The 1,124,456-nt window shown below is 37.7% G+C and overlaps 1 protein-coding gene, 3 long non-coding RNA genes and 1 other non-coding gene across 43 annotated transcripts in view; 3 read left to right on the top strand and 2 right to left on the bottom strand.

Annotated features, from left to right (window-relative positions):
• The first annotated feature begins 112,821 nt into the window (after positions 1–112,821).
• On the top strand, positions 112,822–112,928 carry LOC131766042 (U6 spliceosomal RNA). Its single transcript, XR_009338345.1, has one exon. It is a non-coding gene; the product is annotated as a U6 spliceosomal RNA (small nuclear RNA).
• An 85,207-nt stretch (positions 112,929–198,135) lies between these two features.
• On the top strand, positions 198,136–387,879 carry LOC136792088 (uncharacterized). The gene is made up of 4 exons (XR_010835250.1): positions 198,136–198,213; positions 232,131–232,192; positions 375,624–375,758; positions 387,723–387,879. It is a non-coding gene; the product is annotated as an uncharacterized lncRNA (long non-coding RNA).
• Positions 383,606–698,456, bottom strand: LOC136792090 (uncharacterized). Its single transcript, XR_010835252.1, has 5 exons — positions 698,369–698,456; positions 674,083–674,140; positions 592,347–592,411; positions 582,912–583,049; positions 383,606–383,923 (listed from the first exon to the last, which is right to left on the bottom strand). It is a non-coding gene; the product is annotated as an uncharacterized lncRNA (long non-coding RNA).
• On the top strand, positions 412,331–417,532 carry LOC136792089 (uncharacterized). Its single transcript, XR_010835251.1, has 4 exons — positions 412,331–412,597; positions 413,246–413,282; positions 416,018–416,285; positions 417,370–417,532. It is a non-coding gene; the product is annotated as an uncharacterized lncRNA (long non-coding RNA).
• A 19,868-nt stretch (positions 698,457–718,324) lies between the features above and the next one.
• NRXN1 (neurexin 1) overlaps positions 718,325–1,124,456 on the bottom strand; it is a 1,120,317-nt gene continuing 714,185 nt past the window's right edge. For 15 of the 39 annotated variants that reach the window (XM_059078706.2, XM_067007612.1, XM_067007613.1 and 12 more), the window contains 6 exons: positions 1,036,115–1,036,296; positions 894,380–894,551; positions 858,593–858,682; positions 856,887–857,206; positions 741,735–741,822; positions 718,325–719,491 (listed from right to left, as the gene is read on the bottom strand). In XM_059078706.2, the coding sequence (XP_058934689.1) occupies positions 719,184–719,491; positions 741,735–741,822; positions 856,887–857,206; positions 858,593–858,682; positions 894,380–894,551; positions 1,036,115–1,036,296 (1,160 nt within the window). In that variant the 3' untranslated portion in view covers positions 718,325–719,183. Of the gene's footprint in view, positions 719,492–741,734; positions 741,823–770,413; positions 770,610–856,886; positions 857,207–858,592; positions 858,683–894,379; positions 894,552–1,036,114; positions 1,036,297–1,124,456 lie in introns of those variants that run through there. The other 24 variants (XM_067007623.1, XM_067007627.1, XM_067007630.1 and 21 more) reach the window with 5 other exon arrangements.

The raw sequence follows: 1,124,456 nt of genomic DNA, 5'->3' as shown, positions 1-1,124,456 counted from the left end.
AAGAATGTGTTCTTAGGAATCTATCTCTTAGGAAATCAGGGTCCCTTTTAGCTTCCTGATTTCATAAGTTAAAGTTTGTCAGATCAGAAAGATCTTGAATCTCAGAGATGAGGTAGCCTGTCTGCACCATTGCAATGGAGGACTAAATGCAGTTTCTTCTGGCGGCTTTTATTCTGTGGACTCTGATGGTCTCACACAACTATGTGCAGTTCTTCACCCAGGAAAGTTTGTCATAGGTTGGAAATTTGAAGTGGCTTATAAATCTGAAAAATTAATTTCCAAACCAATTTTCTTTTCATTTCACGGTAGTCATGTAAAGATAGGGTCTCTGGGGTCACTGGGAGAACATCAGTGTGTCAGCTGATTGGGCAGAAAGATGTCCTGTTGCTGGAGATAACTTCTGTTGCAATCTATTGGTCATGCCAAGTCACAAGGCTAGATCAGATTCAAGGGCTGAGAAACAGACTCCACCTTGGTGAGAGGAACACAGAGGCACATGGCAAAGTGGCGTGCACACACGGGGGAAATAATTGCAGCCACTTCTGCCAATATTTACTGCAGGTATCTAAGCATTTAGAGAGGACATCATTGTTTATGCTAGGTAATTTTTGCTTCTTCTTTTCTTAATGTTTTCCAAAGTACCAGTTAGGCCAACTAATAGAGATAGTGACAATGATAATGTTGAAGATTCATTTTCAGCCTTTAGTAGTTTGTTCAATTATCAACTAAGCATATTGCTACCCCAAGAAAGACAATAATGTAAGCTGGTCGTTTTAACACTATGATGTTTTAAAATGACCAAAGATATTTATTTTCCATTCAGAAATTTGTATTTGGTAGGTTTGTATTTATTTAAAAACACTAAATTCCTTTTCTCCTTTTATACATTGTTATACTGTAATTTCAGTTGTTCATGTGAATCTAATGTAGACTTGCTATAATATTAGTGGCCTTAGTGAAATATACTATGAGACGGCAGGAATAAAAATTCCTTGTGATGTGACAAGAGCATAAAGGTATCATTTGTGAATATGCAGTAAAACATGATAATCTTTGGACACTAAGTCTTTCAAGTAGCAGCCTTGAATCCACTTTATTATCAATATTATAATCTTAATTACAGTTCCTATTATACTTTTTTTATACATTAAGCTTTATTTATTGACATTTTATTGTTCTATCATATAATTTCTAATAACAATTAGATGGGATTATGTAAACCTGGTAGGGCATTACATAGGAGCCTAGCACACCAGCCCCACCAGTCATACCTGGCACACATTTTCATATTGATACAGACAGTCATTTAAGCCGTAATGTTAATGAACCCTCTTGGGTTGAGCAGTGCACGACCTGTACAGCTGCACCTGACAGTCCTACACCAGGGAATCAGGATGGGTGCCAGTGATTAGTGCTTGACCCGGTTACGATAAGTTTATTGGACAGTAGCAGTGGAGGCTGAGGAGAAGCACTTTGACAAAATACTCAGAGTGCTGGGGTGGTGGTCCAGAGGAGCATCCTTTAGGACATCACACAACTGATCATCTGCATTACCTATTCCTAAGGTCAAGAAAGGAAGAAGCAGTGCACTGGAGTTGGGAGACCTGGACTCTGTCCATAACTCTGTCACTCCTGTGGCATCCCTGGAGATTTTTAATCATCTGCAAGTCAGTTTCTTCTCCAACATGTGAGTGTAAACACTTAACCTACAGGGCTGTTGTGAAGACAGCCTGGGATTCACATGTGAAAGCACTGTGACAGAGCCTGGTGTCAGTGTGTGCTATTCTTCTCCTTGTGGCTGTTGTGATGAAAAGGAAAGGTAAACAGCTCATCACTGGAGGAGATCATCTTTTTCATGACGATTTTCCATTTGCTTTATGTGGTGAGGTGGTAGGCGAACAACTTTGGCCGCATGATTGTTTAACCCTGTGTGCCCCTGACCTTGTCCGAGCCAGTCATCACCATTACTCCAGGGGCAACGCCGACCTTCACGGACCCTTGTATCCCCTTCTTGGACCCTTTCTCCCACTCAGGACTTGGGGAGTTCAAGGCCAACCTGTTGTGGGCAGAGAGATGATGTAGCCTCCCAAGTTGTCCTTGACTGATTGGGTAACAAACGAAGTATACGGTCAAAACAAAAATGTTACAATGAAGAATAATGATAGGTGAAGGGAAGCCTGTTTGTAAGCCTGATGGCCAATTGGTGCTGCTTTTGAACAAACAAAGCAGAGTTTGACATTCTTGCATTAGTTTAATTTCTCATAGATGTGGAATGTCTCAGGCTCTTTTAAAAACACAATGGGGAGAATGCAAACCACATCTTAGTCATTGCAAATGATCTTTGGTCCAGTGTTTTGACCTCCAACATTTCTAGGCTTCAGAGTAAGTTGAAATTGAAAGGGAGCACACTTGGGAATTGGAGTGCACTGATATAAGGGTCAGATGCATCGTATGTTCCGACACCAGGCAGGGGATGGTGGGAAGCAGGGTAGTGACTGCATCTAGCCACTGGTTTGATTCTGGGAAGTTTCATGAAAAATTCAAGGGCAATGAATGTTTTCAGGAATGCTTGTAGTGAAGCCATTATTAATATAAATCTACACCTGGTATCTTCCAAAACTTTAGCACTAGGAATTGGTACGTACCGAAGTCTAGGATCCTGCCCCTTGCCTCGAGGAACTTAAACGTTTGGTTATGACAACGTGACTATACAACATATGATGTTCTTTACTTCACAGGAATACAACCAAGAATTAAAGTATTGCCTTATACCTAATTACAAACTATGTAGGCTGCAGTGCTCCAGGAAACACTGATTTTGAACTGAGTCTCCATAGCTGTGAATTTTGGCAGTTTTCTGACTTAGCTTTTTCCTGCACCCACTTAGACCTCTCCACCAAACCTCCAGTTAAACAAAATATTTTAAATATGAATATATACATATATATATATATATATATATATATATATATATATATGCAGTATATAGACATATTCAAAAGAACTGCATGGCAGAGCAGGGCCACTGTTTATGAAAGCATGAGTGTCAGTTTGCCAGCAACACAGCACTGCAGGCTAAAAACCCAGGGTCTATTTTCTGTTTCTATTCTTTGGAATGAAGAAAAGTAATACTGACATTCCATTATTTATGGACATGGTTAAAGAAAAGAGAAGCAGTGAAATGTCACTGCTTTCAGAGGATAGTTTATTTTGATTCCACGTAGGGCCCTGGGCATTTGCCTCACAATGATGTCCCCTTCCCTATCGATACCTCAGGCAACCCTGGTGCTGTGATGTCTCAGTGCCCTCTAGGGTAAGGGAAAGAGCTGGCAGAACCTAGCCATCAGTATTCACTGGGCTTGGGAGGCAACTGGTTAATTGATCAGGAACGTATGCAAGGCCTACTTTGTGTCTTGCAGTCTGGAACCTTGGATGCTGTGAGTGAAGCTGAGGTAGAAAATGGAGACTGTTCTCAAGGGCCTGCTGATGCACAGGATTGACGAAGCTGGGCCTATACAAATAGGGTCCCATGTATATAAGATGTGCAGAATGCAGAACACAGCTTCTGTTTATTTTGTGCTAACTGTACACTAGACCCCAGGCTAAATACTTGCATAATCTCTGATCCTTCTACCAACGCTACAAGGCAGCTCTGATTATTCTCATTTTGTGGATGGAAAAGCTGAGGCTTAGAAAGGTTAAGTGTATCTGCCCTGGGTCACACAGCTGGTAACTGATAAGCCTAGAACTGGAATATGAATGGTATCCCTCTGAAGTCAGAGCACCTCTGCTTAGGTGCAGCACAGCCTTGGAAAGCAAGGCAGGCTGGGAGGGGGGCCGGAAGCAGCAGGCTGGGGATGGTTGGCAGGCGGGCTGACTGACGCAGTGACTTCTGCTGAGCTATGCTCAGCCACCTTCCAGGGAAGAGGAACCCCTCCCTCTACTGTTCCTTGGTGACCCTGGAAGGCAGTGGACCCTCATTTGTTTCTGCGGGATAGTCCTGCTGAATCATTCCAACCACGTTGTGGCCACCTACCTACTACCTTAATGTTCTATTTTTATTTTTGTGGCTCTCAGCTGGAAATAGCTCAGCTTTAATGGCAGCTTTCAGAGTGAGGTTTTTAAAGAAACCATTTAATTTATCATGTAAACTAGGACAGTTTCAAGAGTGAAAGGGAAATCTGTTAGTAATTATGCCAGGGCTATCCTGGGCACCCAAGGCTATGATCACCCTACCAGTATTGGATCAAAGGATGTAGCTACCATGGAAATAAGATCTACATTATTCAGACAAGAACATCTTTAGAATAGGGAGCAGCCAAATGGAAGTAAGCTTCTACTACCTCAATGTTATCTTCTGTCTGATGTTAGGGCATGAATTAGGACAACTTAAGTCCCTCAACCTTCACCCACCTTGGACAAGGCCAAGGCAGCTCTGATTTACCATGTCAGAGTGACATTGTTATGTGGAGACCTCTTGCTTACGGCCAAACTTAATGAATCTGGACTGTTCTAATGTACAGGAGTTCAAGAACTTCTTCTTCTTAAAGATCTTTGAACATTTTTGCTTAAAATTTATAAATTGGACTATAACAAGGCATGCTGGGGTTTCCCTTAATAGGTCAGCCAACCAAAGGCATGGCAAGAATCTGGAAAATATCACATATTGCTGGTTTGGGACTCCAAAAGAGGGGAGATGTGGAGTGGAGAGGAGGAGAGGGAGGGAAGAAAGGAGGAAGGAAGAGAGGGAGGACGGACTAGATGACTTTAAACAAACAAAAAAAAATCCAGGAACATGTGACAGTGGACTTCTAGCTCAGGATCCTGCTCTTTTCAATCCCTGACCCTCTTGTCGTTTGTTCTCTTTGAGCTGACAAATGGGTGTTGATTCGTGACAGCATCATTGATCAAATGACATGTTGTCTTGTATCCTGTCTGATAATAAAGAAACGTAAAAATGCTTCTAGGCTTAACTTGACAGTATCCATTTAGATGTAGCTTCTAGTCCTAAATCTTTCCGAGAATGACAGAAAATTCCCTTTGTCTAAAACATGAGTGTTTTTCATCACTAATACCCCAAATAATGCTTGGTCTGAGACCAGGCTCCTCAATAATTTCCATCATACGACTCCTAATGGAGGGAGGGGTGTGTTTCCAAAGAGATCCTCAATAAAGTCAACATTGCTTGGAGCTTCTTATTTTATATTATAAATGTATGTAAATATTACATTCTATTTTACAATATATCCATGTTTGCTATAGAATTTGTCAAAATGTCTTTAGTAAGAGTTATATGCAAAGAAGATGTGCCATTTTTATTCTGCAGTTTCACATTATCCCTGACATAAGACCACATCCTCCATTTTAAGAATGAGGGAATAAAACCTTCACACAGCACTGACAGTAGAGAGGAGATGATTATTTTTGGAGTCAGAGATCTAGAGTTTTGCTTCTGAAAGTCAAATAAAAACCTGGACATATTAATTTTATTTCAAAACTTTTTCTCCTCCAAATTCTTCAGAAGATCAGAAATATAATACCAGATAAACAAGTGATTCTGACCATGTTATTGCACACAATATTGACCTGCAAGGAGCCAGGGAGAGGAAACAAGGAGAGAAATATAACACGATTTTGGTACCAACCAAATAAAACCCTTAGTGACTCTTTCCTCCCACATGGCTCCATCTCCCTAAACAGTTCATTGGTTTTTATCAGAAGGATAATTTATAATTTGGAATTTCAGGGTACAGTAGGATTAAAGTCAAGTCACAAAATTCAGACTCAACTCTGAATCCCCCCCCCTCTTTTTTTTTTTTGATGGAGATGTGTTTGTCCTTCCCTGAGGGAAGGACAGATGAGTATGAACTTTGGTATCCTTGGAGTAGACTTAAAAAATAGATGTACTTTCAAATTCTTTTGATGTGCTGATAAGAACATAATTAACCTCACGATAAATCTGTCGGCATAATATAGTCCTTCCCTATACATTACTGTCAGTATCCTAAATACTAAAAACAGAAAACAAAAAATGAATGACCTCCCTAAAACCAAAACAAAGCAATAAAACTGAAGATGTTGATAACATTAGAGGAAAAAAGCCGATTTGATTTTAGAAAACATTTCCCCATTTTCTCTACATTTTTAAGTACATATGTTGATGTAGATAGTCAAATTGATCTTCCACAGTAGAGTCCTTCTATATTTATTTAGTCACTGGAATTCAGTCTCATCACATGAGAGATTTGATCCCGGGAATGCCTAATACCATTCCCATCATCTACTCTGAGAACGGTTGAACACAAATGCCTTCTCAGCTACATTAGTGCCCTTCATTCATTGTCCAGACCTCTGCTGAGTTTCTCTTGGGCCCCGTGCTTGATGCTGAACAGTTGAAAATGGATTGAAACATACTCTCTGTCTTCTGATATCATAGTCCAGAGTAGAGACAGACAGGTAAGGTGTGCTGGACCATGTGAGATCCACTCGGCCAAATCTGGGAGCTATGCTTCCCAGGAAAACCTTGCCTGACTCCTTTTCCAAAAGAAAAAAATCCTTACATGTGGTTCGGCCGTCAGAAATGAAGCCGAATCCATTGCTCTCAGGTCTTTGTGGTCAACTATGGCCATGGACAGAGGCACAGGTACCTGCTGGGCTCCAGCCGTTCTCTCTGCCATTCCTCATCCAACTTGTCTTCATGCAGTGGCTCCAGGCCCACCACCAGCTTCTTGGCTGGTGACCCATCGAGCCTACAGCTGTGCAGAGGCAACTTCTTCCCCAGAGGGGGGCAGTTTCCAATGACTTCCCTATGAGCTCACTTTTTGTGGTCCCACTTTGGTGGCTTCTTGGATTTGTCTTTGAGCTGCCACCCCTTTGCTCCATGGAGCCTGGCTAATGACTTTTTCTGACCCTCTGACTTCCCCTTCCAGATCATCTCTTCCCCAGCTCCTGGCGTATTTGTGTACAGTCTAACTCCTATAATAAAGCCTTTATTTCCATACTACTTATTGTGGCCCTGTTTTCCTGTCTGAATATTATTCAAACCACTATGAGAGGATGCTATAATAAAGGCAAGTGGTGGGCACAGAGGGAGATCAGAAAGGAGTGGTGTCTCATACAGATTGACAGTGCCGCAGGCATGGTCAGGGGAGGTTACCTGGAGGTGGGGCTGGATGGGCAAAGAAGGGAAGGGCACTCCATAGAGATGGCATGAACATTTTGGAGCTGCAAATAATTCTGGATCGTGTGATACACGTTGAGAGGTGTAGTGGGAGATAAATTTGGAGAGGTTAGGCAGGAGCCAGCTTATAAAATCATTTTGTGCCTGGCCAAGGAGTCTGTGTTTGTGGATCATGGGGAACCTTGGAGTGTTTTTAAACAAGGAAAACTTTGGGGAGATTTACTTTGGAAAATTTCTCTGACAGTTATCTAGAAGCTGAATTGGGGAGAAGCAAGACTAAAGGCAAGAGGACCAAGGAGACAATTGCATCAGATCAAAGTAAAACAAAAATGTAATAAAACAACCTGGGCTCACTGATGCAGAGGAAGAGGGAACATCATATAATGGGCCGAAGGAAGACATTTGTGAAAGAAGCTGATGAGGAAGGGTCAGAGAGGTTGTAGGATAATAAGAATGGGAGCAAACGGAGGGGAGGACATTAAGAGAGGAAAGTGGTCAGCATTGCAAAGAAATTGGAAGGACGGGAAATTGTCCATTCTTTTCTTTTTTAACCAAGTATATGTTACTGGTAACCATAAGGTGGAGTAGTTCCAGTTATATTTGTATTATTATTCTTTCACTAGCTTTCTGGACACAGAATCTCTGGAGAAAATTGCGTTATGTGTATAGTGAACTTCGGTAATGAAGAGAACGAAGCAGTCTTAGCCCCAGTGATCAGCTCATTTCCCTGGTTCACAGAGTACAGCTCATCCACAAATAAGAGAAAATGTGCTGATCAAGGTCTTAGGAAACACCTCCCCCCACTATCCCTCAGGAGAAGTCAATTCTGATTCTTATAAGTAGTAGGCCATTTCAAACCTGTCAATAACTTGTCAATAACTTGAATGATGATGAGAGAGGTGGGAAGTGAGATAGCTTTTACTAAATCTGACGCTTGCTTTGTTTTTGCCTCTTCAGTCAGAAAACACAGTTTTAGATTTCTCTGAGTCATCATCTTTCTTTGCCAAGACAAACTGCATGGGGTGATTCTCCATCAGTCTCTGCTGTAGCCCAGATGACCCAAGGAGGAAGTTAAAGCCACTTCGCCATGTTGATAGGAAAAGCCCACAGAGGCTGAAACCCAGAGTACAATCTTCCTCTTCCTTATTAGCAGGGGAAGTTAATTATATGTTACTGTCTTTGCTTCTTTTGGCATTCAGTTCACAGAGATTGATTTTTTCCTCCGCTTTCTCCTGATGTTTTTTTTTAAAAAATGCTGTTTCTTTCTTTTGGTAAATCTATTCATTTACTTTTTAAGGAGTAGGGTGAACCACAGTCCCCATGGAGCAATTCCTACCTTCCAGGGGCTGTGACTGAGGAACCACTGCTCTGGGTTAGCAAGGGCTTGTTACAGAGAGGGAACATTTTGAGGCATCATATCCTTTCCTTTTATACAAATAGATTACAAACCTGGAAATGACATTTCATACTTTGAGCTCCTGTTGTTAAAAGGCAACCCTCCCAAACTGCCTATCACCCCCTCACCCTCCCAACATATACACACAGATGACCACCCACTAATTTTAAGAACCTTGAAGGCTGAGGCCATGCTTTGTTTACCTTTGTAATATATATCAACAATATATCTTCTCAAGTCTGAGATATTCTCATTTAAATAATACCACTTAAGGAATATTAATGATTAATCTTAGTTTAGAACAGTTATCTAAATCTTTAGGGGCCCAGTCTGCCTTACAACGAAGGCAATCAAAAATATGCAAACTTCGGGCTTCCCTGGTGGCGCAGTGGTTGAGAGCCTGCCTGCCGATGCAGGGGACACGGGTTCGTGCCCCGGTCCGGGAAGATCCCACATGCCGTGGAGCGGCTGGGCCCGTGAGCCATGGCCACTGAGCCTGCGCGTCCAGAGCCTGTGCTCCGCAACGGGAGAGGCCACAGCAGTGAGAGGCCCGCGTAACGCCCCCCGCCCCCAAAAAAGCAAACTTCAGCCTACGCCATCTGCATTCACATTTGTGGGGAAACCACGGTTTTCTCCGAGAACAATTGTTGGCATCAACGTCTGCATTTTCTATGTGTAACCGAAGGGTCTATCCTGTTGATTTCTCCCAAACCAAGAAAGTCTGTTTCAAAAGATTCTAACAATACCCAAATAGAAGTTTTCCCATTAAAATAAAAGGAGAACATTTAAAGTTTGTCTTTATGGGTACCCTATTACATGAGTATTTGTGGAATTAATAAATGAATTTTAGGGAATTCCCTGGCAGTCCGGTGGTTAGGACTCTGTTTTCACTGCCGTGAGGTTGGGTTCGATCGCTGGTCAGGGAACTAAGATCTTGCAAGCAACATGGCATGGCCAAAAAATTTTTTTAAAGGGGGGGAATTTTAAAGTCCTACGATATTTTTTAAAAATTACCTTTAATAAGTGCCTCTCAAACCAATGGCAAAGAGAGTAAGTGGCAATGGCCAGAGAAGTTAACCTAAAATTCTGCATCATAAGGAGTACTGTTCTTGTTGTTGCTATTTGTAAAATAAGAGGTTTCAGTATTATATCTTAATACAAATGCATACTGGCCTCTTTTTTTTTTTTTTTTTTTTTCGGTACGCGGGCCTCTCACTGATGTGGCTTCACCTGTTGTGGAGCACAGGCTCCGGACGCGCAGGCTCAGCAGCTGTGGCTCATGGGCCTAGCCGCTCCGCGGCATGTGGGATCCTTCCGGACCGGGGCACGAACCCGTGTCCCCTGCAACGGCAGGCGGACTCCCAACCACTGCACCACCAGGGAAGCCCCTGGCTCCTTTAAAAAAAAAATTATTTTATTGAAGTATAGCTGATTTACAGTGTTGTGTTAATTTCTACTGTACAGCAAACGGATTCATTTATACATATATAAATTCTATTTCATATTCTTTTCCATTATGGTGTATCACAGGATATTGAATATAGTTCCCTGTGCTCTACAGTAGGATCTTGTTGTTTATCCATTCTGTATATAATAGTTTGCATCTGCTAACCCCAAACTCCCTATCCGTGCCTCCGCTCCACCCCCATAATGGCTCTTGATTCTTCCTTTGTTCTTGTGTACCCTCCTCCCTCTCTAGTCATATTAATAATGTGGGGGTCCCCTGCTGCTGCAAAGTGGGTAGGTCCATTAGTCAGATGAGCTCGTGTGTTTTAATGAGAACAGTATGAACCCAGAGCCCAGGAATCATGGGTTCATATTCTGGATCTGTAACTTCTTCCTTCAATGATGTCAGACCAGTCAATTCTTTCTGCTACAATTTCTTCATCAATCTAAAGAGGGTGATGAGGCTTGTCTCCCTACAAGGAAAAGCATAACAAGTCCATGCAGGGATCAGGGCCATTGCTTTCCTTACTGATGTACCTCTCCTGGGGAAACCTGGGCGCTGGCAAACAGGAGTTTCTTTGTCTGAGGGTGGGGCATATAGAAACAGGAATGTGGGGCTGGGTTTAGGGTCCAGTAGAAAGGTGACTCTAGGACCAGGTTTTTTTTTTTTTTTTTTTTTTTTGGCTGGACTGGGGCTTTGTTGCTGCTCGCAGGCTTTCTCTATAGTTGCGGCAAGCAGAGGGCTACTGTTCGTTGCGGTGCGCGGGCTTCTCATTGTGGTGGCTTCTCTTGTGGCAGAGCACAGGCTCTAGGTACACGGGCTTCAGTAGCTGCAGCACACGGGCTCAGTAGTTGTGGTGCACGGGCTTAGTTGCTCCACGGCATGTGGGATCTTCCTGAACCAGGGATTGAAACTGTGTCCCCTGCGTTGGCAGGCGGATTCTTAACCACTGTGCCACCAGGGAAGTCCCAGGACCAAGGTTTTTTAATAGCAGAGAATTCTTCCAGGAGCTGAGCCCCTCTCTGTGCGCTGAATGCTGGGAAATCAGCAGCCTTGGTCCATGTTTCTCAAACTGGAACGCATGGGCAAATGTCTCAGAAAAGAAGTTTTAAAAGTCAGTGTGGCATTTCAAAGATAATCTAATAAATTAACAGGCATATTCTGAATTATTTTAACATCATTCATTCCAAGAACTGCCACATAATATCCATGTGGACATTTGCATTTGTTTTTAGGAATTTCATTTTGACTAAGTGAAGATCAAATGACTTCAGAGATTGACGCACTAATAAAAGTGTCACAGGAAGAAATATAATGGGAGAACTGAGCCATCAGAGAGTGCAAGGGCCTATATGCACATCACACTCAAAACACGATACTCCTGGGCAGGCCTCCCCCTGATTACACAGATAGCCATCACAGAACCCATCATTGAACAAGCCATACCATCCATACTCATTCGCTTTAAGCATGGCCAGACACAGGAAATGAGACCTGCTTCTGGCAATCAGGGTTTATTCAACGAAAATGTCAGTAATGCTGCGATCATAACCCTCTTTTCAAGTAAACAAGACACCATTACAGAGTTATCAAATGACACTTAATTAAAATTGACACTTGAAGATTGTTCCTTGGCAGCCTTTTGGAAACATGTGAGGTCTATTTATTGTGAATCAGCAAGCAAAGCCTTGAAATAATTAATAACATACTTATGCTAACAGGCATTATCTGATTTACTGAAGCCAAAATACATGCAAAAAATGTATTAAATGAAGAACCTGACCTGAGGCTCATCTTTCTCCTATTAAAACCCACACTGACAATCTAGATTCAGCAGAAGAACATCCTTCATCACACTGAATTAATGTTTTTAATTGCAATGTTATGGGTCTTATAGTTTAGTTATTAAATATTTCTAATATATATGTTTGGTTTTGGTTTCATTATTTTAGAATGAGTTTAGAGCTAATTTTATATTCACATTTTAGTAACATTGTAATAAAAGTAATTTAATTCAATACTGGAAGTGCACCAGATTTTTATTTTTCTTTAAAGGGGTCTGTGCATCCTTCAAATTTAGGAGACGTTGTTATAGGGGTTAAAAGCATAGCATTCGTAATCAGGGAGACCTGGGTTCAAATCTATGCTTTGTTGCTTAAAAACAGTAAACTTGAGCATGTTATTGAACTGAATTGTGCTTCATTTTCCTGATTTAATGAAAAGGTATAATAATAATACTTCATCATGGGGTTATTGTGAGGAATAAACAAAATGATAGCTTCCCAGTATATGATCTTGGGCACAGAGTAAGTGCTTAGAAAAAGTTAGCCGTTATCATCATCGTTATTATTTTTTAAACTTTGGCCTGAGGGACCCAAGGGATGGCAGAGCCAGTCAAGTAGATAAGAATTGCTGTAGCAGTAGCTGCTAGGAGCCATTGCTGTCAACAAGAGCAATGTCTTTTAAGGAGTGCTGGGCTGGAGCAGCCTCAGTGACTCCCAGAAGGAGTAGTTTTCACCCAAGTAGCAGTCTGGTACAACCACTATCTTTGGGAGCAGCCGAAGCTGTCAGTCTGGTGAGACCTTATTACCTGGAGGTCCCACCCTCTCTGATAGCCCTAAAGTGTGGGTCACCTCTGAGGAAGAAAACCACGGTTCAGTCCCTGTTGTTGCTTTGACTGTTGCTTCCAGAACTTTCTTGATGTGCTCAGCGTGGCTGCCTGCCCTGTGCTCTCACAGTCACCCCTAGCGTGTGACCCATTATATAGTTGTTCTGGTCTTGGTTCTTGATTTTGTTCAGATTATGTCTCTTGTGGCCATTCACGGGACATCCAGCCTCACCTCTTGTGTTGTCTGGGACCTCTGTGGCTGTCATCCTCTGTGGGTTCCATCAAATCCAGGGAAACCAGAGACTTTCTGTGGGCGTGAGGTGGCTGGTGGGAGCATTTCATAGTGTCAGTTATCTTCTACCATTGTTCTCTTTCCGTGCCTGGAGGTTTGTTGAAATATACCTATGAGTCCAAGACCTAACAGCAATCCTGATTAGATCATGCAGTGGGGTCCTCCAACTCTAACTCCCCCTGCAGTTTTTGGATCACTGAGTTTTTCAGATTTGGTCCAGAAACCTCAGAGCTACTGTCCTGCAAATCAGGAAGGCGGGGTAGACACCAATGGCTTAAGCCGACCTGGAGAGAAAGGAGGCAGAAACCTGTAAGGATTATGGAGGAGAAGAAAAAAATTGGGCTGTTCCAGCCTTGCAGAGCATGCAGAATGTTCACCGTATGATGATTTTAAAAAAATCATTTGCAAAGCTGGTTGAACTCCCACAGAAAGACAGCCTGATTCCTTATCACATGATCTGCAGCAAGATTTGCTGATCCGGACACCTGGCTAGAGTTGCATTAGCATGTAGCACACATACCCCTCTCCTCCCAAACCCACAAACCCCTCCGGACAGCTTTTTTCCTCCTCCTTCTTTTTCCTAGAGCATCTCAAAGCCTTCTGTGATCCCAGAGAGCATGAATTATTCACTATATGTAGTATCAGGCTTCAAAGCATACTTTTTAAAAAGTAAATCTGCCTAAACCATCCAAGGCTTTGCCTCTGCCTTCACTGTCATTAACTGGATGGTCATCTTTAGAATCATTACCATCTTCCTTCCTGCCATCTTGTTGGCTTGGTTCCCCTTCCTACCTCCCTCCACCTTTATAAGTAACACAGGAGCTCATCCTATCTTGCCTCAGGCCTGTCCTGCTCAAGGGTGTGGTTTACACATATAGCCATGATTCATGTAAATGTCATCATTTTCATTTTAACGGGCTTCATGATCACAAGTGGAAATATATAATATCTCTCTCACACGGTGTCAGCCCAGCTGCAAATTCTACTCACTGAGGTAATGACCACCTACCTGCATGTCTTTAGCATTTATTAAGATTTAGGAAGCATCCACAGCTTAGGTTTGCTTTCTGGCACTGCCATTAATTAAATGTATGAGCTTCCTTCGGTCAATCATGTAACTTTCTGAGTCCCAGTTTCTTCATCTGCAAAAGAGGATCTAGCGACAAGTGAAAGTTAAAGACTGCATGTTTACCCAGCATCTAGCATAAAGAAAATTCTTAAATAGTGGTGTCAGTAATTTATTTAATCAGTGGTGATTTGTTATGCATAATCTAAGTTCATAACATCTTAGCCCCTGGCTCCAGCAGTTATAGCCGGTCCAGACATCACATGTTAGGAGCTCAGGCTCTGATATTTATCAGATTTGAGTTCAGATCCTGTCTTGGTTACTTGACCATGTAACTTTGGGCAATTTATTTCATCTGTGAGTCGTTTCATCTCTTTAAGCTTTACTTCCTCATGTGTGAAATGGGGACCATAAAAGTGCTAACCCAGTTGTTTTTGTGATAATCAAATAAGATATTGGATATAAAGTTTTTAGTCCAGTGCCTGACACTTGACAGATATTTGTTTTTAAACTGCAACTTAAATGCATTAACTCTGACCATTCTATCCTTTCTCCACAGCTATAGAGAAATGTTGAAAAATGTGTGAAGGGGAAAAGGGAAATGGCCATAGGCAAAGTGATCTGGTGTTTTCCAGACCAATCTCTTTATTTTTTTCCCCTCATTTTATTATGAAGAATTTAATACATACAAAATAATAAATATACCATATGTGAGATGTGAATCAGATACAAATAGGGCCACTTATGAAGACACCATGAGGAATGAAAATTTACCTAAACCTTTGAAACTACTGTGAATTCTCCTGATTCCATTTCCCTGCCTTCCCTCAGAGGTAACTACTATCTTTGACTGTTTGTTTTTATTCCCTTATTTTCCTTTATAATGTTACCACATATGTATGTATCTCGAAACAACATATTGTCTAGTTTTGCTTTCTTTGGGACTTTATGAAAATGATATTATACTGTATACATTCCCATGAAACTTGCTTTTCTCATTCAGCATTTGTTTCTAAGATTCGTTCATACTGTGTGGCTGCTGTTTGTTCATTTTTATTGCCGCATAGTATTCCATTATCTGAGCAGTCTAACTAAATTAACTATTCTCTTGTCAATGAGTATTTGGACCGTTTTCATGTTTTTTTCTGTTGAGAACAAGGCTGCCATGGACACAAACGTTGCTGCACATGTTTGCCGTGACTCCCTAAGTTATGCTGTCCAATATGGCAGGCGCTATCGACTTGGCTATTGAGCACATGAAATGCGGCTAGTCTGAGTTGATATATGCCCTAAGACTTAGTAGAAAAATGTAAAATATCTAGTTAGCATCTTTTATATTAGTTTCATGTTGAACTGATATCTTGTGTTAAATAAAATATATTAAATCTATTGTTAAGAGTAAGTTTACCTTTTTTGAAAACTATTTTTAACGTGGCTATTGGAAAAAATTATATATGTGGCTTGCATTAAATTTCTGTTGGGCAGTGCTGCTATAGGCTATAATTAGGCTATTCTTAGGATGGAACTTCTGGGTCAGAGGGTTATGTTCATCAGCTTTACAAGATGATGTCAATTGTACTTCCAAGTGGTTGCGCTAATTTGAATTTCCATCCTATGTGTACGATCCTTCATTGCTCCACATTTTTGTCGTAATTGGTATTGTCAGGTTTTAAAATGTTTGTCAGATTGGTGATTGTAAATCACATTTCATTGTCTTATTTTGATTACTCTGATTACTATTTTGTGTGATTATTTACCCCACCTATTTATTAGTCATTTGTTTTTCTTCTTATGGGAAATGCCTGTCAATATCTTTTGAAGATTCTTATGTGGGGTTGTTTGCTTTTTGCCTGTTGATTTTTTGAAGGCATTTAAAAATATAATCTTTGTTCTCTTCTTTCTCACAGACTATGGCTTGTACTTTTAGTTTCCTCCTGGAATCTTTTGATAAATAAAAGTTCTTAATGCAGTCATCAAAATTTTTTATTTAAAAATTTTTTATTAAAATAGTTTCATTTTATGGTCAGCTCTTTTTTCTCTACCCAGAAATCATAGAATTGTATTTAAAAATGGTGTCTTTTACATCTAAGTCTTCAATCCAGTAGGCATTGATTTGTGTATGTAATGTGACCTTGGAGATAGAATTTTAATTTTTCCTTATGGATAACCAATTTTCCTAGCATCATTTATTAAACAGTTTCTCATTTCCCCACATCCAGCAATATAAGCAAATTACATACACGTAACACTACTTCTGGATTCTCTTTTCTGTTCTTTTGTATTTGTCTATCATTGAGCTGATTCTCACTATTTTATTGCAGCTTTATGATGAATCTTTTTCTCTGGTTGAGTAAGGCCTCCCTTACTTATGCGTGTTGGCTCCTCTTGGCTTTTGGTCTATTATATAGATTTTAGAATCAGCAGATTCAACAATCAGAAATTGTTGAATTTCTTTTAAAAACTTCTTGGGCTTTTGATGAAATTGCGTTCAAACTATAGGTCAGCTTAGGGATAATGTATATGTGTTCATGATATTTAGTCTTCCAATCAGAGATCGTTGTATATCATTGATCTCAAAGATCAATTATTTAGTTCTTTTATGACTTTAACTCAAGTTCTATAATTTCCTTCTACAAATGATTTTCACATCATTTGTTAATTGTATTTTTAGGTAAAATGCGTATGTTATATTACTGTTGTTAATATACAGAGCATTTTCTCGTTGTTTCTATTGTATAGAAATACAATTAATTATATATCAATCTTTAATTATATTTCAAAACTCTTATAAGTACTAACATTTTGTTGTAGACTGCTTTTGCTTTTCACTGTAGACAATTATATAATAATTCTTGAATAATAAGATTTTGTGTCTTCTATGCCAATCCTTATACATTGGACATTTTATTCTTACTTGCTAAGATCATTAAGGCCTTCAATACAATGCTTAATAGAATATATTGACTAGTGAGCACCCTTACCTTACTTTTTATTTTTAAAAGACAGTTCCAGTATTTGAATATCCAGTGGATCATGGCTGTAGATTTTTTAGTGGGCACCTTTAATCAAGTTAAGAGATATTCAGTCTTCTACTAGTTTGCTAGAAGCACATTATAAATTGCATTTTATTAAGTACTTGTCTGCACCCTTAATGTGATCACTTGATTTTTCTCTTTTAATGCTAATATGGTAAATACCCTAATAAATTTTTTAAGGCAATATTAGTCTTGCATCCCTGTGATAAATCCAACTTGATCATTATATGGTTTCATTTTTAAAACACTGCTGAATGTAATTTGCTGTTACTCTTTTTTTTTCTTTTTCGTTTTTTTTTTATTATTTTCTGGTACGCGGGCCTCTCACTGTTGTGGCCTCTCCCATTGCGGAACACAGGCTCCGGACACAAAGGCTCAGTGGCCATGGCTCACGGGCCCAGCTGCTCCACGGCATGTGGGATCTTCCCGGGCCGGGGCGCGAACCCGTGTCCCCTGCATCGGCAGGTGGATTCTCAACCACTGCACCACCAGGGAAGCCCTGCTGTTACTCTTTAAGACTTTTGTACCTATATCCAATCCTTATCCTGCTTAACCTATCAACTGCATTTGATGCCCTTGGTCACTCTGGGTTTCTTCCTTTATGTCTGATCACTCCTCAGTCAGCATTGTTAGCTCCTCCTTAGCTTCCTAACTCACAATGTGGGTTGACCCCCAAACTCAATCCTTGGACCTCTTCCCTTTTCTGTCTACACTCACCCTCTTGGTGATCTCATCTAGTCTCATGACTTTAAAAACCATCCATCTACTGATGACTGTCAAGTGTTTAGCTCTAGCCTGTACCACTCCTTTGAACTCCAGACTCGTGTCTAACTGCCTATACGATATCTCTCCTGGATGTCTACTCGACGTGTAAAGGTTGATGTGTCTAAATTTGAGTCTAACCCTCCCACTGCTCTCCCCTTTAGGATATGGCAATTCCATCCTTCCAGGTGTTCAGACCAAACACCTTGGCATCTTGCTTGACTCTAATACTCTGCATCCAATCTGTCAGCACATCCCCTAGGCTTTCCCTCAAAATGAATCCAGAAACTGGCCATTTCTCACCATTTTTATAACTACCACCAAGATCCAAGCCACTGTGATTTCTCACTTAGTTATTATAGTAACCTCCTAAGTTGTTTTGTCCCTTCAGCCTATTCACAACATAATAGGGTGTTATTAAAATACAGATCAGATCAAATCCTCTCCAATATTGTCCTGTCTCACTCATAGTAAAATCGAACATTTCTTACAATAGCTATGAAGCCCTACCCTTTCTGGCATCCCTTATCTCTCTGGCCTGATCTCCTGCTATTCTCCCTCAGGTTTATTCTGCTCTAGGCTCCAGCCACACTGGTCCATCTTATTGGAACAATGTAGGTAGACGTCATCTTCAGGGCTTTTTCACTTCCTGTCCCATCTGCCTGGAATGTTTTCCCTTCAGAGACCACATTGTTCCCTCCATCACCTCCTGGTCTTTACTCAAATGTTTCTTTCTCAGTGAGGTTTGCCATGGCCCACCTTCCTAAGATTGATACTCTAATCCGCCTCTACTCTCTTCCCTCATTTGCAGTTTTATTTTTTTCTCATTATTTATCATTCTCTAATATACTATATACTTTACTTATTTAACGTCTGTCTTCTTTCAGGAGAATATAAGCTCCATGAGGTGGTGGTCTCTGTTAACATTTGTGAATATTCCACGTGTGTCTGAAAATCAAGTGTTAGGCACAACATTTTTCACATATTCATTATTGAAGCTTGGGAATAGTAATATGCAAATCTTTATGCTTGCTGATTTTTGTTTTGCTTGATCTGTGAACCACTAAGAAAGTATTTAATACCTCCCACAGAGTGGTAGGTTTGCCATTTTCCCTCATAGTTGTTTCAGATTTGTTCTACATATTTCAAGATATCTTGGGGCAATACAAATTTAGAATTATTACATCACCCAGGAAAACCAAACCTTTTCTCACTGTGGTAGGAACTTCTTTAACTCTGGTCTTATATATGTATAAAGCCTATTTTACTGGAATTATACAGATGTACTAAATATCAGATATCTTTGGTTAATGTTTGCTGAGTATGTTTATTTCATCTCTTTATCCTCAATATTTTTCTGTCTTTCTGTGTGAGGCTTGCTTCATCTAAAGGGCATATATTGCTTGATTTCTTTGCAATCAAGTCTGACAGCTCACGCCATTTCCCCAGAGAGCTCAGTCCATCCTCATTTACTGTAATTTCTGAAATATTTTGATTTATTTTTATCAGCTTATTTTTAAGCTTTCCATCTGTCCCACTCTTCCTGTCTCGGATTTTCCTCCTCTCTTGGTTTCTTCTGAATTAATTGAGCCCCACTGCCCCAATTCCATTATCTACCCTCTTTAAAACTATTTGGAAGACATATATTCTACTTCTGTTTTTCATTTTTTAAAAATTTAACATCCACACTTCATATACTTAAGTCTAAATTTGATGGAGTTTTACTCTCTTTCAAAACTATAAAGCCCTAGAATAATTTTCTATTTATCATAAGATGTATGAATAGGAAGGTTCCATGGACTGTGTGATAGATACAAAGGGATGAGAAGTCCCCCTCAGCTCTCTGGCTCGCTTGCTTACTCTCCTATATTTTTCTGTAGAGAATTTATATCTGTTTGTTTATTACCTGCTTTTCTATACTAACATGCAAATTTCATGGAGACAAGAATTTTTGACTGTTTTATTCACTCTTACCTACCTAGTGGGTCAGATAGTTCCTGCTTATAGTAAGTGCTCACCAAATATTGTTGAATGAACAAATGCTACAATTGCAGACACACACTCCAAACTTACATGATATGATTGCTTAGCTTTTTAATGTTGTTGTTTTTAACCTCACTAACTATTTTTATTATTTTAAAAATAATATTTATTTCATTATTTTTAATTATTTTTCTTATTTTGTAAAAGAATTGTTTGTTTAGTTTAATCTACATGCCTAGCATTTTATTTACCCACTGTTTGTCCTTAGGGTCATCTTTCTTTTGTCTTCAGTAGCATCCTTTATAAGCTTTAGTGTAGGTCTGTAGGTTGCAAACTCTTTCATTTACTATTTACAGGAGTATTTTGATTTCATTCTTGTTATTAAAAGATAATTTTTAATGGGATACAAATGTAGGTTTGAGATGGGACACAAATGACAGTTCTCTCACAATATGCAAATATTGGAAGATACTCTTCCTCAACTTTCTGGCTTTTATTTTCCCCATCAGAAAGTTAGGTGTCAATCTAAATATTGCTCTTGGTATGTAGTCTGTCTGTTCTCTGTAGTCTGTAGTTACACTTAAGAACTTTTCTTTACCTTTAGTGTAATTTGATTGCACTCTACCTAAAAATGGATTTTTTAGTATTACTTTTCTTGGGGTTGAATGACTTCCTGGATTTGACGGTTCATGTCTTTCCCAGAGTTTGGGAAATTCTGGACCCTATCTCTCTTTTTCTTTTTTCTTAAAAAGATTTATTTATTTATTATTATTATTTTTTAAATTTTTGAACATTTATTATGTGCTAGGTGTATGGTTCATAGTATTTTGAACACATTAACTCTTTTTTTAAACATCTTTATTGGAGTATTATTGCTTTACAGTGGTGTGTTAGTTTCTGCTTTATAACAAAGTGAATCAGCTATACATATACACATATTCCCATATCTCCTCCCTCTTGCGTCTCCCTCCCACCCTCCCTGTCCCACCCCTCTAGGTGATCACAAGACAGGAATAAAGATGCAGATGTAGAGAATGGACTTGAGGTCACGGGGAGGGGGAAGGGTAAGCTGGGACGAAGTGAGAGAGTGGCATGGACATATATACACTACCAAATGTAAAATAGATAGCTAGTGGGAAGCAGCCACATAGCACAGGGAGATTAGCTCAATTTACTTATTATTAATTTATTAATTTTATTTATTTTTGGCTGTGTCAGTTCTTAGTTGGAGCATGTGGGATCTTCGTTGAGGTATGCAGGATCTTTTGTTGTGGTTCTTGGGCTTCTCTCTAGTTGTGGTGTGGGGGGGTTTCTCTTCTTTAGTTGTGGCTTGCAGACTGGGAGGGGTGGGCTCTGTAGTTTGTGGCATGCAGCCTCTGTAGTTGAGGCACGTGAGCTCAGTAGTTGTGGCACGCAGGCTTAGTTGCTCCACAGCAAGTGGGATCTTATTTCCCTGACCAGGGATTGAACCCTCGTCCTCCACATTGCAAGGCAGATTCTTTACCACTGGACCACCAGGGAAGTGCCTGGACACTATCTCTTCAAATATTATCCATTCCCCATTTTCTCTTTTATTTCCTTCCACCACTGTACTTAGATATGTGTTGCTCCTTTCCCCATGTTCTTAACCTCTCTTTCCTATTTTCAGTCTTTTTATCTCTTTGTGCTTCATCCTGTTCGGTTTCATCATATCTACCTTCCAGTTACTTAGCCTCTCTTTAAACATGTCTCTTTCAATGTTTAACCATTCCGTTGCATTTTTTATTTCTATGATCATATTCTTCAATTCTAAAAGTTCTTTCTGAACCTTTATCAAACTAGTTTGTTCATTTTTGATAGTATCCTGCTATTTATTCTTATTTTCATTTTGTATGTCTGATTCTTTTATTTGTATTTCCACTCACTTTCACTGTCTGTTAGAGCATAAGAGGCCTATGCTGAGGTGTGTTCCTCCTAAGAGGTGTATTTTGATTCTTCAGGCATCTAAGTGCATTACTACAGAACCAGGTCTACTTTAAATTAAAATGGTAAGGTTGTGGTTTGTTTCAATTGAGAAAAAAAGTGTAAATTCAGACCCAAACTCATGTGAACCTCAAGGGGTCAAGAGCAAAGGGCATCCTTGTTTTTTGACTCTACTGGGTAGCTTTTCTTCTGATTCACCACATATACCCCTTCCTGAGCCCTTACTTGGTGTGGGATGATCAATGATCCAGTGCTCTGTGATGCACATATATAGGCTTAGTTAACCTTCCCCCTCATCGGCTGATGCTTTGGCCCAGATGGATTCCTGGATGTGTCTTGGGTATGCAACAGCTATAGTGCTGGTTTATCTCCCCAGACTCACATTCTCATATTTTTCTGAAGTTAGAGGAATTTATTTATTTTATTCTTGTTTCATTTGTTAATTTATAAAGGTCCTTTAAAAATATTTTGGCTAACATTTTTAGATTTTCTGTAACAGTGTGTTGAAGGATTTCTGTTACATTGTTGGAAACAAAACTGTGGAACAATCTTTCTTGATAGTATTTCCCAGAAACTAATTACCATCCACCGAGGCAGGGGAAGAGCAAGATAAATAGCCTTGTCCATGTGCTCTGTGATCATGAGATCAGGGAGACCAGACTATATTGTTGGCATCTTCCCTCAGTTCTGTGACTTTGTCTCTGCTGTACCTTGAATCACTTCTCTGTTCTCTTCTACAGATCCCAACAGATCTCAGCTCCTGTACAATGCAGCCCTCTGTGGCTCAGCGTGGGGTATGATGTAGTATCTGGAGTCAAACAATGACCCTTACAATTCTTGTTGATTTAAAAGCTTACTATATTATAATGTTACAGCAGCCAATACTATGGGAGACTAACAGAGATGGTTGTTTTCTCTCCCCAGTTCAGGAGCTGTATTATTTATTTTGTGGCAACTCACCTGTGTGTGGCTGAGTTCTTACTTTATTCGTGCAAATATAGCCTGGCAGGGAGTGTACCACAAGCCTGTAAAGGATGTTGCAAAATCCACAATTTATTGCTCCATAATGGCTATTCTGAAGTTTATGCTTTTTATCCTCTTCCTCTGTCTTACCATTAGAAGAAGATTCTGTGAAGTTGTAGGTTGTTTTTTTTTTTTTTTTTTTTTTGTGGTACGCGGGCCTCTCACTGTTGTGGCCTCTCCCATTGTGGAACACAGGCTCCGGATGTGCAGGCTCAGTGGCCATGGCTCACAGGCCCAGCCGCTCCGCGGCATGTGGGATCTTCCCAGACCGGGGCACGAACCCGTGTCCCCTGCATCGGCAGGCGGATTCTCAACCACTGCGCCACCAGGGAAGCCCCAAGTTGTAGGGTTTTAGCAAAGTTTTGGATAAGCACTTCCACTGGGAACTCTGGTCATCATACCCTTTCTGTCTAGGGTCCAGCTTGTTGAAGTGATTAGAATGAGGTTAATACTCACCAGAGGCCATCGTGGTTGATCTGGCCATTTATCACAGTCACAAAAGTAGCCAATATATCAGAAAAAGTGGCCAGAGAGGCCACTCAGTGGTTCACTGAGTCACAGAGCATCTCAGCATTGAGATGGATATTTTGTCAGTGGATCTCCTGGCTCCTGGGGACAGAAGAATAGAAGAGAGAGTATTCTCCTATCCTGGCTTCCTTGCCTTGCTTTCATGTGTACTTGTGCATCTTCTGCCCCAGTCATCTGGTGCCAGAATGTTCCAGTGGGAAGAGATCCCAGAAACCATCATGAGTTTCATGTTTCCCTTTTATTTAAGAAAATTCTGCTACACAGAAAATAAAAGAAACAAATATATAAGGTAGAGATAAGACTAATTATAGATAGTAGGTAAGCAAGTAGCTTGTGAGTCACAGTGAAAACTCATAAAGAGTAAGTTAGTAACCTGTGAGGCACAGTAGAACTAGCTAGAATGAATGGAACATTGGTACCAGATGAACTCCTGCAATGTGAGGTTGGTCCCTATCTTCTACACAAATTTTGACACTCACCTTCAAAAGCTACTCTAATGTATCTTATTGTGCCTACAGAGGACTTAGTTCCTTTATAGGTTCCTCTCCTATTTTTCCTGAAGATAAGCTTCCTCACATTCACCAGGGTTGTCTACTCACTGCTTGTGCTTCCTTTGCCTCTACTTCCTCATCCCCCCATGCTGGGGTACAGCACGTGTGTTTGGAGCCTTCTAAAGCTGTGGGGTCTCATTTCTCTGGTTCCACTGTAGAGCCAACCAAATGCATCCACCACACCTTATGACCCAATACAGCCTCCAAATGGCCTTTTGACATGTGGCCTCAGAGGTTAGAGAAATGGGTGATGGCAGCTTTTTAACTAGGGTTAACTCTCTTGCTTGCTTTACTGATATACCGCGGGGGCCATCTGAGCCAGGAAGATTACCCAGAAGTGCCACTCTATAGTTCTTATCTTCCGATTCAAAAGACAGATTATATACTTGCCTTTGTTTGCTCATATTTTAGTCTTCCAAATAGAATACTGGCAGGAGGTCACTCTTAACAAGAAAAGGTCATTACTTCTCTTCTTCATTTGCTAGCTCCCAGATGGTTAGTTTGAAATGCACTGTCATTGCTCTTCCTTCTCTGTCTCAGCAGTAGGGAATTTGGGATATGAGTCTTTAAGTTCAGATAAATAGGAAACCGGGAGTTCCATAAAGCTGAACATGTCAGATGTTAAGGTTGTGGACATTGGGTATACATGTCTGCTTGTGCCTGCTCTGTCCAGCTCAGCAAAGAATTGTGGGCCTTTGGTGAGGGGTTGGGCTACACTCATGCTCTCTTTTCTGGGGAAAGTGCTCCCACTATATTCTGTGATCCTGGTGGGGCTTCCTGTCAGAGCACCTAGCCTCGCCAGCCATTGGGATGAACATGTGATCAAGACCAGCGATTTCCCTATTGTAGTATTCATAGCACCTGGTTGAACTGGAGAGAGAAGGGAGCCCTGCCTCTGAGTTCATGAACTAGGAAAAGTATGAGCTGAGATTTGATGCTCCTGCCTTAGGGGGAATCATTGTCTGTAGCAGGAGAGAATAAAATCTGAGACAGTTAGAACTGAGAGAAGATCATATCGGTGTCAACTCCTTGTTTTAGTTCTCAGTGGTACCAGAGCTGCCCTTGTCTTCTTAGCTGTACTCGTTTCTATGAGCCCATTCAGTTAAAGGGGACAATAAGCCCCTTTTGGTGTAATCTAGTTTGTGTTCAGTTTCTTTTACGTATGTAGAGATTTCTGAGAAAATAGACATTAGTCATTGGAAGTGGAGCATTACAAATATCAGGCACCAGAATTCAGAACTGGTTGATTTCAGGTAGAGTGTGATTAGAAAGATTGCTTTCAACTGGGCTGGGGAAATGGAATTATTGCTATGTAATCTCATGGAAGATGGAATTATTGTTATGTAATTCTTTCTTGTCACCTCTTGAGTCATAGATCAATTGTACATACCGAGAGAGCTTTTAAGAACTTGGAACTGAGGTAGGGATGGTAGAAGATATTGGCTTCCTCTTACAGTCATCAAGGGATTCTGATAAGGGAAAAGTCTTATTACCAGCTGACATGACTAAAACTACAAAAGAAACAGAATTCAGTGCTGGTACAATAAGTCCTTTCCATTTGCCAACAGCATCCTTCTTGGTCCTGTTCAAGTTCCACCTCCTGCACAGGTCTTCCCCAACTACTCCAGCCCACTCATTTTCAGTTCTTCATGCATTTCTTCTGTGAATATTTATTTAGTGCCTTCTGAGTGCCATAAGTTGGGCAAGGTGCCAGACATTTCTACTGTTTCCAGGACATGATTTGTTAACAGTGCAGTTTATTTATTGATTTAAAGTTGTCATTTAACACCATAACTCAGAACCCTAAATCTATGGCAGTTCAACAAGGGGGTTCCAGTCATGTGATTTTCCCCAGGGAGGCACCACAAAAAACAAGAGCATATTCAGCGACATTAATTGAGGGCCCATATGCAAATTTTGCATGACTTCTCCCTTTGGGGAGTTCATAGATTCCTGGGAACAGTGTTAAGTCAACACGTTGGGATCATTCTCGATTATCAAGAAAACCAGCTGCTGGGTTTCCCTTTACAGGGATTATGTTTTAATTCTTTCCTAAAATCAAATCAGGCCAAAAGAAACTATGGTATATTCTGAACACTTGGACAAAATGCCAGCGCTACAAAATCACCTTGTGAAGAAGATGAAACTTTTTACTGTTGAATAAAGTTCCTTCAGGGAGGTTGGTATTCATATCTCCCTGCTACACATTTCCTGTTTCTCTGTGCTCTCAGAATAAGATAATGGGCCATCAACTGTCATCAAAACGAATTTGTAAGTTTACTATTTCATTTATTCATTCATTTGTTCATTTGTTTGTTCATCAAGTATTTTAAACTCATGCTATGTAGCAAGTTGTGTACCAGGTGAAACCAGAGGCAGCGTCAAGCTGAGAGCAAGGAAATTTGAATTACAGACCCTGCTTTGCAACTGAGTGACTGTGTGATCCTTGGCGAGTCATGAAAATGCTCTGTATCTCAAATTCTTTATTTGTGGAATGGGGATTAAAATCTGTACCTCACAATTATAAGATGATCTAGGAGCATAAATGAAATAAATATCCGTGAGTCCATACTGATATAAATTAATGGCTAAATAAATAAGTAAGGGGAAAGGTGCAATTTAGAAAATACATGTGGAAGGAATTAGGAAAATAGATAATTGCTGCAGGCAAAATCCCTAGTAAATGCTAAAAATGGTGGATAAAACTTTAAGGAGAAACAGCCTCCAAGTATCACCCCAAAATATTTATCAAATACTGTGGTGGTTTTAACATGTCTACAAATTATTTGATATTCCTCTTTACAGGAAATAGGACTAATTTCCCTGTGCTTGAATGTTGGCTGGACTCAGATTCACTTCTAACAGCATACTTTAAAAGGAACAAATATCACTTTGCCCTGGCAGAACCCACCTTAGCCGCATGACCAAGGTTAACATCAACAGTAACAACTATGTTGATATCGGGTACCTCATACGATGCAATGGAAAAGGGCGCATTGCTTCTTTGGTATTTTCCCCCCAAACTCATAACCACAGCCTAATCATGAGAAAACACTGGACAAAAACAAACTGAGGGATATTCTGCCAACACCTGGCCAGTGTTCTTCAAATGTGTCACCATCATTAAAAAAAATAAAGAAAAACCTCCAAACTGTCACAGATTGGAAATGTTTAAAGAGACTAAATGCAACGTGGGCTCTTGGAAAGGAAATCAGAAAAAGGATTAATGGATATTAGTGGAAATTTTTGTGAACTCTGAATGAAGTTTGTAGTTTAGTTAAGAATATTGCACCAAAAGTAATTCCTTAAACTTTAGACAAATGTACCTTGGTTATGTAAGCTGTTAACACTGGGAGAAGTGAGGTGAAGGAGCTGCATGCATTCCCTGAACTATCTTTGTGACTTTTCTGAAAATCTATAATTATGTCAAAATTAAGAGTTAAAAAAATGCTGTACCTCATGATGTTGTTTAAGGGACTCCTGCCAAAATATTTGAAAATCCCTAGAAAAGTGTAAAGTATCATACATAAAATATGACTTTTCTTTTTACTATGGGGGAATAGAAATAGTAGAGAGTGGGAAGGGGGCTGCTGGCTAAGCTGAGAGATGACGGGAAATAGTTAAAGTGGCATTTTTAAAAGGTCCAAAACCAGTGTCTAACTCCTGCTTATCAGAACACCAGCTTCAAGAAGGGAGAGGTTTTGTTTTGTTCAGGGCTGTATTCCAAGCCCTAGAACAGTGCCTGGCACATAGCAAGTGCTCCATAAACACTGTTGAATGAATGAGTGAATGAATGAATGCTGTTCTATATTGGTCATGAAGTGAGGCAGAGTTGGAATGTTCTGACAGCAATAAGAAGAGATGATAAACCCCCAAATAGTGCTTAGGATGTGGGAGAATAATCTGAATCCTTGTCTGTTTGGTGAGGGGTCGGGGGTGAGGGGTGTGGTCAAGGTCAGAGCAAAATGAGGGTTATCAGAAGTAGAGGGAGCGTTCGAGGGAGATAGCTTGGGAGGACCAGGATTAAAAGCGCCCAGGAGAGCAAGAACAGCCAAGGTGCAGAACCTGAGGTGAGTGACGAGTGTTTTGAGCAGCTCTCCTAGTCCTTAACCTTTTTCACAAATCTAGGACTGCTCCTGATCAAGATCTCTGTTCCTCTGAATCAGTCAGCCCACTGACCGGGGGCAGGTCTTGTTACAACTAGACAGCGGTATGTATGCCCAGGTATATGACACCCTTAATCCCAGAACAATGAGGACTCTGGATTTCTGCCCCTACATTTGGGTTCCAGCTTCTGAATAGAAGCATCTTCCAAACCCATTTGGGGAGAGGTAGAGAGAACACATTTCCCCTGCCTTGGTGGAGTTATCTAGATTGTACAGCCCCCCACGCCCTTCAGAGTTGGGATGTGCAGTCTAGCATAGCTAAAGACACTGCAGACCTAGGCTGGCAATGTTTTTAATTCTAGGGAACTTTTTCCTTTTTTTAACATCTTTATTGGAGTATAATTGCTTTACAATGGTGTGTTAGTTTCTGCTATATAACAAAGTGTAATTCTGGGGAACTTTTAAACTGTGTTTTCTAGTTAATGACTGTTTCCTAGGGCTGGGGGTTCATTCCACAGGCTGGCCATTTTTCAGGCCTCCACCAGTACCCGTGTTTCCTGAAGGAAGCCCTGTCCCCCACAGAGCCCATAATGAGCCCTAAGGAGTGCTGGTCCAGTTAGCTGAGGCCACACCGAGTGCAGAGCTGCCAGCATCTCTTTCTCCACTTATGTAACACAGAAAAATTAGTTCTTTCCTCCCGTTCTTCAGATTGATTTAATTTTTTCCTAAATTTCCAGGGCTGAGCCCCATAATGTGGGCTAAGGCCGGCTTCCAGGCTTATGACCATCATTACTGTCGACTTGCAGTTTCCAGCAGAAAGTTAGTTTTTCCCAGAGTTGGTAGCTCAGCTGTTTCATATCATAATGGGGAGGAAAAGTGGCAGGCGGGCTGTCAAACCTGATGCAAATGATATTTTATAAAAAGTGGTTTAAATTGGCTGAAGCTGTTTTTAGACTGATCAGTTAAAAAAGTATGTAGGGCATCTTTCTGACTTGCAGAAACACAGCTCCCAAGAATTAGATGTTTCATCATACGCTTTGGGAGAGGTTTGCAGGTGGGCACAAGCTCATAAAAAGTAGATGAGGATTTGTTAATGTGGAAAAATGTAAATTGGGTTCAGGCTGCCCTCAATTAATTGGAAGGGACTTGTGAGCTAAGTGGGGAAAAAGGGAAAGAGTTATTGGAAGAATATGCTTGCATGCCCTGGAGAGTTAATCTTTGCTCTTGGTTTCCGCTGGGGCTATTTGAAGAGTTGCAGGAATTCTGCCTGAAGACACCAGAGGCAGGGCTCCTTGGCTCCTAGGGATAACAATTACAGGTTTCCCTTGCTACCTGAAAGTAGAACATTCCTATGCAACCTTTCTAAACTGAAATGGCATAAAGCAAAGAAATAATTACCTCAGGACACATCTTGCTAACAGATGCACAAAATAGATTGAGATAGAGCACGGATGCTCACAAGACATAGTTCAAAGCCATGGCGGCTTGATATTGAGTGTAGTTCCCGAGAAAGGAGCTCAGTGGTGCTATTCTTGCTGCTCAGGTTCAGCTCTCAGCAAAACAGTGGATGCTATTTATTTTCACTTTTTGCCTTTTCTTCATGAAAGTGAAATCCTCTTTGGATTTTAGCAAGAACAGGTACTAATGTAGGTCTTCTGTACAAGTGAAATGATGTAAATCAAACTTTTGAAAAGCCGGGGCTTGTCTCTCATGTTCAGCAGGAACAGAAGAGGCAAGTAGTGTTTGATAAAGGGATTTCAGGGTAGCAGCTAACAACTGGGGGAAGTTAACTTTCTGAGCTCTGGGAAGATTACAGTCACCCCTTGGTATCTGCCAGGGATTGGCTCCAGGACCCACCATGGATACTAACATTTGTGGATGTTCAAGTTCCACGGTGGGTTTTCCTTATCTGCAGGTTCCTCGTCCACACATTCAACCAACTGCAGATCATGTACTAGGTTTGTCATCTGTGGTTGGTTGAATTTGCTGATAGGGAACCAAAGGATGTGGAATGGTGGAACATGAGGATACAGAGGGCCGACTGTAAATTTTTTGAAAAAGATCCATGTAAAGTGGACCTGAACAGTTCAAACCCATGTTGTTCAAGGGTCACCTGTGGTTTCCACTGAGGAACTTTGGAGTCTGTGGTTTATATTGGTATCTGGGTCACCAAATGCCCTTCTTTTCTTTCTTTCTACTCAAATCCTATTCAGTCATTTTTTGAATTCAGGGCCAGCCTGGACACAGCAAGTATGCTCAGCTCTCTAGAGCCAACGCAGGAAGTGTGTCTCTTGTCCCTTGTTAAGTCTATGGAATTAGGCTCTTTGAAGCTCATCTCCGGTACAGTCTAGATGAGACACACAATATTGAACATACCTGATCACATTTGGCTCAGTACAGAGGTGCTGGAAATTTGTGGGAAAATGATGAATATGAGAACGGCTATAAAATCTCCCCCCTCCTGCTGGCTATCAAAAATTCTAAGTAAGTTTATTCAGTATCTCTCTGCTTCCTCCCTGGATTCATCCTAGGACTTAGGGGATAATGAGTTGGGGGTGGGGTGGGGAGGACCAGAGGGAGATAACAAGGAGGTTTTGGGGGGTGGCTTTAGGTGGTTTGAAGGAGAGACCCAAGAGCAGGTGAAATTCACACACTGAAGAAGGAAAGAGACTTTAACAAGCATTGCTCTTCATTAAAGTCCTTTTCATGGTGTTAGGTGTTAGAGAAAAAATAAGGTTTGGAGCTGAATTATGTTCATATTATTTCGATTGCATGGACCATGTTTTTTGACTATGATACCATTCTGGTGCCAAACCACGTGGATCACAGCATCATAAGCATTATATTCGGTTCATGCAGTTGGCCAGTCCACGTATACAGCTGGGTCTTTACTCTCTGCCTTCTATGAGATAAGCATAAGTTGTGGTGTGAGCCCTGGAGGAATCTACTTGGGGAGACAAAAGATTGGAAACATATAGAGATGTTGGTCATTCACTATGGTGATAACTATGAGGAGAGAGGCTAAATCACACAAGGACTTCAATAGCTCCTGTTTCCTGCTGGAGCTGATCTCATCTTTGTCTGGCTTTGCAGTGTATCTAAATGCTGACCTTGGTCTTTCTACTCTTTCTTCATGTTATAGTTCAGTGCTCTTGTTTGCTTCATTCAGGTTTTTCTTCTCTTTACCTTGTGTATCTCCCTCAATTCTGACTCCCTGCCTTTGTTCCAGTTGTCACCCTTACTTGGGGACATCCTTTCTTCTTTTTCTCATCTGTTCGCATCCTAACCATGCTTCAGGAGGTGATGCGAGGTTTTAATGATCTGTGAAACTTTTGGTTCCCAAGGTCACCAGGATCCTTCTGTGTTCATTGTACTCCATTTTTAAGTATTAATTATTTTATGCACCTTAGTCATAAGATTGAGAAAATTAGAATCAAAATCTCAGAGAGTTGGAAGGATGCTTACAGACCATAGGTGACCACCTCCATTCATTTTTTTCAGATGATGCAGCTGAGGTTCAGTGACCTATTGTTACTGACTTTAGAACATCCACTGGGAATATATGTTAATGTTTACAAGCTGAAAATTGCTATAGAAATAGTTGTTATTCTTGTAGTGGCAGAGTCATGTCTAGGAGCCAAGTTCTCTGACCCCTTCCTCTATCCATTATATGAAGCTGCCTCCACCAAATTGCTATCATCCTCTATAAGCCTTGTCTGCCCAGTTTGAGGTGAGAGATCAAAGTTTGGAGGGAAGCATCATATGGCAGCTGTCATGTACCAACTTCAATTTTACAAATACCTTGAGAGATAATGTATCATACTTATTCTTACAAATGAGGACACTAAGCCTTGGAGAGGTTAAAATATTTGCCCAAGATCACACAGAAAGCAATAAAGGCAGTATTCAAATGTAGATCTGCCGAACTCAAAAGCTTGTGTGTCTCCTTTCTCCTTCCTCTATATCACGCTCCTTGATGCAGAAATAGATTCCTTTTTCTTTTATTTCCCTCAGCGTTTATCCCATCTTTGGCCACAGTATACAATCAGTCACAATGTTCTGCTTCATTGATGGCTAAGTCCTCCACAGGAAGCCTCTATGAACCTTGTCTTTTTCAATGAACAATTTCCAACAATGATCCGTCTCACAAACCTTATTTTCTAATGGTTCACAATCATTAAAAAAATCCTAGGTTAAAAAGAATTTCATATGCTTTGGCTCTCTAGAGAAAGATGTGAGAAATTTAGCTGGTGCTTTGAACTCTTCAGTTAAAAGTCACTCTTGGAATATAAAGGACAGTTCATCTTATTTTTCAGTGGGTGAATTCTGCATGATAATTGACAAGAACAAAAATGGGGCCAGGGTCTGTCATAGCCCAACCTGATGTGGAGAGTTGCCCTCCGCTCCAACATAAGATTGTACATGCTGAAAAAACTCTTCTGGACCATGCACAGATGCAATGACTTGAATACCTACAGTGGGCTCTGGTCAACTCTAGAGGTTCTCTTTTTTCCAGTGTCAGTAGTTTTCTCTTTGTCTCTCTCAGAAGTTTCTCTTACTGAGCCTGGCCATTTTTTCCTTAGGCCTGGTCAGTTGTCTTCTTTAGATGAGATGCTCCACATGACACATTATGCTGAGGTATCCCTAAAAAAATATGAATGCCACTGTTCTAGGGTAAATTTATTCTTTAAGAGTGCTGTTAGAGGCATAATATCTTTAATTCCAAAGAGTGAGTATAATTTAGGGTTCTTGGAGGTATAGAAGGCTGGTGAGAAGGTTGTTTTGGCTGAGTATCTATAGATATTAGGTGGGGAAAGGGAAGGAATATATTTTTATACCTTTCAGACTACCTGTCTATCCATTAAGTACCATGCATCAAAAATGCACCCTAATTTGTAATGAGACCGTAGTGGCTATGAGATGAAAAGGTAAAGGGAAAAGGTCTAAATTAGGGGACGTTCACCATGAGACCAAATTTATTTTGTGTTATGACCTTCTCTCTTCTGTCCTAGTTGCAGACCATACTCTTTGTGGCTATGGCTACATATGTCACTGCCATTTGCCTCATTAGGCATCACCGCCATTGATGTAGCAGCAGCCAAGCATCCATTTGGCCTTCACTCAGCATCCCTTTATTTTCTTTTATTCTTTTCCTGGCAGCTACTGATGAGTGATTTGATCTCAAATGGTAATCTACACACTCAGAAATGACCCTCAGGCATATACTATACAGAACAAGGTAGCCTTCATCCAATTTTGCCTGTCACTACCTATCTCTTTCATCTAATGATGTGAGAGTCTATTTGCCAAACATCTGCAGTTTGGACTGTGGTTTTGAATAATGTCACTGGCAGATGGGTTTATTCAGCCTCTGGGGATGGCATCTTCTGATGGCCCGCCTAATGCCCCAGTGTTTATTCTTTTCACTGCGGAAGTGCTCTCTCATTCATCTGAACTGTCAATTTTCCCAGTACCTGTCTTTTAAATAGTAACCATTCTCTCTGTGTCCCTTGAGGATAGAAAGGCTAAACAGCAAGTTTTCTGCTTCTATAGCATGCAGCTGCTGAGAGAGGAGTTCTCGACTAGACCACATCTCCATCTAAAGTGGTCTTATACAACCTTGGCTAATTAAAGACAAAGGGATGATCTGACGGCCAATACATTCTCCTCCTGAAGGTTGGAAGGTTCATCTGCTTGACATCTGTCACAAACTACTCATTCATGACTACTGTATTCTCTGTAACGTCTTGGGTGCTGAGGGGCTCTGGAGCAGTTTACGAGATATTCTTGCCCTTAAGGAATTACAGTCTAATCCACCCATTCAAGAATCTGTGTGGATTATCCATTATGTACAACACATTGTGCCAGGGTATGAAATGAAAGTGTGGGCTGTGTCCTTGAGTGATCACAATACAGTAAGATTAGTTATATTCAAAACACAATGCAATGTCTTATGAGATAAATGGCATAAGGGGATGCTATAACTGTTCAGAGGCAGGAATATCTAGCTATTTTGCAGGCATGCCACGTTTTTAATGCACAATGCCAAACTCATTTGCTTTTCTGTTTCTTTTCCTACCCTCAATTTTGCTCCTCTTTTTGTCTTCAAATAGTGTCATTCTAGCCAACAGAACTAAAATATCAATCTTTTCCTCCCCTCTCTTCTACCTCCCCTTTCTCAACCAGATGTTGTCAATTCTATATGGTAAATGTTTCACAACACATACCTTCTCTTCATTGTCCCTGCCCTCTTCTCCAAGTGCATTCTCTTTTCATTTGTAATTTGGGTTCTTGCAATAATTTCTAAGTGATTGATCTGTGTACAGCTGCTGCTTCATCTAATTCATCCTCTACACTGCTGTCAGAGTTACAATTCTGATCTTATTTGATTATTTTATTTAAGTTTTCATAAGAGAAATGTTCAACTATGAAAACAGGGCTTATGAGGAACTGCATCAGGGGTTAGCAAACGTTTTTCCTGTATAAAGTCAGTAAATATTTTAGGCTTTGTGGACAATATAGTCTTTGTCACAACTATTCAACTTTGCACCGTAGTGCAAAAGCAGCCTTAGATAATACGTAAACAAATGGACATTGCTGTGTACCAATAAAACCTTATTTATGGACACTGATATTTGAATTTCATATAATTTACATGTAACAGTAGCCTTCATGAGAAGGATACACGAAGTGTGTCCTTCATAAGAAGGATACATTAAGTGGTATCCTTCTTTTGATTTTTTTCAACAAGCTAAAAATGCAAAAGCCATTCTTAGTGCCTGGGTCACAGACACACAAAAAAAATGGCAGGCCAGATTTGGTCCATTGGCAAAACCCTGGCCTACAGAGTGTGATCCTTCCTTACCTCATTGCCTCCGTTCCTTCACCTTCTCTCCAATCCTTTGTTTCTGCCACAACAGACTACTCACCTATTTCTGTGCATGCCATATACTTTCATACTTCTTTACCTGTGATTCTTAACCCTGACTACCACTTGGGCAAGAAGACTCAATACTGGATCCTAGGGAATCTTCTCATATCCTTGAAACCAGCCCAAGGACTTTTGTACTTAGTCTTCCAGAAAGCCATTCTCCTGTGACTATCCAGTATCATCTCCCAAATTATCAGAAATAGTAAAGAACTGAGCTTTTCCCTGGTTTGCGAGGTGACAAATCAGTCGGCCACAATGTCATGGATGCCGGCTTGTTACCTCATCTTGAAGTAGAAGATGTCTTTGGATTTTTGGTTTTCTAATGATCTGTCTGGTTTTGGGGGGTATTTGAGGAGCTTCAACAACTATGAACGATGCTGTTGTCGCTGACTTCCAGAGTCTTGCCATTTCTTTCTCACTGTTTTAGTCTTACCTAATATGATCATCCATTATTTTTCATTGTCTGCAATTCACACTCAGCCTCAAGACCTTGTTTGGAACATAGCTTTTTTGTTGTTGTTCCCTCTTCTGGTTTCTAACCCAGATACCTTTCCCAGAATATGGACATTTTATATAGTGCTATAACATAATTGACAAGGTCTTAATTCACAAAACTCAACACCTTGTGTTAATATTCATTTTGTACTTAAACTTTCTCTTTTAAAGAACAAAATAATGCCATTTGCAGCAACATGGATGTAACTAGAGATTATCGTACTAAGTGAAGTAAGTCACAAAGAGAAAGACAAATACCATGTGATATCACTTTTATGTAGAATATGTATTATATGTAGAATCTAAAATATGGAACAAATGAACGTATCTACAAGACAGAAACACACTCAGAGACATAGAGAACAAGCTTGGTTGCCAAGGGGGAGGTGGGGAGAGAAAGGGCTGGACTGGGAGTTTGGGGTTGGTGGATACAAACTATTACATTTAGAATGGATAAGCAGCAAGGTCCTACTGTATCGCACGGGGAGCTGTATCCAATCTCCTCTCCAATTCTTTTCCATAATGGAAAAGAATATTTAAAAAGAATGTGTATGTGTGTAAAGCTGAGTCCCTTTGCTGCACAGCAGAGATCGCCACAACATTGGATGTCAACTATACTTCAATACAAAAACAACATAAACTTTCTTTTTTTAGATATGAATTAAGTAATCTTCTATAATGTGTTTTACTGCCTTTCAATGCAGGCTAAAAAATAGTCTAATAGCAATGACAGAAAAAAAATGCCAAGTTATAATTAATGGTGTATATTAGTGTCTTTAGCTCTTTGTAAAGTTAATGAATGACCAAATCACCTTTGGAAGACAGTTGATACTGAGAAATATCGTGGGTTTCTGGCTTCTCATCCATCTATTGGAACCCATCTTATACACAGAGGCATGTAGATTCTGTCAAGCCTCACTGATGTCTTGATGAAAGTACTTAATATTTATATCATAAAGGTCCCCTTTTCAAACACAAACTGCTACAATATACTGTTTTTAATGTTGTAAAATTTCTGAAAATATGCTGGATCCAGTGGATCAGCTTACCCATTCTGAGTCAGATGAGACTTCACTAGAAGCATGACCTGTTTGAATACCACATTAGTTCTCTTTGCTGCCATAGAATTTGCCACAGACCTAGTAGTTGGTAAATTACATGGTCAGAAGTCTGGATGGGTATGACTGGGTCCTCTGCTGAGCTTCAACAAGACCAAACTCAAGGCAGGAGGCTGCCTGCATCCTTCTTCATGTTTTCCAAGTGGCCCTACACATGGCAGGTTGAGTCCCTCTCCTGATTCTAATGTCTCTGACTTCCCCTCAGACCACTTTTCTCTTGCATCCAGCCAGAGGCAGCTCTCTGCTTCTAAGGGCTCATACGATTAAACTTGGCCACCTCGACAATCCAGAAAAATCTCCCTACTTTAAGATTAGTCATCTTTTTTTTTTTTTTTTTTTTTTTACTTTCTTTTTAGATAAATTTATTTATTTTTTGGCTGTCTTGGGTCTCCGTTGCTGCGCGCTGGCTTTCTCTAGTTGCGGCGAGCGGGGACTACTCTTCGTTGCGGTGCGCGGGCTTCTCATTGTGGTGGCTTCTCTTGTTGCGGAGCACGGGCTCTAGGCGTGCGGGCTTCAGTAGTTGTGGCACATGAGCTCAATAGTTGCGGCTCGTGGGCTCTAGAGCGCAGGCTCAGTAGCTGTGGCACACAGGCTTAGTTGCTCCGCGGCGTGTGGGATCTTCCCGGACCAGGGCTCGAACCCGTATCCCCTGCATTGGCAGGCAGATTCATAAGCACTGCTCCACCAGGGAAGTCCTAGTAATCTTTTTTTATCTTTTTATTTTATATTGGAGTATAGTTGATTAAGACTGTTGTGTTAATTTTAGGTGTACAGCAAAGTGATTCAGTTATACATAGACATGTAGCTATTCTTGTTCAAATTCTTTTCCCATTTAGGTTGTTACATAATATTGAGCAGAGTTCCCTGTGCTATACAGCAGGTCCTTGTTGGTTATCCATTTTAAATATAGCAGTGTGTACATGTCAATCCCAACCTCCCTAACTATCCCTCTGCCTCCCCTTCCCTGTTGGTAACCATGAATTCATTCTCTAAGTCTGTGAGTCTGTTTCTTAATTACATTTGCAAAGTTTCCCTTTCCATGTAATACACATATTCACAGATTCCAGGGATTAGGACATGGACATCTTTGGAGTACCCTTCTGCTAACTACAAATATTATTATTTTTATTCCTTGGTGGCTGGAAAACATACTAGGTTAACAAGGGTAATCAAAGAATAACATGAAAATTTATTTATTTATCTTGGAGCAAGGATTTCCATGTTACCTCCTTCATTATCTCTCCATTTCATACTTCTGTCCTGATATAGAAAAGATAGTTAATAGTTGTAACATTAGGTACCAAGGATAAGTTTATAGAAACCTTTAGTGGGCTAACATTAATCTCAAAGGTCAGAGACACTCCTAGAAATATAGTTTTCTTTCAAAACCTCTTCCATCTCTGTTATTATGAGGATGGTATAAGAGAATACTCAGGCAATTGACAAATTCACTTCTAGCCAACTTAAGGAATAATAATAATAGCTGACATTTATTCTACCATTAATATTCATTAGGCTATTTGATTAACTCTTCACATACCCTATCATAGCTGACATTCACAACAATTCTGTGAGGTAGAAATGATTTCTCTGGTATACAGACAAAGAGGCATTAAAGTTCAGTGATATGCCCAAGGCTTAAAAGTGGTAGAGCCAACATTTTAAAAGCCAGATGCAAAGCCTGTGCTGTTTAGAAAAAATAAGTGCTGTTTTTATTAAAGTTATACATGAAAATATTTTAAAGAGTTATTATACAAGGTTTGTTACCAAAAATAGCCACCTTCTCCCCACATCATTCCCTTTTTCATCTCCCAAAGACAACTGTTTCCAATGGTTTTATCTGTTTGGTTACCTCCATGGCTCTATATAACATGCTTACACTAGTATTTCTTGAGTTTTCAGTTTTAGTACTTCTCTTTTGACTCTTTCCCTTGGAAAATGAGAATTTAAGTCTCTCATTTGCCTTGCCTAACTTCTTCTTTAAAAACCTCCCATTTTCCCTGTTGTCATTTTGCACACCTCCTGAATTTTTTAATGCATGCTATCCTAGTTTTAATTTCCAGGAGATTTTTTAAAATCCAAATGTTGTTTTTGCACAGCATATTGTTCTTATTTCTATGAGGTTATTAATGATCTATTTGTATTTTATTATTTTGTTCTTTTTCTCCCAAGTTTCTTTTTCTGTTTGTTTTGGTTTCTGCTCTTCAAGTAGTGTTTTCTTAGTTTTCTGCTGATTCTAGGCTCCCTGCTCGTATTTAAGGTAATGGAAGGTCTGTTTGCATAGACTAGTTAATTGTGGACTTCATTACATGGTGTTATAGTGGGGAATCATCAGTGTTGTATAGACACTTTCTCTAGGCCTGGTTAGATTTCCAAGAGTGACAGCACTCTGAGGTGTTGGTGAGGAAAGAGAGCTGCTGGAGGTAGGGATGGGGAGTGGGTATCTCAAGATTCTATATGCAGGCTTTCACATTTTCTTCCCTTTCTCGGTATCACATTCCTATTCTTACCAGCGCTTTCTGTCCTCTAGATTGAAGACCCCTTGTTCTCTTCTCAAGAGAATACATCTCTAATCTTCTGATGGAATAGAAATGTTCAGTTAATCAGACAGATGATCTTAGGGTCCAACTGCTCTGTAAACAGACTTTGAACTGATTCTCCCATTTGGAGTCCCATTTTTACCCCCACTTCCAGAGGTGATAGGTGATGCCCGTTTCTGAGCCTTTCTTGTGGTTCATGAATCTAGTTGCTTCTCAGCATTCCTTATTTCATTCAAGATGCAGCTTTTGGGGTTTGCCCTGTGCATCTGCTTCCCAACTTTCTCAATGTTGTTGATGTTGCCTCTTCTCTTTTCTTTATGAGCTAAACTTCTAAAAGATTGCTTTTCTATCCTCTCAATAGGTCTCGAAAGGGAGCAGGGGTAAACACTTGTGCTCTCTCTGCCATCTGCCGTCTTTCGCTGGCACCCAATCCAACTGCATTATTGATCCAGGCGTGTTGTCCTTTCAGGCTCTACTCCATCGATACTGGCATTCACTTCGGTTGTACATTCAGATGAACAACTAAGGTTGAAGGGTACAGGCGATACAAAAGGCCCTTTCCTACTTCATAGCCTCATAGAGTACACTGGTGTGGAGTATGGATTTTCAGATGCAAATATCAACACCCACTTCATTCCCAACAACGGCCTTCAGAAGCAGCTGCAATGCTACCACTTAGTTTAGCTTAGCAAAGGATCCTACAAGGAGTGTAGAAATTGTGGTTGAGTATCCTCCAGGCTCTTTCAGAAAGAGAGCCAGAGACGAATCTTTCTAATTGTGTTCCCTCAAGAAGGAAAAAATCCAATTACCTATATAAATCTGAGCGTTAAAGCAAGACGTCTATGTTTTTCTCCTCAGCAGTAATCACGCTATTGACAAGTTACCAGGGATCCTGAAGGCAGATAGGAAATAACTGTTACAATAATAGGTGGCAGGCTGTGGTTTAATTGGAAAACCCTGAGTTCCCTTGAATCTGTACTTTTTTTGAGCTGCTCAGTTGTTTGATAGCTATGCAGTAAGTACTAGCTTCAGGCCAGGCAGAGTGTGAGGCTTACGGTGTTGAAACTAAAGAGATGTGGAGTGACACCTGCCACAGCGCTTGGAATATCTTGGTTCTTGGAAAATAGTTGTTAAAGTGAAAATATGGACCTTGCTCTCAAATAGTATGTTCTCTAGAGAGCAAGGCAAAGGTATTTTGTAAGAGTGCATAGAAGAAACAAAACTTTAGGTAGGTCTGAAAGCTAGAGTAACAATCAGGTGAAAATTAATTACTAACCAGTCTCCCTTCCCCTGCGTACCTGAGAAACTTGATCAAGTTAAGGTGAAAGTAAGTAATTGCTTGATAAAATGTTGTGCAAAATATTCAAGGCATTAAATATTGTCTGGTGTGGCTGAAGACGTCAGGGCTGCATATTTGGAATCCCAAACAATTTTGTGAATGAACAAGGGCAAGGAAAATATTTGGATCTTAGAGCACTTATGTCTAACTTCTACCCTTTTTTCTTCTGTTTCTCAATGAAATGAGGCTATACCTGGGCATCATAGGCTCATAAGTATTGTATATAAGGCATTTCTGAATAAACTGTTTTGACTAGATTAACCAAGTTGTTCAGTCAAAACCCCATTCCTATTATAGGTTTGAGTGGCATTTTAAAATCGAGAATCCCTTAGTTTCAAAGATGATGAAATTCACATATTCATCCAGTTATCTTGTCATCATATGACTAGAATGGTAGTCTGGGGCTTAATTTGTAAAACTAATGGAAAACACTCGTGAAATTTTGTACCATGTATTCTTTTGTGATAGTTTTAGTCTTGAAAAATATATGCCATCACTCAAAGGGAAATATTTAAACTGTTTTAATATGTGTGGCAGATATTGTTTACTGGCACATAGCCATATACCCGCCTTTCTACTGGTGGTACATTTCCCAGACCCATTTGGGCTCAAGGGAGGTTCTGTCAGTGGGAGACCTTCATGGAGGATTAGAGGCAGGAGGGCTGTAGAAGCCATTCTGCTTCTGCTGAAACTTAGGCAGAAGAACCAGCAGTGGTAGCAGTAGGGTCATGGTTCTTGTTCAGGATTCAGTGGTACCAGCAGCAAGTGTAGTCCCTTCAGATCTTGCAAGGGCACTGGCTGCTTCGTGATCTCTGGTCAATATCACCCTCCCTCTTTTGCTGCCCCAGAACTTTCAACACTTTTCTAATTTCTTGCATTAAATCTCTCTCTAGGCTATGAAGAGTGGTTTCTCTTTACCTCCCTGGGTACTGGCTGATAAAGAACAGAATTCCTTAAAACTATAATCGGGATTTTCCTGTGTCTTTTAGGAAAAAGCATTCTATAGTTTCTGGATATTCACCTGATACTCTGGTTTCTCTATTCTTGCCCTTCTGAGGACATTAGTTTAGTCTTATTTGGAGGTCATAAATGTAACTACATAGATATTAATCCCATGTAATCAAATAGTCTTTAACCTTATCTTATTTTACATGGCATAAATGTACCACACTTTACTCTTCAATTGTATGTTATCTATTTACATGTTTTGGGAAAATGTTCTTGAATTAATTATCTATTGTAGCATAACAAATTCCCTCAAAACTTAGTGGCTTAAAACAATGCTTGTTATCCCGTGGTTTCTGTAGGTCAGGAATCTGGTATGGCTTAGCAGAGTCATCTGTCTCAGAATCTCTCTCAAGACTACAAGGTATTGACGGGTGTTTTCGCCTCATTTGAAGGCCCAACTAGTGGACGATCTGCTTCCAGCACATGATTGTTGTTTGGATCCAGTTCCTCATGGGCTGTTGGACTGAAGGCCTAAATTCCTCATGGGCTGTTCAACCTGGAAGCTGCTCTCAGTTCCTTGCCACATGGGTTTCTCAACAGGGGAGCTCACAACTTGATATGATGGCCATCTTGGAGACATAGTCTTTTATAACCTAATCCGGGAAGGGACAGTCCATCACTTTTTCCATTTTCTATTTGATAGAAGCAAGGCATTTCATCCAGCCCACACACAGGGGAGAGGGGTCACACAAGCATGTGAATACTGGGAGGTGGGAGTCATTTGGAGTCATTCCAGAAGGTGCCAGACACATTACTTTCCTAAACAAACAGTGCATTTCTTGATTTCTGTTTCAGTGTTTAGTAAAATATTGATGAAAGTTGGGCTTTTACGTGGTGTAGTCAGCCTAATTATGTGGTTTCAGTGACTGTGTACATAAACTTATAAACAGTAGAAACAGGCAGCCAAACAAATTAACCCACCTCCCTTTCACCCTGGGTTATACATTTATTTCTTGAGATTGCAATTAATACATTATTAGTTTTCACTTATATATTGTGTAAAATCACCACATAAATGAATCACCTTAGCTACTACCAGTTTATGTGAGAGATTTTCTTTAGTTAAGGAGAACTTCAGGATCTTCAAGTCAACCTCCACTCTGGAATCATCTTTTAATGGCCACAGAAATGGAAAACATGCCACCTGCAGACTTTCAGATAAAAAGATCCCCATTTCCAGTGGAAATGGAAATGTCTACTTTCAATGGGATCTTTCAAAATTGCATCATGCTTACACTTCAGTCTCTTACCTAAATCCTGATAAATAACAAAGTGCTCTCTTTGGATAGAGGAAGGTTTCTGCTATTAAAGACGTTCACATGGCAACTCTGTGCTCTCTCTTAGGAGTCCTGCCAGTGCTTTTATCATTTCAAATCTAAAAGGGGCTTAAAGTTGCTTCATTAAAACCCTCTCTAGGAAAAGTCAAAATCCTTCCATAAGTCAGAATGAGATACATCTATATAAAGACTCAGCATTTACATTACTTTCCAGGTAGAAAATGTATTGGCTATGCTCCACCATATTACATTGGAAGAAGAAATTTTTTATATAAATCTCAGATATCAGAGATATGAGCACACAAGTTTTAAACATACACTGAAATATTTGGTACAAGGCTTTGCCTTGCATGAAGGCAGAGACAGCATTACCCAGGTGGTGAGATTTTAAGAGCAAGGGACAAACCAACACCTTAAACAAACTCTTCTTCCAGTTTAACTATGATGTCAGCTATTCTCTTATTTAAGAGTTACTGCTATGGATGAATTAATTGTCCCCTTTCCAAATGCAAATGCCTGCAGAAGGAAAAAAATGTAAGTAATTTTCAGAACCCAGTACCTTTGGATAAATTAGTCATATTCTTTCCATAGGAGCGTTCTTGATAGATGGCAGAAGGTGGTGGGAAGAAAGCTGAGAACCTTCCCCAGGCAAGTGGATGGAGAGTGAGGGTCATAGGGCAGTTACGCCATTGGAAGAGCAGGTGACAAACTAGATAAGATGAGAAAATCCATGAATAAGGCATTTATTTGTGTGTCAAATGTTTTGTATCATATATACATCACACAATCCATCCTCACATCTCCCTTCATGGCTAGAAGTGGCAGAGCTGGGTTTCAGGTTCAGCTCTGTCTGACACTAAAGACAGTGCTCTTTCATCACACTTGCTCAGAATTATTCTGGAATTTAAGGTGGGAAGCCCCAAAGATAGAATTGGCAACTTTCTTTCCTAAGTGTGTTTATGGTGAAAGAGAAAATGTGAGAGCCATCCTATGCTAGAATTGAAATGTTTGTTACTGCCTTTAGAGAGATCACATTTGGATCAGTTTCTCTTTCCCATGGAAATTATTTGTTTGGTTATCTTAAAATTTCTGTCTTGAATGCTCCGGGCCACTTGGCATAGATAGTTTAAAGGAACTGTGAGGGACCACATTTGCTCATGTGCCTCCTTTCCTTCCTGCAAATGTTGGACCAAACTACATCCTCAGAGACAGAAGCAAATGATAATTGATGGTCATATTAATAACCCTGAAATATCAAGAAAATATCAAATTGTGTTCAGTGGCCTATATATAATAAGACAAAAATATACATCCTATATTTCAGAAAGTTTTCTTTTTTTTGGCTGTATTGAGTCTTCGTTGCTACGCGTGGGCTTTCTCTAGTTGTGGAGAGTGGAGGCTACTCTTCATTGTGGTGCTCGGGCTTCTCATTGCAGTGGCTTCTCTTGTTGCGGAGCACGGCCTCTAGGTGCGTGGGCTTCAGTAGTTGCAGCACATGGGCTCAGTAGTTGTGGCTCGCGGGCTCTAGAGTGCAGGCTCAGTAGTTGTGGTGCACGGACTTAGTTGCTCCACGGCATGTGGGATCTTCCCGGGCCAGGGCTTAAACCTGTGTTCCCTGCATTGGCAGGTGGATTCTTAACCACTGTGGCACCAGGGAAGTCCCCAGAAAGATTTCTAATATGTTTATTTTTCTAAATATTGGTACCTGAATCCATTGATGTCAACTCATTCATTGACCTGTTGCTTAATTTCTAAAAATGCCTAAGAGGTGTTTGGCATGATTCTTGTCCTCAATAATTTCTACTCTTGTTCGTCCAACAAATATTCATTAAGTACCTACTGGATACTGAGCAGAGGTCTAGAGGCTAGAGATAGAGCAGTGAATGAACTCATATAGAGCAAGAAGACAAAAAGACCTTAAAAACTTGAGTGGGTGGCTACATATAGTGTACAGACTCCTAAAATTTGACGATTCCCCAGAGAAGGGAAGAGTACAGTATTTGGGGAGATTTGCACTTGGCCAAATAGAGGCTGATTTTAATTTCCTGAAGGGTCTAAACTTTAATTTAAAAAGATCTAGCTCCTCTTAAATTTGCTGTCTGGCATCCTTCTCCACAGGGAAACTAGCCTGCTGCCGTCCACCCATCTATGCACTCATTCATTCATTTGTTCAGCGATTACCTGAGTGCCTCCTACATGCAGGACAGTGGGTTGGCTCTCGTCAATGTGTATGAACTAAAGGGCAAGCCCTGCCCCTCATGGGAAGATGCATACGTTGCAAAGTGTGAGTGAGGAAAATAGCAAAGAGTTATTTGACAGAATACATATTGAAAGGCCTCCCTTAGGAGATGACATGCATGCTTGAAATCTGATGCATGAGAAAGAGGCAGACCAGTGAAGAAGTGAAAGAAGAGAATTGTGGGCTCAGCATTCAGCTTTCACAGAGACCAACAGCGAGAGTGAGATTAGTACGTTTAAAAACGAAAACAAGACCACTTTGGCAGGTGCATTGGGAGTGAAGGTGGCAGGTTTATAGGGTTGGAGAGGTGGGCAAGAATCAGACTATCAGTGCCTTGTAAGTCATGGTAAAGAACTTGGGTTTTATTTTAAATGAAAAAGAAGTCACTGATTGGTTTTAAGAAGAGGGTGGTCCAAATTATGTTTATAAATATCATTTTGGCTACTTTGTGGAGAATGGACTGAAGAAGGAAGAGACTGATGGAAGATGATTAGGAGGCTTTAGTTACAGACCAGGCGAAGACATCACAAGCTTTTCACTTTGCAAAACTGGCAGGTCATAAAAATAGAGTCAGTAATTTTGCCTTCCATTTGTCTGAAGCACTTGCTCTTCTTTGAGATATTGAATCAACTCAATAGTGACAATTGGCTCTTCTCTGGGGAATCACTGACTCAATAAATTTTCAAAGCCAGTGTCCAGTTTAACCCACAGTGGGGTCTTTTTTCCTAGATGTTCAATAGCCTCTTCTCCTATTCTCCTCCCCCTCCTCTCCCTCCCTCTTCCTCCTCTCCCTCCTTCTTCTCCTCCCCCTCCTCTTCCCATCCCCCTTCCCTCTCCCCCTCCTCCCTCCTCTTCCCCCTCCTCCACTTTTTTCCCTCTTCCTCCTCCACCTCCTCCTCCTCCTTCTCCTCCTCCTTCTTCTTCTCCTTCTCCTTCTCCTCCTCCTCCTCCTCCTCCTCCTCCTCCTCCTCCTCCTCCTCCTCCTCCTCCTCCTCCTCCTCTTCCTTCTCCTCTCCCGTTCTCAGTCATCCTAGTCAAGTCAGAAGATAGATAATGACCACAGTCCATATTCTGAACAGAGCAGGAGAAGAAATGGTTCTTGTGTGATTAAGGAGTTTGTATCATGTTCACTATTAACAATACGAATGTGAAAACAACTTAGTGATGGAAAGTAGGATTGCCAAGGGAGGGTGGAGTCAGTGAAAGAAGGAGGCATTTGCTACAGGCTGGAGGAGAGTTGACCTTCACCTGGCTTACAATAATCAGGGCTCAATTCCAGAGGCTGTGAGTGGAGCAAATCCTGCCCTACCTCCTAAGTATCTACCCAGGGAGGGAGAGAGGAATGGATGGCAAGGATAAAAACTCCCTAGACTGTTATTAGTTGGCTTGGATTGCTATAACAAAATACCACAGACTGGGTGAATTAAACAACAGACATTTACTTTTTCACAGTCTTGGATGCTGTAAGTCCAAGACCAGGGTGCCTGCATGATTGGTTTCTGGTGAGGCCTCTCTCCTTAGCTTGCAGATAGCCATACATAGTAGAGAAAGAGAGCAATCTCTCTGGTATCTTCTCTTTTTTTTTTTTTTTTTTTTTTGCGGTATGCGGGCCTCTCACTGTTGTGGCCTCTCCCGTTGCGGAGCACAGGCTCCGGACGCACAGGCTCAGCGGCCATGGCTCACGGGCTTAGTTGCTCCTCGGCATGTGGGATCTTCCCAGACCGGGGCACGAACCCGTGTCCCCTGCATCGGCAGGCGGATTCTCAACCACTGCGCCACCAGGGAAGCCCCTGGTATCTTCTCTTATAAGGACACTAATCCCGTCAGTAGGGTTCCCACTCATGACCTCATCTAATCACCTCCCATGGGCCTCACCTCCAAATACCATCACATTAGGTATTAGGTCTTCAACATATAAATTTTGGGGGACACAATTCAGTCCATAACAGACTGTTTCAGGCCCATTTCAGACTTTTTTTTTTTTTTTTTTGCGGTACGCGGGCCTCTCACTGTTGTGGCCTCTCCCGTTGCAGAGCACAGGCTCCGGACTCACAGGCTTAGCAGCCATGGCTCACGGACCTAGCAGCTCCACAGCATGTGGGATCCTCCTGGACCAGGGCACGAACCCGTGTCCCCTGCATTGGCAGGTGAACTCTCAACCACTGCGCCACCAGAGAAGCCCCCATTTCAGACTTTTATACTTGCTTTTGTAACATGTATAAATATGCACATTTATTATGGGATTATATATCATATGAAATATTATGTATATGTATAATTATTTAATTCATCTCTATCTCTTCCATGAGATTAGACTCTTTAAACATAGTGATTCAGTCCTTTGCTCATTACTTTTTCTCTAGCTGTTTAAATGATAGGTGCTTAGTACATATCTGCTTAATGAATGTTTACATTTGAAGTATAATATAAATTCATAGTTAAAAACCATTCTGTGATTTACATATTGGGATTCTACATTATTATCTCACTTTTTACGATGGAATACATTGTAATAAATGCTGACAAAATACATGTCATTCATGCTAAGAAACTTTGAAAACGCTAAATGCCTCTCTATAAGCTCCTCTGTCATTTGCGTTATGGGCAAACTGACAGAAATTTATAGTGTTACATGTACCCTCTGTGGCTTATGTTTGCTAGATTCTCTTATAAAAAATCATTCTCGGTCCTTTGGTCCAGGAAATCTTAGTCAGGAACGCAGGACTCCTTACAATCTGGTTTCAGTCTACCACCTGGGTTTGTCAGCTCTTCTCCTTCAGTCCACTGTCTCCACTAGAGGCTGGTAGATAAACTCTACCAGTTTATCTGTTTCAAAAACATGCCCTGGGGCTTCTCTGTTGGTGCAGTGGTTGAGAGTCTGCCTGCCAGTACAGGAGACACAGGTTCGAGCCCTGGTCTGGGAAGATCCCACATGCCGCAGAGCAACTAGGCCCGTGAGCCACAACTACTGAGCCTGCGAGTCTGGAGCCTGTGCTCTGCAACAAGAGAGGCTTCAACAGTGAGAGGCCCGCGCACCGTGATGAAGAGTGGCCCCCACTTGCCGCAACTAGAGAAAGCCCTTGCACAGAAACGAAGACCCAACACAGCCAAAAATAATAAATAAATAAAAATTAAAACAAAAAACAAAAAAACATGCCCTGCAAATTTTCCCCTGTCGTCCTCCTAACCCCACTGATGGCAGTCCAAGCTGAGCTTTTCCTAAGGCTTTGCATACATAATCCTATTTAATTCTTACAATGACCCTATGAGGTGGGTATTGTTCAAATTTTAGCTGAAGAAGTTTGGGGTCAGAGAAGTGAAGTAACTTGCCTAAAATGACATGGCTAATAAGTGGCAAATCCAAGTCTCTACCCCAAAGTTTGTAATCCCTAACGTGATACCTTCACTTCTGAAAGGATCTATCCACGTCTACCTACATCCTCAAAGCCCAACTTGGGTGGTACTTCCTCTATCAAGTCTTTGCTAAACACTCTAAGTTCAGTGAATTGTCCCTTCTTGTAACAAACATAGCCATCATTTGTTGAGTGCCTACCATGTACCAGGACTTCTGTTAAGTTGTTTTATATAAATTGTCTTATTTAACACTCTCATTGACCTTATGAAATTAGTATAACGTTATCACAGAAGAGAAGCTAGCTTCAGAGTGATACCGTACTTGTTCAAGGTCACAGGGCTATAATATTTTACAGAAGGGATTCAAACCCAGGTTGTTCTGGCCCCTGAGCCAGGGCTTTTACCTTGTCATAATCTCCCATGTTAGAAGTACCAGCCACCTGACCAGGCATGGCTGGTTATGGGATAATGTGCGACTGTGAATAGTATTAATGAAGTCATCCTAGTTAGAAATAATGGCATGGAGTGACCAACACAACACAGATCCGTATAAAAGAGTATAAATTGGATGGTTATATTAGTTTCCTCTTGCTGCTGTAACTAATTACCACAAATTTAGTGGCTTAACACAACACAAATTTAGAATCTTATGGTTCTGGACATCACAAGCCCTAAAATCAAGGTTTTGGCAGGGCTGTGTTTTTTTCTAGAGTCTCTAGCAAAGAATATGTTTCCTTGTCTAGTTTTTACAGGCTGCCTGCATTGCTTGGCTTATGATTCTGTCCTACAACTTCAAAGTCAGCAGTGTTGTATTTTTCAAACTTTTTCCTTTGACCCTTATACCTCTCTCTTAAAAGGACCCGTTTGAGTACATTGGGTCCCTCTGGTTAATCCAAAGTAATCTTTCCATTTCAAGATCTTACACTTAATCACACCTGGAAAGCCCCTGTAGACAGATAAGGTAACATATTTGTGTTCTTGGGATTAGGGCACGAACGTTTTTGGTGCGAGGGGCGGCATTATTCAGCTTGCCACAGTGATGGTGGTGTACAGGACATTCAGGTCTCCAGGGCTGGGGAGAAAGAGTTAAGGACTGGTTGTTCTGATCCATATTGTCGGTGTTTTTATTTTAAGGAAAAGCAGAGAGAAATGGTTAATCCAAAGGAAAAAAGCACTAATGGTGAGATTTCAGGCATTGCTACCTGCAGCATTTTTCAAAATTCAAAAGGTAAAGAGTTTCCCATTGTACCAACATAGAACACCAACCTAGGAAAAATTCCCACAGAGACTTCTCAGTAGGTCCTCACCGAGGATAAACATATGATGATCAAACATCATCTTTGTGAAACTCTTCGATCTGTTGGAGTGCTACGAGTGGAGACATAGGTAGCAGGGCAGTGTCTGCCTAGAGGCCCTGCGATAGAGATGACCACACCTGTTTTCTAGGTGATGGAGAGATGGCATCTGAGTACCTGACCTACTTGTCTAAGTTTTCATTGCAAATGAGTTGAAGGGTCGGAACTAAATCTGTGGTTGCTTGAATCTCAGTCTGGTTCCCCTTTTCATTCTGAAATTGAGGGTTGTTTTTAAAGGCAGTGGAGAGAAAAGGGATGTCAGCTGGGAAAGAACAGAATAGACCGCTGATGGCCAGCAGCTGAGAGCGGCATGTCAGTGGAGCACTGGATCTCTTTCCATGCTGCACTTCTAAATAGGGCCCTACTTTCCATTTTTCTCCTCTTGGTTCCTTTGCCCTGTTTAAGACAACATCAGGGTCTATGGTGGTGGCTCATGGTGTGGGGGCTTGATACAGGAAAGGCTGGAGGTGATGGAGGAGTATAGGCAGTGCTTTTTCTTTCACCTCCAATCCTGTTCCCTTTGCTCTAGTGACTTAGAAGTTAAATGGTTAAAGAGGGCAACTGTTGTTGCAGTTGCAGACAATGTTTCAGGTTGTTATACTATATGTATCCTGGTATCTATATTTCCACATGAATAATACCTTTGAAAACTGGACTCTAAACTTGACGTTACTCTTCCCCTCCTGATTCTGCAGCAGAGGCAAAATTCTTTAGCACGAGCAAAATGCAGAATGCTGAGATTTTTAAAAAACACTTTATTGAGGTATGATTGAGATATAAAAAGCTGTACATATTTCATGTATACAACTTGATGAATTTTGGAATAAGATACACCAGTGGTCCCCAACCTTTTTGGCACCGGGGACGGGTTTCGTGGGAGACAGTTTTTCCGCAGGGGTGGGTGGGGCGGGGACAGTTCAGGCGTTCATGTGAGCGATGGGGAGCGGCAAATGAAGCTTTGATTGCTCGCCGCTCACCTCCTGCTGTGCAGCCCGGTTCCTAACAGGCTGCAGACCAGTAGCGGTCCGTGGCCTGGGGTTGGGGACCCCTGAGATACACCCATGAAACCATCACCATCACCACCATCAAGGCCATGAACATATTTCTCACCTCCCCAAATTTCCTCCCATCTCTATTATTGTTATTATTATTATAACAGTTAACATAAGATCTACCTTCTTAGCAAATTTTAAGTATACAGTACAGTATTGTTAGCTATAGGTGTTATGCTATATAACAGATATCCAGAACTTATTTATCTTATATAACTAAATGCTAAAATTTTGGAGGCTATTAGATCAAGCCCTCAGAACAAAGATATAGATGTAACTCTAGCCTTTTGCTAATAGATATACCAATAGTAAGAGAAATAGATAGCAGGCATTTGCAGTTTCCTGAAGGAAATAAATATCTTTACTGAGAGAATTTTAACATCGTTAATTTCAATTAAGGATGTATTCTTTGAGTTGGGTATCTGTTTATTGCATTTAAGATCTTGGTGTACATAATTCGGTGAACTCAGTTAAGACAACACTTTTTGAGTAATGTTGGCTTCACAGGATGTATTGGAGTCTCAAGATGCTACATATTAATGCTTTCCACTCTGGAGAAATAAATGTGAAGCTACAGCATAAGGTTTGCCTCAGCTGGTACAATTTCTTCTTTGTCTGTTTACCTCATCCAAGCTGACACCTGTTCTCCTGCTCATTCACATGGACGTGTTAGAGCAGACATGCGCCCCATTTTAAGGAAATTTGCTTTTAAAAGAGTCTGAAGTGAATGATACATTCTACTGTAACTAATACAGAATTGCAGGTAAAAGTAGAGAAGATATTTGGGAAAAAGGGGATTTTCTTCCTACAAATAACCACTGCATTTTATACACTGTTTATATCTATTTTAAATCTCCTTTACCACCAAAAGGAATTTATAAAATACTCATTTCTCTCTCACTATGATATCTAAGTATTTTTTCCCCTAATGCTTCCATCTCTGGAATGCATACAAATCTGTTAACGGTTGACTTGGGAATGGACATCCAAAGGCTGATCAGCTATCATTTCCCAGTGCCGGGGCCAGGGCTGAATCAGCAGCATGACAACCTACAAGCAGCTGGAACATCTGGAACAACATCAGAGGTGTAAAGGGAACGATTTCTCATGGCCAGATCTCAGACTAATTCAAACAAAACAAATTCAAACTGATGATAAATTCACTTTGGCTCTTGCTCTTGTGTTGGAAGCATCCAGTCCCTACCAGGACAACCAGTATGGCTGAAAGGAGAAAGTTAAAACAGCAATTAGATGGTGCTAATGTGGCTCCAATACAATCCCTCCCCTGGTTTCAGGACTTTGCCTGCCAGGGCTCTTGGCCGCCATCCCAGGGCTTAATTGCATTTTGCAAGTAGCCATAGTACAATTGCCACTGTTATCTCCCTAGCTAATTTGAGACACAGTCCTCATGGCCAATTCACTAAAAATGGAACTGAAATACCTCTGACAGAAAAAGTATTTTCTAGTTTAAAGACTGACTCAATTAAGGGAATAGTTGGTTCTGAGAGAGAAAGAATAGGGGGCAAAATAGATGAACAAATCATACCCTTGAACTCTAGAATTCTCTTTCAGTAAAACACGATAGAGTAATGGTTAATAAGATTTGAGACATTGCTACTGTTTAAATTTTATATTCATTTTCAAGTGGAGTGGATGTTAAGTGGAATTTGGCCTTATGGTGATTGAGGGGCAGTGGAGCTTAGTAGAATGGGTACTGGTCTGATTCTGGAGACCACTGGCTCTAGCTCAAGTGAACTTCATTTTAGTCTCGCCTAGGCTAGTTGCTAAATATATAAACTTGGAGAAGCCACTTGGAAATTTAATATCTCCGTTTTCTCATCAACATATTGAGGATTAAAAAGTGTTTCCCTTATCTAATTTTCAGGATTGATTGTTAAAATACTTGGAAATTTACAAAATGATGAGTTTAAAGTCTTATATTAAAATCTAACTAGTAAATATTTCTAGTAAAAATAAATAGATGTTTGTCAACTACAGCCATCTATAAAATTGTAAGGAAGGCTGGAGGAAAATTTTTTTTTAAGTATGAGTTTTAAGGCAGATGAACATAAAGCAGCCGCAAAATGAGCACATGAGAAATATTACCTCCTAGAGCTAATTCTAATGAGAAGAGACAAACTCCATTTTTCCATTAGGCTACAGTGCAGTGGGAATGGAGCTGCTGGACCACCAGTTGACACCTATGAGCACTTACAGGGCACTTAACACTATGCTGGCCATTGTGGGAATTAGAACATTCCAGTCTCTTTTCTTAAGGGGCTCATAATCTAGCTGAAGAAACAAGACCCAGATATTATGCCACTGGACAAGAAAATATGTACTTATAAATTGTTCAGTACAAATTTAAAGGTCAGAAAAAGTTGAGGTCCTAGAAAAGAAAAAAAATAAATAAAAGAACAGAACAGTTTAAAGAGGCTTCATGGAGGAGATAGGATTTGAGTAGGGACTGAAAGATTGTTAGGATTTGAAAATAGAAAATAGGAAAAAAGTTTAGCTATTTCAGGAGAGGGAAACGTACTGAATAGAAGTGTAAAGGAGGGAATAAAGATGATGAAAAGAGAGGCGGCTTTGTTAATTAAAGTATGATTTATAAACCTTGTTTATAGCTCCTACATACGTAAGCAGGTATGGCAAAGCTTCTCACCAAAAAGGCATCATACATTTAATACCCATACCAAACAGTAAGTCATGTAATTTATAAGCATCTGAATCTTCCTGAAAGATGACAGAGACCCTAGACAAACAAGGCTCACCTGAAAAGGGTGAGAATACTTCAAGTACAAAAGAACAGATGAAAATAAAAAGACCAAATTTAATAAGGGCCAGAATCAGATGTCAAAGTCGAGTTAGAGAATCGAGTTCAAAATCAGAGAGATGAGGTCAAACAAGAGCAGAATCTCTAGAGAGGGCTCAGAAAAGAGGGCCCTGAACCTTTGCCTCCAAGACCAGCTGGTCATCAAGGCTTCCTTTTATGAGCTAACAGAAGACATTCAAGAGTCTGATTCAGAGTCCTGGGGGGTTGAGGAATGGACGGGAGGCCATTTAGATCAATGCAATGACAGCTTTCAATTATCAAATTCTACTTTGCAGTCCTGTTCCCTTAAGATCCTAGTCATAGGAAAAAAGCTGATGCTTACTAAGCCACAGAACGTGAAAGAGGCTTTAAATAGGTCTTCTTGATTTATTTTAGTTGAATTGTTAATACCAATAAGTATGGAGGAATCTTTGGGAAGATTTGACTTTATAGGCTGGAAGAAAAACTAATTAAGATCAATTATATGTTGAAACATCAAATTTTGATTTCCAATAATTATAGGGCAATGTTCATCCTATACTACTTGAGATAACAAGAGAGACTTAGGGAGGTAAAATTGAATTTTCGAAGTACTCTGCTTTGAATATGTCTACAGGGTAGTCTCATGTAGATTTACTAATTCTCTCTGCAGCTTTCTCCAGAGAGACCAGCATTCCTACATGGAGTATCAATGCCCACTTTTGCAGAGGTAATGCTTATAGTGCCTGTGGTATTCTTACAGCAACCTCAGCCCAAAGAGCAGGCTTGGCAGAAGGAAAAAAGGGAACACAATCAGAATAGTTGTTACAAAGCCCATTCACTTTATTGAACTTCATTAATAAGTTTAGTGAAGTCAGCTCAGAGTCTATTAATTAGATTCTTGCATAATATTGATTTAATTATCTGGATTTAGTTAATCTGGTTAACCTTTTCTTCCTGGTACTTTTGGTTCTGTTTTAGCTCATCAGTAAAAGAAAACTCAAAAAACAAAGAATAGAAGTTATGAGCCATCAACACAATCAATTGAATTAACATGTGAAAAAATCTAGATGCTTACTGCATAGCTTAAACCAAAATAAATGCCAGATGGACTGAAATTTTAAACATAAATAACAGAAGCCTGAGAGAACTAGAAGAAATAAGTGAATAATTATACTTGGTAAAGGAGAATTGCCTAGGCATAGTCCCCAAAACAAAGCTCATAAGGGAAAATATTGATAGATTTGATAACATAAAATTTTTAAATTTGGTAAAGTGAATAAATCAATAACCCCAAATTAAAAGGCAAATCACAATCTGGAAAAGCATTTATAAAACATTTGACAGATAAAGGATTAATTTCCTTAAGGAAATCTTATAGGTCAGTAAGAGAAGACAATCCCAATGGAAAAAAATGAAATAATAACCATAAGAATGTGTGTTATCACTAGTGATGAAATAAATCTGATGTAACTAACAATAAAAAAAAAACACTGAGATCGTAAAAGAAAAACACTCAGTGTTGATAAGGATCTGGGGGAAAGATAATCCCATACACTGAAATAACAATGGTTAAATTTTATTTAATACTTGTTATGTGTATCAGATCCCATTTTATATTTTTATGTAAATTTTCACATTTAATCTTCAGAACAACTGTATGAAATAGATAGCATTATTTTACCTATTTTTAGATGTGGAAATTAAGACCTAGAGGGGTTCAGTAAGTTGCCAATTACCAGAGGTTATTAAGGTAAGATTTGAACCTGGAGCCTACCTCAGAGGCCCATAGTCTTACTCATCACTGTGAGGTTATCTCTGTTTAAGAGGGCTATAAACTGATAATGACTTTCTGGAAGACAATTTGGCAAAAACCAATTCAATTGCAAAAGTTGTTAACCTGTTCATATCCTTTTACCCAAGAATTCTTCTTTTAAAAATACAGTAAAAATAGTGAGAAGAGTGCAAAATTATACGTGCAATGGTATTTATTAGAGTATGGTGCACAATAAGAAAATAATCCAAATAGCAAAGATATAGGAAATGGCAGTGCAACTTTAAGGGACATCTATAGTGGAATGTTATGCATATATTACAAAAGATGATGTAAAAATATAATGAGGGTCAGGGAAATATGCTTCATTTGAGTTCAAAAAGCCTACTACAACAGCTCTTGTATTCAATGTGTTACCAAGTCCAATTACAAGCTCTTCTCTGGTAATAATATACTTTTTATTATAAACATTTAGGGAGAGCCCTCTATGTACTGAGTAGTTATGATCAAATATCTTTATTGTCATGGAGCTTACATTCTAGTGGGGGAGACAGACTATAAACAAGAATAAAACAGGAAAATAGCATATCAGAGGGCAAAGAGAAAAAAATAAAGCATATGCAATGTTGGCAGGAGGGTGACAATTGAAATTTAGGTGGCACAACCAGGAAAGACCTCACAGAGAGTATGGCTTTTTATCAAACAACACTTATCCCATGAGGAAATTGAAATAGAGAGTAAAGAAGTCATTTCGCTGAGGTCTAGCACCTAGTTAGTACAAGAGGCAAATGCGAGCACCCTGATTCCACTCTGCTATAGATAAAAACAGAGTTGTATTTATAATTATTAATAGTAATTATTTATGCATGGTGAGATGTGTTGATATTTTTGTGAAAACCACCGTGTTTGCTGGTGTATAAGACACATGGTGTCTTTTTATTTTTAACATCTTTATTGGAGTATAATTGCTTTACAATGGTGTGTTAGTTTCTGCTTTATAACAAAGTGTATCAGCTATACGTATACATATGTCCCCACATCTCCTCCCTCTTGTCTCTTCCTCCCACCCTCCCTATCCCACCCCTCTAGGTGGTCACAAAGCACCGAGCTGATCTCCCTGTGCTATGTGGCTGCTTCCCACTAGCTATCTGTTTTACATTTGGTAGTGTATATATGTCCATACCACTCACTCACTTCATCCCAGCTTACCCTTCTCACTCCTTTTGTCCTCAAGTCCATTCTCTATGTCTGCGTCTTTATTCCTGTCCTGCCCCTAGGTTCTTCAGAACCTTTTTTTTTTTTTTTCATTCCATATATATGTGTTACCACATGGTATCTGTTTTTCTCTTTCTGACTTCACTCTGTATGACAGACTATAGGTCGATCTACCTCACTACAAATAACTGAATTTTGTTTCCTTTTATGGCTGACTAATATTCCACTGTATGTATGTGCCACATCATCTTTATCCATTCATCTGTCAATGGATACTTAGGTTGCTTCCATGTCCTGGCTATTGTAAATAGAGCTGCAATGAACATTGTGGTACATGACTCCTTTTGCATTATGGTTTTCTCAGGGTATATGCCCAGTAGTGACATTGCTGGGTAATATGGTAGTTCTATTTTTAGTTTTTAAGGAACCTCCATATTGTTCTCCATAGTGGCTGTATCAATTTACATACCGACCAACAGTGCAAGAGGGTTCCCTTTTCTCCACACCCTCTCCAGCATTCATTGTTTGTAGATTTTTTGATGATGGCCATGCTGACTGGTGTGAGGTGATACCTCATTGTAGTTTTGATTTGCATTTCTCTAATGATTAGTGATGCTGAGCATCCTTTCATGTGTCTGTTGGCAATCTGTATGTCTTCTTTGGAGAAATGTCTATTTAGGTCTTCTGCCCATTTTTGGATTGGGTTGTTTGTTTTTTGATATTGAGCTGCATGAGCTGCTTGTAAATTTTGGAGATTAATCCTTTGTCAGTTGCTTCATTTGCAAATATTTTCTCCTATTCTGAGGGTTGTCTTTTCATCTTGTTTATGGTTTCCTTTGCTGCTCATAAGCTTTTAAGTTTCATTAGGTCCCATTTGCTTATTTTTATTTTTATTTCCATTTATCTAGGAGGTGGGTCAAAAAGGATCTTGCTGTAATTTATGTCATAGAGTGTTCTGCCTGTGTTTTCCTCAAAGAGTTTTATAGTGTTTAGCCTTACATTTAGGTCTTTAATCCATTTTGAGTTTATTTTTGTGTATGGTGTTAGGGAGTGTTCTAATTTATTCTTTTACATGTAGCTGTCCAGTTTTATCAGCACCAGTTATTGAAGAATCCTTGCATTCCTGGGATGAACCCCACTTGATCATAGTATATGATCCTTTTAATGTGCTGTTGGATTCTGTTTGCTAGAATTTTGTTGAGGATTTTTGCATCTATGTTCATCAGTGATATTCCCTTTCTTTGTGACATCTATGTCTGGTTTTGGTGTCAGGGTGATAGTGGCCTCGTAAAATGAGTTTGCGAGTGTTCCTCCCTCTGCTGTATTTTTGAAGAGTTTGAGAAGGATTGGTGTTAGCTTTTCTCTAAATATTTCATAGAATTTGCCTGTGAAGCCACCTGGTCCTGGGCTTTTGTTTGTTGGAAGATTTTTAATCACAGTCTCAATTTCAGTGCCTGTGATTGCTCTGTTTATATTTTCTATTTCTTCCTGGTTCAGTCTCAGAAGGTTGTACTTTTCTAAGAATTTCTCCATTTCTTCTAGGTTGTCCATTTTATTGGCATTTAGTTGCTTGCAGTAATCTCTCATGATCCTTTATGTTTCTGCAGTGTCAGTTGTTACTTTCCTTTCTCATTTCTAATTATATTGATTTGAGTCTTCTCCCTCTTTTTCTTCATGAGTCTGGCTAATGGTTTATCAATTTTCTTTATCTTCTCTAAGAACCAGCTTTTAGTTTTATTGTTTCCTTCATTTCTTTTTCATTTATTTCTGATCTGATCTTTATGATTTCTTTCCTTCTGCTAATTTTGGGATGTTTTTGTTCTTCTTTCTCTAATTGCTTTAGGTGTAAGGTTGGGTTGTTTATTTGAGGTGTTTCTTGTTTCTTGAGGTAGGATTGTATTGCTATAAACTTCCCTCTTAGAACTGCTTTTGCTTCATCCCATAGGTTTTGGGTCGTCGTGTTTTCTTTGTTGTTTGTTTCTACGTATTTTTTGATTTCCTGTTTGATTTCTTCAGTGTTCTCTTGGTTATTTAGTAGTGTATTGTTTAGCCTCCATGTGTTTGTATTTTTTACAGATTATTTCCTGTAATCGATATCTAATCTCATAGCATTGTGGTCGGGAAAGACACTCGATACAATTTTAATTTTCTTAAATTTAGCAAGGCTTGATTTGTGACCCATGATATGATCTATCCTGGAGCATGTTCCATGAGCACTTGAGAAGAAAGTGTATTCTATTGTTTTTGGATGGAATGTCCTATAAATATCAATTAAGTCCATCTTGTTTAATGTATCATTTAAAGCTTCTGTTTCCTTATTTATTTTCATCTTGGACGACCTGTCTGTTGGTGAAAGTGAGGTGTTAAAGTCCCCTACTATGGTTGTGTTACTGTCGATTTCCCCTTTTATGGATGTTAGCATTTGCCTTTTGTATTGAGGTACTCCTATGTTGGGTGCATAAATATTTACAATTGTTATATCTTCTTCTTGGATTGATCCCTTGATCATTATGTATTGTCCTCCTTTTTCTCTTGTAATAGTCTTTATTTGAAGGCCTATTTTGTCTGATATGAAAATCGCTACTCCAGCCTTCTTTTGATTTCCATTTGCATGGACTGTCTTTTTCCATCCCCTGACTTTCAGTCTGTATGTGTCCCTTGTTCTGCAGTGGGTCTCTTGTAGACACCCTATATATGGGTCTTGTTTTTGTATCCATTCAGCCAGTCCATGTCTTTTGGTTGGAACATTTAATCCATTTACACTTATGGTAGTTATCATTATGTATGTTCCTATTACCATTTTCTCAATTGTTTTGGTTTTGTTATTGTAGGTCTTTTCCTTCTCTTGTGTTTCCTGCCTAGAGAAGTTCCTTTAGAATTTGTTGTAAAGCTGGTTTTTTGGTGCTGAATTCTCCTAACTTTTGCTTGCGTGTAAAGATTTTAATTTCTCTGTCAAATCTGAATGAGATCCTTGCTGGGTAGAGTAATCTTGGTTGTAGGTTTTTCCCTTTCCTCACTTTAAATATGTCCTGCCACTCCCTTCTGGCTTGCAGAGTTTCTGCTGAAAGATCAGCTGTTTACCTTATGGGGATTCCCTTGTATATTATTTGTTGTTGTTCCCTTGCTGCTTTTAGTATTTTTTCTTTGTATTTAATTTTTGATAGTTTGATTAATATGTGTCTTGGCGTGTTTCTCCTTGGATTTATCCTGTATGGGACTCTCTGTGCTTCCTGGACTTGATTAACTATTTCCTTTCCCATATTAGGGAAGTTTTCAACTATAATCTCATCAAATATTTTCTCAGTCCCTTTCTTTTTCTCTTCTTCTTCTGGGACCTCTATAATTTGAATGTTGGTGTGTTTAATGTTGTCCCAGAGGTCTCTGAGCCTGTCCTCAGTTCTTTTCATTCTTTTTTCTTTATTCTGCTCTGCAGTAGTTATTTCCACTATTTTATCTTCCAGATCACTTATCTGTTCTTCTGCCTCAGTTATTCTGCTATTGATTCCTTCTAGAGGATTTTTAGTTTCATTTATTGTGTTGTTCATCACTGTTTGTTTGCTCTTTAGTTCTTCTAGTTCTCTATTAAACATTTCTTGTATTTTCTCCATTCTACTTCCAGGATTTTGGATCATCTTCACTATCATTACTCTGAATTCTTTTTCAGGTAGACTGCCTAATTCCTCTTCATTTGTTTGGTCTGGTGGGTTTTTACCCTGCTTCTTCATCTGCTGTGTGTTTCTCTGCCTTCTTATTTTGCTTAACTTACTATGTTTGGGGTCTCCTTTTCACAGGCTGCAGGTTCGTAGTTCCCGTTGTTTTTGGTGTCTGCCCCCAGTGGGTAAGGTTGGTTCAGTGGGTTGTGTAGGCTTCCTGGTGGAGGGGACTGATGCCTGTGTTCTGGTGGATGAGGCTGGATCTTCTCTTTCTGGTTGGCAAGACTGCATCTGGTGGTGTGTTTTGGGGTGTCTTTGGCCTTATTATGATTTTAGGCAGCCTCTGTGCTAATGGATGGGGTTGTGTTCCTGTCTTGCTAGTTTTTTGGCATAGGGTGTCCAGCACTTCACTGAGTAGAGCTGGGTCTTTGCGTTCAGATGGAGATCTGTGGGAGAGCTTTCACTGTTCAATATTACATGGAGCCGGGAGGTCTCTGATGGACCAACAATCCTGAACTCAGCTCTCCTACCTCAGAGGCACAGGCCAGACACCTGGCCAGAGCACCAAGACCCTGGCAGCCACACAGCTCAGAAGAAAAGGGAGAGAAAAAGAAGGAAAGAGTGAAAGAAAAATATATAAAATAAAAATAAAATAAAGTTATTGAAATAAAAAATTTTTTTAATTGTTAAAAATTTTTAAAAGTAATAAAAAGAAAAATGGACAGATAGAACCCTCGGACAAATGGTAAAAGCAAAGCTATACAGAAAAAATCACACAAAGAAGCATACACATACACACTCACAAAAAGAGAAAAAGGAAAAAATATATCTGTATTTAAAAAAGGATGAGAGCGACCAAATCAATAAACAAATCTACCAATGATAATAAACTCTAATTACTAAACTAAGTAAACATAAAATCTGAAACAAATTAGATGCAGAAAGCAAACCCCAAGTCTACAGTTGCTCCCAAAGTCCACCACCTCAATTTGGGATGCTTCGTTGTCTATTCAGGTATTCCACAGATGCAGGGTACATCAAGTTGATTGTGGAGATTTAATCCGCTGCTCCTGAGACTGCTGGGAGAGATTTCCCTTTCTCTTCTTTGTTCGCACAGCTCCGGGGGTTTAGCTTTGGATTTGGCCCCGCCTCTGCGTGTAAGTCACCTGAGGGTATCTGTTCTTCGCTCAGACAGGACAGGTTTAAAGGAGCAGCTGATTCGGGGGCTCTGGCTCACTCAAGCCGGGGGGTGGGAGGGGTACGGATGAGGGGTGAGCCTGCGGCAGCAGAGGCCGGTGTGACGTTGCACCAGCCGGAAGCACCGTGAGTTCTCCCGGGGAAGTTGTCCCTGGATCCTGGGACCCTGGCAGTGGCGGGCTGCACAGGCTCCTGGGAGGGGAAGTGTGGAGAGTGACCTGTGCTCACACATAGGCTTCTTGGTAGCGGCAGCAGCGGCCTTATTGTCTTATGCCCATCTCTGGGGTCCGCGCCGATAGCTGCAGCTCGCGCCCGTCTCTGGAGCTCCTTTACGCGGTGCGCTTAATCCCCTCTCCTTACGCCCCAGGAAGCAAAGAGGGAAGAAAAGGTCTCTTGCCTCTTCAGCTCCAGACTTTTCCCGGACTCCCTCCCGGCTAGCCGTGGTGCACTAACCCCTTCAGGCTGTGTTCACGCCGCCAACCCCAGTCCTCTCCCTGAGATCCGACCTCCGAAGCCCGAGCCTCAGCTCCCAGCCCCCACCCCGCCCCGGCGGGTGAGCAGACAAGCCTATCAGGCTAGTGAGTGCTGGTTGGCACCGATCCTCTGTGCGGGAATCTCTCCGCTTTTCTCTCCACACCCCTGTTGTTGTGCTCTCCTCCGCGGCTCTGAAGCTTCTGCTCTCAGCCACCCGCAGTCTCCGCTCACGAAGGGGCTTCCAGTGTGTGGAAACCTTTCCTCCTTCACAGCTCCCTCCCACTGGTGCAGGTCCCGTCCCTATTCTTTTGTCTCTGTTTTTCCTTTGCCCTCCCCCGGTGTGTGGGGTGTTTCTTGCCTTTTGGGAAGTCTGAGGTCTTCTGCCAGCATTCAGTACGTGTTCTGTAGGAGTTATTCCACATGTAGATGAATTTCTGCTGTATTTGTTGGGAGGAAGGTGATCTCTACGTCTTACTCCTCTGCCATCTTGAAGGTCTCTCCACATAGTGTCTTTTAGTGCTGATTTGTCTGGCTGTAATAGTGGTGAAGACATAGAAGAGTACCATATTAGAAATCTTGAGACAATTTTTGAATGGATTTCAGGGCCCACTAGACCAACTCACTTCTCTGGCTTCTACCATAGTTGCTGTACTTCAATTAAACACTCCGATTCTCATCAGGATAACCTTTATCTCCCCGATATAGGGTCTCCAAAGTGGCTTCTCCTCTGGCCCATCTGTATGAAGGCACCACCATTATCCAAGCCACTGGCTCTCTCCTTCTTTTACTTCCTACTCCTCTGACCCCACATTCAGTTAACGGCCAAATCTAATAGATTTTTACATCATAATTTTCTTACATATGCCCTCTTCTTTCCATTGTCATGGCCATGGCCCCAATTTAGGGTTTAATACTCTCCCTCTCCAGGAGACCACTCCAGGATAATAGCTGGCTTTAACCAAACCCCATCAGGTCACTCCCCTGATCATACACTTTCAGTGGTCACCACAGTTCCTATTAATGTACGTGCAAATTCCTTAACCTGCTATTCATGGCTAAAAGGGAAGGACATTTCCCATCTTATGTTTTAATCCCAACTGTACATATTTCTAGTCCAGCCATGAGAGGGATAGTAATGCCCACCAAATAACCTACTTTCCCCTACATTTTTCAGCTCTTTGCAGTTAGGCAAGACATATGGCTAGTTCTGGTTAATTGGCTGTGAGCAGAAAAGACATGTGTTACTTCTGTGCCAGAATGTAGAAGAAGAGATGGGAGTTCTATCTGTGTGTTTATTCTCTGGAAGCCACAGAGGACGCTGCATATTTCAGATCATACAGCTATAAAATGGTAACATCTGAATCCCCACAGACCTCTGACGGATATACAGTGTGAGCAAGAAATAAACCTTTGATGTGTTGGTGTGTTGTTATGTTGAGCTCCTAATTTGTTACTACAGCATAATCTAGCCCATCTCAATTAATACATCAACCATAGTGGGTGAACTCACCAATGCCTGCCTCACTTTGTGCTTTCCCATATCCTTACATTTGCCTTGGCTTGTCTCTCCATTGAGAACTTTCTTTAATCAATTCATCCCATCATCACATCGCTCATTTAAATGTTACTCATCCTTCCAGAATCATCACAAATGCCAACCTGCCTTGGTCCTTCTTATTTGCCCAATCAGATGTAATTTATCTTTCTTCTAATCATAAAGAAACTTGGTAGTTACTTTTTTGATTGCTTTTCACAAATTCTGTCTTGTATTGTAGTTATTGGTATACTTATTTTTCCTCTCAGTTAGAATAGCAGGCCCTTCTGAGGGTCTGAATCATATGTATATGTCTAATCTTCACAGTTTCTTATATCTAATAGTTTTCAAAAAAAACTATTTGTGAAACTGAGTTGAAGACTCATAAGTGTACACTATAATTTTCAAAATCTCTACCATAATGGCTAAAAGAAAATGTGATTTGGGTGTTTGGGGAACTAACTTTCATATAATGATTTTTTTAAGCTAATTCTGTTAGTTTCCTGTTTCTCTTCTATTTCCATCATTAAATGGTGAACTTCTTTGCACTTTTGTCCTCTCAAGACCAATGTCTCAAGGACATTGCTTGCTACAAAATTAAGTGCTAGATAACATGTCAGTGAAGAAGGAAAGATTCAGTACATAAAATATTACTGTATTAAAAATTGAGTTAGCTAATATTTAATTGCATACAAGACCTCTAGACTTGGAAAGAGCCACTGACATATAAGATGAGAGAGTTTTAAAGCTAATAGGGATAAGGGAAATGAAAACTAAATTTTGAAGGTGTTACATTTTGAAAAAGATTCTCATATATAGTATATCATCACTTGATTGTTATAATCACTCTCTGAAGTAGGCAGGTATCATCCCCACTTTAGATATGAAGAAACTAAATTCCAGAAAGTTTAAGTGACTTGTGCAAGGTCAAACAGTTGGTTTAAAAGTAGAGTTTTCAGACATCCTAATTCCTGGTCCACTGCTCTTTATTCTGTATATTATTGCCTTTCCTTATCTAAGTTCAGGACAAGGAACACCTTAGTATCATCTTTATGCTTGTGTAATGTGTTATTTTGGCAGCATCAAGTAGATAAGTAGCTGAAGAAGGCACATGCTCACACATGCACATACACACACATACATAATTATGTCCTCCAGTCTAGGCTAAAATAGAATTAATCCTGTGTTCATTGTTGGTGAATGCTGAATCCTTCCATATCAGTGTTTGTGTTTAAGAATAAGGCAGTATACACACTCTGTAAATGAATGTCAGGAAATATGAAAATATATTGTATTATTGCTACTGTTCATTGATTTATTGAAGTGATTTATTGTCGATGGACATGCAGTACAACAAATCACTTTGCTGACACTATCAGCTGCCTTAACTAGGTTGTCAGTTCACGACATTAAAGGTAATGGATGGTGATTATTTTACAGTAATGGGTTTAATCAGTGCTTTGAATGACTTAGCAGTCATGTCAGGGTAGAGCCAAACTCATTCATCAAGGCAGCGTTTTGTTTACCAACATCATCTATAATTCATCTGATTGTTGACAATCATCAGCAAATACTTCTCAGGCACAGTTTTATCAGCGATGGAAATCTGCACAGCTGCAGCATGCTAAGTCACTCCTTGGGGCTGTCTGAGCAGACACAGGTGGGGAGGGATGCCCTTGCCGTAAGCCCCTAGAATGGAGGCTCCCACCAACTGGGCTTCCAGTCTTCTCTCCATTCCCATGGATTGGATTCTTTCATTTCCATCTCTTCAACCCCCTGATTTCACAGGGCCTTTAGTCACCCAGAAAGATTTCAGAAAGACCTTCAGTCTAGAAGGTAGGAAGATGAGAAGCACGTGATCTTATTGGTTGAATCAGCTCAACACAGCTAAACTAACTAGTCACGGTGGGAGTCACAGTGGCAGTAAATCTACTACTGAGGTTCAGATGTGTCTGGGCAGGCTTGGTGACCCAATGGGATAGATGTAGCAAGTACCTAATTTTGTAAGAGATAGTAGGGCTTCCTATAGTAAAGCTCAACATAAAGCTAGGACCTTTTTTGACCCTTTGAGAATTTCATATTTCTTGCCAGAAAAAATTACATAATGCAAAATTTATATATATAATTTTAGTGAGTGAAGCCTAGCCATAAAGTAGAGTGGTTAGGATCTTGGATTCTGGAGGCAGCCACGCTTGGCTAGAATGTCTGCTCTGCCCGTTAGCAGTTATAAGCCTTTGCACAAGTGACTAAACATCTTGTGGTTTCATCTATAAATGGGAGTTAATAATATTACCTTTGTCATGGGGTGGTTGTGAATATGAAATGCATTCATGTGGGTAAAGTGGTTATCACCATGCCCTACACAGAGTAAATTTTCAAAGAGTGTTGGTTCTTATTTTTGTTATTGTGTTTTACTTATGAATTCAGTTTCAGAGGCCACGTCCTAGTGGATAGGAGAATCAGAAAGCCAAATTAAAGTAGAAACAAAAGTTGTCTGAATTCATTACTGTGTTTTTGCCCTGATCCTCTACTCAATTTTAGATGCAACCCCAGCGAGAGACACAAGGGAGGAAAACAGGAACCATAAGTAAGAAATTGAAAGAAAGAGTTGTTCTGAAATTTGGGAGCAGGATGCTATACAAGTTGCATTACCTTGGTTTTCTGTGTAACAGGATATACTACAAAACACATACCTTTGGCACCTTGTAGGTCCCAGGGCATCAGTGGGAGTACAGTGCCCAGGGGGATGCAGTGGTGCTGGATGGGAGATGGCACATCATTAGGAGTGCCAGCAAGAATGCTCAATGGAAGAAGCTGTGGGAACTGGAAGATGCCATAGTAGCTGGAGGCACCGTGGACCCAGAAGTACTTGGAACATGACTTAGTAATTCAAAGAGTGGCCAACAGAGTGCAAAGAAGAACAGAGAAACCATGCAGTGGCTGAAAGGACAGTTTGATTTAGAGCATATGTGGGATGTTCCCTAAGGGCTGCCAGAAATTATTCACAAGAAGTTAGAGACCCTAAAACTGGCAGGGCGGGGACAAGAGCCAGAGAAGCACTGGTCCACAATACTTAGCAACGAGTCTTTCTTTGGCTGAGCCATTTCTCCTCTCCTGGCCTCATTTTTCTCCTCCATAGGCTGAGAATCTTAGTCAGGATATGTAGACTCCAGTGGACAAGGAATAGGTAGAGATATATCAGCTCATCTAAGAGACTGGAGCCTAACATATAGTTGGGGCTTTCAAGGAATCTTATCAGAATTTATGTTTGAGAAATAGGATGAAGGTGGGAGGTTAGGATGGATAGGGTGTGTGTGTGTGTGTGTGTGTGTGTGTGTGTGTGTGTGTGTGTGTGTGTGTTAGGGTTGACAGAAGGCATATTTAAACTCCACTTGTTATTATGTTTGATATTTTTAGGTCAGGCCTTCTCTGATTTCCTTTCACGTCCATGATACTATAAAATTCTGTTGTATTAATTAACTTCTTATAATCATCTTTAGTTTCCTTTTATAAATCTATTCTTATTTCTTAGACTGGTCTAAGCATCCCTGGTCATGGAGGAAGTAAGCTCTTCTAAGTCAGATACTGTAGGAGAGACATTTGATAAGGATGGTACTCTCAGGTAGTCTAAGGAATGAATACAAATATAATAATAATAATAACATTCATTGAGTGCTTGCAATGTGGTAAACACTGTTCAAAGTGCTTTTCATGCATTATCTCATTTAATCTCACAACAAACTTATGAGGTAGGTTTGGTCGTAGATTAAAAGAAATTCAAGCACATAGAAGTAAAAGAACTTGCCCAGAATCACTCAGCTAAAAAGTGGTAGAAACAGGCTTTGAACCCAAGCATCTGATTCCAGCGCTGTTGACTCCAGTTCTACGGGTTCTATGACTCCAGTTCTATGGGTATGATTAATGCATAGAGTGAATTAATGCACAGTTAGTGGGGAAAATGACTCTGAGTCATTTTCTCAGACTCTCAAATTAGACACTCCTCTCAGATCACAATTAGCATGTAGGTGGGTAAGAAGCCTCTCCCGTGTTTTCACTGAATGGATGACAAACTTGCTTTTCTCCTAATGTCTGAAATAACTTAAGACATGACACAACTTCTTAGCATGTTGTATTTGCACTAATAATACCCTCTTTGGTGCTGAAAGGAAGCAGAATGTGGGGCAGGCTGGCTAGGGAATCACAAAGGGACCATAGCAGACATCTGAGCCTGGAGCCCAGAAGACAACTTTGTCTGCCTTGAAACCCAATTGCGGACAGGCTACACTCTTTTTTTTTTTCTTTTTTTTTTTTTTTGCGGTACGCGGGCCTCTCACTGTTGTGGCCTCTCCCGTTGCGGAGCACAGGCTCCGGACGCGCAGGCTCAGCGGCCATGGCTCACGGGCCCAGCCGCCCCGCGGCATGTGGGATCTTCCCGGACCAGGGCACGAACCCGTGTCCCCCGAATCGGCAGGCGGACTCTCAACCACTGCGCCACCAGGGAAGCCCAGGCTACACTCTTGAAACCTGGAAAACTCCTTTTTGGCTTGGATAAGCAGTCTTCTCTCTATACAAATCTCATGGAAAGAGGATCATGTCAAGGAAGGAGAGACCCTGGGCATCACCACCAGGATGATGAGATCCCCACCATGTTCTTGTGGCAGCATCAGGGGACAGATGTGGACAAGGAACCCTGAAGGAGTGGCAGAGAAAAGGAAGGGAGGGAGGAATAAAAGAAAAGGAAAAAGGAAAGAAAAGCTCCTAAAATCCTGCTTTGGATGCCAGTGGAAGAAAGTGATGATGCACCTCTTCCCAAAACAAATTTGCTTGACTTAATAGCATAGACTTTATTAGAGAAACATTTTTTTCCAACCCATTTATCACTGCCGAAAGCTAGGAAATATTCAGATTTAAACAACTGGTATAAAAAAGAGGAGACTATAAAGGAAACTTTTATTGCTTTTGAAATAACCCCATTTCCTTTTATCTCCGTGATGCAACAAGAGCTATCTGCCTCCACTCAGGTTCCAGGAAATATAAACATGTAAGTCTTCTCTCTGCCCAGATCATCTTCTCTCATCTCCGGATGACAGAAAAGACACTCAGGAAGTGGGTAGTGGGGAAGGCAAGAGGGTCTTCAAAATGAGTTTGTTCAATTTGTCATGAGTAAAAGCTACAGAGATATTTCTTCATTTACTAAAATGCCTTCTCGCTAAATGCCCTCCACAGATCTCCAAAACGCGGGCACACCTGCTCAAACACCAGAACTTTCCACTTGTAAGGAGCTTCCCTTACCAAAAAGTGGTGTCACAGCACAGGAGAAATGACAAGTGCTCATAAGCAGGAAATCTATACCCCTTTTTCTCCCGCTGCAAGGCGAAGGAAGGAAGGTGGAATCGCTCTTTCCCTTTGAAAACCCAAAGGCTCAGCTAATTGAAATTTGAAGGCATGTAAATAATCAAAGGTTCACGTAGACTTCAAACATTAATTTAGGGCCTGTACAAACATAGATAAGCTATTAAATGGTAATGCAAAACAGAACATAACTAGATGATCAAATAAACTGTGCAAGAGGAGGTATCAGTAGTGTGGGCTGAGCTAGTTAGGTAAGTTAGGTGAGGCTTCAGAACACAGTGGGCCTTGAGGAAATGATAGACCACAAAGGGGTGAGGAGAATCAGAAGACAGAAAGCACATTAGCAGGGCTTTAGAGATGGGAGCATTATCAAAAAATGGGGTGGCCCTCGTGAGTATAACTCGATTTGGCTACAGGTATGTGTGTATTTAAATCACTGTCTGCAAGCATGCTAATATTACTGTAATTTTGATGAATAACACATGACTCATATGTAATTTTCAGCACTTCCAAACTAAATGGATGGGTGGCATCTGGCATAGTTGTGAAAAAATAGCAATGGCAGTGTGGCAGATTTCCTTCCAGAAGAATGAAGGAGAGAAGGAAGATAGTGTCTCGAAATGGTGCTTTTGCTTTGCAATGTGTATCATTCAGCTATGTTAACGGTTCAACCAATTCTATATTGTTGAGAAATAGCCACAGATAATTTTATTTACAGTAATTTTGAATCTTTAATAGAAATAATGCATCCTATATATGCTCATTGTAGGAAAATTTTTTAAATGTAGATTAAAAAATAAAGAAAAAATTCTTATAACCTCACTGTTGCTTATAAAGATCAGTTAATATTTTGGGATGTCCCCTGTATATGAGATATGTGTGTTAGAATGTGATTATAATGCACATACAATTTTGGTAGGTTATATATACTATGACTCCCAATGAATCATTCCTCCATGTACACATATGCCTTCATATAGTCCCCTCCCACATTGACTTTGGGGTTAGCCCTGTGACTTTCACTGGGCAAGGGACATCAGAAAGCATAATGCAAGTAGGAGCTAAGCCTCATTAAGGATAAAAGACCACATTTATAGATAGGTAGGTCCAGTCATCCTAGATGTCCCAGATAAGCCAGGCCCCTGGTGAGCCTGTAGCTGCACTGCCTAGCACTCCCGCATCAGTGATCCCAGAAGAATCCAGCAGAAAGACTCCTTAGCCAACCAAAAGATTATAAGATGTGCTATATTGTTATTTTAAGCCATGAAGTATTGAGGTATAACAGATGCAGTATTTTAAAACTGATTTTTCCTTTAATATATTGTGAGCAATTTCTTATATTCTTAATAGAACTCAAGAACTCTGTTTTTAAACCATTTCATCACATTCCATTACAGCATGCACCATAACCTGTTTAGCTAATGCCTTATAGTTTGACATGCTTACATGCAGTTTTTAATGTTCAGTTGGTGACTCGGTAATGCCACTTCCACTGTATGTGGTTCAGGGAATGTAAACTTATTTTAAAACAAGTTTATGTATCACTACATTCTAAACTGTTTGAGAACAGTAGCCATGAATCAATCAGCCTTTTTTCCCCTAAGCCTTTGCACTGTGCGTGGCAAATAGCGCTCCAAATATTTCCTGAATAAAAAAGAATAAATAAATGGTTGAAAAATAGCAGTTAATAGCCTATCAATTTCAATAGTGTGTCATATCCAGGCAAAAGGTAATGGGGAACTCTTGGTATTGGTGGTCTCTCTTCTTCTACCTTGCACTTTTATGCTGTCCAGAAGTACTGAGAAATGAATGTTGCCACTGAATTCAGTGTTGCCACATCAAAATTTATTATTCCCGTGTCCTATTCTCTCCTTGTCCTGCTTAGAGTGGAGGTGACAACTAGCTAAGCTGATAAAATAATTTGTACAAAACTGATATTTTACCGTGTTTAGCAAACCCAAAAATATGTATGTTCATAAAGAAATAGTTTGTATTTCCTCAAATCATACAACATTACACGTATTCTGATCTTTATGACAAGAAAATACTTCGAGGCAATCTGCTGTTTTAGGGATTTTGTTTCTTAGGTTCCCTCTGTAAATAAGGATAATTCAGAGATGGCCATGACGTATTTTTCAAGAAATTACCACCCTTCATGCAGGCTAATCCAATATTCAATTTAGGTTTGAATTGAAATATTTTTGATAACAAGTTCTTTTTCACATTAACCTCTAGGGCAACTTGTGTATTTTGATTCCTTTGGATAAAGGGAAGTACATTGCAATCTTTTTTTTTTTTTTTTTTTTTTTTTTTTGTGGTACACGGGCCTCTCACTGTTGTGGCCTCTCCCGTTGCGGAGCACAGGCTCCAGATGCGCAGGCTCAGTGGCCATGGCTCACGGGCCCAGCCGCTCCGCGGCATGTGGGATCTTCCCGGACCGGGGCACGAACCTGTGTCCCCTGCATCGGCAGGCGGATTCTCAACCACTGCGCCACCAGGAAAGTCCATGTAATCTTCATTTTTAATTAGGTTTTAAAGTATATTTAATCCCCAGGTTAAAGCATATTATTCATGTTTAACAGAGAAAATGAACAACCTTAAGAATGTCAGTTTCATATTGAAGCTATTTGGATAACACTGTCTAGGAGGCACCAAAACTTTAAAAGACATTCTTGTAGTTTCAAGCTTTGACCCAGAAAACTCTTTTCCTTTACCACTTTCCAGGGTTAACCATTTTGAATATCCACTCATTTTACTTCATTTTCCCCATCATAGCATTCTCTGTCTTTGGCAGGCAAGGGAAAGAGAATCAACATTCCTTGAGCACAGCCTGTGGTCCCATGAAATACACACTATTATTCACATTTTATAGCTAACAAAACTGACACTCAGTTGACTACAGAGGAAACTGGTTTATAGAGCTGACACTCAGATATCTCTAGATCCAAAGCATGCTGTTTCTGAAGCTGAATGATCAGAAGGCCTAGATTCTAGTCATAGTTCTTGCAATACTTCTGAGGTCTTGAGCAAATACATGAGCCTTGATTTCCTTATTAGCAAAAAACTTCTACTTTTCTATTCAGAGGGATAGCATTGCCTTTCCTACCTATCTCATAGGATTGATGTGATAATAGTTGGGAATATGTTTTAAAAACCAAAATATCTCATAGAAATATATTGCCTTGAGCCCCACAGTATGAATGAGTTTAAGTGATATGATGGGGCCCTCATATGGTACATGAGCATCTTGGCCATCCCCATGAGTTAGAAACAGTAGGGCTCTTTTTTTTTTTTTTGTGGTAGGCGGGCCTCTCACTGTTGTGGTCTCTCCCTTTGCGGAGCACAGGCTCCGGACGCGCAGGCTCAGCAGCCATGGCTCACGGGCCCAGCCGCTCCGCGGCACGTGGGATCTTCCCGGACCGGGGCACGAACCCGTGTCCCCTGCATCGGCAGGCGGATTCTCAACCACTGCGCCACCACGGAAGCCCTAGGGCTCTTTAAAGTGTCCCTTTGAACTGAGCCTCCCGGTCCTCCTTTTCATGATGACTCATTGATTGTCTTTTCTTCCTGCCTCAAAGCAATCTTTGGGATTTTTTTTTTTTAAACTATGTAACAGGGCTGAGATCTACTCAGCAAGAACAGCTTTTGAAGGGAGAAAAAGTGACAGCCATAGAGAAGCAGTGTCTTAGGAACACATGTTTTGAATCTGGTGAGAGAAGAACTGAGATGAATTGGATGCCTTCTAAAGGAAGTGAGAACTTGCTTTTAGTCCATGATTGCCATGACTGACTTCTGCGTTCGTGTGTAGTGTATCAACACCCCCTCTATTGTCCTCTGAACTCTTAGGTACCTTCCCTTTTTCTTTCATAACTTTTGTTTCTCTGCAACAGTTTTCCTCCTGTTTTCTCATTCTCTAAAATATTTTGTGTGTGTGTGCCAAGAATTGGACACTAAATGATGAGGGACATGGTGGCGATCATTTTACATTATGGTTGGCCAGTTTATTTTTAGTGGACCTTTAACCTTCCCACCTGCAAAATGGGCATATGATATTTTCTCAGGTCTCTTCGTCTGAGTATTGAAAAGATGTTTGGAAAAGTTTGGGGTTCCTCAGAAGCACACTGATTGCCTGCAGTATCTTTTTGTGATGACAAATGTTAGTTCAATAATTCAGCACTTTTTTTTCCCTCTGAAGGCAATATGCACTTAGTAAAATAATGTAATGTTTCTATTAGGTTGAACTGTATGAGATGGCTGTATCTGTAGGGAAAAATGGTCAATTACCAGCAATTTCATATAGTTTAGCCTAGTATCTCAAATGATTGTGTTTCTACATACATGTTTACCTTTTAATATATGGACCAAACCATATCCATCCTGCTTCCCTAGAAAGAAATGATATCCTTATGGGTTCTTATTAACAGATATTTTGAAGTAATAAAGTTTTCCTCTTCTGCATTCTAGTGTGATTATTCATCCAGTGATACAGCTCAGGAGTTTGATACAGATGATACAGTCGTGAGGAAATACTGTATCGCTGTTTTGCAGGTGGACATGTTTGTGCCATTTCGGTGCTCTGGAAAACAGAAAATTGTGCAGACCATCCTTACGAATGAAGAGGAAGAGATAGGGAAAGCGGGGATCAGGTAGTGGCCTGGAGAGGGGGTACTGGGAGGATCCCAAAGCCTTTTCTCTAGGAAATCGCTTTGTTTTGGGAATGAGCTTCTGATTGTTAGAAGATATGCCCAGAGAGTAGGGAAGCCCAAAGTCTGGGAATTACAGAGTCTTTTTTTTTTTTTTTTGCGGTATGCGGGCCTCTCACTGTTGTGGCCTCTCCCGTTGCGGAGCACAGGCTCCGGACGCACAGGCTCAGCGGCCATGGCTCACGGGCTTAGTTGCTCTGTGGCATGTGGGATCTTCCCGGACCAGGGCACGAACCCGTGTCTCCTGCATCGGCAGGCGGATTCTCAATCACTGCGCCACCAGGGAAGCCCTGAGTCTTTGCCTCCAAATTCTACTTTACCACTTACTCCAAGTAGTATCTATATTCTCATGATGAAAACAGAATTTGGTAATCTCTTTAACTGTGATTTGTAATCTCCATATTTAAAGTTTATGAAGTATATGGTTTTTTTCATTAATTATATTTCTTTCTATAAATCTGTTCTCAGAATTCATGTTAGAGGACAGTATTACAATGCCTAGTGAGGTAGATATTTCTAGATATGTCAGTGAACCATGCCAAGAATAGTGGACTCCTGAAGTCGTGGGCTAGTTCCAGAGTGGCAGCTATAACCTCAGTCAGGGCAGCAGCAATTGACCCCAGTCAGTCATTCCATTCCATTAATGTAGTGTAGGAATTCACTACATTTTTACAAAGCAAGGAACTTGGGCGGCAATTAGATACGGAAGATGTGAACACTACATTTTAAATTTTTTTCTCAGTTGACGTTGCTTTGAATACCATTGCACAGTTTTCAATCATAGACACTGCCTGTATGGCATTAACGGTTATACAAATGACATCAAACATTTGTTGAGCACTTTTAATTTATTTATTTTATTATTATTATTATTATTATTATTATTATTATTTTGTGTGTGTGTGTGTGGTACGTGGGCCTCTCACTGTTGTGGCCTCTCCCGTTGCGGAGCACAGGCTCCGGATGCACAGGCTCAGCGGCCATGGCTCACGGGCCCAGCTGCTCCGCGGCATGTGGGATCCTCCCGGACTGGGGCACGAACCCGTGTCCCCTGCATTGGCAGGCGGATTCTCAACCACTGCGCCACCAGGGAAGCCCCTGTTGAGCACTTTTTACATGGCAGATTCTCTACTAAAAGATTAATATGCTGATCTCACTTAATCCTTACAAAATTCTTGCATGCCAGGTACTGTTAGCACTCTCATTTGCAGATGGAGAAATCTAAAATTAAGAGGTTAATTAACAAGCCCCAGATCACACAATTAGGAAGGGCAGAAATGAGAGAAGTACGATTTGTTCAACAGCAAAGGCAGGTTTATTTATGACCTGTAGGTTATATCACTCTGATGAGCTTATAAAAAGACAGAAGGAAGAAGCCAGCCAGCCACTTAAATGACTTCTCATAGAGGGATGAGATAAGTGCAGATAAGGGCACTAGGCGAGTGAAGTAGCCAAGTAGTCTTAGCATCTATACTCAGGAATAAAGCGCTGCATTCTCATAACCGTATTATCAGGTAGTCTTCATTTATTCCAAATTGACTGCCCATTAATCTCCTAGTGACCCTTTGTTCTTCCATTTAGAAACCTGAAGTATTTCTAAGTGAAATAAAACGGAGATCTACACAAACCTTCACGCTCTTTTTCTTAAAGTTCGAAACACTGACGTTAAAACTTAAATATTCCACTGGCCTTCACTGGCCTAATATTTCTTCTCTTACAATGGTTTTGCTCATCTTGGAGATGAAATTTGAAAATAGATTAAATAATTTCAGAACCTATGTTACTATGGTGACCCGGGATGGACCTCGTGAGATTTCTTCCCTTTATATCTTGATACTGAGTAGTTTGTTTATTTGTCCCTGTCTTTTACAGAAGCTCACCATATGATAAGAGTGATAACATGTGGAGAAGTGTTATTCCAGACACGTTGGGAGAAATGCACTTTGGAACTGGCCTCTGTCTGCTTCTGAAGCGTCAGGTGTGAATAATTCTGTGGCTCATATTCAAAGGCTAATGACGTCTGGGATGGTTTGAAGCTTGGTAACCACACTGTGCTATTTATTTATGAATGCGGCCCCAAAGCATATTCTCAGGTCTTGTCTCTTTTGTATCCATTCCTCATCCCTAGGTGATCTCAAGCAGCTTCAGTTTTTAAGTACCATCTATGTAATGATGATTCCTGAATTTGCATCCCCATCAAGAACTCTTTCCTGAACTCCACACTTGAAACTCAAATGCCTTCTTAAACTAGCACTGCCAGATAACATACAGGATGGTCAGTTAAATTTGCATTTCAGATATACAACGAATAATCTTTTAGCTTAGGTAAATACAATATTTGGGACATGGTTATATTTAAAATTATTCATTGTGTATCTGAAATTCAGATTTAACAGGACATCTGCATTTTATTTGCTAAATTTGATAACTCTACGCCTCCACCCAACACATCTATTTAGATAGCTAAGAAATGCTCCAAGCGTATCATTTCCCAAGAGAGACTCCCAAGTTTACTCACCTAAACTCTCTTAGTCTTTGCCAAATCAGTAAATGACCACTCCATTCTTCTGATTACTCAGGCCAAACCCTTTGACTCTTCTCTTTTCTGCATCCCTACATTGAATCCAGTTGTAAATGATGCTGATTCTACCTCTATTATCTGCCCAAAATATGACTACCATTACCTTGTTCATTGCTACTACCTTGGACCAAGTCACAATCATCATCTCTCGGACTTTTGAAATAGCCACTTTGTTTTCGCCCCTATAGTCCCTTTTCTCCACTTGCTTGGTTGATTCTTTTAAAGCACAAGTCAGAGCATGTCAGAAAACTCTAATTTTGAGTAAAAGCCAGAGTCCTTGAAGTTGTCCATAAAGCCCTGTGTGCCCAGCTGCCCTCCCACTCTGCCATAACGTCTTCTTCCTCCTCCCCAAACACACCTCCTCTCACTTGCTTTGTGCCATGCTGGCCTCTTCATTGTTCCACAAACACACCAAGCAAACTTGACCTCAGAGCCTTTGTACTTGTAATCCCTTTGGCCTGGAAGTTTCCTTGCCCCATGTGTGCATGGCTTGCTCCCTCACTGCGTCCTTCAGGCTTTCAAATGTTGTCTTGTATAACATGCTTTCACCACCCCTCTTCCACCCTCCAGCACTCAACATTCCATTTGCATTGTTTAATTTTTCTCTATTGAATTGTTTACCACCTGACATGTGCTTATTTGTTTATTTGGTCGTTGTCTGTTGATCCACATAGGATGTAAGCTCAGTGAGAGCAGGGACCTCTAACCCCAGGACTTAGGACAATACCTGGCTCTGTGAAAATCTGGTGAACAAGGGAATGAAATCACCAATCATTTTGCAGTAATCAGGTGAAGAAAAAACTCAAAGGAGAAAAAAGGGTCTGTGAATTGGGATATGCATGTTTGTTTATAAGGAGACATGTGAGCACGTAGGAGTTATCTTTGTGTATATGTGAGGCTCTCATAATCTTAGTATGCTTAAGTGACAAGGATGCCAAAAGACATACCTTTCCTTCTCTGTTCTCATCTCTGTTGTTACCAGTAACCTATTTATGTCTTTGTCGAATGCTTCGTGAGTGTATAATCAGGGTTTATTTCTTTGCTTACATTATTTAAAGAGACTAGGGACTTTATTTCCTTAATATTTGGGGTAATGCTTCCCTGCGTCATATATTAGCAGTGATAACTGTTTATCCAGGCCATCCCTCTTTCTCCTGGCATCTGCATGATTTCTTTAAATCACATTCCCATTATCCTCTAATTATGTAAAATTCTGTTATATTACGTATAATTTCTGCTGGTAGCCACAGGGTGGCATTCACGTTCTTTGCTATCACTTTAATGACTGATAGATTACAAGGTCACTTTGAGTAGATAAATAGCCTATAGATCCTTTCCAGTGAGGTTCACATTCTGATTTTTCATATTAACACTTGTAAATTGCAGAACTTATTATGCTTTCCCACCTGCATCTCATTTTGCTTCCAGCACCTCTAGTCCCCTCCTGCAGGAATGCAGGATAACTCTATCCAGTGGCCTTGTTTCAATATTCAACTCAGTCAGAGTACCTAATGAAAGCCAGCCGCTGACACCGCCTTGGTATTCACTTCAACTCAGGCATCATGGGAAGATTTGCCAGCGGCCTTTAGCACAGGGCTCTGACTGGATGTTGGCTGGTAAACACTAATCTGAATAACAAGTAGGATCATTCACCCCAACAGGTTTATGCTCATCTAGGTGGATTCTCCAGACTAGTCCTTGAGGCAGTAAAACCACCTCTTTAATATTTAAACATGACTTTGATTATTAAAGGAAAACACACGCACAGAAATGGTTACATGAGGAATTTCAGCTCTAATGTAACATCTGAACTGGGTTTCAAGATGCAGAGCTTAGCCCTTCTTCCCTCCTAATCTGACACTAGAGCCAGGCATTCATTCATTCATTCATTCTTTTAGATAACTCAATTCCATTTAACTTGTGGTGAGTTTATCTATCATTGTATATTTTATCACATTCATATCTCAGGTATTATTTTTCTCATTTTATAAGTGAGGAAAGTGAGGATCGGCAAAATTAACAGTTAGTTGAAGACAACACTGAAAATAAATCACAGAGGTGATACAGATATAGAGAATTTTGATTAATAGATTAATAGTAATAGTACTTGTATCACCCACATAGGTGTTCTGGGGCTGACACAAGTGCTGCTTATTACCTCCAGGTCCCTCGAGCCTGAAAGGCCTCCATTCTCTCACTATCTCACATAGGATTATCATAATAGTGGCTTTTGTTTAGCATTTCTGACTTTGACCTCTTCTCCATATAACTTATATTACTTTTCCCTTCCGGAGTCATCTTCCTGAAACTATGATGTCATTTATTTCTTACTCAGAAAAGTGGGATCTCATCAAAAACTCAACTTATTTTTACCTTCCATCAACCCTTTAAAATTACTTCACTGAACATTTCTTTCTCCCCCTCTGATCAAACACCTTAGAGACCTCCATGAATTTTCCAGTGACTTCTAGGTAATAGAAAGCCTATGGTTTCCTTAAGCCACAAATATGAACTCAGTACAGAAAGCAGGATGTCCAATCTGATATATTAAGCAAGACTTTAATCTTCATTTAATGGAAAGATTTCTCCCCTTCACCTGCAGCTGAGGCTTCCTGCCTTCAAGGAGCAGAATGCAATCAGATCCATTCTTTTTGCTTACTCATCTGTTCTCCTACCTGCTAGTTGCTGTTCCTTTTTGGGATTATAGTGCATGTAAAGAAGAAAAGTAGCAGAACAAACAGTTCTTATTTGACTAGTATAATTAGAGGACAGCTTTGCCTTCCTGATGCCTGTAAGATGTATGAAGTGTCTCTCTTATGACATTTGTGGATTCTTCAGAGGCTCCCTGGCTAGGTCCTCAGACTGCAGCTCCTTTCTTTTGGGAATTACCTCTTTGACTTGCTGTTCCTTATGCTCCCCAACTTCCGGTTTTCTGGCAGTCCACTTCACATGTACCCTCTGTTGGAAGTTCATGGTCCCCGGAAGCAACCCTTTGGATTCAGGATCACTTTAAAAATGATCTTGAGCATGTATGCTTACCAGAGTTTCCATATCTAGTCCCCTGCATTCTTGCATATTTGGCCATCACTGAGAGTAATTACTTCCCTGCCAAAGCATTTACTCTGCTACTGTGTGATGCTTTAGCTGGCCTCTCATCTTTGGATTCTTTCAGATTAAGTCAGCACTGTTCTTCTGTGTTCTAGAACTGTTTCTCAAACTCTCAGACTAATCTTATAAATCCTTTCTCTGAGCTTGAGAAAATCCACACTTCCTTTGCATTTCTCTCAGTACCTTTTTGTCTTCCTTCTAGACCAGCTGTCTCACTGGCTTTCTGAAACCTATTTTGAAAAGTCTGCATCTTCATCACCTCACTTTTGTATTTAATATCTATTATTTGGGGCTTCAAAGTTAAGTCTTATTATATAAATTTCAAAAATATTATTTAGACTCCAGTCTTTGGAACTAGTAGACTAAGTAGTTCAGACTAATCCCACTGGGGATAAAACATAGACCAATTTTTTTCTTTTTAATCTGCTGGAAGGCCTTGAGGAACTAATAAGTTTGTAAGAAATTATTATAACAGCATCTTGAAGGCCCCAGTATTTGGGGTCCACTTTTGCGCAAGAGGCATTTGCTGATCAAAGACACATCTAGGAAGTGAAATAGCCCTTTTGACAGCTTAGAAGGGCCAGCAGAACAGATCTAAATTTTAGGAGGTTCCCTGAAAAACTTCTGAAGAGCTGCACCCTGGGTGAAAGGATTAACTTGTAAATCAGCTGTTGCATTGACTGCAGGGTTTTGAATCCTCTCAGTAATTTGGGAATTCTCAGGCCTTATAGTTGTATTAAGGGGATTACTGATTGTAGTTCTCACAGGTACTTGGATGAAACAAAGCAAAGTTCCCTGACAAGGAAATTAACATCATTCTAGGACCCAATGAATTCCATAAATACTTTTAAAAAATGCAATATCTGGCGCAGAATCAAAGAACTAGGTGCATGCAGATAAGAAAATGTAAATGAGAAATAGTAGAAACATCAAAGAGAGAAAATAGGCCCACAAGGGCTTCAGATACTAGAATTTAAAACAATTTAACCTATCATCTTCAAAAAGACAAAAGACAAGATACAAAATATTGGCAGAAAATGTGACCCTCTAAAAGTGACACAACAGATTTAAAAAGGAACTAATATAAATTCTGAGATTGAAAATGCAATAAACAAAATTATAAACTCAATGAAATTGTTAAACAGCATATTAGACATAGATGAAGAGAAAAGTAGTGGCCTGAAATGTAGGTCGGAAGGAAATATCTGTAACAAAGCACAGAGACTAAAGAATTGAAAATATAGGAAAATGGGCAAGACAAGGATGACACAGTAAAATCCAAGATATACTTATGATGGAGAGAAGAGAATGGGCAATCACATATTTGAAGTGTCAATGACCAAGAATCTTCCAAAAGTGATGAAAGACTGCAATCCATAGATTGAAGAAGTCCAACAAAACTATAGCGAAGTAAATAAAAACAAATCAATACCTAGACAAATCACAGTGAAATCACAGAAAACAAAAAGAAAGATCATTTTAGAAATAAATGGAAGATGGGAAAAGAGATAATCTTTAAAGGCACATTATGGATACTGAAAACTGATTTCTCAAAAACATTATAACTTTTGAAATATTAGAAGGCAATGAAATAATATCTTTAGTGTGCTGAAAAAACCAATTGGCAACCTAAAATTTTAGCCCATTGGAATATCCTTCAATAATAAAAGTGACCATGACAAGTAAGTGACACATTTGATCCTGGATTGATTCTGCATCACAAAAGATAATGCTCTGAAGGATATTACTGACACCATCAGAAATCTTCGAGTATATACATTACATAATTGCCAATCAATGTATGATCCATGGATCAGTCGCATTAATCTCACCTGGGAGCTTATTGAACATGGATAATCATTGACATTGCAGACCTGCTGATTTAGATTCACATTTTAGCAAAATTCCCAGATGATTTGAATGCACACTGAAGTTTGAGGAGCACTGTATTAGTTAATTGTATTTTATTCATGTTAAATTTTCTGAATTTGATAATATGTCAGATAATGTGATGTATCAGAATGTGTCTTTGTTCTCCTGCAATGTATACTGAAGTAGTTAGGGCTGAGGGGTCATGATGTTTGCAATTTAATCTGAAGATCTGAAGTGCTTCTTTAAAATGATGAATGCCAATAAGAAGTAACCATACATAGTGACAATAATAAATAAATAAATAAAACTACTGTGAGGGAGAGAGCAAAGTATGTGGTAAAACATTTATAATTAGTGAATCTAGGTGAAGAGACAAGTGTTTATTGTACTGTTCTTGCAATTTGGAATAATCCGTTTGGAAAACTTTTCTGTTAGGGTTGAAAATACATATAATCTATATTCCAACAATTCTACTACTAGATATGTATCCAAGAAAAATGTGTGGGCATGTCTACTAAGAGATACATAGAAGAATATTCAGAGTAGTATTGTTTGCAGTGATCCACAAGTAGAAACACTAAAATTTCTACCAAGAATAGAATGAATAAACTATGACATAAACACACAATAGAATACTATATAGCAATAGAAATAAATCAACTACTGCTATAGACAACAATATTTATGATACTCACAAATATAATATTGAATTAAAAAACAGAACTAAAAGAATGCATGCTTTATAATTCTATTTTAGTTGACAGATGGATGATTAAGTGATAAAAGAATAAATAAAAGTAACTTATGTACAGGTCAATATAGTGGTTATCTGTAGGATGGAGGGAGATGGTTGGGGTTTGGAAGGAGATTGCTTAAGATTTATGTGCTGGTACGAGTCTATCTAGACTTTGAACTTGGGGTGGTTCCATGGATATTTGATTTATTGTAATTCACTGAGCTGAATATTTATGTTTTGTATTCTTTTTGTATATGTGTTTTATTTCAGGACAAAAAAAAAGAGGTCGGAAAAAATGATTACTCTTGTTGCTATTTGGAAAATGGATTTGAAGAGGTAAGAACGGAAACAAGGTGGTAGGGGGGACTTGCCATAATCTATGTGATAGATGGTGATGGTATAGAAATAGATCTAAGCGGATAGATTCCAGACATGGTTAGGAGACAGACTTAATAATACTCATTAATGGAATCTATGTGTAGACTAAGTCGTATTCCCTCCAAAAAGAAGGTATGAAGAATAGCATCTCAGTTATGGACTAACTATACAACTGATGGGGCCACTGACTGAGATGGAGAAGAACAAGGAAGGAACAACCTAGAAGGAAGAAATCATGAGTTTATTTTTGGAGTATACAGAGAGAAGACAGTGGAGATCAGAACTGAATCTCAGGGCACTCTGGAGAATGTGGTATCATGGAAGGAAAGGAAAAGTGTTTTAAGAAGCAGGGATTAGTCAAGCAAGATTAAGACAGAGAAGTGACTTTTGAATTTGACAAGATGAAGATTATTAGTCATTGTTGCAAGAGCAGTTTGGGTGGAGAGGTAGATAGAGGGAAGTGAGCCTGTTTGAAGTTAGTCAAAGCGACAGTGGGAGTGGGGATGTCTGGAAACAAAAATTAACAACTCTTAAGATATTTTGTTGTGAAACTGAACAAGATAAATCGCATAGTGGCTAGACAGAGACATGAGGGTCAAAAATGATTATTTAATAAGGAAGAAAGAAGGGTCCATTTCTAGGTTGATGACAGTAAATTTGATGAAAGGAAAATGATGAAGCAGAAGAAAGATGGAATACTTCCAGGCATGAAGTCCTTGAGTAGAAAAGAGGTTATGGGTATTATTGAGCATCCATTACATGGCAGGCATTGTGCAAGGAACATGTGTATTCAGGGTAAAAATTCATTTTCTGCCTTCAAGGATAGCACGGAGCAGGGGTGGGGTGGGGGGAGGGCAGAGGGCTTAATAAACTAGCAATCGCAGCATACTGTGCCATTAATATAAAGAAATGCATGGAATTCACCAGGAGGTGAGAGCTCCTAGGTAAACCTTGGAAACAGTGAAGACGTTCTCAAAGAAATTACACTTAAGCTGACCCTTAAAGGATTCATTTAAATCTTACCAGATGTGGGAGGGATAACATAGTAAAAGTTCTTTTATGAGTTCACCCCTGCTAAACTTCCCAGCATTATCACTTGTCACGGTATCCCTGCCTCTAAACATGCACATCTGAAGATGCACTCACATCAACATACTCATCATTTGCCTACCATGTGATGCTATTTTGTGATGCACACGCTTGTTGGCGTTCTTTGAAATGCTCTTTGCTTCCTAGTGAACTTCTGCAAGACTCACTTTAAAAGCCACTTAATCTCCAATACCCTCCAATACCCTTTCCAGAGAAGATGGAAAGAGGGGACACCCAGGGCAAAAGGTCCAGTTCTTACTATTGCCTCTGTGCTCCTGTGGCACTTTATAAGTTCCTCTATAAGGTGATTGTGATTTTTTTTTTAAGGGAGGGAGTAACCACAGTGGTTAAAAGTATGGACTCGGTGCCAGGCTCCCTGAGTCAAATCGCAGTTCTGCCATTTACCAGCTGTGTCACCTGGAGCAAGTTCCTTAATCTCTAGGTGTCCCAGTTTCCTCTTCTCTAAAATGGGAGCAGTGAAACTAACCTGCTGGACTTGGAAGTGAAAGACAGCTCAAAAAAAGGGAAAGGTGCAGAGGATGTAGAAGCAAGGGATGCCCAAGTGAAAATTCCAGACCTGTGGGCTTACCTGCAGGTCTGCCCTGCTTCCCCTTGACCTGCCTTGTTCACCTCTCCTGGAGAAGAGGTAAATATACATATTAGAGGGGAAATTGCTCCTGGTTTTATGACTGTCTTGGCTATGAATTTTGTGTGATTCTAGAAAGGAACCTGGTTTTATTTTTTACAACATTTTTTTTCCTCTGCATTCTCTCTCTTTATTTTTTTTTGAGTGTATTGTCCATTTTGTCAATTTGTTCCCATAGAAACCACTGAAAATTTACAGTTTGTTTAAGTGGGTCTGAGAAGAGGCACAGGTTGTTGTGGATATGAAATGAGTTTATACTGCAAAACACTTAGAGCAGCATCCAGCAAGTGAAAAATGCTCGATAATTTTAGCTATTATTACTATGATTGTATATGTTTTTCAACTGTGATGATAAGAATAGCTCTTATTTATATATATTTTTTGTATCCTGCCACTCTTCCAATGCCCACCAACTTGCCCTGCATGACATGAAGAAACTCAATAAAGACATATTGGAAGGCATACATGAATGGATTTCCCTCCCCTCTCCCCAACCGGTTTTATAGCAGGTCTCTTTTTTTGGTGTCTACTTTGGGCTTAGCATACATTTGGACATAAGGCACTCATGGGATAGTGCTGTTGGAATGATTTTTTAAAGTCTTGGCCTCTAAAGACTTTTTAAATTGCAGGAATATCAGGAGAGACGGTGCATTAAATCCTTAACACGTTAATACACTTGCTAAAAAAGTCAAAGGTTGCCAGAATGAAAATTTGAGCTCAAAGAGTTGAGTTTCCTTCTTTGTTAAGGGCATCCCTTCTCACATCTTTCACCCATGGTTAGTCATTTAAGCTTTACTTAAAAGTAGGTAATCAGGAAACTTCTCTCTGGGGAGAATGTGAGCACTGGATGCCAGAGTGGGAATAAGAGAGAACCAAAAAGAGGGGGAAAGGACAGAGAAGATAGAAAGAGGGGGCACCCAGGACAAAACATCCAGATCCTGTGAATTTGCCTGCAGGTTCTGCCCTACTTCCTCTTGTCGAGCCTTGCCCAGTTTCCTTGAAGAAAGAGTCATGTACATGCTGGAGGGAAAATTGGTTCTGACTTTTATCTTTTGAAATCATAAGTGTAATGAGAGTGACATGTGTGTGATTTTTAAAAGGAAATTGGTTTTATTTTTTGACAGGGTCCTTTTTGTTCTTTGTGGTTCTGTCTCTCTCTCTCTTTTTTTTCAAGTGCCTTGTCCATTTTGCCAATTTGTTTCCATGGACACCATTGACAATTTACAGGTTATTTAAGTGGATTTGAGAAGACGCAGTAGTAATAAATAAAGCCCTGACATGGGCTATAAATAGCAAGAGTGCTCTGGACTGCCCATCTTCCACCTGTCTACTTACTACTTAACAAATCAAGTTTACAATAATAACTTAGAAAACACTAGACTCTTTAATTTTTTTTTTTTCTTCCTGGAAGTGAGTGGTAGGAGGGAGGAGAAGGCTTATCAATCCCCATCTCTTTGGATATTATAACGGAAGTTGTGGCCAATCTAAGGTGAATGGGGCATCCTCAAAGGCACAGATGAATCATCAGGTGGCGTCTGGCCCACACGCAGCTCTTAGCATTTACTTTTGTCAGGGCAGATAGGGCAAATGCGGCTCCTAAAATGATTGCAAACGGCAGGGAGGAAGGAGCTTGGCATTTTTGTCCTTTTCACTGATAGCATGCCTGAAGGGGGTGGACTGAGCAGGGAAGAGGTCATTGCTGAGGGCTACAACAGACAGATGCCGAGAGCAGGAGGCAATTTTTGCATTGCAGGGGACCAGCTCCACAGTATCCAAGACAAGGAGGCAAATCAGGGAAAGCAGGAGGGCTGAGCCCCAAAGGACTGGCCGGCTCTAAAAGAGGGTTTCCTCCATTCAGATAAGTGCACCTCCAGATCCACTTCCAACCTCTGCCCTCAATAACCATGATGCTTAGATACCATTCCCTGTTGCTCAGGTCTAAATTAGAAGGGAGAATGTAAAAAAGGCTGAGTCACATAAGAAATAAAAGAGGGAAAGGAATAAGGGTGAGGGAAAAGATAGGAATGGAGAGATCTGGAGATATATAGAGAGAATTCAAGACTATGCTGAAGGAGAAAAATAAATCAATAAGTTGTAATGGTCTTTATGAAAAATTAGTGATTGTACATCTGCCATTTTCCAGCATTCTGCTACGGCACAATCAATTAAAAAATGAAGGCTAAAATCTCTTCCCTAGAAAATTTGTGACAGATGAAGGAAAGCTTGAATGTCAAAACAAAGCATATTTCCCCAATCCCATGGGTCTTCTCTGTGGGGGAAAAAAATTTTTTAAGCTGAAAAAGTGGTAGATGGAAAGTCATACTTTGGACAAGGCCAAACAGCCCTAGAGAATGCAGCCACTCTTGTTGCTGTGGATTAGTGCTAGATCAGAATCAATCTAGATGCCAAAATATCCCCTGGTCAAATGCTTTGGAAAATAAAGAAGTTGAAGAAATTAGTTTACATTTACAATGTGCTAATGAGCTAACCAGGTTAACTTTTGCAATCACCCCTGCTCCCCAGTCCTGAGCCAAATTCTTGCTCTAAGGCTTAGTTGAGATATTACTTCTCATCACCAAGAGGTGGCAAAATTGGGGAGCTAATAAGAGGCCGATTACCATGCTACATCTCTTAGAGTTCTTACCAGCTAGATGTTCTAATTGGTTCAGCGTGGAAGAGAGTGGAATCTAGGAAATTCTTGGTCTGACTCTTCTCTAAATACACACAGATTAGAATCTCTAGGAAGTATGGAGATGGCACTCTTACAGTTTAGAGTGCTGAAACACATACAATTGGATGGAGTGTTTTAAATGACACTAAAATATCCATTCTACTTATTGATTCCAGTAGCCTGAAGTTGCATTGTGATTGTATGAGGTAACAGAACAATAAAAACAAGAACTTGGGACCTTGGTGTACATCAATGACTAGACTAATTAAATAGAAATAAAGGTCTAATGGGGGCCTAAACCTCACTAAGGAGCAAGAGAATCCTCTCAAGAAGGGCTAGTAAAGGTGGGCCATCCCTTCAAGAAACCCAAGGGATAAGCCAAGTGGACCAAATGGATAAAATGTCCAATGAATAACATATTCTTGTACAAGATGCTAAGAACTTTGTTGACAGTTTCACCAGCTAGACAGAAGATACACAAACAGATGAATAACCAGGTAAATATTGCATATAGTAATTATACACCAGCTATAAGTAAGGTGAGTTGATGTTTTCTGCCCTCAGGGAAGTACAGTTAAAATTGGGACAGCAATTTTGATGAGAAGGGAAGCAGAACTCAGGGAACTTGAGTTCAGAATTTTAAACAGCCCTGGAGACTGGGTCATCATAATAAAGCATTATACACCACCAAGGAGAATTTCATTTTTCTGGGTCACTCTCATGAGGTTTGCATGCGAAGAGGTTATAGTCCTTTCCTGCCTGTTTGTTTCTAGCGGCAGGATTCCTTGGGCTATGATGTCCATTTGTGTTACAGACTTTAGCCACAGGCAACCTGACTTGGTTGCTTTTTTTCTTTTCTTGAATGCTCCACTCGAGTAATAATAAGATTAGCTCCAAAGAAACCAAACATCTCGACCCCTGTCTTTGCTGAAACTTGTTCTTGAACATTAGAGAAGTGTAAATTCCAAAGCTAAATCCTGTAGTATAGGAAGAAAAAAACCCTAAGTGCACCTCAGAAAGCTATATCTCTGCTAGTGATTTATGTTTTCTGCTTTGTAAGCTGTGATAGAAATATGGTCTTAGATATGAGGATAAAGCTCCATATCCTAGTGTTGGAAATATATATCCCCAGTGCAAACTTTCCCCATGCTGAGTTGCTGTAATTTTGGTTAACTGTTTTTCTTTCTTTTATTCTTGAAAAATCTTTGTTTCCTCTTATTATATGACACTCATAGGGCAACAGTGATTCTAGGAAATGGCTGCCCTCCCTCCATTTTAGTAAAGGAAACAAGTAGAAGAAGTGATTCCCGTTCGTGTGTACTTTTATCTATTGTGGGTTAGTCCGGACCTTGTGGGTAAGTGCAGCTGGGACCCTGGGGTTCATGCTTATGTTGTACATTCTTGTGATTTCCTCTGCTGGAGTTCTTTAACATGAAAGTGCTCAGGACACATCTCTACTCAAAGATATTTCCTTGGTTCCTTATCACTCGCTGGTTTGAGTATTTTTAAGTAGGGCACCCAAAGTCCTTCACAATATGGCCCCAACCATGCTCAGCCTTACTGTTCCTCTCTGCTCACAGATCACTCATTCCTAGAACCACATCCAACCTAGCACACTTTCATTTGTTTTCTTGCCTTTGAGTATTCTGCCTTCTCTGCTTGGAATGCCATTGTTTTGATCTCTCTATCATATCCCTTCTCCAAGTCTACTCATTCTCAAAGATCCAGCTTAAAAGTTACCTCTGTGAAGTCCTCCTGAATAACTCTCCTGATGCTGATATAGTAAAATGATCCCTTGACTTGTCTTTTTCCTAACAAACTGGCTCTCTCAAGGTCAGGGATGTTTTCCCATTAACCCCTGTATTCCCCTGTGCCCAGTAACACATACTAAAAGCCTCTCAGGGGATAAAAATGAGGAAATAAAGAATAGATACTAGTGAGATATTGGTAAAAAGGAACAACTGCATTAAAAAAGATCACATACTATCTTTCTGAATGTGTGATTCGTATTTTAATTTACACAATTATACTATGCATATTGATTTTGTTACTGCAAAATCAACAAAAATGTAAATTCAAAAGAAAATCACGAAGTCCAATCTTTTTTGTTAGTCCATGGAAGAACTTCAGATTTACATGATATGGATAATTATTTTGATTACCTATTTTGGTATCATAAGCTACCTTAAAACCTAGAAGCTTTAAACAATTATTTTTAAAATTCTGTGGGTCAGGAATTCAAGAAAGATTTGACTGGTTGGTTGGTCCCTAGAGTTGGACGAGCTCCTCCATGGTAGTTGCTTTATACATTAGCACTTCTTTGCTTCTTGGTTTCCCTCTCTGTCTCTCCACGTGACATCTTATCCGCCAGGGCCTCTTACTTGGCCTGGACTTCTCACATGGTGGTCTCTGGGTAGTTACACTTCTTACCTGGTGGCTGCCCTCAGAGGCAGGAAGGGGATGCTTCCAGGCCAGTTAAGAACTATCCCTCGGGCATGAGTCACTTTCTGCATACTCTGTTGATCAAAGCAGAGTCCAACCAGATTCAAGAGGGTGAAGAAACAGATACCACCTCTTAATGGGATGTGACAAGATTACATTGCAGAAAAGCAAGTGAGATGGAGCATGACTTTGCCGCCATCTTTGGGAAATATAATCTGTGATGTAATTAATACCTTTTTGACAAATCAGTGCCCACGGGACCTTGTCATAAAAATCAATTAACAAACTCTCTAGAAGTGTTCAATGCCCCACACTGTGATAAGGTTTAATCCAGTGTAAGCTGCTTTTTTCATCTCTCTGTCATAGAGATGAAATCTCTGAGGAAGAGAAGGGAAATCAAGCCTACTGGTCTTCATTTAGATCTTTTGATCACATTTATTTTATCTAACATTCTACAGAATTACAAGCGAGAGAAAGTTCTTATATTGTGCGTGCTTACACTTTTTGGGGAAAAGGTGGCTTTAGGTAAATTTATGGCTAATAGATCCTCCCTGGATATAAGAAATAGAAGTGTTAGAGCTATATCCCTACCCTTTGAGGCTAACAGCATAAAGAGCAAAGTTTTTCAAGCTGTAAATTGTGATCCTATTAGTGGATCATGAAATCAGTTTAGTAGGTCAGGGCTAGTGGTTAAAAATGAAAAAGGAATTGAATGGAATACAAAGTATCAGTTGCATGTCACATGAAGTATATATAATATACATAAGTATGTATAGGTGAGGGTTTTTTGCATGTGTGTGAGTGTGAATACTGGATTACAATGTAAACTCTATTTCTAACCGGGATCCACAGTCAAAAATGTTTTTGAAGCCATTAAAATAGAGTATCTGTGCCCTCTCTTGGTGCCACTATCAAAGGCAAAACACGGGACTAGACAGACCATCGGTTTGATTCAGCATGGCATTTCTGATGTTCTTATGAAAAATATTTTGTTTGGGGCCCAGAATGACAAATAGCTCAGAGTCCAATTGAAACATCATTTTCTAAGGGAAGAAATTGCTTTACAGACAGTGTACAGCAAAATAAAATATCTCACCTCCACAGTTTATGCCCTCTGTCACCTATAAAGACTTTTTACAGAAGACTTTTTTTTCTTTCTTTTCAAACTTACGTTTGGTTGAATAGATTTCCCAAGAGCTTAATTCTTCACCTACGCAATGTTTCTGACCCTTGACAGGCTACAAGATATGGTCCAGATTAGATCCTGAAGTGCTGAGAAATGCCTAGTTGTACAGTGAGGGCTGCATCTGATTGGACTGGGAAACAGCACAGTTGTGGAGGGTGTGACACAGAGATGTTTTTCAGACTCTGATCTTTCACATGCCACTCAGTCTCCTTTCCCTCTGACAGAATCTTTCCCCACTCCTGTCTCATCCACACCTGTAAAAGCACAATGGTATATTCTAGTGTCAATTTTTGACTTTCCAAATCAAGTGCCTTTAAAATTATAATTCATTATGAGCAGTAAATATAGTTTACAAAAATACTTTTCAAATATACTCTTTCATTTAATATTCAGAACACACTTATGTGCTGGTCATCAAAAACATTTTCATTTTAAAGTTGGAGAAGTCACGTCTCAGAGAGGTTGAATTGCTTCTTCAAGGTCATACACATATGTGAAGCAGCAGGCCCAAGATTTGACTTTGACTCAAAATCCTACATTATGCTGCCCTCAGCCAGAGAAAACTGGGTCTGAGCTAGGTCTCTGGACTTGTGCAATGTTCTTGATTTTATTTATTTTTATTTTTTTTTCTGCTATGATTTATTAATGAACTAGTTATTAGAAGATTCAACCTTGGAAAGATCTTGATTTTATTTTCAGTTTCTTTCCTAAAGATGACTTCAGGGCATTTATTCATTTACTGATCCAGCTCTCAAAATCAGGGGATAGTACAAGTTTTGCCCCACTTAAGTCCATGTCACTGTAAAAAAATAAAAGTGATATAAGGGAAAATAGCCAATCATGGCCAAGGAGAAGTGTTTAATGGAGGCACCTTGTCTGTCTTGCGCTTGTCAGATTTCTGTACCTGTGTTTGGCTCTTGATTTGGGCATGTGGCTATTGAGCCCCCTGACTATTGGTATATGATTTTAAAAAGGAGACATCATATGACACCTCTGTGTTTTTCTTGAAGATGTACGTTCTTTAAGGATATATAATATGTGTAGAACAGGTAGAGACGTTGGTTAGACATTTTTTATATCAGTTTTCTAGACACCTTGGGAACTTGTCAGTTTAGTATAACCATCGTAAGCTAACAAACAAGCGTTCTTGTACTGACTCTGTTCTATAAATTAAAGAATATAATTAAAATGATATCTCATTAGGTAAATAACTTAAGCATAATTATAATGTAACAAGCTACACGATTATACATTGCATTTCAGCACTAACTTCCCTTTCTTAATGGAACATTGGTGAAACTCTCATTCCTATGTGACCCAGGGAAATGCCTCTGTTTTCACCTTTTATATACTTCTCGCATGCTTTTTTTTTTTTTTTTTGGTATCTTATATCAATGCATACCACATTCTTATCTGGGTAAATATGAAAATATCATTATATTAGGGCTGAGAGCTTAATTATAGATATAATTTATGTGTCACAAGCCCAAATGGTGTGGATCTATAAAATAATGACACAATTACATTGATATCCAAATGATTGTAGAGAGTTCTCATCCTTTTTTTTTGTTTTTGCGGTACACGGGCCTCTCACTATTGTGGCCTCTCCTGTTGCGGAGCACAGGCTCCGGACGCGCAGGCTCAGCGGCCATGGCTCACCGGCCCAGCCGCTCCGTGGCACGTGGGATCCTCCCTGACCGGGGCACGAACCCACGTGCCCTGCATCGGCAGGCGGACTCTCAACCACTGCACCACCAGGGAAGCCCTCTCATCCTTTTTAAGTTCAGGAAATCTAGTCTTTTTGCCACATGGTTCCTCGTCAGAGCCTGTGCATACTTCCTCCACGAATCTGCCTGGTGTTCTCTTCTTATCTCAGCCAGCCTCTGGCTCCTGACTGCCTCTCTGACCTGCCTGTCACTGATTGCCTTCTTGAGCCTGACTTCCATTAGGCTCGCCTGCTCCTTCTGCACCCCAGTCTCCAAGCTAGTGGGCACTGCCAATACCTCTGTCCTGGCCTTCAGAAGGGACATGACTTTCTCCTGAGTTACTTCTTCTGAAATGTGGCCAGATACCCCAACTATTGCACAAAGAGACAATTCCTAAAGAGACTGTATACCTGAATCAGATTTCAGAGTGCCTTGGTGGATACGTTCCCTGCTTAGGTCCCTGACGTTCACCACATGACAGAAACAATCTTACAGAGCCTCCATTTTCCACCAATTACTAAAAAATCTCCAGGGTTCTCTACACTTTAGAGCCTAGATCCAGCAGAAATGTCCTTACCCTGCTACCCTTAAGAAAAATGGTTAGTGCTTGCTTTACATCTGTGTGACCAAATGGACTTTGCAAAACATTGCCCCCAAGGACAAAAGAGCCTCCTCACCTTAAAGGCAAGCCCAAGAAGCACAGATGACTTATCTTTTAAAATAGAGGTTTTCATTGCTCTGAAAAAATAAATAGTTCAGGCTTGGTCTTTGCTGGATACCCCATTATTCAGAGAATTCTACATCTTGCCATTGGCAATTGCCCAGAAGTTCAAAATCTTCACAACTTTTTAGGCTGTTTTTCATGTTTTTGACCCATAAGTTGAGTGTTAAGACAAATGCTAATTTGTCTAAAATTGGGGAAGTGAAGAAAGAGTATATGTGTCTATAAACCTATTAGTGTTGATCTTCAGCTATTTACATTTTTGAAACCTTCTCATCAGTCTCCATTTGACTTTATTTTTTATTCACCTCCTACCCCATGCACACAGCCTCCCCATCCTACACCCTTGATTAAGTTGTATAAAATGTTGGCCTCTTACAGCCAAAGGTACATCATTCCTGTTCTATTGTCTCATCCCCCAAAATTCTAGAGCCTGAAGATGAACTGGGGAAATGGTTTTCCAGGACCCCTGCCTGTCCCAAGTTCTTCTCTAAGCCTGGGAGTCCATCAGCAAGCCAGTGATCTTGTTCCACTTTGTCTATTGATCAGGTTACCCAAATAACAAAGGAATTGCCAATTCATTTCTGTCAACCTTATTCCTTGCTCAGGGCAAACCAATTGGAAGGGGTTCAGATTGTCTTCTCCAACATTTATGGGGAAGAACAGCTGTCTGTGTAACTTCCAAGCTCCTCTCTCACCAGCTGAGTTGGAATCTTGGGACAAATTCCCATATGCAGTTATACTAGCTAGTGTCAATTTGCTGACAGTTGACATTTCCCACGGCCAATCATTCACAGAAGCATTGCCTATTCCGTTAAAAGATAGTAGGTTTTGGGAGCGGAGGATGAATAGAAATGGATGAGTGAGGAAAACAATTTGGTTCTAAAACTGTAACTAAAAACACTAATTATCCGCAACGGGAGAGGCCACAACAGTGAGAGGCCCGCGTACTGCAAATAATAATAATAATAAAATAAAAAAACAAACAAAAAACACTAATTAGAAATGACCAAACACCTGAGGCAGAGCCAGGATTGCGGGATGGTATTTTCAATATATCTTCTTTCTTCATGTGCATCTCTCTCTCTCTCTCTCTCTCTCTCTCTCTCTCTCTCTCTCTCACACATACACACACACACACACACACACGGACCTAAACATAAATGATAAAAAGTTGTGTCATCACATAAGGCCACTAAACCCCCATTTCTACTTTACAAAGCAGATTCAATATGGTCATAACCTTCTTCCTTACTGACCTTTAATCCATCATGATTTGCATTAGATGTGTAGCCTTTTTGTGAGAGTTACTGATATGAATGAGGATTTGATTGGGTAGATGAGAATTTGCAAGTGTTTTGTCAGTTCTACCCTCCCTCCTTCTCTCTGTCCTTCCTTTCGTCTTTTTTTAAAAAAAAATCATTGAATGCCTACTACACATTCAGAACTATCTAAGTTTTGTGAAGGAATCCAAAAAGTGTAGATGAAGATGTCTTTGCCCTCAAAGATATTGTAGCCTGGGAAAATAAAACAAATGCATAGAATATCCAACTGTCATATAATCATCACCAGCACCAGCACCACCAACACCACCACCACCATCATCATCATCATCATCATCATCATCCTGCAATTTATGTCACAAGTTAGAGTGGGAACCATTAAATACCAAGAGGGCAAAACAGAGTAGATGTGTTCAGAGGAGAGAAAGAGTGTGAGCTCAGGGGATGTTTCCCAGAAGTGGTGGAATTGTAGTAGAGCTTTATGAAAATGTGGGTTTGGAATAAATAGAAATAAGGTAAGGAATAGATTGCAGGTAGAAAACAGAGTATCTGCAAAGCTTCTTCCCATTCAGGGAGATCTGCTTGTGAGCTCCTCGGAGCAGAGATTATGCCTTTTATACTGAAGGTCCAGCAGAGGGCCTGGAACCGAGGAGCACATGGAGTGGGCTGAATGAATGCTGAATGAATGCAAGGGTGAGACTCCAAACAAAGCCACAAGGGCACCCACACTTAGCCTCTATACCTAAGGTTGTGAATTTTGATAAGGAAGGTTTAGGGGACAAAGTGTCTTATTTGTTTGGCTTCGCTTTGCTTTTGAAGTCCATGACAGCCACTGTAGTCAGAGGTTATGTGCCACTGTCTGGGAAGAGAGTTATTTTAGGGAAGATGGGTGATGAAGACAGGGAAGTAGATTACTCATAACTTACGTGATTCCAGCTCCCATACAAGAAACCACCCATGACCCCCTGTTCTCTAGCTCTCCTTTCAAATAAAGTAGTTCTTGGCAGTCTGGATACTCATAAGCTTTTCAATGGATAACATCCTTACTTTCCCTTTAAAAGTGCTTCTCATGAATTTGGAATTAATATTTCTTTTATTACAATCAAGGGACCGTAAATCAGGACAAGGTGATTGCTTCAACTCTAGCCCAATACCACAGCCAATGAGTCTAGGAGGAGAAATGGCCCCAAACCCACATCTGTCCAAGTTTCCAACTTCTGAGTGAAAATTAAGAAGCGACCTTTTAAAATATTCTCCTTTACATAAGATTATGGTTGCTCCATAGGAAATAAAACAATGATATTCTTTACCCCGAGATTTGTTCCTTGTGGTGAACTTGCTTTAATTTAGATGCAGGAATCGTCTTTCATCCTTCCTGCTTATAAATAGGAATGTGTAATCTGATTGGGTCAGCTGTCAATAGTTTGACATTTCTTCCCCAGCAGCAGAGTTGCACATATGCCCCAAAGTTTGAGTTTTATTGCTAATTTACCAGATTTATTGGGTTATTTTTTATTACACTCTTCAGGGACAAAAGTAGAAAAAAAAGAATCTAATTTCTGATGCATCTTTAATCTAGTCAACACTGTTGGGAACTAATAAGAAATGCAGCCTTAAACAAAAGTGCTAGTTGGGGACCAGGGGTGGGAGGGAAATGTATTTGTGTTGCTTTGACTTATAAAGTGACATCCATGATCTCAATGATAAGGGATACAACGTAACAGGCAGCTACAGAGATGCACAAATGTCAGGGAATTTTAGAACTAATTCTATTCATTTTCTTGGGTCTAAACAGTTATTAGGTGACCTTGATCTTAACGTTTTGAATGATGAAGCTTCAGGGCCCAGAGTGGCCAGGGAGTGTGGCTACCTCTAATGAGACTTGGGGACTCTGGGAGGGCTCATGCCAAGGAGTACTTCCCAGAACTTCTGCTGTCAGTGTCCTTGTCCCCTTGGTGGGCAACCCTCCAACACTAGCAGCTGTGTGGCTGACAGGGTCTTGGGCCTCCGGCTGGGTGTCAGACCTCAGCCTCTGAGGTGGGAGAGCCGAGTTCAGGACAATGGTCCACCAGAGACCTCCCGGCCCCTCGTAATATCAATCAGCGAGAGGTCTCCCAGAGATCTCCATCTCAACGCTAAGAGCCAGCTCCACTCAACGACCAGCAAGCTCCAGGGCTGGACACAGTGCTGGACACCCTAAGCCAAACAACTAGCAAGACAGGAACACAGGACCACCCCTTAGCAGAGAGGTTGCCTAAAATCATAATAAGGTCACAGATATCCCAAAACACACCACCAGACGCAGTCCTGCCCACCAGAAAGACAAGATCCAGCCTCATCCATCAGAACACAGGCACCAGTCCCCTCCACAAGGAAGCCTACACAACCCACTAACCAACCTTACCCACTGGGGGCAGACATCAAAAACAACGGGAATTACGAACCTGCAGCCTGTGGAATGGGGACCCCAAACACAGTAAGTTAAGCAAAATGAGAAGAGAGAGAAACACACAGCAGATGAAGGAGCAAGGTAAAAACCCACCAGACCAAACAAAAAAGATGTTTAAAAAAAAAAAAAAAGACTTGGATCAAGTGGCTGTTAATGTCTTCCCAGCCTACAGTCCTGGACAGCTCTCCCCGGTGACGGTGATGGTGATGGTGACTGCGATGGTGCATGTGAATTGAAAAGATGAGTCATCTGCTCAGAGGGCTTACGATATGTCTTACTTGTTTCTGTATCTAGTGTCTAGAACTGTGCCTGGGACAAAGGAGTTTGTCAAACACAGCATGTGTTTGTTGAACTATGTCTTTTATTGCCTGGTATGGGCTGCCACTGTGACTTTACCTCCAGGAATTTATCAAATATTCATAGACCAAATCACCAGATAGAATAAAAGTACCATTTCACTTGCCTTCTTCTCTAACGTGGCTGGAAGAAATAGAAAGAAGAGAGGAGTCTTTGTTTTCTGTGTCACACTCTATGTGGGTCCTAATGAATTGCAGAACCCTCAAAAACTCCACTGACTTTTTCCCCCAGTTTTATTGAGAAATAATTGATGTACATCACTGTATAAGTTTAAGGCAAACAGCATGGTGGTTTGATATATATATGATTACCACAAGATGTTCAGCTAACATCCATCTTCTTATATAAATACAATAAAAGGAAAAGAGAGAAAAAGAATAAAGTAAAAGAAAATTTTTTTTCTCTTTGTGATGAGAACTCTTAGGCTCTACTCTCTTTATAACTTTCCTATGTATCATACAGCAGTGTTAGCTATAGTCATCAGGCTGTACATTACATCCCTAGTGCTTATTTATCTTATAACTGGAAGTTTGTACCTTTAGACCACCTTCTTCCAATTTCCCCTCCCATCACTCCCTGCCATTGGTAACCACAAGTCTGATCTCTTTTTCTACAAGTTTTGTTCTGTTTTGTTTTAGATTCCACATGTAAGTGAGATTATACAGTATTTATCTTTCTCTGACTTATTTCACTTAGCATAATGCCTTCAGGGTCCATCCATGTTGTCACAAATGGTAGAATTTCCTCATTTTGTATGGCTGAATTATATTCCATTGTGTATGTGTGTGTGTGTGTATATATATACACCACAACTTCTTTATCCATTTATCCATTGAGGGACACATGGGTTGTTTCTCTGTCTTGGCTGTTGTATATAATGCTGCTATGAACATGGGGGTGCAGGTATCTTTCTGAGTTATTGTTTTTGTTATCTTTGACTGTATTCCCAGAAGTGGAATTGCTTCCATTGCCTTTCTAAAGTGTTTCCTCAGTGGCCTTTTCTAGCCCTGATCCTTAATTTCACTCACTGAAATTATGCCTCTGGCCGTCTTTAAACATTCTGAATTGATACCAGTGACATTGGGTTTACAGTGTTCATGTCCAGAATACCCAGATGTAAGTGGGATTGGGAAAATATGCCATATTGAGGCAGTTCTCACAATGCTCCATGCTCTCTCACTCCTGTGCCTTAGTACAGGCTATGCTTGGAAACCCAGAGTCTGCTGGTTACTGCCTACTAGCTTCACAACACTCAGCACAGGGCTCATGTCATGTGGGAAGCTTTTACTGCATCCCGTGCTGGGATAGGGTTCTTCCCTTGCATGCCCATAAATCCCTATGTGTACTTCACTAACTGTAGTACTTGCTTCTCTATCTTAGGCTGCTGACTTCAGAACTCCAGCCTCCCAACACACTAAATTATGAACTTTTTAAAGACAGGGAATTCATAAGTTTGATTCATCTCTGTTGTCTTTTTGCCCAGCACAATGACTGGCAGATATTAGGGATGCAATGCATGTTTTTGAATAAGTGAGTGAGGTTGTTCCAAGAAATTATCTAGTACAATTTGGCAAGTGAAAACATGGTGGAAGAAGATGAAGGGTGGAGAGGCTGTTTCGGGTACTTCTTGAATTGATCTAGTTTGTAAAAATCAGCTCAAGTTCTGGGTCAAGGATGGTAGGCCTGGGTTCTCCAGTCACTGGGGTCATGAGCGTGATGCCTTCTGCCTTTTACACAGACTGTTCCCCTGAGCATAGAGACAAACATCTGAGCATCCTCACTCTATCACAGACTATTCTGTGCACAAGATACTCAAAAACCAGATACTCAAGACCAGACTCACCACCCTCTCCAAGAGCTTGAGCCTCCCTAGATGGCTGCACTAGGTCTGCTTAGATGGGATGATTGTCACTTGTGGGAGAAGAAGGTACAGTGAACTTTATAGGCCCCAAGTCTTTTACAACACTAAGGGGAAAGTGCTTCCACAAGCCGTATTAACACTTACTGAGACCTTCTTATCCAAAGCTGTATCATATGCTAGTCTATTGTTGGTGTGAAGTTGTGTGAATGAGCAACACTAAAAGGATGTGTGGCCCAGTTCACTCCCTCCTGGGGCCCAGAGCTTTCAATATATCCGAAGACAGAGGATACTACAGGGCCATATCTATTGACATACTTATTGAAAAGTAAATAAAATTGAAGTCATAAACATATATTCAGCAACTTACTGCAAGTGGTCCAGAGGAGAAAGGTCAGTAGTGACTAAAGTTATTAAAATTGAAAGGTGAGATTGTTTCAGTCTTCAGATCCAAGGCCCCTTTTTGTTCCTACTATCAGGCTGTCTCATCCATCCTCCAGTGTTACCTTCAAATTCATCAAATGACCTGGAACCTGGCTCACAGCTGCCCTCTTACCCCCTTGTCTGCCATGTTTTTGAGTGGTTTCAACGTCCATGTGGGCCACTGTCCCCAAACCTTGGATTCTTGGTTTCTTAATCTACTTCATCTTAGTAACATCTACTCCGATCTATTTGGAACCTGACATCGCTAGAACTGTTCCTACTCTAAAATCCTAAATCCAAGCTCTGTCACCCAGGGAGGGAGAGGACAGATGGAGAAGAGGGGAGAGTTAGAGCTCTGGAATGCTCTAGCATCCAGATATCAGGTAGAAGAGAAAAAGTTAGCAAAGGGCAGGGAGATTGGAAGAAAACCAGAAGAGCACAGTGTCACAGGAAAACAGAACACATTTTTTGGAGATGAAGGGAGTCAGCTGTGTCAAATTCTCTTGAGAGGTTAAGATAATGAGAGAAAAATGGCTGCTGAAGTTAGCAATATTAATATTATCGGTACCATTGATAAGTGTGTGTTAGAGCCTGGTCATGGATCCTAAACAATGCCAGGCTCTGAGTAAGTACTTCCAGGAAGGTGAAGGTGACGGAGGCAGAGGGGACCCAGAAAATGAATTGGCTTGTGCACCATTGAGAGTGTGATTTATGACAAATGGGAATGATTAATCAACTAGGAGTAGATTCTGGAGATTATAGAAGTCTTTAGCTAATACTCTAAAAATATTGGGAGAAAATATGTAACCTAGAGAGAGCCAGAGAACTAACACAATGGTTCGTTGGGTAGAGACATCCAGACAGAACCAAATAGGAGTCCAAGCAGGGACTACATAGAATTGGCACGAAATATTTCCTGAACATAATGCTGGGCATTGCCTATTAAATACAGAGGAGGTGAAAGCTGGATCAGAAAAGGAATTTCAGGGAGAGAAAGGAATGTAATACTGAAGAATAATCTGGGGCTTCTGAGGAACCCATTGGGTCAAAACTAGACCTTGAACCTAAGTGGGTTTAGTCACAAGGCAGAACAAATAGATGGAATGCAGATAATCTCTTTAGCTGACCACAGCTCTACCTGTGTTCAGACTTGGCAGCATAATGTAGAGAGATAAGAGGGATTAGTTAAAGCATTCTGACTAAGTAGAGCAGGACAGTCACACTCTGCTGAATTACAGTGTACCCTCAAGTGCAAAGTTGCTCTGGACCAACTAATGAGTTCTCTGAGTCTGATGTACTCAACGTAAATTGGGGGGTAATTTACCCAGTGAGTCATAGGAAACCATTTACTTTCCCATCTTTCCAGTGACCTGCCTAAAGGATGATGATTATCAAACTGACCCAACTGAGAACAAAGTTTGTTTCCGATGGGGCATACATACATTGCAATGGAGCTGCGCACCCAGCAGAAGGAAGCTTGAAATAGCAATATCCAGAAAAGATGTGCTGCTGAGACTCCATGTTTAGCCTCATGCATTATGCCTTTGTTTTAAAAGATGCAGAAATCTAAGCAAGGAGCTGGAACAATTTGCTCTGGGCTGGTGACAAATCCTGTGGGCTGGTACGTGGCAAAAGGAGTTATCTCATAGTCAGCTCTCTCCTCTGTCTTTTCTGATGTATCAAGACAATTCAGGGACTGTCTTTTAACCCATGTGGTCCTTTATTCAGTCATGAATTGAGGACCACCTATGTGCTCGGTGTAGAACAATAAATCTGGGTGATATGGTCTCTGCCCTTAAGAAACGTATGGTCTGATGAAGGGGACAGATACATATCAGAGAGTTAAAATAGTTTTAGGTGCCATAACACAAGAATAATGTATATGGTGGGTGTCTCTCCAACCTCCATTCCACCTGCCCCATATTGGGCGGTGCAGAGGGTTGACCTGGCCTTGGGAATGGGTTTCATCAATGCTGACCCACATTTATGTCTTCACTGGACTCCTTTTATTTTAATATTTTGAGTGTGCCATCTGTAACTCTGAAAGGACCGATAGACTGATGTAGGTAGCAAACATTTTAAAGTACCTGCCTTAAGCCATGGGTAATCCATCAGGCACGTTATTGGCATCGTTTCTTAAATGGGTAAACTGAGGCTCTGATAGGTCAAATAAAGTGTCTGATTCAGTGTGTTTCAGAATCACCTAGCGACTTGTTAAGCACAGACTGCTTAACCGCTGTTCTTTATCCCAGAGTTTCTGATTCAGCAGGTGTGGTGCAAGACCACAGAATTCACATTTCTTATAAGTTTCCAGATGATAGTAACTCTGCTAGTCTGAGGGCCACACTTTGAGAACCACTGCTCTAGTATTTGTTAGTATCTGGTAGAGCTGAGTTATGAGCCCAAGTCTGTCTGCCTGTAATAACTGTGCCCTTTCCCCTACACCACCCTTTCTCCTGTTACACAAGTATTCTTCTTAACAGCTCCTTTATGGAAGCTTAGCTTAACAGCAGCAATAAAAAATTACATGGAATGAGTTTGGCAAAAATAGACATTGTATTGCCTTTGCAAGTAGGGTGACCATACATCCCAGGATGCCTGAGGTAATTCTGTTTCCTGTCTATTAATCTGACATATGGTTACTAGTTCTCCTCTCTTCCTCTAACAAGGGTCCGAAGTTGGCTAATACGTTATACGGCCATCCTGCTTTTAGAGATTCACAACTCAACAACTTACATTCACATTTTAAAGACTCCATGAAGAACTTGAAAAGGTTATTAATCTTTATTTACCCCAGTGTTCTTAAACTCACTTAAGCATGGGCACTTTTTATTCTACTCAGGTAATTCCTTTTAACATTTTGGTGAATGCTGACCTGTGTGCATTTTCTCGTGTGGTTATGTTTTGATGCATGTGTCCAACTAGGACACGGACTCCTAATATCTTTATGTCTTATACTCTATAACCCTCCAAAGCACCTTGCTGGGCATCTATCACTCTCTCAGCCAATTATTGTTCTTTAAGCAAAGAAAACATATTCTCCGAGTAGAGACTTTATAGGGCAGGGCTATGTATACATATATCCCCATAAAATGCCTTTCTTTCCATCCTCAGCCATAATCCTTGGGCCGCTACTTTCAGCAGTCCCTGTCTGTCCCACACTTCCAAAAAGCCTCTAACTGGGCCAGGGAAATAGGCTTTCTGAAAGCATTGAAAACCTGTATGAATCAGAAGAAGCCACTGCCAAGGGCCTCTTCAGAGGGTGTCAAGAGGTTATGAGCTATTTTTTTTTTTTCTATTCTTTATCCAGTTGTCAATATTCCTGCTGGGTCTAAGCAGTGCCGTCTTCCTTTTCTCCCTTGGGTGAGCTCTTTCATCTCCTTTCCACTCTGTTTTTTTTTTTCTTTTCCTCTGTTGTATACCTTAATCTATTTATTTCCTCCATTCCCATTCAGTGTCTGTTTTCCTTTGGGCATTGTCCTGAATTATTTAATAGTTGTTCTGTTTTTTATCCTGTTCACTCTTTCGCCTTTCTTCTCTTTGATGGTTTGTCCAGGTTCCCTTTTGCTCTTGTATACACCTCATCCAGTAATCCTCTTCTTTCTAAACCATAAATCACGGTGAGGCAGATTGTGTGTGTGGACACTAGGCTGGAGAGATGGGGCCCGAGGTGGGTGAGCAGAGGTGCATGCATCAGTGACTTGCTTTTGGGAGGTAACAGATTTGATCATTTTTCAGGGAACACAGCAGGCAGCCTATAATTGGCAATGAAGGTACATCTTTCCATCATTTTTGCTAAACTCTACAGAACTTGCGTACACTATATCTGCAGTTTTCAGATTTTCTCTTGGCAGTTCTGGGTCAAGGTAAATGGAAAATAATTTTGTTATTAATTTTTATTATAATTTTTCAATGTGTTTATGGTTACCTGTGGCTGGAAAAATAGCTTTCAAGAGGAGAAAACACTTTTTACATGGAGGTCCACACAAATCTACATAACCCACATATCACGTACACATTTGGGAAACTTGTGACATTAAAAAAGGTAGTCCTTTGGTGACCTTTTTCTGAATGCTTTTTTTTTTTTTTTTCCACGAACCTTTCCATGGAAGGCACTTATTTTCTCCTAAGGTCCTCTCTTTCCAACCTGTAAAAAGAGGACCATAGGATAAAATTGTTAGGTATACATGAGAGCCTACTACCAGGGAGATTTCATTTAAGAGGCACAGGGAGAGGCCTAAACCTAAACAAAGAACTTCTATAAACATTTCAGTCTTCTGGCAAGCCAGTGCAGGGGATAATTATGGGTAATGGCAGGCCATATTGATATTTCCTAAATCTTCACTGTTATTTTCCCCTACTAGTGCAGCGAACTGAGGAGGACTCAGCCACATGCCTTGATATGTCCTCTGTCAACTGCTGCTTAGACTGTTCTTCAGCCTAACTTTGTTGTAAGGATGCTACCCAGTTGGATACTTGCAAATGAGTGCTTCCAAAAGCAAGCTTTGTGGAAGGTCATCCAGAGTTTGTACTCTGTCTGTGGCCACTGACATCGTCTTTACTCAAGTACAAAAATAGTTATTCATTCAACCAATATTTTCTCAATTCCCATTCACAAAGCAATGGGTAAATTACATTGAGTGATTCAAAGATAAAATCTGGTCTTGTGTCCCTGCATCCATGGTCAAGGAGGGATAATACCTTCCAGTATTCCCTAAATTGTGGTCCCTTGGAACACTGGAGCCATGTTATGTTAATGGGTATTTGGGGAAAATAAGTTCCAGGGTAAAGCGAATGGTGGTAACATTGGGAAAAATAAAGAATGTTTGATGCTAATAGATATTGCCATGGTAGGACCAAATGAGTACAGTAGAGTTCTCCCAGATTCTATCTTGGGAAAGCCTGCCTAATTCAATGTGGAAAGTGGTTAAGTGCTATAAGAGAGTTACAGAGAGTGGGTTGAATGAGTAGAGGATTTTTTTTTTCAAGCCAGGAAAATCAAGGAATCCACAGAGCAGACTGCATTTAAGTTGAACCCTAAAGGATGAGTAGAATTTAGAATTGAGATTTGTGAAGAAGAGTTATTTAGAAGAAGGGTACTGGAAGAAAGGCAAACAGATAGAAAACAAAACATATATGTGAAAGTTTAGGTGAAATGGACAGAAAAATAGCCTGTTGAAGAGTTAATTGTGGTGGAAAGGGGCTGGAAAGGGAGATTAAAATTCTGGACAATTTGACTCAAATGAAGGAGATTTTTTTTTCCAGTGGAAGTGATCAGCACTTCTTTCCTGGGGCAACTACCAACACAGAGTTTGAGAGATTAGGTAGTGGAGAGACACTTAGTATCTTGTGTCCTTGAACAAGTTGCCTCATGTCATACTGATGGTCTATTTTCCATCTGAAAAAGTGGGGAAGAATATATTAACTTCTTGGGTTATTGTGGTCACAATGAATGCCCCGTGAAATGTGTTTAGGATAGCATCTGACATATAGTGATTACCTAATAAGTATTAGTTATTTAGTTACTACTTTCCATGAAGAGAGAAAAGTATAAGCAAAAATTACAGGTGTTCTCAAAAATATAGACCACTGGTCAATTCGACCTACATTGACCGGCCTCTGTTAATTCTTTCATTTTTAGATTTTCTGTGACCCAGATCTCTATCTGGTCTTCTACGTTTTCAATATGGAAATTTGGTCATTTCAGGCTTTGTTTTCTTTTTTTGCGGGGATTTACCTTTAGTTCTATCGGCCCTATCCTCAGCCAGTTTGTGTTAAGTGTCTAACAACTGGCTCTGCACACTCACACACACACATGCACACATGCTTACTATGAATTTATTGATATAGGGAATAGGTAGCACACAATTTACAAGTAATAGCAACATAAATAATGCTCTTTACTGTAAATTCCATAAAGCCAATTGATTCTCATAGAATATTTTTGTTGATTTTTTAAAAAAAATTTTATCTGTGGACAATTTATGGTTACCATTGATGAACAGAGGCAATTCCAACATGAATATTGGTTGAAATTTTCTTTGCATTAAAGAGAAAGATGAAAGTAAAACAATGGAGATATATGTCAGGAATTTATTCTTTCATCGAGGATATGAGAAGCTTCATTGTTGAATCAGATAAAAATTTTTAATAGTTTTAAAAAGATATTTTCTCATTTTTTGCATTATTAGCAATGTGACAACTACACAATGACACACATACATTTAACGTGCATTATTACTATTTTGTCTATTACTTTAAAAAGTCTAGACAGTTAACAAGACAAACCCTATCTTTAGTACAGAGTGGTGGTAGTGTATGTATATGAGGTAAAGTACCTGCCTTCTCAAACTGGAGATCATAATTTTTGTATCAATCACCCAACATGGGGGGCTAGTTATGTACCATGTATTCATGTGCTGGATCTTCTGGAGGATTGAGAAAAAAATTACATAATGGTCAGTGCTTTGAAATTTGCTCTTGACATATTCTATTCTCTGGGCAAATGGATTTACTAAACTGTAACCCCAAAATACCAGACTTGAATAAAGGGACTAGAGTCCTGTTCTCAGGGCTCTTTCTTATTCACAGGCTGATCTAGCAACTTGATGATGTCAAGGTAGGTTGGCAATGAATTAGCTGAAGGTGACATTTATGTTTTCTGAAGATCTTGGTACTAAAAAATCATTCTCGTTGGCAAGAGACTGGCACATCCCTTTCTCCTGCTTTCCACCTGCAGATTCTTGCATTGAAAAGGGAGAATGTTCTGCTTTAATTTTTCCAACACACTAGTGCCTCCACTGGTGCCATTTTAATTTGGTTCCAGAATACCCCTCACTCCAGCCTCCTTTAAACACATCACAGCACATTCCAATAACATTTCTTGGCTCATGTTTTTCTATTTGGCATCAACAACTCTAAAATGAATGCTGTATTTTGTAGGGAGTCATGTGATTAAGCACTAGGTAAAACATCACAACTCTGGTCACAGTTTCAGGGAGGTACTCTGACAGGCATTAAGTTTCTGAAACAAATTTCATGCATAGAGATTAATTAATTTACTGGGATTACAATTTTGCATAATGATTAACTTGTAGTCCTAATTTATGTCATCAAATATACCCTCTCTAGAAAATGTCAATGATAACCTGCCATGATCCAGTCTTAGGAACTTTCCTAAAATCCTATATCTAAATAAGAAACATCTGAGTCTGAGGGCATTTTCCCTCCAATTTAATATTTTTTATAAAGGTGTGAATATCACTCTTTCTGTAAGTTCTGAGTAACTGAGGCCGAAGTGCAGGAATTTTTCAAAGCCATGCTACAGGCATGGAAAATAAAATTGCTATATACCAACCACATCTTGCTGAGGTTAGAGTTAATTTTAATTACTAAAAATGGAGCTGTGAACAGCAGTTTCCAATTGCACAGGTGTGGCTGTCCGCAGCACATTTAAATTATATAAAGATTAGTCCCCAGGTTCAAATATCTCTATATTTCCTCCCAGACTGCTCTTTGAAATGATGCAGCTGGATATTGGGACCCATGTTCCCAAGTTGGCTGTCCTGCTGGGACATGTTTAAAGCCATATTCGCCAACCCACACTATTGCCATTACTTCCACTGAAATCTACTGAGCTGATCTGTGTCTTTATTCCTTAGAACATACTTGTGGTTTTCAATTTGAGCTGTTTTTTTGGTTTGTTTGTTTGTTTTCCCAGTTCACTACTACAAAGGCTTTACTGCAGTGTCATTCTAGACCAAGACACAGTCACTATTTATGTCATTGACAGCTTGCTGGGGTCCCTCATGTCTTTGGGGTCTTTTCTTTCTCCTCCCCCCACTTTAGGCAAAGGCCAATGTCATCCTTCATCTTAAAGGTTAATGTGGATGCAAAAATCCCATGATCTCAAAGGCAGTGCAGTGATTTTCATGAGCATTAACACCTGTATCGTTTATAGAGGATAGACGGGACAGGTTTGCTTACCACCACATGCAGGCGGAGAAAATTAGGACAAGTGTTTGCTTAATCATTTCCCAGAGAAATATTGATAGATATGCTACCTTTTTCAAATATGCCTTTGAGAAGGACATGCTGACTGTTATAAACACAGGTCTCCAATTACCAAATGAAAACTGAGCTACATACTGTGTTCACTGTATCCTTTCCCCTAGAAACTTCCATTCATGGGGACCTTGCTGTCTTTCAATGTCCTTTCCTTCCTTCTTTCTTGCCTCTTTTCTCTTCCTTCCCTCCCTCCCTCCCTCCCTCCCTTCCTTCCTTCCTTCCTTCCTGCCTTCCTGCCTTCCTTCCTTCTTTCCTTCCACGCAAGTAAGTAAATTCCTTATTGGTAATTCAAGTAAGCTTTTGGTAGAATTGAACCATTTGTTATAAATGAATATGCCCAAGGTTGCCTTCACGGTCCATAGCTACAGGGGGTGAATATAATGAGACAATATTCAAATGTTGGAGTCAAGTATTCACTCATCTCCCTGAATGATTTTTCTCTGACCTATCATATTTGATCCTCTTAGGCATTAAAGCATCGGCCACTATAAAAGTACAAGATATTGAATGCTTATTTTAAATCTGCCGGTTTCTCTCAATCTCAGTAACCAGATGATTACATGATTACATGATATTTCACCTGTATTACTGCAGTAGCCTCCTGACTGGCCTCTGTGATTCCATTTTTACCGGTTCTATACGGATGGTCCCTGACTTACTGTAGTTCGACTTTACGCTGGTGCAAAAGTAGTACATATTCGGTAGAAACCATAGTTCAGATTTTGAAATTTGATCTTTTCGCAGGCTAGCGATACATGGTAGGATACTCCTTCCTGATGCTTAGCAGTGGCAGCAAACCACAGCTCTCAGTCAGCCATGGGATGGCAAAGGTGAACAGCCAACAAGCTTACAACCATTCTGTACCAGACAACCATTCTGTTTTTCACTTTCAATGAAAGTATTCAATGAGCTGCTCAACTTTACTATAAAATAGGCTTTGTGTTAGATGATTTTGCCCAACCATAGGCTATTGTCAGTGTTCTGATCACATTTAAGGTAGGCTAGGCTAAGCTATGATGTTCAGTAGGCTAAGTGTATTAAATATATTTCCTACTTACAATATTTTCAAATTAAGATGGGTTTATAGAGACATAAACCCATTGAGGAAGATCCATAATTCATTCTACAGCTTACAGATTGAGCATTTATGAATATAAACCAGATCATAACATGACATGCCTACTTAGAATTAAAATCCAAATGCTTATCCTGGTTTACAAAGCTCTACATGGTCTGGTTCACATTTACCTCTCCCATCTCATCTCCTCATTTTAAACTTCAGCTACCATGCTCCAGCTACTCTGGCCTCCTTTCCATATTTATCACAAATTAAGTGAGCTCCCATATTACACATGGCCTTCCCCATACCCAATTCAATTTATTCTCCCTGAAATTTACAGGACTGGGTCATTCATGCCATTCAGATTTCACCTTAAATATCACCTCATCACTGAAGCTTTCCTTCACTACCCTAAATGTATTAGTTGTCCAATTAATTACATCATCCAATTTTAATTCTCTGCATAGCTGTGAGCATTATTTGGTTTGTTCTTGTTTTTTTAATTTGTTTTTATTTATTTGTTGTCTATGATCTCTGTTTTTCCCTTAGCAGAATGTAGCTTAACGACATGAGGAAACTCTTCTATCTTGTTCGATATCATAGCCTCAGTGCTTAAAATGGTGGGTGGCACATATAGAGGCACTCAATAAATGTTTGGAAAATGAATAAATAAGTACATGCAAGAAATGCAAATATGCCACATGCCAAGAGAAATCTGTCACAGTCCCATGCCCTCACTTCCCTCCTTACCCATCTTAGATTCCATCACCGTGAAAATCTCTGCCTGCATGTTCTGCAGCTCCCTTGCCCCCTTTCCTTTCAGCCATTTTCCCCTGGTAAAACTCCAGTACTGGGTAAATCCAATTATCCACTTCCTCTTAGCCAGCTAAATGTGGGTGGAGAGAAACACAAAATCATGCTGGTCAGTTCCACTTTGAATCCATGATCATAAACTTTAGATGGGATCTTAGTGAGGCCTGGAAATTATGCTACCATATTTAACCTATTCTAAGATTCATAGTTTTTCACATGTTAACATTTCTGAAATCAGGATGTAATTTACAGTCAGTGTCAATCCCTGTCATCAAGATGTCCATTGTGATGTCAGAACTTGGTTGCATTCCTGGGGGTATGGCCACCTGAATGGCAACCCCTCTACTTTTTAGTCAAGAAGCTCTTTAAGGATCATTTGAAGAAAAATCATGAATCCTGCTTCTGGTTTGAAAACCTTCCATTAACATTTTCTGGTAGCAGAAAATTCATGAGCATCAAACTTGCAGAAAGGGTATCTGTGTTCATATACCCAGTCCTCTCCTCTCATTCTCTAATTGTCTTCATGGAAGTCTTAACAACATATTTTGAACAAGTCATATATTTAAATGGTTTAAAAATCAAAACAATTTATAAGTTTGCAGTGAGATGTCTTGCTTCCACCTCTGTCCATCCTCCTTATTCCTGCTACCCCTCCAACAGTTAACCTGTTTTTATTAAATTTCTTATGTATCTTTCCAATGACACTTTATGCAGATATGAGCCAAAGTAAACATATATTCTATTTTATTCCTTTATTACCCCAAAGGTGTTATACAATGCAAACTGTTTTCATCTTTCTTTTTTCCACCTAACAGTGGATACCACAGGTCAGTACATGTTATTGCACAGAGTTTCCTCAATCATGTCTTCAGTTACACATATTCCATTGTGCAGATATATCATGGTTTGTTGAACTGACTCTTATTGGCAGTCACCTGGGTTATTTTCAATCATTTGTTGTGACAAAGAGCGGTGCAATGAATAACTTTATACACATGTAATTTTATAGTGATATATAAGATAAATGACCCCCTATAGGTTGCTAGGTCAAAGAGAAAATGTATGTCTTGGATCAAATTGTGTCACCTAGAAAGATATGTTCAAGTCCTAACTCTTGAAACCTGTGACTGTGACCTTATCTGGAAGTACAGTCTCTGCAAATGTAACCAAGTTAAAATGAGGTCATTTCAAGTTAAATTGAGGTTAAGTTAAAATGGGGGCCCAAACTAATCCAACGACTGTTGTCCTTATAAGAAGAGGGAGTTTAGACAGAGACATACAGGGAAGAAAGCCATGTAAAAATGGAAGCAGAGATTGAAGTGTTGCATCTGTAAACCAAGGAATGCCAATGATTGCCAGCAGCTACTAGAAATTCAAGAGGTAAAGAAGGATTCTTCCCCAGAGTCTTCCCCGTGGCCTTGTCAACACCCTGATTTCATACTTCTCGTCTCCAGAACTATGAAAAAGAAAGTCTGTTTTAAGCTACTCTGTGTGCGTCTCTTTGTTACTGAAGTCCTAGGAAACTAATACAGCGCATCTGTAATTTTGATCAATATTCCTGGGTTACCCTCCCTGGATATTTACCATGTGCCCTGTTACCAGCTAAGCATGGCCATGATTGTTATCCTTTAGCCTCAGCAACAGAGAATATTGTTAAATTTCTCAGTTGCTGCCCTGCTGATCGGTGATAAATGATACTTCAGTATAGTTTTAATTTATATTTTCCTTTTCCTGAGAGGGAATCTTGTCATATGTTGAAAGGCTATTAATATCTCTTTTTCTGTGAATTCTGTTTATATCTTTTGCTGTTTTTTGTTTGTTATTGTCATTTTTCTTCCAATTCATAATTATATTAAGGGATTAGTACTTTGTGATATGTACTACAAATATCTTTTTCAGTTTATTATTTGTCTGGTGAAACAGTGATTTGCTAAATTTTTGTTTAGAGTAATTTATTAATCTTTTGTATGGCTTCTGGGATTTGAGTCATAGTTGGGAAAGTTTTCTCCACTCCCAGTTTGTAAAGGATTTCACTTACGATTTCTTTCAGAACTTTTTTTTCCTTCATAGGCAGTTCATTGGAAATCTTGAAAGGATAAAGTTGGATCTAACTTTATCTTTTTCCAGATGGTATATAGTTTACTTCAACACCATTTATTCTTGTGATGTTACCTTTATCATATACTGAATTCTCATATATATTTGGATCTATTTCTGGAAATTCTGTTCTGTTACATTGGCCAGTGTTTCTATTCATGTGCCATTAACACCTGTCTTAATTTTTGAAGTTTTGTAATATATTTTAATATGTAGGCAAGCTAGTCAATTTTCCACCCGCTTGCTCTAATGAACCCACTCCAGTTAAGCCTCCATCCCCACTAACTTACCCAAATTGCTCTAATCAAGATTTGCAGTGAACTCCATGTTGCTAAGACAAGTGGCTGGTTGTCAATTCTCATCTAAATAGATCAGTCCGTAACATTTGACATAGTTGAATAGTCCTTCCTTCTTAAAATACCTTCTCTGGGGAGAGCTTTCTCTTCCTACTTCACTGCTTGTCCCTTCTTACTCTCCCTTGTACACTCTTTCTCATTTCTCTGACCTGCACATGTCCCATGGCTTAGTTTTCTGACATCGTTTCCACCCTCCCCATACTCATTTTCTGGATAATTTCATCTGGGGACAAGGTTTTAAATACTATCTGTATCCTAATGATGACCACATTTTATAACTCCAACCAGCTCCTCTCTCATTAACTCCAAACTCATATACCCAGCTGTTCATTCAACATTTCTACTTGTACTCAAAATTTACTCTCCCCAAAACTGAATTAACTCTTTTCCTCTACCAAATTTGTTCTTCTTTCAGTGGAACAAATCAACAATTTTAGAGTAATCCTTAACTCTTCTTCTTTTGTCTCTCATACCTCACGTCCATTTCATCAGCTTCATCTGAGCTCTGACTTCCAAATATTTCTGGAATCCAAACATTTCTCAGTATCTCCACTACTGTTCTCTGGCCCCAGCTACAGTCAACTCTTGCCAGAATTATTGTAATGTCCTTCTACCTGTTCTCTGCCTCTTCTACAGTCTATTCTTTCCCCAGTGGTCAGAAGGATACTCTCCACAGAAGTATCCCATCTTACTCAGAGTAAAGGTCAAAGCCTTTATCATGACTCAAAGGCCCTAAATACTGTCATCAGCATGATGACCTCATCTCCTGCCACCCTTGCCCACCCTCTTCCAGCTGCAGCACCCTGTTCTGTTCCTCAGACCTGCCAGCACATTCCCATTGCAAAGCTTTGCCACTTGACATTCTCTAATATTTCATTTCATTAAATCCTCACAACCATGTGCTGTGATGATTATTATTCTCATCTGGCAGATGAGAGAGCAAAGAGTGGAGAGTATGTAAAGTTCTTCGCAAGTCTGTACAGTTACTACTTGGCAAAATGGCACTCAAATCCAGATCTCTTTGGTGGCTAATTCTGTACTCTTTTTATCATAGAAACTTTCTGGTTTCTCATCCCACCTCTGCTGCTGTGTCGTTTGGGTCACTAATCTGGGTAACATATCTTGGCCTTAGTCTAGTTACCTGAGAAATGGGACTTCAGTGTAGATATTCTCAAAGTTTTGACCGATTCAGTTGCTCTGTGACTCCATGACTCTGAAAGGGTCCCCAGCAGTGCTCAAAGTGAGAATAGCAGTGATTTTGGTGAAGAGAGTGATTCGGGTGCAGCAAAACATGGGCAGGTGTCGTTAGAGAGGGAACCTTACCATTGCAGACGTGGGGTGGCACTAAAGACTTACTTAGTACTACTTAGGAATATTCTTCTAGGTCTGTCCCACTTGACTGTATATTATTTCAATTCAGTGCCTACGTGTAAATAAACCACCTTGTCTTTACAGGGTACTCTTTTCACCATCTCCATTGTCAAATCAGATAGTCATGGAGACAGATAAAAACTTGCTCTTCCCTAGATTTGTGAGCTCTAAGGACTTTCTGTGTCCATTCTTTAAACTTAGGAGGCTGGCGCTCGCTTCGGCAGCACAGATACTAAAATCGGAATGATACAGAGAAGATTAGCATGGCCCCTGCGCAAGGGTGACACGCAAATTCGTGAAGCGTTCCATATTTTTTCTGTGTATTTTTATGTCTAGGGTAATTTTTTTATTTTGAGTTATATTTCTTTTTCTCTCAAATTCTAAAAGTTTAGCCAGTAGCCAAATATTTTTACTTTGTAGTTTGTTGTACCATTTCTTGCTTAGTCTTAATCCCTAATACAGTGCCCTGTACTTATTTTACACAGTTAATTTCAAAAGCATTTTTAGATATGTTTATCCTTATGATAATATGTGAAGTTAAATTTAAAAGATGATATTTTTATCATCATTTAACCAATAAAACATTTGAAATACTGTACTAAGAAAAACTAAAAACTCAGGAGGCTGGTCTAGCCACTCATCTCCCTAATTCCACTTACAGTCAGGACAAAAGTTGTCACCCCAAAAGATATAAATCCACTGTGCCCCAAGCAGACCTATCACAGGGCCAGGGAGATGATACATTTGTATCATATTAGGCCCCATATCTCTGTTTTCTGCCAAGTGCCAAGTGACACTGTAACCTAGGACCAGAGAGCTCTCTGTGCTTCACCCGTCATAACCCAGTTAGTCCTCACACCACGTGGTCGATAGGGGCTACTCTTTCTCTCACTTCCCAGAGATGCAGAGATGAGTAACTGGTGAAAGGTTACCTAGAAAGGAAGTGGCAAAGCCAGAATTTGAGCCCGGCTGCTACGGTTCCAGAGTCCATGCTCTGAACAAGTGATGCTCTTTGTTAATCTCATGTAAGCCCAAGAAGTCGGTGAGCTATGGCTCCTACTTCACAATAATGGAACGAAGGCAGGAGTGGGTTGTGTCCCTTGCTCATGATTACTCAGCTATGAGAGTGAGAGTGGAACCCAGGCCCCAGCCCAGACCTTGCCAGTCCCATTGCTCTCATTCTTTGTTTCTCTTTCATCCCTGCCTTCTTCTTGGTTCCTCTTTTTTAAAAAAGCAGATTCCCCCGAGAGGGTAATGGAACGCCCTGACTGTGTTTCTCAGCTTGCTCTTGTGTGCAGGGTATGTGTGGAAACGTGGGCAGTGGAGAGGCCCAAAGGGATGCAGCGACTAAGGTCGCCTATGCCCATGTAACTATGCCATGGCCCTCTTTCTTAACATTCACAGTCAGATATGGACCAACGTGAGGTAGGCAAATACCTGAAGAGAGGGAAAGCCATCCATTGTTGAGCACACTGAGAGAGAATATTCTGTCTCAAGCCCAGGCTAAAAATAAACTGTTGACAGTATACACATCGTCCCTCACCCTGCAGTGTCTCAGGAACAGAGGCAGAATTTAATCATTTCATCCTCTGAAGTGAAGGCCTCTATGGTTTAATATGCACACATCACAGGTTTCAAATTTTGCTGCTGAAATTTAGTCATCAACAAAAGCCTAGCTGTCTCTTTGACTTGAAATGTGTTCTAAAATGTATAATAAAGGTCTATTGAAACCAATAATGCATCTCCAGAAAATGCTGGTTTATCCCACACAGCCAATTCTCTTTTTCATAAATTCGGTTTGTACCATTTGGTTGAAGAGACTGTTCTCTGAGCCCTGACATAAGTGGGTGCCGAGGTTGACACTCATGCATGGAAAAAATCTTCGGGAAAAATCATGTAATTGATCTCACTTGTCAGGTTTGTCAGGCCCAGCCTGGCTCCAAGTCTCTGCACGTCTTTTTTGCCCACAGTTAAAAGTGCTGGACCAATAAGGTTGGCTCTTCCCTAATCACTGCATGTAAGTAACTCCAGCCTCACTCTGATGGATGGACTGGTGTGGCAGGTGCTTGGGCCTCTGGGCCTTAGTTCTCCTGAATAGATTCATGCTATTTCTTTCTGAGACCTAATCCTTTTTAAAAATTTTTATTGGAGTATAGTTGCTTTACAATGTTATGTTAGTTTCTACTGTACAGCAAAGTGAATCAGCTATACGTATGCATATATCTCCTATTTTTTGGATTTCCTTCCCATTTAGGTCACCACAGAGCGTTGAGTAGAGTTCCCTGTGCTATACAGTGGGTTCTCATTAGTTATCTATTTTATACATAGTATCAACGTGTATATATGTCAATCCCAATCTCCCAGTTCATCCCACCCACCCCCCTTTCCTCCTTGGTATCCGTGTTCTCTATGTTTGTGTCTCTTATTTCTGCTTTGTAAATAAGCTCATCTATACCAATTTTTTGATTCCACATATATGTGTTAATATATGATATTTCTTTTTCTCTTTCTGACTTACTTCACTCTGTATAACAGTCTCTAGGTCCATCCACGTCTCTACAAATGACTCAATTTCATTCATCTTTATGGCTGAGAAATATTCCGTTGTATATATGTACCACATATTCTTTATCTGTTCCTCTGTTGATGGACACTTAGGTTGTTTCCATGTCCTGGCTATTGTAAATAGTGCTGCAGTGAACATCGGAGTGCATGTGTCTGTTTGAATTATGGTTTTCTCTGGGTATATGCCCAGTAGTGAGACTGCTGGGTCACAACCCAATCAAAAAATGGGTGGAAGACCTAAATAGATATTTCTCCAGAGAAGACACACGCATGGCCAACAAACACATGAAAGAATGCTCAACATCACTAATCATTAGAGAAATGCAAATCAAAACTACAATGAGTTATCACCTCACATGGGTCAGAATGGCCATCATCTACAAAATTTACAAACAACAAATGCTGGAGAGGGTGTGGAGAAAAGGGGACCCTCTTGCACTGTTGGTGGGAATGTAAATTGATGTAGCCACTGTGGAGAACAGTATGGAGGTTCCTTAAGAAACTAAAAATAGAACTACCGAGACCTAATCCTTGTACCTTGCTTCTAGTGCTGAATTTCTAGCTCCTATGTCAACATTCCTGTTCACCTCTCTGCTAAGTGCCCTGATTCTTCAGAGAATGGAGAACCTCACTTGCTTATGCTAACACTCCTTGTCCTCAAATCTAGGGTTTCTCAGCCTTGATCTAAGTGTCTTAATGTTTTGGCTCTAAATCTCTTTGCTTTGGGAAGCCATTCTGTGCCTTGCAGGATGTTTAGCAGTAGCCTTGGGTCTTCCCACTAAATGCCAGCAGCACCCCGAACCCAGTCACGGCAATAAAAATGTCTCCAGACGTTCAAATGTTCCTTGGAGGAGGTGGAGCAAACTGCCACTGGTTGAGAACTAGTGTTTTATTTCCATCCTGTTGAAATAAAAGGACTGATGCTCTGTCCTTGCACCCCCAGTACAGTTGCTGCCCCATAGAAATATAATGTGAGCCTCCAGTGTGAGTCACATGTGTAATGTTCAATTCTCTAGTTGATTGGCAAATTAACAAGAAACAGGTGAAATTAATTTGGATAATATATGCTACTTTATCAAATATATCCAAATAATTATTTTTATGCTAAATATTTGACATCTGATGTGTATTTTACACTTATAGCACTTATCAATTTGGACTAGCCACATTTCAAGTGCTCAAAAGCTACATGTAGCCAGTGGCTTTTGTTTTTTTGTTTTGCTTTGTTTTTAATGTCTTTATTGGAGTATAATTGCTTTAAAATGGTGTGTTAGGTTCTGCTTTATAACAAAGTGAATCAGCTATACATATACATATATCACCACCTCTCCTCCCTCTTGCGTCTCCCTCCCACCCTCCCTATCCCACCCCTCTAGGTGGTCACAAAGCACCGAGCTGATCTCCCTGTGCTATGCAGCTGCTTCCCACTAGCTATCTGTTTTTCATTTGGTAGTATATATTAGTCCATGCCATTCTCTCACTTCATCCCAGCTTACGCTTCCCCCTCCCTGTGTCCTCAAGTGCATTCTCTACATCTGTTTCATTATTCCTCTCCCCTAGGTTCTTCAGATCCTTTTTTTTTTTTTTTGACTCCATATATATGTGTTAGCATAAGGTATTTGTTTTTCTCTTTCTGACTTACTTCACTCTGTATGACAGTCTCTATGTCCATCCATCTCACTACAAATGACTCAATTTCGTTTGTTTGATGGCTGAGTAATATTCTGTTGTATAGATGTACCACAACTTCTTTATCCATTCATCTATCAATGGACACTTATGTTGCCTCCATGTCCTGGCTATTGTAAATAGAGCTGCAATGAACATTGTGGTACATGACTCTTTTTGAATTATGGTTTTCTCAGGGTATATGCCCAGTAGTGGATTGCTGGGTCATATGGCAGTTCTATTTTTTGTTTTTTAGGGAAACTCCATACTGTTTTGCATAGTGTCTGTATCAATTTACATTCCCACCAACAGTGCAAGAGTGTTCCCTTTTCTCCACATCCTCTCCAGCACTTATTGTTTGGAGATTTTTTGATGATAGCCATTCTGAGTGGTGTGAGGGGATACCTCACTGTAGTTTTCATTTTCATTTCTCTAATGATTACTGATGTTGAGCATTCTTTCATATGTTTGTTGGCTGTCTGTATATCTTCTTTGGAGAAATGTCTATTTAAGTCTTCTGCCCATTTTTGGATTTGGTTGTTTGTCTTTTTTTATATTGAGCTGCATGAGCTGCTTGAATATTTTGGAGATTAATCCTTTGTCAGTTGCTTCATTTGCAAATATTTTCTCCCATTCTGACGGTTGTCTTTTTGTCTTGTTTATAGTTTCCTTTGCTGTGCAAAAGCTTTGAAGTTTCATTAGGTCCCATTTGCTTATTTTTGTCTTTATTTCCATTTCTCTAGGAGGTGGATCAAAAAGGATCCTGCTGTGATTTATGTCATAGAGTGTTCTGCCTATGTTTTCCTCTAAGAGTTTTATAGTGTTTGGTGTTACATTTAGGTCTTTAATCAATTTTGAGTTTATTTTTGTGTATGGTGTTAGGGTGTGTTCTAACTTCATTCTTTTACATGTAGCTGTCCAGTTTTCACAGCACCATGTATTGAAGAGGCTGTCTTCAAGAGTATACAATGGAGAAATTTCTCCATTGTATACTCTTGCCTCCTTTATCAAAGATAAGGTGACCATATGTGCATGGGTTTATCTCTGGGGTTTCTATCCTGTTCCACTGATCTACATTTCTGTTTTTGTGCCAGTACCATACTGTCTTGATTACTGTAGGTTTGTAGTATAGTCTGAAGTCAGGGAGCCTGATTCCTCCAGCTCTGTTTTTCTTTCTCAAGATTGCTTTGGCTATTTGGGGTCTTTTGTGTTTCCATACAAATTGTGAAATTTTTTGTTCTAGTTCTGTGAAAAATGCCATTGGTAATTTGATAGGGATTGCACTGAATGTGTAGATTGCTTTGGGTAGTATAGTCATTTTCACAATGTTGATTCTTCCAATCCAAGAACATGGTATATCTCTCCATCTGTTCGTATCATCTTTGATTTCTTTCATCAGTGTCTTATAGTTTTCTGCTTACAGGTTTTTGTCTTCTTAGGTAGGTTTATTCCTAGATATTTTATTCTTTTTGTTACAGTGGGAAATGGGAGTGTTTTCATAATTTCTCTTTCAGATTTTTCATCATTGGTGTATAGGAATGTAAGATATTTCTGTGCATTAATTTTGTATCCTGCTACTTTACCAAATTCATTGATTAGCTATAGTAGTTTTCTGGTAGCATCTTTAGGATTCTCTATGTATAGTATCATGTCATCTGCAAAGAGTGACAGCTTTACTTCTTCTTTTCCAATTTGGATTCCTTTTATTTCTTTTTCTTCCCTGATTGCTGTGGCTAAAACTTCCAAAACAATGTTGAATAAGAGTGGTGAGAGTGGGCAACCTTGTCTTATTCCTGATCTTAGTGGAAATGGTTTCAGTTTTTCACCATTGAGAATGATATTGGCTGTGGGTTCGTCATATATGGCCTTTATTATGTTGAGGTAAGTTCCCTCTATGCCTACTTTCTGTAGAGGTTTTATCATAAATGGCTGTAGAATTTTGTTGAAAGTTTTTTCTGTGTCTATTGAGATGATCATATGGTTTTTATCCTTCAATTTGTTAATATGGCATAGCACATTGATTGATTTGCATATATTGAAGAATCCTTGCATTCCTGGGATAAACCCCACTTGATCATGGTGTATGGTCCTTTAATGTGCTGTTGGATTCTGTTTGCTAGCATTTTGCTGAGGATTTTTGCATCTATGTTCATCAGTGATATTGGCCTATAGTTTTCTTGTTTGTGACATCTTTGTCTGGTTTTGGTAGCAGGGTGATGGTGGCCTCGAAGAATGAGTTTGGGAGTGTTCCTTCCTCTGCTATGTTTTGGAAGAGTTTAAGAAGGATAGGTGTTAGCTCTTCTCTAAATGTTTGATAGAATTTGCCTGTGAAGCCATCTGGTCCTGGGCTTTTGTTTCTTGGAAGATTTTTAATCCCAGTCTCAATTTCAGTGCTTGTGATTGGTCTGTTTATATTTTCTATTTCTTCCTGGTTCAGTCTTGGAAGGTTGTGCTTTTCTAAGAATTTGTCCATTTCTTCCAGGTTGTCCATTTTATTGGCATAGAGTTGCTTGTAGTAATCTCTCATGATCCTTTGTATTTCTGTAGTGTCATTTGTTACTTTTCCTTTTTCATTTCTAATTCTATTGATTGAGTCTTCACCCTTTTTTTCTTGGTGAGTTTGGCTAATGGTTTATCAATTTTGTTTATCTTCTGAAAGAAGCAGCTTTTAGTTTTATTGATCTTTGCTATCGTTTCCTTCGTTTCTTTATCATTTTTTTCTAATCTGATCTTTATGATTTCGTTCCTTCTGCTCTCTTTGGGAGTTTTTTGTTCTCCTTTCTCTAATTGCTTTAGGTGTAACGCTAGGTTGTTTATTTCAGATGTTTCTTGTTTCTTGAAGTAAGATTTGATATAAACTTCCCTCTTAGAACTGCTTTTGCTGCATCCCATAGGTTTTGGGTCGTTGTGTTTTCATTGTCATTTGTTTCTAGGTATTTTTTGATTTCCTCTTTGATTTCTTCAGTGATCTCTTGATTATTAAGTAGTCTGTTGTTTAACCTCCATGTGTTTGTATTTCTTACAGATTTTTTCCTGTAATTGATATCTAGTCTCATAGCATTGAGGTTGTTAAAGATACTTGATATGATTTCAGTTTTCTTAAATTTACCAAGGCTTGGTTTGTGACCCAAGATATGATCTATCCTGTTCCATGAGCACTTGAGTAGAAAGTGTATTCTGTTGTTTTTGGATGCAATGTCCTATAAATATCAATTAAATCCATCTTGTTTAATGTGTCATTTAAAGCTTGTGTTTCCTTATTTACTTTCATTTTGGATGATCTGTCCATTGGTGAAAGTGGGGTGTTAAAGTCCCCTACTATGATCATGTTAATGTCGATTTCCCCTTTTGTGGCTGTTAGCATCTGCCTTATGTATTGAGGTGCTCCTATGTTGGGTGCATAAATATTTACAATTGTTATATCTTCTTGGATTGATCCGTTGATCATTATGTAGTGTCCTTCTTTGTCTCTTCTAATAGTCTTTGTTTTAAAGTCTATTTTGTCTGATATGAGAATTGCTACTCCAGCTTTCTTTTGATTTCCATTTGCATGGACTATCTTTTTCCATCCCTCACTTTCAGTCTGTATGTGTCCCTAGGTCTGAAGTGGGTCTCTTGTAGACAGCTTATATATGGGTCTTGTTTTTGTATCCATTCATCCAGTCTGTGTCTTTTGGTTGGAGCATTTAATCCATTTATATTTAATGTAGTTATCCTTAAATATGTTCCTATTACAATTTTCTTAATTGTTTTGGGTTTGTTATTGTAGGTCTTTTCCTTTTCTTGTGTTTCCTGCCTAGAGAAGTTTCTTTAGCATTTGTTGTAAAGCTGGTTTGGTGGTGCTGAATTTTCTTAGCTTTTGCTTGTCTGTAAAGGTTTTAATTTCTCCATCAAATCTGAATGAGATCCTTGCTAGGTAGAGTAATCTTGGTTGTAGGTTCTTCCCTTTCATGACTTTAAATATGTCCTGCCACTCCCTTCTGGTTTGCAGAGTTTCTGATGATAGATCAGCTGTTAACCTTATGGGGATTCCCTTGTATGTTATTTGCTGTTTTTCCCTTGCTGCTTTTAATATGTTTTCTTCGTATTTAATTTTTGATAGTTTGATTAATATGTGTCTTGGCGTGTTTCTTCTTGGATTTTTCTTGTACGGGACTCTCTGCTCTTCCTGGACTTGATTAACTATTTCCTTTCCCATATTTTGGAATTTTTCAACTATAATCTCTTCAAATATTTTCTCAGTCCCTTTCTTTTTCTCTTCTTCTTCTGGGACCCCTATAATTCAGCTGTTGGTGTGTTTAACATTGTCCCAGAGGTCTCTGAGACTGTCCTCAGTTCTTTTCATTCTTTTTTCTTTATTCTGCTGTGCAGTAGTTATTTCCACTATTTTATCTTCCAGGTCACTTATCCAGTATTCTGCCTCAGTTATTCTGCTATTGATTCCTTCTAGAGAATTTTTAATTTCATTTGTGTTGTTCATCATTGTTTGTTTGTTCTTTAGTTGTTCTAGGTCCTTGTTAAACATTTCTTGCATTTTCTCCATTCTGTTTCCAAGATTTTGGATCATCTCTGCTCTCATTACTCTGAATTCTTTTTCAGGTAGACTACCTATTTCCTCTTCATTTTTTAGGTCTGGTGGGTTTTTACCTTGGTCCTTCATCTACTGTTTGTTTTTCTGTCTTCTCATTTTGCTTAACTTACTGTGTTTGGGGTCTCCTTTTTGCAGGCTGTAGATTTGTAGTTCCTGTTGTTTTTGGTGTCTGCCCCCAGTGGGTAAGGTTGGTTCAGTGGGTTGTGTAGGCTTCCTGGTGGAGGGGACTGGTGCCTGTGTTCTGATGGATGAGGCTGGATCTTGTCTTTCTGGTGGGCAGGACCACATCCAGTGGTGTGCTTTGGGGTATCTGTGACCTTATTATGATTTTAGTCAGCCTCTCTGCTAATGGCAGGGTTGTGTTCCTGTCTTCCTAGTTTTTTGTCATAGGGTATCCAGCACTGGAGCTTGCTGTTGCTGGTTGTGGAGGGGAGCTGGGTGTTGCCATTGAGATGGAGGTCTATGGGAGAGCTTTCACCACTTTATATATATATATATATATATATATATATATATATATATATATATATATTTTTTTTTTTTTTTTTTTTTTTTTTTTGTGGTATGCAGGCCTCTCACTGTTATGGCCTCTCCCTTTGCAGAGCACAAGCTCTGGATGCACAGGCTCAGCAGCCATGGCTCACAGGCCCAGCCACTCCACGGCATGTGGGATCTTCCTGGACCGGAGCACAAACCCGTGTCCCCTGCATCGGCAGGCAGACTCTCAACCACTGTGTCACCAGGGAAGCCCCACCACTTAATATTACGTGGAGCTGGGAGGTCTCTTGTGAACCAGTGTCCTGAAGTTGGCTCTCCCATCTCAGACAGACAGGTCTGACACCTGGCCGGAGCACCAAGTCCCTGTCAGCCAAATGGCTCAGAATAAAAGGGAGAAAGGAAGAAAGAAAGAAAAAGAAAGAGAGAGAGAGAGAGAGAAAGAAGGAAAGAAAGAAAGAGAGAAAAGAAGGAGGAAGGAAGGGAGGAAGGGAGGTGTGGAGGAGGGGAGGAGGGGAGGAATGTAGGAAGGAAGGAGAGAAAAGTTATTAAAATAAAAAATAATTAATAAAAATAAAAGAGAGCAACAAAAACAAATCCACCAATGATAACAAGCACTAAAAACTATACTTAAATAAATAAATAAATAAAAGGACACACAGAACCCTAGGACAAATGGTAAAAGCCAAGCTATACAGACAAAATCACATACACACTCACAAAAAGAGAAAAAAATAAATATATCATTGCTCCCAAAGTCCACCTCCTCAATTTGGGATGATTCGTTGTCTATTCAGGTATTCCACAGATGCAGGGTACATCAAGTTGATTGTGGAGATTTAATCTGTTGCTCCTGAGGCTGCTGGGAGAGATTTCTCTTTCTTTTATTTGTCCGCACAGATCCTGGGGTTCAGCTTTGGATTTGGCCCTGCCTCTGCGTGTAGGTCGCCTGAGGACATCTGTTCTTCGCTCAGACAGGACGGGGTTAAAGGAGCAGCTGCTTCGGGGCCTCTGGCTCTCTCAGGCCGCAGGGAGGGAGGGGTACGGATGCGGGCTGAGCCTGCGGCGCCAGAGGCTGGCATGACGTTGCACCAGCCTGAGGCGCGCTGTGCGTTCTCCCGGGAAAGTTGTCCCTGGTTCCCGGGACCCTGGCAGTGGCGGGCTGCACAGGCTTCTGGGAGGGGAGGTGTGGAGAGTGACCTGTGCTTGCACACAGGCTTCTTGGTGGCTGCAGCAGCAGCCTTAGCGTCCCATGCCCGTCTCTGGGGTCCGCGCTGATAGCCACGGCTTGCACATTTCTCTGGAGCTTATTTAGGTGGTGCTCTTAATCCCCTCTCCTCACGCACCCCAAAACAATGGTCTCTTGCCTCTTAGGCAGGTTTAGACATTTTCCCGGATTCCCTCCCAGCTAGCTGTGGTGCATTAACCCCTTCAGGCTGTGTTCACACAGCCAGCTCCAGTCCTCTCCCTGCGATCCGACAGAAGCCCGAGCCTCAGCTCCCAGCGCCCCCCCAGCGCCCCACCCTGCCAGGGTGGGTGAGCAGACAAGCCTCTCGGGCTGATGAGTGCTGGTCGGCACCGATCCTCTGCAGGAATCTCTCCGCTTTGCCCTCCACACCCCTGTTGCTGTGCTCTCCTCCATGGCTCCGAGGCTTCCCCCTCGCCCCCGCCGCCTGTCTCTGCCAGTGAAGGGGCTTCCCAGTGTGTGGAAAGTTTTCCTCCTTCACAGCTCCCTCCCAGAGGTGTAGGTCCCGTCCCTATTGTTTTGTCTCTGTTTTTCCTTTTATCTTTTGCCCTGTCCAGGTACCTGGGGAGTTTCTTGCCTTTTGGGAGGTCTGAGGTCTTCTGCCAGGGTTCAGTAGGTGTTCTGTATGAGTTGTTCCACATGTAGATGTATTTCTGATGTATTTGTGGGGAGGAAAGCGATCTCCGAGTCTCACTCCTCTGCCATCTTGAAGGCCTCCCTCTAAAAAAGCAGTGGCTTTTGTATGGGCAGCACTGATCTAAATTTCTAAAATACCCCTTTATTTTTCAATTCACTCCAAGCCTCAGTGTCAGATGTACCTGGTTTAAATATTTCTGAATCTGTTTCCAACAGTATGGCCTTGAAATAATTATTTAATCTCTCTGAACCTCATTTTAATATTTGCATTGGAGAAATAATAATATTGCTCTTCAAAAAGTTTTTATGAGCCTTACCTTAAATAATGTATATAGTGCCTAGAGCAGGTGCTTAATAAGTAGGACAGGTCCATTTTCTGTACTTCTACTATCATCAGCGAACATTCGTATTAAGTTCCTCTAGTGCTAGCCTCTTGCTTGAAACAACACCAATGTTCCATCCTTTGGACACCATGCTCTGGGCCTAATTGAACACTCAGTGGGCATGTAAAACACTCATCCCAGGGAATCCAAGTTCATCCCACTTGGTCCTGTCCAGCTGCTGTTAATTAAGCCTTGTTTAGTGGTGTCTACAGAAAATGACAGGGCTTCCCTGGTGGTGCAGTGGTTTAGAGTCCGCCTGCCGATGCAGGGGACGCGGGTTTGTGCCATGGTCTGGGAAGATCCCACATGCCGCGGAGCGTCTGGGCCCGTGAGCCATGGCCGCTGAGCCTGCACGTCCGGAGCCTGTGCTCCGCAACGGAAGAGGCCACAACAGTGAGAGGCCCGCGTACCGCAAAAAAATAAAAAATAAAAAATAAATAAATAAATAAATAAATAAATATATATATATATATATATATATATATATATATATATAAAATGACGATTTTACAAAATGACCCAGCCCTCTCAGTTTCTTTTGATTTCAGCTGACATTGTTCCACCTTCACTGCAAGTCAATAACATGGGGTAGAAAAGAAAGCATTCTGGGCTGCATCTTTCCCGTCAAGGGGGTCAGCTATACAGCATAGTCCTTTAAGCCACAATCCCACAATGCTGGCAGGTTTCATCTGCAGAGACACTCCATCAACATTTTGGCCAACGTTAAAAAGGGAGCAAATGCCTAGACCAGTTTGTCTAGACAAGTGGCCAGTTAATCCATCCTAATGGATGGGATGCATAAAAGATAGAAATTCATTATCATGGCAGAGACAGCCCATATTATCTGTTGCATGGCCATGAATATTCATTTAGTTCAGAACTCATATCCAGAGGTATTGAGGTCAACTGTTTTGATGGGAAGCTGACAGTCTTTCTGTATAGAACTGATTTCTTCATAGTTTTCCTACCTTTGTGGGGGAGTTCCTCCTCCTGTCAACCCCCTTTCACCTGTGTGCAAACACGCATTGGCCCGCACAATATGCTAATTAATGCTTTCTCATCTGGCCCTGGATTGTCTTTGTCAAAGCCTTAAAGGAGGTCATGTTTTCCCCTAATCACCAGGAAGTTATTCTGAGAAGTCTATCAGCATTAGTTGAGAGATATATTCGAAGTATCTAAGTATGTGTCAGGCACTGGGGACTCCTGATGATTAAAGGAGCTTTCACTCTTCTGGACTTCACAGCCCAGGAGGGAACAGCATGTAAATAAATGATCACAATAAGATACACAACTCATACGGTATAGAACTTCGGGAGCACAGAGAAAGGAGAAATTTTTCATTTATTCATACATTTATTGAGCACTGTATCTCTGTGTTATATCCTGTAAGTATTTTTTAGATTGTACCTTTTCTAACCACCATGATTCTGAATTTATGAGCATACTCAATTATATCAGACAAGTCCCCAGAAAGACTCAACAACTTCAACATTTGTGACTATTACACACACTCATTTCTCTGGCCAAATTAATGACGGGAGGGCTCTGGTTAATAGAGAATTGCTGTATATATGCATAATATAATTTTAAGATTAGTTTTCGCTTAAAGACTATAACACAATGAACTCTAAATTTGTTTTAAAATTAGTTTATTCTCCTGTTGCTAATTTAACTGTTCTTTAGTATCTTTCAGGGTCTTAGAATCTTCACCATATATATCAATAATAATTTCACAAAGAAATGTGAACTTATGGTGAATTGTGTATATATACATATATACACACACATATGTACATATATATTTAAATAACATCTTAGCTAAAATCTTAGCTTTGCACATCAAGCTTTTCTTCTTCAAGTTTGTTTTGAATTCAGTGTCACAGTAGTACTATAAGGTGGAAGTATTATTACAGTATTATTTTTCTCTTCTTACCAATAAGGTCAACTGAACACAAAAGATTAAGCAACTTGCCTGACCTTATGTAGAATAACTTTAACTGTAATGCCAAGACTATATTCCAAGTTTCCTGAAAATGGCATTTTCAATAAATGGTGCTGAGCTACACGGATATTCATATTAGAAATAAATGTAATGTGATGCTTCCCTCACACCATACAAAAAAGTAATTTAAGGTGAACCACAGACCTAAGTGTGAAAGGCAAAGAAATAAAGCATCTAGAAGATGACATAGGAGAATATCTTCATGTCCTTGGAGTAGGCAAATATTTTCAAAATATAACTCAAAAACATTAACCATAAAAAAATTTCTAAAATGGTCTGTATCATTACGTAGTTATAAAAAGCAGCACATAAACATACCCTAGTGTAAACCACAGAGAACAGATGAGTTAAAATGGATAATTCATTTAATTCAATACAGGAAATAGTACCTTGGCATTCAATTTATATATTCCAAATATTCACTCACCCCCACTCACAAAAATGTCAAGCCTAATAAAATACAGCTTACAAAAATAAAAACAATCAATCAATCGATCAGTCAATAAAATGGTCTCTATTAAAATTAAGAACTCTGGGCTTCCCTGGTGGTGCAGTGGTTGAGCGTCCATCTACCAATGCAGGGGATGTGGGTTCGTGCCCCGGTCCGGGAAGATCCCACATGCCGCGGAGCGGCTGGGCCCGTGAGCCGTGGCCGCTGAGCCTGCGCATCCGGAGCCTGCGCTCCGCAACGGGAGAGGCCACAGCAGTGAGAGGCCCGCATACCGCAAAAAAAAAAAAAAAAAAATTAAGAACTTTTATCACCAAAAGTTGTCATTAAGAGTGAAACAGTAGTCACAGTTGAGAAATATATTGAAATACATATATTTGACAACGACCTCTTTTCACAATATATAAAGGACATCTACAAGTTATTTTTTTTTAAAGGCAAATGACTGAACTAAAAGTAAAATGGGAAAAAGACTTGAAGGCAATATACAAATAGTCAGCATGAGAAAAGGTGCTCAGTAAATGCAAATGCAAATATAAAACTGCAGTGAGATACCACTATAACCCTACCTGAAGCCCCCAAATCAAGAGGTCCGATAATATGATTTGTCAGTGAGGGTACAGAGCCACTGAAACTTCTACTGCTGGTAGGAGTATAAATTGTTACAACTGCTTTGAAAATTCTTCAGTGGTATCTGCTAAAGCTGAACATATGTATGCATAAGAATCAACAGACATGCAAAAGAAAGTTCATCATATCTTTATTCACAATAGCCCCAAACTGTAAACAAAATAAATGCCTAACAGTAGGAGAATGGGTAAATATTGTATATGCACACAGTGGAATAATACACAGGAATACAAAAGATAAATTATTGTTATAGTTGTATGAACACAAATTAATCTCACAAAGTATTGAGAAAAAGAAGCCCAACACAAAAGTAGTACATATTGCTTGATTCCATTTATATGAAGTTTAAAAACAGGCAAAACTAATCAGTGGTGATATAGGTCAAAGAGTGATTGTTTCTGGATGAGCATATGGAGGTTCCAGAAGAACAAGAAGTTCCAGAAAACAAGAGAGTTGAAAGTGTGCTATATTTTTTCCTAGTTGTGGTTCTAAGGGTATAGATACATCAAAATTCATCAAATGGTATACTTAAGATTTGTTCAATTTACTGTATGTTTTGTATTATGTAGTAAAGAGAATAATAGCCCCCTGAATATGTCCACAACTTAATCCCTGGGATTTGTGAATATATTCCTTATTTGACAAAAGGGAGTTTTGCTGAAGTAATTAAAGACACTGGGGTGGGGAGATTATCCAGGACTATTTGAGTGGACCCAATCTATACACATCAGCTCTTAAAATTTGAAGAGGATAAGAAGAATGGGTTAGAACTCTGAAGCATAAGAAGGACTCAGTCTACCACTGCTAGCTTTGAAAATGGAGAAAAGGGTCCATGAGCCAAAGAATGTGGGCAGCTTAGAATCTGGAGAAGGCAAGGAAAAAGATTCTCCCCTAGAACTTCCAGAAAGGAACATAGCCCTGATAATGGCTTTATTTTAGCCCAGTGAGACCCGTGCCAGCTTCCTGACTTACAGAACTATACCATGATACATTAGTGTTGTTTGAAGCCACTGAGTTTGCGGTAGTGAGTTATGGCAGCCATGGAAAACTAATATATACCTCAACAAAAAAAGTGAAAGGATATTACAAACAAAGCATTCCTGTATCTCTTTTTTTGAAGAGTCTTAAAAGTGACACTGCTAACCAGTTGCTAAAGCTGGTTCCTCCATCCCTGGAGTGCTCACAGAATTCCATTTTACTGCTATTCGCCTGTCTTATCTTTCCTCCCCGCTGGATTGTGAGCTCTCTGAGAGCATCTTCATATCGTCCACAATGCCAGGCACTGTACATATATACATTCTATAGAGCAGATGCTCCATACATGCTTGGTAAATTAAATTACATTACACCATTTATCTGTATGAGAGGCAGAGACCAAGACAGACAGAATCATGCTAATGTGTTCTTTGAGTCGACTTAGCAAGTTCTCCACTGCAAAGACACATTAATGTTAGTGGTTCTAAATAATGAGGCTGAAGTTGTTTTAAACAGCAGGCTGGCATCAGATGAAACATTTCCATATCATTCTAGATTAAATAAAACATTTAGCATTTCATGCTTTCTCTCCTGGTAATTTTTGCCTTGTCCTTCACGTTAGTGATTTGTTCCACATGGCCACTCGTTTAGGATAACAGCAAGCCAGTAGGCGTGACAAAAAAGAGATGGGTCCATACCTGATCACTAATATTCCATTACACTTCCTTGAGCTGCGGGCCTGGTAAAACTGTCAGTGTCTTTAAACAAAGGAACTGTGCTCAAGTCTACGTATTAGGAATCCAATGACGGCAGTAGCAGTAATCAAATTATATAGTAAGTGGAGCAACATGGCTATAAAGGGAGCCCACCATCACAAGGAACTGTTTCCCGTGTCCAGTCAAACAAGAAATATTTTTTAGCCCATATTTTACGTACAGCCCTGTGATAAGTACTGTGGGGGGATATGAAAGATAGATTCCTTGTACTTCAAAAATGTATAATACAATTGGGGAAATAAAACATTCAAGAAAAGTAACACAGGAGTGGGACGAATACATAGTATAAAATTTCAGAAGAGGGAGGGAGCCTTTGGAAAGGATTCAGGGAGCTGGTAGGAGTCGAGGCAGGAGTTATACTTTGGAATTAAAGGCGGAAAACTGAGGTGGCATGGTAGGGAGTTGTGCACAGAATATTCCAGGAACAATTTGCAGCCCCGTTTATCTAGAGCAGGGTTTCCCAATCTCAGCACTATTGATGTTTGAGACCGTAATTTTTTTATGGGGGGTTGTCTTGGGTATTATAGGACATTTAGCAGTATCCCTAATCTCTACCAAATAAATGCCAATAACTTCCCTCCCCCCAAAGCTATGACAACCAGATGTGCCCTCTGGGGGTAAAATTGGCCCCTCGCTGAGAACCAATGTGCTGGAGTAAACATTCCCAGAGGGAACTCATGGGAGTTACATGGCATGGCAAGGAATTTGGATTTTACTCTACGTATATAACAGGGAACCACTGAAAACATTTGTGCTGAAGACTGGCAAGCTGAAAACTGTAGTTTGAAGGGAATTTATCTGATTGAGATCCCCTCCCAAAATTGGAGCAAGGCATTGTGGGAAAAAGGAAGAACAACCCAAATCCTATCACAATAGTCCAAGCACGAAATGATGAAGATTGGTAGCCACAGGATTAAAGAGCACTCAGTGCCTGCAGGTGTTCTTAATGCCCTACAACTTTAAAGCACTTTTATATCTAGATCAGCATTTCAGCATCGCATGGCATGTTTCATCTGAATACCAAGTTCTCAGAGACACTTCTCCTTTTAGGATAATAAAGCAGCAGAACTCCCTGCACCCACTCATGGGCCTCCCTGGAGAGAGGAACAGCCACCAGCAGCGTCTAAAGCAATCTGTAGCTTGGGAAGCTTGGCTGGGAACGCTCCACAGCCTGATGGCTGGGAAAAGCAGTGTAGGCAGCACAGGACCCAACATGTGGGGCAAATCCTCTGGGACCATCCTTGAGGCCCCTGGAGAGAAGACAGCAACAACTTAGAAACCTCTAGGGCTTCCCTGGTGGCACAGTGGTTGAGAATCCGCCTGCCGATGCAGGGGACATGGGTTTGTGCCCCGGTCCAGGAAGATCCCACATGCCGCGGAGCGGCTGGGCCCGTGAGCCATGGCCGCTGAGCCTGTGCTCCGCAACGGGAGAGGCCACAACAGTGAGAGGCCTGCGTACCACAAACAAACAAACAAACAAAAAGTAGCCTTTAGATGCCGCCAAGGCAGTAACTTTCTTGTGCTCCACTCTCTATATGCATTTCAAGGTTATATCTACTTATGGTAAAAAAATATTTTTTAACAAGTATTTTTTAAAATTTCTTTTTTCTTCCTTGTGAAATAGCAGTGAGAGGAAAAGGGGAAATAAGTCTATCTTGGGCTCTGCATTCTGGTGGGAGATTCCTAAGCTCACTGAACCAGGCTGAAATATTGGGAAACCTATAAGCATGGCTAAGCTGCATGGCGGGCCACTTTCTTCATGATCTAAAAATAACACTGATGCATATGTAATGAAGATGTTTATAAGAAAAAAAACAGGCTTAGACAGAAAGATTACTAAAAATTGAGGAAATTTGTGAAATATAGCATAATATTAAATGAGTAATTTCAAAAACATAGCAAATACTTTAATAAATATTTCAGTTCTCAAACTTCAAAAAATTTCTCAGTAATATTTTAATGAGCAATTTAATGAAAGAAAACTTCAACTGTTATTGATAGGTTTAAAAATAAACTCGAATGGGACTTCCCTGGTGGTGCAGTGGTTAAGAATCTGCCTGCCAATGCAGGGGACATGGGTTCAATCCCTGGTCCAGGAAGATCCCGAATGCTGCAGAGCAACTAAGCCCGTGAACCACAACTACTGAGTCTGTGCTCTATGTCCCACATGCTGCGACTACTGAGCCCACGTGCTGCAACTAATGAAGCCCATGCGCCTAGAGCCAGTGCCCTGCAACAAGAGAAGCCACCACAATGAGAAGCCCGTGCACCACAACGAAGACCCAATGCAGCTAAAAAACCCAAAAAACCTCGAATGAATAGACACAAGAGCATATACCTTAGTGGAATGGTTAAATGAATATAGAAGGTGTGATTTCTTCCTCATTCAACTCACTGAATTCTGAATATTTGGGGGAATACAGCAACATGATTTTCAAGTTAATTGAGAATTCCTGTACAATTGAGATTACCCTCCCTCCAAAGCTCTAAAAAGGTGTGAAATAGAACAGGAATATCATAGACCTCCCAAATGTTAAAACTTGAAAGAAAAAAACAAAAAAGCTATAGAAGTTATGACTGCAAAAACAGCTTTCTGGCACAGGATAGCTTAAAATATATATAAACCATTGCAAAGTGGTATTTCAAATAAAACATTTTCTGAATAGTGAAAAAAAGCAACACTGAAATTCACTAGATAGGTGTTCATATTTAGGATACACTGATAGAATTCAAGAAATCTCTTCAAATATGTTAAAATTTCCACAAGGACAGTAACAACATATATTCTGTTATTCTACACATCCTTACCCAGTAAAGTGATGGGCAAATGACAACTCTTAATCAACGACTGTCTGAAATTAAATTCACCAAAACCCATCAGTAAAATGATTTGTCAAAGGAGCGAAGTTCATGGTATCATATCACAGGTTGAGGATATGTTCTCCCCAACAGAGAAATAGTGTATTGCCTTGGACCATGAACTCAGGACTCAGACAACTGGGGTTCAAATCCTGCCTTCACATCTTCTAGGTATATGACCTTAGGAGGTTCATTTATTTTCTGTGCTCCAGTTCCCTCAATTATAAAATGGGGCTAAAATAGAATCCATCTTACAGGGGAATTGTGCAGAATTAATGCATCATATATAAATATATATAAATACTTCATATACATATACTTGGTAAATAAAGAAATATTATTGGAATGGTGAATGCAAATTAAAGTAAATCACTTCATATGTTTAGTACTAATTTTTTAAATATTAGAATTTTCTACGTGCTGACTATTTAAAGGGACCTCCTAGGAAATCCTTTGGCACTATGAAGGCACCTTCTAATTTGTTTAGTAGCCAGGGATTTTAATATATTGATTTACTGAAAGCATGAACTTTCCCTCAATCATGGGTCACTTAGGAATCAGCAATGGGAAGGAAAAGCACAGTCTGGGATCAGATCTCACCTGTGACACTGATTCTGTCCATGATCTTGCTTCCCTGAGCCTCATGCCCTCACCTATAACAAAGAGATGATGTCCACCTCCCTTGTTAAGAAAAGTAACATGTTTGTCCTCTACTGCAGGGTCTGGGCCACAAAAAAGTTTAATGTCCCATTTACCTGTCTCAAGAATAGAGACTTTGGTCTGTGTTACCATGTGGGGTCCTCCCTCATCGTAGAAAATATCAAAAATCTGCGAACTTCTGATAGAGAAATTTTCATTCTCCATATAAATGCAAAAATATTGCCATATCAATGACAGCCAGTCTCAAATGCATGTCTCTCAGTCACCTTTACTTTTCCCATCATGTAAATCAAGTAAATGGGCTTGATTAAAGTGGGCTGCCAAGCTAGCTGGGGAAGGAGCAGCCCAAACATTACAGAACAAGGTCCTGCATGATGATTTTCAAGGATGAGGCACAAGTGCTTTGTAGCAATCATTTCCTTGGCCCATAAAACTCTTTTTTTATTGACTACAGAATATAGACAGACTGTCAAAGGATTTAAATCAATTTTATACAATATCTTTCTTGAACTACCATTACTCCAACAGGATTCATATCTGCAACTGATCTGGAGACAACTGTGACTAAAATATCAGAGCTGCAGCTCTTATTGAAAAATTCCTCTCTGTAGATTGTTATTTTTTTGGCGCTTAAAAGCCTAATACCACAGAGAAACGAAATCCCATTTTGCATCTGCCTTTTTCAATGTAGGCTTTTAACTATCATAATTCCTAAGCCAAGGTTCACACATATCACCTTATTCCAAACAGAACTTGGGGATTAATGGCCTGGTATTAAAAGCGGAAACAAAAATGCAATTGCTTTGGGAAGTGCTTAAGTACAGTGATACTTGGCTGAAGAAAAGGACTTAATACACAGCTGAAAAGCTAGCTTTGCATTAGTTATCAGTGCAATAATGTTGGAAAGTAATAGATCATTCTTCCATTTACTGGCATTCTGAAACTATGGATGTAATTCATGTGTTTAAACCTTGATAAATTGGGTTCATTTACTGCACCATTGAGAATCAATAAAAAAGACCAATCCAGGTGTCTCCCCTCCTTCACCTCTGCTAAACGCTAAGCTTCCTGATGGCTGGGGTTCCAGGTTATTAGCCTTCATAAAAGCCATAATATTCAACCCATATCAGGTCATCAGTAGGTCTGTCCAATACTGTCCAGGCACTGGGGACACAAAAAAGAAGAAATGACTCTTGCCCTCAAATACTAGAAGGAAAGGGAGATGTAATCAATTAATTGCAAATAAAGATGTCTTATAGTACAAGTAATAGAAAGTTGACATCTAGTTTTAGACCAGTTGGAGAACGAGTAGAGACTTCCTTCCTTCCCTAGAATCTTAGAATTTCCATAAAAGGGAAACAAAGGTTAATGTGCTTCAAAACAAGTGTACCAAATAAGATAAAAACATTGTGAAACACTTTCAGAATAAGATGATCTGGCCTCTGGACATGTGTTTGTGGAAAGAGGGCTGCTGAAGACCAAGAGAAGGATTAGGGAATAAAAAGTAGACTACAACACAAGAGGACTAAGGGGACATTGGGGGGTTGTTAGAAATAGTTTTCTAGTCATTCCCTTTTCTCTCTAACAGATCATCTGCACAATAGCTATCATGGGAGAGAGAAATAGCAAATCTAGTCCAATACCAGCCATAGGCAATAAGCTCAAATCAGCATGGAAATTGAATGGGGATGGATAGATGCTCACATCAGTAACCGCAGACACACTGATCTGTCCCAGAGCATTCTTCTCCCTGCTTCCTAGTCCTTCCATCTACTATCAGGGGACCAATTTAATATAAAAGAGAGTGGAAGACCCCAGAAAAGAGTACTACCTGAGACTGAGGTATTAGGAGACTCCTGGAGTCAAGAGATACAAGGTGGGGGAGATGTAAAAAGGAAAAGCTAAGCTATAATCTGAGCTAATGTACTGGAAGATTCGATTGAGAAACTATATCAGAAGATATCAAGACAAGATAGATCAGGAATTCCTCTACTAGAATGGGGGCTCTAGGATCTCTGAGAATATGTTCCCCAGAGAAATAGGCATAACTGGTGAGTATTTCATATATATCTGAAAGATATATGTGAAGTCTGTATAAGAAATATAATATATTCAAGAAGCCACTTAAGAGCTCTAGAAATTGTTCTAACTGCATACAGCAAATGAGGAAGCATTCATTCAAGAAAACCTACTAAATCTCAGTAAGAACAGCCAGAGTGTGGCACTTGAGTCACAACCCACTCCTTTTCTAACTGCACCCCAGCCTCCTCAGCTCAGTATGATGGAACCTCTATTCTGTCCAGATGTGGCCAGGAAGACAGGGTTCCTTATCCTCTCAGCTCATAGTCAAGGTGTCTCCCTGAGAGTGGAAGGCCCTGAGTATGTCTCATCACCCCTTGCTCCAAGTTGCAGAAACTAAATTCCTGGCAAGTGTTGCTTTCCCCATCCAGCTTTTACTTGTAAGGTGGAGGCTATATGCCTGGGGTGGCAGATCAAGAATACCAGGCCCCACTTGCCCTTACCCCTACTTGCTTGTAGGGCAGAGGTTCCCACATTGGGAGAGGGAAGGTTAAGAGATCAGAGGCTAGTGCCCACACCCAGATCCCTGCTAGCAAAGCAGGGTGCCACTCAAGAGAAGCAAGCCACCGTCCCCCCACTTAACTACAGAGCTGTGACTCAGAGACTTTTTTCCCAAGCAAGATGACATAAAATGAACTCCATGTAAGAAAAAAACAAAGCGATCCATACCTAGACATAGTATAGTAAAAATGCTAAAAGTCAAAGACAAAAAGAAAAATTTGAAAGCAGTGAGAGAAAAAGGGCTCCTTACAAACAAGGAAACCCCAGTAAGTTTAACAACTGACTTCTCATCAGAAATAATAAATAATAAATAAATAACAACTGACTTCTCATCAGAATGCAGTGGGTGACATATTCAAGTATTTAAAGAAAAGAACTGTCAATCAAGGATCTTATATCCAGCAAAAAATAATCTTTTAAAAGTGAAAGGGAGGGCTTTCCTGGTGGCACAGTGGTTAAGAATCTGCCTGCCAATGCAGGGGACAGGGGTTCAAGCCTGGTCCAAGAAGATCCCACATGCCATGGAGCAGCTAAGCCCGTGCGCCGCAACTACTGAGCCTGCGCTCTAGAGCCCACGAGCCACAACTACTGAGCCCATGCACCGCAACTACCGAAGCCCACGTGCCTAGGGCCTGTGTTCTGCAACAAGAGAAGCCACAGCAATGAGAAGCCTGCGCACCACAGCGAAGAGTAGCCCCTGCTCACCGCAACTAGAGAAAGCCTGTGCGCAGCAACGAAGACCCAATGCAGCTGAAAATAAATAAATAAAAGTAAATAAATTTTTTAAGTGAAAAGGAATAAAGATATTCTCAGATGCACAACTAAAATAATTTATTACTAGCAGAGCCATTTTAGAAGCAATACTAAAAGGAAGTTCTTCAGGCTGAAAACAAATCCAGATGGAAATTCAAATCTAGAGGAAAACAAGGAGCACCAGTAAAGGTAGTTACATAATTATTAAAAAAAAAAAAACCAAACAGTATATATACATATTTATTTTTTGTTCTCTTAAGTGATTTAAAAAGAACCTTTGTAAAGCAATATATATATATATATGACTAGCTTCTCTGGTCTATAACATGTAATATGTGTGGTCTGTAACATGTAACATGTAATACAGTTGGCAAGAGTAGCACAAAGAGGGTGGTGGAAGTTCTACTGGAGGAAGGAAATGACACAGGGACAAACGAGGAGAGCCAGACATGGTGCATAAGGTTAATGTAACAAACTCCATAAATATATCCTTGCTCTCCTTTCTTTTCTCAGGTGCTACAGTAGACATGAAAATCTATAAAGTAATTATATGTATTTTTAGGTTTCTTATCTCTAGATGCATTGCATTTAACAATAATAGCACAAAGAGAAGGAGAAAGGGGAAGCAGAACAGAGGTGTATGGAGCAATGTTTCTATATCTTACTGGAAATAAAGATCCTCTTGTCAGTTGAAGTCTAGTTTTGCCATCACGCAGAGGTAGGGTCATTCAGTGCTGCTGCTGAAAGCTCTCAGTTCTCAGAGGTTTTTGAATTTTTGAATCGTAAATAAGGAACTACAGACTGTATGATTTTAATAAATGCAGAAGATTCTGCAACATGCTGAACATAAGAGATATACTTAGAAAGTGGGAAAGTATAAGAATGGAAAAGATATACCAGGCATATCAGAAATGAAATAATTCTGACAAAATTAGATGAAGGGAGATTATCTGTTATATAGATAGAGAAAGGCATATATCTACTATTATATACTCAGAAATGGAAAACTGGAATAATAAATCAAAATAAAACATATGTAAGCTCCCCCACAGACTCAAATATAAAGTGATAATTGACAAAATTATGCGGAGATAGATAAACTAGTGATTGCAATTACAGATTTTAATATGGCCTTCTTGGTAACTGTTAGATCAAGCAAAAAAAATAATAAGGTAGGATAAATAACACTGGAATAACACAATTAATAAATTCAATTTAAAAGCTAAATATAAAAATTTAAATCAGTAAACACAGAAACTTCATCGTTTGAAATTATAATAGTCACAGTAGTTGATGACATATTAGACCACATAGTGAGGAGTAGAAAAAGAAAATATCAGGAGATGCAAGTTATTGATAATTTTCTAGTTCTTGCACTGGATGGAAGGCTCCAAATTGTCCACTACATTGTATATAAATAAGAGAATATATAGATAGATCAAAAAAAGGTAAACCAAATAAAAGAGTGTCCTGCATAGAAAAAGTTATAATGTGTTATGAACCAAGCATTGTAATTAATCAAAACCTTTGCACCTGAGGTACAAAAAAAGTAGAAAAATTAATTGTATTTTTTAACTGTAAGTCTTACACATCAGGCAACATGGTGGAATAAGAAGTGGCAGGAATCTGTCTCCCCTTCCTAATAATACTCCTCTACCTAACCAGACTGGCAGAATGTGTCTGATGTAATTATTTTGAAACGCTGACTGAAGCAGCTTCCAGAGAATTTAAAGGGCCAGCACTGTGTTTTTCCCCGCCTTCATTTCCCCCTTTTCCTTCTTTTGGAAGCCAGACATATAAAGATCAGGACGTTCAAAACCAACTGCATGCGTAGGGGAAGTTAGGACGCCACTTATCCCAGGGAAAGGCAGAGGCTCAGAAAAGACCTGAAAAGCCTGTGAGTTTACACCTCAGTCTGACTCTTGGCACAGATCCATGCCACAACAACTGAACAAACAGAACAAACAAAAAGCAAACCCTGGGAAAGAAAGATAACTTTTCCTTTAAAATAAGAACAATTTAAGGATGCCCTCTTTTACCACTTCTACTCAACATAGTATTAAAAGTTCTTACCAGAGCAGTTATGCAAGAAAAAGAAATAAAAGGCATCCAAATTGGAACAGCAAAAGTAAAATTCTCTCTGTTCACTGATCACATCATCTTATATACAGAAAACCCTAATATTCCCCCCACAATTGTTATAATTAACAGACAAATTCAGTAAAGTAGTAGGACACAAAATCAGTGTGCAAAAATCAGTTACATTTTTATACACTAACAATGAATAATCTGAAAAGGAATTTAAGAAGAACAATTCCATTTACAATAGCATTGAAATGAATAAAGTGCTTTGGAATGAACTTAAACGAGAAGGTGAAAGACTTGTACACTGCAAACTACAAAACACTGCAGAAAGAATTTAAAGAAGATGTAAATAAAGACATCTCTGCTCACAGATTGAAAGACTTAACATTGTTAAGATGTTGATAATACCCAGAGCAATCTACAGATTTAGTGGAATCTTTATCAAAATCCCAACAATATTTTTTTTGCAGAAATAGAAAAATCCATTCCAAAATTCTTATTCCAAGGGACCCTGAATAGCCAAAATAATCTTGAAAAAGAACAAAGGGTTGAATTCCACTTCTAGATTTAAATTTTTACTGCAAAACTAGAGTAATCAAAACAGAGTAGTACTGGCATAAAGACAAACATACAGACCAATGGAATAGGATAGAGAACCCAGAAATTAACTCTCGCATATATGAGAAATCAAATGATTTCTGAGAAGGAAGCTAAGACTACTCAATGAGGAAGGAGGGATTATGTGAAGAACATGTTCCCCAACCAGAGGCTATAAAATTTAAAATTGATAGCAAAAGCATAGCTGACAAAAAATCCCATTTTTCTTTAATTCAAATACCCTTTTTACTAAGGAAAGTTCAGTTTAAAAAAAAATAACTAAAATTTTAAACCCTATAGCCTAATGATAACTATAGCACAAGTCAACTTTTAAAACGCAGCTAAAGCTACTATCAGTTATTGGCTTGAATTCATACATTAGAAAACTAGCAAACAACAATAACAATAAAACAGTGAAAGCAAATGATCTAAGCTCGCTATACCAAAAACGAGAAAAAGCAAAAGGTAAGAAGGAAATATTAAAGTTAAGCATATAAACCAAGAAATAAAACAAAAGGAACTGCTGAAGATGATGCACAAATTAAGCTGATTCTTTAGAAAGAGTATGAGATAGAAAAACTTTGGCAAGACAGAGAAAAAAAATGATACAGATATTTAGTGTATTTAAAGGGAGAAATATCTACATATATAAAGCAAGAAAAACAATATAACATTTCATTTGCAAACCTAATTAATATAGATAAACTTTTGGAAGAAATATAAAAATAATACTTATAATATTTAGTAGAAAATCTGCATAGCCTAATGAACATTTGTGGAATTTAAATGGAAATCAAAACATTGGTTTTCAAAAAGACTAAACCCTGATAACTTTATAGTTGAGTTCTATAAAATTTTCAAGGAACAGATCATCTTTTTTTAAATGAAGGTTTTATCAGAATAAACGAAGAGAGGGCAATCTGACCAAGTGAACAAAGTCCAAAAAAGAAAGGTAAAGCCAATTTTATATATGTATATAAGTGAAAAATATCCTTACTGAAATACTAAGTACCTGAGGATAAATGCTCACATATATATCATGATCAGGAAGGATTTATCCCAAGAATACAATAACAGTTCAAGTCAGAAAATGTATTGATACTATTTTCCTTGTTATAAGATAAAAGAGAAAAACACATGATTCTATTAATAGGCACAAATAAAGCAGCTGAAAGTTCAACACCTATTATTATTAAAAAATAAAATAGAAAACCTTAGAAAACTAGAAATAAAAGGTAAAACATTTTTAATCTTGATAAAGCTTATCCAACAAAGGCCTACAGCAAATATCATACTTAATGAAGAAACTTTGGACATATTCCCTATAAGGTCAGGAATATGACAAGGATGCATGCTACCATTTTTACTGATAAACAGAGCACTGCAGTGTTGGTTAATAAGCTCCTTCTTTCTCTCTCGCAATCTCTCTATGTGTATATATGATATATGTATATGACTTAAAAGGTGTGGTCAAGGTAGAGATGGGCTGGTCAGGTTCCCTTTTATAAAAGGGCTTGCACCCAGCTGCATGGAATGCAGTTGGCTGATGGCCCTCAGCACTCTGCTCCTTCAGTGTGCCACTCGTTGACCGAGAACTTTCTCCCCTGAGGTCATACCCTTCCAAGAGCACCTGTTATCTGGTGATTGAACAAAGCAGTGTATAAAGGCCTGTTTTGACCCAACATGACCCAACATGGGGACAAGTCTGATTGATACTCATTCCAGAACTCCTGCTGAGACGGCTAAGGCTCTATCTAGTCTGCATAGCAGTTCAACTTCTCCCTCTTCCCTCTGCTGATTCCTCTCCTTTCCTTTCACAGGTATTGATTCCCCAGTAAACATCTTGAACACTTAGCCCTTTCTCCTGCAAGAGAACCTAGTCAGGGACAGAAGGGAACAAATATGACCATTGATGCAAAAACATAATGGAACGAATAAGAGAGTTCAGAAAAGTTGCTGATTAAAGGATCTGTATTTTTTTAAGTCAGTTTTTTGGGTAAGCTGGACTAGCAAACTACAGGTCAAATTTCTCACCAATAACAACTAAGAAGTCTAGTTCTTCTAGACTAGTTCTTCTTCTAGTTCTTCAAACAATGGGAAACATTGCTTGAAAGAATTAGAGAGCTAAAAAGACAGTCAGGACTTGAGGGACCAGAAAAGCCAACTTTTCCTTTGATATGTTTGCTAATTTTTATTAGCACAGCAATGAGGCTAAGAAGCAAAGCATAAGTTAGCCATTAAGAGTTAGAAAATCTCAACAGAAATTTTAGCTTTCCCACTGTTTGGAAGGTAAAAAAGAGCAGCTTTAAAGAAAGCAGATGTAAAAATCTGTTACAAAGTCATAGTTAAAGAAACTGTGTTGCTAACCCTAGAATCGATCAATAGGCAATGGAATAAAATAGAAAACCTAGGATCAGACCCATATATATTCGAATAGGAGGCATCACACATTAGCAGGCAAAGAATGGATTTTTGAAGAAATGGTATTGGAAAAACAGGTTCACTGTATTGAAAACCATAAAAACAAAATTTTACCTCCATCTCACTCCTAAACTCCAAATGAATTAGAGGCCCAAATGATTAATTATAAAGCCAATAAGAAAAACATATAAAATATTTGTCATCTTGGGATGATGAAGGAATTCGTAAGCAATACAAAATGAAAAATACTTGCAAGGAGAAAAATTGATGAATTTGCCCGCATTCAAATTACACAATTTTTGTCACTGAGCTACTCCATAGACAAAGTTACCAGCTTTGTGACAAGATTTGAAGGTGATATTTGCACCATTTAAACAAAGGATTGGTATCTATAATATAAAAGAACACTTGGAATAAGTAAACAACAGGAAACCTAATAAAATTTTTGGGAAAATGCACAGTTAACAGAAATAGATTAAATGGCGAATATGTAATAATGATGAAAATATTTATTATATTAGTAATAGCTAATTCTATATTCCCAAGATTTATGTTTTATATATATTACTTTTGTGTGTGTGTGTGTGTGTGGTACGCGGGCCTCTCACTGTTGTGGCCTCTCCCGTTGCGGAGCACAGGCTCCGGACGCGCAGGCTCAGCGGCCATGGCTCACGGACCCAGCCGCTCTGTAGCATGTGGGATCTTCCTGGACCGGGGCACGAACCCGTGTCCCCTGTATCGGCAGGCGGATTCTCAACCACTGCGCCACCAGGGAAGCCTGGGAAGCCCTATATATATTACTTTTTAAAGCATTAATGACAATTCCCTGAAGTAGATATTATTTTAAACATGTAAACGAGTATTCACCTTCATTAATGTCCCCAGAAATACAAATTAAACCAATTAGATACCATGTTACAAGTATCATGTTAGAAAAAAATAAGAAAGTTAAAAAATAGCGAGTGTTAATGAGGATATAAGTAAATAGAAATGCTTATGAACTGGTGTGCAAGTTTTGTTGGAGGGATCTAACCTGGAGAAAAAAAATGGGTCAGTACTCAGTAAAGGTAAGGATGTGAATACCCTATGAGCTAGTGTCACAACCTTTCTATTTATATCACAGGTCCACAGTGAGACATAAAAAATAATGCCCATTTCAGAGTTAAGGTAAAAATTAGGGTAAGGAGAAAGTAGGTGGTCTTCACTATAAAATGGGATAAGAATATATAATATGCTCATGTGGTAGAATATAATATACACATATACATACACATACATACATTTATATACACACATACATACATGCATATATATGTATATATACATGTACACACATACATACTCATATACATACATGCATGCATATGTATATATATATATATATATATATATATATATATATATATATATACATACATACATACACCATTATGGAAGAAAGTTGAAATGGAATAAAATCAGCACACATAACACTTTTAAGTTCACCTGTATATCTAAGCAAATCTGTAAAGATGAATATGGTGATTATATATACAAAACACTGGAGTGAGTGCCTACATAGGAGGAGAATGAGAAAAGTGATAGTAAAGGAAGAGGTGCTCCATTTAAAGGAGAGATTGAGAGAGAGAATATTGCCCTTATTTTGAGAGTGTAATCAGTTCAATTTTATAGGCTTAAGGTCCTAAGTGGAAGGAGGAAGGGAGGGAGGAAAAAAGGAAGGAATGGAGGGAGGAAAGGAAGGGGAGAAATCCCATCATAAACTAACTTAAGCAGTTAGGAAATTTATTCTCTCACATACCTTGAAGACTTAATCTAGTGATGGTCTGCTTTTCTCCAGGAGTCTCTCGGGAAATTCTGCTGTTCTACCCTACGTATTATTTTATTTTATTGGGTTATAGTTGATTTACAATGTTCTGTTAGTTTCAGGTGTACAGCAAAGTAATTCAGTTATACATATAAATAAATTCATTCTTTTTCAGATTCTTTTCTCATATAGGTTATCACAGAATATTGAGTAGAGTTCCCTGTGCTATACAGTAGGTCCTTGTTGGTTATCTATCTTATATATAGTAGTGTGTGTATGTTAATCCCAAGCTCCTGATTTTATCCCTCCCCCTATGTTTCCCCTTCGGTAACCATAAGTTTATTTTTGATATCTGTAAGTCTGTTTCTGTTTTGTAAATAAGTTCATTTGTATCATTTTTAAAAATTAGATTCCACATATGAGTGATATATGATATTTGTCTTTCTCTATCTGATTCACTTCACTTAGTATGATAATCTCTAGGTCCATCCATGTTGCTGCAAATGGCATTATTTCATTCTTTTATATGGCTGAGTAATATCCCATTGTATATATGTACCACATCTTCTTCATTCATTCCTCTGTTGATAGACATTTAGGTTGCTTCCATATCTTGGTTATTGTAAATAGTGCTGCAATGAACATTGGAGTGTGTGTTTTTTTCAGATTGTGGTTGTCTCCAGATATATGCCCAGGATTGGGATTGCTAGATCACATGGTAGTTCTATTTTTAGTTTAGTTTTTTTCTTTTACATCACATTTTTTTTAATTCAAACAGAAAGTAACAAAAATTATAATCATCCTCATCAGTTCACTCAGTCCCAGGTAATTAATTTTTTTTTAATCTTGATCTTTTGTTAGCACTTTTATGAATTCATCAGTTTTCCATTAGAGTTCGGAAAATGCTTATTCATTCAGTTCAGCAGTATAGTCATTTACTAGAAACCTGTACTTATCAAAGTCTTTTCCATGAATTCCTTGAAGATGAAACCCTTTTATAGGAACATTTTTGCAAAAGCATCAGAGTACACCCAGAACTGTCTGTAAATGACAAAAGACTTAAAAATGACCATGGTTAAAGATTTGATGAAAGTTCATAATAATGCAATTGACAAGGAAATTTACTTATTTCTGAGATATACATTTTAAAGTAATAATTATGACTTATAACATTATACCAGAAAATATAAGATTTTTAGGAATTTCATGTAATGTCTGAAACATTTATATTAACATATTTCCATACAAATAACCCAAAGACAGTTTAGTGTTAGTTTGGGGGGTTTTTTAATTTTTAAATTTTATTTAATTTATTATTTATACAGCAGGTTCTTATTAGTCATCAATTTTATACACATCAGTGTATACATGTCAATCCCAATCACCCAATTCAGCACACCACCATCCCCATCCTCTTGTGGCTTTCCCCCCTTGGGTCCATATATTTTTTTCTCTACATCTGTGTCTCAACTTCTGCCCTTCAAACCGGTTCATCTGTACCATTTTTACAGGTTCCACATATGTGCATTAATATACGATATTTGTTTTTCTCTTTCTGACTTACTTCACTCTGTATAACAGTCTCTAGATCCATCCATGTCTCAACAAATGACTCAATTTCATTTATTTTTATGGCTGAGAAATAGTCCATTGTATATATGTACCACTTCTTCTTTATCCATTCGTCTGTTGATGGGCATTTAGGTTGCTTCCATGACCTGGCTATTGTAAACAGTGCTGCAATGAATATTGGGGTGCATGTGTCTTTTTGAATCATGGTTTTCTCTGGGTATATGCTCAGTAGTGGGATTGCTGGATCATATGGTAATTCTATTTTTAGTTTTTTAAGGAACCTCCATACTGTTCTCCATAGTGGCTATATCAATTTATCTTCCCACCAACCATGCAAGAGGGTTCCCTTTTCTCCACACCCTCTCCAGCATTTGTTGTTTGTAGATTTTCTGATGATGCCCATTCTAACTGCTGTGAGGTGATACCTCATTGTAGTTTTGATTTGCATTTCTCTAATAATTAGTGATGTTGAGCAGCTTTTCATGTACTTCTTGGCCATCTGCATGTCTTCTTTGGAGAAATGTCTATTTAGGTCTTCTGCCCATTTTTGGATTAGGTTGTTTGTTTCTTTAATATTGAGCTGCAAGAGCTGTTTATATATTTTGGAGATTAATCCTTTCTCCATTGATTCATTTGCAAATATTTTCTCCCATTCTGAGGGTTGTCTTTTCATCTTGTTAATGTTTCCTTTGCTGTGCAAAAGCTTTGAAGTTTCATTAGGTCCCATTTGTTTATTTTTATTTCCATTACTCTAGGAGGTGGATCAAAAAAGATCTTGCTGTGATTTATGTCAAAGAATGTTCTTCCTATGTTTTCCTCTAAGAGTTTTATAGTGTCTGGTCTTACATTTAGGTCTCTAATCCATTTTGAGTTTATTTTTGTGTATGGTGTTAGGGAATGTTCTAATTTCATTCTTTTACATGTAGCTGTCCACTTTTCCCCACAACTTATTGAAGAGGCTGTCTTTTCTCCATTGTATATCCTTGCCTCCTTTGTCATAGATTAGTTGACCATAGGTGCATGGTTTTATCTCTGGGCTTTCTATCTTCTTCCATTGATCTACATTTCTGTTTTTCTGCCAGTACCATATTGTCTTGATTACTGTAGCTTTGTAGAATAGTCTGAAGTCAGGGAGCCGGATTCCTCCAGCTCAGTTTTTTTCCCTCAAGACTGCTTTGGCTATTCAGGGTCTTTTGTGTCTCCATACAAATATTAAGATTTTTTGTTCTAGTTCTGTGAAAAATGCCATTGGTAATTTGATAGGGATTGCATTGAATCTGTGGATTGCTTTGGGTAGTATAGTCATTTTCACACTATTGATTCTTCCAATCCAAGAACATGGTATATCTCTCCATCTGTTAGTATCATCTTTAATTTCTTTCATCAGAGTCTTATAGTTTTCTTCATACAGGTCTTTTGTCTCCCTAGGTAGGTTTATTCCTAGGTATTTTATTCTTTTTGTTGCAGTGGTAAATGGAGTGATTCCTTAATTTCTCTTTCAGGTTTCTCATCACTAGTGTATTAGGAATGCAAGAGATTTCTGTGCATTAATTTTGTATCCTGCAACTTTACCAAATTCATTGATTAGGTCTAGTAGTTTTCTGGTGGTATTTTTAGGATTCTCTATGTATAGTATCATGTCATCTGCAAACAGTGATAGTTTTACTTCTTATTTTCCAATTTGTATTCCTTTTATTTCTTTTTCTTCTCTGATTGCCGTGGCTAGGATTTCCAAAACTATGTTGAATAGTAGTGGTGAGAATGGACATCCCTCTCTTGTTCCTGATGTTAGAGGAAATGCTTTCAGTTTTTCACCATTGAGAATGATGTTTTCTGTGCGTTTGTCATATATGGCCTTTATTATGTTGAGGTAGGTTCCCGCTATGCCCACTTTCTGGAGAGTTTTTATCATAAATGGGTGTTGAATTTTGTCAAAACCTTTTTCTGCATCTTTTAAGATGATCATATGATTTTTCTTCTTCAGTTTGTTAATACCGTTTATCACATTGATTGATTTGCATATATTGAAGAATCCTTGCATCCCTAGGATAAATCCCACTTGATCATGGTGTATGATATTTTAATGTGTTGTATTCTGTTTGCTAGTATATTGTTGAGGATTTTTGCATCTATATTCATCAGTGATATTGGTATATAATTTTCTGTTTTTATAGTATCCTCCTTGTCTGGTTTTGGTATCAGGGTGATGGTGGCTTCATAGAATAGGTTTGAGAGTGTTCCTTCCTCTGCAATTTTTTGGAAGAGTTTGAGAAGGATGGGTGTTAGCTCTTCTCTAAATGTTTGATAGAATTCACCTGTGAAGCCATCTGGTCCTGGACTTTTGTTTGTTGGAAGATTTTTAATCACAGTTTCAATTTCATTACTTGTGATTGGTCTGTTCATATATTCTATTTCTGCCTGGGTCAGTCTTGGAAGGTTATACCTTTCTAAGAATTTGTCCATTTCTTCCAGGTTGTCCATTTTATTGGCATACAGTTGATTGTAGTAGTCTCCTAAGACGCTTTGTATTTCTGCAGTGTCTGTTGTAATTTCTCCTTTTTCATTTCTAATTTTATTGATTTGAGTCCTCTCCCTCTTTTTCTTGATGAGTCTGGCTAATGGTTTATCAATTTTGTTTATCTTCTCCAACAACCAGCTTTTTGTTTTATTGATCTTTGCTATTGTTTTCTTTGTTTCTATTTCATTTATTTCTGCTCTGCTCTTTATGATTTCTTTCCTTCTGCTAACTTTGGGCTTTGTTTGTTCTTCTTTCTCTAGTTCCTTTAGGTGTAAGGTTAGATTGTTTATTTGAGATTTTTCTTGTTTCTTGAGGTAGGCTTGTGTGGCTATACACTTCCCTCTTAGAACTGCTTTTGCTGCATCCCATAGGTTTTGGATTGTCGTGTTTTCTTGTCATTTGTCTCTAGGTATTTTTTGATTCACTCTTCGATTTCTTCAGTGATCTCTTGGTTATTTAGTAACATATTGTTTAGCCTCCATGTGTTTGTGGTTTTTTTTTTTTCATTTCTAAAATATTCTTTATTCAAGTTTTTTGTGTTTTTTACGTTTTTTTTTTCCCTGTAATTCATTTCTAATCTCATAGCATTGTGTTCAGAAAAGATGCTTGATATGATTTCTGTTTTCTTAAATTTACTGAGACTGATTTGTGACCCAGGATGTGATCTATCCTGGGGAATGTGTCATGTGCACTTGAGAAGATATTGTAATATGCTGTTTCTGAATGGAATGTCCTATAAATATCAATTAAATCTATCTGGTCTTTTGTGTTATTTAAAGCTTCTGTTTCCTTATTTATTTTCATTTTGGATGATCTGTCCATTGGTGTAAGTGAGGTGTTAAAGTCCCCCACTATTATAGTGTTACTGTTGATTTCCTCTTATATAGCTGTTAGCAGTTGCCTTATGTATTGAGGTTCTCCTGTGTTGGGTGCATATATATTTATAATTGTTATATCTTCCTCTTGGACTGATCCCTTGATCATTATGTAGTGTCCTTCCTTGTCTCTTGTAACATTCTTTATTTTAAAGTCTCTTTTATCTGATATGAGTATTGCTACTCCCGTTTTCTTTTGGTTTCCATTTGCATGGAATATCTTTTTCCATCCCCTCACTTTCAGTCTGTATGCATCCCTACATCTGAAATGGGTCTCTTGTAGACAGCATATATATGGGTCTTGTTTTTGTATCCATTCAGCAAACCTGTGTCTTTTGTTTGGAGCATTTAATCCATTCACGTTTAAGGTAGTTATCGATATGTATGTTCCTAAGACCATTTTCTTAATTGTTTGGGGTTTGTTTTTGTAGGTCCTTTTCTTCTCTTGTGTCTCCCACTTAGAGAAGTTCCCTTAGTATTTGTTGTAGAGCTGGTTTGGTGGTGCTGAATTCTCTTAGCTTTTGCTTTTCTGTAAAGCTTTTGATTTCTCCATCGAATCTGAATTAGATCCTTGATGGGTAGAGTAATCTTGGTTGTAGTTTCTTCCCTTTCATCACTTTAATTGTATCATGCCACTGCCCTCTGGCTTGTAGAGTTTCTGCTGATAAATCAGCTGTTAACCTTATGGGAGTTCCCTTGTATGTTATTTGTCATTTTTCCCTTGCTGCTTTCAATAATTTTTCTTTGTCTTTGATTTTTGCCAATTTGATTACTATATGTCTCGGCATGTTTCTCCTTGGGTTTTTCCTGTATGGGATTCACTGTACTTCCTGGACTTGGGTGGCTATTTCCTTTCCCATGTTAGGGAAACTTTTGACTATAATCTCTTCAAATATAGTCTCGGGTACTTTCTCTCTCTCTTCTCCTTCTGGGACCCCTATAATGCGAATGTTGTTGCATTTAATGTTGTCCCAGAGGTCTCTTAGGCTGTCTTCATTTCTTTTCATTCTTTTTTCTTTATTCTGTTCAGCAGCCGTGAATTCCACCATTCTGTCTTCCAGGTTCCTTATCCATTTTTCTGCCTCAGTTATTCTGCTATTGATTCCTTCTAGTGTAGTTTTCATTTCAGTTATTGTATTGTTCATCTCTGTTTGTTTGTTCTTTAATTCTTCTAGGTCTTTGCTAAACATTTCTTTCAGCTTCTCAATATTTGCCTCCATTCTTTTTCTGAGGTCCTGGATCATCTTCATATCATTATTCTGAATTCTTTTTCAGGAATGTTGCCTAGCTCCACTTCATTTAGTTGTTTTTCTGGGTTTTTATCTTGTTCCTTCATCTGGTACATAGCCCTCTGCCTTTTCATCTTGTCTATCTTTCTGTGAATGTGGTTTTTGTTCCACTGCCTGCAGGATTGTAATTCCTTTTGCTTCTGCTGTCTGCCCTGTGGTGGATTAGGCTATCTAAGAGGCTTCTATAAGTTTCCTGACGGGAGGGACTGGTGGTGGGTAGAGCTGACTGTTGCTCTGGTGGGCAGAGCTCAGTAAAACTTTAATCTGCTTGACTATTGATGGGTGGGACTGGGTTCCCTCCCTGTTGGTTGTTTGGCCTGAGGCAACCCAACACTGGAGCCTACCTGGGCTCTTTGTTGGGGCTAGTGACAGACTCTGGGAGAGCATACGCCAAGGAGTACTTCCCAGAACTCTGCTGCCAGTGTCCTTGTCCCCATGGTGAGCCACAAACATCCCCCCACCTCTGCAGGAGACCCTCCAACACTAGCAAGTAGGTCTGGTTCCGTCTCCCCTGGGGTCACTGCTCCTTCCCCTGGGTCCCAATCCACACACTACTTTGTGTGTGCCCTCTAAGAGTGGAGTCTCTGTTTCCCCCAGTCCTGTCGAAGTCCTGCCATCAAATCCCACTAGGCTTCAGAGTCTGATTCTCTAGGAATTCCTCCTCCCGTTGCCAGACTCCCAGTTTGGGAAGCCTACGTGGGGCTCAGAACCTTCAGTCCAGTGGGTGGACTTCTGTGGTATAAGTGTTCTCCAGTCTAGGAGTCACCCACCCAGCAGTTATGGGATTTGATTTTACTGTGATTGCACCCCTCCTACCATCTCATTGTGGCTTCTCCTTTGTCTTTGGATGTGGGGTATCATTTTTAGTGAGTTCCAGTGTCTTCCTGTTGATGATTATCCAGCAGCTAGTTGTGACTCTGGTGTTCTCACAAGAGGGAGTGAGAGCACGTCCTTCTACTCCGCCATCTTGGTTCCTCCCCTCCACTCTATTTTTAGTTTTTTGAGGAACCTCCATACTGTTCTCCATAGTGCTTGTACCAATTTACATTCCCACTAACAGTGTAGGAGGGTTCCCTTTTCTCCACACCCTTTCCAGCATTTATTGTTTGTAGACTAACTGATGATGGCCATTCTTGACTGTTGTGAAGTGATACCTCATTGTACTTTTGATTTGCATTTCTCTGATAATTAGTGATGTTGAACATCTTTTCATGTGCCTCTTGCCCATCTGTATGTCTTCTTTGGAGAAATGTCCATTTAGATTTTCTGCTCATTCTTTTGATTGGGTTGTTTGTTTTTTTGACATAGAGCTGCATGAGTTGTTTGTACATTTTGGAGATTAATCCTTTGTCAGCTGCTTCATTTGCAAATATTTTCACCCATTCTCTGGGTTGTATTTTTGTTTTGTTTATGGTTTCCTTTGCTGTGCAGAAGCTTCTAAGTTTAATTAGGTCCCGTTTGTTTATTTTTGTTTTTATTTTCATTACTCTAGAAGGTAGCTCAAAAAAGATATTGCTGCGATTTATGTCAAAGAGTGTCCTGCCTATGTCTTCTTCTAAAGGTTTTATAGTTTCCAGGCTTACATTTAGGTCTTTGATCCATTTTGAGTTAATTTTTTTGTATGGTGTTACAGAATGTTCTAATTTCCTTCTTTTACGTGTGGCTGTCCAGTTTTCCCAGCACCACTTATTGACGAGGCTGTCTTTTCTCCACTGTATATTCTTGCCTTCTTTGTCATAGATTAATTGACCATAGGTGCATGGTTTACTTCTGGGCTTTCTATCTTGTTCCATTGATCTATTTCTGTTTTTGTGCTAGTACCATACTGTCTTGATTACTGTAGCTTTGTAGTATAGTCTGAAGTCAGGGAGTCTGATTCCTCCAGCTCCATTTTTCTTTCTCAGGATTGCTTTGACTATATGGGGTCTTTTGTGTTTCCATGCAAATTTAAAAATTTTTTATTCTAGTTCTGTGAAAAATGCCATTGGTAATTTGATAAGGATTGCATTAAACCTGTAGATTGCCTTGGGTATTACAGTCATTTTGACAATATTGATTCTTCCAATCCAAGAATATAGTATATCTCTCCATCTGTTTGTGTCATCTTTTGTTTCTTTCATCAGCGTCTTATAGTTTTCACAGTACAGGGCTTTTGTCTCCTTAGGTAGGCTTATTCTTAAGTATTTTATCCTTTTTGATGTGATAGCAAGCCACACTCCCAAGTTCATTCTATGAGGCCACCATCACCCTGATACTAATGCCAGACAAGATACCACAAAAAAGAAAATTACAGGGCAATATCACTGATAAACATAGATGCAAAAATACTCAACAGAATCCTGGCAAGCCAAATCCAATACGTTAAAAGGATCATACACCATGATCAAGTGGAATTTATCCCACGGATGCAGGGATTCTTCAATATATGCAAATCCATAAACGTGATACACCATATTAACAAATTGAAGAATAGAAACCATCTGATCATCTCAATAGATGCAGAAAAAAAGCTTTTGACAAAATTCAATACCCTTTTATGATAAAAACTCTCCATAAACTGGGAATAGAGGGAACTTACCTCAACATAATAAATACCATATATGACAGGCCCACAGCTAACATTATTCTCAATGGTGAAAAGCTGAAAACATTCCCTCTAAGATCAGGAACAAGACAAAAATGTCCATTGTTGCCACTTTTATTCAACACAGTTTGGAAGTCCTAGCCATGGCAATCAGAGAAGAAAAAGAAGTAAAAGGAATTCAAATTAGAAAAGAAGAAGTAAAACTGTCACTGTTTGCAGATGACATGATACTATACCTAGAAAATTCTTAAGATGCTACCAGAAAACTACTAGAGTGCATCAATGAATTCAGTAAAGTTGTAGCATACAAAATTAATACACAGAACTCTCTTGCATTCCTGTACACTAACATGAAAGAGAAATTAAGGAAACAATCCCCTTTACCATTGCATCAAAAAGAATAAAATACCCTATGTATTATGTTTATCCTCAGGCTGGTGGCAAGATGGCTGCAGCAGCTCCAGAGCCACCTTTACCTAATAAGCTCAGAAGGAGAGAGTTATGATAGTCTTCAAAGCCTATTTTTTTTTTAAAACAAAGAACTTTCTCAGAAAAACCAGAGTAGACCCCAACTCCAGTCTCATTGGCCCAAATTTGGTCATATGTTCTTTCCTGAAAAAATTACTGGCAAGATAATGGGATTATTCTTAGAACATTATGGAGCTAGAAGGAAGATTGCTTCCTCTAATGCAGTGGTTCTCAACCAGGGCAGTTTTGTCCCCTGGGGAAACATTGCTAAGTTCTGGAGACTTTTTTTTTTTTTTTTAATTCTAGTAACAAGAGGTCAGTTGCTACATCTAGTGAGTAGAGAACAGAGAGGCTGTAAAACATGTTACAGTGCTCAGGACAGGCCCCCACAATAAGTTTCCCAGTTCAAAATGTCAATATTCCTGCTCTATGGCATATGGGTTCTCTGTGGAAGGGATGAATTGCTGAAGAATATAGATAGGACCTGTAGATAGTAAGAAGAAAGAGGGAGACACATCAATAATTGTTTCCAAATAGAATGTTATGGAATGCCAAATAGAAAGGGAAAGAATTTGTGGGACAGTAAGATATTACTCTATCTGGTGGCATATTTGAATAGATGAGTATTTTCAAGAATGGCTTGGGAAGGCTATTTGGGGGAATAGACATTGGTTTGTATCCTAACCTTGCAATTTACTAGCTATGTAAACTTGGTGAATTATTTAATCCCTCTGTGAATTTGTTAAATACAGTGTCAATGTATAGAAATTAATTGCATTTCTCTATATAACAACAAATATCTCAAGTATTAAATTTAATAAAAATATAATTTATAATAGCATCCATAAAATACATGTAATCAAAACTATAAAAGTATTTTAAGGTTTCTATCTAGAAAGGAAATAAAAATATTGAGAGTAAATTTAGAAAATGTACATAGTGGAAGAATATAATTTCATAGTTTGGAAGACTCAGTAGAGAACAGACCAAATGCAATACCAATCAAAATACCACCCCATCCTCTCTTAGGTCTACAATTTTAATTCTTGATTTCCTTTGGGATCTGTCATCTGAAAGTGAGAATAACAATATCTATCTCATGGTGGTGATGTTAAGTTTAAATTAGATAATCATGTAAATAGATTAATTTTCAACACATGCTAGACATTATCATTACCAGCTGCATGAGGCACTGGTGCTTAAAATGATTCTTGAAGGTGGGAGAAATTTTCTAAGAATAAAATGCAGAGTTATGCAGCATAAGAGCATTCCAGATTGTAGGCAATCCTGGGCAAAAGCTTAAGCCATGAAGCAGTACTCATTAAGGGAACTCAGTATTTTGTTGGGTTGGGGCCAAGGTTACACACAACATAAAGGTGTCAGAAGGGACTGAAGGGGTTGTCCTAAGCCAGATCGATCATCTTTTCACACTCTTACCATAGATTCCTATTTGCTTTATTCTAGTTGTAAATCAGTGGCCTCCTTTTCCTTTCAAAACTTAATTCTAAGTCATCACCAGTATCCTTGGATTTTTAAAACTGAGAGAAGATAACGTCTGGTTTAACTTGAGGCTGACATAGTGGTTGTAAGGAAAACCACACATTTCCTTAAAAAATCATGCCTCATCCTGCAAATTCAGTGATGGAAAAAGATGTCCCTTGTTGTATCAGAAGTCCTTATCAAGAGATCCCACAGGGAAGTCAGATCTTGGGATGATCTATGGCTTCCAAACCCACTGCCTCTTTCCCACATGGAGATTCTCCAAGGCATGCAGAGGTGCTGTCTGGAGCACAGCTGGAAAGAAGGATGAGAAATAATCCTATGAGACTGAATTAAGCTCAGTGACCTGTTCAGCTTTAAAAGGCCTGAGAAGGATGCAGATTTTTGAAAGAAATACAAGGTCACTTATAATAATATGCCTTTTAAAGGATTTAAAGAGGGGAGAAACAAATTACTAGATAAAGATTAATGTGTTTCATTTTTCTTCAAAATTCTACCTTGCAAGGATAAATAAAATGAAGAAAAAGACAACAAAATGGACATTAGCCTGTATTTTCTTCTCAGATGGTAGAGAATACAAATTTCAGAGCTGAAGGTGAAGACGTTCGCCCCACCAGCTCTGTGGGGAAGGACAAAGAAAAAAGCAATATGCTCTATACTTCATTCCTCTTCTAACCAGCAAATCTCCAACAGCTTCCCCTTAAAATGAAAATAAATTGCATTCAAATGCACAAGGAGAGATAAGAAGGATGTGATTTGTTTTTGTTTTTATTCCTTTATAGTTCAAATATGTCTGTGGCTTTTTTTTTTTTTTTTTTTCAGAATGACAAGTGCTCCTCTTCTAAGATGCAGTCAGTCTGTGTTCCCCGGGGCAGGGGGTGCTCAGCAATCAGCAAGTTGCTATGCTGTATTCTGAGGGCAAGATGAGATCAGGCAGGGGCCAGGGGCCTGTCAGTGTTCTTGTACAAACTACGGAGGGGATGAAACACACAAATTGATTGGCATTACGCTCTACACTGTCACTCACTGGCATGGTGAAATGACATGTCATCCTCTGGGGCTCTCCTAGAAGCAGCCCCCAGGGTTTGCATGGTTCTACTCTATTCTCACCATTTTCTAAAAACATCCATTGCCACCTAACAGAGGAGACTGAGAAGAGTTGAAAATTTTGTCTCCTTTTAATAATTTCTTCTCTTTCCATGTAACCTTCCCAGCACCAAGCTGGCACTCAGGGGCTATCTCAGAGCTTCCATATGGAGGAAGTGCACACACATTGTGTTCACCCGGGATCCTGGGCTGCTACTGCTAGCAGAGATTAGTACCCAAAGGACATGCCTCCTGTGTTCTCCCAGGGATAGAATGTGTGTATTCACAAGGAAACGTGCTTCCAAAGTGCTAAGAATGGCTTTACCATCTTTATCATTATTTTGCAAAATCTATGCGCCACCCAAACTGTTTCCGTAAATCAGTCAATCTTTCTCTTTCCTTCTTTCTTTTTCTTTTATTCTCTTTCTCTCTCTTTCTCCCCTTCCTTCTTTCTTTCTTTCCTTCTCCTTTGGAATAAATAAGAATTTTTTCCATAAATTCTTATTGAGCATGTGCTCTGTGCTGAGCACTGTTCTAGTTGTTGGTGAAAAAGCGGTAAACAAAACAGACAAAACCCCTCCCAATATTCTATGACTTAAGATTGAAAGTACACAAGTAAGCTATGAGTAAAATACCTAGTAAGTTAGAGGGAGATCCCCGTAATAGAAAATACTAAAGCAAGACTGTAGGATAGGTGGCGCTGGGGTAGGATCTGGCTGCAATTGGCAAAGAGAGCCTCAGGCAGCAGAAACAGTGCAGACAAAGAGCATGTCCGCTCCGCTGGAGGACTGAGGAGTGGACCCTGGCAGAAGCAGAGTGGGTGAGAAAGGGCGTGGGACAGATGGGAACGGAGAGGTAACTGGAGGGTTGGGAGGCTCCCATTTGGCCTTGCGGGCCACTTTGGCTTTTACTCGGCTGAGTATAATAACAAGCAGATTAAGTTTGCCTCGATTGCACACTACCTCCTTGTAGCAATCTTCTCCCCTCATTGGTGGCATTCTACTCCTGTTCCCTCTCAGATGGCCTGCAGTTTTTACTCTTAATTTCCTATGGGGTCCTGTTCTCAGGAATAGATCTGAAAAACATATTCACAATGAGTTAGGGGACTGCTATCTCTGGAAAGTTGGCGGGGGACATTCCTTTAATAAAATTTCTCTCCCAATTGGGTTTATGTCAGAATTCATTAGGTCAGTGCCCTGCTTTTGTATCCTGTTGCAGAGTCAGGGAGAACCAAACCCTTTTGCAATTTCTATTTTCCATATTCACACTTGGGTGCATGGATTAGTTATCCAACCAGAAGGACAAGGGAAAAGCTGTACGGAAAAACTGCAGAAAGGGCACATTAAAATAGGTCAAAATTTATGCAGATATATAAACTATGTGAAACAATGTATGATGAGTCAGAATACAGCCATCAACTTTGTGATTTCTGGGTTGGGAGGAATAAGATTATTGTAGATACTAATTTTCCATGGATTTGTGGAATGAAGGAGCTGCCTGCATGTTATGGTTGCTTGAGGAGAGCTGAAAGTCTCCCAGGTGCCAAATGCTTCCCATATTTTATCATAGTGCAGGGAATTCAGATAAAAGGAATTGATTATTGAATGTAGGTTATCTGGGAGTAGTGACTTAATACTTCATAATCAGTAATTGATGCCATAGCTGGGATTAATCCATTTGATTGGCTTATTTTTCTAGTGGGAAATAAGAGCCACCATGTATTAGTTCAGATATAGAAGAAAGGGGAGAATTCAGGAAAGATCCAGAAAATGGAACTCTATCTATGTGGGACTTCTTACTGAGAAGACATGGATGAAGCTTGTGTGTGTGTGTGTGTGTGTGTGTGTGTGTGTGTGTATAACTACCATAACACTGTAGGGTTTGGTTTATCTCCCCAACTCCTAAAATAGTACCTGGAACATAATAGGTACTCAAAATATATTTTTTTATTTACTGAGTAAATGGATGGTGAAAAGATGAGAGTAAGGAAAAGCTACGTTGTAAATACCTCTCAGGGAGGGAGTATTTTTGACTAAGGAGAAAAATGCCTGCTTGAAGTGACTTTCCTGAGGGCAGTGCTGACATAGTGAAAGGAAAAAAAGCATGGTGGGTGGTAGGGAAGGGACAGTGAAAGGAGTGGGGTAAAGAGGTCACTACCAAGCAAGCCATGTCACCTTTATAATCTGTCTCAGATTTAAAATAAAACAAAACAAAAGCAAAAAAACAAACTAAAAACAGTTGGTCTACAAGTACCCTACAGACATGGCACTGATACCAAAAGCCTGAGGGCCAGGCCATCCTCTGCATCTCCATTGCCTCAGAGTAAGTAAGGGGCTCGGATCTCATTTGAAGAGAGAGTGTTCTTGTCACCCAAGGTACAGATGTGTTTTGGAAGTTGTTCATGTTGGGAGGGAGGGAGGGAGGGAGGGAGAGAGAGAGAGAGAGAGAATTTCCAATATTTTATTTCTTTTTATTTTATTTTTTGGCCACACAGTGCTGCTTGTGGGATCTTAGTTCCCTAACAAGGGATCGAACCCCGGCCCCGGCAATGAAAGCGCCAAGTCCTAGCCACGGGACCACCAGGGAATTACTTCAAGTATTTTAAAATAGGCTAGTAAGTTGAGGAAACAACACTGGCCTGGAATTGTACCATTATAGAGGAGGCTGACTTCTCTATCAGGCAAATCTGAATTTGTCTGATGTTTGTATACCTGCGAATATATCAGAATCACATGGGGAACCTTTTAAAAATGTAGGTCTCTAGGCCCACAGTGATTCAGGTCTACTGAATTACAACTTGTTCTCTTTGGTTTTTTGTTTCAAATAAATTTTTCCAAGTTGGAATCTTGGGAATAGGAAGCTACCTGGGTAGGGGTCAGAGCCACCTTTGACAAGTCTCTTAGACGTATCAATTTCATCTTCCTCCTTTGAAAAATGGAAGCACTAATAGTAACTTCCCTTATTGCATGTAACATTACAATATCCAATACACATTGTACAGTTAATGTACAGGTTTGCCTTATCATACACCAGCTATGTAACCTTGGTTCTGTGCTCTTCTTAGTTATTAACACTTTTATGTAAATCATCCCCTTATCTCAAGGGACAAGATTTGGAAGTCAAAAACTCGGGTTTTAGAGTCAGTTATTCAGAATTCTGCACTGCCATCTATTTGCTGGGCAATTTGCAAAAGGTCTCTGAAGCTAGTTTGCACGTGTGTGTATGCATATTTGTGGTTTCTTTTCATCTGAAAAAGGAAGATAACATCCATAATATATCACAGGGATGGTAGAAGGACAAAGATAGTATGATGCCTTTAAAGCACTCAGCATCATGCCTGGCAGAGTGAGAGCTCAAACATTGCTTTCAGGTTAATTGCACTGCATTCCAAACCAGAGTTCACTGTGTGAAATGAAATTCTGTTTTTGGTTTTTTGTTTTTTTTTTAAATTCTGTTTTAATTGTGAAAGGAACATGCAACGAGAGGCATCAGTAGGGAAAGTATGATTTAAGACCATATTAAGAGTAGGGATAGCAAACTAAGTTTCTACAAATAATTTAGGAGTGGAAGCAGGAAAGAGGGACTTTGGCTGTGTATCTGGAAATAAGTAGCATAAAGTCAAGTCCATCTAGAGAAGAAATTCTCAAAGGCTGCTCAGAACATCGGAATTTTAAACCTTAAGGGAACCCAAAAACCAAGGCCAAGCATGGTTAAATAACTTGCCTGAGATCACAGAATGGCAGACTTAAGACGCTGAATTCTAGTATGTTGTACAGATGTTTAATATAGTCCAAATGAGTGAAAAATAGCTATAGAAAAAGTAGTTACTGAAAATATCCACATTTATGTTCCATAGTCCCAATTTTTAAGCCTCTGACCTTACCACCATGTAGCAATCTAGTCTCTGTTTGGTTTATAGTATTAGTGCAGTGATTGAAATATGGGTGAGTTTCTTCATTTGTGAATGAGGGTTAAAAATGGTATCTTCCAAGGAAGATCACTGTGAGGCTTACATTCAAAGAACTCAGCATGGTTCCCAAAGCACAGCAATTGTTAAAGTTTGGTAACTGGTAATATTATTGCTGTTAGTTGCTTCCTTAGGAAATGTATCAATGGTTTCCTCTTCCAAATGTGTGCATTTAGGCCAAAATCATCACCATTAATACAAAGCTCAGACACTCTAGAAGGAACTTCAGGAATCAGCTGGACAAGGACGTAATTTGGGTGATCAGGTACTTCTTGGAACCCCTGATATGGACTTTGATGATTCTAGAAATCCCCAAGAATGGAAAGGAAGTGATGTTGAGAATATGCTTACTATGTTCCTGATGTTCTTCCAGGCAATTTATGCACATTTTCTCATATTTTCCTTACAACACTCCCTTTAGTAATCAATAATGATACAGATGAAGAAACTGAGTTTCTGAGACATTAAATAACTTAGCACAAATCATAATTAGTGGTAAAGCATGAATTCAAACTCTGCTTTGTCATCTTCTTCTCCTCTTCTCCCTCTCCTCTTCCTCCCCCTTCTTCTTCCTCTTTTTTTTTAAACATCTTTATTAGAGTAAAACTGCTTTACAGTGGTGTGTTAGTTTCTGCTTTATAACAAAGTGAATCAGTTATACATATACATATGTCCCCATATCTCTTCCCTCTTGTATCTCTCTCCCTCGCACCCTCCCTATCCCACCCCTCTAGGTGGTCACAAAGCACCGACCTGATCTCCCTGTGTTATGCGGCTGCATCCCACTAGCTATCTATTTTATGTTTGGTAAATAGTGTATATATGTCCATGCCACTCTCTCACATTGTCCCAACTTACCCCCCCCCCCGTATCCTTAAGTCCATTCTCTAGTGGTCTGCATCTTTAGTCCCGTCTTCCCCTAGGTTCTTCAGACCATTTTTTTCTTTTTATGTTTGGTAAATAGTGTATATATGTCCATGCCACTCTCTCACATTGTCCCAACTTACCCTTCCCCTCCCCATATCCTCAAGTCCATTCTCTAGTAGGTCTGCATCTTTAGTCCCGTCTTCCCCTAGGTTCTTCAGACCATTTTTTTTCTTTTTTTTTAGATTGCATATATAGTGTTAGCATATGGTATTTCTTTGTTGTTTCTGACTTACTTCACTGTCTAAAACAGTCTCTAGGTCCATCCACCTCACTACAAATAACTCAGTTTCATTCCTTTTTATGGCTGAGTAATATTCCATTGTATATATGTGCCACATCTACTTTATCCATTCATCTGTCGATGGACACTTAGGTTGCCACCATGTCCTGGCCATTGTAAATAAAGCTGCAGTGAACATTTTGGTACATGACTCTTTTTGAATTATGGTTTTCTCAGGGTATATGCCCAGTAGTGGGATTGCTGGGTTGTATGGTAGTTCTATTTGTAGTTTTTTAAGGAACCTCCATACTGTTCTCCATAGTGGCTGTATCAATTTACATTCCCACCAATAGTGCAACAGGATTCCCTTTTCTCCACACCCACTCCAGCATTTATTGTTGGTAGATTTCTTGATGATGGCCATTCTGACCAGTGTGAGATGATATCTCATTGTAGTTTTGATTTGCATTTCTCTAATGATTAATGATGTTGAGCATTCTTTCATGTGTTTGTTGGTAATCTGTATATATTCTTTGAAGAAATGTCTGCATAGGTCTTCTGCCTATTTTTGGATTGCGTTATTTGTTTTTTTGATGTTGACCCACATGAGCTGCTGGTAAATCCTGGAGATTAATCCTTTGTCAGTTGCTTCATTTGCAAATATTTTCTCCCATTCTGAGGGTTGTCTTTTTGTCTTGTTTATGGTTTTCTTTGCTGTGGAAAAGCTTTTAAGTTTCATTAGGTCCCATTTGTTTATTTTTGTTTTTATTTCCATTTCTCTAGGAGATGGGTCAAAAAGGATCTTGCTGTGATTTATATCATAGAGTGTTCTGCCTATGCTTTCCTCTAAGAGTTTGATAGTGTCTGGCCTTACATTTAGGTCTTTAACCCATTTTGAGTTTATTTTTGTGTATGGCGTTATGGAGTGTTCTAATTTCATTCTTTAACATGTAGCTGTCCAGTTTTCTCAGCACCACTTATTGAAGAGGCTGTCTTTTCTCCACTCTATATTCTTGCCTCCTTTATCAAAGATAAGGTGACCATATGTGCATGGGTTTATCTCTGGGCTTTCTATCCTGTTCCATTGATCTACATTTCTGTTTTTGTGCCAGTACCATACTGTCTTGATTACTGTAACTTTGTAGTATAGTCTGAAGTCAGGGAGCCGGATTCCTCCAGCTCCATTTTTCTTTCTCAAGATTGCTTTGGCTATTTGGAGACTTTTGTGTTTCCATACAAATTGTGAAATTTTTTGTTCTAGTTCTGTGAAAAATGCAAATGGTAGTTTGATAGGGATTGCTTTGAATCTGTAGATTGCTTTGGGTAGTAGAGTCATTTTCACAATGTTGATTCTTCCAAATCCAATAACATGGTATGTCTCTCCATCTATTTGTGTCATCTTTAATTTCTTTTATCAGAGTCTTACAATTTTCTGCATACAGTTCTTTTGTCTCCTTAGGTAGGAGAAATATTCCAGAGATTTTATTCCTAGATATTTTATTATTTTTGTTGCAATGGTAAATAGGAGTGTTTTCTTAATTTCTCTTTCAGATTGTTCATCATTAGTGTTTAGGAATGCAAGAGATTTCTGTGCATTAATTTTGTATCCTGCTACTTTACCAAATTCATTGTTTAGCGCTAGTAGTTTTCTGGTATCATCTTTAGGATTCTCTATGTATAGTATCATGTCATCTAGAAACAGTGACAGCTTTACTTCTTCTTTTCCAATTTGGATTCCTTTTATTTCTTTTTCTTCTTTGATTGCTGTGGCTAAAACTTGCAAAACTATGTTGAGTAATAGTGGTGAGAGTGGGCGACCTTGGCTTGTCCCTGATCTTAGTGGAAATGGTTTCAGTTTTTCACCATTGAGGATGATGTTGGCTGTGGGTTTGTCATATATGGCCTTTATTATGTTGAGGAAAGTTCCCTCTATGCCTACTTTCTGCAGGGTTTTTATCATAAATGGGTGCTGAATTTTGTTGAAAGCTTTCTCTGCATCTATTGAGATGATCATATGGTTTTTCTCCTTCAATTTGTTAATATGCTGTATCACGTTGATTGATTTGTGTATACTTAAGAATCCTTGCATTCCTGGGATAACCTCACTTGATCATAGTGTATGATCCTTTTAATGTGCTGTTGGGTTCTATTTGCTAGCATTTTGTTGAAGATTTTTGCATCTATGTTCATCAGTGTTATTGGCCTGTAGTTTTCTTTCTTTGTGACACATTTGTCTTGTTTTGGTATCAGAGTGATGGTGGCCTTGTAGAATGAGTTTGGGAGTGTTCCTCACTCTATATATTTTGGAAGAGTTTGAGAAGGATAGGTGTTAGCTCTTCTCTAAATATTTCATAGAATTTGCCTGTGAAGCCATCTGGTCCTGGGCTTTTGTTTGTTGGAAGATTTTTAATCACAGTTTCAATTTCAGTGCTTGTGATTGGTCTGTTCATATTTTCTATTTCCTCCTGGTTCAGTCTCGGGAGGTTGTTCATTTCAAAGAATATGTCCATTTCTTCCAGGTTGTCCATTTTATTGGCATATAGTTGCTTGTCGTAATCTCTCATGATCCTTTGTATTTCTCCAGTATCAGTTGTTACTTCTCCTTTTCCATTTCTAATTCTATTGATTTGAGTCTTCTCCCTTTCTTTCTTGATAAGTCTGGCTAATGGTTTATCAATTTTGTTAATCTTCTCAAAGAACCTGCTTTTAGTTTTATTGATCTTTGCTATCTTTTTCTTCACTTCCTTTTCATTTATTTCTGATCTGATCTTTATGATTTCTTTCCTTCTGCTCACTTTGGGATGTTTTTGTTCTTCTTTCTCTAATTGCTTTAGGTGTAAGGTTGGATTGTTTATTTGAGATGTTTCTTATTTTTTAAGGTAGGCTTGTATACCTATAAACTTCCCTCTTAGAACTGCTTTTGCTACATCCCATAGGTTTTGGGTCATAATGTTTTCATTGTCATTTGTTTCTAGGTATTTTTTGATTTCCTCTTTGATTTCTTCAGTTATCTCTTGGTTATTAGGTAGTGTGTTGTTTAGCCTCCATGTGTTTGTATTTCTTACAGATTTTTTTCCAGTAATTGATATCTAGTCTCATAGCGTTGTGGTCAGAAAAGATACTTGATACGATTTCAATTTTCTTAAATTTACCAAGACTTGATTTGTGACCCAAGATATGATCTATCTTGGAGACTGTTCCATGAGCACTTGAGAAGAAACTGCATTCTGTTGTCTTTGGATGCAATGTCCTATAAATATCAATTAAGTCCATCTTGTTTAATGTATCATTTAAGGCTTGTGTTTCCTTATTTATTTTCATCTGTTTGTTTGCTCTTTAGTTCTTGTAGGTCCTTGTTAAACATTTCTTGTATTTTCTCCATTCTATTTCCAGGATCTTGGATCATCTTTACCATCATTATTCTGAATTCTTTTTCAGGTAGACTGCCTGTTTCCTCTGCATTTGTTAGGTCTGGTGGGTTTTTGCCTTGCTCCTTCATCTGCTGTGTGTTTCTATGTCTTCTCATTTTGCTTAACTTTCTGTGTTTGAGGTCTCCTTTTTGCAGGCTGCAGGTTCATATTTTCTGTTGTTCTTGGTGTCTCTCCCAGTGGCTAAGGTTGTTTCAGTGGGTTGTGTAGGCTTCCTGGTGGAGGAGACTAGTGCCTGAGTTCTGGTAGATGAGGCTGGATCTTGTCTTTTTCGTGGGCAAGTCCACGTCTGGTGGTGTGCTTTGGGGTGTCTTTGGCCTTATTATGATTTTAGGCAGCCTCTGTGCTAATGGATGGGGTTGTGTTCCTATCTTGCTAGTTGTTTGTCATAGGGTGTCCTGCACTGTAGCTTGCTGGTGGTTGAGTGGAGCTGGGTCTTCGCATTGAGATGGAGATCTCTGGGAGACTTTTGCCATTTGGTATTACGTGGAGCTGGGAGGTCTCTTGTGGATCAGTGTCCTGAAGTTGGCTCTCCCACCTCAGTGGCACAGCCCTGACACCTGGCTGGAGCACCAAGAGCCTGTCCTCCACATGGCTCAGAATAAAAGGGAGCAAAAAAGAAAGAAAGAAAGAGAAAGAGAGAGAGAGAGAGAGAGAGAGAGAGAGAGAGAGAGAGCAGAAGGAAGGAAGGAAGGAAGGAAGAAAAAGAAAGAAAGAAAGAAAGAAAGAAAGAAAAGAAAGAAAGGAGATAAAATAAAGTAAAATAAAGTTATTAAAATAAAAAATAATTATATAAAAGTTTTTTTAAGTAAAAAAGAAAGAAAAAAATGGATAGACAGAAACTTAGGACAAATGGTAAAAGCAAAGCTATACAGAGAAAATCACACACAGAAGCATACACATACACACTCACAGAAAGAGAAAAAGGGGGAAATATATATATATCGTTGCGCTCAAAGTCCACCTCCTCAATTTGTGATGATTTGTTGTCTATTCAGGTTTTCCACAGATGCAGGGTACATCAAGTTGATTGTGGAGATTTAATCCGCTGCTCCTGAGGCTGCTGGGAGAAATCTCCCTTTCTCTCCTTTGTTCGCACAGCTCCCGGGGTTCAGCTTTGGATTTGGACACACCTCTGCGTGTAGGTCGCCGGAGGGCGTCTATTCTTTGGTCAGAAAGGACGAGGTTAAAGGAGCAGCTGCTTCGGGGGCTCTGGCTCACTCAGGCCGTGGGGAGGGAGGGATATGGATGCAGGGCGAGCATGCGCCGCAGAGGCCACCATGACGTTGCACCAGCCTGAGGCACGCCGTGCGTTCTCCCGGGGAAGTTGTCCCTGGATCCCGGGACTCTGGCAGTGGCGGGCTGCACAGGCTCCCGGGAGGGGAGGTGTGGAGAGTGACCTGTGCTCGCACACAGGCTTCTTGGTGGCTGCAGCAGCAGCCTTAGCGTCTCATGCCCGTCTCTGGGGTCTGCGCTGATAGCTGCGGCTCTGCATCCGTCTCTGGAACTCCTTTAAGCGGCGCTGTTAATCTCCTCTCCTCGTGCACCAGGAAACAAAGAGGCAAGATAAGTCTCTTGCCTCTTTGGCAGCTCTAGACTTCTCCCAGACTCCCTCCCGGCTAGCCGTGGCGCACTAGCCCCTTCACGCTGTGTTCATGGCGCCAGCCCTCTTCCGGCGATCCGACCGAAGCCCGAGCCTCAGCTCCCAGCCCTCACCCTTCCCGGCGGGTAAGCAGACAAGCCTCTCGGGCTGGTGAGTGCTGGTCGGCACCGATCCTCTGTGCGGGAATCTCTCCGCTTTGCCCTCCGCACCCTGTTGCTGCGCTCTCCTTCGTAGCTCCGAAGCTTCCGCCTCTGCCACCCGCAGTCTCCGCCCGCGAAGGGCCTTCGTAGTGTGTGGAAACCTTTCCTCCTTCACGGCTCCCTCCCACTGGTGCAGGTCCCATCCCTATTGTTTTGTCTCTGTTTATTCTTTTTTCTTTTGCCCTACCCAGGTACGTGGGGTGTTTCTTGCCTTTTGGGAGGTCTGAGGTCTTCTGCCAGCGTTCAGTGGGTGTTCTATAGGAGCAGTTCCACGTGTAGATGTATTTCTGATGTATCTGTGGGGAGGAAGGTGATCTTCACGTCTCACGCTTCCGCCATCTTGAAGCTCCTTCCTCTTTTTCTTCTTCTTCTTTCTTAAGCAGTTGGAAGTTTTCAAATTAAATTCTTTCATTCTTTCAACCAGGCAAGAATTCCTTGTTAGTCACTTACTCTGTGGTAGGATGGTGTTAACCTATAGTGAGAATGATGATAAAAGTTTTTAATCATGAAGAGTGAGAGATAAAGGTACTGACCTAAGTAACTTGGGAAATAAATGGAGTCTGTAAAACTAAAGGCAAAAGGAAGTGTACATAAGCACTGTACTCCAGTATGGGTTAAAAAGTCTGATAATTCTATACGTGTATACTGGAATTGAACAATTGAGTACTAAGTGGATGTTAGCTAGTGGGAGCCAGGGTTTTTACTCTTGCAGTGAGATTTTACAGATAAGCATGAGGGGAATACCATAATGATCCATGTGATCATGGATGAGAGTTGGAGACATGCGTATGAACTCATGTTTATAACTTACTATCGATATAGATGGTTACATACGTAAACATTTACAGATATATGCATATGCACTAGTTAGGATACACACATATATGCCCTTGCTCTGTCAGAGGAAAAGATCCACAGGTAACGACAATTCAGTCACAATGAGCACATCTAGCTCTCAGATCTTTGTTTCTGGTTTTTTTAAAAAAAATAAATTTATTTATTTTATTATTTATTTTTGGCTGCATTGGGTCTTCATTGCTGCACACGGGTTTTCTCTAGTTGTGGCGCGTGGGGGCTACTCTTTGTTGTGGTGCACGAGCTTCTCATTGCAGTGGCTTCTCTTGTTGCAGAGCATGGGCTCTAGGCGTGTGGGCTGCGGTAGTTGTGGCACGCAGGCTCAGCAATTGTGGCTCACGGGCTTAGTTGCTCCGCAGCATATGGGATCTTCCTGGACTAGGGCTCGAACCCATCTCCCTTGCATTGGCAGGCAGATTCTTAACCACTGCACTACCAGGGAAGCCCCATCAGATCTTTGTTTCTAATACCATTCTACGATTCAAGAAATCAGGGCTTCTTGGAAAAACAGCTGATTCTAGGACTGTGGCAGAAAATATGCAAGATAAGCTAGGTCTTAGAGTGTCAAGAAGTATAAAAGTGCTTAAAGAGAAAAGAAACAAAATATAGTGGTGGGAATATATCAAAGGGAGACAGAAACCAACTTGAAAGAGCTCCCAATGACCAAAAATGGAAACACTGAACAACAATAAAGTAGTACTGGATTAAAGCCTAAAGTGTAAAATAAGTGTCCATGAGTCTGTACTAATATAAATAAATGAATAAATAAATAAATTGAGAAGAGAGACATCTCCTGAATAGAATTCCAAGTAGTTTATGTAGCTACCCCACCCTCAGAGATGGAACATAACTCTCCACTCCTTAGGTGTGGACTATACATTGTGACTTCCAAAGAGTACAGCATGGAAAAGGGCAAACAAGAATCACTGTACATTTCAGAAAAGTGATACAAATGCCTCAGTCAAGGTGATCAAGGTCAACATCAACTCTAGTAAATAATACGGATAGTATATACCCTTGATTTGATGGGATGCAAATGTCTCTACCATTGTGGTTTTCCTCCCTACCTCCCGAAAAAACCTATAACTCCAGTGTAATCATGTTAGAAACATCAAACAAATCTCAGTAGAAGGATATTTTACAAAATACCTGACAAGTAATCCTCAAAACTGTTAAGGTCACTAAAATAAGGGAAGTCTGAAAAATAGTCACAGCCAAAAAAAAAGTTGTCACAGTTTAAGGGGACATGATGACTAAATCTAATGTGATATCCTGGAACGCATACTGGAATGGGAAAACGATGTTAGTAAAAACAAGAACTATGAACAAACTACGGGCTTTAGTTAATGATAATGTATCAATATTGGTTCATTAGTTGTGACAAATGTACCATTCTAATGTAAGTTGTTAATAATAGTGGAAATTGGGTGAGAGTTTATGGGAAATCTCTGTCTTGTCTTTGCAACTTTTTCTGTCAATTTCAACTGTTTTAAAATATAAAGTTTATCTAGTGAAACAATGTAAGCATGGGTGCCTGGCCTCACAGTGATTGCAGTCTACTGAGGAAGGTATACTGGATTGGTTAGAGAGAGTAGAAGTGGTTGACCCAGTTAATAGGCTATTAAATAATAGTACAGGAGATTACGGAAGTTTAGACTATGGTGGCAGTATTATAGATGTTGAAGAGGACAGGTTTTAGATTTCTTTAGGAGGTAAGTGAGCAGAATAGGAGAATATTTAGAAATAGCATTGGTTCAGACTTGTACAGACTGATGAATGGTGGTGGCACTGAGAAGATAAGAAAGAGATATGATTGTCAAGGGATGACCATGGTTTGGGGGCATATTTGGTTTGTGGTATCAGAATTAAAGAAGACCATTTTATTCCCTGCATATCTCAAAATCATGGTAAATATCTAGTTTGGAGATATCATCATTTAACACATCTGCCTATGAGGGAGAATTAAATCCACAGGATGAGACCAAAGAGAGGACAAGTGCAGAGAAGGAACAGAGCCTAGGACAAAGCCTTGAGGACCTCTAAAATGAATTGTCAGAGTAGAGCTAGGTGAGCTTGCAAAATGGATGGCAAGAGCAGTAAAAAGATCAAGAGACAACAGTGTCACAGAAGCCAAAGGAAAAGACTGTTTCAAGAAGGGAGTTGTCAGTGAGAACATCTCTGAGGAAAAAAAAAAGTGAAATGAAGACTGGATTATCTGGGGATTTAGCAGGAGGAAGCTGTAATGGATCCACTGCTGCTGTGCCCAGACCCTTTGGGTCCCTTTTGTCATCCGTGCACTCTTCCTTGCTAGAGGGCTCTTATTCGAACAACTCACACCTATGGCTGTCTTTGAAGGACTTGTATCAGGCTGGAGCCACTTTGCCTGCACTTGCAGACCACTTTATTAAAATTTGTGTTGCTGTATTGTTGATTTAACAATGTTAAAATGTGAAACTAACAAATGTTAGTTTCAGATGTACAGCAAAGTGAATCGGTCATATAAGAAAAAATATGTATATATATATTATTTTTCAGATATTTTTCCCATATAGGTTATTACAGAACATTGAGTAGAGTTCCCTGTGCTATACAGTAGGTCCTTGTTAGTTATCTATTTTAGGTATAGTAGTATGTATATGTTAATCGCAAACTTCTAATTTATCACTTCCCTGAACATTTCCCCTTTGGTAACCATAAGTTTGATTTTGAGATCTGTGAGTTTCTTTCTGTTTTATAAATAAGTTCATTTGTATCATTTTTTATTAGATTCCACATATAAGTGATATCATATGATATTTGTCTTTCTCTGTCTGACTTACCTCTAATCTCTAGGGCCATCCATGTTGCTGCAAATGGCATTATTTCATTCTTTTTTATGGCTAAGTAATATTCCATTGTGTATATGTACCCCATCGTCTTTATCCATGCCTCTGTCGATGGACATTTAGGTTGCCCCTTGCTTACTTTATATGAAATCACCATTTCAGAGTCTAGCTCTGGGAAACCATACAAATGCCTATTTTTAAAAGTTTAAAAAAAATTTTTTTAAAGTTACTCCCATTTGAAATGGGAGTAATTGAGAAAGTGAGTCCTTTCTGCTAAAGATTCCCCCCTTTTAAGGGATAGTGCTATAGATTGAAAGGTCTAAGATCACAATTTGCAAATCACTACACCACAATAAGCCACAACTCCAGGAGGCCACTGAGACCTCCTGAGTCCTCATTATCAAGGACAGCCATGGTAGTATTCAGTGCCTTCTCTTTAGGGGAGAGGTGTGTGTGTGTGTGGAGGCAAGTGTGGTACAGAGTACACTTTTGTGTTTCTATGAAGGGCCGAAATATGGAGGGAATAATGGCAGATACCAAACTCAAGGGCTACCAAAGACAGAAAAGAAGAAAAAAAGAATCAGGGACAACTGTGTAGAAGCAAATGCAACTCGCAACTACTTCTGGTACATGGTAGGGAGAAAGCTATGGAGATTTACAGTGGCCATGTGGCACTTGTATAAGCACACATACTTGCCCACACACCACGTGATATGTTGGAATACCTCTCACATGTTATATATGGAATGCCACTTTTAAAGGGGGAAATTTTAAAGAGTCAGAATAATATAATTTCAGAGAGAAATGAGTCAGTTGTGAACATTTGAAAAGATAAACTGTTCATTTATCGATCTAGCAGAATCAGACATTTTGATCTAATTTCTCAAAATATTATCATTTATCAAGATAAAGATCCAATCATTAGCATTTTAGATTTTTGGTATTCATTAGATTATAAGAGAGGGTTTACTTACCAGAGCAACATGAATCAAAGACAGCTTTTAGGCAAAGACTATAAAAGTATATTGGTTGAAAACAACAATGGTACCCTATGGCAACAGAGAAGTCAATAAAAGTTTTTTTTAGGATTAATTCTTATATATTATGTTTAATTAGCTCATACATTAAAAATGTCTGTGTTATGGATATGGCAAACGTGCTTTAAGTGCATAGATGATTTAAGGGGCTCCAGGGTGAGGAAAAAGCAGAATACAGCAAAGGCAAAGTGTGTGAGGTCATCCATTAACCTACTTACATAAACAGGCTGCCTGGAAGCGCTCATAGAGACGGTTAGCTGTGCCCATGTGTGATGACAGGGGACACAGGGGGATCAGATGCCCTGTCTTCCTCTAGCTGTTTACCATGTCTCTAATAAAGGTTTCGTGAACACAGGCATGGCAGTCATTGCTCTCTGTGTCAAATATGTGTTTTTGTCTGAAACAATTCCACCCACACCCCCTGCTCAAGGAAAGAAATTTTGCTAAGAAGCTGCCACTGATTGGACCAAGAGTGGTTACTTCCCCAAAGGTGGCCCACCCGTAAGCTAATCAGTAAGTCAATTGGTGTCCTGGTGCAAAAGTCATTATAAGAATGAGAGTTTGGATTATTAGCTAGCTAATTAGGTCAGGGGTCTATAGACTTCTGATGGGAACCTTGTAGAAGATTTTCTAGTTTGGAGGAGACACACATGAAGAAAACATTCAATGAGGGAAATCATGGGTTCTGTGAGAGATGCAGAGAGAATAAGTACCCAAAACTATTTTCGATCCTAGTATTCTACTTCCTTAATTAAAGCCCCATCTTTTAAAGATTTCTTGAGTCTCTACTCTTTGCAAATGAAAGCCCCAATAGTCTAGGGAGACATTTGGATCCAGAAGGAAGGAGTATGTACTTGCAGTTAGAATATATGGATTTGCACCTTAGTTCTTTAATTTCATAAGTAAGAGAATTTGGACAAGTAATTTAGTCTCACTGGGATGTAGTTTCCTATATGATATTATTTTTTAGAGATGCTGTGAAGATTAAATGAGGTAATGTGTATGGCAGTGCTTGGTAAATAGTAGATGAATGGTAACATTTTTTCCCCATATTCTGGTTTTAAAAGATCTATTTATGTAAGTAAGCATACCCTTGGAGAAGGTAACACTGGGTATTTAGTAATGATATGAAGAGAGGCCGGTCTCAGTTACCATGTCCCAGAGAGGCTGGGCAAGGTTAAAGATCAGAATGGATCATGACTCTGGGTACCTGGTAGACAAATTTAATTGATATACTTATTTTCCATGGACTTGAAGCCTGTTTATTTTAAATTTTCTGAAATACTGAGTTCACTAAAGTTCCAAGGCTAATATATGAGGGAAGAGAGGGTCTGAGTTTCTCAGAAGACAAAGCAATGTCAATCTAAGCCTAAGTTATTGTTTATAGCAGTGAGGTCTGTACACACTCACAACTGGGTAGAATTTCAAGTCAACTATGTGAATACATTCTTCTTGTTAACCTTGGTATCATCTTTTGGGGAAGCCAAGAAATGTGAATAAGTTTGCCTGATTCTTTAAACAGTTATGGAAAAGTTCAAAACCATTTTTTTTTTAGTTTGTTTTGCCAGAGGAACTGTTATAAAGTTTTCTTTCTGATTGGCTGATACCTACCTAACAGTTTTCTTTTAATTGCACCTCTGAAACATAGAACTTTTGATTTGGAGGTTGAGGCTGGAGCTGAAGACTAGAAGACAGAGAGTCAGATCTAGTTCTAAATCTGGAACTTCAAATCAAAGAGCCAAGTTAGAAAAACACAAATTAGTGGTCATCCTTCTGCACTCTGCACTTCAAACAAACTGCTTTGACTCATCTAGGCTGAACAGTGTGTTGGCTATGGACTTAATATAGGCTTCTTAAACTGGGATGTTTATTTTGCTTTTTTCCTTCTCAGTCTCATCCAAGGCAGTTTGAATTCTAGATGTACTGTATAAGGTTTCTACTGTTGGTTTGTTTGCATTTTCCTAAATTGAGATTATAATGATTGCTGGAAGAGATAGAAGTGATGTTCTTCTAGGGGGAGAAAAAAAGGAAAAATAATATGAGGATTCATTATAACCCAGTAACACAGTGATGCTGAATATGAAATTTAGCCCTCAGGCAAACTTTTGCAAAGGTTCATCTTCTTGGCATAAAATTTTTCTCCATTATGTGTGTCTTTCCTATACTCTTTACATATATTGAACCTCCAAATAATAGAATTTTAGAGTTAAAAGAGTTTCTAAATCCTTGGATAATTTCCATCTTTGTTCAGATGAGACAACTAAGGCACAAAGAAAATATTATGACATCACCTAGACATTTGGAGGCGTAAGCAGAATTACGTTCCAGGGTTCTTAGCTCTCTCCCAGGTGGATAGCCTTTCATAAATCACCCTATCTATAAGAATGGCTCACCCAGTTCTATAGGAGACCATGCTTCTTGTGCATTCCACCCATCTCTTTTGTACACACAGAAATCACTCCTGCCTTAGCTCAAACTCCTCACCCAAACAAGGGACAGTGATGTAGAAGTCACCCCAGGTTCTCCCAACTTAACCAAATATGAGGTTCTTAATCTGGGTCACCTGTTTAGCTTTGAGGGTTATGAACTTTCTTAAATTTAATGCAGAAGTTTGGGCCCAAATACCTTCTGATAAGGGCCCATGGATTTCATCAAAGAGATTAAGAACCATGGCTTTCAAATACGAATTATAAGCCAAATTCTTGGCCTTCTTGAATTTGGTGAATGGCATTCCTCCAGTGGTTCATCAGTTGCCATTGAAATGTCTAGCCCTAAGTATTTTTTGCAAACATGTCCTACTTCTTGAATCTCGTGGTAGTTAGCACCTTGTTTCCTGTGATGATAGATGGCTGGCCTAGAAGGTAATAGAGAGAGAAACACCAGATACTCAGGCACCGACAAACTTTGAGTCAGAAGTGTCAAATGAGCCCCGCTTCCATAAAGTCTTTCCTGATGACACTAAGAAACCAGCATATCTAATCCATTTCCTCTAATCAAAAAAACTTTGATGTTATTTACTTCTTCATGGCACACAGCACAGCTAAGTTTTATTCCTGAGCAAGAATTCTTCTGCACAATCAATTGGTTAGCCATGTAAAATAGTAGAATTTAAGAGATACAAGGAAAATCTCCAGTTTTCTCACTTGGCAAATGAGATGAGTGGGGCCCAGGTCACTTTCCACCTTGTACAGGCATACCTCATCCTCCTTTGGAAAAACCAGAGGGTCAAATAAGACTACTTTTCAGTTCAGATTTGAGTTCAGTACAAATCCTCATTTTGTTTTCTTTCATCACATCATAAGGCTAAATTCAGGAAATGGGCAGCTTGCTTGGAAGTATTCAGAATGGATTTGTGCAGGTTGAGGTCTGTCTGCAAAATCCCCGGGCTCCAACACCCCTTGTGGCTTTGCTTTCAATGTAGAAACAGTGTCTATATTAAGTTTAAGAGGACAAGCATTACAATCATTTATTTGTTCATCATTAATTTATTCAATAAATATTGGACACATATGAAGAGCCAAGCGTCCTGCAAAGTGTTAAGGAGCATACATATAAAAGGAAACAAAAACCAATCAAAAACCAAGGTCCCTGCATTAAGCAGCTCATAATCTATCAATGGTGTTTACTCCTGATATATTTACTGAACACTTAATGTGTGCTGGAGACTTCCCTAAGCATTTCAGTTTTTAAATTTCATTTAATTTTCTTAATTTTATGAAATATTTTTAAAGTAAAACTTTTTAGGCAAATTGACCTTGGGCACATGTTAAAGTTTTATTAAATGTGATAACATAGGAACTACAAAGAAATATATTAAGATAGCTGAAATTGAGTTAAGGGTGGCGGGGAGAACTTACATACTCTACAGCAATGCTGCTCAACGTGTCCTAGAAATCAGGGTCAGTCTGCAAACTGTTTGCTACCTGAGACCAGGTATGTACAAAAATTGAGAGAAAGCGTTTAGACAGTTCTATAGAAATTTGGTATTGCTGCAACAGTCAATGATTCATTGTTGCTCTCATCCCACTGAACAGGGTATAGACCATTTTATGGGTTTTTAGACTTATGTGGTGAATTGTTTGTAGTGGTGTAAGGTAGACGGGTTCTCTAGAAAAAAACAAGCTAACAACAACAACAACAAAAAACCCCTCACTTTGATTTGTAGTGTTTTCTGATTTCTGGTGTAAATACTCCTATCATGGCTGATTTCAAGCCACCAATGTAATGTCAAATACTGAAAATTTAACAGTCAGCTTTCCTGGGCCAGCACAAGCCAGCTGCAGCACATCGGTGGGTGATGTGATCTGCATACTAGTCATGTAAGGTAGGACCACATGTTAATCCACGACAGATTAGGGGAAAAAAACTAGTCCTGAAGTTACAAGGTATAGATTACTGGCTAGTTGCACATTATTGTAAATTGTTCCTGTTTTTATTAGTTGATCTAGGTTAACCCTAAGACATGGTGGTCCAGAGCCATCTTCCCCAAGATGCCAGTTGTGAAGAGAACTTGACACGCTTACCAAGACCAATACTTCCACCTGCACCCTCTCCATTTTCCCAGTAGTTAATTCTGTTTAAGTTAACTTTCATTGTTTACCTTATTGTCACTCAGCAGGTAGTTTTCACTGCTGAACCAAGAAATAGACTAATTGGCATTCATTGGCTTTTCTTCAATCGGGAAGACTTGACCTTCAAGTCTGCTAATTTTTCTTTTCTTATTTACTTGGTGATTTTTCTCTCCTCCTTTTTCTCTATACGGTTCTTCTGGAACACCTTAGATTTCTTTTTTCTTCTATTTTTAAAAAATCATTTTAATGAGGTATAATTGATGTACAAAAGCTGTAGGTATTTGATGCATATAATCTCATGTGTTTGGAGAAAAGTATACATGTGTGAATTATCACCACAATCAATGCTATAAACTTATCCATCACCTCCGAAAGTTTCCTCCCACCCACTTTTTAAAATTTTTATTTTCCTTTTGCGGTAAGAGCATTTAACAGAAGATCTGCCCTCTTAACAAAATTTAAAATATACAATATTTTAAATTTTGCTAAATATTATTAATGATATTAGTATTATTAGTCATAAACCCTGTTTTGTAGAGTAGATCTCCAGATCTTCTTTATCTTAAATAACAGAAACTTGGTATTCTTTGATCACTACCTCCCACCTCCCAGCCCATAGCAACCACAATTCTAATCTCTGTTTCTAATGAGTTTGACTATTTTAGATTCCAAATATGTGAGATCATGTAGTATTTGTCTTTCTGTAACTGGCTTATTTCATTTAGCATGTCTTCTAGATTCATCCATGTTGTCACAAATGGCAGGATTTACTTCTTTTTTTTTTTTTTTTTTTGTGGTAGACGGGCCTCTCACTGTTGTGGCCTCTCCCATTGCGGAGCACAGGCTCTGGACACACAGGCTCAGTGGCCATGGCTCACAGGCCCAGCTGCTCTGCAGTATGTGGGATCTTCCCGGACTGGGGCACGAACCCGTGTCCCCTGCATCGGCAGGTGGACTCTCAACCACTGCGCCACCAGGGAAGCCCCTCCTTCTTTTATAAGGTGAATAATATTCCACTGTATGTATATACCACATTTTCTTTAAACATTCATCCGTTGATGGGCATTTAGGTGGTTTCCATATCTTGGCTAATGTGAATAATGCTGCAGTGAGCATGGGAGTGCAGATATCTCTTCAAGATCCAGGTGACTTCAGGGAGTTTGTGTTTCCCAAGGTTAAGCTGCTATGACCTACTTAATACTCTGTGCAGAATACCAGCTATGTAGTCCGTATTGTGGTTGGCCAGGCCCAGCTGAACCTCTCTGTATTTTTACTCTAGAGAGGCAAAGAAAGGATCAGCCTTTGACTCTCCTCTTTCTGTAGTTTCTTCTTCACCTCTGATCAAGACAAATAAGCAAATAAAAAATGGGCAAGGGCTTCCCTGGTGGCGCAGTGGTTGAGAATCCGCCTGCCGATGCAGGAGACACGGGTTCGTGCCCTGGTCCGGGAAGATCCCACATGCCGCGGAGCAACTGAGCCCGTGAGCCATGGCCGCTGAGCTTGTGCGTCCGGAGCCTGTGCTCCGCAGCGGGTGAGGCCACAACAGTGAGAGGCCCGCATACCGCAAAAAAAAAAAAAAAAAAAAAAAATGGGCAAAAGCACACTTTACCAAAGAAGAGATAGGATGGCAAACAAATACAAAAACTTTGGTCATTAAAGAAGTGCATATAATAACCACAATGAGTACCACTGCATACTGGACAGAAATGGCTGAGATGAAAACAACAGCTGTAACACCAACTGATAATATCAAGTGCTGGCCAGGCTGTGGGACACTGGATCCCTAATACGTTACTAATAGGAATGCAAAATGGTACAGCCACTTTGGAACATGATTTAACTTACAAGGTTAAATCTATACTTACCATATAACACAACAGCAATCCTATTCCTAGGTATTTACCTGAGAGAATTGAAGCTATCCATACAAAAATCTGAACATGGATGTCTAAGCAGCTTTAGTCATAATTGCCCAAAACATCCCAAGTGTCCATCAACTTGTAAATAAATAAAATTCCCTACAATGGGATACTACTCAGTAATAAAAAAAATGAAAGAAGCCCAAGGCAAAGATTGTATAATACTGTATGATTTCATTTATATTTACATATAAATATTTATATGTAGTTTAAGGCAAAACTATAGAGATAGGACAGAGAATGTGTCAGTGGTTGTCAGTGTCTGGGAGTGGGAGAAGGAATTGACTTTAAAAAGGCATGAGACAATTTGGTGGCGGTGATGGAAATATACTGTGTTTTGATTGTGGTGGTGGTTACATGGTTTTTTATATATATATACACACACATATATATATATGAGAGTGGCTACTTCAGACCCAATCAAATAGCCTTGAGATGACTGTAACCCTAGCCATCCCTTGACTGTGAGAGACCTTGAGCTAGAACCTCCAGCTAAGCTGCCCCCGGATTTTTGACCAACAGAAAACTGTAAGATAATAAGTGTTTGTTGTTTTAAGCTGATGTTTTGGGGTAATTTATTATGCAACCATATATATATACATATATCCTATTATGTGTTCTATCTATCTATCATCTATCTGTCTTTATTCCAACATAATCTGCGTAGGTTTAGATCCACTGAAAGATATACTCACTTTATACAGAATACTTACAATGTAAATCTGAAACATTATCATTTGTATTATTTGCTTACTTCTTCCTCATGGTTGCCTTTTATCTGCCTCACCTAAAGGGCTTGTCAAAATGATTCCCTATATAATTAAGAGAAGGACTTTCTTCAAAATCACGTGTAACATTTATCATAAAAAGCCGTACTTTTAAACTGTTTATAATTTTTTAAATGGCAGTGCATTCATTCAATACAGTAATCACTTTTTGAGTCCTACCTCCGTACAAGACACCATGCCAGGCACAGATGTCACATTGGTGTAAGAGATCCATGTAGTCTCCACTTTCATGGGTCCTACTGTCTAGAAGGGAAGAGAGACATTAAGTGAATAATCCAGCAACTGAATACAATTGTGATAAAATACCATGAAGGAGACAGGTAGGATTCAAATTTTTCAGTTTGGAAGGTACCTTATAGTATCCATCAGCACCTCCGTATGTAGGAAAATATTAATTACCTCCAGACTATAAAACATATTCATGTTTATAATTGTAGACATTTAGAAAAGCAAAGCGCTCATTGTAGAAAAACAAATGAAAGACTCAAAAATATTTAGGAAAAAAAGTAAAAGTTGTGTGAAATTGTCTTGTGCCCTTTAGAATGCCTTTGTCCATGGAGGTGGTCCTCCCTTTTCTGTTGTGAGAGGAACTCGAGCTGTGGCTGATCATGCATATGAGTTTCCTCCTAAGCACCAGCTGCTGCATTGCGACCTACATCCTGCCCACACCTTGGGTCGGCTGAATTAGATGTGTTTGATCCTTCTGTTTGCAGCCACAAGGGTCTACTAACAGCAGCCAGCAGCCATTCCAAGGGGCCCCGAATGGCCTTGAAGTTGTTTATGGGGTTGGTGTGAGCTGGTGCTGGACGGTGAGAAATCATAGGGGCGGTTGCCCTGAGACTGAGCTGCTGTTGTCTAGGCAACTTTGTTAAGAACCATCTGTTCCTCAGAAAATGAAACCTAAATTAACTCTTGAGTTCTTAGAATTATGGCTTTTCATTCTTAACCGGTCCTTGGCATTTGGAAGCTTCCAGGTCTCTTCAGTTGAGTCGTTTTCACCTTGTTTAGGGTCCTAAAATCCTCATCAAATAGAATTGCTCATAAAGGTCTCTTCTTTCTTAAATTACAGTTAAAACAAATTCTTTCACCATCCAGATGGCAGTCAATATATTTCTAGAATGACATCCCCAGATCCAATGCTGAGATTCTGATTTCACCTCCAAGTCTAAGACCCTCCAAAGATAAACAAAAACCCAGAGGGTGACATTTTTAAAAAGCATGTTTCTTCACCTGAGTGTAATGTGAAAAAAAATCACATGCCTTTCCTGAGTTTTAGCTGTGGCAGCCTCACACCCATGATACACAGCATGAAATGAATTATGTGCTGCATTGGGGATCAGTGTAGCTTCTTTTTTTTTTTTTTTTTTTTTTTTTTTTTGTGGTACGCGGGCCTTTCACTGTTCTGGTCTCTCCCGTTGCGGAGCGCAGGCTCCGGACGTGCAGGCTCAGCGGCCATGGCTCACGGGCCCAGCCGCTCCGCGGCACGTGGGATCTTCCCGGACCCGGGCACGAACCCGTGTTCCCTGCATCGGCAGGTGGATTCTCAACCACTGCACCACCAGGGAAGCCCAGTGTAGCTTCTTTCAATATTTCCAACATGAAGAGTTTCTTCTTCAGTGTTAGAACAGACAGTTATTTGTTCAGTTGAGCAGGAGACAATAATAGTTGATCCTTTTATAAATACGTAGTGTACCAGACTATTTTAGGCACCATTTTAAAGATACTAACTCATGTAATTCTCACAACAATCTTATGGGACAAATGTGCTAGTGTGCTTATTTTATAGATACAGAAACTGAGGCACAGAGAGGTTAAATAACTTGCCCAAGGTCACAAATCAGTAAAATTCAGAGCCAGGATTTGAACTTGGGTAATCAGGCTACAGAGTCTATGCTCTTAATTACTGTTACAGCACTTTTGAAAGAAATCAGCTTGTGCTCTGGAGTTACAGTACAGGAAATATTAGCATTTTAAACACTGGAATTACACTCAGCACAACCAAAGGCTCACACTAAGAGAGGTATGCAAGAACTAAGACCACACTACAGAATTGCAGGTTACAGATTCACACATCCCAGATAGTTAATTTAGGCTCATAGTATTAAATTTCATTCTATCTCTCTCTTATTCTTTCCATCTCGAACTTTTTCTCTCTCTCCTTGAAAAAGTATAGGCTTTCAATTCCAGTTTGAATTTTGGCTTCATTGTGCCTATAGTATGTCCTTTTATGCTATTGTCCTTTTATGCTATTCCCTAAGTCTTTTGTTTTCCTCATTGTATGATCAGGCCACCCAAGATGGCTATTCTTTTGCTCTCTGTCCATCCCCTGCTGGACCAGTGCCTTCTTCGCCTACACCCTACTCACCTGACTGACCTTCCTACACACTTGCTCCTAGGCCCAGCTGGTGATTATTCTAACCTTTAGATCAGAACACTTTGAGAACTTATCAAAGGGGCAGTGAGGAGCATGCCCCTTTGCTAGTTTCCCTGATAACCATAACCGGTGAGCCAATCTGATGTTGGTAACCTCCCCCTCCCCCCAGGAGCCAGGAGAGGAGACTGTTGCCATGTCCTGACCGCCTTCTGCCACATGGTGAGGTGTCACTCCAGGACCCTGTTTCAGACAGGTAAGATCCCCCATCCATTAAACCATCGATGTCTCTGTTGCTGACTCTGGGCTCTTTCTTCAGTCTCGAGGATGGGCAAGTACAGGGCTCGCAGGCCTGCAGGGTGCAGCCCAATACTCGTCTATAAAATTGGTCTATGATTTCCATTACAAAGTTCAAAGGAGGTAGAGTATATGAATACTGTGTAAAATATTATGCAGACGGAATTTCAGGGATTGATTTTTATTATCTGTATGTGAAATAGGTGACCACTTACCTGGTGTAATTTGAAATCTTCCAAGGAGTTCTTGCTTTCTCCAAATATCTCTCATTGTGTTTTTTATCAGTGCTTGAAATCCCACCATTAAAAAGCAAATCCTTTAAGTTTTGAAAATTTTTATCTTAAAGAAATGACTGTTTAGATGTATATACTAGTGGGAGACACAACTCTTAAACCTTTCCTGCTAATGCATTGAGGATGATCTAACAGATATTTGACTGTCTGTGCCTGTGGGAATGAGACAGTCAGCACTAGACTGGGAAAAGGGCGATAGGAAATAAACACTTTGCAGGTGGTATATTGTTGCTAAATCTCAGCCTTGAGCTATTTGAAAGCCAGATATCTGTGCCCTTCTATTAATGATGATGTTACCAACTCTGATAATCTTTATAATTTTCTTATAGCAAGTTTGAGTGCAATACTTTCCTTATTAGAACTGTATTTTTGTACTTTTATTTATGCTATGTATACTGAGTACCCACTCTATGCTATACATTGTTTCAGGTGGATTCCATACAATGGTGAGGAAGACAGTGTCTAGTGAGGAATAGGGAATTCAGACAACAAGCAGGTGATTATTGCACAATGTGATGAGGGCTGAGAGAGATGGCTAGGGCGGTGTGCCCTTGACATTCTGTTGGAAGAAACCCTACCAATGCTTTTGGAGGGCAGGGAGGGTTTCCCCAGAGAAATCTAAGAAAACAAATGAAAGGAAGAACAAGCCAGGCAAAGCTGTGATGGGGAGGGGGTGGGGGATTTGTGTTTCAGATTAAGGGAGAGGTACATTCAGAGATCCTGAGTTGAGATAAAGCAATGTAGCTTCAAAGAATTGAAGGGTGTTCCAAATGGCTTGATCATAGAATGTAAAATAAGTATTGGAATTTAAAAGGTAAATGAAGATAAAGTCAAGGAAGGCCTTGGAACTCACATTAAGGAGTTTGAATTCTATTTGTGTTTATGTACTGCTGAGCGGGGGAGCTGAATCAGAGTTTGCATTTTTGTGGTTCCAGACCCTCTCTGACTTCTATAGCCTTCCCCCTCACCCACTGTGTGCCACCCAGACACACTCCCACCTTGTCTCCATGCACATTCTACTTAAACCAGTCTTGCCCCCAAATTCCATTCTCCTCACTTCTTATAAGCCTTTATGGAAAGGCCAGTTTCTCAGTCAGATCTTTGTTCACCCTATATTTATAAGATCAGTCCTCCTTCCTAACATTCTCTACCCCCTGCCCCCAGCTTCCCAGCTCCCTCCCTCTCTCACAGTATTTGCCAATATTTGATATACTATGTAATCTATCTATCTGTCTATCATCTATCTACCTCATCTGTCATCCATTTACCTGTTCCCCACCTACTGTCACTAAAATGTAACTTCCCTGAGGGCCTGGATTTGAGTTGAGAGTAGCTCCTGGCACATAGTAGGAGGTAAAACGTATGTACTTACTAAGTGAAAAAATAAAAGATTTTGAGTGGTCACTCTAGCTTCAATGTGGAAATAGGATTGGTGGCAGGCCTGGAGCCAGGAATGCCAACTGGAAGCTGTGGTGCAAATTCAAACAAGGGCAGGATAGTGTCCTGCACCACTGATTCTAGAAATTTTTAGAGAATGAATGAATAGGGCTTAGTAATTGATTGGGAATGATAGTGGTAGAGGTGGTGGTAGGGTATCAATAAGGGGAAGGAATAATGTAAAATGATGCCTGGGTCTCATAGATTGAATTATTTGGAGAGAAAATATTACTTCCATCCTCGCTGATGTTGGATTTGGTCATAAACTCGCTTTGGCTGATGGACTATTAGCCAAGCAATGTGAGCAAGAACTTTAAATGTCCTTGCGTGGTTGGTTGGCTCTTTCCCTCTAATAATGCAGCATCTGAAGAAAATGTTCAGGGTAGCCATTTGCCTTTTTAGCCTGGGGCCCAGAGTCTACACATACGGACCAGACCTGGACCCACATCCTATGAACTCGAGCTAAGCTACTTGATCTGCAGAAGAAGCAGAGTTGCCCAGCCAAGCTCACACAATCAAATAAAATGATAGTTAGCTTTTAGACCTACATTCAGGAGAATGAATGTATTAACTGAATTTTGAGGTAGTTTGTTACACAGTGTTATTATAGCAATAGCTGACTTAGATACCAAGGTTCTGGCTTGGACTACTTGGAAGACAGTTGGTACCTTCTATGAACACAGGGAATCTAGAAAAAGAGCATATTTGAAGAGAGCAAGATGTTGAGTTCAGACTTGGACATGTCAGGTTTGAGCTGCCTATGTGACATCCAAGCACTTTGATCCAGTTGGTAGAGAGATACCTGTGTCTGTAGCCCACGAGGGACAGCCAATCAATAACTATGATTGGAGAACCACTACCACATACAAAATGACAGAAACGGTGAAGGAGTGAATAGAATGAGAAAAGACCCTAGGACAGAGACCTGAGAGGCGTTTCATTTTAAAGGACAGCGACTAAAGAACCCTCAAAGAAGCTGGACTTCATAAGCAAGTTGAAGGCAGCACGGCATAGGTGAGAGCAACGTGCATTCCTTGTTTGGGGACTGGTTCATATGTGTCTCCCAGACCCAGAGAGTGTAGCTCTGACTAACAGCTTCTCTGAGTTTGCTTCCATTCTCTTGTTCACATCCTCCACAGCTCTCAACAGAAACAATAATAGCTCCAGAGGACTCAGAAGACCATTTTCTATTGCCCCTTCCCAGGCTGTGTGCAACGGCCATTTCTGACCCCCTCATTATGGAAACATGTAACAAGTCATAAGTTCCCTCTGATTATCAGGAAGGGCAAGGAAGGGCAGAAGTGTTCTTCTCTGCTCAACGATCCATGCAGCTCGAGCAATATCCATCGCAGGCAAATTCAAAGCAGAAATAAGTTGAGATGTACTGCCCAGCAGTTCTCATAAATGAATTTAGTCCAAGTTGAATTAAGGTGATCTGTGAAAATGTGTTCCAAAATGATTTTCTTCAATATTGAGGACACCAAATCATTCTGAAAAATGGTCTAGCACTTTCGGTAAATGTTTCTATTACAGCCTTATAATTCTATAGAAGTTAGACTAGGGACCTCTAATGGTGAACACTGCATGCTATTTAATATTTGCTGTCACTTTTTTGAAGGCAAAAAGACCTCTTCATTCTGTTTTTGCTGACTGCTCTCAGCTGATGTGTGAATGGGTAAAAAGACCATGTTTGCCAGGTGTGGAAAAAACCATCTGTTGAAGCTGGAAATTACACATTATTGTTCTTGGTGAAGAAGGGTGATGGCATTTGAAAGAGACACGACTCTTTCTGCTGGAGAATTCTCCCAGCAGCATTTTCAGATTTTAGGGGATGAGTCAGCTTTCTGACTTCTCTCATTGCTTCCCGATCAATCGTGCCCAGACTTGACTTAGAACTTTCTGAATCTCACTTCATAAATTGCTTCAGGGGTGGGGAAGGTCAAAGGAGCCAGGGAAGTTTTCCCAGAGGAGCCACATCTGGAGGAGACCCAAAGGAGTATAATTTAACTGGCTACTGGAGGAGGGATTAGGTCTCTATATTCAGTACAATGGGGAGCCATTAAGTATTTCAAGCATTAGGGGAGCATGATAAGATTTATTTTGAGAAAAGATCACTTGGGTAGCTGATTGAAAAGAAGCAAGAGTTGGTAAAGATGAATCAGTTAGGAAGCTACTGCAATGGAGTTGTCCAGGTAAGAGATACTGCTAGGTTGCATTAGGGTGAAGGTGGTGAGAAGATGTATTTGAGAAATAATTAGAAGGTAGCCTAGGCAGAACTTGGAAATGCATTCAAAATGGCGAAGATGAACAGTATAAGAATCAACTTATAGGACTGACCAAATTTTGGAAGAGAACCAGTTTCTACTCTTGATTTAGTTACTTGGAGTGCAGAGTGAGGGGAGGTGGTGCAGGAAGGTAAGTAATTTGGTTTAGGACATTTTAAGAATGAAGCATTTTTGAAAAAATTTAATTTATTTTTTTTGAATTTTTGAATTTTATTTTATTTTTTTATACAGCACGTTCTTATTAGTCATCAATTTTAAACACATCAGTGTATACATGTCAATCCCAATCGCCCAATTCATCACACCATCACCACCCTCCCACCACCACTTTCACCCTTTGGTGTCCATATGTTTGTTCTCTACATCTGTATCTCAGTTTCTGCCCTGCAAACCGGTTCATCTGTACGATTTTTCTAGGTTCCACATATATGCATTAATATACGATATTTGTTTTTCTCTTTCTGACTTACGTCACTCTTATGGCAGTCTCTAGATCCATCCACGTCTCAACAAATGACCCAATTTTATTCCTTTATCCATTCATCTGTTGATGGGCATTTAGGTTGCTTCCATGACCTGGCTATTGTAAATAGTGCTGCAATGAACATTGGGGTGCATGTGTCTTTTTTTTTTTTTTTTTTTTTGCGGTACGTGGGCCTCTTACTGTTGCGGCCTCTCCCGCTGCGGAGCACAGGCTCCGGACGCGCAGGCTCAGCGGCCATGGCTCACGGGCCCAGCCGCTCCGCGGCATGTGGGATCTTCCCGGACCGGGGCACGAACCCGTGTCCCCTGCATTGGCAGGTGGACTCCCAACCACTGTGCCACCAGGGAAGCCCCCATGTGTCTTTTTGAATTATGGTTTTCTCTGGGTATATGCCCAGTAGTGGGATTGCTGGGTCATATGGTAATTCTATTTTTAGTTTTTTAAGGAACCTTCATTCTATTCTCCATAGTGGCTGTATCAATTTACATACCCACCAACAGTGCAAGAGGGTTCCCTTTTCTCCACACCCTCCACAGCATTTATTGTTTGTAGATTTTTTGATGATGGCCATTCTGACTGGTGTGAGGTGATACCTCATTGTAGTTTTGATTTGCATTTCTCTAATAATTAGTGATGTTGAGCAGCTTTTCATATGCTTCTTGGCCATCTGTATACCTTCTTTGGAGAAATATCTATTTAGGTCTTTCCATTTTTTGATTGGGTTGCTTGTTTTTTTTAATATTGAGCTGCATGGGCTATTTATATATTTTGGAGACTGATCCATTGTCCGTTGATTTGTTTGCAAATATTTCCTCCCATTCTGAGGGTTGTCTTTTCGTCTTGTTTATGTTTTCCTTTGCTGTGCAAAAGCTTTGAAGTTTCATTAGGTCCCATTTCTTTTTTTTTTTTCGGACGCGCAGGCTCAGAGGCCATGGCTCACGGGCCTAGCCGCTCCGTGGCATGTAGGATCTTCCCGAACCAGGGCATGAACCCGTGTCCCCTGCATTGGCAGACGGATTCTCAACCACTGCACCACCAGGGAAGCCCTAGGTCCCATTTCTTTATTTTTGTTTTTATTTCCATTACTCTAGGAGATGGATCATAAAAACATCTTGCTGTGATTTATGTCAAAGAGTGTTCTTCCTATGTTTTCCTTTAAGAGTTTCCTTAAGAGTTTGGTCTGAATTCAGTGAGGTTGATTCCTCCAGCTCCATTTTTTTCCCTCAAGACTGCTTTGGCTATTCAGGGTCTTTTGTGTCTCCATACAAATTTTAAGATTTTTTTGTTCTACTCTGTAAAAAATGCCATGGGTAATTTGATAGGGATTGCATTGAATCTGTAGATTGCTTTGAGTAGTACAGACATTTTCACAATATTGATTCTTCCAATCCAAGAACATGGTATATCTCTCCATCTGTTGGTATCATCTTTAATTTCTTGACTCAGTGTCTTATAGTTTTCTGCATACAGATCTTTTGTCTCCTTAGCTAGGTTTATTCCTAGGTATTTTATTCTTTTTGTTGCAATGGTAAATGGGAGTGTTTCCTTCATTTCACTTTCAGATTTTTGATCATTAGTATATAGGAATGCAAGAGATTTCTGTGCATTAATTTAGTATCCTGCAACTTTACCAAATTGAGTAGCTCTAGTAGTTTTCTGGTGGCATCTTTAGGATTCTCAATGTATAGTATCATGTCATCTGCAAACAGTGACAGTTTTACTTGTTCTTTTCCAATTTGTATTTTATGTCTTTCTCTTCTCTGATTGCCGTGGCTAGAACTTCCAAAACTATGTTGAATAATAGTGGTGAGAGTGGACATCCTTGTCTTGTTCCTGATCTTAGAGGAAATGCTTTCAGTTATTCACCATTGAGAACAATGTTGGCTGTGGGTTTGTTGTATATGGCCTTTATTATGTTGAGGTAGGTTCCCTCTATGCCCACTTACTGGAGAGTTTTTATCATAAATGGGTGGTGAATTTTGTCAAAAGCTTTTTCTGCATCTATTGAGACCATATGGTTTTTATTCTCTATTGAGATGATCATATGGTTTTTCTTCTTCAATTTGTTAATATGGTGTCTCACATTGATTGATTTGCATATATTGAAGAATCCTTGCATTCCTGGGATAAGTCCCACTTGATCATGGTGTATGATCCTTTCAGTGTGTTGTTGGATTCTGTTTGCTAGTATCTTGTTGAGGATTTTTGCATCTATATTCATCAGTGATATTGGTATGTAATTTTCTTGTAGTATCTTTGTCTGGTTTTGGTATCAGGGTGATGGTGGCCTCTTGGAATGAGCTTGGGAGTGTTCCTTCCTCTGCAATTTTTTTGAAGATTTTGAGAAGGATGGGTGTTAGCTCTTCCCTAAATGTTTGATAGAATTCACCTGTGAAGCCATCTGGTCCTCGATTTTGTTTGTTGGAAGATTTTTAATCACAGTTTCAATTTCATTACTTGTGATTGGTCTGTTCATATTTTCTGTTTCTTCCTGGTTCAGTCTTGGAAGGTTATACCTTTCTAAGAATTTGTCCATTTCTTACAGGTTCTCCATTTTATTGGCATAGAATTGATTGTAGTAGTCTCTTAGGATGCTTTGTATTTCTGCAGTATCTGTTGTAATTTCTCCTTTTTCATTTCTAATTTTAGTGATTTGAGTCCTCTCCCTCTTCTTATTGATGAGTTTGGTCAATGGTTTATCAATTTTTTTTTATCTTCTCAAAGAAGAAGCTTTTAGTTTTATTGATCTTTGCTATTGTTTTCTTTGTTTCTATTTCATTTATTTCTGCTCTGATCTTCATGTTTCCTTCCCTTCTGCTAACTTTGGGTTTTGTTTGTTCTTCTTTCTCTAGTTCCTTTAGGTGTAAGGTTAGATTGTTTATTTGAGATTTTTCTTGAGGTTGGCTTGTATTGCTATAACCTTCCCTCTTAGAACTGCTTTTGCTGCATCCCATAGGTTTTGGTTTGTCGTGTTTTCATTGTCATTTGTCTCTAGGTATTTTTTGATTCACTCTTTGATTTCTTCAGTGATCTCTTGGTTATTTAGTAACGTATTGTTTAGCCTCCATGTGTTTGTGTTTTTTACGTTTATTTTTTTCCTGTAATTCATTTCTAATCTCATAGTGTCGTGGTCAGAAAAGATGCTTGATATGATTTCTGTTTTCTTAAATTTACTGAGGCTGATTTGTGACCCAAGATGTGATCTATCTTAGAGAATGTTCCATGCGCACTTGAGAAGAAACTGTAATCTGCTATTTTTGGATGGAATGTCCTATAAATATCAATTAAATCTATCTGGTCTTTTGTGCCATTTAAACCTTCTGTTTCCTTATTTATTTTCATTTTGGATGATCTGTCCATTGGTGTAAGTGAGGTGTTAAAGTTCCCCACTATTATTGTGTTACTGTCGATTTCCTCTTTTATAGCTGTTAGCAGTTGCCTTATGTATTGAGGTTCTCCTGTGTTGGGTGCATATATATTTATAATTGTTATATCTTCCTCTTGGACTGATCCCTTGATCATTATGTAGTGTCCTTCCTTGTCTCTTGTAACATTCTTTATTTTAAAGTCTCTTTTATCTGATATGAGTATTGCTCCTCCAACTTTCTTTTGGTTTCCATTTGCATGGAATATCTTTTTCCATCCCCTCACTTTCAGTCTGTATGTGTCCCTAGACCTGAAGTGAATCTGTTGTAGACAGCATATATATGGGTCTTGTTTTTGTATCCATTCAGCAAACCTGTGTCTTTTGTTTGGAGCATTTAATCCATTCACGTTTAAGGTAATTATCGATATGTATGTTCCTAGGACCATTTTCTTAATTGTTTTGGGTTTGTTTTTGTAGGTCCTTTTCTTCTCGTGTGTCTCCCACTTAGAGAAGTTCCTTTAGCATTTGTTGTAGAGCTGGTTTGGTGGTGCTGAATTCTCTTAGCTTTTGCTTGTCTCTGAAGCTTTTGATTTCTCCATCGAATCTGAATTAGATCCTTGCCGAGTAGAGTAATCTTGGTTGTACGTTCTTCCCTTTCATCACTTTAAGTATATTATGCCACTCTCTTCTGGCTTGTAGAGTTTCTGCTGAGAAATCAGCTGTTAACCTTATGGGAGTTCCCTTGTATGTTATTTGTCATTTTTCCCTTGCTGCTTTCAATAATTTTTCTTTGTCTTTAATTTTTGCCAATTTGATTACTATGTGTCTTGGCATGTTTCTGCTTGGGTTTATCCTGTATGGCACTCTCTGCATTTCCTGGACTTGGGTGGCTATTTCCTTTCCCATGGTAGGGAATTTTCGACTATAGTCTCTTCAAACATTTTCTCTGGTCTTTTCTCTCTCTCTTCTCCTTCTGGGACCCCTATAATGCAAAAGTTGTTGCATTTAATGTTGCCCCAGAGGTCTCTTAGGCTGTCTTCATTTCTTTTCATTCTTTTTTCTTTATTCTTTTCAGCAGCCGTGAATTCCACCATTCTGTCTTCCAGGTTCCTTATCCATTTTTCTGCCTCAGTTATTCTGCTATTGATTCCTTCTAGTGTAGTTTTCATTTCAGTTATTGTATTGTTCGTCTCTGTTTGCTTGTTCTTTAATTCTTCTAGGTCTTTGTTAAACAATTCTTGCATCTTCTCGATCTTTGTCTGCATTCTTTTTCCAAGGTCCTGGATCATCTTCACTATCATTATTCTGTATTCTTTTTCTGGAAGGTTGCCTAGCTTCACTTCATTTAGTTGTTTTTCTGGGGTTTTATCTTGTTCCTGCATCTGGTACATAGCCCTCTGCCTTTTCATCTTGTCTTTCTTTCTGTGAATGTGGTTTCTGTTCCACAGGCTGCAGGATTGTAGTTCTTCTTGCTTCTGCTGTCTGCCCTCTGGTGGATGAGGCTATCTCAAGAAAGAAGTATTATTGAGACATCAATGTGGAGGTGTCAAGCAAACAGGTGGATATATTGATCTAGACTGCAGAAGGAAGCCTGGAGATAAAGATTGATTTGTAAATTACATTGGTGGTAATTAGAGCTGAAGGCATGGATTAATTCTTGTAGGGAGAGGATATTGAGTGCGTAAAGTGGAGGGTCTTGAACAGCACTGGGTAACTACAGAATTCAATGCTGGCAGGGCAAAAGGAGAAAAGATGTCAGAGAAGACAAGGCAAGGAGCAGTGAGGAGGAGGAAAAGCAGAACAATGAGATGGAACAGAGGAACAGAATGTCATAAGAACAGGGAAGTGGTCAGCAGCATCAGGTAGGATGAGATTGACAAACATCCACTGAATTCAGTGTCAGGGAGGCATTTGGTAAGTAATGTGGAGAAGAAGCCACGTTACAGTGGAGTGTGGCTATTGAGTGTATGTAACTCCATGTAAAGTTTGACTTTGGAAGGGAATAGAGAGACAGGGTGTTAGATGAATCAGGAGGGAAATGGCAGGTCAAAAAAGTTTTTTTCTCAGTTGTTCTTTTTATGGAAGATCGTTGATCATGTTGAAAAGTAAATAGGATGATAAAGATCAAAGTAGTGTGTTGGGAGAGAGAAATTTTTTTGAAAATAATATCATTAAAGGGTACAGCAAGGACTAAGTTATACCAGGGAGTGTGCCTGGAAGATGGAGAAGCAGTGTAGGTCACTGGATGAGGAGGGGGGCAAGGAAAGGAACAGCCTGGGTGTTGGAAAGGGAATCCATGTGGAAGAACAAGTGCCTGGATTTATAACGGAGCTTGGAATGGAGAAAATGTTATAGGCTAAGTGCCAAAATCTGTAGTTAATAAGAGGGCCTAATCAAGGGCGTCACAGTTGACAGCAAGAAGGGAGGGGATGGTGGGATTGCTGTAAAGCCTAGACATCAAAGCAGCAGAAATTTTTGTCAGAGGCTGGGAAGTAGTGGTAGAGAGTAAGGAGAACATCATCTCCACCTGTGGTCCCTAAAATCACAATCTGAGAGGATTGGAAGTAGGTCCTTTAGGGTAGAGCATGCTCATGTTAAAATCAGGCATTCTGGGGAATGCTTGGGGTGAAATTGGGGGTTGAGAGGATTTTTACTGGATATGGAGTAGCAGATTCAGTGTCAACAGTGGAAGGTTAAGCATCACCAAAAATAATTGATTTTTTTAAAAAATTTCATCACTAAATCTTTAAAATTTAAATACTAAAAACAAGACAAAGTAAATTTAAAAACATGAAATATCTCAAGGCTTGTCTAAATCTACTTTTGGTCGGGACTTTCCTGGCGGTCCAGTGTTTGAGACTCCGAGCTTCCACTGCAGGGGCCGCGGGTTTTTGGGGTTTTTTTAGTTATCCATTTTATACATATTAGTGTATATATGTCAATCCCGATCTCCCAGTTCATCCCACCACCACCACCACCACCCACCCCTGCCAGGGGGCGGGGTTTTGATCCCTGGTCGGGAACTAAGATGCCACATGCTGCCCAGAGTGGCCAAAAAAGTAAAAATAAATAAATAAATCTACTTTTTGGTGAATTCAAATTGAGACTTTTAAATAATAAATTTTATTCCTTTTTAGACTATAATTAGGAAGCAAATAGTTTCCAGCTGGGATATTAGTGATTTCACTATTTTTTTTTAATATCAAAAATAACCATAATTACATTTCCCCTGAACATATATGTTGACTATTCCATTGCATAGTCAGGGAACTTCACCAAAGAGCCACTCTAACAAAGAAAACGAACCGTTTATTTGAATGGGGCTTTTCAGTGCACACAACTGCAATGGGCACATAGGCTATGCTATAAAAATGTATCTCTTGCACGGTTGTGCTTCACGCTGAGTGCAGTGGGACTTCTACATGGATAAAATTAAGTAAGTGGCCAACAGCTCCCAACAGCCACATACAGTAATCAGAGCCTCAAGAGCTCTTACCAACTCAACTAGGCAGGAAGATTTAAGGTTAAGTGTTTTGAAAGGAAAATCAAAATGGATACGGTATTGCTAAGAGAGCCCTCTAAAATGGAACTGGGAGGCCATCGAGAAACTGTGACTCATGCATGTCTCAGCCTGGTTGGAATCTAATCTTTTGGCCAGTTATTGTCAATGCAGGCATCCAGCACAATGTTCCAGAAAGTCAAGATACTTATTGAACCCTTACCCTAAGATAACTCATGACAACCTATCTACTTATTGGACCCTTACCCTAAATAATTTGTGACAGTCTATTCCTTAAGGACAAATATTTCCTTTCCTGCATCAGAGTCAGTCATAATTCCTGCCAAAACAGCCTTGTGGCATTTGCCTTTTTAAGGTCCTGACTCTTTCTATTCCCCAGAACACTCTTTCAGTTTTACCGGAATCTGTGTCTCCAAAACTGCAATTCTGAAGACCCCAAATAAACTCTTTGCAGTTTTCTGCATTTCTTGGTCAATGGTGTTAACACTCAGACAGGCAGACATTTTGTTACTATTACTTATCTATCTGTATTCATTTCTATTCCTTGGAATGTACTCAGCTCTATTTTGGGTAGTTTAGAGAATCTTATTCTCTGTTCAGGAAGTTGAGGAAGGAATAAGAGTTAATTGAGTAGTGAGCAATTTTAGTTAGAGACATTTTAATAGCATGGCAACAGAAAACAGAGTTTATAAAGTGAGTTATTAGTTGAACCAGGAATGGAACCTGGGATTTCTGATCCTCAGTTTGCCATTTAGCTTTGGGCCTTAGCATATCGTGTAGTGTCATTTTATTTCCATTTTAAATGCCCAGAAGAATTTTATTCATAGACACCTCTGTTGCCAACTATCTTTTTAGAACCTGGCTCCAAATTTTTTCCCCTTTCTCCAATACATAACAAGCATGAATGCTATAAATTGCCAATAAAGAAATGGGCACCCATCCTTACAAGATTAGCTCTAAAAAGACACAATCATCACAGCCAGTGATAAAAACCTCTATTCCTAATTGTCTATGGTAGGGAGTAGGGATATGGTTCTTGAGACCTGAAAGTCACACAGACACTGGAAAAGTGAAGAGAATGGTAGTTTTCCAATGTCCCTGATTAAAGCCATCTGTGCTTCCCTAGCGCTATTCCTCTAATGTATTCTAATGCAAAATAGCCTCTTCTCTTGTTTATTTTGGAACACAGCTGTTGTCTTAATTGAGCCTAACAGATAAAGGAAGTGTTGTTGCTCCCCCACCCGCCTTCTCCAAACAAGCAGTTTTGGGGATTTGAGGAAGATGGAAGGAGATCATTTTTGCTACTGGGAATCTGTATGTCTGTTCTAGTTCTCCAAATGTACTTATTTATTTATGTTGTTACAACTGGGAAGTAGAAAATATATATGTGTATATGTGTGTGCACACGGGTGTGTGTCCTATTTCTCTTTTGAACTTGAATTTGTTTTTCCTTGTGTCTTTTGATAGATTTTCCCCAAAAAATTGTTATCACATGATACATCCAGTGATTCAAGTTGAGCTTTAAAAGAAATTTTTTTTTGTTGTGCTTACGTTCTCCAAACTGAAGGAGTACAAATAATAGAAGTAAAATATATGCAATAGTAGCAAAAAAGGCTGGGAGTGAATGGAATTATAGTATCATAAGGTTCTTACATTTGTCAAATGTGAAGATGAATTGAAAACAGTGAAATATGAACTGACTCAATATTGATTCTATATAGACTATGATACAGCTACTAAAAAATAATAAAAATGTTATACAGTAGATAAAAAGACAATACAGGGAATACAATGGAATGTAAAAGATATTTAATTAACCTAAAGATAAAAGGATAAGAGAGGGAAAATCATAAAAATCTTAAAACATATGGGATGAATAAAAAACAATAGCAACTTGGTACATAAATATAATAAACTAAACACTCCAATTAAAGTTAGATATTGGGCTTCCCTGGTGGCGCAGTGGTTGAGAATCCGCCTGCCGATGCAGGAGACACGGGTTCGTGCCCTGGTCCGGGAAGATTCCACATGCCGCGGAGCAACTAAGCCCGTGAGCCATGGCCGCTAGGCCTGCGCGTCTGGAGCCTGTGCTCTGCAACGGGAGAGGCCACAACAGTGAGAGGCTCGCATACCGCATAAATAAATAAATAAATAAATAAAGTTAGATATTGTCAGACTAGATAAAATAGCAAGGACCAAACATAAAAGAGAAACACTTTAAATGCTAAGACACAGATATTTTGAAAGAAAAAGTTTAGGAAATGATATACCATGTTAACAGCCTAAGAAAGAAAAAGTATGTTTCACATAAATTTAGTCATTTCATAATAATAAAGGAATTACTTCAATGGAATGACATCATAATTCTAAACTTGTATATAACTAAAAGCAGAGCTTCAAAATTTATAAAGCAAAAATTGACAGAACTAAAGAAAGAAATAGGTAAATCTATAATCATGGTTGGAGATTTTAATATTTTATTCTCAATAATTGTCAGACAAAGTTGATAAAAGAATACACAGGGATATAGAGGTTCTGAATAACACAATCAACCCAGTAGGCCTAATTAACATTTACAGAATACTAAACCCAACAATTAAGGAGCACATTTTTTAAAAATATTTTAATATATTTGAAGATACTTAAGTCTTATAGACTAATATGTCATGATCTATTAAGCAAACAAGAATTTCAACCTTTGTAAATCATTCAAAGTAATGAACTACACTAAAAGAATAAAGGAGAAAAAATCTGATAATTGTCTAATAGAAGCAGAAAAACATCTGAGTAAATTCACTCATGATAAAAATTCCCAGCAAATTAAGAATAAAAAATAACTTTGACCATTTAATAAAGGGCATCTATGAATATATTGAATGCTTTCTCCTAAGAATGGGAAAAAGGCAATGATGGCCACTCTTGTCATTTTATTCAGTATTATATTCAAGGTTCTCACCAGTGTAATAGGCCAGAAAAGTTGTAAAGACTGGAGAGAAAAAGCATGATTTTTTTTCATGTAGAAAATACTAAAGAATCTGCAAAATTACTAAAATTAATAAGTGAATTTGATAATGTTGCAGGATAAATGGGTCAATGTACATAAATGATAAAACAATTAGAAAATAAAGTTAAAAATCAAATCCTACTTATGATAGCATCAAAAAATCAAATATCTAACAAATACTTAACAAAATATGTGTAAAACCTTTACACTGAAAACTATAAAATATTGCTGAGAGGATTTAAAGATAACCTAAAAAGTAGCAAGATAAGCCATAATCATGGATTAGAAACATAAGATATCAATTATTCTCAAATTTATCTATTCAGTACAATTCCAGTCAATACCCAAAGAAGCTTTTTAAAAAATGGGAGCTGATTAAAAAATGAGTTAATTTGCATAAATAAGGTAATATAATAGAATTATTCTGTTCTTTAAGAAAAAAAAGCCATAAAAGTCCAGTAAAAAAAAAAATGACAATTGACAATGGGTCTTGTTCTCTGGGAGACATTGGAGAGTGATGGAGTCTGTGTCACACTGGAGAGTGTTCTTATCTCAGGAGGGCAGCACCTACTGACCTAGAGGGAACTGTTACTATGTGGGAAAGGTGATGGCCAGTACTGCCAGGGCTTCTGAATTTCAAAAGAAGCTAGCTATCAGGATATTTATGTGAAAGCTTCTAACTGTTAATCTTTGAAATAATTCAATCCATTTTTTCTAACTGCGAGAATGGGAAAAATAAAATATCTGAGAATCTGAGGGTCTTATTACATCCCTACGTGCTCTGGTAAATACTCTTAACACATGGCAATTCTGTAAAGAAAATACTCAATGGGGGATAAGATTGAGTTTGCCTTTGACGTCTTAGACCTATAATTTTTTTTTTTTCCCGGTACGCGGGCCTCTCACTGCTGTGGCCTCTCTCGTTGCGGAGCACAGGCTCCGGACGCGCAGGCTCAGCGGCCATGGCTCACGGGCCCAGCCGCTCCGCGGCATGTGGGATCTTCCCAGACCGGGGCAAGAACCCGTGTCCCCTGCATCGGCAGGCGGACTCTCAACCACTGCGCCACCAGGGAAGCCCTATACCTATAATTTTTAATAGTTGTTGAGTACCCTGTAATGTGTCAGGCAATAACTTCAGGAACTACTTACATCCTACATAAGGAAATTTTGAGCCTTTGAAAACTTAAGTAGTATATACATGGAGGAGCTGGCATTCAAGCTCAGGTCTGTATGATTCCAGAACTCAGCCACAAAACTGTATTTCTCCCCAGTATGGAGCAGATGAGGAATGAGGGAATGAGAGAAGTCCATTCTGAGGAAGCAGCACAAGTAAGAGGTGAAAGTCACAACCCCACACTAAGTTTGCCTCTTCTAATTCATGTCATCTCCTCTCACTTTCCTCCCAGAGGAACAGAAAATGCTTGCTTGTTTTAGTTTTTGTTATTTTATTTTACTTTTTTTAACCATGTCTGGACCAGACAATCAGTACATATACTCTTTACATAAAGAACACCTCTTGGAATGTCATTGTTTAGGACTTACCTCTTTCTCTGCAAGCAAAGATTATATTCTTGGCTGACCTCAGTGAGCATAGTCATTTCAAGACATGGAACTAATAATCTACTTGAGCATCAGTGAGTCCAGCAAATGAGCTGCATTATCCCTTCTCAAGTGTGATTAAAATCAGAATGAGAAGGCAGGCTCAGGAAGGATGATTAAGCACAGAGATACATGGAAAAGAAACAAAAAAACAAAGGGACACACAGAGGAATAGTGGGTAATCTTCCCAGCCTGCCTGCACAATAGGGCCACTGAAGCACATTCTCCCCTGAGCTACCAGCGAGAGCGGCTTCCCCTACCATTACTTCCTGTGAAGCCTGGCCACTTCAGCACAGACCTTCTGTGGATCAGGGGGTGAAGACCCAAGGACACAAGGTTGTCCCAAATAAGGACGGGTCTTTTCCCCCAGAGAGCCAAAGGGGCAGTCATGCTTCCAGAGGGCTCTAAGCAGGTAAACTGAGTTGAGTTGGTTCTTTTTAGGACAACATATAGGGAGGCAATCCATACACATGTAGGTGCTAAGCCACCTCCAGTTGGTGTAGGCTCTTGGGCTCCCAAGCTACAATATTTGTACCTTTCCTTCTCTCGCATCACTTGCCCTGCTCACCTACTCATTCATTTCCCTCAATAAGTCTCACATGGGAAATACCAGGAACAAAGGCAAAACAAAAGTAGCCATGAAGGGTTTGAAAAATGTCACTAAGGGGAAGACCATTGAGTGTGTTTGTTAAAGGCAGAGTTACTGGGTTTTTAAAAATAATTTTAATCCAATGGACATGCCCTCAGAACACTCACAGCTAGTGGATAAGACCTACCCTTACTGTACCATAATCAGTACCACACAGAGATATATGCCCAGTGCTATGAGATCTCAGAGGAGGGTGTGAAGGATTTTGCCTGAAGCCAGTTGGGAGTGGAAGTAAGGAAAGGCTCAGGCATTTCAGTGGGTGGTTAGGGCCACACAGCTTGAACCCTGCACAAGAGTACGCAGCCCCTCCCCGCCACGAAGTCATGCAGGGCAACCCTCTATAATTTCCCGCCCAAGTTGGAACCTTTTCGGTGGCAGGCCTTCTCTGTTTCCTGCAGTTTTTAGCACTCTTTGACCTCCATTCCTGTGAGATGCTTTCACTTGGTCCACCTCACCCTCGATAACTAGCATGAGCCTTCACAGGAGAGTTGCCAAACATCCTGGATTCAGCAAAGGACTGATGCGTGACTTGCATGGGTCCCACCCTGATGAAGGGTCTGACCCTTTGTTGCTCCATGGCTCGCCTGAATCCTAGCCCCTGTTTTTCCCTGCTTCCCTTATGGTCTTTCCTGCACATTCTTGCTCTACTTTCCCCTGCAGACCTCCTGGCCCCACAATTACTTTCTTTACTTTCAAACCAGATACTGGACTCACCTCTTTTTAGTATTTTCCCCCTGGATTTGCCTTAGGACTTGACCTGACTTTTCCGCTTTCATATACTTTGGTATGAAATGATTGACATTATGCTGATCTACATAATAGGTGTTTACGTGTGTTTATTCCTCAGGCCTATGCTCCGGCGTTTCTCATGTTTTATAGAATAGGAGCTAGGCTTCAGAGTCAGACAGGATTGGGTTTGAATCATATTTAATCACTGTATGTCTTTGGGCAAATTACTTAAACTCTGAGTCTTAGTTCCCTTACTTATGAACTTGGTATGATAATAATACCTTCCTTGCTTAAGTCATAGAGCAGTTGCAAGTAGTTAATGAAACAATGCTCATAAGCTATTTAGGACAGTGACTAAGACATAGTAGATTTTCAATAAATGTTACTTATGGTGCCAATCGGTACCCAGTCTCATCTAAATAGATGTTCAGTAAACATTGTGCAAAATCAATAGGGAAGACAGCCAAAAGATCCAAAATAAGAACACACGCAAAAATATCCTTCAGAGCTGAAGTAATATTTATAAATCAGACTCATGACATATTTTATGTTCAAAGCCACATTTTCTGGGTTCGGGAGGCTGTACAGTGTACCGAGCAGGGGCCTAAGGAACCAACTCGCATGGCTCTGATTCCTGCTCCGTTAAACGATGGAAACCTCAGGCTTAGTCATGCTGTCTGGCTGTGCAGGAATGAGATCCTGAATTTGTGAGCTCTGCCACCTTTGGATGCACAAATCCAAAACACAACTCCATAATGCAGTGTGGAAATTAAGTATGACATGCTATATCAGTTCTAGGCACGTTAGCAGAGATTGAAAATATTTTCCCACTTAGACATTTTCAATGGATGATAAATAGGGTTAATGGATTGTGACTGAAGTACTCCTGCCCTCTTAAATCTTCCAGGAAGCTTTTAAAACTGGTAAATACATATTCTTCATGAAGGTTTGCAAAAATCTGCTCTAATTCAATTTTGAGCTGCTTAGGATTGCAAAAATGCAAAAACCTGCCTGAGGAAACATCCAAGCCCTGGCCCTTTAAGAAAAAAAAAAAGACATTGAAAATGACACTTTAAATCATCAGCTTCCCAGAGTCTTTTGAAGTCCTGCACATTTGAGTTGGCCTGGTGTTAATCTTCTTTTAAGAATAAAATCCAAGGTCAGTATTTTATTTTGCATGTTTTCTCAGGAAGCTTTGGAATGCTCAGGGTGGTTCTTGAATCAATTTGTGTATGTGTTCACATATATGAAAAGCAGAAAAGGGAATGGGGGCCATGGGTCTTGTCATCTAGTTGGATGCAATGTCCTCCACTTTGCCTTGCATAGCCTTGAGGGAACTAAGCTCACCTGAGCCAAAGGAAGAAAATGACAAAACAGCTAGGCTTGTGATGCTGGGTGGAGTTAGCAGCCTTGCTTCCCTAATAACTCCAAAGGCTTGACAGATGCATTCCATGAAGAGCCTTGGCACCCAATGGTCTTCACTTAAATGCTCAGTGGGACTCTGCTATTCTGCCCTCTAGAGTTAATGGTACAGTAGAGGTGGCAGGAGCCCCCTGGCTGTGCCATCTCCGGGGGCAGCTCAGACACCAGGAACAAGGAAGAAATCTGAGGCAGCAGCAGTTTTCTGTAGGAAAACTGGGAGAACCCAGGGCACAGGGGCTGTTAGGAAAGGACAGGGAAACACGGGTGAATATGAAGGACAGTTCAAGCTGGGACTAGATAAGTGGGTCTTACATTCTAGTTTCTAAAGTGTATCACCTTTGAGAGGAAAAGGGAAATGAATCATCCTCTTTTAACCCACATCCGGGGCATAGGAGAAATTTTCCACTGGTCGATCGACATAGCCGTGCTATAGAGAAGAGCACTTGAACTTGGGTAGAAAATCTAAGTTTAAGCCACTTACTAGCTAGATGGTTTCAGGTTTTTAAAGTTTTTTTCTGTTTTGAGATTTTAATTACTTCCTTTGAACGGTGGGGTAGTCAAATCCACCTCAAAAGATTATTTTCTATATTAAATGAGATAGCAATATTTTATAAACTTTAGAGTCACACGTAAATGTTAATTATCTTCATTAGCACTACCATTAATTTCTCAGGAAGTAATCTAGCAAGATGGAGTTTCTTTTCCCTTATGAGGATCTCAAGTCCAGAGACCTTAAAATAACATGACTACTGATTTTTAGTGAATGGACTGGGGAAGCAAGTACACCTAGTTCACATTTATATCTTACTTAGATATAGCTTCCATAGCACCTACACAGTAAGTTAAATAAAATTTTTCTTAAATGATATAGTAACAGTGATGGTGAATCAAATGTTGGTTTGTCTTAGATTTTACTCCTAAAGGATTTAGAAGAATGAACTCCTGGGAGAAGGAAGGAACCAGAGCCAGGACCAAGTGTTATATAGTTCTGTAGATCAGTAGTTCTCACTTTATTTGTTTATTTATTTTTTGAGACCTTTAACATCTCCATCAACCTGGGTAACTGATAAAAGAGTTGTCAAGTGCTTTGCTTGACCAAGTAAGAACACTAATAAAAAATAAAACAGAAAACCACAACCTATTCTCATTCTCATTTCATAAAGGAAAGACCATTTTAATGCCCTTCCTTCCAAAGTCAGAAAGACAAAATCACAGTTTTTTTTAAATAACATTAAGAAAAACATACTTAAAAATTCTTCTCATGTTGTAATAAAGCCAAAACATTGTCAAGACCAGTGAGATGTGCACGCTTACATTGGAAATCATTTATATGGATGTCTCTGGATACATCAATCTTCTGAGACCTCTCCTAAACCCAATTTCTCCCTGCCTTCTTCTCTCCTATGTCTGAGTAGCTATCCCATGTTCAGAAGAAACAGGGACAGATGAGACTATAAAATTCATAGTCTCAGAAGCTAGTAACCCTTGTTATAGCATTTCCTGGAATAATTGCTTTCTCATTGCAATGGGCATTTTACAGACACACATTTTCCCTTGTATGTCTTTCATCACAGACATAGAAGGCAAACCACTCAGGATAATGGAATAAAGTACCACATTAGGATTTGTAAGCATATGTCATTTATTCATAACAATGCTGAAAAGGATCTAAGACATTTAAATCAATTGCACATGTATTCACCATATAATTTAATTAGCCCTGGTGGAAGACACCATAAGAGCTCCTATTACACTGTTTCCATTACAAATAATTTTTTAAAAAAATACTTGCAGTATTACGGACGGTGTTCTCTTTGTAATTACAGAAGGGCAATTTGTTTAAGAACTTCACTGACGTCATGTATGCAAGAGCTATTTGTCATTTCAGCAAAATGCAACAGATAGATCTTTGCCAAAGGAAATAGTGTTTGTCATTGTAGCACTTTACATTATTTAAATATACATAATGAAGCCAGTAGACTTAGGTAGTCACTATCTATTTAATTGGCTGATTTTAAAATCAAATAGAAATTTCAGGAAAAAGGAAGGGGAATAGTAACCTCAATGTTTATACTGACAGCAATAATAACTACCACCATGTACTGAATCATACTGGTTTCTGGGTAGGAAACTAGAGTTAATACATACAATGTCTCCAGTTCTCGCAAATAACTAATTCTTACAAATAATCTCCATTTTACTCATGAGGAAATTGAAGCTCAGAGAGTTCCTTATGTAAATTGTACAGGATCAAATCAGAGGCATCAGGAAATAAAGTTGTTTCAATGCCCATCTTATTCCAAGTACAGAACACTATTTTTTCTAAGGTATAATACTTTAGTGTAAACAATAGGTAAAAATCCACTGTGAACTGTCTTAGCACTTCCTTTTAAGAAGAACCAAAGGAGTTTAAACTATATGCTGCTATGTGAAGATGATTCTATAAACAGTGACATGAATTCAGACCCACTCAATTATTTCCAACTTCCACTGTAAATATTTTTGACTACTTTAGTGAAAGAAAACAAAAATGGATTTTTTTGGGTTATTTTGTCCTAAATATTTTTCATAAGAAGAGCAAAAGACTTTTTTCTTCTTCCACAGAGACAAAGGCATAACCGAAAGATCTTCTGAGCACTTAAAATATAACATCACAGGGAACCTCATTTGTGCAGAGAAATGCTGAACTTGCGGTAGTCAGGATAGGACATAGGTTACATCCTCTTTCCCCTTTTGAATAATTTTGATGACTTCCCCAAAACATAGCAGGACTCACCTCTCAAGCCATTTCTTCAGAGACAGTACCAATCCATTGGGTAAACGTGACTGGTGAGCCCTTTAAAAGTAGACAACTTTTAAAAACTCAACTGAAATTGCTAATTAGTAGAAAATTACAGCTTGAAAGCCATCATAAGAGTGATAGCTACATCAAGAACTTGCTTTTCTCTATAACTCTGAAACCATTCTTTGTGTTGTTGGAAAGCAGTGCATTCCTGATATATTTAATTGTGAATATGTTTTCCCAGGAATAGGAGTTCACTTGGGACTCTATCATTGAAAAAAAACAAAAACAAAACACTATCACAATAGATCACTGTTTGTTTCAACTAGTATAAACTGAATAAAAGCATCTTGGAAATCTTTTTTGTTTCTGTCTAGGGAATCACATTGCATATTAGCCTTATAAAGGCTGAAGTTCTGCAATAAAGGAATCTGTTTAAATTTCTTTAGTGAGCAATTATGATTTGAGAGTGCAGCACTGTTTTCCATCAGTCCTGTAGCATCCTGCAGAGCAATTGTAGTGGGCTCTGAGATATGCTGTCCAGATACTTCTTTAAGGAATGACTTCTTGCCCCAGCTGTCAGCTCCTTTAAGCTTTGCCTCAGTCACAGAGAGCCTTACCCAGTGGTTTTCCCTTCCCAGTGGTCAGGAGGGAGGTTGGCCCACATTCACTTGCATATTGATGTGGGAGTGTAAAGACCTAGCCATTTTGCCCGAATGTAAGATAGCTTTGACTAACTATACATACTCCAGAGCTCTCCATGGGGTTGAATGAGGTGTTGTTTGGCCTACATAGCAGTTTCACTTTTCTGTTTAACCTTGCTTCTAGTCTTTCCTTTCTCACAGGGTTAATCCCAATAAATAGCTTGTGAATTTTTTACCAGGGGTGGTCTGAGAAACCAGGCAATAAGATGGGATTTGGGAGCTAGATAACTTACTGCCCAGCAGGCAACAGAGACCCCATTACAGGTAGTAAAGAAATCACAGAGGGCTCCTGGCACCAGATGGCAGTAGAATTGTTCAAATTCTCACCGGTGGTGAATTGGGATGCTGTACAGAGAGAAAGGAATGCAATGGCTGGTGTGATGCATCAGATGTTTGAGAATTCCAGAGGAAATAGTATCTATGTGGTTGATGGGAAGGGGTAACTATTGCTAAGCACCACTGGTACTGCAAAAATGAAAACAGAAAGCTGTGATTTGTCACCAGGAAATTGAAAGCCAGTTTTGAAAGTCATAGGGTCTCCTTGGTAGCTTATGAAGATGCTCTCATCTTCTGAAGTGGGAGAGAAGGGAAAGTTGAGGACCAGTTCTAGGATTTAATAGTCACAGTGGCTGAGTCCCAGAGAAGGTAAAATGTTCAACCAACGCAAGTCTGTTACTCCACGGTCAGAACATAGGTTGGGAAATGGATGAGTGGTGGATATCACTCGACTGTGGTAATTGAGCCAGATGACCAAGAAGTAGCTAGCACACTGGAGGCTTTGGTAAGACACATGAGCTCTGGAAGATAGGAGATAAACCCTATGAAAATTCAGAGGCCTGCTACATCAGTAACATGTTTATTAGTTGTCTAGTGTTAAGGTGTGTTTGGAACATCTGCTATGAATAAAAGACAAGTTATGAGACACTAAACAACCATGCATCTGGGGCTTCCCACCATGAGCTGGGTTCTGCCAGATCTATCAAGTCTCATGGTGCAGCAGGCCCAGATTTCCATTATGAGATGGAGTGGTATTTGGTAAATCTGGGATGATACACTTTTGTCACTTTGCTTTGTGGGGCACAAGCAAACTGGTAATCCAGTCTCCCATGTCACTCCCAATGGTGCTCCAAAACTCCTTCCTTAGCTCACACCTGTGGTCATATAAGAGCTTCCTTAAGATCAGGAACAAAAAACCTAAGTTTGGTTTTTAGGTGTGTCAACTTGGTATATGACTGCAAGCCAAAAAAGAATGGCAGCTGCACAGCAGCCTCATTTAGGATTGGCCTTAAAAAAGGGGAAATACTCTCAAAGGGTAGAGTGGGACACCAGGGTCTCAAACTATATAGAAAGAAAAGTGGCTTAAGGTTAGAATATATAAGAACTCATGGGCAGTCAAAAAGTCTGGCCAAGAGCTTGAAAGAAGACATATTGGAATTTGGGAATGAGACCTGAGCTAGAGGTATGTGGAAGAACATATGGGACAGAACACAAAGTGGCATCTTTGTGTGATGTGTTAACACCAACAAGAGACTGTCCTACAGGGGAGAAGCATTAAACAACCAAGTAGACAGAATGACTTGATCACTATTATCAGTCAGCCTCAGCCACTGGCCACCCCAAGTTTGGCACAATAAGTATATGAATGGAGTGGTCATTGTTGGAGAGATGGAGGTTAACCATGGGCCTAACAGCGTGGTCTTCTATTAACAAAGCCTGATTTGGCCACAGCTGCTTTTGATTGTCTACCTGCCAGAAACAGAGGTAAACGCTGGGCCCCTGATGTGGCAAATTTCTCAAGAAGACCAACCAGCCACTCAATGGCAAGTAGGCTATATTAAAACACTTTCCTCTTATAAGGTCCAGATGTTTGTTCCAACAGTAATAGACACATATGCCAGATACAGTTTCACTTTTCTGACTGTAGCATAAGTCAGCACCACTTTGCCAGTGGCTTATGGGGTGTTTGATGGACCCACATGGAATCCCACATAACATTGTGTCAGATCACAGGACTCCTTACAACACAGTAAATGTGGGAATGGACCTATGAACGTGAGATTCACTGGTAGAACCACATGCTATACAATCCAGAAGCTGCTTTCCTGATAGAGAATTGGAATGATCTCTGAAGCTTAGCAGACATGGTGGCTGAAGGTGAGGAGGTTTACAACGGATAGTAGAGGAAGGAAAAATGAGCATCCCTTGTAGTCTTGAGAATGATGTATACAGTGGTCTTGAGAGCGTATACGGTGGTGGGGGCTGCAGTATGCCCCACGAACTTTCCTCTTCAAAGTTTCGCCCAGAATGAGTACTTACCACTTGAGTACCGGAGGAGCTTCTTCCTGAGCAAATGTGGAGTGGATCTGAGCCGCATCAAGGGGTAGACCATGAGAGACATAGGGATGTGCTGCCCAGATGTCCTTTCAAGAAAGAACTTCTTGCCCAAGCTATCAACTCCTTCAGGGTTTGCCTCAGCCGCAAAATGCTACTTATTCCAAAGATAGATCCTTAAAGTGCAGCCCCTATGCAGTGAGGGAAAGAAGCAGAGATATAAAGGCCTGGCTGATTCAGGCAAATGCAGGACAACTCTGATGTGCTGTGTTAACTGCAGACCTCCTCCAGCGTAAATTGAGGCTTTGTTGGATGTGACTCGCGATGCACCTTCTTCCTCTGCCCATTCTGATGCTTCCACTTCGATTCACAGATATTGGTTCTTAATAAATACCCTGAATGCTAAACTCCATTCTAAGCATTTGCTTCAGGAAACCCTGCCCATGAAGTGTTCCACAAAATACCGATTTGCAAAACGTTTTACTAGGAGATTGTAAGAATGAATTATAGTTTTCTTCTCACTTACTAATCCTTTAAAGATAACAAGTGTCTTAAAAATTATTGTCACCTCTATTTCCTCTTAAATCTTTTCACCTAATTTTCTTTTAATTGGGTATATGAGCATTAATTAGGTGCCTGTGGATTAAAGCAAGCAAAAAGAAAGAAAAGGAAGAAAGAAAACACCTTCATGCCAGGCATTACTATATCTGGAAAATATATAAGGGAATTGTGTGGCAGTATCGGATGCCATGTTGTCTATAAGTGGCTTAGAACCCTATTGAAAGGTAAGAAACATATGAAAAAAATAATCAGAATAAGAGATTAAAAAGCAGTTCACGGTACAGTACCACAGTCATAAGACAGGACATGATTAACTTCTCAATAAGACAGTACAGGTAAACTGTGCTCTAGGAACTAGAGTCACGCAAGGGCAGATATAATCGAAATACTAACAAAATAATTAGAATAAGAAAAGAAAAGAATCTCAGACAGGAGTTTTGGGAATCTTCAGAGAAAAAAGTGGGCATTTGAATTGAATTGGCCTCTTCCTTCCAGATATATCTGATTCTGTATAAAATCAAAATGTTCAAAACTTACTTGAAAAATCCCCATATTTGTGAGGCACAGCACTTTGTTCCATAGAAAGAACTTGCCATGCACTGAATTGTTTTCCCCCGAAATTCATATATTCAAGCCCTAATCTTCAATGCGAATGTATTTGGAGACAGGGCTTTTAGAAGGTAGTTAAGGTTAAATGAGGTCCTAAGGGTGGGGTCCTAATCCCATAGGATTGCTGGGCTAAGAAGAGGCCAGCATGCATGAGTATGCACCAAGGAAGTCCATGTTAATACACAGTAGGAAAGCAGCCATCTACAAGCCAAGAAGAGAACTTTCACCAGAAACCTTATCTGCCCTCACCTTGATCTTGGACTTCCTAGCCTCCAGAACTGGGAGAAAACAAATTTCTGTTGTTAAAGCCACCCAGTCTATGGTACTTTGATATGGCAGCCCATACTGATTCAGACAGAAATTATCCTAAAAGGAGAGGTGGCCTGTTCCCTGTCAGATTTTTATATTCTGCCAGGAGCAGAAAACACTGGCAAGACCCATGTCAAGAAGGGAAATGTTCCAAATGCATATGTTGTGTATGAGTAGGAGAGGAGAAAGATAAAATACATACATATATCTCACTTTATTTTAGTTTGAGATACCAAGTTTATTTGATTATAAGATATTTATAATTTTATAATCCAGTAAGTACAAAATAAGCACATTGGGTGAGAGACATAAGGGAAGGAAAACATTCTTTGAGCAGGAGCAAAGACCCTAAGGAGAATGTACGGCAGTTTGGAGGGTGAGGGTGGTATAGGGTGAAAATTGATGATATAATCCTTTGGTTTAAATAAGACAGAGCAAGCAAAATGAACAGAAGCCATTGCACCTAAATGCAGAGCTTCATTTACATAGAAACAGGAACAATTTCATGTTCAAGAAATGTCAGTTTTCTATAAATACGGAGGTTCAGTCATTACCACTAGAATTATTCATTATACTATGATTCAAAACAAGATGAACATACTGAGCCAACATTAGAACTCAAATCCCCAAAGTGGCCTTTCATGTATTTTTCAAAACTGGCTTTGTCCATCCAAAAATAAAAGTTTGCTGAGTATGTGATAAGGTCAGAAAATAAAAAAAGATATGAACTCATTTCTTTCCCATTTCAAGTGAGCAAGGACTAGTCATTAAGAACACTTGGGATATTTAACTGACTTGCATAGATTACCATTTCCTTAAATATTTTAAATTTAAAATTTGGTAATGGAAGAATATCAGCATCTGAGTTCTCATTCTAATTGTCTCTGCCCCTCTTCACCCCCATCTTCAGCCACTTCTCTCTTCTTTCTATTCTTTACCTACCTACATCACATCCATTCTTTAAGCCCTGAGTAAGACCTTTGTCTTTTCTGATGACTTTCTTTTAGGATTTTCTTGGGGACTCTGTGTGTGTCTTTGTGTGTGTGTATTAAAATATACATGTACACTCTTATTTAATCTTGCTCAAGGTCTAGTGGACCTTTTAAAATTGAAATCTCATCCCTAACTTCAATTTCAGGATATTTTGGTCTATTGTTCCTTTCATAATTTCTTTATCATCATTGCCTCTGTTCTCTCAATCTGGAACTTCTATAAGAAACATTACTTACATCTTGAATACACACTCCTAGTTTCTGCATTTTTCTCTCATATGTTTTGACTCTTCTCTGTTCGACTCATGGTTGCTTCTGGATCACACATTTTGTCTTCAACAGTGATCATTCTAATGAGTTAGTTCAGTTATAAATACATGTTTATATTTAATTGCTAAATACTTTTTCTTGTTTTCTGTTATTTTGTCATAGCATGTTGAATTTATATTATTTATATATTACCTTCTCTAATTTCACTGAGGATCCACAGAATTGTTTCTAAAGTCTTCCATTGACATCTCAATTATCTCTGTTTCTTCCAGGATCAGTCTTTCTATGTGTTCACTGTGTTCTTATTATTTCATGGTGTTGGTTTTTCTCAAATGAGTGGTGGTCCTTGTTGGTTTGTTCATGTTAATGCATGAACTGGATTAACGGAGTCAGGTGGCATGGGGTTTCCCTGAAGTTCTTCCATTCTTTCCTTCCACTGACTCCTACCTGAATGAAAGGGCTCAATTAGGTTCTGGGTGTGTAGACATTTTGTTTCAACTAACAGGCTGCTTTTTAGCTGCACAGTCATGGAGTTTCTTCAGTTTTAGATCTCCCCATTGCCAAATAAGAAGAGATTTATTCTAGTAGCAAAGAAATTTAGTATGTTTTTCTCCTCAGTAGAGCTGCCTTTCGCTACCTCTTTTTCTTCTCTCTTCTCAGTATTTTTTCACTCTCATAGGAACTTTAAGTAAGCCCTCAGATTAACACGAGCCCTCTCCAGACAGCATAGTTTCTTCACTTTTCGGATTTTAGCCTGGGATAAGATTCTTCTTCAGGCATTGGTGTGTGTGTGTGTGTGTGTGTGTGTGTGTGTGTGTGTGTGTGTGTGTGTGTGTAGAGAGAGAGAGACCAACTAGCACAGATATTTTAATATAGTTCTTTAATAAATAGCTCTGATTCATTGTTCCAGGAATACATTTTCTTTTGTTTTGTTCTGTTTTGTTTTATTTCATGTGTTCATTTTGTATTTGATATTCCCCTGTGTCTGTGATTATCTTCATGATGATTTTCATCTGCTCATGCTTTATGCTATGGTTTACCCAGTTTCATCAGGCCCAGTCCATCTGCTTTTTATGTCTCAGGACTCTTACAATAGCTTAGATTTTCTTATTTTCCATCTGTTGTGAAGCAAGCTTTTTTGTTGTTCTTTAAGTTGAATTGGATTTGCTGAATATAATTCTAATTGTTCAGCATATTTATAAATTCAAATTCAAATTTGAAAAATGTTCTTCAACCACATAAAATGAGATATTTTTAAAAACAAGTGGTTGTTTTGAACATTAGCCTTTCATAATGAACTATTATTAAATTGAACTAATATACCAGTAACTTTCTTTTATATATATATATAACTTATTTTTTGTCAATAAAATCTCAAGAAAGTCATAAAGATTCCATATCAAAGGATAACTCAAATTCATACTTTTAAAATCAGATTTGACAATGTAGAGAACTTTTTTTGACCCAGGCTTCACCTTGATTTAATCTTTTTTTTAACATCTTTATTGGAGTATAATTGCTTTAGAATGTTGTGTTAGTTTCTACTGTATAACAAAGTGAATCAGCTACATGCATACATATATCCCCATATCCCCTTCCTCTTGCGTCTCCCTCCCACCCTCCCTATCCCACCCCTTTAGGTGGTCACAAAGCACATAGCTGATTTCCCTGTGCTATGCGGCTGCTTCCCACTAGCTATCTATTTTACATTTGGTACTGTATATATGTCACTGCTACTCTCTCACTTCATCCCAGCTTACCCTTCCCCCTCCCTGTGTCCTCAAGTCCATTCTATACCTCTGCATCTTTATTCCTGTCCTGCCCCTAGGTTCATCAGAACCTTTTTTTTTAGATTCCATATATATGTGCTAACGTATGGTATTTGTTTTTCTCTTTCTGACTTACTTCACTTTGTATGACAGACGCTAGGTCCATCCACCTCACTACAAATAACTCAGTTTCGTTTCATTTTATGGATGAGTAATATTCCATTGTATAGATTTACCACATCTTCTTTATCCATTCATCTGTCAATGGACACTTAGGTTGATTCCATGTCCTGGCTATTGTAAATAGTGCTGCAGTGAACATTGTGGTACATGGCTCCTTTTGAATTATGCTTACTCAGGGTATATGCCCAGTAGTGGATGGCTGGGTTATATGACAATTCTATTTTTAGTTTTTTAAGGAACCTCCATACTGTTCTCCATAGTGGCTGTATCAATTTACATTCCCACCAAAAGTGTAAGAGGGTTCCCTTTTCTCCACACCCTTTCCACCATTTATTGTTTGTGGATTTTTGATGATGACCATTCTTGACTGGTGTGAGGAGATACCTCATTGTAGTTTTGATTTGCATTTCTCTAGTGATTAATGAAGTTGAGCATCCTTTCATGTACCTCTTGACCATCTGTAGGTCTTCTTTGGAGAAGTGTCGATTTAGGTCTTCTGCCCATATTTGGATTGGGTTGTTTGTTTCTTTGATAGTTAGCTGCATGAACTGCTTGTATATTTTGGATATTAATCCTTTGTCAGTGGCTTCATTTGCAAATAATTTCTCCCATTCTGAGGGCTGTCTTTTCATCTTGTTTACAGTTTCCTTTGCTGTGCAAAAGATTTTAAGTTTCATTAAGTCCCATTTGTTTATTTTTGCCTTTATTTCCATTTCTCTAGGACGTGGGTCAGAAAGGACCTTCTGTGATTTATGTCATAGAGTGTTCTGCCTATGTTTTCTTCTAAGAGTTTTACAGTGGCTGGCCTTACATTTAGGTCTTTAATCCATTTTGAGTTTTTTGTGTATGGTGTTAGAGAGTGTTCTAATTTCATTCTTTTATATGTAGCTGTCCAGTTTTCCCAGCACTACTTACTGAAGAGGCTATCTTTCTCCATTGTATACTCTTGCCTCCTTTATCAAAGATAAGGTGAACATAGGTGCGTGGGTTTATCTCTGGGCTGTCTATACTGTTCCATTGATCTATACTTCTCTTTTTGTACTGGGTCATATGGTAGTTCCAATTTTAGTTTTTTAAGGAACCTCCATACTGTTCTCCATAGTGGCTGTATCAATTTACATTCCCATCAACAGTGCAAGAGTGTTCCCTTTTCTCCACACACTCTCCAGCACTTATTGTTTCTAGATTTTTTGATGATGGCCATTCTGACCAGTGTGAGTTGATACCTTGTTGTAGTTTTGAATTGCATTTCTCTAATGATTAATGATGTTGAGCATTCTTTCATGTGTTTGTTGGCCATCTGTATATCTTCTTTGGAGAAATGTCTATTTAGGTCTTCTCCCCATTTTTGGATTGGGTTGTTTGTTTTTTTGATATTGAGCTGCATGACCTGCTTGTAAATTTGGGAGATTAATCCTTTGTCCATTGATTTGTTTGCAAATATTTTCTACCATTCTGCAGGTTGTCTTTTCATCTTGTTTATGGTTTCCTTTGCTGTGCAAAAGCTTTTAAATTTCATTATGTCCCATTTCTTTATTTTTGTTTTTATTTCCATTTTTCTAGGAGGTGAGTCAAAAAGGACCTTGCTGTGATTTATGTCATAGACTGTTCTGCTTGTGTTTTCCTCTAAGAGTTTGATGGTGTCTCGCCTTACATTTAGGTCTTTAATCCATTTTGAGTTTATTTTTGTATATGGTGTTAGGGAGTGTTCTAATTTCATTCTTTTACATGTAGCTGTCCAGTTTTCCCAGCACCACTTATTGAAGAGGCTGTCTTTTCTCCACTGTATATTCTTGCCTCCTTTATCAAAGATAAGGTGACCATATGTGCATGGGTTTATCTCTGGGCTTTCTATCCTGTTGCATTGATCTATATTTCTGTTTTTGTGCCAGTACCATACTGTCTTGATTACTGTAACTTTGTAGTATAGTCTGAAGTCAGGGAGCCTGATTCCTCCAGCTCCGTTTTTCTTTCTCAAGATTGCTTTGGCTATTCGGGATCTTTTGTGTTTCCATACAAATTGTGAAAATTTTTGTTCTCATTCTGTAAAAATGCCAGTGGTAGTTTGACAGGGATTGCATTGAATCTGTAGATTGCTTTGCGTAGTATAGTCATTTTCACAATATTGATTCTTCCAATCCAAGAACATGGTATATCTCTCCATCTGTTGGTATCATCTTTAATTTCTTGAATCAGTGTCTTATAGTTTTCTGCATACAGGTCTTTTGTCTTCTTAGGTAGGTTTATTCCTAGGAATTTTATTCTTTTTTGTTGCATGATAAATGGGAGTGTTTTCTTAATTTCACTTTCAGATATTTCATCATTAGTGTATAGGAATGCAAGAGATTTCTGTGCATTAATTTTATATCCTTCAACTTTACCAAATTCATTGATTAGCTCTACTAGTTTTCTGGTAGCATCTTTAGGATTCTCTATGTATAGTATCATGTCATCTGCAAACAGTGACAGTTTTACTTCTTCTTTTCCAATTTGTGTTATTCCTTTTATTTCTTTTTCTTCTCTGATTGCCACGGCTAGGACTTCCAAAACTATGTTGAATAATAGTGGTGAGAATGGACTTCCTTGTCTTGTTCCTGATCTTAGAGGAAATGCTTTCAATTTTTCACCATTGAGAATGATGTTTGTTGTGGGTTTGTCATATATGGCTTTTATTATGTTGAGGTAGGTTCCTTCTCTGCCCACTTTCTGGAAAGTTTTTATCACAAATGGGTATTGAATTTTGTCAAAAGCTTTTTCTTCCTCTATTGAGATGATCATATGGTTTTTATTCTTCAATTTGTTAATATGGTGTATCACACTGATTGATTTGTGTATATTGAAGAATCCTTGCATCCCTGGGATAAATCCCACTTGATCATGGTGTATGATCCTTTTAATGTGTTGTTGGATGTGTTGTTGTTTGCTAGTATTTTGTTGAGGATTTTTGCATCTATTTTCATCAGTGATATTGGTCTGTAATTTTCTTTTTTTGTAGTATCTTTATCTGGTTTTGGTATCAGGGTGATGCTGGCCTCATAGAATGAGTTTGGGAGTGTTCCTCCCTCTGCAATTTTTTGGAAGAGTTTGAGAAGGATGGGTGTTGGCTCTTCTCTAAATGTTTGATAGAATTCACCTGTGAAGCCATCTGGTCCTCGACTTTTGTTTGTTGGAAGATTTTTGTTGTTGTTGTTGTTGTTGGAAGATTTTTAATCACAGTTTCAATTTCATTACTTGTGATTGGTCTGTTCATATTTTCTATTTCTTCCTGGTTCAGTCTTGGAAGGTTATACCTTTCTAAGAATTTGTCCATTTCTTCCAGGTTGTCCATTTTATTGGCATAGAGTTGCTTGTAGTAGTCTCTTAGGATGCTTTGTATTTCTGTGGTCTCTGTTGTAACTTTTCTTTTTCATTTCTAATTTTATTGATTTGAGTCCTCTCCCTCTTTTTCTTGATGAGTTTCGCTAGTTTATCAATTTTGTTTATCTACTCAAATAAGAAGCTTTTAGTTTTATTGATCTTTGCTATTGTTTTCTTTGTTTCTATTTCATTTATTTCTGCTCTGATCTTTATGTTTCCTTCCCTTCTGCAAACTTTGGGTTTTGTTTGTTCTTCTTTCTCTAGTTCCTTTAGGTGTAAGGTTAGATTGTTTATTTGAGATGTTTCTTGTTTCTGGAGGTAGGCTTGTATTGCTATAAACTTCCCTCTTAGAACTGCTTTTGATGCATCCCATAGGTTGTGGAGCATTGTGTTTTCATTGTCATTTGTCTCTAGGTATTTTTTGATTTCCTCTTTGATTGCTTCAGTGATCTCTTGGTTATTTAGTAACGTATTTTTTAGCCTCCATGTGTTTGTGTTTTTACATTTTTTTCCCTGTGATTGATTTCTAATCTCATAGCGTTGTGGTCAGAAAAGATGCTTGATACAATTTCAACTTTCTTAAATTTACTGAGGTTTGATTCGTGACCCAAGATGTGATCTATCCTGGAGAATGTTCCATGTGCACTTGAGAAGAAAGTGTAATCTGCTGTTTTTGATGGAAAGTCCTATTAAATATCAATTAAATCTATCTGGTCTATTGTGTCATTTAAAGCTTGTGTTTCCTTATTAATTTTCTGTTTGGATGATCTATCCATTAGTGTAAGTGAGGTGTTAAAGTCCCCCACTATTATTATAAAAGTTTTCCTCTTTTATAGCTGTTAGCATTTGCCTTATGTATTGAGGTGCTCCTATGTTGGGTGCATATATATTTATAATTGTTATATCTTCTTCTTGAATTGATCCCTTGATCATTATGTAGTGTCCTTCTTTGTCTCTTGTAACATTCTTTATTTTAAAGTCTATTTTATCTGATAAGAGTATTGCTATTCCAGCTTTCTTTTGATTTCCATTTGCATGGAATATCTTTTTATATCCCCTAACTTCAGTCTGTATGTGTCCCTAGGTCTGAAGTGGGTCTCTTGTAGACAGCATATATATGGGTCTTGTTTTTGTATCCATTCAGCAAGCCTGTGTCTTTTGTTTGGAGCATTTAATCCATTCACGTTTAAGGTAATTATCGATATGTATGTTCCTAGGACCATTTTCTTAATTGCTTTGGGTTTGTTTGTGTAGGTCCTTTTCTTTTCTCGTGTTTCCCACTTAGAGAAGTTCCTTTAGCATTTTTTGTAAAGCTGTTCTGGTGGTGCTTCTCTTAGCTTTTGCTTGTCTCTGAAGCTTTTGATTTCTCCATCGAATCTGAATGAGATCCTTGCTGGGTAGAATAATCTTGTTTGTACGTTCTTCCCTTTCATCACTTTGAATATGTCATGCCACTCCCTTCTGGCTTGTAGAGTTTCTGATGAGAAATCAGCTGTTAACCTTATGGGAGTTCCCTTGTATGTTATTTGTTGGTTTTCCCTTGCTGCTTTCAATTTTTCTTTGTCTTTAATTTTTGCCAGTTTGATTCCTATGTGTCTCATGTTTCTCCTTGGGTTTATCCTGTATGGGACTCTCTGCACGTCCTGTACTTGGGTGGCTATTTCCTTTCCCATGTTAGTGCAGTTTTCAACTATAATCTCTTCAAATATTTTCACAAACCCTTTCTTTTTCTCTTCTTCTTCTGCGACCCCTGTAATTTGAATGTTGGTGTGTTTAATATTGTCCCAGAAGTCTCTGAGACTGTCCAGAATTCTTTTCATTCTTTTTTCTTTATTCTGCTCCCTGGCATTTATTTCCACTATTTTATCTTCCTGGTCAGTTTTCCGTTCTTCTGCCTCAGTTATTCTGCTATTGATTCCCTCTAGAGTATTTTTAATTTCAATTATTGTATTGTTCATCCCTGTTTTTTTGCTTTTTAGTTCTAGATCCTTGTGAAATGTTTCTTGTGTTTTTCCCATTCTGTTTCTGAGATTTTGGATCATCTTTACTATCATTACTCTGAATTCTTTTTCAGGTAGGTTGCCTATTTTGTGTTCATTTATCTCATTTTGTAGGTTTTTACCTTGCCCCTTCATCTGTAACATAATTTTGTTTGTTTGTTTGTTTTTTGATGGGTGGGGCTGTATTCCTGTCTTACTGGTGGTTTAGCCTGAGGCATCCAGCACTGGAGTTTGCAGGCAGTTGGATATACCCAGGTCTTGGTGCTGAGATGAGACCCTCTGGGAGACCTCAGTCCAATTAATAATCCCTGGAGTCTGAGGTTCTCTGTTTGTCCAGTGGTTTGGACTTGGAGCTCCCACCACAGGAGCTTAGGCCCAACCTCTAGCCTGGGAACCAAGATCCCACAAGCTTGTTTGCATGAGGCAGCAGCTGGGCCCGCAACTTGCTCTAATTTCCCCTGGATCTTCCCTCAGCTTCTCCAACTCCTTGGACAGGTGTGTATGTTTAGCTCTTAACTTTTTGAGGTGTGATAATGGCTGGGTGATTAGTTGTGTTTGTTTTTTTTTTTTTTCCAAGTGCTTATCAAAGGAAGATTAAGTGGGAAATGACGTGCTCTGAAGTGTGGCACCAGCTGGGTGGCTTGCTCCACACCACAGCCACCTCACACACCATGAGTGTTCCACTCACTCTCTGGGTCCTCAAGGGTGCCACACATAGGGCTGTTTGCCATGCTTGCCGCTCCCTGCATGCTCTTTGATCTAATCTTAAAATGTGTATCCTAACAATTTATTTTACTTACTTTCTTGACTAGAAAAAATGTAAATGGGAAAATTATACTTCTTTCTATACACTAAAATGTTAATATCTGAGTATATTTGAAAAACAGTAACAGGGAGGCAACTTTTAAATCATTTTTATGCAGAATTAGATCTTGGCCATAGCTTAAAGCTACATGAAGCCTCAGGTTGTTCATTACTGGTTAAGATGTTTCCTCTCCCAGGGGCACTTGCATTTTAATAGAGAACTCTTGTAGCACAAAAGCCTTCCAGACTAAAAGAAATTAATCTCTAAAAGTGAAATTTGAGATATTATGGGAACTCTTGGGGCAAAGAGGGGGTAATTTTTAAATGGCAGTCCTTCCTACAACCTTCAAATTATGTCATACCTACCATAAAACAAGCTTTAGTAGGGAAAAGCAGGAAATCATATAACCCTATTTTTCTCATAGGAAGTAAAATTTATTTTAAATGGTCAAAAGCACTAAAGGACTATCATAATGTAAGAAATCATTTACATATTTTGAAAAACATATACCATGGCTCTTTTGATATACTAAATCATTGTATAAAATGTTACTGTGAATTAATTACCTAGTCCAAATAATCTCCTTCTTCTTAATCCCTACCAAACAAAGAGTTGAATCAGATGATTTGTGTGAAGTATAAAATATTGAATGATATCCATGCATGGATATATTGATACAGTGCCTGGTACAGCATCAGATATTTTTGGAGTAAATAATATTGATAATCCCTGAGTTGAGTGAACTGCCAAAATTCTAGATGCCCATGAAAGAGGCTGAGGCCATAATATACATCCAAAATGTATATTATAATTGACCTCTCTAACTGAAACACTGGCTCAGATAAATGACATAGTTAGGTAATTATAGACCCTAGGTTATCCAGTAATTTTCCTTTTCTCTTTTACCCCACCATGTATAAAAGTAATGGATCTTGGTTTTCTTTTCCTCTTTAGTTTCTTGTACAATCTACTTCTGAACCTATAGTTATGTGTAGAAGTTAGCAAGGAAATAGAAATGGTGGATAGTACCTTCAAATTCTAGAACTGATGGAGACTATAGAAAATGAGCTCTCTCATTTCTCTCCCCCACATTTTGTTTAAAAAAAGAAAAGAAAAGAAAAAGTGAATCAAGGAAAAGAAATAAATAAGATTCCTATTTCCAGTCAGAAGAAACCAAAATGAACTTTCATCCCCACACAACTGGAACAATTACTTAGTGACAATGTGGAGATGCTGTTTTGCAAGCCAGGTTATGTTTTCCTTTTATTTAAACAATATAGTTGTCTTTAAAATGAAGTTAAAAACTGGAGAAAGAGGTTTTTAGTTCTCAACATATAGCAAATATCAACTGGAGTATTTTAATATTCTATCCATTAAATAAGAAAAAACAACATATGAAAGGTCATGTACATTCAACTATTTATATAGACAAAAATTCTGGTCATCTTAGGCAATCTCCTCTCTGAACTCTCTGAGTCCTGATCATACCACTTTTATATTTACATTGGTGGAAACAATAACTGATTTCATTTGACCTAGTAGCCATTTTCTTAGAATAGTATCCCCTCCATGAATGAATGAAATATCTTTGAACAAAGCAACTAAATAAAGATTTTAGGATTATCTCTTTTTTTTCTTAGCTTAGAAAAATTATTGTCTCTCTGACTTTTTTTTTTAATCTGTAAGAAACATTACCCCAGACTCCTCTGGAAATAACACATGTCACACACAAAAAGACACTCTTTAAGTCGTGTCACAGAAAGAGCAGGTGTGCCCTCAAGGGAAAAAAATCTTGTTTTCATGCAATTATCATTTTTAATGAAAATAACTGAAGGAGAAAAACTCACAAGACCGTATCGACATCAATGTCTTCTCTCTTTCCCCCTCCCAAACAGTTTCCCCTGAGAATAATGTAGCTCTTTAACTTCTCAATTCTTGAAACGTCTACTAAGTAAGCACTCATCAAGATAAGTATGAAATCTGAAAAGAATCTTACTGACTGGTTTCAAAAGCAGTCATTCAACCTCACAAGAGTAACTTTCTTAAATTAAGAACTGAACAGTAGGTAGATTACAAGAAGATGGTAAAACTGATAAAGGAAGCTTTATAAATGCAAAGAGAATCTTAGATAATAAATGTGAGAAGGTATTCTGAATACGATGGCCCCAAATGTATTTTATGCTATAATTCAAGAGATCAAATGAGGAGAAAATTAGAACATTATAGTCCAGAATAAGAAATTAAGATACTTGTATCAGAGAAGAGACTGACGTATTTCATAATTGCACTCTCGTTCCATTTATAAAAAGAAGAACAATGGGAAAATTGCAGGGGTTTGTCGAGAAGTGTAAAAACAGCAGAAGCCTTGAACACCAGGTGGCTGACATTATGAGAAATTCAAGTGTCAAAACCCCAATGAACCTAACTTGTCCAGGAATAAATAGTGAAGTGCTGGGGATTATACTCTTCATTTTTTTCTGTACACTTTAAATTTTTTTTTTTTTTTTTTTTTTTTTTTTTTTTTTTTTTTTTTTTTTTTTGCGGTACGTCGGCCTCTCACTGTTGTGGCCTCTCTCGTTGCGGAGCGCAGGCTCCGGACGTGCAGGCTCAGCGGCCATGGCTCACGGGCCTAGCCGCTCCGCTGCATGTGGGATCTTCCCGGACCGGGGCACAAACCCGTGTCTCCTGCATCGGCAGGCGGACTCTCAACCACTGCACTACCAGGAAAGACCTGTACACTTTAAATAATCTCAACGTGGCTCATTTATTCTCCCATTAGGAACGTTTTCCCCCTCTCTGCAATACTTATTTATATTCCACCATTCTTTATTTCCTATCTGTTCTCAGAATATTCCTCCAGTTTTCCATGCTTGGGAAATACCTTTTCTACACTCCAATAATCAGAGGCAGTGAAGAATTACAGAAAGTAAAATCTAAAGTTTAAGATTCCAATGTCATTAAAATACAATTTTTACAATAACCTACATGTATGGAGTGCTTCCTATGTATCAGACATTGTGGCACACTTATTATGTCAGTTAATTCTCTCAACAATCCTTTGGGTAGATATTGCTGCTTCATTTTAACTGAGGCTTAAAGAGGTAGCAAGTGGCAAAATCAACATTTTTAAACACAAGAAATCTTAAATGAGATCTGATGCTCTCAATATCCTTGCATATGGCCTTCCTCATGTAAGAAGCTCTACTGCAAAGATTCACAGAAAGAAAAGCTAGAAAAGGGATCTGGAAAAATTCTAAATATCCAGATATCATAGGTCAGGTCATGGATGAGGCATGATATTAAATACTATAAAATGTATTTTTATAAATCATAAATGCTATAAAATGATTTCTTATCACAAGACTCTACAATTAGGGTTTCCTACAAGATGGTTACAATTAGGGATTCCTTTCCTTGGATCTTGACAAATTTTGGATTACCAAGTTCTCATAATAAGAAGGGAGGGATAAAACTTCCCACAGTTGAATCTTACTGAATCAGAATCTCTGAGGTTGGAAATCTGCATTTTTTTTAAAAAAGCTCTCCAGGTGATTCCACTGAATAGACAAGTTTGGAAACCATTGCCTCAAATTAAACCCTTGTTAAAAAGTAGTTGGAAGCCTGTTCAATGCCAGACTGATACTTGGTATTAGGACAGTGGGGGGAAAAAATAAGGGAAAATGAAAGTATTAAGTAGAAACAACACTTTCTACCATTTTTCCCAGGTGCAGCCCCGTGGAGAATTGTTTTTAACACTGCCTTACCTTGTTTAGGGCTCTGAGGGACTTTGCAGCAAATTGACCCGTTGTAGTAAGTAGAAGCATGAGAGCACATTCTGCAGATCTGACTTTGTCACTTGGAGGAATGAGTGTCCTGGGGATAAACAACCTGAGTGAATACAATATCATCCTTTGGACAGACAGCTAGAAGCCAACTTGAAGTATCATCACATGTTGAACAGCACAAAAAATGTCACATTAAAGTGAATAGACATGACTTCATGAGCAAGTTCTTCATATCAAAATCACAAGTATTAGTGATATTTTTTCCTAATGATGAATTGATATTCTGCCTGACATTTTGGTGTGTCACTGTGACTATTGCACTTTTAAAGCAGAGAAATGGAACTGCATAGCAGGAATCCTTAGAATATGAACTGATACTGGGAAAATCTCAGAAAGCAAGGAGTTCTCAAGTCAAGGATCAACTTCATGTTCTTCTATAAGCCCATTTGTGGCTTTGTGCACAGCTTGATTTCATATCATCCTGTGGTCATTGGTCATATATATCTATTGAACTATACTGATGCTATGAGGATCATAATACCTTATGTTGTCAATATCCACTTTCTTCAAGTATTGGTTTCAAGTTAATTTAATCTAAAAGAGTTTAGGAGGAGCCACAAGACTATTTTAAGAGAGTCAGCATAATAATTATTACATGATTTATTTCTTTATCTTTAGATCTGGATGCAATGCAAGACATCTTGAGTCATTTATACCATTAGATAATGGTGATGCTGATAATAACATTTCGCATTTGATGAAAGTAAATCTTAAATGGAAGTATGAGAGGAACAGTCCAGAATATCTACGGTTTCCACTGAGTTTGAGTATTTACACAAAAATTCCTCTGTTACCTAACTCATAATTATAAAAATAGAAATGAGAGGAGGCTGATGCCAGCTGTTTGTTTAGGTTGGCATATATTCATTGGAAGATTGTGAGGGTTGTTTATTGAGAACAAGTCTATCTAGTATCTGTTTAATTTTTTTTTAATGGTAAGAGTCAAAATATTCTACTTGTCTTAGAAGATTTCAAAATCGTATTATTTGCAATGTACAGGCAAAGGAGAAAGAAGAAGATTTAACTGTCAACAGTTACTAAGATAACATTAGTGTTTACACATATGGGGGAAGTGAATGAGGGTGGTTCTATTCAATAAATGTGTGCACTGTCATGTTACATGGTACTAAATGTACAAAACATGAGATTCATTACCATTAGTGTGGGTTAAATTCAGATGTTGCTACTTGGTTCCAATAAAAGTTTGGATGCCTATCTGAAATTCATGGGCAGTCTGTGCTTCCTAATCAGCAAAATGGTGAGGGGGAAAAACTCTAATCAATTTATCTTAAAATTGCTGAATTATTTGCTTCATCACCAATGAGAAGGTAGAGGTGGGTATACCCACCAAGTGAGGAGAGAGAAGGAAGAAAATAATGGATAAACATTTGTAAACTTGGCAACTTTGTTTGGGGTTTGATGCAAGTGAAAGACAGAGTTTAAGGTCATTTCTCATTTCATCCAAATAAATCTCTTTAGTGTGGGTTATACATTTAGGGGGATATCATCTACAAAATCGTCCAAATCACTTAAGTTTCCTTCACCCAGATGAATTTAGTGAGACTGGAAGGCTCTGCCCAGGAAATGAAGGTTTCTAAATTGTGGCTGGTTTTATCAGAGGGTGAATCTTCCCTCAAAGAGAGGATTGGAGATGTGAGGCAAGGTCCTAGCCAGCAGCAATGGCAGACTCTGTGTTACAACACTGGCAATGGAAGAAGAATTGAAATCTAAAAATGAAATGTGCTTTTTGAAGGATGCATCTCCTTTGTCTTTTCCCCCAGATGTGATTTGTTCTCATTGGCTTAACATACTCACTTGGCTTGGGTGTACATAGTGAGGACAAGAGCTAGAAAGGAAAACTAAGACTTTGAGCCAGTTCATTAAATCTTTAATTATTAGTGATGGATAACTCTTTGGTTCTTATTGCTTTACTTAGGATCAAGGAAGATTTGGGAGATGATGGGTCTCTATTCCTTGCATCTGACCTCTGCCTAAGCAAGCATTCCTCCCAGAACCAATTTGGTAGAGAAATGGAGTCGAGGGTGACTACTAGCATGAAGGTGATTTATTCTAGTAAAACTTGGGCCATGCATCGCTGTCACACTGTCACCTGTCAAAATGCCACTGGCCCTTTTATTTACTTTTTTCAGTGCCTATTCCTGAAAGTCATTAATCTTTGGGATTGGCACTTTAATTAAAACCTAAAGAGAAGTGTTTGGCATGAATTTGTGCACGTGTATAGGCATACATGTGTGAATGTGTACACTTATATGTTGTTTGGAGTTTGTGTATGTTAACGTACTTAAAATATATACATACTTCCAAGTGGCATTTTATATTATGCACTTAGGGTTTGTTTAAGTCATATTTGTGGTTTTGGAAAATCTTGTAATCACATGGAGATGCATCTGAAATTGTAATAGATGAGTGTATATTTTAGAGGAGACCTACTGTAAATCTTGCAAAGACAAATACTTATTTCACAAAGTGAATAATATACCTTTTTGTAACTTTTATGCAAGCTCAGATGTTTATAGATTACATTTATTTTAAACAAGAAAACTGTAAATAATAGAACTGATTCTGGTCAGGCGGCAGAACAATTAGATCTGAGGATGTTCTTAAATAGACAAAACCCTAGAAAACCAATGTCTGTCTCTACCCACGTGAGACCCTCAGTTAGATTTTTCCACACAGAGCCCTCCTTCAGCAGGATGATAATATTGCTGATTTCCTTCCCATCTTCCTTATTAGTGGCATTTTCCAACTTAGGCCTGATTTCCTCCCTTCTGCTGTTCCCTGAATAACCAGTCAGATCTCTCCCATCTGCCACCCCATTGGGTATGCCTTCTTCTAAAAGAAACTTCTCTGTGTAAACTCCAAACTCCATCAGAAGTCTTGTCTTTAGTTAACTTTCATGTTGGATAATGTTAATTAATATAAAAGGTAAGATAAGGTATTCCAAGGGGAACTGCCTTTTAACCAGGGCAAAACCATCAACAATACTAATGAACGTCTAATAGAATGTCAAGTTCCAGTAACATAGTCAAGGAGACATACAAAGGAAAAAAATTAATCTCTGTCTCCAAGAAGCTTGTTCTCTTTGGGGATTATCACCCAACCGTGCAAAGAAGCATGTGATATTCTTGCAAAAGTACAAAAACATATGTGGCTGGGAAGATTGTGTTCTGATTTCTATAAGCTGAAAGGCCAAGTTGACTATTTGTTTCCACTGTGCAGACTACATACCATGAACATTTATCCAGCAACCTCCCTTGTGCCTGCTATCAGAGGCCCTTGTTGAACAAGCCATAGTCACCTTCACATGTTAGCAGAAGAATGAGTGAATCTGGAGAGGAAAGTCCAGGTCAGTTTTCCTGAGTCAGGAATAAGTTAAAAGGTATAGGAGTCAAGATGACAGTGTGGGAAGACATGGAGTTCGCATCTCCCCACAACTAGGGCGCCTGCAGGACACTGATGGGGGACCTCAATGCCCAAGGTGAGAGGAGGAACCACCAGGCGAACTGGTAGGACAGGGGGGGACTGAAGGGGGAGGAGAAGTGGAGGCCAGACAGAACCGGCACCCCTGAGGGGTGGCTGGGGGGGAGGGGTTCCCATGCTTGGAGGGACCCTTGGGGGCTCGGATCGAGGGGAACACACCTAGCGTATCCCTGGCCTACTCGAGCCCGGGAAGCCTGCTGAGCTCCCAGGTTGGGTCTCCCACCCTCCAAAGCCCCCTCTGGGCCACGTGGGTCCTGGGGGCATAGGAGGGAGGCTAGGGGTGAGCAGGAGAGGCAGGCAGGAGGGGCCCGCCAGGACCAGAGGAGTGAGGGAGGAGCAGGGGGCATTTGCCCCACACACTTGAGTCCAGGAAGCATGCTGGGCTCCCAGGTGGGGTCCCCTGCCCTCTGAGACCAGAGGCAGGAGGCACACCTGGGCCCCTTCTGTTCCACTGAGCCTAAGCCCCACCCTCACACCCCCCAGGGCCTTTTCCAGCCCTGTGGGTCCTAAGCATAGGCCTCGCCCACTGCTCAAACCCCACCCTTGCTTAGGCCCTGCCCTCCATAGCCAAGGTCTTTTCCACATTTTTTTCCCCTTGTTTTTACTATCGTGGTTCTGTTTTACCTTCTGGTTGTTGTTTCATCTATATTCTTTCTAACATACCTATTAGTTTCCTAGTCTAATTTTATTTTTTGCTTTGTTATTGTTCTTCCCTTTTTTCTTTTTTTCTCTCTTTTTTTTTTTTTTTGCCACCCCATGTGGCTTACAGGATCTTGATTCATGAGCCGGGGCTCAGGGCAAAGCTCCTGCAGTGGGAGCTCTGAGACCAAACCACTGAACTAAAAGAGAAACTCAGACCCCAGGAAATATTCCTCAGAGTGAGGTCTCCTGGAGTTCCTCATCTCAGCACCAAGACCCAGCTCTACCCAACAGCCTACAAACTTCAGTGTTGGAAGCCTCAGGCCAAACAACCAGTAAGACAGGAACACAAGCCCACTCATGAAAAAAAAAAAAAAAAAAAAAAAAAAAAATATATATATATATATATATATATATATATATGAGATGGCAAAAAAATATGTCACAGATGAAGGAGCAAGGTAAAAGCCTACAAGATCAAATAAATGAAGGGCAAATAAGCAATCTATCTCAAAAAGAATTCAGAGTAATGATAGTAAAGATGATCCAGAATCTCGGAAATAGAATGGAAGCATAGATTGAGAAAATACAAGAAATGTTTAACAAAGATCTAGAAGAACTAAAGAACCAACAAACAGAGATGAACAACACAATAACTGAAATGAAAAAATACACTAGAAGGAATCAATAACAATAACTGAGGCAGAAGAACGGATAAGTGACCTGGAAGATAAAATAGTGGAAATAACTGTCAAGGAGCTGAATAAAGAAAAAAAGAATGAAAAGAAGTGAAGACAATCTCAGAGACATCTGGGACAACACTAAACATAACAACATTCGAATTATAGGGGTCCCAGAAGAAGAAGAGAAAAAGAAAGGGTCTGAGAAAATATTTGAAGAGATTATAATCAAAAACTTCCCTAACATGGAAAAGGAAATAGTCAGTCAAGTCCAGGAAGTGCAAAGAGTCCCATACAGGATAAACCCAAAGAGAAACACGCCAAGACACATATTAATCAAACTATCAAAGATTAAGTACAAACAAAAAATATTAAAAGCAGCAAGGGAAAAACAAAAAAATAACATACAAAGGAAACCCCATAAGGTTATCAGCTGAGTTTTCAGCAGAAATTCTGCAGTTCAGAAGGGAGTGGCAGGATATACTTAAAGTGATGAAAGGGAAAAACCTACAACCAAGATTACTCTACCCAGCAAGGACCTCATTCAGATTCAATGGGAAAATAAACAGCTTTTCAAACAAACAAAAGCTAAGAGAATTCAGCACCACCAAACCAGCTTTACAACAAATGCTAAAGGAACTTCTCTAGGTGGGAAACACAGAGAAGGAAAAGACCCACAAAAGCAAACCCAGAACAATTAAGAAAATGGTAATAGGAGCAAACATATCAGTAATAACCTTAAACGTAAATGGATTAAATGCCCCAACCAAAAGACACAGAGTGGTTGAATGGATACAAAAACAAGACCCATATATATTCTGTCTACTTCAGACCTAGGTATACAGATGGATTGAAAGCGAAGGTATGGTAAAAGATATTCCATGCAAATGGAAATCAAAAGAAAGCGGAATAGCAATGCTTGTATCAGATAGAATAGACTTTAAAATAAAGACTGTTACAAGAGATAAGGAAGGACACTACATAATTATCAACGGATCAATCCAGGAAGATGATATAACAATTATAAATGTTTATACACCCAACATAGGAGCACCTCAATACATGATGCTTACAAGGCAGATGCTAACAATAATGAAAGGGGAAATTGACAGTAACACAATAATAGTAGGGGACTTTCCCACTTACACCAATGGACAGATCATCCAAACAGAAAACAAATAAGGAAACACAAGCTTTAATTGACACAGTAGACCAGATAGATTTAATTGATATTTATAGAACATTCCACCTGAAAGTGGCAGAATACACTTTCTACTCAAGTGCTCATGGGATATTCTCCAGGATAGATCACATCTTGGGTCACAAATCAAGCATTGGTAAATTTAAGAAAATTGAAATCGTATCAAGTATCTTTTCTGACCACAACGCTATGAGATTGGAAATCAATTACAGGAAAAAAAAACTGTAAAAACACAAATATATGGAGGCTAAACAGTGCACTACTAAATAACCAAGAGATCACTGAAGAAATCAAAGAAGAAATTTAAAAAATACATAGAAACAAATGATGAAAACACGATGACCCAAAACCTATGGGAAGCAGCAAAAGGAATTCTAAGAGGGAAGTTTATAGCAATTCATCTCTCTGAAGTTTATAGCAATTCATCTCACCTCAAGAAACAAGAAAAATCTCAAACAATCTAACCCTACACCTAAAGCAACCAGAGAAAGAAGAACAAAGAAAACCCAAAGGCAGTAGAAGGAAAGAAATTATAAAGATCAGAGCAGAAATAAATGAAATAGAAATGAAGAAAACAGAAGCAAAGATCAATAAAACTAAAAGCTGGCTCTTTGAGAAGATAAACAAAATTGATAAACCTTTAGCCAGACTCATCAAGAAAAAAAGGGAGAGGATGCAAATCAATAAAATTAGAAATGAAAAAAGAGAAATCACAACTGACACCGCAGAAATACAAAGGACTATAAGAGACTACTACAAACAACTCTAAGCCAATAAAATGGACAAGCATGAAGAACTGGACACATTCTTGGAAAAGGTACATTTTCCAAGACTGAACCAGGAGGAATTAGAAAATATAAACAAACCTATCACAAGTAACGAAATGAACTGTAATTAAAAATCTTCCAACAAGCAAAAGTCCAGGATCAGATGGCTTCACAGGTGAATTCTATCAAACATTTGGAGAAGAGCTAACACTGATCCTTCTCAAAACCTTCCAAAAAATTGCAGAGGGAAGAACACTCCCAAATTCATTCTATGAAGTCACCATCACCCTGATACCAAAACCAGAAAAAGATATCACAAAAAAGAAAATTACAGAACAATATCACTGATGAACATATATGCAAAAATCCTCAACAAAATACTAGCAAACAGAATCCAACAACATATTAAAAGGATCATACACCATGATCAGAGAAGAAAAAGAATTAAAAGGAATACAAATTGGAAAAGAAGAAGTAAAATTGTCACTGTTTGCATATGACATGATACTATACATAGAAAATCCTAAAGATGCTGCCAGAAAACCACTAGAACTAATCAATGAATTTGGTAAGGTTGCAGGATACAAAATTAATGCACAGATATCTCTGGCATTCCTATACATTAACAACGAAAAATCAGAAGAGAAATTAAGGAAACAATGCCATTTAACATTGCAACAAAAAGAATAAAATATCTAGGAATAAACCTACCTAAGGAGGTGAAAGACTTGTACTCAGAAAACTAGAAAACACTGATGAAAGAAATCAAAGATCACATAAACAGATGGAGAAATATACCATGTTCTTTGATTGGAAGAATCAATATTGTGAAAATGACTATATTACCCAAAGCAATCTACAGATTCATTGCAATCCCTATCAAATTACCAATGGCATTCTTCACAGAATCAGAACCAAAAATTTTACAGTTCGTATGGAAACACAAAAGACCCCAAATAGCCAAAGCAATCTTGAGAAAGAAAAACTGAGCTGGAGGAATCAGGCTTCCTGACTTCAAACTATACTACAAAGATACAGGAATCAAAACAGTACGGTACTGTCACACACAAAAGTTATAGATCAATGATACAGAATAGAAAGCCCAGAGATAAACCCAAGCACATACGGCCACCTAGTTTACAACAAAGGAGGCAAGACTATACAATGGAGAAAAGACAGCCTCTTCAAAAAGTGGTGCTGGGAAAACTGGACGGCTACATGCAAAAGAATGAAATTAGAACACTACCTAACACCATACACAAAAATAAATCCAAATGGATTAAAGACCTAAATGTAAGACCAGATACTATAAAACTCTTAGAGGAAAACATTGGAAAAACACTCCTTGAACTAAACCACAGCAAGATCTTTTGACCCACCTCCTAGAGTAATGAAAATAAAAACAAAAATAAACAAATGGGGCCTAATTAAACTTAAAAGCTTTTGCACAGCAAAGGAAACCATGAACAAGACAAAAAGACAACCCTCAGGATGGGAGAAAATATTTGCAAATGAAACAACGGACAGAGGATTAATCTTCAAAATATACAAACAACTCATAGAGCTCAATATCAAAAAAACAAACAATTCAATTTAAAAATGGGTGGCATCATCAAAAATTCTACAAACAATAAATGCTGGAGAGGGTGTGGAGAAAAGGGAACCCTCTTGCACTGTTGGTGGGAATATAAACTGATACAGCCATTGTGGAGAACAGTATGGAGGTTCCTTAAAAAACTAAAAATAGAACTACCATATGCCCCAGCAATGCATTACTGGGCATATACCCTGAGAAAACCATAATTCAAAAAGAGTCATGTACCACAATATTCATTGCAGCACTATTTACAATAGCCAAGACATGGAAGCAACCTACTTGTCAATTGAGAGATGAATGGATAAAGAAGATGTGGCACATATATACAATGGAATATTACTCAGCCATAAAAGGAAACGAAATTGAGTTATCTGTAGTGAGGTAGATGGACCTAGAGTCTGTCGTACAGAGTGAAGTAAATCAGAAAGAAAAACAAATACCGTATGCTAACACATATATATGGAATCTAAAAAAAAAAAAGAAATACTGATAAACCCAGTGGCAGGGCAGGAATAAAGACGTAGACATATAGAATGGACTTGAGGACACAGAAGGGAGGGGGAAGCTGGGGCGAAGTGAGAGTAGCATTGACATATATACACTACCAAATGTAAAATAGTTAGCTAGTGGGAAGCAGGTGATCAGCATAGCAGAGGGAGATCAGCTCCGTGCTTTGAGATGACCTAGAGGGGTGGGATAGGGAAGGTGGGAGGGAGGCTCAAAAGGGAGGGTATATGGGCATATATGTATGCATATGGCTGATTCACTTTGTTGTGGGACAGAGGCTAGTGCAGTATTGTGAAGCAGTTATATGCTAATAAAAATATGTTTAAAAAAAATTTTTAAAGGACTGGGAAATGTAGTCTTTTAGCTGAGTGGCAATATGCCCAGCTAAATACTGGAATTCTGTTACTAAGGCAGAAAGGTAGAATGGATATTGGCAGCCCCCAACAGAATCAGCCATAGTAAGTTTTTCTGAAACAAGACGCAGAAGCACAAATGTTAAAGGAAAATATTGGCAACTGTGACTAAATTAAAATGTAAAACTTCTAATAAATAAAATATTTAAATTATTTTAATCAATAAATATTGACAAAAACTAATTAAATAGAAGGTAGAGTTATGATTGCTAAGAAAGGGGTCATCAACAATTGGGTCTTCTGGAAAAGAAAGTATTACAAAGTTAAAGATATGTGATATTTTAGGAGCATCAACAGAAAAAGTAACTCAGAAGTAGCAATGAAACAGTTGATGGATCTTGTTTTGCTGTGTATTTCTGGATTAAATGTGCAAGAATCAATAGCTGCTTGTTACATTCCCTCAGTCTCCATTCTCTGTCTCCCAGAGATAAATCATATTGGGTAACTGTGGCATCTTGACAATCATGACCTTGCAAAAATGTGCAGGTAGGCCTGCTTTGGTGAACAGTTTGGAGAGGGGAATGTATCATAGGCTGTGAGAATGTCTTCCATGAGTGTGAGAGAAGACAGGTGACCGTGGGACTTTTCAGTTATAGGTGAGTGAGAGAAAAACTTTGTATAAGGCCAAGGAGGAGGCTATTGTAGGCGCCCCGCTGTATTTATTTGCTAGGCTGCCATAACAAAATACCGCAGATCAGATGGCATAAACAACAGAAATGTGTTTTCTCGCAGTTCTGGATCAAGATGTTGGCCTGTTTGGTTTCTTTTGAGGTTTCTCTCCTTGGTTTGCAGACAGTCACCCTCTTGCTGCCTCTTCCTGTGGTAGTCCCCCAGTGTACGCATGCCCCTGGTGTCCTTTTGTGTGTCCAGATTTTCTTCTCTTACAAGTCACCAGTCAGATTGGATTAGGGCCCATTCTAACAGCCTCATTTAACTTAATCACCTCTTTAAAGGCCCTGTCTCCAAACACAGTCACATTCTGAGATACTGGGGCATAGGGTTTCAGCATATGAATTTTGAGAGAAAACAATTCAGGCCATAACACCCACTTCACTATGTACTTACCTAATCTAGGGCTTAGCTTGGTCTTGGTTACCCACAGACTATCAAAGCTCCAAGGTTAGTTTTTAAAATTTTTTTCTTTGTTAGTTTTTTAGCAATACAGGCTGTAAAATGATATGTCTGGAATATAATTCCATGCATTTGCCATTTCCTCCATTATATTACCTTCATTTCCAGTTATATTAAGCTATTACTGTTAACCACCTGTAGAGTGTAGCTCTTCAGTCCAATGTTCATGTCCCTTGGATATTTGGTTTCGATCAGGAATCACAAATTAAATGCCTATGGGGAATGAGTAGGCAACACGATGAAGCTGGCCCAGCACAGGCTAAGAGGAGTGTGAGAACTATGGTGAACTGGAGATCAGAAAGCACATGACTGGGCTTCCCTGGTGGCGCAGTGGTTGAGAGTCCGCCTGCCGATGCAGGGGACATGGGTTCGTGTCCCGGTCCGCGAGGATCCCACATGCCGTGGGGCGGCTGGGCCCATGAGCCATGGCCGCTGAGCCTGCGAAGCCGGAGCCTGTGCTCCGCAGTGGGAGAGGCCACGACAGTGAGGGGCCCGCGTACCGCAAAAAAAAAAGAAAGCACATGACTCTTCAAAGGGGGCAGGGCTGTGGACCTCCAGCTGGTCGAAATGACGTGGAAATTTTGGTGGTGCTAGCTTTTCTAATTTTTCAAGAGAAACTGGGAATACAGATTTTAATCAAATGCTTGCAATTTTTAAATTTTGTAAACTATTTCAAGTAAAGAAAATACTATGTAGTTCCCCAGTCTATATTGTCTCTTCATTTTCATCTATTGGAGATGCTATTTCAGAACCGATGGGCAATATAGAAATCTCAGGGATACTAGGAAAGACTAGAATAGACTATTCATTCATGGAAGGAGATGGAGACATTTTTATTTTCCAGAACCCATCTTAGGTGAAGCACTATGTGTGTTTCATTGGAAAATGCACTTAGAGTGAAAAGAAACCTACAAAGTCATTCTCCAGCAATAAAAAACTATATTGCTAAACCATGAATCACAAGAGACAGGAAGGCTAATGGATGAGGCAGTCAGGAGATGGGAAGCAGAGACAGGTGAGCTGGTGCCATGCGTAAGGCTGTGTCTTAAAAGGGGGGAAATGTTCTAAACAATCAGAAGCAATCAGAAAGTCCTAATGGAAATGGGGGCACTTGAGCTTGGTTTAATAAATGAATAGAAAAGCAACTTTTAATTTTAGGATATGGTAAAGGCAGAAAAAATGTATTGTTACATTTGGGAGATAATAGGGACTTTAATTCTCTGAGAATGGAGACCATCCTTCTGTAAAGTTAAATGAAACCAACTGGCATCTTTAGTTTGGTATTATTTCTGGCTGAGTTTCCTAACCTTGTGATCTTTGCCTAACTAAGAAGAGCAGGCAAATGCAGAAAGGAATGGAACTTCTAAAAAGACTTTGTCTAGACCAGAGGTCCACAAACTTTTTCTGAGGGCCCTACAATCCCTGATATAAGCATGCAACTCGGTCATAGCACAGAAGCAGCCATAGACAAAGCATAAGCAAATGGGCATGGCTGTGTGCCAGTACCACTTCATTTATAATAAGGGGTGGTGGGCCAGATTTGGTCCACAGGGCCTAGTTTGTCAACTCCTCATCTGGAGAGAGAAGACCCACTAATATAGGCTAGGGGTAGGAGAGGAAGAAAGAAGCTTCCATAGAGTGACTCTAAATACTGCCAGGCACAATACTAGACACCCTCACTAATATGTCTTGTTGAAACTCTATGGAAGTAAAAGGGAGAAAGGAAACAGTGTGGTAGGCAGGTGATGGATAAGTGATTTTTAAAAATTCAGAAAGAAATGTGTATAAATATATGGGGAAAAATAAGATCCAAATGAAATGAGAGACCAAGCCTATTTAAGAAGGCTAAATGGAAGAAGAAAAGCCAGAGCATGGAGGTCAACTCATTCAGAGAAATATCAAATATCAGAGCAGAAAGGGTACAGTAGTATAGAAACAATAGGTGATGATAAGGACTCATTGCAATAAAAGGACTAGTAAAAATGACTTGAGTTATTAATTCTACTGGGGCTACTTCTTTGAACCAGGAGCCCATCAGCCTTATTAAGCAAGGCCTGCTTTTTCTTTCAGCAGCTGCCCCAAATTTCTTCTATCTCTAATCAGTTATTCCAATGCTGAGAGGCAGATGGGAAAATGAGAAATGATGACTGGAGATGGGCCTCTGTTGCTGTTTCTGTGCCCCTCCTCAGCACCAGGCCCAGTTGACATCTCTCCTGATTTCTGAAAGCTCTGTCTATTCTGGAGAGGTGTGGACAATCCCATAGGTACAGCATGGTTTCTAATCTACAGAGAATTAAGCCTTGCAGGTGTCATTATAGCAGTGTCCCCAGCTGATATAACGAATGCAGCCAGCAGTAGACTCAGAGAATTGAGTTTATCAAGGGGACTATAGTAGTCTTATTATCTAGTTTAACAATCTGGGGATCACCAAGTCACACATCATCATCACTCCCTTTCTGCCATTGTCTTCCCCTTCTCTTTCAAGGCCTGCCACTAAATCATTTCACAGTACGCTTTAATGACAGTGTATATGGGATTCACTGTGGTTTCATAATAAAGCTGCAGCTGACAGGCTTGTCTAAAGAATTACAAGGTCCTCTTTCCAAGCACAGTGAAATGAATATCACATCAAAAGTAACACCTAGGATTTAAAAATAAAGGCTGCTTGGATACAACTTGCAAAAACCATATTCTCTTTTAGTTTTTCTTCCAGAGTGATTCCTGAGTCCTGAGAAGATGCCCTTTGAGTGAAGTGAATGTGAGGTGAGTATTTGCTTGGGGTAGAACTAATTGTACCTGTGGCCTCCACCTTCAACCAGCCAAGGTGACATCTTACATCCATGTGCAGCCAGTGCCTGGCTCAGTGCCTCAAATTAAGAGATGCTCAGTAAATGGGCAGTAGGTTGGATGGATGAATAATTATAAATTGTCTTTGTGCTTCTCAGGTCTTGGGAGGAAGCTGGTTAATGTCCTCTTCTCTTGTTATTTCGTCTGCACTTTGCAAATCACCAGCAGGATTGGGATGCGTTCCAAAGAGGGATTTTTATTTAGCAATATGAAAACTAGGCAACCTACTTTCTTATTTTCAGTCAAATTTGAACCATTGCTAAGGAAATATTTTGAATTGGTATGCAACTGGATCCTATTTCAGTACAACAGCCTACAACCTATGGCCCTGAAACTTGAGTTATTTTTTAGAGAGACTTGTTAATGTCCATGCTGTGGTCAGTCCTAATCACAACTTTAATTACTTTATAATTACACAAGTACCATCGTGTGAGTAGATGTTTTCTCTCACTGAGGAGGACGGACAGCCTCCTCTTGATCATACTCTCCTCAGGCTCCTCCTTTGTCATCTCTCTGCTTCCTTTCCAGGTAATTAAAATCTATGAAATTCAGGACCAAATCCAATAGTTAAATAATTTATTGTATGGTTAACAGACAAGCTATACTCTTCACTTATTGAAGGGACAATTAAAAAAAAACATAAAACTTTAATTCATATGATGTTTAATTGATAGGTTTGAAGCCAATTATGGTACAAATGTACTCTTCTCCCAGTTTTAACTCCTACATTATTTTTCATTAAAAATGTTAAATGAAAAGAAATTGTCATTAAGTATCAGGAAAAGCTGTCACTGAACCTAGCAGGTAGTATCTGTTAGCACAGCTAAATTCACTGAGGGAAATGGAATCATTTCTTGATAACCACTGTCAGGCAACACAGACACAGACAAACACACACACACACACACACACACACACACACACACACACACACACACACGGCAATATTCTATACTAATAGCTTAAGCATGTATCCAAGCCAGAACATTGGAAAGTATCAAAATTTTTTTTAAATCCATAATGAAATAAACATGAGTTAACACTTATTAAGACCATAAAATTGACACTCTTAAAAAAGATAAATATGCCCCAATACCCCTAAGACACAGGATTACTCAGCTTAAAATCTTAAATGCTACCAGTTAATATCTGCTCCCCATTTTTGGTCTTGCTCCCTTCCCAAGAGACCTTTCACATCTAAGAAAAAACTAAAAAAACATCAAAGCCGCTGGTAAGATTGAACCCCTGATCTGAACCATGAAAGTTATCTTTGCCCCTTTCTGTTTCAATATTTCCCAGGAGAGGGCTATAGTCACCATTTACAGTCTTAATCAAATGAACTTAAAAAAATTATATTCCCCTCTCCTTTTTGTTTTATTCTTTTTTTCCAATTTCTATACTTTCTAAACTTATTTAATTAAAGGCCCTGAGTGAAAAAAATAGTTTGTACTGGAGTGAGGACTGTGCAGAGTTGATATAAGATGGGGGTAGGAATCATGCTGCCCCAAGGAAAAATGAAAACAATATCACAATTCTATGGACATCTATGTTTTCACCTGGGGACAGTGTTTTCTAGTATTTATGTGCTAGTGGATCTGTGAGTTCTATCAGAACTTTATTGCATGTTACTTGATTCACCTTTCAGGGCTTCCCATATTGTCTGTCTTTCCTAAGGGTTCCGTGTTGGAAGGAACCCCTTCTTTTTGAAAATTTCCAGGGGAAGAAAGCTTGTTGTTATCAGCCATCCCAACCCACTTGTGAAAGACTTCAATTTTAAGGAAGAGCTTCCCTGTGCTTTCTAGCCCTTCTCCTGGATCTGGGGTCTGGTTACGGACATAAGGACAGCGTTTTATTATCCTGGCACAGTTTTTCAACTTCTGCAGTCCTGATACTTTGCAGGGGGTTGGGGAGATGATTCTTTGTTGGGAGGGGCTGTCCCTTGTACTGTGGGCTCCCTGCCGTTTTCCCACTAAGTAGCAGTAGTACCCCTCCATCTTCCCTTACCCACTTCCTCCCGCCCCACCAGCTGTAACCATAAAAAAATCCCCTAGGTATGTTGGGCGGTGAGAATTACCCCTGGTTGAGGAACACTCTCTAGAGAATGAGAACATAGCTAGTTTGTGGCAAAGCTTGGGCTCAAACCCAGGCTTCTATCCTCTTACTATTTCTATATTCACTTAACATAGACTCTCATTTAAAAGAAATGGTTTTAGACGTGTAAAGAGGACAGAGATTAGGATCCCCTGTTCTAAATGAGTGTGTGTGATGTCACCTGGTGTCACTCAGTGGGCCTGCTTCTACACTTTTACGACACCAAGTGCTCGCCAGACTGGGGCATTGGATTATAATCTATGAGAGTCTTTTTTTCACCAAAATTCTGTGACCTTATGTATTACATAATAAAAAGATTTAAAGATACATCATCACATCATCTCTGCCATGGCTTGGCCTGGCCTACTACTTTTTGAATAGCCACTCTGGATATAGCTTTTAGTTGGACATTTTGCTAATTTCACACCCTGCTGTTCTATTTCCCCACACTAACTTTTAAAATATGTGTGGGTGTTATTAGAATTTTACTGAGGTGTTTTTTTGGTGCTTCGATGAACGAATCTGCCTAATTTTTGAGCTGTCTTCCCCAACCATATTTTTCTTTGTGAGCCCTATTATTTTTAGTGATCAATTTTGTGGAATGTAAGGTCTCTCAGGAACATGTATATTGTGTTATTACTGTTATGACTTGTAGTTTAAAAAAGTAAAATACTGCCAAAAGGCTTATAAAAATAGCCCTAGATTTCTGTCCCAAAACTTTAGAACCTTTTCTTTATCCCCAGTATTCTAAGATTTCATGATGTGCCTTTGTGTGGGTTGTTTTTCATTCATTTCACTGGACACTCAGTGGGTATTTTTAATCTGGAGTTATATGCCTTTCACTGTGGAAATTTTTCTCATATCATTTCTTTGATAATTCTCCTTTCACCATTTTTTTCTAGAACTTCTATTAATACAATGAAAGTGGAAGAAGATTTAAGTGAAACTTCCTCAGTTATATAATCCAAACTATAAAAATAGAAGTGAAAGGAGGCTGATGCCAGGTGTTAGCCTAAGAGTTGGCATATATTTGTTGGAGGTTTATTGCAAGCCAGTCTTGCTGTTATTTGTTTAAATTTTTCAAAAGCTAAAGTCAAAATTGCCTATTTAACTTAGATCATTTCAAAAAACTCATTATTTGCATAGTGTGTTTGAAGGAAGTTAGACTATTAAGAGTTACTAGGAAAGGATAAAATTAGACTATCTATATGGGGAAAATGAATGAGAAAGTTGCATTCGGGTAGTATGCTCTTTACCAGCCCACGCTGCCATCTCCTAGTTGCTGGGAATGTGGACTGATAACTCATAGCATCCCCTTCTCTAGAGAACTGTCCTGGCTAACCAGGAGCTGCCTCTTCTGAGTGGCTATGCAGGGCTCAGAACTCAGACAGTAACTGACAGTCATGAGAGTAAACAGGCTCGATGCTTGTTCAAATGGGATTGACTGGGTAGGGTAGTGTGTCGTCTACATTTTTCACTGTCAACTAGACTGAAGGAAGTTTCCAGTTGAGACCAGATTCTTGTGTAGGTTTCTTGCCCTGACCTATCCTGGTTCTCTCCTCTCTCCCAAAAACTCTCCCTCAGTCTATCACTGGAACAAGAATCCCCATCTCAGGCTCTACTTCTGTTACCAAACCAAACTTAGGTCCGATGGCCTGCCTGCAGTAAAGCCAATCTACTGACACTGGGTTGTGGTGAAGGAAAGCACAGCATTTATTGCAGGGCACCAAGCAAGGAGTCCAGGACAGCTAGTGCTCAAAAGGCTCAATCTCTCCCGATGGCTTTCAGGGAAAGGTTCCTAAAGATAGTGTGATGGAGGTGTGTTGTGAGGTACGTGATCATCTCGTGAACGTTCTTTTGATTGGTTGGTGGTGAAGGAATCAGGTAATCGAGAGTCAAAAATCATCAACCTTCTGATTCCAACTGATCTGGGGTCTATGTGCTTGTGGGCAGCATACAGTTAACTTCTTCCATCTGGTGGGGGTTCAGTATCTGCAAAACAACTAAAAGGCCATGACTCAGAATATTATCTATAGCCCTTGAGGAGGAACTAAACATTCTTGACTTTATTTGATGGCTAAACTATTATTATTTTGTCTTGCTTGACTGTTTTCCTTCCTTTTTGCATTTTCTCACCTCTCTGATTAAATTTATTCTTTGGAATTCGGGGAAGGCCAGGAAGGCTAAAGTTTTCTACAGACAAGAGGCAGGCGGAGGACATGGTGGGGATCTGACCCAGGAAAGCCGTATAAGGTCCCATTCGGTCACACTTCCAGGGTAGCTGACCTAAGACAAAAATAAAGCTTTTAAATTCAAAGACCTCTGCCCACCCCCAGCCCCGATTATTCCTGTTTATAGTATCCTGTTCTTGTTATGTGAATGTGATATTTTAAAAGGTTTGTTCTGTTTCCTGAATCATCTCTACTTTCTTTTTATCTGTTTGTTTTGGTCTCTCCTTCACAGTGAAGACTTTGCTCAAATGCCCGGTGATATTTGTCTAGCCATTCCTATTTAAGGTAGGAATACCAAAACATAGTTTGGAAGCTCTGTGTGGATGGTGGACTTGTTCTTGGTGGACATCACTTGTAAGAAAGTTTTATGGTCACTGGTTTATCACTAGATGTGCCCAAATATTTTATCCTTTGTGTGGTTCAATTTCTCTGGAGAAGGATTCCCTTCTCTCTTACCTACATTGTGTAAGCTTGGTTTCCTGGCAGCTTTTTTAGAGCAGTGGGGGAAGGGTCTATACAGTCATTATACAGTGAGCTTTCACTTCATCCCCTTGTTTCAATCCAACTGATCATCCTTGCCCATTTTAAGCCTAACATATTTGCCGCCAGAGCCCCTCTGGTTCCATTTTTCTAGAAAATAAACCCAACCATCTCCTGGCAAGGGTCAGGGAGGAGAAAAGATAACCAAATATCTGATTCTTATCATAGGGACTTTCAAATAAGTCTCCCGCTTTTTTCAGTCTTATCACCTTAGTCATTTTCCCTGGATAGCCTTGCTTTTTATCAGCCCCATCACCACATATTTTAGCTGGAATAGATTTTTCTACAGTATTTTATTTACTTAACAAAAACTTATATAGTGTTTACTATATGCTAGTACAGGTCTAAGTACTCTGCAAATACAACTTATTTCAATAACACAATGATCCTATGCGGTAATATTATTACCCCATTTTACAAATGAGGAAACTGAGCACAGTGTAACTTTCCCAAGTCACATAGCTACACAATGGCAGTGCCACACTTTTTCTTTTTTTAATTAATTAATCCTTTTATTTATTTTTGGCTGCATTGCGTCTTCATTGCTGCACGCGGGCTTTCTCTAGTTGTGGTGAGCGCAGGCTACTCTTCATTGCAGTGCAAGGGCTTCTTATTGCAGTGACTTCTCTTGTTGCTGAGCGTGGGATCTAGGGCACACGGGTTTCAGTAGTTGTGGTGCACGGGCTTCAGTAGTTGTGGCACACGGGCTTAGTTGCTCCGTGGCATGTGGGATCTTCCCAGACCAGGGATCAAACCCATGTCCCCTGCATTGGGCAGGCAGATTCTTAACCACTGCACCACTAGGGAAGCCCCTGAAGTCAAATTTAAAAGCTTATTTTATTGCTTATACTTTGGTATTATGTGTAAGAATTTTTGTCTAACCCAAGTTCATGAGAATCTCACATATATATATTTTTTTCTAGAAGCTTTAGGTTGTACATCAAGGACTATGATACATTTTTAACTTTTTATATAAGTATGGATCAAAGTTGATTCTTTTGCATATGAATATCATATTGTTTCAACTGTCATTTTTTCTAAAGGCTCTACTGAATTCAATTGTCAGAAATCAATTGAACATATATTTATGAGTGTATATGTCCATTATATTCTGTTTTCTTAATCTATTTGTCTATGTTGCTACCAGTACCTTGCTCTTTTGATTTATTATAGCCCTATAATAAGTCTTGAATTCAGAATGTGTAAGACTTCTAACTTCATTCTTTTTCAAAGACGTTTTGATTGTAATAGATTCTTTGCATTTTCATATAAATTTTAGAATCAGTTTGTCAATTTCTGCTAAAAAAATTCTTCTGGAATTTCGACTGAGATGGTGTTGAATCTATAGATCAATTAGGGAGAATTGACCTAGGAACAACAGTGAGTCTTTTAATCCATGGTCTTTCCATTTATTTAAGTCTTCTTTAATTTTTCTCAGCAATATTTTGTAGTTTTCAGTGTAAAGATTTGATAGATCTTTGGTCAGAATTATTCTATGCATTTCATATTTTCAGTGTCATTGTAAATGACGTTTTTCATTTTTAACTTCCAATTATTTATTGCTAACATACAGTGAATAAAATTGATTTGTGTATATTGATCTTATATTTTGTAACATTGCTAAATTTGCTTATATTCTAGTAGCTTTTGAAATATATATTCCATAGGATTTCAACATAGACAAGTAGTTTGTGAATAAAGATAGTTCTGCTTCTTCTGCTACTGTCACTTAACCTTAACTGTTGTTCAGTCCTAGTCCATGAATTAATATATGTGGAAACTGAGGTCCAAAGAGAATGAATTCACCAAGTTAATGTTACCTGTGAAAGATAGATTTAGAATTGAATCGAAGTCTCCTGACATCAAATCTGGCATATTCCCACAAATTATTACTGCCTTGCAGGAATAAGATTCTCACTCAAGCTGTCCTAAATAAAAAGGTACTTACTTTCCTCTCATATCAAGAGATATCAGAAAGGATAGCCCCTAGCTCTCATCTTCAAGTATATTTCTGCTAGTCAATTGCTCACCTTAAGGTAAATTTCTGAAACAAATTTTGGGGAAACCTCATAAAGGACTTTTTTCTATCTAGTCTCAAGCCCCATCTTAGGCCCAAATTAATTCCACTTCACCACCCCCCCCCCTTTTTTTTCTTAAATTTCTTTATTTCTTTATTTCTTTTTGGCTGTGTTGGGTCTTTGTTTCTGTGCGAGGGCTTTCTCTAGTTGCGGCAAGCGGGGGCCACTCTTCATCGCGGTGTGCGGGCCTCTCACTATCGCGGCCTCTCTTGTTGCAGAGCACAGGCTCCAGACGCGCAGGCTCAGTAGTTGTGGCTCACGGGCCTAGCAGCTCCGCGGCATGTGGGATCTTCCCAGACCAGGGCTCGAACCCGTGTCCCCTGCATTGGCAGGCAGATTCTCAACCACTGCGCCACCAGGGAAGTGCCCCCCCCCCTTTTATAGGTTTCAAGGAAGTGGGTTTTATCCCACCTTCATCTCCTTTAAAAATTGCTTACGCTCCCTACCTTTCTGGACCTTTCTCTTGCAAGCCTGCCTGCAGAGTATGAAGCTATATTTCTGCTTTCTTCTTTCTTAATGTCCTGGAGATAAGCACACAGACCCTTTTTATTTTAAGGAGTTTAGTGCTAATCACTATGGGGAAACAGATGGTAATAGCAAAAATAGCATTACCAGGAAAGTTACAAAGGTTCTAGAAATTTTACAAAATTCTTACAGTTGTATTCTCTGGTCCATGGTTCTTGGGTCCCCCTAAAGGGATAATGATCAGTCTTTTGTGTACTGTTTTCATTGTATGTAGGGCTCCTCAGCCACTTCTAGCAACGGAATTTTGTTTGACATATGCCACTCTTTCTAATCAAAGGATGCAATAAATCTAAAGATTTAATAAAGGGAAGAACTATTTTCTCTCAGGTGGGAAATTTGTATTTCTGTAGCTTTTCAAAATTGGTGATAGCCATAGTCCTGTCCAGGAAGTGATTGCCTAGGATATTTCTACACTAAAGACTCTCGGTTTACACGGTTGAAATCACACCAGGAAGTCCTGATAAGTAAAATTCAGATTCAAAGTCCCATTAGGTGAGTTTCCAGATGCTACGAAAACAGAGAGGCCAACTCTTAACAGTTCTCAGAAATTAGCGAATAGGTTTTAGGGTTTTCCTGTTTCCTGGAGTCAGGGGACAGGTAAGGATAGGGAGCCAGTCCAGAGTTATAACAACCAGAAACAAAATATCCTACAGAGTAGACAGTGGGGAGTTAAACACAGATGGCTGGAATTGGAAATGAAGTGTTGACTTGGGTCAGATAAGAGAAGGTAGTTATGTGGCAGCAATACTGAAAGCTGAGTCAGAGTGGTGACTCTAAGCTGAACAGGAGCGAAGGCAGAATCGGTGTCACTGATTATAAAGGGTAGTGTCAGAGAGTCAGGCCAGCAGCATGGCAAAGTGTCCTTGAAGGCTTTTGACATTTAGCTACATCTGGTCCTGACTTTTCGTTCATCTGGCTTCACGATGATATCCTTTGCCAACTGTCCACATGTTCTCTGCTCACTTGTGTGAGCTCATAGATGGTGAGAAGTGACATAAGCACTGAGTGATCCTCTAGTGCAGCCCCCTCACTTAACACATAATGAAAAAGATGTAAGTTTATGAAAAACATATGAGACAACTGTGATACTGTCATGGTCTGTGAGGTATGGGGGAGAGCGCTCAAACAGATGTCAACAGGCCTTGAGGAGATTCCTGCTCAAGTCCTCTCTACATTGTGGTTTCATGTTCTACAATACCTGCCTTCCTTGTGGAATGTCATAGGTTGAAGATCAAATGAGATGATGCTTGTGGATGCTCTTTGCAAATTGTGAAGACAGCAGAAAAATAAAGCCCAAGGCTCAGACAACAATGCGTACTCAGTTGATATCACAGACTGGATAGTCCCAGGAACCAGCATTTGGAGAATTTGTGGAAGATTATATGTAGGCACGTATAAGGAGAAAAGAAATGACCAGCAAACATCTGTAAGGTAGAGAAAAAGGACACAATTAAGTAATTTGATTATAAACCCATGTGCTTAACTAACCACGCTGCCCTGACTCTCTAATAAAATAAAAGCACTTGGAAAATGTTTAGGCACAGCGTATTGTAAAGTGATGGTCTCTTGTTCAGCCTGCTGCTTCTGAACGGGCAGTAGGCCTGACTTCATAACTTACCAAGAGAATTCTGAGAGGTGAGTAGGTACTTACCAAGGTGATGCCCTGAGAGAAAGTGAGTGTTTCGAAGAACAATGTAGGCTCTCCAGGGGAGATCTCAGTCAGTGTTTGGGTCAGTGTTTGGGAGAGAAACCTAAGGCAAGACATTAAATGCAAATATCATTCAGCTTTAGCTGGTAGTAGAACCCATGAACACAGACGTGATTAATTACAGAATGTGAAGAGTAAGAAGAAAAACAGGATTAAATCCTAAATAACTTCAGGATTTAAGAGACAAGCAGGAGGAAATTTAGCCAGAGAGATCAACAAGGGTAACTCAGAAATGGCAAGGAAACCACTCCAGCCAACTACTGCTGCTGCCACAAAGCAGTCAACTTTTCAGTGGTCCCAGCTGTTTCGCCAGGAACTCGATCTGGCTGTAAGTACTCCTGCTTCCAGAAACTGACTCCTACAAGGTTCCTGATTCTTGGCATCATTAGCTCCTGGGTCAAAGTCTGGTGTTGGTGTATCTGATTGATGAAATGTAGATCACTGATCATGTCTGAGCTCCAAGGGAAGATGGAAGAGAGAATATCTGACATTTTCCTCTTCTATAATGGGAGGTGAGACCTGCTTCTCACCACGTTCCCGTAAGACAGATTCCCCAAACACAGGAAGGAATTCAGTTAGACAAAAAGAATAACAAATGCCCATTACACTGAGGTACTGCAGTTGGTGACTCTGAGAGGGGATAGAGATGAATTACCATGGAAATTACTGAGAAGGGAAAACAGTTTTCTTTGTATATTGTTCTAAAACAGTAGCGAGTTTATACTGAGGAGTTCAACTAGAAAAGTGAGATAGAGAAACCTGTATTTTAGGCTTGTGTTCTTTTCACTCCACTGAAATTATTAGTCCACAAGTTATTCTTAACACTTCATTTATCAAGTAGTTCTAGCCTATGTCTTAGCAACTACTCTGCAGTATTTGATACTTTTGACGCTTCCTATTGTTTATAATTCTTCATTTTGATTTCTGAGTTATCCTTGTTAATCTCTTTGGCTGGATTTTCTTCTTCTGCTTGTCTCTTAAATCCTGAAATTATCTAGGGTTTAATCCTTGTTCTTCATTCTACTCTGCACATTCCGTAGTTGATCTTATCTATGTCCATCGGTTCTACTACCAGCTAAGACTGGATGATATTTGCATTTAAATGTCATGCTGCAGGTCTCTTCCCCAAACACTGACCCATATAGCCAACTACCTACTTATCATCTATACTTGGCTATCCGAAGGCATCTCAATGTTAACCTGTCTGGAATGGATATTGTTCTTTATCTTTCTCCTCTACCTATTTTTACCCATATTTTCTATCCTTTTTAGTGTTGCCAATATTTGCCAAAACACCCAAGTAAGAAGTGCAACAGTCTAGATTTCCCCTTCCTCACTGCCCATATCAGTCAACAACTATGTCCTTTTAATATGTCTCTGTCATATGTTACATCTGCTCCTTCCTCTCCAACCAAAGGTATTCGCTTACATGTCTTGTCACGCACGATAGACTGTAAGTTCCTTGAGATCAGGAATATGTCTTCTTCAACTTTATGACCACAAAACTAAGAAGTGAGACCACCTGTGTCAATAAGACTTAATTGTAAAGATAAGACTGTAAACAAGTACAAAGTTTGCTGTTTGTTTCAGGCAATTCTGGCAAACTAATTTATTCAGGCAACCAGTTTGTTCATCTGGGCAAACAGTTCTCTTATTGGCCAACATTCTTCTTACTGGAGCAAATAACTCTCTTATCAGGCAATTGTTTTCTCATCAAGAAACTTAAATTTATCTGTTCATCAATTTTAAACTATTGTTATGCATTTTGCCCAATTCTAACAATCTTCCCACCTTAAATCATTGGAAACCAATCTCCAAAACCCTATAAATATCTTTCCCTAACTTCTCCTTTGAGACACTAAAAGACTATAAATGTGGTTTTCTCCCTTGTTGCAGGAACATCCAATAAATTTAGCTTTGCCTGATCAACAGGTTTCTCTGGTGGATTCTGTGAAGGAGTCAGCAGTAAACAAACATAGTTCCTGACACATAGTAGGTTTTTTTCATTAAGTAACTAGGCAGAAATTTGGGTAGGGTGTTGTATGAGAGAAATTCAGAAGAGAAGGGTATATGTTTCTGCTCACTTATACTGAAGGGATCCTACATGACCTGGCAGAAGTATTTCGTAGTTCTCATGTAATAAGAAAATGTTGATCTCATTTTAGCAACAATAAACCCAGGTGCTAAAGGTATATGGAATTTCCCATTGCTCAATCTGAAATAATTATAGACATGAATACTCAGTATTTCTTATTTTCACTTTACCCTGGGCCAGACTGTGACAAGTAAAATGAATCCTGTTCTCCGAATCTATTTGCTACTTTATCCATCGGTCTCCTCCTAACCTCTGCTTCTGAGAATCTAACCTCTTAACTGGCAGTGAGGATTAGAAATTTTTATGATGCGTTAATCTTCATTAAGGTATTACCTTTAACAGGAGATGTTTGATCATGAAAATACCTTAATGTTTGGAATAAATAAATGAATCAATATGCTTTACTGAATGAGCCATAAAGGAGTTTTAACAGAGGGTTGGGGAAGGGAGGCAGATAAATTATACATAGTTGATCCTTGATATTCTGAAACGAATTGTCATGAGACCCTAAATCTCTGAATTCACAAATACTAACATGCCTTGCTATTTCCCTTATGAGTTGTTTATCAGGTAAGAAATAGTGGACAAAGCAAATCCCCACTGAATTGCAGGTGCTGACTTGATGAGCAGTCCGCTTGGCTAACTTCCTAGCTAAAATAGTCCCCTTCCAACCCTACTCTCCATAGAGATCCCAGAGTCTTGTGCATCATAATTCAAAGCCATGCCTCTGCAAAATTACAAATTACTCTATGTTATAAACTTTGAACACATAGTAACTGTTGAAACCTGAATATTAAATCTAGGAATGACAAGGTTCTACTGTGCTCTTATTTACTCAATTAGTTGATGGAAATCTTTCTGAAATTAAAATCCTGAACCTGAAATGTTTTTATTTTCACGTTGACAGCCCACATGATGCTGAACAGAGTAGGCATTCAATTCAAGTGTTACTGAAGACATAAATTAATTTCCCTTGGTGAAGTGAAATATACAAATGACAATAACTTTCCTCAGGTCACACAGGGAGCCAATAGTGGTGTCTGCTGTGGTGACCACACATGGGTTCTCCCAGGAAAGTCCCTACCTATACCTGTTTTCCCATTCAGTCCTACTTAGCATTTTTTAGAACAAAAGTATCCAAATTTGGATGGTAAATTGTAAAATCACCCTCTGTCTAACGCTGATCTTCTCTCTCCCTAAATCTGAAACTTATTAATTGGTTGTTTTCATTTTTTGTTTGGAAAATATTTTTCCTGGAATTGAAAAAGCAGTCTTTCTCTGGGAATGACAAAGTACAGTAAGTGAAATCATATTGTGAGAAGTTCTCTCAACTTAATTCAGTGGGCACTGTGCCACACAATTTAGAGACTCTGTTTCATACCTGTGAACTGCTAGAGTATTTAAACGAAATAATTTTAATTAAGAGACTTTTTCTATACTTGTTAATCTTCCCTACAGATACTTCAGTGAATGATCTTTCCTCGTTCTCAATCAGGTTAAGGGAACAGAACTGGTCCTCAGTTGTTGTTTTTTTTAAAATTAATTTATTTTTATTTATTTTATTTTGGACCGTGTTGGGTCTTTGTTGCTGCGTGCGAGCTTTCTCTAGTTGCAGCGAGTAGAAGCTACTCTTAGTTGCTGTGCGTGGGCTTCTCATTGTGGTGGCTTCTCTTGTTGCAGAGCACGGGCTCTAGCACGCAGGCTTCAGTAGTTGTGGCGTGCAGGCTCAGTAGTTTTGGCTCACGGGCTCTAGAGCACAGGCTCAGTAGTTGTGGCGCACGGGCTTAGTTTTTCTGCAGCATGTGGGATCTTCCCAGACCAGGGCTTTAACCCGTGTCCCCTGCATTGGCAGGCGATTTCTTAACCACTGCACCACCAGGGAAGCCTTGGTCCTCAGTTTTAAGAATCTTAGAGCTCAATGAGACTGACAGTTCATGAAATTGACCAATCAGTATGCGGACATAAATGTTAGTTTCTGCAGGTCCTCACAGAGAAGGAACAGTGAAATTACCTAATAGATCTTGCAAGAAACCATGTGAATCTGCCAACACTTTCTGTTCCTAGAAGAAAAGCTTCTGCACTTCCAGTTTATGCTGAGGCTCTAGATTTGCCTGCATGAGCCAATAGAAGATAAACATTTTTTCATTCATATATTCAGTGATATTTATTTAGTATTTGCTACATTAACAAGCACAATTCCAATTTCTAGCCAGACACTGAGATAGATAAAACAGAGTATCCTTTTTCAAGCATCTTTTGATATATGGATGGGGCTGAAAAGCTAAGATTCTATTTTCTCAAAGAGAAGCAAATGAAAGGAAATAACATTTTAGGGCTACACAATTTTAAAAGGTCTCATGTTCATAAGTTCTCAGGTAATCTCCTGTTGATCCTCAAAGGTACCTACAAGAAGCAAAATCATTTCTCCTGGGAGGGTTCTTTTATACAGTCTCATATTAATTTAGGAAAATATTGTGGCTTAGAAATTATGGTCAATTGCATTTTTGTTGCAGAGGGTGAAAAACCAAACCTTTCTGTTTGTTTAAAGGAGTGGAACATCAAACAATTCTTGAAATGGAAAAATGACTCTTTAGGTACCAATTTAGTGTCATTATGGCCTTCACCAAAGACAATGTCCATCAAGCCAAATTATTATTAACACTCTCCAGTGTGGTCGGTCTAAAATGCCACTTGATCACTTACTCCAACATATAACAGCTTTTAATGGTAGTAAGTATTTCTTAAATCTCCTCCTCATGTGAATGCTAGGCCTAATTTTCTTATTTTTGGCTCAGTCGAGATGGAGACAACCTGGTTGCTCTCCTAGGAAGAAGAGCGTTAAGTCTTCCATTAATTAAACCATTGGCACATTTGTCGAGGTTCATAAGACACTGAATCATACCGTAGGAAATAAGACATGCTTGCAATAAACAGAAAAGCAACAATTCCAGGCTCTAGAAAGGCCACAAGTATGGTCCAGGCAGAAAAGTACAGTGGGGAGAGGGAGCCAGGAAAAGGATCTCGGAGAGAATGAGATTTGTGGTAGGCTTCGAGGCAGAGTAGCTGAACAGAAGCTGCACAAATAGGAGAGGTCATGGAGGGGAAGAAAGCAGCATGGACAAAGTTCCAAAATGCAATTTTATTTATTCCTAACATCAGAGATCATGTGCTACCTAAGGATATTTATTAAATAATTATGATAAGAACAATACATTCTTATTAAAGAAAACATCAATTTATTGAAGATAGAAAGAACAACAAAAATTACCTCTAATCCTGCCATCCTTTCCCGGCCATTATTGATGTTCTAGTGTAGTTGATTCCAGACTTCTGTGGGCATCTTTAAAACATGGTTTCAATATCTGTGTCATGTGGGTTTTTTAATTTAATGCAGTAATAAGCATTTTCCACATTACTTATGCATTTATTTTATTCCATGCACACCTACCATAGTTTTATTTTATAATTCATATATACTTATCCCTTATATAATCACATTCATTATTATTGTAAATCATTTACTGTTAACATCTTTGTACATAACAGTATTTTTCCATCATGCAGTCTCTTAGGCAGGGAGTAGAGGGGAGTGGACAAAACACAGACTTTGAATTTAGATCTGATTTTGATTTTGGTTTCTGCCATTTATAGCTTATGATCTTAGGCAATGCATCAAACTTCTCTTGAGCCTTGGTTTCCAAAATTATAAATTGAGCATCCCTATGGTTACTTTGTAGTACTATTTTGAGAATGAGAATTAATAATTGAAAAGTGTGAAGTGCTTAGAACAGTCGCTGGCACACAGTGGATACTCAATAAATGATGGGTATTATTTTTAACATTGTTATTAGTATTAATTTTGATATTGGCTCCCCTTGAGGATAATGGGGATTATTGAATAAAACCATTTCTTGGAAGGTTGGTGGGGGTCCTGTAAGGAAAACATGAGAAATAAATTCAGAGACGTTCATAGCCGGATTTAGTAGGATTTGAGTGTCTGCTTAAATCCTGCTTCTTAACCCTGGGAGCTCCTCTTAGGTCCTCTTCTAGGAGCTGTTTATGATTCCAAATAAGAGAGTGTTTTAATGAAAGCAATATTTTGAAGAAATCAATAATTAGTCTTGTTTTTTCTCCAGGTTAAACAATCCCAATATTATTAACATTTCCCTATTAGACTTCATGCTTTCCAGATGAATCCCTTTGAATTCTCCCCATAGCTTTCCACTTACGTAGATGTGACTTATATTTAACTCTGTGATGTGACTTCTCCCCCACCCAGTCCCTACCCTAATACAAATAACTCCTACTTTGGGACAGAAAATAAAAGACTTGAAATTGCCTAACATCAAAAAAACAAAAACAAGAATAAAAACAAAAACTCTATAATTGAATCCCGATTCCATATCTTGGTCTAGCAAAATTAATTAAATGCCCAAGATTTAAAAGGAGACTGCATAAAATACTTTGGTAGTATTTTATTACTGAACTCTTAATATATATATTTTTGCATTCATGTAAGTCCTTCAAAGATTTATTCTCTCAATTACCAATCAAAAGAACTCATGAAGCTAGAGTCAGTGGACCAGGCAGGATTAGAGGTGCCTGGGAAGACGGATGCACTCTCCACAGCATCTGAGCTTTAAAGAACCTCACCTGCTGCTCATTTCCTGGACCAAGTGACAGCTGACAGAGTGGCTCATGATGACTCATTTGGACTTATAAAAAGCCACCTTTTTAAAAAGAACTAAAGAGGTTCCCCCTTCTTAGGATCAATTAAGATAGAGACTAAATGGGTTGATTCTTAAGTCTTATTTGTAAGAAGTCAGAAACTAATTCTTTTATGGGGGAAAAAAAAAACTAGTAAAAAACCTAAGCAAATGCTATGTTTAAAAAGTCATCAAAACCATTCTTTGTTTCTTTTCAGGAAAAAAGAAAAAGTTAAATAAAGGACATGACCTTACTTGAATTTGGGCACTTTTATTGAAATCTATAAACATTGATACTGTCTGCTTGGAAGTGGATTTATTTCACTTCCTTCTTAGGCATGAATGGTAGTTATGAAGGGTGTTTGTTTGTGGGGTTTTGTAATACCCTTAATGAAGGCTTTCAGTGCCCTTGCCCTATCTGTATGGATTGGCTTTTCCACAGATATATCAAAACTTTCACTGAAGTAATTAAAATAATATTTACAATATTGTTTTACTGTGTACAATAAAACACTATGAGCTCAGGAAATTAACTTATAGAAATCATATAAAATACCTTCTCATAAAAACAGTCTTTCTTCATTTTCCTATATTGAAATAGAACTACTTCATTTTCTTCTTAAACTCATCTTCCATTGAAGGTGTGTCCTAAAACTTCAGATAGGTTTTCCTGTCCTCCAGTGTATCCTACCATCTATTATCAATTATTAATAAACAAACATTTAAATACACTAAGGGAACTTCTATTTAAAGTCATCCAATGTTGAATTACTTTATAATGTTCATCTTTAATAAAGTAAAACAAGTGCGGAAGAAGGGACCAGAACAGGGCACAGGCTATGTAAGGGGGTAAAAGGGAGGGGGCAGGTGTTTGGGGGTTGGAATGTGATGTTTGATTCTTTAAAAAGAGCCATGGCTACAGGATATGTCAATTCTATATGTCAATGTTTATCATCCTTTTTTTTTTTAAATTATCACCTCCTGAAGCTTTTTCTTTTGCCTTTTTAGGCATTTTTTCCCTATCACTGCCACCTCCCTATAAAATTTTAATGCCATAGATATACTGTATATCTGTTTTTGTATGATATGTACTTCTGTGTTTTATACATAAAAAGAGTAAATTTCTTTTCTTTTTTTTTTAACCTCCCACTCAGGTTTACTCCCTTGGGATGATATTGAGAATCCATGTTCTATGTGAGCATGCTGTGAGAATCCATGTTCTATGTGCTTAAGAGATAATTTGTGCACTTAATGTGACCCAGGAGAAGTTGTGTATATCATAAAGAACTGGCAAAAGTCAGGACTGATGCACTATTTAAATGGAAAAGATGAGAGTCACAGTCCTTTGTTTAGGGGTTAAATGGAGGAGAAAACTCCAAGGTTCTTTCAGCAGAAACTACCAGGTGCTACACTGGCAGCGTGAGGTCAGGTTTGAGTTCATCTCCTGTCCATGGAGATGGACCTTCCCATTACCCATGAGATTCACTCATTCATTCCACTAATACTTATTCATCAGCTTCTGTGTTGGAGGTTAAGGTGGTATTTATCACCTGACTGTGGAAATGTTGACATTTTCCATAAAGTCAGAAGAAGTCTGTCATGTACTAGTATCACTAATACAGTTTTACAAATAATTCTACTCATTAGACTTTGCTGGTGTCTTTTCATACAATTAAGGTCAATTACTGTGAGTATATTTTTAGTAGTCTTACATAGCAATTTAAAAAGTTAGACTTTCCAATTTGAAGGTTCCTTAATGAGCAAGAGGTATGCTTCAGACTTGGTGTCTATTATGGGCTGAATTGTACCCCCCCCACAAAAAAAAGATATGTTAGAAGCCTAACCCTCATTACCTGAGAAAGTGACATTATTTGGAGACAGGATCTTTACAGTTCAAATGAGGTCATTAAAGTGAACCCTACCTAATCCAATATAACCAGTTTCCTTATAAAAATTTGGACACTCTACTAGTCTGCTTGGACTGCTGAAATAAAATACCAGAGACTGAATGGCTTAAACAACAGAAATTTCTTTCCTCACAATTCTGTAGTCTAGAAGTTTAAGACCAAGGTGACATCAGGGTAGGTGTCCGGTGAGACCTCTCTTGCTTGCTTGTAGACGGCCATCTTCTCACTGTGTTCTCACGTGGTTTTTCTTCTGTGTTCATGCAGAGAAAAACAGATATTTCTCTGTTCCTCTTCTTCTAAGTCCTATCAGATTAATATCTCACCCGTATGACCTCATTTAACCTTAATTACCTTCTTATAGGGCCTTTCTCCAAATACAGTCACACTGAAGACACACACAGAAAGAAAATGTTGTGAACTGACACAAGGAGAAGACTGGCATCTACAAGCCAAGGAGAAAGGCCTGGAATATGGCACATAAGCTTTAGATTTCTGTCCTCCAGAACTGTGAGGGAATAAATTTCTGTTGTTTAAACTATCTAGCTTGCGGCATTTTTGTTATGGCAGCCCTAACAGACTAATACAGCATGGTCTCACGAAGTAGAAGTGATCTAAGTTAGCATCATGGTCATTATACTGAGACACTTGAGGCCAAGCTCAAAGGAGCAAAAAAAAAAAAAAAAAAAAGTAAATTAAGCCCAAGTCTTATGAAACAAATTGTGAAAGCTTTTACCAAACTGATATCTGGTTCATCATTCTGTTTTAGGCAAATATCAATACATTCAGATTTTTCTGTTCCCTTGAGTCCACCCTTCTGGCATTTTGGAGCAATTGTTATGAGGACAAAGGAAACTGTGGAAGCTTAAACGGAAAAGCCAGATGAGGGTCAACAAAGTCAGGGTGGCGAAGAAAGTGTGGCCGGAAGGATGAGGCTGTGTGAACAGAGTGGGAATTGGAGATAAGGTTGATTTAAGGATGCTAGTGAAGATAAAGAACCTTTGGAATGGAGAAATGAATAAGGGTCTTGAAAAGTAATGAATTACCTAAAAGAGTGGTAGTGAGAGGAAAATATATTTGTAGATAGTTTCCAGAGAGCATAGGGATCTGATGGTGAAGACTGATCGAGAATGGGAAAATGAGAGATTAGCATATTGCTAATTGCATATGCATTTTGCAATTACATATTGCATATTCCTAGTAAAGATTGTTTACTGTATCTTTCAAGAGCAAATGTTCCTAGCTGCCCATGAGGCCAAATTACTGAGATTCTTCGTCTCCCTTTAGTAAAGTGTGTTCTTTTATGCTTTAGCACACTGTTTGGTTAAGAGACAACCTCTTTTACACTAAAACATGGAGCCAGAATTGACTGATGTGATAGTGTAGGATTTGAAGAGGAAACAAAATGACTTTTAGCCATCTTAATACAACTCATTCTTTTTGTAGTAATCTTTAGAGGTCTTTTAGAGGACTCCTAATTCCATTTTTCTTGCGCTTTTCTATGTCTGGTAGAAAATATTTTTCCCATATTATTGCCACTTAAAAAAAAACATTTTGCCAAAGATACAGATCTCTCCATCTGATTGTGCTGTGGGACAGCAGGTTTTTGGCCCTCTATTTCAACATGTATGTTCACCACTCGAAGTAGCTTTTTGTTGTTGTTATGGTTGTTGCATTAGGATATAATGGAAGTTGTTTGCTTTTGCTAAAGTAAGAGAAAAAAAATGGAGTGAAATCAACTGTGATTTTTTTTTAATACTAGTTTTTCCTGCAGAGGTTGTTACTGATGATATGGCAGAAAACATATTGCTGTATTAACAAGGTCACTCAGTCACAAAATCCTATTAATGTGGAAAATGACAGAACCAAACTGTGTGGTGACAAATAAGGCAAATTTTCACCTTGTATCCTTAAGATTCCTTGTTCAAATTCATATGGATGGCAGGAAAGCTATGAATAAATTCAGGAGATGTGCATGACTCTGTAAGAAATATAATTTATATATCAGTATTGACTGTTTTCTAATTTTGTTTTTTACTTTTTGCAAAAATAATTGTAGCAAGCTAAATCAAGAAATATATTTTCTAATTTATGTTCATATTAAAGACATCTACAGAAGTATAAAGGAACCTGCTGAGTAGAAAATTTCAAACTAAACATATACATTCAAAATATCCCTGACATGTTTACTTATGTTAGAAGTAAAAGCACCAAATAGTCATTAGCATTTTGAACAATAGCAAATGCATTTCAGACTTAGTTTTCAATTTGATGAAGCCTCAAATATTGATTTTTAGCAAAACAGTAAAGTAGGATATAAAATGAAAAGGATCATTAAAATGGTACCACAGAGAGAATAACTATGGTCACTTCAGTCAATGATAAACTCATTTTAGTGGTATAGACTAGACAAATAAAAATAAAGATTATCTTGATTTAGCTTAAGCTGGAAAAGAAATCTTGCAGGTTTATGGCTTCATAAATTGTTCTGAATGTTTAACATCCCATGAAGAAGAAGCAAACAATGAAGATACTTCATTCAAGAATACAAAATCTGTATACTCAGGCAAAAGCCTTGTAATTCAGATTTAGCATCTTGTTTTCCATGTTTGCATTGCTGAAGGGCTTTCCTTGATTATTCTCAAAGCATTTCCATGCAGACAGTACCTACCAGGTAACTTTGTGTTTTAAATACCTACAAGTCTGTCTGACTTAATGGCATTGTAGTTAAATGACACCTTTGTATATTAGGTTCTTTTCTTTAATGCTTATGACTTCTTGTTGATTACAGATAAGTTACACACATTTTGAAAATAAACTATTCTTACATAGAGTGGTAACAACTAACTGTATCCACCAAATACTTTCATTTCTCATTGGAAAACATTAGGAAAGTTAAAATTAGATGTTTTAGAAAAAAGAAAAAAATAGATGTTTTATTAACTGTAAGGTTGACATAAAGCAGAATCACAAAAAAATTAAGAGTTTTACAATTATTTCCCCTTCAGTAATAAGGATGCCATGGCAAGTTTCTCTTGAAGTTCAGGAATGAATGCATCAATCCTGTCTTTCAGTTGAGGTGGGAACTTCTCAATGAATGCAGCATCACAACAGGCCCCACATAGGTTAAACCTATATCAACCCTCTATTGTATTCAAGTAGAATTCCTGGAATAGATAAATAAAGTAGAAGATTAATATATGCTTGTCAGTGGTTCATTTTAAAAATTCTTTGTTGACTACTGCGCTAAATTGTTTTGGAAGTTGGTTCCTACTTCCAGTAAACTCAGTTTACCAGGAGAGAAGAAGCTAGATACATACAAAAAAGTCCAGATTAAGAAATAATATTATATGATTAAGGGCAAATGATTGTCCTAAATGGATTCAGCCTAAGAAGGGAAGGATGGCTTCCCTGTGACATGTAAAATGGGCCATAAAGGACTGTGGAATTTGACGAGTTGAATTTTGGGGAAGACAATTTATGAGATGGAATTAGCATAAATCAAAGAAAAGAGTCAGAAAATAACATATTGGAGGTTCAACAAATTAGAACCATCCCCGAAGAGCTGAGAGTAAATAGAATTGGTTGAAATAGATATTAGTTTTTAAAATAAAAATTTATTCAAATAAACCATGAATTAGTATATAGAAAAGCTGTAAAACTGATGAATAAATTTAAGAACTGGTTCTTTAGGTAGAACAATATTGTAGATAAACCTCTTACAAAGATAATTGAAAAAAAGGAGATGAATTTTAAAAAAACACTAGAATGAGGAAATGGATACAAATCATAGATACAAAGGGGCTTATTTCAATGAAAATAAGATACCATCTGCTCAACCTGAAATAAATCAGATTATAAAGTTGCAATAATTAAACAGAAAAATTTGCACAAGAATAAACTTATAGACTAATAAAATTGAGGAAAATATTCATAAAGAAGTCTAGATACCCATATAAATTTAATACTTCATAAAGATGTCAATTCAAATCAATTATAAATAGAAAAATTATTCAGTAACTAGTGTCAAGCTGGCTGATCAGTTAGAAAAAAACTAGTTATTTTTTCTCACACCATACACCATGTAGGGAAATGAGTAAAATCTTAAAAAATAAAAATTTTAAATTGTTAAAAAAATTATAGGCACGTATTTATACATTCTTGGTATGTCAAACTGAAAATGACTCAATTTCTACAATGAACCACTAACAATTTTATTAAAACATGTAAGCAAACAAAAAGCAATGAAGTCTGTTTAGAAAAGAGCAGAGCAAGAACTGCTTTGTATAAATGGTTAAAGAAGTAAAAACCATTTATAGCCTCCACTTTTTTTTTTTTTTTTTTTTTTTTTTTTGCGGTACGCGGGCCTCTCACCGTTATGGCCTCTCCCTCTGCGAAGCACAGGCTCCGGACTCGGAGGCTCAGCGGCCGTGGCTCACGGACCCAGCTGCTCCGTGGCATGTGGGATCCTCCCAGACTGGGGAACGAACCCGTGTCCCCTGCATCGGCAGGCCGACTCTCAACCACTGCGCCACCAGGGAAGCCCGAAGCCCTATAGCCTCCACTTTTTAGTAGATAAAAATCTAAACTGTGTGGCATTGACACAGTATATTCACACACATACACACACGTTTGTTTTTGGATGTGTGGGTATATATGTTGTGTACAGATACAAGTGTGCACACATATACATACAAATACATCCCTAAGAGTTTTTATTTACAGACAAAAAAAAAAAAAATAGATTTGAGGAACGGTTGAAAGGATACTGGCTGGGTCACAGATTCCCTAGGAAGCTTGAGCAATAAAAGGTCTGGATTCAAGCACTAAGTGGTACAAATCATAGCCAAAAATCATGTGCAGGAGCCTTCTTCACTGCCACGGTTACCGACCATCTCGGATCACAGGGACCCCAATTGGGCCGTTTTCTTGCCAGGTGCCACTCAAGACAATTAAATGCAGACCAGGTTCGGCAAAGCAGAGCAGAAACTTTATTGTTGATCACGGAATAGGGAATGAAGGGCTCATGCTCTAAGACTCCTTCTCCCTAAGGGGAGGGAAGCCAGAAACTTTGAAGAGGTAAGAGGTAGGTGCGCTATCAGAACTCGGGGAACGGGGCAGTAACATCTGGGAAAAGCTGGAGCATGCGCAGTGCTTTGGGCCCCCTCTGCCACTGAACTAACTGGGTGGAGTTCTTAGCGTGGTAATGAGGCAAAGGCAACTTTCAGACGCTTTGGGCCTCATCTGCGCAGGCGCTAGCCTCGTGGTCAGGCTGGAACCAGTTCAGGGCGGTTGACTGTTGCTACTCTAGCCTGTTCTGGGTTTGCCTGGTTCTGCAATTTTCCTTGTGTGGCGTCTGCCTTAGTTTCTGTTAAGCAAGCACAGCAGTGGGCATAGACTGATGGACTGTGGTGCGGAAAATGAAAGTAGGTTAGTCTGCACAAGTGTGGGTCTCTTCCCGGTGACCCCACCACTACCGCTGGAAACATTCTCACTGCCAGTGATGGAAAGGATTCTCCTCTGTCCTTGCTTCTTTGCATCACTTCTGATTAGGCAGGCCTGCGTGTTGGATCCTTGCCTTGGCTACCCGGTAAGTGAAACAGCTACTTGATTGTGACTTGTATAGTGAGAGGCAACCAGGACTCAGAGTGACTCCTCCCTCAGAAACAGGGAGAACAGTGGATTTGCGGATTTGCAGATTTGCATGTGACCGTTCTGTGTGTTTGTTTCTGTGTGCTTAGATAGCATTTGATATAATTTTGTTAAGTGTAAATCATGCTGTCAATGACATTGCGTCTAAAATATCTTACACTATGATTTGCTAAGTATTTTAGTGTATACACCAAGTACATAATTGAGATGTGTGCGAAGGATTTTTCCCCCACTCAGGAAGGTGTAGTCTGGGAGCTAAAACTAGCCTATATGAATATATCTAGGGAATACGGTGAGACAGCCTATATTAAGTTTTGCAATTATTGACACAATTGATAAATGCTGGGGGAACTTAGAAAGGAGAGTGATTTAAGCGGTTGGAAGAGCTAAGTAGCATTCATAGAAAAAGTACTAATTGAAATGGACTTTAAAAGATGGATAATATTTATTACATATTGTCTATAAGTCAGTATATGGACAAGTGTGCTTACATTAGTAATTATGAATATATCATCATCCATCACAAGAAGCACTTGGCTAGTGAGTGAGTTGGTTAGTAAACTGTATATAGCTCATTTCACAGGTGGATTCAATTTTTCTCAAATAATCTGTTGATTTTTATGATACGATTCTGAGCTAAAATAACTCCAATTATTTTAGAAATAAACTTTTTAATGAAGTAGGTATACATAGGAAATAGTGTACAAGTTATGTGTATACATCTTGATAAAAATTCACAAAGTGAACAGACGAGCACACAGATTAGGAAACAATATTTTCAGTACCCTAAAAGCCCGAGTTGTGCCCCTTCTAATCACTGCCTTCACAATGGTAACTGATATCTTGACATCTTTTGCCATAGAGTCTATATAAATAGAATCATGCAGAATGCGTTCTTTTGTTCTAGCTTCTTCCACTCAGAATTATATTCATGAGATTTATCCATGCTCCATGAAAGTGTTTATTTTCCCTCATTACTATAGTACTCTGTTGTCACAATTTATTTATCCATTCTAGTGAGCTCATTTTCATTGTTTCCAAATTTTGGCTTTAACAGTATTCCTCAGTATCCTTTTTTGTGAACATATACATGCTTATTTTTTAAGTAAACATTTAGGTGTGAAATTCCTAGGTCATAGGGTATGAATGCTTTAAGTTTTAGTGGATATTAACAAATGGTTTTCAAAAATGGTTGCTCGAATTTACGCGTTCTCCAGCTGTGTGTGAGGATTCTGTCCTCCAAATCCTTACCAATGCTTGATATTAGCAGCTTATTTGTATTTGTGTCTGTTTGTTTAAATATTTATCATTCTAGTGCTTGTGTAGTGGTTTCTTACTATAGCATTAACCTGGATTTACTAAGGTGAGTAATGTGTTAAAATGTTAACGAATCACACTTGGGTCCGTCCGCTTGCCTGTGCATAGTAAAGCCAATCTACTGACACCTGGTTGTGGTGAAGGAAAGTGCCGTGTTTATTGCAGGGAGCCAAGCAGGGAGTTCAGGGCAGCTAGTGCTCAAAACACCCGAACTCCCCTGTGGCTTTCAGCCAAGCAATTTTAAAAGCAAGGTGACGGAGCGGAGTTGTATGGTGTGATCGCTGGGTGGCTGTACAGTTCTCTGATTGGTTGATGGTAAAGTAACAGGGCGGCGACACAGGGGTTAACATTATCAGTCCTCAGCCTCCAGTAGGTTGTGCTCATGGTCATCAAGTAGTTTCCTTCTTGCATTTGGTGGGGTTTTAGCATCTGTAAAACACCTCAGGAAATGTGCTTCAGATACTGTTATCCAGGTACTTCAGAAAGGAGCCAAAGCAGAGGACATGAGGGGGAGGGGTCTGTCCCAGGAAGTCCCCATAGGCTCCTGCTCATTTACAAAAAGACCTTTCCATGTGCTTTTTGAACAACTTGTATATCCTTCACTTTTTGGAGGAAATTGTATGTCCATACCTTTTGTACATTTTTTTATATGGTTGTCTGTTGTCATTGCTTTATTGTTCTTTCTATATTCTGAATGAGTTCACCTTCTATTATTTGTGTTAGAAATATTTTCTACTTTTTTACTTACCTTTATACTCGCTTACGTTTCTTGATTAACAATGGTTTCAGGTTTTTGGTTTTGGTTTTTGGGTTTTTTTTGCAGTACGCGAGCCTCTCACTGTTGCGGCCTCTCGGGTTGTGGAGCACAGGCTCCGGACGTGCAGGCCCAGCAGCCATGGCTCACGGGCCCAGCCGCTCGGCGGCATGTGGGATCTTCCCGGACCGGGGCACGAACCTGTGTCCCCTGCATCGGCAGACGGATTCTCAACCACTGCGCCACCAGGGAAGGCCGGTTTCAGTTTTAATGAGGTCCAGTTTATCAATTTTTCCTTTATGTATGGTTGGTGCTTTTGTGTGTGTGTTGGTTTGTGTGTGTGTGTGTGTGTGTGTGTGTCTTGCTTGAAACATATGGATACCGAATTGACCAAGCATCAATTTTTGATAAAAACAATCTCACCAATGTACTGTAGTGGAGTTTTTTCGCAAAACAAGTGACTGAATTTTTGTGGGTCTCATTTTAGTCATTCTCTTCTGTTCCATGATCAGTTTTGTGGATGAAAAATTAATCAGTTGGTCTAAGAAAGAAATGGAAATTTTTATTTGAGTCAAATTTGAGGATTATAACCCAGGAAGAGCATCTCAGAGAGCTCCGAGAACTGTTCCACACGTTAGAAGTCAAGGCACAGTTATATAAGTTTTTTGAGACAGCTGTACATTAAATGATGTACTCTTGACAGTTTACACAATCCAGATCTGTGTCATCGTAGCCCCTTACAAGATCAAGAAGGAACATTTTAAGGAGTTGTGTTGATGCTAGGAGAACATGCTAGGATGTTGTGTTGCTCTTTATGGTTGAGCATATTTTTGCTGATGGGGAGGTTTGGTCGACGCATAATGCAGATACAGAAAGCACAGTACAGGGGAGAGAGGAGGCCAAACGACAGAGAAAAATTTTTTTATGTTTAAATTTTTCTTGTCTTGCCATAAAATATGAATTTCATTTCACAGTTTTTATATGCTTGCTGGTATCGGAAACTGCTGGTCTCTTTAGATGGCAAACTATGATAAAGAATCCACTTCCATGCAAAAATCAAGTCTAGGGTATTCCCAGGGAACGTGCTCTAAAGATAACTCCAAAAGTGTGGTTGTAAAATCATTCTCTCACATTTCTCCTCTAATCAGTTGTTAAATACCTGTTAAGTCCATTCTATTTTCTGCAATCGTATTACTGTCACTGATTTGCCCAGGTTAGTTCCTGACTAGGTTATTTCAGTCACCTAGCACTGTTTTTCCTGCCTCCCCCACTGTTAAAGAATAATCATTCCCCTCTTTCAGTCCTTCCAATTACTTCCTTTCTTAGAAAGTGTGGCCCAGCTTCTGAATATGAGAAACAGGGCTATTGCCTACACCACTATTTTATTTTATCTCTTTCATTTCTTGCATTTATCTTACAGCAGAGTCAATAGTAGTTGCCCAAACCTTAAGGTTTAGTTCCACAAATCTGTGTCTTACCCTTGTGCTGCCTTTGTGAGAAATCTTTCACTCACCTCCTGACAAGCTCTTACTCATTCTTAAAGCCCCAGCTCAAATTATAAATTCTGTATGAAGCTGTTTCTCATTCCTTCCTGACAGAAGTTAATCATTCACTTCTATTTACTGGGTGCAAACTGATATCATTTCTACTGTATCATATCCATCTTCATATCCCAAATACCTAGCAAAGATTAGATGCTTGATAAGTATTGGTTGAATTGAATCAAATTGATGAATTTTGATTTTCATCTAATGTTACTCATGCCCTTTCACACACACAAACACACCAAACCCAAATGGATTTAGATTTAAATGTTAAATAGTAAAGCTTAGATATGGTACAGGATAAAATTGAATATTAAACTTCAATATTTAGAAAGCACAGAAAAAAATCACAAAAAAGAACGTCTATTTTTAAAATATTTGTTATAAAACAATTCTAGTAAACCTTTTTAAAGGGAGCACACTGAAACTTCACATACCTATCAAGATCATGTAATATTTGCTTCATCTATCTCTATTTTACATTTTTTTCCTCTGCTGAGCAGTATTAAAGTAAATCAGTGATGGCAGGTCATTTCACTTTTACCTCTATCAGTACATATTGTTTTAAATATAAACATTTTCTTACAAAACCAAACTGTCACTATCACACCTGACAAAATAAATAATTCTTTTTAAGTGTCACTTAATATTCATTGTATAATCAAATTTCCCTGATGATCTCCATGATTATTATACTTGGTCCACGCATTGCATCTGTTCTTTATATCTCTTGTTTTTTGTTTGTTTGTTTTGGTTTTTGCCTTACGCGGGCCGCCCACTGTTGTGGCCTCTCCTGTTGCGGAGCACAGGCTCTGGACGCGCAGGCTCAGCGGCCATGGCTCACGGGCCCAGCCGCTCCGCGGCATGTGGGATCTTCCCGAACTGGGGCACGAACTCGTGTCCCCTGCATCAGCAGGCGGACTCTCACACTGCGCCACCAGGGAAGCCCTATCTCTTGAGTCTTTTATTTAAAAATAAATTTATTTATTTTTGACTGCACTGGGGCTTCGTTGCTGCACACGGGCTTTCTCTAGTTGCAGTGAGCAAGGGCTACTCTTCATTGCGGTGTGTGGGCTTCAGTAGTTGTGGCATGCAGGCTCAGTAGTTGTGGCTCACGGGCTTAGTTGCTTCATGGCATGTGGGATCTTCCCAGACCAGGGCTCAACGCGTGTCCCCTGCATTGGCAGGCGGATGGATTCTTAACCACTGTGCCACTAGGGAAGCCCTCCCTCGTGTCTTTTTTATTTCTCTGCAGCCCACCTACTTCTCCCTTTTCTCCTCTCATGTTATTGAAGTTTTGCAAAAGCAGGTTAGTGGTCCTAAAGAATATTCCACGTTCTGAATTTGTTTATTCACTTTTTCTTTTCAGTGTCATTTAACTAACCTCTGATTTATCTCCTATAAATGAAGTTAGCTGTGAATCTTGATTAGATTTAGGTTCCACATTTTTATTTTGTTCCTTTGTTTTGCAAAAGCACTTTATAGGTAATGCTGTGTGTCATGTTGCATCACATTTCAGGACCACAATGATTGCTTGTTCCATCTTTAGTGATGCTAAGACTCATCAGTGGATGCAAGTCCTGGCAGTCCAACCCTATCATTATGAAACATCTCATAACTTTTACTCTACTGTTTTCATTACTTTATGATCATTGCCTGAATCCATTATTTATTTCATTAGGAGCTGCAAAACAAGATTTCCTGTTTTGTCAGTCCTTCTACATTTCTAGCTGGTATTCTTCAGCAAAGAAGAATTTTTTTCATCAACTAGAGATATTTGATTATCTTGAAATATATTGAACACAGGAAAGGCAGAATAATGTCCTTCATCTTAAATGGCCAGTTTTCAGAGTTATTGCCTTAGTTACTTCCAATGATGTCCAGTGAGGCATTTTTTTTGACTCATAGAATTTTATATATTCGGTATGTTTTAATCAGTTGTATTCATCAGATTGTTAGTGTTCAGATTGCTTTTCCTTTGAGCAAAGGGGGCTTCTGAGTTTGTCTCTCTTTTTTTTTTTGCATTAACCTATTATTCTTGGAAACTTCCTTGCTTTCTGGTACAAGATATCTCAGCCTAATCCTATATATTTACAGCTCTAGACTTGGAATCAGCTAGTCTTCCAAGGAGCCCTGGGTGCCAAGTTACTCATTGCTAATGGGTTGTCATTGATTCCAGGCTTCTTTCAGTGGACAGAGCTAGAAAATAAAAGACAAAATAATCAAGAGTCCATACTGATAGTTCCAATTCATATGTAACATTACAGTATTTTTATTTAAGTTCTTTGATTTTATCCTTATATCTGTTTTCTTTTACACTAAATTTTTGGGTGCTAAAATCAGTACTGTGATTTCTAACTTGGATTTTTCTATACCTAAAATAGATTTAAAAATTCACTATAGTGAATAGTAGTTCACTATATAATAAAGTAGTATATAGTATTGAATATAGTAGTTATAGTGATTCACAATATCACTATAACTACTAATAATTGGACTGCATAATAAAATTTAGTATTTAAGTATTACTAATAATGTAAACATATAAATTATCCCACAAGAATAGCACAAATTCTGTGTTGTAAAGTCACTTGAAATAATTCTTATCTGTGTATTTATATTGCAACTTGATATATAGTCAAACAATCAAGTAGGAAGGAAGAGTAAAGGCATTTTTGACATAAAATGACTCAGGAAATTTACTTTCCATATACTCTATATTAAGAAATTTCTTGAAGATTTCCCTCAGTAAAAAAATAAAATAAGAAAGATTTAGGAACCATGAAACAGTGCATTAACTTTAAGAGCACAGAGTGGAGACTTCCCAAAGTGGCAGACAGCTGCAGTCCTAGAGAGCAACCAGTACAGACTGGAAAAGAATCCTCAAAGTTTTAGACAGGGAGATAGCTGTAACAACAATATATATTCCATGCACAGTTCAATAGAATGCTTGAGATATTGGAATAATTTAAAGATGTAATACAGGTACTAGGTGGAAGAAATTGAGAGGGCAGTTTAAAAAACTAAAAGCCTATGAGAAGGGAAATGTGATTACAGTAGTTTCATTGGTTCTGCAGTGAACCTCCCAAACTGATACTAATTTGATGTTGCTTAGTGATTTTTAACTTTTAGCATCAATGTATGGAAAAAGCACAGAAGATTTAATTATGGTTATGGAGAAGAATATAAATATTAATATCATTGACTATGTAATAAAACAGCAGAATTTAGAAGGTAAAGGGATGGGGGAGATGGGCAAAGAAAGAGCAAATACATTAATAGCTTCCTCTTACAAAGAATGAAATCAAGAGATTCTAACTATGAAGCAGAGATTTTAGTGTATTATTTGAATACACAGAGGAAACATATAATCGTAAAAAGAACTGAAGCAGAAACTATTAAAATGTGTGCTCTGTGGGAGCAGCATTAAGACTGAGGAGTGTAGGGCTGGGATAGGTAACTGTTACATTTTTTGTAAACCATTGTGTAGTAATGGATTTATTTTATTTTATTTATTTATTTATTAAATAAATTTATTTATTTTTGGCTGCGTTGGGTCTTCCTTGCTGTGCGCGGGCTTTCTTTAGTTGCGGTGAGCAGGGGCTACTCTTCGTTATGGTGCCCGGGCTTCTCATTGTGGTGGATTCTCTTGTTGCGGAGCATGGGCTCTGGGCACGTGAGCTTCAGTAGTTGTGGCTCGTGGGCTCAGTAGCTGTGGCACACAGGCTCTAGAGTACAGGGTCAGTAGTTGTGGCGCACGGGTTTAGTTGCTCTGCAGCATGTGGGATCTTCCTGGACCAGGGATCAAACCTGTGTCTCCTGCGTTGGCAGGCGGATTCTTAACCACTGCGCCACCAGGGAAGCCCAGTAATGGATTTATTTTAAAAAGTAATGGAATGATTTGATTCAAGTGTATAATATTAATATTTACAATAGTAGTGTTAGATGGAAGAATTACCACTTCAGGAAGTGTATTTCACAGTACGAAGCTGGGGATAGTCTCCCAGGATGCCAGTTAAAGTTTGAATTATTGAAAGTAGTGAAAGAATGGTGGTCAGTATGGAGGCCAGAAAATAGAAGTGCCAGCAGTGAGTAATTAGTGTGCCTAGATAAATAGAGATAAAATGATATAAATGAAATACGAGCTATATTCAAAGAATGAAGAAAAATGTCTGTACCTGGTAGAACTCTGAATCAAAGGAAAGAAATGACTTGCTCTTTATGAGAAACAAATTTTATAAAAAGCAATACTCAGACATATCTATGGATTGGAAAAAAGTTATGAAGTTAAAAAAAAGAGAGAGAGATTACCACAGACATCCAGTCAGGCTTCCTTTTTAAGTTGACTTAGACAAAGACATTGTGCTGTCCTAGGACTTCCGTTTCCTAACGTTTCATTAATATATGATCACCTATATAGGGTTGGATAAACAAAAGTAGTGACCCAGAATTTGATATAGAAACAAGTTATTGTTTCATATGAAAAGAACAAAAGAAACTCTCAGATACTTAAGGATTCATAGAGTCCCCCATCAATGAAAACCACATTCTGAAGCAAACCCTCAAAGGGAAGGCAGTGTGGTGCTGACATTAAAAGCAAGGGTTTGAAACCATATCTCCTGGTTCAAATGTTAATTCATTTCAGTTCTTCGTTGCATGAGGCTGATCTTGCATTTCTAGAACTTCTAGATGTCATCCAGAAGCAAATAGCATTCCTCTCTGCAAAACAATAACATTATACTAACCCACAGCATACCTCTAAAACTTTCATATGAAATATTAAACACATGATTAGAAATAGCCAGAATAAAGTGTGAAAACACATACATAACACAGATTAAAAATACAGAGAAAAGCATAAGAGATGTGTAGGTTGTGGTGAAAAGGTCTAACATACATGTAAGTAGAATTCCCCAGAAAGAGGACAGAAAGAATGGGAAGACCAATATTTGAGTAAATAACAGCTGTTTATTTTCTTGTAAAAGACATCAAGTCATGGAGTCAAGAAGCATTACAAACCCCAAACAAGTAAATATAAAGAAAAGAATATTTAAGCAGAGCATAGTAAAACTGCCAAAAGCCAAAGTAGAAGGAAAAATCGTAAGGAGGCCAGAAAAAGAGGACATAATATGTAGAAAGAAAGAAAAAAAAAAAGCCTATCAGCTGATATCTCTAAAGTAACATTAGAAGGCAGTTGATAAGATTGTATCGCAAAGTAGCTGATAGAAAATAGCTGCCAGGCTAGAGGTCTATGCCCAGCAAACGTACCCTATAAATATGATGGTGAAAAAAGACATATTTTCAGACACTTTAAAATTTTGAGAATTAAACACAAGCAGATTTGTAACAAAGACACTTTACTCCAGGCAGAAGAAAAATTATCCCAGTGGAAACTTGGAGGTGCAAGAATGAATGCAAAGCAATAAGGGTAAATTTGGATAATTCTAAAAGAACATTAAATATATAAAATCATCATCATCTTTTGTGGAATTTAAAATGTAGTGAGAATTAAAATTCCACAGGCCATTACTATTATTGAAATAAAGCTGATCCCCGGTTCCCAAAAGAGCCAGCCTATTTCTTTATTTTTATGCCTGATGTATAGCCTGTCAGCACCTTCTCTTCTTGGTGACAACTGCACTTTAATTTTTGTCCCCTTAGAGCCTCACATCTGTTGAAACAATCTTCTTCTCAGCATCTCAGCCACATCTTCTAGGATCAGTAGGTGCTCCAGGGGTATAAGAGGTCTCAAATGCTGCAAATCTTCACTGCCTTGCTAGTGATCCCAGTTCTTCATTTTATGTTTTAAACTTTGGTCCAGCTTTTCTAGGTGTTTTCTATAGACAGTTTGGGCTAAATTACATGGTCTGCCATGACCAGAAATGGTATGTACATTTTAAAACTTAATAATTACCCTCTTCATTATTAGAATTTATCCTTCCAAATGACTAGAGTATGAAATAGATATAGAATACAAACTCCTAGAGATCTAAAAGTACTGAAACAGCAAAGCCAAAATAAGAATAAAAAACATAAAGCAAAATAATTGAGGTAGTAAAAAAAAAAAAAAAAAGGCATATCTGATAGAATAATCAGTATGAGTTGAAAAACTCACCAATAAGAAGAGAAAAAATGAGCAAATAGGATTAAAAAAAATCCATCTAAATATTATTTACAGGAAGTACACACAAAGAAGCATAATTCAGGAAGTTTAAAAAATGAAGAAATATAAAGTATACACATGCAATTAAAAGAACGGAGGCTTTGATTTTTCTTTCTCAAAGTAAAATGTATGATTAAAAATAAAGTATTAGATCAATTAAAAGCCTACACGGGGACTTCCCTGGCAGTCCAGTGGTTAAGATCCTTCCAGTGCAGGGGGTGCAGGTTCGACCCCTGGTTGGGGAGCTAAGATCCCACATCCTTGGGTCCAAAAAACCAAAACATAAAACAGAAGCAATATTGCAACAAATTCAATAAAGACTTTAAAATTGGTCCACATTTTTTAAAGAAAGTCTACATGAATGATTTCTGTGCAATAAACATATAACTATTAAATCATATAACTGTGTAAAATATTGAAGGAAAAATACATGACAGACAAGAAAAAAATGTAAAAAAATTAGTGGGAGATTTTAACATACTTTCCTCTGTTTTTAGAAAAAAAGAAAAGATAACCTAACACAAAAAAGGATGTGGAGCAGTGATTGTACCTTACTATACCAGCATCACTCAGGGAGCTCTAAATGTGCAGCTACCTGGCGCCACCTACACAGATTTGGTTCCAATTGGTTTAAGGTGTGATCCAGGCATTGCTGGTTTATAAAAGCTTCCCAGGAGATTGCAGTGTGTAGCCAGAGTTGAAAACTGATAACACAGAGGTAGAGAATCTGAATCTTATTCTAATAGTTAATATCACATATAAAATTCTATATCTTACAGAGAATACCTCGTTAAAAGAACACCCAGAAATTACTTATAAAACTTGCTCACGTACAAAGTTACAAAGAATCCTCAGTAAAATCTGTAATGTAAAAATGTATAGTCTATATTCTCTAATAGCAATATGATCAAGTTACATTGGAAATAAAATTAAAAGTACATTTTAACAACTCTTGACTCGAAGGAAAAATCCAAACTATTATTTAACAGAATATTTAGAAACTAGAATAGTGATAAATTGTAATTATTAATTATAGTAATATAATTTTAATTATTAAATATTATAATATGAGCATATGTAGTATTTATGGCTAATGTATTCCTTAGATAAAAAGTAATACTGCTGAATTATTTCATTGCTAAATGAGATAGAGCATGGAGAGGAAAGAACTAAAGCATCTGGCTTGTGATTCATTCACTCGTTCTAGTGCAGGGACATTCCCAGAGGGAGGAAAAAAGCAGATGATCTGGTGAATCTCTTGTCACCTAGACTTCTGGGTAAATGGACTAATAATATTCGCTAGGAGGAAAAACCTTATCTACAGAATTCCCTTAGAAGAGTATCACTAGCTAAAAGGTTGGAGTAAACAAAGTCAAAATCTATAGAAATGTGAGACATGGCTCACTGGAAGATGGCATATAAGCTACACAACTCTTTGGGTGTAAAACAGAGATTTTTTTCCTAACATAAATATTCCTCCTGCTATGTGACAAAACTTGTGAAGTCTATTTAGGAACCTCATCTATTATTCTGGACCAGAAACTACATGTTTGACATGGGAAGAAAGTGTCTGAGAAAACACCCTTAAAATCCCAGACTCTATCTACTTTGAGCCCTTTGGAGTCCTTGTGTTACCAAACTCAGGTTCTGCTGCTCGCAGCTCGCAAGCCAGTACTTGAGAGGCAAGTGTTGATTGGAAAAGGAAAGGTTGCAACCTGGGGAGAAGATGGATTCGTGCCTCAGGACCAACTCCCAAGACTCTGCTTGGCCACGAAATTTTTTAAAGGGCAAAAGGGGAAATAATCTCAGTCATTAAGGTAGGGGGTCAGATGCCTCATCACTTTCCATTGAATACAAACTTTCTGACTCCTTGTGATCTTTCTCTAGATGCTATCTTGTTCACATAGTTTACTTGCAGGATTACTGAAGGGAAGGCTGGGGAGAAGATCTAGTCTTCTGTTAACTACTTAGTCTTAATCCCTGCTTCTTTAAGACAAGGATCAACAGGTTAGATGAGGCATTGTGTGATCAAAAGATTTGAGAGGTGTGCTTGGGCTGAAATTTAGTGAATCTTGGGGGCACCTGGTGTGAAGGTTAAATTAAAATATAGCTTGGTGAAGTCTATTTTCTGCTAGCTTTCAGGGGCTGCTTACAAATCCCCACTGGCAGACATCATTCCATTCCTGTGGGATCAGGGGCCAAGGTATGTCTTCTGCAGCCGCTTTAGGCTGAGAAAGGGCGTCGAGATCTTTGAGTAGAAGATGCCATCATGGGTCTGTAGCATCTCTTTGCTGAGAACTTCAGTGGCCCGCTTTCATATACAGGGAGAACAAGGCACAATTATTTTGATGTCCACAAAAGATACAGATTACTATGAGTACTAGTGTTAATCCCATTCACTTGAGGCCATTTCTTAGAATTGTGCGTGCCATAGATTCAGTACTGCTCAAGATGGAGCAGTTTATGTCATAACTGCAGGCTGGTCATCACACAGTTAGCTTTTCTCCTCTTGTGGCAATTGTAGTATCTATAAAACAACTCAATACTGAGCAGATACTGTTATTTATGTCCTTTAGGGAGGAACTAAAAATTCTGTGACTCTGTTGTCCCAATCATTAACTGCTTGAATCTCTTCTTTTGTGACTCAGGGGAGGCCTGGGAGGCTTCAGCTTTTCTCAAAACAGGCAGGGGACTTGGAGAAAGGGCTTTTATACCTGGGAGGGCCTTGAAGGGTCCTCCTGTTTCACTTGTAGCATTGAAATTATTAGTAAAGTTTGATCCTGAGCAAGAACTTTGATCTGTGGACATCAGATCTGACAATCCAAATTATTCGTATTATTTCTGAAAATAAATGAAATAATGTTGTCTCCTAGATACTGAAAATAGAATAATATAATAAATTTAAGGAGGGTAGAGAAAGTAATTGATAAAAACAAAATAAAAAGATTAATAAGAAAATAGAAATTGGTTGTACTGATAAATCCAAGAGCTATTCATTGAGGAAAATAATCAAATTAATGAATGACCAGCTGGTCTATTTATTTACTCTAGAGGATTGCTCTGGAGCTCTTTTTTTGTATAGCTCCTTTATCTCTGCCCCTCAGATGTTGGCTGCCTCAGCTTGCCCAAGCTTTGACCTCTCTCTCCTGAACTCAGCCAGTCTCTCATGCTCTGCTCGGGTTCTCTATCTCTGGTGTGATCTAGAAAGTCTCTCCAGTACAGTAAACTGGGGCTATCATAAGGCTCACCTCACTTGCTTCCTTTTCCTCCCAGCATTTAGTCCTGCTGTCCAGTGTCTGAAAACAGATGATTGATTTGTTTTGTCCAGTTTATGATGGGAGGACAGGTCAGTTACCATCTGCTTATTCATTGCATGGAAAAGTTTATAAAAGCAAGAAAAATAGGAAGGAAGGGAGCATGAGAAAAAGATAGTCTGCAAAAGGGAAAAAGCAGAAGAAAAAACCCTCAGATCCAAATTTATGAGTGAAATGATAAATTCTCATATTCCAGTGCAAGTAGAGGAGTAATAAATGTCATCAAAAACAGAAAAAAGAATAAGGTTGCTTTAAAAATTCAACTCAAAACACATTGAGAAAACTAATAAAAATAGATAATCCACTACCTAGTTCCAGACACACACACACACACACAAACACACACAAACACACACCAAAAAAATTTAATTTAGAAAGAGAGAGGGGCTATTATAGCTTATCTTTTAAATATATGAGAAATATTTTTACAATTCTATAATTTTACATTTAAAATATGAATAAAATAAGTTAATTTCTATTAAAATACAAATTGCCAAAATTAACTCAAGAAGGGGTAGAAAAACAAAAATAATCATAACCTAGGAATATATTGCAAATATTCTAAGAATAAAAAAACAGAAAAGCCTATGTTCTTATCTTTTTCATTTCCTCAACATGATGGTCCCAGATAATTTTGCAGACTAGTTCATTAAACCTACCAAACAACTCCAAATCTTAATCACCTTAATAGTTTAAGTGAATAGAGAAAGAATGAAAACTCCAGAACTTATTTTTGCAAAGCTAATATTTATCTGATGCCAAATGTATAATAATGGTTGATCAGTAAAGGAAAATGGCTATCTAAAATTCATGAAACAGAATAAATGTAAAAGTTACTTGGGAAATCTTACCCCAAACAAAACAAAAAACAGGGTACAGACAAAAACTCTTAAAAGTATAATTCTTTGATCATAAATAATGCATATAATGTCAGAATACACAAATGCATTAATGAATCAACATTGTCGATCTTGAAAGAGATCTAAAAATACTTGTAGGAAATAAATTAAATGATAAAAATGACATTATTTAACAGAAAAGAATGAATTATTCAGAAATTGTTTAAGAATAGCTAGATAACTACAAAAAATATGTAAAAATCTCATTCTACCTCATACTTTACAACAAGATTTTTAGTGGTTTAAAATTTAAAAATGGACTTATGGAAGCCTAGCAAAAATCGTGGAGAATATTTTTGTAATTTTATAGAAAGGGCTGATTTCTATCTATGACATCAAAGGAGAAACCATAATATTTATTTTGATTGATAAATTTGACTATCTAGGGAAATATTTGTAGCTATAATACAACATTAACAGGAAACTGGCAACTTTTGCTGCTGGCCATAATGGAGTAACAGGGATTACCCTACCATCTTAAGCAAATTTGAAAAAAAATAGATAACATTTATGAAACAGTGCTTTTCAGACATTGAATATAGGCTGCACAGGAGAGTGATCTTTGAAAGAAGGGGAAAAATTGAGATGAGCCCTGCAATCGCCCAGTTTTTATTGCCTGCAGAGAGTTGCCAGGTTGCAAAGCAGGAAGGGGGAATCCAAACAGTGCATGGCGGTCTCCCTGGGTTAAGAAAATGGTTGAGTATTCAGGGAGGACAAAGAGCTAGAATTCACAGGGCAGAGGACTGGAGAAGAGAAAGCAGCACAGTGAAGATCTCTGGAGGTAGGCAGAGATCCCCTAGGGTGTGCCCCGGCATTCTGACAGAACACGTCTGTGAGGAATTACCCAAAGCTGGGGAAAGAACTCCTATAGAGGAGTGATGAAACAATTCCTAGTTTTCACAGTGCTGGGAATAGTTCATCTTCACAACCACAGTGGAGAAACCTGTTAATATTCAGGGTATCAGGTTGAGTCCTCGGCAGTGGGGACAAATTAGCTCTAGACTCAAGGCTCCTCTGTTCTGCTGATCAGTGATTAGAAGCAAACCTAAAAAGTGTTAAACTTTTCCAAGTAACTTCACTGTGTACCAGAATAAAGCTCAATATTTAGAAGGGTTTTTTTTTAAGTTAAATAGTAAAAAATACTTAGTTGCATATTAACTAACTTTTATATACTGCTTTCCAGTTCACGAAGTGATTCTCATAAACATTCTCTCACCTTAGACGTGGGTTCCTTGTATTACAAATGCAAATATATGAGTGAAATAGGATCAAGGTGATCTAAACATTTGACAGTCCTCACACATATGAGACATATCTTGGTACTTTTGTTTGTAAAACTCAGTTTAGAGATGGCTTTCTTGGAGGTGGACTGACAAATATTTACAGAAACTATGTTGCAAAAGGACCTGCTTTGTGACTGAATAAAGCACAGGATGCATTTATGACTTGTCTCAAGTCCCATCCCAAAGATCAAGTTTTCTTCAGTCAGGGTACTGATTATTCAAGGAAGTAGTGAAAACTGTTAGGTAGTTTAATTGGTGACAGGTCTCTTTGTGTTGCAAGATGCTTTAACACACTAACAGCTGATTGTTTTCTTATTTGCCAGCTGTGCTAGTGCCAAGGTCAACTGACTAATATAGTTGGAAGTTGGGGAAGAGGAGAACATCCAAAACCTTAGGAAGTTGCTTTGGGGGAAGATAGTTTTGATACGTGTGCAATTGTTCACTGATCAGAAAGAAAAATGGCAGATGTTGCATAACTGCTGAAGGCTTCTGGTGTTTATTTAAGGCACATTTAATGGTCTCATCAATTTAAGCAGTGAAATAAAATACATTCATTATTAATAAAAACATTTACAAAAGCATTAATGTGTGCAAGGAGCACCTAAACAGATTCTACATGCAAGGTGTAAAATAGCCAAGCTGGAATAAAAAAGGGCACACTCCTATAAATTACCAATGAATCTTTTCAAAAGTTAACTTCTTCCTAGTATTTAAGTAGTTTTCATGTTATCAGATTGCCTTTTCATACATAATATTGTGTGTTGTTAAATGTTCTGTTTGATATTAATCATTGGCGGTTAGGTTTTTTCCTTGATAGATAGTCAATATTATTACTTCATTTAATGAAACATAAACACTGCCGTGTTGCTTAACAGAGGCTTACATCAATGAGTCTTTCAGCCACTCTTCAAAAAGGCACATGATCAATTTTTTAGAAAGAAATATTATATAAAACACAACTACAAGTGGCTAAGAAATAAATGTGCTCTAGTCTTCTTGAATACCATGTTTATTTAATTAGTGAAGAAAGATATACATTATTATTCTTCATGCCTTAATTATCAGTTTCTTCTTTCTAGGACTAATCCTTAATATCAAACTTATGACAAAGATAATTTTGAAAGGCATGGTAAACTTATTGATTTTTGTCTTTGAATAGAGATGGAGTCAAAACTCATCCTGTATTCCTGGCAGTTTTGCTTATCACCGTCTCCCTGTGTATTCCTCTCTGTTCAGGTTTACTGCCTGTCACTGATGAAGTTGTGACCATAAAAAGGACTTAAGGCTTTTGTCTTATTATCTGAAAATAAACGGTGATTTTCATCTTGCTCCTCAAGAAACATGCTTGCCACAAGATAAGGGTTTTATATAGAGAGAAGGACAGTCGTTAATTGCTTCTCATTTCTCCTTTGTAATGGGTACAACAGAAAGAGATATTAGAAAACAAAGTAAAAATAAAGCCCTCTGATGCAGAATGAGATCAGGTTTAATTGACTAGGGTATCTTCCTCTTGGTTTCTGTCAAAGTATTTTCCCTTCCAAAGCTTCTCAGGAAATGCATCCCCAAAATGATCTATCTCTGCTTGTAATATGTCAGACTCAGAATATGTTTTTTTGCAGTGAGAGATACTGGGGAAATTGAAAGTTAGAATTAAAAGGAAGCTAGGAGGGAAATTAATATTTTTGCTTAGAGTCATTCATAAAATCTTTGCTTCTTAGCAGAGTGATGAAAAACTAGTTTTATTTCAGGGAATAGGAATTCAGTATCAACCTTTGTTTAATGCCTTAGAAACAATAGAGAGGGCAAAACGATCCATCATATACGATCCACAATAAAACCTTTGGAAGTAATAGGAAGAGCTTTTGCTTGCCAGTCATCTGAAGGGAAGCTGGAAAATAGAGACTTGAATTGACCACTAAATAAATAAGACGAATTGTTGGACATCAACTTTTTAAACAGCCAAATGCCATTCAAACCAAGTCTCTGGAAAATTACTTCAGAATTAAAATCTGCCTATTGGACCAAAAAGGAAACCAGTTAGCAGAAAACCCAGACCACATGAAAATGTCACAATTTTAATACTACTACAACAAAAGTAACAAAAAGTTCCACAGAAGGAAGCTTGATTAAGTCCCTACGTGTCATTCAGTTCACTGCTTATCATGCAGTGTGCATTACACTGTCAAAACATTGTTCTTTGAATATAAAACCTCATCTTCTATTGAGGGGAGTTTGGCAATATTTATAATTTATGTCTTTACTTTTTGACATAGCCATCCCATGTCTAAGTATCTATACCAGTTTACAGTGGGAAACGTATGAAAAGACTTGTGTTAAAGTGTTTTATTTTGGCACTATACCTAATAGTGGAATATTGGAAATGACTCAAATGTGCAAGAAATAGACAATGACTGAACAAATTCTTGCACCTCATCACATTGGAATACTATGCAACATCATATAAGAATGAAGATTTCTATGTATAGGTATGGAGTGGTCTCCATTACATATTGTTAATTAAGAAAAGCAAGGCAGGGACTTCCCTGGTGGCACAGTGGTTTAGAACCCGCCTGCCAATGAAGGCGACACGGGTTCGAGCCCTGGTCCGGGAAGATCCCACATGCTACAGAGCAACTGAGCCCGGGTGCCACAACTACTGAGCCTGCGCTCTAGAGCCCATGAGCCACAACTGCTGAGCCTGCGTGCCACAGCTACTGAAGCCCACATGCCTAGAGCCTGTGCTCTGCAGCAAGAGAAGTCACTGCAATGAGAAGCCTGTGCACTGCAACAAAGAGCAGCCCCACTAGCCACAACTAGATAAAGCCTGCACGCAGCAATGAAGACCCAACGCAGCCAAAAATATAAATAAATAAATTTATTTAAAAAAAAAAAAAGAAAAGCAAGGCATAGAATAGTATATGAAATATGCTCCCTTTGGTGAAAGAAGGAAGTTATATACAGATATATATATATATAAGCATAGTTTTGTAAAAAGAAACACTAAAAGCATAAACCAAAAATTAATAAAAATGGTTACTTATAGAGAGTAGGAAGAAATAGGGTAGAGGGACATATAAAGAAGCAAGGTTTTTTTTAAAAAAACTTGTTATATGGTTTTGCATTCCTAAGTGTTTTAAACACCTAAAATAAAAAACAGAAAACAATACCTAAAAATTAAAAATAAACCAAAAGTAAAAAGAACTTAATTGTAGTAAAGCACACAGAGATATGACTTTATAAAAGCAAATTATAGAATATATTATTTTCTCTATATGGAGTTAGTGGAAAATACTCTAAGGACAAATAGAACTACAAAGAAATCTTGGATTTTAACAGTAGTCTAATTGAGAGTGATCATATTAATATTATTATTTTGAAACTACTTTATGTTATAGATTAATGAAAATAAGTAATTTTGCTGTTAAGTAACAAATTCAGCTTGAGAAAAAAGACACAGTTGTAAAATCAAAATGTTGAATGAAAGTACTGCAATATTAAATTTGAGTTGGAAATCTAAGTATGAACTCTTGAGTTTTTTTCTCATCAAAAAAGTAATGACTGCTCAACAGCAGTGAGCACATCTAGTGCCCAGATTGTGGTCTTTAAATACCATAAGAAATCAGAGCTCTTTGGGGTAATGAATGATTCCATATCTGGGGTGAAAAATATACAAGATGACCTTGGAATATCTAGTTGTAACAGAAAGCAAGAAAACTATCAAAGATAAGTGTATTATGTCAAAGGAATACAAAAATGAACCTAGAGGAAATCTCTTGGCCAAATTTGAGACAATTTGCACATGAAAAAGAATGATGAATACAATTGATTGTAAAAGATTGAGTATATAAAAATCCATGCATTCATAATGTTACAAAAGGGGATGGAGAAGACCAAATAGAAAACATAACGACCAAGGATACAGTTGGAAGCAACTGGAAGATCAACCCCTTAATTAGAAAGTTGACAAGGAAAGGTTTAAATATTTTAAATATTTATGCTGTCTTTCCTTTATAAATTGTATTTCTCAGTAACCAAATAGCCTTAGCTAAAGAGGGACTTCATATATATGCGTATACAAAGAATAATAAGGCTTTGTGTGGAAAGAATAATAGAACTAGAAAATACCATTCTTCAGCCTCTCATGAAAAAATTAGATTCAGGCAGTCATTATCATTGGATAAAAAGATATGATGAAAAATTGTTAGTGAAGTTAATAATGGTGGCCTCAGTCTAGCACCATCTAAATCTTCTAATCAATCTTAACATTACTGAAAGTGGAACAAACATACTGCTCTTCTCTTTATATGAGACAACGTGAAGTACATAGCACCGTTTTTGAAGATTTCTTGGATCCCTGCCCCCAGAAGTAAACTTGAACCTAATCAAGACTATCATTTACTTCTATTTGTAGGAAATACAAAGAATAGGGAAACAAACCACACCAAAAGGAAGTTAACTGACAAATCTAAATCACAGACACTCAGTAGGAGAACTGATTCCACTTCTGTTAAAAGTTAATAACATGAAGGGGAAAAAAAGGAAGGAGGCATCAACTTTTGATTAAAAAGTCTTGAGAGGCATGACACTCCAAAGTAAATTGTGAACATTGTTTTCATCCCAATTGGAACAAACCAATTATAAAAGATACTGCTTTAAAAAATATATATTGTAGAAGTATGGGCGTGAATTGCATATTGATATCAGGAAATTACTTTTTTTTAATGTTTGACAACAGCATTGTGGTTATGTAAGAAAATAGCCTCATAGATGCCTATTGAAGAATGTATGGGTAAAATGTATGAAGTCTGAAATGTACTTTAAAATACTTTAGCAGAGAACAAAAGAAGAAAAAGACAAATAAAGCACATATGGAAAAATCTTGGTAACTGTTGAATCTGAGTTACAGTGTATATAGGGGTTAGTTGTACTCTTCTATTGTGTATGTTTAAAAACTTTCATAGGGCTTCTCTGGTGGCGTAGTGGTTGAGAATCCGCCTGACTATGCAGGGGACGCGGGTTCGTGCCCCAGTCCAGGAGGATCCCACATGCGGCAGAGCGGCTGGGCGCGTGAACCATGGCCGCTGAGCCTGCGCGTCCGGAGCCTGTGCTCCGCAATGGGAGAGGCCACAGCAGTGAGAGGCCCACGTACCGCAAAAAAAATAAAAATTAAAAAAAACCAACAAATTTTCATAGTAATTTTTTTAAGTTGCATAACTTTAGTACTTCCTGACCACCCATATAATTAATAATTAAGCTCCCTGACTTGAAAAGCAAACATGTGGTTATAGATATGTTTATAAGTGAATGGGTAGATATTGTACTTCATTTTTTTGTCATTAGTTTTGAAATTTTTGCATGTTGAGTCATCCTTTACGCACATGTAAGAAACCATCATATTTTAATGAAAATCCATCGTACTATAAATACCTAACCTTTTTTACACATTTTACATAAGTTTATCTTTGCTTAAAATAGGTTTTCTTAAGTTTGTTCCACCTCCACTAATAATTAATAGGATATTTGCTCAATTTTGTAACTGTGAGCAACTCAAGACAAGAACTGTACATTCCTATACTCACATAAAAGGTTTAGGACATAAAAGAAGAGTTGTCATAGCACTGAAAATAATTGTTAAATATCAGAAGGCTATGTTCCAGAAGTTAGTTTTCTAACCAGTTAAAATCGATATCCAAAAATACTAATTGATGTGGTTAACACTATCAATTTCTTTAAGATATCAGTGTGAGATTTTAACAAGGAGACATTTAGTAAAGAAGTAGAAAGTCATGAAGCAAGAGATTAAGTGTTTTTTCCCTATGGAGAAACATTTTTAAGCAAGGACCTCATAAGATTTTTTTTTTTTTTTTCATTTCAATTGTAATTCTGTGTCCATTTTTTATTGTTGATTGTAACATTTGAAACACTGAGCATATATTTCTTAAATTCTAGGTCAATTCAAAGAAGGCAATTCAAGCAATGGATTTCCTGGCCTATGTCTCTAACTATAAAATCAGAGTGATGACTAATGTTTTCTACTTAAGTCACATATTCTCAGCATTCAATCCATGAAGGGAGTGTAGTACTTGAATATGCATGCCTTTGAATTAAAGAATTTAGCAGGTCCATTTAGCAGCATTGCTATAGAGAAAAGCATAACTATAAATGGTAAAAAGCTCATTGGTTGACATCAACTACTGAAAACATCAACAAAAAGTAAAAGCTAAAGTTGATGACTTACAGGAATTCAGTTGGGGAAGAGGATGGAGAAGCAAACATAATAAAGTTAAGACATTGAGGATCAAATAACTTTTGTGTTTTTTAAATTTTATCTTTGGTTTGGTGTATACGTGTGCTTTTAAAGTTTTATACAGTGTTTTCAGGAATGGTTTTAGTGCTTTAATATGGAAAGCCTGTGGCCTAAGATGAGACATATATTAATGATAAAATAGTGGGTTAATTTCAAATGAACCTCATCTTAGTGTGAGATAATATGTTTTGCTGCATGCAGAGGCAATCACAGTTTTAATAGATTTGGTGTTGGACATCAGTCTTGCTAAATCAGCCATTGTAAATTATCTTGCAAACATACCTGCAATTCAATGGCACAGCCTCAAGTGAAAAACTAGCAAAGTTCACCCAACAAAAGTGACACACAGACTTACTTTATTGTTGCCTATGAAGGATTCTCAAAGAATATTCAAAGTTCAGATATGATGATCAGTACTCATTACACTAAGTCTCCTGCACCTCACACAGCACATAATGGAATCAATAAAGACTTGCTAGTGTACAGTTTTTTAAAAAACCTGTTGGTCTTGGTCCCACTTATTGTATTATGGTGTCTTCATTTTAACATTCATAGTTCTCTTCAATTTAAGTTTTTGCAATATTATTTCATCCTCATAGGCAGAGTAATTTTTATACCCATATGAAAATGACAACGTGTGTTATATTTCTGTTAGATTTCCATCCTAAGGGATCTTTTATCTTTTAAATTTTTATTTTTATATAGCTTTTAAAGGTTACTTTCCATTTACAGTTATTACAAAATATTGACTCTATTCTCCTTGTTGTAAAGTACATCCTTGAGCCTATCTTTCACCCAATATTTTGTACCTCCCCCTCCCCCAAGCCTCTATTGCCCCTCTGCACCCTCACAACTGGTAACCACTAGTTTGTTCTCTATATCTGTGAGTCTGATTCTTCTATGTTATATTCACTAGTTTGTTGAATTTTTTAGATTCTGCATATAAGTGATATCATACAGTACTTATCTTTTTATGACTTATTTCACTTAGCATAATGCCATGTCCATCCATATTGCTGCAAATGGCAAAAAGTCATTCTTTTTTGTGGCTGAGTAGTATTCCATTGTATATATATACCACAGCTTCTTCATCCATTCACGTGTTGATGGACACTTAGGTTGTTCACATGTCTTGGCTATTGTAAACAATGCTGCGGTGAACATTGGGGTGCATGTATCTTTTCAAATTAGTGTTTTTGTTTTTCGGATAGATATCCAGGAGTGGAGTTGCTGGGTCATATGGTAGTTTTATTTTTAGTTTTTTGAGGAACCTCCATACTGTTTTCCATAGTGGCTGCACCAACTTATATTCTCACCAACAGTGTACAGGGTTCACTTTTCTCCCCATTGTTGCTAACATTTGTTACTTGTAGACTTTTTGATGATAGCCATTCTGACTGGTGTGAGGTGATATCTCATTGTGGTTTTGACTTGAATTTCCCTGATAATTAATGATGTTGAGCATCTTTTCATGTGCCTGTTGGCCATCTGCATTTCCTCCTTGGAAAAAATGTCTATTCAGGTCTTTTTCCCCTTTATAATTGGGTTGTTTGTTTTTTTGATGTTAAGTTTTATGAACTGTTTATATATGTTGGATATTAATCCTTTATCAATCGTATCATTTGCAAATATTTTCTCCCATTCAGCAGGTTGTCTTTTTGTTTTGTCAGTAGTTTCCTTTGCTGTGCAAAAGCTTTTACGTTTGATTAGGTTCCATTTGTTTATTTTTGCTTTTATTTTCTTCAGGAGATGGATCCAAAAAAATATTCCTTTGATTTATGTCAAAGAGTGTTCTGCCTGTGTTTCTCTTTAGGAGTTTTATAGTATCCAGTCATACATTTAGGTGTTTAATCCATTTTGAGTATATTTATGTATATGGTGTTAGAGAATGTTCTAATTTCATTCTTTTACATGTAGCTGTCCAGTTTTTCCAGCAACACTTACTGAATAGACTATCTTTTCTCCATTGTATATCTTTGCCTCCTTTATCATAGATTAATTGAGTATAAGTGCATGGGTTTATTTCTGGCATTTCTAGCCTGTTTCATTGATTTATGTGTCTGTTTTTGTGCCAGTACCATACTGTTTTGACGACTGTAGCTTTGTAGAATAGTCTTAAGTCAGGAAGCCTGATTCCTTCAGCTCTGTTATTCTTTCTCAAGAATTTCTTTTTTCTCTATTCAGGGTCTTTTGTGTTTTTATGCAAATTATAAAATTATTTGTTCTAGTTCTGTGAAAAATGCCATTGGTATTTTGATAGGGATTTCATTGAATCTTTAGATTGCCTTGGGTAGTATAATCATTTTAACAATATTGATTCTTCCAACCCAACTACATGGTATATCTTTCCATCTGTTTGTGTTGTCTTCAGTTTCTTTTATCAGTGTCTTATATTTTTCCAGTAAGGAATATTTCAATGGTGGATAAAGAATTCAAGGATATCCATGGTACCCTGAAATGATATATGTACAGCTCTTTGATTTCTCAAGAATTCAACCTATAAGCTTACTCAAAAGGAGGAAAGCAGCTTCTTCTGAAAATGGAAAGATCCCTTTCTGTCTCTCCACTCCAGGATTTTTTTTGCTAAATTCTGAAGCGTCTCAATGGCATCATTATTATTTTGCAACAAGATTCCTAAAACAAGTCATTTCTATTGTACATAATCTTGTTACATAAATAGAAATTTCTAACTAAAGTTTTCCAGTTAACAAGGTGAGAGGAATCCTTTCACAATTTATAGGTATATCAAATCATCACAATGTACACTTTAAATATCTTACAATTTTATTCATAAATTATACCTCAATAAAGCTGAAGGAAAAAATGATACTTGATTTTCAAAAATACATAAAAATAAAGTTTTCCATCTTCTTCCTATATATAGATAAATATATATCAAATATACATATTTCTCTTGATGGATAGATAGATAGATAGTGATCCTATTTAGTCTAGCAAATGTTGGCTTTCAATTCCTCATCTTTAGTACTTTTAATTAAACAAAATTGGGCTTATTTCAACAGAAGACATATTTCAGATATTAGAATGAGTAATATTTGAATCCTACTACTACTACTGCTGTGAGTTGTTTCACTTACTTTTGGCTTGAAAGAGAAGACCTGGTAAAAGAATGTACATTCACAGGTAGAATGAGTCTAGATATGTACATATATTGTTAGACTTGAAATTTCTGTTTTCCTAATGTGTAAATCTCATAAAGGAAATAGTAAATATGACCCTCCCTTGATATGCTTAATAATTTAAATGCTGCAAAATAATTATAATAATACTGTAATGAAAGACACCTTCATTGATCAACATGCTGACATACTCTGGCTAAATATTAGGCACCGTTCATGTGGTTTCCATTTGGAGCTGGTGCCTCTATAAGTCATTAACAGTGTTCTCTGGCCAAGATCACGCTCCTCTGACATTTCAAATGGTCATCTAAAATGGCTACGTTATGGGATGGCCCGATGACTTGAGGTATGAAAACCTCTTTCAGCCTGTTACAAGCTAATCTTAGCTAATGGGCTTTCATGTCACTCTCCTCCTCTGAGCTACACCCACCTCCAGCCCCGAATTCAAGTCACCAAACGCAAATATTTTTTTTTTTTTTTTTTTTTTTTTTTTGCGGTATGCGGGCCTCTCACTGCCGTGGCCACTCCCGCCGCGGAGCACAGGCTCCGGACGCACAGGCTCAGCGGCCATGGCTCACGGGCCTAGCCGCTCCGCGGCATGTGGGATCCTCCCGGACCGGGGCACGAACCCGCGTCTCCCGCATCGGCAGGCGGACTCTCAACCACTGCGCCACCAGGGAAGCCCCAAACGCAAATATTTAAAAGCATATGAGCTGACTTGAAACTAACTGCATTTTAATTTTGTATAAAACTCATCTGGACATCCTAACCACCCAACTTGGCTCCAGACAGTATTGTAATAATGCACAACATAGCTAAAAAGGAATTCCATTTTTTTCTAACTGGTCTTCATAGGAAAATGAAGTAAGGCTTTCAGCCTAGTAAATTATTCAATGGTAGTATGCATTCTCTAAATTTATTACTCTTGGCTGATCTATTGTTTTAAACATAAAATAAATGTTAGAATCTGAACTAAAAATGCAATTAATAGAACTGTCTTTATCAACTGTGGCTATAAAGAAAATTCCATTTTCATAATTCACTGACAGTGACTATATATCATCAAATTTATTTTGATAAAAAGTTTAACAAATAAAGTACGAGAAACAGATCTAACTAAAATAGCGTTCAGTACTCTAACTTCAGGACCATGTGAGGCCAAGTAATCACAAATTTTTGGTTAATTGCTTCACACATATTCCTGTTCTTAACACTTCTGCAGTAAATTAGACAAGACTACTAAATGTGTTATGTAACTTATGTCAAAGATCACATATTACTCCACTTGGTTTTTACACTGTTATAGCTTATAGAAAAAAGATAAGCAAAAGTAATACATGTAAAATCAGATGCAAAAAAAAAAGCAATTTTTTAATTTGGCCATTGTTCTCACCCATTTTTGAAATTATTGTTTCAGCAATTAAATTGTTTTCTGTTGTATAATCCATCAGTTTCTTAGTCTTCTCCATACTTTCTATCACTGCATACTCTGACACAGTTGTCTTCTTCCCTCGTGAGGCTTTTAGTAGGCTTACTTAATAGTAGTGATGACTATGCAACTTTCAAGACTATTTATTGAGCATTTAGTATGTATGAGGTATTGTGCTAATAGCTTTACCTGAATCACCTTTTGTAAAATCTTCACAACATTCCTATATAATTATGATAATTAACCCCTTTCTGCACATGGAGAAACAGACCCAGAGCAATTAAGTAACTTGACCAATGTCCTAGGGCTAGGAATTCATACATAGGCACCTGGCTCCAGTAGCACACATCTAGCATTTTAAAACATAAATCAGGTGTTATTCCCCTGCTCAGAACCATTTATCAGTTTCCCATCACACTTAGAAGAAAATCCAGGTCCTTGCCACATCTTACAAGTTGTTTCATGATCTCAGCCACTGTTTCTTTCTGTTTGTACCTCCTCCAATCGCGCACTCATTTACTCTTCTTCAGCTACAATGACTTCCTTGACTCCTCCACCATGTGAAACACTGACCTCAGGGCCTTTGCACTACTGTTACTTCTGCGTGAGCCAATTTGCCCTCATGTATTTGCTTGACTTATTTCCTTACCTCATTCAAGTCTCTGCTCAAATGACATACAAAGAGAAATTCCCTCAATATCCCCTCTAAAATGGTACTTCAGTCCTACTTTTTAGCTTTATTTTTCTTTTTTGGACTATCTGCCATTATGTTACATATTTGTGTGTGTATTTTTTCCTTCCTCACAACAGTGGAAGCTGCAAGAAGGCAGATACTCTGTTCTGTTCTGTTCACTGCTGTATCTCTAATGCCTGTGTTGTATATGTCACATGGTGGATTGTCAGCTAACAGTTGTGGAAGGAAGGAAGAAAAAGAGGAAGGGAGGGAGGAAGAGGAGAAGGAAGGGAGGGAAGGAAAGAAATTAGAAATCACAAGCAGGATACAAGTTCTAAAGCCTGACCCTCTGTTCCCAACTCAAAGCATTGAATCAAATTTCTAACAAAAGAAAACACAGATACATACACATCAAAAAAACCAAAAAAGCATGACTTGTTTAAGTTAAGGGGAAAAAAAAATTATTCAGGGAAAAAAATTTCTCAAAGCACATGATGATTAGATATTGTTATGAATGCATATATAATACCACATTTGGGTTAAAGTGAAAAATGTGAAATTTATAGTTATTTAATTTCATAACCCTAATCATTCCTGGGAATTGTTCATTTTATTCTATTTTGATTGAAATTCTACTCCAAGGTTGTGTATATACTATGCTAGACATTTACTTGGAAGCCATGATATTTAATAACTATCCAGATGTTTTCAAAGAAACACCCCAGATGGTAGACATTGTGTCTGAAATATCCAGTTTGGGAAATTTTCAGAATTTTTATTAAGCTTAAACTTCTGTCCAGTGCATAAAGCCACATGAGAATGAATAATACTCTGTTTTTGTTTTTCTACCTGCTCTTGCTGCTTTTCTTCTTTCTGTTGCCACCATCCTAAATCAGCTTTCTCAAGTTTCATTGGTAAGATTGTAAAGTATTCTCTCACAGCTGCTTACACTATCACTCCTAATCAAGTCTGGCTCCAAATGGAAGATACACTGTCTTTGTTTATAAACCCTCCTGCTCTCCATTGCTTACAAGATAAATTCAAAATTATTTAAACTATCTTTAAGGCCTCTCAATAATCTAGGAATACCATACTATTGAATGTTATCTTTCAGAATTCCCCCCTTAAAAGAAGCAACTATATTCATTGCTCCATATAATCTGAATGGGAAATAAACCCTTAGCTTAGATCGAAGTATGTTGTTGTAACAAATCCCCCCACTCCTCCAAATCCCAAAAAGGTTTATTTTTCATTCAGGTCATATGTCCATCATGGGTCAGCATGGCTGTACTCTGCCATACTGTCACCTTGGGACCCAGGCTTCTAGAACTGTCTTAAACATTTCAGAGTGGGAATGTGCAGGTCACAGGGTCAAGCCTGCCATCAATGGGAAGGATCCACCACCCCAGGGAGAGGCAGGGAATTTGACCAGTAATACAGTCTAGCACAAGAAAAATTCATTCTTTTTAAAAGGAATATATCAAATTACTAAAACAGTTACTCAAGAAAATAACAAATTCTCAGGCGTCTTGTTCCTGAGGTCCAGCCCTTTTAAGGCAAGGAACAAATTCTCACCTTTCTTGCTGAGTTCCTTAGTTCTCTGACTTTTCTTCCTACCCCTGCCCTGTAGCACCTAGCACCATGTTTCCACATAACACACAATCCAAACACATTTCCAAACTGTAATGATTTTATATACCAGGTCATGGTAAGAACTGTGTTTGAAAAGTGCATTCTTGGTAATTTTTTCCTTTCTCTTTTCCTTCCTTATTAATTTTCTCCCAAAGGAAAATAACTTCTAGAAATCAATAAGAAAAGGCTACACTTTATAAATGAAAACAAATATGACCAATGAGTTCACTTAAAATAAATTTTAAACGGCCAGTAAACTTATAAAAATGTGCTCAACTGTGATTGTTATTAAACACATTCAAAACAAGTTGGGATAGTTTTCTACCTTTAAAATCATCAAAAATTAAAAAAATTTATAAACCCATTGTTGGTGTTAGGCAGAATATTGGTGTGACTAATCCTTATTCCATTTTCTTTTATCATTTTCTCAATTTCATTAATGTCCCTTTGTTCCTGAAGTAAGTCAAAGAGTAATTATTTAGAACAATGCAGATTTTATTTTAAGCCCTACAATATGCTGACAGTGAATACACAGAGCTTATTGCTTTGCCAAATAAAAACAGTGGTTAAAAGAAACATACTGCATTACGATTGGTGGGAGTACAGCCAAGCCCACCCCTTGGGTAAATGTGACCACCACCTGAAATCCAGAGTTTTCTGATGAATAAAGATAATTATGAATAATACTGCACACCTTGCCTGGTTTGGAGCATATGGCAGTGGTTCTGCATTGCCAGGAAAATAACGTTTCTGTCTGCAATGTTTCACTCAGAAGCTTTACCTACATGCAACTCACAAAAACATAAGAAGAGCTTTGCTGCATCATGCTGACTGAATTCACTGCAAAGGCTGATATTCTAAACAAAATCATCAGGAGTTGCATAGAATTAAATTTTAACCTGATGTTGGAACTGCAAAAGCAGTTCAGATATTGTACATACAGTATTTCTAAAGACCATGCTTTTGTGCACTTATAAATATGAAATGCTAACAGCCAGCATGATTCAATTGGTTGAGTTTCTTCCATGAAATTATTTGAGATTTTTTCAAAAGTGTATTTTTTCTGACTGATTATTATTAGTCATAAATTTTATTTCTAAGTATAGGTTTCTCCCTGCCATTAGGAAAGTATTCACTTTGGGGAGGCAAATTAACTCTTTCATTTATCCTATTCAAAACAATGAAGTAAAATAAACAGTCACTCCGTCCCCTTGTCTGCTTCCACTCAATCTCACTCTCAATATAACTCCTCCCTCTTAGAATCTAGTATCTTCAAATGTCTCAATCCTCTACCATCCCCAGTTAGCAAAATTTCACTGTGGCAATGCTCCCCTAACCTTCCAAATCACTTCTGCCTTATCGAAACATTATTCTCTCTCTCAGCTTCTCCAGATTCCCCTCATTAAAGAGATGAACAGCTCATTTTATCCAGTAATGACAAAATTGTGAGTGAAAGATTTAACCTATTATTCTTCTCCACTAGCCTGTTGCTGTTGTGATAGTGCTGTGTAACAAACTACTCTCTGAAACCCATTGTCTTATAACAATAAGCATTTATTTTTCTAACAGTTTTGATTAACAGCTAAGGTGCTCTGCTTCAGGGTAAGCTGGGCTTGGCTCTAGGCTCTGATAGGGTTTAGATCTGCTTCATTGAACTCTTTCTGGGGCTCAGGCTAAAGGGACAGTGGTTTTATGGAACATGCATTTCTCATGACAGTCAGAGGAACACATGAGATCAAGCCAAATTGTACAAATACATTAAAGCTTTCTGCTCACATAGTGTCCACAAGTATTTCTTTAGCAAAAGCAAGTTGCATGACCAAGTTTACTATGGATGAGGTAGTGAAATATACTCCCTCCACTGAAGGGCACTGCAAAATCACATGGCAAAAAACAGTGAAGAATTGAGAATCAGCATAGCTTCCAAGGAAATATATTTGCTCTTTAGTGGGAATTTCCTAGAGATAATACAGTAGCTTAGGTAAAAGTAGAATTTGTATTGGTACAAAATGTTGGAATTACTGTAATTTAAAAGGCAGTTGAAGGAATGTAATATCCTATGAATCACATCCAATAGATATTCTTCTATTCTATTGAACATATAGAGGAAAAATTCTAATAGTTATTACGTGCTGGGCACTGTTTTAAGTGCTTTACCTATGTTAACTCATTTAATTATCACAATCATCCTATAAATTAATGACTATTCTACTTCCATTTGATAAGTTGGAAGACTGAGGCATACAGAGATTTAGCAACTTGCCCAAGGCCACACATATAGTAAGGTGTGTATTCCAGCTCCAGTCCCTATGCTTCTAACTGAAAGACTGAATATGCGAATGGACAGTGACCAGACTGTATGTAAAAGCAGAACTCTGACCCACAACTTGCAGCAACCTGTACAGTAAACCAACCTATTATCTACAATAACCAGTCTAAGAAGACAGCTTGCTATAAATCACATTTGTAGGAAGTCAGATTACTATCTCTATCAGCAATCCAGGAAGCCAAACTATAGCCCCTGTAACAATCAGCCCCAAGTGGCTATGACGTGACAGCTTCCCAAATATTTGTCCCCACTTTAGACTTAGGACCAGCCAGAGAAAGCCAGATAATGCACCCTAACCAATCATGTGGGATGCCCTAGTTCACGTTAGTGCACCTACAGCTTCCCCGTTCCAGCAACCTCCCATCAGGGCATGCCTGAAGCCTTCCCACTTTATCATTATAAAGCTTTCCCATTCCTCTGTCTGCCTTTGAGTCTCTGCCAAAACACAAGTGATGGTGGCCGACTTCTTCGCTATAGCAAACTCTGAATAAATAGCTGTTGCTTTTCTCATTTGGTTAATCTTCATTTATCTCCACATAACCAGAACAATATCCATCATAACTAGTGCAATTGAATTTGTTCACATCTGACATAAATAACTAAGACTGTAGTTGAAACTGCTTAAAGGCCAATAATCAGCTCTTTTCAGTACTTAATTTTGATAATATGGCCCCACCAATACTTGGTATTTAGAGAAGTTTATAGGTATATCTACAGAAAGTCCAAGTTACTGATACTCGCAATAATAGTAATAACAGTACACGTCAATGTTAAGAACAACACCAATAATAATAATAAAAACAACAGCTATTTTATTAAGTACTTATAACCACCACACACATTACTAAAAACATTACTTTAGATTTGTTTGTTGCATACTAAAATTAACCAAATGAGCTGATTACTGGGATCGCTCCATTTTACAGACTGGCTTATAGAAATTAAGCAACTTGCTGATAACTTACATTGTTTGGATGTGTGTATATGTGTGTGTATGTATATATACACACACACACTGGATTTTCTATTTAGATAAAAACATCTTTAGAGCATATATTCATTTTTGCTTTTTCCTCAAGGGTTTAATTTACCTGTGTGCATGATGTAAACAGTCAATGCTGGGGAGAAGCAGACCCAGGATTCTGTGCTACCCACTTGCCTCTGTGCCTGGTGAATCTACCAGTGACTGTTGGTAGCAGTGGCTCTGACCTCTCACTTCACCAAATCCAAAGGTCCACAGTCTGTCTATTAAGCAACCATCAATCGTGGCTGACTACTATGTATGCAAAAAGTTATGGCTATGAGGTGACTTCCTGAAAATCAAGTCTCATAAATACACTCTTAGCAGTGAAATGTTAGAAATAACCTGTTTTTCAGTTCTTCAGCAGGACAGTTAAGGACATTGTAATCCCCATGTGCACACAAGTTAGAACGCACAGCCCATTTACCTTAAGGAGCTTGAGATCCATTGTAAGGAGACAATGAAATGATAAGTTAAACTTCACTGATGAACAGCAGTGATATGAGGAATGAATTCAAGCAAAATTTATTTAAAGATAAAAAGATTGCAAGGAGAAAGTATGATTTGCAATTATGAAAAATTAAAGGCAAGAGAGAAGGGAACATTCCTGTTGTGGGGAATACTACGGCCAAAGGCACAGCAGTAGGATAAAAAAGGTGTAGAGGTACAGGAGTTACTGTCAATGCAGTGGGAAAAAGCAGGTTTATGCAAGGAAATAGTGTCCCTCTTTTCTGTTATGCCTTCAATGTACATGAAGAATGTCTGACCTTTAGTAGAAGATCAGAGTGTAATGGAAAGTAACACAAGTGCATATTTTGGAACCAGAACTTCCAAATGGCAGTTCTACAATTTACATTTTTAGGGGATGAGTTATCATGACTAAATGCCGTTTTTCTTCATATGTGGTGATGCCTGTTCGTGTGAAAACACAACATTTTATAAATAACACTTTGTACCATCCTTCACTCTTTCAAAGGAAATATGCCTGCTGTCCACTCCATTTCTTTCTTGATATCTCACTGCTTTACCTCTTAATAAGTTATGTTCTATTCCAAGGAATTATACTGACAGCTTTTTTTCTTTTCCCCCAAAATATCTTGTAAACCATTGAACTCCAGTCCTCTTTTCTGAAGATTCAAGGATAAGCTCACAGCCCATATTATCATAACACTGGGAGGATTTTTTTCTCCTCTCTGCCATTTACTAACACACTGAGCTTATCCCTGTATTAGTCTTTTTTTCCTATGTGAGCTATGACATTTCTCACATCAAGCATCTTCCTATCGTTATCTCCAATTTTGTTACCTGGATTTATTTTCAGTCCATGGCACTTGTGCATCTCAGATATGTGAAAATCTTTGAGATATTTCCACAGACCTGGCAGTTGACTGTGAAAGGGCTTCTCTCAGGGAACGGACACGGTACAGACCCTGGAGGACTAAAAGCTTGATGTGGCCTCCTCCATTCATACAGCCTGTGTGGCAGAATGGAGTCTGAGAGAGAATTTGGGGTCAGTTTATCACGTTCTATAAAGAGTTTCACTCAACAGTTGTTACTAACTGCCTTTTTTCACAAGGCCCTGTTCTAGGTACTATGAGGGTACCAGGATGGCAAAGATTCTGTTCTTGCCATCAAAAACTTATAGCCTAACATATAAGATCAGATCCCAATTATATCAGAGAGTAATGGGCGTTGTAAGAAAAGTAAGAGATAAAGAGTTGAAAGAAGAAGAAGATCCTTTCTTACTGGCCAAGGGCCAGTCATGCTTCCTGAAAAAAAAAGATGCAGTATTTTACCTTTGTCCTAATGGTAAGGCAGAAAGCACATTACAATAAAACTATAGAGCTATGCGCTTTGAGCTATAGAGAATTGGTCAGTATCTGTCACAATCAAACTCTCCTTTCTCCTTCCTAGAAATGGTTCTATTTAAGTCTTTTGTGCCTGATCCCAAGGAGCTGAAGCAAATAAACATCAACAGTATAAAATGGCCTGCTTGATTAAGTTAATTTCAAGGTTTTACTTTTGCTCTCATTGCCTGTAACTGTTCCATTCATTTGGATAATGGTAGATAAATAACCTAAAAAATAATTAAGTAATGGTGCCAAAGGTTCCTTTCCATCATGGCATTGTAGTCTTCTCATTTCATCATAGATCTTAAATTTGCCTTAAGACTCTAACCGCACTTTAGTGAGCATGAATGTGATTATAATTATGAAAGTAACTGAAAAAGAAAACATTAGCTTACTAGGTATGTTATTCTAAAATATAAATACTTAGGGATGAGGGAATCTCTCACTTGGAAATGCAAAGATTCTTTGAGGATGTAAAATTCATCATCGAGCTGCTGACTCTTCTTTCTTCTTTTGTTACTTCTATTTTGCATTATGTTATAGGTTTATATTATGAAGTAGCCTGCGTTTTTCCAATTCGAATTTTCTAATACATGAGAAGTAATTAACTTTAAAATAGACCCAATTCTAGATGCCCAAATGGTCCTTTTTCTTATTATTAGTTATTTTAATTTGTCTAACATGTATTGGGATCCTGACAATAAGCAGTCCAGATTTTAATTTTAATAGACTATAATCTGTTTGGAAGAGAGAACTGTCTCAATCTGTAATAAAATACTGTAATTTTTTAATGTATGTGTATTGCTGAGTGATATATTACTGTGGTTCACCCATCCATGATCATTTTAAATAAAAAGTTACTGCTTTTTAAAAATTTTCTGTTAAAAAATTTTAAAGAGTTACTATCATTATTCTCTACATTATAAAAATATCACCCAATGCACAAAATTTCTTTTTTCTTTTTTCCAGCTTTATTGAGATATAATTGACATGTAATATTGTGTAAGTTTAAGGTTTACAACACACTTATATATTACAAAATGATTACCACCATAGCATTAACTATCACCTGTGTCACTTTGCATAATTACCATTTCTTTTTTGTGATGAGAACATTTAAGACCTACTCTTCTAGCAGCTTTCAAGTATATAATACTGTATTGATAACTAGTCGCCATGCTGAATATTAGATCCCCAGAACTTATTCATCTTATAGCTGGAAGTTTGAACTCTTTAGCTAATATCTCCCCTTTTCCCCTAGTCCCCAGCCCCTTGTAACTACCATTCTAATCTCTGTTCCTCTCAGTTGGGTCTTTTAGGATTCTACATATAAGTGATATCATGGACTATTTGTCTTTCTTTATCTGACTTATTTCACTTAGCATAATGCCCTTAAGGTCCATTCATGTTGTCACAAACAGCAGGAAGAAATTTTTTCTCGTGGCTGAGTACTATTCCATTTTATATATATATATATATATATATATATATATATATATATATATATATATATATATATAAAACATCTTCTTTTTCCATTCTTGCATTGATAGACACCTAGGCTGTTTCCATATCTTGACTATTATGAAAAATGCTGCAATAAACACAGGAGCGCAGATATCTCTTTGGGATCTTGTTTGTATTTTCTTTGGATATGTACCTGAAAGTGGGATTGCTGAATCATATGGTAGTTCTTTTTTTTTAATTTTTGAGGAAACTCCATACTGTTTTCCGTAATGGCTATACCAACGTACATTCTTAACCAACAGCACACAGTAGTTCCCTTTCCTCTTCATCCTCACCAACACTTGTTATCTCTTATCTCTTTGTTATAGGCATTCTAAAAAGTGTGAGATGATATTTCATTGTTGTTTTTGTGTGTGTGTGTGGCACACGGGCCTCTCACCGTTGTGGCCTCTCCCGCCGCGGAGCACAGGCTCCAGACTCACAGGCCCAGCGGCCATGGCTCACAGGCCCAGCTGCTCCGTGGCATGTGGGATCTTCCCGGACCGGGGCACGAACCCGCGTCCCCTGCATTGGCAGGCGGACTCTCAACCACTGTGCCACCAGGGAGGCCCTCATTGTAGTCTTGATTTGCATTTCCTGGTGAATAGTAGTGTGGATCACCTTTTCATGTACCTGTTGGACATTTGTATGTCTTTGGAAAAATGCCTGTCCAGATCCTCTACCCATTTTTTAATTAGATTGTTTGGTTTTATTGTTGTTATTGAGTTGTATGAGGTCTCTCTATATTTTGGATGTTAACCCCTTATCAGATATATAATGGGAAATATTTTCTCCCAGTCCATAGGTTGCCTTTTCATTTTGTCGATGGTTTTTTTGCTGTGCAGAAGCTTTGAGTTTGATGTAGTTCAACTTGTTTATTTTTGCTGTTATTACCTTTGCTTTTGGTGTCAAATCAAAAAAATTATTGCCAAGACTGAGGTTGAGGAGCTTACCCTCCATGTTTTCTTCTAGAAGTTTTATATTTTCAGGGTGCACATTCAAGTCTTGAATTCATTTTGAGCCAGGTTTTGTGTATGTCATAGGGTAGGAATCCAGTTCCATTCTTTCGCTTATGGCTATCTAGTCTTCACAGCACCACTTATTGAAGAGATTATTCTTTCCCCTTTTATATTCTTGGCTCCTTTGTCATAAATTAATTAACCATATATGCGTGAGTTTATTTCTGGGTTCTAAATTTAACTTTGATTGATTATTATCTAAGTACAATGTGCTGTAGCAAAGAGTTTTGTTCATACATCAGTGCCTCTAATTCATTCAGCATTTGCTGTGAAGGTGGGAGTAACATTTGGGATTTTCTTTTTATTCACATGAAATGACTATACTAGTGAGATAGAAACATGGAAATACATTTATTTCAACAGGGACAAATTAATCTATTTCTTGGTATTCATTGCATTAAAAACCTGTTTCCTATGAAAAAATGACCCACAGGGAGCTGAAAGGTATATTGAAAGTTAATTTTTCAAGTGCTAACATAAAATACTCTCACATATAAAAAAAAATCTCTGATTACAAGGAGAAAAAATGTTTCTGATACTTTGAATAAAATTGAGAAGTAACAAAGATCTTAAGCTATGTGTGCTGTTTGATTAAGAGCTACTACATGGGCTTCAACATTATGGTAGCTTTCAGTCCTGAGGTTTTGTTTCTTAAATGTATATTTTAAACAACAGCTAGGCACATTTTTATAAACTGCATCACTAAGAAAGCATCTGTACGTTTTTATATAAGCCACTTAGATTTTCTGGAATTTGTCAGCTGCTGAGCTATGGTTTCTCAAATCATTGCAAGGTAGCTCTCGAGACCTAAAGCTACTGTGGTTGTAGGTGAGAATATACCTAGTGCCTGTTGTGCCTTAATATGCATTGAGCGCAGATAAAAGTGTAGTGCACTTCAGGGGCTGTGTCTACGTATAGCTGAAATATCCCACAAATGTGGAGGATTTAGGTAGTCAATTAGCCAAATATTAGAAACCACCAGATTCTGGAGGGTTAATGTTACTCTTCACATTGATTTACAAATGGTGTTTGGTAAAGGTCGTGCTCCCCCAGTCCCACCATATGCTTGAGTGTTCTTGGCTGGTTTCTTACCAGGACCACCTGATAGGGGTGACCATGTTGTATAAATTAGCCCAGGACACAAGGATTAAACTTACTTTGGCTTGTATTTACGTGTAACTGAACAAAGCAGCTGCAATCAGCTGTTCTGGCCTCAGCTTGCCTTTGAAGTGTTTCTCTTCTGCCAGGGATACAGGCCAACAAAGTGTTTCTTTAAGCCTAAACTCTCTGTGCTGGGTTTCTGACCTGGGACTCAGCCCCATGTGAATTTCTGTTTTCTTTTGCGTGTGGCAAGGAAGCTCAGTCCTGCTGCAGATGTCTAGCAAATCATTTCTAAACTTTTAGTTTAGACAGTGTACCTGGAGTAGTGAAAATTCACTCTGAGTTTGTTGTTGTTTTTTTTTTTTTCTTCTGCCACCTCGGTCCCCTGAGTTTTTTTCTGAAGCTACTACTTTATCTTTTCCTACTTTATTGTATGTCGTTATTTCTTATCATTAATATTGTCCTTTGGGACTAAATTGTTTCATCTAATTATGACCGGTAAACAGCAACAACAACACTAATAAGAAGTAACCTATATAGAACTTACGTAGTATATATATTACTTTTTGTCTGAATTATTTGAGATTATGGTCAGCTCCGAAATACTCCAGTGTGTGATTGTTAAGAACAAGGATAGGTTCTGGTATAACTACAGAAAAATCAAAATCAGGGAATGAACATGAATACAGTACTGTTCTCTAATTTGCAAGCCTTAAATTTCACCACTTTTTCCCACAATGGCTTTTGTAGTCAGTGCTCTCCCAGGGCTCCTTCTGATGAGTGTCTGAGTATGGCACAGGTACTATAGTTGGGCCATTTATGCCCAATACTGGATTCCTGTAAATAGACAATGCTTTCTAGGGCTCTCATCAGCCTGGACAAGACTTCCTCAGAGCTGCACCGTGTGGACTTTTTTCCATTTTGCGTACCGTGTCATGCTCATTCCTATGAGTAACAACTGTCGTTGACTGTCTTTCATGTGCTTTTGTTTATATATTTTTGGATATAACTATGTAGTCCCTAAATATATTTTATATGCTTTGAGCTTTTTTTCCCCCAAAAGCACCATGTGGTATTTAATTTTCTTCTTTACATGAAGAAATGTTTGTGAGATACAATTCATTATTTTTACTATTGTATAGTATTCCAACCATACAAAATTTATCCACGGCTTCTGCTAGTGGATATTTATTTAGGTTGTTTCAATTTTTTTTGCAGTTACAAACAGTGCTGTGATAAAAATTCTTGTACTTTCTCCCTGTGCTCATGTGCAACAGATTCCTAGGGTCTTCAGGGAAGATGTGCTGGGTTGTAAAGTACATACATCTTTAACTTCATGCAGATTTGTGGAGCTTTTCAAAATGGGTCTACCAGTTACACTCTTTTTTTTTTTTTTTCAGTTACACTCTTATCAGAACTGTGTGAGCGTTCCTGTGGCTCCACATTCTCACTGATAATTGCTATTGTGAGACATTAAAACTTTTTCCACCGAAATTTGTAAAATAATGTCTCATTTTTGGTTTTAATTTCCATGTATATGAGTTAAATTGTCATCTTTTTGTATAATTACTGACCACAAGTTTTTCCTCCTCTGTCAGTTGCTAGTACTCATCTTTTTTTTCCCTATCTTTAATTTGTTTTTTAAATCTTTTTCTCATTGATTTGGAGGAGCACTTTGTATATTCTGAATTCTAGTCGTTTGATAATTAAGTTTTCCAAATATCTCCCTCTAATTGCTGATCTTTTTTTCAGTCGCTAAATGGTATGTTTTGGTTGACAGAATAATGAACATAATCATACTTACCACTTTTATTTATGTTTTGTGTTTTATGTGTCTTGGTTAAGAAATTCTTCCCAATTCTCATATCACAAAGATATTCCCTTACATTGTATTCATTTTTTTGTTTTAGAAGATGTTGGGGGTAAGAGTTTTATTAATTAATTAATTTATTTTTGCTGTGTTGGGTCTTCGTTTCTGTGTGAGGGCTTTCTCCAGTTGTGGCAAGCTGGGGCTACTCTTCATCACGGTGCGCGAGCCTCTCACTATCGTGGCCTCTCTTGTTGCAGAGCACAGGCTCCAGATGCACAGGCTCAGTAGTTGCGGGTCACGGGCCCAGTTGCTCCGCGGCATGTGGGATCTTCCCAGACCAAGGCTCGAACCCGTGTCCCCTACATTAGCAGGCAGATTCTCAACAACTGCGCCACCAGGGAAGCCCCCTTACATCGTATTCTAAGATTCACATTTAAGTTATGCAATCACTTTAAACTGATTCTGGGTATTGTATGAAATAAGGATCATATTTTATTTTACCTCTATATATCCTAGAACAATTTCCAGAATCCTTTCCCCATTGCCTTGTAATACCACTTATTTCATATATCCAGTTTCCACATGTGTGTGAGTGTGGTTTTGGGCTTTCTACTTGTTTATTAATCTACTTTTATACCAGTATTCCCAATCTTCATTAAAATAGGTTTAAAATAAGATTTATTATAAAATGAATCCTCTTATTCTCCTAACTTTTTGTTTTTCCATATTAATATTATAATCAGCTTGTCCAATTTCATTAAAATCCCTGTCAGGATTTCTTTGGGATTTTATTGAACATATAGATTATTTTAATGAGAATTGCTGTGTCTGTGATATTGAAGCTATTAATGAACCCAATGTATGTAGGTCATTTTTAATGTGTTTCAATAAAGTCTTACAATTTTCTCCATAAAAATCATGAGCATCTTTATTTATACTTTTATAATTTTTTTATATTTGATGCAGCTATCAATGATAGATATATATTTTTTAAATTACATTTACTGTTGTTGCTGGTATATAGAAATGCAGTTTATTTTTTTATATAGACCTTATATACCTGGTTGACTTCTCATTAATTCTAATCATTTGCCTGTAGATTCTCTTGGGGTTAACTACGTAGGCAATCATAACATCATCTTCAAATAATGGAATCTTTGTTTCTACTTTTTTTAGACCACATAACTCTTAATTGTGTCATTCTTTTCTGTTCTTTTTTTTTTTTACTGTGATAGTAAGAACATCAAATAGTAACTGCAAGTGTCTTTGTCTTATGCTTGCTAATAAGAGGAATGCTGATGCTTCCAATGTTTACATTACTATTTGGATTTTGCTATAAGATTTGTAAATACCCTTTATTATGAAAAGTTTTCTCAGTAGTTTCCTAACTTCAGTTTTTCTTTTTGTTTGTGAATTGGTGTTGAATTCCACTAAATGCCTTCGTTGGCAACTGTTGAGATAATCATGTGTATCTTCTCCTTTAATCTGTTTATATAGCAAATTACATTAATAGATATTTAAATCTAAATTCAACTCTTCATTCCCAGGATAAAGCCAACATAGTTTAAAATGTATTCCTAGATACAATAGTTACTATTTTGTTTAGGAGTTTTGCATCAATATTCATGAGTGATATTGGCCTGTAATTTTCCTTTTTAGTTAGTACTGCTCTTCTCTGTTTTAGTTTCAAAGTCATATTGGCCTCAGAAGTAATTAAGGAAGCCTCCCTCTTTCTATTTGCAGCGACCAAGGCAGCCTTAGTTTGACTATAGTTTAGAAAGATTTATTATTGATTATTGGCCCCTGACCTCCCTTTTCTTAGAGCAGTTATTTAGAAAGTTGCAACTATAAATTCTTTGCCCCTTTGAGATCCTCTGCAACCTAGGGATGTCTTTTTCAAGAACCTGAGAACCATCTCTGAAATAAAATAAATAATAAGCTTATATTGATACTTCTTCAGTTATGAATTTTTAACTTTTATAGTTAATCTGTACAAACTTCCCAGTGCCATTTACTCATATCACCTCTCCCATCCTCTCAAAAAAGTTATGTCCATTTTGGAGAGGTAAAATTTATTTAAATGTTATTTATTTATTTAAAATTTATTTAACTTTTTTTTCTTTTGGATCATGTCTTCGAGAGTCTTCCATCCTCCTGTTCCTCTCTTGTTTGATTGCTTTCTTGGTCAAGTGCACAACTGGCAGCCTGGGTCTTCTTTCTTTCCCCATTTGTTCTGCAATAGGGATCCTGGTTCCTGGGTACTGTATTCTGCTCTTCTTGTTTTATTCTTTTTATTTTTTCACTTTAGTTTCTTGAATATCACTTCTAGGATGCGAGGGAGATAAAATATTAATACCTCGCAAGTAAGAAAATATCTTTATTTTATCTTATATTTGGTTGATAGATTAATTAAGCATAGAATTCTGAGTTGGAAATAACTTTCAGTCAAATTTTTGAAGGCTTTATTCTATTACTTCTGGTTTCACATGTGACCACTGAGAATTCTGAAGCCACGGTAAATCTTAATTCTTTTCCTATATAACGTGTTCCCCACCCCCTAGAATATTTTAGAGTCTTTTCTTTATTAGAATTCTGAAATAGCAAGATGTTTCTCAGTGGGGATTATATTTGTGTTATTTACTTATTTATGTTCAGGAGATTACCCAGCAAAGGGGTTGCTGCTGGAAGCACATAGAAACCAATACCATGGCTTTTGAGAAAAGAAAAGGCTTTATTGCAAGGTCGACCAGCAAGGAGACAGGGGAAATGAAATGGCTCAAATCTGTCTCCCTGATCAGGGGTTGGATCAGACTTTTATGAGCTAGGGGAGGAGGGTTGGTGTTGGAAGCACTGGCAGGCAGGTTTCAGTTGGACCTTGGCCATTTTTGATAAGGTATGGTAAAGAGGGCTTCAGCAACAGATCTTCCTGGACAATGGACTCTTCACTTCTGAAAGGGTTTTGGCATTCAGGTTCAGGTCCTTTGGTTCTGTAGGGGAGAGAAACTTTGGTTTTAGGTGTTGTTTTAGGTCAGAATTTTCTCCTCTGCACTTGCTTTGGCTGCATGACTTGTGGTTTTCTGTTGTGTCTGAAAGACAACTCAATATCTTGTTAGAAAGAGGATAAGGCCAGTTTCGAGCTGGTTCTGTGGTTACAGTGATGCTAGACCCTTGGAGAACCCTTTCAATCTAGAAACTCAAACTCCTCAATTCTAAGACATATTTTGACTTATTAATTTTATAATTTTCTCCACTTCTCCTCTTTCAGAAAATATTATTTTTCAGTTGGATTTTGAATCTCCAGGAATAATCCTCTAATTTTGAGACTTCTCTCCCTCCCTCTCTTTTTGCTATTGTTCATCTCTTCATATATTTGTTGTAATTTCTTGAAAATGTGCTCAACCATATCATTTAAGCAATCTATTAAATTGTTTCCATCACATATGTTAATTCCCACAAGCTATTTCTTTTTCTCTAATTGTCCATCGTCCTGCTTTTGTTTCACATATAAAATATCTTCTCTTATCTCTGGTGATATAAATTGTACTTCTTAAAATTTTTCTATACCATTGCTTGCATTTTTTTCACTTTGCTTGTTTTTCCTCTTTTTTTTTTTTTTTTTTTTTTCGGTACGCGGGCCTCTCACTGTTGTGGCCTCTCCCGTTGCGGAGCACAGACTCCGGAAGCGCAGGCTCAGCGGCCGTGGCTCACGGGCCCAGCCGCTCTATGGCACATGGGATCTTCCCGGACCGGGGCACGAACCCGCGTCCCCTGCATCGGCAGGCGGGCTCTCAACCACTGCGCCACCAGGGAAGCCCTCCTGTGTCTTTTACTTTGCTAATGATCCTCTTATATGTCCTGTGATTCCTGCCTGTCCTTCGTATCTAAGAATGAAACCAAAGCACTGAAACTTTTATTGGAAACTGTGGTCATAACAAGGATTTTGACCAGAGAAAGTGAAGAGTGATCCTACGGGGATTCTGGGATTTCATTGAGGGTTCAAAAATGTCTGAATCTATAAGCACTATCCCTGAAGTAATTATATATTTTAGGATAATAAACCTCCAGTCTCTTGCTTGGATAGGGGACTGATTATAGGCCTACTTGTGGATGAAAGAGAGCTGGAGGTTATCTCACCATTCGTAATAAATGGTAGAATTATTTTGAAAGAGCAGACATCAATAGGGTATAGTCATAAAGCAATTACATGGGGCATGTTTTGGGTTTCTCAGTTAGTCCTCTCACATGGAACCTGCCCTTATATATACTGTAATGCTGCAGTGCATCTTCTTCTAGCAGTGACTTTTACTTCCTCTAACAAACCCTGCATTTCTGGAAATCCAAAACCTCCTTGTGGGGCTCATCATCAAGCAGGTCTGGAGTAGGATTTTAAAAGGACCCCAGGCCTGTTCCCACTGTGGGGTCCTCATCTGGTCCTGATAACATGCCCCTTGGACTCATCATCTAAGGACATGCATCTATTTACTTTCCAATGCAATTGTCTGTTCTGCTATTCAGAAACATACATGGTTCTGGCACCAGTGTCTACTTCCTGAAAAGTCCAGCAAAGGTAGTCTAGATTCTCTAGGGAGTTTACCTGGAGCTCCTTTCACTAATCTTAAGGCGATTATGAAGCAGGCCCCTTCCTTTTCCCACAGGAGAAATACTATGAAGAAATTTTCTTTGAAAATACAACTCCTTCTTGGCATTTCATATCTCTTACATATCCTCAGGGTGAGAGTTGAGCTAAGGAATACAAACTAGTTTTCTATCCACTTCCTTTCCAAGTCTTGCTTAGATGATCCAGCACCTGGCTGTTAGATGTAGGACTTGCTCTAAGCATCCAAACTCTCAGACAAAACTGAGCTAGGAGGATCTTACTTTAGGATCACATTACCTTCTCCTTTACCTCTTAAGTAAATTATTCATAAAGGAAATAAAGGAATGAAGGAAGAAAACATTGCCTATAGCTTAGATTCTGGCCAGAGTCCTGTGTTTCACATTATCCAGAGGTTTATTATTTTGTTTCTGTTTTTGTTGTGTTTTAATTTGATTTGACTCTTGGTACTTGTGGATCTCACCCGTGTTGCTTCTTTTCTGTCAAGTTTAGGGTAGAAAGAATCCCACTTTAATATTGTGTCATATGGAGACTTTCACATCATCCCCATGAATTCAACATGACAGCTTTGTTTGGCTCATTTTTCTCTGATGCTCCATGATCTGAACCTCTCCAAATTAGGGTCTGCAGAGAGCAAACACTTTTTCTGATACAGTAGAAGGATTTCCATCTTGCTGTGATGGTTAGGGAAGAAGTGCAAAACATTAATTTCTCCTTAAACTGACCCTTAACCAATTTTTTACCCCTCACTCTTCCTTCAGATGCATCTGGTGCTATCAAACTGGTGTCTCCACACAAGACATGGCCAATGAGCTTCCACCTTACAATCTCTGCCCTAAACTAACCATCCCTGACACTAAGTTAACTCATTTACAAGCAAACTGGTTATGTAATATCATGATAGAGATTTTTATTCCTTTTTAAAATTCATCAAAATAATTTTGTCCAAGGTGGAGTTGAGTAGCCATCCACACTTTTCAAATAAAATTAATATACACTAGCTTTTCTAGTTTTGAGAAAAATGTATTCCTTCGGATCATGATCTCATTTCCTCAAGGGACTGATGAGTCAGGCCTTCATACGCAGTTCATGCTACTGACATATTCTCAGTTGTCTAGAATTGTTTGACTGCATTTTGAACCTGATGTGTTTTAAGTATCTACAGGCACAATAGTTTGTTGTGAACCAAATAGCAGGACTTGCGATGGCTCTGCCAAAGCTTTATCCATAGCAACTTCAACTAGGAAATTGTTTTTAATCTTCCATAATTTCTTTAGGAAAGGTTTCCTGAAACCAAGAAGAAGCTAATTTTTATATTCACTACTGACCTACGAAATAAGCTTAGGGGGAATTTCATTTGCACATCTCAGGGGCTGCCATCCTGTATTAGCTCATTGGCCCTCCGTTGTTTCCCTCTACCCTGGAGATGTGTATTCCAGACTGGGTTTAAATTGATCATTTCCTCCTTTAAGTCACCTCAGTTCTAACAGTAATTATAGCTAGGACCAAGGGATTGTAAAATTAGAACGATAAAAGTGAAGGAAGCAAATATTTACTGAATATTGTGCTAGGCACTCTCTTAGGTACTTATATCCATTGTAAATGAAGTAATTTTCAAACAATCCTAAGAAGTAGGTATTATTCTTCTAAATTTTATAATGAGAAACTGTAGGCCGAAAGAGCAGGGGCTTATAGCTAGTAAGTTGTGGTTCAAATATTAAAATATGTTTCTCTTACGTTAAAGCTCATGCTTTGTCCTCTTGATAGCCCTGCATCAAGGTCAACATGGAGTGGAACACTCTTTAATTTCACTGGTAACCTCTTGAGGTCTGACTAATTTTTACAATCTGCTCATGACTTCTTTTGGGAGAGCTCTGTTCTCTATGAATAAAATGAACCTTAATTTCTTTGCCTGAACAGATAAAGAAGTTATAAAATTTGTAAAGATTGCCAGAGAACTAAAGAAAAATCTGACATACACACACACACACACACACACACACACACACAATATCACATTATTCTACAAAACAGTTCTATTATAATGGATTTGAATAGGGTCTGCTCTCAGTTGTAATGGCCAAGAATAAAGGCACATGGTAGATTTTGTCAGTGACTGGTGGAATAGATCTTGTGTCATTACTTTCTGTTTAAGAATAAGTGTGTAATTTAGTCTTGTCTCTCTGCTTGGGTTTAAATCATGACAAATCTTGATAAAGTAACCAACCTTCATGTTGTTACATAAATTTCAGTAAGCTGGTGGCGACAAAAATGTCTTAAAAGGAGTGAGTGCTATTTATAAATATTATCAAATTATTATTACATACTAAAGCTGATTTTTTTCAAGGCCTTGATTGGATATTATGAAAATCAGTTCTCTGATAGATGAACACCTGAAGATGTATATATACATATTATTTATTAATAAATGATTATTTTAATAGTCTAAATACTTTTATTATTAAACTTACTTCTCAGTCCCTGGAAATGCCAGGGAACACATTATTATTAAATAAGCATTCTCTTTTTGTTCAGATCTCTGCCTTAATGCCCTGTATTTCTTTGGCCATCAAAACTGGTAGTTTTTGAAGCCTGGACAGGGTCCAATAAAAGACAGTTTACTAGGCCCACTTCTACTAAAGAATAATTCTGCAGAGATGAGTAAATCAAGAATGAGAAACTAAGTTTATTATCCACACTGTTTTATTTTTTTGGTGGAGGAAGAAGAAATACCTAAATGGCTTTCTGTTCTGCTCCACTTTAATTAGGTGACAGATTCAAACCATCTACGTGATAACAATGTGTCATCTAAAAAATGCACAGTGAGTTCACCTTGTTTAACTATGAAGGAAAGGCAAACGTATAGACACCCACACACACAAACACACCAAGTCACAGACCCAAACATGCTCAACACTTAAGTGAAAACTTCTAATTGTAAAGTCAGAAATAAGGAGAATAAATTTTAACAGAATTTCTCATCGGAGACAGGTTATAGCTACAAGAACTACAGATGTTTAATTGGTCAGTTTTATAAGAACAGTTATTCTGTAGCAGTCTTCCTTTTACTACTCTTAAAATTTTATAATTTTTTTAAACATTTTACTGTTACTGTCCCTGCATTTAATAATCTGATCTCAATTTTTCAAAGAACAGAATATCATTTCGGTCAAGAGTGAAATTAACTTTGGAAATAAATAGCAATATATATACTTCACATTCAATTTAATCTTTATAAAAAGATATCAATTTGTAAGATATCTCTATGACTTGGGCCACTAAGATGTGTTACATTTATGTCCTGCTTTAAATCTTCAATCAGTCTCTCCCATCTGTCAAAATTTTATAGCTACTGAAAGATAAAGGCTCTGTTGCTATGGTAATTATTCCATTACCTAGGTGACAGTGTTCGAATGATGTCATTGTTAAAGTGATCTAACTCATGAAACATTTTTAATTTTAGTATGGTTAGACAGAGAGTAAAACTTACTGGTGTTACAAAATCAAGAGGGCTAGAAGAATGCTGCTCTTCTTAATAAATAGGGTGCCCACAAATGAGCAATAGAAGGTGAATGTTCAAATGAATTCCTCCAATTATTTCTGCTTTTAGTTGGGTCAATACGCTCATCAGTATTTTACAAAGCTGAATGAAGAAGCTGTATGTGTGGAGAAACATAAAAAGAAAGCAAGGTGTTCTAGTGGGAGAATGGTGGAAATGGCATCCCATTTAAAAAATAATTTTCCTTAATTATCTTTTCAGTTGAACTTTATGCTTAATAGTTACCAAGAAAAAAAATGCTGTGCCCTTTCACTTTGGTACCATATTCTACTTCCTAACCAGAGAGCTGTATACAAAGAGGTATGGAAAAGAACATAGAGGAAAGAAAAACAGAAATTAGGTGAAGAAAACAGCAGAAAAGATCAGAAGCTTGGTTGTAGTTCACTATTCAAATTATGATGAAAGCAGGATTAGAGAGAAAAAAAGAGGTAGCAAGAAGCGTGGATACGAGTTTCGAAAGTTTATCAGACTTCAGTAGGACTTGTCAGGAGGTGACTGCCTTGTGCCTATGCTGTTTCTATCTCATCTAAAGGACTTTTAGATGTTGGCAGAGACAATTGGCACACCACCCCCCAGACTTATCATACAAGTGACAGGGCAAATGTCTTTTGAACTCAGAGGATTTTATAGCCAACCATGTTCTAATGACCCCAGGTGAATTACTACTCAGCAAATAAAAATCATGTGAGCATCTCCTTTATGACAGTGATAAAGCATTTCTTCAGAGATCTCTTTCTCTTTTCTCCTCTCCTGGTGTCCTCTCCCACATATTAGCCTACTCTATCCTCTTGTGCAATAAGGGTTGAATTATGAAGCTTGAAGAGAAGGAAGAAATCCTGGTAGTCTATTTTGTAGGGAAGGCAGAAGGTCCAGAGAGATTCCCTGCCTTGTGCAACAATGAAAACTCAGAGCTGGAAGAAAAATGTACACATTTAATGGTCTAATACCAATCCAAGTCCTGAACGCATGCCTGCCAACACCCTATAGCCTCTCGCTCTGACACTTCACTGTAGAAGAGCTCACCACAGCTTGGAGGCCGCCCATTTCACTTTGGCCAAGTTGACATAATTCATTCAGGGCCAAAAAATTACATAAACCGGTGACAACTTCATGTATTAATCTCCCATAATATTTGAACTTTCCAACAAGTGCATGGAGAGAGCAGAATTCTTTCCAAAGCTCACAGGGCAGACTTCCAGACACCATGGTACTTGGGCTGATGTTTGGAGGATGGGCTGGGGGAAGAGGAAACTTTCCTGGAGACCCCACAGATCACACTACGGTGGACCACTGCTTTCTTTATTTATATGTAAAGCTAGATTGGGTTGTTTTTTTTTTCCTTGTGATGTGCTTACACGCTGTGTACGTATGCCTTTTCTGGCCACAGTGTGAATCAGGAAGAATAGGAACTGATGAGCCACAAGCTACACCAAGTAAGCAGCAGATGTTGGGGCATCACCTCACTTTGTGAAAACAGGTAATAAATCCATTAATTGTGGAGTTTTAGGCAACTCCCAGAGCTCACATGGAAGGCATTTCTTGATTAATAATTAGTCGCTATTATTCAGTTAACAGCTTCCTGAACCTTCTTCTTGATAGCCATTGCATGACTTGACATTGCACCTAGGAGGTAGTTTTTATAAGAAAATGTGGTCTGTGAACAGTATGACTTTACAATGCCTGTTGCTTTCGAATTCTAGCAGGTTTCTTTCTATTCCCAAGGGGTGAGGGAGGACGTACCAAAGACTGGAATGCGAATGTCTAAAACCCAAAATAACTTGTCATACTGAACCACCAGCATCGTTGTAAATCAAGCTCATTAACAGCATCTGATAACGCTTATCTGCCTCATATCACCAGGGAGGCACTTGCCAGCAGGGCCTTTGCAGATAGAATTTTCAGCAGATACCATCTTTAGGACTCAGTGAAATAGCCATCCGCAGGAACAGCTTGCAGCAGTAGGCTCTGTATCATAATTACAGAAATGATTACAGTAGCAAATATTAAAAAGAGTGCAGTTATGCATAATTCCTACAACACGCAATCTAATTTACCAGCAGTAAAACAGTAATAAAAGCATTGCCCAGTGATGGTACAAAGCAATTTTCAGTCTAGATGCCTAAAAATAACATAAGTTTTCTTACAGCTGGATTCATTGTTAACATGATTTGCTTAGCATCCTGCATGAGGGAGCTTAATCAAGACCTCGGCGATAACCATGTTAGCCAAAGCATGATACTAATGGGCTTGCCACACAAAATAATGACTTCTGGCTTCCTTGAAAAGCTGTAGCTTTGGAAAGGGCCATCCATGGAGGATAATAAAGTCTCAGAAGGAAGGCACTGTTTCCTTATTCCTTTGAACCCCCATTTTCCTTCCTGGCACTTTATGCTCCTCTTGGAACTCACCTACTTGTTATTCTACTTATTTGTATCCATACTAATGCCCCCCCCCCCATCATAGTTTAAGCTCTTGGAGGCAAGAGACTATAATTGATTCATGTTCTTAATCTCTCCCTCCATGGAGAGTCTATCACTGTGCCAACACAAAAGTAAATGCTAGACATGTCTGTCAAATTGATGAACCTGGGATGTTATTCAGTTCAAATAAAATATTACTCAGAAATGTCACAATAAAGAAAAACATAATCTGTAGTACCGGGGCCCTAACAGACTTGAGTTTTTTCATTTAAAGTAGTAATACTCAACACTGGCTGGTCATTATATCATTTGTAAGACTTTAAGAAAAACCTAGTTGCGAAGTATCACTCGGGACCATTTAAATCAGAATTTCTAAGACTGGGTTCTGGACATAGGGATTTTTAAAGCTCCCTCAGCAAAAACCAGGGTCGAGACTCACTGATTTAAAAGGTGTGAGTAAAGACACACGGAGGATGTAAGCATGGAAAGGATCTGATGTACTGGGGTGAAGACATAACTTCCTTTGCTGTGCTTCTTTGGGCATGTACTTCATTCTCTAGGCCCCATTTGGTTCCACTATAAAATGAAGGGAGTTAATTACATATACAGTAGCCCCTAAACTATTCTTCATAACAAAATGATGAATACAAAACAACACCAGCACAACCAGGCCAGTACCCACACCACAGGCTTACTGAGTCACAGTTCCCAACATTGAGACCAGGAGTTTGTATTTTTAAAAAACTCTCCAAGTCACAACTGCTCTTTGGACAAGAATGACAGGACAGAATGACCTTTGTGATTTGCTCTTAGAATACAAGATAAGCAATGGAAAGACAAAGTGTTCTCAAAAAGCATTGTAGTTCAGCTCTTGATTGCCTAATATCATTCTCTAACACAAGGACCCAGGACTCCTTGGAGAAACGGCTAATTCTAAGGCAGGGGAAGATGTACAAGATGAGCTTGGAGCGTCTTGTAGGGCCAGAAAGTAATGAAGTGTTCAAAAAGCAAAATGATAATGGGCATGCCAAAGGGAACAGGGGACTGTCTGAGAGAGTCCCCACTGGACAAAGGTGAAACAGTTTGAGCAAAAAAATAGCATAGTTTATAACGTAACGTATAAAATAAATATCCATGAGTGCATACTGATATAAATGTCTACATAAATAAATAAGTGGGGGAGAAGGGACACCCCTCCCTTTAAGAAGAATTCCAAATAATTATGTAGGTGTTTCCTCCTCCACGACGTGAAGCACAACTTCTCATATCTTGGGTATGGGCTGCACTTGGTGACTCTTCCAAAGAACAGAGTATAGGAAGGAAAAGGAGTTACTTGACCATGGAGAATCCTGGCAGACTGTACCTTAAGCCATTGTGTTTAACATTCTCAGTGGTGAGTCATGTGGTTGTCACATATCCCCTGAGAGGTGACAGAGAAGGGCATTTCATCCCTACGCTGTTCCTTCCCAAACCCACAGTCCCAGTCTGATCTTGAGAGAAACATCAGAGTACTCTTAAAACAGTCAAAGTCATGAAAAATGACCTCAGGAAAGACTGAGAAACTGCCACAGAGTAATGGAGACATAATGATTAAATCCAGTGTGGTATCTTGAATTGTATCCAGGAACAGAAAAAGGACATTTGTGGAGAAACTGGTGAAATCTGAATAAATCTGTAGTTTAGTTAGGAGTAAGACACCAATGTTAATTTCTTAATTTTCACAAATATATCATGGCTAGTATAAGATATTAACATCAGGGAAATTGGATCATGGATACATGGGAACTCTCTGTACTATGTATATATGTATCTTTATGTAAATCCTAAAAATTCTAAAGTAAACGTTTATTAAAAATTATACACAAAGAAATCAAGTGTAGGTATGGAAAGAAAATATTATAAAACTTTCTAATTTTGTGATTAGAGATACTTAAAATGTCATGAGACATAAAAACTTTGCTACTATTTCCCTGTTAGCTTGGTCAATAATTAAATATATATTCAACAAGCATATATTAATATATTCATATTTAATATATATTCAACTTTTAAAAATAATTTGCACTTCTCATTAAATCAGTGTGGACGTAAATTGCCAGACTGAATTAGCAGAGTGTACATTGTACTTGATGTGGCACCAGAGTGCCTTCCCGTACTACTTCCTGGGAGCTAGTGGGAGGCACCTCTCCTCATTTAAAAAAATAAAAGCCATGTCAGGTGAATCTAATTAAGGGCCCAGAGGAGTGTCAGTTCTGCGTGAACTCACCATATGGATGCAATGTGCTGTGAACACTGCATGGTGATTTACATGGTGCATTTTTCTTGAGGCCTAAGTCCTATCCCAGAGCAGAATGATCCGCATGCTTACTAATGAAGGTTTAGTATCCTTTTATTTTATTTCACTAAGTTAAAAGTTCTCCAGACACAAAAGAAATCTCGTAGCTAAAGATGTGATGTTGAAATAAATTCAAATGAGAAATTCTAGGGGCGGATTTTTTGCTGGTTTACTTCCTAAATATTTTTGGAAAGCAGCCTTTCCACTCTTTTTATTTGTATCCAGCCTCAAGCCTTTTAGGAGGTCTCTCTTCCCCTGTTTTGTTCTGCTTCCTCCTCGTAGTTTGAGCACATCCATCTCTTTCTACCCAGAGTGGTTCATTCTGAGTTGCGTATATGACTTTCCGATTTCCCCTGGTACAATTCTCTCAAAGCCACCTGCTAATTATATGTTAAGTTCAAATTTCTCAGCATGGCACACCAATTTTCCATGGTATAACCCCTCCTAAGCCTCTAGAGACTGAAAAGGAAACAGCAGCCATATCCATCATAATAAGTTATACTCTAATATTACTAAAGAATTTATTTCCTGTATACATCGTACAGCTATGTGCTTTAGAGTCTTTCCTCTTGCTGTTCCTTTTGCTTTTTCCCTTCCTTAACTGGTAAATCCCTAATTATATTTCAGTAGTCGTTGGAGGTGTCCTCTCTTCTAGGAGGTTTTCTCAGTAATACTTTTCCAACTACTCTCTTTCCTCTCTAAACAAACATTGCCTTATTTTTCTTCTCTATGTCATGCTTGGATATACCATTCTGCTGGTACCCGTCATACCACCTTTTCCTGTGCAGTGTACAAGTGTCTTTCTTTCCACTAGACAGTAAGCATCTTTTAAAAATATACTTGATTTACAGTATTGTGTTAGTTTCAGGTGTACAGCTTCAGATTCTGTCCCATTATAGGTTATTACAAGATATTGAATATAGTGCCATGTGCCATATAGTAAATACTTGTTTATTTTATATACAGTGATATATATCTGTTAAACCCATATTTCTAATTTATCCCTCCCTCTCTCCTTTCCCTTTGGTAACAATACATTTGTTTTCTATGTCTGTGAGTCTGTTTTGAAAATAAGTTCATTTGTATCTTTTTTTTTTTAAGATTCCACATGTAAGTGATATCATGTAATATTTGTCTTTCTCTGCCTGATTTACTTCACTTAGTAGGTCTATCTATGTTGCTGCAAGTGGCAATATTTCATTCTTTTTAATGGCTGAGTAGTATTCCATTGTGTATATATACTACGTCTTCTTTATCCATTCATCTGTTGAGGGACATTTAGGTTGTTTCCGTGTCTTGGCTATTGTAAATAATGCTGCTATGAACATTGGGGTGCGTGTATCTTTTCAAATTAGAGATTTCATCTTTTCTGAATATATGCCCAGGAATGGGATGGCTGGATCATATGGTAATTCTCTTGTTAGTTTTTTAAGGAACGTCCAGACTGTTTTTCACAATGGCTGCACCACTTTACATTCCCACCAACAGTGTAGGAGACTTCCCTTTTCTTCACACACTCTCTAGCATTTCTTATTTGTAGACTTTTGATGATGGTCATTCCAACCAGTATGAGTTGATACCTCATTGTGGTTTTGATTTGCACTTCTCTAATAATTAATGATGTTGAGCATCTTTTCATGTACCTCTTAGCTATCTGTATGTCTTCTTTGGAGAAATGACTTTTTAAGCGTTCTGCCATTTTTTGATTGGATTGTTTGTTTTTTTGATATTGAGTTGTATAAGCTGTTTGTATATTTTGGAAATTAAGCCCTTTTTGGTCTCATCACTTGCAAATATTTTCTCCCAGTCAATAGGTTGTCTTTTCATCTTGATTATGGTTTCCTTTGCTATGCAAAAGTTTGTAAGTTTGATTGGGTCCCATTTGTTTATTTTTGTTTTTATTTCTTTTGCCTTGGGAGACTGATCTAAGAAGATATTACTATGATTTGTATCTAAGAATGTTTTGCCTGTGTTCTCTTCTAGGGGTTTTATGGTGTCGTGCCTTATATAAGTCTTTAAGCCATTTTGAGTTTATTTTTGGGTATGGTGTGAGGGAGTGTTCTGAATTTATTGATTTACATGCGGCTGCCCAGCTTTTCCAACACCACTTGCTGAGGAGATTGTCTTTTCTCCATTGTATATTGTTGCCCCATTTGTCGAAGATTAATTGTCCATAGATGTGTGTATGGGTTTATTTCTGGGTTCTCTATTCTGTTCCATATTGATCTATTGGTCTGTTTTTGTGCCAATACTATGCTGTTTTGATTACTGTAGCCTTCTGGTATTGTCTGAAGTCTGGGAGGGTTATTCCTCCTGCTTTGTTCTTTTTCTTCAGAATTGCTTTGGCAAGCCTGGGTCTTTCATGGTTCTATATAAATTTTATGGTTATTGGTTCTAGTTTTGTGAAAAATGTCATGAGTAATTCAATTGAGATCTCATTAAATCTGTAGATTGCTTTTGGTAGTATGGCCATTTTAACTATATTAATTCTTCTAATCCATGAGTATGGAGTATATTTCCATTTCTTTGTATCATCTTCAATTTTCTTTATCAACGTTTTATATTTCTCAGTGTATAAGTCTTTCACATTCTTGGTCAGGTATATTCCTAGGTAATTTTTTTTTTGACGCAATTAAAAATTGTTTTGTTTTGTTTTACTTTCTCTTTCTGACATTTCATTGTTGGTATAAAGATGTGCAACCAATTTCTGTATGTTAGTCTTGTATCCTGCTACCTCGGTGAATTCACTTTTTAATTCTGATAGTTTTTGTGTGGAGTCATTAGGGTTTTCTGTATAGAGTATCATGTCTGCATACAATGACAATTTTACTTCTTCCCTTCTGATTTGGATACCTTTTTTTTTTTTTTTTTTTTCCTTGTCTGACTGCTGTGACTAGGACTTCCAGTACTATTTTGAATAGAAGTAGTGAGAGTGGGCATCCTTGTCTTGTTTGAGAATTTAGCAGGAAGGCTTTCAACTTTTCACCGATTAATAATATGTTGGCTGTGGCTTTGCCATAAATAGCTTTTATTATGCTGAGATATGCTCCTTTTATATCCATTTTGGTGAGAGGTTTTTTCTTTTTTTTCTGTCATGAATGGATGTTGAATTTTATCAAATGCTTTTTCTGCATCCATTGGGATGATCATGTGGTTTTTGTCTTTTTGTTGTTGTTGATGTGTTATTACATTGATTAATTTGGGTACATTGAACCAGCCTTGAGACACTAGGAAGAATCCAACTTGATCATGGTGTATGATTGTTTTTATGTGTTGTTGGATTCTGTTTGATAATATTTTATTGAGGATTTTTACATTTATATTCATCAAAGATATCGGCCTGTAATTTTTTTTTTTTGGTTGTGTGTTTGTCTCATTTTGGTATCAGAGTGATGGTGGCTTCATAGAATGACTTTAGGACTCCTCTTCAATCTTTTGGAAGAATCTGAGAAGGATAGGTATGAGTTTTTCTTTGTCTGTTTGATAGAATTCCCCAGAGAAGTCATCTGGTCCTGGACTTTTGTTTGCAGGGAGGTTTTTTTTGTTTGTTTTTTAATTTCAAATTCTATTTCACTTCTAGTGGTTGGTCTGTTCAAATTATCTGTTTCTTCTTGAATCAGTTTTGGTGGGCCATACGTTTCTAGAAACTTATCCATTTCTTCTACGTTGTCTATTTTGTCTAACTGTTTGCGTCTAACTGTTCATATTAATTTCTTATGATTTTTAAAAAATTTCTGCAGTATCGGTTGTTATTTCTCCTCCTTCGTGTCTTATTTTGTTACTTGGGTCCTCTGCCTTTTCTTCTTCATGAGGCTGGCCAGAGGTTTGTGAATTTTATCCTTTCAAAAAACCAGCTCTTGGTTTTATTTATTTTTTTTTTCTATTTTTTAATCTCTATTTTATTTATTTCCTCTCTGATTTTCATTACTTCCTTCCTTCTACTGCCTTTAGGTTTTGTTATTTCTTCTCTTTCTAATTTTTTAGGTGGTAGGTTAGGTTGTTTATTTGAAATTTTTCTTGTTTTTTTGAGCAAGACCTGTATAACTGTGAACTTCCCTCTTAGGACTCCTTTTGCTTCATCCCAAAGATTTTGTATGGTTGTGTTTTCACTGTCATTTATCTTGAGGTATTTTAAAATTTCCTCAGATTTCATCAATGACCCATTGTGGGGTTTTTTGTTTTGTTTTTTGTTTGTTTGTTTTTAGTAGCATGTTGTTTAGTTTCCATGTAATCATTTTTTTTCTCATTTTTTTTCCTGTGGCTAATATCTAGTTTCTTGCTATTGTGGTCAAAGAAGATGCTTGAAATAATTTTTAATGATTATAATTAAAATTATTATAATTTTTGAGGCTTATTTTGTGCCCTAGTATGTTATCTATCCTAGAGGATGTTCCACGCAAGCTTGAAAATAACGTGTATTCTGGTTTTTTGGATGTAGTGTCCTGTAGATATCAATTAAGTCTAACTGTTCTATTGTGTCATTTAGAGTCTCTGTTGCCTTATTGATTTTTGGTCTGAAAGATCTATTGATGTCAGTGGGGTGTTAAATTCTCCTACTATTATTGTCTTCCTGTCAATTTCTCCCTTTATGTCTATTAGTATTTGTTTTATGTATTTAGTTCCTTCTATATTGGGTGTATATATGTTGAGAAGTGTAATATCCTCTTCTTGTATTGATCCTTTTATCATGATATAGTGTCCTTCTTTGTCTCTTTTACGGCCCTTGTTTTAAAGTCTGTTTTGTCTGATATAAGTATTCCTACTCCTGCTCTCTTGTCATTTCCTTTTGCATGAAATATCTTTTTCCATCCTCTCACTTGCAATCTATGTGTGTCTTTCTATGCGAACTTTAGAACCCTAAAGTTCGTCTCTTGTAGGCAGCATATTGTAGGTTCTTGTTTTATTTTCCAGCCTGTCACTCTGCGTCTTTCAATTGGAGCATTTAGTCCATTGACATTTAAGGTAATTATTGATAAGTATGTGTTTATTGCCATTTTAAACCTTGTATTCCAGTTGATTTTGTATTTCTTCTTTGTTCCTTTCTTCTTCCTTTTATTTTTCCTTTTATGGTTTGATGGTTTACTTTTGTATTATGCTTGAGTTCTTTTCTTATTGGTTTTTTTGTGAGTCTGTTGTATGTTTTTAATATGTGGTTACCCTTGTTTTCAAGTATATTAACCCATAACTACATCTCCTTGTCTTAGACTGACAGTCATGTAAGCTCAGACACATTCTAAAAGATCTACCTTTTCTACTCCCCTTCCCCACATTTGTGATTTTGATGTCCTATTTTACATCTTTATTTCTATCCTTTTGCTGTTCATCATAGTTATAATGACTTTCACAAAATTTTTTGATTGTATTTTAATCTATATACTGGCTTATTTCAGTGATATTCAATCCTTATATGTATATTTGCCTTTCATATTGTTATATTCCTTTACCTATATATTCTTCTTTTCTATTTAGAGAAGACATTTCAATATTTCTTTTGGGATAGGTTTAATATTGCTGTATTCTTTTAGTTTTTGCTGTTCTGAGAAATTCTTTATCTCTCCTTCTATTCTAAATGATAATCTTGCCAGGTAGAATATCCTCGATTGAGGTATTTCCCTTTCAGGACTTTGAATATATTTTGCCACTCTATTCTGGCCTGCAGCATTTCTGTAGAGGAATCAATTGATAGCCTTATGGGGTTCCCTTGTAACTGACTCTTTGTTTTTCTCTTGCTGCCTTTTCTATCAATAGTCTTTGTTAATTCCTTCATCATTTTTATTACCATCTTTCTGAACTCAGGGTCTGGTAGACTGGCATGGTCTGTTTCATTGCTTGTTCTCTCATGGGATATCTCTTGCTCTTTTAATTAGGAGTAGTTCCTCTGCTTTTTAATTTTACTTGTATTTCTCTGACTATAAATTTAGGAGAAACAGTTATCTACTGTGGTCTTGAAAGGCTGTTTTTATGTGGGAGCATCCCTGTGTAGACCGAGTCCAATATTTCTGGTGCAAAGGGCTGTATTTGGTGTGGACACCTGCCACGTTTTTCCTCAGAGTGTGCTGGCCAGTGTCCCCTTGATAGGAGATGTGTTTGGTAGTGTGGCGACCAGCGCCTGCACTCGATGTTGGACGGGGCTTTCTCATTGCTCTGTGGCTGTCATAGCCCTGTTGGGGGCAGTGTCTTCTCCCTACTCGTTGGAGTAGAAGCCCCCAGATCTGGTTCTAAGCTGTAATATGGGGAGCACAGGACTGAAGTGCTCCCTCTGGGAAAGGAGTTTCTGTGTGTTCCTCCCCAGGAGCTCTCCACCAGGAAGTGCAACTCTGTGATGCCACCTGCCACCCAGTGTGCACACCCACAAGATCAGATTCATCTCTGCTGCAAGAGTGCCAATAATCAGATAATGTGTCAGCCCCACCTATCTTCGATGTGTGTACGCTCACAAAACATAAGCCCCCAAAGCCCACAGAAGCTGTGCCATGCTGTGAGCACACTGACACTGAGGCTTCTGTGGCAGACGCACCCACACTCCACCCTTTACTTTGATAATAGTGCTCCTGTGGTGGATCCACGCTCTGTCCCATGCATACCCCAGTTGCGGCCTGAACTATACACCAGGCCCTTCAGACTGTCTCTGAGCAGCCAAATCAAGTCTTCTCACTTGTGTCTATTTGCTGAAGCCCAGGTTTCAGCACCCAACCCCTGTGCACACCAGCAAGTGCCCATCTAGGGCTGGGAAGGCGATGACAAGAAGCCCTCAGCACCGGTCCCTCTGTATCCTGCTTTGCAGCAAGCCAGCCTGTGCAAACTCCTCTCCAGCAGATTCCAGGCCCCTGCACCTCCCCTTCTGTCCCGGCAGACCTGCCAGCCAGTGAAGGAGGTTCCGAGGTGAAGGAACCTTTCCTCTTTCACTTTTCCCTCCTAGGGGAACAGATCATGTCCCAATTTCCTTTTTTTTTTTCTTTTCTTTAGCCCTACCCAGTTACGTGGGAATCTTCCTTGGAGCTTTAGTTGTATGAGATTTTTCTGCCTGCTTTCAGTTGATATTCTCTGAGAATTGTTGTAGGTGTAGATGTATTTTTGATGTATTTGTTGGAGGAGGTGAACTCCATGTCCTTCTACTCCAACATCTTGATCTCCCTAGACAGTAAGCACCTTATTCATCTTTGTATCTCCAGGGAAGAGCACAGGGTCTGATATACAGGAGAGACTAAAAATCTTATTGAGCTGCTCTAAACAGAAATTTCTACTCATTTAAATTAAAATAAATATTTTATCCCTCAAAGGACTCTCTAGTTATCTAGAGTCACAGTGTATCTGCGGGGCTAGGTATAAGCATTTGCCCTTTTCATACACATTGTCTCTGTAATCAACAGTGGTTCAAATCTATCACTTTGCCAACTTTTTCCACTTTAGTGTCAATCTCACATTTTATTTCCGCTTGAATGTCCGAGAGGGATCTAAAATAAATCCATTTTTAGAATTCTTTTTCTTCTGTCATACTTGCTTAGATATCTTCAGTCGTCTGTATTCTAGGCTCTGTACTATGAGCTGAGCATACACAACTAAGTAAGACCAATTCCTGACCTCAGGGAGTTTATAGTCTGATAATGGACAATAGGGAAGAAACCATACATGCTGTGGTGGAGATAAGCACCAGATGCTGCTGGGGAGCAGGAGCAAAGCTCCAAAATCATGGAATGTTTCCCAGAGAACATGGCACTTGAGCCAGGATTTGAAGGATCAATGGAAGTTACGTGACTGAGGAAGGAAGTGAAGGGCATCACAGGTGGAGAGAGAAACATCAGAGAAGGGACAGCAAATGCAAGTGGTGGTGGCAGGAGGTAGCTTGATATGTGTAGAGATCTTAAAGCAGGTGATGGGTATGGGATTAGGGATGCACATGACATTGTGCCGGGAGAGTAGGTCAGAGATAAACATTGAAGGCCCATGCAACTAAGTTTACATATTTGAATTTTAGATTGACAGCATCCAGGGGGTACTGAAGAATTTTAATCACATTCATGTGTTAGAAAGGTTTCTGCAGATGCTTAGAGGGGTATGGAGTGGAGAGGAATAAGGCAGAGAGAAGAAAGACAAGTTACGTGGCAGCAACAATTATCCAGACAAGAAGAGATTAGGGCATGAGTAAAAAAAGTGGCAGTAGGTGTAGAAAGTAAGGAAAAGGTAGAATTTTGAGCACTTGGTGACTAGGGGGTCAGTAGATGGGAGGCGTCTAGGATGACTCCCAGGTTTCTGACTCGGACAGTGGGGCCAGTGGTGATGCTGTTTCAAAAGACAGGGGATACAGGAGAAGGAGCAGGTTTGAGGAAGAAAATAATGTTGGGTTTTAAGCATCTTCGATTTAAGGCCCCTCTGGGCATTCAAGTAGAAATAGCAGTTGGATACTTTCTAGCATTGGCAAAGTGGTCCAATGAAAAATAACTCTTAGAGAAGCTATTCATTTAGGTAAAATCCCTCCAAAATAAAAAAAAAAGGGGGGGGGGGTTGAAAGCTAAGGATGGAGACCAGATGAACACCAAGATTTAAGGAAAGGAAAGAGAAAAGAGAACCCTAAATGATGAGTGAGAAGGCACAAACAGAAGGTAAGAAAAAACCAGGAGAGAGTAGTAGAGTGGAATCTAAAATATCAACATAAATAACAATTTTGAAAATCAAAGTCATGTGTAATGAACAGTGTCAGAGACCACAGAGAAGTTAAAATAAGTTAGGGTTGAAACTATCCCCCACTGATACGGTATTTTAAACTATTTGCTTAGTTTATATAAAAAACGTAATAGGCACTATTCGAATTTTGAGATGGGCTTTAATTTGGTATGTGTAATGGTCTTTATGACTAAAGAAGGAATTAATGTTATTACTTTTCTCAACTCACTATAATTAGAAGACTTAGTCATCACAAATGCTTGGTATTCCCAGTGTTGGTATGTGAGAAATCACGTAATTCTAAGTCCTGATTTTTACATGTTATGTGTTAAAAAGATCTCCACAGAGGCTGAGAGGGGAACGTATTCATTTCAAAACACTCTAACACTAGGATGTGCCCCCTTCTTTTTTGTAACCCCATTTCAGTCAGGAAATCTGCGTTCTAGACCTAAAGATGTTACTAACTAGTGTGTACACTAGGGAAATCAGTTACTCTCTTTGGACATTTTCATTAATGGGTAAATTTACAGGATTAGGCTCTTCTGCTATGGATAAATTGAGATAAATCATGGTCTGGAAGTTCTAAACCATGCTTCTTTATTGATCATCTCTACTGAATTTTTATCAGGTACACATATCCTTTCTTAGCGTTTACTTCCCAGTCTTGGTGGGAATGGGCCATTTTGTCAATACTTTTTACACTGTCTACCTCCTAAATGCCTGTTTCATCTTTGCTTTACTTTTCTTCCTATTCTATCTGTTAGGCAGAGACATGTCCTCTGTACTTTCAAAATATATTTTACAAATACTTATTATAGCATTTATTATATTTTACCCTAATTACAAGAAGATGTGGTCCTTGAGGCATAGACTTTAATTATGCTTGTGTGAGTATTGCAAACATAGCACATGTCTGACACAAACTGATGTTCAGGCAAAGGAGTCAGGTTTATCATGGTGTCTTCTTAGCAGCAAGGAGAGAGATTTCTAGCTCACTGCCCAAAACTCTGAATGAAACTGAAAGTCTCTGGATCTGCAGCTGTGTACAGAGTGGCAAGAGCTCATGTGGCTTGGGACTCTATAAATGGTTTCCAGAGAAGCTTTGGGGGGAAGTTCTATTTAATTAAATGGTGAGGCAGGATCACTGACAGTGAGATCCTGGAGGGAAGCCAGTCTATCCACTTTGAAGCAAAGCATATTGAAGCATAACTCTTCTGGGTGGGATATATGGGGAGATGGATGATAGCAGAATACCTAAACAACTGCTGGCTGATAGGCTGAAAGGCAGCAGGAGGGATGCTTTATTAAGTGCCTGCCACAGCACAGTTACAAACAGGGCAGAACCACACTGCATACAGAGAGCAGTGGTAGCAAGCTGGCTTACCTAGGGAAGGTCTGAAAGGCACCATAGAAAAGCACAAATCTCAAAATGAGATCTGCCACCCTAAGCAAAGACAGACTTAGCAGGCACATGGTATTTTGAGATCATTCATTTCCTGGTCAAATCTGTGGGACCTTAGCTGGTGCATGGACACGTTTTTGTGTATAATATTGTATATCACTGTGCCAGTATCAAGCTGTTAATAAGTGTTTATGGAAGACGATATATTGATCTGTTTTATAGCCCATCATATAAATGGATAGTAAACTTAAAGTGTTATTTTCAGATAAACAATAGATACTGACTAGATATGCCATGTAAGATGTAAACTGTAAAACGGATTTTTTAAAAAAGGTATTACTCATTTCTAATTCTTGGTCCTTTCATGAATTAGGATTTAATTTACCAATAAACGAAAATAATCTGACCTCATTTCCTCTCATAAATATTCTCATGTATCTCAGGTATACTTTGGTTTTAATTGGAAATCTAGTTACAAGTATTATCTAGTTCTTTAAATATTTGTAGCTAGATATGGTAGGCTTAGCTCCCACTTATAAGAGGAATTCTGCTTAATCCAAATACTGTTAATCTTCCTTTAAGAGAAAATTTATAATGATAATGGAGTTTTCTATAAAAATCTTTAAAGCATGAATCATCATTATAAAAATAAGGTCAAAACAGAAATAAACAATCAAATCATTTAATATATCTTGAGCATCTACCATATGCAAAAGACTGTGTAAGTGCAGGAAAAATATATAAGAATATTGAGAGAATACATGACCTCAGAATTTAGTAGGGAAGAAAAACCTGGGGACATAAATAACTGTGGTAAAAGATAGAATGGGATCTATGTGATAAAAGCTATAACATTTTTCTAAATGAATAAAGTGTAGTTAAGTTACAGTGATTATTTGAAGTAGTGTAATTAGAACTTAGGTAACCATTACTAGTTGAGCAAGCTTTTCCAAAGCAGTGCACAAGATTCTGCGGTGAAATAAATACAGACAAAATATATGAGACTTATCCTTCAGAGATGAGTTTATCTTAAAAGGCCCATTTTAATTGAGTAGACTCCCCGGAGAGTAGTCTTGATGCTCCAGAATTCCAGAAAATTGTGAACAGATGCTCTGGTGGAATCTAAACAAAATTTATTGAATGTTACTTAAGCCAGAAATTATACTAATTTCTTGAATATTAGCTCTGAAACTTGTTTCATATATAGGTAGTTTAAGGCAAAAAATTAAAGAAAATATCATCTAACATAGGAAGTAACAAATATGTGAAACTTGGTGCTCTGACTGGGTATGAATTGAAAATATTAATAAATACAGAAAGGGACTTAATTTTCTAGAGCAGCATACTTTACAGGCATATGGCAGTAGAATGACATTTCATTCAGGGATCACTGCTTATCATTATCTCCCATTTTTCTGTTTCTCAAACTACACTTTGTGAAGGAAAGTACCACCCAGCACTAATACACTTGCCCTTTGGCTCTAAGGATCCATGAAAAGTTCAGCACTAAAAATCAAACGGAACATTTTCTTTTTGTTATTTTCAAAAAATGGTGACAGTTCTACCTCTTCCTAAGAGCTACTCAGTAGCAGATAAAGACTATTTCAGACCGAGGATATAATAATTACCACTTCTAATCTTTTGACAACCCTGCCTACAGCTAAAATGCCTGGCATAACTCACTTCCTGGCTGCAAGGTAGGAGGTTCTCATACCTGTCTATACTCAAGCTGTGCTACCTGACAACCCAAGATCTTGAAGCAACCTGGAAAATATATTCAATAAAGCAGATGTTTCTGTATGTGATAGGAAACACCCAGAAGCATCAAAATACCATCAAATTAATATAGTTTTTCCAAGTGTAGACCTCTGCCCTCCTGTCTCAAACATTTTGGGGACTTGCTAAAAATACTTGTTTCTAGGTACCATCTCATTTTTACTAAATCCCAAGGTATTCCCAAGGCAGACATCAGGAAACAAATTAATCTCCAAATGTTTAAGTTTGAGAATCCCTTATCAAAGTTGGGGGATGTTCCCATGAAAAGATCAAAAACACACAGAAAATAATTGGGAAATCCAAATAGTGTTGACAACAAAGGATATCATATATAAATGATATGCCAATAGCAAGCAGTGAACATTTCTTGAGTATAGTTCATTTAGAGCAATGCTACATTGTTCATTGTTCATATAGAAACAGCTCCCTAGTTACATTGCAGAGAAACCAAATTGAGAAAGGCTTCCCAGGAGGCTCATGCTTATGAAATAGAAGTACTCAGACTGAAGGAATGTATTAGATGGTTTCCTCCTATAAACATGGTTCATTACTACTACATCAGAGCCTTGGGTCCTTTGCAGATGAAAGGAAGATCTAGCAATAACCCAGCACTTTACAGAAGCTGCCTTTTGAGACAGCCAGAGCTCACCTACCAGACCCCATCTCTGTCTTCTCAGTATCCTACTTTTTATATCCATTCTGGAGCCATCAGCTTCTAGAGGTCACATATGACTGTTGCCTGCTGCGACTTTGTGATTGAGTCACAAAAAGTATATGGAGCATTGAATTGTGAAACGTATAGTGTTTATGAATTACTTTTGAAAAATAAGAATTTCAAACTATTTCCAACTAACCAGGAATAAATTTCCCTCAGGACACTCTGAGAAACAGGAAATGGGAACAGGTGAACATCTCATCACATTCCAGCAAAGCCACACTAGGTAAAGGCTGTCCGGACAATGCCGACTTGACAACAGCCTGTGCACACCAACTTGTCCTTGAATTTAAGATCTAAAACTGTGGTTACTGATGCACTCAGGTGACTGGTTATAAGAACCAGAGAAAATACATTCACCCTGAAGTTTCAACTAGTACCTGCATACATATAGGTATTTTTATTCTCTAAGGAGTAAAGAGAAAAGAAAAACAGCAGCAACATGGAGCATGTGGAAGATTTTATAATAAAAAAATAAGAGTAGTTGTAAAGGATAAGCATGCTGGAGAAAAGGATCCTACTACAAGAAACAGAAGACAATTATAGACTGCATATGCTGTGTGTCCTCAATGAAATCAGTCTAATAAGTAAGACACAAAAAGTTAGATTAAGATGGAGTTGTCATAGATAAGAAAATAAGGTAGGGAAAACCAAAAGCACAAAAGGAGAATGATCTGCATTGACTATATTAAGAGGAGATTTCTGTATTAGAGAAAATAAATCAATAAAGAAAAATTCAGTTAATCTTTCAAAAAACAGGAAAAAAGAACTTTAGAAATGCATTTGTTGTGGAATATAAGCACTCGTCTAAGTCTTTGAGAGGTCAATTATACCAAACATAAATAAGGAAAAGGATGGGTGCAATTTATAGTGAGAAGCCTTCTGCTCTGCAGTGTTTTCTTGACATGCCAGACACAATCCAGATTGCCACCTGTTTTTGTAAATAAAGATTTATTAGAACACAGTCTCACTCATTTATTTACCTTTTTGTCTATGGTTAACTGTATATTACAGCAGCAAAGTTGAGTAGTTGTGACACAGCCCTTATGAACCAGGAAGCCTAAAATATTTACTATCTGGTTCTCTATAGAATATGTTTGCTGAACTCTACCCTAGACCACTGGATACATATAAATGTTACTAAAGCATCAGATCCCTGAGTTTTTATGTCCTTTATGTGTCATTCGGTTATACACTTCTTACAAAGGCATCTAAGGTGTCTGTTACCTCTTTCTCACCAGATTCAATCAGCATTTCACCAATGTAGTAGATAAGCATGATGTCCTTTTGAATCGTAACAAGGATTCTTTTGTCCAGCCATTGTTTTCTATGCTGGACAAATGGACATATTTGATGAAGATGTTTGAGGAACCATCACTATCTGCAAAGTTTTTGATGAAAATATTTCCAGGGATGTAAATAGTTTGGGTTAAATTATTGTGATGGGTTACTTCCAGGGGATGTCTTCAGCAAAATGGTGGAATAGGAAGCCCCATACCCTTCTGCTGCCTACAGAAACTCTGACTCAACAATACATAAACCAGTTCCCTTGTGAGAAATCAGAAAACATGTCAAGAGGCTCTTCCACCTCAGGTGAGCATGAAACCAGCCACATCAAAGCATGGTGATCTGAAGGAAAATTCCAGCTCCTGGCTTCTTCCTTGGGAGGGAAGAAGAAAACTGAAACACACATCTAACATTTTGACCTGTGGGGTGGCAGAAAGACTGCCCAAGGGATTGGCTTCTGTTTTGCCTGAATCTAAGCACTGACAGGAAAGGGTGCCAGGTTGGGGGCTACTAAGAATAAAGTTAATGGTTTGGACTAGCATTCACTCAGTAGCCATAGTTCCCCCTTTCCCCCCTACTACTCAGCATAGAATAAGAAAACCCTTGTTTCTCCCTGGAGAGGGAAAGAGTTGGCAGGTAAGTCCAACATTCCATCTTTTCAGGGCGCTTCCAAGGGACTAGTTTCTGTCATTCCTCTCTCAGAGCACTAATGGTATCCTGCATACTCGAGGTGCCTGGGGGCCACTGAGAACAGCAGAGTGGGGTGGTTTGGTGCCATTCCAGGTTTGCTCATTCAGAAAACTTGAAGACGCTATCAAGGAATATTCTGAAAAGGTAATTAACAAAACAGTCCCATTTACAATCGCATCAAAATGAATAAATGAAGGAGACAAAAGAGTTGTACACTGAAAACTACAAAACATTGCTGAAAGAAATTAAGGAAGACATAGACACATGGAAATACATCCTGTGTTCATGGATTGAGAGATTTTAATACTGTTAAAAATGTCCATACTACTCAAACTGATCTACAGATTCAACTCAAACTATCAAAATCCCAGTGGCATTTTTTTCAGAAATAGAAAAATTGATCCTAAAATTTATAGAGAAACATAAAGGACCTTGAATATCCAAAATAATCTTGAAAAAGAAGAACAAAGCTGGAGGCCTCATACTTTTTGACTGCAAAACAGATTACAAAGTTACAGTAATCAAAATGTCACTCATACCTGCCCCTGAGAGCTTAAGGATCCTTGCCTTGATTTATTTCTGTGTTTGTTTCAAAAGCACTCAGTATTTGACAGCGATGTTTTGCAGCTGTGCTTTAAAAAATATGCAGTGGTCAGTCACCCTGAACTGGCTCTGACTTGACCACAAGAATGTACCTGTGCAGATGAGACCTGGAGGTGTCCAAAAGTTACCTTTGCTTGATTAGCATGCTAAGATCTCCACCCAAGGTGGGGGGATTTGTAATCCGATACGCACAATTCATTCATGGCTTATGCAAAGAAATGTCGAAGACTGCCCATGCCCCAGCTGCCCCCAGCTGCACCTAGAAGTCTCCGCCTCTTTCCTAGAGCCCTGATGACATGTTTGCCTCCTACCCCTCAAAATTCTCTTGCTCCCCTCCCTTTGGAGAGAAGGTATTTTTAGAGCAAAGCTCTCCCTTCTTCATTCCTTGATCCATGAATAAAGTTTCTGCTCTGCTGTACCGAACCTGGTTTCATTTGATTGGCGTTTGCAACTCCAAGCAAAAGACCCACTGAGGGGTCACAGACCCACTGGGGATCAGTAACAAAAACATATAGAACTGGCATAAAATAGACACATAAACCAATGGAAAATAATAGAGAACCCAGAAACAACCACCAGTCAAATGCTCTTTGATAAGACTACACAATAGGGAAAGGACAGTCTCCAACAAATAGAGTTTGGAAAATTCGATATCTGTGTGCAAAAGAATGAACTTGGACCCTTATCTTACACCATCACAAAAATCAACTTAACATGGATTGCTTAAACATAAGACCTGAAACTACAAAACTCTTACAAGAAAACATAGAGAAAAGCTCTCTAATGTTGGTATTGGCAAGATTTCTTGTATATGACATCTAAAGCACAAGCCACAAAAGCAAAAATAGACAAGTGAGACTACATCAAACTAAAAGTCTTCCGTGTGGCAAAGGAAATAACAGAATGAGAGGGAGCCTATGGAATGGGAGAAAATTTTTGTAACCAGTATATCCCATAATAGGTTAATATCTAAAATAGATTAATATATTTTAATATATTTATAAATATACACATATTTATAAATATATTAAAATATATTAATCTATTAATATATAATGAGGAACTCCTAGAACAATAGCAGTTGTTCAATAGTAAAAAATAATAATAATAATAACTTGATTTAAAAATGGACAAAAGACTTGAATAGGCATTTCTCCAAAGAAAACAAACAAAAGGCCAACAGGTATTTACAAAGATGCTGAGTACTACTAATCATCAGGGAAATGGAAATCAGAACTACAAGGTATTATCTCATACCTGTTAGAGTGGTCATTATCAAGAACACAGAAAATAACAAGTATTGACAAGGATAAGTGGAAATCAGAACCCTTGTGTACTGTTGATAGGAATGTAAAATGGTATAGCCACTATGGAAAATAGCCCAGAGATTCCTCAAAAAATTAAAAACAGAACTACCATAGCATCTAGTAATCTCACTTGTTGGTATTTATCCAAAAGAATTGAAATCAAACTCTCGAAGAGCTAATTGTACTCCTGTGTTAACTGCAGCATTATTCACAATAGCCAAGAGGTGGAAACAACCTAAATGTCTATCAAAGAATGAATGAAGAAATATGGCACATATGTATAATGGAATATTATTCAGCCTTGTAAAAGAAGGAAATACTGTCATAAGCTACAATATGAATAAATCTTGAAGACATTATGCTAAATGAAATAAGTCAGTTACAGGAGGACAAATAATCCATGATTCCACTTAGGTATCTAAAGTAATCAAACTCATAGGAGCAGAAAGTAGAATGGTTGCCAGAGGCTGAGGGGAGGGGGAGAGGAAGGGTTGCCGTTCAATGAGTATAAGAACATTTTAGTTGTGCAAAATGAAAATGTTCTAGAGATCTGCTTTACAACAGTTTGCATATAGTTAACATTAGCGCTTTACTGTGAGTGTAAAAATTTGTTGAGGATAAATTCCATGTTGTGTGTTTTTTACCACATTAAAAAAATAAGTGGATCCCGTTAAAAAAAAAAAAAAGTGATTCCCAGTTCTGCTGAATACTCTTAATGGTTAGCTTTGGCGAGGTAAGTGGGAGATCAAGGACTGCAGTAAAGGATATTTTCATTTTCTACTCTCTATATAATGATATTTTCTCAATTTTTAAAGGAAAAAAACAAGCTTTTATTTTTATTACTTGTGTAATATGGAGATAAAACAATATGGTCCCAGTTAAAAAAAAAAAAGATGGGTTACTTCCAAAGTATTTTATTGGCCCTTTCTTAGTAGCCTTTACCCCTTGGGTCAATGAGACAATGTGAGTATTCTCCTCATTGAGTATGTTTTGGATGCATCCAGGAATTGAGGAAATGACTATTAAGTGCTTTTACAGGCTCACAGGGTCCACTGTGTAATAAATGTAGACCAAAATTTTGCTTATCTCCCAACTTCCATAAGTGTCCTCTCTGATGGCTAGGTCACAGAAGTGTTTTCATTTTCCAAGGTTTATCTCAGTTCAGAAAATCAACATCTCACCCTAGAAAAGTGTATTTTCCTCTTTCTTGGATATAGTCAACTTGGTAGGTAATTGCAGGCCCCTTAGTAGAAGGATAGAAAGAAATACTGGATATACTCAAGGCAACAGTATCTGGCCTCTCCTTTATGCACTACATTCCAGGTCTATGGATTGGCTCAGGTCTTAGAATTGGAAGAGAGGCTATGATTCTCTATCGTGAAGCAAAAATGTTCTCTTTCCACCAGACCTTTAACTTTTTTGCTTATATAGATTCTGAATTTGTTAATTTCCTAATGTTAAATCATTTGTCACTCCTGGGATAAACTCAACTTGGTCGTAAATTATTATATGATTATCATATTATATGATTGTCTCATATCTTGCTAGTATCTTTAGAGTTACTTTCATCTATGTTCACAAGTGAAATCGGAATGTTTTTATTGACAAAATGATCTTGTCAGGTTTGGTAGCAAGGTAATGCCCGCTTCATTATATGACTTGAGTAGTTAGTGTTCTCTCTTTACTTACTCACTAGAAGAGATTGTAGAGATTTTGATTTTGTCTTAAATATTTGACAGAACTCTGCAGAATCTACCTATGCCTTAACTTTTCTTTGTGCAAATATATTTGGCTAATTCAGTTTCTTTAATGGTTTAGGTCTATGAAATTTTCTATTTTTTGAATTAATATCGATGTTAATTTTTCTGAGAATATAATCATTGTATCTGAGTTTAAAACTTACTGGAATGACATTTGTCATAACATGTTCTTATTACCTCTTAATATGTGCAAACATCTACTATGTCTAAATAGTAAATTCTGCTATTTAGTCAATCTCCCTTCTGTATTTTACTTAATTTTACCACAGTTTTGTCAATATTATTAGTCATTTATAAGAAACAACATTTTTTTTTTTTACTAATTGTGTGTGTGTGGGGGGGGAGGGTACGCGGGCCTCTCACCGTTGTGGCCTCTCCCGCTGCGGAGCACAGGCTCCGGACGCACAGGCCCAGCGGACATGGCCCACAGGCCCAGCCGCTCCGCGGCACGTGGGACCCTCCTGGACCAGGGCACGAACCCATATCCCCTGCATCGGCAGGCGGACTCTCAACCACTGCGCCACCAGGGAAGCCCCTAAGAAACAACTTTTGACTTAGTTGACATCCTCTATTATTTTAGGTTATTTTCTGTTTAATGTCTCTTCTTATTTTTACTTCCTTTCTTCTGCTTTCTCTATATTCACTTCAGATGTCTGGACAGTTATTGAGAAAGATTTAAATATCTCTATTCTTTAATTCCCCTTGTTGCTAACTAATGTTTACGAATTTGTATAATACAAATGGTACCTAGAAGAGCAATGCTAATGTTTAAAAAAAAAAAGCAATCCAAAGTATGTGGCTCTCCTTTTTGTGATTGCTGGAAGTCAGCAAGGAAAGGCAAGCTGCAGAGTGGTAGACCTTTGTTATGCAGACACATGTTTCATTACAGGGTTGTTTGAGATACCTTGGAAAGCATTCCTGCAACTAGAGCTTATAACTATAGTAGATTTGGTTGGAAAGCCTTAGAATATCACTCTGTGTTAGCTTCTTTTCGTTGATTTTTTTTAAGTTCTATCAGTGATATTGCAATGTAGGCTAGTTAGAACAGGTGTCTCTGAAGAGGCACCCTTCATAGTAGATGAGACTAAAACCTCAAGTCTCTCCCAAGCATTTCCTATTAAGAGTTTTCAGCCAGGCAATGAAAGTGAGCTCAGGGGCAAAAATCAGATTAAGATGTGGGGCTCTTAGTCCATTAAAGGTAGAGTAAAAGAGGCCAGTAAGTTAAAGACCAGGGTATTTAAGAATAAGAAATCTTTTGATGAGATTTTTGTTTATGATTACGTGCAGACAGAATTGACTAGAAGCCCACTCAATTTTTGTAAGAAATTGTATTTCCAAAGAAATACGAGCTACCTACAAAAGCTTGTCATTTTTCTAACCTTACAGCAAGACTCTGGCCTCAAATCTGTACCATCAGATTGTGGACTGCACAAAATATCCAGCTTCTAAAAAGAATATCCTCTCCATTGTTTTGATTATGAAGGATAAGGACAAGGAAAATCTCCCAAAGGACAAAACCAAGGACTACAGTGACAGTATCCAGGGTCATTATAATGAGTTACCATATGCATTAACCAAGGAACTTAATTCAGTGACAGAACAGATTTTGCACCACTCTTGCCCAGTGGGATTTGATGGTTGCTGAAGTTCAGTGAGTAGTATGAATTTCCAGTGCTTCTTCCCAAAAGAGAGTTTTAAATGCATTTGTGCTATTTATTCCTATTCCACCATTTTATATTGATGTAGGGGTGGAAAAAAGTATTTTCCTTTTATATTTTAATATCGTGAACACGGTAAGCCATGTCAGGAGGAATTGTTACAAAGAAGACAATTCCAAAGTTACATCCATTTCAAAGTCCATCTCCGAGTGATGTGCAGTCCTCTCCATCAAGTCTTGGTGTGGCTCCTTATGTTGTGGTTTGATGTGCGGGAAAAGGGATTTGAACTTTCGGGGGGGAGATAAGCAGTGGACTGCGGCAAAGACTGGTAGTTGCCCCTTAGATAGCCATTCTCCCCTTCTATAGGAACAGACTTTCAGTGAGGCGTATGGCTGCACAGCTGTAAAGACAATTCCCAGCCCCTCTTGCATCCAGTGCGCCTGTGCCCTGGCCAGTGGGTTCTAAGTCAAAGTATTCATAACTTCTGGGTTGTACCTTTAAAAGAAGCATCATGCCTGCTCCTTCCCTTTTTCATTACCTTTTTCCTCTGGTTGACTGCATGTGAATGGCTTAGCAGGAGCTTAAGAGAAGTTATCTAAGATTGGCAGGTATAAAGTGAGGATAATTTAGCAACAATGAATAAAGGGCCTTGGTCTTTGATACAATAAAACCAGTATACAAGCCCTAGACCATTTATTTTGGACTGCTATGTGAGGGATATACAAACTTCTATTTTCACCTTCATTACAAGAAAAGAACCTGTATCGTAACTAGTATAATGCCAATGTAAGTAATGATGATGTCATTGAGTATGTAGCTGAAAAGTTCTTTATTCTTCTTTCCACACATTTAGAATTCTAGTATTTGAACTTTGAGCAGCATTGGAAGCTATTGATGAAGGTCAGCTCTGCTCCCTTTTGATGTGCAGTAGATACAATGTAAAAATCCCCAAGATTATTCCTTATAGTACTGATGATATATCCACGGCATTTCTTTCCCTGGCATTCAGAGATCCCTGATAATATTTGAGTATATGTTTTAGTGGTTATTGTAGTTATTGCTTTCTGCCTTACCTCCCTGAAGTTAGTAAAATCTTTATAGTCCTCATGGTACTCAATATGATAAATCACATCATAGTCAAGCTATCTGGGAACGAAACCACTGGCATTTAAGATAATAAATTCCACAGCAAAGCCCCTTCCTCATCTCCCACTCATCTTTTTTGCCTTCCTCAGTTTATGACTAGTTGGAAATAATATTGCTTTGGTGTTGAGATTGCAGAGGATACAGAAATTCAAACTGTATGGTAGTTGATAAAAATAAATGTTATCAAAAAATGAGAAAATGTCTTCAGATAATGAACTTTAGATAGCTATAGAAAGATAATCTGGGTACTTATCTGGGAGATGAATACTTAGATTACTGTACTAGACCAGCAGAAGAAAACTTATTTTTTTCTTTTTGCATTTTGTATTACATGTAGAATTTCAAAACTCTTGACCTGCAAAGGCCTCCCAAATGCATTTTAATACCTGATGATTTTATGTGGTTTATTCCCTGCTTCCACGAACGTTTGTACCTCTTAGGTAGATGAACAAACTGAGTTGCATGGCACGTACAAGGTCATATTTTGAGTCACTAGTAAAACCTGGACTAAATTTTTGAACCGTTGTTCAAACCAGTTTAGTTCAATTTTCACTACATTGTGTATGCCGGAAATTTTTTAATGCTTTATATGGAAGGTTATTTTGCATGACTCCCTGATTTTCACATTTTTCTTAACCTGTTTTTTAGTTGGCTGTGTTTTTCTTTTCTTTTCTTTTTTTTACTCAGTCTAACCTTTTCACATCACTTCTTTTGCCCCTAAGGTGTATGTGTGCATTGTCTAGCTTATCACTTTTGAGGTACGTGCGCATGGTAAATTCAAACCACTGAAATTTACTGAGCAATGTGAAGTGCTGTAAAAGAGGAAAGACTTAAAGAGATTATTCCTTACACTAGTAAGCCTAGATGTGTTCTTTGCAGATGTTATGTAATAAATTTAAGGGGCTATTTGTGTGTGATAAATTAAATGCAGTAAATCAAAATGAGGCATTCACTTCCATTTAAATAAAGTGAAAACTTATTTTATAGTCAGTCAGCTTGCTATAGAATCGATAATATTAGGGCATCAATCCTCTTTTTCATGAGCATACAGCAACATATCTTGCATTTTCTTTGCTATCATACTTTTTCAGGATTTGGCCATTCTGAAAAAGTAGCCTGATAATAGGCTTCTCTTTATTCTTTCCCCAAATTAAGCTTTTTTTCTCCATACTTTCAAAGAAAACACAGTTCAATTATTTTCCATCTCTTTTCCATCATTGCTTGAAGAAAGATATATGGTCTCAGAAGTGCCAGTCAAGCCAGAAAAAGAAGAGTTTGCCAGTAGCTCAATGGATCAATCAATAAATACTGTACACCTTTTCAAATTTATGGTATTTTGAAGTAATTATAAATAATAATGTTATTATTAGTAGTACTATTATTATAGAACTGTCCAAACAAATCAACATGATGAGCCTTTCTGACACCAAATATTTGCTTTATTCTTTATCTGTTCCTGCCTTTCCAATAACCATTCAACCACTATTTAGAAGATCTACTTCTATGCTTCTCAGCTTTATTTGTAAATAATAATAATAAATTATAAAACATTTCACCACTGATTAGCCAAGTGAAATTCATCACTTTTTCCTGGATCTGAGTCTGCTACCTTTTAAATTGCTATCTCATAGTCCTTACTTAGGCTAGAAAACTTTTGAATGTACTATATTCTTTTGGCATATATATATGTATAAATATATATTTATGTTTGTGTGTGTGTGTGTATCCCCTCCCTGACCCCCAGGCTTTATCCTGGTAGTGTGTGCTGATTTCCCAGAATTCTTTTCCCTCATTATTTGGTGAGGTTCTTCGATGTCTCCTTTTTTTTTTTTTTTTTTTTGCTTTTTATGCTGAGACTTTATTAATTATATAAAACTCAGCCAAATGTATGTAAGCATCGTGTATGATAGAAATATACAAGATCATAGAAGGATTCGACCCCTTTCTTTTTCTCATCTTGCAAAGGTAACTAAAAGTAGGTCCTGTAGCTTCTTATATCCCTTCCCCATTAGAACTTCTATACCTCTAGTTCTGGCTGTTCCAGCTCCTGTTCTGACTTCCAAATTATTCCTCCCATCTCTCATTTCTTCCCACTCTTATCTATTATCCTAGACACCGAAGTGATTTCAAAATGCAGATTTGACCGTGCTCAAACGCACATTGCTTTCAGTTTCCTTAGCATGGTACTCAGGTCCTTTACCATATGACCACGGCCTATGTCATCAGCCTCATCCTTGTCACTCCTATCTGTAATACTAGGTTTGCATCACACAGCGTCTTCTTGCAGTGTACTTTTCTTTGAGGATATCTGTTTCGGAACCTTTGTGGTAAAGAGAAACCAATAAGACCAGTGTTGTGATTCTTTAATTAATAAAGTACCCTTCTCCTTCTCCCATGAATGCCCATTCAACAATTAAACTAAAATAAGCAGTGTGCCAAATTTTAGAACATCTTCAATACCATGAACTTGATTGTGGCAGAATCATCTAGATCAACTGTTTAAGATACCATAAGTATACAAAAAAATAATTGTTTCCATCTTGAAATTTGGGCTCAGTATGTTTTGGTTTTATAATTCCATTTTAAAATTCAAAGAAAATAACCTGCGTTAGATGCTCTTATTCAAGAAACACACATGCACACACACATACACCTTGTCAATGCTTTGTTCCCGTAATTACTTCCAAAGTTATTCAACTGTGACTATATTAGTTTAGATAATTAACTTGAGAATGCCTTATTTGGCATAAATGCTTTAAGTATAATATTACACAGAGCTATTTCTCTAGAGTTTGGCTTTAACCATGGCTTTAAAAACACTATTATAAATTTAGATAAATTTAGAACTAAAAAGCCGTCCACAAAATTGCACTGGACACCTCCGTTTCTCCAGTGTCCACAGTGTCACATGGAAAAAGGTGCTCAATTGACAATTCTGGAAACCAAGTGAATAATGCAGACAGAGGTAAACCAACACATCGACTTTCAATCAACTGATCATTTACTGTGTGTAAGCCATAAGGGTAGAAAAAACAATGCTGCCAGCCAAACACCAAGGTCCATGGTATCTAGAGAAGGATAAACTTATACATGTAAAGAGAATGAATGGCAAGTGCCCATGCGAATGACACAGATAGCCACCCATGAACGATATGATAGTAAAAAGAATGATGATTAATATTTATTGAGTGTTTCCTACATGCCAGGATCTGTGATAAACTCTTCTAGGCACTGTATCATTAAATCTTCATAGAAGCTCTGTAAGGCATGAACTACCATTATCCCCATTTTGCAGATTGAGAAGGATTCAAGAAGTTATATGTACACTTGGCTTTATTCATCTAGTAAGGGGTAGAGCTGGAACTGTGTTCTTCTGAGCTTATAACTGCATAATGCTCTAAAGGTAGTGTTTACTTCTGTCAGTGGCATCACTAATATGGTGAAATTAAATGATGAATAGAATCAAATATATTCACTATGAAATAAAATTTAAAAAAATTGTTTTAGTATATCAGAGCACAATTAAGACATAGATTCTCTGTGTTATCAGCTCATAGGAAGAGGAAGTTTCTTCCAGGATTAAAGTTCACCTTTGGTTAGAATTGGTACTCAGCCACCCTTATTTCCACAATGTTTTGAAGTCTTGATGTATTAAGATATAAATAGCATAAACATTGATAAATCGAGTGTGTCGTATGCTTGAGATTTCAAGTTTTAAAAAGACTTCCTATATAATTTAAAAGGATTAAAAAAAATAAAGCATTGCTCCTTAAGACTACAGAAGTTACCATGGTACATTTCAAGTCATAATTCCAAAACTGCATCAGCACACATGATCATGTTACTAATTGAGTCCGTAGCAAATATGGAACAGGGTGCACACATAAAGATCTACTTTGATAACTGAAGTCTATCTTGAATAAACAGCAAACAATGTATCTTAAGTTGTCATTACTGTGGTATTCAAATGAAAGGATATTCATGAATGATTATGCAAATTTCAAGAAACACATTCAAAATGCAGTTTAAAAGCAGTGTGGAAAACATGAAGAGATTTCTATTTCTTGTTTTCTTAGCTAAGTCAATCTACTTGTATTTCAGAAATCTAATATTTAAGGAGGAAGAAACTGGCAATTTACTTGTCATTGGCACAGATTTAATGACGGGAAATTCCTATAAATATTTTTAGTCAATTAGGGTTGGCCAGGAAGTTTGAAAATTCGCTATACAAATAGAACAGTTCATAGGGAAAAAGACAAAGAAAATGGATTTTGAAACCGTGAGACAGTATATAAATTAAAGGGATAAAATAAAGGAATATGAGATTCATTCATTCATTATTCATTCATCCAGTAGGTTTTTATCAAGCATTTTACTGTGTAAGATCCAACAATGGACAATAGCCTCCTCCCTCATGGGCACTTTCTAGTGAGAGGTACAGAACTTTTAAGACTGATGGTCCAATTCATTATTTAGTTACAGTTATGATAAAATGTTTTAAGGAGACATAAGAGTGAACTATGAGTACAATAAGAGAGCTTGATTGAGTGGGTGCAAGAGAATGGGGACATGGCAGGCACATCAAAGATAGATTCATTATTTGGGGCTTCCCTGGAGCTGCAGTGGTTGAGAGTCCGCCTGCCGATGCAGGGGACACGGGTTCGTGCCCTGGTCCAGGAAGATCCCACATGCCGTGGAGCGGCTGGGCCCGTGAGCCATGGCCGCTGAGCCTGCACGTCCGGAGCCTGTGCTCCGCAACGGGAGAGGCCCCAACAGTGAGAGGCCCGCGTACCGCAAAAAAAAAAAAAAAAAAAAAAAGATAGATTCATTAACAAAGTGACGTTTTGGTCGAGGTCTGAATAATTAGGCCAATCAACTAGTGAATGGGGCAGAAAGGCAGGTAATTTTGTGGTGGAAGTACATGCATACAGAACTGTGGTGGACATGACGTGGGATGGAGTAATGATAACAAAACGTCTAACACTGGTATAGTGTTATCTGTGTGCCAGACATCATGCTAAGAGCCGAATCTGTATTTCCTCATTTACTTCTCATAGCAACACCCTGAGGTCAGTTTTATGATTATCGAATTTTAAGGATAAAGAACAGGCAGAATAACTTTCTCAGGATCATGATACTGATCTGTGGTAGATCTGGTTTGAACCGAGGTCATATGATTTCAGAGACTGCATTCTTGGTAACTGTCTACCCAGATTATACGTTCATCTGTAATTGTGCAGCATCTATGTGAGTTTCTATACCAAGCTTTTTCATAGTGTCGTAAGGTAGTTGTTGCAGAATGGAGTATGACTATGGTCAGGTGACGTCCAAGAAAAATGCTGTATTTAGAAGCAGTAATACATGGTGGCTAAGTTTACTTTGGAATCAGCCAGGATTTGACTCCCTTTCTTTCTCTCTGTGTGGAGGTTGGGCAAGTTTCTTCAGCCTTCCAAATACCAATAAATAGCTGCAAAATTGGAATAATAATGATGCTGTTATTACAAGCGTGCTATGAGGTTTACATGAGAAAATAAATGTTCAGTATATCCCTGGCACAGTAATTACTCAATATATGTTAGCTATTATTATTATTAGCAGAAAAAAAGATTGATAATGAATGTCAAAGAGGACTTTGAATGCCTTGCATAAGAGTGTGAATGTTATAAGCAGCAGGAAGCCACTGACATTTTCTGAAAAAGAATAACTTCAGCATACATGGTAAATTATGAGTGATAGTCTATAGTTTACAAAGTGTTTTTGAATAGATTACTTAATTCAATCCCCCTTAATCTCAGAGCGATGATATTTTGATTGTCATTCTACAGATCAGCTAAAACTTAGAGATGTTAAATGAGGTATCCAAGCGCTCACAGGACTTAGTAGAGTAAGTGTGATTTAGATTCAGTACTTCAAATAAAAGGTCACTGTGCTTTTCATCATACCACAGCTTGCAGATGATTTTAAGAGACATTGTAAAGAGGTTCCATAGAAAAATTAAGGGGCAGAGCTGTTTTGATTATTCTGAATTCTAAGTGGAGAAATTATTATTTTTTAAATTTTAGAATGTTGATGGAAGGAACATAGGTACCTGGTGAAGGTTTGAGAAGCTGGGAACTGTGGTGTTGGTTCCATCTCTGCCACTTCTTGGCTTTGTGACAAGTCATAGATGAGTCACTTAACCTTAAGTGGTTGTAGGTTTCTTCAACTGAGAAAAGGAAAATATAATCCCATTTCTTGGGATTTTCCAGTGGATCAAATGACACACCTTCCTCCCCCAAAAGGCCACAAACAACAAAGCAGAAAACTTAGGAAAAACACACATGTGTTATTGTCACCTTCATATAAAGTGTTTCCATTCCCAACCATGCATTTAAAATTTTATAAGAAAAATACAGTCAGAGCCACTGGAGTTAAAAGAGAATCTATCAAATTTTTTATTATTAAAATGAAATTAAATATCCAGAAAACTAGGTTTTCAATGACATTTAATACATGTTAACCCATTGATATGGCAACTCCACGTTTTTCTGTTTACTGACCCGGCTCGCCAGAAACCTTTTGGGTGCTCTCTCTCTTCCAGTTCGAACTGCGAACCTACAGACCTGTCTTGGTTCATTGCACGTGTCATATGTATTGGGGGACATTTTTCCAAGTCTACTCCTTTATCCAGATGTTAATGAATTTTTTGCTTTTATGGCTTTGCTTTCTGTGTCCCATCATGTTTCCAGACATATCATCAGCTTCTTTAGGGAAGCAGGAGGAAAATTCTAAGATTCTGATGTATTCTTCTCAGCTTCCTTTATTATTTGCAAGACCCCTTGAGATAGATTTTTTTTTTTGCAGTGAAGGGGTGGGGAGGGTGTGAGAGTGGGAACTTTCTACTTATTCCCTTCTTTTCCTATTCCAATCTTACGATTTCCTCCCCTACTAATTATCCCCAACTGATTTTATACCTGATTCTATCTGATGGAAAAATTGGAGATGTCTGAAGATGTCCTCAGATATAATGCCACACATTACTAGAAATTTCCATAGCATAACTTATATTTCTGGAGTTTAGTATAGTAACCACCAACATATTGTAAGCCTTTATAAAATTACTGCTTGAAAAGAAAAAAAGGGGACTCTGACCTGTAGAACTTTTGTAAGAGCTAGAATGTCCAAAATAATTTACCTGCCTGAAAGAATAACTGTATTAAGAATTTATGTCCTCTCCCCATCCCTTTGGCTTAAAGTAGATAATCTGATATTTTCCTATACAAGATCATAAGCAGCCAATGTGGAAAAGCTTCATGTGAAAAAATACGCAAAAAGTGCTGAGATAGCATTGAAATACATTAGAGATTGGTTTTGTTGGAGTGTTAGAGGCAGCACTGCTGTATAGTCTTATGAGCCACGTGATAAGGTAATCTATATGATAGAAAAGCAGTCAGCATATGAAAGAATTTTACTATTCTGCAAAGGTAGTTTTGATGTGTAACTTTTTTTTTTTTTTTTTTGCCGCACCGGCAATAACAACACTTAGAAACTTAGAAAACTAGAATGAGAATAAGCATTTGAAATCACTTAGTCCAATATGCTTATTTTATACAGGAGAATGCTGGTCCCAGAGGAGAGGTGAAGTGGTTAACTAAGGTCATACTAGTAGTTAGAAGCTCCAACTAGCACCCTGACATACTAATCCTGGTGCAGTACTCCTATGTTAATCCTTATTTTTTCCTCAGTGTGCTCCATGTTTTGCACACCTCAAAACAGAAAGACTTTATCTGGGACTGGGCTTTTATGCGCAGGCAAGAACAAAGCAAGAATCTAGCCTAGCCCCCAACACATGAGTCAATTTCAAGCAAATTGATATGTGCCAACAAACAGTACTATTAAGAAAGGGATGTTTTGTGGACCAAAGAAATGACCTTCACACATGTGGAAATAGAAGCAGTGTTGAATGCACTGCAAGATGGAAGAGCAAATGAATTATATATAAAGATAGTTCAGATTGATGATGGCAGCAAGAGACTAGTCAAGGACATTCACGGGCAACCTTACTAAAACATTTCTCTATCGTTCCTCAAGAAAATATTCCAAGTCCGGAAGAATTTCTTCCTTCCAAACCCGGAAGAAAACGGCATCTGGATAGAGAACTCCTAAGCCATCACATTTTGTCAATCCCATTGCTACTAAAACCCACCAAAATGTAAAAACCAGGTAAATGTGCTAAATAGGGTTCATGTGACATTACTGTGAAATAGAGGCAGCTCAGATGATGAACGCAGGGCCAGATTACGGTTTGAAAATCTGCATAATGAATGCTTTTTCATCTTCACCGCCAAAGCAAAGGGGAGAGAAAGCAGGGCCAAACTGAGGAAGGCTTTCCCAGCAGAATGTGTGAGAGAAATATGCTGGGTGTAACTGCCAAGTTTTATGGCAGGGGCTGAGGGCACTGGGCAGTCATTGTGAATAAAGAGTGACATGCTATTTTAGAATTTGCTCTCATGGGAGAACACCAGCTGGAAGGGGGAGGGCTGTCTTCACAAACATAAAGAACATTGAATGGCTGTTATATTGAAAACCTTGAAATCAACTCCAAAGGATACCCGGAATGGTTGTCCTTAATGCTTACGTTTTCCTCCAACATAGATACCTTCTCCTCATCGTAAAGCAAATGCTAAATCAGCCACCAAAGGCCTAGGGAGTAATGTGGCATGATCAAAAGTCACCCCACTGCCTCACTGACCTCCTGTAAATTAACTCACTGAAGTGGAATTTCTTACAGGAAAGTTTTTCATCACCCTCATCCTATAGTTATCCATGACCACTGAAGCCTGTCTTGTGTTTATATCATCAGTAAAATCACTCAGTAAATAATGGAGGAAGAGGAAACAGGTGAAGAGTAAGGACCACCTGTGATGACAGATGAGCAAAGAAATCACCAAGACAACTGAAGGGAGACACATTTGGAAGTCCTAAAAGAAGCCAAGAATGAAAGGGCTTTACTTTTCCCCCTGGAAGTGCACAAACAGTTTCTGTCTACCACCAAATGTTCAGGGGAGTCTTCCGTATTTGGGAAATGACAGTAACTCCATTCTGGTAAAACCGCCTTCCTGATCATCGTGTCTCCATAATCAAACAAGAGAGAAAGAGCTGCATTTAAAAAGACATGTGAGAAGCTAGCCATGTAGAAGTCACTCATGTAGATACAGGGAGAGTGAGGTACAGGAGACTGAGATGAACATACTAGCTGGAACTATAATCTAGCCCTGCATTTTAGGGAAGGGCTCTTTCATACAAGAAAAGGAAGCTATGCTTTAAGGACTATTTAAGGCACTCCATGGCCATGAGTGGAGGATAACATTATTTAAGTTAGGCTATCCAGTCTATAAAAATTTATACAAAAGGGTGACTCTAACCTTAAGAAGTGTTTTTTTCATGACTGGAACATGCATATCAGACTCAGCAATGACTGTTTTATTTGGCTAAGAGGGTCCACATCTGGAGGGGACGATGAACAATAACTGTCCTCTCTATTTATAAGCTGCTCAGCATTTTCATACTCTGTACATTGTTTTATAATCATCATTAATAATAATGGTCTAACCCTTTTGCACAACATAAAATGAATCAATTACTTGCTTCAATCAAACATGTTCATATATTCAGAATATTTTAAAGAATTTTGACAGATTCTGTTGATTTTTTTTTTTTTCTTGTAGCAATGCAAACTTAATACTGGGCAGCTGACCGGAGGGTTCAGGTAGACTTGGGCGTGTGTAGAGAGAATCGAGGAGTAAAACTTTGTGTTCCATTTGCAAATGACTAAGTATCGCTTGAGGGAGAGGGACTCCAGATGACAAAGTTTATCTCAAGGCAATACTCCAGGTTCAGTCAAGAGGCAGGGCACAGAGTCCATCATTCTCTTGTGACGGTGGATTTAGAGTGAAAAAATAGTCAACAGAAACCGAAGAAAGTGACTTCACTCTGAGCTCTGTGGGATAATTGTTCAGGTTTTAGAGGGAAGGGTGAGTGAATTACAATCTTTTTCCCTCTCCAGAATTCAAAGCCAGTTGAAAGACAGACACAAGAAGCAAAGATTTAAAAAAACAAACAAATAAACAAAACCCTTTATTATGAACCAAACATGGAATGGAAGGCAAGATTTCTAGGTGTAGCCAGAGGGTCTTACTAAGGTTGTAACTGATCAGTTAGGCAGACTTACCCAGGCAGCCCCTGGCTGTACGGGTCCACTGCACGACCCCCTTGCAGGGCAGTCCACTTGCTGCATTTCAGAGAACAGACCAGAAAGCAGCCTCAGAGACGATTTGGCAGCGGCTGAGCCATACAGCCCTGCTTCCCTCTGCCAAACTCATTCATCAGACAGTATACTTCTCTTCCCCAAAGGAGAGAAAGTGTGTTAGGAGCATGGGGAGTGAAGTTGTATGGTCCTACCAACAATACGCAGAATGCAGGGTATCAGCAGCTGAGGGGCTAGAAACAAGAGGAGACAGTGCTCTTAGGAGATTTCATCCTTGTGACATTTGGTATAAATAACTGTCATACTGGCCCCCGCCAACAGCGTCAGCGTTTCATTTTATCCCCAGATACGGCCCGGAAGATATGATGCTCACCCAGCGTCCACAGTACCTGCTTAATATTAATAAAATATAAAGTTATATTACACATACTTTAAACCTTATAGGTAAATAATTATATGCAATTGGACAAACACTGTAATCAGTTTTATGGTATGCAGGTTACTAAGTTAGTTAGAATATCAGTTATTCTGAATGTTTCCCCATCCCATTTCAACCATTTTGAATCAATGAGAGTTATTTGATTGAATAAACATTCCTCTTTAGAGATCCATTATTTTCCAGGCACTGTCTTGATAACAGACATAGAGAAATGAATTAGATAATTCCTTGCCCTGAAAAGTCCATATCACAGAGAATTTACAGACATGTAGCTAATTAGGTACAACACAACAAAAGTGCATTGATAGAGGCAGTGCAGAAGTAGCAAAAAATAGAGAGTGTTCAGATCTGCCAGGGCCTCAGGCAAGGCTGGGTTTGAGTCAAGGGTGAAAGTATTCTTTAACAGCCTCCTGAAAAATAAGTGAGATGTCACCAGGTGGGCTTGGAATGAGAGAGGACATTCTAGGTAGCAACTGGAGCAATTCTCTCAATAATAGGATGCTTTGTTTGTGAAATTACAGATAACGCTATTATTGAAGAGTAGAATTCAACTGTAGCATTGACAAGGGTTAAAGGTCAAGATGTAGGTTGAGGCAAGCTCTTACAAGTTATTAAGTGCTGTGCTTCTGTTGTTGTCATTACGTTTTTACTGCTTTTGTTTGTTTTTTGTTCTCTTCTTTGGCAATGGATACTGCCCTCTCATGTTAAAGAATAGGTGGGGACTAGATACCACCTTGGAATCACTGATATCTGCCATACTTAGAAAGGGAAATGAATGAGGAAAACGGTCTTAATCTTTCTGGGAGAAAAGAGTAGTTCCACTCTGAGAGAGGCTTATCACTGGGCTTGGCGATTACATTTCTGTGATGTGGTAGACATTGGACTCAGTCTTCCCAGCATTCACGGGGCTGATTTGCATCTAAGAATTAATGTGCATGAGAAATAAATGCATTTATAGATTTATAGTACTTTCTTGAGGGCCTGTGATTGATCCTGTTGTTGAGAAGTAATTGTTCCCCCCATTACTGTTACAAAAGGGCTTGGCACCAGCACTGGTGATAGCTGCAAGAGATAGAGAACCTGCCTTCATTACTGACTTTTGGACCAAAATGATAAGGTCAACCTTACCTATTTGGGGAGTGCCCCATCATGTAGTCCAAATCTCCTGCAGAAGAAACTTAACTCCCTCCCTCTTCTGCCAGAAAAATTTACCATTCCTGAGCCACTTTGGTGCAGCAACACTTGTCTGCAGTAACTGATTATCCTTGCCATGTCATCCCCATGAGGCAAAGGAGATCTAAAGAGTTTAATTCAAATGTCTCCAGGCGGCTCGGCTGGCGCCTGTCCATTAAGCAAATCACTGGGGAGTAAGTATCCCTCCCCATAATATTCGTTATTACAGATGATCACACTGCTTCGTAACAGGTAACTGCTATGGAAGATGGGATTCAGTCCATTTCTTTGCTTGGGACACAAATTGTCAAGTGAGTGAAAGGTAGCAGAATAATGCCACCCCAAAACATGTTCCTTGGGCATATTGGTTATTTTGAACTTAGGGACTTAAAAAACAGCTAATGCGGGGAGGAACTTTCTCTGAACTCCTCCTATCTGCCTAAAGACAGATCCTGCAAAAGGAACTCAATTATCATAAATCCCCTCCCAGAGAGTTTCATCAACCAGGGAAGATTGACTCTCACCACAGAAGAGGAGACTAGAAGCCGGCACCACACCCAGACGAACTTTGTCACAAGCTATCATATCTCCTGTCTATTATTCTAAGGGCCAAGTTATCTTTTCTAGAAGTTATTTACACTCCCCTAAGAGGCCTACATTCCCCTGTCTTTTCCCTATTAGGATGGTATTTAAGCCTGAATTTGAAGCCACCTTGGTACCCGTTAAATGATTTTCCCTGCATATCTCCCATGTATATTTACATACGTGAGGTATACATGTTAATAGCCCTCTGTTTGTTTTTCTCTTGTTAATCTGTCTTTTATTATAGGGGTCTCAGCTTAGAACTCAGAAGGGTAGAGGGAAGATTGTTTTCCCCGAAAACCACTGCTCCTCTGTCATCCATTCACTGCATTCAGTGTAATGACATTGGACTGATCCGGTGGTGCTTTCCTACAACACTCAAGGTACATATAAGGACCCCTGTCAAGGGGAGGAAAGGCAAATATCCTTGGAAGAAGGAAAACTGGACTTTTGGATATCTTGCTATTACCTGTATGGGGAAAGTAGTCAGGGATTTTGCACTTTGGGGACAGACCTGGGACAGGTTTTTGAACTCCTGTGATCTGTAGGGCCTCACCCTGGTTTTATGAACATGCTCGAGAAAGAGAGAATCCGTGTTTTTAATCAATGGAGATAGACACGATCAAATATGCTTTGTAGCAGTTAATGCTGGCAACTGTAAGATGGAGGACAAAAAGGGATCCTGGGACTAGGTGAACATCAAGGAAGCTACTGCAGATATTCAAACCTGGACTGAGAGTAGCAGTAGTGATGGAGAGGAGGAAAATATTAAGGCTTCCTCACTGGGTATATCCATATACTATTAATATATTTTTCATTTTAGGGCATTATTTCTCAGGAAACATTTATTGCAGTCCCAGTGTCACAGGTTGGTTCGTGGTTCAGGAAGGAAATGGATTAGGCTATGTCCAGCCGTTAATGACTTGGTTTGGGGCCTTGCTCCCTGGGGAATGTCAGCTACCAGCTTCCTCCTGACTTTATGACTTCTGTGTAAAACTGAACCCTCCTCCTGTGTAAAGGTGTCCTACCCCTACCATCCTCCTCCTGGGTGAAGAGTGGTTTTCATCTTAAAAGAAATACCAGGTGCTGGCTCTGTGTGAAGTAAGTTGCTGCCAAGAGAAAGAAGTTGCCTAGGAGCAATAATTGAAGGGACAGACAAAACTGATGTTCTTATAATATGCTGAGGAGTAACTGGTAGTTAGGAAAAGTTAAGGTTGAAGGCAAAAACCAAAGGTGTAGTCTTGAATTTCATCCATTGATCATGTCTAGAAGAACTGATTCTATGTATTTACCTGATTCTTAGGTAGCTAATATATTTTGTGGCAAAATATTTTTCTGAGGCAAGGGATATACTTGTAAGACAAAGAAATGTAATCATTTGTTTAAAAGTATAATCCTTTACTTTAAAGATAAAGTATTTTGCACCATTCATTGGAGTGAGAAAAGAGTGAACAAATGGGTAAGGAGTTACAGTTTGAAGTTACCCAAGAACCACATCATAGTGTTTTCATTGTTTCTGAAATTATCTTACATCTCTTAGGAAGGAACGCCACTCTAATCCACTGCTGTCAGAGATACAAAACAAGCAACAGCGACAGCAACAAATAAGCCCAACAAAAACTATAAAATGCATCTCATTCTCAAAGGGATGAATAAGGCCCAACAACCCCACAAGAGCTTCTAAATAACGTTTCAGTGTAGATATTAGGCTATTACCTTAGCAGAGACTTCAATTAGAAATATTCTGTAGGCAAAGGGTAGGAAAAGATGAACAGACAAAATTTATTTTGTTTGTTTGTTTCCAAAAATATTTTATTAATTGCATCTCTCCATTTAAAAAAATTTTAACATCTTTATTGGAGTATAATTGCTTTACAGTGGTGTGTTAGTTTCTGCTGTATAACAAAGTGAATCAGTTATACATATACACATGTTCCCACATCTCTTCCCTCTTGCGTCTCCCTCCCTCCCACCCTCCCTGTCCCATCCCTCTAGGTGGTCACAGAGCACCTAGCTGATCTCCCTGTGCTATGCGGCTGCTTCCCACTAGCTATCTATTCTACGTTTGGTGAGAACAGACGAAATTTAACTTACTTCTGCAATACATGCTGTGAGAGCTACATTCTCACCTCCACAAACCAGTGAATCAAAGGTACTAAGGATTCAAGCATTTTCTTCCAGCAGTGGGTGGCCCAAGTGCCTCAATTCAGCTGTCTTTTCATATTAGAAGGAAAGCTGAAATCATTGTCACCCGTATTATATCTGATTTGTTCTGCTGCTCTCACTAAATTCTCTGAATTTTATCTGAGGTCTCTCTCCCACTAAGAAGATGAATCTGTACTGCAATTTTTCTGCTTAAATTGTGGTATACCTCCTTCTTTCAGAAAAAGAAAGCATAGAAACATTCATTTTTTACAAAGAAGCCTGGCTTTGGGAGACTATCTTTTCATTACAGAAATAAACTGCAGGTGATTAGATTGTTACATTTCATAAATTTGCTCTGTAAATCTTTTTTTTTTTTTTTTTTCTTTTTTTCGTTACACGGGCCTCTCACTGTTGTGGCCTCCCCCGCTGCGGAGCACAGGCTCCGGACGCGCAGGCCCAGCGGCCATGGCTCACGGGCCCAGCCGCTCCGCGGCACGTGGGATCCTCCCGGACCGGGGCACGAACCCATGTCCCCTGCATCGGCAGGTGGATTCTCAACCACTGCGCCACCAGGGAAGCCCTGCTCTGTAAATCTTAAAACAGTTTCTCTTGTTTTTGTAAAAAAAATGACTTATCAGCCGTCACCTTTCAAGGATGACTAAATCATATGACTACAAGGGACATTCCCCAGAATGGCCAACCATTCAGCAATAAATTCCAGTGACACATTCCCTATGAGGGCAGGCACTCTTTCTATACATGCAATCTGCCTTCTGTGTATTGGTTTTTGCAGTTCCTTAATTCCCCACCTGGGGGAAAAATGACAGTGGAGGAAGTGGAGCTGGAGGGAAAAGTGGAAATCACCTCACTTGGAATTATGGAAAATTATTCTGAAAAGTATTTTTTAAATCAGTAATAAACATAGGTTGACTTCCTGTGAATCCCAGGACTGTGCTGGGTGGGGCTGGAGAGAGGTACAAAGAGAAATTTAAGAAGATATTTTTCTCTGATGAGACTCTGTTTGAAGAAAAGGATTTAGTTGAAGAAATCAGCAGTATAGAATAAAATAATTAGTGGAGGAGGGGGAGGAGTAAAAGACAATCCACAAAGTCTTCCAACTTTACCCTCCTCTCCCCTTCATCTTGGTATTTTACAATTCATGCCCTCATAGGATCTCAATACACTATGAGTATTGAGTGTTTCAGTTAGGGAACTCCCTGGCAGTCCAGTGGTTCGGACTCCATGCTTTCACTGCACAGAGCACAGGTTCGATCCCTGGTTGGGGAACTAAGATCCCGCAAGTTGCGGCCAAAAAAATCAGTTAGAAGAAAGACTCGTTTGTTTCTGTCTCTCCTTTATTTTTGCAGAGAATCCTGACCACCCACACATTCCAAGATTCTATATTTGGTGCCAGTGAAGCTCACAAATGAATGACCTGCTCTTGTTCAATCCCAGTTCTCAGTTTCTGGGAGAGAGAATTTGATTGTCTCAGCTAGGGTAATCAGCTCTGGCCAGGGGTTCAGGATCACATAGTTTAAATTTGACCATGGTCGGTGGAGAACCAAACTGTGTCTCAGAGTTCAATCACTGGAGAAAAGCAGATGGTTTTTGAACTCAAAAGTTATCCCCAAAGAGTGTTCACTACACTAAGTTGAATAATTTATGAGAAGAAAATTTCTATAAGGCCATCTTTTATCAGGAGCCATACATACTTCTTATTTCTCTTTGACATTTCCAGGAGAAATAAGTATATCATTCTGCAACTGAAAAGATACACTGTTTTTATTTTTCAGTTAGTGTGCATGTGTGTTTAAGACAAAATTCTTTCTTGACTTCCTTCTGTAGTAGAAAACGGAAAGGCAGTCAGCCCCAAGTCAGCTAGCTTCTTGTCCCTGACTCTACCACTGTGTCGACAAAATTCTCTCGCCATATGCTCTCTGCAATGTTTAGGCAGATCTATATTATGGGGGAACCATATGTTGACTTTGCAATAGCATATTTTCTACTTTGCAGATTTGAGCCCACCATATTGTGGACACAGGCAGTGTCCTCAATATCTTTCATTTGAATGCCAAGAGGGCACTAAATGTATCTGCAAATGGTACAGCTACATATATGATTGCTTGATTTGAATAAGTGAATGTCGGTCCCTGACAGGTGGTTCCCTACCATGTTTAGGATCCCGCAGAAACATTTTAGAATTCCAAACTGAAGGAGAGGTCTTGCTTCGTTTTGGGTTCTTCACTAGATCTGGGTCTTTGTTTAAAGTTTCTTGCTTTTTCCCCATGGTTTACATTTTGAAGATGTTTGGAATTGACTTTCAAAATGGCAATTTCCTGGTGAAGAAAAGTAAAAGACAGCTTACTCTAAAACTTTTTACATAGGAACATATTTATTATATATATACATATATATATGTGTGTGTGTGTGTGTGTGTGTGTGCGCTAATAATTGTTATCTTTGTGTTCATGTGTCTAATGTATATTTTCCATGTATTTGCATACTTTTAACTACAGCAAGAGAAGTTTCTTTTTACAGAAATAAGATATTCTGTTTTGGTTAGGTGCCTAAAACAAAATCACTCTTCTGTACCCTAAGGGGTGTATCTCATGAACTAGGGCGGATCATTGAGCATTCTATTTGCGTTTTAAAGCAAAAAAGAAGGTAATTCACAGAGATTTTTTTAAAAGGTCTTTTTTAAGGTTTTTAGAGAACTTGTAAAAAAAACACCCACAACCAAGGCACATTCCTTCTCCTGTGTCTTCTCCCCACGAAATGCTCAGACTGCCAGTTTAAAGGAGAAACACAATCAAGCCAGATAAAAAGCATCCAAATGAAGAGAAGGTTAATCGTGGATGGCAAGGGAGGTGGTCCAGACAATCTGTAGATTCCTTTGGAATGACTGCCTTTAACCTTTTCTTCCCCAGGCCGCTGAGACAAGACGGCTGACATTCACTAGTCCCGAGACTCTAGGTAATAACTGTGTTCATCCACAATTGGGAATCTTCCTCATTCCTCACTGTCAACCTTCTTCTGACCTAAGAGTCCTGGAGGGGAGCCTGGGAAGGAGGTCTTAGGGACCCATAGATAAGAAAATAAGCAGAAAAATGAACAGAAATATGAAAACCTGGATGCCCTGGTTTAGCAATATTAAGTAGTAAGCTAGGTCTTCTGTCTGTTCATCGAATCCAGATAAATCTGGGAAGAGAAGTAATTTTTATGTGATACTAAATGCAGTTTTTCAGCTGCATTTTTAGCTCATGGCATGACAGCCTAGTGAGTTGTCATGACAAACAAAAATGAGAATAAAATATAAATTTCAAGCTGTATAATTGTTTTTAAGTCCTCCCTCTTCCATGTGTGATAACAAAAACTCAGCCTGCATTGTGAGTTATGCTTTGATCTTGGTGGTATTCATAATTATCATAGCAGACAAACTGCCAGTGTCCTTATCTGTAAAGTAGAAATGATAATGCTACCTACTTCACAGGATTATTGCAAAGATTGAATGAGATAATGGATATGTAATACTTAGCACAGGCTCAGGCCTATAGTAAGAGAGCAAAGAATGTTAGCTATTCTCATGCTTATAACTTTTGTTAGAAATAGGAATTATATACCTGTAATGTAAGTTTATAAATATAATTATACTCTATCAGGCAGAAGACTTGGGTTCTAGTATTGGCTCTGTCACTAAGAAACTAAGAGTCCTTAAATCAGCCACTTAACTCCTCTGGCCTCAGCTTATAAAATGAAAAGTTTGGATTGGGTGATTATTAAGGTCACTTCTGGCCCTAATATTCTTCTGTTCTTCTGTTTGACTTTTCCATAGGAAATGTTTTCTACAGTAAGACTAGCTGGGCTAGAGATCTGCTCTCCACAACATAGTTCTCTTTTTAGAAATGCATAGATCAGGAGTGAGCTTTTCTTTGAGGAGTCCGTTTCATGATCAGAACTGAGTATCACCTTCTTGGAAATTTCTGAGCCCAAAGGAGAAAAACTAAATTTCCTTACCATTGAATATTTTTAGAAAATAAATCTGGTATAACAGAAGTACTGAATAAGCAGTGGGGTCTGATGGAGGTATGTATCATATCCCAGGACTTACCGAGCAGTACAATGGTGGAAGGAGAGGGAGGGTTGAATTGGAGCAGATCTGGGTGGTAAACCAATAATAACATTCCTTCCATGATGTCCAGGCACCAAATCCAAGTTGACATGTGGTTTTGGCAGTGAACGGAAGGGCCCAGGATCCCCAAAGGATATTGACAAAGGATAGTGATGGGAATGGGTTGGAGGAACATTTTGGCCAGAAACCACATGGGCAGTGGCTTTTTTTCAGGAGAGTTGTCCACAGGGAGCTAACAGGCAGACATGAATATGCTTCAGGGTCAAGGTAATAACACTAAGCAATAGCCCAGTCCTGCAAACTGGAGCAACATGGGCATGAGAGGGAGAAAAATTATAGGGGCGAATTCCTCAACTCCACTGATGACCATTGTGGCAACTGAATCTGAAACTGCAAAAAGAGAAATCAATCTGGAGGCACCCCTTATATGAAGAGGCCACTCCAATGGGAGTCCTCAGGAAAAGCTCCATATACCAGAGAGTTGTCCAGGGCCATCTAAATATGGGGCTTGGGGCAAACAGATGGACAGGAAGATAGTATGCAAACTGGCTCTGGGTTGGCCAAAGGAAGAACACCATAAAGCATTGATCTGTATCTGACCTGTGCCACAAAGCTGCCCTTTTGCCCTGAAGCCAGCAGAAAGTAGACTGAATAACATCTTTAACAGGCTTTTTGTATTCTGAATCAAGATTTCAAATAGCTCTGGAATTAAAACACTCGTGGTGGCCCTGTCACCATTACCCGCATGTGGAGATCTCAGCAGGATGCTTGACGTCCAGGTTAAAACCAGGTAAATTCTGGGGAAAGCTAAAAACCCTAGTGTGGATGGTGACGATGAGAGAAAAGCAAAGCAGAGTTGGAGGCAACTGCAGGCAGAAATGTCGTGGGATGAAGGAGAAAAAGGGAAGGTAGAGGGATCAAATGGGAAATGCACTAATCCTCCATTTCCAAAATAAACTTTTCACTCTCTTACTATGGGGGACAGTATGCCTCTCTCTACACCTCCACTGGTCATCCCAAAGGGAAACCTGCACCTCAGTAGATCCTGTTACATGGAGCCCATAGTAAGTCCTTCTGTTTAGGGGAAAAGAGTATGGGAGAAATGGACTCACTAAATGGAGAGAAAACCAGAACGATTTATATATTGATATATCAATCAATATCATTCTTATCCATAAATATTAATATGCAACCAGTGAACACCTGACATTTGATAAAAATAAAACCAAAAAAACAAATAAGACAAAGGACCAAGACGAACAAGTGGAACAACTAAAAATAGAAGTGAAAACATTTAATTCATGGAAAAGAAAAGGACATTTTAAGAATTCTAATCAGTATCCACCAATTTAAATTAAGTTAATATAGATTAACTTTTAAGCAAATTAGATCCAAATAAACAGGAACAGGCTGTCATCTTGTATCTTATCAGATAACAAGAAAAGTTTCTTGAAAATGGAAAGTATACTTGCTTCAAGACAAAACAAGCAAAAGCACTGTTCTAGTAATCATGATTAAGAAAATATACCAAGATAAAGAACAAAACACACAGCCTGAAAAAAATAATGAAAGGTATGGAAAATCAATCTTGAAAGAACAGTATCTACTTAATAGGAGGTCCAGGAAGGGAAAGCTATGTTAATAGATGGGAAGAAATTATCAGAGAAAAGAAATGAGCTAAGGGAAGGCCCAGAATGCATTCAGATTGAAAGGGTCTGCTGAGTGCTGAGGAAAATGAAATAATAGTTAATGTTTTCTGAGTTCTTTAAATGTGTTTTAATTTTTCCAACAATTCTATGATATGTTTATTATTAACCTAAGAGTTAAACGCTCATCATGTTAAAACTGAATAAAGTGAAATATGATTCAGTTTTTAACTTACAGGAGGTCCCACAATTTAGTGGCACACCCAGCTCTAGAACATAGTCTTGCCTGAGAGACTTTCCTCTTAGTCACAAATTGTGTATGTAGAGAGAAAGAAGACTCACACCTGGATAGATTGTTATAAATATCAAAGATATAGAGATGGCAGTAAAAGGCTTGCACTGAGCACATATGTTGCCAGTGAAAAGATAAGAATCTGAGTTAAATCAGTCTTTTTATTAACATAATTATGCTACTAGGAATTCTGAGTGAAAATGATTTGGAACCCAGAAATTACTTTGTGCCCCCAACCAAACTATCAATAAATTTAAGATAAAAACATATTTTAAAATCTGCAAAATCTAAAAAAGTTCATCTCCCATGTACCTATTTTTAAGAACAAAAAGAAAAATTAAATTATTGAAGCAAACTTGAAGAAAAATCCAATAAAGACACGGGATTTAACAAACAGAAGTAACCTAGGGGTTCAGTGGACCCCCAGAATTATAGTTTTTCAGAAAAACCAGAAAACATTGATTTACATGAGAATGAAGAATGTCTTCAAGAATATAGTAAATTCTGGGCTTCCCTGGTGGCGCAGTGGTTGAGAATCCGCCTGCCGATTCAGGGGACACGGGTTCATGCCCCGCTCTGGGAAGATCCCACATGCCGCGGAGCGGCTGGGCCCGTGAGCCATGGCTGCTGAGCCTGCGTGTCCGGAGCCTGTGCTCCGCAACGGGAGAGGCCACCACAGTGGGAGGTCTGCGTACTGAAAAAAAAAAAAAGAAAAGAAAAAAAAAAGAATATAGTAAATTCTAATTACTGGAAACGTGGAAGATCTTAATATCTTTTCTATCAAAAATAAGAAAGAAAGGCAATTAAAAACTTTGTAAAAAGTGCAATGTGGTAAAATCATGGTTTTTCAAAAAACAAACTACAATTTTCAACTATTTTGAGCAATTTTTTTTGGAGCATTGAGCAAGATAAACCGTTGGACCTTGATGCTTGGAACATTCTTCAAGTGGCACAGATTGAGTGACAATAAGATTATATTACTTTTCCTACAGATACAATCATACAACTTGGTTGTACAATTGATCATTCCTACACAGTCATATCATACATTGTAGTCAGTGGTATTCAAGGTTTAGAATAAAACTAGACACACAGAAGACTTTGATATATTTACAGAGGAGAATATATATTATAAAACTTGGCAATATTAAATGATGACCTGGATAACAGGAGGTAAGGAAGGGAAGGTATAGAGATGTGGGTAGGCTAATGTTTCTCATCTTACAATATGGGAATACAGTTGATAGAGAATAAAGATAGTGGATCCAGAAATAAAGGATTAAGAATATTATTGAATATTACATTGATAGGTGTTAACATGAGAAGAATTTAAAGTAAGGTTGAGTTGGAGAAAGAAGTGGACAGAGGGTGGTAGGGTAAGTGTGCATAACTCATCACATTTTATAGATGAGAATCTATAGAGTATCTAGAGGTGATAAATCAAGCACTAATAACAAAAGAATTAAGAGCAAACATGGTTAAAAGTGGAGAAAGAGGAAGGAATGGGAGTCAAAAAAGGGAGAATTTGACTTGTGAGTCTCTTCTGTGAATATATGTTTTATTCCTTTTCTGTGAGTGCCTATATTACATTTCCAACTAAATTTTTTTAAAGGGCATGTAAGTACAGGTGCAAGATGTCATAACTATATAGAGGCTAGCTTGATGACTCTACTTATTCCTCATGGCATAGAGGTACTGTTAATCACTCCTTTTGTTTGACGTTTAACTCTTGAGATTTGCTATTTTCATTAAGTTTCCCATACTTTAAATAACTATTTCACTTAATACTCATGCCCTGGAGAAAATATAGAAAATTGTAATTTTAGAAAATTAGAAAATTATTTCAGAAAATAAATTGTAAATTTAAGAAGAAAAAAATGCTGGACTATCCTAAATCAGTGATAAGGTTCTACATCAATACCAGACTGTTCCCTCTTGCATTTCCACTGCATCCTTCTCAATCTTGATTGAATTTGCTCTGCTGGCTTTCAGTCAAAACCACTTTAGAAGATTGATAAGGTTCTGACTCATGACCATTATTAAGGTTTTGGTCAATCTACATAGAATTTAATCATGTACCACAGATAATTTTTTAAGATATATGCAGAGATATTTTTGTTGTTGTTCATATGTATTTTTTTTCTGTTTTGTTTTCAAACTAATACTATATCTAAGATATATTATTTGCATCAGGTCTGTACAGTTGAAGACTAATAGTACATTTTGTATTTGAAAAAATTCTAAGGGTAAAGGTTTATTTGTGGCAGTCTTAAAAAGAAGAAATAAATGCTAGACTGTATGCAGTGGCAACTATGGATGAATGTTTACTGAATATAGGCTTATTTATATTTTAAAGAAACATATAAACATTCAGTAAACATTTTATATGATGATCTTATGCCCATTAATTGTTCTAACAAACGTAAAAAATTAGGTAGTCACAGGTTTTAATTCTTTGTTCTTCAATAAATTATTTTCCAGGGACAATAAGCTATAATGCTTAACTGTGAAATCTTTCTGTAGTGTGCAGAAGAAAATAGCATGTTTTCAATGATTGCTGTAGAGTGATGCACAGAAAACATCTCAATATAGTAGTAAAAGATGGACAGTAGTATGTATTGCCAACCTTACCAAAAATGTTTCTGATTCTTTAGCTTACTGAATGAATGACTATTTCATTATACTTGGAGTGGGGCTAGACAGCCACTGAAAAAAATACCTGCAAATTTTGCTGGGGTGGTGACCAAAACAGAACCAGAGAATCTTGTTGAAATAAAGGATTTCCAACAGACTGCATCCCTTGGTGGAAATGTTCTGCCAAATCCACTGGGAAGATATGGCCCTTCTCTAAAGACTGTAAAGCATGGAAATAAGTATTCCAATATCTCTAGCATTTGCATCCCACCAAGTCACCTTAAATGCCATACCCTTTTGTCTGATGTTTCTGACATGTGGACTACTTATTCTGATAATTTCTCACCTCCTTTTTCTTAACTAGTGGGATAAATGGAGAAGTAATAGGGGTAGAAAAAAAGGAAATAGAATTAGTCAACCAGTTTCCAATGCAGTTCAAGCAAAGAGCTGTCAATGTCACAGGAAACATATATTTAAAAATATATATTAAAACTATTACCAGCAGCAATGGATTTTCAGGTATGTAGTAAAGAGATGGCACCAGGTTCTAGAGATGGAATTTTCATAGCCTCCAAAATTAACAGGGCTCAGAAGAAAGATATTGGGTTTTTTTAATTTTTAAAAAAATTTTTATTGGAGTATAGTTGATTTACAATATTGTGATAGTTTGTGGTGTACAGCAAAGTGAATCAGTTATACATACACATATATACAATCATTTTTAGATTCTTTTCCCATATAGGTCATTACAGAGTATTGAGTAGAGTTCTCTGTGCTATACAGTAGGTCCTTCTTAGTTATCTGATTTTATATATAGTAGTGTGTATATGTCAATCCCAACCTCCCAATTTATCCCTCCCTCCCTTTCCCCACTGGTAACCATAAGTTTGTTTTTTACATCTGTGACTCTATTTCTGTTTTGTAAATAAGTTCATTTGTGCCATTTTTTAGATTCCACATATAAGTTGTATCATACGATATTTGTCTTTCTCTGTCTGACTTACTTCACTTAGTATGATAATCTCCAGGTTCGTCCATGTTGTTGCAAATGGCATTATTTCATTCTTATTATGGCTGAGTAATATTCCATTGTATGTATGTACCACATCCTCTTATCCATTCCTCTGTCGATGGACACTTAGGTTGCTTCCATGTCCTGGCTATTGTGAATAGTGCTGCAGTGAACATTGGAGTGCATGTATCTTTTTGATTTATGGTTTTCTCAGGATATATGCCCAGGAGTGGGATTGCTGGATCACATGGTAGCTCTGTTTTTGGTTCTTTAAGGAACCTCCATACTGTTCTGCATAATGGTTGTACCAATTTACATTCCCACCAACAGTGTAGGAAGGTTCCCGTTTCTTCACACCCTGTCCAGCATTTATAGTTTGTAGATTCTTTGATGCTGGACATTCTGACCAGTGTGAGGTGATACCTCATTATGGTTTTGATTTGCATTTCTCTAATGATTAGTGGTGTTAAGCATCTTGGCATGTGCCTCTTGGCCATCTGTATGTCTCCTTTGGAGAAATGTCTGTTTAGATCTTCCAACCATTTTTTGATTGGGTTTTTTTTTTTTTTTTTTTTTTTTTTATATTGAGCTGCATGAACTGTTTATATATATTGGAGATTAATCCCTTGTTGATCACTTTGTTTGCAAATATTTTCTCACATTCGGTGGGTTGTCTTTTCATTTTGTTTGTGGTTTCCTTTGCTGTGCAAAAGCTTTTAAGTTTACTTAGGTCCCATTTGTCTATTTTTGTTTTTATTTTCATTACTCTAGGAGGTGGGTCAAAAAAGATATTGCTACAATTTATGTCAGAGAGGTTTCTGCCTGTGTTTTCCTCTAAGAGTTTTATAGTCTCAGGCCTTGCATGTAGATCTTTAATCCATTTGGAGTTAATTTTTGTGTGTGGTGTTAGAGAATGTTCTAATTTCATTCTTTTATAGCTGTCCAGTCACTATAGCTGTCCAGTTTTCCCAGCACCACTTATTGAAGAGACTGTCTTTTCTCCACTGTATATTCTTGCCTCTCCTTTGTCATAGATTAGGTGACCATAGGTGCATGGGTTTATCTCTGGACTTTCTGTCCTGTTCCATTGATCTATATTTCTGTGTTTGTGCCAGTACCATACTGTTTTGGTGACTGTAGCTTTGTAGTATAGTCTGAAGTTAGGGAACCTGATTCCTCCAGGTCCATTTGTTGTTGTTTTTTTTTTTGCAAGATTGTTTCGGTTATTCTGTCTTTCCATACATACTGTAAAATTTTTCATTCTAATTATGTGAAAAATGCTACTAATTTGATAGGGGTTGCATTGAATCTGTAGATTGCTTTGGGTAGTATAGTCATTTTGACAATATTGATTCTTCCAATCCAAGAACATGGAATACCTCTCCATCTGTTTGTGTCATCTTTGATTTCTTTCATCAGTATCTTATAGTTTTTTGAGTACAGATCTTTTGCCTCCTTAGGTAGGTTTATTCCTAGGTATTTTATTCTTTTTGATGTGATGGTAAATGGGATTGTTTCCTTAATTTCTCTTTCTGATCTTTTGTTGTTAGTGTATAGGAATTGTGTATTAATTTTGTATCCTTCAGCTTTACCAAATTCATTGATGAGTGCTAGTAGTTTTCTGGTAGCATTTTCTATGTGTAGTATCATGTCATCTGCAAACAGTGACAGTTTTTTTTGTTTTTTCTTTTTTTTTTTTTTTAACACTGACAGTTTTAATTCTTCTTTTCCAATTTGGATTCCTTTTATTTCTTTTTTTTCTCTGATTGCTGTGGCTAGGACTCCCAAAACTATGTTGAATAAAAGTGGCAACAGTGGACATCCTTGTCTTGAGCCTGATCTTAGAGGAAATGCTTTCAGCTTTTCACTGTTGAGAATGATGTTTGCTGTGCATTTCTCATATATAAATATATATATATATATATATATATATATATATATGGCCTTTATTATGTTGAGGTATGCCCTCTTTCTGGAGAGTTTTTGTCATACATGAGTTTGAATTTTGTCAAAAGCTTTTTTTGCATCTATTGAAATGATAATATGGTTTTTATTCTTCAGTTTGTTAATGTGGTGTGTCACACTAATTGATTTGCAGATATTGAAGAATCCTTGCATCCCTGCGATAAATCCCACCTCATCATGGTGCATGATCCTTTTAATGTGTTGTTGGGTTCTGCTTGTTAGTATTTTGTTGAGGATTTTTGCATCTATGTTCATCAGTGATACTGGCCTGTTTTTTTTTTGTGTGTGTGTGTGTGGTATCTTTGTCTGGTTTTGGTATCAAGGTGATGATGGCCTCATAGAATGAGTGTTCCTTACTCTGCAATTTTTGGGAAGAGTTTCAAAAGGATAGGTGTTAACTCTTCTCAAATGCTTGATAGAATTCACCTGTGAAGCCATCTGGTCCTGGACTTTTATTTCTTGGGACTTTTAAAATCACAGTTTCAATTTCAGTACTTGTGATTGGTCCTTTCGTATTTTCTATTTCTCCCTGGTTCAGTCTTGGAAGGTTGTACCTTTCCAAGAATTTGTCCATGTCTTCAAGGTTGTCCATTTTATTAGCATATAGTTGCTTGTAGTAGTCCCTTATGATTCTTTGTATTTCTGTGGTGTTCGTTGTAACTTCTTTTTCATTTCTAATTTTATTGATATGAGTTATCTCCATTTTTTTCTTGATGAATCTGGTTAGGGTTTATCAATTTTGTTTATCTTTTCAAAGAACCAGCTTTTAGTTTCATTGATCTTTTCTATTGTTTTCTTCATCTGTTTCATTTATTTCTGCTCTGTTCTTTATTATTTCTTTTCTTCTAAGTTTGGATTTAGTTTGTTCTTCTTTCTCTAGTTGCTTTAGGTGTAAGGTTAGGTTGTTTCTTTGAGATTTTTCTTGTTTCCTGAAGTAAGATTTTATTGCTGTAAACTTCCCACTTAGAATTGCTTTTGCCATGTCCCATAGGTTTTGTATCATCATGTTTTCGTTGTCATTTGTCTCTAGGTATTTTTTGATCTCCTCTTTGATTTCTTCAGTGATCCTTTGGTTGTTTAGTAATATATTGTTTAGCCTCCATATGTTTTTTACAGTTTTTTTTCCTGTAATTGATTTCTAATCTCATAGCATTGTGGTCTGAAAAGATGACTGATATGATTTCAATTTTGTTAAAGTTACCAATGCTTGATTTGTGGCCCAAGATATGATCTATCCTGGAGACTGTTCCATGTGCACTTGAAAAGAAAGTGTGTTCTGCTGCTTTCAGATGGAATGTCATATAAATATCAAGTCTATCTGGTCTACTGTGTCATTTAAGTCTTGTGTTTCCTTGTTAATTTTCTGTCTGGATGATCTGTTCATTGGCGTATGTGGGGTGTTAAAGTCCCCCACTATTATCATGTTACTGCCGATTTCCCCATTTATGGCTGTTAGCTTTTGCCTTATATATTGAGATGCTCCTATGTTGGATATGTTTATATTTACATTTGTCATATCTTCTTCTTGGATTGATCCCTTAATCATTACGTAGTGTCCTTCCTTGTCTCTTGTAACTGTCTTTATTTTAAAGTCTATTTTGTCTAATATGAGTATTGCTACTCCAGCTTTCTTTTGATTTCTGTTTTCATGGAATACGTTTTCCATCCTCTCACTTTCAGTCCATATGTGTCCCTAGGTCTGAAGTTGGTCTCTTTTAGACAGCATATATATATGGGTCTTGTTTTTGAATCCATTCAGCCAGTCTGTGTCTTTTGGTTGGAACACTTAATCCATTTACCTTAAAGGTGATTATCAATATGTATGTTACTATTGCCATTTTCTTAATTGTTTCGGGTTTGTTTTTTACGTCTTTTTTCATCCTTTCCTCTTTCTTTCTTTTCTCTTGTGGTTTGATGACAATCTTTAGTGTTTTGTTTGGGTTGTTTTTTCTTTCATGTGTATCTTTAGCAGTTTTTTGGTGTGCCTTTCCCATGATGTTTTCATACAGCAGTATCTCTCTCTCCCTCCCTCCCTCCCCCCCCCCCTCTATATATATATATATACATACACACACATATATATATATTTGTTTTAAGTTTCTGGTCTCTTAATTTCACATGCAATTCCCATTTCCTGCATTTGTACTCTCCTCTTCTCATGGTTGCTGATTTTGATATAGTTGTGTGTGGGTGATTTCCTTCTACAACTTTATGTTTGCTTTTACCAGTGAGCTTTCCCATTTGTGATTTTCTTGTTTCTAGTTGTAACCTCTTTTTTTCCCCCTTCCTAGAGATGTTCCTTTAGCATTTGTTGCAAGGCTGGTTTGGTGGTGCCAAATTCTCTTACCTTTTGCTTTTCTGTAAAGTTTTTGATTTCTCTGTCAAATTTGAATGAGAGCCTTGCTGGGTAGACTATTCTTGGTTGTAAGTTTTCCCCTTTCATCAGTTTAAATATATCATGACACTCTCTTTTGGTCTGCAGACTTTCTGCTGAAAAACCAGCTGATAACCTTATGGAGAGTCCTTTGTATGTTATTTGTTGCTTTCAGTATTTTTCTTTGTATTTAATTTCTGTCAATTTGATTAATATGTGTCTCAGCATGTTTCTCATTGTGTTTATCTCATATGGGACTCTCTGTGCTTCCTGGACTTGGGTGACTGGTTCCTTTCCCATGTTAGGAAGTTTGGGGCTATAATCTCTTCACATATTTTCTCAAGCCCTTTCCCTCTCTCTTCTTCTCCTGGGACCCCTATATGCGAATGTTGGTGTATTTCATGTTGTCCCAGAGGTCTCTGAGACTGTCCTCATTTCTTTTCATTCTTTTTTCTTTATTCTGTTCCATGGCAGTGGTCTCCTTCTCTCTGTCTTCTCACTCACTCTGCTATTGATTCCTACTAGTGTATTTTTCATTTCAGTTATTGCCTTGTTCATCTCTGTTCTTTAAATCTTCTATCTCTTTGTTAAACATTTCTTGTGTCTTCTCAGTCTGTGCCTCCATTCTTTTTCCGAGATTTTGAATCATCTTTACTATCATTACTTTGAATTCTTTTTCAGGTAGATTGCCTATCTCCTCTTTATTTAGTTGTTCTTGTGGGGTTTTTTCTTGTTCTTTCATCTGCCACATATTTCTCTGTCATCTCATTTTGTCTAATTTTCTGTGTTTGTGGTCTCCTTTCCACAGGCTGCAGGATCATAGTTCCTTTTGCTCTGGTGTCCGCTCCCTGGTGGGTGAGATTGATCCTGGTGCTTCTGTAGGCTTCCTGGTGGGAGGGACTGGTGCCTGTCCTCTGGTGTGTGGAGCTGGGTCTTGTCCCTCTGTTGGGCAGGGCCATGTCAAGGGGAGTGTTTTAAGGTGGCTGTGAGCTCAGTATGACTTTAGGCAGCCTGTCTTCTGATGAGTGGGACTGTGTTTCCTGTCTTGTTGGTTGTTTGGCCTGAGGCTTTCCAGCACTGGAGCCTGTACATTGTTGGGTGGGGCTGGGTCTTGGTGCCGAAATGTGGACCTCTGGAAGAGCTCACTCCAATCAGTATTCTCTGGGGCATCCACTACCAGTGTCCTTGACCCCACAGTGAGCTAGAGTCGACCTTCACCTCCCCAGGAGACCCTCCAAGACCCCTAGGTAGATCTAATCTTGGTTCCTATGGAGGTCCTGCTTTGTGCTGGGTCCCGTGCATGTTGAGACCTTGTGTGTGCCCTCCAAGAGTGGAGTCTCTGTTTCCCCCAGTCCTGTGGAGCTCCTGCACTGAAGTCCCACTGGCCTTGAAGACTAAATGCTCTGGGGGTTTTTCCTTCCGGTGCCAGACCCTCAGACTGTCTTGGAGGGCTGTTTTTACATGCAAACATCCTTGTGTAGCCTACCTGGGTTTAATATTGTTAGTGTGAGGGCTGTTTTTTATAGTATAGATGTCTGCCACCTCTTTCCTCGGTGTATCATGGCCATTATCCTCTTGATAGGAGGTGTGACTGATGTTGTGATGACCAGAACCTGCACTGAATATTGAGAAGAGCTTCCTCTTTGCACTGTGGTTGTCACTGCACTGTCAAGGGTGGGATCTGCTTCCTAGTTGCTGGAGTAGAGGCCCCCACATCTGTTTAGTAGCTGTGTTCTGATCTGAAGTGTTAGGTAGGTGGGATTGAAGCACTCCCACTGGGAGAGAAGCCACTGAGTATTCCTTCTCTGGAGCTGTTCACCTGTGGGTGTGCTCTGTTGTGTCACCTTTCACCCACTGTGCAAGCTCTCCGATTACACTGTTGTTGGCACTGCTCTTGGCCCCACCTTAGCCATGAGTATGCTGGCAGTTGGCCCTGGTGTCTCTCGGACGTTTTCACCAGGCCACCAACATAGATCCACTGAATTCAGGTGCCAGGATTGCAGTAATCATGGATCTGGACCCACTGTGGGTGCTATGGGGGCAGCTCAGACTCTAGCCTGACCCAACCCCCTCAGGTACATGCCCACAAAGTCTACAACCGCTAAAGCTAGACCCATCTTGGCTGCAGGAGTACTCATTGTCTGTTCAGATGTTCTTCAGGTGCTGAGTTTACAACACTGGTCTCGGGGGTGTCAGTCTGTGGTTTGTGCAGCTGTGGGGAGAGATTTCAGCTTTTTTTCTTTAGTTGCACAGTCCCTGGGGCTCAGCAGTGGTCTCAGCCCCAGTTCTGTCTGTGAGCCACCCACAGAGGTCTAATCCTGGAGCACATGAGTCCACCCCAGCAAGGAGGGGGCACGGAGAAGGTGGTAGCTGGGGGCACAAGAGAGCCCACCCCAGCAGGGATGGGGCACAGAGGAAGAGGCAGCTGCCACCAGGGTTGCAAGAGCACCCACCCTGGTGGGAGTCCTTCCTAGTGCCCGGGGAGGCAGGGGCCGATGCATCAGAAGAGAGGCTGCAATGGTGGCCTTGCCCTTTGCACATCACTCAACCATGGTGCTTTGCTTCTGTAGCTGTCTGGGTTTCCTCCACAAGCATTCCTGGTTGCAGATTTCCTCAATCCCGTCCTTTCAGGCTGTCTGCTGGAAGCCAATAGCAATCCTTTCCCTGGGTCTGCTCTCCAAACTCCACATTCCAGCACCCAGCCCCTCCCTGTCCACAAAGGTGTACACACCTCTCAGGCTGGGAGGTGCAGGCCTGTGGCACGGACCATCTGTGTAGGTCGCACCCTGTCCTGCCTGCCACAGACCAGTTGCTGCACTCTCCTCCAACAGCCCCCGAAGCTCCCCTTCTGTCCCAACTGATCTCCCCACTGGGGAGGGGGCTTCCCTGGATGCGGGAATCTCTCCTCTCCTTCAGCTCCCCCCAGGGGCATGGGTCTCTTCCCTCTTCCTCTCACCTTCCTTTTCCCTTCTTCTTTCTTTCATCCTACCTGGTTATGCAGGGATCTTTCTTGTCCTTTCAGGTGTACAAGGTCCTCTGCTAGTGTTCAGCAGGTGCTCTGTGAGAATTGTTCCACTTGTAGACGTATTATTTTTTATTTATTTATTTATTTATTTATTTTGTGGTACACGGGCCTCTCACTGCTGTGGCCTCTCCCGTTGCGGAGCACAGGCTCTGGACGCGCAGGCTCAGCGGCCATGGCTCACGGGCCCAGCTGCTCCATGGCATGTGGGATCTTCCTGGACCGGGGCACGAACCCATGTCCCCTGCATCGGCAGGCGGTCTCTCAGCCACTGCGCCACCAGGGAAGCCCTGTAGATGTATTCTTGATGCATTTGTGGGGAAGAGATGAAATCCACATCCTCCTACTCCCCCATCACCCTGACTGCTCCCCTCAGTATTGGGTGTTTTTTAAAGGTACTGGTACAGAGAAAATTTTAATCTTTAAAACTAATTTATAGAGAATAATGCATTTAGCATGCAGTCAGTTAATGTAACAGAAAATCTAGTGTCGTTTGGGTCAATAGCTCAGGCACTCTTGTTTTAAAATGACATTATTAGAGTATTAGAGTCTGAGTCCTTTGGTGATGATGAATGCAATGATGAATCCTGAGTTTGCTTATCATTAGTCAAGGGAAAATATGTTAAAACTGCTTTTATCCTTAATTTATGATCACGTATATCTTTATTTCCAAAAAATACTAGATGGTGGCATAAAAGAAAGAGCTGGGAATCTCCAAAAATTCTCTCCTCTTCCTGCACAATTCAAAAAGAGATTATTGAGTAGCCTTTGGATTATAGAAAATAAATACAATTGTATTTTGCATCATATAGTCTATGAATATAGCTGTTGGCTGAGGTAGCCCTATGTTGGAAAAGATCAAACTGCCAACTGTTGGAAAGAGTGGCTGCACTTAGTGTGTGGAGTTAGGTATGGAGAAAAGAGGAAACTCAGTCATTTGTAAGGGGAGGGTGCTGGCCCCAGAGGGCACTGAAGGCTTGGAGTAAAAGATCCAAAATATAGGACTAGGAGAAAAAGGGACTGCAAAGAAAAGCAGGTAAATAGTTGTCTGACATATTCCCCTGAAACTTATATGAAGTAAGTATAACAAATATACTTTAGTATGTATACTAAATATACTTCAGAGCCAATATACAGGAGCACTGATTGTGAATTCTTGCAGTACAAGTCTATGTCTCAGAAAATGCCTTCTTTGTTAAATGAATGTGTATCAGTTCTGAGGTCCCTATGGTCTTTGTTAATGTCCTCATTTTTGTTCTGAAGATGAAAGTTAAAATCTGAATGTATTATTAATATTCTCAGTGTTTTGACCCATTGACAAACCTTCACTTTGTTTCTCCCGTCAACTGCTACTGTAACACCAAGCCCCAAATCAAAGCTATCCATTACAGTCTAGAGTGGAACCTAATCAATGCCAGTAAATTTTAAAAGGCAGTGGCTATGGTACAAAATTATTAATTGTTAAACAGAAAAATAATACAGTACAAAACTGCAGCTCCTAGGGCCATGGTTAACAATGTTGACATCATGGTGCTTTGTTTAAGAAAAAATCATTACATTCCGTTAAACATGAATTTGTTTTCATTACAAATAAAATACTACTACCTATATTTTCCATCAATCAACAAATATTTGTAGAATACCAGCTGTGTGTAAGATGAAGAGCTAGGCATATAGTGGGTACCAGAAGGTATAAAAGAGCACAAAAGCACACAATTTTTTTGCAAATAGAAAACCTGGGGATAAAAAATATTAACTTTATAAAAGAGATGATACAATTATTAAATGGCATGTATAGACAGTGAACACTATAGTATCTACAAGAGGGAAAGATCGATAACAGGCCAGGATGGTCAGGAAGTATTCAGTTGACCGACAGCCTGATCTTGGTCTTGGACGATGGTCAGATTTGGATCAGCAGAAACGTTAAGGATGGCATCGAAAGCAAAGTCGGTGGCATGAGCAAAAATATAAAGGCAGGGCTATATAAGGAATGATTAGCAGGCAGTGAGGAAACCAGTCTGATTGGAGTGAAAGGATCATGAATAGGAAAACATGGACATAACTTGATAGTTTTGGAAGGAATGGTGAAAAAGTCTCCAACTTCAGAATATCTAGCAGGAGATCCTGTCTGGATTTGTGTTCAATCTCATGAGGAATCATGGTCATGAATATTTTAACCTTTGTATGTCATCTGGCTTTACCATCTGTCCCTCCTTTTTAGTCAGTCGGTATAACAGCTGCCTCCACCATACACATATAAAAAAAATTAAGTAAATAAATTAGTAGTTCTGGATAAACCATCAACCATATGGTCCAAGTACCTTGGTTTTGGGAATATGTATTTGATTAAGTGTTTAAGAATGACATGTGGACAAGCAGCAAAAACTCACAGCAGAGTGGCAGGGGATACTGGCCATGGTGAGGGTTGAGTCTAACTGTTTTAAGCATTTAAATAGTAGGTTATTAAGTGTGATCTGCCATCAACTTACTTTGTTCCAATTTTCTCTCTCTGATTGTTCCAAGTTCAGGTTGCTATGGTTAGTCCCCAAAGAGTCCACCCTTTTTTGCTTGTATAAAACCCAAGGAATATTCAGGATTTAATCTAAAATATCTTCTCTATTCATCTTAATTATAGCATAACTTTAACTAGATAATGGAATTTTTTTCAATCTCAAATACCTAGACTTCTTTTAAATCATATTTTTTTTAAAAAAATTAATTTATTTATTTATTTTGGGCTGTGTTGGGTCTTCGTTCTGTGCGAGGGCTTTCTCTAGTTGTGGCAAGCAGGGGCCGCTCTTCATCGCTTTGCATGGGCTTCTCACTATCGCGGCCTCTCTTTGTTGCGGAGCACAGGCTCCAGACGTGCAGGCTCAGTAGTTGTGGCTCACGGGCCTAGTTGCTCCGCGGCATGTGGGATCTTCCCAGACCAGGGCTCGAACCTGTGTCCCCTGCATTAGCAGGCAGATTCTCAACCACTGTGCCACCAAGGAAGCCCTTAAATCATACTTTTAAGAAAAAAGGTAAATCATGTGAAAATAAACATGCTATTTAGGGTTTTTTTGTTAAATTTTATTCAATTTTTAAAGGATACTTTCTATTTACAGTTATTATAAAATATTGACTATGTACCCTGTGTTGTACATTATATCCTTGAGCCTATCTTACACTGTACTTTGTACCTCCCACTCTCCCATCCCTATTTGCCCCTCCCCACTCCACTAGTAACCACTAGTTCTATATATCTGTGAGTCATCTTTTTTTAAAAAATTTATATTCACTAGTTTGTTGTATTTAGATTGCATATGTGTGATATCATACAGTACTTGTCTGTCTCTGTCTGGCTTATTTCACTTAGCATAATGCCCTCCAAGTCCATTCATGTTGCTGCAGATGCAAAAATTTCATTCTTTTTTATGGGTGAGTAGTATTACATTCCATTGTGTGTGTGTGTGTGTGTGTGTGTGTGTGTGTGTGTGTGTGTGTGTGTGTGTGTGTGTGTATCACATCTTCTTCATCCTTTCATCTGTTGATGGGCACTTAAGTTGCTTCCATATCTTGGCAATTGTAAAAATGCTGCTGTGAACATTGGGGTGCATGTATCTTTTCAAATTAGTGCTTTTGTTTTTTTTCAGGTATATATGGAGAAGTGGAATTGCTGGTCATATGGCAGTTCTATTTTTAGTTTTTTGAGAAACCTCCATACTGACTTCCACAGTGGGTTCATCAACTTACATTCCTATCAGCAATGTAGGAGGGTTCCCTTTTCTCCGTATCCTTGCCAATATTTGTTATTTGTGTTCTTTTTGATGGTAGCCATTCTGACAGGCGTGAGGTGATACCTCATTTTGGTTTTGATTTGCACTTCTCTGATGATTAGCAATGGTGAGCATCTTTTCATGTGCCTGTTGGCCATCTTCATTTCCTCTTTGGAAAAATGTCTATTCAGTTCTTCTGCCCATTTTTTGATTGTGTTTTTTTTTGATGTTGAGTTGTACAACCTGTTTATATATGTTAGATCCCTTATCGGTAATATCATTTGCAAATTTTTTTTCTCACTCAGTAGTTTGTCTTTTCATTTTGGTGATGGTTTGCTTTGCTGTGAAAAAGCTTTTAAGTTTAATTAGGTCCCATTTGTTTTTACTTTTGTGTCCTTTGCCTTAGGAGACAGCGCCAAAAAAATACTGCTGCGATTTATGTCAAAGAGTGTTCTGCTTGGTTTTTCCTCTAGGAGTTTTATAGTATCTAGTCTTGCATTTAGGTCTTTAATCCATTTGAGTTTGTTTTTGTATATACTGTTAGAGAATGTTCTAATTTTATTCTTTTACATGCAGCTTTCCAGTCTTCCCAGCATGACTTATTGAAAAAACTGTCCTTTCTCTATTGCATATTCTTGCCTCCTTTGTTGTAGATTAATTGACCTTAAGTGCATGGGTTTATTTCTGGGCTCTCTATCGTGTTCTATTGATCTATGTGTCTTTTGTGCCAGTACCATACTGTTTTGATGACTGTAGCTTTGTAGTATAGTCTGAAGGCAGGGAGCATGATTCTTCCAGCTCTGTTCTTCTTTTTCAAGATTTTTTTGGTTCTTAGGTCTCTTGTGCTTCCATACAAATTTAAAAATTACTTGTTCTAGTTATATGAAAACTGTCATTGGTATTTTGATAGGGATTTCATTGAATCTGTATATTGCCTTGGGTAGTATGGTCATTTTAACACTGTTGATTCTTGCAATTCAAGAACACAATATCTTTTCATTTTTTTGTGTCACCTTCAGTTTCTTTCATAAGTGTCATAGTTTTCAGAGTACAGGTCTTTTGCTTCTTTAGGTAGGTTTATTCCTAGATATTTTACTCTTTTAGTTGCAGTGGTAAATGGGATTGTTTCCTTAATTTCTCTTTCTGATCTTCCGTTGTTAGTGTATAGAAATGCAGCAGACTTCTGTATATTAATTTTGTATCCTGAAACTACCACAGTCATTTCTGAGCTCTGGTACTTTTCTAGTAGCATGTTTAGGATTTTCTGTGTATAGTATCATGCCATCTGCTAAAAGTGACAGTTTTACTTCCTTTTCAATTTGGATTCCTTTTATTTCTTTTTCTTTTTTGATTGCTTTGGCTAGGACTTCCAAAACAATATTGACTAAAAGTAGCAAAGGGCTTCCCTGGTGGCACAGTGGTTGAGAGTCTGCCTGCCGATGCAGGGGACATGGGTTCGTGCCCCGGTCCAGGAAGATCCCACATGCTGCGGAGCGGCTGGGCCCATGAGCCATGGCTGCTGAGCCTGCGCATCCGGAGCCTGTGCTCTGCAACGGGAGAGTCCACAACAGTGCGAGGCCTGCGTACTGGAAAAAAAAAAAAAAAAAAAAAAAAAAAAAAAAAAAAAAAAAAAGTAGCAAAAGTGGACATCCTTCTCTTGTTCCTGATCTGAGAGGAAATGCTTTCAGCTTTTCACCATTGAGTATGATGTTAGCTATGGGTTTGTCATGTATGGACTTTATAATGTTCCCTCTATGTCTGCTTTCTGGAGAGTTTAAATCATGATTGGGTTTTGAATTTTATCAAAACCTTTTCCTACATTTGTTGAGGTTATATGGTTTTACTCTTCAGTTTGTTAATGTGGTGTATCACATTGATTGATTTGTGGATATTGAAAAATTCTTGCATCCCTGCAATAAATCCCATTTGATCATGGTGTACAGTCCTTTTAATGTAACTGTTGGACTGGGTTTGCTAGTATTTTATTGAGGATTTCTGCATCTATATTCATCAGTAATATTGGCTGTAATTTTCCTTTTTTTGTGATATCTTTGTCTGGTTTTGGTATCAGAGTGATGCTGGTCTCATAGAATGAGTTCAGAAGTGTTCCTTCCTCTGCAGTTTTTGGGAATAGTTTCAGAAGGATAGGTATTAATACTCTTCTCTAAATTTTTGGTAGAATTCACCTGTGAAGCCATTTGGTCCTGAACCTTTGTTTGTTCGAGTTTAATTACTGATTCAATTTCTGGACTGGTAATTAGTCTTTTCACATTTTCTGTTTCTTCCTGGTTCAGTCTTGGGAGCATGTACCTTTGTAAGAATTGTCCATTTCTTCTACGTTGTCCATTTTATTGGCATATAGTTGTTTGTAGTTGTCTCTTATAATCCTTTGTATTCTGTCATGTCAGTTGTAATGTCTCCTTTTCATTTCTGATTTTATTGATTTGGGCCCTTTCCCTTTTTACTTGGTGAGTCTGGCTAAGATTTTATCAGTTTTGGTTATTTTTGAAAAACCTAGCTTTTTGTTTTACTGCTCTTTTCTATTTTTTTAGTCTCTACTTTGTTTATTTTTTAAATGATCTTTATGATTTCTTTCCTTCTACTAACTTTGGGTTTCGTTCTTTCTCTATTTTCTTTACGTGTAAGGTTAGGTACTTTGAAATTTTTCTTGTTTTCTGAGGTAAGCTTGTATTGCTATTAACTTCCCTCTTAGAACTGCTTTTGCTGTGTCCCACAGGTTTTGGAACTTCGTGTTTTCATTTTCATTTGTCTGTTTATATTTTTTGGTATCCTCTTTAATTTCTTCAGTGATCCTTTAGTTGTTTAGTAACATATTGTTTAGCCTCCATGTGTTTGGGTTTTTTTACAGTTTTTTTCTTGTTGATTTTTTAGCCTCGCAGTATTATGGTTAGAAAAGGTGCTTGATAAGATTTCAGTTTTCTTAAATTTACTGAGGCTTGTTTTGTGTTCTAGCCTGGAAAATGTTCCATGTGCACTTGAAAAGAATTGTGTATTCTGTTGCCTTCAGATGGAATGCTTTATAAATGTTAATAAAGTTCATTTGGTCTGATGTGTTATTTAAGCCCACTTTTCCCCTATTGATATTCTGTCTGGATGATCTGTCCACTGATGTAAGTGGAGTATTAAATTCCCCTACTATTACAGTGTTACTATAGATTTCCCCTTTTATGGCTGTTAACATTTGCCTTATATATTGATGTGCCCCTATGCTGGGGGCATGTATAGTTACAATTGTTATATCTTCTTCTTGGATTGATCCCTTGATCATTATGTAGCATCCATCTTGTTTGTTATAACAGTCTTTATTTTAAAGTCTATTTTGTCTAAGTATTGCTATTCTGGTTTTCTTTTGGTTTCCATTTGCATGGAATACCTTTTTCCATCCCCTCACTTTCAACCTGTATGTGTCTCTAGATCTCAAGTGAGTCTCTTGTAGGCAGCATATATATAGGTTATTATTATTATTTTTTTTTATCCATTCAGCCACTCTGTGTATTTTTTTTTTTTTTTTTTTTTTTTTTTTTGTGGTACGCGGGCCTCTCACTGTTGTGGCCTCTCCCATTGCGGAGCACAGGCTCCAGACGCGCAGGCTCAGCGGCCATTGCTCACAGGCCCAGCCGCTCCGTGGCATGTGGGATCTTCCCAGACCGGGGCATGAACCCGCATCCCCTGCATTGGCAGGCGGATTCTCAACCAGTGCACCACCAGGGAAGCCCCACTCTGTGTATTTTGATTGAAGCATTTAGTCAAGTTACATTTAAGGTAATTATCAATATGTTTTTATTGCCATTTTGTTTATTGTTTTAAATTTGTAGGTTTTTTTCCCTTTCTTCTTTTGTTCTTTTCTTTTGCAATTTGATGACTATCTTTAGTGTTACGTTTGGATGCCTTTTTCTGTTTGTGTGTATATCTATGGTTACCATGTGATTTTTATATAGCAGATCATATATATACATGATTGTTTTATGTTTCTGATCTCTTAATTTCAAATGCATTTTAAAAAGCCTTCATTTATTCTCTCCTTCCCTCACGATTACTGTTTTTGACATCATGTTTTACATCTAATTTTTTTGTGTCATGTCCCTTAATGGCTTGTTGTGGATATGGATGACTTTACTGCTTTTGTCTTTTAACCTCCCTACTAGCTTTGTGTGTGGATGATTTCCTATCTTTACCATACATTTGCCTTTACCAGTGAGCTTTTTCATTTCATATTTTTTTTGTTTCTAGTTGTGGCCTTTTCTTTTTCACCTAGAAAAGTGTCTTTAACAATTGTTGTAAAGCTGGTTTGGTGGTGCTGAACTATTTCTGCTTTTTTCTTGTCTGTAAAGCTTTGGATTTCTCCATCAAATCTGAATAAGAGCCTTGCTGGGTAGATTATTCTTAGGTGTAGATTTTTCCCTTTCATCATTTTAAATATATCATACCACTCCCTTCTGACCTGAAGAGTTTCTGCTGAAAAATCAGCTGATCGCCTTGTAGGAGTTCTTTTTGTATGTTATTTGTTGCTTTTCCCTTGTTGCTTTTAATATTCTCTCTTTATATTATTTTGTCATTTTAATTATAATATGTCTTGGTGTGTTCCTGTTTGGATTAATCCTGTATAGGACTTTCTGGGCTTCCGAGACCTGGGGGACTATTTCCTTTCCCAGGTTAGGAAGGTTTTCAGCTATGTTCTCAGGCCATTTCTCTCTCTATTCTCCTTCTGCAACCCCTGTAATGTGACTTTTAGTGCATTCGATATTGTCCCAGACTTCTCTTAATCTGTCATCATTTCTTTTCATTCTTTTGTTGTTGTTGTTGTTCAGTGGCAGTGATTTCCACTACTGTGTCTTTCAGCTCACTGATCTGTTCCTCTGTATCATTTAGTCTACTATTGATTCCTTTTTTCACTTCAATTATTGTATTCTTCATATCTGTTTGGGTGTTCTTCATATTTTCCAGCTCTTTGTTAAAAACTTCTCACTTTTTGCTCTGTGCATCTGTTCTTCTTCTGAGTTCTTTGATTATCTTTATGATTATTACTCTGAACTCTTTCTCAGGTAGATTACCTATCTACTATTTCTTCTTCTCAGGTTTTATTTTGGTCCTTCATCTGGAACATAATCCTCTGCCAACTAATTTTATTGAAGTTGCTATTTGTATTTTTATGTATGTGGTAGGTTAGTTATGATTTTCAACCTTGGGGAAATGGCCTTCTGTAGGCAATGTCCTGTTTGTCCCATTAGCACACTCCCCTCTTGTCACCCAATCTCTGTGTTCTAGGGGTTCCTCCTAAGAGGGCTGTGTTTGTTTGCCTGTTTTGGTGGGCTATGTAGGCAGTCTGGTAGGCTTGGTTGGTTCCTAGCCCAATTGGTTGCCAGGCCCTGCCTTGTGTGGATACTGCTGGCTGCCGTTTAATGGGACCTGGTCACTGGGTGACTGGCTGTGGAACCCTATGGGGTCCTGGGGCTAGTGCTGGCTCACTAGTGGGCAGAGTCAGGGTCCTGAAGACTCCAGGGCTGTTGCTTGCCCACTGTCAGGTAAAGCCAGGTCCTGAGGTTAGTGCCTGATTACTGGCAGGCAGAGCTGGTTCCTGGAGTCCAGGGATTCTGGAGTTTCTTTCACGTTTTTTTTTTTTTTCTTTGCGGGGCGGGCGGGGGGGTGGCGTGGTGGGGGTGTATGGTTCCCACCACAGTTGGGTATGGGGGCCAGTGTGTCCCAAAGCTTGCGTTGGCCTGCTAGTGGATAAGGCCAGTGCCCAGCTGGCCCCAGGGTAGGGTCTAGCCTGCTGTGGTGGGCTAGGTCCACAGGCTGCAGATTGTAGTTTCTTGCATCCAGTGTTTGCCCGCTGGTGGGTGAGGCTGGTCTAGAGACTTGTGAAGGCTACCTGGAGGGAAGGGCCGGTATGCACCCACTGGTTGGTGTAGCTGGGCCGGGCCATCTTAGAGGCTGTCTAGATGTGGCTATGGGTTGAAGAAGTCTTTAGGTAGCTTGTCTGCTGATGTGTGGGGCTCTGTCCCTGACCAGTTAATTGTTTGGCCTGAAACATCCCAGCACTAGTGCCTATAGGCTGTTGGGTGTGGCCAGGTCTTGGAGCTAATGAGTCAAGATGGCAGCCACCAACAGCAGTGTTCATGGAGTAAAATGTTTCCGAATATTGCTGCCACCAGTGTCTACGTCCCCATGGTGAGCCGCAGCCACCCCTCACCTTTCCAGGAGACCCTCCAAGACCAGCAGGTAGGTCTGGCCCAGGCTCCTATCCAATTACTGCTTTTGCCCTGGGTCCCAGTGCATGTGAGATTTTTTGTGTGCCCTTTAAGAGTGAAGTCTCTTCACTCTTATACTGCAAGACCACCACCCCTCTTTTCTTCTTTATGTCTTTAGTTGTAGGTCTTTTCCTGTAGGTTCCATCTTTTTCATTGGTGGTTGTTCTGCAGGTAGCTGTGATTTTGCTGTGCTTCTGAGAGGAGGTGAGCTCAGGGTCTTTCTACTCTCCCATCTTGGCTGCTCTCCCCTTGTTTAGTATTTGGTGAACAACAGTAACCTACTATATCCTGGGCTCAGTACATACTAAACTCTTTCTCCTGTACTTATTTTACATAGAGCATTGATGATTGGAATTGATGTTCAAAATGATGACTCCAAGAACCTTTAGGACTATTTATCATCAAATAACTATTCAATCCCTCATGGAATGAATGAAGGTTCAGAAAGTTGGAATGGCTCTCAACAACCTGTAATTCTTTCAGATACCTTACCTTTCATAGTTTCACTACTTTCTCCTATGCAAATAATTTCTTTTTTTTTTCATTTCCAAATACCTTTTTTTTGTTGTTATATTCTTTTTTTAAAACATCTTTATTTGAGTATAACTGTTTTACAATAGTGTGTTAGTTTCTCCTTTACAACAAAGTGAATCAGTTATACATATACATATGTTCCCATATTTCTTCCCTCTTGCATCACCCTCCCTCCCACCCTCCCTATCCCACCCCTCTAGGTGGTCACAAAGCACAGAGGTGAACTCCCTGTGCTATGAGGCAGCTTCCCACTAGCTATCTAATTTACATTTGGTAGTGTTTATATGTCCCTGCCACTCTCTCACATCGTCACCGCTTACCCTTCCCCCTCCCCATATCCTCAAGTCCATGCTCTAGTGGGTCTGTGTTTTATTCCCATCCTACCACTAATCTCTTCATGACATTTTTTTTTCTTAGATTCCATATATATGTGTTAGCATACGGTATTTGTTTTTCTCCTTCTGACTTACTTCACTCTGTGTGACAGACTCCAGGTCTATCCACCTCATTACAAATAACTCAGTTTCATTTCTTTTTATAGCTGAGTAATATTCCATTGTATATATGTGTCACATCTTCTTTATTCATTCATCTATTGACGGACACTTAGGTTGCTTCCATGTCCTCGCTATCGTAAATAGAGCTGCAATAAACATTTTGTTACATGACTCTTTTTGAATTATGGTTTTCTCAAGGTGTATGCCTAGTAGTGGGGTTGTGGGGTCATATGGTAGTTCTATTTGTAGTTTTTTAAGGAACCTCCATACTGTTCTCCATAGTGGCTGTATCAATTTACATTCCCACCAGCAGTGCAAGAGTGTTCCCTTTTCTCCACACCCTCTCCAGCATTTATTGTTTCTAGAGTTTTTGATGATGGCCAATCTGACCGGTGTGAGATGATATCTCATTGTAGTTTTGATTTGCATTTCTCTAATGATTAATGATGTTGAGCATTCTTTCATGTGTTTGTTGGCAATCTGTATATCTTCTTTGGAGAAATGTCTATTTAGTTCTTCTGCCCATTTTTGGATTGGGTTGTTTGTTTTTTTGTTATTGAGCTGCCTGAGTTGCTTATAAATTTTGGATATTAATCCTTTGTCAGTTGCTTCATTTGCAAATATTTTCTCCCATTCTGAGGGTTGTCTTTTGGTCTTGTTTATGGTATCCTTTGCTGTGCAAAAGCTTTTAAGTTTCATTAGATCCCATTTATTTATTTTTGTTTTTATTTCCATTTCTCTAGGAGATGGGTCAAAAAGGATCTTGCTGTGATTTATGTCATAGAGTGTTCTGCCTATGTTTTCCTCTAAGAGTTTGATAGTGTCTGGCCTTACATTTAGGTCTTTAACACATTTTGAGTTTATTTTTGTGTGTGGTGTTAGGGATTGTTCTAATTTCATACTTTTACATGTAGCTGTCCAGTTTTCCCAGCACCACTTATTGAAGAGGCTGTCTTTTCTCCACTGTATATCCTTCCCTCCTTTATCAAAGATAAGGTGACCATATGTGTGTGGGTTTATCTCTGGACTTTCTATCCTGTTCCATTGATCTATATTTCTGTTTTTGTGCCAGTACCATACTGTCATGATTACTGTGGCCTTGTAGTATAGTCTGAAGTCAGGGAGCCTGATTCCTCCAGCTCCATTTTTCGTTCTCAATATTGCTTTGCTTTTCAGGGTCTTTTGTGTTTCCATACAAATTGTGAAATTTTTTGTTCTAGTTCTGTAAAAAATGCCAGTGGTAATTTGATAGGGATTGCATTGAATCTGTAGATTGCTTTGGGTAATAAGAGTCATTTTCACAATGTTGATTCTTCCAATCCAAGAACATGGTATATCTCTCCATCTATTTGTATCATCTTTAATTTCTTTCATCAGTGTCTTATAATTTTCTGCATACAAGTCTTTTGTCTCCTTAGGTAGGTTTATTCCTAGATATTTTATTCTTTTTGTTGCATTGGTAAATGGGAGTGTTTTCTTAATTTCACTCTCAGACTTTTCATCATTAGTGTATAAGAATGCTAGAGATTTCTAGCATTAATTTTGTATCCTGCGACTTTACCAAATTCATTGATTAGTTCTAGTAGTTTTCTGGTAGCATCCTTAGGATTCTCTATGTATAGTATCATGTCATCTGCAAACAGTGACAGCTTTACTTCTTCTTTTCCTATTTGGATTCCTTTTAGCAAATGACTTCTTTACTTACATCCTAGTCCTGGCTTCATTCCCAACTCTCAGTTCCACATTTCCACCTGTCTACTGTCCACCATCTCCAAGCTTCCCTCTCATCACAGTAAATTAAGCAGGCCTGTTGTCTGCTGTCATAGAGTTCATCTGCTGATTGAGAAATAGGACAAATAGGAGTATGTTATAATATCACATGGTGATTAATGCTGTGGGTGGTGCTAATTTTAGGTAAGGTTGTCAGAGAAGGCCTCGTAGATCAAGTGCCAAGGTGTGAACATAATAAGGAAGAAAGGCATAGAAATAACTAGGAGAAAATTTTTCCAAGCTGAAGAAACATGTCAAGAGGCCCTGAAGTGGGGTATATTTTGTGAGTTTGACTAACAGCAAAGAGGCCAGTCGAAAGGAAAACCAGTAGTTGGGTAGTACTGCCTCTATTAAATCTATTTTTTAAATTTTGAGGTATAGTTGACTAACTTATAATATTATATGTTTCATGTGTACAACATAGTGACTCAATTTTTAAATGTTATACTCCATTTACAGTACTGTAAAATATTGGCTATATTCCTATGCTGTACAATATATCCTTATAGCTTACTTATTTTACACATAATGGGTTTTACCTCTTAATCCCCTGTCCCTATTAAATCTTATGGGAACTTGGTTTGATCCTTTCTTCTTCTTTCAAAACATCAGTTATAACACTTTTACACCGACCTTTCAGAGTCTTCTTGTTTTCCTTAACCTGCTCTGTCCCTGCACTCTGCATTAGATCCCAACTCCTAACATCTTCTTAGTTACTCCCACCCGTATTGAATGATTCTTTTCCTGAATTTCTGCAGAAATATTGGCCTTCAGCACACACACTTTAATACAATGAACAGTTTTCATTTCATATACTCCCATTTTCTCTACTCACATTTTGAATTCCTTAATGCAGATACATATCTATTTTACTCTGTTAATTTAGAGAAAGAAAAGAGGATTCATACAACTTATTGATAATACTTACATACTACTGGGTACTATATAAGATTATTATAATAATACAGAGGAATTACCTGTTAACCTTTAATTAAATAGAAACATGATTCATCACAACTCTATTTATTGAAAACCTCAAATTGGTAGAAATTTAAGAATGTTAAAATCCCTTTGAGTAAAAGAAATTGGAAATTTCCATATTTGTATTATATATATGCTGTACATATTTATGTATAACCATCTGTGACATATACAAACACATTTATACAAACTTGATATTCATTTTAATACTTTTCCAAATAAGGATTTTCAACATTTATTAAGCATTTGATAGCTTTCAAAGCATATTCACATGTTATATGAGTCTGAAAGCAGCCTGTGAATTACTAAGCAGGGCATTGTTTCTTTATTATCAGAAGTTAAATGATTTGTCAGAGATCATGCACCTGGCGAGTGACAGGCTATACAGTCCCTAAGCCATCGTTTTTTTCCACTATAAGCCAGAAATGATCTAAAGGTCTGCGTTCCTTCTGATTATTCCATCATTCTGTCGTTTATATTGAGAGAGAGAAGGAGAGAAGCAGCAGGGGATGTGGAGTTAGTTGAATTTTGAGCAGGTTTATTTTAGATAATATTTACAAACAGTGACTGTAGTGGATCAGGTATGCAGTTCTTATAAATTGAACTGAATATGGAAAACCCAGTTGCTGGCACATATAGGCAGTTCATACCTGTTGATGAATCAGAGTGTTGCCAAATATTTCTAACCTGTGTGCTTTTGTTTGTTTGTTTTTAGAGAATTCACTTATCTTTTCCCACCTTTGATGGGCTAAAAATAATCACATACAAAAAACCCTATATCCACTGAGGTTTTATGAGGGAGCACAGAAAATATGCTTTTGATTACTGCCTAACTGCATCATGTCAAACATTGTGGTTACATTCTAGAAATTAGCAATGTCAATGTGGAATTATCCATGCCCTCCTTGGCATCAAGATGTAGCTAATGTCAGATTAAAGTAGCTAAGCATGATGGATGATAATAAAGAGGAGACTTGGGGGAAGCTGTTTATGGGTTGTTCTCAGAACTGCCTAAATAAAAAAGAAATAATACATTCACATTGTCATATACTATACATCAAATGCACAGTCACCAATATTTGATAATTATATGAATATATCAACCAATTTAGAGTTGTAAAAACTTCTCCCATGCTTGGGGATGCTGCACCCTATTATCATTTAAGTAGCTTTCCAGTGGAACCATTTAATATCGATTGTTGGTAAATAAGTTGAGGCCCAAGACCGGTGATTATTAACTTTCCTCTTTGTCCGGTATATGTAGTTTCATTATTGGGACCCATTATATATATTGACATAATGTTGATATTATTTTTTATAGGATCCGGGAAGTTGATTACAGAGAACCTCTTATCTCCTGCATACTCAACCTGTTTTCAGCAATATTGTCAGTCCTGAACACCACAGCCATTATTTCCTGTGGCTTCTGCCCTTTCACTCTGCAGCACAAAAATAGGTAATCGCTTTTTTACTTTACTTTTCATATGTTTACAAATTCTAAAAACAATAATGACTTTCAGGTTAGGCACCACTGGCAGTTTAAGTAACCCCTTTTAAAAGGTCTGTGGTTGTACCTCAGGGCCTTTGCCAATTTGATAGGTCATTAAATTCCTGAAAACACTATTTTCATTTGATATCATGGCCTCTATGGAGAATGTGAGCTGTTGGTACATTCTCCATCAAATACTTGAGAGTAACTTCTGAGCTTGTATCTTGATCAATAAGTTGGGATAGATTCACATTTGATATCATGACATTCAGAAATTTCCCAAGTCACTAAAGCTCTCATCTGAGCCCTTAATGAAATGTGATCATCATTGATTGATCCATTGATATATAGATCAATCAATCTACCCATCTATCATCTCTGTGATTTCTTTTTCACCTGAAAGCAAACTGGATTGCTGTTTGTACAAGTTTTGGAGATAGATGTTTTTAAAGTCCTTGTCTTTGTCTGCCCAGGCTGTCATAAGCAAATACCACAGACTAGTGGCTTAAACAACAGAAATTTATTTGTGCATAGTTCTGGAGGCTGGAAGTCTGAGATGAGGGTACCAGCGTAGTTGGCTTCTGGTGAGAACTCTCTTACAGGCTTATAGATGGCAGACCTCACATGGTGGAGAGAGAGAGTGCTCTTGTTGGCTCTTTTCATAAGGACAATAATCCTATTGGATCAGGATCCCACCCTTATTATCTTATTTAACCTTAATTACTTGTAGGCCTTAGATCCAAATATAGTCACATTAGGGCTTCAACATATGAATTGGGGGAGGGGGAAATACAATTCAGAACAAAGTTAAATTTTCTTCTCACAAACTGAGATGAAATTCAAATCTGTTGGTCAGAGGACAAGCTCAGATACATTTTTGTTTGTTACACTGCAAAAATATAATCATTTTTCCACAGTCACAGAATTGTTCCATCGGTAAATTTGCTTCAAAATATTACTTATGGCTTGCTTCTATCAAACTCACCATATGGGAAATTTAAATGCACAAGTGAATTTCAGGGAGACTTTGAAGATGCATGTTACATATAAAATCACATTAAATATACACAGGGAGAGAGAAGTATATCATTTTAATTGGATGTGTAAAACTATCTACCTACCTATATCCAGAGGACATTTGTACAGATAAAGTATGTCAAAATGTGCCCTGAAACTCATAAATTACACCACCCAGTATGGTGAAGAGTTTAGTATAAATATATCAAGGTTTAAGAAAAATGATTTTTATAAATCCCAGGATTTAAAGTTATAAAATTAATAATTGTGATATGTTAAAAACATGGTAGAATTTTTCAAACTGTGTACTCTACAGGCACTTGAGTTAGAAAAAAATAGAGCTAATGGCTTTATAAATAACAGTTAAGAGACATATTTGTAACTGACAGTTATGAATGCCTTGTACTTTCTCTCCTGGCATTTATTAGATGTTATCTAATAAATAGTGACAGTGTCATGGAGACAAAAGATTCAGATAGACCTGAATATGAATTCTGGGTCTACCAGTTGATTTGCCATATGACTGTGGACTCCTCACTTAACTTTTTTGTAGAGCTTCTGGGTAGATTAATCTTTTTTAAAATCTATTTAAAGTACCTAATACTGTGCCTTGCACATAGTAGGTACTGGATATATATGTTAGTTCCCTTTCTTCCCTCTTTCTGTTACTATCACACTGAATGTAATACAAAGCCATGGTGTAGATTAAAGCATTTAGGTCATCGACAGAGTGAGCCTGTGGCTATAAAAATAGATACAATTACCTGGAAGGTATGGGTCCTGTCAACAAAAATTTAATCAGTTGATGTAAGATAGAAATGGAAAATTTTATTTGAGGCAAATTTGAAGATTATAACCCAGTAAGAGCATCTCAGAAAGCTCTGATAACTGTTCTGCCCATCAGAAGTCAAGGTACAGTAATACAAGCTTTTTGAGACAGAAGGCTATACATTAAGTGATGTATTATTAACAGTTTACATACTTCAGATGAAGCGGCCCCATACAAAGTCAAGAAGGAATGCTATCTTTTAAGGAGCTGTCTGTCTTGTTGATGCTAGGAGAATGTTGCTCTTTATGGTTGAGCAGGTATGTTTGCTGATGGGGGAGGTTTGGTCAATGCACAATGCAGATATACAATGCATAGTAGCAGGGAGAGAGGAGGCCAAAGGGCAGAGAAAATTTTAAGTATTTCTTGTCTTGCCATAAAATATGGATTTCATTTCACAGTGTCCCCCTGTTAATCATTAATCTTTCAATAGAAAGCACTAGGTGATCAAATATTTGGCCCCTTGAAGTCAAAGCAGCTGCTTGCCTGCTCTAGGGTCCATCATGTCTCTCGATGCTGGGGCCCAATAGCCTGCTTCTCTCTCTTTGTCAGGGTTATAATAGCAGAATGTTCAGCAAGGATTGACAGCCAAGTCTAGGTTATCCAATAAGGGACTTAAGCCAGTTTTCCTTGCATGTGCATTATGTATGCCCATTATTTTAGAACAAACTGTAGATGTGATCTTTAATTTCAAGTCATTTAGACATCATCATCTTAGTGTGAGCAGGTGAAATACAGTGTGAAAGTCAAAAGCCTATCACCTTATAAGTTCTACAAACTGTAATTTAAATTGGTAGTAGGAGCAACAACATCATTTTCCTATTATTTCCCCTAAACTTGGAAGAGGATTGTTCAGAGAAGAAATCTGACGCTTCAAATAGTGTGGCCAACTGGTCTTACCACTGGAAAGCTGATAGGTGCCAGAGTGTTCACGTTACAGATTACCATCACAGACTGACAGGGGCTGTTTCCAGGGCTACCCCTTGGTGACCTTGAGCCCAAGGGAAATCGATTATGTATCTATATCTTTGTAAGGAACCTAGGGAGAACTAGGGTCATAAACTTGTTCCATAAATCCATTAGGTTAGGAGCTATGCAGTATTCAATATCTAATGGAAAGGCGTATTTATGGCCAGGTTCAAAACAGGCATCATTAATTGGCCAGGGTCTCATTTAGTGATATTGGTGGTTCAGTGATATTGGTGGTAACATTAGCTTGCATGATGTGAAAGTTTCTTTCTTTTAGAAAGTTTCTTTCTTTTAAAATATAATACAATTTCTGAGGACCATCACTTAGAGTCTTGGAGAGGAGAAATCCATCAAGGCAACCTGGGAATACTAGACATAGGTGACTGGCCACAGACTCAGCAATTAGACTGATTTTTGAAACTTTCATAATATGATTGAGCCCAAGAAATACATTTAGCTCATAAGCAAAAATGTGAGCACTTGTCGAAGTAGAATCTTGGGTCAGCTGTCTACTTCAGATGTTGTCTTCTTGTCCTGGTCTGGTGGTAGTACTGGTCTTAGTTGAAGTCAGATGTCAGAAATAGGAGTTGTAGTTCATTCAGGAGAGGCCTGATCAGGTCCCTTCCAATGTGGCCATAATCTGATATCTGTTCCAGTATGAATAATCTCCTGGTTACAGGTCTTGGCACATCTGATTTTCATCCAAAATTAGATTACTGTGATAAGTTTCAGAAGCAAACTTTTAAACTTTACAGAAAGTTATCTGGGAATTGCATCCTAGCCAGTAAATACAGACCTCAATTAACTAGGACTTAATATTCACTGAAACATTACCTGCATTTCTACCAAATATAGCCAAATTAAGATGAATTTGTTTGCAAAATAAGTCTGGTTAATTGAGACTCGTTAGCTGTGCTGGAACTTTCCGTAAAGAATCTCAGATTAAACTTTAAAACCTCAAGGCCAGGAAAAATGTACCAAGTGTGTCATAGATTGTGCCTCTGGTATCTGTAGATTTGGGTGATGGATTTGGGTGAATACTTCTCTTCTCAAGGTCCCCAAAATACCTTGAGATTCCTGCATCTGTTAGGAGGTGGCCTTCCTTATAGACCTGAGAAAGCTGCTGGGAACCTAAGAGTTTCCAAATTCTGGAGGGATCAGGTAGAAAAGATAAATGTTTCAGTTTAACTTACAGAAGTATAATTTAAAGGTTTCCTTATATCTAGAAAACACAGATTAAAAACCAATAACATTTCAGACAAAAACCAAAAATTATAACCATATTCATACGTCTGCTTAGTCCTATGTGACTAATCCTTGATCTTAATCTTCTGTTAACAGTTTTATGAAGCCATCAGGTTTTCCATTAGATTTCTGTAATTTCTTACCCAGTTCAGTGGTATGATCTGAAAGTTATCAGAAACCTGTACTTGTCAAAAAGTCCCTGCTATGAATCTTCTTGAAGATGAAGCATTTTGCAAAGAGGATCAGAGTACAATGATAACTGTCTGTAAATGAAGAAAGACTTAAAAAGTCAAGGTTAAAGACCGATTACAAAGCAGTTGAAAAGAAACTTGGTTGCTGCTGTGACATAGAACATTTGAGGTAATTACTAAAAGTATGACTGATACCATTTACCATGACATACCAGAGTCTAGCAGTTCATATAATTTCTTGAATGTGTACATTAATAATGTATACCCATAGGATAGAATCTACGAAGTTTTATCACCACTTATTTGATAGTGCTTCCCATGTAATTTAACATACCAAATAAGCCTAATTAGTTTAATATTCTTCTCTCTGAGATGTAGAGAAAACAAATATTTCGAGGTTTCAAGGACCCTTTGTAAAACCTCAGAGTTAGCTAGAGGTCGAGTGAACTTCATTTAGAATTCGATCTTTGGGAAGTTTATCAAAAATATCAAGAAGTTTTAGAACACTTGATCAAATAGAATCACAAGTCACTGTGAAACAATACCCATTCACTTAACCAAATGACAATAAAATACAGATCACTTCAAGGCAAAGACCCTCACACAGTCTCACACAAAAGAAGTTCAGTATTTTAAGAAAACTTTGTCTCCTTAGAGAGAAAACTAAATTCAGGTTTTGTATGACTTTACCCATAAAATTAATTTTCTAAATTAAATTCAATCTTAGCCAGTTCTGACCATGTACAAAACTTTCTGTGTTCTTCCTCCACACATCTTCCATAACCTTCTGTATCCTTATTAATCTGTCCCTCACTTCCCTTTCCATTCAGAAACAACCAGCTCTAAGAGAAAATCACTTTTTTAACGAAATGCATTTCCATTACTCATACTTTTTTTTTTTTTACGGAAAATACACACCCTACTTTCCTTGCATACTGAAGTGTTTATAAGTCTTAACCTTAAAACCTTAAACTGTCATACCAGCATTTCTTGACTGGCACTTATGAATGTATTTCATAACTTCTAGAGATGTACACCTTCTCATAGAATTTCTTTCCTCAGTGTGGTACAAGATATGTCTAATGAACCCAAATATCTTTAGTTTCTCATAAGACAAAAGTAGGTAAACTTAGACCTGCCCAGAAATTAATGCTCCTGTATTTTATCCTAGTTGAAATGACCTGGACAGTGAATGAATTCTTATAATTTAACTTAGTTTAGTTTCAAGTTACCAGAATCTAGATAGATACTATCCTTAAAGCAGATTTTCCCAAAACACACATATTCCAAAGAGTTTACCTAAAAGCTCTTAGATCATTTACCTCTATTTTATTTACTTAAAAGTTTTGTCATATTGGGTTTTTTTTTGCTGACAGACTTTATAACAAGGAATAATAAGGTCTTATTTGATTTCTAGTAAACCTAGGTACAATAAAAGTACTTAATGCTGATAACTCTAAAGACATGTCTATATTAATCAAACCAACAAGCTTAAGCTAACTTTAATACCAGATATTAATTCAGTCCTGAATATTTCCCAGACCACGTGAACCTGAAGTTCATTTTGGCCAGTTTCTTTTATATTTCTGAGTATTTATATGGGCACTTGATTTCCTTTAAGCCAATTAACTAGAGCTCTTCTACAGATTAATTTTGGCAGTACCACACATCTACAACACACATACAAATTTGTGCAAACACAGAGACCTGATCGTTCCCATCCCCAGATTTCAGCCATGAATCAAGTACAACAATATAAAACCCATCAGTTACAAAAGAGATTGGATTCAAGTTGGGTTTCTGGCAGATGGAACAAATCAATGTCACCTGTCTAGATGGCTAAACCCGTTTTACAAATATTTATGGAAAAGACACTTAAGATTTCTATTTGTCTCTGCCAAATCAAGTTCCAAATTCCCTACCCCATTTCCCGAAATTTGTATTTTAAAAAGATGGTGGAGATAAGGGTTCCCGGAGAAGACCAGTTAGAACATTTGCATCTTAAAGGCATAGGAGGAGAAAAGCAATTTTCTCCTAGGATGACTTTGTTCCCTTAAGGCCAGAAAAAAATCTTTTCCTCAATACTTACAAGCCTCTTAAGATAAGTAGGGGAAGTTTGGGGAGTAGTAAAAGGATTGGTGGGCTTTGGATTATTTCTGGAGCTGCACCTCTGGTCCTGTAAATATGAGATTTATAAAAACAAGGAGAGTTGGTTTTTTCCTCAAAGAATTGGGTGGCCACCTCAGTGTATCAAAGGACTGACACACCCATTCACCTATAATGGAATACTTTACTTTCCCTCATTTAGCTTAGAGGAGAGGGCCCCCACCAAAAAACATTCCTATCAGGCTCCAGATATCAGCTGTATAGTCAGTGTAGTCAGACCGGTGGCCTTCCATTTTGGTAATCCATTTACACATACTTTCGAGGATCCTCCCTGGACTTAAACTCTCTAGTACAGCCCTCAGGCCTTTGATCTGAAGAGTCTTGCCTACAGCCTCACTTGGTCCATTTTCTAAAGGTCACCACTTAATAGTCTCTTTAGAGTGGAAAAGCAATTCAGAAGATTATTACAATGAGTACTCAAAGAAAGATAGAGGGGAACAGTAGTTAAAGTTTTAGGTACCTTTTAATATCATTACTCTTTCATCAGCCTTCTACAACAAATCGTTCAATAAGGCTATTTTGGGCTTTTTGAAGCCTTTTGGGGCTGCCACATACCAATTAAAGTATGTTAGTTTAAGATGAGAGCTGTCTAAAATTTTAACAATTTAGATGTTTCTCAAATCCAACAGATCCATGGAGATAGCCCTACATATATTTTTCCCTGCTATACTAATTTTAGAAAAGAGAAAAACACCACTGTTATTTCCAGGAGACCCTGCAGGCACAGATCCAGAAGCCCACTGGCTTTAACTGCACACTCAAAATTATTTGGGCATGTCAAAAGAACCCCACCTTGGCCATTTCAGGGCCCAGTTTTCTTTAGTTCCCAATTAAGTGCTTGTAAGCATGCATAAACCCAGACTGTATTTCCATAGGTGACTTGTTTGCACGGGAGCTGTTTGGCCTTTGAGGCACAATTCCCCACTATCAATTTCATAGCTGAATTCAAATATGAGATATGATCTGAGCGACTTTCTGGGGACAGTGTGGTGGATCGCACGTGTGCTGCTTCTGAGTCTGGCACCCCAAGGAGTTACTCTTGGGTTGATTCGACTTCTTTTACATGGCTTGGTTTCTCCCTATGGGAACCTAAAGCCATCAGAGGTGCTCAGCGTGCTAGAGTATCAGCTTCTGTCATGCCTTCCCATTTGAGCGGTACTTACTTAATGGTCGTGGTGGGTCTCCCCTATAGGGCCACTGCGTGTCATGAGAATTGATTCTCAGACACTTCCGCAAGGTCCTCAGTTGCCTGGGGATACCTTGTGGCCAGAGGGAGCAAAATGGCCCTTTATTCTTCAATGCTGAATAATTCAGTCTCTCATTTCACTAGCAAAAGTTTTGTTCAGACCATATATCAGCTCATTTTTTTCGATCTAAGGCAAATACAACATAAACCCAGTCACCTATGTTTCCCTGGGCCTCTGCCCAGACCCCCTAGGCCCTGCCTAGAAAGTGTACTGGTGCCCCTTAAGACTCCAAGTATCAAGTGAAAACCAGCTCAAATAAAATGTTTAGGATCATCACCCAAACAATGAGATCCAAATATCAGAAGAACTCATGGGAACACCTAGGGAGTACCGTGAAGCCGGTGGGGCTCAGTGGGCCCATGCTGGTACCAAGCGCCAGTTTTGGATAGACTCCAGGTGTCCACTGGCTGATGTCTCTGATATCCTGCCAGCTGTACCAAGCATATGTCGACGAAAAATTAATCAGTCGATCTAAGAAAGAAATGGAAAATTTTATTTGAGCCAAATTTGAGGATTATAACACAGGAAGAGCATCTCAGAAAGCTCTGAGAACTGTTCCACCTGTTAGAAGGCACAGTTAGATAAACTTCTTGAGACAGAGGGCTGTACATTAAATGACATATTATTGACAATTTACATAATCCAGATCTAAGCAACCCCTTACAAGGTCAAGAAGGAATGTTATCTTTTTAAGGAGTTGTCTTATCGATGCTAGGAGAATGTTGTTCTTCATTGTTGAGCAAGTATCTTTGCTGATGGGGAGGTTTGGTCATGTATAATGCGGATACACAAACCACAGTAGCAGGGAGAGAGGAGGCCAAAGGGCAGAGAAAACTTTTCTTGATGTTTAAATTTTTCTTGTCTTGCCATAAAATATGAATTTTATTTCACAGTCCCTTTTATAATCTGCCCATGACAGCTATTCTGGCCTGGATAGGAACAGCTCACTACCAGCCTTGGCCCCTTCCCAACTAGTCACCATGTCTAAATGTGAGCCTCTGCTACTCTAAGTGACTGGCCTTCAAGGAGTAAAAGAAGTGGAATCAAAAGAGTAAAGAAAAGTCAAGAAGAGTCTCAAAGCTTAAGTGTTCTCATCCTGGTCTAGAGCATGCTGATTAGGTATCTAAACAGTTATAGCCTTGATGATATACGTGAACAGGTGGGTTCCTGAAGTCATTGCAGAGGCCTTAGCCCTGGCAATGTTTAGTGCATGAGAGGAAAGGTGTTGTATTTGTTCCAGGGCAAATGAAACTTTCCCAAAAATCATACCTCACCTAATCTGTGGTTAAGATTTTGGAAGAGAAGGAAAACTTTTAGTAAGCTGAATTTTGCTTTGTGGAGAGGGAAGGATGAAACTGAGCCATCTGAAAATACACATTTTATATCTTTATGGAGCTTTTCTTATATAATAAATGGTGAGGTAGGCACTGGAAAGAAAATGCTGAATAAAATGGCCATGGTCTTCAGCCCTCACCCAACTCACAGTCTATAGGGATGACAGACTTTTAAGTATTTCCTGATGCCAACACAAAGCTCATTTGACTATTAAAAGTGTTTCCTGCTGTTTTCCCAAATGTCAAACTCACGTCTTCTCATATCCATCCATATGGCACCAGGCCTAACTCACCTCAAATCCATTATCCCCTTCTCACACTCCTTTTTTTTTTTTTTTTTTTTTTAATGGGTGGGGAAGTATTAAGTATTTCAGAATCACTATTATTATTTGGTCTCAAACCAAGGTGAATCATCGTGTTCTCTGAAAGTGAAGTTCCTGAAAGTCTTGCTTCCAGAAACCATCCATTGGCCAATTTGGAATCTTCTCTTGAGAAAGAGAATCAGTCAGCAGGTATTTGGGGAGAGTTTCTGTTTTAATCTTATGAAGATAAAAGTTAAGGCCTCTATGAATGTACTCTTTTTCAACTCTGAGTGACACACTTTCATTCAGAGATCCTTAAGTTAAACTAAATATAGTGTCAGGATCAAGCTTTGAGAACAAATTGATGAATTTAAATTAACTGCCTTGATGGAAGACAAACTGTATCTATGGTGTACCCTTCCTTCTTCTATGCCCAAATATCCTGATCTTGATGAGCAGCTTCTCTTGGCACTAACTGACCAGAGATTTCCACCTAATTCATATGGTTTCTTTGAAACTCAAACCTCAAGAACATAATTTCCTCCTTCTGACAGCCTGTGGCCTCTGAAGTGCATTCCTCTAAGGGTAAGACATCAGCCTGAGAGGGTGGCCACACTAAATGAGGTCTTATAACAGATAGGATCTAGGGAGAAGTGGGTGAGTAAGAATAATGAGCTTAGTAAACAGCAGTAGCTAGGTATTGAGCATTCACTGCATGCTCACGTGCACGGAACCCCTACACCACCACCGTGAGGCAGCTACTAGTATTAAAGATCACACAGCTTGGGTGTAGCTGAGTGATCTTCAGTTCAGGGGGAGAAACTGCCCGTAATCACTACACTATAGAAAAAAGCTTTACTCTAAGACTCAGAAATAAGACTAGCTCACTCAGTACTGATAGGTTTAAAATCCTTTTTATCCTTGGTTACTAGCTCACTCAGTACTGATAGGTTTAAAATCCTTTTTATCCTTGGTTACTTGCAAAAGAGAGACCAGTTTTTAGTAAAAGTTTTCAGCTATTGAGTTTGTATTGGGACCCCTCGGCCAACCACGTTTCATACACACAGATTTAATAACATTTGAAAAACATAACTGATAAAGGACTTCAATGTAGAGTATTTTAAAATCTCAAAACCAGTAGTAATAATTTTAAAAACCCAGTTAACAAATGGGTAAACTATTTGAACAGCTTGTTCATCAAAGATGATGGCCAATAAGCACAGAAAAAGATTCTCAGTATCATAAGTCATTACAAAAATACAAATGAAAAGACAGTGCTTTCCCATTACATGCTTGGTGAATGGTTAAAAATTCAATAGTCTGTTTATACCAAGTGTTGGTGAGGATATCGAGGAACTAAAACCCTCAAATACTGGTGTTTATGTAAAATGGTAGAAACATTTTAGAGAATAACTTGGCAGTTTCTTGCACACTTACCAAATGAATAAGGCATTCCACTCCTTGGTAGTTACGCAAAAGAAAATAAAGCCGATGTCCACATAAAGACCTGAACACAAATGTTCATCTCTGACTTATTGGTAATAGCCAAAACCCTGGAATATTTGTATGGCCAAACGGTGGCATATTTATACAATGGACTACTATTACTCAACAAAAAGGCATGAAATACTGATACAACATGGATGAATCTCTCAAAATAATTATATTGAGCAAAAGAAGCCAGACATGAGAGATTACATAATTTATGATTCCAATTATATAAAACTCTAGACAATCCAAACTAATCTACAGTGACAGAAAGCAGAGCAATGGTTGCCTAGAGGGTGACAGGGAGGGATAGGACCCAGGGACTACAGAAATATGAGGAACTTCAGGGAACAACAGATCTGTTCACTATCTTGATTATAGTTATGGTGTTTCAAAACTTATCAAATTGAACATTTTAATATGTGAAGATTATTGTATGTCAGGTATACCACAATAATAAATCTATAAAAAAGAAAAAGAAAATGAAAAAAATGGCAGTTGAGAAACACAAAGATTTCTCTAAAATTTTCACTATTGGTGGTTTGTGGCATTAACATTTCTGGGGATATTTTATGTGTATTTTGTGGGACTCTGTAGTACCCCAAATATTCTAATTCTAGTGTATAATTCTGAAAACTTTGATAGCTCTGGAGAAAGTGTTTGCCTGCAGGGAAGTCTCCCCATTGTCTTTCAAATCTACCATGTAGTTTGGCTGCTTTTCCTGATACAAATTTGGATTAGGCTTGACTACAAGTATGGGAGGAGATGCTTGGTGGTCCTCCTGAGAAGTAACCTACTGATGGAACCATGTGATCAAACAATTCCCCAGGAGATGTACATCTGGATCATTTCAGGGTACTTTTTTAAATGGTCAGTCATTTCAGAATGCCAGAGAAATCTGTTTTACCACATAGAAAAAGGAGACTTCTGTTTACATCTGTAAGATCTCTTGCTTGGTTCACTGACTCTGAACCCCTGATTGCAGATACATATTTCAGTTCTCCTTAGTGCCTATGATTAACTTCTGTTATTGACAACAATAACAACAAAGTTACATATATTGACGGCTTGATGAGAGTGTCCAGTTAACAACTTTTTTCTACCAGAGGATATTCAAAACTCACTAAATAACATTCGTTATTTCAGAATGTCACCACTGGAGCCTTAAAGAGAAGATGGCAGAAGAGTAAGACGCGGAGATCACCTTCCTCCCCACAGATACATCAGAAATACATCTACACTTGGAACTGCTCCTATAGAACAGCCACCGGACGCTGGCAGAAGACCTCAGACCTCCCAAAAGGCAAGAAACTCCCCGTACCTGGGTAGGGCAAAAGAAAACAGAGACAAAAGAACAAGGACGGGACCTGCACCAGTGGGAGGGAGCTGTGAAGGAGGAAAGGTTCCCACACACTAGAAGCCCCTTCGTGGGCGGAGTCTGCGGGTGGCAGAGGGGGAAGCTTCAGAGCCACGGAGGAGAGCGCAGCAACACGGGTGTGGAGGGCAAACTGGAGAGATTCCTGCACAGAGGATCCATGCAGACCAACACTCACCAGCCCGAAAGGCTTGTCTGCTCACCGCCAGTAAGGGCGGGGGCTGGGAGCTGAGGCTCGGGTTTCGGTCGGATCACAGGGAGAGAACTGGGGTTGGCTGAGTGAACACAGCCTGAAGGGGTTAGTGCACCACGGCTAGCAGGGAGGGAGTCCGGGAAAAGTCTGGAGCTGCCGAAGAGGCAAGAGACTTTTTCTTCCCTCTTTGCTTCCTGGGGCGCAAGGAGAGGGGATTTAGCGCGCCGCTTAAAGGAGCTTCAGAGACGGGCGCAGAGCTGCCTAAGAGACTTTTTCTTGCCTCTTTGTTTCCTGGGGCGCGAGCCGCGGCTATCAGCACGGACCGCAGAGATGAGCATGAGACGCTAAGGCTGCTGCTGCCGCCACCAAGAAGCCTGTGTGCAAGCACAGGTCACTATCCACACCACCCCTCCCGGGAGCCTGTGCAGCCCACCACTGCCAGGGTCCCGTGATCCAGGGACAACTTCCTCGGGAGAACGCACAGCACGCTTCAGGCTGATACAACGTCATGCTGACCTCTGCCGCCGCAGGCTCTCCCCGCATCCGTACCCCTCCCTCCCCTCCACCTGAGTGAGCCAGAGCCTCCGAATCAGCTGCTCCTTTAACCCCGTCCTGTCTGAGTGAAGAGCAGATGCCCTCGGGCGACCTACGCGCAGAGGCAGGGCCAAATCCAAAGCTGAACCCCAGGAGCTGTGCGAACAAGGAGAGGGGGAGGTCTCTCCCAGCAGCCTCAGAAGCAGCGGATTAAAGCTCCACAGTCAAATTCAAGTGCCCTGCATCTGTGGAAAACCTGAATAGATAACACATCATCCCAAATTAAGGAGGTGGACTTTGGGAGCAAGATATATTATTTTTTTCCCCTTTTCCTCTTTTTGTGAGGGTATATGTGTATGCTTCTGTGTGAGATTTTTTCTGTGTAGCTTTGCTTTCACCATATGTTCTAGGGTTCTGACCATCCCGTTTTTTGTTTTTAAAATTCTTCTTCTTAAAAATTATTTTTTATTTTAATAACTTTATTTTAATAACTTTATTTTATTTTTTCATTCTTCCTTCCTTTCTTTCATTTTTTCTCCCTTTTATTCTGAGCTGTGTGGATTAAAGGCTCTTGGTGCTCCAGCCAAGCATCAGGGCTGTGCCTCTGAGGTCAGAGAACCAACTTTAGGACACTGGTCCACAAGAGACCTCCCAGCTTCATGTAATATCAAACGGCGAAAATCTCCCAGAGATCTCCATCTCAACACCAAGACCCAGCTTCACTCAACGACCAGCAAGCTACAGTGCTGTACACCCTATGCCAAACAACTATCAAGAGAGGAACAAAGCCCCATCCATTAGCAGAGAGGCTGCCTAAAATAATAATAAGGCCACAGACACCCCAAAACACACCACCAGACGTGGACCTGCCACGAAAAAGACAAGGTCCAGCCTCATCCACCAGAACACAGGCACTAGTTCTCTCCACCAGGAAGCCTACACAACCCACTGAACCTACCTTAGCCACCGGGGACAGACACCAAAAACAACGCGAACTACGAACATGCAGCCTGCAAAAAGGAGACCCCAAACACAGTAAGATAAGCAAAATGAGAAGACAGAAAAACACATAGCAGATGAAGGAGCAAGATAAAAACCTACCAGACCTAAAAAATGAAGAGGAAATTGGCAGTCTACCTGCAGAAGAATTGAGAATAATGATAGTAAAGATGATCCAAAATCTTGGAAATTGAATAGAGAAAATGCAAGAAACATTTAATGAGGACCTGGAAGAATTAAGAGGAAACATCAATGATGAACAACACAATAAATGAAATTAAAACTACTCTGGAAGGGATCAATAGCAGAATAACTGAGGCAGAAGAATGGATAAGTGACCTGGAAGATAAAATAGTGGAAATAACTACTGCAGAGCAGAATAAAGAAGAAAGAATGAAAAGAACTGAGGACAGTCTCAGAGACCTCTGGGACAACATTAAATGCACCAACATTCGAATTATAGGGGTACCAGAAGAGAAAGAGAAAAAGAAAGGGACTGAGAAAATATTTGAAGAGATTATAGTGGGAAAGTTCCCTAATATGGGAAAGGAAATAGTTAATCAAGTCCAGGAAGCACAGAGAGTCCCATACAGGATAAATCCAAGGAGAAACACGCCAAGATACATCTTAATCAGACTATCAAAAATTAAATACAAAGAAAACATATTAAAAGCAGCAAGGGAAAAAAAACAACACACAAGGGAATCCGCATAAGGTTAACAGCTGATCTTTCAGCAGAAATGTTGCAAGCCACAAGGGAGTGGCAGGACATATTTAAAGTGATGAAGGAGAAAAACCTACAGGCAAGATTACCCAGCAAGGATCTCATTCAGATTTGATGGAGAAATTAAAACCTTTACAGACAAGCAAAAGCTGAGAGAGTTCAGCACCACCAAACCAGCTTTACAACAAATGCTAAAGGAACTTCTCTAGGCAAGAAACACAAGAGAAGGAAAAGACCTACAAGAACAAACTCAAAACAAGTAAGAAAATGGGAATAGGAACATACATATCGATAATTACCTTAAACAGTAATTTAAGGTAATTTGAAAGGATTAAATGCTCCAACCAAAAGACACAGACTGGCTGAATGGATAAAAACAAGACCCATATATATGCTGTCTACAAGAGACCCACTTCAGACCTAGGGACACATACAGACTGAAAGTGAGGGGACGGAAAAAGACATTCCATGCAAATGGAAATCAGAAGAAAGCTGGAGTAGCAATTCTCATATCAGACAAAATAGACTTTAAAATAAAGACTATTACAAGAGACAAAGAAGGGCACTACATAATGATCAATGGATCAATCCAAGATATAACAATTGTAAATATTTATACACTCAACATAGGAGCACCTCAATACATAAGGCAAATACTAACAGCCATAAAAGGGAAATCGACAGTAACACAATCATAGTAGGGAACTTTAACACCCCACTTTCACCAATGGACAGATCATTCAAAATGAAAATAAGGAAACACAAACTTTAAATGATACATTACATAAGATGGACTTAATTGATATTTATAGGACATTCCATCCAAAAACTACAGAATACACATTTTTCTCAAGTGCTCATGGAACATTCTCCAGGATAGATCATATCTTGGGTCACAAATCTAGCCTTGGCAAATTTAAGAAAATTGAAATCGTATCAAGTATCTTTTCCGACCACAACGCTATGAGACTAGATATCAATTACAAGAAAAGATCTGTAAAAAATACAAACACATGGAGGCTAAACAATACACTACTTAATAACAAAGTGATCACTGAAGAAATCAAAAAATACTTAGAAACAAATGACAATGGAGACACACTGACCCAAAACCTATGGGATGCAGCAAAAGCAGTTCTAAGAGGGAAGTTTATAACAATACAATCCCACCCTAAGAAATAGGAAACATTTCAATTAAACAACCTAATCTTGCACCTAAAGCAATTAGAGAAAGAAGAACAAAAAAAAGAGACAAAGTTAGCAGAAAGAAAGAAATAAAGATCAGATCAGAAATAAATAAAAAAGAAATGAAGGAAATGATAGCAAAGATCAATAAAACTAAAAGCTGGTTCCTTGAGAACATAAACAAAATTGATAAAAACCATTAGCCAGACTCATCAAGAAAAAAAGGGAGAAGACTCAAATCAGTAGAATTAGAAATGAAAAAGGAGAAGTAACAATGGACACTGCAGAAATACAAAGGATTATGAGAGATTACTACAAGCAACTCTATGCCAATAAAATGGACAACCTGGAAGAAATGGACAAATTCTTAGAAAAGCACAGTCTTCTGTGACTGAACCAGGAAGAAATAGAAAATATGAACAGACCAATCACAAACACTGAAATTGAAACTGTGATTTAAAATCTTCCAACAAACAAAAGCCCAGGACCAGATGGCTTCACAGGCGAATTCTATCAAACATCTAGAGAAGAGCTAACACCTACCCTTCTCAAACTCTTCCAAAATATAGCAGAGGGAGGAACACTCCCAAACTCATTCTTCGAGGCCACCATCAACCTGATACCAGAACCAGACAAAGATGTCACAAAGAAAGAAAACTACAGGCCAATATCACTGATGAACATAGATGCAAAGATCCTCAACAAAATACTAGCAAACAGAATCCAAGAGCACATTAAAAGGATCATACACCATGATCAAGTGGGGTTTATTCCAGGAATGCAAGGATTCTTCGATATACGCAAATCAATCAACGTGATACATCATATCAACAAACTGAAGGAGAAAAACCATATGATCATCTCAATAGATGCAGAGAAATCTTTTGACAAAATTCAACACCCATTTATGATAAAAACCCTGCAGAAAGTAGGCATACAGGGAACTTTCCTCAACATAATAAAGGCCATATATGACAAACCCACAGCCAGCATCATTCTCAATGGTGAAAAACTGAAACCATTTCCACTAAGATCAGGAACAAGACAAGGTTGCCCACTCTCACCACTCTTATTCAACATAGTTTTTAAAGTTCTAGCCACAGCAATCAGAGAAAAAAAAGAAATAAAAGGAATCCAAATAGGAAAAGAAGAAGTAACGATGTCACTGTTTGCAGATGACATGATACTATACATAGAGAATCCTAAGGATGCTACCAGAAAACTACTAGAGCTAATCAATGAATTTGGTAAAGTAGCAGGATACAAGATTAATGCACAGAAATCTCTGGCATTCTTATACACTAATGATGAAAAATCTGAGAGTGAAATTAAGAAAACACTCCCATTTACCATTGCAACAAAATAAAATATCTACGGATAAACCTACCTAAGGAGACAAAACACTTGTATGCAGAAAACTATAAGACACTGATGAAAGAAATTAAAGATGATACAAATAGGTGGAGAAATATACCATGTTCTTGGATTGGAAGAATCAACATTGTGAAAATGACTGTACTACCCAAAGCAATCTACAGATTCAATGCAATCCCTATCAAATTACCACTGGCATTTTTTACAGAACTAGAACAAAAAATTTTACAATCTGTATGGAAACACAAAAGACCTCGAATAGCCAAAGCAATCTTGAGAACGAAAAATGGAGCTGGAGGAATCAGGCTCTCTGACTGCAGACTATACTACAAGGCTACAGTAATCAAGACAGTATGGTACTGGCACAAAAACAGAAATATAGATCAATGGAACATGATAGCCCAGAGATAAACCCACACATATGGTCACCTTATCTTTGATACACAGGAGGGAAGGATATACAGTGGAGAAAGGACAGCTTCTTCAGTAAGTGGTGCTGAGAAAACTGGACAGCTACATGTAAAAGTATGAAATTAGAACACTCCCTAACACCACACACAAAAATAAACTCAAAATGGGTTAAAGACCTAAATGTAAGGCCAGACACTATCAAACTCTTAGAGGAAAACATAGGCAGAACACTCTATGACATAAATCACAGCAAGATCCTTTTTGACCCATCTCCTAGAGAAATGGAAATAAAAACAAAAATAAACAAATGGGACCTAATGAAACTTAAAAACTTTTGCATAGCAAAGGCTACCATAAACAAGACCAAAAGACAACCCTAGAATGGGAGAAAATATTTGCAAATGAAGCAACTGACAAAGGATTAATATCCAAACTTTATAAGCAACTCATGCAGCTCAATAACAAAAAAACAACCCAATCCAAAAATGGGCAGAAGACCTAAATAGACATTTCTCCGAAGAAGATATACAGATTGCCAACAAACACATGAAAGAATGCTCAACATCATTAATCATTAGAGAAATGCAAATCAAAACTACAATGAGGTATCATCTCACACCTGTCAGAATGGCCATCATCAAAAACTCTAGAAAGAATAAATGCTGGAGAGGGTGTGGAGAAAAGGGAACACTCTTGCACTGCTGGTGGGAATGTAAATTGATACAGCCACTATGGAGAGCAGTATGGAGGTTCCTTAAAAAACTACAAATAGAACTACCATATGACCCCACAATCCCACTACTAGGCATATACCCTGAGAAAACCATAATTCAAAAAGTCATGTACCAAAATGTTCATTGCAGCTCTATTTACAATAGCCAGGACATGGAAGCAACCTAAGTGTCCATCAACAGATGAATGGATAAAGAAGATGTGGCACATATATACAATGGAATATTACTCAGCCATAAAAAGAAATGGAACTGAGTTATTTGTATTGAGGTGGATGTACCTGGAGTCTGTCATACAGAGTGAAGTAAGTCAGAAGGAGAAAAACAAATACCGTATGCTAACACATATATATGGACTCTAAGAAAAAAAAATGTCATGAAGAAATTAGTGGTAGGACGGGAATAAAACACAGACCTACTAGAGCATGGACTTGAGGATATGGGGAGGGGGAAGGGTAAGCTGTGAAGAAGTGAGAGAGGGGCAGGGACATACATACACTATCAAATGTAAATTAGATAGCTAGTGGGAAGCAGCCGCATAGCATAGGGAGATCACCTCTGTGCTTCGTGACCACCTAAAGGGGTGGGAAAGGGAGGGTGGGAGAGAGGGTGACGCAAGAGGGAAGAGATACGGGAACATATGTATATGTATAACTGATTCACTTTGTTGTAAAGGAGAAACTAACACTATCGTAAAACAGTTATACTCCAATAAAGATGTTAAAATAAAAGGTTGCTGATCAGAGTTCACCATAACAAATATAATAATAATAAAAAAGTCTGAAATAATGTGAGAATTACCAAAATGTGACAGAGACACGAAGTGAGCACATGGTCTTGGAGAAATGGTGCCAGTAGAATTGCTTGATGCAGGACTGCCACAAACCTTCAACTTGTAAAAAACACAGTATCTTTGAAGCACAACAATATGCAGTGCAATAAAATGAGGTTTCCCTGTATTTAGCTTTAGGCTTCTATGGCCAGTGGTTCCAATATCAGTTCAGTTTCAGTGCTTTTGCAGCTTTGTTCAGGTTTGTACCACGTGTGCACTACTTAGAGGTTAGTCTGGGAGCTGGGCAAAGGTATACACCTGAGCTCAGCTCTCCAGGTTTTGGTATGCTAATTAGGATCAGGATCACGTAAGTACAGTTTGAGGATTGAACCTAGGGATTCACAAACAACTTTATGGTCTCATTTCCTCCTTACTTTCCATTACATTCCTAGTATCTAAGCTCCTCTTTTTGGTTGTTCCGCCGGAAACCACCTACTTTTATGATTGTACCACATCTGGGGCCAATGAGTGGGAAGGCAGTTGGGTTTGGCTCCAACCTCTTGGAGCCACAGCTTCACTAAAAGGAGATAAATGTTTCCTACCCTTAGAGTTTTGGCTCTTCCAGAATTCATCGCCAGCCACTGTCACTGCCACTGACATCCGCACCGTGGCACTTACTGGTGAGTGGCAAGTGAAAGGACAGAGGGAAAAGGGAGAAGGTTGAGGGATTTCCTCTACTTTCTCTGAGATTTGGGAGTTTCCTTTCACACCCCTTCATCCAAGCTTCTCCTGGTTCTATCGCCCTCTGCACTACAATGCTCACCTCTTGATTTAGACTGTATTGATTTCAGACTGAAGGCATGGAAAAAATAAAAAGGGAAAATCACTACTGATTCAATGGTGCTTCAAATTCCGGTATCCTTCTCTGCTCCACCTGTTGCTGTTTGCTTTTCAGAGTTCTCAGAGAACTGGATCATGAATTTTGTTCAGGCTTTATAGCTGAGTTCAATGGAGTGAAACTGTTAACTTCATCTTGCGTTAATTCTATCTTACCTGGAATTGGAACTCTGTAGTGCTTATAATATGCACATATGATTTAGACAATACATATTGCATGTAATGTAAAAGAATTATTTTGGAAAAAAATTGTCTTCCCTGGAATTATAAAAGTAATTTATTCAGACATTGTAGAAACCGTGGCAATAACTGATGATCATCAGTTCCATTTTGCTTGACCAGAACTACTCTATCAAAGTATAAGACATCAGATAAAATTCAAATAATAAAAATATACTGTTAACAATATTTATTGATGTTTTGACCCAGCTTGGCATTACTGGAATATATATAAATTTGAAAGAAGATATACACCCTCAAAAAAGTTTTTTAAAGGTATCAGAGAAAAAATAGAAACTAGTGAAAATGTATATTAGAGCAAAAAAAGTAAAACAATACTTTAGCATAACAGTGGGAGGAAAAGAAGAAGGCAACACATGCCTAACTTGACAAACTACATAAACAAGATGTTCTCAAAACCAAAAAGAAGGTTCAAATACACTCTTGGGGGGAAGGTGAGATTTTAGCTGAGTCTAGAGGACTGTCAGAACGTACATTGGCAGTAGAGGAAGTAGAGAAATGAGTCTAAGTGAATAGTTGACAGACACAAAGTATGGGATGGGAAAAAACAAAAATAGATACGCCAGTTTGGCTGAAGTTAGAGGTTTGTGCAAGGAAGTAGGCAAATATGGCTGGAAAGAGAAATAGAAATCACCTATGAATGTAAAGCTTAAGAATACAATTTCAAGTCTACATTTACTTATTATTGTTATTTACCTTTTAATACTGTATAATTGGTTCAATGGATAGAAATAATATATTTTCAGTTGCTCAGCATTATGTGTGTTCTTCTTTTAGTGGGGCAGGAAGGCCTCTTGTTAAGGGCACCCACACGGGCAAGGAGTGATAAACAGCAAGGCCAGCGCAGGGACTGTGCTCAACAAGGTCTGTCTTTCTGGTGACAGAGCTAAGACTACAGGAGGTCAGTTTGGCAGCTTCAGAACACCCTTCCCCAGAATAAGCCACATGTACTAGGCCAGTTCCTGAATAAAAGCAGGCTAACTGGAGTGTCTGAGAAAAGAATCTCAAGCAATCCCCTGGTAATGAAGCTGTTCTGACAAGTTATTGAAATGAATTATGCCCTTTGATGTATGATGCCAGCTACACTCAGAAGCAAAGACATTTCAGTTATTAAGGAACAGAGTTTGTTGCTAAAGCTTGTTTAGGTCCTCAGAGTGATAGACTGGACCCTGTGGTACCCAAGATCTGTGATATCTAAGTTGTGCATCATGTCATGTCACTGCAGATGTCTGCTCTGGAGAGGCATGTTCCTCATAGATCCCACAGGGGTTCCACCTTCAGGGCCTTAATTCCCATTATCAGGTTCTTATTCTTCAATCCTGGTGCTTTCTTCTTTCCTCCTTCTCTGCCTCTCTCTCCTCCTCCTCTGCCTCTCTCTCTCTCTCTCTCTCCCTTTTCCAATAACCTTCAAATATTCTCCGTAATACCTTCTTACAGGGCAGACTTCACAGTCTTATAGTGATTCTGTGTCTGACCCTCTGGAACGTGAGACCATGAGAGTGCAGAACCCCCATCCCAACTCTGTATCACCAATGCACCAAATTGTTTGATGGTCTACTTAGCAGTCATGACAAGAAATGAAAAAAATCAGCAAACTTGGTGCCCTGTTCTGTAACTATAATTGGAGAAGAGAATAAAATAAATGGAATAAAAGAAATTAGATGATTGAAATACTAAACAACAAGCGGAAACCACATTGTGATAAATAACAGAAGCAAGGTCTCTGAACATCTGTTGTAGGTGACACTCCTTCCTACAAAAGCAAAAAGCCAGATATATTGTTTGTATGTTTCACCTCTCCTTACTGATTATATGACAATGGAAGGATAACAAGCAAATGTACCCCATCTGAATTTACCAACCTCTAACTGGTGTGATTATTGTAGTGCATTTCATGGAACTATGTCAGCTTGTGACACTAAATTCCAAGGCAAATCCTATAGAGCCTTGAACAATACCTTACTGTGTCTGATAACTGTTAAACATGTGCTTTCCATTTTAGCACAACCATATTTAGCCCATTGGTTTTCCTTTGTCCTCAGGATTAGAACCTCCAAAGTAATCACATTCCTTACTCAGCCCATTCATTCCTTGGCTTACTCTACCACCTTCATTCAGATACCAGTTGATTTCTAAGGAGCTATTAGTTCCACGTGGAGCTGTAGTCAAATCAGCACTGTTAAACTAAAAAGGCAGTAACCGCTATTATTTTGGACATAGGTTGGTTTGTTTCCTCATTGGCCTCCCTAAATGTAGACTCCCTCCTTCAAATATTAGCATGATATCCACACTATTCATGTATCTTTGTTCCTGATAGCCTCATAGCAACTAGCATTCTACTTTCTTGATTTTTGTTTTGTTTCTATTTTCCAGTGGAAAATCCAATCTGGTGTTATACTTAGTGACAAAGAGAGTGCTAATTAGCAAATGAATGCAATTAGTAGTTACCTCAAATGTTTTCAGGTAACTTCTGTTTCTGACATATACTTACAACAGTATAAGTCAGCATTTTTCATTTTACGCATATGCATTCAACAAAACAGTAAAACAGTGGAGGGGGGAAACATCCATGCACTGAAACAAGTCAACATGAGTATCAGAGGAATGGAGAATTAAGGTCTTTTCTCCACCTGAGAAGATGCATGCTTGTCCTCTCTGACCGGTCAGCGCTGGCCCCTAGTCAGTACCCTCATTTTTCAGATAAGAAAACTGGGACCCAGACAGGAGAAATGATCTCCATCAAGAGCAACGCTCATTAGTTCTGTACTTCTTATTTTGTATTGGCTGAATCATCTGGATGTAGTGGTTCTCAAGTCATGTGTATTCTATCTTTTCAAACAAATTTTACCTCTTTGGTCTCTGTGTTTTTCGTTGGCATTATCGGGAGTCTCAGCATACAGCAAGTGCTCAATATTTATAAGAATTGTGGTGAAAATACTGATTTTTATCTCCTTCTCATACCACTCATCTTCTGGGGGAAAAAAGACAAGTGCCCTCCTTTGAACTCTGTACCCCCTCCCTGCTGCTCACATGGTTACAGTGAGGACCAATAATAAGAACATGCCACCATTCTGGACCAGTAACTCTGGAAAGGTCTGTCAGATGCCTTTCCACAGATTTTTCACATTGAAACTGAGGGGAGAGATTAACTCCCTGGGGGCAGAGCTGGGAAGATGGGAGCCCATGAATAGTCGACAGCATTGGTTCTTGGGTGAGAAAGTCAGATATGGAGAGTAGAATTTTTATTCAGAGAAAGGCAAAACAAGGACCAGAAAACTGGCAAAATATTTAGTGAATGCCAAGCATTCTTTCATAACTCCACATTCCATCTTTTTTAACCCTCATAAGAAATCACATGAGTAAGGCCCCCGTATGAGCTAGCCTATATGGTACCTTTGTGATCATAAGGAAAAAGTGTCTTTTCCTCAGGGCAGAGAAAGTCTGGCTGCGTGTCCTGGTGAGTGCAGGGCCACAGTCACCCCTCAGCAGGTTCCTTGTACAGAGCACAGTCTGCACAGGTATATGGTGACTATGAATAGAATTAGGAAAGTGACTTCCGTTTTATGGATGGGAAACTTGACGTTCCAATGTTAGGTAAAATTGTTTTTAATGCAGGGGATTAAAAAAAAAATACCCTGGTTTCCACAGCTAGTAGGTCACAGAGCCAGGATTCACACCAATGTTTCCACAATGGCTTGTGCATTTCTCATCTACCTGTTTACTTGCATGCTCTCATTATCCTGCTTGATCTCTCCCTCCAGCTCCTCTTACTTTCTTTCTGTAGGTATGTATACATATACATCTACCCTCACTTTCACCCCTCTTCCTCCCATGGTCCAAGCTAGAGGCACAATCAGATCACTTGTATTGAAACAGAGAAGACCATTTTTTTGCACAGGGCCACTCAGTCCAGAGCAGATTGCCAGCATGTGCTTTACAATAAGCAGATAGAAATCCTTAAAAGTGTAAATATGTTTCTGCTAACAAGCAAAAGTTGGTAATGCTTCTTCTACCCTTAGTTTTTTTTACGATTTCCATTTGTAAACAGACTGAAGATAGGGCCAGAAAGGGTGGCAAAGAAAAGTCCTTTCCAAAATAATGAGAAAGCATGCCACCAAAGAGCTTCAAACATCAGTTGGTGCAGGACTGGGAACTTCCAGTTCTGCCATCATGAGTCTAAATTCAATAGCAACATAAGGAGCTAAATCTGTTGGGCGAGTTACACATACCTGGCTAAATTAGACTTGCTTGGGAGAGGTATTCATTCTTTCAAGTTGGTAGGACAAATTTCATGCATGGGAACAATTACTCACTGAATGCCAGAGGCCTAAAATAGGTAACACCGTTTCTAAAGCAGCTGCATCTAATTGAAGGTACAGCTTGTGAAAAATCATTGATCAAGGATCTTTTGGTACTGGTATGTGCTATATTTTTCACACTGTGAAAAGAGAATGGAATGAGACCGGCTCCTGCCCTCCAGCAGTTTGTAATCAAAGCATAAAGCAGTGCCCCCTTTTCAGGAGGACCAGAACACTAGGCGCATTTTCAGGAGAGAATTAGGTCCAGGAGTAAAATGCAAATATCCAGTTACCAAACTGAGAAAGGAAGTGGAGACTTGATTTTAGAAATAAGACAAAAACCTGGACTTTTAAACTGTGAGGAATAAAGGGAGTACGGGGAGATTGATGAATTTGGGCAAGATCTGGTCCAGTGCCCAGGGCAAGGAGTTGCAGGGGTAGAGAAGTGAGGGACAGGCAAGCAGACTGGCAGCTCCAAATGAACAAAGACCTGATTTCAAGGAGTTTTTCATTCCCTAGAGAAGCCAGACATATATACAGTTAATTGCACTGTGAAATGGAAGTGCGTGATACCATTATTTCAAAAAGGTGACGCAGATATAAATTTCTGGGGTTTTAAAAAATATATATAGATTCAGATCCAATAGGTTGGGGATGGTACCAAGAGTTTGCATTTCTAATCATCCCAGCTGATGTTGATACTGATGGTCTACGGACCACAGGTTAAGCAGCAATAAAGGAAATTGAGGAAATACGAAAGTACTGTGGGAATGTACAGTAAGCAATGTTAAAGAGGAAGAATTCTCAGAAGATGGGAATCCTGAGCTAGGCTCTAAAAAATGCAAACCAACCTGCGCTCTGGAGCCCACGAGCCACAACTACTGAGGCCTGCATGCCTAGAGCCCGTGCTCCGCAACGGGAGAGGCCACGACAATGAGAAGCCGCTGCACCGCAACGGAGAGTGGCCCCCGCTCGCCGCAACTAGAGAAAGCCCGCGCAGCAACGAAGACCCAACGCAGCCAAAGATAAATAAATAAATTTTAAAAAAAAAATGCAAACCAAGAAGATTTGGGTTTGGCAGTTACGTTCAATAAATTGGTGAGCAAAAAACTAGATTGCATTTGTTCAGCCAATATTTATGGAGACACATGGCATCCCACAGCAAAATACTTGTTATTAGAAGCTTTCATATCAGTTTAATCACAAGTAAAAACCAAACAATGGCAGCAGCAACGATGAGAAATGAAAGGCCATGGCTATTCTATTTCAGAATACCAAACTTTAAAATGTTAGTAACGCTTCACCTTTGAACATTTAAACTGCATTCTGGTTTTCGAAATACGACTTTTTATAAGGTTAGCTCCAAATTTTCATGTACCTCTCTTCTCTAAATGGGCAAGCCAGGGGGGTCGTGTGTTCATTCTGTTGGGCTTGTATTTTGCTTGCCTATTATGGAAGGCAAATTAAGGCCAAAGACCTTGTTTCTGTTGACTCGAGCACCAAATGACCTGTTTCAAGAAGACAGTAAACAACAGTCATGAAGACAGCCATTAACTGTGCAGCAGGTGTTAACACCTGTAGCTACTTAATTCCAGCCAAGATAATCACCTCTCTCTCTCACGGCAGCTAGCTGATGTCAAGCACTGTCCACCATGACTGAAACTGTTTGGAGGTATTAAGTCATGGATTTCTCTCAGATGTTGCAGCAAGAGATGGGGAGATTTGGATGCCAAGGAATGCTACTTTGGTCAACAGTGCATGTAGTTTAAGCCACACCTCCTGGTACTCTGGCAGCCAAGCATGGAACATGGACAGCAGGAGCCTGAGCCAGAAAACATCAGCTTGCAATGGGTACTATCTGCCAAGGGCTACATCTAGAATTGGCTGGAGAAGTACTGTCTGAGAGGAAAAGATGAGGCATTCTCAGATAGGAAGCCACTGCATCACCAGAATTCTCTACTAAATTTAGCTGTAAGCAATTGGACCCTGCCACTGATTAATTTATTATTATTTAGGGTTTAAGGGGTATGTGTGTGTATGCACATATATGGGTGAGTACTCATGATGCAAGCATGCAAACTCCCTCCCCCTCACCCCCAACAAACGCTAAGTTCTTCCAGGGTGTAATCACTACAAATAGGTTTCCATTACACTGGAGATTAGCCGATGATGATTACCATTTATCAACTTAGGCATAAGGAGAGCAAACTTCTAGGGCGTTAGCTCTCCCTAATGACACCACTGTGCTCTCATGCTTCAGCAGCACTGCCCTCTTTCATATCACAGAAGACTCTATATTTCACTCTCTACTCCAAGGCCTCAAACAAAAACCTTTACATCTAAGGAATGTGTTTAAGGGACATTTAAAGCCTACTGTTCAATGAAATGAAATAACAGTAGAGTAATAAGCAATCATAAACTTAGAATGTTGGAATAAATTGCTGAAGGTCAAATAGTTCTGCTAGCCTTCAGCTAAGAGGATACCCAAATAATTCTGGAAAGATGAGTATTCATTCTCATTTTAAAAATCTCCAGGGGAAAAAAAAAATCTCCTTTTCACTTGGTAATCCAATTCTGATATATATATTTTTAAATGTCATTGTCCATTTAGTCCATTGCAACCATTTTTAATGGAATAGATACTCCCTAGGTCCAGGTTTATATATTCAGTTTAGGACCTCAAAAATTGGAGATGACCATACAGTAAAAAAAAATATGTTATATTTTAAAATGTATTAAATCTGTTATTTTCCTTATATTATGTGTAATTGTATTAACAGAAAAAAGTTACTGGCAGTTCACATACAAGTAGCTAAAGCTTCCCATATCCTTTCCTGAGCATTTTCTCAGTTTGTTCTACCAAAGCATTCATCCCAGAAATGTCAAAACATCATTTTTTTCTTTTTTTTTTTTTTTTTTTTTTTTTTTTTGCGGTACGCGGGTCCCTCACCACTGTGGCCTCTCCCGCTGCGGAGCACAGGCTCCGGACGCGCAGGCTCGGCGGCCATGGCTCACGGGCCCAGCCGCTCCGCGGCATGTGGGATCTTCCCGGACCGGGGCACGAACCCACGTGCCCTACATCGTCAGGCGTACTCCCAACCACTGCGCCACCAGGGAAGCCCCTAGGAATTTTTTAAATGTGCTTTTCTCTGGTGTGTCATCAGCTTGAAGAGGCATTTAGAGATGATCTAGGTGGACTGGGAAGGTAGGCAAAGGACATTCTCTGTGTTCTTTGACAACCCCGTCTGTCAGACATAGGTGGACCAAATTCTTTCCCTTTCAAGGAATATCAGCATTGTGTAATATCTCTGCAAAATGCAAGCTCTTTTTAAATAACAAGTCATGATTAAGAAATTGGGGGAGTGTTGCAGCTCTGAGCTTTATCACAAATTTTTAAGAATATGCAGGAAGCCTAAATTAGTCAGTTGTTTCCCCCCAAAGTCATAAAAATAGGAAAATAGCAGACATGGCAAAGCAATTTCTGTCAGGATCATGTGAGAAGAAATGACTACCATAGCAAAAGCCACAGACTGTTCCCCAGAAATAGTCTAAGAGTCAATATTTCTAAAGTCCACACCATAGTCCTCCAGAGTTGTAAGAGTCTTGGAGTTGCTTTTCATTTTCCAGTGGACAATTGCCCATTAATCTGTCTCCACACAGATTGGGACAAACCTAGTGATGGTTGCTAATCAGTATACCACTGAATGGCTAAGATCCCAGAGATAAAAATGCATAGTAAAAGTCATTTAGACCAATCATTAATTTTACAGCTAGGGAACTAAGCTGCAGAAATATTCAGGAAGATGTCCAGGGTCACATATCTTGAACTAAGATTTCCCAAATCCCAAATCAAGCCTGGATGGCACATATCAAGAAAACCTGGTATTAAATTAGAAGTTGATTTCCAGAAGATATACATATGGCACAACAGAAAAAGAAAGATCTGATAGCAAGCCAGCATTAATGTGTAAGTATTAAGAAAGATGTAAATATGATGGAAAGAAAATTGTGTCTACCTGTAAAAAGCACAGAATCAATCATGGTTCTTTCCTAGGTTCTTCCGTGGCTCCTTTTTCTCTTCTTGGTCTCTTAAATATTGGAGCTCTCCCCAAGTTCAGCCTTGGATTTTTTTTCCCCCTCACTTTATGTTTTTATTTATAACCTCATCGACTCCTATCTTTAGTCATAATTCATACACATCTGATTTACTAATTACACAGTAAATTGCTATGACTGTCAATTCTGCCTCAGAAATGCCTCTTGAATACGTTTCTTTTCTCTGTTCCCACTTTTGCAGGCTTAATCCAAAACACTCAGTATCCTTGGAAGATTTCAGATTTTTCCCTAATTTTCTCTGTCTTCAGTGCCTTTCTCTTCTAAGCTGTCCTCTCTATAGTTTTTTCAAGGTCATCATTTAAAACTGTAACCTGATCATTTCTCACACACCCCACTGCAAAACTCAAATTTATTTATCCATTGGTCTTCTATTAACAGGAGAATGTCTCATTACTTTTCCAGTTTAATTTTCTACATTTCCTTCATGCTGTATCCACACCAACCACACCAAAGGATTTGCCCTTACTTAAACATACTAATATTTTCCTGCATCACTACTCATAACTAAATGACTTTCCAAAGACTGTGAACTTCAATCAGGATGGGTTACCTCTCAGTCATTTCACATGTTCAAAGCCTGGCACAGCATTTTGCACTTAGTAGGAAGGCAACAAATGTCTGTTGAGTGAACGAACGAATGCAGTAACTAATTGGTGAGGAAAGATACAATGAACCTGGAGTGATATCTTGCAAACATTTTTTTAAAATTGTTGAACATTAAGAATGAGAACAGCAAAGTACCTTTTTAATGTCTGATATTGTTTAATGCAAACTGTGGTATCAAATAGAAATAGAATTATAAATATAGATCTCTGATTCACCTCTCTATGTACTCTCCTGTCCTAAAATAAAGCAGAAAAATACATAAGCCTCCACAGGAAGACATCAGTACAGTTGTGCTGAATTCTTAGTGCTAGACCAGCACTTACAGCTCTGTGTATTAGTTGCCCTAGATTATAAATCCTCCCCGGCTCTTAACTATTCAGATACCAAGGGATTCGTTTGCTACTGCTGCATTATAGTATGTCAATCCAGTGCCAATTTAACATTTCTTATATTTATTTTGCAAGTGTTTTATTTCTTAAGGGGCTTTAAACATTTAAAACCTTTAGAAAGCTATATATTTTCGTACAGTTTTCTATGACTTCAAGGTTGTTTATGCTGCTTGGGTTGTTATCTAACATTCCCGGTTAGCCCCTTACACAATTCAGTGGGCATGTGGGCTGCGCATTTAAGGTAGCAAATCTTATGCCATCTGGTTTGGGTACCTAGGATATCATCAGTAGTGAGCTATACTTGCAAGATAATTTTGCAAAACGAGGGCTTCTAAGACTATAACTAGCTTTATATCCCACCAATTTGATGTTTATTTCCAAGCTGTGATCATGCGTTTCAGGGCAATCATCTAAGAGCAAAAGGTTGCAATTGGGGAATTTTTGCATTTATGTTCTTATTCTTTCATTATTCCATAGTATATGTATTTTTTCTCCAACTAGAGAATAATATCTGATCTTCTATTTGTTTTTTGTTTTCAAATCTCTCCCACTCTGCCAGTACCTGCACAGAGGTAGATACAGAGTTAGAAATTAACTGCAGAGTTTCTCAAGGTGTCCTTATAGACACTGAAGCATCTGTTCTTGAAAATGGCTCTGTAGGTGGGTTCATGGCTGATTGAATATTCATGAGAATTGACCACTAATGGAGTCATAGGCTATAGAAGATTTCTAAGGTTCCACAGTTCTCTTGTGGGGTTCTGTCTCCTACCCTCACTATGAAATTCCTGGAGGAAGAAACATATTCCCTTAATTCAATCATTTATTCACCAAATATGCACGAATGGGTCCTATGTGCTAGTTACTACACTAGCCTTTGATAATGGAACACTGGACAGAACAATGACATCTTCACTTATCTCTTTATGATAGTTTATAGCTTTTTTTATGATAGCTTTATAGCTTACAACTGACAGGAGGCCTTTTAATAACTAAAAGTAATAAAGGCCCATCTGGCACATTTCCCTATGGTGAAGTCTGTGCTTTCTTCTCCTTTCCTTAGCTCTTCTCTCAAGCTCCTCTCACTGTAATGGAGTGAAAAATCAGTTTTCTCCCTTACTAAGTTTTAGTCACAAAGATACAGGTACAGAAAACTTGTAAACTGAGCAAATAGCCAATTACCAAATATTAATGAGCAACTAGTATATATGGTTCATTCATTTACTAGTCAGACCTTGTTGAGCAGGTACTATGTGGCAGGCACCAATCCAGGCACTGTTCTACCGTTAGGTAGGAGGAAAACAAGTATAAAGTGAAGATGAACATTTTCAACCTAGAGTCTGTTTTTCTCCTCTAATTAATTGGAAACAAATGGCCTGAATGGTATCTAATCACTACCACACCCAAGTCCTCCAAAGGGAACTGGGCAGTACTCTTCAGCCAACTGCCCAGCTTGTCAATTTCAATAACCTTTGGTTCGAAGACAAGGAAAAAATACACAAAAAGCAAAACTTCCTCATCTGTACTCTCTGGCCTTCAGGCTGAAATGTCAGCAGATTATAAATGCTGCCTCATTATTGAGTAGAAGCCTAATTACGTGGAATGGAGGGACCGTGTTTGGATAGTCCAGGAGCTGGAAGAACTTTTCCATCATACAGAGCTGCCACTCCCTTTCTGGGAATTATTGATTCTGTGTCTTCCTCAGAGGAGGGTCAAGCCTGCTGTGCTGACCAGGCATGTCCCATTTAGGATATCCTCCCTCAGCACATTGGGCTTGATCCTGCTTTAGGTTTTTTTTTTTTTTTTTTACATTCCTCATGCTCTGAAACACAGTGAGAGGAAGCATTTGGGTTTAATAGCAAATGTAAAAGCTCAGTAAAATGAAATGTATCTAGGTTCCTCACCTTCCCTAGAGCAAGACAATATTAGTTTTACAGATTATATAACACTCCTTTCTTTGTGCTGTTCTCTTGCTGAAGTAATGACAATGATTCTCCACCATTTATTAGATCATGTTCAAATTTATCCACTCCACAATTGTGACCTTTGCATAACCTCAACCCACTCTGCCCATTTTGATTACCTTTTGCCACACTGGGCCATACACCTTCCTCTTTGGAAATCTCATCTTTTTTGTTTTTAAGAGCTGTATAGCTAAAATCTGTCTATTTCTTCCTCTCTTACCTGAATGTATTTTGAATTCCTGTATGTACCATTCCATGTATGTTTCACACCTTTGAGTACTGAATTGTATACTGTCTTCAAAATATGTAGAGAGAATCCACCACAGAATAATGAGTTAGATTTTTTTCTTTTACCTAAATGATCTGACTAATAGTGCTCATATACTGTGACACAGTAATCTCACCACGATGTAGTTATATAAAGGAAATCAGTAGAAAAAGGTGAATATACATGGATGCTCATTGTACCTGGGGATGGGTGCTGGGGCTAAATTTCCAACATTAGGGGACTGGGCAATTAAATTATTGTGTATCAACTCCAAGGAATATTATTTTGACATTAAAATTATAGAGTTTAGCAACATGGAAACTTAAAAGAATCTAATCATAAATGAAAGCAGAATAAAAACTATGATTACGGTTTTTGCAACCACATATGTGTGTATACAGAAGAGAAGTGTAAAAAAGAAAAAAAATGAAAGCTGTTCCTGAGGGCAAGAATTTTTGTCTATTTTATTTAGTGCTCTAGTTTCAAAATCTAGAACCATGCCTGGCACATAATAGATGCTTAATAAATATTTGTTGAGAGAATGAATAAGGGTATATAATGAGAGATGGGACTGTAGGTAATTTGTCTTCTTTTATTAGTTCCTTTTCCATTAAAATGATCTCTGTTAAAAAAAAAGGAGGGGGGTAACATAAGGAAATATTCACTGATAACTAAAACACATTCTTGATTCTTACATGGATACTTTTGGGGTAACCTCAGGTGAGGGAAAGAGAGAGCAATGTTCAATGGCTCATATTATTCTGTCTAGTTCTCATAATAATCCATTGAGGTAAGTATTGTTATCATTTTATATATGAAGAGACTTAGAGAAATAACTTGCTTAAGACACCCATGAGTTTTCTCTCTCAGTCACACTGCTACATATGATAGGTGGTACAACTCTATTTAAATAAGTCTTTGAACACAAAACAAAAACAGACCTAAAATATATCAAGATCATATAAGGGATTGATAAAGTAGGATTTAACATAGTGGGCAAACTATGGAGAACAGTATGGAGATTCCTTAAAAAAACTACAAATAGAACTACCATACGACCCCGCAATCCCACTACTAGGCAATTACCCTGAGAAAAACCATAATTAATTCAAAAAGAGTCATGTACCACAATGTTCACTGTAGCTGTATTTACAATAGCCAGGACATGGAAGCAACCTAAGTGTCCATCGACAGATGAACGGATAAAGATGTGGCACATATATACAATGGAATATTACTCAGCCATAAAAAGAAACAAAATTGAGTTATTTGTAGTGAGGTGGATGGACCTAGAGTCTGTCATACAGAGTGAAGCAAGTCAGAAAGAGAAAATCAAATACCATATACTAACACATATATATGGAATCTTAAAAAAAAAAAATGGTCATGAAGAACCTAGGGGCAAGACGGGAATAAAGACGCAGACCTACTAGAGAATGGACTTGAGGATATGGGGAGGGGGAAGGGTAAGCTGGGACAAAGTGAGAGAGTGGCATGGACATATATACACTACCAAATGTAGGGTGGATAGCTAGTGGGAAGCAGCCGCATAGCACAGGGAGATCAGCTCGGGGGTTTGTGACCACCTAGAGGGGTGGGATAGGGAGGGTGGGAGGGAGGGAGACACAAGAGGGAGGAGATATGGGGATATATGTATATGTATAACTGATTCACTTTGTTATACAGCAGAAACTAACACACCATTGTAAAACAATTATACTCCAATAAATATGTTAAAAAAATAAAATAGTGGGCAAGATGCAGAGGCCAGAGGGTGTACAGCACCCACATCGCTGATTCTCTGTCTAGGCTTACTGAAGTACAATGCACAAAATAAAAAATTTAAAAAATTTTTTAAATAACTTTGTGAAAGCAGCACAGTCCCTTCAGCAGTATTTAGGTTAATATGCCACTCCTCCTCTCATACTTGAGATTGTGACTACCCTAACTGATAGCAAATGCAGTGTCAAGGCACTGAATCGTGTTGTCTCAATTTATGAAACTGCAATCTTCTGTGTATTTGAATGCTCATGGATTGCTCTAAGTGATTGGATTTAAAGTGAGCAGAGTAAGGTAGTCAGCATTACAATTTCATGTGAGGATGGCCTTTTTATCCTTATATATGTGGAAGTAAGTGACAGGAATGGGATCACTTTATTATTTAGTTCATCTAAGTGTTCTCCTCTATCAGCTTCAGAGCAAAGAAAGACAAAGGTTTAATCTTTGTAGAAGGTGCTCAGCAGAATGTTTTACCAGCTTGAACTGTAACTGTTTCCATACAAGAGCAGTGGGTTGCTTCTGTATCAATGTGTGTGTGTGTGCACATGTGCACGTGTGCGAGACAGATGGTCAGGGCTGGAGATGGATGACGTGCAAACTTTTTTTTTTTTTTTTTAGTCTCTTACGTATTGCCTAGATTTGCTTGTGTCCTAAGACCAACTCTAGAAAGACGTGGTGGCAACCTTCTCAGGTCAGTCTCTGAGAAGAACTCTAGAGAGTTCCAGATTCTCTTGCAATATTAGAGATTCAGGGTGAAAAATACTGGGCACTGCTGTAGACTGAATGTTTGTGTTCTCCCAAGATTCATATGTTGAAACTTAATCACCAATGTGATCGTATTTGGAGTTGGGGTCTTTGTGAGGTCATGAGGGTGGACCCCTCATGAATGTGATTAGTGCCCTTATAAAAGAGATCACAGAGAGTTCCCTTCCCCTTGGACCACATGAGGACCCAGCCAGTTAGAAGACAGTTGTCTATAAACCAAGAAGCAGACTCTCAAGAGACACTGAATATGCCAGGGCCTTTATCTTGGAATCCCCAGCCTCCAGAACTATGAGAAATAAATTTCTGTTGTTTAAGCCATTCATTCTATCATTTTTTTTTTTTTTTAATCATAGGCTGGACTAAGGCACTAAATTGTAATGTCCTCGTCTTGGTCATTTCAGGCTGCTGTAACAAAGTGCCATGGACTGGGTGGCTTATACACAACAGAAATTTGTTTCTCACAGTTCTGAATGCTTCAAGTCCAAAATCAGAGTGCCAGCATGGTTGGGTTCCAGTAAGAGCCCTCTTCTGGGTCACAGACAGCTGTTTTCGCTTTGCATCCTCACATATTGGAAAGGGTGAGAATGCTCTCTGGGGACACTAATCCCATATAGGAGGTCTCTACCCTTGTGACCTTATTATGACCATATCACCTCCCACAGGGCCACCTTCTAATAAGATCACATGGGGGATTAGGATTTCAAATGTGAATTTGGAGGGAGCACAAACATTCAACCCATAACAGTCCTCACACTTTTTTTCTTTTTTTAATCAATACTCTTTTTGCAAGGAGAGCAAAAATTGAAATTTAAAGCATTGTTGCTGATTTCTCATTAGGCATAAGGGTAGAGCCCAATGGCTTTTAATTTTATTCCTAAAACCAACTTCAAGGATTCTTCCTTATTACTTTAAACTTTTCTAGTAGCATGTCTCATACATTAAAATAGTTTGGGCATAAAATGACAAATAGGACAAAATTAGCCTCTTCCATCCTTTATTTATTTATTTATTTTGATGTTGTTTCCTTTCTTTGGCAAGATTCCCTCTTCAGCATGTGGAACTACCCACCTCTACTCAGCTCCCACCATCCAGTAGCCACTGTCCAATACAGGCTTGCTTCTGCCTCTGAGAAGCTATATAAATGTATGTAATCTTGTCTTTCTCACGTCTTCCTTATTAAGAGTTCTCATCTGAAAAATGCCTTTCTCCTGGGATTATTGTAAATATTCAAATAGATGCTCTATAGCTTGTTTGTTTTGATAATGTGAAGTGCTATACAAATCTTATTTTTATTATAATGCCCCCACAGATTCAGGGTTCCAGACTCCAGTGCATTCCCATCAAAATCCCTTTAGGACCTAATAGGTGACAGGCAATAAAAAGAAGCATTAATAGATGATGAAAACTAAATCAAATGGTACAGGTGGGTCAATCTTGATGAAAAGTAATCACTAGATATAGCAAAGGACTAGAGATTGTTAGGGAGCTTGAAAAAGTAGTTTTGGGAGGCTAGAAAGTTGGAAAACCTGACTGGAGTCATTTCAAAAAAAGAATGGGTGGAAGAGGAATCAGATATACTAAGTATAGGCAACTCTTTTGAGAAATTTTGCCGTAATAAAGCAAACAAATGAATTGGTAGCTGGAAAGAGACATACACTCCAGAGCAGGCTTGTTTGAAAGCAAGCTAATGAGAAGGATTCAGTAGAGAGGAAAAAATGATGATGCAGGACAAGGTTGCTGGAGCATCCTTGGACAGACAAAAAAGGATTAGATGGGGTGCCCAAAGGAGGTGTCCTTAGCAGCACAGACACTGCATCTACCATAACAGGGCAGAAGGCAGCTCTGATGCTGCTAGCTGGGTGGGTATGGTGGTGGGAACCTGTGAAAGTTGTCCCCTAATGGGTTCTTTTTTCTTTGTGGAATAGGAAGCAAGGTCATAAAAGTGAGAGTTGAGCTGGAGTTAAACAGGAAAGGGAGTGGAATATACATCTGGGATTGTGGAGGAGGAAATGGACTAGAATTCTGCGGTATGATTTCTGGGCGGCATTAAGAGCCTGGTTGAGATCTGCAGTCTTTAATTTAAAGTGATAGGTTATAGGCACAGAGTAGAAGACAATTTGGATTTCCCCACGGCTGAAGTTTTACTAAATGAGTACAGCGAAGCCAGAGGGGCCAAGAGAATTTAGGGGAGTGCTAGGGAGTGGTAATAATGGTTGACCGTGGGGTTTAAAGGGAAGTTAAGGACTTGAGAAGGCTGAGAGCCAGTGAAATGGGGGTAGGATCAGTGTCAGATCCAAGGACTGCTGGAGTCAGGGAGCAGAAGAAAAGAACTGAAAATAAGAGAGAGGGTGGGCAGAGCCTGGAGTTTACCGTTGAGATCATGGAGGAATCACGGTTAATCAGGGTAAGTGTGTACGGTAACCAGTCTTCCCGTGGACACGTACGTGGCTTGCTTCCTCACCCTCTTTTGGTTTTCGCCCCCCACCCACTTCTCCCTCTCCTCACTAGCTCATTTAAACCTGCAGCTTCTCCTCAGACTCACTGGTGCTCGGTGTCCCCATTTTCTATTTTGTATTTCCTCAAATAGTTGTTTACATCTCATATTCTGTATACATTTATGTATTTATTTTGCTTATTAAATGCCTTCCTCCATTCGTCCTCAGTGAGGACCAGAATTTAAGTCTGTTTGGATACATGTACCATCTTTACTGACTAGAACATTGCCTGGCACAGAGCAGACGAGGCACTCGATATACTTTTTGTTAAATGACTTGAATAAAGCAACTTTATATTTTAATACAGGAATTCCAAAGAGCCAATAAGATTCATCAAGTTCTCTTAATCTTATGGCTTCTTCTAGATAGTGGAATTTTCTGAACAGCTTATGACAAATTAGTGAAGTTCCTATTCATTCTAACTATTTTTGAATAGAAATCTAAATAAATGGAGACTGTGGAAGTGGTTTTTTTTTTTTACTCTAAATGGGATTAAATAGAACACTATTTAACCTTTTTTTTTTTTTTTTTTTTTTTTTTTTTTTTAACCATTCTAGGTCACTGTTATAAAATTAACTCTTGGACTCTCCCAAGGTGAGTGTGAATTTTGGTCCCTTTGCAAAGGGTTCTTAGTGATCTTGAGATCACAATACTTTTAGTTGAATCTCTTCCTTTTGTCTCCTGCTTTCTGTCATGTCACCAGCTATTACTTTGTACTCCTATGTGTATACGTGCCTGTAACAGCTCGTTCCACTACCACTCCTGCCCCGACCCCATAATTCTCTGTCTTCATGTACTTTGGACTGATTTTAAAGGATCTACGTGAAATAAGAGAATATAGGACTTCCCTGGTGGTGCAGTGGTTAAGATTCCGCCTGCCAATGCAGGGGACATGGGTTCAAGCCCTGGTCCGGGAAGATCCCACATGCTGCCGAGCAACCAAGCCCATGCACCACAACTACTGAGCCTGAGCTCTAGAGCCCACAAGCCACAACTACTGAAGCCCATGTGCCTAGAGCCCGTGCTCCGCAACAAGAGAAGACGCTGCAATGAGAAGCCTGCACACCCTAACAAAGAGTAGGCCCTGCTCACAACTAGAGAAAGACCATGCACAGCAACGAAGACCCAACGTAGCCAAATTAATCAATTAATTTTTTTAAAAAAAGAGAATATGGACACTAAGTGAGGGCACGGGGGCCACTCTTTTTTTTTTTTTTTTTTTTTGTGGTATGCGGGCCTCTCACTGTTGTGGCCTCTCCCATTGCGGAGCACAGGCTCCGGATGCGCAGGCCTAGCGGCCATGGCTCACGGGCTTAGTTGCTCCGCGGCATGTGGGATCTTCCCGGACCAGGGCACGAACCCGTCTCCTGCATTGGCAGGCGGATTCTCAACCACTGCGCCACCACGGAAGCCCCCGGGGGCCACTCTTAATGGGATTAAGGTCTAGGCAACACCAGTTTCTGCTGTCTTTATTGCCTACTGCTAGGTTCTTAACTGTGTGCTAAAGAGGTGAGATTGATCGACATTTGAATTATTAAGAGGTGAGGTGTTACTGTCATTTACATCACGTGATATTTTGGCCTGTCAAATCCCTTCTTTCCCACATGGACAGCTGCCTCCTCCATCTATTCATCTGGTCCATTCTATGCAGGTCGAGCTGAACACATAACGCTGCATGAAAATGTAGGAGAAGTAGTAAGGATACCAATTAAGGTCCTCCGATTGGAGAAACCTGCTCTGAAAATGTGCCCATTAACAAAGTTCCATAGGCCCTTAGGACAAAGTTCCATCTGAAGACACAGTCTTACTGAAGCAGCAAATGGTGAAACATTTAAAAAAGAAAAAGAAAAAAAGTATTCGAGTGGTTTTACAAATAATGCAGAGGTCTATGATAAATCTTGAAATTTTCACCTGACGTAGATTTAAATAGCACAGGTACGTCATGCAGCAATAGACATTTGGTTACTTAACAAATACTCCTATAGCTGCAGGTAATACATTTATATTTTTTGTTGTGTGTGCTATTCAGAGCCGCCATCCCAGAGTCAAGAAAGCACAGTTCTGTGACTGGTCTCTGATACAAACTGTCAAGAGTCACAGCCTTGACCATTATGCCTTCTGGATGTCAGTTTCCTCATCTGTTAAAACCATCCCTGACGTCTGTCTTAGAGTTTAAATTCTACAACACGTTGCCCTGGATTAAAGGATTGAGGAGTTCTGGTTCCACCCAGTAGAGGGTAGTGTTACCTAGACAAGGTCCCAGCATGAGCCCAGCACAGATGGAGCAGTGGAAGCAGAATTTAGAACATAGAACGGGTAGCTGCCTACCTCCCTGTCTTGAGTCACCAGACCACAAATGCTTCTCCACAAAATAGCAATCTCCAGCAAGTGTAGAAATGCACTCCTCCTCAGTCGTTTGCCACTATTCCTAAAATGGACACATTACTCATTGCTACTGGAATACGAACAGGAATTTAAACTCCTACAATCTGTGTTGTTTTCTGAAATTTAAAGTTTGTTCTATGAATACATTCATTTATATAAAATACAGCAGCTTGTCTATACATATTGAACGTTTAAAAATTACAGTTGAAAGTCACAGATTTTTTCCTCCTGCAAAAATATTTAAGAAGTATTTATAAAGTTTGATGATGTTTAATATCATGCCGAGAACGGAAACCTTAATTGCACTTTTTAATATATAAATAGCAAAAGTCACTGGCCTGTGATAGACAGATAATTAAAGTTCTAGGTGTCAAATCCATAGTCCTAGTACTGGACGAAACCCTGAATCTCCATCAGCCTGTGAAGTTTACAGAGGGCCTCACACTGGAGTGGCCCCCATGGGAGCCCCAGAAGCTGTCTAAGAACACATTCTCAAATAGCAAGTCCTGTCTGCTGGGATACGATTGAGGCACATAAAGTAAAATAGTGGCAGGATTAGGTAGTTTAAGATGCCGTCTCTTCAGTACAAATAGTAACTCAGTAGGAGATATGAAAGTATTTGTTGAAAAAGCGACAAAATGGACGAATGAAGACGTCAGTATAAAATATAGTCCATGGAGAAGTCTTCATTAAGGGCTACTGTTTAACAACAAAAAAAGAAAAATTAGGCAGTACATGTAAAAATGCACTGAAAGATCAAAGGTACTATGCACATGTAAGATATTACTATCATCATTATTATAATTTGGGGGGTTCAGGACCACCTTGAGACCCTGTACTAAGGGACCTTAGAAAGCTATTTTGGTGAAACTTTCCAACTTCTGCTTCCTCTTTGATCTTTATCACTGATAGAGGGCCTACTTACTTTTTTGGTTTTCTTTTAGTATAAATACTGAAGCCTGAAAGGAAAGAGTGAATAGAAGAACGTTGTAAGCCGACCTGGGTCAGGAAAGCACTGTGCCCTGTTCAAGTCCCAGGCTAGAGAACCACAGCCTGTCTTCCCATGCAATGCACACCACCTTTGCTATTCCTGGCTGTAAGACTGCACCCTTTTGGGGGGAGTTAAAAGTTTCTCAGATCAGGAGGAAGCCTGGCTACTTGAGAGAAAATAAAATCACGATCCACCTGCCTCCTCTTTTGCCTGTAGCAGCTGTAAGTGCAATAAAATGTGAGAGTAAAAACAAATTTGCTATGGCAACAAAGTATACTCTAATAATGAGGATGGTGTCTATCAAGCAGGAGCAGCTAGAACTTTAGGGAGAGGGAAAGGAAGTACACCTTGAAGAAGTAGGAAGAAAACACATTAAAAGTTTAAAGTTTACCATTCGCCAGCCTACATACTGTTGGCCCATTTAGACAAGATGGATTTGTATCTTGGCTAACTTCCTCCTAGCAGTATTCTAACAAAGCAGGGTTTTATATTTTGGGGTAGAGGGTACCTAGTACTTCCTAAAAGCAGATAGAAGGAGAGATCAGACCCTCTGATATAGAAACATGGAACAGTGTGCCATCGATGGGTGACACACAGAGGTCTGGGTATCTAGATCCTTTGCTTTACCACTGGGCTTCCCGGGGCTTGGTCCAAATTCTTTGACAAGATAATTCTCAAGAAAGATTTCAGAAAAATGGCTACCAAGCCGGATAGGGGCCCGGAAACAATACAAACCCATCATGAGTAGGCTGAACATAGAAGTCAAGGACCTAAAGGAAAATAAAGAGGAACTGCTGAGAATCAGACACTGGGTTGAGGTAGATTGAATTTATTCCATCAAAAAAATTTAAATTAAGGCATTCAGAATTGGCTAGCTTATGCTGCAGAATACATCAACACCAACATTTTTAGTGATTTAAGCAACAAAGGTTAATTTCTCATTCACAGTATCTGTCAATCACACCTAAGTAGGGAGTTCAGCTCCATGTCCTCCTCATCTTGGGATTTTGCCAGTTGTGAGGATCTTATGTCAGAGTTAAATGCCCTGATCTAAAAGTGACATATGTTGCTCATGTTACTTCTGCCTAACCCTTTGGCCAGAACAACACTATCCAATTTCAAGAAGGGAGAATCTTCCCATGTGTCTGGAAGAAGAAAAGTAGATATAGACACATATTATAAGTCTCTACCATAGTTTGAGTGCACTGGGAATTTTTATATGAGATGTATATGCCAAAGCTTATATGTAAAATACACGGGACTGCCCTGGTGACGCAGTGGTTAAGAATCCACCTGTCAATGCAGGGGACACGGGTTCGAGCCCTGGTCCGGGAAGATCCCACATGCTGCAGAGCAACTAAGCCCGTGCGCCACAACTACTGAAGCCTGTGCACCTATAGCCCGTGCTCCGCAACAAGAGAAGCCACCGCAATGAGGAGCCCGCGCACCGCAACTAGAGAAAGCCCACTCACAGCAATGAAGATCCAACACAGCCAAAAATAAATAAATCCTTTATATTTTCTGGGAAAGTACTGGGCCATTGTGTTATATAAAAACAGCCTTCTTCCCTTCAAGAATGTGTGGGTATGAGGACAGGGGTGTGCTGAGCATCCTGGAAAACACTGGTAGATGGTTGTGGTCATTTGGACCCACATTTGAAACTGAAGGGTTTCAGACTCTGACTGCCGGCAAGAGTTCAGTGGCAAAGTTCTGCAAGGATGTAGGTTGAGGCCTCATCATCGTTCCAAAGGCAAAAAGATGGATCTAAGGATGAGGCTTCTCAAAAATCAGAAAGCTGCCAGAACCTCGTTCGTGATGGCTGTTCGCAGACCTTTTTCCTCTTCTAGATCTTTACTAAGGGTGTCCCCCAACTTAACACAAATAACAAAACAAACTAAAACAAAGCCTGTATTCCCCGTTCCCCTTACTTAATTTCATCACACTCAGTTCAAACTCTATTTCTAACTCATTCCACTCTTTGTGCACTAATACTCAGCATGAGTTTCCTTTTTTTTTTTTTTTTTGGTGGTACGCAGGACTCTCACTGTTGTGGCCTCTCCCGTTGCGGAGTGGACTCCCAACCACTGCGCCACCAGGGAACCCCTAATGGTTCCTTAACATTCCATGGATTTTACTTTTTCTCTCCACTCAGCCTAAGTTCCATGACAGTAACCTTACCTCTGACCCTTTCTCTTTTGTCGTCTCTTCTAGCACTTAGCACAGGGCTGTGACAGAGTTAGCCAGCAATACATATTTATTTGATTATACCAGTGATTGGAAAGGGAAACATTTTTATTGAGAACAGTGCCCCAGGCTAATGCAAATATACTTTAGGTAACTATGTTGTCATTGAAAACTATATTTTAAAAGACAGCTCTCTGATTTGGCATCTGCCATCACTTTAGTTCCCTCAAGCCACCTTCCAATGAGGTGGAAAAGGCAGTAAAAGAGAGAAAGTGAGTAGCTAGTGATGAGAACAATATGGCCTAGGGAAATAAGAGGTGAACTGGAACCTGGCTCCTGAATTCTAATCTTGATTCTGCCATTCACTAGCTCTGTAAAGATGGGCCTCGACATCTTCATCTATGAAAAGGGGTACTTGCAGTTGCCTTGCCTACTTCACGGAATGCTGAGAGAATTGAATAAAATCATGTAAGCTAAAGGAATCTGAAACCTTTAAAATACTTGACAAATATCATTTTCAAGTGGGATCATTAAGAAGGACTTAGTTGTGTCTAATGTCTTCTGTGCTATCAGAGCAATTTCAGGATGGGTAGCGGATACAGAGTAAACCCCTGAGAGCACATGCTCTGAACTCTGAAAGATGTGTATCTAATCAGCACGAGGTCCTATTGCTCATCGCCGGGGGTTTCTCCCTGGGCATCCAGTTCAGTCTGTAAAGTGGTATATTTATAACTTTCTGAAGCCTCTGAGAATCCCAGGAAATAAGAGTGTGATCTGATTGTGACTGTAGTTTGCGGGTTAATATCGCCGCCAGGCTGGTGGTGATTTCTAACAAAAGCAAAACAGCAGGTATCCGTGAGAGAAGGGCACTAAAGCTTTCCGCATCTCTGAGAGGGGCCGCTTCCCCTCCCTTCATGTTTCTCTTCCTCCCTCCCATCTGGAGCAGAAAAGACCACAGCTGGAGCCAGAATAAGCCTGCTCAACTGCAGAAGCTGATATGAGACCGGGGTTGGGGGGGGGGGATGGGGGGCGGCGGGGGACGGGGGACAAGGCCAGTGGGCGCGCTCTGGCAGTAGAGAGAGAATTACCAATGGCGGGAGAAGCTCAGATGGGGTTTGGTGGTCGTGGATAGGAAATAACGAGTCCCCTTCATGAATCGTAGGGATTCTGTGCGGAAGCGATGTTAATATGTGAGCCCAGCGGCACATCCCACAGAGAAGCTGTCATGGTGGGGAATGTGGCAGATACGCCAGTGTGAAGGCAGGAGGCCTGGGCTTGAGTTTTAGTGCCAACTTTATTAGCTCCACCCTTAGTTTCTCTGAACATTTGTTGTCTCATCTGAAGAATGGCAAAAGAGGAGGGAGATTAAAAGCTAGTTCAAAGCTTTGGTGTCAGAACTGAATGAGAATACTCTTATAAAAGAAGCCCTTTTGTAAGCAATCAGTGGATCATTTGTAATCATGAAGGACTTTATGTCCGTATTCTGCACTTCCTCAAGAGAGCTAGGCAGTGAGGATTGTGAACAACTGTGATATAGAAGGAGAGAAACAGACCTGGTAGTAGAAGAATTTACATCCAGCATCATGGACATAACACAACCTGAATTCTTCACCACGGGGAAAGCAGAGTCAGAGTTCTATGATCGTATCATGGCAACTCTGAGACTTTGGTTGCGAGGCTATTCAGCAAATGTTATGTGGCCTGACAAAGATACCCACATCCTAAGCCCCAGAACTTATGAATATGTTATTTTACATGGCAATAGGGAATTAAGGTTGCAGACGGTATTAAAGCTGCAAATTAGCTGATGCCCAAAATAGAAAGATTATCCGATAGACCCAATGTAATCAAAAGGGTCCTTAAAAGTGGAAAAGAGAGTCAGAGGAAGAAACGCAATGACAGAAGCAGAGTCAGAGTGATGCAATGTGAGAACTCAACCAGACATTGCTGGCTTTGAAGATGGAGAAGTGGCCCATGAGCTACAGGGTGTAGGCAGTCTCTGTGTGCTAGAAAAGGCAAGGGAATGATTGGTTTTCCCCTAGAATCTCAAGAAGGAACGCAGTAAGATCTTCAGCCTATACTTTGATTTTAGTGCAGTAAGATTCCTGTCAGATCTCTAACCTACAGAATGATGAGATAATAAATCTGTACTGTTTTAAACCACTGAGTGTGAGATACTGTATACAGCAGCAATAGAAAACAAATGTAACACTCAAAACAAGATATTTGATACTAAGGAAGGTCTTTTGAATGATAATATCAAAAGGTTTGCACATCAGAAAGGTGAGCTTGTAAGTGAAACAAAGAATTCAGAGGGTTAATATAAACTGTAAAAAGGACATGAAGTTGTCATTTTTAACATCTGTCCCACAGCCTAAAGAAACAAGATTAAATTTGAGAGAATCACCAAAATTCATCCTCTTCACTGAGTAATCTTTCTATAACACAAATCTGATCTTGGCAAGCCCTTGTTTGAATCCTTTGTGGACTTCACATTGCCAAAATAATATATTTAAAATTTTATCTCTGCGATTTAACTTATTTCTCCAATTGCATCTCCTTCAACTGTTCCATAAGCTAAAATACAGGCGAAAATCTTGTCATGGCAAATATATTCCTATTATTGAAAGTGCTGGGCTTTCTATGTCTCTGCACATATAGTATGTTTTCCACTTAAAATATACTTCATTTCCAGTAATGCCATTTGCAGCAACATGGATGGACCTAGAAATTATCATACTAAATGAAGAAAGTCAGAGAAAGACAAATACCATATGATATCACTTCTATGTGGAACCTAAAATATAACACAAATGAACTTATTTACAAAACAGAAACAGACTCACAGACATAGAAAACAAACTTCTGGTTACCAAAAGGGAAAGGCATGGGGAGGGATAAATCAGGAGTTTGGGATGAGCAGATATAAACTACTATATATAAAATAGATAATAACTCTATAGCACAGGGAACTATATTCAATATCTTGTAATAAACCATAATGGAAAACAATATGAAAAATATGTATATATATGCACACACACACGTATACATGTACATGTATGTATGTATAGACATAGTTTTCTTTTAAAAAACTGAATGACTTTGCTGTACACCAGAAACTAATACAACATTGTAAATCAACTATACTTCAATTAAAAAAAAATTCTTCATTTCCTTCAGTTTGCAAACTCTGACTTGTCTTTCAGTTTAAATGATACCTCTTCAGGAACACACTTCTCTAACAAAGAAGCCTGACTTAGATTCTGTAAGCAGACATGTGTTAATTTTTTAGCTGATCACCGTCCAACCCGCCACCCTTTCTGTTATCAGCGTGCTCTCCCTTTGGGGAATTCAGCATTGTGCACAGTATTTTGGTGAGAGGGATTCCCAATGTCCACGTCTCACTGTTGGCGGCTCCTTTTAAAACTTGAAGTTAGCAAGCCAAATTCTTCTTGTCTCCACCCACTATAGCCCAAGGATAAGTATGTGATCTAAAATTGATCCAGTTCCCAGCAGTTTGAACTTTGAGTGAATGATGCAAAAAAATAAGTTCACAGAGTGATCATAAGGAGTGCAATGGCCAGCAGACTGGATTTTGTTCCACAGCATGGTCTTTGCTTGCTTGATTCCTGCCCAATTTTCAAGCCTACTTTCCCAGCCCCTTCACCTTCTCTTACTGTCTTTCCAATATTTTTTCCCCCTAAATCAAGCCAGAGTCAATTTCTCTTCTTACATTAAGAGTCATCACTGATAGATGCTTCTTTCTCTGGGCTCCCATACCACATTGTTGATGCACATATTATAATACCTATCACTTATACTGTTTACTTTATTTAGTTATTCATAATTAGGATGGGTTTGAAATAGCTCTGACCATCTCATGGCCAAACTGGATACAGCAAAGTTGTGCTTTATCTGATCAATCAGTTAGATTTTTTAAAATAGGGAATAACTTTTGGAATTTTTAAATACAATGTTAAGGGGGAAACTTGCAGAGAAAAATCACATTGACTTAAGCATATGTAGTGTGATAAAGCCTATGAAGGAAGTATGATATGTCTATGGGGTCAGTCAAGGATGGAGACGATAACGGAATAGCAAGGCAGAGACTCATGAGACAATGGATTGAAGCAGAGGATACGGAGCTTGGAGTAGACAGTCAGTTGTGTTAGATTCGATATTTGTGTGTAATTGTAAAGAAGGACCTACAGAGTTCACTGTGATGTGTAAGAGGATCAATATTAAGAAATTAAGAGCCCCTAAACCCTGAGAAATTTATGGAACAAAGTCTCTGATACTTAAAGAAAATACTAAGCTGTAAAATAAATATAAGAAAAATCAAAAACACGTTTGAAGTTTCCTGTGATAATTTCTTTTGAAATCTAAAATATTAGTATTTTCAAAAATATTTCTTGTTGTTTTTCGGGTATCTCTGAACTGTTTATACCTTAATCACTGGCTTAGTCTGCCTGTTGTTGATTCAGTCCTGCATATGCTGGACATTCAGTGAATGAAAATCAATGGATTTGACCATCTTCTGGTGAAACAAAGCAAGTTGTTTAGGTAACAGGTGGAGTTTTTGTTGGTGGTGTTATTTTTGTTGGCCAGGGGGTTGCCTTGGGGATTAAGGGATGGAGCATTTCAGAATGCCAACCATGAACCTCGAAAGCTCGTTTTTTCATCCTACAGTCTAGTGGCTGTATCTATTTCAGTCTGAGCTTGAGAAAAAAAGGTCATGGATAAGGTAAGTCTCCCATGCAGCTGTTGGATAAAGGAACTTTCGTATTTTCGTGGTGTAGGTAGTAATATTCTTTTCAAATGAGATCTTTGGAAAGAATTTTTCTGAAGACTTAGAATGAAAATACCTGGACCGGTTTCTGAATGCAGAAGGCAAGTTTCACCTCAGGTGTTAAGCATTTGAATTAGGCCATATCCTGTGGAGTCGTGCAATATCAAATGCTTTTGGATCACGTTCACTGACCAGTTCTTCAAAAGGGGTGTCTTATTTTTAGCTCATTTTCTCACAAAGTTCATGAAGAAAATGCCACTGTTTTGTAGGAGCAGACTCTAAAAGGTGGAAACTTTGCATCTATTACACAGCCATTAAGCCTCATCAGCCTCCCCCACTGCTAACCTATATACTATATCAAGACAGGAAAGCATGGATAACATTAAAATCGACCATAAATAAAGTTCCCACATTAAAATATTTTCCTGTCTCTGAAATTATTGCCAAGATCTGTTAATGGAGAAACATTAACAAGACATGCAAGGTGCACGTATGCGTACATGTGTGCATGTGTGTGTGAGCACGCGTGTGGAGGGGTGTGTGTGTTTGGAGGTTGAGTGGTATGACACCTCTAAGAAGCGTTCTATGCACAAAATCTAGTTGAGCACTCACAGAAAGACTTTATAAACCTTTCCCTAAATGCAACTCAGCTATCGAACACAAAGCACAAACAGGGCTATTACACTTGCTCAGGCCAGCTAGAGGCCTCGTTCTGAGTGTTACAGTCTTTTCAGGTTTCCAGTGGATACCATTCACCTCAAATTGTGTAACTTAAATTCACTAGATGTTCAGTGTGCTGGCCTCCACGCACCACCTCCCAAATTTTTTAGACTTACTGGATTTTCCTGCAGCTACATGAAAATAACTGTTTCATCATACAGTGATTGAGCTTTTAGTGCTTACCTAGTCAGGGCCTATTTCCTTAATAAGCTAATGCCTGCAGTAGTTTCTAAAGCAAGAATACCAGGAACATTTGTTATCGAACGGAGCCCTTACCAGTCATTAGTTGCTCTTAAGCCCCAATTAGATTAGTTTTCTACAAGCTATAAAATCATTTTGGCATAACAGATGCTCAAGGAAGTTTTTGCAGTCTCTTGCTTTCTTATTTCTTCGAAGTGAAAACTGACCCCGTGTGTGCTGGGTGACCCTTGTTTTGCCTATTTTTCAATATGTCTATATTTTAAAGAAGAACTGTATTAAAAGTTTACAAGTGATTCCATGTTTACTTAATTTGTAGCCACTTAATTTGCACACTCAGATTTTTATTCCCTACAAACATATATGGTATATAGGGTGTGTGTACAGAATATAAAAATGAAGGCTTAGAAATTGAAATGGTTTATATAAAGGCAAGATCAATTTTTCGAATGCTTGATGCTTTAGATACTTTGGACAGGCTTCAGATTTCCATTCACTCTTTAATTTAAACCTGTGGAAATTATTTGGCTGGTATATCTGCATCAGTTGTTACTAAATGTTATAAAGATTTGAGAAGTTTCTAAGAGAACTTAACACTCTCCATTCCTGATTCTGCCAGGAGAAAAAGTAAAAGATTTTGTACTACTGAGAAAGGAATGGTAAGGTGTTGAAATAACATTTTCCACTATCTCTTCCTGTGTAAAATGTTTAGGCTCTGAAAACTCTTCAGTTAACATCACACAACCAATTAGTTGTGTAATGTTAATAGGTTAACAGTACAGCTGGGTTAACCCACACAGTCTCAGGTTAGGGTAGTGTCCCTACACGAATAGGAACAACTTTTCACTTTTAGAAATGTCACGGTTTGAATGGTACATTATATTTACCTTCTAGATGTTAAGGAAATTATTTAAAATTTTATAAAGTTGATGTCCTCAATTATGTGATAAAGATAATATTTACCCTGCACACTCAATTAGTAAGAATTTTCTGTGCATCTACCCTAGGCACACATGAAATGTTACAGGTGTGCATGACATGATTCTGTCCCATGTGGAATTTGCAACCTGTGTGATTTTAGTCCATTGTAACAAATTTGACAGTACTCTGGAAATGAAATAAGAGCACTAATTATCCTCCACAAATATAAAATGATAACAGTGAGATGCGACAACTCTCTAGCTTTATGACCTTGAAAGATGTACTTAACATCACCAAGCTTATTTCTCCATCCATAAAATGGAGACGGATACAGGATTCTGCTTAAAGAATTGTGATGAAGATTCAGTGAAATAAAGTCTAATGTGCTGAGCACAATTCTGGTCATATGGTTGATCTCAGAAGATGGGCAAAAATAAATAGATGAATAGATGGATGAATTAATAAGTAGTAACTACTAAATAAATTCACATGTGCGTGGACAGGATGAGGGTAGCAGAGAGAGAAAGGGGCAAGAATTCATTAAACATCTGCGTGCTAAACAATTTTGTATCCTCTCCTCCCTCTCTCTATACTTTTTTATCTCTGCCATTTACAAGCTCTGTGACTTTGAGCAGATTACTCAGTCTCTTTGAGGTTGAGTAATTGAGGCACAATCTCTTTGTGCCTCAATTTCCTCAGCTTTACAATGGTAAAATATATATATATATATATTTTTTTAATTTAATACATCACATCACTGGTACATAGTAAGTGCTCATTAAACCATAGTTATTGCTATTTCATATAGCTGTTATTATTTCAGGAAAGGCATAGGATGATAATGGGAGGAAATGCAGACTTCTCTACTGAGAAAAATGGGGAGAACACATTGGATCTCTCCACTACTAAGGGTTTGAAAAGGAATGGTTTGCAACTGAGTGAAACCTAGATCCTCTCTTAGGATTTGGTCCTATACTCTTTCTTTCAGAGAGGATGGTTATTCACCATATGATTCTTTGATGATGATTCACCACATGATTATTTGCCACAGCTTTAACAACAAAAGTGAATGAACAAACAAAAAAAGCCTAGGTGATGTGGTTAAGTCAGATTCAGCTACTGAACTACAGGCAACCTAAGAGGTTCCTCCAAGGCCAAATCCAAATGCTTATAATTCAGAATGTTTCTGCAAAAATATTCATGAACATATTCATGTAAGCAGTGCTTCAGAAACTAAGTGTTCTTTATAATAAGCATCCATTCATCCTAACATGCCTTGAAAGGAAAATTGATGCTGTTATTCTAGCTCAAAAGATGATGAGACAGAGGGAGGTGAATTGCCTGGACTAAGGTCACACATTAAGTCAATAGCAGAGATAGACTCAGAATGAAAAGTAAAAGTAAACAATATTTTCCCCCAACAGTAGTGGTACTTCAGTTCTAAGACTGTTACCTTTCATTGCCTTGTCTTTAAGTTTTGGTACAATTAATTGCTTTTGAAAGCAGCAAGCCTTACAAACTACTCTGCCTACTTGGATGAGTTTTTAAAACTCACAAATTTCTTCTCACTTGTGGTTAAACTTCAACTAGCTGCCAGTGTATTTAAAGGAACACTCCGTGAGTCTGGACAGTGCTATGGCCTAAAGCAAAGAGGTTTTATCCAAATCCTATCCACATTATCTAAGCAGCTGGTTTAACTCTGGGAGGGGCTTCTGACCCTGAAACCTGACTTCTCCAGTCAGCCAGGTGGTATGTGGCACTGGCTTCAAGGTCTTGTCACACACTCCGGATACTTGGGAAAACAGTTTACTAAGTTGGGTTATTGGTATTTTCTATATTAATAAAAATGGCAGTACATCAAGGAGTTATAGCCTAACATCTCAAGTCAGTGTGGAGACTGGGGGACAGTAAACAAAGTGAACTGTCTCAGCAGCTCACTTCCAGTTATCTCAGAAGGAAGTCAAAACTAAAGAGCAGAGAGTATTCCTAGAAGAGCTTTTTGTAAGCTGTTTTTGACTTTATTGGGGCTTTGTTCTGTTTTGGTTTTGCCACTTAGCTGTCTCACTGCAGCGATCAATGCTGAAATTTGAAATTTCGCTCTGAGCAAAAGGAGTAAAGAGAAAGCTGGGAAGCCACCCTCCTTTCCACCTCCAAGCTTCATGGAAGAATAGCCCAAAGGCAATTGCAATGCAGACAGCAATGCAATGCAGACAGACCCCCCGGAGGTCTTTTAACAGGGGACATGACAATCCAGCTGGAGCTTGAAGTGTGACCTTGGAGGTTTGAAGAGATAAGCCACCTGTGGAACTCTCATATTGAAGAAAATCAGCCCTGCTTTTAGGAAACTGTGAAGGACTCCCAAGAACCTTGCCCAGTACCAACATGGCCCCACTGCCTGCACGCAATATAGTCCCAGGCTACCTGTCCAACCGTATTTACCATTGTTTCCTTTCACACTCACCATGCTTCATGGAAGCTGAACTATCTGCAATCTCCTGTACAAACCCCAAACATTCCTAACTTAGGCAATTCTTTTCCCTCAAACCTATATTACTCTCATGTCTGCCTGTGTTCCTTGTCCCAGTAAATAGAAACTCTTTTTACCAACACTACTAATTATCAAACTAAAAATTTGAAACCACCCTTGAATTCTTTTTTATATCTGCCTGTCAGATCTGTCAACAAGTCCTGATTCCAACCACTTCTCACCCCTTCCATTACTACAAAGCTGGTGCAAGCCTCTGCCCCTCTTGCCTGGATCATTGCAATAACCTTCTAATTAGTCTTGTTTCTTCCCTTGCCCTCCTGCTGTCTATTTTCAAAAAAACAGATGGTGATTCTGTTAAAATATAAATCATATTGTGTCACTCGTCTACTCAAATTTTTCTTTACTTCCCAAACCAGTCAGACGAAGGCCAGTGTCCCAGCAATGACCTACAAGACCTTCTATGATCTGGCTTCATCTCTACTACCCTTGCTCGCTACTCATCGTTTTCCAGTCAGAATGGCTTCTGTTTTTCCTTTTAAAAACCAATCACACTCACTCCTCACATCCTCTACACTGCTTCTGCATGAAATTCTTTTCTCCCAGTTATAAAATGATGTTTCTTCTGAACCCTTCTTCAGGTATCTGCTTAACTGTCATACTCTCTGTGAAATCTATCCTTACTTTTTTATTCTGGCACAGTATTCATCATTATCTAACATATTGCATACTTTATTTGTATTGTTTGTGTTTGTATTTATGTCTCCTATCATTAGGAAGAAAGTTCATGCAAGCAAGGAGTTTTATCTATTTTATCTATTTTATTTATTGTTGTGTCCCCCAGCCCCTAGAAGAGAGCCAGGCATACAGTAAATGTATCTAGAATGGATGAATAAATAAAGTCACCTTTTTACATTGCTGAAAGACTTAATGAGTATGTCAAAAAAATAATAGTTATTTCTTCCTTGAAGGGCCATACTTTTTAGAGTCCAAAAGCATACGACTCCTGAATTCCAGATAGCAAGGATGATGAAATCTTCTTTTCAAAGAAATGTCACTATTACTGTTAAGTCCTAGTTACAATTCTACAAACTCCCTGTGGGCATAGTTAATCTGAGGCCCCTTTGAAAAAAAATGTCAATTACCTCTTGGTTTCTTCTTTCTCCAGAACTGTGACATCCTCCCCTGATTAATTCTCATTTCATTTTCTATAGCATCAACTGCAGAGCCAGCACTCATTCTCTTCAAACAAATTACTAAAGGCAACATGATAACCTGGCAGAATTGTCTTAACTTCAGTTGTCTTTTTCCTTTTGAAGTTAAATCCCCTCTGCTCATTATCAGATGATCTGAGTAGATTGTATGTGATGTATTACTGGTTTTGCTGTTCTATTTTAGTAGAACATTTATTGTATTCTAATGAGAGGAGAAATAAATTTGCTAATGACATGAATAATTATAAGTGTAAACATGAGCTGGGTCTGCATCTGTGACTACTGGGAGAATGCCTCAAGAAAGAAACAAAACCTGTGGAGGTCAACAAAGAGAAAAAGCGACAACTGTAATCAAAGTCTTTCTCCCCTTCTGGCAATTTATACTGCAGATAGGCTCTGGGTGCTGAGTACACGAGCAGAGAGGAGGGAGCAGGAAGATTCAGCCTAAGTTTTCAGTTTACAAAGTTGGTAGGTTACTGATTAAGGGTGGAATGTGCAGCGTTAGACTGAATTGCCCAGTGAGGAGAAGAATTGCTCACTTCATTCTACTTGCTTAATGTGTATTATGGTCTTACTTATAACAAGGCACTGTGGTAGGCATTTCCAAGGAAACAGTGTAATAAGCATCATTTCTGATTCAAAAATGTTTAAACTGAATAGAGAAAACAAGAATACAAATGACTGTACTGGCAAAGATATAGTCACAGTTTGCAACAAGTTATAGGCACAAATAGCCACCATGATAGAGGCACAAAACTGCTATGAAGTTCAACTGATAAGGAGGTCCTAACCCATTCATTTGTGTTTGCCAGGCGAAGGAGGATGGGAAATGAATGTGGATGTGTGTAAGTGCTGGAAAAAATCTTTCTGCCTCTATGAGGGGAGAATCTAGGATACATTGTGAAATATGAGTATGATTTTAACAGTCAAAGAGGCTCAAGAAGAACATTCCAGAAAGTCTGTGTAAAGTTGGAAAAATTCAGAATACGGTAAGTAGTCCATTTGGATGAAGCACAGGGAAGTGATGGTAAGTAGGGCTGAAATATAAGTGGAGAACAATAATATCCTTCAATATCAGGCTGTAAGTTTGTGCTTACAGGAAATGGGGAGCTACTGAAGACTCTGAGCGTGAGTGGGACATTATAAGAGATCTCAGAATCGTAAGATTCTTTTAGGAGTTTCCAGAGGAAATGTGAACATGCTGCTCTCTTTCTTTGTCTTTCTTGGCCATTGGCTTCCAAGGTCTGTGTAGAGATAATCTGACCCATTGTAAGTAATTTAGAGATTGAAGTTGAAAGTTTGATCAATATAAGTCCTGAAATAGAGTAAAGTACTCACAGCAATTGTACTGTTATTTTTCCCACTGTAAAGCTAAGGAAGCTGAGGAACAAAGAGATTAAGTAACCTGCCCAAGGTCACATAGTTAATGGCAAAGAGAAAAAGAGATAAAAAGAGACAGAGAGAGATTGAGAAGAAAACCAAACATGCATTGTTGAATTGGTATAGATGCAAATACCATTAGACATTTGCTTAATGTATTATAGCTTTGGGTAAATTAATTTAAAGCACTAGAAATTTAATGAGTTGAATAATTAGAATTAATAGTTAGAATTTTTAAATATATGGCTGAATATTTTGGTAGTTTTAGTTAAATATTTCTTAGTTGCCTTATTATATTGACTGAACAGTTCTATTCAAAGAAGATTACACAGAAACATTTTATGGATTCTGAGCTTTTAAGGCTGTGGTTCTTTCTGAAGAACAAACAGAGATATCTGAAGAATGAACAAAGAGAAAAGCCTTCTTACTTTAATTGTAGACAAATAGTTTTCCTTAATACATAGTGAACAGTAAGTAGAGTCGGTTTTGGGAAGTAAGTACAAGAGTAATTCTGCAACCCTTTTTAAAAATATTCTCATTAATGCAGCTAAGGTGTTCTTGTTTGCTCCATTTAACAGCTGTTCAGCTGTATTCTCAGATGGTGTGTGTGAAGAAGTCAGTTGTAAAAAATGTTGTAAGCACCTTATTAACAAAAAAGGTTGCATGATAGCCTAAGAATGTTTCTTCTCTATTCATCTGTTGGCTAGGGTCCCCTCCAGATACTTGAAGGGACAAGAGCCCTATTCCCAATAATATTGACTTTACCCCTCTCTTAGGCCTAGACAATCATAAGGTTAAACTTATCTTTTACCTAACTAAGTATACACATATGTATATACTTCATTTCCATAATTAAGATGCAAAGGTCCCCATAAACAAAAACCAGAAAATGTGTTTATGTTATTGTTAAAACATTAGTTGTTGAATGAGAAATTAGAGAAACATATACAGAAAAATTCTATGGACTCAGGAAATCTTATTTTTCTGAAAGTTTTGAAGCTATTGGGTTTCTGTACTATTCAGTTATTAGATAGCACATTCATTACACTTTTGTCAACCAAGTAAAATAGATATCATATAATTCCTTTTATTTCCTCTACTCTTGAGGCTGAGCTTTCAACAGAAATTAATGTTGGGTCAAGAACTTTTAAAATGTATACTTCTACCTTACCCAACAATTATTCTAGAAATATATTCCAAGTAGATAGCCTGTCTTGGGTCAGGCTTCAGAAGCACCCTCTGAAGTAAGAATTCATGTGTAAGTGACTTTTTAAGAAAGTGCCCTAAGAACTACGGAGAGAAGAGGGGAAGAAGAATAGGGACTAGGAAGAATCCAAGCAAGATTTGCAGAGTTAAGACAAAGTTCACTATGGACACGTCAGCCTGATGACACAGGGACTCTGCAGTATGAATTATGCCTCAAAGTTTGTCCTGACCTGAGGCAGAGAACTGGGCTTTCATATTCCCATATCTGCATTGGCTAAGGGTACTTCCAGCTGTTTCTTCCATGGGGGCACAGCAGAATCAGAACCCCAAAGGCAGTTCACAGAAGAAGAGTCCTAGGTGTCAGCAGTTCAGGCAAAGCCACTGAAGCTGGGAGAAGAGCTTTATTCACAATACGGAATACTGCACAGACATTTAAAAGTTTTAATTAGCAAGGATTTTTTTGAACTTTAGGGCACTGGAAATATATTAGAAATGTAGAAATACAGAAAACAGAAAAGACAGCCTACCCACATCGGGCTAACATTCTAGAGGGGAAATAAGACAAAACAAAAAAACAAAAACAAGAGAGATGTAGTATGTAGTAGGCAGTAAGTTATATGGAAGAAAACAGAACTAGGCATGGTTAAGAAGGACTTACAAAGGCAAAAAGTATGTAAGGGAGGGGACTATATATTTTAACTTAAAAATATAATTGAAAAGGATCAACTGAGCAAAGACATGAAAGAAAGAAGTGTTGCTGCATGCACATTTGGGGAAAGATTTTTTTCTAGTCAGAGGAAGTAGTGCAAAGGACATATGCAGAGGGAATATGCCTGCTGTGTCTGAAGAATAGTGTGAACATTAGCCTGTCTAAGGCAGATTAAGAGCTAGGAATTCTAATGGTATGGTGGTAATCATCTTGCAATATATAAATCTATCAAGTCAACATGTACACCTTAAACTTATACAATGCTATATGTCAATTATATCTCAGTAAAGCTGGGGGGGGGAGTAAAAGTAAATTTTAAAATAAGAGATAGGGGTCCTGTAAGTGATCAGGTCAGAGAGTTAACAGCCACATCATCCAGGGCTTTGTAGGTCATAGTGAAGACTCTGGCTTGAGGAAAGTAAGAGGCCATTGGAAGGTTTTTAGATGTGTGACATGATCTGAATTACTTTTTAAAAGAATCACTTTGACTGCATATTGAGAATAGATTATAGAGGGGCAAGGATAGAAGCAGGGAAATAAATTAGCAACTTTTGCAGTAATCCAGGCAAGTGATAACAGTGAATAGGACCAGGACTATAGCATTGGAAATGGGTGAGAAGTACTGGATTATGTTATAAATGTAGACAACAGAATTTCCTGGTGTGTTAGACAAAAGGCATGAGAAAAATTTTAAAAGGAGTGCCAGGAGGGTTTAAATATTTGGCCTGAAAATTTGGAAGGACAGAGTGGCAATTAATTAAGATGACTTTAGGTTTCACCTAAAGAAAATAGAGAAAAAGAGTAAAGTATATCCAAAGTTAGCAGAGAAAGGAAATAATTAAAATCAGAGCAGATTAAATTGGTAAACCTCGGCCATAGTAACAAGAAAAAAAGAGGAAAAACACAAATTACCAATATCAGGACTGAGAGAGGGACATCACTACAGATTCTACAATTATTGAAATAATAAGGAAATTTTGTAAACAGTTTTGTGTCAGTTAATTCAACAATTTAGATGAAATGGAAAAACTCCTTGCACACAAACTACTAAAGCTCACTCAAGAAGAAATAGATAAACTCGATAGCTCTGTATCTACCAAAAGAATTGAATTTGTAATTTAAAACCTTCCCTCAAGATAACTCCAAGACCAGGTGGCTTCATGAATGGTTTCTACCAAATATTTAAGGAAAAAATAATACTATTACAACACAAACTCTTCCAGAAAACTGAAGAGCAGAGACTACATCTAAGTTCATTCTATGAGACAGATGACCTTAACACCAAAACCAAAGAAAACGAAAGATCAATGTACCTCATTGCCTAAATACAAAACTCAAAACAAAACTTTAGCAAGTTGAATCCAAATATACACACACACATGACGATACATATGGTAGGACAGGGAAACTTTTCCCTTCTTTCTAGGTTCTTTGGCTTGTCTAATTAAATCGACGTAAGACATAAACAAAAGAAAAACAAATTTAATTTCATATGTATGGGAATTCCAAAGATATGAGGCTCTTTTACAGCCAAGACAACTGAGTCCTTTATGCCATCCTGGGCTAAGGAGAAGGGGATCGGGGTCTGGGACTTCAAAGGGAGGAAGATAACTCATGGGTATATGGGAAAAGCAAATGTTTGGTTAAAAAAAAATGCATGCCATGCCACACAGCTAAGTCTTTCTGATGTAAAAAGTTATCTCTGGTAATAGCTCTTTTCCTGGTATAAGCCTGATATCTAAATTCTTTTAGGCAGTTAAGGAAGAGTTACAAAGCTCTTATTGAATCTGTTGGGCCTTGATTGTCTTCAGCTTGAAATAATCCACATGCCTAAGTGATACATTCTGTGGAAGCCCACCCTGAACCCCATCCACACTATAAGAGGTGGAAAAGCAAGCAAGCCGCCCTATAGCTTACCTACCCCTTGTGTACACTAAACTATTCCCTCTCACTTGATAATTTGAGTGTAATGAGCTTATACTGCCAGCCCGGTTTTATGAAGGGCTCACTGATGAATAGACCATGATCACTGAAGCATTCACTTACTCTGGTACCATACAGCACTGCATAAACCTTGCTATGGACTGAATTGTATCCCCCTAAAATGCATGTGTTGAAGGCCTAACCCACAATGTGACTATATTTGGAGTTAGAGCCAGTAAATAGGTAATGAAGGTTAAATGAGGTCATAAGAGTGGGACCCTGATCCATAGGATTAGAGTCCTTGTAAGAAGAGGCACCAGAGAGCTTCAGCTTTCTCTTCCTGAGTATACTCAGAGAAAGGCCATGTGAGGGCACAGTGAGGAAGAAGCCATCTGCAAGTCAGAAATAGAGCTTTCGCCAGAAAGGTAACTCTAACAGACCTGATCTTAGACTTTCCAACCTCCAGAACTGTCAGAAAATAAATTTCTGTTGTTTAAGCCACACAGTCTGTGGTATTTTGTTATCAAAGCCTAAGCAGCCTAATACAAGCCTAAAATTAAGGAAGCAACCCACTATACCTCTTCCTGCTAAAGGGCGCTCCCCTGTGGGATTAAAGTCTGGAGAAACTTAGAAAATTAACAAGGCACACTGTTTGCTTTTAGTATTTACAGAGAGAGTGGCCATACCAAAATGTCCCTATAGTGGTTATACAGACACCTTTTAAAAAATATATAAATTTATTTATTTATTTTTGGCTGTGGGGGGGTCTTTGTTGCTGCGCACAGGCTTTCTCTAGTTGAGGTGAGCGGGGCTACTCTTTGTCGCAGTGCGCAGACTTCTCATTGCAGTGGCTTCTCTTGCTGTGGAGCACAGGCTCTAGGCACACGGGCTTCAGTAGTTGTGGCGCGCAGGCTCAGTTGTTGTGGCACACGGGCTTAGTTGCTCCGCGGCATGTGGGATTTTTCCGGATCAGGGCTCAAACCCGGGTCTCCTACATTGGCAGGCGGATTCTTAACTACTGCGCCACCAGAAGTCCCCAGATACCATTTTAATAATGTATTAATATTAACCCCATGGGGGAGTTGGGATCAAGATGGCAGAGAAGTCGGATGTGGAGCTCACCTTATCTCATAAAAACATTGAAAATACATCTACAAGTGGGACAATTAGCACAGAACAGCTACTGAACATCACAGAAGACCTCAGACTCCTGAAAAGACAAGAAAACCTCCACATAACCAGACAGTACAAAAGGAAAAAGAAAAAAGAAGGCATTGGGATGGGGCCTGCACCCTAGGGAGGGAGCTGTGAAGGAGGAAAGTTTCCTTGAGGAAGTCTCCTCACCGGCAGGGAGATCAGACTGGATGCAGGGGGAGCTTTGGAACCTAGGAGGAGAGCACAGCAATGGGTTGGGGAAGGCAAAATGGAGAGTAACCTGCACAGGTCGACTGCCCTGTGCTCCCCAGCCTGAGACATTTGTCGTTCAGTGCAGGTGGGGGCTGAGTGCTGAGGCTCAGGCTTCAGAGGTCTAACACATGGAAAAGACCAGGGTTGGCTCTGTGGAGAAAGCCTGAAGAGGCTGGGCTGTGGCAACTGAGGGTGTACTCAGAAGAAATCTGGGCCCGCCTGAGAGGCAAGGCACCATTACTGGGGGGGGGGGGGGGGGGGGGGGCGGGCACACGAGGAGAGAGGCAGGACTGCCATAAGAGCTTCTTTCCCTGTGAGTGCTCCCAGGCAATAGGACACTACCTACAGGAGCTCTAGGGGTGGGCGTGAGTCACCACCACCATCATGGGCTCCAAAGGCAGTACTGGCCACCGCTATGAAACCCACAAACAGGCAGAGGCCCGCCCCCGCTGTCCCAGGAGCACACAAGGGCCATTGTAACTGCATACCCCATATCAATGGGAGAATGGCCAGCACACACTGAGGAAAGAGGCAGCAAGCATCCAAAGTAAAAGCAGCCCCTCAATGCCGGATAAGAGGGCAGAATAGAAGGACTTGAGCTCACTGCCTCTCACAAAAACACCAAAATCACAACTAACTACTGAACAACCATCAATAAGAGACTGGAACCTACCAAAAAATTACATTTCACATTCAAAGACAAAGAAGCCACACTGATACAGCAGGAGGGGCACTTTTGCAACATAAATCCCATACCCACTGGGTGGGCGACCCAGAAACTAGAAAATAAGTATATCGCAGAGGTTCTCCCACAAGAGTGAGAGTCCAGAGCCCCTTGGGTTCCTGAACCTAAGGAAGTCTCCTCACCAGCAGAGAGATCAGACTGGATGGAGGGGGAGCTTTGGAACCTAGGAGGAGAGCACAGCAACAGGTTGGGGAAGGCAAAATGGAGAGTAACCTACACAGGTTACTCTCCATTACATCAGGCTCCCCAGCCTGAGGGTCTGGCATCAGGAAGAGGAATCCCCAAAGCATTTGGCTTTGAAGGCTAGCAGGGCCTGAGTGCAGGCAGCTCCACAGTACTGGGAGAAACAGAGACTCCATTCTTGGAAGGTGTAAAAAGGGTTCATGTACACTAGTACTCAGCACAAACTTGTAACTCCATAGGAGTTACTGGACTTACCTATGAGTCTTGGAGGGTCTCCTGGGGAGGTGGGAGGCAGCTGTGGCTCACTGGGGGGTGGGGGTGGGCAACAACACTGGTGGCACAGGCCCCAGAGAATACTGATTGGTATGAGAGCTCCCAGAGGTCACCATTTTGCCATCAGGACCTGGCCCTACAGGCACCAGGTTCCAGTGCTGGAACGCCTCAGGCCAAACAACCAGCAGGAGGGGAACACAGACACAGACATCAGCAGACAGGGTAACTAAAGCCATACTGAGCTCACAGCCACCTCAAAACACACCCTTTGATACGTCCTGCCCACTAGAGGGATAAGACCCTGCTCCACCCACCAATGGGCAGGCACCAGTCCCTCCCATCAGGAAGCATCCACAAGCGTCAGGACCAACCCCACACACCAAAGAGCAGACACCAGAAGCAAGAGGAGCTACAACCCTCCAGCCAGAGGAAAGGAGTCCACAAACACAGAAATTTAGACAAAATGAGATGGCAGAAAAATATGTTTCAGATGAAGGAAAAAGATAAAAACCCACAAGAACAACTAAATGAAGAGGAGGTCGGCATTGTACCTGAAAAAGAATTTAGAGTAACGATAGTAAAGATGATCCAAGACTTCAGAAAAAGAATGGAGGCACAGACCAGAAGTTAGAAGAGATGTTTAATAAAGAGAAGATTTAAAGAACAGGGATAAATGATGCAATAACTGGAATGAAAAATATGCTAGAAGGAATCAACAGCAGAATAACTGAGGCAGAAGAATGAATAAGTGAGCTGGAAGACAGATTGGTGTAAATCACTGCCATGGAACAGAATAAAGAAAAAAAAATGAAAAGAAATGAAGACAGTCTCAGATATCCGGGACAACATTAAATGCACCAAAGTTCACATTATAGGGGTCCCAGAAGGACAAGAAAGAGAGAAAGGGCCTGAGAAAATATCTGAAGAGATTACAGGAAAAACCTGCCCTAACATGAGAAAGGAAACATTCAAGTCCAGGAAGCTCAGAGAGTGCCATATATGATAAACCCAAGGAGGAACATGCCAAGACACATATTAAACAAACTGACAAAAATTAAAGACAAAAAATATTAAAAGCAACAAGGGAAGTGCAATAAACAACAAACAAGGGAAACCCCATAAGGTTATCACCTGATTTCTCAGCAGAAGCTCTGCAGGCCAGAAGGGAGTGGCATGATATATTTAAAGTGATGAAAGGGAAAAACCTACAACCGAGAATACTCTGCCCAGCAAGGCTCTCATTCAGATTTGACAGGGAAGTCAATAGTTTAAAGACAAGCAAAAGCTAAGAGAATTTAGCACCACCAAACCAGCCTTAGAACAAATCCTAAAGGAACTTCTCTTGGCAGAAAAGAGGCCACAAGCAGAATCAAGAAAATTACGAATGGGGAAGCTCACAGGTAAAGTCAAACATAAAGTAAAGATAGGAAATCATCCAGACACAAATATGATATCACAATCAGCAACCATGAGAAGAGGAGAATACAAATGCAGGATACTGGAAATTCATTTGAAATTAAGAGATCAGCAAGTTAAAACAATCTTGTACATATATAAACTGATAGAGTAAGTTGCCTACATATAAACCTTCAAGTTGTGAACTTTGAAAGGTGAGAACATGCGTTTGCATATCCAATCACATGACGCTCAGCAAGAAGCTGTAGCTAGATCTGGAAGAGGACAACTTCATTGCACTCCTTGCTGTGCAACATGAGGAGCTTACTAATGAAGACCTGATGGAAAGTGATTCATGACACAGGAAATGGCAAGGGGATTTTCGTTATTTGAGGAGGCACTCTTAGTTCAGAGGCACAGGACCCGAACATAGAATGGTACACAGAGGTTGCAACAGCCATTCATAAAGCAATCCAGTGCTACCATGTCATCAATGACAAGAAAAATAGAGCTACTATCCAGACATCACTGGTTCGTTTTTTCAAGAGGGTAGAAAGAATTGAAGCCAGCAAGGAACCAAAACCTGTGCCATCAATGTCAGGCATGAGTGAAATTGCAACTTGCCCTCCTTTTCCTATTGATGACGATCCTTCAGCTCTACCATCTCCCACCTCCTCCCCTCCTCCACTCAGTAACTCTTCTGGCCCACTCACTCGATGCCAGCCTCTGTGTGCCAGCTGTTGTACTGTACTACTGTACTTTTCAAGGTACTGTACTGTAAGATTAAAAATTTTTGTGTGTTTTTATGTACTATTTGTGTGAAAAGTATTATAAACCTATTACAGTACAGTACTATACAACTAGTTGTGTTCACTGGATACCTAGGCTAACTTTCTTAGACTTACTAACAAGTTGGATTTATGAATGCGCTCCCAGAATGGACCTCGTTGGTACATAGGGGGCTTACTGTATAGCAAAACCTCATGGGAACCACAAACCAAAAATCTACAATAGATACACACACAAAAAAGAAAAAGCAATCACATCACTAAAGATAGACATCAAATCACAAGAGCAGAGAACAAAGAGGAGGGGAAGAAAAAAGACTTTCAAAAATTAATCCGGGAGAGAAGATGGCAGAAGAGTAAGACACGGAGATCACCTTCCTCCCCACAGATACATCAGAAATACATCTACAAGTGGAACTGCTCCTATAGAACACCCACTGAATGCTGGCAGAAGACTTCAGACCTCCCAAAAGGCAAGAAACTTCCCATGTACCCGGGTAGGGCAAAATAAAAAACAGAGACAAAAGAATAGGGAAGGGACCTGCACCAGTGGGAGGGAGCCGTGAAAGAGGAAAGGTTTCCACAAACTAGAAGCCCCTTTGCAGGCAGAGACTGTGGGTGGCAGAGGGGGAAGCTTCAGAGCCACGGAGGAGAGCTCAGTAACAGGGTGCGGAGGGCAAAGCAGAGAGATTCCCTCAGAGGAATGGTGCTGACCAGCACTCACCAGCCCTAGAGGCTTGTCTGCTCACCCGCCGGTCGGGCAGGGGCTGGGAGCAGAGGCTCGGGCTTCGGTTGGATGGCAGGGAGAGGACTGAGGTTGGCTGCATGAACACAGCCTGCCTGAAGGGGTTAATGCACCACGGCTAGAGGGAGGGAGCCCGGGAGAAGTCTGGAGCTGCCGAAGAGACAAGAGCCATTTTCTTGCCTCTTTGTTTCCTGGTGTGCAAGGAGAGAGGATTAAGCACACCCCTTAAAGGAGCTCCAGAAATGGGTGCGAGCCGTGGCTATCAGCGCGGACCCCAGAGACGGGCATGACATGCTAAGGCCGCTGCTGCCGCCACCAAAAAGCCTGTGTGCGAGCACAGGTCACTATCCACACCGCCCCTCCCAGGAGCCTGTGCAGCCCTCCACTGCCAGGGTCCCGGGATCCAGGGACAACTTCCCCTGGAGAATGCATGGCACGCCACAGGCTGGTGCAAGATCACACCGGCCTCTTCCGCCGCAGGCTCGCCCCGCACCCGTACCCCTCCCTCCCCCCGGCCTGAGTGAGCCAGAGCCCCCGAATCAGCTGCTCCTTTAACCCCGTCCTGTCTGAGCGAAGAGCAGACGACCTCAGGCGACCTATAAGCAGAGGCGGGGCCAAATCCAAAGCTGAACCCCAGGAGCTGTGTGAACAAAGAAGAGAAAGGAGATTCTCTCCCAGCAGCCACAGGAGTAGGGATTAAATCTCCACAATCAACTTGATGTACCCCCCATCTGTGGAATACCTGAATAGACAACGAATCATCCCAAATTAAGGAGGTGGACTTTGGGAGCAAGATGTATTATTTTTGTCCCCTTTTTCTCTTTTTGTGTGTATGTGTAAGTTTCTGTGTGAGATTTTGTCTTTATAGCTTTGCTTTCACAATTTGTGCTAGGGTTCTGACTGTCCCATTGTTTTCTTTTTACTTTAAAAATTTTTTCTTCTCAATAATTATTTTTTATTTTAATAACTTTATTTTATTTTATCCTACTTTACGTTATCCTCTTTTTTCCCATGATAGATCATATTTTGGGTCACAAATCAAGCCGTGGCAAATTTCAGAAAATTGAAATCATATCAAGTATCTTTTCCAACCACAATGCTGTAACACTAGATATCAATTACAGGAAAACATCTGTAAAAAATACAAACACATGGAGGCTAAACTATACACTACTTAATAACGAACTGATCACTGAAGAAATCAAAGAGGAAATAAAAACATACCTAGAAACAAATGACAATGGAGACACGATGACCCAAAACCTATGGGATGCAGCAAAAGCAGTTCTAAGAGGGAGGTTTATAGCTATACAAGTCTGCCTTAAGAAACAGAAAACATCTCGAATAAACAACCTAACCTTGCACCTAAAGCAATTAGAAAAAGAAGAACAAAAAACCCCCCAAATTTAGCAGAAGAAAAGAAATCATAAGGATCAGATCAGAAATAAATGAAAAAGAAATGAAGGAAATGATAGCAAAGATCAATAAAACTAAAAGCTGGTTCTTTGAGAAGATAAACAAAATTGAAAAACCATTAGCCAGACTCATCAAGAAAAAAAAGGGAGAAGACTCAAATCAATAGAATTAGAAATGAAAAAGGAGAAATAACAACTGACACTGCAGAAATACAAAAGATTATGAGAGATTGCTACAAGCAACTCTATGCCAATAAAATGAACAACCTGGAAGAAATGGACAAATTCTTAGAAATGCACAAGCTGCCAAGACTGAAACAGGAAGAAATAGAGAATATGAACAGACCAATCACAAGCACTGAAATTGAAACTGTGATTAAAAATCTTCCAACAAACAAAAGCCCAGGACCAGATGGCTTCACAGGCGAATTCTATCAAACATTTAGAGAAGAGCTAACACCTATCTTTCTCAAACTCTTCCAAAATATAGCAGAGGGAGGAACACTCCCAAACTCATTCTTCGAGGCCACCATCACCCTGATACCAAAACCAGACAAAGACGTCACAAAGAAAGAAAACTACAGGCCAATATCACTGATGAACATAGATGCAAAGATCCTCAACAAAATACTAGCAAACAAAATCTAACAGCACATTAAAAGGATCATACACCATGATCAAGTGGGGTTTATTCCAGGAATGCAAGGATTCTTCAATATACGCAAATCAATCAACGTGATACACCATATCAACAAACTGAAGGAGAAAAACCATATGATCATCTCAATAGATGCAGAGAAAGCTTTTGACAAAATTCAACACCCATTTATGATAAAAACCCTGCAGAAAGTAGGCATAGAGGGAACTTTCCTCAACATAATAAAGGCCATATATGACAACCCCACAGCCAACATCATCCTCAATGGTGAAAAACTGAAACCATTTCCACTAAGATCAGGAACAAGACAAGGTTGCCCACTCTCACCACTCTTATTCAACATAGTTTTGGAAGTTCTAGCCACAGCAATCAGAGAAGAAAAAGAAATAAAAGGAATCCAAATAGGAAAAGAAGAAGTAAAGCTGTCACTGTTTGCAGATGACATGATACTATACATAGAGAATCCTAAGGATGCTACCAGAAAACTACTAGAGCTAATCAGTGAATTTGGTAAATAGCAGGATACAAAATTAATGCACAGAAATCTCTGGCATTCTTATACACTAATGATGAAATATCTGAGAGTGAAATTAAGAAAACACTCCTATTTACCACTGCAACAAAAAGAATACAATATGTAGGAATAAACCTACCTAAGGAGACAAAAGACCTGTGTGCAGAAAATTATAAGACACTGATGAAAGAAATTAAAGATGATACAAATAGATGAAGAGATATACCATGTTCTTGGATTGGAAGAATCAACATTGTGAAAATGACTGCACTACCCAAAGCAATCTACAGATTCAATGCAATCCGTATCAAACTACCACTGGCATTTTTCACAGAACTAGAACAAATAATTTCACAATTTGTATGGAAACACAAAAGACCCTGAATAGCCAAAGCAATCTTGAGAACAAAAATATGGAGCTGGAGGAATCAGGCTCTCTGACTTCAGACTATACTACAAGGCTACAGTAATCAAGACAGTATGGTACTGGCACAAAAACAGAAATATAGATCAATGGAACATGATAACCCAGAGATAAACCCACATACCTATGGTCACCTTATCTTTGATAAAGGAGGTAAGGATATAGAGTGGAGAAAGGACAGCTTCTTCAGTAAGTGGTGCTGAGAAAACTGGAGAGCTACATGTAAAAGTATGAAATTAGAACATTCCATAACGCCATACACAAAAATAAACTCAAAATGGGTTAAAGACCTAAATGTAAGGCCAGACACTATTAAACTCTTAGAGGAAAACATAGGCAGAACACTCTATGACATAAATCACAGCAAGATCCTTTTTGACCCACTGCCTAGAGAAATGGAAATAAAAACAAAAATAAACAAATGGGACCTAATGAAACTTAAAAACTTTTGCATAGCAAAGGCTACCATAAACAAGACCAAAAGACAACCCTCAGAATGGGAGAAAATAGTTGCAAATGAAGCAACTGACAAAGGATTAATCTCCAAAATTTATAAGCAACTCAGGCAGCTCAATAACAAAAAAACAAACAACCCAATCCAAAAATGGGCAGAAGACCTAAATAGACATTTCTCCAAAGAAGATATACAGATGGCCAACAAACACGTGAAAGAATGCTCAACACCATTAATCATTAGAGAAATGCAAATCAAAACTACAATGAGATATCATCTCACACCGGTCAGAATGGCCATCATCAAAAAATCTAGAAAGAATAAATGCTGGAGAGGGTGTGGAGAAAAGGGAACACTCTTGCACTGCCGGTGGGAATGTAAATTGATACAGCCACTATGGAGAACAGAATGGAGGTTCCTTAAAAACTACAAATAGAACTACCATACGACCCCGCAATCCCACCACTGGGCATATACCCTGAGAAAACCATAATTCAAAAAAACTCATGTACCAAAATATTCATTGCAGCTCTATTTACAATAGCCAGGACATGGAAGCAACCTAAGTGTCCATCAACAGAGGAATGGATAAAGAAGATGTGGCAGGGCTTCCCTGGTGGCGCAGTGGTTGAGAATCCGCCTGCCGATGCAGGAAACACGGGTTCGTGCCCTGGTCCGGGAAGATCCCACATGCCGCAGAGCGGCTGGGCCCGTGAGCTGTGGCCGCTGGGCCTGCGCGTCTGGTGCCTGTGCTCCGCAATGGGAGAGGCCACAACAGTGAGAGGCCCACATACCGCAAAAAAAGATGTGGCAAATATATACAATGGAATATTACTCAACCATAAAAAGAAACGAAATTGAGTTATTTGTAGTGAGGTGGAAGGACCTAGAGTCTGTCATACAGAGTGAAGTAAGTCAGAAGGAGAAAAACAAATACTGTATGCTAACACATATATATGGAATCTAAGAAAAAAAAAGTCACGAAGAGCCTAGGGGTAGGACAGGAATAAAACACAGACCTACTAGAGCATGTGCTTGAGGATATGGGGAGGGGGAAGGGTTAGATGTGACAAAGTGAGAGAGTGGCATGGACATATATACACTACCAAACGTAGGGTGGATAGCTAGTGGAAAGTAGCCGCATGGCACAGGGAAATCACCTAAATGGTTGTGACCACCTAGAGGTGTGGGATAGGGTGGTTGGGAGGGAGGGAGATGCAAGAAGGAAGAAATATGGGAACATATGTATATGTATAACTGATTCATTTTGTTGTAAAGCAGAAAGTAACACACCATTGTAAAGCAATTATACTCCAATAAAGATGTTAAAAAAAAAAAATAATCCAAGGGACTTCCCTGGTCGTGCAGTGGTTAAGAATCCACCTGCCAATGCAGGGGACAAGGGTTTGAGCCCTGGTCCAGGAAGATCACACATGCTGCGGAGCAACTATGCCCATGCACCAAAACTACTGAGCCTCAACTCTAGAGCCTGAGCCACAACTACTGAGCCCGAGTGCCTAGAGCCCGTGCTCCGCAACAAAGAGAAGCCACTGCAATGCGAAGGCCATGCACCGCAACAAAGAGTAGCCCCTGCTCACCTCAACTAGAGAAAGCCCACATAGCAATGAAGACCCAATGCAACCAAAATTAAATAACTAACTAAATAAATTAAATTTATTTTAAAAAATCCAAAACAATCAACAAAGCGGCAATAAGAACATTCATTTGGATAATTAACTTAAATGTAAATTGAATAAATGCTGCAACCAAAAGACATAGACTGCCTGAATGGATACAAAAACAAGACCCATATATGTGCAGTCTATAGGAGACCCACTTCAGACCTAGGGACACATACAGACTGAAAGTGAGAGGATGGAAAATGATATTCCATGTAAGTGGAAATCAGAAGAAAGCCTGAGTAGCAATACTCATATCAGACAAAATAGACCTTAAAATAAAGACTCTTACAAGAGACAAAGGACACTACATAATGATCAAAAGCTCAATCCAATCAGAAGATATAACAATTATAAATATATATGAACCCAACATAGGAGCATCTCAATATATAAGGCAAATGCTAACAGGCATAAAAGGAGAAATAGACAGTAGCACAATAATAGTCGTGGACATTAAGACCCCACTCTCATCAATGGACATATCATCCAGACAGAAAATCAATAAGGAAACACAGGCCCAAATGACACATTAGAACAGTTGAACTTAATTGATATTTATAGAACATTCCATCCGAAAGCAGCACAATACACTTTCTTCTCAAGTGCACATGGAACATTCTCCAAGATAGATCACATGCTGGGCCACAAATCAAGCCTCAGTAAATTTAAGAAAGTTGAAATCACATCAAACATCTTTTCTGGCCACAAGGTTATAGGGTTAGAAATCAATTACAAGAAAAAAAAACTGTAAAAAATCACAAACACATGGAGGCTAAATAATATGTTACTAAACAACAAATGGATCACTGAAGAAATCAAGGAGAAAATTTAAAAATACCTAGAGACAAATGAAAATGAAAGCATGACAATCCAAATCCTTTGGGACACATCAAAATAAGTCCTAAGAGGGACGTTTACAGCAATACAATCTTACCTCAAGAAACAGGAAAAATCACAAATAAATAATCTAACCTTACACCTAAAGCAACTAGAGAAAGAGGAACAAACAAAACCCAAAGTTAGTACAAGGAAAGAAATCATAAAGATCATAGCAGAAATAAATGAGATAGAGACAAAGAAAACAATAGCAAAGATCAATGAAACTAAAAGCTGGTTCTTTGAAAAGATAAACAAAATTGAAAACTTTTAGCCAGACTCATCAAGAAAAAAGAGAGAGAGGGCTCAAATCAATAAAACTGGAAGCAAAAAAGGAGACATTACAATGGACACCACAGAAATATAAAAGATTATAAGAGACTTCTACAAGCAACTATATGCTAATAAAATGGACAACCTAGAAGAAATGGACTAATTCTTAGAAAGGTACAATCTCCCAAGGTTGAACCAGGAGGAAATAGTAAATATGAACAGACCAATCACAAGCACTGAAAGTGAAACTGTGATTTAAAAAACTTCCAACAAACAAAAGTCTAGGACCAGATGGCTTCACTGGTGAATTCTATCAAACATTTAGAGAAGAGTTAACATCTATCCTTCTGAAACTATTCCAAGAAGTTGCAGAAGAAGGAACACTTCCAAACTCATTCTATGAGGCCACCATCACCCTGATACCCAAACCAGACAAGGATATCACAGAAAAAGAAAATTACAAGCCAAAATCACTGATGAAACTAGACGTAAAAATCCTCAAGAAAATGAATCCAACAATACATTAAAAGGATGATACACCATGATCAAGTGGGATTTATCCCAGGGGTGCAAGGATTCTTCAATATCCACAAATCAATCAATGTGCTACACCACATTAACAAACTGAAGGAAAAAAGCTATATGATAATCTCAATAGATCCAGAAAAAGCTTCTAAAAAAATTCAACACCCATTTATGATAAAAGCTGTCCAGACAGGAAAAGAGGGAATTTACCTCAATATAATAAAGGTCATATATGACAAACCCACAGCTAACAGCATTCTCAACAGTGAAAAGCTGAAAGCATTCCCTCTATGATCAGGAATTAGGCAAGGATGTCCAATTTTGCCACTATCATTCAACAGAGTTTTGGAAGTCTTAGCCACAGCAATTAGAGAAGAAAAAGAAAGAAAAGTAATCCAAATGGGAAAATAAGAAGTAAAACCATCATTGTTTGCAGATGACATACTATACCTAGAAAATTCTAAAGATACTGCCAGAAAACTACTAGAGCTCATCAATAAATTTGGTAAAGTTGCAGAATACAAAATTAATATACAGAAATCTCTTGCATTCCTATATACTAATGACAAAAGATTAGAAAGAGAAATTAAGGAAATGATCCCTTTTACAATAGCATCAAGGAGAATAAAACACCTAGGAATAAACTTACCTTATGAGACATAAGACCTCTACTCTGAAAACTATAAGACACTGATGAAAGAAATTGGAGATGACACAAACAGATGGAAGATGTACCATGTTCGTGGATGACTGGAATTATCAATATTGTGAAAATGACTGTACTACCCAAGGCAATCTACAGATTCAGTGCAACCCCTATCAAATTACCAATCGCATTTTTCACAGAAGTAGAACAAAAAAAACCTTAGTATTTGTATGGAGACACAAAAGACCTCAAATAGCCAAAGCAATCTTGAGAAGGAAAAATGGAGCCAGAGGAATCAACCTCACTGACTTCAGACCATACTACAGAGCTATGGTCATCGAAACAGTATAGTACTAGCAGAAAAACAGAAATATAGATCAATGGAACAGGATAGAAATCCCAGAAATAAACTCACTCACCTATGGTCAATTAATCTATGACAAAGGAGGGAAGAATGTACAATGGAGAAAAGACAGTCTCTTCAATAAGTGGCGCTGGGAAAACTGGACAGCTACATGTAAAAGAATGAAATTAGAACACTCTCTAACATCATACACAAAAATAAACTTGAAATGGGTCAAAGACTTAAATTTAAGATGGAACATTATAAAACTCCTAGAGCAAAACATAGGTAGAACACTCTTTGACATAAATCACAGCAATTTCTTTTTTGATCCACCTCCTAAAGTAATGAAAATAAAAACAAAAAATAAAAAATGGGACCTAATTAAACTTAAAAGCTTCTGCACAGCAAAGGAAACCATAAACAAAATGAAAAGACAACCCACAGAATGGGAGAAAAAATTTGCAAGTGAAGCAATCAACAAGGGATTAATCTTCAAAATATACAAACAATGCATGCAGCTCAATATCAAAAAAACAAACAACCCGATCAAAATCAAAACCCCAATGAGGTATCACCTCACACCGCTCAGAATGGACTTCATCAAAAAGTCCACAAACTGTAAATGCTGGAGAGGGTGTGGAGAAAAGGGAACCCTCCTATACTGTTGGTAGGAATGTAAATGGTATAGGTACTATGGAGAACAGTATAGAGGTTCCTTCAAAAACTAAAAATAGAACTAGCGTATGATCCAGCAATCCCACTCCTGGGCATATATCTGCAGAAAAACCATAGTTTGGAAGCATACATGCGCCCCAATGTTCATTGCAGCACTGTTTACAATAGCCAAGACATGGAAGCAACCTAAATGTGCTTTGATAGAGGAATGGATAAAGAAGATATGGTACATATATACAATAGAATATTACACAGCCATTAAAAAGAATGAAATAATGCCATTTGCAGCAACATGGGTGGACCTAGAGATTATCATACTAAGTGAAGTAAGACCAACAAAGACAAATATCATATGATAGCACTCATATGTGGAATCTTTTTTTTTTTTAAATAAAAGAAACAAATTCACTTATTTCTGAAACAGATATTAAAAACTAATTAATGGTTACCAAGCAGGAAACATGGGTGGGGAGGGATTAATCAGAAGCCTGGGATGAACACACACACACTATATAAGATAAACAGCCAACAAGGACCTACTGTATAGCACTGGGAACTCTAATCAGTATTCTGTGATAACCTATATGAGAAAAGAATCTACAAAAGAATGAATATATGTACATGTATAACTGAATCACTTTCCTGTACACCTGAAACTCACACAACATTGTAAATCTACTATACTCCAATATAATTTAAAAGAATTCAAACCATGGCATAATCTCGTAACTCCAGACAATTGTGTAATCTACCTGTATAGGGAATATTAACTAGGACTCCCCCATGGCCCTCCTTTGCCTTTAACTATGTGGAGGTTATGCAGTGTCTGTTTGGTATAGGGTAGCAGGAAAACAACTCTTGGTTTCAATAAACTCATCAAGCAGCACCAAAAATGAAACACTGTCCTTCCCATGCTCAGTATCCACTTGACTCAAGACTTCCTCTGTGGAGATATCAAGGTTTGTTGACATTGTTGATGGGATGAAAAAGTGATGAAACATTCTAAAGTGGTGGCATAAATACACATATGAAGAGGTGGGTAATAATCACTTACTGTTTACTCTCTCTGTTTTTGTTTTCGTTTTTTTGGCCATGCCATGCAGGTTGTGGGATCTTGGTTCCCTGACCAGGGACCAGTGGAAGTGCAGAGTCCTAACAACTGGACTGCCAGGGAATTCCCACTTATTGTCTACTCTTTAACTTACTTTTTTTTTCTTCTGTTTGGAGATCCCATGACTTGCAATACCCTGGAATAACTACATCCTTCACTTCATCTTTGAATTTTTGTCACCTCAATTTTGTTATTTCTGGTCACTCACATGGAAAATCATCAAAAATGGATATGTATATTTTCTATTAATTTTGAACCGAGTGAGAGATATACTGTACACATGGTGATAGAATATGCAAAATCTGTGACTAGGACCCACCTTCTTTTTTTTTTTTTTTTTTTTTGCTGTACGCGGGCCTCTCACTGTTGTGGCCTCTCCCGTTGTGGAGCACAGGCTCCGGACGCGCAGGCTGAGGCCATGGCTCACGGGCCCAGCTGCTCCGCGGCATGTGGGATCCTCCCGGACTGGGGCACGAACCCGCGTCCCCTGCATCGGCAGGCGGACTCTCAACCACTGTGCCACCAGAGAAGCCCCCCCACCTTCTTTTTAAGTGAAATATTTATCCTCATATTCAAAAGCAATGACCTCTGTGAACATAATCACACTAGCTTGCATCTGGGCTTAGTCTTATTTCCACCTTCCTACAAACATTATGGTGCTGAGTTTTCATGAAATTAAATTTTCAGGCAATAAACAACTTCATATGGAAACAGTAATTAAAAGAGATAGCCTTACAAATGAATTCCTAAATCTGATTAAACCTGTTATCAACCTAGTTGGTGCCTGCAGTCCGCATTCAAGGTGCTAAAATTGCTAATTGGTCTAACCTTTAAAATCATAACCACTAATTTCAAATTGGCCTTCAACTCTGCCCAGCAATCCCCTAGTGCTCACTCTTTGAAATCGTTATTTTACATCTTTTCTCTTTGAACTCCTAAAGCCTCCTTAGCTTGCTTCTTAAATCATTAGGAAAAAAAGAAATAGAGGCAATTGAATGAACATTGGGTCTATTAACTTACTTGTATGGAAAACCATTCTCTCTAACTTCCTTCCAATTAGAAGAGTTATCCTTCATTAAACTCCTTTACATTTGTCTTGAGTTCCACCCCTTTCTGCCTTCACAAGAACTCTTTTACTCAATTATCACCCTCAGTTTGGTTATTTCTATTCTATATGTTCAGGTATGGGGAAGCATTTTTAAAGACCTAGAAGTGGAATGAATATGAGCAAATTTTCATGTAAGTCTTATCTAGATCTATTTATTTTATTCATATTTCATAACAGATTTTATCACACAGTATTCCATTCATTATTCTAAGATACTTATGCAGCATGAAATTTACATGTTCGCATAGGGTAATTATAAGATAATACAAGAAGTTTCAAAGACTTAGATGAATCTACAGGTACTACGAATATACATGTAAGCAGAAGCAGATAAACATTGGTAAGATAAAAGAAAGACAAATTCCTGCCCTTTGAGAATCATGGAATGGGTTCCTCCATATTGGTTGTGGAATATAAATCTTGACATAGTAACAATATATTAGCATTATTTAATGAACAAGGGAAAAATCTTTAACATGAAAAATTGACAAAGTGTTGATTAAAATGTACACCCTGAATATTCTTTCCGCTCACTTCTGATTTCAAGTATAAAACATTAAATTTCTACTAACCACTGAGGGTTTTTACCTTTTCTTCTATTTGATATTTATTTCTGTTTTGCTGTAAGAAAAGTATTCGTGTGTGCATGTGTGTTTAGGTGCATGTGTATGACAGAGAGACAGAGACTTGACCTCATTGCCAATTAAAGAACATGGACATTGATTATTGAAACTGAGCCAGAAACATTTTCTCTTGCTTTTTTTTCTTTCTCCCTGATGCCCGTAAAGCTCTTCTTGACTCTGATCCTCTGGCCTTTGTCAGCTTCCCTCCCCAGTGCAGGCAAAACAGTTCACTACACCCCATCTCCACCCCTCTCCTGCGTGTGCACGTGCGTGCACACACACACACACACACACACACACACACACACACACACACAGCTACTTATGGCTGAGTAATAAGAACCACATGGAAGAGCTGGCAAGAGAGGAATAATAAAAGGCCACCAAGTGAAGTGAAGCAGTCAGTGCCCATTTTGGACCACAGAGCTGTTCTCACTGAGCAAGGATCAAAAAAACTCTAGAGATTCCCTGAATAATATCTTTCTTACCCAGAAGAACAATAAGAGTTCTTTATTTTGGGGTACCTCAGGCAACACATCTGCTCTCTTTTTCTTTCTAGGCTTTCTAAAATTTCTGCAGCCATAAACACTCATGTTCACAGTTTCCCATTTTCTACTTTGTCCAGCTAATAAAACACACCTTTGCTGGTTTGGCTTTAATGCTTCATATTTCTTCTTTGGCTCATTAGAACAAAAGACTTTTACAGTCAAGTGTAATACTTCAGAGCTCTGGCTTTGTTAAGCATCTTCTTCATAAACACTTTGGTTTGGTTGGAAGCTACGCATCAAGTTTATTTGTTATCCCAAGAGGCCAAAATTTGGCATTAATAAAGTAAAATGGATATAAGGCCTAGGAGTGCCCTAAAATATGTATTTAGAACAAGAGTCCTGGGACCTGTGGCTCTGTACATGTTCAGCAAGTTCTGAAAACTAGAGCAGAGACCATCCCACACTCAGATTTCCACAGGAGTACTGGCAAGGGCCAAAATGATAGGTGGATATGCATATGTGTTATGAGTATTGATGAACTGGGCATGTTGGGGGACACAGGCCCAGCTCAAGGGGGCAGAGCTACTCAGCCCCAATCAATTGTTGTCATTTGGGAAACGGGCCCTGGTTGTCTTCTGTCTTAAGAGAAAGAAGAAATATGAGTTTTCTGTAAAAGTTCCTGATAAAAGAATGCCTTTTGCATTCACATTGCTATAAGTCAGTTGAGTAGAAAGATTATCCTACTTCTTATTACTTTGATGAATACTTTCTCAATGATTAAGTAAAAATAAGTCAGTTAGAAGCACAATTGTAATGATCAAGATGGCAGAGTAGTAGGATGTGAAGCTCACTCTCTCCCACAAGTACAACAAAAATACACCTACATGTGGAATGATTCTCACAGAATATCTAACAAACGGTGGCAGAATACCTCAGACTGCTGAAAGGGCAAAAAAATCACGTAACTGGGTAGGAAAAAAGCAAAAAGGAGAAAAAAAAAGCGAGAAAGGATTCTCATCAGGACATGTACCCCCCTAGGAGGGAGTTGTGAAACAGGAAAAGTTCATGCACCCCAGGAAGCTCCCTCACCAGCATGGAGATTAGCTGGGACAGAAGGGGAGTTTCAGAGCCTTAGAGAAGAAGGCACCATTCAGGTTTCGGCAGCCAGAGCAGAGGGAAAACTGCACAGTCAGTGCCCTGGCCTGCACTCAGCCTGACACCTGTGTCCTCTGGTGCTGGTGGAGTCTGGGTGCTGGAACTTGGGCTTCAGAGATCAGCTGGGGAGAGGACTGGGGTTGGCTGTGTGGAGACAGAGACTGGGTGGTGGTGGGGGGTGAGGCTGGAATCCAGTGTGACCACAGCTGAGGGTGTATGTGGAGGTAGCCTGGGCCTCCTTAGAGGCCAGTAGCTGTTGTTTGGGGTATGCACATGGGTAGGGTCAGGACCCAGACTGTAACCTTTTTCACTGTGTGTGTGTGCTCACAGCGGGCAGGTCACTGCCTACACAGGCCTCAACCACCACCAGCCTCAATTGGCAGCAGCCCAGACCCCAGGAGTGGTCACAGGCCCCTGCTGCCTACCACTCAAACTCCAGGAGTGGTTGACATCCACCTCCACTCCCATGTGTGTCATGGGGGCACATCTGAGCCACAGAGGACCCCAAGACCAGGCACCAGCCACTGCATCTGCACACCCCCTATCTATCAAAGGAACAACCAGTACACACTGAGGAAAGAGGTGACAGGCATCCATACTAAAAACGGACCTCACACCACATATATTAAACCCACACAAGCTACACAGGGATGACACCACAGATAAATAATCCTCCAAGACCACAGTAGATAATTGTTTCTCCTAAACTCACAGAGTAACAGAATATAAGTAAAATGGAGAATCAGAGGAACCACTGCAAGTCAAAAGACCAAGAGCATTCCCCTGAAAGAACAAGCAATAAAGCATATCTCTTACATCTAATAGACACTGATTTCAAAAAGGAGATAATGAAAATACTGAAGGAATTAAGAAAGGCTATCAACAGAAATGCAGAGTACTGTAAAAAGGAGCTAGAAACTATAAAGAGGAAACAAGAAAAATTAGAAAACTCATTTGCAGAGATGAAAGCTGAGCTAAAGGCAATGAATAATGCAGAAGAATGAATAAGTGACCTGGAAGATAGAATAATGGAAATCACCCAATCAGGATGGCAGACAGAAAGCCAAATGAAAAAAAAAAAAAAAAGGAAGCAATATATAAGAGACCTATTGGATAATATAAAGCATGCCAACCTACATATAATAGATTCCAGAAGGGGAAGAAAGAAAAAAGGAGATCAAAAAATGTATTTGAAGAAATTACGGCTGAAAACTTCCCAAACCTAAAGAAGGAAACAGATATCTAGGTACAGGAAGCACAGAGGGTTCCAAACAGACCTATACCAAGATATAATAAAAATGGCAAAAGTTAAAGAGAGGATTCTAAAGGCAGCAAGAGAAAAACAAAGGGTTAATTACAAGGGAACCCCCATAAGGCTATCAGCTGATTTCTCTAAAGAAATGTTGCAGGCCAGAAGGGAGTGGCAAGATATATTCAAAGTCCTGAAAGGGAAAAATCTGCAACCAAGGTACTCTACCTAGCAAGATTATCATTTAGAATAGAAAAAGAGGTAAAGAATTTCTCAGAAAAGCAAAAACTAAAAGAATACAGCAATACTAAACCTATCTTAAAGGAAATATTGAAAGGTCCTCTCTAAATAGATAAAAAGTAAGGATCTATAGGAAGGACAAAATCACAACTGGAGGGCTTCCCTGGTGGTGCAGTGGTTGAGAATCCGCCTGCCGATGCAGGGGACACGGGTTCGTGCCCCGGTCCGGGAAGATCCCACATGCCGCGGAGCGGCTGGGCCCGTGAGCCATGGCCGCTGAGCCTGCGTGTCCGGAGCCTGTGCTCCGCAACGGGAGAGGCCACAACAGTGAGAGGCCCGCATACCGAAAAAAAAAAAAAAAATCACAACTGGAAAATAAAACACTTAAATAAGCCAGTACACAGATTTTTTTTAAAAATCAAAACATTTTTTGAGAAGGTGATGATAACCACAATGAACAGAAAAAGGATGAACATGAAGATGTAAAAGAGGACATCAAAATCATAAAATGAGGTGGGGGGGAGAGTAAGAAAATGTAGACTTTTTTTCCCCTAGAATGTGTTTGAGCTTATATGACTACCAATCTAAGGCAAGTAGTTATAGGAGGGGGTTAACATACTTGAAAAGCAGGGTAACCACAAATCAAAAACATACAACAGATTCACAAAAACCAGAAAGAAAATAAGTATAATATTGATAGAAAAGAAAATAACCAAGCCATTAAAGGAAAAACAAAAAGTAAAAGGAACCAAGAAGAAATATAAAATCAATGGGAAGACAAGGTTTAACATGGCAACAAATATATATCTCTCAATAATTACCTTAAATGTCAATGGACTAAATGCTCTAATTAAAAGACACAGAGTGGTAGATTGGATTAAAAAAATAAGAGCCTATGGTATGCTGCCTAAAAGAGACCCACTTTAGGGCAAAGGATACACATAGATTGAAAGTGAGGTGATGGAAAAAGATATTTCATGGAAACAGAAATGACAAGAAAGTAGGTGTCTCAATACTCACATCAGACAAAATAAACTTTAAAACAAAGGCCATAAAGAAAGATAAAGAAGGACAAAATTCATGATAAAAGGATCAACACAAGAAAAGGATTTTACATTCATAAACATATATGCACCTAATATAGGAGCAACCAAATACATAAAAGAAATACTAATGAACATAAAGGGAGAAACTGACAGGAATACAATAAGAGTAGGAGACGTTAACACCCCACTCACATCAGTAGGTCTTCCAGACGGAGAAGCAATAAGGCAACAGAGATACTAAATGATACAATAGAACAGTTAGAATGAACTGATCTTTTGAGGACATGATATGAAAAAAACCCAGAATACACATTCTTTTCAAGTGCACATGAAACATTCTCTAGGACTGACCATAATCAAGGGCACAAAACAAAGCTCAGCAATTTCAAGAGTACAGATATTGTCTCAAGCATCTTTTCTGACCACAACAGCATGAAACTAGAAATTAACCACAGAAAAATAAATGATTAAGAAAAAAAGATCACATGGAGACTAAACAACATGCTACTGAAAAACCAATGGGTCAATGATGAAATCAGAGGAAATCTAAAAATACCTCAAGATAAATGACAATGAAAACACAACCATAAAAAACCTATGGGATGCAAAAGCAGTTATTAGAGGGAAGTTCATAGCAATACAGGCTTTACTCAAAAACTAAGAAAAATCTCAAATAAACAACCTAACCTACCACTTAAAAGAATTAGAAAAAGAAGAACAAAACAAAACCTAAAGTCAGAAGAAGGAAGGAAATAATAAAGAGAGGAAATAAATAAAATAGAGATTAAAAAAATAATAGAAAACTCAATAAAAGCAAGAGCCGGATCTTTGAAAGGATAAACAAGATTGACAAACCTCTGGCCAGGCTCACCAAGAAGAAAAGAGAAAGAACACACACCAAAAAAAAAAAACAACAACAACAAGAAATGAAAAAGAAGGCATAACAACTGATATTACAGAAATACAAAAAACCATAAGGGAATACTTTGAACAATTATATGCCAACAGATACGACAACCTAGAAGAAATGGACAAGTTTTTAAAAACATAACAGCCCACCAAAACTGAATCCAGAAGAAACAGATAATTTGAACAGACTGCTCACAAGAACTGAAATACAATCTGTGATTTCAATATTCCCTACAAACAAACGTCCAGGACCAGATGGCTTCACAGGTGAATTCTATCAAACATTTAGAGAACAGCTAACACCCATCCTTCTCAAACTCTTCCAAAAAATTGCAGAGGAAGGAACACTCCCAAACTCATTCTATGAGGCCACCGTCACCCTGATACCAAACCAGATAAAAGTTACTACAAAAAAAGAAAATTACAGACCAATATCACTGATGAATATAAATGCAAAAATCCTCAGCAAAATACTAGCAAACAGAATCCAACAACACATTAAAAGGATGATACACCATGACCAAGTGGGATTTATCCCAGGGATGCAAGGATTCTTCAATATACATAAATCAACCAATGTAATACACCATATTAACAAACTGAAGAATAAAAACCACATGATCATCTCAATAGATGCAGAAAAAGAAAGCTTTTGACAAAATTCAACACCCATTTATGATAAAAACTCTCCAGTAAGTGGGCATAGAGGGAACCTACCTCAATGTAATAAAGGCCATATACAACAAACCCACAGCCAGCATTGTTCTCAATGGTGAATAACTGAAAGCGTTTCCTCTAAGATCAGGAACAAGACAAGGTTGCCCACTCTCACCACTATTATTCAACATAGTTTTGGAAGTCCTAGCCATGGCAATCAGAGAAGAAAAAGAAATAAAAGCAATACAAATTGGAAAAGAAGAAGTAAAACTGCCACTGTTTGCAGATGACATGATACTACACATAGAAAATCCTAAATATACCACCAGAAAACTACTAGAGCTAATCAATGAATTTGGTAAAGTTGCAGGATACAAAATTAATGTACAGAAATCTCTTGCATTCCTATATACTAATGATGAAAAATCTGAGAGAGAAATTAAGGAAACACTCCCATTTACCATTGCAAAAAAAAGAATAAAATACCTAGGAATAAACCTACCTAGGGAGACAAAAGACCTTTATGCAGAAAACTATGAGACACTGATGAAAGAAATTAAAGATGATACCAACAGATGGAGAGATATACCATGTGCTTGGATTGGAAGAATATTGTGAAAATGACTATACTACCCAAAGCAATCTGCAGATTCAATGCAATCTGTATCAAATTACCACTGGCATTTTTTTACAGAACTAGAACAACCCACCTTAAAATGTGTGTGTAGACACAGAAGACCCTAAATAGCCAAATCAGTCTTGAGGGAAAAAAACAGAGCTGGAGGAATCAGACTCCCTGACTTCAGACTATACTACAAAGCTACAGTAATCAAGACAATATGGTACTCACATAAAACCAGAAACATAGCTCAATGGAAGAAGATAGAAAGCCCAGAGATTAACCCACACACCTATGGTCAACTAATCCATGACAAAGGAGACAAAGATATACAATGGAGAAAAGACAGTCTCTTCAATAAGCAGTGCTGGGAAAACTGGACAGCTACATGTAAAAGAATGAAATTAGAACACTCCCTAACACCATACACAAAAATAAACTCAAAATGGATTTGAGACCTAAATGTAAGACGAGACACTATCAAACTCTTAGAGGAAAACATAGGAAGAACACTCTGACATAAATCACAGCAAGATCTTTTTTGATCCACGTCCTAGACTAATGGAAATAAAAACAAAAATAAAGAAATGGGACATAATGAAACTTCAAAGCTTTTACAGAGCAAAGGAAACCATAAACAAGATGAAAATGCAACCCTCAGAATGGGAGAAAATATTGGCAAATGAATCAACAGAGAAAGGATTAATCTCCAAAATATATAAACAGCTCGTGCAGCTCAATATTAAAGAAACAAACAACCCAATCCAAAAATGGGCAGAAGACCTAAATAGACATTTCTTCAAAGAACCCATATAGATGGCTAAGAAGCACATGAAAAGCTGCTCAACGTCACTAATTATTAGAGAAATGAAAATCAAAACTACAGTGAGGTATCACCTCACACCAGTTAGAATGGGCATCATCAGAAAATCTGCAAACAACAAATGCTGGAGAGGGTCTGGAGAAAAGGAAACCCTCTTGCACTGTTGGTGGGAATGTAAATTGATAGAGCCACTATGGAGAACAGTATGGAGGTTCCTTAAAAAACTAAAAATAGAATTACCATATGATCCAGCAATCCCACTACAAGGCATATACCCAGAGAAAACCATAATTCAAGAAGACACATGCACCCCAATGTTCATTGCAGCACTATTTACAATAGCCAGGTCATGGAAGCAACCTAAACGCCCATCGACAGACAAATGGATAAAGAAGATGTGATACATATATACAATGGAATATTACTCAGTCATAAAAAGGAATGAAATTGAGTCATTTGTTGAGACGTGGATGGACCTAGAGACTGTCATACAGAGTGAAGTAAGTCAGAAAGAGAAAAACAAATATCGTATATTAACACATGTATGTGGAGCCTAGAAAAATGGTACGGATGAACTGGTTTGCAGGGCAGAAGTTGAGACACAGATGTAGAGAACAAACATATGGACACCAAGGGGGGAAAACCGCAGTGGGGTGGGGATGTTGTGCTGAATTGGGCGATTGGGATTGACATGTATTCGCTGACGTGTATAAAACTGATGACTGATAAGAACCTGCAGTATAAAAAAACAAACAGTGGGGGGTTATTTGTATGGAAATATGTTAATATACATGTTTCAGACATTACATGAAATTTCTAAAAATCTTATATGTTCTGGTATAATGTTATGTCATAATTCTATTTATTACTTTAAAATGTATATCTCAGAAATACCTAAATTTCCTTGTCAATTGCATTATTATGAACTTTCATCAAATCTTTAACAGTGGTCATTTTTAAGTCTTTTGTCATTTACAGACAGTTCTGAGTGTAGTCCAATGTTTTTGCAAAAATGTTCCTATAAAATGATTTTATCTTCAAGGAATTCACGGAAAAGACTGACAAGTACAGGTTTCTGGTAACTGACTATACTGCTGAACTGAATGAATAAGCATTTTCAGAACTCTAATGGAAAAGTGATGAATTCATAAAAGTGCTAACAAACGATCAACATGAAAAAAAATTAATTACATGGGACTGAGTGAACTGATGAGGATGATTATAATTTTTGTGACTTTCTGTTTGAAAAGAAAAAATCCCACAAGGACTCAGAGGCAAAGAATATACAAATCAATTTTCACTGCACCTGTTACAGTGGAGTATTACTGGACTGAATGTCAATATTATGTCATAGTATGAGTGTGTTTCGTGTTTGGTAATTGCAATCATTGGTGCTTTTGTTGTGGTCATCCATTTACAATGCTTGGTGTCAGTTTATTTATCTCTTGTAAAAATAAAATACAGTGTGTGTGTGTGTGTGTGTGTGTGTGTGTGTGTGAAAAACTCAATGAGAAAAAAAAATCCTACACCATGACCAAGTGGGATTTATCCCAAGTTCACAAGGATGGTTCAACATATGCAAATCAATCAATGTGATACACCACATAAACAAAAGACCAAACCACATGATCATCTCAATAGATGTAGAAAAAGCATTTGACAGAATTCAATATTCATCTATGATAAAAACTCTTACCAAAGTGGGCATAGAGGGAACATATTTCAAAAGAGTAAAAGCTATATATGACAAACCCACAGCCAATATAATACTACATGGTGAAAAGGTGAAAACCTTCCCACTAAAATCTGGAACAAGACAAGGATGCCCACTTTTACCACTTCTCTTCAACATAGTATTGGAAGTTCTAGCCACAGCAATCAGACAAGAAAAAGAAATACGAGGTATCCAAATTGGAAGGGAAGAGGTAAAACTGTCATCATATGCAGCTGATATTATATACAGAAAACCTTATAGAGTCCACACAAAAACTGCTAGAACTGATAAATGAATTCAGCAAGGTAGCAGGATAACAAGATTAACATACAGAAATCAGTTGCCTTTCTTTTCACCAACAATGAAATATCAGAAAGGGAACGTTAAAAAAATATATCTTTTAAAATTGCAACTCCAAAAATAAAATACTTAGGAATAAACCTAACCAAGGAGGTGAAAGACCTATACTCTGAGAACTATAAAACATTAATAAAGGAAACTGAAGATGATTCAAAGAAATGGAAAGATATCCCACGCTCTTGGATTGGAAGACTTAACATTGTTAAAATGGCCATACAACCCAAAGCAATCTACCGAGTTAATGTGATCCCTATCAAATTACCCATGACCTTTCTCACAGAAGTAGAACAAATAATCCTAAAATTCATAAGGAGCCATAAGAGACCCAGAATTGCCAAAGCAATCCTGAAGAAAAAGCACAAAGCAGGAGGCATAACCATCTCAGACTTCAGACAATACTACAAAGCTAAAGTAATCAAAATATTGTTGTATTGGTGCAAAAAAAAAAAAAAGACATAAGAATCAATGGAACGCAATAGAGAGCCCAGAAGTAAACCCACACACTACAATTAATTTTAGACAAAGGAGGCGAGTATATTGATACAATGGGAAAAAGACAGTCTCTTCAGCAAGTGGTGTTGGGAAAGTTGGACAGACACATGTAAATCAATGAAGTTAGAACACACCTTCTCTCCATACACAAAAATAAACTCAAAGTGCTTAAAGACTTAAACATAAGGCATGACACCGTAAAACTCCTAGAAGAGAACATAGGCAAAACATTCTCTGACATAAATCATACCAATGTTTTCTTAGGTGGGTCTCCCAAGGCAATAGAAATTAAAACAAAAATAAACAAACGGGACCTAATCAAACTTACAAGCTTTTACACAGCAAAGGAAACCATAAACAAAATGAAAAGACAACCTAGACAATGGAAGAAAATATTTGCAAGCAATGCGACTGATAAGGGCTTAATTTCCAAAATATACTAACAGGTCATACAACTCGACAACAAAAAACAAACAACCCAATCGAAATATGGGCAGAAGACCTAAAGAGACATCTCTCCAAAGAAGTAATACAGATGCCAACAGGCACAGGAAAAGATACTCCACATCGCTAATTATTAGAGAAATGAAAATCAAAACTATAATGACATACCACCTCACACTGGTCACAATGGCCATCATTAAAACGTCTACAAATAACAAATGCTGGAGAGGTTGTGGAGAAAAGGGAGCCCTTCTACACTGTTGGTGGGAACGTAACTTGGTGCAGCCACTGTGGAAAACAGTATGGAGATTCCCCATAAAACTGAAAATAGAACTACCATATGATCCAGCAATCCCACTCCTGGGCGTATATCCAGACAAAACTATAATTCAAAAAGATACATGCCCCTACGCTCATAGCAGCACTATTCACAATAGCCAAGACATGGAAACAACCTAAATGTCCATCGACAGATGAGTACGTAAAGAAGATGTGGTACACATGTATAATAGAATACTACCCAACCATAAAAACAATGAAATAATGCCATTTGCAGCAACATGGATACAACAAGAGATTATCATACTAAGTGAAGTAAGTCAGAAAGAGCAAGACAAATTACATATGATATCATTTATATGTGGAGTCTGAAATATAACACAAGTGAACCTATCTGTGAAACAGAATCAGGGACAAGGAAAAAAGACTGGTGTTTGCCAAGGGGGAGGGGGCTGGGAAATGGTTGGATTGGGAGTTTGGGAATTAGCAGATGCAAACTGGTATATATATAATGGATAAACAAGGTCCTACTGTATAGAACAGGGAACTATATTCAATATCCTGTGATAAACCATAATGGAAAAGAATATGAAAAAGAATGTATATATGTATACCTGAATCACTTTGCTGTACAGCAGTAATTACATAAACTTGTAATTCACCTATACTTCAGTAAAAATAAATTTTAAAAGGATCAAAACAAAACAGGACAAAAAACCAAAGACTCGGGTCCTACTCCAGATCCTTCAGTGGGAGATGGGGCGGGGGTAGTGCGAGAGTGGGGCTTGGGCGTGGCGGTGGGGAGAGACCAGGAACAAGAGTTTCAAAAAGTACCCCAGGTGACCTAGGAACCACTGCCCTGGGGAATTCTTATACCTGATGCTAAAAATAATAAGTAATATTTCTCTTGAAAAAAAAAAAAAAGCACAATATATGTAAGTACCAGACAAGGGGAATACAATTATGACCTAGAGAACTATATGCATTATCTAATAATTATTTTAAGAAAAATTGGAGTTCACTTCTGGCCTGGGAATGGCCTCCAATATACAAGAGGAAACATGGCACAACTCCCTGGACTGAGGGGGAAAAAATTGAGTTCTTTGCCTTCCTGTCCAAGCTCTATAGAATGGGGGTTGGCACGCTTCTTTTGTAAAGAAGTTTTACGGACCATTTGGTCTCTGTTGCCACTACTCGGTTCTGCTGTTATAGTATAATATTAGGCCCAGACAACATGTGAATGGACGGGCATGGCTATGTTCCAATAAAATCTTTATTTACAGTAACGGGCTGTGGCCCACTTTTGGCCCAAAGGCTATAGTCTGCCGACCCCTACATTAAAGGAAGGCTGGAATGTCTCAGTTGGAGGTCTCGCTAAGCAGTTTTAAAGAGGGGTTAGGTCTTGGGGCAGGAATGTTGAATTGCTTGAAGCAAAAGGCGAGTATAAACTTCATTCAGCAGAGAGTTCAAGTGTAAACCCACGGACACCAAATCTGTCTTTGTGGCCAAGGAACAGGCACACCACAAAGGAAAAGAGCAAAAATACCAGACATTAAACAAATGTAGGGAGGAAGTAATGAGTCATAAAGGAATGGATGAGTCAGGAAGAAATACCTAAGCTGGTTTTGAATACTAAGAGGAATGGCACACACAGTGTTTGTCACAAAGGCCCAAGGTAGAAAGAAGCAGATGCTATGTCTCCATTCCCTACAATTATTAAGTTACAGAAAGGAGTACTTTTCACCCTTCGTCTACCAAAAACAGAACAAAGAAAGGGTACTATACTAAGTAGTAAGCTTGCGGAAATTCAAAACAATAGACAAAGAAATTCACTAGGTGTCAACTTCTCCTCTGCATTAGTACCTCATAGAGATGCCTGTGATGCAACTCATGACTATACAACACTTACAATGAAGGTCTGATCCAGCTGCCAGACCATGCAAGGCCATACCCACCTCTAAGCTCACGCACCAGTTCTCTTTGTTGAATACATCACTTGTCAGATGAAGCATGATGGCTATACCTCTATGAACTACACTGAGTGTGCTCAACTGACCCGACGGATCAAACAGCTAGAGGAGAATTCATTTCATTGCTAGTTTTATATTACTAGTGTTTCTGAGAAGATTTGCATACTTATTTCACCCTAGATACTTTCAGGCATTTAAGCAAAATGCTTTTAGCTAAATGCAAATGATATATGAAATGGGTTTTTTTTCTCACAAAACATTCAAAGGACTACATCTTCTGGTTTCAAGGAGCATTTATATCTCTTTCACTTCTCTATCTTCAGGAGATATTCTATTTAAAAATGAAATCTTGATTCACAGCCCTGAATATGGGCTTCGGTGGGTCAAATAAATTAAAATTTTAAGTTCAGGCAAGAGCTCTTAGAAAAAAAAGTTGAAGGGCAGACAAGATTGGGTAGCCTGGACCCCAAAGTAAATGAGGAGGAGGAGAGGGACTCAAAAACAAACTTTGACACATGACCACGTGGTATTGTTTGAAAAGAGCAGTTGAAGAGGGTATGTGTGCTGTCTGTTAAAGGAGCAAATACACATGCTGCTCTTGTCATTTAATAACTAGATGGTCTGGCCCAGGTGAGTCAAAATTGAATATGTATTATTAAAATGCATTAATGGACTTTTACTTCATAGTTAACCCATCTGCACAAACGCTGTTTATCAACCTTTGCATTTCTCAGCGATCGTCTCCTGTCATTTAAGCCATTTCTAAAGGCATTCTCTACTCTGATCACAGTTTAAAGTGGAAAAAAAAGATTGATAAGAGGAATAACTTGAAACAGAAATGTAACTTAATATTTCAAAGCCTTCAGGTCTCTGGTTAGACTATTACTCTCTGCACATAATCTCTTACTAAATTGATTCTTTTTCAATATAAAAATAGTACAAAGCCTTTGAATTTTGTATTAGCGAAGTTCTGTGAGCTCTTTGAATGGCGAGGCAGAAAATAACAAAGTTTATTTAATTAACAAAAGAATGAGATAGGGATGAAAAACATGATGTTAAGGCACAGTAAGAATTGACTGGAGCTGCATTTTTAGCTGTAAATTTGGCAAGTAGACTGCTTGTGAGACAGGCAACATTAATTACTCTGTTCCCGTAGCAGATTCTGTGTTCAAAAAGTAAACTGCAAAGAAGTAGGGAAGCATCTGTGAGTGCATTATTTTGCACCAATAAAATAATTTTATTGAACTCCATTCATGTGCATACTTAGAATTTAAATCCAAAAGATCTTATAGTCCTGTATTCATTAAATATTATGTACCATTTTATATGGGTATACTCATAAAAGGGGAATATGGAATACAATTAAAAGAGATAAATTCAGCATGGCTTTGGCCCTCTATAAAACCTCCTTGTCACTGTGTGTCTTTAACTGACTCCTTAAAACCAAAGCAGAACCAATATCCCAGTGACGGGAGAATTCAAAAGCAGTTTGTTTTCATGGTCAAAATTCATGATATTTTAAGTGATGTTAGTAGTCTAGTTCCTATACAACCACAAGGGCACCGAACTGGCAAGATAAGTAATTTATTGCCTGTCATTCTTTGTTCCCAGTTATATTAGAAAACATACATGAGTTCATACCTGAATTTCATGTTCTACATAAAATTAGTCCAAACTCACCTTGCACCATTTTTAAGTAGCTCAGTTGGTGGCTAATTAGGGGATGCAAGAATTAGAGGTGTTGGAAATTGTAACTTTTACACCAACTCCTCTTGCCTATAATGGGTTTTTAGCAGTTGCGTGACACAGGTGGAAACTAGAAGAGTTGAGAGAACTAACCAGGTTAGCATAAGTAATTTGGCATCACAATTCCTGGTAAAAGATCAGGATAGGAACGCTGGTATTCTAGAAGCAGGGGGTATAGCCTGGCCTCTACAGATGGGCTCTGGGGTCACTAAGGACAAGCTAGATCTTGGAGGACTTGAGGACCTTTTTATTACATGGTTCTTTATGAGAGAGTAGTCCAAAAAGTACAATGTGCTCCTTTATTACATTACCTTACATAAGACTCAGGGAGGGACTGCAAAAGGCAGCATATTTCCCCCTTGTTCTGTAATTAACTCAAGGCAAGAAGACAAAACACTATGGCACAGCTCTTGTTCTAGTGATTGGGAGGGCAACGGTCTTCCTGGAAGGAAAAGAACTTTCACTAAACAACAAAGTCCAGAGAAACAGTTTAACTTTCGTCAGTTTATCTTCTTGCCCCTTGATTAATAAACTATGCACGGACACTAGTAATGGAACAATAGTGACACCTCACAGAAAAGCACCAAAGATTCAGCAGAGAGTGGCCTATTTGGCCACTCAGATCCAAATAGTCCCCGGAAGGGGAGGATATATTCAAGTTAGTGTTTCTTCCGGAAATGATTCTATCAGTGCTATTTTAAACTTTAAATAAACAGTACTGGCATTACCCAAAACACGTTTTTATGTGGGTTGCAAGAACATTCTAGAAATGCTTATTCACTATCCATTAATGTATTAGCATGTTTAGTCCCCATGGGGGGACCCTTACACCCTCATTTCTCTGAACTTCTGTGAAGTTTCCTGTCTGGGTTCCCATGAAACTACTCTCCCGAGATCATCAACAGGAGTTACCATCATTAATGAATGGCCTTCCTTATTTTCCTTGACCTCACTATGCTCATGAAAACCCCGCAAAAAGAATTTCAAAATGCAATTTCTAATTCTGGTTTTGATACTAACTATACACCTTCAAGCTGTAATGAGGATTAAATAATGAATTTCCAGAGTGGGCCTCCAGTTTATGCAGCATGCCCCACGCACCGCCCTCCGCCCCACATAAAGTCATGTGATATGTGATTCTTAGCTGTCTTCTAAATCCCATTCTAGGCTCTGGGAAATTTCTTTACTGGGGGAAAAAAAAAAAAAAAAAAAAGTCCTATTTCAGGATCCCAGGTCTTAAGTCTTAAGTCAAACTTGCTGATCGTCTTTACTTCATTTTTCAGTTTTAAGAGCTGGAACTCAGCCTGTTCCTCTGACCAAGCCTCCATCTTGTACACTAACATTGGTTACTGAATCTCTACTACCCCCAAGATAGTGTCCGACCTTGATTACAGTCCCATTATCCTGTGTCCTCCCCGACTGAAGCCAAGCTTTTCCCTGTCCCACTCAGCATTATTCTCTACCTGAACCACAGCCCCTTCATCAGGCTACTTGCTCTCAGATATCCTTATCACCAACTGCCTGTTACCAACTCTTACTAGATTCTGTGTTTGATCAAGTCTTGACATTCTGACAAGATCTCTTTCTTTCCCTTCCCGATGCCCAATTTGTTCAAAAGCATTCTGAACATTTTCATAAAATAATATTATTTTTAGCCATGGCTAGAAATAACTAAATAGTATCCATTTATAGATACTATTCTTCCTCGGTATGCATAGAAACACACTACATTGATTCTTCCCTTACATGATGGATCATTACTTCACTGTCGCCATTGCTGCCTCTTGTTCTTCCTTCCACACAATAAATATAAGCCTCCCTTCAAGGCTCCCTCTTCAATCATCTGCTATTTTCTTTCTCCATATTCCCCCTCAGAGATCTCAGCTATTCCCATGGTTACAACCAGCATTACCAGGTAACTGACACCCAGGTAAACATCAGTCAGGAACCCTAGTCTTTAACTTCCAACATTCTGTCTACCAGATCCTTAGTTTAATAACTCCACAACTAAACTAATAATCTTTTCTCACAAACCAGTGCTTTCTTCAGATAATCCCATTTTTATTGATTGTACCATCATTTTTCAAGGCATTAAGACTCAAAATTTGGCATTATTTTAACGCTTTAAACTTGTCAGCCACTTCAACTTACCAGTAAGACCTACTGATTCCCTATCACACCTGTTTTTATTCTCTCAGTGAAAACTCTAATACAGGTCTTTATTAACTCATAACTATATGTTTACCTTAATCTTCTATTTTCCAAACTCCAATCATCTGTATAACACCATAAGGTTAATCTTGCTAAAACTATCTCGCTAAAGCTTTAATAGCTGCCCATTAATTATAACTGTATTTACCAAAGAATAAAACACATAACATTGGTTAAAAATGGAAAAATAATTTAAATAGTCATGTATTTATCATAATGGGAATAAAATTTTTATTACTTTAAACAATGATTATGTGAATAATGTTGCTTAGGATGAACACAAAAATGTTTAAATGAGTCAATTTAAAGGAAAAATGGGTAAAAATATAGTATAGGTTGTAGGAAAGCATGACATAAAATTGGGGTAATTATGACCTATCGAATGAAATCCATATGATTTGGTCTCCTCTACTGTTTTTCCTTAATTTTTCTATCTTGTTTCCTCACTACCCAACTTACCAACAAAGTAATCAATTTAGCATTACTTAAAATATATGCCATACCATCATGTCTATGAGTTTGGCAAAAGGCAACAGGACTGTGAGAAGGAGAAGTAATTCAACAATAAGTATTATAAGGTGAAAAGTCCTCAGAAACAGGAGCCAAGATCAAAGGAGGGGACTAAATAGGGCATCAAGCTGGTGCAGCAAGCCAAGGATGCACACAAGAATCAGGAATTGAGGCTGGTAACCAAGGAGGTCAAAATTGAATTTTGGAGTGTGGCCCCAGTTGTAGTTGAGGCCCAAAGAAATGATTTAAAATCTAAATCTGTGACTGCTTGGAATGCAGCACAAGTAGGTCTAGCTCCTTCAAAACTCAAGGTTTGATCAGATTATTTCATATTTGTGAATTAGCCTTGAAATATTGGGAACCTGTAGTTCCCAATCTCCTAATATTTAACTTTCTAAATCCCACCAGGTTTTGCTGCTCAGCTCAGCTCCTGCTTTTCCTAAGGACTATTGTTTGATAAGCCCAACTGGAATTGATGCCTTCCTTCTTTGAAATGTTATAGCATTTATTATCCCTTCTAATCACATGAAGTGATATCAGCAGGTTCTGCTTTATATCACAGTTGTTTACATACATTCTTTCTCTCTACTACTGTGGAAGCTCTTTAAAAAGAGCAACAGTGACTTGTATACATAAAGCCAACAGCACCTCGTACAATTTTTTTTTATATGGTAAATCTGTGGAATACAAGCTTCTTTTGTTCCAGGTTTGTAAGGGAATAGTTTTTCTTATGCTGTGCTTAATATTTATTTAGTTTGTTTAATATGTAAACAGAAGCCAAGAACACTTCCTGCAATGTCTTGGAGGTCAGAGCGATGACAGTTAACTGCAAACTAACTTGGGGGGCAGATGCTTGTGTTGGTGCTATTCAATGAATGTTTTTTATGGGGAGAGGGAACAGTGACATTGAATTGCCTTCTCCTAAGGAATGGATATATATGCATTTTTATGGAAAAATGATTTTGAGACCATTGCTTGTACCCAAGGAGGTTTATCTTGTAGCTATTTCAAACCAAGTGGTTTAATAAAGTCCTCCCATCTAAAACAAGATCTTTGTTATTTTTATCTCCAGAGCCACAAGGAGATAGGACAGTAGAAAATTTTATATATATATGTAAATTTCTACCATCATATATATATATATATATATATATATATATATATATATATATATATATATATAAAGGAATGTAGATACATACGGCAATAGAGTTTAGTAGGAATGCGCTTGCATATGCTTTTTATATGCATATGCTTTTACATGTTTTACCTTCCTAATGTTAAGAAGTTTGATCCTGATAGCTAACACATTCTTCCTGCAGAAATCTTAGAAAACTCACTTTTATTGTAAGGAGTTTTAAAATGTTCGCCTTCCATTTGACCTGTCATGAGTCATCACTCTTGACCCACATAATTAGACTCAAAAATGGAAATAGGCACCTCAATTTTCTCTCAAGAATTCTATCTCAAAAAAGAGAATAAAGATTTATTTGGAAATAAAACTGCATTTTTTGCAAACATCAACACTCAAAGTTTGGCACAATTTCAAAGAAAAATATCTGATATAATTGCTGCTGTTACACCTACTACACTGAAAATAAAAGTTCCTTGCTCTTCAATATTAACCTAGTCTTTGGTTCAGTCTATCACAATAAGCACATGTTAACTCACCTACTATAGTTAACGAACTCTTTCAGGTGCCATGGGGAAATTAAAAGTATAAAGATTGTTTCTTTCCTCTCTTGAAAATATTATCTTACAATATAATTGTAGATATATGATAAACAAATACAAAAGTTAAATTAAATCAGTGATATAATTAACATTTCAGTAAACCTTTACATCTAAATACATGCTAAAATAGCAAATGAATAATATAAAGAATAAGTATCACATATGAGAGATTCAGAATAAAAAATATCAATATGGGTTGGGTATTCAAGTCAAGTCAATTTTAGTGTCCTCTTATAAGCAATTGATTTTTATCCATTTGTAAAATATGGTTGTTAAATATATTTAAAATTATCTGTAAAAACTACATGAAAGGCTTTTAGATTCTTTGACAGCTTGTTTGATACGTTCAATTTTTCCTGTCAGTGTGAAAAAAAAAAAAAAAACTTTACTAGTTTCTTTAAATTAAAAAATAAAAAATAAACCACAACTTACTAACTCACAAATAATTTGTCCCTGCAGATTTTAACTTAGTGGTACTGTTCTCATACATCTTGCCCATTCCTCTAACTAATATTTAAAATATTTATTACCTCTTACATAGACTAACTTCTTAACTGTTCTCCCTCCTTACAATATCTTCTCTCTCCAATCTACCTTAGTGTCAAATTCACATTTTTATGGTATACTTCTGATCATGTCATTCCACAATTCAAAAAAAAATCTCAATGACTTTTTTCTGCTTGCAGAAAAAAATGCAAATTTCTTAGTTTGGTGTTCTAATTAGATACTACTTTTCTGACCTTACTTCTCATTATACTGCCCTCTACTCCTTATATATGTCTCATGTTTTCCCACTTTAAGTTGTTTTTCCTGCCTGAAAATCTTACCTGCTCTTCACTTTCACGCAATCGTTTCAAAGTGTCCAAGTCTGTATCTTATTCCTTAAGATGCATTTAAATGCTTTTCTTACATAAATCCCTCACGGACCTAATCCAACTTAATTAACACTCTTCAGAAATCTGGCTGTAGACTTTGGAAAGTGATATATTTCTATGGAGAAGCAGCATTCTAAGGAGCCAAAGAAGACAGGGATTATTTCCCTTCATTTCAGAATCTATAACAGAATTCCCACACATATAGGCATCACACGTATACACCTTATGATGTGGTACACTGCATCTCGACATCTCTCCTGTGAATTTTATGTAAGAGAGTATCATTGCACATCATTTTTCTTCTTTGTTTCTGTAATATTTTTCTCTGAACTTTGATAGTCCCCTAAGGAAACTTTACCATTTTCAACCTTCCCAAGTTGATAGCCTATGGAAATGTGTCAACACCATCCACTCTTTACAAGCAATATGCATTCGACGAGTTTTGAAAGGGAATGAAATACAAGCAATGGTCTCAAAATCATTTATGCATAAAACACATTTGAATATTTTACTCTACAAAATGTAAACATACATTGTGTGTGTGTGTGTGTGTGTGTGTGTATATATATTTTAGGCTTGCCTCAAAAACCATTATGATAAATAAGCATAAATCACTGTATGTTCATAACATATTCAAATAAATCATGATTAATTAAGGATAGAACAATTGTAATTATATCTTTTCAAAGAAATGGATTACTAGGTGATCTGTCATTTCATAAAATTTGGAGTGAGAGATCTCAAAAATCAAGGGCTTAATTGTCATAATTTTGCAAGGAAGCATTAGATATCCCCAACCCAAAAAGTCCTGAGCTCTCTCTCTCCCTGACAAAACATCAAAACTGATCTTAATCAAAATCTGTCACATTTTCAGTGCTGTTTAGAATTGAAAGGACATGGAATTCTCCCTGTAAAGACAGTTTTAAAAATTGGTTTTCTTGACTTTTTGGAATCTATTTATTCACTCTGTGCTTTTATGCCTAAAAGTGTATCTCACAAAACCTGTTACTAGAAAAATAATTTTTTTGATGTTAAAATTTTGGATATTGGGGCAATCTCTTCATAATCATTCCCTATTTTTATGAAGTTGTCCATCTGTAATTCTCCTTCCCTAGTTTCTGTCTGTTTCCAGTATAGTCATTCTTTACAACCCACATGAGCTAAAGTAGTCTCAGCCCAACTCTATGAGACACATCATCATGCAGAGTACTTACTAGCAGTGCTAGTTTGGACAAGTCACTTAAATTCAGTTTCTTCATTTCTAAAATAGGCAATAAGGCAAGTGATGAGAGGTGAAGAAAATAAAGTGTGTTAAGAACTTAGTAGTAGTTCTGGTATGTGCATATGGGCTGGATAACAATTAGTTACTCTTTCCCCTTTGTCTGGCAGAAAAGAGAAAGCCTGGCCAGCCTAGTCTCCTCTATTCTTCGCACCTTCCAAGGCTACCATCAGCGACTATCCTTGGGCTTTTGTGATGAAGAGTCAAGTACAGTACAAAGCAGGACTACAGGAAGCATAGAGGAAGACACAAGGGGCTAGAAGGATTGAAACAGGGCTCAGGTGTGAGAGTAACCGTTCTGTGTAAGATCATTCAATAGGCGGGAACACAGAGTTTAAAAAATTTCATTGTGGAGTCAGTGTCTTCAAGGTGCTTGAAAAACACAAGAGATAAATTATTTCAAAATTGCTTTTGACAGAGGAGCCAAACTGAAAGAGCTCCCAATGGCCAAAGCTGCAATAATCTGACAACAAAATAAATAATAATGCTAGATTATAACCCATAGAGTAAAATAAATATCCATGAGTCCATAGTGTAATAAGTAATTGAACAAATAAATAAGTGGTGGATCTTGCCTCCAGTAATTATTGGTGTCTTACAGAAGAATTCTAATTAATAAATGCAGCAGAAATGAGGAAAATAGCAAACCACCATTCGAACTCCAGAGCACTTCTAATAAAATAATCCACTGATAGATGCTAAAATTAGTGGGCAAAAGTTTGAAAAAAAAAGGAATATTTTCAGGTTTTATTAATATTAAAGGGGAAAAAATAGTAAATTTACCATGGAGAAACTCAGAAGACAGTATCTTAACCAAGATGTCAGTGTTAACATCACCAGTAGTAAGACAAATCAACATCATGTACTTCTTGATATGATGCATTAAGAAGGACATATCACTTATGTGATATTCTTGCTAAAAATGCAAATCCTCCAACCAATAATTAGAAAATATTAGAAAACCTAAATCAAGGAACATTCTATAAAACAATTGCCTAGTACTCTTCAAAGGTCATGAAAGACAAGGAAAGACTGAAAATGTCATAGGTTGGAAGAGACTAAGAAGACATCACAATGAAATGTACTGTGCTATCCTGGATTGGCTCCTGGAACAGATCAAGGACTTGAGTGAGAAAAACTGGTGAAAACTGAATAATAAAGTCGATATTTTAGCTAATAATATTGTAACAGTGTTAACCTAGTTTGGATAATTTATCATGCTATGTAAAATACTAACAGAGGAAGCTGGATGAAGCATATACAGAAACTAACACTATGCTATGTAAAATACTAACAGAGGAAGCTGCGTGAAGCACATACAGAAACTAACTATATGTACTATTTTTGCAAGTTTTTTGTAAGCCTATAATTATTTCCAAGTAAAAATTTAAAAAGTTATTTTAGCTGAATAAACTATATTTTTGTTTACTACACTTTTCTAGGATAGAAATATGTGGTGTTGTTAATTGCCCCCTTAATTCCCAGGGGCACAAACATATTTACCATGAAGCTAATGAAGCTTAAGCTTCAGGTTGAGGCCCTCACTTACATGGGGCTCTCCTAAGGCCCTAAACTAAATTTTGCAATCATAATTGTGTGTTCTTGTTCTAAAAAAAGGTCCCTCCTGTTGCCAGAGCTGCTTCAGGTCTTTGCTCAAAACCTGCCAATGCCCCACCTTTAGCAAGAGTTAACATAACTCTTTAAGTTAAAGGGTCCAGAGGTAAGAAAGGAAGCTACAAACAGACAAAAACAGATGAAACCAGCTGGAACCAAGATGGTGAAGAATCTGACCTCCAATAGACCCTGAGTCCCATTATACGCTGATTTTACTACATTAGCTTATTAAATGACACATCTACCAGCAGCTATAACCAGACATTAAGGACCAAAAAAGGATGAAAAGTGTTGGCACCCCACTTCTTGAAAAAGCCCTGCACCTTCTCCAGTAGACTAATACATATGCCTCCCCATCATTAGCCTCATTCCTCCTTTCTTTGTCTTTACTCTTTAAAATTAAATCATTCTCACCATGTGGGTGAGAAGTTGATCTGTGAACTTAGTTCCCACTTCTCCATTCTTTGGCCACTGAATAATGCTTGTGCTGTGTCAATCTCAGCTTCAGTTTTGTTATCCCCTACTCAAATCCAAACAGAAAAAGGAACCCTCCCCACCGAGGCAGAGAGCCTTGGCTGGTCAGGCTAGGGCCTGAGTAGGGTCTATACAACTTAATTTGTTAACACTCCCACATTTTACAAGCCTCAAATTCCACACAACAGGGATCTGTCTCTGCCCAATAACAAAGGAAATTCTAAGACTGGTTCCTGGCTGTTAGGGAAGGGGAGAAAGCTTGAACCAGGGCTAAAATTTACCACCCATTTACATGACCAATTGCCATGCAGAGTGGAAAACAACTTGCTTTTCAATGTCTAAATAGGCATGACCAACTATAGCTTACTCAGACCTGAGATGATATTCAGGAGGTCCCATTTTACAAAGGAATCAAGACAATTATCAGCTTAAAGATAATATGGAATGTGAAGTAGGTGGCAATATATTTGGAGATGTCTCTAGTATTTGGAGGAAAAAACCCAGGCAGAGCAGGAAAATGGGAGAGAGAAAGGGTGCTGGCAAGAACTAGGCAAGATTCCAATTAGGGGTCAGTGGTAGAGCTTCATTCCTAATGAGGATACCAAGTGCTCAGCAGTAAAGAGAAGGGATATACCAGTGTAGGAGACAGGAAAGTTGTGCTTGGGTGATTACGTGAGTGGTCCATACCCTCTTAAATGTCCAGAATGGGGACTGAAGTAATGGATTCTAGACAAATTCTAGACAATCCTTTGAGAATGGAGCTTCTACTGTTATTCTTGTCCTGGCCGGCACTGCTGTAGGAAATAGAGACTGAGGCTTCGGGTAGACATACCATAATTAAGACTATATAAACCCTGAATGACTAGGGCACTTCTGCCCAGAGCAGATGCCTGATTCTTTTGGTTTCATCATTGATTAACAAAACATTCACGCACTCTAGTCCTGAACAATGCTAACTCAAGGATTTCCTTTTGGTTTTGTTTTGGGGTTTTTTGGTAATAAAAATGATAGAATAGGGCTTCCCTGGTGGCGCAGTGGTTGAGAATCCGCCTGCCGATGCAGGGGACGCGGGTTCGTGCCCCGGTCCGGGAAGATCCCACATGCCGCGGAGCGGCTGGGCCCGTGAGCCATGGCCACTGAGCCTGCGCGTCCGGAGCCTGTGCTCCGCAACGACGGGAGAGGCCACAACAGTGAGAGGCCCGCGTACCACAAAAAAAAAAAAAAAAAAAAAAAAAAAAAAAGATAGAATAATAATACAAACATACATATGTGCTATTTAAGGAGAATGTATTATATGCTAGACACTCCTATGGGGGCTTGTTATTAATAACTTTATTTACTTAAAATGGCCCTGTTTTTCTTTTCTAAGACTTGTCAACATTTGAGTCCCTGGAATCAGAGAAGTGAGCAAGGTAGTTTGTGAAGAAATTGGAGGAAGAAATGGAGTAGAATTTTGAGATCTCAAGAGGAAACAGTAAAGTCAGAACTGGGGAAAAAAATGATTTATAGCATATTATCAATTTTGGGGTACTTTTTCTATATTTTGTAATTTATCACTCTAGATAGAATATAAACTTTTTAAGGAAAAGAGTAAAACCTAGGTACTTAAGCATGCATCAAACTATTTAACACAAAAATACTGTCGACTGATCTATAAATTTGCCAGCTGTTGACCCTGAGAAGGGAGAATCTGGGACAAAATAATGAAATTGATAAAATCATTCAAATTTCACTTCTTAAACTCTCCTTATTCACAATAGTTATTTCTTGTATATCAGATATATCCTGATATACAAGAATATTGAGTTCCTCTCTTATGAATTCCCTAAGTTAAAATAAAAGGTTATGACCATAAAGTGTCTTGAGTGGCTTTGGAGAAGTATGTGGCTGGAATCATCTTGCACATATAGAGTTCCTGTAAAACTCTTGAATACATTTTTATCCCTCTACTCTTCCTCTCTCCCTTAAGACTGAGATTTCGCATGTAAAATTTCAACCCAGAGAGATTTTTTCTGTAGTGAAGTTACAGATCCGAACAGGCGTCAGTTATCATAAAACTACTGACTAACACTTATCTTTAACGTGGTTAGCAGGCACCACTAAGGGTGCAGAATCAGTTAAAACAAAACAAAACCATGTTATCTCTCCACCAAGTTCCAGCAGAAGTCAAATGCGTAGCGCTGTTTTCTTTAAACAGAGCCCATAATCAAGGAAGCCCAAAGACAGACAAAGGGAGATACAATGCTCTATATGCTCACCAGGGAAGCAAGAGCTGCCTGAGTTTCTACTGAATAATTCAGTGTTTGTGGCTCCTAGCTGATGAATATCCTCCAAGAAAAATACCTGGCAGAAAGTATGGGAACTCAGATCTGGTAGATTTTCTTTAATGCTTTAGCCAAGTGGACATCACAATGTTTCAATAACCTGCCCAGCCTCCCAGGACTCTGCCTTTAGAACAAACATTGTCTTAGTCTTGTTATTTTTTTCTCTCCAAACAAACTTACACCTAAAGACAAGAAGCATGCATCCTTATCACTTTCCCCATGTAGAATTAAAATAGCACCAACACATAATGCTAAAATTTTACAAATAATGATTTGAAAAATAACTGTTCTATGTGTTAATGTAAAGATAATAAAGGCAATGATTTTGCTGTGCTTTGCTGTTATTTACTATAACCTGATTCGACAACACACAGGTCAAATATTGTTGCAGCAGAGTGGAATTTATTCATATAACACTAAACCAACTTTATCATCCTTGGTTAATAGGCTACTTACCTTAAACAATATTTAATCCTGTGAAATTCTTGAGAAACCAAAAATCTGAATAATCTAGGTGTGTGTAGGAATCAATGACATTAGAGAAATAAACAATAAACAAAGCATAATCATGTTTACTTTCTCTCTCAATTTTAGAAGCTGCATACTTGAAGCAAATATGGTAATTATAGTATTTGTTTTCCTTTAAAAAAACGTTTTGAAGTTGGATATCCAAAGCTAATTTGACAAGACCTTTTTTTTAAAAAAATTATGTATTTATTTTTTGGCTGCATTGGGTCTCCATTGCTGTGCGTGGGTTTTCTCTAGTTGCAGTGAGCAGGGGCTACTCTTCAGTGCAGTGCGTGAGCCTCTCATTGTGGTGGCTTCTCTTGTTCTGGAGCACGGGCTCCAGGTGCATGGGCTTTGCAAGTTGCAGTTCTCAGGCTCAGTAGTTGTGGTGCATGGGCTTAGTTGCTCCATGACATATGGGATCTTCTGGGACCAGGGCTCAAACCCATGTCCCCTGCATTGGCAGGCGGATTCCTAACCACTGCACCACCAGGGAAGCCCCGACAAGGCCTTTTTGAACAGGAGCATCTTCCTTGAAGAAGGAAGGAAGATATTGAACTTCCTTGGATATCATTTTGATGCTCAGTAAATTCTCTTAGAGGAATTGTGAGTTTCCTCTCATAACCAACAATAGAGGACCATGTTGGCAGTTGAGATAAAAGGATCAGCTAATCTGGATTAGTCCAGTTGTCCTTCTAATCTGGGACCTGCACTTGATGATAAATGAAAATTCACTGTCATTGTTAATTGTGCAAAACCAGTTATAAGGACAGGCAAGGTAATTAGCTGCCTATGTATTGTCAGGAATGCATTGTTGACTAAAAATATCAGTCTCTTCTTCCTCACAATTTATGCAAAATCTATACTGGTATATTACTTTAATCAGGTAACTAGCAGGGACCAAAATTCTTTAGTATCTAAATGAAAGTATTAGTATTTCTAAGAGGGATAATTAAATGAACCCTTATCTGATAGCATTCAGTGGATAAGCCAAATGAAATCATTTCTGGAGCAAGGCACAGGATAAATAATACATATGAACATTAATAAGGATTTTTCAGGTGGGTGTCTACCTGTGATGACTAGTTAAAGGAAGAGACACCTGGATATTAGGTGGTGAAGAGGTAGATCTTTCTTCAATATACGCAAATCAATCAATGTGACACACCATATTAACAAATTGAAGAAGAAAAACCATATGATCATCTCAATAGATTCAGAAAAAGCTTTTGACAAAATTCAGCACCCATTTATGATAAAAACTCTCCAGAAAGTGGGCATAGAGGGAAACTACCTCAACATAATAAAGGCCATACACAACAATCCCACAGCAAACATCATTCTCTATAGAGAAAAATTGAAAGCATTTACTCTCAGATCAGAACAAGACAAGGATATCCACTCTTGCCACTATTATTCAACATAGTTTTGGAAGTCCTAGCCACGGCAATCAGAGAAGAAAAAGAAATAAAAGCAATACAAACTGGAAAAGAAGAAGTAAAACTGTCACTGTTTGTAGATGACATGATACTATACATAGAGAATCCTAAAGATGCCCCCAGAAAACCACTAGAGCTAATCAATGAATTTGGTAAAGTTGCAGGATACAAAATTAATGCACAGAAATCTCCTGCATTCCTATACACTAATGATGAGAAATCTGAAAGAGAAATTAAGGAAACACTCCCATTTACCATTGCAACAAAAAGAATAAAATACCTAGAAGTAAACCTACCCAGGGAGACAAAAGATCTTTATGCAGAAAACTATGAGACACTGATGAAAGAAATTAAAGATGATACCAACGGATGGAGAGATATACCATGTTTTTGGATTGGAAGATCAATACTGTGAAAATGACTATACTGCCCAAAGCAATCTATAGATTCAAAGCAATCCCCATCAAATTACCAATGGCATTTTTTATGGAACTAGAACAAAAAATCTTAAAATTTGTATGGAGACACAAAAGACCCCAAATAGCCAAAGCAGTCTTGAGGGAAAAAAGCGGAGTTGGAAAAATCAGACACCCTGACTTCAGACTATACTATAAAGCTACAGTAATCAAGGCAATATGGTTCTGGAACAAAAACAGAAACATAGATCAATGGAACAGGATAGAAAGCCCAAAGATAAACACATGCACCTATGGTCAACTAATCTATGACAAAGGGGGCAAGGATATACAATGGAGAAATGACAGTCTCTTCAATAAGTGTTGCTGGGAAAAGTGGACAGCTACATGTAAAAGAATGAAATTAGAACACTCCCTAACATCATACACAAAAATAAACTCAACGTGGATTAGAGACCTAAATGTAAGCCCGGACACTATCAAACTCTTAGAGGAAAACATAGGAAGAACACTCTGACATAAATCACAGCAAGATCTTTTTTGATCCACCTCCTAGAGTAATGGAAATAAAAACAAAATTAAATAATTGGGACCTAATGAAACTTCAAAGCTTTTGCACAGCAAAGGAAACCATAAAGAAGACACAAAGGCACCCCTCAGAATGGGAGAAAATACTTGCAAATGAAGCAACCGACAAAGGATTAATCTCCAAAATATATAAACAGCTCATGCAGCTCAATATTCAAAAAAAAAACCACCCTGTTTAAAAATGGGCAGAAGACCTAAATGGACATTTCTCTACGGAAGACATACAGATGGCCAAGAAGCAAATGAAAAGCTGCTCAACATCACTAATTATTAGAGAAATGCAAAACAAAATTACAATGAGGTACCACCTCACACCGGTTAGAATGGGCATCATCAGAAAATACAGAAGCAACAAATGCTGGAGAGTATGTGGAGAAAAGGGCACCCTCTTGCACTGTTGCTGGGAATGCAAATTGATACAGCCACTATGGAGAACAGAATGGAGGGTCCTTAAAAAACTAAAAATAGAATTACCATATGATCCAGCAATCCCACTACTGGACATATACCCAGAGAAAACCATAATTCTAAAAGACACATGCACCCTAATGTTCACTGCAGCACTATTTACAATAGCCAGGTCATGGAGGCAACCTAAATGCCTATCGACAGACAAATGGATAAAGAAGAAGTACTACATATATACAATGGAATATTACTCAGCCATAAAAAGGAACGAAATTGGGTCATTTGTTTAGACGTGGAGGGATCTAGAGACTGTCATACAGAGTGAAGTAAGTCAGAGAGAGAAAAACAAATATCGTATATTAACACATATATGTGGAACCTAGAAAATGGTACAGATGAATCAGTTTGCAGGGCATAAATTGAGACACAGATGTAGAGAACAAACGTATGGACACCAAGCAGGGAAAGCGGCAGGGGGGCGGTATGGGTGGTGTGCTGAAATGAGTGATTGGGATTGACATGTATACAGTGATGTGTATAAAATTCATGACTAATAAGAACCTGCTGTATAAAAAAATAAATAAAATTAAATAAATTTTAAAAAAGTATGGTACTGGCACAAAAACAGAAATATAGATCAACTGAACAGGATAGAAAGCCCAGACATAAACCCCCACACATATGGTCACCTTATTTTTGAAAAAGGGGGAAAAATACACTATGGACAAAAGACAGTCTCTTCAATAAGTGGTGCTTGGAAAACTGGACAGGTACATATAAAAGAATGAAATTAGAACACTGTCTAACACCATACACAAAAATAAACTCGAAATAGATTAAAGACCTAAATGTAAGGCCAGACACTATCAAACACTTAGAGGAAAACATGGGCAGAACACTCCATGACATAAACCACAGCAAGATCTTTTTTCACCCACCTGCTAGAGAAATTGAAATAAAAACAAAAATAAACAAATGGAACCAAATGAAACTTAAAAGCTTTTGCACAGCAAAGGAAACCATAAACAAGATGAAAATACAGCCTTCAGAATGGGAGAAATCATTTGCAAGTGAAGCAACTGACAAAGGATTAATCTCCAAAATGTACAAGCAGCTCATGCAGCCAATATGAAAAAAACAAACAACCGAATCTACAAATGGGCAGAAGACATAAATAGACATTTCTCCAAAGAAGATATACAGATTGCCAACAGACATATGAAAGGATGCTCAACATCACTAATCATTAGAGAAATGCAAATCAAAACTACAATGAGATATCACATCACACCAGTCAGAACATCATCAAAAAATCTACAAACAATAAATGCTGGAGAGGGTGTGGAGAAAAGAGAACCCTCTTGCACTGTTGGCGGGAATGTAAATTGATACAGCTACCATGGAGAACAGTATGGAGGTTCCTTAAAAAACTAAAAATAGAACTACCATATGACCCAGCAATCCCAGGTGGTTATATACCCTGAGAAAACCATAATTCAAAAACAATCATGTACCAAAATGTTCATTGCAGCTCTATTTACAATAGCCAGGACATGGAAGCTACCTAAGTGTCTATCGACAGATGAATGGATAAAGATGTAGCACATATATACAGTGGTATATTACTTAGCCAGAAAAAGAAACGAAATTGAGTATTTGTAGTGAGATTGATGGACCTAGAATCTGTCATACAGAGAAAAGCAAGTCAGGAAGAGAAAAACAAATACTGTATGCTAACACATAAATATGCAATCTAACAACAACAAAAAAAGGTTCTGAAAAACCTAGGAGCATGACAGGAAGAAAGATGCAAATGTAGAGAATGGACTTGAGGACATGGGGAGGGGGAAGGGTAAGCTGGGACAACATGAGAGAGTGGCATAGACATATGTACACTACCAAATGTAAAATAGATAGCTAGGTGGGAAGCAGCTGCATAACACATGTAGATCAGCTTGGTGCTTTGTAACCACCTAGAGGGGTGGGATAGGGAGGGTGGGAGGGACATGCAAAAGGGAGGAGATTTGGGGTATATATATGTATAGCTGATTCACTTTGTTATAAAGTAGAAACTAACACACCATTGTAAAGCAATTATAGTCCAGTAAAGATATTAAAAAAAAGAAAGGAAAAAAAAAAGAACCTCAGTTTCCTCTTCTCTGGATGGGAAGAGCAGGATTATCTTGGAGAATCATTGTGAGGATAAAATGAGACAAGGTTTAGGAAATACCTGAGCATACGTTAGGAATTCGGATCTATAGAGTCGCATATATGATTAAGTATCTCCAATCACATATATCCTCTTCCATGCTACACACAGCCGTTTCATTTTCCTCTCTTTGACTTGATTTTACTTCATGAATCTTTCCACCACCACCCCAACAGATGTGCTGTTTAATTAAACCAAACCTGTCTAATTCCACCTTATGTTATAAATCATACCTAACCTGTCTAAAATCCTTAAACACATAATGGCTTGCCAAAAGCTGTTCAAATGAGTAAATCCAAGACACTAACTGAAAATGAACAGCAGAGCAGATCTCTACTGCTTTTCAGATGGGGAGGTTGCAGGTCTCCTTGAAGTGAAAGCTCTTCATTGACAATGCATAGAAAAGACAAAAGGAAGAAGGAGAAAAAAAAAAAACTACTGAGGAGGAGTTGAGGAAGATGGCGGAAGAGTAAGACGCGGAGATCACCTTCCTCCCCCCAGATACATCAGAAATACATCTACATGTGGAACTGCTCCTATAGAACACCCACTGAACGTTGGCAGAAGACCTCAGACCTCCCAAGAGGCAAGAAACTCCCCATGTACCTGGGTAGGGCAAAAGAAAAAAAGAAAAAACAGAGACAAAAGAATAGGGAGGGGACTTGCACCAGTGGGAGGGAGCTGTGAAGGAGGAAAGGTTTCCACACACTAGGAAGCCCCTTCGTGGGCGGAGACTGTGGGTGGTGGAGGTGGGCAGCTTTGGTGCCATAGAGGAGAGCGCAGTAACATGGGTGTGGAGAGCAAAGCGGAGAGATTCCTGCACAGAGGATTGGTTCCGACTGGCACTCACCAGCCCAAGAGGCTTGTCTGCTCACCCACCGGGGCGGGCGGGGGCTGGGAGATGAGGCTCTGGCTTAGGTCAGATCGTAAGAAGAGGACTGGAGGTGTGAACACAGCCTGAAGGGGCTAGTGCACCACGGCTAGCTGGGAGGGAGTCCGGGAAAATGTCTGGACCTGCCAAAGAGGCAACAGACTTTTTTTCCCTCTGTTTCCTGGTGCGTGAGGAGAGGGGATTAAGAGCTGCACGAGGAGAGGGAATTAAGAGCGCTGCTTAAAGGAGCTCCAGAGATGGGCACGAGCCGCGGCTATCAGCACAGACCCCAGAGACGGGCATGAGACGCTAAGGCCACTGCTGCCACCACCAAGAAGCCTGTGTGCGAGCAGAGGTCACTATCCACACCTCCCCTCCCAGGAGCCTGTGCAGCCCACCACTGCCAGGGTCCCGTGATCCAGGGACAACTTCCCCGGGAGAAAGCACAGCACGCCTCAGGCTAGTATAACGTCATGCTGGCCTCTGTGGCCTCAGGCTTGCCCCGCAGCCATACACCTCCCTCCTCCTGGACTGAGTGAGCCAGAGCCCCTGAATCAGCTGCTCCTTTAACCCCGTCCTGTCTTAGCGAAGAATAGGCACCCTCAGGTGACCTACATGCAGAGGCGGGGCCAAATCCTAAGCTGAACCCTGGGAGCTGTGTGAACAAAGAAGAGAAAGGAAAATCTCTCCCAGCAGCCTCAGGAGCAGCGGATTAAAGCTCCACAATTAACTTGATGTACCCTATATCTGTGGAATACCTGAATAGACAACAAATCATCCCAAATTGAGGACATGAACTTTGGGAGCAACGATATATTATTTTTTCCCCTTTTCCTCTTTTTGTGAGTGTGTATGTGTATGCTTCTGTGTGAGAGTTTGTCTGTATAGCTTTGCTTTCACCATTTGTCCTAGGGTTCTGTCCATCTGTTTTTTTGTTGTTGTTGTTGTTGTCTTTTTTACTCTTAAAAATTTTTTTTTACTTAATAATTATTTTTTATTTTAACAACTTTATTTTATTTTATTTTATTTTATCCTCTTTCTTCTATCTACTTTTTCTCCCTTTTATTCTGAGCTGTGTGGATGAAAGGCTCTTGGTGCTCCAGCCAGGAGTCAGTGCATTGCCTCTGAGGTGGGAGAGCCAACATCAGGACACTGGTCCACAAGAGACCTCCCAGTTCCACGTAAGATCAAATGGCGAAAATGTCCCACAGATCTCCATCTCAACACCAAGACCCAGCTTCACTCAACGACCAGCAAGCTACAGTGCTGTACACCCTATGCCAAACAACTAGCAAGAGAGGAACAAAGCCCCCTCCATTAGCAGAGAGGCTGCCTAAAATCATAATAAGGCCACAGACACCCCCAAACACACCACTAAACGTGGACCTGCCCACCAGAAAGACAAGATCAAGCCTCATCCACCAGAACACAGGCACTAGTCCCCTCCACCAGGAAGCTGACACAACACACTGAACCAACATTAGTCACTGGGGACAGACACCAAACTCAACGGGAACTACGAACCTGCAGCCTGCAAAAAGGAGACCCCAAACACGGTAAGATAAGCAAAATGAGAAGACAAAAAAACACAAAGCAGATGAAGGAACAAGGTAAAAACCCACAAGACCTAACAAATAAAGAGGAAATAGGCAGTCTACCCGAAAAAGAATTCAGAATAATGATAGTAAAGATGATCCAAAATCTTGGAAACAGAATAAAAATGCAAGAAACATTTAACAAGGACCTAGCAGAGCTAAAGAGGAAACAAGCAACGATGAACAACACAATAAATGAAATGAAAAATATTCTAGAACGGATCAATAGCAGAATAACTGAGGCAGAAGAACGGATTAGTGACCTGGAAGATAAAATAGTGGAAATAACTATTGCAGAACAGAAAAAAGAAAAAAGAATGTAAAGAACTGAGGACAGTCTCAGAGACCTCTGGGACAACATTAAATGTACCAACATTCGAATTATAGGGGTCCCAGAAGAAGAAGAAAAAAGAAAGGGACTGAGAAAATATTTGAAGAGATTATAGTGGGAAAGTTCCCTAATATGGGAAAGGAAGTAGTTAATCAAGTCCAGGAAGCACAGAGAGTCCCATACAGGATAAATCCAAGGAGAAACACGCCAAGACACATATTAATCAAACTATCAAAAACTAACTACAAAGAAAACATATTAAAAGCAGAAAGGGAAAAACAACACACAGGGGAATCCCCATAAGGTTAACAGCTGATCTTTCAGCAGAAACTCTGCAAGCCAGAAGGGAGTGGCAGGACATATGTAAACTGATGAAGGAGAAAAACCTACAACCAAGATTACTCTACCCAGCAAGGACCTCATTCAGATTTGATGGAGAAATTAAAACCTTTACAGACAAGCAAAAGCTGAGAGAGTTCAGCACCACCAAACCAGCTTTACAACAAATGCTAAAGGAACTTCTCTAGGCAAGAAACACAAGAGAAGGAAAAGACCTATAATAACAAAACCAAAACAATTAAGAAAACGGGAATAGGAACAAACATATCAATAATGACCTTAAATGTAAATTGATTAAATGCTCCCACCAAAAGACACAGACTGGCTGAATGGATACAAAAACAGGACCCATATATGTGCTGCCTACAAGAGACCCACTTCAGAACTAGGGAAACATACAGACTGAAAGTGAGGGGATAGAAAAACATATTCCATGCAAATGGAAATCAGAAGAAAGCTGGAGTAGCAATTCTCATATCAGACAAAATAGACTTTAAAATAAAAATCATTACAAGAGACAAAGAAGGACACTACATAATGATCAATGGATCGATCCATGAAGAAGATATAACAATTGTAAATATTTATGCACCCAACATAGGAGCACCTCAATACATAAGGCAAATACTAACTGCCATAAAAGGGGAAATCTACAGTAACACAATCATAGTAGGGGACTTTAACACTCCACTTTCACCAATGGACAGATCATCCAAAATGAAAATAAATAAGCAAACACAAGCTTTAAATGATACATTACATAAGATGGACTTAATTGATATTTATAGGACATTCCATCCAAAAACAACAGAATACACTTTCTTCTCAAGTGCTCATAGAACACTCTCCAGGATAGATCATATCTTGGGTCACAAATCTAGCCCTGGAAAATTAAGAAAATTGAAATCGTATCAAGTATCTTTTCCGACCACAACACTATGAGACTAGATATCAATTACAGGAAAAGGTCTGTAAAAAATACAAACACATGGAGGCTAAACAATACACTACTTAATAACGAAGTGATCACTGAAGAAATCAAAGCAGAAACCAAAAACTACCTAGAAACAAATGACAATGGAGACACGATGACCCAAAACCTATGGGATGCAGCAAAAACAGTTCTAAAAGGGAAGTTTATAGCAATACAATCCTACCTTAAGAAACAGGAAAGATCTCAAATAAACAACCTAACCTTGCACCTAAAGCAATTAGAGAAAGAAGAACAAAAACCCCCCAAATTTAGCAGAAGGAAAGAAATCATAAAGAGCCGATCAGAAATAAATGAAAAAGGAATGAAGGAGGGCTTCCCTGGTGGTTCAGTGGTTGACAGCCCGCCTGCCGATGCAGGGGACACGGGTTCATGCCCCAGTCTGGGAAGATGCCACATGCCACAGAATGGCTAGGCCTGTGAGCCATGGCCTCTGAGCCTGTGTGTCTGGAGCCTGTGCTCCACAACGGAAGAGGCCACAACAGTGAGAGGCTCGCGTATGGCAAAAAAAAAAAAAAAGAAGGAAACGATAGCAAAGATCAATAAAACTAAAAGCTGTTTCCTTGAGAAGACAAAATTGATAAACCAGTAGCCAGACTCATTAAGAAAAAAAGGGAGAAGAGTTAATCAATAGAATTAGAAATGAAAAAGGAGAAGTAACAATTGACACTGCAGAAATACAAAAGATCATGAGAGATTACATCAAGCAACTCTATGCCAATAAAATGGACAACATGGAAGAAATGGACAAATTCTTAGAAATGCACAACCTGCCGAGACTGAACCAGGAAGAAATAGGAAATATGAACAGACCAATCACAAGCACTGAAATTGAAACTGTGATTAAAAATCTTCCAACAAACAAAAGCCCAGGACCAGATGGCTTCACAGGTGAATTCTATCAAACATTTAGAGAAGAGCTAACACCTATCCTTCTCAAATTCTTCCAAAATATAGCAGAGGGAGGAACACTCGCAAATTCATTCTATGAGGCCACCATCACCCTGATACCAAAACTAGACAAAGATGTCACAAAGAAAGAAAATGACAGGCCAATATCACTGATGAACATAGATGCAAAAATCCTCAACAAAATACTAGCAAACAGAATCCAACAGCACATTAAAAGGATCATACACCATGATCAAGTGGGGTTTACCCCTGGAATGCAAGGATGCTTCAATATATGCCAATCAGTCAACATGATACATCATATTAACAAATTGAAGGACAAAAACCATATGATCATTCTCAGTAGATGCAGAGAAAGCTTTCAACAAATTTCAATAGCAGTTTATAATAAAACCCTCCAGACAGTAGGCATAGAGGGAACTTTCCTCAACTTAATAAAGGCCATATATGAGAAACCCACAGCCAACATCATCCTTAATGGTGAAAAACTGAAACCGTTTCCACTAAGATCAGGAAAAAGACAAGGTTGCCCACTCTCACCACTATTATTCAACATAGCTTTGGAAGTTTTAGCCCCAGCAGTCAGAGAATAAAAAGAAGTAAAAGGAATCCCAATTGGATAAGAGGAAGTAAAGCTGTCTGTGTATGCAGATGACATAATACCTAGATGCTACCAGAAAACTACTAGAGCTAATCAATGAACTTGGTAAAGTAGCATGATACAAAATTAATGCAGAGAAATCTCTTCAATTCCTAAACACTAATGATGCAAAATCTGAAAGAGAAATTAAGAAAACACTCCCATTTATCACTGCAACAAAAAGAATAAAATATCTAGGAATAAACCTACCTAAGGAGACAAAAGACCTGTATGCAGAAAATTATAAGACACTGATGCTAGAAATTAAAGTTGATACAAATAGATGGAGAGATATACCATATTCTTTGATTGGAAGACTCAACATTGTGAAAATGACTCTACTACCCAGAACAATCTACAGATTCAATGCGATCCCTATCAAACTACCACTGGCATTTTTCACAGAACTAGAACAAAAAAGTTCACAATTTATATGGAAACACAAAAGACCCAGAATAGCCAAAGGAATCTTGAGAATGAAAAATGGAGCTGGAGGAATCAGGCTCCCTGACTTCAAACTATACTACAAAGCTACAGTAATCAAGACACTAAGGTACTGGCACAAAAACAGAAATAGAGATCAATGGAACAGGATAGAAAGCCCAGAAATAAACCCACGCACATATGGTCACCTTATCTTTTATAAGGAAGCAAGAATATACAGTAGAGAAAAGACCACCTCTTCAATAAGTGGTGCTTGGAAAACTGGACAGGTACATGTAAAAGTATGAGATTAGAATACTCCCTAACACCATACACAAAAATAAGCTCAAAATGGATTAAAGACCTAAATGTAAGGCCAGAAACTATCAAACTCTTAGAGGAAAATATAGGCAGAACACTCTATGACCTAAATCACAGCAAGATCCTTTTTGACCCACCTCCTAGAGAAATGGAAATAAAAACAAAAATAAACAAATGGGACCTAAGGAAACATAAAAGCTTTTGCACAGCAAAGGCTACCATAAACAAATCCAAAAGACAACCCTCAGAATGGGAGAAAATAGTTGCAAATGAAGCAACTGACAAAGGATTAATCTCCAACATTTACAAGCAGCTCATACAGCTCAATAACAAAAAACAAACAACCCAATCCAAAAATAGGCAGAAGACCTAAATAGACATTTCTCCAAAGAAGATGTACAGATTGCCATCAAACACACGAAAGAATGTTCAACATCATTAATCATTAGAGAAATGCAAATCAAAACTACAATGAGATATCATCTCACACCGGTCAGAATGGCCATCATCAAAAAATCTAAAAACAATAAATGCTGGAGAGGGTGTGGAGAAAAGGGCACACTGTTGCACTGCTGGTGGGAATGTAAATTGATACAGCCACTATGGAGAACAGTATGGAGGTTCCTTAAAAAACTAAAAATAGAACTACCATACGACCCAGCAATCCCACTACTGGGCATATACCCTGAGAAAACCATAATTCAAAAAGAGTCATGTACCAAAATGTTCATTGCAGCTCTATTTACAATAGCCAGGCCATGGAAGTAACCTAAGTGTCCATCATCAGATGAATGGATAAAGAAGATGTGGCACATATATACAATGGAATATTACTCAGCCATAAAAAGAAACAAAATTGAGTTATTTGTAGTGAGGTGGATGGACCTAGAGTCTGTCATACAGAGTGAAGTAAGTCAGAAAGAGAAAAACAAATACCGTATGCTAACACATATATATGGAATCTAAGCAAAAAAAAAAAAAGGTCACGAAGAACCTAGGATTAAGATGGGAATGGAGACGCAGACCTAGTAGAGAATGGACTTGAGGATGTGGGGAGAGGGAAGGGTAGGCTGTGACAAAGTGAGAGAGTGGCATGGATATATATACACTACCAATCGTAGAATAGATAGCTAGTGGGAAGCAGCCGCATAGCACAGGGAGATCAGCTCAGTGCTTTGTGACCACCTAGAGGGGTGGGATGGGGAGGGTGGGAGGGAGGGAGACGCAAGAGGGAAGAGATATGGGAGCATGTGTATATGTATAAATGACTACTTTGTTATAAAGCAGAAACTAACACACCATTGTAAAGCAATTATACTCCAATGAAGATGTTTAAAAAAAAGAATGCATTCCTTATTCCCAAAAGGCAAAACTGCGCCAAAAATTCCAAATGAAAGACGAAATGTAATTTGATCATTGTTCTTTAAGGCTGTGAAAGAAAATTCTCCATCATTACTCTTAACCATTCTTAACTAATGTAAGTACCAAACATGCCATCTTAAGTATCAGTAGAGAAATAAAAGGAATGTGGGGGCTTCCCTGGTGGCGCAGTGGTTGAGAGTCCGCCTGCCGATGCAGGGGACGCGGGTTCGTGCCCCGGTCCGGGAAGATCCCACATGCCACGGAGCAGCTGGGCCCGTGAGCCATGGCCGCTGGGCCTGTGAGTCCGGAGCCTGTGCTCCGCGGCGGGAGAGGCCACAACAGCGAGAGGCCCGCGTACCACACACAAAAAAAGGAATGTGACTTCAAACTTCAGGTTCTAAGGAGATTTTGTTTAAAAAATTCACACTCTTCTTAGCCTGGGTACAAACCCTGTCAGTAAATGAATTAATTTTGGCAGTTTTCTAATCTCATTATACCTTTTGTCAAGAGAATGACTTATCACAATTACAATGCTTAATGCTGTATATCTTGTGAAATACAGTCATCTGTACCAAGACAGTATCGTCATTTGACTCTTTCAATATACGATATTTTCATTAGCGGAAGGATATCCATTCCTTCCCCTCTACTCAGCAGAGCTATAAATAGAGAGGCCAGCCAACCAAATCACACAATATTGAAAAGGTCAAAGAAGTACAGTATATTACTATAATTTACAGAATATTGTTCGTGAAGTATTAAAACCTCTTGACACCTTATTTATGTGCAGAGAAAATAATGAAAACATAAAGCAGTGTGCAGTGGTCACATTATCATTGCTGTGATGGTAGAGATAGTGTTGAATGAAGCTTTCCTTTGCAGTTAAACAAGAACTAAACAAGGAGGAAGGTCTATTTAGGTAGTCAATAACAAAATTAAAGTTGTACTTCCTCCTATTAGATCAATATAGGATTTTAAAATAAAGAAAAGGATAAGAAAAGAATAAAGCAAAGAAGCACACTGTTCAGGACAAAGGCACAGTCTATTTTCCAGGTTCCAGGAGAAACTAAAACTTGTGGTCTAGTTGGCCGAGATGGAAGACACCCTGTTAAGAACACCTGTTTCAGATCAGGCATTGATGGTTTAATTTTACCAGGTCTCCTCTATGATTTGGGATGAGCAAAAGGAGACAGACTATGTAATCTCATGCTAGATTTTTGGTCTTAATATTTCCTGCCTGAGCTGTCAAATTCTTTATATAACTGGGTTAAAGTAGGAACAAAAAGATAATTGCTCATCTGCACTTTAGCAAATGGTATTTGTGGGAAACGTCCATACAACTTGATAAATGAGATGCTGAAACCCAAATCTTGTTCAGGAAAAGAGGTTAGATTAAAGAGAGCCCTATTTCAAACTCTTTACTACCTTTCCCCTCCCCCAGCATCTTTATCCAAACCCTAGACATTCTACTGCATTTATTCAAGGGCATTTATGGGCAGATATTGTGTAAGGTGCTGCAGAAAGCAGGAAGAACACTTAATTCCCAATTCTACCATTTTATTTTCCTTCTTACCACTGTTGTCTTACTAGGTCATTATTTTCCCATTACCTAGTCTGAAGTAATGTTTTCTTAAATAGGCTACTATCTCTCCAATGTATTCTTCATATTTTTAGCAAAGGGAACTTTTCTGAAATTGGCATTTGGTATTATTTCTTCCCCATCTTAAACTTTTCCTTGTTCCCATCTTATATAGAATTCAAACTCTTCCACATGCCATTCAGGATCCTCCATGATCTGAGATCTTCCTGTCTCTTCAGGCCCTTGTCCTGTCAAGTCCTACCCAAGAGTTATAAGAGCAGAGTCAATCTACTGAAACCACTCTTCTGGAGATCCCATAGAAAATCTGATCAAGCCTGACCTTCTCAGCTCCTGCCATGTTACCATTACCGCTTTTCCTTCTTAAAAGAATACAGGAGTGTTAATACATTATGGTCCTTCTTCCAATTAATGTTGCTGGACTTTCCTTATTTAAAGCAGAATAAAAAGTACAAAATTGTATCAAAAATCACTACATTTGTCTCAAGGTAGAATGAACAATTTGTGTAAATCTCCTTAGATGGATTGTCATATGCTAATCTTCTCAGTATATATACCAAACTAAAAGGGAGACAGAGAGAAAGAAAAATGTTTAAGAGGAAAGAAAGGAAAATAAAGAAAGGAAAGGAGGGAGGGTAGGAGGGAATGGAAAGAAAGCAACAATCTCAGAGAAACGAATCTAACAGGGTTTTGCCATTGGGTTAGGCTATTGGCTTTGTTCCGATTCACTATTAGTGTGTACATTTTACGCATGAAGATTTTAATCAAAGGCCAAAGCATGCCTTCCATTTTCTAGTACACTTAGAATTTTTCTACAGAAAAATCATGTTTTCTGTTATCAAAAAAAATTATCTGTTGTCAGCTAACAAAAAGAGTGAGGAACACCAATTCTGACACCTTGATTATGGACTTCTAGTCTCCAGAACTGTGAAATGATAAATTTCTGTTGTTTAAGCCCCCCAGCCTATGGTGCTTTGTTATGGCAGCCCTAGCAGACTAATACAAACTCCATTGTTTTTTCTCACATATAAAATGGACCTTAGTATTACCGTCTACCTCACAGAATTTGCGTCAGGATTAAATGAGATGGTTTATGTAAAATTCTAAGCACAAAGATCAGTATATGCAATAAATTTTAACTATTTTGTTATTAACCTCATCAGAGGTTTCCTTCAATGGGCAATGCATTCTTTGCTAATCTGTTCGTATGAGCTTTTATTTATTTACCTTTTAGCTAAGGTAAAAAGGCATCTATTTTCTTCATTGTTAGAATATTTTCTTTTCCCTCTTACATTTAAAAGTATTTTGGTCATATATTTAATCTCTAAACTTTATTTTCCTGTACCTAAACTTAATTCCTCAGCCTTATTTATATGTGGAACACACTCGAGGAGACTTCAGGTAAGAGGCATGTTTAATAATTCAAATATACCACTTACTAAATGATATGCTTTTAATTGCTTTATACCTTAGTTATGAAAAATTTCTCAAAATTGAGTACCTTTGAAAAGTGTACCCATTCATTACTCAAAATCGTTTTGTCTGATGAAGAAGAGCTTGTTCAGATGTACTTTAGAGATGTGATATCATGAGTTCCTCTACTAAGAGTTTATGATAATAGAATATAACTAAAATGTATTTTAAAGGAATGCAATAAAGAAACTGGTAATATCTTGCTTCAGATATTAATAAGGATGACCCATTTTGCTAAAATTGAAACACAGAAATATATCTTAGAATATAAAATCATGTGAATGTTTTAAAGAGAATTATATAACCTTTCTGGAAATCTGTTTAGAATCCAGAAGAAAAAAATCTATTCCTAGGCATCAAAATTATACCTTTAGAAATAGGCCATTATGGTAACATTAAGTACATCTGGATGGTATTAAGTGACCTAAAACTTTCAATTTGACATTTATATATAAGACATTTCTTTAATGTGGCAATAGTTTTTTGAAAGTTTTGCTTTTAAGCTAATGTATCCTACTGATATTACAGTGATCATAGCCTTGTTGTTACCAAGACAAGTTTTACTAAGAATTGTGGCCATCGGACTCTGGAAAGAATGGTCTAGACACCACGAGATGCAGTAATGTGTTGGAGACACTGCTTGACTTAAAGTCAAAGGTATGGGTTCTTACCCTACTATCACTTAGTTGTTTCAGGAAAGCAGCATCAGCACTGTGTTTTAGTTTCCTTATTTGTATATAGGGAGAATAATATCTGCTCTATTTTGATTTAGATTGTTATAAATAGTAAATGAGATAATGTGTAAATGTGTAAATGTGTAAAATATAATGTGTAATGTGTAAAATGCACAAAGTATTTTATTTTGATGTTGGTTTATCAGAGCAATATTGGTTTATCAGATAAATATGGTTTATCAGAGCAATATCAAGTTCTTGTCTGGATATTCTCCATGCCAACCTAATTTCTATGATTGCTGTTTTGTTACAAGAATGGAAAAAAGGAAATGAGGGAATTTTTTTTTTTTTTTTTTATGGTATGAAGTTGTAATTAGAAGCTGGTATTCTTATAAAGTCTAACTGGCAACTGTTGGAGTATTTTAATGGAGGAACCTTTTGTTTTCTTAGATGATGAACTGTTTTGCTACTACTGGAGCCATTATATGTACTGAGCAGTTTGTTTATATTTTATGCTGAAATAGCAAACTAGGGTTTGTATTGATCTCTACAGATAAAACATATTAAAATCCCATTAATGGTATTATTCCCATTGTTGAACTGATGTTCTAAACATTATGAACCTCTCTTCTGTGTTTAGACACTAGTGATTTAGAACAAATGACAATATTACAAGAGCAAGAATCTGTGTCTACTCTTAAGATGGCTGGGGATGAGGGATAGAAAAAAACTTTTAATTCGTACAGTGGATTAGAAATGAAACTTGACCTCTGTTATGTCTCACTTTCCTCATTTGTTAAAGAAGGGTAGCAGTATTTACTTCTCTCACTGGGGTGTCACACAAATTAATTAGATAATGATTATAATGTGCTGTGAAAACTCAAAAGAGCTCTCTTTAGGCTTCTTAGGAACACAGCTCTGGAGCCAGAACAGAGTTAGTCCATTTTAAAGACTCATCGACACTAGAGTCCATTACAGTCTATGTTAAGATATCCCATAAGTATAGTTGGGACCATCTTAACTACTTTAAGAAGTCCTTAGAAAACTTCTGTGAATGGTTATACTAAAAATGCTTTTATGAACTTTAGGGACTGAGAATTTTTTCAAACAAAATTAATAACCATTCATTCCTGTGACAGTAGGCAGGTCAACTGTGTGTGTGTGTGTGTGTGTGTGTGTGTGTGTATAAAAAATATATATGTATATATATGCATATATATATAATATATATATATAAAATATATATGTATATATATATAATATGTATATACACACACACACACATATTTGGGCTTTATGACCCCCCAGCTCTTTAATTAAGCATGGCAATCAGAGTACCAATCAAGGTGTAATGAGGTTATGCATTTAATTAATCTTTAGGCAAGAGATTTCTCTTTTATTTTTATTATTACATCTGTTATAAATTTATTTAATGTTAGAATTTCCCTTCAAAGACCACCAAGGAAACATGTTGATTTTACAAAGCTGAGTTCAGTAAATTTACTGAACATGGGAGGATACCATCTTCACAGAGTCTGAGTGGGGTCTTAAAAGGGGAGAAGTAGTCAGTGTACTTACAGTGTTAGGGGATTGGGGTTATTCAAGATTGATTTTAGGTTGAAATTAGTAAGCACATTATTGGGTAGGGATTGGTTAATATTTGTAAACTATGCAAGTTTCTGAAAGTTATCTTCTCTTTAAAACCTGTAAATTTTGAAACATGAAACACTAACTTGCTATGAACTGAACTGTGTTCTCCTAAATTCATACATGAATCCCTCTTTTCCAATGTGATGGTATTTGGAGATGGGGGTTTAGATAAGGTCATGAGGGTGGAGCCCTCAAGATGAGATTAGTGCCTGTATAAGAAGAGACAGGAGAGAGCTTGTTCTCTCTATTCCAGCTACGTGAGGACAGAGAGAAGCTGGGAAGAGAAGTCTCAAGAGAAACTAACCATGAGGGCACCATGACCTTGGACTTCTTCTCTCTAGAACTGTGAGAAAATAAATTTCTGCTGCTTAAGCCACCCTTTCTATGGTATTTTGTTAGGGCAGCCGGAGTAGACTAAAACACTTTTTAAGGTGGAAACTTAAATTGTGATCTTTCCTCCCTCCCTCCCTTTTCTTTCTCTCTATAGGCATTTACATTTCTAAATGTCCTTCAAAGCACTTCTTTAGCAGCATCCCCACAAATTTGGATGCGTTATTTTGTTATTGAGTTTTAAATATTTTTAAGTTTCCCTTGAGACTTCTTTGGATTATTCAAAAGTGTACTGTTTAATTTTCCAATATTTGGTAATTTTATAGTGACTAATTGATATCTATTTAATTATATCACAGTCAGAGAACACACTCTGTAGATTTCATTCTTTTGAAATATATTGAGACTTGTTTATGATCAAGCATATGATCTTAGAAAATATTCCATGGACAGTTAAAAAGTTTTTTACTCCTATTTTTTTGAAGCTGTTTGCAAATGTCAATTATATGAAGTTAGTTTATAGTGTTACTTAGATCTTCTAAATAGATCTTCTAGATAGATCTTTTCCTATTTTTGGTCAAATTTTCTAATCATTATTAACAGAAGAGTATTAAAATATGCAAATATCACTGTTAGTTTGTCTTTTTCTCTTTTTAGTTTTGTCTGTTTTCACTTCTTGAATTTTGGAGCTAGCTTATTAGCTGCATACACATTTAAGATTATTATGTCTTCCTAATTGCCCTTTTATCACGAAATGTCTCCCTTTATCTTTGGAAATACTGTGTGCTGAGATTTCATCTAATACTACTATGGACATACTAATGCTGATGTATATTAGTATGGCCATGCTATGCAAATTCTTTTGCTCGTTGCCTGACATATCATCTTTCTATCCCTTCCTTTGAAATGTTCTGCATCTTTATATTTAATATGTGTCTTATAGATGACTTATAATCAAGTCTTCCTTTTTCATCCAGACTTAAATTCTTTGCTTTATAATTGGAGTATTTTTTTTTGCATTTTTATTTAATTTTATATAGTTGGGTTTACATCTACTATTTTGCCAATTATTTTTAGTTTGTCCTTTCTAGATGTTGTTGTTGCTTAGTGGCTGTGACTCCTTATTCAAGGCTCCTTACTGTGTTCCCTACTACGTAGGGAATGCTGGTAGCTGAAGTTGAACATGGAATTACAGAGAAATTATGAAGAAAGAAGTATATATACCATCCTAATGAGTCTAAATTTTATTGTGTAGATATTAAAGATTCATTACTTTTTTTTTGACATTTAAGATTTTCTTTTAATGAGAGCATACATCATGGAGAGTATATGAATGAAACCTAGCCTAGAAGGAGGAAGGTTTGTAAGGAATCTATGGAAATAGTCTGTCAAAACATGGAGAGAGCTTGAAATTAAACAGTTCAAAATAAAGATGGAAAGGATGTATTTGAGAAGAATTCAGAGGGAAAATTGTCACAATTTGGTAACTGATAGGCATGGAGGTTTTGATAGTGAGTGTTTCTAAGATACTCTTAAATTTCTGTCCTGAGAAACACTGTTGTTGATGGTAGCATTCACTGACTAAAGTATACCAGAAGACAGGTTGACTTGAGGGTGCCATGAACTTGTTATGGGGCTTGATGTGTTTTCAGATATTTGTGGGGCACTTAGCTGCAAATATTTAATAGGACGCAAGATAGCCAAGTTTGGAGATTCAACAAAAGTTTTGGTCTAGAGAAAAACATTTGGAAATCATTCAATTATATGTCAGTTGAATAGGAAGAAGGATGAAATTTCCTGAGGAGTGTATAATCAGAGATTTATATGTGTCCAATGTTATTATGTGAATGTGGACATGTGTGTATATACACATGATTATGCATGAGAATATTTTAAAGTATTGGGTACAACATGAAATCTAAGGTCACCTTTAATACCAAGTCCAACTAAATTAAAGAACATACACACTAAAAATTGATACTATATAAATCAAAATTGATAAGGCATGTCCTTCCCAGTTCAATCATTAGCTTTTCTCTGTGAAGTTATTCCATTTAATGTTCTGCTTTTATACACTGCAGCTATTTTAACAGGGTTAGGACTTTTCAGCTCCCATTCTAATTGCATCTCTGTGGAGATTTTTAGTCTGTTGACTTATGAGAAGTTAATAACCAGCTTCACTGAGTAAACAGACTGAGATCTACTTTAAAAGAAGGACAACTGTGCAGAGTCTAACAACAGTGCCTTAAATTTTAATGGGGCAGATCCTAATTACATCCAATTTCAGGAGGTTGTAAAATTTTTTTTTGATACTGAAACTTGGTTGTATCGAATGATTCATAACCTAGTACTTTTTAAACATTTATCATGGATTTTTATTATAGCAATATTTGAAATATACTTTTAGACTTTAGGATTGCCTAAAAGAAACTGTTCATGCAACAATTTCACTGGTAACATACTAGGTTGGAAGGGGAAGAAGGAATTAGCAACGCGGAACAATTAAGGAAAGAAGATTTCGATAAAAACTGTTACCTAGGATACATGTGCTGCACAAAATGACCTTTTCTTGCCTAGTGATTTCACACGTTCTCACAGATGTCAGGTGAGTCAGTTTACACCACAGGGCACAAACGTCTGGACCTTGCTCTACTGCTTTCTTGCTGCACACCCTGAGCTCAAAGACATTTAAACATCATGTTCAGATTGATTTCAGGATGATGCACATATCCTGAAAGTGAGATGTGGATTATATTTATGATTCTAAAAAAATTATCATTCAAAAATAGCACTGCCTTTGTTAAAGCCTACAATGTTATTAAAATATTTCCCATTATCATCTTCCTACAGGGAAGAAATAAATAGACAAGGAAAATAAGTTCTTTTAGGAATTCTCTTTTTTCATTTCCATGGAAAATTCACACTCTTCCTATGAAATGTATTTGTTTTCTGCTCAGGGAGAAGTGTTTCCTACCCAATTCACTGATATCCATTCTGCTAACTTCTTGCTTAACTGCATATCCTCAGGCTATGGTAATTTACACACCCTCTGCCTACACCGGGGTGCTGCAGGTCAAATTGTGTTGTTGACAGAAAATGCACAGTGACTGCTGCTACCATGCTAATTCTCAGCTCATGGTCTGTGCCTGGACTGTTGTACATGTATAAAATATGTGTCCACCTGCATAAGGCCTGGTGCTCTATAAAATCACACATGAGGACAGGCAATGTAGTCATTATGCAGAAAATAGAGGGTATGTTTTTAGAAGGCAAGATTGTGTCATTTCAATCCTGGCTCCCCCTTACTAGCCATTCCCGAATACCTGACACATTGTTTTACATATAATAGTTGCTTAAAATATGACAGTGAAGGTCTGCTTCAAAGAAAAGCAAACCACCAGTTGATACATTGAGGGATGAAATATGCACTGATTCATATTCTTTTTCCATATTTCTCTTAAACTGATTTGCTAATTTGTCCTATAAATGCCTTAAACTATGTTCTTTGTGTGTGTGTATATTTATATCGTATTCCAAAGAGTAATGGCTTAAACTTACACAATTTTTAAAGTTCTATTTAATGTATTATTTGATTCTACAACCACATTATCTCCACCATAACATGAGGTTTCTAGAACCGAAGTCTGTGTCTTAGGTTGACATTCTAACTGTTGAATGAAAAAGTCGGTGAATGAGTGAATAAATGAATCAATCTGTTTCACTGGAGAGTCAGAAAGTATGCATTACAGCAGGCTTGCTGTTGAATTCAACCCTGATTACTCATGAGCAGTAAGCCAAAGGAATGTTACCTATGAGGAAGCAAATAAATGGAACAGATTAAGTCTATCACTTTGGAAATCACAAAAACAAAGCAAAAACATTCCTGGAGGTGAAGAGGAATAGACTTAAGTAAAATCAAGAGTAAGGATCAGAGTGGAGAAACGCAAACAGGCCCAAAGGAGAGGTCAAACTTTGGTAGGATTTGAGGTATTTTGTCTCTAAGAAATTGTACTTTGGACAAGTGGGAATTCCAGTCGCAAGGAGAGATGGTCAGCAAATGAAGAAGAGAGAAAGAACATACCTTTTTTTTTTTTTTTTTTTTTTTTGTCCCCTATTGTTGGGTAACAGGCTATCGCTATCTTAGCCTTGTCTTTAGGTCAGAAATCTGGTCATGACAGAGCTGAGTTTCCTGCCTAGGGTCTCACAAGGCTGAAATCAAGGTGGGAGCCAGCCTGGGTTCTCATCTAGAGTTCAGATGCCTTTTTCTAGCTCAAGTGGTTGTTGGCAAAGTCAGTACCTTGCACTTGTGGGACGGAGGTAGGTCCGGTTTTCTTGCTGGCTGTCAGCTGGGGGTCATTCTCATCTTCTGAAGGCTGCCCAGAGTCTTCTGCCCTATCCCATCACAGTCACAGGTCTATCACACTGAAGAGGAGAAACGTGTACAGGGCAAGCACACCAGCTAGTGGGGGCCTTTGAGGCCATGCTAAAATTCTACCTACCACAGAAAGTGCATTATTAACTCTGAGTAAGGGAGAAATTGAGGGGCACAGAAAAGGAAAGAAAAGAAGGAATGTTCAAAAGGCTTCCCCAAATTATCCTGAGAGCTGTTGATTCCCAAACATTGTTATGAGAGAAATGTCAGACTTGGGTGAGGAGAGGTGAACAGAAGCAGTCTCTGAGAGGAAGACAGCAGAGAAGGAACTTAACAATCATCTGAAGGATGATGGTGCCTTGTCAAGAGAAGAATTAAAGGAGGGAAGTCAGAGCATTTTACCTAGTGATCACATTGGGAGAACTATGATTATAAAATTACCGGGGATAACTCTGAAAGACATGTTGGCAGTAATTCAGCTTCCAAAGATTAAATAGAAGTTTTAGAGGTGGAGTAATGAATGGAGTATGTTTTGAAAGAAATATAGTTCAGAATAAAAAAAAAATTCTCAAAATTGCTGGTTTGATTATGCAGAATTATAGTGATAAAAACTATATGAATGCTATTCAGAAATGAAATGACTGCTAGAAAAGACAAAAATCAATGACTAAAAAGGCACTAGAAATGTCATAAATTTCAGCTAAGAGGTGAAAATGAAAAATAGAAATAAAAACATTTGGAAAAATTCAAAGTGTCATATAACACAAGGTATTATTATTGATGATACAGACAGGTGTGTTCCCCTGGCCACATGTGAGGCATCTGTCAGGTCTCTTTTCCCTATGTAGAGAGCTTCAGGCTGCTATATAGGGCTGCCAGAGGTAAACAACGGGGTATTTTTTTATTTAAGCGCTTTAGATATGGAGAGGAGAAACAAAACACACAGGTGCAGAAACGATATTTCAAGCCAATTATATGACATGGAAGGGCATATTGAGTCCAATTACACAGTCATATCTGTAAAGACTAAAGGAGAAAAAATAAAAACCACAGATATGTTGGGAAAAAGAAGAAAAAAACCCACATTTTATAGAGGACAGAGTTTGACTTGAGAGGTTGTGCCCTGCATCACTTAAATTAGAACCAGTGGAGCTCAAGCTGACTCAGGGAACAAGAATAACAGGCTAAACAGGCTGAGGAAAAGCTGAAAAATTCCAGGGATATGTGCATTCTGGGATGGATATGCACTTCATTCCCAAATAGAGTTATTGATCTAGGAAACTAATATGAAGGGAAAGAAAACATACAGAAGCTTGAGGGATGGTGATGCAGAGGGGAAGGGGGGAGAGGCATTGAAAAGAAAAGGTCTAAATGAACATCACAGAGCAACACGCATTGAAATAAGATAAATAAATGTTGTAAATGGCAGGAATATCGAATAGAAGCAATTAACATAAATAAAGAAAAGGCCTATAGAATGGAATAGAAATAAAAGTACTGTTTCCGAGGAAGATAACATTCCATTCGAGCAGAGCTTCTCACTTAGGCCATGTCTTTTGTTCCTGCCAGCCTTCCTTCACTTCTGCCTCCTGAATAGCTAACCCTCTGTCCTCCTGTAGTCCTTAACTCTTAAAATCTCTTTTCCAAATCTTTCTTGGTCAATGCTAAAATAAACTTGCAGGACCCTATTTTATCAGAACTATTTTTAAATTGGTTACTATTTGTTGCTGTTCAAGAGGGACCAAGTGAACTAATTCACATAATGATGCTGTCCGATAAAGTTTAATGAGATTTCCCCTCAGGAAACTGTACATTTTGTTATAAGAGAAGGATTACCTGAAGGTAGGATTTTCAGGCAACAAATGGTTGATTTAGGAGCAGTGCTTTCCCATGTGTATTAAAATTAAAGCACATAGACAAATGCCTAGTCATCCTGCAAATATTGAGTACAACTAGCCCTAGATGAAAGTCATGAAGTTTTGCCAAAAGAAAGTTTGTATCTTATAATTCTGTATCCCTTATCTGTATCCTACATATCATCAGCTGTGATCATAGAACAAAGTCAGGGCTAAACGTTGCTAATGATAGTTTCATTTTGCATCTTTATTTTTCGGAGCACATTTAACAAGCATTTACTGAAGAATATGTTATGTGTTAAACGATAACCTTGACATTAGGGACACAATATTAAGTCACATGTCCTGCTCTCATGGAGCTCAGAATTCAGTAACGTAGCAAGAAAGGCAGTCCTATACACAACTACCTCATTTTGTTAATTCTAAAGCACACATTTCATTTATACTCTATCACCTCTGAAGTCGAGATGCTTCATAAAATTGATGGCCCCAGAGTTTAATGTGAGCCATTTCTCTTTCTTTCTGGTTTAGAAAGTAATGGGACAAATTATTATCAATGACATCTTAGATATGAGAAATATAATAACTCTAATTACTATGATATAAATGCTATATAGATCTTATTAAAGAACAAGGGAGGAAATGAAAGAAAACAATATTGAACTTCATAAAGAAGCTGATTCAAAGGGAGTATTGATAAAGATTCAAAAGGATTTCACCAGGTAGGAAGGAGGAAGGCTGGGGAGACTTTCAGGGCATAGGGAATGGCAAGAACAGTTTAATCTTAACACAAGTGAGTGATCCAGTGTGCTGGCTTATAGAGGTCCTTGGAAGCATGCCATTAAGATGAAACTGGAAGGATAAGTTGTGATCAGAGAGTAAAAACCGTTAAATGACTTTAACTGTAGATCTCTAAGCATTAGTATGATATCATTTATCTGATTTCTTCAGGTTTATTTGCTTTCTTCCTGTCTCAATGCCAGTGAGCTTGTACTAATCTTTCTGACTACCTGTCAGTTTTAACTAGCTTCAAGGAGGCTTGTGGAAGCATTAGCAGTACTCAAAGTTGGCTTGTAAGGCAGGTATCGATTTGATTCTTAGCTAGGTGATTCTTAACCTCAAATAACAAGAAATACACAAAGGTGGAAAAGTACAGTGATTTTTTTTTAAGTGACACTGTGGAGATGGGGTTTAAAAGCCTTCCATTCTTTTCTATCTGTAAATTATCTATCTATTAACTGGTTTGTCAGCATAGAGTGTTAAATATTTCTTTGGGGACTTTCCTATCCCTAGGAGAAGATGATGATCATAGTTAATATTAATATTTTTGCAAGACAGGAACACATTTGATAGTGATTAATTTATTATGTTAACATTTCTTTTTTGTTGTTGTTATTCATTTAGTGTTCTACAAGTTTTGAATTTACAACAAGTCAGGATTGACTTGGTTCTTAAAGTCACTTCTCTGGCACCACTGTAAAGCCAGGATTATTTCTCTGTCTCAGAAATATAAGTAGTGTACAGTATGTGTTAGGCCAACATGTTCCAGAGAGCTAGCTATCAGTAAGGTAAAGTGAATCTGGATCCAATCCTCAGACCCAGCCTGGGCTGCAGAGGGCAGGGACATGCTGTTCACTGCAGATTAGTGAGGGCAGCCACTGGGCAGAAAGAGAGGGGCCCCACTTAGCCACACTCCAAGACTGTGAGTTATGTTAACATGTATTCTTTCCAAACTCTGTCTGTCCTCCCACCCGTGACTGTCATGCCAGGTATTAGGCTATTACTCTTCAGTTCCAAACCCACATTTCTAAATGCAGCTTCCTGATGCTGGACCAGGACTCTGCAAACATATTTTTGCTTTGACATCTGGCTTCCCATCAGGCTCAGCCAAAAGGGGACCATGGAGGGAATCTGCAAGGCTGCAGTAGAGAGTAAGGACTTAGTTATTCCTTGTTTACTTCCTGTCTGCTTGTAGTTCTTGTCACTGTCACCCCAGAAATACTTCTTTATCCCACCAACAGCAGTTTTGCCATAGCAGCAGGTGATTGCCAAGAGGTCTGGGTCTGCCAAGAGCACCAGAGGATGCTCTTCTAAATTTCTAGGCTTTGTTCTATTCCAAGGTCATCCCTTTATTCTCCAGTACTGGTACCTGTTTCCTGATAATTTGGGGGTTTTTGTTTTATTTCTCATCTGTTTCTTACTTAGCAATTTTATGCCAAGGTAATTGTTTTTGATATTAAATTTTCTATCTTAGAATCTTTTTAAATCATTGGTGTGGTTTCTACCACCTGACTGGACCCTGACTAGTCCTGTCTCAGTGATCTGCATCTAGTTCCTATGTCACAGTGCTCCAGTTTGTTTGTTTTGCATCAAGTCTAGGATTTTTACTTTTATCAGAAACATAACTAAGTAGGTTGGAAGTACACATCCACACATGTCCTCTTCACGTTACTTTTGAAGAGTTTAAAGGCGGCAACTAATGTGGGCATCAGCCCATCCTTTGCCTTCTGGGCAGTTTCACAATTAGTTTGGTTTTCTTCTATCAGAAAGAATGCCTTGTTTGGCATTCTTACATTATCTACAATATTTTTTGAGACTTTCCAGTGGTATAGCTCAGAATGAGTTTGCATTAATGTCCTAATATCTAAATTGCACACTAGCTTTATGCTTCTATTTCAATTTAGCTCATTATAATGGATATACCTGTCAACAGTTTATAGGCAACACAAAATGTTAGAAATCAAAATTATAGGTAAGCTAAAAAAACCTGATTAACAAATAATATTGCCATAAATAACAGCTTTTCAACAAAAATTTTATATGTAAAGAATTACCCTTCTTTCTAAATCAGAAGCAAATATCGTATAGGAGACATTTAAAATTTCCAAATGTTCTAAAATTTCTTCATTCATGTATTATTGCAGCCATATACTTGCATAAACTATCGGTTATGTTCTTGGTGTTGCCCCAAGTCCTGGAAAGGTTTTAAAGAATGAATTAAGAAATGTGCCAAATGGGTGAGTGAGGCATGTGAAATGTTACGAATTGCCCTGGAAGTATTTGAGTAAGGGGGTTTCACCGTTCTCAGCATGTGGGAAAAGACAGAAGGAGGGTTCCAAGAAGGCTAAATTGGGCCACAAAAGGTCTGTAGAAAGGGACAAGAAATGAACATTCAAAGAGGGGAAACAACGTGTACGAAGGTGTTGAGACATGGAAACGGTGACAAACTGCATATTATTAAAGCAGAAGGTGTAAGATTGAAGGTGTAGACTAGTGGGGGCAGGAGTTAATGATAGAGAAGGAACCCTTGACAAGACATGGGAGAGCTTTATGTCATCTTGCTTAGTAACTTGTGCTTTGTTCTTTAGCTGTAGGGACCCACTGAAGAGACTGCCATGAGGAGACATGCATCTTAGAGAGGCGCTACAGTTGCACTCTAGATAATATCTTGAGGTGAGATACTGTAGAAGTAAACTAATTAGGACACCATCTCCATAAGCCTTTGGGAAATCAACAGCCATCTCACTAATAACATAAGCTTCCTCCTTTCCTTTGTTTCATCTGTATCCTTTTATATTTTGTTCTAAATAAGTGAGCTGGAGATTTTTGGACTGACAAGTGCAGGGGTTGTGATTCATGCATCTTTGCATGCCCAGTACCTAATATGATGCTTGCCACAAAGTAGGTCCTCAATAAATGTCGCCTAATGAATGAGTGAAAGGACCTGAATTAAGGCAGAAGCAGGGAAGGTAAAGAGAGAAGGGTGGATTGGAGGGGCTTTCACCAATTACCAAAAGAATTGCTTGGTTGTGAAATGTGAGGAAAAGGAAGTAAAGAGAATAACTCTAGAGCTTTGGGACAAGCTTGGTAACTGGACTAATGGTAATGGTATACAGAGACTAAAAAGAATAGGCAAAGAACGGGATTGGTGAGGTTTAGAAGAAAATAGTCTCACGTTAAATACTCAAGCGTTTGTTATGCCTTTTAGCCATGTATACAGGTCTTAGGCTGATGAGGAAGAGTTTACCCTGAAAATAAAGCCAGGTTCACTCCCTGCTTCACTCCACACAAGGGAAAAGGTAATGAGACCCTTCCTGAGGTTTAGACCTAAGCCAACCTTGCCTCATAAAATTTTGGTGCCTAATATTTGTCTATCAAACTGTCACTGGATTCTTGATAAATAATATTCTGAGATGTTGTTTATCATCTTTTTCTTCTCTTTGATTGGGATATCAGTCATCCCTGCTAAAACCTCAACCAGCTCTGGAGCTTTACAAAATTTCCCTTTTCAAGAATATACAATGGAGAAAAGACAGTCTCTTCAAAACGTGGTGCTGGGAAAACTGAACAGTTACATGTAAAAGAATGAAATTAGAACACTCTCTAACACCATACACAAAAATAAACTTGAAATGAATCAAAGACCTAAATTTAAGGCCAGATATTATAAACTCTTAGAGGAAAACACAGGCCAAACAACCCCTGACATATATCACAGCAATATCTTTTTTGATCCACCTCCTAGAGTAATGAAAATTAAAACAAAAATAAACAAATGGAAACTAATTAAACTTAAAAGCTTCTTCACAGCAAAGGAAACCATAAACAAAATGAAAAGACAACCCACAGAATGGGAGAAAATATTTGCAAATGAAGCAACCGACAAAGGATTAATCTCTAAAATATACAAACAGCTCATGCAGCTCCATGTCAAAAAAACAAACAACCCAATAAAAAATGGGCAGAAGGTCTAAATAGACAGTTCTCTAATGAAGACATACAAATGGCCAAAGAGCACATGAAAAGATGCTCAACATCACTAATTATCAGAGAAATGCAAATCAAAACTACAATGAAGTATCACTTCATACTGGTCAGAATGGCCATCATCAAAAAGTCTACAAACAATAAATGCTGGAGAGGGTGTGAAGAAAAGGGACCCCTCCTACACTGTTGGTGAGGATGTAAATTGATACAGCCACTATGGAGAACAGTATGCAGTTTCCTTAAAAAACTAAACATAGAATTACCATATGATCCAGCAATCCGACCGCTGGGCATATATCCAGAGAAAACCATAATTTGAAAAAATACGTGCACCCCAATGTACACTGCAGTACCATTTACAATCGCCAAGACATGGAAGCAACCTAAATGTCCATTGACAGATGAGTGGATAAAGATGTGGTACATATATACAATGGAATATTACTCAGCCATAAAAAAGAATGAAATAATGCCATTTGCAGCAACATGGATGGACCTAGAGATGATCATACTTAGTGAAGTAAGTCAGACAAATACAAACATCATATGATATCATTCATATGTGGAATCTAATTTTTTTAAAAAAATATACAAATGAAGTTATTTACAAAACAGAAACAGACTTACAGATATCGAAAACAAACATGGTTACCAAAGGGGAAATGTGGGGGGAGGGATAAATTAGGAGCTTGGGATGAACATACACACACTACTATATATAAAATAGATAACCAACAAGGACCTACTGTGTAGCACAGGGAACTCTACTCAATATTCTGTGATAACCTATATGAGAAAAGAATCTAAAAACAGAATATGTGTATATGTATAACTAAATCACGTTGCTGTACACCTGAAACTAACACAACATTGTAAATCAACTATACTCCAATAAAATTAAAATATTTTAAAAATTTGCCTTCTCAATTTCCTCATAAACATACTTGCTACCACTTCTTACAGTTAAGAACTGAGAGTAATTCTTAACTAGCTTTTCACATCTGAGCTGCAGAGTATTTTCTGCGCTCTGAGATTTTACTGCTGTTGGGGGAGAACAAATACAAGTTACTTTAAAACAAAGAGTAAAAGACAGGACAACCGTCACCAGATGCATCAGGTTTCAAGATTACACAAATTTGAAGTTCAAATATTTAGTTTATAAAAATGAAACCATTTATTAACATAAAAGCATAATTAAAATACCTAGGTTTCTGAATCTAAATTACCAGTTGGAACAAAATTTATAAAAAAAATAATGCTTCTCAATTAAATAAACTAAATTATAATGAATTCAACCCTGTTAGAGTAGAAATGCCTAAAGTGTAAACCAAAGAAACTATACTGTATATCTTTAAATCTCTTCCAATTCTAACTTGTTGTTTTTGTTTTTAATAATCTTGGCACTGTCAGTTACTGGTTCAAACTTCAGCTACAAAACATAGCAGAAACTAACTCCTAAGTATGGCAGTTTCTGCCATAGTAAGTATAATAACATGTTTCCTCTGGCTAATATGGATAATAAATGTTCCATTTCATCCAAAATTTAGTTCCCCACTTAATTTTGGAGGTTTTTCTCCTCTGACTGACTTGCCATATCAGGTATATTAAATTCTCTGAATATTACTTCTTCTCAATGTTAGTGTTCTCTAACCTTTTAATCATTTTTTTTAATGGCTTTCTATCATTTAATATCAAAGATGTACCTTGTCATATATCTTCTCTGACTGTTTTCAATCTCAGGGAAGACTCACTGTTATAAAATGGCCCATTATCCACCAACAAATTTCTTTAAAATTCATTCTAACTCATACAAGCATTAATTTTAAAATTTGTATTTTAATAAATTATAAAACATAAAATACACCATGTTAATAAAACCCCTGACCCTGTAGCATTATGTACTTTACACAGCGACCTCCCTCTTTGCCCCAATTTGTTTTTCCCACTCAACCAAAGACACGAGGAGAGAGGACCATGCCAGAATTTTTCAACTCAGGAAGTGATTTCAAAATCTCATGCACTCTGAAAAAAAAAAAAAAAAAAAAAATCTCATGCACTCTGAAGATCAGTGTTGATGCTAGAGAGTTGAGAAGAATGTGACTGACACTGACGGGAATATAAACACTTAATATACAAGGTTCCCCTGTACCATGCTGGTAGCCCCACCCTTGGATCTGGGTACAGGCTCTGGTGACTTGGGCCCTATGCTTTAGGGGACCTACATATTGTAAATACACGCTCACAAAAATGTGCTAAAGATACATAGGGCCATGTATCTCTTAGAACTTGGTGCTCAAATCTGGCATAGCACAATCTATAATTCCAAACATTAATTCTTATAACTAACACTGCTCAGGGGAATAAAAAGGCAACTCATCCAAATGCCATAAAGGTTTATGGGTCATGCTGCTGCCTACTTGGAGTGTAGAAGTGCTTAGGTTAAAAAGAAGAATCAAACTAATTAACCTCTTAAGTACCTCCTCTCAGATTGCACAAATGTAATAGATTTTTTGTTTAACAAAGTACTGTTTCCCAGCATTGCCAAGCATCCTTCTTCTTGCATCATTTTGGGGTTTTCCAACTGGTGGCTCTGAATATTCTTGTAGTAGAGTACTATTCCTAACAGTTACAGGGGAGGCTGAGAACCATTTTTCAATATGAAATAAATCATATACTCAAATATGTATATATGTGGGCTAGAAGTAACAAGCATAAGCCTAATACTGATTTCTCCATTGTCAATTACATGAGCACTGAACACTAGAATTGAAAATCTTGTTATTTGTATTTAAAAGTTAATAAGGTTTAATTGCTACTTCAAAAAGTTAAATAAAAAATCCCATTCTTACTGATATAATTTTATTAAAATTGCTTATAACAATTTTAATAAAAATTTTTAATACCATAGAAGAAGAAACCCTCAAAACCCTGAAAACAATTTTACTTTTTCAATCTTTTACTTTTACTTTACACTACTGCTGTAAACATATTTAAACTTTATACATGTTGAATACATCTTATTTTTTATCCTTTGTATTACTAGTGTTATTAGAACACAAATTATGTGAAAAATCCTGATTTTTTTTTTTTTTTTCGGTACGCGGGCCTCTCACTGTTGCGGCCTCTCCCGTAGCGGAGCACAGGCCCCGCCCCAGATGCACAGGCTCAGGGCCATGGCTCACGGGCCCAGCCGCTCCGCGGCATGTGGGATCCTCTCGGACCGGGGCACGAATCCACGTCCCCTGCATCGGCAGGCGGACCCCCAACCACTACGCCACCAGGGAAGCCCGAAAATCCTGATTTTAACAACAAAATCAATCACTTTGTTGAAATTAAAGATAAATAAATTTACTAAAATAAAGATGTACTAATTTATTAATTTTTTTTTTTTTTTTTACTCACCCAAGCGTTGCCATCCCAAAACACCCAGACATGTCCCAATGGTAATTAAGTTCATCACTTTTAATATTTTAATGCCAAATTATAGGCATTCGAACAAGCATAACTTTACTCCTTTTTAAATATCTTGTCATTTTGAAGCTTTTCTGTTGCTGTTATTGAGGTAGCAGTGTAAGATCTGTTCTATTTAACAGATTACTTTGTAACTTTGAAATATTCGGACTTAGGTTTTGCTGGCCTCTGTTGGTACTCCTGCCTGGGCTCTAGGAAAGTTTGAGAGGAGCTCACATGCCATGCCATTGTCTGATGAAGACCTGTAGAACTTCCCCAGTCTGGGACCTGGGGACACAGTATGAGGTAATCTCTTAGGGCTAAGCTTGGTCATTCTGCTTTGATGTCAAAAACACAGAATTTTAGAAATCGGGGAGACTTCAGTGATCATCTAACCCTTCTCTTCATGGGTGAGATCATCGAGACCAAGGATAGTCATGTGACTTTCTTGAGCCCAAACCTGGTTCTGGAAAAGGAGGCAAACGTTTTCCTCCAATGCATCACCTTATATTTTCTGAAGGCCTACCTAGGAGATGTTTCTTCACAGATGTTTTGATTCTCTTAATAATACTAATTTAACCATGGAATCATAGCCAGTTAGCTATGGAAAAGAGGGGCGAAGGAAAGAAAGGAGGGAGGGAGAGAAAGATGGAAACAAAAGAGGAAAACAAAGCAGAGCAGAGCCAATAAATAAATACCTTCACTTTTTGGAAATGTGACATGATCTTGCTACAGGGAAAAAAGAAAAAAGAAAAAAAAAGAAAGAAAGAAACAACCTCCCCAGGACCCTCAGTGACACTGAGTCAATGTTCAGAGATAGAACATTAATTTAGCAGCAGCTTAGATGCTTTGCCTTCATTTCCATCTGCATGTTGCAGATTTATTTTTTTAAACACAACACAGAAAAAAAAGTACAACTTCTGAAGCAAATTGAGATCTTGCAATCCAAAGCAAATCATGTTACTTATGCATCAACCAATCTGAAACTGTCCTTCAGAAAAATAGAAATAACATACTTACATGTTTTTAAAAAAAATATTTACTTGTATATTAGGTATTTATGGAGTTACTGTGAGATATTATGCTTTCCATCTCCCTCACTTCTGCTGTCAAATTGACATGAATTTCTTTCCTTAAGTCATCAAAAGATTGAATTTAAATAAATGGAGAGGAAAGCAGCCAATATCTGAATCTCAGCCTTAAATGCTACCGGACCCCAGCTTCCAACCTGTTATGATTAGCAGTGGTACAAGAAACAGCCTGTCATAAAAACTCTTCCCCTCCTCGTTAATGATGCTGTAAATTCCTTCATAATAAACAAAATCAAGCCACAAATGCAAATATATTAAGATAATCATGTTAAGTGCTTGCTTAAAAATAAGTGTGGTCTCTTATTTGCTATAAGACAGGGTCTGAACTCCTTAGAATATCTATCTTGGGTCTGAAATTTCTGATCCAAACCTAACTTTCTGGCCTCTGTTCCAGCCATTTGACCTACAAACCCTAATTCTCTGCCACACACCTAGTCATCATTGTAGCAAAATTAAGATTTCACCCTCTGTACCTTTGCCAATGCCGTTTCATTATCCCAAAGGACCCTCCTGAGTGGAATGCATGTGGCAAAACCCTATAAGCTTCAGATCTGTTTGTTTTCCCTGTAGCTTTCCATGAGTCTTAAGGTACAAATTCCTTCTTCATCTGTAATTTCCTGACTCTATACAATTCTGTCTTGCAGCATTTACGTTGAATTTTAACTGTTTATGGATCTCCCTTCCCTGCTAGACCTTGAGTTCCTGAGGGATAGAGTAGGACAATGCTTTATTTATTTTTGTGTGCCCAGCAACTAGTAGGGCACCTGCCACATGTAGACCCAATAAATGTTTGTGAAATTGAATCAACTCTTCCAGGGGGCCTACTGGCTTCATATTACACCAAGGTAGGCATTACTAATATAAATCTTTCCTGAGGGCAGAGTGTTTTGGTTTTGTTTCTCTTTTAGGGGAGAGTGTAGAGAATGCTTGAGGGAACCCAGGGTGAGAAAAATATACAACATATTTTATGACACTTTCTCTCAATATGTATTTCAAGTTTTAGCATGTAATTAATTATACAATGCGGAGGAAAACATCTTTTTTTAAATTTCGATGTTGCTATATAGCATTTGGCCAGCAGAGGGAGAAAATACAATGTGAAATACAAGCAGCAATGTTTAGCTTTCTGCTTTACAAATGATGTCATTTCATATTTTTAAAAAAATTCAGAGTATATATGACTTTGATCCAAGAATAGGTTAGTTTTCCAGATAATCTCTACCAACTCCCTAAATTTAAAGTCTTACCCTTATTTTTCTCTAGGTTTAAAGATCTCAGCAGCGTATTTTAGTTGAGAGCCAGTAAGCTCTCATCTGAAATTAATGGAAAATTATGCCTTTCAGAGAGAGCTTCAATATCCAGACACTCACTCCTTCTCTCACTGCACACTAATGAAATGAACTAGAATATTTAGGCACTAGGTGTTCTGTTGTATGAGTCTGAGGGCAGTTAGCCAAGATCTGATGGTGTAAGGTGGAATTCCTCCTCTACATTAAGAGACATGTTTAGAAGATGAACTGTTGTGGGGCAGGGGGGAGGTGTGGGTAGTGTATGATTGCCCCTGGTGTGCCAGGAATGAAACATACATATACATTTTCCAAACGGTCAAATTAATACTATGTGTGGCTAATGAAAGCATAATATATAAAATGCATATTAGCAAAATAGGTAAAGTGAGGATGATTATTCACATCAAAACCTGATTCTTTCAGTAAAATATAATTCATAGCTCTCATTAGTTCATGTCAAATAAAATTAGATCTTTGAAACAATAAGATGCATAAAGTTTTCACACCCATTGCAAACATCCACTGTTTAGGTAATACAGCTTGTAATGAAAACAAAGCTGAGTGAATATCAGCATCAGTTACAGATAGTTTACGATAAATATGATGTACCATCCTCCTTCCTGAAATAGTAGAGACTGTAGCATCATTTTCTTCATACTCTCTCTGGCCATATCCATTTTTGCTTGGCTTCTCCTCCTCCCTTTGCCATGAACCTACTTCTGTTCTTAAATTAACCATTTCAGTGAATATCATCAACACTATCCAGCCAACTATCCAAACCCCAAATTTAGACTTCGTCCATAACACCTTCTTTTCCTTTACTCCCACAACCAAATATTCGGGAAGTACTATTGATTTCTTACCACCTCCTATGTTTCAAACTGATACAGTCCTCACGAATACCATTGCCACTGATTTAGCTCAAACCACATCCACTCCTTCCCTGTTAGTTCATCACCTCATCTTACTACAGTCCCACTTTCCTAGAACAATATTCTACATTGTATCTAGATGATTAAAATTTTTTGAGATCATTATGGATTCACATGTAATTATAAGAAATAATACAAGGTCCTGTGTATACTTTATTCAATTTCTCCCAGTGGTAACATCTCCCTACGTAACTCCCATAGTACAATATCTCAACCAGAATATTGGCAGTACATTTCTATCACCACAATACTTCCTCCTGTTACCCTTTTATAACCACACCAACTTCCCTTTTCCTTCCCATATCCCTAATCTGTTTCTATAATTTTGTCATTTCAAGAATATTTTGTAAATTGAATCATATAGGAATCTTTGGGGATTATGTTAAATTCTGCATAATTCTATGGATTGTTGGGTATATTAATAGCATGTTCCTTTTGTTGTCAAGTAGTATTCCATGGTATGGAGGTGCTACAATCATTTAGTCACCTATTGAAGGACATCTGGGTAGTTTCCAGTTAGTGGCTACTGTCAATAAAACTGCCATAAAAATATATGTATAGGTTTTTGTGTGAGCCTAAGTTTTTACATTTCTGGAATAAATGTTCAAGAGTGCAATTGCTGTGTCATATAGTAGGTGCTTGTTTACTTTCAAAGAAAATGCCAATGTTTTCCAGAATGGCTCTGCCATTCTACATTCCCAGCAGCAATGTATAAGTGATACAGTTTCTTTGCATCCTCACCAGCATTTAATGTTGTCATTATTTTTTATTTTAGTCATTTTGATAGATATGTAGTGATAGTGCATTGTGGTTTTAATTTGCATTTCCCTAATGGCTAATGATGTTGAACATCTATTCATGTGCTTATTTGCCATCTGTATTTTCTCTTCAGTGAAATGTCTCTTCCTTTGTTTTGCCCATATTCCAATTAGACTATTCATCTACTGTTGAGTCTATATATTCTAGATACGAGTCCTCTTTTGGATATGACGTTTGCAAGTACATTTTCCCACTCTGTATCTTGCCTTTTCATTTTTCTAACAGGGTCTTTCACAGAGCAAAACTTTTAAGTTTTGATGAAACCTAATTTATCAATTTTTCCTTTTATGGAACATGTTTGTGGTAGAACTCTAAGAATTTCTGCCTACTTTTTGATCACAAAAATTTTCTGATAAATGTACAACATAAAGCTATACAGTTATGTCCGTGATCCATTCTGAGTTAATTTTTGTATAAGGTGTGGGACTCAGGTCAAGGCTCATTTTTTTTATTATAGATGTCTAATTGCTCCAATATCATTTCTTGAAAATGGTATTTTTCCTCCACTGAATTGCATGTGCATTTTTGTCAAAAACCGCTTGTGTGTATTTATATGAATCTATTTGTGGATAATCTACTTCGTTGCACTGATCCCCATGTCTAACCCTTAGCCAATGTTACACAATCTTCATTACTGTAGCTATATAAGAAGTTTGGCATTTTCTTAAAAACAATGGCCATTAATAGGAATAGAAGGATGATATGGAGTGAGCGGAAGGAAAGTGCAAAAAGTTTGGCCCTAATAAAGCAAGTGAGACCAAACAATATGACTTGAGAACATTGAGATAAAAGGAGGTGAATGACAAGTCCAGATGGAGAAGTCTATAAAAAGGGCAGCTCCGAGTAGCAGACTTCAGGAGCCAACCACAAGGATAGAGAGGGTTTAGGGTAGAGATATCCTGTGGGAGAGTCCATAGGACTGTCATTCACGTAAATTCCAGGCTTTTTTTTACCTAATCCACTCATTGTAAGTAAACACAGTCCCTATACTAGGGTGCACTGGGACATACAAAATGTTGCCTTGAGCACAGAACCTTGGTCTCAAACATGAGTCCAGACAATTACTATTCACTGGAACTCTCTTCTGACTGGCCTGATTCTCTAGCCTGTTTTTAGCTTCTAGTATATATCTCCAGCCACTGCTTACCTACTCCTTATCCATCCTCTGTCCCACTTCCTTATTTCCCCACCTTTTGGACCAGAATCTCAATAAATATTAGCTATTGTTATCATCAATGTCTTTCTCAACACACACACACACACTCCTTTGCTATACATATACAAATTTTAAATTTTATTTAAGAGACCCTTCTGTCTTAGAAGGTCTGAGATTGACAGATTGACTAATCCATCACTTCTTGCGTGATTTCTCACTTTGAAGAAGGTGATGAATCCAACCACATTCAAAGATAAAAATGTCAATCTGGATTCAAGGATAAACATGATATGTCCAAACATAAAATTATTTTAGATGTCTGGTTACCAAGAAAGTTAAAATAAATAGCTCAGTTTTGGACTGACAGTGGACTAATTAAGCTGGTTGAGCAAAGATTGCCAATGACCAAGGTGAAAAGGTGTATTCCCTTGTACTTGGGACAAAGACAAAGGTGAAAACATTAATATTTCAGTTATCCACAACCCATTTTTACAACTTTTGCCATATCTATTGCCACTTGCTATATTGTTTGCTTTTTCCTTTAAATCGGCTCACTCTCTAACTTAAAGTTATTCATAAAGGAATTTTATATCACTCCCATCAATGAAGTTCCAGTAACTTCTCATAAGTGTCTAACCATTCTAATTGTAAATGTTCGTTTCTGTATGTCCTAAAATTATCTTCCGTAACAGTAGGGGTTCCCATATCAAAAATAGCATGTGAGGCTTCCCTGGTGGCACAGTGATGAAGAATCCACCTGCCAATTCAGGGGACACGGGTTCGAGCCCTTGTCCGGGAAGATCCCACATGCTGCAGAGCAACTAAGCCCATGCACAACTACTGAGCCTGCACTCTAGAGCCCGCAAGCCACAACTACTGAGTCTGCGTGCCACAACTACTGAAGCCCGCACGCCTACAGCCCGTGCTGTGCAACAAGAGAAGCCACTGCAATGAGAGGCCAGAGCGCCGCAACAGAGCAGCCCCAGCTCGCCGCAAACTAGGGAAAAACCCACGCGCAGCAACGAAGATGCAATGCAGCCAAAAATAAATAAAATAAAATAAATGATTTTTAAAAAAATAACATGTGTAACACACAGTGATCTGCCTCCACTTTTCAACTAGCTAACTGATTAATGACAGATCAAGTATTGGGAATTATCATACCTATACTGTGTATGATTTGTCCCAGTGGGTCGCCTTGCCATGCAGAAGAATACTTTATGTAACTTGAAATAACTCATTCTCTGACCTAAACTGTACAGAAAAGATAATTCCACAACCTCTTTTTATGAGCTGCCCTGAAGACTGAGTTTGCCACATAACAATGTTGATATCACTTCATCTAGAATATTATCATGACCTATATTACTGTAATACAGTGTTTATCTTGGTCTTATATTTTAATATAAATAGCAGGGGGAGGGTGACAAAAGATAAGAGGCAAAGAATCAGTAAATATTATATGGGAACAGTGAAATTTAACTTGACTGAGGCTGAAACAATATGGAACTGGCTGTTTCAGGATAGTGAATGAAGCATTACAAGGACTAAAATAAGATTGGGGGGGGTACAGGTACAGAGAAAGAAGGTTAAAGTCTGAGAAATGGAGGAGGGAAAGAAGGACGTGTCTCAGACCTTACAAGGGATTATAGGACATGTTAGAGATTTTGGTCACTGTTCCCAGGACAAGAGAAACAGACCAGCTTTTAACTCAACCAGGAAACTTAATTATAGTACTGCCTGGTGATAATCCAGTTGTTTTCTAATCAGATCCTAATGACCAATTATTCTACCTATATTTTCCATCATCCATTCAAAAGGAGAACCTCTTTAAAATATTGATGTCTGCCTACATCAGTAACTGTGGCTATGTTATATATGTTTATTTCTGAGCTCTTGAATGTACATTTAAGTCAGAATTTGAAAAACGTCTTAAATGAACATTATGAGCAACAGGTGTTTTGAACTAGCTTACCCTTATGGACATCCTTTGAGACAAATAAATAGCCTATATTTAAAGAACCAGTTGATTTGAAGATTCTTTAAGGTCCTGTTTAGCCTGAGTATTCTTAAATGTTGTTCCTGACTTGTGGGGTGGAGAATGAAAATGTTTATTTAGCTGTGTGGTGTTGTGTGACAGGCCAGTTCATTTTCAACTTCTGATTGAAATCATTATAATATGAAGCTAATATTTAGCAAGTAAGCATCTTTCCTTCCATCACTCTACTTGGCCACATATTTCCCACTCTCAGTGCTCGATACACTTGTGAATCCTTAGGAACTCTAGAGTGAATTGACATGGGATCTATCATGCAACTGTGAAAAGTTAGCTAATCTAAAATATTCTTAGGAACATTTGTCCATGGTACTTGTCAGCAACTTTTCAGAGGCCTAATATAGATTCAGTAATTCAAAATCCTTCAAGTATTGTTCTCACTTTAGCTAAAGCCAGGTAGACTTTTGATAAATGGCTAGCAGGCATTTTGAGAGGATAATAATCAGGTAACAAAAGTAAACCAAAAGTTGCTACCCAAACTCCTCAGAAAGAAAAGAGAAGCTAGAATTTGATTTCATATAGGTCAAAGTCTCCAAAGTAATGTCCTTAAAAATTCTGCATTGTCTATTTTTCAGCTTCCAGTGACATTACTGCTTTTTATAACTTGCTATTTCATCCCAGCTTATATTTGAGTGGGACTGGAATCAGCATAAAGAGATAACAAAGGTGAAAATGTATCATGTCTTTCTTCTTTCCTTTTGTATAACATGGAGCTACTCTTTAGCCCTTTCTCCAATCTGAGAAAAATATAGGTCCTAGACATTTCAAAGGTTAGGAATTTAATGTACGAGAGATAAATATATTTTGGAGCTTCTGCAGCTGGATATTACCCTGTGGGTGATCTCATAAGTCTGTGCATTGATGACAGATACTCAGAAGTATGAAATCAAGCTTGCCTAGAATATCTGTTCACACTTGTCATTAGGAAGAGGGTTACCTCCCAGACTGTCTTGGACGGAAGTGCACCCCTCCCCACCATAATATCTGAATGGCCTAATTAATTCCTAAAAAATAGCAATACAATTCAAAGGGAGCAGGGTCAGGGTTATGCAGAGTAAATGCACCGCAAACCACACTACTTGTACTTAGAGTATTAAAACTTCCTTGTAGATAGAGCAATGTGTAATATATACCTTCCATCATCAGAACTTCATTCATATTCATACATTCATATGTCTCTTCTCAAAATATATCTAAGTTCATCATCTCACGAGTCTTATGATTTTTTTAAGGTCCCCACATTTAGACAAGCCCAAATCATAAAAGGAGAGTCTGATGAGAAGTTAAAATTCCCTCGGAATCACTGTCCCTTATTTAATTTCACAGGAAACCAAAAGCCTATAATTGACTTTTTTTTTTTTTTTTTTTTTTTTTTTTTTTTTTTGTGGTACGCGCGCCTCTCACTGTTGTGGCCTCTCCCATTGCGGAGCGCAGGCTCCGGACGCGCAGGCTCAGCGGCCATGGCTCACGGGCCCAGCCGCTCCGCGGCATGTGGGATCTTCCCGGACCGGGGCACGAACCCGCGTCCCCTGCATCGGCAGGCGGATTCTCAACCACTGCGCCACCAGGGAAGCCCTATAATTGACTTTTAAATCTGCTTGGGGACATGGCCCTCAAAGTCTCAAGATAATGCCTTGCTGGAAATCTGTGGCTACTATTATAGGTCACGAGCTAAACCTTTAAAGCCCATAATAAAGCACCTCAACTGTGGGGTAGATAAACTAAACATGATAGATTTCAGGGCACCGTTACATTCTAGCATTTCTTGGAGCAACTTGTCCACTGTGCACTCTCTTTGTACTCACTGGGACCTAAATAGAATGGCTCAAATGGCTGGATATGTCTGGGACAGCTCTCCTGAGGTAATATATCTCTGGGGTTTTGATCCTGGCTGTGGTTTGGGTTCCTTGATTCTTCTCCACATTGCAGCCCCTGAGGCTAGAAGATGTAAACAACTTCTTCTTTCACTTGTCTGGTACCTGGGATGAGATGATTACAATAGCTGATTCTGGCCAGGTTCTTTTTTCCTGTCCTTTTGGCCTCCCCAAGTCGTTAACTTTGGCTTCTTCACAGAGTGGCGGTCTCTGAGTAACTTCCTACAAAGCAGCTGGTTTCCCCCAGAGTGACTGGACTAAGGCTGGGCAGAAGCTTCTGAGCTTTTTACAAAGCCTCAGAAATATGAGAACACTACTTCCGCTGCATTAGATTGGTCAAGTAAGTCACCCAGATCTAAGGAGAGGGGAATTAGACTCTACCTTACAATGGAGAGATGTGCAAAGAATCTGCAGCATCTTTAATATAATATCTCACAAATAAAAAGACATTCACACTGAGGAGACATATATTTAACTCTCTTCCTCTCTTATGTACTTTGGAAAAGCCACTCAGTTTTTCTATGCTTCTGTTTGTTTCATCTGCAAAGTGCTAAGGATGATTCCTGCCCGTTTCTACCTACCAGAAATAGAGACAAACTACAGAAGGTGAAAAATACGGCAGTGCATTAAGCTATTTAAAGAAAAATATTTTATATAAAAAATAGCATAGGAGTTAATATCATTACCTTTGAAGTAGGACAGAACTAAATTTAACATAATTCTGCCACTTACTGTTATAAGGCCAAAGACAAAGTACCCAATATTACTGAGCCTTAGTTTCCTCACTTGTAAAATAGGGAAGGATATATAAGTTAAATCATTCTGCTGTATACCTTAAACTTATACAGTGCTGTATGTCAATTATGTCTCAATAAAACAAGAAGGAAAATAAAATAAAACAGGAAAGGATGACACAGCGAACCGCATAGTACATAATACTTAGCATGCTTAACACAATTCCCACTACACAGCAAACACACAATAGATGAGAGTATATAAGTAGTATATGTTCTTCCTACCAAATGTGAATTCACGAGGTGAATGTTTGATAGAGATTTTAGGATCAACCTTATCCTAGATAAGGTTGATAACGACCAACTCTATTCAATATCCTGGAGATGTCACTTTTGCAAAGGCAATGTGCTAGAAGGGATTTTTTTTTTTTTCCTTCTCTTTATTTTTCCAATCAGTGCACACCACACTTCATGTTACTGAGAGCCGCCAGTAGGGAAGCACAATGTAATTAAAAGATTGATCTTCTGGAAACAATGCTTAATAACAGGCATCAAACAGTGAGAGTAATTCTGCATTTTCAAACATTGTCCTCAAGTTAATTTAACCTGAACTGTTTGTGAACCACCTAGAAAGTCTGGGATCAATACATCCAGGCTGAAATCAATGGACCAGACAGGAGAGGTGAGAAACTCCAGTTGGCTAGTTCATTCAGATCAGTGGAGCCTTGTGAAAGAAACACTTGATGGAATATCCATTTTATATGCTAACAGCTCAGATATGCAAGGGCAGTTTTTTATACTTTGCCTGTTCTCTAAAGGAAAAATCAATCTTTATGCATATATGTATGTATATGTGCTTGCGGATATACAAAAAAAACATTTTGTATATTAAAAAGTCAAAAAAAGGAAAGTGGTTCTGAGAAACTTCTTCATTCTTATACTTCTGAAAACCCACCCTCTGAACTAACCAACAAACAGAAAACAAATAGACCTTGAATAACCATCTACTACACTTGTTCTCAAACTTTCTTCACCTAAAGATCCTTGGGACGTCACATTTTCATTACTATCATGTTGATGTGTTTATCTTATAACCTTTAACCTGTGCTTTTTTTTTTTTTTTTTCTTGCGGTACGCGGGCCTCTCACTGCTGTGGCCTCTCCCGTTGCGGAGCACAGGCTCCGGACGCGCAGGCTCAGCGGCCATGGCTCACGGGCCCAGCCGCTCCGCGGCATGTGGGATCCTCCCGGACCGGAGCACGAACCCCGCGTCCCCTGCATCGGCAGGCAGATTCTCAACCACCGCGCCACCAGGGAAGCCCTACCTGTGCTTCTTGACCAGCTGTTCCATACATTTGATTTGCCTCCAACACAGTTTCTCTTTTTTTCTGTCAGTCTCTAATAGTTGACCATTTTTCGGCAGAAACTATTTCAGCTCAACATTCACTGAGAACCAAGCATGAGCAAAGCCTGCCACAAAATGCTATTTACTATATTTGCTTTTGTATCCCAATATTATACAGCTTCTTAGGTATTTACTCTCCTCTTCCTCAATGAAAATGTGCCCTAAACACACAGTTAGATTTACTTTTAGACTACTGACTGTTACCTATAACACAAACAGCAGTATGTCAAAGGAATGGAAAAAAAAAAAAAAAAAAAAAGAAAAAAAAACAGAGGTCCAAAGAATTTCCTGAGTGTTCATATGATTCAGTTTCAGGAAATGTGAAAATTTTCACTTCTGAAAATCATTCAAGCCCATAATACCCTGTGCAGAAATCAAGCAAAAAACGCCTAACCCAAAGGTTTCAGTGATTTTTGCTAGGTCATCCAAATTGTGTGAAAATAAATAGTAATGTATGTAATACTTCAGTTTCAAAAATAGCACAATCTGTGCTTCCTGAACACCTAAAAAAAAAAAATCTTGATCATGGGAGTGGGTGTGAGTTTCTTTCGTGCTCATTTTGCATCCAGATAGATTTCAGCAGAGTATAAGCATTTATTTTTCATGTGGGATATATCATATACATTAGAACATATCTAGTCTACCCAGTAATTTATTTCATGGAAATGTATATATGTCATCTTAACTTCCAACCGGCAGCTCAGAAATGTGTGAGGAATCTGAGAGCCAAGCTTAGAGGGTGGGACCAGAGAGCAACTTCATAGAATGATCTTACAGAAGCTCACCATTTGCAAGCACAGCCACAAAGAAGGCTACCAGAAAAATAGTTAAATTTCACTTTTCTGGTCTACGTATTGGAAAACAAAAACAAATAAGGTTTTTGACTGTTACATTTTTGATTAAGAATAAAATATACAAGAGAAAACTATGTAGGGACAGGATGAACTCTACTTCGAGGAATGAAATGGGATGTTGAGTAATTATACAATTTCACAATAACAATTTAACCACTAAGAATATTAAAATTAATGTTTATTAAATATCTACTTCATTGAACCTAGCAGACCTTATGAGAAACACGGGGCACACACTCTAAAACTTCCCAAAATAAACATCACCAAACAAAACACACAAGATGGTTGTTATATGGTTAAAGGGTTCTATTAACTTGGTATTTCCCACTATCGTTCACTTTGTCCCTGTGGAATATCCTAAGTGCTTGTCACCTTATTATTCACAAAATATGATAAAATCTAAACCAAATGAATGATTTTGACTATCTTGGACAAAGTGTGAGAAGTCAAAAACTAAGTGGAAAAGGTTCTCATTTTCTAAGGTAAAATTCTTAAAACTACTAATTTGTATTGCTGTTATGGTACAAAATGTTTCATATTTTGTAACTTTGAATATGCCTGACTTTAAAGGAATCTAGTATATGAAAAGCTGGGTAGTTATTAGTTTCACAAAACGATTTCCCATAAGATGCCTCTAAATAGCATGTCCTCCTAATGCATTTAAAATTGTATTACCTCTATAAAATTTAATTCACAAACAGTATTCCAAAAAAGTATTAAAAAGGTATAACTGTTTTTTAAAAGTATATCTAATTTTTAAAGTATATCTATTTTCTCAATAATACTTTACATTTGTAGAACTCATTACAGCCTAATTATTTGAAACTAATTTCATTTTGTATATTTGATACTTATAAAAACCCTTAAATTTGTCTGGGAAATTATTATGCATTACCCATTTCAAAGTAAGGGAATCCAGGCACTGAGAAGTAGATGTGCCCAAAGTCAGTCAGTCACTAAAAGCCAGAGCCAGTGCCACAAACCAGGTCTTCTACGTTTAGACTTTTGCTTCTTTCTATCTGTCACAATAATACAAACCTCAAAATTTCACAAGACCCTCTTTCTAGTAATAACACTTTTCTACTCCACCCATGATATTCCAACCAAATCATTATTTTTAAGGTGCCATTAAAAAAAGTTAAAACTAAGTCAAGAGCCAAGGTGTTTATTTCATCACGTTAGTATGGCTCAAGTTTTAAGTGTTCATAGTGTTTTCTTGTTCCCCTCTGTTGTCTCTTCTTTCAGATGTCACATTTCAACCTGGGTTACACACCTCCCTACTGGACTTCCATCCTAGAATACTAAGTCAAGAAACAGCATTTAGCTACCTGTTTGATTCTGGAGAATTAAAGAAATTTTACATTTGGCTCTCTGGATTCTTGGTCCACTTTGCCCATTTGAATGACTAATGTTCATTTCATTCCAGACTAGATATGTGACTCACACTTCTACTCTTTACCAAAGTACAATGTGTGATTTTTCTGACAAGTGTAGGGAGAAAAGCTGCCTATGATTTTCCAATCACTTTCTGGGAAGGGAATGATCTATCTCAACAGCCTTAATATAGCACTTTGTACTTTTAAAGAAATTACAAATACATTATGCCATTTGATCCTCAGAAAAACCCTCTGAGATAGGATGGACACGTTAAAGACAAAAGAAATAGGCTCAAAGAGATTTTCTAACAAAGGTGGTTAGTTAGTGGTGAAATTACATCTCCTGGTGCTTAGAGTGTATTCTTTCCGCCACAGTGAAGGCTTAGCTGAAACAGTTGAAAGGGAAATTTTCTAAGGCTTCCACACATCATTTTTTAAAGTTTGTTGGTTTCTTATTACTTAAGAATTTTTTTAACTACTCACTTCAGATAAGTTAGAAAACCTTGAAAATATAAATAAGATGAAATTTACCAATAATATCAATACCTGCAGGAAAACTTTTTTTCCTGATTATGTTCTTATATATTTATATAGTTGACATCATGTCAAGATTATAGTTCAATTTCTTATTTATAGTATCAATTTCTAGTTATATCAGTAACATGTTTGCATGCTTTCAATATTTTTCAGAAATTTTAAAAGATGACAGATAATATTTTAGAATCTGGATATATCATCGTAACTGTTACCATATACTATTATCAGACAATCATGCTTTTCCTCATTTTTCACATCATTGATAATAATGTAATAAACAACCTTGGAATTACATCTATGATTAAAAATTAGAATTACTAGTGGTAGGATATGAATGTTTTTAATATCATTGCTACAAACTCAAATATTTTCCTAGAGATTGGTATCTATTTAACACTCTTCTAACAATGTAGATGAATATGCAGTATTAAAACGTATAGTCTAATTTAACATTTGCCAATTTGATCAACGTGTTAACTAGTATTGGTTTGCATTCCTTTCATTATTAGTGCTTTTGTTTCCAGCCTTAGGAGGACATTTCTGGTTCTCTTCCCTCCATCATATTTTAAGTATACTTTTCTTCTTTAAATCTCCTATTTTTGCAGATCACTCATTCTCCCCTACTGTGTCCAGAGTTCAGTGAGTTTTCAGCCTTATGCAGTTGGAAAAAACTTCCAAGAGAAGTTACCAGATCATAATTAGCCATGCAGTTCTCCAGTGTTCTCTTCTTCTTGGATGACAGTTATTTTTCCAATTTACCCCCTGAAGAATCGATGCTTTAATTTCCCAGATTTTGAAGAGAATGATAATTCACTATCAAGAAGACTTACAATTCAAAATGTTGACTTACTTCAATTCTCTCTTCTTCCTCATAATTAGAGAAATTCTCACTCTTCCTGGCTAAGTCACTATGGAAAAATAAAATTAACTGCCTAAACACTACTTTGCTTTCAATTGTTTTAGAGCATTATATCAATAAAAGCAATGTCATATTTTATAGATCCTCTGGAACTTGCTCCTTCACTTAACAAAATACTTCATCTATGTAGATGAATGCATCTGTAGTCCCTTTATTTTCACTGCTGTATAGTATTCTGTTGCATAAAAACACAAGTTATTTATCAATTCATCTGAACATGAATACTTGAGCTCTTTTCACTTCTTTGTCACTAATTCTATGACCATTCTTGTATGTGTTTTCTGGTGCATATTTGCAAGCATTTCCCCAGGGTAAATAAATAGTTGAATTATCAGGTTATAGCAGGTCACTCTTGAGAAGAAACATAAAACCAGCTTAAAATAATTATATTCTTATTCATAGAACTAGGTACTCACAGCTTTCTTGGTTGCTCTATTTAAGGCAAGATGACAAGAAATCCTTTTTCAAAAGCCTTGGTTTAAAAAAAAAAGAAAAACAATAACAAACAAACAAGCTACCTAGGTTTAAACTAGTTCTCATTTCCTTTGGATTTTGTTTCAAAATTGCATTTCATATCATCAGAGCCTAGCTGTAATGTATGTGTTCTGGACCATGGCATTAAAACATACCTCCAGATACCTTCTTAGCATAGGAGAATAGGAGAAACCCACTCTGCAGTAACCAGACCATGCATGGGATTTCTGAGGCAGGGAGAGTCTTGTGGATTCATCATTGATTAAAAATATTTATTGAACATTTTCATGGTGTCAGAACTTGGACTGAGGAAGCTGAATGAAGTAAGATTAATGAAACTGGGAAAGGTGAAGATCCAGAAGGTAATACAAACACCAGGTATCAGAACATGGAATCAAGGAAAGGAGTGAACTATTTGAGAGAGGGGTGCTCAGGGATTAATGACCAAATGAAGGCTTGAGGACAGGTGAGTTTCCAAGTAGCACAGGCAGAACAGTAATACTGTTAGTTAATAGACCACCCTGGCAAAGATCTAGAGCAACTTGCTATTAAGGCAAAGCAGACAAATAAAGGAAAGCCCACTTGAAAGGCAACTTAGAGAACACGAGGAGATCATGTGTGTGATTGTAAAAAAAAAATTGTGAATTTTGTTACACTCAGGTCTCATGACTGTAACAAAATGGAGAAAATTTTATTCACATAAGTGTCTCAAGGAGAATACTGTATTTACCTGAAAGACCAGCAGTGATATGTTCTTAGGAAAAAAGCTCAGAGGCTAAAGGCATCAATAATGGCCAAGATTTTAGAGAAAGTCTACCTAAGACCAAAAAAAAAAAAGAGAAGGAAAAAACTAAAATAAATTGAGAGAAGAACTTATGTAAGGAAGGAGGGGGAACAATGTGCAGGACTCAGTTAAAACTTCTTTCCATAACTCCTTCTATAAACCTTCAGCAAAATTATTATTCTCATGGAGCATAGATGTGAATAGAGTTTTCAATCAAATCCAGTAAAGGGTCAAGTTTGAAATCTGGGTGGAAGCAGAGTAGAACCAAGAAAGGATGAAAATACGTGGAAGCTGGAAATGGATGTAACCAGAGAAAATAAGCACTAGGGATCTTTAATCTACCATGGGAATAACTGTGGTCTATTGCCAGCTGCATAACTGGTAGGTAAATTAGTTCACTTATATCTACAAGGAGTCAGGAGCCCTTAGCTAATACCTGGTTTGCGCAGGGAAACTACAAGAACCCCAAAACTATATGGAATACTGAAGTGCCAAGATTAATACAGCACCTTCAGCAAGACTGATCTTAGATTGCTCTGATGAGCCAGCTACATCTAGTTTTTCACGTGCTTTGTGCTTGGACACAAAAACTGTTCCAGAGCCAGAAGTTGGTTTGAGCTCATTAGGGCAGAATGGAGGGGTTCAACGTGTTTAGATCAAATTTCCAGGGCTTCCCTGGTGGCGCAGTGGTTGAGAGTCCGCCTGCGGATGCAGGGGACATGGGTTCGTGCCCCAGTCCGGGAAGATCCCACATGCCGCGGAGCGGCTGGGCTCGTGAGCCATGGCTGCTGAGCCTGCGCGTCCGGAGCCTGTGCTCCACAACGGGAGAAGCCACAACAGTGAGAGGCCCCCGTACCCCCCGCCCCCCAAAAAATTTCCAGCAAGGAGTCAAATTCATCGCACATGTGAGTCTCAATGGACATGGGGAATCAGTATAGATACAAACTACTGCCTAAAAAGACACTTGGCAAAGAAATAAAACTGAGGATAATAATAATGTCTACATAAGTATTATATAATATGGACATTCTGAAAGTTAGCCTCATGAGGTTTTGAAATAGTCTTCCTTTTTGTTAAGTTTGTGTTAACGATTAAACCCATGATATATAAACCAGGTGAAGACATTAAAGAGAAACTGTGGAGGTGTGCATGATGCAGAAATTGAAAACAACACAAAACAAACTCTGAAAAGACAGAGATGTAGGGAATGATGGGAAGTCATGGGGAGAGACCAGGTGGGAAGAAAAGCCAGGTAGATTGCAACATCCAGTATATCCAGCCAGAGTGCAGATTTCTCACGAATTTAGATTTGCTGCCCTTCCATATCCTAGCATGCTTTTCCTTAAGTGTTACAAATGACCTTCAATATGGCTAGTTTAAAAAGTAGGCAGAAAAATGAAAGGTAGTACCTAGCTTAAAATCATATTCTGTTTGATCAAAAGATTTTTTTAATCACCAGAAATCTTTCCCCTCCATTGTAAGAAAAAAAAATTAAGTCCATCTTCTCTGTCCTTTATGTAGTGTTTTTCATTACTAACTGGCTGTTTCTTTTCCCTTCTCCTTCCTCCCTTTGTATCTTGATCGCCTTGTTGTCCTGCTTTGTTTTCAGTCGGATGCTGGGGTATGTGAGTCTCCACTGACTTTAACAAGGGTATTCCTAAAGGTTCTAGCTTTGGACTTACCTCTTTCACACTATACTTTCTCTTGAGAACAGCAGAGTATCAAGGTTAAGAACACATAATTTAGAGCAAGTTTGCCTGAGTTCAAATCCCGAATCTGCCATGTAGAGAGAAGTATGACCTTTGGAAAGTACTAACTCTCAATCCGGCCCACAGTTTATAAAATGGTGACAATAAGAATGCCTTCCTCTCAAGGTTGTTGTAAACATAAATGATGTAAAGTATAACAAGTGCTTAGAACAATGCCTGGCACACAGGGCTATTAACCCATTGACATTAATAAGATGATGCTTGGAAAAATTATATCCCCTCCTGTGTCTTCACCTTCTTGCCATCAAGAAAATGACCTCTGATTCTTTTCTCCTCCGATTCTTCATCTGTAACCTCACCCCTGAACTGCTACATTTCTGTTGGATGTTGCCACTGGATTATTGTACCAACACCTCCACCTAACATGCCCCAAACTTAAATCTTCATATTTTTTCTCAGATTATTTCTCTTACTCTGTTCTGAGTTTTTGTTGTTGTTGTTTTTTTTGGTACGCAGGCCCTCTCACTGTTGTGGCCTCTCCCGTTGCGGAGAAGAGGCTCCGGACACACAGGCTCAGCGGCCATGGCTCACGGGCCCAGCCACTCTGCGGCATGTGGGATCTTCCCGGACCGGGGCAAGAACCCGTGTCCCCTGCATCGGCAGGCGGACTCTCAACCACTCCGTCACCAGGGAAGCCCCCTGTTCTGAGTTTTTTAAATGATATCACAGTCTTTCTATTCATTCAACCTCAAAACTTCTTGGTCAACTTTAAATTGCTTATTCTTCAACTTTTACATCTCTTCTGTCTCTAAGTTCTAGCTGTATTTTTCAGATATGCCCTTCATGTGTCTCTATTTTTTTTTCCATTTCCTCTTTACTGCCTGAGTTCAGACACTCATAACTGCTGATTTGAATTACTGCCATAGCCTGCGAACTGGTCTCCCTAACCCTATCCTCTCATCCCCTCAACATAACTTCTACATGAGCAGCAAATCATCGTGTTAAAACCCTATCTTCCCTAATCACTCCCTTGTTCAAATGGAGTTAAACTTACACTATTTTAAGAGTACTTTAAAAATCATTAGGAGGGTTGTCAAGATGCTTTATGATCTGCCCACAAGGAAAGTTTTCACATTTGTCTTCCACAACAATCCAAGTTTTCTCTGCTCCAGTCCTGTCCATAGCTCAGAGCTCTCAAACTACGCCTAGTTTTCTCACCACCATGTTTTTGCTGACTAGAAAATATTTCTCCCTTTTCTTTTTTTTTTAGATGTTGGGGGTAGGAGTTTTTAAATTAATTTATTTATTTTTGCTGTGTTGGGTCTTCATTTCTGTGCGAAGGCTTTCTCTAGTTGTGGCAAGCGGGGGCCACTCTTCATCGTAGTGCGCAGGCCTCTCACTATTGCGGCCTCTTGCTGCGGAGCACAGGCTCCAGACGCGCAGGCTCAGTAGTTGTGGCTCAAAGGCCTAGTTGCTCCGTGGCATGTGGGATCCTCCCAGACCAGGGCTTGAACCCGTGTCCCCTGCATTAGCAGGCAGATTCTCAACCATTGCGCCACCAGGGAAGCCCTCTCCCTTTTCTTAGCTTATCAAAGTGTTTCTCAAAATTCAAGACCCAGTCCAATTTCCATTTCTGCATGAAGCTTCTCTGATTGCTTATTCTGCTTCATTTGATTCAGAATTTCTTTCCTCTCTCCAACAATAGCGCTGCCTTAGAATTGATTAAAACTTCCATACCATATACCTGACAGCAACTACTGTGTACTTTAGACTGGTCTGGATAACTTAGGAATATTATTTTTATTACCTATAATATCCCTATAATGTAAGAATGATTGTCTCAATTTATATATATGGAATTTGAAGATGTGAGGTTAAACAAGTTACCCAAACATGTCCTAGTAACGCAGAAACAGAGACAGGGCAAATACGTGTCTCTTAAATCAGTGCTCATTTCATTATCATTTATTTCAGTGTTCTTTGAAGCATCACCTTGAGGTGTTACTAAAATGTAAATTCCTAATCATAGGACTACCAGGGAAGGGATAAGAAATCTGCATGTTTAATAATTTCCCCAGGTGATTCTCATGCACTGGCAATTTTCAAAAACAGTGCCATAGTTCATAGAATCTATCTTTTATTACCTTAGTTATTCTATATACTAAATTCAGTGATGAACTATTTTATTGAGGACAAGAATCATGTCTTATTTCCCTCTGTATCTGCCACAGTTCATAGCACAGTGCCTTGCACATAATATATACTCAATAAATTTTAGTTGAATTGCCAACTTCTGTGTTTCATCACAGCAAAAAGTACTATGAATTTGTTAACAGTCAGTAATATATTTTCTCATGTGGCAAATATTTTTGAAGCTTTGATTTAATATATACATACAAACACATTAATATATGTATGTTAATTATAGAACATTTGGAAGAACATAAAAAATAGAAAAATGAAAAAAATCACCTAGGACAATGTCTTTTGTCATATTTATGTATTTCTTTAGGTATTCATTCTATGTATATTTCACATATGTTAGGAAAATTAGATACATATGTATATTTGTGTATTTGTCTACAAAAGTAAAAATATTTTTTTCAATTTTATTTTGATGCAAGATCTGGTATCACTAATATTTAAGTATAACTATCTGCATAGTGATCTTTTCTTTGAAAATCATCTCCAGATTCGAGTGGGGCTTCCAAAGTAATGTAAGTACTCTAGCCCTCTTTCAAAAAGAATCAGAAGTTCAACAGTGGAGCCAAACTCATCTGTTTGACTTCTAGTAAGCTTTCACCATTGTGTTGAGATTTTTCCTTGGTGATAAAAGGAAGTTCTGCACAACACAACGTCTATTAGAAGGGTTTCTTTCGGGCTTCCCTGGTAGCGCAGCTGTTGAGAGTCCACCTGCTGATGCAGGGGACATGGGTTCGTGCCCTGGTCCGGGAAGATCCCACATGCCGCAGAGCGGCTAGGCCCATGAGCCATGGCCACTGAGCCTGCGTGTCCGGATCCTGTGCTCCACAATGGGAGAGGCCACAGCAGTGAGAGGCCCGCGTACCACAAAATAAATAAATAAATAAAAGAAGGGTTTCTTTCATGTAAACAAAATGCAATACATTGCCCAATTAATAAGAACAAATGCTTCATGAGGGTTTTCAATAGGGGAAGAAAATTGCAACTTTGCACCCTGAGGGTCTGTATATTCTTGAGGCTCTCTCTTTGTTTCCAGCTGATGTCAGCAATACTGCCATGTACACACTGCTATATTTTAAATGGATAACCAACAAGGACCAACTGTATAGCACAGGGAACTCTGCTTAATATTCTGTAACAACCTAACTTGGAAAAGAATTTGAAAAAGAATAGATACATATATATGTAAAACTGAGTCACTTTGTTGTACACCTGAAACTAACACAACATTGTTAATCAGCTATACCTGAATATAAAATAAAAAGTTAAAAATAAATACTGATTCCATAGGGATAGGTAATGTGGTTTACACTTGAAATTTAACTCGAGAATGAAATTTAGGGGTTGGGATGAGATGGCAGAGTAGGAAGATCCTGGGCTTGCCTCTTCCCAGGCACACACCAAAATTACAACTACATATAGAGAAACTATCTCTGAGAATGACCTGAAGACCAGCAGAAAAGCTTTTCCACAACTAAAGAAAATAAAAGGAAAAAGGTACCTTAAAATATCGGAGGCACAGAGATGCAGTCTGGCTAGGACCCACCTTGGCATGGTGACCTACACCTCGGAAGGATATCATAGCTTCAAAGGCTCCCCCTGAGGACCAAAAGCTCCAAAATGCACATCAGTCTCCCCAGCCCAGGAGAGCTGCTCCGGGAAAATGAAACCCCATAACACCTGGCTTTGAAAACCACTGGGGCTTACATCCAGGAGAACCAGAGTTTTGTAGGAAAATCAGACTTTGCTCTTAAAGGGCTCATGCAAAAACTTACTCACTCTGAGTCCCAGTGCAGAGACAGCAGCCTGAAAAAAACCTGGGGCATACATGAAAGAAATTCATTGACTTATTTTAGAGTGTGTGCCTAAGGGGCAAGGATCCCTTGGAACTTTCTCTGGGTACAGAAAGGGGGCTAGTGGGCACCAGAATTATTTGGTTTGATTGGTTTTTTTTTTTGTCTGTTTATGGTTTACACTCTACTTAACTGGTACAGCACTAGCAAGAGCCATTTCTGACTCTCCCCCTCTAACCTAATAGCACCACTCGCCCAGCCCCAGATTTACCTGTGGACCCAGTACAGCTGATGTTCCTCCAAAGTGGCTCCCCCTCTCTGCCAGACCCAGTAGGCACCCTTGGCTGGCACCAAAGCCCATCCAAAGCACCACTCCACCCTGCCAGTCCCAGCAGACTCCCACAGCTGACCCCAGAGCATCTCCAAAGTGGTCCCCTGCCTTGCCAGACCAAGCAGACATCCTCTGCCAGCACTGGCATCTCCTCAAAGCCACTCCTACCCTGGGGTCTGGCCTGCACAGCAGAGGGCCCACAAAAGTTGAACAAGGCCAGCCCTGAACACTAGCATACCCACAGCAATCATGGTCCATTCAAAACAGGAAGACATACACAGCCAACACTAGGGATACCTCTGGAGCACCTGGCCAGGGAGACAACACTACTGGGTCCCACAGGACACCTTCTACACAAAGCCACTCCTTCAAGACTCGGAGACATACCTGATCTACTACATACATAGAAACAAAAGCAAAGTTAGGCAGAATAAGGAAACAAAGGAATATGTTCCAAGTGAAGGGACAAGACAAAAATTCAGAGAAAGAACTAAATGAAACAGAGATAAGCAATCTCCCAGATAAGAGGTTCAAATTAATGGTTATAAAGATACTCAGTGAATTCAGGAGAAGATTGGAAGAACACAGTGAAAACTTCAACAAAAAGATGGAAAACATAAAAAAGAATCAATCAGGGCTTAAGAATAGAATACTGAAATAAAAAAAACACTACAGGGAACCAACATAGATTAGATGATGCAGAAGAAAGGATCACCTATCTGGAAGACAAGCTAGTGGAAATCACCCCAAAATAGCAAAGAACTAAAAAGAAACAAAAACAAAAAAATGAGGATAGTTTATGACAGCAGTCCCCAACTTTTCTGGCAGCAGGGACAAGTTTGTGGAAGAAAGTTTTTCCACGGACGGGGGTGGGGATTGTTCCAGTGGTAATGAGAGCAATGGGGTGATTGTTCAGGTGGTAATGTGCGTGATGGTTCAGGAAGTAATGCGAGTGATGGTTCAGACGGTAATGCAAGCAATGGGGAGAGGCAGATGAAACTTCTCTCGCTGCCTGCTGCTCACCTCCTGCTGTGTGGCCTGGTTCCTAACAGGCCACAGACCAATACCAGTCCATGGCCTGAGGGTTGGGGACTGCTGGTTTATGGACCTCTGGAAAAACATCAAGCATACTAACATTCTCATTACAGGGAGTTCCAGAAGGAGAAGAGAGAGAGAAAAGATTAGAAAACCTATTTGAAGAAATAATGACTGAAAACTTATTAACCAGGCAAAGGAAACAGACTTCCAAGTCCAAAAAGTACAGAGAGTATCAAACAAGATAACTCAAGGAGACCTAAACCAAGACACATTATAATTAAAATGTTAAAAGATAAAGAGATAATCTTTATCCTTTCCTCTGTTGATGGGCATTTAAGCTGCTTCCATGTCCTGGCTATTGTAAATAGTGCTGCAATGAACATTGGGGTGTATGTATCTTTTTGAATTATGGTTTTCTCTGGATATATACCCAGGAGTAGCATTGCTGGATCATATGGTAGCTGTATTTTTAGTTTTTTAAGGAACCTCCATACTGTTCTCCATAGTGGCTATACCAGTTTACATTCCCACCAACAGTGTAGGAGGGTTCCCTTTTCTCCACACCCTCTCCAACATTTACTGTTTGTAGACTTTTTAATGAAAGTGATTCTGACCAGTATGAGGTAGTACCTCACTGTAGTTTTGATCTGTATTTCTCTAATAATTAGTGATGTTGAGCATCTTTTCATGCGATTTTTGGTCATCTGTATACCTTCTTTGGAGAAATGTCTATTTAGATCTTCCACCCATTTTTCTTTGGGATGTGGTGCATATACACAATGGAATACTACTCAGCTATTAAAAAGAATGAAATAATGCCATTTGCAGCACCATAAATGGACCTAGAGATTGTCATGCTGAGTGAAGTCAGACAGAGAAAGACAAAAATCATATGATATTGCTTATATGTGGAATCTAAAAAAAAGTGTACAAATGAACTTATCTACAAAACAGAAATAGAGTTACAGATGTAGAAAATAAACTTATGGTTACCAGGGGGTAAGAGGGGGAGGGATAAATTGGATGATTGGATTGACATATACACACTACTATACATAAAATAGATAACTAATAAAGACCTACTGTAGAGCACAGGGAACACTACTCAATACTCTGTAATGGCCTATATGGGAAAAGAATCAGAAAAAGAGTGGATATATGCATAACAGATTCACTTTGTTGTACACCTGAAACTTACACAACATTGTAAATCAACTATACTCCAATAAATTTTTTTTTTTAAAGAGAGAGAATCTTAAAAGCAGCAAGGGAAAAACAACTAGTTCCATATAGGGGCACCCCCACAAGGCTATCAGCTGAATTTTCAGTAGAAATTTGAGAGACCAGAAGGGAGTAGAACAATATATTCAAAGAACTGAAGGGAAAATACTTTCAACCAATACACTATCCAGCAAGTTTATCATTCAGAACTGAAGGATAGAGAGTTTCCTAGATAAGCAAAAGGTAAAGGTGTTCATCACCACTAAAGTGACATTACAAAAAATGTTATAGGAACTCCCTTAAACAAAACAGAAAAGCCCATAACTAGAAATATGAAAATTGTGAAAGAAAAGGTCTCAACAGTAAAGGAAAAAACATGGTGAAAGTAGTGAGTGGATAAAGCACCTTTATTTCTAATATGAAGATTAAAAGACAAAACTAGTAAAATCATATAAATCTACATAATCACTTAAGGGATACACAAAATAAAGAGACGTAGAAGATGATGTCAAACACATATTTGGGGGAGATAACAATGTAGTGCTTTTAGAACATGCTCAAACTTAAGTGACAATCAGCTTAAAACAGACTTCTATATACATAGGTTGTTATGTAAGAATCTCACAGTAAACACAAATGAAAAAATTGAAAACTGATACATGAAAAATAAAAAAAGAAAAACAAACAAAATATTGAAAAATTCAACAAACCATGAAGGAAGAGAGCAAGAGAAGAAAAAAGGAATAAAGAAAAACAAAAATGAACAAAAAACAATTAACAAAATGGCAAAGACTACATGCCTATCAATTATTACTTTAATGCAAATATAAATGGGCTAAGGCCACAATCAAAAGACACAGGGTGGAAAAACAGATTTTTAAAATCCATCTATATGCTTCCTCAAAAGACTCACTTCATATCTAAAGACACACAGAGGCTGAAAATGAAGGGATGGAAAGAACATTCCATGCAAAATGAAACAAAAAGAAAGCTGGGGTAGTAATACTTATATCAGATAGAACAGACTTTAAAACAAAGATAACAAAAGACGAAGAAGAACATTACATAATGATAAAGGGATCAATCCAAAAAGAAGATATAACACTTGTAAATATATATGCACTCAACATTGGAGCACATAAATACATAAACCAAATACTGACAAAAAAAGGGAGAAATTGACAGTAATGCAATAATAGTAGGAAACATTAACACCCCACTGAGGTAAATGGACAGATCATCCAGACAGAAAACGAATAAGCACTAGCCTTAAATGACACATTCAATCACTTGGATTTAATAGATCTGCACAGAACACTTCATCCAAAAACAGCAGAATAGATATTCTCTTCAAGTGCACATGGGACATTCTCCAGGATAAATCACATGCTAGGCCACAAAACAAGCTCAAAAAACTTAATAAGAATGAAATCGTACCAAGCATCTTTTCTAACCACAATGGCATGAGACTAGAAATCAACTACAAGAAAAAAACACAAACATGTGGAGTCTAAACAACATACGACTAAAGCCAAAGGATCATTGAGGAAATCAAAGAGAAAATTTAAAAATACCATGGACAAATGAAAATGGAAATACAACATTCCAAAATAATGGGACATGACAAAGACATTTCTAAGATGGAAATTTATAGCAATACAGGCCTAACTCAGGAAACAAGAAAAATCTCAAATAAACAATCTAACCTTACACCTAAAGAACTAGAATGGGAGCAACAAACGAAACCCAAAGTTAGTAGAAGGAAGGAAATATTAACAATCAGAGTGGAAATAAATGAAATAAAGATTAAAAAATAGAATAAAATCAGACCTGAAAGAGAAGTTACAACCAATACAATAGATATCAATATTGTAAGAGATTACTACAAAAAATTATATGCCAACAAATTGGATAACCTAGAAAAAATGGACAAATACCTAGAAATATACAATTTTCCAAGACTGACTCATGAAGGAATAAAAAATCTGCATAGACCAGTTACTACTAATGAAACTAAATAAATACTTTTAAAAAGTTCCTGACGCACAAAAGTCTACAACTACATGTTTTCACAGGTGAGTTCTACCAAACATTTCAAAGAGGACTTAATAACTATCCTTCTCATACTATTCCAAAAAACTGAAGAGGAAGGAACATTTCCAAGCTCATTCTACGTAGTCAGCATCACCCTGATAACAAAACCAGACACTGAAACTGTAAAAAAGACTACAGACCAGTATCTCTGATGAACATAGATGGAAAAATCCTCAACAAAATTTTAGCGAACCAAATTTAACAATACATTAAAAGGATCATATACCATGATCAAGTGATATTTATTCCAGGCATGAAAGAATGTTTCAATATCTGCAAATCAAGCAATGTGATACACCACATTAACAAACTGAAGAATAAAAACCATATTATTGGGCTTCCCTGGTAGCGCAGTGGTTGAGAGTCTGCCTGTCGATGCAGGGGACATGGGTTTGTGCCCCAGTCCGGGAGGATCCCACATGCCACGGAGCAGCTGGGCCCGTGAGCCATGGCCACTGAGCCTGCATGTCCGGAGCCTGTGCTCCGCAACAGGAGAGGCCACAACAGTGAGAGGCCCACGTACCGCAAAAAACAAAACAAAACAAAACAAAACCATATTATCATCTCAATAGATGCAGAAAAAAGATTTTGACAAAATTCAACAATGATTCATGATAAAAATTCTCAGTAAAGTGGGCATGGGGGAACATACCTCAACATAATAAAGGCTATATATGATAAACCCATAGCCAACATCATACTCAATGATATGATTGCATTTCCTCTAAGACGAGGAACAAGATAAGGATGCCCACTCTTGCTACTTTTATTTAACTTAGTATTGGAATTCCTAGCTAGAGCAATCATATAAGAAAAAGAAAGAAAAGAAATCCAAATGGGAAAGGCAGAAGTAAAACTGCCACTGTTTGCAGATGACTTGATACTATACATAGAAACCCTATATACTTCATTACAAAAAACTATTAGAATAAATGATTTTAGCAAATTTGTAGGGTAAAAAATTAATATGCAGAAATACATAGCATTTCTATACACTAATAACAATCTATGAGAAAGACAAATGAAGAAAATTGTATCAAAATGTATAAAATACCTAAGAATAAATCTAACCAAGAGGGCTTCCCTGGTGGCGCAGTGGTTGAGAATCAGCCTGCCGATGCAGGGGACACGGGTTCGTGCCCCGGTCCGGGAAGATCCCACATGCCGCGGAGCGGCTGGGTCCGTGAGCCATGGCCGTTGAGCCTGTGCATCCGGAGCCTGTGCTCCACAACAGGAAAGGCCACAACAGTGAGAGGCCCGCGTACCACAAAAAAAAAAAAAAAAAAAAAAAAAAATCTAACCAAGAAGATAAAAGACTTGTACTCTGAAAACTATAACACATTGATGAAAAAAACTGAAGATGATACAAACAAATGGAAAGATATACTGTATTCATGAATTGGAGGAACAAATATTGTTACAATATCCATACTACTCAATGCAGTCTACACATTCAAATCTGTATCAAAATAACAATGCTGTTTTTCAACATACAATCTTAAAATTGTATGTAACTAGAAAAGACCCCAAATAGTCGAAGTAATCTTGAGAAAGGAAAACAAAGCTGGAGGTATCACACTCCTAGGCCAAACTATACTACAAAGCTACAATAATCAAAACAGTATGGTACTGGCACAAAAAAAGACATATAGATCAAGGGAACAGAATGGAGAGCCCAGAAATAAACCCACCCTGACATGGTCAATTAATCTTCAACAAATTAGTCAAGAATATACAATTAGGAAAAGACAACAGCTTTAATAAATTGTGTTGAGAAAGCTGGACACTACATGCAAACGAATGAATTTGAACCTTTTTCTCATATCATGTACAGAAAAAAAAAACACTCAAAATGGATTAAATACTTAAATAGAAAATCTGAAACAATAAAACTCATGAAAAAAAAAAAAAAACTTAGGCAGTATGCTCTGTGACATCAACCTTGGAATGATTTCTTTGATCTATCAGCCCAGGCAAGGGAGACAAAAGCAAAAATAAACATATGGGACTACATCAAATTAAAAAGCTTCTGTACAGTGAAGGAAACCAACAACAAAACAAAAAGGCAACCTATTGATAGGGAGAAAACATTTGCAAATGATATATCTAATAAGTGGTTAATATCTGAATTATATTAAAAAAACCACAGAACTCATCAAAAAACAAACAATTGATTAAAAAATGGGCAGATGACCTGAACAGACATTTTTCCAAACAAGACATACAGACTCCCAACAGATACATGAAAAGATGCTCAATATCATTAATCATCAAGGAAATGGAAATAAAAACTATAATGAGATATCTCAGAAAGTGTTAGCATTAAAAACATAAATAGAGGGGAGGCGAGAAGATGGCAGAAGAGTAAGACGCGGGGATCACCTTCCTCCTCACAGATACATCAGAAATACATCTACACGTGGAACTTCTCCTATAGAACACCCACCAAACGCTGGCAGAAGACCTCAGACCTCCCAAAAGGCAAGAAACTCCCCCACGTACCTGGGTAGGGCAAAAGAAAAAAGAAAAAATAGAGACAAATAATACAGACGGGACCTGCACCAGTGGGAGGGAGCCGGGAAGGAGGAAAGGTTCCCACATAATAGAAGCCCCTTCGCAGGCGGAGACTGCGGGTAGCAGAGGGGGGAAGCTTCGGAGTCGCGGAGGAGAGCACAGCAACAGGGTGCGGAGGGCAAAGCGGAGAGATTCCGCAGAGGATCAGTGCCGACCAGCACTCACCAGCCCGAGAGGCTTGTCTGCTCACCCGCTGGGGTGGGCGGGGGCCGGGAGCTGAGGCTCGGGCTTCAGTTTCAGTCGGATCCCAGGGAAAGGTCTGCAGTTGGCAGAGTGAAAACAGCCTGAAGGGGTTAGTGCACCACAGCTGGCCGGAAGGGAGTCCAGGAGAAGTCTGGAGCTGCCGAAGAGACAAGAGACCTTTTCTTCCCTCTTTGCTTCCTGGTGCGCGAGGAGAGGGGTTTAAGCATGCCTCTTAAAGGAGCTCCAGAAACGGGCGCGGAGCTACCGAAGAGACAAGAGACTTTTTCTTGCCTCTTTGCTTCCTGGGGCGCGAGGAGAGGGGATTAAGGGCACCTCGTAAAGGAGCTCCAGAAAGGGGCACGAGCCGCTGCTGTTGGCATGGACAACAGAGACGGGTGTGGGACGCTAGGGTTGCTGCTGCCGCCACCAAGAGGCCTGTGTGCGAGCACAGGTCACTCTCCACACCGCCCCTCCCGGGAGCCTGTGCAGCCCGCCACTGCCAGGGTCCCGGGATCCAGGGACAGCTTCCCTGGGAAAACGCACAGTGCACCTCGGGCCGGTGCAGCGTCACACCGGCCTCTGACATCACAGGCTCACCCCGCATCCGTGCCCCTCCCTCACCCCTGGCCTGTGCCAGAGCCCCCGAATCAGCTGCTCCTTTAACCCCGTCCTGTCTGAGCGAAGGGCAGACGCCCTCGGACGACCAACACGAGGAGGCGGGGCCAAGTCCAAAGCTGAACCCCAGGAGCTGTGCAAACAAAGAGGAGAGGGGGAGGTCTCTCCCAGCAGCCTCAGAAGCAGCGGATTAAAGCTCCACAGTCAACTTGAAGTTCCCCGCATCTGTGGAAAACCTGAATAGACAGCGAAATATCCCAAGTAGAGGAGGTGGACTTTGGGAGCAAGATATACTATTATTTTCCCCTTTTTTCTTTTAGTGAGTGTGTATGTGTGTGCTGCTGTGTGAGATTTTGTCTGTATAGCTTTGTTTTCACCATTTGTTCTAGGGTTAGACTGACCCGTTTTTTTTTTTTTTCTTTAATAGAAATTTTTCTTCTTAATAATTATTTTTTATTTTAATAACTATATTTTATCATACTTTATTTTGTCTTCTCCCTTTCTTTCTTCCTTTCTTCCCTCCTTTCTTCCCTACTTCCCTCCTTCCTCCCTTCCTTCCTTTTTTCCTCCCTCCCTTCCTTTCTTCCTTCCTTCCCTCCCTTCCTCATTCCTTCCCTCCTTCCTTTCTTTCCTTTCTATTTTTTTCTCCCTTTTATTTTGAGCCGTGTGGATTAAAGGCTCTTGGCACTCCAGCCAGGTGTCAAGGCTGTGTCTCTGAGGTGGGAGAACCAACCTCAGGACACTGGTCTACAAGAGACCTCCCAGCTCCACGTAATATCAAATGGCGAAAATCTCCCAGAGATCTCCATTTCAACACCAAGACACAGCTTCACTCAAGGACCAGCAAAGAACAGTGCTGGACACCCTATGCCCAACAAAGAGCAAGACAGGTCAACAGCCCAATCCATTAGCAGAGAGGCTGCCTAAAATCATAATAAGGCTACCAGCATCCCGATACACACCACCAGACGTGGACCTGCCCACCAGAAAGACAAGATCCAGCCTCATCCACCAGAACAGGAGCACTAGCCCCCCCAACCAGGAAACCTGCTCAACCCACTGAACCAACCTCAGCCACTGGGGACAGCCACCAAAAAGAGAGGGAACTACGAACCTGCAGCCTGCAAAAAGGAGACCCCAAACACAGTAAGATAAGCAAAATGAGAAGACAGAAAAACACACAGCAGATGAAGGAGCAAGATAAAAACACACCAGACCTAACAAATGAAGAGGTAATAGCCAGTGTACCTGAAAAAGAATTCAGAATAATGATAGTAAAGATGATTCAAAATCTTGGAAATAGAATAGACAACCTGCAAGAAACAGTTAACAACGACCTAGAAGAAATAAAGAGGAAGCAAGTAACAATGAGCAACACAATAAATGAAATGAAAAATACTCTAGATGGGATCAATAACAGAATAACTGAGGCAGAAGAACGGATAAGTGACCTGGAAGACAAAATAGTGGAAATAACTACTGCAGAGCAGAAGAAAGAAAAAAGAATGAAAAGAACTGAGGACAGTCCAGAGACCTCTGGGACAACATTAAATGCACCAACATTCAAATTATAGGGGTCCCAGAAGAAGAAGAGAAAAAGAAAGGGTCTGAGAAAATATTTGAAGAGATTATAGTTGAAAACTTCCCTAATATGGGAAAGGAAAGAGTCAATCAAGTCCAGGAAGCACAGAGAGTCCCATACAGGATAAACCCAAGGATAAACACGCCAAGACACATAATAATCAAACTGTCAAAAATTAAATACAAAGAAAACATATTAAAAGCAGCAAGGGAAAAACAACAAATGACACACAAGGGAATCCCCATAAGGTTAACATCTGATCTTTCAGCAGAAACTCAACAAGCCAGAAGGGAGAGGCAAGACATATTTAAAGAGATGAAGGAAAAAAACCTACAACCAATATTACTCTACCCAGCAAGGATCTCATTCAGATTTGATGGAGAAATTAAAACCTTTACAGACAAGCAAAAGCTGAGAGAGTTCAGCTCCACCAAACCAGCTCTACAACAAATCCTAAAGGAACTTCTCTAGGCAAGAAACACAAGAGAAGGAAAAGACCTACAAGAACCACCCGAAACAATTAAGTAAATGGTAATAGGAACGCACATATCAATAATTACCTTAAATGTAAATGGATTAAATGCTCCCACCAAAAGACACAGACTGGCTGTATGGATACAAAAACAACACCCATATATATGCTGTCTACAAGAGACCCACTTCAGACCTAGGGACACTTACACACTGAAAGTGAGGGCATGGAAAAAGATATTCCATGAAAATGGAAATCAGAAGAAAGCTGGAGTAGCAATTCTCATATCAGACAAAATAGACTTTAAAATAAAAACTATTACAAGAGACAAGAAGGACACTACATAATGATCAAGGGATCAATCCATGAAGAAGATGTTACAATTGTAAGTATTTATGCACCCAACATAGGAGAACCTCAATACATAAGGCAAATACTAACAGCCATAAAAGGGGAAATCGACAGTAACACAATCATAGTAGGGGACTTTAACACCCCACTTTCACCAATGGACAGATCATTCAAAATGAAAATAAGGAAACACAAGCTTTAAATGATACATTACACAAGATGGATTTACTTGATATTTATAGGACATTCCATCCAAAAACAAAAGAATACACATTTTTCTCAAGTGCTCATAGGACATTCTCCAGGATAGATCATATATTGGGTCAAAAATCTAGCCCTGGAAAATTAAGAAAATTGAAATCGTATCAAGTATCTTTTCTGACCACAATGCTATGAGACTAGATATCAATTACAGGAAAAGATCTGTAAAAAATACAAACACATGGAGGCTAAACAATACACTACTTAATAACGAAGTGATCACTGAAGAAATCAAAGAGGAAATCAAAAAGTACTTAGAAACAAATGACAATGGAGACACGATGACCCAAAACCTATGGGATACAGCAAAAGCAGTTCTAAGAGGGAAGTTTATAGCAATACAATCATACCTTAAGAAACAGGAAACATCTCAAATAAACAACCTAACTTTGCACCTAAAGCAATTAGAGACGGAAGAACAAAAAACCCCCCAAATTTAGCAGAAGGAGAAATCATAAAGATCAGATCAGAAATAAATGAAAAAGAAATGAAGGAAACAATAGCAAAGATCAATAAAAGTAAAAGCTGGTTCTTTGAGAAGATAAATAAAATTGATAAACCATTAGCCAGACTCATCAAGAAAAAAAGGGAGAAGACTCAAATCAATAGAATTAGAAATGAAAAAGGAGATGTAACAACTGACACTGCAGAAATACAGAACATTATTAGAGATTACTACAAGCAACTCTATGCCAATAAAATGGACAACCTGGAAGAAATGGACAAATTCTTAGAAATGCACAATCTGCCAAGACTGAACCAGGAAGAAATAGAAAATATGAACAGACCAATCACAAGCACTGAAATTTGAAACTGTGATTAAAAATCTTCCAACAAACAAAAGCCCAGGACCAGATGGCTTCACAGGTGAATTCTATCAAATATTTAGAGAAGAGCTAACACCTATCCTTCTCAAACTCTTCCAAAAGATAGCAGAGGGAGGGACACTCCCAAACTCATTCTATGAGGCCACCATCACCCTGATACCAAAACCAGACAAAGACGTCACAAAGAAAGAAAACTAAAGGCCAATATCACTGATGAACATAGATGCAAAAATCTTCAACAAAATACAAGGAAACGGAATCCAACAGCACATTAAAAGGATCATACACCATGATCAAGTGGGGTTTATTCCACGAATGCAAGGATTCTTCAATATACGCAAATCAATCAACGTGATACAGCATATCAACAAACTGAAGGAGAAAAACCATATGATCATCTTAATAGATGCAGAGAAAGCTTTGGACAAAATTCAACACCGATTTATAATAAAAACCCTGTAGAAAGTAGGCATAGAGGGAACTTTCCTCAACATAATAAAGGCCATATATGACAAACCCACAGCCAGCATTGTTCTCAATGGTGAAAAACTGAAACCATTTCCACTAAGATGAGGAACAAGACAAGGTTGCCCACTCTCACCACTCTTATTCAACATTGTTTTGGAAGTTTTAGCCACCATATCAGAGGAGAAAAAGAAATAAAAGGAATCTAAATAGGAAAAGAAGAAGTAAAGCTGTCACTGTTTGCAGATGACATGATACTATACATAGAGAATACTAAGGATGCTACCAGAAAACTACAAGAGCTAATCAATGAATCTGATAAAGTAGCAGGATACAAAATTAATGCACCGAAATCTCTGGAATTCTTATACACTAATGATGAAAAATCTGACAGTGAGATTAAGAAAACACTTCCATTTACCATTGCAACAAAAATAATAAAATATCTAAGAATAAACCTACCTAAGGAGACAAAAGACTTGTATGCAGAAAACTATAAGACACTGATGAAGGAAATTAAAGATGATACAAATAGGTGGAGAAATATACCATGTTCTTAGATTGAAAGAATCAACATTGTGAAAATGACTCTATTACCCAAAGCAATCTACAGATTCAATGCAATCCCTATCAAATTACCACTGGCATTTTTTACAGAACTAGAACAAAAAATTTCACAATTTGTATGGAAACACCATAGACCCCGAATAGCCAAAGCAATCTTGAGAACGAAAAATGGAGCTGGAGGAATCAGGCTCCCTGACTTCAGACTATACTACAAGGCTACAGTAATCAAGACAGTATGGTACTGGCACAAAAACAGAAATATAGATCAATGGAACAGGATAGAAAGCTCAGAGATAAACCCATACACATATGGTCACCTTATCTTTGATAAAGGAGGGAAGGATATACAGTGGAGAAAAGACAGCCTCTTCTATAAGTGGTGCTGGGAAAACTGGACAGCTACATGTAAAAGTATGAAATTAGAACACTCCCTAACACCACACACAAAAATAAACTCAAAATGGGTTAAAGACCTAAATGTAAGGCCAGACACTATCAAACTCTTAGAGGAAAACATAGGCAGAACACTCTATGACATAAATCACAGCAAGATCCTTTTTGACCCACTGCCTAGAGAAATGGAAATAAAAACAAAAATAAACAAATGGGACCTAATGAAACTTAAAAGCTTTTGCACAGCAAAGGCTACCATAAACAAGACCAAAAGACAACCCTCAGAATGGGAGAAAAAATGAAGCAACTGACAAAGGATTAATATCCAAAATTTACAAGCAGCTCATACAGCTCAATAACAAAAAAGCAAACAACCCAATCCAAAAATGGGCAGAAGACCTAATAGACATTTCTCCAAAGAAGATATACAGATGGCCAACAAACACATGAAAGAATGCTCAACATCATTAATCATTAGAGAAATGGAAATCAAAACTACAATGAGATATCATCTCACACCTGTCAGAATGGCCATCATCAAAAACTCTAGAAACAATAAATGCCGGAGAGGGTGTGGAGAAAAGGGAACACTCTTGCACTGCTGGTGGGAATGTAAATTGATACAGCCACTATGCAGAGCAGTATGGAGGTTCCTTAAAAAACTACAAATAGAACTACCATACGACCCAGCAATTCCACTACTGGGCATATACCCTGAGAAAACCATAATTCAAAAAGAGTCATGTACCAAAATGTTCACTGCAGCTCTATTTACGATAGCAGGACATGGAAGCAACCTAAGTGTCCATCGATAGATGAATGAATAAAGAAGATGTGGCATGGGCTTCCCAGGGAAGCCCACTGCGCCACTGCGCCATTTTATAAGAAAAATACAGTCAGAGCCACTGGAATTAAAAGAGAATCTATCAAATTTTTTATTATTAAAATGAAATTGGGCTTCCCTGGTGGCGCAGTGGTTGAGAATCCGCCTGCCGATGCGGGAGACACGGGTTCGTGCCCCGGTCCGGGAAGATCCCACATGCCGCGGAGCAACTAAGCCCGTGAGCCATGGCCGCTGGGCCTGCGCGTCCGGAGCCTGTGCTCCGCAACGGGAGAGGCCACAACAGTGAGAGGCCCGCATACCGCAAAAAAAAAAAAAAAGAAGATGTGGCACATATATACAATGGAATATTACTCAGCCATAAAAAGAAATGAAACTGAGTTATTTGCAATGAGGTGGATAGACCTGGAGTCTGTCATACAGAGTGAAGTCAGAAGGAGAAAAACAAATACCGTATGCTAACACATATATATGGACTCTGAGAAAAAAAAAATGTCATGAAGAGATTAGTGGTAGGACAGGAATAAAACACAGACCTACTACAGCATGGACTTGAGGATATGCGGAGGGGGAAGGGTAAGCGCTGAACGATGTGAGAGAGTGGCAGGGTCATATACACACTACGAAATGTAAATTTGATAGCTAGTGGGAAGCTGCCGCATAGCACAGGGAGTTCAACTCTGTGCTTTGTGACCACCTAGAGCGGTGGGATAGGGAGGGTGGGAGGGAGGGTGACACAAGAGGGAAGAGATATGGGAATATATGTATATGTATAACTGATTCACTTTGTTGTAAAGGAGAAACTAACACACTATTGTAAAACAGTTATATTCAAATAAAGATGTTAAAAAAAAAAGAAAAAACATTAAGTTGAAAATATAGACCCACCCCAATGTTCATAGCAGCATTATTTACAATAACCAAGATATGGAAGCAACCCAAGTGCCCATCAACTGACGAATGTATAAAGAAGATATGGTATATATATGTTGTAAAAAAGAAAAAAATTCTACCATTTGCAACAATGTGGATGGACCTAGAGAATATTATGCTTAGTAAAATAATTCAAAGACAATTACGGTGTGATATCACTTATATGTGGAATCTAAAAATTAATGCAAATGAATGTATATAGCACAACAGAAATAGAAAATAGACTCACAGATATAGAAAATAAACTAGTAGTTACCAGAGGGGAGGGGGAAAGGAGAGGGGCAAATTAGGGATATGGGATTAAGAGATACAAACTACTATTTATAAAATAGATAAGTGACAAAAATGTACTTTATAGCACAGGAAATTATAGCCATTATCTTGCAAAAACATTTAATGGACTATAATCTATAAAAATACTAAAATATTATGCTGTACACCTGAAACTAATATAATATTGCAAATCAACTATACTTAAATAAAAATTAATTTAAAAAAGTTACTCATTGTATGATTCCATTTCTAGAAAATATTCAGAATAGTCACATCCATAGAGACAGAAGCAGATCAGTGGTTGCCACAGGCTAGAGCGAGGGGGAAATGCTTCATTGGTACTGGCTTTTCTTTGGGGGGATGAAAATGTTTTTTAAAAAGAGATAGCAATTACACAATATTGCAAATGTGCTAAACACCACCAAATTGTTCACTTTAAAATGGTTAATTTTATGTTATGTGAATTTTCACCTCAATAATTTAAAAAAATTATTTTAAAAAGATGATATAGATCTCCAAAGATAACCCTTGGACAGAAATACACCAAGCACAACTGTGGTTTGCTGTACCATTGTGAAAACAGGGAAATTAAGTTAAACTAAATTTACATACTAAATGAAATTTGCTTCTTTTCTCAAATTTTGTTCCACAATTCTGACAATATTTTTCAAACTTCAAGCAGGAATATGAAAGATTGTGTGTGTGTGTGTGTGTGTGTGTGTGTGTGTGTATGTGAGTGTGAGAGAGAGAGAAATCTAACTAGCTCTAGAAAAAAAGACCTAAAGATATGCAGGATGCCCACACAAAATTGTGCAGCCAGATCATCCTACAGCAAAATCCTTAGTTGACCCCACTCTCAGGCAAGTAACTTACAATAAAATTTTTAGGGCCCTACTCTTAAATATGAGCATATTTATTTACCTAACATATGGGAAAAGACTTTGACATGAAAAACACAGGAACCAAATCACAGAAAAAAGGAAAAAAGCAACTTGAAGAGATATAGACTGTGGAGGGAATGAAAGATAAGACAAAATATCCCCTAAAAGGTAAGATATTGTAATGATTAATAAGGTTATATTTTTTAAAATGGTGAAATATACAGAACTTTGGAAACAAACAAAATACCATGACAGAGTAGATGAAATTCTCAACAGAAGTGTTAGACTATACAATTGAGTAAAATTCCAAGTAAACAGATAAAATTTAAAAGTAGAATATAGAATAGGAAAGATAAACTATCTGCAAAATAGGAATTTAAGAAAGAAGTGAGAAAATGGAGGGAAATAACCAAAGACCTAATTCAAAATATATGTACTTCAGAATTAAATTCTCTTTTCTCTTGCATGCACATTCCAAGCAGGCTTTATTTCCCATTATTCTATCAGAGCATTTCATGTAGAAGTCACTCATCATCTCCAAATTGCTATATTCAATGTCCAATTCTCTGTCCCTATTTTTCTGAACTTCTTTACACCATTTGACACAGTTGCTTACTCCCCCCATCCTAAAATTCTTTGATCATGTGATGTCTAGGAAACCACTCTCTAGGTTCCTCTAACACCTCACTTTAGGCCTCCACCTTAAGTCTGTTTTGCTAATGCTATACTCTCTGTACTACACCTGGGCTGCTCCTTGAACCTCTTCTCTGTTGACACACCCTTGAATGTTTCAATCAAACTCTTGGATTTAAAAACCATTACTATACTGATGATTTGGAAATGTTCAGCTTTAATCCAGAACTCTTCCAGAAGTTACATCCTCCTATATCTAATTAGCTATTCAACCTCCCCACTTAGATGTCAAAGAGAAATTTCAAACTTATATGTTCTAAAACTGAATTTATAATGTTCAACAATTTATATTGTTCCATCTCCTGGCTTCCTTATCTCAGTAAATGGCAGTAGCATTATCTCAGTAAATGGCAGTAGCATTCTTTTAGTTACTTCACCTAAAATTCTTGCTGTTATTTTATCCATTTTCTCTCACATTTAAGACCCAATCCATTGGCACTTCATATTAGAGCTCCCTTAAGAATACACCCAGAATCTAACCATTTATCTTCTCTTCCACCTCTACCCTTGTGATTCAAGCTGCAATATCTTTCACCTGGATTATTCATTAACCTCCTGTTTTGCCTCATTCCTAGCATTCTTGTCATTCTACAGTACATCCTCTACAAAGAAATCTAGAAAACCTTTAAAACATGTAAGCCAGACCATGCAATTCCTGTGTTAAAAAATCTCCACATGATTCCCATATCACTCAGAAAAGCCCATGACCTCATGAGGATTTACAAAACACCACATAATCTCAGTTTCTACTGCTGTGTACTTGGTTGAATCTACTGTATCACACCAGCTTTCTAGAAATCCCTCAAGTATGTCCAGTATATTCCTTCCTGGGCATCTTTGATTTTGCTTCCTGACTTCCTTCAGAAATTTTCTTAAATGTCATTCATATCAGGGAGGCCTTCATTGACCATCCTATTTCTTCTAAAAAATAATGATTTGTTGCCTTAAGTGATTCATACAATAATTCAAGCAATGTTTAATGTATTGTACCAAGAAGAAAATATTACCCCAAATCCTATCACCCATAAAAAATTATTAAATAATCAACTTTCTAGGTAACTGTTCTTGCAAATAAATATATATATAGGTATAAATATATAGATATAGATATATATTTAGGGCAAGAGAATGCTATTTCTGACTAAAATGATTAAATTTTAAGGAAATAATGGGAAAATAAAGTGAAACTCAACACATTGCTTAACATGGGATAAATGTTTCTTTACCATGATAGCTACTATTTTTCAAAGTACCATAGAGATTAAAGAGAGATTATTAAAATCATTACAAAGATAGTCTTTTTTTATATATGTTTCAAATTTAGTGGTCTCAATATAGTCCTTGTTCTGATGACATAATTCACACATTTGTTTTGCTTCCCATGTTTTATGAGTTACACTATTGATTTTATATTATCTGAAGTTTAATATTTAGATTCTATTCTATAACCATAGTTCTCATGGTTCTTCAGTTTTAATGTTTAAATACATTCAATGCTGACTATTAGCTACCAGTTTTCCATCCCTCATTTTAAAATTTTCATCTTTTAATGGGTTGGATTCCTTTTCTTGATTTGTTTTGAGAAAAGAGCATTGGTGCTATATTTCCTGGGTTCTTTTATGTTTAAGGATGTTTCTCTATTGACTTTGTATTTGAACTATTTCTCTGCTTAAGTATACTCTTTTTTGGATCACACTTTATTTTCCATAAGCTAACTAGATACTTCTCAATATATTCTGTCACTGAATGATGTGGTGGATTCATCTGAAGCCAACTTAATCCCTATGTTTTGTTTTTCTTTCAATACTCCATAGAGGACTGAAAGATTCATTCATGATAATGAGAATGTACATTTGTGTCAGTTATTTTGTATCATTTTTTTTCCTGTATTAGATGACACCTTTTCAATATTACATTCTCAACTTGTTTCATTTTAGGGGACTCATTTTAAGGTACTATTTGTTCTATCCATTGGACTTTCTATTCCAGACACAAGCTAGCCTCATGTTGGATATTTACTGCTTCCTTCATATCTGTTATATTCTCTCCAATTTGTTTATTTATTGGTTACTTTCCTCAGCATTTTTGTGATCATCTGAAATCTTTCTTATATGCTATTAATGCTTTTGCAGATCTATCTAGTCCGTTATTTCTTGCCAGTTTATCTATTAGTTTGACTTCCTTAGCTCTGCAATTTCTTCTGTAATTTCATTCTGAAGTGAGTATCTCATTTTAGTAAACTAATATATTTACTAACTTGTTCAATATCATGGAGCACTTGTGGAGCAGTATCTTGCATGTCTTGGGTGTGTGCTATTCCAAATTGTGTTATTTTCCTAGATTGTAGCTACTATGCTTTTTTTTCCCCCTTTCTTCCCATGTAGAAACTACCAGCTGTCTCCCAATATTCTCCCTAAGTAATAAAAGCCCAATTTTAGGCACATGGCTGCTGGATTGAAGGTTACTTTTCTTGCCTCCTTTGCAGTTAGGTATGGCTATGAGGTTATGTTCTGGCCATCCAAATGTAATTAGAAATGTCTTTAACTTATGTGAAGCATCCTTTAAGAGGTAGAATATGCTCCCTTTACTCCTTCCCTTTTCCTGACTCCTAAAATGTGGATACAAGGCTGGAATTTGAATGGCCATTTTAGAGTTGTAACTACATGTTGAAACCAGGATTTCCAATTATACTGTTAGCAGCCCTAAAAACATTGAACATTTACCTAGAGACTCTTCTAACATGAGAAAAAAATAATTATTAAAAACCTTGTTCAAGCTTGGAGTTTCTTTTGATTGCAGCTGAAACTAATCCTAACGAATAAACCCTCTCCACTTCTTCCTCCTATCCCTTTCTGTATTTCCTCTCTGGTCACATCTCTGCACAATTTCACGCCAGTTTTCTTCATTTTGCTCATGCTTCACAGCTCTGTCCAGGCTTGTGTTGGCTGTGGGAGACATTTCTGTTAATCCCTTCAGGGACCTCTTTGTTTTGCTCTCTGAGCTACAGCCTGTAAGCAGGGTTTTATGTTCTGTCTCTCCATTCTTCTGTGGCCTGAGAACGGGAGCATGTGTGTGGAAGTGGGGTCATCTGAGGCAGCATGCCATCTTGGAGACAGGGAAACAGGCAGTGGCATTCAAATGCTGATTCTACCACTTGCTAGCAGTGTGGTCATGGGTAAATTATTTAATTTTGCTATACCTCAGTTTCCCCATTTTTAAAGAAGGAAACAGTTAATACCTACATCACAGGGTTATGAAAACCAAGTAAGACAGTAAAACAAAAGGGCTTAGGAGTTCACATGGTGCATTTAGAGAGCTGTGTTTGAGTGTAATCACCATTATGTTTATTGTCATCATATATGAACTTTGATGCTTCTTCTTAGTTTTTGTTAAATGTTAAACACTGAGTATACACCAACTAGTGCCACATTTTACTAGGGTAGGTACCCTTGATCTTTGGGGCTTTCTATTGATCCAGTGTGGGTATCAACCTCCATCACTTTATGCCCTCCACAGAGCCTAGTCTTTTATCAAATTGTATTTGTATATTGTTTGTTTATCTCATAGGCACTGAAATCTTTTTGGTGTCCTTCACTTCAAGTTCCAGTTGGGGAGCAGCCTAGAAAAGGGGAAGATAATCTCTACATAGTAGTCCTTATTCTCAATTGCAACAGGAGTTTTGCAATTATGTCATAAACTATGGGTAAATATTAAATTAGCTTTCAGGCTCATAACTTCCTTCTACTTACATAATATTCTACCAACTCTATATCACAGAGCTATAATTCTGACTTGTTTTTATGTCTTCTATCATAGGTCTCGAAGAACTTCTGTAAAGTCTCCCTGCATCTCAAGGTTGTTAATCTCATTTGGACAGTATACACTGTGGAGTCACAGAGGTTAAGGACAGTGTGGGAGAGAAGAAACTGAGTCCACACATCCTTATTCCAGCCCAGTATTCATTCCCTGAAGAATCTTTCACAGGTCCTCTCTGAGGCATGCTACATTTTTTTGACAGCTGCAGAGCCTAAAGCAGTGAAATAAACAGGTACAAAATAATGATACAAAAATCCTAATCACACATTGTAATATTTAACCATTTATACCCACTCTACATCTCCTTAATTAATTGAATCTGCTAATACTCCTTTTCCACAAACAAGCTCTTTTCCTTCCTTTAGGAAAAGAACTGCAGAACAACACCGATGATCCAAGAACAACTGGCACAGATTTGAAGGCCCATTTGCAGTGAAGTGTTTTTATTTATTTTTTTATTTTATTTTATTTTATTTTATTTTATTTTATTTTATTTTATTTTATTTTATTTTATTTTTTGTGCTATGCGGGCCTCTCACTGCTGTGGCCTCTCCCGTTGTGGAGCACAGGCTCGCGCAGGCTCAGCAGCCATGGCTCACGGGCCCAGCCGCTCTGCGGCATGTGGGATCTTCCCAGACCGGGGCACAAACCTGTGTCCCCTGCATCGGCAGGCGGACTCTCAACCACTGTGCCACCAGGGAAGCCCAGTGAAGTATTTTTTAAATGTAGTTGAATTCTCTCTGCACTATGTTTTCCTGACCCAGAAAACACAAACACTGTTTTATTATATATTAAGCTGTCAGCTTTGACCCCATTTTATATTTAGTGGTGGGTTATTGTTATTACCCTTCCATTTATTTTTGAAGTAGGAAAGTATTTATTATAAATTGGAAACTTATGAAAATTCATCAGAGAACATTTATCTTAAAAATCTAGTATATAAAAGCCTGCAGGTTGTCTTTTACCTGCAGTGATAAACACTGGAAAGATTAGGATAAGGTGGCCTAAATTGTATCTTTTTCTCTTTTCCATTAATTTCGTTCAAGCACACACAGAGAGGTGACAGATGACAGGTGAAATTGGTAGCAGAAACAGAGTTTGCCATGCTTCTACAGTCTAGACTCTACTAACTGAGGGGAAACAATGGAAAGAAACAGAAGTGGAAATGTCTTGACTTATTGTGACAAACAAGATGGCCTGTCTGTGTCATAACATTCCTGGAAAACAAACAATGGGTACAAGTTTTGCACCAATTATACACCCAGGTTTCAGTAACTTGAAAAACCATTCCCATGATTTTCCTCTTTTGAAAAAATAAGAAATCCTACAGCCTTAAAGAAAAAACAGTAACGGGAATGGTCACTTCAAATTCTTTCCAAACTTTATCATTGCAATAAATACTAAGAAAAAATGAGAAAAAGGAAAATGCCATTACAGAAAAGAACAGAGTTGAGTATGGTTATTGATATCACACTTGAGAAATGCAGTTATATTACACTGAAAATACATTAGCTACTGTGGATTAGATACAGTAGACATGAAGTATGTAGGATATATCCCAGATCCTTTTCTTCAAATCCTAGCAGGCCTTGGTAACAGAATGCTTTCATTTTTGAAAATTCTTAATATCTTAAAGGTTGATTCAATAGACCAAGTATAATTAAATATATGTATATACAAACATAAATTTATGTATACATTTTACATGTATGCATATATACATGTAATATATAAAGATATATATACATATAATACATATATATGTAAATTTCAGTTTACCTCCCAAATACTTATCACAGGAAGGTTAATTGAAAGGCTTTCCTTGTTGTCAAACTTGTTAAGATCTGATTTTCGCGTTCATCAAAATTATACAACATTCAGAGCCACATGACACTCAGGAAAAAAAGATTACAATAAGAACCAGGGAACCTTCAAGATGGCAGAGGAGTAAGACGTGGAGATCAACTTCCTCCCCACAAATACATCAGAAATACATCTACATGTGGAACAACTCCTACAGAACACCTACTGAACGCTGGCAGAAGACCTCAGACTTCCCAAAAGGCAAAAAACTCCCCACATACCTGGGTAGGGCAAAAGAAAAAAGGAAAATCAGAGACAAAAGAATAGGGATGGGACCTGCACCTCTGGGAGGGAGCTGTGAAGGAAGAAACGTTTCCACACACTAGGAAGCCCCTCCACTGGAGGAGACGGCAGATGGGCAGGAGGAAGCTTCAGAACAATGGAAGAGAGTGGGGCAAAGGGGTGCAGAGGTCAAAGCAGAGAGATTCCTGCACAGTGGATTGGTGCCTACCAGCACTCACCAGCCCAAGAGGCTTGTCTGCTCACCCGCCAGGGGGAGTGGGAACTGGGAGCTGAGGCTCAGGCTTTGGAGGCTAGATTCCACAGAGAGGACTGGGGTTGGCTGTTTGAACACAGCCTGAAGGTGGTTAGTGCTCCACAGCTAGCAGGGAGGGAGTCTGGAAAACAGCTTGCAACTGCCTAAGAGGTAAGAGACCATTGTTTTGGGGTGTGTGAGGAGAGGGGATTCAAAGGACTTCCTAAAGGAGCTCCAGAGATGGGCACGAGCCACGGCTATCAGCACAGAGATGGGCATGAGACGCTAAGGCTGCTGCAGCCACTAAGAAGCCTGTGTGCAAGCACAGGTAACTGTCCTCACCTCCCCTCCTGGGGGCCTGTGCAGCCCGCCATGGCCAGGGTCCCATGATCCAGGGACAACTTCCCTGGGAGAATGCATGGTGTGCCTCAGGCTGTTGCAACGTCACACTGGCCTCTGCTGCTGCAGGCTCACCCCACATTCCTTACCCCTCCCTCCTCCTGGCCTAAGTGAGCCAGAGCTCCCTAATCAGCTGCCAATTTAAACCCATCCTTTTTTGGACGGGGAAGAGATGCCCTCAGGCTACTACATGCAGAGGCAGGGCCAAATCCAAAGCTGAACCCCAGGAGCTGTGTGAACAAAGAGAAAGGGAAATTTCTCCCAGCAGCCACAGGAGCAGTGGATTAAATGTCCACAATCAATCTGATGTTCCCTGCATCTGTGGAATACCTGAATAGACAACAAATCACCCCAAAATTGAGGTGGTAGACTTTGGGAGCAACTGTAGACTTGGGGTTTGCTTTCTGCATCTAGTTTGTTTCTGGTTTTATGTTTACCTTAGTTTAGTATTTAGAGCTTATTAATACTGCTAGGTTTGTTTACTGATTTAGTTGCTCTCTTTTTTTTGGTTTATATATATTTTTTTTTCTTCTCTTTTTGTGAGTGAGTATGTGTATGCTTTTTGGGTGATTTTGTCTATAGCTTTGCTTTTACCATTTGTCATTACAGTTCTGTCTTTCCGTTTTTATTTCTTTTTTTGGATGGTTTTTAGTGCTTGTTATCACTGGTGGATTTGTTTTTAGGTTTGCTCTCTTCTTTCATTCTTTCTTTTATTACTTTTTAATTTTTTTATATTAATAATTATTTCATTTTACTTTTTAATTTTTTTTTCTCCCTTTTCTTCTGAGGTGTGTGGCTGACAGGGTTTCACTGCTCCAGCCAGGGGTCAGGCATAAGCCTATGAGGTGGGAGAGCTGAGTTCAGGACATTGATGCACCAGAGACCTCCTGGCTCCACATAATATCAAATGGCAAAAGATCTCCCAGAGATCTCCATCTCAACATTAAGAGCCAGCTCCACTCAATGACCAGCAAGCTACAGTGCTGAACACCCTATGCCAAACAACTACAAAGACAGGAACACAACCCCACCCATTAGCACAGAGGCTGCCTAAAATCATAAAAAGATCACAGACTCCCAAAACAAAACACCAGAAAGGCAAGATCCAGCCACAACCACCAGAATACAGGCACCAGTCCCCTCCACAACCCACTGAACCAACCTTACCCCCTGAGGACAGACAACAAAAACAACGGGAACTACGAACCAACAGCCTGTGAAAAGGGGATGCCAAACACAGTAAGTTAAGCAAAATGAGAAGACAGAGAAATATAAAGCAGATAAAGAAGCAAAGTAAAAACCCACCAGACCAAACAAGTGAAGAGGAAATAGGAAGCCTACCTGAAAAAGAATTCAGTCATGATAGTAAAGATGATCCACATCTTTACTTCAAGAAGGACTTAGAAAAACTAAAGAGCAAACAAGCAATGATGAACAACACAATCAATGAAATTAAAAATTCTCTAGAAGGAATCAATAGCAGAATAACTGAGGAAAAAGAACGGATAAGTGACCTGGAAGACAAAATAGTGGAGATAACTACGACAGAGCAGAAAAAAGAAAAAATAATGAAAAGAATTGAGGACAGACTCAGAGACTTCTGGGACAACATTAAATGCACGAACATTCGAATTATAGAGGTCCCAGAAGAAGAAAAAAAGAAAGGGACTGAGAATATATTTGAAGAGATTATAGTTGAAAACTTCCCTAATATTGGAAAGGAAATAGTCAAGTACAGGAAGCACAGAGATTCCCATACAGGATAAATCCAAGGAGAAACATGCCAAGACACATATTAATCAAACTATCAAAAATTAAATACAGGGCTTCCCTGGTGGCGCAGTGGTTGAGAATCCGCCTGCGGATGCAGGGGACACGGGTTCGTGCCCTGATCTGGGAAGATCCCACATGCCGCGCAGTGGCTGGGCCCGTGAGCCATGGCCGCTGAGCCTGCGTGTCCGGAGCCTGTGCTCTGCAAAGGGAGAGGCCACAGCAGTGAGAGGCCTGTGTACCACCAAAAAAAAAAAAAAAAAAAATTAAATACAAAGAAAAAATATCAAAAGCAGCAAAGGAAAAGCAACAAATAACAGCCAAGGAACGCCCATAAGGTTAACAGCTGATCTCTCAGCAGAAACTCTGCAAGCCAGAAGGGAATGGCACGACATATTTAAAGTGATGAAAGGGGAAAAACCTACAACCAAGATAACTACCCAGCAAGGATCTCATTCAGATTTGACAAAGAAATTAAAACCTTTACAGACAAGAAAAAGCTAAGAGAATTCAGCACCACGAAACCAGCTTTACAACAAACGCTAAAGGAACTTCTCTAGGCAAGAAACACAAGAGAAGGAAGAGACCTACAATAACAAATACAAAACAATTAAGAAAGTGGTAATAGGAACATAGATATCAATAGCTACCTTAAATGTAAATGGATTAAATGCTCGAAACAAAAGACACAGATTGGTTAAATGGATACAAAAACAAGGCCCATACATATGCTGTCTACAGGAGACACACTTTAGAACTAGGGACACATACAGACTGAAAGTGAGGGGATGGAAAAAGATATTCCATACAAATGGAAATCAGAAGAAAGTTGGAGTAGCAATTCTCATATCAGACAAAATAGACTTTAAAATAAAGACTATTACAAGACACAAAGAAGGGCACTACATAATGATCAAGGGATCACTCCAAGAAGAAGATATCACAATTGTAAATATTTATGCACTCATATATAGGAGCACACAGTACATAAGGCAAATGCTAACAGCTATAAAAGGAGAAATCAACAGTAACATAATCATAGTAGGGGACATTAACAGCCCACTTTCACCAATGGACAGATCATCCAAAATGAAAATAAATACGGAAACACAAGCTTTAAATGATACATTAAACAAGATGGACTAAATTGATATTTATAGGACATTCCATCCAAAAACAACAGAATACACATATTCTCAAGTGCTCATGGAACATTCTCCAGAATAGATCATATCTTGGGTAACAGATTAAGCCTTGGTATATTTAAGAAAACGGAAATGCTATCAACTATCTTTTCCAACCACAATGCTATGAGACAAGATATCAATTATAGGAAAAATTCTGTAAAAATTACAAACGCATGGAGGCTAAACAATACACTACTAAATAACCAAGAGATCACTGAAGAAATCAAAGAGGAAATTAAAAAACTACCTAGAAACAAATGACAATGAAAACATGACGGCCCAAAACCTATGGGATGCAGCAAAAGAAGTTCTAAGAGGGGAGTTTATAGCAATAAATTCCTACCTCAATAAACATCTCAAATAAACAACCTAACCATACACCTAAAGTAATTAGAGAAAGAAGAACCAAAAAAACCCAAAGTGAGCAGAAGTAAAAAAAAAAATCATAAAGATCAGATCAGAAGTAAATGAAAAAGAAATGAAGGAAACGATAGCAAAGATCAATAAAACTAAAAGCTTGTTCTTTGAGAAGATAAACAAAATTGATAAACCTTTAGCCACACTCATCAAGAAAAAAAGGGAGAAGACTCAAGTCAACAGAGTTAGAAATGAAAAAGGACAAGAAACAACTTACACTGCCAAAATACATAGGATCATGAGAGATTACTACAAGCAACCCTATGCCAATAAAATGGACAACCTGGAAGAAATGGACAAATTCTTAGAAAAGCACAATCCTCCTAGACTGAACCAGGAAGAAACAGAAACTATAAACAGACCAATCACAAGCACTGAAATTGAAACTCTGATTAAAAGTCTTCCAATAAGCAAAAGCCCAGGATCAGATGGCTTGACAGGAAAATTCTATCAAACAATTAGAGAATAGCAAACACCTATCTTTCTCAAACTCTTCCAAAATATATCAGAGGAAGGAACACTCCAAACACATTCTACAAGACCACCATCACCCTGATACCAAAATGAGACAAAGATGTCACAAAATAAGAAAACTACAGGGCAATTATCACTAATGAACACAGATGCAAAAATCCTCAACAAAATACTAGCAAACAGAATCCAACAGCACATTAAAAGGATCACATACCATGATCAAGTGGGGTTTATTCCAGGAATGCAAGGATTCTTCAATATACGCAAATCAATCAATGTGATACACCACATTAACAAACTGAAGGAAAAAAAACACATGATCATCTCAATAGATGCACAAAAAACTTTTGACAAAATTCACCACCCATTTATGATAAAAATCCTCCAGACAGTAGGCAGAGAGGGAACTTACCTCAACATAATAAAGGCCATATATGACAAACCCACAGCCAACATCGGCCTCAATGGTGAAAAATTGAAACCATTTCCACTAAGATCAGGAACCAGACAAGGCTGCCCACTCTCACCACTATTATTCAACATAGTTCTGGAAATTTTAGCCACAGCAATCAGAGAAGAACAAGAAATAAAAGGAATCCAAATTGGCAAAGAAGTAAAGCTGCCACTGTTTGCAGATGACATGATACTACAGAGAAATCTAAAGATGCTACCAGAAAACTACTAGAGCTAATCAATGAATTTGGTAAAGGAGCAGGATACAAAATTAATGCACAGAAATCTCTGGCATTCCTATACACTAATGATGAAAAATCTGAAAGAGAAATTAAGGAAACACTCCCATTTACCACTGCAACAAAAAGAATAAAATACCTAGGAATAAACCTACCTAAGGAGACAGAAGACCTGTATACAGAAAACTATAAGACAATGATGAAAGAAATTAAAGATGATACAAACAGATGGAGAGAAATACCATGTTGTTGGATTGTAAGAATCAACACTGTGAAAATGACTACTACCCAAAGCAATCTATAGATTCGATGCAATCCCTATCAAACTACTACTGGCATTTTTCACAGAAATAGAACAAAAAAATTCACAATTTGTATGGAAACACAAAAGACCCCAAATGGTCGAAGCAATCCTGAGAAAGAAAAATGGAGCTGGAGTAATGAGTCTCCCTGACTTCAGACTATACTACAAAGCTACAGTAATCAAGACTATGTGGTACTGGCACAAAAACAGAAATATAGATCAATGGAACAGGATAGAAAGCCCAGAGATAAACACATGCTCATATGGTCACCGTATCTTTGATAAAGGAGGCAACAATATACAATGGAGAAAAGACAGCCTCTTCAATAAGTGGTGCTGGGAAAACTGGACAGCTACACGTAAAAGAATGAAATTAGAACACTCCTTAACACTATACACAAACTCTAAATGGATTAAAGACCTAAATGTAAGGCCAGACACTATCAAACACTTAGAGGAAAACATAGGCAGAACACTCCATGACATAAACCACAGCAAAATCTTTTTTCACCCACCTGCTAGAGAAATGGAAATAAAAATAAAAATAAACAAGTGGGACCTAATAAAACTTAAAAGCTTTTGCACAGCAAAGGAAAACATAAACAAGACAAAAAGACAACCCTCAGAATGGGAGAAAATAGTTGTAAGTGAAGCAACTGACAAAGCATTAATCTCCAAAATTTACAAGCAGGTCATGCAGTTCAATATCATTAAAAACAAACAACCTAATCCAAAAATGGGCAGAAGACCTAAATAGACATTTCTCCAAAGATGATATACAGATTGCCAACAAACACATGAAAGGATGCTCAATATCATTAATCATTAGAGAAATGCAAATCAAAAGTACAATTAGGTATCACCTCACACCAGTCAGAACATCATCAAAAAAATCTACAAACAATAAATGCTGGAGATGGTGTAGAGAAAAGGGACCCCTCTTGCACTGCTGGTGGGAATGTAAATTGATACAGCCACTACGGAGAACAGTATGGAGGCTCCTTAGAAAACTACAAATAGAACTACCACACAACCCAGCAATCCCAGGTGGGCATATATCCTGAGAAAACCATAATTCAAAAGAATCATGTACCACAATGTTCATTGCAGCTCTATTTACAATATCCAGGACATGGAAGCAACTTAAGTGTCCACTGACAGATGAATGAATAAAGAAGATGTGGCACATATATACAATGGAATATTACTCAGCCATAAAAGGAAACAAAATTGAGTTATTTGTAGTGAGGAGGATGAACCTAGAGTCTGTCATACAGAGTGATGTAAGTCAGAAAGAGAAAAACAAATACCATATGCTAACACATATATATGGAATCAAAAAAAAAAAAAGGTCATGAAGAACCTAGGGGCAAGACGGGAATAAAGACACAGACTTACTAGAGAATCAACTTGGGGGACATGGAGAGAGAGAAAGGACACAGGGAGGGGGAAAGGTAATCTGGGATGAAGTGAGCGAGTGGCATGGACATACATACACTACCGAATGTAAAATAGACAGCTAGTGGGAAGTAGCCGCATAGCACAGGGAGATTAGCTTGGTGCTTTGTGTCCACCTAGAGGGGTGGGATGGGGTGGGATAGGGAGATGCAAGAGGAAGGGTATATGGGGATTATGTATACGTACAGCTGATTCACTTTGTTATAAAGCAGAAACTAAAACACCATTATAAAGCAATTATACTCCAATAAAGATGTTAAAAAAAAAAAGAACCAAATAAGAATTATTGATGACTTAAACTGTGCTCACCTATGTATGTTCTACTTAGGTAAATAGCAATTATTGATATAATACCACATCCACTTAGTAATTAATATTTTTTTTTTTTTTGGATTTTGCCACATAGGAAATTTTATAAACCGTGGAAAAAGAATTATCAAGTTTGCAGTTAAGATAATTAATCTGCAACTCATTTCCATATTGATACGAGTCTGATATTATCTACCCACTTCTTCTGAGACAGCTTTCTCCTTGATCTTTTTCAGTCTGGCTTCTTCCCTAAATATAATACCCAAACCACAGTTTGTTCAGTCTTTAAAAATCTTCCATATTTCTCTAAATTCTATCCCTATGTCACGTACATGTTCTAGTGGTTTCCACTCTATTGCTGCCTAAGTGTTGTCACTTAGAAACGTGAAACCCCTCAATCTAAAAAACTACACACACACACACAACGTATTTTTTTACATTTTCTGGATTATGAAGTCATAACATTGGGAATATTTTTATCTTCAAGGAAGAACGATCTAACTTAAACAACAATGTAATTAATTGACCCAAATAATAATGTCCAAAGATAGGGCAGTTTTTAGGATTAGTTGATTGAGAGATTCAATATTATCATCGAGAGCCCAGGCTTTAGTTATCACTCCCCTCTGCTAATCACAGCAGTCATTTCAGTGTAAAACTGTTTCACTTAATGTTCTTAAAGTAGCTGTGAGGAAAAGGAATGTTTACATGTTATCTTCTTTACATCTATAAGGATCGCTGTACATGCTCCCTGAAAGCTGTCCCTTAACAGTACAAATGATTCTACCAAACTTCTGCAAATATCTTCTAGCATCTCATTGGCTAGAATTGGGCTACATGACCATTTCTGAATTGTTCCAAGTAAGGGAATGGAATTTTGTTTTTCCAACTGGCATTTATATATATTTGAGTTCACTATTTTATTTTATTTATTTTATTTTTTTTTGAGTTCACAATTTTAAAACTTTATATTTTCATTCTGTAATTTTTATTTCTTCAAGGTCCATTTTTAATATTTATATCACATTTCACCATCTTAAGCATATTTTACATTTTATTTATTTATATTTTATATGTTATTTATGTTTTATATATTTTATTATAATTTTCTATAAGTCATCCAGTGAGGAATAAAAGGGCTGATTGACAGGGATGGTTCCTTTTTTCTTTCAACCATTTACTTCTATAATAATTAATGAATGACAAAAATTAAGTTTAAGAATTGTGAATTTGCAGAAGTTATCTACCTAAGGAAGCTGATGATACTTTAAATTTTTATTGTAGAATGAGAACTGCATTGAGATAAAATCTATTTTAATGAAGAACAGAGATTTGCTAATCAGCAAATTTAATAATACCGAAACTAAGGGGACTCCCTTGACATTTGAATGAATTAACTAAAGACAAAGAAAGGACATTTTTCTTTAAAGTTTTGACAGAAGATCAAATGAGTAAGGATTTGCAAAGTGCTCAAAATGCCATAAGCATAGGAATTCTGAATAATACAAGGCACAGAACACAGGCCCTTACCATGAAGAAATTTACACATGGAAGGTTCAGAAAATTATGTGAAAGATTAAATGGCAATAGAAAAATAAACAGGAGTTGAAGACAGCCACAGTAGATACCTTAATTATAATTAAATACATTATAGTTTGCCAACTGAATTATCCTAATAATTTCTATTAGGGGTCACAGGGAGAAAAATCATTAAATGAACGTAAGAAACTCATTAATGAAAAGTTACTATGCACAGCAAATAAATTTACCTTTATTGGTAATGCTATCAAACAGTTAAGGAAGAAATAAAAATCTTATACAAATTCAGAATGTAAGAGGAGGGAATATTACACTATGAAGCCAGCATATCCTTGATACTAAAAAAATGTACAAAGATAATATAAGAAAATTGAAACCAAACATTTCGCCAGACTGTAGATGTAAATATCTTAAAACAATATTCACAGGCTTCCCTGTTGGCGCAGTGGTTGAGAGTCCACCTGCCGATGCAGGGGACATGGGTTCGTGCCCTGGTCCGGGAAGATCCCACATGCCGCAGAGCGGCTGGGCCCGTGAGCCATGGCTGCTGAGGCTGCACGTCCGGAGCCTGTGCTCCTCAATGGGAGAGGCCACAACAGTGAGAGGCCCGCATACCAAAAAAACAAACAAACAAAAAAACAACACAATATTCACAACTCCAACCCAACAACATATTAAAAAAAAAAAAAAAGGTAATACATCATGACCAAGAGGAGTTTACTTCAGGTATACCAGGCTGTTTCAATATTTGAAATTCCATCAATGTAATTTACCACAGTAACAGAATAAAAGAGAAAAATCATGATATATACAGAAAAAGCATTTGGAAAGGTTTATTCATCTATTTGATTTTTTAAAAATTCTCAGTAAATTAGAAATAGAAGGAAACATCCTTAATCTGATAAAAAAGGATATCTATGAAAACCTCACAACTAACATCTCACTTCATGGTAAAATACTGAACGCTTTCCACAAGGCAAAGATGTGTTCTTACAAGTTCTAATCAACACTGTACTGGAAGTTTCAGTAAGTACAATAAGACAAGGTGAAAAAGCAAAAAGTTTATAGATAGCTAATTAAGATGCAAACTGCCTTGATTTAGAAACAACATATTGTTTACATAGAAATTCTAAGGAATCTATTTTAAAACTAGTAGAATAAGTTAATTTAGCAAGATGAAAGGATACAAGGTTAATACACAAAAATCAATTGTATTTTTATGACCAGCAGCAACCAATTGGAAAATGAAATAATACCATTTATATTTGTACACCTGTAAGATACTTAGAAAAACATTCATATAAGAAGTGCAAGATCCTTACACTGAAAACAAAACATCACTTGGAGAACATTTTAAAACCCAGAATAACTAGAAAGATATTCAATGTTCATTAATTTGAAGATAATATTATGTTCAATTCTCCCCTTTTGACTTGCATATTGAATGCAATATAATAAAAATTCCAGTTATCTTTTTATAGAAATTGGTAAACTGAATCTAAAATATATGTAGAAATGGAACCTAGGATAGCCTAAATATTCAGAAAAAGATGAACAAAATTGGAGGACATGCATACCTGTTTTCAAGGTGTACTACAAAGCTTCATTAATCAAGACTGTGTGGTACTGACATAACAATAGATGTACAGATCAATGGAATAAAATAGGAAATCCAGAAATAGATTAATACATATATGGTCAACGGGTTGTCAACAAAGGTATCAGTACAACTCAATGGAGAAAGAAAGTCAGTTCAGCAAATAGTGCAGGGTAAGAGTCTGGAAGACGAAAAAGAGTCTTAACCTCAAACTCACATTTACCACAATAATTTATCTGAGATGATTCATAGACCTACACAGAAAAGCTAAAAATATAAAAGCGTCTAGAGTGAATCATCAAAGAATAACTTCATATTCTACAGTATCCAAAAATGTCTTGGACACAAAAAGCACTAATCAAAAATAATAAGGGAAGGAATGAGTTTTATCAAAGTTAAGAACTTCCATTCATCAAAAGCTGCTGTTAATAAAAGTTAGATCAAAGGCTTGGAAAAAATATTTTCAAAATTCGTATTTTACAACAGATTTACAGTGTATTCAGAACGTACAATGAACTCCTATGAATCAATAACATAAGGAAAACAACTGGATTAACAAAAGGCCATGAAACTTGAATAAATTTTTCAAAAAAGAAAATATAAATTGACCAGTAAGCATACAAAAAATGCTCAATATCATCAGTCAGAAGGAAAATACAAATTGAAGCTTTAATAAGATAATGTCTCATAGCCACCAAAATGGCTCAAACTTAAAAGACTGATACTGCTGGGAGGCTATGAAGCATGTGGTAACCTCATATATTGCTGGTGGGAGTATACAATGGAATTCCCAGTTTAGAGACGTATTTGATAGTTTCTTATAAGTTAAACATATACCTTTGATTATAAGCTAGCAATTCCATTTCTAAGTATTTTCCCAAGATAAGTGAACACATTCATAAAAAGAATTGTACAAAAATGTTCTTAACAGCTTTATTCGTAAAATAAATAACTGGTAAAAACCTCAATGCCCATCAGCAGAAGAATGGATAAGCAAATCACAGTATAATCGAACAATGGTAAACTACTCTGCAATAAAAATATAACAATTACTGATAGAGCCAATGGTATGGATGAATCTCAAAAACCTTGTGATGAACAAAAGAATCCAGACACAAAAGAGTAGGTGATATATATCACATATGTATGAAGTTATAGACCAGGCAAAACTAGTCTATAGTAATGGAAACCAGAAGTGGTTGCTTCCAGTAGAGTTGGGGGTGGGGGTGGAGCGGAACAGGAAAACATAATAGAAATATTCTGTATTACAACATGGCTGTTGGCTACCTGGCTGTATACACCTGTCAAAACTCAAACTGTATACTTAAACTATGTACAGTTCATTATATATGAATTTTACCTCAAATATATATATGTACATATATATACACACACACATAAATAAGTTGTTGAGAAAATCTATATATTTCTAGGGAAAGCCATAGAGGGCAACTATCACCATCTCGTATAGAACATGGCCCTTTGTTAATAATTAGGCAAATATGAATCTAGGGTAACTGAGCCAAGATAGGTAAAAAAGTCCAAAGTGGAAGTAAACGTATATGCCTACAAACTTAGGTAATCCTAGATGATCATTACCTAGGCAAATCCCTTGCCTTTACTGAATCTCAGTTTTCCCATCTGTAAAATTAATTAGGGGATTTTTTTTAACAGTTTATCTATAAACACAACATATAGTAATGAAGGCAAAATTTCCCTGGTTGAAGTGGAGTGGGGCCTCAGTACACACCTATTTAGGCCTGCCTGTCTCCACTGCAGTGGCTCCCAATGCATCTCTGGGGAACCATATGATTCTGACAAAGACAGTTCAAAGCTCTGGATGTATAGTATTAGCCTCAAATTAATTAATCTGCAACTTATTTTTAATGTGATTATATACTGATGTTCTGTTTTAATGATATATTATTTAATTATATAGACACAAGGCACCATATAAGTCTAAGGTATACAGCATAATGATCTGATTTACATACACCATGTTCACAATAAGTGCAGTGAACATCCATCATCTCATATAGATACAATATTAAATGGAAAAAAATTGTTTTCTTCTGATGAGAAATCTTAGGTTTACTCTCTTAACTTTCATAAATAACAAAAAGCAGTGTTAATTATATTTATCATGTTGTACATTACCTCCCTAGTACTTATTTATCTGATAGTTGGAAATTTGTATCTTTTGACTGCCTTCATCCAATTGCCCCTCTCCCCAACCCTCACCTCCAGTAACCACATATCTGACCTCTTTTTCAATTTTGAAGTATAATTGACCTACAACACTATGTTAGTTCCTGTTACATGACACAGTGATTCAATATTTCTATAAATTTCAAACTGATCACCAACATTAAGTCCAATTACCAGCTGTCACCACACAAAAATATTACATAGCTATTGACTATGTTACCCACACCGGTTTTTTTTACACCTGTGACTCATTTATTTTGAAAGAAGTTTGTACATCATGGTCTCCCTCACCTATTTCTTTCCTTCCCCCACTCTCCTCCCCTCTGGCAACCACCTATTTGTTCTCTGTTATCTATACCTCTTTCTGTTCTGTTATGTTTGTTCAATTTTTAAATTTTATTTTAGATTCCACATCTAAGTGAAATCATACAGGATTTGTCTTTGTCTGACTTATTTCACTTAGTATAATACCCTCTAGGTCCATCCAGGCTTTTGCAAAAGGTAAGATTTCATTCTCTTTTATGACTGAGTAATATTCGATTGTGTGTGTATGTTTATCAATATAGATAGATAGATAACCACATTTGGATCCGTTCATCTATTGATGGACATTTAGATTTCTTCCATATCTTGGCTATTGTAAATAATGCTGCAATGAACATAGGGGTGCATATCTTTTTGAATCGTGTTTTTGTTTTCTTCAGATAAATAACCAGGAGTGGAAATGTTAGATCATATGGTAGTTCTATTTTTAATGTTTTGAGGCATCTCCAGACTGTTTTCCATAGTGACTGCATCCACTTACATTCCCACCAATACTGCACAAGTGTTCCCTTTCCTCTACATCTTATTCATTGTCTTTTTGATAATAGCCATTCTGACAGATATGAGATGATATCTCATTGCAGTTTTGATTTGCATTCCCCTGATGATTAGAGATGTTGAGCATCTTTTCATATGCTTTTTGACCATCTGGATGTCTTCCTTGCAAAAACGTTTGTTGAGATCCTCCACCCATTTTTTAATCAAGTTGTTTTTTGATGTCGACTTGTGTAAGTTCTTTGTATATTTTGGATATTAACCCCATATTTTATATATCATTTGCAAATATCTCTTTCCATTCAATAAGCTACCTTTCAGTTTTTGTTGAAAGTTTCCTCCACTATGCAGAAACTTTTCAGTTTGATGTGGTCCCATTTGTCTATGTTTTAATTTTATTTCCCTTGCCTGAGGAGACATATCCAAAAAAATATTATGAAGACTGATGACAAAGAGCATACCACCTGTTTTATTCCAGAAGTTTTATGGTTTTAGGTATTACACTTAAGTCTTTAATCCATTTTAATTTATTTTTGTGCACATTGAGTAGTCCAGTTTTCTCAACAGCATTTGTTGAAAAGACTATCCTTTCCCCATTGTACATTTTTGCCTCCTTTGTCATCAATTAACTTCTCATACAAGTGTGGATTCATTTCTAGGCTCTCCATTTTGTTCCACTGATCTATGTATTTGTTTTTGTGCCAGTACCATACTGTTTTGATTAATGTAGCTTTGTAGTAGAGTTTGAAATTGGAATGTGATACCTCTAGCTTTGATCTTCTATCTCAAGATTGTTTGGGCTATTTGGGGTCTTTTGTGATTCCATATCTATTTTGGAATTATTTGTTCTAGTTCTGAGAAAAATGCCATGGGTATTTTGATAGGGATTGTATTGAATCTGTAGATTGTCTTGGGTAATATGGTCATTTTAACAATATTAATTCTGCCACTACATGAACATGCTATATTTTCCCATCTGTTCGTTATTCTCAGTTTCTTTCATCAGCATCTTATAGTTTTCAGAGGTATTTCTGAAATACCTCCTTATATTTTTATCTAGGTATTTTATTCTTTTTTGATGTGATGGTAAATGGGATTTTTTAAAAAAAAATTCCTCTTTCTGATTGTTCATTGTTAGTGTATAGAAATGCAACAGATTTCTATATGTTAATTTTGTATCCTGCAATTTTACTGAATTCATTGATGAGTTCTAGTAGTTTTTGGTGTTATCTATAGGATTTTCTATGTACAGTATCATATCATCTACAAACAGTGACAGTTTTACTACTTCTTTCCAATTTGGATTCATTTTATTTCTTTTTGTACTCTGATTTCTGTGCATAGGACTTCCAATTCTGTGTTGAATTAAAGTGGTGAGAGTGGGCATCCTTGTCTTGTTACTGATCTTATGGGAAATTCTCTCAGCTTTTCACCATCAAGCGTGATGTTAGCTGTGGACTTATCATATATAGCCTTTACAATGCTGAGTTATGTTCCTTTTATACCCACTTTGTACAAAGTTTCCAACATAAATGGATGTTGAATGTTATCAAAAGCTTTTTTTGGCATCTATTGAGATAATGATTTTTATTCTGCAGTTTGTTAATATGGTGTATCACATTGATTGATTTGTGAATACTGAACTATCCTTGCATCCTTGGGATAAATTCCACTTCATCATAGTATATGAACCTTTTAATGTATTATTGGATTTGGACTGCATATGTTTTTGAGGATTTTTCTATATATATTCATCAGTGACATTGCTCTGGAATTTTCTTTGTGATATATTTCTTGGAATAGTTTGAGAAGGATAGGTGTTAACTCTTCTCTAAGTGTTTGATAGAATTCACCTGTAAAGTCATCTGGTCCTGGACTTTTGTTTGGAGTTGGTTGTTTTGTTTTGTTTTTTTAAAATTACTGATTCAGTTTCATTACTGGTAATTGGTCTGTTCATATTTTCTATTTCTTCCTGTTTCAGTCTTGCAATATTGTACATTTTTAGGAAGTCGTCTGTTTCTTCTAGATTATCCATTTTGTTGGTGTATAATCATTTGTAGTAATCTATTATGATCTTTTGTACTTCTGTGGTATTGGCTGTAACTTTTCCTCTTTCATTTGATTTTACTGATTTGGACCGTGTTTTTATTTTTATTTTTTTTTTATTTTTATTTTTTTAATTTTATTTTAGCGGTACGCGGGCCTCTCACTGTTGTGGCCTCTCCCATTGCAGAGCACAGGCTCAGGATGCGCAGGCCCAGCGGTCATGGCTCATGGGCCCAGCCGCTCCACGGCATGTGGGATCCTCCTGGACCGGGGCACGAACCCGTGTCCTCTGCATCGGCAGGCGGACTCTCAACCACTGCGCCACCAGGGAAGCCCTGGACCGTGTTTTTATTTTGATGAGTCTGGCTAAAGGTTTATCAACTTTATGTTTTCAAAGAATCAGCTCTTAGTTTCATTGATCTTTTCTATTTTCTTTTAGTCTCCATTTATTTCTGCTCTAATCTTTATGATTTCTTTCCTTCTATTAATTTTGGGTTTTGTTACTATTTTTCTAATTCCTTTAGATATAAGGTTGGGTTCTTTGAAATTTTTGTTTGTTTGTTTCCTGGGGTAGGCTTGTATTGCTATAAACTTCCCTCTTAGAGCTGCTTTTGCTGTATCCCATAGATTTTACATTGTTGTTTTTTTGTTTTCATATGTCTCCAGGTACTTGATTTCTTCCATGATCCATCAGTCATTTTGTAGCATATTATTTAGCTCCATGTGGTTTTTTGTTTGTTTTTGCATTTTTTTGTCTTGTAGTTGATTTCTAATCTTATAATGCTGTGGTTGGAAAAGACGCTTGATATAATTTCTTTTTTTTTTTTTTGTAATTTACTGAGACTTGTTTTGTGATCTAGCATATCATCTATCCTGGAGAATTTCCATGTGCACTTGAAGAGAATGTATATTCTGTAGCTTTGGGATGGAATATTATCTATATCTATATACATAGGTATATACATAGGCATACAGATGTAGATATATATATCTATGAAGTCCCTTTGGTCTAATGTATCTTTTAAGGCCAGGGCTTTCTTGCTATTTTTCTGTCTGGATGATCAGTCCTTTGATGTAAGTGGGGTGTTAACATTCCCTACTATTATTGTGTTACTGTCAATTTCTCCCTTTATGTCCATTAATATTTGCTTTATGTGTTCAAGTGCTCCTATGTTGGATGCACATATATTTATAATTGCTGTATCTTCTTTTTGGACTGATCTCTTGATCATAATGTAATGTCCTCTTTGTCTCTTGTTATAGTCTTTGTTTTAAAGCCTATTTTGTCTGATATGTACTGACATTCTTATGATTAATATGTCTGGGTTATTTTTATAATTTCATGAGATCAAATTGAAACTTTCAGTGCTATGAAAAGAAAATGAATGACCTCCAGTCAAAAGCATTAGAGGTAAGTTGGTGGGGTTTTTTGTTGTTGTTTTTTCTTTTTGGAGGTTGGTCTGAGGAGTACACATATAAACGAGATTTGTAAAAATATGTATTGACTCTATTCTTACTTTTCAGTTGAACTTTCTTCAAAAAGAATGGGCAAAGGGCACAACCGTTCCACAAGAATGGAACAATCCTAAAAATCCTCTTTTAACAGTGATTTTCACTAAGAGACAAACAATGCTATGACACGAAGTAAGCTCTAAAAACAAAGACAGCTAAATGCTGTTATCTGGAAAAAAGAGCACATACTTCAAATAAAACATGAAATATAGACACCATGTTATGGAAATAGGTTTACTGTCAAACGGGCAATTAAAAACTAAAGTATAGTTAGCCAAAGACACATTCATTTTCTAAAGTTGGGATGAATAACAAGTGGACTCTTTTCATTTCTTTTCTCTTTCTTACAAATAAGACAGGAATAGAATTATTTCACATACGGTGGAGTACATAGTTTCAGACAAGGATGACGCATCTTTATTGCTCAATCTGTTACTAAAAAAATTAAACCTGCTTTTGCATTTGTGGACAGTTAGTTTTGCTGCACATGTTAATAGCCTCTACCTGTGTTACTTTAGCATTTAGAGTTATGTAAATGTGAAAGTAATCCTCAAAGTAAACCACAGGTACTCCATGTAAACATTACATTATCCTCAAGTGGAATGAAGTCAACCCAATAAATAAAAGCCCTGGCAGTAACTCCTACCTCTTACAGTTGAAAACTAATTATTGGTTGAAAATAAACAGTGTAGTAATTTCATTCATTACCTGCAGCAAAGCCCTACAAAGCTTATGTATTTGAGAACCTGTTGTGCTTTGGTTAATGGACATTAATGTTTTTCAACCATAGCTCTTGACAATTTTACAAGGACAGTTACAGCATAGGCAGAGGAAGGTTTGTGTGAATAAATCCAGTTGGCTAAAGCGTGCACCACAGGAAACTATTACTTGCCCAAGGGCTCTAGGACATTGGTGACAAAATTAGTAAAGAAAAATAAGTTTTCTATTGCTGAGGCATTTGCTGCAAATATAACTTTTAATCTGTTTTATTAAATGGAAACTAAAGGCACAGTAATGTGGCAGGCTAGAAAATACTCTATTGGCTAATATTTATTAATGCATCTGTAGTATTTGTCAAGAGATATTAGACATACTGCACATAAATCCTCTTGTTTAATGTTCACAACGGTCAAAAGGTAGGCATTGTTCATCTTGGATGTGTTAGGTTCATTTTTATGAAATTAATTCATGAACAATTAGTAATAAAGTTAGCTGTGAGGCAAGGTGGAGATTCTTCTATCAAATCAAAGGCTACAGTCAATATAAAAGGTTACAAGAACATTTACACACACACACACACACACACACAGAGTAACTTCACTACAGGGAATTTAAACCAATAAGTAATCATATATGTTGTTTCCAAGAGAGATGAAGAAATCAAGGCAAAGTAAAAAATTAGTAGTATAAGTAAGTTTCTATAAATCTACTATAAAAAGAAGTATTGTGTATAATAGTTAGAGCTGGGTCACAAATTCAACTCTAAGCAGAGATCAAAGGGAAGAGAGAAAACAAGATTCAGTGTCCCTAATATAAAACACCAACAGATAGAATAAAGTTCATTTTTCCCTGCCAGTATTAAGGTTTGAGAAAAATTTCTCCCATGGAACCTCCTAAAAGTGATTCTCCTTAATGAACTTGAAAAGTTCTTTAACAGCACACTTAGAGAAAATACTGCAAGTCCAGAGTCATATTCTACAGTGTAGCTCAGTGAAACAATTCTACCAAGGGACCAAACAATGACAAGAGTACTGAAGTCTCTGATGGTCTTATTTGGACCAGGAACAAATTTAGAATATATGGAAGATAGTGTGAACTATAAAGGGTTTAGGTTTAATAGTGTTTCCAGAATCTGGGCCTCTGCCAAAGAGGCCAGAGAAAGGATGAAAGGGTGTGTGTGGGGGGGAGTTTGGGATTCTGTTCCTGCTTTACACAGAGCAGCTCCTTGCTTATCAGTTTCATTATTGGGCTTTATTATTATTTTAAGAGGATTCATTGAAGAAGAAAACTATGAAGTGAGTTTATTGCAGCATTAATTATAGAAGTGAAAGAATTACAACATAAGATCACAAAAATACAGTAATGGCTAATCAGTAACACAAATTTAGTTCTAAAAGAAGTATTGTGCATATGTGTTAAAGTTGGGCCACACACTTCACCTCTGATTTTAACAGAGATCAAAGCAAAGAAAGATATCAATTACAAGATTCAATGTCAACATGAACCAATACGTTGATGCCCCTGCATGTGATGATTATGAAGATTAAAGAGAAATATAGAAGATTTTATGTGAAAGAAGGAAATATGTTGGTGTGATTTTAAGGGTTTTTTCTTTTCATCTTTAAACATTCCTTTAGAAAAGAGCAATAATTTTGACTAAATAAAGTTTTTAAGTTAAAAAGCAAATCACTAGATGACAGAAAATTTTGCTGCAAATGCAACTATAAAGGTTTAATATCCTTATTATTAAAATTAATAATTATTCAGTGACTATAGGGAAAAACACTGCAATTCCAAATTTTCCAATTGTAATAATCTGGAGTTTGACTTGATAAAAATGATAGCAACAACCACTACAAAGTAATTACAGTGCCTCAGGGAACCTTTTAAATTACCTTATATGTGTAATATTTAATCCTCACAACAACCCTTATGAAGTAAGTAGTATTTACAGAAGTAGGGAACCTGTATCACAGGAATATGAAGTAACTTGCCTAGATCACCTGGCTAGTAAATGGTGGTTCCAGGAGACCAACCCCAAGCAGTCTAGCTCTAGAGCTCATGTTCTTAACCAAAACATGAACTGCCTCTCTTAGCAAGTTGCTAAGTTCCTCTCAGCCCTACCACGCTCCATAATACTGTCATGCAACAACAATGCTATCAACTTCCATCAGCATGCTACTCTAGAACTTCCAAAATATTGTCATATGCGTTATCTGTTCCCAGGACACTTCCATAAGCAAGGACACTATCCTTCTGGCTTTGATCTAATATTGCTATAGCACTTCATCTGTTCAATGTTTGCTGCGAATTCCATAGACTTGATTTCTTGGTCTGCAGTCTCACTGGCCACATTCTAGGCCATGGAGTTTGATTATCTCATTTCAAAAAGGATCCTGGGAGTTGTTACATTTCATAAGCTACAGATTGTTACAGAAAGATGGGAACAAGCCCATCTACTGTAACATTCTAGTTTATTGGAGGAGTTAGACATAACTAAGCTTATAAAGCTAATGAATGGCAGACACCAGACTAAAATTTAAATTTTTCTAAGACACAGCATGTAAACGTAAAATTGGTAACAATATCAATCAGACACTAATATTAGTGTCTGATTTTAAATGATAATTTTCTTACAGAAAAAAATTACACATGTATAGCTCACAGAATGAGGCCAGAAACTCAGGCTTCTAAGCAAGGCTATGATATGCTACGGACAATAACATCTGAGAGAAATACAAGAGGCATCAAAAGCCTTTGTGTCCATCAAGGTTGAGTTTTCCCACATAAAGAAAACAAATTATTTTGTGCCTATATTTTTTAGACTTCAGCATTGTTAGTCTATTTTACAGCTGAGACCCCAGGGAACTGAATAACAAGAAAGTGATAGGTCACAGTGACAGATTCAAAATTTAAAATTCTTTCTAAAAAAAAGCTAAACCCAACTAATACCCAATAGAGTATTTGCTTTAATAATAACTAAAAATTGCTTTCTTGTAAAAGTATCTTAAAATTCACAGGACAAAGGAAATTCTTGAACAGAAGAAAGGTAAAAGGAATACAGAAAAAAACAGTTCATGTGACTTCCCTTGAAGGTGTAAAAAGGGTCAATTATAATCTTTTCTTAGTATGCAATTCAGGAATTTCGCAGTTGGTGACTTTTTATTATCACAGAATTTGAACTTTGAAAAATCATTATACTATATTACACTAATTATTTAGATTAAATGGGGTTCACCTCCTGGGGATTAAAATTAGCAAAATCAACTCAACTCCTCAGATGAAAAAGAGTATTATCAAAACAGTCAGCAAGAAATTTGTTTTTGCTTGTTTTTAACTGGGCGAATGTTTACTTTAGAAAAAAATAAAGAAAATAGAGACACTGAAGAAAACATAAAATTGATTATAATCTCATTAAGAAATAATAAATACAATTATACTAATAATGCTTGTAGAACACTCACCATGTACTATTATTCTAAAGTATTTTTTATATGTTGACTCATTTAATTCTCATAACAAAGCTTTGAAGCACAGACTCAAATTTTACAGCCTCCATTTCACAGAAGAGAAACTGAGTCACAGAAAAATTAAAATGACTTGCTCCAAATTACAGAGCTACTAAGTAGCAGTCAGGCTTCAAGTTCAGACATTTTGGTTTTAGGTTAGTGATTGTTACCCACTATTCTCTATTGCTGGAAACTGGTTTCTACACCACATAGATCGTAAACATTAAGGAAGTAAGTGGCTTCATGGAATGTAGACTCATGTGTTAAATATTGTACAAGCTGTGCAAGTGACAAATTTCAGGCAGACTTATAACCTGAAAATACCTTCTTTGTACTTTAACATTTTCATTTCATAACACTGTCTACCAAGTTAACCAGCTATCAGAAAAAAAAATTCAAAATGAATTTCACTGTTTGAGAAAAAGTATGTCCTGAAAATGATTTCAGGAGAAAGTATAATGATACCATTATGGTTGGATTTGATATTGAATTGTCTTACTTCCATCAATTCAATACGTACTTCCACACTCAAAGGAGTCTGATCAATATTGATTAAAATTCAAGTTGAACAAAATAGGAGTTTTATGTAATTTATTATACACACTTTCAATCCCAAGACAAAATCAGTGGAGATCTAGCTACAAAATTAACGACTTCATTTTTGAAGCTGACACATGGAAACTTTATCAGAATAAGAGGTAGCTTTATTTTACTCACCTTGCTCACTATTGCCACTTTAGTACTTTAGTAGAGCTACCAGTGAAACTTTTTTTTTTTTTACTTCAGATATGTCAATTCAATCCTTACCACAAAGTGATTCAAGTAGGAGACACTAGATGTGAACAAATTTCAAAGTTAAAAATGCACTTCAAACACATCTTGATTTCTAGGTTTGAAGACAGTGTTTCAATATTTAATAGAAACTGTTAAATAGCTCTTTTATGGATAATACATATAGGGTAATTCTATCAAGCCATAATTAAAGACAACTATTTTTAAAATTACTTCACAGCAACATGTTCAGTTCACATTCTGTATTTTCAATTATAGATGATCACTCAATCCCCCTCCACCCCAAGTACATATAAGATCAAGTGTTTGCATTATTAGGGGACAGAAAACTGGAGATTCATAGCCCTGTTTTTATAGTATTTAACAACAAGAGGTAGTCCTGGAGATCATCTAGCTGTGGCAGAGGCAGGCTTGCTGTTTATGTGACCCAGTTCTGCATCCTCCTGGGTATGCAGACCACAGTCACGGTCATTGCATGTGTGAATTCTAACCAGAGGATTGCAAGTGATTATGATAAGCTGACGTTCAAGGTCTGGCCCATAAAAAATCCCCCACACGTAATTTTCTATGCTGTCTTTCCATACCAGTTGAGTGGAATGAAGAAGACACCTTGTCAGTTACACTCTGGAGCTGGATTCTACAGCCCACAAAAGCCCGTTCTTAAATATTGATGATGTTTTTGAGCCAGTTGTTAAGTTGTTGGCAGTTTGAAATTTACCATGGTGAGAATATTTACACGAAAGCAATCAGCAAATGCTACACATTAGGGCTGGCTTTTTTTCCCCTTCTTCTTCTTCTTTTTGGAGACATTGTTTACTAGCATATGACTGCCATTAGAATGGTTTTGTAATCCATAGGTGGAAGATGACACAGCCAAAATCCAAAAGGAACTTGGCCTCTTGTTCACTATTGGAAAAAAAGCCACCTGACTAGAAACACCTGTATAAGACTGTTATGAGAGTGAGAAACAGGGTGCCCAGATTTGCTGTGGACAGTCTCTGTGCCCACTTTCCCAGTCTAATTAATAGCATTACCTTTCATTCACCCAAATGTCTTAATTTGAATAATAGTCGCTCCAGCAAGATAAAAACTTTAAAAATTTCTTGAATTAAGCCACTGAAAATTTGAGGCTTATCTATGTCACAGTCTTTGTAATTAATATCTTAACTAATACAATAGTTCAATCCCTTTGTTGTACAAAAGATGCACTGATATTTGATCTTCATAGTAATCTTATGAAGAAAAGTAGTTATCTGATATACATGGACACTTTCACATATTTGTAAAATAAGGCAGACAGAGTAAACTTGCCAAATTTGATAGAGGCAGAAGATTATAGATTCTCTTGACTTGGAATCTAGGGCTATTGACAATAGCTATCTCTAAATTCCCAATAGTTTTTTGAACATAATGTGTGACTTAGATACCATGATACATTTCTATTTAGGAAACTATTTCCGTTTGTACTTTCTTAGCACATAGCAATTGGAGAGAGGATAAGATGGTCCAGATGCATCCTGGGTGACCATATAAAATTTATTTAATGGAGTTGTTATATCTCTTGGGGGCATTTTGTTTCTCAGTCAGCATTTTGTTTTTGCTGCTTCAAAATGTTAACAAATTAAAATCATTTGGCTTGACATGAAATCCAATATCCCGAAGTTTTTTTGCCTCTGGCAAGTATAATATAGAAAGGCCTATGACTAGAATAAACAGTTCTGTCTCTAAAATCAATCCGAATTATAGTTAAATTGACTTTGGGCATGCAAACTCATGCCTGGATATAAACATAAAACTTATACCAGTGCCCTTTCATAAAAGCCTCTGGATGCAAGAGGCTGGATGAACACTGGTTAAACAACAGTTTCTGTCATCCATCTTAGTTTCTGGATTATTTCCACTGATTGGTTATGTCCAAACTTCTATGCCTTAATGTCATTATCTTATAGCCATTCAATCAAAATCCTCAACAATCTGTTACCAATCTAAATTTTAAAATTTTAATTAACATTTAAACCAAATGTGTGCTTTTCATGTTATGTAATTTGGTCCTCATAGGAAACATATAAAGCAGATGTGGTTAGTATCACCATTAAGGAAACTGAGGTTCATCAAAGGTAAGTAAAATATCTACAATCTTGATTATGCTCTTGGTTATTACCATTATTAAAATGTATTGATAAATTATATCTTCAATTTAGAAAACAACAGAAACGCTAACTTCAAAACTTCTCTGAAAACAGAGAAGCAAAACTCTAATTTTTTTTAATGAGACCTCAGAAATTTAGGTCCTAGACAAGAATATTAGAAATAAACCTCACTGATGAATATAAACGGAAAAACTCTAAATAACATATTAGCAATCTAAATCTAACAATGTCTGATATGTCCTTCAACACAGTAAGGATTATTTCAGAAATATAAGAATTGTTTAATTTCAGAGTATTTAATAATAAAATCTGTTTAAGCACATTAATAGAAGATAAAAAAAACATGATCTTATCAGTAGTTTCAAAAAAATTTTGATAAAACATTTTTATTTTGATTTTATTATCATTCAAATTATGACACTCCTGTGGGTGAAACAGGGTGCTATTAATTAGACTGGAAAAGTGGGTATACTGTCTAAAGCAAATCATGGCACCCTACTTCTCACTGGCATAACAATCTAATATAGGTCAACAAAATTATGACAGAAACATTATTATGAACTATACAACCAACCAAAAACCTATCAAATAACAAATAATTCTTAGCAAACCAGAATAGTAGAGGATTTACCCAGCATTATGAAAGATGTTTACCCCAAAACTCTAGCATATAATATAGTATTTCACATCCCCCAAATTATAAAAGTCAGATAACAAGAATCAGAGAGTATGTGGAGAAATCAGAATTCTCAAACAATGACAATAAAATCACTTTGGAAAGCAGTTTACCAATGTCTAATGAACTTCAAAATATATTTACACTAGGATCCACCAATTTTAGTTCTAGATATGTATTTGACAATCTGTCATATGGGCCCAAGGATGTAAAGGATATGTGCATGATTTCTAATAAAAAAACACTGGGGAGGGGGGTGAAAATCCAAAGGTGGTAAACAGGTATATTATGATATATTCTTATAATATATTACTATTCAATAAATTATTTTGATTATAGTTATCTACAAGAATAAATCTCTAATATATACATTTAAGTGAAAAGACTAAGTTCCGTTCCTCCAAAACTCAAGCTACTGAAAGACATTCACAGTATAATGAAATATTACATAAAATATAAAAACAATGTGGACACAAAACATGTAGTCAAAACATTAAAAACTGGACCAAAAACATATAAACCAACTTCAAAGTAGTAACTATTTAGTAGAGATATCCTTAGCATCTCATAAGATAAAGATAGGGACGTCAGGAAAATGTTTTGGAGAAGATAATACACCTTCCTTATTCAAAGAGGAGCTAATTAGACACAAGGTTGGTATGGACATGTCCGTGGAGAGAGTATCCCAGGTGAATGGAAAGGAATGAGAAAGATCTCAGAGACATAAGCCATGCAATATTCTCAGGAAATTCAAAGAAAGTCAATGAAAGGAAAGTAGCAAAGAACAGAAAGTACCAGCTCTGAGAGCTGGCTAAAGCAGAGTTTCTTTTTTATCTCCCAGTTCTATTGAGGTATAAGTGACAAAACACATTGTGTAAATTTAAGGTGTACACTGTGATGACTTGATATACCTATGTACTGTGAAGTGATTACCACAGTAAAATTAAGTAGCAAGTTTCTGAAAAAAAAAGTAACTACTATTAGAGATGGAGGAATTGGAGGATCTAACTCTACTTGTGATGTTTTAAATTATCTAAAAAAAAAATCTGAAGTGAAAGTTACAAAATAACAGTATTAATTCTTGATAGAGAATTTTTACATTAAATAATAAAATAAATTTTGTGCTATGAGTGACCATAAGCATTAGCTAAGTCCCTTGTTTTTAAGATACGGTGAAGACAATCAAGATAGTCGATGGACTGTAAGATCAGACACACAGATAATAGCAGAACTAGAAAAAGGAATCCATGTTTCCCGACTCCAGTTAAGTGTTCTTCCCATGGATTACACTGCCTTTAATCAGAAAGACTGTGTGTGGTATTTTCATTTGATTTAACAAAAATATTTTTATATCTACTCATATTTTCTTTTTCCTTCTGATAAAGTTTCCTGACATATCTCTTTTTCATTTGCTTCATTCTTCCCTATAATAAGTTTTTTGCATGTCTGGCTTTCCCACTGTGAGAGTTTCTGGTTTTCAGAGGCATATCTTGGTCATCTTTTTATTTCCATTCATCATAGTGTCGTGCACAAAAAAAACATTTAATGTGTGCTTTACGAATTGAATGCACTGGTTTATTCTTTCAAAAATTTGAGCAAATATGTTTTAAATATTTGTTTTATGTCATGCACTGTGGCATGCACTGGGCTAATTGTCATCACAAAATAGATGAAGATTTTAACATTAAACTGAACATAGGCTGTAAAGAGTTAAATGTTCTGTTGACATGCATCTTGAAGTTTCTGTAGCTATCTCTAACCCATTTTGATAGGAATAATTTTAAACACATGAGAGCAGTAGATAATGCTGGGCTTTTTAGTTACAGTGATGAGCTAAATCTAAAGAGAAGCCAAGTATTCGCATGATTACCCCTCAAATAATCAATTTATTTTTGCTGATTTTACAGCATGAAAGAGTTCAGAGCAGCAGAGAAAAACTGACCAATACTAAAAAAGATGTTAAAAAAAATTTTTAATGATGTGTAAACTCCACAAATAAAAAAAAATTTTTTAAGAAATCCTTCATGCGTTTTCTTCCAACAGCTCCTTTAAAAATGGTTATAAGGTGTATAAAAATAAGATACCAACAGCACTTAAACACCTACCTTAAAATTTTTTTTTCCATGAGACTTTGTTTCTGGGTAAGAAGAAGTAAGCACATTTCATCCTCTCTCTCCCTCAAAATACAGTTATGAAAACGGGACAGAATGCACAGAACAGCTATTTATGATATGTGGAATTAAATAATAATACAATGGGAAGAAGATTAGAATTTGAAGTACTACCAAACTATTGGTTAGTGTATCTTTTTTTTCTTTAATATCCATGATCTCAACTGAACACACCCCCAAAAGACAGAAAGAGCTCCAGAAGTTCTCTACTTCTGGCTCAAACAAAGTACCTCCTAATGGTCAAAAAAAACTGACTGAAACACCTCCATTTTTCTTTTCTTTTTCTCCATTCTCACTATCCAGCCCAAACCAATCTGGCAATGGTGGCACCAACAGTGGCAGAAACAGGAGCCTATGGAGGCTAAAATTCTGAGCAAGCATGACCTTCTTTTATAGGAAAAGCTGTCTTCCAAAAAGAATGGGACAAAACTCCATTGCCTTTTGGAGGCAGTATCTCTGTCTCTGGCACAGAGACAACCATGGGAAATGTGTGGCATATGAGGGTAAATAAACTTCCAGCTTTCTGGCTGGAGCACAGAAAAGAGGAGGCTCAAAGAATTGAAAAGTATGAGGAGGAAGAAAAAGAGAAAGGGATTCATGAAAGTGACTCCACAGCACTGTTTATAAATTTTCAGCCATACTCCCAAGCTGAACATGCATGGATCAGATCTTAAAAGCACTCCATAGTCTTTGAGAACTGAACAATGGGACAGATCAACACCCAGGTCCCAGACTAGCCACTGAGTGGTCCACTCATGGAACAGATATACTTAACACTGCAAAACCTTTGAAAGTAGAACTAACATTGAAACAACACCACACAAAAGAATAGTCAAAATCTGTGGCCTGAACCTAAATAGGTCAAGTGCCTGCTGAAAGATAAAAATAAATTTAAAGTTAACATTCCCTGTAGGATTTAAATAAGACGTAGATTTTCATAAAACTATATTCAAAATATTCAGGAGACAACCTAAAATTACTTGGCAAACAAATAATAGATGTCAACACAAAGAATACACAGATGTTGGAATTATCTGAAGAGTTTAAAGTAGCTATCACAGATATGCTTCAATATTTTAGAGTGAACGCTCTTCAAACAAAAAAATATAGAAATCTCAGCAAAGAAAGAAACTATAAAGAAGAATCAAAGAAAATTTTAAGAAATGCAAAAAACAAATACTGAATTTTTTTAATGGTCAAGTTCAATAGCAAAAATTGAGATGTAGAGGAAAGAGTTTGTGAACTAAAAGATAGGTCAATTAAAATTATTCATTCAGAACAACTGAAAGGAAACCAAACAAAAAGAATGATCCTGTGAAACAGTAACAGAAAGCCTACTATCCATATCATTGTAGTCTAAGATAGAAAGAAAAAACATGCAGTGCAGAAAAAACAATTGAGGAAATAATGAGAGAAAACTTCACAATTCAGTAAAAGATGTGAACCTACTGATTTAAGTAGAGTGAGTCCCAAAATAGATAAACTCAAAGTAATCCATACAAAAACACATAATAAAACTGCTGAAAACTAAAGACAAAGAAAAAAAAAATCATGAAGGCATTTTTTTCTTAAAATGGCATATTATCTAAAGGGGAAAAATGATTCATATGGCTTTGGATTTCTTATAAGAAACTATACAGCCAAAAGAAAAAGGAACAGTATTTTTGACATGCTAAAAGAAAAGAACTATCACCCAAGAATTCCATATCCAGCAAAAATATTTCCAGGGATAAAAGTAAAATAAAGACATTCTCAGACAAAAGAAACTTAGAGAATTCACTGTCAGTATACTCCCTAAAAGAAGTGCTAAAGGTAACTTTTCAAACAGAATTGAATGATAGCAAAAGGAAACTGGGAACATCAAGAATGAAGGAGGAACAGAAGAAACAGCTAACATTTGCTAAACAGAATTGAATATTCTTATTTTATGTTTTACAAAATGTGTTTGCTGGTTAAAAGCAACATGTATAACACTGTCTAATAAGATTTTCAATATATAAAAGATAGGGGCTTACCTGGTGGCACAGTGGTTGAGAGTCTGCCTGCCGACGCAGGGGACATGGGTTAATGCCCCGGTCTGGGAGGATCCCACATGCCGCGGAGCGGCTGGGCCCGTGAGCCATGGCCAAGCCTGCGCATCTGGAGCCTGTGCTCTGCAACGGGAGAGGCCACAACAGTGAGAGACCCATGTACCACAAAAAAAAAAAAAAAAAAAAGATATGAAAGATAACTACAATATAGAAGAAGCATAGTTAAGGGACACAAAAACTAGAAGTTTTCTACATTGCACATTAAATGATAAAATACTGGTCAAACAGACTGAAAATTTAATATGTTGTAATTTCTAGAATAAAACACTAAAAGTACAAAGAGAAATAGTAAAAAAACAAAAATTCTAGATACAAGCTAAAATTGAATATTAAAATGTATCCAAATAAATAAAAAGGCAGAAAAGGGGGAAACAAAAGAACTGAAAAGAGATTAAACAAACAAAAAACAATTAAAAATGGAAGTTTATTTTTAACTTTGAAATATGCCAACAATTATATTAAATATAATTTGGAATATCACTTATATATAGAGATTGTCAATCAATTTTAAAATGACCAAAAGGAAAACTTTCACATAGTGACTATATGAAAGTTAGATAAGTAGACTTCAGAGCAAAGAAAATGACCAGGGATAAAAATGGACATAATATCATGATAAATGTCAATTCACAAAAAAGACAAATTTTTAAACATGTATGCAAACAACAACAGTTTCAAAATACATGCTATAAAAACCGACAGAACTGAAAGGAGAAATAATAAATTCATGATGGTTGAAGATTTCAATATTTCTCTCCCAGTAACCAAGAGAAATAGTAGGAAAAAATCAGTAAAGGCACAGAAGAACTGAACAGTACTATGAATCAATTGGGTCTGACTGATATTTATATAACATTCTGTACAATGGCAGAATATACATTCATTTTAAGTGAGGACAGAAAAATTACCAAGATAGATAATAATCTTGGTCAAAAAACAGTCTTACTAAATTTATAATTTAAATCATACAAAGTATTTTCTCTGGCCATAGTTGATTTAGATTGGAAATAAAAATACAAAGATAAAAGGGAAATACACAAAAATATGAAAATTAAACTACATACTGTTAAATGACCCATGGATCAAGGAAGTTTCAAGGGAAGTGATACTATACTTTGAAATGAATAAAATGAATAAAAATGAATTTACAACGTATCAAATTTGTGGGCTGCAGTTAAAGCAATGCTAGGGAAAAAGTATACATAAAATTCTTATACTACAAAGGAAGCCTCAAATCAGTACATAAGATTCTATGTTTAAAAGAACAAGGGGGAGAGGGAGGAAATGGTGGAAGAGTAAGAAGCAGAGATCACCTTCCTCCCCACAGATACATCAGAAATACATCTACACGTGGAACTACAGAACTCCTACAGAACACCCACTGAATGCTGGCAGAAGACCTCAGACCTCCCAAAAGGCAAGAAACTCCACATGTACCTGGGTAGGGAAAAAGAAAAAACAGAGACAAAAGAATAGGGACGGGACCTGCGCCAGTGGGAGGGAGCTGTTTAGGAGGAAAGGTTTCCACACACTAGGAAGCCCCTTCGTGGGTGGAGACTGCGAGGGGCAGAGGGGGGAGCTTCGGAGAAGCGGAGGAGAGCAAAGCAACAGGGGTGTGGAGGGCAAAGCGGCGAGATTCCCCCACAGAGGACTGGTGCCGACCAGCACTCACCAGCCTGAGAGGCTTGTCTGGTCACCCGCCAGGGCATGCGGGGGCTGGAAGCCGAGGCTCGGGCATTGGTTGGATTGCACGGAGAGGACTAGGAGCGTGAACTCAGCCTGAAGGGGTTAGTGCACCACAGCTAGCTGGGAGGGAGTACTGGAAAAAGTCTGGAGCTGCTGAAGAGGCAAGAGACTTTTTCTTGCCTCTTTGTTTCCTGGTGCACGAGGAGAGGGGATTAAGAGCACCACTTAAAGGAGTTCCAGAGACAGGCGCAAGCCGCGGCTATCAGCGCAGACCCCAGAGACGGGCATGAGATGCTAAGGCTGCTGCTGCCGCCACCAAGAAGCCTATATGCGAGCACAGGTCACTATCCATACCTCCCATCCCGGGAGCCTGTGCAGCCCGCCACTGCCAGGGTCCAGGGATCCAGGGACAACTTCCCCTGGAGAACACACAGTGTGCCACAGGCTGGTGCAATGTCACACTGGCCTCCGCCGCCACCGGCTCGTCCCACATCCATACCCCTCCCTCCCCAAGGCCTGAGTGAGCCAGAGCCCCCGAATCAGTTGCTCCTTTAACCCCATCCTGTCTCAGCTGGAACAGACACCCTCAAGCAACCTACATGCAGAGGCGGGGCCAAATCCAAAGCTGAGCCCCGGGAGTTGTGCCAACAAAGAAGTGAATGGGAAATTTCTCCCGGCAGTCGCAGAAGCAGCAGATTAAACCTCTACAATCAATTTGATGTACCCTGAATCACTGGAATACCTGAATAGACAACAAATGATCCCAAATTGAGGAGGTGGACTTTGAGAGCAAGATTTACTATTTTTTCCCCTTTTCCTCTTTTTGTGAGTGTGTATGTGTATGCATCTGTGTGATATTTTCTCTGTATACCTTTGCTTTCACCATTTGTCCTAGGGTTCAGTCCATCCAATTTTGTTTTTTAATTTAAAAAAATTTTTTTCTTAATAATTATTTTTATTTTTATTATTTTATTTTAATAATTTTATTTTATCTTACTTTACTATGTTTTATTTTACCCTCTTTCTTTCATTCTACTTTTTCTCCCTTTTATTCTGAGCCATATGGATGAAAGGCTCTTGGTGCTCAAGCCAGGAATCAGTGCTGTGCCTCTGAGGTGGGAGAACCAACTTCAGGACGGTGGTCCACAAGAGACCTCCCACCTCCATGTAATATCAAATGGTGAAAACTTCCCAGACATCTCTATCTCAACACCAACACCCAGCTACACTCAATGACCAGCAAGCTACATTGCTGGATACCCTATGCCAAACAACTAGCAAGACAGGAACACAACCCCACCCATTAGCAGAGAGGCTGCCTAAAATCATAATAAGGCCACAGACACTCCAAAACACCACCAGACATGACCCTGCCCACCAGAAAGACAAGATCCAGCCTCATCCACAGACAACAGGCACTAGTCCCCTCCACCAGGAAGCCTACACAACCCACTGAACCAACTTTAGCCACTGGGGACAGACACCAAAAACAATGGAAACTATGAACCTGCAGCGTGCAAAAAGGAGACCCCAAACATGGTAAGATAAGCAAATAAGAAGACAGAAAAACACACAGCAGATGAAGAAGCAAGGTAAAAACCAACCAGACCTAACAAATGAAGAGGAAATAGGCAGTCTACCCGAAAAAGAATTCACAATAATGATAGTAAAGATGATCCACTATCTTGGAAATAGAATAGAGAAAATGCAAGAAACATTTAACATGGACCTGGAAGAATTAAGAGGAAACAAGCAACGATAACACAATAAATGAAATTAAAAATACTCTGGAAGGGATCAATAGCAGAATAACTGAGGCAGAAGAATGGATAAGTGACCTGGAAGGTAAAATAGTGGAAATAACTACTGCAGAACAGAAGGAAGAAAGAAGAATGCAAAGAACTGAGGACAGTCTCAGAGACCTCTGGGACAACATTACATGCACCAACATTCGAATTATAGGGGTCCCAGAAGAAGAAGAGAAAAAGAAAGGGACTGAGAAAATATTTGAAGAGATTATAGTTGAAAACTTCCCTAATATAGGAAAGGAAATAGTTAATCAAGTCCAAGAAGCACAGAGAGCCCATACAGGATAAATCCAAGGAGAAACACACCAAGACACATATTAATCAAACTATGAAAAATTAAATACAAAGAAAACATATTAAAAGCAGCAAGGGAAAAACAACAACTAACGCACAAGGGAATCCCCATAAGGTTAACAGCTGAACTTTCAGCAGAAACTCTGCAAGTCAGAAGGGAGTGGTAGGACATATTTGAAGTGATGAAGGAGAAAAACCTACAACCAAGATTACTCTACCCACCAAGGACCTCATTCAGATTTGATGGAGAAATTAAAACCTTTACAGACAAGCAAAAGCTGAGAGAGTTCAGCACCACCAAACCAGTTTTACAAAAAATGCTAAAGGAACTTCTCTAGGCAAGAAACACAAGAGAAGGAAAAGAACTACAAAAACAAACCCAAAACAATTTAAAAAACGGGAATAGGAACAAACATATCAATAATGACCTTAAATGTAAATTGATTAAGCTCCCACCAAAAGACACAGACTGGCTGAATGGACACAAAAACAAGACCCATATATATGCTGCCTACAAGAGACCCACTTCAGACTTAAGGATATTACAGACTGAAAGTGAGGGGATGGAAAAAGATATTCCATGCAAATGGAAATCAGAAGAAAGCTGGAGTAGCAATGCTCATATCAGACAATATAGACTTTAAAATAAAAACTATTACAAGAGACCAATAGGACATTACATAATGATCAAGGAATCACTCCAAGAAGAAGATATAACAATTGTAAATATTTATGCACCCAACATAGGAGCACCTCAACACATAAGGCAAATACTAACAGCCATAAAAGGGGAAATTGACAGTAACACATTCAGAGTAGGGGACTTTAACACCCCACTTTCACCAATGGACAGATCATCCAAAATGAAAATAAATAAGGAAACACAAGCTTTAAATGATACATTACACAAGATGGACTTAATTGATACTTATAGGACATTGCATCCAAAAACAACAGAATACACATTTTTCTCAAGTGCTCATGGAACATTCTCCAGGATAGATCATATCTTGGGTCACAAATGAAGCCTTGGTAAAATTAAGAAAAGTGAAATCGTATCAAGTAGCTTTTCTGACCACAATGCTATGAGGCTAGATATTGATTACAGGAAAAGATATGTAAAAAATAAAACACATGGAGGCTAAACAATACACTAGTTAATAAAGAAGTGATCACTGAAGAAATCAAAGAGTAAATCAAAAAATACCTAGAAACAAACAACAATGGAGAAATGACGACCCAAAACCTATGGGATTCAGCAAAAGCAGTTCTAAGAGGGAAGTTTATAGCAATAATATCCTACCTTAAGAAACAGGAAACATCTCAAATAAACAACCTAAACTTGCACCTAAAGCTATTAGAGAAAGAAGAACAAAAAACCCCAAAGTTAGCAGAAGGAAAGAAATCCTAAAGATCAGATCAGAAATAAATGAAAAAGAAATGAAGAAAATGATAGCAAAGATCAATAAAACTAGAAGCTGGTTCTTTGAGAAGATAAACAAAATTGATAAACCATTAGCCAGACTCATCCAAAAAGAAGGAAGAAGACTCAAATCAATAGAATTAGAAATGAAAATGGAAAAGTAACAACTGACACTGCAGAAATACAAAAGATTATTAGAGATTACTACAAGCAACTCTATGTCAATAAAATGGACAACCTGGAAGAAATGGACAAATTCTTAGAAATGCACAACTTGCCAACACTGAACCAGGAAGAAATAGAAAATATGAACAGACCAATCACAAGCACTGAAATTGAAACTGTGATTAAAAATCTTCCAACAAACAAAAGCCCAGGACCAGATGGCTTCACAGGCGAATTCTGTCAAACATTTAGAGAAGAGCTAACACCTCTCCTTCTCAAACTCTTCCAAAATATAGCAGAGGGAGGAACACACCCAAAAACATTCTACAAGGCCATCATCACCCTGATACCAGAAGCAAAGATGTTACAAAGACAAAAAAAACTACAGGCCAATAGCGCTGATGAACATAGAAACAAAAATCCTCAAGAAAATACTAGCAAACAGAATCCAACAGCACATTAAAAGGATCATACACCATGATCAAGTAGAATTTATTCCTGGAATGCAAGGATTCTTCAATATACACAAATCAATCAACGTGATATACCATATTAACAAACTGAAGGAGAAAAAACGTATTATCATCTCAATAGATGCAGAGAAAGCTTTGGACAAAATTCAACACCCATTTATGATAAAACCCCTGCAGCAAGGAGGCATAGAGGGAACTTTCCTCAACATAATAAAGGCCATATATGACAAACCCACAGCCAACATTGTCCTCAATGGTGAAAAACTGAAACCATTTCCACTAATATCAGGAACAAGACAAGGTTATCCACTCTCACCACTACTATTCAACATATTTTTGAAAGTTTTAGCCACAGCAATCAGAGAAAAAAAAGAAACACAAGGATTCCAAATCGGAAATGATGAGGTAAAGCTGTCACTGTTTGCAGATGATATGATACTATACCATAGAGAATCCCCAAGATGCTACCAGAAAACTACTAGAGCTAATCAATGAATTTGGTAAAGTAGCAGGATACAAGATTAATGCACAGAAATCTCTTGCATTCCTATACACTAATGATGAAAAATCTGAAAGTGAAATTAAGAAAACACTCCTATTTACCACTACAACAAAAAGAATAAAATATCTAGGAATAAACCTATTTAAGGAGACAAAAGACCCGTATGCAGAAAATTATAAGACACTGATGAAAGAAATTAAAGATGATACAAATAGATGGAGAGAAATACCATGTTCTTGGATTGGAAGAATCAACATTGAGAAAATGACTCTACTACCCAAAGCAATCTACAGATTCAATGCAATCCTTATCAAACTACCACTGGAATTTTTCACAGAACTATAACAAAGAATTTCACAATTTATATGGAAACACAAAAGACTCCGAATAGCCAAAGCAATCTTGAGAACGAAAAATGGAGCTGGAGGAGTCAGGCTGCCTGACTTCAGACTACACTACAAAGCTACAGTAATCAAGACAGTAGGGTACTGGCACAAAAGCAGAAATATAGATCAATGGAACAAGATAGAAAGCCCAGTGATAAGCCCACACACATATGGTCACCTTATCTTTGATAAAGGAGGCAAGAATATACAGTGGAGAAAAGACAGCCTCTTGAATAAGTGGTGCTGGGAAACCTGGATAAGTACATGTAAAAGTATGAGATTAGGGGCTTCCCTGGTGGTGCAGTGGTTGAGAGTCTGCCTGTCAATGCAGGGGACATGGGTCTGTGCCCCGGTCCGGGAAGATCCCACAAGCCACGGAGCGGCTAGACCCGTGAGCCATCGCCACTGAGCCTGTGCGTACGGAGTCCGTGCTCTGCAATGGAAGAGGCCACAACAGTGAGAGGAACGTGTACCGCAAAAAAAAAAAAAAAAAAAAAAAAAAAAAAGTATGAAATTAGAACACTCCCTAACACCATACACAAAAATAAACTCAAAATGGATTAAAGATCGAAATGTAAGGTCAGAAACTATCAAACTCTTAGAGGAAAACATAGGCAGAACACTCTATGACATAAATCACAACAAGATCCTTTTTGACCCACCTCCTAGAGAAATGGAAATAAAAACAAAAGGGACCTAATGAAACTTCAATGCTTTTGCACAGCAAAGGATACCATAAACAAGACCAAAAGACAACCCTCAGAATGGGAGAAAATATTTGCAAATGAAGCAAGTAACAAAGGATTAATATCCAAAATTTACAAGCAGCTCATGCAGCTCAATAACTAAAAAACAAACAACCCAATCCAAAAATGGGCAGAAGACCTAAATAGACATCTCTCCAAAGAAGATGTACAGATGGCCAACAAACACATGAAAGAATGCTCAACATCATTAATCCTTAGAGAAGTGCAAATCAAAACCACAATGAGATATCATCTCACACCGGTCAGAATGGCCATCATCAAAAAATCTAGAAACAATAAATGCCGGAGAGGGTGTGGAGAAAAGGGAACACTCTTGCACTGTTGGTGGGAATGTAAATTGATACAGCCACTATGGAGAACAGTATGGAGGTTCCTAAAAAAACTACAAATAGAACTACCATATGACCAAGCAATCCCACTACTGGGCATATACCCTGAGAAAACCATAATTCAAAAAAAGTCATGTACCAAAATATTCATGGCATATACCCTGAGAAAACCATAATTCAAAAAAAGTCATGTACCAAAATATTCATTGCAGCTCTATTTACAATAGCCAGGACATGGAAGCAATCTAAGTGTCCATCAACAGATGAATGGATAAAGAAGATGTGACACATATATACAATGGAATATTACTCAGCCATAAAAAGAAATGAAACTGAGTTATTTTTAGTGAGATGGATGGACCTAGAGTCTGTCATACAGAATGAAGTAAGTCAGAAAGAGAAAAACAAATACCGTATGCTAACACATATATATGGAATCTAAGAAAAAAAAGAAAAAAAATGTCATGAAGAACTTAGGGATAAGATGGGAATAAAGACACAGACCTACTAGAGAATGGACTTGAGGATATGCAGAGGGGGAAGGGTAAGCTGTGACAAAGTGAGAGTTGCATGGACATATATACACTACCAAACGTAAAATAGATAGCTAGTGGGAAGCAGCCACATAGCACAGGGAGATCAGCTTGGTGCTTTGTGACCACCTAGAGGGGTGGGATAGGGAGGGTGGGAGGGAGGGAGATGCAAGAGGGAAGAGATATGGGAACATATGTATATGTATAACTGATTCACTTTGTTATAAAGCAGAAACTAACACACCATTTAAAGTAATTATACTCCAATAAAGATGTTAAAAATAATACAATAAAAGAACAGCAAAACATACCCAAAGCAGGCTGAAGAAAGAAAATAAAGATAAGAGCAAAACTCAATAAACAAAGAAAATCAATGGACTCAAAAACTGGTTATTTGAAAATCTCAATAAAATTGATAAATCTATAGCAATATGATGAAGAAAAAGGAAGACAAAAATTATCAGCATCAGAAATGAAAGATAGGATATCAATACAGGTCCTGCAGACATTAGACAGTTAATAGGGAATACTACCATCAATTCTTTGCATGTAAATTCAACAACATAGAATAGACCAACTAATTCATCAAATGCAGAAATTCCAAAAGTCACACATGAAATAGATAAGAAACAGTATTGTAACTGTTAAAGTGATTGAATTTGTAGTTTAAAATCTTCTGGAAAAGAAATGCCCAGGCCCAGATGGTCTTACTGGTAAATTCTGCCAAACATTTAAATAATTAATGCCAGTTCTACACAACTTCTTTCATAAAATAGAAGAGGAAATACCATATGAGATCTCGACTTCTCTGATTCTAAAACCAGACAAAGACAAAAAAAATCCTACAACAAATTATCTCACAATATTGAGAATCTCTTCAAAAAGTTCTTCAAAACAAACTTCTTCAAAAATTATCAGCAAATAAAGAAACTTCTCTAAGAGAAAAGAAAAGGCCACTACTAGAAACAAGATAAGTACAAATGGAAAAGCTTACCAGTAAAGGCAAACTTGAAGTAAAGGGTGGAAATCATCTGCACGCAAATATATCAAAACCAGCAACTGTGAAGAGAGCACAAATGCAGGATATTGGAAAGGCATTTGAAATTAAAAGTCCAGCAACTTACAACAATCTTGTTCATATACAGACGGCTCTATCAAAACCTCATGGTAACCACAAACCAAAACTTTGCAATAGATATACACAAAAAGAAAAAGGAATTGAAACACAACACTGAAGTTAGTCATCATATTACAAGAGAAAAGAACAAAAGAGGAAGGGAAGAAAAAAGACCTATAAAAACAAATCCAAAATAATTAAGAAAATGGCAATTGCAGCACACATATTGATAATTATCTTAAATGTAAATGGATTAAATGTTTCAACCAAAAGATATAGACTGACTGAACAGATACACAAACAAGTCCCATATATATGCTGTCTACAAGAGACCCACTTCAGATCTAGGGACACATACAGACTGAAAGTGAGGGGATTCAAAAAGGTATTCCATGCAAATGAAAATCAAAAGAAAGCTGCAATAGCAATACTCATATCAGACAAAAATGAACTTTAAGATAAAGACTGTTATAAGAGACAAAGAAGGATACCACATAATGATCAACGGATCAAACCAAGAAGAAGGTATAACAATTGTAAATATATATGCACCCAACATAGGAGCACCCCAATATATAAGGCAAATATTAACAGCCATAAAAGGAGAAATTGACGGTAACACAATAATAGTGGGGGACTTTAACACCCGATTTTCATCAATGGACAGATCATTCAGACAGAAAATCAATAAGGAAACACAGGCCTTAAATTACACAGTAGACCAGGTGGACTTAATTGATATTTATAGAGCATTCCATCCAAAAGCAGCCAAACACACATTCTTCTCAAGTGCACATGGAACTTTCTCCAGGATTGATAACACACTGGGCCACAAAGTAGGCCTCCGTAAATTTATGAAAATTAAAATCATATCAAGCATCTTTTCTGACCACAATGTTATGAGATTAGAAATCGATTACAGGGAAAAGAAAAACTGTAAAAAAACACAAACATGTGGAGACGAAGCAATATGCAACAAAACAACCAATGGATCACTGAAGAAGTCAGAGAAGATCAAAAATTACCTAGAGAAAAATGACAATGAAAGCACTACAATCCAAAACCTGTGGGACATGACAAAAGCAGTTCTGAAAGGGAAGTTTATAGCAATACAATCTTACCTCAGGAAACAAGAAAAATCACAAATAAACAACCTAAACTTACACCTAAAGGAATTAGAGAAAGAAGAACAAACAAAACCCAAAGTTAGCAGAAGTAAAGAAATCAAAGATCAGAGTAGAAATCAGTGAAATAGAGATGAAGAAAACAATAGCAAACACCAAGGAAACTAAAAGCTGGTTTTTTGAAAAGATAAACAAAATTGAAAACCTTTAGGCTGACTCATCAAGAAAAAAAGAGAAAAGATTCAAATCGATGAAAAAGGAGACGTTACAGCAGACACCACAGCAATACAAAGTATCATAAAAGACTACTACAAGCAACTATATGCCAATAAAATAGACAACCTGGAAGAAATGTACAAATTCTTCTTAGAATTCTTAGAAGTACAACCTTCCAAGAGTGAACCAGGAAGAAATAGAAAATATGAACAGATCAATCACAAGTACTGAATTTGAAACTGTGATTTAAAAACTCTCAACAAACAAAAGCCCAGGACCAGATGGCTTCACTGGCAAATTTTATCAAATATTTAGAGAAGAGTCAACACCTATCCTTCTGAAACTATTCCAAAAAATTGCAGAAGAATACTCCCAAATTCATTCTATGAGACTACCATTACTCTGATACCAAAACGAGACAAAGATACCACAGAAAAAGAAAATTACAGGCCAATATCACTGATGAACACAGATGCAAAAATCCTCAACAAAATACTAGCGATCCAAATCCAACAACATATTAAAAGGATCATACACAGTGATCAAGTGGGATTTATCTCAGAGATGCAAGATTTTTCAGTATCTGCATACCAATCAGTGTGATACACCACATCAACAAATTGAAGAATAAAAACCATATATCAACTCAATAAATAGAGAAAGCTTTTGAAAATGTTCAACACCATGTATGATAAAAACTCTCCAGGAAGTGGGAACATACCTCAACATAATAAAGGCCATCTACAACAAATCTATAGGTAACATCATACTCAATGATGAAAAGCTTCAAGCATTTCCTCTGAGAGCAGGAACAAAACAAGGATGTCCACTTTCACCACTTTTATTCAATATAGTTTTGGAAGTCCTAGCCATGGCAATCAGAGAAGAAATAAAAAGGAATCCAACTTGGAAAAGAAGTAAAACTATCCCTGTGTGCAGATGACATGATAGTATACATAGAAAATACCAAAGATGCTACCAGAAAACTACTAGACCTCGTCGATGATTAAGTTGCAGGATACGAAATTAATACACAGAAATCCTTTGCATTTCTATACACTAACAACAAAAGATCAGAAAGAGAAATTAAAGAAACTATCCCATTTAGCAACACATCAAAAAGAATAAAATACCTAGGAATAAACCTACCTAAGGAGACAAAAGACCTGTACTCTGAAAACTATAAGACCCTGATGAAAGAAACTGAAGATGACACAAACAGATGGAAAGATATACCCTGTTCTTGGACTGGAAGAATCAATATTGCCAAAATGACTATACTACCCATGGCAATCTACAGATTCAATGCAATCCCTATCAAATTACCAATGGCATTTTTCACAGAACTAGAACAAATAATCTTAAAATTTGTATAGAGACACAAAAGACTCCAAATAGCCAAAGCAGTCTTGGGAAAGAAAAACAGAGCTGGAGGAATCAGGCTACCTGACTTCAGACTATAGTACAAAGCTACAGTCATTAAAACAGTATGGTACTGGCACAGAAACAGAAATATAGATCAATGGAACAGGACAGAAAGTCCAGAAATAAACCCATGCACATATGGTCAATTAACCTATAACAAAGGAGGCAAGACTATACAATAGAGAAAAGACAGTCTCTTCAATAAATAGTGCTGGGAAAACTGGACAGCTATATGTGAAAAAAAAGTGAAACTGGAACATTCTTTAACACCATACACAAAAATAAGTTCAACATGGATTACAGACCTAAGTGTTAGAACTGGATACTATAAAACTCTTAGAGGAAAACATAGGCAGAACACTCTTTGACATAAATCACAGCAATATCTTTTCTGATCCACCTCCTAGAGTAATGGAAATAAAAACAAAAATTAAAACATGGGACCTAATTAAACTCAAAAGCTTTTGCATAGCAAAGGAAACCATAAATAAAACAAAAAGACATCCCACAGAATGGGAGAAAATGTCTGCAAAAATTGCAACTGACAAGGGATTAGCCTCCAAAATTTATAAACAGCTCATGTGGCTCAATATCAAAAAAACAACACAATCAAAAAATGGGCAGAAGATCTAAATAGACATTTCTCCAAAGAAGACATCCAGATGGCCAAGAGGCACATGAAAAGATGGTCACCATCGCTAATTACTAGAGAAATACCAATCAAAACTACAATGAGGCATCACCTCACATGGGTCAGAATGGACATCATCAAAAAAGTCTACAAACGATAAATGCTGGAGAGGGCATGGCGAAAAAGGAACCCTCCTACAAGGTTGCTGGGAATGTAAATTGGTGCCGCCACTATGGAAAACAGTAGGGAAGTTCTTAAAAAACTAAAAATAGAGCTAACATATGATCCAGCAATTCCACTCCTGGAAATATATCTGGAAAAGATGAAAACTCTAATTCAAAAACATACATGCATCCCAATGTTCATAGTGGCACTATTTACAAGAGCCAAGACATGAAAATAACCTAAGTGTCCAATGTCATATGAATGGATAAAGAAGATGTGGTATATATACACAATGGAATACTACTCAGCCATCAACAAAATGAAATAATGTCATTTGCAGAAACATGGATAGACCTAGATATTATCATACTAGATAAAGTAAGTCAGAGAAAGACAAATGTTATATGATATCACTTATATGTGGAATCTAAAAAAATGATACAAATGTACTTATCTATAAAACAGAAGTAGACTCATAGTCATAGAAAACAAACATACTTACCAAATGGGAAGGGGGGGAGGGATAAATTAGGAGTTTGGGATTAACATATACATACTACTATATATAAAAAAGATAAGCCACAAGTATCTACTGTATAGCACAGGGAAGTATATTCAATATCTTATAATAACCTACAATGGAAAAGGATTTGGAAAAAAAAAATATATATATATATAACAGAATCAGTTTACTGTACACCTGAAACATTGTAAATCAACTACACTTCAATTTAAAAAGAAAAGAACAAGCAGGAAGATGGTCTTTTAAAGGCTAGTTTGCTTAAAACCCTTTCACATATATGATAAGTTTGCTCTTAAAAATAGCTCAGGAGTATAAAAACTGCAATATCTCTTATGATCCACATGATCCACAGTTGGTTAGTAACAGAAGAGAATCCAATTCTGGATCACTCCAAGTTCAACTACTTTTCTCTCAAATCATCAAAATGAATTGTACATAGTGGTACAGAATGTGACCAAGTGATATGATTTCAAGTCCTTTTCATTGCCCCAATTCACCATTTCTTACAGGCTTCTGAGATGTCATTGGCAAGAACTTTCTTCTCTTAACCTAAATCTTTGACTCTATTTGATATGAGTGCCTGCAATGTAAACAACATTTTAAGCCACCATAAGTAATTCACATCTTAGTGACAAGGAAAGATCTGAGACCAGTGCCAATGAGAAAATGGATTTTATATACTATTTATGTATTATCTAGTGGGGCATACATTTTAAAAAATTTCTTGTAACACTTTTTAAAAAAATTTTATTTATTTATGGCTGCATTGGGTCTTCGTTGCTGTGTGCAGGCTTTCTCTAGTTGAGGCAAGTGGGGGCTACTCTTCATTGTGGTGTGTGAGCTTCTCGTTGTGGTGGCTTATCTTTTTGTAGAGCATGGGCTCTAGGCACTCAGGCTTCATTAGTTGTGGCACATGGGCTCAGTAGTTGTGGCTCACGGGCTCTAGAACACAGGCTTACTAGTTGTGGTGCACAGGTTTAGTTGCTCTGCAGCATGTGGGATCTTCCTGGACCAGGGCTCAAAGCCGTGTCCCCTGCATTGGCAGGCAGATTCTTAATCACTGCGCCACCAAGGAAGTCCCAAGTGTGACATACATTTGCATCAGCCTAATCAATGCATTTACTCCTGTAACAAATTTACATGAAAATCTAAGATATAAAGAAAAGACTTCTGATAAGTGTGGAAAATGAGCAAAGGGAGTTAGTTTTATGTTTCAATAATTTAATGTCATCAAATTCTGAAAACCTGATGTACTATCTCTGCAACAGGGTTATAATTACCAGGTTATTACTCTTATAAATGGAAAATTTTAAATAACAGATGAATGTTTAGATGGTTCTGATCACTTTTGAGCAATCAAAAGGAAAAGGCCATATGATATGAGTGTAATGATGACAGACATTGCTAACTTCCCATTTTTGCCAGGGTTGTTCCCTTTCTTTTCATCTCTATAATCAGGGCTGCAGTTACACAGCTTGGTGTTCACTGGGTTACTCTGAGCATTAAATAACTAAAGTTCTCAATAAAATGCCAGCTACAGGAAATGGTAAAAGTACTAATTTATAATCAGATGTTAACATGTCAAAATGCACGTTGTAATAATGAAAAATTAGTCAACATAGCAAAGTTAAGGAACTAATGCACGAGAGGTAGAATGTTTAAAAATCCTTAAAATAAAAGAAAAGGCCAAATAAAGCCCAGAACTAGTGGCATAAATAGACATCAGATAGTTGATGGTAGACGTAAGTCCTTATTACTGCAATTGTATTAAATGTAAAATAACTAAATAGTTGAATTAATAGACAATGATTAATAAATTAGGTTTTTAAAAAGTCCCTCCATCATACTTTGGAGTTCTGCAGAAGCAGAAACCGCACTGAGGAATCAACTGCAAGTAGTTTATTGGAAGATGCAGGGAACATGAGTAGGAGAGGAAAATGAGATACAGGGAAGGCAAGGCAGCCTTTAAAGTGGATGCTATTAAGCCAGCTACAAAAGGACATGATTGGTGCTTAATCCAGTGAGGAAATCCTAGAATTTAGTGCAAAATGCATAACGTTACCAAAGGTCAAGGGAGCTGAAGTATTCATACTCCCACACCTGTCAGTCATTGGCTAAAGACTGCCTCTGGGGAGTGTTAACTCTCAGGTACTTCCTGACACCTGTGTCTATGGACAAAGTGAGTGCTGCAGCCTAAGGGTAGCCCTCAGAAGAAGATGCAAGTGCTGGTTGTTGGAAGATAGGCTGGCACGCACAGAAATGGTAGAATGATCCAAGGGAACATGGATGGAGCATATACAGCATCTGCTATAACAACTACAATACATGCATCTTACCTCTTAGGATACAAAATGGTTGAAAGCAAAAGGTTGAAAAAACCTCTCTCTCAGAGAAACAATGAGAAGGAAGCTGTTTGGGCTGTATAGCTGTATTAATATCAGATAAAATAGAATTTAAAGCAAGAAGAACTACCAGAGAAAAGAAGACTATTTCATAACGATTAAAAAACAAAGTCTACTGGAGGATACAACAACTCTAAATTTATATGCTTCCAATTACACAGCTTCACAATATATAAAGTAATTTAGGACAACAGGAGAAAATATACAAATCACTGCCAGAGGTTTTAACAACTCTTTTAGTAGCTAATAGAACCAACGGATACAAATCACAGAATATTTGAATAATATAATTAATAAATTTGAGGTAAGTGACACACATAAAACATGACACCAAATAACTACAGAGTCTATAATCATTTCATGTAGAAACAAAATATATTCAAAAATTCCTTACATGGCTGACCTTAAAGGAAGTCTCATTAAATCTCAAAAGTCATATACAGTATGTTCTCTGAACACAGTGGAATTAATTTTAAAACTAATAAAAATAACTAGAAAAAAACCTTAAATGTTCTAAATATGAATCCCTTTTCAAAAAGTTGATAGATCAAAGAAATCACAATAAAAATTAGAAAATATTTTGCTAAAATGGTCATAAAAATATGGCATATGGAAATATGTGAGAAACAGTTAAGCTCATGGGAAGTGGTTATAGCCTTAAAAGTATATATTAAAAATGAAGACATGCTAAAAATCAAGAAGCCATCACAAGGATATAGAAAAGGAATGGCAAATAAAATCTAAAGGAAATGGAAGGAAATAAAGAGCAGAAATTAATGAAATAAGAAAATACCCAATCAAGAAGACCAGCAAAGGCATTTCCAAGAGCCCATTTGAAGTTGGTGGCTATAAATATAATGTCAGTGTGAATGTATATTTTCCATTAAATCCAGTTTCTCAACTGCAGGTAACGAGCAAATAAAGAGTTGTCTACCTAATGTTGATGCTTTTCCAAAAAAGAACTGAAAGATGAGAATGACAGGAGATAGGAGATGGTATATGAAAGGGGGTTCTGGTACTGAAACCATTATAGCTAAAGCAGGTAAGAATAATATAAAGAAATGGAGGTGGTGGTAAAGGATGTAATTAATATCAATGGATTGAATGAAAATGGCAGTGTGAAAGTGGAAGGGCTTCAAACTGAGTCATGAATGGAATGGAGTAGTTTTTACTAATGTTGTTTTTTGTGTCATGACTGGGAATAAACTGAGTCACAGTGAAAGGGTTTGATGGCTCAGAGTAAAGGTATGAGATTTGGCCAAAAGTACAGAATACTTAGAGTTATAAAGAGTTAAATGTTAATAAGGAAATCATCACTTCCATAATCACTGTAACTTCAGCCATGAATTGTACAAGGTAAAAATCTCATGTAACATTGAAAAAGTATATGTATATATGTGTATATATTTACATAACTGAATCACTTTGCTATATACCAGAAACTAACACAACATTGTAAGCCAACTATACTTTAATAAAAAAAAGGCAAAAATAAAATCTCAGATAACACAAACATCCTTTATATTTACTCCCCCAACCCCTTTACGTATATCCTAAGGATTTTATGGGACATATCTGTGGCTTCTTCCAATTTATATTAGCAGTGCCCCTTTCAGGTAGTCTTTATGAAATCTTCTAACTTAATGACTGACTACAAGGTTCCCTTTCCCTTCTCTGTTTAGCTTCTCAATGTCTCATTTTCTATACCTGAAAGTTCATGAGCATGATTTGCTTTCATTTTTAAAGAGGCTTACTAAAAAATACTGAATAAGACTTCAAAATAATTGTTATTTATTGCCACCATAAGATGTAATAAAAATGTTTTTTTAAAAACAACCATTGGTGGTCTTATCTTGTGCACTGGCAAATAATATTCCTGGATTTATTCACTCATTCACGTAATAAATATTTATTGAGTTCCTTTTATACAACAGGTCATTTTCTAGATAATAAGGGGTAATAGTGAATAAAACAGACCAGAGTCATGTTCATATGATTATATTTTATTTGGAAGAGATCTATGATAAAAATAAATAAAAGTCAGTGGAGTTGAGTGCTATAACGAAAGTTAAAGGAAGATAAAGGGATAGACGAAAGAGTTAGTGTCTTCTTTTAGATAAGGTGGTTGAAAAAGACCTCACCGAAGAGGCAACTTTAGAATAGAGACCAAAATAAAATGAGGTAGTAAGTCATGTAGATAAGGAGGAGCTTGTAGATCAGAGAAGGGTCCCCAGGATATGCAAAGACCTGAGACAGAAACGTGGCTCACTGTGTAATGAATGGAAAGGAAGCTAGTATGGCTGGTACAGTGAGCTCAGGGGTGAGTGTTAGGAATAAGGTAAGAGAAGAGAAATTGGAGTCTGGATAAATCAATCATATATGACCTTGAGGTTAAGGAGTTTGCAATTTATTCTGGGGGAGCTGGAAAAGTTTTGGAAAATTTTGAACAGAGGAGTCACTTGATTATTATTGCATTTTTTAAAGAACTGCTCTGTTTTGTTTGGAGAGATGAGATTGTAAGGGGACAAAAATGAAAGGACAGGGACCAGTCAGAAAGCTATTGCAGTAGTTCATTTGAAATAATATCTTGGTATCAGGAGAGGTATGAAAAGTAATGGGATTCTAGCTATATTTCAAAGAACAGACACATTTGGACACCAAACTGAACTGGGATTGTGAGAAGAGAGGAGGAATTGAGAGAGAAGGAGAAGAATCAAAGATAATTCTTAAGTTTTTTGGCCTTGAGCTACTGGGTAAACAATTTCCTTTTACTAAAATGGGGATAATTCTGAGAAAAGCAGAGTAAAAGACTTGAGGTTTTGGTAGATTGAATTTGAGATTTTCAGGTGTAGAGATTCAATGAGTCTGAATATCATTGGAAAGATTGGGGCTCAAGATGATATTGAAAACAACTAGACTTGATGAACACAACAGAAAGAAAAATCTGATCATTGAGACTTGGGGATCTGTGATATTGAGAGGTTATAAAGATGAGCAGATTTACCAAAGGAGACTGGGAAGGAACAGTGACAGTGTGGAGGAGGGGGGACATATTGTCCTGGAGGCTAAATAAAGTATTCAAGAAGGAATGATCAAGCATGGTCTTTGCTATTATGCAATCAAATAAAATGAAGATTACAACTAAGTCAGTGGAATTGGCGATATGAAGTTTATCGGTGACAAAAGATTTAGTGAGTTAGTGGGAAGAAAAACTTACTGGAGTAAGTTCAAGAAAGAAATAAAGGAGAGAAAACAGAGACAGTGAATATAGACAAGATTTTTTAGGACATTTTCTCTAAAATGAAGCAGAAAAATGGGTATCCAAATAGAGATATGGGAGCAAGATAATTTTTTAAATAAAAGACTGATAAGAATAATCTAGTAGGAAGGGAACAATCAATTCTTCAGGAGGGAAAAGGAACAACTGCAGGAACAATGTTCTTGACTAGGTCAGAGGAAATGTCATTCACTGCACAAATGGAGAAATGGACATCAAATAGGATAATGAAGAGTCATTCATTCTAACTGGAGTAAGGCAGGGTATACGGGTTCAGATACAGGTAGGGAGTTTTAACGTTGGACCTAGGTAAGCACTCCTTCCTTATTCTTGCCTTTTAGTAGTAAAATATGAGTCAAGGACATCAGCTCAGAATGGAGGGGGAATTTTATAAGTTTGAAGCATGAGAAGATATGAAACATTTGTCTCAGGAGGTGAGAGAATCAATTTACTTGGGAAATAGAGGATTCCTAGACAATCCTGATGACCCACTTGAGGTTGTAGCTGTGAATTTAAAGCGAGATCAGTCAAACTGGATATTTGTTTTTCTCCAACCATATTATAGGTGGTAGGTAGGTGGGAAGTTAAATATAACTTAGTGTTGAGGTCTTGCCAAGTTGGTATGACTGAAAAGAGAAATCGGAAACTAAACTGAGAGCGATGCCTGTGATTGGCCTATTAAAACAAAGCCAGTCATGGAAGAATGTGAGGAAATGAGTAAAACAAAGAGCTAAAGTGGGACTGTCAATGGATTGGAGTTCACAGTGGAGGATCAAAAATGGAGGAATGAGCTGTAAACATGGTAGTCTATGCAATGCTTGAAATTGAGATTTTAAAGAATGTAGCTACTGCAAATGATGATATCTATGGTTGGATCATAGAAATGGGTAGGTGATATATACCCATTTATATTACTGTACATCAACTATAATATTAATATTACTGTACATCAACTATACTTCAATTAAAATAAACTTTAAAAAATGGGTAGCTGATATAGGTTAGAAGACAAGATAATTGGAGGCAAGGAGACCTAGGATATGGGAGAGATCATTTTGTGATGGAAGAGGGTTAAGCGGGTAGTAAAATCTTCAACAGAAAGAGTAGGAGCACTCCCCAAAAGGACAGCAGAGGATTGCAGTAAATGTTAGTGCTGGTTATTATCTGATTATATGCATTCCAAGGGAACTGGCATATACGGGAAGTAGGAAGAAAAAGTGTCTGAAAGGAGTTGTGAAGAGCAAGCAGGTTATCTACTCAACCTCTATGTCCAGTGGCACATGGGGTGAGAGAAAATACAGCCACTATTCAAAATACTACAAGGGCAAGTAGCGCCTTCCAAAAAGAGCTAAATTTTAATTCAAGCAAGAAGTGAAACTGAACCTTAAAAGAAGAAGAGGAAGAAACAAAGGGCTTTATTAATGAGAGAGCCTGCATTATGGAGAAAGAATTTGGAGCATCAAGCTTGAATGTATGATCATGTCAGAGTAGAAGGCTGTACAAAACTTATGGAGTTGAGTGTCTAGAAAACGAAGGGTAAACATTGAATCTTGTGCTTTCAAAGTCCAGAAGGGACTGTGGTTTTGAAGGACTAAAGGGAATGAAAGGATCAGTCCTGATTGCCTCTGGGAGGAAGGTGGATAATTAATTCAATTATATACTATTTAATGTGTGACTGGTTTTAGGCATTTTGAAGTCGGTATTTCTTGCACAGGAGATAGTGCTTGTCTTGCCAGGAGTGATGCAGCACAGGGAGAAAGATTTTAAAGAGAGTCCTCTCCTTTAATGTATCTTTGATTTAACTGTTTTCCTGTAACCAATGTGACCTCAGCTCATTAAATTTTGTAATTAATGTATATCCCAAAGAGAAGTGTTCTAAATAAAATGACCAAAGAAGACATTGAATGCGTTCCAAATTCCAAACTGAAGAAAATCTTAATACTTCTGTTTCTAATTCCAGTTCGGCCAAACGAGTAATAGATTTGTTCACCATGTTTCCTCTATATTCCCTTGGTTTTCTAAGATAATCTCTAACAAAGCTCCTTGAAATGATTTGGCCTCAAATTAAAGTGAAAAAAAAATCACTCAACATTTCTAAAGCAACCTAGAAGCTTTTAATTCATGTTCTCTCTACCTTTGCCTTTTTTTCTTTACTTTCATTTTTTTTTTTTTCCCCTTTGAAGATGACAATGATTGAGATTTTCTGATTTTGAAACTTTATCCTAAGACTCTACTGTTGTTGTTGTTCTGGTCTTTGTTTCAAAGATTAGACATTTAAATTAAGCATCCTAATCAATTTAAAGCTTCTGATCCCAGGAGAAAAAAAAATACTGTTTTTATGAAAATCATCACGAGTTTAAGAACTAAGAACCAGGAAATCAATGACTAAAAAGATAACTTTGAGCAACTAGGACTTTCAATTCACTAGGAGTAGCACTCATGAACTTAAAGCACTGCCATGCATTTGTATCTTGATGTTCTCCAGGGACAAGGGGATCATCACAGAGCAGTATATCTGCAAGCTTTTGCTGAGGATCTACCATTAAGTATATAGATTTTCTTTAAGTTATTTTTATGGTAAAAAGTAGTACTTATCAAAGTTTAGGAAAACCTCTTTGTTGCTCCTTTTGTTTATGGTATAAAATACAATTGACTTTTTAATGGGTTCAGTTTCTCACTAAAGTCTTGCTTTCCTTTGAAAAGAGTGTTTCAGGTAGGTTCCCCCCCCATCACTTCCACGAATACAGAAATAATTTTTGCATAAAATTTAGAGTAACACACAGAAAAAACAAAAATAAGTATTATATACATTAGCATTTGTTTTTACCTTATTTGTTGCACATCTACTTGATGATCATCATAGGAATGAAAATAGAATCCCATATTTTTGATGACTGGTATACACTGAATGTCTCCTCATTCTTCTCCAAATCCTAACCTATTTGTTAATATGTTGTACAGAATTGTTGTATTTGTCTCAGTTTATTATACACTGTTTTCAGTCTTTTCAAAACCCCCTAGTTAGCTACTTATTGCATTTCTATTTCTTTATACCATTTTCTCTTCTCCTCCCTTTCCAAAGCCTGTTTCCATCTTAACATGAGTTTTTACCCTGAAGTGTATTTATCTGTAAGTTTCAAATGTTTATTTGTATATATGTGCATAAATAAGATATGGCATTGATTTATGTGTTGTTTTAAATTTCATTTTTACTTCTGATATATATCACTCTGTTTCTTACTTTCTTACATATAACAGTATGTTTTAAGCACTCACCTGTGCTGCTATAAGTAAATCTTGTTAATTTTTTTCTTACTTCTATATAGTATTGCATCTTAGGTAAGTATCTATCACATTTTATTTATCCTTTTCCCTAAGTGGCTACCAGGTTGGCTTCCAATGTTGAAGATAAATATTCTTTGTTTCTTTGTACTCCTATGTGAGAGTTTCTCTGAAGTATGAATACCCAGGCATGGAATTTTAGGATTCTAGGAAATACACATACTTAGTTTCACTAAGTACTGCCAAGGACTCTCTGAAATGACTATACCAATTATATTCATACAAACTCTGACAGCATGTTAATATTAGTGATTATTTATAACAGCATTTCAATTGCACATTATTTCCATTATTTCAATGGAAAGACATTAATTTTGATATCAAAACTCTGGAAATTTTTAATGTGAATGTGGACCTAAGAAATAAATTATTGGTTTTCATTTTCCTTATTCACTATCTGCAGACCAGCCTTTCACTCTTTGCTTGACTCAATCTGTAATAGTTAAGTTCAAACTCCTGTTAATTTCTAATTTTCAAGTTTGTGCATTGTGCTTCTCTTCTAGTTAAATGTTCCTTTAACCCAGAGTTTCTATTTTGATTATGGTTATTAGCATATGTAAATGTATATGCTGTGTTAAACGCCCCAGTGTCAGGTAAGATTTAGGGAAATACAGACATGTTGAAATTGTTTCATGACTTCAGTCATGACAGAAGTCTTTGATTATAGGAACAAAGAATTCATTGCTGCAATTTATAGCTAAATATAAGCAAATAACTCAAAGGATCCCAATTGTTTATTCAGAAATTAACAGTAATATAGCTAAAGTCTGAGATCTCTAATTTGTACAAGTATCATTTATTTTCAAAATGTGTGTTCTCTAAACAATGGCTTTTACTCTTTTAGATGCATGCACACCAAAATCGCCCTCCAACTGGAAAAAAATGTTCTTACATATAAAGGTTCCCCTAAAAGAAAATCGTTTGGTAGGACAATAGCAAAGATTGCCCTTTAATTTTGATTAAGCATTTGGGGTAACAATCCTACAATTCACAATTCAAGTACTGATATGAGGGGCTGGAAAAAAATGGGTGAAATTAGAAAAAAGAATAAAAAACAAGTTGGATACTCAAACATTGCTCAACTACTGTTTTTTGAGAATACTTTTTGCTTTAAAAACCATCATATCTTGAATAATAAAAGTATTTTCTATAATGGCTACAAGTCACGTCATTTTGATTCATAATAGGATTATTGACAGTAGCACAATTTGTTATAAGAATTGAGATTTCAAAATTCCTACACTTCTGAGTTAATTAATCTCAAATTTTAGGTATCTGACAGCGTTTATACTGCCATTTTATCAGTGTGTGTACCTGTGTGGGGGGTCAGCACAGAGAAAAGAAATAGGAGAATTTATAATGCCTTATACAAAAAAAGGTAATCAATAGCCATTTGTTGAATAAATAGATGTCCTTTATACCTTATTTAAGTGTGTATGTGTGACGGTTGCTGGTGGGGTGTTATAATAGGACATGGCTAAGGCCAGCATTAGAGTGTTAACACAAGGATGGGAGGTGGGGCTTTGGTCTTGTTAATCCTTTTTGTTGCGGGCCTCTCACTGTTGTGGCCTCTTCTGTTGCAGAGCACAGGCTCCGGACGCACAGGCTCAGTGGCCATGGCTCACGGGCCCAGCCGCTCCGTGGCATGTGGGATCTTCCCAGACTGGGGCAAGAACCCATATCCCCTGCATCGGCAGGCGGATTCTCAACCACTGCGCCATCAGGGAAGCCCGCTAATCCTTTTAAGGCAGCACTCTTAGGGTACAAGCGATCCACCCACCAGGAGAAGGATACAACAAAGTATTTGTAGCTTCCTGGAATCTAAGTTTTAATAAAAAGTCTCCCATGAGAAAAAAAATGGCTCATACCTTGGAAAATTTTTAAACTTCAAGTTTATACCCATCTCTTGGTATCAAAAACACAAATCCAAGAAACTAGTATAAAAATATCCCTCAGACACATGACAACTATAAACACAACTGCATATAGAGGGCCATTCCCACACCTCAAGCCAAATGAGATTCCTTCAGGAAAAAACTTGGATGAAAGCAAAATTGTTCTCAAACATTACAAAGTATAAACAGAAGCAGCTAACCAAAAAACAAGCAGACAAACATAAGAGGAAAATTAAAACATACTAGTAAGTTTGAATGAGAGAAGAACTTTTCTAAAAGGTTATAAAATGAATACGTTTTAAATGACTTGTTCTAAAAGAAGGGCCTAAATACATATAAGGCAAATTTTAAAGTTAAAGGAAATTTAGAAATAACTGATACAGTAATTGAAGTTTGAAACTCATTGAATAATTAGAAGCTGATTAATATGAGCTGAAGAACTAATTTGTGACCCAGAGGTAGATTCAAAACAAAACAAAAAGTAGACTAGAGCACATAAAATGAAGATATTTTAAAATATTTTTTTAAAAAGATTAATAGATATGGATGTTGAGTGACATAGTAGAATGAGGAAACGAAGTCTAATAGATTTCCCAGAAGGAAAAAAAAAAAAAGTTGAAGAATTAAATGAAATAACCTCAACAACATGCCTGTTATTAGAGTCAAAAATGCTAATTCCCTGTCCCTCTTACCCACTATTTCTTGCTTTCTAATTAAAAACTAAATTAAAATTTAAGATTATTTTTATACAAGCTCCCACAGACTGGTATCATAGTTTATGCCCAGGATTCTATGTATTTGTTCATCTTCATGAGGATGCTAGCAAATTGCTTTATTACTTCCATTTATCAGAAGTTGAGACTAAAATTCAGAGTATAATAATTTACATAAAATCATACAGCTGGGATTCAAATATACTTTACTCCAATGAATTCTTTTTTCACCTCTCTTTTGCAATTTTCTAATATTAATTACCATATTAAATAACAAGGAGGTTATTTCATCAAATTAGGCTCATGAAAAAAGGACTTTTATATAAAACAATGCAAAGTTCTTTACTGGAAGTAGAAATATGGAAAAAAAGAAATATGGACATGTATAGCACATGTTGAATTTATAAAATATTTTAAAATTGCTATAAAGTTGTTAAATGAGAAAATTCATTTTCCAGATATTTTATAAGACACAATTCATCCTGAAGCAATTTTTTCTTCTTTTTTATGTCAGAATTATAATGCTCTATAAACAGGTTTTCTAATGGATTTGCTGGCAGCCCCTTAAGACTTTCAGTGAACGCTACAATAGTTTGTGTTCTGGCTTGCTTTAATCACTTATGAAAATTTCTGTTGTATTTGCTCAGTGTGACAAGGTTTCCTTTCCAACTGAACACAAAACAAAAGGCTTGCGTGCAATCCTATGTATGCTTAGCCTCCCAGCTCTACTGCGTGTGTCCATTCCACTCATTCATTTATGTCTTTAATATTGCAAAACTACTATTTATATGCTAAGCATTGTACTTATTCCTGAGGATATTACAGTGAACATGAAAGACAGTTTTTGATCTCATGGAGCCTATCACCCAAAGGAGTGACAGGAAAAAAAAATCAAGAAGCAAAACATAAATTTTGATTAAGTGCTATAAAAGAAACAAAGAAGGTTCTGACATTATTTGGGTTTGACCTGTTTTGGATAAGATGATTAAAGGATGTCTAAGTACTGGTCATAAAGACAAGAAACCCATATTTTCTGAATCTTTTCCACATCAGTGGATGTTACTCTAACAGCCCTGATAATAATGGCTTACTATCCCCATTATGAGGATGGGGCAGCTTCATCACATGGCCATCAAATGCCTCTAGGCAGGCTGGACTTTTAAATGTGGGAAGATAAAAATGAAGCATTTTGCAATGGGCAACATATCGAGATTTAATTTTCTCTCTCTTCTCCTGCTCTTTTTATCTTCCTCACCATTGCCTTATTTTCCACCCACCCAAAATATCATGTTTATTATGTTCTACTCCACCACTTACTCTCTAACTCTGATTTCAGTCTTGGGACCCACCTCATCGCTCTGTGGCTATATGGTAGATTCTCCTTCCTATCTCCGTGTGTTTGCTCACATGTTCTATCCCACCTCAAAGACTCCTCTCTGTTTAACCCAGTCCTATTTTCCCTAAAAGGCAAATTTACCCAACAAAACGTGGCAAAGCGGAGTTTATTTATTCATTCATCCATCCGTTTATTCAACATACACCTAACACTAGGCAGTGTGCTAGTTCTAAGAAAATACTATGAAGAAAAAGAATATACCATAAAAATAATTTGTAAGACTTGATAAACACTCAAACAGGTTCTCAATTAATTCCAAGTATCAAATTTTGCATGTCTCGGGTTACTTGTCAAAGGAAAATATTAGAATTATTTGCAATCATTTGTGAAATGTTCCACATATTCCAAGAAAATGATTACTTAATAAAATCACAAATATACACACAGAAAGAAACTGCCATATATATTTTCCCATTACCACAAACATTTATCTTAAATTCAAATGTTTTTTTTGTGTGGGGGGGGTATGCAGGCCTCTCACTGTTGTGGCCTCTCATGTTGCAGAGCACAGGCTCTGGACGCGCAGGCTCAGCGGCCATGGCTCACGGGCCCAGCTGCTCTGCGGCATGTGGGATCTTCCCGGACCGGGGCACAAACCCGTGTCCCCTGCATCAGCAGGCAGATTCTCAACCACTGCGCCACCAGGAAAGCCCTTAAATTCAAATACTTTTATCAAATTAATATCCATTAATGAATTATGAAGTATATTTAGTGTTGCAACCAGCACTGTTTAAAAATGAAATTGGTTAAGAACAGAACAGGATAGAAAATGTTAGATCACACTGTGTGTGCTTTAATGTAAATTTTTATTCATGAATCTTCTTTCAAAACTGTACACGTGTGTACCTGGTTGAGAAGTAAAAATTAATATTTTGAGTGTGGGTAAGCATCAGTAAAGTTTTAAAGCCACTGTATTAAAAGCTGCTTAGGGGGAGGAGCTTCAAGATGGCAGAAGAATAAGATGTGGAGACCACCTTCCTCCCCACAAAAAACATCAGAAATACATCTACATGTGGAACAACTCCTACAGAACACCTACTGAACGCTGGCAGAAGACCTCAGACCTCCCAAAAGGCAAGAAACTCCCCACGTACCTGGGAAGGGCCAAAGAGAAAAGAAAAAACAGAAACAAAAGGATAGGGACGGGACCTGCACCAGTGGGAGGGAGCTGTGAAGGAGGAACGGTTTCCACACACTAGGAAGCCCCTTGGCGGGTCGAGACTGCAGGTGGCGGAGGGGTGGGGGAGCTTCGGAGCCATGGAGGAGAGCACAGTATCAGGGGTGCGAAGGGCAAAGCAGAGAGGTTCCCACACAGTGGATCGGTGCCGACCGGCACTCACCAGCCTGAGAGGCTTATTTGCTCACCCGCTGGGATGAGCAGGGGCTGGTAGCTGAGGCTCGGGCTTCGGTCGGATACCAGGGAGAGGACTGGGGTTGGTGGCGTGAACACAGCCTGAAGGGGGCTGGTGTGCCACAGGTAGCCGGGAGGGAGTCCAGGAAAAAGTCTGAAGCTGCCGAAGAGGCAAAAGACTTTTTCTTGCCTCTGTTTCTGGGTGCATGAGAGGGGATGAAGAGCACCACTTAAAGGAGCTCCAGAGACGGGCACAAGCTGCGGCTATCAGCACGGACCCCAGAGTGGGGCATGAGATGCTAAGGCTGCTGCTGCCACCACCAAGAAACCTGTGTGCAAGCACAGGTCACTATCCACACCTCCCCTCCCGGGGACCTGTGCAGCCTGCCACTGCCAGGGTCCCGTGATCCAAGGACAACTTCCCCAGGAGAACACACGGCTCGGCTCAGGCTAGTGCAACGTCACACCGGCCTCTGCGCAGACTTGCCCTGTATTCCGTACCCCTGCGTCCCCCAGCCTGAGTGAGGCAGAGTCCCCTAAGCAGCTGCTCCTTTAACCCCGTCCTGTCTGAGTGAAGAACAGACACCCTCAGGCGACCTACACGCAGAAGCGGGTCCAAATCCAAAGCTGAACCCCAGGAGCTGTGCGAACAAAGAAGAGAAAGGGAAATTTCTCCCAGCAGCCTCAGGAGCGGCAGATTAAATCTCCACAATCAACGTGATCTCCTGCAGCTGAGGAATACCTGAAGAGACAAGGAATCATCCCAAACTGAGGAGGTGAACTTTGGGAGCAACGATATATATATATTTTTTTCCCTTTTCCTTTTTTTATGAGCATGCATGTGTATGCTTCTGTGTGTCATTTTGTCTCTATAGCTTTGCTTTTACCATTTATCCTAAGGTTCTGTCTGTCCATTTTTTTTTTTTTTTTAGTATAGTTTTTAGCACTTGTTATCATTGGTGGATTTGTTTTTTGGTTTAGTTGCTCTCTTCTTTCTTTAATTTTTTAATTACTAAAAATATTTTTAAATTATTTCTAATTTTTTATTTTAATAACTTTATTCTATTTTATCTTCTTCTTGCTTCCTCTCTTTCTGTCCTTTTTCCCCTCCCTTTTATTCTGAGCCATATGGATGACAGGCTCTTGGTGCTCCAGCCAGGCATCAGGGCTATGCCTCTGAGGTGGGAGAGCCAACTTCAGGACAGTGGTCCACAAGAGACATCCCAGCTCCACGTAATATCAAACGGCGAAAATCTCCGAGAGATCTCCATCTCAACACCAAGACCCAGCTCCACTCAATGACCAGCAAGCTCTAGTGCTGAACAGTACTATGCCAAACAAATAGCAAGACAGGAACACAACCCCATCCACTAGCAGAGAGGCTGCCTAAAATCTTAATAAGGCCACAGACACCCCAAAACACACCACAAGATGTCGATGTCTTGAAAGACAAGACACCAGAAAGACAAGATCCAGCCTCATCCACAGACAACAGGCACTAGTCCCCTCCACCAGAAAGCCTACATACCCACTGAACCAAACTCAGACACTGGGGGGCAGACACCAAAAACAACGGGAACTACGAACCTGCAGCCTGAGAAAAGAAGACCCCAAACACAGTAAGCTAAGCAAAATGAGAAGACAGAGAAACACACAGCAGGTGAAGGAGCAAGGTAAAAATTCACCAGACGTAACAAATGGAGAATAGGCAGTCTACCTGAAAAAGAATGCACAATAATGATAATAAAGATGATCCAAAATATTGGAAATAGAATGCAGAAAATGAAAGAAACATTTAACAAGGAACTAGAAGAACTAAAGAGCAGACAAAGAGTGATGAACAACACAATAAATGAAATTTAAAATTCTCTAGAAGGGATCAATAGCAGAATAACTGAGGCAGAAGAATGGATAAGTGACCGGAAAGATAAAATAGTGGAAATAACTATTGCAGAGCAGAATAAAGAAAAAAATGAAAAGAATTGAGGACAGTCTCAGAGACCTCTGGGACAACACTAAAGGCATCAACATTCGAATTATAGGGGTCCCAGAGGAAGAAGAGAAAAAGAAAGGGACTGAGAAAATATTTGGAGAGATTATAGTGGAAAACTTCCCTAATACAGGAAAGGAAATAGTTAATCAAGTCCAGGAAGCACGGAGAGTCCCATACAGGATAAATCCAAGGAGAAACACACCCAGACACATATTAATCAAACTATCAAAAATTAAATACAAAAAAAAATATTAAAAATAACAAGGGAAAAACAACAAATAACATACAAGAGAATCCCCATAAGGTTAACAGCTCATCATTCAGCATAAACTCTCCAAGCCAGAAGGGAGTGGCAAGACATATTTAAAGTGATGAAAGGGAAAAACCTACAACCAAGATTACTCTACCCAGCAAGGATCTCACTCAGATTTGATGGAGAAATTAAACCCTTTACAAACAAGCAAAAGAGAAGAGAATTCAGCACCACCAAACCAGCTTTAAAACAAATGCCACAGGAACTTCTCTAAGCAGGAAACACAAGAGAAGAAAAAGACCTGTAATAACAAACCCAAAACACTTAACAAAATGGTAATAGGAACATACATATCATTAATTACCCTTAATGTAAATGGATTAAATGCTCCCACCAAAAGACATAGAAAGCTGGAGTAGCAATTCTCATATCAGAAAAAATAGACTTTAAAACAAAGACTATTACAAGAGACAAAGAAGGACACTACATAATGATCAAGGGATCAATCCAAGAAGAATATATAACAATTGTAAATATTTATGCACCCAACATAGGAGCACCTCAATACATAAGGCAAATACTAACAGCCATAAAAGGGAAAATCAACAGCAGCACAAGCATATCAGGGGACTTTAAAACCCCACTTTCACCAATGTACAGATCATCCAAAATGAAAATAAATATGGAAACACAAGCTTTAAATAATACATTAAACAAGATGGACTTAATTGATATTTATAGGACATTCCATTCAAAAACACTTTCTTTGTGTTTTGAAAGAAATACACTTTCTTCTCAAGTGCTCATGGAACATTCTCCAGGATAGATCATATCTTGGGTCAGAAATCAAGCCTTGGTAAACTTAAGAAAATTGAAATTGTATCAAGTATCTTTTCTGACAACAATGCTATGAGACTAGATATCAATTACAGGAAAAAAACTGTAAAAAACGCAAACACATGGAGGCTAAACAATACACTACTTTATAACCAACAGATCACTGAAGAAATCAAAGTGGAAATCAAAAAATACCTAGAAACAAATAATAATGAAAACATGATGACCAAAAACCTACAGGATGCAGCAGAAGCAGTTCTAAGAGTGAAGTTTATAGCAATACATTTCTACCTTAAGAAACAAGAAACATCTCAAATAAACAACCTCACCTTACACCTAAAGCAATTACAGAAAGAAAAACAAAAAAAACCCCAAAGTTAGCAGAAGGAAAGAAATCATAAACATCAGACCAGAAGTAAAAGAAAAAGAAATGAAGAAAATGATAGCAAAGGTCAATAAAACTAAAAGCTGGTTCTTTGAGAAGATAAACAAAATTGATAAACCATTAGCCAGACTCATCAAGAAAAAGAGGGAGAAGACTCAAATCAATAAAATCAGAAATGAACAAGAAGTTACAACAGACACTGCAGAAATATAAAGGATCATGTGATACTAGTAAAAGCAAGTAGATGCCACTAAAATAGACAACTTGGAAGAAATGGACACATTCTTAGAAAAGCACAACCTGCCGAGACTGAACCAGGAAGAAATAGAAAATATGAACAGAGCAATCACAAGCACTGAAATTGAAACTGTGATTAAAAATCTTCCAACAACAACAACAAAAAACCAGGACCAGATGGCTTCACAGGCGAATTCGATCAAACAGTTAGAGAAGAACTAACAGCTACCCTTCTCAAACTCTTCTGAAATATAGCAGATGGAGGATCACTCCCAAACTCATACTATGAGGACACCATCACCCTGATACCAGAACCACAAAGATGTCACAAAGAAACAAAACTACAGACCAATATCACTGATGAACATAGATGGAAAAATCCTCAACAAAATACTAGCAAACAGAATCCAACAGCACATTAAAAGAATCATACACCATGATCAAGTGGGGTTTATCCCAGGAATGCAAGGATGCTTCAATATACACAAATCAATAAACGTGATATAACCATATTAACAAATTGAAGGAGAAAAATCATACGATCATCTCAATAGATGCAGAGAAAGCTTAAGACAAAATTCAACACCCATTTATCATAAAAACACTGCAGAAAGCAGGCATAGAGGGAACTTTCCTCAACATAATAAAGGCCATATATGACAAACCCACAGCCAACATCATCCTCAATGGTGAAAAACTGAAACCAATTCCTCTAAGATCAGTAACAAGACAACGTTGCCCACTCTCACCACTACTATTCAACATAGTTTTGGACATTTTAGCCACAGCAATCAGAGAAGAAAAAGAAATAAAAGGAATCCAAATCAGAAAAGAAGTAAAGCTGTCATTGTTTGCAGATGACATGATACTATACATAGAGAATCCTAAAGATGCTACCAGAAAACTGCTAGAGATAATCAATGAATTTGGTAAAGGAGCAGGATACAAAATTAATGCACAGAAATCTCTTGCATTCCTATACACTAATGATGAAAAACCTGAAAGTGAAATTAAGAAAATACTCCCATTTACCAATGCAACAAAAAGAATAAAATATCTAGGAATAAATCTACCTAAGGGGACAAAAGACCTGTATGCAGAAAACTATAAGACACTGATGAAAGAAATTAAAGATACAAATAGATGGAGAGAAATAGCATGTTCTTGGATTGAAAGAATCAACATTGTGAAAATGACTCTACTACCCAAAGCAATGTACAGATTCAGTTCAATTCCTATCATACTACTATTGGCATTTTTCACAGAATTAGAACAAAAAATTTCACTATTTGTATGGAAGCACAAAAGACCCCGAATAGCCAAAGCAATCTTGAGAATGAAAAATGGAGCTGGAGGAATCAGGTTCCCTGACTTCAGACCATAGTAGAAAGATACAGCAATCAAGACAGTATAGTACTGGCACAAAAACAGAAATATAGATCAATGGAACAGGATAGAAAGCCCATAGATAAACCCACGCACATACGGTCACCTCATCTTTCATCAACATTGCAAGAATATACACAGTGGAAAAAAGAAAGCCTTTTCTAGTAGTGGTGCTGGGAAAACTGGACAGGTACATGTAAACGTATGAAATTAGAACACCCCACAACATCATACACAAAAAAAACCTCAAAATGGATTAAAGACCTAAATGTAAAGCCAGACCCTATCAAACTCTTAGAGGAAAACATAGGCAGAACACTCTATGACATAAATCACAGCAAGATCCTTTTTGACCCACTTCCTAGAGAAATGGAAATAAAAACAAAAGTAAACAAATGGGACCTAATGAAACTTCAAAGCTTTTGCACAGCAAAGGAAACCATAAACAAGACCAAAAGACAACCCTCAGAATGGGAGAAAATAGTTGCAAATGTAGCAACTGACAAAGGATTAATCTCCAAAATTTACAAGCAGCTCATGCAGCTCAATAACTAAAAAACAAACAACCCAATCCAAAAATGGGCAGAAGACCTAAATAGACATTTCTCTAAAGATATACAGATGGCAAAAAAACACACGAAAGAATTCTCAACATCATTAATCATTAGAGAAATGCAAATCAAAACTACACTGAGATATCATCTCACACCAGTCAGAATGGCCATCATCAAAAAATCTAGAAACAATAATTGCTGGAGAGGGTGTGGAGAAAAGGGAACACTCTTGCACTGCTGGTGGGAATGTAAATTGATACAGCCACTATGGAGAACAGTATGGAGGTTCCATAAAAAAACTACAAATAGAACTACCATATGACCAAGCAATCCCACCACTGGGCATATACCCTGAGAAAACCATAATTCAAAAAGAGTCATGTACCAAAATGTTCACTGCAGCTCTATTTACAAAGCCAGGACATGGAAGCAACCTAAGTGTCCATCGACAGATGAATGGTTAAAGAAGATGTGGCACATATATACAATGGAATATTACTCAGCCATAAAAAGAAACGAAACTGAGTTATTTTTAGTGATGTGGATGGACCTAGAGTCTGTCATACAGAGTGAAGTAAGTCAGAAAGAGAAAAACAAATACCGTATGCTAACACATATATATGAAATCTAAGAAAAAAAAATGGTCGTGAAGAACCTAGGGGTTAGACGGGAATAAAGACACAGACCTACTAGAGAATGCACTTGAGGATATGGGAGGGGGAAGGGTAAGCTGTGACAAGGTGAGAGAGTGGCATGGACATATATACACTACCAAACGTAAAACAAATAGCTAGTGGGAAGCAGCCGCATAGCACAGAGAGATCAGCTAGGTGCCTTGTGATCACCTAGAGGGTTGGGAGGGAGGGAGACACAAGAGGGAAGAGATATGGGAACATATGTATATGTATAACTGATTCACTTTGTTATTAAGCAGAAGCTAACACACCATTGTAAAGCAATTATACTCCAATAAAGTTGTTAAAAAAATTAAACTTCCCTTACAAATCATTCAAAAAATAATGAACATGGAAACAACCTAAATGTCCATTGATAGATGAATTGGAAAAGAATATGTGGTACATACATAAAATGAAATACTACTCAGCCATAAAAAAGAACGAAACAATGCCATTTGCAGCAACATGGATCCAACTAGGATGGATTTTCTTTTGATGAGAGTCAGAAGCCTGAAAGAGAAACCATTCCCTTGACTGTGTAATGCACATTAGAGAATAAAGCTCCTGTTTCTATGGTTAAAAAAAAAAAAAAAAAATTGCAGCAGTATATTTTTTGGATCTATCTCCTAGAGTAATGTTAATAAAAACAAAAATAAACAAATGGACCTAATTAAACTTAAAAGCTGCTGCACAGTGAAAGAAACCATAAACAAAATGAAAAGACAGCTCATACAGAAGGGGAGAAAATATTTACAAATGAATAACTGATAAGAGATTAATCTCCAAAATATACAAACAGCTCATGCAGCTCTACGTCAAACAAAAAACAATAACAAACACCTCAATGAAAAAATGGGCAGAGGATCTAAATAAACATTTCTCCAAAGAAGACATACAGATGGCCAAAAAGCACATGAAAAGATGCTCAACATCATTAATTATCAGAGAAATGCAAATCAAAACTACAATGAGGTATCACCTCACACCAGTCAGAATGGATATCATCAAAAAGTCTACAAGCAATAAGTGCTAGAGAGGGTGTGGAGAAAAGGATCCCTCCTACACTGTTGGTGGGAATGTAAATTGGTACAACCACTATGGAAACAGTATGGAAGTTCCTTTAAAAACTAAAAATAGAGCTACCATATGATCCAGCAATCCCACTCCTGGATGTATATCCAGAAAAGACAAAAACTCTAATTCCAAAAGATACATGCACACCAATGTTTAGGGCAGCACTATTTACAATAGCCAAGACATGAAAGCAACCTATCTGTCCACCAACAGATGAATGGATAAAGAAGATGTGGTATACATACACAATGGAATATTACTCAACCATGAAAAGTAATGAAATAATGCCATTTGCAGCAACATTTTTGGACCTAGAGATTATGAGACTAAGTCAAAGAAACATATCATATGATATCACTTATATATGTAATCCTAAAAAAAGGATACAAATAAACTTATTTACAAAATAGGCATAGAAAACAAACTTATAGTTACCAAAGGGAAAAGGACAGGAGGAATAAATTTGGAATTTGGGATTAACAGATAAACAGTACTATATATAAAATAAATAAGCAACAAGGACCTACTATATAGCACAGGGAACTATATTATCTTGTAATAACCTATAATGGAAAAGAATCTGAAAAATTATATATATGTATATTCTATCTAACTGATTTGCTTTTCTTTATACGTAAAACATTATAAATCAACTATACTTCAATAAAAAAAATTTAAGTCAATTAATATAATTGATCACATCAACAGGCTAAAAAAGAAAAATTACATATTATCAATAGATGCAGAAAAAGCATTTGACAATATCCAACACCAATCATTTAATAAACTCTCAACAAACTAGGCAGAGAGGAGAATTTCCTCAACTTGATAATTAACATCTACAAAAACCTACAGCTAGTATCAATCTTAATGGTGAGAAACCAGAAGCTTATCCAGTATGATAAAAAGAACAAGGCAAGGGTGTCTCCTTTCACTTCTTCTTTTCAACACTGTATTGAATATGCTAGCTAATGCAATAAGCCAAGAAAAGGAAATAAAAGATATACACACTGAAAAGGAAGAAATAAAACTGCAAACTGATGAAATGATCGTTTATGTAGAAAATCTTAAAGAATCAAAAAACTTCCTGCATCAAATAAGCGATTATAGCAAGGTTTCATTATATATGGTTAATATACAAAAGTCAGTTATTTTCAAACATACAGGCAATGAACAAATGAAATTTGAAATTAAAAACACATCGCCATTTACACTAGTACCTAAAAAATGAAATACTTAGGTATATCTAGTGAAATACATAAAATACCTATATGAAATATATCAAAGGAGAACTAAGTAAGTAGAGAGATATCCTATGTTCATACATAGGAAGGCTCAATATTGTCAAGATGTCAGTTTGTTCCCAATTTGTTTATAAACTCAATGCAATTCCAATCAAAATCCCAGCAAATTATTCTATGGATATTGACAAATTGATTCTTCTAAAGTTTATATGGAGAGGCAAAAGACCCAGAATAGCCAACTCAATATTGAATGAGAAGAATAAAGTTGGAAGACTGATGCTGCCTGACTTAAAGTCAGAGTCACTATACAGCCACAGTAACCAAAAGAGTCTGGGATTTTAGAAAGAATAGACTAATAGATCAATGGAACAAAATAGAGCCCAGAAACAGACTCATGTAAATACGGTCAACTGATCTTTGGCAAAGAAACAAAGGCAATATGATTGAACAAAGATAGTCTTTTCAACAAATGATGTTTGTTGGAACAAAAACAACGAAATGAACATGGACACAGACCTTACACGCTTGACTAAAATCAAATAAAAATGAATCACAGACCAAAATGTAAAACCTCGAACTATAAAACTAGAAGACAACACAGGAGAAAACCTAGATGACCTTAGGTATGACAAAGACTTTTTAGATATAACACCAAAGTCACAATCCATGAAAGAAATAATTAAGCTGGACTTCATTAAAATTAAAAACTTCTGCTCTGTGAAAGAAAATGTCACAAGTATAAGAAGAGAAGCCTTAGACTGGAAGAAAATATTTGCAAAAGACATCTGATAAAGGACTGTTAAAAAATTTAAAAGAACACTTTAAACTCAACAGTAAATAAACAACCCAATTTTAAAATGGGTCAAAGAGCTTAACAGCTACCTCAAAGAAAATATACAAATGGCAAATAAGCATGCAGGAAAAGATGCTCCACCTCATATTAAAATAACAACGCAATACCACTACACAACTATTAGAATGGTCAAAATCCAAAACCCTGACAAACCAAATGCTGGTGAGGATGTGGAGCACAGGAGCTCTCATTCACTGCTATTGTGAATGCAAATGGTACAGCCACTTTGGAAGTCAGTTTGGTGATTTTTTACAAAAGTAAACATAACATACTTTTACCATAAGATCCAGCAATCATGCTCCTCTGTATTTACCCAAAGGAGGTGAAAATTTCTATCAACACAAAACCTGAACATGGATGTTTATAGTAGCTTTATTCATAATTGCAAATCTTGGGAACAACCAAGATGTCCTTCTGTAGAGGTAAATTGATAAATAAAATGTGACATATATAATCAATAAAATGTTATTCAGCACTAAGGAAAAAAAAAAGAGATATCAAGGCATGAAAATACTTGGAGGAAACTTAAATGCAAATTACTAAGTGAAAGAAGCCAATCTCAAAAGATTACATCCTGTATGATTCTAACTATATGATATTCTAGGAAAAATAAAACTATGGATATAATAAAAGGATGAGTAGTTGCCAGGGGGTTGGGATGGATGAATAACCAGAGCTCAAGTGATTTTTAGGGCCATAAAAAATTCTTTATGATACTACAGTAGTGGATATATATCATTATAAATTTGTCCAGATCAGAAAGATGGCCAAGTAAGATGCCCCCCATTTATATTCTTTCTCAACAAAAATAATTTGTCATCCTTCCATGAACAAGTGTGCTTTTTGAGGAGTTTTGGGATCCAGGTAGGAGACTGTGAAAGCCTGGTGCATTTCAAGACTAAGGAATGCCATTTTGAGAAAGCAGGCTATTCCCTTCCATGAAGTTTCTCTAAGGTTAACCTTTTAGAAAGCCCTGGGTAATGTATAATAAATAGATAACAGACTGCTTGGGTGACTACATTTTCCTTTCTTGTGCCCAAATTCCTGCTCTTATGTTTTTAATTCACCGATAAAGAGTGAACTCATGAAATGCTAGACACCTCATCCTCAGACTCTAATAAAGACAGAGTCCCAGGTTCATACTTCCTCCCTCTCTCTCTATTTGCAACTTCATTGAGGGGTCGTTTGGTGTGCTGTATATTCTCCAGGACATGTGAGTAATAAATACTGTTCTTAAGTTCCATGAGGGTTGTTGCTGAGGTGATGTCTGCAATAATAATAACCACAAGTGGTGATTCAGCCACAACTTTGATCCTGGTTGGGGAGATGTCTGTGGGGCTGTCCACAAGTAGTATGGGCCCAGGCGAGTGCCTCAGGCATTTCTAGCCAATAGCATCACAATTGATATGCTGAGACCAATACAACAAGTGGTTTTACCAGTGGGTAGGGGAAATGGGGAGATTTTGGTCAAAGGGTACAAGCTTCCCATTTATAAGATGAATAAGTTCTAGGGATTTAAGATTCAGCATGGTGACTATAGTTACCAATACTGTACTATATACTTGAAAGTTGCCAGGATAGTAAATCTTAAATGTTTGCACCACACACAAAAAAACATAATTTAGGGGGCTGATGCATGTGTTAACTAACCTTATTGTGATAATTATTTTGTAATACATATGTTCATCAAATCATCACATTGTACATCTTAAACTCACACTATGTCATATGCCAATTATATGTCAATAAATCTAGAAAAATAAATTTGTCCAAACCCATAGAGTATACAACAGCAAGAGTGAACTGTAATGTAAACTATGGACCTTGGGTGATAATGACATGTCAATGTAGGTTCATCAGTTGTAAAAAATGTACCACTCTGGTGTGGGACGTTGATAATGAGGAAAGCTGTACATGTGTGGAGGCAGGGGACATATGGGAAATGCCTACACCTTCCTCTTAATTTTGTTGCATGAGAACCTTTTGCACTGGAATGTCTTGGGGTACTTAATAAAACTTAGACGACTAAGAGGTATAAGCCCAGGAATTTGCATTTTGGTAAGGTTTTCAGGTAATTCCTAAAGACACTAGTGTTCCCTTGGATGCCAGCATGACTTTCTTTCCTAGCTCCTTTAGGTCCTTACTGAAATAAAAACTTCTCCAAGATATCTTCTCTTACCACCCTATTTGAAACTGTAGGCTCCTTATTCTGAAATCCTGCATTCCTTATGCCCCCTTCCCTACCTTGTTTTTATCTCTAGAACTGATGACTATTGTAAACATATTTTATTAGTCATTTATTGGTTTATCTACGAATAAATCGGTTTCTCTCCCAATCCAATTCTTAACAACTAGAATGTAAACCCTTTGAGAAAGGGTTTCTGTTTTTATTATGTTTTATTCACTGCTGAATGCCCAATACCTTATAAAGCCCTTGAACATTAGTACTCAATAAATATGTTAAATAAATGAATCACTCCACCAAGTGTTTTAAGTTTATATACTTAAAATACTAACATTCTTGCACCTTTTTCTCTCCATCAAAAATAAATCTCAATTCTACCTCTTGCTCTTGAAAAAGAAAAAGCAATGTATAATTTGGATCTAAAGATGAAAGATTCCTTGAAATATGTCTTGTTTGTGTTCTTCACACCACAACCCAGCAGAAAGCTTCTGTGTTCTCTCTATATCAGCACCATCTCTGTGTATTTCTTTGATGTCAAGATCTGGGGTCAGAGACTGGGTGAGGATGAAAGTAAAGAAGAAAATTCAAGAAGTGTCAACCTTAATGGTAGCAATAAATAATGTCTGCAAAAAGCCACCTAAGAATAGATGGCACAGTCTGTGTAGGTGTATGTAAATGATATGCAAATCAGAATCTAATTTTAATGCAAATATATGTGTGGTCCTCCTAACTATTTCATGCACCTGGATAGAGCCCCTAGGAAAATTCTAGCAGAGAGAAATGTGCTCTTAGCAAAGTTTTAATGACTGGGTAGATTGGAGAGCAGAGGGTACCACACCTGGCATGCATTACAAGGTATGCTAGTTAGCTGCTAAAAACAAGCTCTTATATCTGGAATATTACTTTGAAGCTTTCGTGAGCAACCAGTTTGAATTGTGAACATCTTAACTTACCTGTTCTGTAAGTGAGTATGACCTTGCTTTGCCCCAGGCTAGTGGGAAGTGTTATCAGTTAACAATTTCTTTAAAGCAGGCACATGTAGGAATTTTTGAACTGGAGGTACTGCCAAATATAAATTATCCCAACTCAGTGCTATGGCCATATTTCATTACAAAACACAATCCAGCCTGTCTGGATTTGCATCCTACTAGTAGTATGAGCTCTATTTCTATGAAATGGAGAAAAACTGTTGGAAAAAAATTTATGGTAAGATGAGTTGAGGTCACTGTAATAATAGCTTAAATACAAGCAGAGTTGATAAGAGAAACAAAGATCCAAAGGAAATGTCTCAGTTCAAAGATGGTAAATGAGATAAAATGACCAAGCACCATTTTGCCTTATGACAGCACTGCATAGTTTGACCATTGCAGAGAATCACAGATAATCAAGAAACATATCAATTTATATTTTTATATTTCTATAACCCTTTATTATTATCAATGCTCTTCCAACTCTATTATCTCCACTGATTTTCATGACAACACGTAGCTAGTGTTCTGTTAAAAACTATTTTTTTAAAGTTTTTAAAAAGTAAATAAAACTTTTGTTTCTGGCATTATGACTAACTGGGTACTCTAGGGACCTTCCTGCAGCAAGACACCATGTATTGAGTAGGAGACATATTTTGTGGTATCACTAGTCTAACACGAGTAACTCTTAATATCCCCTCTTAAAAAACATTCAACAGTGTGAGAGAGGCATGGAGCTAGGGACAGATTTGCAGGTAGGAGATGCACGATTTCCCAGAGAGCAAATACCAGTAACCTTAATGCTATCAGGATATTGAGCTTTGAGCTAATTGTGTGGTAGGGCAACTTCCAGTACTCTTTCAAGTCAAGGGTGATGGAGGTTGATGTGACCCCAGTTTCTGGGTAGAAGTTTCTGACCACCAGCAGAAACTTGAGCAATTCTTCTAAGCCCATGCTATTCAAAATGTGTTCTATGGACAAACAGCAATACAGAGTAGAAACCCAGGCTCTCAGACCCCAACCCAAAACTATTGAATTATGATCTGTATTTTAATAAGTTCCTTGGGTGATTTTTATGCACATTATAGTTTGAGAAGAACTGTTGTAAAGGGAAATATTTCCTAATATGTGCCCACCAGACTGCAATTAAAATAAGACAATGAGCTCATAGTTATAGACAAAACAGTACATGAGAAAAAAGCCACTGTGAATAAAAGTCAGCAGGAAAAAAAAGCAGTATATGTAGTCCTCCAAGGACTGCATATTACATATGTCAAATAGCCTACACCAGATATGTATGAACCCACTAAGACGCAATCAAACAAATCAGTGAGCATGCAGTGGAACGTCAGGTAATGAACAAGTACGTTAGAACCCTAAAAATAAAGCTTCTAAAAATAAAAATATATCTAATTATTGAAATGAAAATGAAAAAGATCTCCTTCTGGGAGCCCCATGATACAAATATTAGCCAGTTTGATGTCACTGCATAAGTCCCTTAAGCTATCTTCACTTTTTAAAATACCTTTTTCATTTTGTCACTCTGATTGGTTGAATTCCACTGCTTTGTCTTTGAGTTGACTGATTCTTCTTCCTCACATCTGTTGTTAACCCCTTTAGTATATTTTTCAATTCAGTTATGGTATTTTTTGACTCTGACTTTTATTTGGTACTTTCTTATATTTCCCATCTTTTTGCTGAAGTTTTCAGTGTTTATCCACTCCTGTCCTGTCATTTAGCATCTTTATTATTCATTACTTTGAACTTAATCTTTTTAAGAAAAATAGATTCCATAAAACTGGAAACCAAAGGATAGCTGGAATAGATATACTTAGATAAAACAGACTTTAAAACAAAGACTGCAACAGGAGAAAAAGCAAGGCATTACATAATAAAGGGGTCAGTCCAACAAGAAGATATAACGTTTGTAAATATTTATGCACCCAACATAGAAGCAGCTAAATATATAAAGCAAACAGTAACAGACCTAAAGAGACAAAAAGATAGCAATAAAATAGTAATGAGGGGGAGACTGGTTCAAGATGATGGAGTAGAAGGACATGCGTTCACTGGCTCTTGCAAGAGCACCAGAATCACAACTAACTGCGGAACAATCATCGACAGGAAGACACTGGAACTCACAAAAAAGATACCCCACATTCAAAGACAAAGGAGAAGCCACAATGAGACAGTAGGAGGGGCGCAATCACAATAAAATCAATTCCCATAATTGGTGGGTGGATGATTCACAAACTGGAGAACACTTATGCCACAGAAGTCCACCCACTGGAGTGAAGGTTCTGAGCCCCACGTCAGGCTTCCCAACCTCGGGGTCCGGCAACAGGAAGAGTGATTCCTAGAGAATCAGACTTTGAAGGTTAGCAGGATTTGATTTCAGGACTTTGACAGGACTGGGGGAAACAGAGACTCTACTCTTGGAGGGCACACACAAAGTAGTGTGCACATCAGAACCAAGGGGAAGGAGCAGTGACCCCACAGGAGAAAGAACCAGACCTACTTGCTAGTGTTGGAGGGTCTTCTGCAGAGGTTGGGGGGTGGCTGTGGCTCACCATGAGGACAAGGACACTGGCAGCAGAAGTTCTGGGAAGTACTCCTTGGCATGAGCCATCCCAGAGTCCACCATTAGCCCCACCAAAGAGTCAGGTGGCCTCCAGTGTTGGGTCGCCTCAGGCCAAACAACCAACAGGGAGGGGACCCAGCCCCACCCATCAGCAGACAAGGGGACTAAAATTTTACTGAGCTCTGCCCATCAGAGCAACACCCAGCTCTACCCACCACCACTCCCTCCCACCAGGAAACTTGCACAAGCCTCTTAGACAGCCTCATCCACCAGAGGGCAGCAGGAGAAGCAAGAAAAACTACAATCCTGCAGCCTGTGGAACAAAAATCACATTCACAGAAGGACAAGCTGAAAACGCAGAGGGCTATGTACCAGATGAATGAACAAGATAAAACCCCAAAAAAACAACTAAATGAAGTGGAGACAGGCAACCTTCAAGAAAAAGAATTCAGAATAATGATAGTGATGATGATCCAGGACCTCGGGGAGAAAAATGGAGGCAAAGATAGAGAAGATGCAAGAAATGTTTAACAAAGACCTAGAAGAATTAAAGAATAAACAGAGATGAACAATACTATAACTGAAATGAACACTAAACTAGAAGGAATCAATAGCAGAATAACTGAGGCAGAAGAACGGATAAGTGACCTGGAAGACAGAATGGTGGAATTCACTGCTGCAGAACAGAACAAAGAAGAATGAAAAGAAATGAAGACAGCCTAAGGGACCGCTGGGACAACATTAAACACAACAACATTTGCATTATAGGGGTCCCAGGAGAAGAGAGAAAGGACCCGAGAAAATATTTGAAGAGATTATAGTCAAAAATGTCCCTAACATGGGAAAGGAAATAGCCACCCAAGTGCAGGAAGCGCAGAGAATCCCATACAGGATAAACCCAGGGAGAAACATACTGAGACACACAGTAATCAAACTGGCAAAAATTAAAGACGAAGAAAAATTACTGAAAGCAGCAAGGGAAAAATGAGAAATAACATTCAAGGGAAGTCCCATAAGGTTAACAGTTGATTTCTCAGCAGAAACTCTACAAGTCAGAAGGGAGTGGCATGATATATTTAAAGTGATGAAAGGGAAGAACCTACAACCAAGATTATCCTACCCGTCAAGGATCTCATTCAGATTTGACAGAGGAATCAACAGCTTTACAGACAAGCAAAAGCTAAGAAAATTCAGCACCACCAAACCAGCTCTAGAACAAATGATAAAGGAACTTCTCTAAGTGATAAACACAAGAGAAGGGACCTACAAAAACAAACTGATAACAATTAAGAAAATGGTCATAGGACCATACATATCAATAATTACCTTAAACGTGAATGGATTAAATGCTCCAATGAAAAGATACAGGCTCGCTGAAGGGATACAAAAACAAGACCTGTATATATGCTGTTTACAAGAAACCCACTTAAGACCCAGGGACACATACAGACTGAAAGTGAGGGGATGGAAAAAGATATTCCATGCAAATGGAAATCAAAAGAAAGCTGGAGTAGCAATACTCAGATCAGATAAAATAGACTTTAAAATAAAGAATGTTATAAGAGACAAGGAAGGACACTACATAATGATCAAGGGATCAATCCAAGAAGAATATATAACCATTATAAATATATACTCACCCAAAATAGGAGCACCTCAATGCATAAGGCAACTGCTAACAACTACAAAAGAAGAAACTGACAGTAACACAATAATAGCAGGGGAGTTTAACACCTCACACCAATGGACAGATCATCCAATAGGACATTCCATCCAAATACAGCAGATTACACTTTCTTCTCAAGGGTGCACGGAACATTCTCCAGGATAGATCACATCTTGGGTCACAAATCAAGCCTTAGTAACTTTAAGAAAATTGAAATCATATCAAGCATCTTTTCTGACCACAGCACTATGAGATTGGAAATCAATTACAGGGAACAAAACATAAAGAACACAAGAACATGGAGGATAAAAAATACGTTACTAAGTAACCAAGAGATCACTGAAGAAATCAAAGAGGAAATCAAAAAATACCTAGAGACAAATGACAATGAAAACATGACAATCCAAAACCTATGGGATGCAGCAAAAGCAGTTCTAAGAGGGAGGTTTATAGCAACACAAGCCTACCTCAAGAAACAAGAAAAATCTCAAGTAAGCAATCTAACCTTACACCTAAAGGAACTAGAGAAAGAAGAACAAACAAAACCCAAAGTTAGCAGAAGGAAAGATATCATAAAGATGAGAGCAGAAATGAATGAAATAGAAACAAGGAAAACAGTAGCAAACATCAATAAAACTAAAAGCTTGTTCTTTGAGAAGATAAACAAATTTGATAAACTGTTAGCTAGACCCATCAAGAAAAAGGAGAGGACTCAAATCAATACAATAAAAATGAGAAAGGAGAATCAACATTGTGAAAATGACTCTACTACCCAAAGCAATCTACAGATTCAATGCAATCCCTATCAAACTACCACTGGCATTTTTTACAAGCTAGAACAAAAAATGTCACAATTTATATGGAAACACAAAAGACCCCGAATAGCCAAAGCAGTTTGAGAATGAAAAACGGAGCTGGAGTAATCAGGCTCCCTGACTTCAGACTATACTACAAAGCTACAGTAATCAAGACAATATGGTACTGGCACAAAAACAGAAATATAGATCAATGGAACAGGATAGAAAGCCCAGAGATAAACCCACACACATATGGTCACCTTATCTTTGATAAGGGAGGCAAGAAGATACAGTGGAGAAAAGACAGCCTCTTCAATAAGTGGTGCTGGTGCTGGGAAAACTGGACAGCTACATGTAAACGTATGAAATTAGAACATGCCCTAACGCCATACACAAAAATAAACTTAAAATGGGTTAAAGACCTGCATGTAAGGCCAGACACTAACACTTAGAGGAGAACATAGGCAGAACACTCTATGATATAAATCACAGCAAGATCCTTTCTGACACACCTCCTAGAGAAATGGAAATAAAAACAAAAATAAACAAATAGGACCTAATGAAACTTCAAAGCTTTTGCACAGCAAAAGATACCATAAACAAGACCAAAGACAACCCTCAGAATGGGAGAAAATAGTTACAAATGAAGCAACTAACAAAGGATTAATCTCCAAAATTTACAAGCAGCTCATGCAGCTCAATAACTAAAAAACAAACAACCCAATCCAAAAATGGGCAGAAGACCTAAATAGATATTTCTCCAAAGATGATATACAGATTGCTAACAAACACATGAAAGAATGCTCATTATTAATCATTAGAGAAATACAAATCAAAACTACAATGAGATATTATCTCACACCGGTCAGAATGGCCATCATCAAAAAATCTAGAAACAATAAATGCTGGAGAGGGCGTGGAGAAAAGGGAACAGTCTTGCACTGCTGGTGGGAATGTAAATGGATACAGCCACTATGGAGAACAGTATGGAGGTTCCTAAAAAAACTACAAATAGAACTACCATATGACCCAGCAATCCCACTACTGGGTATATACCCTGAGAAAACCATAATTCAAAAAGAGTCATGTACCAAAATGTTCACTGCAGCTCTATTTACAATAGCCAGGACATGGAAGCAACCTAAGTGTCCATTGACAGATGAATGGATAAAGAAGATGTGGCACATATATACAACGGAATATTACTCAACCAGGAAAAGAAATGAAACTGAGTTATTTGTAGTGAGGTGGATAGACCTGGAGTCTGTCATACAGAGTGAAGTAAGTCAGAAGGAGAAGAACAAATGCTGTATGCTAACACATATATATGGAATCTAAGAAAAAAAAAGTCATGAAGAGACTAGGGGTAGCACGAGAATAAAACACAGACCTACTAGGGCATGGACTTAGGATATGGGGAGGGGGAAGGGTAAGCTGTGATGAAGTGGGAGAGTGGCATGGACATATATACACTACCAAATGTAGGGTGGATAGCTAGTGGGAAGCAACCACATGGCACAGGGAGAACAGCTAGGTGGTTTGTGACCACCTAGAGGGGTGGGATAGGGAGGGTGGGAGGGAGGGAGATGCAAGAGGGAAGAGATATGGGAACATATGTATATGTATAGCTGACTCACTTTGTTGTAAAGCAGAAACTAACACACCATTGTAAAGCAATTATACTCTAATAAAGATGTTAAAAATTAAAAAAGAAAAGAAAACCTTGGTCTTAAACAACACATTAGATCCGATGAACTCAACAGATATTTATAGAGAATTCCATCCAAACGCAATAGAATACACATTATTCTCAAGTGCACATGGAACATTTTCCAAGACATATCGTATGTTAGGGCACAACACGTCTTAATAAATTTAAAAGGGGTGAAATCATATCAAGCATCTTTTCGGACCACAATGGCATGAAACTAGTAATTACACAAAGAAAACTGGAAAATTCACAAATATGTGGAAATTAAACAAAATGCTACTGAACAACCAATGGATCAGAAGAAATAAAAGGGTAATAAAAATACCTTGAGAAAAATTTAAAAGGAAATGTAACATATCTTATTTATGGGTTGCAATAAAAGCAGTTCTTAGAGGGACATTCATAGCAATAAATGCCAACGTCAAGAAATAAGAAAAGTTTCAAATAATCAAACTTCACATCTGAAGGAACTAGAAAAAAAAAAAAAAAAGCCCAAAGTTAGTAAGTTAGTAGAGGAAAGGAAATGACAATGATTAGAGCAGAAATATATGAAATAGAGACTAAAGGGACAATAGAGAAGATCAATGAAACAGAGCTGGTTCTTTGAAAAGATAAACAAAACTGACAAACCTCTAGCTAGACTCACCAAGAAAAAAGGGAGTATTCAAATAAAATCAGAAGTGAAAGAGGAGATATTAAAACTGATACCATGGAAATACAAAGGACCATAAGAGACTAAACAATTATACACAAACAAACTGGACAACCTAGAAGAAATGGATAAATTTCTACAAACATACAACCTACCAAGAATAAATCATAAAGAAATAGAAAATCTGAACCAACGGATTACTAGTTAGGATACTGAATCAGTCATGAAAACCCTCCCAGGACAAGATGGCTTCACTGGTGAGTTCTACCAAACATTCAAAGAATTAATACCAATCTTTTTCAAACTCTTCCAAATTCATATTATGATGCCAGACTTACCCTGATACCAAAACCAGACAAAGATGCCACAAGAAAATTGCAGGCCAATATCCCTAACTAACATAGATGTAAAATTCCTCAAGAAAATATGAGCAAACTGAATTCTACAATACACTGAAATGATCCGACACCATGATCAAGTTAGATTTATTCTAAGGATGCAAGGATAGTTCAACATCCACAGTTAGTTAGTGTGATATACCACATTATCAAAATTAAGGATAAAAATCATATGTTCATCTCAAAAGATGCAGGAAAAACATTTGACAAAATTCAATGTTCATTTATGCTAAAAACTCTCTAGAAAGTGGGTATAGAAGAAACTTACATCAACAAAATAAAGGTCATATATGACAAACCCACAGCTAACATCATACTCAATGGTGAAAAGATGAAAGCTTTTCCTCCAAGATTAGCAACAAAAAAAAGACTGCATCGAAAAACTATTAGAATAAATGAAATCAGTAAAGTTTTAGGACAGAAAAATCAATATTAAAAAATCTATTGTGTTTCTATACACAAAGAGAAATAAAGAATACAATTCCATTTACAACTGCATCAAAAACAATAAAATATCTAGGAATAAATTTAACCAAGGAGATTAAAGACCTGCATATTGCAAACTGTAAGACACTGATAAAAGAAACTGAACAAACAAATAAATGGAAAGATATTCGGTGCTTACAAATTAGAAAAGTTAATATTTTTAAAATGCCTATACTTCCCAAAGCAATCTACAGATTCAAAGCAATCCCTATCAAAATGCCAATGGTGTTTTTCATAGAACTGGAACAAACAATCCTAAAATTTGTATGAAACAACAAGAAACCCTAAATACCAAAAGCAAATTTGAGAAAGAAAAAAGCTGGGAGCATCACATTCCCCAATTTCAAGCTATATTACAAACTATAGTAATTTAAACAGTATGGTATTGGCATAAAAACAGGAACATAGATCAACAGAACAGAATAGAGAGCTCAAAAATAAACCCATGTATGACAAAGGTGCCAAGAATATACAATGAGGACATGATAGTTTCTTCATTAAACAGTGTTGGAAAAATTGGATGGCCACATGGAAAAGAATGAAACTGGACCACTATCTTATACCATACACAAAAATTAACTTGAAATGGATTAACGACTTCAATGTAAAATCCGAAACCATAAAACTACTAGAAGAATAAAAAGATGGTAACTCCTTGGCATAGATCTTGGTGATGAGTTCTGAATCTGACACCAGAAGCAAAGGCAACAAAAGCAAAAATAAAGTGGGACTACATCAAACTGAAAAGCTTCTGAACAGCAAAAGAAACCATCAACAAAATGAAAAGTCAACCTATTGAATGGGAGAAAATATTTGCAAATCAATTTATATGATAAGGGGCTAATATCCAAAATATATAAAGAACTCTTACAACTCAACAATGAAAAAAACACTCTGATTAAAAAATGGGCATAGGGCTTCCCCGGTGGTGCAGTGGTTGAGAATCCGCCTGCCGACGCAGGGGACACGGGTTCGTGCCCCGGTCTGGGAAGATCCCATATGCCGCGGAGCGGCTAGGCCCGTGAGCCATGGCCGCTGAGCCTGAGCGTCCGGAGCCTGTGCTCCACAACGGGAGAGGCCACAACAGTGAGAGGCCCGCCTACCGCAAAAAAAAAAAAAAAAAAAAAATGGGCATAATATCTGAAATAGACTTTTTTTTCAAAGAAGACACACAGATGACCAATAGGTACATGAAAAGATGTTCAACATCAGTCAGCATCAGGGAAATGCAAATCAAAGCCACAATGAGATATCACACCTTTTAGAATGGCTATCACAAACAACTACAAATAACAAATGTTGGTGAGGATGTGGACAAAAGGGAACCCTGTACACTGTGGGAATGTAAATGGGTGCAGCCACTATGGACAACAGTATGGAGGTTCTTCAAAAAATTTTAAACTACCATATTCCAGAAGCAATTACACTTCTGGGTATTTATTCAAAGAAAAGAAGCAATTACACTTCTGGGTATTTACCCAAAGAAAATGAAAACATTAACTCAAAAAGGTATATGCACCATGTTCATTGCAGCACTATTTACAATAGCCAAGATGGAAACAACCTAAGTGTCCATTGATGGGTGAACAGATATAGAAATTATGGAATATTTATTATAAATATATGTGTATATATTTATTCCATTATACATAATGGAATATTATTCAGCCATTAAAAGGAATGGAATCTTGCCATTTCTGACTACATGGATGGACTTCAAGGGCATTATGCTAAGTGAAATAAGAGAGGTCAGACAGTGTCTGTCATTTCTTATCAATCACATTTCTTATCCATCTTTTTCCTCATCAACACAGGAAACTTTTTCTTATGATCCACTGCATATTTTGAGATCCATTCATTTGCCTTTTTTTCATGAAATTTCTGTGTGAACAACCCACTAACCCTCCATATTCAAATACGCCTAATCCTCAGTACGTATCTGACTAATGAACTTCCACTCTGATCCCAGTAAACCATGCATGCATGGTTTGTGTTCTATAAGAATTTAGGTTTGAGCTGTATTTTGAGCATTTCATAGCCTTTCTACTTTCTTCCTCAGTGAATACTGCAGTATACTGAACAGGAAACCAGGATGTCATTGGCAGAGAAGACTGTTCTAGTGTGCAGTTTAAACTTCTAGTCGAGGCATCAAAATAGTTTAGTCTAAAATACTCATATGCTCTTGCTTCCCACCCAGATCCTGACTCTGTACACTCCTGAATTCTGGAATAACACTCTTTTCACCATTCTTGTTTCCATTTGTATTATTTTTGTTGTGTCACACCAATGAAGATAAATTTGTCACATTTAGAACACGTGCAATCATCAAAGCTTTGAATCCAGGCCGATAATTCAGAAGTCTGGAATTTTCCTGGCATCTCATTCCCAAATTCTCCTTCTTGGAATCTAGGGTTGCCAGGAATGATTGCGATTCTCAAACCTGTTATATCCATAGCCCTTCCACTCTGATTTCCACTGCTCTTATCACTCGAGATCTCATTTCTAATGGATTTTTGCTCATTTCACTGGCAGGGCTTTGACCTTCTCCACATTGTTAAGTTTCAGTTCTCGTCTCCCTTTACTGAGAGCAAGCACCCTGCACTTCATATGGCCAGTGCTGTCAGGGGAGCTCAAATAAGTGATCCCTAGTGCAGAGATCTTCCCCATAGACCAAAGCCCACTCATTCTTCACCGGCAAGCACTGGCACACTGCAGGTGGGAAGGAAGGAGTTGGTCTGATGTGCCTCACACTCTATTTGGAACCATTGCTTTCTTTTACATCTAAACTCTGCTGTTAAAGCTAGTCCATTTTTCCAGATTCTTTAACTCATGGTAATATTCTCTTAGAGGCCTCATTTTCTTTTACTCCAATTCGATCTCCTCAGGGAAAACCAAGTTTTTCGGATGAATTTATACATGTGTGAATACCATATGAGAGATGGGTTCAAGTTCTCTCCCACTGTGATGTCTGTTGCATACAGATTGAAATAGAGGGCTAGTCCCCATAGTTTAAAGTCCTAGTATGTTTCAGAGCAGTTAAGAGTCTCCTGAATGCTTGACCATTAGAAGCTAGTTTACTAAAAAGACAGAACTTTACTATGATATCAAGAGCTCCCTGATGTTGCCTTGAATTCTCTCATCCTCATTTGAACTCTGATTTGCAACTCCTTCTCAAAGATAGAAAGAAACCCAAATAATTGAAGCATTCCACTTACCACTGCCTAGGTAGGCTATGAATCAGTGGACAACATGACAGGTGATATGGTTACAGTGCATTCAGTGCAGTTTAACTCTGTAATTACTTTGTAATATCTATTCTCACTTTATTCTTCACTAAAAGAAAACTCTCTCTCCCATTTAACTTGACACTCAGTTTCCCAGAATAAGAGTACATTTCTCAGAGCCATTTTTTGCTAGGCATGGCCATATATGACTATGTTCTGGCCAATGCGAGATAAGCAGAAATGTTTAATAAACTTTTAAACATTTTAATAAACTTTTCCTTAAGAAATATTGCATGTGCCCTTTATCTTTATGTCTTCCTCTGCTAGGAACACAGAGGACATGATCATATCACCAGAGAGAACACAAGACAGAAGAATCCTATGCCCCAACACCATAGTATACCATACAAGCTCTGGAGTGCAAACCCAGACTTCTATTTAAAAGAGAAATACAGTTCTAACCTGTTGCTGCCACTGTTATTTGGGGGGTTTCCTTCACTCACACACTCATCAAATTTTATGTCCTAAAAGCTTCATAGAGGGGCTTCCCTGATGGCACAGTGGTTGAGGACCTGCCTGCCAATGCAGGGGACATGGGTTCAAGCCCTGGTCTGGGAAGATCCCACATGCCGCGGAGCAACTAGGCCCATGAGCCACAACTACCGAGCCTGCGCGTCTGGAGCCTGTGCTCCGCAACAAGAGAGGCCGCGACAGTGAGAGGCCCGCACACTGTGATGAAGAGTGGCCCCCGCTCGCCACAACTGGAGAAAGCCCTTGCACAGAAACGAAGATCCAACACAGCCAAAAATAAAAATAAGTAAATTAATTAATTATTTTAAAAAATTTTTTTTTAACTTCATAGAAATGACCTACTGGAAGCTTGGAGCACAAACTGTCTCATCTTACCTGTTCTATCCCTCACTTGTCTTTCCATTTTCTCAGTCACTTGTGCTATTGATCCTGATCATCTCTCTCCACTTATGCCTTTGCTTCTCCCTTTCAGTTTGAACTGTGGGCCTTTTTCCCTAGGTCTCTGATTTCAGTTCTCTGTCCAGCTACAACATTCATTTTTTTTCTCCTCAGCTCAGTGATTGTGTAGACATTCTTCCAGCTATCATCTGACACCACTCAGTTCTGGGTCTTCTGGAGCCATAAGACATGTTCTCAGCAAAACTGAACACACCATGCAAGACAAAGTGTTTGTAATTCTCCAGCTTGTCCCCTGTATTTCCTCGCAATTGAAGACTTTGCAAAACTGTTATTCACCTCACCTTTCTAGCTAGGACAGATGAATGAACACAAAAAACTAATTTTCATGGAAAGAGAGTATACTGAAAGGACACAAGTGAGTAATATGGAAGTGGGAAATGTCATATCTGTCAAACACATCTTCCCTCCTCTGACTCAAGGTCCAGCCAAATGCCTTTGAATGGAGGGATGCTATTTCTGTTATGCTGAATTGACCTTCCCTAGCCACCTTCCCCAAGATGCTCCTAAATTCTCCCATATAAATGTCTATTATTTTCAGTAGCATCAATGGTCAATAAAACAGTATGCCCTTACCTCAGTCCCAGAACAGAATGTCCATTATCATTAATGATGATCATAACCAGAGAAAGGAGTCGATTGACCTCTTAGCATACGCTCTCAGGCGACATAATCAGGCTTCCCTGGGAGTTTGGTATGCATTTGATAGGACAGCATTAATTCATCATAAAAATGTTCTCTGGCCTATGTGAACTTAAAGTAGAATACAAAGTGACCTACTTAGACAGTATATTTAACTTTCCTCACAATTACTATTTTTTTCTAGCTCTTTGTTCATTACCTTCCCAAAGTTTATGTGAAAGGATTCTTAAATGCTTACATCTACAACTATATTAGAATGTTAATACCTTTTTTTTTTTTTTTTTTAACACCACCATATTGTTGTCAAGGAACATCCCCAGCAGGAAGTAAGCAGGAAATTAGTATTAGCAAGAGATGAAAAATGAATCTGAAATGGAGGCTTGGGATTCTATATGGCAAGGATTTCTGATCTGATGGCAGTACACTTAAAGAAGGAAGAGGCTATCCAGGGAGAATAGAATTTATAAAATGGAAGATCAATGCTTTGAAAGGAATCAAGTTAAACTTTCATAAAAGAAGCATAATCATTTTATTTGTTAATATTAAAAAATTGAAAATTTCACCCATTTTGTATACTCCTTACACCTCCAAATCAGATATAATCAAACTACTCATGAAAAGGTGAATATCAAAAAAAAACAAACTCTACTGGTATTGTTATGGGTCAGTTTTGGTGAGCCATCATCACATGCTTAAATAGCTCTTCCACCTTGAACATGCTCTGATCAAATGAAAATCCAAAACAAGTCACCGTTTCTCATGTCTTCGTTTTGTATTCTTAACAAAATGGTAATCTTGAAGGAAAAGCTATCTACATTTCTCTTAAACCATTCGTCAGCTATAGAGAAGGGCTAGACCCACATCAGGCACTCAAATTTTGAAAGGTTAAATCACATTTAATATTATGTGGTATAGTGGGAAGCAGCCACATGGCACAGGGAGATCAGCTCGGTGCTTTGTGACCACCTAGAGGGGTGGGATAGGGAGGGTGGGAAGTGCAAGAGGGAAGAGATATGGGAACATATGTATATATATAACTGATTCACTTGTTATAAAACAGAAACTAACACACCACTGTAAAGCAATTATACTACAATAAAGATGTTAACAAAAAAAAAAAAAAAGAGGGCTTCCCTGGTGGCGCAGTGCTTGAGAGTCGGCCTGCCGATTCAGGGGACATGGGTTCGTGCCTCGGTCCGGGAAGATCCCACATGCTGCGGAGCAGCTGGGCCCGTGAGCCATGGCATCTGGGCCTGCACGTCTAGAGCCTGTGCTCCGCAACAGGAGAGGCCACGGCGGTGAGAGGCCCGCGTACCACAAAAAAAAAAAAAAAAAGATTATGTGGTACAGTGGCATCTATTCAATATCAGAGGTTAGATCCTTGAACTATACCATAGGTGAATCTATTATAAACATAGGTTTTATCTATACAATCTTAAAATATACAGGATTGGGGGAAAATTACTGCAAGTAACTATTTAGCACTAGTGACAGAATTAACAATAAATTGAAGATGGAAGTTTTAAAGAAAGTTTTTATTTTTAAATTTTTAAATGTCAAAGTATGTTTATTCACAATCCTTGATGTCATCACTCCTTCCAAGCTTCTTTATAAACAAAATGCCAAGAAAAATTACATTACTATCTAATGACAATCAATGATGCATAAAAACTTTAAAAAGCATAATTTAGACAATGACAAAGTAAGAAAGTAAGTTAATTTTAGATATTTCTAGTGACACAGGGTGGGGAACCTTCTTAAATATAGAAATCTGTTATGATATAAGCAAATCGGGTTTATTCATTTCAGCAAGAGAGAATGTAAGGAATTAATTGTAAATTGACATTTCATCACAGGAAGTGAATGCACAACTTTTATTGCTTATGGACTGGACAGAAATCCTTAGGTTGGGATATAAGAACGAGTGAGTCTTTGAGTTGGTTGATTTCTTAAAACAAGGACTTAACACAACTAGGTGAGAGGTTCTGAGTAAAACTGCAAGTCATATGTAAGTCATATGATATTATGTGGTTCTAATTTCATAACTGATTAAGGGCGGTAGTGGCGGGTTCTAGTTCTAAGTCACACTAGCTTTTGGCCATCTTCTGGCTAGTCCAAAGGGTTGGCAACAAAAGCAGCCTCATTTCCGATCTACAGCACTGTGATAATCTGATGTCATCATCTTAAAAAAAAAAAAAGTTTAGAGTCAAACCAGGGTATGATCTTTTGCTTCTTCTGTTAAAGGATGAGTTGTCAGATCATCTGATATGACAGTGGCTACACAACAGTATTTAAGACTGGAGATGTACACAAAGTAGAAAAGAAGAATGATGGTTGGAATTTATAGACTGCTTCAAAGCCATGTGCAGAAATTACTGAACTCAGGATAAGAAAGATGACCAAAAAGTATCAGCATCTACCTTGGAGAGAGTCAAGTGGCCAACTCCTCCAGTTCAGAGGAATGTTCTACTTGACTAATAGTATTTATCCAAATGCAGCACAAACTGTTGGGAATGGTACAGGTTAATAGAAAGTCTAACGCTACTAGATTTTCTATTATCACTGAGGCCAAATAGTTTAGACTTGTCTTTTGAGAATTGAAGTTGTGAAAGTATGATTTAAAACTTAAGATTAATGATCATTCTTTCCAGTGGTATAATCCTCATTGTAGAAACTATCACCCAGATAATGTGCATAAAAGTCTGTCAGTATACCCTGTGAGTAATTCTTCAGAACAATCGATAGTGGTTTCATTTTGTAAGTTCCTGGGCACACGTCTCAACGAGACATTGTCCATAAAGGGCTCGGGGATCTTGGATTTCTAAAGTCTCTGGCAATTACACTGCAGACTCAGGATAGGTTACAGTGAGGGAAACAAGCAAAGGTTTGATGTTCACATAACAATAATACTCTACTGGGGTGTAGGTGTCATTACCACAAGACTTCTTTGAGGAAGGCAAATTCCCTGTGTGTAGGTTAATAATTCGTAATAATCTAGAAAGAAAATAAGTGAACCAGAAGGAAGAGCCCTGATATTGGTTCCTAGTCCTGTTGTGTCTCCAACTCTATGGAGAGTGTGGTAAGAAATTTTGGGGCAAAATTTAGGGCCCCAACTCTTTCTTTTTATTTGTACTGTGTCTATTGCTCTCAGTCTAAGCCAGCAGTGGTTCTGTTGATATAATCCATTCAAAAAAATTTTTTTTTTTTTTTGTGGGTTTTTTTTTTTGTGATACGCGGGACGCTCACTGCTGTGGCCTCTCCCGCTGCGGAGCACAGGCTCCGGACGCGCAGGCCCAGCGGCCATGGCTCACAGGCCCAGCCGCTCCGCGGCATGTGGGATCTTCCCGGACCGGGGCACGAACCCGCGTCCCCTGAATCAGCAGGCGGACTCTCAACCACTGCGCCACCAGGGAAGCCCCATTCAAAAAATTTTTGAGCCATCTGTGAATTTCATTGAGGTTCACTCCATTAGACAAAAGTTATATTCATAAACGTCGTCAAGATAAGAGTTGCTTGGGGGCTGTTTTGTTTCAGTTTTTTATTGAGAGAACCTGTGAGGCACACACATAATCTCTCCATAGGGCCTTTTGCATGATGGAATAGTACTCTAGGGCACCTCCTTTCATCAGATGGAGCTCTTAACAAAAGATTTTAGAATCACACCCTTGGTCCTATCTCTAAACTATGTTTTCTGGACAGCATCTTGGATTCAATTTACGCTCAGAACACATTTCATAATTTTAGTATCACTTGCCTTTAGGAAGAGGTTGAGAATTTTCAAAAACATCAACGCCTGGCTCCCCTTAATATCCCCTCCCTCAATTCTCTCTCTCCCGTTTTAATATAGCAGCAAAGAGAAACCAGGCAGCACCTTCAGCACATTGCTTGGAAGTCTCTGTAGCTAGAGCACCCAGTTCATAAGGCCATTTTCTACTTTCCATGTCCCTACAGGCCATAGAGTTGTCAAGCTTCCCACTGCTACAACAAGGACACCCCAACCCCACTTCCTATACTTTCCAATAGCATGTTTCCCACCTCCCTTTGAAACTTCACTGGTGGTATCTTCAAACTACATATTTCTACTAAAATGAGCTCAAGGAAGTTTAACCTTTCACTAACCCTTTTTTCAAAGCCCACTACGCAGTTCCCAAACCACTTCCACGATTTAGATTTCTATATGTGGCTCTCCACTTTCAGGTACAAGGGCTGTATAATTTATCTGTTAATGCATAACAACTTACCCACCCACCCCCAAAAACCAGCAGTTTAAAACAACAAACATTATCTTACAGTTCTTGTGCGTCAGAAATCCAGATATAGCTTAGCCTCTCGTTCAGGTTCTTTCACAAGGTTGCAGTGGAGTTTTCTGCTGAAGCTGCAGTCATCTCAAAGCTCAAATGGGGAAGGACCCACTTCCAAGCTCACTCAACCTTTAAGCCCTCACAGGCTATTGGCTGGAGGCACCAGATCCCTGCCACCTGTGCCTCCCCACAGGCCAGGTCAAAACAAATTACCTGGCTTCACTTTGAATTAAGTGAGAGACCTGTCTCTCTTCTCTCTCTTCCTCTCTCCCCACCCAATAAATAATAATTTTATTACAACCTACTTTTGGAAGTAACATCTTATCACTTTTCCATATTGTGTTAATTAGAATCAAGCCACCATGCCCAGCCCACATTCAATGGAATGGGACTCCACAAATACCAGGAGGTATCATAGGATCACTATGGCCAATGTAGAGCTTGCCTACCACAAAAACAAGTCTCTTTAGGTAAATAAGGACTGCAATGGGTAAAATCGAATTTTCACAGAATAAAATAAACTCAGTGTTCTAGAAACTTTTGTCTTCAACAAAATCAGAGCTCAGGCAGAACATGTGACTCGCCACTAACTAGCAGAAATCTTGAGCTGAACAGGTGCAAATGGCCTTGAAAGATAAGTGCTTAAGCAGACTGAGTTGAGGGGTCTCAGCTGAATCTTGTTGAATCTCCAAACTGGAACATTCGCTCCCTCAAGTAAAGAAACCTGTTAATATATAACCAGTGTGAGTTTTATTGACTTTCTTCAGCAAGGAAAAATACCACAAAGACAATTCTGAAATGGAGTCTCAGTAGAAGTAAATAAATGCATGGGTTGTTTAGGGCTTAGACTCAGAGGTTGTTAGAAGGGGGATATTAGGAGGGGGATATGTGAAGTCTCTGGATGGACTGATGTAAGTGAGGCAAGGTTTTGAGCAAATAAATGTTGTGCGTGAAACATTCTAAGGTTACAACTAAGTACATCGGTGGTTGTTCCAGTTTTCAAGAGCCACCACTTACTTTGAGACACGTTAATAATATAATTGCCTAATGGGATATATTACATATTTAGCCCAGATGTCTTATATTCATTCTGTGAGATAAAAATGGAAATGCAAGGCTTCCCTGGTGGCGCAGTGGTTGAGGATCCGCCTGCCGATGCAGGGGACACGGGTTCGTGCCCCGGTCCAGGAAGATCCCACATGCCGCGGAGCGGCTGGGCCCCTGAGCCATGGCTGCTGAGCCTGCGCGTCCGGAGCCTGTGCTCCGCAACGGGAGAGGCCATAACAGTGAGAGGCCCGCGTACCACAATAAATAAATACATAAATAAATGATGGAAATGCAACTAGAGAGCTCATTGCCAAATGTATAAATTCAAACATTGAAACGGCCAGTAGCATGTATGTATATAGTATATAATTTGAACTATGAAGCCAGAAACCTTTGTTTAAATCCAGCTCTGTCACTCCCTGAATACATGACATTGATCTAATTGCTTTACCTCTCTATACCTCAGTTTTAGGTGTTCAAAATGGGATAAAAATAGCACCTCTTCAATATAAGAGTTCTGAGGATTAAATAAGTTAATATGTGTAAATCACTTAGGTAGTATCTGGTACATAGTTAATAATGAAATAAATTATAGCTTTCATGATTCTGATACTGATGATGATGTCTTACTGTTCATATCAAAAAGTACTTTCCACCTATTTCAACCTACCCTCACATATAACCTAAATCAATGACACAATATATTCTAAAAGAAAATAGCATTTATATACTTATTATCCATAGGATGCTGTAAAGTTATTTCACAGTAACATTGGATATTTCTAGTATGGGGTAAATTCATCTTTGTGTTGCCTGGGTACCAGCCCTGAGTGCTCCTAGATACAGTTTCCCAGCCTTCAGGGAAGATATAACAAAGCATAGCCAATAACAGTGTCTGTCTCTTTAAAGCTTCATTTTTCTCTTAGCTTGGGAACTCAGGGGTTTTAGTATATTTCAGAAAGGCATTACTTATTAACAGATGACTTCTATTAATTTGTGGAAAAAATTAGATATTATGACAGCTAATGCCGAAAACTTATAAGCTATACCTCCAGAAACCTGATAGAAAATCCCACTTCTTTGCCTGTCCTCTTAAATTTTTCATTCTATAATGCTGTTTCTAGTGCAATATCACAGTCACTAAATTTTTCACTTCAGGTGTTGTCAAGAAGCCAGGTGGTTTTAAAGTAACTTGTTCAGGCCAAAGAAGAATGGTATATTTGGAATGGAAGTATCCTGGAGGGCATTGTTGCAATTAGATAGATGAATGACCATGGGTTTTAATTAGAACAATAGGTACACACTCCATATCATTATTCTAAGAAACCACACTCACAGAGTGAGGTGGTGTAATGCTACAGAGTCAATATCCTGCAGATCTATAAGCACAATTTCTGGGTAGGAGCCATTTTAATTTCGTTTATTTATACCTTTGCTATTTTTAATAGACAGAATCATTCTTGTTTAACCCTATAGGACAGTTCTATAATCAAATTAATTTTTTAAATCACTCAGAGGAGGGAAAAGAATGAGCATTATGAAGATGGATGTTAATGTTTTTTATGTCCTACACCCAGTAATAACGCTATTACCCTGTTCTTAACACAGGGCCTATGCTCTTTAAAATAAAAAACTGTAACAGCTTTCTGCAGACTTGCTTCACATTACATGTTTATAAAATCAAGACGAACATGTTATTTCTCCCCTCCATCTAAAGGTTGCAAACCAAACCTTGAAACAATCAAGTTCATAAATATAAGGACTTACAGGTAAAATGCAATAGCAAATAACACTAAAAATAAAATCTCTTCATGTTAAAACTACTCCTATATCTTCATTAACACACTTACCCATTGAATCATTTATTCAACAAACTTTTATTGATAATCAACACCATACCTCTACTAAATGCCTCATAGGCATTATGAAAGATTCTAAAAATATAAAGGAGAAAAGAATATGATAATAACTGCTATGGTCTAAATGTTTGTGTGTCCACAAAATTCATATGTTGAAACCTAATGCCCAAGGTGATGATATTATGAGGTGAGGCCTTTGGAGGTGATTAGATCATGAGGGTGAAGTCCTCATGAATGGCATTAGTTCCCTTATAAAGAGATCGGAGGGGGCTTCCCTGGTGGCGCAGTGGTTGAGAATCCGCCTGCCGATGCAGGGGACACGGGTTCGTGCCGGTCTGGGAAGATGCCACATGCCGCGGAGCGGCTGTGAGCCATGGCCGCTGAGCCTGCGCGTCCGGAGCCTGTGCCCCGCAACGGGAGAGGCCACAGCAGTGAGAGGCCCGTGTACCACAAAAAAAAAAAAAAAAAAAAAGAGAGAGATCAGAGAAAACTCCCTGTCTCTTCCACCAGTTTACAGTGGGAAAAAAAGTCATCTAGGGAGCTGGCTCTCACCAGACACTAAATCCTCCAGCATCATGATCATGGATTTTCCAGCCCCTAAACTGTGAGACCTAAACTTTCATTGTTTATAAGCCACCCATCTTACGCCACCCATCTTACAGTCTGACTGAACAGACTAAGAAAATATTCAATAGGTGATTCTTAGAAAAAGAGAATATAGAAATTTAACAATATAAGTTTAAATCATAACAATATAGCAAAGCAAATTTTATCTATCAAACTGGGCTTATGTTCTATCCCTGTACAAAATTTGCTCAACACACAGCTGCTCTGACTTCCCAAAATAGAGCTACAGAGATACAACACAGACATATTTGTTGGACATCTGGGGAAGAATTTATAGAAATTCTGTCAGAAGGGTATTTACTGTCCTAATCTTGCAAACCAGGGCCTTCCCAAACCCCACTAGAAAATCATCTTGGACCTTCTGCCAATTTGGGGCCCATACAACTTTACAACAATCATGGAAATCTAAAGCCCAGATACACCATCCAGCCTCTCATGCCTAGAATCATCAGGTTGTACTCAGCCCCTTATCCATCACCTACTATTTTCTCTCCCTTCAAACCTCTGTCCTCCCCACTCCCAAAACTAAACTTTGATTGACTACAGGCCCTATTTCAATGCCTATACTACACCAACACCACCCATTTTGTCTTCCACATCTCAACCATTTCTATCTTTTTTCCCTAACAGATATTCTAAAAATTGGTTACATTTTGAAGGCATTGTTTCCCTTGCAACTGTCTGGAATGGAAATCACTGTTTATTAATAATAATAGTAATCATTTATTGAAAATTTTGTCTACGAATCTTGCCCAGCAATTTACAAATATTACATCTTTTCATTTTAGTTAATTCTCTTAATAATCTATTATTTCTAGCTTATAGCTAAAGCAAATAAGACAGAAAGAAGTTATACAATTTGCACCAAAACATAAAGCTACAAAGTGGCACAACTAGGATTCAAATCAAGATTGTCTGCCTCCAAAACCTTATTCTTCTTAAAAACAGTATTCTTATTTTGACATAATTCCAGACTTACAGAAAAGTTGCAAAAATAATACAACAAGTTCCCAGGTACCCTTTACCCAGACCACACAAATGTTAACATTTATTACATTTGTTTTATCCTTCTTTCCCTCTCTCTTTCCCTCGCTCCTGAAACATTTGAGGTAAGTTTCAGACATGATGCTCTTCTAATCCTACATACATCACTATTTACTTTATTAATATAAAGACCATTCTCCTTCATATACAACAACATCCTTTATGCTAAAAGAAAAGCCAGGATTATGTGCTGCATTCAATGTTATATCCATTTATTTTCCCTAACCTGGAACAGTTTCTGGGTCTTTCTTTGTACTTCATGATACTGACATTTTAAAGATCTCAGGGCATTTTTTTTGGTTTAATTTTTTTAGAATGTACCCCAATTTGAGTTGGTTTCATGCAAAACTGTATTCTCAGCTACCTTATCTGCCCTATTCTCACTTTCTCATCACATATAGTACAGCTGTTTTTCCAATGACTGATGGTCACACATTAGCAGAATTAGTATTAGCCTTTTGAATTCTTTTTCTTAAAGAGGTTTCTGAAACTGTATTAGCTTCAATTCCCACAAAACCTGGAGCTGCCTCTGACACAAATATTCCATCTCAACATATTCAAATGGAATAAACTAACTTTCCTCAACATCAACGCTAATAGCCAGTGTTGCCCAGATCCACCACAAGTCAGAAATTCAGTGCCACCCTATGTGTCTTTGTCTGCGCTCCCCTATGATTGTCACTAAATCTCATCCATACCACTAATCAAAGTTTCTAGAATAAGTCTCCTTTTCTTTTTCTCTCTGCTTCACTGAATTTTGCCGGTCTCTTATCCTCTCCTTTCTGGGCCATAGCAAGTCTACCTTGTCTCCCAATCTGCAATCTTGTCCCCTCCAGCATCCACATCCCTTCAGCGTTCCTTTTTCAATACTCCAAATTGGACTGAATAACCCAGTTGCTCAAAAGGAATCAGTGGCTTAGTATTTACCTATTAGGATAGAGTCCAAACTCCCTGGAGTGTCATATAAAACCTCTATGATGTATTCCTTGACTGCTTCTCCGTCCGCGTCTCCTACTGCTTCAATAATGCTTACTGTTACCGTGCCCTGCCCCCATGCCTTCTGCCCACATCTTAATTATTCCAAACCCTCATTATTTCAAAAGGTTCATCAAATGCACCAAGCAATTTTGTTACTGTAAGTCTTTGCATATGCTGTTTGTTTTCTTGCCTGAAAAAATAAATACCTTACCATCTCCATCTGATGGATTTCTACTCGCCCTCAAAATCAAGAGTCTCTTTGTGGGAGTGTTGGTTTTCAACTTTATTTATCTACAATGTCCTGTATATCTAGACATTATTATGCTCTTGGCACTTAAATATTTACCTGTGTAAATATTGCCTTTTGCCTCCCACCCACTGCAACACTCAGACCTCCAGTAGACTGCTGACTCCTTGAGAGCAGGGACCGTGTCTTGATTATTTAATAACCCTGTTGCCTAGACAGTAGCAAATATTTGCTGAATTAATGTAAATTCTGCTCTATAGGTCCCAAATCTTTCCTAAATTTAATGAAGCCAGCTTTGGCTGAAAGGAAGAATGTGAAAGGTGTCAGTCTAAATCCACAGCAGGAAACAAAATTCCACTCTGATGGTTCAAGGGCAAAGAACTATTGCAGTGACTACTTTCAGAGGTAGAGACAGGGTTCAGGGGACCAATGAGGGGTGTTATCACCCAGTCACTAGCTACAGGGAGTGGGAGTGGTATTAGTAGAGCCAGTGAGGACTGGAGACACGGAGGAGGAACTATGAGGAAAGCAATAAATAAGGAGGAACCCAGCCACTGCCAGGAGCTCAGGATGAAAGCAGAGTAGGAGGGGGGAAACCCTCCCTCCTCTGTTCTCCCATGGTCCCAGCTCCTGCTGGAATCCCCTACTAGCTGAACCCATTGAAAAGCCAGTTGTCAAGGGAGTTCAGATGCTGCTGTCTCTGAGAGTCAGCCTTCTGGGCTAAGAATGGATCTAAGTTGGATAATGAAGAATATCAGCATGACAGCTAAGAAAAGCCATGTAGAGGCGAGGGTTCGTATTTGCTGTGCTCTGTATTTTCCAGATACTCGTACAAGCACTTTATAGCTATCTCTTTTAATCCTCCCCACAATCCTGTAATATAGGTATATTATTGTCTCCTCCTCCCTAAGAAAGGAAAACTGAAACTTAGAGAAATTAAAATGAATTGTCACAGTTCACTCATAGCTAATCATGTGTAATCAGGCCCAACATTTGTCTCCCTGTCAGAAGTCAAGTAACATTTTATATATGAGCCAGATTTGCTGCTGGATCACAAGGCCTCCTCTCTGGACCAGACACTTCTAAGGTGGATCTCAAGTAGAGAGAGAGGTAGATGATCCAATACCACACTGCCTTATGATTTCCTTATGATGAATTTTAACCTCATTCTCAAATCCACTGTAGTTTTTGCCTTGTAAATAGAAAAATAAAGAAGGGAGGTGGTATGAGGTTAAGGTTTTCATGGCCCACTATCATCAAGGCTCCTTCTCTTTACTTCCAAATCCAGCACAACAAAATAAAGCAATTTCCTAATATCTTCCATATTTAAAAAAAAAAAAAAACTTGCCCATTTTAGATTTCAAGCACTCTTTTCACCAGATAATTCTTTAACATTGGAGTTGCAAGCCATTTTGCTTTCAGATCCAGTCTATAAAGTTAATTTTTAATAGAATATTCATTTCAGTAAAATCTTCCCCCAAATAATATGAAAGCCCAGAGAATTTTTTTATAAGGGGATGTCACATGTGTGGACCCAAGACTATATCATTACTGGAGACTTTTACTTAATAATTTAAAAGGAAGCCAACTATACTACATTTCAGAGAAGGGACACAAAGACAACTAAAAGATAGTAAATTAAGACCCAGGAGAAAAGTTTGAAGAAACTGGCATTATGCATCCTATAAAAGAAAAAACAAAGTAAAGTCTAAATAAAGTTCTCGAAGAGTGTGCATTACAGAGAGAGGATGATAAATGCAGCTCATCCTATCAATCTGGGTGTAAAGTCCAGTGTCAGGCACTCTAGAAAATACAAAAGTGGACAAGTGTAGTCCCTGCTCAGGATGTGGTGACATCCTTGCAGACAAATACCTAAAATGCAAAGTCCAGTGTTTTAAGTGTTATAATAGGTACTTGGTGATTCCACCATAATATGACACCACCATTATCTCTTGGTGGATTACTGTAATAACCTTTTAACATGTCTCCCTATTTCCATTCTTGGCCACCCACAGTCTCACATACACAGCAGCCAGAATGACCCGCTTAGAATGTAAGTCCGATCACGTCAGTCCTTTGCTCAAAACCCTCCAGTGGCCTCCCGCACATTCTTCCCATGGCCTCCAAGGCTCTCAATGGTGTGGGTTCTCTTTGCCTCTCCTACGTTACTTCCTGTGCTCTCTCCCTCACTCACTGTGCCGCAGCCTCACTTGTCTCCATGTTTTCTCGCCTGTCCACCATGTATATTCAGCATTTGCAGTTTCTGTTCCCTCTTCCTAGAAGATTCGTCCTCCAGATAGTTGGATCCAGAAGATGGATGTCTCAGCTCAAGCAACGAGAGTGAATTCAACCTTCCTCTATCTTTTTGTTCTATTCAGGCCCTCACAGGATTGGATGATGCCTACCCACTTCGGTGAGGGTGATCTTCTTTCTGATGTCTACTGATTCAAATGCTATTTTCTCCTGAAGACACTCTCCCAGACACACCCAGAAATAATGTTTTACCGGCTATCTGGGCATCCCTTAGCCTTGTCAAGCTGACGCATAAAGTTAATCGTCAGATATGGTTTACTTATTCACTTCACTCAACTCTCCTCTCCCAAATACCAACTCCTCAGGACAGTTTTTCCTGACTTCTTTATCTACAAAGGCAGCTTCTGACACTCACTATACCTTTACTCTGCTTTACTTTTCTCTCTAGCATTTACACTAGCTGTTATATTTATATCCCTTTTCATATTAATTTATTGTCTGTCTCCACCCTCCACACACTCTTAAATGTAAGGTTCTGAGAGGAGGAACTCTGTCTTAGTCACGGCTGCATCTCCAGTACCTTAGACAATGTCTGGCAATAGTTGGAGAGCAAAAATATTTGTTGAGCAAATGAATTCTTCATTTTCATTGTAGGGGCATGGGGCATTATTTACTGCTTAGAATAGCTTTTACTTTTCAAAGGTGGGAAATATTTGAAACAGCCTTTGCAAAATCAGTGAGGCTCTCAATAAGACAAAATAAGAGAGAAAAATAAGAAAAAGTATCTCAGTATTGGATAGTACTGGAGATGGGGAAGTGTAACTTTTAATAATAATGAGAAATTTAGATTGATAGGAGCAGAGGAAGTCTAAAGAAGAATGCGGAGGTAAAATTAGAACAGTAGGGTGTAATGGGATCAAGAAGAACCTTAAATACTACATTTGTACACTGTGTATTTAGCCTAGGGAATGACAGAATAGCATCTGTCTTTCAGGAAATTTAATTTTGCCTATGGCATGCAGAAAAAAAAAAACTGGGGGAAAGGAAAATGAGACCGAGAGCCATGGCAATTGTTTAGACAGGAAAGAGTGAACTTCCAAAAAAGAGAGTTGCAGTAAGAACAAAATGAGATCAGGAAATAAAGGAGGATTACAGGATTTAGGAGGTTTAGGGGTAGGAAAGATATGTTTCACTTCAAAGACTGAATTCAATGATCTGATAAAATATTCCAATGAAAATAAACAGTGAATCCTTTTCTGAAGTGGTAGCCAAAGATAATATACTCAATTCCATTTTCAAGGGAAAAAATATATAAAATAAGAGACACAGCTCAAGGACTGAAAATTCTGAAATGCCTACATTTCCAAGGGATAATGAAAAAAGAAGGCAGTGAATGAGACTGATAACATACAGTCAGAGAGGAGGTGAACGGCTAGTATTCAGGGACTTAGAAACTAAGAAAGGAGATTTTTAGCACTATATAATTAGAGAAGCAAATGTGCAGAAGAGTCAGTGCCATGAGACAAAGGAGAGGCCCTGGGATTTGGCAAGTAGGTTTTAACTGATGAACTTTCCTAGAGTAGGTTATGCAGTAAGGTGAGGTAATGGTGTAAAGACCACAGAACTGATCAGTAGAAGCTGATGGGTGAAGATTAGTATTATTACTTGTGTGGAAAGGAATAGAAAGTACGAGATGGAATTTTCTTTCAAGGGAATTGCCCAGTAACAGGCGACAATGGCTATTTTTATTTAAATAGGTACAAATAGTGTCTAACACATAGTAGGTAGATTTTCAGTAAATATTTGTTGGAATAAATAACTTGAATATGTTTGGCATTTAATAGGAAAAGGCTGGAGGTATGATAGGACAATTTGTAAAAAAATTCTAGTAGGGTTCGGGTAATATAGCCAGCCCTCCCAGATCCTGCTGATACAGAGGGTGGACTATACTACATCATCTTATACAAAAGACTTGAGCACCTGCAGGTTTTGGTATGCAGGGGTGGGGGGAAGGGGGGGTGTCTTGGAATCAATTCCCCAAGGGTACTGAGGGATGACGGTACATTGTTTTCTCTGAAGAACAAGCTAAAAAGAAGAAGGATGAAACTACAGCAGCATCATACTTAGAATCAAAATTCCTAATGCCCTCTAAGGATCCTCTATAAATTGTCCAACGTTCATCTCTCCATCCACTCTTTCTTTTCTCTCCACTCTCCCCTTGCTCCAAGCACACTAGCTTTCTTAGGATCCTCCACCCAGCCTAGGTCATTCCCCCCTTTGCATTTTCCCTGGCCTGTCTCTCTACCTGGAATGCTCATTCCCAGCACCTCCTAATGGCCAGCAAATTCCCACAACTCAAGTCTCAGCTCAAATGTGACACCTCTGAAGAGGCTTTCTCTGACCTTCCAATGTGATGGAGCTTCTACTCAGGTCACTTTTTGTCACATCTTCCTGCTTTGATTAATAGCGCACATACCACTCACTGAAATCATCTTCCTCAGTATTTGTTTATGGTTTGCCGCCTCTGTTCTCCATGAGAACAGATGCTTCATCTTACTCATTCACTGATTATGTTCCTGACACCTGGAATAGTCTCTAGCACATTAAAAACAAGACAAAACAAATGAAAAAAAAACCAATAAATATTTGAAAACAAATTAATAAACCTTGAAGTGGAAAAGAGGAAAATTAAGGAAGCGCATTTTAAATGACTTTAGTCATTTCTATAAATTAAGTTGTAAAGCGTTTTCTCAAATAAGTCTCTTTTCTTCCTTTCCCTGTTGCTCCCCTCCTACTCAGGCCACCAGAAATTCTGACCCAAACCACTGCAATCTTCCTGACTTGTCCCTCTCCAGTATAGTTTCCCGACTGAAGCCACAGTGATCTTCCGAAAGTACATATCTGATTATTTCCCTATCCACCTAAAATATTTCAGAAGCTCCCCCACTGCTTTTAGAGTACAATTCAAACTCTTTACCTGGCTTTAATGATCAGACTCATACGTTCCTTGTTTATTCCTATAGCTTCATTTTTTATCACTGCCAACATGCCCTACCTCATTACCCTCATTGTATTCCTTTGGTCATACTGAATTCTATCCATATGCTATGTTCCCTCACTTCTCAACTATATCCTCTTCCTGGAAACTTGTTTCCCTCTTGCTTTATTTGAATCAATCCTGTGTATCCTTTGGGTCTCAATGCGAATGTTGATTTTTCTAGGCAATATTGTACAGTCTACTCTCACCCATGTTATGTGTCCCTCCTATATAGTCCCAAACATTCTTATATCTGTTAAAGTTTTAGGTATTACCAAAAGAAATATTAGATGGCTTAAGCAGAAAAGAACTGTATTAAAGAATATTAAATAGCAGATAATGTATCAGAGCAGAGGACTAAGAGAATCTGGCTTGGAGGCTGTACCAACAGGAAAAGAAATGTCTGAATTTCTTTTGAGGAAACCCTATCTCTGTTACTGCTGGTATAACAAAACCCATTAACCCTGGACTCCTTGAACGGCCACCATGTAGTCCTTTGTCATTGCTAATTGAATGGTGGCTGCCTCTCTCCCACCCTTGCCACATTAAGTTCCATTTAGCTTTTTTTTCTCAAATCAGTCTTTTCTGAATCGACATGTTGGTAGATCTGGTTGGTAGACCCTGGTCACAGGCATAAACTCTGGACTGCTGAGAGGCAAGGAAAGCACTTTTCTAGTTTTTAATTTGATAAAGCAAAACTTAGGATATGGGATGAAATGTGATACAAGTCTACTGCATACCTGTCCTCTCTCTATTACTGCCCTAATCACTGTACGTCTTAGTTGCTTGGCTTCTGTTTGTCTCACTCACTAACTCCATGAAGGCAGGCCTATCTCATTCACTGTTGTTTCTCTAACAGCTAGCAGAGAGCCTGACATATAGCAAGTGCTAAAAATATTATTTACTGAATGAATAAATGGGTTAAAACCGGGGCGTGAAGATAGTGTGGAACAGCTGTTGGAATTATAATGCAGGAATTATAATTGGGAATCAATGAGAGAAGAATAAGAACTGCTGCGCTTCATTTTGGATCCTGCCAAGTTCAGGGAGAACGCATTTGTGGTGGAACGGATCATCAATGTTTAGTGAGTTTCTCAAGTGAAGCTAAGAAGCCAGGAAAGGAGAGCTTAGGGATCTAAAACAGTTTGTGGTTGCAGAAGAATTTGTGAGCAGATGACTAAAAAGAGTTTGAGGTCAAACAAAGAAAACATACGTGAAATCACTGAACGTAGAATTTAGGCTGCTTAAGGAACAAACTAAACCAGAAAAGGGATGGACAGCCTGTGAGAATACGAAAAGATGAAATGACTAAAGATGATAAAGGCAAAGGTACAGTTTAGTATAAATTAGGAAGCAGATATATTTACTCCACCTTCTGCCAAATTATCAGAGCTGAGTCTGTCGCTCCTCCCATTCTCAGTGCTGTCCATTTTTATGCATCAGACTTAACAAGAGGAGTCATAAATCACCATCCTCCATAGCCCTTGTCCTCCCTCATCTAGAGTTACTGAGAATTAAATTGCCCATTCAGATCCACTTGTGGTGCCCTTGTGTTTTTTCTCTTTGTCAGCAGGAGCCAATGTCCACAGCATTAGCTACAGTTGCCTGTCTGCCCTCCATCCCTTTTCTTCTCTTCTCCACAATTGTCTGCAAATACTTATCTTCCACTGCCACACCCATCTACTCAATCCTTAGAGATGGTTACCTGTTTTAGGTCCTGTCTCTTACTCTTAACAGACTGCCTCTGAAATGCTGAAAAGTGCTCAGAATGCTGCCCACATATTTCAGGTTATTTTGCCCTGTACGTGCCTGTCTTCATCCTGAAGACCAGAACGTCGCCCTAGTTACTAGTCTAGCCAAGGGCTTCTGTATGATCTCACGTATGACAACTGACCATCATCCTAACTCTTTAATTGGGGCCACCATCTGGGTGGCCCGGCATTGAGCTGTAATGTGGACTGAATGTTTGTGTTCCCCCAAAATGTATGTTTTGAAGCCCTAACACTCCAGTGTAGTATTTGGAGGTAGGGCCTTTAGGAGGTCATTAGGTTTAGAGGACATCAGGGAGGTAAGGCCCCCATCGTGGGATTAGAGTCCTTATAAAAAGAGGAAGAGAGTAGAGCTGTCTTCTTCCCCATCCCCCACGTGGTGAGGACACAGGGAGAAGGCAGCCATCTGCAAGGCAGGAAGAGGGTTTTCACCAGAACGCCACCACGCTGGCAGCCTGCTCTCAAACTCCCTGACTTCAGAACTGTGAGAGATAAATATCTGTGGTCTGGGCTTCCCTGGTGGCGCAGTGGTTGAGAGTCCGCCTGCCGATGCAGGGGACACGGGTTCGTGCCCCGGTCCGGGAGGATCCCACATGCCGCGGAGCGGCTGGGCCCGTGAGCCATGGCCGCTGGGCCTGCGCGTCCGGAGCCTGTGCTCCGCAATGGGAGAGGCCACAGCAGTGAGAGGCCCGCGTATCGCCAAAAATAAATAAATAAATAAATAAATAAATAAATAAATATCTGTGGTCTAAGCCACCCAGTCTATGGTATTTGTTATGGCAGCCCACGCTGCCTGAGACAGGTTGTCTCCCCACCACTCATGTTGATTGTGCCTGAGATATGACTGAGCTGCCTCTGCCCCTTGGACTCTGCGCCTTGCTCACTTTGTTTCTCCTCTAGAATCAGGTCCTTCTCTACTTCAAGGTCACCTCCTCCATCATACACTCCTGTAAACAAATAATATTGTGATTTATGCCTATTTCTTAGGCTCTGACCAAATACAAAGAGAGGAGTTATCAAATGAAATGATGGCCTAGTTTAAGTTACAGTAACAAATATCTCTGAAAGCTCAGTGACTTAAAGCTAGGTCCGAAACTTTTTCTGTAAGGGCCAGATGGTAAATACTTCAGGCTTCATGAGTCACAGTGTCTGTCACAACTACTCAACTCTGCCATTGTAGCACAAATGGCACCACAGTCAATACATAAACAAATGAGCATGGCTATGTTCCAGTAAAACTTTACTCACGAAAACAAACAAATCAGACCTTAGCTTGCTGACCACGGACTTAAAGTAACAAGGATTTGTATCATGTTCATGCTTTCTCTTCATTATAAGTTAGATGGATGATCTGTTCAAATTGTCACTGTTGGTACTCTTGGACCCAAGCTGACAAAAGAGCCAAAATCTGCAACTCTGCTTTTAAATGTAACAAAGAGAAAAGTGAACTTAAAGGTACCCGCTTGTTCTTAAAGCTTCTGTTCAGAAGTGGCATACATCATTTTCACTGGGATTTCATTAGCTCATGCATATCATATGTTCACTCCTGCGTTTAACTGGGCAGGGAAGCATTAATCTACAGAGGAGGGAAACTAAGAACTGGCAAAGAGTAATACAATGGACAACAAGGATTTGTGGTCAGAGAAGGGAATTTCAAGCTTTAAATTCTTGATGCAGTTTTAGATAAGGAAGAAGTTCAAAGTCACATGCTTTAAGACAGCTGAAGAGAAATGGCATGGCACTGAAGCTAACTGGGCTTGAGTAATAGTGAAATCCGTATACTTCAAAGTTCATTAGTGTGCATATTGAAATGAAGACTAGCTGTCCTCTGTGTCAATTTAAAAAAAAAAGGAAAATAACAGCACAGTATATAACTTAGATAATGTGCTAGATCTGTGTAGGACTTAAAATTCCCCTCATATGTTTGACTAGAATTTGGAGACAGGAAAGAGGTCATATTGTTAAAAATAATGTAAACACCATAATCGAATCTTAATATACACCAGGATATATCACAAGTCAGAATTGGTTGACCTAATTATTTATTTTATAATTATCTATCCACCTATCTCTATCTACCTATATTTACAATATAAGAAGATCCTGAAATAACCACCTGTTCAGTAAATCAATTAAATACCACCAAATCCATTTGAGAAATGAAAAGCCAGTGGTACAAATTTGATGTGAAAGTGCTTTACCATTTTATCGGTGTATTGGTAAAGACTAATTTAAGAGTAAGCTTTTTTTTTTTTTTTTTTTTTTGCATAGTGGAGCAAGACAGGAAAGATGAAAGAAAAAGGGTAAGTATGGATTATTACAATTGTTCTGACAATTTTTCCTACAAAATGCACTGGAAAAATAAAGGTATGATAATCAAAGTTTCTGAAACAATAGCTCTTAATACACTTTTGTGCATTCATAAAACCACATCAAAATACAAGGATGGAAAGTATATAGAAATAACCTTGAACAGACTTGACTCATTTTTTTTTACTAAAACATTTATAATTATCGTTTGCCTTTGTTTGCTTTGTCAACTATTATTGGTAATAAGCTACTTGTAACAAACCTCAGAAGGGATAGAGGCATGCTAATCTCATCACATCCAGAATGGCTAAATTGGAATGTTACCAGGGCATCCTAACTGAAACTCAGTCATGATTATAGCAGCTATTGTACTCAGCATTCAATTCATGGTCTAACTTGTAGAGTTAAACCCAACTGGAGTTTGTTTAATCGGGTAAGGGCCAACTCTAGGAGAAATTTGTCTTGGTCTCTGCCTCAAATGTATAATTTTGTGAATACAGTTGACTGCTGAACAATGCAGAGATTAGGGGCACCAACCCCCAAGAGTCAAAAATCTGCATATAACTTTACAGTCAGCTCTCCATATCCATAGTTTCATACCCACCAATTCAATCAACATTGGGTTGTGCAGTACTGTAATACATATTTATTGAAAAAATTCTGTGTATAACTGGACCTGTGCAGTTCAAACCTGTGTTGTTCAAGGGTCAGCTGTAATTAGCTTGTGAATCTAGAGTGAAAAAAGGGGACAGAATGGGACAGGTCTTTCATGCAAAGGAGCTTGGCTTTTACATTGTTTTATACATTTTGTTGCTTTGTTTTTTATTTATTCATGAGAAAATATGTGTGGGGTAAGGGGATAGGATATGGCATGATTAAAGAAAAATCAAGAAAACCAAAAGAAGTGCCACATAAAAATATGAACCTTAATTTCCTGGGCATTATGCTTATTTTACATTGAAATAGAGAAAACAGAGTTGTTCGGGGAAAGCTTATCATCTTTGTTTATCATTAGACTGCATTTTTCATTTTGAATTTTGAAGTAGATTACTTCTAATCTAATTGCAAGTACGAATTTGTCCCGTGATTTAAAATAAATGTTGTTACTGTACTTGTAGAATGCTTCTACCTGTACATTACTACCTTTGCATCCTATTGACTGCATTGTTGGTTTCTATGGGAACAGTAGTGGAGAAGTTAATTAAGATCAGGAGGTTAGAACTGAAGAAAAATAGAATTTTCAACACAGTTCATTTATCATGTACATTTAAATTAGTTTCCTTAATAAAATATCTATTGGAGTAGAATGGTGATGGCTGAATCACTTTAATAAAAACAAATGACACATGTTAAAAGTTTAACATCACTTATTTGTACTCAGTTCATCCCATTAAGAAGCATTTTGGCTTTGGTAACCAAATTAATGAAAGTCATTAATAAAGGTTTCTGTGTCTCAATACTGTTACTCTAAGATTTTAGTCTTGAGCAATGCATTTTAGACATTATTCTCATTATTTACATAGAATAAGCCTGTGGTTGTTTTAAAGTTATTGTCTTTTTGTTCCAAATCCACCCTTTTATACCCTGCTTCACGATGCTGACTGGGACCATGCAAGCTGCATTTCTCAGTTGCCAGTAGCTTCCTAGGTTCTGCCAGTAGGAGGCAACAAGGAGCGATTAGTAGGTGGAGGATGGGAGAGCTAACCTTTCCTTTCTATTGACTTATAGTTCCTGTCAGGATCAATTCAGCAATGATACTTCCCGCAGGAGAGGCATTTGATTCCAGCCTCTAACACCAAAAACCTGCAAACAACTTGCCACGTAAAGTCTTGCTTTTGAAATGACTAGTATATTTCTGCTTTCCTCGTTGAGATAAAGTCCGTGACTGTTTTTATATGTAAAAAGCAGATTGGCAGCTTAAAAGAGAATACATTCTATTTTTTCCATTATAAAAAATTTGAGAAATATAGAAATGCAGGAAAAAGAAAGATTATTACTCGGTCCCATCATGCACATAGAATATATGCTAACATTTTGCTTCTTTTCTCTATATTTTTTTGCAGATAGGTACATGCTTTTTTCAAAAACATACCTATCATATTCTATCTCTTCTATTGTCTCCTGTGTTTTATTTTACTTTAAATCAAAACTATGTTTCTGTGTTATTACAAAATCTTCTTAAACATCATTTGGACAGCTATGTAACATTCCATGGCCTATTTTATTATTATTATTCAGTATTTAGACATTTGGGTTGCTTTCAAAAGCTTTATAATTATAAATAATGCTACAGCAATACCTTTGGGCTTCAAGGTTTTTCTTCCATATTCTGGTTTATTTCCTTAGAATTTAAACCTTTGTTTTTATATTCTGTGCCAGCCCCTTAATGCAGAACAAGAGCCCTTTTCAGTCTGCACACCAGAAGTATTTCTGGAATTTCTCAGAGGTTGTCTTCCATGGACTCACAAAGCATTCTTCTGTGCTTCTTCGTGTGTGTGTGTGTGTGTGTGTGTGTGTGTGTGTAGTTGTGTCTTACTTACTCATTGTTCCTATGGCAGTATTATAGCTGAGGGTACATACGAAAAAAAATCTTAGACTGCATTAAGGGACTAATCATACCAATCCTGCCTTGCTAAGAGAACATTCATATTTAATATACACTGAGCATCTAATTTTTAATATATTTTCCTCAAATTGATGCTAATACTCCCATAATAAAAAAATATTGCCCTCTTGTTCAGTAGGAGAAAGAAAAAAGTAATCATGTTAGCTTTTGAGTCATTAATTACAAGCCTATTTGTGTTAGGAACTAAAATGGTGATATTTAAATGGTAAACATGAACCAATCAGACCTTCAACATAAACCAGAATAAATCAATGTATGCCTTCATTTTCGTTTTCTCACATGTATAATGGTATCATACTGCCAACACTAGTTACTTCAGAAGGTGTTAGGAAAGTCAAATTGTATATCTATGTCTATAATCATATTCATATCTATATGTAAGTACACTAAATATTATGAAACAATAGAAAATGTAAAGCAATTGTCACTAGCTTTACTAAACAAGATAAAAATCAAAACCTAGAACGCTGTGTTTAATAAAAACAGGACATTAATTCAATATGCTCAAAGAAAGTATGGATTTCTTTAACCATCTCATGCTGTGCTATTCTCAGCTCAATGGGCAAAGCTGTCTTTTGTACCCATTTCTTCTGCTTCTTCTCTCAATTTCCTGGCTTGGCACCTTCAAAGTGTACCCTTCTCACTTTAAAATATGCTAGCCAGTTATAATGTGATGAATTAACCCATGATTTACAGAAATACTCTTGGTTACAGTGTGTTTCTGGCGACCACAACATATTTGTTCAACTATAATAATAAAAATAGCAGGAGAGAAGACCTTCTTAAAAAAAAAAAAAACACACACAAGAGAATTTTCCTTTTGATAGGACCTTCCAAAGTCATATTTGTAGCCTGATACTCCTCACAATTCAATTTAATTTCCTTCCATTAAAACAACAACAAAAGTATTGAAAACATGCAAGATACTAGGTACTTACTGAGCTATGTGTGACCTGATTAGCACCTCAGAACAACCATGTAAGGTATTCATTCTTAACCTTGTTTTACATAACAGAAAGCTGGAGATCAGAAATGTTAAGTAGCCTTTCCATGTTTGTGCAACGTGACAGAATCTGCATTTAAATGTCAGTTGGTCTGGCCCAATGTCTCATTTTCTATCACGGAAATAGTTATTGTATTTTTAGTAACAGTCAATAAGGATAAAGACTTTTTTACGTGCTCGTCACTGCCTAGGCACTGAGTTTTAATGCAGTAGTTCTTATAGAGGAAATTTTAGAAATTTTCCTAACATATAATTATAATCAAGTTGGGCAATTTGATTACAAGCATCCACTAACGTTGGTTTGCAAACTGGCCTCCATATACAGAGGACAAGGAGAGACCGAAAAAAGAGGCAGGACACTCCAGACCGGTAGGTGGCAGGTTTAATAAGCAAGGGAACTTACACAGAAGGCTTGTCTCACGCATCACAAGACGAGTAGAACTCTGTACCTGTCCACCACGATCATAGCATTTTATATAGAGGCCTTAACTGGGTTCACTCAGTCCCAGTAACATATTACTCTCTCAAGGCTGCATCTTTGAAAATGGTTTCCACTGTGGAAATGGTGAGGCAGAATGTACATTCCAAGGACGGGGAGGGGCGAGGAGCCTCTGAGTGCCTGAGTCCAGCTTGAGGGTCAACCAGTGGTCACGTCCTCTTTAGGACCTCCTCCAACAACTAACTTTGTTTTTTTTTCATGGTTGTGAATTTTTTAGTTCTTAAAACTCTGATGAAAAAATAACCTTCCTCCTAACCTGCTAAATCCAGAATCATTTCATTCTTACTCTCTTGCCCTTTATAAAGTCTTTATCAAGTCAATGAATACTGAAAAGTTATACCTGAAAAAAAAGATTTTGCTATATTATAGGAAAGATTCATGTGCTGGAAATCTATAAATCTATATATACTATGTTTTTTATAGAATACTCTCTCTCCTGGTCTCTCTCTCTCTCTTTTATAGAATTCTCTCTCCCTCTCTCTCTGTCTATATATATATGCATACATATACATAAAACTGACTTTAAATATTTGCCCACTTGTATATAATAAAAAATTATAGGGGCTTCCCTGGTGGCGCAGTGGTTGAGAATCTGCCTGCCAATGCAGGGGACACAGGTTCGAGCCCTGGTCTGGGAGGATCCCACATGCCACGGAGCAACTGGGCCCGTGAGCCAAAACTACTGAGCCTGTGCGTCTGGAGCCTGTGCTCCGCAGCAGGAGAGGCCACAATAGTGGGAGGCCTGCGCACCGCGATGAAGAGCGGCCCCCACTTGCCGCAACTAGAGAAAGCCCTCTCACAAAAACAAAGACCCAGCACAGCCAAGAATGAAAAAATATATATAAAAGTAAATAAAATTTAAATTTACCTAATAAAAAATTATATATTATATACAAATATTTCATTAAACACAGGTGGACAAATATTTGGAGTCAATTCTTTCCATTTATATTATTTGGCCTCCATCATTTTTTTCTAAGGTATAAGTAAAAAACAAGGTTAAATCTGTGAAATATTATCTTATTATTTAGTAAAAGCAGGGGTGAAAGCTTGGGTGAAAACCTTTCTCTGTGTGTGTGTGTAGTATATATGTGTGCATGCTTCCTATAGGTCTTTAATCACTACAGGACACCCTCACTGAAATGTTAAAAAACAATAAAAAGGAAGAAAGTTTTTCTTTCAGAAACTTTCAAATGTTGGTCTTCCTCAACTCCCCAATTACTAAATATACAACATCTGCCTTTTCATCATCAAAGTGCCTTAAATATTTAGTAATAATGAAGGCTGTTCACTTGAATCTATAAATTAAGAAAAGATAAAATGTGAATGCATGCAATACAACTTAACTAGAATATTGGGGTGCTTCTTATTTATCTACAATGACTTACTTACTTGATAATACATGTTCCATCAAGAGTCTTGGAAAAACTTTCAGAAAGTCAGACTGTTAAGTAGTCTTGTGTACTCACCCTTTCAGATAAGTCAGAATTGGATTGGATTTGACATTTTTTCCTAAATAATGAATGTTGTCAATTTCGGGGTCAATTTAGTCAATCACGCATGGGACATTTGTCTACAAATAACGTGACTATATTTTCATGGAGCTAAGGATTGTGAACACAATGCTGACGGGTCCAAAGATGTTTCCGTTGACTAATATGGAACTGGGGTGAATTATTACAAATATTCTCACATAGGGCTGACAGTGTCTAACCAGCTATTAAATCTGTATATACAGTACATTTATTTGTGTATGAAACAATCAGACTGCATTAAATGATTACTGCTCTTGAAACAACAGACTGTCATCCCAGATTAAAACTATAAATGACTTGGAGAATGAAAAGCAGTTTATCCCACTGATTTCAAAATAGGAATTTAAAAAACTAAAATACCAGGAGAAAGCTTGAGGCTATATTTTCTTACATTCTGTAACTTTACACCTACAAGGAAATCTGCACTGCTCACTGGAATGAAAATGAATCATGTCTCGGGTCAAACTCTGGGTTTATTTGAATAATTCTATGGGTTGAATTAAGTTCTCATGTGACTCTCAGTGTTCATTCTTTTAACATGAGCATGACATGTTCAATGATATATTTCATTATATTATGGGTATATGTATGATTACCAAACTGCCTTTTAGTACCCTTAAAAAGAATGCAATTGAAAATAACTTGCTATGAGCCTATCTTAGCTTTCAGTTATCATGGATCTTGAGACGTCTGCCACTTAATTCAAAAATTATTGTAACATTCTGTCTCCCTGAATCCTTTATTCTATTTATTTCTTCTTTCAAAGGCAAGGCATTGCAGCAGGTGTGTAAAGATCGTGGAGTAAGTAGGCTTGAGAGACAAACAATGGTAATTTTGTATAGATGGTACAGGAGGATAGGGAATATGGGAAAACTGTACTTCTTGTTAGCTGGCGTCCTCTTCAAATATGACTATATATGTTCATTTAAGGAATATGCATTGAGAAAGCACACTAAAGTTTTGATTATTCCCATAGTTAAAGACTTTTCTTTGCCTATTGTAACTTTCTGTTAGAGACTTTTGTACCTTCCCTTAATTGGGGTTTTCTTTTTTCCTGCAGTGAATATAAACTTTCAGAACTGAAGAAAAGGGATTCTCCCAGATGTGACCCCAATATTGACCTTCTTATGTGCTATAGGGATCTTCTTTTTTGAGTGACTACACCTGACACTGGTGTAACAATGGCTCTGCCAGACCTCTGCAAGCACATCAGCCTTTTACATTTATTCTGGTCTAGGAGATGATTCCCTGTGTTGGGTAGAGGGCATTAGTATTGCTTTCAATAGAATTTCCTATCTGTCTTCTTTCTTTCCCCATCCTCTCTTCACTGTTATAAGTAACTACCAAAATTGTCCCTGCTCTATTTTAAGTCAATACCGTTTGACCTTTGCTTTACTGGAAGCATTTGCTCAGTCATGAGCTGTAAGGATTGTACTATTTAGAACATCCTAGTGGTGTAGTCTATTTACATAAACTTTGAAATCCTGATCATTTCCCTGACAATGCTTTGATTGTCTCAGTGCATTAACACCCCAAAATATTCTATCAAACACCAACATATTTATAAATAATTGAATGGAATTCTAGTTTGAATTCCCCAGAAATTCTTAAAAGCAAAATAAATCTTAACATGTTTGCAGGGATGGAGATACTTTTCATACAAACTTTTTAAGGAAGAATGAAATTTTGTGTGTAAATCTAGTTGAATACAGTCCTAAAGGCCAAATATTTTGAGTGTTTGAATTTGTTATAAAGAGTGAGTCTCCAGTGTTAGCAGCTCACTGTAATCCATTTAAAACTCAGTTAATTTAAAACCACACTGGGTCTCAGCAATATGTATTTCAACAGACCAGGACAGATGTCTGCCTGTTACAGTGAACCCCCGAATAACATCAGAGCATGTACCACACCCATAGACCCTTTTGTGTGCATTTCTCATGCATAGATTATTGTGCTTCAAACCAAGCGACACCACCACTTTAGACACAACTAGTTGGACTAGGAATGGGTGACTGGTTACATATGCAGGTATTTAGAGCCTGGCCAGCATGCTAGGATGTGGCATGAAGGGACAGTTTTGCACAACAGGGATTCTCTGATGAATAGAAACACGCTCATCAATTAGCTCTCTTTTCAAGAAGACACATGAATGAAGAGAGATCCATGACCCTTAAACAATAGTTATGGGAAGTTAGGAGCAGAAGGAAGAAGCAGGAAGAAAAGCAAAGTAAGGATGGGTGGAGGCACAAAGCTGTCAAAGATGTAAAGTGACGCTATGATGCCTGAGCTACTCCATTGCCACTGCTCTGTATTCTGAGCTATGGCTTTTCTGCATTTAAGATTGTTTCCTGGGCTTGCCTGGTGGCACATTGGTTGAGAATCTGCCTGCCAATTCAGGGGACACGGGTTCGAGTCCTGATCTGGGAAGATCCCACATGCCGTGGAGCAACTAAGCCCGTGAGCCACAACTACTGAGCCTGCGCATCTGGAGCCTGTGCTCTGCAACAAGAGAGGCCGCAATAGTGAGAAGGCCCACGCACCGCGCACCGTGATGAAGAGTGGCCCCCGCTCGCCGCAACTAGAGAAAGCCCTCGCACAGAAACGAAGACCCGGGCTTCCCTGGTGGCTCAGTGGTTGAGAGTCCGCCTGCCGATGCAGGGGACACGGGTTTGTGCCCCGGTCCGGGAGGATCCCACATGCCGTGGAGTGGCTGGGCCCGTGAGCCATGGCCGCTGAGCCTGTGCTCCGCAACGGGAGAGGCCACAACAGTGAGAGTCCCACGTACCGCAAAAAAAGACCCAACACAGCCAAAAACAAATAAATAATAAAAATAAAGGAATTCCTTTAAAAATTAAAAAAAGCCACTTCTTTTTTAAAAAAAAAGATTGTTTCCCTTGTGAGGTTTTTTTTTTTCTCTCTGTGTGTGTGTGTGTGTGTGTGTGTGTGTGTGTGTGTGTGTGTGTGTGTGTGTGTGTGTGTGTGTAGGGACCTGAGGTTGTAGAGACGGGGTCTAAGAAAGCTTTCCAACTCTTGAGGAAAAGAACTTCACTTCCACAAATTAACACACCCAATAAGGTAGTTCTCTAAAGAAAGATTATTTTAGACCTAAGAGGTATTCTCAGTTATCTTTGAAAGTAGTATTTTTTCTTCCCACGATATGATTTCACAGTGAATTCCATAGCAGTAGGACTCATATCTATGAAATCCTTTAGCAGCAAGTTTATCTTATCACATGCACAGGGACAAACTGGAAATGGTTAAATTGTTTAGTACCAAGGGCTAAACTGAGACAACTTAAATGTTCCTTTAGGATAGGACCACTTCCCTATGAAATAGCCAACAGATATGCCGTATCAAGAATTAAAAGAGGGCTTCCCTGGTGGCGCAGTGGTTGAGAGTCCACCTGCTGATGCAGGGGACACGGGTTCGTGCCCCGGTCCGGGAAGATCCCACATGCCGCGGAGCGGCTAGGCCCGTGAGCCATGGCCGCTGAGCCTGCGCGTCCGGAGCCTGTGCTCCGCAACTGGAGAGGCCACAACAGTGAGAGGCACGCGTAATGCAAAAAAAAAAAAAAAGGGAATTAAAAGAATGACTCTGTCCATAGGTACTATACAGAGGATTTTGGCAGACCCCAAAGTGGTTAAGAGCAGCTACACTATAGATATGGGGGGAAATAATCTAAATAAGAAATGGCTGCTAGACCTCACAATTTCTCAAGGATGCCTGAGATGCGCATTTGAGAAACTTAACAGTCACGCAGGTATAGGCTTTGCCTTAAATGAGAAATGAGACAATAAAATCTCTAATGCATTTTTTCAATTTGTTTTAAAAGGGCCATAAAATTTACTATCTTAAGCATTTTTAAGTATACAGTTCAGTAATGTTAAGAACATTCACATTATTGTGCAACCATCACCACCATCCATTCCTAGAATTCTTTTCATCTTGTAAAACCGAACCTCTATAGCCATTAAAAAATAAACCCCCATTCCTCCCTGTCCCTAGCCCCTGGCAACCACCATTCTACTTTCTGTCTCTATGATTTTAACAATTCTAAATACTCCCTATGAGTGGAATCATAGAATATTTGTCTTTCTGTGACAGGCTTATTTCATTCAGCACAATGTCCTCAAGGTTCATCCATACTGTAGCATGTGTCAGAATTTCCCTCCTTTTTGAGGCTGAATAATATTCCCCTGTATGTATACACATTTTTCTTATTTATTCATCCATCAGTAGATACGTGGGTTGCTTTCTTGTTTTAGTCATCATGAATAATGTTAGTACTATAAATAAGGCAGACAGACACCTCTTTGATACCCAATTCTTTGGAGTACATACATGCCCAATCTAACAATTTCTTAACAGAAAGTTTTTAAACTTGAAAAATTAATTTAGACTTGAGATTTTTTTTCATGTAGCAATCACTCATATATACCTCGAAGAGAAAAAAATGTTGTATACGTTTATCATATTTATATAATAAATGGCTAAGGTGTTACCAAAATGTGGAGTAATAAATGACAGATAATTCTTTTACATGTATCTTTAAAAAGTGTAACACAGCTTCCTGTACTTATATCTATCCTCTTTGAGTAACCTGATGCCCTCATACTGTGATTCATGGCATAGACAGCATTTGGCAGCTTGTGAGGAATTTGTAATCTCAGGCCCCAACCCAAACTTACCAAATCAGAATCTGTAATTTCATGAGCTTCCCCGGTGATTTTTATGTAGAATAAATGTGGAAAAGTACTGCTATAAAGCACCTGATTGTTGCTTTGCAAGAAAATACGGAATTGTTGTCATTCCTCTAAAGATAAGGACTTTATTTTGCTGACTATTAAGTTTATACAACATCATTTTGTTTATGTGCATTTCTGTGAATATAGTAAATTTTGTTTCAATGCCAAATCACATAACAAAAATTTGGGAAGATATTTTTAAATAGCAACAAAACTCAACATACGTAATACTAAAAACTAAACAAATGCAATTGAAATAATGACAAACTAAAGAGTTATGTCCAAGTTTACAAATGCAGAGACCATGGCAGTTAAGTCCATTTGGCCACAGTAATTATTACAGAGCTTCATCTATGATAAGATTCACACTGATTTTAGCAATGTCCAGATTTTTTTTTTAATGTGTGCCTTAGAATAAAAATGAGACTGTTTCAAGAGTTCCAAGTGTGAAGAATAGCCCTGTTATCAAGGAGAACCTTGGCTTCAATCTTGTAAGACTTTTATTTGTTAGAAAATAGCAATGAAGTAAGGGAACAATCGTAGTCCGTCTGTCTAAATTATACCAGTTTTTCTAGGAAAACTGGAAGTAGCTGTTAGGATCAAATTAAAAATTTAAAAATAAATAAATAATCTTAGAACAGAGATTAGAGCAGGAATGGAGCATAATCTATACTTACATATGTCATCAGTATTAGTTGAAGTGTGACCTGAATATCACATGCTTCAATACCATCTTGAAGCCTCTTTTCAAAATGAAAATTCCTGGGGTACACCCCAGACCTACACCAAAATCTCTGGCCTAGTGCCTACTCAATTACGCTCGTACCAAGTGCCTCAAATGACTCACATGCACACTGAAGTTTTTTATGAAAAAAGCGACTTGATTTTATATTTCCTTCCTTCCTTTGCACACAGGATGGGAGGTCATTAACAAATGATATTAATCAAGCAAGTCAGCTGTGAGCCAGCAGGTCAAAATTTTCCCTATAAACATGAATTGTTTTCACTTACAGAAAAGTTTTCTTCTTGGAGAATCACCAGGGACTTATGTTAATAGAACTCACTTGTTAAAAACAATCACAGCAACTTTTCATTACATGTAAGATTACTAAAGCATTAGCTTTCCTTAAGTTCACTTAGGAACTCATTTTCATGGGCAGTATGGTTGTTTGCCATTATAAACTTCCCTAATCCTATGTGACTCCTCAGAATTTTGCTCAGTCTGAAAAATTTTAAGGTTATTTGTTTGAATGTGAAAATTTTCATGCAGTCTACAGCATGCCCAAACACAACTTAGCCTTGATTTGTTTATGATTATTCTTTTATCACAAATAATTGCAGGTAAGTGCATTAAAAATGCAGCTTTTAAATTTATTTGATAAATTTCAATGAATCTGTTGCTTAATATGATAATCTTATATGTCAACTTGATGGTATCCAAGGTACCCACTTTTTATCAAGCACCAGTCTAAATGTTGCTGTGAAGTATTTTTAAGATGTGATTAATATTTAAATCAGTATATTTTGAATAAAGTAGAATATGTTTCATCATGTGGTTGGGCCCCGTCTAATCAGTTGACGGCTTTAGAAACAAAAGACTGAGAGGTCCCTCAAGGAAGAGAGGATTCTGCCTCCAGAGTCACTTTGGACTTGGCCTGCAACATCCAGTCTTCCCTGGGTCTCTAGCCTGCTGGCGTGCCCTACAGAATTCTGACATGCCAGGCCCCACAATCACATAAGCCAATTCCTTAAAATGAATCTTTTTCTTCTTCCCTATATATACATACATCCTATTGGTTCAATCTTTGGGAGCCCTGATTAATACATACAACTATAGTAAACAGAATGATGTGGCTTCACTCTGAAAGATTTACACCTTAAAAAAAGAACATTTTCTATATCCGACATTATTTTGTGCTGGAACTATGCTAAATTTAAAATTAAAATTCTCTTTTGATCAACTATTATGACTTATTGGAGTTCATGAATAGTTAAGCTATATATATAGATATCATACAATAACTTACTATTCACTTATCATCACAGGAGATCATCATCAGCTTTGTCAACTCACATAGTACATGATTTCAGAGAATTTGATTTTATAATGATTTGCCTTTTGCTTCAGGTTGCCAAATTATTTTCTCTACCAGTTCTATGAAATTACTATTATAAATTTACAGCAAAATTCCCCCCAAAACTTCAGTTACAGTTTAGGAAAATAATTTTAAATATGAGTACAAGGCAGTCCACCTTTTGAAGCCTATATGTTTGTAATTACTTTTTTAGCCATAGCATTACAGAAATGGATCTAGCAAATGACTAAGCCTTTTTCAATTTTCCGTAGAAGAAAGGTATATTTTTCTTTCTCTAAAACATGAGGATAACTGTGTATCTCATTATACAAATATGCAAATGAGGCTTAAATAATTTGATAAACAAACATGATTACTTTATATAAGAATTTGGTAGGCAGAATAGGCACATGAAAAGATGCTCAGCATTGCTAATTATTAGAGAAATGCAAATCAAAACTACAGTGAGGTACCACCTCTCACCAGTCAGAATGGCTATCATTAAAAAGTCTACAAATAACAAATGTTGGAGAGGATGTGGAGGCAAGGGAACCCTCTCACACTGCTGGTGGGAATGTAAATTGGTGCAGCCATTATGGAAAACACTATGGAGGTTCCTCAAAAGACTAAAAATAGAGTTGCCATATGATCCAGTAATCCCACTCCTGGGCATATACCCAGACAAAATTATAATTCGAAAAGATACATGCACCCCTATGTTAATAGCAGCACTATTTATGATAGCCAAGACATGGAAGCAACCTAAATGTCCATCGACAGATGAATGGATAAAGAAGATGCAGTATACACACACACACACACACACACACACACACACACACACACACACACACACACACACACACTGGAATATTACTTAGCCATCAAAAAGAATGAAATAATGCCATTTGCAGCAACAGAGTTGGACCTAGAGATTATCATACTAAGTGAAGTAAGTCAAAAAGAGAAAGACAAATACCATATGATATCACTTATATATGGAATCTAAGATATGATACAAATCAACATCTATGAAACAAAAACAGACTCATGGAGAGAACATACGTGTGGTTGTCAAGGGGGAGGGGAGGAAGGGGAGGGAAGGAATGGGAGTTTGGGATTAGCAGAGGCAAACTATTATATACAGGATGGATAAACAACAAGGTCATGCTGTATAGCACAGGGGACTATATTAAATATTCTGTGACAAACCATAATGGAAAAGAATATGAAAAAGAATATATATACATATGCATAACTGAGTCACTTTGCTGTACAGAAGAAATTAACACAACATTGTAAATCGACTATACTTCAATAAAATTTTTAAAAAGACTTTGGTAAGCAGAATTGCATGGTGGTTAAATACTCAGACTTCAGTAACAGTAGGTCAAAATTTAATTTGTGAATTTGGACAAGTCATTGAACCCCAGTATTTAGTTTATCTGGAAATAACGAAAATAAATGTATCTACATCATAGAGTTGTATTAAGTGAGATAATCCATTGAAACTGCTAAACAAAATGTCTGGCTTATAATGAGTGCTTATCAGTGTCATTTTGTTGCTGCTATTACATATACAGATACAAAAATGTACAAAGGAAAAGATCTTGCCTTCCATGGCCACCTTTGAATGTTAGACTATGGTTGACTTTTATTTTCTTCTTTATACTTTATGTATCTTCAAATGTGGTACAATGAAATAGGTAACTTATAATCAGAGCAAAAGCTAGTTTTAAGAATAATAGAAAGAAAAAGCATTAATGATGGAATAAGCCCAGCTGACATTGGCAAGTGTGGAGTTTTGGGAAGGTGGAAGGGCATGGGAGAGAAAAACACATTGAGAAGGCACAGCCACCTGGAGGGTAAATATGCATTGGAAAACAGCAGGGAATAAAGAGTAACCAGGGTAGATTCTAAAGCTGTTGAGTGGGATGAAAGCACTGGTACAGGAAGATTCTTTTGAAAGTGACATATGGGATGAATAGAGCAGAGCATTAAAGACTGTGAAACCAGCCAGGCAACTGTTGCAGTAATATAGTCAGGAGGTGAAGAAGGCATAGGTAAAATCATAGATTTCAGAACATAAAAAGTGGTTAATCTAAGAGGTATTTCCAAAAAAGAAGCAGTCCAACTTTGTAATAAGTTAAATGATAATAACAGAAGAGTCAAAAATGACAGCAAGTTTTTACCTCTGGCAAGCTGTAAGACTACAAAAAAATGGAGTAGCTTGGAAGTTAGAAGCAGTTTTAAGGGGAGGATCATATGCACTTGGGGAAAGGACAGTTTGAAATGGCAGTGGGGTTAAACTTTAAACTGTTAGAAATTTCGTACCATCAACAAAGCCTATCAGAGCTGGGAGAAACCTTGCAGATAACCTAACCCACATCCCTCATTTAAGGTTTAGGCAATAAAAGGATATGCCATCATCCCACAGCTGGATGACACAGAACCAGGGTGAGGAGCCAGTCTTCTACCACCCAAACTGGGGGTTGTCATTCCTTGTTCTGCCAAAGCAGTTTGCACAGAATCCTAAATTCAAAGATGCCTACAATCTCAATTTTTTGGACCGATAAGGGGAATATTTTAAAATGGCGTAATTGTTTTAAAATATAAGAGTATACAACATCACACATACTATATAATCATTCTTGAATCTTAAATGACAGCATAGCTACATATCACAACAAAGATGATTTTTAAATATAGGGGAAACATTTCACAGACATTGGTAGTTCTTACTGTTCTTATCTAAATGTCAAGGTAGTCTGCTTTTATTGGTGTTCCATTACTTTTTCTTTTCTTTCGTTTTTGGTCACATCTTCCTTTTAGGGCACTAAATTTGTCTGTATCACTCGGAGATGGAGGTGTTCTTTCACAATTTCTCTTAATGAGGCTAATAATAGTTGTTTCTTACGATTTTTATTATCACGTTAGCCACAAAGTGTCATCATTTTCTAGCATTAAACAGAGGAAAAATTTGGTCACCAAGAAAATTTTGCTAGTTGGGCGTGTTGGAAATGTTCAGCCAATGGGTCAATCTGATCATGCTTAACACCAGATTAAAACACAGATTTTACTTTTGAAAGAAAAATTGTCTTTTTCATCTTATTCTCTACCAAGTTCATGTCATGGTCAACTAGTTAAAATTTCTGAAATTAGAACATTCTTAAATCTTCCAGTGGTAGAAACATTACTCCAAATATCCATGAATTCATATTTAAACTTTCAAATAACTTTCCTTGTTTATCTCTAGAAATTAGAAAGCAGGCTTAACATATATCAGTTCATTCACAAAATATTTATTAAGTTCATAATATCAACCAGGAATTGTTACATGTATAGAAGATATATTAGTGCATAAACCAAAACAAAAAAATTGGGAATTTTACTCTAAGGGAGACATAAAACCATTGGAAAGTGTTGAACCATGTTGAAATTGATTTAAATTGATTGGATTTTAAATAGAAAATGAAGATGAAGTGTATAGGATTTATTGATAGCTTGAATATAGGCCCTGAGACTAGGAGAAGTGTCAAGGATAATACTGAGGTCTCAGTTTAAGCACCAGGAAGGACAGAGTTAACATTTGCTGAGGTGGATAAGACTCAAATAATAGCTGGTTTAGGGAGAAAGTTCAGGAAAATCTTGAGAAACACACAGAGTTTCAACCCTTTTGGTTTAAACAGAATACTGGTTTAAATTTCTGTAGTCTAGACTAGAAAGTATAAAACCTCAAGTTCCCCTTTACATCTTTTTCTTAAAGGGGACAGTACAGAATGCATATTTTGTAAGTCTCTGCTTCCTGTTTGCTGTTCATACTCTGCTGTCTAGCCAAGAATTGAACAAATCTTACCAGCTCTCAAATGCAACTTTCCAAGCCTTACCACAATGTATGTCTCAGAGAAAGGCAGAAAGAGAAAATGGGGGCTTCCCTGGTGGCTCAGTGGTTAAGTGGCCAATGCAGGGGACACGGGTTTGAGCCCTGGTTTGGAAGATCCCACATGCTGCGGAGCAACTAAGCCCGTGGGACACAACTACTGAGCCTGTGCTCTCGAGCCTGTGAGCCACAACTACTGAGCCTGCATGCCACAACTACTGAAGCCCGCGTGCCTAGAGCCCGTGCTCCGCAACAAGAGAAGCCACCACACCACAATGAAGAGTAGCGCCCACTCACCACAACCAAAGAAAAGCCCGCGCACAGCAACGAAGACCCAACACAGCCAAAAATAAAATAAATTTTAAAAAATAAGAAAGAAAAGAATGCTTAACTTTTTCCCTCTTCCAAAATATTACCCAAACTCTTCTCCATTAATCTCTTTAAACATATCAAGTCACTTGGGTTGGAAGGCTTATTTGTTTTTTCTGTTTCAAATATTTTTATTGTAATGACTTCAATGTCTTTCCTATAGAAGTTGCCTTATCCCTGATTTTCTAGAAAACAGCATATGGAACAGGGCTCATATACTAATGCTTTATTGAGAGATGGGCTCCCAGGTCAAAAGTAAGTGGAAAAAAGGCCATGACACAAGGAAAAATGACAAGAAAACACATGTTGCATTAAAGAGCTGGCCACAGTTTTATAAGAAAACTCATGGTAGTAACAAGGAGTGGCCATATGTAGCTACCCCTTCTTAGGAGAATCTGTCCAAAGGAGAGAAAGGAGAAGCATTTTAAATTGACAGCTCCTTCTAGAGTTCTGTTTCTCATTGATCAAGGGTCAGACCACAATGCCTTAATTTCTCTGCACTTCTGGGTATTCTACTTGGCTCTTCCAGGTAACCCCTGGGAAATAAGAGTTCCAGCAGGTCCAGTCAGGTTGAAATTGGGTACTGGAGATGCTAAATGGCTCCCATGACAGCTAACACTTGAAAGTTGCACTAAGGCTCAGCTCTCATCTCAGGGAGAAACTGAGTCAACTGGTAATACCTGAAGATGAGGCAACAACAGCAATGGCCAGGGCATGAATGCTGTAAGAGCATTTTGAATTGGACTACTTCATCTGAAAAACAGGAAAAATGACTAAGGTCTAGGGACTGAATAGCACTGATTACGTCAGGAGAGGTGCATAGATTGGATCCGGCAGAATTCGTTTCTTACACTGCCCAGATCTGCTTACATCCTCTTTTGTTTAAGCACATGATGCCTTCACTTCTACTCTGAGAGGGATGGTACAAATCCAGTTCTTGGAAGAGTGAACAGTTGCAATATCCTAAAGAGACTGAAGGAGGATAAGCAAAACCAACTACCTCCCCTGATGTTGCAGCTGGTTCTGGAATAATAATTAATACTTACCATCTCCCTCTTCTACTTGGATTTTTCTTAATCAAGACTTTGACTAGCCTTGGTTACTTTCCTGGTGGAATGACCCAGCCCTTTATCCCCAAGGGGTACAAGCCCTTACTTACCTTACCATTAGGGGACCTGTGGTTGCTGTTACTGTCCATTTGCAGTTATCACTGGACACTGAAAACCAAAAGACATCCCAGTAAATCCATGTTTCCAGATATACTCCTCTGCCTTAATTGTGCAATATCAACCCCAGCTTAGTATGGCAATTATTTTTTAACTCAGAACAGTAGCTCTTTTATTTTCCTTCTGGTCCACTGGTGGTGGCCAGATGGCAATAATGGCTTCCAATTAAGTGGAAAACTTTTCTGTACTCTGCTGGTGGAAACATTGGAAACCAGGATTCCAACTTGGCAGAGACTAATTTTGCAGAGATAGAAAACAAATTCTACAAGAGGCTCACTGACACTGGTGGTGTAAAGGCCCAATCATACTTCCTTTCTTTTGTTCCTGGGCTTCTACTGCTGAGGACATAACACCATGTACCAGCCATCGGTTCAGTGAATGTACCGCAACCCTTAGGACAGCTACAAGGTGTTTTCCTTGAACTGATAAATTAACTGAAGCTTCAAAATGCCATTCCATTTATGGCTGCTTCTTGGCTAGTAAGGCCATTGAATCCCGTATTTGTAACTCCATTTAAAACTTCTTTGCATTAAAATAGGTTCTTTTTGTCTGAGACAATGCTGTGTGGGTCACCATGTTGATAGCTCAGGCATTCTATAAGTCCTTGAGTGACTGTATTGATTTTGGTTAGGAAGAATTTCTACCACCTCCAAGGTCCAATGGAATGAACCCATCACAAGGAGGTTGTCTGGTATCACTGAGGATGGTGACATTTTGCGGGCTTGGAGTTGGACCTGGAAAATGACAAGTTGAACATTTAGTAGTGGTGACAGTTGTATCAGCCAGTCTTGGTGGAATGAAATCCCTGTGGTTGAGCCTATGTGTTACTTGTAATCCTATCTCTCTGTTCATGTACCTACAACACAAGCAACATTGTAGCTTGGAACAGGTTGGTTGACAATCACAGATAGTTCATGCTGGCACCTGATTGTTGAGAACCTTATCTGCAGTAGATGCTTTCTTGTGGATAAAAGCACAAAGATCCACACACTTTTAGCCTCTACCCGTAGGTACATCCACTTAACACTACTTCAAACCTTCTTTCCTCTCTTCATTCCAGGCCTTTAACCAGCATGTTAAACTGTTCATTCCACTGCCCTGGAGTCAATGTACATCCATATATCACCTTTTCCTCCACACCAAGTGCACAAGCAAGTGTGTTGATCGCAGATCTGACTACTCAGAGAATTATTTCCCTTCCCTTTTCCTTCAGGGCCACTTCTGAATGGGATGTAATAAAACAATCAACACAGATATGAACAAGGCCTGATACTTACCTTCTCCCTCAGTTGTGTGTAAGAAACCCATAGGAAGTATCCCATGAGGCTGTAGGCGTGAGTTGAGGCAGAAGTATCAGTTCAATAGAGATAGATGACATGTAATTTACTAGTTCATATAATTTACTTGTGCGTTCAAGACTTGCCTCAGCCAGTGCTAAATGTACCACCTCCATCCTAGAACGGATGGATTCTGTGCTTGCCCGATTTTATGAGTTCATGGATCTATTAACTTCTGGCTTGCATTGACTTTTCGTGTCCCAGGATGTGGTGTTCAGTCTCTATCAGGGTCCAGCAACATGCAGAGAACTATTATTCCAATGGATAGTAGTTTTCTGCTACAGAGATTTTGTTTCAGCATCCTAAAAGTCTGTATTACCTCCTTCTTAGTTGTAGGAGATGTGAAATGACACGAGTTACCATCTACCTTACAGGGATGTCCTAGCATGATCCAGAACACCCCTAAAACTTCCCTGAAGTCACCCAAATTATTGTACGATGTCTCTCCTACCTTCTGGAACACACATTTTACTAAGGCTTCTAGGGTAGTGCCATTTTCTTCTGCTCTAGTCTAATTAGCATGATTTCATCAATATAGTAGACCTGTATGATGTTCTGTGGCACAGCAATATGATAAAAATTTCTGCACACTATGTTATGAGATTAACAGGAGATGCAACTTCCCACTTAAAGATTAATTCCTCTCACCGAATGCCAGAGGTTGTAATTGAGCTGTCTTAGTAAAGACAATACATCTTGTAGCAACTGCAAGTGGGTCTGTCATGTGGATAAATGTGTGATAGTCCATTGACATCCTCCTCAACCAAGCAGGTTTTGGTAGAAATCAGACAGGTGAATTAAAGGGGGCTGTGATTGGAACCACCACCCCTGTCCCTTTCTAGTGTTTGATTTTGAGGTTAATCCCTGCAATTCCTCTCTAGATATAGTATTTCTTCTAATTTACTATGTCACCTGGGGGAGGGGGCAGTTTCAGAAACTTCTATTTTCCCTTCCAACCATAGTAGCCCTTACCCACAGGTCAGAGAATCAATGTGGAGTGTTTTCCAGCTGCTATCATCACAATTAAATATTTGAGGCTCCAGAAAATAATCACACAATGAACTTACATACCCATTGGACCAACTATTAAGAAATTTGGACAAAATTTCACTAATCTGGCCTCTGTAAACTTTCATTTTACTCAGAGAATCTTAATAGCATTTTTTTGTTCACTGGTGTCAGTACCATGTCAGACCCACATCTTGGAAATCCTGGAAAGCTGTCAGCAAAGCACAGTTACCCTAGAAAGTGTAAGTCTGCTTGGAGAAAGATTGTAGGACTATTTACTGTATACACTTACAGTGTTTTTGTGGGTCCTCCTCAAGAGCACTTGGCCTCCCCATCAATCAATGAGCTACCCCAATAAACTGAGAAACCGGGAACCCGAGTGAGGACCTATGATTTTTCCATCTTAACAGTTGACGCCAGCTGGTCTTCTAGCCAGATTTCATTTGTTTTATTATTATACAAATTAAGCATACCGCAGCTAGCTAAGAGCCATTGCTCTAAATCTCTATGAACTGAGGCATCCTTATTGCTAATCTGGCTTTGTTGTCCACTTCAGCAATTGCATTTACTTTGTCTGGGATAGTTACATGCTGCCACCTGGCCCAAAATGTTATTTACCCATTAATATCTGGAATCCAAGTTCCATGGCAGCATCTTCCTACAGAGATAGCCACCAAAGTGCTTCTCAAAATGCATCTTTACTGCCATAGTGAAAGCAGTGTCTCTGGGGTCCTTCCTGGGAACACAGGCAGGTGGTAGTTTCTCAGTTGCACTTACTATTTAAATCCATTCTAACATCCTGGCATCACCAATTCTCTGTCTAACCTTTCTCTCAATACTATGTTGAGTATTTTGCAACCTCCACCTAATTTATCATAGGTCACTGCTATATCCAATCATCAAGGAACCATCAGATTGAACTACTATGACTAGCTTCAGGTATACTTGCCAGAATGTTGAACCGTTAGTGTGAGTGAGTGCCCCCGTTTCAATGAGTTCTCCCCTATTCAGCCTCGTATTCCATCTCCCTCGGTTAACACCTTCAAAATACATTCCCATACATTATTTCCTCAGTTCCTAGCAGTACATATATGTACAATTCCTTTTGTGGGTGTGCTCTTTATTCCAAGAACAGTGTTTTTTACTGGCCTGGAGGCAAGGAGGGATAATGGGGTAAGTCTTAAAGAAAACAAGCGTCACCTTTCCTTCAGGTGGGGCATTGCATAGTATTCAGATATAGGGAAACTGTTCTTTTTTAGCAAGGGGAAACTGGGTGTTTCTATGAGACAGAAGATTCCGTGGAATCTGAAGGTTGAAGACTCTCAGGTTTATAAACTGAGGATCTGATCACATATTCCAGGGTTACATTCTTTCCAGATCAGAAGCTGTGCATTCAACTTCATTTTGCAGCTCTGCCACCACTGTGTTCAAACTCTCAACCTCATTTCTAGTTGAGAATGCCCTGTACATCAAGCAATAAGAACTTTTCTCAGAGCTGCATTCAAGATCTTTGGCTTTCAAAGAATGCTTTCATATGTCCTCCAATAATGTTAAAACCAGACGTTCCAACCACGGTCATATAATTATCCATCGATCAAGTGCATTAAACACTTGTTCTCTCAGTGCTCCGTCTTACACCAACACCTCAATCCAGCTAACCGTAAGTGAAAACTTTAATAATTGTGTATGTAGTAGGTTATTACCACCTCACTTTCCATCAGAGGTGGGGACTCTACGACCTTGCACTGGTGCGCAATCCAACTGCAAATTCCTATCCTGACGGTCTGTTTTCCAGATACAGGTGCCAAATGCATTGTCCAGGTTTCTAGAAAGCAGAACCTAAAATAAAGTTTGCATGTAAATATTTTATTGGAGGAGCACAACCCCAGGGAATTGAGTGTACTCCCCCAGGAGTAAGGGATAAAGGGAATGATGCAGGGAAGAAAGGAAAGCAAACACAAGGGAATGTGTTACCAAGTTGGCACCGCTTTACAAGAAAACAAACCTGGTTACCCAGTCCCTCAATTTATCTGACCGCTGCCTCCTAAATACTACCTTTCTTTGGTCAAATTTCACTTGTAGGGCATTCCCTCTCCTGAACTTCCAGGTTGTTTTATTTGGCTTCTCCAGGCAGCTGCTGAGAAAGCCAAAGCATTCTTGGACTTGACTGATTGGACCAGAGCATTGCTTTGGTTCCCACTGCAGAGACTGCACTTGAGACTTTACTGAAACCTGGCCCTTGTCACTAGAAGACAACTAGAGGTATAGAAGCTGTGATAAGGTCAGAGATGGTGGCCAGGCTTTCCGAGCATAGGAATGGCCTGTGTAGTCATTGGGGTCACTCAGGTTGGGAAGCCAGGAAAGTGACCAAGGCCAGAGAGGTTGATGGGGCCAAGTGAATCTGCAGAAGTACATAAGCCGAGTTTAGTGAAAGAGCCATCATTGTGTCATCTCTACTCAAGGATGCTAGCCACCACCTTAGTGACTAGAATTTTGGGCTCTTTGCAGAAGCATGATGACTTGGAAGAAGGTAGAGAAGAACTAGAAGATCCAAGACCTAACATATAATAAAGAAAGCTTAACTTACCAAAGACCAGAAGTGGCAACATACAGGGAACAATATTAAATAAATGAAAAGATGTTATAGAAATCTGGCCCCAATGAAAAGGTGGGGTATTAATAAAAATTCTTTGACACGTCTGCTCTGTACCAAAAAAAGCAAAAGGCAAAAGTAAAATGAAATGACAGTTCTATGCAGGCAAACCAGGACCCTGAGAACTTTATTGACAAATTTCAAGGTTATTCCTTATTTTCTGAAAATAGTCCTTCTTTGTCTTTTGAGGCTTCATAAGAAAGTAATTGCTTTTGCTGGATCACCCATTTTCTGGTTACAAGTATCTATTCTTTCCCCTCAAAAAATATTTTTACTGTGATCTTACCATTGATAGCAATAACTTACTGTTCAGACTCTCCCTTGAAACAAATTTGACAAGGAATATCAGTTTTCTTATCCAAAAACCGCAGTAATGACTGAGCTAATCTATCAATCACCCTGTGCAGTACAAAGTACATAAAAATAGTATATTAAATGCAGGATTGATTCAACAGTCATTTTAGTGATTATTATATGCTTAGTGTAGCACAAAGAATTTCTGTATGTTGTGAGTAGAACAAGGGAGGTGAACAGGAGTAGACTTGGGAATAAGATAGGAGAAAGAAGAAAATGAGGCAGATAGTATATCAGCTTCAGGAAATAAATACTTAAACAAATACTACTGTTTAGTCATTTTAATCAAACAACGAGTCCAATTAGTGTTGTCCTTTTCTAAAAATACGCCTAGTTTTTATTAAAGTGATGCTTCCTCAAGATGAAAAATAAGATAACACAAATGTGCTTAAAATGAAAAGCAACAGACCCATGTTCACCACTCCCATCTCTAATCCTGCTCCTCAAGTCAACTGGTACTTGTACTTCTTCTGGTGAATGTCCTCCCATCTCTAGTGTGCTTACAAGACTTATAATTAATTTGTTAATGTTGACATTAGCTATTGAGTTCCCACTGGTATAGATGTTTTAGTGCACATGCACTAAAACCACCTCCACCTATATACCCACTTCCTAAGTTTGATAGTTAAATCAGTGTTTTTAGTTTGTGTATTAATTATGTATATAACTCAAAATAATACACAAACCTCTTTTGTGTTCCACTGATGTTTGATAGTTTTTTCTTGAATGCCATTTTTATAAGACTGCTACATTCTCTCCATCTCAACTGTCTGCTCCACCTACACATTCTAACTTCCATTATCTATACCTTCATTTTTATGTTATAAAGATATGGTGGTAGGGCTCCTTGGGACAATTCTCTTTTACAGAATTTAGGGCCCCACAAGGGGGGAAAAGGTACTTTACAAGTCTTTCCTTCTGTGGTCATTAAGCCTTCTCCTAAGGTCCAGAAGCCTTAGAACGAAGCACAGTCTGGATGCAAATGCCAGTGCTCTAACTGTAAGCATGGGAACAGCTTTTAGTGACATGCTTTGGAAATGTTAACTAGTTTTTGGCTGCATGAGACCCAAATGTAACTCCAACCCCTCTCTTTTTGACCACTACTTATGGTTGATTAGCATATAAGCAACTGACCATCCTCATTACTTTAGGCTGCCTATTCCTTCCAACTAAGGACACTTTCTTCAAGACAGCTTGAGGCAACAGTTCAAAGCCTTGGCCAACTGTTGCTGCAATGACTGCATTGCTGATGGAATTCCTCCGGAATGAAAAGGAACCAGATTTTTGATTACTTATGGCCATCTGAAAAAAGCCCACTCTTTCCCTGCTTTCAGCTTGAGCATCACTCTGCTTGGAGTGGTGAGAAACTATAAATCTTAACGTTTGTCTCTGGTGATCCTCCTTTTCTCTTCCGCACTGTGGCTTGTAAGGAAAGAGGGATGGCATTAAAGCTTGCTTTTGTTCTTATCATACTCAGTGGGTCTGAGTCTGTGTAAAAATGCATGCTCTAACCTCCACCGCTGATACTAGAAAATTAATCTTTATTTAGACATCTGGTAGAAATATTTACATTATATTCTGCAACAACAATGAAATCATCTGAGAGCTGTCTAAACTTTGATTGTAAAAGTTGAAAGACCAAAAACAGTGTTTACGTTATTATGACTATGTAAATATTGCTTATTGGAAAGTCCAGAAGTCTATGATTATCACTATTTTTCTATGGGCTCAATGTTGTAAACTAATTGTTAGTCCAAGAAAAATATCAAATACAATCTCCTTTACTATACTCTATCAAGTGCTTAAAATCATGTCGTGCCTGAATTTCCTTTACGTTGGGACAATTATTTTCTTGTACATTTTGTTTGGTATTTCTTGAAATAACTCATAGCCTTTATTTCTTTGGGTAAGAAGAAATATCAGCCATCTATAATATCTTTCAGCCTATTGTCTAGTCTTCATTTTGAAGATATACTTCTTAGCAAGCACTGATTTCCTTTTGTATTGTGCACAGTTGATATTTCCTGTTATAAGGATCCTGGATTAGTCTTACCATTTCTTATATCCCATATCTTCCTATTTTTTTCACTTTCATTTTGTTGGAGTTTATCCTCAAGAAACACCCTCAGAAAAAGTTTCACTGGCTGTAAAAAATAAAAGGTACTTATACAGCTAGAAATTATTTTTCTCCCAAATGCCATTGATGAGATGACTAACTAAATACAGACTGCTTGATCAAAATTAATTTTCCTCAGAACATGTAAAGGCCATGCATGCTCATCTTCAAGCATTTATTTTGGTGATGAAAAGTCTGATGTCAGTCTGATTTTTTCCCCTCAGTTGGAAACCTAGTATTTTGTTTATTTGTTTGCCTTTTTCTTCTTGGAAGCTTTTAGGGTCATTTCTTTCCCCAGGTATTTATAAAATATCCTCATTGCTTCTTAGACACTGGTCTTTCTTATCTCAGTCTTAGTATTCAATGAGTTCTTTCACCTAAATATTTTTATCTCTCTTTAATTCTAGGAGATATTCTTATTTTGTGTCTTTAATAATTTCCTCTTTGCAGTTTCTATGATTTCTCTTTGTGAAGTTCTGATTTGGAAGATGTTTGACAATCAGAATGATTCTCCATGTCTCTTACCTTTATTCTTATATTTCCCATCTCTATGGTCTCTGGAATATTTCTAAAATGTTAGCCTTTGTGTCATTACATTTGATCCCTTTTTGTGAATTGAATTTCAGTAATCATAGTTTTAGGCTCTTTTATTTTTAGATTATAATTTTTATACTAACTATTCTTTTCTTATAGATGTCATATGTCCTCAGATATCTCTGACAATAACAAAAGGAATTTTGTTTGTTTCTTTAATTTCTTTTTGTTATCGGATATATCTGTTCCTTTGAGTTTAGTGTTTTAGTTTGTTTATTCTAATCTTTTCTTTCATTCTGCAGGCTGTCCTCAAACACTTTATGTTCTTGGGTTATCCGTTTGTATTTTAGAGTGATTAAATAGAAAGACTGACTTGGACTTCAAGGTACTTTGGTGTGAGCAAAGAAAGACTTTATATGGTCCTTCCCCTACTTCACACTCCATGCTGAAATCGAAAGCCTTTATTATTGAGTGCAGACATTCACATAGATAGAAGTCCCCAGACATTCTTTTCAGTTTATTTTCAGAAGAACTGTTCATTCCCTGCCTCCCCCACCCCGTACTGGGAATAAATACATTCTTGACTGCTTTCCTGAAATGTGTTAAGGTTGAAAGGAAAGTTGGGGTAAATATTCATACTAAGTTTTCAGTCCCACTTTTCACTCTGGGTCTGTTACATATTCTATCTCGGAGTTCTGGGCTCTCTGAGGTTTGAGGACTAGAGGGGAGATTAGCTCTCTTATCTGCTTACTTTCTCCATGCATAATCTAAACCATAGATTCTGTTGCCTTATTTCACTATTCCACAGGTTTTCATTCAATTTCCACATTTGAGACATTTGTTAAAAGCTCTCATCTACTGAAATTCATTGTTCTGTCATTGTTACTGACTCCATTGTCTTTGGATGATATCTACTTTACAGAGTTACTATTGTTTTGGTTCTCAAACGGAGGAAAGACCAACAAGTATTCTGCCAGCCATCTTAAACCTACACTCCAACTATTCTAATAAAGCAACACAATCAAATTAGTTTTAAAAATTTTATTAGCAAGCTAAGTTGATTTATCAATCAGTCAATAATTGTTCTATAAGAATAAAGATACATAAACTATAAAAAAGCATAGGTAAAAATACAGTCTTTTTTCCTAGTAATGAAAAAAATTCTAGTTAATATCTAGTTAACATCACCTCCTTGAATTTTCTGGACTATTAAAAAAATTCCTACTGAGGAGGAATATTTTTCAGGTGCTTCCTCCAATCTGATGTGAGCCTAACACCTAGCACTTTTGATCTAATCATAAATTATATCAGTTTTTTAATGCCCATTATAGCTAAGAATTAATTTTATTACCTTGCTTTGCCATTAAAACTCTGTTATTCCTTATTAGTGTCAAAATATGGCCCTTTACCCTTTAGTGAATGTCACTAATTTTAGGGGAAATTGATATGTAGTTTTACAGGACAGTAAAAAGATATTATGTTATCCTGTGGGTTAGCTTGCATGTACAATTTCAATCACACTGGTTTCTAAGACACCAATCATCTGTAATTTAGTACAGATTATAGTGTTGGAGCCTTTTGCAGACTCCATTTCTCATCTTTCTGAGAGTACTTGTCTACTTAATAAAAAGAAGGAAAAAAAATAAAGAAAAAGACTTTACCTGCCTTATTTCTAAAATTCAAATGAGCAGATAATGCTGTTCGATTTTCCCCCCTCTGGTGATGGGAGTCAGTCAAGGGTCTAAAAAGAGAATCTGTCTAAAAGTAGGGAGATTTTACTGTTTTAGATGCCTGGACATCAGCTGTCTTTTCCAAGCAGCCAGCCAGTGCAATCATAAGCAAATCTCCCTTGGACTGGCAATTTAGTACTAGCTTATGTTTGGGGGCAACACAATGTGTTTAAAGACAAATATATCCCTGAAATTGGTCTGTAGTTTTGGTGGCAGAAGGCTGGTGGATACACTTACCATTAGTCTTCCTTTTTCTTTTCTTTCCTCTTTCTGTTTTTTAATTACAGAATGGTCATCTTGGAACAAAATCAAATGTGGCCTGTGTTTAATGCAGTGCTCAAAAGATGCAGTGGAGGGTTTGGTCATGATCTCTTTAACCCCTGACCATCATCAAACTCACAAAGCCAGATAAATGCCTTGGAAAAGATCACTTGTTCTTACCCTTCTCCTTCCTACCTCTTTTTTATTCTGTATATATCCAGAAGGGGAAAGAGGAAGAAATAAAGCACATATTCAGGACCCCCTGGCGTTTACTTTTGTCCTCAGATCATCTGTAAATAACCTTAGGGGTAATTTCCAGGTGTGAAGAAGCATCCAAGAAACCTCATTTAGGGCTTGAAGTTTCAAACCCAGACTGGATAACGGAATCATGCTTGTAGAATTTTCAAATAAAGATTTTTTTAATTTCAAAATCTGCTGTCTGACACTATGCATTTCCCATTAAAGGCCTGAAGCAAGGACCAGTACATTTTTCATAGAAGCTTATGATTGCTTGCTATTACAAGTAAAATACATTCCAATTTGTGAAGTAATTTCAAAAATCCCTATCGAAATATAAAAATATTTTTCACTTTAGACTTATGATGTCTATTTTTGCATGTATTCATATGCTTTCATATTTAATGATTTTTTCTCTTCTTTTTACTATTCATCCATAGGGCAGTGCTCTAGAGAAAATAATACTTCTTCCCCAGCATTTCACTTCATTTCTATTGCTCTATACTCATCACTCTTCTTTAGCCTTCCAAGTAATCCTTGTTTTTAGGTCAGTGACTCTCACCTCTTGCTTTGGGCTAAAAATATTACAGTAGTTCTGCATTTTTGTTACCTGTGAACTGAATCATTTTTCATGTTTCACTGAAGATTCTGCCCAGATTTTAGCTCTATGAAACCTTGTATCCATGGGAAAACTACTTTTACACAAAATCTTTTCCAAAGATCTCTTATTAGAAAATTCTAATCTATTAGCCCCACCAAAGAGCCCAGGTAGGCACCAGGGTTGGGTTGCCTCATGCCAAACAACCAACAGGGAGGGAAGCCAGCCCCACCCATCAGCAGTCAAGCAAATTAAAGTTTTACTGAGCTCTGCCCACCACAGCAACAGCCAGCTCTACCCACCACCAGTTCCTCCCATCAGGAAACTTGCACAAGCCTCTTAGATAGCCTCATCCACTGGAGGGCAGACAGCAGAAGCAGGAAGAACTACAATCCTGCAGCCTGTGGAACGAAAACCACATTTACAGAAAGACAGACAAAATGAAAAGGCAGAGGACTATGTACCAGATGAAGGAACAAGATAAAACCACAGAAAAACAACTAAATGAAGTGGAGATAGGCAACCTTCAAGAAAAAGAAATCAGAAAAATGATAGTGAAGATGATACAGGACCTCAGGAAAAAAATGGAGGCAAAGATCGAGAAGATGAAAGAAACTAACAAAGATCTAGAAGAATTAAAGAACAAACAAACAGAGATGAACAATACAATAACTGAAATGAAAACTACACTAGAAGGAATCAATAGCAGAATAGGGCTTCCCTGGTGGCACAGTGGTTGAGAGTCCGCCTGCCGATGCAGGGGACATGGGTTCGTGCCCCAGTCCGGGAAGATCCCACATGCCACGGAGCGGCTGGGCCTGTGAGCCATGGCCGCTGAGCCTGCGCGTCCGGAGCCTGTGCTCCGCAACGGGAAAGGCCACACAGTGAGAGGCCCGCGTAGCACACACACACACACAAAATTAACCTGTTTCAGTCATGTAAAATACATACTGTCCTTAACAGAAACTAAGTTAGTCATAGTGATTGCCAGGTAAGCCTCTCCACAATTTAAACAAGGAGCCTCTTTGAGAACTTGAATGAGCTCCTGAATTCTCTTAAAATAGTTTCATCAGACATTGCAGTTGGGAGTAATTCAGACCTTGTTTCCATCACACATGTAAAATATATAAAGCTTGCTGATTATTAAATGGCATAATATGATGTGAAGTAGAGCTTGGCTAAAGTTTACTTGAATTCATTAGCATCTCTTCACAGTGAAGGTGAGTTGTTTAAGTAAAACTTAGGGGTCACAGGAAAGTAAGACATTTTCAAGTACTACTGCATTAGAGAAGTAGCTATTTACAATTAACATGCCATCTACAAAACTTGCCTTATCTAGTCACTAAAACAAGGGCCCTGAGGACCTGGTTAGGCATGGATTTGTTTAATTTCATCTATATTATGGAAATTAATGCATGTTTTGGGGCAACACTTTCTGATCTACACCATTTTTAAGAATAGCCTCCTATCTACCCCTCTCCTTCATTCAACCCAGTTAATAAAATTCTATTAGTTTTATTAAATTACTTACAGACAGATCATTAAATGAGACATAGGTAGAAGCATTTTGGTGGAGTTTTGCTGTATTTATTTACTTCTACATGATCTCTTTGGATGTGACTATCAATCTTTTTGTATGTGACAGATTTTCACATCCGTCCCTCTCTGTTCCTGACCTTGTCTTGCCCCTCATGTCCTCCTGCCTCTAGCATCTCTACTCTCATTCTGTGTTCTGTTGCCTTCTCAGAACTGTGTTTCTAGCACCCCTTCAACCAGCTAAGAATGTTGCCCACATCTCAGGGTCTACAGATTATGCTTCAAATTGCTTGGGTTAGAAAGCTTGGCCCTTCCCCATCTGATCCTCAATCTACATTTCCATTCAGATTTTCTGTGCGGGATTTGTTGCATTCTGTTTCCATGTCTTTATTCAAAATTTCCTCTTCCTTCCCAACTGTCAAAATTCTTGTCCTTTCTAGGTGCGGACATCTAAGGCACCCTCCAACTCTTTGCCCTGGACCATCTGTAATATCTTCTTTGCTGTCTTTGGTTCAGAATAATAACACTCCCTTTTGAACAGCTGTATCACTGGGAGAGAATTACAAGTAGGAGTTTTATGGTGACACATTCAAATCCTATCTTTGCCACTCTATGTGACCTTGGAAAGTTTATTTCCTCTTCTCTAAAATGCAAATCATCATCATCATCATCATAGATAGAGTGAACATTAAACTCACAGAACAGTATGTGACATATGGTAAATAATCAACACGAGCTATATTTGTTTACAGTCTTGACTTTTTGCTTCTCTGTTGTTCTTAGTCAGATTCATCCATAGATATCTTATCTCTCCAATAAGATGGTTCACTAACTGAGGTCAAAGCCTCTCTTGATTCTTTTTTTTTTTTTTTTTTTTTAAATTCAGGTGCACCTAGGGAGTCGCTTGGCTCACAGGTACTCAATGTTTGTTCATGGACTGAGATGGTATGTACAGTGCCAAGAGTCATCAGCAAAAGACACCACATCAGGGCTTCCCTGGTGGCGCAGTGGTTGGGAGTCCGCCTGCTGATGCAGGGGATGCGGGTTCGTGCCCCGGTCCGGAAAGATGCCACATGCCACGGAGCAGCTGGACCCGTGAGCCATGGCTGCTGAGCCTGCACGTCCGGAGCCTGTGCTCCGCAACGGGAGAGGCCACAGCACTGAAAGGCCCGCGTACTGAAAAAAAAAAAAAAAAAAAAAGACACCACATCAAAGCTGGCAGAAAATGTTTTCATAAGTTTCTGATGAAGTGAAATCTTTTGGTTCTCACCTCAAAAATCTCTGCAAAATGAAAGGCATATATCCCAGGCAAGAAAGTGTTACGTTTCATCCAAATGCTCCAAGCTGAAGTTGAGTAGTTTAAAATAGCTAAAGAAATGGGGGAGTATATTTAAAACTCATTTTATTTATTATCTCATCTTGTCTATCAAAAGTATATTTACCAAAACTATTTAATATGCAGGTTTTGTATAATAAGATCCATACCATACTGCTGGATATATAATACAGGCAAATAGCAATACTCTAAAATAGGCTGTAAGAAATAATACTAAGAGATCAGAGCATTTCAAATTATAATTTCATTGTGCATGTAATAAGTATCACTTTGGGTCTATAGGTCAAAATAAATAGTAATATCCTATGGTAGATAAATTCGGAAGAAATAAGAAACTCTTTGGACAAGATACTGTTGCTATGGAAACCTTAATGTTCACAAGCCTGCTTTGGAAGGCTCTGCTGCTTTGCCAGACTTTTTACATTTAACTTTCTTTCAAGATTTTTATTTAAGAAAAATATAAAAGGCCTTTTAGTGCTGTGACCTAAAATGTGACAGTGACACTCTACCCTCCATCCTTCTAAGATTCATGTAAATAACTTGTCCTGCACACTGCCCTATAGCGTGAAAATACAATTTAATTGGGGTTGAAAAGGAAAAACAAGAAAAGCGCAGTGTGCTCATGCTTGATTTGAATTTCCTTCCACAGCGGGGCTGTGGAAGGAGCTGGAGCGGGAACTTGCTTCACTTGAAGCAATTTTGGTGCCAGGTCACAGAGTTGAAAAAGATGACTTTTAAAGTACAAGTTTAAAGCCATCTCGAAGTGTTTCATTGGCACAGAGCTGTCTGAACTCCAAAGTCAGTGTTTGAGAAAATAAATCAGAAGCGTCAGAACTGAGCCTAGAAACTTTTGGCTCTGAACTTTATAAATTTCATTTATTTTATTCCCCAGGCAACACAAATTTACCACAGCCATCGACGTGTCTGGTAGGCTGAGACTTAATGAGGCTTAATAGACTTCTGCACTGCAAGTCTTATCTACATCCTTCAGTTTGTGCGTTTGCTCCTCTTACCCTCTGCCCACACACTCTGCGGCAATTTTCCGTTCGGAATGATCTTCCCTCACCTGGGGCCACCATGGTTGAGCTTCAAGACAATCAGTCAGGCCAGACTCAGGGGAAGTAGTCATTCTTTGAACAAGAGTCCTTAATGAACAACCTACCCAACTGTAAGCGAGACCCCACACCTGTTTGGATCTGGCACGGGCATAGTTTCCTGGAATTATTCTAAAAGTCAACAGATTCCCTGCTTACCTCTCCCCAAGAGCTAAGAACCAGAACTCTAAGAGAAAGGGATGCAAATAAATTACAGGGGCTTTCAATTGCAACAATTTTTCTTTAGATTGAATGGCTGCCCACTTATAACAATTTGCATGGCCTGTGTGCTTTCTACTCGATATGAGCTTGGTGTTATCTATAGGAACATTATATAAGGGAATATACGGCTCCCATGCCATTTTTAAGAAATGGACCCTAAATTTAAATGTAACAAAAAGCAACAGACTGATGTCTCTCTGTACTACCAAGAGGAAACAAAATGAAAATGAGAACATAAACGCCTACAGCATTTTATTGGATTCGTAGCCATAACTGACTTTAAAGTCTTACTCCAAATCCCCTAAAACGTGCTTCTTAAAAGCTCCCCTGAGAAAATTCTGACTTCTTTACACTAATTAAGAGCTCATCTATTTCCATAAAACAAGATAGGAGTTACACAATAAATTATATTGAATACAATTGTAATGATTGATTACCATATCACCTAGTCTTGTGAATTAGCATCCATTTTAAAGAACTGCACTTGAATATTTTGCTGCGTATACTGGTTAAATTCATCTTTAAAAAGTTTGGCGTCATTTATTTGGCCTAGAATGGTACTTCAGTTTGTGTTTCTATTAAAAAACAGATGAATTATTTAGAGCTGCAATTTTTTTTTTCTAAAAATAAAATGGGCTTTAAATGTAAATTCACATTTCTTGTTTAGAAGAAGTCCACAAGAATATTCTAGGAGGATCGCCTCAAGAAAATGCTAAGTCTGTAGAAATCAGTCGTCTTAGGAATTTAGTTCTTACCAGTTCATATACCTTTAATTTGGTTAGCATCTGCCGAAGGTAAGGAGTGGTTGCATAATTTTGAATAAACAGTGTAAGTTGGGAATAAATGATGGAAATCACTTAAATGCTAGTAGTCCATATTTTATACTGAATACAAATGACCCCTTATTACTAAATTTGTACCATTAACAGATTCTTTTTCTGGTTTATCTTGCTTTCCTCTTTCTTGATCACCTCAAGATATGTTCATGGTCTCTGATTCTGTTTTCTCAGTTTGTACTCAGTTGTTATCTAAATGCTAGGTGTTAATAACACCTTACACCTGTCTATTGTTTAATTCTAGTGAGAAATATTTCATCTGGATCTGTTTCTTCCACATGAATTTACCCACTGTCATCCTTATCTCGTATAAGATCATTTAATCATGTGGTTTCTTAAAGGAGCATTGTGAAAATATAGACAAAATGGGGGCAAAATCAAATTTAAACAGAGTTTTACTTACAAGATGATAGTAGATATTTATTTTTAAATACATAAAAGTAATATACTTAGTATCTGGGTCTATTTTTGATCCTGTGTCAATCCTGTCAACTAATCCTCCATAGTAAAATGAGGACATTGAATCAGATCAGACATAGCATAAGTATATATGATGTACCTCCTATTGCAAACCTGCCCAGAAAAAAAAAAAAAGTGCAACAATTAGCACTGCTATGGGCCTTGACTGAGGCTGTAAACGTATGAATGCATATCTCCCATCTCTGGATTTCATATTCTTTAAAGATCTTTTTTTAGTTTCATCACTCTTTAGTTACCATGTTGTTTAGTAAGAGTGCCATTTCTAAAGCCTGGTATTCTAAAGAAAAAAATATTTTAGACTATACTGTCTACTATAAATAGACTATATTGACTGTTACAGGAAAGATAGGCAATATGTGGGATAAAGCTTCATAGCAAGCAATGATGGTAGAAAAAAAGGTTATCTGATTAACAATGACCTGTTAATTTATAATTTATAATGTTTTAGTTTATCAACTTCTTTGGAAATATATTAATTACAAACTGTGTCATGGAGCAATTCAGGGACTGGTGATACAAAAATAACATACTACTGTCTTGCCCTTGTTTAAGCTACTCATTAGTTTTCATAACAATCCTATGGAGCTCTGGGAATTACTGGAATGATTTTACAAATGAAGAATCTGAAAATCAGAAGAAGCTAAGTGAGATACTCAAGTGATAGAGTCAAGACTTGATCATGGGTCTATTGACCACTGAACTGAAGAGTGAAGGACCCAATTTTTCTAAGTAATATGCTAAATTTGCAAAACCCTCTAATTCTCTTACTTTAAGAAGAACCAGTCTTATTTATCACATATAATTAATGACATAATCAATGTGAGATATTTTGAAAATTGCAATGTGCTTAAAAACTTGATTTTTCTAAGACTGTGCTTCTTAAAATGTGTCCCTATCTTTTACATTATTTAGTTTTCTGCTAAAAATCTAAAATAATCATATGGGTTTAATGTTTCCAAGTACATATTTTCTCTAAAAATAAAATTTTAAAAGGGTGATGGTGTTTTCCAAATATGTGAGCTCCCAAATGGTGGTCATTAAGTAAATCACATTAGCTTAAAAGTGTATGGAATTTGGGCTACTAGAGCAATATTTAACAGCAGCTTGTTTAACCAGAGGCACCTATATGAATTATATTTCAACCGGGAACTCATATCTTGGACTCGGCTTTATTAATCCTCCATAAGGGAATTCTTGAAATTTCACTTGACAAGCAACCTAGGCAACTCCCATAATGTGTGGTAAGAGCTCTAACACTTTACAAATAGACAAGGGTGGTTTGACCCTAGTGCTATTGTGTCCTATGACTCCTTTATGTCAACAAACTTGGGAAATAAGAAAAGGGAGAGATTTGACACATACTCTCTTCTACACAGTTTCATTTAACCTCCGTGAGATCATCTTCCTTTTTCCTGGAAAATCCCAGGGTGTACTAAATTTATTAAATCAGAAGTACTGAAATCTAATGAAAGCATCCTTAAAAATACAGCCACATATTAGCCCCTGGGGAAATAAGCAGGGCTACGAAAAATTACTTTCTTTCCCTTTCTGAAGCCTCTGGCCTTGCTAAGCGATCTAATCTAATTTCCTGTTGTTTTTATGCCATATTTTGAGTCCATTTGTTTTCAACATTCCACATTTCCCATGTTCCCAACTGACTTGTCACTACTTTCTCTCAATGGTCTGTTTAATGTTTTTGCTGAATTTAGATACACTCGATATACTTGAAATACTCCACGTGTTTCCTGGTTCATCATCCTCTCCTTCCACGTTTCTGCCTACCAGCCCCCTCCCCGCCCTACCGTGCGGGAGGATATTGGTCTCTTTCCTTCCCTGTGTGAAATGCAACTGATTTCCATACCGCTTGGGCCTCAGTTTTTGCACCTATATCAGGAAAAGTTTAGCTAGATAATTTTGAAAACACCTCCCTGAATGAAAAATTTAAGGCTTCTCAGAAAAAATATTGACTATAAACTGGAGAAATCCGCGGTTAGCTTTCTTAATTATACAGAATCTAGAACTACTTTAGTCTACCCTTTAGGCATTTTAAAATTCCTTTCATTGATATACATTGAAACTTTATCCACTTTGCAAAGAACTGCATAGAATTTCTCAGGGAACTTAAAAAAGTTTCCTAATTCAGTCCAGGCTTGCCAATCTGAAACTCCATTGTTACTATGTTTCTTTGCCTTCTAACATGTTTCTGACTCTTGTAAGTGACTCCAATTGCCTCTAGAACCTTAGAATAAAATTCAGATCCATATCTGTGGATGGCTATAGTATCTTAAATAATCAGATCCCTGACTTCATCTCCAAACTTTGGATGCCACCAGCCCTCTATCCACCATGCTCCCGTCACATCACCCTCTTTCTCACATCTGTTCTCTCTTCATGCATATGCTTCTGCTGTTCACATGTGCTGGGGAGAGGGGAATTTCCCTCTCTACCCCTCTCGAGTTCTTGTGGCTGGATTAATAATAAAATTGACACAATACATATTAACAGGAGAAAAAGCAATAAATTTTCATTTGTGTCCATGGAGGTCTCATAGCAATGGTACCTAAGAAGTGGCCAAAGCAGGCAGCTTTTATACATTTTAGAAAAAGAAACAATAAATTTGAGAGGAACTGACAGGACAAAGAAATTTAGGTTTGAGTCCTTAATTAGTAAGGAATTTAGGAAAAGTTTGGGCTTGGGGAGTAAATTAGTAAAGAAGTAACAAGGTTTATTTACATAAACTTCTTGGTCCTAAATTCGCTGCCTCTGATGATAAGGATGTCTTTCTACTCCTGGGTACAGGGAGGGCAGCTTTCAAATGGGAGGTTTATTTCCTGCTTTCAGAGAGACAGAGAGGAGGGGCAAAAAGACCCTCTTGCATCAGCCTTTTTTTGTGTGTGTGTGTGGTTTTATTTTCTTTATTTTTTACACATCTTTATTGGCGTATAATTGCTTTATAATGGTGTGTCAGTTTCTGCTTTATAAAAAAGTGAATCAGCTATACGTATACATATATCACCACCTCTCCTCCCTCTTGCGTCTCCCTCCCACCCTCCCTATCCCACCCCTCTAGGTGGTCACAAAGCACCGAGCTGATCTCCCTGTGCTATGCGGCTGCTTCCCACTAGCTATCTATTTTACATCGCATCAGCCATTTCTTAAGTAACTTTAAATCAAAATAATCAATATGCCATTAAGGCATATTTTGGGGTGCCCTGTCCAGGGCCCTAACTCTTGGCTACTCCCTTTTCATTCTCCTATCTTAGCTTAAAAGTGAACTCCTTGGAAGGTTCCTTAAAAAACTAAAAATAGAATTACCATATGACCCAGCAATCCCACGACTGGCCATATACCCAGAGAAAACCATAATTCAAAAAGACACATGCACCCCAATGTTCACTGCAGCACTGTTTACAGTAGCCAGGTCATGGAAGCAACCTAAATGCCCATCGATAGATGAATAAAGATGTGGTACATATATACAATGGACTATTACTCAGCCATAAAAAGGAATGAAATTAGGTCATTTGTAGAGACGTGGATGGATCTAGGGACTGTCATACAGAGTGAAGTAAGTCAGAAAGAGAAAAACAAATATCGCATATTACCGCATATATGTGGAACCTAGAAAATGGTACAGATGAACTGGTTTGCAGAGCAGAAACTGAGACACAGAAGTAGAGAACTAACATATGGCCACCGAGGGGGGAAAGTGGTGGAGGGGTGGAGGTGGTGGTGGGATGAATTGGGTGATTGGGATTGACATGTATACACTGATGTGTATAAAATGGATGACTGATAAGAACCTGCAGTATAAAAAAATAAATAAAATTAAATTTAAAAATTAAAAAAAAGTGAACTCTTTAGAGAGACCACCCCTGACCACATTATCTAATCGATAATATTCCTGTTATTCCCTATAAATACACTGATTTTATTTGCCTCATAAAACTTAAAACATTGGAGGCAATATACACCTCATCTGGGAGTTGCCATTCTAAATAATTTACCAGATAACTTAAGTTTCCATCTTAAAATGGGATCTAGAGAAAGAAATGGCTCACAAAACTGTCTAGGCTCTAGAGTCAGAAGCTCTGCCCTTTGGCCCACAAGACTAGAAGGGTCTGTGGAATATCAAGATGCTATATGAAATGTATAGAAATCTCAGGACAATCATGATGCAGGCTTTTAGGGTTTGGGGGCCAAGCAAATACCATTTCTACTTTTTTTTTTTTTTTTTGCGGTATGCGGGCCTCTCACTGTTGTGGCCTCTCCCGTTGCGGAGCACAGGCTCCGGACGCGCATGCTCAGTGGCCATGGCTCACGGGCCCAGCCGCTCCGCGGCATGTGGGATCTTCCCGGACCGGGGCACGAACCCGTGTCCCCTGCATCAGCAGGCGGGCTCTCAACCACTGCGCCACCAGGGAAGCCCTACATTTCTACTCTTGATTAACAGTCCCTGTCATACCACTAGATCCTGATAAAGACTGATTGTCTGACCCTTACATACCAGTGCGTCTTCTAATCTGAGTTGCCAGTCCTGGTCTAGATGTTATCTAATTTACCATCATACAGAGTCAGGTATGCCCCGTAGCAGTTTATCATTTTATGGCGGTATACAGGAGATCTGGAGTAAGCAGGCCCAGGAATGTAAGACCCACACACGCACTGATGGCTAACACTGCCAGCGCATCTGCTTCTCACCCTCAACTCACACCCAAGAGATGTGACATTCAAGAACTAAAATATGAAGGAGAAACAGGAATATTCCAGGTAATTGGGACAGCCTAGAGGTTAAAAAATAGGAGTGCTGCTCTGGAAGTCAAGTCTGTCAGGAGGAGAGAATGAGAGACAAATGGTGAAGGATGAAAAATTAGCAGGTGTTGGAACACAACACAGCTTATAACACAGGGTTTAAAGTTTTCTCTTGGGCTTCCCTGGAGGCGCAGTGGTTGGGAGTCCGCCTGCCGATGCAGGGGACACGGGTTCGTGCCCTGGTCCGGGAAGATCCCACATGCCGCGGAGCGGCTGGGCCCGTGAGCCATGGCCGCTGAGCCTGCGCATCTGGAGCCTGTGCTCCACAACGGGAGAGGCCACAACAGTGAGATGCCCGTGTAGCACAAAAAAAAAAAAAAAAAAATTTTTCTCTTTATCAGGAGTAGCAGCAAGGCAGTGAAAGGTTTTAAGCTGGGAGAGAACAGCGTGTTATGAACACATTTGCATTTTTGAAGACCACTCGTTGCAGTTTGGGGACTGGATTAGAAGGGACAAATGAGACCTCTGATGGGAGGTCTCATTTAATCCAGTGGGGAGAAGAGAATGTTCTGGGTGAACATAGTTGCACTGGGATAGAGAAAAGCAGATTGCTCCTAGAATTTATTCAGGAAAAAGAATCAACAGGACTTGATGATCGATTGGATAAGAGAAATGAGGGAAAGAGCAAGTAGGTAGTTCTGACTTCTGACTTGAGAAAGTCAGTGGATGCTGTTAGCATTCACTGATAGAAGTCATGAAGAGTAGAGCAGAATTTTGCTTGTGAATGTGGAGGAAGGGGACAGGTTAAGAGAGGTGACACATCCAATTTTATACATATTGTGATGAGGTGTCAAAAGGATGTTCAAACCAAGATACTGAATAGGCAGTTGGATTCACAGAGGTACGACGGGTTTAGGTTGGATATACTCATTGAAGTCTTCGGCATACATATGCTCATTAAAGCTGTGACAATGAATGAGATTATTTAATAAGAATAAGAGTAAACTAAGAAGAGAAAGGGATCTAGGAGAGAACCTTAAGAGGTTAAAGGGCAGGCTTCACTATACTTAGTTAAGTTTATAAACTGTTCATTGAGTTATAGAGACACTCTAGTAGGAAAAGTAGAGATGACAGTTGTCTTTTATTAACAATTTCTGAAGTAAAAAATATATGCTTGATATAATATGCCATTATCATTGAATCCTCTCTTTTGCTGTTTACCCAGCACAATAAGAAAATACCTTTCGGTTTGCTGACAAAATTTAAAAATTATTCTTAGTGGTGCACAAGAGAATTTCCAACTAGACTGAGCAGGTTACAAGCAATCAAGAGGGCACCAACAAATCAGGGAAAGATCTATATTTTGCATGTATGGCTACAGAGTCAGGATGGCAGTATTTCCTCATCAACAATGGCTTTACCTCACTACTTGGGGCATTTTTATCTCACTCACTAAAGAATTATCCTGCATGAAAATCAATCTAAACATTTCACAGCAGCTGCAGACAAGTCTTTCTAAGTGTAATAACGCCAATACATGGCATTCTTATGGAGTCTCCTGCAGTATCTGCTTGAATATGCCTTGTCAAAACTGCAAAGGAAAATTTGTTAGCTGTGCTGTTGCACTGTTACCTCAAAAATCAAAACTAGTAGCTCATGAAATAAAATAAGAAAAAATAAAGCACTGTGGATGTAAATATGTGACTGTCTAAGATACATTCTACTTGAATTTGGCATTAGTCTGTTAAGGAGACTTTCTGTTATTCTAGTGGTTGTCTTCCAGATTTTCACTGTTCGGATGTCTGTATTTAAAGAAATAGATTTCAGAAATGTCATTTCATAGTTCAGATTTTACTACCATTCTTTTTTTCAGGACTAACTGCCAGCTCCTTCTTTAACTCAATAACCACCTTAATAAAAATAAAAGTACATCATATATCTCCTAAAACAGAGCCTTATACATGGTAAGTATTAAAGAAATAATTGTTCAGAAAGCAGCTGATGAGTTCATTACAAGTGTATAGTTTCCCCATTTCTCACCTATTCTATTGGCAAAAGTCCAACATACTCTGTTGATGAGATTACATGGAAATAGACACTCTGGTATGTGGCTGGTGGGAAAGATGAGTGATACAGTGCCTCTGTATGGGAAATGGCAGATTAGCATTCTAACAAGGAAAATGAGGCAGCCATCGCAGGTATAATTGTAGTGGAAGGACATTCACAGCAGGAAGACCAGAGGAAGGGATGTTGTGAGAATCTAGGTAGGCACAAGAGAAAGGAAGTTTTATTTTTCAGCAATGATATTTAAAAAAAAAAAAAAAAAGATAAGTATGAGTTCACTTTCGAAATAAGATCATGTAGATCGAGCCATGACAGATGAGTAATTTGAAGTCTCACATACCTGGATTTGAATGCATTATACCATGTACTATTTGTTTTATTGTGTGCAAGTTAATCAGCTGCTCTAAACCTTGGTTTGCTGCCCTATAAAATGGGGATATGATGAGCTATCTCACAATCGTTTTTTGGTTTTTTTTTTTTGAGACAGTGTCTGACATAGAATCTAAATATGACCACTCTTCCTTCCCCTTTGAAGATCATTTTCCAAACAAGGCAAAGGAGGAGAGAGGTGAGGAGGGTGGTGGCGAGAAGTTGACCCAAGAGAGTCCCACTGGAGAATTGGGATTTCATTTCCTGAAACATTATGTATATTTCTAGGAGTTTAATAGGTGATACTTTTAGTATATTTGTCAGACACTGGGCTTTTCAAACCAAATAAAAGCATCCTTTTAGTATTTTTGGCAATATAATTATTTTCCCATTTAGGAAGCCAATGTGGACCATTTCAGCATAATAAGATGAACAGAGTCACACCAAGCCTTTCTCTGAAAGAAGAGCAAGATAGAATGGCTCTTCATTTTTATTCTTAAAGATGTGAAGTAGTCTTTGTAAGACTCACTGCTATTACTGGCTACCCCACTGGAAGGCAAGCTGCTTTCACTTGGTTTTACTTGGACAGATTCTCAGGGATGTTCCCCCAAATGTGCCACCAAGAAATGCATACATAATAAGGCCTCGCCATGGTGAAAAAAACATAGACAGCTGAAAATCACTTTGTTCTGAGCTGCTTACCTCAACTCAGAGCACCGAGCTTTCGAAACAAGGCACATGCTTCCAACCACAGGATGGCCAGGAATTTTGATTCAGGTCAGGGCTTGCTTTCCCCTCCACCTTATTAAGAAGGAAAGAGAAACAATGTGAAGGTTACCATTTGTTAACCACTAGGTGATCAGAGTGTCTTGCTGAGGGAAAAGGGTTTGTGTCTCAACAAGAATTATTCATTTGCTAAGCCTGCTGTCATTCTATGGACTATTCCAGTTTCCTGAACACCTTCTCTCTGAATGCCTCTTCTTCGAGACTGTAGGTTATTATGCGCCATCCCCCAACTATTAAATATGCACAGGGCATCTCTGTAGACATATGTTCTTTGGAAAAACTGTTTGAAATAGTGTCTTAAAGCCTTATTGCCTCATTAACACACATCACCCTGCTGTGTGCCTGCCATCCATGTTCTGGTCCTCACATGAGTCTTAGGGTCCAATTCTACTTTTTTCAAACATGGTGGAGAAACAACTGTATCAGGCTCATCAGAGTACTTATTAAAATGTCAATTTACAGACCGCACCCTAGCTCTCTGCATTCGAACACCATTTCCAAAAGATAAAACCAGCATCTAATGCTTGGAGAGACTCCCTCTCTAAATTAGGTTAAAGTCCTTCTGAGGAAACTTAACAACTTAGACAGTGGCCCTGAGGAGGGCTGGAAAGAATTACCAGAGGTAGTTAGGAATGCTCTCTCAGTAGCAGCTGACATGAAATGTGTCTGTACGTGTAGGCTCATGTATTATTTAGGAGAGTCTGATCACAAGAAACATCCTTAATACTAATCCAGAATGCTACTTTGACTTCTGTCGAAAATCTCATGGGTACAAAAAGAATGATGTGCATGCCAGAGCCAATTTCCCATTGCCTTTTAGCACTGATTGTTCATATAGTAAAACGGACCCAGCGTTCTCCAAGAAGCAAATAAATAAGTTTCTAATTATAATTTTTCTTGATAGGCTGATTATACAGAGATTTTTTTGGCCATTCATGAGCCAAAATGGCCACTCTGGAATGAGGATATCTTCATGGCCTAGCTTGCTCTTAATTCCGATTAAAGACTGCCATTGGAGATTCTCTAGTAAATTAGGAGTTAAGCAGTACAGTTTCTGCATCTATTTGCCTAACCAGATGTCCTGGAGAAAGTATCAGAAAGGGAGGTGGACTGTTTGAGGAGGTAGGGGTAATGGTTGCAACTTTAGGTTTCTCACAAATATTCCAGAACTGTACTGCCAGAGATAGTAAACAGTAGCTACAAATAGCTATTGAAATATAAATTAAACTTAAATAGGACAAAAATTCAATTGCTCAGTAGCACCAGACACATTTCAAATGCTCAGTAGCCCTGCATGGATAGTGACTGCTACATTGGATGGCACAGATAAAATGTCTCCATCATCACAGAAAGGTTGTTTAGACAGCTGTTGCACAAGATTTTCTAAGTCAACATGAGTCTCTTCAGGAAAATAACCCCAGAAGTACAATAGGGCAGGGATTTATTGTTTGTTTGTTTAGTCAATCAACTATAGCAATATAAGACAGAGTTCATCTTAAGCTAGTGCATTAAGAGTTGACTTTGAATATGTGGAACCCAGAAAAATGGTACAGATGAACCAGCTTACAGGGCAGAAATAGAGACACAGAGGTAGAGAACAAACGTATGGACACCAAGGGGGGAAAGTGGTGGGGGGGTGGGGGGTGGTGGGATGAATTGGGAGATTGGGATTGACATATATACACTAATATGTATAAAATAAATAACTAATAAGAACCTGCTATATAAAAACATAAATAAAATTCAAAAAAAAAAGAAAGAAAGAAAAACAAAGAGTTGACTTTGAGTGGGAGAAGAGCCAGAAGTTAATTCTAAAATACTCTTTGCTAACTGATTTGTATACAGAGCATCAAGAAGAATCTCATGCATCTCTCTAAACTTTTTTTATGTAAAGACATCAGAGCATACAACTAACAGTAGGAGTTGCGTATTAAAGATTTATGCAACTCTGGGTCAAATAATCTAAGGAGAAAAGTGGGATTTTTCAATTCTCAATCATTTTTGCTCCACAATTTTTTCTTCCCATATTTCCCTTGTAAAATTTCCACTTCCTGTTCTCCAATCTCGTATCATTTTTGTCCTGTTTTTGAGGTTTTACTTATGCTACTTTCTTTTCTCCCTATCTCTCTCTTTTTTTTTTTTTTTTTAATTTGGCCACTCCTTGCAGCTTGTAGGATCTTAGTTCCCCGACTAGGGATTGAACCTGGGCCACAGCAGTGAAAGTGCTGAGTCCTAACCACTGGACCACCAGGGAATTCCCTACTACTTTCTTCTCTTAATGTTTATATCTTTGAGGTCCATTTTCTCCTTGAATCTTTTCCTAAAAACCTGAGCCCATAATGATCTGTATTTTTTACCTTTACAGATTAATTTATTTGCTTCTTAGTAAACATTTATTTAAAATCTACAGTCATCACCTCATGAAAGACAATCCTCTCAGTCAAGAAGCCTATAGACTAGTGTAGGAAATAGAGAAACAGTTAATTTGAATATTCTATTGTGTTCTATGATATATGACTCAAAGAATACTATGGGAGCATAAAACCTGGGGAAGCCAGAGAGCAGCTTCCATGCAAAAATAATGTTTGAGCTGAGTTATGAATGAGGAAAGTATTCCAGGCAGAGACACTGTCATGCACAAATGCACAGAGGCATGAAAGGGCATGGCAAGATCATTGGTGTTGAGGCAGAAAGAGACAGGCATGAACATCCAGCAGAATATAAAGGCTTGTGAGTCCAGCTAAAGAGTGTGAATCCAAAATCGTGAGAAAACAGAAACAACTATAAAAATTACATTACAAAATATGTCATACATACTGCAGTATATCTCAGTTTAAGGTCAGAAATTCATTTCTGCAAGTTAGACATTTTGGGCAGAAAGTTTATCAGGAGCCTGTTTTCCATTATAGGACGTGTGAAATTCATGTCATTACACATTACACTTTAACCTCAAATCCTTACTCAATTTCCTAAAACACATAGTATTATTACATACCTATATACAAGAAACCTACAGTCAGCCCTTCATATCTGTGAGTTCCATATTCCCAGGTTATGTATCTAGGGATTCAACCAACTGCAGATCAAGAATATTTGGAAAAAAAAAATTCCAGAAAGTTCCAGAAAGCAAAACTTTAATTTTCCACACACCAACAACTAGTTACATAGCATTTACATTGTATTAGGTTCTATAAGTAATCTAAAGATCATTTAAATTATTCAGGAAGATAGGTGAATTTACAGATTCAGTAAAGTTGCTGGGTACAACATCAATATACAAAAATCAGTTGTGTTTCTATACACTAATGACAAACTATCAGAAAGATAAATTAGGATGACAATCCCATAGACAATTAACTACATTTTAATAAGAATAAAATATCTAGGAATAAGTTTAACCAAGGATATTAAAGACTTAAACACTGAAAACTGTAAGACACTGATGAAAGAAAATGAAGATACAACTAAATGGAAAGATACTTTGTGCTCATGGATGGAAGAATATTGTTAAAATGTCCATACTACCCAAAGCAATCTACAGATTTAATGCAATCTCTATCCAAATTCCAATGACATACTTTTTACAGAACTAGAACAAACAATCCTAAAATTTGTATAGAACCATAAAAGATTCCAAATAGCCAAAGATATATTGAGAGAAAAGAAAGCTGGAAGCATCACAATTCTTAATTTAAAAATATAAAACAAAGCTATATTAATCAAAACGTTATGGTACTGGCACAAAAACAGATACATAGATCAATGGAAAAGAATAGAGAGCCCAGAAATAAACCCATGCACACATGGTCAATTAATTTACAACTAAGGAGCCAAGAATATACCATGAAGAAAGGACAATTTCTTCAATAAACAGTGTTGGGAAAACTGGACAGCCACATGCAAAAGGATGAAACTGGACCACTCTCTTTTGCCAAACACGAAAATTAACTCAAAATGGATTAAAGACCTGAATGTTTTATATTTTTATCTCTAAAAACTTTAAAAAACATTTTTAGTTTATTGAATAGTAAATTCAGTATGTGGTCCTTTAATACCATTGACATCAGTGGCATTTTCTCAAAATCATACTTATTATATTAAACAAAAAGGGTATTTTTAAAAAAAATTTATTGAAATATAGTTGATTTAAAATGTTGTGTTAGTTTCAGGTATAAAGTGATCCAGTTATATATATATGTACATACAGATACATATATAAATATATATATGTATATATATACATCTTTTTACATTCTCTTCCATTATAGGTTATTACAAGATATTGAGTGTAGTTCCCTCTGCTATACAGTAGGTCCTTGTTGGTTGCCTTTTCATATATAGTACTGTGTATGTTGGTAATTTGAGAATTTGAAGTCTTTATATGTCTAAGTTTGTTTTCTTTTCCTCTGATTTTCATTTGTTGTTTCCTCCTGCTTTTTTTTTTTCTGAATAATTGTTTCTTTCTAAAACTTTACTGATGGAAGTTCTTTCAGAAGTGAATTTTTAACGTGCTCTTATAAAGAGGATTGGCATTGATTCTTCCATGGACAATGTCACTACTGACCTGAGATAACTATAAATTAAATTGGGGGATGTTTTGACTATACAAGTTATGTGAATAACATACCATAACATCCTATATCCTTGTTAGAGCTGGTTTGTGTTAAAGACATTTTATTTTCTTTCAACCATAGGGAAAGTCATGATAACTGTTTCTTACCATATCCCTATGGGGTACAAGTTTTGTTTGGTTTTGATTTTGTCTGGTGCTGGTTGTTTAGTTTTAATGTTCTTTTTTTTTTTTTTCCACTACCACTGTTCCCATAGTAAGTGAGGGGACATCATGTCTGTATGTGGGATTCTCTGATCTGACATCTCACTTTGCTCAGGACCTAGATTGGGTTTCCTGTTGCCTGTGCAGCCCCTTAATCTGACACTCTGAAGATCTGGGCCACCAGGGATTAGAAGATGACTCCAGGGTGTGCTTCTGTGCTTTCTTAAATATCTGGAGTCATGATTTCCCATTGATTTGGTTTTGGAAGGTTTTTTGAGTTATTTTCTTTCCTCTCAACTATGCATTTAAAAGATTTTTAAGCACTTCAAGATTTTATTTTGTTTTTGTTATTAACCAGATGGGTTTTTAGAGATTTCTAATAGGACATGTTACTGGAAATAAATGATTTGTAAGCAGGGCTAAGACATAATGTTCATTTTAGAAAAATCACCAAGGTAGAATTGAAAAAGATGGTATAAAATGTGGGAGTGTTATGGTAAATGAGACTATTTCTTAAGAGACTTTTACAGAAATCAATCAAGAAATAATGAGACACTAAACTAAAGCAATAATGCAGACAGCACAATGGAAGAGTCAGATACTAGAAATATAGTGGGGGTGGAATAGACAGACCTTTTCAACCTTCGGATTGTAAGATAGTATCAGCTATCTTGAATGACTATAATTTTTCAGCTTTCTGTTTTGTACACTGCAGTTATTGACAATGGTTTTCATTAGGTTAAACAGACCGTTCTGGGGAAGTCCAGGAAAATAATTTCCCCTTGAGTACCATATAAATATTAAAGATCTATAGACTGGTTAGAATTAGAACAGACACTCATGTGTTCTACTACTCTTGTATTACTACTTTTGTTGAGGTGGGGTCGGGGTGGGAGAGAGAGAGATGCTAGAGAAGAGATGTTCATTCACATTTCCACATGCTAGCCCAGGAAAGATGCATTACTATCTCCAAAGATTGGAGGAAGAATCAAAGACAGAGCTAAGTGTTGGGTAGAAGACTGGAAACTATGAAATATTTACTTACAGGAATGCTTACCAAAAGACTGTTTGTAGTTTGATGTCTCTGTTTACTTTTTTGTCTATCTATTTCTTCCTGCTAAACACCCCATTCAGCCCAAGAATTAATGAATGATAAAGGGATCTTCCAAATCAATAAATGCTAACAATAGTATATTCAGTATTTTTCTACGATGATGAAGTAATCATTAGCGGAAGGAACAACTATCTCTTAGCTGAATAAATGCAAGAGGTAAATTAGAGAAGAAAAATTCTAGCTTGATTCCTAGTTTAATGCCACTGTAATTTAGCTCAGTTTTTTTTTTTCCTCTCCATGAAATCTTTATAATCAAGAAACAATTTCCAGTCCACTTTTTTCTCTGCTAATATCTATTGGATAATTTAAAAATCAGTTTGCTATTGCTTCAGGAAGTAAAAATTTCAGACGCTCTGTGTGCTGATTATCACTAAGAAATCTATAAAGTTTAACTAGGAAAAAAATGAACAATGAAGTTTTATTCACCCTGCTAAATTTTAGTGGCTAATGCACTGCTTTATTTTCCGTAGCTTTATTTCTTTGCAATCCTAAAAAGCCTTGAAAATTCTCATCAGAGAAACATGTTCTTTGCATATGATGAGCGGTGGAAAGTAAAACAAAACTTTTAGATTGGTTGCTTTTATTTCCTTTTTTTAATGCTTAGGATTAATTTAAGCAGTTGTTTTCAATATTCAGTTTTAATATTTTATTATATCCACTCTAACATTCATATTTACTTTTTTCTGTGTTTAGGTGTCATCTCCAGGACCAGAGTAGATCTTGGTGGAATCTGTAAGATAGCGTGCATGCGTGCATGCGTGTGTGTGTGTGTGTGTGTGTGTGTGTGTGTGTATACCCTCAGTTCCTGGCACGGAGTTCCTGAAACTCTTGTAATCTCCTAAGTAATAAGAGAACTAGGAGCATCTTTTGCTCTAATATTTGGTCTTTGACTCAGGTTCCCGACACAGGGCTCCTGAAAACCTTGTAATTTTCTGGGTGAAAGGAGTATCTTTTGTCCTTATGAGGTGACTCTGGGTGGGGGGAGAGCCTGGTTGGCTCCTGGATGAAGGCTGGTCACCAGAAAGACCAAGCCATGATTAGACGCTTTTCAGCTCTACCCCTCATTCTCTTGAGAAGGGAATAGGGCTGAAAATGGATTTCATGTTTGATCATGCTTATGTGATGAAGCCACCATAAAAATCCCAACAGTTTGGTGTTTGGAGAGCTTCCATGTTGGTGAACACATCCACATTCCAGGAGTGTAACACACCCCAACCCCATGGGGACAGAGGCTCCTGTGCTTTGGATACTCCCAGGAAAAATGATAGGGTCTAAAACTATCTTGTATCTTGTATCATCACGATACATCTAATAAAAGAGAATGAGACCGTCCATGTCTCTCTACATATATTATGCACAGTATATCCATTAGCCTTAGAAAGATTTCTCTTCATAACAATATATTTTCATTATCTATATTAATATTAAAATTCATACTTTTAAACTAATTGACAGAATTGACTAAGGTCTCAGAATCCCTAGTCATTCACTCAGCACTGTTTAGTTTTAATTAATAGTCTTTGTTGCAGTTCAATTTAAGTCAAATAATGTTTCCTGGATGCCTATTACAACCAAGATATTAATAAACCATAGTTTTAACATGCATTATGCCCAAAAACTCTCACAGTCACTGAGAAATTAGTTTATTATAAAACCTGGCTTATGATTCCTAGGTGTCTTTCTGGACCTCTTCTATTATTTCTTTGTTTTAGGTCAGTCTCAAAACACTTGAATAAAGGTATTCTGTGGAATTTTCTTTTTAAATTACAGAACCACACAGGCACATAGCTGTCAATCAACTAGCTATAAATGTTTACAGTAGTCATATTTCAAATTGACTCAGCATTAAATATAGTGTAATACCTTCTTAAGTGATCCTGGCTAAGTATCTCACACCTTCAAAAGATGGACCATATTAGGCTTTTTAAACAAAATGATGGCAACAGTTTAAACGAGGTGACCTCGGGACTTCCCTGGTGGCGTAGTGGTTAACAATCCGCCTGCTAATGCAGGGGACACGGATTCGAGCCCTGGTATGGGAAAATCCCACACACCACGGAGCAACTAAGCCCGTGCACCACAACTACTGAGCCTGCGCTCTAGAGCCCGAGAGCCACAACTACTGAAGCCTACACGCCTAGAGCCCGTGCTCCGCAACAAGAAAAGCCACCGCAATGAGAAGCCCGTGTACCACAACAAAGAGTAGCTCCCGCTCGCTGCAACTAGAGAAAGCCCGTGCACAGCAATGAAGACTCAACGCAGCCAAAAAAAAGAGCTGACCTCTTCAAGGAGAAACTGCACAGTAGAAAATTTTATTCACCCTAGTAACTTAGAAACACATTATAAAGGAAGTTATGAGACACAGCATTATAAGTTTCATATATTTAGTACTCAGTGATGACAAGATCATTGTGTGTCCACTCATTCACTGTTTGCGACATTATCAATTTACATAAATTAAAAAAATAGAATGATAAAACATATCAAGAACTGTGATAATTTCTATACTTTTGGATTGAGCATTTCTGTTCTTATGCGTTAATTTTAATGAAATAATTCAATAAAAAGAAAAAAATCTGTCTGAAATGATTGAGTGTAGTGAAATTAGGAAAAAACTAAGTTTATAACAAAGATTACTAAGAAATTCATTATGTACAATAAAATGATTCCAGCCAACAATAATGATAATAAAGTATACGAGAACATGAACATCTTAATGATCTGTAATGCAACCATGAAAGAGACCTAGAACCAGGAACAAGTGTGTGTCCACTGTTTTAGTAAAGGACTGAACCCTCTGGTCTATGTTACCAAGAAGTTTTATTCACTGAGACTTCCAGCCACATTTAGGGTGGGGTGTTTGCCATTCTTCCATGCTGACTCCCTCCTTCCTGCCATGTACCACACTATGCCATATTTTAGTGAACACTCTATTTTCTTCTTGCTTTGTTGTCATGTATGCAGCCTTTAAAAATAATAAACACACCAAGCATGCATTTGTACAGGTATGTGATGCTTAGCTTGAAGTTTGATCACTTCTTCTCTGTCTGTCTGCCCATGAGAAAAATGTTGTTCCCTAGCACAGAGACAGGCAAGCCCTGGATGCTGGTATTACTCCGATAGCCTGTTGAGCAGTGTATGAACCCTGACTGCTGACACTCGCCTTTCAAAGAGACTCTCTGTATCTGCTGCTGCTTGGTTAGTTCAGAACATTGCTATGCCCACAGTGCGTGACTATCTCAGCAGTGGAGTGGATGGCTTGCCTCCTTGCCTGAATCCACAGCCAGCAGAAATGGCAGGGAAAGCCTGATCAGCTGGGTATGAGGACAAAACTGTGATTACTTAAGAATCACTAAGCACATGAAGAAGTAAGTTGTTTTGAGGCTTCTGTTTTCCCCTCCTCTTCAAAATCACTGGAGCTGATCTCAACTAGCAGAGGATGGCAGGGTTCTGTGTTGATTTAAGGTGTTACCTCCAGGAGTGTACTATTATCATCAGAGATTTCCCTCAATCACTAAAAGGAGAGATATTGAACCAAGGATGAATTCTCAGCACTCAACAAGTCAATCAGGAAACCCCATGGGGAAAAGGACTTTTTCTTTTCAAAGTAGATAATGCCCTGCATTTCTCACTGTGAGAGAAAAGGAATGAACAGATTAAAAGGCAAAGGTTTCCGAACAGTAACATAATCTTCACTATGGAAAAGAGACGGGTGGGAGGGCGAGGCATAGCTAGCTACAACCTGCAGTGTTTCAGTAGAAAACACAGCTCAAAGCTTGCCAGCATTCTTCCTAGCAGAGCTGGGCTTATTTTCCTGACCTCATTTCAGTCTTTGACCCATTCCTTGTATGAGTCAAAGGATCTAGTAGGATGAAAGGATCATTTAAGAAGTCGCTTGCTTTCTACAATGAAAGTTGCACACGGAGAGGAATGATTCTGCCCTGTTCACCTCCCTGCACCCAGTGCCTGAAAAGGGTCTGGTGCATAATGGCCTCTTAATAAATATTTGTTGAATTAATGAATGAATGTGTTATTAGCTGCATCTACTTGCAATTCTGTTTCAACCGTTTCTGCCTTAATAATGCGTCAGTCAAGTCTTGGAGCAGGTCGTAAAAAAGAAATGGAAGCCCTGGTCCATTCTTCAGCCACTTAGGGTAGAGTGAGGTGAGGGACTGAGATTAAAAGGGCAAAAGGGAAATTGGTAACGGGAGAAAGGAGAGAAATATAAGGAGATGAAAAGGCAAAGAGAACACATTTTCTTGTTAGTCAGACTGCGGAAATAAACCCTTAATGGATGAGCGAGAGTATAACCCACTGTATGCTCTCCCCACCCTTAAACATGTTGTTAACTGGGCGCTCTAATGGCAAGAGAGAGAGATTCGTGAACACACTGTCTGAGGTTACCCTTTACTTTAGCCCTGTACTCACCATCACAGGTGACATTCTGACACTCTCACCTGGATGCAGACAACCTAAGCCATGTTACTCTTTGTGGTTTTGGTTTATTAGATTCCAATGAAACAATTTCCGCTTTAGCAGGGCTTGAGCCAAAGCAGTTTCCAGCAATGTTTGTGAAATGATGTGGACATGGCTTTCTATTATTGAAGACATCACAAGATACACAATTTTCTCTTTTTTGCAGGCCTTTTCTAAGAGAGGATTATTCCCTTTTATCTGATTCTTTGCCCCATCCTGTGCCAGATTTAATTTAATTATGGCATCCACATTTTGTATCCCTGCCGAGAATACCTAAGTCCAGTGGCAACATTTTTAATAAATCAAAAGGATCAAATCAAATAAATAAATGATTTGGGTGGCAAAGTGCAGAAAATTTCCAGATGAAACTCAGACAGGGTCTTGGCTTAGATCAAATAGGAAACTGCATAATCAGCAGATTTCTGGAGGTTTCCAGGTTACGAGACAAGGTTTTTTACATTTCACTAATTATGGCTGGAGTTAGAGAAACATAAAACAGAATAAAGAAAAAGCCAAAAAAAAAAAATAGTAATTGGAAAATTGGCCACAGCTATCGCTCTCTCAAGCCTCATTTCTCAAGACAAAATGCCAGAAGAAGTGCTCTTTGTGGTGAGTTTGTAAGACTGGGCAATTTACTAAGATCTGTCTCTGGTTATCTTTTTCTTTTTACCGTAGTCATTCCTTCTGCCTCTGGGGGGAAAAAAAGTGGTTTTTTTTTTTCCCCAGGGCGAAGGTGGTTTGATGTCTTTTTATTTCTTCTAAATGCACTGCTGTGTTCTTGAACCATTTCTTAAGGCGTCCTCAATTTTTTCCCCAACACACACACACATACTGTTTAGGAACTACAAATACCCATTCCAACATTTCCACTCTGTGAATTTAACTACCCAGTGTGCATTAGCTCTTACAAGTATAAAGCAACTGCAGCCACACAGTTCCATTTATTGCTTCTCAAGTATGGCCTGGTTTTAAAAAGTTTCACCATCTGTTCTGTTTTAAGCCAAAGCTGAATTAAGAGGATACACTTTCGCTACTGCTTCTGTTACTATTGTGGTATTATTATATTTTAGGAATAGGGAGGAGGTGAGAAGGCAAAATAAATCTATATAAAATCTCTAAGAGAACAGAAGATGAGAATTTTTTTTTTTTGGCAATTAGTGGTATTATTTTTGAACTTGATCATGAAGGCTACTTCTTTCCTTTTGTTAAGTCCCATCAGAAAGAAGTTGTAAAGGATTCATGAAAATACCAGTAAGTCAGTCGCATATTTGTTAAATATCTTCTGAGTTTCCACATTTAACTACGTTCTGTGGTGCTTAAAAGAGAGGTGTAAAACTTAACTGTTGCCCTCAAGAAACTCACATTGTAGTGGGGGTGATGAGAAATATGTATACGGAATAAATTTTTTAAAAAGACTGTCCAAATTAGAAGCAAAGACATCCAGACACATTAACCGTAACTCTGGCGATGGAACAGGAAAAGTAAGGATTCTATACTGTCAACAAATTATTGCTTATGACCGACATTGTCAGGTGTATGCATTATACTTTTACTAATATTATTTTAAGCTATGGTCGGTCGTATACATAATATGCTACTGGAGTTCTCTGATTTTTATCAGGATAAGCTAAAGAGAACTCTGTTTATAGCTTAAGGACACATGGACAGATTATTCCATGGACAGATTATTCCTACAGGTATCTTCTGTGATCCATCTTAACTGTTGGTGTCCATTAGAACCACCTAGCAAGTTTTACAAATTAATAAATGTATATAATAACTAATCAATTAGTAAATTAACTGATTAGAAAATCTCTGGGCTCTATTTAAGCCCCAGGGGTAAGGTCTGGTCATTATTGGTCTTTAAAGTTGACCAGGTGAACTTTATTTTTATTGAACTATAGCTGAAGTACAACGCTATGTTAGTTTCAGGTGTATAACATAATGATTTGACATTTGCATACATTATGAAAATGATCACCACAGTAAGTCTAGTGACCATCTGTCTCCATACAGTTATCAGAAGATTATTAACCATATTCCTTTTGCCATATATTAATTAATCCCTGTTACTTCTTTATCATATCACTAGAGGTTTGTATCTCTTAATCCCCTTCACTTATTTCTCCCATTCCCCCCATCCCACTCCCTTCTGGCAATTTCAGGTTTGTTTTTGGTATCTATGAGTCCGTTTTCTTTGTTTTTTAGATGCTACATATAATTGAGACAATGTGGTATTTAACTTAGCATACAACCCTCGAGATCCATGCATGTTGTCACAAATAGCAAGATTTTTTAATGGCTGAGTAATATTCCCGTGTGTGTGTGTGTACCACTTAGGTTACTTGAATTAGCGTTTTTGTTTTCTTCACGTAAATACCCAGAGATGAAATTGCTGGATCATCCAGCAACTCTATTTAAAAAAATTTTTTAGCTCCCCTCTCTTTTTTTTTTTTTTTTTTAACTGCCATAAGCTTTATGGGGCAATGTCTTTTTTTTGGCCACACCGTGCCCCCTGCAGTGGAAGCTCGCAGTCCTAACCAGTGAATTCCCATCCATTTTTAATTTTTTTAAGAAAACTCCAAACTATTTTCCATAGTGGCTGCGTCAATTCACATTCCCACCAACAGTGCACAACGGTTTCCTTTTTTCCACATCCTCCCAGATATCTTTCAAACTACTGCCACTGTGCTGGGACCTGGAGAATGTGAAATGTTATGAATGCCCTTTGAAAGTGACGTCTTGGCCGCGACTACTGAAGCCCACGCACCTAGAGCCCGTGCTGTGCAACAAGAGAAGCCACCGCAGTGAGAAGCCCACGCACCGCAACGAAGAGTAGCCCCCACTCGCCGCAGCTAGAGAAAGCCCGTACGCAGCAACGAAGACCCAACGCAGCCAAAAATAGATAAATAAATAAATAAGAAAGTGTTTAGTCTCTATTTTCTGTAGCTTTCGGGTTCCCCTAAACATAAGCCTCGCTGGTTTTCAAAGCTTGACTTTCTCGGGTCTTGTCTTCCGGTGCAGGAGCTGACTGGGGATCCCGGTGTGAGGCTCGTCCGTCCGCTGGCTCCTCCGGGAGGGCCTCTGCGGTTGTGATGTCCCTCCCCGCCTCCCTCCCGCTTGTGGGTCCCAACCTGGGGATATGCGTCTGAGGAGACTGAGTCTCTGCCCCTCTTACCTGTCTCCTGGTGATTTCTTTAGATCTTTAGTGGTGGAAAATCTTTTCTGCTGGTCCTGAGGTTGTTCTCAGAGGCAGTAGCTCTGCAAGTAGTTGTAATTTGGGCGTGCTCCTGGCAGGAGCTGAGCGCAGCGTCTTCCTCGTCCACCATCTTGATTCCTTCCCCCACCAGGTGATTTTAAAGAGCTAGCAAGGTTGAGAATCCCGGTGTTAAGCAGTTAGATCCAGGCCTTATTATTTCAATTACTCCTTTCTCTCTTGAACCTGTAAATTAGTTCTCTTACAGGTTTGCTAAAACAAAATCAGTAATTCCCGGGCACGTGTCAATCACCAAAGAGAGATTTTTTTACTTTAACACCTAACCAAATAAAATATTCCTCATCTTCCACTCTCTTTTGTTTTAATGACACTGTGTTCTCCTGGCATTCCTCACACCTGCATGGCAAGTTTCTCACCCATAACCTATAAATACTTGAGGTCTGTAGATCTTATTCCTATAAAGTCCCTTTACTTTTCTTTCTATCTTGGGTAATGGCACCCACTTATATGGCTTTAGGCACCCCAGGTGTAGCGATAGCTCTTAGATTTCAATTTCTAGCTCAGATAATCTTCTGAGTTCAAACATATTCATCCAATTGTCTGTTTATTACCTTTACTTAGATGGCTACAATTGTCCTACGTTTAAATTATCACAAATCTGCTTATTAGTAAATTTTAAAACTTAGGTGAAATGGACAAAGCTACTAATCACCTCATAACGTCTTTTTATCTCTGTAGTATTTATAATTCTGCCTCATTTAATAAAAATTCCTAATTTTTTTTTTTTTTTCTTTCCGTACGCGGGCTTCTCACTGTTGTGGCCCCTCCCGTTGCGGAGCACAGGCTCCGGACGCGCAGGCTCAGCAGCCATGGCTCACGGGCCCAGCCGCTCCGCGGCATGTGGGATCCTCCTGAACCAGGGCACGAACCCGTGTCCCCTGCATCGGCAGGCAGACTCTCAACCACTGCGCCACCAGGGAAGCCCCTTTTTTGTTTATTTTGGGGTTTTTTTGGGGGGGTTGCCTAATATTTTTAAAAATTTTCTTTTACCTTGACCATTCCTTAAGTTCTACTTGATGAATCCTTTCCAAAACCAACATTTGGCTTTATTGATACTATTATTTCTGTTTATTTTCAATGCAGCAGGCAATCCCATTCACATCTTCTAGAACCTTATTATTGTAATGCCGTTGTCAGTCTGAACTGTGTACTTCCAACCATATTTGGGGGAATCGTTTTTACTATTTGTGCCAAATTAGAACGAACTAAAATGGTCCTGGGCTGTTTATTCATTGGTTAGTTTGAGCAAGAGTTTCTCCAACAGCTAATAATCACCAAGAGACTGAAAAGTCATATTGGTTATTGGTATTGCCCTCTTCACATTCGCTGTAATTACATGCACCCTTGAGGAGGTCCAGGGCAAGAATGTATTTTACTCTCTGTTCCTTACTGAATTTTTTCACTAATATTTTTGAATAGACTACCACTTCTTTTGTTATAAAAGTGTTTTAAAAGTCAGGATAGGGCTTCCCTGGTGGCGCAGTGGTTGAGAGTCCGCCTGCCGATGCAGGGGACACGGGTTCGTGTCCCGGTCCGGGAAGATCCCACATGCCGCGGAGCGGCTGGGCCCGTGAGTCATGGCCGCTGAGCCTGCGCGTCCGGAGCCTGTGCTTCGCAACGGGAGAGGCCACAACAGGGAGAGGCCCGCGTACCACATGGAAAAAAAAAAAAAAAAAAGTCAGGATAGGTGAATCATTCCACATTTTCATAATGACAAAATATCAAATTTGTGTGTGTTTTATTCTTGGGTTTGTAATGCAGTCCTTGTCGACTACTACAAAGGCCATTGCTAGTCATTTGCACCATGTTAGTAATATGTGTAGGATGAGGACATTTCCTATAAACAGAATTCCAGCGATAGGTGCTATTTTTTTAAACATAACAAGAAATAAAAATGTAAATGTGAATGATTTAGTTCTCTGTTTGCTCAATAAGCATAAGCCTGGAATGAACATGAGATGGACATTAGAAATCTGATTTGCACTTAGTCTTAATTCTTACATACTTATTACATGTTCAGAGAAAAATAAAGATATGGGTTTTCATTACAACATGGTCCTTAAACACAGGCAACTTCTACATTTGGCGCTCAAAGAAAAGGTGATTTCGTCCACTACTGGATAAAAATCAGCTGTGTAGGACTTAATAATGAGTAACAATACTGTACTTCAGTATAATAAAATCAGAGTCCAAGGAATAGGGTACCAGTGAGAATTGATGCCTGAGGTAGGTGGAGTGAATGATTTATAGATCCCATCTTCAAAAGTTTGTCCACATTAAGGCCAAATACAGTCCAGAGAACTTTAATGTGATCACAGAAATTATACTAGTTATTTTGACATTTTTAGAAAACAAGAAGTGATGCTAGAAGAATGGAGGAGTCAAGTTTTGCCCTAATTTTAAAAGTAATACTCAAAGGATGTTTTAAATTCTACAGTGATGAGCTTGAAATTAAAATTGGAACGATTTTTAAAAATAGATGCTTTGTGGCTAATTTTTAAAAGAAGGTGTAATCATTAATAAACAGCATTATGCATTAAACTAATTCCCTTTCTCAATCGATTGACCAACACATTAGGAGGAAATTATTCTGTAAACTGGTTGCAAGAAGACTTAGTTTCTCATGATCTTCCAATAGACAAGATACACTGAGTGAATCTCCACTTAAAGATGACTGGCAAGTTGATACGTATTATCCTAACTAGTTGATATGTATTATGCCGTTCAACTTTGGCAATGTTAACATTTTGGACAAGATAATTGTTTGTTTGGGGGAGGCTTTCCTGCCCACTATAAGTTGTTTAGCAGCACCCCTAATCTCAACCTTGTACACGCCTGTAGCATTTCCCACCATCATGTCAATCAACACTGTCCAGATGGTACCTCATCTTCCCCACACCCATGCCCCACCCAGTTAAGAAGCACTGTTTAGAAGGTGGTCTCTTGAGGCATGCCTAATATCTTTCCTAGTGAATGTATTTTCCCTAAGTGTGTCTAAAATTTGCCAGTGATTTCGTGTCAGAAGACCATACGAGAGATGCAAGATAACAATTTATCTCAGCTGGCTAGTATTTACTACAATTGAACTGAATACAATCAATACAATAGAATGAATTTCTCATGGATAGATAGAGTCCTGTATTTAAATCAAATAACCAATTTCATAAGTACAAGTTAAAGGAAACTTGTCATGGAAAGAAATCTGATGATGGTAGTTGATCGCAAATTCATTATAATTGAAATAACTATTGTAAGATTTTTCTTTAAAAAAATGAAACCTTAACTGTTAGTATTATAGAGAATAAACTTCAAATCAAGGAAGGTGATAAACCCACTATAACTTGGTCTTAAAAACACTGTGGTCATTTTTGTATCACATTTTGAGAACAGAGGTTCAGAAGAAGGGTATTAAGATTATGAGAACTTTAGCATCCATATAACTTAAGTAATGACCAAGGGAAACCAGAAAGTTAAGATTGAAGAAGAGAAAACCCAGGCAAGCATGGAAAGCGGATAACAATATTGGAGAGGTTGTCATGTGGAATATGGGGTATATTCTGTTTTGCACAAAGAGAATTAGAACCAATGAGTAGAAGCTATAGGAGCCTAGAAATGAGGAATCACAACTAGGTAAATTTAATCACAAATTTACTTAACCTGAATTACATTGCTTTTTATAGAGAAAATCATATTTATGAAATCAGCATGTTCATGTATGAGTTCATGGTTTCACACATAGTAAGATGAACAGATGTAAACAAAAGTACATTTAGTGGCTGTGTCTTTAAGTGTATCAATGTAGAGGTGCTTAATGAATATTAAAATCCAGAAAACAGAGTTGGTATTCTTCCTCTGCTTGTCTAAGGATGGGTTTTCCTTTCAAATGCAGTCTTCCTTATGGTGCCACTTTGTCCCCAGAGGGTGTTGCAATTACTTTTAAAAAATCAATAAATCCACAGTTGTATTAAGAAATATTTTATTAACAAAACAGTGAATTCCACTTGCTTAGCATTTCCAATAATGGATAAGTTGGCCTTGCAACAGAAAAACAAAACAAAACAAAACCCTTAGATACCCAATCACACAAAGCACTAGAAGGGTAGGGTCATGTGGCCTTTCTTTGATGTCTTAGGGATTGACCACCTCACACATTATTGTAGTATTTTTTTTTAAAGGCAACACATTACATGGATAAAAAAGAAGCATATTCAATCAGAAAAGTTACAATCTAGAGATGTAATCAAATTTATGCCAGGTAGTGTGAAATCCTCTATTAACTGCCAACTATGCATGGAACCCTGATACATTTGGTATGAAGATACTTGGGATTTTATTCATATCTCTTCTCTCCCTAGCTCGTGTTCTTCTCTTTTCTTTCCCCATTTACAAAGAAAGAAAGAAGAAAAAAAGGAAAAAAAAACTGCTAGATTTTGTGTAGGCCAATAACATTAGAAATATTTTTACCGACAACATTGCATGAAATTTTAAAATTTATGCTGGAAAGAAACACTGAAATCAATTCCAAACAACATGCTTCAGAGATATACTGCTTAAAAATACCATTATTTAAGTTATTTTCTATCACAATTTAGAATCTTTCCAGATGGAAACTAGTTCAAGTTCAGTAGATCAAATGGAAAAGCAACCATTTTTTTTTTTAAACCTCAAGATGTAAATGAGTGGTTTTATATTTACCTTCTGTTTCACTGGCTTTCCCTGAGTTAAGACTGGATGAGAGGAAAACAACAACTACTTATGAATCCTTTAACCTGGCAAATTAAAAAAGAAGAAAATCTGAAACACAAGTAATGGATAATAAATCTGAGTTTTATACCTCTACTTGCTGGGTCATGAAAACCCTTTAAGACTTTTCATATATAGCAATTACTTGGCAACCATAGATGGTGGTGATTTGCTATGAATTATACATATATCTAAGGTGTTGTATGTCTGAAATCCAGGCCACGTCTTGGCTTTTTTCATCAACTGAAGTATCACAGAAGATGTTTTGCATTTTTTGCCTTTTCTGATTAAAGCTAATTGTAAAAGTATTCTTCTCTTCTATGAAATCTAATATCATTCTTTTAGGAGATGTTAAAGTAATGCGACCAATTTTTACTGAGGTATCACCTTCCAATCTAATATTGCATTTCCTTCTCATACTAATAATTTATTGCTATGAACATCATTGAAACAATATGCAAAAACAAGTGAATAATCTATACGTTTCTACTACTTAATGTGTGTTAAACTAAAACTATATTTAATGATATATATGTAAAACCAGAAAAGTTAAATTATAGTCTATAATCAACAAATAATGATTTTCTTAAATGGATAGTAATACAGAATCAAAAATTACTGAAAATACTTTCTTAGTTGAGAAAGTGTTTACTTTCCAAAAATGTTTATCATGCACATCAGGTTCAAAGACTATATATATATATATATATATATATATATATATATATATATATATATATATATATAATTTTATTGGAAAAAAAGTTTTCATTTGCAGCAGCCAGGGTTAAGGTGTACATCAACCAATTTTGCTTCCATAACCTGCCCACCTAATGGTTCATATTCATGCAGCAATATACCATTGATAGTCTATTTGATAAGGAAAAGTTACATTTCATTGGGGACTAAAATCTTCTGGAGGTTTCCTGGGAGCATGATCTCTACAAAGCAAATCACCCCACTTGTCATCAATACCTTGGCACAATGATCTTCCTTTCTGCTTTTCAATTTGTCAGTAAATATTTGCTATTACGTCTGGGTCTTCCATCCTATCTGATGGATTCCTCTGTGTGTGTGTGTGTGTGTGTGTGTGTGTGTGTGTGTGTGTGTGCACGCATATTTGTGATTGTGAATGAGGAATGTATGTGGGAAATGTGCGTATTTAGGGGAGCAAAGAAGATTATATGTATATAGTTTACCTTCTAAATCACACCTCTCATACAAATACTAAAACTTAACTGCAACAGAATGAAGGCTGTACATGTAAGGAAAAAAAAGTAGCTGAGTCTTTTTATATACATTCATACATATCTTCCTTAGAATAAACACTACGTTGTAATTTTTTTTTTAGAAAAGTAAGTAAGTGTGGCAATTTATAATGGTGGCCAAAAAAAAAAAAAAAAACCCTGAAATAATTGTTGATCTGATGTCATAAAACTCCCTATAGTTAGCAACACTTGTAACATTGAATTTACCAAAAATGGCTGAAGAGCAGAGATATATTTTGCATTTTCTATACAACAGGCTATAAAACGTCACTTATCACAGTCCAGAAAGCACACAGAGATGGATTTTATATAAACACATGTAATAACATATTAAGCGTGCATGAAAATTTCCCAATGATTGCATCTATACCCTCTTGTTTTTTTCTGTTTTGAAATTTTAGTGTGAAAATGTGCCTTATCTTTCACATTGTTGAAAATAAGGCCTCCAAACTTTGTTTTTTTGCCCTCACAACCAGAAGGGGGCTTTTTGAATGTGTTCCTACACAAGTCTTCAAAAAAGCCAGCACTTTGTTTCAAGTGCAAGTTCCAGCCACTGCTCCAGTTGTGCCAGGTGACGAACTCTGAAAAGGTTTGCAGGTCGAGTCACTCAAAATGACAGTCTTCTCTGGCAATCAGACTAACTGACTTCTCGGGAAAGTGCTAGCACTTTGGCGAAATCCAGGATCATAGGTAGCTTCTTTTTCTGTGTTGTGTTTTTTGTTCTTTTTGTGTTGTGCCTCCCGATGTTGTAATACTCCTTTGCTTTACGAATGCGTGCGATCACCACTGTCGTTTAGAAATGTTCCAGCAACATAAAGACAGGCAGAGTAAATTAAAACACTGTGGATGTTAGGGAATTTATTGACCTCTGCTTTTTTTTTTTTTTTTTTTTTTCTTTTTTGGAGAAACAAGAGCATGAGATACTTGTTTTTATTTTTTAAAAACAGTCTTTCCTTCCTGATTGCATTCCCTGTCTTCTTTTTTATGTGCTTCATAAAAAGGAAAGTAAATAAGTTTATATTATGTCTCAGATAAAATGAAGACTATTTCTATACAAGGGTCCTTTTCAGAGCTTGGGATCAGACGTAATACTCTTTATCCTTGTTTTTCTTGTTTTTGTTGGCGCTTTTCGCACTGCTGGGTTGTTTCTCCTTTACTACAGCCCCATTGGACTGTGCTGAGTTACTGATGTAGTTTCGACTCTCATCCACATGGTATGAGCCTTCATCCCGGTTTCTGTATTTGTACATGGCGTAGAGGAGGATGAGGATGCACAGGGCGGCAGCGGCTACGATCCCCACAACCATGCCCGTGGTGCTGCTGGACTCCCGAATCACTTCTGCTGAGCCTGGGTATGGCTCTCTCCCGCCTGCCCGGGTTGGGTTGGCTGTAGGAAAGAGGGTGAACAAAAACACCAAGTGATTATGGAGTTTCCTGAATGCCAGAGAGCTACATTTACCATCTATTTCCAGGCCTAATGGAATAGCATCTACTGCTCTAGGAAAAGGATACTGTTGCTAAATGCAGCAATTCCTATTCCTCTTGGTCACTAAAAACTAGGGACTGAGAATCAAAGCACTGCGACAGAGATCTGTTGCCATCTTTTCTTTTTCACCGATCGACTTTGTTAACAGGTTTTTGTTAAGTGTAGTTCCAAATAAGCTCCATGAAGTTCTAAAGGGCCATGTTGATGCGTTAGGTGAAAAACAATAAACCCAACATGGAGAATAAAATTATAACATCATAATGGCTCTACCCTATATTAGAGATTATCATTTTAAGAATCGAATTGATGTTGATACAAAATGCTTAAGGTTAACTCTAGACTGAAACAAGATAGCTAAATTTAGGATTACTTCAGAAATTGTATTGCCTCCTATTGCAATGGATACAGTGTTGAACAAAAAGATAATCCAGGCACTTTTAATAGTCTAATTGCCTACTTTGAAGAAGTGTTATTTTAGTCACAAGTTTACAAACTAAAACAATTAATTTTCTTTTCTGTTGGAGGTTTATTTGTTAACCTCAGTATGTGTGTATGTTATTCATTCACTGGCAGTGGTTGAGTGATCACTGAAACTAAATTTGAGAGGAGAAAGTAAGAAAATATTTTTAAATACTTTAAAGACCATCTAGACTGGTTTTGAGTCAACGTTCAGTACCTAGTAGGTGATCATAAGTAAAGGACTGGCTGCCCCACTTTTATTTAACTGACAAACCCTCATTCAATCTTTCCAAAGTATAAAGTTCTTCCTTGGGTACAAGAAATGGATCACAGGGTGCATTACTACTTTCTCCAAGGCCTAGTCGGGCACTGAAACTGACCACAGATGGGAAGAAAAGTCCTGGGATTTAGTCTATAGCTAGCAGGAGGGGAGAACGGCTCTCTTCCTCTATGTAATAAATTTATTATTATTATTATTATTTAAAAGAATTTAAAAGAAAAGGAGCTGTAGAGAGATAAGATTCTAACCCATCTCTGATCACAGGTCATTTTTCTCTAAGGATTGTGTTTTCTCTCTTTCTCTGAATCTCCATCCTCTCCCTTCTCTTACAGAAAAAAGATAACTTTTCAGATGTAATGAATTAAAAATGCTATAATTTTCAAAATGTTATTCTTTGTAAATTATACATAATGAGCTTAAATAATCTCAAGATTGCATAAATATTGTGTATATGTGGAAGGTGTGTGTGTGTGTATATACATACACCAGAAACTGAACAGTTCAAAAAAGCTAAAATGGTACTTTTATTTCACTATCACTAGTAATTATATATATATATATATATATTTTTTAAATTTTTTTATCCCCCCCCCAATAGGGAGGGGGATTTCTGTTTTATACTCACTAACCCTTAAACTCTTCAACAGTGCTCTGGGTGGCTAAGCAAGAGGCCTTTTTCTTTTGGGCCGTGCTATGCGGCATGTGGGACCTTAGTTCCCTGAGCAGGGATTGAACACGTGCCCCCTGCATTGGGAGTGCAGAGCCTTAACCACTGGACCACCAGGGAAGTCCCTATTTTTTTATATTTCTACAAATGTTCCTACTAGTTACTGGGAATCATTTTCCTACCATATAGCACTATGCTGCTTTGTAATTTGATTTTCAAACATCACCAAGATTTCATCTGCCTAAATGTGGGTTTCTTGCCGTCACTTTCCTTTCCTTCCCCAAATAAAGCCTTACAAATATAGTCACTTACAAAGGAATAGCTCTCAGTCTCAAAGCAGCCATTTGTTCTGGAGCTACAAAATGTAGCAAGCGAAACCTTTGTATGCTGAATGTATCCCTGCTTGCTTTACAAAAGTTCATGTAATGTCGTTGAATAAAAAAGCCTTGGAGTTGCTTCTGTGGCTGAGGCAGAAGGACACAAAGACTATAATCCACAGCATTTGATTACAGAAAATTAATTTCCTCTCAAGAAGAATAGAACCTACTGCAGGAACTCTGTCACTACCTGACAAACCAAAGGCAGCACTTTCTCAAATACAGTCATTTTTGCCAAAGTCTGCCAATTAGCTCAGCTGCTAACTTTCACTAAATGACAACTTTCTACTTGCTCATTTTGTGGAGCATTCTTTTACCATGGTCTCTCAAGAGCTGGAAAAGGGGTTTTATTTAAATATTACCTAAATCATTTCCCCACACCTGATGGAATGCTTTCATTTTAAACACATTTTCATAATTACCTCACTTTGTCTGTCTCACTTTGTCTCCCCAGAAAAGAATGGGGAGAATGGAGAAACAATCCTAATCGTATAGCTCGTGATAGTCAGACTTGTGAGTTTTAATAGAACGCAGGGTTTACATTTTCTAAACTAAGAATATATATGTCCTCTTTTATCCATTTAGGAATTGGTATTGTAAATGGACCATCTTATCAAAGAATTTTAATTTTATTTTTATCGGCTCAGATAGTTCTGATATGTTTTCACAACTGTAGAAGGAGCGCACCAAAACCAAACTGGTGGTAAAACCAGAATGAGATTACAAAGACCAAAGCAAAGCCTCAAACGCTTCCATTTTGCCATACAGCCATTTGAGAGATGCCTCCTGTTTAAGGAAAATACTTGACTTTTTTGCAACTCCAGCCAAAAGGTTGCTTCGCATGCAGGCCTGAAAAATCTCTGTAACCCATACATAAACAAAGATTCTAAATATCATAAAACTAGCCTACCAAAAAAACCCTCCGCAAACCCAATGATGAAACATTTTATCCCTTTTTTCCCCTGATTCACATTAAAAATTAATAACCACTACAGGTACTATTTTAGGTCTATTTGGAATATGCAGTTGCTTCCATATCTAACTGATTATTTAACAATTTTTTTTTCTGTTTATGCTTCCAATCTGAAAGCTAAGTGGATAGTTTTCTTAACTTCTGTGCTACGATCAGAAGTATTTATACACTTAAGGGTTAATGGGACATCTCTCCCAGATGTGCAATAAAAGTCTAGAGAAATGTAAATATTTTCATGAATTATAAATGTGGTTCCCATATTGACTGTCATTAATGGTTTATTTTGATGATCACTGAAAAATCTCTGAGGAATTTCATATTAATTTAAATGTAGATAATAGCATAAATGGCTAAAAAGGCTAAATGCCTTCTTATATAATTTGGCTAAAATTTTTTTATTAAAAATTACAGTAATCTCTTCACCATTCATGACAATATGAAGAAAGGAATTTAATCAGAAACCTCCATAAGCAATTCTTATATCTCATGGATTTGAGTATTTTGCATTCTCTTTACACTTCCTAGTAAACTAAATCAAGACATTCTGAATAATTTTTTTAAATCTACAAGTGTTTTTTTCTCAGCAATGCTAAAAAAACAAATAAATTAACTAAATGTTACTTTCACTCCGTCTCCCTTTCTTTGTTGTAGCAGTGATGAGAACACTTAAAAAACCGGTAAAAGAGAATACAAGAGAGGTGCTGAAAGAATGGAACAGGTATAAATTAGCAGTAAGTCTCTGAAGAGTCAAAAGTTAAGTGATTTATAAGTAAAACTAAGCTAATGTAGCCTATTCATTACATGGGGCTCAGAGGTACAAGGAGCCCAGATCAATGGAAAACTTCAATAGGACCGACTGATGATGGGCAAAGAATAAGCCAAGGCATTTACATGTTATCGGTGTAACTGGAAATGGGCAAGTATTCAGCTCCACCCATACTCTGACTTCAGGCTAGCTGGCTAGCAAAAAAAAAAAAAAAAAGTAGAAAAAAAGTAGAGTAGATGAAATATCCTAAGGGTTTAGGCCTATATACCCTATTTTAATGATTCATAAAATTTAAAAAATCATCATGAATTACACATAGTTTATGTGAACACTATAATAATAGATTATTTTACTTAATAAAAAATTTCCCATGTAATTCTATCTTCATTTTACTGAAGGATGCCAGTCATCACATACCCCTCAGAGAGAAAGAATGGCAGTGGTAGGTCTACTACATGTGGGGAAAGTGCACGTGCACACCTTAATGGCAATAAGAAGACCTTTGATTTTTGCCTAAATGACTCAAAAGCTACTGATAATAGTGGTGAGGACAAAAGGCCGTCACAAGGGTTATAACCTCTTTCATATAAGGCACTTCTCAGCCAAATGGCTATGGAAATATTTCTGGGACTTGTGTACAGATAATGTTATCGTAAGGACAGATACAAATTTATTTTAATTCTCTCTCTCTCTCTCTCAAATATCTGGCAAGATCTGATGGTCTCTAATTTTCCATATGGCTTGCTTTAGCCCAGATTTGTCAAGAATATTATTAAGCTAGCTCTATGAATTTTCTTGTTTTTCATTGTTGAATTATTTCTCTGATTACTTAGAAAGGAATAGTCTTTCAGGTACTGGGACAGTTATTAACATATTTCCACATGATACCCTAAACCAATTTACTCATATCAGGTAATAATTCATTGTAAAGAATGCACAGTAAGTGTAAAAGACATATTCCACGGCCTTGTCCCATAAACAGAATAATAAACCCATTTGTTGCTCTGCACAAAAAAGTTATAAAGTAAAATATTTAAAATTTTAACTTATCCTTAAACTTGCTGAATAGTTATTTTAAAACTACCACCACAGAAAAAGAAATCGTCCTGATGTACGTTCCTTCTTTATTTTTGATAGTCCTTGGCACTGTATCTGTGAAAGAACATGATTTCCCCAAATAGGAACTAATTTAGATCCAGTTAAGAAATACCATAGAACAAACATGTTAAAAAGACAGAACTGGCTATAGAACAGAGTGGAGAGGACCACATGGCAAGTCTTACTTCTTACCGGCTCCTTTGGTCCTTGGTCACCCACTCCATGCTCCTGCCTATTCTTTCTCCTACTTCTTCCCCCTCCCTACCTCTTCTCTGCACCCCTCTCCCAGCTCTTGATATCCCTCTAGGTAGCCCTCGGAGAGCACAGTGGGTGTGTCCCTCCCCACTCAGTAAAGAAGGTCAGGCCAGCAGGGGTCAGGAATCTGTCTCTTCGAGTTGGTACATTACTCAGTCGGGTGTTCAATGAGGGACAAAACTTATTGTCAAGTTCCTGATTTCACATCACACTTTAAAATTGTCCCTATGGCAAAAAAAAAAAAAAAAAAAAAAAGGTCTCAATGTGATTGTTTCATTAGAACACAGCCTTGGTGCTTTATATTGGTCCGCTTTACTTTAAAATTTAACTTTCTAAATTTGTTTACAGAATAAAATTCTATGCTTTATCAAACGGTTTATTACCAATTTCAAAAAACTTTGATTATGAAGCAGGGAAGATGAGGAGCACATTAGGCCATTCAGCTTTGCACTGGAGCCTATATTTACCAGTTTGCCACTGTTTGATCATGTCTGGTCATAACCACAGTCTATGCACATGGGAGAATAAAGCCCTCATTGACTCAGCAAGATGATTCACAACTGAAGTTCCAAAAGAACTCTGCATTTTTGAAAGGGAAATTTTTGAATATTAATGAATTTTTCCAAAGAGGTTTCACTGTGCAATGGAAAGCATCTGACATCCTTTAGTTATTCTTTCTTTTCATTCTGAGATTAGAAACATAGTAATCAAATATTGTTATTAAAAAGCAAACCTGCTCTTGATTTATGTTTTTACACAATGTTTTACACGTGAAACGATGCTTAAAGTCCTAATTCCTGTTACATAAAATGAGGGTTCAGGGCTTCCCTGGTGGCGCAGTGGTTGAGAGTCCGCCTGCCGATGCAGGGGACACGGGTTCGTGCCCCGGTCCGGGAAGATCCCACATGCCCCGGAGCGGCTGGGCCCGTGAGCCATGGCCGCTGAGCCTGTGCTCCGCAGCGGGAGAGGCCACAACAGTGAGAGGCCCGCGTACCTCAAAAAAAAAAAAAAAAAATGAAAAAATGAGGGTTCAGTGAGTGGTGGGACCTTGTATTTCCGATGACGAGTTTACCAAGGCAATAAGCATGTCATCAGATGTTCTTTTTATCACTCAAATTGTCACTTTTATGAAACTATTTTGTATACTTGGATGAGCTATTCTTTCACTGTAATCTTATTATATTTATGTTGCTTCCAAACTTAGCTTTGCAGGGTGAGAATGTTGTTTCCAGGGCATTTGTATTGCTGGTTTTATTTCTTCAATATAGACTCTGCTAGTGTATAGGTACATCATCAGCCGTGACCCTGTCACATCAAGGATGAAGCAAGAGTTTCACCGTATACTGATAACAAGGAAAATTCAGCTTTAAGAAAAGAAAGAAGTGTAAGAGATTATATATTAAGAAATAATAAAGAAAAAAATATATCAATGATTTTAAAAAAATGGAACTTGAGCTTTATATTTCAGACCAGGAGAGGTAGATAAAGGGTCATAAAACATTATGCTCAACATATATCATTCTGCTACCCTAAAATTATTAGACCACCTGCCTTACAATAATCCTTTTTAAAAACTATTGGAAAGATGCATTTACTGAATTGTTTTTCCTCACTTAAAAGTCTTTGACCAGTCTTTCTGGTTTTATCATAGATTAAACTAAAAGTAATCAGTTTAAAATTTGTCTCTACCCCAATGAAGAAAAAGCATTGCCTAAAATGATCCCATTAGACCATAGTTCTGCACTGTCTTAATAGATGTGGAAGTTACTATAATTCTAAGCTAGCCTTGAAAATGGTTTCAGATTTATAAGGGAAGATTTGACTTTTCCAGTACCCAGTTTTACTAATACTGTGAAAAGAAAATTGGAATTGTAGGCTCCTGTGGTGTTTGTAAATTGAGATTAGCCCCATCACCAAAAAAGAAAATTATTATTTTCATTTTTTGTGTTTCAATACAACATAGGCCCCCAAAGAAACAATTATGATGTAATCACTCATAAGAATGCACGTTTAAGTACCACAGTTGCAGGAAAGCAGGTAGGCAGTGATTTATATGATATGCATTCATTTCAACTCACACTGTGGTTTTCTGAGAGGTGATGAATGCCTGAATGCCAGATGTTTCAAATCCTTCCCTGCTCACCAGCTCCACCCATGCCCTGCACATTTTGATGTTTGCTACTGCAGGTCAAATAAATGGCTTGAAGGAGGTCATGCCTGATACATCTCAACCCCTACCCAATCAATTGGAGATTCAGAAAGAACTTGGAAATCAATAAGCCTTTACTACCTGCCTGGCTGCTGGGACTAACATTTTCCTCTACTACTTTCAAAGCCACCAAGTCATGTGTATGAAGGGAAATGCAGGGGCCACCGCTGTGGGATTGAAAGGATCATTTTCTTCACCAGATATCTAGGCGTTGCATGAGAAGGGGTTAAAAACACAGAAAAATTCATAGTGTGCCTGGAGGACAGGGAGTACCAACTAGGACAGCTGCTACCTCAGATGGCACCACATGGAACAGAAAAGGCAATGGACAATCACATCATGTGTGACACTGAAAATAAATAGACAGAGGAATACACATTCTCCCTCATCTCTGAGGGAAGCCATAATATCATGGCTATGTGTCCACAGCTTAGTCATCTACAAGCTTCATAGACTTTTCACATGGTCATTGTGCCCATAAGGTCTTATTAGAATCCTTGAAATTCTCATGGTGTTTACTAAAGTACCAATGTGACTACTGTTCTCACAGCTCTTCATGGTCTGGCTGCAGCTACCTACTCAAGTTTGTCTTCCACTTCTCTCAAAGAAAGTGACAGTCATAATTTTATTGCCATCTCCCAGTTCCCATACACCAATAAAAGGTCTACCTTCATGCCTGACTCATATGCCCTTTTTTTCTAGCCTGGCTGAATATTACTTATTATTTCTCAAGACTTAGCTTAAATGCTCCATCTTTTGTGATGTTTTCGCTAAGAATATTCACTCCTGCTGTCAATCAATTATATGGTGAGCTATAGTTATGTTCCAGGGACTAGGTCCTTGGGGTAGAGGAGTTAACCAAACACACTTGACGTCTGCCCTCATGGACCCTGAAATATAATGAGGGAAAAAGACATCCAACAAAAATCACACAGTTAGGCTTAAAGCAATAACCGGAACATGTGTAATGAAGGAAAATGGTTAAGTACCATGCAGGAGTAGAACAGAGGTTTCTAATTTAGACTGGGGAGTCAGATAGACCTTTCTGAGGTTGTAATATTTATGCTGAGACGTGGAAAATCAGTGGAGAGTAGGCCAGTGAAAAGTGGGCAGAAGAATCTTCTAATCAGTAGGAACCACATGTGGAATGACCTTGAGGAAGAAAGGAGTTTGCTTTTCAGGAACTAAACGAATGCCAGAGTGGTGGCAGCATATTGAGTCTTGGGGGAAAGCGAGAAGAAATTTGAAGGTGGACCCGAAACTTACATAGATCATAGTCCATGGAATGAAGCCATATATCAAAAGATCATCACATTTGACTCCATAAATAATAACAATTTTACATGGAAAAAGGTGTCACTAACAGAGTGAAAATGCAGAAGAGAAAGGAGAGGAGAAATATCTGTAGTACATACGACAAACCAAGAGTTAACACCTATAAAATCTACAAAGCATGTATCAATTGCTATAGAAAAAGGCAAAAACCCACTAGAAAAATGGACAAAAATACAGACAAGCAAGTAGAGAAGAGAAGATCTACACGGGTGATAAATGTAGGACAAGATGCTCAATTTCATTAGAATGGAAGTCAAAATAAAATAAGGAGGGTTTTTTTTTTTTTTTTTTGCCAACAATATTGGAGGAATAAAGTAGAATTAAAGAAATAGTGACAATGTGGTTAGAACATTTGCTTGGGAAACAGATAGTTGTGCTGGTGAGAATATGAATTCCTCAATAATTTTTAGAAAGTAATCTAGTAACACCTATCAAAATTTAAAAGGATTAAATTGCAGCTGGCTGATGGGTGGATGTGAGTTCATTATACAATGCCTCCTAATTTATCATATGTTTGAAATTTACAATAGTAAAGTTAAAAAATACACAAATATTTTAATCAAGCAATCTAAGTTTGAGAATATAGTCTAAAGAATTAATACTCCAGCATGCAGATATATAAATACAGGATGCTTGTTATCACATTTTGAGGAGACAAGAAAAAAGGACAACTAAATGCTCGTTAACAGGATTATGGCTGAATAAATTATTCAGCCATAACTGTATAATTTATTGGACACCCTTAATTATGGCACACTTATAGCCTAGAATTTTAACAGAGTTAAAAATAGGAATCACAGAAAATTCTCTTGACCTAAAAGATGTCCATAATACATTAGAAAGTAGAAAACCAAATTTAATTCATAGAGTGTGCTTCTATTTTTCTATGGCAAGAGAGAAAAACAACCCTCTATTTATATATGTTCATAGGAACATGGTGAAAGATGTATGAAAGATTCATGCCAAGCTGTTATCATTGGTTAATGAATGGAGATGGGAAAAAAGGAAACAAGAAAATCAAGTAGAAAAAATTAATTAAAAAATTTCAACACATATGTATTGAGTAACAACAATTTACCAGGTACCACATAAGGTGTTCATAACAACATACATAAGACAGCCATGCGTTCCACCTTCTTAGAACTTTCAGTATATTTGAAATAAAACAGAAAATATAAGAAAACAAACAGGACAATTTTAAATTTTAAAAATTCAATAACACAAGAAGGCACAAAAATTGGATGCTAAGAAAATAATGATGGAGAGGCTTTACATAGGTCATCAGCAAAGGGCAGTCTCAGTAGAAGTTATTTGGAATGAGGCTTAAAGGAGGAGAAGGATCCACGCCATCCAGTGTGAACCCTGGAAAGCCATCAAGGATTTCTCAAGAAGGAAGATATGAGATAAGATGGCCTGAAGCTGAAAAGAACAGAATCAAGAAGACATATGGGAGAATCTGGAGAAAATCCATCTTTATCCCAATCTTCTCTCAACCACATATTACATCAACCATTTTAGTATGGATCCTGTACTATTGTGAAATCTTACTTACATGTTTCATTTCTATTGGGTTGTTTCTTCTCTTCCAGACTAGACTGCTAGTCCTTTGATAGTGTCCTGTGACTCTCTTTTCCACCAATTCCCTCACCTCCAAACATTTAATGAAGTCTGAATACATGAGCTGCAAAATGTATGTTTTCTGACTGATTAGAGGAAGAGATTTTTGTAAGTTCATAAGTTTTCAGGAGTGGATTGGGAGATCTTTGATTTCAAAGTTTTGAGTAAAGGTAATAAACAAGTGGGTAAAACATTGATGGTAATTACATCCTTCTTTATAAAATACTTTTACCTCAATACTTTCCTAACTCCCACCTCTGATAACATCTTCAATAAAAGACGTAAAGATGGTATTTATTTAATTAAGCCAGAAAGCACTTCTCTGCTTAAGTGAATTGGGATCAATGTGCATCAACGCAAGTATTGTATCTGCATTTACCTTCCCTATGCCTCCAAGTATAGGCTGCTTAATTCCAGTGACTAAGCACTAAGTTATTTAAAGTCCACCAAGGTAGCAGTCTTCAGTTTGATTTGTTTGGGTGCCTTACTTATATTGACCTTATCTGACACCCACAGCACTACAAATAGTTGAGAGCTAATTTGGAGCTCTTTTCTCAAATTCAGCAGAGCAATTGCAGAAGTTTCTAGGGTATTTTTTATTCCTGTTGCTATTAGAGTGAGAAAGTTGAAAAGGGCCTCATCAGTCAGGTCAAACTTTCCATAACTGTCAAGTAGAATAAAGGCCATATAGGCAATAATTGAGAAAGTCAGTTTCAAAGCTGGGGAGTGTGGAGATTCTACATGTGTTTTTCATCAAAATGTACCACATTTCAGAAAACGCAAGAGGAGCTATATTTTGAAATGGAGATGTTACTCTCCACTATTGATTTCTACTCAGCTAAACTCTTTGATAGCAAAATAGCTTCTTTTTCTGGGAGGTCATTGACTAAAACACCCAGAAATACATACACCCAGAAGTCACTTTTCTTAAGATGTATTTTACTTTTTTACATATAGAAAGTTGAACAGTCACTCTTTACACAAACCAGGGGATTCATTCCAAGGAATCCTCAAGACTGGAACCAGGAATTTGAGGGGAACCTGGTTTATAGGAAGACAAAGGCGCCACTATGATTATAGCTGGAGTAGTGAGGAGTGTGTATGTTAGTGTGTGTACATGCAAGTGTGCATGTGAATATTGCTGCGTTCCTTCCAACTCTCTGACAGAAGTTGCTACGGTCACCTTTATTTTCTCATAATTTATAGGTAAAATCAGGCTTCTTCAGAGCTCCAGGGAAGATTTCATAATACCTTGGGATTAACTTACTTAAATGTATTGCATTATTAAAACTCCCTTTGTTAACTTCCTCCCAAATGGTACATGGATTTACCCTTAGTAGATATAGTTTCATGTGACTTAACTGTCATCTGATGCTGAACACGGCCACTATGCCTTCTGACTCACTGCAAGGCTGAAAATTTTTTCTTATTTTATTTAGTCAGCAACTGTTACCTTTATTGAATTATTATTATATGGTAGGCTCTGGGCTGTGCACTTTACACACATTATTTAATTTTTTCCTCATAATAACTCTGTAGCTGTTATCATGACTTCACAGGAAAGGAAACTGAGCCTCAAAGAGGTTATGCTATGTATGATTCCCAAGTGGCATAGCCAGAATTCAAACTCAGGTGTGTCTGTGGCTATTACAGTTTCATACATTCAACCTGTTGGCACTTATGACTGTTAAACATTTGTTAGTATTCCCTAATTTTCCCTTCGCTGTAGAACTGAACCCTTCAGGCCTCTCTTCTAAGCAGCTGTCCATTTCCACCTCTTCCAGCCACATTCTACCACACCTCCTGCCATCTAGCTGTCCTTTCCAGTAAAAGGAGTTTGCATTCCCACAGAATCTTAGGAAAGCATAGCAAAGTGGTAAAAAAGAATTTTTTGAGATTCTAGTCCAGGCACTGCCCCTAACTTACTGAGTGACCCTTAGCAATTCATTATCCTCTGCTCACATTCTTTCATCAGAGACATAATGATGATACATTATTTATCTCCCAGAGTCACTGTGAGGATCCCACCTGGTGGCTAAACGTGCCAGTGCTCTGAGAAGGATAAAGTGCTATGTAAAAAAAGACGAGGGTCCAGTTATATTTCCTGTGTCTTCCACATGAAAGGTATTGAATCAGCAGCCTTCCCAACAATGAGACAACTTTGTGATATGCACAGCACACCATGGCTCAATCAGCTGTGGCAGTGACCACCACAGACGTTATCTCCAAGGGGATCTCTGTATTCAGGGACTCCCCTTTCATGAATGGAGGCCCTGTCAATTCAGGTGGCAAAACAACCATTTATACTACAAGGCCTGTGGCTTCAGGCCATTAATTGTTAAGCTACATGTGGAGCTTGTTTCTGTTTATCTGTGAAACATTCTATCTTTATGGATCAGTGCTCTCTGGCTCCCGTGGTTGGAGTGAATTAAATTTCTCCTTCTTTCAGAATTTTATTATGAGATTTTATGTTTTTTGGTATTAAGAAATCAATCATCTAAGACCACTCTTTGGTAATACCTGACAGAAGGGCTTATTATCATGGAAATAACAACTCTTTTGATTAGGTTTTAGTGTTTCTTTCTAAAATTGTTAGGTCATTTCTTCTTGGCCTCCTTCCTTCCCTGATCTGGAATTCCATGTTCTACTCTGGAGGAAATCCACAGTAGAGTCTCTGTAGCAGAGCTGTACGCTGGGTCCTAGGGGCACTGCCTCTCGCCCAGAGTTTCTGTATAGTGTTTACGTAAGTGCAGATCATTCTGGGTAACAGGGCAGCATGTGGTTTTCCTGATTTGAAACTGGGTCTCCTCACTTTGGGTGATCGTCTTTATATTCCTGTCATGAAGCTACTGCTGTCTCAATTTTCTTTTGTTGGGGAAAGTCACATTCTTTTCGGTGAACGTGCAATAGCTCAGGTGAAAGATTAGACAGCTTCCCCACTGAGCCCATTAGAAGGAGGCATGTCCAGCCTAGAATTGGGAAATACGGAAGAAAAGCCATCCATCATTGGGGGAGGGGGTGTGGTGGCTCTGCCTGGTTAAGTCATGCAGCCCAGAGCGTTCCGAATATTTTAGGGGGCAGAGCAAGCAGATTATAATAGCATGCAGGAAAGCGAATCATTCCTTCTCTCAAAAGCTCTGTGAGGCAGCGACCGGCATTGTTTTCCTCCACAACTAAGAACAGCAGATGACATGTGCTCTCTTCCCATCCTAGCAACCTACATTCATCCAACTGAAGCACTGCTCTTGTCTTACTAGTTTCATAGTGGCTACTGAGAAAAGTTTGATGCTGCTAGAATTCAGAAAGAGTTTAAAAAGCTTTCTATGGTAGATGTGAAAGTGCCAATTACTTAACATTTCCCCTTCTTGCCTGTGGCTACAGGTTTATTTCCATTTATAACATGGTTGACTCCTCAGTTAATTTGCTGGTACTACTAATAAAAGCTAAGTCATAATATCGAAGTTTCTCGGTGGCAGACTCAACACTAAGGGCTTTACATGGATTGTCTCTTTCAGCATAACAACATCATGAATACTTAACATCATTCATGTCGTTTTGCAGATGTAAAAAGTCACGTACACAGAGGTTCAATGTTTTGCTTCTGATGACATAGCAAGTGGCTGAACTGGGATGCGAACTCAGTCTGCTTTCCAAAGTCTGGTCAATGAAATGGAAGATTTTAGTATGCTTAGGGAGGTGGTGGCATTGCTCCTCCTCTTTCTACTATTTTTTAAATTTAATTGATGGCTTCTGGCTGTACTGGCATCTTTAATACATCCTTTTTTTTAACCTGGTAACTTCATAAAGTACTCTTGTCTTTCTTATTACCAATGCCAGCCTTCTTATAATACTGAGGGTGGGTAAGGAGCTACTAATGATGAAAGTGGTCTGACCAACACGTCAGATGACATGAGATGAGACCTGTAGACTAAAGCCTATTATTGTAGTATTTGCTGGTCTTTAAAGCACGCGAACCAACAAAGAAAGCGTATTGGCTCTTCACGGGGGCAGCATGCCCTGTAGTGCAGTATTCAGAATATGCTGCTTTACCTCTGATACCATCTGAGGAAATGTAATTAATAAATACCAAGAAAACTCCACAGGAAACCATTTTCATTATCAACGCAGATATTGGACACATATTACAAGAAAACATGGTTTCACTCTTCCTGCATTTCATGTTTCCCTAAGAGGTAGACTTACCCTTTATTTTTCTAAAGCTAGGCTGCATTTCTTCCTTCAAGGTTGGTGAATATTTCAAAGCACGGCAGTGTATCTCATTGTCTCCTTCCAAAGCTCAACAGGACACGTCATGTTTTAGAAAGGCTCTCATGGTATTTTAGCATTTTCTAATAAGGACTTGTGAAAGGTTATTAATGTTTTAAGGCTGGATACATGTAGGCTGCCTAGAAATTTATGGTACACACATGACTGAGTAGATATTTTCCTGTTACTTACTGTAGGACGGTTCTGCATTAGCAGTCATGCACTTTTTGCAAACTTTCTTTTCTTTTTAAATTTTTTTTTGGCCACACCGTGTGGCATGTGGGATCTTAGTTCCCCGACCAGGGATCTAACCCATGCCCCCTGAAGTGGAAGAGCGGAGTCTTAACCACTGGATTGCCAAGGAAGCCCCTGTGGACTTTCAGGTAAATGCTTAATCTAACTCAGCAAACTCACTTATTTGCTAAGTAATTACTGGAAGTGGCCAAGCACAGTTAGTTTACATGTGTGAATAGAGCCCGCTGTCTCTAACAGCAAAAGGGACTGTACCCATTTTCCACCCAGATCTGGAAATCTGTCTGCCTTGTGAGGGGCCTCACTAAAAGTTAGGATAATGGGTTCACTGGCACAGGCTACTGAGCCTCAAAGATGCTAAGTAACTTCCCCAAGACCAGGAAGAGCTGCAACTCAAACTAGTTCTATCTGACTCCAAAGTTACAATCATAACTAATACTCACTGCCTGTTGCATATCACAGCTCTCACAAAATGCTCTTGAAGTTTTACCAGTGTGGGACAATGATCCACTCCATTATACTGTTAAACAAAAATTATCAAATCATAGAAAGGTGAGGGCTTCCCTGGTGGCGCAGTGGTTGAGAATCCGCCTGCCGATGCAGGGGACACGGGTTCGTGCCCCGGTCCGGGAGGATCCCACATGCCGCGGAGCAGCTGGGCTCGTGAGCCATGGCCGCTGAGCCTGCACGTCTGGAGCCTGTGCTCCGCAACGGGAGAGGCCACAACAGTGAGAGGCCCGCGTACCGCAAAAAAAAAAAATCATAGAAAGGTGAAAATAGTTCACGTTAAGTAAAAATGGCTGTGTTCTCAAAACAAACAGAAACCATCTTTTGTTTGTTATTTTGTTTTCTACTGATCTCCTGGTAGGAACTAATTTTGGTAAAGGAAATCAGTTGCCTGAAAAGGTGGAATTGCCTTCACTGACCAAGACCTTAGGCTTGGGCAAACTTTAGACACGCTTCTTCCTGCCTCTAGGGGTCCTGGCCTCCCTTTCCTTAGGGCATTTACTTTAGAAAACTGGTAAATCCAAATTCCTTCTCCACCTTTGATGTGTAAATACTTTTAAAGCTTCGTTTCAGTTTTATAACCCAGGACTATTTTTCTCAAGGACTTAGGAGCCCTCACTTTGAAATATAACCTTCAAGGAAGATAGCTCCCCATCTTCCAATTCCTGTGGGGAAAATAGGAGCCTACCTTGAGGGGGTACATGTTACTTCAACTCATAAAGCTACCTTCAGTCTTGAAGATATTTGAAGGAAAGGGTTTGTTCTTCCTTTGGGTGAAGCCAGTCAGCCAACACAGAAGGTCTACGGTCTATGATCCTTCCACCACAGCTCTTAAAAACTTTCCAGTTTGGGTTTGTTTTGTTTTGCACAGTGAATTGAGCTCGGATTGACTTTTAGGCTCCTTCTACTGCAATCCCCTTGACTAGTTCTCCCTTGTCTGTTTAATTTTGTCCAATGTAATTTTTGTTTTGACATTACTGTTCTCAGAAAAACAGGGGAAAAAGTTCAAATGATGTCTAATGTCTTTCTTCCATTTTAACCATACAGCATTTCATTTTTATTCCAGTTGTCTGGAGAATTAATATGGAAAAAAGCAGTTCTTCCACCAGCATGTCACACACCGAAAGCCACCTCGCCCATCAGAGCCCAAACTCCAGATGCCCTGTCCTGCACCTACATGATTAGCTAGGCCCTCGCCACTGACTCTGGTCTGACTCTGCTCAAGAGATGTTCTAGGTGTTCCCCAAAATGGAGCACTCATTACTGCTGTTTTGCTGGCTGCACCTCAAAACTCCCCATGTTAACAGCGATGCGTTGGCTATTCCAGGCTAATTAAACTCGCTTTTGAATAATTACATAATAAATACCCCAAATTTAAATGTAGCACAAAATTATCTTCTAATTAGGCTCTAAAAATATGATCTAATAAGTAGTATATTCCTTTAAATGACTGCGATTACTTATTTAATAAAAAGATGCACCTGGTTCAATATACATATCTTTATTCCTAATGTGGTTAATGGGATCAGTTCAATAGATATCCTTTGACCTTTTCTCAAAATAGCACACTGGAAAACCACATGAAATTGCACAGTAATTGCAGCGAATTTAGCCTAATGCATAGTAATACATGTAAAGGACCTTTTGCCATCAAATTTAAATTTATGCCAGCCATGGAAATTCTTTAAATGAACATTTTAAAAATTAATCTTATATTTGTGAGGTGCCTGAATTCTAAAAGAACGACCTTCTGCATTCCAAGAAATTAAAACCCCACTTTTCCTAAACTAGAGAGCGTATTCTCTCTCTCATATTACAAAAAGTAACTTAATCTCTCTGAATCTCCTTAGCTATGAAAATATTTCAGTTTGGCCAAATAATGAAATAGAATAATGTTTACAAAGTACTAAGAACAATGATGAACACAGAACAGATCTTCACTAAATATTAGTTGTTATTGTGATCTATCATTACTCATGTAACCTGAACCCTGATCAACTGACAGGCAACCAACAGTATTTTTTGAGGGGCTGTATCGATGACCTCATCCCCACTGATTCAACTAATGTTTAAGAGCTTGCCCCCCAAATGACATTCCTTTTCTTCTCCTATAATTACACCAGTTTTTAAATTGTTTAATAGAGCTTTTCTTTTTCTCCTTTGACAAAGGTTTAACTGATTTGAGTTTAACTGATATTGGCCCAATATCCTGTTAGCTACCACCTGCCCACACACATACACAAAGAGAACAGACATATTATTCCAAGCATTATACATCTAAGAGGAAATTGTCCTTCCTAAATAGGGCTCCCAGGAAACAAGAAGCTCATCCTGTTCTCTTTGTAACACATGACAAACTAGTTTTTCATCAGAAGTTCCCACACCAAAGAGGGTCATTATCTCCATTTAGGTCTCAGATATCAACATACAAAACACTTTTTCAAATTTCTTCAGGAGTTTTGAGAAAAGGACCTATTTAGAAGAAGACCTCAAAATCAAGATGTACTGACATGATTAAGGGTTGCTGTGGAACTTCAGTGGTTCGTAGTGTTGCCATTTTGTCAATTTATTAACAAATAAAAGCAGTCTGTCTTACAAAAACTTATGTTCCTGTGAAAAAAGAAGTCTTGGAAAATATGTATATTTATATAATACACATAGTAGTAACAGCAAACACTCATGTAGCACTTATTATGAGCAAGGCCTTGTTCTATAACATGCTTTCCGTACATTAATTCATGTAATCTAACAACCAGGTCTCTAGGCTCAGGGAAAAGCACAGAAGGAGCAAGTTGTTTCTGAGAAAAAGTGTGAAGGAAAAGTCATCCACTTTGTCACACGTCCAGGCAGCTGAAACCAGGCATTTTAGGGCAAGGTTGGCCTGTGACCTAGTTACCAATGGCTGCTTCTGATTTCCACCTGTCGACTAAGAGTTGGGGTTCAATTAGACCTCCTGAATTGAACAGCCACCCTCTCATATTCTAAAACACTGTTAATACCAATGTGAAATTGTCATCTGATGCTAACCACCCAAGATAGTGTGGCTGGAATCAAGTATAATTGAGTTCCATGTGTTCCCACCTGGGGTGTTGTTCCTGATCTAGTTTCAACATGTATAGTTCCCATCAGGAGGCCTGAGTGGTTTCATCAGTTGCCCACCAATGTTCAGCCAGGAAAAGTAAGAGCATTATGTAAAAGGGAAAAATAGCTTGAATATTCTTTTTTATATAACTGAATTAGGAAAAAGAAAAGCCACCATTTATGCTCTACTTTATGCCAGGCATTGCAGTAGATGCCTTAACATATATTACTTTTAATTCTTGTCACAACCTGAAAAACAGGTGATATTTTAATGTCAAAGATAAAGAACCTGTTCATCATAAAGAATAGCTGAAAAAGCATCTGGGATAGAATGAAAGATGTCCTTTTGTAAAATGGAACTGAAGGTGCAGTTTCTATTTTCTTCTCCCAGAGTTTAACAGAGCAGTGGGTGCACAATAGTTCTCAACACTATTCAGTCAATGGTGAAACTGACAATCCACCAAATATATAATGTCCCTCTTCGTTAAGAGATCTGGGTGGAATTACATGGCAATTCAAATTTATCAAGCACTTCATAAAAGGTATTAATTTACTTGTGTTCAAGAAGATGCCACATTTTTCCTGTTTGATTCATTAATAGCCTTAGGAAAGCACCTAAGTGATAAGCATAGCACATTTTCAGAGAAGAAGAAATCATTTTTGGAAGAGTTTTGGGTCACGGTGATTAGAGAAACCTCATATGTAAACATTCAGGGAGACTGAGAGACATTAGTGTGAAATATACAGAAGATTTGAGCAATCTACCTGTAAAAGTAATTATGCATCTCTTTACAAAAATATCTGCTTTTACTTGTTTAAGGAGTAGCAAAAGTGTATAGCAGGCATATCCAGTTCTAAATATTTAACTCAATATATTACTTTCCTAAAAAGTCAGTTTCCCAAAATACAACCTGCTGATATCTATCATGATTTTTATCGAGATATATCTAACAGTATCCAAAGTCTAATAACATCAGCGACTGCAATTTTTGATGTTATTTTATATTTGTGTTCAAGACACAAAGCAAGTATGAAAAAAGCTATTTAAGAGAAACAGTACATAGTACATTAAGAAACAAAGACCTAGAGGAGGGCTATTCTAGCAGAAAACAATATTCAGATTATAAGAGGATAACAAAAACGACTCCTCAACTGCAAAAAAACAGCTGGAAAATAGGGAAAAAAATCATATGAACATAAGAATTTCACAGGAAGTTGTCACACAGAGCCAATTACGCCAAAAGAGCAACACTGCATGAATTTATTAAAGATGGGCATGAAAAAAATATATAGGGAATTGGATAGAAAAATCCAATGTAGAAAGGAGATCATGCTTACAGAATGTAATACAGAAAGGGAAACCATTCATGGACTACACTATCAAGATACCGTCTAGGGGAGGTAAGATCACAAGAAAAGCCTACAGTGGAAGATGCCATTAAAGCAACAGAATCTGAAGTTTAAGCCTTCAGAGGAACTGACGAATTGAGAACTAGAGAGTAAGGAAAGAAACACTGAGGATGAGAAGTTGAACTAGCCTTGGTACAAGAGTGTTGTAGCTGTCATCAGATGGGGTCAGTAGCTGCTGTGCCTTGTATATCAGACGGCAGACTTTGGGGCTGTGGAACAAAATTAGCATTCATGCAACAAGTCTTGTGTGGAACAACACAAACAGAGTTCCTGCTTCACAGAGCTGTTCTTGCGTGGCGGGGATGCAAGCTATATGTTAAAAAACAAGTAACAAATAGAAAAGTAAACACGATTCTTTCAGATAAGTGATAAATTAGTAAAGAAAAGAGGCAGAAAGGATATCTGGAGTGTGGATATTCACAAGCCGCTCCTCACTTTCCATGGTGTTATAATATTTAACAAAGCCAGGTGAATAAAAAGGAGAGGAGGATGTCAAAATGGTAAAAAAAAAAAAAAAAAGTAATCTTTCTCTTTCTTTCTCTCCTCTTTCCCCACCCACACCATCAAGTGCTTAGGGCCGGCGTCCCCAGAGGAAGGGACAGACAGTAAACTAGTCTATAAGGAATGGTTAGTAAGACCTAGAAGCAATGGCTAGAAGAACTGGATCATTTAACTGTGCTCAAGAAGAAAAGAAAAGTGACAATTCGAAGTGCAGTTAGACTTCTTACACTGGAGTTACTAGGTACTCAAAGTGAGGACTCTATATAAAGAGGATGATAGCCTCCACTCAGACAGCAAAAGAAGGATTCAGCCCAGAGGAAAACCAGCCAGTACTATAATTAGTAAGAACCTATATTGTTTTCAGCATTGTGTTAACAGAGTGGAAAAAACTGAAAAAGTATCAACTGCTCTCATGCTAACTGGGAAAACAAAAGCAAATATAAATACAAATATAAACACACACACACATATCAATGTATAACAAACACCAGACTCCATTTATGAATGATCCATGCTGGAAGACCTTAGAGAAGCTACAAAAAAGACAGTCATGGTTGGGCACGTGAGAATAGGAGAAATGGGGAAAGGAGAAATTTGAGGGAGGGAGAAGGCAAATAGATGGACTGATGTCATGGACAAAAAAGCAGTAACTTTTTTTTTTTTTCCTTTTTGACTAACACAGAGAGAATGAGAATACCAATGAAAACAAGAGCAGGGTTTTGACAAAGTGGTCCGGGATGGTATCATGAAGGGACCACATCTGTCTAGACAACCAAAAGGGAATGGTGTAGAGTTCAAGAAACTGGAGGAATCGAATGGATGGTCATCAGATTATATCAGATCACCTTCTAAGAACTGTGTATGAAAGATGGTTCTGGAGGCTGAGAATTTTGATATGTGGGGTGGAGATGAAAGAAAGAAACACAAGAAGACAACCAGGATGGACCTCCCAAACCTTCTCCTGCTGAGAGATGACAGCTGAGCTTCTAGACATGCTCCTCACTGGCTCAGTAGCTGCTCTAAGTGCTGAGAGTCAGCAGCTATAATCAGTGGGGGGACGGGGGTGGAAGTGATATTCAAAAGGAGATGGAAGATAAGCATCCTGAACCATTTTTTATCCAAATACCAGAACGAGTAGATTAAAATGATATCCTTCACAAGAATCCCAGATTAGTTATTTTACTGTGACATCAAGTTCTCCTGTGGTTATAGGTGACATCTACAGAGGTCATGAGTTATCCAATAGCGGTTAGTCCATATCGACCTCAATGGTTTTGTTAACCTAAACAAGACAATGACTGAATTTTAAGAGACACTGTTTACAAAGGAAACTGGTGGAAATGACCCTAATCCTTGGTATTACGAATATTTGGAATCAAACCCAGGCTCTGATCCATTCATTTTCAGGGTCCACAGCCACTGCTTGATGGTACAGGGTTGCAGGAAAGCAGTACTGATGTGTTAGTCACACTATATCAAAAAGAAGGAGAAGAAACTATGCATCACCTAGAGTTAAAACACATCAACTTGAATTTTAGGGAGACATTGGAAGACTCAAACATTTCTCTATTAAATGAATCAAGGACTGACTGCACCTGCTGTTTGTTTTACTATTGCCCTAATACTCTCACTTCTGAAATTCAGAAATTTATCACTTAAGAAATTTTGCTGGCAGAGTGAGTGGTGCGGACTTTTAGTCAGGAGAAAGGTCAAATAATTTTCCAAAACGCAATGCAATTTTTAAACTTTACAATTTTATTATGGGTGACCCAAGAAAGATCCCCGTATATGGTTATACTGAAAATTATATCGTGAGCTAATGGAATGTGAACAGTAAGGTACCAGCCTTGTGCGCTGTCCCCCACTGCTTTTTCTGGAATACATAATCTTGGTGGGTTTTGTTTTAAAAATTATTTTTTCAATAAATGTGGGGAAATGTACCCATGTAAAAAGTAAGAGCTCTTATCTCACAATGAGGCATTTTTTCATAGGGTGGACTTCTAGACATAAATGCAAAGATCTTCTAGGGACTATAGCATGCAACAAAGATTTATAGTAAAGCAAAGAAAGTAAGAAAAAAAGTCGACTAACCTAACCCACCTGAGCTCGGCTCACAGGGGTCAATGTCCTCGTCATCGCTGGGACACTCCGCTGAGGCCACAAGGATGTCATCTGTGGTCTGTAAAAGAAACACATTCAGTAGGTTAATGTTAAGGGACCTAACAGATCTTTTCATCTTGTCTCGTGGACTAGTAAAACACCACTTGTGTTTACCTGACAGATCGAGAAACCAAATTCAATTATTTGCCTTCCCAAGGACACAGAGCTTACATTCTTCAACTTATTTTAGATCCCTCATAGAAGAATTGGCATATTTGTGAAAACTTGATTCTAGCTTATTTTACATGAGGATATGGAAATGGTGGCAGCCAACTTGTAGATATCCATCCATTTAACTGCACGGGGAAGCTGCACACAGGAGCAGACAGAGGTTTAAAACAGCCTGGCAGAAACAGATGATTTGAAATTTATTACAGCCCTGGAGTGCTACAAGGTTTGCATCAGTAGGCTTTATGCAGTACTTGTGCTTGGCTTCCTAAAAGCAGAACAACTATATAATCTTTTATATTCATGTCCAGGTAGAATTTGATGTATCTTTGAGATATAGCTTGTCTTTGTTAGGAAACACAGATTAAACAAAGAATATCTTTCACTGATGCAAAAAGGGAAGCAAATATAGTCCAATGAGGTATTTTTTAACATTTGTGTTGAGCTTTCACACTCATTACAAAGTTCTCATCTTTGTGATATTCAGATAGCAGGTATTGTTTCCCCATTGTCCTTTCTATCACTAAGGTTTTAGAATAAATGAAGAGTGTATTGGGAGGATGATATTTTACAGCAAATAGGATAGAGGTGACAGTTTTCTTTTTGACATTCTAGTTGCTTCACTGCACTTACAGCAAAGACGCTAACCATCACTGTAATAAAAAGCAGAGTGTGTGGGCTTCCCTGGTGGCGCAGTGGTTGAGAGTCCGCCTGCCGATGCAGGGGACTCGGGCTCGTGCCCCGGTGCGGAACGATCCCACATACCGCGGAGGGGCTGGGCCCGTGAGCCACGGCCGCTGAGCCTGCGCGTTCGGAGCCTGTGCTCCGTAACTGGAGAGGCCACAGCGGTGGGAGGCCCGCGTACCGCCCCCCGCCACACACACGCAGAGTGTGTAAAATCTAGCAGTTAGTCACATAATCAACACATTTACAAGCATCAAAGGTTGTTCTTTACCGTCGCTTATAAGCAGCAATAAACTCAGCACAGATATTGCATGGAAACTGTGAAGGTTTGCATCAGATTTGGCTAATGCTAAGGTAATACAGAGAGAATTCAAGGTACAAGAAGGAAAATATCTCATTGCATCGGCTAAGGATTAAGGAGATTATAATTGTTTAGATGATAATCAGAACTGCAACACTGATGAAGTCCTTATTTTAAAGTAGAATTACAATAATAAAGGTCTTAAAGAAAAATCAGATATATGATATGATATACTTTTATTAAGGGAGTGTCTAATAGTCAGAGAGTAAAGTATAAATATATAAATAAGAGAATTGCGTTGTTTTGAAAAGTGGAGACAAGGGATGATGCACATTTGTGGCAAAATTAGGCTCAAAAATGTTTCAAGTACAAGGTCTTTAATTAATCAAGAATAAAGAATTTGGGCTTCCCTGGTGGCGCAGTGGTTGAGAGTCCGCCTGCCGATGCAGGGAACGTGGGTTCGTGCCCCGGTCCGGGAGGATCCCACGTGCCGCGGAGCGGCTGGGCCTGTGAGCCGTAGCCGCTGAGCCTGTGCGTCTGGAGCCTGTGCTCCTCAATGGGAGAGGCCACAACAGTGAGAGGCCCGCATACCAAAAAAAAAAAAAAAAAAGAATAAAGAATTTGTCCAGATGCTCGTGCTTCACAATATAACTTTGAATAAATGCAAGCATTTAATAGTATTTTGAGATGGTTTCATGTTATTCTGCTCTTAATTCCTCTAACACAGTTAGGAGACTGAATTCATTTATTTTGCTGCTGTCATTTTAAAAGAAGTTCAAATACCAGTTTTCCTGGAATTGTAACTGTTAATGCCAGTGATAGCCACTAGCAATTGGTGTGATAGTCACGTAGGTATCGTTCAGTACAGTGAGCTTTAAAAGGCAAGAATCCATCCTCCTGGCACGAGCACATCTTGCAGGATAACATCCAAACTGACTTGATAATAACAAGTTATTGGATTATGAGGTCTGGCAGGTCAATTGTTCCAATTCGCCCCAGAGCTGATAATCTGTTTTTTAAAAGCCAACTTCAAGTGGAAAGCTACCTTGTTTTGAAAACCACAGTGGATATTTATAAAAATTAATTTCATGGTTACAAGAGAATTTCTCATTTTCCTTGAGGAATTTTTGTTCTTGGTGGAGGGGAGGAGGAGGATGTGGATAAATTCTTTAATCTAGTTCTTCTCACCCGGCAGTGATGTTGCCTCCTCTCCCCTCCTCCACCTGGGAAGACATCTGGCAATGACTGGAGACATTTTAGCTGTCTCAGCTGGGTTGAGGTGGGAGTGGGTGAGCTACTATTGGCGTCTAAAGAGTGGACACCACAGATGCTGCTAAAAAATCCTAAAACGTACGTGACAGCCTTCCCACAACAAAGGATGATCTGACCCAAATGACAAGAGTGCAGAAGTTGAGAAACTCTGCTCTAAAAGCTTAAAAACTGTTCTGTACCTTGTTTTTCTCATCTGAAAAAAATGGAGAGCATAGTCACTGTTGTTGTAAAGATTAACTTAGTACATGTAAAGTACCTAGAATAGGACCACCTTTTAAATATTTATAAAAGTTGTGATATTACCAACATTACTGTTGTTTCACGAATGGAACACCAATTTAATATTTTTGCACTATATTTATAAATAATTTTAGACATTAAACTGGAAGTTGTACATGTGAATTATTCTCAACTTTAGATCTCATGTTAGCTTTTATATCAAAATACAGTAGCTCTATTGGTGCTTTGTTGAACTAAGTTTCCATCTTTTGCTGCCTAGGTTCAAATTCTGAATTAGAAGTCAAACATTGAACATAAATACTAAAGGTTGCTTCCTAAAAGAAATTCACAGACTAGAAATGTGTAACTCAGTGTAGTGTTTCATGCAGTCTAAGTTATTTAGGCTGCAAAGTTAAATTTTGTTTTAAAAGTTGATCAATTTTTAAATTCAACAGCCTTTCCGAACAATTCCACAGCAAACAGAAAGTGTTAGAGAATGTTCTCAGTGTTTTCTTTCACAAAACACAGTACCTAAAATAACAAAAGATGTCATACAATAAACAGTACCTCCTATAGCCTTTAACAGTAGGAAAAGTATCACTGTACAAATTCGACCCTATTGTACAACTATATTTTAGTTTTTAATGCACTTTTCCTGATAAAATGAATACACATTGTTTTTATATTTTTCTCTCAGAAATTAAAATCTAGCAATAGTCTTGGGAAAAAAATGCCTTGATTGAAATAATCACTGTATGGAAAATCAGGAAGTGGCTCAAGTATAGGGAGAAAAATCAAATTTCACTTCATTTCAGAGGCGAAATTAACGAAAGGATTTTCTAGCCAAAGCTCTGTAATTTAAATTTAATACACCGTATTTGGAACTGCCTCCCTATGACATGCTGCTGGAGAAACTCAAATATGTCACATTGGTCAATTCTATTCTTCACTATACTTTTCTCTGATGTTTACAACCTTTTTCAGAAAAGAGACAACCTTCTGAAGGAGACAGAATAGTGATCGAGCAAAAGGATTAGCTTTACATAACCGTCCATTTAGATAAGGGTCCCTAACTGTGCATTCAACCACTCACAGGTCAAAGTGCATGCTGATCTTCCCTAATTCAGAGGGGTGTGGACATTTTCATGGCAAACATCTGTTCTCGTTCAGAATGCCTACTGAAACTGCTTAGGTCTCCTTACCTTTGGGGGAAAAAGAATGATTTGCACACAATTCAGGAAATAAAGGCACTGAAACTTAATTCACATGTTATATGGATAAACACCAACCTGTATAGGGTAGGAAAATTTAATCAGAATGGGGGAAGGATGTCCTGAATGTACAATAAGAAGTTAGACCAGTTTTTTTTTAATGTCCAGGGTTATTAGGCAGAGACCACTTGGTGGGTTAGAAAGTAGAGAAACACTGATGTATTTTTGTTCTTTGTATTTTTGCTCTACAGAGAGCCTTTTTCCCCACCACCACCTTTAATGGTAGAATTTGCTGCATATTCACTTTTTTGAATATAGCACAATTGCATATCTGGGTGCTAAAAAGATAGGATGAGAGGATAGGTAAACTTAGTCTATAATATTATATCCTTGTTAAGACTAGCATTCCTAGACCTTATTCCTCATGGTAAACAGCTTTGCTGAAGACCGGTAAATTCTGATGAAAAGACCCACAAGAAAACTCTACCAGCAAAAATCTGCTTTGTGAGAAAAAGAACATCTTCCAACTGTGCAAAAGAATGTCCATTGTGAATTTCATGCCCACAGAGAACTTCTTGATTTACTCTAAAATTTCGATTGAAACTTTGTTTCTAAACAGCAACAGTCTATCCAGCTATACATCCAAATACAATGTAAAAAAATAATTGTCTCAAGCAATGGTGCTCACTCGTGTAACAGTATTTAGCCTAATCTCTCACTGCTGTAATGGACATTTATACTGAGCTGATTGAGACAACTGATGGACAGAGTATGGTGCTAGCTGACATGTGATATGTTTGGCTAATTGACGGACACTTGTTCTGATACTTTTGTCTACATGAAGCTGCTCCGGAAGAGAGAGAACATTGATGTCTGCCTTTCAGCACTGAATCTGATACTCTTCCTTATCAGATTTATTGCTAGATGTGTTTTCTTGAAAAAAGAAAAATACCAGGATTCACAATTAGTGACACAAATTCCTCAAGCTAGGTCTGAACCATTGCACTGGTAATTTATGGGGCAAGAAGTTTCTAGGAGGTAGGGAAGTCACAATTTTCACCAAAAGGAAAAACTGCAAAAAAATAACCCAATTGTAATACATTTATAGAATTCCCCAACAGTGCGTCAATTTGATCAAATCAAATCGCTAAACAAATATGTCAAATTAGTAATTTTAGTTAATCCTATTAAAAATGTAGAAGGAATTTAGAGACTATGCATAGATTCTATGGTAGTTTCCATTGTCTCAGTGAAGCTTTTGGTTCTTATTGGTCATTTATTTCTCTGAGTAGCAGATGCCACATAAAGATATCAGTCCCATGCTAATCTAATAAAAATAAAAGTAATAAACTGAGATCCAATACATGAAGGATGAATTTTAGCTCCAGCACACGAGTAAGAAAGAATATGAAGATCAATTAGTCACCAACAAATTAGTCACTCATCTATCCATAGCATTTTCTGGTGGGCACAAAATATGGTCACTACGTAACAAGGCACAAATCGTGATTCCTACCTGCAAATAACTTATTCTATTCTAAAGCAGAAGAACAAATCACTCATTAATACAAATAACAAAATCAATTCTAATAGCTTATTTTGATTGAAATTTAACAGTGCTCCCATATCTACTACTTCATTAAATATTCACCAACGACACACTTATGCAGAATGCAGATGGAGGTGCTATTACTCTGAGTGTTACAGTTAAATGCCTGCTCAAAATAAATACCCATTTGTATACTCATTTACCCAATTTGAATGTTTGAACATTGGCATTCATGAATATTTAGGGAAAAACTGAAAAGCCCTGAAAATGGCCAGCTTTCACATTTCTTTAATGTTTTTTTTTCTTCAATTGATGCCTTAGGTTATTATAAAAAGTGACCAGAAATCAGCTGTCTGCTTGGGAAAAGACAGACTTGAAAGCCATTCAATTTTCTTCAGAATTTTCCTGTTTAAAATGTATGCAATGGTTTCAGAACAGTGCAAGTGAGTTGGATAGAAAAACTCACCATGTAAAGAGGTCACAAGTATCTTACTCATTCTAACATGCATTCTCGTATGCGTTTGACAGTGGTCATCCTAACAGGAAAAACTCTAAGGGGAAGACAGGGATATGGAAATAATGCCACAGAAATGAAATTATGAGAGAAAGAAATGAACTGAATTCCTGCTTAAACAAAAACTTATTTTTGCAAAGTTATGCAAAAGAGTAAACCTGCAAAATAAAAACCTGGTGTCAGGAAGCTTGAAATTAAATTTATCTTTTAATTTTTATTAATTTTAATTTTTATTTTTTTTGTGGTACGCGGGCTTCTCCCTGTTGTGGCCTCTCCCGTTGCGAAGCACAGGCTCCGGATGCGCAGGCTCAGCGGCCATGGCTCACAGGCCCAGCCGCTCCGCGGCATGTGGGATCTTCCCGGACCGGGGCACGAGCCCGAGTCCCCTGCATCGGCAGGCGGGCTCTCAACCACTGCGCCACCAGGGAAGCCCTATCGCTTTTAAAAAAAGATAAATTCTTATCTTTCTTTGAGCCACTAATGACCTCTATGCTCATACCGCATTTCCATTTTTAGCCAAAGCAAATAGGAGAGCTGGCCAAAGAAAAAGTGAAGTTTAAATTTTCAGGGAGGATTTCGAATATCTATTCTCTTGGATTCTCATGAATTAGAATTTGGGAGTGTAAGACCTCCAAAGAATGCTGGTAGTGATGTGTTGATGCTGAAAGGGAAACTAGAATTATGCATGTGGTTGAATATGCTCCCTCTCTGTTTTGTTTTTGAACAAAGCCCTTTCTGAAATGGGTTTGGCCATTTCCAAATTAAATAAATACTGACAGCTGTTTACAATGCAAATCTAGGCTTCTAGCTGTGTCAATATGAATCTCTAGTCTAACCATTGTGACTGAATGGACTAATTAGTCACACAGGTTGAACTGAAAATCCTCATTGGTAATGAGGCCAAAACATTTTATAATTGTAAAATGCCAACGATGGATAGTTTCAACAACATGCCTCCAAAATCCAAGCTTTCATTGTTGGCATCTAACACGTTAGGAAATGGAATCATGTTTTAGTCAAGCAGTCATGTATCTTCTTGAACTGAGCCAGACCCTAGTGATCATTAGTCTAAGGTCTTTATTTTACACATCAGGAAACTGAAGCTAGAAATTTAAGTGTTTTTGTTTGACCACAATTATACTGCTAATTAATGGCAAAGCTATGCGATTATCCCGACCTCCAGTAGGCTGTGATTGCCTCTCATCCCGGGTGACTTCTATCCATCCATCCATCACTCACCCAGTCATCCTCCCATTCATCCATCCATCCATCCCAAACCATCTTGTTCTTTAAAGGATTTCATGTGATTATAAAGATACACAATGAAATAAATTTAAAATAAGTTAAAAGGTGGCAAAGGAGAGTACTGGCTTTTATATAAGTAACCACTAAAATTATCATGAAGAAAACACACACAGATATCAGGAGACATATCCACAGCTGTTGTACCACTTGATATGGCAGCACATTAAGTTGCACTAAAAACGGAACAAAATGAATATTAGAGTTTAATTTTTTTTTACTCCAGTTACAAAAATTCAAACATTGACAGAACTGCAGTTACTTTGAAATGAAGTAAACCCAGAAAGTTCTTTATTTACATGTGTTAATCTTTTCTTAACTTATTTTTTTTTAAAGACCTTAAACATCTTGTCTCTCATCTCTGCACATAAATGCATAACTAAATTCTTGGGGACAGAAAGAAAATGTAGATTATTGAATCTTTCCCTATTTTTCCCCTTGCCTTAGAACAGTGCAGGTCATGCTGGCTATGAAATTAACTCAATGAACTCTTTTGTCTCTCTTCTCATTAATCCACTGATGAAAACTTCCAAGGTCTCTCTTATTAACTTCTGTTTTCACAACGTAAGTGCTAATGAGATATTTAGCTTTGTCTCTCTCACACAACCATCATTAGGGTTTTGTCAAATTATCTTAATACATCTTGGGGATAAGTGGAGGTGACTATTAATTAATAATACTGTTGTTTCTCCAGGTACAGTCTAGACATCCATTCATTGATCAGAAGGAGCCACAGGCAGCTAGTATCATAGAGCTTTAACTTGGAGATATGTGAGAACTTCCATCCCACACAATGCTTGGAGTCTGGGACAACAAGAATTAGGGATGTGGGGCTTCCCTGGTGGCGCAGTGGTTAAGAATCCGCCTGCCAATGCAGAGGACGTGGGTTTGAGCCCTGGTCAGGGAAGATCCCACATGCCGCAGAGCAACTAAGCCCGTGTGCCACAACTGCTGAGTGCGTGCTCTAGAGCCCGAGAGCCACAACTACTGAAGCCCACGTGCCTACAGCCTGTGCCCCGCAACAAGAAGAGCCGCTGCAATAAGCGCGCATACCACAACGAACAGTAGCCCCTGCTCACCGCAACTAGAGAAAGCCCGTGCACAGCAATGAAGACCCAATACAGCCAAAAATAAATAAATAAAAATAAACAAATTAAAAAAAAAAAGAATTAGGGATGTGGTTGGAAATGATGTTGATGAGGTTGACAGACAGTTGGTTTCCTGATTTTTTTTTTTTTTGGACTCATTTGTTGAATATATGCAAGGTTCTATACCAGTATCTTGCCAATATCTGAGCAGCACCTCTATGAGTGTTTCTATCAAGGAGTGATTGAGAGTAAATGTGATCTCGCATAAATGTTATAATGTTATTTTGTTCATGCACTAAGAGATCCAATCCTTGCTGGTTATAGTTAAACTGGAGCTCCAAGCTTTCACATCTGACTATTTCATTCCTTATGTTGAGTACTTTGGTTCCTTAATACATATTTGGAATGTTGTACTGTTGAACCACTTCAGTTTAATTTGCTACTGGCTGATCAATAATGGAAAATATATATCAAGTCTCAATCTGGATCTCATAAGTAATATGTATCAACTTGAAATGATTTCTGTGTTCTCAACAGTACATAAGAATATATATACTATATAGGCAAATATATATACTATGCATGTACATATATACTATATATGTGACTAAATGTATATATATAATCATTTGTATATGACAAAATAACTTCTCTATCTCATAGGGATGTTATGGGGATCCATTTTGATAAGTGCGAAAGCACTCTGTAAATATGAAAGTTCTCACACAGCAATGTTTGTATGTTACTGTTACAACTAATACAGAATTATTTTTGTTCCTCCCATGACAATATGAAGAACAGTTCTGGGGGGTGCTTAAAGAGGGCAGCCAAATATCCACTCAACTGAATATATTTCATTTTTATGTCTTGAAATCCTCTTGTCCCCTCAGTTGAATAGGATCTGTATCTCTCACTCCAATTGGCCCCTCACATAAATGTCGCTATTCTTGGGAAGATCTCTTTGACATCAGAATATGATTCACTTCAGCATTGCTTATTGAGTGGCCATGTTTCAGTCTCACTGGTAACCTACAAGATGGGCAGTGCCAATCCACGTCTGGCACTGTGATTCCCTCTTCTCCATGTCAGTGCTCTGGGAGAGTTACTGCACAGATGCAGGGCTACTGGAGTTCTCTCAAAATTCTCCTCCTCATTCAGTTTCCTGGGAATTGGAAGATTGTGACAACTTGATTTATTTTATGCTCGCATCCAGAGTTTACTCTAAATTATGCCCTATTATATCTAGAGCATTTAAATGAACAGAAAATAAGAAAAAAGAGATCACGTAGCAAACACTGCTAATTAAAGGAGAGAGACAGACAGACAGAGAAACAGAGAGAGAGCAGGAGGAGGAGAAGTAGGGAGGGGAGCTGAGGGGAGAAGAAGAGGAGGCTGATTCTAAGTGTGATCCATGCAGCACAATGCTTCTTTTTACAGTGGTTGTATTTGTAGTTATAACAAAACATTGACCATGGTCGTGTTCCCTATATGGATTAATAATACGCGAATTAACTCTCGTAAGACACGGAGCAATATTTTCTTAGTGCATTAGAAGAGGGGCTTCCCTGGTGGCGCAGTGGTTGAGAATCTGCCTGCCAATGCAGGGGAGATCGGTTCGAGCCCTGGTCTGGGAAGATCCCACATGCCGCGGAGCAACTGGGCCCGCGAGCCACAATTACTGAGCCTGCGCATCTGGAGCCTGTGCTCCACAACGAGAGGCCAGGATAGTGAGAGGCCCGCGCACAGCGATGAAGAGTGGACCCCACTTGCCACAACTAGAGAAAGCCCTCGCACAGAAACGAAGACCCAACACAGCCATAAATAAGTAAATAAAATGAATTTAAAAAAAAAAAAAAAAGAAGAGTAGAGGTGTGCGCCTTTCCAAATTATATTTAAATCTAAAAGTTTGGGAACTGCATAGGTGTATGTTTTATTTCATGTATTTCTGTGGGACAGAATTTATGTCTGTGTTTTATAGCCCTCAAAAATCTATCACATCTATCACAGTTCAACAGAGTTGATTTAAAATGTCATCACCATTGATTGTGGTGATTATTTCACAATGTATATGTGTATCAAAACATCAAACTTAAACAATTTAAATTTGTCAATTATATGTCAATAAAGATAGAAAAAAATGCTATCATGCTCTAAAACCTGGCTTATCTTCTTTAAGTATCTGTAATTTCAATAAAAGCACTTGATGAAAATAAGTATGATTGTGAAAATAGAATTAATAAAGTTGAATGAAGGATTCATCTTGACTTAAAAATAGAAGATATATTATACATGACACTTGCATTGGTAGAATCATTTCAAATAATCTTATTCCTGATGGTCATCCTCTCTAAGTTCACTACATCTAGGTGTATGTTTGCCACAATTGCTCATTTATAACAGCTCTTTAAATCTCAAAATAAGAGTGAGCAAGTATAGATTATTTTCCAGGAGTAAAACTCCTAAGAGTGGGAGATGAGAATTGTGGCAGAAATCACACTTTTTCAAAGATTTTATCTGCCTTCTAACATCTCTAGAAGTGACAATGAAACTTTGTAACTGGTTTTTACATTATACCTCATGGCTGGAAATTTATGGTAGAGAGATAGCAAAAAGTGACATTATCTTTAACTGCAAAGAGAGAATAACTAAAAGTTAGAAGGAAGGAAAAGTTAAAAATGTCTTGCAATAAGTTGGTCTGGCTGCTTTTATGAAGCATCCCTGTCTGTTGAGAAAGCAGTAAGATATAGCCTGCCTTTAGAGAAAGGACCGAGGGAAAAAAAAATAGTTGACTGCCATTCTGGTTTTTTTTTTCCCTGTATAATATACCCCCAACTATTCCAGTCTCCCCTGAACTCTATTGCCATAGTCTTACCTTGTAAATACTTTCATTGGATTATAAGGAAACTATGCCTTTATAATGTTTTCCTTCAAAATCTAACTACAGGATGAAACTTTTATCTTCTTCCGGAAATAAATTGCATGAAGATAAGGGCTGACTGAGACCAGCCATCAAATTCAGACTAAGACTTAAGCGCAGGACAGAATGCACTCACGAAATTTGTATCTTTTGATTGATTCTTCCATGCATTCACTCATTCATTAATTCATTCATCCATTCACAATCATTTATTGAATACTTTTGATTAACAAGGGGTTATACAGAAGAGGAATATAATATGGAACCAGACTTCCCTCCCTTGAATTGCTTGGAGAACTTCAGGTGTATGACAAATGGAGGCCATCTATGAGCCGAAAATCCTCTCTTTACCCATGAGCATAGAAGGAGCATGGTATTAGAGCTAGATAGACTGGGCTGAAATCCCAGCTCAGCCACTTATTAGCTGTTGATGTTGGGCAAATTATCTAGCTTCTTTAGGTTTCTTCCTATGTAAAAATAAAGTTATTTACACCTATCTTGAATTTTTATGAGGATGAAATTCTCTAGGGCTAGATAGGCACAATGTCTAGCACAATGGCTGGCACTTAGAAGACGATGTCGAGAGTATTTACTATGTAGACACAGCTGGCTCTGTACACATTGTCACTTTGCTCTCCTTGCAACACGGGAAGAGAAGTTTATCTTAGCCCTGGATTTCTGTGATCTTCAGATACACACATTCCCTTCACTAAGGAAGTATAATTTCCTGGCTTAAATTCACACTTCTATGTTTAACCATACTATAAACAGAGTAAATTACATATTTGAAGTGAGAGCTCTTTTTAAAACACTTCAAAAACATCATAACTACCAGTGTATTGAAAAGCCAAGGGACTTCTCTTCTCTTCTCCCTAGCTGCATGATGTAACCAAGCATTTATCAAATCCTACTGTTTTCAGAGTTTGGAGACTTGAGTTATTTGTTCCAGTTCCCTTCTAGTAAAGAGAGGGAAACCCTAAGTTGGCACAGTTAGGAGTGCAGTATCATATCACTGCACCCACAGTGTCCAGCTCAGGAATAGATTGTGGTCTCCTGGCCCTCTATCCAGTTGGCATCCAACTCCTTCAGTTTCATATTTGGGTACAGTGAAGATGAAAATAGAGGCAGGATTAATTTGGCACTTTTCCCAAGTTTCTCAAACATGATTTGTCTTTTTCAATTCTTCCCTAGGTTTTATTGAAAACTTTAAGCAAGGCCTTTGAAAAACACCAGGGAATGCGGTCTTCTGACATCACCTGGAGCTGCCACACTGGTGAGCACTCAGTAGCTCCTGCAAAGCCCAATAAGGACCACCTGAAGAATGCACATTCAGATGCTGCAGAATTCTGTTAACTGTCTTCTATTGAGGACTGGGAGCCTCATGAGAGAGTCTGCCTTTTTGTGCACACTTCATCAGATGGCATCTGTCTCTAAACTCTTCCCTAAGATCTTCGAGTGATTGGCCATGTCCTCTTTTGGACAGCTTTTCTCTCTTCTGCCTCGCATTTACAATCAGTTCCTCTCAATTCTGACGTGTTTCCTCGAAGTTGCTATCATGCCTCTCCACCTGGATGAGCCCTTTTCCTCCCCTATACACCTCTGCAATCCCTTAACCTCCTCTTCATCCTCATTACTGGAATGCCTGCTGATTAAGAACAAGAATTAAGCCTTCTATTCACCAAAAAATGTCACTTGTCGTTATGAGAACTATTGGAATCATTTAAGTGTCATCACGTAAACAGAAAGACAAGCTTCTCCTGATGGTTTGGTAACGCTGTTATGAGCATCAGTGCTACCTGCAACATAGCCGTGACCTCAGATGCCAAAGAGAATAGTATCCCTGTCCTGCTCCACAGGTCCTCAAACTACTCTTCCACTTTTTAGTTAATGTGTACTCTTATTAGTTTTTCTCTTTTGTCTATCACTGTCAAGGCTTTAGAAAGGCCCGTTTCTGTTTTCAAACTTGCTGCTTCATATATGCTTTGAGCTGGAAATCTAGATAATCAGATAACCAATGTCTTCTAACTATCTTAGAAACAGGGTCACAGAGGCTCTCAAACAAGAAAGCCCAGGTGCTTCAGAGTCAAGACTCATGGCTTAAAATGCACAAGACTTGTTAGTTTCCTCAAAATGCAAGGTTCCTAATGAAGGTAGTGCATTTATTGGTAAGTTAGCACCCAGTAATATTTTTACTATGATAATTCTCAAATAGGCTTTTCTTCATTAATTCCAAGAAACTCTACTGGAACTAGACTCCAAATACCTGAATCTCTATTTTCTAACATTTAGTCAAATAGAAGCCAAGCTTCCTTGGTGTTCTTCTGAGTTTGCAGGGAGGGAGATGAGCAATGTAGTAAGGAAAGTGGCTGCCTTATTGTCTTTGACCTCCTTGCTTCCTGAAAAGATGGGGTGGGGGTACGTTGGCTTGTACTTAAAGGTAGAGCCTGTTGCGGACATGCAAGGGTTCAACTACATTTATCCAGAGTGAGTGATTCACTCAGTGTATCCTGCGTAGAGAGAAAGATCTGGTAGCCTCTTTTCCGGTTTCCCACAACCAGCTTTTCACTTGAGAAATTGAGGAATGCTAGTACTGTTCCCCAGTGACTCTGTGCATGGATATTAGACTTAGACCCAAGTTTAAATCTGGAGTTATTAGAACTTGGGTGACCTACTTAACCTCTCATTTATAAAATGGGAAGCATGCAGTACCAATCTTGGCAGTGTAGTTGTAAGAATTAAGATAATCATGATCAATGAAGTACTTAGCACTACTTCTGGTTGTGAAATAAAAGTTATATTTTTATGGCAAGACAAGAGAAATTTAAACAAAAAATCTTCTCTGCCCTTTGGCCTTCTCTCTCCCCAAACTGTGCTTTGTGTATCTGCATTATGCATCGACCAAACCTCCCACGTGAGCAAAAATACCTGCTCAACCATAACCAGCAACATTCTCCTAGCATCAACAGGACAACTCCTTAAAAGATGGCAGTCCTTCTTGATCTTCTAAGGGGTCACATGACCCACCACGATGCCGCTTAGATCTGAATTATGTAAACTGTCATTAATACATCATTTGATGTACAGCCCTGTCTCAAAAAGCTTATATAACGGTGCCTTGATTTCTAACCAATGGGACAGTTCTCAGAGTTTTTTTTAGATTCTCTTGACAGGTTATAATCCTCAAATCTGGCTCAAATAAAAATTTCCTTTTTTTTTTTTTTTGCCGTACGCGGGCCTCTCACTGTTGTGGCCTCTCCCGTTGCGGAGCACAGGCTCCGGACGGGCAGGCCCAGCGGCCATGGCTCACGGGCCCAGCCACTCTGTGGCATGTGGGATCTTCCCGGACCAGGACACGAACCCGTGTCCCCTGCATCGGCAGGCGGACTCTCAACCGCTGCGCCACCAGGGAAGCCCTCCATTTTCTTTTTAAATCATTTTTGACCGTTTAATTTTTAGTCAACCTGGTGCATAATAAACACTAAATAAATCTTAGCTCTTCTCACCTTCATTATTACATAAGACACACACGTGTACCTCTAGCCTACTGGGAGGCAGCACATTTGTTCTTAAAGTGGGCAAAACCCAACATCCTAATAACCACAATAGGTTGACTATCCACATTTGCCCTTGCCTAGAATAATACTGTGAAGTAGGAGGGGAAAAAAACTAAATATTGCATGAAGAATGCAAATGTACTTTCTCCCTGAATGTTCTATTTTGGTTTTCAACTTTTAAACTTCACTTTATTTCAAAACATACTCCCAACCATTCCAAAGCATTTTCAAGTTGGAAAGCCTTCTTTTTGTTTCACAATAAGGTAACTGCAGGTGCAAACTCGAGGGAGACAGACCTTGGAAATTTTAAGTATGTTGCCATGGCAATGGCTTGCAAGAATGTGTATGATCATCTTAGCTCTCAAGCGTTCAACCGAGTTCATATGTGGAGGTTCAAATTACTAGGCACACAATGTTTACCATTCATCGTGTCTTGAAAGGTTTAAAAATAACTGTCTCTGTTGCTTATAGCAATAAGAAACTACAAAATTCTACCTATCTATCTATCTATCTCTCTATCTATATGCAAATATGGAGATCTAGTCATTCATTATCTACTCTTAGCTAGCCAATCTCACCAGTTTGGCTGCTCTAAGGGAAGTTGTATACATAAATTCAACAATAATCATTTTTGCCATTGTTACAAACAAAGAGTTGCACTCCCAATATGAAATAGCTATAAAATTTTTCTACTGAATTTCAAATTAATTTCCTCATTCAAAATGGATGTATCCTTAAAGGCGCATGCTAATTATTTAGGGATGGTCATTTAAAGCAACCTTTCAGTCTAATGAAATGTGGAGGATATTTTTAAAAAGGTCCCATCCTATAATGCAGGAAAGAAGATTAAAATGTGTAATTCTAGTCATTAAATCAAATGCTCCTAGTCCCAGAAAGCGACACCACCACCACCAACAACAAAAAGACATACAAAGGAAGTAATTTTATCTCATTTGAACCATCACTATCTTAATTGCTCTTAAATGGTTCAGTTGATGCTTCTAAATTCCAAAACCCTCAAAACGAACTCATGATTCATTGACAATAAAAGCAGTGATCCTTGACAAAAACACTTTCCTCCCATAAATGGAACCTACAGAACACTAAAATTGGAAAGTTTTAAAGTTATCTATTTGATATAAGAAATAATTCTTAACAAATTCTCTTCAAATTTCAAGGCTTTTTCCATCTAAATCTGCACTATGAAAATTAAGCCAATAATAAAAAAAATTCATTCACCAGCAAAAAAAAAAAATATGGATTTCTAAGAGTATATGTTCTTTAGATCATTTGCTGCAAATGATCCATGATGATACAAAGTGGCCTACATGAAATGAGACAAGGGACCCTGCTATGTCCTATATTCGGTTACTGACAAAACCTTCACAAAACTGTTATTCGCTACCAAAGCCTGGCAGTTATTTAAAATTCACTTTGCTGCTTTAACTTTGACCCATCTTCCAACACACACACACACACACACACACACACACACACACACACACACACTCATTCTCTCTGTCCCTTACACTCCTTGATTTAACAGCTAGTTGATATACTTTAAAACTACAGTAGTGCTCCCCCATTCTAAAAAGCCTACAGCAGTGCTGGAATTAAACAAATGAGAACACAATAATTAGCTATGCAAACTGTCAAGTAGATCTAAAAAGAAAAACAAGCCAGAAAACACAACAATCAGCAGTTTCAAGCTCTAACAAGAATCTACATTGAGTTCCCATTTATTTTAAACAAAAATACATTAGGTCTCTGAAAAACGTTCGCAGCAATTTCCATGGAAATAGGGCAAATCAGCTAATGGGTCTTTTACATCTCTAATTTCTATGATGCTGATATAGTAGAAAAGTCTTTGGTCCTACACTCTTTCCAAATAATTTCTATCCTACTCCTCTATAACCAGATTCATTCCCAAAGTGAGTAGCATCTAAAATGGTTCCAAAGTGGATATGGAACAGGTGTGTGGGTCAAATCACATCCTGTGACCTCCAATTCCCCAATCCCCCCTTAAACCTCACCACAATAGTTTTATAAGAGGTAATGAAATTAAAGGGTAAACTGGAAAGGGAAAAGACTTGTTAAATTATCTGGGGCATTTGTGTGTGAATGGAAGGGAGAAGACATTCAATTCTTTGGGTGGAGAGTATGAATTACACAATTTGTAGCTAAATCTCTGGGATCCTTTACTACTTACTTTCTCCCTCTTACAACCATATTGAGTCCCTATGAAGCAACACAGACTACTTCCAACATATACATGCTTTGTCTGAAATATCAATCTAATGCTTACATTGATGGTTAATGTTCCTTTAACCCATTATGCATCCAGTAATAGAATTAGAATATCAGATTTTTTTAAAAACCTCGAATTGTGATGAACACATTTACTTTGAAACTTGTGTTTGCTTCAGTTCTCTTATCTTCAAACTTGTAGAACAACTGTCTGCTTTATAAAATTGAGAATTGACCTGTGGCAAATCACTCCCCATTCCAATATAAGTAGGTTAGAGTAGATGACCCCTCAGGTCCCTTTAAAATATAATAATCAAGGGTAACACAAGAGAATCTTGTGGTACAGATAAGCCTCTTGATTTTGGTGGTGATTATAAGAAGCTATACATGTGATAAAATTGCATAGAACTACACAGACACAGACACACACACACACACACACACACACACTAAATGTATGTATATCTGGCAAAATCTGAATAAGCTCTATGATTTACATTCTGGTTTTGATATTGAACTATAGTTATATAAGATGTTAACATGGGGCGAAGTTGGATAAAGGGTGCAGGGGACCTCCCATATCTTTCTTTACAACTATCTGTGAATCTATAATTATTTCCAAAAATTTTAAAAAAATGTATAAGTACCTAATACATGCATACATACATAAATATAATAATCTTTGATTTCGTGAAATGGCTTGTTGACTGTCAAAGATAAATGCCAATATATGAGGCCTGATGCTTTACCAATGAAGTGAAATTATTGGTTCCAAGCAATCCACTTTTCAGCTAAATGTGATAATTTTTACCTAAAACAATTAGTGGTTTAAAGATAGTTAGGATATTGGCTATTTCTCCATGATTCGAAGTGAGGAAATTATTATGTGACAGGTTGTTACTAATGACACCATTTTTGCCAGCCCTTCTGTTATTTATCCTTGAATTCGGAACCCTACGGATTAAGATACCAAATAACTAAAAATTTCAACAACATGCCTTTGATTTAAAAGAGAAAATTAAAACAAAATACAAATAAAACAAAACAAAACAAACACAATTCTAAAGGAAGTATCAGGGAGTTACTAAAAATTGAATTCCTAATATTTATATTCTGAGGACTCTACAGTTTCTGTTCAATTAACTTCTCCTATGATGAGTAATCTTACTTTCTATTCCTAAAACCCTGTAGAATCCTATTCATCTAAGAATTAGGTTGTGCCCAATATATTTCCTTTCAATGTCATAGAATCCAGTGGACTCTCCTGACCTCCCTGAGGTCTAAAAATCATGGCTAGTGTCTTAGCAATTTTGTACCTATATGTTGGTCAAAGTTTGATTCTTAAGTTTCACCAATGGGGCAAAAGAAAGCAAATAGATGCCTGTAGCAGACTTCTGTTGGAGGTAAAGTAGAAAAGAGGCAAAGAAAGCAGGAAACTATAAAGAAAAGAGTGAGCAAAAGGAAAGAGAAAAGGTAAGAAAAGGCTTCCCTCACCTATGTTTGGAGAGTGGTGGGGGACCTCAGTCCATTTTACAGATGAGACCAATGATAGAGGTACTTCAGACTTAGAAAAGTAGGACTAATGTCTCACCCAGTGAGATATAAAACAGGTCTTGGGTTTCAAAATTCTAGAAAGGGATTTGAAAGAAAAGAAGCATTATAAAATGTACAGGTCAAAGTAAGTCAATCTATCAGATCACCTCTGTGCCAGGACTAGCCAACTAAACTGTATCTTTAGGATTTAGGTCTCTTGTGGCAGCAAAGACTACACTCCTCTTAAACAGCAAAGCTTAAGACACAGAACAGAAAAGAGCCTAGTAGAGGATTTTCCTGTCCTTACACATCTTTCACCAAACAATACAAGTTAAAACACATAAAGGCAGTTTCTCAGTCACTTTAATTTAAAAAGGCAAAGAATGGTGAGTTACCTGATGAAATCCTTTTAGAACCCATGCATACTTCTCCCAGAGTTAATTCTACCAGTTACTATAAATTTAAAATGGTAGAACTACTCTTGCCAACTAAGGAATGTCACTCAATACCTGGTTCTACAAGAATTGTCATTAGCCACTGAAGTTGCTGACCTGTGGTACACCTGGAAAATAATTTAGGCCAGAGATCAGGAATACGGCACTCTGTGCTCTAGGGAAACTGGCAGAACAGGCCTTCAGATATTTATATATTTTCAATAGAAAATTTATGAATCCAGATTCTTGCATCTTCATGAAAACCATGAACTGAGAAATAAATTCCTCATGACTCGCAGCAACCTTCTACTGAGATGTATGCTTGATTGCATATACCCCTTTGCCAAACTCACACATATACTGGCTTCCTTGCCCACCTCTTTGGAGTAATTTCTGGTAGCTATCTGAGAGGCCGTCTCCAGGCTATAGCCCTCAGTAAGCCCCCAAATAAAACCGAAACTCACAGTTCTCATGTTGTGCCTTTTCTTTTCAGTCGACACAACCAATAAAAGAATAAAATACATAATAGGTGACGAGCCAAGAAAGACACTAAGGGTGGTAAATGTGTCAAAGCTGCTATAACAGAATCCAGGTCTTTACTTCATGTGGCCATAATGAAAAGAGCTGGTGAGAAATGTGAGGCTATCACCTAACATTTTGCCCCTCTTTGCTCTCCCTAGTGCCACAGTGCCACAATGCATCTTAAGCTTTGCGGGGTCCAACTTTAATGCTTTAAAGTTGAAGTGTTTCAAGCTAACTGTGTTCTGGAAGTCAAATCTAACATTATAAGATTACATTAAAAGCTAAGCCTCTACTGTACATATCAATTTGTACTCCAAAATGCTGGTTTCCCAGAGCATTCACCAAATCCTGTCTAGGTTTAGATGCTGATAAGAAATAGAAGAAAAAAAAATTACAAATGCAATCACTGCACCTTCCATGTATTGTCTTTTTTTTTTTTTTGCAGTATGCGGGCCTCTCACTGTTGTGGCCTCTCCCGTCGCAGAGCATAGGCGCCGGACGCGCAGGCTCAGCGGCCATGGCTCACGGGCCCAGCCGCTCCGCGGCATGTGGGATCTTCCCAGACCGGGGCACGAACCCGTGTCCCCTGCATTGGCAGGCGGACTCTCAACCACTGCGCCACCAGGGAAGCCCTGTATTAAGTCTTAAAACTGTAAATGTCAAAGTTCTAATTTCACTTCCTTGTGTCTATGAATATTTCCCTGCTAAATATTTCAAATTACTATAGCCACTCACAAGCTATATTAGTTTTTACAGCTAAATTATGAACATTCATAAAAACAATTTGTCCTACACATCTAAGCTTTTGTTCTCAATATAGACCCAGCTTCTTTTTCACATTTATAGAAAACTGCTTACAAAGTCTTGTTCTCTGAGGATCTCATTTGGCAGTGATTAAATTTATTTTTTATAAATCTTTATTGGTGATGAGAATTTTTCTCAGACTGTGCTGTTGATTGCTTATGTTACCTCTTTCCTTACCACTTTCATTAGAAGTCTCATTGTACCTTGTTTCTTAGAAAAGAATTTGAAACTGATTTGGGGATGAAGGACTTTTAGTCCAGAGTATGCAGCACTTTATGAAATATTTATCCATACAAAGCCTAAAAATACACATGGTAGGTACAGCATTCACGTGGGTAATTATTTAGTAGATTCAGCACATAATTTTACACCACAGGGTTCTTATTAGGAACACCAGAAAGGGAATCAGAGTTTCTTGACACATGGTAATAAATATTTTCACTTATAATAAATAATTTAGCTCTTTTGGTATTCACTGTATGAAAAATAGATTTGAAATAATTTCAGGGTCTGTTAGCAAAGGTGAAGGTTTTGGAACACAAGGAGAAAACAGGCAGTATGGGGCCTCTTTTCCCTTGTTTTCACAGAATTTTGCTTGTTTTTGTGATGCACACACTGCAGATTGTCCCTCATTTGTCAAGAGGATGTCAAAATGAAAAGATGTTGTTCCTTCTGAAGCAGTTCCTATTGTTAGTTTTTAGGATTCCAAACTGTTAATTATGTGAAACTTACCAGCCTTGCCCACAGAATGCTAATAAGTCTCTGTATTCTTCACTATGGAAGGAAAAGGAGATTTCCCTCCAATTAATGCTAGCCATGATTGGAATTATTCTCCCACTAGTTTCAAAATGAAAATTTCATAAGAAAATCTCAGATGCAGATTCATCTAAAAAGTCAGGGGAGACGACTCAACAAAATGAAAAGCAGTCTATGTTTTAACACCACTTTTCTTTAAAAAACTTTTTCTTTTAAAGGAAATTCACATTTATTCACACTCTAAAATCATAAAGTATTAGAGCTGCAAACCCCTCACCTTACAAATGGGGAAGTCAAGTAGCAGAAATTTAAGTAGTTGGGTTTCACCATACCGGTAGCAGTAAAACTTTCTCTATTATAACGGCTTTATATAAATCTATGAAAATAAAATGTTTTAAATTATATAAACTCAAAAAAATAACCTATACACAATGGGACATTTTGAATTTGAGGTGAATTGGGGCAGTTGTAAGGACAAGTCTAAAATTTAGGAGAGTTTTCTATGCTGAGAATGGTAAAATTTCCCAAGGAAACAGAGAAAGGAAAAGAGAGTCTGTGACCAACTTCAAAATAAAACCAACATTGATAAGGGTGGGAAGAAAAAAACAACTGTTTGTCCTCCTAAAATACTTGATTGAATGTTTCTTAGTAGAAATTTCGGGTAGCCCAGTGGGGAGAATTCTCTTAGGTATTTGTGGGAATCAAACCAAGTGATGCTGAAATTTTCCAGAAGTAGTTTGATGTCACTCAGTGGCATCTATGACACAAAAATTCTAAAAGCAAATCATTTCTCAAAGGTCATACTGAATGTTAATTTCTTAACTTTACAGAGGTACAATGCTTATATAAGATGTTAACATTAGGGGAAGCTGGATGAGAGTGAACTCTCTTTAATATGTTTGTAACATTTCTATATATTTAAATTATTTCAAATTAAAAAAATTATTTAAAAACTAAAAAGAATCATACTGATCTGATCAAATCCTATGTATTACATATAAGTTGGGAAAACTGGTATTTATAAAATACTTTTCTTTTAAAACAGATACAGATATGTTCATAAAGGAAAAAAATACAACTACAACCATAAAAAGTAACCTATGAATTCCCCACTTTTGTAATATTTACAGACATAAAACATGTATTATCCTCATTTGAATGGCATCTTTAGAAATGATCTTACATGGTAGACTTTCAAATAAACCAAGAATATACGTTTCTACTTCATCTCATCATTTTAAACCCTCATATCTGTTTCTAAAGAATTAAAAGAGTTGATGCATCATTTAGGGAATTGCTAGGTAGAGAGAGAGAGGTTAAAGTCAGTACTTATTTTGTTATTGCATCAGTAGTCTGCTGTTTAAAATGACAACATCTGTTGCACTGAAATTTCACTGGCTATCAGAAAACCTGTTGCATGGATGCCACTAAACAGTGACCTGAGCTTGCTGTCTCTAGTTTGAGATTTTGAAAAATAATCAAAAACTATTCAGTTTGATATTTTATACCTAGGTATTATTTCAATCAATTCTAATGAATGGTTCATGAAGTTTCCCATAATTATTCACTACATTTTAAACTACTTACTGAGGAAACAATAGTACTTCAGTAACATGAGTAGACTATTTACATAATTATCACTTATTCAAAATTGTTCCACTTCAGGCCAGACCTTTGCTTCCTGCCTATATCCTCCCATGTTCTATTTTCTTTTTAATGGGTGCCCTTCAGAAAGAAAATAGAATCAAAGATAGAGAAAGAAGTAGAATCAGGCATACTGAAAATTATTGCTGGAGTAATTTACAAATACACTTATTTATACCCTAGTGGCCTGAGATAGTTATACTTACTCCAAAGTGTCTTGCTTACTATTGGAAAAGTGACTCAATATTTCAAGTCATCCCATCAATAAAAAGAAAACAATTTCTTATTTTTTAAAGGAAAACGTTTAGCAACAATAGCTAATTTTAACAAATAAGGAAAACAAATACAAACTAAATATGCAGGTGATTTTTAACTAAAAACAGTTGTACACATTTTGTATTACTTTTATCATTCATAAAGCATGAAAACTGGTTTAAGACATCAATATGTTGTCCTGAGAACATGCAGAACAGGAAGCAACCACATTGACTGATTTTGAGAAAAGCTACTTGGGATCATGCTTCACATTCCAATACCCTCAGTGCTCTAAACACCACTTCAGAGGCTGGTATTGGTGTTACAGGATGTGTAGCCCACCTGATTTGACCTGATTTTGTGTTACCTTTTATTTTTATGACTGGATAACTAGGGCTGCTCAAACAAATTCAGAGAACATACAGCAGAAAAACATTAGAGCATCTACTTAGCCCTTATTGAACTCTCCTTTCTCTAAGCTACCGTGAAGTGTATAATAGATGCTCAGCAAAAACGTGTTCATTAATTGAGACTATAGGGTGAAATTATTCAGCCTTCAATATCCCTCTATTTTTATATGTGTTTGTCCTTTCTCCTCAGCTGGACTTTTAAAGCAGCAAGTGTCTTATTTTCCTTTGAGTCATCCATGACATCAAGCATCTACTGATCTATCAATCAGTAGATATTTTAACAGATCTTAACTATTAAATGTACCAAAAAAACACTGAGATACGTGCTTATATATTATAATTTTCAATATTCTGGAAAGAGATGGTATACTTCTTGAAGGCTTAAGAAAACTCTTGGCAAACCCAAGAGTAGCTATTACCCTGAAATTTCTAGGTTTTCTATGTAACATATTTTGTAGCAGCTAAATATTTAGCAGTGTTTTATGCAGACACACATATTCATACACACACCACATTCAACTCTGAAAATATTGTAGTCCCACTACAAACCCAATGGATTGGTGATTCACTCAAATCTAACCGTGCTAATTGAGAGAAGTCAGGGCACATGATGGAACACAATGATTTTTCAGCCCATGGGAGGTTAAGCGGTCTAGAGAACACATCTGGTCATGCAAGATAATCCATTATGTGGATAGTTCACACATGGGTCATTGACAATTGATGCCTGGGGCTATATCTATGCAACTCCAAAATAAGGAGCTTCAAAAAAATATCAAAATTCTACGCAAACTTTTTGATTTGACAATAAAATAGAGTGTTCTGAAGTCATAAAGGTAGTCTTAGTCATATACATATATTATTATACATACATAGTATTTATACATGTAATCTATGTTTTGTATATATAATAAATAGTTTTTAATTATAAGAAAATTCATGTCAATGGAAGATTGATTGGGATGGCATTGTCTTTGAAGCTGCAGCAGAGTTTTTAATTTGAAAAATGTGAAGAGGTCGGACAGATGAAGGCATTTTTCCATACCACTAAACCCCCATATCATCTATGAATTTACTAGTAAATCTAGGCTGTGAGGTTATGTAATTATATTTCTGGTCTGAAATATGCTTACAGTCAAGATTGTGGCCCTACCAAACCTGTTATGTTTCAATAAAAAAGCTGTGGAAACAAACATGAGAGCATACAGACTCCAGGACTGATGTCTTTCAGAGACTGACTTTTGGTCCCCTAAATAATATTCAAGTCATTCCCATCATTATATGAAGTTTTTGTCTTTTAAACTAAGTAAGACCTAAGGTAATGAAGCCTGAAGCCTTTATAGCAAAAGACATTCCATTTAGTCGTGGGAAAATAGTAAGAAAACTTTTTTGAGCCTTTTTTGCTATCAGGAAAACAATTAAATTGTGGCTTAATCTGCATTCTCTCTCTCTCTCTCTCTCTCTCTCTCTCTCTGTCTCTCTCTCTCCCCCCCATATATATATATATATATATATATTTTTTTTTTTTTTTTTTTTCACAACAGTGAAAACAAAAATGTATAATTGATTTTGGGGGGGGGGGAATAGTTCTCAGATAGTTTCCAATGCATAATCAAGTGAATTCAAATGAGGGTGAAAATTTAGGGGAAAATAAAAGTGTGTAGTGATAATCACACATAATTTATGACACAAAACTAGAAAATCTCTCTCATATATTTTTATTTTTTCATGGTTATTATTTAGTTTAGACTTATATGCTGTCTTAATTTTCTGTGATACACTAGAGATACCCATGGGTTTATATCTGTCTGTGATTCTCCCCAGTTATTCTGTATACTGAAAATTGCCTATATACTCGATATATTGTGCTTGGCTCCATTCTCTGTGCTAGAGTAATGAGGGAAGGGAGCCTTCAGGAGATTCAAGTATCGACTATCAAGTAAACGTAAATAAGATAGCAGAAAATAAAATCATTCTTTCTGGGTCAATATGCTAACCTTAATAGAAATCAATGATATTCAAAGCCTAAATATACACAAAAATGTGTAAGCAGAACTTGGTGTCATTATATTCTGCTGAATTTATATATAGTTTATTGTTTCTGTTTAGTAATCGAGGTCTGGAACAAATGGCATTTGAGTCCATAGACAGGTAAAGCAGCAGAGGAATAAAGTACTGGGAGTAGAGGAAATGGGAAGTGAAAAAGACTGAATTAATAAAAGGCACCACTTGGTCTAAGTATAATTAAATATCCACTAACTCTGTTCACCTATATCTTGCTAGTGCTTATAACACCGGAATTAAGAGCACTCATTTTGACCCGGCAAAATCTTGTTTCAAATGGGTTATTTTCCAAATGGGCAGACTGTAAGCTTAGTTCTTGAAACATTTAAATTTAATATAGACAAAGACTGAAAGTTCTTGGCTACATGCTTTATTTTCCCATTTGAAAACTACAAAGTATAAGCTAAAAGGGCTTTTCCCATCAATTAGCAATCTGCCTACTGCATCCATCATACAGTTAATTGATTGCACTTGTAGTTTATAAATGCACCCAGATGCTGTGGAATGAACACATTTTGTAAATTAAAGGAGCATATGGAATGCACACAGACAGTAACATTTCATCATAACTACCCAAAACATCCATCATATGCAGTGCTACATCACTAATTACTTCGTAAATATGTAAGCATTTCCTGGTTAATGTCTTGGTGAGAAATTTGCTTGGCAGTTGACCCCCAAATGCTACTGTGACCAGACATTTAATACCACTTCAGGGCTCTTCTAGTTTCATTCTACAGAAGGAGAACGTGGCACTCAGCATATTAGGCAACTTGATTGTGCAAAGTCAGTGAAAATATTTATTCTTTAACACTGGGTTGTCTTGCTTAATGAACACCAGTCAACACTCCAAAATATAAATATCTGTCCAAAGATCTGTCTGTAGGCACTATTTCTTTCTAAAAACGTTAGAGGGAATTTGCCAAGTGAGGAGAATTTTGCTGCTTAGTGGACTCTTTAATTTCTAAGAACAGGGCATTGGAAGAAAAGGACTGGAGAAAGTATAAGAAATTGGTCTTATTCGTTAACTCTGGGAAAATCAATATAAATGATTTGAATAAATTATCCTAAATGTATCTCAGGATATTAAAGGTAAAGGTCTTCATTCACTTTATCTATGTCATAATTCCTTGTCAAGCCAAGGTTCAAGAGGCAGTCAAAAGAGACATGCAACACGGCTAAATTTCCTTTGGAAAATGGAAATTCTCTCCGTACACAAGGTCCACCAACCAATTGATTAAGAGAGCTGTGGGTGACCCACAGAGTAAGAGATGTGTACTTAAACTTTTAAAATTTGTGTTTCAGTGGTACATTTTGGCAGCATGATTTTGGTAAAATTCAGTTGTACTTAGGACTGGAAATTGTGTCTGGATTCACCTTAGAATTTTGAAATAATCATTGAAATCACAGAATTCAGAAGTAAATTGATTTTTCATTATTTTTCAGTCCTATGACCCTTCTGGGCAAAGACTGTGCCCTTGGGTGACAGAAGGCTTGATTAATTTCATTGCAGAATTTGAACTGGGCATTGGTCAAGCCCCCAGCCTTCATGATAGAATCAACAAATACTTAAATAAAACATTTAAAGTTATTCTAGAAATAAACATCTATTTATAAGCCAGAAGTAAAATAACAGTAGATTAGTCGGCATGAGCTCCTAATGTTTTTGTAATTCAAAGCTTACTTAGAGAAAAAGTCAGCAAGCCCTATTGATGCTTGAATTGTTAAAGTCTGATAAATAAGTTTAGTAGTTATTGCCATATTTATATTTAGATACCAATGACTCAAATAATATGACAGCTTAATTTGAATTTTGCTCCTATTGATGAATACTTTTCCTGAATATGGCAAAGAGAAAAAGGTTACAAACAACAACAAAGAGCACACCATTTATAATCTGGTAAAGTACCTTCTATTCATGGGATTTCTTTCCTACTCTATGAAGCAGGCGTTACCTAATTCAATGAAAAATAGTTGTCACAACAGACATGACATTCTATCTCATACTTAAAGCAAGATGCAATCAGAAGTTCCCTTGAAAAGAGGGGCCAGGCTTCCTTCACTATTAAGCCTACTCCTCCCCTCCACCCTCCCTTTTTCTGAGATTCAATCCCTTCTGTTCTCCACCTGCTCCGCCCCCGCCTATTGTCTCCTCTCCCAGCCAAGCATGCCAATCCCATCTGGCCACACTCTTGCTTTTGCTGGCTCTAATTCCCATGGGCCTAGGAAATACTTGAATGCCAAGGCTTTTCTCCTCTTCAGGAGAATAAGGATAGCTAGGAGACTATCAAACAATTATCTGAAGAATTCACACTCATGAACATGCATATGATGTCTCGAATACGCAAACAGCACTTTTAGAATCCTCTCTTAGGCTTAAAAAAAAAAAAAAAATGTTTCTAATTCTCTCACCTCGGATGCATTTTTTAAAACTGAAATCTTACTGTCTTTGAAATAATCAAAATTTATATTTCAAAAATATAAAAACGTTCATTAATCCCAGACATGCATTTTTTTTCAGTCAGCAGAATTAGTGTAAATAAATGTTACTCAAATCTTACCATCATGAAATATTTCCATTAATTAATCAGGTTTAATAAACACTAATACATTTTCTGTGGCACCAAACATACATTTAATTCACATATTACACCTTTACGAATTCTCAACGAAAACCCACTCTGCCACAAAGCATGCATGGTCAGAATCTAAGCATATTTAGGCAAAATAATCACCAAGTCACTAACAATAATAAAGCAGTCTGGCAAGTATTGAAAGCAGCTTTTATTCATGCTTCATTCATACTCGAATCAACTTAATACATATATATAAACACACACCCCACAATTTTTGGTTGTTTCTGCCACAAGCATGCTCATAAACCTCTGAAGCTCACGCAACAAACAAAGTAGAAGCAACCATGCTCAGGGTTTAAGGACATTTAAAAATTTAAAACCACCTTTCTACATTTCATACAGAGCGTGCATAAATTTGACATGCAATCTCCAAGAAGAAACATTTTAATATAAATCTTAAAATTAGTTTATCCAAAAGAGTTTATTCTTATTTTCATTATTATTGTTCTTAGGCTTCTGGTATCTTAAACCCTGCATGCTGCAGTTCTAAGCTGTGCTGAGCACCGGCTGTGATAGAAGAAGCTACCTGCGAGTTTTCACAGTGCCATCTCATATCCATGTCTGTCTGGCTACCCTGCGTGCTTAGAGCTTTTTTCTTAATTCTTAATGGAAATCCTAGGAAATTTAGTCCATCCTCTGAAATCAATACTGGTGACAGGAGAGCTCCCTGACTCAGTGGGAGATCAAGATGATAAATTGCCTGCGCATCAGCCTGGCCTATCAGTGCCCTGCACACAGATGGGCGAGAAAACACACAGAAAAGACTCTATCAGTCACGTGTCACCAATGAGCCAATGGCTGATGCGCTACTGCAGGAAGGGATGCTGCAGTTCCGTCTGCAGTTGACGAGGCTGTTGGTAGACAGACAAGCCCGTGCCCAGCTCAAAAAGTCTTGGCACTCTCTGCTGTCAAATTTGCTCCCCCACTGTGACTGCATAGGAAAGGGACATTCCCCTAAACCCCGACCCAAATAAAGACCTATTTTCATGCACAGGAATTTTTCCCTGCATTACTTTGTAATCCAATGTGACAGCTCAGCAGAAAGGAAACTACTTTTTAACATCTCAACCCTTCAACTCTTCTTATGTGCTTCCCTTCAGACGATTATCACCTTTCCACCTAATATTAAATTAAAAGCCTTAAACTGTGCAATTAGCATGCAACCCTCCTAACAGAATAGGCTCAAAGCTTTGTAATTGTAATTATAATTTTATTTTCAAGTTAATGAATGGCATTTTTTGAATGCCCAGTTTATAATGAGTATTTTTATGGGATAATTTTATAAAGGCAAGTATGCGACATTAAGAAATACATTACTATGCTTTTTTTGCAATTAGAGCTGTTTCTCTTTAAAGACAATTTAAGTCCCAATAAATATGCCATGTTATCGATAGTTAAAAAGACAAACAAGGTCACCTTATTTTTGATAAAGGAGGCAAGAATATACAATGGAGAAAAGACAGCCTCTTCAGTAAGTGGTGCTGGGAAAACTGGACAGCAACATGTGAAAGAGTGAAATTAGAACACTCCCTGGCACCATACATACAAATAAACTCAAAATGGATTAAAGACCTAAAGGTAAGGCCAGACACTAGAAAACTCTTGGAGGAAAACATAGGCAGAACACTACGACATAAATCACAGCAAGATCCTTTTTGACCCACCTACTAGAGAAATGGAAATAAAAACAAAAATAAACAAATGGGACCTAATGAAACTTAAAAACTTTTGCAGAGCAGAGGAAACCGTAAACAAGAGGAAAAGACAACCCTCAGAATGGGAGAAAATATTTGCAAACGAAGCAACTGACAAAGGATTAATCTCCAAAATTTACAAGCAGCTCATGCAGCTCAATATCAAAAAAACAAACAATCCAATCCACAAATGGGCAGAAGACCTAAACAGACATTTCTCCAAAGAAGATACACAGATTGCCAACAAACACATGAAATGATGCTCAACACCACTAATCATTAGAGAAATGTAAATCAAAACTACAATGAGGTATCACCTCACACCAGTCAGAATGGCCATCATCAAAAAATCTAGAAACAATAAATGCTGGAGAGGGTGTGGAGAAAAGGGAACCCTCTTGTACTGTTGGTGGGAATGTAAATTGATACAGCCACTGTGGAGAACAGTATGGAGGTTCCTTAAAAAACTAAAAATACAACTACCATACGACCCAGCAATCCCACTACTGGGCATGTACCCTGAGAAAACCATAATTCAAAAAGAGTCATGTACCACATGTTCATTGCAGCTCTATTTACAATAGCCAGGACGTGGAAGCAACCTAAGTGTCCATTGACAGATGAATGGATAAAGAACATGTGGCACATATATACAATGGAATATTATTCAGCCATAAAAAGAAATGAAATTGAGTTATTTGTGGTGAGGTGGATGGACCTAGAGTCTGTCATACAGAGTGAAAGAAGTCAGAAAGAGAAAAACAAATACTGTATGCTAACACATATATATGGAATCTAAAAAAAAAAAAAAGGTTCTGAAGAACATAGGGGCAGGACAGGAATAAAGATGCAGATGTAGAGAATGGACTTGAGGACATAGGGAGGGGGAAGGGTAAACTGGGATGAAGTGAGAGAGTGTCATGGACTTATATATACTACCAAATGTAAAATAGATCGCTAGTGGGAAGCAGCCGCATAGCACAGGGAGATCAGCTCTGTGCTTTGTGTCCAACTAGAGGGGTGGGAGGGAGAAGCAAGAGGGAGGAGATATGGGGATATATGTATATGTATAGCTGATTCACTTTGTTATAAAGCAGAAACTAACACACCATTGTAAAGCAATTATACTCCAATAAAGATGTTAAAAAATACAAACAAAATAAAACAACAAAAAATAAAAATACAAACAAACAAGCACTAAAGGATGTACACATCCTGCTTCCCAAAGCCAGAAAAATAAATGAGTTATCCAGTGTTGGAAATATGTACTTATGATCTTCGGGAATAACCTTTATATCACAAAGAGTACCTGGGGAACCTCTATTGTTCTTTATGGCCCAGTTTTCATTATCTCCATGCATTTTCAAGGACTAATTCTAACCCCTTTTACAGTCACTCAATACTACTAAGAAAAAATCTGAGACTATATCATGATAGGTATGCCATAAAAAAGTAAATTGCCACTGAGGTCTAGAATGCTGAAATTCCAAAGCTCATTTTGTCTTGGCAACTATTTTTTAAATCCATCCTGGCAAGATTGGACTCTGTCAAGTTTTTGTTTTGCAAATTCCTTTCCTCTCTCCTTTCGTTGACTCTAAGGAAATAATAAAGCTTTTCTTAAGTTCTTTAAAATATATATTGTTTTGTGCCCATTCTCTCCATTTGGCCTATTTATTCAATAATATGACCCTCAACAGCCAAACTTTATTCTTTTAAAAGAAAAGATTAAGGCTCAGAGCATTTATCAAAAAGAAAACAACAATCATGAAACATTGACATTAAACCTATTTATTGAACTATTGTAATAGCCAAAAACTAGAAACCACCTACTCATCAATAATGAACTGATGAGATAAATTAGTTTTACAGTCTGGATACTCTGTAGCTGTAAAACAGAATGTGATAAATCAAACATGCGTATATGAAGAGATCGCTAAGATATATTGTTATGTAAACAAAAATGAAAGGTACAAATTTAAAATTGTTTAAAGGCTATATACACACACGCATTTACACACACAAATACATAGCTGCATATGCAAAGGAAATTTCCGTAAGGACATAAAATATCAGTTAATAGTGGTTAAATCTGAGGAGGGGAGCCGAGTTCAAAGGTGGGACCATAGCATAGTTTTAATAGGTACCATTTTGGACATTTTAAAAATGAAGTCTATGTATTACTCTTCTAATTTAAAATTATTAAATAATGTAAATGATGGCATCTATGTTCATTTATGGTTAAAAGGACGTGATTGGTAGATGTTTAAGTAAAAATGTTGAGGGGAAAGGAGGACAGACAGAGGGAAGGGTGGCTTGTTTTTTTTCATGCAAAGAACATTGAGTACATGTGGGCAAGAAGAGAGTTGCTAGGTATAGTTTCTGGCAGTCTTAGCTGAAGACCTCCACATTCCATATTAACTTTTGGTTCTTTCATCTCTGAATGCAGATAACAGTACAAACTTAACGTGTGTTAAGAGCTTTACAACTTCTAGTGACAATTCACCTGAATTATCTAAGAGCTTTACAAGCCCTAGTGACGATTCACCTGAATTATCTCTGATTCTTAGAGGTAGGAATGTGGAGGACTGAGAAATAAATGATTTGACTAGTTACCTGAACTTGGGTGAATTAACTCTTTCAAAACTTAGTTTTCTCAGAAGGATGAAATTGGCAAGAAATGGCAGAGCTAAACTTGAATCTTAATTTAGGATACTGTTTACTGCTGCTTTAAAAGCAAGATGATGTGCATTTTTCTTTTTCTTTTCTTTTTTTTTTTAAAAACCAGTAATGGTGTAGGGTTAAAGACAAGATGAAATCCATTTTCTTCTGTTTCCTACCTGGCACAAACTTATTTTATCCCCAAACCAGAACCTGGATTATAGATTCTATTTTTAACTCTTTTGTTGTTATTATTCAGATTCTTATAAATTTAAGAGACATAAACTTTAAAAAAAGAATTGGCCAAATTTAGTGAAAGGCTTATAATAGGCATTATTAAAGGATTTTTTTGTTTTATCCCCAATTATTCTAAATCAGTGGTTTATGGGGGGGGTGATTTTGTCCCCAAGGTAATATTTGACAATGTATGGAAACATTTCTAGTTGTCACAACTGGGGGAAGTGTTCCTAGCATCTAGTGGATAGTAGTCAAGGATGCTGCTAATCTTCTTAAAATGTACAGGACAGCTCCTACATCAAAGAGTTATCTGGCCCTAGATGTCCATAGTACTGAGACTGAGAAACCACACTCTAAACGCTGGGCTTTTCTACCTTATTTACAAACAGGTTAAAAAAAAAAAAAGGATTCTGTATATATTGTGATGTAGCAAGGAAGTAAGTTTAGATGGAGAGAAGAGGATAACCAGGGCCCAAGGCTGTGGGTCACTCCAAAGTTAAGTCATGGAGAAGAGGAAGAAACAGCAAATGAGGATGAGGCTGGGGGGAAAAGCAAAGTGTGGTGATCTGGAAGCCTGTGGTAACAAGTGTGTCAGAAAACACAGTGGCATCGACTTACTCGAATGCTGTTAATAGGTCAAGTAATCCATTCTCCATGGAGGTTTATATTTAAACAAAGGGTCTGAGAAATTAACCTCATTGAAATTAACAACAGAAAAGGCTTGAGGTCCTCATTCATCTTCATATTTGAATTTTTGAAGATGTGGCCAGAAAAAGTGGTATTTACAGGGATCACAGGAGGGCTCTTTGAGGGACTACGTGAGGGGAGGGGGCTTTCGTGTCCCTCAAAGTATACTTCTTAGGCTACTTTAGAGTCCACAAAGTTAGGCTTGTAAACAAGCAAGCGAATAAATCCTATTTTGGACCCCTCCCCACGCCCCACCACAGCTTGCAGAGTGCCACCATATCCTCCTAGCAAGGTTAGTGATTCTTGTCTCCAGGCCCCCACCCAGTCTTTCTATCCATAGATAAAGTTTTTAGGAACAGAGTTCTCAGAACCAGCTTCAGGAACTTTCCCTCTGTGACTCCTGTTATGCCAACTTCCACACTTGGCCAAGCCTGTGGGTCAGTGCAACAGGGCTGAGATACAGAGCCACCTGGAACACTATGACATTGGAGCAGCTTCAAGCCACATTAATGCTCTTTGTAACAGGGAAATATTGCAGGAAAGCAGGAGAGAGAGAGAGAGAGAGAGAGAGAGAGAGAGAGAGAGAGAGAGAGAGAGAGAGAGAGAGAGAGAGATCAGAGAAAAGAGCCACAGATCTAGATATTGTCACATACTCTGTGGTGTGGGAGAATATTCCATGTCACATCAGTTCTCTTGAAACCAGAAAGGTTTTTACAACTCCAAGAGCTTGTATGGCTCGCATAAACCAACTCCTTCATTTTATGGATGAAGGATTTTGAGGCAGAGAGGTTAAATAACTTGGCTTAAATTAAGTGACAGTGGGATTCTGTCCCATTCCAGTCAATGGATGAACATGATATTGGCAAGTTTCAAGATGTTAAAAATCACCATAATTATCAACCAGAGTAAAACTTAGAGGAAGGGGAAAAGTTGATGTCAAATAAGAGACAGCAGATGGCTCCAAAGCCTCCTCCTTCCCACACTGATGCTGGATTTAAGGCATGGAAAGCTTTTGCTACCCAGGAAAGAGAGTATGATCCTCCACTGGGCATTGATAGACTCTGAAATACAAAAGAGGCAGCTTTGAGTCTCCTCCTTTCAGAAGAATATGAGTGGTGGCTGAAGATATTTTTTTTTTTTTTTTTTTGTGGTATGTGGGCCTCCCTGTTGTGGCCTCTCCTGTTGTGGAGCACAGGCTCCGGACGCTCAGGCTCAGCGGCCATGGCTCACGGGCCCAGCCGCTCCGCGGCATGTGGGATCTTCCCAGACCGGGGCACGAACCCGTGTCCCCTGCATCGGCAGGCGGATTCTCAACCACTGCGCCACCAGGGAAGCCCTGAAGATATTTTTAAATGCAAATTCTCTTGTACTTTCACCACAGTGATGATAAATGGGAAGCAGGATGCATGAGTGACTTTGAAAAGACGTATGTCAGGAAGTAAGCTCGAGTTGTGAGAGAATATAGAATAGGAAATATTCTGGACCATTTTCCTTTTTTAAGAGAACAAATAGAAATGGTAGAAAATCATAGTGGATTACCTTAGTTTTACATTTTTATTATTTTATTTTTTTTGCCCCTACAATGGCAGCCCTAGTTTGACACCGTGGAGTACCACTACACTCCTGCTAACTATGAATTTAATATTTGCAAGTACAGGTTAGAGGCAGGAAGTGAATTAATGTCTAAATGAGTAAAATTTCACATATTCTAAATCTTATGGTGTTGGTTTTCTGCAACCTTATTCTTGTGGGTTTTGTTTTTTTACACTGATTATTTCTTTAGTAATGCACGCTTTTTGCAGAGTGAAAACACAAGCAAAAACCCCACTGCCTCATATAATCTTCTCCATAACACTGTATTCTAAAATGTATTAAACTAATGCTGCAAATAAAAGAAATTGATACTCAGAGGGATTAAATATCACATATATCCATGAAGTTAGCAATTAAAAGCCTATTGACGACATATCAAATGTTCTTTCCAAATCAATACTACCCCTAGGGCTTGCTCTACACTCACTGTCCTCAAAGTTTAGTATACATAAGAACCAAGAAGGAACACGTTAAATATCCAGATTTCTGGGCCCTTCCCTGGAGACTGATTCTCTTACTTGGATAGATCCCCAAAATCTACATTGTTGATAGGCATCCCCTCTCCATAATACAAGAACCTCAAGATCATCTTAGAGTTTCAAGTTCAGAATTTCTTTTCATGAAGAGTCATGTCAACATGATTTCTAATAAATGGAAATGGGAAGCTTGTTTTTTAGGGAATAAAATTTAAAGAGTGGTAGGAATAGTGTTCACCAAGAGCGAATTGGAACAGAGACCAGTGTCATAGCAAAAAAGAAAAATGCAGGTGCCTTAGAGTCATCCATGAAGGGATACTTTCCCAAACTGGATTTTACAACATAAAGAATATTTTAGTTGAAAATATTTTTGACCAAGGAAAATTAATGTGCATAGAAGAAATGTGCAAATAGTAGGATTTAGAAGAATAGGATGACCCTTTTATAGCCACAGATAGAAATGACACTTGGCTGAATTGGTCCCTATCTCACTGCTGCCATTAGAAACCATGAATATGCAGATATCCAGGAAGGGTCCTTTTACATGTCCTAAGAATTCATTTGTACTAAGGGTTTTCTTAGGATAGCTCTCTAGACCTCTAGAGACGGCAAGCTTTCCTTTAGTTTAGTGAGATCAGAACCCACTAACATCACATCAAAGCTTCTTTAATGGTTAAAGAGAATAAATCCACCCAGAAAGACATACCAAATCTATTTCATGCACAACAATGACACATGAAGATGAACGGACAGTGCAGTGTACAGAAATTCTCTGGTCACTGTTTTCTCCCAGCTGGCTTCTAGGTTGGGCAGTTTAAGACCAAAGGGTAAAAATGGTGCTGAAAGGATGTCTACTGCCAGTCCTTAACTCATTTAAAAAAAAAAATTCTGGGGCTTCCCTGGTGGCGCAGTGGTTGAGAGTCCGCCTGCCGATGCAGGGGACACGGGTTCGTGCCCCGGTCCGGGAAGATCCCACGTGCCGCGGAGCGGCTGGGCCCGTGAGCCATGGCCGCTGCTGCGCCTGCGCGTCCGGAGCCTGTGCTCCGCGCCGGGAGAGGCCGCGACAGTGAGAGGCCCGCGTACCGCAACCCGCCCCCGCACCAAAAAAAAAAAAAAAAAAAAAAAAAAAAAAAAATTCTGAGCTTTTTGGCATACTATACATTTATTTTATTTCAACTTAAGGATGACTAACTGTTCACATTGATTCAAGACTCAAGGGACAAGTTTAATAAGGAACCGATCCTTTCAGGATGTTGTGAGTAGGACAATGCCTTTTACCAAACAGACACCAGTGATCAAAAATACTTTTGGTGGCTGACTAATGAAAAGCATTAATCAACAAAAGCCATAGTCCATGGTCCAGTGTGTTAGAAGGAAAGAGGGAAAGGAGGGAGAGAGGCAAGAAAGAAAAGAACAAAAGGAAAAAAACAGTGCAAAACATTACATGTAGCTGAGGTGCATTAATAGACCTTGTGAGAAACGTGTTTTTCAGTGAGTACAGTTTGTCAGACGTTATAAAATGTGAGTCTCCTTCCCCTCCACTTCCCCCACCTCCCTCACTGATAATGGACCACACGATATTTTAAGCAACAAGAATGACTTCGAAAAGATAACTACACTGATAGTTACACATGCCTTCACAATCCTATGCACGCACACGAGCACGCGCACATAAAGAATCCACATTTTTACTTATCAGGAGTAAATGTTTTCCATTAACAAAATTGTGAAACCTAAGTTGGAAACAAAGCTCATCGTGGACTAAATATAACATTATAAGAAAATCCGTGAACAGGAGTTCTCAAGTTTTCACTCATACAAATATACTGTAAAGTTCCATGAGCAAACTGCAGCTGGCAGAAGCACTTATTTCATGTAGACTTAATATTTTATAGCAATTCCTTCTCAAACTTAAGATGCCAAAGAATTTGAGTGTTTGTTAAAAATGCAATTTTATGACCCCACCCTGGTGGACTTAATTATAATTTCTAGGGATGAGGGTGAAAAACTGCATACTTAACCTCTACTCCTGGGGATGCAGGTTGTTATGGGCCTCAGTGTGAGAAACACATCTATTGTATGCCCCGCTCCTGTGCCCAGCCACTTCCCACCGTGACACCAGCCTTGGACTGGATAATCCAATTCAATTGGATTATCCAACTGAACTCCTACAGCATGATACCTTTCATTGTGGGGGATAGAAGGCTGGAAAATCTAGAGAGCGCTTAGAAATGATGGGATGAATAGATTCTGAAAAGATTTCCTGCAAGAGATTACATTCAATTTGGATCTAGAAAGATGGTAGAGTTATCTTAGGCAAGGCACGAAAGTGTAAAAGTGCTTTTCTTTAAAAATTTAGAATTTATTATAAAAATGATAAGCTCCTTTATCTTTTCAGCTGGAGGACCAAGCAATGCTTATAGCACATAAGAAAAGGTCAATACACATTAGTTGATTTAGTAAATATGATCACCACAACAAAGTAAATCTATGAAAAAAATTCAGTCACAATCCCACTACCTTCACAAACCTTTCTGTTGCTGTTGATGCTGTTGTTAGTGTTTTGATTTTCATTTCACATTCTTATCTATTTCTTATCTGTACACACACATAATTTTAAATAGTTGAAATGATACAGCAAAGAAAGCCATAAACAAAACAAAAAGACAACCCACAGAATGGGAGAAAATATTTGCAAACGAAGAGACCGACAAGGGATTAATCTTCAAAATATACAAACAGTTCATGAAGCTCAGTATCCAAAAAACAACCCAATCAAAAAAATGGGCAGAAGATCTAAATAGACATTTCTCCAAAGAAGACATACAGATGGCCAAGAGGCACATGAAAAGATGCTCAACATCACTAATTATTAGAGAAATGCAAATCAAAACGATAATGAGGTATCAACTCACACCAGTCATAATGGCCATCATCAAAAAAATCTACACACAATAAATGTTGGAGAGGGTGTGGAGAAAAGGGAACCCTCTTGCACTTTTGGTGGGAATGTAAACTGATACAGCCACTATGGAGAACAGTATGGAATTTCCTTAAAACACTAAACATAGAGCTAACATATGGCCCAGCACTCCCATTCCTGGGCATACATCCAGAGAAAACCATAATTTGAAAAGATACATGCACCCCAATGTTTATTGCAGCACCCTTTACGATAGCCAGGACATGGAAGCAACTTAAATGTCCAATGACAGATGAATGGAAAAGAAGGTGTGGTACATATATACAATGGAATATTACTCAGCCATAACAAAAGATTGAAAGAATGCCATTTGCAGTGACAGGGATGGACCTAGAGATTGTCATACTGAGTGAAGTAAGTCAGACTCAGAACGACAAATGTCATATGATATTGCTTATATGTGGAATCTAAAAAATTGGTACAAATGAACTTATCTATAAAACAGAAACAGTCACAAATGTAGAAAACAAATGTATGGTTACCAAGGGGGAAATGCCAGATTAATTGGGAGACTGAGATTGACATATACACATTACTATATATAAAATAGATAACTAATAAGAACCTACTGTATACCAAGGGGAACTCTATTCAATACTCTGTAATGACCTATATGGGAAAAGAATGTAAAAAAGAGTAGATATATGCATAACCGATTCATTTTGCTGTACAGCAGAAACTAACACAACACTGTAAATCAACTTTACTCCAATAACAATTAATTTAAGAAATAGCTGCAATAATAAAGATATAGTTTTATAATTTAATAAAATAGCATATACATTTTCCATCTTGACCTAGAACATCATTATTATCATTCTAATGGCAATACAGTAGACAAACTGGTGTGTTATAATCACATAATTATTTTGAATTTTTTTGGATAATGCATTCATTTCTATTTTGTATTTCTGCTATTGTAAATAACACCTTTCTTCCTTTGTATTTTTTTTTTATAAGATAAATTCCCCAAAGTGGGATTACTGGTCTAAAGACATAAGTGTTTTTATAGATCTCAAAACAATCTGCCAAAGCACTTTTCAAAGACTTGTTCTAATTTTCACATTGTCTCCAGCATGCTATGTTCCATTACATCTTCACTGGTGTGAACATGTTGCCTTTTCTATCTGGAGATGCCCTTTTTCCATTTAAAAAAAAATTCTGGTAAACTCCTACACATTGTTTTATATCAAGCTCAAGTGCTACCCTTCCTTGCAGGCTTCTCAAAGTCCCTAGGCAGAGTTAGTCATGATTTCCATCATGTTCCCATAGTACTTTGTAATAATACCATTTTTAGCACTTAAATAATTCTGTTTGTTGTAGTTGTTTGTATATTTCTTTTTCTTTTTCCTGGATTATTAGCAACTGTAAAGTTGGACCCCTGCCCACTTCATCCTTAGAGCCTCTGGTACAGGGCCTAGCATATAGTAGACATTCAATAAATGTTTGTTAAGTGAATGAGGAATGAACGAATGAATAAATGAATGTGTTGACATGTTGCACACCCAATCCTCTTGCTGTATCTCTGGGTAAAATGACTTCTTTCACCAACTCTATTATAGGCCACCTAGTCCTAGGAACATTTGTATTTTTGTAATATTTACATATTTTTTTACATTTGTATATTTTGTAGCTCTATATTTTTACTGATCTACTTTCAGGTCTTGGTGGCACAGTTCTGTGACTTGTTGTGAATTAATTCTCTGAATCCTTTTGATAATGACTTCTGGGTACACCAGAGTCAGAAAATGTGTCTTTCCAGTTCAAAAAGAAGCACCTTTTATGAATAAATGTTAGGACTAGTGAACAGGATTATAAATCTACCTGTGGAGACTATAGCATGTACATGGCCCCACTGTAGAGAGAATGAAAATTTAAAAATAATCACTGATACTGAATTATTTAATAATATATAATCAATAATTATTCTTATATATCACTTTATGCATTTTGACACACTTTGACATACACACTCTCACCTTATCCTTACCAAAACCTGGTAAGAAATGCAGACAAAGCAAGTATATCACATTTAAAATTTGGAAGATAAGGAATCTAAAGCACAGAATCATGGTTAGGAAGTATAAAAAGCAGGGCCAGTACTCACATATTTTGAATCACATTTTAGCCCTCATTCTAATAAACTCATGAGACCCCACTGAATTTTGTTAATTAACCAAATTGAGAAAATGAGCTTTTAAACAGTATAAACTAGACTGGTGATTGAAAAACAAACAGGCAAACAAACAAGTAAAAACTGCTGGCAACAGAAACATTTGTTCCAAAAGAATACTTAAAAATAATTCCATATGCAAAACAAATAATATCAAGAGGATTCTTATTGAAGTTGGTGGCAGATGGAGGGGGCTGCTTTCCCTCCTACCTGGTGGTGTACTTTCTATAATTTACACTCAGGAAAGCATCATAGTGGACCATTCATTCACTCAGTCATTCAACTAATACATATTATGGCCTAACTAGGTATGAACAACTATGGGTAATACAAATATATATATATATATATATATATATATATATATATATATATATATGGCAGCGTCCTTCTCCAAGACCATGCATATACACACCTACATTCTATCTCTCTTTCTTCTTCTCCCTTTATCTCTCTCTAACACAGTATACTATAAATGCCACAGAAATTATATTACATAGTAAACATTCTGAAACTTCAGGGACAAAAGATAACTTCTAGGTCCATACCCTGTTCTGAGTTCCAGATGTCCATGTAAGGAACAAAATGAAGGGATACAGATTTTGTTTCTTATTTTGTGACTTTGTATAAGCCATTTAATCTGCCTAAGCTGATGTGTCCTTGTCTGTGAAATAAAGGAACTGAATCACTTTTGCTAATCAAATGCATGTGCTATGTGACCACAGGGGAGAGGATAATTCAGTGGTAAGAGCACAGGCAGTGAGATCAGACAGATCTGGTTTCATGACCTAAGCTTGGGGCTTAGATCAGCTGGTTAGCACAAACTTCCTAAATCCCAGCTTCTTCATCCATAAAATGAGAATAATGGCAACACATACCTTTTGAAATTTCCCATAAGGTATAAGTGAGATAATATATAACACTTAGCAGAAAAACTGGCACATATTCAATGGTCAATAAATAGTAATAATCACGAACTATTAACATGAAAAAGTTGCTGCTAAGTGCACACAATGTTTCAGTTCTACGCTTCTACATAATTTATTTTTGACACAGGCTCACTCACTGTAGAAGCAATTAGTGTTCTATATTAAATAAAGGTCAAAAACTTTGGCCAGGTAAATGCATACTTAGAAACTTTCAAACTAGGTATAGATTCATGCAAAGCCTTGGCAAGATGCTACGTTTCATTTTGCAATGTGCTAGATTTTGCGGTACTCTTTGGAAAAGGCTAGGCGTTTTTTCAGTTGTCATTTGTATGTGACCTCCAGTTCGATCAATCAAAAACAGTTAAGTCATTAGTGTGCTCTGAGTTTAGTCACTTCCATAAATGCTGCATTAGTTGCCTTAGAGATTCTCAACTTCATTTCAACTGTGACAAGCATGATGAATGGAGTTCACAAGCATGACACACTCCCAGGCACATTCCCAGCAAGCTGGCTACAAACTCATCCTTTCTCTTTCACGTAAGAAGGCATATGGGGATGCGAATGCGTTAGAGAGATATTATCATAGACAATCTTGAATCTACTCTGCTGATTATTTAAGACAAACAAAAAACTTAATTATTCACTCATTTTGGAAGGTAAACCATAATTATTAACATTACTTAAAACATACTTCACATCTGATCGGGACATATCAATATGTAAGAAATTATGGTACAGAATCACCCCATGGCATGACCCAAGGATATGTGCTTGATGTGTGGGAAAATCAAAAGCCCAGTCACTGAAGAAAATGCATTATGAAAGAAGAAGAAGATCTAGTATCACAAACTATGTGAAGTTTGAAAAGACATTTACTTAATATCCTGCTACTTGGATTTTAGTGTGGTGATAAATTGTCTAGAACCTCAGAAGAGGCAGGACACATATGTATATTATTAGTAATCTTGCATTTCTCTAAAACAGCAATTCTTAAATTTTTTAGTTTCAAGGAACATTTCACTCTTAAAAATTACTAAAGACTACAAACATCTTTTGTTTATAGAGATTGTATCTATCGATATATACTCTATTAGAAATTAAAAGTGAAAACTGTTAAATATTTATTAATTCATTTAAAAATAACAACAGTAAATCTATTATATGTTAACATAAAACATACATTTTAAAAAATAGCTATTTTTAAAAACAAAAATTTTTGAAGAACACAACATTGCTTTACATTTTTGCAAATATTTTAAATATTCAGTTTAATACAAGACATTTTGGTGCTAATATCTGTTTCTGCATTCAATCTGTTGCAAAATTACATGTCATTTAGTCTCTGAAAAACTCCACTGTACTCTTGTGGAAAAAATGAGAATAAAAAGGCAAATAAAATCTTAGTATTATTATGAAAATAGTTTTGACTTCACTGAAAAGGTCTCAGAGATTCCCCCCTCCTCCACTCATGCCCCAAGGTTTTGAGAATCACTGCTGTAAAGTTTCTATAATATTTAGAAACTACATTCATTATTATTTTTTGGTATGCTATTATTATCTTCAGTACACCTATGTACTATTCTTATTTCTCTATTTGAAAGCTTCCTGATGGAGAAGACCATGTCTCACAAATCTTAGGCATCATTTACAGCATGGTAGGCCTGCCTAGAACCATAGTATAGCATCAATATATAATATGTGATTAATTGATCTACTGATTGATTAAAATTCATGATGTCTTATGGTTCCTTTGATGACCTTTAAACTATTTACTGTAGTAACATTTGTACAGTTCATCAAATTTTGAGCCCATTTCGTCAACATTCTACTTAAGTAGAAGGAGAAGCTAATTGTATCTGAAATTATTACAGATGAGACAAAGGGGTTTTTTTCCCCCCTTAGGAAGCACCTGTGAATTTTGGAAGAGAAATATGAGATGAGAAGCTAGAATTCTATAATTCTAGGGATGTCATTATTACACTTTTTCCCCATAAAATTGCTCTGATGCATCAGGCAGATGATATTTCAAGGTCCAATTAATTTGTGTATTTAGTTGTAGTTTCATAATTACAAAACAATTGAAAGCTAATAACATGGAAGGAAATGGCAGTTTGAATTAATTAAAAGCTAGAGTTTCATACGTCTATGAATGGGGAAAAAAGCAACAAATATCATTAGTATTTTTATTTATTCTACTTCAAAATCAGATCCTTTGAGAGACACCTACATAGTAACTCAGAAATGAAATATTTCTACATTTATCCCTGCTGAATCCTTGCACAGTGGGATGGTTGGCAAAATATATATTAAAGAATGAAACAGCCCTCCTAAATTAAAGGCTTTATTACATAATAAATAATTTCTCTGACTCTTACAAAATGGTTCTTTTATCTTCAAATCTGTGAAAACCCACAGAAAGAGACTTAGTCCCTGCCATTGCATTGGTAAGCAGATAACTGTTTTGACTATTCTGTCATAAAGGGAGTATATACTAAAAAAAGGCTCTTCCCTGCTCAAATCTGGGTAGATAAACAAAATAGCTGCTAGATTGGGATTCATAGGACAGCAGGTATGCTAGTCTAGTTGTCTTCTGCTTTCAGAGGAAGTCTACATTTTGTAAACTCATGGCTGAATCACAAATCATAAGGCCTCAAGGCTCAGTGGCTCAGTAAACACAGTTCTCTTAGGTATTTCGTCTTAAACTGATTTGCTTGTGACCCACATAGGTAGAAAAGGAGCCCCAAATCCTGCCTATCCTACCTGTGAACACTTACAATGGACTGAAGTGTCACTGTACAAATATATTTGGGAAGCCAGGGATGGGGGGAGATTTATGGGTGATTAATATTTGAACTGTAAAACAAATGTCTGAAATTCTTACTGACAAATGTTAGTTGATGCAATTATGTGTCATTCAACAGAGTTAATCAAGAAACTCAAATAAACTAAATTGTAAATGTTGAAACTAAACTCATAACAGATTTTTTTTTTTTTTTTTTTTTTTTTGTCGGTACGCGGGCCTCTCACTGCTGTGGCCTCTCCCGTTGTGGAGCACAGGCTCCGGACACGCAGGCTCAGGAGCCATGGCTCACGGGCCCAGCCGCTCCGCGGCACGTGGGATCTTCCTGGACAGGGCACGAACCCGTGTCCCCTGCATCGGCAGGCGGACTCTCAACCACTGCACCACCCTGGAAGCCCCATAACAGATTAATTTAAAAAGCAAAACTGTTACCAGATGAAAACAACACGCAACACAAGTCAGGTAGGAACTCCTACTACCCATTCACATGCATGTGCAGTGGGAGCTTGGAAATATTGCCCAGCAAAATATGGCAGCCTGACTCTAGCTTTATTCAGTTTGAATTTTGAGTAAGTGTAATTGTATGCTATTTTTAGCTTATAAATGCTAAGGTTGTTTAATTCTTAATAATCTCATAGGTAGCCCTTAATTGTATTGTGAAAATCTAAGTTCAATGGCTTGTGTGCCATTAGCCTATGAAAAGCAAATGAAGGATGTACATTTCTGGTTCAGGTCACAATCCAACAAGTGGAACCTTGGGGTCTTTGGGCCAAGGATTTGTATGTGAAAATCAATGCTCTAAGGTTTATTAAATCTCCATATAAAAAAATCAAGTCATTCAACAAATATGTGTTGGGTCTACTAAATTGCAAACCTAGTTAAGACTCTGGATACAGCAGTGAACAAGACAAGGCCCTGCTCTAGTCCATCTTCTAGTTAGAAAGTCAGAAAACCAACAGCCAACCAATGCACCACTGTCAGTGCCCTCCAGCCAGATATCACTAGGAACACGCCTTCAGTTGAACAAGTTGGGTTTATTAATTTTTATAGCAAGACAGAACACACATCATAGGGAACCATGAAGCATCTCAGTAAGAAGGTGTTAGAAAAGACTTATTAAAGAGTTTGGGCTTGTATTAGTCAACTTGGGGCAAGGTTAAGAAAGCATGGCGTTGCTCTGGATTGGATGCTATCAGGAAGTAGAGGTAATTCTACAATTGACTGGGTATCTAAATAAATCTTATCTATAGCAAGAGTAGACTAGAGTCAGGATAGACCTGTGATTGGTAGATAAGTGGTAGTCAATCATTTTAACTAAAAGATGGTTTGACATTTTGTAGGTTACACAGTGACCTTGATTTTAACTGTTTTTAAACAAAATAATAATGTGGCTTTGTTTTGTTCCGCTTGCTTACGGTCTCAGAGTGACCTGCCTCATGTTGGTATTCTGTGAGATAGTTTCTGTCCAACAGGCAAAAACCATGATCTTTCCGTGAGCTCCAGGACAGCTTCTAATGATATTCAGGCCTCACTGTGTGGATTAAGCCAGTTCCCAGATTTCACGGACTGCTCTTCTCTTCCAAGCATCCAACCACAGAAGCAATAAATAAACAACAACACAGACAAAAATCAAAGGGTGATAGAACAGAGTAAAAGGGAGGGCCCTTTATATTGGGTGTTTGTGGAAAGGCTCTTGGACTTGAACAAGCAAAAGAAGCCAAATTGTGACTACCTTTGGGGAGAGTGTAAACGTTCTAGGGAACAACTATGCCAAGGCCCTAAGGTTGAAAAGTGTTTGAAGTGTTTGAGGGATGAAAGACAGATAGTTTGACCCAAGAATGGTCAGTGAGGAAGAAAGAAGGCAGGAGAGAGTCAGATGGGAGCTTTGTAGTCTAGGTAGGGGACTGAGTCTTTATTCTAAGTGTGATGGGAAATCATTGGAAGTCTGAATAATGACATAGTTTTACATACATATTTAAAAGATCCTCCTGTATGATCAATGAAGAATGTGTTATGGGGGTTGAAGAGCAGATGAGAAGCAGAGAAATGAGTTAAGAGGTTTTGCCGTGTAGGCAGGAGATGACAGAGGTTTGCCCCAGGGTGGTGGTGGTAGAGATGAGTAGAAGGGACTATTTTGAAGTCAGTGTTGTGGGGCTTACTGGTGGGTTAATTTGGGGGGTAAGGAGGAGGGAGGAATAAACGGAGGATACTTTTACTAGTTATTGGGTTCTTAATGTCAGCGATAATCGTATTCACAATATCATTCCTAATTCCTGATTCACAGAAGGCACTGGATACTGAATGAAAGAATCCATGTTGTCAGGAATGTTAGCACAAGTAGCAAGCTTCAAAACTGTACACATTTATTAACTTAACAATTGAGATTTGGTTCCTAATTCTCTCTATGGGCTTGCAGATAACTCAGTGGTAACAAAGTACAAGATAAACGCCAGTCTGGACAAAACAACTCAATCAAGGTAGTATTGCTATAAATAAGTACTAAGTAAATGTCTCCTATCTACTTAGTAAAAACATGCAGAAAAGAAGTCTAAAATAAATAGATTTGGAGAACTTTAAAAAAAATAAACAGGAAAAAAATGGGTGATGACTTGTAGCAGATAAAAATCCCAAAGATTCTGAATTTTGTCTCTAAACGTCTTTGATAAGATATTTAACTACCTCCTTAACTCAAGGGAATGATACATTGGCTTATCTGGAAGGAGTATTAGAAGAATTGGCTGTCATATTTGCTGCCTCGTGTCAACCTTTGAAAGTCACAGGCCCATCAGATGGCCTTATCAAATTTTCCTGCCCTGAACCCAGAGAGAACTATCCGCAGGAACACACAGAAGCTGGGTAATGAAGTACGGGCAGTAAACCACTCCTTCTCCAGAATCACACTGGGGCGCCTTCCTTTCCTCTCGTAAGAGGAGTCCCTCGGGAAGCAGTAAGGAAGAATAGTATGAGAGTTCTCCTCATTATTGCCTATGGAGGCACATGGTTGGAGCCCAGACTTTCTTTCCAACGGGATGATGACTCCAGCAGAGGAGCTGCTGCCTCTACGGCATGTTTTCTTATTTTGGAATCCTACAGTTCACAATTTTATTATGTGTAAGCAGAATAGGGTGTGGAGTATAAGCAGGAAGTTTCTCTCTCTCTTTGTCTACTGATATGTTTAAAGCAGTATGACCAATAAAAAGACAAAAAAAAACAGTCTGTTTAAGTTTGGGAATGTTCTTGTAAAGCACTAGAGGGATAGCTTCAATCCACAGATAACATGGCACCTAGCATACTACCAGATTATCCAAAATGTACTGCGCAAAATTTATTTTAGAATCCATTTTCTGCATGTTTCTACTAAGTAGGTAGGAGACATTTACTTAGTACTCGTTTATGACAATACTACCTTGACTGAGTTGTTCTGTCCAAATGGGGTTATTTTGTACTCTGTTACCAGTGAGTTACCTACAATTTGACACTTTACTTTGGAAGGTTACTTAAACTACAATGGTGAGAGTTGGGGGAAAATACAAATATCTCAGAGGTCATGTGGTCACAACCTGCTATGGGGACACCATGTAAAATCATCATAGCTAAGGCAACTGCTTCAAGAAACCAAAGATAGAATGTGGTCATTCTACGGCCCAGAGGCAACCTCACAACCATTAAAATGACTCCCTGGGTCAGCCATGCTCACTCACTCTCATTCGAAACAATTATGTGATGATATGGCAAAATACAAAGTACTCTGCTTCGTGTACAGCAGAAGATGAGAGCGAATTTCTAGACGTTAATAAACCGGTTAGCGGTTTTCTTTCACTCTGCTCATAGCACCCTGGTAAAATCACTGAAGTGTGAAAAACAGGATTCTGTCACACCAGTGCCTCACATCCAACGCTGCAAGAGAATGAAATATTGACATATTTAGGTGTAGTTCTCCTAATTTCACCCAACTCAAAGCAATGACTGAACGTTCCTGGGTAACATGAAAACACCTGGAGAAAGGAGAGAAAATGATCTTTCTTTCCAATCTCCTTCGTACCTTTGGATTTCTTATAGCTAAGGATACACATTTCTTGCAGTGATTGAAGAGGGTGGTAACATCTGTCAAATCAGTGAAGTCAAGACATGAAACTCATTTTTAAGATCTCAGTAAAGGATAAAAATGAGAGAAAGATAACTTATAATTTCTGTCAATTAGATATGCAGGAATAACTAAGGGAAATGAGCGCTTAAAAAAAAAAGAAAACCCCTTTCTTTGACTTTTTAAAAATTGAATTACTGCATTTCAGTAATATTGTCATTTGTAATTATAAGAGTGTTGAAACTTTATTTCCCCTTTTCTGAGTCCTAAGTTTGTCTTCTGAGAGAAAATAAAATCTTTTAAATGTAATCATATATTTTAAAAAGCAGTAAAGCCTAGTACTTTTCGTAATATTTTCAACAATCAATATACCTGAAAAAAAAAAGAAAGAAAACAACGTATATGTCAAGTATGGACAGCACCATGCTGGACAGTTAAAAAAATATTTAGAGAGCCTGAGTGCATGCCCCTCGGGTCTCATGACTCTGCCAAAATTATGGGGTGATTTCTGGAAATTCATTAAACCTTTCAAAACATATTTACTGGGCATCCACAGTGGGCAATGATCTGTGCAGGGAGCTGGAGGTGGGATGGAGGTGAGCATGATGTACATGGATAAATGAGATGCAGAATATGCCCTTAAGGACCTCACAGTCAAGGGAAGAAGACATATTGGTTTTCACCTTGTACTAAAATCATTTGTGTATGAGTCATAAAAAGTAGAGGTAAGTATTATGGAATTTCAGAGGAAGAAATTACTTCTTATAAGGGGAGAGCAGCGAGGAATTTTAGAAGTAGATATAACTTCCTTTGCTTGGAAAAGTGGGAAGTGTTTGGACATGTACAGGAAGTGAAAGGATATTTTCCTGTAAGCAAGAACAGCATGAGTAAAGACATGGAGAAAGAAAGCATGGTGGACCAATAAATTGTTCTCTTCACCTGAACTGAGGGGAAGATTAAGTGGAAAGACAGACTGGGGATTTATAGTAAATGGTAAACTAAACAATGGCCACCTAAGGATGTCCACTTCTTAATCCCTGGAATTTGTAAATATGTTACCTTACTTGGCAAAAAAGACTTTGCAGATGTGATTAAGAATCTTGAGTTGAAGAGATTATTCTGGATTATTTGGGTGGGCTCAAGGTAATCATAAATGTCTTAATAAGTGAAAGAAGGATAGTTGAGGTCAGCGGTAATGTGATGAGGGAAGCAGAGGTCAGAGTGATGCATAGAAGGGGCTGTGAAACAAGGAATGCAGGTAGCTTCCAGAAATTGCAAAAAGCAAGGCAACAGCTTCTCTGCTAGAGCCTCCAGAAGGAATGCAGCCTCACCAACCCATTTTAGACATCTCACTTATAGAATGGTAAGATAATAAATTTGTGTTGTCTTAAGCCACTATGTGGTAATTTGTTACAGCAGCAACAGGAAACTAATACAGAATGGAATACTTTGAATATACTATGTCATAGTATCAATGATGATTCATGGTGGTCCTGCAACTTTTACTCACTGTTTGATTATGACACTTACATTGTATTTTTAGTTCTTAAAATATATATTTACCTGTCTATCTTGCTTGCGTTACCAAGAGGATAAAAGTGTTTTAACAAAATAGAGAAAACCCATAAAGAGAAAAAGATTTGAGAGCAAGACGCTGAATTCCTTTATGAACACAGTACATTTGAAATGTCACTGGGTTAACATGGTGGGTGGACAGTTAGAAATAGAAATTCATGCCTTCTACTTAGAGATGAAGGTGCATAACTCTCAGAAGCAATTACTAAAACTTATTATTATAGCTCATAAAATAGACTCACTGAAATGTGGCTATTGACCATTGAGAAAATTTAAGTGGTATGTATTCATAAGAAGGGAATTATTTAATCAGGATATTTTGACACAGGTTGTTGGAAGAAGTGATTTTATAGTATTATTAGCTAAAATGCCATCATTTAACTAGCTTGTGATTGTGTATAAGCAAAGCATAAGGCAACCGACTATAGATGAACTCACAGATGGAGGAAAAGACCTTCTAAAGAGAAGTACCTCACCCATAAGTTGCCTGATTTCTAAAATATCTTTAACAGGACATTACTCCGTTGCCTATTTCAAATCTTGGGTTGGCCCAAATTACCACCACTTCAGGGATTTTATAAAATGCTGCTGCATTGCTTTTGCAAAAAGACCGCCTGGTCAGCAGAGTGGGATGACCTCTATAAACAGAAAGGCTGTGATGTTTAGCCATCAAGCAGAAATTTCAGGGGCAACAGGACACTGCAGCCTCCATGCTTCTGCCCAAAGTGCAAACGACACAGGTCAACCAAATAAGTAAAAGTAGGGAAGGACTAAAACCTTTAGCTGCCCTAAACTCTGAAAAGATGATGGTATGTCCCTCCCCAAGCCAGGGTCCAATACAACTCCAAAAAACTATATTCACATGCTATTTTATAAATGGTGACTCTGAGTTTAACCAAATATTTTATGATCAGTGACCCCGACACTGTGTAAAAGGAGGAAGAACTTTACCACATGTAATTTTTATATACACACCCACATTTTTTAAATTGTAAAATATGTGTAATAGATTCTCTGCAAATCATTTCCCACAATGTGTACTGGGTTGCTTTTTTTTTTTTTTTTGCAGTATCAAACTTCTTTTTACAAAAACATTTTTTTTGGAAACCCAGTTTTTTGATACCCAAAGCATGGGTGAATTGAAGCATACCTGTTTAAGTAACAATTAAAAAGTAAAATGAACAAACTTGTGTTGAAAACCATTCTAAAACACATTATTCACTCCTCTGCCTTCTTAATCAAAGGACTCTGAATGTAATTTAACCTTTTTTATAATGACATGGGTTTCATTATTATGAATAGTAATTATTCTATGGTGCTGTGACACAGTGAGACTCTTAGGGATTCTTACCTACACATGAAGTGGCCTAGCTCCCTCTTTTTTTTTTTCCCCCCACTTTGAGTCAGCTGTTTATAAATTTTCTTGGGCCGTTCTCATTGGCATGATATATACATTAGTTGGCTTTTATTTACTACTCTCATTGTAGTCAGCCTACCTGCTTCCATCAACTCCCAACCAATAAAGCAAGACATTCCCAATGTGCCAAAGCTCTGGGAAATCACCTGTGCTGGGGTATTAGACCAGTGCTTACTGAACTTTAATGTGCTACAGTTCACTCCGGGGTCTTCTTAAAATGCAGATTCTGATTCAGTAGTTCTGAAAAAGAAACTAAAATTCTGCATTTCTAACCAGCTCCCAGGTAATACCCATGCTGCCAATCCTTGAGACACATTTTGAGTAGCAAGATATCAGATAATCATGTTATTTAAGAATTATGTCTAAACTAAAGGTAAACTAGTTCTGAGGGAGGGATTAAAGAATACTCTCCTACAAATAAGTCCTAACAATTTAGAATATGTACATTAAATTTAATACTTTCAAAGTTACTTACCTTATAAATATGCTCATCCCCTGACCTGACGATACAAACCGTACCTCTCTTCTTTACACTGGCATAGAAGTTAATTTTTGCCTCTCTGTGGAACATATGTCTTTACAAATTGTAGTTATTTAGACATGTCAGGTACTAAACTGGAAGAAGAACCAAGTCTTTTGTATCTGTGCATTCCTTAACACTATGCTTTGCTCAAAAAATGATTTTTGAATAAATGTAAAGATTGGAGAATTAAAAACTATACGGTAGTTTCTATATAGTATCAGATTCTTTATTGTGTGATAAATAATGAGGAAATGAATCAGGCAGTAATACTTCCTATACTAGATAAGGACTCAGATAATTGATTAGGAAGTGAAGCAATACTAAAATCAAATATATCCATGTCAAGTTTTAATAAACTTCTAAGAAAGTAAAGTTTGGTCTCAGAGTTCCTGCCTCCATGTGCTATACCTAGCCCTTCCTAGTTTCCTTACCCACACACACATACCTAATAGAACACACATGCACACACACACAGGCACAAATTTGAACATATACCATCTACACATTCTATAACTTCCAAAACCTCCTCTGGAGAAAGAGTCTGAGATTAATTTATACTAAAATGTAAATGACTGACTATGGCTTAAAGAGCTATTTCTTACCTCCACCCTAAGGGGAGTTTGAATTTTTGACAGAAATTCAACTCTATATGTAATGGAATGAAGCCTTAAATGAAGACTTTTTGGCTTTTAATGACAAAGCAAGCGACAGATTTAAATAGAGGCCCTCTGAGTACCTCTACATCATGTTATGCTAGCAGTGAACTTCTCCTGAATAATTTTTAACAGCTTTCCTGTACCTGGGCTGTAAGGTTTCTCCATAGTGATAAGTTACTTCTAGCCTGATATGAGGAACCAATGTGCACAGAAAATCCCCACTAAAAGTACAAGCTACAGAACCAGTCAGGGCTAAAGCAGGACAAACACAAAAATCAATTTGGAAGCTCATTTGAATCTATACTGTGCTTCTTTCCAAGGGAAGATGATTTATAATCTAGTTGGGAAAGAATAAAACACTGTGCTTCTTTCCAAGGGAAGACAGGATTTATAATCTAGTTGGGAAAGAATAAAACAAAGTCTCAAATTCCATTAAACATCTGTGTAATGAAAAGAAATGGAAATTGTCTAACTAGAGATGATTCAAATATCTAAGTAATAGTATCAATGAAAGCAAACATCATGCTAGCTTTTGATGCAATACCATTTTACTAATTTAATCTAGCACAACAATCTGCTACTTACTCCACAGCTTTAATTAAATCAGTGTTTACCTCTGTGGAATTCTAAATGGAATCAATGACAGGTGTTCAGGAGGAAAGGTAAGAGATAAAATAAGGCAGTCAATACAATTTAGAGAGATTTCTATGAAGCCACTCTGTACCAATATATTCCTAAATAACAGAGAATAAGAAGAAAATAGCTCTAGATGCTATTCTACAGAGTATAGAAGCATTTCTCTCAATCACAGGATATCAATGTGATGAAAGGCACACTTAGGGGGGAAGGATCTGTCTATCCTGACCCTACAGACTGTTCACTGTAAAAATGATTGGAAATCAGCTCAGAAGTCTGAGCACAACATGGGCAAGAAAGACACTCTGGAGTTACAAACGAGCTCTGGTGGAATGTGCAACAGACAGCCACAGAATGAAGCTCCCACATTTGCTTTCTTGGTCAACCAGGAGTTGTTCAATAGTGAAAGTCAGACAGAAGCTCAATTTCAGATAAGATGAAAAAAGATATAAAATTTTTATTTTCTTCCCACAACAAAACAAATCCAACAAGTCAGCACATTTTGCTGAAAAAGAAAATGTACAAGCTTGGCAGTGCCTTATAAATCGCAGACCACAGTTATTGTAAGCCGGGCTTCCGACACGAAGGGAACTGGTTTTGAGCCCCAGCCCAAGAAATCATGGCTATTTAATGTCTCTAATTTCAGTGTCCTCATCACAAAGTGTGGATCATAATATCTACCTCCCAGAGAGGTTATAGGATAAATGAAATAATATTTATGGATTGTTTAGCAAAATGACCACTCAATAAATAGTATGTATTACTACTTCCATGGAAAGCAATCATGTTCAAGTTTAAATTTTGTGGTCTCTTTCATCTTGTCAAAATTAAAGGGGATGAATAGGATGCATATTAAACCTGTGCAATCACTGGAGGCTGAAATGAATTAAAATATTTAAAGCACTTAGAGGGTGCTATAAAAGAGTTAGCTATCATCACAGAGCAATGTATAATGTGTTAAGAAGACGGGGGGACCTTCAAGATGGCGGAGGAATAAGACGTAGACATCACCTTCCTCCCCACAAATACATCAGAAATACATCTACATGTGGAACAGCTCCTACAGAACACCTACTGGATGCTGGCAGAAGACCTCAGACTTCCCAAAAGGCAAGAAACTCCCCATGTACCTGGGTAGGGCAAAAGACAAAAGGAAAAACAGAGACAAAAGAACAGGGATGGGACCTGCACCTCTGGGAAGGAGCTGTGAAGGAGGAAAGGTTTCCACACACTAGGAAGCCCCTTCACTGGTGGAGATGGGAGGTGGGCGGGAGGAGGGGGAAGCTTCGGAGCCACGGAGGAGATCGCAGCAACAGGGGTGCAGAGGGCAAAGTGGAGAGATTCCCGCACAGAGGACTGGTGTCAACTAGCACTCACCAGCCTGAGAGGCTTGTCTGCTCATCTGCCGGGGTGGGAGGGGGCTGGGAGCTGAGGCTTGGGCCATTAGATGAGGTCAGATCCCAGGGAGAGGACTGGGGTTGGCTGCATGAACACAGCCTGAAGGGGGTTAGTGCACCACAGTTAGCCAGGAGGGAGTCTGGGAAAAAGTATGGACCTGCCTCAGAGGCAAGAGACCACTGTTTTAGGGTGTGCGTGGAGAGGGGATTCCTTCCTTGTCTGCCCAGAGAAGGCAGAGCACCGCCTAAATGAGCTCCAGAGATGGGCATGAGCCAAGGCTATCAGCTTGGACACCAGAGACGGGCATGAAACGCTAACGCTGCTGCTGCAGCCACCAAGAAGCCTGTGTGCAAACACAGGTCACTATCCACACCTCCCCTCCCGGGAGCCTTTGCAGCCTGCCACTGCCACAGTCACGTGATCCAGGGACAACTTCCCCGGGAGAAAATGCGGCACGCCTCAGGCTGTTGCAAGGTCATTCTGGCCTCTGCCATCACAGGCTCACCCCGCATTCCAATTATAACTACTGTACCCCTCCCTCCCTCTGGCATGAGTGCCAGAGCCCCCTAATCAGTGCTGCTTTAAACCCATCTTGTCTGGGCGGAACAGAAGCCTGAGGGTAATCTACACACAGAGGTGGGGGCAACACCAAAGCTGAACCCCAGGAGCTGTGCGAACAAAAAGAGAAAGGGAAATATCTCCCAGCAGCCTTCCGAGCAGAGGATTAAATCCCCACAATCAACTTGAGATACCCAGCATCTGTGGAATACCTGAATAGACAGCAAAATATCCCAAGTTGAGGAGGTGGACTTTGGGAGCACCTGTAGACTTGGGTTTTACTGACTGCGAATGACTTGTTTCTGATTTTTATGTTTGTCTTAGAATAGTTTTTAGCGCTTGTAATCACTGGTGGATTTCTTTATTGGTTTGGTTGCTCTCTTTTTAAAAAATAACTATTTAATTTTAATAATTTTTAAAATTTTAACTATTTAATTTTAATTTTTTTCTTTGTTTTTTTCTTCTGAGCCATGTGGCTGACAGGGTCTTGGTGCTCTGGCCGGGTGTCAGGCCTGAGCCTCTGAGGGGAACAGCAGAGTTCAGGACACTGGACCACCAGAGACCTCCCAGCCCCACATAATATAATTGGCGAGAGCTCTCCCAAAGATCTCCATCTCAACGCTAAGACGCAGCTCCACCCAACGGCCAGCAAGCTCCAGTGATGGATGCCCCACTCCAAACAACTAGCAAGACAGGAACAAAACCCCACCCATTAGCAGAGAGGCTGCCTAAAATCATACTAAACTCAAAGACACTCCAAAACACACCACTGGATGCAGCCCTGCCCATAAGAAAGATAAGATCCAGCCCCACCCACCAGAACACAGGCACCAGTCCCTTCTACCAGGAAGCCTACACAACCCACTGAACCAACCATACCCACTGGGGGCAGACACCAAAAACAACAGGAACTACAAACATGCAGCCTGTGAAAAGGATACCCCAAACACAGTAAGTTAAGCAAAATAAGAAGACAGAGAAATATGCAGCCATGAAGCAGCAAGGTAAAAACCCACCAGAACAAACAAATGAAGAGGAAATAGGCAGTTTACCTGGAAAAGAATTCAGAGTTATGATAGTAAAGATATGCAAAACCTTGGAAATAGAATGGAGAAAATACAAGAAACGTTTAACAAGGACCTAGAAGAACAAAAGAGCAAACAATGATGAAAAATGCAATAAATGAAATTAAAAATTCTCTAGAAGGAATCAATAGCAGAATAACTGAGGCAGAAGAACGGAAAAGTGACCTGGAAGATAAAAATAGTGGAAATAATTACTGCAGAGCAGAATAAAGAAAAAAAGAATGAAAAGAATTGAGGACAGTCTCAGAGACTTCTGGGGCAACATTAAACGCACGAACATTCGAATTATACAGGTCCCAGAAGAAGAGAAAAAGAAAGGTTCTGAGAAAATATTTGAAGAGATTATAGTGGAAAACTTCCCTAATAAGGGAAAGGAAATAGTTAATCAAGTCCAGGAAGGGCACAGCGTCCCATACAAGATAAATCCAAGGAGAAACATGCCAAGACACATAGTAATCAAACTATCAAAAATTAAATACAAAGAAAAAATATTAAAAGCAGCAAGGGAAAAACAACAAATAACATACAAGGGAATCCCCATAAGGTTAATAGCTGATCTTTCAGCAGAAATTCTGCAAGCCAGAAGGGAGTGGCAGGACATATTTAAAGTGATGAAAGGGAAAAACCTACAACCAAAATTACTCTACCCAGCAAGCATCTCATTCACATTCAACGGAGAAATTAAAATCTTTACAGACAAGCAAGAGCTAAGAGAATTCAGCACCACCAAACCAGCTTTACAACAAATGCTAAATAAACTTCTCTAGGCAGGAAACACAAGAGAAGGAAAAGACCTACAATAACAAACCCCAAACAATTAAGAAAATGGTAACAGGAACACACATATTGATAATTACCTTAAATGTAAATAGATTAAATGCTCCCACCAAAAGACACAGACTGGCTGAATGGATAAAAAAATAAGACCCATATATATGCTGTCTACAAGAGACCCACTTCAGTCCTAAGGACACATACAGACTGAAAGTGAGGGGATAGAAAAAGATATTCTATGCAAATGGAAATCAAAACAATACGGGAGTAGCAATTCTCATATCAGACAAAATAGACTTTAAAATAAAGACTATTAAAATAGGCAAAGAAGGTCACTACACAATGATCAAAGGATCAATCCAAGAAGAAGATATAACAATTGTAACTATTTATGCACCTAACATAGGAGCACATCAATAAATAAGGCAGGGCTTCCCTGGTGGCGCAGTGGTTGAGAATCCGCCTGCCGATGCAGGGGACACTGGTTCGTGCCCCAGTCTGGGAAGATCCCACATGCCGCGGAGCGGCTGGGCCCGTGAGCCATGGCCGCTAAGCCTGCGCATCCGGAGCCTGTGCTCCACAATGGGAGAGGCCACAACAGTGAGAGGCCCGCGTACTACAGAAAATAAATAAATAAATAAATAAATAAATAAATAAATAAATAAGGCAAATGCTAACAGCCATAAAAAGGGAAATCAAGAGTAACACAATCATAGTAGGGGACTTTAACATCCCACTTTCACCAATGGACAGATCATGCAAAATGAAAATAAATAAGGAAACACAAGTTTTAAATGATACATTAAACAAGATGGACTTAATTGATATTTATAGGACTTTCCATCCAAACACAACAGAATACACTTTCTTCTCAAGGGATCATGAAATATTCTCCAGGATAAATCATTTCTTGGGTCAAAAATCAAACCTTGGTAAATTTAAGAAAATTGAACTCATATCAAGCATCTTTTCTGACCACAACGCTATGAGACTAGATATGAATTACAGGAAAAAGACTGTAAAAAACACAAACACATGGAGGTTAAACAATACACTATGAAATAACCAAGAGATCACTGAAGAAATCAAAGAGGAAATCAAAAAATACCTAGAAACAAATGACAATGAAAACATGATGACACAAAACCTATGGGATGCAGCAAAAGCAGTTCTATGAGGGAAGTTTATAGCAATACAATCCTACCTCAAGAAACAAGAAACATCTCAAGTAAACAACCTAACCTTACGCCAAAAGCAATTAGAGAAAGAAGAATAAAAAGACCCCAAAGTGAGCAGAAAGAAAGAAATCATAAATATCAGATCAGAAATCAATGAAAAAGAAATGAAGGAAACAATAGCAAAGATCAATAAATCTAAAAGCTGGTTCCTTGAGAAGATAAACAAAATTGATAAACCACTAGCCAGACTCATCAAGAAAAAAAGGAAGAAGACTCAAGTCAACAGAATTAAAAATGAAAAAAGGCAAAAGCAACTGACACTGCAGAAATACAAAGGATCATGAGAGATTACTACAAGCAACTCTATGCCAATAAAATGGACAACCTGGAAGAAATGGACAAATTCTTAGAAAAGCACAACCTTCTCAGACTGAACCAGGAAGAAACAGAAAATATAAACAGATCTATCACAAGCACTGAAATTGAAACTGTGATTAAAAATCTTCCAACAAACAAAAGCCCAGGACAAGATGGCTTCACAGGCGAATTCTATCAAACATTTAAAGAAGAGCTAATACCTATACTTCTCAAACTCTTCCAAAATACAGCAGAAGGAGGAACACTCCCAAACCTATTCTATGAGGCCACCATCACCCTGATACCAAAACCAGACAAAGATGTCACAGAAAAAGAAAACTATAGGCCAATATCACGGATGAATATAGATGCAAAAATCCTCAACAAAATACTAGCAAACAGCATCCAACAACACATTAAAAGGATTATACACCATGATCAAGTGTGGTTTATCCCAGGAATGGAAGGATTCTTCAATATATGCAAATCAATCAATGCAATACACCATATTAACAAACTGAAGGAGAAAAACGAAATGATAATCTCAATAGATGCAGAAAAAGTTTTTGACAAATTCAACACCCATTTACGATAAAAACCTTCCAGAAAGTAGGCATAGAGGGAACTTACCTCAACATAATAAAGGCCATATATGACAAACCCACAGCCAACATCGTTCTCAATGGTGAAAAACTGAAACCATTTCCTCTAAGATCAGGAAAAAGACAAGGTTGTCCACTCTTACCACTATTATTCAACATAGTTTTGGAAGTTTTAGCCACAGCAATTAGAGAAGAAAAAGAAATAAAAGGAATCCAAATTGGAAAAGTAGAAGTAAAGTTGTCACTGTTTGCAGATGATATGATACTATACATAGAGAATCCTAAAGATGCTTCCAAAAAACTACTAGAGCTAATCAATGAAGTTGGTAAAGTAGCAGGATACAAAATTAATGCACAGAAATCTCTTGCATTCCTATACACTAATGATGAAAAACCTGAAAGTGAAATTAAGAAAACACTCCCATTTACCATTGCAACAAAGAGAATAAAATACCTAGGAATAAAACTACCTAAGGAGACAAAAGACCTATATGCAGAAAACTATAAGGCAGTGATGAAAGAAATTAAAGACGATACAGACAGATGGACAGATATCCCATATTCTTGCATTGGAGGAATCAACACTGTGAAAATGACTATACTACACAAAGCAATCTACAGATTCAATGCAATCCCTATCAAACTACCAATGGCATTTTCCACAGAACTAGAACAAAAAATTTCACAATTTGTATGGAAACATAAAAGACCCCGAATAGCCAAAGCAGTCTTGAGAAAGAAAAACAGAGCTGGAGGAATTAGGCTCCCTGACTTCAGACTATAGTACAAAGCTACAGTAATCAAGACAGTATGGTACTAGCACAAAAACAGAAAAATAGGCAATGGAACAGGATAGAAAGCCCAGAGACAAACCCATGCACATATGGTCACCTTATCTTTGATAAAGGAGGCAAGAGTATACAGTAGAGAAAAGACAGCCTCTTCAATAAGTGGTGCTGGGGGCTTTCCTGGTGGAGCAGTGGTTGAGAGTCTGCCTGCCAATGCAGGGGACACAGATTCGTGCCCTGGTCCGGGAAGATCCCTCATGCTGAAGAGCGGCTAGGCCCGTGAGCCATGGCCGCTGAGCCTGCGCGTCTGGAGCCTGTGTTCTGCAATGGGAGAGGCCACAACAGTGAGAGGCCCGCGTAACGCAAAAAAAAAAAAAAAAAAAAAAAAAAAAAGTGGTGCTGGGAGAAATGCACAGCTACATGTAAAAGAATGAAATTAGAACACTCCCTAACACCATACACAAAAATAAACTCGAACTGGATTAGAGACCTGAATGTAAGGCCAGACACTATAAAACTCTTAGAGGAGCACATAGGCAGTACACTCTATGCCATAAATCACAGCAAGATCCTTTTTGACCCACCTCCTAGAGAAATGGAAATAAAAACAAAAATAAACAAATGGGACCTAATGAAACTTCAAAGCTTTTGCATAGCAAAGGAAACTATAAGCAAGACGAAAAGACAACCCTCAGAGTGGGAGAAAATATTTGCAAATGAAGCAACTGACAGTGGATTAATCTGCAAAATTTACAAGCAGCTCACGCAGCTCAATATTAAAAAAAAAAAAAAAAAAAAAAAAAACCCAATCCAAAAATGGGCAGAAGACCTAAGGAGACATTTCTCCAAGGAAGATAAACAGATTGCCAACAAAGATACGAAAGGATGCTCAACATCACTAATGGTTAGAGAAATGCAAATGAAAACTACAATGAGGTATCATCTCACACTGGTAAGAATGGCTGTCATAAAAATATCTACAAACAGTAAATGCTGGAGACAGTGTAGAGAAAAGGGAACACCATTGCACTGCTGCTGGGAATGTAAATTGATACAGCCACTATTGACAACAGTATGGAGGTTCCTTAAAAAACTAAAAATAGAACTACCATATGACCCAGCAGTCCCACTACTGGGCATATACCCTGAGAAGACCATAATTCAAAAAGAGTCATGTACCACAATGTTCATTGCAGCACTATTTACAATAGCCAGGACATGGAAGCCACCTAAGTGTCCCATCAACAGATGAATGGATGAAGAAGATGTGATGCATATATAAAATGGAATATTACTCAGCCATAAAAAGAAACGAAATTGAATTATTTTTAGTGACATGGATGGACATAGAGTCTGTCATACAGAGTGAAGTAAGTCAGAGAGAGAGAAACAAATACCATATGCTAACACATATATATGGAATTTTTTTTAAAAAGGTTCTGAAAAACCTAGGGCAGGACAGGAATAAAGATGCAGACGTAGAGAATGGACTTGAGGACACGGGGATGGGGAAGGGTAAGCTGCGTCGAAGTGAGAGAGTGGCATGGACATGTGTACACTACCAAATGTAAAATAGATAGCTAGTCGGAAGCAGCCACATAACACGGGGAGATCAGCTCGGTGCTTCGTGACCAGCTAGAGGGGTGGGATAGGGAGGGTGGGAGGGAGACGCAAGAGGGAGGGGATATGGGGATATATGTATATATATAGCTGATTCACTTCGTTATACAGCAGAAACTAACACACCATTGTAAAGCAATTATACTCCAATAAAAATGTTGGAAAAAATTATAAAATGGAGAAAAAAATAAAAATGCTATTTTAGGAAAAAAAAAGAAGATGGGCTCTGCAGCCAGATTATCTGCATTCACGTTCCTATTTTACCTCTGACCAATTGTGTGCTTTGGACAAGTCACTTGAACTCTGCCTCAGTTTCCTCATGTATAAAATGAGGACAATAATAGTAATATTCACTCATTAGATAGTGGTGAAAATTAAATAAGCTACTAGATGAAAATAAGAAATTGGCACAAAGTAAGTTCTATTTAAGTACTAACATATATATATTTTTCCCCTTTTTAGTACACACATACTTTTGCAGACACACCTTAGAGAGATCTCTGACAATTTCTGCCTCCTGGTATCCAAGGCTTTTGGTAATCCACTCCCCTTGAATGTAGGCAGGTCCCATGACTGGTTTCTAGCTAATATAAAACAGCAAATGTGTCACACTCCAGATTACGTTATAAAGATTGAGTCTTAGAGGACTGGCCTTGAAGAAGGAAGCTCCTACGATGTGAACTGTTTATGGAAGGGTCACATGGCAGGGAACTGCAGGTGGACTCTAGGAGCCGAGAGCCTCAGTCTTACAGCCACACAGAATTGAGTTCTCGCAACTGTTTAAGCTGGGAAGATGCTGCTAAGATTCTAGAAAGGAATACAGGCAAGCCAAACACTGTGACTGCAATCTTCTGATAGCCTGAGCAGAGAGCCCAGGTAGCCATGCCTTGACTCCTGACCCACAGAAACCATGAGATAATAAATGTGCATTGTTTTAAGCCTGCAAGTTTTTTGCATTTGTTATGCATTAACAGAAAACCAGTACATATACCTCTATGTAAAATTCAGAGAAAAGAATAGTAAGATGTGGAAAAGTTTAAATTTTTTCAGTGCCCTGGTATATTTTTCTGATACTTGACTACTAAGCATTGTGAGTCCAGTGTTAGTTCCAGGCTGGACAGATTTGGCCTGGTCAAAGACATTGCTAAGTCTGTCTTTGTTAATTACACTGAGAACACTCTAACTCTGGTCTACACTTGTCCTCCTGGCCTGACTTTAGCCTTTGGCCTTTGTGAATGGCAAGAGTATTAGGACGTCAGTGATGTTCGTTTTTCTAGCTTCAGTTCCCAGTTCAGAATTTTTAGCAAAAAAGTATGAACTCAACAGCCGTTTTGAGAATGGGAATGGGAGACTGAAACATTTGTTGTGTAATGTAAAAGTTTAGTAGGCTTTGCTGACAAAGCTTACCCTGAATAGTACTGGTTTTCTGAGGAGTTTCCATCCTCCTTCCCTCATCTGTTTGCCCCGCTTTGCCATTCCAGAGAAACAGACTGGGAGTTTCAAGGTATTTGTGTACTGGTTTGGGCTTGGCTTATTGCTTGTTGTAGGACTAAAGATGACACAGACAAGTTAGCTTAACTCTGTGCTCTACTGACCTCAAGGGGTTGGGGTCAGGGAAGAGATGAATAATAAATGAAAATGAAGTTCTGGGGAAAAGTTACAAAGGCAGAACAAATACAAGGCAGTGATATTACGGAAAGTCTGGAAAGCTCAAAGGAATCTAGGCAAACATTTGAAAAGCCTCAAGTTCTTTATCCTATCAGAAGCTATCTCATATTGCCTATTCCAAAGGATGAGCTTGCTTATGGTTTAGAGTGTAGACTGAGGGATTCACGGAATTTGAGAACTAGAAAACAACAAGTTAGTTTTTCTCTTAGTCAACTCCTGTATAAGAGTAGTGGTTTTCTAAGTTGTTGAGTAGGGTTCTGAGGCTCAGTGGAAGAGAGCATTCCAATTAATTATCCATCACTCTCTGCTATGGGCACAGGAGGTGATAGTGGCAGAGGTGGCATGCAGGCTACACATCTTCTGACCCTAATTATTATGCGAATGTTTTAATTTATGCCTGAGAGCACAGATGCATGGGGGAAAGATATAGTTTGTTAAGATTCTACAGCTAGCTTGCTTTCAACTTTGGAACATCACAAAAGCCAATTTGTACATTTCCTTACTCCTGTTAAGCATCTATATTAATAATGCCAACCATGAATTTTTGCTACTTCAGAAAGCCATTTTATTTCTTAAATTTGTGATGTCTCTATTACATTTTGCCAGTGTGAGGAAATGAGTGTCTAATCTTGTCAATGTAATATTTATTCTCAATCCCTGTAATATCCATTCATCCTTATTTGAAAGTTGATAAAATCTGTTGGCAACCTCCTTGAAGCTGCAAAGCAGTTATCCAAAACAATAATTTGCAAAATGTTCAGTATAAATGGGCACATAGGCCATCCTTGAACACTGATGTGCCGTTTTTTTTGGCTGCGTTGGGTCTTCGTTGCTGCACGCGGGCTTTCTCCAGTTGCGTCGAGCAGTGGCTTCTCTTACTGCGGAGTATGGGATCTAGGCGCACGGGCTTCAGTAGCTGCAGCACACAAGCTCAGCAGTTAGCAGCTCACGGGCTCCAGAGCACAGGCTCAGCAGCTGTGGCGCACGACCTAGTTGCTGCGCGGCATGTGGGATCCTCCCGGACCAAGGCTCGAACCTGTGTCCCCTGCACTGGCAGGTGGATTCCCAACCACTGTGCCACCAGGGAAGTCCCTGATGTGCTTTTTTGATTCACATGTTTAACTCAATTTTCCTGAAGTCTATTGTAAACTTTAAAAGTGTTTATTACTTTTTTACAACCTTGTTTTAAAATTTACAAACCATATTATAGTAATCTTTCAGGATTACATCTGAAACAGATAATATTTCCAATAATCCCCGGGGGGCTATGGGTCAGAAATGATGAGCAATTCCACAAGGTATTTCTAGACATAACAAAGAGTATACACTTTTATGTCATTTCAGATAGAATATCAAGGATGGAACATTTTGGTTCCCCTTGGCTTAACAGATGCCCCCTCTCATTTAGAAATATTTCTTGATGAAATCTAGCTGGAGAGCTAGAAATGTACAATTTAAACACAATGCAATAAGGATTGATTTGCACTATGAGAAGAAATCTAGAGGGCCAGGAAAAGGCATGGTGAATTTGATGGAGGAAGGGCAAGTAGATTATTGCTGGAGTACAAAGTTTACACTGGTGAGATAGTGGAGATAAAAGAAGATGAAGAGATAGGCAGGAGTTAGATCAGAGAGAACCTTGTAGTTCATTTTAAGGAACTCGGGCACCTTACACCTTTGAAGCAGGGCAGTGACAGGGTCAGACAGGCATTTTCTATAAACCCTTGAACCTGAGGAAAGACTTGTGTTTCATGACTCTTTCAGTTATAATAAAATATTTATAGTACTCCATAATAAGCTTTTGCCATTCTGCAATCCATTTCTTAGTCTTTCAAAACTCACAAGGACATATATTTTAAAAAATGTGGTACTCTCTGGTGTCAATTTGTATGAGACCTTTTTGGGGGGAGGCAGGTTATTTTTGTGTTTAGTGGTTGCTGTAGTTTTCTTGAGTCTTTTCAGTATTCCCAATTTAGGCTACTTGGCATATCAAAATTTTATGGCTCACAAAAATGGGGTTTCTGTGTTCAATCTTGAATTGCTTATTTATAGTCTTCCTCTGAAAATTCACAGTTTTTCAAAGCCATCTCTTTACTTTCTCTTCCCGACTTCCTTTGCCTCTCAAATCAACAACTTGAAGATAGGTGAACTAACATACACTAGTTTGTAATAATAATGTAGGTAATTTGACACTCTGAATTATAGTCCGGGCAGAGAATATTAGGTACATTCTTTCTCCCAAACACCATCACAGATTATTCATATTCATTTCTTACTATATGCATCTAAAGTGCAAATTAAAATAATTTAGAATACTGCAGGAAAGACAGAGGGAGGTAAAAGCTTATTGCCCATCTCATTGCTAAAGTGCTGGAAACATTTTCAGCATTCCACAGATCCACAGCTTGAAAAGCTGATTGTTTAAACATGGCATCACGAGGCACCACAGTTTAGAAAACAGTGGGGCAGGCTGTCGCCCTGCAGCCAGTAATAATCCACAGTAACCAAAGGAATAATAAATGCTTCATAAAACTATCTTTTTTCTTAGCTCATTATTGAATATTTTAAATTTATTTAGTATTCCTGCTGCAAAGAATATAATAAAGGAATTACCAATCAATAGATCATGTTCTTATCAAGTGCCAGACAAAATAATCCTCATAATGTAACTACCCACTCTGAAAAGATAGTAGGAAACTGGCCAGAAGGAACCATAATGTTAATACAACCGAATGCTATGCAGAACAAAAATATGATATACTGTGGGGAGCAGAAAAGACGATTATCTTTAAAGAAGAGATAGACTTTTATACAAGTGTTAGATTTTGATTCCTAATACTTGAGAGGATGCAAACGTGCTTCACCTCTGAAATGGCTCTAAATTTTTTCCCCTTTTTTACCAGCCCAACTGCTTTTCTTCAGGCCATTAGCAGCATTGTCTACCTGGACAATTGTGAGAATCTACTCACTGGTATCCAATGGCTTCAGATTTCATACTGTTGAATCGACCATCCACTCTTCACCAGTATCATCTTTCAAACACGCAAAGCAAACAATTTCATGTTACTGCTAAAAACAAAACAAACAACAACAAAACCACACTCTTCCAGAGCATCCCATTATCCAGAGAATTGTAGCCTAACCTCTCTTGTGGCATATCCAATATTCTCTAAACATCTGCTCTAAATTATTCCCATCCTCGTCTTCTACTATTCCCTGCATTCTAATTACCGTGTCTGCACCAAGTTCTCTAAAACACTGTGCATGTTCACAGCTACAGACCTTTGCTCACGCTGAAGCCCCTGCTTAGAATGCTTTTCCTCTAATTCGTCACCTGAGAAAAACTTACTGCCAAGGCTATTATTTTCATCACAGTTTGACTTGTTCGTTTATTGGAGTCTATTTTGCACTGCAGAGAACTTCTTGAAAGTATTAGTTAACCACTAGCCTTGTGCTATTGAAATAACACAATAAATACATGTTGAGTAAAGCTGAAATCATACCTTAGTTGTGTTTTTCGTCAACGATGACTAACATTGTTCTTATACTTAACGGATCTTCAATAAGTACTTAAGCCTGTGGAACTTCCTCTGTCTGCATCCTTCCTCTTTGATAGCCACTCTCTTCATTCTCAACCCTCACTTTCTTTTTCTTTTCCCCCCCCACTGGGGAACTTTGTGTATTTTTCAGCACCTATATATTGAAAAACCTGTACATCACGTGATTGCCTCTCATCCTATGCTTGTCAAAGGCCACACTGAATACAGAAGCAGAAACAGACTCTAACGTGATGTCTTGTCCTTGGTGTCTCCTTTGGGTTCCTGTCCCACTCTTGCTTTCCGACTGTCCAGGGGCCAAGGCCGAGGCCACCAAGTGGAAGAAAGGTGGCAGCTCGGGGGTAGGAGGCCTGTCTGATTGGTCAGGAAGCTTCCCAATCTGTATACTGAGCCTCCGGCTCCTAGACGGAGCCCAGCACTGTGGCAGGATGTCTGGGTTCAGGGCTGGACGAGCAAGGGCTCACAGACTGATTGACTGCCTGGCGATGGAAGCTATTTTTAAAATAGTCTTCCTCCTTAGGGAGGCCAAACAGTAGGAATTCCAGTGTATTTAGCAGCCATACTTGTTTTTCTTTCAACATTATTAAGTTGACTCTTTGGTTCCAGTTAAGTTGACCAGCACAACCTCATCTCCCTGGAACCAGGTAACTGAATGCAACAGACCGTGGGGATCCCAGACCCTCTGAGCGAGGACAGAGCACAGCGCAGGGAGGATTTCTAATGGGAGGTCATTCTGATCCCTACTTCCCAAGGTGAATCTGCGTAGCCCAGAGAGGAGCAAAGCTGGGAGCAGAAGCCGTGACAGTCTGAGGGCAGCGCCCAGGCCAAGAGGGAAACCCAGCTTCCTTCAGCCACTCTGGGCAGAAAGTCCTGGAAGTTTGTCCCGTAGCTTCAAAATCTCTATCGGACGTATTTTAGCGCATCCGGGTCCTCCTCGAGGCCTCTGCACAGGCCAAGTCAGAACTCGCAGGCCCCGGGGGAGGGCCGTCTTCCCCCCAGTCCTCACTTCTGCTCCGAGGACGGCGGCACTGAGCTGGCTGGGGAGTGCTCTGGCTTACCAGCGCCTGCCAGAGGCAGCTGTTCCAACGGCTTTTCCTGTTTTCGGCCCTCAATCAGGATCCCCAGAGCAACGTCCATGATTTCAGCTTCATTCATGCAGTACACAGTCCTCAGGGCAGGAAGTCTTGCTGCAGCCACTGGCGCCGCGGCTCTTCTCCTCCTCTTGGGGGGGGTCTTCACCTGCACCGTCCTCTTTTCAGCCACCTGGGCTGTCATCCATGCGGGATGCACCCTTCTTTTATTCTCAGATTTTAAGTCTTCCACCTCCCTAGTCTCTCATGAAGAGGAACCAGGGCCCAAGCTTAATGACTTCAGGACAGCAAATCCCACTCTCTCATCACACCAGGAATTATAGGTCTGTGTGTCCTGAATGGGAGTCCAGCTTTAATTCCGGCGACAGCGCCGCCCACGTCCCTGGCGCTCCTCCAACAGGGCTTCCTGCCTCCGGGCCCACGCCCCCTTCTTGGCTTCCGGGGCGGGTCCAGGAGACTGATTCTGGGCGGTTGGAGGGAGCTCGGAGCCCGGCCCCGCGCGCACCGTGCCCGCCCCCCTCCCCACGCTTCTCAACCCTCTTTCAATCAGTGGACAAGTCCTGCTGATTCAGCAACGTCCCCCTTGCCTACACCCTATTCCCACTGCCACTACCCTAGTTCTGATTCTCATTACCTCTTTCTTGAATGACTGCAATTGTCTCTTCAGTGGTTGTTTGGCTTCCAGTCCCTCCCTTAGATCATTTTACAACCAGCTGGTGGAGTTGTTTTCCTGAAGCGCAGCTGTCAATTCCATTCCGTGTCTTGCAAAAAAATCAATGGCTCTCTAATGCCTGCAGAACAAGTCTAAACCCCTTCGCAGGTTCTCTATCATCTGCCCACCATGCGCTTTCCCAGATTTTGTTATGCATCCCCCTGTACACACTCCACACACCACCCTAACCCTATTCTTTGTCATTCCCTGAACCTTTGTATGAATTCTCTCCCTTGATCTCCTAATTGCTCTTTCCCTCATCTCAACTTGTTGATATGCTCATGTCTCAAGGAATGGATAAAATGCCCTGTTCCATAATTAGGTACTTCAAGTACCTATTCTCAGACTTTTTTGCTCATAGAGCATATTTGCTGCATCACTAAAAATGTACAAATGTAATCTAGTAATCTCATTTCACTGTTATTTGTAAATAAAACTCTACTTTTTTTTAATTTTTAAATTTTATTTTATTTTTTTATACAGCACGTTCTTATTAGTCATCAATTTTATACATATCAGTGTATACATGTCAATCCCAATCGCCCAATTCATCACACCACCACCCACCTTCACTTCCCTGTCGCTTTCTCCCCTTGAGGTCCATATGTTTGTTCTCTACATCTGTGTCTCAATTATTGCCCTGCAAACCGGTTCATCTGTACCATTTTTCTGGGTTCCACATATATGTGTTAATATACAATATTTGTTTTTCTCTTTCTGACTTACTTCACTCTGTATGACAGTCTCTAGATCTATCCACGTCTCAACAAATGACCCAATTTCATTCCTTTTTATGGCTGAGTAATATTCCATTGTATATATGTACCACATCTTCTTTATCCATTCCTCTGTTGATGGGCATTTAGGTTGCTTCCATGACCTGGCTATTGTAAATAGTGCTGCAGTGAACATTGGGGTGCATGCGTCTTTTTGAATCATGGTTTTCTCTGGGTATATGCCCAGTAGTGGGATTGCTGGACCATACGGTAATTTTATTTTTAGTTTTCTAAGGAACTTCCATACTGTTCTCCATAATGGCTCTATCAATTTACATTCCCACCAACAGTGCAACACCCTCTCCAGCATTTGTTGTTTGTAGATTTTCTGATGACGCCCATTCTAACTGGTGTGAGGTGGTACCTCATTGTAGTTTTGATTTGCATTTCTCTGATAATTAGTGATGTTGAGCAGCATTTCATGTGCTTCTTGGCCATCTGTATGTCTTCTTTGGAGAAATGTCTATTTAGGTCTTCTGCCCATTTTTGGATTTTTTTTTTTTTTTTTTTTTTTTTTTTTTTTTTTTTTTTAATACTGAGCTGCATGAGCTGTTTAAATATTTTGGAGATTAATCCTTTGTCCGTTGATCTGTTTGCAAATATTTTCTCCCATTCCTAGGGTTGTCTTTTCGTCTTGTTTATGGTTTCCTTGGCTGTGCAAAAGCTTTGAAGTTTCATTAGGTCCCATTTGTTTATTTTTGTTTTTATTTCCATTACTCTAGGAGGTGGATCAAAAAAGATCTTCCTGTGATTTATGTCAAAGAGTGTTCTTCCTATGTTTTCCTCTAAGAATTTTATAGTGTCTGGTCTTACGTTTAGGTCTCTAATCCATTTTGAGTTTATTTTTTTGTATGGTGTCAGGGAATGTTCTAATTTCATTATTTTACATGTAGCTGTCCAGTTTTCCCAGCACCACTTATTGCAGAGACTGTCTTTTCTCCATTGTATATCCTTGCCTCCTTTGTCATAGATTAGTTGACTACAGATGCGTGGGTTTATCTCTGAGCTTCCTATCTTCTTCCATTGATCTATGTTTCTGTTTTTGTGCCAGTACCATATTGTCTTGATTACTGTAGCTTTGTAGTATAGTCTGAAGTCAGGGAGTCTGATTCCTCCAGCTCCGTTTTTTTCCCTCAAGACTGCTTTGGCTATTGGGGGTCTTTTGTGTCTCCAAACAAATTTTAAGATTTTTTGTTCTAGTTCTGTACAAAATGCTATTGGTAATTTGATAGGGATTGCATTGAATCTGTAGATTGCTTTGGGTAGTATAGTCATTTCCACAATATTGATTCTTCCAATCCAAGAACATGGTATATCTCTCCATCTGTTAGTATCACCTTTAATTTCTTTCATCAGAGTCTTATAGTTTTCTTCATACAGGTCTTTTGTCTCCCTAGGTAGGTTTATTCCTAGGTATTTTATTCTTTTTGTTGCAGTGGTAAATGGAGTGTTTCCTTAATTTCTCTTTCAGCTTTTTCATCACTAGTGTATAGGAATGCAAGAGATTTCTGTGCATTAATTTTGTATCCTGCTGCTTTACCAAATTCATTGATTAGGTCTAGTAGTTTTCTGGTGGCATTTTTAGGATTCTCTATGTATAGTATCATGTCATCTGCAAACAGTGACAGTTTTACATCTTCTTTTCCAATATGTATTCCTTTTATTTCTTTTCCTTCTCTGATTGCTGTGGCTAGGACTTCCAAAACTATGTTGAATAAAAGTGGTGAGAGTGGACATCCTTGTCTTGCTTGTGATCTTAGAGGAAATGCTTTCAGTCTTTCCCCACTGAAAATGATGTTTGATGTGGGTCTGTTGTATATGGCCTTTATTATGTTGAGGTAGGTTCCCTCTATGACCACTTTCTGGAGAGTTTTTATCATAAATGGTTATATGGAGCTGGAGGAATCAGGCACCCTGACTTCAGACTATACTACAAAGCTACAGTAATCAAGACAATATGGTACCGGCACAGAAACAGAAATATAGATCAATAGAACAGGATAGAAAACCCAGAGATAAACCCATGCACCTATGGTCACCTAATCTATGACAGAGGAGGCAAGAATATACAGTGGAAAAAAGACAGTCTTTTCAATAAGTGGTGCTGGGAAAACTGGACAGCTACATGTAAAAGAATGAAATTAGAACACTCCCTAACACCATATACAAAAATAAACTTAAAATGGATTGAAGACTTAAATGTAAGGCCAGACACTATAAAACTCTTAGAGGAAAACATCGGAAGGACACTCTTTGACATAAATCACTGCAATATCTTTTTTGATCCACCTCCTTGAGTAATGGAAGTAAAACCTAAAATAAACAAATGGGATGTATTTAAACTTCAAAACTTTTGCACAGCAAAGGAAACCATAAACCAGACAAAAAGACAACTTTCAGAATGGGAGAAAGTATTTGCCAATGAAGCCACTGACAAGGGATTAATCTCCCAAATATATAAACAGCTCATACAATTGAATATCAAAAAAACAAACAATCCAATGAAAAAAATGGGCAGAAGATCTAAAAAGACATTTCTCCAGAGCAGACATACAGAGAGCCAAGAGGCACATGAAAAGATGCTCAACATCACTAATTATCAGAGATATGCAAATCAAAACTACAATGAAGTGTCACCTCAATGTCCATCATCAGAAAGTCTACAAACAATAAATGCTGGAGAGGATGTGGAGAAAAGGGAACCCTCTTGCACTGTTGGTTGGAATGTAACTTAATACAGCCACCATGGAGAACAGTATGAAGTTTCCTTAAAAAACTAAAAATAGGGGCTTCCCTGGTGGCGCACTCGTTGTGAGTCTGCCTGCCGATGCAGGGGACGTGGGTTCGTGCCCCGGTCTGGGAGGATCCCACATGCCACGGAGCAGATAAGCCCGTGAGCCATGGCTGCTGGGCCTGTGCATCCGGAGCCTGTGCCCCGCAAAGGGAGAGGCCACAATGGTGAGAGGCCCGCGTATCACAAAAAAAAAAAAAAAAAAAAAAAAAACCTAAAAATAGAACTACTGTATGACCCAGCAATCCCACTACTGAGCATGTACCCTAAGAAAACCATAATTCAAAAAGACACATGCACCCCAATGTTCATTGCAGCACTATTTACAATAGCCTGGACATGGAAGCAACCTAAACGTCCATTGACAGATGAATGGATAAAGAAGATGCGGCACATATATACACTGGAATATTACTCAGCCACAAAAAGGAACAAAACTGGGTCATTTATAGAGATGTGGATGGACCTAGAGTGAAGTCATACAGAGTGAAGTAAGTCAGAAAGAGAAAAAAAAAATGTATATTAACGCATATATGTGGAATCTAGGAAAATGGTTCAGATGAACCTATTTGCAAAGCAGAAATAGAGACAGAGACATAGAGAAAAAACGTATGGACACCAAGGGAGAAAAGGGTGAGTGGGATGGACTGGGAGGGTGGGATTGACATATATACATTGCTATGTATAAAATAGATAACTAATGAGAACCTGCTGTACAGCACAGGGAACTCTACTCAATGCTCTGTGGTTACCTAAACAGGAAGGAAATCCAAAAAAGAGGGGATATATGTATACATAGAGTGGATTCTCTTTGCTGTACAGCAGGAAGTAACACAACATTGTAAAGCAACTATACGCCAATTAAAAAAAAAAATAGCATTGACCAATCACGAGGCTTTCTAAGTGACTTGGAATAGCATGACATATCTGTTAGGCAACAGTCATTGGAGGGGAAAGGAAACTTCAGGATTAGAGTTAACCTTTCTGGTCTGCTAATTATATAAATAAGATTACTGAACACTTTTCCTATCTGAAAAAAACAGATTACTCTATATTATCAGAGCATAATGTCACTGAGTTTGTGTGTGTATGGTTGGAGGAGGGTGTTATCAATTTTAATTATAAAGTTTTCAAGTTAGTAGAAGAGTTTCTATTTTTTTTCTCTAGACCTGTGTTTTTGTTTTGTCATTAGAGAAGTTTTTTATATCCTGTTATTTTTTTAATACCCATATCTTTCACTTTTTGAAAAAATTAAAACAAATTGTAATGCTGATGTCTCACCATTTTAGAACATCAGAAAGAGAAGACTCTTTTACAGCTGTCTCTCCTCTGTTCTACTATGTGCTACTGTGTAAGCCTTGACCTTAACCCAGGTAAGGACCATCTCACTCACTCAAACCTTAACTTTAAGTCCTTGCCGAGTGTCTTTGGGTTCAGTGTTACAGCTCTTTCCCCAATCTTCACATATCTATAGCTAGTTGGCTGATGAAGCAAACTGTCATTGGTCTAATATGCAAACTGTGTCCATTGGTTTATTGCCAGATGAATTTTTCATAATAAATTAATGATATAAAACTGCTGTGCAAGCTAGCAAATCACTGAGTCAGAAAGCTCAACATGGCCTTAATCAATAATCCTATGCTACTACTTTTTCCAAAAAGTTCAATCATTCACTAAGAGTTTAGCTGAAAGTGTCCTTAGATAATTATTGCAATATTTAAATAATATTTATGGAAATAGCCAAATATGTTCAGCCTTGGCTCTACCTCATGTACAGACTTTTCACGAGCTCAGAAAAGTCACCATGGCCAGGAGAACTACCACAGTTCTTGCTGACCTCTTGTCATTAGTGGAACTTTGGTGGCTTTGACAGAATCTCTATAGTCAGTAAGCACAGAAGGTTCACACTAAAGACACCAAATCAAGAAGAATCTCTAGGATTGGATTCAAAGAACATTAAAGATGGAGGGCATTATAGAAATCATTGAACAATCCCTCCCTCTCTTCTTTTTAAACAAGAAAACTCATATCAAATATAGAGTTAGTTTGTAGCAAAGCTCTCTGACCCCTGGCCCTCCAGATCCCCTGCAACATCTATCTCCATATTGAACAACCTTTTTTCATACACAGATCTCAGAATCATCCAACCAGTTCTAAAAGGAAGTCAGTTCTTATTACTAACATAATGGAGAAGTCTTCAGATTGTTAATTTAAAGTCATTATCAGACTACGATCAAGTTCAAATTCTCCAACTCTCTCATTCAGTAAATCATACAACAGCTAGAGTCAAGGTAACTAGAGCCTCAAAGCATAAAAAATAACTTGTTTGAAATTTATTTGCTGTGAGGAGGACACCCCACGTTTTAATGAACCTCAGAGCAGATACAAGTTGTCCTCAGTGGCTTTCGTATGAGTTCCCTGCACATTCTTCCTTTAGAAATGCAAAAACTCTTTCAAGAATTTTATGCCTGCATGGAGAAAACTGCTATTGTGTACAATTAGCATATTTACTAAGGTTTGTCATTACTTTTGGTAATTAAAATCATACAAAGAGAGAGACATATCCAATTCAAGAAAATTACACAGTACAGTAATACAATCATAATGGCTGCCTGACAATTATTAAAATATACCAATTCTTCTTTACAGTAAAAGTATTCAATAGAGTAGCTTTTGAATAAGATCATTGCTGTGCTTTCTATTTAAATATGTTTTTCTGTGCAGAAAATTATAATTACATTTGCATAACTACTGTAATCAATCTAGAATTATGGCTCAAATTTTTATTCTCCAAATCACTATTCTTTCTAAGACATCAGGAGCTCTGAGGCATAATCTGAGTTTGTGGATCATTATTCTAATTTGTAATGGGATTAAATGTATTTTTGCACCTTCTTTACATGAATCAGTCATTCTAGGGATACAGTAGGCAATACAACTACTTTGTGCAATTTGTTTATTTCTAATTGAAAAACAGGCTTTAATTTCCCAAATCCATTTTGTCCAAAACAAAAGAAAATAAACCATTAGCAAAAACAATTATTTACATTTACAAAAGGAGAACACCAAACGATATTTGGATGAAGTGGGCTTCCATTGGCAAAACAAACATTCATCTGTACATTCAGGTGTCCTGTACTTACTGAGATTAGCTGGGATGGCCAAGCTAAATTCTGTCCCATCTTGGAAATACTGGCTACCATAAACCAAAGATTTCTTTTGAATGTTTCTCTTTATTCCTGATGAATTCAACAGGCTTCCATGGGACCTGATATTACAGCTATACCTATCTTTAAAATCCAAGTCAGATCTGATGAAAATGATAAGCAGACATAAAAATATCAATCTGCAACCAGCCTTCTAGAGCCATGGACCGGGAGGCTAGCTCTATGAGAACCTCCTGCTAGCTCTTTTTTCTGACCAGTCTGCTGACAGTGTCAGAATCCCACAAACCCTATCTGCATGGTTCTTGTCTCCAGAGGGCAGAGACTGAGGCGCAGTAGCAGACCAGAGCATGAGGTACTCTAAAATCCAGTTTGTCTCTGGTCCTGCTACACAGTATTTTTGGTTACCAGGCCCAGCTACTCAAGGGAATGATGTCTCCATGGGCCAGGCCAGCACACAATAAATTCTCAAAAGCACAGACAATATATATTTCCTGAGAGTCACTGTATGAAGTCACTACCAAAAGAAACCCTAAAGCTTTTCTCTAGCAAAGGATTTCAAAATCATTTCCATGTGAAAAGATGTTAAACCTAACTCAATCTTTCAAACTTTATTTTGGAAGGTTAGGAGCTTTGCTGAAAATTTCACAAGGAACTGTTTTAATGACCAATTAATTCAGATTGGCAGACACACAGGAGTAAATATGTTCAGTAAGTAACAGCAAGGGTCATATGGATACCCAAAGGATTATGTATTGATTTTGGAAGAGAAACTGAGATAAACTGAGAACAAACGTTAAGTCAGCTGTGGAATTACAGTATTACTTAAGTGTGTACTCAGCTGTATGTTTATAAACACAGATAATGCCTACCTAGGAAAAACTGGAGCCAGCAGGTAACGTGACTTGCATTTACATAATTTTATAAAAATAAATTCTTGCCTCATTACTGAGAGCCAGCTTCTATTATTATTATTATTTTTTGCGGTACACGGGCCTCTCACTGTTGTGGCCTCTCCCGTTGTGGAGCACAGGCTCCAGACGCACAGGCTCAGCGGCCATGGCTCACGGGCCCAGCCGCTCCGCGGCATGTGGGATTTTCCCGGACCGGGGCACGAACCTGTCGTTTCCTGCATCGGCAGGCGGACTCTCAACCTCTGCGCCACCAGGGAAGCCCTAGCCTCTATTATTGATACATTACCAGCCTCTAGAAAGCATGGGGAGCTCTAGATGTAGGCTCAGCCTTATTTGGAAGGTGTGTGAATTCAAAACAATGACAGTTTCAAGATTTCTTTCCTTTAAATAGGGTAGCAACATTTATTCGAAAGATAGAAAATATAATCAAAGAAGCAGGCAAAGAATCGTAAGAAACTGGAGGTAGGTGGATATCTAGTATGTCCTAATTCTGTTTTTTAACTTGTTTCTATTCTAATTTTATATACATGAAAATTTATATACATGCAGGCACAAAATAAATGAAAGATATTCATTCCTTCCTTAATTCTGAGATAAAGCAAACCCACATGAAGCAGAAATTACATCACTTGTGTGCTAGTTTCAATGAATGCCTGACAGTGGAGGAGATGGTGAGTGGTAGAATGATGGAATGCTAAAAGCCAGGTAGATAAACTGAATGTGGAGCTAAGTCTTGAGCAGGAATTTAAAGAGGAGAAGCTACGTGGATAAGCTAGTAGGAGATTGATCCAGGTATGGCAGAAGTAAAGTATTGAAATTCTAGTAATTAGGGCAGCATAAACGTGTCTAGTTTAAAGAGTGTGTGTTCAAAAAAAAAAAAAAAAACAAGACATGAAAACGGTGACATGGCGGTTACAGCAGAACACAGATGGAGTTGAAGTGTTGGTGGAGGCTATCAGAATTAATACGAAGATGTAGTTTATTTATCAAAGTAAAAACCCAAATATTATTTTGGGGGAATAATAGTCTCCAAGGCAACTGAGCTTTATAATGAAAAATAACAATGGCTAACACTTATTAGGTGTTTTCTATGAGTTCTGAGGACTTTATGTATGTCACATCATTTAATCCAGGATCTCTCAACCTTGGCACAAGTGACATTCTGGGTTGAGTGATTATTTGTTGTGGAAGGCGGTCCTGTGTACTGTAGGATATTTAGCTGCATCCTTGACCTCTATCTACTAGTTGTCAGTAACAACACCCACACCCCACACCTCCCAACATACACACAAGTCGTGACGATCAAAAATATCTCCAGTCATTGCCAAATGTCCTCTGAGGCAACACCTCTCTAGTTGAGAGCTTCGGACTTTTTCTTAACAAGAAGCTACGAGTTAAACGTCATCAACTTTATTTATGCTAAATATCTTTTCACAGATGAAGGGCAGGGATGTTAAATTACTTGCTCAATGTCACATGGTTAATAAGCAGTAAAGCCTGTTGGTCTCTGCTCCTGGTTCCTGGCACAGAACTCCTAAAACCTTTGTAATATCCTAGTGATAAGAACACTAGGAGCATGTTTCATTCTAATCTTTGCTCTTTGACCCTAGTTCCTGGCACCGACCTCCTATATCCCTTGGAACTTCCTGGGTGACAGCAGTGTCTTTGGCTTTGATGAATCTTAGTGGACTCCTGGATGGGATTTGGTCACCAGGAAGACCAAGTCAATATAAGAAGGTTGGAATTTTCAGCCCTTTCCCTATTCTCCAGAGAAGAAGAGGGGCTAGAAATGGCGTTAATGATCGATCATGCTTACATGATGAAGCCTTCATAAAAATCTCAAAAGTATGGGTTTCAAAACACAGTTGTTAAGTAACTTGCCCAATGCCACATGGTTAATAAGCACCAGTGAAGCTTGTCTGTGAACTTCAGCCACTTGATTCTAGGGACTGGATTCTTAACCACCATTATCTGTCGATTCCTCATAATCTTTCTAGGCAAGAATCTAACATAAAGTCCTATTAAAAAGTAAGAAATAACCCAACATAACAGCCCTCATGTTAACTGAAATATTAAAAAATGGCCAGACTTCTTTATTTTAGTAATGATATCACAGCCAGTGCAGTCAAGACTCCTGTCTCTTGTTTTGCAATTTATCCAGTGACTGCCTTTCTCATCTAATGCTTTCTCAGTGATATGTTCTACATCATGTTAAAGAGATTTAGTTGTATCTGACCTTAAATTGACATCAGAGATACAATTATCAGCGCTTCTCTGTTTATTTCTTCTGGGCTTTGGCTGTGTAGGGAGAATAAAAGGTTCTTGCTTGTCCAAAACTACTTTAAAAATGCAATTATTTGAGTATAACTTGTAGTTTCCAAGTGTACCTAGATTGTACAATGTGCCTAACTGTCCTAGCAAAAGGGGACGATCCACCTGCACATTTTCTGATCAGAGTTGCTCCCTTTTCCTTTAATGATATATGGAAAGTGGGGAAAGAATGCTAGAAGGGAAGAAGGTCTGCCTTATCTTCCATGTGGGAGTTTTGCCATCACGTAGTGAGAACTCCTCTGACCTCATCTCACTTTAGGCAGGCAGGCAGGAGACTGTGGCAGAGTAAGGAGGAAAAAATGGGAATAACTTAGAAATAATAAATGGCCAAAGCCTCCCCTCTTCTGGAAAGGTAAACAGGGATTGCTGCTAAAGGAAAAAGACCTCAGCTAGGTAGGAGCATGCCTGACTCTGTGTATGTGGCCTCTATTCTCCCATCTATACAATATTTATGAAAGGTTCTTCTTAATTATAAGGTTCCATGCATCAGTAATAATTAACAAAAGATTAGGAAGGATTTGTAGGCTTCGTTTATTATTTTAATCTATTAAAAATCATAGAGAAGGCAACAGGTGAGAGACACAAAAAGAGAATCACAGATTCATATGGCCAAAAGCACACTGCTTGTCCAAAGCATGTCTTTTGATCCCAGAAAGTTCTACCTATGAAACCGAAGACTTAATCTGAGACTCTGCTTCCTCTTCTGTGAGATGGAATAACACTATCTCTCCGGCAGGATTTTCTAAGACTTAGACTGAAATCTCCAAGCAGACAATATTTCAAACAGTATTTGGCACAATACAGGCAAATAGTAAATACACATTGGCTAAATGGAGGTTGAAAGTTTTCAAGTGAAAATGTAATTGTGCAATGAAGTTTAGTTCCCTTTCCCTTCTTGGAGTTTCACTGAGCATGGAGAAAAAGTGAGGCTTATATTTATTTTAAGGAGACTCATGGTCTAACAGGAACGTGGAGACTAATGCAACTCAAAAGACCAAGGCAACCAGGTAGGCAAAGCTCAGAAAGATGGGACACCAGTCACAGGGATCTGGAGGAAAAGTATGAGCCTTAAGTAAAGACCAAGGGGTCCAATATTACTCAAAGAAGCCCAGATGCCTTTTCCTACCACCTGAGGGGCCTTTGAGTTCCAGTCAACTAATCTTGAAGTGACAGAAGAAAGTCAAGTAGAGTGGTTGGCTTACATTTCATCGCCAGTACTAGGGGTGAAGTAGGGTAATGAGGTGAGGCTATATATATAGACTAAATCAAGGAAGTTTATCTGCAGACACAGAAGCAAAGTTTGATCATTCCAAACCACTTTGCAATGAAGAGGGGTTGCCTGGAATGAATGATTGAGATTAACAAGGCCTGTCTAACCTTCCACCTCACCAAGTATCGACATTTTTTTTTTCCCTCCAGCTTTAGAGATAGAGGATATCTCTCAGCTCACAGAATTTTAGGCATAATACTGGAAATTAACATTTGATTGGCATTTTATGCAGTACAATTGTGTAAACTTTCAGGCCTGCTGTATAATAATCCTTCCCTGCCGTGTGTGGAGCACTTTGGGCCCCTCTGGATGATAGATGTGATGTGAATGGGAAGCATTATTATTACTTATGCTTTATAATATGTCCACTCTATGTCCTCTGCCACAACAGAGACTTCTTTGGAATGTGCAGTAAAAGCCCCCAAGTGATGCATTGTCAAAATATTTTTGAAATGAAAAAGCAAAATTAACCACACACTGCCCCCTTGTCTCCATGAAAATAGCACTGCAATATAGCCAGGGAAAATCAATGTTAAATAATAAAAGCTACAACCAAATAAAAACCTAAAAGATGGGAATGAGCCCTGTGTTTGGGAGAAATATGCTTTTGCAAAGCTCAACAATGGTAATTTTGCTTTCCAATTAAAGTGTAATAGCAAAAGAGCAAATCACCACCCAGAGCACCCTCAAGAATAGCTCAGTGAATTTTGCTGCACTCAATAAGAAGGAAAGTTTTCAGCAGAGCCCTTTCCTGGGTAAAGATTTGAGCAGCAAAGACACAGGATTTTTTTTTCCTCTTTACATTACCCAAACCCAGATATCTTCTGATGACTCATCAATTCATAAAGACCTTTATGGTCAGGAAGCACATATTTAAATATATAGTGAACAAGTGACAAACGATAGACGCTAGTTTTTTGGTGGGTAAAATTCTTCTAAAACATCAAAGATTTTCTAAGAGCAGTGGGTTTACTCCTTATATCATTGAGTTTCCATTTAGGGACAGGTCACATTAATTCTCAGGAACTCTTTCCAGAATGTTGTTTAATTAGTGTGACTCTTTTAGATTCCAAATGAGGATGCTATGGTATTTTAATACAGGAAGATGTCAATTTAAATGTGATAGATAATTGACTCTCTACAGTTTAATACAATTTTAAAAGATTGTAACATGGATGCTTTCTCTGCAGTAGGAATGCATCAAAGGACCCCCTGTGGGCTGAAAAAGTTAATGCACTTCTCTAAAGGTTTTGAGTCTGGAGAACCTAAAACAATAAAATAACATTTCCTCATTAACATACTAGTCACAATGTCATTCCCATAAAGTTCCTCTGGCATAAAAGGCTGGCCTTTTTCCAGATGATCTTTTATGGGGATGGTTTATTTTTCTTTGTCTTGACATTAATGAGCTATGTATTCAGGGAAATAGATTTCAATGCCTGTCAGATTACTAGTCAGATGCTTTTCTGCTGCTCCAAGAGCAAGCAGGGACCTCTGGTAAAATGGGGGAAAACTAGACGATTCATTGAAAGGGGTCATGAAGATAAATGTGAAGGCAGTAATGGACCTGTTCCACCTATGACTTCATGACAAAATGCTATGACTTGCAACGTTTTATTACTTGCCATATCTTCCTGTTTTGCATTATTGTCATACCTTTTTTTTTTTTCCTTCTGAGTCTTACATCTTTGGGAAAAAAGAAGATAAAGATATATGTAAACGTTTTTTAAGATTGTAAGGTATCTGATCCTAAAATTCAGAGACTGCTGATTTGCTATAAAAAGTATGTTTTTATAGCTCAAGGCTGCTAGTTATTTACAAGCATCTTGGAGGAACAATTTCTTTCTTGAGCAATTCTGGTATATCCTATTCTACCACGTCCTATTCTACCGTAGTAGACTGAAGTTGACTGTTTCACCCACATTTTACTTCGTATTTATGTGGAATAGGCTGAAGATGTTAAGGCAATCTCACAAGAGGGACAGGCACAGGAAATCGTCATTTATATTGATCACAGCATACTGAGCCTCAGTGGAGATGAGGAGACTTTTTTTAAAAATCAGGAAAAGAATGAGTTGGCAGGATTGAGAATATAGGGAAAATATTACTGGAAAATATTCAGTAGGTAAATATAGATGAGGGAATAGGCACAAGGTCAGGCAGAAGCACGCTTAGCTTCATATTTCCTAATCACTCCTTCTGCTTTGCAAACCTTTCCAAAACATTACCTCATCTGTGCTACCTCATCATCCCCAGTGTGTAAGATTCAATTACTCATCCTATCCCTTTGTGCAACTGAGAGATTTACCTTTATTCATCCCTAGTTGTCTTTATAGTCATTTCCTCAGTTTAGCACTTATTTTGATTTTCTTATTTTGATTTTAGACTGATCTCGCTAACAAGTTTGGAAGCTGTTTGAGGACAGGTATACATCTTTGCTGTGCTTCTCTTGATTCCTCTTTTGAATCCTTAGTCCTTAAGAGATAGGTCTTGATGGTAGATAATTGAAGGCCAAGTTTATCATTTTCAGCATAGGTGTGTATATTTGTTAACTGTACGCTGCAAAATGGGCATTTCATACTCAAAACTCAAGTAGCTGGGGCACCAAATTATAATTTTGATTTATAAACAAAAGATAAACAATGTGTCATATATATTTTATAATCAGAGAATGACTGTGTATCATTCCTTATAAGAAGCATTTATAAATACATGTTTGTCTTTTTCTTAAATGGTTTTATTGTTTACTGTTATATTCATTCTAATTAAACTGTTTTAACACCATAATGCTAAAGTGTCTTCTGCAGTTTCATTTTTTAAATCCTAAAATGCATAACTGCATACTGGAAGTGTACTTATGACACAGTCTTGATGTGAAAATGCAAATGTTTCCAAACGTAATTATTCATTTGTAAACACTGCACCCACCTGGACATTTTTCCCAGCAAGGGTTATTCTCAGAGTATGCTTTTGTAGGTTAATACTCTAAGGAATTAAATATAATTCATATATGAGCCAGTAATGGAAATTTATTTGCAATCATATTATTTACTTGATAATTCCATATAAATTTAAAACAGTCAGAATGCCCTGTTTCACTCCTCAGTGGTAGTTCTAATGGATTTTAACAAATTCAGGATGAACCAGTCATGGATGGGAGGAGAGTATTTAATTCCTGCTTTAGCCTTCCAAATTTAAAATAAATAAATAAAGTTCTCTTTTTTCCTCTATTTATGTTATATTACATATATATGTATAAAATATATTTAAATATATGTATACATATAGATACACAACTACAATAGAAAGATCATTAAATATCTACCAAAACCTCTCCTGCCTGCCCCAATCCTCCCTGTTTCCACTTGAATAACTATAAATAATATTTCTCAGTTCTTCCAGAAGTAAAAAAAAAATACATTCAACTTGATCTCAAGAAAGCATTTTTTTTACATTGCCACGTTAAGTCAGCAATTTTTAAATATACTAAATTAAAATTTTCATTTAATCATTAGGTAGGAGGTTAAAGTACATAGCACTTTACCAATGTAAGCCTTTTCCTAACTATTAGTAGATACTGACTTCAACTGATGATGCCTGGTAGCTCCACCAAACTTTTGCAAAGGGCTGAACACGCATAAGCACTCTAAGAAGGAATAGGAGATACATTGTTATCTACTTAGGTCTTTTTTTTTTTAAATATATACATTTACTTATTTTATTTATTTATTTTTGGCTGCGTTGGGTCTTCATTGCTGTGCGCAGGCTTTCTCTAGTTGCAGCGAGCAGGGCTACTCTTTGCTGCGGTGTGCGGCCTTCTCATTGCAGCGGCTTCTCTTGTTGCGGAGCAGGGGCTCTAGGTGCGCGGGCTTCAGTAGTTGTGGCTCGTGGGCTCTACAGTGCAGGCTCAGTAGTTGTGGCGCACGGGTTTAGGTGCCTTGTGGCATGTGGGATGTTCCCAGACCAGGGCTCAACCCGTGTCCCCTGCGTTGGCAGGCGGATTCTTAACCACTGCGTCACCAGGGAAGACCTACTTAGGTCTTAACACTGCACACATAATGCTAATCTGAGATGTCTTCTGGAGTTTTGAAGCATAGGTTGTTTTTTCTAATTTAAGGACCAAGTTGCTTTGGAGTGTTCATTCTCTAAGATGTCTATGGAGTATATTTATGAAACTTGATTATGTTTTCTATGTAAGATCTGGGCATGCTGGATATGGCCAATATAGCAGAATGGAAAGGTATTTTGCTTTGAAATATGCACAGACTCAAGTCACAAAATCTAGGGTAAGCAAAAACAGGCAGTAAGCATATTGCGATTCTCTTAGACAAGGAAAGAATCTTTTTGCTAGTTTGTTTTTTTATATCTCTAATATATCACATAGTTCATAAATGCTTCCAGGTTAGGAATATTGTAAGAAGTAATTTTTTAAGAAACAAATTATTAAAGACTCAAATGTTAGCCTTTATTTCACTAAAAGAAATATAATTAAAGGAGCTAAGGATGTTAGTTAGAACCAAGAGAATTCTTTACTGCTGTCTACCTAGACTTTAGAATTCTTAAAATGTGTTAAATAATCAAAACATTTTGAAAGACTTTTTAAAATATAATATGCAGTCATCTTGAACATATATTTTGCTAAATCATCTATTTAAGAGTCTTCTACTTTATCACCCTACATAAAAGATAATTCAGACACCATGGCTACAAAACAAATGTTGGCAGGTAATAAAAAATGATAAATAACTTTTCTAATTATTCCAATCCTGGGTACTGACTCTTAGAAAATGAAAAAAAGTGGTATCTTATTGCTTTCTAATTTAGAAAGCATATTAATTCTTGCAGTTAATGATTTGATACATAGCATGCTACTAGATTTTCTAACACAATTAACTCCTTAACACAAGAACCTTGTCCTCCCCAACGTAATATAAATAAAAGATATAAATCATTTAGAAAAACAGAGGTTTACACTTAGCACCAATTCAAAGTTCTTGTGAAAAAAATTTAAAGGATGTGTACAAAATTTTAGAACTGGGATACAAATCTGAAATGTAATAGGATCACTGCCGAACAATTACAGATAACAGAATAAAATGTATGGTTCCTTTCCCAGAACGTTGGAACATAATCAGGATAGTACAAAATAATTTTGAATTCTTTATTTTTAGAAACAAGAGATGTGTTATATTTAGCTGTACCCTACATTTTCATTTTACTGTTTTTCTGAAATCTATGATGAATAGTTGCTGAAATGTCAAGCAATGAAAACATTAGATTTTTATTCAGTGACCTGTAAATTTATTGGTTGTCAGAATCTCTTATATAGTAGGTAGAAATAAAGCTTCTATGGCAACCAAATTCTATCCTTAGCTAATGCTGGGGTTCAGTTTCCATGAATATTCCCAAATCTTGTTGAAATCAAGTAGCACTACATCACTATATTGTATTCCAAGGGACTGTGTCCTACAATGATAGCCAGGGAAGAAACAAGGATACATTGAAGATAGTGATTTGTAGCAGGTGCGAGGGCTTGCTTGATACAGGTACATATGCATGTCAGTCTACATAATATACTAGAATCCATAAAAGCACAAATCACTACCAAGAGTTTCTCTTGTCCTTTTTGAAAAGAAGTCACATGACTTAACCTGGCTTAGTAAGTTTGGGTGTTGCTTCTCTAAATGAGATTTTGATTAAGAATTATTATATCTGAAAGTCTTTTTGCCTTCATCACTTATATTTTTCGATACCATTTCAAAACATGATAAAAGTTATAAAGGGACATTGATGAGCTTATAGTTGCCTTGGCACTAAATCCAACTAAAAATGAACCCAAGAACATTAAAGGAGCTAGTGTCAATTTTTTTCTGTGAAAACTCAACATGTTTTCTCCTATAAATGTGTTCAACCTGGTGATCAATGACAAGTTTGCATTAAAAATCTGGGACTGGTTTTTACTTACTTTGAATAAAAAGGTTAACAATACAGGCTTCATGGATGTTTAATCAGCATCACATTAAAAAAAAATGAGGGGGCTTCCCTGGTGGCGCAGTGGTTGAGGGTTCGCCTGCAGATGCAGGGAAACGGCTTCATGCCCCGGTCTGGGAAGATTCCACATGCCACGGAGCGGCTGGGCCCGTGAGCCATGGTCACTGACCCTGCGCGTCTGGAGCCTGTGCTCCGCAACGGGGGCAGTCGCAACAGTGAGAGGCTCGCGTACCGCAAAAAAAAAAAAAAAAAAAAAAAAAAAAAAAAAAAAAAAAAAAAAAGGGAGGCAAAGGCAAAGCTAATGGATTAACCTTTTAAAAAATAGTTCAGTGGGATAACTGCTGTAGCACCATTCACTTCAGGGCCAAACTTGTTTAAATGGGCAGTCTTCCTTGGATCTTATCCAAAGAAATGTAAGTAATCAAGTACCAAATCATGGTGGGGCAGATGGGATGAACGACTATTTTGCATATTGTTTAGTGAGTGTCACATATAATTTTTAGAAAAGTAAAGTTGTCCTCTCATACATAATTTTTAAAATAACAAACTAGTTTATATATGCCATCTAGAAATATTAAGGACAATATTAACATATCTGACATTTATGCCAAATAGTTTACATTGGTTATTTTATATAATCCTCACAGTACTCCAGGAATTAGGTGCTGTTACTCTCATTTTACAGATGGAGCTATGTCTCTCTACATATTACTAGTTCTTGCTGAAATCAAGTAGTAATTCATCATTCTGTTGTCTTCCAAGGGACTGTGTGTCCTCCCTTCCTCACTGATAGGGAAGAAACGAGGATAATGATTTGTAGTAGGTGTTGAGGCTTGCTTGATATATGTACATATGCATGTCAGATGGGTTTAAATAATGTGCCTTATATACCACATCAGGTCAGACAAGGAACCAAGACTGTGAACTCAAGTCTAATCAAGACCTTAGGCCTTGAGTACTTAGCTATAATACCTATCAACACAAGACACCGGGTTTTGTCTTGTGCGTTTTGCTAAAATATCTTACATTCAGAAGTAACCTAAGGTTAAACTAAAGAGAAATAAGAATTTCCCTTAGTCTCATGCCCTACTTTGCCTGAATATATTTAACACCTTACTTTTGCAAGAAAATTACAATACATAGTCTATCCTATAGAATAATACTAACAGTTTCCTTTAAAGTGGGTAAGATAAGGCTTCTTATCAATTACAGTTCTAGCCAAAGAATTAAACACTGAATGCAGAGAACCAGTTCTAGTCCCATTTCTGCAACCAGTTTTGTCACCATGGTAAGTTGTTTAATTCTTTAGGTTTCTCAACCACAAAATGAGGATTTTAGACTCGCTGACATAGATTCACAGTAGTTTTAAGATGGTATGATAATAACATTCACTCAGACTATACATTTGCAAACATTGCACTAGACACCAAGAAGAGGTTCACAGTGGCTGAGGAGAGGTCAGGTCTTGAAGAGATTTATAATTTGGGGAGATGGAGGCAATAAGTGAGGTAGGGAGTGGACAAGGCACAAAAGAAATACGTTCTTTCTCAAAGATGACCTTACTGACACACTATAACTAGGATGTTCGTTTTAACTAGCTCTACAAGAGACACATACAGGCAGTATCTTACCACAGTCTCACAAGCAGATGGTTTGTGAACAAGGTGGGGGGATCAGTGCAAACATGAGTGGGTAGAGATACGAGGTCTTAAGGTAAGAAGACGACTGATACAGAGACCTGGAAGTGGGGATAAGGAGTCAGAGGAGTAGAAATGGAGAGGAGCTTACATTTAGGTGGGTGGGGAAATTAGACGTGCAACGTCACATGGAACAAAGCTGATGTAGACAATGGAAGCCATGGGCTTCCAGAAAGTGGCTAAAGATAATGTAGTTGGGATGGGAGAGTAAGTGAGGAACAGAGTGTGTAAAAATGGGAAACATGACAACGTCAAGTAGGAGGGAGATTTGTCTATATTTTAAAATATTATATATTTAAAACATTTTTTCTGAAAATAATGTTAGCTTCTTTTTCTTCTTCTTTTTGCAGTACGCAGGCCTCTCACTGTTGTGGCCTCTGCCGTTGCGGAGCACAGGCTCCGGACGCGCAGGCTCAGCGGCCATGGCTCACGGGCCCAGCCGCTCCACAGCCGCGGAATCCTCCCGGACTGGGGCACGAACCCGTGTCCCCTGCATCAGCAGGCAGACTCTCAACCACTGCGCCACCAGGGAAGCCCATGAAAATAATGTTAGCTTCTTAAGCATCTGTAAATACCAGGAGTGTCACATGCATCATCCATTGTACTTTTTATAATCATCTTACAAACTAGGTAATAATTTTCCTATTTTATGGGTGCTTTATCAGGTTAAGCAGCTTGGTAAAGGTTACCTAGCAGCTAGTTAATGAATAAGCTAGGAGGAGAATATATGTCTGTTCTGCAGGTAACACCATGTGAACTCTCAGTCCCAAACTAATATTGCAAATATGCAAGTGAGTGACTTTAGGCTAAACCCAACTGTGAACATTTTATAAGGAATTCTCAGAAATTACTACTGGCATTTTCTCCCTGGTTCTGTGGCAGGTGTCAATTTCTTTGTTTGCAGTATCCAGGCCTATGACTTGCAGACGTGGCATACTGAGTGCATAAAATACTTAAAAATACATGGGGCAAACAGCGGGAATTAATGACTGCCATTTATTAACGCAGTAAACTCGCCTCTCCACCACCTCAAGCCCACTGTCTGCCTACAAGAATAGAAAAAAATCCACTCAATTTGAACTTCAACGTCTCTTCAATTTTTGAGGCACATGCTCTCTGAAACACCAGACTTCCTGTGTTTAAAACAGAGACTTTTTCTTTCTCAAATTTGACCCTGAAATGTCCTCTAATGTTAATGTCAGGAGGCTTACTGCAGTGGTCTGGAGAGCCTAGTTCATCGTGAAAAATGTGCTCTACTTTTCAACACCAAATAAATATCTCTTCCCTGCATCCTGCTTAAAATGGTCACTTCCTTCCCATGGTTATTTTTATTATTCGTGTCATCAGATTCAGCAATCTGAGATCTATTTAGGGGGAACATTTCATCAATTACAAAACATAGAGCATGCTTCTGTCTCTCAAAGGGTTTAATGACACCCTAAATAAGTTCTGAACTGTTGGGAGAATTACAAAGAACACTCTTCTGTTGAAAACATTAAAACTGAATACTTGGAATAAAATATTGAAAAGCTGAAGTTTAACAAGGGACACACTCCTTCTCCTTGTGACTCATTAAATGTGTTATTATTTTTACCCCTGGAAGTGAATTCTTTCACTTCCTTTTAAGATTATGGCCCTGGCAACATATCACCCAAATGATGGAGCATGAAAAACAAGACAGTTTGAGAACAATTCACAGTAAGTAGCTGATTTCATGATTTTCATGTGCTACTCAATAGACTTTGACATTCTCTCTCCCATTCTTGCCTCATTTAAATCTATTTTCCACATAGCATCCAAAGTCATCTTAAATTATAAATCAGATCATGGCATTCCTCTACTTACTCCCTTCATTGATTCTCCCTGTTCTAGGAATAAAGGCTGAGTCCCTTCCCTATCCTACTGTCTCTGTGTATTCTAATCTCTGTCTCCTAAATAAGGGACATTTCTACCTTAATTTAACACCCTTACTCAAACTATACCTACCTCCCAGGGTATCTTGCCATGTGCGTACCTATCAGAATCCTCCTCTACATTAAGAACTGTCATGAAACCCACCTCCTCCATGGACCTTTCCCTGATTTCTGCAGTGGTAAATAACTTCTCCTTCCTATTATGTTGTATTGGTTTTCTGTGGGCTGAGACTCTGTCTTCGAGATCTTTGTGTTTATAACCATAGTGATTTGTACATTGCCCTGAGAATAGTAAGTACTGAGACCATAAGGTGAATGCAAAAGTTAAGGGATGCTGTGGAGAAAAAAAACTGTTGGTAAGTATTCAAGTTCCTTTGCCTTTCTACCTCTAATTTCTCTTACTTCTGTCCTTGATCATGATCATATAAAATGTTTACCAAGCAATTATACTTCAATAAAGATGTTAAAAAAAAAGTTTACCAGTTGTTCACAGGGAGTTAAAATGTTGCTCTTTAAAATTCTTTTGTAGAGATACTGATGGAGATTTTACAATTATATAGAGAATTGTGTGCATACTTCTTCTTTAAAGACTGGATGTTACCCAGTCTTCCTAGCTACGACAAGAAAACATCAGGCATTTTAAAACAATAGGCTCAGATTCTAAAATAATAAGGTCTTTTTTATTCTCAAGATCCCAAACATAATCCGATTGCCCTTCAACAGCCTTGTGAATAGGCATACATAATCTCATTCCCTATAGAAAGAAAATCAATAACAGTGTGTCCTACTGAATGCAACACGGGTTGTCAGTGTAAGAGTTAAAACAAGAGATTCTCACTCTTTGGACATGCTCCAACCATCTGAGTAGGAAAAGTCACAGAGCACCACCTGGCCCTGATCACCTGCACACAGCCGAGGCCTTGGCAGTACTGACAAGTAGTGACAACACACAAGCCACCAAATAAAAGGACAGGAGGCCAGGCCACTGGGTACTCTCCAGAAGTATCTAACCTTTCCTCTTCCTCTCCTCATTCTACAAAGTCTAAAAATACTATTTTAAAAAGTCTAGTATATCCTAGACACTTCATTGCCCCTCTTCTGACAATGCTTATATGAGGAAAAGTTGAGTTCACCGGAATCTTCAACTGTGATTACTTGAACAATGAACCCATACCCCTTATGACCAAGGCAGTGTATGCTGAGTTCAGATATAACCAAGATATAGAACCTATCATCTTGGACTTTGCAATGCCATTAGTAAGGTAGTTACTATGGAATGAATTGTGTTCCCCATAAACTCATATGTTGAAGCCTGTGATATTGTGATACAATAAGAAATATATATTTTAGTCTTTGTTCTTGGCTCCTGACCAGAGCTCCTAAATCGTTTTTAATTTCCTAAGTGATAATGGTGGTAGGAGCATCTTTTGTTCTAATCTTTGGTCTGTGACCCCGTTTCCTAACATAGAACTCCTAAATCCTGAAATTTCCTGGGTGATAGCAGTGTGTTTTGTTCTAAAAAAGCAACTCTTGGTGGGCTCCTGGAGAGCTTCTGAATGGGGGCTGGTTACCAGAAAGACCATGATTAGAAGCCTGAAATGTTCAGCCCCACCCCCCATTCTCTGGGGAGGGGACGACTGGAGATTGAGTTAACAATCAATCATGCCTACATAATAAAACTGCCATAAAAATCCCTGAACTATGGGGTTTGGAGAGCTTCTGAGTTGGTGCACACATCCCCATGCTGTAGGGGTGGCATACCCTAAATCCACAAGGACAGATCCTTGTGACTCTTCTGGACCTCAATCTAGGTATCTCTTCATCTGCTTATTCTTTGGTATCCTTTATTATTTCCTTTACTATACAGTAAACTGGCAAATGTAAGTGTTTCCATGAGTTCTATGAGCCATTCTAGCAAATTACTGAATTCAAGGAAGAGGCTGTGGGAACCTCAATTTATAGCTGGTTGGTCAGAAGTGCAGATGACAATCCGGAGTTTATGATTGATGTCTGAAGTAGGAACAGTCTTGTTCTGACTCCTTAATTTGTGGGATCTGACCCTAAATATAGGTACATAATGTAAGAACTGAACTGAATTGTAGGACATCCAGCTGTTTGATGTGGGGGAAAAAATCCACACGTTTGGTGGTCACGAGTACTGTAAGCAAAAAGAAAGCAGAGTTTTTCCTTTCAAAGCCCTAACCCCAACAGGACTGTATGAAGTATGTATGTGAAGACAGGATCTTCAGGGGTTAATTAAGTTTAAAGGAGGGTGGGCCCTAATGCATTAGGATTGGCGACTTTATAATAAGAGGATGATGAAGAGATCTCTTTGTCTCCATACATACACACAAAGGAAAGAGCTTGAGAGCACACAGTGAAAAGATGGCTGCGTACAAGTCAAGCAAAGAGGCATCAGAGGGAAACCTATTTTCCAGCACCTTGATCTTGGACTTCTTAACCTCCAGAACTATGAGAAATAAACTCCCGTTGTTTCAGCCATCTAGACTATGGTATTTTGTTACAGCAGTCTGAGCTGACTAAGATAGCAGTAGAGCACTCTGAGTTCTGCATTTAGTTTGCAGAGATTCAAGTACAGGATCTGCCACTCATTACCTATGTGACTTGAGGGAATTTCTTAGCCTTACCCTTAATAAGTGAGAGGGTCTTCTTCTGAATGGAGCCTATACAAATATCTCCTTCAAAATATTACTGAGGATTTAAATAAGAAAATTCATATAAAGTACTTGGCACCATGCCACAAATACTCCAAAGACACACATGCAACCTAGCATTTAACAAGTCTGGGTAACTGTGTCAAGTGAGTGGGAAAGACAAAAAGGGCTGTAGGATTTTGGAGGAGAAAGAGGGTCCCTTTGCTTGGAAGACTTAAAGAATGACCAAGACACTCTTAAAGTTTCCCTCAGCTTGAGTACAGTTTAGATAGGTTTCTTTCTGACTATAGGCCCCAACTTCCCTTTTCTTAGAGCATTTACTTTTGAAAAACATAATTAGAAATTCTTTCTCTGCCCTTTTTTAAAGGTATATAAATCTCCTTAAAAGCCTCTTGCCAGTTTTACAACCTAGGGAATATCTTTCTCAAGGACCTCGGATCCATCCCTTTGAAAGGTAATTATCAAGAAAGATAGCATCCCCACCTCCCAGTCTCTGTGGGAGGATAGGAGCCTAGCTTAGGTGGGCATCCTCCTCCAAGTTATAAAATTGTCTCCTGTCATGAAGAAACAAGAAAGTTTACTTTCCCTTTGAGTAAGGCCAAGTAGCAAACACAGGTGACCTATAATCCTCCACCTCAGCTCTTAAAAATCCACCAGCTCTTTGACCCAGTGGAGTTGAATTCAGTCTTTCTCCCATATTGCAATAGTCATGAATAAAGTCTTCATGCCTGGTTTTTAAACTTCAGTACAATTTTTTTTTTTTTTTTTACTTTGATGGGAAACATTCACAGATAACATAAAACTTGAGATATGCTGTAAAGTGTAGCTTAGATATTGGTTTGGCCGTGTATATAGATAGCTTAGAATAAGAAGTTGCATATATTTTATTAGTTAGCAGTAACTAGTTATGCCATGTCTGAATGCTTTATTAAGGATTATCATTGAGAATTTTTATCAAGTATTGATATTTCAACAGTTACTTAGAGAGCACCTACTAAGTGTCTTTTGAGATTTTAAATCTCAAAACCCTGTACTAACATTAGAAACTCTATGGACCTGAAGTCTTGTATATGTTTCTAGGAAACTGATCACACATTTAATACTTTGCACATGAGTGTAGGGGAGGGAGAGAAAGGAGTTCCTGGCTCATAATTTTAAAACATTACCTACAGTGAGACTGTTTTCTAAAGAACTCTTTAGGATGTAGCATACAGACCAATGTGTAAAGCATATCTTTTGTACTAAACAAATGTAAAGTTACATAAATCTAATTTCCGAATGACTCTTAGGCAGGTATTGACACTCATCTGTGTGACTAATGTGGAAAGTTTCATTAATCTGTGTAAGAAAACCAATATGCTAGGATGAAATCTTTTGCTCAAACTCAGGTTATGTTATTACACTGTTAATCTTGATGTATTTTAAAAGAATTTAGCATATTTTTTAATCAAGCACAATAAGTTACAAAAGGAATCCAAAAGGATCTCTCAAATGACTATCTAAATTACTCTGATTATTCCTAGTAGAATGTTTTCCTTTCTTTTTTCTTACCCATATCCATCTTAATTATAATTCAGAATTTATCAGAAGAAATTAGTAAAACTTAATTTCCTTAGCCAGATTTTTAGTTATTTTTTCAGTTTAAAGTACAGTCACTTAGGCACCCAGAAAATACAGAATTTAGAAATCTTTTAACTCAATAAGGATGGAAAGAGTGAACAAGTATCATTTTGCCAATTCTCCTGTTGTCTGAGGCTAATCGCTTGCTCTCCATATACCAAATTGTGTACTTAGAAAATATCAATGCACAAGGAAGAGCAATGCAGTTTGTCTCATCCAAATGCATCATATAAAATGACCAAGTGCTGTTAAGTGCTAGAAATGTGTCTCAAAAGACTCTCCATGTCTACATCACTTTGGGGTTGTTTAGAAGTTCAACCCTTTTAGTGAGAAGTATTGAAAGATAAATCTAATTCCCAGCCCTTAACTCACCACTTACAGAAGAGGCATCCTTATTGCAGAACATGTCTTCTGATCTTGCTAGCTCCTAATGAATGTCTCTGGCCTGCCTTAGCAATGTACTAATTCTAATAAAATGAAAGACACAATTGCCCCCTACCCAATTCTAAAAAGAGTGAATATATCATCCATTGTAACAGATGAAATGTGTTAAAAAGAATTCAATATGGGTCTTAAAAAAGAGACAGTAAGAGACAATATCTACCATTCAACTTGAAAATTCCTCTTGGAGAATAATACAATATGATAGATACACCATTTCTTTGTGGCTATCCAGCCATTACTGTTAGGAAGAGTATGAATTTCTACATATGCTGAAAGTCTTGATGATATGTGCCAGAGAGAAAAAGCACCTTTGTTCATTAGTAATAAATATGCTCTTGTCCATTCCCTACATAAATTAGAACAGTTAAGATTTTCTTTGGCTGTCCTGGAGGATGGGAAATTTGACCTGAAACTTCACTGAATTAATTAGGTGGCAGTGCTTAGGACTGGAGACAAGACTGGTTGGGCTACTGTCTTGTCAACATTCAAAGTAGAGAAACAGTCTGATGGTGGGAGGAAAGGAAAGGAAATTCAATTTTAGAGAATTTTACAAAGGAAGTATGGTTAGGTCATTGAGATTGAATTTGTAGATTTTTGGTGATGTACACTAAAATTCCAACTTGAGAGCTCAAGTCTGTTTCAAGTTCAGGGTATGCTATGGTCTGAATTGTGTCCACTCAAAATCCATATGTTAAAACCCTAACCCCCAATGTGACTGCATTTGGAGATAGGGCCTTTAGAAGGTAATTAAGATTAAATGAAGTCATAAGGGTGGAACCCTAATCCAACAAGATTAGTGGCTTTATAAGAAGGGGAAGACAAAGAGTTCTCTCTCTTTCTCCAGATGCACGCCCCTAAGAAAGACCATGCGAAGATAGTGAAAAGGCAGCCATCTATAAGCCAGGAGGAGACCTCTCACCAGAAACCAAATCAGCTGGCACCTTGATTTTGGACTTCCCAACATCCAGAACCATGGGAAAATAAACGTCTGTTGTTTAAGCAACTCAGTCTGTGCTGTTTTGTTATAGCAGCTACAGCAGACTAATATAAAATGGAAATCACAAATTTTTACTGAAATCTTCTTATAATCATCTTTACAGAGAGGCTGAGTTCTTTCCAATCTGACACATTTTCGCTTTCATGTAAAGGCATTTGTTACTACAGTAGCGCACAACTTTAGCAAATTTAACTTTAAAGTGACTTCAGACTTTTTAAACTGAATTCTGTGGATAAAGTTCGGAAGAGCTCTAAAATAATCAAATTGCATGCAGACTGTGCTGTGCACATACTGTTTCCTGGGGAAATAGTTTGTGTTTTCATTCTTATTAACAAAGGAGTGTGGGCCAAAAAATGAATTCAAGGTGGCATAGACACTGTGTGGAGCTACAAGGAAGGTTTTATGAAGTCATGGTTGAGGCATTCACAATTGGAAATGAGTGATTCAGTGGTAATATCATCTAATATTGGACATTTTAAATGAATATTTGATGGTAATTAAGACTGTCAAAGAAGGCCTTTCACATGGTTGTTTTTTATGAAGTTACTACCTAGTTTCCTTTCCTAATATTCTTTTCTGCAGCATTTACCATTATCTAATAGATGATATACTTTAATTATGCAATTTCCCCATATTTTTCTCCACTCACTAAAATTCAAGGATCATGTAGGCAGAGTTTTTTTTTTTTTTGGCAGAGTTTTTAATCCATTGTTTTTATTACTGTTTCCACACTGCCTAGAATAGTGCCTTTCCTATACTACATGTTTCACATGTATTTATTTAGTAAATGGATGAAATAATGCTAATGTTTGAATGTGGTTATATGTATTGCTCATACTCATATAGAACTATGCCTTAATTATTTCTATCACATTCCCTTTCCTTTCTAAAAATGTATTTTCTGTGTTGATTTATTTGAATACTGTTCCTAAAGTCTACTTGGATAATGTATACATAGTCTAACTAATAAGTAGATTTTAGTAGAAGCAACTGGCCTGCATTACAATGTAATTCAAAACTTCAATTTACTATTTTAAGTTGAAAATAAAAGTTTGGTTCTATTTGTCTTAAATAGAGTTGAAGTCATATCCCTTTTTGATATTTCATTCTCCATTTCATCACACAGCAATGAGGGTATGTGATACTAAAATGAGAACATTTTGTTGACTGCACATCTCCGGAAGAAAGAAAAGCCAACATAACTTGATTATTTGCCATAAGAGAGGCTACATATGGGGAAGTTAAATCAGAAGTTTGGATAATTTCCAAAGCACATCTTTTTTTAGCTTTGTGAGATTTTCCCCTGGTATCTGCATTTGAGTATCAGTGTTTCTGCTCTTCTAAGAGTTATACCACTTGAATCAAGGTACCATATTGTTTTATTCAGTTCAGGCTGCTATAACAAAGTATTGATACCATAGCTTGGGTGGCTTATAAACAGCAGACATTTGTTTGTTACAGGTCTGGAGGCTAAAAGTCTGAGATCAGAGTGCCAACAAGGTTGAGTTCTGGTGAGAACCTCCTTCTGTATTTCAGATTGCTGACTTCTTAGAGTGTCCTCACACAGAGGAGAGCAGAGAGGAAGCAAACTCTCTCCTATATGGGCACTAATCTCAATCATGGGGGCTCCACCCTCATAACTTCATCTAATCCTAATTACCTCTCAAAGGCCCCACCTTCTAATGCCATCACTTTGGGGATAGGGTTTCAACATATGAAGTTTGGGGGAACATAAACATTCAGTCCATAACACACATTTTCTAATTCCAACTATCTGGTTTTTCCTTCCCACATAGAGTTTCACTCTCTCTATCTATTTACTAGAAAGGGAGTGTTCCATTTCTTTAAAAACGTGTTTAGACTGAGAAACAAAACATGCTATTTATTTCTGTCAGACGTTTAAGCAGATTTTATAGGAACGTCAAGGTGAATTAAAAGCAAAATTCTGGAGACATATTGCAATTCAGATAATATGCTTATCCTCAGAGGGGAAAAACAACGACCTTAGTTTAAGTTTTGACATCTTTTTAGCCTAATGGCTTGAAAGAAAAAAAATCAGTAAAAAAAGGAAAATTATGACAACCACAAAGCATATACTTAGAGAAAAATAATGTCATATATAAAATTGAGGAAAATATGGAGTTATGTGGGTCTATGTGTAAGGGAGATAAAGAAACAGTGATAATGGCATGCTTATTTAATCAAGAACATGAAAGGCATATCTATATCTATATCTTTATATTTAAACCAATATCCATATCTATATCCATATCCATATCTATACTCTATACTCAAAATAGATTCATCTACTTTGTACTAAAGTGATCTTTGAATAATGTGATTTTTGACCATCAAAGTTTGCTGATGAATACCTCTAAGGAGGAAAGGGGAGAAAGCTAACTACAGGACTTAAACAGCACCTGCTGTCAGCTGAACAAATGAACTGTTCCAATACTGCATGTGCCCAGGAAGGAATGGATAACAGCACCTAACACACTAGGAGACCATCTTCATAGCAGAGTGGGTAGAACTGAAATATACAGTACTAGAAATGTTAATCCAAAATTTTCAGATTTTGACAACTCTGTATACACATTTATTTGTCTTCATTTGATTTTTAGCTATTAAAAATGTATGTGACAACATGATTTTATCATTTGGTGGGCTGGAGCATAAATATTAATACAGGTCACATTTCTTAAGTTGTGATCAATTACAAACATGACCACGTTTCTTATAATTCCTCTCCTTGAATCTGGGCTGACCTCGTGATTTGCTTTATCAATGAAGCAGAAGCCGTGTTATGCAAGTTCTGAGCCTGGGCTCAAGAGATTTTGCACAGTTCCACTCTCACTCATGGAACTGTATGATTGAGCTGGCTTTCTGGAGCATAAGACACATGTGGAACATAGATAAACTGTCCCAGGTGAGCCATCTTAGATCAACCAGTCCCTAGCCAACCCGGTAGTGTGGATCATCAACATATGAATAGACCCGCAGAGATCAACCAAACCTGGCTGAGGTTAGAAAAACCACCTAGCTGAGCTCGGTCCAAATCGCAGAATCATAGAATCTTGAGCTAAATTAATGTTTCTAGTGACAAAGCTTTGGGGCAGTTTGCAACACAGCAAAAACTAATTGATACACAAAGTAAGTGTGGGACTTTAAAAAAGGGGTAAAACAAAATTTAATCAATTTAATTAAATAAATAGAATACTTTTCTTTAAGTAGTGAGGAACAGTTAACTTTGAAATGATAAAAAAATAGGTGATAACTACACAAGGCTATTAAATGTCATGTATGGCTAGGTTTGAATGTAAAATATTTCTCTCCTTTGCTTTGTATTTGTGTTAGTTTCTGAGTTTCTTTTTAGCAAAGCAAGCAGTAATTTTGCTCTAATTGCCATTGGAATTAACTGGCAAATGTCTTTTGAAGTCAAAGTAAAAAAAAAAAAAACCTGGAATGTAGGAACAAAAATCCTCCGCTCTTTCTTTCTAACACCCCTCTAATATCTCTCTAATATTTCTGTTCCTGACTCTCTGGAACAAATTGATATTGGATATCAAGACAAAACTATACCTGGCTTTCCATTCTGGCTTTTCTTCATTGATGAATAGTACATTATGAAGTCAGAAATATATGATCATTTCTAAGATTCCACTGAAGATAAGACATTAGAGAGAATGAAGGCTATTTTGCTGGCTTACCACATCATCTCCTTCCAACCATCAAAAATGAATGACGATAAAATAATGCCAAAGAGCTCAGGCCTTATCAACCACAGAGTCATTTAGAAGTCTTGTGATTGTTCTCTGAGTCCAAATGATTATTGCTAAACTTTGTCAAACTGGGAAGATTAAAAGGTTGTAGAAATGCAATACCATAAATACTCAAGCAAGCAGGAACTGCTTCAGAAGGTTAAGTTAGTGAGGGGAAAGAGTAGGAAGCTCAGAACTCAGAAATGATAAAGAACGTTATGTTGTTTTCTTCGTATTTCAGGATTTGTTAAAATCTGAAAACTCAATTAATTGTGGGTATAGAGAAGACTTCTCAGCTGTGTTTTGAATGTGAAAAGCAAAGGGCATTCTTTTCTGCATAGGGACTAAACGCAGTACCAACACATTTAATTTCCTCTCATCACAGTAGCAATCTCAATGTCCAGTTCAAGTTGGGGGAGAATACTGATGCTTTTGTGTCTCTCCCTCCTGAAGCGCCACTAAAACAAAAGCTAGAAGAACAAATACGGTCTGTAAAGGCTATCAGTGAAGAGAAAAAGTATGCAGTCAGCAAAATAAAGAGATTTCCAAACGTGAGTAGAAGACTAGAAGTGGCTGAAAAAGAGTTGATGAGCGAGATAAGCAGAAAAATGCACAGCTTGGAATACAATGCGGAGAGGTACAGGGGATAAAGAATCAGTGACAGCCAATCTGGAGATGATCTGGAAGGAGACCAGCAGAAAATATACACAAAAGTCATATCAGTTGGCACCCTCTACTCTTTGACATTGTGAGAGGCTCTAGGTCTCCAGAGACGCTCAGCTCCTAGCATTGATGCCCTTGTGTTATTTCCACCCCTTGGGTATGGAGGGGCTAGCCTAACCACAGCCATGATGGAATGTCACTTCTAAGATTAGGTTATAAAAAGTCTGTGGCTCCCATCCTAAGTAAGCCCCAGACTCTACCCCCAACCCTCCTTCCTCTCTAAGATCACTTGCCCTGGGGGAAGCGAGCTGCCAGCATTCATGAAGCAGCCCTTTGCCCACATGTGAGAGAATAAGGCCTGCCAACAGCCATGTAAGTGAACTGGAAAGGGAATCCCCACCCTCCAGTCAAACCTTTAAATGAGACTGCAGGCTTGGTCAACAGCCTTCACTCCAGCTTCATGAGAGACTGTGAACCCAAGGCACCCAGGTAAGCTTCACCCCGATTAACCTAACCCACAAAACCTGTGAGAGAATAAATGCCTGTTAGTTTAAGCTGCTAAATTTTGAGATAACTTGTTACACAGAGATAGATAATTAATATAACCACCTAAAATATAACAGTAGCTTTTTTACCCCAAAGCAAAAACAAACCAACAAATGAAAATCCAGGTCATTTTTCTCTTAAAACCAAGAAATTGTCCAAGGAAAGGCAAGGCTCTTACTATGAATGTTCTCTTCATTCTGGCATTAGGATGTCTGCTCCATGTCTGCCATTTCCAAGGAAATGTCGACCACTCTACAAACTCTGACCACTCTCAACCTGAATAGGGTCTCCTGCCACACTCAAGAACAAGCAGTAACACTGGTGCTGAAGGACAGAAAGCACAGATAGGAGATCTCTGGGGGGAAGGAAAGATTTGATAGAACTGAAAGAGTGATTGGGAATTTAAAGTGATGATCCAATAAAAGTAAAGGAAGAAATGTAAGGAAGAAAGACGGTGAGGAAGTTCTGGAAAAAAAAATATGGAAGACAGGTATACTCCAAATATGAAGCAAAATAGAATGTCCTGATTGTAAGCAATTGATAGGATGGAAAGGAATCCATTTGACCCTGACCCTGAGAAAATTCTCCTTTGAGCAGTCCAGGTAATATAATATTGGACCCACAAGAAAATGAATGTAATCTTAACACATAAGTGAAATGGTCATTGCACAATATTTACATAGTAATGATAATCTCAATGTGCTTTATTGCTTTTCCACTTTATACTCCTCATAGATAAAATATGGAAGACGTAGTTGTGGTTGCCAAACAGTAGTTAAAGTTAAAATCTCTGGAAATATAATGAGATGGTGAGATCTAGGGAAGCTAAAGGAACAGGTAGGTGTACAATATATTTATCTTACTAATGTGGATACTCAAGAGATACTGTTGTATATTAATGGAATGAGAAATAGAGATATAAATATACTATTTAAAGTGACAAAAATAACTAATATATGAACAAAATTCAGAGGAAAAGAAGAAAAGGAAAATGAAGGGATTAAAGCCAGGAACTAATCTTCAGTTTTCATTCTGGAGATTGCATACATATTATATAAAAGGGATAAAAAATTGGAAGTGTAAGCATATTATTTAGAGATATAGAACTAATTACCAAAAGAATTATGAAAAGATATCATCTCTGGGGAGTAAGACTAGGGGTGGTGAGGGGTTGGATGGGGGGTTGCTAGTCTTTACACATATATCATCTTCTAAATCATATTGATTTGTTTTCATGTGCATGTGTTATCTTAATGAAAATAATTTAACAATGATTCCCACTTGTTTTGCATACATTCAACAAAGCATAAAAGTAAATTTTGCCAGCATCCTGTTATTAGCCTCAGAACTAGGGTAAAAGAGCAGGTTATTACTTGCAATTTGAGGTACCACCCATTTAAATATATTGTATTTTTCAAATAACCCACACAGCAAGAATAAATTCTTTTGAAATTTCCTAGGCTTTGCTTAGATTTGTCTACCATCAGGAATTCACTCCACTCCCCAAACTTCTTTTAAGTCTTTGTGTCCAATTAGTGTTATGCCAGCATGTCCCTCTAATCTCTTCGTTTAATTCTCTAGTTCTTTGTACTCAGTTCTCATTTGAAATTGCCAGTGAAAATATCAGTTTTTACATGCTTAAATTCAGCAGTGACTATCTTTTCAGAACATTATACACTTTCCCCAGTTCTGTTTTCCAGCAATAGTCAATGTCTAAATATCAAGCCTATGCCCAGCTTTTCTTGAAGCCTTTTCTTGAAGTCGAGTCTCTGGTGCAAAAGTGGGTCTGTCATGGGTCTCACAGTATGAGGCTTCCTCATTGGTTTCCGAGATATTTTTACCTGTTTATTCAGCTTGTCAAAATTAGCTGGAGATATTTTAAAAAATCAGAAAAATGGTTTGAAAACATGAGTTCCTGCCTCTTCAAAATGGTCCAAATACTACACGCAATTCGGAAGTGACTGTTAGCAATCTGACTGTGGGGAGGTCAGCTTCTGGGGCAGACACCAGGATGTGCTTTTGCTGTAGACAGTTTAAAAGCAATACTAAATCTTACTACAAGTCAGCCTGCTTTTTTGTTTTACAGTGCATCAGCAATTCTAAACTATGCCAGGGATAAAATATTCCTCCAGGGGGGACCATCAACACTGCCCCTTCCCCACCTAGGTAAACCACCATAACCCCAAACTGATGAGACTGTATTCAACCTCTGGAAAAGCATGTTACACCCACTAATCTGTAACCTCTCAGTCAACATTATACTACTTCGTACCCTTGTCTTTTCCACCTTAGGGACAACTACTGGAATATCCTTCCTGAACTTAAGTGAATGTTGGTAACACAAATTGAAATGAGAATTTGCCTCCTATATATCCTATTCATGCCTTTCTCTTAAATGAGACTGCATATACTTAAAAACGACACCACCCTGTGTTTTAAAACTGTGTAGTGGGCTTCCCTGGTGGCGCAGTGGTTGAGAATCCGCCTGCCGATGCAGGAGACACGGGTTTGTGCCCTGGTCCGGGAAGATCCCACATGCCGCGGAGCAACTAAGCCCATGAGCCATGGCCGCTGGGCCTGCGCGTCCGGAGCCTGTGCTCCGCAACGGGAGAGGCCACAACAGTGAGAGGCCCGCATACCGAAAAAAAAAAAAAAAAAAAAAACCTGTGTATTTACTCTGCATATGAAGGAATAATTCTGTTATTCCCTTCTTACACGTACCATCTTTATTCTCTGCAACTATTGATCAGTCCAGGAAAATTCAACGCTAGGCAGCACTCAGTATTTATCTCAGCGTTGGGGATAGGCACTTTGGGTGTTCATCATTTACTTATGCAAAAACTATTTACTAAGTGTCCATTTTGCACCAAGCACCTTAGGTGCTGAGCCTGCACAGGTGAATAGGGCATAGGGTTTGACTTTTAGGTGATTGTCAAAAAGGAAACTGAAATAAAAGTTATAGGCTCTGATAGATAAATAACTATCTGTATGCCTACTTATCTGAATATATATTTCTCTATTTTTCCAAAGTGCTATGAAAACAAGAAGTGCATCCTGCTTAGGGTTGTTCGGGAAAGCTTCAAGCGAAATGCAAGGTCTAAAATCATCTCCTACCATTAACATTAGCAAAGCTTTAGAACGGTACAAAGGTAGAGTCAATTATTGTTAATAAGATCACAGGTACAGTTGCAGTACAGGAAAAAGAAGGAAACGGGAACATTACTGGAAGAGGGAACAACACTGCAAAGACTGAAAATGAGAAGTTGTATTTTGCTTACTATTTGCTAGCATACCAATCTGATAAATTTCAGATTGAGTACTTTACATAACATGCTCTTTTTTCCCCCTTTTCTGAATCAAGTTTCCAAATAATGTGGAATGCAAAGTCACAATGACAAGAGTATATAAGACAATGAGGCAATTAAATAAACCACAGACAACTTCAGTCATAAATATAAGTAAACCTCTATCAAAAACTATAATGAAAATTCTTACTTTGGATAGTGGAAAGCCATCAGTTCATAACAGAATAAGTGGGTCATTTGGCTGCCTTGTGATGTCTTATTTTCCATCTGTTGTTATGGATTACCATGTTGACTCTGTCTAGAATTATTACTAATGGCCAGTTGATGCTGTGCAGGGAAAGGTCAGATACAGGAAATTCACCACAAAATGTGAAAGAATCTTGACGAGTCCTTTTTACTTCTGAAATATGGGCATTAGAACGAGAGAAACTCCCTTTAGTGGAACATTTTCTATTTTCTTTTGAAACAAACTGATACTCTTTGGACCTGTGGACACAAGTACTTACACTTTAATCTAGCTATACACACAATCTTCTGATACACATTCAGGAATCGTTACCATAGAGGTAAGCTAAGAGGTGTAGAAAATATGAAAATAAGCTTCCCTCAAGAGTTCCAGGTCCAAAGTTTTCCTGCTGAATTTTTAATGCTGGGTGACATTTGGTGAAGATCTCGTAAGAGCTGGCTTAACATGGTACAGCAGATAGAGACTCCTCATGTGGTTACCTGCCAGTATCTCAGGGAATCTATAGTTGAATATATTTGTTACATAGTCCTTGGATGGTGTTGATTAAATTCAGGCCCATTTCTCTTATTTGAGATTTGCGTCATCTTCTTTGAACCTGTAATGCCTAGAATAGGGTCTAGCACACGGAAGGAAAAAGGAAAAAAGGAGCAAACAGAGAGAAGGAAGAAGAGTGGTGGCAGAATGGAAACGAGAATGCTAAGGAAGGAAAAATGACCACCTACTTTGTGCCAGATGCTATACTAGGAGATGGCTCCCCCTCCGTCCCTCCATGGAATAAATTGGCATTTTTATGCCTATTTATTTTATGCCTATTTAATAAACAGGCATTTTTATGCCATGTGTGGCTCCCCCACATGCCTTCCCGGGAGCATCCAGATTCTTCTTGACTAGGAAAATCTTAAAAGAGGACAAAAGGGGCGTGTACCACCAGCTACCCTATCAAACCTACAGACAGAATGATAACATTTATTTTAGAAAAAGTTTTCCACAGAATGTGGGTAATTTCAGACTCAGGGTAGTGTCTAGCACATTGCCAACACTCAGGACATGTTAAGTAATAAAAGGGTGTTGCTTCAAATCACTTGCTATTAAAAAAAGACTAAAATATCTTCCATCCTTTCAATTTGTTTCAGAGTTCCAATTGTGCCAGTGATGCTGTTAATAATACGCTGTACATCTGTGATGTACAAAAGCTTTGCTACTGTTGATTTAGGGCACTTTATAATTCATGTATAGAGTCTCTACATACCTGAGAAATGGTTGTTTCTTGTTATACAACTCTGTATATCTAGGTACCTCACACTCATCCTCAGGAATTCAATACCTTGCAAAGGGCATTTTATATGTTAGGTACACAAAAGATATTTGCTAATTCATAATTTTAAATAAAGTATTGCATATTTATAGGCAACATACATCATGGTTGAAAATAAGTAAGTTAATAAAAACAAATATACACTGCTATGTATTCATTTGTTTTAATTATTATTTACTATGCTAACTGGAGAAACTATTGGTTAACACTGGTGTTATTTGTCTGCTTGAGAGCCTACATGAAGAGAACAGTGATGAGAAGACAGTGAAAACTGTTTGGTTAGTTCTGTATAGGGGCAGATGAATTAACTAGATCTCCTCCTCTTGAGGTTCCAGCCTAATGATGTTAATATATTTTTCTTGTTGGGGAACTTTTCAGTGATGCTAACTGATAAGAAAACCTAATACAGGCACTAAGTAATAAAAATTTAAGAAATCATTTACTACCGAAGGCAATCTACAGATTCAGTGCTGTCCCTACCAAATTACCGATGGCATTTTTTCACAGAACTAGAACAAAAACATTTAAATTTGTATGGAAACACAAAAGACCCCAAATAGCCAAAACCATCTTGAGAAAGAAGAATGGAGCTGGAGGAATCACACACCCTGACTTCAGACTGTATTACAATGCTAGAGTCATCAAAACAGTATGGTACTGGCAAAAAAGAGACACATAGATCAATGGAATAGGATAGAAAGCCCAGAAATTAACCCATGCACTTATGGTCAAGTAATCTATGACAAAGGAGGCAAGAATATTCAATGGAGGAAGGAGAATCTCTTCAATAAGTGATGCTGGGAAAACTGGACAGCTACAGGTAAAAGAATGAAATTAGAACATTTCCTAACACCATACACAAAAATAAACTCAAAATGGATTAAAGACCTAAATGTAAGGCCAGACACTATAAAACTCATAGAGGAAAACGTAGGCAGAACACTATCTGACATAATCACATCAATACTTTTTTGGATACATCTCCCAGAGTAATGGAAGTAAAAGCAAAAGTAAACAAATGGGACCTAATTAAACTTAAGAGCTTTTGCACAGCAAAGGAAACCATAAACAAAAGGAAAAGACAACCTACAGAATGGGAGAAGACATTTGCAAATGATGTGACAAACAAGGGATTAATTTCCAAAATATACAAACAGCTCATACAGCTCCGTATTAAAAAAACAATGAAAAACCAGGCAGAAGGCCTAAATAAACCTTTCTCCAAAGAAGACATACAGATGGCCAACAGGCACATGAAAAGATGCTCAACATGGCAAATTATTAGAGAAATACAAATCAAAACTACAATGAGGTACCACCTCACACTGGTCAGAAAGGCCATCATTAAAAAATCTACAAATAACAAATCCTGGAGAGGGTGTGGAGAAAAGGGAACCCTCCTATACTGTCGGTGGGAATGTAAATTGGTGCAGCTACTATGGAAAACAGTATGGAGGTTCCTTTAAAAACTAAAAATAGTTACCATATGATCCAGCAATCCCACTTCTGGCCATATATCAGGAAAACATGAAAACTCTAATTTGAAAAGACACATGCACCCCAATGTTCATAGTGGCACTATTTATAATAGCCAAGACATGGAAGCAACGTAAATGTCCACTGACAGATGAATGGACAAAGAAAATGTGGTATACATATATACAATGGAATATTACTCAGTCATGAAAAAGAATGAAATAATGCCATCTGCAACAACATGGGTGGACCTAGGGATTATCATACTAAGTGACATAAGTCAGATAGAGAAAGACAAATATCATATGATATCAGTTATGTGTGGAATCTATTTAAAAAAGGATACAAATGGACTTATATACAAAACAGAAATAGACTCACAGACATAGAAAACAAACTTATGGCTACCAAAGGGGAAACAGAGGGGGAAGCATAAATTAGAAGTTGAGGATTAACAGATATACACACTATATATGAAACAGATAAACAAATAAACAACAAGGATCTACTGTATAGCACAAGGAACTATATTCAATATCTTGTAATAACCTATAATGGAAAAAATCTGAAAAAGTATATATATATATATATACCTGCATACATACATATATATACATATATGTAGTCACTTTGCTGTACACCTGAAACTGACACAACATTGTAAATCAACTCTACTTCAATAAAAAAAAATCATAGAGATTTAATCTTAATACTAGTTTATTGAACAATACTTACTGTTTTACATATATCATGAAAGAAAACAAAGCATTGTTAATAATAAAAAGATATTCTTTTGTCCTACAACTGAGACTTGAAATATCAGAAAGGCAGACAACCTCACCAGTCCTTTCTGAGAAAATGCTCACTGAAATTATTGCCACATATTAATTAGATACAGAGTTTTAAGTCATTCTATTTCCCCCATGGTAATAAAAATGATATCAAAAGAAACTGTATCAAGACTCATAAACCCAACTTGGTGTAACTCACAGCTGGAAGTACTTGAAGTTTTTCATTTCCAAGTTGAAAAAGGAGTATATCGTGACTTTTTAAGCTCCTTAACCAAGACATGTTATTGAGGACAGTGATAGAAGTCATATTTGCAATATTCAGTGTAGAAGTCATATTTGCAATATTCAGTGTCATACTATGAATGAGCTTCTGTCTGAGAACAGCTGGGAAACAGGTATACGAAATTTCTGGGCTGCTCTGTCAACAGTGATTTGAGATTGTGTTGGTGGTGGTGGTGATGGTGGGTGGAGGTGAGTAAAATAGCGGACAGTTCTTCCCTACCCACTAACAGTGGACAGCGGATAGTTCTTCACTACCCACTAACAGTGGATAGCGGATAGTTCTTCATTATGCAGTATATTTAGTGTTCATGGTCCTCTCCCACTAAGTGCCAGTGACAACTCTCCCCCTGAATCATTTCCTGCCTCCCACCCCTTCCCACATCCTTGTTCTAGGGGAATGGTGCTGCCTCCTTGTGGAAAACACATTCAACAGAGAATTCAGCGCAGTACATACCACACCATTTGAGCTCTGATTTAGAAACATCCATTCAGAGCTGTTCTCAAGGGCAGAGAAAATATCTTTAAAGGTAAGAAAGATGCTTTAATTTATACAGTGTACTTGAGGAATGCTTTCCAAACCTAACTATCATTTGTTTGATGGTTACATGGGTCAGACATGTTTTTACTTCTCTTTATTTTAGGGTGAACCATAAGAAATTTTCTTTTTTCAGTAATACAAATTGTCAAATAGCAGTAATTGTATATAGTTCACATACCATATTGACTCATTTAATCCTCACAATAAGCTTATGAAACCAGCATCCCCATTTTATAGATGGGAAACAGAGGTATTGAGAGGCTAACTTGCCTAGGGCACATAGCCGGTATGTAGGGAAAGTAAGGCTGACATTTAAGTAGGCATTCAGGCCCCTGGAGTCTTGCCCTTGACCCCTGTGCAATACTGCCCCCTAACAGCCCTTGCCACTGTTGCTTCTTCAGACTGTCAGCTCTCAGAAGGCAGAATCAGACTGAGAGAGATTGGGAGGAGTATGAAGGAGGGAAATAGGTAGGTGAAAAAAGGAAAGGGCTTTCCAGGCAAAGGACAGAGAGGTGTGAAACAGCATGACCTCTAGAGGTTTCTGTTAGTAGTTCAACAGGATCAGGGGAAAAGAGTGTGGAGGAGTGGAGATAAAACTAGTGAGGCAGGTAGGCCAGCTGTGAAGAAGGGACCCTGACAATCATCCAAAGAATCTGCTCTTTGTCCTAAATACCTGGATGTATTAAGGCCCATATTTGCATTTTCGAAAGAGCAGCCTGACACCTGGGTGGAGATCATTTGAGCTAGTTTAGAATATGAGAAGGCAGGAAGTGATGAGATTCGGAATAGAGGACTTATTTAAGGGCAGAGGACCAGATCACCCCAACGTACTCTGAAACGAAGCTGGCTGCATAGCCTTGAGGAAGTTATTTAGTTTCTCTGTGCCTCAATTTTTCTCACGTGTAAAATAACAAGAATAATACCAAGCTGTACTTTCTTAGTCTTCATTTCTTCCTCATTCACATACATTCCCTAGAATTTGATTACACTTCTGATTTAATTAACAAGACACTTATTAGTTAGTGTCTTGTGTCCTGAGGACCACACAGGGCAGGGCATGCACAGTTCCCGCCCCTCCCTCACCCCCAATGTTCTTTTATAATTGATGCCATATCGCTAATCATCTTTCCATATCTATTCAAAAAAGATTCCCATCTTATGCTTCCCCCCCAGCCCCAACGCACAAGCATCCCCTCTCCTCTCTGCTTTATTCCTATAGCACTTGACATCCCATGTATGCTGTTTTAATGTTTATTGTACATCTACCCTAACTAGAATGTGAGCTTTGTACAGAAAAATCTAATTTTATTCAATGCTGTATTTCCGGTGACTAGAACATTGCCTGGTATATAGTAAGTGCTCAGCAAACATGTGTTAAGTGAATAAATGGATGGATGGCTATTTTTGTCTAGAACGAGCCTTGTCCAAAGATGTCTCAAAACCAAGGTTGTATCCACCAAGAGAGCACCTCTTCATCCAGTGAAACCTCCTCCAGACCCTAAAGAATATGCTCTGAACACAATAATTCTTAAAATAAACTCTTTAAAATGTATATATCCTAGAACTTTTGCTTACCCACAACAAGGGGAAGAACACCTTCTAAACTGAAGTGCTTACCTACATTTAAAATTACAATGAGCTGCACTTTTCTTACCTGGCACCATTCTTCTTAGTTTCAGAAGAATATGCCTTTGTATATATTTTCGAATCTACACCCAAGTGTTTTTCTTTTCAGTATGCACTAAAATTTTCAGTAGAAATGTACATTAAGTGAATTGAGCAGAATGATTGGACTAGGGAAAATAAAATTAATTATTCATGTTACTAGTCCTTTAAAATGTAGAGTGGTTATCAGGAACACACATAATTATAAGTAATGCAGTTATTTTTTAATAATGAAGCCACAGCTAAGGTTAATTAATACTTTTAATAAGAATATAAAATTTTGGGCTTCCCTGGTGGCGCAGTGGTTGAGAATCCGCCTGCCGATGTAGGGGACACGGGTTCATGCCCTGGTCTGGGAAGATCCCACATGCCGCAGAGCGGCTGGGCCCGTGAGCCATGGCCACTGAGCCTGCGCATCCGGAGCCTGTGCTCCGCAACGGGAGAGGCCACGACAGTGAGAGGCCCGCGTACCACAAAAAAAAAAAAGAATATAAAATTTTGTTCTTTGAAGTTACAATATGCTTTTTGTTAGTTTTAGATGTTTTTCATGGAAATATGTATGCACTCTGCTTACATTTTTCAAACAAATAGTATTAATTTCTTATGAGTATCTGCAAAGCCACCAGGAAGCAATAGCAGTGTCTGACACATTCAAACACTTTTTTTGCTTGAATCCTAACTGGGTTTCTTTTTGGAACATTCCACAGGAATCAAATGCCAATGGCTTCAGTAGGAAATGAAGATACACGTACTGACCACCTACCAATGTTTTAAATCCTCAGTAGTTCCTTTTCTTGAGTAGGTTTGCTACCTCCACTCTGAAAAAAGCCTAACTAGATTGTTCCAATACATTTCACTTATATTTACTGATTCTGCCTCAGTCTACAATTTAATTTCTTACTAAGAGTTGCAAACTATAGTCCCTCCAGTCAAAAACCAGGATCTCTCAAAGCCTTATTCTCTCTCCCTTCTCAAGATTTTTGAAATGAGATGAAAAGAAGATGAAAAAGGCTATGGATTCTTGAAACCAAGTAAGGATACCAGAATCAGTTTCTGCTCTGAATGAAAGGACAGGGCTTCTCTACTTATTATTCTTATGAAGTATGATTTTCTTGCAAAGATAGATTTTATATACGCTGTAAAAGTAGAATGGAATATAATTTACAGACGAAAATGGGATGCTTTTGAGAGTCAGAAAAGGATACTATTAATAATTACATCGGTACACCAGGTGCACAAGAGGACTATACAGGCCAACTGAGATGCATGCCACACTGTGTAAAAGTCAAGGGTGAAATCTATGCTTTATTAAATAAGCATCAGAAGACCTAATTAAGAGTATCATCACTAGAGTCAGTGAAATTTTAGAGCTGAGCACAACTCAAGAGATTCCTAAACCCACTTATTTTAGAGAGAGCGTAAGGCCAAAGTGCAGCGAGATTAACCCACCTGTCCAAGTTACACAAAAAAGGTAGGTGGTTGTGTTGAAATTGGAAACGGGTCCCCTGATTTGCTGTGATCTTTCTATTTTACCATACCTCCTCTAGGCAAAAGGCATTACTATGGAGCCATATTGTCTACGGTATGTAAATAACTTGTAAAATATTCTTGAAGGGAAGAACCCCAATATCACAAAATATGATACAAAGCATAGACCAAAAGGAATTTCAAAATCTCGATCTTAAAAGAAATAATTTCCTGTCTTTACAAACTGGTAACCGAAAGGAATGAATATTGCCCTTTGCATGTTGACTTACTTTTACTCATTTAAGTAAATCTACACATACATTGTAAGACACTGGCAGATTATTCAGAAGAGGAGGGAACACTCAGCCGTCAAAAATCCCAAGAAGCTCTCAGCATCCTGAAGAACTTAATACTGTTAATTATTTTCTAATATTCACTTTCTGAGATTAGCCTTATAGAAAGTTTCTCTTTTTTAGGATGAGTGGGTCTTATGAAAACATTTAGATATTAGATATCATAAGTAAAACAAATTTTTATCAACTTTAATAATCCATATAAAAAGTAATATTAATATTTTTATATTCACATTTTAAAATTCATTTAATCAGAAAGGTTGGTAAATGTACTCATTATTTCATGACATAGGTCATATCTTCCAAAAGTAAACATCAGTCTTAAAATTGATCATCATTCAGAGAAGAAAACCTTTTTTTTTTTTCTTTTTAAAGCATATTTACTTCTAAGTTGGAATGTAAACAGGATCTTATGGGATGACATTTTGTGAATACTCTTTTATATTCTCTGACTCTGTGACAACTAAAAATTCTCCCCTACTACCTGCCCTGCAGGATGGCTGAACAAACCTCATCTCATCTATCTGAAATGAATCCAATTTAATTCTGCTTGACCAAAAATCTGTTTCCATAGTTCTAAAACATGCAATCACCCTAAAGTACATTGCCATTGTAGCTATTGCTGAGGAAAATACACCTTGATTGAGAAAACAGTCCAGTGTGGCTTTTGAAAAATAAAATGACCCTCCCTGGTACACAATTTGGTAAAGCGGTTGATGAAAGTAGGCAGGTCAAAGGTTACAATCTTAGAATTAGCATTACAAATCACTTTCATATTTAAATGTCAAGACTTTGACAATTCTAACAAACATTTAAATTCTACATATATCAGTAATCTCTTTGTAGTTGGAGGGCAAGATAAAAATCAACTGTGAAGTAAAGTAAATTTACAACAGATTATTCTGTTACTCAAAAATAAATAATTTGCTTTCTTCCCTAGTAGTTTTTCCCCCCCGTACATTCACATCTTATTACCTGTAATCACAAACATATCCTTTTAAGAGAGAATTTTAAAAACTTTTAGTACAACTTTAAAACACTGTTGTTGAATATTTGTAGTATATTAATCCAAATTATTTAATTGCTGTTATTGGTCTGTTAAAACGTAAAGATTTTAAATATGTATTTTTTAATGAACCTTGTAATCTTTTATTTAAGTCAATACCTCCTCAAATGAACCAAGTTATCATTAATTGATTAGATCATTTACTTTCATAAACCACTGCTATCTTTAAACATGTTATAGCTTACAATAAAAGAGACTCTTCATTGGCAATTAATGGGCAGTTAACTGTTTTCCTTTCATATTAGTTAATATTATAAAATGCATAAATTTTTAATTTCTTCATTTCTAAGTGTTTAACTTGCAAATGAAATAGCTATTTTACAAATATTTACTTAAAAAACATAATTTCTTAATACATAGTGAGTACTAATTGATAAAAAACATAAAAGTAAGGCTGATAATTCTTTCCTTATTTTGGGATACATCTGGTTTACCTAGCAACTTAAGCAGCTGTAATTTCATTAACGATAAAACAAGACTACTAAGAAAAAAATCTGATCATTTCAAATTTTATTCACAATAACATTTCTATTTCCAAATGTCCTAGAATGTCCTCTTATGAATTATTTTACATAAAGCAAATAGTCTATCATAGCTCTGTGTTTCATTTTCCTATATCAGATTTGCCTTAATAACCTACTTATCGTAAAATAAACTGTAAACCAAGAAACACAATAACAAATCATTAGTGAAGTATTAGAAAAGAATATCAAACGGAGCTGTTGGACATGCATAAATCTGTCTAAAGACACAAGTCTTTATCCAAGAGGCTAAGTGCAATTACTAACCATCTTATAAATCCAAACAAGACAGAGAAAATGAACAAAATGATTATACTCTAAGCACACATTCTTACTAAAATGTCTATTTCATAAGGGAAGGGTTTTTGTTTGTTGTTCCTAATGTATCCTCCGTGCCTACAACAGTGTGTGGCACATGTAGTGTGATCAGGAAATACATATTGATGAACACCCTATGAGACAGCCCATTTTACTTCGTGGCCAAATGCAAATTTTAAAAAAGGAGAGAGAAGAAAGAAAAAAGTGATGTATATAGGTGTATAATATGAAATACTACATTTATAAATTTACAGACTTTACAACTTTTTGGTCATCTCTCTTCTTCTAGGACATTTTCTCTTCCTCTATTCTGTTCCTCCCACCCCTTCCTATTCAAAGTAAAAATCAGAATCTATTTTCTTCTTTCTCTGGTAAACATATGTTAATTAGTAGATAGGGGGCTGATCTGAACAGAATTCATCTTCTTTTACTCTCTTTCTAAATGTGACACATGATCTATTTCAAACATTTGAAATAAAAGCAATTTAAAAAATAATGGTTGTCATTCTTGCTTCTTTAGGACATGGTTTTCTAGAAAAGTAAGAATCATATATTTGGAAAGCTTTATATGGCACCTACTAGAGACATTCACTAACTACCAAAAACAAAACAAAAGCAAACAATCAAGTTTGGGCCAAGAAGAACACACAATTCTGAAAGCATTAACAATAGAATATGTACAAAGGCTATAAATGTCAACAGAGGTCTAATAGAATTTAATAGAATTTCAACAGCATTCTAAAAGCCTTTATAAAATGTAAGCTCTGAGGTAGGTGTTTTTTTCTTTTCTTCTTCACTGATGTAATGCCAATACTTAAGCCAGTGCCTGACACATAGTAGGCAATCAGTAAGTATACCTTGATGGAATAAATATACTTCCTAGTTGTACAAATGTGACATTTAAAAATTGTTTTTCAAAAACTTTAGACATAAGATTGAAAAATAAGCTCACTGAAGTGAAATATGGGTGAGGGCAGTTAGCTATATAATGTACGAAATATGTTGGCCCAAGACAGTTTTTAAGTACCATATTTTGGGTCTTTGTCCTCAGATAAACTAACTGTGTTTTTCCCATAAACAGTAAATTAGTAGACTTATCATTCACAATGAGAGCCACATGCCTATCAATTCAAAATTTTCAGACTTCAAAATACAATAGAAGTGCTATAGGCAATTTCTTTTTTAAGATGTTCAAATTTGCTTTTATTTTATTTTGATGAAGTCCTGAGCTTGAACAAGGCCTTTCAGATACTTCACTATTTGACTTGTTCAATTAACTGAAAAAGTGAAAAACCTGTGTAATTATTAGACAATCCCCTCAGCTTGGGCTAGACCAAGGTTATTGAATCAAGACCATCAACTAACCACACACAGACCATCACAAAGCAGTATATATCAATAAAAGTTCACAAACCACAAAACCAACAGCATATACACATTTCATCCTCAAACTGAATCCATTATATTAAGCCAGTCTTAAAAAAGCCATAATGCTTGAGATCAGAAATAATCCCATTCTGGAAAAGACACATATGCAGAAAAGTCTACTTTCATAATCACAGATGCAGAATGAAGAAATGAAATCTGTGTACTCACCTGGCTAATGGGTTCTTTTGTAGGGGGCTTTCCTCTTCTGGCTGTGCTAGTAGCCAGGGTCGTGGTGGTCTCCATAATTGACGTGGACATCTCTGACTGCATGGCAGTGGCTGTCGACTCAGTTGTCATAGAGGAAGGCACTTCACCAACCAGTCTCACATTTCCCACTATGGCGATGTTGGCATCATTTTCGGCTGCCATATTCAGAACTTTCAAGCCATTGTAGTAAAGCCCAGAGAGCTGACCCTGGAAGGGCTGGCCCTGCTCTTTCCCGCCAATTATTATGGTTGCTTGGCTATTGAAGATTGTGAGCTGACGCCCTGTAAAAATAATATTACATACATGCAAAAATGTTGATTGTGAACTCTACATTCTACAAAGGATGATAAAACAGATCTTTCATGGGGTGGATAATGAGAGCAATAAACTATAAGAGAGGCATTTGACTCATAATTCATTGCTTATAAATGAGGTGTCCATGAAATGCATAATCATTGGCAAATACTTGTAAATTCTCAACTTATTGTAAATGTAGTGCTTTTGCTAAAAGACCAATCAAAGATATGTATTATAAATTAATTTTTAGTGGATTCCTTTCCCCTTTTACCTCAAGATCTTATACTGTTGGTCTCTTAAGTCTAAATTGTTTAATTAAAAATGAGATATTTAATATTTCAAGTATTTGTCATTCTAAAATTACCACTGGTAGAAACTCATCTATAGCAGCTGAAATCTGATTTTAAATTTATGGTAAAAATTTCATAATTCACATAATGGCCACAGGTATCTATATGCTCTTCTTTAGAAATGTGTATTTTTTGAAGGCAATAGTCCATTGTTATTTGAATTATTCTGTTTTCCGGCAAATACACTGAAAAGAAACACATAGTTTACACTGAGCGTGTCAGAGACAAAAAAAAAAAAATCCAAAAGATTTTTCTGATTGGCTTTCAGCAAGTCTATTAAAACAAAACAAAATGAAAAAAAATATAGCTTCAGATGTAAAAAGCGGCTTCAGGAATGATACACAAACCGATGGAGAAATTATGGCACATTTCCATCAAACAGCAATCCTCAGCACAACAGTACCAATATCATCAAATTGAGTATCCAGTTTTAGCAGATTGCTCTCTGTTCATAAAAAGCATGCACACAACTTTAAGTTCAGTTTTAATTAGGGCTTGTTCCCAAATGCTCTTAGAAGGTTGCAAACGTTAAAGGGACTTCAGTTTGACTGGCAATCCATATTGCCCACTATTTAAGATGCCTAGAGTTTAAACCAAGAGTTTTTTTTTTTTTTTTTTTTTTTTTTTTTCAGGACCATAATGAAGATATCAGAACTACATATATTTTAGTTAATAATTTAGAGGCTGGAACATGTAATATAATCTATAAATGATTTATCATTTTGGGTTAATGCTTGCTGTGAGTACCTTCATAGATTGAGTTAGTGGATTATATTTAACAGTCCCTTTAACCTTAAGTTAACAGGGTAAGATTATTAAACAGCTGGTACTTCTAAAAATGTATAGAAATTATTATACAAGGAATGCAAATATTACTATCTACATTTTACTGTTTTAAATTTGTTTTTAATTTAGTTTTACGGAAAATTTATTTTTTATGTTTATTAGTGTTACAATGAAGTACTACTTGGTTATGTTCAAATTATTTTTTTATTTGAAGTTTTAATCAATGTTTTTTACCTTTGTCGAGTAGCCATTCATCAACTACTCGACCAAGTCGATATGGAATTCGCTGTCTAGCAATCGCCAGGCGCTCGTTATCATTGTTTCCTTTAAAGTTTAAAGAGACATTTCATTGGTTAAAATCTGTAAGGTCAAAGGTTAAAAGTTAATACTTAAAGCTTGAGCTATACAGTTGCCACATGATTTTTTGAAATTTGGAATTTTAAAAAGTTCTACCTAGAACATTTCATGTTTCAGACTTGTCATTCATTCATTTATTTTATTTTAGCAAACAAAATTATTCCTATGTTAATTGAAAATTAGAAATCTGCATTTGAGCTAGGTTATTAAAACTTATGTTATAGACAGACCCGAACAACCAATTTAAACAGCATATAATAGCTTTACAAAAAAATGAACATTGATCTCAGGGTTTTGTCTTTTTGATGTTTCTTATTAACTAGTTAAACATGTTCAGGTGAAACAGGTTTAAGTTTTCAAAATACATTCAATCTCTTATTCCAGATTAGTAATTTATGAACACCAAACTTAATACCATCTTCGGCACACTGAAGTATCTAAAATAGGCCTAGCATACTTTATGTCCTATTCAGAAAAGAGAAATTCTTATTCATCTCATTTAAGGAAACCACAAAGTCTGAACAGTTCTTGTACATTCCACACAAATTGGTTTATCAACCACTTGGACATCACAAGGGAATACATCTTGCACCATCAAATATGTTATGATAGGAAAAGGCTTTGACAAAAGTGACTTTGAGCGTCCTTCAGTTTCATTTAAAACTTGACAGATTGAGGTGTATGACATTTCAAAAAAGTTATATGCTCAAATATTTGTTTTTTATTAAACTATTCTAAAGAAGGCATGATAACTTCAGGAACAAATACAAGCCACAACAGTGGTCCCTATTCATAGCTCTAAACTAAGTGGGAGCCTTGATTCTTTGAATAAAAAATTATCTGATAAAAACATAGTTTAAGTGGACCTTGAATAATGCTTGCAAATAGATGACTGTTTTCTTGATCTATAAAGCACTTAGGAAGAATCTAGACTGCCATCTCAGCACTCAGTTGTGTATATTGCCAGAAGTTTTTCTATTCTATGAAAACTAATGTGGAATTTTGAACAAAGACATTTTGGTAATAGCTCACATGAGGACTCAGAGGCAGAAGAAATGTTGAATGGTAGGTAGTACTGCCCACAAGAAAAGACTGGAGCATTTTACTAGGGAAGATAAAAGATACAGTTTTCTCAGATTTAGAATAATTAATAAATGTTTTCATAGGCTAGTTTTATTTATACATTATACTTACCACAATAAACCTCCCATATTAGAGAAACCCATCATTTAGAGAAAGAGAAAACTATCATTTAGACCTTATCAATTTGTCCTTTGAAGTTTTATATGACTGAAAATATTTCATACATTAGTATTTAATTGAAAATGTAAATACCAAAGTGGAACCAAATATAAAGTTTAATAAAAACATTGATATCTATCTCTCTGTATGAAATTATTAAAATGTTATAGTATTTTATCCTATGGGAACATATTTTTGGTATATTGATAATTTTTTTAAAAGGATACAATAGCATAAATTTCGAGCCTATCTTTGTTTTCAAGAAGTGTGTACATTTTACGTTCTCTTTTGTGTGCACACAAATATATATTAATATATATTAATTATATATATTAATATATTAATATATATTATTAATATTATTAATTAATATATATTAATATATATTAATATATATATTAATATATTTGGAAAAATATACTAAAATTTAATATTAGTTGTCTTATGGCAGAATGATTCTTGATGAATATGTATTTTGGCTTATATGTGATTTATGTAATGAACATGTTTATGTACGTAATTTGAGAAGCAAATTAAATACTTTCAAAACACATACCCTTTGCTCTATGGACTTCTTTGCAGAGCAACACTCATACCAATTTACCTCTCCTGACAACTTCGTAATTATGTGGCTCCTTGTGCTGTTTTTCATGCTAGAGTGTTCCCATCATCAGAAATGATCTATTTCCTCAGACACCACCCAAATCTAGGCTGCAAATCACCTCTTGCCCGATTACTACAATATAATAACAGACATCTCTGCATCCTCTCCACAATCAATCCCACCCATTCTCCACATGTCAGCCAACACCGTATCATGCCGCTTGTCTATTATAACACTCCCATTGCCTTCAGGATAAAATCTCGACCACCTGATGAGGCTTATGATGGCTTCCATGATCTGGTCTCTTCCCACCTCCCCTGCCCCATCTCATGGCTGTCACTGCCTTGCTCTCCTCTTTCCATCCTCATGAAAATTCTTTCAATTCTTCTAAAGCCCTCCTTTTACCTCTGGACTTTTGCACTTGTACTCTCCTCTACTTGAAAGATTTTCCTCACTCCCATCCGATCCCATCCTCACCTTTCCTTAGCCAAACATGACTCATTAATGGAATCTTCTTGGCAGGAACATTATTCCTCAGGAAGTCTTCCCTGATGTCCCCAAGTTAAATTAGGACACCTGAATATATGCTTCCCTGACACCTGATACATGCCCTTTTGAAACAAGCACTGACCCTGTAATTGCATATTCAATAAATATTTTCTCTCTGAACTCTGAATTTCCATGAGGTCAGGTATTATGTGTAGTGTTTATTGTTGTATTCTCAGTGTTTGCACAATATCTGTCATAGAACCTCCTATGAAATATCTGTAGAATGAAGTAGCAAAGGAAATCTTGTTTTAAATTCTGATAGCTTCTGTGGCACCATTATCTCATCTCCACAGGCTAACAACATTCACAGGAGAGCACATACTTGTGCCAGAGGATAGACCACATGTAGCTAAGCCTCCCTTTGTACTTTCCAAAGGAAACATCAAATATTTCAATTATAATTTTATGTCTTTAATGATTATCACTGATTTGAACATCCGTACAATCAGTTCATTATTTTTTTTTATAATAACGGCCCTGTGCCACAAAATAGATAAACATAGTTATTATTAGTAGGGAAAGTAGGGAGAAAAGTCAAATAATACAGCTGGAGGAAATGGAAGCCTTTTAATGATTTTGAAAAGAGTACATAAAAACACAAGAATACATATATACCCCCATGCATACAGACATATAATTATGCCCTCATACCTTTGACTGGCACTCACAGAACAATTAACATGATCGATATGGTATGATTTAAATAAACAATAGCTTTTGAAGATTCTTGATGAGACCCAGCTAAAAAAAGAACATACACTGCATTCCAAATGAATAACAAAGACAACAACAACAAGAAACAACAACAACAACAACAACAAGAAAAAAATAGAGGGGGCAGCAGAGATAGGTATAAAAAGACACACTAATTTTTAAGACAGGTACCCACACAAATGGGCTCATACAATCCCATAACCCATGGATTTCAGATGTCTTCTAGTTGAGAGTATATTTTTTAATTGAAATATTTGATTTTGAAATCTAAGGACAGACTTTATTCTTAGTTGGCATAATGGATAGGAAATCAGATGGCGCTTACTTCACTATATGTTGACTTTATTCTCCAAATCCTTTGTTTTTCTACTAGAATATAAAACTAATGATTTTTCTTGTGACGAAATTGTATATAGGGGCTTCCCTAGTGGCGCAGTGGTTAAGAATCCATCTGCCAATGTAGGGGACATGGGCTCAAGCCCTGGTCCGGGAAGATCCCACATGCCACAGAGCAACTAAGCCTGGGCGCCACAACTACTGAACCTGAGCTCTAGAGTCCACGAGCCACAACTACTGAGCCTGTGTGCCACAACTACTGAAGCCCAGGTGCCTAGAGCCTGTGCTCTGCAACAAGAGAAGCCATCACAATGAGAAGCCCACACACCTCAACAAACAGTAGCCCCTGCTCGCCACAACTAGAGAAAGCCTGCACACAGCAACGAAGACCCAATACAGCCAAAAATAAATAAATTAATTAAAAAAAATAATTGTATATAAGTACATTATCAACAAACAAAGGCACATCTAAACAGAGTGACAATGTCTTCCTAACAGATAACAGATGATTCCCAAACCCCTCTTAGTATTTTGTACAAAATAGCTCCAATTGTTTAAGTTCACCAGGAAAAAGCCCACATTTTGCCTCTACCTCATGATTTTCATTAACAAGCTGCACATGGAAAGGCATAAATGAAGTACATTATTTTAAGAAACTGCCCTAAATGCATTTCATTCCTTTACAAATTCATGGTGATATGTTATTTATAACGTATCCAGTAACTCTGCATGACTGCATTCATTTTATTTAATCCTGTCCTTAGTTTGATATGCTTCTAAAACTTTATATGCAAAATAAAGGACATAAAACAACCCATTTGATCGGGAAAGGTCAAAGATAAATATAATTTCTGATGACCCTTACTTTTCTTTGGAAGGTGTTGGGATCTAATACCAAGCATGCTGGGATGTAGAAACACTACATGGACTTTCTTTGGACAGTCAAAGGTTGCAGGCTTATACAGATAGAAGTGGTTAAAAACAAGGAAAATGTACCTGAAAACTGAAATCAAATGAAAGGTGAGAAACTATTTTCAACTTCAAGTATCCTAAATCAGAGGTAAGGATAAAGCAGTAATGACCCACTTGTCAAAGACCAATTCATTTTGGAATTATAAAAAGTGTCCAAGTAGAGTTTCAACTTTTTAAAAAGCATGCAAATCAACTACAGTAATCTACTGAATACATAAATCAGGTTTATAAAGCCAGAGCTTCTCACTGAATAAAGGATAATAATTTAGTTGCATACTTCCTTTACCCTAATAAAAATGGAATGAGGTTTTTCTTTTGATTTACTTTCTTTTTCCTCCAGTTAATTTTATGTGGGTTAAAATTGTTACCTCCACTGAAAACGTCACCAGCAACATACAGGTCTCTGTTGAAGTAATTTTCAAGCAATAAAACAGTATGTAAAATTTGGTTTACTTTTCTTTGAATTGTTGAAGGATTCAGTAATTTTTTTAATTAATTTTTTTTTAATTTAAATGTAATTGTTATATAACATTATATCAGTTTCAAGATTCAGTATTTTTGACAAGAAGCAGGCTGCATCTAGTAACACTACTACCAGTTGATAGGTTCTAGTTCTAATTGGTGTGGCCATTTGGCTATAAGGTACTGTACATAATGGATATTTCGAACAAGGTTCCACAGATGAAGAATAAGATGGAAAATCTGATAATTCATACTTAAAATTGTAGCACCCTCAATTTTGATTGAATTCAGGATAGTTTTACTTTCCCACCTAACCAATAATATTTGGTCACACTATAGTATATTAATTTTTTATAAAATAGTAGACTTCAAAGAAACAAGAGTAATTTCAAACAATCAAGGTAAGCAGCAAGGAGTGATAAAACTCAAATCCTTGAATTGGAGTTAAATTTCATGGTGGTACTCAGAAAACAAAGGGAGATAAAATTGTAATCATATTTTTATGACTATTGGTCAGTAGAGACAAGCTATATGAACTTTGCTAACACATATTTTTCTCCTCTCATTTTCATAGATCTCCCCTGATGTGTAATTTCTCTTCAGAAATAAAAGTGGCAGTTTTTGATAAGACATAGTAATATACTTGGAAAACAATAAGGAAAAGCAACTTTATGAACCCAACATTTGTTCAGAATAATATGAAAGTGAAAGCAAAGATACTCGCTTCTTCTGAAGGTTTCCTGTTTCCTCTTTTTTAACACTGGGAAAGGAAACACAAAAGCGTTCTTAAATGCTGTACATACTTCCAGAGAAGATTAGGAGTCTGTTTTTAGACTTTTTATTTTTTGATGAGAACATGGCATTTGGATATGCCTAGGACCATAAAGCAAAGTAAAAGTTTAACAAAGTTTTGCAAAATTACTCTAGCTTTAAAAGCAGCATTATCACATAATTTCCAACTACATGCTGTACGAGTAGTTGTTATACAAACTATACAATACAGTAATATCTAATTTAGCTAGCAGGGCTCCAAATAAGTAGATTTTGAACACTACTGACACTCTTCAAGGGACAAAGTCGTGAAAAAAATATAGCTGTTCTAATGAAAATATTTGTCCTATGTATTACATGATTTGCTGTATCATTAAGATATGTACATAACAAACATATACATCCATTTGGCTCCTGCCTACTTCTCCAGTTTCATCTTGAACCATTTATTTCTAACTCTTTAAATTCTAGTCACTGTGGACTTCTTTCAAATTCTACAACCAAGCTAATCCTCTTCGAAGGTGCCATTCACCTTGCTTTGCAAATTTCTTGCATTTGTGTGTACACCTCAACACTCCCACCCATCCCAACATGCACACATACACAGACACAGACATCTGAGTCTGGCCAACTTATTTCTTCTTTTTATATTAGCTTATATGGTTCTCAAGAAAGCATTCTCTGGATCCCTCCACCAAATTAACCTAGAGCCTTCCATTATGCATCCTTGTAACACTTAGTAGCAATAACTGTAATTGTGATGAAATGGTTTCATGTAACTGATTCTAGATTATGGGTTCCTTGCAAGTAAGGACTATGTGTGGTCCATCTGTTCACTGTTTTATATACATACCTATATATATATATATTTGAAAATACATAAAGTGAATTTTGCTTGGACTTCATATTGCCTCCTTTTTTTCTTCCTTGCCCACCTCTTATCTCTGCTCTCATGCCACTCATCGATAGCCCAAGGCATGCATCCATGTCTACTCTTCCTAGACATATCTCATGTACCCAAAAGACTTCACCTTCCTTCTCTAGTTCCAATAGTCAAATCCTTTGTTTCTTTAGTACAGCTTAGCTACACATTAAGAAAGCAATCTGACTCAATGAAGTTAACACATAAGCACTAATTGTGTACTCAAAGTATTGTTTCAGGCTTACATCAATACATCACACAGAGACTATCATTAAACAGCTAAAATTTTGGCTGAGGAGTCAAGGGCCAAAATGAGGAAAGTTAAATGGAAGTTCAAGATAATAGATAACTATGCATACGTATACAATTAAGCACTGCTTGAATTGTACTTGCCACAGAAGTTCAGAGAGGGCACTGGATTAGAACAGACAAAGAAGGTGTGATAGAACCCAAAGAACTTTACATAGATCACAAGCATTCTAAATTTTATTGAAATAAAAACCAGATAAAAATGTGTTGTAGGGCTTCCCTGGTGGCACAGTGGTTGAGAGTCTGCCTGCTGATGCAGGGGACATGGGTTCATGCGCCAGTCCGGGAAGATCCCACATGCCGCGGAGCAGCTAGGCCCGTGAGCCATGGCCACTGAGTCTGCGTGTCTGGAGCCTCTTCTCCGCAACGGGAGAGGCCACAACAGTGAGAGGCCCACGTACCACAAAAAAAAAAAGTGTTGTAGTGTGGATATTAATCCCCAGAAACTTGATAATTTATTATTCTCTTTAACTTCATAAGATCTACACTCCTACATCTATTTTTTAAGTAAATATATTCTCTAAAAGAATATATTTTGACTCAAACTAATTGCAAATACAAATAAAAATAGTTAGAATATATATGCCATGCAAAGTGAAACTTGTAATACACACACAATGTTAAAACTATTGAATAAAATACTATGCTATCTCTTTGATGGGCCTAATGGCAGACTCTGGGAGGGCTCAAGCCAAAGAGTACTTCCCAGAACTTCTGCTGCCAGTGTCCTTGTCCTCACGGTGCGCCACAGCCACCCCCCACCTCTGCAGGAGACCAACAATAGAAGCATGTGGGATCTTAGTTCCCACACCAGGGATTGAACCTGCACCCCCAGTAGTGGAAGTGGATTCTTAACCACTAGACTGTCAAGTTTGATGGTTCTGCTGACAATCCAGTGGGGAATCCCAAGGTGAAGACACTGCTGGCCACTGTGGGCTGGAACTTTGGCACTCAGAAGTGAGTTGTCAACCAGGCGGCAGACAGCAGAAGCAAGAAGAACTACAATCCTACAGCCTGTGGAATAAAAACCACATTCACAGAAAGACAGACAAGATGAAAAGGCAGAGGGCTATGTACCAAATGAAAGAACAAGATAAAACACGAGAAAACAACTAATGAAGTGGAGAGAGGCAACCTTCCAGGAAAAGAATTCAGAATAATGATAGTGAGGATGATCCAGGACCTCGGAAAAAGAATGGAGGCAAACATGGAGAAGATGCAAGAAATGCTTAACAAAGAGCTAGAAGAATTAAAGAACCAAACAGAGATGAACAATACAATAACTGCAATGAAAACTACACTACAAGGAATCAATAGCAGAATAACTGAGGCAGAAGAACAGATAAGTGACCTGGAAGACAGAATGGTGGAATTCACCACTGTGGAACAGAATAAAGAAAAAAGAATGAAAAGAAATGAAGACAGACTAAGAGACCTCTGGGACAAAATTAAATGCAACAACATTTGCGTTATAGGGGTCCCAGAGGAGAAGAGAGAAAGAAAGGATCCAAGAAAATATTTGAAGAGATTATAGTCAAAAACTTCCCTAACATGGGAAAGGAAATAGCCACCCAAGTCCAGAAAGCACAGAGAGTCCTGTACAGGATAAACCCAAGGAGAAACACGATGAGACACACAGTAATGAAACTGGCAAAAATTAAAGACAAAGAAAAATTATTGAACGCAGCAAGAGAAAAATGACAAATAACATACAAGGGAACTCCCATAAGGTTAACAGCTGATTTCACAGCAGAAACTCTACAAGCCAGAAGAGAGTGGCATGATATACTAAAAGTGATAAAAGGGAGGAAACTACAACCAAGATTACTCTACCCAGGCAAGGATCTCATTCAGATTCGATGGAGAAATCAAAAGCTTTACAGACAAGCAAAAGCTAAGAGAATCCAGCACCACCAAACCAGCTCTACAACAAATGCTAAAGGAATTTCTCTAAGTGGGAAACACAAGAGGAGAAAAGGACCTACAAAAACAATCCCAAAACAATTAAGAAAATGGTCATAGGAACATACATATTGATAATTACCTTAAACGTGAATGGATTAAATGCTCCAACCAAAAGACACAGGCTTGCCAAATAGATACAAAAACAAAACCCATATATATTGCTGTTGACAAGAGACCCACTTCAGACCTAGGGACACATACACACTAAAAGTGTAGGGATGGTAAAAGATATTCCATGCCAATGGAAATCAAAAGAAAGCTGGAGTAGCAATACTCAGATCAGATAAAATAAACTTTAAAATAAAGAATGTTACAAGAGACAAGGGATGAATCCAAGAAGAAGATATAAGAATTCTAAATATATGTGCACCCCACATAGGAACACCTCAATACATAAGGCAACTGCTAACAGCTATAAAAGAGGAAATTGACAGTAACAGAATAATAGTGGGGGACTTTAACACCTCACTTACCAATAGATCATCCAAACAGAAAATCAATAAGGAAACACAAGCTTTAAATGATACAATAGACCAGGTAGTTTTAATTGATATTTATAGGACATTCCATCCAGAAACAGAAGATTACACTTTCTTCTCAAGGGCGGACAGAACATTCTCCAGGATAGATCATATCTTGGGTCACAAATCAAGCCTCAGTAAATTTAAGAAAATTGAAATCATATCAAGCATCTTATCTGACCACAATGCTATAAGATTAGAAATCAATCACAGGGGAAAAAAAACGTATAAAACATAAACGTATGGAGGCTAAACAGTACGTTACTAAATAACCAAGAGATCACTGAACAAATCAAAGAGGAAATCAAAAAATGGCCGGAGACAAATGACAATGAAAACAGAGGATCCAAAACGTATGGGATGCAGCAAAAGCAGTTCTAAGAGGGAAGTTTATAGGTAAACAAGCCTACCTCAAGAAACAAGAAAACTCTCAAATAAAAAATCAAACCTTACATCTAAAAGAACTAGAGAAAGAACAAACGAAACCCAAAGTTAGCAGAAGGAAATAAATCATAAAGATCAGAGCAGAAATAAATGAAACAGAAACAAATAAAACAATAGCAAAGATCAATAAAATTAAAAGCTGGTTCTTTGAGAAGATAAACAAAATTGATAAACCATTAGACAGACTCATCAAGAAAAAGAAGGCGAGGACTCAAATCACTAAATTTAGAAATAAAAAAGGAGAAGTTACAAAAGACACCACAGAAATACAAAGCATCCTAGGAGACTACTACAATCAACTGTATGTCAATTAAAATAGACAACCTGGAAGAAATGGAAAAATTCTTAGAAAGGTATAATCTTCCAAGGCTGAACCAGGAAGAAATAGAAAATATGAACAGACCAATCACAAGTAATGAAATTGAAACTGTGATTAAAAATCTTCCAACAAACAAAAGTCCAGGACCAGACGGGTTCACATGTGAATTCTATCAAACATTTAGAGAAGAGCTAACACCCATCCTTCCCAAACTCTTCCAAAAAACTGCAGAGGAAGGAACACTCCCAAACTCATTCTATGAGGCCACCATCACCATGATACCAAAACCAGACAAAGACACTACCAAAAAAAAAAAAATTACAGACCAATATCACTGATGAATATAGATGCAAAAATCCTCAACAAAACACTAGCAAACAGAATCCAACAACACATTAAAAGAATCATACACCATGATCAAGTGGGATTTATCCCAGGGATGCAAGGATTCTTCAATATACGCAAATCAATCAATGTGATATGCCATATTAACAAACTGAAGAATAAAAACCATATGATCATCTAAATAGATGCAGAAAAAGCTTTTGACAAAACTCAACACTGATTTATGATAAAAACTCTCCAGAAAGTGGGCATAGAGGGAAACTACCTCAATAAAGGTCATACAACAAACCCACAGCCAACATCATTCTCAATGGTGAAAAACTGAAAATATTTCCTCTAAGATAAGGAAGAAGACAAGGATGTCCACTCCTACCACTGTTATTCAACATAGTTTTGGAAGTCCTAGCCATGGCAATAAGAGAAGAAAAAGAAATAAAAGGAATACAAATCGGAAAAGAAGAAGTAAAACTGTCACTGTTTGCAGATGACATGATACTATACATAGAGAATCCTAAAAATGCCACCAGAAAACTACTAGAGCTAATCAGTGAATTTGGTAAAGTTGCAGGATACAAAATAAATGCACACAAATCTCTTGCATTCCTATACACTAATGATGAAAACTCTGAAAGAGAAATTAAGGAAATACTCCCATTTACCACTGCAACAAAAAGAATAAAATACCTAGGAATAAACCTACCTAGGGAGACAAAAGACCTGTATGCAGAAAACTATAAGACACTGATGAAAGAAATTAAAGATGATACCAACAGATGGAGAGATATACCATGTTCTTGGATTGGAAGAATCAATATTGTGGAAATGACTATACTACCCAAAGCAATCCACAGATTCAATGCAATCCCTATCAAATTACCAATGGTATTTTTTACAGAACTAGAGCAAAAAATCTTAAAATTTGTATGGAGACACAAAAGACCCCGAATAGCCAAAGCATTCTTGAGGGAATAAAACGGAGCTGGAGGAATCAGACTCCCTGACTTCAGGCTATACTACAAAGCTACAGTAATCAAGACAATACGGTACTGGCATAAAAACAGAAACACAGATCAATGGAACAAGATAGAAATCCCACAGATAAACCCATGCACATATGATCACGTTATCTTTGATAAGAAGGCAAGAACATACAATGGAGAAAGACAGCCTTTTCAATAAGTGGTGCTGGGAAAACTGGACAGCTACATGTAAAAGAATGAAATTAGAACACTCCCTAACACCATACATAAAAGTAAACTCAAAATGGATTTGAGACATTAATGTAAGACTGGACACTATAAAACTGTTAGAGGAAAACATAGGAAGAACATTCTGACATAAATCACAGTAAGATCTTTTTTGATCCACCTCCTAGAGTAATGGAAATAAAAACAAAAATAAACAAATGGAACCTAATGAAACTTAAAAGCTTTTGCAAAACAAAGGAAACCATAAACAAGACGAAAAGACAACCCTCAGAATGGGAGAAAATATTTGGAAACAAATCAATGGACAAAGGATTAATCTCCAAAATATATATGCAGCTCAATATTAAAGAAACAAACAACCCAATCCCAAAATGGGCAGAAGACCTAAATAGCTATTTCTCCAAAGAAGACATACAGATGGCCAAGAAGCACATGAAATGCTACCCAACATCACTAATTATCAGAGAAATGCAAATCAAAACTACAATGAGGTATCACCTCACACCAGTTAGAATGGGTATCATCAGAAAATCTACAAACAACAAATGCTCGAGAGGGTGTGGAGAAAAGGGAACCCTCTGGCACTGGTGGTGGGAATGTAAATTGATAGAGCCACTATGGAGAACAGTATGGAGGTTCCTTAAAAAACTAATAATAGAATTACCATATGACCCAGCAATCTCACTACTGGGCATATACCCAGAGAAAACCATAATTCAAAAAGACACATGCACCCCAATGTTCACTGAAGCACTATTTACAATAGCCAGGTCATGGAAGCAACCTAAATGCCCATCGACAGACGAATGGATAAAGAAGTTGTGGTACATATATACAATGGAATGGAATGTTACTCAGCCATAAAAAGGAACAAAATTGAGTCTTTTGTTGAGACGTGGATGGATCTAGAGACTGTCATACACAGTGAAGTAAGTCAGAAAGATAAAAACAAATATCGTTTATTAACACATGCATGTGGAACCTAGAAAAATGGTACAGATGTACCGGTTTACAGGGCAAAAGTTGAGACACAGATGTAGAGAACAAATGTATGGACACCAAGTGGGGAAAGCCATGGGGGATAGGGGTTGTGGTAGGATGAATTGGGCGGTTGGGATTGACATGTATACACTGATGTGTATAAAATTGATGACTAATAAGAACCTACTGTATAAAAAAATAAATAAAATAAAATTCAAAAATTATTAAAAAACTACTATGCTCATTGGCAAGAATTTGAGGGCAATATGCAAAAATGAAAATATGTGCGTTAGGATGGAGGGATCATGAGTAATCTTTTTCAAATTTTAATTTAATATTATTGATACTGTATTTATAAGTATTCCAATTTTGCTCCCACCATTTCTTAAACAAAAAAGAACATTTTCTACCAATTAAATGTAGTGTCTTAATGCAATGTTATAGCAAGAGAGGGTGACACACCCAAGTGCCCTGTCAATCAACCCACTTATACAGCTAGAAAGAGGACAGACTGCTCAAGTAGGGCAATGCTATATTCGTTGACTAATGCTTCAGAAGGCACCCCAGCTCCTGAAACAGCAGGTCTTTATATCCTGTTAAACAATATCTTCATGTGAGACTGCTGTGATCCTGGGCATGGAAAGCCACATCTACTGCAGAGTTCAACAGTGCTTTGGGGAAGAAATTAGAAGCTTAGCGCATTTCTAACTGGCTTAAGAAATTTCTCCCTTCATGTTCCTCTGTTATGTGGAACTACATTAAGATATCTAGTGTGCCTTTATACAAAGATTTCTAAGAGCATGTGTTCCTATTAGCTACTAACATTCAAAAATTTTATTTTGGATATTGTTCCATCAGATGAATTAGAAATAAAGTTAATCTTGTGAACTTTGGGTGTCATTGCCTGTATGTAATATTTACAGGTTCTTCCCTAAGCCTTCTAGGCTGTTGGGTTCCTAATGCAAAAAACACTGAAGTATCATAGCAAAAACCAGCAGCGAGAAATGAAAAGCAACAGGGACAAGCAGATAAGAAAATACAGAACATACTCTGATAAATTAGAGGTCATACTCTGTTATCACGCATACTAAAGAGTTCTTTTGTGGTAGCTGTGTAGCATTTAAGCCAGAAGAATGGTTTAACAGCTACAAAACCAGACAGGGCCACTGATGGATATCACTCAGTTGTGAGACTAAGAAAAATGAAATGTAAGAACAGACCCACAGTACCTTACAAATGGCATTTTGCCATTTTCCCAGATCTGAGAATCTTAAGCCCTCTCTAAATCATAATGTCAACATTTAGGCTTATTCTCCCTAATAAGAACTTATATATATTCTAAGACTTCTTTTCCCAGTTCTTGATTTCTGAAAGTCAGAGAAATATGTGGTACAGCTGGATTTTCTACCTCCTCATACCAACTTTGACTTTTAGTGTATTCCTCTTAATATTTAGACTGGTCTATGAAAGAAGAAATAAGTAAATGTCTCCTACATGGTCTGATATAGCCCGTAAATGGTATTGAGAAAGTTCCTTATCCTCTAGTGAAGAAAAGCAATTTTGATTACTACTGCATTCTAACCTCATTTTCAATGGACTTCAATCTCTTTCCTCTACTTGTAATTGGAAGGCAGGAAGTTTTTTTTCAATTAGAAAGATGGGGTTTGTCAACTGCACACAAATTATTTAAGATTAAATGCCCTGGAACTGCAAAGAATAGGCTGAGATACAGCTGTTGAATCAAGGCCAGCCTCTTCAGTTTCATAAAATGTAAAACCTCTTACATAAAACAACCAGTTTTTTTCTTTTGTAGACAAATGAAACACTATGGATTTGAACTAGAAACCCTAAAATAACCTTCCTCCTTAGTAAAATTTTGTTTCAGCTGTCAGCAATTATTTCTTAGAAGAAAGTACTCATGTGGTCAGATTCATTGTGGCAAGAGAACCCTTGGTGGTTAAGATACTGGGCTTTAATTCCTGGGTTCAAATCCTGGCTTTACTATTAACTAGCTGGGTAACATTGGGCCAGGAGCGTAACACCTCTGAGCATCGGTTTTCTCATCTGTAAAATGAGTATTTGTAAGAATAAGTGACATAATATATGTAAGTCTCTTAGCACAGTACCTGGCACAGAGTAAGCATCCAGTAAATATTAGCCCTTATATTATGATTGTGTCATTATCTGTTATCTGGTAAAATCTGCATAATATGATATATTTAGAAATACAGAGATCACAGAAATTGTTTCTCAGCCATATGAGCATAGGAAAGTAGTTGAGGTAGGTGTGAGAAAGAGTAGAAAATAAATTTATTTTTCTTTCCTAGGACAAAATATGGCCAGGGAACTAGATTTATTATAAGTGATGTCTTGAACCCTATAGGTGCTTTGTCAAAATCACTGCATTTTCTCCTAAGCAATGTCAGCTTCATTCTCAGAGGTTTATGCATGGCTACGTGTAAACCAGTGGGAACAACTAAAAGGAGGTCATTAACTTGAGGAGGGCACACAAAAAGAAAAAGCCAAAGGCACCTGCCCAGAGGGAAAATAGAATTTAGGGGACCACTATCTGTTCAGTGCAACAGCATGGTGACAAAGCCGCTCCTGGAATAAGAAAACTTTAGATATCACTGAGGTCTCAAAATGACATTTTAATCTGTATTTTAATGATTCTAAGAGATGCACTTCAACTAGAATGTCTTAAACCCTTCTTTTTCTCCCATAATGCTTGTGACAAAGAAGGGCCACAGAAACTGTAAACACAAGCTGACACCATGTGGCCTAAAGCAAGTCAGTCCTATTATCTGTAAAACGAGGTCACTGGACTGTAAGGCCCCCAAGACGACCTCCAGCGCTAAGGACTGACGACCCCAAGTTTAAGGTAGGATCGAGAAGACACGCATTAGGCCATCTTGTTAAAACATTCTGTCTGTGGGTTTTTATGATGGATTTAATTTTAGAGCCATTAAAAACAAAATATCATCAATGTTTCTAACACTGCAAATATCTTTAAAGAGTATGAAATCTCTGTCTTGGTGGGGCTTTTTTTTCCTGTTCTTTTTAAAAACTATCTCACATCTCGGGAGATTTATGAAGATTTTTGGTCGTCATCTACAGAGACCTTTATAATTAAGCCATTACATTTTTCTGATATGTTTAATGTTCTAAGCTTGTCTTCTTTCTTCTTTCAGCTGTACAGACACACACCCCTCTCACCTTGTAGACATTCCTCTGGCTTCTTTCTACCCACACACTGAAGCATGTCACTGCTCTGACAGCCATTTCAAGAGGAGAAAGGCAGGCAGAGGTTAGATTTTAGGAGATTTCAACTTTATGAAAAGTAGGTAAGAGGATGGGAGGGAGGGAGGGAGGGAGTACATTATGACCTTTGAAAAGAGTAGAGGTTTGTCTCCTCTTCATTTTAAATGCTTAGCTCTAAAGAGATGAGAGGACAATTTTAAGAGGGAATCGAAAGGACTTCTTCATATCAATGGCTGCTCTTTGCAAACCCCTTTGCCCAAAATTTATCTAAGTAAAATCTCTTCTCGTGTATCTCAAATACCTGTGATCTGGGGAACTGTACTTTGGGAGATATTCCTGGTTCAGGAAACATCCTCATGAGACTTCCTATCCAGTGAAATCTGACAAGAACAAACTTGAAAACCTGTCGGTATGGCCCAAGTGTAACTCCGAGCCTGAGTGGATATCACCAGTTGAAATCCAGACATCCTACAGGATGCAGTAGGCACAGTAGTTTCATTGTATCACTTAGAATAAGACCATGAATTTCTCCACTGCCGGCAGTACTTCCTTTTAAACCTAAGCCATCTGTGATTTCTAGTGGATCCCTAAATACCGAACAGAATGGAGAGAAGAGCAAAAGTATAAAAATGTCCAACAAAGTTTAAGGTGATGAGCCATTAGTTAGGACATTTGGAATTGATCCCCTCACATGTTCTTCTCTGTCATTTTCTAATCCAGCACATCTATAGTTAGATAGTGTCATTTTCAAAGATAGGGCTAAACTAATTGGGCCATATAATTCTGGCCTAATTAACATTTCATTTAAATTTTTTCCTGAAGTCTTTGAAATCCAACTGGTGACTTGCAGTGACTTCAGTGAAAATAAATGGTTTGTTGGCATCCTCCACACAAGAACCCTTCAAACACTTCCAGACTGTTATGAGTAGACTTGTGTCCCCCACCCCGCCCAAATTCATATGTTGAAGCACTAACCCCCAGTACCTCAGAATATGCCTGTATTCAGAGATAGGGCTTTTAAAGTTATGATTAAGTTAAAATGACTCCCTTATAATAGGCCATAATTCAATCTAGCTGGTGTCCTTATAAGAAGAGAACACACAGAAAGACACCAGGGGCATGCACACAGAGAGAAAAGACCATGGGAAAACTCAGAGAAAAGGCAGCTATCTGCAGCCCGAGGAGACAGGCTTCAGAAGAAATTAACCCTGCTGACACGGTGACTTCAGACTTCTCTTCTCCAGAGCTGTGAGAAAATAAATTTCTGCTGTGTAAGCACCCTAGTCTGTAGTATTTTGTTATGGTGGCCCTAGCAAATTAATATAGAGATAATTTAAAACTATTTAAAATCATATATTGCTGGCTTATTCACAGACCTTTGATGTTAAGCAGATGTGATTGTATTTTGCCACTAATTGCCAAAAAGTCTAGAAATGAGTACTTTGGATTTGCATTTTAATAAAGTACTACATTAGTGTCAAACTCATATCCATTTTAATTTTGGTTAAATAATACATTTTGTCCTTTTCTGGATTTGCTGCAAATCATAATCTGCACCACAATTCTGATAGTGAAGCGCAGTTATAAAACGAACTCTACCAATTTATATTTTGTATTATTTAAGTTAAAAGATAATGATAAAATTGATTTTAGTATGAAATATATATATTTAGGCATTGTTCCATTATGTCTATAGTACAATTTTTACAAAAGGAACTATTTAACCTTTCATATCATTAAATGAAATTTCTCAAATTAATAAAAATTATGTGATATTATCATTTTCTTTAGTTTGTGGTCCCCTGTAGCTTCATTAACACAGATCACTGCAGTACTATTAAAAATTTTGCAAGAGGGAGGAGATATGGGGATATATGTATACGTATAGCTGATTCACTTTATTATAAAGCAGAAACTAACACACACTGTAAAGCAATTATACTCCAATAAAGATGTTAAAAAAAAAAACAACTTGACAGAGTGTGGGGATCTTTCCATGTCAGTAAATACATAAAATCAATTTAAATTATTTTAATCAGTTTAAAAAAAAATTTCATGTTGGTGTTAGAGTCCGAATTTATTTTAAAAGTTCCCATGCCAAAAAAAAAACTACATAAGATAAATCTCTACTAATGTTAATGGTTAAATTAGGTGAGATTCTTTTATTGAAATATACTGGTTTTCTTCAATTTACCAAGTATTGTGAGATCACAAAATGTTTATTGTGCCCACTTCCAAAACTCTAAAAACAAATGTTAAGTCCCAGAGGACAGAGTCTATATTAGTCATACAAATTTCTATTCTTAGAAACTGCCTGAGGAATCTTTTAAAATAAACACAAAAATTATTCTGCAAGACGGTAATTAGTTTTTTGGGACTTCTTACATAGTCATGCCAACAACAACAAAGAATAGCAACTTTCACTGTTAACTTGAAATATTTATCATCTGCTCAAAACTGGATGGGTGTCTTGTTCTGTTCTCTTTCTCTTTGGGGACTTATCGCTAAAGAATGATGCCAATTCCAAGCCTCTGTGAAACAGTCCTGCCATAGGGTGACATCCTCCACTGAAAGTGCCCAGGGACAGTGAAAGGCCAGGCAAGTGGATAACTGTACCAACTGGTGCTAAAACAGAAAGGCTTGAGCTCTATATGCATACAATCATCTCATCTTCTATTTCCTGAGAAATTAGACACAGCTTTACCACTCCGATCTGTAGAGCCAGACTTCAATATACCTTTCGGCCTGCTTTTTACTTGGGAAGATGCTTGGTAGAAGGGAGTGGAAAAGCTTTGTCAGTGCCCTTGACTTTTGCTCTCTTCTAATGTTCCTGGGACCTGCAGCCTTAAGAAGAGCCAAGCCTTCATCCTCAACACCAGTGTCTTTCCATCTCCACTCTCCATGCCATAATATAGTCCAAGCACCGTCTGGACTGCTTTATCATCTCCTACTTTAGCTCCAGACATTCATTCTGGCTCCCTCTCGTTTATTTTCCACACTTTAACTGGAGGGGTTATTTGAAATAATGTGTTTCTGCCAATAGACTGTAAGCTCATGAGAACAAGCATTGTTCACCGCTGTATTCCCTGCAGAGGGCCAGGCACATGGGAGATCTTAAAGGAATTTTTTTTTGCTTTTTTTTTTGTTTGTTTTTTGGCGGTACGTGGGCCTCTCACTGCTGTGGCCCCTCCCGTTGCGGAGCACAGGCTCCAGATGCACAGGCTCAGCGGCCATGGCTCACGGGCCCAGCCGCTCTGCGGCATGTGGGATCTTCCCGGACCGGGGCACGAACCCGTGTCCCCTGCATCGGCAGGCGGATTCTCAACCACTGCGCCACGAGGGAAGTCCAAGGAATGTTTTTCAATCAATTACTAAATAAATTAATGAACTGTACCCTCTTAGACACTTGTTTCTTCCACTATCTCTTGTCCTTCACCTTACCATACCGAATCTCTCCACCCTGGACTCTTTTATCAGTCCTATCTCATGCTCCCAGCCTCTTCTTCATGATCCAGACTCACTGATTCCATCCTGCACTTCCTTCGAATGCTGCTTCTTGCAGGTGAAAATAGGTACCCACAACAGTGATTGTTTTTCTCATCAATACATTAGGAAAATAGAAGAAATTTCATAATAAGTTTATATATGAAGTCAATTCTCTTCATGAAATTTGACACAATGGCTCTGTGCTAACTATGTGTAGGGACATACAACGATTCTAGTTTGGATAGGAAAATGGGGAGTCAAAAAAGTCATAAGACTACTAATCTTGTTTAGGAAGTCCTTGGGCATTCTGAGGAGAAACATCACATATAAGCTCTTAGACATATGTAAATGCATTATATGCTTAATATTTCAATCAAAAATAGACAAACATGAAGGAAAAGAAGGCCTATGCTATAATAACTTGGTATTCAATAAAGTTTATGCTGAAAGAGGTATATGCAAGCCATGTTTTTCTTTTTTTTTAGCTGGCAGTGTAGTACACTAAACAAACCTCTGAGCTTAAAAAGCGTGGGTAAAGGGTCCCAGGCCTGTCACTAATGACACATAGAACCAGAGATACTTTGACTAGTCTTAAAACAAAAAAGATTTTAGGTTGCCATATTTTTGCATTTGATGACTAAGACATTTTATCTCATGACAAAGTAAGGGTCACAACATAGCATACTATCAAGAATACACAGCTTTTTAAACACTTTACACTGTCACGATAACTTGGGTGAAAATTATAGCACATGTAGCTGACATATTTCTCACCAAAAAAGAAAAGTCTCCTTTTAACAGCCCCAAGAGAAGAAGTTTCCAGTTTGAAATTTGTGAAATCCTGATTTTCTAAATATTTAATCTATAAGGCTATTAACATTTATGGAAAGAGATGATCAAGTCTGTCAGAGTTTATGGGAGTTAAAAAAATCCCAGGTTCAAGTCTCAGTAATACACTCAACTCAAAGACATATTACTTAAACTTTCCAAGTGTCATCACATCTGTCAAATAGGGATAAATTATGAGATTATTTTTAAGAATGAGATGTAATTTGTGTTAAGCCCCCAGGTTCTGGTACATAGTTGGTGTTAACTCTATGATGGCTACTTTTGTTTTTATAGATTACACAGAATCACAGACCTGTAGAAATGAAAAAGACTTTATAGCTAGAGTCTGGTCTAATTCCCAACCTATTAAGGATGGTTTTGATAACCTTGACATGTTGGTCTCTCGAGTGCCACAGTATTAGAAGAGAGTAGGAAAGGTACCATGGCTCATTAAGAGTTTAAGTAAATTATCTCATAAAACTACTATTGTTCATGTTATTTCCTTTTAAAAGGAAATGAAAAAGTAAAGAGAGAACATCATCACACATTATGGGCAAATACAATAGACCTTCTTGTTTTGATTTGTTTTGGTTTGGCTATACATTGAAATACTCTAATTGCATTCAATCATTAAACTTAGTTTTTCTAGTAAATGGCTTTTAGGTGTATTCAACACAAACAAATAACAGGAAAGTTCAAAGTATGAAACTGAAATTACAAATACAGCAAAGGAAAATAAACAAATACCTATAATCCTTGGTTTCCTATTGCAGCGGCAAGAAATTGGAACATTATGAAAGCTACTTAGAAAAATGTAAATCAGGAAAATCAGATTTTCAAAAAATGTCTATATGCGTAGAAACAAAAAAATAAAATATAAGAAATAAGATTCCAAAATGAAAAATATCAGACCTGAGAGAAAGGCATTTGACTCTACTATACAGCTCTCTCCATCCTCACAAATTCTACTCCTTCTTTTTTTTTTTTTTTTTTTTTTGCGGTATGCGGGCCTCTCACTGTTGTGGCCTCTCCCATTGCGGAGCACAGGCTCCGGACGCGCAGGCCTAGCGGCCATGGCTCACGAGCTTAGTTGCTCCGCGGCATGTGGGATCTTCCCGGACCAGGGCACGAACCCGTGTCTCCTGCATCGGCAGGCGGACTCTCAACCACTGCGCCACCAGGGAAGCCCTCTACTCCTTCTATAGTCCATTTTGGGGAGCCACTGAAGAACTGAGAAGCAGGAAGATATATAATAAAAGCAATTTTAGGAAGATAAGCATCTAGGCTGTACACCTAATGGGTTAACATAATGAAGAACATAGATAGTCTATAGCTGATAATAGGAAAATTGTGATAAAGGTCTTACATAACTGAAACAATGCAAGTGCAGATGGAAAATGATGGAAACTGGGGAATCATTGAAGGAGGAATTACTGGAAACTAGTGGCTACCATTGGATTTAGTGCTTTAATGGGATAACTAGAAAGATTTTGATATATGGGGTAATAAGGTGAATTACATTATTAATAACATGCTAGGAATGTCTGAGGGTAAGATGGTTTGGGGAGATATAATTCAGTTATAGAGTAAGAATTCATTTGCAATCAGGAATATAAATCTTTGTAAAAATGAAACAGTTGTGCTCATCACTACCTATTTGCTCAGAATATATTAAAATTTAACAGGAACATACCATTAGCACCAGTTACCAGTCTTGTCTAGGTGGACACTACTAATTTCACTTTATCATCATAGATTCAGAAACGTGCTCAAATTCTCCTGAGAACCCAAGGGAACTCAAGCTGGAAACCTATGGGATGTCCCTAACTCTAGTCCATGTTGAAACTGCGCCCAAAAGCATTCTTTTGTCATAGATATAGATATCTCTTATATAGATATCTATCCCTTAGTATAGATATCCCATAGTATAGATATCCCTATACGATCCCATAGTATAGATATCCCTTAGAAACTGCCCCCCAAAGCATTCTTTTGTCGTAGTATAGATATCCCTTAGAAACCCACAAATTCTGGAAGGAAGTGGTTCTGATTGTCCTTTCTTAATTACTCCCTCAGCTTTAGTTAGTAGGATTGTTACGAAGTTATCATAAATACCCCATCACAAAGAACAAGACCAATTTTTGTGCTATTTTGGAATCTTTTACCACCTGTGTTCTTGGGTTCATTCTCTCTCCTGTATGGAATGGCCCTATCACCAACATATGTCCATTCTAGACCAGACTCAGATGTTACTTCTTTTAAGCACTAAACGTGTGTATTCTCCTATCTACTTCATATCTCTTCCAACTCTCATATTTACCTTTTGTGCTATGTAGTCTTACATTTCCCATACAATTCATGCTTCTCTCATGATTTATCTTTCCTCCCAAATTATACTTCAAACTCTTGTACGGTAAAGACTATATTTTTTGCTTCTCTGTCCCCCACCACGTTTAGCCCACCATGGGACAACCATAAAGTGTGTCTTAATAGATGCTCATTGATGGATCACAGGCGTAATGGAGGCTTTTGGCCTCCATTAGCTCCTTAATGTAAAATGTGTTAAAGAAATGGATAGGTCTAAGACTTCGTCTACTGTTAGCACTTTAAAGAATTTTATCCATTTTCTGATGCTTTTAAAAAAATTTCTAGTCGCTTACCTTTTTTCAATGCTTTCTAATTCAGCATGAAATAAATATTTGAGAAAAATATCTTTAGGCAGGCAGAAAGTGAAAAAAAACTATTTTGAACCCCAAATAAACATAATTTATGATACGTGAAACTTGATTAAGCAAAAGAAGATATTAAGCATAGATTTATGAGCGACTGAGATTATGTTGATATTTTAAGATACTTTCAGTAGGAAAAAAAGGTAATAATTTCATATCTGGTTAAAATTATTTTTAGCCAGAATTATTTATTTCAGAATTATTATTTATGTAATAATATTTAATTTTATTAATTTACTTAATATATTCAGCTTCGCCACCTGAACAGGAATAAACCCAGCCAGCTAGCATAATGACTAACAGATTGATTCTAGTTTCTCCAGGTAAGAGACGAGCAATAGTCTCAATTCTATCTGGTAGTCTTATAGGTAAAGTGACAAATATTCTGGACTGCCTAGGGCAGTGTTGGTATGTGTGTGTTATGCAGAAGTAACTATTAATAGTGTTTCTTTTCTCTCTCAGAATTGTGCCTATATGACTAGTGTTTACGGTCTCCTAATTATAGGGCACCATTGTGGGGAATTGAAGATGGAGACTCCCCTGATGGTTAGAGCCCAGACAAAAGGTAAGGTGTTCGGTATGAAGGAAAAGACAGCTCATTCTTTAGGGGACATCCTCTGTGTCAGGACACATGGCTTGCCGACCCATGCACAGATTGGATTCTAGCTTCCACTCATCCCCTCTGATGGGATATTGGTGAGTGCCTATAGTTAACTCACCAGTAGTAACTGTGTAACTATATGCAGTGGCCTGTCCATCAGCTAGCATGGATTCCCTAATGCTCACTTGTTAAAATTCAAAGGATCTCCAACACCTGATCCACATTCCCAACCTCTGTGAAATCTTCCCTGACTGCCACACAGTACTCATTTCTCCAAATTTAACCAGAAAAGATTTTCTGTGCCACTCATTTACGTTGAACCCAGCCCTTCCTCAGTGATGTCTCTGTAGTGTTTTGGCTCAGGGTGGGTTTGGAGGGGATGGGGCAATTACACGATGGAGGTTTCCAGAAAGACTTATCTCCATGTGTGTGAAGCCAAGTCTGGTAGCCAAGACAGGAGACATTTGTTCTCAGAAGGAAATGCACATTAATATGGGGATATTAGTACCTATTGCAATTATAGAATTGCAAAACTAAACTACTTTGATAATTAGAGTGAGGCTAACACTTACTGAGTACTCACTACTTACCATGTTTTTATTAACTACTAAGTATTTTGAAACTAATAACTCATTGAAAATTCAAACTACCCTAAGAAGTAAGTACTGTCATTAACCCATTTTGCAGATCAGGAAACTGAAGTACAAAAAGAGGTCAGAGAACTGAGCCAGAAGTCACATATCTATGAAGTATTGTAACTAAGATTCGAACCCAGAGAGTCGGACTCCTGAATTTTCTCTTAACCTCCACACTATCCCACCTTTAATCTTGTGGTAAGTCTATAGCCTAAGTCTAAAGTTTGGTCATTTGATGTGTAGTCTATATTTCCTATCACAATTTTAGTGTTTAAGAGGGGTATGCAAGTTGGATTTGGCACTCACTTCTGTATTTAGGTAAACAATACCCAGGGAAAAAAAAAAAAAGAATAACCAGAAGAGGAGGAGGGCATAATCCCAAGGGAAAATTCCCAAGGGACACTTGAATGTTCTTTCAAGTTCTGACCAGATGAAAGAATAACCATTGGTATCAGGACCTTAGCACAACAAAGGTGCAATCGGGTGGGAACCAGGAAGAAATTTTTCTGATTTTTTTTTTTTTTTCTTACCGAGACTAAGAATAAATAGTGTGTAGACAGCATTGCATAATACTTCAGAGCACGGGAGTGAGCTTTGGGGTATGTAACCTTGGCAAGTAACCTAATTTCTCTGTGTTTAGTCATCTATCCCAAGGAGATACTACAAGCTGCCTTATAAGATTTTGTGAGCGTTAATGAGAAAATGTATGTAAGAAAACCACCACAGTTCCAGTATGGAGTGCCCAGCATAGAATACCTAACTCACTGTTGCTGATTCTAGATCCTACCAAAGCCAGGAATTGAAATAAGCTCTGTGAACATCTGAGATTTGGGGTGAGTTCTCTTTACCTCTTCACCCCAATCCTTGAGCGACACCATTTTCCTTATTGAATCAATGTGACGGATTTAATCTTCTATTTGAACTTCACTTCCATAAAGCACAAGCCTCATCTAATTATCCCCAGGTCTGTTTCCTACTGTGATCACCACCATCCTGCCCCTCTTTTCTGCAAAGCAAACCTTTGCATTTTAAAAAGCTTCTATTTGTTTGTTTCTCCTCTAATCAGAAAATACACCCTCATCCAACTCCTCTGCCAAACTGAGCAATAAAAATAATAAATGAGACAACTGAAGACTCCACGTGGACTTCTAAAATGCTCCAGAAGGTGAGCCTAAAAAATTATTGTGGCATGCTATCAATTAGTTGACTGCGTAGAAAAATGAAGCTAAATGTCCTTCTATTCTGTCCAGTTTTATATCTCATATATCTAGCTAAAATACTTCATTGCTTCATTGGAAATACATATGGTAATATCTAGGGAGACTTATGTTAGGTATATTCGTTTCTGTTCTCAACAGTCATTTTAAATGTTCAAGCCACCAGTATAGATAATACGCTCAAGATGACAAATTACTTCAATAATACTTAACTTGAGGAAAGTTAGTCTCAGATTTCCAGGATGGGGGTGGGAACCTTAGATGCTTTCTAATGCAGTAAAACTCATAAGGCTAAAAACAAAACAGACTTTTAAATGTTTAACATGAAAGTCTTTCTTTGAGAAATAGTCAACCCATGAGGCTAAATCTGACACAAAATATTCACCATAATTTAAATTTTAATATATGGCCTATTTAAAAGCTTCATACTTCAAAAGGTTTTCACATTTATTATGTCATTCTGTCTTAATTAAGAACTAACTAAAATATTAGATTAGGTTACATCTTTGGATTGTTACAGAAATTAGATTTATATTCCTTAGGAATAAATGTACTTTCCTAATAACCATATGAACATGTTAATATACAGTTTAGTCACAACAATTATATCTAACTTAGTTTTACAAAGACATGAGGTTTTGTGGTTTAAAATATTTTTTTCTGGAGTAATGTTATAATATACAGAATTGAATAAAAGGTATTTCAAAATGAAAATCATTTAAAGTTTTAACTTGGGCTTCCCCGGTGGCGCAGTGGTTGAGAGTGTGCCTGCCGATGCAGGGGACACGGGTTCGTGCCCCAGTCCGGGAAGATCCCACATGCCGCGGAGCGGCTGGGCCTGTGAGCCATGGCCGCTGAGCCTGTGCTCCGCAACTGGAGAGGCCACAGCAGTGAGAGCCCCGCGTACCGCAAAAAAACTTAAAGAAAAGTTGTAAAAGATAGTAATGAGAGTTCTACATAACTTACATCTAGCCTTACTGTTAACATCTTCAATAACCATTGGACAATTACCAAAACTAAGAAATTGACGTTGTTACTACACTATTAACTAATGTAAAGACTTTATTAGGTTTTACCAGTTTTTAACTAATGTCCTTTTTGTGTTCCAGGATCCAGTCCAGATTCCCACATTGTATTTGTCATGATTAGACTGAGGTCACGAATTTTAATTGAGAATACAAAGAATACCAGAGAAATAAAGCGCCTCTCTCAGCACATCATATCAGGAGGTATATGAGGTCCATATTTCTTTTTTTCGTTTTTTTGTGTTTTTTTTTTTTTTGCGGCATGCGGGCCTCTCACTGTTGTGGCCTCTCTCATTGCGGAGCACAGGCTCCGGACGCGCAGGCTCAGGAGCCATGGCTCATGGGCCCAGCCGCTCCGCGGCATGTGGGATCTTCCCGGACCGGGGCATGAACCCGTGTCCCCTGCATCGGCAGGTGGGCTCTCAACCACTGCGCCACCAGGGAAGCCCCATATTTCTTATTACTCGTGATGTTTAACTCAACCACTTAGTTAAGGTGATCTGCTGAGTTTCTCTGTGGAAAGTTTCTATATTCCCCTTGCAGGAGACACTTTTAGATTACATAAATTACTAGCCTCTACTCAAACTTCTACCCACTAATTTTAGCATATATTGGTGAATCTTGCCTTCAACAATTATTACTTTGAAGTTCTAATGTTGAAGTTCTACTTCCATCACCCTTCTACATTTGGTACTGGAATTCTTCTGTAAGAAAGAGCTGTCCCCACTCCCACACATACCTATCTATCTGTCTGTCTATCTATCTATCTATTCAATCACTTAATATCAGTATGTGCTCACAGATATTTATTTCACTATTGGGTTTATAATCCAATACTATATTTATTTTGTTGCTCAAATAGCTCCTTCTGGCTAGTAGGAGCTCTTTCAGATTGGTTCCTGTGTCCTTCTGCCATGCTTTTATATCAGGGGTCAATAACCTTCTCCATGAGTTCTAAAGTTTCCTCTATACATGCAAAGGGCTTTATTACCTTGCCCTCATAATAATAAAAAGTAATCTTTTCCAAAGGTGACAGATGAATAGTCATTTTTGTCTTGACTGCATTGGACACTGTTATTTCACCATCACACTTCATAATCCTCAGATGACTTACCAATAGATCTATCCAAATGAGACCCTCAAATCAGGCACTTAGATTTTAAGGATATTTATTATGCAATGCACCAATGTTAGAATTATAGCAAGCACAGTATCAGTGGTCAAAATCCATTTATTGGAAGGATTATGACATTCTTGTAATCGTATTTGAGAGAACAATTTTTCTAAATTGGAAGTACAAAAATTGGGCTTGCTCTGTTAAAGAAAAAGAATTTTACCTGAACTAGCAGAGGCTACATCCAGGGCAACATCAGTGGTTAGAAGGTTATTATTATTAGAAGGTTAATAAAGGGCAGTTACATTTCATTGGAAGCTTGCTTCATTTGGGTAGGAGGAGGTTCCTCCTCATATGTTCATTAAATAGACTTTATTCTTACCCCTAAATTCTAGACCTCCTTAAGAATACCCAGAGCAGAGGTTCTGCATTCTAATTCAGAGGTTAATGGGCCATAAGGATGTTGAGGCACAACCCCTAAAAATCATATGCATCACTGAGTGTACATGCAGATATCTGTGTATTTTTCTAAAGATAAGATGCCCTATTGATCAGATTCTTATAGAGGCAGAGATTCAAAGGAAGTTAAGAAAAATTGATCTAGATTAATCTAAAACTACAGATAGTTACCTAATTTTTGTACTTCATAAAGAACTTCAACATTAGTGTATGAAATTTTTACCTTTTTGCTATTCTGCTACCTCTTGAACAAACTCATTGTTTACTAGGGAAAAAAATGACATTTAATACCAACTAATTCCTGAGCTAACAAGATAAGAAAAGTGGGTAGACAGCAGACAAAGGGAAATAGTATGAAAAGTACGAGCCTTACTCATAGGTGGTATTCAAATGCTCACATTAAGGGTTGAGAGGAAAAAAAGCAAATAGTAGAATTTTTTTAAAAACACAAAAATACTAGTTATTATGAGTATTTATCATAAAAATATATAAATATTCCTGGGCAGTTTAATAAAACCTCTTGACAAAATAGGGATCAGAGTGTTTGAGAAAAAATTAAAAGAAGGGCCCATCATTAAGTTGGGAACATGGCTGATCTCCCCTTAAACTCAGGTTATTATAAACAATGTTACAATAAAGATACTTTTAGATAATAAATTATAAAAGCATTGTCACAAAACTATAAATCTCTTCAAACAACCAAACACCTGCAAGTTTCCTGAAAGCCTAATATCCTTAAAAATGTAATTTCTCTGACTTTTAGCCTTTACCTATTTCTGAAAACCTATTTCTATCTCAACTCCTAAAAACTAAATTTTCATTTATAGTGGCAACTATTTCTTTTTGTATCTGACATAAGTGATTCATTGTTTTTAACTAGTAGGTAGATTCATTATCCTGATCAGTACTTTTGAAGAAAAGTCCTTGAACCCAATTCCTCGGTCAACATTTTTGGCTACCTTTACTTAAAATTTATGTTAATGCCATTCTCTGTTTAACCCAAGTATTTTTCAGGAGTGAAATCAACACCTCCCTTTATTATGATAAGAATTTAAATCTCTAAACAAATTGTAATTTGGAAACAATGACGGGGAACAAGAAGATAAAGGGGGAATCTTCTGGAAACCATGAAGAAGGGCTGCCATTTATATATATTTATATTATCTATGTTTGCCAGACTGTGTAGTCTAAATGTTGCCCATCAAACCATGAGAGAACTTTTCTCTTTCTTTTATCAGGAAATTTAAAATCCTAATATGGTTGTGTTACAGTAACTGTAAGAATGCTTTGATATTAAAAAAGAAAAAAAAATGCAGGTCACTGAGAATATATAAGAACAAGTGAGAAGTCTGAGAATATATCATTTCTTTCTATCTCCTTGGATACAATTTCTCTGAAGCTAAGCATTTTAGGTAGATGTATTTAATATACTGCTCAATAAAAAGTTCATTATGCGTCATCATTAAGAAAAGCCCCCAAAGTCTTAGAAAAACTGAACACTGTGAAAGAAGATAATTAAAATGGAAAAAGTCAGAGTTTTAGTCACTAATTCTAATAAAGCTATAGTATTTGAAGTTTCAGATTTCTCATAGTATGAAGCTTTACTTTGCATAATTTGGATAATTTGGATTAGTAAACAGTTAACTATATCAAATAGAAAGCCAAACATTTATATATTCACATAAATATTTATCCATGCACCTATGTATGCTTTGGCTAAAAAACAGGAGCAACAGACAATGCTTTGACATTGAAGTTAAATGAGGAAATGGGATTTATTCAACAATTATTTATTAAGTACTCTATTATGTGCCAAGTCCTGATAATCATGTCTTCTGTTGGAGCCTACCCCAAACTTGTAGTTTATTTAAAGAATGATTCACATCTTCTGTATGGCTTATCAGTTTTCATAAGTGAGTTAGATTTTCACTACCTTAATTTGTAGGAGGGAAACAAAATTCAGTCACACTCTTCCCATATCTCTACATTTAACTAAGACAGGGGCAAGTCTTCTATTACGATACAGTTTTTCACCCGAATAATACTTAAGAATTCTTATACTTGAATCCTCTAATGAACCATTCCTCTTCTAGCTACTGAAATCAACTAAGTTTCAAGTGATGTCACTGAGAAATAAATATAAATTAGTAAATATATAAAGTTTGAAATCATGTCAACCTAAAGGTTGACTGCTGCAGGAACAGTAAAACAGTATGATTCATAATGGTTTCCTTAATTTGTTAATAAAGTTTTTAAAGTGAGGTTACAGTGCCTACTAATAAGTAATACTATTCAAAAAATTATTGATAACAAAAAACTATGGTTTTTGTAAGAAACTTATTTTTATTCCATGTGTAACTATTTTTTAACATTCATACGATAGTTTTGTGTGTATGCGTGTGTGGGGGGGTCAGCAGAAGCAGTAGGCTGTGACATGGGCTAATATAGACACCTATGCCTGATCAGGTAAATCATAATGTTCAGTTACGAAGAATATACCTTTCTATGTTGAAGGATACACCTAATGATCTCTCCTCTGTTTGTTTTTTGTCTCCCAGACAGTATAAAGGAAAGCACACAGAGCCAGTAGACAGGAGTTTCCAAGTGTAGTTTTGGCTCCGCCACTAACTAGCATAGTGATCCTGATCAAATCCATTAGCCTCTCAAAGATTCCATTTTATTGTCTGAAAAATGAAGGAGCTGGAAGAGAAGATCTTTGAAGTTCCTTCCCTCCTTCAAATTCTATGATTATAAATGAGGTAGATTTTTCTCAATTATATCATCCACATAGTAAAAATTCAGTTAAAAAGAAATAAAAATAGAAAAATCCTCAAACCAATGGATACTTTAATACCATATAGGAAACTTTCAATGATGGAGTGGCTTAAACACATAATAATTAATGACCTGAACTAAAAATCAATCAATCAATTAATCTAAACTAAGTATGTAGAATTTAAAGGGAAATCATCAATATGACTTTCCCTGAGCCCTGAAATATTTGAAGCCTTTGAAGATGAAAACAAAGTCAAGATTTAGAGATAATACCCAAAAGATCTTTGAGCCAAATTGAATGGTCATGCAAAAAGCATTTACACCCTCTCCATGAAGTCTTTCCTTGAGTTATTCCTCTTTCTTTCAAATCTTCCATCCCTAAACTATCTGCTTTGTTACAACACTCCAGATCACCATTTTCTCTTTTCTTTAAACTCTAATAGCAACTAAACCCTGTACTACTAACTTTGAAGCTAATCCGTTTTATGTGACATTGGTAGGTTTTCAAAATCCTTCTTTGCCTCCCAAATAGACTAAAGTCTTAGTAAAAAGCAACTATATCTCTGACTTCTCTACTTATTCCTATCACAGGTTTCCATTTCATTGTTACCTAATGCAGTCTAGTGGCCACACTGCAGCATCAAAACATTGAATAAACAATGGTTACACTGAGAGAGAGGGGGGAACTAAAAAGTAGAAATGACTCTCCTTTTACTCAGTTGTTCACTAGGTCTTCTAATGTATTCTGTATTCAACCTCTTTATTTTCTCACACCCTCACACCTTATCTTAGGCCTTTATCTTTTGATACCTGGGCTTTTTAATAGCTTCCTAATTATTTTCTGTCTCTACCTCTTCCTGCTAATCCCATTAAAATGTAATCTAGCCTTTCAAGCCCCAAATCAAATTTCCTATATTTTTTGTAGTCTTGCTAGACCACTCACTCCAAAATGGCTTGTCTTCCTTGGAACCAATTTTCCCTTTTTATTTTTCTTATTCAGAAATTCGCTGAATATGATATGATAACACTTGTATTTTCCCACATTGTATATTTTTAATCTTGAACATTTTTTACGTATCTCTGTAACCAGATGGTAAGCCTAGGAAGTTCCTTTAATATAGTATATATTTATTGATTTGATATGTTAACTTGACAGGAATAAAATGAATATTTGACCTTGTACAGAAAAAATAACATCTTTTTGGCATTCTGTGGTAGACAAATGAAGTCAATGGTTTATCCTTGAAGGTAACCATGGTTTATCTGGAGAAATCTTTAGTCTGGGCTAGTAAAATAATGTTAGCTTTTGTGGATTAACGTCATGAGAAGACGAAGTCTATGTCTGTTGAGAAAGAAAATTTTGCCAACTGTAATTATGAACAAATCAGGGATTAATGATGCATTATATTCTAGAGCTTTAACTGATAAGCACCAAGAAATGGCTTTCTCGACTTTAAATGGTTTGCAAAATATTATTTCTATACTTTGCTCAATGCACAGAAAATAATGAAAACTGGGTCTGCTATTCAGAAAATTCAATATTTATTCTAACATGTGAATTGTTGAGTTATGAGAATATTTCATACACTCCAGAAGAGCATAAAATCTACCTCTACTAATTAGTTTCTCTATGAAAGCCTTCCAGACAATTATAGGCTAATACCACTGGTCAATGCTTTAGGTACTTTTCATTAAAGGTATAGTGTTGCTACCAGATGAATTGCTTCATATAAAAGCACTTACCACGAAGTCCTATAATGGAAGGTTAAGTGCTATACTTAATTACTAATTTCAACACCTATTACCTATATTTTGCAGTTCAGGCACTTAAAAAGGAACCAAATGTAGTCCGTCGGTTTCCACTTTCCTGATTACAGGATTTAGTGGTAAAAGCATTAGTCCATCTGTTTTTCTAATGAATAATAACCAAAAACAAAAAACTTTTAAAATAAAAATAGTCATACCACAAACCAATATAAAAGAGATATGCTAGACACTTCTGTTGAGCTCATACATAAGATCACTTTGTTCTAAAAACTTTAATCTAGATGACACATACTTGTAAATTTGTATTCAGTCTTCACGGCATTGTTGCAGATGAAGCTCTGAGAGAAAAAGGTATTTGAATTTTCATGGCTTATTTCCTACCTCAACATCATGCTGAAATGCACACAGAGCAGATGATTAATAAAATGCTTGATGACAACCATGGTGACTCCCCTGAGTTCTTTACACATCGATCGTTAACTTTTTATATGTATATATCAAAATTCCTCACAGCTGCTCTGATTTTCTCAAGGGCAGATTCTGTGTTTTACCCTTGCTTGTTTCCTTCAGAATAACTGCAACTTTGCTCACTTTTGATTTATTAATAACATCTAAAATACTTTTTGGTGAAAGGACACTTAGAATCTTTGACTAAATATAAAAGGTGGCATCTAAATTGAGTATTACTGAAGAGTTGTTCCTTAATTATCATGATTTTGTCAGCTTCTGATTTTTTAATATATTTTACATTGTTTCGTATACTGAGCATCCACTTAATTGGTACATAAGACATCATATGTGTTAAACAACTATTAGTCTAGAAAAAAATATAGAAATATTTGTTGACTTAGCTAATTAACACTGCTCCATTCTCAGCTACTGACATTCAAATTGGACATTAGCATAACACAAAAAGACAGGGAACATGTCTTTTTTGGACTATGCCTAGAATATAGTATCTGGTATGTGCACAGTTAAAGGGTTGTTAGTCAGATAAAATGTATTAAAATAGTGAGGTATAGAAATTTTTAAAAAACATAAAATATTTATCCAAGTGCATTAGTGAATTAGAAAACGAGGTTCTGATTATCTATGCTTGGGAAATGCATACTATATTTCTCTTCTAGAGATTCATTATGGTATTAATATAACAAAGTACAAGCATAGATATTTTTAACTTAGTTAACCCAGAACTTCCCAAACTAGCTTGAGAGTGGGACTTCCTCTCTCCCCTCATAAGTCACCATTAACATTCTCTAGAATAGGGCTCTTAAAGATACTAGTTTGGAAGTATGATAAGAGTGAAAAGTTACTAAACTAAGATAATTTTAAAGAATTAACTGGTGAATCAAAGTTAGGCTTCAAGAGGCAACTGCCACACTGTAATAGTAACAGGATTTATCATTTTACATGGTCAGGTTCACTGTTCACGGATGACAACATCCCAGGAGCAGAGTCTAGATCTCATCCTACTTTATATCTTCAGTGGTGTCCAGTACAATGACTTCCTCTCAGTAAATACGTATTGATTAATCTGGATTTTAGGAAATTCACCAGTTTACGTTTCTGTTGTTTCACTAAGGCTGCAGTTATCATAAAAATTACATTTCTACTAGGATTAAGTACATGCAATAAGGGATTAGCAGGGGCTATGTAGCACTGCATACATATTTAAGTTGCTTTCCTTCCAGATCTCCCATTCCTTAGTCTTATTAAAGTTGGTAACAGAAGGTGTGCATTCTTGTAATTATAGTTTAAAACCGGGATAATTCTAAGGACATCAATCCACCAAATATTTATTGAGTGTGTACTATTTGCCAGTATTATAAAAGGCACTGGGCACATTATTAATGTGCTTGCTTTTGAATTTTGTCATAGAGCAGGGTTTTTTTTTTTTAATTACATTTAATTCAGCAAATATTTGTAAAGCACCAGATTTATAGAATAGGTTTGAGATGTGGCTTGAAGATGTAGATGCTGTAAATTATAAAAGGTCCAAAAGGGTATCACAGACATTTCATTCCATAATTGTGTGTAAATAGTACTAAAAAAATTGATCTTTATTTAGTAAGTTAGTTACTTCCTTGAATTATTTCTTTCAAGAAACAAATACTGTAATAGAGAAACTTATATATAAATTTTGGTAATCATTTTTATTGTGCAAAATAAAAATTTCTTTTTATATTCTTTCTTTATACTAATCTTATCTTTCTATATACAGATAAATGAGACTGATGTTTTTAGTAACCTCTTTTGTACTAAAATATGGAAAGGATAATAATTTCAGTAAAATACCTTTGGACTTTTAATTTGGATTTTACTTTAAAATAGTATTTTAAAAATTGAGAATATATGCAATCACAAGTAACACTGGTTTAAGTTTCTAATCTACTGCCTTTGTTTCAATAACAGTACTGACAAAACTCATTAATGATGAATAGGGTAATTTTTATTTTATCAATAATAGCTTGACATACATTTTATAGACTTGAAATGACTAATACTACTAGTGTCACAGAATCTTTGCGAAACCCCATGGTTATATGACACTGAAAAAAAATTTCACTTACTTACATGTTCTTATAACTGCTGTTTTATGGTACTATATATATTGTTCCTTTACTATTTCTCTGTTTGTCCCATGGTCCTCCTGAAGCTTTCATGAGTTTCAGCTATGTACCACCATCAAAGGAACTCTCCTCCTATTTTCTTTCAGAGAAAAGTTGTATGATATTCCCTCTCTTAGGTTTAAATTTTAACTTTGTTACTTTTGACAAAGCCTTTCCTTTGTTCAAATGCAAGGATCCAGTTAACAAAGAGCTTTGACATGTTGTGCCTTTTATGTGTGCATTCTTCTGGTTTCACTGATGTCCGGAATTTTGCAAACGATAACGTGTGCCTTCAAGTTCTCCTATAAAATGCCATTTGTACACTGTATCAAGAACAGTTTAGGACAGCATTACATTCACATGACTCTAAAATCTGATAAATACTTGATGGTTTCTCAGAAAACCCACAATTGGGTGAAACGGACGAAAACAATGCTTCGTTTTCCAGTTTGTTTTTCATAAAATCTTCCCCCGATACACATTCACTGGCTTACCTGCAGGGTAGCGCTCAATCACTGGCCAGCTGTCCACCTGTAACGTGGCATTGCCACCACTCCTCGTGAAACGGACTACATGGTATTTCCCATCGTTAATGATTGCATTGGACTCTTCAATGGCGATGTCATCTGTCCCAACATTAAATTTAACTCCGATTTTTCCTTGATGCTGGAGGGGAGGAGGGGAGTAAAAAGAGTTATATGAAGTTGTGCTGATTCATCAACATTTTAAAAGAATTACATACAGGGTATTGCTCAAAAACATGCTTCAGAACAACAGCTGCTTTCCTCCGATTTTACTTCTGAAAAGCTCCGACAAGGTGCTTGACATTTGGATAAATCTGAAGCATCTCTTTCATGGATAATTGATATTCCAAAAGACATGCTTTCAAGAGAATGGAGCTGCCTTCTTCCCAGAGGTTGCCATAGACAAGGCGCACAGCTGCCTGTGTTAAAGGATATACTTTCATGTTCTTTAACATAGCTCCTTTAATCCACGCCTTCCATTTCACAATAAAATTGAGGCTTGAAATTCTCCCTTTTAATAACTGGTGAAAACAGAGCAATTTAGCTTATTTCTAAATACAAAGTGGACAAAAGCTCACAATATAGAAAATCACTCTGCAGGGTATGGGCACACAGACAGGCATTTAATGAGTACAATCATTATTCACACACACAAAAAAATCATCATATGATATGAGTCTGAAATTCACTGAATTTCTTTATTTTGCAGTTGATGAAACTATGACACAGGAAGGTGCAATGAGTTGTTCAAGGTCATATAACTAAATAGAGGGGTGCTAGAGTTAGAATTCAGTTCCCTCATCATTCTTCATTTATACCTAAGCTAAGATGAAGTTAAGATATGGGTATCTAAAAGTAACTACCTCTCTGAACTGTGCAAAGCAACATTCTAAGTGCAAAATTTGTGGCTGTTAACTTTATAATTTTATAATTTCATAATACAAGGCAGCAAAGAGAAACATGTGCTTATGTCCTCTGTCTTTGAGAAGCCTTCTCTAACAACAGGGCTGTCAACTCTACCATGAGTTCAGTTGATTTTTAAAGCATGTGGATTTGCCCTTAATCAGTAGCACAGAATACTTGCACTGTGGGCCCTTGTCAGAGTACATAACCTCAAACTGTCTGCAGCTCACCTTTTATCAAACCTCAGCTGAGAGGAACGACATAGGGGAAAAGGGATGTAAAGGACATATAGTCCATCCATTCCTGCAGAAATTTAAAATCAGAATTTCAGAAACCAGAAGATTTGGACCACATCCTCTTGACCTCTTGCTGGATTCTCATCATTGAACTAAGCAGCAAGAGCATAGAGCATGGCATCGGTTTACACTGAGGGTTATTGTAAAAAAAAAAAAAAAAAAAAAAAATTCTTTTATAACACTGCATTAATTGAAGGGAAGTATTTGAAGATGTTGTTTGGGACACTGATCATTGTCTTTGTCCCCTTCTATACTTCTTATTCCTGGTTCTTAGTGTCCATAAAAGATCTCTCTCTTATAATAGGTTAGTATCGTTTTTATTTTTGTGTGTTTTGATTTGTTTGGGGCTTGATGAACAATATGACTTAAAATCACCTTTCCTTTCTGACTTTGGTTATTAGGAAACTCAGAGTCAAAGTGAGTAGGGAAATTTTACAAGCTGCATAGACCCCTGCTATACTGTTTTCCCCTGGGCTTATTTTTATTTTCTACCATATTTCTCAAGATCCTTATTTTGAAATATATGCCACTGTAAGGCATTTTGGTTTTTGGTAAATTGATTCAGAAGATAACTAAACAACAGGATTCCAATAAACACTAACCTTTTATCCAAGGGCCTATAAAGACATTTTTAGACATCTTTTTAGCATAGGTCTTTGGTGCAAGCACTCATTATTTTTTCATTTTGGTAGAACTCCTATTTGCTCATTTTCAGTAAAATAGTTAACATGGCATATTTATATTTTAACACATATGTGATATAACTCCACAGGAAATTTTGTAAGAATCTTATTTAAGAGGTTTATTATCTTTATTTAAACAACACTTCTATAGTGTTCTAAGCACTTTACAAATACTAACTCTGGTATTTCTCCTAACAGCCCCAGGAAAGAGGTACTATTTTATCTGCATTTGACAGATGAGGAAACTGAAGCACAGAGTGACTAAGTAACTTGGCTAAGGTCACGCAGCTAGAAAGAGAAAAGCTGTGATTCAAACCCAGGCAGTCGGGCTCCAGAGGGTGAGTTCCCACTCATTATACTAGGCTGAATTTTAGTAATATTGGGTCATCCTCTAGCTGCAGGCAGATTTGGTAAATCTGGTTGTTCTTTGTTACCTGTTTTATCTTTCTGGCTAGAGTAGGAACACCACGGAGCCTCTTATTATGCTTTGCAGATTGTATGTATCAATCAATGTGTGCTTAAAATAATTTTATAGAGGATAGTAAGCAACTGATATGTGGACATAATAGGATGTTAAAATGGACTCTTTTTGTCTCAGTTTCAGCTGCAATCCTGAGATACCAATAAGTAAAAAAGCAAACAAACAAACAAACAAACAGATTTCTACTTCCATTTTACAAAATGAGGTACAAGATTGCCTAAGCCAGACTTGCAAAGAAGAGCACTGAAAACTGCTTTTGAGACCCTGAATTAATTACCTATTTGCAGCCCATTAAAGAGGCAAGAAAGACCAAGAAGCAATTGATAATTAGAAGAGGATTTTTGAATGTGATGTGATTCGCATGTACTGCCAAGGCAGAATGCTACTTTTCCCTTATCTTAGGGGTGCACAGGAAAGGGACTTAATGGAACATCTCAGAAAGTTTGATACTTGTCTCCTGGAACCTGGGGTAGTTGTTGGGGGTAATCAGCAACCCCAGTTGCCCTTGCCTGGGATTTGACGCTTGCCTGACAAATCTTCAAGGGGAGAGACTGTGGCTGGCTGATGCTCTGATGGCAGAGCAAGAAGTTATTACTGCACCAGGGCTCACCTGTACATTAGTTTGCTAGAAGGAACATGTGAGCATTATACATGGACCATGGGTTAGAGAGCCAGCAACGAATTGTGTTGTATTCTATCCAAGAGGCCCCCTGGGGTGAGAGGTGGTGAGTAGTTAAGACAACTCAAGAGAAAGAACCTGGAGTTGCAGTGATGGGTGCCCAGGGACTGAGGCGGAAATCCTAAATGATCATCTGAAGGATGTGGTTAAGAGAACTAAAAAAACCCCACCAAAATGCCCCCCAAGAGTGCCCCTCAGTGTCAATCTTAAGCATGGGCTAAGCACAGCTAGACAGTTACTACTGTATTAGCCAAGTAAGATCATTTCTGCCCCTTATCTCCTCTTCCTTCTCCTGCTTCATCCCTGGAGGAGTCAAGGAGGAAGAAGAGTAAACATCGTGTAAACAAGAGGAGAAACAACCGTGCTCGCTCACCCAGTGCAAGTGGCAGCTCTAAGGCAGCCCAAGCAGGGGTAAAGGGATAAGGGACTGGCTTTAACTGAAATTGTATTTATTATTACAAAGGAGTAAGCTGAAATTAATTACTTACGTCTAAACATGAACAGATGATTTTTTTTATTATCTAAAAATGACCAAGGTAGTGTTGAGACATTTCCTAGACTTTACTGGGGTCAGGAAGAAATATTCGACAGAACAGGTTTAAATTCCTGTTGCAACCTAGGAATCAGCTCTTTCACCATAACAAGTACATGGAGATATTTGTTACTCTAAAGCTGATTGATTTACTGTCTCTTCTATTATAGTCATGCATCTTATCCCAGGAAAGAGGGAAAGAAATTCTTCAAGTTTCCTACTTGTTCTGATAGGAAGGCTATAGTGGGCTATTTTCATCAGAGTTCTAATCAGTAAGGAGAGTCAAGTTCTGTGAATAGACGCATTACAATGCTAAAGATACAAAATGCACCAAACTCTGAAAAAGAGTCTTTTACCTTATCTGTAAATGTTTCTGCAATATGAAATGTAAAATGCTTATTTTCTAGGGTAAAGAAATGCCCAGATTTCTCAGGGATTCATTTCTTGCAACATAGTAAAACAAACTATTAAGAAACAGTGAGAATTGCTGATACTTGGAAAGCTTCTGACTTTTAAATGATGCCCATCTTTCCCTGCATATGTTGATTCTTCAACTTCCAACATCTTTAACATCTCATGGATTCAAACTCCAGAGTCAGCTAGACCAGAACTGAATACCACCAAAGTAGGCTCAAACAATGGACTGTACCCTAACTCAGACATTATTTACCCCACCCCAGGTTGCATCAAGTCCTTGAGAAACAACTTAAGCATAAATAATAGCCAATGGGTCAATTTTTTTCCCCTAAAAACAAATACATTAAAAAAGGCATATAAACTATAAAATATTAATATCAAGAATGTTTAGAGGACCAATATGTATAAATCCATTCAGAAACTGTAAATATTCTCAAAACACATTCCTCCCATATTGACAGGATAGCAAGTCATTTCAATTATATAAACAAAACTTGGTAAAGTTTCTTGCCAATAGATAATTACAATTAAAAAAAATTCATTCCAAATTCTTATTCTCTGGGATTAAATGTGATTGTCCCTGGCAAATTCTCATGACACTGCATTTTGCAAAACCAGCAGTAATTTCACTGGACATGTACTGATTTTTCAACTTCGTGTCTTCCTTGAAATAGATAACTGGCTCACACCATAATTTCAAAAATCTATTATGAGAATATCAGTAACGAGGCATTTATAATTTAATGAAGTCTTTCCATGGATTCATTAAATAAATAGTGACAAAGGTAATTACTGATTTTTTCACAAAAGCTCATTTCGGAATAAGGATTATATTATTATACCAAGTTAAAAGGAAAAATGAAAGATGACACCGGAAAGGAACTTGAAAGTCTTAGCAAGTGACACCATAGTTAATGCATCTCTTAATTCCATCTGCAATCACATATTCACTGGAAAAATATTTGTTTTAACAAAGATCAGGATTTAATGGTATACTCAATATCTTGGGCATACTTCAGGGGTTGGGTCTTCATTTCTGTGCGAGGGCTTTCTGTAGTTGCGGCGAGTGGGGGCTACTTACTCTTCATCGCGGTGCGTGGACCTCTCACTATCGCGGCCTCTCTTGTTGCGGAGCACAGGCTCCAGACGCACAGCCTCAGTAGTTATGGCTCATGGGCCCAGATGCTCCATGGCATGTGGGATCCTCCCAGATCAGGGCTTGAACCCATGTCGCCTGCATTGACAGACAGATTCCCAACCACTGTACCACCAGGGAATCCCCCATCACCACTATTTAAATCCAGAATGTTTTCATCATGCTGCAATTTTCTTTTGATGAGATAATGCATATAAAGTTCTTAGCACACTTAATGGCCACTCAGCACCTGTGAGCTCTATTACTGTTTATTTTTTGAATTTTATTTTACTTATTTTTTATACAGCAGGTTCTTATTAGTTATCCATTTTATACATATTAGTATATATATGTCAATCCCAATCTCCCAATTCATCACACCACTACCACCACCCCTGCTGCTTTCCCCCCTTGGTGTCCATATGTTTGTTTTCTACATTTGTGTCTCAATTTCTGCCCTGCAAACTGGTTCATCTGTACTATTTTTCTAGGTTCCACATATATGCGTTAATATACGATATTTGTTTTTCTCTTTCTGACTTACTTCACTCTGTATGACAGTCTCTAGATTCATCTACATCTCTACAAATGGCCCCATTTCATTCCTTTTTATGGCTGAGTGATATTCCATTGGATATATATGTACCACAACTTCTTTATCCATTCGTCTCTCGATAGGCATTTAGGTTGCTTCCATGACCTGGCTATTGTAAATAGTGCAGCAATGAACATTGGAGCACATGTGTCTTTTTGAATTATGGTTTTCTCTGGGTATAAGCCCAGTAGTGGGATTGCTGGGTCATAAGGTAATTATAGTTTTAGTTTTTTAAGGAACTTCCAAACTGTTCTCCATAGTGGCTGTATCAATTTACATTCCCACAAACAATGTAAGAGGGTTCCCTTTCTCCACACCCTCTCCAGCATTTGTTGTTTGTAGATTTTCTGATGATGCCCATTCTAACTGCTATGAGGTGATACCTCATGATAGTTTTGATTTGCATTTCTCTAATAATTAGTGATGCTGAGCAGCTTTTCATGTGCTTCTTGGCCATCTGTATGTCTTCTTTGGAGAAATGTCTATTTAGGTCTTCTGCTCATTTTTGAATTGGGTTCATGGTTTTTTTGATATTGAGCTGCATGAGCTGTTTATATATTTTACAGATTAATCCTTTGTCTGTTGATTCGTTTGCAAATATTTTCTCCCATTCTGAGGGTTGACTTTTCATCTTGTTTATAGTTTCCTTTGCTGTGCAAAAGCTTTTAAGTTTCATTAGGTTCCATTTGTTTATTTTTGTTTTTATTTCCATTACTCTAGGAGGTGGATCAAAAAAGATCTTACTGTGATTTATGTCAAAGAGTGTTCTCCTATGTTTTTCTCTAAGAGTTTTACAGTGTCTGGTCTTACATTTAGGTCTCTAATCTATTTTGAGTTTATTTTTGTGTATAGTGTTAGGGTGTTTTCTAATTTCATTCTTTTACACGTAGCTGTCCAGTTCTCCCAGCACCACTTATTGAAGAGACTGTCTTTTCTCCATTGTATATCCTTGCCTCTTGTGTCATAGATTAGTTGACCATAGGTGCGTGGGGTTATCTCTGGGCTTTCTATCCTGTTCCATTGATCTATATTTCTGTTTTTGTGTCAGTACCATTACTGTAGCTTTGTAGTATAGTCTGAAGATAGGGAGTCTGATTCCTCCAGCTCCGTTTTTTTCCCTCAATACTGCTTTGGCTACTAGGGGTCTTTTGTGTCTCCATACAAATTTTAAGATTTTTTGTTCTATTTCTGTAAAAAATATCATTGGTAATTTGATAGGGATTGCATTAAATCTATAGATTGCATTGGGTAGTATAGTCACTTTCACAATATTGATTCTTCCAATCCAAGAACATGGTATATCTCTCCATCTGTTGGTATCATCTTTAATTTCTTTCATCAGTGTCTTATAGTTTTCTGCATACAGGTCTTTTGTCTCCCTAGGTAGGTTTATTCCTAGGTATTTTATTCTTTTTGTTGCAGTGGTAAATGGGAGTGTTTCCTAAATTTCTCTTTCAGATTTTTCATCATTAGTGTATAGGAATGCAAGAGATTTCTGTGCATTAATTTTGTATCCTGCTACTTTACAAAATTCATTGATTAGCTCTAGTAGTTTTCTGATGGCAACTGTAGGATTCTCTATGTATAGTATCATGTCATCTGCAAACAGTGACAGTTTTACTTCTTCTTTTCCAATTTGTATTCCTTTTATTTCTTCTTCTTCTCTGATTGCCATGGCTAGGACTTCCAAAACTATGTTGAATAATCATGGTGAGAGTGAACATCCTTGTCTTGTTCCTTATCTTAGAGGAAATGTTTTCAGTTTTTCACCATTGAAAATGATATTTGCTGTGGGTTTGTACTATATGGCCTTTATTAAGTTGAGGTAGGTTCCCTCTACACCCACTTTCTGGAGAGTTTTTGTCACAAATTGGTGTTGAATTTTGTCAAAAGCTTTTTCTGCATCTATTGAGATGATCATATGGTTTTTATTCTTCAATTTGTTAATATGGTGTATCACATTGATTGATTTGCGTATATTGAAGAATCCTTGGATCCCTGGAATAAATCCCACTTGATCGTAGTGTATGATCCTTTTAATGTGTTGTTGGATTCTGTTTGCTAGTATTTTGTTGAGTATTTTTGCATCTATATTCATCAGTGATATTGCTCGGTAATTTTCTTTTATTGTAGAATCTTTGTCTCATTTTGGTATCAGGGGGATGGTGGCCACATATAATGAGTTTGGGAGTGTTCATTCCTCTGCAATTTTTTGGAAGAGTTTGAGGAGGATCGTGTTAGCTCTTCTCTAAATGTTTGATAGAATTCATCTGTGAAGCCATCTGGTCCTCAACTTTTGTTTGTTGAAAGATTTTTAATCACAGTTTCAATGTTATTACTTGTGATTTGTCTGTTTATATTTTCTATTTCTTCCTGCTTCAGTCTTGGAAGGTTATACCTTTCTAAGAATTTGTCCATTTCTTCCAGCTTGTCCACTGTATTGGCATGGAGTTACTTGTAGTAGTCTCTTAGGATGCTTTGTATTTCTGTGGTGTCTGTTGTAACTTCTCCTTGTCAATTCTAATTTTATTGATTTTAGTCCTCTCCCACTTTCTCTTGATGATTCTGGCTAATGGTTTATCAATTTTGTTTATCTTCTCAAAGAACCAGCTTTTAGTTTTATTGATCTTTGCTATTATTTTCTTTGTTTCTTTCATTTATTTCTGCTCTGATCTTTATGATTTATTTCCTTCTGCTAACTTTGGGTTTTGTTTGTTCTTTCTCTAGTTCCTTTAGGTGTAAGGCTAGATTGTTTATTTGAGATTTTTCTTCTTTCTTAAGGTAGGGTTGTATTGCTATTAACTTCCTCCTAAGAACTGCTTTTGCTGCATACCATAGGTTTTGGATCCTCTGTTTTCATTGTCATTTGTCTCTAGGCATTTTTTGATTTCTTCAGTGGTCTGTTGGTATATAGCAATGAACTGTTTAGCCTACATGTGTTTGTATTTTTTACATTGTCCTCCCTGTAATTGATGTCTAATCTCATAGCGTTGTGGTCAGAAAAGATGCTTGATATGATTTCAATTTTTTAAAATTTACTGAGGCTTGATTTGTGACCCAAGATATGATCTATCCTGGAGAATGTTCTGTGCACCCTTGAGAAGAAAGTGTAATCTTCTGTTTTTGGATGGAATGTCCTATAATTATCAATGAAAACTACCTGGTCTATTGTATAATTTAAAGCTTGCGTTTCCTTATTGATTTTCTGTTTGGATGATCTATTGGTGTAAGTGAGGTGTTAAAGTCCCCCACTATTATTCTGTTACTGTCAATTTCCTCTTTTAAAGCTGTTAGCAGTTGCCTTATGTATTGAGGTGTTCCTATGTGGGGTGCATATATATTTAGAATTCTTATATCTTCTTCTTGGATTCATCCCTTGATCATTTTGTAGTGTCCTTCCTTGTCTCTTGTAACATTCTTTATTTTAAAGTTTATTTTATCTGATCTGAGTATTGCTACTCCAGCTTTATTTTGATTTCCATTGGCATGGAATATCTTTTACCATCCCTACACTTTCAGTGTGTATGTGTCCCTAGGTCTGAAGTGGATCTCTTGTCAACAGCAATATATATGGGTTTTGTTTTTGTATCTTTTCAGCAAGCCTGTGTCTTTTGGTTGGAGCATTTAATCCATTCACGTTTAAGGTAATTATCAATATATATGTTCCTATGACCATTTTCTTAATTGTTTTGGGATTGTTTTTGTAGGTCCTTTTCTCCTCTTGTGTTTCCCACTTAGAGAAATTCCTTTAGCGTTTGTTGTAGAGCTGGTTTGATGGTGCTAGATTCTCTTAGCTTTTGCTTGTCTGTAAAGCTTTTGATTTCTCCATCGAATCTGAATGAGATCCTTGCCTGGGTAGAGTAATCTTGGTTGTAGTTTCCTCCCTTTCATCACTTTAAGTATATCATGCCACTCCCTTCTGGTTTGTAGAGTTTCTGCTGAGAAATCAGCTGTTAAACTTATGGGAGTTCCCTTGTAATTATTTGTCATTTTTCCCTTGCTGCTTTCAATAATGTTTCTTTTTCTTTAATTTTTGCCAATTTGATTACTATGTGTCTCGGCATGTTTCTCCTAGGGTTTATCCTTTATGGACTCTCTGCACTTCCTGGACTCGGGTGGCTATTTCCTTTCTCATGTTAGGGCAGTTTTTAACTATAATCTCTTCAAATGTTTTCTCTGGTCCTTTCTCTCTCTCTTCTCCTTCGGGGACCCCTATAATGAGAATGTTGTTGCGTTTAGTGTTATCCCAGAGGTCTCTTAGGCTGTCTTCATTTCTTTTCATTCTTTTTCCTATATTCTGTTCTGCAGCAGTGAATTCCACCATTCTGTCTTCCAGGTCACTTATCTGTTCTTCTGCCTCAGTTTTTTCTGCCATTGATTCTTTCTAGTGTAGTTTTCATTTCAGTTTTTTTACTATTCATCTCTGCTTGTTTGTTCTTTAGTTCTTCCAGGTCTTTGTTAAACATTTCTTGCATCTTCTCAATCTTTGCCTCCATTCTTTTTCTGAGACCCTGGATCATCTTCACTATCATTATTCTGAATTCTTTTTCTAGAAAGTTACGTATCTCCACTTCATTTAGTTGTTTTTCTGGGGTTTAATTTGTTCCTTCAAATGGTACATAGCCCTCTGCCTTTTCATCTTGTCTATCTTTCTGTGAATGTGGTTTTTGTTCCAGAGGCTGCAAGACTGTACTTCTTCTTGCTTCTGCTGTCTGCCCTCTGGTGGATGAGGCTGTCTAAGAGGCTTGTGCAAGTTTCTCTATGGGAGGGACTCGTGGTGGGTAAAGTTGGCTGTTGCTCTGGTGGGAAAAGCTCAGTAAAACTTTAATCTGCTTGACTGTTGATGGGTGGGGCTGGGTTCCTTCCTTGTTGGTTGTCTGGCCTGAGGCAACCCAACACTGGAGCCTATCTGGGCTCTTTGCTGGGGCTAATGGTGGACTGTGGGAGGGCTCATGCCAAGGAGTACTTCCCAGAACTTTTGCTGCCAGTGTCCGTGTCCCCACAGTGAGACACAGCCACCCCCCCACCCCCTCAGGAGACCCTCCAACACCAGCAGGTAGGTCTGGTTCAGTCACCTATGGGGCCACTGCTCCTTCCCCTCGGTCCTGATGTGCACACTACTTTTTGTGTGCCCTCCAAGAATGGAGTCTCTGCTTCCCCCAGTCCTGTTGAAGTCCTGTAATCAAATCCCACTAACCTTCAAAGTCTGATAATCTAGGAATTCCTCCTCCCATTGCCGGACCCCCAGATTGGGAAGTCTGATATAGGGCTCAGAACCTTCACTCCAGTGGGTGGACTTCTGTGGTATAAGTGTTCTCCACTTTGTGAGTCATCCACCCAGCAGTTATGGGATTTGATTTTGTTGTGATTGCGCCCCTCCTACCATCTCATTGTGGCTTCTCCTTTGTCTTTGGATGTGGGGTATCTTTTTTGGTGAGTTCCAGTGTCTTCCTGTCAATGCTTGTTCAGCAGTTAATTGTCATTCTGGTGCTCCTGCAAGAGGGAGTGAGAGCATATCCTTCTACTGTGTCATCGTCCAAGTCCTCTTCGTCCTCCGACTCGCTGTCCGCGATTGCGTCGGCGACAAGGCCAGGGCCGGGCTCTTACTCCTATTATTGTTATTCTTACATTTGGAAAACAATGTTTTACTTCATAGTAGTTTGATGGAAATTAATTAAAATAATGCTTGAATTATATAGCCATTACACTTTAGTTAGAACACTCATTGATCTTCACAACAATTTATGAAGTAGCATATCTGTTTTGCAAATAAAGAAGCTAAAGCTCAGAAAATCTGAAAACTGACCAAAGTCAGAGCATCAGTCTACCGTTGACTTAAGAGGGAACATTCTAAAAGCTACTCGCGCTCACCTATGGGATAAACTGTCCAGCCACTGTTTGTAATGAAGCAGAGTCTGCTTGATTAGACAACCCTCTATGACCCCTGCCATGTCAATGATACTATGGTTCTACAAAAAGCTAAATGGATGGCTAAGCAGTTAGTACAGAAGGAGAACAAAGAAAGAGAGAGAGAGAGAGGAGAGAGAAGGAGGGGGGGGAGGGATGGAGTGAAGGAAGAGGGAAGGACTAGTTTTTTGAAATAAATCAAAAGCACCTAAGTTTGAATTTGAGTCTTAGATTTTTTTTTTCACAATTTATACAATAGCTGAGATCTAGGATTGTATTATATATTTAAATCAGAAATTCTTCAGTTTGTGAGGGGAAAGGGGATATCCCACTAGGTCGATGATTCAGAGTAACCTAGGAAGCCTTTTGTAAACCATACGTGTTTTTTCCCTGAGAAATTATAACCCTCCTCTCCAGGGGGGATGGAGAGACTTGGCTTTATGGGTAAGAATCCTTGTCTTGCTACGTTTGTAGGACTTGATGGTGGTGGTGAGAATAAGGGTCAATGAGTTCTTCTCTTGAGGACGGATAGAACCTGAGTTCTGGTGTTAACACTGACTCTTCAATGCCTCCATTTCCTCACATTCTCTCTCCTTAGATGAAATTAAATTGAGAATCAGAATAATGTTGGAATGAAACTAGCCCACTAAATGACTGGTGGGTGTGTCTTTGAAGGGGGCAATCACCCTAATGTTGCTATTTTGAGACTATCTCTATTTTGTTTGTTTTACCAGTTGAGCCAATACTGGCTTATCTGTTGTATTTTAAAAGACATTCTTGAACCATTATGAAGTTTTCCAATGTGGCCATGGGTTCAGAAATGTAATCAAGTCTTTTTCATTGTACTTTCCCATGGTTCAAATAGCATATCTCTGCATGAAGCCATACAACTGTAGAACAAAATGAAACTAATTTATCCTCTTGGGAATCAGAGTCAGCTCATTAAGACCATTAATTCTGCATTTCCATTCACTGAAATAAATAGCAACCATCATAAAACAGAAATACTCATCTTTAAATATGTCCTTATATATGAAAAATGTGTTCTATCATTAAGCTTTTTTTCCTCTGAATAATCAAAAAGCAGAAATCAAACAGATTTTGATTTGGCTGGTGACCTATCTCAGGTTCTTAATTTTTCACAGGTAAGATCTCTGGTTGAATATTTAGCCCAGTGGTCTGGCATCATGACAAACCCCTGGGGTTGCTGTATGGAGATCTAAGGTGACATTGGCTTAAGTTAAGCCTTGGCAAAAGTTCAGCGGGCTGGTCACATATGGCTTGTTTTTTTTGTTTGTTTGTTTCTGTTTTTTGATTTGTTTTATTATTACTGCCTTTAAAACCCTTGTGGGTGTTAAACTAGCTTTGATCAGATTTCTTGGTCATTTAGAAAACTGTGTGCAATAAATACTGGGTTTGTGGTGCTGATTAAAACCATAACATTTGCTTCCCTGCTTTTCTCTGATTCCTTATCTTTGGGCCATTACACTGCTTGTTATTACCTCCACCAGGAACCCGACAGGGATAGGATATTCAGCTCTATCAATTCCAGTAGCTGTTGGCATTTCTATGTAAAATGGTTTCCCTATAAAAGAGGTTTGGGATAATTTGTGTATTTCATTTACCTGCTGTATCACAGAACCATCATTTTCAAGGGAGAGCTGACTATGGAATTGCAGTCTGACTCTAATGTTCCAAATTTCTGTAGCACGGAGCACACCATTTTTCAGACAAGAGACAAAACATCTTTGGATGGTGAATTTAGTCCTGTACATGGTAAATGTTACCTTAGTAATTAGGTTGTAAGTAAAACAAAATTAGCCTTTGTATTAAACACACCTTTACGAAACAAAAATATATTAAGAGATAAATGCAACTATTTTTAATGACTCGGTGAATGCTTATAAGCTGTATGTGAAATGAAAAGGTTAGTTTGGAACAGATATCATTTTTTAAAGTTGTGTTTGTAAATTGTGAAAAATAATAGGTAATATTTTCAGGTGTGTTTGATTAACTGACTTCTAAAAAATGCTATCTTGGGTTTCACAAGCCTCAAGAGGAGCCCTAACTTGAAACGCATTCCATGAGAAAAGCTGACAGTGCTACCTTTCTCCTTTTTGTTTTTATTGACTCCTAGTCCAGGATGACCTGTTTACATTCTTAGAAAAAGCAAATGTGTGCATATGGGCAGAGAAATGCATTCACCAAAGACTATTTTCTATAGAATCAGCAAGGCTCTATTATCCCCAGTGTGGTAAGTAATAATTTCTGAAGCCATCAAAAATAAATCTATGTTTATGTCTGTAATTTTGGCACAAAAGAGTTTTCAGAAGAGAATATAGACTCTTTAAGCTTGAAGCTCCCGATGATTATGATCTTTCTTCGTCTTAATAAAATAATAATACTGCCACAAAAATAAATTAATGGTCAAGAAACATTTAGTAAGTATTTATTAGGTACATTCCATTTCATGAAAACACTACCACTCTTTCCAGGACTTAGAACTTTTTAAATGTATGTAGGTTGTGTTTATGTACATTCATTTCCCTAAATTATATGATTTTCTTGCATAAATGATCTCAAATTTTGGAAATATCATAACACGAATTTAATCTTCACATTTATTTATTTATCCATTCATTCACTCATCAAATACAGATGGATTTCATACTATATTCCTGACATTCTGTCAAATTCTGGATAAACAGTGGTTAACAAAACAGCGTCACTGCCATTATGAAGCTCTAAGTCTCTTATTATTTCTTTATACATTAAAATTTATATTAGCATATAAAGTATGCTAAGTGTCAAGAAGTAAAAGGGCAGGGTGTTATGAGAGGCATTGAATGATGCAGGAAAACCTCTTTGAGGAGCTGAAGATGTGAAGAAATCAACAGTGAGAGTAAGAGTTTTCCAGGCAAAGGAAACAGTATGTGCACAGGCCCTGAGGAGGGAGAATATGTATGTATAAAGACAGATGTTTTTATGTACAAATGCAGATTCAGATATAAATATATGGACTCTCTGTTTACATATCTCTCTGTAGACATAGATATGTAAATTATGTACTACGAACATGTGTAGGGATTATCCAGAAAATTTATCTAGGAGATAAAACTAGATTATTGAATTATACACTAAAAAAGTAAAATATATCATTTGCAGACATAAAGCAATTGGAAAATAGATAGCTAATCACATTTTTAAAATCTTGCAATCCAAGAATGGAAAATTGTTGATGTATATGTAAAACCTAACAGTATGTATCTTGACATTCATCTAATTGTTTGTTCCTAAGTTTCATTCAACAGTGTGCTTTATGAAATGTAATATATAAAGACTTTCTGAAGCAACAGGGACACACTACATTTTCTACAAGTCATTTGCTTCTACAATGTCAAAAAATGATTCATCATTCTGTGCTTATATTTCAAAGCTAATGTAACATGTTTAGTTTCTTTGTGGGGTAAAATGTCTCATTAACTCATTTGTCTAGAGACCTCTTTTATCTCAAGATGTAGCAAGAGTTCTCTATATACTTTTCCCCTTAAAAATACTGTTTGAAATCATTTGACTTGTTTTTCAAGTACCCTCTACAAATTAGTTGAAGAAAGAAAAGTTTTCTCCTTTGACCCTTTTACCTTCCCTGCTCTGGAAGAGAAAAATCAACAAAGTTCAATGTTTGAGTCCCTAAAATGTAGGTTTCCAGGTAATGAACAAGTCACTTTAAATAAGAAGAGAAATTTTCATCTAATTATTTTTCTGGAAAATTTTTGAATAAATTAAGTCAGAAGATAAATTTTTCCGGCAATTTGGCCTAGAAATTTGAAGCCAAAAACACACAAAGTGTTCAAATCCAAATAATTTATGAGCATTTTGAACCTGAGGTAAATATTCATTGCTAACTTCTCCAGAGCAGTAATCACTGAGGGTTCCTTGAGATCATTTCTTTTCATGGTTCCCCTGGAAGAGCCAGAGGGTATTTTGAAGAGACTTGTGGATTCTGATGACACAGTAAAGCCAGAGTGAGAGAGAAGTATTTTGGGAGCAAAGTCAAGTTATTAGCCACCTATCAGAAGAACACATGTTTTCTCTGTCTCTCTCTTTTCTCGCTGCTCTGTCACATTGGACTCCCCTTTTCCATTAATGTAGCACATTCTGTCCCATCTCAGGACCTTTGCTGTTCCTTCTGTCTAGTTAGCTCTTTCCTTGTTTCCCCCATCCTCAAATAACTGATCCCCTATATTGGGGGTGAAAAAGAACCTTGAGAACTTTAGTGTGGAGCTGGTCATTGACTCTGATGAGCAAAAGGAAAATGCTTGTCTGTGGAAAATGCCCTTTTATGAAGCAAGAACTGAAGAGTGGATACCCACTGAAGTGGTACAAAACACACTCACTTAAAGGTCTGCCCTGACAACAGTTGAAAAGCCAGTGCCATATAGGAAGGCATGTCTCATTTGATTAACAGTATTCTCCAGTGGACTTCGGGTTATCTGTGATAAATCTTTCATTATTAAAAATCACAGCAAGATTCATATGCTATGACCTCATACCCAACTTACATACTTCCCTTGCCAAACAGGTCCACTCTTTCGAAATGAACATAAATCAAAACTCATTGAGAAGATAAAAATCCCTTGAGAAATTAATCACAAATATCTTCTAAGGCCAGATGGAAACCATATCCAGCTTATTCAATGTTTTGTAATATTAGTGCCCAAGCTTTCCAAATGAGTGGAAACTTAAGAAAGGCTGTATTTGGCAGTGGATGCATGATGATGAATTGATGATGATGGTGATACTGACGATGTTAAAAGCTACCCTTCCTGGATACTTGCTATGTTGCAGGAACTCTTAAGCAGTTTATAAGAAATACTATATTATAATATATGTTATTATTTCCATTTATTTGATGAGGAAGCTGAGCCTCAAAAGGTTTAATAACTTGCCCCGAAAAAGATGCCTAATAAGCATCAGAGCTGTGATTTGGTCTCAAGCAATCTGGTTTCAGATTTTGTGTGCTTAATCATATTTAACTACTATGCTTCTCAGATGGGGTCCAAGGTGCTCAAAGGAGATTGCAGCTTAGATGTGATATTAGTAAGCCTCTTGGAATCAGAGAGATGTTAGCATCTTTGCTATTGTATATACCAAGCAATACATCAATTACTTTTCAAACCTTCACTCCTTTAATCCTCACAGTAACTCTATTTGTCAACCTTATAATCATCATGTAGAGGATATTTGAAATTCAAAGCAAGTATGCGACTTCTCTGAAATCACAGAGCTAAAACATCATCTAGTCACATTCAAACCAGCCTATTTCATTTCAGACTAATGCTTTTTAGTCACAGCATGCTGCTTCCCTCTGCACACCTTTCAAGATCCCCTGGAAGTAGAAGAGGCCACATGAGACTGTCCTGGGGCCTCAAAATCCTTATCATCTTATGAGGCTTTGAGCACTGACAAACCTGCCAAGATGGAGGTAGGCAGAGCCCAGCAACTTTTCTTTCATGGGTATTAAAAGAGTGCAGGTGTTCAGAATTACTAGTAGGCTAAATCTTCACCTGCATTAGGGTCAGAGCAGCTTTTCTCATACTTCAGGAGCCCTGGGAACAGAAATGGGTGCACAATACCCTTTAGGCTTTATTATAATTCTGGGTATCACCAGATGCTCAGAGACTCTGTAATGGAGGAGCAACTAGAGAAATAGCCAGTGTCTTTCCTCTCTCCCTCCTTGTCTGTATCCCTGATTTTACTTAGTATCTTTTTTTCTTCCCAACTAACAGATGTATTTAAATCATTTTTAGTATTAGCTGTCATTTTGGAAATGTCACCATCAATAATCAAGCAAATATGGATCTAAATTCTGTAACCAGGTTTATTGTATCAAAAAAACAATGTATAGTACTATTATAAGAAGCCTTTAAATGGTTTCATAAGAAATGAAATAAACCATCATTAGCTATTTCTTATATCACAATAATAAACATAATTTAACAGGTAGAGTTGCTGAAATTTGAAATATGAATTGACCCATTAGAAATATTTTTAATTATAATTTTTCAACTTTCTTAGTTAACTTTTGAGGTCATGATTATAAATGTTAATATTCATCTTGTTTCTTTTTCTAATTCATTTAACGTCTCTCTTAAAAGCATAATGACCATGTCACAGACCCTTTTAATCCTCTCCTTCCATAAGTATTTCAAAGTTTCATTTATAAATCAAAATTCTTCAAATTGTTAAATTTTTATCTTAGTTCTTTGAAAAAGCCCTCTCAATCATTGCCATCTTCTCTTTCTCCCTAAGCCTATAAGTGTGGATCTAGTTTTTAATGATAGCATTTTTAATTTGAGCTAATTTTATGCAAGATGCTGCCCAAGAATGCCAGATCTAAGAGAACGCTTCATTCAAGAAATCATAAAGATAGGACCCATGCTGCCCTGAAAAATGAACAGAAAAATAACAAAACACTTTCTTTTTAAGCAAAGAGCATATTTTTATGTCAAAAAAAAAAAAGAAAGAAGAATATTTAATATTGGCTCTGGTTGCACTCCGATTAACTAACAAGTAACGATCTATAATTAACTCACAGATTCAACAATGACATGTAATGATAGATGAGCAAGAGATGTAGGAAGCATTTAAGTTTGCACCAAGATGCAACAAATGTGAACCCAGCACAATTGGTTTGGTGACACAAAACTTCTGATTAGCTTTCCTAGTCAAAATTAAATGATTTGATAGTCCTTTGAAATAATGATAATATGATTTCCTGTTTTAATTAGCACTCTCAGTTATCTCAAACTTTGCTATTACAATTTATATACCCAAAGAATGCTGTAAAAAGAAATTATGAAAATATTTTCAAGACAGATTTATAAATTTATTTTCTAAATTAAAATTCTATCTTAGCATTTCATTTTATTTTTATTTTTACTGCATTGTTGACTCATCATTTAGCTTAAAACATCATAATGTCCAATCTATGCTATAAGAGCTGGACTATGTCAACACATTTTCCTAACAAATAACTGTATCGACATTAGCACGGACCACCAATATGCACTGATTATGGATGATATATGGTTAACGTGCACCATATACAATTATCGATTAAAAAGTAGGCAACACTCAAGTTCTCCAAATAAATGAACACAAAAAGAAAATTGATAACACCTATGTATTGACTCATTCACTTTACTAGTCATAAAAATGGTCTATTGTTCTCTTATTGGTAGTTTAAGAGAATGCCTGTAAACTGAGTTTCCTTTTAAAATATCAGGACTCTAAAAGATAAAATTGTCAACATTGTCTGCCTCTCATTTCCTTTCCAAAACTTAGACCTCTGAATTGACTCCCATTAGGTATAATGCTTTATTTCCATTTATTTTCTCTGGTTATTTAAAACTTTAAGTTACAAACAACTATTTATTTTGGAGACCATAAACACAGGAAATTAATAGGATTTCTCCTGGTCCATTATTTTAGATTACACCATGATGCACCAGGATACAACTGGTGAAAGAAATGAGGACTTTTGCCAAAGATTCTTAAAATACTGAAATAGAAAATAACAAAAATCTTAGAATAGGAAAGAGGTCTTAGGCCCAAACTCTCTACCAAGGCAGGAAACTGTTCTAAAATATCTCTGACAAAAGGCATTTGAAACCTGCCAGTAATGTTACTACTTCTCAAGGCAGCCTATTCGTTTTTGAAAATCCTTTTGAACTGAAAGTTACCTCTCTTTAATGTGTCTGCAGTATGGATCAATATAGTGTAACCTGTACACGTTTCCCATATGACAACCTTTCGCCTTTTTGCAAACAGTTATCCAGTCCTTTTCCTTCCACCCTAAGCTCAAGTCTTCTCCTGGAGAGTCATTTTCCATTCTTTAACTATCAATCATTAAGAGAAATTTTTCTAACCATTCATCCTTCAGATACCCAGCTTATTAATAAACTTAGATTCTAAAGGACCTTAATAGAACACATTAGCTTAAATGCAACACATAAGATGGGTGCTAAACAGTGTGCTATCTTCCTTAATTAAGGCATTATTCTCTCATCAACATTGTCTGGGTTTTTTAATAGTCACACTCACTAGTAAACTAGTAAACTAAAATTCTCAGACCTCCGCACTCTGTTCATTAGCAAGATCTCTGTATTTATTCTTGTGGATTTGAAAATGCAATTATAGGGTTTTAACCACCCCTCCAGATCTTCCACCTATGTTGGTTTTACTCAAACCTTTTTCTTCATCTAAAATACTCCTTTCCAGCTCTGCTGTCTGAAAACACAAACTCTCTTATTTATCTTGGGCTTAAAGTTCCTCAGATCCATATTACCCTTTTTAGTGTATCATTTTGCTTGATAGAGAAGATAAACTCTAAATAGGAGTAAAAAAAAACCCCAGTTTTCTCTCTTCACCTGTCATTATATCCTCTCACCTAAGCAGATGCCTTCCTGGTCCACCATTCTCCAGAAAATAAAAACCTCATGTTTCACAAGACTGCTTATTTAGATTTTAATCTTAATGAGTCTATATTTACTGGCTCAGAGCAATCTCTCTCTCTCCCTCTCATCATATTTGGTTTTACAGACATATCTGGAAATACCTTTTTAAAATATTTTGAGTTTTGAACTCTTTTGTGGAGACAGGTTCCTGAGAGCTTTGTCGTGGCTTTGACACGTAGTGTAGAACTCAAGTGTCAAATGTGCCTGCAGGTGTGTCCCAATCCCATGTGAGACAAGCCATTGCTTCCTTTAGTTGGGAATAAAAATCATATCTGCCTCAGAGATCTAATAAGGATTACATGAGATCTTTTTTAAAAAGTAAAATGTTTAAAATAATGTCTAGGTCAAAGTAAGTTCTCAATAAATATAATCTATTACTAGTATGTTAACAATACATTCCTGGATATAAAATAATCATCAAAAGAAATCAGAAATTAGGTTCTTTGTCTTTTGAAATGTGAGACAGTCAGGTGTCTTTGCCATTTCTGTTGCCAATATCTGGAATGTGCTTCCCCTCACATCTCTTACATCTCCAAAAGTCTAAATCCTACCACCCTTTGATGTCAAGTCCAAATATTACCTCTTCCAGAAGGTTTTTCCTTATATACTTTCCTGAAGACTTAACTACCCTTGGACCTGATTCTTGCACTGTGAGGATCTTGAAGGTATTGAATTTTTACAAGTCAGCCCTGCAGCTCATTATCCTGCATGAAACTTGAACCCCAGTAGGTGCTTAATAAATATCTGTTAGATAAGTCAATGGCCCACTCTCTGCTCCAGCCATAATTAATTTCTTCCTCTCCTGATTTTGCACATCCTCATTGCACATAACTATTTACCATGCACCATAATTATCTGTACATATAACTCCTCTGCTCTACAGGACTTTAAAGCTTTTTGAGTACATATATGTCCAATTGATCTTTGGCTGCCACACAATGCCTCAGCACATGGGATATACTAAAAATATTTTTGAATGAATTATTGTCTGCTTCTCACTATTGCTACAGTATTTTATGTTCATGAAAGTTTTGAAATCTGTACCAAAAAAGGATTAGCTATAACCTGTCTCGTTCTAAGGCATCCGTTCTATAATCCAATGACCACACCTCTGCCTATACAAGTGATCTAACTATAAGTCCCTTAACTCTGAAAAGCCTTTGGAAAGTTTAAGTCCAATTGTAGGAGAATCTTTTTGTGACTCTCTTGGTCCTTAATGCTCATTTACAATCCATCTTAATATGTTGGAAAATGAAGCAGGAAGATCATATAATTTGTATCAGGCCCTGCCTGATACCACTAGTCTTGGGTCCCTCTCCGGAACTCCTTAATCTGGGGTGTCATTACACTGAAATGACTTCCATTGGACATTAATTTTTCCCTTGGTCAATTAAACACTGAGTATCTCTATCTATGCAGGGGACTATACAAGTCTATCAAGGATACAAAGCAAATTCAGAATCTGTTTCCCATTTTTGAAGATAGGGTCCATATACATACATATTGATATATCAATGTAAGGCATACACAAACTGAACTCTAGTGATGTAAAAAAAAAAAAAAAAAACCACACATAACAGACTTAAGAGAAAATGTTTGTAAAAGGCCTATCAGATTTTTATCTAAAATAAACTCTTAAAACTCATCAATATGAAGACAAACTACCAAATTGAAAAATAGGCCAAAGAACTGAATAGACACCTCACCAAAATAGATTTATAACTGGTGAATACACACATAAAAAGAAGCTTCAGGGACTTCCCTGGTGGAGCAGTGGCTGAGACTCTGGGCTCCCAATGCAGGGGGCCCGGGTTTGATCTCTGGTCAGGGAGCTAGATCCCGCATGCATGCTGCAACTAAAGAGTTCACATGTTGCAACTAAGAAGCCTACATGCTGCGGCTAGGACCCAGCGCAGCCAAAGTAAATAAATATCAAAAAAAAAAAAAAAAAAAAGAAGCTTCAAATCCTCTGTCATTAAGGTATTGCAAATTAAAACAATGAGATACCACTATACCTCTATTAGAATGGCCAAACTTCAAAACACTGATAACAGCAAATTCTGGCAAGGATGTGGAGCAACAGGAACTCTCATTCATTACTGGTGGGAATGCAAAATGGTACAGCTATTTTGGTAGACAGTTTGGCAGCTTATTACAAAACTAAACATATTCTTACCACACAATCCAGCAACTGCACTCTGGTATTTAAACAAAAAGGCTGAAAATTTATGTTCACACAAAAACCTGTACATGGATATTTACAGCCACTTTATTCACAATTGCCAAAACTTGGAAGAAACCATGATGTTCTTCAGTAGGTGAATGGATAAACTGTGGTACATCCAGACAATGGAATATTATTCAATGCTAAAAAGAATGGAGCTATCAAGCTCTGAAAGGACATGAAGGCAATTTAAATGCATATTACTGAGTGATAGAAGCCAATCTGAAAAGACTGCATACTGCATGATTCCGACTCTATGACATTCTGGAGAAGACAAATCTATGGAGACAGTAAAAGGATCAGTCATTGCCAGAAGCAGGGGGTAGGGGAGGATAAACAGGCAGAGCACAGAGGATTTTTAAGGCAGTGAAACTACTCTGAGTGATACAATAACAGTGGATATATGGCATTATACACTTGTCAAAACCCACAGAATGTACAAGAGTCAATCCAAATGTAAAGTATGGAGTTTGAGTGATAACAATTGTCAATATAGGTTCATTGATTGTAAAAAAATGTACCATGATAGTGGGGGATGTTGATAATGAGGGAGGTTACACATGTGACAGGCACAGGGTATATGGGAAGTCTCTGTACCTTCCATTTAATTCTGCTGTGAACCTAAAACTGATCTAAAAAATAAGGTCTACTAAAAAAAAACCAACAACACAGCAAGACCACAGCGGGAGGTGGGGTGGGGGGGGCACATTTCTGAGGATGCCCAGTAGTTTACCCAAGCTGAGATAACACCAACAGGAATTAATACTCCTCGAGCACTAACTCTCATCCTGTCATAGTTGAAGCAGTTTATGTGCACTTTCTCCTTTAATCCCCACAACTACCCAGAAAAGGAAGTACCATTATTATCTCCATTGTGTTTATGACCTGAGACTCACAATGGCCAATAACTTTCTCAAACTCACACAACTAATGTGGGGTATAAGTAAGATACGAATCCAAGCCTGTCTGACTGCACAGCCTAGGTTAAGCTACACGACCTGCCTTGAAGAAAAAGGAGAAATCAGACAGGCAAATGCAACAGGAAGAGCAAACCAGGTGGGAGAAATCAAACATGCTCCTGAAAACTTTGCATCTATGACAGTTTTATGCCTCATTTGTTTTTATTGAATATTTCTTCAAAACTACTAGCATATGTCCAATATGAATGGAGGCAATAGTCTTTCTGTTACACCAGAATTATATACTTATGTATATTTATATTCAATTTATAAGCAGTCTTATTTAGAAGGCTTATTAAGAAGAAATAATTTTCACAGGGTCAATCTTGGGTCAAAGTAATTATATTTGCTATCTTTTTAATACTAGTAGTAGTTAGATTTCTTGCCTAATTGATTTTTGAACCTTTTCAAATGTGCCTGAAGTCATAACTTGAAATTCTTCTAAGGTTCAACCTCTCTTTTCTACTATGACTAACAATGTTTAATACAAGGCAAACACATTACAGGTTGAAGGAATAATTGCTTGTACCTCTTGCTGGGGTACTGTAAAAAGCTAAGCAATTTTTGTTGATCTTCCACTGGCTTGACTATAGCAATTGGAGTTTATCAGAAAGATTTACGACATGTTATTTCAGGCTCTAACAGATGACTTTGGGAAGCTGGGAAAACTCACTGAAGTTGAAGTTATTATCTGAACCTCACAGGAGTAATTAGAGATACAACCTAAAGTGTTGAGTCAGCAGTGAAAAACACAAGAAATTATCAATTAAAACCTTTGTCTGTATTTGGGGAAGAAGGTGGAAAATGAAAAGATGTATAATGAAAAGAAATCACATTCAAATAGGAAAGTCAAAGATTAGACCTGGAAAGCATTTCCCAAGCTATCTGGAGATGGGGCTGGGGTCAGATCACTACTGAAAAAGGACATTCAAAGGGATTCTCACAGTAAGTTACCAAAATTGCTTTGCACATCTCAAAGTGGAGCACTTGAATATCTACAGATGTGGGGCTGCAACAAAGCAAGGAAAACCTCTGCTTACTCCCTTTACCTCCTCTTCTGAGGAACAGGCAAAATCCTCCTCCTCCAACCAACCCTGACACTGACATTTCTAAATATTTTCAGGCAAATTGAGTTAACAACAATTTAAATCATTTCGTGGGATGAGAGTGACAGCCTGTTCTCAAATACAGGGCTGTACCTAGTGCCATTGATTAAAGCTAGTTTTTATTCAATATGTCTAACTTGGTGCTGTTCTCTCCAGACTAAAAAGAACTTAAAAATTCCTGCATCTTTCTGGTATCTAATGGGAAGGAGAGAAGGGGGTGGGATGCCAACAGAAGTTAACCATTTTCATATTTTCTGAAATGAGTCACAAAAACAAAAGAAAATTGCCTGTGCATGTGTGTGTATGTATATTTAATGTATGTGTGCATGAAAAGCCTTGTAAATAAAGGCAGAAGTAGACATTTTCAAAACATTCGGTTGTGATTGTTTTTATCAGAATCTGTTTGGACAAGAAAATAAGAACTGAAAGCAGATATACCTTGAAACATTTTCAGCCCATATCCTGCTGCTTTCACACTGAAAATTGAAGGCGATAAAATAATAAACACCCGTTAGATTTATGTAGTTCCTTTCCGTCAGCAAAATCCCTAAAGTGTTGTGCAAAATGACAGCAACTTTTGAATTACAAAATTATTAGGGGTCACCATGAAAATCCTTTAACCCCGAGATAAGGGGAGTGGACAACAAAGAGCCAAGAGGAATATTTTCCATCCTGCTCTGCAATCCATAATTTTAATACAGGCATAAACTGTGAATAAGTAAAACAGGCATTTGTGTGCAGCATACTCTTGGGTCTGAATGATAGTAGGCAGTGTTTGAAAATACACTTTTAATAAAGCATATACTAAAGAATAAACAAATACCAAAGTGAAGATGGATTAGAGGAGCAAGTATTAAATGATTATACCTTCCTCCAAGAATTATTTACTGCTATGTGACTCAAAAAAGGACAATATGCTTTAGATAGTATTATAAGCAAGACTAGTGTGACTGTCTTCACACAGCCACCAGAAGAGTTTCAATGAGTACTTCTCACTGATTCACTGAGCCAAATCGTAACGCCCCAGGCTGTCAGGAAAAAAAAAAAAAAAAACATTTTTCTCACCTGTAAATTTTGACAAGAACTTGACAAAAATGTAAGATACCCTTGCCAGTAGTCCTATTGTGAAAAATATTGGAATTGGTCTATGGTCTCTGTTGCTACAAAATTTAATGTAATTTTTTTTTATGGTATTGTCTAGACTCTACAGTATTGGCAAGATGTTTGCTATAAGTCTATGCTGGAAAGAAATTAAATAAAGACCTAGATGTTCTTTCTTCTATTGTAGAAACTGCATTGGACCAGCCACCTTCCAAAAGAGTGACTGTCGTTTAGCAAATGAACCTGAAGGTAAAGGTATTTACAAGAAAATGCAAAAGCAAGGTCTTTATGTTATTTGAACAGAACATGTCCTTAAATGAGAACACTGAAAAAGAAGATTGTAGGGCAGGAATTCTCAGACTTTAATGTGCTTGTGAGTCATATGGTATCTTGTTAAATAGGAGATTGTGATTCAGTAGATATGGGGTGGGTCCTGGGATTGTAAATTCCTCAAAATCTCCCAGGTTATGCTGATACTGCCAGTCTGCAGACCACATCTTGAATAGCAAAATATAATGTATAGAGAAGCTTGATGTCTAGGATTAATCTGTTAAAGAAATCTTTTAATAATATGAATGTAAATTAGATGGAGGATTTCTTTTCTCCCTTGTAGGAGAGAAATAGACTGGGCATATTAAGTATTTTTTAAACAAAAATTGGAATAGCAATTTGACTATCACACTCTAATTGGTGAATTTTTTCAGCTGGAGAAAGATTGTAATAACAGGGTATTTCTCCTAAATTAAACTTTTCTTTTCTCTAGCTTTTAAAAGTAGCTCAACAAAAATAGAATGCAGTTCTGTATTTGATTTTGTTTTCTTTAAATTCAAAAGCATACTCCATAACTCTTTTTAGAAACCATAGTAGTGAACTGCTGAGCTACTGGTCTCAAGAAATCTGGGATCCCTATATGGTCTTAGTGATTACTGAATCAGTCAGTCACATTTTGCTTCCATTGGCTGTAAAATGGACCATGACGTAATCTAAGACAGACATCAGTCAAGTCTTTATTTGAACATCAGTCTGGAATACATCTTAATTCACCAGTAGGAAGGATTTCTTTGCACATAAGTCTGCATTACCCTATTCAAGGCCAGGTTCATTCTTGACTGGCAAAAGACTCTGTGCATTTTAATAAGCATAATACTTGTATGCCAACCTGTCATTTGTTAGCTCGTCTTGCAGACCTTCTGATAAGTTTTAGATTTATATTTGCCAGTAGGCTTAGAAGACATACCTTATGTCTCTGTGACACTAAGAGCTTCAGGCTGCTCACCTGATCCAAGTTAGAATTTTCCCACACATTAATTTGAAAATTTGCATATGAGAACTTTAGCCAGAAGTAACCACTGCATGATTTTATCTCTAGGTTATGTTTTGTCAGAATTCTAAACACTATGTGCTTTTTTTTTTTTTTTAATTTTTGGAAGACTGGGTCTGTTAAAAATCTTTTTTTCTAAATAAAAGAATAAAAAAATCAAAATCCATTGATTTTTTATGGGGTACTTTCCCTGCTAAATGTATTCCCTAAGGTAAACACCTTAGGGCCTTCTTTTATTTGAGAACTTTAGCAGAAGTCACAATTAAGCGTGGATGTAAATCCTCCTGAAAAATCCCCAAAGAAATTGCAAGTTTCCCCTTGTCTTTTATCTGAACTTTCTTTGTCATGTGGCAGGGATTAGGGAGATGCAAAATCTTATCATAAACAGAGAAAGGTTGAAAGAGTAGCTTCATTTTTTAAAAAAATCTATCATTTGAATGTAAAATGGAGAAAGTGTCTCTTCCAGGTTGAGTGCAAAATATAGTAAAAGAGTGTAATCCTAGCTCAAGAGATTTTGTCTCAAAATCCTAATTCAGCTAATAAGAAAAAAGGAACTAATATATAAGGATGTATATAGAAAGCCTTCTCTTTACATATCAATCCTTGCGATTGCCACCAAACCAATCTGCTTCAGTGTCATTTTCCTATATTTACTGGAGTCATTTTTATATTTGTTTTGCTCTTTTGAACATTTCCATTGGCATTCAAGAATGATTAAAAATATACAATTCTTATAAATATTACAAAAAGGCACTTTCATGAATTTTAGAAAAATGTTTTGGGTTCAGTGAAAGAAGGAACCTGTTATACTTTTAACACAAGCACCCAATTAGTTCTTCTGGTCTGCATCATATGTTCTCCTTGGAGCATCTGTTAACAGAGTCCTGCTCTATTATTGATCAAGAAGCCAATAATAAAGAATATACAAAAAGACAATTTAATATTATATTTGAACTGTTTCTCACTTTCTCTGTTTCTCACTTAAATGTAACCTCAGTGTGTTCTGATTTGTAGAGTGCTTTCAAACAAAATATATATGAGGTAGAGAAAAAATCAATAAAATCTCAAGGTTAAAAAATATGCATTTCTATATACATCTTTATAAAATATGAATAAGACACTCTGGAAAATGGTCAAGGACTCAAATACATACACACACACACACACACACACACACACTCACATCCAGTAGATATGCACACACCTGAGCACACACCTATGGCTAAAGGATAGGCCTAGGAACCAGGTATTAGCAAACTATTAATCACAGTGGTGTTTATAGTTTAGTTTTAGGGGATAAACATTAATTTAAATTCATCCTCATAACCTTAAAAAAATAATTAATTTTTTAAACAGGCTATGTAACGGAGGTACATGCTATCCACAACACGACATGGAAGTACAGACATCCAATTCCATGGTCTTCGGTTGTTGTTTAAACATGAAAGTCTATTTCCTTAAAGGTAGGTAAATTAATAAAATCATTGAATTTATTGATTGGATAATAATACATATTCTCTATTTTCCTTAAATATTGTCCTCTTGAATTTGTTATAACACAGATTCAGTGTAAGTTATGAAAAACCAGTCCTTCTACATATTGCTAAACAAAACTTTCACTTATTCTATCCTCACTGTAGTAATTACTGATGCTACAAAACCTTTATTTCCATTAAAAGACTTTATAAGAGTTTTGGGTAAGCTACTGATCATTTCATAAGATCCACAGACTAAGTGTGACTTTGATTATTGCTGATACTTGAACTTAAGAGTTTGTTAATAATAATAGGAGTTAACATTTATTAAGCACTTACAGTATGACAGACACTGTTTGAAACCCTATACGTATTTAATTCTCCCAATAACTCTAAATAGATAGTATAATAATCCCCATTTTACAGATGATGAAACTAAGTCACAGAGAATTTAGCAAAGATCATATAGCTAGCCAGTGGAAGATCTTGGAATTAAATCTTCTCTGTTTTGTTTCAAATTATCTTAAACACTACATTGAGCTTCTCACAATAAAGCTTCTTAACCAGGAGAGTATAAAGTAAGGTGCAAAATGGAGGCACATAGACTACGGTCCTTTTGATTGGGAAGGAAGGAAACATCCTAGTGTTTTATTATTGAGGCTAGGTGAAACTGAGCCACTGATGTACTTAAAGTAAATCTAAAGTAAACCACAAGTACTAGGGCTTTCCTAAAGATTACCAAAGGTCAATAAAGCTATGTGTTACTTATAGTGCAATATGAAACAACATGCAACAGGAATGCAGAAATGCCTATTCGATAAAGTCTGCAAAGGCAATTTTCTTTGGAGAATCTCCTCAAAAATCTTTGGAGAGGAAGTAGTATAGTCATTGAATTCTCATAAATACTCTGCTTGGTGATAATATATGCTGAACACAACTGAAGGCAGCCCTTCAAGTCTGGACAGCCAAGTTGCAGTAGATAGAGCAGATACACTTGTTGTGTGAATCTCCCTTCAAGAAAAAAATCCCATTTGTTTACCAAAATCTATTCGCACTTGTTGAGAAGCTTCTTTCTTCACTTATCTGAATGTGATGATGAATCAAAGTACTTTCTCTTCTCTTACCAGATGTGATAATGGAGAAGCTCAGATCCTCACCAGAGGCTGGAGGAAGTCTTTTCAGTGCACTCAGAGAGGAAAAGTTAATTTTTCCAAGTAAAAATCCTTCCCTGAGGAGTTGTATTAATGAGGTCTGAAGCAATGCTTGATACTTGACTATGCTAATTATCTCAAGCAGACTGGCAAGAAGTTCTCTTTCCAGTGTCCTACGCTAAAGCTATCACCCTTGTGAACTGTAATTCCTCCTCACTTGCTATTTTCACATAACATGGGGTTTTGTTCTCTGTGTTTAGCTGTCGTGAAGACATTTTCACCTCATCTGACAAGATGTGCTCAAACGTAGGAAGTATACATAAAAACCACTAGCAGCAGATTGCTTGTTCTGAGGGTGTTCCGCTGTACTTGTTAGGGCAAAGATTCATTTCTAGTTCCCAGAGATAGCCTCCATTAACACATGTTCTTGAGAAATCAGACTTTTCTTTCTAAACATGGAGGAAAAAACAGACAAAAACCTCTGCTTGTGTTCTAGAATGGGAAAACAAAAAGTAACTTAGATAAATGCATGACATATATATACGTGATATGGTAAGAAAATAAAGAAAGAAGAGGAAGTGTGAGTGGATGGCACTGAAAAACATAGTGGCAAAAGAAGACTGCAACTAAAAAGGTGACCTTATAAAGATCAAAGGGGGTTAGATAAAGAACCATGTGAATGTCTGGGAGAAAAGCGTTCTGGGCAAAGGAAACACCACATACAAAGGCTCCTAGGGGAAAGCAAGCATGGCATGTTTGAGGAGGCCGGTGTGGGTGGAATAAATAATTAAGAAATAAGCATGCATGTGTGTGTGTATGTGGGCAGGTGTTGGGAAGGAATCACAGGATCATACAGGAACCTATAGGTCAGTGGAATAATTTTGGATTTTACTCCGGGTGATGTGGGTAGTGGTGTTACGGGGGATTTTAAGCAGACAGTTCACATAATCTGATTTAAAGTTTTAAAAGATCATCCTCAGTTTCTTTGGGAATAGACTGAAGTACAGAGAACAACTACCAGGCTACTGAAATAGTGAGCAGTGGTTAGATCCCGACTACATTTTAATTACAATCAAATCATAGTAAGGTAGGGCCAACAAGATTTGCTGATTGGATGTGATGTGTGGGATAAAGGAAGAACTCAGGATGACTTCAAGGTTTTTGGAAAAAGCAACAGGAAGTATGGATTGCCATCCTTCAAGATGAATAATATTCCAGAAGGAGTACATTTTTGAGAGGAATATCAAATTTATTTTGGACAGCTGAAGTTTGTATAGTAAATGGGGGATGTGAGTGTAGAATCTGGAGATAAAATCTGAAAGTATCACATAGAGATGCTGTTTAAAGTCATGAGAAAGAATGGGGTTTTCAGGGGAAGTGAGTATAAATAGAAAAGAGAAGAGCCCATGACTGAGCTTCAGGGGTCCCTACTAATCAAAGATCGGGGAGATGAGACACCAGAAAGTGAGACTGTGAAGAAGCAATCACAGAAAAGTGTGTGGTTCTAGAAACCAAGAGAACAAGTGTTTTGCAGAGGAGGAAATTGTCAAACATGTAAAATGCTGCTGATAGACCACGAGGATGAACTAAGGATTGACACTGATGGCCACTGTTGACCTTAATAAAACTACTGGATGTGCTATTTCTCCAGCTAAATTCTACACTCCTGGTGGTCAGAACTTGTCTTAGGCAACTGAAAATTAAGGGATGAATTTCAAAGTTATTTTGTGCTTATATTGTCTGGAACTCTGAGTATCATTTTTCATACAACTGATATTTCAATATAGATTATAGGTGACTTCTCAAGAAAGTTCACTTCTTCTCATTGGTAACACGTGGAACCAGACCAAAATAATGGACCATAAATCTTTAGAACTGAAAGTGATCTCAGAATCCATCTACTGGTCAATCTTATTACCTAACTGGATGAAAAGACAAGTAAACACAGGTTAAATGATTTACCCAACACAGGAGCAACAGAATCCAGCATGCCTAAATCTCAATTTACTGCTCTTTCCCTTTACTCCAATGTCCATGCACACATTAATTTTAATTAACTTAACAAATTAGCTTACAGGTTCCTTTAAGGCAGGCATTCTTTCTCATAACCATAGTGCCTAGCACAACAAAGAATGAATTTCAGGGCTTCCCTTGGTGGCGCAGTGGTTGAGAGTCCGCCTGCCGATGCAGGGGACACAGGTTCGTGCCCCAGTGCGGGAAGATCCCACATGCTGCGGAGCAGCTGGGCCCGTGAGCCATGGCATCTGGGTCTGCACGTCTAGAGCCTGTGCTCCGTGACGGGAGAGGCCACGGCGGCGAGGAAAAAAAAAAAAAAGAACGAATTTCAGAACTTTATTGTCTTTAAAAATCAGATTTATTCAGATATAATTTCCATACAGGAAGATCTACCCTTTGTAAAGTATACTTTCTGGTGAGTTGTGACAAATGCATACAATTATGTAACCACCACGGCAACCTAGATATGAAACAAACTCACCAGCCCAAAAGTTCCATTGTGCCCTGCTGTGGTGAGCTCCCTCCTCCAACACCCTGATAACCATTCATTAGATTTTTCTCCCTACAGTTTTGCCTTTTCTAGAATGTCTTACAAGTGGAATCATACATATTATTATTTTAAATTGCTTCCTGGGTAAATACATACCAAATTTAACTTTAAAAGTTTAAAATATATCTTTCCCTCCCACTACCACAATTTTGGTCTTTAAGAACCTCCTCAAAGACCTTCATAATCTCTTGTTGTGACCTCACTATCTAGAAGTTCTTTAGCCCCTTTGAGTTTATTCGTAACTCATCATATATTTATTAATCAAGCATTTATTGTCTTTAGCAATATTTAGAACTCCTTCACTGTTATTACGTGTGTGAGTGTGTATAAATATACACATTCCTATTTTGGAACTGTCTCTATCCCTTTGTATTCTTCTGAACACTCAGCACAGTACCAGTGACTGAAATAGTCCTATAATCAATGGTTGATTTATTGAAAATGTGGCAGCAACATTAACCATCAAATCATGGTGTTGAGTCTCAGCAGTCCTAAATTTCAGTAGTAGTATTCGAATGTAAAATTAGCACACTTGAATACAATATACATCATCTTCTTTTTTCATTCAAAATCTCTTAGTAGCACAGATGTATATTTTCAGGGTTTTCTCTCCTGTGTGCCTTTAAGCATATAAGATTAGACTTTTGGCCTTGCACCAGAAAGAGGGGCTGACAGGATATGAAATCCTGGGGGATAACAGGGACCTAGCTAGTGCTCTTGCAAGAAATTTTTTCTGAGCCAGAAACGGAAAAGACAGATGAAACTGGGACAATCCAGGGATAAGAGAGCAAGGAAAAATCATGTATTTTTCCATAAAACATATTAGCTATGATTCTGGCTTTAATATTAATATTTCTGGTTACAGTTAAGCTTTAAAGTTAGTGAAATTCTCATTTGTACGCTGATCTAGGGACATGAATACCAAGTTGGAGACGGGATGGAAATTAGCAATAAAGAAAATTAAAGAAGATGAAAAATGCCCACAGAGTTTAACACACATACACATATGCCCACACTCATACCAGGGTAATATGAGAGAACCTGGATATTTTTTAGAAGTGACCATTTGAAGAAGTTCAAACGATTTATCATTTTGCTGTACTTTTCTGTGGTATAGCCTAAGATTTATGAACAAAAGGTAGCTTTATGAGGGGCTTATGAGTGGCCTGTTTACTGCATTAGGAAATATGCTGTTTTATTCTAGAGACCATAGGAACAGAACAAAGAAAAAGAACAATAGATAAGAAAGGAAAATTACAGTCTTAGGAATAAGAATGTATTCCATCCATTTCAGCCCCTAGACTGACTATTAAAAGGCTGCCACCAGGCAAGATTTTAAACATATGCCCTTTTCAGCACACAATTTTCATACAAAAATTGACGTATTGAGCATACAGCACATATTACAACATTGCTCTTTCTCTGCAGATGTTTGATTGACCTTGACTAAATGTCAAGAAAAACACCTTTCCTGTCTTTTTTTCCCGACTTTAATTCACCTTCCTTCATAGTTAAATATTGCTCCATCACTTAAAAATATGTTCTGTTTAAGTAGTAACTACAGGTGCAATTCTGCAGATAAAAGAAACATTGTTTTGTAATATACTAAATGTGGGAGATCTTTGGTTGAATAAACAATTGGAACTGCTAATCCAACTGATACAGTTGTATTTTCTGTAGATTTCCAGAAAATATTACTTTAAAAAAGCTAAGACATAATGAAAACAAAAATAGGAGGTGAAAAACTCCTCTTTGTAGTCAGTATATTTTATTACTAAACATTCATTCTCAGCCTACATCAGAAAATACTTGAAGCAAAGGGAGATCAGTTTTCTTTTCTTTTTTCCTCCTCTTTTCTTCAAGAGAGCATCTCATTATCATTAATAGAAACTATGCCCACAAAAAGCCATTAACATTAATGGAAACTATGCATAGAAAAAGTCCTAGATTAGTTTTTAGTCTTTTAAGGAACTTATGCATTGCTGCCCATCCCAAAAAGACAGGATGGGAAGCTGCTAATCACATTTTGCCTCATCTCTTTAAATTATATATTTCATTATATTATATTTAATAAATCCTGAGTTGGAAACAGCACAGGGAAACTCAAGCTGCAATAATATTTACTCTCTCAATAAGCCAAGAGCTTTCACAAACCATGTGTCTTACTGAAAGTCACTGGGCATGTTATATGACCATGATTCTCAGGAGCATTCTCTTTGTGTTTGCAATTAGGCTGTCTTCCAGGAGTTGAAATGATTAGCAGTAAATATAAATTTAATAGCTCTGCTTTGCAGTTCCCCAGTCACTCTTGGTCCCTCCATCCACTGGGAAGATAATGTGAATTACAGCCTATTAACTGAACATATGACAATAACTAAATCTGAACTAAGACATGGGGGCATCTTAAAAGGGCAAGGTAAAGTAAAAAAAAAAAAAGCAAACCAAAAAAAAAAAACGTTGTTTAATATTCATTTCACCTTTGTACCAAACACTGCTCTAATTTTAAAAAAAAAAAAGAATAAAGCTCAAAGAATTATTAAGTCATAAATGACCTAAATTTTTTTAAAATCCTGCTTGAAAAGGTATGGGATATTTTTGTCACTTGGAACAGAATTGTGAAAAATATTTTGATTTCAAATATAATTCTGCCCAGCTATTGGAATTGCTCAGAGTTGGATTTTCTAAGATTTACCAGTATCTGCTCAGCTTCTTTCACATCATTATCAGAGTTCTGCAGACAACTGGCAATAGGTTATTGTTTTAATATGTCTTCTTTTCTAGATACCTTACTGTACTTCTTATCACTTATCTCTCAATATAGGAAATACAAGAACTGGAAGATAGCAAAGACCAGGAACTCTTCTAACTATGCTGTAGTCTGAGGATGAAGGAAATAAAATATGAAAGTCTTTGTGCTACTCTTATTTTTGAACCTATCAGAAATAGCCCCTAAGTCTTAAATAGTAGCAACATACTCTCACATTTTCTTCTAGGTGTAATAAAGGTCAGATACAATAAGAAGCAAAAGAAAAAGGGTCATTGGAGAAAAGAGCCATTTTAAGTTTGGCCTGATGGTGAGGGGCTTTTAAACACTTGCCAAGGAGCATCGAGCAGAAATGAGCTTAGTAAAAAGAACTTCTCTTAACTTTACTCCCCTGTTACTTTCATTCTTTTCTGTGACTTCTCTGATACTTTCATCACAGATGTCTTCCTTCATCACTATTCCATATGTACAATTGCTGAAAGACTGGGATGACTGTTGCTCAACGCTGCCTGGCACATACATGGTAGGAGCTATAATTGAGTATCTGAGAAAATGTGAGCTTGGTGATACCAGGGCAGGTCATGAAAATACAGAAAAAAGCGAAGGAGAAAGACAATGATTCCTGATGACATCATTCGTCTCCAGATTCACCTTTTCTTGAGTCCATTAACCAATACATCAACATGCTCTGGTGCTTTCGCCAGATAGAATTAAACTTTCTCCTGTTGAATTCAAAAGTATCCTAACTTGGGACCTCCCTGGTGGCGCAGTGGTTAAGAATCTGCCTGCCAGTGCAGGGGACACGGGTTCGAGCCCTGCTCCAGGAAGATCCCACATGCCGCGGAGCAACTAAGCCCGTGCGCCACATCTACTGAGCCTGCGCTCTACAGCCCCGCGAGCCACAACTATTGAGCCCCCGTGCCGCAACTACTGAAGCCCACGTGCCTAGAGCCCTTGCTCCTCAACAAGAGAAGCCACCGCAATGAGAAGCCCGCGCACTGCAACGAAGACCCAACACAGCTAAAAATAAATAAAACTAAAAAATAAAATACATTTATTTTAAAAAAAGTATCCTAATTAATACAATAACATCAGGAAATGTGAGAAGAAGCTTGACCATCTCACTACCTTTCGCAATGATAGGCAGGGTTTAAAAAATAAATATTTACACTGATGGAGTTCCCAGAAGACGTGGATGATTTGCTCGTTAGGAAAATAAAATGGATGCCACAGAGTAAAATTAATCTCATTCTGCTTTCTGAATACATATCTGATGCTCAAAAAGAGTACCCCAGGTTAACATGGATTGCTTAAATCCAAACGCTCTTAATAAACATAGTACATAAATTAACTTATCACGAGCAGCAAACTAAACTGAAGCAAATTAATCCTCAAGGTGGTAAAACTCAAAGGAAATCCCAGGATTTTGCTGATCTCTTAGTTGATGCCACAGAAAGTCAAACAAAAAAGGGAAATCAATCTACTTGAATACCTCACTTTTACAACATTTATTTGAATAATAGAGCATTTTTTCCTTGAATTAAACTGAGGCAAAACTAGAGGGAAGCAAATTCAACTCTCTTTGTTCAAAGCTGCTATTACCTCTGCTTAAATTGAATAATTGGATACAGTTCTATTTCACATACGTTCTCTCACTAAAATTGGGCATAATTTAGTGAAGCAGGGTGCTGAGAAGTCTACTGCCTTGGCAAATGGCCACTGGAATATAATTGAAACGGTAGTTTTTCTCCCACATAGAAAATAGAACTGTAGAAAACCAAATTCAAATTTATATAGGAATTTTGTATTAAAATAAAATAACTGTCAGACACCCAGAAAGGGTGGAGGACTAACAAGTTAAAGAAAAATTTCATTTTGCTTGAGCAGTGTGCTAAACCATACTCCATGTATTGTAATATAGAAACAAAATTAGCGATTCTAAAGTACAGAGACATGGAAGGGAACATGAAAACCCAGCTGATCGGGCTTCCCTGGTGGCGCAGTGGTTGAGAGTCCGCCTGACGATGCGGGGGATGCGGGTTCGTGCCCCGGTCCGGGAGGATCCCACGTGCCGCGGAGCGGCTGGGCCCGTGAGCCATGGCCGCTGAGCCTGCGCGTCCGGAGCCTGTGCCCTGCAGGGGGAGGGGCCACAGCGGTGAGAGGCCCGCGTACCACAAAAACCACAAAAAAAAAAAAAAAAAAAAAACCCAGCTGATGGGCCAACCTAGTTGTTTAAAAAATAAAAGACAGTATTTATAAGCTTGCCATGCAAAAAAGAATACAGGATCTATTTTGGGCCATGTTTGGATTATATGCTATAGTTACCCAGGTGTTTAGGCACTTTGGCCACTCCATAAATGGTTCAAATAAGAAATAATAAAAATATTCATTTTAATGCTAGAGAGAAAGTCTACATGCTAAATTTTAGATTTTTTACCTGAACTGACCTCAAGACACAAAGTGAATTCTACTTCAAAGTTAAGTGAAACTAGATACAATTTATGTTTTCCATATAAAGTTAACACTCCAAGCAACAAATGCCAGACACTGTGATAAGCATGAAGGTTGTCTCATTTATTTTTTCATGCCAACTCTCTAAGCAGGTTACTATTCCCATTTTAAAGATTAGGGAACTGAGATGTAGCAATATTAGTTAAGTTTTCCCGAGGTCACACACAGTCCTGTCCATTCTTCCCGCTGATGTCCTCCCAGACTTGCTCTGACATGCCCAGAATAAAGATTTCTTTCTTTCCTATCTGGAAGATATTCTTAATGACTCAGTCATTGTTACCTATGAAGAGAGCTCAAAACTTTCTGAAATTCTTTTGCTCCACCCACAGAAGGAGATGCTCTGGAGATGGTCAAAGACAAACAGCAGGAAATACAACAAAGTAAGGAATATAACAAAAAAGCAGACTTACAGATACAGAGAACAAACTAGTGTCACCAGTGGGGAAAGGGAAGGGGGGAGGGGCAATTTAGGGGTAGGGGAGTAAGAGGTACAAACTATTAGGTATAAAATAAGCTATGAGGCTATATTGTACAACACAGGGAATATAGCCAATATTTTATAATAACCATAAATGGAGTATAACCTTTAAAAATTGTGAATCACTATATTGTACACCTGTAACTTATATAATATTGTACTGCAACAATACTTCAATAAACAAAAGTAATGCAAAAAAATAATTTAAAAAAAAAGATAGCAAGGGGTGGAGCTTTTAGTAGAAGCAAAAATGTTCTTCCTGAGGCTTCTACTCCTCACATGGCCAAGCAAGAACCAAGAAGCAGCCTATAAAAACAGAACCTGCAGGGCTTCCCTGGTGGCGCAGTGGTTGAGCGTCCGACTGCTGATGCAGGGGACGCGGGTTCGTGCCCCTGTCTGGGAAGATCCCACGCGGAGCGGCTGGGCCCGTGAGCCATAGCCGCTGAGCCTGTGCGTCCGGAGCCTGCGCTCCTTAACGGGAGAGGTCACAACAGTGAGAGGCCCGCGTACTGCACACAAAAAAAAACCCCACAGAGCCTGCAGTCCCCATGACTGTTTTTCAGAGCTCGGAGAACTGATCCAGCTCCTCAAGTCAGAGAAGAGCGAAAGATTTGGGTTAAAACCTTGACTAGGAATTAAGGGGAATAGCCTTTACTTAAGTAGTTCCCAAACTGTGCTGCAAGGACTGCTGTGAGATAATCATATGTTCTGTAGGCTGCCTCAATGCAAAAGAAAAATATGCCAAAGCAAACAAAAACAAAAGCAATATACAGTACTTTGGAGCTGAACAAGTGTGGGAAGTACTAGGTGGAATAAATTTCAGCTTTCTTTATTATTTTCAGGAGTAACCATTTATATGCTCATCAGCATTATGAACCTCAAAAAGTGTTAAGTCCACTGATAATCTGCTGAAGTCTTTGGATGCCCTGCCTTAAGTATCCTGCACGTGGCGACGTAGAAGGAGTGGTGGCAGCTGAAGGTAGTCAGCTGAAAGTTCAGGGACTTGGGATCCTGGCCAATTCTTTTCCAGATAGAATCACTAACAGTATTTAACACCACAGTGATCAGAAATGTTTCTGCAAAAACATTACCCAATTTAGTTAACTTAAATATGTCTCTAATTGATACCATATTAAGAGAAGCTTATTCCTTCTTGAAATCGTCTTCAGGCATCAGTGGGGCATCTCTGAAACCCATTTTAATCTGGCAGAATTCTCAGATAATTTGGAAGCAAATGTTCAGTGGGGTAGACTTAGATAAGATTTTCAAAAATGTGTTTCTCAGCTTGGGTTGTAAAGCTGTAAACAGGTTCACTATTCACCTTCCACAGAATGGTACAGTATTTAGGCAGCCCTTTCCCAACTTGAATAACACCTTTTAACATCTTTATTTGAGTATAACTGTTTTACAATAGTGTGTTACTTTCTCCTTTACAACAAAGTGAATCAGTTATACATATACATATGTTCCCATATCTCTTCCCTCTTGCGTCACCCTCCCTCCCACCCTCCCTATCCCATCCCTCTAGGTGGTCACAAAGCACAGAGGTGAACAACCTGTGCTATGCGGCAGCTTCCCACCAGCTATCTATTTTACATTTGGTAGTGTGTATATGTCCCTGCCCCTCTCTCACTTCCTCACAGCTTACCCTTCCCCCTCCCCATATCCTCAAGTCCATGCTCTAGTAGGTCTGTGTCTTATTCCCGTCCTACCACTAATCTCTTCATGACATTTTTTTTTTCTTAGATTCCATATATATGTGTTAGCATACGGTATTTGTTTTTCTCCTTTTGACTTACTTCACTCTGTATGACAGACTCCAGGTCTATCCACCTCATTACAAATAACTCAGTTTCATTTCTTTTTATGGCTGAGTAATATTCCATTGTATACATGTGCCACTTCTTCTTGTCGTGGAGCATCCTGAGAGGCTAATGTTTCAAGGATTCAAGGTGTCCGTCTGAATACCAGTGACAGACAAACTTTATTGTTTGAGTTTATTATCGTGGATAATGAGGGTTTTCTTTGCTAAGTTTATATCTTCAATATATAACAAAGCTCAGTCATGTAATCACTAACTAAAACCAATGTTGAACTAGTTACAACCTCCTGATTTAGATCTGGGGGTCAGCAAGATGGGAGCATCTCCCTTTGAGGACAAGGACCTTGTCTTGTACATTTCTAAAGTGCTCTGACACTAAGCTCAATAAATGTTTCTTCAATAAAGGAAGAAAGGCTGTGTTGCCACTTATAGTGCAAAGCGGTTTTCATCTTCAAAGGCCTTTATTCACATTAATTCAGCTATTTACATTTTGCTGATGGGTAAAGGCTGGAGAGGCTAAATGGGCTATTAAAGGCCAGAAAGAGTAAAGCCTTTCCTGTCAGAAATCAGAAATCTGCACTTACTGATTTCCATTCATATGTCCCTGGCTATATCCAGGAGAAAAGAAAAAAAAAAAAAAAAAAAGGAGAGACATCTAACAAAGGGCAGGTAGGTATTGGTTGTTCTATTGTCAGGACAAGTCAATAGTGGTTAAAGACATAAATACACTAGATGGTCCCAACAGCTCTACTGAACAGGTATGAACAAAAAGTTCTTTGTGTTGTGGCTTTGGGCCTGTGTGTGTTTTGTCTGTGTGTGTGTGTGTGTGTGTGTGTGTAGAATTGTGATATACATGGTGATACAGAAGTACCTGTTCCCATTTGTAATTCCAGAACGGCTTCCAGGTGCCACATGCTGTTTACACGGGAATTGAAATACATTTGACCAAAAACCTTATTTTGCTCTTGAAAAAGTGTGCTAATTGTATAGATCCAAAGGCAGTAGGAACATCATAATTTCAAAATATACATTATGGCAATTTTTAAAAAAACTATGGAACCCTACTATGAATTAAAGCACCCATGAAGAGTGTCAGGTGTGTACAGTTATGCCACTTCATATAATTCTTTATGAGCTAGCTCACGTCCCAAACTCTTATCTCTTATTTTGCTGTGAACTGCACAAACAGAAAAAGACTCCTTGGTCATATATTGCTTCAGCTCTCAGCTGTGTTTGTATTCCTTGGAGACCTTGACTTTCTCAGAATAGCTTCCTAGAAGTAAAAAGTGATGAAAAGGCCTAGTGTTTACAGATCCAGCGACACAGAGATACAGTCAGAAAAGTGCTCCATGTAAGTTCTAAACATCTAGCTTTGTGGGCTCTTTTACCTTGTCTCCTCCTTCTCTCTATCCTGCTGAAATCTGTGCAATTAAGCCATAAAAGATGTCTGCCTTTTATTCCCAAAGCAACACTTGATGGGATAAAAAGGAGCCTATTTCTATCTAGCTGATGACATCTGTTGTGTGTGTAACACTGTACTTCATTTGGAAGTTGATATCTTAAGGAGTGGGGAGGAGGAATTACAAGGGAGGTAGTGAGGATATTGCCAATTAGGACCAAGAATGTAAGGACTGATCTAAGACCAGCACCCATTGGTCAGGTGTCAGATGCAGGCAGTAGAGAATATGGTTTTGAGAAGCTGGAGATAAATCCCCACGTAGCTGGCTTGGGCTTGGATTGGCAGGTACATGGAGTGCAGTCCTTGAAGATGTGGGGGAAGTGTCTGAGGCAGGATGCTGGATCAGGGCAGGGCTGGGTCCACAGGAAGCCTTTCTTCCTGGGCTACGAAAGCTGGGGCTGGGAAAAGGCCTCACTACCATCTACTGTATGGAAGCCACTGACAAGTGTGCAATCTGGATTGCAGAGGAAGTCTAAAGAAACATTAAAGTGAGACAGTTTGTTAGATCAGAACAACTGAAATTCTCCAGGGGCAATAACTGTGTTAATAACTTGGGTGTAATAGATAGGCCACAGCAACACCACACCCATAATCACCACCCAGCATGGTGCCAGATGGAATCTTTTCTAGGTACACAAGGATATGTTGAATTCTGAACAATTTTTAAATTCTGATCCAGAGTGACGATTCCAGAAAAAAGTTAATAAACTAGTTGGTGCCCTGGAAAAGAAAGCTATATTAAAGCCATGGACAAGGGAGAAGGAAAACCTCTGTTCATGGCCAGGCGGGAGAAAGGTTCTTATAAACATGTAAATGCTTAAGAAGTCACAGACTCCTAGAGCAGGAAGGGTCTTAGTTATGACTGAACAGTTGCTTTTATTCTTATTACAGATAAGGAAACTGAAGTCTTGAGGAATTATTTTCCCAAATCCCACATCTACCTGGCAAAGCGAAGACTAGACAACATTTCTTTGCTTATGTCTTGAACTTCTCTTTAATTTGGAAACCTCCAATGAAGCAGAACACTTAATAAAAGTTAATTAGGAACAGGTACAGCTGAGGCCTCATGCCTGGTTAGTTAAAGGTAACAAAACATACAGTCTGATTCCAAAGGACAACCTATTCTTGTATGTCCTGAGAAGATGAACCTCTAGATATGGAAACCTCATACCCTCAAGGCAAAGAACTTCAAGGTAGTCCAATACTATTAAGTCAACCAATCAAGGAATGTAACTAAGGAAAATCACTTGTTCATTCTGATGTTAATTTCAAAATGAATTTTCTGAAAAGCAATAAAGAGTTTTGAGATATAGTTACCAATATTAATCAAAAGTAATCAGAAAAAACAGACTATCAAGGGAAGATAAGAGGTCTTCCCTCACCACATTTCTAACAGAAATACATGGCCATCATTAAAGATACTCTGCAGAACTGATTCAAGAAAGACCCCAGGTGGTTGAAAACTGAATGAAATTTCCTTATAAAGTCAGTTCCTTGTCATGGAATGGGTTCCATGGCTTGGAGTGAAAACCACCAGCAAAGCTCTATTAAGAAAACCCTCGGGGGCTTCCCTGGTGGCGCAGTGGTTGAGAGTCCGCCTGCCGATGCAGGAGACACGGGTTCGTGCCCTGGTCCGGGAAGATCCCACGTGCCGCGGAGCGACTGAGCCCGTGAGCCGTGGCCGCTGAGCCTGCGCGTCCGGAGCCTGTGCTCCGCAACGGGAGAGGCCACAACAGTGAGAGGCCTGCATACCGGGAAAAAAAAAAAAAAAAAAAAAAAAAAAAAAAAAAAAAGAAAACCCTCGGGCTTCCCTGGTGGCGCAGTGGTTGAGAGTCTGCCTGCTGATGCAGGGGACACGGGTTCGTGCCCCGATCTGGGAAGATCCCACATGCCGCGGAGCGGCTGGGCCCATGAGCCATGGCCGCTGAGCCTGCGCGTCCGGAGCCTGTGCTCCGCAATGGGAGAGGCCACAACAGTGAGAGGCCCGCGTACCACAAAAAAAAAAAAGAAAAGAAAACCCTCCCTATGCCTCAAGAAGCAATTTGATAAAATACAAGACAAGTGTTCATTACCAATCTGGGCATCTAAAGAGCAGATGACAGAAGCCAAACAGCAGATTTAGGTAGATTCCCAGCCTCACCCCCAAAGCAAGGCACTGACAGCAAGCCTCGAAGTCACTGCTTTTTCGTGTCCTCCTCCTCCCACCACACACACATTTTCCTCTTAAATCTCCTAGCTGCAAATGTTAGTCAGTGAAGTTAATTTTACCCCTTTCATACCCACAAATTCAGTCTTGGGTTGCCCATTTTGTGATTATCTTCATGGATGAAAGACCCCAATGGCATTAGAAAACCCTGAAATAACACAGCTGATATATACCTGGCAGGTAATTGCCCCAATTACTGGAAGAGGTGGATATCTAATCTATTTTTACAAATCTGAGCAGACGGCACTTCACCCATATGCTACTTCTTTCCCCTCCCTGCCGCTCCCCCAACCTGCCCAACAATTCCTGTTAGTTCACTGGAGCGTTTCAGACAAGAAAGCAAAAAGGATTACATGCGGTAATATAATGTGGCCTTTCTTACACAGCTTCTCTCTGCAATCCCAAAGCTGTCATTAGCAGCTTCAAGGCAACATGCTTACTATTATTTAAGATTAGGCTGAAATCTTGGTGAGAAGTGAATGTACTGATTCATTTGTTGAATAAATATTTATTGAAGTACTCTACTAAATACCGGGTAGAGTGATAAAATAAAAAGAAACAGCTAGTAAGAAACAGTTTTATACAGGTCATTATAAGAGATTTAAGTAGAAGTAATAAGGCAGAGGAGGAAAGAAGAAACATTTTAGGAGGAACCTCATATCCAAACACTGCAGCAGAAAAACAAGTATTGATTCTTTTCTTACAAACTATAAACAAGCTGCCTACTGATGTCTGATCAAAGTGAAGGCTATGATTATCTTGGTTGTAGTGTTTTAAACTTTCATGTAGGAGAGAAGGATATTTATGGATTCACTAATTGGCTTGCAGTCAAATAATTCTACTGAGGGAAAAAAAAGTATTCTTGTAAGAACATTGAGACATAATATGGATAATGCAAAACCTACATTCAATCTTGGCCAATTCCAATGTCTTGTATTTTGTGTAGATGTCAAAAATATCAATGAGAAAAAAATGGTTCACAAATGCCACCCAGAGAATTGCCCTACTTTTCCTACTTGCCAGTTTTCAAAATAATAGATTTTTATTCTCTTCTCGTCTCCAAAACACTGACCAATTTTCTCTAACAATATCTCCCTGTTAGGAAGAGTCAAAGGAAGAAATAGAAAGTTCATCTCTTAATTAAGTTCTTCCCTCATAAAATCACTTACTTAATTATGGAAGTTATTATGCAGCTATAATAAAGACACCACACTTTTTTTTCCAGAAATTAAGTTGAGTAGGGCTGGATGGCATGAAGAGAAGAAATAAAATTTCCTGAGAAGAACAAATTGTTCAGAATGAGGTAGGTAAAGTTCCCAAGTCAAGGAACAAGTTGATTCAAAGTGGTTATTCAAGAAATCCTGAAGGTGATCTAAATTCACATTTCATTTTCTCTTGACAGGAGGCCTGGCTTAGGGATAGAACATAATGGGTTCTTATGATACATCTTAACTTCTTACTTCATTTACTATTGTTAAAATAATTTTGTTTCTAATATCATAGCTTACAATAACTCAAAAGACCCTAATTATTTATTTATTGGTTGGTAAGGCACCACACTCTAACAGACATTTGATGCTCAGCCTCTTCCTTAGAAAAGGGTGCAAAGGAACCCTTGATATACCACAGGTTGCTTACAGCATTTTGCTGGAGCTTTGAGGCAAACGGAAAGAAATGCTTTTGTCCTAATCAGGCATGACAGCCATGAAATCCTGTGTGCAAAGTTGAACATCAAACTGATATTATTTTTATTGCCCAAAATGCATTATCTGGAAGATGGAATAAATACAAAATAATATTTTATTTGTTATGGTTCCAGCTACCAAAAGGAGAAATCTAATAGAATAAATATGGAGCTACCCATTTATACACATCTGGGAATGGATAAATGACACCATCGTAAGTTTGAAGAAAAATGAACAATAATCTTTCAAAACTAAAATAATCTCTTTTAACTTTGCTTATTGGAATTTCAAATATCAAGACATTTCTAATTTGTGCTAACAATGATATACACCAAAGAACCAAACAGAAAGTACTTACAACACTGTCACTTGAAGGTTTTGCTTTGATAACTTTGAAAGGGAGGAGACAAACCAAGTGAATTTTCTTCACTTGGGCCAGAATGTGTTTATCAAACTCAACCACGCCTAAACTCATGCAAACCAATGAATTTTATGGTGCTCACCAAGCACATATTTTCAGTGGGTGATTGGTGAATATTTGTGAACATGTGAGTTCTCAAACTTGAGCTACTATTATTTGGAAATTAAGGGCAGTATTGATGACCAATCTCCAGAAAGTTTACTAATAGACAGATCAAGTCATTGGGCTGTCGTGGACTTGCATTGAAATTACAAACTCTTCTCAATTTAGTCAGGAACTTGTTCCACTTGACTGTGACTAGATTTCCCAACTGCGTCTGTCAATCAAAATTAAGAAGATATATAATAACTTTAATTTCTAAATCTAGAGCCAGGATAAAACTCCAAGTCATTATTAACTAGTACCCTACCAAGAATACACAGACCTCAATTAGTCAATTTATCTCTTCTTAATCATTCCCTGTGTCAAAAGACTGCCTGCCTGCCACTCATAAAGTCATTAGCTGAGGAGAAAAGTAGATTTGATTTTGATTGAGAGTAGAAGAGATGGTAGGCTGTTTATAAAAGAATGCTTGCAAAGTGACTTTAAAAAAAGGAAAAACTCTGTTTTATTGTCCTCTGTATACAGTTATTTTCTAAAAAAAAATAATTTCTCATCTGAGAAAGAATGAGACATTTTACTTTTTCATGCTATTTTGAATTACTTGGTTGAACTTGTAAAATTCTAAACCAAACTAAACCATCTCTTTCAACAAAAAGTTGTCATAAAAAATATCGATGCAGCTTTGAAAACAAAGAAAAACCCACTCATTTACATGCAAATTAATTTAGTTAAATTTTTCAACAATTTAAATAAGTATATATAGGCTTTGGAAACAGTACTACATTAAGGAATCTCTCAATTTTTGATGAGTTTGGGGGGTGGATGAGGATACAGCTCAATCACTCTGGTTTCCAAGATTTTAAATTTCTCTCTATAGTGAAACAACGAAAACCAAAAAGAGAGCTTCTCCAACCTCTTTCAAGGAACCTTTGGCAGTGAGGGCAGGAAAGGAAAAGTAATTCAATGAACCATTTGTAACACATTAATACTAATTCCTTCATGGTGTTTGTGGTTAGAAAGAGATGAAATAACACAAAGAATTCAGGAAAATCTATGACAATAGAATTAGAAGGTTAATTTCACCTCTCACTGCCCTCTGTTTGCTATCTAAAGCTGAAACCCCCTTGTTTCATTCCCCTCCTCATACCTTTTACTTATTCCTCTTTCTAAATTAGTTTTAACTTTGAATAGAATTTAATTGTGGGTCATAATTAAAATTAGGTTGGCAGTTCCTCAAACTGTTTCTTCAAGTGTAATGAAATATTTAACAATGATCATCTCGTGAACTGTGCTGCCCTCTCATAATTAGTCTTGAAGCCGTCTTATTTTCTTGTTCCATTCTTCTCCATACTCAAAAGGTCCCCAAAGAACCACCTTCCAAAGAATAAGAACAATGGTCCCATTAGTTTGTCATAAAACCAAAATGATACATGTGTTTAATACCACAGAATGTGATCCATAAAAGTCTGACTTCTCATTTGGGATGATTCTTGGAAATGCAGGCCAAAGAAATCAGATGAGAGTTGAGAAGTGAAGATAAAAGGTAGAGAGTCCACTTTGCAAATGTATAAGATCCTCAAAGTCAGGGGAGGAGAGAAAGAGTTACTCATAGGTCATCACGTGAACCTGAAATAATGGTATTCATTGTAGGACAATGACAGTCATATCATTAATCCAGAATATTCAGGACTTTCCCACAAGGAGATTAAGTAGACAGAATCAACAGTTATTTTCGCTATAGGTAAAGTTAAGGCAAAGGTATGGCAGACAGTTGAACAGTTCTAGTCTTTTCCATTTCCAAGCAGATAAATTAGTAGCTTACTAATCATAGAAAGAGAAGAAATCACTAGTAATGACCTGCTGAATATTATTAAACCTCACATTTGTTTTGGCAAAAATAGCAAGTGGTGATAGTTGTGGAATTACAGATGCAATTGGAAATTTTAAATTTCACCTTATTTGACCAGTGATAGATTATTTTATCTATACTAAGGAAACATTTTGAAAGACTCTTTTCCAACAGAAAAGAATCATCATGGAGAAAATATAATATTTTCCCAGTTTAACATTTTTTTAATGATAGAAAATGGGAACAGTAGCTGAAAGTGTTAAGATATAAATAAGTATATTTAGTTTAAGTCAAAATTACATTTGAAAAAAATGAAAACTGATACATTACTGATACTCTCCTAAATAAAACTGGTTAGCGCAGAGTTTTTAGTTTTCTTTCTAAATGAATTCCAAGTATATCCATGCAAGAATTATTTATCATGGCGAAATATCAGACACAAAGTAAATGTCTAATAATAAGGATGTAGATAAAAAATATAGCACAAGAGATTATCTGTCCACCCCTTGGACTGTGTACTTTAGAATCATTATTATTAAAATTGAAATGATTTCTATCAGTGAAGGAACAGGTATGTCTGACTTCAGAGACCAAGAGGTTCAAGAAGTTTTCACTAAATGTGATCCAAATAACATATGCATCACCATCACTTGTTGTGTTTTTGAAAAATGCAGATTCCCCAGAACTGCTGAATCAGAAGCCTCAGCATGTGATCAAGCAATCTTCATTTTCCAGAAGCTGACCATGCCATTCTTCTTTAAAATCTGATAATCAGGGCACCAAGTTCAGGATGTTAGTAGAGGTTCTTGGACATCTTAAAGGCATTCTGAGATGGTCCAAGGCACTCCATATTCATCCGAGCATTTAGGACAGCATTTGTAAAGTCAGGTGCCAGAGGGGCCAGGCAGCATTTTTAAATAGAAATGGGGAGAAACGGGGCTATTGCAGACAGAAGACAGCCTTCCCTGTCTAAAAGCAGTAGCAGCTATTCACTTTCACTTGATTATTCTCCCACAAGAATGTAGACCACTTTGCCAGATATTCTGAATTTTTTTCTTGTCTTTTACATAGTAGAGATCCTGATGTTTATGTGAAACATTCTGATTTTTAAATGTTGACAACTAATTTAAAATGCTTTAAATGTGCAATCAGCCACTATATAAGCAGGCAAAACATTTGCAACATCTGATTCTGTGTAACTATCTGAAAAATATTATAGAATGGTCTTCTCTGCCACATATATAATTTCACCTCCATCTATAGTTTACATATATAAAGCACAGATAGAACACTCCTCTCTCTACACTATCAGTACAGTGTGTAGGTACTCTGGAAGAGTTAAACATACAGCACTGGACCTATCTAAAATGAATTATGGTCTAAACAACAAGTAAGATTACACTCTATGACAGTGACCAAATTAACTATAAGTTTCAGAGAAGAGCATGGTCAGCATGGGATAGGAAGATTATAGTATAGAGGGTTTCCTAGAAAAGGGAGTATTTAAAATAGACCATGAAAGGTGATTGTGCTTAAGAAAAAAAGAATTTTAAGTAACTTTATTAAGACTGTAAAACTCCTTTCTGTTAGAAATCTTATCAGGCCAGTTAATACATACCTCTTAGTGACACAAGCATTTTTAAAAACTTAGAAATACTGAAAACTTGAAAAAAATAAAAAACTCAGGATGGATTGGATTTAAAAGGCATTAGGCATTAAGGTATGACTAGGGATGGCTGAACAAAATCAAGAAGGTGAGAATGAACATAAAATTAAGCCCAAGCATAGCGCCTACAAAGAATAAAGTATCAGGTCACTGGAAATGTTAACTAAGACTGTTTGCTGTTCTCAACTATCGTCCTATCCTTGTGATAGAGTCCATGAAGAAAATAAGAAAAAAAAATATGACAAGTGTATTTTGTTTTCTTCTTCATAGGCCTGATAATGATTAATATCATCCAATGTTAGGTTGAGGACTAAACCAAAGAATATGAGCAGGTAAGAGAAGAAACTAAGAAAAAGAGATAAATATAGATAGGTAGCTAGCTAGCTAGATAGGTAGATAGATAGCAAGGCAGAGGGTGGGAGGGAGGGAGGGAGGGAGGAAGGAAAGAAAGAAAATATTAATCCATCATGGGAAGAAGTAAGAGGAGAATTATCTACAAACATGTAAAGGGTCATGGGTAAAAGGAACATTGACCAATTCATCTCATTAGTGGGTACAGTTCAGAATGCAATGTACTTTAGCACAGTGGGGAGAATTTAGGTTAAATAATATGAAAGAACTTTACAGCTATATGAGGACACTCCATGAGCAATGGATCATGCTATCAAGGGAATTTAGAGACACTCTTGGCTGAAAGACACTAATTTATTATGGGTTGATTTAAGTATAATTAAAATCAACCCAGATACCAAACAAGGGAGAGGCTATGTAACTTTTAGAAATCCATTTATTACCTAAGGACAGAGAGAGCAGCAAATGTGCAAATGCTCTGCCGCTAGATTAATCTTCCTTTAAAAAGCTCCCACTCATCATCGCACTCCATTGCAAAAATAACTTTCAATGACTCTACACAATCCATCCAAAGTTGTAAGTCAGATATGTAACAGTTTGGCTCTATCCTGCTGTTTCAACCATTTTCCCACTCCTCCTAGACACAGGCCACCAGCTCTCATTAGACTGATCTACTTCCTGTTTTCTAAAGCTTTCAGGACTGTTGCCAGGCTCCAACCCCATGTCCACCCAAGCTCAAATACCTTAAACCCTTCTCTCTGTCAAACTCAATGTTTTTCATCCTTCAGGGCCAAGTTCCTCCTAGAACTCTAGATTCCAGACTAGTAATTTCTTCTTCTCAGGACTTGAACAGCAACTGCTGTCCATCTTCTTCATATAGCACTCACATGTGACCTCTTTCACATCATTCTTTTTTATTATCAAATAATGACTGAGTTATCATGTCTCAGCTTCTTATCTAGGCTACAGTGTCTTTATTGATGACCATCAATGCTTACACTTTAGGGTCCATGGTGTTTTGCTCAGAGTACATGCTTAGTGATTTTTTTAATGGATTTACTGATTAACCTTCAAATCATTTCAAAGCTCTATAGAATCCATACTAATTCTAACAAGACTGCAATAGAATCCTACAAAAATATTTTAACGTTCTTTAAAACTATGGCTATATATTTTTTCTCATCTTCCATTTTCATCCTTAGGATAGATTTCCAAAGCAAAATATTGGCCTCTGAAAGCTACTGATATAATCTTCGTTCCTTCAGTGAGACATCAATTATTCCCTATCATTTCCCCTGCAGGGAAACTGTAGAAGAATTATCTTTCTAATTACAGCCACATGGATTTTGGAGGTTGATGAAGAGAAAGTTTGGGGATGTGCAAAATACTCCTCCTTTCTGCTCTTTTTAACTTAGTATCAATGAGGGGACACTTAATCAACCAGTAAACTTTCTTCACGTTTGTTGTTCTTTTCCCTTTAGTTTCAAGCCCTACCTAAGTCTTGCCCCTCTCTGCTCTCTCTATATCTTTGCTCCTTCATTTCATCATGAAGGTCAATATTCATGGCCCATGTGAGTTTTCCTGACTGCCCCAGACAACAGTCTGAAAGAGAAGTCAGAAAGCCAGTGGAAAAAGTGCCACACAAAAGTTCTGGCAGACACTGCCACCTACAGGGAGTATATGAGCACTGTCTTTAAGATCATCCCCATTTTACTCCATCTCATGTTTCACAAAGAGAAGGAAATCAGGCACATTTGAACTCTATGGATAAGGAAGAAGCCAACTCCATCAAATTATAACCTTTGATTTAGAGTATGAAATAATTATATATGTACGTATGTGTGTGTGAGTGTGTATACATACACAATATATACATACTTATGTAAAATATGTAAATTACTCATTAAACTTGGCCAGTAAAAATTAATAGGGCTGTAAGATAGAAGAAAATGAAAAGACAGAATAATATTCGATTGTACCATTGATGACTTCTGTCCTTAGAAAAATAGTTTTTAAAAATGTTAGAAGAGTTGTATACAGTTGTCCCTCAGTATCTGCAGGGGATTGGTTCCAGAACCACCCCCATCCCAAGGTACCAAAATCTGATGAGGCTCAAGTTCCTTATATAAAATGGCATAGTGTTTGCATAAAACCTATGCACATCCTCCATATACTTTACATCATCTCTAGATTACTTATAATACTAAATACAATGTAAATGCTATGTAAGTAACCCTAAGTGCATGGCAAACTCAAATGGTTTCTCTATGGAACTTTCTGGAATTTTTTTTGAAATATTTTCTATTCATAGTTGGTTGAATCCAGACATGGAGAAGCTATGGATAATGGAGGGCTGACTGTACTTACTTTTGGTTCAACTCTGCAATTCAAAAGTTTAGGTAACACTATATACAGTGTGATAGGACATATATCTATAGCCAAGATGTCTGGGGGTTGAAGGTTTTCTCTTCGAATGATATTTTAACTATTCGTTAAAGAAATATCGTTGAAATTAATTACGTAGACATTTCTTTCTTAAGTATGGGATGAGGACTATTTACTTGATAATTTAATACTATCATTACGAATATATGATATTCGGTAAGGGAATAAAAAAGTATAAAAGAACATACTCTGAGTATGTGCTGTGCAATAAATCATGATTAAAAAGAAAATTTATCTGGAAATAATTTCAAACTTATTGAAAAGATGCAAAAACAAAATAAAAACATTGCAAGGAATCCCCATTATCTACTTCACCCAGATTCATATATTATTAACATTTCCCCTTATTTGTTTATTTGTTCTCTCTTTTTCTCTATTCTGCTCTGTCTTTCTCTTTCTCTCTCTCCCTCTCTCTACACACACACACACACAATTAGTTTCTCTTAACCACTGATAATAAATTATATATATCATGGCACTTTCCCTCTAAATAATTCAGTGTATTTCCTAATAAGAATATGCTCTTTCACAATCACAGTACAGTTATCAAGACAATGCAATACATTATTTGATCTAATCTACCATCTATATCTCCATTTTGTCAGTTGATCCAGAAATGTCTTTCATACCATTTTTCCCCCTCCAGGACAAGATCTACACTAGAAGAGCTATAATTTTTTAAAGTCCTTGAATCTGCTTTCTTGGGAGAAAAGAAAGAACAGTTTCTTTCCCCTAAGCTACTTAGGCTCTTAGCTATTACTTACTATTGCAGCCAAAAAGCCTGAATGTGGGCTGCTCCCATTAACCTCTTTTATTTGCTACTTCCTCTAACATATATTGGATAAGAAACAGGATAATAAAATACTTTGGAGTTATGGATGGGCTAAAATTAAATACCCAATATATGAGGGATTGAAGCCTTTTTCTATGACTAGAGGGCAGGTGAATTTTTTGTATGTATTTGACAGCTCAGGGGAATTTCTGTTTAACTGCTGGTAAGTTATCTATGGTGCTAAGGATAGGGGTGAGGTCTTACTTAACATGCTCATAATGGAATTCTGTCAATAGTCTAGGGGACTACAAAATAGCTGAACGGAACTAAATGTAACACCTTCCCAGAATTAGTTAACACTTTTTGGAAAGTTGGAGGAATGATAAAATAGTGTCATGGAAAAACAATTGGTGAAATTGATAGTCAATAAGCATTAGGTAACTGAAAAGCTATTTCTTTATGTGTGTGCAAGAGGAGAGGGAAGAATATTAAAATGGCAACTATAAACATCATAATTAATCCCCCAAATACTAATCACAATAGTAACTATACATTCCTATGTTGATATTTCAAACTGCTAAAACAACTTAGGAAAAAAAATATTGTAAGACAGTTTGAGACAATGTTTCAGCCATATTTTATCTCTTGTACTGTGAAGTACATCACTACATTATGTCAATTTCCTTAAGTAAAAAAAAATTTCCAGTCAGGTTTTTTTTTTTTTTCTATACTCATCCAATGTTTGGTCAGTCTATTGTAAAAATGAGATTTTCAATGGTAACTTAATGCATTCAACAGTGCCTTAGGATTAAATCAGAAAGCCTACGCAAGGACAATAAAGAAAACTTCAATTGGCCAAAACACAAATGACCAAAACTTCATTAATTGATTTTTTCCTAACTTTTACTTGTATTAAAAAATAAAATGAAAAGTTCATTAGGAATATATTCCAACATATTTATATATTAAACATATATTCTATTTTCTTACAGCTTAACATCTATGCAATAGTTATCAGTGCAGAATGGAATTCCAAAGTTTTACAGTGCTCTAACTCCTCAAAAACAATGTGACAATATTTGCTAGAACAATAAGTACCAAACAGAAAGATTTAATTGTATATAATTTCCAACAATGCAAATATTTTTAAGTGATTCCTTTTAATCTTTAATTAAATAAAATAGCATCTTTCCCCAAGCATTTTAGTTAAATTAGATTCCATTGTACCATAACCTTTTGGATGAGATTTCTTAATGCAAATACCAAATGGAGTATGCCCTTGAGGTGAAATAGATCCTAGATTATTATAACAGGAAAACATGTTCTAGGTCAGGTTAACAGAGAAATAAAGTATTTGCCTGGGCAAGTAAATTAGATGGCTTATCTGCTAATCAAAGTTTAGTCAGTATGCTTTTTAATGGTATTTCTCAGAATTCTATATGGCCAAGTACATTACTGCCCTCCACAAGTGGGACTTTTTTTCCCTGAGCTCATTTTATCATAGAACACTTGTTCTTAGAAAGTAGATTACATTTACCCAAGCTAGTGTTTTCTGGATGACAGTTAGAGACAGCTGATCTAACATAAAGGTTGGTTATTCCCCTTCCCCAAATAACTATATACACTAATAACACCTGGATTCTAATCCTTTACAATGTCATTACTGATGTCATTAATAGAATTCTAGGTAGGAACCATGAAGGAGGTGCCTAGGGAGATGCTAGAAAGGACAGGCACCAAGATGAGATTCACTGAATTTATAAAAGCCTTACTATGTTAGCATTCTTTCACAGTATTCTAGCTTTTGAATTCTTACATTAAAACTCAATTTAATGGGTCTTCCCTGGTGGCGCAGTGCTTGAGAGTCTGCCTGCCAGTGCAGGGGACACGGGTTTGAGCCCTGGTCCAGGAAGATCCCACGTGCCATGGAGCAACTAAGACCGTGCGCCACAACTACTGAGCCTGTGCTCTAGAGCCCGTGGACCACAACTACTGAAGCCCACGCACCTAGACCGCATGCTCAGCAACAAAGAGAAGCCACCATAATGAGAAGCCCGCGCACAGCAACAAAGAGCCAACACAGCCATAAATAAATAAATAAATAAATAAATCTGGTTTAAATCAGAGGTCCTTTCAACTAGCCAGAGGTTCAGTTTTCAAATTCTGTAACAGCGTTATGTCCTGATGTCACTTGAAAAACAAAAAAAAGTGTAGCAGACAGCAGAGATGTGTGGCAGGAAAAGAAGTACAGGGGGAAAAAAAGGTAGGGAACAGTTTACACAATCAAGTTAACACAGGGAGTACTTTCTCATAAAATAAAAATTAATTGGGAACATTTACATTTATTGAGTTATATACAGTATGCTAAATACTTTAGACAGTAAGTCACTTGTTCCATTATAGTTTTCTAAATGATTATTTTTCTGCTACCCAAGATTGCTGTGAAAATAAATGAGAAGAGATCTGGTCAATGAACAATGAGACTCTCAATTAAAGCTTAAAATATTGAGCAGGCCAATGCCTACTTGTGGGAGAGAAGTATTATTCCTTTTCTGATTGGTATTGTAATAAAGCTTTCTGATACTTCATCGTGTATTCAATGTCTTTTTCATCATTAATTATTTTTCTCATGTCTACTTTGCCTTATCTCATTTCTCTGCATCATGAATCCCTGATAAGAGATTCTTTGTCATCCTTTATACTCCTCATGCTTACCTTCCTTGCCTTTCTTTTCTCCACTGAGATCTCATCTAATACTACATAGGAATCACATTTTTCTGCCAATATCTTATCACGAGAATTTTTCTCCAAAAATGTCATAATCGGCAAAAATACAATTTTATTTTCTCTGAGTTGTCAAGATGTGCAGACATTTGAAGATTAAACACAGAATGGTTTCATTCTAAAGTTACACTTTAGAATTACTTAGCATATCAGATATAGACAAAGTAATTTCATTTGATTCTTCCTAGGGATATTTAGAGTAATATATCTTTAGGATCTCTTTAGTAATATAACTTTATCCAGAGAGTAATATATATTTAATTTAAACAAATACAATGACTTAGTGGTAAAAGGCAAATTTATCTCTAATATCTCTTGGAAAAAGTGTGTGGAAGTGTAAACTAGAATATACTGAAAAAATATAGAGATACACTGAACTCAAATCACCATTGCAGAAAGACTCATACAAATTTTAAATTGGTTTGAATGCATGGAGTGGAGGGGGTAGTAGCTCCAAGAGCTAAAACAACATTTGTACAAATCAGTCAATAAATCGCTCAGCTCAACGATGTGGCCTTCCCATCACCCTACAGACAAACCCAACCTGGCATGCCAATGTTTTCCTTTGGTGAGGTATTTTACTATTCAGGGCTATCCTAATATCAAACACACAGCACAGGGCTGGACACATGTTAATATGAATGAATGAATATACAAGTGAATGAAGGATGTGAGGGAAAAAAATCCAATTTTGCTATTTATATGGGCCTAAATCCCAAGAGAACCAGGGTGTCAAACAAAAGTAGCTGATTATATCTTGATTTTTACTTCTATTGCTTTCATATTTAGGTTAAAAATAGTTTAAATAAACAAAACTTTTAGATAAAATATATATATATTATACATATACATATAAGTATATATATGTATATATATGTGAGTGTGTGTGTGTGTATATAAATGCCAATATATACAAACCAAGTTCTCTTTGAATAACCCTCTTTTGCTGATGCATGTTCCAAAACCTTACCTCACCTGAAATTCTTCTTGTGCTTTTCATCCACTGAAACTCTATCTCTGTATTTAAGTCAGTCTTCTGAACAGCTTTTTCCTAACCTTTGAATTTATTTCTCATTTGAATGTATTTAGCATTTATATACTCTATCATTCATTTCACTTATACTACTTTATAATGTGAACTTTTAAAATATGTTTAGTTCCTACATAAAGAATGTGCTAGGAAAAATTTTGTTACTCCTATCTCATTTTGTTTCCCCTATGACATTCAGCACAGATGCTCTGGGTACTGTGAGTGGGTACTCTATAAATACTTACTAGATATTTCACATGAATGATAAAAAATAAAAACCCCTCTCACATCTGGGATCTTGAGGAGGTCAGAGTTTCAGCAAGCACTGCAGTTATCCAAATTTTGATTTATCAAGATTGCAGTAATTGCACACAGCTAAGAGGAAACTAAAGTGATGATTCATTCTTTCAAGGAAGTGCCTTAACAGACTCCCAGGAAAAGTTGACTGCAAGCACATAGTGGACAAGCCACATGCCTTATTCGTATCTATAGCACCTACCCACATGGCTTTGCAAACAATATTATAAATGAATGTTTGTTGAACAAATAAATGAATAACTAAACACTGAATACAAAAGGATTAATCAAATCCGTTTATGAATAGTTGATCCCCTCTTCCACCAGGTACAGAACTGGCAAAGTAGAAGCATCAGATAACATTTCTTAAGATTTCTGGATAACTGAAAATCCAAATAACAATATTTGAAAATGAAACATTTTAGTTAACTCTATATATAGGGTCTATTTCTGGATACCTGCAAACCTGGTGTAAAAGAGAGCTAAACAGGGCAACTGAACAGCAGATGATATATGTGGCAAAGAGGTGATTTTCTGAGCTGTTAATAATGATCGATGATGTGGTTGTAATATGAAATTACATATGACAAAATAAAATTCTAACCTACATTATCAACACCATCCTAGTCATACAAAATTCAGGATTCATCCACTCTACTTGTCATTCTTACTCTCGAAAACTTCCTGTATGTCTGCATTCATTCTCTAACCCACTTACAAAGTAAGGAAAAAGTCATTCAATTAGTCTTGGCTTTATCATTGTTAAAACAAGTTTCTACCATGAAAGAATCTTTAACCACAGATTTCTTCTTTTAGAGAAAGCACATATAAAAGCTTTAGCTGGAGATCTCATGGTGTGTTTGAAAGCACTGAAAGATTTCAGGCTTTACTGTTAGGCGGATGTACATGTGCTGCTTACCTTCTATAAAAGAAATCCTCACTTACAAACTGAGTCTGGATGAAATGGATACTGGGCTGAAGAGGGACATTTGAAAGTTAAAACTATTTCCAACTGTAGTGTTCTTTCTAGATTCTCCAGTCTCAGAATTTGGGAGAATGGTGCTTGCTGAATTTCAGATGTCTCCATTCTCACATTCATTTTACTAATGTATTTACAGAAGCAGATGCATGTTTACAGAACAAAAGTAATATGGATGAGAATCTGATACCTGTGCATACCAAACTAATATTTTTTTTAAAAGCTGTAAAAGTAATTTGGAAACTAGACACTTAGACTGTTAAGGTAGTAGTGACTTGTGCCCCAGAGACAGCGCCACAATTTATTGACTGTGTGACCTAGTAACTCACAATCTCATGTGTGTCAGTTTCCTCATTAAAAAAGTCAAGGTTAATACTGGCATCTACTTCATGGAGTTGATTTAAGGAGGCAGTTTTTTATTCAAGCAGAGCCCTTGCTACATTGCTCAATGAATGTTAGCTCTTCTTAGTACTATTACACAAATACTGAAAGATGAGAAAGTCAAGTCCAACTTCTCCTATAGATAAATTGCTCTCATCACCATTTGGTTGAGTTTAGTTGTTTCTCTTTTCCTGCACACATGTCCAGTACTAGTTATGCATTTGCTTATCCAGAGGGCCAGTTGCCTTTCCGGAAAGGTTCCAAACTTGGTATGTTCCTCTCCTTCTCTTTGTCACATGATTTGGAATTGCAATCAGAAAATGTCCCTGATGCTAATGTACACACTGTCAAAGGACAGAAAGACACAAAGTTTAATAAGATTCTCAGTAGCAAAGTTTGTCATTTGGTATGATCAAATATCTGCCATTTTAAAGCGTGCTCTCTAATTGTTTTCTGATGATTCACCCCAGTCCTGAGGAATATGACAGAACCTTGGTCCACAGAGATCACTGACCCACGGAAAGTTCATACTGACAACATCTATCTTTCTTTCAGTATGAACATGCCAAAGGAGAGTTAATATACAGTGTGTACAATCATCTCTGGGTTGAAAGCCTGTTTTCCAAGTTCATGTTAACAGTATGTTTTCCTTAAGCACCACATTAAGTAGTGAAAATAGAAGTCTTTAAGCAATGCACAGCTTTTGCCTGAAATAGCAGAGCAGAACGGAGGAAAGTCATTGCCACAGAAGAAGTGGTGTATTGTTTGTAAAATGTAACTTTAACAAGTGATTGCTAGAGAAATTGATGTCATGAACATCAACAGGCATCACTCACTTTATGAAACCCATTTTACACCCATTGGAGCCATCTGCTTGGAAAAGGAATGAAGTGAGAGTTCAGGGCCTAACTGATCCACAAAGATGAAGAGTGGACATTTTGTTTAATGGTTACCACCAGAAACTGCTGGTGAAGAAGTAGAGATGTAATCCACAGAACTAGTCATCTCTACTTGGGGAAATAACTCAGGGAATCAACTTATATAGGTGGAAAATTAAAATGGATGTTTGTATATACAGAGGAGCAAATGATACAGGAGAAGACCCTTATCTACAATGGTTGTACAGATTTAAGAAAATAGTCAAATTTTCTCACTTTGTCAAAGCTTCCAGAAAACAAAACAAAACAAAAAAACGGCAGTGCTAGGATGGTTCTTATACTCCCCAGGCCTTTCTTGATCTCACTAATCTATGCATAAACTTGTTTCATTCATTGGGTATAAAATAATATCTTAATCAGAATGAAGAAAGCAATTTAACAAAGGCTTTAGGATGGTTATGTATGTCTTGGTCCAAAGCATTTTCATCTTATTTTAAATGATTCAACTTCTTTGAATTTTCATCTCTTTTTTTTCCTAAAATTTACCAAACTCCAAGGATCTAATATCTATCACTCCTAACTAAATATTTGAAACATTGAATTCACTCTTTCTTCCACAAAAGCTACTCTTCCTCTTTCATTTCTTTTTCTATTAAGTATTGGCATTAATTAAGTTTCTCAAGTTAAAGACACACGAGTCCTTTACAACCAATTCTCTTCATTTACCATAGATGCTAGTAACCCAATTTTAACTGATTATTCTTAAGAAATGTGTCCCCATCGTCTTTCAGACTCACTGCCAATGCCCTTGTCAGGCCCATCTTATCTCTCAGCTTGCCACCATCCTTTCTCCCTGTAATCCATTTTCTTCACACTGGTGCCAGACATGTCATCCAAATGAACGAATCAGGCACCACATTATTCAATCACAGACTTCTTGGGACTTCCCTGGTGGCGCAGTGGTTAAGAATCCACCTGCTAAGGCAGGAGACATGGGTTGGATCCCTGGTCCGGGAAGATCCCATATGCCATGGAGCAACTAAGCCCATGCAGCACAATTACTGAGCCTGCACTCTAGAGCCTACGAGCCACAACTACTGAACCCCTTGCACCTGTGCTCCGCAACAGGAGAAGCCACTGCAATGAGAAGCATGCACACTGCAAGGAACTGTGGCCTCTGCTCGCCACAACTAAAGAAAAGCCCACGCACAGCAATGAAGACCCAATGCAGCTGAAAATAAATTATTTTTTTAAAAAAAAGAATGATTAAAAAAAAAAACAAAACACAGGCTTCTCACCATGACCCCAAGCCTTCTTCCCTATCTTCCATAATTACCTATGCCTGAAGACTTGGTCTATATCTGCTCTGTCCAATGTGTTAGCCAATAGTCCCAAATATTTAAATTAACTTAGATTAAATTAAAAATTCTGTTCCCCAGTCATGCCAGTCCACATTTCCAGTGTTCAACAGCCATTTTGATTAGTGGCTGCCATGTTGAAAAGTACAGAGATAGAATATTTTGCAAAGTTCTCCTGGATAGCACTGACCTATTTAGACATTACTCTGGTCACACTAAAAGTTATACTTCCTGAATAGTTTTGGATAGAAAACCATTCAAGGACTCCCACCCTTGCATATGTTACAAACTTTATTTTGCCTGCCCTTCCTCACACAGAATTATTTTCTGATCGTCGTGATGCAGTGTCAATGTGACCACATGAGGAAAGCCATACCTGGTACCCTCCTCAGAATTCATCCTAGTACTCCTTGGCTCCCATAGCACACCGTTTATACCTCTTTGATAAAGCTTACTGTATTGCACTCTAATTTTCTCCTTACCCAGCTAGCTTTTCCACTAAACCACTAGGTATTTGCACATAGAGACTTCTTCATTTTTATCTATCTATCTATCTTTCTAGCTTAGCTTAGTGAAAAGCACACGGTAAACATTCCAAAATGTTGAACATTAATTTGATTCTGAGCATATATCTTTGGTGACAAGTTGCTTGAAAAAATCAGTAGTCTTGCCTCAAGAAAAGACTTAGGTCCCTGGACCCAGTTCTTTTTATTGTTTCTTGCAAGGTCTCCCAGTCTATTAGCCACACCATTTAAATTTCCATCTTCACCAAGCCATATGCTTATCTGTAGAAATACTGATGGCAAATGGAAGTAGAATTTCCAACTCAAACTATCCATTAGGTCTAATTGGTCCTAAAACTAATGCTCTTTTTATTAATATTTTCTTCTGTTGATAAATTATTCCACTATTCCTGGAGAACACTGATAATTCTCCTCTAAGTCGATTAAATTACCTTTAAAGAAATCATGCTTGATCACTTTGAGAAGATCTGAGCTTTGCTCAAACTACAATTCAGTGAGTTGACCTAGAGTTAATAGGACAATCATAGCAATGCGTGGGTAGTGACACACAGTCTTCAAGCATAAGCTGTATCAATTAATTCCTATTAAGAAGGTTTAAACAGCACTTGCAATGGACACTGAATTTTATAAAGACAAACATAGCCCACATTCTAGGAAAAAATAGTGCACATTCTTGCTGTTCGGTCTACGTTTAGACATCATTAGAACTAGTGAAGGACGTAGCTATAAAGTGCTAAAATTTCTCTCTTGGATATTTAATTCTATCCATTTTCTATATGAAAGAAAGCTCACTAGTTTGTGCAAAGCGCTTACTTATTGATAATTCCATATTATGTTAGTTTCTATGTTTTCCCGAAGAAGCAAAAACATGCTACTGCAAAATGCTCCTACATGGATTTATATGTCCTTTTGTACATCTGTAAAATTGTTGAAGCACAGAGAGATACCAGGTATTGTAGGAAAAAACAGTCATTCAGGCATCGTGTGTTAGAGATCTATTTTTGTTCGTTTATTTCTACTCAGCACCACCTCTAGGTTCTGGGATTACTAAAACTACCTCTCATTTCCAATGGGGCCTATTCCTCCCCATAGTTCACCGATATGGATCCCTTAGGGACTGCCACATTCTTCTGTGATCATACCTCCCTGGCCAGAGTTGATAGATCCAAAATGGACCCAAATTGGGCCAATCATAGTACTATAGCTGCCGAAACACATTCGATTGGTCCAGGGGTAGGTACTCCATTAGCTTTTTGAATCTGGAGCCAAATGTCTATGCCCACAACCCATCCAGAGATATTTGACCTTCAGGTATCTCCCCAAAAACCTCAGGTAAATGCCCCACAAGGGCTAAAGATTAAGGCAACAAAGCTAGAGAGCTATCAAAAACCACATTTTCCACCACAAGGAAAAATGCAGTAAGCAGTGAGATAGAATGAAACTGACAGCCTAAGAGAGGCAGAGAGGAAAACCAGATTGATTCCTGACAGTCCCTGAATCTCTAGGGCTGGACCTTAACAGTCTCTTATCCCAGCTTGGTTATTCAAGGCTTCCTTCCATTCTGGGAGCTAGTAAATCTTCCTCTTCGTTTGAATGGTTCGGGCTGCCTTTCTGACAATTACAGCCAAAAAGTTCTCATATTCATTAAAAGTTAGTGCACACTAAAATGTACAGTCAAAAAGACAGTAATGTTTCAAACCCTTCCCTGCAAAAAATTCAATGAAAGTGACAGAAGTTTTTTATGGGAACAAGAAATTAAGTACTATCCAATTGAAAATGTAATTTAAAAAATATATTCCATGGTTATTTTGGCAGGAAATGAAATTTTCATGGAAAATCCCTTCAGCATTCCCAGGTCGGCAGAATAGTGTGGCAAATGTCCAACAAGCAATTACCAGGGAATGTACTCATCTACTGTTTGTTTGAGGCCCTCATACACACATATACAGCTCCCTCACCTCCAATAGAAGAACCTACTATCTATGGACTAGTAAGAAAAGAAAAAAAGATAGAAGGAAGGAAGGATGGGCTTTAGTCTTTTAATTAAAATGTTGATAAATTTATACATGTTGACATTCAAAGGGTTTCTCTCATATACTGCTTCTAGGAGTACAGATTGGTAGGTATAAAATGAAATGACTCTTTTGCAGAACAATGCACACTTCACATCTAAAACCTTAAGATTTGACAGTCTCTCTGTTCCCGTTTGTTTGTTTGTTTTTTACCTCCTGGAATTTATCTTAATAAAAAAATAACGCGTATGTAGAATATTTTACCTAAAAAGACATTAGCCATCTTTTTTCCTTACAACGGAAAGCCTGAAACCCCTCTGTCTACAGATACGGGATGGATTAAGTAAGTCTGGCATATTCATATACTGGAAATATATGCAGCTAATAAAAATGATGACAAAAGCTTTCACAGAAGACTGAAAAACATGTGCCATGAGATAGTATGTGTAACATATCTCTATTGTTTTAAAGAAAACATTTTCAAATTAACACATATGCAAATAAATATATCTGGAATTATATATATGAAAATGTTTTACCATTTATCTCTTTCTGGATAGTGAGATTAGGGCTGATTTTCATTTCGTTCTTTGTGTTTATTTGTGTTCCATAAAATTCCTGCAATAAACACATACTGCTTTTGGAAACAGAAAAAAAAATACTAGATGTGATTTCTAAAGTTAAAATTAAAAACTGAAAAGTCATGTAATGAAGTCAAATTGGGTGTGAAGATACCTCGGAAACACCAAATAAAGGGATCTCTTTCTTGGTAGTCTATCCAAGGGATATTTCTTCCTAGAGGTCCTTGTTAAATAAACAGGGTGGCAGGTAATGTAGTATATGAGAAATGGCAAAGGGGTCAGCACCAAAGTGCCTTGGTTTTAGCTCAGGTTTTGCCATTTAATGGTTGAATGACTTTGGGCAAGCATTGATCTTGATGTCTATTTTATTTTTTTCACCTATTAAAAAAAATACCAATGCCTCCTACCCCTCTATCCCTGTATGTTACTGCAATGTCCAAATATGTGCATGAATGTGGATATGTTTTGTAATTATAGAGCATTAATATAAGTTTATGATAAAACAGTTGTTACAAAAACGAGGAAATCAGACAACCAAATAAAATCTAGCAAAATAAAAATAAATCAATAAAACGTAAAGCTTTAAGTCACATTTTCTAATTCTTCTCTAGTTCCTTCTTTGACAAGAAAGTATAATAATATATAAGATAAATATCAAATCTCGCCTCTTTCCTAAAAGGTCTCTGCCAGGCAAGTCAAAAGTGAGCCCTGGGCTTCCCTGGTGGTGCAGTCGTTGAGAGGCTACCTGCTGATGCAGGGGACACGGGTTCATGCCCCGGTCCGGGAGGATCCCACATGGAGGATCCCACATGCCGTGGAGCGGCTGGGCCCGTGAGCCATGGCCACCGAGCCTGGTCCGGAGCCTGTGCTCCGCAAAGGGAGAGGCCACAACAGTGAGAGGCCCTTGTACCAAAAAAAAAAAAAAACAAAAACAAAAGTGAGCCCTGAGGGCACACAGTACTGCTACTGGTTTAAACTCCTTGTCACATTTCAAGCATGTGCAATTCACAAGCCACAAAACTGCTGCAGGAAAATATCTTTTTGGTTGTCTCTTAAGTATCACGCATGTACTAAGAGAACAGTAACAACAAACAGTAACAACGAACACTTTCATTGAGTGCTATTATGTTCCAGGGGCTGTACTAAGTACTTAGTGTGTATTATCTCAGCTAAGCCTCAGAACAATCTTAACCAGTTATTAAGTAGCCCAGTCAAGGACACATAGCTGTTCAGAGCAGGGTAGGGGTTAAAGCCTGGGTTCTTGACCAGAGCATTACAATGCCTTCTGTCAGGCGGTGTGGATGACCATTGGGGTGGATATGATATAGGTTCTGACTCAAAGAATACTGATATTTAGCAGTGGCAATGAAACATGCAAGCATTCCTAAATAAAATCAAGTTGAGATAATCTCCACATGGATTTTCCTCCAAGAGGAGTTGGCATTGTTATCTGTGTCTTGAAGTAAAGCTTTGAACCAGTCATTCAGGCAGAGAAAATAGCGTGGTAAAGACATAACACAAAACAGATAAGCATAGGTTTTCATAATATTTACATATAGATTTACATATGTGCTATACATATTATATATGATACATAATATACTATAAATGATATGCTACATATATTATGTATATATATATATATATATCAGATATATAATAGTAAAGACAATATGATCCTTGAGGGCAGAATGTAATCAATTCAACATTATTGAACTTTTACATAATAAGCACTCAAATAGTTACTGAATTAATGCTCAGAGCTGTGTTTTAAAAAATATTTGTCTCAAGGTGTGTACAGGATGGATTTGGACATGGGGAGGGAGAAGCAGGGAACGTGTCAGTAGCATGGCAGAAGAGTGAACTCAGCAGCCGAAATGAAGTCAGTAAGAATGGAAAGGAAAGAACAGATATTGGAGGAAACAATGCAAAGAGAGTCAGCCAATCTTGGTAAGTCTGTGGTGAGAAAAACTCAAAGGTATCTTTTACAGTGTCACCTTGAGTTCCTGGGGAAAACGTTCTCTTGTCAACAAGTGTAGAGAAGGAATTGTACAGTGGGAAGATCTTCCAGACATGCTAAGTGTGGGATGTTGTAGGGATCTTTTCATGGTTGAGTTAGAGCTGGAAATATAAGCTTTGGAGTAATCTGCAGAGAGTGGACAGACAAAGCCTTGCTAGTATCCGGTGAGATAAGGGGGAGGGGAATTACAGGAAAAGAAATGAAGCTGCTGGAGAGAGAGCCTTCAGAAACAGAAAACCTAATGAGCATCTGCATCACTGGTACATTTGTCTTTGTACATTTCTGGGCACCATTCTTCAGCCCAGCAGGATGTGAATGCAGTACAAAGTGCACAGTTAAATATTTCCCAGCTTTAATCCATTTAAGCGTAACACATTTCCTAGTTAAGCCATTCATCACTATTTGCTGACATTCACAGACAGTGCATTTTCTTACATGCATTTACTTCAGAAAACACCAGGAGAAATTAAATTATGGCGGAGCAGGGTGATATCTAGTGCAATTGGAAGAGAAAAGAAAGGGTTCTGGACATTATTATTCCAATGTTAAATGTCCTGAGCCTGATTTTTCCTAAAAAGCAAATGGTTTACTTTGAAGTGTCTAAACTGATGGATGTAATTAAAAATTGAAGTTCCTTGTGAAGGGAACAAAGACCTTCTCTTGAGAAACCAAGAAGCTGAGAGTTAAGCCATTGATTTGTTTCTGACACAGCTGTGTTTTGTTACATGAAGGTATTTATGGCATCACTGGTGGAATATAGTTTGTAATAAGGGCAAAACTAATTGCTGGAGATCCACCTTTCCTTACAGTGGATAAGGTTAATAATTCCTTCTCCATCACATGTTGGTTACACTGTTTATTAAAGGATAGACTTTTTTGGCATTTTGTAAGGAAACAAATGATTCTATAAAGTATTATTAGGAGTCCATAGAGATAGAGAAGATTTCTTGTCAGCATAAGACAAAAACTGTCCAAGATGGGGACAGCCAAAGATCACCTACCATTCATCACATGCAAGGTAACCGCCTTCCTTTAAGTTCACTCAAGCAGAAAATGAACAGCAGCCAATGTTGATCAGAGAGATACAAAATGCTGGTTCCAGAAATGAACGTCTCTTTTTCAATTTTTAGAAGTTAAAACAATACGCTATATACTTCTGCTGAAACAGCAAGAGAGCCAGCCTTGATAAGATCACAGTCAAGGAACTGATCAGTGGCTTCTTGATGTGTTTACAGAATTTCACAACGATATAACCAACAGATGCTCAAAAGTAGCCTCAAAACCAACAAACATTCTGTTTTCAATCTTTGGTAAATAATTTTGAAGTTCCAAAGCATATTTTTCAGAATGGAATTTCACCCAGATAACAATTTTCAGATCTTGACTATTTGGAGGATTATAAACTGTGCCAAATTGCCATTCTATCATTGGAAAATTTCAAAGTATTTTTTGCCCCCCTCCAAAAAAAACCCAAAACTCTTCTCAAAATAGGGACCTGTTTCAAAAGTCCAACTTTTGTTTATTGTCTCTCAGTACAATAAACGATGGGTACAATAAAAAATATAGCTAATGGTTCAAAATTGATTTATGTTATTAAGGCATAAACTGCTAGTATGGAAATTTTAAGTCAAATGTGTAACATGTATGCTGAGTAGTAAGCAGCTTTAAGCAATTAATGCTGGAAGAAACTATTCAAAGATGCAGCCCTGTCCTTCACTGGGGTCCTCTTTGCCTGTGTGAGAAAGCCTACAAAGGGGAGATGCAAAAGAGACAAAAAACTAGGGAAATCATCTTGGGAGGAAGAAGGGTGAAATAATGTAAATAATAAATAAATAATGTAAAATAATGAGGACTTTTACTTTGTGGCTGGTTACTGATACTGGAGATTGCTCCAAAATTACTTTGCATGACATGATTATGCTGTGGAAGAAAAATATCCTCAATGTCTAAGACTTGGTGTGCTTGTGAAAAATCTGTCCTCATTATTTTATAGCCAAATATTCTAAATGTTTACAAAGCATTGTTTCCACAATCATTATAATCTGATAGGTAAGATAACACACAGGATTTGTGACTTGTGAAATTCTGCATCAAGCTCAACAATAAATAACCTGTGGATCTGGCTACAATTCAAGCCAAACCTTTGTGGCTTTTTGGTATCATGAGGGATCAAAGAATACAAAATTGAGTGTGATCAAGGGTTTGTGCTTTTTCTTCTATCAGGTTAGATACAGCTGCTAGTACTGATAAGATGACAACTAAAGAAAGAAAACAAGACTTTTCATTACAGAAAGAAAGATCAGCAATTTGTTACATAAAATTTTACATTAAGAATAGGTGAGCAGGACTTCCCTGGTGGCACAGTGGTTGAGAGTCCGTCTGCCACTGCAGGGGACACAGGTTCGAGCCCTGCTCCGGGAAGATCCCACATGCCTTGGAGCAACTAAGCCCGTGCAACACAACTACTGAGCCTGCTCTCTAGAGCCCATGAGCCACAACTACTGAAGCCCGCGCACCTAGAGCCTGTGCTCTGCAACAAGGGAAGCCACCGCAATGAGAAGCCTGCACACCACCGCAAAGAGGAGCCCCCGCTAGCACAACTAGAGAACGTACGTGTGCAGCAACGAAGACCCAACGCAGCCAAAACTAAATAAATAAAATTACAAAAAAAAAAAAAAAAAGAGAGAGAGAAAGAGAATAGGTGAGCAGGTAAATACACCGTAAATATATCCTTAAGAATTGCTCAAAAACACTCAAGTGGGCAAAAGGACTTCCCAAAGTGCTCTCAGTGATACCTGCCAAACACTATCCAAAGAACTCTAGTTCAGATTTGTGATCTTTTTGGTGTTGTTCATTTGTTGCAACAAATTAAATCAGGCATTTTTGAGAAGATAAGAATTTTATAGAGTCCACTATACTTTTTAATATTAAACATTAACAGTGCGAGATTATTTCCTAGACTTTTAAAAATTAAAATTATATACACTATTTTTTGGAGAAAGCTTTTCATTGAATAGTGGCCTAGTGTAACATGAAAAATTGATGTAATATCTGATTACAGATGGCATGTGTTATGATGTCTATAATTTTGAGCATTAGGCTACTGGTTGGAAATGTAATCCCTATTAATAGCATTTCTGGGGAACAACTAGATTTGACATGTCTCATTTCAATACATATAACTATTCTAGAAACATAATCTGTCATAATCTATCATAACTGCCAGGACTTTCTGTAGTACTTCAGTGGTACTTTACAGAGAATGTCACCACCGCCCACCACCCATCTGTATAATGCATGTAACTTTACAAAAAAATATTTGCACCTATTATCTTACTTCATCTTTAAAATGGTCCTATAAATTGTGTAGAGCAAGAATTATGAACTAAATTCCAGTTATGAGCTTATAAGGAAACTGAGGTAACAATAAATTAGTGGCAAAATCTGGACTAGAATTAAAATCATTTGGCTCCAAACTAATGTCTGCTTCTCCTAGGAGCAGCCTGGTATTTTCAGGGACTGGATTCAATGGACAGATTCAAGCCATGGGTTAAAAACGCTGAGAATGTCCGTCTGACTATTGCTGCATAGACCCCTGAGGTGAGGTGCATCCTTGCTCTTGTTTAAGATGATTCTTTAACAACAAAGGCAGAATAGAGGGTTTTGACAGAAAAACTACTTTTCTTTTCAGACCCAGACCAGTTCCTTCTTGGTGAAGCCTGCTTCTATGGTAAGTAAAGTGTTATAGCATCTGGAATATCCAGTAAATTTTTGATTTATCTGCCTTGACAGTCAGCAATGTGTTAGACAATAATCACTATAATGTCTATCTTCCTACTAGACAGTGGGCTCCTCAAAAGAGGAACCTTGCTTATTTTTTGCCTTTGTTTAGTGTCAGGCACATAGAAGTTGCTCAGTAAAATTTGTTGAATGAATGAAGGAAGGAAGGAAAGGTTTTTGGGAACTTTCTTACGCAAATCACTCTGCTGATTGAGTCTATGATGCACAAGAGTTTAGAAGGAAGAAAAAATGTTTGAAATCAGTGTAATAAAGGATTGTCTTGAAAATGAGTGAAACATTGACTTTGGCCACTTGATTTGAAAATTACCAGTTGTTAGCCAGTATTAAAGAGATCAACTTTTTAATACAACTCAGTAACAACAGGGTAACTTGACCAGAATTGTATGTAAACTTCTCCTCATCCATTCAAACTGTTTTTTACGTTTTGGTTTCATGGAACGGACCTATCACTCATGGCAATAAACTACTTAAGAACTAGGCAGTGTTTCATATGGTGTTAAGGAGAAAACATTACTGGCACTTGTGTCAAATAAAACTGCTTTCTTTGGCAAGCTATCTCAAACCAGGAAAATACATTTATTGAAGTTCTTCAAAAACCTTGTATAAAGTTTGCAATCTTCTGAATGTAAAACTCTGCTTATAAACATTGTCAGGGTAAAATTTCATCTTAAAACAGAGTGATTGCTTCTAGTTCCTGTGATGTTTACACAGCAACTTCTGCAGAATTACTCTAAGAAAGAAATAGAAAAGAAAATCAATAGCAACATTGCTCTATGAAATAAACTTTGTGGCTGAAATAGAACCAGAAGATTAAGATAAGACCATAAAAGTATGAAATAATGAAAAGGGCACCAATATCAACCCCATAAGAACCACTAAAGATGATTTCATATGTATATTTCATATACACACAATGGAACATAGACATTTTGCTATTTCACAGTCATTTTCAAGTAGTAATTAATACTATTCTGCTAAACCCTGTGGTATCTGTAAGCTTTAATCAGACATTATTTGGAAAAATACACTTTACAGCATTATTACAAATTTCTCACTTTCAACATAAATTCTTTTGTAAAATGGTATTCTTATTTTAAATAAAAAGTTAAAAAATACATAATCTCCTTCCTTTCTTTAAAAATGCCAACCTGCCAATTACATAAGTAATTATAGCTGCATTCACTATTTGTAGGCAACATCCTCCTTCATACCTGTATTTCTTTTTTATTTCCTCAACAGCTCTGGGGATATAATTCTAAGACTGAAATTTAAAACCTTTGTCAATTATTAGCTTAAATATTAATCTGAGTTAAAAATTAGACATTTTTATTTCAAATACTGAGCAACAAAAATGACTTCAACCATATACATATTTAATCATACAGAATTTAGTATTCCAAGTAATTTGGGAGTTTGCATAATTTCCATATTTTTTTTTTTAGCATAGCAGGTCTTCAAAACTACACGGTTGAAAACAACTTCCCCTTAGTCACCTAGTGTTAACAATCAGGTCTGATCAAGATTTGAACCACATGACCCTCCTTCTATTAAATTACCCACGAGTAACAACTGAGTCCCACCACTCAAACCAAGTGGCTTCTACAACTGGCAGCAAGTCAAGGGGAGAAACAGATAGATCGACCTGATAATCTGAAGACATCTGGGCTCTCTGCTTGCTTTTGCTAACATGTTTTAATTTTTTAGCCTGCTCAGCCAACTTGCATCTGCCTTAGTGTCACAATCTGCTTTAAGTCTTAGCTAAAGAAATACCGTATACATTCTTTTGCAGTTGATAACTGACACTTGCCTTTTGCTTTTTTTGGTAAACATTCCTCCAAAGTTCTCCCATATATAACAGATCTGATTAAAACCATATATAAATAGCAATTGGTCATTTTCTAATTGTAAAGAAGTCCAGTAAGTATTTGCTCCCTCTTAACATGAGCCAACCATATACACATGTTTCAGTCTACTATTGATGTTATTAATTCAGGAATTACTAACACTATACAAATACAGGACAACATCTAGATTTTCAGGGCTGAACGAAGTTCATAAGCAAGATGACAATGTGGAGACGACATACACACTTGATCCTATTGTCATTATCACTTGGAGCCAAGTTCATAGAGTCTGAAAGTTTGCTTTCTGAAAGCAAATCTGTCCTCTCCAGTCTCATGGTTTTCCTTTCCCTCTATTAAGGCATACTGATTTACACTGTATTTCAGTTTTGAAATCCACAACAGACCAACTTCACATGTTTATTAATTTATTTATACTGTGTTAAGATTAATTCCATTATGACCAATACTGTCATATCACTTAATTACATCGACGTGTATTGAATTACTTATAATAAACTAGACATATTTAAATAAATTCGAGTTAAGAATTTAAATAAATGAGAGCCAGCTGGCACAATGACAGAAAGAAACTGTACTGGAGCAGCAAAGGCACGTTCTGTTCTCCGGGTTAAAATGTTTTAGCTTGACTGACAGAACTTGGAGGAATTCCTTCTGTGGTCAGGATATTTCCTCTTTTGCATCAGATGAAAGAAATTTGGCATGAAAGTTGGTGGTGATAAGAAGGCAAACAAGACCAGCAGAAAAGTGAGAAGCTGTACTTTTTTCAATAGTTACTTAAAATGACACTGCAGTCCTTGACAACCATCTTCAATGTTCATTTATTGAGAAAATACTATGAAACCAGCACCTGATATGAAAGTATCACCTTATCAAATGGTTTTTTTTTTTTTTTTTTTTGCGGTACGCGGGCCTCTCACTGTTGTGGCCTCTCCCGTTGCGGAGCACAGGCTCCGGACGCGCAGGCTCAGCGGCCATGGCTCACGGGCCCAGCCGCTCCGCGGCATGTGGGATCCTCCCGGACCGGGGCACGAACCCGCGTCCCCTGCATCGGCGGGCGGACTCTCAACCACTGCGCCACCAGGGAAGCCCCAAATGGTTCTTCTCTTGCTGCCTTTGCCTTGGCAGCTTGAGAATAACTATGAGGACCAAGAACAAATAAACACTTCATATTCTAAATAAGATGGGGTCAGATTCCCTGTCAGGGAGCCTCGCCACCCCCTCCAGCCTCCTCTCCCCAATATACTTTCTAATCTATATAAGACGATTTGAGAGTCGTGAAGGAGAGAGTATTCCTGACAGGGAACACAGAGGTCTTGTTCTGTGTTCCCCACCAAATAGCCAAGTTAAATAAAAGAGACTCCAAAGGAAACTCTCAAAGCAGCTGCCTATGGGGACACTGCCATGTCACGGCCAGTTGCTGTCCTTACTGTCATAGGAGTGAAGCAGAACTTGTCATTGAGCTCTATACACACCTCTGTGGCTTAGGGATACACAGGGGGAGAGAGAGAGAGATGCCTGCTCCTCGGCTGAAGGTCTCTGGAGACAGGAGGCCTGCTGGGGCAGTCTACGCTAGGGGTGAGAGAACCTAAGAAGTGAAGAAGAAGGGACCCCGCTGGTTCTTCTTGTCTCCCTGAGGATGCTGAAGACCTCAGTGGCTAACTGGGCTTCATGTGGAGGAACATGGAGTTGAAGATGGAAAAAGCATGGGGTGGTCCACATAGTGGTCCTCATGAGGGGCACAAACTGTGTATAGAAGGTACCAGAAGTAACAGCATGCAGTGTTTTAAGCATTTTGAAATCAAACATATCTGGATTCAAGCCTCAGTTCTGACAGTATTTCGGAGACCTTCATCAATTCACTTAAGGTCTCTGAGCCTGTTTCCTCCTCTGTAAAATGAGAATAATGAACTCTACCTCACGGGGCTTTTGTGAAGGACAAATTGGGTAATGCTTTTAGAAATGATTTTAAAGGATTTCACTAAGTAAACACTGTTATTATAACTTAACCCATACGTTACAGCCACCTTCACACTCTGCCCATATCATCTTACCATATTACACACATCCTTAGGTCAGCTAGAGTCATACACAACTTTATGCCTTGCGTATTTCCTAGAGGTGCAGTAGTTCTGCAGATTCTAAGCATGACTTTCAATGACCCTTGTCTTTGTACAATCCTATTCCCTTTGAGTGTGGGTGGAACCTTTGAACATGTTGATATATCACATCTATGATATATATACACATGCAAAAAGGTTTTAGCTGGGTGGGCCCAATCTAAGCCTTTAAAAGTAAGGCTTTTTTTCGGATGTAAAAACAGAAGTAAAAGTCAGAAAGATGCAAGCATGAAAAGGTCTCAGCACACCTTTGCTGCTTTGGAAATGGAGGGGGCCCCCGTGAGAAGGAATGTGGATGACCTCTAGAAGGAAAGAGCATCCCCCTGCTGACAACCAATAAGGAAACAGGAACTTCAGAACTACAGATTCAAGGAACTCTATTCTACCAACAACCTGAAAGAATTTGGAAAAGTATTTTTCCCCCAGAGCCTCTAGGTAAGAGCCCAGCCTAGCTGATGGTTTGAGTTCAGCCTTGTGAGGCCCTGAGCAGAGAACCCAGGTAAGCCTGCCTGGACTTCTAAGTCACACAACTGTGAAATAATAAAGAGGTATCATTTTAAGCCACTAAATTTGCAGTAATCAACTATGTAGCAATAGAAGAAGCACACAGATTTTGGTACCAGAATTGGGGTGCTACTAACAAATACCTAAAATATAGGGGTGGCTTTGGAATCAGGCAGGAGGAGAAGTCAGAGAGATGCAAAGCATGAGGAAAATGCGGCATGCATTGAAGACAGGGTGCCAACTGCAAGGATGGCAAAGCTGCCCCTAGGAGCTAAGAATGACCCCCTAGCTGATGACCAGTAAGGAAATTTGGACCTTAGTCCTGCAGCCACAAGGAACTGAATTCTGCTAACTATCAGAAGGAACTTGGAAGCAGTTTCATCCCCAGAATCTCCAGGTAAGAGCCCAGTCCAGTTGACACCTTAATTTTAGCCTTATGATATGCTAAGCAGAGAAGCAAGACTTCTGACCTACAGAAAAGTGAACTAATAAATGGATGTTATTTTAGGCTGCAACTTTGTGGTAACCCATTATGTCGCAGCAATAGAAAACTAATACAGAGCTACAACTTGTTTATTGCATAAATGCTATTTATTAAATGATAGCTATTTATTGAATGCCCATGAAGCAACTGATACATAATATCAGGAAACATTTCAGGTGCAGTCTGGGCTGAAATTTCTCCTCAAGAATTTTGAATCCTAGATTGTTAGAATCTAAAAACAAAATTATTTTCGGAGGCTAACTACAACTAGGATGACATGTCTAAGCATTCCTGGTGATGTAGAAAATATTTGTTGGTGGCAGTACAGTGAGGTTTTGTAAAAGCTACAGTCAAATTGAAATAGGAGGGAAGAGGGCAGGGCACAACCTTTAAAAGAATGACATAGCCCAAGGACAGGACATGAACTGATTAGAGCCAAATAGGTCCAAGATGGTGAACAAGTTGACTTCCACTAGACCTTGAGCCTCAGTATACATTCATTGTAACACATCAGCAAGCTAAATGACATACCCTCCAGCGCCATGACAGTTCTGAGGCTGACCATCAAAGATCAAAAAGTGGGTGGTGGCCCAATTCCTGGAAATCTCAACACTGAGTACTAATGACTACAGTATAAGAACACTGATGATGAACTAAAACAAAACTGCATCATCCCCTGCCTCTCCCCACCATGTATTATAATATTATTGTCTGACAAAAAGAGCATCCCTCTTATTTTAGTATATCTCTAGGGAAAACGATCAAAGAACACTTTCTCAGGGACTTAATTATCCTTTCTTGGAGGAAATCATCTCTTTCAGCATGAAGGAGAAAAGTAAAGGCCATTTCATCTTGTTCTGCTTCCATCCATGCCTGTTAATTTTACAACACGTTTTGATATTAGAATATTTTTTTAAATACAGCTACTGCACTGACATCTGGTACTACTGGCAACCAGCACTAGATTAATAACCAATGGGAACTGAAAAATGCCTTTTCCTAGGAAGGAATGGGGATAAAAATGATCTTCTGATTGTCACTTTTCACTAACTCATAAAGAAAAAAGAAAGTATTGTCAAAGAACTAATTTATAAATCATTGGATTTATAATGCTTATCTATTAAAGTTTTCTTAGAATAATGGTTCTCAAACTTGACTACATACTGGAATTAACTAGCGATTTTTAACAAATTCTGATGCCTGGGTTTCACTCCTTCAAAGATTGAGTTAGCTGGTCTGGAGTGCAGTTTGGGCACTATGATTTTATAAAAACTCCCCAGGTGATACTAATATATGGCCAAGTGGGTTACATTTATTTACTGACTAGTCTTGGCACATCTGCCTCTGGGCCATGGCCAGGATTATACACCTGATCCACTCTCAGGGAAAGACAAGTATGAATCCAGTTTATCTTCTCCACTGGAGGACTGTATTCTAGACATCTCTCAAATACCAAAATCCATGAGTAATTGCTCTGAAGAGAATATGCCAGAGAACACTGCTTTTATCTTAGTGTTTTTGTTTTTCCAAAGGTTTTTTCAATTCTTCTGATTGTATTGGGGCAATGTCTTGAGTGCAAATTGAATCTTCCTTTTAGAAAGAAGGATGTGTCTCTGCCTCGAGACCATGTACAGTCTAGTGATGGCAGGCAGTGGCCCAGGGATGCTCATGATGTGTTGAGAGGGACAAGGACAACATTAAAACCATGCATCACAAATCCTGAAAACTGGGAAATTAATAATTATAGCTTTAAAACCAACCTCAATTGGCACAGTAGCAAATCTTAGCAATCAATTATCTACCTTCTACACTATTTATGGGGAATTAAAACCCCCAGGCTGGGAATATACCCAACTAAAGGTAGCTTTACACTTTATCTTGCCTGAAAATTAGATAGCAACACAATTTGGCCTTAAAAAAAAAACAATTAGGGTACATTTAAGCTTGCATCGATGTAGAGGAGTAGAAACTTGAGTGGGAGAAGCTATTAGAAAGTGCATTTATTGGGGAGGAGATAGAATTAATGGAACTTTGATTTTTTTTTTCCATCTTACATTGTCTTTTGTCTTCATCCTCATGCACATATTGATGGTGAATCAACTGGAACATTTTTATGATTGCCAGAGTTTTCTGACCCTGGGCCCTAAATTAGATTGCTTGCTGGAAGGTTTACCGATGTATAGTAGAAATTGGAAGGCTAGAGGCCAAACTTACACTTTACAAAGTGCCTCTGGATTGAGTGGTTGACAAGACCTGAAATTATGTGAATGCAGCCCCAGAAGGTGCTTCTTCAGCAGCTGGATTCATCCAAGACTCTTGCCCTGTAATTTAAGGCACCTGGTGGTGATTTTCTTCCCTTTCCACAACTTCATCTCATTGGTGACTGATGATTAAAATGAATTTTGTGCCCTTTCCTTTCCACCTCAACGTAAAAAGTTCATGACCTTAAGGCATCCAGATAAGAGCAGACAGAAATACTGTTTGCCAGAGGTACCTTCAAACAGAAAAAGAATTTTCACACGGAGAATGTTCATTAGAGGCAGAAGCAAACATACCACTATAATATAATACTAGTTTATATTTGTTGATCAAGTTCTCTAAGCTGTGTACCTATCATACATTAACTCATTTAATTAACCATTCTGTGGGGTTGATACTATTATTATTTTAATTTGACAAATTAGGAAACTGAGACACACATAAAATGTAAGTACCTTGCTGAAAGTCACACAGATAGCAGTAAAAGAGTCAGGATTCAAGAAACAATGCAATTTGGCTCCAAGGAGCCCACTCTCTTAATCACTGTACTATATTTTAGTTGTGACAAGGGGCTCATGAAATCAAGAAAGGGGCACATTGCTCCACACTGGGAAATGGGAATTTCAGGGAAGCTTCCTAGTTTTTCTTTAAATAAATTTATTTATTTTTGGCTGCATTGGGTCTTCGCTGCTGCCCGCGGGCTTTCTCTAGTTGCGGCGAGCGGGTGCTACTCTTCGTTGTGGTGTGCGGGCTTCTCATTGTGGTGGCTTCTCTTGTTGCGGAGCACGGGCTCTGGGCGCACGGGCTTCAGTAGTTGTGGCACGTGGGCTCAGTAGTTGTGGCTCGCGGGCTCTAGAGCACAGGCTCAGTAGCTGTGGTGCATGGACTTAGTTGCTCCGCGGCATGTGGGATCTTCCCGGACCAGGTCTCGAACCCGTGTCCCCTGCATTGGCAGGCGGATTCTTAACCACTGTGCCACCAGAGAAGTCCCCCAGGGAAGCTTCTTGAGGGGGTTTGTATCTGAGCTAAGCAAAAAAATGTTAAATAGAAATTACATGGATGAAGTATATGAAGAAAGAGAATGAAATTCATAGCAGAGGGGACAGCGTAAGTAAAATCAAAGAGGTAAAAAAAAAAAAACCCTCATATTGTGTGTTGAACAGTTTGATAACGGGCTGGGAGATAGGATCTAAACTAGGGAAATGGTGTTGGAGAGGTAAAGAAGGAGTGGATCATGATAGTCTTAGGATCAGACCAAGTACTTGGACTTTATCCTGCAATAAAGAAGCCCAAGTGTTTTTAACTTGACCCATAGAAAGAAACACATTTTACTTGATAATCTAGTACATTTATATGTATATGTTTATATACATGCACATTCTTCACATGTATATATATTATACATATATATACACACTAAACATTTGTATGTATATGAATGATATTAAAATTGGAAAAAAGTTTCAAGAAAAAATAACCTTACTATGTACTCATATTTTTCTATTCTATTTTATATTTATTGTAGTCTACTTCATTTGTGTGTTTGTTTAGGAAACTAGTAGGACCCTCTAAATACATGTTTAATGGGATACAACCCACAGCTTGAAAAAAAACTGTTATTATATTATAATATAAATACATTATATATTTATAGGTATTATATATTATAGGTATTATAAGTATATGGAAACATGGTGAACAGCAAAGGTTTCTGATCATGGTAGAGAGAGGTTAAATTATCACTCAGCTGGGTCACTTTGATACCATTCATTAGGTGTTTGAGGGTGATTCTGAAAAACAGACTGGAAGCAAGGAGATAATTTTCCAAGATCAGGCAAAAAAGAACAGGAAATGCAAAACTCAAGTCTAGCTAGAGAGCAGGAAGAATAAAGTCAATAATTTAGAGTCTCCAATAACAGATGATTCCATATTGAAAGTATGATCAAAGGAATAGTCATAGCATCCTCATTCTTGGGTTTACTGGTTATCTTGGTAGGTTATCTTGGTAGGGTTTCTGACACACCCACCTGAGAGACAGGAAATAAATAAGTGATATCCCCTTCTGACTCTAGATTTATCTTTCTGGGCTCTGACTGCCTGAAAACCCATTTTGCTTGTCTGAGAATAAAACCTTAAATGTACACAGGGTTGTTCTGCAGAGGAGCCTGCAGAAAGTTATTAAAAGCAGATGAATAGGCATGGCGTTCTCCGCTCAATCCACTCTCATACAAATGTCTATGCAACTACCAGAAAAGAGCTTAGTATTTCTTTCTCAATACTACAGGATGAGATTGCTCCCACAAGACTGAAAGAATTTTTCTTGAGCTTATTATAGACGAGGCAATAATGCCTTGTGAAATATTTTAAACTTATTAAAAATAATTATTAGTAATAGTTTGGTGATATTGGGTTATTGTAATTCCCTAATTTTAAAATATGCAAATATATTTTGACTCTCACTGTTCTCCTAGTCTAATTTTTAGTACTGATTTTAAGTAGAAAATAAAAGCAAAAACAAAGGAAGTTACATGCAAACAAATGAGTGAGCCCAACAAAGATACAGAGAGGTTCTTGAAGGACTCCCCAACCTGATTTTCTTCTTAGAATCTGGGACTGGGCAAAAGTCCTAAAGTCAGTGTGTGAAAGATGGAGATGAACCAGTTTCTAGAACAGAGATATTTACCCCTTTGCCCTATCTGGCCTGATCCACCTCCAAAACCAAAAACACAGACATACAAACAAACAAGAAAACAAAACTAAAGTAGAAACATAGCCACTAAAAGTGTCAATTCTGGACTGGGTTGCCTGTGGACATCTGGCTCTCAGAAAACCCCATTTCCCCATAACTCATTCATTTTAGCCTTCAATTCTTTTTTTTTTTTTTTTTTTTATGTTGGGGGTAGGAGTTTATTAATTTATTTTTGGTGTGTTGGGTCTTTATTTCTGTGAGAGGGCATTCTCTAGTTGTGGCAAGCGGGGGTCACTCTTCATCGTGGCACATGGGCCTCTCACTATCGCGGCCTCTCTTGTTGCAGAGCACAGGCTCCAGACGCGCAGGCTCAGTAGTTGTGGCTCACGGGCCCAGTTGCTCCGCGGCATGTGGGATCTTCCCAGAACAGGGCTCGAATCCGTGTCCCCTGCATTGGCAGGCAGACTCTGAACCACTGCACCACCAGGGAAGCCCCTAGCCTTCAATTCTAAAGGAATTATTTACCTTCTTCACAGACAGGGTTTGCATAAACACACACATAACAATCTACAATTCCACATTACCCTACAGTCATCTCCTTGTCAGTAGAATTTTATTTCCTAGTCCATGAGCGAACCAATCAAGACAGACACTTGGGAATGTACCTGTGCTACCTGGATCATCACTACCTCAGAATATTGATTCTGAATTCAGAATTCAGCAGCAACAACTCATAAGGGAACATATCAAACCCATCTCAGACAAGATGGAGTATAAACAAATAAATACAAATAAACACAATGGGCAAGTCACTAAGAAACTTTCATTAAGCCTGATAATGGAAAGATTTCATTCCAATTAACTGTCATTGCTTTTAGTTCAAAATATACTAGGCCTTTTCCATGGTAATGCCTAGCTAGAATGAGGAAAGTGTAGCTTTTCAGTCAATCAGCCAAAAAATGAGGACATAATTGTATCTAAGATTCCTACCAGGCTGTTGCAGATTGACTACAGTAGCCAAAACTGACTTTAGAATAAGGCAATGACCTTGAGCCCACAAAGACCCAGTTTAAAATCCTGAACCAATGACATAATGAGTATTTTTGTGATAATCATTTGGCATGCAAATTATTGGAAAGTCATTAGGACGTAGTGCATACCTACATGCATAACGAGTCCATTTTTATGTTAGGATACTCCAAAGGACTTCCCTGCTGTGTGTTTTATACTGCTGCTGCTTTATGTTTTATGTGTCTGCATTAATATTTTAATTTTCATATACACATCCTTAGGCCATTTTATGAAGGGCATGACTTTTTAAATTTGGTTGATATATTAATGTAAAATAAGGTCATTTAGCAGGTTGTCCTAAATCAATTCCCTGTGTTCCCTCTGCACACTCAAACCTTCCAATATGGTTTATTTATTATGGGCAATGAAGAAGTTAGATCTGAGCTCTAAACTCTGACCATCTGTCAGATTAACGTGCATATGCACTGACTGTCTTTCTTCAGGTGATGGATACTACCACAAGTCCTCCCTAAAAGAATATATCAATCCTCTTACCCGTGAAAATAAACAAAAACCACAATTGATTTATATCAACAATTCATACATAAGATAGACTTTTGCCCTAAATTGGCCATTGTGATTAGAATATGACTTTGTTGCCTCAGAAAACCTGTTTAGTATTATACAAGTAGAAGGAATATGACAAGGTGTTAAAAAAATTTTTTTAAAGAGGCAACATAATGTAGCGATTAGGAATAAAGGTTCTAGAACCAGATAGCCTCTATCAGAACCCAGTTCAACCATTAACTACTATGTGAGTCTGGTCTAGTTATTTCCCTCTTTGAGCCCCAGTTTCCTCAATTTAAAATAAGAACAGGGCTTCCCTGGTGGCGCAGTGGTTGAGAGTCCGCCTGCCGATGCAGGGGACACGGGTTCGTGCCCTGGTCTGGGAGGATCCCACATGCCGCGGAGTGGCTGGGCCCCTGAGCCATGGCCGCTGAGCCTGTGCATCCGGAGCCTGTGCTCCGCAACGGGAGAGGCCACAACAGTGAGAGGCCCGCGTGCCACAAAAATAAATAAATAAATAAATAAAATAAGAACAATAATAAGGAGTACTTACACAAGATCTATTGCAAAGGATAAAAGATCCATGTAAAGCACTGGCATCTTATTCAACATGTTTATTATTATTATTATTACTACAGAGATGACTTCAGAATTGTTATTAAAAACCAAGTAAGGATGTGGGTGGCATGCTGTATTTTAAATTCTGATTCACCTGCCACTATACATATGACATTCATATCTTATTGTCATCACAGAGCACAGTGCTTAAGAAAGAGGATCCAGCTTTAAATCCTAACTCTATGACTTATTATCTGTGTTTCATTCATTATCATCTTAACATCTCTATAAAATGGATAAGAACAGTTTTACCTCCATTATAGCGTTGTTGGGAGGGTTAAATAAGTTAATATGTGTCAAACTCTTAGGAAAAAAAAAAGCCTCTGGTACTTTTAAGCACATGACAAATATTTGCTGTTCTGATTACCCAGTTTAACTCTGAAGAGAAAATGCCCATATATTTAAAAATCCAGAAGAAAAACAGAATTTAGTAGTCATTAAAATAATAATCATTTAAAAATCATAATAATAACCATTAAACTAATAATGCTATAGTTAGCTCAGATGTAACATGCTATCATTCGCCTGTTTTTTCACATATACTATCCATCATGGACTTCTCAACAAGCCTGTGATGTAGGGAGGCTATGGATTATTATCCTCAGATTATACTTCATGAAATTGAAGCTCAAAGATCAGTGACTCACTGAGCTACATAACAATGAATGACAGAGCCCAGGGCTAACATCTCGGGGTGGGCCTCCTGCTCCAGTGTCTGTTCTACTACACTGCTTCTCAGCAGCCAAAACCCAAAATCCACAGCAAGGCTGTCCATCACCCATCCTGATACAGAACCCTCCTGAAACAAGACACCATGATCCTCCAAATCAAAAGCACAAGGCTTCCTGACTCAATAATTCTACAGAAATTATAGGTAACAACCATTAAATCTCTACAAACCATAAGGTCATTACTACAGAGATGCACTCTAGAACTACCAGTGCTGGTAGATTACATTTGCGTGAAGAAGAGATTTGGTTTTCATTTGCTTGTGACACTTCATATTCCCTTTGTCTCTCAAGTACACTAGTGATTATTTGCAGCTGGATAGGACACTGCAGGAACAGGTTACTTTTTTGGGGGGCGGGGGTGGGGGCGTACTGCACGGCTTGCAGGATCTTAGTTCCCCTCGACCAGGGATTGAACCTGGGCCCTTGACAGCGAAAGCCCAGAGGCCTAACCATTGGACTGTCAGGGAATTCCCATGAACAGGTTACTTTTGAAAATATCCTTTTGATTTCAAATTTTTCAGCCTCTTCCATGGAAAAGTACATATTTTCATTTTGTTTTTAATTGCCCCATAGCTTAGATAATTGAGTATATTCCTAATTACACACCACAGTAAGGTATAGTTAGTATACCTCTAGTGCTCCTAGCTTTGCAAATAACAGGTGGAATCTGTTTAACAGCAGAAAACCATCAACCCATGGAAATTCTCCTCTATGCTTTCGATAAAATTCACGGCCATAAGAAGGATGCATTATGCAAATATCCAAGCATTAGGACTTTGCCACTTTTAGTTTGTTTCAGTTAGTCATTATAGATGAAAGAATATATGTGGATACACACCCATGCCAAAAATACATATATAAAAATATGTCTTCATTGATAACAAGATAAATGGCTTAATTTCACATATTTGAGAACAAGACCATTTAGCACTCAACTCAGAATTTACACAGTACTAAGGAGAGAGGAAAAGAAAAAAACTGAAGTCAGTAAACACACAAATCTTTCCATTGACAAGGTGTCCTTTCTCAGCTTCCCTTCACTTTACCTCTGATTTTCTTCTCAAATTATGAGCTTCAGACAATTCTGCACATTATTTCCTCCTGGAGAGAGGTCATCCTCATGTCTTTTGGGGAAGAAGCTGCTCATGAATACTCTTAGGCAGGGAGTCAGTCAATAAGCATTTACTGAATCCCTGGTCCACTAAGCACTGTACTAGGTACTTAGAACTGAGTCTTTCCTCAGGGGAAACAAGGAGGGGAAAGCTGTAACTTTTAGCATCATTACTGGTATGAATGCTATGGGTTGACTTGTCCCTCCCCCCAAATTCATATGTTGAATCCCTAACCTCCAACGTGATGGTATTTGGAGATGGGGACATTTGGGGGATAATTAGGTTTCAATGAGGTCAGGAGGGTGGGGCTGAGGCAGGAGATAGATGGGCTCCAGGTTAGAAGTTTACAGCCAGCCTCCTGTTTACACTTCCAGATAGAAATAACAACAGGAATGGGGTAAATTGCTGGACTTTGCCTCTGGTGGACACTTTAAGATAACAGTAATGGCAGGGGCAGAGAGGAGCTGAGTCCTGTCCAGATAAGAGATAAAGAGACCACATATTTCTCATTCTCAAGGTCAAAGAGACCTTCCCGACTACACATGTGGAGAAAGGCTCCTCAGGGATCAAAAAGGGAGGGGCTGCCACCCCATAGTAGATGATGTCAACCTACCCATAGCCCTCTTCACTAGAATCCATCTTGGCTGAGAGATGCACCTGCACACATGGGAGGACCTTGAGATAAACCAAATATAGACTCGGAACCAGGCAAAGCAAGATGATTGATCAAAGGAAACATGGAAGAAACACCCCCATATAAGTGACTCAAACTACCACAAAGGTGCTACAGTCCGCCCATGTGTGTCTATTCACACATACTCTTTTTCCTCCTAATAAACACTATACTTGTTTCACTACTTTCCGTCTCTTTGTGGAAATTCACTTCTACAGTACAAAGCCGACTGGCCAGGGCCTTGTCACTGGCCACTGGTCATCTAGTGGCTAGGATTCAGCTCTCTCACTGCTGCGGCCTGACTTCAATCTCTGGCCAGGGAACTGAAATTTACTTCAAGCTGCCGCAGGTCGAGACCACCTGAGATCAGGGCTTTCATGCTGGAATTAGTGTCCTTATAAGAAAAGACCAGAGAGCTTGACACTCACATGCTCCCACTCTGTCTCTCAGTCTCTCTCTCTCTCTCTCTCTCTCTCTCTCTCTCTCTCTCTCTCTCTCTCTTTCCCTGCCATGTGAGGAATGAGTAAGAAGGTGGTCACCTATAAGTCAGGAAAAGAGCTCTCACCAGAAACTGACCATACAAACACCTTGATCTTGGACTTGTAGCTTCAAGAACTGTGAGAAAATAACAATTGTTTAAGCCACCTAGTCTATGGTATTTTCTTATAGAAGCCAGAACTAAGATAATCACTGACCTCCTCAGGCCATGAATAAAAGGTAAAAAGGTTTTCTTCTTCCACCTCATAAGTTGTTAAAACAAACAAACAAAACCTTTGATATATCTTCTTGGGCCAAATGCATTGTGGTGACATATATGTTTTGGCTCTGGACCAAATTTACAGACCAAATGCTTCTGTGGTCAAGAAAATTCAAAAATTTACAAGTGTACCACCTATTAGGCAAATTAGAAAGATTTCCAACAGTTCCATATTTTGGATCAGAGCTTCTCAACCTCTTCACTACTGACATTTTGATACAGATAATTCTCTGGTGTGGGGGCTGTCGTATGAATTTTAGGTTGTTAAGCAGCATGCCTGGCCTCTATGCTTGATGTGCCAGCAGCATCCCCCAACCCAACTGTGACAACCAAAAATATTTCCAGACATTGGCGAACATCCCCTGGGGGCAAAATCATCTCCATCAAAAACCCCTATCTAGATCAAAACTTAACTGAACACATGTAATTATGTTATAGAGATATCCTGTAATGATAGCATATAATGGCCTGGAAATATAATGACCTTAAACATAAGATAATAAGAATCTCTCTCTCTCCACCTCTCTCTCTCTCTTTCTCTCTCTCTCTCTCTCCACCTCTCTTTCTCTCTCTCTCACATACCCACACCTCCACAAACACACACAACAGCATTAAATAAATGCCTGTTGGAAAAAAGGAAGGAAGGAAATGAGGCAGCATGGAGCAGAGAAACAGGGTACAAGCCTCAAGAGAAAGTCTTCATTGATTTCAGTTCTGAGCCTACCTTGAATTTTAGAAAAGGCTCATCTCTCCACGGCTCACCTTTTACATATGTAAAACTGGGGGCTTGGCTAGAAGATACATATAGTCCCCTCAATTTAAACAATCTCTGATCCCTAATGTATTTCAGATGAGGGGAAGAGAAGGAACATTTTGAGTTTAAAGTTCTGAGAAAAATTAAGTGAGCTAAGTTACATTCTAATATCAACTATATGAGCTTCAATTCTAAGAACAACTTGGCCAGCTATCCTGAGTATCTTTGATGATGCCAGGAACAGATTGGCTGGATGGCACTGAATGAAAAAACCTCTTCAACACAGCCTGCTCAATCTGGCCTATCCGATGTTCCGCCTAGGATAACTTTAAATTTGGGTAGGCTTAGAATTTTTCCTTGGTGTCTCACAGGCTGTAGGGAGGACAGTCCATGATAAATGCCATCTTCATTAAAAGTAAATTCTTGCCAATGATTTCATGCTACTTTTGTTCTACAATACTGCATATAATTTGAGACATGTTGCCCACAAAACAGAAGTTACACGAGGTTGGAAAGAACATTCTCCTCTCTTTTATGAACTTATATAACACTAAATAGGGATCGAAGGGAATACATCCAAAGTTTGCTATGGAATTTGGATTATAAATGTCCCACTGCAACAGTAAACCCTTTTGCTGGTTCACCGGCTAGAAGTGGGACAAAAGGAAAAAAAGCCATCTGTAGATTTCTATAAGGTAAAACATCTCATCATATCCTTGCTATAAAAAGTATGCCATAAAGTATTATTGCAAGATTCAGCAATGATTTACTTTGGAGGTCTTCCAAGAAAATGGCTTTAAGAACCATGTTAGCTTGTAGCTGCAGAAGACAGAGGTAACATCAGTAGCTGAGATCAGGCAGTGGTTCTTGGAATTATGGAAGATCCAAGGAGGACGCCATGTATAAATTTCTCCCTGATTTCATTTCAGAGAATGTGCTCTTTGTAGAGAAATAAGGAAGAATATTTGAGAACATTTTATGTTCATAATGAAAACAAAGAAAATACTGAAGACTGTATTCCCAGGCCTCGCAGTTCAAAGGAACCAACCTCATTGTCAGCCTAGCCAGAAAAGTCATTCAGGATGACCACTGGAGAACCAGTGGCTTTAGGAATTAATAGGAAATACCTTAGAAAATATTTCAGTAATATCGAAATGCATTATTCACAAAAAGGTGGAACCATTCTCTAACTCAACACATCTCCCAGGGAGAAGGCAGTAGATGTGAGTAGGTAAAGATTCCTAACCTGCCTAGCCACATCAGCGCATTAGCCACAGAGAAAGAAGATAAATAAATTCTGGGACCACCTGAAGTGATTTGTTGATCAACTGTGTACATAATTACTGCTTTTGTTTCATTAATTTTAGTTAGCTGTTATCCTTTTGTCCTTATGCCCTGAGGTGAGTTTTTCATCAAAAATGGGGGATGATTTTATGAATGTTATATGCAAACAAGCAAATTAGACTCACTGAACTTGGGAGATCATTTCTTCCCCTTCCCTCCTCTAGGGTTAGCTGCTATTTTCTGAATGTGATATTGATTCTATGGTAACACACACAAAGGTATTAATCAGGAGAACAGGAGCTTTTGTGAATTCAGTAAAGCTTATTACAGAGTACCTCATTATAACACATTACCAATCTATGACCCCAATAATAGCAGTCCCTTAACTATAGATTACATTTTTAAATGGTTGTCCCTTTTACATGCTGTATCTTGGAACACTCTTTACAGTTTCCACAAGAGCTCTTAAGGAAGAAAAGAATGGATAATGAAAAATAAAAAGCAGCTCCTGCTTAAGGGCACTTAACCTAGAGGTAGACATCCAGGCAGACCCAAGCAACCTATGGCTCCCCCGTCCCCTTTCTTACACTACCTACAGATGATCATTTTGCTTTTCAACACCATGTTTCTAAAATTCAGTACTGTATCCCATTATTTGTGCATAATCAACAGTTTTTGTTATTTTCATTTTCAAGCAATTATTATCAAAGTTCAATTTTTATATGATAATAGCCAAATCTGGTGAGAGCCTTCGAAGCAGATACCCACATCTTGCTGGGATTCCTACACATACATATACTCCTTTTAAAAAGTCTTGCAACTACCAGTAATCATTGACCCAGTCATTGTAATCATATGGAAGAATATGTCCTAGAGTAATTATCTGAAACAGAAAAATGTTTTCTACTCACAGATGTTCAAAATAGTATTATTTATAATATTTGTGTTTGTGTGTAAACCCATTAGGGGCTTTCTTTCATTCTTGTATATATTCCAAATTTTCTTTAAGGAGTATTTAGTATTTATAATTAAAATAATTTACTTTTGAAAGCATTCTCCTTAAACAGTGAAAAGAGCTCTAAAGTACTCAAAGAGCTGAGAAGAAACAAATTTCTTTTCCTTTCTACATGTATATGACATAAATGCATGATACTAATCACTAAAGGAAAGAAAGAAAAAACATGGAGCTAAGGGTTTTTTTTGAGGGGGGGTTGTTTTTTTTTTTTTTAAGCGCTCTGTATTGCAGTTGACTGACAAATCAAATTTTGAAACACTAGGCGTTCAGTTCCTCTGAGGCAAAGAAAAAATATTGCCTTGTTTATTGTTTTGTCCCTTACTCCTTGCCTGGAATACTACAGGTACTCAATAAACTCTTGCGAATATATGAACACAGTCTTTCCATTGGTTCAGAACCATGGAGAGCGAATCAGCTTTTTTTTTTTTTTTTTTTTTTTTTTTTTTTTTTTTTAATAGAACATGCATTCTCTTAAGAGGGAACAGATGTATAGTTGCCGAAGCTCATTCAGCTTCATATTGGTCTCATTAAACAGGCAAATAGTTACCTTCTCTAGGCCTCATTTGCCCCATTGGTAAAATAATTCAATGGCTTGCCTTTTCAGTAGCAGAAAGCTGGATCAGAGAAATACTGACCATCCATAAGTGAGGCCTAAACTCTTACCTTCTCACATGGATACATAAATATTTATTTCCTGGCATTACTCTGCTGATAAGTTTTACACCTTTGCTTATCTGAAGAACAAAAAATAGGAAAAATTGCTCAGTAAGGTAATTTCATCAATATATCTATTTCCCTATTGTCCTCAGCCCACAGTACTAGGAACAGCCACCCCATGAACTTGATGACTTCATTAGGTTATATTGGAAAATGAAAAAATAAATTGTTGTGAGAACTTCATTTTCAACTACAGGAAAAGTCAAGGACAGGTCTGATTTGGTAACCTCAGAGAAAGATAGTATCAAAAATTCTTCAAATTCTTCATAATCCTAGGAGTGTATTATTAATTTTCTAAATTTAAAAAGGCAAGTTTTAAAAAATAAAAATGGCAAGACTTTCATACCTTTTTGAGAGCTGCAAGGGAAAGGAAAAACAAAAAGAAAACATGCTTTCTCATTCCCAATTACTTTGAAATATTCTCCATGGATTACTATTTCCTAAAAATTAACAACCCCCCTCCCATTTTTTTTAAAGAGTTTTAAAAAACACATAGCTATTCTTTGACTAAAAAAAACTCACTCTTAGAGTTTAGCACAGGATCTAGAACATGGCAGACTCTCAACAAATGTTAGGTCATCTTTTTCTTCTCCCCCAGTCTTTCCTATTTCTATGAGCTTAGTTTTATTTTCTAAGACTTTTTCCTTGATCTTCTAGATTCAAAAAAGATATCATTGAATGGAAAAGAATGAAGTTTAAAATCCTAGATTAGTGTCTGTGAGTTTCAGTAAAGATGACTGGCTTCCACATTTTGTTACTTCTCATGTTCTGGCTCCATTTCCTTTCTCGTGGTTCTCCTGGAATTTGTCTTTTTCTCTCTCTCTTTCATAACCCATTGCTCTTTGTGTATTGGGATTCTCTCTTAAGTTTTACTCCCTATTTTCTGGAGCCATAAATCCCAATTCATCCAGGTAAATTTGCCCTTATATTGGTATCCACTGCTCTTGAATTTGTGTTGTTCCCGTTTTGAGTGGCTCCCATCCTTCTCAAAGTCTGCTCACCCCATTTTCTAGCTGACTGTTACCATCCTCCGTTCATTGTGGAAAGTCACAACCATGAATGTTATCACAGAGAGACCTCATAAAAATCTATATCTTTATTACATAGAAATCAGTCGGTATAAAAAGAAAGTTCTTCCAAGGAAGAAGTATAACATTCTACATTTCACAGTTATTGGTAGTAGATTGGTTTTGGGAGTAAATCCCAGGAGTAGTGCCGTCACATAATTCACTTTGGATTAAAATTCAGTAAAAGAAATCTATTAATTAGAACCCATGCAAGAGCCATTAGATGACCTTATTATAAGGCTGTTATGGCAAGGGGCATTAAAATGTGGTTCTAACAATGTATACATACCACAGAGAGAATGATACTCAGTCTAAATCTACAGATAAGTATAGGCTTTAAAGATTCAGATCACCAGCAACGTGCTGTGACTTATTTTTCAACCAACCCTAGAAGATATTTAGAAGTAAGGATTTCCTGAAATGTGACTTCAGATGTGAGCAGGGGGAAAAAGACAAGGGATAAAACTATCCACCATTTTTTTGTTAGAGCAACAATGAAAATTTGTCAGGAGCATCTACTCCTAAAATAACACAATAGAATAAAAATTGGCAACTGAGGCTTAGAAGTTAATTTCAAAGGTTTATTATACTAGAGGGTTCATATTTAGCAGCTGTCAATTTGCTACCAATAACCATAATAAAAATCAGCAAAACCTGAACTCTTTTCCTGCCAAAGAGACAGTCATTTGTGAGTGTTGGAGGTTTTTTGTGATGTTGTTTCTTGAAACAGTAGATGTCTATTTCATTGAAACAATGTCTTTATTGAAAAATTTCATTTGAGAAAAAAAGGACAGAAACTATTTTTCTACATTTTGAAAAAATTAGTATATGAAAAGGTGTGGGATTTTTTTGTTGTTCCAACATTTTTAGGCAGTGTTTTTCAACCTGAGGTAATTTTGAGCCCCAAGGGGATATTTGGTGATATCTAGAAACATTTTCGTCACACTAGGGGCTGCTATTGGCATCTAGTACATAAATACCAGAGATGCTGCTAAGCATCTTATAATATATAAGGCAACCCCATGACATTATTTGGCCGAACACGGCAACAGTGCCCAGGTTGAGAAACTTTTGTTTAAAGGAATTGGCTTGATGGATTTAGACTAAAGGTGGGTTTGCATTTACAAACTTTCCAAACCATGGTTTCCATCAGAAGTGTCATGGTGGAGAGCTGCTGTAGGCAGCCATTGTCTGTGCTTTAAGCAAGTGCTATTGGAACAACAGAGTGTAGCTCTTTAGATAAAAATTATAGCAAGTACATTCACACTGATGTAACTAAGTTTGTGTCAGCACTTATACTTGACATGTTTCTATGTACAACATTTTATAACTGGGTCATAAAAATGAATTCTTAACTAAAATGGTACAGGAAGCTTCTTTGGATAATAATTACCTTTTAAATGTACTTCAGCTAATATTCCACACAGGCTCTTTAATTCATCATCAAACAAATGTTAACAACTTGAATATAGTTTTACCCCAATCTTTATCTCATCAGTTTCTCAAATTAATTTCCAAAAAGCATATATAAAATATTATAATTAGATTACTCTTTTTTTTTTTTGCGGTACGCGGGCATCTCACTGTGGTGGCCTCTCCCGTTGCGGAGCACAGGCTCCGGACACACAGGCCCAGCGGCCATGGCTCACGGGCCCAGCTGCTCCGCGGCATGTGGGATCTTCCCAGACCGGGGCACAAACCCGTGTCCCCTGCATCGGCAGGCGGACTCTCAACCACTGTGCCACAAGGGAAGCCCAGATTACTCATTTTTAAAATAATAATTTTAAGGACTCTACATAAAAGAAACAGCTACTTTCAGGCAAAAAAAAAAAAAAAAAAAAAAAAAAAAAAAAGGACTAAGGATCATTGGGTCTACTCTCCATTAATCACTGACAAAAATATTTTATATCTAATACTGATTTACTTTAAAAAATGTCATCTAACACGTAAAAATATTTTCAGAGAAACTATTATTTACCCCATGAAAAATAAAAGAACAGAGAATAAAGCAGGGGCAAATGAAACATATATATGTATGTTTCTCTCTCTCTCTCTCCCCCGTCTCCACATATATATCCAATAAAATTGATCTTCAGCAAATAATATCACTAAGAAATTTAAGGGGGACCCACTCTACTATCAGCATGGTGACTTTCATTTAAATCAGAAAACATTTCAAAATTCAGGATCTTTAAAACTTTCTCCTTCCATTTGGATCCCCAGAACATTCAGTGTCTCTCTCTCCCTTCTTCCCTCTCTTCCTTCCTTCCTCCCTCTCTCCCTTCCTTCAATTTAACACTTATACAGCACTTAGAATATGCCTGATTTGTCTTAATTTTTTACAAGTATTATATTAACTCATTTTATTCTCCTAACAATCATGTATGTGTGTGTGTGAGTGTGTTGTGCGTGTATTTATATATATCTCCTACATTTTATAAACAACGGAACTAAGGCATACAGAGATCAAGTAATTAGCCAAGGTCTTGTACCTAGTAAGTGGCTGAGCCAGGACTTGTATCAAGGCAGGCTGGTCCTAAAAGCCATGCACTTTATCCCTTCGCAGGTTGCCTCTCCTCTTTATCACATGCTACTATTCCTCATGTTTATCTCAGGCCTGCCCAGATAGTGTGGCCCTGGAGGAGAATGAATGTTGTGAAAGGTTTCAGGTCAAGTCAAAAGGAAATCTGTCAGAGGAGGGTGGCCTTATCAGCTGGTCCATCCATGGAGTTGCTTTGAAATCTCAGAAATCTCTTAGAAATACATGTTGAAAAATGGTAAGATATAAATTAAAAGCATCTGTTCTCTTACTGTCATCTGTTTATGGCATATATTTTATGTCACTAACAACTCATTTCTCCATAAGGAGAGCCAGAATAGAATGGTATTTAAGGGCATGGACTCTGGAGCTCTACCTCCTCAGTTTAGTTCCTAGAATTGCTATAATTATGTTTCTATTGCATTTCTTGAATGTTGGGCAGAGACAATGCTATGTTTTTTTCTTCATGGGAACACTGTCAGATCACATTTCCCTGTCTCTTTGTATGTAAGTGGGGCCATATCGCTAGTTCTCTCCAATAATATGAGTGGAAATAATGTGTGACAATTCTAGCCCAAGATGCCTAAGAGCAAGTGTGCCTTGTCTGAGTTCTCTTTCTTGCCTTATCTAACATCTGGATGCAGAAGATCTGGATGCAGTGGAGGATTCAGAGGCGTTAAAGGATAGTGGAGCCACAACATGGAAGAAGCCTGGCTCCTTTAATTACTACATAGAGTAAAGCATCCACCCCTGACATTGAACTACGGTTAATTATGATGTGAGTCAAAAATAAATCTTTTTTACGTAGAGCCACTGAAATTTTGAGTTGTTTCTTACAACAGCTAGCTTTTATTATGCTGACTAACATGAATTTATATCATGTGACCAAAATGATCACTCAAACTCCAAATTACTTTGACTTGGAATTGCTTTACTCAATCTGTGTTCCTTTCCAGAAGAGCTCTGACAAAGTCCCATTACCTACTTTTCTGCCATTAATTGTCCTGTCCTACCATCCAATCACTTCAGCACTTCTGTATAGATTCAAATTTCAAATGTTAAAATAACTTAGTATAGACACATATATTTACAGCAGTTAAATGCTGATTTGTAAACCTAAGGAATACCAGTACAATTGATGGAAATACCTATTATCTAAGTAAAATATATTGAAACTCTCTGCTATAAAATCTGACTTTTTCACTGTTTGATTGTGCTACCTGAATGAACAAAACAAAATATATGGCTCATGTGGTCATAACTCTCATAAAGAAAACTATGTCTAATACTAATATTTCCTCTTCCTATAAATATTATTCTATTCAAAACAATCAAGGAAATCTTTCACTTTGCTACCCCCTTAGCACATTAGTGACTAAATCTAAGTCTTAAGTCTTCATGCCAACATTTCAATAAGGGTTCCCTAATGCTTGTAAATTGCCAAAGAGATGTAATTCTAAAGGATATGACCTCTTAACAAGTACTTGGAAGAAATGTTACGTTCAGGATTTCAAATATGAATTCATTGTGCTCTTTTAGAAGTTATGCCTTCAGGGTCTTCTGTTGGTGATGGTTCAGTCCCAAGAAGGACAGGGACAATTTGTGTATTACTCAGCCTTGGCAGATGCATAGATTCTCCTATAACGTTTTCATCTCCAAATGTCTCAAACAGTTTAAAAACTAAGGGATTATTGATTGATTTGGCTATACTCCTCGTAATCTCAGTAAGAAGCTCAGAAAAATTTCCTTTGCATCCATCATGCATACTTTGCTCAAAGGCTGAAAGGACAGAGAGTATTTCTTCTGAACTTTGACTTAGCCACCAGAGTTAACAGATATATAATATCTATATATTTTATTAAGAAGATATAAGCGATATCTCAATCTGTATTTTCTGCCTGTGAGTAAACAAAATCTCTGGAAAATTACAGAATGATTCAAATCAAATTTTTAAAAATATTATTTTATCAAGAACATATTTAAAATGTATGTCTTCTGCAACTGTTTGTCTACTAAATTACCAGTTATTCTGATTAGTGCTGTGTGTATAAAGACAAATCAGATGTGGTCCTTGACCTTAAAAACATTTGCAAGATACTAAGTCAGATAGAGAAAGACAAATACCATATGATATCACTTATATTTGAAATCTAAAAAATGATAGAAACAAATTTACTTACAAAACAGAAATAGACTCAGACATAGACAAAAACTTATGGTTAGAAAAGGGGAAAGGGGAGGATAAATTAGGAGTTTGGGACTAACAGATACACATTACCATATATAAAATAAATAAACAACAAGGACCTACTGTATAGCAGAGGGGATTATATTCAATATCTTGTAATAACATAAAATGGAAAATAATCTAAATCACTGCTGTATACCTGAAACTAACACAACATTGTAAATCAACTGTACTTCAATGTTAAAATGTTGCAAAATAATGAACAAAATGGAAAGAGATATTTCTAAAGGTAAGTAACGTCTTACATACCCTACAACATAAAGTCATAGGCAATAAAATCATAAAATCATCTGCTGAATCTGTTTTAAAATGAGATGACAAAAGCAATAAACACTGCACCTAAAACCCAGGGACCATAAACATTACATGTTCTGAAAAATAGCTGTCAGCATGGAAGTCTTGACCATATGTTCACAAACTCAATTTGGATAAAAGGAAAAATGCTAAACTCTTGGCACACCAAGGTCAATATGTAGATATATTCTAATTAGCACTTAAAATAAAATTGCCAGCATCTCCACAGAGAGCTCATTTCTTTTCTTAAGGATTAGTTGAGAAAAAATTAAAAGACTACTATAAAATTAATAGCACTTTAAATTTTGTTTTTGACATCCAAATGCAAATACCTTTTTTTCTTAAGAAGCAGTGGTGAAAATAAAATTAAAATGAAAGTTTTTTACCCAGCATAGAATTAAGTACAGCTTGGTGACAAATGATCAATTAGAGAAGCCATGTAGAATGAGCCATCTCAAAACTTTTAAGAGGATTATAACTCAGCATAGTAGGAAGGGAACATATATTTGACAAAGTATTAGACCAGCACAGAAGTTTAAGCATACTCCTGTGTTCATTTTATATATGAGGGAACTGAACTCATAGAGTACTGAAATCATTCAAAGTCAAAGAATTAATTTGTCAGTAGATTTTGGACAAGAATTTAGTTGAGTCTCAACATTCTCTTCACACTATACATGAAAGATGCCTAGATAATGTGTACTGACTGACCTCTCTAAACTTTACAAACTGAAGGGATACAAAGTATAATAATCTTGAATGAAGTAGGAATAGATTAGTAGAAAAAGGGTGTTGTAAAAATCAGAAGTGAGTTCTAATCCAATGCCATAGTAACTTCAGGTAACTAATTTTTTTTAATGGAAAAAATAAATCCTCATTTTGTCCAACCCATAGGACTACGGAGAGACCAAAGTAAGATAATAAAAATGGTGAGGGCTTCCCTGGTGGTGCAGTGGTTGAGAATCCGCCTGCCGATGCAGGGGACACGGGTTCATGCCCCGGTCCGGGAAGATCCCACATGCCGCGGAGCGGCTGGGCCCGTGAGCGATGGCCGCTGAGGCTGTGTGTCCGGAGCCTGTGCTCTGCAACAGGAGAGGCCACAACAGTGAGAGGCCCGCGTACCACCAAAAAAAAAAAAGGGTGAATATTGCAAGTTATTGTTATTTCCAATTATTATAGAAAGTTTTGCAATTAAATACCATTTATCCTTAAAAGAGATTAATAGACTATTAACGGCTTTTTTCTAGACCTTTTTTCTAAAAGCAGAGATGCAATTATAATACGTAAATGAATTAAGAATGCTACACTGAATAGTTTATATACTTTTCTCAGGGATGCATAAAAATTTCTTTATGGATACATTCTAATTTAAAAGATAATTTTGTCTAAAACATGTATGGCTATTTCAAAGCTCAAGTGTATAGGCAATTATCCGAAAAAAAAGCTTGAAGTTGGACTAATAGGCAGTTCCCATATTAACTGAGGCACTATTGATAGCAGAATATGACTTAAAAAAGAACAGTGCCATTTTCTATTGATTTAGTCTCTCTTCTTTCAAACCACGCTGGCCCTAACATTAAGCTCTCTTAACAATTCAAAAAAATTTTTTTAAACATTTCTGTCACTCACTTTAATTTTTCTATTCATGTATAAATTCACAGAAAGTTGCAAAAATGTACCAGGAGGTCCTGAGTACCCTTCACCCAGTTTCCTTCAATGACAATATCCTGCATAACAGTACAATATCAAAATGAGAAAACTGGCATTAGTACAATTCACAGGGTTTATTCCAACATCACCAGGTTTAAAAGACTTGTGCTTGTGTGTATGTATGTATGTGTGTGTGTGTATAGCGCTATGCAATTCTGACATGTGTAGATACATGTAACTATGATGCAGTCAAGGTCAGAACTACTCTATCACCGTAAGGCTCCTTCTTGCTACCTCCTTATAGCCACATGACCCTCTTGCCCCATTCCAACCCTAATCCCTGCCAAACCACTAATCTCTTCTTTATTTTTATATTGGTGTCATTTGAAGAGTGTCATATAAATGGAATCATCCAGTCTGTAAACATTTGAGATGGACTTTTTTCACTCAGCATAGTTCCTTTGAAATCAGTCTAAGTTGTTGCATGTATCAATAGTTTGTTCCTTTTTTTCTGCATAGCAGTCAATGATATGGTTGTACCACAGTGTATTAACTTTTTAAACAAATTGATGTTTACTCTTTTCAAATATATAATATTGTAAAAATTAAAACATAGGCTAAAAATATCTACCTAAAATATAAAGAACAGTTTCTTCATATGCTGTATAAAGATGTATAGAAAGAAAGAACATACTTCCATAAAGTTTGAAAAAATAACATTCTGAAATAGAATTTTATCCAAAATAGAACTTGGTTTCTAAGATCTAAAACTGTCATACGTTCTATTTAGTGGCTCAGTTTGTAGCTGCAAAATTTGTATCTATAAACTAGAAACAGTTATAAGTATTTTACTCAGTTTCAGTACTTAATTTAATTCATTTACACATTAGACTAGGTTAGATTATTCAGTGTAATAAGAAATATGGTATAGATAATAGTTAGCTTTTTATGGTTCATTGTCTTTGAAGCATGAAATGTATTTTTTTAAAGACCGACTATAGATTACTATGAGATATAGTAACGTTGCTGTGATTACAACATTTGCCTTTCAGATACATTCTGAAAATAATTTGATTAAATAAATTAGTGAATATCCATTCAATAAAAAACTATATAGCAATTTAGAATGATAATAGTACACAATTTAATGGTGTGGGAATATATTCCTGAGCCATTAGTAATTGTCATAGAAGGTTAAAAAAATAGTTTATATAATATTATTTTATAAAACAATGCATATAAATGCACACATACATAAAAAACATTTGGAATAGTATATACATATTGTGTAGTAAAAATAAGTATTTAAAAAGGGACATTCTGAGCTATTGTTTGGAACATTACTTTTGAAATGCTTTTAAAAGGAACTTGAACACAGCCTCACTTACAAGATCACTATTCTTATATAAAGGACAGAATTTTCCTTTTGCTACAGAGTCAATGTTCTTGTACAGAAATATTATTTTCTTCTTTTTATTCAGTTGTACTTAATTAGTTAACATGTTTGCTTTATTCGTTTTCATAAACATAATTCAATTTTTGAAGTTCCTTCCTATCTTCACCAGAAACAGAGTAGTGGCTGCATAACACTGATTAAACAAATTATTTCAAAACAAAAACCACAAAAATAAAAGACTTCAACATCTTAGTTTCTCTAAATATATCAAATTCAGCTTTTAATAAAGTATTTAGAGTTTGTGCATGCTCCAGTATTGCTCAACTCATATCTTATGATTTCTTTTTCCTTTACTTATTAAACAAAGCTGCTGTACAACTGCTCAGCTATTTACCATTTCTTCCTACAACTTGATTCTTAGCAATTTTTAGTGATATTCATAAACTGTAGCATATTACTGATCAATATTATATATAGCCTCGGGTAGACTTTTCCCTCTTCTGCCATCACTGGCAACACATTAAAAACTGTTCAGGGCTTCCCTGGTGGCGTAGTGGTTGGGAATCTGCCTGCCAAGGTGGGGGGCATGGGTTCGAGCCCCAGTCTGGGAGGATCCCACACACTGCAGAGCAGCTGGGCCCATGCGCCATGGCTGCTGGGCCTGTGTTCTAGAGCCGGAGGGCCACAACTACTGAAGCCCACGCGCCTAGAGCCCGTGCTCTGCAACAAGAGAGGCCACTGCAATGAGAGGCCCACACACTGCAGCGAAGAGTAGCCCCCGCTCGCTGCAACTGGAGAAAGCCTGTGTGCAGTAACGAGGACCCAACACAGCCAAAAATAAATAAATTTAAAATAAATAAGAAAAAAAATTTTTTTTAAATTGTCCAATCAGTGCATCTGCTTCTATTGCCCTGAATAAAGCTTGCAATTTATGGTGTCACTAATATCTAATTTTCTCTTAAACTGGAAACTTACCTTTCATATATTAAGCACTAGGATTAGTACTTCAAAGGTATCTAATATAAAATTTTTCAAATTAATAATAAGGTATTCATAGAATAATGGGATCAATTACTGACATAATTTTCTTTTAATATTTTACATCCATTATCATTTTGTGACCACAAATGTATCTCAAGGACATATTATCTTCTAATTTGGAAAAAAAGTTGGGCAATTTGAAAGTGATTGTATCAACTACTTCAAGAAAACAAATGTGGATCCTGCACTATTCATAGTGATAATACCACCACTACTACTATTACTAACAGTTAATATTTACCCAGTGATTACTATCTATGTTACGTACTTTAATTCCTTTTGTCCTAACAACAACCCTATGAGTTAAGTGACTTCACCAATTTAACTGGCTATCCTGGTCACACCATCGGAATATGGGGGAACTGCACTTGGACCCAGGTAGCCTGGCTCCAATTAGGCAGTGCTAGAGTGGATGTTACAGAAATTCATCAAAATGTGAACTAATTTGAGCTAATCTACACCTGAATTTTTTGTTCCCAAGGTTCCCATTTTCAAACTTGTCCATGTCTGCGTTAATCAGCCACAGCTTAGCTCGAAAGCGGCAGTAGTTCACTAGTTTTCCTGCAGCTGATGAAAGAGTCCAGGTATCATGTATGGACATTTTCTTGAGGCTTTAAGCATCACTTTATCATATTATGAGCTTACCCTAAAGGCTCAATATCATATACAAACAAGGGAATATAGATATATAATTTCTAGCTACCCTTATGCCAAAGGTGGTCTACAAATTTTCCCTAAATTTTATTAAAAATTCAAGAACTTATTTCAACATCTTTACTCTTCCATCCTTCAACTTTAAAAATAACATTAAGTGCCACAGTTTATACATGGACTAGCATTCTAAAGATGTGACATGTTCCTTTGAAAGAGAATATTTGGAAGTTAGAAGACTTGAATCTGAGTATCATCGCTGCCCTATGATATTAGATAAGTTCCTTAACCTCTCTGGGTTGTACTTTACTCAATTTGGACAATTTAATTATGTGATTTCCATGGCAATGGGCTCTTCTAAGAAATGTTTACAAGAATTCAAGATGAATTAGAGGTTCATTTAGTGATGGCGATCCAAAGGGACACCCATGACCTAGTGCAATTTAGAGAGATTTGATTGTGATCTATTTTCCCCTCTCTGTTCATTAAGGAACAACAATTAACTTTACCCATTTTTACACTTCCTGAAAACAACTTTAAATGACAGAATGAAAGCTATAAAACTTGACTTTATGATCAATTTGAGGCCATCTTTAGAAGCAATAAAAGTGTCAAGATAATATTGGCTCTGCAGATGAAGAGTTTACACAGAACCATTTTTTGTGTCCATTGAGAGGGCAACTGGATAATCTGTGGAAGTCTATTTTCACCTGAACAGTTAAGACCTTAAACATATCCTGGACTGAAGTTCAACCCATGCATAATTAAAATCATTCTTATTCCGTATCCTATAAATATGCAGAAGATGCAAAATGAGAACCAAACATATTCCCCTGCAGAAGCCACTTGGATCCGGCCAAACCTCACCAGAGATCACTTCAAAGATCAATTCTTCATGGGCACAGAATCAGGTTAAAATGACTGTGTGTGATCAGGCTGCTCTCTTTTTTCCCACTGCATTATGCATGAACTTTCACTGATCATAATACAACAAACTGCAGTGTTTCAATGGTGATTTGCATTCTGTGCTAAACTGCAACAGCCATTTCCATTTTATAAACTAATGGTCTATTACACTGCATATTTGTAATAACACTTTTAAAATTTCCTCTTAATACTACAGCTCTGTTTAGACAGTGAGGAGAAATAGGCTCTTTAAAATATTTACCATTTTATATATAACAAGTAAAAGGTAATCTTACAAAGACAGATTTTTGCCCTGGCATTATTTTTGATTTTTACTCCCCTCTCCCTTCCCTGCCAGGCATTTCCATGATTGCTTCTTATTTTGTTGTGTAGACTGAGAAACTGGCAATAACTGTACTTGAGTGACTGTTTTAAAGGAAGGACAGAAAATATTACCTGATAATGGAATTGTACAATAATCCAACTTTCTATTACTGTAAAAGCAACTCATAATATTAATAATTTAGGGCTTCCCTGGTGGCACAGTGGTTGAGAGTCCAGCTGCCGATGCAGGGGACACGGGTTCGTGCCCTGGTCTGGGAAGATCCCACATGCCGCGGAGCGGCTGGGCCCATGAGCCATGGTCGCTGAGCCTGCGCATCCGGAGCCTGTGCTCCGCAACGGGGGAGGCCACAACAGTGAGAGGCCCGCGTACAGGAAAAAAAAAAAAAAAAAAAAAAAAATTAATGATTTAAAATATAATATTAATATAGTTTCTATTCTGATTCTAGAGCCAGTAGAAAGGAATGTAAAGATAGGATATAGCATCAGTGCTACTGTCTGGAGTCAACTCCTTAGATGCCATATCTTACCGTATCTGTGTTTGTGGTAGAATCACTCCCTGAAGTCGAAAAGCGTCCTAATTTCTACAGCTGAGAAATGCCTTAAGATGCCGTTGTTCTACAATGGTAAGACATTGTTACTTCTTAGAATTTCAGAGAAATTTCCTAACACCACCAAAAGTGGTATGGCAAAGAACGTATGTTTACATCTTCTAAATTTTAGTAAAGTTTGCATGATCATCTAATGTGTTAGTCACACTTTGTGATGCTCCATATCAAATAATTTTCTATGGTTTCTTTCTACACACACCACCCTCATGATCAATCAACAAGTACATTTAATAATGGCGCAATCAACATAGAGGTAAGACAAGAAAATACACTGGGTACAGGCAGATATACAGTTAAATGTACATAAACATATTCCATATATATAAAAAGTATATCTACATTCCCTCAACTAAAAAAGTTAATACTGTTCTTTAACATACAACTTTTATACTTTAAAACGCTTTATCAAGTGGTGGAGTAACATGCACAGAATTTTTCCTGGTAGACTTTCTCTCAGAAAATTTCACTGCATTTGATGAACATGATTTCAAAGAGAAAAAGTCCTTGAGATCAAATAACCAATGCTTGTTGTCTGAGTGTAAACCCTTTTCATCCTATTTTGTCATCTAGGAAAGGGGCTAGACACTTAACTGGGAACCTGAAGTTCTGTCTGGGCATCTGGGGACATATTCTTATCTGCACATTAATTTATCAATTGATCATGGACTCTTAATCAAGCAGTTTCTTAGGAACTTGGTTAACACATCCAAAATGAAGAAGTTGGCATAGATATTCTGTAGGGCAGCTTCCAGCACAAAAAATGGTTGAATCAGAGTCATCTTTTAACTCACTTAGAACGTAATGATATTTTTTATGTCTATGTAAAAGACACTGAATTAATGCAACCTTTCCCCTCTCACTGGATTATTATTTTTTCTTATATTTTGTTTTAAAAAGTTTTACTTTTTCATTAATCTCCAAATCTCACATTTTCATCCTTGATGACTTCTTTCTAAAGATGATACCAGTGACCAGCAATCTCCTATTCTCTCTTGTAAGCTTCTTTTCCCCTTTGTATATTTTCTCCCATTCAGCACAGACATGGTTTGAGCTATTTTTCTATTCCAGACAATTCCCCAGTGGAATTTTCATCAATAAATAAAGAGACATGCTGCTATCACAGCTGCTCAACACCTACCAAACCCCTCATTAGCTTGTGGGCTACAACATAAGAAAATGAAGATATTTTAAATGCCTTCTTGAAAGTCTAGTCACAAAACTACACTTTGCTTTTTAGCAATCCAAGTTAAAGTATTAAAACTCAACTTCATTTTTTAAAAAATGTATCAAGGAAACACCACAGATTCATAGATCCTTTGTTATTTATATCCACTTTATAGAAATAATAAAAAATGTAAAAAGTTAATCTTCCACATATATTTGTAATCTTTTCAATAGAAAAAGAAATCTTGATTGGTTATTCAGCTAAACTGCTTGTCTTTTCATAGTTTTTATCCAGCTGCACTAGAAGTTTTATGACAATTTCTTCTTCATTTTATGGCAAATTTTCTACTCTCCCTATGCCACTATTCACCTGCATCATCATGGAACATGGTTTGCATAAACACCAAGCCCTCAGATCATCCATGGGGTACTGCCATCACCAAATAGCAATACTGTAGCTTTAGGTTTCCTGAGGTTATTATGAAGGCTCAACGGAATAAAGAATCTATCAGCTGGCACGCTTATTCACATGAAGCCTTAGATTGTTAGGAAAAGAATGGATCACTGAGACCATTTAATCCAGTCCACACATTCTATAGAATGAGGCCCCAAGGGTAAAGTGACTTGTCCAAGGTCATAAAGCTTGCCAGGATCACACACAGGAGAGAAACACTGCTGTAATGTTTCATTCCAGTGCTCTCCCTACTGCATCACACATCTTCCCAAAGACTCCTTTGTATTTTCCAACCAACCAACCAACCAACCAACCAACAAACCCACTCTGGATTATCCCTTAACATAAACCATGCTAAAATATTTTCTTCATGTGAGATCTCAAGGTTCAAATTTTACATGGTCTCACGTGTTTTGAAAATTTTACCTAGTTACACTGCATGATTCCTTTCTTCTGAAGAACCCTCTTGGGTAGGTGATTGTTTATCAATATACACATTCAGTGAATTTTAGAGTATAGGTATATCTCCAAAGACAAAAGACTTGCCTTTGTCCCCAGAGCCACAGAGGTACACAAACTGGCCAGTACTCCCCAGTGGTTGCCCACAGATGTAATGACTGCTGTGTTATCAGAATGAAGCGTCATGAAGGCCCAGAGTTGAGGACATGATTGGATGGAACGATCACTCTTTTCTGTGCAACTTTGGAAATGGTTCATAGAGCTCCAATTAGCACCTGTCATTGAGGTATACCATTTCTCAGCGAAATATATATTTACAGGACAATTTGATTTCACATTAGTTGGATGAAACAAAACAAAATTGCTTCTAGTCAGAAATATGTTTGGAGAGATTAAATCCAAAGGTTCACATATCTATCACTGGACCCATATTTCATTAGAATGACTTCAGTCCAAAGATTTCTGTGAACACTTTTTAAAAAACTAGTATTTTAGAAGTCATATTTTGAAATCAGGCTTGCTTCCATTTAGTCACTGCCTCTCAGAGAAATGTATTCTTTTCGAAAACCAAGAAGAAAAAGAAATTTGCATTTAAGAATGTTAAAGGCTTATGGTTTACATAAGGAAATAAAACAAATATAAGGAAGTACACGTGTGCCTAAGTGAGATCACTCTCTCTGTCTTTCTATCTCTCTTACAATCATTCTCTCTCTGACATTAACAAGTGAATGATGAGTATATTCGTGTCTTTATTTAAATATTTTAGTGCAAGCCAAAGTCTTAATGTTATTTCAGTGAAAGATTTGCCCATGAATTCTTTCCAAGAGTGGCAAGAGAGCATGCAATCATATTTTTATAATTTATATCACTTTGAGGTATAGGAACAAGTACATTAACTGACCGAATGATACAAGACGGTCCACTTCTCTTCCTAAAAAAGTGACATATTTCTCCCTGAGAAACTGCACTAAATGCAATTTATTCTCTTTGTCTGGGCAATCTCATAAAACAAAAGTGGAAAATTCATCCCAGAAAATCAGTCATTAGAATACTGTAATTTTATTACTGTTTCTGGACAAATTTTTCTAACATCCCCACAGCCTTCTATTATGATTCACAATGTCTGCAATGAGAAAGTAGATGAGGGGAGAACCCATTAAGAGGCAGTTATACAATACCGCTGGACTCAGCTAATAATCCCTTTATTTTTCATTTTTTATTACTCTATAGTTTATGACAATCTACTCATTACCTATTGTTATAAATATGTTGATTTAGCAATGGAAATACGCATCAATAAACAATACCTACTGGAAGCTTTCTGCAATACTTAACAGCCTATAAATGTATATCATATCATTTGCTGCCTACTAGACTTATTTCTTGGGAATCTAGATGAACTCTTAATCTTAGCTAGAATAACTGCTTGGAAACTCAGCGTCGTTTCTGCTGCTTTAACTGTTTTATCTACTGTCTGGAATCACAAAGAATATGCCTCATTAATATTTCTACAATGAAATAAAGTCTTCGAAGCTATTAATATTCTTCCAGAGAGACGAGTCTTGACCTAAAACATGGAAGAGAACACCATATTTGTGAATCTGAAATTTTCTAACTATAACATAAAGTGAGCAATGTTTTGGCAAGCATTGAGATAAGCCTGGAGATAGCTACACACAATTTACTGAGAGAAAGCTGAACAGGCTCTCATCGGTATAACCCTTCTAAAAATCTCAGAGCTTTTTTTTCTCCCACTAGCTAACATTAATGTAGAAAACATCCAATATATCAAAGGTTTTGTAGCAATCTGGAACACTATCATTTGGTTTCCTCTAGACCATTTCTATAAGAAGTAAATACAACCCAGACACAATGAATGAAATAGAATCTTGGTGCACTGAACTATGGTTTTCAAAAGTAAGAACAAAATTTAAGCCATTCCAAAGAACTTTCTGGAGACCATGAAACTGGTATTAGGTTAGCAGCATCTTGCCCCCCTCCTCTCTTCTTTCTCGTCATCCTTGGTGGTTTTTTTTTTTTTTTTCCCTTTTTTCTATCAGTCTACACTAAATAAGAATGTACCACCTAAAAAGTGAAGGTATAGTATTTACCTTTGCAAAGACCTCCCTTTTTTCCCCTGGTCCTCCTTTTTAACTAGGTCTTCTCTGTTTTTTTCCTATTGCTAATGCTCACTGACTAATTTCTGAGACTGATATTTAATGTCCTCTCAAGTATTGTTTTCAAGGTGTATTGTGCTGCATAAGACCAGTAAACAAATAGCTATTGGCTTCCTACTCCATCTAAGGCACTGTGCCAAATGCTATGCAAAGAGGTAAACAGCATGCTCACTGCTATGCAAGAATATAATGGGGAGCATAAAATATAATCATCAGAAAGTAGTTCAGTGATTCTCAACCTGGGCTACACAGTAGCATCCCCTGTGAGGCCCTAAACAATGGTGACACTAGGGTTCTAGTCACAATCCATTAAATTGGAATCTAAAGTGGTTAATGACAATGTCTACAAACAAGTAATAGGGGCAATAATATTGTTAGGATTCAGTGAAAGATGTCATAAATGAGTGCTTACTTGTAACTATCACCTCAAGTGTCCCTAAAGGTCAAGGCTCCAGTGAAGCTTTAAATCCATGTAGCTCTAGGGACCGTAATGCATTAGGTACTAATAATCTAAAATTATTCACTGAGTGCTTTCTCTCACAAGTTATTTCTTCTGCATCTACAGAAGATATGCCACATCTCATTGAAGTAGATTCATTAGGAAAAAGGGGTATATTAGTTAGCTATTGTTGTATAATAAACAGAAAACTAAGTGGCTTAAAACTATAATAAAATGTATCATCAACACTGTTTCTGTGGACCAGTAATTCAGGAAGAGCTTAACTGAGCAGTTCTGGCTCAGAGTCTCATCAGAGCGCAGTGGAGAGTTGGACTATGGCTGGAGTCAGCTTGAATGGAGGTGGAGGATCTGCCCCAGGGTGGCTGACTCACAGGCATGACATCACACTGTTTTCAGTTCATTGCTTTGTAGTTTTCTTCTTTGCTACCTATATTTAATTTTTTTAAATTGTATTTTCTCCCACCCATGATTTCTAAGACCAACAAATAATACAAATAACAAATACTCTTATTCAACAAATAATCATTGAATAGTTCCTCTGTGCAAGGCACTATGCCTCTTATTTTTCAGTCTCGAAGACGGCATAAGTTAAAGGGGAAAAGAGAGATGCTCATACACAGGCACTACACTTGGTGTACTATGATAGACAGTACACACAAAATAAACAAAGGGTTATGATAAATGAAAGGAAGGGAAGATTCATTACAAATGAATGACTACAGGAAGAATTACAAAATACTTTAGCATTGAACACACTGATGATAAATATGAGTGACAGGTAGGAAGGGAAAGTAGGCTATTTCACTTGAGTCTCTTTTCTGGGACCACTGGTGCCTTTGTTACCCTATCTCACATGTTTGGCCTCATTGATATGTTTCTAGGATAAAAAAACAGTCTTTAAAGAGGAGCTTATGAAATAAATTTTAAAAAAATAAAGAGGAGCTTATGGATGAATGTAAAGACTATTTTAAAAATACTCCAAGTGGGGCTTCCCTGGTGGTGCAGTGGTTGAGAATCTGCCTGTCAGTGCAGGGGACACGGGTTCGAGCCCTGGTCTAGGAAGATCCCACATGCCGTGGAGCAACTGGGCCCGTGAGCCACAATTACTGAGCCTGCGCGTCTGGAGCCTGTGCTCCACAACAAGAGAGGCCACGATAGTGAGAGGCTCATGCACCGTGATGAAGAGTGGTCCCCACTTGCCACAACTAGAGAAAGCCCTCGCACAGAAATGAAGACCCAACACAACCATAAATAAATAAACAAATAAGTTTAAAATACTCTAAGTGCATGTAATGACAGGTAGATATGGGAAAAGATTAGGGAAGATAGACGAAATAGCTTCAACCTCGATAGTAAAACTAAATGCAAAGCCTTTGGTAGCAAGTGACATTAGAATGTGGAAAAGTATGAATTTTAAGTGGAATCAATTACCGTGGTTTTTGTTTCTTTCCCTTTTTTTAATCCTATCGCAACAGTCAACAATCTGGGAGTGGGGTGGATAGAGTAAACAGAATGCAGGCCTGGAGATTAAGAATGGCTGTATGTCACTGGGAGAAGGAATTGAAGGTCCCAGAGAGGGCAGCCCAGGAAATGGCAGAAAAATCTCCTGTAGCCTGAAAGGGCACGATGGACGGAAAAACTATGACGAGCCTGAAGAAACAAGGTCGCAGTGGAGGTGAGGAGCTAACAAACCTATTGTCAGGGCTTCTGATAACTGAATTAAAGTAATAATTGAGTTCTTAGGGTCAAAGATTGAACACTCGGTATTCTTAGACTCAAGTCAAAGAGGAATAACTACTTTCCTCGAGTTTTACAAAGGTAACAACAGCAAGTTCAAGTGGCCTAACTTTTTCTTAACAATTTAGTGTAGGAAACACCAACTCTGAAAAACCAGCAATCAAATCAGCTCTACAGTTTTTGACATGGGTCTTCACGTTCTTGAATATGTCTTCTATTATTACTAAACGTTATTTTTGTACCAAGGTCTATATTTGAAGGGTGGAGGTACTTGTAGACAAATAAATTTTTCCTCTTTATAGTATAAATCTAATGTTGAAATTGCATTTTTAACTATTTCTTTTTTTGTTTGTTTGTTTTGTTCTGTGGAGCTCAGAAGAGAGGTCAGGGTTGAAAATGCAAATTTGTGGTCATTACCTAAGAGAAGATGAAAAATGCCATGTAAGTAAAATGAACACCCTTGTGTTCATTCACTAAAGAACTATTTATTAAACGGCTACTATGTGCCAGACACAGGGCCAGGTGCTAGTTTACAATAGTGAACAAAAACTTTATGGTACAGGATATATAAGTGGACTTCACTGAAGGTGGTATGAGTCCCTAGAAGGCATTGTTGAAAATGTTAGACTGCGTTTGTAAAGTTACATTATGAGGGGGTTATATTCAAATTCAATAGGTAGAACCAGGTACCCTAGTAGACCTACTCCAATGCCTATTAAGGTCCTGCCCCACAAAAAAACTGTCCTACATCCTATATAAATTTTGACTTATTTCTCTGGATATTCATGTAGGTAAAAAAAAATCCATTTATAATGATCTGAGTCTAGAACTTAAGTCTGTTTCACATATAAACAGTTTTTTGCATGGGTTTTATACAAACTGAATTTTCCAGGAATTCATCTATGGTATTAATCAAGAAAAACTTAAACTTTGGTTGTTATTATTGTTTTATGTTTTTCTGAACTTAACGAGATTTGTTCATTATATCAGAAAATCAGAGCATTGACTGCAACAGCACACATGGTAACTGAGTTGATTATTTAACATATCTTATTAGACTGTATTTGTAGCTGTCACATTCACAGTGATTCTGTGTATAGGTGCAAGCAAATGACTAATTAAATGAGTTTTCTCTTGTGTTATGCCTGAGTATTAATGTACTAAAATATATGTATTATTTTATAACTATTATAAATTACTTTTCATTCTCCTTTATCAGAAAGGTATCATATAGATTTTCAAATTGGATTGTATGCAGTTCCTGTTAAGCACACATGTCATTCCAGGACAGACAAGGAAGTACGACAACATATTTGTGTTTGTTTTTGTACATTTTTTTACATATAATTTATGGTATGCATAGTTTTGAGGAATGAGCTGTAGGTATAGTCTACTATAGTGATTAAGAGCATCAAGTTTGAGTAAAGACAGTAGGGAGTTCAAATCTTAACTTTGCCATTTATGTTTTCCTTTTCCCCTTGGACCCTCTTACCTTTTGAATTGCTATATATGGATTTTTCCAGGGGTTATTCTAGACAGCAGGTTAATTTTTGCCCTGCTCTTTGGATACTATCTATTGGCACAAAGGTGTAATCATGCATATAATTCTACCCTAGACATCATGGAGATCCTGTTTTTAATCCACAAAAGATATCAAAATGTTGTGGAAGTCTGTATTCTTAGGATGAAAAGATTAACTTTATATGTCTCAGCCATGTGGATGGAAGACAAGTGTAGACATATGCTCTATTATTTGTGTTACATTATGTACGTTATACTTTCAAGATAGTATTTCAAAGAAATACCTACAAAATTCTATAGTTCTTTTCTTTTTCTTTTTCTTCTTTTTTTTCCCTTAGAGCTGAAAGCTGTTCAACAGCTTCAGCACATGAAATTAGGCTTTCTTACCCCTAGCAGCAGTGATTGGATCAGTTTTCCTGGAGAAAAATAATTCTTAACTCCATGGTGCTTAGGAAAAAAATACAATCTGAATCTGAGAAAATAAATTTCAATATAATACTATGTGAAATGTTTCACAATATATGCTTTTTACAAATTTTCAAATTTCTAATTATGGGTTATGAAGCTTTCAACCCAAAGTTCACTAAAGTGAACCTAAACCTACATATGAGAAATACACCATGGGAGAACAACTCCCAACAACCAGCCTTTAATCTTATGCTAATAAGGACCAAAATAACATAAAATGCTGCTACTATCAAGTTAATTTTAAAAAGCAGCATTCAAAATTGTAGACTTGGTATAAGCCAATTATCTGCAATTAAAGTTTGAAAGAAAATAAATAGCCTGGTTTTTGAGTGATGTTGTTGTCCATGGCTATCTTCTCCTTTTATTTTTATTTTTTCAAATTTCCTTTAACAAAGAAAGCATTCATTTAAAATTTAAAAATATAAGAAATATATATGTATACATGTATTTGTGTGTGTGTGTGCGTGTAAGAAATATAAGAAAAGGGCTAACAGATACAAAAGACGACCTTCTAATTCAAGTGTAGATTTTGGCTCTGTTGGTCCTTCAAGCTTTCCAAGTTATTTCCATGAGCTCAGAGACATTAGACCACTGACTAATGTGCTGCTCCCTGGGTGCAGTGAGAACATCAACCTTTAAAAGGTGCCTTAAAAGTGAGAAGTGTTACATGAATTGGTATTTTAGTTGTGTTTGTGTGTGTGTGTGTGTGTGTGTGTGTGTGTGTGTGTGTGTGTATAAACCTTTCTGGATATGACTTACCATTTGGTCGGGTACTTATTTTGGGCCACTCAATTTGTATATGGATGTGTGTGATTGCATGTATGTGAATAAATCTTGGCATTTGAACTATATTCGGGTAAAGAGTAGGTGTGAAATTATAAACACAAGGTGGCCAAAAATAGCCAAATGGCAAGCCAATTACATAAATGTAGTCTTGTGTACCAAAAAATTCTGGATTAGTTATCATAAAAACAGAGTTTTAATCTCAGTTATTATTATTACTACTATTACTTCTGGTGCTACTGTTACTACAACCACGAATCTCTATTGCATACTTCTTATGCATGTAAAATTTACAAAGTTGTACATGAATTGTTCCATTTTCACCCAATAATAAGCTTATATGTGAGGTAAATATTATCAATACCATGGAAAGACAAGGAAAATGATGCTTGGAAAGATTAAGTATCTCAGCCAGGTTGCACACATGTAAGAGACAAACCCCAGATATATTGAACTAAACATCAAACAATTGTATTTCATGGAAATTCTGCCCTTAATACATCATGTGACTTTGGGCACTTGTGAGCAGCTTTGCACATTACTTTTATTATCTGCAAAATGGAGATGATCATATGTGCCCTAGAATGTGGGTGAAAGTGCCAGAAAAATGGAAAGTGATGTAATGCATAAAGGTTTGATACTAAAATATCTTCCTCTTTCCTATAACCCCAACAGATAATTCACTTACATCAACTGTAAGAATAGATATTAATGATCAGTAGAAAACTACACAAAAACACTGGCTCTGATATTAAGTATTTTTTAAGTTTAAATATACATTGCAGTTCATTTCAATTCTTTCAGAGATCCCCAAATCACGATGTAGAGAATATATATTGTAAAATTACACACACACACACACACACACACACACACACACACACACACACACAAGCTAATCACTATCCATACAAAAACTTGTATGTAAATGTTCATAGAAGCATTATTCATGATAGCCAAAAAATAAATCAATCCACATGTCCATTTAACTGATAGACAAAATGTGGTATATCCATACAATGTAATATTACTTAGTGTTGAAAAGAATGAAGTTATGCATGCTACATTTTTACATCGATGAACCCTGTAAACATTACGCGAAGTGAAATAAGCCATTCCTAAAAGACCACATATTGTGTGGTTCTATTTATAGGAAATGTGAGAATAAGCAAAGGAATGGGGTCAGAAAGTAGTGGTAGCTTAGGGCCTGGGAGAGGGAGGGAGAGGGGTTTCTTCTGAGGAGCAGAAAAATGTTTTAAATTCATTGTCGGTGATAGTTGCACAGCTCTGTGAGTGTACTAAAAAACACTGAACTGCATACTTTGAATGAGTGAACTACATGATATGTGAATTATATTTCAATAAAGTTTAAAAGTAAATAAAATGCCAACCCCTATCACCCAAAGGAATTTCTAGAAAACTTCCTTATTTGCAAAATTTTCCTCTGCAAAAATTATATGTGTGAATTCATGTAACTATATATACAAAATAATAAATTTACACACACAGACACATTAATTTTTTCTAGCTAGGACTTTGAAAACCAGTTTTAGGGCAGGTCCTTGCAGTTAAAAGTCTTCATTAAGTGGTCAGGCCAATTTAAAATTATCCACTTTTGGCATTTTCACTATTTCCCATGTGAGAGTATATCAAAAGATAATAAGATCTCAGAGGACATTTTTTCTTTCTAGTCAGCTGAAATCATCCTGATTTAATTTCAATCCATTTCTCCTTATTATATTCCTTTTGACAGTCTAGTTCCTTTCCCTCCTTGGTGGCCATATCGTCTACTTAAACCTGAGTACCAGGATACAACATCCTCTGCAATAATCACACCTCACACAGCAGGTATAAAATTACCTGGGTCTCCCAATAAGCCTAGACATTATGCTCTCTTAGGCTAAGCATCTGAAATAATGTCTGCAAGGTTTTATTTGTTTAGCCTTGATCTAATTTTCACATAATGTTTAAAAACTTGTCACTTATTAAAATGTTAACAACATTAATTAATAATATCTGTAACATATATAATACACAATTAAATTATATGTGTATTTAATATATAATGTTTTATATATTATGAATACAATGAACTTGGTATCTATATCTATATCTATATCTATCTCTGTGAACCTGGGTACTGTCCACTTTAGAGCCGTTTGGCAATACTGAAACCTATATCCTAAGTATACATTAGATTAAAAATAGCTTCTCTCCTAGCACCCTTTTCCCAGAGAAAATACATACTCAGAATAAATTCAGAAAAATATTTTAGATGATGAAATTCACCAAGAATTTAATGACATAAAGTAAACAAGATTCATCAATGTAGAGTGCTAAATTTCAGGAGCAGTGAGATTGTGTTCACTAAAACTGATCACCACATTTTACCTGCCTGACATAAAAAATTTAAAAATCTTCTCAGGTTAGAACAGATATATGAATCTATTAAGAGTATAAGTGGAAAAGTACCATTAAATCACTGTTGAAATACTTTTCATTTTTCCCTACTTTGTCACCAAATGAACTTGTAAAAATAATCTCTCTCCAGCCCACCTTTTGAATAATCCCTTATGCACACTGGGAAAAAAAATCTTCTATTTGCAGATATGTATTATACTCCATTATGGTAGCTTAATTTATATTATTTCCCTTAATATTCTTAAAGGAATTTGGCATTATTGTTGCAATTTTAGCAATAAGGAAACAGAGGGTTGCAGATATTAGATAATTTGCTTAAAGTGCCATAGCTAGTATATGATGTAACTTGAATTTGAATGAGGTATTACTTCGAAGATTATCCATGTTCCTTCAAGCATACCAGTTGTCTCCACAAACACATCCTGATTATGAAAGATCTAAACTCAAGAAACACATATTAATGGTTTAATTTCTTCCAAGATGTGTTCCAATCTAATAAAATATTCTCGCTCCTCTCAAAAGTCTGAAGGGCTTGTGGTTCACCTCACCTCCCAGAAGCCCTCGAACTTAGCATGTGGAGGTCCTGAACACCTACCGTCCTCAGCTGTGGCCTGAGATACGTTGAACGACAACAAGAATAAGCTCATCACACATTCAACTGCACTTGACGGCAACACAAATTTTTCTGGCTTTAACCCATATTTTTAAAATATCGAGCTAAGAGATCTCTCAAAATAAGGTTAACATTCCTGTGTTAATACGTTTGATGTTAAAACATTTGGGCATTTTTGTCTATTTTAATAAGCTATAAAAAGGCATTAGGGGCTTCCCTGGTGATGCAGTGGTTGAGAATCTGCCTGCCGATGCAGGGGACACGGGTTCGAGCCCTGGTCTGGGAAAATCCCACATGCCATGGAGCAACTGGGCCCGTGAGCCACAACTGCTGAGCCTGCACATCTGGAGCCTGTGCTCCGCCACAAGAGAGGCCGCGATAGTGAGAGGCCCACGCACCACGATGAAGAATGGCCACCGTTCTCTGCAACTAGAGAAAGCCCTTGCACAGAAACGAAGACCCAACACAGCCAAATAAATAAATAAATAAATTTTTTTGGAAAAGGCATTAGGTTTCTTACACCAACCCCATTTACTATAAAGACTAAATACATATAATTTGCATTTCAAATTTGCCGCAAACGTGACATTTTACTTTATTGCACACCACTTATATCTTCATCCTAAATTATTCTGGCCCAAGCTTTAAGTCAAAAATATGACAATTCATGCCCACAATCCAAACGGAAACAAGATTACAATATTGTGAAGTATTAAAAGAGCAACCAATAAGTATCTTTATAACCTTCACCACTGGAGCGCTCCAGCTCTCTGACAAAGCTATGTATTTCAGCAAGAAATCTAGTAAATACGTTAGTGTTTCATTTATTTCAGGTTGAGGAAGGGAGTTGACCTGGACCTTAGTGGTTTCTATGAGCACTAAGAATCTGACATACCAACAAATGCCAAGAGTCTAATTCAATAGTCATTAATGTAAAATGATAATAGCTACCATTTATTCAGTACTTATGGTGCATCAAGTATTATGCTAGGCCCTTCACAGGCCTTGTTTCATTTCATTTCATTTCATTTCATTTCAGTTTAACCCAATGAGGCAGCCCCATTATTAGAGTCCTCATTTTACAAATGAGAAGACTGAGGTTTAGAAACTAAGTAACCCAAGATTAAAAAGAGAGAAACTATCAGGACCATAATTCAAATTTATTCTTTAACGTTATGTAATGATATTCATAACAGTTTTGGCCATCTAGATCTAGTATACTGGTATCTATAAGTTCCACCCAGTGTTGACTGGTGCCATGACCAGCTACCAGGGCCAGTCTAGCAAGATAGTATCCCATGAGATCAAACCCCACTGAAAAAGCAGGATGAAAGGTGTATTTCTGTGCCTGGTGCTTGCCTGTTTCCAGTTCAACTCTCAAGAAGAGGGGTGGCAGGAGAATCTGATGTATAGAAATATTGAGGTTCTCCTGTAGGTCCTGTTAACTCCCAAACCCCAACCAGACACATTCTATCCTCCAAGATCCCTGTTAACCATTTTGTGGACTAAAAAATTAAGGCAGTGTGTCAGGGTGCCTTGTAGGTTAGTAACACCTAACATACGAAGATCCACGAGTCTTGACTTTCAGAGACTGTGCTTCCCTGTAGGTCTGGCAGGACAGGGAAACACTCATCTCATCTCTCACCTTCAAAGCAGGGCCTCTCTGCTGAGATTTTCTGAGAAAACCTCAGTGCTCTCTGTCAGCCCAATTCTGAAAGCAGAGAGGAGCCACAGCCCTAGTGAAGCAGCTGCTCCAGGCAGACAGTAGCCACCAGGAGACAGGAAACATATGAGGAACCATGGCTGGGTCTGCCTCCAGCCAGCATCTGTCTGTCAGGACTAAGACTTAGGTACTTAAATAAATCAAAGTCATTGTTTTGGGGGATTTCTATTCGGTTCTATCAGAACCCAGTGCCTACATTCTTAACCACTGAAGTACATATGTTACTCAGTAAAAACATGGAAAGTTTATCAGGGATTTGATTTAGTCTTATTATTCACCAAATAACAGATGTGATTTAGTGTTTTCAAATTGTTTATGTTTGTTCCAATAAAAATGAGTAAGATGAGAAATATCATAGATTTAAATATTAGTTTACTTAACTCTGTAACAATGAACTGTGCAACCACTGTGTGCATTTATTAATGATGTATTAATGCATAATTATAGTACTGTATTATAGCTTTATTAATGCTCTGTTTACTAATAATTATAATGCTGTATTAATTTTGCTGTTAATATCACCCTTCAGCTCTCTATTATCCTTCTTCTAACCAAACAGAAAATTATAATTGCTTGGGTAAATATTATCACTTGAAAAATGACAGCATAATAAATCTTCAAGTTTAGAAATAACTCAAAACATCAGTACAGTATATTTATCTATTGGCATATTTCTGAAGTATCAGTTATATACCTAGCATTTATCACTTTGAGTTCTAAATACCAACTATCTCTTAGTTAGTCAACCAGACTTATTTTCATGTATAATAATTTTACCTCATCAAGAAGAAGGAAAGAGAAAAAAGCACAGGTAACTTGTTTTCTGTAGATTTAATAAACGTGATGTTTGACAATTTCAGGAAAATGCTGTAATTGCACTGCTTCTAAATCCTACATATCCTTTTTGTTCATTCATGGAAGCAAATGAGTATGAAGGCCTTAGGAGCTACACTAAAAATTTTGCTCACTGGCAAACTGAATCTGCTCTATATTCCTGTCCCTTAAACTGTCCCCTTGAATCTAATTTACAAGCTTGGGATTCACTGAGCACATTTTCCCAGAACCAAAAAAATGTGATTAAAAAAAAAAAAGTTTATGAGTAATCTATACTTTTTAAAGTTTTAACTCATACTACTAACTTTATTATAAATGTCACAGAAACTCTCAGAAGGAAAGTAGAAAATCAATAGAACAGCAGTTTCAAACTAGCGATCAAAATATATTTTGAATTTGCAAAGAAATAAATGAGTTTGCCTAGAAAAGATCATATCAGAACTTTTATCCCAAAGATTATTTCACTCATTGCATTACTATTCCCCTTTAGCTAAACCATTTATTTTGAAGGCCTGTGTGTGAGTCTACAACATGATTCTTGTGAAGTCATGGATTTTTTGTCTATTGTGTTCTGTTTTATACGCCTTAAGAAGGTGCCAGAACTTAAAAGGTTCTCAAAAAGTAACTATTACTTGAATAAATGGCAAATATACATTTCTAGTATCAAAACTGGAAAAAAGTTGATGGTGATGCTGGGTATCTATAATTCTCTTATTTAAATGGAAGAAGCAAAGGAAGAGGAGCATTCTTAGGAAACAAAAATAAGCTAGATGATCTGAAAATAGATAATCTGGAAAAGAAGTGGGGGCAGAATGAAATGCCTTTGTTGACACCACCCTGTCCTTTAACCTTTCAGTCCGCTTGCATGATATAAATTTCCAGGGGCAAACAGAAGCCAAATGTGAACTGCTATCTCTGCAAGGGTCAGGTAGGGACCAGCTGCAAGTCTTTATGATAATAGTAGCTCTCAATAGTGAGAACTTCCAAACTCCAAGAATGTTCCTGCTGACTCTAGTTTGAGAAACATCGATTAAAGTTATAATAAAGATATTGTCTTTGAAATGATTTCCCAGTTGCTAATTCCCCTAAGAGATGTTTTGTCTTTATGATGGTTAATAGAAATCAACATCAATACAATGGCCAACAGGCACTGATTGTTGCACTTGAGAGACCAGGAACTCTAGTTTGAGTAACAGAGGCCAAGCATACTAGGAAAGGTGCCTGACTTTTGACCTAGTCTGTAACAGGACACTCTCCAATACTGTGGTGGGGAAAAATGCTTAACTTTAAAATTAACTGTAACTAAAATTAATTGTCAGATTATATTTTTTTTCATTCTCTCTGTCTGACTCTCTCTGTCTGTCTCTCTCTCTCTCTCCTTTGTGGAGCTTGCACATGATTAATACTTTACATATTGCATTCACTCAGCATTTTGCTAGGCAACATTTACATCTTGTTAAATGAATGTGTTGAATGAATGAGTAACAGCTATATGACTTGAAGAATATAAGAAAGGACAGGGAAGAAAAATCATGGTGAATATACAATTTGTAGAACAACAATGGCACATCTCATTTCCATATTTTTAAGTTTGTAAATCACCTTTAGCTTGTTCATTTCTGCTATAATCAATATATCTATTCAATAGAATAATGAGAAAATATAATAGGATTTAGAGGTCCTTCTGTCCAGTAGCTAGCTAATGCTTTATTTCTGTCCAGACTCCCCTCCAGGGGGACTTGTGGTACTCACTACCTCTTGAGGCGCTCAATTTCATCTCTAAACCCCTGCAACGGTTAGATATTTCTCCAAGTAAATTAATTATAATGTCTCCTTGAGCTGTTACCTACTTGTTCAAGTTCTCTCTTTTGGGGTTTATAACCAAGAATCCTGATTGCTTCTAACTTATTTGATGATTCTACAATTTAACCTGGCTTCATGGTTTTTTTCTCCTGTTAACCTCTGAAGATATTCCATTTGGAAAATGTGACAAAGAGAACAATACACAAAACTCCAGCAGCGTGATCAGTATAGATAAGGGGAATTCATCTTTTTAAAATTTAATGCATCCTAAAACTGATTAGTTTACTTGATAGGCTCATAACACTACTGACCTATATTAACTTTATGCTGATTACTAAGGTGTAAGTTTGCTTGCTGCTTACTTTGTGTTATACTCAAATGCAGGCCTTCATTTTTACAGTTGTCAATGTGATGTTTTGGATTGGCCACTCCATCCCAGCTTGGGATACTCACACATTAGCCATGACTCCAATACTCATCTCACTTACAAACTGCATAACGGTATGTTCTGTATTTTTGTTAAGGGTACTGGATAATTTTCATCATGCCAGGGAAAGGATAAGACCCTTTAGGAAGAACTAGGGAATCTCTCACTATGAGTATGACCATTCTTGAACATAGCATCATTGCCCCTAAATGGGACATTAGCACACATGTCTATCTTTTTCAAGTGGCTTGCATAAAAGATGCATCAGCAAATCACTACGACTAAATCTTTTCAGTTCTTTCTAATCCAAACTGCAACTTTATTTTCCATACTTTCAGTATTCAATGGGTAGCTTATCAAATAATTTGGATCATTTTTGCCTAGGAAAAGATTGATGTCATCATTAACATGACTAATATTAGTAGGAATCATGGCAGGTATAGAAAAAATACTCCATTACCTACTTATAAAACAGTATTTTTAAGGTAATTTGAATTCAGTCTTTATTCTAGGCACTTCCAGCTTTTAAATATAGAAGCTTAACTCTTCTGTTTGTTCTTAAGAGTTTCTTAAGCATATCTCCCTCGATTTCATGCAAAAGTCATAACATATCCTCCATTATATTTTCACAAAGTCTGACTATAAGATAATGAAACTGCTTTCTTGCATGATTTGGGGGAACCATATAGCTTTACATTGCACTGTGATGCCTTTAATGTTCCAAAGTACATCCACATCCTCTATTTCATTTGATCTGCAGAATAATTCTGTGAGGTAGATAGGGAAGTATTATTAACCTGATTTTATAAACTGATGCAAGGTGAAATGAAATACGCTGCATAGCTAGGACTCAGCTCACTTTAATATACCCAGGTCACTGATTTGCAGCCAGAGCATTACCTGAATTCTACCTATCACAGAAATGAGATAGGTGGCTATAACCCTCACAAAATTCATTTCAGATAAGACTTCATTTATGCAATTACCTTTCTCTATTCTCCCAACTGTTGGAATTATTTTTTTCTGATGAGTATTTCCTTTACATTTTCTTACAATGGCATTCTTGTTCCTTTACATTCTACCTCCCACCCAGTCCTACTCCCATTTCCCTATCTGATTGAATATGCTGGCTTCTTTCTAGACTTGTGTTAAAAGGAAAAGGTTATTATAAAGATTTCTGAAAGCAAAGAATTGTATGCCTTTATTATACCCTTGAGGTACATTTTAAAATAGAGGCTAGTTATAAATACAGATCATATGCTATGGGTCAATGTGCTTCTTCAAGATCAACAAATGAATTCCATTCATATTAACATGACCCCTATCGAGTGCGAATATTACAGCTCCCTGTACCTAAGATGATCTCAATCAAAGAGTACTGGGGAAAAACATTTACAAATTAAAGTATGGTAGAAAATTAATTGAACTGAAATCAGAAGACCTGAATTTTCATCATTGTTCATCCTCTTATTAATCATGTCATTTATACTCTCTAGGTCCACTTTCCTATTCATGAAATAGACACAATAAAAACTGCTTTCTGTTATCTTTTGGCGTTGTTTTAAACATTATGCGTAAAATGCTTTGAACTATAAAACAATATATAAAATATGAGATCATCATATTAATAATAATAGTGGAAAATCAAGACCATCTGAATTAAGGGATTATTATTGATAATTTAATTTAACAGGCAATTATTTTTTCCTATTCTTCAGTTCAACCACATGTATCCTATAGCTTGGCCAACCATAAGGCCTTATGCAAACTGAATTCTCCAATGAAAATTTTAGCAAGCACATAATTAGCATAGTTCTTCGGGTTCCCCAGTTAATACTCAGGTGGTTTAGGTGCTAAAAGCAAGTGCAACAAACGATTCTTTATTGGGAACAAGAGTTTTAGAAGTAGGACAGTTAAAAGAAGTTACAATATCAGGTACATTAGATAGGAAAACTGTCCAAATTTGTAATTTGAACATTGTAATCATATTAGGTAACTCTTTAGAGAATAAAACATTTATCAGTAAGTTATTGAAAATAGAAGTCAATTGCACAAATGGGTGTGGCTAAACCTCAGATTAAATTGGTTAGATATTTAAAGAAACTATGCTTCTAAGTACAAAAAAATGGAGTAGGAACAGAGAAATGATGTCAGAAAACTTTTTAAAAAATATTTTACAGCCCAATGAGTTCATAAATTGTGCCTAGACTTTTACTGTTTTGATTCTTATAAACATTATAATATAACTGAACTGGATGCCCTACTTTGAAATAGCAACATGGTATGGGAAGACTGGTCCAATTTAAAAATTTTGATTTTGAATTTGTATGAGGAGGTTGTAGTCACAGGTTTCAAGCCATATATCTTAACTATTTACAAACTAGAATTAGAAAACAGAATTATTCATCTCTTTGAGTCACCTTTTATCTTCATGATACCAAATGAACATATAGATCCACATTTTTAAAAATGTAAGTGCACAGACACTAAGACATGCCAAAAGACATTTTCTTGTTTTTTAGCTTTCTGTTTCCAAGCCATTAAAAATTTAAAAAATTCAGAGTGCTTTACGGAGCTCAGAAAGCCACAGCCTCTGGGAACAGTAAAACTACCACATTAATTTTCTGCATCTGTTGTAGAGTGGAAAGTTCAAGTCAGGTTTTAATGATCAGTGGCATCATGTTAACTTCATTTCCAAAAGTGAATTTCAGATTTGAAGGGTGCCAAATATGCACCTGCTGTCCTCAAAGCCGAGAATTCAGGTCCAGAATAATCACGAGGTCTTAATTACACAGAATGTATTGTGAAATATCATTATTATTTTTAGAAAGTAAAGAAATATCTATGACAGAATCTATTTTACGTGTTGGCAGCCTCCAAAAGATGTAGCTAAAAACAACTTCTTAGTAATGCCTTGAAGGGTCAAAGGCAATGACCTTGTCATGTTCCTGACAATCCCGATAAAACACCTGGGTCAGATACTAGTGAAGATTAATATGGTAATAGAAAGGGATCAGAAGGGTTATTGTAGCAAAACAGATATAGCATAATAAGCAGGGCCTCCTAATACTATTGATATTCTCCATAATTTTTCTCCCAATCCTTGATTATGAGTACCACAGTAAATATACTTTTCAGGATAATTTTGGATGATGTTAAGAATAGCAAAGACTGTTTAAAAAGTAGTAAATTTATTCTCAATCACATGTTTAAAAATCACCTTTGAATAGTATGTTCAATGTGCATATCACATTGGGAAAATATTAAGCATGATCCCATACCATTGTTATTGCTGTATCAGTGCCCACTGAATTAGTTGAGCAGCCAAGTGATTGGAAAAAACAAAGCCTGGAAAAATCCCTAACATCACAGGAACTTCATTTATCTGATTGGATCTGTAATTACTTACTTTAAAACTCTCAGTATGTAATTACACAAAAACCTTCTGTAAATGGGGGCTCAACTCTCCATTTGGATCATCTTTCAGAAATGCCTAAAGAGAAGGACAGAACTAATAATAACAGGGACCCAAAGAATGTGATCTGGGAGAGCATGGAACACCACATACTGTGTGGGTCTGTACAACACATTTGTCACCAGAATGCCTGGTTGAAAGTATACAACCTTTACAACCCAGAGGGTGGTCCTGAAAGCCACTTATAGTAAAGCTTTAGGATGTTACCTTAAGTCTCCTTGTAATATACCATCACTTGCATACCTGTTCAAATCTTTTGGCTCCTCTTCTTTCAGTCTAAATTATTGTTATTGAAAAACCAGAGAAGATGCCTCCCATTTAACTATTCACTCCGAAAACATTTTGTGAGGCCTACTCTGGGCTACTTTCTAAGGGCATACAATTAATAAGACATCCTATGCCATATCTAACCTTAGTTTACATTATTTCTGATGGTCCCTTTGTTTACTTTTGTATGTTTGGCCAACTCCTCACTCACACATGCCTGATACTACCTCCTCTGCCAAGAGGTCCCTATGGTGCCAAAGCAAAATTCATGATTCTTTCTTTCACACTATTATTATAAGTTTATGTGCTTCTATTATGGTCTTTATTACATTATTTTAAAATTCTTTCTTTAAATGTCTGTCTTTACTATTCTTCAATTTTATTGAAGCACGTGCAATATCTTAACCACATTATATTCCAGGAAACTAACAAGGTTCTGTTCACTTTAAGGTTCTCAGTGTATGATTCATGAACGAATGAAAACTTCCTATCTCCAGGGGGGATTGGATGTCTATTAGCTCTAAACATCCATCTGGAGAGATCTACCTGTTCCTAGTATGAACCCCATCATCTTTATAAAACGTGATGATTCTCTCAGAATAGAATAATACCCATCACATTACTCTAGAGACGTGACTGCATTCTCCTTTGGGATCTGAGAGAAAAAGAGAACCTAAGTCCTTCAGCATGCTTCATATCCAACTACAACAATTTATAGCCTCCTCCACTCCCAAAGTTTTGGATAGAAGGGTGTTTGTTTACCTTGGAGACTGAGACAGAATCTAAACCCTCGGCAAGCCATAGCTTACAAACAGTATGATCCATTTACTTTCTAAAACTTAGGGTATCTTTAGTTTTTGACTAGGGGTTAGAATACAATTGAACTACCTTTCCAAGTCCTGAAGCTTATCAGGGATCTGAAAACGTCAATTTTAAATCTAGTAACATTTTAGATGACCTTGATTTAAAAGCCAAGAGATTCCTGTTTTCTATATGCAAAACAAGGAAGGCAAAGGTACCCTTTCCAAAAATATTCAATTTTATTGCATGTTTTTGAAATAGCTTTAAGGAGGGACATACCAAGACATAGAAAAAAAACTTATGGTTACCAAAGGAGATGGGGGTGGAGATAAATTAGGAGTTTGGGGTTAACATACACACACTACTATACATAAAATAGGTAAACAACAAATACCCACTGTATAGCACAGGGAACTATGCCCGATAACCTATAATGGAAAAGAATCTGAAAAAGAATATATATGTGTGTGTATATATATATATATATAACTGAATCATCTTGCTGTACACTCAAAACTAACACAATATTGTAATTAACTATACTTCAATTTTAAAAAATGAAGGACATACCAACAGCCTTTAACTTTTTTCTCCCCCACTGCCCATGAATTTAGGTATCAGCTTCATTGTGATGTTCTAAATACACTAAACTCCAGTAACTACAGGTTTTATCTCTCCAAGTGAATAGTTATCATATTTCAAAGATTCATTTGGATTTTAAATAAGGGTGACCTGTTTTCCTTATATTCAAACAGGCTTAGATCCATCTCTCCATCAGATATAGCAGAAAACAGATAGCTACATCTAGCTCTCTTGCCATCTAAATAACTCTAGAATTTCTTAAAGATGATTTGTTTTGTGACTATGCTATAGCTGTATGCTATCCACACAGTTTTCACTATTTCAAAAATCATCTTCCTACCTACCAATTGAGGGAGGAATAACATTCTGATTAGTGCATAAGACTGTTCCTCTGGGTTTTGAAATAAGAACTCTTAGATAGTCAGAATATGAGCATCTTACCAAAAATAATTTGCCATCAAGTCTAGTTGATGAAAAAGCCCTATGAGTTTAGGTGTACATTAACTCCTTATTCTCAACAACCAAATCAAGTGTAAAATAATAATTATTGAGACACCTACATCCTTAGTATATGTAAAATAGAAAAACTAGCTTATATTAAGAGTTGGCAAAACTCTTATCCTATTATCCTACCTTAAAGATATAGCTCTTCAGTCCTATTGGCCAGAAAACAGATGTTGAAGTGACTACCTATTTAGGAATATTTTGTTACAGACAGGCTTACAGTGAATTACAAGTCACAGTAACAAAAAGTATAATCAGCTTTCCCAACTCCCCAGCCATGGCTTCTTGAGGCTTACCATTACAGCAGAGTGAAATGTGAAGTGGGGGAAACACTTCACTCCTGCAGTGGAAAGAAATTAGTACTTCCAGTTGTGTAAACCTAAAGGACTTCTCCAATTCACTGAATTAGTGTGGACTGTCAAGGCAAAGAAAGATTGTGCATAATAGCCATGGAGCCAAGAAAAGACTAACACTGTGAATGCTTAAACAGATCCTAGTTGACAATTATGCAAACACTGTTAAAGGAGATGGTCAGGAAAAAATGCAGAATAGTTCAAACTACAATTGCTTTGTCTTGTCCAGATAATTGATGACTGTATTAGAACATTTCATATGATTTGAACCAAGCTTTTCCACAATTTAGATCCAGGTTAGCATAATTCCGTCACCACACAAAACACAACAGAAATCCTTAAAGTTCAATAAGATGTATCCAATTTCAGCACTTTTTCAATTTTCAATACAGCTGGACAGGATCTTTGGTAAAGACCATTTCAAATGGACCATTATGAATTTCACATCTTTCTGTGAATCTCAAAATACATTAGCTAGACAGCCATCTTATTTTAGCTTTAGAATGTGTATCAGGTGTTTTTTTCCAGACACAGCAATTAAAGGATTGTAAGATAGCTCATGGAAAGCTCCAAAGAATTGATCCTCAGAGAGCAAATCTTGCAACACCAAACAACCCCAATTTCCCTTGGGCATCTCAGCTGACAAGTATTATTGCTAGTTAAGTAAGGCAACTAGAAGACATACACACAAACCATCACACTTAAATAACCTGCTCACCATATAACTAATACTTACTGAGAGGCTGGTTGCTAGAATTTTCTTATTAATTTGAAGCTATAACATGACACATTACAGAGCTTCCTTGAAGATGATACCCTACCCATTTTGTACTGGGTACATGTATTTTATTATGTAGTTATGTGTGTTGAGTGTCTTATCCAATCTTGCCCAGTTACTTGATTTTAGAGTCTCACAGGCTTTGTATCTTGAAGCCAAACAACCTGTTGGAAACAAACAGCAGAGAACAGAACCCCTCCTATCTGCTTGCTGCCTAACAAATCAAAACACACTGAAATCTGAGATTATTAGAGAAGGTTTTGGGATAAATAAATAAAATAAAAACTGACTTGTCAAATGGGACTCCCTGCTGCTTGGTACCATGTGTTACCACAGCAAGATGCATCTGTTCTGCTATTAAATATGTTAGTGAATATGATATAGACAGCCATGGCATTATCAAATATTCTTAGTGCCTATTAAATTCCATAGTTACATATTTTAATTTTACCTTTCATTAGTAAAACTCAAGGCGGTAACACTTTGGAAGCAATTTTAAAAGTTCAAAGACAAACTATTGTTTTGGTTATATTTCACATGTTTAAATTATATTCATGCATTACTAATAAAAAATTGGCAAGCTAACCAAAAGGTTCTCAAATTTTACATGTGGTTCTAGCAGCTGTGATTTTGCTACAATGGATGCAATAAGACTAAAGTAAAAAAAAAAAAAAAATCACATGTAGAATGTGAAAAACTTAAATAGCTACATCTTTTTTTCCCTTCTGAACATCTTACTTCCTTTCAATTTAATCTTAGCCGTTATCAAATGCCACACAACATGTGAGCCAGTCCCTTGATGGAATCTGCTCTCTGGGCTCGAGAACTTTGTCACTGAAATGGGCTATCAAGAGCTAAGACATCTATGTCTTACTAAACGCTTAATAGCAGAACACATCTGTTGTTACTCTGTTTGTTATATTAAGATTAACCACAATAATGTTGACAATATTAATACATTTAAAAGCCTGTCACGTTCCACTGCTGTTGCACAATTCCCGGAGACTGATCAAAATAAGAAGTGACTGGGGGCAAAATTAAGAATTATGGAATGTGTAGAAGGTGAAGAACACAAGGCAGACTCTGAAACGAGTAGTGCCTTCCACTGGGACATTAACCTCTTGCCTGCCTGGCTCATCCTAGAAAACTGTATAGCTGTTGCTTTCCTAAAATGAGTGACATGATTCACGAACTCTTTATCCCACTTCCTCAGCCTACTGTTATTCTATGAATGCTGTAAGAATATGAGAAAAACTGTGACCGAAGCTAACGGGGGTTTGGTACCACCTTTAAACCAGTGTTATTATTAAAATGTAAACACATTCAAATCAAATAGGCCAGAAAGGAAAATCATTCTACAGAGCTCAATGTCTTAAGAAATAATGAGGCCAGCTTGTCTTTACATTAAAATGTCCAGGTTTGTGATATCCATATATATTTGATGGTGGGAGTGTTCAAGAGGACAATTTTCCTGAAGGACAACTCTGCAATAAATATAATGGATCTGCTTGTAGGAATGTATCTTCCTAAAAATATATATTAAAATATGTGAAACATTATTTTTATAAGATTAAAATTTTTTATTGGTTTGTAATACTAAAGATTCTGAAACAATTAAACAAAATATCTGTCTTTAGGGAATGGTTTGCTAAATTTTAGTATATATATGCAGTAGGATCCTATGAGGCAAATATGAGATTATATGCTCTAAAGTGGCAAGATGCCCAAAATATATTAAATAAGAATAATCAAGTTGCAGAATAGTATGTATCATATAAAAACATTTTGTCTTTTTAAAGAATGTTCAAGTGTGTCAGCATATACAACTATTTACATGTATCTATAAAGGAAAAGAAATATACATGTATATGCATAAAAGTAAAGATTAGAATTTAGACAGCACAGTAAAAAGGTTGGTCATATTATAGGCAGTTTTTACTTTTTATTCTCATCATTGTATTTAAAATTTTCAATAAGTACTTTTATGATCTAAGAAAATAAAATTTATTAAAAGCATGGTCTTTTTCCAGAAAGTAAATAGAGACATAGAACAACAGATAATATTCAACTCCCTCTGAACAGCCTGTCATAAAATATTATTAGCCTTGCGGACCCAATTCTATGCATCACTAATCTATTGAATCCAGTTTATGTCTAGACAGTTAGAAGAATTAAAAAAAAAAAAAGCCGGTAAATAAAAAAAGAGCAGTTAAATAACAAATACAGTTTACTGAAGAGAAAGTTCATTGAAAAGCTAGTTAATCATGAAGCTGATGGCTGCGGTATGTTCCTCACATAATAATGAACAATATCTGTTGCAATTTCAAATACCAAAAAGCACCCCCAGCCACTACATTTATCCAACACCCTTCACAATAGCCAGTTACAAATAACCAACTAACCACTGGTTGTGAATTAGGCATTGCTGGGAGAGCTAGAATTTACAATTTTTTCTTTCTACGTGTGAAATTTCTCTGCAATGCTTGTCTTTTAAAGATCAAATGAACTCAGTTCTGAAGCCTACATGGCAGGCTGTCTGATCTTACTTCACATATAACTGCTAAAATTTCAACCCCATTTCTCTGCTGATACCCTGTGGGATACGGAGCTCCCAAAGCCTTGCCTTTACTACTAATTAACAATAATGAACAGGATGACATACTTTTCCTTTGAACACTTCTGTCGGGAAGATATCCAATCGGCAAGAGATACAAGCAATAGACGAATTCCCCCCCTGACCCCCCCATTTACATGCTGAGATACACAGAGACTCTATCCTGCCTTTTGGTTTAAAAAAAATAAAAATAAAAAAAAGTAGGTCGAGCTGTCTAGGTTTTATGCATTGGCTTTAGAACCTGTGGAAAGGATGAAAGTTTTCTCTCCAACCAGTTTCCAGAGCATCACAGGTTATTTTTATATTCATCTACACATACCACTGATACTCTTGTGAAAGTTATTAGTTTAGTCCCACATTTAGGCACAACTCAAAAAATAACAATGATACCTATAATTCCACCCATTAAAAGAATTTTAAAACAAATATCATGTGCTATGTCATGGCACTCTATTATTATTTAGTGCATGGTGTTGAGGAACACAGAAGTTCTAGCTTGTGCCCAAGCTTAAGGAATGTCATAGTGTAATACACAGTAAAGACTCACTAATTTAGGATTGGTAATTTGGATTGTATGATCGTTTGAAAAAGTAGCTGGCTAGCCTGAAATTTTCCTTAGCACAAAAGAAAAATGGGGCTTTGCAGTCAGAACAGTTACTTACTAGCTATGTGATTTGGATCAACGATTTAAAAATGCAGTTTGTTCACCTGTAAAATTGAGATATTAATTCAAACCTCAATGGGTTATTGTGAATATTAAATGAAATACAATTTTTATGCAAAGTGTTTAGTGTTTGGTCCATAGTAAGCATTCAGTACATGCTAAATAGAATTGTTTAGCTATTATTCTTACTAAGCCAACAAACAGAGGAAGCCTGATTTCGAAGGGAGAGTTTAACCCTGCTTAAGAAAATTAACTGTTAGAACTTCGAACATTTAATATATATTAATTAAAATATTTTTTAAAACTATTTTAATAAATGGAGAATCAATTTCACCTCCATCATTTTAACAAGTGTCACAGTAGGAGAAGAAGGAAAAAAAGGATGGTCAAATTGCCAGGGTAGTAGAGGTTAATTACCTTCCACAACCCTAATCAATTAGGATTGATTACCACAGGAGGTTTTTGTTTGTTTTTTTCATTCACTCTCCAATTGGATTAATCATCTCTCATCAAGTCAGAATGCAGGGAAATATATCACAGATGTTTTTATATAAGTACCCAAAATTATACAGACAGCAAATAAGAAGCATACTGAATCTCAGAGAACTGACTACTTGTTTAGAATATTTGAGCCTGGAAGTGGGGCTGATCAATGGTCTAACGTGAGAGAAGTCTTCCTTCCCTGAGAAATATACCGTTTGGATATAATGAGTCCATTTCACAATAGGCCCCAGCACTCTGGCCTCTGCCTTGAGTGTGCAAGCCTCTGCAGGTTGTAAAAGGGGAGCCCAGGAGTGTCACATGCTCTCACCAATACCCTTTGGGAGTCTACCTCATACTGGGCTCCAAGGAGAGCACTCCTCATGTGAGTTCTTGTACCACAGTGGAAATTTACCAACAAGAGGGGAAGGGAGCCCACAAGCCAAAAAGGAAGGCTCCATTCACTCATGCCTGCATTCCTTCATCAATAAATATTATTACTATGTATTCATGAGCACTGTGCTGCTGTTTGAAAATACAGACATGTAAAGATAACATAGTACATGGTAACTGACCATGAAGAGGTCACAATTTAATGTGCTGAAAGGACACATAAGGAAATAACCATGACTATGGTAAGTAATATAATAGAATTAAGAACAAAGTGCTAGGACTTCCCCGCTGGCACAGCGGTTAAGAATCCGCCTGCCAACGCAGGGGACACGGGTTTGAGCCCTGGTCCATGAAGATCCCACATGCCGCAGAGCAACTAAGCCTGTGCGCCACAACTACTGAGGCTGCCCTCTAGAGCCCACGAGGCACAACTACTGAGCCCACGTGCAGCAACTACTGAAGCCCCCGCATCTAGAGCCCGTGCTGAGCAACAAGAGAAGCCACCGCAATGAGAAGCTCGCACACCGCAACGAAGAGGAGCCCCCGCCACCCCACCCTCCCCGGCTTGCTGCAACTAGAGAAAGCCCGTGCGGAGCGACGAAGACCCAATGCAGCCATAAATAAATAAATAAATAGAACAAAGTGCTATGTTAGTACCAAGACGCGCATGATTAATTATTCCCTAAGGGACCAAGGAAGGCTTCACAAATTTATGAAATATATGATCCAGGCCTTAAAGATGAATAGGAACTCACCAGACTAGAACAGAGAGGAAGGCAAGCAGGAGTGAGAGGAAATAGGAAAATTTCCAAGAAAGAAATGAGCATGCAGAGGCACTTTGGAGGTCTATCTTTGCTGGCTGTCATTTCATTATTGGCACAAATTATTTTTTGAAAATTGTTCTCTGCCTTTAAAATTATGTACACCCCAAATTTACAAATCAAACTAATTACAAAAGCTAACTAGCTAAATACAAGATGTTTGAGGCAACTAGTCAACCAGATAACTTTCTATGTGCTTATTTAACTAGAGAAAATAGTTTATATAGCTGATGTCTGGAAAGCTCAGTAATTCAAGTGATGCATGGTATGCCAAAAGCTGAGGTTGTTTGACATTCCAGAGCTGCATTAAATAGACCACAGGCAGAGCTGTGGGGTGTGACCAGAAGAGGGACTGCCCCCTATACCTTTACCTGCACCACACACATAAGACCCAGAGGTTAGGCACATCGACTCAGGAGTCAGATTGCCTGAGTTCTAACCCTGGTTTTGCTTACTAGCTGTGTGACCTGTGCCTCCTTTCCTCATTAACTAAACAAGGATAATATTTTTTACTGTAGGGTTTTTATGAGTATTAAGTGGATAACAGATGTAAAATTGGAACAGTCATGTGATTATTGGTTGCTTTTATAAACGTCATACTTTAAACCTTTGTGTTTCTACAGCAGGAAGGTTTGGAATATCAGCCTATGCCTACATTCTGTGACTAATATGTCATAAGAATAAAATTTGTCCATTAAATTCTAAGATACTTGAGGTCAAAAGCCACGCCTCACTCGACTGTATTGCAAGTGCCTTGAAAGGTGCTTTAAAAAAATTCTATCCTACAGAGTGAAGTAAGTCAGAAAGAGAAAAACAAATACTGTATGCTAACACATACATATAGAATCTAAAAAAAAAAAAAAAAAATTGGTTCTGAAGAACCTAGGGGCAGGACAGGAATAAAGACGTAGACATAGAGAATGGACTTGAGGACACGGGGAAGGGGAAGGGGAAGCTGGGACGAAGTGAGAGTGGCGTGGACATATATATACTACCAAATGTAAAATAGATAGCTAGTGGGAAGCAGCCACATAGCACAGGGAGATCAGCTCCGTGCTTTGTGACCACCTAGAGAGGTAGGATAAGGAGGGTGGGAGGGAGACACAAGAGGGAGGAGATATGGGGATATACATATATGTATAGCTGATTCACTTTGTTATACAGCAGAAACTAACACACCATTGTAAAGCAATTATACTCCAATAAAGATGTTAAAAAAAAAGGTTTGTTAAATACGTATATTAAAATGAGATTATGTCTGCGTTGGAGTGGGGAACAGCTGGAGATAGAGCCGGAAATTAATCCCAGATTTTGCATTCACTGCAGGTCCAGCTAAGGAGTTTTTGGCTTTTGAACTATTTGCATTGTAGGCTAGTGGTTCTCCAACAGAATGAAGGCATGGTGCACCGGAATCTTGCCTCGAGATACCAAACTATAAAGAGGCAACATAATGAATTTGAGACATGCTAGCGGTTGGCTCAGATTTGCATCTCTAACTCACACTTAACAAGTTAAATATAAACCAACTTCTCCTAAAGGAGACCATGCCCTTGACCAGAGCAGCACTGAGCTATTTATTGCCCCTGAACATTTTCAGAATGCACACAGGCAGTTTAAATTGGCAGAGCTTCTAGAACCAAAAGATTATTTCAACAAATATTTATTGTTCATTTGCTAAATTCCGGGCTTTAGCTGGACTCTGAGAATACAAAGGTGCACAAAATAGATGGAAGTCGCCGCCCTGACACTGCGGCTCAGCGTCACATTTTTCATCTTAAATAAAGGATCTGCCATCGTAACTTAAACGCTTTAATCTGAACCCCAAATTTTGCCTGGTTCACAAAATTGCCACCAAAAACCGAAGAAAGTACAAGGACTACGAAAAAGTGATACAGGGTTTGGGGGCCGATTCTTTTCCAGACAATTGACTTTGCTTTGTCCAGGAGAAGTAAATTACTAAGTGTCTATGTATACAATTTTGAAAAACTGAAAGTCAGTTTCTCCCCATACTTTAAATAAACTTTGGGGAAAAGTAGCTAATGAATATTATGGAGGGACTTCAAATTGATAGTCTGAACGGGGAGTTCATGCCCATCCCTGAACAGCCTTGGGGGCAAGTGAGGAGTTGAGACACAGTCTTGCAGAGCAGAGAGGGAAGGGGAGGAGTGATAGGTTGAGTCTCAGGCTCTGTGCCGCACTCTCCCTGCCTTTGTTCACTTAGGAGCTTTTTTGGCCTCTAAGTGAGCACAATTACTGATAGAGCTGGCTGAATAATATCAGTCAGATATGTCCTGAACTAAAAGAGGTTGAGAGACCCACTGTCATGAAACATTTAGAACCAGAGGTTGAAATAACCAAGTTTTTACTTTACAACAATCGTTCTGGTGGCAGTGCAGAGTTGAATTAGAAAGGAGAAGAACCTTGTGAGCAGAGAGGTCAGTTTGAAGTCTGTGCAACAGTTCAGGAAGAGGACATTCACTTAAGGCAAGAATAATGGCAGTCAAAGAAAGTAGATAAATTCTAAAGCTCTGTTAAGCACTTGAAATGTGGCTAATTGAACTGAAGAACTGAATTTCAAAATGTATTTAATTGTAATTAAGTTAGATGTAAATTTAAAACTGATAGTTGATTCAATTATGGAAAACTTATAAGTGTGTTTACGATAATTCAGCTGTGTGAATCTATGCTTCCAGTGGGAAATTTTATGAAATATACAGCATTTCTGATGCAAATTTAGATTCTGAATTGAGAGGCACTATAAGTGTAAAAGACACGTTAGATAACAAAATTTAGCATGAAATAATAATATAAAACATAAAATGTATATTGATTATATGTTAACATAATACTTTGGATACAGTGAGTTACATAAAATATATTAAAGTTTGTTTCATCTGAGTTTGTTTTTCCTTTTCAATGTGACTACTAGAGAACTTAAAGTTACATACATGGCATGGCTCACATTGTATTTCTATTGGGCAGTACGGATTGAAAAACATTTCTGGAATTTAGTGAGAAACAGATTACTTCATAAAAGCAAGCATGGGAAAGATGTCAAAGTTTTCATCTGTAATTGTGTAGATAGACAGGTAGTTGGAAGACAACGAATTCAGTTTTGCCTGTGAGACATCCAGGTGGAGATGCCTTTGGCAATGCTGGTCGGTGATGAGAGGGGAAGTCAGGGAGTGTGTCTAGGAGTAAGCAGTCTGGGTTTGCTGGCGAAAATTCAGGACAGAATTTCAGGAATATTAACTTTTTTTTCATAGACCAAAAAGCCTTAATAATCAATTAAATGTTGACCTTTCACCAAAGAGTTTTTTGGCCTGTCAGTCTTGTATTTCCACTCTTTGTTGGGCAGCAAGGCCCTAAGGGGTAGTTTCAGGAGCAAGTGTTTCTCTTGATAGGTGAACACCACCATGAAAGTGTCTCCTCAGAAACCTGAGAAGTAGGTTCTTCCAGGGCTGTGCTTTGTTAAGAGAGGTTAAACAGTTTCCTGTCTTGTGACCTAAGCATCCCCAGGTCTAGCGTACTACCTCCTAAAGTAACCTCCTAAAAAGAACACCTGTGCATTTCACAGCTCTGAAAATGCTTGTTTTCTTCAGAAGAATTTTCTCAGGCCCAGTAAAAATCATCTCTAGTTCTTTGCTCCTGATTTAAAATGTGGCTTATTTATGCCTAGGGTTAACTTGAGTGTCCCTGAGTATATTCACCTAGGTCATTTCCTTCCTTTTGTTGAAACGACCTGCCTGTGTCTGAAGTGGTGCAACATCAGCTTTCAAGGACTGCAATGCCATAGTGTCACTTCCATCTCGTTTCCTGGTCTTTGACTGATATATTCTCTATGCTGTTTGCATTTTTTAACTACTACTCTCATGCATTTTGTTTATGGCTTTCAGTGGGGTTTTTCTGGTGCAGTAAAAGGAGTGTAAAAATGACTCCTTATTCAATATGCATTCCCCAAACTAGTTCTTAACCCTCAAGCAACGTCATTACTCTTTTTCGATCCATCTATATTGTGTTTAGACTTCTGCAAAAGCCAGCATCCTTAATCTTAAAGCCAGTGTATACGTTCATTGCTGCTCATCATTTCTTCCTAAGACATGTAGACATCTTGATCATAAGAATGAACGTATCATGGGCTTCCCTGGTGGTGCAGTGGTTGAGAGTCCGCCTGCCGATGCTGGGGACACGGGTTTGTGTCCCGGTCCAGGAAGATTCCACATGCCGCGGAGCGGCTGGGCCTGTGAGCCATGGCCACTGGGCCTGCGCGTCCGGAACCTGTGCTCCACAACAGGAGAGGCCACAACAGTGAGAGGCCCGCGTACCACAAAAAAAAAAAGAATGAACATATCAGATAGCAGATATATTCTGAGCATGGGAGGTCTTAACCATGTCTGCTCCTGGGAATCTCTTAATACCCTAGCTCAGCTGCTCCTGGATTTCTGAGCCTACATAAGATAATAAATGTTTGCCGTTTTAAGTTGCTAAATTGTGGGGAAATTTGTTACACAGAAATAGGTAGCTAATACATTACAAACTGCATTACAGGTGCTCAATAATGATGTGTTGAATGGGGCAAAGGTATGTTTCTTGAAGGTATGCTTTTGAAAAATAGTAGCTACAGAAGAAATGGAGGTGTGCTCAGTAGCCAGAAAGGATTCACCAATTTTCTTGTTTTGGCTTCTTGTCATAAGAAAAGGGCAACTCATCATTGGCTAACTTAGAATGGATTGGAAACCATTCTGTTAATATAGCTTGGGTTCCAACACAAAACAGTAGGTCAAGAAGAGCAGTGATCATAGATTGGAGGAGAATCTATGTCCAAGATTTTCTCTACCTAGATAATGCCCTGGCCATTGTTTTAGCAGCTTTTCCAGAGAGATTCCTGAGCTCTAGACTTCTTTCTGCTAGCTCTGAGAGCTACAAGATCCCAGGCCCAACCCTGAAAACACTCAGCATTTGAATAGAGAAGATGATGACTGAGCAGAATCTAGAGAGTGAGAGAGAATGAGAAGAAACCTTCTGCACAGATTCAGAAACAGAGAAATGACAATAAGAAGTTCATTTTTTTAAAAAAGTGGACGAATAAATTTCACTGGCATGGAAAGATAAGAACTGTGGAAATATGGACTGAAAAGGGAAATTAAGATTAGAATGTTCAGGACATTAACTGTTAGTCACAGAATGTGCCTTTACCTGTACGTGCTTGGGAAGCATCAGTGTGGTTTTTTTAAAAAATTTTGTTTTGGTTTTATTGTTATTACTTCTATATGGGTTTGATTATTATCTGTTAACACAATATAATTTCAAAAATGAGAAGGCAATATTTTGTATCTGACAATTAACATTCAGAACTGAAATAAAATTTCTCAGTCCTCTTTAATGTATTAGCTAAACAAAATTGACGAAACATGGCCTAAAGCAAACACACACTACTGAGGTTAGACTATTTGGTACTATCAGTGTGTTTTAAAAGAGGAATAGAGGAATAATCAAAGAAGCATTTTAGCAAATTAACCTGACATAAGTACATAAAATGGATTGGAAAGTATTCAGAATAGAGACAGGAAGATAACTGAGAAGGTGCGGCATCTGTTCAAGCATCTAAGTCATAAGTACATGAAATAAGGGGGTGTACGTAGAAACAGCTGTTTTGGTTCTTTTTATTAAACTTCATAGCAGTAGAATTTCAGAGGAGGAAATAATTCTAGAAATCTAAAACCAAATTCAGGGAGATTTACTTATGCTCAAAGGTGACAACCAGCTTAGAAAATGAGAAACTAATTTTCATTAGAAAATGAGATACTGAATTAACTTCTAAGGGGAAAGGATGAAGGGAGGAATTTATTTTAATTCGCTTGACCCCATCCATCCCAAAATAGGACTGTTTCAAGATATCTGGACAGCACTTAAGCATACTGAAATATGACCATCATTTCTCCCATTTTCTTCAAAGATAACATTCATCTTTCATACCTTAGAAGCTTGGGCAAAATTTTTACAACACATGGTAGAAAGACATTATTTTAGTCTTTCTTTTAAAATTCTAGTCAAACAAGCCAGATGTTCTCTAACTCACGTAAGAACCAGGAAAACAAAACCAAATAAAATATCTACTGTGTATGATTTACAGGCTTTAATTTAAATATTACATGGCAAAGTGAAATTCTTAAAATAGGTGAATCTGTTGGTTAAAAAGAATGTTTCAGATGAAGCAGTTGAAATTCTAGAAAAACCTGTGAGGAAATAATTGGGTTTTATCTTGTTGATATAGACATGCACCTATATAAGTATTGACTTTTAAAGGATTTTTTAAACTTAATCTTCATAAAGCATAAGATGATGAGAAAGATTTGACATGTCAAAAATACCGATAAGCTATTTTGAGACATGTAATATTTACTCTAAATATACTATGCTTCTAGTCTACACTAAAATCACTGATCAAAAGGTGTATTTCTAAATCAAAATCAATTAAGAGCTTGGTTTCAAAAATAAGGCTTCCGGCCCAGGAAATTACAAAGAAGAAACACTTAAGGCGAATATATACAACAATTCACTAATCGAATTTGCAATGCTCTTTCATGCTCTGAAGATGAAAGAATTTCAAAGAACACTCTCCACTCATCCTCTCCTCCATCCTCCACATATTTCCTCTGGTCAGAACCAATGCACATGTTAATATTCATGGCAGTGAGTGAGCACACATTTGCAGTGCTTTCTTCTAAGCCAGAAGAGTTAAGTCATCTCCAATTAACATTACCAGACTGATTTATGAGAGATGATGTTTCCTCTAGAGTGACGACACTGGTAAAATTTCTAGATGTATCTCATAAATTATGAAAAACTTGAATTTAATTTTTTTGCTTATTGCCTCTAAGAGATTATTTTATTCAATATTGATTAAATAATCACCGTTACTAATTTAAATGTGTATAATAGAACACTTCACAGTTAACAAGTCTCTTTTTTAAAATTTTTTTTTTTTTTTTTTTGGCAGCATTGGGTCTTCATTGCTGCACGTGGGTTTTCTCTAGTTGAGGCAAGCGGGTGCTATTCTTCGTTGTGCATGGGCTTCTCACTGCAGTGGCTTCTCTTGTTGCAGAGCACGGGCTCTAGGCGCGCGGGCTTTAGTAGTTGTGGCTCATGGGCTCTAGAGCACAGGCTCAGTAGTTGTGGCGCATGGGCTTAGTTGCTCTGCGGCATGTGGGATCTTCCTGGACCAGGGCTTGAACCCATGTCCCCTGCATTGGCAGGCGGATTCTTAACCACTGAGCCACCAGGGAAGCCCTTTTTATTTTATTTATTTTATTTTATTTATTTATTTATTTTTGCAGTACACGGGCCTCTCACTGTTGTGGCCTCTTCCATTGTGGAGCACAGGCTCCGGATGCGCAGGCTCAGTAGCCATGGCTCACGGGCCTAGCTGCTCTGCAGCACGTGGGATCTTCCTGGACCAGGGCATGAACCCGTGTCCCCTGCATCGGCAGGCGGACTCTCAACCACTGCACCACCAGGGAAGCCCCAGGGAAGCCTTTTAAAATTCTCTATCTTAACCTATCATTTGAAAACATAAATAAATAAATAAACCTATCATTTTTCCACATTCTTACAAATACTATGCAGATAAGAAAGTTAAAATTGCAAAGAGAAGAAATGGAGATATACCAAGATGGAGAAATAACCAAGAAACACTAGTCATGTTGGGACGAAGTATGTTTACTATAAATAATCTAAGCTACCTGGTAACCACGGTCCCAGCTGGCTTTCTCATTCATTTATCTAACTAATATTTATTGAGATAAGTACTAAGTGGTGAGCTCATTTATTTTTGTATCCACAGAAACTTGAACATAGGCTTGGGCCATATTAGTTGCTCAGAAAATATTTCTGGACAGGCTCCTAGCATGTACTGACATAAATGATGAAAGCCACATTTCTACGTTATATTATTTTTCTTATTAGTCATCATTATTATAAATTTTGTTCTATGCCATCAGAAAGTTTAACACTATTTGAAAAAATGGACAGGTCTGAAATGACTAGAGAACAATTCAAGATAAAAGTGAGTTACAATAAATGAGGCAATTACTAAGGAGAGATAATCACCCATCCAGCAAAAATTCTCACCATAGAATTTCTTTAAACAACCAACTACCATAATCAATTCTTAGCTGAAGATTCAGAAAACAACATCAATAAAAATACGTAACTTTTCAATAATACAGCCAATACAGCCGGTACGTATAGAGTGCTATACTTTTTCTATATTGTAAACAAGAAGTTGGATGACTTTCTTCAGAGTTATGTAGAAACTAAACTGCACCTACTATGACTTCACTTTGACTACTGAAAATCTGAGAGTCTATACTCAACCCAAGCCACAATATTTTCAATATATAATTCATGAATTCTTTTATTATTTCAGAAAACATTTCTGAGCACGTGTATTCTAGGCACTGTGTTAATTAATTGCTCCTCACTTCATGTCTTAATCTTCCCTTCAGCCCCTTCTAAAACCCTGTACATTTCAACAGCAATATCATATGGCTTTGAGTTAATAGTGGTAACATTAATATTAACATGGCAAAAAATCCATCTATAAAGACTAGGCCACTTAAGTAAAGAATCATTTTATTCCAAGTTATTATATTTTTAAGAGTATAGTTAATCAAAATTTAAATACGATTATATTTTCAAGTAAAATCAAACATGATCATTTGAAAAAATAGGATAATAATGTCAAATATTCACCTCACTGAAATTATATGCCAATCAGACTTTAAAAGTTATCGAACTAAAGTGACATTATACAATTCAGCAAGACTGGAGCACCTTTTAATGTGTGCAATCGACTTTCCAGCTTATTGGTTAATTCCATTAATTAAGGATATAAATATAGCTTTTAAATAAGATCAGAGCATAGTTTATACTTGGCTGACCTTGAAGGTTTACAGAAATTTTCTTGGAAGTTTAATAGATAACCAAAATTTCTAACTTTTACAGTTTAAACATATCTGTGATATCATCAGGTTAATTTTTAAATCAGTTATATTTAAAAACTAAAATCAGACAGTAGTAATAATCTTTCTACAATGTTGTTTTCCTCTTATATTTCCAATTCTGAAAGAAGCAGAAGAAATGATTTGGGGAAAATCAGGATATACTCAAAGGTATGTAAACCATTTGATAAAATAGTCTTTGAACAGTCCCAAATCTAAGAATCATTATTAAGAATACTTCTGCTTCTATCAGCCATGGTTATCAGCTTTGGTCCCCACCCACTTCATTTTCCATCCCTTTACTTCCTTATTCCCTCCCTCCATCCCTTTCTCTCTCCCTCTCTCTCTTTTTCTCAAGCTCTCTCTCTTCCCTTTTTTAATATCTAACTCCTCTTCCTCTTCCTCTTCCATGTACCCAACATTATGGGAAAGAGTTAAAGGTAAACTTTAGAAGTAAAAAGAAAATCACTGGCTTACTTTTGTTTGCAATGTAGAAACATGGAAAAAAGTGGCTTACCTTCATGTAAACAACTTGTTGAGTCAATAAATGGCTGATTACTGCTTGTAGGCAATGAGAGAAAAAGGGGGGAAATGGAAAGTTTTAGTTGGCCAAATTTGGACTAAGACTGGGTCCTAGTAGTTGATTATAGGAGTTAGTAGGGCTGACTACAAATGGTGTTTGGTAAGCCCAGGGAACCAACATTCATCTTCAATTTCCTAGTTAAGGACAGGCTAGGATTAAGAAAGAGTTTGAAGACAGCCAATCCAAGAGGAAGGGTATTAGAAACAAAAACTGAATCCAAAGTGAATGGCCAGCCAAGACCAAGAGAGGAGAATCAGAAAGAAGGAGGGCCTCACATGACATCTATCAGAAATCTCTGGCCAGTAAAGAAGCTTTGGAAGGTACTGAGTTGGGATTTTAGTGACAAGTTCCTTTACATATACAAGGACTCTAAGGCACAGTTGATCAGAATTGGAAAGAAATACCCATTCCTGTAGACTAAAACCCTTTGACCATAAAAAAAAAGTGGTTTGAGTAATTCAATAACATGGCTCCTTATGATCTGCAAGTGATCATTATAGAAACTTTTCTCAGAGTAAATGTGTAATTGGTTATGGATCAATAAGTAATTTCTTTCAGGAGGAAAAGCTCTTGTTTTCTTTTTTATTTATTTATTTATTTTCTGAAGTACCAAGGCTCTTAAATCAGAATGGAGCAAATACATTTGGAAAGTTGAGATTACTCTAAACAGCAAGATTCCTTACTGCATTAGTTATCTCAGCTGATCACTTATTTATGATGCCATAAAAATCCAGATGCCTTCAATTCTGATGGGTAGATATTTGCCAAAAGGCAGCTAAAATTACTTTCCAATGTTTCCCATTTTGACAACTGCATTTTGAATTGAAAATTTATGATGGTTCAGTAATGGTTGTGCTGAGGTGTTTTGTGTTTGTTTTTGTTTTTGTTTTTGTTTTTCAAAGATTAGCAATGAATTCAGCTCTTGTGGTCAGTTGTAAACCTTAATGATTTTATCGGAAATTCTAGAAACCTAACAGAAAACTAAGATTAAGAAAATAAATGAATAAAACTTTGAGAATTAAGACCCTGCAAGTTTGTGATAATGTATTTTGGTGTTAGGTGGTTTTCCTAATCATTTTACAATGAGAGCCTGAAGGCCAGTTTCTAACAGGAAAGAACATGTTGACCTAATCAAAGGTCTTCTGAGGCATGGGTGCAGGTAAAGGGAGAACTTGGAAGGATAAACAAAAGCAAAACAAAACAAACTTATACGATCACATAAGGCAGGAGAGATAAGCTATACCTCAAGAACAGAAAGGCAGACGAAGAGGTTGATATGTTTCTGGACCTTCCAGAAGATAGAGTTTAGACCAAGAACTATGATGATAAGAAAACCCTTTACAGTTTTTTGAATATATGGCACTTTCCTATGGTTGTTATTTTGATATATCAATAAAATATTAATATCTCTTGACAATGAAAGACTGTGTGATTCTTTGCAAATATTGTGAGTAAATGAGAAGTTAAAGAATTGCAACCACACAAGTTAGTAACTCTTTGAAAGCAGAGATATAAGGAAGAGTCCCCAAGCTATAGTCAATTATGACAACTTTAAAGGTAAAGAAAGCTTTTCATTCATGAATTATTATTTGACATTCACTAAAAGCTAACTAAATTCTTGTGGGAGGCTTAGAACTTAGAGAAAAAGGAATGCTCCCAGGATATAAATGGCAAGACTCCATTGTATTTTCTTGATATGTATGTATCAAAATGAGTATAAGATGGCATAGAAGTAATCTTTTTGTCTTTTTCTTTTATATCCCCAAATACCTTTAAAAATTCCTTTTCTCCTGTCCATTGCATGTGACTTTAGACAATTCCTTTCTCAGGTGAGAAAAGAAATAAGGACACTGGATCCAGATCTGCTGTCATCAGTATTACAACCTCCTGCTTCCAGCCAGATGGAATAGTATCTACTGGACCACAATGTTTTTTATTAATTTGGCAAGACTGCCTAAAGTCATTAAAAACACACCAAGAATAATTCTTTGTGAACAGAGAACTGAGAGGAATTCACACTTAAAAAGAAAAAAAATCTATTGTCAAGAACATTTTTAACAACAGTAATAGCTATAAGGTCTTATTACCTCTAGAGTATATTTATATTTTCTGTATATTTTTTGCTGGGGGAAACATCCAAAAAGCAGAATTATACATTATTTACAAAAAGCTAACAGTAAAAGCTAAAAGCTGAATCTTATTTTAGAAGTACTTACTATATGCAGCTCTAGGTAGTCTCCCAGGCCAGAAGAACTGTCCACTCGCACCAATACAGCTTCTTTCTGAACAGTGCTAAACCCTATGGCCAGTCTGTCTGCTCGTGTACTTGGCCGGTCATTAGGAGGCCACTTATACGTGATTTGTCCACCACCTTTGCTAAAGATATACGTTGTCCCAGCTGGAAAACAAAAAGCAAAACCAATTAGTCCCAATACATCAAGGGCACACTTTCCTATGTTTGTTATGTTGGCGTATCAATAAAGTATTAAATTTACACCATGGCAGTAATAAATAAATAAAATAAAATAACAAGAATAAAAACAAAAACCTATGGTGAAACAAATAAGCAAATAACAGATTTTAATCAAACATGCTCAAGAAAGAGAACAGAGTTTTTTAAAAAGAAATATCAAGGCAGCTCCATTTTTAATACACTCATTAAATCTACCAGCAGGTGTTTCAGAACAAATGGGAGATTACTGCTTTTTCCACTGAGTTGGACAAGCATGCAATGTAATGGGGCTTTATTTCTTTCTTCCAGTTAAAAAAAATAGTTTAGTAGGAAACATTAACTTTGGATGCTTCAAAAGGAGCAGAAACATATATCAACTTGTTTTTGAAACAAGAGCCGCATGTAGATGTGATAGGTTCATACAGCACAGGGAAGGAAATTGCAAGAAGTATGCTATGAATCAACTTTTATGGGGAGAGGGCCTATTCACATATGACAGATCATAACTAATGGATGAACAGCCATAAGACCCAACAGTCATGTCAAGAAAATACAGATAATAGATCCCATCTATAGAAGTCAGGTCTTACTTAACAAGCAACATATGCTAGTTGTCAAACTATCCAGCTCCATAAAAAGACCATTTTTTTTTTTCCCAAAGCAAATGCTAGTCTTACAGCAATAAGAATAATGTCATACCCTCATTTGGTAAATGTTCAAATTTTACTTTATGATGGTGATGTCAGTAAATTATCTATCTTGCTCTAAAAAGAGCTTTGTTTCAAAAAATTTCCTAAGCAACCAATGTGTTAAAGTTCTATTTCATTGCACCACTGGCATCTACCTCATTTAATGCAATAAGATTAATTCTTTGAGTAAGAATACTTGGAAGAGACATGCAAAGATATATATAAAGGAGAATGAATCTTCCTCCACACTAAAGGGGGCCAGAGAAATATTTATTTAGTTATCCAAGGAATAGACCTTAAGGTACAATTTATAGGAGTGTAGTCTTCCAATAACAAAGCATGTCAATACATATTTACTGTGTACCTACTATGTGCCAACAGGGTAAGGAAAGCAATAAAACTAAATACTAAAATTTAGGCCATGAAGCATCTTGTGTGTACGGAAATATAGCTTCTACCAAGAATAAGGGTTATAAGTAAAAGCTGAGTGTACAGCACTATGTTTTCAAGATATCTACACATTAAATTTCCATTACCCAAATTTACCAATTAAATGATGTTGGCAATGTCACATTCATGTACATTTAATTAAATAGCTGATGATATCATTTTTTTTCCCTTTTTATATTTTGGGGCCAATCATTCTTTTTATTCTGTCTGAGACATTTCCATAGGCCCTTGAGAAACTCCAAAGAACTCTGCAATATGCTTAATGTGCCTGACTGGTTAAATAGGCCTTGGTATGTAGACCTGACCCAAGAAACATGTCAAGATAATATTGATGTAAAAGTGATAAAACAGAATCTTGTTAAAAATGCAGTGGTAGAGAAGTTAGTCATTTTCTTAAATACTAATGCATGAAAGCAGTTTATCTCTCTCCTGTGAGAATAGGTAAGTTATATTTGAAAGGTACTAATCAGTGTGCAAGCAAAGAAAGTTCAGAATATACATATTTGTGTATCAGAAATGCCAGAGCCTTCTACAACCATTTATGTTCTACAACATCAGACACTTGTTCACAACAATATTAACAAGCAAGCACTATTTGGTAAATCTTCCTCTCGGTAATTTTTGCAAATAATTAAGTATTAAATGTTTCAGAAAAGCCTACATTGATAAAATAACAGGACAAGAACATATTAAAGATTTCTTTAAAAGGAGGATGTGGTGGTGACCTCTGGGTGTTAGTATTTGATTGATTTTATTTTTCTCCTTTTAATTAACTTTGTCCTCTAATGATTATATATTTCATGTGAATTAAGAAAAATATTCAAGTAGAGATGCTACTTAACAATATAAAACAAATCTAAGAACTCAGATGTTTTCCAGAATCACCAGAGTAAGGTAGTGTTGTAAGGCAACAATATCATATATTACATGATAATTTTTAACATTAAAAATCACTTTCACAATATTTTTTTCATTTCCTCTCTACTTCTGTATGGAAAGTAGGGCAAGCATTACTCCCAAGTCACATTTCAGGAAGTTTAGTCAGAAGGATTAACTTGTTAACTAAAGTTGCAAACTTGGAAGAGCTGGTAGGAAATCTAGTATCCAGATTCGACTCCTGTATTTTTTTAATTACATATATGTTTCTGTTATCATAACAAGACAGTCAAGAAAAAGTTAATTGGGTATGTCAGTTTGAATTTATCAAGGCCAACTGTTATCATATTCGAATGTCTCATAACCATAAAGTGACATTTGCACCTCATGATCATATACTGTCCTTTCACCTCACAATGCTTTTAAAAAAATTTTAAAATAACATGTAAATGTGAAATGACAGAACATTTAATATATGTTGATTAACATTTAGTTTAGGGTACACTTCCCAAACTTGTGGAACTATGCAAGTTTCCTGTTGCTGAGGATAATAATTTAGAGGTTTATATTTTCAGTAAGATAAATGTCACAATACAAATACTGTTACTCAAGATTTTATTTCATCTCTATTTCAACCTTTCCAATAAGTGTTAAGACTTGGCAACTAGCATGCCAGTACCTACTCTGTCTGCCTTACAATGACTTTATTCTTCAGGTTTCGCCAAAACCAAGCAAAAACAAGTGTAACACCATGTGCCAAACAATGCAATTATTCCTAGTGTCCTTTTTCTTCAGATATATCTGAAAATCAATCTCTCCTTTTTTCGTTGTATGCAGAATAGAGCACTGTATTGTACATATAAGCACAATTCTGTAATAAGCGAGAGAATTAATGTGCAGCCCCCAACACAGCTGTCTTAACCTACCTCTGTAAACATCTTGGCTTTAAAAAAATAATCATTTGCATCACACTCTAAAAATCTATGTTCTTAAAGCCCTCCTTCCATCAAGATAGAAAATTACAATATACTCTATTTTGGTGACCTTAATATGAGAATACTCCCACAATAAAATATAGTAGATCAGATGACTAAAGTGTCAAAATCTACATCATTTAACATGCATCATTCTGAACATAGAACATGATGTACTTACTTCAGCAGAATAGCTAAGTAATTACAAATGTAAGCTCTGGACTCAGACCAGGGTTCAAATTCCAACTGTATCATTTTCTAGTTACATGACATTGACTATTGTGCTATTTATTCTAACCCTTGCATTTCCTATCCTTGGGGATATTAACACTGTCTATCTCATAGAGCTCTGTCAGGATTAAATGAAACATGCACAGTGACACCTCAGTCTAATTCCTGGCATATGGTAAGTGCCCAATACATTTTATTTTTCATTTTTTTTTTCACAGCAGTATTATTTTTAATAGTCCAAAATAGAAAACAACCCAAATGTCTATCAATGGTAGAATGGATAAACAATATATATTTATACAATGGAATACTCTATAGCAATGAAGATGAATGAACTACAACTACACTCAACAATGCCCTTGATTCTCACTAACATGATGTTGAAAAAAAAACAAAAAAAAGATTATGATTTCCACAACCTTCTGAGACTAAACCAGGAAGAAACAGAAAATATAAACAGACCAATCACAAGAACTGAAATTGAAACTGTGATTAAAAATCCTACAACAAACAAAACCCAGGACCAGATGGCTTCACAGGAAAATTCTATCAAACATTTAGAGAAGAGCTAACACCTATCCTTCTCGAACTCTTCCAAAATATAGCAGAGGGAGGAACACTCCCAAACTCATTCTACGAGGCCACCATCACCCTGATACCAAAACCAGATAAAGATGTCACAAAGAAAGAAAACCACAGGCCAATATCATTGATGAACACAGATGCAAAAATCCTCAACAAAATACTAGCAAACAGAATCCAACAGCACATTAAAAGGATCATACACCATGATCAAGTGGGGTTTATCCCAGGAATGCAGGGATTCTTCAATATACGCAAATCAATCAATATGATACACCATATTAACAAATTGAAGGAGAAAAACCATATGATCATCTCAATAGATGCAGAAACAGCTTTTGACAAAATTCAACACCCATTTATGATAAAAACTCTCCAGAAAGTAGGCATGGAGGGAACTTACCTCAACATAATAAAGGCCATATACAACAAACCCACAGCCAACATCATTCTCAATGGTGAAAAACTGAAACCATTTCCACTAAGATCAGGGACAAGACAAGGTTGCCCGCTCTCATCACTACTATTCAACATAGTTTTGGAAATTTTAGCCACAGCAATCAGAGAAGAAAACTAAATAAAAGGAATCCAAATCAGAAAAGAACAAGTAAAACTGTCACTGTTTGCAGATGACATGATACTATACATAGAGAATCCTAAAGATGCTACCAGAAAACTACCAGAGCTAATCAATGAATCTGGTAAAGTAGCAGGACACAAAATTAATGAACAGAAATCTCTTTCATTCCTATACATTAATGATGAAAACTCTGAAAGAGAAATTAAGGAAACACTCCCATTTACCACTGCAACAGAAAGAATAAAATACCTAGGAATAAACCTACCTAAGGAGACAAAAGACCTGTATGCAGAAAACTATAAGACACTGATGAAAGAAATTAAAGATGATACAAACAGATGGAGAGATATACCATGTTCCTGGATTGGAAGAATCTACATTGTGAAAATGACTATACTACCCAAAGCAATCTACAGGTTCAATGCAATCCCTATCAAACTACCAATGGCATTTTTCACAGAACTAGAACAAAAAATTTCACAATCTGTATGGAAACACAAAAGACCCTGAACACCCAAAGCTATCTAGAGAAAGAAAAACAGAGCTGGAGGAATCAGGCTCCCTGACTTCAGACTATACTACAAAGCTATAGTAATCAAGAATATGGTACTGGCACAGAAACAGAAATATAGATCTATAGAACAGGATAGAAAGCCCAGAAATGAACCCACACACATAGGATCACCTTATCTTTGATAAAACAGCCAAAATATACAATGGAGAAAAGACAGCCTCTTCAATAAGTGGTGCTGGGAAAACTGGACAGCTACATGTAAAAGAATGAAATTAGAACACTCCACTCCCTAACACCATACACAAAAATAAAGTCAAAATGGATTAAAGACCTAAATGTAAAGCCAGACACTGTAAAACTCTGAGAGGAAAACATAGGCAGAACACTCTATGACATAAATCACAGCAAGATCCTTTTTGACCCACCTTCTAGAGAAATGGAAATAAAAACAAAAATAAACAAATGGGACCTAATGAATCTTAAAAGTTTTTGCACAGCAAAGGAAACCATACACAAGATGAAAAGACAACCCTCAGAATGGGGGAAAATATTTGCAAACAAAGCAACGGACAAAGGATTAATCTCCAAAATATACAAGCAGCTCATGCAGCTCAATAACCAAAAACCAAACAACCCAATCCAAAAATAGGCAGAAGACCAAAATAGACATTTCTCCAAAGAAGATATACAGATTGCCAACAAACACATGAAAGGATGCTCAACATCACTAATCATTAGAGAAATGCAAATCAAAACTACAATGAAGTATCACCTCACATGGGTCAGAATGGCCATCATCAAAAAATCTACAAATAATAAATGCTGGAGAGGGTGTGGAGCAAAGGGAACCCGGTTGCACTGTTGGTGGGAATGTAAATTGATACAGCCACTATGCAGAACAGTATAGAGGTTCCTTAAAAAACTACAAATAGAACTACCATACGACCCAGCAATCCCACTACTGGGCATATACCCTGAGAAAACCATAATTCAAAAAGAGTCATGTACCAAAATGTTCATTGCAGCTCTATTTACAATAGCCGGGACATGAAAGCAACCTAAGTGTCCATCGACAGATGAACGGATAAAGAACATGTGGCACATATATACAATAGAATACTACTCAGCCATAAAAAGAAATGAAACTGAGTTATTTGTAGGGAGGTGGATGGACCTAGAGTCTGTCATACAGAGTGAAGTAAGTCAGAAAGAGAAAAACAAATACTGTACGCTAACACATAATATGGAATCTAAAAAAAATAAAAATGGTTCTGAAGAACCTAGGGGCAGGACAGGAATAAAGACACAGACGTGGAGAATGGACTTAAGGACACGGGGAGAGGGAAGGGTAAGTTGGGAAGAAGTGAGAGAGTAGCATTGACATATATACACTACCAAATGTAAAATAGATAGCTAGTGGGAAGCAGCCACATAGCACAGGGAGATCAGCGTGGTGCTTTGTGACCACCTAGAGCGGTGGGAGAGGGAGGTGGTAGGGAGACACAAGAGGGAGGGGTTATGTGGATATATGTATACGTATAGCTGATTCACTTTGTTATACAGCAGAAACTAACAACAATGTATAGAAATTAAACTCCAATAAAGATGTTAAAAAATAAATAAACAAAAAATTTTTTAAAAAGGGGAAACTACAATTTGTTATTCTTTCTTCAAATGTGTCGTTACAATTAACAACAAGGTCCTACTGTATAGCACAGGTAACTATATTCAATATTCTGTGATAAACCATAATGGAAAAGAATATGGAAAAGAATGCATATGTATATATAACTGAATCACTTTGCTGTACAGAATTAACACAACATTCTAAATCATCTACACTTCAATAAAATAAATTTTTTAAAAAGATTATGATTCCATTTATATAAAATTCAGCAGGCAAAGTTGATCTGTGCTGTTAGAAGTCAGAATAGTGTTTAATTTTTTTTTTTTGGTCCTTTTTTTTTAATTGTGGGAAAATACCCATAACATAAAATTTATCGTTTTAACCATTTTAAAGTGTACAATTCAGTGGCATGCAATACATTCACAAATTTGGGTAACTATTACCTCTCTCTAGTTCCAGAACTTCAAGCAGTACCTGTTAGGCAGTCACTCCCCATTCCCTCCCTCCCTCCCTGACGTTATTTTCGAAGAGGAAGGAATAATGCCTGGGAGGGAACATAGTGGGGGGCTTCTGGATCCTGGTAACATACTCTTTTTTTTTAAATCTGGGTGGGAGTTATATGGCTGTGTTCATGTTGTGAAAATTTATCTAGCTGTACACTTATAATTTATATACTTTTTGCATGTATGTTATATCTAAGTACACATAGATAAATTTGGAGCTATACTATGGAAAAATGAACTTTTTGGCCAACCTAATACATTTTAAAGAGAATGGATGATGTGTGTATGTGTGTGTTAACAACAGAAAATAAGTAACATTGCAACATTGTTTAATTTTAATATAAGAGCCTTTAGAAAAGTTTCATTTCAAAGTTGTGTTCAAACCAAATGCCTTTTAAGAAATGGCTTTCCTACATCCCGTTTTTTATTCATCTTTTCAGTATTTCATTCCTTGGATTAGCACTTTTGTCACATAAACCCATCCTATTATTATTTACATTCACTAATAGTTGACATTGGGAAGGATTTTTCTTTTTTAATTTACTCATTTATTTTATTTTTGGCTGCATTGGCTCTTCCTTGCTGCGTGCGTGCTTTCTCTAGTTGGGGCGAGCGGGGGCTACTGTTCGTTGCGGTGCGTGGGCTTCTCATTGCGGTGGCTTCTCTTGTTGCGCAGCACGGGCTCTAGGCACGCGAGCGTCCGTAGTTGTGGCTCGAGGGTTCTAGAGCGCAGGCTCAGTAGTTGTGGCGCACGGGCTTCGTTGCTCCGCGGCGTGTGGGAACTTCCCGGACCAGGGCTTGAACCCTTGTCCCCTGCATTGGCGGGCGGATTCTTAACAACTGCGCCACCAGGGAAGCCCGGGAAGGATATTAAATTGCATCACGTGGGAGCTTTCATGAGAAAGAGAATATTAGTCTGTTGCCATAAAACATCTAGTATGGTAAGATTTATAACATGATACAAAAAATTCACTTTGTTAAATAAAGGGGTAAGTCTCCACAAGATGATCTGTCATCTAGCTTCATTTTTTAAATTTTATTTTTATGGAAACATGTTTTACTTTATTATATAAGTGAATTCAATGTGCAGCAACACTACATCTTAATCACAGTTCCAAGCATTTTATCAGCATGGAAAGGAATGTGGAGGAATGTGGCAGCTTTATTATTTATGCATGTTTCTATATGGCAAGCACTAACACATCAGTGCCATGACTACTAATGGATTTATTGCAAATTAATCTTGACATCCAACATATCACTAAATGTACGGATGACTCAAACTTAAAGTGGTTTTCAGCCATCTTTATATTTAAGTTGTGCAACAAGTCTATATTACTCCCTCCAAACTCATTAACAAAGCTGGCTTCATCAGATGCAAATTTAGCAGTGTCAACATTCTTTACACTGTAGTAAATGTTTCTAAATATTATACATGGGCTCTTACTTCTAATGTTTGAACTGCCTGTGATGTTATAATAAACGTATTTTTAGATTTTTACTTAATATCTATTTACATAAAGGGCTCGCTCCCCTCCTTCTTTTTCTTGCCTACCATCTTTTCCCTAAAGGTGTCTACTTAAGCCACACTTGTTTCTGCAAAAGCTAATCTATTCCCTCAAATGGGTTGAACCTTTTTGAAAACAAAAAACAATCAGCATGTACAGGTCTGCTTGATTCTTCGTTGCTCTGAATCCTTGGTACGTGAAACAATAATATAATTCACTTCCGAATAGATTAACTTCTAACTCATAACATATGTATATGAATAAAAGGTCCTTTTCTGAAAGCCTATAATTCTTCCAGTGTCATCATGTAGCCAACATGAAATATTTAGGCCATTAAGATTCTATTAAATGTAACAGGGATATAACACTTTTTTTCCACTGAAACTGTGCCAGGCAGTCAGATGGAAATTTAAAGTAAAATATTTATAAACAAGGGGAGCTTTTATTTCTCCTACAACCTTGTCAAGAGGCTGTTGCTAAATTTCAATTTCCTGAATAATTTCTACCTATATGGAGGCATTCTTCTTAGCAAAGTTCACAAAAAGCAAAAAAAATAAGAAAGCTACCTTGTATGAAAAAAAAAAGTTTTAGGTCTAAAACTAGTAAAACAAATAAACTAATAAATCTGAACAATCTTACTTGTATTCTAAAGCACTAAGAGTTCATTGTCTGTCTACTTTGCTGTAAATTCTTTGTAAGATCACAAAGAATTATTTCGTGAGCGCTATAGATTCTTAAGTCCTACAATTTCATAAAAGAACAATAAAAATTCAGGAAAGGTGGCATTATATTAGGAGAGATCAATGGAATCAGAGTAATAGGAGTTCCTACCTATAATATGTAATCAACTCGAAATCTAAAAAGTAATAACACCAATTACTTATATTGAGAATAAGAGACAGCCCTTGATGCTACAGATGTAAGGGTGAAAAAATGCTAGGAAAGAAAGGAAAATAAAGACTATATCACAACTTGCGACTCCTGATGGAAGATGCAAACTTGTTAGAAATGACAAAAGCATTACACCTAGCTAAAGAGACTAGAAAATAAGACAAGGTTTTTACCCATACATCTTTGAGAAAGAGAGTTTTTACCCATACATCTTTGAGAAATGAAAGAAACAGGGCAAGAAACATGGCCTGTCACTGAAATGGATTAGATACTGGCCCCATAGACTGGATCAGACCAAAGAAAAGAAAGTCAAGAAGAGTTTACGTATTTCCCAAAGAATGGAAGCCTTAAGAAAGTAAGTAGCTCATGATGACATTCAAGATAGAAGGAGCATTGTGAGGTTTTTCATATATGGCATGTTACATGGTCCATCAGAATCTTAGACTCAGGAATTAAGGAAATTTATTGAATTTTTTAAAAAACAGTTTGTTGAATATCTACTAAATTGAATGCAAACTGACAAAATTGTGAGCACCCTGTTTCCATGCATTGGAATTTCCTGAGAGTGTCACTGTACAGAGTCACTGCACACACGGCTCCATTAAAAAGTCATCATGAAATTGGTTCAAGTTTTTTCACAGATTCTTTAACCCTGTGTGAATCAGAAGTAACACTCTCAGGGTCCATAAGGACTCAACTAAGCATTAAAAACTAGTATCTCCCAAACTTTCAATGGGATCAAACAAAACTGAACCACTAAGACTCCACCATAGACCTGGGAATCATGAAAGCAGAGGAGTCATCTCCACTAAGCCAGCGCATATGAGATTTAGCTCTGGTCCACTCAAGACAGCATTTTAAAAGGAAAAATGGTGTGTGCTTATTCACTAAGAAATTCTAATCAAGATAAAACTCAAGAAAATGGAATAGCAAAAAACTATCATGATTTCTATAAAATTAAGAATCATTTCTCTTAAAGATAATTTCAATAGTAACTGTGCACTTCAATGACAAAGTAGGGAAATTTTCCCTTCGCCTCTTGGCCCAAAACTTTTCCCTAATAAAAGCCTTTTAAAATAAATATTATGAATTTTTCTATATTCTATATTTTCTGTAATAAAAATTCTATATTCCAGAGATCTTGGCAGGGATAATATATGTATACATGTAACATGTATATATTTTTCATTTTGGTATTTGACATTTCCATATTTTGACATTTATGGAAAGAATATGCTACATGGAAAAAAGTATTCCATCTTTGGAAAACAAGTATGCTCTTCTTTAATAACTAAAGTAATTCTCAAGTAGATTCATGGCTGACCTACTGTTTCCGTAATCTAGACGTTTGTTCAGGGATGTCACAAATAGCTGCACAGACTGTCCAAAAGGCAGTATTCACATAAATGAGACAAGAATGATGTCCACTGGTGTTGTACAAAGTTGAGACTTTATGTAATTAATCACTGATGTCAACTGTAGTCAGTTGGATAAGTCATTCTCTTTTTCTGTCTTATAAGGAAATTAACTGAAATAAGAAACATTCCAAAGTTGACCTATCTCTTGGTTGTCTAATATGTGAAAGGAACTAGGAATATAAAACTGGAAACACACAACCCTTTTTCCCAAACAGGTAGGATCTGTGGATTAAAGATAAATACCAGGGCAAGATGGGTTTATGAGAGATATCAGATAAATGGTATTCAGCCGTGTCACCATCTATTTTGGATTTTTTTTTTAATCTTTGAAAAGATGACAATGTTAAAGGCACTGATTAATGGTAACATAAAAAGAACAGAAAAAAATGATAAGCAAGAACGATTCTATCTCTGTTATCTTTTCAGATCAAAGTCATATAAGTGTTTAAAAATTTTGAGATAATTTTCAGTGAATAATATCTTAGTAAATCTATGCAAGAAGTAATACTTCACTTAGTGGTTTCTTGGCAATATACTTTCTTTGAAAAACTACTCATTAATTCCCTCTCTAAACATGTTATTTAGAAAATACTCCCTCCAGGAAGAATTGAGTTCAATAGTTTGAGCTCCCCAGTGAGACAAGCTTGTTCCAAGATCAAATTCAAAGTCTTGGAACCTTTAAAAAAGCTCTTGTAATCTAAGTTATCTGGCTGAGAAGAAAAACAAGTAAATGGTAGACCTTCTGCCAATCAGATTAGAAAATAATTCATAAAGATAGCAAATGATCTAGAGTTAAAAATAAAACCAAGCAGGGCTTCCCTGGTGGCGCAGTGGTTGAGAATCCGCCTGCCGATGCAGGAGACACGGGTTCGTGCCCTGGTCCGGGAAGATCCCACATGCCGCGGAGCAGCTAAGCCTGTGAGCCATGGCCGCTAGGCCTGCGCGTCCGGAGCCTGTGCTCCGCAACGGGAGAGGCCACAACAGTGAGAGGCCCGCATACCGCAAAAAAAAATAAAATAAAATAAAAAAATTTAAAAAAATAAAACCAAGCAAAGCAATCCCATAACCAATAACCTCAAGAACATCAAATGCTTATGTCCTCCCTTCTGAAACTAGACTCCCTCAAGCAGTAAGTGAATTTTATTAAAAAGTCTCTGGCAAGTAATTCAGTAATCAATTTGCATTAGGGCTATAGGCAGCAGGAATGTAGAGATAAGAAATCATACCTTCTGGTACTTTATGAAAAATCTTATTTTAAAGAACATATAAGCTGTGTAAGTTCCTAATAAATTCTTTAAATTATTATCTAGTAAGTAAAGGTTACAATTGCCTAGTGATGGCCTTTAATTTACTTTTTTCATAAATTAATTGTTAAAATGTTTTCCATCAGGTTTTCAGAGCCAAGAATTTACTAGAATTATGGTGTAAAAAAGTTCTTAAGTTAAAAACAGCTGACATAAACATAGGCTTAATGCTGAAATGCTCTTGGAGAAGACTATGGGAAACCTTTCTTTTAAACATGACAAAATGGAGGTCTAGAAGAATCAAGTGGTTCCTCAATGTCACACAGATGGTTGGGGGCTGCACCCAACTCTATCTATTCCTAGTGCTTTTCCACTGTACAATGAAGAGCTAAGATCAAATGACTGCTTCTGGTTTCGAAAAATAAGCTAAAATTCACAAATCTTCAATCATCTCTAGTGGTTTTTCTAATGATGTTTCCTTGGTCTGGTTTTGGGAGACTCAAAGTTTCTGAAATGGCACTTAGCAGAAATGATTTGTTCACATTCTGACATTTTCAGAGTCTAGCCTGAATCTTTCAGAGGGGTGGGGCTTTTGCAAAGCTATTCTGCAAGCACCCTGCCTCAGAAGCCATCTCAGCCTTCAGCTCGTTCGGAGGCTTCCAAATTGCTGAACAGAGATGCAGAAGCCAAATTTTTATTATTAATACCATAATCACTTTTATTCCACATCACAAAGGGCTTATAACTTTTTGGCAGTGACACCATTTCCTACCTTTAGTAGTGGAATTCAATCCTGAACACAAAACTGCATGTGGGGGCTTCACTGGTGGCGCAGTGGTTGAGAAGCCGCCTGTCGATGCAGGGGACACGGGTTCGATCCCTGGTCCGGGAAGATCCCACATGCTGCGGAGCAGCTAAGCCCGTGCGCCACAACGACTGAGCCTGTGCTCTAGAGCCCGCAAGCCACAACTACTGAGCCCACATGCCACAACTACTGAAGCTGGTGCGCCTAGAGCCCATGCTCTGCAACAAGAGAAGCCTCCACGATGAGAAGCCCACGCACCACAGTGAAGAGTAGCCCCCGCTCACTGCAACTAGAGAAAGCCCGCACGTAGCAATGAAGACCCAACACAGCCAAAAATAAATAAATAAATAAATAAAATTTGTTAAAAAAAACAAACAAACTGCATGTGGTTATTTTGAACTATTCTGAGGCCACCAGATAAACAACAAAATTCAAATTAATTTTAGGCTAAAACTAGAAGTTTTGCCTTTGTTTGTTTTCTAATCTTAATTCCTCTCATTTACCATCTCCCTGCCTATCTGCTATATTTAAGTCATTCTCCAACTGACTAGGCCCCAATTAGAACTATTTACTAGTAAATTTTGGACTAAAACTGGATAGAATACAAGTTTCTGATTCAGAAGTCATTTCAAACTAAGCTCTAACTCTATCACCTAGCCCTGCACACGTGGTGGAATACACATTCTTCTCCTGAAGTGACTTTTACTTTTGCCAATTGATGCTTCTCTGCTGTACCTGGTTTTCTTTTCAGTCCTGCTTCCCACTGTCATTCCAGCCAAGGTGAATTCCCTCCCCTTATCATCTACAGAACTTGTTTTTAACTTGCAAAATATTATATAAACTGTCAGAGTTGTCTTTTATTGAAATTTCCATCTTTAGAAATATGTGTCCTGAAGAAAGGGGTCTTGCTTTAATTCTTATTATCCTCATCAGACTTAGATGCTTTTATTCATTTATTGATCATTAATAAGAGCATTGGTTTATGCTTGAACTAAGTCAGGACTAGTGATACAATAATAAATAACTTAAGGTTCCTGATTCTCAGATGAGTACAACAAATTCCATGCCTATATCCATTTCTACATAATCTGAATAATTTTACTAGTCAAATACAGAAACTCAGATAAGAGGATAGATTGCCTAAATTACCCTAATTTCATTGCCTAAATTACCATTCTCCATTTCATTATATGTCTGTGTAAGGCACAAGTGTGATGAACAGTCATAAGACTAGGACTCTTCAACCAGGTAATGATGACTCTTTTTGAGTCAGTATCAAATCCCACAATCTTTTCGAATATCATAGCCCAAAGTTCTCCATAATTTACAGGGCAGACATGGATATAACCTGCTAGTCCTTAGGCTTTAAGAATTTATTAATCATCAGAGAAACCCAGGAGATAGCACCGTAACCAAGTGATCAAGATTAATACCACCAGTAAGGAGACATGGAATTCGGGCCCTCCAAATATGATATACTGAGAAGGGCACAGCATCATTTCTATATTATTTTGCCAAAAATGCATAGCCTCAATCATAAGAAAACATCCAAGAAACTCCAATTGAGGGACATTCTACAAAATAACTGGCAGCGTTCTTTTAAAAAGTCAAGGTTAGAAAAAACAGAAAAAGACTGAGGAATAGTCCCAAATTGGAGGGGACTAAGGAGACATGACAGGTAGATGCAATGTGATATTTGCATGTGTAGTAATTAGTATATACTGTAGTTGTGATGAAAAAGATAAGTCAAAGACAGGGAAAAGTGGGCATTATGCAGGAAAAATTCATATCTCTTTTAATGTAACATGAAAAAAAACCTATGTGAGATTATTTTAGGAGTTGCTTAGCCAGATGGTTTAGTGAGGTGGTAGGGAAAGACTCTAGTTCAAAATAAGGAGTTGGAATTTTTGACAAAAACAAACAAAACACAATGCTGAGACAATAGCAGAAGGATGCTCTGGAGACAGAGAATGCAAAAGCAATACAACAGTATAATTCAAGAATAAAAACATCCATACACTCAAAAATTAATTAAGCATTTGCTATGTAGAAAGCACCATGCTAGACGCTGGAAATGACAGAAAGGTATATGTTATAGCTCTAGAAGCCAGCTACAACTACCCATTCAATCAGGCGTGATTTCTTGAATTTTTCTTTTTTATTTCCATTCTTACAGTCATTGTTCAGATTGCATCACCTTCAATCTTAAATGTAATAAATACTCATCCTTACTGATTCTATACCTTCCTGCCCCTCCCTAATTTAAATTTATTTTACAAACTAAAACCAAACTAACTTTGAACATCCTCCATACAAACCAACCCTCTATGTCAGCCAAACTGGAGAATTCATTTGGTCTCCTGAAATACCCCCAAATTATTTTCAGAGAAGATAAAATTTAATATGGCTCTGGAAAAATAAGAGCAAACGTATTTCTGTGGGCTGGATTTTCATGAGAAATGTCACAGAAGCACAGAACTGGTTCCAGAAAGAGGAGTAGATCCACTTATATTAATGACATTACCTTTTTTAAAAAAGATGCATTTTTAGACACTATTATTTCCTATCTCTTTGTCTCCTGAACTAAATCTCTAGATAAATAGAGTACAAATAATATAGTGGAAATTAGGACTGTTCAAGGTCAGTGTTAAAAGAGATTAGACCAATTCTAGTAGTTCAGAATATTCATAATTCTATGAAATGAAAATTTCCTTTAACAAAGAGTCACATAACTTCACAAATGTATAAAAATGTGATATTACTGTCATAAGAGATAAATTATATTTAGTAAGAAGTATCTTGGTGTTATCTGCTATTTATCATGAATCTTTTCATTCCAACTTTATCAAAAATGAAACTACTCATTTCTTAAGTATTAGTCTATGCTTAGTAGAAAAACTAAGTTACAGCAACCTAAATTAAAATAACGCATATAAAATTTGTTTTTTAAATTCATTCTTCATCTCAGAATCTTTGAAACACCTTATGAAGATGACAAGAAGAATAAATATCAGCCAGTTCTGAGAGGTAACAATCCACCTATTTTCAAAATAAAAGTGACAAGAAGCAAAAAATTGGGAAATTAGACAGCTTACTTTGATAAGCAATTTTTGGTATTTGAACGATTTAAAATCCAAAGATGGAAGTTTTTTAACCCATGAAGATATTTAGCCAATGGAATTCAACAAAGTAAATGAATTTTGAAAGTGATGGAGAAGCAAAAAAAAAAAAAAAAAAAGGTTCTCTACAGAGATCTTTCTATTTCACCACTCATGATACAACTATGTGTGAGAGTAATTTTTGAAGTTGAAATGATTGAAACATTAGAGGGTGGACTAAAGTGCCAAATCAGCCCCAGGGCAGGGAAGTGCCAAATTTTTCTTCTTTTATATTAGTCTTCCTAGACTAAAATTACAAGGTGGGTCCAATCTGCACCTCAGATCCTTGAATGCTCAGGTCCCCAAGCTCAAAAGACCCTCAGGTTTGAAATCTATGTCTTTGAGCTCTAGAGTCTTCAAACAGCATCTCTGAAAAAGGTTGAGAAAGACCTATAGGACAAAGAGGGTAGGGCACTATTAAGGGATAAAGTAGGCTTCAAACTCAAAAACACCCATATCTAACTTCATCCTTAAATTTTTAATTTATTTTCAATTGGTTATTGTATTCAAATGAAGACTGCCATGCTATCTGTCTTTAAAGTCCTTTAAATTAAATTTAATGACTCTTGTGGGGAAACGAGGCCATTTCTAATTCAGTATAGTCTGCTTACTACTATTAATCACTAATTAGAATTAATTATTAACAATGTGATTATTTTTTCCTCAAATATTCTAAATCATTAATCAAAGGATGACATGACTTTCTGTTCCTTCTTTGGTATATTGAAGTGACTGTCATATGACTTTTGGTTAGATGCTACTGAAGTGATGATTTTAATCAGATGTGTAACAATAATGCCATCTAAAAGCTGCATTTAACCAAGAGAGCAGTATTTTTGGAACAAGCAGTATAAAAGCGCTTTGTGAATATTAACATATTCTAGCAAATTAGTTTGCACTCATTATCATAAGCAATTACTTACTGTTTAGATGCAGCTCATATTAAATTGGCAAGCAATTTGCAAGAATTAAACATAATAGAGAGAGCTTTCTGAAAATTCAATGATATACTGAGACAAATGATGCTACTAGGTTCACAGCCCATGTACCAAACAAGTTTACCCATTAAACATATTTAGCATTAAAATAATAGTTGGTTGACTACATGGGCTTTTAATGCAAGATAATTTTGTAACTATTGTTTAGATGCTATCAATGCAATTATGCATATCAGATCCTAGGAGGCATTTAAAAAAAAAAAAAAGGCCGGAAGAAAAAGGGAAGGTTTTGTTTTCTGAGAAGGCACTAGCTGTCAATTTGACTAAATTTTGTTATTCTAATAACCCATTACATTGTCTTGAGTTATTTGGGACTACTTAATTTTCTCCTTTAAGAAGTTTCTGGTGTCTTGATCATTCTCTCCATTTATCTCTGTAGCGAAGACTGCTGATGTTCACCACTATTCATTTCGACTTCTTTAGTACTAAGAGAACTCGAAGCTGGGCATACAGCTAAGCTGTGTATAAACTGGGCATTTCCCTTTCTCCTTTGCAGTTTGATAGGGCCATATGACTAAATTCTGGCCAATGATACATGGGCAAAAATGATGTGTGATTCCTCCAGTTCCAGCCCTGAAATCCACCTGCACTTTACTGCTTATGTCTCTTTCTTTGTGCCGAGTGATGACCAAAAACTGAGCCAGCTGCCTTAGACCTAGAGACGGAAGCTGCGGGTTGAGAACTGTACCAGTGAACTGTAACTACTATGTGAGGAGGGGGAAAAAAAGAAAGGGGAAAAAAACCACACCTTACATTTTGTTCATACCTGTGTATTATGCAGGTCTCATTTTTAGAGCAAAGGGTGTTTATATAGCCTTTAAGACAAAGTGACAAAACATTTCCTAGTGTTTTTTTATACACATAAGTCAAGTAAATTTGATAGGGAAACTATAATTCTCTATTTTACAAATTTAAAAGAAAATGGTGTTCACAGATGTAAAGTGATTTGTCCATGGTCACACAAAGCAATGTGAAACTTTTCTTATCAAAATCTTCCATATGGGCTTCCCTGGTGGCACAGTGGTTGAGAATCCGCCTGCCGATGCAGGGGACACGGGTTTGTGCCCCGGTCCGGGAAGATCCCACATGCCGCGGAGTGACTGGACCCGTGAGCCATGGCCGCTGAGCCTGTGCGTCCGGAGCCTGTGATCCGCAACGGGAGAGTTCACAACAGGGAGAGGCCTGCGTACCACCAAAAAAAAAAAAAAAAAACCTTCCATAGAAGGCTAGTAATACCTACTACCCTTTTAATAGTCAGCCAGTGTTACTCACCCTGGTAGATTCTTGGTGGGGGGAGGGGGTCATGCTTTCCCGGATCTACCCAATTCCCAAATTCTTTCCTCCCTTACAAAATTTAAATGGCACTTATTTGCAAAACATGATAAAGAATGTTGTCTGTGACCCTGAAACAAAGTGAAATTAATTGACCCACACTAACCCCTCTGCTTGACTATAGAGCAGTTACTTTAGGAAATGTGTAACTGTGAATTTTTTCTCTGCCCCTTTTAGATGTTAAACTTCTTCCAGCTTCTTGATAGTTTTATAATTCAGGAATGTCTTTCTCAAGAGCCTGGGAGCCATCGCTTTGAAATGTAATCATCAGGAAAAGACAGTGTCCCTCCGTCCCAGTCTCTGTGGGAGGGTAGAATCCAAACTTGGATAAGCACCAATTAGCAAACACCAGGACCTAATCACTGTGAATAATCTCTCTCCTCCAGTAGTTTCCCACTAGCTCACTCCAGAGCTTAAAAAATCTCCAGCCTTTTGTTTCACTGGAGTTGACTTCAATCTCTCTCCCTTATTACAAAAGTCTTGAATAAATTCTTCCTTGCCAGTTTAACTTCTCTGGTGCAATTCTTCTTTGATATCCATGACCTATTATTCGTATTTATCATATTATTCTGCCATCTAAGCTAGCCAAGCTCAGAAAAAGCAGTAGTAACCCAGTCAAAATAAAAATAGAAAATTGTTTCTTCATCTGAATTTCACTTCCTCATTTAGGAGAAAAATCTCTGCTTCTCCACAGAAAGTAAACAAAGTATTATCAGGGAAGCTTAGTAATGAAGAAATTTGGAGAAATGTTCTTTAGAGGTACTTTTATACATTAATTCAAATGCTAAATATTTTACAGCAACATTCTGAGGAACATTTACCTGGAGTGAATTATAAGACATTTCTATAGCAAAGCAGAGATCATGCTATCTCCATTTCTTAAGAGTCACAGCAAAAAATATATATATATAATTATAAATACAGAGCAAATTCTACTTCTTTTGTTTTGTATTAGTTTTATATTGTTTGTTTCTAATATTCTATCTTAAGGATAAGAACTAGTTTTCATGATTCCTTGTATTTACCTCAGAGCCTAGAATACCACTAGATACTTCACAGATATATAGCTACATTTGATGTGGTAAACCAAACACAAAATATCCAAAACTATTTTGATGATAGCTTTATTTTCATTTGATGTTTTAGAATCAAATATGTTTGCATTACAGGACTTATCAATAGGAAGTTGGAAACAAAGAGAAGCATAGAGTGTCAAAATCTAATGTCAGCAACTTTTCTCAGCGTCTTGAAAAGAACTATAATTCAGAAAATACCATCAAAAGGCTATAAATTGAGAGTACTGAGAAAAAATATTATTAAAAAATCTAGTAGCTGATTTATTTTCTCTTCAAATGTTAACTTTGAAATAAAAGAAAAAGTCTTGGTTTTCTGTTGATATACATTTATCATATACTATTTTGGAGTATAGATTTGTATAATTCATGTGTTTTTTTTGTTTTTGTCTTTTTTGCGGGCCTCTCACTGTTGTGGCCTCTCCCGTTGGGGAGCACAGGCTCGGGACACGCAGGCCTAGTGGCCATGGCTCACGGGCCCAGCCGCTCCGCGGCATGTGGGACCCTCCCGGACCGGGGCACGAACCCGTGTCTCCTGCATCAGCAGGCGGATTCTCAACCACTGCGCCACCAGGGAAGCCCCCTAGATTTGTATAATTCATGTAATCATTTACACACTCTTCTTTTTTCTCAACTTTAATGAGCATATACTTAAAACTGAAATAAAATAGACTGTATATTATACATATATGTATATATATATACAAACATACACACGTGTGTGTCTGTGTATATATATATATATATATATATATATATATATATATATATAAAGAAAATTAAATGCCATGTTCACTGATCAGAGAAAGTGAACTTTTAGATAACCAATAAAACTGGGGACAGATTAATTAAAATAACAAAGCAGAACAAGTGAGAGACCAAAGAATAACCCTTCCCATCAAGAATGACCTAAAATAGGGCTTCCCTGGTGGCGCAGTGGTTGAGAATCCGCCTGCCGATGCAGGGGACACGGGTTCGTGCCCCGGTCCGGGAAGATCCCACATGCCGCGGAGCGGCTGGGCCCGTGAGCCATGGCCGCTGAGCCTGTGCGTCCGGAGCCTGTGGGAGAGGCCACAACAGTGAGAGGCCCGCGTACCACAAAAACAAAAAAAAAAAAAAAAAAAAAAGAATGACCTAAAATAAATTGTTTGGTGCTACTCAAATTTGTACTCTTCCAAAACTAAAATAAGCAGACTTTAAATAAAAGAAAATTTCTCAAGCTGGGATTTCATTTATTTTTATGAAAATAAACATCTAAAATAAATATAAAGGGGCATTTTAAAGAATAGAAAAGTAAAACTTTCTTTTCCCACAAGACGTTACTGGTTTTTCAAGCAATGTAAAAATTCTTATATCAAGAAAGGCTCAATCATTTACTATTCTTCTGCCATTTTAATATTTGTAACCAACACATTTCCATATTCATTTACCATGTTCTTATCTATCTGGCAAGTAGCATTTATCCTCCGCGTACTATATAACACATTTTGAGGTGTAGATTCCCAAAATAGCATAGCCAATTTCCCTTTCAATCCCACTAATGACATGAAATCGTAAAACCCACACTGTCTCACCCATGAGTAAGATGTTTGAAATGGATTCAGAATCAGAAATGACAATTTCCACTCTAACTTCCTAGGGTATCCACCAATAAGCTGATCAAATAAGCTGTGCCCATGAAGAGGTGAGAGCCTGCTGCAATAAGTGTGTAGGGAGATGCACAAAACAGCAATGTCCCTTCCACAAGTAGCCTGGTCACTCACCCTAGGGGAATCAGTTATCACCTTTTTACTATCTTCTGCCCATTCTCTCCCAAGATAATCTTCACCATGCCAAAGAGACGCATGCCGAAGAGGATGGGGCTTACAGTAGAGCAAAAGGGAATTCACCTGGAAGATTTTCACTGGGGAGATGACATGATCAGGTTTGAATCTTAGCAAGATTATTGAGGCTTCTATGTGGAAAATGGGATGGATGGGAAGGAGGTGAGGTAAGAAGGCCCAGCTGAAAGTTATCTCACAAAAAGAAGAATAAAATATAAGGACCTTGAAAAGAAGTAGACAGATGTGAGAAGCATAAAGGAGGTAATGTTGTAAGGACTTTTGATGACTGACTGGATGTGGAGAGGGGAGGGGGAAGAAATCAAAGTTCTCTCCTAGGTTTCTGACAGGCAAAGGGTATAGATACTGGGCCATTTATTCACTGAGACAGGAAGCATCAAAGAAGGAATAGGATAAGTGGAGAATATAATAAATTTTACATATTTGAATTTAGTCATCTTCTTCCATAGGAGAATATTATATCATCTTTACAGCCCTGTAACACTTAGCACACTGAAGTATACATGGATGACATCTTTCAATATCCTGCTAATGCATCAAACATATAAGTTAAAAGGGATATTCTAATGAAAAACACTGTTTTTTTCTTAAAACAAGTTTTGCAAGACACAGCTAACCTGTATCTCTTCATAATCTTTAAAATAGTCTCCAGATGTAGTAATACTTAGCTCTCAACAAGACCTTTCCATGGAACCCACCAGAATTGATTATATTTATCATCTAAACATTTGCAGTGTTCCCTTTCTTCCAATAATTTTAAGAAATTGTTTTTATGGAAAAGGTTTAGCTATACAGTATTGTCCCAGCATGTCTTTTGCTTGATTGCTGCTTGGTTCTCTGCATATAATTGCTTGGCTAACTTCTTGCGCCTAGTTGATTTGCTTCCTCTGCTCCTCAAAATTTCATTAACTGTTTCCTGCATGCAGAGCACTTTAGTAAGTTAGGATGTGTTGGTTTACGAGTTATACCATATAGATGAGCAATAATAGGGTCAAGTGTGACAATATTGGCTACACTTAGGCTCAAATCCCTGCATCTATAGATGAAGCTGAGTTTTCTGCATTTATTTTTTTCACCTTTAAATAGTGCAAGAAGAGAAGCAGTGATGGAATCCACGACTATCAGAAAGTATGCTCTGTACCATTAACTCTGTTGACCCTCAGGACAAAACACATAAAAGCCTTTCCCTAAAGAACAATTCTAGTTAGAAATTTGGTACTCTTTGACCTAGTAGAACCTCTGTCTCCTAGAACACACTGGGCATGGTTACTTTTAGTCCTTATGACGTCCTTAGGCAAATCAGAAAAAAGCAATCTTCCTCAAAACCCCTTACTTCCAACTGCTGGAAAATTGTTATAGCATACCGATTTTGTCAGAACAAGCCATTTGCTTGCTCTTTCCTAGAAAATTATCATATTAAATATGCAACTCCATGGAGGTAACAGTGTAAATGAGAACACCTTCACAAGTCTACATCCTGAACAAGTGTACATGGCATCCCTTTAGTGAGATAGAGGAAACATTAATGTTTGGTTCAAGAGGAAGATTCAACTCATATTGGATCCTAATGTTCTGTGGAATACAATCATGCTCCTTGGGGGAGAGGAATGCAAGAGACACAGGGGGAAAAAAAAAAAAAATTCCTAGTCAACCAATTTCATGCAGAGCAAACACCAGTGGCAAAAGAAGTTCAAGCTTTTTCTGGGAAAGAAGCAGTTCTGCACAGTTGAAATAAGATCAGTCACAGACCTAACTTGTGGAAATGAAATTCCTGAAAAGAAGGACAATATCAGAGCAGTGCTAGTCCAAGATGCACAAAGAACTAAACTGCAGCAGCTAATCCCTTATATTTGAAGCACAGATTTCAGCCAGACAAAACTGTGACTTATAAAAACTAGACATTGAGGATCCTCGGGAGACCAGTCTCTTCCTATTTTCCTCTATGACTGCTCCAAGGTACAGATTCAATTCAGGCAGGTTAAATTGGGGATCCAAGTGGGAATATGTGGTTAATGAATTTTATACAACCTTCTCTCTTTCCAATTAAAAAAAAAAGAAAAAGAAAAAGGCTCAAAAAAGATTTGATGGTGTTTTACTGAGTCTTGCCAATTCCCCCACCCCAACTCCACCGACCCCAGATGATTTCAAGCCATGGTGGAGACAACCAGACAGCTAATTAAACTATAAACTCTTCTAATTCGCAAAACTGTAAGCATTTATATTCTAGAATCCACTCCCATTCTGAAGCTCTGAAGGACTCAAGACTTTCCACAGATATCCAGGGGAGTTACATATACATATGTCTTTTGCTTGATTGCTGCTTGGTTCTCTGCATATAATTGCTTGGTTAACTTCTTCTGCCTAGTTGATTTGCTTCCTCTATTTGGTCTATTACTCTAGACCAAACCTGGCCCTGCAAATGAAGTCATATGCACGAACTCAAAATATTTAATGATTTTCCCAGACTTTGTTTAACACATTTACGTAACAAGGAAAGCCTCCAAGGTAAGCCCAGAGAGGTTAACTCTTCCTGGAGTTAAACTGAAAGTTGGCAAAAATGAAATCCCCTCTATGATGGTTGTGAAAGCAGCAAGCTTGCTTGGAATGTGAATGGAATGTGAAATTGACACACAGTAAGTACCGGCTGAAAATGCAGGAAACATGCTTAAGTCCAGACACCGCCACAGACTCAAGTTGAAAGACATACATAAAAACACACAGAATAGTAACGCTCCTTACATTGCTGTCTAAAAGGCATGCATGTGTTCAATTTTAAAACAAACAAAAAGCAATGCAGCAAATTCAGTCTCAAACAGATCTCATTAATTTTGCAAAGATGTTAACGATATAAATACATGTAAAATATGATATCTTTATATAAACTGGATCCTTCATTTCTCTCACCAGAGCAATGTCTGCACTATGAATTTATTAGTAAATTCTAGCTGTTCTATATTAAAATGAATGAAAATAAGATTGTAAATGAACACATCTAAAAAGCCATCATGTAATTGGGAAGCACTCAACCTTGAATCAGGAAAGTGACTAACTTGTTGCTCTGTGACTTTGTCAAAGTTATTGAAACTATTCAATAATCTTCATTTTCCTCTTCTGAAAATAAGGAGGTTGCTCCAGGTAACCTCTATGGTCATTTCCAACTCTATCATCTGGGTTTAAAATATCACTCCACTAAAGCTGGCACTATCCTTGAACTTGAACCCAGCATACACTGAATTGTCCCCCTAACATGAGCATGACATAAAAAGGCACGTTACCAGTGAGGCACTGTAGCAGATAACATGCAATGATTTCTTTGGGTGGATACTATACTCCTTTTATATTTTGACTTTAAACAATAATTGTACAGAACATTTGTTATATCTTATTATTGTGAAATGATATAGTAGAGAATATTTTATTTCATGTAGTAATCCTATGATTTTAGAAAATTACGACATAAATACGGTCAAATAAATAGAGTATTGGCTAAGCCTTATTAGCAGTTAACGTTTTTATTTCCTGAAATCATTCTCCACATGACTGGTCTAGCAATTTCATCCGAAATCAATACAATATAAAACCTACAGAAATGACAGTCTACAATGAGCCCCAGATTTATTAAAACCTAGTTATGTAATTACTGAGGTCTTCTCAGTCTAAAATCTATAATTACTGCAGTTACTACTAAAAAGGTTGGGTTAAATGTTATTAAGCAAAAACCACCCTGGCTGATTTGTTTTGTGAATACATGTTAAGATAATTCCTACTTACAAGAACAGAATCATTCCAAGCAGGAATGATTATGAGCCTTGGTGGGTTCGACTGTCATAAATATGACTCAGATCCAGAAAGGGATTCATTATCTTATTCCAACAGTCAATTTAAGTTGTGAAAATACAAGGAAAAGTGAAAGCGTATTCTCTACAAGTGTAACTGCACTGGTATCGTTTTTACCCCACGTTTCTAGTTGAGAAAGACCAGGCATCAACTCACTAGTCAAAATCTTACTAATTCTTACACTAGGTAATCCTGCCCATGTTCACCAAGACCATAGCCAGTTGTCTGTTTGTTTGTCTGTGTTCATGCGTTTTGGCAAAGAATTTAAAGTCCTTTATAGATATCCAGTTAAATCATCACAGTGTTCATTCCCTGGTAGATTAATAGTACCATTTGAAATGCCATTAAACCTTTTACACCAGAGGGTACAAAACCATGTTTTCTTCCAAGTTATATGACAGTACCCTACACATATGCTGAATTTCATCTACCATGTTGCCTTATTTTTTCAAGCACCTGTTGGAAGCTAACTGGCAAAGTGATGCTCATTTTTACCAAGGGAAAAGAAAAACACAACAAATAACCCAACCTAGGTCATAAAATCAGTAAGCAGGAAGAACACAAAGGGATACCCTTAGTAATTTATTTCTCAGATTTGAAAAATCTGACCTTCACACAACTGTCCCACATTAAAGCGATAAAAACATTACACTTACTGTAATGTGGCACCATGTGTACACTGAACAAATGTTGAATGAGTGAATCTGGGGCAATCTCCAGTATTCACCTATTCTAGGGCTCCAAATGAAACAAGTCATTATATACAGATAACTGTTAATTCTTCAACACATATGGGCAATTCTGATCCGTAACATTTGTAGGTTATGTGCAACAGGTTTAATTATAGTTTGTGATTAATATTTGTATACTGCAGAAATTGTGAAAAGTACAGAAATGAAGACAAAGGAGACTTAAAACAGGTGAGGGAAATTTTAAATGATTTGGCTCTGAGAAAACAGGAAAAGAAATGAAGAGAAAAATCACAGCAGTAACATTGAATTAAGTCAGAGAATGCATCCTTCCAGAGTTCTCCAAGCTGTCCCTGCCACCAGTCTTCCTACCTAGTTCAACAGCACAGCTTGTTTACGATGAGGGCTACATCCTCAGACACCAACTTAACTTTGCATCACTCTATTGATTAGATATTTGGCTCAGGACCAGCACAGACCTGGACTGGTCTAAAGGTTGCTCTCTTGGTTTGAAGACCATTTAGCAAGTGACATCGTGTGAAATCAATGGACTGTTACTGCTTTCATCTTTCTCAGGTTGAATATCATAAGGGTCCTTAAGATTTAATGAACCTAGTCTGTCAAGTGAAGTTTTCAATCTGCTGTATTTCTTCTAATGCACTAAAATGGCTGGTATGGGTAATGAGTACTAGAACCTATGTAGCGGGACAACTGTAGCAACTAACAGATTTATGACGTAAGGACAGTATGGCAGAGGAAGGTATATATTTAATCCAGTTTTTCATCAACAAGATTTGAGTTTATATGTATGTGTGTGCGTGCATTTTTTTAAAAAGGGATGAGAAAATTCCTAGTGATTAAGAAAACAAGAAGGGAGAAACGAAAATCAGCCACAATAGAATGTGCACATATATACATACAAAGAGAATAGATAACATTGTAGAGCAGTCACTAGAGCAATCTCTCTAGAGATCCATTAACATTTCATATCCAAGGAAACTAGCCACTGGCTCCTAAAAAAGAAAGCATTTTCAAAGCCAGATCCCCAAACAGATAAATAACAATGCAATCATTTTGAAAAACAAAAAGTAAATTACGGTAAGACAGGTGGAGAAACAAAAAAGAAATATAAGGCATTCCCATTAGTAGTAAGAGGTAACCAAGAGAGAGAGAGGAAAAACCCATCAATAATAATAAGTCAGGGCTTCCCTGGTGGTGCAGTGGTTGGGAGTCCGCCTGCCGATGCAGGGGACACGGGTTTGTGCCCCGGTCCGGGAAGATCCCACATGCAGCAAAGCGGCTGGGCCCGTGAGCCATGGCCGCTGAGCCTGCGCGTCCGGAGCCTGTGCTCCGCAACGGGAGAGGCCACAACAGTGGAGGCCCGAGTACCGCCAAAAAAATAATAATAATAAGTCAATGCAAGCAGGTCAATGAGAAGGAGACTGTCACGTTCTCCAACAAAAGGATGATTTCCCTGAGTGGTACGGTGAAATGGAGAAACTCACCCGGAATATTAGAGAATAGATATATTTCAATTTTCTTAACAGATTTTTGAATGGTCTGTGCACACGAGTGGATGAACATTGAGGATGCATTTCTGCAGAGTTATCCTCTTAGGCATTTGTCTTTTGGAGACAAGAAGCGGGAACAAATCCATGCACCACTCTCATGTAAGAGCACACATCTATTTTCTTTGCAATAATACCATCACCAGGACCAGCAAAAGTTTGTCTAACTATTTGTGAAATTAAGTCAGGGTCCCAAGCCTTCTTAAGAAAACAAGAAAAAAAGAATTATGGCAATTGATGAGATATACTAACCAAAGCATTTATTATATTTATAAATGTTTTTAGAGAAAACTAAATTTCCAGATCGATGTTATCCCAAAAATTGCCTGAAAAGAAAATTCAACTATCCATGGAATAAAGCTCCTACAAAACAGCGAAACTTTCAACTCAGTTTTTTTTTAATGCATTCAATATGGATGGGTTTAATACTGTCATATAAAGAAGTATAGAAACTTCTCCTTCATCCCTAGGGAATTTATCCTAGGGAAAGACCAACTCACCAATTCTAGGTCCTCTTATATTGGGAGTATATTTGCTCCTTGTAGAAAAGACTTGGGTAAGGAAAACAAATACTGAAAAATAAAGTGTTCTCTGATCTGATTTTAAATTACTAGAAACAAGTAACTTGTTGCTAACTCATCCTAGTAAGTTCAGAAAATCAGAAAACAGTAGATAGTTTCTTTGTGAGATTAAACCTCTCTATGTATATTGTAGGAACAACATTAGAAGAAACTAGTCTAAAGGCTTACCATGAAGAGGAGACTCAGTGACTACACTTGCCAATCTCCTCAATCAAAGCACTACTATGATTAAATCACAACACTAGAAACTTGTGGATGGTTCTATCACATCACAAGACAAGTTATGTTCCTAGACAGAAAGCACAAAACTCCCTGTTTCTGATTCATTGTGGGAAACTCCTTCCAATAGCAATAAGCAAAGAAGAAAAAACATAAAAACCCAAAATAAAAAACAGCACAATTCTCCAGGCACCCATTATTCTAAAAGGAAGGACCACTGCCATAGTCAAAATAGCTAGAAAACATTCAAAGGTGATTTCACAGCAGTGCATCCAAATATCAAGGTGCTATTGAAATTTTCTAATGAAATGTGGAATATTATTTTCCCATAAAAGGTTCAAATTTTCATCTTATAAAAACAGAGGTGGTAGTAGGACACAAGGCCAGATAAAGTCATATTTCCATCAGATAACTTCTCCTCAACACACTCATACACACTTAAAAAATAAACATTTTCCCCAGGGGTCATGACAGCTAACATTATTTCCACATTTAGAAATAATTTCTTTGCTTTAGATTGCTTACTCTTACTTTCTTCAAATGCTCAATACAGGCAAGCTATGAAAATGGTCACATAGAACTTTGAGGACCAATTTTGAACTCAATGACTCTACATGTTTTCAAAGAACCCTCCTCGAGTGGACAGTGTTAGTTCAATATAACTAAATGAGATAGAAATAAACTCCTACAATTACCACAAAATTAAGTAGAAAAGAAACAAAATCAAATTTGAGGCTCTGAGACTGAGATCACCGAGAATAAAAGAAAAAAAATTTTGGAAGACCCAAGGTGGTGTTTGGTTTGAGAAGGGTAGTAAGAGTAGGGTGGCAGTAAAGGGGGAAGAAGCAAGTTAGTTGAGAATAATATTGGTCAAGGTGACCTCTGACCCTGTCTACTTTCCCACCAGTTTGTCTTTCCTCATTACTGCTGTACTTAATAGACTCTTCCCTGTCATTAGTGAATCCATTGTGATAGAGGATGGATGGCTTCTAGTTGATAGACATGAAAAGCTATGTTTGGAATTTCAGAAAAAAACATAAGGAATGCATAGTTCCATTTGCCGGTGTCAAAATTACTTGGATAAATGAGCATAGAAAAATTACTTTTCTTCCTCATTTTAGAATACTGATGGAACACTCAGCTTAATCTCTGCATACAGATAGCATAGCTACCTAGGGGATTAATTATTTGCTTTGTGCACACCTTATGATCGCTCTCTTAAAAGAACTCCCAGAGCAATCCTTTATACAGGTCCATTGCTATTCTGTTTTTCAGAAGCTACTGTACTCTATGAGGTTGTCAGAAAAAAGCAAAAAAAAAAAGTTGTTTATTTCTTTAAATAGAGAGGAATAAAACAGACCAGAAAGGTACAGGGAAAAGAAGTTTAAGTACAAGTTAGTCCTGTCTCTGACTTTGTGTCTGTCTTTGGCCCATTGCAAACCAATTTCCTTTTCTCTGTTTCTGAATTTTGAAGAAAGTACATTGTATTCATATTCTTTTTCAGAAATACTCTAAGTGTTAAATACACTAGTATGTGCCCTTGAGAAAGAAACTATAATACTCAGAAGAAGAATATTTGTAGTGTACATATTTCCTCAAAGTAAAAAGGAAGCATTCATTACAATAATGCCTCAATTTTCAATTGAACTATAAACATCCTGAATAATACCAAAAATGAAAGTAAAAAGCAATAAGAATATCTACCCTTTAATTTCTTCGGAAGAATGAAGGTCCTTATGTTTTCTGGGGACACTAACAGGTGTCCGTTTGTTTTCCTATCTGAATTGCTACAGCACTGATACAATCTGCTGCTTGATTAATAACAACTAATCAAGAAATATTTATCTAATACCCAAAGCATATGAGGCATTATACGGGAATACGAGAAAAGCTTACACACTGTATATATAAGGGCCATATCCAGGGTGAGCCAAATTAGGAGTAACAGTCATATACATAATACTTAAATTTTAAAAGCATTTTATGACTCTCAAAATCTGTTTTGCAATGGTCTCTTCATTTAATAGACATTGAATAATGCAAATTCTAAAAAGACAGAGATCCAGAGGTCGAAATGATAAAAACTACCACCGGAACTGGCATTTGAAAGATGAGTTGAGTTTGAATAGGAAAGAATCAGACAACTACAGCTGAAAACTGCATTGGTCTTAATTTTCACAAGCAAAAACCTCACTAATTCCTTAAGGACACAAATATAAGCTTTCTTATTATCTTCCTTCGGCTTAGTCTTCTACCTTACAGTGACCTGAAGAGCACTGTTGAATTAACCAATGGGGAGGATTGGTCCTTCTGTATCCATCTTCAACATTAACAGGATACTTTACAAAACAGCTGGGGAGTTCAGGGTATAGCCCATGGCTATGGAATATAATTGAGCTCACAGACTCAGGGAGTCAATCCCTTCACTTAAGGATCATTAGCCTAAATTCCAAGGATCCCAGGAGGTGATTCCTTCCTACTCTGAATCCCCATAGCCCACAACACCCAGACAATGTCTGCTGCACACCTTTAGCACTTCTAATGAAATATTGTCTGTGAGCTCTTCATCTTCCAGTTGGTTCGTGTTATCTTTCCCTCACCTTCCAATTAAGCCCCAGAGCTCCTTGGGGATAGGAACTATGTCATCAGGATTCTTTATCTAGGCTACCTAACATCTGGCAAAATAACTGACATAGCATAGGTGCATAATCAATGCTTGCTTTGTGCCTTCAAGTTGTAAATGCTGTTGCATATTTATGTTAAGGAAATGATGCTTCGTGCCTGGATTTTAAACTGTGACACTGGAGCAGGTGAATAACATTGAGCAGGGTATGTAAGTTCTTACAGTTTCTGATTATCAGATAAAAGTTGCTTAATTTGGTATTGTGGCTTTCTAGATTTGGAGAAGCTAGTAAAGGTCATCTATTCTGGACTCCTCAGTTTATACATAAGGAACCAGGCTAAGAGAGAAGGGAAGGGCCTTGCCTAAGATCCTAAGTAACGTTGGGCAATAAGGAAAGAAACTAACATTTGTTTTGGACTTAGCATATAGTAGGCAATTTTATTTCAATGAATGAAGAGGCTACCGGATGTGGGTCACATGACCTCCTGGTTGAAAATGCAACTTGTTATTTCTGTAAGAGTCATGGAAGGTGTGGAATACTATATACTCCTTTGTTTTCCTTTTGCTGTACTATTTCTGCCAGATATCCAGCAAAATATTTGTATTTTTCGGTACAAAAAGGAAAACATGTGATGGGTCTCAGGGCCGGCTCTGGATAACTTAGTATGATGAGTTGTTTGAATCTGCTATTCACCTTACATATTTGAAATAAACCTTCTGTTAGTTTTAATTACTCCTAAAATGCTGTAAAGAAGGAAGTTCGACATCACCTCTCCCTCTAGCTCTTGATTTAGTGTTCTGAATTTTCTCCTCCCCTTTCAAGAAGTCATTGAATATTCGCACCATACTCCATGCTTCCTCTGTTCTCCTCACTGTCATCTTTCTTTCTCAATCTCTCTAAATTAACTTATATTTTCACTTATTTATCGTTACAGGATCATGTTCCTTCTTTTCTCATCTTTCACTGTGTACATCACTTATTTTTCCAATGAAACTTTCACTCTGTTTTCCTTGTCAGCACCATCTAATGAATACGATGCTTGACCAAGAATAAAGTCATCGCTGCCATTGCTCACTCACTGTGTCTAGCAATACAGATGTGCAAATCAGTTGTTTACTTTTTGTTTTAACCAGTAATATATTGTTTTCACTTAGTTTCCATCAACAATATTTACTTCTATTTTTAAAAAAGAGAGATATGGAATATGGTAATTACATCCAGCTGCCAATAATGGAAGAGACTACAATTAAATTGAAATAAGGATGACAAATTACCATAGACTTTTCCTTTGAAGTAAATCTATTTGCCTGACTACAGAGTCAAAATACAACATTTAGTGATTATACCAGGGAGGAAGAGATTAAGATTTAAACCTTAACAAGGACTTTAGATTTATTACAATACAAATGTTTGAAAGTCCTTGTATAAGTGCCCTTTCCTGACCATCATTCATCTGATTCAGTTGTTGGTTCCAGGAAGTTGGACTGTTTTCAACCCAGAGTGTTTTAGTGAATGAAGGCAAGGAAGACATCCTTGAGAGCTCTTCATGGGGCAGAGGGTGACTTCTCCAGAGGTCAGTGGTCTTAACACTAGCCTGGCAGGAGCTACCAGAGTATATTTCAGTGTAAAATTCTGTCTAGCTGTTTAATTCAAGTTGTAGTTTTTTATTTTGAAATCCCTTTTAAAAATATTTATTAAACCAAAAAAAATGCCCACTCACATTAAGTATAAAAGCAGGTATAATGGTATGTACTCTATCTCCCAACTTTGTATTAATGTATGTCATTATGTCTGTATATTTACATATAATCATTTTTAAAACACTAAAAAGGCATACACCAAGCTAATAACAATAATTATATCTAGCCAATGGAATTATTGGTGATTTTAATTTTCTTTTAACTTTACTGTATTTCCTATATATATGTATGTCATAAATATACAGACTTACATTAATTTTATAACAAGGGAAAATCCTGCACCTATTTGTTTTTTATAAAGAAAGGCACTACCTCTCCACCTGCCAAATACCTGATGTTTTGCCAAACAATTCTTAAGTTTTCTAATGAGATCTGAATTACAGCTCTTTTAAAATGGTAAATTTAAATTAATGTGTTTTGAAAATAACTCTAGCAGATGGGAACCAGAGCCAAAGTAGAGTTTAACATTAAACCTTAAGCAGTGGGAAAGGTCCAATGTGGGAAAAATTCTATTGTCCCTTAAATCTCACTCCCATTGTTTTTTTTTCCCCTACAGATGCAGATTTCAAATTTTGTTCTTTGGATATACAAGATGTAAAACTTAAAAAAAAAAAGAAAAGAAAGAAAAAGTCCAGCCTGCATGATGATCTCCTGTTTCTTACTCAAGTCTTATATAGAACTTCCCCCATTTATGTTGATGGGGTTCAGGACGCCCTACCCCAAGTATAGCACCTTGGTATATTGGTATACTGAATATCTTAAGCTGAAGGAGTTTGAGAAAATGGCAGAAGAAGAAATGTCACTGTGACCTCCCCTCTTTGTCCTTCTTCCCTGAAACAGGTTATAAAACTCCCATGTGAAAGGTACCCTCCCTGTACCAGGGGAAAGGAAGATATTCTCATCACCAGGGGAATTTGGGGCTGAGAAATCTTAGGAACAAACCTTCTTAAACTTACCCTTAACTTCCGAGTCAATTTTTCACCATTCACTACCTCCAAACCAAACTCCTTTGTCTTGTCAATTCTTCCCAAAGTTATTGTTTCTTTGTCTAAAAGTCATAAGAGCTTCCTTCTAAGGTCACTTCTTTGGGTCTTCATTCTTTTGTAAATGCTCCCATATTCATGTAAAAATTCAATAAAATTTGATGTTTTTCTCTTGTTAATCTGTCTTTGTCAGTTTAATTTTCAGGTCCTACCAGGGACCCTAAAAGGATTGAGGAAAACTTTTTCCTCCCCTACAACATCAAAGCAAGCTTGCATTTCAAGGTACAAATAAGATGCTCAGGAACCACGTGGGAGAATCCCAGGTGTCACACAGATTTCAGGTGGGTGTGGTGAAAAGAGACTAGGGAATAAATGTTTGGTGGTCACCATCAACTCCTTATTTTGTATTGATTGGACTAACCTACCAGTAATTGCAGCACAAGTGGGGGGAAAGCAACTGAATTACAGACTATTAAATTTGTAAGCATATGAAACTTCAATAATTATAGATACATACAATCACTAACTAGACTTAGAAATACTAAGTATTTCTAGAAGAGTCTATTTCTAGAAAATACTATTTGACTGGTATGAGAATTTGCTTACACTTAGTAGCATTATTGTTTATATTTGGATTCTTCTGAACTATTCAAAAATATTTAAAATCTGAGATCTTTACCAAGTAAATTCCTGACTAATCCTTTTCCCAGCAAAAGTAAAAGGTATACCTCAGTTCACCATAATTCAGAATTATTAAAACTCGGAACTCTAAAATAGCTTTTCTCATTATAGACAGTTTATTGACACCATAAAATTGTAACAGACAAGCAAATTATATATTTATATAAATATGTATATAGATTTTTAAATAATTCTTTCAAACACTCAGGTCATTTGTGTATATGCATGTGAATTATATATATATACACACACACACACACACACACATATATATAATTGCATACTTACATTTATCCAGTGCACATGAAAACAATTCTGAATAGCAAAAAGGGTTACATATAATATAAGAAAGCAGTATGAAAACTACTGGAAAACAATTAGACAAAACACAAATAATACCAATATTTTGCAATTAACTGTTTGGCTACCTGGTTTAAATTGCCTTTTAAAACTCCTGTGAAATCCAGTAATTATACCTAGTTGTCAATCATGAAAAGTATCACAATTAAACTTAAGGATGACAGACTACCATATACTCTGTTTATAAGGAAATCTGCCTGACCACTAAGGACTATAAACAAGATTTAGTGGAGGGAAAAGCTGGTGATAATCACCTCATTCCTCTCTTTCACCCTTAACATTCAAATGGGCACTCAAAATGGCTACTATTTTTATTGGTGCAGTGTAACTAGAGGATATTTTAGGGGTGGCAATTTTCATAAAATCTTATTCTGCTTTCTTCAATCTTACTCTAAATGATGCTTTATGTCTAAACCGTCAAGGTGTTAAAATATTTTAGGACAAGCTGAAACCCAACAAGAGCAAGTGATACATTTTAACAAGGTTTTTTAGGTCACTGTCTTGTAAATGTACAACTCAAGCTATATTTTTTGGCACAGTGAGGTCTCAACAAATGTATAGATCAATGGAGAAACCCATTCATATGTGTTGTATTTACTTTAATTTTTTGCAACTATTTAAATGAATATTTGGCATTCCAAAAAATAATTTAAAAGTTGGATGTTCTGGTGAAAGATGGTAGAATAGTTGTACTTTTCCCCCATCTTTTTCCTCTCAATAAATATTTTTTAAGACAAGAAGAATGAAAATTACATCTCAATAAAATGAGGAAACAGCAAACCTATAAAGAAGTGCTTTCAACTGCACTGAAAATTGGCCCCCTAGGTAAAGGACAAAGCCACTGGAGTAGAGCAGTTCTGCAGGTAATGGACAGTGTGGTCTGAGTCCCTCAAAGGTAAATCGCACAACCTCAGGGGCCAAAGTGCTTGGAAGGGAATAGAGCTGGCTGTGAGGACACAATGCAGGGGAGTCACTGGGCCACTAGACATATCTGAATCAGGAAACATACAGGCATGCTCTTCTGCATAAAACAGATTACACATTTAGTTATGTGGTAGGGGAAAAGAAAGCTAAGAAAAAACTCTAGCTGTTCACTTTGGTGGGCTGAAGAGAAGTAAATGATACGGACCACAGCTAAGGCATGTGACATCAGCAGTTCACTGTGAACCTGTTAAATACCTGCGACAGGGAGTGAAGACTAAGGATAAAGAGACAATACATGAAAATGAAGCTAACTGCTCCCCCAGTTTACCACCCCTGTATTTCCCCCATGTTATCATTCAACAAAACTTGACCTTGAAAATAGCAACCCTCTTTGGAAAATCAGAGCTAAGAAAAAAGCAGTAAATTGATGTGACAAAAAAATGGTAAATGAAGAAAAAACACCAGAAGAAATTCCTCCACAATTCACATAAAAACGATGGCACTCAAGTCTCTATGAAATCAAAAGAAAATATGGATTATTTGAAACAAGAGCTAGAAGAAGAGACAAAGAGAGTAAAAATAGTCTAGAAGAAAACGGGAAAAAAGAATAAAAAGACCAAATGAAACTAAGATAGTAATCAAATAAATCCCCTTTAACAGTTAATTCTTCCTCTCTCTGAATGAGGAAATCAATAGACAGAGCCTAAAGGTGATATTTCCCCAATAAAGGGATTGATCATAGTTTTTGAAAAAGAGACTGAACAAAATAAACACCGATTCCTTAAACACCAAGAGTATCAACTCATTTGTTCTGTTCCTTTAGAGGTCCTACCCGACTGGAGTGAAGCTACCAGAGAACAATGTTATCTTTTATGATGAACAACCAAATTTAGATGTCAGAGTGAGGGTTGAAGAAAAATCTAACTCCTTAAAAGTGAACGAAGTCAAAATTTTAAAACAGGCTTCAGTCCAACAGATTGTCTCTTTGTATGCTTAACTCAGGATAGAAGTGTGAAATGTGTTACAAAATTGATGCCAAATAACTTAGAAGCTTTCGTTATGTATTGAATGACAAGGTATTGACCATGGCTTCCGCTAAACAGGCTGAATAAAAACTGATTCTTTAAACACCAAGAATATCATCACTCCATTTGTTCTATTCCTTTAGAAGTCCTAAATAATTGGAAGTGGAGCTGCCGGACAAAAACGTTATCTATTAAGGATGAACTACCAAATTTAGATGTCAGAGCGACAGTTGAAGAAAAATGCTTGAGTGGAAAATAAATGAACAGCCACAAGGTAAGCCCAGTCTACTTGCCTAAACCTTGTGTTATTAACTAGAAGGATGATTACTGCAGCAAGAAGCTATAGCTTATAAAAATTCTATGAAAATCAATAAAGATTTGCAGACTAACTTCTACAAAGATTTGATTTGTCAAATATTAGTCTAACTTGCTTTATTCAGCACATGCATTAGGTTTCTAAAAATATTAAAGACAGATATTCACACTGAACTCCAAATGCACTATTTTTAAAAACCTTTTCTTTTTCAATATGCAAAGTTTCAGGCAGAAAAAGAAATCTATGCAATATGGCTAGTGGTCCCCTTACAACATCATGGAGAACATAACTGTCCCCTACCTTGATCTTTATTCAAAGGATTGGGTTCCTCACCCAAACTTTGTCATTCCATAACATATTAACCCTTTATTATGCCAATTAATTATTTATTCATTGAGTCCCTTGCAATTCATTTACATGTCTGATCACTTCCCCATCATGGTAAAATTCACCCTTGAAGTTTAGGTAAATTATGGAACCCCTGTTTGCTCCAAATATACCTCCTTCAAATTTAAAAGAAAACTGGCTAATCCTAGCTTCCTGGATTTTGGGTGCCAAGTTATCTAAGGAAAGTATTAAATATTAGAAATTAATTTGCTGTATAACAGTAGTGTCAAAGGCCAGGTTTGTTTAATGTGTCCTGTGTACTGCAAAATGAACTGAAACCCTCAATCACTGTTTCATGATGGCAGTAATAATCATAGTATAGCCATTACTACCTTGCAAGAAAGCACAATTCTGCAATTTAAATTCAGCCAGTTTAAAATCAGAAGGCTAAACTGAAAAATGGAAATATTTAAAGGAAAATGCCCTATGTATTCAAGCAGTGCTTCCTCAACAACAGAAGGGAAGACACTCAAAAGAAGCAGGAAGTAAAAGGCTCCTTGATGTCTCCTTTGATTTTAAAGAGGTGGTATGTATTTGCAAGTTAGTTTCCATACCCTCACAGACAACCCTTCACCTTATGAAGATCACACAGCTGTTAAAAAAAAAAATAAACTAACACTGTATTCAGAAGATACATAGAGCCAAGGAGTAACGTGAGAACAGGGCCTGCTATTAAGAATTTTTACTTTTCCTTGACTGGAAAAAAAAATCTCGAGTGAAAGACTAGTACTCTGCTGCTTGCTGGCTTTCTTAAGAATGTGGGAAGCCCATATTGTTTAGCGAACAGTAGCCCACAAAGGGTCTGATCTATCTTTATTGTTTTCTTTTCTTTTTAAGCCAGGAACTTATAAAATGTAGTGTTTTAGGTCATATTTGTTTTGAGCACTAAACTCAAAAGAGAAATTAATAAATATACTTTAGTTTAGAAGGGTGTCCTCAGGACAGATCAGAGCTGAACTGATTTTGTAGCACACCCAGTAAAGCACGAAGTGCCGTTAAGACCACTGTGTCTACTTACACAACTCCCAAATATGGATTCTGGGGTGGGGACTACAAAGAAGGTCTCCATCCTTATTTTTCTTTATGTTTTAACCCAACCTTCAACTTACTTCACATCCTTCTATACAATCTACCATTATCAGAAATATGTGCTTAGCACAGTGTTAGGGAAAAAAAGAGAAACAATGGTTCTGGGTGGCAATTAAATTACCACTATTCTTAAGGCACTGGTTATTCTAAGCAATCTGCCATGTGCTCAAAACATCAAATAGTATTGAAATCTTTTTTTTTTTTTTTTTTGGAGTAAAATTGCTTTACAATGTTGTGGTAGTCTCTGCTGTACAATGAAGTGAATCAGCTATATGTATACCTATATCCCCTCCCTCTTGAGCCTCCCTCCCACCCGTCTAGGTGGTCACAGAGCACCAAGCTGATCTCCCTGTGCTATACAGCAGGTTCCCACTAGCTATTTATTTTACACAAGGTAGTGTATTTATGTCAAACCTAATCTCCCAATTTGTCCCCATATAGACCATGTACTGCACCTCCTGTTAAAGAATAGCCTCAGGGGCTTCCCTGGTAGCGCAGTGGTTGAGACGGGTTCGTGCCCCGGTCTGGGAAAATCCCACATGCCGCGGAGTGGCTGGGCCCGTGAGCCACAATTACTGAGCCTGCACGTCCGGAGCCTGTGCTCCGCAACGGGAGAGGCCATAACAGTGAGAGAGGCCCGGGTAATGCCCCCCCCCCAAAAAAAAAAGCCTCAGTGTGGCACTTATAATCTGAGAGAAACAACTTAAATTGGGCACAAAGGGTCACTCAGGACCATTACATTTTTTGAATAAAAGCTCTTTACAGGGGTTTATATTTACATTGAAGAGTAAGCATCTTACTGAAGTATGATGGCATTTATTTTACCACGTCAGAAAAATTCTACAAAAGCATCAAAACTGAAAGATGAAAATGTGACCTTATTGAGCAAAAGACCATTCTGTGCTCAAAATAGTACAATGTAGGGTGGCATCCAATGAGAGTGCAGTGAAATACTGCACACTGGTTGAGACAGCAACAGTACCAAGCCTTCTGCGGATAATTCTAGTAAGAAATTATTTAAAAAACAGAAGAACTTAATGATGGCCCACCTGACAAATCATTCAAAGAACACAGAAGTACTGTTTTAGCTATAAACAAGATACACTCTTGAAATAATAATTCCTAAGATTAAAAATGTCTTGCATATCCAGTATGCCACAAACCATTCACTCATCCTTCTTACAAAGTTCAAGTTTCTCTACCCTTATTTTGCACTTCAAGATTTAAAAGAATATGTGTTCAAAGAACAGCCTGATATCTGCAGCATCATTTGTCAGAGGCTATCAGCTAACATGCTCCTATTCCCTGGGAACCACCCTTCAAATCGCTGACCTATCCAAAATAGAAATAATGGTGTTGGTGTGACTGCTTGTACCTTATCCATCAAATGACCCATCAGTTGCTTGTCAAATGACACAACCATCTATAAAACTACACTAAGATAATGGTCATCAAATTTATAATATGGGTGTCAACATTTTACATTTAATAGGAAAATAGATCCAATCTAAACACTAATAGTTTAAAAGTTATAAAATGTATTAACATAATATATACCTTGATAATAATGAGCCCTCAGCAGAATATGCTAGCAAGATATAGTTTTTTGTTTATAAATTTATTTTGTTTATTTATTTTTGGCTGTGTTGGGTCTTCGGTGCGGTGTGTGGGCTTCTCATTGCAGTGGCTTCTCTTGTTGCGGAGCACGGGCTCTAGGTGTGCGGGCGTCAGTAGTTGTGGCACACAGGCTCAGTAGTTGTGGCTCACGGGCTCTAGAGCGCAGGCTCAGCAGCTGTGACGCACGGGCTCAGTTGCTCCGTGGCCTGTGGGATCTTCCAAGACCAGGGCTCGAACCAGTGTCCCCTGCATTGGTAGGCAGATTCCTAACCACTGTGCCACCAGGGAAGTCCCTAGCAAGATATTTTTAATAGGAGTAAAGGAATATACAAAACTGGAGAATAAAGTACCAAAAATGTTACATCCATGTGACCTTCTCTTCCACTCAGTTAACTCTTCTTGTTCTCTCCCATGATCTCCCAGGATCATGGTGACCGTGAAGAATTATCCTTGGTTAAGTTATTAATAAGATAATGATTCATTAATTAAAATATTTACATGAATGACAAATGAAACAACCCTGATGAAGCTTTTTAAGTAAAGCAAACTGAAAATGTGTCCTGCTGTTTTATTAAAGGCTGTCACAAAGCCCTAAATAGTACTTGTTTATAGACTACTTTGAAAGATAAAATATTTGCTTTGTAGCTGTCATTGTTGACAAAGTGCCAAGAATCATTTTCAAATTAGTAAAGATAATACAATATTAAGTGATTCATAAATCAGAATATAAAACAGAAAAGTTAGAGTGAACATAGCTCGAAAACATTATCTCAAAAAGAGATTAATTTTAAAATAATATGGCAGTACATTAAGCCACTTACTTTTAACTTTAAATGTTAATTTATCTCAGGAATTTTAATTCAGGTTTCCCTCCCATTAAGAAAAAGTACTCTAGGGATTCCCTGATGGCGCAGTGGTTGAGAGTCCGCCTGAGGCAGGGGACACGACTTCGTGCCCCCGTCCCAGAAGATCCCACATGCCGCGGAGCGTCTGGGCCCGTGAGCCATGGCCGCTGAGCCTGCGCGTCCAGAGCCTGTGCTCCACAACGGGAGAGGCCACAACAGTGAGAGGCCCGCGTACCGCACAAAAAAAAAAAAAAAAAAAAAGAAAAGAAAAAGTACTCTATGAAAAAGCTAAGCTTACAAAGCAGATATGTCAGAAGTCAATTATTCACATTACAAAATACATTATTACTTTGCAAAATTATTAATAAGATTACTTTAAATCAATCAGCTTTCCAGGTGTAAATCTCCTGAGATTTTCTGATGCTACCATTTGTCAGGAGCACACTAACCACAGGGTCATGTGCTATGTATCATGACAAACGTCAGCCTTCGGAGTCCAGCAGGCTCAAACTGAAATCCCAGCTCTGCCATTTATGAGCCCCGTAACCTCAAGCTGCATTTAATCTGTTGGAACCTCAGTTTCCTCATCTGTAAAACAGGGATAACAAATACCTCCTATGGGGCTTCCCTGGTGGCGCAGTGGTTGAGAATCCGCCTGCCGATGCAGGAGACACGGGTTTGTGCCCCGATCCGGGAAGATCCCACATGCCGCGGAGCGACTGGGCCCGTGAGCCATGGCCGCCGAGCCTGCGCGTCCGGAGCCTGTGCTCCGCAACGGGAGAGGCCACAACAGTGAGAGGCCCGCGTACCACAAAAAACAAACAAACAAACAAACAAACAAAAACCAAATACCTCCTATGAAGAACACTCTAAGGATAATCTAAGACAAATACAGTAGTAGGTAGTTAATAAGTGGTGACTACCTTGTTAATATTAAATCACAGACTATAATTCAAACTCTCTGAGGCCCATTAATTAGTAGCTTGGGATTTCTAACTCAATATTCTTCCAAGTCTGAAGTGGACAAAGGATGCTTTTACAGAGCTTTTCCTCAGGGAAGAATATGATTGACGCAAGAGAGTGTTTTATTGTTTGTTTTGGTTGTTATTTGTTTTTGTCTGTTTTTAAGTACTGGAGGCTTGGAACCCATTTTGAACAAGCATAAGTTAAGGGTTAAAAATGTTTATTTTGGGGGCCATGTTGAGTGGGGGCCCAAGCAAATTGCATTTTTATTATTTTGTATTAAAAATCCATAATTGTAAATCAAAAACAACATTAAAACCTTGTTCTGTCCCTTGTGGTAACATGAATGTGCTGAGAGCCTTGGTGACCCTCTATTCAGATTTAAGCCCTATATTTGTATAACCATAGTTAGTGAAGTCATTTAATATTTTTGTGGGGCTGTTGAGGACCAAATGAAAAAATACATAGGAAAGTATCTAATGAATTGATAAACGTCGTGTAAATATTAGATACCATTACTATTAATGACAGAAATGGGCTCCTGGTCCCTGCCCTAAGGAAGGAAGTGAAGAGGTCCCCTTTCACAAACCAAAAGCTTGAAGACAAACTGTTTCCAATTAACCCAGGAATTCATATAAATAAGGCTCAAAAAATGAGATCCAATCTTAAATTAATTAGGTGGTATAAACTCTTTTAGAAACTAAATTTACACCATGAGCTACAAGTTTCAGGGCCCAAAAACATAAAGCAAAAGTAATTTCTATTAGCAGAGAATACCCCAATTTTTTTCCCAAACATCTTTAAAATAAACATATCAAAAAAGACAGAGCTTTAAACTCTGTTTGGCCTAAAGAAAAATATTTATTACTATTGAGAAATTGATTCCTATCGTAGAATTAGTTATTTACCTAAAGCAAAGCTCTATTTCATCCTGAGGTATGAGGCATTGAAATATTTAATCAAAATGTTTTAGAGTTATTACTTTTTTTAGTTTTATGGTCTTCTGCATCTGTGTTATATACCAACAGTTTTAGAGCACTAAGTGAGAAACAGGAAACAGAAGATGTGACTGGAAAGTTAGGCAGGTCCTGCATCATAAAGAGCTTTATATGCCATGTTAAGGATTGTGAAATTTAGCATTTGAGTGATGGGGATCCACTAAACATTTTTAACCCAAGGAGAGAAACACTTATACTTAATTTTAGGCAGATCACTCAGACAGCAACACAGAGTATTTTTAAGGCATGCATCGCAGCCTCAAACTAAGACATAATTTGAAGTGTGGCATAAATGGTATAATTTTGGTCATATTGTTGACTTTCTATTTTTACATTATCTCCTTTCATAATGTGAAATCAGATGAATTCTTTGAAAACATGAATCAGTTCCAAACAAAGTCCAACTTACCATTTCTTCCACAATTTGATGACTAATTGGAGCAATAAAATAATTTTGAGTAAGTGAGGCAGGGACACGTGTTTTGAGTATCAGGGGAATTGGCCAGTTAACAACAGTAGCAACCCTAAATCTCACTTTGAAGTCAAAGAGTAACCAAATCAACATCTTCTTTGGCTTAAGTTAAGCCAAATAGACCTCTTTTACTACAGATGCTTGTGCAAACTCTTTGAGTCATGGATAACTTATCTGTAACATGGGGGTATTAAGATAAAACTCACGTATTTCCTTATATTTTTGAGAACGTAAGCTCTGTGAAGGAAAAGACAGTGTGTGCTGCCTTCATATATTTATTATATGTTGTCCAAAAAAGAGTCACAGGCTCCAGGGCTGCCTGGCACACAGTAAGGATGGAATGGATGACAAGATAAAAGAATCGTCAGAAGAGATAATAAACGTGAAATTGCTCCACAGACCGTAATGTTAGTTATGACTGTTGTTTTTGTTTTGCCTATTCCATAAGCAGTCTCTAGCTTCTTTTAAAGTTATTAGTTATTAGAGGATGCTCTGAAAATCCTTTTCCTTCAACAGAATAAAAAGCTACCATCCCTCAAGATGCATTTAAGTCAAATATTTTTCCGGAAATGCTTAAGGAATGAACAAGAGCCCTTAAGAGTTACTCTGCTGGTAATCTTAAATATTGGTCTTGTTTAAAATACAAAATGCCATGCCAAAAAGCAATCAATAACTTCCTTTTTTAAAAAAATAAATTCGTTTATTTTTGGCTGCATTGGGTTTTCGTTGCTGTGCGTGGGCTTTTCTCTAGTTGCAGCAAGCAGGGGCTACGCTTTCATTGCGGTGCGCAGGCTTCTCATTGCAGTGACTTCTCGTTGCGGAGCATGGGCTCTAGGCGCACGGGCTTCGGTAGTTGTGGCTCACAGGCTCTAGAGTGCAGGCTCAGTAGCTGTGGCATACGGGCTTAGGTGCTCTGTGGCAGGTGGCATTCTCCCGGACCAGGGCATGAACCCGTGTCCCCTAAACTGGCAGGAGGATTCTTAACCACTGCACCACCACGGAAGCCCAATAACTTCCTTTTCTGGTGCAGAATTTTAAGGCTCCAATTTGAACAAAGAAGCTTAACATTGGATATTGGATGCCTTTTGTAAAGATTGAAGAATGCATTGACATATCTTTACTTGATGATTTGTTACTCTTTAATTGGAAGGATATCAGGTGTCCTATATGTCTGAGATTATTTTTCTTAGCTTATCTAAGTTTTTCCTTTTCTACTGCACATAACTGCCACATATTTGAATCTGGAATCAGAGCATTTGATTTAATATATGCTGCCCCTTGTAATATCTATATTTTCTGTCTAAATACCTACTGCATCTCAACAGACATCACCAGTGGTCACTGTTAACCAGGTCATTCTCATTAGAAACTCCAGGCTTATTATTCTCAAGGCTAGATTTGGAGAAATCTAGGCAAATGCCTTAAACTCTCTCTGTCTATCTCTCTTTCGCTTTGTTCTACTTCTCCTAACCAGAGCAAAGGTTTTTGAGAGAAGAGTTTCTTTCATTCACTCCTCTCCATACCAACAAAATGCTATGGGGCTTCCCTGGTGGCGCAGTGGTTGAGAGTGCACCAGCCGATGCAGAGGACACGCGTTCATGCCCCGGTCCGGGAGGAACCCACATGCCGCAGAGCGGCTGGGCCTGTGAGCCATGGTCGCTCAGCCTTTGCGTCTGGAGCCTGTGCTCCACGGCAGGAGAGGCCACAACAGTGAGGCCCGAGTACCACAAAAAAAACCAAAAAACAAAAAACAAAAAACTATGGGTTGCTATGGTGCCTAGTTTTCACTGCATATGCAAAATCAAGAGCATTGCCTTTGAGGCTTCTCAGTCAACAGTCATTGATGAAGGCTAACAACAACATTTCAGTTCCTTGTAAGTGTCATTTCTCCCCATGCCTCAAGGCCTGTGTCTGTGGTGTACCATCAGCTTGAAATCTTTTACCTGGCACTTCTCCCCTCTTCGGCTGACGAACTCCCACTCACCCAGCAGATTGCACTTCAAATGATGTTACTCTAAGGAAGCCTTTGCTGGCCTCCCACACTAGATGAGTTTCCTATTATGTGATTTTACAGCAGCTGCTTCTATGTTCTTCTTCTAGGACACTTATAATGGTTTCAAAACTACCATATATTTTGGGTTCTTTTAATAATGGCTGTCTCCCACAATGGCTATAAACTCCATAAGGGCAATGACTACATTTATTTTTTTCTCCATCATATCCTCAGCACCTAGGAGAATACACTGTAGTTAGTACATGCTTCCTCTTCACTCTATTTTAACTCACCAACCCAATTCTAGCCTCCAGCTGCCCTTATCTACTTAAAATAGGAAAATCTGTGGGGTGAGGCAGGAAATTGTCATTATGTACTATTTGATATTTTCAAACCAAATGAAACATATACATTTTAATTTTGCTTAAAAAGAAAGCAGGTACTAATTTAAATGTTTCAGAAGGCAAATAAAAATCTTTCAGAAATAAGTTCATGAAATTCCACCTTATGAAATGCTTCTATAAATTTGGAGTTTGTTTTTCTCGCATGCCACTTGCTAGAACATTATATATGTTTAAGTCCTTCACTTACACTAAGACCCATATAAAAAGAGTTTCAAATTACCCACACAGCTAGCTCACTTTTCAATACATAGTCAATTTGATATTCTATAAAATTGCCTATTTGACAACAAAACTTGAAAAATAGCATGAGAGAACGAAATATTCTCAACTTGCAACTGTTATGGAAAGCAATAGAGAAAAATTTAACCAAAAGATTCTTAAGAAAAGATATATCTCAAGAAGAAGATTTAGGTAAGGCAGTTAACCAGTGAGCTAGTTAAGAAACCTAGTAAATCAACTTGCCATGAATGTTACTCAATGGAGTAGGAGACAAACTGATAAAAATATCAAACCAAACCAAAAAAACTAGACAAATCTCTTACATCTCATTGTTTTCTGGGTAAGAACATTAAAAAATTGTGGGGAAAAGTGATTGCTGTATAATTGAAAAATACTTCAAAGGGCTCCTATAAATACATATGAAGTACTGTCATAAAATTAATTTGAAATTTATTTTCTTGATAATTGGGAAATTATTTTTAGCCTGTAAGAAACAGCATGGCATTTTGTAATAATCCCATTGCTGTTGCTACTTCTGCTTCTACTTCTTCATTTATCACCCTCCTCCTCCTCCCCATCCAATACAGACATGTTGATTTTGGCATTCAAGTGCTCAGGTCTGATAAACAGAACTCCCTGTTTTATTGAAAGTACTTTTCAAGTTATAATAATCTAAACATCATGATCAGCAATAGATAGATTTGTAAATTACTTAACTACATCATTTCATTAAGCATGAGGCTCAGTACTTTTTAAAGAACAAGTAATAAAACAAACAGAAATAATCCAGGTGACTGTGCTAAACTGTTCAAATTCAGCACCTACATGTTTTGTGCACTTATGTCTCAAATTTAATATCTCTTCCTATAATTTCCTGATTTGAAAATTAATCAATGTCTTCCCTTTCTATGTTCTTCAGCCCCAAATGATAAACTTTTAATCTTTCACTATGATTTTTAATATGCCTTTAGCATTGGAAAGCATGAAAAATTCTAGGGGGGAAGGTAACTACAAATGGATAGAGATTTGTTACCTTCCAAAAGGGTGTTTATATAACTTTTTTAAAGATGTTAACCAGTATTGAAGGACTGTTTTCTTCTTGACACTGCCCAGAGCTCACATTGTCTCAATATTAGTAAGTCTTATTTCCCTAAAATGGGAACAGCAACAAGGGAAGATGACTCATATAGCATGTCTCTCAAGATAAGTTTGTTTTCTACCATCTGACTGTAGGATGTAGTCTTTATTAGGGTACAAATGGATTATAATGGAATGGTCTGGTTTCTGTTTCCATATTTCATCATTCTCACAGTCTACCACATGTTAGATAAAACAACATCTTAAACAAATGAAAACAAGTGTTAGTTGCTGATAAGAAGATTCAAGTTCCCATGTGTTACAACTTGCTTTCTTCATTTAAGAAGTTATTCACAAATATTTTTGAAATGTATTAAATTTTTTCCTTTGATAACCTAGGAAGATTTCTAGACTGTCATTTCCTGACACATCAATTTATAAGAATCTTATAATTTGAATTTGGGAGGTAAGGTACTCTACTGTTGGGGAAAGGACCTTTAAACTGTTAGAGAGCAGGTATAGACACAACAAAGAAGGAGGTAACTGAAATGAAAGTATATATTACTGGTACACAACTTGAATAACTCTTTGATGCTTTACTTAATGTCTAATCCAAACAAAAACTCATGGAATCTTTTTCTTGGATGTTTGAATAGTATGTAATTATTTTGCATCATATGAATAACTTTTCATCAAACATTTACTAAATACCTCTTTACTAGGAGTTGTATTTGATAATGGGGCTAAAGCAGTGGTTGCCAAGTGGGGGGCAATTTTGCTCCCAGGGAACATTTGACAATGTCTGGAAACACTTTTGGTTGTGACAACTGGGAGAGAAGTGCTACTGGCATCTAGAGGGTAGAGGCCAGCAATGCTGCTAAACATCATACAATGCACAAATCAGTCCTCTACAACAAAGAATTACCCAGCCCCAAAGATCAATAATGCCAAGGGAAGAAACTCTGGAATAAGTACATAAGGATGACTTACTGGGGCACAAAAGTGGAGAAAGAATACCTTTTAGGGAGGTGATTGTACGAATCCTAGTGAGAAGAGACAGATCCCTGAACTAAAACAGTTAATGTTGGAATGGCAAGGAAGAGTCAGATGAAGAGATACTAGGGAAAGACCAGAGACAAGATACAGCAATTGAGAGCTATGAAGGAAAGAAGTAAGAAAGATGAGATTTCTGACTTTGGTGATCTAGTAGTGACTGTCAGTACAGTGGAATAGGGAATGTAGAATATAAAAACAGGTCTGGACAGAAAGTACATTTGGCTTTGAAAATGTTGAGTTGGAGAAGACTAACACTTAAATGGAACCAACTGCTAAGTGGTAATTATACAGATGAATGTATAACTCAGCAGAGCCCTAAGGTTGAGATTAAAAAACCAAGGATTAATCATCAAATAAGTTGAAGTTTTACACATTAGATTATAATTTGTTAAAAGAGATGACTGTTAGAAATGCCTTTCCACAAAGCAACCATGACGTTTGAAGCTGGAAAACTTAATTTCCCCCATAATGGAGACGCTCTCCTCTAGGACAAATAAACACTTTGTGGTAGTGATGTTTCCCTCTCCCCCTCCAATATTATTCTCCACACTTATTCACTGTCCTTTTATATGAATGTGTGATATAAGTCAAGAGTGAGAGAAGAGACGTCTCATTAGAAACCAGGAACTGTTTGATGTATTTGCCAAAACTCTATATAATTTGGCTTCTTTCCTGCTACTTAAATTAAGTGTCATTTCACTATAATTCTAAATGCAATTTACTATTAGCTATGAAGTTTCAGGGTAGGCTTAATTAATCAAGACCTTAAATTAAATTAAAATACATATTGCAAATATATGCATTACAAACACATTTCTATAATTTATAAATAGCTGTGTATATAAATGACTTATCTATAAAACATACAGCATTTCACTGCTGTTGATTTCAAATAGGATCAAGACACATGAATTCAGGGCAGAGGAAGGAAATATGATACCTGTACATTCCATAATCAGCTAACTTTTGGCAAACTCGTTAATTTTTTACAAGAAAAAAGACAATATTCAGAATTCTAAACCTCAAATGGTAATGATGCTTCCTGAGCCAATCCAGTTATTGTTAGCACTTACATGCTAAGAAACAATTAGAAATTAATCTTTTAAATGAAATTGGAAGATAGTTTTGGAAGACAATTAAGGAAGATAATTAAATACAATAGTGAGAAAATGGCTTTCAGATTTGTTCTGAATAAACAGCACCAGGCATTTTCTCTACTAAACACATAATGAAAAGCACAAACTTTCAAAGTTCACATTTAGAAACAAGAAAGGAAAAATCAACAGGTGAAACTTACTTGTGCAAGGTAATTCATGACAAATGAGTAGTACTTCTTTCGTTTCAAAGGAAAAGTTCATGTGGCATTTATTATTTCATTTACCGAGTACTTTATCCCAATTAGAAGAAGCTCTTTTTCACCAACTGCTAAATAAACGCAATTTAGTCAGTTGGGTTTGCTTTGCAGGAGTTGTTTTGTGTGTAACAAGAGAGCAAGAAAATAAGGATTTTTAAGTGTCACACTTCCCTCCAAATACCCTCTATCAAAGATATAGGTGGGGGCTTCCCTGGTGGCGCGGTGGTTGAGAATCCGCCTGCCGATGCAGAGGACACGGGTTTGTGCCCCGGTCCGGTTAGATCCCACGTGCCGCGGAGCGGCTGGGCCCGTGAGCCATGGCCGCTGAGCCTGCGCGTCCGGAGCCTGTGCCCCGCAACGCGAGAGGCCACAACAGTGAGAGGCCCGCGTACCGCCAAAAAAAAAGAGAAAAAAGATATAGGTGGTTCCTTGATATGAGACAGGCATAACACCAGGCCTGTGTTTTACTGTAGTCATTAAAATTGTCCTATTTGAGCCTCCTTTCTGATAAATAAACTGAGAAAACAATGTCGGCTGGCAGCTAAGAAGATAGTCCTAGTTTCCTGGGTCCTCTAGCCAGCCTGGCAAGCGGATCTTGCTGAAGGGACTGTGCAGGAGCAAGGAACGAAGGAGGCTGTTTGTGGCTGCCTGATAATCTACTGCTTTGGACTGTGTGGAGTTAGGAGGGCTGGTTTAGACCAACAGTGGAATGGAAGGAGGTTTGAAAGAAATAACACTGGCAAAGTCAGATCTCCTCTGGACAAAGAGCGGGGGCCAAGAAATGAATGCAGAGGTTTAGAAGGCACTCTGCTGTGTGCGGTTGACAGTCTGAATAATGAGCGTTTTCTTCAAATGAGACTGGCACAGGCGCCCTTTCCAAGACTACATTTTATCTCAGGGCCCATTTGCCTGCAGCTGAGGTAGTATTACCAGTCGAACGTGGATGTAATACAGCCACGTGATACCAGCATATTTCTATTTCTAGAAAGATAGCAGAGAGAAACCCTCCAGTGTAATCATGCCAGTGTAGGCTTACCGTAGGAGGGAAAGGGATTTTTCATTTTGTTCCTGGAGCTGAACCACCGAAGTTGAAAGAAAAAAATAAGGCTCCGAATTAAGGGGGGAAAATCTGATGTTAGGAAACATTGGCTCATGTGCTTTCCCACTCCTGGGAACTATTTATTAAATAGGCCATACTTTGCCGAGGAGAAAAACCAAGGTGGACAGATGTTCAACACTGCCTTTGCAACCCATAAACCCACTTCTAGAGAAGCATTCATCTCTGGAAGTCAGGAGCCCCCAGAAAGGCCATCCTCCTATGAGTCATGTGGGAATGTCCCCACTACCAGCCAAAGGTAATTGTACCATGCCAGAGGTCTGCCGGATTTCCAAGAGATGAGTATCCTGCTCTCTGACATATTGTTTTGATATTTCTTCCTTAAGGGCAAAGTCTCTAAATAAATCCAAACTGACTTTTATTTGAAAAGAGCAAGTGTACTTGGTGTGTCCAGGAACTTTAAGTCACAGAAGCAATAAATTCTAGCACCCTGTTTCATCTAAACAAAGGGGCCTCCGAAGGACAGTTGGTATTTACAAGGACTGCAGAGCCTTGAGTAAGCATTTTCCCAGCAGCCATGGAAGGTTCTAATGCACAGCATTACTGCTACATAGCCAGCTTATTAAACCTTAATGGTTTTGTTATTCTTTTAAACGCTTTACACCAGGGCTGCAGATAAGTCACCCACAGCATGGCTCCTGGAAGCTACCCCAACTCTGTAGCTACCCTATGGCATACCACCTTTCAACCTGAAATACCTAAATACTGGTTTCTTCATTTCAATCAAGGGTCAGCTAACTAAGGTCCTGGGCCAAATCCCACCCCACCCCTATCTCCTTTTCTGTATTATCAGTGAATGAAGAATGTTTTTTACATTTGAAAATGATTGAAAAGAAGCCAAAGAAGAATATTTTGTGAGACATGAAAACTATATAAAAGTGAAATTTCAGTGTCCATAAATAAAGTTATATTGGAACACAGCCACACCCATTCACTTATATATTGTCTAAGGCTGTCTTTGCACTACAGTTGCATAGTAGTTGTGACAGAGACCCAAGGCCCACAAGCTGAAAACATTTACTACCTGTGCCCTTTAGAGAAAAAGTTTGCCAACCCCTAACTTGCAGCATTATCAGTCATTTTCATCCTTTAACAGGTTCTGAAATGTATTATTAGCAATTTAAAGGAGGGTTCCATGTCAGCCTCTTTACCTGAGGTCAGAACTGATCATTGCCTCACAGGCATGCCTGCTGCCCCCACTTGAGGAAAGCACCCAAGAATTCTGGGTGGGCTAACCAAGGATCAAGGTCTCAGATCGGTACCTTTAAAAAGTTCAGGACTGACTTAAGCAATGTGAAGCTTAAAAGTAATATGACAGGGCTTCCCTGGTGGTGCAGTGGTTGGGAGTCCACCTGCCGATGCAGGGGACACGGGTTCGTGCCCCGGTCCGGGAAGATCCCACATGCCGCGGAGCGGCTGGGCCCGTGAGCCATGGCCGCTGAGCCTGCGCGTCCGGAGCCTGTGCTCCGCAACGGGAGAGGCCACAACAGTGAGAGGCCCGCGTACCACAAAAAAAGAAAAAAAAAAAAAAGTAATATGACAGATCTTTTTTCTCTACAAACAGTACCAGAACTTACAGATCAAAATGAGTGTTGTTCCCTTCCAAGGAAACGCTTTGAAATTTGTTGCAAAGAAGCTGCCAGTGCTCAAAACGTATTTGGAGTGCACCTTCGACGTTGCCTTCAGAACCTCTCTTTTGATTACCTTTCAAATAGTCTCAATGATGCCAAATTTTGATCCATTAAACTTGGAGTTGATTCATATTTTTAATCTTAAATCATCCAGAACTAGAGCCAGTGAATAAAAAAGAGAAGCACATCGCCTGGAATAGAAGGGGGCCTTGATAAACATTCGTGGAAGGAATTGAGCTGGTTCAATATAAAGTGAGCCTAATGCAACTTACAGGAATGAAAACCAGCTGAAGACACACATGGACATCCATTATCTGCGCCCCCATGTGTGCATATCCTAAGTCTTTCTGCTACACTCATTAGATCGCAAATATCTCTGGCCTGCTGGGCTCCTGAAAGATTTTCTCCCTTTTCTACCCAACTCCTCCCATCCTTAAGCCTGCCTCATTGTCCAACTTTGTCTCAGCTCCTACTTGACATCTGGCTGCTCACTCTGGACTTCTGGAGTCATATCTCTTCTCCACTACTCTGACCAGTTCTGATCAATGTGCTTCCGCAGCTGTAAACAAAATTATACTAGAAATAGTCCTCACCTCAAAGTGCCTTCCACGTTCACAGACTTTCCTGAGGGAAGTGGCATCTTGCTTATAAGATGCCAACCCTGTCCATGAGAGGCACACACACACCATACCACAGGCCAAGGCAGCCAGCCCTCCAGAGGGAAGAAACAAGGGAGGCAGGGATCTATGAAGCAGCATGGAGCTCTCCGTGGAGGAATCCCACCTGTCTGAAATCTGTGCTGAATCCAAGTAGAAGTTCTCTTTGGGGAACAGGAGGCAGTGGTATAACTACAGGTAAAACGGAGGAAGGAGACACAGGAAATAAGAAGTCACCAGGAATAAGTAGGATCATTCGAAAGAGAAATATACCCTCAAAAATCAGAGGGGCAGGAAGATGAACCACTGGAAAAAATGCCCTCTCGGGGGTAGAGGGAGATGGTGAAATGACCAGTTCACTAGATTTGCTATGATATTTCAAGTAGTATGACCACGTTCTAGTTCTTTATAATGTCTGGCTATGTAGCTACTAGGAAGGCTTCCTGTATTTTCCGACATTCCCACTTTTCACAGTAACCTAAGTGGATCTCTTCTTAGTAATCTGAAAAAAAAAAATCTGTGTCCATAGAAATGTGACTTATTTCCTATGCATTTAATAACTAGGCTCTGATGGCTAGAGCAGAACATTCTAAAACTGCTTTGAGTACCATCAGTATCTTTGTAGTAAGTGTATATTGTCCCAGGTAACTTCCTAAAAGATAACATTTATTTGGACCCTCTGAAAAGCTTTTCCAAAATGAGTTTCATGACTTTCTCGCTTCTTCCATTGAATGTGTCATTTTATGGAGTAACATGAGAGCAAAAGGATTAATTTACAACACCTTAGAGAGTGATAAGACAGTCTAAATTACCAACTAGATATCTGTACAGCAAATGTGACTTATCTCTAATCCTTATTTTCTAGGAAATGCTCAGTGTTTCCACTACATTTAGGTAAACAACAATAACAAGTGTACGTATTTACAATATCTGAAAAGAGTTACAACTGAAGCATTTTACAGATTTCTCTGGCAATGTTACATATTCTGTTATAAAAAATAAAAAGAAACTAAGAGATAGCAAATAGTCATTCATTCATGTATAAATTAAGTAAGATTCATACTATGTACTAAGAACTGAAGATAAGTTGGATAAGATATTGTCCTTGTCCTCATGAAGCTCATGGTGAAGGAGAAAGATACCTAAATAGAAAACACAACAAAGCATCCAGGAGGGACACCTGCTGCAGCCCGGGGTGGGAAGGAGGCTGAGTTCAGGGGAACTTCCTACAGGAAAAGTGCTTGCGCTAAACCAAAAGGGTGAGGCATTTCCTGCCACGTCTGGGCAGTCTGATCTCTGTGGTTTGATGAGTAACATACATTAGGACCTCTTGACCAAAGGAGCATCAGTACTGATCAGTGAAAGGAAGACAATGGGATAGTGAATCTCTTTCATTTTCAAAGAGTCCCTGTACTAATATACAAATTCTACAGGGAAGGTTTAGACCTCAAGTTTTTGCAGGTAAAACCTTATCCCTAGCAATTGATGGAGGAGAGGATGAAGAAACTCCAAAGAAAGAGGGAAGAAGAATGGTTTCCTAGGAGTTACTGCTTGGACCAGCCCTGACTTTGGACTTGTAAGAATTTATACTGGACAAAATATATTAACTATTAAAATTACTCTGCCTGTGCATATGCCTAGAGACGCTAAATCATGCATATTTCTCACATTCCACATTCTGTGTTCCTGTTCCTGTTTCCCGGCCCTAAACTTCACCCTACCCTCCACCGGGTACAATAGCATATGGTGTCAATTAATGTTAAGTTTGAATCTCATGATTTCTGTTAAACTTTGGATCAACACTACAAACCACACCATCAACTCACATGGTCATCTTCTAAATTCATGCTTTGATTACAAGGAGCAACAGAGTTTGGATAGGCCAATAAAAATCCATCCCTACTTCTACAAAAGTGACTCAAAGTAAGTGTTTTCATAACAGAGAATATTAGTCAATATTGCTTCTATATTCTATATTTTCTGTACCTAATATTAAGTGGAAAAAAATCACAAAATAATGAGAAATAGTAAATGGTTGTTTAATATTACCATCGTGGGAAAAAAATCTGTTTACTAATGCAATTGCATTGAATAGAAAAAAATGAGCAATAAAATAAATTTGAACTTGAACTCCAATATTGTTGAATTCAATCTTGTCCGACCTTTCACAAATGTAGGTTCTGAATTTTGTTTTATTTTGTCATTGCTTAATTTACCAAATTCCAAACAATCTTTTGGGAGATTTGCAGACTGACTTATTTCAAAAGGCAAACGGACCAAAATAACTTGAAATTTCAATATGTATGAAGAAATACTCTGTAAAGAGTAAGCAAGTCAGCAAGCATAAGGGAATTTCTCACAAAACCGCAATGCAGACCACTTCACAAATAACTGAGCAAATCCTAAATTTTTATTATACTGAAAGAAAATTGAGAGAGAGAACAAACCACCACTTACTTGTAAATAGCTTCACTAGTTTATCAAAATAATTTCCCTGGAAGTCTCTTGAATAGAGCAGCACCTTAAATCTGTCTTAATTACCAGCATGTGCAAAACACAGAACGATTGCTTTACAAAAGCCATCAGTCTAGATGCTGTGACTAGGTGAATGTCCTCAGTGGGCACAGCATTTCTAGGCAGACTGTGTAGGAAAGACTCACTGTGACTCTATAAAGATGAATGGAATGCTTATTTGATATGCAATCATTTTAGATGAATTATAGATTGATTACATTTAATTATAGAACTACCATATTTGTAAAGTATTCCAAGCCTTTGTCAGTCATCCATTTAGCTTTCTACACAAGGGAAGCCTGGGAGAGTAAGCGAAGGAAGAAAGTGCTTTAAAAATTACTGACTTCATGCAATTGCCACAAGGGTTGTGCTTAAGGTCTTTGACGCTGAAGGACCACGGAAAAGATCTGAGTTGTCAGTTTGGCTATGAATACAGATTAGAACTAGTGTTCATTGGATACCTACAATTTTATCTTTTAATTCATAGAATTACTCTATAAAATATATTTCATTCTATTTCACAGGCATGAGAACTAAAGCTCACCAAAATTATAGGTAATTTGTACAATGTAAATATGTGAAGGATCCAAGTTTACACCTAGGTGTGTCTGATTTCAAACTTCGCATTTTCTTTCCACTCTACCATGACACCTCACAATAGGTGCCTCAAATGTCAAAAATCAAGAGAAACACCTGGTGGTAATTTAACTAAGATACGATTAATTCCTGGGATAGCTAGACATACTATAATAGAATAACTTAAACTCTAAAGGGATAAACTATTGAATCAGGTAAGGGGGTGGGGGTTAATTTTTCCTTTCGGTACTGAGGAAAACTTCCCCAAAAGAAAACAACTGCAAGTGGGTCTTGAAGGATGAGTAGGAGTTCAATGCAAAATTGGTGACCTGGGTAAAACGTTAGAGGAAACCAAAACTAGGCACTTGGCACATTCAGGGAATCAATAGTTCAATGTGGCTAAAAGGTAATTTCCTCCATACTCTCCCCTCTTCTTGATTAGCACATCTCAGTTCTTTAGCCTTTCCTAATAAGCCTAATTTTATACTATTATTAGAATTAATAGAAAGAGGTGATTTTAAAATGACAACTAATTCAATGGTGAAGTTGCCATATGTGCTAAAGTGCCAAAGAACTAAAGTGAAGACTGTATCAAGGTCTTCTTTGATCTTTTTTATTCTGGAGCCCAATGTCTTTACCACTGAAAATTAATTTTTTAAGGCACAGATTTTTCAAGGAGGAAAGAATGGAATAGAATGGAATATGAATATAGTTAAATATTTGGACAATTATCATACTCTCTTCTTGACTTTCTTATTCTAAGCAACATTATCTACAGGCTAACACTACCCTACTATGCCTCAGTTTGATGCCCTACCTTTTTCTTGAACATTTCTTAGGGAATCCCAGGGAAATCACCAGTATGAAAACCTAAAAATTATGTGGAAACCCAGGCTAGTAATCAGTTCCTGATAGATTTCTGCAGTACCTTTCTAAATTTATGGAGTTCTTTTCAGACCAAGCTAAACTACCAAGGTAAAATGTCCACAGAACCTGAAAAAGATATTTCATCCACCACTTCTTTTCTCCGTAAGACAGAGGTTCCACTCTCAACAAGCAAGTACCTTTTTGTTGAATGGTTCCTCAGACCTGGGCTTCTAATTTTTTGCTACGTATAGCATTTTAATAATTTTTACATAATCTATTTACAATGCCTTATGCTACAAGTAATCTTTGGAAAATAGATGTAGTTTAGTTGTCTGTTGATATATTCCTTGCCTCTTGAAAGACTCTTAAAACTGATTTTTTTGTTGGTGGGAATGTAAATTGATACAGCCACTATGGAGAACAGTATGAAGGTTCCTTAAAAAACTAAAAAGAGAACTACCATCTGACCCAGCAATCCCACTACTGGGCATATACCCTGAGAAAACCATAATTCAAAAAGAGTCATGCACCACAATGTTCATTGCAGCTCTATTTACAATAGCTGGGACATGAAAGCAATCTAAGTATCCATCAACAGATGAATGGATAAAGAAGATGTGGCACATATATACAATGGAATATTACTCAGCCATAAAAAGAAATGAAACCGAGTTATTTGTAGTGAGGTGTATGGACCTAGAGTCTGTGATACAGAGTGAAGTAAGTCAGAAAGAGAAAAACAAATACCATATGCTAACATATATATATGGAATCTTAAAAAAAAATGGTTCTGAAGAACCTAGGGGTTTATTTTTTACGATTAAGTGATTTTAAAATTAAATTAAAAATCACTTAATTTTTATGATTAAGTGATTTCTCTGCTGCTAACCCCAGGACACTCAAACTTCCCTTTTGAAATAACATTTATTTCAGATAATACATGGTCTCTATGGGTAGCCTGTCCACTTTTCAAATGTAATGATCCTGTCTTCTGTGGATATAAAATTTTTAAAAGATATTGGCATAATTCAGGAGAAATCACCATCCTTTTATTATGATCAAAATTGATCTGACCCTGAGCTAGCCCTTTGGGGAACTGGGCTAGGTAATCATGTAGACACTTTCAGGAAATGGCTTATTTATGGATTTCTTTTCATGTATGAAAGATTTCACACTTCTGGCTTTATACAATTACATCCTCTCTTCCTTTCCAATATGTTTCTAAAGTAGGAAAGCTATATATGGCAGGAGGGTTGAATTTCTACATCAGCTAGAAATCTGTCATCTGCTAAACACTGGCTCTAATGATGATGTATTAAGAGTACATTTATTCCTTTTCTGCACCCAGTCCTCTCTAGCAGATTTTTACAATTCTCATTTACCTAATAAAGTAATACTAAAGATGGTTTCAAACCCTGGTCATTGCCCAATGTTTAAAATAAATCTGGTTTCTAAATTTATTATTTGAAAAATACTTGTTTTTCCTGAAGAACTGGAATAGTTCATCCTCTTGGATAATAATAAGTAAGTCTGCATATGTTTTTTCCACCACTTAGTCTCCACTTAGTAGCCCATCACTATTCTATCACAATTTTAATAAATAAATCATACTGGTTACCTAGTATGAATAAAAAGCTCCATTTTAAAGAATGAGTTATTATTTGAACTTGTTCTCTATTTTTAAAAAGTTGAAGGAAGAAATGTGATTAACCTGTACATCCATATAAAGCAATAAAAGAGTCCAAACAACTTACTGATCTTCTTCGCTCCAATCCTTTTGAAATGGCTATATTTTAAATAAAAACTATTTCCTTAGGCTAATAAACAATCAATAATCCATTAAGCCTTTATGAACAAATCTGAGGCTTCCAAAATTGTGCTTAGGGAAGACAGAGTCGAGTAATGGATTTGAAGAAATACGAAGGTGATTAGAGAAGACCCAGGATCCAACTCCCATCACCATAATGGCTGTTAGAACAGAGCCTTCCAAATGGCCATTTGGGAAGTTTATATATTATCTAACCCTGAATATGAAAGAAGATACCAGGGAAGAAGGCAAGAAACAAAATTAATTTAGAAAGCATTTGGGATAGAGCAACAGAAAAAAAAATGAAAATCAGAGTAATTACTCTTTAAAGAATGAAGAACTTTAATAGATATTTTAAACTAAAGACAAATCAGGAAAGTTAACAATATTAACAAAGAAACTGCTGGTTTTAAAGTTTAAAAAATGTCATTTTAAGATTGAAGGCTGGGTTAAATAAATTGGGTAAGATCATTCTGATCTTAATGATGCCAGAAATAACTTAGCTATAAACAATGAGTTGTACTTAGTTCATACGTCTGAAAAAAAAGCAGAAGTAGTTTTCTCCCATGTATTTGAGTGTACTATGGAAAATCAACACTACAATCCACCAGCTCTGGGTAGAAAAGCCATCTCTGTGCTGACTCTATGTGAGTTTATCTGTGGCAGAAACTGGGAATTGTCCTTCCAATAAACTTTCTCCTCTGCTTCCCTCGTACAGGTAATAGAACCTGGAGCTGGGCACATTACCATGTAACATAAAGAAGGGATTTTCCAGTCTCCCCTGAAACTAAGTGCGGCCACTTAGTTTTAGTTAGTGTGTCTAAGTTCTGGCCAATAATAAGTAAGCAGAATGACGAGGGTAACTTCCAAGTTCTGCCTGTAAAGGTGAATCTGGTCTTCTCCTTCCCTTCCTATAAGAATATCCACCCTGGACCAAGCAGAAGAGGACAACCCCTTAAAGTTACTGGAACCAAAAGACAAAATCCTGAAAATTCTGCAGCGAAGAGCCACCGTACTCAGATTTATTGCTCTCTTATATGAGAGGTAAATAAACTTTGATTTTGTTTAAGCCATTTTTAATTTAGGCCTCTTTCTCCTGCAGCAGAACCTATACAAAAATAGTAAGCAGATTGTAGCACTTACTATGTACCTGGCAGTACTCTAGGTGCGTTTAATATAGTAACTCACTAAATAATGCAATAATCTAAAATGTAGCCTATCATTATTTACAGGTGTAGAATTCAAACACAGAGAGGTCAAGGAAGTGGTAGATCCAGGGTCTAATTCCAGGTAGTTTGGATTCCATATGCTTGGTCACTCCATTTAGCATAATACTATATACATTTACCAAATATTAAATTCATATCTGTTAAATAAATTAAGAAGTGATCCATTTGTTTAAAACTGTTTAATTGTATTTAGAAATCTCAACATGGATGGATTTGTTAATGCAATCGCTGATTTTCCTCTTCTACAAGGGAGAAATGATCACTTTATATCAGTGGTCCCCAACCTTTTTGGCACCAGGGACCGGTTTTGTGGAAGACGTTTTCCACAGGACAAGGAAGGCGGGGGGGGGGGGGTTCAGGCGGTAATGCAAGCCATGGGGAGAAGCAGATGAAGCTTGGCTCGCTGGCTCACCCTAGTCTCACCTCCTGCTGTGTGGCCAGGTTCGTAACAGGCCGCAGACGGGTAGCGACCCGCGGCCCACGGACTGGGGACTCCTGCTTTATATGGTCAGGAGGTTTCTATAGAACATTCTGCACTCTGCTGCCCTTCATGTAGCCAGTCCCTAGTACCTCTGCAATGACCCTGGCATATCAACTATTGCTGAGTAAAGACCTGATCCATCATTATAGGAGCACTAGAGACTTGAAAAAAGGCACAGATGTACAGCGCAAAGAATCAAGGTGAGGCATGTACATTATCTGTTTATTCTGTATTCTGTTAGCATTGTGCTTATCAAGTGCCAGGGACAAAGTGATTGGTGACAGTGGAAGAGTTATAAACATGAACGAGACATTCTTCCCCCTTCAAGGAATTCAAAATCCAGCCTCCTTCAAGTACAAGATTTTCCAAAGGTCTCTTTTGTGTCTTTCCCTTAATACAATAGGCCTTTTGAGTATGATTAATGCCAGAAAACTGTTTTCAGTGGAAAGGAGAAAAGGGAATACTAACAAACGTAATGAGATCTTTTTCTTTTTAATTTTTCTTTGCCCCCAAAAATGGTATCTGACATTTACATGACAAAGAACAGAGCCCAGCTCTTTGAGATATTTTTCTTCTGTCTCCCAAATATCAAGAAATGAACCCGTAAGGATTCTTTTTGCAGAGATTCAGGCTTTTCAATGTTTCAATAATGAATAGCTACTTTGCCATAAAGTTTCAGAAATGAACCAAAAGCTATGGGACTCTCTATATTCCTGAAATAATGAAGAATTTAACCAATTAATACATAAAGGGAGCAAATGATAATTGTTGAGTCAAGATACAATTTTGTCAATCATCTTTCTTGACAGTTATAGATTATAGAATCCACCAGGCCAAAAGTCAAATGTCTTGATTGACAATTACTTACTAAGACCAATTCTATTAAGGTGACTTCTATTCTCCATTTTCCAATTTGGAAAATGCACTGCAGTTGTGATTTCTAAACCTGGAAATTGTGCTAACATCAACTTTAAGCTCTTATAGAAATGTGGTATGTTTTAATAAATAGTCTCCCAGATTAATAGAATACTTTGTTTCTCACACGAGCACCCAGCACATGGCTAAATGTCTCTTTCATTATGCCAGTTTCAAAGAGAACACTCTCTTTTAATGAAGCTTATAGTCCTTAAGATGTTTAGAAGTATCTCTACATTGTTTTTAATTTCATTTTAAAAGGGAAGGAGGGGGAGATGTAATAGTTCAGAATATTTGTTGCAAATTTGAGAAATAAATCTGCATTTGCTTATTTGTTACAGTCTGCCAGATCATTCATCTATATACCTATCACCTATCTATCCATCTATACAAAAATACAAACATACATCATATTCACTTTTAATAGTTGAAAAATAAATTTTACTGAACTAGAGCCCAAAAGTAAAGTTTCTGGACTCAGCCTGTCTAGAATACTGTCTAATGGGTCAAAAAGTCTGGAAGTGCATTGCTATAAACTGATCTGTTTTGGATCTCACTGGAGTAAACAAATTTTAAAATGTGGAGTCCACATTTTTCCCTCTAAGCATATATCACCCAATTTGTTCACAGCCATCTGCATCATTAATCAGCAGTCTTTATGTTCATTCCACACTTAAATTTTCACATACCCACCCATGAACTGCATATGTACATTACAGTGTGTAATTTGGGGAAGGAAGATTGTTACTTAGAATAATGAATTTCTTGCAAAACTATGCCTATTAGTTTTCTCAATACCAAGAGAGTTTGGCTGGTATTGAATTGACACATTAATTGAAACTCATGAAATGTTTACTAGTCACATTTCAGGGTGGCCACATTTCTCTTCTTCAGCATTCTATTTATAATTTCTATATTCTTAAGTCATTATCATGCATTAATGATGATGTGTCTATCATACCTATGTACTTCCACAATTGGTTATCCCTCTGAACAACAGCACTTTAAAATCAAGCCCTAAACACTCTTTCTTGTAACTATTCTCTGTAAACTTCTCATGTGTATTTCAGTATAAGTAATGAAAGTTTTTGATAAGTAGACTATGCCACAAAAATTGGCATTTTTGTGACTAAGCCAAAGTTTACTGGAACACGCCTTGACTTCGTTATTTAAACTCACAAAACCAAGATCTACTCACCTCTAGATTATTTTTTTATATATTTAGGTAAAGAATAATACCACTTACATTGCAATACTGACTATCCAATGAAATATACTAGTTAAGTATATCAAGCATAATTATTAATTGGAAGCTTTCGACCTTCTCTCTGTATCTGCAAAATGTGATACTCCCATGAAATGCTCAGCAGTCTTGGGTTGCAAACAAATTCATTAGGAATTGTAATACAGGAAGTCTTTGTCTATACAGAGTCAGATAAAAATATCATTTTATGGATCCTAACAGTAATGTAAACATACATAACTTATCCCAATTAGCTGAAAGTCTTGACATGCAAGATTACAGCCATAGATCTATTAGGATGCAGCAGAAATGATATGCATATTGAGAAGGCTGGTTACCTTCATCATGATCATGGAAACTGAAAAAAAATGTGTTCCCCTGCTGTCTGTCTTACACAGAATCCTTTTTCTGACCTGGTGGTACACTGAAATAAATTGTCAATGAAACCCTGGAAAGACAAACCCAAAATGTACCCAGAACTCTGCATAGTAAGTAAATTTTCAATAGAATAAAATAGTGATCAAGGACAATGTCATTTATTAAATAAACTACAAAGGCTGAAAGGGCTAAAGATTTTCTAGGCCCTCTGGGGATCTGAAGTAGCTTTGATTAAGTAAAAGTTGAAAATATTCCAAAGATCTAGGAAAACATAAGTATAGTAGCAATAAACTATAGATCTATATAGTAGATACTCCTCCTATATGCAATGAGTCAAAAGTCCCCAGGAGCCAACTAAAGCCACTTTCAGCATTGGTGTTCAGGGACTTCTTCGCTCTTTGCAGCTGGGTAAGATATAAACAAAAATGCCCCTCCTTTCTACTTGAACCCCAGAGGAAAGCAATTTTACAGAGCCATAGAAGATCTTATTAAAGTCTGTTTTCTGTACCTCTCTAAATTTCTCTCTCTTTATCAATGTGTTGTGTTCTGAAGAATGGGTTCTAAGTGAGCTTTATGAAATGTGAAGTACTTATATGAGTGTTCAATGCATGTTAAATACATATTCATCCCCCATTATATAAAGGTATTTGTTGATCCAGTTGTATTTAGAGTTTAACTCAGTACAATTAAATTGTATCCACATTACCACCAGCCAAAACAAAACTGTTTTAATTATGATTTTAAAGACTCAAAGGATTGATTCTTTTTAACAAACTGAAGTAAGTCACAGATATCAACTTTTATTTAAATAATGTTCTTCCTGTAAGGTTTAACCCAGAAGGAAAGTTAAAACAGATATGATTGGCAAATCTTTAAAAACTCAATGTATAAATGTCTGTTAAATATCCAAGGCCTTAAAAATCAAATAGCAATCAAATTTTGTAACCTTAATTTTAATCTGTTCCTGTAATTCCAGTGATAATCCAAAAGCTAGATTTAAAATTCAACAATGAAAACATACCAGAGATAAGAAAAATGTTATTTGTTAAACTTAGGATTCAAGTCACAATTTCAGGCCAATTGATTCATAATATTTTAAATCTTAATATCAAGTAACCAATGCCAAAAACCTCCTTTCTTACCAGACAGATTCATTTCAAATAACAAGTTGATATGCCAATGTTGGGCTGCACCCCACAGCCCTACAAGGCCTGCACTTGCCCAGCTTTAAGATGGAAGAAAGGGCCCGGAGTCAGTAACAGAAACATCAATGGTTTCATGGATGGGGGAGCTTACACGTCCGAAGCAAGGTCCTGAAGCAACAGCCCGTTGTGTGCCTGCAGCAGACAGAGCGCAGCACATGGCGGCAGTCTTTGTTCTGGCTCCCCGGGGAAGGGAAGATTACCAGTTATAGGTGAACTGATGTCAGGTAGGCTCATTGGTTACCAGGGAAACCAGTTGAGAGGCACGCCCCTCACTGGCCCTTTGATAAGAACAATCGCCAGCTGGGGCCTGGGGCAAGTACGTAGGAAGGTCAGTCGTGTGAGTAGAGTGCCGGTGAAGCACGCACTGGTAGGGCAGGGGATGTACTACAGAGAGCAACAGAACAGCCATCTTGAGCGGCCTGACCATACGGCCAATAAGCATGGGTCACACATATGTGAAAAGTTCTACTTGCAGCTTGTTTTCCTCAATACTATTACCAAAGTTCATGCTTTGCAAAATCTGAACTGCTTTCTTGCAAGAAACACAAGACAAAGAGTTTTCCCCAAAACTGGAGTCCCCAGTGATCCTTTCCTTGCAAGTTGCAAAGAAGGGAGAGACTATCTACCAATTTCCTGTCCCTCTGTGCAAAAATGGGCTTTTAGAAATAACTTTTCCTTCTTTCATGGTCAAATTGACCCTACCTTGATTTTTCTTGGATGAATTGGCCCCCACCTGTTGCCTCATGGTTGTTTATATAAAATGAGACAGGAGAAAAGCACAGACAACCTAAGACTTGTTGATCAGTTAAGAATGATTGGTATTTTAAACCTCAAACCTAATACCAAACAAAAAGAAGCCTCTAGACTTGTCTTACAAGATAATTAAATTAATCACTGAATAACTAGACTCATCTATTGAGACTGTAAAGAACTGAAAGTGGGACACCTTTAAAAAAAATTCCTTGGTACAAATTAAGAGCCAAACATGACTGAATTCATTGAGTAGTCTGAGGTTGTTCTTTACATTGCTATGCTATTGAACTTTTGCTAATAAAATAGATGACATCTGACTGATTAAAGCAATATTCACACTGATTATTTCAGAATGGTAGCACCTGTGACCCCTAAGAAAACAACTGTCTCTTTAAAAGCCAGCCTGAAGCTGGTGCTCAGGTGTGCACACAGAGCCTTTTGTCTTTAGACTTGGCAAACACCCAGCTCAAAAATAATTTTGTCATTCAGAGGAGAAGTTATTTTATGGATAAAAGATTATGAATTTCACAGTTGACTTGAGATCTACTCAAGCCAACAACATTGGTTTCTACTTTGCAAGAAGGATTTGTTCTGTCAATGCAGATTTCTAAGTAAGTACTTTTCTCTTTCAAAGGCCAAGTCAGATTTCAAAGAAATATTTACATTTTTTAATACAAATGAAGCCACTGATTATATTAGCTCAAGTTCAAAACTGATGCACCCTTTGTGCCCCTCCTCCTACACTTCAGTTAAAATGGAAAGAGACTGGGTTTCTAACTTTTAATACTGAGATTTTTTTTAGTACAATCAAAATGCAGAAGCGCTGGCTTAGATGGAGTACTAAACCGAAGAAAGAATTAAGGGCTGAAGTGGCTTTTGGTTGTTATATGTGTTATTGTATGTCTTTTTAATAATCAGTTCTTTAGCTTCCTGAAAAATACATAACAATACTGATGCCATATATTAGAAATATATATATGAAAAAAACTGAGGTACTGTCTACTCTAATTGGTGCCTTTATTTTCTTCCTTTTATTTGGTTTCTGGTTTCTCATTCTTATATGTTTTGAAAGCTTAAGGATATGTCAGATTAGGCAAAGATCAAGAAGAAGCTTACGGCTTCCCTGGTGGCGCAGTGGTTGAGAGTCTGCCTGCCAATGCAGGGGACACGGGTTTATTCCCCAGTCTGGGAAGATCCCACATGCCGTGGAGCGGCTGGGCCTGTGAGCCATGGAGCTTGTGCTCTGCAACGGGAGAGACCACAACGGTGAGAGGCCTGCGTGCCCTCCAAAAGAAAAGAAAAAGAAGCTTAACTTTTTGATTGGGGGCATCCTCTAGTTGTGGACATCTCTAAAGCCTGAAAGGCAACTTAATTAATCACTAAGTGGAGAGAGCCTATTTAACAACAGGCCCTAATTGGCATTACTCCTGGTCACCTGAGTAGAACACAGAAAGGTTGCAAATGAACCAGCAATAGATTTAATTGCTCATTCTGAATATTCATAAAAGTCTGAGACTTTGCCTCAAACCGAGTTTAGACTCTAAACAATTTCATTTTTCATTATAATTGGTGATTAGGCTCAATATACTGAAAAGGTTTTTATGTAAAGACACCACCATACAACTAATTTCATGATTCCTGTTTTACTTGCAAATGCCTCCATTATGACTTTAAACCATGATCCACTGAAATGACTAATGACTTCCAATGCTTTTTCATATCCTTTCTCTGAATATATAAAGGGATCTCTCTGATAAGAAAATCATTAGCTGGATCAGATGATCCAAGGTTCTTTCCCATCTACAGATTGATTATTTGATGCTTTTTTTTTTAAATGAAGACTGTTGACTACAATTTGGTTATACTAATTACACTCAGTTATTATTTGGAACTCAATAAAAATACAGCATGTAAAATAAAATATTCTTATGAGTCCATATTGAAAAATACTCAGACATCAACATCTTTGAAACTGTACTATACAGCTTTTTATTGAGCCACAGACTTTTCTCTCTAAATTGGTGGACAGTCAGGAGTTCTGGCTCCCAGGGCCAACTCTGCCACTAAACTGTGAAGGCCTCGGTCTCCTTCATCTGTAACATCAGCGTTTGGACATCCTTCGTCCCTTCAGTGTGTCTGGGAGCTGTTTTAGAATGTAACCCCAATGCAATTTGTGAGGGGGGGAAAAAAATCTTTCCTCCTACATGTGATAAATCTCCATCTGTGACAAACTCATCTTCACATATATGAAATTCTGGCCTCATTTCCTCTGGCAGACCCCATGGTGACACTTTTTTAGTTATGCACAAAATCAGGCCAAATTGTCACCCAGGAAAGGCAGAGAGGCGACGCACTCCCAGCCTGCATCGTCTAGCCTAATTTTCTTGTTCCCTTTGATGCCACTACGGGAGCCTTGCCAGCTGCCTCTCTGAAAACAATTACTAATTGCACTTGCTCAAATTAGCCTTTCCTCAAAAGTCCCCTCCAAGATCACACTACAGTGCTGACCTGATATCCTGGGGAGAGTAACTCAAAACCTTCCCTATCTTTCCCCTTCCAAACAGGTTCCTGCAAAGAGACTCATGGGTAAAAACCACCTCTGATTCTTGGAATGAGCCTCTTTTCAGGGCTAAGAGCCTGAGGGCTGCATCTAAATAAAATAAAGTTTGTCATGTTGTCAGTGCTGGATGACATATATGCACTAATAGAGGAAAAAATCCCCACACCATTTGCCTTTGCGAGATAGCATTTTGTGAGTTCTAGCACAACACTGGGCATATAGCAAGAACTTAATAAATACCTGTGCTTGCTGAATAATAATTTGGCAAAAGATTCACCTTCTGAAAAGGGTTTTTACTTAAGCTAGCATCTATCCCAACTACAGTCCCTGTTTTTTTAAGTTTAATCCTTCTGTCATTAACGTATGGGTGGGTTTGCCCTGCAGGATATAACCTGTCTACTGCTTCTCCCAGAAAAAAATAGATGAGAACCCTGAAGCCTGTGTGTACGCTTAAGAGCTCTCTTTGGCCCTTGAATGCAAAGTTCCTAATTTTCGAGACATACTGGCTACAGCTGTGGATAAATTCAGGCCTGAGCTCTGTGAGTAGATTTCATTCCTTGGTGGAGCAGGATTAAGGATCAATAAGTGTAAATCCAATCAGCTATGTACTAGACTAAGTTATTTAACCTCTCTAGGCCCCAGTTTCCTCATCTATAAAGTGGAGAGAATGTAGTTATTGTGTGGCTTAAGTGAAATACATGTAAATTCACAGAGTTATCATGAGGCTTAAATTAAGTAACATGTAAAATATTGAGCATAGTAGCAAGAAGGTAGAAAGTATTCAATGAAATTCTGCAGTTATTACAATTATTATTGTTATTATGTAGAAGAAGGCTTTACATTAAAAATGGATTCTTCTATTTTTTGAAAGTCAGTGTGAAGCACAGACCTTCACCCCCACAGAAATAACATTGCTCTACAAATGTCAGCTCCCACTTACCATAACCTCTCTGGCTGCAGTTCCTGTTGATATGTTCTCAGATCATATTTTTAAAAATTCTATTTACAGAGCAGTGGGAACCATCTCTCATTTAGTGCAGGCTGAGATAATCAGAGATTTACTAAATACACTGCTTTTATATACTGCAGTTTCCATGTCCATAGCCTTGTGTTTTAGGCCATAAGAATTAATGGAGGGCTTCCCTGGTGGCGCAATGGTGGAGAGTCCGCCTGCCGATGCAGGGGACACGGGTTCGTGCCGGGAGGATCCCACATGCCGCGGGGCGGCTCGGCCCATGAGCCATGGCCGCTGAGCCTGTGCGTCCGGAGCCTGTGCTCCGAAACGGGAGAGGCCACAGCAGTGAGAGGCCCGCGTACGGCGAAAAAAAAAAAAAAAAGAGTTAATGGAGGTAGAAACATGGAAAGTAAAAGAGAGAAAAATAAACTCTCCCTTAGTTTTATTTATAAATATTTATCAAATTTAACTGTAATGATAATAGTACATTTTTCTCAGGCCCGTAAACTCTGCATAACATGTCCTCTGATGTATTTAGGATATAAATGGAAATTCTGTATCTAACCATCATGCTATTAAATTTGATGGAGAAATAAATTTTTTACTCTCATTGAAGCCTCGGGTTTTTCAAACCTGAGAAGAAATTCTGGTTTGTCTTTAGATTATTACTCCTGAATGTTCCGAAAATAGCTTAAGATTTACCCTTAACCTCCAGTCTTAGATATAGCTCTGGAAAGGAATTTTAACCTTCTCTTCTGATACCCTGTTTTAGCAAAGCATGAAACTAAGCCTTCCTCAGTTGCCTTCAAGTATTAAAAGCTTGGAATAAGATTATCAGTCAAGTCAAAAGCCAGCAGATTGATTTACTACCATACAGGCTCAGGACTCAACCTCTTGTCACCTTTTGTCAGGAAGGCTAAGAGTTTTTGGTTGCTAGTTATTTAGTTGTTTGGGGATAGTGTTTGCTTTTGGTTGTTACTGCTTTGCTCCTCATATGATCTAGCTCCTTGCTATTCAAAGTGTGGTTCCAGGACTGGTAGCAGCATCAGCATCGCCTGGGAGCTTGGAGGAAAGCAGAATCTCAGGCCCCACTCCAGACTGACAGAGAGATTCTGCATTTTAACAAGATGTCCCAATGTGCTGATGTCTCCATGTGCTTTGACATCTGAAGGCCTAAAAATCAGCCAGTCTCAATGGTGAGGGTTATTTCCCCCCCACTCCTCACCCATGGTCTAGCTAAATCAAACAAGGAATTAAGAATTTCTTCAACTGGTTGTGAAATTTTGACTGTGGTGGTGAATGATTGGTAAGGTGCTGTCCACCTTCCAGGCCATCTGAGTCATGGCTCATCAAGCCTCTTTCATGGCATTTTTCTTGCCATCTATTATAGTTATTTCCCAAGCTGTCATATCTCCTAAGTACCATGAAAACTCCTAGTGCACAGAAAACTGCGTAGTGCTCTTAAGCAGAATAATGTTTTAATAAATATTATTTAATCGAAATGATATATTAGATTTCAAGAGCAGCCCACAAGTATTTATCCCATGCTAACTGTAGTTAAAATATAGTTTCGATGCCTCTGGCTCCATGCTAGGGTCTCAGGGGCAGGCAGGAGATGCAGTGCTAGAGAAAGGAGACAGGGCCTTGTTCCTGTTAGTGCTGGGCTGCAACAGTCCAGCTAACCAGCCTGCCCATGGATGATCCTGACCAAGACTGTTAACTGCCCCGTGCTTTCACTTCTTGGAAAACCTAACTGCCCACTTGGAACGGTTTGCCCTGCAATGGGGAGAACGAATTTCTAGGCTCTTTAACTCCCAGCACATATTCAGAGAAAACAAAAATTGCAACGCTGGAAAAGGAGAAAAAATAACCAACTGCCACTCAATATATTTCACTCAGAATGAGGCTTTGAAAGAAGCAATGATCCTTTGTGTCCAAGGCTGCCCAATTTGGGAGCTGCATCCTGTATTCCCTGAAATGATATTTTGTTTCTATTTGGATTCCAGGCCGCTAAAATAGAGTCCTCCTCAGGCAAATGTACAAGAATACAGCATACTCTGTCCTCAAATGACTCTCCCTACAGAATGATCCATCAATTTGAATATTACTTCAAAAATTAAACCTGCAACAAAGATTAAACAATGTGATACTTTTCGAATTATTAGAAAACATATCCAACTTTAATCTATAAACTACATTCGGATGTCATGGTGCCTTTTAAAAAATGCTTATATGTATGTGTGTATATTTATGCATAATTATATGTTTATGTAATTGATATAAGCTAAGAGAGGAGAAAAGAGACTAACAACACATAGAAAGATCTTCACATCTTACTTTGTAAGGTATTTATAATTATCATGTGGTGAGATAATGGGTGATATTTTTTTATTACTATGTTTCTTAATATTTTTCAAATTAAAAACTTTGAAGAAGACAAATGTAGTATCCTATCCTCTGCACAACATAAGTTCTATTTTTCCTAGATAATGACAAAGACTGCATGACTCTTAAAACCTTTAGATAAATCTGTGCACCAGAAATAAACATAGCCTTTTTAAAATTTCAACATGGGAAAAATAAGCTAAGGAGAGTAATGCTGTTTACCCCTCTATTAAACAGGACATTATATAACACATGCTTACAAAAGTATCAGGGTTATCTCATCTATTCTTTAAAACAAAACTAATTTCAAAGATTGCTTAATCAAATCACAGTGTAGTTCCATCATGCTCAATTTAACAAATTATCTAAAAAAAAACCCACATGCATTATGGAAGATCAAAAGCTTCCACATAATGACTTACCAAAAGGTAATTTTGGAGAGTCTCTATTTACAAGCTAAGAATGTTGATTTGAATATTTAGATATAGGCACTGTAGCAGAGAGGAATCTATTTATGGAGTGTAAGTTTTAGTTCCCGGAGGGCTCTTCAACCCCCATGAGACCAAGAATGAAGAAGTCCTCCACTGACAATCTGAGCCTGGATGGATCATACCAGCTGACCAGGCGTGCCCTCCCCTCATCACCACACTGGAGGTAGCAAGAGTTTATGACGTTATTCACAGTGTCGCTTATGAAGAAATAAAAATTTGAGAGAAAAAGACAGCGATGGTGAAGAAAATAAAATAAGAGGAAATTTCTTCTCAGTGCACAAAATTTACTTTTGAATTTTCGAAAATATTTTTCATTACAGAAAGAAGTGCCAAACAAATTATAATTTGGAATGCGGAAACATTTGGAATGCAAAAACATCCAAATGCTTACATGATATGGATTACAGTGTCGTGTCTTCAAATCTATAGAAATAAAGAGTAGTTGCCAGAGGAACATTTGCCTCTATGTCTTGAAATATAAAAACATATATCTCCAATGTTATTTATTCCCAGACCCAGAAGTAGTGAATAAGTGTGTTTATATCTGTGCCCCAAGATACAAATGGAAACTCTTTTGGAAAAGGAGAGTCATACTACAAAAGTCAAATGGAAATGCAGAAAATCTATAAACAACCACCAAACGAACTCAACATTGAAAAGACTGACAATGCCAAGTGTAGACAAAATATTGTGGGAATGTAAATCTGTATAGCCACTGTGGGAGACAGTTTGACATCATTTACTAAAGTTGCAGAAATACATACCCTGTGGTTCAATATTCCACATTCCACTCCTTCCTTATACTAAACAGAAATGTGTGCAAATGTGCACTAAGAGAAATGAGCATGGATCTTCAGAGACCAAACCAGAGAAAACACAAATGTCCATCCATAAGAAATTAGATAAATATATTTTCTCATATTTAGAAAAGAAAATACTATACAGTAATTTTTAAAAATGAACTCTAGTTATTACAAGAATATGTATGACTCTCACAAATGCAAAATAGCATAAAAGAGGAGAGGCAGAAAGAATACATACTGTATGATCCATTTATGTAAATTTTAATTATCTGAAAAACTAAACTTTAGGGAGATAAGTGAAAAGAGTAGTTAACTTCAGGATGAGGAGCTGGGAAATGACTGATCTGGGGCCGGAGGACAGGTTCTGGGGTCTGACTTGATTCACACATGTGATGTCCACACAGGTGTTTATTTTGTGATGATTTACTTCATACATTTATGTTCAGTTCATTTTTATGTATGTTTGGTTATATTTTACATAGTAAAGAAGCCAAATAGAAAGCAGAATATCTAAAATGCTATAGTAACCAAAATCATTGTCTATATAGACTGATACCTAAACACCTTCTGGTGACAAAGATGACTTACATGGGACTGTTATCCATTATTTGTACATAACAACCCACATTGTCCTGTGGAATCCATCAACTCGAGAGGACCCTAGAGTTATCTTTACTGCTGTGTCATTATGGTCTTTAAATGATGTGCAACCACTGTTCTTGGTATCTTGAATTACAGCAAATAATAAACAATTATGTTACATAAAAAGTGAAGGATAGCTGTATTCTTTTAAAACATTAAAATTTCTTTCACTATTATTTGAATTCCAGGGCAGGGAAACTGCTTGGTGTATTTGAGTTGGCCTTCTACCTGTATCTATGGCTCCTTATTGCCAAAAAACTCAGGAGCATCCAAAATATATAAATAAACATATATAAGTATAAATAAACACACATGTAAATAATAATAAATACCTAGGCACTTGGAGAAGGAAAACGCTTGAGGAATCAAGTCACATTGGTTTAACTGTGAGAGGCTGGGGGTAGTTAGGGAATGGGGTGAGCAGAAAGGAAGGCAAAAACAACAGAATATAGTTAAATGTCATCATGGCCTTGATTAATAGATGCTGATGCTTTAATTCTTTATTAGTAGTATTAATCAGTACATAAATTCACTTTTATCTGAGTTTGACCCAATTCATCCATTGATGCAATTTCATTTGCTTGGCAATTTTTCCCTGGACAAGGCTCTTAATGTTTACCCTGTGCCAGTCCAACCAAATTCTGAGATTTCTCCTTTATTCCTAGTTTACAGGAGAAGCATGGATATTCACAGATGCATGATCTCAGATTTTACCATGAGCAAAGGGGTGTGCTATTAGAAGTTGAACAAAGATATGCAGGGTTGGAGGGCAGTCATAGTACAGAGGGGGGAAAAAAAGGAAAAGAGGATGGTGCAGGCACAGCTGACATGGGCAAAATAGTGGTAGGTCTATGAGACGGCTGTTTGTTCTCTATTTTGTTTTTGTTTTTTTATCTTGGAAAATTTTGAAGTTTTTATACATGGTCACAGAAGCATGATCTAAATTCTTAATCTAGCTATTTTTGACAGTGATTTTGACAGTGCTTTTACATTTTCTATGCATTTGATATTTTCCCCTCTGACAGTGCAGGTTATTCTTATGTGTATACACCCCAAATTCCCATAACTGGCTCCCGCCCTGCACACAAGATGAAACTGAGGTATGGCGTAGGAGATCTCTTCTGAATTTTCTCAGAAGAGAATTTAGAACACTGACCTCCTGAATCTTTTCACTTCCTCTCACTAGAAAATGACTGTATCATATTCACCCATGAGGTGAGCCAAATAAATCTATTACAGTTTCAGCCACCTTGTTCATCATGAACTAAAAACAAATAAACAAACAAAATGATGAAAAAATAAACCACCCTCTACCACTTGGCTAAAGCATTTTTAGATTTTGACAGTGATTCTCAAACTTTATTGTGCATCAGTACTACAGAGGCAATTTGTGAAAGCATGCCAGAGAAGTCTGATGGAGTTCTCCAGGCTCCCCTGAGAGTCACTGCCTGCAATGGACTGAATGTTTGTGTTCCCCCTAAATTCATAGGTTGAAATTCTAACCCCCAAAGTGATGGTATTAGGAGGTGGGGCCTTTAGGAGATAATTAGGTTGTGAGGGTGGAGCCCTTGTGAATGAGATTAGTCCCTCATGAAAGGGACATCAGAGGGCTCCCCTTCCCTCTTTCTACCATGTGAGAGCACAATGAGAGGTCAGCGCCCTGCAACCCGTAAGAGGGTTCTCACCAGACATCAGATTTGCTGGCACCTTGATTGTGGACTTCCCAGCCTCCAGAACTGTGAGAAACAAATGTTTGTGATTTAAGCCACCAGGTCTACAGAATTTGTATTACAGCAGCCCTAACTGACTAAGACAATGCCTTAGGCAGAAAAGATTTAAACATTGATAGCTGAGGACACTGGTCATATATATTAAGAGATAAATAAAAGTATAAGATAACATTATATAAAGTAATAAATGTTACAAAAAATAAGTTTGGAAGAAAGTGAGGTTTCTACTGAACGATATTTTTTTTCCTGACAAAGTGAGCTTGAGCTGAGCTATGAAAATGTAGTATAAATTCCAACATATCAAGAATTATTGCATCAGTGTCTTTAATCAAGGCCAGGATGGTGCATAACCGTATTTTGCTCTTTGGGCCTTCTATTCTGCTCTCTGCCCATTCCCTAGTTCCCACCCTAAGCTCTAACAACTGTGCCATTATAACTGGGTTCCTCAATGCCACTGATACTCCTGGGATGAGTATTTATCTATACCGTTAGGATGCTCATGACTCTTTTTGGCAATCAGGGACCACAAAAATAGGAGAAAGGCCAGGCCAAATACCCCTTCAAACAGTCCTCTTACCTTGGAAGCTGTGGGTCCTGAGGGCATTTGCTTGATAATCTGCTCTGTGGGTGCCAGCAAGATTTAGTCCCTTCATGAGGTGATGGGTTAGGTGTAAGCAGAGGAAATCTAAGCAGAAATCAAAATGCACAGCAGGAATTATATACTTAAGCAGATACAAAGCTCTCACAGACGTTTGCCACTACTTAGCTGGGGTCATGAACAGCATCTCAGTATAAGAGTAGGCAGGCCAATTAAACAAAAGTGTAAATGATTGGTATCAGATCCTTCCTTTTGTGGAAGACATCATGTCTGCAGGGATATTTAATGTCTTCAGGGAAGAGAAAGGATGAAGAAAAGGTAACTGAGGATATTGAAGAGATATGTCTCACACTTCAGTGATTTTCACCTTCCACTTGGCAGGTGAAAGCACAGCAAAGAGACTTTGCCAGGCAGCTGTCATGTGGAGCTCTATTCTAAATGTTTTATACACGAGCACATAAGCACAGAACATAGGGACTTTGTCAATCCAACGGTGTATAAGGTAGTTTAATCAATATAATTATTGACAAAAATAATTCCTACACAGTTGTTTGCATGGATAACTTGCGTATCTGGAAGCCCTGAAGAGAAAAAAACAATGTGCATTTTCATGCTCAAGATGAAAGTTTCAGAATAGATACATTCTGGATATAAAAGAGTTCTTATCCAGAGACTTCAGTCTTTGATGGTAGAAACTAGTCTTCACCTGTATACTAAAGAATGCTAAGAAATGCTAGTTTCTGCAGACATTTTTCCTGTTTCAAAAAAGATAAACTTCACTTTCATCTATTTCCTGTATGGACTCAGCACAGTTTTGTTAGGAAGAAAATAAATAAATAAAAGGAGAGGGTCCTGTCACTTTAAAAATGAAAATAAAACCAAAAAATAACTCTCTGAAAAACTTCTAGAAAATACTTCACCCCTCCTTTCCCTTTCCTCCTCAGTTCAATCAAAAGCAACTCACCACAACTACAGTGAGCAGGTGCCGCCTTCTCATTTTTCATCACTCATAAGGTCAGAAGAGTTCTAGTTCCTCAGTGAGAGAAAAAAATTCATTCCATATAGTTATATGTGCACTGAACTCAATGATGTTCTGAATCTATTGTTTCAGCACGCCATTGTGTTCAGAGAAGGAGTGCTTTAGGAGTTTTGAAGTGCCAGTGAAAACATAGGATAGTTTCTCTGTAACCATAAGAGAGTTGGAATAAAAGGTTCTGAGGACTGTATTTTCTCCACAAGGGTCATGAAGACTAATGCCAAGAATTAGAGAAAACAAACCAGTATTGACAAGAATGCTCACATAGGTCCTAGCCAGAGTCCTGAGAGGCCTGAAGCAATTCTGGAATCTCTGTGAGCCTCATTTTTCTCATATTTAAAATAAGGGGGTTGGGCTAGGTGATCTCAAAGTCCTTTCCCAACCTAAAATGCCATAAGTTTATCCCCATTTGGAAACACTTAAAAAATTCAGATTATACAGTAACTTCTATGCTTGGAATATACTTGAAAAAAAGAATATAAATAACATTATATAATAATATACATTTGGTATATAGTTTTATAGATACTGCTTTGATTCCTTTAAACACACACAACCACAAAGCCATAACAACCGCAGTAAAACACAGTGGTGTCTCCTTTGTGCTTTCTCTCTCTAAAGAATACATGAGCTCCTTTCCCCTTTTAGCATTTTAGTGCTTAACAACTGAGGTTCTGGCAACTAAAACTGCACAGGCAGCAACTCCGTTTTTCTCAGAATCAAGTGAAATTGAACGGGCAATTAAAAGTTACTGAACTGCAAGGTAAAATTACTTCACTGCTCTGCTGCTGGGTGACTAAAGAGAGGAGACAATGGAAATCATATTTAGAATTAAGATAGAACGATGGAACACAGCAGTCTGCTCTACTAAAATGGAATCTATAAACATTAGACATAATCAGCAGCACTTCAATCATGCTCTTTGCTCACAGTTAGATGGAAGATTACACAAAACAAATGTGCAATGTTCAAATCTGGGCGCTGCTGGTTAACAGAAGGCATTTCCCTCCCAGCCCACACGGTGATCAAAATTCCCTCCTGTACAGCCAGTGCCCAGCTTACCAATGGGCTGTATGTCAAGAGTCCATTTATAAGTCAGTTGTGCCAAGTTCTGTATTACGTCTCCCATAAAATTATGTTAAAAATGGTGTTTAGGTTCCTAGGCTAGCCCACAAAGGCCAGTTTACTAAAAGAGGCATTTTTAAAAGATAATATCAAGTGTACTATGGAGACTAACCACCAAAGGAATGCTTCTTTGGAACTTGTATTCAGAGTTCAATCTTGGAAGTACAGGAAGACAAACAGTAGAGTAAAAGGACAAAGTTTAAAGAATTTCAGGCATTCGATCAGGAGGATGAGAGGCCAGAGATCCAGGAAAAACACTGACATTGCAAATGTGAAAGCAGGAAATGATATGAGGTGGAGGAATTGGTAATAATTTGGAAAGCATAAGGGAAGAGATACTGATTAGAATGGAAGAACAGGGTCTTTTTCTAGGGTTTCCTTCTGAACATCATGGTCTTGAGCTCTTATTTTAGTTAGAGGCTTTAGGGTTATACAGTCAGGAATGAGGTTATTTTCTATACTCACTAGGAATGTTTGAGGAAGAGGATTCGGTGAGGTTAAATAAAGAGAGAAAATGCAGTGGGGATCTGGTGAAGTCGTAGGACATTTCTACTCCAACAGAAATCTTGTATCTATCACCTCCTGCTCCACTAAAAACCCTACCCACTGACTTGAGCTTTGGGAATAGGTAGGAAGCCAAGAAAATGCAAGGGGATTGAAAATGAGAATCTCAAGGGCTTAATAGGTAGCTCAAACACCAAACAACAAAGAGAATGAAAAGGAGTGTGGAAGACAGGTGAGGAAGATCTTGCCAAATTTAATTGATACAGCCAAAAAATAACACATTAAGTTGGATTACGCAATCTGTGAGGATCTCCTTAGGATAACATTTTCCATAATCTAAGGAATAAAAAGAGCAAATTTTACAATTGATGTCACATGATAAAATATGAAACCCACTTCTAAAAGTTATCATTCCACAGGTACAGGTAAGAACAAATATGCTGGAGATAAATGATGTAGTAAATAAAATTAATATGTAACAAATACATATTCCAATATAGACAATAAAGTAGAGCAACAAATGCTAAAATATCAATTAGAAAGCCTTAGGTGAATTGAAGGGAGTTCTGTGGAGTCCTACATCTACTATAGGAGTTATTCCAAGTTAAGTTTTATTCTTGTATATCATCAAACCTCAATTAATCCATTTCCCCCAAAATGTGATTAGAAAAAAAAACATAAAAAAGAAAAATAACTGTTTTCAGGAGATAAAATAACATTTTAAAATAGTATATTGGAATTCCATTTCCTACCCAAACAGTGAACTCAACTTTCATAGAAACCCTTCCAGGTATACATTTAAAAATTATGTATAAACTATTAAAGACAGGCTAAGAGACATGGAGGAGATAATGAGAAAGATCTAATATACATACATGTAATCAGTGTTCCAGAAGGAGAGGTGAGAGAGATTGCAGAAGAGGCTGATAATTCTACATAATTGATGAATGTCACAAATTCTTATATCAGGAAGCACAGTGAATTCAAAGTCAAAAACAAACAAAAAACAAAAAATAAAGAACAAAAAAATCACCCTTACTTAGAGAGACACACGGTTGTGAAAGAACAGAACACACAAGAAAAGAGAAGATCTTTAAAACAGTCAGGAGAGGGCTTCCCTGGTGGCACAGTGATTGGGAATCCGCCTGCCGATGCAGGGGACACGGGTTCATGCCCCAGTCCACAAAGATCCCACATGCTGCAGAGCGGCTGGGCCCGTGAGCCATGGCCGCTGAGCCTGAGCGTCTGGAGCCTGTGCTCCGCAACGGGAGAGGCCACAACAGTGAGAAGCCCACGTACCACAAAAAAAAAAAAAAAAAAAAAAAAAAAATCAGGAGAAATGAAAGAGTAGCTAGAAATAAATGATAGATTTACAACTGATTTCTCAAAACTTAACAATGGAAGCCAGAGCCATGGAGTTATCCAATGGTATAACATCTTCAAAGTATGAGACAACAGCTGTTCTATCACAATTGTTATGCCCAGTGAAATAACCTTTCAGAATGAGGTGAAAATAAGACACTTTCAAAGAAATAAAAATGAGAGACGTATTTCCAAAAGATCCTCACTAAAAAAAATTCTAAAGAATGTACATCAGAAAAAAAGGAAAATGATCCCAGAAGGTAGGTCTAAAATGGAAATGGAAAAGGAAAGAAAATGGTAAACATCTGGGCAAATCTAAACAAATACTCTATAAAAATATAAACAGTATCTAATTTATAGAGCTAATAAAACAAAAATTAAAGCCACCATGATCAAGGAGATCATGATGGAAATTAAAGCATCTATAAGTTTTTATTGTTTGGGAGGAGGATATTCATTAATCCTAGATATTGTAACCTTAAATATGCATGTTTTACATTTAATGACTTCAGAGTAGAAAAGTATTTCTTAAACAAGACATCAAGCTGCACACTATAAAGGGAAATAGTGATTATTTTGACTACATTAAAATAAACAATCCCTCCCCCCCCCCCCACAAAAAAGAAAATGAGTGAAAATTCAAACCACAGACTAGGAGAATATACCTAGGAAATAAAATGATTTCCTAAGAATCAATGAGGATATGACAAACAATCTAATGGAAAGAAAATGGACCAAAAATTTGAACAGATACTTCACAGAAGAATCACAAATAGCCAAGAAACATGAAAACATGAACAACTTCATTACTAAGGAGGGAAATTCCAATTAAATCACAATGGGAAACATTGCTCATTCACCAGATGGGCAAAATTTTGATAAGTACATGTAGCAATGGGGGTCTCTAGAGTGCAACGTGGCGAGTGTGAACAGTAAGCATTCACTGGGAAAGTTAACACATGCATTCGTATACATTAGAAAATGCTTCAAATTTGTCCTTTTTTTTTTTTTTCTGAAAAATTACATTTTAAAGAAACATGGCAGGGGCTTCCCTGGTGGAGCAGTGGTTGAGGGTCCGCCTGCCGATGCAGGGGACACGGGTTCATTCCCCAGTCTGGGAAGATCCCACATGCCGCGGAGCGGCTGGGCCCGTGAGCCATGGCCGCTGAGCCTGCGCGTCCGGAGCCTGTGCTCCCCAATGGGAGAGGCCACAACAGTGAGAGGCCCGCGTACCGCAAAAACAGAGAAAAAAAGAAACATGGCAAAATTGTAGGTTCAATTGGGGATGTTCTCTGAGTCATACACTTTCACAGTGTCAGGGGAATAATAACGACTCTAGTTACACCAACTGAGAGTTGAAAATGTCTGTTTAATTATTTTAGTTTGTGGTTCAGTTTTATAGCATTTCTTCATCATTAATTATATATTGCAGTTGCATTATGCAAAATGAAAACAAAATTAGAAATACTATGCTTCATAAAATGCAGCAGAAAATTACAGTGGCTCAGACGACTTTCTTTTTTTGCGGTACGCGGGCCTCTCACCGTTGTGGCCTTTCCACAGGCTCCGGACGCGCAGGCTCAGAGGCCACGGCTCACGGGCCCAGCCGCTCCGCGGCATGTGGGATCTTCCGGGACCAGGACACGAACCCGTGTCCCCTGCATTAGCAGGCGAACTCTCAACCACTGCGCCACCAGGGAAGCACGACATTCATTTTTGAGTGTCCAATATTGTTCAGTGACTGCACTGAGATACACGGATCTTAAACTCCTTTATCTCTAAAATGTCTGAATTCTGTTACCGTAAAGAGAGGAATCCCTTGAAAGACTCAACCAGCAGCAAAATCATTTGTTCCGATGGAAAAGGAAGGCCCTCCTCTCTGTTACTTACCCTTGTCTCCACCCCAACTACTTTTATCAAGCTTACTGAACTATTTTATGAGAAGGTAAAACGAACAATAATACTTATTTACAAAATGAAGTGTATCAATATCGTTCACCCCATTTCCAGGCATTCATTAGCGTGTATGAAAGCACCTGCATGAAGGAACCAGTAACAGGGCTAAGTGGGAGAAGAGAATAGCACCTTAGAAATGCAAAAACACCTCCATCCCCAGCCCAGGCCTAGAAACTTAGATGCAGTCAGAGAAGCTGCTTCTAGCCATACCTATTGATGTCTCCTGGGTCAACCAGTAACCTCCCCTTATACTTACTGTCCCCCAAGCACTAAATTCACTACCCAGTAACCTCTCTATCCTTGCCTCTTCCAGTTTTAACGCGAGTTTCAATCTTTCCTGTTAGAAATACAACACAGTCACTTTGGCAAGCCCCAGCCCTCTCCTATGCAGAGGGCAAAGCACTATAGAAACAGGAGGTATTCAGATAACAGACAGTATAAACAAAATCTAACACTTTCCTGGGAAGACTGAGCTTTCCAACCTCCTCCACCACATCCCCACCCTCACCCCTCGTAAGCTTCTCCTGTAATCACGACCATCCCAAATTGATGCATGACTTAAAGATTTACAAGCAAAAAACTTCCGCAGCATTCTAATCTTCAAGTGACTAACCGTTCTAACAGGAAGGTCTTGCATGATGACATTTAAAATAATTTACTCTTATTTAGTCATATGAAAAAACCAACAATTTTTAAAAGTATTCATTGAGTCTTATACCTGAGAATAACGTCTAGTATGTGATCAGCATTAGGTTAGCCTGGAGGTAGGGATGGATTTGCTTGGTAAAGGAATAGAAAAGAAACATGGCACATTACAATAAGAATGTTTTACTTTAGAAGATCTGCATTTGGAGAGAATTAGACAAAATATGGAAAACAGTAAAATAAAGTGCCAAATGACTTGGCAATGACATTAAGTAACAGAAGTTCAAATGAGAGACAAATAAGCATGATCAGGAATATCAAGGGAAGGCTTCTAAGAGGAAGTAAGAAAAGACCTAGGATTAAGGGAATGGATGAATGGACGGAAGCTAAAGAGTCAGAGAGGAGGAAGGAGGGTATTCCTGGCTGTAGACACAGAATATGGAATTAGGCTCGAGCACGTGGAGATAAGCAGGGGCTATGACTGTACGACACGAAGGGGAGTTTAATGGCTGATACCAGTAACTGCTCAGATGATTATATGAAATGAAGAACTACAAACACCCAGAAGTCTGTCTGTTTTATTCATTGAACTAATGGAATGTGCATTGCATGCCACCTGATTCAAATAGCAACGGTTTGTATTCTTCTATCCTCTGATAATGATAATTCGCTGGCAGTCCACACCTTCTGTCATGCCAAATTACTGCAGCCCTGAAGTCGTATAGGAAAACCTGCAGTGGCAAATTAAGTCCTTGCCATCCTGAAAGAATTCAGGCATTCAGGATTGATTACTAACAACTGGAAAGCTGGGGAAGCAAGGAGAAGATCATCACCCTCTAAAGCCAAAGTCCAAAAGCCAGTAACCATGTAAACATTAGCATTAGGCAGTATCACTGGAACAAGAGCATTCTTTGGCCTCCAGCCTCGTACAGTTCAGAGACAGAGAGCATGTAGTAGGTAGGCAAACCAGAACACGAAAGAAAATATGTAGCAGAAATGCATGTCTCTACATCAAAGAAACACTCCAAGTATCCAGTGACACCTAAGATCACACTGTCACTAGTTCAAAACTCAGTGATTTCCTGTCAGTATTCCTAAATCGAAGAAACCACAAAACAGGGATTACGTTACTGAATTCAGTACTTCCCATTAAGAAAAGTAGTGAACTGAGATTCGTTCACTGAGAGAAATAAACTGAAGTTCATATTCTAAGATATAGAAGATTCACCTTTTCCATCCTACGGACCAGTGACACAGTTTATACCTTTGAAATTTAAACAGTTTAAACAGTGCATAGATTTATAAATTGAGGGTGAGAAAAATGGAGACATAAAGTTATAACATCAAAACTACTTTGTTTTTCAAGTACTATTAATTTTCAAGAAATGGGAGGGATTGAACACTGGCTATCTGTTAAAAGATAGCAAATGGGAGAGGCATTGGGGCTTCTTGTTTGATTTTGCTTTAAATTGGGGAAAATCATAGAGATTAGCAGTAATTAACCTTACTTTTCAGGGTTTCCCTGGTGGCACAGTGGTTAAGAATCCACCTGCCAATGCAGGGGACACAGGTTTGAGCCCTGGTCTGGGAAGATGCCACATGCTGCAGAGCAACTAAGCCCGTGCGCCGCAACTACTGAGCCTGCATGCACTCTAGAGCCCGCGAGCCACAACTACTGAGCCTGCGTCGCAACTACTGAAGCCCATGCACCTAGAGCCTGTGCACCACAACAAGAGAAGCCGCTGCAATGAGAAACCCGAGCACTGCAAGGAAGAGTAGCTCCCGCTCGCCGCAACTAGAGAAAGCCCGCGCAGAGCAACGAAGACCTAACACAGCCAAAAATAAATAAAGAAATAATTTTTAAAAAAAAAACTTTTTTACTGAAAACTTTTCAGTAACTCTAATACTGCCTTCCATTCCACAATAAGAATAATATATTATTCTATTCCACAATTAAATAATAATTAACTAAAAGTAGATAGTATCTATGAAAACACATGCCAGATATTACATTAAATTATTTTAAAGCATTACCTCATTTAAATTTTACATCAACTGTAATATGTAAGTATTATCATCTCCATTTTACATATGAAAATTAGCCAAATTACAACAGATGCTTAGCTTGGTAAAGTGACCCACTCATGGCCACAGAGCTAAAACAATGGTAAAGTCAAAAAGAGCCAGGTCTAAGTTATGTATTAAATTATAAGTTATTTTATTCCTCTCCATACTTGTTGACTGATTGACATGCTCTTCAAGGCAGAATTGGGTTCGTTCTAGAGGCTGAGCACTGACTTCTTGCCCAGGCATTACATCAAGAAGGGGTACCTGGAGACAAGGGCTAACAAGAAGCTTACCCCAAGGAACACTCAGGGTCACTGCCCCTTTATCACCTCAACTCAGCAGAAGGAGAAGAGTCTCAAAACAATCATTTAAAAAGAAATAAAAAACAAAAACACTCCAAATACTCCTTAATTGGTGGTATTCTGGGACAGGGTATAAACGAGGCAGTTGGATTTAATAACTTGGTCCATCAAGAACAATTCTGTTCATTTATGCATTAAGTTTTTATGGTAATGTGGTTTTAATGTATTTGATCACTAGGAGATACCCTTTTCAGTATGCACACACATCCTAAATAAGGAATTGACAACAGCGATTTCTTAGACAAGGAGTTTTTCAGGTGATAATTCTTCTAGAATTATGCTACCCTGTAAGTATGCAAAGCTCTCTAATCTATCACTAGATTTGACAACTAATAAGTATGAGTAGAGGCAGGATGTGAATTTAGATATAGATTCATTCCTTGCCTTTGCCAAAGATTTACTTGTAAGTCAATGCTATTTTATTTTTCTCATTTTTATTTTTATTTAAAGTCATTCATCCCAAATTATAAAAAACAGTAATTCTTGAAAAATGAAATTCTAAAGCTACAATTTAAAAACTAACCACATGGAGTCAAAGGATAATATTAACCCCGAGGACAGTCCATTCCTTGACACCAGTATTTTATCTGTAAGCCATTCTGTATTAATCAGCCCACTAACATTTTAAAGCATATTCTAAAATGATGGTTTCTCTCCCAACTATAAAATAACTTTGGTTTTATTTTTCATTATTAACTGTGATTTTGAAAAGTCGAAATGATTTAGCAATATGATAGGCTGTATTAGAATTTAGTAAAATGCAAGCATTAAAAAAACTGTTAAACAATATTCTTCCAAGATTCAGCTCATAGGTCTTATGCTCCATAAAACGTCATCAGAAATCTCCTTCCGCCCAATTAACAAACCCCTGTAGGGTCACTGTACCCTCTACAGTTGTCCAATACCTGCTATTGCTCAAGGAATGCATTGTAACAGTAGCTCCCAAACTTTATCATACAGCAGAATCTCCTGCAGGGCTTGTTAACTAGAGGTTGCTGGGCTCCAACCTCAGAGTTCCTGATTTTTTAGGTCTGGGTGGGACACAAGAATCTGCATCTAAGTCCCCAGGTGATCCTGATGCTGCTGGTCTGAGGACCACACTTTGAGAACAACTGCTTTTATAGTGTTTCAATTTCAAAGGCTACCTCTCCCTATGAAACTAGAGCCACTAAAGAACAGAGACGGTGCCTGCCACCTAACAGGCACGCAATACATATTTCTGAATAAAAGAATGCAAACAGGTCCCTGTAATGTTTGAGGGAGAACCAAATGGAAGATGGGAGGACTGAATAATGTGAGTTTCAGGAAATGAATAGATGTACCATCTATGAAAAACTTTCTTCACAGCCTCATGTCTCATATTTTATTTACACCACTGTCAGTAGTCAATATTCTCACCTTATTAGTGGTTCGATAAAAAGCATCATGGTGTTTAAAAAAAATTCAGCTTTTAAAATCAATATTTGATCCAGCTCCCTCTAAGTCCTTTTCTAAAATATGCCTGTCTGTACTTGTTCATTAAGCAAACATTTAGTGAACATATACTACAAGCAAGTCAATAAGAAAACAGAGAAAATAACAAGCTGTAGAGAACACTCCTTCCTCATAATAAAAGGGGATCTAACAAGTAGTATCATCCAACTCCAAGTATGGTGAGTACATACTGCCAGAAATAATGAGACGTTCTAGAAACTCAAAGTGATTCGGTGTAGCTTATAAGGGATGTATCAGATGGATAGTTATGGAAAGAGTTGAAAAACTATGGAAAAATAGGAGTCTGGGGCCAAGGAAGGAGAGGTTTTAAATGGAAGACTTGGGACCCTGAAGTATTTGAACTTACTTTGGTAGGGGTGGGGTGAAAGCAATACTTTAGTGAGATTAAACTTCAAGCAGGGTGTATTCTTGACAAGACTAGAAGTACGAAGACTAGTGAGAAAGCTATTGAAATGGTCCCCACAAAAAGTTTGGGGCCTTAAGCTACTGGTGGCAGTCGGAGTGGAATACTAAGACAGCAAAATCGGCAATTAGGCAACTGATAACATGCAGTGCCAAAGAGAAGGAGAAATTGATTTAATTTAAAGGTTTTGCACCTTAGTGACCGAAAAAATTAGGGGTGCCATTTAAGATTTAGAAAGGCCAGGAAGACGGAATCAATTTACTTCAAACTAATGAATCTTAAGCTTCTGGGTCCCTTATCTGTAGGACTTCTTTCAGAACCCTACTAGTGTGTACACACAGCCATAACTTTTTGTAAAATTTGCAAAAGTCATTTCTATCTTGATGGCTTAAGCTTCTGCATCTTTCTGCTCCAGCTTTTCCTTGGTCATGCTCCCCGCTCACACCCGGTGGCAATGGAGGGGCTGTGGTCATTTTTATTTAACAGTTGGCATTCTTCTCCTTAACGGGCACTCCTTGAATTATATTAGCTTTAGACCCTGAAAAACCTCCGTTTGACTCTGCAGGAAAAGTTTCTAGTGGTGGTGTGTTCACTTTTATTTTTGGACTTTGATGTGCTGCCCAGAAATTGAGGTGGAAAAAGTCCAGCATGGGTTTAAAAATCCAACAGAACAGTTGGGCCTGGGGAAACAAAGGAGAATGGTTGATGAGATCACCAAAAAAGAGAAGGTAGACAGAGGGGAGAGGACTTAAAATAGAATTTCTGTACCTTGGTAGCAGAGAGAGGAAGAAACTGAGAGAGAAAGAGAGGATGGAACAATCAGAATGAAAAGAAAATAGTGTAGTTGAGTGAAACAGATGCCAAGGGAAGAATGAATCATAGCAAAGTAAGGATGTAGACTGTACCCTGTGCTGAAAAGACAGAAGATGGTGCTGATATGAAGCCACCAAACTGCGGTTTTTAGAGGAGAGGGCCTATGGATTGATGATCACTGGAAAGAAGAATGTGAATAGAGACAGGGAAGAAGTTTGCAATGTCCTTCGCCAGGTCCCACTGAAGAATAAAGAAAAGCAGTTTTCCTAACCTCTCTAAAGAGGAGTGGAACTAAAATTTGCTGATGCTCTAGTGATAAGAACTTTACAGGATCATTCAAATATCTTAAGGAGATGAGTTAATATGACTCCCATTCTATGGATGAGGAAACATCCAAAGTCACACCACCAAGCAGAACTGGGATTCCAATTCTGGGTTAGCCTAACTCCAAGTCCACTCCCTTAAGCTTACAAGCACATCTTAATAGCAGTGTATCGATCTGTTTGCACTATTATTAACAGTATTATTCAAATAATTATCTGGAATTTAGAATCAGAAGAAGCTTGGTTTTGGTTTTAAGAATAGTTTTGAGATTCCTCTTCAACGCAGAGATAAAAGTCACATACAAATTAACATTATAAAATGCACACCATTGCTACACTAATATTTTATGTTTATCTTTATTTTAAAATTAATCTGATGACTTGTGAACATGTTAAAAGACTGATTTCAATATATTACTTTTCCTTCTTTACAGTTTTCTAATCTATAGATTCCAATACATAAAATCATTTCAAAATAAAATTTTTAAAAATGTGGAAGAGATATATTTACCAGAGAAAGTTTCTAACTATGTTCTATTGTTTGAATGCATTTTCAAAAAGAAATGCACAGTAAGTATTCTACTCTTCTCATTACATTTGTATAATGTTTATCAGTTTTCATCAACACAAACTCACATTTATATATTTTTTTCATTTGGTGGACTGATTTTTCATATTTTAGAAATATTTTTTTATGTTCACAGTCCAATTTTAATGTTTAACACATTAATTAATGTATTGTGTATACTGTGCTAAAAGAGGTATTGAATAAATTCCAGCAATTATTAACAAGCAATTTAAACTAACACTATGAAACAATTTTAGCAGTAATTACCTTAAAGGGTAGAGTTTTCCTCAACTTTAAAAATAATTTTCCTCCTCAGATGTTTATTGAGATTATTATATGGTACTTGCTCTATCTAAAGACAGCAAGAGACTTAGCACATATAAAATTAGAAAGCAATTTTTTATAAGTATTTTAACTTCTTAAAATAACACTTCACTATTAAATGAAATTGCAGGCTGGCAGCTGCAGACTCAGGCACAAAATGGAAGAGAAAGAGAATAACCAAAGGAGGCCAGGAGGTTATGAGAGAGGACCTGAGACATTACTAAAACTGAAGTTTTCACATGGAATTTTATCTTCAAATACTACTTAGAATTATTTAACTTGTTGTTTTGTGTCCATTAACTCTTTAGTTTGT

Source organism: Kogia breviceps, chromosome 11, assembly GCF_026419965.1.
Source record: "Kogia breviceps isolate mKogBre1 chromosome 11, mKogBre1 haplotype 1, whole genome shotgun sequence".
Classification (NCBI taxonomy): Eukaryota; Metazoa; Chordata; class Mammalia; order Artiodactyla; family Physeteridae; genus Kogia; species Kogia breviceps.
This window is presented reverse-complemented; position numbering and strand designations above follow the sequence as displayed.